The sequence below is a fragment of the Venturia canescens genome, chromosome 3, assembly GCF_019457755.1.
Source record: "Venturia canescens isolate UGA chromosome 3, ASM1945775v1, whole genome shotgun sequence".
NCBI lineage: Eukaryota > Metazoa > Arthropoda > Insecta > Hymenoptera > Ichneumonidae > Venturia > Venturia canescens.
Genome location: NC_057423.1, coordinates 18554150 through 19707582, shown reverse-complemented (window position 1 = coordinate 19707582; position 1153433 = coordinate 18554150). Strand labels below are relative to the sequence as shown.

General features: G+C 36.4%; 22 protein-coding genes and 7 long non-coding RNA genes across 29 annotated transcripts; 14 read left to right on the top strand and 15 right to left on the bottom strand.

The window, feature by feature from the left end:
- Window positions 1–654: 654 nt before the first annotated feature.
- On the top strand, window positions 655–2034 carry LOC122408469 (LIM/homeobox protein Lhx3-like). Its single transcript, XM_043415265.1, has 2 exons — window positions 655–975; window positions 1852–2034. Exons 1-2 carry the CDS (start codon window positions 655–657, stop codon window positions 2032–2034), a joined length of 504 nt encoding a protein of 167 aa, XP_043271200.1.
- A 6130-nt stretch (window positions 2035–8164) lies between these two features.
- LOC122407749 (uncharacterized) lies at window positions 8165–9411 on the bottom strand. Its single transcript, XR_006260271.1, has 3 exons — window positions 9119–9411; window positions 8534–8946; window positions 8165–8265 (listed from the first exon to the last, which is right to left on the bottom strand). It is a non-coding gene; the product is annotated as an uncharacterized lncRNA (long non-coding RNA).
- Window positions 9412–11251: 1840 nt separating this feature from the next.
- LOC122408083 (uncharacterized) lies at window positions 11252–13251 on the bottom strand. Its single transcript, XM_043414635.1, has 3 exons — window positions 13061–13251; window positions 12771–12990; window positions 11252–11286 (listed from the first exon to the last, which is right to left on the bottom strand). Exons 1-3 carry the CDS (start codon window positions 13217–13219, stop codon window positions 11282–11284), a joined length of 384 nt encoding a protein of 127 aa, XP_043270570.1. The 5' UTR covers window positions 13220–13251; the 3' UTR covers window positions 11252–11281.
- Window positions 13252–28024: 14773 nt separating this feature from the next.
- Window positions 28025–28426, top strand: LOC122408468 (uncharacterized). Its single transcript, XM_043415264.1, has 2 exons — window positions 28025–28106; window positions 28206–28426. Exons 1-2 carry the CDS (start codon window positions 28025–28027, stop codon window positions 28415–28417), a joined length of 294 nt encoding a protein of 97 aa, XP_043271199.1. The 3' UTR covers window positions 28418–28426.
- Window positions 28427–36178: 7752 nt separating this feature from the next.
- Window positions 36179–37685, bottom strand: LOC122407813 (uncharacterized). The gene is made up of 2 exons (XM_043414244.1): window positions 37416–37685; window positions 36179–37184 (listed from the first exon to the last, which is right to left on the bottom strand). The coding sequence occupies exons 1-2, from the start codon at window positions 37683–37685 to the stop codon at window positions 36204–36206; spliced, it is 1251 nt and encodes a 416-aa protein (XP_043270179.1). The 3' UTR covers window positions 36179–36203.
- Window positions 37686–48264: 10579 nt separating this feature from the next.
- LOC122408467 (uncharacterized) lies at window positions 48265–51342 on the top strand. The gene has a single exon (XM_043415263.1). The coding sequence runs from the start codon at window positions 48265–48267 to the stop codon at window positions 51340–51342; it is 3078 nt and encodes a 1025-aa protein (XP_043271198.1).
- A 402-nt stretch (window positions 51343–51744) lies between these two features.
- LOC122408466 (uncharacterized) lies at window positions 51745–53715 on the top strand. Its single transcript, XM_043415262.1, has one exon. The coding sequence runs from the start codon at window positions 51745–51747 to the stop codon at window positions 53713–53715; it is 1971 nt and encodes a 656-aa protein (XP_043271197.1).
- Window positions 53716–81194: 27479 nt separating this feature from the next.
- On the bottom strand, window positions 81195–84369 carry LOC122407518 (uncharacterized). Its single transcript, XR_006260214.1, has 3 exons — window positions 82331–84369; window positions 81659–81868; window positions 81195–81568 (listed from the first exon to the last, which is right to left on the bottom strand). It is a non-coding gene; the product is annotated as an uncharacterized lncRNA (long non-coding RNA).
- A 38988-nt stretch (window positions 84370–123357) lies between these two features.
- LOC122407975 (uncharacterized) lies at window positions 123358–125626 on the top strand. The gene is made up of 3 exons (XR_006260325.1): window positions 123358–124014; window positions 124109–124452; window positions 124587–125626. It is a non-coding gene; the product is annotated as an uncharacterized lncRNA (long non-coding RNA).
- An 11473-nt stretch (window positions 125627–137099) lies between these two features.
- Window positions 137100–142118, bottom strand: LOC122407764 (uncharacterized). Its single transcript, XM_043414178.1, has 5 exons — window positions 142001–142118; window positions 141668–141742; window positions 141405–141560; window positions 139690–141313; window positions 137100–139596 (listed from the first exon to the last, which is right to left on the bottom strand). The coding sequence occupies exons 4-5, from the start codon at window positions 139784–139786 to the stop codon at window positions 137951–137953; spliced, it is 1743 nt and encodes a 580-aa protein (XP_043270113.1). The 5' UTR covers window positions 139787–141313; window positions 141405–141560; window positions 141668–141742; window positions 142001–142118; the 3' UTR covers window positions 137100–137950.
- Window positions 139872–141724, bottom strand: LOC122408465 (cell wall integrity and stress response component 3). Its single transcript, XM_043415261.1, has 5 exons — window positions 141668–141724; window positions 141405–141513; window positions 140724–141313; window positions 140169–140354; window positions 139872–140111 (listed from the first exon to the last, which is right to left on the bottom strand). The coding sequence occupies exons 1-5, from the start codon at window positions 141722–141724 to the stop codon at window positions 139872–139874; spliced, it is 1182 nt and encodes a 393-aa protein (XP_043271196.1).
- A 2804-nt stretch (window positions 142119–144922) lies between the features above and the next one.
- On the top strand, window positions 144923–146292 carry LOC122407765 (uncharacterized). The gene is made up of 5 exons (XR_006260274.1): window positions 144923–145243; window positions 145393–145567; window positions 145679–145833; window positions 145905–146069; window positions 146180–146292. It is a non-coding gene; the product is annotated as an uncharacterized lncRNA (long non-coding RNA).
- Window positions 146293–146556: 264 nt separating this feature from the next.
- On the bottom strand, window positions 146557–147906 carry LOC122407766 (uncharacterized). The gene is made up of 3 exons (XR_006260275.1): window positions 147768–147906; window positions 147559–147657; window positions 146557–147257 (listed from the first exon to the last, which is right to left on the bottom strand). It is a non-coding gene; the product is annotated as an uncharacterized lncRNA (long non-coding RNA).
- Window positions 147907–185866: 37960 nt separating this feature from the next.
- Window positions 185867–186898, bottom strand: LOC122407885 (uncharacterized). The gene is made up of 3 exons (XR_006260304.1): window positions 186871–186898; window positions 186490–186547; window positions 185867–185943 (listed from the first exon to the last, which is right to left on the bottom strand). It is a non-coding gene; the product is annotated as an uncharacterized lncRNA (long non-coding RNA).
- A 2641-nt stretch (window positions 186899–189539) lies between these two features.
- LOC122408464 (uncharacterized) lies at window positions 189540–217400 on the bottom strand. Its single transcript, XM_043415260.1, has 9 exons — window positions 217207–217400; window positions 216777–216937; window positions 192871–193059; window positions 192570–192774; window positions 191841–191941; window positions 190728–191758; window positions 190561–190646; window positions 190137–190360; window positions 189540–190059 (listed from the first exon to the last, which is right to left on the bottom strand). The coding sequence occupies exons 1-6, from the start codon at window positions 217398–217400 to the stop codon at window positions 190809–190811; spliced, it is 1800 nt and encodes a 599-aa protein (XP_043271195.1). The 3' UTR covers window positions 189540–190059; window positions 190137–190360; window positions 190561–190646; window positions 190728–190808.
- An 89537-nt stretch (window positions 217401–306937) lies between these two features.
- On the top strand, window positions 306938–1022810 carry LOC122408437 (protein lin-11-like). The gene is made up of 9 exons (XM_043415231.1): window positions 306938–308355; window positions 516176–516235; window positions 640127–640183; window positions 687966–688172; window positions 688312–688585; window positions 857969–858594; window positions 945788–945996; window positions 1000459–1000596; window positions 1018483–1022810. The coding sequence occupies exons 6-9, from the start codon at window positions 858223–858225 to the stop codon at window positions 1018643–1018645; spliced, it is 882 nt and encodes a 293-aa protein (XP_043271166.1). The 5' UTR covers window positions 306938–308355; window positions 516176–516235; window positions 640127–640183; window positions 687966–688172; window positions 688312–688585; window positions 857969–858222; the 3' UTR covers window positions 1018646–1022810.
- On the top strand, window positions 310815–370568 carry LOC122408436 (uncharacterized). The gene is made up of 3 exons (XM_043415229.1): window positions 310815–310923; window positions 311007–311062; window positions 365703–370568. The coding sequence occupies exon 3, from the start codon at window positions 367686–367688 to the stop codon at window positions 369039–369041; it is 1356 nt and encodes a 451-aa protein (XP_043271164.1). The 5' UTR covers window positions 310815–310923; window positions 311007–311062; window positions 365703–367685; the 3' UTR covers window positions 369042–370568.
- Window positions 375361–376587, top strand: LOC122408463 (uncharacterized). The gene has a single exon (XM_043415259.1). The coding sequence runs from the start codon at window positions 375361–375363 to the stop codon at window positions 376585–376587; it is 1227 nt and encodes a 408-aa protein (XP_043271194.1).
- On the bottom strand, window positions 547000–548274 carry LOC122408462 (uncharacterized). The gene has a single exon (XM_043415258.1). The coding sequence runs from the start codon at window positions 548272–548274 to the stop codon at window positions 547000–547002; it is 1275 nt and encodes a 424-aa protein (XP_043271193.1).
- Window positions 624667–631310, top strand: LOC122408461 (E3 SUMO-protein ligase ZBED1-like). Its single transcript, XM_043415256.1, has 7 exons — window positions 624667–624922; window positions 625049–625352; window positions 625802–626082; window positions 626155–626415; window positions 629117–629313; window positions 629398–629578; window positions 629764–631310. The coding sequence occupies exons 1-7, from the start codon at window positions 624667–624669 to the stop codon at window positions 631308–631310; spliced, it is 3027 nt and encodes a 1008-aa protein (XP_043271191.1).
- Window positions 675364–675963, bottom strand: LOC122408439 (uncharacterized). The gene is made up of 3 exons (XR_006260494.1): window positions 675795–675963; window positions 675593–675683; window positions 675364–675477 (listed from the first exon to the last, which is right to left on the bottom strand). It is a non-coding gene; the product is annotated as an uncharacterized lncRNA (long non-coding RNA).
- Window positions 746142–747317, bottom strand: LOC122408460 (uncharacterized). Its single transcript, XM_043415255.1, has one exon. It carries the CDS (start codon window positions 747315–747317, stop codon window positions 746142–746144), a length of 1176 nt encoding a protein of 391 aa, XP_043271190.1.
- Window positions 752844–754621, top strand: LOC122408438 (uncharacterized). The gene is made up of 4 exons (XM_043415232.1): window positions 752844–752901; window positions 753446–753593; window positions 753945–754262; window positions 754404–754621. The coding sequence occupies exons 2-4, from the start codon at window positions 753539–753541 to the stop codon at window positions 754460–754462; spliced, it is 432 nt and encodes a 143-aa protein (XP_043271167.1). The 5' UTR covers window positions 752844–752901; window positions 753446–753538; the 3' UTR covers window positions 754463–754621.
- Window positions 761893–785964, top strand: LOC122408458 (uncharacterized). Its single transcript, XM_043415254.1, has 6 exons — window positions 761893–761912; window positions 762382–762449; window positions 784579–784637; window positions 784975–785052; window positions 785236–785391; window positions 785822–785964. Exons 3-6 carry the CDS (start codon window positions 784595–784597, stop codon window positions 785962–785964), a joined length of 420 nt encoding a protein of 139 aa, XP_043271189.1. The 5' UTR covers window positions 761893–761912; window positions 762382–762449; window positions 784579–784594.
- LOC122408457 (uncharacterized) lies at window positions 810948–812993 on the bottom strand. The gene is made up of 2 exons (XM_043415253.1): window positions 811935–812993; window positions 810948–811715 (listed from the first exon to the last, which is right to left on the bottom strand). Exons 1-2 carry the CDS (start codon window positions 812991–812993, stop codon window positions 810948–810950), a joined length of 1827 nt encoding a protein of 608 aa, XP_043271188.1.
- LOC122408456 (uncharacterized) lies at window positions 821408–823921 on the top strand. The gene is made up of 4 exons (XM_043415252.1): window positions 821408–821413; window positions 821642–822037; window positions 822086–822258; window positions 822370–823921. Exons 1-4 carry the CDS (start codon window positions 821408–821410, stop codon window positions 823919–823921), a joined length of 2127 nt encoding a protein of 708 aa, XP_043271187.1.
- A 50606-nt stretch (window positions 1022811–1073416) lies between the features above and the next one.
- Window positions 1073417–1076194, bottom strand: LOC122408455 (uncharacterized). The gene has a single exon (XM_043415251.1). It carries the CDS (start codon window positions 1076192–1076194, stop codon window positions 1073417–1073419), a length of 2778 nt encoding a protein of 925 aa, XP_043271186.1.
- Window positions 1076195–1110860: 34666 nt separating this feature from the next.
- Window positions 1110861–1116515, top strand: LOC122407651 (putative nuclease HARBI1). The gene is made up of 3 exons (XM_043413993.1): window positions 1110861–1110944; window positions 1115469–1115736; window positions 1115974–1116515. Exons 1-3 carry the CDS (start codon window positions 1110913–1110915, stop codon window positions 1116502–1116504), a joined length of 831 nt encoding a protein of 276 aa, XP_043269928.1. The 5' UTR covers window positions 1110861–1110912; the 3' UTR covers window positions 1116505–1116515.
- Window positions 1116516–1138365: 21850 nt separating this feature from the next.
- LOC122408454 (putative uncharacterized protein DDB_G0272516) lies at window positions 1138366–1140114 on the bottom strand. The gene has a single exon (XM_043415250.1). The coding sequence runs from the start codon at window positions 1140112–1140114 to the stop codon at window positions 1138366–1138368; it is 1749 nt and encodes a 582-aa protein (XP_043271185.1).
- Window positions 1140115–1153433: the final 13319 nt, after the last annotated feature.

The window sequence follows — 1153433 nt, the reverse complement described above, 5'->3', positions numbered from 1 at the left end:
ATTTGAGAATGTGTATGTGTATTCAAAGTCTTTGAATCAGCCAAAGTACATATTTCTCAAACGCTTACTCGAATCTGTGCAAGGAGTGAAATATTTTCCCTTCACCGATCATGAGCTAGTAATCAAACCGGAAGAAGCTCAACCAAATTCCCTCATGATTTTCGATGATATCGCTTGTGAAAAACAGGACAATGTGAGAGCATTTTTCTGCATGGGACGACACAAAGACGTAGACTGCTTTTACCTCTGCCAAACGTATGCACGTATCCCAAAACATCTCGTTCGTGATAATATCAATTTACTGGTTATTTTTAAGCAAGATGAAATGAATTTGAAACATATATACGATGATCACGTAAATACCGACATGTCTTACAAACAATTTAAAAGTTTATGTTCAAAGTGCTGGAATGATAATAAATATGGGTTCGTGGTAATAGACAAGGATAGTGAATTGAACAAGGGTCGTTACAGGAGAGGATTCGATTGCTTTATATATTTATAATTTCAAACTTTATCGCACAGTTGAAATGCAACCTTAAAAGTGTGAATATGCACAGAGCCGAGCTGAATAAGGAAAAAAACATTTTACGCCGAATTGCCAGCGCGAGCGATGCGATTCGACGAAAACACAAAATGTTGAAATTGGGGAAAATGACGGCTGAGAAAGCCATGAGTGAAATTTTCAAACCCGTAATGAATCCTTTGGAGAAGTTGGTTGATCAGTCAGTAAAACAGGAATCAGCTATCAAGAAAGAACCGAATGAGGAGTCTTCCGTGAAAAAAGAAGATGAATTTATCGATAACGAAGATGATGAATTCGAACGTTCGTTTCAAACGGCTCACGGGGATATCTCGGAAGAGGATATTAGTTTTGAGGATGATGATGATAGTATTAAACGTGATGATTTGTCTCAAAATTACTTAAATATGTTTGACACGGTGGAAAAGAAAGAGCTGGATACATCGTATGGAGTACGAAAATTACAGGGAAATCGTTTAATGATCGGAAATTCACCAATTACGTTTGAGCGAAATATTATTCGTATCGGTGATAAGACTTTTGATCAAAGTGAGGGTTTATTGGAATTGCTGTTTAAAAAATCCCCCGATGAATCTCGAATAACGACAAACGATAGAGAAAATTATCGCAAAATTCTCAATTCGACAAACGCTTATAGAAAACATTATATTCATGATCACGCAATTCGCAATGATAATAGTAAAAAATTCAAAAATATAATTGCTCAAATGATTGATTCACCGATGAGAAAATCCTCACCAACGCGACACTCGGAACGATTGGGTAAAAGCTTACCGCGGTATAAAATTTTCAAAAGAAATAGTACCCTGGATTACGTTTATTGGGATGACCCTAATGAGCTAGTTGATAGACTGCGTCTTCTTTATGCTTCACAAGTTGCAGGCAATGCAAGTCACGTCAATGAAATAATTTCCATCATCGAGGAATTGCGTGAAGCTCAAATTATTTATTAGGTAGTACACACACTACTCGAGTTCAGTTAAATCATGAGTGTCGACGTGTTTGGACGACAATTGTCGAATAAGAGTGTTTCTCCGGGGAGCCGTGGTCCTCCTGGTAATGGATTTAAAATTACGCTCGATGGTCAATATGATATAGATAATAAGAGATTGTGTAATCTTGCTGAGCCTAAACTCGAGAATGATGCTGTTACTGTACGATTAATGCAAAATTTTGTTAAACAAGAAGTACGTCTCGTGTATACAATTACATCTTCCATGCGAAACCAGCTGGATGATCATGAAACCATGATTCGAGCTCTCGAAAACAATTTTAATGACAACTTAAACACCCAACGTATTAATCAGGATACACTAGCAGAATTGACGATGCGTAATTCTGAAATCATTGCACAATTGGAAGACAGACTGATAGCATTGGAAAAAATCCATAATATAAGCCAAAAACATCGAGTTGATGATAGCGAACTTTCAGACAAAAATAAACGAGAAACGAATCGTGAATCCGAGCATTTCGCAATTTTCAAGTAATTTTGGATCAACGCACTAGAATGAGTGAGAAGAAAAGAGTGGTGGTGGAAGAGCTTCACAGACCTGCCAGAAAAAACTATCCTCGTCGTCGTGTGGATATTCGAGGATTAGATGAAACTTGGCAGGCAGATCTCGTGGATATGACTGCGTATGCGCGATACAACAACGGTTACAAATATTTACTTACGATCATTGATATATTTTCAAAGTATGCTTGGGCGATGCCGATCAAGAGTAAGAATGGCAGAGATGTATCGAATGCTCTAGCAACTATACTTGCCGAGGGTCGCGTACCAAAAAAATTACATGTCGATCGTGGTAAAGAATTTTATAATAATGAATTCAAAGCCCTCCTACAACGTTATAATATTAAATTATACTCTACATTTAGCAATATGAAAGCATCAATATGCGAACGTTTCAATCGCACCGTGAAAAGTAAAATGTGGAAACAATTTAGTTTGCGAGGTACGTACAAATGGATAGACATTTTGGATGATCTGATTTCAAGTTACAATGACAGCAAACATCGAACAATAAAGATGAAACCTAAAGATGTAAACGTTCAAAATGAGAAAAAAATTCTACGCAATATTTATGGAGTTTATCGCGTGAGTGGTACGCAAAAAGTAAAGTTTAAAGTTGGTGATAGAGTCCGAATCAGCAAGTACAAGCATGTTTTCGAAAAAGGTTATACACCCAACTGGACAACCGAAATATTTACCATAAGTATGATACAAAATACCGATCCTGTTACATATAAACTTGTGGACTACCAGAATCAACCAATTGAAGGTGGTTTCTATCAAGAAGAGCTCACAAAAGTCAAATATCCGGATATTTACCTTGTGGAAAAAATAGTGCGAAAACGTGGAAATAAACTGCTCGTCAAATGGCTAGGTTTCGACAATTCACACAATACATGGATAAATGAATCAGATTTGTAAAGGTTTTTTGAATAAATACACACACACACACACACACATACAAAAATGAGTTTTTTTTATTTTTTCTTATAACCATATGGTACAGTATCCGTTGTGTGAGGTAACAGAATTCTTTTATCATCTTGCCAGCTCAAAGCTAATTTTTTCTGTTTTATCGTATAAACCTCATGTTTCTGACTCTGAATTAAATATTGATGTTTTATCGAATCGTGGTGATCAAATAAACATTTTTTATAATCTTCAAATGTTATTGTTTTCAATGTTGATCCTTTAATTCCTTTAGCCTTCTTTCTATCCCCATTCTCACTGAAAACCTTAAATGCGTATAATTTCGCTCGTAATCCAATAAATTCCTCGATTATTTTGCCATTCATTTCATCTTTCATCAAACCAAGAACTTTTTTATTCACTAGAGGAATTCCATAAACGTTATTGCTGGGGTAATCGGAAGTGTCAAATTTTTGCAAATCTCGTTTGATATAATCATAAATGTTAGGAACAGTGAAATGATATAGAAGACTATCTGTATCGGTATACATGAGCTTTGCTTGATTTCCGAATGTTTTCTTGATATAATTGTAGTGGAAATCGTAAATGTATGTTTTCGATAGATCGAGAACCGAAAATCCAACGTAAATGGGTTTATTGAAAAGTACTTTGGTGCGATCCATCTCAATTATAACCATATCATTGTCAAATACTGTACAACTATGGAAATTTGGTTTTGCAATGAGAGCTTTTGCTCCATACCTTCCCTCCCACTTTGTCACGATTCTTACATCTTTATGTTTTCTCACATTTTCCATTGTTTTTCCAAAAACTGCGTTGTTCATTAATTTATAAAAGTTTTTTTCAAATTCATTATTGGATTTTTTTCGCAATTCTGTATTTAAATCTATGTATTTTTTCAGCCATGGAGCTTGGTTAAATTTTAGAATTCTGTGAATTTTGGTTAGTTTCATTCCCAGGTTTAAATATTGTTTTAAATTTCGATAATGTAGTATATATCTATGTTTGGAATGAAGTGTCGTTATCAATTTTGATTGTTTACTATTGGGTGGTGTGTAATGTTCCGGACAAAGTGGGAGATCTTTATGTAGCTCGAAAAGTTCTTCAGGGTATTCCAAGTCTACTTCGAGTATGTAACCAATAGGCGAATCATCTGGAACGTTGAATATATCTATATGTGATATCCATTCGAAACCATCATAGGGTAAAAACAGACTCATAGCTCCACCGTCGAGATTATTCACATCAAAGTACATGAGATATGTTTCCTCTTTGCTTGGATCGAATTTTTCACTCATGTATCTATTGTTTGCTTGAGCATATCGGTTCGAGCACTGTGCTACTCCACCGCGAAGACCACTCTCGATAAACAAAATTTTCTCAACATCAGTGAGAAGCTCAAGCTCCACCCCGGTACACTTGAGCATCGCATCAAAAGCAAGCCCCGGAGCCGTGAAATAATGCAGAGGGTCCAATTTGTAAGTAGAAAAGCAGTTGCGTCGAAAATTTTCAAATATGTCAGCCAAAAGCAGTACATCAGTTTTCAAATATAAATCCGAATATTCAGCTAATGAGGTGATTTTGAACGCATTCCAAACTTTCATTGCATGATCGTAGTCTTGGTCGGAGATTTCCTCGTTGTTGAGTTTTGAATAAAAATGCTCTTTTGATGGCAACTGCTTTTCATCGAGTTTTTCCCAAGAATCAATGTATTCATAAGGAAATACTCCCTTTCTTGAGAGTATTTTGAACTCCTCCACACTATTACAGTGTTTTCGGGTAATCGATTTATCATGGTCATTCAGGTAAGATGACAATTTGTCAAGACTGCTTGGCATGAACCTGAATGAATCGATGAAGCGTAAATTTACATTTGTGCCTGAGACGTATTTTGTGAAAGAAATATATCTATCTTTATTAATTGGAAGAAGTTTAACCGTACCATCGAATCGTGTAGCCAGAGATTTAATGAGAAAATGTGAGTCGTAGCCGGAGAGATTGTGAAAAACTATTGGAATGGTGTGGGACTTGGTATAGTTCAAATTACACCCTTGATGCGCAGCACCGCGATACTTACCAGTAAAATGACAATGATCACGGTGCTTCACATCAGTGTGAGTGAATGGCTGCTCACAGATATGACACATTTCAGCATTTTTATACGCTATTTTTTCGTTGGTTGTGAGCGGTTTCAGAGGCAAGATATTATTCACACGAGAATCAACCATTTGCGCTATTAACAATAATTGATCGATGAACCACTCGATACAATCAGATCCACGTTTTATTGCAAAATTTGAGAGCGTCTCGTCAAAGGCACATTGTAAATAATACGCTACACTGTGTGGGACATGCTTTTGACACTGTATATCATTTCCAGTTGGTTCGAGAATACTCTCGAGATCGGCATACACAACGAATGGTACTGATTCTTTGTACCGATAATTTTTGAATTTCAATATTTTGTTTTCTTCGTCCGGTAACACCATTTTCGCCTTATTTAGACTCAAGCAATCGCGTTTATGATTTTCAAAAGACTGTTGAAGATAAAAATGGTTTAAACAGTTATCACAGAACCATGTGCGTTTATCATAATTTGTTACCTGTGAACTCAGTAGACGCGACAAATTACGAATCCAAGCAAAGTGATAAATTGGTTGGAAATTGTTCTCATCATCTACTTCCATACCAATATTACTCGCCACCATCAGAAGGTGAATCGTTGGTTTTTCCGATTTATTTTTGCTCAAGTATAACGGTACAATTTCACTTTTTTGTTTGCATTTTTCAATACCATATACGTTGATTGTCAAATTATTCATTTTTTCAAATTTAGGAATACTGTTTAAAGTAATTGGAAAGTTTATACCGTCATGCTTGAGCTCTGATAAATATTGGGAGTATGAACTAAGTTTATCTACATTATCATGCATTGGATGAAGGGCTGCTGTCACAGCCCACAGAAAACAAAATTCATCATTGTTTTTTATATTTACGACAGCCTTCTTCTTCTGTATGTCGTGAGGCAACGTAACAAATGTTGACAAAGCTCCACGCAACGGTGAGTACTGATTGATATTGACTACGAGGTTTATGATTTCACGCAACGACCAACCGGAATCACGTTCTTGAAATTCCTCAATTTTCGTCAACAGCTGATCCGTTACATTTTCATCGAACCATCTTTTAATGTCTGTAGCGGCGAGGATTGCTTCATTTCTCGTATTGAAAAATTTCTTCTCTTCGATTATTTCACCATTTTTCATTGTAGAAAATTCACACGCCAATACAACGTTCACTTTCAGATTTCCAACTTTTTGTATTAAATTTGCTAATCTTTTGACTGTGGATACTTTTGCATCATACAGGAATGATCTCAGATCCTTGTGAAGGAGATTCACCACTGCACCAGTTCGGATACGACTGTTAAAAGCTGTTTCGAGATCTACCCAGCGAATACGATCAGTCGTTTTTTCACGCGCGCCAATATTTCCACCACGTCTCTGATCATTCTTGAATTTTTCACGCAATGATATGAGCAATGATATAGTTGTTTGAATTTTCGTTTTTTCACCACTCGATAGATCACAATTTTTCAATATTTTATTTAATAATTTGATATTACGAGTTCCATATTTCATCCATTTATCTACTTGATCACCGGATGCATTTTTTAATAATTTATAGGCTTTTTTCATCAAGCTTATTAGTTGCAAACACTTTTTTGATTCCATTGTGTATAGATCGTAATTGTGCACAGGGTAGGAAATCAATGAAGAATCACACGAGTACCGCTCTATTTATACTCGAGCATGAGCAGAGATTTCAATGGAAAAATGATTAACCGAAAAAAAATCTAGGAATAATCCTTATCTGATTAGTATATTCCAGAATGTGTGAGTAGATGGCAGCATTCACGATGGAAAATATAACTCATGATAAATAATATCAATAGAATATTCTGGATCATTCGGGATAGATGATGTCATTCAGAAAAAATTCAGGAAGAAGGGGTAGATGAGTATAAAAGGCTGAATTTTTCATGATGTCCATCAGTCAAATGCGAGATCGAAATAAGGATCGTCGAGAGTTAAAAACGAGAATCGAATTATTTTTGAAAAATATTCAAGAACTTCGAAAGCTCATTCAATTGAAAAGTGATACAAACAATCTCACAAGAAAGTTGTCACAATTATATTTATATCAAGAACAGTGATCTCAGTAATATGGATTTGTCGGTAATCAACAAAGTCAGTCGCATGGATAATTTCCTGCCAACGAAGAAGTTCGTAGATTTGGAGCCTGGAAAAATCTACAAAATCACCGGGTTGAAGCAAATAAATACAACATTCGGAGGACAAGTCACAATGGAACTTGAGAACGAATTTCAAGTATTTCTACCAGCCAGAATCACCAAAGCATTCCAAGAACATCCAGAGGAATTTCAAAAAATGACTCAAGCATCTATCGAAAATCATCTTCATGTGCGCCCTTTGGGTGGAAAATATAATCAGTGTGAATTTATTTATATGTAAAAACATTTATTTTCATGTAAACATTTTTATTTCCATGCAAAATTGTTGAAAAATGTATAACAACAATCAACGAATAAAAATGTAAAAAACATATTTTCGTATCATCTTTTCTTAAGAATATAAAAAATATACTAAAAGTTACGGAACAGCTGTGTGAATTTGAGTATTCGGACTGGTGATAGGTTGAATAAGGATGGGTATAGAAAACAACCTCGGGAGTGCATCGTTGCTCTGTTTACATACGGAGCGTGACGGATTCTGTTTTCATCATCTGTTGAGATAAGGATGTATATAGAATCGTATGTATGTATATCGAATGTATATAGGATGTATATAGATCGAGAATTAAATTCTTTTATTGAATGATAGACTACTACTTGAATGATAGACGCTGCGTGCGTGCGTATGTGTCCAAAGATGAAATTATTGTGAAATAAAGGAAGGTTATAATTTTGGAATAATATACCCAGTACACACGATAAACATTTAATTTTACCATATTTATTGAAAAACAATTTTTTATAATTATAAAGGATGGTAAAAAACCTTTTTATTGTAGTAATGATTTAAGTATCATATACATGATGAAATATTTTTTTTTTTTGTAAAAAGTAGTTTTTTGAGTCAAAATAACTTTATAAAAAAATTCTGATACTCGTTCCCGATGATACTATGATGGGATGATGATGATGATAATTCTGATCACGATCGTGGTATTGGAACCGCAGTTGATGACGATACTGAAAAAAAACACAGAAACATATATTAATTTCTAGTTAATTTGATTGAAATTATAATTCTTAACCTTTCGTCTGTAAACCTAGATCGTTCGTTAGCAAGAACAACTTTAACTCTTTAACCTATGACTTTATATTGAATATAAAATTTATGAGAAAAATTAAATTTTCAGGAAATAATTAATAGAAACGTGAACGATCCACGTTTACAGATGGAATGTGTAGAAAAAATGTTACAGACAAGATAATAGAAAAAAATGTGGTTACTTACCATGTTTAATTTAGAACGGTTACATCGTCATCATCGTCGTTGTCCTTCTCGTTTCCCTTGTCTTTGTTATCGTTGCTGTCATCTAGGACAATTACGTCGTCGTCGTCGTCGTCGTTGTCATTCTCATTCTCCTTGTCTGTGTTATCGTTGTTGTCGTTGTTGTCGTTGTTGTCATCGTCATTGTCGTCGAAGAGATTTTTTGGCACGAACCAGTATTCACCGAAATGGAATTCAACCAGTTGCGCCTCTATCCCCGCGATTCTTACTGATACATCGTTTTCAGCCACGATGTATGATCGGAGTGCTCGCCGTAAGATGCTCTCCAATACATCCCTTGAACACGCTGACAACCATTGTCGCGGTACGCTGACCGCAACGACTGTTGTACGAGTTGATGATGATACTTCCATAATCTTTAACATTTAAATGAAAACTTATAGAAATAGAATTTTTAAATCCTCTTAAAATCAATTGTTTATTACAATTAATTCAGAATCACGTTGAAAATTATTTTTGGATTAACAATCACTCCACACAATTGATGTTTGAAGACTTTAAAAAGGTTACACACGAAATATTACTCACTGATTATAATGTTGGCTGTTCGGTGACTCTCAGCGATTGATGGGTCCGTCTTGGCGATGTGTCGCTTTATATAGTCTCAAATGTTTATGTTTATGTTTAATGCTTCGAGAAAGATTCAACTACGACTTACACAAATTCTCATTAAATTCTTTCAAAAATTAATTATAACATTGAATTAGTTTTTAATATAAATATTCAGACTTCTTTACAAAATGTTCTCTTTGAATCAAGTAAAATGGTAGGTTACTTTAGATACTTTTCACAAAATTGTTCGACTAATTCTAGAAATTTCTTCATATACTTCTATAAGAATATCGAGAACATTCGAATAAATAAATTTCAAAATAATATGCAAAATAAAAAATTACTTTAACAAACAATATATATTATGCTTTTAATGATAAAAGTGATCCAATACTCGCAATCAAAAATTGTTTTTAAATGGAAAAAATGATATTTTATTAAAATAGAACATTTTCTTAGCGATAGATGGTTCTGGAAGTTTCTACAAAACTATGTATCAGTAAGAATATTCAATAAATAATCATTTCAAATTCAGATGCATTTCCAAAGATTTTTTTTAAATATTATTTCTATTTACAAATTATAATTGCAAAACATTTTTTATAAAAGATATTTCACATAAAACATTATTTTAAACAATTAGTATACTAATAATTGCGTAATGCATATTTCGTGAGTCTCGTGACACTGGACCACGCAAAAGAAGATCGGGTTACAGGAGATAAGACGCTCCACTGCTGAAAAACATGTGTTATAAACGTATTTGAATAAGCAGGTAATAATTCGAAATTTTTTCTTGAATCATAGAGCAAACTTGATTATACATACTTACGTCACTCGGTGACCCCCAGAAAAATATAAATAATTACTTTTTCTCCACGTGGTAGGGGCATCCGCAGAGCATCATGTTACAAGCATGCTCAAACTATCACGGATTTGTTGTTCTATAGTGCGACTCATAACTGAGGTCATATTTAAAAGATGAGTTATTTCTTTCTTAATCAGTAATTGATATTTCTCTCTTTTTATAAGCAGTATTGTTAGATTTCAAAAACTTGAAAACATTTATGTATATTCATCATACAGATTTTCAGAAAAAAATTGACATTTGAGACAATTTATGATTAATGGTATAGGTCCATCGAATTCGTCGGTATCCGTTTTTTGATAGTGTTTTCGACATCGGCGATAACTCATGAAATCCTCATCGATGCGCCATTCTTTAGGAAGTCTGTCCCATACGTCGTCAATGTCCTTCCATGCGTAAGTTAGAATAAATTCTTGAGGAAGACAAGCGATATCCTCCGTCTTCATTGCTCTCAGACTTCCCAATGTAGCGAAGATTCTTAAGGATCGTGGAAATGATGAATTTTCAACACCATGCTTCAAATACCATTCCTTCAAACGTTGAACATTTTCAAAGGCACAATTGTATTCGCGTACCCCATTGTGATACTTGTAATGCTGATATATTGGCGTGGGTAATTTTCGCAATGCGGGGCAACCCAAATCCTCCATATTAATTATCAACTTTGAATCTCCTATAATATCTGTGATCCATTGCTGTTTTTCCAACCCTTTCACATAAACTAAATTCACATTTTTTAAAATAATGTCAAATACGTTCTTTAATTCATCATAAGGAATATCACCAGTATTCCATGGGATACCATGATGGTTGCGTTCACACCACTTATTCTGACTCTTATACTTGGCTGGTAAACTATCCCATTCACATGGAGGCTTAACTAGAAGGCATCCAAACTCCTCATAAGCTTCGGCACTGGGATAAATTTTAATGACTGCCAGCTCTTTTAATACGAATTTATTGATAGGCATCTTAAAACCTTGCAAATCCAAAATGGCTTCCATTGTTCGGCTTGTTGTTAACGGTATCGCTCAAGTGTTCAGCATAAAGTGACGATAAAGGAAAAATCCCTTTTATAGGATACATCCCCACTCTGACACATAATTTTCCAGAATTTAAAAATCAGGATGACGTCATCAATCAGATTTGGAAATTCTTGGAATGTATTATTATCAGGCTTCCTATTAATTGCGACATCTACGGTTCCAACATTTTTCCAAAATTTTCAGTCGTTAAAACAGGAAAGAGCGTCTCATTTCGAGATGACGTCATCATTCTGGAACATTCGAAATGACGTCATTTTAAAAAATTTTTATTATTTTTTTTTATTTTTTTTTATTTTTTTTTAAATGACGTCATCGATGACGTCATCATTCTGGAACATTCGAAATGACGTCAACAATGACGTCATCATTCTGGAACATTCGAAATGACGTCATCGAAGGTTCTAGAAGGTTCTAGATGATGACGTCATCGTGACAATGACTCAGCAGAATATCCAGAACCGGTGTTGTATATCTACTACATACTCTATCAGTGAATACATTTTTTTTTTTTTTTTTTTACAAGGAGTTGCGGAAATCCTTTTTACGGATTCTTCGTAGTTGTCCAGACTACTTAGATATGTGGGACTAAAAAACAAAACAGGCCTACCCACTAAAACCGCCAACTCCTTTCTGTCCTCCCCCAGCCAGGAACTATGTTAGTATTACTTCTGACTGGGGATTCTGTCTGTGTACGTTCGTTCGTTCTGTCCCACCGTTATCGTTACGTCGCGTCACTCCGTCTGCTCAGTTGTCCGTCAAGCAGTCGTCTGCGTTCTTGCGTCTCAGTACGTTTTCTGTGTAGGTGGCGACTAAGCGCCACCATTCCGGTCTCTGCAGCATCACCCCGACGATGTTCTCCGGGGTAATACTGCCAACTGTCATTTCCAGTTCCTGTCTCTGTCTCGTCCAGCGGTCAGACACGAAAAACGTGTGTTCCGCGTCGTCTCGTTCGTGTCCACAGTACTTACAGTCAGGTGTCCGTACTCTGTTCATCCTGTGCAGGTACCGTCGGAAGTAACCGTGTCCCGTCAAGAGCTGGGTTACGTAAAAATTTACGTCCCCGAACTTCCTCCCGAGCCACGGCCTCAGGTCCCGTATAAGTCGTTTCGTCCACTTCCCGGCGTCTTCGTTTGTCCACCGTCCTTGCCAGTCGTCGATCGTCCTTTCGCGCTCGGCGATTGCCGCGTTCTTCCGTCCTATGTCCGCGCTGCTCCCGTAGATCCTCTTGCGCTCAAAGGCAAGTAGATCCACGGGTATCACGCCCGCCACCACCAGAACTGCTTGTGCAGAGACTGTCCGGTAGGAGCAAGCGATTCTCAGCGCGCCCTGTCTCTGTACCATCGTCATCGTCTTACAATACTTTTTTGTCTTCAGGGAGTCTGCCCAGATCTCTGCACCGTACAGGAGGATCGAGTGAGCTGTCGCCATTAACAGTCGTCGTTTCCCCGGTCTCGGTCCCGTCGTGTTTGCCATCAGGCGGCTCAAGGATGCTATCCTCTCTACCACCCTCCGGGCTGTCTTCTGTATGTGAGGCCAGAAGGTCATCTTCATATCGAGGGTCACCCCTAGGTACTTGACTTCCCCCTTGGTCTCAGTCACGTGTGTCCCCACTGTCATGGGATCAGTGAATACATTGGAACGTGCAGATGAGAATGCATCTCATCTGCATTGTAACGTACAATGAATCATAATATAGAAAAAAATAATAGCTCACCAAGCAAGAAACTGTCGAGCGAATTTACACCAAATTCACGAAAAGCCTTTGCGAAATTCGAGCCATTATTGATAACAGTTGCGACGATCTTTTCCGTGTACAATCCAAAAGACTCATTTACATCCAATAAAACCTCCGCAATCCTTTCTGCTGAATGAGTTCCTGGGAACCTCCGACACGCGATGGCAAAAGATTGTCGCGTTAAAGTCATGACGTCGATCTACAGCGTGAATGTTAAAAATATAATTGATTTTTTCATGTCAAAATTTTAAAGTTTATTTGCGTCTTACCCAATGAGCCGTTACACCAAGAAATCGGCGACTTCGCGAGGTCCAGATATCGGCTGTAGTACATACATACATCGCTTTCTTTTCAAGAGTACTCCGAATTTCCTTCATTTTTTCTTCAAACAAATTTTCAACCCGCCTACAAAGCGTTGCTCTAGACATATGGATCGGTGCCTTGTTTCTTTGTTTAATTTCGAAATCTGAATAAATGGTAATAATTCATTTCCAATAAATGCAATCACAGTATTCTAATGTTTATGACAATCAATTTCTCAATTTTTTTCATAAAAATTCTCTTCTTCAGTAGCATAATAATTATGGTTTGCTAAGTATCCGGAACGTAATTACAAAGGTTCGTAAGCCGAAACGCTACTCAGTCCATCAATACAAACTAATGTATTTTATTTTATGATGTAACATAATGGTTCCCTCCATTCCGATTTTGCTACAAATTCATATTGAACTTGCCATTAAACATTTTCTGAAAACTTGGCATCTCGACAGTGCTCATGGGTGCCATACTTTCAAGCACATAATTCACAACATTGTTTTCGAATTTTTTTTGTGAAAATTTGCAAGTAGTAACGAGCTCCCGTTCTCGAATCTTTGGTTCCGTTTGTTTGCTTGTTTTGTACTCATCATACTCAGGTAATACCGAAGTATGTTTTCGCTGCGAAAATATGTTAATTTTGTGAATAATATATAATTTTCTGAATTAAATTAATTAAGTTGAAAAGAAATGCTTCTGGCGGGAAAAGTGACAATAAATTTACCCTAATATGAGTTCTAAAGTTCGTTGGCCATCGAAATCGTCCTCTATTTTCTTGATGATGGGCGCATAATTGACAAATCCTGACAACTGTACCCTCATTCATTGATTTCTCAACGTCAATTACATAAAACTTCCCATCAGAGAAGGAATACTTTTCACACTCTTCCAAGAAACTTTGAAGACTATTTTGTTGCTCAATTCTGGAGTCAGCGCAATCATTTTCACTTTCGGATGTATCAATATCCATAGCCGAAGTGGCATCTATCCGAATAATCAATTAAAAACATTTCGGTATTCAATTAAACAATTCTGAACATACCCAGGTCCATTGCCAATTGGAAGTATGTGATCACCCGACAAACATGGAAACACACTAAAAGTTTGAAAGTGCCTCGAAAAATGAAGATACTTTAATTCTTTAACCTTGAGACGACCGGGATTTGAGAGTTGAAATCGCCCTTGAAAAGTGCCGAAATAGAAGGGAAAAAGGGCGATTGGCATATACAGATGTATTTGTCATTTTCTGAATGGAGTTTGTTGATGAAATATTATTATTTTTGAAAAAGCTAACGAACTTTTGGTATGACTCAAATTTTTGTGCACCGATTCCATACTTCTGGTGAATATAGTGTATAAATTAAACTCATCTAGATACTCGTTTAACCTTTAGAGGACGGGACTGGTCCCTTTAGGGACCACCTGCTTGGTCGGAGACTTGTCCTGAGGTATACATTCGATTTATATATGAATTACACGATTCGAAAGATGTCGATTTGAACTGACAATTTTCCGTCCTCTAAAGGTTAAAATTTTAAATTTGTAACGCCCGAAGCTTTTCGTAACATACGTTGAGCTTGATCGTCGTGAGAACAGCGGGCTTCTCCTTCCATTGTGCTTTTGATTTTCGTTATTCACTGAAAAATGACATACAAGAATACTGATCGTACTGATAACATTGATAACATCTCAATTGAGTAATGATGAAATATTGATGACATGATTTTAATAAAAAATATTTATGACATTGGGAAAATAAAAAAAATGATATTACTGGGAAAAATATATAGTATAACGGAATAACAGCGGAAAATCTTATTATTTCGGTATTTTATACCGCTATATTGAATCCTCTAGCAAGATTTTTCGAAATTCAATGGCAGATCCGTAATCGGCAGACTAGTGTTACGTCGGGTGGTTGAATTCCCGGATTTATCGGAGAAGAACACGGGGAACCGACGTGTAAGTCTATGTTGGATCCTTACCTTTAAGAGGGGGAGATCTTCCCTCTTGGGAGAAGAACCCGTGTACGCGAAATAATCGTAGGTGATTCGGGGAACGAACGAGTAAAATGAAAGAGAAAAAAAGTAAAAAAAAAGGGGTGGAATACCGTTATTTTACTCACCCCTAGTCGAGGGTTACCGTCTCGACGCCTGCAGGTACGATCGGTGCCGGTGGTGTAGGCGGTTCAGCTGTAGAGGCGACGGCGGGGCGAGGGGTCGGGCTTACCACCGCGACCGGTGCGTTCTTTGGAAAATTCGTGAAAGAGATGTGGCGTACCACGTAGGTGGATCCGCCAGGTGTTGACGGTGCGGAGTCTGTCGACACGTCCGAAAGCTCGCCCGATTCGGTGACGGTTGCCGGGGTTGGAAGACCGGTGGTGACGGACACAACGCTAATTGACGCGGAGGGTGAACCGCGACTGGTTATCACAATACGGCTGTTCGGTGTATTTTCGTTGCCGGTTCTCTGACTCTGGGCCTGGTACAGGAGGGCTTTCGCCTTGCGAACTTGGAACGCCCTGCCGGCCCGGCGCTTAGGCATGGTACTCGAACATCTTAACAATTTTCGCGGGGATCAGGATCTGCTCACTGTAGGTGGTGGAAGGAATTCTACGCTCCGTGCCGATTTTACAAGGCGCGGAGGGCGAAGAATAAGGGGTCGCATTACGCGCCGATTTGGTAGGCGCAGTGGTTGCGAGGGATGAGAGGGTTTCCTGTGCCGACGTGCCGAATAGTAAGGCTCGGAAGGCAGAAATCAGGATTACCCGCGCTTATCGTAACAGCGCGGGTGGTTGAGAGCAGATGATGAACCCCAAAAAATTGTCAAGAACCAAAAGAGAACTGCTGATGAATTCACGAACCAAAGGATTTAGTAGCCGGTTTTTGGAAATTTGCGGTAAAACCCGGAAGAAAAATGTTGGAAATCGGCGGCGGAAATAAATAAAGAGTATTTACCGATAAACGCGAAGGAGCCGAAAATGATTATGAGTGATGCGGAGTATGATGTGCACACTTGTAGTTTATTGTGAATAAAAATGAGCACGGAAGTATCTCCGTAAAGGGTTAACAAAATGGTTTACAGAAAAAGTGACGATTTTAGCCTTGCGACGTTTTACAAAGGTCCTCCTCGGATTGAGAGACGCAGTGGACTGATGAGAGATCGAGAACTGAGCGCGTTACAATCTTGCGCTCTTAAATAAACACCCCGAGAGGCACCCCGAGAGAGAGAAAAAATGACGTGATTGCAACTAAGCAGTTTTGGCCATGGTTGACACATACGCGCGCATATACGTGCGTCGCGCGACTCGAGGGTGTAATACGATTCCTTCAGATAAGCGGCCGTCTTCGGGAGTGACTTCTCGAGCGTAGGTACAATGTTGCGCTCCATATACTTTACTTTTTCTCTAGATTGTAGTCTTTCGCTCGCTTAATTTTTTTTCTTACGTTATGGAGAAATAAGCCTATATTCCCGTCGAAATCGTTGGATATTTAATATGAGTTAGTTATCCATCGATTTCTCTTATTTTTACCCTTTTTATAATTACGGCGCGTAACATGTTTGTTTATTGGAATATCAACGATCAATTAACCTTGGTTAATTGGTCGTTGATTTGACAGCTGATTATTGCGGGATGATGACTTTCCGAGTTCTAAAGAGATAAATCAGGTGAAAATGTTTGACAGTGGAGTGTAGGTCTACCTGGTTATAATTTTTCATGAACAAATTTTGAGGTTACGGGTTTGCGGAGCGGTGGTATCCACGACGGTATCCACGACCGCGGTACGGAGGACCGAATATTGCAGGTAGGAATTTGTTGATCGGATATTTCATAAATGGGCTATTGCCAAAACTGATTATCGTGAGTGTACGAAAGTTAATTTTCTCAGGGGGTCGTACCGCACTCGTGAGATCGCGCCAGCACCGGATGAAGCCATCGGATATCGTCTGGAGACTTTTGCTGATAAGGGTGGTCAGCAAAACACTTCTCCGCTCGCGTGAGAAAGAAATTGTGATGACTTCATCTCGCGAGCTTTTGTGTATCGGATATTTTCAACGGATGCGAGCGCGGCGGTAAGCCACGTGGAGCTCCTGTTACCCCGGGAGTATATACCGAGTAGGCATATCTCTTTCCTTCTCTCTCGTTTACGAATTCAATAGCGGGCGCGCTCAAGTGTCTTCGCCGGTTCGAACTCGAAGAACGTGCATATCTTTATGCGTACAAGTATATGTATGTATGTATATGTATGTATGCGTATGTATATGTATATGTAAGTGTGCACAATAAAATTTATATATCTATAGTATGGGCTTCGGGATTGATTTCGAAAGTCGTCGTTAGTCGTCGACGAGGGGGTAGACCCTAGGACGTAACACCTCCCCGGAGAAGTTCGAGGCCTAAGTGTCGACGGGCTGAGAACCGGCTGTTAGGCGATCCAACAGGACAGGGTCTACGCCGGAAAGCCTCCTTCTCGATGGCGTCGGCCTCGGTTGTTGAGTGACGATCTCCGTAAGTTCGTGCCCTCGGGCCACGCGGTATTCGTTTTCACGTCGACTGTTCTTTTTGAAGTGATGCGTGGTTAGTAAATGGGTGAACGAACTCCATATTGCCCCTACGAGCGTGATGCTCCACCCATAGAGCGAATGTAAAGTATATCCTTGAATAATTATGTCGATGATCGCTTTAATCATCGTGAAAATAAAGGCAATTGCGAAGAATCCCGCACTAACGATTCCGAATTTCTCCAAACCGTGCCACATCTTATTCAGCGTATTTGCAGTAAGTTGTTCGATGGTTTCGGGGTTGAGGAGATTGTGTAAGGCGATGGAGCCACTTGCTATCGAATATCCCGCGGAACCCCGAGCGATGGTGTTGAGCAAGGCGACCTTTTCGGCGGGGAACATGATTCTGTCCCGAAGTTGATTAACTTCTTCCATTGTATAGATGCCGGAGGTTGCCAAGTTTCCAATCGGGTTATAATTCCAGGTAGGTTGCGACGTCGGGAGCAACTCTTGCGGGGCGGCGACCGGTATGCCTTGCGGGCTGAATCGATACCAATTATTATCGATATTGTATAGCGCCGGCAATAGAGGGTCGCACTCGATTTGTGAGCCAGTCTTGAGTAGGATTTTTGAAACTGGCGATAGGAACCGTGACTCGTTACGATATGTAACGGGTAGCTCGTTATAACATGCGGATGTGTGACGGACTCTGCAGTCGACTGGCGTACACTTGATGATGTGTGCGACTTCTCCTAAGACGATAGCCATGTAACCGGGAGATTTCATGATAGTTCTTGCGAATTTTTCGGGGAGTACCGAAGCAATGTTGAGTGCGTTTTGAATGACTTGCCGTTCCAGGTTGCAGCGTTGGATGACGACGTCTCTGTATAAATTCTGCAGTTGATTTCGGAGATGCTTTTCGACGTATATAAATTTCGAATTCATGTAGGAGAAGATGTCCAAGTTGTTAACCGAGATTTGTTTCCTTTCTGCGAATGTTTTTCCTTTCTGAGTTTCCAGGATAAATAATTTTGGATGTTCTGTTCTGATGAGGGTATACCCGCAAAGGTACTTTTCCGATTTGGCCGCTAAAGCGAAAGTGGTTTCTTGAGTCGTGAGTGAGAAGACATCTGGTTCATTTGTTGTGGGATCTGAATTTTGGTATTTCGTTGCGAATCCCTCGAAGAGAACGTCGTAACGGTCGAACTGGCACGAGTCTAAGGGTTCCGTGGACCAGAAGGCCGAGTTACCCTCGACGTCCAAGCATGTGCCGTCGGATAAAGGGCAATGCGTTCCTGACTGAAGGAGAACCTTGTTGTTAATTAGGTTCACGTCCGCTTAATAGTTGGTGACTATGATTTTGACGGTGGCTTGGATGATAACTCCGTCCCAGCTTCCAAAAGCGTCGCTGTATTGGGTTCCTCTGCACCCACCGTTGTTTGTGATTTTCCCGCCGAGTGTGATTGCCCGGTTTGTCGTACTGTTTTTCCGGATTCCGACTATGACGCTGGAGGGGCTGAGTTGGAGGATTCCCGTTTCTTGAAGATGGCGGCACCCGCGCTCGTCTAGTTCGTGCAGGTAATTTTGCCGACCGTTTTGGACAACGGATACGTGTGAACTCATGCCGCAATAGTACACAGTCCGATCGATTTCGACGCGACACTGTATGACCTCGGTGTGAGAGAATTCGGACAGCTGGAGTAGTTGAATGTAAGTTTCCATAGACGTTGGGGTGTTGAGCGGAGCGTTGCATTCCCCGACATGATTCAACGAGATTGTCGTGACATTGAGGTTCGACCCGGCGCAATCATAACCCAGCATGCAGGAGCCTTCGTGCGCCAAGAGTAGTATGAATATTAGTCCGAACATGGTCTGGAACGAGAGGATATCTCGATTATTAATTACTCGAGAGGGAGTCGAGTTCCTCTTAATTTGTTAGCATGTACGATCTTCGGTTTTCCTTTATAGAGGATTTTCAGATTTCCGCCGGAAAGTACTTCGATGATTTCGCACGGTTCCGTATACTGATCGCCGAATTTCCCTTTGCAAGGCTCCTTCAGCATCAGTACTACGTCGCCGACGTCAAATTGTTGCGGGTTTATTTTTCGGTCGTAATAGCGTTTCGATTTTTCCTTGGCAGCAATGAGGTTCTCGCGGGCACGACCTTGGAGGTGGTCGATGGTGGTGAAGAGGTGCTCGAGGTATTCGGCGTAAGTAGGGTCTGATTCTTCTTCGACGTGTTTGTGCGCCGATGGGAGCCTAGGCAGATGCCCATAAACTAGTTCGAAAGGGGTGAATTTGGTCCCTTCGTGTTGACTGGTATTATATGAAAACATGCATTTTCTTAACAATGTATCCCACTCGTTACTTTCGTCTATGTATTGTTTGATATATTCCGCGAGAACGTGGTGAGAGCGTTCGATGGACCCGTTACTTTGTGGGTGAAAGGCAGTGGTCTGATATAATTTTATACGCCAGATCTTTGCTACGTACTTCATTAGACCTGAGAGAAAATTACGGCCCTGATCGGTAAGAATTGCTTTCGGAGCGCTGTGTTGACAAATAAAATGATCTATGAAAGCGTCGGCGATATCGACGGCCGTTGTCCTCTCTAACGGGGCGGCAATTGACCATTTGGTCAGGAGGTCCTGCATTGTCAGAATATAAGTGTTTCCCTTACTAGTGAGTGGGAGCGGCCCTACGATATCCATCGAAATTTTGTCGAAAGAACGCCCCGGCGTGTCGGTGATAACCATTGGTTGTTTAGTTTTAACCCTGACAAGTTTCTTCAGTTGGCAATTTCGGCATCTGGCGATATACTCTTGAATTTGTGATTTCATGTTTTCCCAGTAAAAATTTTCTCTAATACGTTTGTAAGTTTTGTTAACCCCTTTGTGTCCACCGACAGGGGAAGCGTGTTTCTCGACAATAATTTCGATCCGCTCTTGCGCAGACGGGAACCGGATCATTTGCTGACATATAGTTATTTCTATCGGCACGTCGTTTAAAGTTCGGACAAGTGTTTTCCTGATGTCGGCCCAGTTTAATCCGCCGATTACGCTAGTTTTAGCGATATTAATGGAGTTTATCCCTTCTTCTCGTATCACGTCACGCAAGGATTCGAAAGTGTCCACCAAGTCGTCGAAGGAGGTGTTCTCTCTTAAATGGAATACTATTGGCAATGCGATTACGACGCAGCCCTTTTCTTTGAATAATTTTGCTCTAAAAATGGACACGTCCTCAAACCTGGGGAACCTTTCGAGAGAGGCCAATTCCTTTGCGCCACAGTCGAGAGGGAGCCCTTGTCTTGTAATGAAGATTATTTTATGTCCTTTTTGCATGGAAAGGTTATCGCGAATTTCTCGAATGGACAAGGCCCCTCCGGCGAGGCGCTCAGGGTAGCGAGGAGGATCTTGATCGTGATTTCCCGAGTCGGACAATGGATCCGGTTCGTCTTCGGAATCGCACCCGTCAGATAAAGATACTTCTTCTAATACTAATTTGTCCCGAGCTTCATCTCTTTCGTATCCCTCGAAATAGTCATCGAACTCGAGCGGCAAATCGTCGTCTAGAACAACGATCGGCGGTCCTGGCCGCGCACCGACATCTTCGGGTCTTTCACCGGTAATGTTGACGTCGTTGCTACCACCAGGAGCGCCAATCGCTCCACGCGGTTCCGCTCGTTTGACGGGCTTCCTGAATGATTGCCACTTTCTATTTTGAGCATTGGGATCGACTGGGGCCCGATTGTCAGAGGGCGAGTTACCTAACATCGACTCGTCGATAAGGTTACCTCGTGATCCTCCTATATTCGGGGAAGGCTCAGTCGCGATTTTTCTTTTTTTTTCTTGAGGGCTTCCGGCCTCGGCATCTGAGTTAGTATGCTCTTTAATTTTTCGTTTATAATGAGCAGAAGGTTTTGGGACAAGAACGTTATCGGATGTTGACTGGGAAACTGATGGTACGTTTGGGACGGGAACTGTGTTTCTTTTTCTGAGCCGAGTCATTGGTCTCGGAGTTTGTTCGTTTGGAGTAACTGGTGCGAGGTCGTCTCCGGATTCGTCAGAAGAGTCTACCCTTCGTTTCTTTTTTGGATTGTGAGTCAGAACAAAGATGGTCTTTGTTACGGGGGGGTTCCGGGAAAGTGCGTCAGCGTTGCTGTTTGCGCTTCCCGGTTTATACCGAATTTTGTACTCGTAATTAGCCAGACTCAACCGCCAATGAACCAGGCGGTTGGCCGGATCTTTAACGGAGTCCAGCCACACCAATGGTTGATGATCGGTGAGAAGATTGAATTTTCTGCCATAGATGTACGGGCGGAAGTGGTTCACGCAGTAAATGATCGCTAAGCACTCCTTTTCGATAACCGAGTAATTCAACTCGTGTTTATTCAGGGTGCGAGAGGCGTAAGCGATAGGTTTATCCTTGCCAATTTCGCCTTGAGAGAGTACCCCGCCGATTGCATAGTTCGAAGCGTCGGTAGTGACGTTAAACGGCTTTGTGAAGTCGGGGTATTGCAGGATAGGTTCCTTGCAAAGGGCTTCCCTGAGAGTATCGAAGGCCTTTTGTTGAGGTTCTGTCCATTTGAATGGAATCCCCTTTTTTAGAAGATGCGTGAGGGGCTTTGAAATGCCCGAGAAGTTTTCGATAAATCGGCGATAGTATCCCGCCAACCCAAGGAATTGTTTGATTTTCTTTTGAGTGGTGGGAGCCGGATAATTTTGTAGTGCTTCGATTTTTTTTGGATCGGGTTTGACCCCTTGGTCACTGATCACGTGCCCGAGATACCCCACTTCGCGACGTAGAAATTCGCACTTATCGGGTTGGAGGTGGAGATTGGCTTTGCGCAAACGAACGGCCAATTTATCGAACTTAGTTTTATGTTCGTTCAACGACCGAGCGTAGATAACTATGTCGTCCAGATAAACGAAGAGCTCGACCCCCTGAAGACCAACGAGAACGCGGTCCATTAGCCGCTGAAAAGTAGCGGGTGCGTTTTTTAACCCGAATGGCATACGATTGAATTCGTAGTGCCCGAATGGTGTAGAGAACGCTGTTTTATGCTTGTCCTTTGGGTCGAGCTTTATTTGGTGAAAACCGCTCGCTAAATCAAAAACCGAAAAATATTTGGCGCTTCCGAGCTGGTCGAGGATTTCGTTTATCTGGGGAAGGGGGTAAGCGTCCCCGATAGTTTTTTCATTGAGATTCCTATAATCGATTACCATCCTCCACCTCCTATTCCCGTGGGAGTCTGCCTTTTTTGGTACTATCCACAATGGAGAACTGTAAGGCGACAAGGATGGAGAGATAACTTCGTTTTTCGCCAATTCCCCGACTTGTTTGGTGATTTCGTCCTTATGCATCGGGGGAAATCGATATTGACGCGTGAATACCGGTTGATCGTCCACCGTTTCGATCTTATGGTGGAAGTCCGGGACAAAATTTAGAGCCTCGTTGGGTAGTTGGAATAAGTCTGAATTGTTGTGTATAATTGAGGCACGCCAAGTATTAAAAGGTCGTGACCGTCGTTTTAAATGATTTTCTATATTCGCATTGTCAATAAATAAATTTTAAAAAATGTTCAACTGTGAAAAAATATGAGATCTATTGTAACATATACAGTGAATGAATTACGTTTCCTGTAGGAATTCTGAATTTTGGAAATAAAAAAAAATGAGATCATTTTCTAACGTAGCCAAGTACAGTGAATGAATTAAGGTTCTTGTGGAATTCATTCGTGTACACTTTTAGCCCTAATCCCTCACTTATTCATAAAAATTTTCCAGCAAACGTCACAGAGCAACAAAGGTTTCTCGAATGATTCTGCAATTATTAAGAGATTATCATCTGTTTTTATGCTAGCACGGGTTATAAACTTAAAACAGTTTACGCGTACAAGTGCATGCATTGTATCTATACGATGAACTGCACAAATTCATTTTCAACATTACACACAAGCTTGGCGTGCATGGTTTTCAATCGGAAGCTCGGGAAGAGACAATTGTTTAAATTTACTATGAAAACAATAATTAATTAGAATTGTATGAACGAGTGTGAAAAAAACCGATCCCCCAATAAAATAAGAGGGGCCCTGTTATATAATGATTTGGTAAACAATACAGATGGGTGAAATTTGTGGATAAAATTGAACAATTAAACGAACGGATAAAGAAATGAAATCAATCAATCCCTTTATATGCCTTTATCTTGTACGGATAGATACGGCCATTCTTTCATGCCCATACGCATTTTAATTTATCGACGCGTCACTTTCACTCGTTTGTCCGTACACTCTTTTTTTTACCAAATGGGCAGATGATTGGATGAATTACACAAGTATTGAAATGGATGAACAAAGAAGTAAGCTGTGTAAACATTGATTTGAGAAAAGAAAACGCGTTGAATACGAAACTTTTGGAGTAATGAATTTATCAGTCAAACTGGTCAAGAATAGATATTTTTCTTTGTGTACACAGCGCGGGATCTTACGTCGAACTACTCAATAAAATAGTTGGATGGAAAAGGGATGGCAAATTAAAAAACAATTACATGAGAGGATCATCAAGTTTTCTTCAAATATATGGACGGATGAGGCATTCCTTCGCCGAGCTTCCGATTGAAAACCATGCACGCCAAGCTTGTGTGTAATGTTGAAAATGAATTTGTGCAGTTCATCGTATAGATACAATGCATGCACTTGTACGCGTAAACTGTTTTAAGTTTATAACCCGTGCTAGCATAAAAACAGATGATAATCTCTTAATAATTGCAGAATCATTCGAGAAACCTTTGTTGCTCTGTGACGTTTGCTGGAAAATTTTTATGAATAAGTGAGGGATTAGGGCTAAAAGTGTACGCGAATGAATTCCACAAGAACCTTAATTCATTCACTGTACTTGGCTACGTTAGAAAATGATCTCATTTTTTTTTATTTCCAAAATTCAGAATTCCTACAGGAAACGTAATTCATTCACTGTATATGTTACAATAGATCTCATATTTTTTCACAGTTGAACATTTTTTAAAATTTATTTATTGACAATGCGAATATAGAAAATCATTTAAAACGACGGTCACGACCTTTTAATACTTGGCGTGCCTTTTTTACTTTTTGAAGTTTTAATATTTACTGATTTCACTTCTTTTTGCGAGACGTGACAACTATATAGGAATCATCTTTCATTCACTATATTTGTCAACTTCAGAAAACGATCTCATTTTTTTTTCTATTTTGAAGTTTTTTATTGATAATACAAATATAGAGAATTATTGGAAACTACGGTCGCGACCTTTTAATAATTGGCGTTCTTTTTTTACTTTGTCAATTATTTTTTTTTCTAATTTAGCTTATTTTTTAGAGGCGTGACAATATTTACTTAAGAAAAAAAATACATTCATCGTCTTCGACGAAAATTTTTAAAACGATTTGTTTCAAGTTGAGTGCTTTTCTCTATGTGCCAAAAGCAATCGACACAGCCAATTTTTCTATATAGACGGACGAAAACTGTGCGGTTATGTTCATGTGAGTTGAAACCTTTTACAAGCAATAATGGTGACGATTTTGATTATCCATTCAGCAAATCGAATTTTCCAATGAAATTCCTATGCAATGGGATGATATTTTCATTTCCTATTCCTTTTTTTGAAAAGTTCCACTTGTTTACTTGGAAAAATGATTTTTGAAACTATCTTCTTTTCATTCATGGATTCCATGTTGACATGGATACTGTCAATGGTTTGCAATGTCCAAGGAGATGTTTCCATGGTATGCAATGTCTAAGACCACAGCTTTATGGTTATTGGTGTCCAGTGATATTTTTTTAATGGTCTTCTGTAACGTCTGAACCTGCCTCGTCAATGCAAACTATTAAATCGCAGATCTAGATATCGATAACTATGAGGAAATATATCGTAAACCATTGCACCGTTTACCTAAATATCGGGAAATATAAAATTGTCGAATATATATTGAAAAATACGAAGGCATCCACCTAGACATCGAAAACTCTATAGTCGCCAAACTAGACTTCGAAAACTATAGAGCCGACGACCTAGATATCGAAAAGCTTAGAAAAACTCACCACACTATCGGAAACTATGGAGCCATTGACTTTCATATCGGGAACCATGGGCAAATTCTCCTTAACATCGGAAACTATGGAGCTATCGACCGGGATAGTGAAAACTATGAAGTCGTCAACCTAGTCCACGAAAACAATGGGAAAACATACCTGGACATTGAAAACTACGGAGCCGTTGATCTAGACCTCGAAAAGCATGAAAAAACATACCAGCACGACGAAAGCCATGGAGAAATATACCTAGCCATCGAAAACCATGGAGCTGTCGACGTAGACATCGAAAACAATGGAACCGTCGACCTAGACCATGAAAACCATGGAGAACCATAACCAAACGTCGAAAACTATGGAAATGTTGACCTAGCATCAAAAGCCATGACGGAATATACCTGGACCACGAAAACCATGAAGGAACATACGTAGACATTTAAAACTATGAAGAAATATACCTGGACATCCAAAACCATGGAGGAATATACCTAGACATTGAAAAATATGTAGACACATACCTAGACATCGAAAAGTATGGAGTCATCGACCTAGATCGCGGAAATGATGAAGAAATATACCTAGAGAACAAAAACTATGGATACTCAGACCTAGCCATCGAAAACTGTGGAACCATCAACTTAGACCACGAAAACCATGGAGAAACATACCCAGACATCGAAAACCATGGAGGAATATACCTGAACCACGAAAACCATGATGAAACATGCCTAGACATTGAAAACCATGGAGGAATATACCTGGACCACGAAAACCATGAAGGAACATGGTTTTCGTGGTCCTTCATACTTGGTCATTGAAAACTGTAGAGCCGTCGACCTCGACTGCGAAAACCATGAAGAAACATACCTAGACCACGAAAACCATGGAAGAATCTACGTAGACCACGAAAACCATAGAAAAACATATCCAGACATCGAAAACCCTGGAGGAATATACCTGAACCACGAAAACCATGGAGGAATCTACCTAGACCACGAAAACTATGGAGGAATCTACCTAGACCACGAAAACCATGGAGCAATGTACCTAGACCACGAAAACCATGGACAAACATATCCATACATCGAAAACCATGGAGGAATATACCTGGACCACGAAAACCATGAAGGAACATGTCCAGACATTCAAAACCATGAAAGAATATACCTAGACATCAAAACCCATGGAGGAATTATCCTAGACCACGAAAACCATGGAGAAGCATACTTGGACATCGAAAACTGAGGAGCCGTCGACCTCGACCGCGAAAACCATGATTAAACATGCCTAGACATTGAAAATCATGGAGGAATATACCTAGACATCGAAATCCATGGAGGAATTATCCGAAACCATGAAAACCATGAAGAAACATACCTGGACATCGAAAACTAAGGAGCCGTCGACCCAGACCTCGGTAACCATGAAAAAACATACCTAGACGACGAAAGCCATGGAGGAATATATCTGGACATAAAAAACTATGGAGTCGTCCACCTAGAAATCGAAAATCGCGATAGAATGTACCTAAACCTAGTCCTCCAAAACCCATGAGCTATCGCCCTAGACATCCTCGAAAAATCCAGCGACGTCGACCAGAATTTTATATTTTTTTATTTTTATTATTTATTATTTAATGTTATTCGTATTATTCAATTTTTTTATTTTATTATAATATTATCATTTTATATTATATATTGTATAATATAATATATATATTATATTATATATTAATTATAATAAAATATTTATTATAATAATATTTTATTATTAATTAATATTAATAAATAAAATATATATTATATAATTATATACATATTTTATGCGCAAACCAGGAGCTGGTATTGCCCCCGCTGTGCGCCCATTCTCTGTCTCTCTCGCTCGGCGACGCAGAAGGAGAGGGGGTAGCCGCGTTCAGCGTAGTGCGTGACGTAGAGTGTGACAAAAGTAAGAAATCGTGCAAAGAACGTAAGTCCAAATGTAAACAAGCGTAACTTACGCCTCTCTGTCTCTAAGAAAATGAAAATCCCGAAATGATGGATTTTAAATCCCTAACGTTACATATCTCAGGATTTACTGGACGGATTTACTTGCAACAAAGACCAATGGAAAGAGAAAAATCGAAAAAAAATCGTCACAAATTTTCAAGTTCTTTTATGAAATGGTTTATTTGTGAGAGCCATTTGAAAATTCTGTGACGTCATAAAACCGGCATATTCGCGTATATAAGAGTAGCGGCAGGGCTCGCGCTGGCTTTTCCTTTGCGCTGCAGTTTTTCCTTTTAATACTTGGCGTCGAGCCGCTACCGCGTCTCTTGATATTCCCTGCGAAGAGTGTTCAACGATGACACAAGTGCACACCGGAAAAATGCATGGCACAGGAGAAAATAAAAATCGAGCCGACGTCAATACGAAAGCTGTGTTGGGTAAGTAAATTATTCTTATAAATTATAGGATGCTCTTTGATAATCCAAAATGAGTTAAGTAGAACAGGTAGAACCTAAGTATCTCAAATATTTTTTTAGGTGCTGTTCACTCCGGCATTGGGGAAACCGCTTTGAACAAGCTATTAGCCTGTTTGAATGTTCCTCCGATATCAGCAAACCTGTACAAGAGATATGAACGGGAAATCGGGCCAGCTATAGAAGCTGCTGCAAAGGACTCATGTCGGAAAGCTGCGGAGGAAGAAAAACAATTAGTGATAGCTAATGTCGACAAGTTATGTCAGGAGATGTAAGTTTCATATTTTTTCCTCACCGTAGTAAAGCTTTGCAACAAAAGCATTGGCTACGGTCAGTAAAAAATATTGAGAAGACATTCTTCGCAGAATGAGTGATGGTCATGAAACTAGGTACTGAGAGAAATTACAAAATTTTCTGCTGCGGTTGAGAACATGATCCTCTGTGGTACACCGTAGATAGTTTACTCTGTATTCACAACAATTTTTTAAAAAAATTTCTGAAATAGGAAATGTTTGTATTCAAAAAGAAACTCGACGGTGGATCAAAGTTAATTATCTCCCACAACGCTATAGTAAGTTTTTTAATTTCCCTCGCAGTGCAAAATTTCGCTATCATTACTCTTGTTTATGATTTCTTTTAATTTGGGGAATTATAGAGTACTTTGACACCAATTATTGAAAAGCCAGAGCTGCAACAATAGGATTTATTGTATAAATTAATTATTAGATTTTTATAGCATTTTACAGCTATTTTTATAGGAATTTTGTATATAAATAATTGTATAATATAATAATACGATTTTTCTCTGGTTTTTCACCTACAGACGTTTTTCACCTAATACTTGTATTTTTATCAATTGTAGTGGATGTCGATAAATAAACTGAAACATTTGACAATTTTTGGGTTTTATAGTTTTTCAAGCATCCTACAGATTTTCTCTTTCTTTTTTTTTCTCTACCGTAATTAGGCCAAAAGATGTAGTCTGAGAGATCTTCCCTTTCATAGAGTCTCTGAGAGCTTCAACTAGTGTTGACGTTCAACACCCTGAAGGTACAGAGGACGCCTTGGAGAAAAGAAAAACATTTGATGCAGGCGTTGGGAATATCGTCAACATCATCGTGTCATATGATATGGGTTGGAGCAAACGCGGCAACGGACGGAGCTATAATAGCTTAAATGGTTATGGTACCATAATCGGATTCCTAAGTGGCAAAGTTTTAGATTTTGCAGCGCGTAATAGGAAATGCAGACGTTGCACCGCTGGTCATGATAAATCCGACCATGATTGCCGACAAAACTTTTCTGGTAGTGCTAAGGCGATGGAGCCTGATGTAGGAGCAACTTTGGTCAATGATAGTACGATCCTCAAAGAAACTGGATTAAACGTCAAAGTGCTTATCGGTGACGAAGATAGTTCAACAATCGTTGCAGTACGACAAGGCAATCCTCAGTCAGTTCATAAATTAACAGATGCAAATCATCTGAGGAAAAATTTTATGAGCGCATTATACGATTTGAGAAAAAATTTCAAAGAAATGAGGGATAAGAAAGTTATCCCCCATTTAAAGAAATGTTTCTCTTACGCTTTGGCTCAAAATAAAGGGGACAGCGCCAATTTAGCCAAAAGTCTTCGCAATATTCCCGAGCATTTCTTCGGTCGCCATGAAAATTGCGGAACGTGGTGCAAAGAGCCGCACAAAATAGTGCTACAAAACGTACAACTGTACGCAAAATTGTCAGAAATATTCGAGAAATATGCGGGCAACGCTGCTAAATTTTCGGTTGTCGCTTCAAGTCAGCCGAACGAAAGTTTTAACAACATGATGGCTCACAAAACGCCGAAAAACTGTTGTTATAGTCTGAGTGAAGCAGCGGATTATAGATTAGCCAGTACCGTGTGCACGAAAAACGAAGGAGAAATGTATATTTTGAACGTCAATTCAAAATATTTGAATCTTTCTCCTGGAAAATACACCGAATCTTTTACTAAGAAGTTGGACCAGAAGAGAAAAAAGAGAGCGGTAAAGGCAAAATTGCCTTCAAGTAAAGCACGTCGCAATATACTCGCTCAAAATACAGAAACTTGTAGAAAATCAATGGAGAATTCTGAAGGGACACAATACAAGAGAAATTGTGGTATGGATATCGACGTTCAAAATTCTACAAGTATTAATGTACCGCTGAGAAATACTGCTGAAAATTTACCCAATGTTTTTCTATCTAAGAATGACTGCAACATCATCTATTTCGATCTCGAAACATCTGGGTTGTTGAAAAATTCAGAAATTTTACAAATTGCAGCAAAATTTAAAGATCGAAAGTTCAGTGTATATGTCAATCCATCAAAAGCTATTGATTCTACTGCGTCCAAAATTACAGGACTGAAGTTCATAAAGGGACATCTGTATTTTAACGGCAAACAAGTCCCGTCGATGTCACCGCGGGATGCTTTAGAATCATTTCAAGAATTTATCGACTTCTCGTCCAAACCTTGCATTCTTGTAGCCCATAATGTTTCGTTCGATTCCGCTCATTTGCTTCGGTATATTATCGAAAATGGAATGATTGCTAATTTTCAAAAAATCGCGGGATTTTCAGACAGCTTGGCGATTTTGCGAAAAGTTTTACCCGAAAGAAAAAAAGAAAATGGAATGTTTAAACTGGAGACGTTGGCACGTGATTTTTTAAAATTGAAAATAACTGACGAATTTCACGAAGCATTATTTGATGTTGAAATATTAGAGCAGTTGTGCCATCTGCTTATCAAGAAAGAAATTTTTTTTTTGCACTGTAAACCATATAAAAACTCAGTGTTAATGAAAATTTGTGCACCGTCATTGCAAAATTTGAAAGGCGTAGTTTCGGACGAAATAATAAAAAAAATAGCAAGCGCTGGGTTCGATTTCGAAATTCTGACAACAGTTTACTCGACAGGCGGAGAAGCTGCAATTCGAGAATTATTGGCCAAAGAAACGACTGCAAAAAAACCATGCGTTACCAAAATGAAAAAAATTATTGATAAGATCATAGCGCACCTGCAAAGCAGGTCTTAACTTAAAACTGTTAAGTATATCGAAAAATATTGAGTTTTCGTTATTTCATGTATAATCTTCGTTAATACTTTGTTTTTCTATAATAAAAGTTTATGTCTCATTATTTCATTACAATTTCAATAAATCTTTGTCAATCGTTCAGAAACAAACAAACATTCTTTCCCTCATCTTGCCAAAAACAGAAAACTTGGGCTCTATCGATTTAAATTTCGCGGGCGTCTTGGCCAGCTGTCGCCTTACATCGTTGTCGCATCGTCACAATCACTCTCCTCCACGTTCAGTGTCGGGTGCAAATTATTACTTTCGAAAGACGACAAATCTGAAACTAGATGGTCAAACATTATCATTTTTTTTTAAATGATCTTTATATATTTGAGAACATTGTGTTCATTTTTCGGAAAAATGGTAAGATCCGTTGTCTTGTTATAATTACTTATGTAACTGAAGTCAGAGTCTCTCACGGGTTAAGTATAGAAAACGTGCCTCAGAAAAATGATTTTTGATAGCGTTTATCTAACAAACTAGATGGTGAATCGATTTAAAAATTTGAGCATTTCTTTATAACTGTATCTTCTATATAATATCAAAATTTTAAACGATTCGTAAGATTTTGAAAAAGCGATAGAACTGCCTTAAAAAAATTCAAAGGCAGATTCGTAAACGGCATCTACAAAAACCCATCGAACAAGATTTTTATGAAAATCTTGCAATTTGAGAATTTTGTCCCGTTAAATTGGATCCGCCATCTTGATTGTCTAAAATTCAACGATAGATTCATAATCGGCAACCCTGAATACCCCTCAAACAAGAACTTTACGAAAATCTCGAAATTTGAAAATTTTGTTCTGTTAGTTTGGATCCGCCATCTTGATTTTTCAAAATTATGCGCCAGATTTGTAATCGGCAGCCCCAAAAACGCCTCGAATAAGATTTTTTAAAAAATTTTACAAAACCGAAAATTTTGCTCCACTTTTTGCATTCGTCATCTTGATTTTTAGAAATTGCATTGGAAATTCATACTCAGCAGCCTCAAATACCATTCAGATCAAAAATTCATCAATATCTCGTAAATTGGGGTCCTGCATCGACATATTGAGTACTGAATCTTCCACTTCAGTTTTACAATTTCACTAGCCGATCCGATAACAACAGCAAAAGAAATTGATGTGTGCAGCCCTTGAAAACTATCCCGTTAAGAATGCTACAAAAACTGCTTAATTCTACATTCGACTTAAAATCAGCCATTCAAACTTTGTACCAAAATCCATTGAAAATGGAGATAAAAATCGTAATTTTTCTTAAATATACACGTTTAATAGGATTGACTCAGGAATCTATCTCTACTTCCTTGCATCTACAGATCGCTAAAAATAACATTGGGTATCCAGTATTGAATATGATGCGATGCAACATGTCCTTTTTCTAACGATAAATAACCATTGAGAAATATTTTGAGGGTTCAAGACTATTCGTCACGAATCTAATCCATACCAGCGGAATTATGTACATGTATATATAGCTTAAAATTGCATCCGTAAAGATAGGTCGTACATAATTTTGATATTCAAATAAACTTACCTTGAATTGACGACTAAAACACACCGATTTTATTCGCTGTTCACGTGTACACAAAAAAATTTGAAAAGATTTCTTATGTCTCAAAAAACGTGGTCGTCACGAAAGTTTTCTGTATCACCTGCTCCACATTAAACTTTACACGAATTTTTTATGACTGTAACCAAGAGACGCGGTGGCAGTTCAAAGTCCATTGTTCATCACAAGTAATATGGGTATCATAAGTCTCCGCGTGGCAGCGACACTGATCCCTTACTTTTTCCAAATTCCTTGTGTTATATAGACAAATCTCCACAATCCGCGTTCCTTAACAATATATGATGATTATCCGTTTGCGACTGCAGAGACATTGTACTGCAAGTTATGGAAATATCATACGAGTGCGACACTAGCGGATATGCTAGAAATAGAGTGAGAGAAAGAGACAGTGATACTGAGAAACAAAGGCATCGTTCAACATTGCTGAAATACAAGTGGTGCCGTAGTGTATAACAACGATTTGTACAACAGTCTGTGTCGAACATTCGGCGTAAGCGGTAAGTGCTCCTATTGTCTTCTACATTAAAACTTGTAACGCTGAATCCGATTTGAGTGGAATGATAATAAAATTCTCGTGAACGTAAAAATATTACGTCAAGTTGCAGTTTTCTCTGAACAACTGGAAATAGTTAATTATTGAAGAAATATATTTTGAAAGTTTTCGAAAACAGTAAAAAAACACTATCGCTCCTGTAAAAACTTTCTGGAGACGACTCGACATACATCAATTCACTTTTCTCTGAGTCGTTATCGCGACTCTAGATACATTGTTCCACTGAAATTTGACAAAAAAGATGAACGTATTAGATATGATGCATATGAAAAATTTCATTCTGCCATTAATAATTTATTTAAAATTCGATAAATCGATACGACCAACGAAATTTGAAAAAATCAACATGGTGGATCCAATATATCGGAAGAAAATTTTCAATTTGCGAGACTTTTCGAAAATTCTTGTTTAAGGGTTTATGGGAGCTGCTGATTACGAATCTGCCACTGAATTTTGAAAAATCAAGATAGCGGATCCAATCTAACGGAAAAAAATTCACAATTTGCAATATTATTGCGAATAACTGCGCAATATCAATACTATCCTACACGTTAAATAATATTACGCAATACAAATATTGTGCAATATGATTGTAGGTGTGTAGCGGCCCTTAGGAATTTGCTATTGAATTTTGACGAATCAAGATAGTGGATCTAATATAGTGGAACGAAATTTTCAAATTACGAGATTTTTCGAAATTCTTGTTTAAGGGGTTTTCGTGGCTGCCGATTACGAATCGGCCGTTGAATTTTGAAAAATCAAGATGGCGGGTCCAATATGGCGGAACAAATTTTTCAATTTGCGAGATTTTCATAAAATTCTTGTTCGAGGGGTTTTCGCTGGCTGCCGATTACGGATGTGCCATTGAATTTTTAAAAAGCAATATGGCGGATCCAATATAACGGTACTAAATTTTCATTTCGTGAGATTTACGTGAAATTCTAGTTCGTGGGGTAATCAGGGCTGACGATTACGAATATGGCATTGAATTTTGAAAAATCAAGATGGCGGGTCCAATATCGCGGAACAAATTTTTCAATTTGCGAAATTTTCATAAACTCTTGTTCGAGGGGTTTTCGGGGCAGCCGATTACGAATATGCCATTGAATTTTGAAAAATCAAGATGGCGGGTCCAATATAACGGAACAAATTTTTCAATTTGCGAGATTTTCATAAAATTTTTGTTCGAGGGGTTTTCGGGGCTGCCGGTTACGAATATGGCATTGAATTTTGAAAAAATCAAGATGACGGATCCAAATTAAAAGAACATAATTTTCAAATTACGAGATTTTCGTAAAATTCATGTTCGAGGGGTTTTCGGGGCTACCGATTACGAAAAAGCCACTAAATTTTGAAAAATTAATATGGCGGATCCAAACTAAGAGAACAAAATTTTTAAATTACGAGATTTTCGTAACGTTCTTGTTCGAGGGGTTTTCGGGGTTGCCGATTATGAATCTGTTGTTGAATTTTGAACAATCAACACGGCGGATCTAATTTAACGGGACAAAATTCTCAAATTGCAAGATTTTCATAAAAATCTTGTTCGATGGGTTTTCGCGGCTTCCGATTACGTATCTGCCTTTGAATTTTTTAAAATCAAGATGGCGGATCCGATCCAACATAACGAAATTCTCAAATTACGAGATTTTTCGAAAATTCTCGTGCGAGGGGTTTTCGAAGTTGCCGATTACGGATCTGCCGTTGAATTTCGTAAAATCAAGATTGCGGATGCAATATGGCAGAACAAATTTTTCAATTTGCGAGATTTTCATAAAATTCTTGTTCGAGGGGTTTTCGCTGGCTGCCGATTACGGATGTGCCATTGAATTTTTAAAAAGCAATATGGCGGATCCAATATAACGGTACTAAATTTTCATTTCGTGAGATTTACGTGAAATTCTAGTTCGTGGGGTAATCAGGGCTGACGATTACGAATCTGCCATTGAATTTTGAAAAATCAAGTTTTCTATCTGTATGATCAATAAGATCTTTAAGGTAGCTTCGTACCTACACGTACGAACCAAAAGTTTGGACCGTGGCGTACAATAAAATCCAATGCTTTTACGGTGCTGCCGGCTTCACGGTTTCGTCAAAGCTTGTAAACTCTGCCTGTCCTACACAATCACGTCTTATGCACAAATAGGTCTCTTACACCTATAGAAAGTGGTGCTGTAATCATGGCAACAACGCCATTCTTCAATATTACTATAGCGTTGAGCGTCAAATGTCAGTATTCCCCGAAATCTTATTCATTCGTCGCGAAAGAAGTTGAAAAGGGTTCGAAAGGCAATTCAATCGAGAAAGGTGGTCGAACATTTCAGTAAAAAGCTTTCATATTGTTTTGTATTATGCCTATCAGTTCCTCACACCGTACACTATAGCTACGTCGTCATAGCTGGTCACAGTGTTGCCAGAGTAAGCCACCGTTCGGTACTAGATGGCAGCGCCAAACCGTAACAGATGACATATTTTCGTACTAAATTGGCGGTCGTTTCAAATTAAATGGAGAGAAGATACAAATCATTGAGAAACATTGGCACTTTTTTTTTATGTACATCACAGTTTGTATTCATCACTACAAAATACATATTGCATTTTTTATTCATTAACATGGATACATCAAAATTATCGTAGATCCCAGTCATCACAGTTTTTGCTTATAATGTACCGCGAACCGCGATATTAATAACATATAAAAATAATATCATGTTGATACTTTATAATCTTTTTTCCTATTCTATATTTAATCCTATACTTAATTTTTGGAGCAGTAAAGCTTAATTATAAAATTGAACAAAAATGCGCGTCCTCATTACTGAGTGCTGAAGTGCTGAAGCACTATGTACTTATTTTTTGTTTGTTGGCATTCGAATCATACTGAGGCTTTCTTTTCAATAATGCCTGACTTGATTGCCAGTTATGACACGTTTTGTCATCCAAAAGTTCTTTCGCATGGAGGATACTCTCGCAAGTATCGACATGCAATTTGTTTCGCATCTTATTTTTTAAAAGATTCAACTGTGAAAATACTCGTTCAGCCGCTGCTGACGAATGAGGCAAACACAATAATCCTTTTACTAATTTTGTTAAATTTGGAAACATCAAATCTTTTAAATCATTTTTAATCTGAAAAATGTGCGTCCAAAATGTCTCCAATGTTTCCTCTTTGAATGCTTTAAGCTCTGATAAATCGGCCACGAGACGCCATTCGATATTCAATCTTTCAAGATCGTTCACGAGTTGTGGAAAAAGTTTAAAAGATTGGGTTGCAATATTTGAGATATCACCGGATACTGCGATTGCAGGATTGAACCAGCTCATGAATAATAAAACTTCGTCGTCAAAATTAAAACGTTTTTTTAGTTGTTCTGCAAGGAGGACGTAATAACTGAGAGCATGCGTTCTGAAGCTGTGCAGTTCTTTCGGATCAATATCCTTATTGGATAATAGCAAATCTGTTTGTGCGCCAAAATAAACTTGTTCCAATTTCAAAAAAAGTCTTGGATCGCTTGGATTGATATTTTGTAAAGATATTCTATCGAGATATTTTATCTCAATATAGTTACGAAGTATCGATCGATACAACGCTCGTACTCGACTCAATAAAAGATGCAATTTAGGTTTCTCGGCTTGAAATTCGACGTTCAGCTTGTTGACGAGCTCCAGAACGTATGAGAGAAACGTGAAATATACCTTGTATATAGGTGTTTGTAACTGGCCGAGAATGTTTTGAACCGATTGCAGATTATCTTCGAAGCACTCATTCGTGAAGAAGAGAGTTAACGCAGTCCAGTTTTCTAAGACGCGATCTACAGCCGCCTGTAAGACAAAAGACCAGATATATACGATATATTTGATTTTACCTCGAAAATATACGAGAAACGGTTGGTTTAAGAATTCAATGAATTTAATACTCTCACTTTTTCGAAAAAGGAATCACTTCGTACATAATATGAATATATTATATACAACCAAAATCAAATTACCGTTTTAAGTATTTTAACAAGATCAATCGAAAATCAGCTGCAGGCAGAAAACTTAAGCACTCACCTGAAGAGACAACCATCTCGTTTGACTAGGACGGAACATTTTGTGTGGCTTCAGTTCGACGAAAGCCTGAAATTCTTGCAACTTTGACACTCTATTACTACTATGAGCAAAGTAATTATAAATGCTTCGAATCATATCCTCTAAACTTCTTGGTAACTTTTGTGCTGCTGCTGACGAACAAAGATTGAACGAATGGCATACACAGCCAAGCACGAACAAATTCGGAATGATTTGTTTGAATCGAGCTTGAACTCCGCTTATTGATCCCATCATGACGGAAGCGTTGTCAGCTGCCAATCCTATCATGTTCGTAAAGGGAATTTGAAGATCATCGAAATGTTTGCAGATCGCCGTAAACAAATCTTCGGCGGTGCATGAAACTACTTTGATGAGTTCGAGAAATTTATCTTTGCATTGCTTCTGTTGTTCATCGTAAAAACGTGCAACAATTTCCAGTGATTTCTCGGCGCTTACGTCTGTAGTTTCATCGATGATTATTGAAAAAACTCCGTTTCTCAACTGTTCCGAGATTATTGCAATTTGCTCAGCTGCGATGCAATCTTTTGTCAGACTTGTAGCTTTCGTCCGAGCACATTTTACAGCTTTGGCGATTTCGGAATCAGGGCACACAGACACGAGGAACTTCCCGAAATGGTCCATAAGCAAGAAAGGCAAATTATGCTCATGTAGAAACATGGTCATTTTGAGTTCAGCAACCGTGACGAGTTTCTTGTTTTCTTTTTCGTCGTCTTTGAAAAACTGCTGAATCTCGCACGTGCTTTGGGCTGACTCAATTTTCAATTGATGAGCATTTGTCGCAGCATGGCGTTCAATATGCGACTTCCCTCCGATTATAACTTTGATACATGCTTTACAAAATGCCTGATTCGACCTTTGCTCCAGCCAAGGGTATTTCGGTTTCCATTCTTCTCGAAATTTTTGATTGTAAATTTTCCTCTGTTTTTTAATTTTTTTTCTCGATTTGATTTCGTCATCGTCAGAATCAGAATAATCAGAGGTGTACGATTCGGTCAACGAAGATTCTCCGTGGTATGTAACCATCGCTTTGTCAATACGAAATTTTTTATTTTTTTGTTGATGGTCGGTCCTTTTGTCGTCTGTGGCCTTGCGTTTGAAATCGACAGATGTCATTTTCTGAATTTTCTCCCCTAACTGTGTCTGAGCTGTGTCGATATTCCTGTTTAATGATAAATGGCAAATACAGGGGAATAAATTAATTGAAAAAAATTGAACGAACGAAATCTTTTGAAACATCTTTCGATAATTTTTCAGTGAAAAATTCATATGTTAAAAGCAATATTTTGTTTCAAACTAAATCACCAATCATGAAAGTATCGTGAAATTTCTTTAAAAAAAATTAAAAGGTTTTACTAAATTAGAAACATGTGTCGTTAGATTTTTTTTTTTAAATCGACCTTACCTGCAACTGTTGTTTTCTTTATTTCTAGATTGATCTGTATTAGAATCACGATTTTTCGACGTCAATGGTATGCACTTTTGATCGTCAACACGGGTATTATCGTCATTGTTTGTGCTGGATCCGGAGCCAGAGTTGGTTGCTCGCGGTTTGAGAATCAAAAACCTAAAATGTTAATGGCAATAATTATTGCAAGTTTTAAGTTCGGAATACACGCTGTAAGCTCAAAACACAGAACTTGGATACAGTTTCACGACCACATGCCACATTTGACCTTGAAAGTTGCGAAGTATTGTTTCTTTGCCTCTAGTTCGAATAAGTATTCTAACCGTGTTTGTATCGGAAAAAAAATACTAAAAGATTTTGCACGTACCTTTTCATGATAGTTCGGAATTACTTCTACTTGTAAATATCACTCAGATCACTCTCACTAGATTTTTCCAAATGATTTCTAAAAATGAAGAAACTGGAAGTTTCGGGAATCACAAAACAGAATTACGACTGAGATTGCTGGTCTAACTGTCCAACGGCCAACATAAAACGTAAAACGTCCGACCAACTTTTTGTTCGGCGTTCGGCTAGACTTTTTCGGTTTTCTCTTTAGTCAGTTGAGTTTCGCTTACTTGATGTTCGATGGCAGCACCATTCTATTCTAGTGTTCTACATTTATAATTTCTACATTCTAAGAAGGCGTATAGAATTTATTTTTGTTTAAATCACTAAATAGAATCAATTAATTGCTTTCGTATACCTATTACGTGTAATAAATAAAAAAAAGCAAAACAAATGATTCGAGTGAACCAATAAGTATATATACAAGGGAAATTTATGGTCGGATCAGGGTTTTCATGGGATATTAAGCTTTATTCATATCCAGGGGTTAAAAATGAAAAACGTACTAGATTTTAGGAAGGTGTACTGACGTACTGAATACACTGGAAACGTACTAGATTTAGTACAATTGTACTAAACTGGCAACACTGTTTATGAGTACTTTTTACACAATTCACAGTATTTTTTCTATGAGTTTCTCAAGAATGCATTTCAGTGTTTCGTGCCATGTCTTATAAAGAAATCAATCAATAAAAAATTCAAAAGCAAAAATGACACTTTTTCTACGTTGAATATTCTATTACGACTTCATGATTCTCGAAAAACCTAGATCAATCCATAACTGTTTGAAGTAAAAAATTTAAAAAATCTGATATCATTCCCATGAGCTGAAATTGAATAAAAGGTAAAACTTTCCCTTCAAATTTCATTAAAAAACCTCATTGTTTCAGAGTTACGACAATCGAGGTACTTGAAGTTTCACTGAAAATTGCATTGCGGAAAATGTTAAAAAAAATTTAGTGAATAAACAATCGCTGACGCGACTCTTTTTACGCTTGAAATATCGTGTGAATTTTAATATTTCTCGCGATACGCGGGAATTTTCAAAATTTTTCTTTTGCTAAAAACGCGATGATTGAGCGAAAAAATCGTTTCCAATAAAAAAATTGAATCTAAAACCTCAACTTTTGAGGATTCGCTAGTAGAATTGAGGAGAAAAAATTTCATGTGAAAACGCGGTCCAATTGAAAAGGGAATCCAACGAACCAAAATCAACGTCTTTCGAAATGACGTAGCACCCGTAAAAAGGGTCGTAATGACTTTTCGAATAAACCAATGTAAACCAAAATAAAACAAAGTAAGCTCTTCCCTTTGAAATGCTCCTTCTTGCATCCGAGATCTAAACCAGTGGCCTAGTAGAAGAAAAAAGAGCGCGGAACATTTTTGGTCTTTTATTCGGAAATTTTTCCTCGGTAGTGAGAACACTTGAAAAAAAAGTAAAAAAAAAGCGCGACAAATATTGAAAGACCGCAACCTTAGTTTTGAATGATCTTCACATATTATCATTGTTAATTTGAAATTTTCTTCCTCATTATTTGTTTCATGATAGGGAAAAAAATATAAGACCATTCTAATATAGACAAGATTTACATCATTTGAAATTGACTAAACAGTTTTTGTCCGTCAACATAGAAAAAATAAATATTTAGTAGCGTTGATTGCTTTCGCCATCTGAAGGTAGTTACTCAACTTTAAACAAATCATTTGTAAAAAATTTTTTGGAGATAAGAAAAAATGTATAATTTTCCAAAATATTTACTAATTGTCACTCTTCTAAAAAAAAAACGAAATCACTATAAAAATACTTCAAAAAAGTAAAAAAAGAACGCCAAGTATTAAAAAACCACCCCTCTAGTTTAGAATGATCTTTACTATATTTTCAGTAAATGAAAAATTTCCTTACCCATTATTTATTGCTAAAATGACATAGTAGGATGAACATAGTAGGATGATCAAGATAAGAAAAAAAATATGAGATCATTTTAGCATAGCCAAGGATTTTGAATAAATTTCGATTTCTGCAAAGAATCATGTTACACCTCCAACTGTACTGGCTAAAGAGTTTTGTGACTTCAAGCGTTCCCAGAATGATTTTGCGATTAAGATATTGTTATTCTAATTTAATGCACAAATTCACTGTCAAAATTACACACAAACTTGGCGTGGATGGTTTTCAAATGGAAGCTCGGCGAAGGAATGCTAATGTTCCATCCGTCTGCATCTAGAGCGAATTTCAATGCCCACTAATTCATTTGTTTCTTATTTCGTTATCCTTCATCCAGCCACGTATGAATTTTTTACTTGTCTACCTATCCATATACTGGTTCATCACAAGTATTCTGTATCCCATTCTCTGATTCATTCACCAGATTATCTATTTCTTTTATTCCTAAAACCATACTTTCTCCACATTCTATTCGTTTGTTGATTCAATAATTTAAACCATTCGCCTGGATATTTATTGTGTAATAATTCATTAAATCATTCATATTTGCTAATTATTTTATTTTCTTCATTAATCTCTTTCATCTATACACTATCTCAGGAATCTATTTTATTCATGAAACCATTAATTTTTAATAGTATATTTGATCAATCGTGTCTTCCCGAGCTTCCATTTGAAAACCATCCACGCCAAGTTTGTGTGTAATTTTGACAGTGAATTTATGCATTAAATTAGAATAACAATATCTTAATCGCAAAATCATTCTGGGAACGCTTGAAGTCACAAAACTCTTTAGCCAGTACAGTTGGAGGTGTAACATGATTCTTTGCAGAAATCGAAATTTATTCAAAATTCTTGGCTATGCTAAAATGATCTCATATTTTTTTTCTTATCTTGATCATCCTACTATGTTCATCCTACTATGTCATTTTAGCAATAAATAATGGGTAAGGACATTTTTCATTTACTGAAAATATAGTAAAGATCATTCGAAAGTAGAGGGGCGGTTTTTTAATACTTGGCGTTCTTTTTTTACTTTTTTGAAGTATTTTTGTCAATTACTTCTTCTTGGTTCCTTACTATTTCTTCATCAACTTCTGCTCCGATTTCTACTACGTCCGAGCTTAAAGAAGCATCAGCAGTTTCAGTTTTCTGGATCTGTGCGTCAGTTTTGACGGATGACCTTGATGAAATGTCGGATGAAACCATTTTTGGACGCCCTCTCTTACTGGTCTTGTTACTGACATCCTTTGATGAAGTACTGTCTTTTACAGATTTTGATGATCTACTCCTTTTTGATTTGGGTTCATCTGCCAAAAACGATTTACTCTTCAATATATCATCTTCACGTTTCTTATCAACTAAATTCTTTCGCTTCTCAGACTCCTTCTTCTTTTCCTTAAGTGAAACCCTCGATGCCAAAACTTTTTTGGAAAATACCTTCTGTGAACGATCGATTACTAGTCCCGTTTCCTGATCTACTTCCAATTGATTGAGCTCCGTCACATCATCTATAGTATTTAATCGAAGTTTTTTATTGATTACGAAAGATAATAGGTAATTGTAGAGGGCAAAGTTAAGGATAAATGATTTTTTGTCCATCAAATGAAAAAAATTTAGATTAATTATTGTATAATCAACTTGAAATCATAATTCAGAATAAATTACAATAAAACTTACTACTCATTCGTACAATCCGAGCATTATAGAATTTAGATTTTTTATTCTTGTCTTGACTTTTCAATCGCACCGTAGCCCCATCGTATCTGGATGCGGCTGGGATTGTAGTAGACTCCAAAGTTTGAATAGTTTTTGATTCTACCCAATAAACTAATGTATATTTTAATGACATATTAGATTAAATTATTAAATTTATTTCACAGTCAATGTAAAGAAAAAGGTATATTTGACAGTTTGTTGGTTGCGTTGATTGAATGAACAAAAGATCGCTCGACGAGACGTGGTAGATATAGATATATACTTACGTGAGTTATCACATTGTTTTTTTTTAACACATAGACTTGCACACACTTACATATTACTAAATCATCTGACTTATCCTCATCTCCAGTTTGATTTTGTGAATATTACTTTATTCAGTTAAAATGAGAAAACGATTTAATGATTTAAGTAGAAGTGCTAAAAGTAAATTTATCAAACGTATAAAAGTATTAGCTGAAGAAAATTCATCGTGTACAAATAATGGTGGCGACAAAATAGCAGGAGAAAATATAAATAAAAGAAACAGGTAATTCTGTTATAAATGGGGAATATCGTAGAATCTCTCTTAATTTGGCGTACCCGTACAGGATGTTTTTTTATATTTGACTCGTCCTGGTCCGTAAGCGCGGTGCAAATGAGTCAAAGACAGAGAAAAGTAAAATCCAGGGAGGTTAAACATAGAGAGAGATTTCACTGTAACTCATATTTTATTAAAATTAAATATTTCGACTGTTGTAATTATTTCCGTTGATTTATTTCAATATGAAGAAAAATTTTTTGTAGGTTTTCAGATTCGGCGATTCCGTCTACTTCAAGAGATAATGATGATTTTGAAATAATTCTTCCTTTAAATGATGATGAGGAGAGTCAAGAAGAAGAAATAATGACACAGACAGGTGAAGAAACCCGAAGACAAGTAGATGAAGAAATAGTAAGGCAGAATATAGAAGATATAATTATTCACGAAGATGAAGATGAAAAAATAAATGAAATGGACGGCGAAGAAAACGGAGAAGAAATTGAAGAAAGTTCAAATGACGAAGATAAAGAAACAGAGATAGAAAATGAAGACGAGTTGGAAGAATTGGTAGAATAGGAAGAAGAAGACGAAGAAAATGACGGGTATGAAACCATGTATGATGACGAAGACTCGAACGGAAGCAAAGACGAAGAAATAATAAATCATGAAATCAGAATTAATTATCATAATAACAACAACAACAATAATAATAACAGGAATGATAATATGAGAGAAAATTTAGAACACGATGACGAGTACGATGATGAATTTTATGAGCGCCCTGTTTATGAAAATTCACCGTTGACAATTGCGGAGAGTATGATGATCATGAAGAGCTTAGTCCTTAAACATAACCTCTCTGACTCTTGTGTTGAAGATTTTTTCGAAGCAATAAGTAAGCATTGTCGTCAACAAAATTTACGAAATTAAATTTATATTATTATTCAAAATATTTCAAGCATGGTGAATCTATGAAAAAGAATTTTTTTTGTTCTTCATGTGACTCTTCTTTGGAAAAGGAAAAAGATAATTGCCCTGTTTGTAACAAAGAAGTGAAAGCTCGATATTTTTGCACTTTATCTATTATAGAACAGACTCAGCTAATTTTAGATAGAACAGAAAATTATAATTTGATTACCCAAAATCCTAATAAGAACAATCGTGAAAATGATGACAATAATGTTTTAAAAGACATCTCTGATGGCCTCGTATACCGCGAACATGAGGAATATTTTTCAAATCTAGGCTCTTTATCATACACGTGGAATGCTGATGGTGTTCCGGTATTCAAAAGCTCCTAAATATCAGTATGGCCGTTCTATTTACGGATAAATGAACTGCCGTATGATAAGAGGATTCGAAGAGCGAACACTATTCTTGCTAGATTATGGTTTGGGGACGATAAACCAATACCTCATCTGTTTTTGGAAGTTTTTGAGCCGGAATTAAGAACGTTATTTAATGGAATTAACCTGTATTTGAAACATATTAATCAACAAATTTTTATCAGAGCTATGTTATTATGCGGTACATGTGATTTACCTGCAAAGTGTGCTTTTTTAAATTTTCAACAATACAATGGGACTTATGGCTGTCCAGTCTGTAAAATTAAAACTGAAAAAACAAAGCTACCAAATCAAAAATCTATACGCGTCTATCGTTACAATTCAGTAATAAATTATCGTACTCTGGATGAAACGAGAAAATTTGCAAAACATTCACGAAGAAATAAAAGCAACCCCAAACTTCCAAAACGTTTACACGTAATTCGAGGAGTTAAAGGTCCCAGTGTTCTTGATAAACTAATGCCCAATTATGTCACTGGCACAGGCATCGATTCTATGCATGCTTCGGACGAAAGAGTTACAAAAAAACTTATTTACTTGTGGTCGGACCCTTCTTTTGCCAATTGTTCCTTTTCTCTTCGACCAGTTTTAGATGTCATCGATAAAAAAATTTTGAAAATACGAGCGCCAAACTTTACTCATCGTCAACCTCGAGAGTTATCAAAGTATCAATCATGGAAAGCCTCCGAATTAAAGGCTTGGTGTCACTATTATTCGCCTGTGAATATTACAATCATTATTTATTATTTGTTTTCGCAATATCCCTCTTAAACAAAGATGTCGTTTTATACGAAGACATTGCAGTGGCAGCTGGATTACTTGATAAATTTGTCGATCACTTTGAAATTTTATATGGAGTAAGATTCGGTAGCATCAACATTCACCAACTTGTCCATTTATCAAATGATGTGAAAAATTTTGGGCCATCGTGGGGGAATAGTTGTTTTTCTTTTGAAGATTTAAATGGTAAAATTGTTGCTTGCGTGAATGGAACTACAAATATTGAAACACAAATTATGAATGGGCATTGGCAATATTTAAAATTTCATTCAAAAGCCCAAAACATAGAAAAAAGATTCAGAACCAGGAAAAAAAATCTACAGAAATAATAAACGAAAAATTGAAAACTTCAAAAAAATTCAACAAAAATAAAAAACAATCGAAAAAATTCTGTAAAGAAAAATAAAAAATTTTCAAAAAAATTCATAAATATTGGACAAATTGAAAAATAAACTATCCAAGTTACATGCAGTATAAAAATGTACGATATCAATTGGAGGCCAAGTTTTTATTGATAATTTGAAATATTTATCGAACAAATCGCAAACTTTAATTGAAATTCATGATAATTATTTTCAAGAAAAAAGTTAATGAAAAAAAAGTCATAACGGAAGTTGCGTGCAGTACTAAAATGAATTATATCAATTCGAGGTTAAGTATTTATCAGTTATCCGAAATATAATCTCCGGCGACAAATGAGCGTTGAGAATCCTTGTCGGGCTCACAACGTTTTATCAAAATTACTAAAAAATTAATGGAAATAAAATCATTAAAAATTCACATGAAAGTCATTCGTTACTTCAACAAGATACACACTGTAAAGAATCGATTCCCCTCCGACTTTCAGGATCCCCTGGTATTATTCACAACATTCAACTTCGATTGGATCGGTACAAATTATGTTCAAATACGTCTTAAACGTATTTGTCCGGCCCATCACTTTTTATTCAATCTGAATCTTTTTTCTATGTCATCCAGAAACAAGAGACCATCAATGTACTTGTCCCAACCTTTTTTTCCCTAGGGGAAGTTTATGGTTTGATATCACGCCTTTTTTCTCAAAAGTTCCTCATTTATGTTATGACAGTTATAGGATTTTAGTATAAATTTCTATGAATTAATTGCTTAGTACATTTTTATAGATTCCATTCTCATACGAACATTTTTTATGGGATAATCTTTTTCATGAAATTATCAGCAAATAAGGGACCATCAATGTACTTTTCCCAATCTTATTTTCCCTGTGTATGATGTTCGGCTTATAAAGTTGGTTTCCACCATAAAAAACCAATTTTTCGTAAAAATTGTAGTGAAAATATTTCGTCACAAGTCTGCCCTTGAACTTTGAAGATTTTTTTCCTCATACTCTAATATGTTATGCCTATTAGGAACTCAACAGCATGGAGGAATCCGGGATGAGGCCCGATAAATGAATTTCGGTTTATAATGTTGGTTTCCACGTAAAAGACCAATTTTTCTTCAAAATTGTACTGAAAATATTTCGGCACTGGTTTGGTCTTAGACTTTGGTGATTTTTCTCCTTGTCTTCTAATATGTTTTGTCTATTGGGAATCCAAGAGCATGAAGAAATACGTGTTGTGGGCCATAATATGATTTTCGGCTTATAACGTTGGTTTCCACGAAATAAGATCTATTTTTCGTCAAAATTGTACTGGAAATATTTCGTCACAGGTCTGTCTTTGCACTTTGGCTATTTTTTTTCTTCTACTCTAATATGCTATGCTTATTGGGAACCCAAGAGACTGGTAGAAAGCGGGTTGGAGGCCGAGATATGATTTTCAGCTTATAACGTTGGTTTCCACGAAAAAGGACCTATTTTTCGTCAAAATTGTACTGGAAATATTTCGTCTCCTGTCTGTCCTTGGCCTTTCGCGATTTTTTCCAAGTCTTCATACCAAGAAAGAACTGATGTAAAGATTTCCTTAATAGAACAGATTTTATTTATCCCTGTTCTTCAAAATTCAAATGAAAGATAGATCAAATTCATAACACGAAAAATCCAACAGATTTGCCCACTTTAAATGTCGCTTTTGCATTCTGAATCTAGAGATTTCATTTCATCCAAAACGTGCCCTCAATGAAATATATTTCCAAAGTTTGCAAGTGGCCGCTGAGGTCCAATTATCCACAGTTTGATAGTTGCTGAAAAAAAGTACCCGAAAACTTCTAACATTTATTATGCCAGAACTCAAAGCAGCAAAAAAAACTAAGCGAACTTAATTCAACAGAGCAACAGAATTCAAAGACGTTTAAGGTACCTGCATTGGTTTTGGAGGAAAACCATTTCAGGACAATTCAGAAATTAATTTAGAAATTCGAAAACTCACTGTTGTGAGTGAGCAAAGATGCGCGATTTGTAAGCATGAAAGAGCGTGTGAACCCGGCCCGCGATGGTACGCCCCTGCGTGAGGGTGCTTCGGTCGTCTAGTTCTCGCTCGAAAAAAGAAAAGGCGACCAGTAAAAGCTAAGACGTGTGAGAGAGAGTATGTGGAGCGAGTTTCTTTTCTCTGTAAAAGTTTATATGTTTTAAGCCAAATAAATATTAATTTTGAAACCTAGTTTGATTCGAGTATCTAATATCCATACGTAACATTTGGTCCTTCGAGCCGGATGGCAAGGAAAATCTAGTGAATACAGTCCACAAAAAACGTGCAAGACAAGTGCTTTCGAAGAGGCTAAGCAACATGGCGGCGATGGACATTCGTCGACAACGAGGGACCGTCAAGGGCAAACTAACAAGGCTCAACACAAAAGTTGACAAATTACAAGAAAATGAAGAAGACTTGCGAGAAAAGATCGAAGTTTATTTGACAAAGTTGGACGAAATAAGCGCCGAGTACAAGCAGATACAAGAACAACTTGAGTCAAAACTCAAGGGAGAGCTCGAGGAGCAAGACTACGCCGACGAAGCTGAATTCGAGGACAATTGCATCAGCATGAAGGTAAAGTTGAAAAAGTTAGGGCGAGTGGTTCCAAAAAATCTTGGCGAGGATAAAGGGCGTGGAGATGACGCAATAGCACGGGTGCTCGAGCAACAGGCGGCGATGATGCAACAATTCGCACAAAGAAGTGGCGCGTCGGAGGTGCCGGCCGGTGTCGGTAATGAAGTGCTCACGAGGTTGATCGAACAACAAAACGAGCTGATGCGTACGATCGCCGCATCAAACAATGGTGGCGCTCGTGGTGGCATCATGAATCAAGAATCACGAGTCAAGTTACCCACGGTCGAGTTGCCAAAGTTTGACGGTCGAATGGAGGACTGGAAACGTTTCTCGGAAACGTATCAATCGCTTATACACAACAACGAGAGTATACCAAATGTACAAAAATTCCAGTACTTGCTTTCATCGCTCACGGAAGCCGCGGCAAAAATCATCGAGGCGATAGAATTGACCGGTGAAAATTACACAGTTGCATGGGAGCTGCTGAAAAAACGATTCGACGACCCTCGGGCAATAAAAAAGAAGCACATTCAGTGTTTATTTACATTGCCTCGAGTAGAAAAAGAGTCGTCGAGTGCGATACGAGGATTGATCGACAATGCGACGAAACACTTGCGAGTTCTCAAATCAATGGGATTACCCACAGATACGTGGGACGAACTTATCGTGCACATTATTGAAACAAAGCTCGATACTGTCACACTGCGTGCCTGGGAACAGGATGAAAAATCGAGGGAGTCCAGTCTAGACGGGTTCACGGATTTTTTGCAACAGCGATGCCAAATATTAGAGAGAATCGAGGCTCGATCAAAAACGAACGATAGCTCTCGCAAGGTCGACAACGACAAGGCGCAGTCAAAAAATCGGAATCACGGTAAGAACAGCTCAAACGAGAAGGTAGCTGCATTGACGGTCACCGAGGAGGGTGGTCGATGCCACTTGTGTCGAGGCAACCATTACATCTACCAGTGCGACAAATTTACGTCATTGGCAATCGAAGATCGAATCAAGGAAGTACAGCGTCTCAAGCTGTGCATAAATTGTTTGAGGAACGATCACTTCGTCAAATCGTGCAAGATGGGATCTTGTCGCGTGTGTTCCAAGAAACACAACACTCTCTGTCATCGTCCAGCTATCAACGAGGAGTCATCAAAGGCGAGTCAGGGGACAGAGGGAGAAGGCAAGGATTCGAGCAACAAAGCCAGCAACGTAGCGGTGCATCACGTTTCGGGCGGTCCCCGAAGGCGCCATGTACTCATGGCTACGGCGATGGTCGACGGCGAACGTCTGAACGGAAGCAGTGTAGCTTTGCGTATCCTTTTTGACAGTGGTAGCGAAGCGAACTTTATTACGAGAGCCGCGTGCAATAAGTTAGGCGTCAAATTAGATCGAGCGCAAGAAACTGTAACCGGGATAAACGAGCGCGAGAGCAAGGTCTTTCAAAGTTGTCACATATCGTTGCAATCGCGACACTCCAAATTTCGGATCGATACCATTCATTGTCTAGTCGTACCAACTATCACTAAACGATTACCATCGATTGAACTCGATGTACACGCGTTACAAATTCCTCTCAATATCAAGCTAGCTGATATCGAATTTTACAAACCGAGCACGATTGACGTTTTGCTGGGAGCAGAATACTTCTTTGACGTCATGCAGACGGAGAAAATAGAATTAGGCGAAAATCAACCGTCATTGCGAAACACTAAATTTGGATGGGTAATTGCGGGAAAGTTGTTGCTTGAAAATTCAACAAGTATAAGTTGCAATCACGAGAGCGTTGTGGCATTAACGTGTTCTCTCGAGCAAAATGAAACTCTGGGCGAAAGTTTGAAACGATTTTGGGAGATTGAAAATATCGAATCAAAAACGCAAGCGTTATCGGTCAATGAGAAACAATGCGAGCAAATCTTCAATGAAACCGTGACGCGAGACACAAGCGGCCGATTTATAATTAAACTACCGTTTAAGTCGGATCCCAGTAAGCTAGGGGTATCACGTAACGCCGCGCTCAAAAGATTGGTTCAACTAGAACGGCGGTTCAACAACAACGAGTTATTGCGAAAACGATATACACAATTCATGAGGGAGTACATTGACCTTGGGCACATGTCTTTGGTAAGCAATACGACGGAAGACGAAATGCGAAAACCCTTGTACTTGCCGCATCACGGAGTCATTAAAGAATCGAGCACGAGCACGAAATTGCGCGTAGTATTCGATGCTTCAAACAAAACAAGTACAGGACTATCGCTCAATGACGTATTGCATGTAGGGCCAACTTTGCAAGCCAATTTGATAAAAATTATTATGAGATTTCGATGTTACAATGTCGCGTTAACAGCTGATCTAAAGAAAATGTACCGACAAGTACTTGTGCACCCAGACGATCGAGATTATCAGCGCATATTGTGGCGATTTTCTCCTGCTGATGGAATAAGCGAGTTTCGCCTCAACACGGTCACGTATGGCCAATCGAGCTCATCATATCTAGCTGTAAAATGCATGCGAATACTAGCAGAGCAGGCATCAGAGAAGTATCGTGAAGCGGCACGAGTGATACTCAATGAGATGTACGTAGACGATATTCTGACAGGAGCCGACGACATCGTCGGTGCCATCGAGGTTCAAGGTCAACTCACCGAGCTACTACAAGCAGGCGGATTCAAGATCCATAAGTGGTGCACGAGTCATCCAGAAAGTTTGAACCACGTAGTTTCGGAGGATCGGGAGGAGTTGTCCAAGCGAGCGATCGACGCAAACGAAACAATTCGTACTCTTGGTCTTGAATGGGACCCGAATAGCGATCTATTCTAATTTGCTGTCGGCAAGGCAGAGGCAGCAAAAACTAAGAGACAGATATTATCAGCCATCAGCAAGATTTTCGACCCGCTAGGGTTGATAGGACCCATTTTGACAGCTGCTAAGGTACTTATGCAAGAAACTTGGAAACTCGAGTACAATTGGGACGACACGCTTCCAGTCGCATTTGTTGAGGAGTGGGAGAATTTCAGGCAAAATCTAGATGCCGTTTCACGTATATCGATCCCAAGACGCGTGATCTCGAGTGAGAGACCCGTTCGTTTATATCTTCAAGGATTTTGCGATGCCTCTGAACGAGCTTATGGCGCTTGCGTATACGTGCAGGTTGAACATGCAGAAGGAGCGCTCTCCGCACGATTGTTTTGCTCAAAGTCACGGGTCGCGCCCATCAAAACAATGTCAATACCTCGATTGGAGTTGAGTAGCGCATTGCTCCTGTCACGGCTCATAATCAACGCAAAAAACGGTCTCAACCGTCAAGTGAACGGGATTCAAGTATGGACCGACTCGAAAGTAGCCCTGTGTTGGATTCAGGGCGATCCCGCGAGATGGAAACCTTTCGTCGCTAATAGAGTGATCGAAATCACCGAGTTAGTCCCAGCCAAACATTGGAGTCACGTTGCAGGGGAAGAAAATCCAGCGGACCTTATCTCTCGAGGATCTGGCGCCAATCAACTCGAGAAGTCGGAGTTGTGGTGGACGGGTCCCCGGTGGCTGCAAGAAAAATGTCCAGCTGTTCATCTCGATTCATCGAAGGAGCCTGCGGAGGAAATTTTGGAGACTGTTGCGGTCGAAAGGCGCAGTGAGAAACACGCTTACAAGGCTTGTGTTCAAGAAGAACAGGTCGCACAGGAACTCCTGAACAAATTCTCCTCGTTGACGAAGGTCGAACGAGTCATGGCGTATTGTGGGCGGTTTTCCTCCAATGCTCGGAAAAATATCACCGAACGAAACTTTGATCGATTATTGGCAATTGAGTTGCAAGAAGCACAGCTCAAGCTCATTCAGGGCGAGCAGGCGATACACTTCACCGAAGAAATATCCGCTTTGTCGAAAAATCAGACGTTATCGTCATCCAGCAATCTTATTCGATGGCATCCTTTCTTGGACAAGCGGGGAATCCTCAGGGTGGGCGGTCGCTTACAAAATTCTGGCTTGTCGTTCGAGCAGCGACACCCAATCATCCTTCCGGCAAAGAGCACGTTCTCCCGACTGTTATTCGAACGTGAACACCGTCGCCTACTTCATGCGAGCCAACTCTTGTTGCTATCGACAATCCGAGAAAAGTACTGGCCAATCAACGGGCGAAGCATAGCTCGTCAAGTTTGCCACGCCTGCGTATGGTGTAGTCGTCACAAACCGAGAGAAACTATTCAAATTATGGGAGCCCTTCCCAACGAAAGAGTTAAGCCGAGTCGGCCCTTCACCTTCACTGGCGTCGATTTCGCAGGCCCGATCACAACTCTTGTTAATAAAGGACGCGGTCGAAAAACTAACAAATCTTACGTAGCACTATTCGTTTGTTTCGCGACAAAGGCGATACATCTCGAAGCAACGAGCGAGTTGTCGACAGCTGCATTTTTGGCCACGTTTCGGAGATTCATCGGTCGACGTGGAAAGCCTCACATTATGTACAGCGACAACGGAACTAACTTTGTCGGAGCCCATCGTGAAATTCGAGAAATCTACCGATTTTTGCAAAGGGAAATGGACGGCGAGCTTGGAGACACTCTAGCTAACGAGTGCATCGATTGGAAATTTCTTCCGCCTGGTTCACCTCACATGGGAGGACTATGGGAAGTCGGCGTGAAATCTTGCAAATATCATCTCAAGAGATACATGGGACAAGCGTTGCTTACATTCGAGGAGCTAACAACTGTTCTCGTACAAATTGAAGCTTGCTTAAATTCAAGACCAATTTCGGCCTTGTCAAACGATCCCTGCGACCTGCAGCCTCTTACGCCGGCTCATTTCCTCGTGGGAGAATCGTTGGTGGGGCTTCCGGATCTTGACGTAACAGAGATCCCTCTAAATCGATTACAGCGCTGGCAATTGACGCAGCGTATCACGCAAGATATTTACAGAAGATGGTCGACAGAGTACATCAGCACTCTGCAAGGTAGATCAAAATGGAACACGAACAAACCGAATTTGCAGCTAGGGGATTTGGTTGTAATCAAGGATGAAAACCTTCCCCCAATAAGATGGAAGATGGGTCGGATCGTGGAGCTACATCCTGGAAGTGACAAACACGTCCGTGTCGTAACCGTTCGCACTTCTAACGGACGCATAAAACGCTCGATCGCGAAGGTGTGCAAGTTGCCCGTGTCGACTACGATAAAACAGGAAGAATCGTCAAAAAATTAATTGATGTTAATTTTGGTGGGCGGAATGTTGTGAGTGAGCAAAGATGCGCGATTTGTAAGCATGAAAGAGCGTGTGAACCCGGCCCGCGATGGTACGCCCCTGCGTGAGGGCGCTTCGGTCGTCTAGTTCTCGCTCGAAAAAAGAAAAGGCGACCAGTAAAAGCTAAGACGTGTGAGAGAGAGTATGTGGAGCGAGTTTCTTTTCTCTGTAAAAGTTTATATGTTTTAAGCCAAATAAATATTAATTTTGAAACCTAGTTTGATTCGAGTATCTAATATCCATACGTAACACTCACAATGGAGTAGAAAAAGGAAAATTGAAGTATTTAGAAAAGCGGAAGACTTTTGTGATGAATTTTCTAGATTACATGATACGGTTGGAGTAAATGATTTGAATGATTGGCACACATGCTGCAACACAGAAATATCAAAGTTTGGAAGTATTCGCTGTATATCAGTCATACAAACTTCAATACTATTTGAAAAGGAACACTTAAAAACTTGCATTTACCTTACATATTACCATAATCAAAGATAAGGGGTGATCCGTCGCATATATATTTATCCACAGAAATTTCAGAGTTCGCAGGTATCTGCTGCGGTTCAATGTATCTGCGCAATGAGCTTCGAAGACAGCAATTTCAAATTTATCCATAAATGAGCAACTGAAGACTTTTATAATCAATTTTTTACTTCATATAGATGTTACAGTTAGAGTCAAAATGTAAAATGAATGGCACAGTATTTAAATTGTATAGTTTGCAGATTTTTGCAGTATTTTAATGATCCGAATCTACAGCATTATAATGAAAAGTTGTCAAAAGTCATGATGTTACATTAAAATGACATAGCGCACATTGCATTCAGCAATTCTGTAAGTTTCTGGGGATGTTGGTAGGCATCATATTTGATCGCATCCAAAACTGAGCAACAGTAGACTTATCGGAATGAATTTTTTTTAAAATAATTCCATATTTGTAGTTTGCAAAGTGGAAATACTCAACATACATGTCATTCTATAAGTTTTGTTATCAAAATTTGGGTTTGCATACCGCATTCCTAAGATACGACTTTTCATATCATCAGCAAAAAAAGCATCCATAGGCTTTCTGGAAAAGTTTCTAAATTTATCACTCGTCAGACCTAATGGGAAAAGAATAACTACACACTATACCAAGACCATATGTTTTTTTGAAAATCTGATTTACAAAATGTGTAATTCAAGATCATGGTTAGAAACCTCTCGAATCATGTTACCACAATCATCATGAAGGAGTAGAAAATCATAGAACACATATTAGGGAACGAATTAATAATATGAATCGATCCGCTGCAAACTGATGGGGTGGAAACAAGGATCGGAGAGGGCAGAGCCAAACTGAATATCAAGCAAAATATGGGGATGTTTAAAAATAATGACGACACAAGAAATAAATTAGAAAACATTTATTCAATTAAAGTTTCTAATATCATTCTAACAGTTGCGTGTATTTTTGTTCTATTTATTCGTATATATAACCTATGTACACATGATATATAATCACGCCACTGACACTATATTCGCACTGGACAATATTTCTCGTATTCTGGTTCAATTGAAGGATTATTTCAGTTAACACTTATTTTCAATCGAACGAAATGATGAAATCTTGAAAAGTTTCGTTGACATATGCATCGCGCATTTTTTATATTCTTTTTCACACACACATCACAGACTACATTTACGCGGCCGCTTTGATACCGGTTTAATATATCACAAATAACAAAATAAATAGTAATATGCACTTCTTTAGATGACGAAAATTATTTTTTTAATGATCCCGCACGTACTTCGTAATGTCGAAACTCTGTTCATACGATCAAAAACTGACACATGGTTTGTAGATTATTATATGTATATCGATCGAATTTATGACTGCTGTTACCAGCTGTGCTGCGCCGTGTGCTACGTTCTGAAGTTGACGTCAGATTTCCAATCATCAACAACTAATTTCAACAACCAATGACAACGTTTAAAAATGGATGTCGTCAGATCCAACCAATCAGAAACTCGAGAGCATCAAAGTGCCTTTGATTGTATTGTAAATATAGACGCATAAATTCTAGAATGTGTTGGTAACTTTTGCATAATCTTGAGCCTGTGCAAAGTTTTTTCTCAGCAATTACGCCACCGATCATGCTGATTGTGGGTGGAATCGAAAGAGAATTTATTAATTAATCTCCAGTTCAATTTTCAAAGCCTCAGATGACTCAGGAGTTTCGTAATTGAACAAAATGACATGCCAATTTTACCCCCACCACCGCGAATCGTTTTATTCAGAGAAAAGATAGTCTCGGCGAGCTCGGGCCAGCAGACGACAGGGCTGTCAATGTACTTGTCCCAAGACTCTACCGAGTCTCTTGATTTACCGGAAGAATCGCTTCGAAATTTCATTCTACGTCAGAAAAAACAATTTAAAGTCTGTGAACCATTCAATTACGGTCAAAGTATTGGAGTTTATAAAATTTATGACCTAGTAAATGATCCAGCGGTGTTAGATATTTTAAATAATTTCAACGGCGTGAACAAAAATGTAACTGTCAGAAAATACTTGCGTTTGCTCAAGGATGGTTTATTGTACACTGCAACATCATACACTCGCTCATTGAGGAAAAATTCATCATTTGTTCAATATAAATCAGAAGAAACGTTTCGTTTTGGAAAGATTTTGTATTTTGTTAAAATTTCTGGTTGCGATTGTTCTGGCAATAAATGTTTATGTGATGGATTACATTTCGCCATTGCAAACTGTATTGAAATCAGAAAAAATGTTAAATTTACGTTTGAGGGAGACGAATTTGAGCTTCCATACTTGTATGAGTGTAAAGTAACAGATAACATCGGCTCAATTCCTGTTGAAAATTTGATAAGCGTGTGTTATTGTGTCTACGACGATGATAACCTATTTTTAGGATGCCGAATCAACAGTCGTGAACGTGAATAAATGTTATTAAATATTAAATTTCATTTACCTGTAATCTTACAAATATATTTTTTTATTTATACTGGATATATACTAAGATTGATGTTTACACGAATGCAATGTATATAATAGATCCACCTTCACATGTTAAAATGTTCTATTAGTTCTGGAAGTTATTTAAATAAAGCATGATAATTATGTATCAAACTTCTTGTTTTTAAAAAATTATTTGCATGATATTATGGTTAAAAATTTAGAATTGGAACTTCAAAATAGAAAAAATATTTTTGCTGACAAAAAATGCAAAATTTAGTCACTCCCACACAGTACTTACATCAATAAAGCAGCAACAAAGCTATACTTATTAGCAAAAATTCCTCGCTACAATTTTGTCAGAGCAAAACAAGACTTAAACTTGAACTTATCATTTTTTAACTAGCAAATACTGTTTAACGAAATATTCTAAGTATGAGTTTTAGTCTTGTTTTGCCCTTACAAAATTGTAACGAAGAATTTTTTCTAAGTTCCATAATTAATCTTGTTTTGATCTTCCATAATATAAATATTACACGAGATAGTAGACGAAAAATATATTAAAATTGACGGAGACGTTTAAAAACAGTTTAAATAATTCAAAAACCGATTAAAAATATTTATATAATGAATTAAAAATATTATAACATTTAATTGAAGTTTAAAAACCGATGATCAAGTTCAAATACAGATTATTTAGATTAAAAAACATACAAATTTTTCGACCCGGGATCATGCCTGCGATAGTTTTATATTCAAGTTTTTTATACAATTGTCCCCAGTTTCTAGTTTATTGTATACAGAATATACAGATCTTTTTTTATGTACAGTTTAAGATGAATCATGCATATGTAAAACATTCAAAAAACTATTTTTTGACGTTTTTATTGCTATTTTTTGTTATTTTCGATCTTCGACCGAAATATGTATGATCGCGACTACTAGCTACTGGATTCGCATTGAGCTGCTCGAAATTCATAAAGAACAATTTTAGCCGGTTTTTTCCACGGAAGGAAAATTTTAGAGACGTACGAGTTAAATAGACGCCCGGTTTCGGTTTCAGCGCATCAAAATACAAAAGGAGCGTCCTCGATCTAGATCAATAAAACTCTTCTTCTACCCATGCTAGCGATTTTGACCCATTTTTAGAGATTTTTGCAGTTACTCAAAATTTTGCGGGTATATCAGCCGATCTGACTCCAAATTCAGATTCAGCGCATCAAATTACATAAAAAAACACCCCCGTTCAAGGTCGAAGACAACTTTTATCATGCTTTAAACAGCAATTTTCCGTCATTTTTGCGGTTTTTTGGAATTTACTCAAAATTTTAGAGGTATATTGGCCAATCTGACCCCGGATTCGGATTCAGTGGGCCAAAATACGTAGAGATTGATGGGTCCGGTTCTAGGTACTTACCAGTTTTTTTTTTGTGTGCCGGTGTAATTAACTACAATTACTTCCAGACTCTCTCGTAGTGTTAGAAAAGAAACTTCAAGCCCTCGATGGACTGTTATCGCCAACCCGCATAGCAAGTGACATATCGATCATGAAAAATGATACAAGCAGAGAATGCATTGATGGGGGAGATATTAACACCGATGCAGAATCACAACAGGTGAAAAAACTTTTCTACAATGGTCTGAAAATCATACATCCTTTCTTCTTTCGCTGAGCAATTGGAAATTTGAAAATTCATTTTAATGTACATAAATTTCAGAGAGACGCTGCTATCACTAAAATCAAGGAAAAAGAGAAACCATTTAGTCCAGTGCACTCCATTGACGGGGAAGGTGATAACACCGATGCAGAATCACAACAGGTGAAAAAACTTTTCGACAATGGTCCGAAAATCATACATCCTTTCTTCTTTCGCTGAGCAATTGAAAATTTGAAAATTCATTTTAAATTACATAAATTTCAGAGAGACGCTGCTATCACTAAAATCAAGGAAAAAGAGAATCCATTAAGTCCAGAGCATTCCATTAACAGGGAAGATGATAACACCAATGCGGAATCACTACAGGTGAGAAAACTTTTCTCCGTTGGTTCCAAAACTATACATCTTTACTTTGCTGAGCCATCAAAAAATTGAAAAATTCACTTGAAATTGAAAAAAAGTTATATCACATTGGAAATTAACAAAGGGGATGGACTTATTCTTTATCGAAGGGAAAAGATTATAAAATTTAGGTAACGCAGGCTATTTCACCAAATGTAATTTTCAAAAAATCTCTGCGAATGAAAAAATTTTACTATGTACTTCTTTGACAGAATACTTTGTAAAAACTCGACTTTTAATAATGTTGGTAATGAGCAATCCAGGTTTATACACTTTTGAGATGATTTTTCGAATTCTTTCAGTTGAAAATTTGGAAGCAATGTGTTTTTTAATTTCAGATGACGAATAATGAGGAAAGTAAAGATGATCAATTGCCAATTGAACGATTGAAATTCCGAACTAACGTTTGCGGGCCAGGCTATAAAAGCAATGAACGAAATCGGAAAAAAAATGTCATCGATGACACTTTAAATGGAAATAGAGGAATCGATTTCAATGAGATTACTATCGACCGTGATGAGCGTTCTGACGACGAAAGGACTCTTCCTGTGACGGTAAAATTTCTTTTTTCCTCGTAATGAAATAACAAGATATAAACAAGAATCACAAAACAATTTAAGTAAGAATCTGGTCAGTTCCATGAGTTTTATTTTGTTTACAGTCGAAGATGCTTGAATAAAGCCTCGTAAGTGATTTAAGCATTTACGAGTACACACCGGACTCGTTGTTTTCACGATTTTCAGCCATTATACAAACATTGTTACATACGAAAAAAAATACCAAAAAAAGAGTTCAACGATTTTCTAATAAGGTTAATAACGCTTAACAATAATTCTAATAAGCAATCAAGGTTCATGCACTCTTAATATAATTTTTGAAATTCTTATACCTAAAAATTTGGAAACAATGGGTTTTTCAATTTAAGACGTCAAGTAATGATGAAAATGAAGATGATCCATTTCCAATTGAAGAATCGAAATTCCGAACTAACGTTTGCGGGCCAAGCCATGGAAGCAATGCACGAAAACGGAAAAAACAAGTCATTGATGACACTTGGAATGGAAATACAGAAATCGATTTGGATGAGATTACTACCAACCGTGAGAGTTCTGACGGCGAAAGTACTCTAACTGTGACGGTAAAATTTATTTTTTTCTCAGTAATGAAATAACAAAATATAAACAAGAATCACAAAACAATTTAAGTAAAAAATCTAGTCAGTTCCATGAATTTTGTTTTTTTTTTAATAATCGAAGATGTTCGAATGAAGTCTCGCAGTAATTTAAGCATTTACGAGTAAACAGCGGATTCGCTGTTTTCACGAGTTTCAGTTATTATGTAAACATTGTTACAGACGAAAAAAAATACCCAGAATAAAGTTCATCGAAAATTCAAGCCTATGAATCAAACAAATTCTCGGTTGACTGATCCGTCAACTTCTCAATCGAGACAAACCGACGGCTCCGTAACGATAGAGTATTTCGAGAAAGGTAAGAAAATGAAAGTTGCAAATAATGATTGCAACTATTTTTATCGTTAATCAAACTGAATATTATAACTTTTGGATTTTTTTAGCCATGAAAGAGTTGTACGCAAAGCTAAGACCAAGAGTAGAGCAAAAACAATCCGTCCACGATAATAACCAATCATCGTCGAAGAATGATTTGGTAAATTATATTTCCAACACGTTTATATAGTTTTTATTCAAATTTATATATATCTGTATCATTTTTGAACACAGAAAGAATTGGGTCGCCCAGGATGGAACGTTTTTGTTCCATATAGTGAATATTCAATGGCGGAGTCAACTCTTACGCCAACAGCAATGGCAACTGTCTTACTACGCGCTGTTTTTCCCGATAGTGTACTGCTAGTCGGTAACTTTAAGGGCGGAGCTCCTAAAAATTCTAAAGATCCCACGATTTAACATAAAGCGTTGGATAAAAAAAAATTGAGGCAATCAGAGGTAAGAATATATTTGCTGCATTATTATCACGAATTTTATTTTTTATATATTATTTAATATGATATTTAAAAAAAATTGCAAATGGAAACAATCATCACATAATATGTTCGTCTTTTCAGAAACAGTCAAAGCACGATTCGGAAAAGAATTCAAAGAAGGCGATTTTGGACGAGCAATAAATGTAAAATGTAATAGGATTAGGCAGATCCATCGTGACGCTAAGGTAAATTTCTTTTAAAATAAATACGTGCTTTATATCGTACTACAATATGGAAATTTGAGATCATTTAGTGATGCTATACTAATACCCGACCTAACATTTTACTTTTTCAAGAAAAAACAACAAGACGCCTAAACCTGGTTGAGTCATGGTGAAAAGGAGATTCTTCCATCTTTCAACAAAATATAAATCATACTTTGTTCATCATTACATATCCTACATATCCTTGGCTTCACAAATATATATACTGTGACGATTTTTTTATTTTGACTAAAGAAGATGAACGAAAATTAGGAGATGACACAAATGTCCTCCCGTCCGTTTCGTTCGATGCTTCGGCCACGCAACGATTCCGCAAAGATTTCTGTGGGACCTTGTTAAGAGAAAAAGAATATTTTATTTATTTGTCGATTTAATTATTCCATGTAAATCGGGAGAGTCGAATCCGAATTAGGAGGAAGGCCAATCGTCGGTGACAATGTATTTCGAGCAGGACTCATGCGTTTGGCCATCTTCCCGTGAGAAATGGAACAAGGGAAAGATTCGAAGAAGGACGAGAACATCTAACGTCGGCGTACTTCGAGCAGGGCTCGTACGCACCAACACACCAACACCGGGAGGTTACAACGAAGACGTACACAGCTACAGGCTGGAGAAGCAAGGCTCGTACGCAAAGTCCCGGACATCGTGGACACTAACACCGACACAATATTTACGCTATCGAATGTTCTAGAGATTTCCAGAAGGATGTCAAAGCGAGATTTCAGGGGAGTCCCGTCGAAAGGGGCGTCAGACCTTTTTGAAATTTAATTTCGTTCGCGAACAGCTATTCTCTCTCTTCCCGTTGTGTAAATTGATAATCATCGTGTGTTTGGGCCAGGGGTAATTATTATCGAAATAATGTCATCGACATTTAATCAATTTATCCCATGGAAATTTGGGGGCCCCGTCTAACGCCCAACTAGAAGAATTGATACGTCGCACCTGTTGTAGGGCGAGTAAAGATCGTAGTTAGAGGGGAGAGAGGGGAGTGACACCGCATAACGAATACCGATCACTTTCGGTAGATTTTCAGGGAGTATCGAGCGGACCAGACGTGCGATCTTGGGGAATCAGTCACACACGCCGTAAGTCCAGCCTTTTGTTGCTCGTTTCGGTCGGTGGACTCTTATTCGAATCGAATTTTCCCGTGGGATAATCAAGAGACTCGGCAGAGTCTCGGGACAAGTACATTGACAGCCCTGTCGTCTGCTGGCCCGAGGCTCTCGCCGAGACTATATTATCTCTGAATAAAACGATTCGCGGTGGTGGGGGTAAAATCGACATGTCATTTTCTTGAATTGCGAAGCTCAGGAGTTATGTCGCAATTTGAAAATTGAACTTTCAGCTAATTAAGAAATTCTCTTTCGATTGCGCCCAAAATCAGCATGATCGGTGGCGTAATTGCTGAGAAAAAACTTTGCACGGGCTCAAGATTATGCAAAAAGTACCAACACATTCACGCAGCTGACGTATCCGTATATGGGTTCAGACCGATACATACAAGGGCTTCTTGATGCCTATCATAACCAATCACCGGTGAGAATCTATCCGTCTCGACCAATCGCCGATGAGAAAGTTTCTGATAGTCCTCAATGTTTTCTTGTATACCGTCTGTTATCGTCTGTTATGTTATTATAAAGTGATTGCGATCGTAGCCCCGTGGATCAACGGTGCAAGATTTGCAAATTTCGTTTAAATAAATAAAACATTATTGGAAATAGCAGTGGATATAATCAATTTTATTTTTTTCATAAAAGAAGTTTCAATAATTTTCGAGCCCAATTCACGACAATAATATCTATAATAAATAAAACCTCAAAAGTGGATTAATTGATCTCATACAGTGTACTGAGAGTGAGTAAAATATTGAGAAGTGAAAACGTGAATAATGTGTATCGTGAAAATTAAGAATTATCTGTTCTACTTCGATATCGTAATATATACATAGATAGCAAATTTGCGAGATTTCGCGTCATGTTGACGTTTGGGGTTATGACCGCCGGAGTGCTGTTGCGTGCAGAGTGTAGAAAAATAAAAGTGGTTATTGAAAAGTGGAAGGAATCGATATTATTAATGACGTGACTAATTAGTGTTGAATAATAATAACAATAACAATGAGAAAAAAAACGTTCGTTCATTATAACCTCTAAAATGTTCTTTCCAAACAGAAATTCTATGTTGTGTAATTACATTAAAGAAAGAGGTGGATGGTTGTGTGTAAACGAATTCAAATAAATTTTAAAAAACTTTGGTCAAGTAATTCAATGTATTGTTGTCATAATTTCTTTCATTTAGTTTGGCTGTGTTCACCGGTCCCTTTTTTCCACCTCCTTAGCTTACAGTGTATTGTCATACCAATGTCTATTTGTTCTCCAGACAATACGAGAGATATTCGTATTTCTATTTTTTTATATTAATTTCAACAAGATAATTTGAAATATTTAAAACAAAAAGCCTTCATGATTGCTTGCATAGATATATTCACTTGAGTTGTTATATGATAAATTTGGAAATTTATTTCAATAAGTCATTGGGTGCTTAATTTTCATGATATCAAAATTTGTATCTTCGAAATGCAATGAACACCTCTAAAGTTCGACAAAGTGATGAAGTGACATGTATATTGAATATTTCCAGACCATGTTTGCGATTGGCATTGTGGGTTGAAAAATTCATGTCTGCAAGTCTACACCTGATCATTTTTGGATGTGATCAAATATTTTGTCTGCGGATAACCAAGGAAACATACAAAATTACAGCATTTTGCTTGCTTCAACATGCATCGTATCTGTCACTTTTTTTTTGAATGTGTCATAATAAGTTTCAAAAATGTGGTTCATGTAATTTTGAAGTGTTTTTCCCTATAGCACCAAAGTCTGTATAACTGGTACGTAGCAAGTACCTATGAACTTTGATATTTCTGTGAAATAGCAGGTATACCAATCTTTTAACTTTTTGGTTCCGACTGGAATATATTAACGAAGATATTCATTACTAAAGTCTTCACCTACTTATTTCTGAATAGATCTGAAATTACTGTCTTCAGAAACTAATGCACAGATATATGAAACAATTTTGATTTCTGTTCTCTTTCAATTGCGCTGTCTTTTTTCTTTTAACTATGGCTCTGCTCTTTCCGATCCTTGTTTTGACTCCATCGGTTTGCAGTGGATCGATGCATATTATTAATTGGTTGCCTAATATGTGTCCTATGATTTTCTACTATTTCTTCATGCTGATTGTGGTAACGTGATTCAAGAGGTTTCCAATTATGATCATCAATCGCACATTTTGTACAACAGATTCTCAAAACCGTTTCTGGTCTTGATATAAGTGTAGTTATTTTTTTTCCACTTGGTCTGTCGAGTAATAAATTTTGAAACTTGTTCCAAAAAGTCTTTGCATGCTTTTTTTGCTGATAATATGAAAAGTTGAATCTTCGGAATGCGGTAGGCAAACACAAATATTGACAACAATACTTATGAAATGACGTGTATGTTGAGTATTCCTATTCTGCAAACTGCAAATGTGGAATTATTGGTGAAAACATTCATTACGATAAGTGTACAGTTGCTCAGTTTTCGATGCGATTAAGTATAATACCTGCCAACATCATGGAAACCTACAGAATTTCTGAATGTTATGTGCGCTATGTCATTTTAATGTAACATCATGACTTCTAACAACTTTCCACTCTAATACTATAGATTTGGATCATTGAAATACAGCAAAAATCTGCAAACTATAAAATTTATATACTGTGCCATTCATTTTATTTTTTGACTCGCACCGTAACATAAATATGAAGTGAAAAATTCATTACAAAAGTCTTCAGTTGCTCATTTATGGATGGATTTGAAATTGCTGTCTTCCAAACTCATTGCGCAGATACATTGAATTGCAGCAGATACCTGCGAACTTGGAAATTTCTGTGGATAAGTATATGTGCTAAGTATCACCCCCTATCTTTATGGTAATATGTAATGGATCTTTGTTCAGCAAGTTTTAAAGTATTTCTTTTTAAATAGTATTAAAGTTTGTATTACTGCGGTATGGAGCGAATACCTTCAAACTTTGATATTTTTGTGTCGCAGCATGTGTGCCAATTATTTAAATTTTTTACTCCAACCGTAACATGTAATTTCAAAAATTCATCACAAAAGTTTTCAGCTTTACTAATTATCTTAATTTTCCTTTTTCTAAATTCTATGCTAAATTTTTGAATTTCCTAATTTATTTCTAAATTATCCTGAAACGAAATTGTTTTCCTCCACAAGCAATACAGGTACCTTAAACGTCTTTGAATTCCGTTGCTCTGTTGAATCAAGTACGCTCAGTTTTTTTTACTTCTTTGAATTCTGACATAATAAATGTTTACTGGTGCCTTTTTTCTGCAACTATCAAACTGTAGATAAGTGGATCTCCGCGGCCACTTGCAAACTTTGGAAATATATTTCATCGGGGGCATGTTTTGGATGACACAAAAATGTCTAGATTCAGAATGCAAAAACGACATTTAAAAATGGCCAATTCTGTTGTATTCGTTGTGTTTTGAATTTGATCTATCTTTTCTCTTTTCCTTTTTTTTCACTAACGTTATAAGCCGGAAATCATATCTCAGCCCGCAACACGCATTGCTACAAGCTCTTGAGTTTCCAATGGACAAAACATATTAGAAGACAAAAATCACCGAAGTCCAAGAACAAACCTCTATCGAAATATTTCCAGTACAATTTTGACGAAATTTAGGTCTTTTTTCGTGGAAATCAACGTTATAAGCCGAAAATCATATCACGACCTACAACTTGCTTTTCACCGTGCTCTTTGGTTCCTAATTGACAAAACATATTAGAGTACAAGGAAAAAAATCGCCAAAGTCCAAGGAGAGACCTGTGACGAAATATTTTCAGTACAATTTGGATGAAAAATAGGTCTTTTTTCGTAGAAACCAACGTTATAAGCCGAAAATCATATTTCGGCCTCCAACCCGCTTTCCATCGTACTCTTTGGTTCCTAATTGAGACAACATATTAAGGTACAAGGAAAAAAGTTGCCAAAGTCCAAGAACAAACCTGTGACGAAATATTTCCAGTTCAATTTTTACGAAAAATAAGTCTTTTTTAGTGAAACCCAACGTTATAAGCCGAAAATCATATCCCGGCCTCCAACCCGCTTTCGACCGTGCTCTTGTGTTCCTGATTGACAAAACATATTAGAGTACAAGGAAAAAAATCGCCAAAGTCCAAGAACAGACCTGTGACGAAATATTTCCAGTTCAATTTTGACGAAAAATAGGTTTTTTTTCGTGAAAACCAACGTTATAAGACGAAAATCATAAATAATTCATAGAAATTTAAACTAAAATCCTATAGTCAACTGAACATAAATAAGGAACTTTTGAGAAAAAAGACGTGATATCAAACCATAAACTTCCTCTAGGAAAAAAAAGGTTGGAACAAGTACATTGATGGTCCCTCGTTTGCTGATAATTTCATCCATGAAAAAAACTTTAAAAATATTTTCTTTTTAAATTGTCACAAAAATGATTTTATAAAAAAAAAATACAGAACAATTCGAAAAAATTTTCACAAATCTTGAAAAAACATTATCTGTAAAAAAAACTAATCTGTATCTATTTTTTAAAGTGTCAAAAGAATCAAATAACAAGTAAAAAATAAAAAACCGAAAAATCGCGCTTGAAATCATTTTGGAAACCGATGCCTCATTCTTCTTATTTGATTCGAACAGCTAAATCAATTGAAAAAAATTTCATCTAATTTACGTGCAGCATTAAAATTTATTATATCAATTCGAGGCCAAGTATTTTCTAATGAATTGAAAAAGTTACCACTTGAGTTACGTGCAGCACTAAAATTTATGATATCAATCGAAGGACAAGTAATTTATGAGTAACTCCAAATTTCAACATTATGGAATTGTTCTAAGAAGCTTTTAAATCCAAAAAAATCACATGCAAGCTAGTCATTTCTTACTCTATGGTGGCAAAGACTTATAAGAAAATCGATTCTTTTCAGACTTTCAGGAGCTTCTGATATTATTCACAATATTCGACGTCGATTGGATCGATACAAATTATGTTTAAATATGAGTTAAAAGTACTTGTCCGGCCCATCACTTTCCATCAAAATTGTTTATTCAAATAAAAATCAGGGCTTCTCTAGATCTGATCGAGCACAAATATTCATGCAGAGCGTATTTAGAGAGTTATCTTCAAGTAATATTCCCTTAATTGCACTAATTGATTAAGAATGGAAACGAACTGTCCTGTACTATACAAGGGATGTTATTGTGCATCGATAAATAAAAAACATTTTGCACATTAAATATGTTCAAGCTTCCAAAAATAACTCCCCAGTTGGCATTGGAATGACGGCAATTTTTACTTCTCACTTTTTCCAGCGAACGAATTTCATTCGGTATAACTAACCTATACTATTATTAAGAACATTAAACTAATAATAAATCGCATGTCAATCGATTTTCAACCGGATTCTGCCGTACAATTTCGTTTTTTTATGATTGATTTTTATTTGAATGAATAGTGATGGGCCGGACAAGTACTTTTAACTCATATTTAAACATAATTTGTATCGATCCAATCGACGTCGAATATTGTGAATAATATCAGAAGCTCCTGAAAGTCTGAAAAGAATCGATTTTCTTATAAGTCTTTGCCACCATAGAGTAAGAAATGACTAGCTTGCATGTGATTTTTTTGGATTTAAAAGCTTCTTAGAACAATTCCATAATGTTGAAATTTGGAGTTACTCATAAATTACTTGTCCTTCGATTGATATCATAAATTTTAGTGCTGCACGTAACTCAAGTGGTAACTTTTTCAATTCATTAGAAAATACTTGGCCTCGAATTGATATAATAAATTTTAATGCTGCACGTAAATTAGATGGAATTTTTTTCAATTGATTTAGCTGTTCGAATCAAATGAGAAGAATGAGGCATCGGTTTCCAAAATGATTTCAAGCGCGATTTTTCGGTTTTTTATTTTTTACTTTTTATTTGATTCTTTTGACACTTTAAACAATAGATACAGATTAGTTTTTTTTACAGATAATGTTTTTTCAAGATTTGTGAAAATTTTTTCGAATTGTTCTGTATTTTTTTTTATAAAATCATTTTTGTGACAATTTAAAAAGAAAATATTTTTAAAGTTTTTTTCATGGATGGGATTGATATTATTTCATCACATTTTTTTTTGTGATTTTGCCCGGTCTAGTAATTTGACGTCTCGAGTAAACGTGTCACGGCGGCGGTTCTACCCCGTATAAAGTCGGCTTTCATTTTCCCTGTAACCCGCGTTCTGATAACTCGGGATAGAAAAGTAAAGTTGGATAAATTCTTAGTTGCGTGGCCATACTCGGAAATCTCAAAATTTAGTGTAATAATAGTTCGAGAAAAGTCGTGGGAAAGAGTCGGGAAGAAGCGTAGAAGTGTGAGTGAGAAGGAATGAGTGAATCGGGATTGCGAACGCGTGTGACAGGTAATAGCTCGGCTGAGTAACCGAATATCGGGGGCTCAGTAATTTTATTCATCACGTAATTATTTGTCATCGTATTCCATCTTTAACGAATTTCTGACCACGAGTAGAACCGTGACAGAAAATACGAGCTCGTGATAGATTGTAGTGAGTGTAGGCTCCCGATCGATTGTGTGTGAAGATTGTAGTGTGAGTTCGCGACTTTTTCTCCCGTCTTTATTTTGCGGTCCTCCCAGTAAATTCTCATCGAGATTTGATTATTGTAATTTTGAAAAGTGATTGTTGAATAATAATTAAGATATCATCCATTTAACAATTTTTGGTTTTGCCAGATATTCTCCCGTTCACCCCGCCCATTCCGCTGCAAGCCAAGCCGGCAAATCATCATTCCCCTCCGATCATACTATATGTCACTTCGGTGGCTGGCGCCCACGAGAATAAGAACTGTTCTCGAAAACATAAAATAGTATGAGCGGAAGAATTTGATTTTGTGGCACTTGAAAAATCGGTCACAATACGTATGTGAAGAGCGTGTAATTTTTTTTTACATTTCATGAATACTGAAAACCTGGTTGAGTCATGGTGAAAAGGAGATTCTTCCATCTTTCAACAAAATATAAATCATACTTTGTTCATCATTACATATCCTACATATCCTTGGCTTCACAAATATATATACGTATGTGAAGAGCGTGTAATTTTTTTTTACATTTCATGAATACTGAGCATACCTATTATATTGCTTTCTCCCTAAAATCATTATATACATTGATGGTATGTAACATATATGTAACGGATGTATAATACCTCTACAATGGATACATGTTCTATATCATAATGTATATTGTGACGTTGTGGTAGAGCCGCAACGCCCCGCGTCATGGTGGAATCCACCACACCACTCACTCACTTTTGAAGCGTCAAAAATCGCTATATTTTTCTGATAATTTTAACTATTTGCGAACTATACCATTTTCTTATGTTATTCAATAATTCATTTTTCTGTATCGCCATCGTTATTAGTCATAAGTTCTTCGGCCGTTTTGGCACTTGCTCGCAATTGTCTACTCGTGAAATTCACCGACTACAATCCCCCTTTCCCCCTGAACGAGAGTCCCCGTCGAGCTCTGTCCCAAGCAATTCCCTCCCACTTGTAAAAAGCCCTTCCTCGAATCCCGAGAGGCTGAAACATCGGATAAAGGATACTAGAACCAAGTCATGGGACCGATCAACATCATCGAACGTCTTCTCGAGAAGGAATGGTCTCCAACTCGAGAAAATCATCGCACGAGTTCCCTGGCGTCGAGGTTCCGAGCTATAGCAGAGTTAACTCCGGCCGGTACGCATCAGCCCCGCTGTTATCACGAATTAGTCAACCGAAAATTCGCGCGCAAGGCCGAGCTACGTTCAGGCGGCGCCATCGATCGAGTCGGCTGATAACAGTGCCGCGCCGTCAAGCAATCAATCGCCAATCGATAGCCCTCGTTGTTAGCCCTTTTCCTTCATCACCCTCCCTCGTCACCGAGTCGCTACTCCTGCGCGAGATAAAGGAGTCCGATTGGATGATCATCGGCGCGCGCAAGGATCAATAATCGATAATTTATGCGCAACGAGGAAGAACGACGAGCGAGAACCGAGATCGATCACTTCCATCACGACCCCGGCGTGCGTGCCACGGCCCAGTTCCCCGTACTTTCAATCTTACTCGTAGTTTTTCGTTCGACCGCAGTTATTCTGTTCCAACGACCACCGGCTTGATTTTTGGAAACCATAGAGGCAATCTTGAGCCCGAAAAATCGTACGACGCATAAGCTCAGCTCCAAGTAAGTCGTTTTCACTCTCTTAACTCTGCGACGAAAACACGTGGTTGTTCCGCCATCTTCGTCGTAGGCAAAATCGTCGTCGAATCGTTTTTTGGCATTGTTCTTTTTGCGTTAAATGCGAGTGAGTGCTGTGGTGCTAGTATTAAGCCCCTTTATCGCGTGATTAACCCCCCCCCCCCCCCTCCGCCCCTAGCCCACCAGTTTTGTCGTCGAGTCACGCGTCGTACTTTGTTGAATCAAGATATTGAGTCTCAAACGCATTGACCCATTTTCCACCGTTTTCTTTTTTTCTTTCTCCGAGCTAGCCCCGTTCTGTACATTTGCCCCCGCATTAGCCGTAGTAATTGAGTTCTCTGCTGTTAACATTCGAGATCCAAAGAGATTGATATGATTTATTTTTGTTACTTTTTGTCATAAAAACTAACTGGCGCCCAAAGTGAATAATTGGTGAAATACAGCCTATTTTTTTTGTTATCATTTTTTTGCTACTAAATATTGGTTCCTTATTTATTTAATTTTTATCTCCCTTTATTTTTAACCATTTCAGCCAGCAGTGACGAAAAACCCCGTCACAATATATTATACTACATATCCTTGTAATATATTTCATATATATATGTACATGAAGAGCATGTGGTTTGTTACATACATGTAACACGTATATAAAACATATATAATTCAAATATATGACATGTATGACTAAAAGAGTTATGAGTATTGTGACGTGACATTTCTGCCCCGCCACTCGTACGAACGTTGTCGACCAGTGGACTGGGTTTACGGCCCATTTTGACGCCCCTCGACTCGTCGGGCAATGTTCGGAGTGAGACTCAGAGCCACGTAACTCTTAAGTTTAGTTTAGAATGTGCCTATGTTACCGACCGAGCGATACTTACCTTCTGTGACTACCTTTTACCTCCGAGTGCCGGTAGAGAGAGAATTTTACTTTGCCTATTTTGAGCGTTAATGACGTTTTGTTTTGACAGTGGAGTTCGGTATTGGAACGAGTTGGTGTTGTCGCTGCCACCGGGGCCTAGCAACGAATACTAGTCAGCTTGCTCTCCGACTGTTCGAGCCGATCTCGCTCGCAAGAACCATTCCTCCCACACCGTCTACGAGCACCGAAAAACAATCTCGACCTGCGGGCGGTTGAAAGAACACGCTGGCATTGGCCATTTGATGAACACCGCCCGTGTATTTCCCGCTGTAGCAACCCCGAGTTGCACCGCCCGCAATACCGTAGATTCGGGTGTCAAAGTCCGCGGGAACCGGCGCCTCGTCAGGTGGGATCTGGGGGAGTTTTCCGGAGGTGAGGTGCTGTTTTACCTGGTGGTTGCTTTGTGGGCCCACCACGTATCCTGGACGTCAGGATTCGTGAGGGAGGCCTCCCCTCAGCCTTCCGGAGCTGCCCGCCGGATCCCCAAAAGGAAAGACACCCGGATCACGGTCATCTAGTAGTGAGGGGTGTTTCAAGTGAGCGGGAGAGGTGAGAGCAGTGGAGGAGTAAGTATTTTATCCGATCGTGCGACAGGCGTAGCAGCAATTATGCCTCTGACGCACTCCTCGTTTGAAAATCCCGCGCGAAAGCGCGAACCCAGAGTTCGCGTTCGGGTTCGCGCCTAGCGCGTGAACGCTGCAGTGCATGGGCCCCATGGTGTGGACAACGCCGAATCGCGAGGACCGCTCGCACGCACCATGAGTCTTTTTCCGAACACCGTCCCGGCGAGTCCGCAACCGAGCCTTCCCGAAATCGAGCTTTTGGTCCTGGTGCGTCGAGCGTGTTCCTCGGTAAGTCCACTTCTCTTTCTCCATCGAGTTCTTTAGTCAAATCGAGTCCGTTCGAGTTTCGGAATATAGTTCCGGGTTTTGTAGAGTATTCTTTTTTGGCCGTGTAGTCTGGCACGGGGCCGAAGTATCGCGCGAGATTGTGGCCGATACTGCCTGTGCTTATTCTTTCATACGGCAGTTTTGCATGGCTCGACTTGACTACCGAACTCACGATTCGTTTGGTCTTTGTAGTAATTGATTAAAATATTTTCCGCTCAAGTGTTTCGAAAATCTCGAGTTAAATTCTGATGTAATGAAGTATTAAGCGCTGGAACCTTCCACGCAGTAACGTTGCTCTCTCTCTCTCTCTCTCCCTGCACGCGCCGAGGCTCTCGCCGGCCTGTTCGTTCGCGCCTTTGTTTTCGTTCCGTCTCTCTTGCTCGCATGGTCGCGCGTCGTTTATACGGCAGTACCTTCTATCTTTTACGCTGAATATTTCTCGATTCTTTCTTTTGTCTGAGCCTTCACTTTTCGATACCTACTACGTGTGACGCTTTGGTCATTTTCTGATACCTTTTTGCGAGCGATATTGCGTCCTAAACTTCGATACTTTCTCACCCCATCTCGATGTTAATTTTTCTTCCCTATTATCTTATTCTCCAACCCCCTCACGGTCGAGCGGGTGCCGCTTACCTTTTGCCTGAAATTACCTAAGACACCGGCTGTTCTGACGTGGGTTATCTTTTGCCTACTACCTACAGCCCCACTTGTCAGGTTGCTGGTTACCTTTTACCTGCCATGTCAGAGCACCGGTTGTCGATTATCTACGGCACCTGTGAGATCGCGAGGCGAATCGCTAATCGTTCTTACCCGGCGAATTCGCGCCCGCTGCGCGCGGATTTCCTCGTCACGGGGCAAGGCGTAACAGTTGTACGACCGGACATATTAGCGAATTACTTTTCCTTCCGACTTTATTTTATATCGCATCCACTTTCATTCTGATGTATCTCTTCCTGTACTCTGGTTTATTCATCGAACTTTCGAATAAATTGTGAAACTTGTCCTGAATCGTGTTTTTGTGTCGGCTACATTTTTTTTGTCGCGTTATGAATTGTTACTCTTCCCCGAGGATCCCCCCCTCTACCTTTTGTACCTCAGCTGAGCTGAGTAGCCGGACCGTCCTCGGTCACTTGTTTCCCTCGTGCACTCTACACTCTAATTTTACATTACGTTACCATCGCGAGATCCGAGAAAATTCAAGTCGATTCATTCGGCGGTACTTCGTACCTGGCGCCCAGTCCATTCTCGTAGCCGGAGAGTAGCGCGAGACTAGGTGAGTGAGCCGGGAAGGGACTAATCGTACCTCCCCGGGAAAAACTCGTTACAGTATATGTGCAATTATATGTAACATAAATCCAATATTTATACAGTTTTTGCATGTCAAAAATATGCAACGTATATGTGTACCATATGATTTGGATATATATTTCATTCATTTTACACATATAAAAAATATATGTAATATAAATGCACAATATATATGCCTTACATATACGTAATATATATCCGACATGTATTTGGAATCATATATATAAGCATATTTCTAGTGGGAAGAATTTTTAGGCGTTAGATATACAGGGTGTCCCATTTTAATCTTACACCTGACTTTTCTCGGTAAATATTGCTCGGATCAAATATTGTGTGGAACAAAACTTTTAGGGGTTGAAGGGGGACGTTTGATAAAAATTGGTTTGTGGATCCAAAATTCAAAATGGCGGCGTTAGAATGGCCGACATGTTTTTTTCGAATGGAAACATAACTTTTTTTCATCACCAAAAAATTTTTCAGGGCGAAACCAACAACTTTTGTTGGAAAAATTTTTTGATTAAGTTCATATTTTTTAAGTGAGAACATCATTTTCAACTATTTTAGAGGTATCCAGGATGCACCGCGAAGAGATCTTTAACGTACCAAGTGCAAGTGCGTTTGCGTGTGCGTCTGCATATGCGTGCATGCGTGGAGGTGCATGTGTGTGTGTTTTTTATTTTCATTTTATTTTTCAACTTTTTTTAAAAAGAGGGACATGCAATGCCTTTATGCCCATAGGTACGAGCTCACAAGGATTAGGTCTCTGCGGTTCGTCACTACCGCAGTATTTTCGGACTCCAAACCCTCCTTGTGAGTGTACTCTGATCCCTTCCTTGAGATGTTCAAAGATCCCTCCATTCATGTTTAAACATGCCTAAACTCTTCTCTCAAAACCATTAACTGTGCGTAGGAGAACATCTCTCGGGATCGCACGGCAGGCAGCTCTTATCCGCTCCTTCATGTTCTCTCGTGTTGTTGGAGCTTGACGGTAGACAGCGTCTTTTAAGTACCCGCACAAAAAGAAATCAGGAGACGTAAGATCTGGTGACCTTGGAGGCCAATTTACAGGACCGTCTCGACCAATCCACCGTTGACCAAATGTTGTATCCAGATGATTTCGAACAACATGAGCCCAGTGAACGGGTGCACCGTCTTGCTGAAACCACATCTGTTGACGTGTTTCCGAATTCAGATCTTCTAGCAAAAGAGGCAGTTCATTTTGTAGAAAATCAAGGTAACGGACAGAGTTCACATTTCCCTCGAAAAAATGGGGACCTATTAATTGCCCGTTCACAATACCACACCATACGTTCAAACTCCATCGATGCTGGTGATCGATCTGTCTCAACCAATGTGGATTCTGATCAGACCAATACCGAAAGTTCCATCGGTTCACTTGACCACGGTTGTCGAAAGTGGATTCATCACTGAACATAACGTATCGAAAAAAGTCCCTGGATCGCTCGATTTGTCTCAACGCCCACCGACAAAACGCCACCCTTCGAAACGGATCTGGATTAGGAGTGTCTTGGTGGAATTGTAGTCGGTACGGGTGAAGTTTTTCACCTCTCAATACACGGTGCACTGTCGATTTAGGAAACCCCAGTCGTTCCGAGATCACTTTGGCACTCAAATGAGGATCAATTGCTATCATGGCTAAAATAGCCATGTTTCGGGCTTCATGCAATCCACCAAAATTATTGACGTTTGGAAAATGTCGACGGTGGCGGATCATCCGACCTGCCCTCGCTCGCTGCTCAAGGGTTCGGATTGTCTGCCGTGATGGGTGACGACGATCAGGATATTCACGTCGATACAAATTTTCAGGTCGGAAGTAATTGCCCCGACACCTCCCTAAAATAAGGAGCATATCAACGATTTCGTTGGGACTGAAATCAGCCATTGTTGCTAATTTTCAAAATTTTCCTCTAATTTAAGAACTTTTAAAAATTTCGAGAATCAAGATGTTGTGTCCGCGAAGACCGTCGCGAAGGGACGAGTTATCAAGGACGAGTATTTAAGGGATTTAGGCCAAAAGAGCTGAACTCCAACTCGATACTTTTACAACAAGTTAACAATAAGTTTATTTAAGAAGTTACAAATTCGAGGTTTTATTGCCTCGAGACCAATCGTTACAATTTTCGTCAAAGACTGTCGAATTTTGGTTAGTTGGTAAATTTATAGACTTGGGGGTTTTTCCCCCTCTCGCGACAATATGGCATGATATTCTTTCTCGAAGTTTCGGTGATGACATCGAGGGTCGATGCACTCGTTCGGGAACGTCGATATTTCGCCGTCGATGCATTTATGCTGAGAACGCTTAATTTATATACTCTTTATTGCGATGTACGGGCACAACAAAGAATTTTTCTCTGATTTCAGAACCTTTACAAACATAAATTTCCCCTAGGAAAAAAAAGGTTGGGACACGTACATTGATGGTCCCTCGTTTGTTGATAATTCCATCCATGAAAAAAACTTTAAAACAAAATTTTTATAAAAAATGGGCAAAAAAATTATTTTATAAAAAAAATACAGAACAATTCGAAAAAAATTTCACAAATCTTGAAAAAGCATTATCTTTAAAAAAAACTAAACTGTATCTATTTTTTAAAATGTTAAAAGAATCAAATAACAAGTAAAAAATAAAAACCGAAAAATCGCGCTTGAAATCATTTTGGAAACCGATGCCTCATTCTTCTTATTTGATTCGAAGGGCTAAATCAACTAAAAAAAATTCCATCTAATTTACGTGCAGCATTAAAATTTATTATATCAATTCGAGGCCAAGTATTTTCTAATAAATTGAAAAAAGTTACCATTTGAGTTACGTGCAGCACTAAAATTTATGATATCAATCGAAGGACAAGTAATTTATGAGTAACTCCAAATTTCAACATTATGGAACTGTTTTAAGAAGCTTTTAAATCGAAAAAAATCACATGCAAGCTAGTCATTTCTTACTCTATGATGGCAGAGACAATCGATTTTTTTCAGACTTTCAGGAGCTACTGATATTATTCACAATATTCGACGTCGATTGGATCGATAGAAATTATGTTTAAATATGAGTTAAAAGTACTTGTCCGGCCCATCACTTTTCATTTAAATCAAGATAGTCGTGACTCGCAAACAATAATACAGGAAATAATAACGAAATTGGCTCCGAGCGAATCGATAAATAAAATAATCAAAGAAACGAGATCGGCCATCGGATCAGCCGTACACGAGGAAAGAAAAAACACGCGAGGACGACGCCGGCCTTGAACGCGCGCTGAGAGAGAGACTGAGGCGAACCCGGTGGTTCGCAAACACGATATTACAAAATCGGGGAAAAGTACGACGCAATATTCATCGTACCATACCCGCAAAATTCTCACACAAAATATTTTAATAGTAATGAAATAATTCAGACTAAAGAGGGGCCAATTCGGATCGTGATTGTCCTCCCCTGTGATTCTCCAACTCATAATTATGACCACGCGGAGATGAACGCGAGACTATCGCAACAGATCATGATCGCGTGGTTCGCCAAAGAGAATATAACAAACGCCACAGTAATTCTAACAGATACGACAAATAACTGGAGAATCACGGGGTCGAACGCGACAATGGAGAAAAAGAGGAACGAGCTCACCGAGAGTTCCTCCGAATCATCCAAGACCAGCAAGGTAATCCAAAAGGGGCACTTACACTTGACTCACGGCACCGGTTATCGATCGTAGACTGGTGATTCCGCGCCTCGTTCGTAGGCAAGAGCTCCCGAATTCGCGCTATCCCCACCACTCATTACCCCCCACGAAGGGCCACGCGCCCGCGTCCCAGCACTGGATTATTCTCTATTCCTCTCGTTATCACGCCTCACGTGGTATTTCGGAGTTCTTTGCGTATTGCGTTGGAATGTTATCCCCACTCCGATCCAGCGAACGAGGATCGATGTGGCTGATACGGTTCTCAAACCCCGCGCTCGAGTACAGGTCCTTCCAAATGATCGTTCCTTGGTCGTCTTCCTCTAGGGCCATCCGGCGTTCGTCTCCGGAAAGAGGGGAGGCCTCCCTCATGAATCCAAGCGTCCCTGAATCCACGGTGGGCCCACTCTTAAACCACCAGGAAATTCAGCACCTCCAACTTGGAAACGAACCCGAACCCCATTAGAAGAGGCGCCGATTTGACTCGGACCGCGGTTCCCAAGGATACGATGGTGGGGTTGCAACTCTTGATTGCTACGGTAGGAGGACTAGCGGTCGGCCACTGACAATGGGCCTTTTTCCGGCGCTAGTCCTTGACACCCACTCATAGATTTCGATGACTAAACCCGGAATACGGATCCGCACTCGAGCACGCGATTTAACCAAGAAAGCTATTTTTACGAACCGGGCTGAGACGCTAGCGCGTTTTCCCGCGCGAGGGCAACGACGTGGGGTGAAATGGGCCAAAATGCAATAAAACGACAATGATACAATTCAATTATTAGGCTCTATCTCTCTCAGTCTCCTCTCTCGACGGCTTCTCGACCGCGTTCACACGTTTTCGCGGATTACGCGATGATATTAAACACTTTTCGCCGCAAAGACTAATTGATAAACGGTGAAATAAAACAAACTAAAATACTTCGCTTTTACGGCAGTTGAGTCTCCGATCGGTCCAGCCCCGTGAGTCGGCGTGCGTCGGTCAAGTAGGACCGTAAATCCGGTCCACTGGTCGACACGGAACCGTACGAGTGGCATGGCTCCAAAATGTCACGTCACAGTTTACAATCGACTTAACATTGCCCTTATGTGGCCAGATTTGGCCAATGCTCAACCAATTGTATTTTTTTTTAAAGAAACCTTAAATAAAAGTTGCTCTTTTAGACCTTTCAAATAATAAGTTACGTTCTTCACGAACTGTCCATTTCAAAACATACATATGGGCGTCAGATTAATCTTTTCGAATTCTTTTGGAAGCTAATTCACTGATTACAAGCAATTTCACAGAGTTTTATTATTAATTGTAATTCTCGATGCCATTTCTATCTTTAAAGTCGAATGGACGGTGAAAAAAAAATTGTTTTGACTAACATATAACAATCGAAACCAAATATTAACAAATATTTAAAAGGATCATGATCCGTGTATAAAATCGATTATTAGTCCAAGCAGCCAATCGTTGAAGATTTCCTGACAAAAGGACCCAGAAATATACAATCTTCAGACTGATTCCAATATAGGGTAAATGGTGAATCCGTGAATTCGACATCATCTCAGAACAGTTCCTAAATTATAAGATTTCTCCATCGCCATCGAAACTATTTAATTGAGGAAATCGAGAACACCATCGGTTAAAAAATTATTCCACCAATGGTTTTTGTCTATCTTCTAGCAAGGATAGCAGCTGGGCAAAAATACATTGCGCTGACTTTACTGCATAATAATGTCATATTTTGAGTGAGGAAAGATTCTAATTCACACGCTAATCGGTAGCCAAACAGTCCCTAACAAAGGGTCCTTAAAATATACAATCGTAGAACTAATCGCAATATACAGTTCTTTTGAACTAGTTGATTTGAGGACGCTTTTTTCTTGCATTCGTATGATCTGAAGACAGACCCGAAATTATTAGTATTTTCCATCAGCGGAAAAACTATGTAAGAGAGGAAAAATAGTACACATCATTTCTCAGAACGTTATTCCATTAATGATTTGTATTTCATTTCTTAAAAGCAGTAATTATTACAAGAATTATGATTGATAGTTTCATTTTCATTTGATCTGCAATGAGGCTTAGGAGATTGAAAGAGAATGGAATAAAAAAGTCATGCAGCAAACATTATTATGACGACGTATACTGTAACGGTACGTTAGTGCTTGTGCACACCGTCACGCCTGGATTCGAGCAATTCTATATTAAAGAAGAGCGGGCATGAAGGAAAAACAAAAGTAAAATGAAATTAAATTGAAATGACAAATGCTTTATTCAATTTTAAATCGTTTTGAACCAAATTACAAAAATAAAGGCTTTTTATTTGAAATCGTGTTTTTAGCTTTATTTTAATCGCATGTAAAATTTTATTTCCGGTATTTTTCTTTGTAAAAAGAATAATTTTCGCAGAATTAATTATCATAAACTTCGCATGAATTTACGCTCGCTTTTATTAGAATAATAACAATTAATAGTATCGCTTGCAATAATAATAATTCAATAATTCTCGCCAACGCTGGTCTTGATAAATTTTTAATTAATTTTGTTTGATAATTCGATCATTTGATAATTTGATAATTGAGCTATAATTCTTAGAAACTCACTTTTTGACTCTATACAATCCAAATTAATTGTTCGAGTGGATTTTTCTGATCGATCTCACTCTTTTGACTCGATATAATTCAAATAAATTGTTTTCAGTGAGTTATTTCGCTTTTTGAAATAATTTAATTGGCTCTAAATGACTCGCAATTGTCTCGTTATGAGAATAAAGAAAATTTGTTTGATTTTAATGATTTCTACTGAATTAGATCACCACTCAGAAAACAATAACTCATTGATGGAAAAGAATCCACCCAGAGATCTTGAGACAGAACGAACCCGAACTGTCCCGGCCCCTCTGGCGTGGAAAGGTAGGAGTCCTACCCAAGAATCTTGTGACCGAACGAAATCGAACGGCCACGGCCCTCTTGGATAGAAAAAGGATTGGAAATCTACCAGGAATCTTGAGACAGAACGAAATCGAACTGTCCCGGCCCTCCTGGATAGATCGGAGACTCTCACCTAAGAATCTTGAGTTCAAACGAAATCGAATGAACCCGGCCCTCTTAGCGTGAGAGAGGAAAGGTGTTATTCTGTTTGAATTCTGAGTGGGATAATAGCGATGTTATTTTGCTCTTTGTTTTTAGAGCTATTTTTGAAATGAGTGAAAATTCTATGTTTCTTTATTCTCGATTGTATGGCGAGTTCACGCGGCGAGATCCGGAGGCAAGACTGGCTTTTGGTTATGGCATGCGAGTCGAGCTCTCGGGGATTCGAGACGTGACTGGCTCCTAGCTCCTAGCGTGGCGAGATTCGATATGAGAAAAGCTACCGGAGCTTCTGCGCTCGGGTTTTTATACTCTCCCGAACAAAGGAAATAATAATAATAATGCGCTTGGACTTTGTCCCTTACTCCAATTCGCTGCGCGACTTAATCTCGAACCAGGGACTCCCACTCTAAATTCTCTGATTGGTGTGCTAACTCCCCCGCGTGGGTCCCAATTGGCCGAGTCGAGCTGCAGTCACACTGCGCATGTGCGAGAATTTAATGAAATTTAATAAACTCAATTTCTATTGTTTTTATGCACAATTCGTATCTTTTTCAATTATTTTGCTATGATTTCTAACAAATTTCTAAACAATAACATTTTTATTTCATTTTAATTAATTATTTGCTCGTGACTGCGTCTATTGCACGTGCCTGTGAAAGTAGGTCATCGCGCATGCGCATTGTGCACGCTCGATCTTTCAAAGAAAAGTTTTCTTAAGTTTTTAAATAATTTTATCCTGAAATTTTCACCAAATTGTCCACAATACGTTTCTTTAACAATCCGCATCATTATTTTCAATAAGAAAGAGTTTATTTAATTGAAATTGAATAAAATAAAGAATTTCACGAATCTAGGGAATTTTGTGGAATCGAAATTTAGTTGGCAGCGCTGAGCGCCTCGCTTCCCGAGCGCCGCTTCGCGAAGTGACAGTTTTTCAACATGGCCGCCGGTGTAAACACTCGTGCGTGCCATGTCCTCGAAATAAAGTTCTCGAGTCGGTGTTTCGCTTCAATACCTTTGTGATGAATTCAAATTAAATTATTTGGCAAACCATTTTATAAAGTCAAAGTATTACACATTTTAAAATGCATTTTGAAAAAAAATATAGACGGGAATTAAAATGATGAAATAAGTGGTGTATGCTTATTTTTCCGCTATGTTAATCATCGAACAGATCACGAAAATATTTTCGAACTGCCATTCGAAACACTAGCTTCAAGTCTTCCGCAGCATCCTTCGCTTATGATTCATCCGAAGAATCTTCCGCCGAGGAAACGAGAAAATAATAATCTCCATCGTCGGGTTCAGTATCTGTGCTAAAAGCTAGAGTATAAATTAGTTATTCGAAACTTTCTTTACTCGAATTTGTTATGAAGGACTATCTTTACGACCAGTTTTTCAATCTGAACTCACCGTTTGATTCATAATCACTCTGAGTTTCATCATTCTTTTCACTAGAGCTGTCCTCTGACAGTTCTGAGCCTTGTGAAATATCTAATATTTTGCAGCTATATTCGTGAGGATGATTTTCAGGTTCATTTCCTTCGGATCCCATCTCACAACCGTCAATCGGTCTTGGAAATCCACAATCTTTTTCTGTTTTCTCCAGTGTAATTTTATGAACTACAAAAAATAAAAATTATCGTACCAAGCAAACAAATACGCGAAGTACCAACTGTCGCTTTTATCATTTTTCAAGTTAAAGAGTACTAATAAAAGACTTTTGCAATAAAGAAACTGCTTTTTGAACGCACTTGTATGCTTTGAAATATTATGTATGTTGTAAGAACTTTTTATGAAAAAATGTTGCAAAATTAGTGATTTTTTAATAATCGTTCAATCATCGGAACAGTCCAGAAACCAAGAAGATCTTTTTGAAACATTTCATATGCATTCGAGAAACAAGCGAACTCAACTCACAAAAAGAACAAAATACTATCTAACCGTTTAACGAAGACCTTTTTGATTGAAATTTAGTATAACTATTGACTTTTATTGTGACTGAAATCCTCGATATTTTGTTATGGTGAAACCGATTTGTTCATTATTCAACTTTGTATAAAGAATGATAAAAAAAAAACTTACCGTTTCTAGCAAGAACTTCCGCGCTATGTAATTCGTTAAGTCACCGTACTTCTGACACGAAGGAAATGGTCCTGTTTCAAAAAATACCAGCACAGGGGAGGTTCATGCACAACAGCGTTGTTTTCGACTGACAATGAAACTGCGACTGAAATTATCATTCTCGCTCGTCCACTCGCCCTTCCGAAATTTTTTATCCGTGAAATAGCAATATATAGCATCTGTCCTCATAACTGCGAGTAGATTAAAACAAACTGTCCTCAAAGCAACCAATGGTCAAAAACAGTAATAAAAAGGTCAGAATAGGACATTCCTGAAATCAGATCATGGTTCAAACATCTTGATAATATCTATTGTATTGTACTATAGAAAATTCACGATGGGCTTAAAAGGATCAATGGTTATCCTAGTTTCCCAAATTAATTCGTAATGGTTATCCGAGTTACGAATGAAGCATGGTGTTTTTGGTACAAAGGATGATATTTTTTGTTTTTTATTTCAAACAGTTTGTTCACTTTTATCAGCTTACGTTTAGAGAGCTTAATAAATTCTAATAAAAATGCTTAGAAGTGAGAGAATGTTTCAGCTGCAGGAATGAACAAAGCAAATTCGGACTTTTCTTGGGCGTATCTAATTTGTTCATTCATTTGAAACCTTTGGAATATTTTTAGCAATTCACTTTTAAAATAAATTATCAAAAATATTGCTCGAAATCCCGAACTTTCATTTCTTCAATTGCAGCAACGCAGCTGCATGCGATTAAGAGCGTGCAACGAAAGTTAAGTCATTTTTCCTTCTAATCATCTGTCAAAAATTTCAAAAAATCCTCGTATTGAGTTACCAGTTTCGCTGCCACCATTTATCGGTTTATAGTGGTGATATAATCATTAATAATAATAAAAAAGATTCAAAATTGAAAAATTTTAAGCTACAAAAGAATGGAAAAAATCGGACTTCAAGTAAACTTTTGAACTTTCGAAAGTACTTAATGTACATTCGAAGACAATTTTTTTTTGTCAGTGTCCTCATAACGTGCTGTCCTCATAAGTGCTAGTAGATTGAAACGAAACTGTCCTCAGAGCAACCAATAGTCGAAAATTGGTGATCTCATAACTGCTAGTAGATTGGAACAAAACTATCCTCAAAGCAACCAATAGTCAAAGAGTGGTGTCCTCATAACTGCTACTAGATTGAAACAAAACTGTTCTCAAAGCAACCAATAGTCGGAAAGTGGTATTCTCATAAAGTGCTGTCCTCATAACTGCTAGTAGATTCAAACAAAACTGTTCTCAAAGCAACCAATAATCGAAAACTCTAAAAAAAGATCAGAATAGAATTTTCCTGAAATCAGCTCGTGGTTCAAACATCTTGATAACCTCTATTCTGTTGTACTATAGGTATTTGACGATTCGCTAAAAAATATCAATGGTTATCCTAATTTCCCAAATTGGTAATGGCTATCTTAGTTACGAACAAAGCATGGTATTTTTGGTACAAAGGCTAACGTTTTTTAAAAATTTGAACCAGTTTGTACAGTTTCATCAGCTTATAATTAGGAAGCTTAATTAATTATAATAAAATGCTTAGAAGTGAGAGAATGTTTCAGCTGCAAAAATGAACAAAGCAAATTCGGATTTTTTTTGGGCGTATCTAGTTTGTTCATTCATTTGAAACCTTTGGAATATTTTTAGCTATCCACTGTTAAAAAAAATTATCAAAAATATTACTCGAAATCCTGAACTTTAATTTTTTCAATTTCAGCAGCGCAGCTGCGATTAAGAGTGTGCAACGAAAGTTAAGTCGTTTTTGCGAGTTTTTTCTCCTAATCATCTGTCAAAAATTTCAAAAAGTCCTCCTATTGATTTACGAGTTTCGCTGCCACCATTTATCAGTTTATAGTGGTCAATCAGATGATAATAGTCATTAATAATAATAAAAACGTTTCTAAGTTGAAAAAAGTTAAGCTACAAAAGAATGAAAAAAAAATCGGACTTTCTTAAGTAAACTTTTAAACTTCCGAAAGTACTTAATCTACTTTTTTACGAAAACAATTTTTTTTCGGCAGTGCAGCCATGTCCGTATTTGCGCGATCGTTCTATTTTTTTTCAAGCATTTCTCCGTTTGTATAAGTTTTTCTATTTCGCTCCCGAATGGCACTTTACCAGCCATCAACAAGGATTTGAAACGATCAAATACTACATTTTATTGTTCGGTCGTCCACCGTCGGGAATTAGTTGCAGATATGAAAGATGTGTCGCGCTGTGATTTGTCTGTAAATAAAAAACAATACAAGTATTACATATGAAAGCTTTTGCTATATATACCTTTGAGCGCGAGAGTCACAACCAAAAAGTAGATACATAACAAGGACAGGAAGCACGAAGAAGTACATCGTATATCTTATCTTTTTCTTCGAAATATCAAACCTCTCCGAAAATGACGTCCAGTAGGATTTTTACATATCGAACGAGTGATAGATGACCTGAATATTTTATAACTTGTACATACCTTTCCCATTTGTCTGCGATTCCTGGCTTTTTGGATCATCAGCGTCGCTGGAGTCCGAATCACCCGATGAGTCATCGTGACCTTGAGCAATTTTCAGTATTTTCGACATTTCTATTATGTCCGTCTCCAGAATAGGTTGTCGGTAAATTAGTCCAGTCACCTTAGGCCATATTTTACGAAGTTCTATTCAAGAGACCTAGAGGTTAGCCAATTTTTTTATAGGTTGTTTGGACCTACAGGAATATAGCCCTGAGTTTTCGAACAAATCCGACTTGCACTTTTGCAATAAAAAATTATTGAAAAAAAATCGATTTTTTTGAGTTGGTGCTCAGGGAACGCATCTGATCGAAAAACTTAACACATGAAAGTTGTTCGGCATAACGTCCTCTATAAAAAAGGTCTTATATAAAAATGCGCTATCATTGTTAATTAAGCAGTTAATTGCAAATAAAGACAAAAAATCACAACTTTGTTTTTGCTGCTACAATCGTTTGTTTGTAGAGTAATCGGTTTGAAATTCATACAAGATGTAGGGAATTCAATGCCCAAGAGAATGGTGCCAGATTTATTAACCTGTGAGATATAGTTTAGCAACAATTTGCGATCTTCGAAAAAACTTTGACATCTCATAGAATTTGGCGATGAAGGCCTACAGCGTAGAAAAAAATCGAGGAGCTTCGTGTCACCGTGTACACACTATTTGGAAAAAATAAATCGTTTTTGTTGATAATAAATAGTGTTTTTTGACGTTTTAAAAATTTTGCTTATAAACAAATAGCAATTCTGGACAAAGTTACAAAGATATTCGGAAAAATCTTGGACCATTCGATGCGTTTTTGGAAAACGGATCATTACTGAAGTCGAGGTCGAGATGGAAAGATGTGCAAGTATGTATGCTATCCACCCGGCGAAACATCCATTGGCATTAACAGCAAATGAACGTGAATCATTACCAAAGGCTTTGCTTTTGAAGTATTATAGTGCATTCATTCCTGTTTTATGGAATCGTTTACCCAAGTATTTGTAGTGTGATAGTGAAGTGCAATCATATCAATTGTGCTACGATCATTTTAATCAACCCTGGCTACATGCGCATATTGATTCTTGTAGACCTAAACGTCGAGATTGTGAAAAGTGTCACATAATGGAACGACTTGTGAATATCTATACGACTCTACGCATAAAAAATCCCTGTGAAATGACATCGGAGGAGCTCCAAATTATATCTCCAACCATCTTCAAGGAATACTTTGGTGAATATACAGATATTCTGTGGGATCGTTTACCCGAATATTACAAATCCGATAGTGAGATTGCATTATTACGTCGTTGCGTTGAACATTGGAATGTATCATCGATGGACGATCATATTGACGGTCCGGCTCCGCAACGTCGAAATTGTAGGAAATGCTGTGAACGTGTTTGAACAAGTTTAGAATGCACGTGTTCATAACGTCGGCGGAATCAAAGAGCCTGTACAGAAAAAAGGACCACCGGAGGAGATTTCATCGATTCCAATATAGATCACGTTTGAACCTGTTTGAAAGCGTGTGGAAGGGGATGATCCAGTTTTGGGGTAGGGATAGATGGAAAAACTACAAATAGCAGAGTCCAAAAGAAAAAAGCATCACTTCACGTCTTCGTAAAGTTGAGTCAAGACTTGCTCTTTAAAGAAAATCTCAAAAAACTATATCCATAAGGGAGTTCTCCGCCATCACCAATATCATCGCAAAGTCAGAGTATCTCCCTGCCAAGAAGCTGAAAGAACTTCAAGTCAACGAAGAATATCGCGTCTCGGACGTGAGGACAGCAAATACCAAATGGGGAAAAAGATACGTCGCCGAAATCAGGAATGAATTCACCATATTCCTGCCACCGCGAGTTGTCAAGGCATTCGATCAGAATCCAGCGGTATTCGAGAAACTTCTGGAAACGGCTCATTGTGGACAACTATACATGAAATATCTCGGTGGTGATTGGAACGCTATTGAATTTTCTCAAAGAGATTTCTAATATTCTCAACGCAAAAATGTATATATCTGAATCACCGATGAAATGTATGTTGAAGGAGGAGGAGGAGGAGGTATATTGTATAAATAAAATTACACATTTATGAAAAAATTGTTTTGTTTATTCCAAGATCCCTCTATTACATAATGCATGATATACGTATAACCAGCTTTGCAAAGATTTTACATTCTTCGTTGCACAATTAAATTTCGATTCGTTGGTGTGGTGGTGATGGTCGCAATTCGATGGACTTTTCGGCAGTTTTTTCAACGATGGGCAGTCCAAAGTCTCCAAATCGACAATCTCCGTTGACAGATCCAAAAAGTTCGTCAGCCATAAAGACTTTTCGCAGCCTTTTACGAAGATGGTATGAGCGCCGCGTAAGATAGTTTGAATTATTCCTCTTGCAGCATGGTATGGTATTACACCAAAATCCCATGATAATCCATGAAAATTACGTTCCAGCCATTTGTTTGTCGTTTTATACTTTGTCGGCAGAGAATCCCATGCATACGGTGGTGCGAAGAAAAGTGTGAGAGGTTCAGCATTCTTCACGTCCGCACGAATGATTGAAATTTCTTTGAGTATAAACTCATTGATGGGTCCTTTGAAGCCTTGTAGATCGATGACAAAATCCATGATGACTGTTGGCTGAAGAAGTTGATGGTACGGTTTTATACTAATTTTCTCACCCCACCACTCACAGGATTGTATTCAACGATGCAATCGTGTAGAATGAGGCAGTATGCGCATGTTTGTGCTGGAATATTTGTGCTTGTTTCAAATTCGAGGCGCACATCAACAGGTCCAGACTTGAGAGAATCGTTCTGCTTCGAGCAGTCAATCACAATGAGAGGTGCAAATTTGAGAAAATCCGCTTTTGTAAGCCATGGTTCGGCCTCCTTATTGTAGTACATCGGTTGAAAGTTTGTATACATATCGTACAGTACTGCATATTGATTTTGTTCTATATTCAAATTCATATTACCATAAGGATAACATTGTGAATTAAAGTATAATTTTACATCAGTAACGTTGCAATGATCAAAATTACTCGCATTTTGCCTCTTATTATTCTTTCGTCCTGTTTGGAATGCCAGGATCCCATATCGAGGTTTTTCCAGCTGCGTTGATGTCTTAACTGACCACACGTGTTTCGATGTCGCCGGTAACATTGGATATTCATACAATTCCCACGTACGAAAACTCATAGGAATTGGGGTATCTTTGGCGATGAATTTCAGCAATTCAATTTTCCGTTTATCGGCCACGGTGACGTATGGAACGAGCCATTCAATTTTTCGTAGTGTAATTTTATAATCTTCAGCGGCTGATTGAACTATGGCATTATCATCGGAACGTGATCTAGTCAAAATCAATTCGTGCTTTGCATTCACCACCATTTTTCGATAATCTTCAGCAAATCCCAGCAGCATGCTCAGTGGTATGCATACGTCAAAGTTGCCTGCTACGTCCACAATCGGTTTCGTCTCATCGACATCGACCCAATCAGTGTTCTCAAGCATTGTACTTCTCGCCGACGAATGAGATGTATATCCTTTCATAAGAGATGTGATTCCCACATTCTTATTACGATCGATTTCAACGGCCTTAAGTTCATAACGCACTTCCTCGAATAAATGACAAATGGCATTGTTAACGAAATTCGTTGCAGCTAACGCTGTACCATCCGCCGTTGTCAGTTTGCCGCAAATGTGAATTGAACTTTTACTCGGTAGAATTGATAAATCTTGATGCTGGATTGAAATACGTATTTCATCACTATTGTTGTATGTTGACGATGCGTATGGTTGATGTGCATGAAGCTCATAATGTATGATGGATTCATCAAACATGATGGGTGTCTGGATGTTTATGATTTCTTCCTCCATTGCAGGCAGCAGATGCACAACGAGCAAAGCAGATAATTTCTCACACGAGAACTCCACGAATTTTGAGACCCAAATTCTTCAATAGCAGAAGGTTTTGAGGTGTTAGCTCTTTGAGCGTTGATCGACGACTGCTTTCGCGATCCCATGTTGGCTTATTAATATTGCCAATACGACGATTGTAAATTATGCCCATTGAGATTTTATATGAAGTCTTATGGTGATGACTTCACCGCGGAAATTGATCAAATCTCCGTCTTGATCGACAATACGAAGCTGTATATTGTCAATGCGACGAGTTGTGATTGGTAGATAAATGACGCTCGACAGTACTTTGATGATTTTATAGCCGGCCGGTACAGATGGGAAAAATTCGTGAATTGTATGAACTTTTCGCCCGTTGATGTATGCACCAGTGGTTATGTTACACTCGACTCGAATGGCGTTCACTTTGAGAATGGATACGGGTAGATCAGACACATGTCTTTTATTGAGCTCCAATCGACGCAACGTAAAACCCAGCAAAGGTCCAATTGAATTTTCGGATGTAAAATCAATCGATTGATTGCACTCAATTTCACTGCGTAGCGTATAATTATTCGGCTTAAGCTGAATTTGTATGTTTTTAGATGCCAACTCAGTTTTCAAATATTTTTCAATATCTTCAATTTCATAGCTGCCCGTTGGAATGGTCACCACATGATTTCCAACGTGAAATTCATTGCAACCAATGTCGATATTTGGAATGGAATTGAATGTGAGCAGCTCGACGAGTCCAAGAGTATAATTTTTGTCGGGCGATAGTTCGATGGGTGGAAAAAATTGTGCCTCGAGTATGGAGGATGATCCAGTAATGGTGATCATCAAACTATCATCCATGATGCTCGCAGATTTAGAACTAAACACGCAGCTCCATAGTCCTCATTTATATAGTGCATAATTGTCTCGTCGATTTAGTTGTCCACACAAAAATTTCAAACATAAATGTCCACATATTATTGTATCATATTCCTGATACTTTTTATAATTGTATTTCACGTTGCCAACATTGAAGTATCTCATGAGTTCGGGTGGAGGTGGGAGATTGCCGAAACTATCAAAGTATGTGATTCGTTGCGCAGTCTTTTTATATGCAACCCAGTGTGTCCCAGGGCCCACATTTTCATCCAAATTCACGATTGCTGATTCTTGCTTGAGTGGTCCATTTTCAGGTAAAGTGTCACGCATGAAAACGCCACGAAAGTTACGAATTTTCATGGCTCTCGCATACTTTAGCAGATCGATGTCGGTGAGTGGTTGATGTGGTAGCGTGATTATACGTTTTTTGTCCGGAAGTAAAGACCCAAACCCTGTTTGTATGGTTTCAGATGTAAACCTTTACCCAAAGCGATGGCCTCGAGTGTTCTGTTGTGACGTTTACTTTCCTCCAATTCCTTTTTAGCCACTTGAGCAGCATTTACAGCTTTGACTATTGCAGCACTTCCACCAGACAGTGCACCAACGGCGCTAAGGCCGGCAAAGATGGGTACGAGGAAGGACAATACACCGCCGATTTTGCGAGGTACAGGTAGAACCCGAGGCGTGCGTACTTTAACACCTTTAACACTGGCACGCGCACCTTTCAATGCTGCCATAATGATTTCACGGGGGTCACCACTACGAATCATGGCTTTCTTTGCAGCACTGATGATCTTTTTCAGGCAAACACTTTTTTTGGTCTTTTTCGTCACTCCTTTCATACCTAGACCAAATTTCTTTTTCGCCTTCATAATGTTTGTCACGGCCCAAGCACTTGCTCTTTCACCAAGACTTGCGTCTTTCGAGGTTACACGTTGCCAGGCTTGTTCAGCCAAAATTTTATCCGCCAGATGTCGTGCTTCCAAGTTTTCACGATTTTTCGAATATGCGATATCGTGTTCTTTACACGCAGCGTCCAGCGCGTTTATAGCAGGATCACCACGAGCAAGACGTTTGATCAATTTCGTACCAGGTCCACAATATTGATAGCCCGGTAGATGTAGTTCCACGGGGTGATTGTTGATTATACTGTTTACCAAACCTTTACCAGGTTTATCATGTACAATCATCACTCTGCAGTGGTTACAACTCGACTGACTATTCCAACATTATAAAGTTGCATTTATATGATTTTTTCAATCAGTCGCATGCGAGATGGAGTCGAAGAAACAAGTTTCGAGCGGTCAACTCCCCATAATAAATTTCGATGAATTTATTGTTGGAGCGGGTAGTGTGAAGAAGCGTCATGGAAACTTACTACCTAACAGCATTCGAGCCGTATTTTGTGGCCCCTCGAATTGTGGAAAAACGAATGCCTTACTCACGCTCCTAATACATCCGAATGGTTTGAGATTTGAGAATATATACTCAAGTAAAGATACACGGCCGTCTTGACTCGCTCTGCCTACAAAACTTCTTTTTAATACTTGGCGTCAAGACGCTGCCGCGTCTCTAGATCTATACTCGAAATCGTTGAAGCAGCCAAAATACCGATTGCTCAAGCAAATGCTTACACCTGTGGAAGGAGTGGAATTTTTTCAATTTAACGAGCATGAACAAGTTGTGGCACCTAGTGAAGCTCGCCCAAACTCCATATTCATCTTTGACGATATAGCGTGTGAGAAACAGGACAACGTGAGAGCATTTTTTTCCATGGGAAGACACGAGATTGTGGATAGTTTTTATCTCTGTCAGACGTATACTCGTATTCCGAAACATCTCGTGAGAGACAATGCAAATTTTATGATATGAACCTCAAGCATGTATATAATGATCATGTTAATACGGATATGACTTATGCAAGTTTCAAAAAAATGTGTGTCAAGTGTTGGAAATCGGGCAAGTATGGATTCATCACGATTGACAAGGACAGTGAATTGAATGCTGGAGGATATAGAAGGGGATTTGATTCTTTCCTCACTGTCGATGATGATGATGATAAATAATTGTTCCCCTGGATTTTATAAGACAGTCTAAAGTCTGACTTACTCGTGTCAACATGAAGCGCAAAGAACTTTTAAAAGAGACGGCTGTATTGAGTGAACTTGCCAAGGCGAGTGATGCAATCAGACGAAAACATCGAATGTTGAAAAGTGGACGTGATAGTGCTCAGCAGAAAATGCAAGATGTGTTTAAACCGATTGTTGAACCATTAGAAGAACTAGTTTCATATACGAAAAAACCTAAAATTAAGAATAAACGTATAAATGTTAAAAAGAAGGAAGAGGAGGAGGAGGAGGAGAATCTGGAAGAGTCTCCAAATTTTGGAGAAAATAGCATGAAGCAAGATATTTCTTTCAAAGATGATATTTGGCATGATGCAATTACTGATGAGAATGTTGGTGTACCCTTAACTAAAAATAGTGATAATGATATTCATGAAGATAATAATGATGATGATGAGGACGATGATGACTTGGAATCATCTGGAGATGTTGATAATTTGATACGTGAATATCTGGGCTTACTGCGTAGTAATAACAAAACAAGATTAGATGGCGTGTATGGAGTACGAAATCTCGCTCAAAACAGATTAATGATTGGTGATTCACCAATTCATTTCGAACTCGATCATATAGTGGTTGGAGATGAAAAGTATCCCAATAGTATTGGCTTGGTGGAACTGTTGTTTAAAAAAGAGCCCGAACTCAAATATATAACACCAAATGACTTGGAGAAATATCAGAAAATTGTCATCACAACGAATGCTCATAAAAAATTTTATAAACGCACGGGTGCGGTACGTCAGGATAAAAATAGTAAATTTAAAAATTATATATCCCAAATGCTCGGTAGCAACGATAAGAAAGGTGGTGCTCTGCCTCAGTATAAGGTAGCACGAAAGCATACCTCTGTCGACTATGTTCACTGGGATGATCCAAATGAGCTGGTAGATCGTCTTCGCTTATTGCTCACATCGCAAGCTGCTGGAAATTCATCACATTCGAATGAAATTATATCGATTATCGAGGAGTTGCGTGAAGCTGAAATCATTTATTAACATGTGATGGCTTGCTTTCATCCACATTCCCAACATGAGCGTCGATGTGTTTGGACGAAAGTTGAGTAGACGTGGTGCAGGTCCTCCGGGTAAACCAGGTGCTGGATTCAAAATTACATCGGACGGTCATTACGACTTGGAACGAAAACGACTGAGTAACGTTGGTGAGCCAGTAAATGCTCGAGATGTTGTAACACTCGGTGCATTCAGCAAACACATTCATTCTATAACTCATAGTGTGACTCATACAATGAATCAAAAGTGCGAATCAAATGTGGCGGCTGCAGAAAAGCGTGTGAGAACCGAGCTCGCCCATCTCCGTGAAAAAATTGATAATAAAAGAGAGAAATCTCAGAACTTCATGATCATATGAAGTTTTTACGATATCATCTAATGATAAGTCAGTGAAAAGTCCTCCAGACTCTTATCTTCTGCAATTGATGAGGACCGTGGGGGGGGGGGGGGGGGGGGGGAAGAAAAAATGAGTGAAAAGAAGCTTGCGGTGGTTGAAGAACTGCATAAGCCAGCTCGACGGAATTATCCACGTCGACATGTGGATATACGTGGCCTGGATGAGACTTGGCAAGCTGATCTTGTAGATATGTCTGCATATGCACAACACAACTCCAACCATAAATTTCTCCTCACCGTCATCGATATATTCTCCAAATTCGCCTGGGCCGCACCGTTGAAGAGTAAAAGTGGAAAAGATGTGAGTGCTGCAATGGAGACGATTCTCAGCAAAGGACGCATACCGAAAAATCTTCACGTCGATCGAGGAAAAGAATTTTATAATATGAACTTTAAGGCTTTGATGAAAAAGTATAATATACACTTGTATTCTACATTTAGTAATTTGAAAGCATCAATTTGTGAGCGCTTCAATCGTACACTTAAGAATAAAATGTGGATTCAATTTAGTTTTCGCGGAAACTGGAAATGGATCGATATTCTCGATACATTAATTATAAAATATAATGATACATTACATCGTACGATAAAAATGAAACCGAAAGATGTGAACGCTGAGAATGAAAAACAATTATTGCACAATGTATACAATAGATCTGAAGTAGGAAACCAAGCAAAATTAAAAATCGGCGATAAAGTGCGCATAAGTAAATTTAAGAATGTATTCGAAAAAGGTTATACACCAAACTGGACAACTGAAATTTTCACAATATATCGAGTGAGATAAACTAATCCAGTTACATATAATATAAAAGATCATCAAAATGAGCCCATCGCAGGTGGTTTTTACGAGCAAGAGCTGCTTCGAGCAAAATATCCCGACATATATCTCATTGAAAAAGTGTTGAAGAAACGTGGTAGTCAGTTGTTTGTAAAGTGGCTAGGTTTCTACAAAGCACACAATAGTTGGATAAATAAAAATGATTTGTAAACGATAAAGATGGAAAATTCAAAGTCTGATTTATTTTTACGACCCTTTCCCAATCAAGTTTTCCGCACGAAGAGCAGATTGAAGGAAAAAGAATGACAGTTTCACAAAAAAATTTATTTAACATCAATTACAATATATATATATATATTCCAAATGTACAAATTTTTGAGGAGAAAAGTCCTCCATTACAGAATTTTTATTACAATGTATAAATGTTTAATTAATTAAAATGTATAAATGTTGAGAACAAGTTCCCACTCTCACAATTTTTCGCATTCAATGTACAAATATATTCTCTCAATCTGTAACACTCATGAGCACACATTCGTATGATCTATGACTCCATAGCTTCTGGAAATTCAGGAATACTGTAATGGCCCCATGGCAACGTGTCTATTGTTCCAGGTATGACATACCGCTTGTCATCGTGTGGACTTAGAGCAATTTTTGTCTCTGTGATGGTATAGACATTGTGTAATGTCGAGCGAATTGAAGATTGAGAACGTTTCATCTCGATCTGCTGATTAAGGCATGTCACGTAATCCTCAAATCTTATGGTTCTCGCAACAACATTACTTTTTACTCCTTTTGCTTTTTTAACATCGTTCTTACCTTCAACTCGCGTCGCATACATCTTCGATCTAAGTCCAACGAATTAAGTCATTATGGCTCCATTGTTTTCATCTTTCATGAGACCCGTGACCTTTTTGTTGACTAGCGGTATACCATAGATGTTGTCATGGGGATAGTCACTAGTGTCATATTTGTCGAGATTACATTTCATGTCCTCGTACACATCTTCACATTCAATATGGTAAATTAAACTATCAATATCCGTATACATGACTTTACATTTATTTTGATACATCGGCATCATGAACTCGTGGTGGAATTCATATAAACAAAGTTTTGAAATGTCTAAAATAGACATGCCAAAATATATCGGTTTGTTAAACATAACTTGGAGATTTCGCAACTCTACAGCGATTAAATTTTCCGCAAAAATACTTCGACTGTGAAAGTTAGGTTTAGCGATCATAGCCTCTGCTCCATATCGACCTGCCCATTGCGTTAACAGTTTAACTTGGACGTGACTACGAACATCCTCCATGGTTTTTCCAAACACAGCATTATTCAATAATTTGAATAGATTTTTTTCAAAATCATTTATCGCACGTGTACGAAATTGTGTATTCAAATCAATGTATGTTTTAAGCCAAGAAGATTGCTTAAACTTCAAGACTCTGTGCATTTTCGTGATTTTCAAACCATGTTTTAAACACTGCTGCAATGCACGATAATGTATGACATATCGTTTTTTTGCATTCACCGTTGCAAGAAGCTTCTATTGCTTCGCGCCCGGAGGTTTGTCATGCGTTGGACAAAATGGCAAATCACTATGTGCATTGTGCAAGTGTTTTGGATATTCCAGATCAACTTCAAGTATATAACCAATTTCAGAGTCTGATGGCAGAGATTCAACGTTGAAATTTGCAAGATCTTCAATCCATTCGAAATCTGCATAAGGCAATGGTTGACTCATTGCCCATCCATACAAATTGTTAATATCAAAATACATCAAGTATGATGATGGAATAGATGGGTCATATGAGTTCATGTACTTGTTATTGGCACGAGCATGTCTTTTGGAGCATTGACTAAGACCACCTCGAATACCTCTCTCCACGAACAATACCATGTCGATGTCAGTGAGCAATTCAAACTTTACCTTTGTATATTTCATCATGGCATCCCAGGTATATCCGGGGAGAGTATAGTAAAACGCAGGGTCAAGACCGTAACTTTTCAGGCAAGTATCGCGGAAATTCTCAATGATATCGGCTAAAAGTAATACGTCAGTCTTTAAGTATAAATCGCTGTATTCACCGAGCGTTCGCGTTGAAAATCGTTCCCACACATTTTTCGCATGTGCATACTCCTTTTCGGAAATTGTTGAATCAGTTAAAGAGCTGTAAAATGCTTCTCGTGGTGGAAGCTCCGTTTCATCCAACTTTTCCAAACTATCAATGTACTCGTATAGAAAGACACCTTTTCGTGTTAATAAATGAAAATGGTCTAAATCTTGAAATTGTGATTTTAAAGTTAAGAGTTTGTCCGCAGTTAAAAATGAAGCTAGTTTATCGAGACTTGTATTGAGAAATCTGAAAGAGTCGATGAAACGTAATTTTATATTTTTCCGCGTGTCTTTAGATGTTTGAACCGTTTTCGAGAAAGAGATGTACTTTTCTTTTGTTATTGGGAGCAAATCGATTTTCCCCGCGAACGCAGTTGCTACTTCTTTAATTATAAAATGTGCATCATAACCGGATAAATTGTGGAAAACTATTGGCATGAAAAACGAATTCTGATAGTTTAAATTACAATTTGAATGAGCTGGACCTCTGAATTGCCCTGTCAGGTGGCAATGATCGCGAACACGCTCATCGCCCTCGACAAAAGGCTTCTCACAAATATGACATTCTTTTTCTTCCCGAAATTTCCTCCACTCTTGCGGAGACAATTCTTTCATTGGAACGTTCGTAAGAAGAATTTTTTCTACCCGCAAAGCTAATTGCTTAAGTTCTTCTACGAACCATTCCACACAATCCTCACCTCTTCGTTCGTGGTATCCCGACAGCGAATCATCGTAGGAGCACTTGACATAATATCCAACGCTGAAGACACGATGATGTTGGCTCTTATTTTTCTCTCTCTCATCAGCGTTGGTCTTCTCCAGGATACATTCGAGGTCGGCATATACCACGAACGGGAGACGCTCCTTACGATTGGCGTTCGTGAATTCCAGCCATTTGTCGTTTTCGCCCGGTAGTCGAACAGCACAATCGTTGAGTACGCCGCAATCAACCTCATGAGACTGTAGCTTTTCGATGGTTGAAAAGTAATGCAGGCATCTGTAACAATAAAATAAATTTCAAATTTTTAAAAACGTTTCATCATTATCGCAACGAATGAAATTTTTTACAGTTGTATATTAATTTACTTACCGATCACAGATATATTTCTTGTGCCCATCAGTATTAAGTTGAGAGTTGACTAGTCGGGATAAATTCTTGATCCACGCAAAGTGTCCAATTCCACATCCCGACACGTCTTCAATGTACAGCAAGTTGATGTGGCGCTCTTTTTTCTCCTTGCTCACGCGGACTGGTAAAATGACTTCCTTGTTCTCGCTATAGACGTTGATTGAGAGATTATTCATCTTTTCAAATCTCCCAATCTGGTCCAACGTCATAGGGAAGTTGATGCCTCGGAAGTCGAATATCGTCGAATAATGCGGGTAAGAAGATGTGCGATCGCTGTATCGGTCTACCGGATGAAGAGCAGCAGTCATTGCCCATCCAAAACACGCATTATCCGTCGATTTCACATTCACCACCGCTCTTTTCAACTGTATCCATTTTACCAATGAAACGTGACATCCTGCGTATACGTTTTGTATATACTTCAAAAAATCCCTTCTTACACTTTTTGAGAAATGCCTCTGCAGGTTAAAAAATGTGCAACAGCGAACACATAAATCTGTCATTGTGCATCTCTGTAAAGATTTCTAGTCCAATGTGAAAATTTTTTTTCTCGGAAAACATTCTTCTTGACAACTTTCAAGCTAAAAATGGGTGGGAAGGCAGGCGCATTTCCCAAAGAAATCTCATTGCCATCTCAGGAATGTAGCACAGGACACATAAATCTCGCATTAGGGGTCTCCTTCGTCACGGATACCAATAATTGAGAACACTTTTCGTCTCAACTGACTTTTCTATGCAGGAAACATAAATCTGTTATTGGGCATCAGCGAATTCTTTTTTCCTCGAATATACTTTTATCTATCCAATGCCGCAAGCAGGACCACTGCATCCCCCCTACACTTCCTCACTACCCTGAGGACCTCCACACAGTCCCCGCAACGCACTCCCCCTGAAATCTCTGAGTTAAAACTAGTTTTTGAAAAAAGAAATCTCGTCGAAACTTGTACCACAATACAAAATACGTAACACCGGACACATAAATTTGTCATTAGTGTGACATGTAAACATCTTTGGTCACTGAGTTCGATAATTAAGATCATCTTCGGCAAGAGCACTTTAAAAAGAAAATTCCGTTCAATCTGATATACCAGAAACATAAATCAGTCATTGGAGGGTATGGTGTAAAAAAATCTTTTGTCTCTTCAAAGTGGCGCCGCACCCCCGCTGTGGGAGAACCTTCCCCTCCACATGCCGTGCAGCCCAGCAACGGTCCCCGCGCTCCCCCGTCGCCGCTCCCCTCTGAGAGCCCCATGGGTTAGAACTGGTATAGCCTTACTACTGATAATCAAAATCGTCACCATTATTACTTGTAAAAGGTTTCAACTCACATGAACATAACCTTAAGTTTTCGTCCGTCTACATAGAAAAATTGGCTGTGTCGATTGCTTTTGTCACATAGAGAAAAACACTCAACTTGAAACAAATTGTTTTAAAAATTTTCGTCGAAGACGAGTAATGTATTTTTTTTCTTAAGTAAATATTGTCACGCCTCTAAAAAATAAGCTAGATCAGAAAAAAAAATAATTGACAAAGTAAAAAAAGAACGCCAATTATTAGAAGGTCGCGACCGTAGTTTCCAATAATTTTCTATATTTGCATTATCAATAAAAAACTTCAAAATATAAAAAAAAAATGAAATTGTATTCTGAAGTTGACAAATACAGTGAATGAAATACGATTCCTATATAGTTGTCACGCCTCGCAAAAAGAAGTGAAATCAGTAAATATTAAAACTTCAAAAAGTAAAAAAGGCACGCCAAGTATTAAAAGGTCGTGACCGTCGTTTTAAATGATTTTCTATATTCGCATTGACAATAAATAAATTTTAAAAAATGTTTAACTGTGAAAAAATATGAGATCTATTGTAACATATACAGTGAATGGATTACGTTTCCTGTAGGAATTCTGAATTTTGGAAATAAAAAAAAATGAGATTATTTTCTAACGTAGCCAAGTACAGTGAATGAATTAAGGTTCTTGTGGAATTCATTCGTGTACACTTTTAGCCCTAATCCCTCACTTACTCAGAAAAATTTTCCAGCAAACGTCACAGAGCAACAAAGGTTTCTCGAATGATTCTGCAATTATTAAGAGATTATCATCTGTTTTTATGCTAGCTCGGGTTATAAACTTAAAACAGTTTACGCGTACAAGTGCATGCATTGTATCTATACGATGTACTGCACAAATTCATTTTCAACATTACACACAAGCTTGGCGTGCATGATTTTCAATCGGAAGCTCGGCGAAGGAATGCCTCATCCGTCCATATATTTGAAGAAAACTTGATGATCCTCGCATGTAATTGTTTTTTAATTTGCCATCCCTTTTCCATCCAACTATTTTATTGAGTAGTTCGACGTGAGATCCCGCGCTGTGTACACAAAGAAAAATATCTATTCTTGACTAGTTCGACTGATAAATTCATTACTCCAAATGTTTCGTATTCAACGCGTTTTCTTTTCTCAAATCAATGTTTACACAGCTTACTTCTTTGTTCATCCATTTCAGTACTTGTGTAATTCATCCAATCATTTGCCCATTTGGTAAAAAAATGAGTGTACGGACAAACGAGTGAAAGTGACGCGTGGATAAATTAAAATGCGTATGGGCATGAAAGAACGGCCGTATCTATCCGTAAAAGATAAAGGCATATAAAGGGATTGATTGATTTCATTTCTTTATCCGTTCGTTTAATTGTTCAATTTTATCCACAAATTTCACCCATCTGTATTGTTTACCAAATCATTATATAACAGGGCCTCTCTTATTTTATTGGGGAATCGGTTTTTTTCAGAATCGTTCATACAATTCTAATTAATTATTGTTTTCATAGTAAATTTGAACGATTGTCTCTTCCCGAGCTTCCAATTGAAAACCATGCACGCCAAGCTTGTGTGTAATGTTGAAAATGAATTTGTGCAGTACATCGTATAGATACAATGCATGCACTTGTACGCGTAAACTGTTTTAAGTTTATAACCCGAGCTAGCATAAAAACAGATGATAATCTCTTAATAATTGTTGTAAAAACAATTCAATAATTATACAGGGAAAAAGAAATGAAAGTTCACAGAAGTATCGAGGAAAACAAGTGTTTGTCGACTAGCGTCCTTCTCAAATGCTTGGCTGTGTCCAACTAACTGAAAGAGACGTTCGACAAGTCTAAACTCTAGACTAGTCAGGAAATAAATATTTTCAATAACATCTGCCGTATACTTGCTCTAGTCCCCTAACGTACCTTCTCCCTAGCGCTCACAAAAGGAACTCGCTGCGAACCAGACAGCCTTGTACTAAAATTCGAAAACCGAGTACCTAAAGGTTTTTCCCGGCCATAATCTTTTGGGACATCATTTTTGAGGTCCTAGGGGACCACTTGGAATTAAAAAAAAAAAAACGATTTTTCGAAAATTCTAGGGTGGCCTAAGGCCTTAATGATTTTGGTCAAGTTCTGTCTATTTCGTAACAATTTTTATATTATTCAAATGTTCGTAGTGATCTCCGTAAATTTTCAACGATTTTGAATGTTTTCACCATTTTGTGAGATTTAAATCATTTTTTGTAAAGTTTATGAATTTTTTTCATTTTCGTGAAGTTTTTTCGCCTTATTTATAAACCTTAGGAAAAAAAGGTTGGGACAAGTACATTGATGGTCCCTTGTTTCTGGATGACATAGAAAAAAGATTCAGAACCAGGAAAAAAATTCTATAGAAATAATAAACGAAAAATTGAAAAGTTCAAAAAAATTCAACAATAAAAAACAATCGAAAAAATTCTGTAAAGAAAAATAAATTTTTCAAAAAAATTCATAAATATTGAACAAATTGAAAAATGTACTATCCAAGTTACATGCAGTATAAAAATGTATGATATCAATTAGAGGCCAAGTTTTTATTGATAATTTGAAATATTTATTGAACAAATCGGAAACTTTAATTGAAACAAATGATAATTATTTTCAAGAAAAAAGTTAATGAAAAAAAAGTCATAACGGAAGTTACGTGCAGTACTAAAATGTATTATATCAATTCGAGGTCAAGTATTTATCAGATATTCGAAATATAATCTCTGGCGACAAATGAGCGTTGAGAATCCTTGTCGGGCTCACAACGTTTTATCAAAATGACTAAAAAATTAATGGAAATGAAATCATTAAAAATTCACATGAAAGTCATTCGTTACTTCAACAAGGTACACACTTTAAATAATCGATTCCCCTCCGACTTTCAGGATCCCCTGGTATTATTCACAACATTCAACTTCGATTGGATCGGTACAAATTATGTTCAAATACGTCTTAAACGTACTTGTCCGGCCCATCACTTTTTATTCAAATTGCTCATTCGAAAACAAATCAGAGCTCCTCTAAAATGACAAATATAATAAAATCGATAGAAATAAAAATAATATCTCCAAGTAATTTGAACTTGATTGTTCGCAAGTCCGTATAGCAATATCCACTTCTCATTTTCTTCAGTGAACACATACCATTCGGTAAGAACCAATGAAAATGAGAAATAATCAGGCACATTACAAGAAATTTTCAAACCTACTCAGCCATGCAATGTTTTTTTTTCTATAGTCACGTACACATTTTGATAAATACTACTAGTCGAGTACGACACGTGGATTCCTGGAATTTAGAGAAAAATTATTTTGTTGTGAATTCTGACTTCATATGATATAAATAGATTAATCAACTTTATCTTTCATTTTCGTTTCATTTTGACAAGAGCGATTCGAAGAAAAATTATTTTCTCGGGAATTACTGTTCCTTAATATTAACACATGCATTAACTTTGTTTTTGATTTGTTTTCGAATGAGCAATTTAAATAAAAAGTGATGGGCCGGACAAGTACGTTTAAGACGTATTTGAACATAATTTGTACCGATCCAATCGAAGTTGAATGTTGTGAATAATACCAGGGGATCCTGAAAGTCGGAGGGGAATCGATTATTTAAAGTGTGTACCTTGTTGAAGTAACGAATGACTTTCATGTGAATTTTTAATGATTTCATTTCCATTAATTTTTTAGTAATTTTGATAAAACGTTGTGAGCCCGACAAGGATTCTCAACGCTCATTTGTCGCCAGAGATTATATTTCGAATATCTGATAAATACTTGACCTCGAATTGATATAATACATTTTAGTACTGCACGTAACTTCCGTTATGACTTTTTTGTCATTAACTTTTTTCTTGAAAATAATTATCATGAGTTTCGATTAAAGTTTCCGATTTGTTCAATAAATATTTCAAATTATCAATAAAAACTTGGCCTCTAATTGATATCATACATTTTTATACTGCATGTAACTTGGATAGTACATTTTTCAATTTGTTCAATATTTATGAATTTTTTTGGAAAAATTTCTTTTTCTTTACAGAATTTTTTTCGGTTATTTTTTATTGTTGAATTTTTTTGAACTTTTCAATTTTTCGTTTATTATTTCTATAGAATTTTTTTCCTGGTTCTGAATCTTTTTTCTATGTAATCCAGAAACAAGGGACCATCAATGTACTTGTCCCAACCTTTTTTCCCCAAGGGGAAGTTTATGGTTCGATATCACGCCTTTTTTCTCAAAAGTTCCTCATTTATGTAATGACGGTTATAGGATTTTAGTTTAAATTTCTATGAATTATTTGCTTAGTACATTTTTATAGATTCCACTCTCATACGAACATTTTTTTATGGGATAATCGTTTTCATGAAATTATCAGCAAATAAGGGACCATCAATGTACTTTTCACAACCTTATTTTCCCTGGGTATGATGTTCGGCTTATAAAGTTGGTTTCCACCATAGAAAACCAATTTTCCGTAAAAATTGTAGTGAAAATATTTCGTCACAAGTCTGCCCTTGAACTTTAGCGATTTTTTCTCTTATACTCTAATATGTTATGCCTATTAGGAACTCAACAGCATGGAGGAATCCGGGATGAGGCCCGATAAATGAATTTCGGTTTATAATGTTGGTTTCCACGTAAAAGACCAATTTTTCTTCAAAATTGTACTGAAAATATTTAGGCAATGGTTTAGTCTTGGACTTTGGTGATTTTTCTCCTTGTCTTCTAATATGTTTTGTCTATTGGGAACCCAAGAGCATGAAGAAGTGCGTGTTGTGGGCCGTAATATGATTTTCGGCCTATAACGTTGGTTTCCACGAAAAACAACAAATTTCTCGTCAACATTATACAGAAAATATTCCGTCACAGGTCTGTCCATGGACTTGGGCTATTTTTTTTCTTCTACTCTAATATGCTATGCTTATTGGGAACCCAAGAGAATGGTAGAAAGCGGGTTGGGGGCCGAGATATGATTTTCGGCTTATAACGTTGGTTTCCACAAAAAAGGACCTATTTTTCGCTAAAATTGTACTGGAAATATTTCGGCACTGGTTTTTTCTTCCACGTTGGTAATTTCCCCCCTTTTCTTCTCATATGTTTTGTGTAATAGGAACCCAAATGAGTGAAGAAATGCGTCTCGTGGGCTGTAATATGATTTTCGGCTCATAACTTTGGTTTCCGCGACAAAAGATCTATTTTTCGTCAAATTTGTACTGGAAATATTTCGTCACCGGTCTGTCCTTGGCCTTTGGCAATTTTTTCCAAGTCTTTGAACGAAGAAAGAACTGAGGTAAAGATTTCCTTAATAGAACAGATTTTATTTATCCCTTTTCTTCAAAATTCAAATGAAAGAACACGAAAAATCCAACAGATTTGCCCACTTTAAATGTCGCTTTTGCATCCTGAATCTAGAGATTTCATCTCATCCAAAATGTTCCCCCAATGAAATATATTTCCAAAGTTTGCAAGTGGTCGCTGAAGTCCAATTATCCACAGTTTGATAGTTGCTGAAAAAAAGTACCCGAAAACTTCTAAGATTTATTATGCCAGAACTCAAAGCAGCAAAAAAACTAAGCGATCTTAATTCAACGGAGCAACAGAATTCAAAGACGTTTAAGGTACCTGCATTGGTTTTGGAGGAAAACCATTTCAGGACAATTCAGAAATGAATTTAGAAATTCGAAAACTCAGAATAGAGTAGAAAAAGGAAAATTGAAGTTTTTAGGAAAGCGGCAGACTTTTGTGATGAATTTTCTAGATTACATGATACGGTTGGAGTAAATGATTTGAATGATTGGCACACATGCTGCAACACAGAAATATCAAAGTTTGGAAGTATTCGCTGTATAACAGTTATATAAACTTCAATACTATTTGAAAAGAAACACTTAAAAGCTTGCTGAACCAAGTTCCATTATATATTACCATAATCAAGATAAGGGGTGATCCGTCGCATATATATTTATCCACAAAAATTTCAGAGTTCGCAGGTATCTGCTGCGGTTCAATGTATCTGCGCAATGAGCTTCGAAGACAGCAATTTCAAATCTATCCATAAATGAGCAACTGAAGACTTTTATAATCAATTTTTTAATTAGAATAACTACACACTATACCAAGACCAGATTTTTTTTTGAAAATCTGATTTATAAAATGTGCAATTCAAGATCATGGTTAGAAACCTCTCGAATCATGTTACCACAATCATCATGAAGGAGTAGAAAATCATAGGACACATATTAGGGAACGAATTAATATTATGAATCGATCCGTTGCAAACTGATGGGGTGAAAACAAGGATCGGAGAGGGCAGAGCCAAACTGAATATCAAGCAAAATATGGGGATGTTTAAAAATAATGACAACACAAGATATAAATTAGAAAACATTTATTCAATTAAAGTTACTAATATCATTCTAACAGTTGCGTGTATTTTAGTTCTATTTATTCGTATATATAACCTTGACATATAACCACGCCACTGACGATATATTCGCACTGGACAATATTTCTCGTACTCTGGTTTAATTGAAGGATTATATCAGTTAACACTTATTTCCAATCGAACGAAATAATGAAATCTTGAAAAGTTTCGTTGACATATGCATCGCGCATTTTTTATATTCCTTTTCACACACACATCACAGACTACATTTACGCGGCCGCATTGATACCGGTTTAATATATCACAAATAACAACATAAATAGTAATCTGCACTTCTTTAGATGATGAAAATTATTTTTTTATTTATCCCGCACGCACTTCGTAATGTCAAAACTCTATTCTTACGACCAAAAACTGACACATGGTTTGTACCCATATATATATTGTAACGGTACGTTCGTGCTTGTGCACACCGTCACGCCTGGATTCGAGCAATTCTATAATAAAGAAGAGCGGGCATGAAGGAAAAACAAAAGTAAAATGAAATTAGATTAAAATGACAAATGTTTTATTCAATTTTCAAATGTTTTAAACCAATTTACAAAAATAATGGCTTTTTATTTGAAATCGAGTTTTTCCGCTTTATTTTAATCGCATGTAAAATTTTATTTCCGGTATTTTTCTCCACACAAAAAGAAAATAATTTTCGCAGAATTAATTATGATGAATTTCGCGATGAATTTAAGCTCGCTTTTATTTGAATAATGATAGTTTCGCTTGCAATAATAATTTTTCTATAATTCTCGCCAACGCTGGTCTTGATAAATTTTTAATTAATTTTGTTTGATAATTCGATCATTTGATAATTTGATAATTGAGCTATAATTCTTAGAAACTCACTTTTTGCCTCTATACAATACAAATTGATTGTTCGAGTGGATTTTTGTGGTTGATCTCACTCTTTTGACTCGATATAATTCAAATTATAATTTTTTTTAGTGAGAGATTTCGCTTTTTGGAATAATTTAGTTGGCTCAAAATAATAAATGACTCGCAATTGTCTCGTTATGAGAATAAAGAAACTTGGTCGGTTTTAATAATTTTTAATGAATTTAATTAATTGAACTGCCACTCAGAAAACAATGATTCGTTGGAAAAGAATCCACCCAGAGATCTTGAGACAGAACGAAGCCGAACTGTCCTGGCCCCTCTGGCGTGGAAAGGTAGGAGTCCTACCCAAGAATCTTGTGACCGAACGAAATCGAACGGCCACGGCCCTCTTTGATAGAAAAAGGATTGGAAATCTACCAGGAATCTTGAGACAGAACGGAATCGAACTGTCCCGGCCCTCCTGGATAGATCGGAAACTCTCACCTAAGAATCTTGAGTTCAAACGAAATCGAATGAACCCGGCCCTCTTAGCGTGAGAGAGAAAAGCTATTTGAATTTTGAGTGGGATATCAGCGATGTTATTTGGCTCTTTGTTTTTGTGAGCGATTTTGAAAATAAGCGAAAATTTTATGTTTCTTTATTCTTGAAATTTGGGTGAGTTCACGCGGCGAGATCCGGAGGCAAGACTGGCTTTTGGTTATGGCATGCGAGTCGAGCTCTCAGCGATTCGAGACGTGACTGGCTCCTAGCGTGGCGAGATTCGAGATGAGACTAACTGCTGGAGCTTCTGCGCTCGGGTTTTTATACCCGTTGAAACAAAGGAAATAATGATCATAATACTTTTGGACTTTGTCCCTCTCTCTGATTCGCTGCTCGACTCTCCCGCGTGGATCCCAATTGGCCGAGTCGAGCTGCAGTCACACTGCGCATGTGCGAGAATTTAATAAAATTTAATGAAATCAATTTTTATTACCTTTATGCCCAATTTGTGTCTTTTTGAATTATTCTGCTTTATTTTTAATTGATTTTCCCAATAACAAGGCTTTTATTTCCTTTTAATTAATTATTCTATCGTAATTTCGTCTATTGCACGTGCCTGTGGAAAGTAGGTCATCGCGCATGCGCACTGTGCACTCGATCTCGCAAAGAGAAGTTTACTTAAAAATTTAAATGATTTTATCCTGAAATTTTCACCCGTTTGTTCCAATTACATTTCTTTAATGATCCGCCTTAATTTTATGAACAAGAAAAGGTGTGTTTAATTAAAATTGAATAAAATAAAGAATTTCATGAATCTAGGGAATTTGGTGAAATCGAAATTGAGTTGGCAGCGCTAAGCGCCTCGCTTCCCGAGCGCCGCTTCGCGAAGTGACAGTTTTTCAACATGGCCGCCGGTATAAACACTCGTGCGTGCCATGTCGTCGAAATAAGTGTTTAAGAGTGTGTTTCGCTTCAATATGTATATCGATTGATTTATGACTGCTGTTACCAGCTGTGCAGCGCCGTGTGCTACGTTCTGAAGTTGACGTCATATATATTGTACATTCATAGTCAGAACTGAAATGCACATGCTATATGCTTGCGCATGCCATTTCAAACTTTGATGTAATTGGCCCAGGATTTTTTTCATTGCTCATTGGTTGGAACAAGAATATTCTCACCGGGGATTGGTGATCATGGGGGCCAAGGAGCCTATGCTTGTAGCGGTCAGAGTACGCATATACAGATACGTCGAATTCCGAATGTGTTAGTAACTTTTGCATAATCTTAAGCCCGTGCAAAGTTTTTTCTCAGCAATTACGACACCGATCACGCTGATTTTGGGCTCATTCGACAGGGAACTTCTTAATTAGCTGAAAGTTCAATTTTCAAAGCCGTACAGAACTCGTGAGTTTCCTAATTAAAGAAAATCGCATGCCAATTTTACCCCCACCACGGCGAATCGTTTTATTCAGAGAAAATATAGTCTCGGCAAGAGCCTCAGGCCAGCAGACGACAGAGCTGTCAATGTACTTGTCCCGAGACTCTACCGAGTCTCTTGATATTGATTTCAATTTTTTTGATGAAATCATTTTGAATAAAACAGATATGAAGGATTTTTAATGAAACAAATGTGTTTGTTGATTTTCCCCAAAATTTGCCGGAAGAGAGAAAGAGAGGGAGAAAAAAAACATATTATGCCCACCAAGTCCACCAGAATTGGCCATTTTAAGAAAAATATATTGCATTCCGAAGCTATACATTTTTATTTCATTAAAAAATGTGCTTTCAATAACTTTTTGAAGAATTCTTTTCTATTCACATTACCATACCCAAAGATAGAAAGTTGATGCACACATTTCGATGCATAAAATTTTCAGTCTCCATGTAGACACCAAGGTTCAATCGTAGAAAGAAAAAGTATAAAACGTGTCAAAACCAACAGAGTTGCTTATTTTTCTATATATGCATTCCATTCTGAAACCATAAATTCTTATGCCATTCATAAATAAGCCATCGATGACTTTTTGTAGCATTTTGAATTATTTTTATTATCTATTTCTTCTATTCACGTTCCAAATGAAATAATGGGAAGTGATTATACTTGGTGCACATGTTAATACACAGAATTTTCATAGTTTGCAAGTATCCGCTGTGGTTTATTCAACTAAATTTTTTTACCACAAATTCATTAAATAAATTATGCCAAAACTAAAAGTAAAAAGACAGTGTACTGAAAAGCGAACAGAACTTCAAATTGTTTGATGTATATGTGCATTGGCTTTCGACGACAACAATTACAGCCCTATTCGCTGCAGTAATTAGCGGCTGAAGACTTTAGTAAATGCATTTCTTTGTTTATATACTACAGTTGAAACCAAAAAATGAAATGATTTGCACATGGGCCGCTTTACAGAAATATCAAGAGACGCGATAGCGGCTTGACGCCAAGCATTAAAAGAAAAAACGAGAGTGTAAAAGAAAAGTCAGGGCGAGCCCTGCCGCACTCTTATATATCAAAGTTTACTCGCTGCATACCAGTAATACAAACTTCGATACTATAGGGAAAAACATTTCAGAATTTCCTGAGCCACATTTTTGAAAGTTATTACACATTTAAGAAAAAAAGTGAAAGACATGATGCATATTGAAGCAGTAAGCAAAATGGAGTAATTTTGTATGTCTCTATGGATATACGCAGATAAAATATTTGATCGCATCCAAAAATGATCAAGTGTAGACTTGCGAACGTGAATTTTTCAACCCATAATGCCAATCGCAAACATGCTGTGGAAATACTCAATATATGTGTAGCTTCATCATGTTGTTAAACTTGAGGTGTCCATTGCATTTCCAAAATACAAATTTTGATATCATGAAGAACAAATCACCCAATGGCTTATTGAAATAAACGTCAAAATTCAGCATGTAACAACTCAAGTTCTATGCATTTACTTGGCACAAAGATTTTTTTCAAACTCGGGTGTATAAACAAGCGGTCAGATCGAACAACAATTATTGTCATCAATCTTCAAACCATGTGAATATTGATGAACTCAATGAGAGGAAATAGAAATACACAACATACAAATATAGTCCAGAGAATAAACAGAAATTGGTATGGATACACTGTAAGCTAAATAGGTGGAAAAAAGGGACTGGAAGGCACGGCCAAACTAAATGTAAGAGAATATGACAAAAATACATCGGATTAGACGACATTTTTATTCAATAAAAGTTTTAAAAGATTTATTGGAATTCATTTACATTCAACCAATTATTCATTTAAATAAATCTATGTTTAGAAATAATTCACGATAGGAAAGGATGACACAATTAACCGATCACCACGAATCTATCCAGCACACGATACACACATCCCGAACTTCGCATTGTCAAAACAACATAACCCTTTTTCATAATATCTGGGTTATCTATATGAGGCCTTTGATGGTATTATATACAGACACGTCAAATTTCTAAATGTGTTAGTAATTTTTGCATAATCTTAAGCCTATGCAAAGTTTTTTCTCATCAATTACGCTACTGATCGTGTTCGTTTCGGGCTCATTCGAAAGGGATTTTGAAAATTAGTATCCAAACTACTTTTCGCTTTCCAAAACATCTCCTGTTCTCCACAATTTTAGAAAATAACATGCCAGTTTTACCCCCACTATCGCGAATCGTTTTATCCAGAGAAAAGATAGTCTCGGCGAGAGCCTCAGGCCAGCAGATGACAGGGCTGTCAATGTACTTGTCCCGAGACTCTATGGAGTCTCTTGATATTCTGAATTATCATTAAATACTAGGCCGCGAATTGATATCATAAGTTTTAATGCTGGACGTAACTTAGATGGAAATTTTATTCAATTGATTTTTTTACATTTTTCATTTTGATTTTTCGTTTTTTTTATTTCTTACGTTTTATTAGAATGTTTTAACACTTTACAAAATAATTACAGATTCGTATTTTTTTTCAATGTGATGTTTTTTCAGAATTTGTGAAATTTTTTTCGAATTGTTTTGTTGAAATTATTTACAGTTGATTTCATAATTTTTTTTATGGATATTTTTTTTTTACATTTTTTGCACTATGATCAGGAAACAAAGGACCATCAATGTACGTGTCCTCACCTTTTTTCCCTAGAGGAATTTTTAAGATTTATACTATTGTGTTAATAGTCTACTTCACTTCATATCAATTTTTGTATATTACTCTCAATTTAATTATAAACCTGAAACACAGCATGAATGCTGTAAAGAAATTAGAGATCAGTACATTTATGCTCTTCAGGCAGTTACCTGTAAAATCATAGAAATTAATGGGTTCTTCAAGAAACAAAACGTTGTCAAATGAATGTAATAGTTGCTAAGCACTTCGGTTTACGAACAAAAAAATGTACAACAAGAGAAAACTTCGACACAAAAAATTACAACCGCAAAAAGTACAAAGACAAAACATTCCAAAAATAAATTGTGACTAATAAAACTGAGATAACAAAAATTGAAAAAAAATGACAAACCAAAAAATTAAAACAAAAAAATTTTACTCGGCGTTTTACTCGGTTTTCGAACTCGTGAGTGTAAGATACAGGTAAATTAGCTATTATTAACTAATATCAAATTTTCTATAAAAATACGTCAGTACAATATCTGTGAATTTTTTTTACTAATGACATGGAACAATAATCGCCGAAGATTTTTTTCACGTGTTATTTTTATGGAAACCTGAAGTATGCGGTGGGCCGGCCGAAATAATTTCATTTCGAGCTGTCGTTTGGCATAATCAAAAGAAAAATGCTTGCGGAGCTGGAAAAAACATATCGATTTTTTTCGACTCACCCTAATCTTTATATATAATTAAATTCAAGTTTCCTTCAATTCGCCTCTGATACGAGGTGATGTCCTTACCAAACTCATTTTAAATAGAAGGAGCAAGAATAGCAAGAAGAATGTAAAATGAAAAATTGTGAAAAATCAATGTGCATGGTTTAGTTGGGTATATTTTTAAAAACCATGCATGCCAAGTTTTAGTATAAAAGCTTACATTTTCATATTTTTAAAGAAAAAAATAAACATTACTTGTACTTGGCTTGATTGAGTTAGTATGGTTATATGGTTATATTTTTGTAAGTGATTAGAATAAATAATTAGATAATGAAATATAATAAATATTATTATAAACAAGGTTTAATGCTTGGCGTAATTTTCCCACTTCTAAAAAAATTTTTGCTGGAGATATCATATAGGTTATAAGTGTTCGGAAATGAATCGCAGTCTTTTAACGGAAAAAATCATGTAAAAATAATATATCAATATTATCAAACAACTTCGCATACATAAATAATTTTTTTGATATTGTTTCTCACCACACCTGTAAATATGATGCATCCAAATCTATTGGCTCACAATATGTGTATAACGTAATAACTATAATATAGCATACAGTTGAATTATCCAGTGAGAATGTTACGTGATTTTCACGAACGATGTGGTAACCCGTCAAGAGGGCTGTATGATTTGGACGATGGGCCACTCTCTATTCGCAATTTCGTACCAAACACGAGCCATAAACGCTATTTTGCTAGATGCTTTATCTGTCTCCATACTACACCACATGTGCATGCCTTGCATGAAATACATGTTATTCGTATACGCAAGAAGTGCCCCAAAGAACTTTCAAATTTCCCATACAATTTCCTACAGATTGTAACGGTTGCAGTGCAACGTATCGGAAGTATATTGCCCCAACCAACCGGATATCGTACGAAAATTGGGCGATGATAGCATTGGAAAAGGATACAGAGGATGAGAACTTGGACGACCATGCAGGAGTAGAGTGCAAACCGAGAGTAAAAGGTTTTTACACTCAAAAAAGTTGTTAAGTGATAAGTTATTTCAGTAGTCAGATTTCTTTGACCACAATCATGGATACGATTATGGCTTATTAGTGCTATCGACGATGATACCTTTCTTTTTCGATAATTTAATAACATAAAATATAGGAAGTGAAATGTGTATGTGCGCAGGGTGGTTTGAAAAAAAAAGATGTATTTTCGACTGTCATTTACTATGTCTTGAACATTGATTTATCGTGAAAAAAAATCACGGCAAAAAAACTCACGGTAGATAGAAATTATAAGATGTCGCAAGTAATTTTTGTGTTTTTCTCACCATTGTATGAGATAGAAACAAGTTTTCATCGAATATTGATAGCAGAGAACATGTAAAACCAGGAAAAAAGTTCATTGGAAAAAAAAACCAAAAATAAAAAACAATGAAAAAAAATCTAATAACATTTTTAAAAAAATATAAATCAGGAAAAAATCCTATAAAGAAAAATAAAAAAAATTTGTTCAATTCATAAATATTGAACAAATTGAAAAATGTACTATTCAAGTTACGTACAGTATAAAAAAACCATGAACTTCCCCTAGGAAAAAAAAGGTTGGGACAAGTACATTGATGGCCTATCGTTTGCTAATAGGTATATCCATAATAAAAGCTTTAAAAAACCTTTTAAAATGAATATTTTGAGTTAAAAATTTCAGAAACTCATTGGTTTTTTCTGGACAATATTTCGGTGTATCGAGCAAAAAAATTGTTTAAATAAAAAAATTCAAATTTCGACTATTTTTGGAATTTTTAAAAATCTTGAGCGACCTTTAAAAATTTTTTTGTTGACTTGATTTTTGAAGGGGGCTCTTGAAACATGATAAATTAACATATTTTCATAGGAGCCGCTGAAAAAAAAAAATAGTCGATTTTTTTGCGCCACCCTAGTATCTATTTTTTAAAGTGTCAAAATAATTAAATAACAAGTAAAAAATAAAAAACCGAAAAATTGTGCTTGAAATCATTTTAGAAACCGATGCCTCATTTTTCTTATTTGATTCGAACAGCTAAATCAATTGAAAAAAATTCCATGTAATTTACGTGCATCATTAAAATTTATTATATTAATTAGAGGCCAAGTATTTTCTAATGAATTGAAAAAAGTTACCACTTGAAATAAGTGCAGCACTAAAATTTATGATATCAATCGGTGGATAAGTATTTTATTAGTAACTCGAAATTTTGACATTATTAAATTGTTCTAAGAAGCTTTTAAATCCGAAAAAATCACATGAAAGCTAGTCATTTGTTACTCTATGGTGGTAGAGACTTATAAGAAAATCGATTCTTCTCAGACTTTCAGGATTCTCTGGTATTATTCACAATATTCGACGTCGATTGGATCGATACAAATTATGTTTAAATATGAGTTAAAAGTACTTGTCCGGCCCATCACGATGCTACCAGTGGACATGCATCCAAATAAAATCAAAATTAAACCTCCTACATACGATGAATCGGAGAAGAAAAGACCGATGAAGTTCATTAAGGAATTTCGGAGGTACTGTGAGGTTACTAATCCCACTATTACAGAGATGAAATATCTTTTGGGGCAGTGCCTAGAAAAAGCAACCAAAGAATGGTGGGTTCTTATCGAGGACCGTGTAGAGAGTTTCGAGGAAGTGAAAAAGAAATTCGTGAAGCGTTTCTGGAACACTGATGTCTAGACAAAAGTGAGGAAGGACCTCGAATTCGGACACTACTCTGACAAGGATAACAAAACATCCAAAGTGGAGTATACGATCAACATTTTCGGAGCCGCGAAGGATCACATTATTTCTCCCAGTGACGAGAACATAATTGCGTCATTCTCGCAACACTACACGGATGAAATCCAAACGACGATAATATAATCAGCCGAGGATTCAAAACGCTCGAGCAATTGACCGAATTTTTGGGAAAGATCGATCAGCATGGACCAATAAACACAAAAAAGAAGCCTCTCAATCCTCGACGAATCAGAATCAAAACAAAAACGAGCAGAGGCCGTTCCGAATGCCACAAAATAATAATTGAAGGATACGTTACGTTTTGGCACCGCCGTTTTGGCGCGACCGTTTTGGCGCGGCAGTTTTGACGCGAGCCGTTTGTGCGCTTGGACATTTGGGCGCGAGGACGTTCTGGCGCCGGGACGTTTTGGCACCAGAACGGGTTTTGGAAATCAAGAGACTCGGTAGAGTCTCAGGACAAGTACATTGACAGCCCTGTCGTCTGCTGGCCCGAGACTCTCGCCGAGACTATACTTTCTCTGAATAAAACGATTCGCCGTGGTGGGGGTAAAATTGGCATGTGATTTTATTGAATTACGAAGCTCAGGAGCCATTTAGCAACTTGAGTTCAGTGAGCATGCAATTTAGAAACCTTGGCCATAAAAGGTTTCACTCTGAATTGTTCAGGACTTGTTATTGTTACAGATCCAAATGAGTATTCTGAACGGCTACAAGGCAAGTAGGCCTATGTTCTCGCTGATTCACTACATATGGAATGAATTCAAGCCATTGGTATGTACGGTTGTCTGTTGACGTCCCAGGACATGACGTATCAACTATTTGTGTTGAGGCTGATGCAACTCGTCTCCTGGACTGGTTTTCTCATTTTGCATCAATCATAGATCCGAGGGACTATCCAGCAGGCTCTCAAGATATTATATACTTCTTGCAATTCCCCTATGGTAAGTCTTGATTCTAATAAATTCATTCATTGCAGGTTGGATTGATCTAGTTGTATTTTAACATCATTGATGATTCAAGGTTTGCCACAATTATGAGCATAGCGAATTGTTTCCAAGCGGATACTTTTGACAGCTGCTCTGTTGTCGTTCCATCGCCTTGGAAAACCACGATCACTTCAGCAACCCAAGTAAAATAACCCACGTGAATCAACTTTTGCTCTTCTGTGGACTCATTACTATTTGGCTTTCAAGGAGAGCGCTGTAACGAAATAAGGAACGAAAAGTTCAAATCCTTGCTATTCTCCTACGAAAGATTAGTTACCAGTATGGAGAATTTCGCCGTTAACCTGGATGAGAGAATGCCTGAATTGCCTGTGGATGCGGAGGTAAAAACAAAATCAGTGAAAATTTTGAAGATGATTTGGCAGCGATTCTTTATCCAATTATGCCGGATAAGAGTACTGATCTGGGTTTAATGATTAGAAGCGACTGAATCTAAATTCGGATGAAGAGGAGAGTGGAAGTTCGATGCAGATGAAAGACGTGGAAAGCATAGACAACTTAAGTGAGGTAATGTTACCAATATGAATTCTCTCATTTGCATTTACTTATTTGCCTAAATTGAGACAACGTTTAGAAACTCGAATTTATATGAGAAATTTCATGAATGTATCAAATCATGTGAAAGCAGTGTTTGGTCCGCGACATTGACAAAGTACCGATGGAAACGGTCGAATATATAGTGGAAAATGACGAAAAAGTTGTAAAGATGGAGACAACGGTGAGAACCGTAGACATGAACGAGTCGAACCGGATATTCAGTAATTGGGTGGGGATCAAATGTTGGAATGACCAAAATTTCGAACAGCTAAAATCTGGAGTTTATAAACTTCGAATGATAATATGGAGACAGATAGATTCGACTAGAGCTTTGAATGCCGAAAATAAATAAAGCAGAAACTGCAAGGTTCGAAGCACGTTTACATCGAAAATAGAATATAACAATCGCCCATAGGACGATGACTAAAATATCGATTTTTCGTAAATTCAACTATCACTCTTTCCATTGTAAGGTAGTGTATGAGCGAGTAGGGAGTTTGCCCCTTCTCCCGAAAAATTGATTGGTCGATCCGAGCTGTCGCTCAACCGTGCGATCGAGAAAGGACACTTGATTGTCGACCACCTTACCGTGAACATATAATTGTTAATCTCTGTATAGTTCTGTATAACGATATCTATATGTCTGCGTCAACCACGCCGTCATCAAACGCTATATTGTCTGTAACCGTCGCCTAATTCATACTGTGGACATATATATAAAAAAAAGAGGGAAAAGAAAAAGTGTATTCAACCAAAAAACAATCTCCATAAAAATACTCCTTCGAATCGATCGTGCCTCGAACTGAGCGTCACCTTGGGTCAATCACAAAAAGTTGTGACTCGTCGTGTAACCGTAAAGGGACGTCAAGCATTCGAAAGCACCTCCGCAGTACATCGAGGCTTCAACCGAAATATCCACCTGAACATTCACTACATCGATGGTGCAACGGTCGGAATGAGGAGCAAGATTAGATAAGTTAATCTCTAGTATCATATTGATGAATGTCCTGCAAATGATCTCAAATTAAATATCAAGGTATATTCATTGTATCAAAGTCGTAAAAATTTATAACGTGTACGATATCATTGTGTAAAAGAAAAAAAAAACAAAAAGGAGAAAAAATCAATCACTATTTTGGGCTTGTGAGTCAGAAGGAATATGTGCGCAACTGTACGCCAATGTTATAATAAATCATTTTGTTGTTTGTTACAATGCTTCAACATATCTATATATATATATGTCGTCTATGTGAGTGAATCTCTGTACAAGTAGGAACACGATAAACAAAAAAGAAAAGAGAATTTGTTACAATTGGCGCCCAACGTGGGGCCACGACGAAATACGACGTGGAAAACACATTTCGAAACCGAGATCATTTCACTTCTCTTCATAAATCGAATTCAAATCCCTAGCAAAGAAAGTGTTTGTGTAATAATTTATGACCTTGTTTTGATCGGATGTACAAATAGATAGTATCTCATGAATACTCGTTCTAAAACAAAAAAACAAGTGCCTGCGAAATCGTTCGAGAACAGGGATAATCCTATGTTATTAAATATGTCACTAAATAATACGAATGATAATCCTGTAGCAGGTAACGTTGCTTCTGAAGTCGAGCAATTGCGAATTGATAGAGAACGTATCAACCGGCAACGTATAGAGTGGGAGAACGTCAGAGTGAGACTCGTTAACGAAATAGAAGACATGCGGAATGACATGATCAGAATGAATGAACAAGTCCGGCAACTGCGAGCCGAGAATGAGAATTTACGACATGCATCATTTTCAAGTGAGGAGCCACCGGAAACAAGTACAGGTATGCTCAACGGGCTGGTGAGAGGTATACAGTCAATGAATTTAAACATTAAACCACCAAGATTTGGAAATGATTTCTGACTAAATCCTAATGAATTCGTGGAGAGTGTGGAGAAATATTTTCTAATCAAAAAGGTACCGGACGATTGCAAACTGTTAGTATTGGAGACGTTATTAGAGGGGCGGGCGAAAGATTGGTATCGGGCTCAACAAGGGGTACATAAAACATTCCAAGAATTCAAAAAGTCATTCATAGACGAATTTTATTCGATCCCGACACAGGTGCGTTTAAAAGCACAGTGGTCCGCGCGTCGATATGATCCGTCGAACGGTCCCATGCAAACGTATTTTCATCAACAGGCCAGCACCGCGCAATATTTCACTCCCAAAATCGATCAATACGAAATCAATTATAGTGTCGTTCAGCAACTACCGATGAGAGCTCGTGACGCTTTAGTGACAATTGATTACGGTGATATCAATGTAGTAGCCCGAGCTCTCGCTCAACTTGACTCTTCATATGAAGAAAGTCGTAATCGCGATGTTAGACGTGCTGTAACCCCGAATGCAAACAATAATAACAATAGTTTGAGTTCGAATAATTCACCAAATACTAGCGGCAGTAGTGGCTATTCACGCCAGGCTAATAATCCGCAGAATAATAATTTGAACACGCACCAGACCGCATATCGTGCTCGGGGGATAGACGTCAATGCCCAGCCGTGGTATCCTATTCCAGATCTTTCCGTACCCTCCCCCCCCCCCCCCCGACGTATCATGTTAATGAACTTCCTGGTGAGTCGATAGCATTTCCACCACCACAATTCTCAAGTGAATCTACTGAGTCTCAAGATTTAAACTAATATGCGGTGCCATGAGCCAAGGTCCCCACGTGCGCCGTACACCCTATGATCTATTCGAGGACCTCACGTCAACAATCAAAACGGATATGAAAATGCCCAAAAAAGAAAGTTCACTCGAATTATCTTTATGTCCCCACGTAATAACATTTCAATGTCAATTTCCCACTCAGACTTTATTGGATACCGGCAGCCAGATAACCTGTATCTCAGAAGAATTTTACAATTATCTAAAAAACATAAACGCGCTTGTCGAACTGCCCGTGTCGAATATCGTAGTGCTTGGCGCTATAGGAAAAAAATCTACGCCGGTAAGGAAACAGATTCGCCTCGAGATTATGATAGGGGAACAAAAAATTGAAACAGTCTTTCTCGTAGTCCCTCATTTATCAAGTCCTATGATTCTAGGCAGTGATTGGATGAGCCGTACGGGTACTATCATAGATTTCTGTTATAAAACGATAACTGTTAATCACAAAAACATTCCGGCGGAACTCGTATCGTTTGGTAAAATCGCGCCCGATAAAATAAATGTGACAAAAGATGAAGATATTACATATATACAAATTCTACGTACAAGCTATCCTGCAGACGACACCGAATACGCACGGATGGGGGATAGCGCCAACGGCAGTGTCGAAAGGGTTGAAATTAAGAAAGCTATTCTCGACAATGTATGCTCCGATGGGCAGAGTAGTAAAGAATTAAACTCAGCTTATATAAAAAACAACGAAAAAACAAAAATGACTGATTGCGAAGTAAATATCGAGATCGAGGAACTGGAATCGGAGCCGTTCAATGAAATAAAATTTGCTCGCGTTGAATCGTACGAATGTAGTAATTTATATAAAACCAATGAAGAAAAAGAATATTTGTCAGATGTTCAAGTGATTGTTGATTCGTTACCGGAATGCTCTGAGGACTGCCGGAACCAATTTCACCAGCTTTTTGTGAAATATCGTTATTTATTTTCGTATAAAACGTGCGGAGCAGGGAGCTATGAACACAAAATTCATCTAAAGGATTCAAAGGCGATCGTTCGGAGATCGTATCCGATTCCATTCGCACTGCGCGAAGCTGTAGGTCAGGAATTAAAAGAAATGGTAGAAGCGGGCATCATTGAAAGATCATCCAGTCAGTATTGCAATCCACTGAGAATAGTTCGAAAAAAGGACGGTCGTATTCGGATTTGTCTCGACGCTAGGTTCATCAATGATATTATTGAATCTGATAATGAGTCCCCCCCGCTCATTAATGAGTTATTACAGAAATATCATGGGACGAAATTTCTCTCCACTACAGATTTGGCCTATGGATATTGGCAGATTCCTCTGTCGGTAGAGTCACGACCATATACGACTTTTTTGTATGGCTCACAACTCTACCAATTTTGTAGAATTCCCTTTGGCCTAAAAACTGCTGGGAGCGGATTTATCCGCGCTTTAAATATGGCCCTTGGTAACGAGTTCGATTCATTTGTAACCTGTTACATCGATGATCTCTTAATTTATTCGCAAACGGTGGACGAACACTTAAAACATATCGATGCATTGTTTCACAGGTTACAAGAACACAAGTTCACATTAAGGCTTGATAAGTCCCTCTTCTTCAGAAAGGAAGTGAGTTTTCTCGGCTTCATACTTTCGACTGAAGGCATCAAGCCTGCTCATGATAAGTTGGAAATAATTCGCAATTTTGCTGAACCCACGAATCGCAAGGAACTGCAGTCATTTATTGGCGTCTGTACGTATTATCGTCAGTTCAGCGTTCGTCACTCTCATTTTATTGACCCTTTTCGCGATCTTTTGAAAAGCAAGAGTGTGTGGAGATGGACTGAGGATCATTCTAAAGCGTTTCAGGCTTTAAAGGATTGTTTTGCAAATAGCGTGATGCTTAGTCACGTGATATCAAGCCTCCCTTTCAAAATTCAAACAGATGCCTCAGATACGGGAATCAGCGGTATCTTGTATCAAACTGATGCTGAGGGTGACAATTATATCATTTCTCTCGTTAGCCGTTGTCTCAACGCCGCTGAATCGAATTATAACACTAGTGAAAAGGAACTACTCGCGATCGTGTATGCAATTAGTAAATGGCGGGTGTATCTAGTCGGTGCTCATTTTCAGATCATCACCGATCACGAAGCCCTTACCTTCTTGAATACTACCTCATTTCATACACCTCGACTCATCAGATGGAGTCTCTATTTACAGCAATATAGCTTTACAGTTTCACATTGTACGGGTGCGGATAATCTCGTCGCAGATTTCTTCAGTAGAAACCCGAATGGAAATTTCGAGGCTATAAAAAATCCCCACCACCTCATCATCGCTAAAATCACTGCAAATTTGACCCTCCAGAATAAAGACAAATCGGTATCGTATAACCAGTTTAAATTATCAAAATCATGGGATGCTTTGCCAAAATCACTACAAAGGGATTTAAAAAATATTAAAAAACTTCAGCAGAATGACGAACATATATTGAAGCTTATGTCCCTCGTACGCGATAGTAATGCAGCTATGCCCTACCAAATACAACACGAAATCTTGTTTAGAGCCTCAACAGATAATCGGTGGTTGGTTGTCACTCCCATTGAACTGGGGAAGCGATTGATCGAATTCACTCATCATAAACTCGGGCACCCTGGTATCTCGAAGACGTTGGCATATATTCGGAATCATTTTTATTGGGATCGCATGAGCGATCAGGTTAAGCAATACGTACTCAGCTGTGACCTATGTCAGAGAGTAAAATGCCTTAACTATTCCATGCAGGGAGAATTTAATTTAATCCCCGCTAGTCAACCTAATGAGCTAGTGACGGTCGATTTTTATGGTCCTTTACCTCGATCCGTCGGAGGTACCGAATATATTTTTGTTGTGCTTGATGCATTTTCAAAATATGTCAAATTATATACGTTACGTAAGGCCAATACTAGAGCAGCATTGAAATGGATTCTTACGAATTATCTCAAGGAAGTCGGTAAACCGGTGACCATTCTTTCCGATAATGGTACTCAATTCACGTCACCTATATGGAGGTCCCGACTCGCTCAAGAAGGAATTAAAATTACCTTTTCCTCAATCCGACATCCGCAAAGTAATCCTACCGAGCGCGTTATGAGGGAATTGGGTCGGTTATTCCGCACATTGTGTTCCGACGTACATACCAAATGGGCATTACACATTGCTAACATCGAATCATTTTTAAATGTCACTGTACACTCCAGTACTGGATTTACTCCACACGAGTTGCATTTCGGGGAACGTCCGACGGAAAAAATCGATGCGCTGGTCACATTTCCCCAAGGGATTAGAGTCAGTCATCATGATAAGATTATGCTCGCCAATACACGTATAAAAGCACAATTTGAGCACAGAAAGAATGCACAACGTAATGTCTCCAAAGTTACATTGTCAATCGGTGATCTTGTTTTACTCAGAGTACCATTTCAATCCAGGGCTCACGAACGGGTGACTGCCAAATTTTTCCACCTCTATCAGGGACCATACAGGATTGCGAAAATTATCGGAAAAAACGCGTTTATGCTAGTAGATCCCGATAATCACAATGTCGTAAAAAATGTGTATAATCGATGTAGCTTAAAAAAATACATCAGCCCAGTTTAGCTTACTCGTGCTTGTCGGTATTAAATGCGAAAAAAAAAAAAAAAAAAAGGGATTATGTTAAGTTACCGTTAAAAATATTCTATTAATGGAGGCTTATAACGAGTCATTCGTATTGTACATTGTTATTTCGCGCATAATGTGTCTTCACTAATTCGTTTGTCATCTTATTCACGAAATAAGGGGGATAAATGTAAGGTAGTGTATGAGCGAGTAGGGAGTTTGCCCCTTCTCCCGAAAAATTGATTGGTCGATCCGAGCTGTCGCTCAACCGTGCGATCGAGAAAGGACACTTGATTGTCGACCACCTTACCGTGAACATATAATTGTTAATCTCTGTATAGTTCTGTATAACGATATCTATATGTCTGCGTCAACCACGCCGTCATCAAACGCTATATTGTCTGTAACCGTCGCCTAATTCATACTGTGGACATATATATAAAAAAAAGAGGGAAAAGAAAAAGTGTATTCAACCAAAAAACAATCTCCATAAAAATACTCCTTCGAATCGATCGTGCCTCGAACTGAGCGTCACCTTGGGTCAATCACAAAAAGTTGTGACTCGTCGTGTAACCGTAAAGGGACGTCAAGCATTCGAAAGCACCTCCGCAGTACATCGAGGCTTCAACCGAAATATCCACCTGAACATTCACTACATCGATGGTGCAACGGTCGGAATAAGGAGCAAGATTAGATAAGTTAATCTCTAGTATCATATTGATGAATGTCCTGCAAATGATCTCAAATTAAATATCAAGGTATATTCATTGTATCAAAGTCGTAAAAATTTATAACGTGTACGATATCATTGTGTAAAAGAAAAAAAAACAAAAAGGAGAAAAAATCAATCACTATTTTGGGCTTGTGAGTCAGAAGGAATATGTGCGCAACTGTACGCCAATGTTATAATAAATCATTTTGTTGTTTGTTACAATGCTTCAACATATCTATATATATATATGTCGTCTATGTGAGTGAATCTCTGTACAAGTAGGAACACGATAAACAAAAAAGAAAAGAGAATTTGTTACACCATTCATAAATTACAGTCAGTGTAAGTAAAACTACAGTCAGCGATACTGTGAAAATTCACAATTTTGAAAATATAATAACGAAAGACCAAATATTACTGAGGTTGAAATACTGAAACACCAAAATGTCGAACAGTCAAAATGAAGAAATGCAGTGGAGAGCTTCAAATACACGCGTCTCACTCACTCACTTACTCAGACCGGTGATCTCCAATTTTAAACATTACCATTTTGAATTTCGCCTTTTCGAGCCATCGCTATTCTGCATATCTAAGTTTTATAGGCTCGAAAATTTCACTTTTGATTTTTTGCTACTGTATATTCTGGTCTGTCAGTAAAACAATTAATCTCCATTTTGAATTCGAAAATATGAACTTTTGACATTCGGATGGTCTGTTAAAATTGATTCGAAATGAAAATTATTGAAATATATATTTTCTGGTAAATACGAATTCAAAGAAGGAATTTTTGATTAAACACGCAATCTGCTGAATAGTCGATCGGGAATAAGAATTTCGAATTACTTATTTTTCTCCAAACTGATATCACAAATTTAAAAATTTTGAAATATCGACCGTTCTACAATTCAGTTATTCGACATATTGAACCCCACCCCAGTAATTGATGACAGTTTCGTATTCACAAACGCATTCATTATCCACAAGTCAAATCTTAGCTTTACGAAACAAGTGGTAAAAGATACAGGTAATTGTAACATGATAAGCAAGTTTTTCGATAATCACGAAAATTCTAATCGAATTTTATTTGTAGTCTTCTTTCTCCATTGACATTTTTTCATTTTTCAGTTCAAAAAATCTTTTGAAAGAACACATACTCACACGCGTACATGATCGTATGTTTGTAAAAATTGTGGCAGAGATTTCGCTTCGAAGTATACGTCAAAGCACACGGCAAAACTCGTGAAATGCGACCTCGACCTTACCAGTGCAGTCAATGCAGCAAGTCTTTTCTGTGTCAACAAAATCTTAATCAGTACGAAAGGACTCACAATGGCGTTGAGGAATACGTCTGCCATCAGTGCGGCCCGTATTCAAAAAGCATCTTACTAATCAAGTATTGAAATAACTTTACATACGTCGAGTTTCATCATTCGCTCTTTCGCTCTTAAAGCAGAAACGAGAGACCACGAACGTACGCACACTGGGGAAAAGCTTTATCAGTGTGAATTTTGCGGAGCTGTATTTGGGTAATTGCTTTGAGCCGAAAAATTTTTAATTATGAATTGATATTCAACTTTGATTCTTACAACGACGATGATGCAACAACATTTCTTATTACAGCCAAAGATTGAATCTTCAGTCTTACAGGCGAGTGGTGCACTACAACGATAAGAGATACAAATGCACGACGCTATCAAATGTTTGACCGCGGCATGCAACGTCAAACACTTGGATCATTGGTTACATCGGAAGTTGACTTACTGGTTCGGTTGCTCAATACAAATTCGTTGGACCTTACATCGTCGACGGAATTCTCGAAGACCCATAACTCTGCATGGAGATGAATCTGCTAAAGTATCATCCAATAAATTTGTTGCTCGATCGAGCTTTTGAACATTCCTGTTTACGTAGTTCAATCTGTCGAGGACCTCAAAGAAATCTTCAAAACGTTTTCGTAATGCTCGGTGATTAATTATTGTCCAAAAACTACAAACATAATTTTCATTTTTTTTGAGAACTTTTCATTTTTCAAATTACAAAATATCTGAACTTTTATTTAAAAAAACAGCTGAACTATGTAATTGTATGTTTCAATCAGATTGTCAATATGGATGAAAGGGAAAGTGATAATCGCACCAGAGCAAAAACGCAAAACTCAAAAATCTTATCATGAAGGAAATAAATGCTTTGCCATGTGTCTATCTGAACTACGAACGATTGGATTACGACTTGAAGGGTGAAAGGAATGTCAGAAAACGTGATGATAATACCTTGGGTGATATAGTCAACGACGAAGTTCTTCCGCCATCAGTAATCGTGATTAATCTCCGCCTTTGAGTTTTTAGAAACGACAAAGTGAAAATGCATTCTTTTCCTGTGTCTTTTTGGTTCACGAACAAACTAAACGGTTGCATAGCAATTGTTTTCATAATTTTTCTCAGTTCTACACCGACTAAACAATGGGTCATTTGTGTTTGTGGTATTTAACACGTTTCCATATAGCTAATTGAAACAAACATTTCAGTACTTCTATATTTTTCATCATGTAGTCAAGAGTTCATAGAAGTTTTATAGATTCGTCTGGATTTTTTCCGTCTGTGAATGTAAACTTTAATAACCAATCGATGCAATGACTCTTTAACCAAAATTTTCTCGTGCACTAGAAATCACATTGAGATTCTTAGAATAATGAAAAATGTGCTGAAAAGTAATTTATAGATTTTGTAGAGATCATGAGATAATTTTTCATTGAATTTGCAGACTATAGAAAATCCTGACAAAATTATTCATCCAGTTTTCATTCATTGCAAACTAATTGTAAGTAAGTTGGAAAGGCTTTCCGAAGAAGTTCGAAGACTCAAAATTCCAGCATTTTGGACGTTCAGAAGAATGAGTATTACTCACAGTTCGCCGGATTACTGCCTACGCTTATATAGAACTTTCAAAAATTAAAATCAATTTCGTAAAAATGTAATTTGAACATCAATAGTAATCCCAAAAATTTATTACTAACGAATTATTTGTTCATATATCATGTGAAAAGAATTTTGAACTCGCGTACATTTTTTCTTTACTTACTAAAAGGTTCATGGCTCCACTATAGAAGATGATTAAATACTAAAGGATCAAAGTAAAAAAAAATGCAGTAAAAAATAAATATTTATTACACTTTATTTTGATATTTTATCGTTCCCTCGATTTTCTTTCCATTCCTTCCTTGTGATTTCAAATTATCCGATACATCCTTTTTTACTTCTCCTATTATCGTTTTTTAAGTAAAAAATCATGATGACAGCGGGGAAAAGAGGTATCAATATTTTGCTCATATTCCTTCGCCCGATACCAATAAAATTTTCCAGAAATTGGCTTGAAATACTGTAGATTATTTTGAATTCGACGACGTCCATTGGAGATAGGCGCCAGCCACTCGCTATCCCTCTCCATTACAACGCGATTGGCTATAGACCGACTTCCGTAAGGAATCGTGTCATCAAGAGACTCGGCAGAGTCTCGGGACAAGTACATTGACAGCCCTGTCGTCTGCTGGCCCGAGGCTCTCACCGAACTATACTATCTCTGAATAAAACGATTCGCGGTGGTGGGGGTAAAATTGGCATGTGATTTTCTTTAATTGCGAAGCTCATGAGTTATGTACGGCTTTGAAAATTGAACTTTAAGCTAATTAAGAAGTTCTCTGTCGAATGAACCCAAAATCAGCATTCTTGGTGGCGTATTTGCTGAGAAAAAACTTTGCACGGGCTCAAGATTATGCAAAAGTTACTGACACATCACGAGTTCGACGTATACATATACGCGTTTTGACGTAGTTAGTGGTAGTAGAGTTGAGCCTCTACGCATTCTGATTGGCTCAACGATGTCGGCTCCTCCAGCTGCTAGGCCGACCGCGGGTGGGGCTCAAGAGTTAGAAGGCCTAAAATAGCGAACAGGCATTCTGTATATCTATATATGCGTTGTACAGAATGCCTATTCGCCATTTTAGGCCTTCTAACTTTTGAGTCTTACCCCGACCGCGCACAGACTCCGTGAATATTATATATATATATAAACCATGTGTCAGTTTTCGATCATCGTATAAACAAACGGAGTTTTGACATTATGGAATGCGTGTGGGATAAATAAAGAAAACTTTCGTCATCTAACGAAGTGCATAGTACTAAAACCTGTGGAATGCTAAACTAAACCGGTATAAAAGCAGTCGCGTAAATGTGGTCTGTGATCTGTCGTGCGTAAAAAAGAATAAAATAAAAAAATACGCGGTGCATGTCGACGAAACTTTTTAAGATTTCATTAATTCGTTTGACTGAAAATAAGTTTATCATTTATATCATTTGTAAATAGGTTATATGATACCAATACATCGATACGCACATCCGAATCCACCCGAGACTTGTTTTCATACTGAACGTCATTTTGACAGGTGAGGTTATGATCCCCAAAGTGCTGTTGTGTGCGGACTCTAATTAAAAAATGAAAATGGTTAGTGAAAAGTGGTTAATATTTATTTTGTTAAAACTTGTGGTATACTAAACCGGTATAAAAGCGGCCGCGTAAATGTAGACTGTGATCTGTGTGTGCAAATAAAAAATATAAAAAATGCGCGATGCATATGTCAACGAAACTTTTCAAGATTTCATTACTTCATTCCATTGGAAATAAGTGTCAACTGAGATAATCTTTCAATTAAACCAGAGTGCGCGGAATATTGTTCAGTGTAAATACTATATCGTCAGTTGCGTGATTATATATCATGTGTAATTATGTAGGTTATATATACGAGTTCCCTTTGATAGCTGTGTGGCAACGAACCGGCCGGGGTTTGACGTTACGAAGTGCGGGACATATGTAACAAACGTTCGCATAGTTAGTGAATAATATAAATAAGGCAAATCAGTTTATCAAAAATAGGTCTGGAAGTTGTAAGAAAAAATGTTCGTCAACTTATAACGTCAAATTTTGTTTTTGCGATCTGAAATATTATGGTTGATAATTAATAAAACAAGAACACACGGAACTGTTAGTATATATAATGTGAGAAACTCCAATCGAATAAATGTTTTCTAATTTATTTTTTGTGTCATCATTATTTTTGAATATTCCCATATTTTGCTTTCCATTGAGTCTGGCTCTGCTCTTTCCGATCCTTGTTTTGACTCCATCGGTTTGCAGCGAATCGATACATATTATTAATTGGTTGCCTAATATGTGTCCTTTAATTTTCTACCATTTCTTCATGCTGATTGTGGTAACCTGATTCAAGTAGTTTCCGACTATGATCATTATTCGCACATTTTGTATATCAGATTCTCAAAACAGTTTCTGGTGTTGATATAAGTGTAGTTATACTTTTTCCACCTGGCCTGTCGAGTAATAAATTTTGAAACTTGTTCCAAAAAGTCTTTAGATGCTTTTTTTGCTGATAATATGAAAAGTTAAATCTTCGGAATGCGGTAGGCAAACACAAATTTTGACAACAATACTTATGAAATAACGTGTATGTTGAGTATTCCTATTCTGCAAACTGCAAATGTGGAATTATTGGTGAAAAAATTCATTACGATAAGTCTACAGTTGCTGAGTTTTGGATGCAATTGAGTATAATGCCTGCCAACATCATGGAAACCTACAGAATTTCTAAATGTTATGTGCGCTATGTCATTTTAATGTAACATCATGACTTCTAACACCCTTTCACTATAATACTATATATTTGGATCACTAAAATACAGCAAAAATTTGCAAACTATAAAATTTATATACTGTGCCATTCATTTTACTTTTTGACGCTCCTTTTTCGCTTTCCTTTTTCTATACTATTCTGAGTTTTTAAATTTCTAAATGCATTTTTTAATTCTCCCGAAATTAATTTTCTCTAAAACCAATGCAGGTACGTTAAACGTCTTTGAATTCCGTTGCTCTGTTGAATCAAGTACGCTCAGTTTTTTTTACTTCTTTGAATTCTGACATAATAAATGTTTCCGGGTGCCTTTTTTCTGCAACTATCAAACTGTAGATAATTGGATCTCCGCGGCCACTTGCAAACTTTGGAAATATATTTCATCGGGAGCATGTTTTGGATGACACGAAAATGTCTAGATTCGGAATGCAAAAACGACATTTAAAAATGGCCAATTCTGTTGGATTTGTTGTGACTTGAATTTGATCTATCTTTCCTCTTTTCCTTTCTTTTTTCTAACGTTATAAGCCGAAAATCATATCTCGGCCTCCAACGCGTTTGTGACCGTGCTCTTGGGTTCCTAATTGACAAAACATTATAGTTGCCTTGGAAAAAAATTGCCAAAGTCCAAGAACAGACCTGTGACGAAATATTTCCAGTACAATTTTGACGAAAAATAGGTCTTTTTTCGTGGAAACCAACGTTATAAGCCGAAAATCATATCCTGGCCTCCAACCCGCTTTCGACCGTGCTCTTGGGTTCCTAATTGACAAAACATATTAGAGTACGAGGGAAAAAATCGCCAAAGTCCAAGAACAGACCTATGACGAAATATTTTCAGTACAATTTTTACGAAAAATAGGTCTTTTTTCGTGAAAACCAACGTTATAAGCCGAAAATCATATCCCGGCCTCCAACTCGCTTGCGAACATGCTCTTGGGTTCCTAATTGACAAAACATATTAGAGTACGAGGGAAAAAATCGCCGAAGTCGAGGACAGACCTGTGACGAAATATTTTCAGTACGATTTTGACGAAAAATAGGTCTTTTTTTGTAAAAACCACAGTTATAAGCCGAAAATCATAAATAATTCATAGAAATTTAAACTAAAATCCTATTGTCTACTGAACATAAATAAGAAACTTTTGAGAAAAAAGCCGTGATATCAAACCATAAACTTCCCCTAGGAAAAAAGGTTGGGACAAGTACATTGATGGTCCCTCGTTTGCTGATAATTCCATACGTAAAACAAACCTTAAAAAAAAAATTTATAAAAAATTGCCAAAAAAATTATTTTATAAAAAAAATACAGAACAATTCGAAAAAAATTTCACAAATCTTGAAAAAAACATTATCTTTAAAAAAAACTAACCTATATCTATTTTTCAAAGTGTCAAAAGAATCAAATAAGAAGTAAAAAATAAAAACCGAAAAATCGCGCTTGAAATCATTTTGGAAACCGATGCCTCATTCTTTTTATTTGATTCGAAGGGCTAAATCAATTTAAAAAAAATCCATCTAATTTACGTGCAGGATTAAAATTTATTATATCAATTCGAGTCCAAGTAATTTATGAGTAACTCCAAATTTCAACATTATGGAATTGTTCTAAGAAGCTTTTAAATCGAAAAAAATCACATGCAAGCTAGTCATTTCTTACTCTATAGTGGCAGAGACTTATAAGAAAATCGATTCTTTTCAGACTTTCAGGAGCTTCTGATATCATTCACAATATTCGACGTCGATTGGATCGATAGAAATTATGTTTAAATATGAGTTAAAAGTACTTGTCCGGCCCATCACTTTCCATTAAAATTGTTTATTTGAAAAAAAATCAGGGTATTTTTAGAACTGATGGAGCACAAATATTCATGCAGAGGGAATTTAGAGAGTTATCTTCAAGTAATGTTCTCTTAATTGCACTAATTTAATAAGAATAGAAACGAATTGTCCTGTAATATACAAGGGATGTTATTGTGCATCAATAAATAAAAAACATTTTGCACATTAAATATGTTGAAGCTTCCAAAATAACTCCCCAGTTTGTATTGCAATGATGGCAGTTTTCACTTGTTACTTCTTTCAGTGAACGAATTTCATTCGGCATAACTAACCTATACTATTATTAACAATATTAAACTAATAATAAATCGCATTTCAATAAATTTTTAACCGGATTCTGCCGTGCAATTTCGTTTTCTTATGATTGATTTTCATTTGAATGAATAGTGATGGGCCGGACAAGTACTTTTAACTCATATTTAAACATAATTTGTATCGATCCAATCGACGTCGAATATTGTAAATAATATCAGAAGCTCCTGAAAGTCTGAAAAGAATCGTTTTTCTTATAAGTCTCTGCCACCATAAAGTAAGAAATGACTAGCTTGCATGTGATTTTTTTCGATTTAAAAGCTTCTTATAACAATTCCATAATGTTGAAATTTGGAGTTACTCCTAAATTACTTGTCCTTCGATTGATATCATAAATTTTAGTGCTGCACGTGTCGCAAATGGTAACTTTTTTCAATTTATTAGAAAATACTTGGCCTCGAATTGATATAATAAATTTTAATGCTGCACGTAAATTAGATGGATTTTTTTAAATTGATTTAGCCCTTCGAATCAAATAAGAAGAATGAGGCATCGGTTTCCAAAATGATTTCAAGCGCGGTTTTTCGGTTTTTATTTTTTACTTATTATTTGATTGTTTTGACACTTTGAAAAATAGATACAGGTTAGTTTTTTTTCAAAGATAATGTTTTTTCAAGATTTGTGAAATTTTTTTCGAATTGTTCTGTATTTTTTTTATAAAATAATTTTTTTGGCAATTTTTTATACAATTTTTCTTTAAAATTCGTTTTATGTATGGTTTTTCTATATTCTTGCGAACGTCACACATTTCGGTCCATTCTAGAAGTGTAAGATTTTTAATTACAGCTACATGGATAAAAATTCAGAATCAAACCATTTCAATTTTTAAAATTTCAATGGTTTTCCAAATCACGGATAATATGAATGATGTCCAATAACATTTTTTAGTTATATTGAGTCATTAGAATATATTTATGAAGCAATAGCTAGAATAACGTACATCTTTGTTTGCTTAAAAAGTAAGCAGACAAAAAATCCAATAAGGAGAAATTTGTGGGTCACCGATTAAAGTGTCATAATGAATTTGTTTAAAAAAAAAACCCAATGTAATTTCATGAAAATAAATCTGTTTTATTCATTGAGTGAACTTGGCGAAAGCGCTCGCGCTCGAGTGTTTTCTTTTTCCTTCTCTGGTGGTCCGTTGTCATGAACACTCGAAACAACTCGAAAAAAACAGTCTGTCAACACATCGAGTTGATTGAGGATGCATGTGCGTATTGAGAGAAAACAGAACAAAAATCAAATACGAAATCAGGATATAAGGTAATGGCTTTCATATCATTATTCTTATTCTTGATGATTTCAATTCATTACATGGTTTAACTTTGTTTTGGCTGGTTATGGCCGCGGATTGATTAATTCATTACATGGTTTAACTCTTTTTTGGCTGGTTATGGCCGCGGATTGCTTAATGGTCTCATGATGCTCTTTTCATATGACTTGATATCCCAATTTTAGCTGGTGATAACTGTGGATTCAATACACCAAATGATGATTATATAATTGTTTTTTGGTTGTTGCGGATTGAATTGTTTTTTCAGTTGTTTTATTATAGTATAATCAATAATTTTTTGTGATTCATTTATATCAGGTGAAAAGACAGTTATATCCTGCTCTGGAATTGATTCGAAAATTATAACTCAACGTCACAAGTAAAATTGAGATGTCCTGTTGACGAACCACCAAAAGAGGAATGAAAAGATTGTGGTATACACAAAACAGAATTTCATCATTCCGAAACATGTATTTATGGAAATGCTTTCAAAAACAATCGCTGGAGGTGATTGATATTAGTTATCAAGTTATAAGAGAAAGGGAACTATATAAATTTTTCAAATATGTTTCGCTGCGATAGATTTCTGAGAAATAATTTTTGCAAGTCACTTTTCATTTAAGATAATTTCAGTAATGATATTTAATGCCATGCATAACAGCTGATAATAGATTTTATCATCTCAGAAAATTTAGCGGGGCCAAAAAGTTATTTTCATAAAGGAATGAAAAAATAGTAAGCGCCAAGATCTAGAGTCGCGGCAGCGACTCTGAGACAAGTACATTTATAACAACAACATGACATGACGAGTTGCTGCCAGAGACTCTTTACCGGAGCGATAGCGTTTCCAATTGTTTTCGAAAATTTTCAAAATTTGTTTCTTTAATAATTAATTAACTATAGTATTCCAGAGAATATTATAAGTTAACGTATTTTTTATTTTTTTTTTCTTTCGATCGCGACCTCTTCGAACTCTGTAGCTTAACGCGTTGAAGAGATATTAATTATTTATTTTTTAATAGCATCAAAAAATGGGTCGGATTTTCGCACACATTTTTGATGTTTATTTGTTTTTTTTTAGTGACAAATCTGGTGCCATAATACATTTTATATACCTATATATTTTTTTTCTGGTGCCATAATACAAGTATATACTTATGTTTATCAATCGACGTCTTTGGTGACATTGTTCGATATCAAGTGGCCACTTCCATGACCGTTGGTCACTTTGATGACGGTCATCGTTAAACTTTCTTACGAACTGCAACTTTCCATGACTGTCATCAAAATGAATTCCGAGTATATATATGAAATTTTTTTGAAGAGTCACGAAAGATCACAGCTTATGTTTAATGGACACTTCGATAACTGTCATCAAAATATCCAAGAAATTTTAAGTGGATATTTCGATGACAGTAGTAGAAATCAAAGTATATTAAAAGAGGTCTTCAAATTGGCCATATTATATTTTCTGCGTGTTTCCGTGACTCAAACTTGATTGATCAACGCATGAGTCATCCAGCCATTTAATCGATTGCTGAATATTTACGTTTAATAATTATTGCATTCAACGAAATCTCGTTAATTCTGTTAATAAAATGTCATTGAACTATCCAAATGATGCTATTTGTACATTTTGAGCACCAAAACCAATTAATTCAATGGTCAATTATCTTTCGATTTACTTGAAAATAGCTGGTTTCGAGTTTTTTCCTGGATCAGTTCTATTTATATTTATTATAGTTTTTTTGTGGTAATACCCTTTTGGTAATATATGAATGATTAAATTTTATTGAATATGAACATAGTGTTTTTCCCATTAGGGCTATCCTATTATGGAAATATGAACGTTTGCGTCTCAAATTATAAATATTCCATAGTAGATGATTACTTCTATGATCAATGTCATTGAAATCAACGTTTTATCGAGTCAACGTTACAATATTCTAGTGAATAATGATTTTTTATCCAAGTAAGAGAAATAAAAATGATGTAATTATTGAAGAAACCGTATTTAGTTTGAAAACATGAGAACATACATTGTGGTAAGTTCGATGGCTCTCGTGTCTTCAAACTGACCACATTATGTTGCGATATCATCAACGTAACTAAATGCAGAATTCTATTCATTTACAATTTGAAATGGTAGCAGATAAAGGCAAAGTCAATGTTTCATCATTCAAGTCACCAATGACGTATCATTCAAGTAACGGAAATAAAGACGATGCAATTATTGAAGGAACAGTATTATCCATTTAGTTTGAAAACTTGAGAACATACATTATGGTAAGTTCGATGACTCTCGCGTCTTCAAACTGACCACATTATGTTGCGATATCATCAAAGTAACTAAACGTTTTATTCGATTCATTCCCGATAATAAAATCGTTTTGCATTATTCAATTCGGCATCGACATTGAGTTTGTGAACATTTTAAATACTCGAACTATTTCAAAAGTGATATTTACAGATATCAAACCAAAACATTGCACAATTTATATTTTGACAGTATTGAACATTGAGGCAGCGTTATTCTCATTCGCAGTGTTGTATTGTGAGAGCGTGAGCGTTTGCCTATAAAATGAAAAATATTTTATAGTATATGGTTATTTTCGTGACGAATGTCATCGAAATATTCACAATATGTATCTCACGTAATGTGGATATTTCAATGACCAGTGTCATTGAAATACTCGTTTAATGTGGAATTCTGTCCAAATACAATTTGAAATAGTATCAGATATAGGCAAAGTCAATGTTTCATTATTCAAGTCACCAATAACGAGGTAATTGAAAAGTCATATTTTCCAAAATCAAACTAAAACAATGCACTTTTTTTTATTTTAATGATTACATTTTATGAAATCAGGCTTACATAAAATCAATGAACCTTACATGAAAACGATGAAAAGAAACAACAAAATATGTAGGAGAAACCATCAAAATCATAAAAGGAACTCTGTGACAAACTTGGAATCAATCCATGTTCCATTTTTTCTTTTCGTTCGATGCCCAAGTGCGGATTTGATCCACCGTTCGTTTTACGTTCGTGTTCGATTGTAGAAATTTCTTGATTTCTGCAGTGGAACGCAGTTTATTATTTTTAATTTTTGTGCCAAATGCAATTAGAGCGGCATCTTTCTCTCCTTGTGACCATCGTTTTTTCGTTTTTTTCTTATTCGTATCAGAGTTGGGACACTTTTTTTTTTCTCTGTTTTGATGACCCCGGTCTCGATTTTTTCACAGGCGTCACTGATGAGTCGTTATAGTCCAGTCACCTTAGGCCATATTTTACGAAGTTCTATTCAAGAGACCTAGAGGTTAGCCAATTTTTTTATAGGTTGTTTGGACCTACAGGAATATAGCCCTGAGTTTTCGAACAAATCCGACTTGCACTTTTGCAATAAAAAATTATTAAAAAAAAAAAAATCGATTTTTTTGAGTTGGTGCTCAGGGAACGCATCTGATCGAAAAACTTAACAGATGAAAGTTGTTCGGCATAACGTCCTCTATAAAAAAGGTCTTATACAAAAATGCGCTATCATTGTTAATTAAGCAGTTAATTGCCAATAAAGACAAAAAATCACAACTTTGTTTTTGCTGCTACAATCGTTTGTTTGTAGAGTAATCGGTTTGAAATTCATACAAGATGTAGGGAATTCAATGCCCAAGAGAATGGTGCCAGATTTATTAACCTGTGAGATATAGTTTAGTAACAATTTGCGATCTTCGAAAAAACTTTGACATCTCATAGAATTTGGCGATGAAGGCCTACAGTGTAGAAAAAAATCGAGGAGCTTCGTGTCACCGTGCACAAACTTTTTGGAAAAAATAAATCGTTTTTGTTGATAATAAATAGTGTTTTTTGACGTTTTAAAAATTTTGCTTATAAACAAATAGCAATTCTGGACAAAGTTACAAAGATATTCGGAAAACTCTTGGACCATTCGATGCGTTTTTGGAAAACGAACAATTTAAAAAAAAAGTCGCAATATCTCTATTACAGACCGAGATATGAATATTTTTATATTTTTGCAAATATCTGTTGTTGATATTGAGATTTTTGCAAAAATCAAATTCGATAGCCTTCCGTAGGGTTCCGGCTATGAGATTCGATAAAATACTGACCTCCAACAGGGATTTTGTCATCACGGTTATCCGTGTAATCTACTCGACGGCGCGCGGCCGACAGCGCGGTGACGGCCGCTCGCCCGGGCGCGGCAGTGGGAGTACCCTCTCGCGCTCCGCAGTCCCGCTCGAGCGACTTAGTTAACAAATTTGATAATTTCCTTTAGAATGGTCGTAGTACGATGTATTTTTTTTTCATTTTGCGTGATTTTTTCTCGCGAACACGATGGTACCATTAAAAATCATGTCCGTCCCATAGGAGAGCCGCCACGATCGATTTTAAAAATTCCACATATAACCATGCTTTAAATTCAATTTACCGTTCATGGGAGCACTATTCAAGCAGCTGGTCAGAGTATAATGATGGCTATGTACGGAGCGCGTAATGGTGATCTTACGAATTATCAGGAATTCCAATATATGTGTTTTACAAAATCGAGTCTTAAAAATACATTCAATTTAAGTTCTCTTCCCCCAACTGCTCAGGCTTGTAATGAACATTCGCTTCGCACATTTCTACAAGTTTGCCAATGGCAAGGCAAATGTTCAAAGGACCCGATGCAGTGGGGGTGGAAAAAAACTAGACATATTTTAGAACCAATCACATGTAGGAAAGATCCCATTCCGTCGAATTTGTTGGAAATCATTTCTTGCTCGTGCGATAAGAGTGGCTGTACATCTTATTGTACGTGCAGGAAATTAGGATTAAAATATACGGTACTATGTAAAAAATGTAACGGCATGAGTTGTCCGAATACTGCCGAACACGAAATAATATTAAGCGATGATGAGGATGGAGAAGAAAATTTCCATTATGAAGAAGCGATCGACGATGAAATAGAAATTGACTTGCCCGATATAACGGTGCCAATAAATGTAAAAGTATCCAATAGCGACGATGAGTATGAACCTGACGAGAAAAAAATCAAAACGATGTGAACAACTATTCTTTCTTAATTTTTTTTCATTCACATAAATAAACGAATTGTAATGAATGAAACAATGTTGAAGAAAATATTTATTCATGATACCCTATCCCATGAACGGTAAATTGAATTTAAAGCATGGTTATATGTGGAATTTTTAAAATCAATCGTGGCGGCTCTCCTATGGGACGGACATGATTTTTAATGGTACCATCGTGTTCGCGAGAAAAAATCACGCAAAATGAAAAAAAAATACATCGTACTACGACCATTCTAAAGGAAATTATCAAATTTGTTAACTAAGTCGCTCGAGCGGGACTGCGGAGCGCGAGAGGGTACTCCCACTGCCGCGCCCGGGCGAGCGGCCGTCACCGCGCTCTCGGCCGCGCGCCGTCGAGTAGATTACACGGATAACCGTGATGACAAAATCCCTGTTGGAGGTCAGTATTTTATCGAATCTCATAGCCGGAACCCTACGGAAGGCTATCGAATTTGATTTTTGCAAAAATCTCAATATCAACAACAGATATTTGCAAAAATATAAAAATATTCATATCTCGGTCTGTAATAGAGATATTGCGACTTTTTTTTTTAAATTGTTCGTTTTCCAAAAACGCATCGAATGGTCCAAGATTTTTCCGAATATCTTTGTAACTTTGTCCAGAATTGCTATTTGTTTATAAGCAAAATTTTTAAAACGTCAAAAAACACTATTTATTATCAACAAAAACGATTTATTTTTTCCAAAAAGTTTGTGCACGGTGACACGAAGCTCCTCGATTTTTTTCTACACTGTAGGCCTTCATCGCCAAATTCTATGAGATGTCAAAGTTTTTTCGAAGATCGCAAATTGTTACTAAACTATATCTCACAGGTTAATAAATCTGGCACCATTCTCTTGGGCATTGAATTCCCTACATCTTGTATGAATTTCAAACCGATTACTCTACAAACAAACGATTGTAGCAGCAAAAACAAAGTTGTGATTTTTTGTCTTTATTGGCAATTAACTGCTTAATTAACAATGATAGCGCATTTTTGTATAAGACCTTTTTTATAGAGGACGTTATGCCGAACAACTTTCATCTGTTAAGTTTTTCGATCAGATGCGTTCCCTGAGCACCAACTCAAAAAAATCGATTTTTTTTTTTTTAATAATTTTTTATTGCAAAAGTGCAAGTCGGATTTGTTCGAAAACTCAGGGCTATATTCCTGTAGGTCCAAACAACCTATAAAAAAATTGGCTAACCTCTAGGTCTCTTGAATAGAACTTCGTAAAATATGGCCTAAGGTGACTGGACTATTAGACGAATCGCTCGAATCGAGCTCCTGAGCCATCTTCCTTTTCGGCGCCACTTTTTTTTTCGGGCTTGTTGAACTCTGGGCAACGGAGCGCATTCTTCTTCGCTGGTTTCATTCGTAGCTATAGGCATGTTGTCGTAACCCATCGCGGAACGAAGAGCTTTAGCTACGCCAACTACGTCTCGCGAAACTACCGATTGCCGGTAGTGAGATCGGTGAATGGCCTCAGCATGGCCCATTAAATTAGCAATGTCCTTAATCTCATTCTCATCCATATTTTGAGCTGCGCAATTCGTTGCCATATGTTTTCTTAAATAAGTTCCTCGTAGACGCTCAGGGTGTTCGGCTCCACACTCGTTCGCGTACTGTCTCATCAGCGGACACGCTCTCAAATATTTTAACCGACCATCCTCGAAACCAGGAATGCCAAAGACAAAAGGATTCTTACTCGGAACCCGAGCATTTTGACGGTAGCTCAGAATCAGTGTCAAACAGTCCTCCATTCCTTTGTCAAGCAAAACAGGCACGTCGCGTTGAAGTTTGCCAGTTATTATGAGTCGACTGTATAGGGAAACGGTAGCCTTTTGTTCTTCCGACAGTTGATTATATGTATCGGGATTTGTTTCTCCACTGATCTTTTCTATTCCCTTTAAATCACTGATCTCCGCACGCTCGATCTCTCCTGATCGACGACGATTAAAAATTTGGATTGATATCAGGCTATACTGGAGCAGCTGTAACCATCCTTCGTACGTATATTTCTGTTTTAAATTTTTGTACGCAGCCGCCCTCTTTTCGTTTACGTAGTCACACAATTTTCTGATATCATCCGTCGTTGGCAGAGGTTTCTTCAACTCTCGATGTTTTTTGGCCTGTGCTTCGAGAGCTACGCGATTAACCCGGACTGTATACTGTGATTTGTGAAGAAAAAGGTATTTTTCGACGAGCTTCTGATGGGCATCGTCATCTTTTTCAATTGTGAGAAATTTCAAAAATTCGCCGACAGCCGTAATATAAATGCCAATGCTGATGGCGAGAGACGAATTTTCAACCGCTCCCGTTTCTTCGTTGAAATCGGAGAGGTTCTTCACGGCGGTAATCATAGTTTTGTAGTGCTTTGGATGGTAGATCGACATGAAGTCAGTGATTTCCTGACTTACTTCTCTCATTGCTTTCAACAACCGGCCGAGCGTTCGTAAACGATTCCGGATCATCGCCTCCTGCTGTGGCTTTTTATATTTGTCGCACATTGCATTGCCAAACTTTATCAACAGTTCGTCATATCTGACTAGCCGTGTTATTTCATCTTCTCTTAACACTGAGAAGATTCTAACGAATCTTTCACAAGCGTCCTCATGTAGACGGCCTTCAATGCGGCGAGAAAGAATGATGTTGTGTCGTTTATGTTTACTTGAAGATCCGACACATCTTTGAAAATGTCGACGAATTGCTTTTTTTGAAAAATAACCCTTGCAATTGTGGCAAGTCCTGTATTCCGTGGCCACTCGACGCTCCCTTGGTCTTCGAGACACCAACAACTCTCCAGTCTGATTATATCTCTTGTCAGTGTTATACATGTTGTTGCCTTGGTTCTTCAACGTCTCTATAATTTGTTTCCTTTCATAAGTTCCTTAAAAACAAATTTGTCAATAAATAATACGACGGAATAGAATTTAATTTAATACTACGGATACTACGGAAAAATAAATCAAATTTTACATACCTTTTTTGAGGACCGAGAATTTTTTTACTTCAGGCTCGTCTCGATGAACGCGCTCTAAATGACGGCTGATGACAGTTTGCATTTTTTTGCAATACATGCAAAAACTCAATTTGCTCTTTGAAACATTTGGTAATGCAAAGAGATTTTGATTGTCAATTGAACCAGTCTTGACTGCTCCTGGATTAGATTAATTTCTTCATTGATGCCTCAGTCGAAACTGTCGTTTCATTGATATTCGATTCCGAAAAATTGCTCGTAGTCGCTGAATGATCTTGTTGTTGATTGGAAGCATCAAACGTTTTATCATTGGGATCTTCAACAGTTGAATTCACGTTGTCATTCTGATTTTCTTTATCACTTTCTTCCTCGACTTGAGAGCTGTTTTGTATTTCATCAACTTCGATTTCTTGGGTAGGTATTATCTCGTGCAATTCGTCGGAAGATGAAGAGTTTGTTCAATGAATGGCATATGGATTAACACTCCGATAATTTCCAGAATTAGTGTCGTTCTCCCAATTCATGTCCACCGTGCTATCGTCTTCATTGTCGATAGTCAGTTCAGGATCATCGAGATTATTGATGACATCATCGATATTTTGTATTTCCACTGGTTGATCGTTTTCGAATCCAAGCTCTGATAAAGTGAAACTATCCTCGAGAATTGCCTGTAATGCATGGCTTTCATCCTTTTCTTTTTTTCCATTTCGGTACCATTGTCCGATGAATATTTTGGAACGGAAATCAAAATTTTTTCGTCGATATTTTCTGAAACTATAGGGGAAAGTGATAATTTCTCCGCTAATACAATGGTTTCGGTTATGTCAAACTCCAGGTCGAGTAGCTGTCTTGTGTCTGAAGGATTTTTCATGGCAACGTTTTTATTGTAATTTGTTGCGGGATTGTCACAGTGTGGAGAAAAATCATTTTCAGGAATATCTCCAGGATTTGTATCGACCCTGGTAACTACTGGTGAAGAATTTTTATGAACGCTGGTAATTGTTGGTGAAGCATTTGGTATTGACGCTGGTAATTACCGGTGAAGAATTTTTATCAACACTGGTAATTACTGGTGAAGAATTTGTATTGACGCTGGTAGGTACTGGTGAAGAAGTTGTTTCAACGCTGCTAGTTACTGGTGAAGAAGTTGTTTCAACGCTGGTAGTTACTGGTGAAAAAGTTGTTTCAACGCTGATAATCACTGGTGAAGGATTTATATCGACGCTAGTAATTCTTGGTGAAGCATTTGTATTGACGCTGGTAGTTACCGGTGAAGAATTTGTATCAACGCTGGTAATTACTAGTGAAGAATTGGTATTGACGCTGGTAGTTACTGCTGGAGAAATTGTATCACTGCTGATAAATGAAGAATTTGTAACGACGCTGGTCATTGCTGTTGAAGAATTTGTTACGATGCTGGTCATTGCTGTTGAAGAATTTGTTACGACGCTGGTCATTGCTGTTGAAGAATTTGTTACGACGCTGGTCATTGCTGTTGAAGAATTTGTTACGACGCTGGTCATTGCTGTTGCAGAATTTGTTTGAAGCTCATTGGCAATCGAAATAGAGTCACTCATTTTCTGTGCATTGTCGTCACAATCCTTATTAGGTGACTTATGCTGGGTATCTTCAGTTCCAATAAAACAAGATTTGAATATGTAAATGCATACGAACTATATTATAAGATTTATATGATTTATAAGACGTTAATTACTTACCTGAGTTCTCAATTTTTGATGCAGCAATTTTTTTTGTTGATTTTTTCAACTTGACGTTTTCCAAGGACTCGAAATCATTTTTGCTGCTTTTATTTGATCGTGTTGTTCTCTTGGCAGAATTATAAGAACTTAGAGTTACTCTGAGACTGGAAGAATCTATAGAAAATCGTATCCATTTTATTGTAGAAAGAATTGGGATATCACGTAACATACAGAAGGAATTGGTGGCAAAGAGAAAAAAGAGGAGTATTCGACATTCTCACCTTCCTTTTTTTTTCCAATGATTTTGTCACTGTATCATTCTTTTTTCTCCCCCTCATGTTTTTTCTATCGGTTCACTAAAATAAATCCAAGAAAAAGTCAACAGGTGATAATTTGAATTTCGAAACAGTAGTAAATATTTTCACAGCAGCAAATAAGGTTAATTATATTTGACATTTGATGATCACTTCGGTGACACTGGTCGCCAATGTTACCACTTCATGTAAAATTTGGTCTTGTGCAATTTTATCTCGGCGGTCTCAAGACACGATCGTAGTATTATGAAGCAAAAAACTATTCTTTAAATGCATTTAATTAATTTCGATTATACTAACGGTGGTGAGAATTGAAAAAAACTTCACTTTTTTACTTTGCAAAAAATATTTCGCTTGTGACGTTGATACTGTTCGAACACTGTACGAACGTTGCACTGAAGTCGAAGCACAATCGGCGCCACTCCCCGAAATTCGGGGAATACCCCGACGATTTTATGAGAACACAACGTAGTATCAAGCTCAAATCAATAAAATCCCTAAAGATTTGGAGAGACGACACGGTTTTTTCTTGTATAAATTCAATCGAATATCAAAATTTCTTATGCAGGCATATATATATGTCGTCAAAAAGACCAGATAATATATGAAATGATGGTATATATAATTTACATTTTTAATTTTGTCATTGATATTATCTGGTTACTATCGCGACATTACATAAATTATATATAGTCACCATAGTGACCAAATAGAATACTCGAAATGTATAGACGAGTATTACATATAAAGCGGTCACAATGAGGACGGTTTTCATCATATATAGTGTCATCATTTTGACCACATTATATACTGCTAAGGTTATGAAAGTGTCCATTATACATCATTTTTGGAATATATCAAAATATATAGAGAATTTTTGAAAACCCTTGTAATACAAGTTTATTAAGAGGTTAATAGACATTTTAATAAAATAAAAAAAATCGGTCATGGAAGTAGCCAAAAGACAAACATATATATATTGTGACGGGGTTTTTCGTCACTGCTGGCTGAAATGGTTAAAAATAAAAGGGGAATAAAAATGAAATAAATAAGGAATCAGTATTTAGTAGAAAAAAATGATAACAAAAAAAATAGGCTTTATTTCACCAATTTGGGCGCCAGTTAGTTTTTACAAAAAAGTAACAAAAATAAATCAGGTCGATCTCTTCGGATCTCGAATGTTAACAACAGAGGACTCAACTACTACGGCTAATGCGGGGGGAATGTACAGAACGGGGCTAGCTCGGAGAAAGAAAAAGAAAACGGTGGAAAATGGCTCAATGCTTTTGAGACTCAATATCTTCGGGTCGATGGGCACCTGTCGCTCAGGCGTCTTACATATACCCGTGAGGTTGCAAACGATAAAAAGAAACAATTACAATAATGGTTCGGCGAAATACGATGCGCGACTCGACGACAAAGCCGGTGGGCTAGGAGCGGGGGGGGGGGGGGTAGATCACGCTAAAAAGGGGCTTAATACTAGCACCACAGCACTCACTCGCATTTAACGCAAAAAGAATAATCTCCAAGATAAATCACAACCAAGGGAGAATCGATCACGAGCCAGAAGGGCTCGGGGAAAATTCGACCATGAAAACGTGACCGGCGAAATCGAGACGCGATCTACGACGAAGATGGCGAAACAACCACGTGTCTTCGTCGCAGAGTCAAGAGAGTGAAAACGACTTACTTGGCGCTGAGATTATGCGTCGTACGGTTTTTCGGGCTCAAGATTGCCGCTATGGTCTCCAAGGATCAAGCCGGTGGTCGTTGGGACAAAATAACTGGGGTCGAACGAAACAAAACTACAAGTCAGATTGCAAGTACTGGGAACTGGGCCGTGGTACGCACGCCGGAGTCGTGATGGAAGTCATTGATTTCCGTGCTCGCTCATCGTCCTTCCTTATTGCGCATACATTATCGATTATGGATCCTTGCACGCGCCGATGATTGTCCAATCGGACTCCTTTATCTCGCGCAGGAGTAGCGATTCGGTGACGAGGGAGGGTGAGGAAGGAAAAGGGCTAACGACGAGGGCTATCGATTGGCGATTGATGGCTTGACGGCGCGGCGCTGTTATCAGTCGACTCGATCGATGGCGCCGCTTGGACGAAGCTCGGCCTTACGCGCGAATTTTCGGTTGACGAACTCGTGATAACAGCTGGGCTGATGCGTGGCGGCCGGTGTTAATTCTGTCACAGCTCGGAACCTCGACGCCAGGGAACTCGTTCAATGATTTTCTCGAATTGGAGACAATTCCTCCTCGAGAATACGTTCGATGATGGTGGTTGGTTCCATGACTCGGTTCCGATAGCCTTTATCCGATGTTCTAGCCTTTTGGGATTCGGGGAAGGGGCTTTTTATCAGTGGGAGGGAATTACTGGGGGCAGGACTCTACGGGGACTCTCGTTCGGGGGGAAGGAGGATTGTAGTCCGCTGAGTTTCATCAGTTGTAGACGATGCGAGCGAGTGCCAAAACGGCCGAAGAAACTTATGACTAACAACAATAGTAAAGCAGGGAAATTAATAGGCGCAATTACATAAGAAAATTATACAGTTCGCAGATAATTAAAAATACAAGAAAAAATATAGCGATTTTTGACGCTCCGAAAGTGAGTGAACGATGTGGTGGATCCCACCACGACGCGGGGCGTTGCGGCTCTGCCACAACGTCACAATATATATTTCGTGATATGACGTATGGTGTGGTGTTAAATGAATGAGGTTATAAAGATCGCGTTTGACAGTTCTCTGTAGTACAAGTATATATCTAGAGTCGCGGCAGCGACTCTGAGACAAGTACATTTATAACATGACGAGTTGCTGCCAGAGACTCTTTAGCGGAGCGATAGCGTTTCCAATTGTTTTCGAAAATTTTCAAAATTTGTTTCTTTAATAATTAGTTAATTACAGTAGGTCAACAAATACTGCAAGTTCACGAATTTTTTATTTTTTTTTCTTTCGATTGCGACCTCTTCGAACTCTGTAGCTTAACGCGTTGAAGAGATATTAATTATTCATTTTTTAATTGCATCAAAAAATGGGTCGGATTTTCGCACACATTTTTGATGTTTATTTGTTATTTCTTTAGTGACAAATCTGGTGCCACAATACATTTCATATACCTATATATATTTTTTCTGGTGACATAATACAAATCTATACCTATATATTTTCGTGACGTATGAGGTATGGTGTAAATGAGGTTATAAAGATCGCGATGACAGTTTCGATATTGATATAGATATAGATATATTTTTTTTTTCTGGTGCCATAACATAAGTCTATACTTATATATATATCCGTGATGATATCGACGTATGGTGTGTTTAATGAGTAGATAATAAAAGCAAGACAATGTTTTAGTGAAAGTGGTGAAAAAATGTAAAGAGAAAAATGGAAATAAAGGCGGAGGAATCCAAGAGTGTTGTGTATTATATTATATTATATATTATAAACTGAAAATTGTCAACAATGTTACAGGAAACTGCCAGCTAGTGTATAAGACCGAGATATAAAGGCTCTTACGATTTCGGATTGATGGTAAAATAAAATAGAATGATTCGAATATGTTTAAAGATTTCTCGAGATATAGTTCTGAATTAGAAAAAAATCTATGCCTCCGCTCTTTCAACTCTCTCTGATTGTATCATCATTTTGAATTTCTTTTCTTGTAAAAAATACAACTCAAGATAGGAGTGACGAAGGAGAGCAAGGGCTACAAAAATGTAGAATAAAGAAGTAAATGCAGTCTGGAAAAGGATTTAGAGAAAAGCACAATTCTATCAACGGCTTAACACATTAATCGCTGCAAAGAAAAGAAGAGTGCGGGTGAGCACTTACATGCTCCGGTGGCAATGCTTTAAAGTAAGTAGAAAAAAAATGTCTATTATTGATTTGAATTCAAGGAGTTATATAAAAGATTTTCTGCTAAACGTTTTCCAAAATAAAACAGTAATCGAATGTTTCTGATTGCAGATCTTGTCATCGTCATGATATCTCCAGTGCAAATGAAATATGGAAGAGGTCTGTCGCCGGCCCATTAATACTCATTTGACATTTTTGGGCACCGATGGTTATTTTACCTGAAGAATTATTCGCTCATTGTTCATTTTTTTAAGACTATCGCAATGGTAATTTTCATTAACTTTTTAATATTTTAATCCTCAATCAGAATATATATTCAAGTTTTCTGATTTCTTAGATCACAGTGGAAGTGGTGCACAATTTCTTGATAAACTCTTTTGACTTCAATCGACATGAAGCACTTTTCCACAACCACAGTTTGAGTACATTTGCTTCGAAGAACAATCAATTGGTCAACACGGTTTTACAGAGTGTCGAGTATCCCATGGATCAGTTCTGAAAGGTGCGATATCTACGGAGAATAAAATTTTGATTTAGGTATTATAATATCTATCGAATTGAATCAGAAACGAAGTCATCATTATATGATTAATTGAATTTTGTATTTTTCAGTTCAGAAGAAAAATGTTTCTAGATTGATTGACGTAGAGAGGATTTTGTCCGAGCTGTTTGGTCATTTTTTCGTCTTTCTTCGCTCGTACTGCTCTTGCCAAGACACAACCCACAACTAAGCCAGTATCCGAGGTCAACGCGATTCCAGAACTGCTGTAATAATTCAAAGCCCGGACGTTGAATATAGGGTTTTGTCCAATGCCAATTTTTATTCTCAAATTCCTCAGCCGCGTTTATTCCCTTACACGAATTAGTTGATAATGGAAATTATTGCAATCATGGATTTTAAACTCATCAAAATTCTCGATTTTTTCGCATTGTTTTTCTCCAATTGCAGCGTTTGATCCTCGGAATCATCGAATCGACGGTAAACAAAATCCCAAAGCAGTATTGTTGCTGATTAGAAATAATGGACTCGTTATTAAAACAACTTTGATGTATAATAAAACGATTTTTCAAAAAATTTGTTTTAAAAATTTTATTCCATTTTTTTTCGATATCTCTTTCAATGAGGCAGGGAACATTTTAAATTAAATTATTTTTTGATAAATGTCTTTTTCCGAGTACACTCTGATGGGTATTTTAATTTCCAAGTCAGTAGGGTTAGAAAAATTGCAAAATTCAAAAAAATTAATTTGACATTCAATTCGTGATTTCAATAAAAGCGCGTAAATGATTTTATAAATTTCAATAATATAATGAAACAAAAATGAAAAAAAAAAAAAAAACACTTTTGCCTAAACTATTCTGTTTAGGCAGGACTTGAACCCAGAGCAGAATAGGCGGGAGACTAACTCACTCACCACTGCACTACTCAGTTTAATGTGAACTTTATGGTATGTAAATGACTTGATGGGCGTTCGGTTATAAGCACGCGAAGTGGGAGTTCATAACTCGATGTCCTCTTCCCTCATTAAGAATAAAGATTATTTTTTCTGAATGAGATCGCTTTTTTAATTATATCGACGGGGAGTCGATAATTGTTTCAAAAGGAATTGGAGCCGTTTTTCAGCGTCTTCTTTGTTTTTTTGGCATTTTTTTCCTGCACGCTTCCATCGTGGCGGTCTGACCTGGTCAACTGAAAAATAAGATATCATGAGTTGACTAAATAATACAGGTCCCGCCTAAACTATTTTTTTTTCTTCACTGTTGTCATTATTGATAATTCATGAAAAATTAGAGAGAAAAATTATAATATGGATGTAATGTAATGTATGTAATGTACGTATTTGTAGGATAGTAGATGCAGATAACAAAAATCATTATCCATTTTATGGAAAAAAAAGTTCGCATTATCATTAAAAAAAGACAATTGAATTTCGTAAATTGTTGTTAATAAAAAAAAAATTAAGTTTGAATATATTTCAAGATTGGATAACCTGGTTTTTTATCTTCTTTGACTGGCGAGGTCGATTTTTGGTCACCATTCCGTGATGATTTTTCGTCATCATTCCATGTTAGATTTGGTTTCTGGGTATCTGCATTAAGGAAAACTTCCTTTTTATGTGATCATTCATCTACTTACTATATAGAGAAAGAAGAGATGCTTTCAAACAATGGTTCAAAATATAGTATATATAGTACTTACTCATTTTACAGAGCAGCTCCAAATGTTATTTATTAAGAGCACACGACTATTAAGAGCACACAACTGTATTTTAGTTCACTTTTTATAGTGCCAAACACACAAAAATTGAATTGAGTAGTAACGTATCCGTCGCAGCCTAGTGACACTGCGCTCATCAGTTGCTGGTATAATAATGATATTGCTCAATCGAATACGGTCGACATTCTATATGATAACGGGCGAATCCAATTACAATTTAACATTCCAATGCCATCTACTTATATTATTTTAATGTACATCGCAACGATGGAGGGGGTATCAAGGTGTGTTAATTTCAACGTCTCCATTTTTTACTCGTAATTATTATTTTTGTTCAATAAGTAATCGTTCGTAGAAGTTATGAATGAAATTAATCGGTTTTCTACATTTAGGTTCATTCGATTTATCCTTTTTAGTTTTTTAGATAAGTTTCGAATGGTTTCCCATCTAATATTGACGTTTTCACGTTGAAAGTTTCCAACAATTCACGTAATTTTGTTTAATTGTTGTTTAAACTCGTTCAATCATTGCGCAATGTTTCATATTACACCATAATATTGCACAAAATATTGTATGGTGTATGGGGTGCCTTCAATTTAATTAAGCTCGTTATTGTGCAATGTCTTAAAAAAAATCATGTACGTTTCAGACCGTAGGTAAATATTGTCGAAGCGCAAATGTGACAGTGCTGGCATTTTCCGCATTGCTCTGTTTTCTCTCGAATATTTATGCAAAAAGATACGAACGAACTTCCGTAATACAAGAATATATAGGGATGGTGCAAATAGATTGTCGCGCCACTAGTGATGAAAAGTGTAAGTTCTTTGGGATTGTATTATTATATTATTATATTATTTATGATTATATTTAAATAAAAGTATCGAAAGTGCTACCCCAAAAGTCTATAATTTATAACATCTGTACCGTCCCTATAAAATGGTTACCGACTGAAGGTTTTTCACCGTCGCGTGTGGTCGGTAAATATCTTGAGGACGGAGATCTCTATGAATACATGGTTCGTGGTCGACGCCACGCGCGCCAATGCGCAGCAAGATACCGCGACCGCGAAACAAACGAAAATCAAACGACTCCAAACAATGGCGAGAAACGACGTAAGTATATTTTCTCATTTTTGTTAAAAAAAAAAAAGTAGTTAATAACGGAGTTGTTTTTTTATGTTTCAGCTTATACTGGACGACATCGACATGGGTAAGTGCTTGATTTTTTATGTTTTTTGTTTATGATTCAATTCGATGAGCGTGTTTATAACTTAGACGCTATATATAATAACAGCATTACGCTTATGTTTTATTAGCGTCCAAGTTCAACATGCTCATCGAATTGAATTGCAGAAAAAACTAACTGTGTTGCATTATTATTAATTATATTGTGTTATTAGGGTCGATGCAGCACTGTAACTCAGTTTTGCTATAAAACTTTTATGTATAGCAGAGTCTATAATCATCATTTTCCCTTGACGTTTATCGTCATGGAAAACAAATTGACTGCCCCTAAAGTTTTGTAGCCAACCTGATTTACAGTTCTGTATTGACTCTCATAATTATGCAACACAGTTTAATTACAAAATTTTTGGGGTTTTTTCAGCACTTTAAGATTTTGATGGCCACCAGGCACAACAGCCTGAAGACAGAGAAAATTTTCCACCTTTGGGGCAGCGGGCTCCCCCATCCCCAGAGCCCGATGCCCCAAGGGGTCAGCTTCCGTTGCCAGAACTGAGAGAGGAACGCCAGCAGGAGGTAGCTGGGCAGCACCTGCCGGGTAATCAGCCCCAGCAGGAGCTGCCGAGACGCCAAGAGGATCGGCACCCTCAGCGAGCGAGAAGGGATGAGCCCAGGCGCTTTCAGAGAGGTAAAGCAGGTTTTCTTTCTCTTCTCTTTTTCTCTTTTTGACCTTTTCTCTCTGAGCTTTTTTTTTCTCTTTCTCCTGCTTTTTTTCTTTCCCCAATTCCTATTTCCTTGCTTCTTCATTTTTATGTCCATCTCTGCTTTCTTACTTTCTTTTTCCTGTCCGTTTTTGAAATCTTTCTGTTCGCTTTCTCTCTGTGCTTTTTTCGTTTTTTGTTCCATTCACTCTTTCTCCTGCTCCTCAATTCCCAAAATCTTCCTTATTGCTGAAATAATCCTTGCTTTTTGCTATTCTTGCCTTTTTTTCTTTTCGCTTTCCAATTCTTAAAATCTGTCTATTCGCTGTCTTTTTCGTTGCTCATGTTCCATGCTTTTCTTCCATCTTTTTCATTTCTCTTTCCATTTTTTATCATGGTGCCCCTCCTTTTCTCTCTTTGCATCTTTCTATCAATGCTTTTTTCGTTTATTTTCCTTGCATGCCATTCATTTCCTGTTCTTGTTATTTCATTTTCATGTGTTTCTTCAATTTCTAAAATCTTCATTTTTAATTCTATCCTTGCTTTTTCACTTTTATGTGCTCCATCTCCGCTTCTTCGCTTTCCATAAACTGCTATCGCATTTCATTTTTCCTTGCTTTTCTTTCTTTCTGGTCTTCTAATTCTATCTTTGCTTCTCCATTTTGTGCTGCATCTCCGCTTCCTTACTTTCATTATATCGCTCTATTGCTTTTTCATTTTCCCTGCCTTTGTTTCAAAATCTTTTTATTCGCTCTTTTTTCTTTCTTCCACTGTTACCCTTGCTTTTCTATTTTCATGTTTATAGTTTATGCCTCCCTCTTTTTTATGTGCCTCTTCTCTCTGCCTCTTTCTGTAATTTTTTCGTTTGCTTTTCCTTTTTCTAAAATATTTCTTTTTGCTGTATATGTTCCATCTGTTTTCTTACTTTTAATATTCGTCAACTTTATCACTTTTTCACTTCCCCTGCCTTTTTTTCCTTTCTCTAATCAATTTTGCCCCTCCTTTTTCTATGCTTTTTTCGTTTTTTTTTCCTTGCATGCCATTTCTTTCCTATCCTTGTTATTTTATGTGTTTCTTCAATTCCTAAAATCTTTATTTTTAATTCTATCCTTGTCTATGTGCTCCATCTCCGCTTCTTCACTTTCCATAAATCTCTATCGCTATCCTTGCTTTTTCTCTTTCCGGTCTCTCAATTCTATCCTTGCTTCTCCATTTTGTGTGTTTCATCTCGGCTTCCTTACTTTCAATAATAATTAAATCTCTATTACTTTTTTTCCTGCCATTTTCTTAAAATCTTTTTATTCGCTCTTTATTCTCTCTTTCACTGCTATCGTTGCTTTTCTATTTTCATGTTTATAATTTATGCCTGCCTTTTTTTTATGTGCCTCTTCTCTCTGCTTCTTTCTGTAATTTTTTTTGCTTGGTTTTTTTCCTTTTTCTAAAATATTTCTTTTTGCTGTATTTTCTATTCTCTCTTGTTCATTTTTATGTGTTCCATCTCTGTTTTCTTACTTTTATCCTTCAACTCTATCACTTTTACACTTCCCCTGCCTTTTTTCCTTTCTCTAATCAATTTTGCCCCTCCTTTTCTCTCTTTGCATCTTTCTATGAATGCTTTTTTCGTTTATTTTCCTTGCATGCCATTTATTTCCTGTTCTTGTTATTTCATTTTCATGTGTTTCTCCAATTTCTAAAATCTTCATTTTTAATTCTATCCTTGCTTTTTCACTTTTATGTGCTCCATCTCCGCTTCTTCGCTTTCCATAAACTGCTATCGTTCTTTCTTTCTGGTCTTCTAATTCTATCTTTGCTTCTCCATTCTGTGCTGCATCTCCGCTTCCTTACTTTCATTATATCGCTCCATTGCTTTTTCATTTTCCCTGCCTTTGTTTTAAAATCTTTTTATTCGCTCTTTTTTCTCTCTTCCACTGTTACCCTTGCATTTACATTTTCATGTCCCATGCTTTTTCATATTTTTTAGTTTATGCTAGCTTATGATGTTTGTTTTTTATTTTTTTTCACTGTATTCTCTATCCTCTCTTCTTTACTTTATGTGTTTCATCTCTATTTTCTTACTATTAATATCCTTTAACTTTATCACTTTTACACTTCCCCTGCCTTTTTTTTCTTTCTCTAATCAATTTTGTTTGCTTTTTTTCTTGCTTCTTCATATTTCTTTCGCCTTTTCATTTCATTTTTCAATTTTTCGATTCGTGTGCTTCATGTTCTCTCTCTCTCGCTCTCTCTTTTCACATACTTTATCTTTCGGTTTTTCCCGAAAATTTATTTCATGTTCTTCGTCTTTTCTTTCTTTCTCTGTTCTTTGAACATGTGCTTAATTTTCCTCTTTTCTTTTTTTCAGGTGGACGGCAGAGGTGGTGGATACACCGCGAACGTGCACATCGCAATGCGATGGTTCGCCTCGTTGACACGTTATACCAAATTTCAAATCCGTACCGTGGCAGACGTACCGGGTTCGGTCGCTCTGGCGACGACAACGAAAATTAATTGTTTTTTAAAAATTATTATTTTAAATAAAAATGTTTTCCAAAGTTTTTTTTTAAATAAAAATCCTAGTTAATTATATTTAAAATATAATGATCTTCTATTTTTGTTAAATGTAAAAAATAAAAAATTGTTCGATTTGTTTTGTATTTTTTTTACCTTTTACCTTCCTTCTGTCCACTTTTTTTCGAAGTAATGAACAAAAATATCTCCATTTCTATCTCTATATCTCTCTCGCTATCTCTATCGCTATTGCTATTTCTATCTCTATCTATGTCTATCTCTACCACTATCGCTATCGCTATTTCTATCTCTATTTCTGTCGCTATCGCTAACTCTATTTCTGTCGCAATCGCTATCGCTATCTCTTTCTATATCTCTATCCGTATTTCTACCTCTATCGCTATCACTATCGCTATTTCTATCGCTATCACTAACTCTATTTTTATCTCTATCTCTATCGCTTTCTCTATCTCTATTCGCTATCTCTGTTGCTATCTCTTTCTCTATTTCTATCGCTATCGCTATTTCTATCTCTATCTCGATCGATAAGGCTAATTATATCTCTATTTCTATCGCTATCGCTAACTTTATCTCTGTCGCTATCTCTATCGCTATCGCTAACTCTATCTCTACCTCTAATTCTATCGCAATCTCTGTCTCTATCGCTATTTTTATCGCGATCGCTATCTCTTTCTCTATTCGCTATCGCTATCTCTGTCGCGATCGCTATTTCTATCGCTATCGCTTTCTCTATCTCTATTCGCTATCTCTATCGCAGACTCTATCACTATCGTTATCTCTAACTCTATCGCTAGCGCTAATTCTATCTCTATCTCTACCACTATCGCTATCGCTATTTCTATCGCTATCGCTAACTCTATCTCTGTCGCAATCGCTATCTCTTTCTCTATCTCTATCGGTATTTCTATCGCTATCGCTATTATTATCGCTATTGCTATTTCTATCTCTATCGCTATCGCTAACTCTATTTCTATCTCTATCGCTATCGCTAGCGCTATTTCTATCTCTGTCTCTATTTCTAACTCTATCTTCATCCCTATCGCTATCTCTATCTCTATCAATATCTCTATCGCTATCGCTATTTCTATCTCTATCTCTATCTCTATCTCTATCGCTATCCCTATCCATATCCCTATCCCTACCCCTATCCCACCCCTATCCTTATCCCTACCCCTATCCCTATCCCTATGATTTTCCAGCAGTTTCATATGAACCAGATTATAGACTTTCTGACGAATTTTCTTAAGAGTCTTTTACTGAATCGTTTCACTCGATTGTTAATCTCGTTTATCAAATCGTGTCAAATTGTTTTCTACTCCTGGCGGACTCAAACAACCGCCATTATTATTTTTTCCATCAATTCAAAATACGGTGCTTGTTCTCCGTTCCAGTCAAAAAGGAATCGTCTGTATCTGTTCCATCAGGATCTTGCTCGGTCTATAACAACAGAAGCTGCAGTAATTTCTCACTTTGTCCACATCATAACCTTTGTTCTTCAAAGTGGATATTTGATATTAGTAGCTATCCGCCAAACAAGTTGTTAATTTTTATACCTATAAAGGGCCGCTAAACATGCACCTACAATATTGTGCAATAATAAACCAGTCGACGTCTTTCGTCGTCGATTTCGCCGATCGACGAAAACACTTACGGCGACATCTATGCTCAGTATCTACAATTATCTAACTGTAGTTTTTTCGGCTAGGGACTTTTGGTCAACCGAAAATTCTGGCGTTGTTTTCGGCCAATCCTGCCGTCTAAATTGTCAAACAAATATACGCTTACTGTTTACGTGCTTGTGACACATATCGCATCAACAATTCTACTGGAATAAACTTGTCCATCAAATAAGGTAAGTTGATATTTTTATTCTTATGTTCATAACATGTTCTGTGTAAGTATTTTTAATTCTTAAACATCGTTTTAGTGTCGTTTCAGCGCAGTGCTTTTAGATCAACAAATCTACGAAGCCGGCGAAAGTTTATCAAAAACGTAAGTCAAGAATTTTTCAAAAGAATTGTATATTGTTTTGTAATTTTTTCAGCAAGGCTGGATGCTCTGGACGGCGGTGAATATATTTAACATGTAGGAGTAGTATTGAAACATTGCGTAGTAATTGAATAAAAGTTTGAGCGAGCTTAAATTTAGGGCTGCTACACCTATACACCTATACACGCACCTACACCTATACACATCTACAAGTAGTGCACAATCATATGGGTGGGACTCAAAAGTTAGAAGGCCTAAAATGCCTGCTCACTATTTTAGGCCTTCTAACTCTTGAGCATCACCCAAATTTACGGCCATTCCCATCAATACTTTCGTGTGAGCAACGAGCAACACGTCCGACGATGTCGCACATTAACCTCGAGGCTCTTACTCGTTTTTCAGACCGATTTTTAAAGGCGTTTAAATGATAAAAAACCGTTGAAAATTTTCTGACTGCAAATACGTAGAAACTACTTATCCGACAGTGTCCAGATTTGGCATATAGACGGTACATATCAATATCGACTTCCTCGCGTGCAGAGCCTGCGTTACGACTCAAAGAATGGCTGCTTTACGAATTTTTGAAAAACGAAATTTTTCGGTTTTCTTGGATTTTCTCTTTAACCCTTTGAGGGGCACATTTTTCTATTGAAAAATTTTTTATAATTATAGGTGCTCTTAAGGTTTTTGGGACCACTGATTACGATTCTGCTGTCAAAATAGAAAAATTCAAGATGGCGGATTTAAAATGGCGACTATTTTAGGTTAAGTTCGCAGTTTTTCATTCAATCAGCACGAAATTTTGTACGGAGAGGTTTTTGGGGTCGCTGATTACGATTTTGGTCTCAAAATTGAAAAATTCAAGATGGCGGATTCAAAATGACGACCATTTTTTTTAGGTTAAGTTTGCAGTTTTTCATTGAATCAGCACGAAATTTTGCACAAAGAGGTTTTTGGGGTCGCTGATTACGATTTTGGTCTCAAAATTGAAAAATTCAAGATGGCGGATTTAAAATGGCGACTATTTTAAGTTAAGTTTGCAGTTGTTCATTCAATCAGCACGAAATTTTGTACGGAGAGGTTTTTGGGGTCGCTGATTACGATTTTGGTCTCAAAATTGAAAAAGAACGCATAACTTTCCATAACATTACGTACCTAGCGGTAGGAAACAATTTTTCTGCTATTTTTTATATACACTTCTGCTCGCACCTAGGGCTCGGGAAAGGAATTTTGTTTGAAAACTAGATTCTAAACAACAAGCAAAATTTTTGACAACAATTTATAAATAATACATTTTTTTTTCAAAATTGGAATTTTTGAAAATTTGATTATTTTTTTTTAATGTCGTGATGTCGTGTCGAAAAATCTGAAAAAAATATATGTTATTGTACTAGACATGAAGTATATGTAAAAAAAAATTCAAAGCAATCCGACGCTCCGTCCAAGAACAGCCGAATTAATTTTTAAAAAACGAGTTTTTTCGGTTTCAATTATGTATAACTAATAATAAATAAACAAATATGGACTTTTATTCAAAAGTATCTTGTAGCTTGAACCTTGAAGTTACTAGAAACAACTTAAAAGTATGAAGGTATTGCAAAATACAACGGCAATAATAAAAAAACTGCAGTAAAAAGGGTGGTACATATATGTACCACTGCCCCTCAAAGGGTTAACCCATCAATGCGCAAAACGTCAATTTTGGACACGCATTAATTGAGGAACCAAAGAATGAATTGAGGAACCAAAGAAAAATTCTTCCAAATCTCACATAGGAGGTTTTCACGGGTACTCTTTCAGAATCTGACATTTATTTTGTAAAATAAAATCAAAATCATTATTATTTTTGCGTTTTTATTCAAAAAATCAAGAATTTTTGAAGTTTTTTTCCTTTCACATCGATTTTCGTCCTTGTTTCTGCACTTGAATAACCATTATCACTATCAAAGGTGCCCTTAATATTTGACCTTTTCGAAACACCGCGGGAAGGCAAGTATGCCGTAATACAAACGTGCTGAACGCCTTCCTCACGGCTATTGTTTGATCCCCATTATCACACGCTTGGCTGTTATTGCTCATGTTTGAGCCTAGTTTTCGTTTATTTTTCAACATTTAGACGAAAAACGAAGATTGACGTTTCTTAGTTTGAGCGACTTCCACAGCATCCAGTTATGCTGAAAAAATTGTACTCCAAATTTTTACGGGCATTAACTAAAAAATAAATTTTCTAACACTATCTACATTTTGTAGGACGTACCTATCATAATACCTACCATCATGTAAAAAAAAGATCCAACTTCAAGAAGTACACATTTTTGAAAAAATGCAATTTTTTTCAGGTTTAGAGAAAAACCAAAAGTAATGCGCTTTTTTCACTAATTTTGAAATTCGAAAAAAAAAAACAATTCGTAAAAATTCTTCTCTTATTACATAATCCGATTCGACTCTTGAAGTTAGCGTCTACAGTTAAAATCTAATTTCATCTTTATATTACTTGCGTGAGTGCAAAAGAGACAGCTGCAAAATGGCTACAGGTTTTACTCGGACATCCTTGATTTTTTGAGAAAAATAAAGGTTACACCTTGTTCTTTGATAAAATGAGAATGTTAGCACATAATACGTTACAATTTTTTTTCTTTATCATGTATTTGACTTGTGATATTTTTTGCAGGTTGCAGCTATTCGATTCCTGGGAGCGAAGGCGGCACGTGTGTCATCACAGAATCTGTTGAAAGTTTTAAGCTGCTGTGCGCTTACTAATAGGCTGCAGTGCGCCAAAATAAACAGACAGATATCAACGTTTTTATACAGTGCTCAAAGTTTCATATTTGGAAACGATTTACGATTTTTATAGGTATCTTCGATATTTATTTGTTTGAATTACTTTCTGTTTCAATAAAATATAAAAAAAAAACATTTTGATTTTTTTTTTCCTTTTCTTTCCTTCACTTGGTCCGAAATCAAGATGGATAATGTTAGTGAATTCAGATTGAGTTTTGAAGAAGTTATAACTCGCGGGGGTTTAATAGAGGATCGGCACATCGATCGATTTGCTGAACTTCTCAAGATTGCTAATCCTAATTTTGAGATGGAAAATACGTGGAAAGTACAAATTCCCAACTTAATTCCTCCAAAATCTTTAGAGAAAGAACATATTCAAATTTTGCACAGTTGCGAAAATTTTTCTACAAACGAAGGCGGTCATTGGGTATGTAGCTACTTCGATACCCAAAAGATTTATATTTATGATTCACTGAACAGAAAAGTGTTACATCGAAATCATAAAACATTCCTTGCCAAATTATTCCCCTTCTACAATTTGGAAAATGTTGAATTTCCGAAAGTTCAACAACAATTGAATGGTAGGGACTGCGGTGTTTTTTCGATTGCATTTGCCATTTCGATTCTGTACGGACTGAAGCCAGAAAACGTTAAATATTTTCCATCCGTTATGAGACAACATTTGTTGAAGATCTTCAATTCCAACTCCTTAGAACAATTTCCATGTACCATTCGGACACGAAACGTCATTTCGCAGGTTTCTATTACTGATCGACATGGCTCTAATCGATCTAAAAACGATAAGCGAAATGAAACGAATTTTGCAAGCAAGGTCGAGAAGTCGGTTCAACGGAATCTCGTTGATTCCAGAAATGTTGAATCAATTTCCAATGAACCGTCCAAGATAAGTCTCAATGAACGTTCCAAACAGATTGTTGATACTGAAAAATTGAATGAACCAGCATGCAAAAAATATGACAATTTGTATACGCAACCAGGAAATATTAAAAAATCCTCCATTAACTTAGAGAGTACATTTGTACCAATTACTAATAATTTAATCGTACAAGTTTCACCAATCGCTAAAATTGGCATATCTCTCGTGAAAAAATCAAATGAAGAAAAAGAGAGCCAATGCGTTTCCGGAACTGTAATGATTACGGATGATATCAATGAGCAGACGTTGGGAGTCGCTTTGAATGGCCAAAGACGTAAAAAACGCAATCATCGCGATGATATCCATTTGGCTGTCCCATTGACAAAGATATTTAAAAAAAATAACACCCTCACAACACGAATCCCTATTGTGTCGTCGAATCTCCCAAATGTAAGTCTAGTTAATTTGGAAGAAACGATGGTTGACAGTATCGTTATAGAAAAAATCGTATTGACGTCGCAAAAACGAATTGATAAACATAAAAAGGGGCTGTGGGCTTCTCGGAAAAATAAAGTAAATAAAATTAAACGAGAGAAATATATTGAAAAAAAATTGAAGAATCTCATTATCAGTAGTGATTTAGACGAAAACATGGTGTTACAGCGACAATCCAATGTTTTGAAAATCCTTAAGAATCAACACGGGAAACGTGTTGCAATCACGAAACCGTTGAAAGGTTACACTTCTACCGTTAATAAACTTAAATTGGATGCAGCACGTAAAATATCCAATAAGTACAAACAATTAAAAAAATCGTTTGATTCGATTAAATTAATATCCTCTAAGGAATACTATATATATCCAATGTCGCTAGGACAATGATTGGATCGTCAATAGAATGTCTCATGGAAGCGGAGTCAATCATAAAATGGTGCTTGCACACTAGACAAAAGTGGTTATACGACATAAAAACAAGGTTTAGATCGCTAAAAGATAAAATTGAAATTAAATTGACCAAGTTGGCTGAATGCCCTAATGCTTCAACTGAAGATAAGACATTTATTTTATGTGGCACCATTAGAAAACACACTGCATCTTCTGAAGCGTATTTCATGGATACGGCATATCAAAAACCTGATGACTTTCAAACCGCGATTATCATGGACAAAAGTGGCCGAGCACTAAATATTTTACCAACAATGAAGGATAAAAAAGGTAATATTTTCTGGAGTTGTTCGTCTTTTTGTAAACAAATAGATCGTAAGCTCATCGATGCTTATCATGATTTTTTGCTGAAGATATTCAACTGCAGGTTGCGAAACGTTCGTGTGGTGCTTTGTAGAATTCACAAATGTACAGTTAATCAGGTTGACACTTTGATGGGACATAGTCATACCTGTTATATCAGCCCTGTAATTTGTAAATCACCTTTTTTGTCAGTGGAATTTTTATCACCACACTTTCCAGATGTAAGAATGGTTAAGAGATCATTTTATGCAATACAAGCATCTTTGCAAAAATTGTATGATTTAGATCGGGCATTGGAGACGACAGATTTTGAAAAATTATCTATTATTGCGAATGATGCACGGGAAAAGTCTAAATCGTTTGCTCCTAACACAGAAATAGATTTGAATGAAGAATCTATCATTTCAAATCACTTCGATGCATTCAAATCGTTAAAAAAAAGTTTGCTGGATACCCCAAGATTCGTTTGCATGTCATGTGAAAAACTTTGTTTCTGGAAAAATGTTACGGCTATAAAAAATTTAAGAAAAAATATAACATCTCCATTTTGGGACGATTTGATCGAGTATGTACATAAAAAAGAAACGCATCACGAATACGTTTGTAATTATTGTCTAAATAAATTCCGGTCGGGAAAATTACCGCCGACTTGTATTTTAAACAATCTTGATGCGGGAGAGGTTCCTAAAGTAATGTCGGATCTTAATGATTACGAGAAACTACTTATCCAGAGGGCTAAAGCATTCCAAGTCATTCAAAAGATGGGTACAGTTACGAATAAAAATATGCCGCATAGGAACATGAATAAAAAAGTGATAGGGAGAACCTTCCATTTGCCATTACCTATTGAAGAAACGATTAAAAAAATTTGTCCTGCAACACAAGCAGTTAATTTAGAACATGAATTATACATTTTGGTTCGTGGAATACCGACAAAATCTAAGATCATATGGGAAAATTTAGTTGACGTAACTAAGGTTTACAATGTCCTCGTAGAACTCAAAAAATTAAATCCTTTGTACTACGAAATCGAGTTACCAAGGTCTCCAGAAACTCTTTTGGATAATTTAATTTCGGATGTTGAATTTCAAATTGAAGAAAACGCGCCTCATAATGAAAGTGAAGGTGGAGATGGAATAAATGAACAAATTGATGAAGAGATTGAAATACCTAATAAAACTAATGAAGATACCGGAAAATTCGAAACGACCGAAACGTTACAAATGAAACAATGCAATCACGAAAATACCAAAAATCTTACGAAGCCTAAAGCGTTGCTTACTCAAGTATCTCAGTCTGATGCTATCTATGAGCAATTCACAATTCACCCAATGTATAAGGAAAAAGAAAATAAATCAGCTACGGAACTTTATCAAATGTTAAAAGTAGAAGATCTGGCACTCGATTTCTATCATAAGGCCTTGGACTTGAAATGTTTCCCGGATCTGTACCCCTACGGCATTAACGGACAACATCAAGAGAGGGTGGTTCGACTCACTGAGTTCGAATATATCAAGTCAAAACTTATGTCTAAGCACCCCCGGTTTCGCCTAAATCAACAGTATTTATTCTTTTTATTAAACAACAATAATATTCGTCAGTTAAGGGCGGGGATATTCCATAAGATGAATGTTACTGATTCAATCTACACAGCGGGTAGATATTTACAACAATTAGATAAAGGGGAGCTCGAAGGAAATTTGGATACAATATTTACAAAGCTTCGCAACACGGAACAATATTGGCGAATTCCTAGATCAATCTTAAACTGTATGATTCAGCATTATGGTCCAGCTACGTGGTTTCTAACGTTGAGCCCCAGTGAATATTTGTGGTCAGATTTGATACAATATCTACGCGATATGAATCCTGCTATGGCGAACGCATCGGCCAATTTGCTAATTGCTTCGGATCCTGTATCCGTGTCAAGATTCATGGACCATAAATTTAAAGCGATGTTAGACTTCATATGCTCGAAATCTAATCCTATCGGGAAAGTGACTCATTATTTCTGGAGACGTGAATACCAAACAAGAGGTACTCAACATTTCCATTTATTAATATGGGTGAAGGATGCACCGATTCTTGGTGAATCGTCAAATGAAGACGTTGCCAATTTTATTTCGAAATATGTAACTTGCCGATTACCTGAGAAAGATCAGTCACCGACATTATACCGTAGAGTTACTACCCATCAAAATCATCATCATAACAGTTATTGCTTGCGGTCTAAAAAAATAAAAAACCGTACTATTCGGGTTTGCCGTTTTGGCTTTCCTCGGCCTGTAAGCGATACTTTCATTATGAGAAATGTTCCTATCGCCGTAGCTGGGAGAAGACAATTGAAAACCAGAAGCAGATTGTACGATCTTCCAAGGTCTGAGAAAGAAAAAAACATTAATGATTATAACCCTGTAATTCTCACAGCGTGGGAAGGCAACATGGATATACAGTTTGTTGGAGAAAAATCTTCTGTGTTGACAATGTATTGTACCAAGTACATATCGAAAGCTGAGAAAAGTTATGCTACCGAAATTTTTGAAGGAATAAGTTCGACAAAATCACTAGCAAGTCGTCTTTGGAACGTAGCTTTACGTATGTTGTGCAATAGAGAATGCGGTGCCCCCGAAGCCGCTGATACTCTTCTGGGATTTTATTTATACGGTACAGATCCTTCAACTACTGTTAGATGGGTGAATATAAATATGATAAGAACTCGGAGATTAAAATCTCTTAAAGAAATAAAGAAATTGGATGAAGATTCTACTGACATTTTCTATCACGATATTGTAGATTATTATTATCCGTCAAGACCAGTGGAATTGAATGAAATCAATTTATATGATTTCGCGAAGTGGTATGACATAGTTTTCTCTGAACCAAAAGGTGAAGTTGAGTATTATAATTTAGGTGATGGAAAATTTTTAAAACGTCGTGAAAGAGGTTATTTGATAAATCATTACAAATATGACATGAAAACACAACCGGAAAAATATTTTTATTCTTTACTACTGCTTTTTCAACCATGGAGAGATTGGATTGAACTTAAAAATGGATGTGATACTTATGCGGAATCATTTTTGATGATGGAATCAGAACTCACTAATGCTCTACAGTATCACGAGCACTTAGAAGAATTAAGGCTTAATTTTGATTGTGTCAAAGAGCTTATCGAAAAGCAAATGGCTGAAAATATGAAAGGAGAGAAAATAGAAGGTAATAATGAAGATTGTGAGGATATAGGTTGTATTCAAATAGAAGCTGATGATGCTATGAAAGATTTTGCTGACTTAGGTGATAAACATGATGCGGTTGAAATTAACGTCGATCAAATGATTTCGGAATTGAACGTTGACCAAAGACGAGTATTCGATAAAGTTACCCATACCATTAAATCGGAAACAGATATTCTTCGATTATATGTTAGTGGTGAAGGCGGTACCGGCAAAAGTTTTTTAATTAAGACAATCAGATGTTGGATTAAGCAAATACTGGGAAAAGATACAGCAGTGGCAGCCCCTACGGGTTTAGCGGCGTTCAATATCGATGCATTGACATTGCATCGATTTCTTCAATTACCTGTTGAGCATGGTCAGACAACTAAATATAAGGAGCTCTCTGACGTGGTTTTAAAAACAATTCGTGATCAACTGAAAAACGTTTCGCTTATTATTATTGATGAAATTTCTATGGTATCAAATATTATGCTACTTCAAATCCATCTTCGGTTAACAGAAATTTTCAATACACCAAACGTTGATGATGGTTGGTTCGGTAAAAAGCATATTTTACTTTTTGGTGACCTTCTTCAATTACCACCCGTGCGTCAAGAATCAGTATTCATAAAACTTTCTTCATCCAAAGCTGAACAGTTGTTGGAGTCGTTAGGGAGTGTGGATATTTGGGCTAACTTATTCAGTTACGATGAACTCACAATAAATATGCGGCAAAAAAATGATACATTTTACAAAGACATGCTTTCTCGAATCCGTATAGGATTTTCAACTGAATCGGATCGAAAAGCTCTGGATGCACGTAAGATTAATTTCAAAGCTGTTGAGTTCCGGGATAGAATACAAGAACTGTGTACTTATCTTGAAGGATTACCAGATGATGCCGTTTGTCTATTGCCTACAAATCATATGTGTGATATTTTAAACGAAGCTATGTTAAATCGGCTGCCCTCAGAGGAAATTATACTAATAGCTTGCGATGATATAGATTGTCCTCGTTACAATAAATTGAAGGCAATGAAAATTTTATCTGTTGATAACGAGGATACTTCTCGAACCGCTGGTCTTGCAAATCGGATAAGCGTTAAAATTGGAGCCAAGGTCATGCTTAGACGAAATATTGATGTTACGTTAGGTCTAGTTAATGGAGCAATCGGTAAAATTGTTTCAACAATTCGTTCACTTGATAAAAATGATGTGGAGAAAATTAAAATTCGTCTGAAAACGGGATTAGAATACGAAATAGAACGGGCAAGTGTTAAATTCCAAATAATGGATAGAGTTTATGTCGTACGGAAACAATTCCCCTTATGTCTAAGCTATGGGATTACTATACATAAAAGTCAAGGATTAAGCTTAGATTGTGTTGCGATCGATGCAGGAAATTCTATATTCACTTGTGGACAGACTTATGTCGGTCTTTCTCGTGTTACTACCTTAGACGGACTACATTTAATCAATTTCGATCCCCATTCTGTAAAAGCAGATGAGTTAGCTATAAGGGAATACAATCGTCTCAGACAGAAGTTTCGTACAGATCTTGCCCTCATAAAGTTTGCCAAACAATGGGCTCCCAAAATTCCAGATTTTGTTTGGGCTATACCCAAAAATGTTATGGAGTGTCAATCAGCGCCAAGTGAATGGAAAAATATGAGCTCCTGGTCTATTAACGGATTAACCAATATGGATGGTGTTTCGTGTTATGCTAATTCTATTATACAATGTATTTTCAATTGCAAACCTCTTAGGGAAAAATTTTTCAGAACTTCGGAGGAGAAAGAAAATCCTATACCTCTTTTACTTCGGTCTTATGTGGAAAGAAATAAATCAGTGAGTTCATGCGCTGTAAGAGAATATGTAGGAGAATCGTTTATTCAAAAAAAACAGCACGACGTTTCTGAATTTTTCATGGGAATCTGCAAAAAATCTGATTTACTTCGAAATGCTGTAGAACATAAATTGATTATTAAAGTTCGTTGTAAAGCTTGTCAATATACGACCACAAATGAACAAGCAAATAATATACTAGTTTTGAGCTTTCCGCGTGTTAAAAAAGCTTTTACTTTACAGGAATTAATTGAACATAGTTTGTCTCAGTGGAATCCGATTGAAGGACATCAGTGCAATGCTTGTGGCGGAATGGGAACACTCTTAACAAAAACTTCGCTATCAACTGTTAAAAACGTTTTGATTCTTCAACTTTTAATATTATCTATAGATGAAAAAACTATGAAACTTTCAAAGATTGATTTTAGTATTGAAGGTATTCCATCCGCTGTAGTTACTGTTTGCGGCGAAAAATATAAAGTCAATAGTGCTAGTTTCCATCATGGTCGAACAGTATTTGAAGGGCATTATACGAACATGTTAAGATCTGGTACGTCATGGGTTTTTGCTGATGATGCTAAGGTCGAAAAAAGAAGTTGGCCGAGAAACGCCAAGAATAGTTATGTGTATTTCTTGGAACGAACAAAAAAATGAATTAACGATAATAGTTGTGTCGTAACATGTCCTGTGAATTTTTTTCAAGTTCACAGTGCACAAAAAGTAGTCAAATCAAACCGTGAAAACAGCATGAGTGCTGTAAAAAAATTGGAGACAAGTACATTTATGTTCTATGTAACCTCGACTGAGTGAAACCCGACGTGTTACTCGTGTAGTCCAAAAAATAAATGCACGATGATTTATAAGAAGTTGTTCGATCTATTCTCTGGAAACTTGCTTCAATAATGAGCAATTCATTACTAAAAGTTATAAAAATCATTACTAAAGGTTATAAAAAAAAACTATTTCAAACGTAATGAATAAAAAAAATGAATCTGCTAAATCCTGGTAATGTATGAAAAACGTTTGGTGTTCAAATGAACAAAACGTTGTCAAATAAATGCAAAAGTGACGAGTACATCGGGTGACGAATGAAAAAAATTAAAAACATAATGGTATGTAAAAAAAATTACGAAACCAACTGTAAATAACTTCAACAACACAATTAAGAAAAGCTTTCACAAATCGTGAAAAGAACATTATATTTAGAAGAAATACAAATCCGTAATTATATTGTAAAGGAAAAAAAAATTCAAATAGAACGTGAGAAATTTATTCCTACGGGAAGCATCCGGAACTTGAAAAAGTTCTAGTGAATCAAAAAGTTACCAAAAAATCGCATCAAAGGTAAAAGTCATTTGTTACTCTATGGTGACAGATACTTAGAAGAAAATCGATTCTTCTCAGACTTTCAGGATCCCTTGGTATTCACAATATTCGATGTCGATTTCTTGTCGGTACAAAATATGTTTAAATATGTGCTAAAAGTACTTGTCCGGCCCATCACTTTTCATTCAAATTGCTCATTCAAATAAAAATCAAACTAGACCTTAATTAATGTATTATTTTTATGGAACTAGTATTAACGCTGCCGTTACACGCCCACTTGAATTCGAACATCATCCCATATATGCTCGGCGGCAACTATTTCTTCGCAACAATTCACTCATGTTTTTATGTTGATTTTAACAAAGTGCAATTGTGTACGTAATGATAAAAAAACGAGATTGTATAGACGAATCTTCTCGAAAATTTATTGAAATGCGATTTATTATCAGTTGAATATCTTCAGTAATAGAATAGGTTAGTTGCTATAACAAATGCTATAACAAATATAATTCGTTTGAAGAAGGAAATGTGAAGTAAAAATTGCCGTTATTTCAATATAAACTGGGGCGTTAATTTGGAAGCTTGACAATTTTTATCGTCCGAAGGGTATTTTTTCATCGATACACAATAATATCTCTTGTATATTACAAAAAAAATTGTTTGGATTTTTTATAATGAATGCAATTAAGTTAAAATCTCTTGGAGATAATTTTCTCAATTCCCTCTGTAGGCATACATTTGATCCATCAGATCTAGAAGAGCCCTGATTTTTATTTGAATGAGCAATTTGAATGAAAAGTGATGGGCCGGACAAGTACTTTTAGGACATATTTCAACATAATTTGTACCGACAAGAAATCGACATCGAATATTGTGAATACCAAGGGATCCTGAAAGTCTGAGAAGAATCGATTTTCTTCTAAGTATCTGTCACCATAGAGTAACAAATGACTTTTACCTTTGATGCGATTTTTTGGTAACTTTTTGATTCACTAGAACTTTTTCAAGTTCCGGATGCTTCCCGTAGGAATAAATTTCTCACGTTCTATTTGAATTTTTTTTTCCTTTACAATATAATTACGGATTTGTATTTCTTCTAAATATAATGTTCTTTTCACGATTTGTGAAAGCTTTTCTTAATTGTGTTGTTGAAGTTATTTACAGTTGGTTTCGTAATTTTTTTTACATACCATTATGTTTTTAATTTTTTTCATTCGTCACCCGATGTACTCGTCACTTTTGCATTTATTTGACAACGTTTTGTTCATTTGAACACCAAACGTTTTTCATACATTACCAGGATTTAGCAGATTCATTTTTTTTATTCATTACGTTTGAAATAGTTTTTTTTTATAACCTTTAGTAATGATTTTTATAACTTTTAGTAATGAATTGCTCATTATTGAAGCAAGTTTCCAGAGAATAGATCGAACAACTTCTTATAAATCATCGTGCATTTATTTTTTGGACTACACGATCTATATATTTCCGTGATGTAAAAGAAAGATCGCGAATGTAACAGTTTTCACCGACTATTCACCGACTATTTAAAAGCAGGACAATGTTTAGTGAAAATGGTGAAAAAAGTAAAGATGAAAAAAAGCGAAATAGAGGTCGAAATCCAAGATTGTGTTTTCAACAGTTAAAGTTTCATACGCAGAAGACTGCCAGTCAGAAGACCGAAATAAAATTTTGGTTCCTTTCGGATAGAGATTTCTTGAGGTTTGGATCAACGTTGATCTGCAAAAATAAATGATTTATAAGAAGTTGTTCAAGAAGTTGTTCGATCTATTCTCTGGAAACTTGCTTCAATAATGAGCAATTCATTACTAAAGGTTATAAAAATCATTACTAAAGGTTATAAAAAAAAACTATTTCAAACGTAATGAATAAAAAAAATGAATCTGTTAAATCTTGGTAATGTATGAAAAACATTTGGTTCAAAGGAACAAAAGGTTGTCAAATAAATGCAAAAGGGACGAGTACATCGGATGACGAATAAACAAAATTTTTAACATAATGGTATGTAAAAAAAATTACGAAACCAACTGTGTTTGAATAAAACAATTAAGAAAAGCTTTCACAAATCATGAAAAAACATTATATTAAAAAAAATAAAAATCTGGAATTATTTTGTAAAGGTAAAAAAATTCAAATAGAACGTGAAAAATTCATTCTTACGGGAAGTATCCGGAACTTGAGAAAGTTCTAAAACTTGCTTCAAATGAGCAATTCATTACTAAAGGTTATAAAAAAACCATTTCAAACGTAATGAATAAAAAAAATGAATCTGCTAAATCCTGGTAATGTATGAAAAACGTTTGGTGTTCAAATGAACAAAACGTTGTCAAATAAATGCAAGTGACGAGTACATCGGATGACGAATGAAAAAAATTAAAAACATAATGGTATGTAAAAAAAATTATGAAACCAACTGTAAATAATTTCAACAACACAATTAAGAAAAGCTTTCACAAATCGGGAAAAAAACATTATATTTAGAAGAAATACAAATCCGTAATTATATTGTAAAGGAAAAAAAAAATTCAAATAGAACGTGAGAAATTCATTCCTACGGGAAGCATCCGGAACTTGAAAAAGTTCTAGTGAATCAAAAAGTTACCAAAAAATCGCATCAAAGGTAAAAGTCATTTGTTACTCTATGGTGACAGATACTTAGAAGAAAATCGATTCTTCTCAGACTTTCAAGATCCCTTGGTATTCACAATATTCGATGTCGATTTCGTGTCGGTACAAATTATGTTTAAATATGTGCTAAAAGTACTTGTCCGGCCCATCACTTTTCATTCAAATTGCTCATTCAAATAAAAATCAAACTAGACCTTAATTAATGTATTATTTTTATGGAACTAGTATTAACGCTGCCGTTACACGCCCACTTGAATTCGAACATCATCTCATATATGCTCGGCGGCAATTATTTTTTCGCAACAATTCACTCATGTTTTTATGTTGATTTTAACAAAGTGCAATTGCGTATGTGATAATAAAAAAAACGAGATTATACAGACGAATCCTCTCGAAAATTTATTAAAATGTGATTTATTATCAGTTGAATATCTTCAGTAATAGAATAGGTTAGTTGCTATAACAAATAAAATTCGGTTGAAGAAGGAAATGTGAAGTAAAAATTGCCGTCATTTCAATAAAAACTGGAGAGTTAATTTGGAAGCTTGTCAATTTTTATCGTCCGAAGGGTATTTTCAATACACAATAATATCTCTTGTATATTACAGAAAAATTGAATGCAATTAAGTTAAAATGTCTTGGAGATAATTTTCTCAATTCCCTCTGTAGGCATACATATGATCCATCAGATCTAAAAGAGCCCTGATTTTTATTTGAATGAGCAATTTGAATGAAAAGTGATGGGCCGGACAAGTACTTTTAGCATATATTTAAACATAATTTGTACCGACACGAAATCGACATCGAATATTGTGAATACCAAGGGATCCTGAAAGTCTGAGAAGAATCGATTTTCTTCTAAGTATCTGTCACCATAGAGTAACAAATGACTTTTACCTTTGATGCGATTTTTTGGTAACTTTTTGATTCACTAGAACTTTTTCAAGTTCCGGATGCTTCCCGTAGGAATGAATTTCTCACGTTCTATTTGAATTTTTTTTTCCTTTACAATATAATTACGGATTTGTATTTCTTCTAAATATAATGTTTTTTCACGATTTGTAAAAGCTTTTCTTAATTGTGTTGTTGAAATTATTTACAGTTGGTTTCATAATTTTTTTTACATACCATTATGTTTTTAATTTTTTTCATTCGTCATCCGATGTACTCGTCACTTGCATTTATTTGACAACGTTTTGTTCATTTGAACACCAAACGTTTTTCATACATTACCAGGATTTAGCAGATTCATTTTTTTTATTCATTACGTTTGAAATGGTTTTTTTATAACCTTTAGTAATGAATTGCTCATTTGAAGCAAGTTTTAGAACTTTCTCAAGTTCCGGATACTTCCCGTAAGAATGAATTTTTCACGTTCTATTTGAATTTTTTTTCCTTTACAAAATAATTCCAGATTTTTATTTTTTTTAATATAATGTTTTTTCATGATTTGTGAAAGCTTTTCTTAATTGTTTTATTCAAACACAGTTGGTTTCGTAATTTTTTTTACATACCATTATGTTAAAAATTTTGTTTATTCGTCATCCGATGTACTCGTCCCTTTTGCATTTATTTGACAACCTTTTGTTCCTTTGAACCAAATGTTTTTCATACATTACCAAGATTTAACAGATTCATTTTTTTTATTCATTACGTTTGAAATAGTTTTTTTTTATAACCTTTAGTAATGATTTTTATAACCTTTAGTAATGAATTGCTCATTATTGAAGCAAGTTTCCAGAGAATAGATCGAACAACTTCTTGAACAACTTCTTATAAATCATCGTGCATTTATTTTTTGGACTACACGAGTAACACGTCGGGTTTTACTCAGTCGAGGTTACATAAAACATAAATGTACTTGTCTCCAATTTTTTTACAGCACTCATGCTGTTTTCACGGTTTTTCATTTACTGAAAATATATTCGAAACTAAAGGGGCGGTTTTTTAATACTTGGCGTTCTTTTTTTACTTTTTTGAAGTATTTTTTCATTCTAACAGTTCCGTGTGTTTTTGTTCTATTTATTCGTATGTATAACCTATTTACACATGATATATAACCACGCCAGTGACGATATATTCGCACTGGACAATATTTCTCGTAATCTGGTTTAATTGAAGGATTATTTCAGTCAACACTTATTTCCAATCGAACCAAATAATGAAATCTTGAAAAGTTTCGTTGACATATGCATCGCGCATTTTTTATATTCTTTTTCACACACACATCACAGACTACATTTACGCGGCCGCTTTGATACCGGTTTAATATATCACAAATTTTAACAAAATAAATAGTAATATGCACTTCTTTAGATGACGAAAATTATTTTTTTATTTATCCCGCACGCACTTCGTAATGTCGAAACTCTGTTCATGCGATCAAAAACTGACACATGGTTTGTACATATATATATGTATATCGATCGAATTTATGACTGCTGTTACCAGCTGTGGTGCGCCGTGTGCTACGTTAAGAAGTTGATGTCAGATTTCCAATCATCAACAACTAATTTCAACAACCAATCACAACGTCTAAAAATGGATGTCGTCAGATCCAACCAATCAGAAACTCGATAGCATCAAAGTGCCTTTGATGGTGTTATAATTTAATATACAGACACATAAATTTTTGAATATGTTGGTAACTTTTGCATAATCTTGAGCCCGTGCAAAGTTTTTTCTCAGCAATTACGCCACCAATGATGCTGATTTTGGGCTCATTCGATAGAGAATTTCTCAATTAGCTGAAAGATCAATTTTCAAAGTCGTACATAACTCATAGGCTTCGCAATTAAAGAAAATCACATGCCAATTTTATCCCCACCACCGCGAATCGTTTTATTCAGAGAAAGTATAGTCTCGGCGAGAGTCTCGGGCCAGCAGACGACAGGGCTGTCAATGTACTTGTCCCGAGACTCTACCGAGTCGCTTGATTGAAGAAAACACAACATACTGCAACGAATTAAGCGTTCGCTCGTTCTAATTAATTAATTTTATTACAATCCTACAGCATTAGTGTATAATGTTCTTCACTAGTATACTGATTGTGCGGTATCAGTCTTTTTTCGACGAATCAGATGTTACAAGCCAAAATCATATCTCGGCCTCCAACCCGCTTTCCACCGTGCTCTTGGGTTCCTAATTGACAAAACATATTAGAGTACAAGGAAAAAAATCGCTGAAGTCCAACAACAGACCTGTGACGAAATATTTTCAGTACAATTTTGACGAAAAATAGGTCTATTTTCGTGAAAACCAACGTTATAAGCAGTAAATCGTAAATAATTCATAGCAATTTAAATTAAAATTATATATTCATCAAAACATAAATAAGGAACTTTCGAGAAAAAAGACGTGATATCAAACCATAAATTTCCCCTAGGGAAAAAAAGGCTGGGACAAGTACATTGATGGTATCGTGTTTGCTGATAATTCCATCCATAAAAAAAAAACTTGGAAATCGATGCCTCATTCTTCTTATTTGATTCGAACAGCAATCAATTGCAAAAAATTCCATCTAATTTACGTGCAGCATTAAAATTTATTATATCAATTCGAGGCCAAGTATTTTCTAATGAACTGAAAAAAGTTACCACTTGAGTTACGTGCAGCACTAAAATTTATGATATCAATCAGTGGACAAGTATTTTATTAGTAACTCCAAATTTTGACATTATTAAATTGTTCTAGTAAGCTTTTAAATTAAAAAAAAAATCACACGAAAGCTAGTCATTCGTTACTCTATGGTGGCAAAGACTTATAAGAAAATCGATTTTTCTCAGACTTTCAGGATCCTTTGGTATTATTCACAAAATTCAACGTCGATTGGATCGATACAAATTATGTTTAAATAAGTGGTAAAAGTACTCGTCCGGCCCATCACTATTCATTCAATAAAAAATCAATCATAAAAAAACGAAATGCCACGGCAGAATCTCGTTAAAAGTTTGTTGAAATGCGATTCATTATTAATTTAATGTTCTTAATAATAGTATAGGTTAGTTCTTATTCCGAATGGAACTCGTTCGCTGGAAGAATAAGTGGGAAGTAAAAATTGCCGTCATCGAATGTAAACTGCAGAGTTATTTTGGAAGCTTGAACATATACATTATGTACAATTTTTTTCATTTATCGATGCACAATAATATCCCTTCTATATTGCGGAATAATTTATTTCCGTTTTTTATTAAATTACTGCAATTAAGTAAAAATTACTTGAAGATAATTCTCTCAATTCCCTCTGCATGAATACTTGTGATCCATCAGTTCTAGACAAGCCCTGACTTTTATTTGGATAAACAATTCAAACCTAAAGTGATGGGCCGGACAAGTACTTTTAACACATATTTAAACATAATTTGTATCGATCCAATCGACGTCGAATTTTGTGAATAATACCAGAGGATCCTGAAAGTCTGAAAAGAATCGATTTTCTTATAAGTCTCTGCCATCATAGAGTAAGAAATAACTAGCTTGCATGTGATTCTTTTGGATTTGAAAGCTTCTTGGAACAATTCAATATTGTCAAAATTTGGAGTTACTAATAAAATACTTGTCCACCGATTGATATCATAAATTTTAGTGCTGCACGTAAATTAGATGGAATTTTTTGCAATTGATTTAGCTGTTCGAATCAAATAAGAAGCATCGATTTCCAAGTTTTTTTTATGGATGGAATTATTGTTGTGCCCGTACATCGCACTCATTAAAACAAATTAAGCACCCTCAGCGCAAACGCAGGAATGGTGAAATATCGATGCTCCCGAACGAGCGCATCGACCCTCGATGTCAACATCGAAACTTCCAGAAGGAAATCTAGGTTATATTCGCACAACAAGGGGAAAACCCTCAAATCTATAAAATTACCGACTAACCCAAAATTCGACAGTCTTTAACGAGAATCGTAACGATTGGTCTCGAGGCAATAAAACCTCGAATTTGTAACTTCTTAAATAAACTTATTGTTAACTTGTTGTAAAAGTATCGAGTTGGAGTTCAGCTCTTTTGGCCTAAATCCCTTAAATACTCGTCCTTGATAACTCGTCCTTTCGCGACGGTCTTCGCGGACACAACATTATCAGCAAACACGATACCATCAATGTACTTGTCCCAACCTTTTTTTCCCTAGGGTATTCTTTTTCACACACACATCACAGACTACATTTACGCGGCCGCTTTGATACCGGTTTAATATATCACAAATTTTAACAAAATAAATAGTAATATGCACTTCTTTAGATGACGAAAATGATTTTTTTATTTATCCCGCACGCACTTCGTAATGTCGAAGCTCTGTTCATGCGATCAAAAACTGACACATGGTTTGTACATATATATGTGTATATCGATCGAATTTATGACTGCTGTTACCAGCTGTGCTGCGCCGTGTGCTACGTTATGAAGTTGACGTCAGATTTCCAATCATCAACAACTAATTTCAACAACCAATCACAACGTCTAAAAATGGATGTCGTCAGATCCAACCAATCAGAAACTCGATAGCATCAAAGTGCCTTTGATGGTGTTATAATATAATATACAGACACATAATTTTTTGAATTACGCCATAAATAATGCTGATTTTGGGCTCATTCGATAGAGAATTTCTCAATTAGCTGAAAGTTCAATTTTCAAAGTCGTACATAACTCATAGGCTTCGCAATTAAAGAAAATCACATGCCAATTTTACCCCCACCACCGCGAATCGTTTTATTCAGAGAAAGTATAGTTTCGGCGAGAGCCTCGGGCCAGCAGACGACAGGGCTGTCAATGTACTTGTCCCGAGACTCTACCGAGTCTCTTGATATGGAATTAAAAGAGAAGTGCTGCGTGAACTAGACTGCACCGTGTTGATTTATGTCGTTGTCTTTCGTCAAACGATTTTGGTCTTTTTCTATTTTCGCTGAATTTTGCGTTAGGCGCCGTTGATACCCAGTAAGCTGTCATCTTTTAGATTCCCGTATGAGACCAGAAACGTCTTCCTCCATTTTTTGCCTTTTCAATTTTTCATTGTCGAATGCCTTCTTCAGGGACGTGACGGTCGCTTCCAGTCCTGCCAGCCGGGACCAAATCGTCTGCTCGATCGTCTGTGGAGTGAGAGCGTGTGAATGTTAATTGCTAGGTGAAAAGTGTGTGTGTGTGTGTGTGTGTGTGTGTGTGTGTGTGTGTGTGTGTGTGTGTGTGTGTGTGTGTGTGTGTGTGTGTGTGTGTGTGTGTGTGTGTGTGTGTGTGTGTGTGTGTGTGTGTGTGTGTGTGTGTGTGTGTGTGTGTGTGTGTGTGTGTGTGTGTGTGTGTGTGTGTGTGTGTGTGTGTGTGTGTGTGTGTGTGTGTGTGTGTGTGTGTGTGTGTGTGTGTGTGTGTGTGTGTGTGTGTGTGTGTGTGACCAGAGCCCTGTTAGCCGTGTGCAGAAACATCCGTTGCCCACCCCGCACGTGAGAACTCTCGGACGTAGGGTTGGATTTTGCGGAGCTGGTTAAGTTAATTACTAATTTTAAGCTCATTATTTTTAACTTTTACATTCTATCCTAATATTATTATAGTGAGTGTATGTATTACAATTTCACTATGTGATAGTAAATAATTAACCTATTATAATACAATATATTGATAATTTTCCATTTTTTATCATCATTTTCATTTGATTCTAGCCTCTTACACTTATGTAAACTCGATAGAATCAAATAATTTTAGTTCGTATTGATATTTCATATTTCATAATCCATATATCATATTCAAAACTGTAACTAATTCCAAATTACTAATTTCTAATTCCAATTTCTGACTATTCCTCATTTCTGACTATAATTTCAGACTATAATGCTCCCTCAGACACATCGTTGTAAGCAAGCTCAGTATGCAATAAGTACTTAAATAGTTCGGTTTTGAAAACATTTTCGGAAGAGATTCCTGTGATTTCTTTTGGTAAATACTCCCAGAGGAAGCAACCCGAAACACAGAAGGCATTCTGAAACGTAGATGTTCTAAATCTCGGGATTTGAAAAGCAGCATTAGGGCGTCGATACGATCGCCTAATATCGACATTTATTTCACTAAAAAGCTCACGAATATAGTTCGGTGCACGCCCATAAACTACATTATGTATACTTATTGCTTGAACATAGAGTCGTCGATTTTTGACTGATAGCCAACCGAGCTCCAATCTGAACGGTGTTATGTGCATATAGCATCTGAGATCAAAAATAAATCGGATGCATTTATTCACTAGTCGTTGCAAAATTTTATTGAGATTATCAGGCAAGGGGTGATAGAATACACAGCAATAATCGATCAGCGGGAAAATCAGTGCCATAACTAGTTTTTTCCGAAGTTCTACAGACAACAGACACCTGTTGTATTTTAGTTTATGCAGTGCGGCATTAACTTTCTTCAAAATATGGGCTATATGACAGGACCAGTTTAAATTTTCTGTAAAAATTACGCCCAAATTTCGCGCTCTCTGTACGTACGGTAGAGGTGACCCATTTATGGTCACTAGAGGCAACTGATCAACCGACAGGCAACGAGTACGAGCATTACTACCTAGCAACAGTATTTTTGATTTGCCCACATTCAAATTTAGATTATTCATCTTGGAAAATTCATAAATCACGTTAATATCATGGCTCACTTTCATCAAACCAGCATTTAAAGCGTTTATATCGCATGAAAAGTAGATCTGAGTATCGTCTGCGAACACCATATGACGAGTGTACCTCAGGTTTTGTGAGATAGCATTAATAAAAATCATGAAGAGTATAGGACCGAGTACCGAACCCTGAGGAACACCCATCGAAGTATGGCGCCACGAAGAGCAATGATTTGCATGATCTATTACCGACTGACTCCTACCAGTAAGACACGAATAGATCCAATTTAATTCTGGGTCATCGAAGACAATAGCTTTCAATTTTGTTAATAATGTAAAGTGAGAAACAGTATCAAAAGCTTTGGAAAAATCGAACAGGACTAAAATCGTAATCAAACCATCGTCAATAGCTTTTCTGATATCATCGCATATTTTAATTAGTGCTGTTTGCGTACTGAATCCATGTCTATAAGCTGATTGCTTGTTGTCAAAAATACCGTTAAGCTCACAATGTGTATAAATCATGTTTTTGATACCACGCTCAAAAATTTTCGTTAAAGATGATAGATTTGTAATAAGACGCGTATCAGACGGTGACGAGGGTGTCCGAACCTTCAGTAAGGGCCTAATATAAGCTCTTTTCCACGCCTTCGGAAAACAGCTTAGATCAAGCGAAGCGTTAAAAAGCACAGCTAAGTAATTGATATGAGTACCGGGGAAGCCTTACAAACGGAAAAGTTAGACACGCCATCAGGTCCTTCAGATAATGATTTAACTTTCAATAAGTTGATTTTCTTTGGGATAAGATCGGGCGTAAAACGATCAAATTTAAATATGATCTCACCCCGCAGATATAGCTCAAGATCTTGAAATACTTCCTCATTACTTGGTCTCACTGGACAGAGAGAAACCGCGGCGTAATGTGCATTGAGGACATCCGATGAGTAGAAATTCAACGGGGAATTTACCGTCTTTTTTACTAATCCGATACGCCCTAATTCACGCCATAGCATAGTTGGATCGGTCAAGGTTGAAAGTCTACTCGTATAGTAGTTAATCTTTGCGACTTTGATGTCATATGAAAGACGATTCCGAAATAATTTAAACTCAGCTATTCCAAGGAGACTATTAGCGCGTTTCGCACGCTTATACATTCTATTTCTCTCAATGACTCTACTTCTTAATTCCATTGTCAATCAAGCTGTTGGTTTATTCTTAGCCCGAAAAGCACATAAGGGCGCATGAACATTCATGGCATTGATAAGTGCACATGAAATCAATTCAACACCTTCATTTACCGAATTTGCACATAACAAGGAAAAGTCTTCGAGAGAGGGTAGACAAGTGCGAATAGTGTTTTGATACTGTAGTATGTTGAAATTCCTTACAGTCCTACGATACACAATTGTCTTAGTAACTACATTATCATCAAAACGATAGCTGAGAGTTAATATATCATGTCCATTAATAAATGATACATCTGATTTTTTAAACTTTGCCACCTTATCACGGGAGTCAACAATCATGACATCAAGCCATGAATCACAGGAATTAGCATGATACGTAGCATCCGACGGCACAATATATAACGCATGTGAGGACACCAGATTGGTTAGATAATTGGGTGGTGCTCGGAAGGAAAACTCCTCATTACGTAGTGTTAAGTTTGTATTAAGAATTGTCTACCTTACCTACCGAGCGCTATTTACCGCGCGAGACTCATTACCTACATGTTCCTGGACAGAGAGAGAGAGAGGAAAATTTGAATTGGCTCGAGTATTTTCGTAATACCATAATCTGATTAGTCTTTCAGTTGCCTCTTTTAGCGTGAAAGTTTCGGTGTTGCCTCCGTCACTTCGGACTCACACGTCGCTCGATACGTCGTGAGGTAGCTCTTCGTTCTACCCGATCTCGCTTAGGAGGATGGTCCCTCCCAAAACTTCGAGCATAAAACATCATTCTCGGCCCGCGGACGGATGAAGGGGCACGCTGGCATAGGCCACTTGTGAACGCCGCCCGTGCCCTCCCCGCGGAAGCAACCGAGAGTTACACCGTCCACTAGACCGTGAATTCGGGCATCGCAGTCCGTGAGACACGGCTCAAATCGAGAGGCCCTATCCAAACAGGTGGGGGAAAGGAGAACGAAGATGTGGAGTATTAGATAATCATCCGTTAAGAAGCGCGGCGAAGGATCATTTCGCGCGCGCTTCCACTTTCAAAATTGCCGCGAAAGCGTGAGCCAGGGCCCACACTTCGGCCGCGCCTAGCACCCGAGCGCTGCGATGTGATACCCGAGTGGTGGGGATAGCGCCGGGCGCCGAGAGCAGCTCGCTCGCATAAATTAGTCTACTTCCGAGCACCCGATTGACGAGCCACGTCCAGATTGCTGCGCCACCCGTCTTTCTTCGTGCCTTTCCTTTTGTTGCGAGCTGTTCCATGGTAAGTCCGTCTGTCTCTCCACGAGTTCTTTCATCCCGTTGAGCCTTCCGTTCTCGTTTAGTGTATTTTCGGGATATTGTCCGAATTAAAAGTTAGTTGTGTTGCGATTTAGTGGGGACGCGTGGATTGCGGTGCCGAGCGAGATTGTGGCCGGTACTTCCCGCTTCTCCAGCCCTTTTTGATTTTGTGGCTCAATTAGATGAACGAGCTCGATATTAGTTTGGTCTCTAAATATAGAATCACTGTGAAAACAGGCGTTATAATGTTCGTTCAATTTTGCCAATTGCGCGTTGGAAATTTCCACGCATTATTTTCGAGTCGCTCTATGTCTCTCTCCCTGCACGTGCTAAGGTCGCTAGCGAGCGCTCGGTCGCGCAATGTTTGCGTTGTGTCTCACTCGCTCCTACGTTCGCGCTATGGTTTGTACGGTGGCTCATAACTCGTATTGTTTTAATGATATTTCGTTCCTTTCTTCATCCTTCGTTACTGCGTATCGACTCGAATAATATGTCGTGGTTCGCCTCGAGACTTTAGTCGTACGTAATTTCTCCGCAATATTTTATAATTTATTTCTCGCTTTTATTTACTGTATCGGTTCGAGCTGCGAGGGAATCTCGGTGTACCCTCCGCCTGGTCGAAGTTTCCTTCGCTATTACTTGTGATACTCGCGAATTATTTTAGGGTTACCTAGCGTCAATTACCTTGCCTATGTTGCCTATGACGCTCTCGCGAGTTATTTTAGGGTACCTAGCTTCAATTACCTTGCCTATGTTGCCTATGACGCTCTCGCGAATTATTTTAGGGTTATCTAGCGTCAATTACCTTGCTATGTTGCCTATGACGCTCTCGCGAATTATTTTAGGGTTACCTAGCATCAATTACCTTGCCTATGTTGCCTATGACACTCTCGCGAATTATGTTAGGGTTATCTAGTGTCAGTTACCTTGCCTTTGTTGCCTATGACACTCTCGCGATTATCCCTCGTTACCTGCGGAATCCGGTTGAACCGCGTGCGCGATCGGTGATTCCCTACTCGGACTCGGCGAGGCCTGTAAACGGTTGAATACTAGTATTCGAACCTGCGCTTTTTATTATACTTCGTATCTCAACCGCACGACAAACTATGTTAATTTAATCAACCCCGATTTTGTTCATTATTTGTAATTCGATCTGACGGAATAAATTGTTATTTAATATTTAATCCTCCGCTGTTTCGGCTACATTTTGTTTGTGCTGCCATTCGTGTTGCGACCATCGCTACCTTTTCTCAAGGATTCTCTACCTTTCGTACCTCAGCTGAGCTGAGTAGCTGGGCCGTCCTCGGTTACGGGCGTCCCTCAGGAACTCGGTATTCTACTGTTTGATTACGTTAACATCGCGAGAAGGGGAAAAATCAAGTCGAGTAATTCGACGGTACTCTGTACATGGCGCCCATCCCATCTTCGTTGCCGGTGAGTTCATGAGGAGGCGCGACACGTGAGCCGAGAAGGGACCGATCGTACCTTTTCCGGGAAAATCGATGTTACACTGCATTCCATCAGAAGCTTGTGAACATGTTGAGGGAGCATTCTAGTAAGATGAATTTTGCGATTTTTACTAACCTCTGCACAATTTTCAAAGATATCGGATCTTAAGATATTACCTCTACTCTTCTTTTTCATTATAATTGCATCTGCAATAGAATCAATTGAAAGAACAACAACGTACGACATCTGAGTTCGTTTTATAGTTGTGCCCGGCGTAACATTAGTTTTTCGCGGTAGAGCGCGCACGGATACAATGTGCGAAACTAAATGCTGCATGTCCAACACTTCAAAAATTTTTTTGGCTATGTCGTAGGGCGACAACGCAATATCATCAGGAATGCCGGCCAATCTTAGCTCACGCGCAGTCTTTGAGTCTTTTGATGCTCCCAATACATTCTTTTTAATACTCTCAATTTCAGCTAATGAGAGGGGGATAGGAGGAGAGCACAATTTAGACAAATGAAAAAATTTAAGGGATAAAAAAAATAAATGAGGAAGCAACAATGAAAACCGAAAACAAGGGAAACTTTCGTGTAGAAAAAAGAAGAACGGGAAGAAAGAAAGATAAAGACAGAGAGGGAGTTTTACCTGGCTTCGTTGTTGTTGCCAGGGCTGAGTCTTCTCGTTTTGAGCCTCGTGCATTTCGAGAGTTTCGCCTCGGAGACAGCTGCGATCTGAAAACATTTAAAAAACGAGTGATTAGAAACGAGTAAAAGAAGGGGGAAAAAAAAGAAAGAGAGAGTGAGAATAGACAAATCCGAGGAATAAAATATTCGTTAAAGAGAGAGTAGGGAGGGAAAAAAGAAGCACAATTCGATAAACCAAAAAAGTATAGGAATAAGAAAAAAAGGAAAAAATCAAATGTGAAAGCAAAATGGAAGGCTGACAACGAGGAAAACTTTCAAGTAGAAAAAGGGGGAAGAGAGAAGGAAATGATACTGTGAGTGAGAGAGAGAGAGAGAGAGAATTGAAAAACCCGAGGAATAAAATATTCACGAACAAATGAGAGGGGAAGAGGGAATTAGGATCAGACGATTGAAAATATGCAATGGATGAAAAAAATCGAAACGAGAAAGCAACAATAAAAGTCGAAAACAAAGGTCACTTTTGAGTAGAAAAAGAGGAAAGAATGGGAAATGAGGAAGACAGAGAGGGAGTGTTACCTGGCTTCGTTGTTGGTTCCAGGGCTGCGATATCTCATTTTTAGCTTCGCACATTCCCAGAGTTTCACTTCCGACAACTGCGATCTTAAAAATGTTTCAAACACGAATCATTAGAAAAGAGTAATACAAGGGAAGAGAGAGAGAGAGAGATTTTGATTTTGATTTGATAATATTTATTTATGCCCGAGTATAACTAAAGGGCAATTTGAAAACAACAAGATAATATTAAACTTAATTATATCATTTTTTCATAACCAATAGTAATTCATACTTAAAATCTATTCCAATTTCAGTGACCATATTCGATTTTCAGTTTTTTTTTCTCATTTTGAAAACATAAGGTAGCTTAAGACTTAAATATATAGCATTTCAGATGACCAAAAGTAATTCAAACTTAAAATCTATTTTAACAAACGATCTGTTCAGTTATTAATTGCATTTCTCATTTTGAAACATATAGTAATTATGGAAGTAAATTTATAACATTTCTTGATAATCAATAATAATTTAAACTTAATCTATTTCAATCTAATGATCTATTCATCTGTTTATCATCGCTAAGAAGAATGAATTTTCCACCGAATAAGCAAATGACACTTTTAGCATAAATTCAGATCTGTAACTAACATTATCATTCATTCATTCATAGCAGAGATACACTGTGACGTGACATTTCTGCCCCGCCACTCGTACGGACGTTGTCGACCAGTGGACCGGGTTTACGGCCCATTTTGACGCCCCTCGACTCGTCGGGCGATGTTCGGAGTGAGACTCCGCGCCACGTAACTCTTATGTTTAGTTTAGAATGCGCCTGTATTACCGACCGAGCGTTACTTACCTTCTGTGACTACCTTTTACCTCCGAGTGCAGGGTGGAAAGAGAATTTTAGTTTGCCTATTTTGAGTAATAATGACGTTGCGTTTTGACAGTGGAGTTCGAGATTGGAGTGAGTTGTTGTTGTCGATACCACCGGGGCCTCGCGACAAATACTAGTCGGCTTGCTTCCCGGCTGTTCGGGCCGATCTCGCTCGCAAGAACCATTCCTCCCACACCGTCTACGAGCACCGAAAAACAATCTCGACCTGCGGGCGGTTGAAAGAACACAAAGAATACGCTGGCATTGGCCATCTAATGAACGCCGCCCGTGTATTTCCCGCCGTAGCAACCCCGAGTTGCACCGCCCGCACTACCGTAGATTCGGGTGTCAAAGTCCGCGGGAACCGGCGCCTCGTCAGGTGGGATCTGGGGGAGTTTTCCGAAGGTGAGGTGCTGTTTTACCTGGTGGTTGTTTTGTGGGCCCACCACGCATCCTAGACGTCAGGAATCGTGAGGGAGGCCTCCCCTCAGCCTTCCGGAGCTGCCCGTTGAATCCCCGAGAGGAAAGACACCCGGATCAGGGTCATCTAGTAGTGAGGGGTGTTTCAAGTGAGCGGGAGAGGTGAGAGCAGTGGAGGAGTAAGTTTTTTTTATCTGATCGTGCAACAGGCGTAGCAACAATTATGGCCCGGATGCGCTCCTCGTTTGAAAATCCCGCGCGAAAGCGCGAATCCAGAGTTCAAGCTCGGGTTCGCGCCTAGCACGTGAGCGCTGCAGTGCACGGGCCTCGTGGTAGGGACAACGCCGAATCGCGAGGACCGCTCGCACGCACCATGAGTCTTTTTCCGAACACCGTCCCGGCGAGTCCGCAACCGAGCCCTCCCGAAGTCGAGCTTTTGGTCCTGGTGCGTCGAGCGTGTTCCTCGGTAAGTCCACTTCTCTTTCTCCATCGAGTTCTTTAGTCAAATCGAGTCCGTTCGAGTTTCGGAATATAGTTCCGGGTTTTGTAGAGTTTTCTTTTTGGCCGTTGTAGTCTGGCACGGGGCCAAAGTATCGAGCGAGATTGTGGCCGATACTTCCTGTGCCTATTCTTTCGTACGGCAGTTTTGCGTGGCTCGACTTGACTACCGAACTCACCTTTCATTTGGTCTTCGCGTTAATTGATTAAATTCTTTTCCGCTCAAATATTTCGAAAATCTTGAGTTCAATTCTGATGTAATGTGGTATTAAGCGCTGGAACCTTCCACGCAGTAACATTGCTCTCTCTCTCTCTCTCTCTCTCCCTGCACGCGCCGAGGCTCTCGCCGGCCTGTTCGTTCGCGCCTTCGTTTTCGTTCCGTCTCTCTTGCTCGCGTGGTCGCGCGTCGTTTATACGGCAGTACCTTCTATCTTTTGCACTGAATATTTCTCGATCCTTTCTTTTGCCTGAGCCTTCACTCTACGATACCTACTACGTGTGGCGCTTTAGTCACTTTCTGATACCTTTTTGCGAGCGGTATTGCGTCCTAAATCTCAATACTTTTTCATACTATCTCGATGTTAATTTTTCTATTATCTTATTCTCTAACCGCCCTCTCGGTCGAGCGGGTGCCGCTACCTTTTGCCTTGAATTACCTGCAACACGGTTCGTTTTGACGTGGGCTATCTTTTGCCTACTACCTCCAGCCCCGCTTGTCGGGTTGCTGGCTACCTTTTACCTGCCATGTCAGAGCATCGGTTGTCGGTTAACTACGGCACCTGTGAGATCGCGGGGCGAATCGCTAATCGTTCTCACCCGGCGGATTCGCGCCCGCGTGCGCGAATCTTCCTCGTCGCGGCGCAAGACATAACGGTTGTACGATCGGACTCATTAGCAAATTACTTTTCCTCCCGATTTTATTTTATATCGCATTCACTCTCACTCTGATGTATCTCTTCCTGTACTCTGGTTTATTCATCTAACTTTCGAATAAATTGTGAAACTTTCTCTGAATCGTTTGTTTTGTGTCGGCTACATTTTGTTTGTCGCGTTATGCATCTATCGAAATTTGCATCTATCGAAATGCATTTGTAGTAGAAGTAGTTTGTAGTAGTGATAAGCAGAGCCGTGGATTTACTGTAAGCTAAGACCAAAAGCCATCACGGCACATAAACATATATCAAAATATTCTGATTAATATTCTGTAATATTAGCTCACAAAATCATGAAACTAACTCTCAAAATTAGAAAGAGAGAAACCAGCTTGTTCGAATTCACGAATCTCGGTGTTTAACAAGTGTTCAAATAAACGTTTTTTAAAAACATTAAGTGACATAGCTTCTGTGATGGTGTTAGGAAGCGTGTGCCAATAATAAGCTGCATTGATACCAAACGACTTTCGATATGTTCTGAACGACGGAATCTGGAAAAGAACACGAGAGCACTCCCTGAGCACACTTGAGCAATCTCTAGGGATAAACACGAAAAGTTCTCTCAAATACACCGGAAGCATTCCACGCAGCAATTTATACACCCGAATTCCAAGGAAATAAAGTCTACGATTATTGACAGAGAGCCATGACAGTTTCACTCGATAGGGTGTTATATGAGTGCTAGGCTGAAGTCCATAGATAAATCGAATACATGCATTGACCAGTTTTTGTAATTTACGGTCAAGTTCATTCGTGAGACCATGGTATACACCATAGCAGTAGTCGATATGTGGAAAAATCAAGGAAACAACCAATTTTATCCGAAGAGCACGTGACAAAGCACAACGATTGAATTTTAATCTATGAAGTGTCGCAAGGACTTTACGAGCAATGTATGAAATGTGTTTCTTGCAGGTTAGATTAGAGACTAAAATAACTCCTAAATTCATGACCTCGTTTACAAACGGTAAAGGAATGTTATTAACCACTATCGCGGGAAGCTCAGCATAATTTAGCCTTTTTATGCGCTCACGACTACCAAAGATTATAATCTTAGATTTGGCGATATTCAGTGTCAAACCATTATCGTTTGAAAAATTAAAGATTGCATTTACATCAAGGCTAACTTTTCTCAAAGCAGTGCAGAGGTCACTGGGTTCACATTCTAGGTAAATTTGTGTATCATCAGCATAAATTATATACTTGGTCAATTTCAATCTACTCGCGATATCGTTGATGAAGATAGAGAATAGAATGGTCCTAGTACTGATTCCTGCGGAACACCCAAGTCAGTTTCCAGCCAGCTTGAGCACTGGCCACGTTCATCGATGACAGTTTGAGAGCGGTTTGTGAGATAAGACTGAAAAAACATTAAAGCCCCCTCATCCCAGCCAAGTGCCTTTAATTTGGCAAGAAGAATTGCATGTGATACCTTATCAAATGCCTTACTAAAATCAAAAAGCACAAGAATTAACGATTTCCCATTGTCTATTGCTTTACGCACATCCTGTAAAATCTTTAATAAGGCCGTTTAGGTACTAAAACCTTGCCTATACGCCGATTGCATTGGGTCAAGTAGGTTGTGGCATTCAAGATAGGACATAACTTGGCCTGCGATTGCCCGTTCTAATAACTTAGAGAATTCAGAAAGATTTGCGATGGGGCGTATATCTGATGGTGAAGCCGGGTTTTTACATTTGAGCAATGGGCGAATAAACGCACGCTTCCAAAGTAGAGGGAAGTATCCCGTAGCAATAGAATGATTGAAAATTCTCACCAGAAACTCAATAATTACAGGAGCAGATTTTTTAACGCTGAAACAGGATATACCATGAGGGCCAGGTGACAGCGAAGAGGACGAAATGTTAATAATCAGTTTTGAGACTTGGGCCAAAGTTACAGGCACCAAGGAGAAAACGTGGTCATTATGCGGAAAACTAGCGAGTCGACAGATAATATTGCCACTGGGGCAGAGAGAGAGAGAGAGAGAGAGAGAGCGAGAGAGAGAATCGACAAACTTAAGGGATAAAATATTCTTGAAAGAAAGAAGAGGGAGGGAAAGAAGAAGCATAATTCGATACAGCGATGTCTATTGAAAAAGGAAAGCAGGAGGGAGAAAAAAGGAAAACGTTTCAGTTGAATAAAAGAAGGTGAAGAAAAGAAAAAGAATTAAAGGAATAGAAGTAAAAAATATAAATCAAAAATAAAAAAACTAGAATTAAGTTTGAGTAAAGAGAGGAGGAAGGAAAGAGGAAGGTTTCTTTTCAGAAGAGTGATACAAAAGAAAGATAAAGAGCAGGAGCAGTCTCACCTGTATTTGTCGCTGTTACAATTTTTCAATCGGCACTGCTCCAGTTTCGTCTTTCATTGCGGTGTTTTCTCTGACAGCAACAACCTGAAAATACATGTAATAAATAAGTAATTAGAAAATATCAAAATTCATAATAACGACAATACAGGGAAAGGACAGAAACAGAAGAGAGATGGGAAAAGAAAGAGAGAAGAGAAACGAAAAGAATCTACCTGTCAAAAATCAAAGGAGGAGCAAGAGGAAAAAACGCACGGTTCAGTAAATGAAAATCAGGTTTTCAGCTCGAGTTGCCCCATGTCGAGCGGACACCTTGTGATAAAAAAAATTAAAAGAATAAGAGAAAAGAGTAAGACAGAAAAAAATGTTAAAGTGAGAAAACTAACATCTCGACAACGTTTCGAGTGGAGAGAGAAGAGGAAGGGAAGAGAGAGAGAGAGAGAGAGAGAGAGAGAAAGTGAATTGGAAACAATCAAAATATCGAAAACTGAGAGGGAGAGAGAGAAAGATTAGCCCAATAAATTAAATCAAGAATAAAAGAAGTTGGAATAAGACAAGAGAAAAAGATAGAGAGTAAGAGAGAAAGATTATGAAATGAGATATAAAAAATAAATACACAATGACTTTCCTTACCTGTGCAAATGTTGGTCGATCTTCTCCGTTTACCATGACTTTTTTTATCACTCGTAACCTGTAACAGAAAACAAACAGATAAATTGAAAAATATGTAATTCACAAGAGCGATAATATTTCTATGCGCATTTGGACGAACTTGGGTATAAGTGTGCCCATAAACACAATAATTTACCCACTGCTCGTCCTTCGCGCTCGATACATTGTATCGAAGCACGTCTATTGCGCGAGTACGAGTAAGATAACCGGTAAACATATACACGGTTTACCCCAGAATTCCTCGTATTCCAAGAAAAATATATGTTACACGCTCTTCTCTGATAACAATAGAATAGCGTGCAACTCACATTAGAGCGCATATACGAGTAAAAATGTACTTACCAAATTTTTTTTTCCGCCCCGCTTTGTTGCTGCTCCTTTAAAGTTCGGAGTTGCTCCTTTTGTCTTCGCTGCTGAAATGTAAAAGAATGGATTATTCGTCATGAGAATGAACAAAACGAATTTTAAGAATTTTATATCACGCGGTACGTAAATGGACGCTTTTGCGAACGCTTCGCGTACACAAAACCCCATTTCCACACCTCGTAATATAAAATTTCGTATAACACGCATACGAAAGATCTTTTTCGTTCTAGTGTTATAATGTACTATTATCAAAATTACTTACAGCCTCGTAGCATTGTTTCGCTGGTCGTAGCGATACTGGAGAATGATGAATGGTGATTTGCCGCTCTCACAACACGCAGGGTTGACAACCTCGAAAAACCAAATCTTTGTACCGGCGCCAAAAAAGCAATGCGCGTCGCTATGAAACTTTCTTCACTTTTATTTCTCATTTTAATCAATCAAAAATAATCGGCTTTATATTTTTTAGCATTTTTTCCAGAGTTGTTTCACAATATAAATAATATTTGGTACCCACGTTAATTTTTTCACAGTTTTCGATTCCGAAACTTAATTGTCATGGGACACTGCCGATGGCGCTACCGGCGAGATACAAACATTACCGATTCGTGATATACGGAGTTCGACACGAAAATCGTAAAATAAATAAAAAGTGCGTGAATATAAAAGTGCGTGAAAACAATCGGTATCGTGTTCTGTCAAGTTTTGAGAAAGTTTTATTTTGTGTTGTCATCGGAAAAACAGTTTTCGAAATGAAGATTTTTGACATTTGTATAACCTATGTATCTCCGTATATAGGTTATACGAAAGTCATTTCTTGAATTTTTAACGAAAACTAATAGAAGAATCAAATTATTACAGGTATCAACGGCGGAGTGTCAAATAAAATTAAAAAAGATGACGTGGGAACGAGCCGTTGCACCGGTAATAGCTCAATGTTTGGATGTGTTACGTCCAGAAGGAACGAACGTAATTGTTATTATTCCAGACGACAAATAATCGATATTTAATGCTGCCACCAACCTACGTGAAGCGTAGGGTTTTCTGAGATGTTAGGATCGCCTATGTGGTCCCGTACGGGCCCCGGGAGGAGTTGACGGGCACGCTCAAGGTGGTGATATAAGTCGGATAATTTATTATTCGTAATTGCAAGTTTATTCGAGAGTAATGAAATAGGGAGAAACAAAAAACATGAACGGAAAATAGAACTTACAGTTGCTGGTTTTGAGGGGACGATTCTCTCCTTCTTTTCCACACTGACGCACCGCAGCACCACGTTACAACAGACGCGCGGGGGTTACACACGCATACACACACACCGAAGAAAAATAGCGGAAAAGTACGAAGGAGTAAGAGAAGATTGATAGGGGGTGCACACAAGAGTCTGCAAGACTCGGCAATAGAACGTCCGTGAGGGAAGGGGCAGTGTGTTGCTCACTTCGCGTTATTATCGAAAGTTAGGCTGACGACCTCTGTGCGGTTTCACCTTTATTTCAGGGTTTACTTAACCGCCGCGAGTGGCTAACTTACGGAGTTATCCGAGGGGACGACCGAATGTCTGCGAAGATCAAACGGAACTAAGGCCCGAGAATATCAGCCACGGCGACAATTGCTCGAAAGCGATCGTCGTGGCATGACATTCCCGCGCCGTCAGCACCCCGGTCGCACCCAAGGATATTCCTCCTCGAAACCCGGGATCAGGCGATGCTGAGCCAGCGGATTCCGAGGGCCACAACTCGCGACGGCACGAGGCAACGCACAGAGGTCGAGCCAAGGTCACTCTGTTGCCAAGTCTCGCGAGCGTCGTCACGCACCGCGGATGTGCCTTAAGGTAGGAGTCGCGCGACAATTGATATTAGACGAACTCGTGATTTTTAAATTATATAATTTTTACGTGATAAACTTTCATATGGCTAAAGGATTTAATACGTTACCGAACATTATGTCAAGAAATTTACGATCAAAAATAGAAATATAACACGGCATCTTATAAGAAACCCATCCCGCCAACACTATGATTGCAGAATTCATTTCCTTATCGATTAGATATAGTTTATGTTAAAATTGCTCCTCATAGATTATATTATAAAGATTCCAATGTGACCATAAAAATATAGGGCCACCGACTCATTCGAAGAGAATTTTTAAAATAATCTCGATGAAAACTCAGAAAATGGCAGAAGATCGACCGCCATGAATTGGCTCGATACACTTGGCAGCGTTGCATGTAAGCATATATATGTGCATGAGAGCCGTGATCGGCCACGGACGTCCGAGAATGTATATATATATATATATATATACTTTTCGTGCGCTCCCGCAATCTCTTTGTTTTTTGTAACATGAAATATTATTTGAACATTAACTTATATATACAGTATATGTATATATGTTTGCATGTGTATCATATATGTGTATATATATATATCACCCACCAAAAATGCCTGACGCAAGTGAGCAAATCTGAAACATTGAGATGGAAGATGCTCATTCGGTTATTTACTAAGGCTTGTATAATAACCTATTAAAAACACATTTCATTGCATATTTTTTTTATTCATAATAGAAAATGAGACATATTACAAATGTTGAAGATCAAACAACATTTATGCGCTGTGATTCAGTTGATTGAAAATTCCGTTTAAAACTTTTATGTTTTTTGTAACTCGCGGCCGTCCATTGACGTCCTCGCCAAGCAACATTTTTACCGCATGCTCGCCTCCACTTGTATATGCATTTTGCAAAATTTCTCACGAAATTCCAGCTTTCGCCATCTTGGTAATCATTCCTGCAGATACACCCGGCTTCAAATTCAGCATCGACGCTTTGTATCGATTTTCAAGTGCCAATCTTTCTTGATTTCTTAAAATGTTTACAGTCGTCTGTGCATTACTCCGAATGGTGTCATTGCTGAGTCCTATGACAGTTATGAGCTGCCTTAGGATCTGCACATCAATTTGCGCATCATGAGCTCCTTTTATTGAGGCGCTACCGAGAAAGTCGCACGCTAAAGCTGTCAGGTTGAATTTTTTTTTCTCCCTCTTGCGATCTTCCAAACGTTCGCGGAATATGGTGAGAGTATCGGCAAACCCTTCGACGACAGCCATGAATTCTTCGAGTAGCTCACAGTTTCGGAGGTGACGTAAAATTATTGGTGCATCGAACCTGTCGTGAAACATATTAAATGTGCAAAACAACTTATAAACAAACCAATGACGGTGAGTGCACAATGTACGCGCTACCTAGACCCATTATGAGCCACTAGTGTTACGCTGTCTCCAATTGTACGCAAAAAAGCTATAAAGCTCATCAAGCCTGTTCGCGTTGGTACAGTGTCCAACCGTTGGTCGTTGAGATATAACTCGCCCATTTCGACATGCAATCCAGTTATTGCAGCTGCTGCAGGAGATATGCTTTTCGGTGTCATATACACGTTGAACGTCTGTGTCTCAGAGGCTGCAGCGATCTGAAATAATAATAAATACACATAAAAATATAGAGGAACAGATTTCAACACGTTTTTTTTGACATTTTTTAGAGCTCAATGTTTTGTTTTTTTAATTAGCGTGAAATGGTGGTGAATTTATTAGAGATAGGACAATACAACTTAGGGTACACCGCTCACCATACTATACTATACTTCTCAATATAGAAAACAAAACTCACTTGGCATATTTCAGCACTGCTTGACAAACCACTCGTTTCCAAATCGAATAGCACGATTGTGCTCTTTGATAAATCAGCTACATCACCTATAATAATAGGTTTCAAGTTTTAATAACACGACTAACAAGTAAAATATATATTAACATATACTTTGTTTCGATACGTACACGTGGATAGATTATTATTATTATTTAGTTGATTGCACAGAAGCTCTGATACGCCATCGAGTGCACACCCCGTTTCGTAGGTTATTCCTTCTCGTTGTTGTGAGACAGCATTCTTATTATTTCTAGTACTGGTGGCGAACAATCTTTTTTTTTCATTTGAACGGTTTTCGATAGATCAGATTTTTTCAATCTCGCAGCATCTTTGTGTCGTCGGTACGTTGTCGTATTTTTTCCCGGAGCAAGATCGAGTTTTTTAAATACCTCAGGTACGTACATTGTTCCGAGATTTTTTTGGCATACGGCGGCTGCCACTCTGTAGGCCATCGACTCTGAAGCACCGTAAAATTGTGCCTTTGGATGTTTGCTGCTCACTATTCGGTTGAAGCTTTCGTTTGCTTGTGAAGAACCGCACGGTGCGAGTTTTTCGGCGTTGTTCGCATACTTTGCAATTACGGTAGTTAGTTTCGAACGCAGCTCCGGATCCGTCAATGCCTTGCTGCCTTTCAAACGATCATCACCACAGTTTTCCTTGGCGTGAGAGTGGCACCAATCTCCGCATTTGTCGTGGTTTCCGTAAGCATGATCAATAATATTGAACAATGCTGCTCTAACCGCTGCCGCTTCTCCTTTGTTTTGATACACAGCATAAGAAAATGCTCGTGCGAAATAATTTATTACTTCTTTCGGTACTTTTAAGGCGTAAAGGGCACTGGTCAGGCCCTTTTTGGCATGATTAATGTCAGACCATTTCTCAATCTTATGTACCGATTCACGACGTACGGCGGCGATCGATGAGGCGTCGTCATCTCCAATCATAACTGCGATCGATACATTTTCTTCTAGTAAAAGACGATTTTTGGTTATAAGTTCGATCGCCATGTCTGGCTCCATAGCTTTTGCGCTACGATCGAAATTCAACCGGCAGTCGTGATCATCCTTCGGGTGGTTTCGATCACATTTTGCGCATCTTTTAGTACGCGTCGCGTACGATAACACCTTACCACTGTGGTAACCGATTAATGATGCATGACCTACAACATATAATAATAATAAGGTTGTTTTTTCAAAGAAATTGCATTAGCAAAAAGCATATTGATGTTTATATTTACATACCAGTCAGACTATTATATGCATGCCCTGTACCACGTTTTTGCCACTCTGCATCGTAACTGGCTTTGAGAGAAACTACTTTCTGTGGAATTGATGAACTGATACTGTAATTGGAAAAATTCAACAAAAAGTTGATATTTGCATGTGATTCCGGTATAATATGGGATTGAGAATAAATCCAAACATTTAAATTCCAATCAACGCTCAGTCGATCATAAACTTCATGATTGTTGTAGTGATTAAACGAATATTCCTTGCTGCTTCAAATGGTTTTCCATCGATGACATCCTGTGCTAAAGTGCAAAAAAATTGTGTTTATTAATTTATTCGTATTTGAGCGATTATTATTCATCTAAATTATTCAGCTACAACAGTTAAAATTGCAGAATGAAATAATGTGCAAGGTTAATGCTTTAATGCTGCCATAGCCCTGCATGCCGCTGTAAAAGTGCTTGAAAAAACATAAACTTAAATATACAAACAGAAAACAGAAGTAACTCATATTGTAACAAACCGGAAGAAATAATATTCAAAAGCATAGTGAAATATAAAGGAATATGAATTTTCTATTTTCTTGAGTATCTAATAAATTAATAAAATATATAACACATAACAAAATAAAAGAATGATTACATCATACATGCACATGCTTGAACGTGATGATAGAACGTGCAATTGTAGCATAATTAGCATTATAAATTATATTATTAGCATTATAAATGTAATAATTACCGTGATGAAGGATCCACGTCAGCTGCTACCGTCAAATCTTTTTCGATGCGAATACTCGTTCGGCAACTTTCATTCGCTAATTCTTCGATCGCCACACCAACAATCCTTTCATGACGCTTCAGAAGGGATTTGGTCACTGCCGGAATATCAAGCGCAGACAATATTGTATTCATCTGAGCTTCTCCGATACCAGCATCGAGTATCGCTATATAAAATTTAATTATATTAATACATACACATGCATGTATATACAAAAAAGGTTCAAATTAATTTAAATTATATTTGTTTAAAATTTACGTACCAACGGCTAATTTCAGATTCACATCATATTCTCTCCTGTTGATGTGGTTTTTACTTTTTCCGGTGCAAGCTATCTTGACAGTATTGCAGACTGTACATCTGATGTACAGTTCATTTGCAAGACCGATGGTGTATTTTTTCACAATGTTTCGCAGCGACAGGGGGATGTCACATTGCTGGCACCATAATTCTGTTGCGAGGTATCCCAATTCAACTATTTGACGACCCGACAAAAAACATTCCTGTGTCGTATCCTCAACATTGCGGGGGCTTATTGACTCTTCATTTGGTTTTTTTTTTTGACATCATAACGTTTTCTCGCCACTGCTTTCTTTTTTTAGATATGAACCTCCCATTCGAAATGCCGTGTTCGCTTCGAATATCGTGTCGTTCCGTATTCATCGTATCATAAACTCACTATCACTGCTCTCACTGCATAACATAATATAGCCGGCGAGTTTGGAGGTTAGAATATCTGTCGACTGTCAGATGAGAGCCGATATACTATATTGAAAAATGCAGTGTTGCCAGATCAACCTTTTTACCACATTACTTCCAGGAGCTGATATATATACAGCTATCAACAGCTGATTGTAACCGAGTCAAATAAGCAATCGTAAGATATTTCTAATCATAAATTATTGAATATAATCTTGTATAAATTTATACGAATACAGTTTAAATTGCCCTAAGATTTATTCAATACAGAAAACCTTCTTTATGACCTATTTTATTTCGAGAATTAATAAGTAGTGATTTGACCATAGAGTCGCGCGACTCCTACCTTAACGCACGCGGGACGTGACAGATGATATGAAAGCAGCGAACAAAATAAACGAGAAGAAAGACACATCAATGGTGATTGAGCGTTACAAAAACGGTTTCACACCGCCCGGTAATTTTCCTTTCAAGGAATTGTCCATCACCAAATCTTGTGACAGCAATCGTCAACTATCACAACCGGCCATGCAACCAATTCATTGAACGGTGAGGGGTACCATTTCGCGTGGAAAAATGAAAAGACACACTGGCATATTTAGAATTTTCAGTAGCAACAAGGTATCGTATGAATTCATTAATACGCTCGATAAACATTTATAGTATTATGTGAATCAGATATATTAGTGCCCTCGATGTTGTTATCGCCGAGCTAGTAGCATTTTTGTTAAATATTTTGAAAAACTCGGTTCTAATTCCTCAATTAATATCAAGAGACTCGGGACAAGTACATTGACAGCCCTGTCGTCTGCTGGCCTGAGGCTCTCGCCGAGACTATACTTTCTCTGAATAAAACGATTCGCGGTGGTGGGGGTAAAATTCGCTTGTGATTTTCTTAAATTACGAAACTCATGAGTTATGTACGGCTTTGAAAATTGAACTTTTAGCTAATTAAGAAGTTCTCTGTCGAATGAACCCAAAATCAGCATGATCAGTGTCGTAATTTCTGAGAAAAAACTTTGCACGGGCTTAAGATTATGCAAAAGTTACTAACACATTCAGGATTTGACGCATCTGTATACGCGTACTCCAACCGCTAGAAACATAGGCCCCTTGGCCCCCATGATCACCAATCCCTGGAGAGAGAAATTTTGCTGCAACCAATGAAGGGTGAGAGAATTTTTGAGCCAATGACATTCAATAAAAAGAGCAAGGAAGTTTGGCGGAAAGCAGAGGAGCTCGAGAGCTCGAAATCACTAATCACTCGAAAGTCACCAGCCGAAGTTTCACGTCGTGTTGACGTTTGAGGTTATGATGTTATGAAGTTCGTGCGGCAAAATAAAAATAATTTTCGCGTCATCTAACAAAGTGTATACTAATATTTATTTTGTTAAAACTTGTGGTATACTAAACCGGTATAAAAGCGGCCGCGTAAATGTAGACTGTGATCTGTGTGTGAAAATGAAAAATATAAAAAAATGCGCGATGCTTATGCGTCAACGAAACTTTTCAAGATTTCATTATTTCGTTCGAATGGAAATAAGTGTCAAATGAGATAATCTTTCAATTAAACCAGAGTGCGCGGAATATTTTTAAGTGTAAATATATCGTCGGTTGCATGATTATATATCATGTGTAATTATGGAGGTTATATATACGAGTTCCCTTTGATAGCTGTGTGGTAACGAACCGGCCGGGGTTTGACGTTACGAAGTGCGGGACATATGTAACAAACGTTCGCATAGTTAATGAATAAAATAAATAAGGCAAATCAGTTTATCAAAAATAGGTCTGGAAGTTGTAAGGACAAATGTTCGTCAATCTATAATGTGTCAAGATTTCTTTTTGCGATCTGAAATATTATGGTTGATAATTAATAAAACAAGAACACACGGAACTGTTAGTATATAATGTGAGAAACTACAATTGAATAAATGTTTTCTAATTTATTTCTTGTGTCATCATTATTTTTGAATATTCCCATATTTTGCTTCCTATTGAGTTTGGCTCTGCTCTTTCCGATCCTTGTTTTTTACTCCATTGTTTGCAGCGGATCGATACATATTATTAATTCGTTGCCTAATATGTGTCCATTAATTTTCTACTATTTCTTCATGCTGATTGTGGTAACGTGATTCAAGTGGTTTCCGACTATGATCATCAATCGCACATTTTGTATATCAGATTCTCAAAACAGTTTCTGGTGTTGATATAAGTGTAGTTATTCTTTTTCCACCTGGTCTGTCGAGTAATAAATTTTGAATCTTGTTCCAAAAAGTCTTTGGATGCTTTTTTTGCTGATGATATGAAAAGTCGTATCTTAGGAATGTGGTATGCAAACACAAATTTTGATAACAAAACTTATAGAATGACATGTATGTTGAGTATTTCCACTTTGCAAACTACAAATATGGAATTATTATAATAAAAATTCATTCTGATAAGTCTACTGTTGCTCAGTTTTGGATGCGATCAAATATAATGCCTACCAACATGCCCAGAAACTTACAGAATTGCTGAATGCAATGTGCGCTATGTCATTTTAATGTAACATCATGACTTTTGACAACTTTTCATTATAATGCTGTAGATTCGAATCATTGAAATACTGCAAAAATCTGCAAACTATACAATTTAAATACTGTGCTATTCATTTTACATTTTGAGTCTAACTGTAACATCTATATTATGAAGTAAAAAATTGATTATAAAAGTCTTCAGTTGCTCATTTATGGGTAGATTCAAAATTGCTGTCTTCGAAGCTCATTGCGCAGATACATTGAACCGCAGCAGATACCTGCGAACTCTGAAATTTCTGTGGATAAATATATATGCGACGGATCACCCCTTATCTTTGATTATGGTAATATGTAAATGGAACTTGGTTCGGCAAGTTTTTAAGTGTTCCTTTTCAAATAGTATTGAAGTTTGTATGACTGATATACAGCGAATACTTCCAAACTTTGATATTTCTGTGTTGCAGCGTGTATGCCAATCATTCAAATCATTTACTCCAACCGTATCATGTAATCTAGAAAATTCATCACAAAAGTCTTCCGCTTTTCTAAATACTTCAATTTTCCTTTTTCTACTCCATTATCAGTTTTCGAATTTCTAAATTCATTTCTGAATTGTCCTGAAATGGTTTTCCTCCAAAACCAATGCAGGTACCTTAAACGTCTTTGAATTCTGTTGCTCTGTTGAATTAAGTTTGCTTAGTTTTTTTTGCTGCTTTGAGTTCTGGCTTAATAAATGTTAGAAGTTTTCGGGTACTTTTTTTCAGCAACTATCAAGCTGTGGATAATTGGACCTCAGCGGCCACTTGCAAAATTTGGAAATATATTTCATTGGGGGCACGTTTTGGATGAAATGAAATCTCTAGATTCAGAATGCAAAATCGACATTTAAACTAGGCAAATCTGTTGGATTTTTCGTGTCTTGATTTTGATCTATCTTTCATTTGAATTTTGAATAAAAGGGATAAATAAAATCTGTTCTATTAAGGAAATCTTTACGTCAGTTCTTTCGTGGTATTTCTTCACTCTCTTGGGTTCCTATTACACAAAACATATTAGAAGACGAGGAGAAAAATCACCAAAGTCCAAGACCAAACCAGTGCCGAAATATTTTCAATACAATTTTGAAGAAAAATTGGTCTTTTACGTGGAAACCAACATTATAAACCGGAATTCATTTCTCGGGCCTGATCCCGGATTCCTTGATGCTGTTGAGTTCCTAATAGGCATAACATATTAGAGTATAAGGAAAAAAATCGACAAAGTTCAAAGGTAGACTTGTGACGAAATATTTTCACTACAATTTTTTAGAGTATAAGGAAAAAAATCGCCAAAGTTCAAAGGTAGACTTGTGACGAAATATTTTCACTACAATTTTTACGAAAAATTGGTCTTTTATGGTGGAAACCCACTTTATAAGCCGAACATCATACCCAGGAAAAATAAGATTGGGAAAAATACATTGATGGTCCCTTATTTGCTGATAATTTCATGAAAAAGATTATCCCATAAAAAATGTTCGTATGAGAATGGAATCTATAAAAATGTACTAAGCAAATAGTTCATAGAAATTTATAAATTGTAAAAAAAATTATTTCACAAAAAAAATTACAGAACAATTCGAAAAAAATTTTACAAATCTTGAAAAAACGTTATATTAAAAAAAACTAATCTGCATCTATTTTTTAAAGTGTCAAAGGAATCAAATAACAAGTAAAAAATAGTAAACCGAAAAATCGCCCTTGAAATCATTTTGGAAACCGATGCCTCATTCTTCTTATTTGATTCGAAGGGCTAAATCAATTTAAAAAAATTCCATCTCAGTTACGTACAGCATTAAAATTTATTATATCAATTCGAGGCCAAGTATTTTCTAATAAATTGAAAAAAGTTACCATTTGAGTTACGTGCAGCTCTAAAATTTATGATATCAATCGAAGGACAAGTAATTTATGAGTAACTCCAAATTTCAACATTATGGAACTTTTTTAAGAAGCTTTTAAATCCAAAAAAATCACATGCAAGCTAGTCATTTCTTACTCTATGGTGGCAGAGACAATCGATTTTTTTCAGACTTTCAGGAGCTACTGATATTATTCACAATATTCGACGTCGATTGGATCGATAGAAATTATGTTTAAATAAGTGTTAAAAATACTTGTCCAGCCCATCACTTTCCGTTTAAATTGTTTATCCAGATAAAAATCAGGGCTTGCCTAGAACTGATGGTTCACAAGTCACAAGTATTCATGCAGAGGGAATGGAGAGAATTATCTTCTAGTAATTTTGACTTAGTTGCACTAATTTAATAAAAAACGGAAACAAATTATTCCGCAATATACAAGGGATTTTATTCTTGCATCGATAAATGAAACAAATTGTACATAATAAATATGTTCAAGCTTCCAAAATAGCTCTCCAGTTTATATTCAATGAAGTCAATTTTTACTTCCTACTTATTCTTCCAGCGACCGAATTCCATACGGAATAAGAACTAACCTATACTATTACTAAAAGCATTAAACTAATAATGAATCGCATTTGAACAAATTTTTAACCAGATTCTGCCGTACAATTTCGTTTTTTTATGATTGATTTTTTATTGAATGAATAGTGATGGGCCGGACAAGTACTTTTAACACTTATTTAAAAATAATTTGTATCGATCCAATCGACGTTGAATTTTGTGAATAATACCAAAGGATCCTGAAAGTCTGAGAAAAATCGATTTTCTTATAAGTCTTTGCCACCATAGAGTAACGAATGACTAGCTTTCGTGTGATTTTTTTTGAATTTAAAAGCTTACTAGAACAATTTAATAATGTCAAAATTTGGAGTTACTAATAAAATACTTGTCCACTGATTGATATCATAAATTTTAGTGCTGCACGTAACTCAAGTGGTAACTTTTTTCAATTCATTAGAAAATACTTGGCCTCGAATTGATATAATAAATTTTAATGCTGCACGTAAATTAGATGGAATTTTTTGCAATTGATTTAGCTGTTCGAATCAAATAAGAAGAATGAGGCATCGATTTCCAAGTTTTTTTTTATGGATGGAATTATCAGCAAACACGATACCAAAAATGTACTTGTCCCAACCTTTTTTTCCCTAGGGGAAGTTTATGGTTTGATATCACGTCTTTTTTCTCGAAAGTTCCTTATTTATGTTTTGATGAATATATAATTTTAATTTTAATTGCTATGAATTATTTACGATTTACTGCTTCTAACGTTGGTTTTCACGAAAATAGACCTATTTTTCGTCAAAATTGTACTGGAAATATTTCGTCACAGGTCTGTTGTTGGACTTCAGCGATTTTTTTCCTTGTACTCTAATATGTTTTGTCAATTAGGAACCCAAGAGCACGGTGGAAAGCGGGTTGGAGGCCGAGATATGATTTTGGCTTGTAACATCTGATTCGTCGAAAAAAGACTGATACCGCACAATCAGTATATATTAGTGAAGAACATTATACACTAATGCTGTAGGATTGTAATATATTTGATATTTTCTTACGGTTCGAAATCATTTTTGTTGTGTGATTTAAGAAGTTTTGTTTACATTTTTTGTGGTATAATGCGAAAACGGGCGATCATCAATGTAATTGTCCAAATTTTTTTTCTCCGAGAGAGGATTTTTACGGCTTAATATCAAATCTTTTTTCTGTGGTAGTTCGAAACCACAAAAAATATTCTTAAATAAGATTTTATCAAGTTCTCCAATGTTTCTATTGTGATATTTAAAAATAATTCTCCTTTCTCCAATGATTTTCCTTAAGTTTTGTACAATTTATAACAATGTTTGAATTTATCGAATGTTTGAAGTGATATCCTCAATTTTTCAACCATTTCGAACGTGTCTATAATTTTGTGGGATTAAAATCATATAATATAAATAGATTAATCAACTTCATCTTTCATTTTCGTTTCATTTTGACAAGAGCGATTCGAAGGAAAATTATTTTCTCGGGAATTACTGTTCCTTAATATTAACACATGCATTAACTTCGTTTTTGATTTGTTTTCAAATGAGCAATTTGAATAAAAAGTGATGGGCCGGACAAGTACGTTTAAGACGTTTTTGAACATAATTTGTACCGATCCAATCGAAGTTGAATGTTGTGAATAATACCAGGGGATCCTGAAAGTCGGAGGGGAATCGATTCTTTAAAGTGTATACCTTGATGAAGTAACGAATGACTTTCATGTGAATTTTTAATGATTTTATTTCCATTAATTTTTTAGTAATTTTGATAAAACGTTGTGAGCCCGACAAGGATTCTCAACGCTCATTTGTCGCCGGAGATTATACCCCTAGGAAAAAAAAGGTTGGGACAAGTACATTGATGATCCCTCGTTTGTTGATAATTCCATCCATGAAAAAAACTTTAAAACAAAATTTTTATAAAAAATGGGCAAAAAAATTATTTTATAAAAAAAATACAGAACAATTCGAAAAAAAATTCACAAATCTTGAAAAAGCATTATCTTTAAAAAAAACTAAACTGTATCTATTTTTTAAAGTGTTAAAAGAACCAAATAACAAGTAAAAAATAAAAACCGAAAAATCGCGCTTGAAATCATTTTGGAAACCGATGCCTCATTCTTCTTATTTGATTCGAAGGGCTAAATCAACTAAAAAAAATTCCATCTAATTTACGTACAGCATTAAAATTTATTATAACAATTCGAGGCCAAGTATTTTCTAATAAAGTGAAAAAAGTTACCATTTGAGTTACGTGCAGCACTAAAATTTATGATATCAATCGAAGGACAAGTAATTTATGAGTAACTCCAAATTTCAACATTATGGAACTGTTTTAAGAAGCTTTTAAATCCAAAAAAATCACATGCAAGCTAGTCATTTCTTACTCTATGATGGCAGAGACAATCGATTTTTTTCAGACTTTCAGGAGTTACTGATATTATTCACAATATTCGACGTCGATTGGATCGATAGAAATTATGTTTAAATATGAGTTAAAAGTACTTGTCCGGCCCATCACTTTTCATTTAAATCAAATAAAAATCAATCATAAAAAAACGAAACTGTACGGGAGAATCCGATTAAAAATTTATTGAAATGCGATTTAGGTTAGTTATGCCGAATGAAATTCGTTCGCTGGAAGAAGTGAGAAGTAAACACTGCCGTCATAGCAATACAAACTGGGGAGTTATTTTGGAACCTTCAACATATTTAATGTGCAAAATGTTTTTTATTTATCGATGCACAATAACATCCTTTGTATATTACAGAACAATTTGTTTCCATTCTTATTAAATTAGTGCAATTAAGAGAAAATTACTTGAAGATAACTCTCTAAATTCCCTCTGCATGAATATTTGTACTCCAACAGTTCTAAAAAAGCCCTGATTTTTATTTATATATAATAAGTTTAATGGAAAGTGATGGGCCGGACAAGTACTTTTAACTCATATTTAAACATAATTTCTATCGATCCAATCGACGTCGAATATTGTGAATAATATCAGTAACTCCTGAAAGTCTGAAAAAAATCGATTGTCTCTGCCATCATAGAGTAAGAAATGACTAGCTTGCATGTGATTTTTTTGGATTTAAAAGCTTCTTAAAACAGTTCCATAATGTTGAAATTTGGAGTTACTCATAAATTACTTGTCCTTCGATTGATATCATAAATTTTAGTGCTGCACGTAACTCAAATGGTAACTTTTTTCACTTTATTAGAAAATACTTGGCCTCGAATTGTTATAATAAATTTTAATGCTGTACGTAAATTAGATGGAATTTTTTTTAGTTGATTTAGCCCTTCGAATCAAATAAGAAGAATGAGGCATCGGTTTCCAAAATGATTTCAAGCGCGATTTTTCGGTTTTTATTTTTTACTTGTTATTTGGTTCTTTTAACACTTTAAAAAATAGATACAGTTTAGTTTTTTTTAAAGATAATGCTTTTTCAAGATTTGTGAATTTTTTTTCGAATTGTTCTGTATTTTTTTTATAAAATAATTTTTTTGCCCATTTTTTATAAAAATTTTGTTTTAAAGTTTTTTTCATGGATGGAATTATCAACAAACGAGGGATCATCAATGTACTTGTCCCAACCTTTTTTTTCCTAGGGGAAGTTTATGGTTTGATATCACGTCTTTTTTCTCAAAAGTTCCTTATTTATGTTCAGTTGACTATAGGATATTAGTTTAAATTTGTATGAATTATTTATGATTTTCGTCTTATAACGTTGGTTTTCATGAAAAAAGACCTATTTTTCGTCAAAATTGTACTGGACATATTTCGTCACAGGTCTGTCCTCGGACTTCGGCGATTTTTTCCCTTGTACTCTAATATGTTTTGTCAATTAGGAACCCAAGAGCACGGCCGCAAGCGGGTTGGAGGCCGGGATATGATTTTCGGCTTATAGCGTAGGTTTCCACAAAAAAAGACCTATTTTTCGTAAAAATTGAACTGAAAATATTTCGTCACAGGTCTCTCCTTGGACTTTGGCGATTTTTTTCCTTGTACTCTAATATGTTTTGTCAATTAGGAACCAAAGAGCACGGTGAAAAGCAGGTTGTAGGTCGTGATATGATTTTCGGCTTATAACGTTGGTTTCCACGAAAAAAGACCTAAATTTCGTCAAATTTGAACTGGAAATATTTCGATAGAGGTTTGTTCTTGGACTTTGGTGATTTTTCTCCTTGTCTTCTAATATGTTTTGTCCATTGGGAACTCAAGAGCATGTAGCAATGCGTGTTGCGGGCTGAGATATGATTTCCGGCTTATAACGTTAGTGAAAAGAAAGGAAAAGAGAAAAGATAGATCAAATTCAAGACACAACGAATACAACAGAATTGGCCATTTTTAAATGTCGTTTTTGCATTCTGAATCTAGACATTTTCGTGTCATCCAAAACATGCCCCCGATGAAATATATTTCCAAAGTTTGCAAGTGGCCGCGGAGATCCAATTATCTACAGTTTGATAGTTGCAGAAAAAAGGCACCCGGAAACATTTATTATGTCAGAATTCAAAGAAGTAAAAAAAACTGAGTGTACTTGATTCAACAGAGCAACGGAATTCAAAGACGTTTAAGGTACCTGCATTGCTTGTGGAGGAAAACAATTTCATTTCAGGATAATTTAGAAATAAATTAGGAAATTCAGAAATTTAGCATAGAATTTAGAAAAAGGAAAATTAAGATAATTAGTAAAGCTGAAAACTTTTGTGATGAATTTTTGAAATTACATGTTACGGTTGGAGTAAAAAATTTAAATAATTGGCACACATGCTGCGACACAAAAATATCAAAGTTTGAAGGTATTCGCTCCATACCGCAGTAATACAAACTTTAATACTATTTGAAAAGAAATACTTTAAAACTTGCTGAACAAAGTTCCATTACATATTACTATAAAGATAGGGGGTGATACTTAGCACATATACTTATCCACAGAAAATCCATAAATGAGCAACTGAAGACTTTTGTAATGAATTTTTCACTTCATATTTGTGTTACGGTGGGAGTCAAAAAATAAAATGAATGGCACAGTATATAAATTTTATAGTTTGCAGATTGTTGCTGTATTTCAATGATCCAAATTTATAGTATTAGAGTGGAAAGTTGTTAGAAGTCATGATGTTACATTAAAATCACATAGCGCACATAACATTCAGAAATTCTGTAGGTTTCCATGATGTTGGCAGGTATTATACTTAATCGCATCGAAAACTGAGCAACTGTACACTTATCGTGTAATGAATGTTTTCACCAATAATTCCACATTTGCAGTTTGCAGAATAGGAATACTCAACATACACGTCATTTCATAAGTATTGTTGTCAATATTTGTGTTTGCCTACCGCATTCCGAAGATTCAAATTTTCATATTATCAGCAAAAAAAGCATCCAAAGACTTTTTGGAACAAGTTTCAAAATTTATTACTCGACAGACCAGGTGGAAAAAGAATAACTACACTTATATCAAGACCAGAAACTGTTTTGAGAATCTGTTGTACAAAATGTACGATTGATGATCATAATTGGAAACCTCTTGAATCACGTTACCACAATCAGCATGAAGAAATAGTAGAAAATCATAGGACACATATTAGGCAACCAATTAATAATATGCATCGATCTGCTGCAAACCGATGGAGTCAAAACAAGGATCGGAAAGAGCAGAGCCATAGTTAAAAAGAAAAAAGATAGCGCAATTGAAAGAGAACAGAAATCAAAATTGTTTCATGTATCTGTGCATTAGTTTCTGAAGACAGTAATTTCAGATCTATTCAGAAATAAGTAGGTGAAGACTTTAGTAATGAATATCTTCGTTAATATATTCCAGTCGGAACCAAAAAGCTAAAAGATTGGCATACCTGCTATTTCACAGAAATATCAAAGTTCATAGGTACTTGATACGTACCAGTTATACAGACTTTGGTGCTATAGGGAAAAACACTTCAAAATTACATGAACCACATTTTTTAAACTTATTATGACACATTCAAAAAAAAAGTGACAGATACAATGCATGTTGAAGCAAGCAAAATGCTGTAATTTTGTATGTCTCCATGGTTATCCGCAGACAAAATATTTGATCACATCCAAAAATGATCAGGTGTAGACTTACAGTCATGAATTTTTCAACCTTCAATGCCAATCGCAAACATGGTCTGGAAATATTCAATATACATGTCGCTTCATCACTTTGTCAAACTTTAGAGGTGTTCATTGCATTTCGAAGATACAAATTTTGATATCATGAAAATTAAGCACCCAATGACTTATTGAAATAAATTTCCAAATTTATCATGTAACAACTCAAGTGAATATATCTATGCATTTACATGGCTCAAAGATTTTTCAAAACTTGGGTGTATGAACAAGCAATTATGAAGGCTTTTTGTTATAAATATTTCAAATTATCTTGTTGAAATTAATATAAAAAAAATAGAAATATGAATATCTCTCGTATTGTCTGGAGAACAAATAGAAATTGGTATGACAATACACTGTAAGCTAAGGAGGTGGAAAAAAGGGACCGGTGAACACAGCCAAACTAAATGAAAGAAATTATGACAACAATACATTGAATTACTTGACCAAAGTTTTTTAAAATTTATTTGAATTTGTTTACACACAACCATCCACCTCTTTCTTTAATGTAATTACACAACATAGAATTTCTGTTTGGAAAGAACGTTTTAGAGGTTATAATGAACGAACGTTTTTTTTCTCATTGTTATTATTATTATTATTCAACACTAATTAGTCACGTCATTAATAATATCGATTCCTTCCACTTATCAATAACCACTTTTATTTTTCTACACTCTGCACGCAACAGCACTCCGGCGGTCATAACCTCAAACGTCAACATGACGCGAAATCTCGCAAATTTGCTATCTATGTATATATTACGATATCGAAGTAGAACAGATAATTCTTAATTTTCACGACACACATTATTCACGTTTTCACTTCTCAATATTTTACTCACTCTCAGTACACTGTATGAGATGAATTAATCCACTTTTGAGGTTTTATTTATTATAGATATTATTGTCGTGAATTGGGCTCGAAACTTATTGAAACTTCTTTTATGAAAAAAATAAAATTCATTATATCCACTGCTATTTCCAATAATGTTTTATTTATTTAAACGAAATTTGCAAATCTTGCACCGTTGATCCACGGGGCTACGATCGCAATCACTTTATAATAACATAACAGACGATAACAGACGGTATACAAGAAAACATTGAGGACTATCAGAAACTTTCTCATCGGCGATTGGTCGAGACGGATAGATTCTCACCGGTGATTGGTTATGATGGGCATCAAGAAGCCCTTGTATGTATCGGTCTGAACCCATATACGGATACGTCAGCTGCGTAAATGTGTTGGTACTTTTTGCATAATCTTGAGCCCGTGCAAAGTTTTTTCTCAGCAATTACGCCACCGATCATGCTGATTTTGGGCGCAATAGAAAGAGAATTTCTTAATTAGCTGAAAGTTCAATTTTCAAATTGCGACATAACTCCTGAGCTTCGCAATTCAAGAAAATGACATGTCGATTTTAGCCCCACCACCGCGAATCGTTTTATTCAGAGATAATATAGTCTCGGCGAGAGCCTCGGGCCAGCAGACGACAGGGCTGTCAATATACTTGTCCCAAGACTCTACCGAGTCTCTTGACTAGGGAAAAAAAGGTTGGGACAAGTACATTGATGGTCTCTTGTTTCTGGATGACATAGAAAAAAGATTCAGCACCAGGAAAATAATTCTATAGAAATAATAAACGAAAAATTGAAAAGTTCAAAAAAATTCAACAAAAATATAAACAATGGAAAAAAATTCTGTAAAGAAAAATAAAAAATTTTCAAAAAAAATCATAAATATTGAACAAATTGAAAAATGTACTATCCACGTTACATGCAGTATAAAAATGTATGCTATCAATTGGAGGCCAAGTTTTTATTGATAATGTGGAATATTTATCGAACAAATTGGAAACGTTAATGAAATTCATGATAATTATTTTCACGAAAAAAGTTAATGAAAAATAAGTTATAACAGAAGTTACGTGCAGTACTAAAATGTATTATATCAATTCGAGGTCAAGTATTTATCAGTTATTCGAAATATAATCTCCGGCGACAAATGAGCGTTGAGAATCCTTGTCGGGCTCACAACGTTATATCAAAATTACTAAAAAATTAATGGAAATAAAATCATTAAAAATTCACATGAAAGTCATTTGTTACTTCAACAAGGTACACACTTTAAAGAATCGATTCCCCTCCGACTTCCAGGATCCCCTGGTATTATTCACAACATTCAACTTCGATTGGATCGGTACAAATTATGTTCAAATACGTCTTAAACGTACTTGTCCGGCCCATCACTTTTTATTCAAATTGCTCATTCGAAAACAAATCAAAAACGAAGTTGATGCATGTGTTAATATTAAGGAACAGTAATTCCCGAGAAAATAATTTTCCTTCGAATCGCTCTTGTCAAAATGAAACGAAAATAAAAGATGAAGTTGATTAATCTATTTATATTATATGGAGTCACAATTCACAACAAAATCATTTATCTCCAAATTCCAGGAATCCACGTGTCGTACTCGACTAGTGATATTTATCAAAATGTGTACGTGACTATAGAAAAAAAAACATTGCATGGCTAAGTAGGTTCGAAAATTTCCTAGTAATGTGCCTGATTATTTCTCATTTTCATTGGTTCTTACCGAATGGCATATGTTCACTGAAGAAAATGAGAAGTGGATATTGCTATACGGACTTGCGAACAATCAAGTTCAAATTACTTGGAGATATTATTTTTATTTCTATCCATTTTATTATATTTGTCATTATAGAAAAACCCTGATTTGTTTTCGAATGAGCAATTTGAATAAAAAGTGATGGGCCGGACAAGTACGTTTAAGACGTATTTGAACATAATTTGTACCGATCCAATCGAAGTTGAATGTTGTGAATAATACCAGGGGATCCTGGAAGTCGGAGGGGAATCGATTCTTTAAAGTGTGTACCTTGTTGAAGTAACAAATGACTTTCATGTGAATTTTTAATGATTTTATTTCCATTAATTTTTTAGTAATTTTGATATAACGTTGTGAGCCCGACAAGGATTCTCAACGCTCATTTGTCGCCGGAGATTATATTTCGAATAACTGATAAATACTTGACCTCGAATTGATATAATACATTTTAGTACTGCACGTAACTTCTGTTATAACTTATTTTTCATTAACTTTTTTCGTGAAAATAATTATCATGAATTTCATTAACGTTTCCAATTTGTTCGATAAATATTCCACATTATCAATAAAAACTTGGCCTCCAATTGATAGCATACATTTTTATACTGCATGTAACGTGGATAGTACATTTTTCAATTTGTTCAATATTTATGATTTTTTTTGAAAATTTTTTATTTTTCTTTACAGAATTTTTTTCCATTGTTTATATTTTTGTTGAATTTTTTTGAACTTTTCAATTTTTCGTTTATTATTTCTATAGAATTATTTTCCTGGTGCTGAATCTTTTTTCTATGTCATCCAGAAACAAGAGACCATCAATGTACTTGTCCCAACCTTTTTTTCCCTAGTATAATCTCCGGCGACAAATGAGCGTTGAGAATCCTTGTCGGGCTCACAACGTTTTATCAAAATTACTAAAAAATTAATGGAAATAAAATCATTAAAAATTCACATGAAAGTCATTCGTTACTTCATCAAGGTATACACTTTAAAGAATCGATTCCCCTCCGACTTTCAGGATCCCCTGGTATTATTCACAACATTCAACTTCGATTGGATCGGTACAAATTATGTTCAAAAACGTCTTAAACGTACTTGTCCGGCCCATCACTTTTTATTCAAATTGCTCATTTGAAAACAAATCAAAAACGAAGTTAATGCATGTGTTAATATTAAGGAACAGTAATTCCCGAGAAAATAATTTTCCTTCGAATCGCTCTTGTCAAAATGAAACGAAAATGAAAGATGAAGTTGATTAATCTATTTATATTATATGGAGTCATAATTCACAACAAAATCATTTTTCTACAAATTCCAGGAATCCACGTGTCGTACTCGACTAGTGATATTTATCAAAATGTGTACGTGACTATAGAAAAAAAAACATTGCATGGCTGAGTAGGTTCGAAAATTTCTAGTAATGCGCCTGATTATTTCTCATTTTCATTGGTTCTTACCGAATGGTATGTGTTCACTGAAGAAATTGAGAAGTGGATATTGCTATACGAACTTGCGAACAATCAAGTTCAAATTACTTGGAGATATTATTTTTATTTTTATCCATTTTATTATATTTGTCATTATAGAAGAGCCCTGATTTGTTGTCGAATGAGCAATTTGAATAAAAAGTGATGGGCCGGACAAGTACGTTTAAGACGTTTTTGAACATAATTTGTACCGATCCAATCGAAGTTGAATGTTGTGAATAATACCAGGGGATCCTGAAAGTCGGAGGGCAATCGATTCTTTAAAGTGTATACCTTGATGAAGTAACGAATGACTTTCATGTGAATTTTTAATGATTTTATTTCCATTAATTTTTTAGTAATTTTGATAAAACGTTGTGAGCCCGACAAGGATTCTCAACGCTCATTTGTCGCCGGAGATTATATTTCGAATAACTGATAAATACTTGACCTCGAATTGATATAATACATTTTAGTACTGCACGTAACTTCCGTTATGTCTTTTTTTTCATTAAGTTTTTTCGTGAAAATAATTATCATGAATTTCATTACAGTTTCCAATTTTTTCGATAAATATTCCAAATTATCAATAAAAACTTGGCCTCCAATTGATATCATACATTTTTATACTGCATGTAACTTGGATAGTTCATTTTTCAATTTGTTCAATATTTATGATTTTTTTTTGAAAATTTTTTATTTTTCTTTACAGAATTTTTTCGATTGTTTTTTATTTTTGTTGAATTTTTTTGAACTTTTCAATTTTTCGTTTATTATTTTTATAGAATTTTTTTCCTGGTTCTAAATCTTTTTTCTATGTCATCCAGAAACAAGAGACCATCAATGTACTTGTCCCAACCTTTTTTTCCCTAAGGGAAGTTTATGGTTTGATATCACGCCTTTTTTCTCAAATGTTCCTCATTTATGTTATGACGGTTATAGGATTTTAGTATAAATTTCTATGAATTATTTGCTTAGTACATTTTTATAGATTCCATTCTCATACGAACATTTTTTATGGGATAATCTTTTGCATGAAATTATCAGCAAATAAGGGACCATCAATGTACTTTTCCCAATCTTATTTTCCCTAGGTATAATGTTCGGCTTATAAAGTTGGTTTCCACCATAAAAGACCAATTTTTCGAAAAAATTGTAGTGAAAATATTTCGTCACAAGTCTGCTCTTGAACTTTGGCGATTTTTTTCCTTATACTCTAATATGTTATGCCTATTAGGAACTAAACAGCATGGAGGAATCCGGGATGAGGCCCGCGAAATGAATTTCGGTTTATAATGTTTGTTTCCACGTAAAAGACCAATTGTTCTTCAAAATTGTACTGAAAATATTTCGGCACTGGTTTGGTCTTGGACTTTGGTGATTTTTCTCCTTGTCTTCTAATATGTTTTGTCTATTGGGAATCCAAGAGCATGGAGAAATGCGTGTTGTGGGCCATAATATGATTTTCGGCTTATAACGTCCGTTTCCACGAAATAAGATCTATTTTTCGTTAAAATTGTACTGGGAATATTTCGTCACAGGTCTGTCTTTGGACTTTGGCGATTTTTTTCCTTGTACTCTAATATGTTTCGTCTATTTGGAACCCAAGAGCATGGGGAAAAGTGTGTTGCGGGCCGAGATATGATTTTCGGCCTATAACGTTGGTTTCCACGAAAAACAACAAATTTCTCGTCAACATTGTACAGAAAACATTCCGTCACAGGTCTGTCCATGGAGTTGGGCTATTTTTTTTCTTCTACTCTAATTTGCTATGGTTATTGGGAACCCAAGAGAATGGTAGAAAGCGGGTTGGGGGCCGAGATATGATTTTCGGCTTATAACGTTGGTTTCCACGAAAAAGGACCTATTTTTCGTCAAAATTGTACTGGAAATATTTCGGCACTGGTTTCTTCTTCCACGTTGGTGATTTTCCCCCTTATCTTCTAATATGTTTTGTGTAATAGGAACCTAAGAGAGTGAAGAAATGCGTCTCGTGGGCTGTAATATGATTTTCGGCTTATAACGTTGGTTTCCGCGACAAAAGATCTATTTTTCGTCAAAATTGTACTGAAAATATTTCGTCACCTGTCTGTCCTTGGCCTTTGGCGATTTTTTCCAAGTCTTCATACCAAGAAAGAACTGATGTAAAGATTTCCTTAATAGAACAGATTTTATTTATCCCTTTTCTTCAAAATTCAAATGAAAGATAGATCAAATTCAAGACACGAAAAATCCAACAAATTTGCCCACTTTAAATGTCGCTTTTGCATTCTGAATCTAGAGATTTCATTTCATCCAAAACGTGCCCTCAATCAAATATATTTCCAAAGTTTGCAAGCGGCCGCTGAGGTTCAATTATCCACAGTTTGATAGTTGCTGAAAAAAAGTACTCGTAAACTTCTACCATTTATTATGCCAGAACTCAAAGCAGCAAAAAAAACTAAGCGAACTTAATTCAACAAAGCAACAGAATTCAAAGACGTTTAAGGTGCCTGCATTGGTTTTGGAGGAAAATCATTTTAGGACAATTTAGAAATGAATTTAGAAATTCGAAAACTCACAATGGAGTAGAAAAAGGAAAATTGAAGTATCTAGAAATGCGGAAGACTTTTGTGATGTATTTTCTAGATTACATGATACGGTTGGAGGAAATGATTTGAATGATTGGCACACATGCTGCAACACAGAAATATCAAAGTTTGGAAGTATTCGCTGTATATCAGTCATACAAACTTCAATACTATTTGAAAAGGAACACTTAAAAACTTGCCGAACCAAGTTCCATTACATATTACCATAATCAAAGATAAGGGGTGATCCGTCGCATATATATTTATCCACAGAAATTTCAGAGTTCGCCGGTATCTGCTGCGGTTCAATGTATCTGCGCAATGAGCTTCGAAGACAGCAATTTCAAATCTATCCATAAGTGAGCAACTGAAGACTTTTATAATCAATTTTTTTCTTCATATAGATGTTACAGTTAGAGTCAAAATGTAAAATGAATGGCACAGTATTTAAATTGTATAGTTTACAGATTTTTGCAGTATTTTAATGATCCGAATCTACAGCATTATAATATAAAGTTGTCAAAAGTCATGATGTTACATTAAAATGACATAGCGCACATTGCATTCAGCAATTCTGTAAGTTTCTGGGGATGTTGGTAGGCATCATATTTGATCGCATCCAAAACTGAGCAACAGTAGACTTATCGGAATGAATTTTTTTTATAATAATTCCATATTTGTAGTTTGCAAAGTGGAAATACTCAACATACATGTCATTCTATAAGTTTTTTATCAAAATTTGTGTTTGCATACCGCATTCCTAAGATACGACTTTTCATATCATTAGCAAAAAAAGCATCCAAAAGCTTTCTGGAAAAGTTTCCAAATTTATCACTCGACAGACCTAATAGGAAAAGTAACTACACACTATACTAAGACCAGATTTTTTTTTGAAAATCTGATTTACAAAATGTGCAATTCAAGATCATGGTTAGAAACCTCTCGAATCTTGTTACCACAATCATCATGAAGGAGTAGAAAATTAATGGACACATATTAGGCAACGAATTAATAATATGAATCGATCCGCTGCAAACTGAGTGGGTGAAAACAAGGATCGGAGAGGGCAGAGCCAAACTGAATATCAAGCAAAATATGGGGATGTTTAAAAATAATGACGACACAAGAAATAAATTAGAAAATATTTATTCAATTAAAGTTTCTAATATCATTCTAACAGTTGCGTGTATGGTTGTTCTATTTATTCGTATATATAACCTATGTACACATGATATATAACGACGCCACTGACAATTTATTCGCACTGGACAATATTTCTCGTACTCTGGTTTAATTGAAGGATTATTTCAGTTAACACTTATTTCCAATAGAACGAAATAATGAAATCTTGAAAAGTTTCGTTGACATATATGCATCGCGCATTTTTTATATTCCTTTTCATACACGCATCACAGACTACATTTACGCGGCCGCTTTGATACCGGTTTAATATATCACAAATAACAAAATAAATAGTAATATGCACTTCTTTAGATGACGAAAATTATTTTTTTAATGATCCCGCACGCACTTCGTAATGTCGAAACTCTGTTCATACGATCAAAAACTGACACATGGTTTGTACATATATATATGTATATCGGTCGAATTTATGACTGCTGTTACCAGCTGTGCTGCGCCGTGTGCTACGTTCTGAAGTTGACGTCAGATTTCCAATCATCAACAACTAATTTCAACAACCAATCACAACGTCTAAAAATGGATGTCGTCAGATCCAACGAATCAGAAACTCGAGAGCATCAAAGTGCCTTTGATGGTGTTTATAAATACAGACGCATAAATTCTTGAATGTGTTGGTAACTTTTGCATAATCTTGAGCCCGTGCAAAGTTTTTTCTCAGCAATTACAACACTGATCATGCTGATTTAGGGCGGAATCGAAAGAGAATTACTCAATTGGCTTAAACTTCAATTTTCAAGTTGCTAAATGGCTCCTGAGCTTCGTAATTCAATAAAATCACATGCCAATTTTACCCCCACCACGGCGAATCGTTTTATTCAGAGAAAGTATAGTCTCGGCGAGAGTCTCGGGCCAGCAGACGACAGGGCTGTCAATGTACTTGTCCCGAGACTCTACCGAGTCTCTTGATTCCTTAAGGTTTTTCAATATTTTGTATCATTGTGGAATTTTCCCCCTCCATTTATAAATTTTGTTTTCATCTGTTTTGATGAAATCATTGTGAATAAAGAAAACATGAAGATTTTTCAATGAAACGAATTTTCGGATTGATTTTCCTTAAAATTTGATAGAAGGAGAATGAAAAATATATATATAATGTTCACCAAGTCCACCAGAATTCACAATTTTCACATATGTTTATTGAATTCTAATGCTAGTCATTTTTATTTCATTAAAAAACGTGCTTCCAAGGACTTTTGGAAGCAATCTTTTCCATTCGTATTATCATTCCCAGAGATAGAAAGTTGACGCACCCACGTCGATGCACAAAATTTTCAAACTCTGCATGTAGCCACCAAGGTTCAACCGGACAAAAGAAAAAGTATGAAGTGCGTCAAGACCAACAGAATTGCTTACTTTTAATATGAGCATTGCATTTTGAAAACATAACTTCTTATGCCATTCATAAACACGCCATCGCTGACTTTTTGTATCATTCATCATTATTTTTTATTATTGATTATTATTTAAATCCATTTCCAAATCCTATAATTCATGTATAATTTTTATTATTTGTAGATATCCATATTCCATAATCAAAAAAAGGAAGTACTAATACCTGGCATGCATGTCAATACACAGAATTTTCCAAATTTGCAAGTATTCGCTGCGATTTATTCATCTAAATTTTGGTACAGACAGAAAAAATTACCACCGATTCATAAAATTTATTATGCCAAACCTAAAAAGAAAAAAGACAGCGCACTTGAAAGTGAACAGAACGCATAATTGTTTCATGTATCTCATTCATATATTACAGTTGGAACCAAAAAGTGAAAAGATTGGCACACCTACCGCTTCGCAGGGATATCAAAGTTCATATAGGTATTCGCTGCGTACCAGTAATACAAACTTTGGTGCTATGGGGCAAAAAACTTTAAAATTATCTGAACCACATTTTTGAAACTTATTATGGCATATTCAATAAATAAAGTGACAGATACGCTGCATTTTTTATGTAAATCAAATAATGTAAAAAGTGACAGATACGCTGCATGTTGAAGTAAATCAAATAGTGTAATTTAGTATGTCTCCATGGTTATACACAGACAAAATATTTGATCACATCCAGAAATCATCAGGCGTAGACTCACACACATGAATTTTTTAATCCATAATACCAATCGTAAACATGGTCTGGAAATACTCAATATACGTGTCGCTTCATCATGTTGTCAAACATAAGATGTGTTCATTGCATTTGGAAGATACAAATTTTGATATCACGAAAAATAAGCAACCAATGACTTATTGAAATGAATTTCCAAATTCATCATGCAACAATTCAAGTGAATATCTATGTATTTACATGGCCCAAAGATTTTTTAAAACTCGTGTTTGTAAACAAGCAATCATGAAAACTTTTTGTTATGAATTTTCCAATTTATTGACATCAATATGAGGAAATAGAAATACGAATTGTCTAGAGAATGAATAGAAATTGGTATGGATACACTGTAAGCTAAGGAGGTGGGAAAAAGGGCCCGGTGAACACAGCCAAACGAAATGAAAGAAAATATGACAACAATACATTGAATTAGACACTTTTACTTGACCGAAGTTTTTCAACATTTATTTGCATTCATTTACATACAATCACGCATATTTTTTCTATAATGTAATTACACAACATAAAATTTCTGTTTGGAAAGAACGTTTGAGAGGTTATAATGAGCGAAAGTTTATTTTTTTCACATAACTCCCGTTGAAAATTTTTGAAGAACCAGAACCAGGATTGCAACAAAATTATGTCATAAATAAACGTAAAATCAAAGAATTTGTACAAGGAGAAGTTTCCCAATACTAATATCAAGAGACCCGGTAGAGTCTCGGGACAAGTACATTGACAGCCCTGTCGTCTGCTGGCCCGAGGCTCTTGCCGAGACTATACTTTTTCTGAATAAAACGATTCGCGGTGGTGGGGGTAAAATTGGCATGTGATTTTCTTTAATTGCAAAGCTCATGAGTTATGTACGGCTTTGAAAATTGAACTTTAAGCTAATTAATAAATTATCTGTCGAATGAGCCCAAAATCAGCATTCTCGGTGGCGTATTTGCTGAGAAAAAACTTTGCACGGGCTCAAGATTATGCAAAAGTTACTGACACATCACGAGTTCGACGTATACGTATACGCGTTTTGACGTAGTTAGTGGTAGTAGAGTTGTGCCTCTACACATTCTGATTGGCTCAACGATGTCGGCTCCTCCAGCTGCTAGGCCTACCGCGAGTGGGGCTGAAGAGTTAGAAGGCCTAAAATAGCGAACAGGCATTCTGTATTGTAACAGAACAACCAGACACACGCACGAGCGCCGCGATCCCCACCGCCGAACACGCACACACCCTCCCGTACGCGCTATGCTCAGCACGGCAGCTCATCGCTGCCTAGCAACGAGAGAGACGAACGATCCGAAAATCCAGATCGATCTAGATATCCCCGCCAAGAAGACACTCGATGTTGTTCGTCACGGATATAAAAGGCGAGCAAACTGGACATACATCATCACAATTCCATAATTCCAAACTACATAGTCTCTTAACGATCACTACGTATCAGCATTGCGCCTGACGCCTAGTGAGAGATTCCTCGAGTTCCACGTAGTCCAGTCACCTTAGCATAAGTTCTATTCAAGAGACCTAGAGGTTAGCCAATTTTTTTATAGGTTGTTTGGACCTACAGGAATATAGCCCTGAGTTTTCGAACAAATCCGACTTGCACTTTTGCAATAAAAAATTATTGAAAAAAAAAAATCGATTATTTTGAGTTGGTGCTCAGGGAACGCATCTGATCGAAAAACTTAACACATGAAAGTTGTTCGGCATAACGTCCTCTATAAAAAAGGTCTCATACAAAAATGCGCTATCATTGTTAATTAAGCAGTTAATTGCAAATAAAGACAAAAAATCACAACTTTGTTTTTGCTGCTACAATCGTTTGTTTGTAGAGTAATCGGTTTGAAATTCATACAAGATGTAGGGAATTCAATGCCCAAGAGAATGGTGGCAGATTTATTAACCTGTGAGATATAGTTTAGCAACAATTTGCGATCTTCGAAAAAACTTTGACATCTCATAGAATTTGGCGATGAAGGCCTACAGTGTAGAAAAAAATCGAGGAGCTTCGTGTCACCGTGCACAAACTTTTTGGAAAAAATAAATCGTTTTTGTTGATAATAAATAGTGTTTTTTGACGTTTTAAAAATTTTGCTTATAAACAAATAGCAATTCTGGACAAAGTTACAAAGATATTCGGAAAAATCTTGGACCATTCGATGCGTTTTTGGAAAACGAACAATTTTAAAAAAAAAAGTCGCAATATCTCTATTACAGACCGAGATATGAATATTTTTATATTTTTGCAAATATCTGTTGTTGATATTGAGATTTTTGCAAAAATCAAATTCGATAGCCCTCCGTAGGGTTCCGGCTATGAGATTCGATAAAATACTGACCTCCAACAGGGATTTTGTCATCACGGTTATCCGTGTAATCTACTCGACGGCGCGCGGCCGAGAGCGCTGTGACGGCCGCTCGCCCGGGCGCGGCAGTGGGGGTACCCCCTCGCGCTCCGCAGCCTTGCTCGAGCGACTTAGTTAACAAATTTGATAATTCCCTTTAAAATGGTCGTAGGACGATGTATTTTTTTTTATTTTGCGTGATTTTTTCTCGCGAACACGATGGTACCATTAAAAATCATGTCCGTCCCATAGGAGAGCCGCCACCATCGATTTTAAAAATTCCACATATAACCATCCTTTAAATTCAATTTACCGTTAATGGGATAGGGTATCATGAATAAATATTTTCTTCAACATTGTTTCATTCATTACAATTCGTTTATTTATGTGAATGAAAAAAAATTAAGAAAGAATAGTTGTTCACATCGTTTTGATTTTTTTCTCGTCAGGTTCATACTCATCGTCGCTATTGGATACTTTTACATTTATTGGCACCGTTACAACGGGCAAGTGAATTTCTATTTGATCGTCGATCGCTTCTTCATAATAGAAATTTTCTTCTCCATCCTCATCATCGCTTAATATTATTTCGTGTTCGGCAGTATTCGGACAACTCATGCCGTTACATTTTTTACATAGTACCGTATATTTTAATCCTAATTTCCTGCACGTACAATAAGATGTACAGCCACTCTTATCGCACGAGCAAGAAATGATTTCCAACAAATTCGACGGAATGGGATCTTTCCTACATGTGATTGGTTCTAAAATATGTCTAGTTTTTTTCCACCCCCACTGCATCGGGTCCTTTGAACATTCGCCTTGCCATTGGCAAACTTGTAGAAATGTGCGAAGCGAATGTTCATTACAAGCCTGAGCAGTTGGTGGAAGAGAACTTAAATTGAATGTATTTTTAAGACTCGATTTTGTAAAACACATATATTGGAATTCCTGATAATTCGTAAGATCACCATTACGCGCTCCGTACATAGCCATCATTATACTCTGACCAGCTGCTTGAATAGTGCTCCCATTAACGGTAAATTGAATTTAAAGCATGGTTATATGTGGAATTTTTAAAATCGATCGTGGCGGCTCTCCTATGGGACAGACATGATTTTTAATGGTACCATCGTGTTCGCGAGAAAAAATCACGCAAAATGAAAAAAAATACATCGTTCTACGACCATTCTAAGGGGAATTATCAAATTTGTTAACTAAGTCGCTCGAGCGGCGCTGCGGAGCGTGAGGGGGTACCCCCACCGCCGCGCCCGGGCGAGCGGCCGTCGCCGCGCTCTCGGCCGCGCGCCGTCGAGTAGATTACACCGATAACCGTGATGACAAAATCCCTGTTGGAGGTCAGTATTTTATCGAATCTCATAGCCGGAACCCTACGGAAGGCTATCGAATTTGATTTTTGCAAAAATCTCAATATCAACAACAGATATTTGCAAAAATATAAAAATATTCATATCTCGGTCTGTAATAGAGATATTGCGACTTTTTTTTTTAAATTGTTCGTTTTCCAAAAACGCATCGAATGGTCCAAGATTTTTCCGAATATCTTTGTAACTTTGTCCAGAATTGCTATTTGTTTATAAGCAAAATTTTTAAAACGTCAAAAAACACTATTTATTATCAACAAAAACGATTCATTTTTTCCAAAAAGTTTGTGCACGGTGACACGAAGCTCCTCGATTTTTTTCTACACTGTAGGCCTTCATCGCCAAATTCTATGAGATGTCAAAGTTTTTTCGAAGATCGCAAATTGTTGCTAAACTATATCTCACAGGTTAATAAATCTGCCACCATTCTCTTGGGCAGTGAATTCCCTACATCTTGTATGAATTTCAAACCGATTACTCTACAAACAAACGATTGTAGCAGCAAAAACAAAGTTGTGATTTTTTGTCTTTATTTGCAATTAACTGCTTAATTAACAATGATAGCGCATTTTTGTATGAGACCTTTTTTATAGAGGACGTTATGCCGAACAACTTTCATGTGTTAAGTTTTTCGATCAGATGCGTTCCCTGAGCACCAACTCAAAATAATCGATTTTTTTTTTTCAATAATTTTTTATTGCAAAAGTGCAAGTCGGATTTGTTCGAAAACTCAGGGCTATATTCCTGTAGGTCCAAACAACCTATAAAAAAATTGGCTAACCTCTAGGTCTCTTGAATAGAACTTATGCTAAGGTGACTGGACTATTTTAGCATCACCCGCATGGGCAAGCAGTGCGTCGAGCACATACCGGGTGTCCCGAAAGTGATAGGGTGCACGTAAACGTGTAAACGATTACGAACACCGACGCTTTTTCCCAGGATACGGATTTTATCATCTTGTAAGGTGATAAAGGATCCGAGGGCCCACCTGTGTTGTCCTGTGAGCACGCCCGGCTCATCGAATCGAAAGAACTCACGTCCGTGTACTGGCATAGCGCCCAGCGCAGGAGGAAGGTTCTAAACGATATAACTTAGAATTAACGAGGCCTAGAGGACAGCGATTATCCTGTAGAGATACACGGTAAAAACTCGACCTCGGCCCTTGTGCAACTAACCAAAAGATATCATTTTCTGACGAGAGTATCTCCGTCTTTGGCCGCCACGGACCGGCGAAGTCCCGCTTAGATGAATTTGGATCCTAAATCCCCAAAGAAAAATACTCCCACCTCTTTCTTTTGACATTTTGTCTTTGGCCGCAGTGGACCGGCGAAGTCCCCACTTTCAGAAGCGATCGAGCTAACAATCAAATTTTCTACGAGGCTCGCCTCCCGCAGCCCTCGCACTTAATATTCAATTCACATCTTTTTCAGATTAAAAAAAAAAAAAAAAAAAACAAAAAAAAGCCGATGATGAAACTACCCAAAGAAGCGTGTATTCGTGGAAAGGGAATCTGAGGCATCAAAAAAAAAAAATTATTAATTTTATTATTAAATAAATTCAAATACTAAATGAGTCAAAATCTAACGAAATACCCCCAGTCATAACGGCAGAGTCCAGCACACGAAATCCCGTACCTCACCTTCACTCATAAACTCAAGAAAAACGTAAAACGTTTCATTGGCGCCCGAACAGGGACTCTGCGAAATAACACTGGGGAAACAAAAGAAAAACCGGTCTAAAAGATATTTCTCAAAAATGGCTACAAGCACAAACTTCGACCCCACCCGGACACCCACGTCCTCGAACGCGACCAACTCACCAACGCAAAGGAGCGACGATCGATCAAGTCCACCGTTCATAGATGCCGCAGCTGACCCTCAAGAAAACATGGGACTAACCTCGACGCAAACCAACGGCGAGTATCACAACTCCACAGGCCCGATTCCTGAAACACATACTAGAAACTTGCCTGACTCGATCACAATGATATTGGACCAGATGCAAGACCAAAGAACCGTGGACCTTCGCACCTCCGAGATGCGTCTGACAAATATGAACAACACAATCACACGTCGGTTAGAAAACATGGAAAGATACCTCCATGAATCAATCAACACGCTGAAAAGAGAACTCACAGAGATAACAATTATAACGGGGGACGCTCGCCGACACACGAGGGACTCACGCCCGACAAACGAACGGGACAACCGACGAGAGAGAACAACGGCGGAAAATCCTGACGAGGCGAGAAGAAATAAAGGGGATAATCAACCCCGACAACTCCGGGTGTCAGAGAACATAGCCTGGGGGGCACCGAAGCTTATATCACCCACGTACAACGGAACTACACAGGAACGACCGATGAGGTTCCTGGAACAAGTAAAACAATACAGACAAGCTCTTGGACCACGCTATGACTTCAAAATCATCATAGCACAAAGCCTAACGGGTATCGCAGCAGATTGATGGAAACTGATAGCCCACGACTGCGCTCAATGGCAAGACTTCGAAGAACAATTCCAACGACGGTTTTGGAACGACGACATACAATACACAGCGAAAGAAAAACTGGAGTTCGGGTGGCACAATCCCGAAGGACGACAAAAGCGTCTCGTTTACGAGTCATCGAGCTCACGTGACCAACTCAAAATCGAGGGTAGCGCCTCACGTGGAAAAAGCCTGAACTAGTCACGAATCTATACTAGCGCGCCTAGCGGTAAACATTTCAACTGAAGTGAAAAACTAATGCTGGTATTGCAGGATATTGATTTTGACAGCTGACTCCGAACCAAATGCGTGCGACGAGGACGCAAAACGAACAGCTGTTGCTTTCGTCTTGATTCGAGTGAAGCACGATTTCGACCCGTCGCCGTAGTCCGCTCATGGTTATTTTCAGAGTCCCACGACTCCCTTTGAAATTTTTTTTTTTTCGGTCTCCACACGTATGTCTCATTCGATTCAGAATCGAATGAAACGTGTTTGTGACCGATCGTGGGAGGACGTTTTTTCGATTTTTGCAATTTTCGAAAAATTTCAAAGTCCCCGGATCTCTGACTTTCGTCAGAGTCCCACGACTCCCTTTACAAATTTTTTTTTTTTCGGTCTCCACACGTATGTCTCATTCGATTCAGAATCGAATGAAACGTGTTTGTGACCGGTCGTGGGAGGACGTTTTTTCGATTTTTGCAATTTTCGAAAAATTTCAAAGTCCCCGGATCTCTGACTTTCGTCAGAGTCCCACGACTCCCTTTACAAATTTTTTTTTTTTCGGTCTCCACACGTATGTCTCATTCGATTCAGAATCGAATGAAACGTGTTTTTGACCGATCGTGGGAAGACGTTTTTTCGATTTTTGCAATTTTCGAAAAATTTCAAAGTCCCCGGATCTCTGACTTTCGTCAGAGTCCCACGACTCCCTTTACAAATTTTTTTTTTTTCGGTCTCCACACGTATGTCTCATTCGATTCAGAATCGAATGAAACGTGTTTTTGACCGATCGTGGGAGGACGTTTTTTCGATTTTTGCAATTTTCGAAAAATTTCAAAGTCCCCGGATCTCTGACTTTCGTCAGAGTCCCACGACTCCCTTTACAAATTTTTTTTTTTTCGGTCTCCACACGTATGTCTCATTCGATTCAGAATCGAATGAAACGTGTTTGTGACCGGTCGTGGGAGGACGTTTTTTCGATTTTTGCAATTTTCGAAAAATTTCAAAGTCCCCGGATCTCTGACTTTCGGCAGAGTCCCACGACTCCCTTTACAAATTTTTTTTTTTTTCGGTCTCCACACGTATGTCTCATTCTATTCAGAATCGAATGAAACGTGTTTTTGACCGATCGTGGGAGGACATTTTTTCGATTTTTGCAATTTTCGAAAAATTTCAAAGTCCTCGAAGCTCGGGATTTTTTCAGAATCCCACGACTCGCTTTGGATTTTTTTTGTCGGTCATTTTACATTTGTTTTAGACAGGGAGTCAACTGAACATGACTCTAACGAGACCTTTTTGTTTGAGCATCTCAACTGTTCTTGAAACAAACTGAAGGCGATGAGGTCTATGATCCACCCTCTGAAAAGAAATATCATTTATTTGAGTAACCAATTTAATTTTGACAATAGTTTATATCTTTTAATAAAAAAATAATAACAATATCTTCTGGCTTATTACCCAGCGTACAGCTACCAGCCGCCAATGCAGGAAACGATGAAGATCATGGTCATTTACTGTCCCGAACGGTCTCAGAAAGCATCAACGTGAGCTCCTGCACATATCAATTAACAGATTTGAGATAAATATTGGCGACAAAAACCGAGTGCTTCATTCTGAATAAAAAAACTTACAGCTGTGTTCGCAGACACCGGTAATAATTCTTTCAACCGTACCTGAAATATAAAATCATTGAATGTCAATGTATAGAGGCCCTCCACCACCCCCGCTATTTATACATTTCATAGCGGTCCTCTAACATTCATATTTCATTATTTATCGCATGACTTATAACAAACTTGAAAGCCTTTGAAAGACAACCAAGTTCTGTCAAGTATGAGTTGCAAAATGAAACAGCTTTTAGTTGCAGACTTCATTTTTATACAGCCTTTCAGAATGGGGCACTGTACTCACGAAGGCCCTCTACTTATTCCGATGCTGTAATTGAATGCATATAGTCAGAGGTTCATCAAGTAGGGAATCCAGACTGGAATACCTTACTCGTGAAAACCTCCTTTATATCTAAAGTAATATACCTCTGGTTACAATCGAATGCTTTTATAAATTTTGAGGTTCATCAAATACGGACTCCAGCATGGAGCACCGTACTCGCGAAAACCTCAATTATTTCTAAAGTCATAGAGCGTTTTTTGCAATCGAATGCTTTTATGAAGTTTGAGGTTCATCAAGTACGGACTCCAGCATGGAGCACCGTACTCGCGAAAACCACAATTATTTCTGAAGCTGTATTCCTTCTTTTTCAATTGAATGCCTTTATAAAGTTTGAGGTTCATCAAGTACGGACTCCAGCATGGAGCACCGTACTCGCGAAAACCACAATTATTTCTGAAGCTGTGTTCCTTCTTTTTCAATTGAATGCCTTTATAAAGTTTGAGGTTCATCAAGTACGGACTCCAGCATGGAGCACCGTACTCGCGAAAACCACAATTATTTCTGAAGCTGTGTTCCTTCTTTTTCAATTGAATGCCTTTATAAAGTTTGAGGTTCATCAAGTACGGACTCTAGCATGGAGTACCGTACTCGCGAAAACCTCAATTATTCATAAAGACATAAGGCTTTGGTTGCAATCGAATGCTTCTATGAAGTTTGAGGTTCATCAAGTACCGACTCCAACATATGGAGCACCGTACTCGCGAAAACCTCAATTACTTATAGTCGTAAAGCTTTTGTTGCAATCGAATGCTTCTATGAAGTTTGAGATTCATCAAGTACAGACTCCAGCATGGAGCACCGTACTCGCGAAAACCTCAAATATGTCAAAAGATAGGTTACGTTGTAATAGAATGCTTTTATACAATCAGAGGCTCATCGGGTATGGATTCCAGCACGGAACACCGTAAACGCGAAAACCTCAAGATGTTTGCAATTACAATGCCCCCGCTATTATGATCATGTACCCGAATATCATATATCGAGAAGTTCATCAATTATGTATTTCATAAAGAAATACCATACTTGAGAAAAACCTCAAATACCTCTGAAAGCGCAGTGCAACCACTGAAGGTTGGTTACACGTGTGGAACGCGAATCCCGTTCAGGATCAGGTTTCAAATTCCTGTATATCCATTTCCTTCGGACATCCATAATCGACTGTAACTGCAATATTTTGTGAAGTACGTTTACGAACGCCTTTGGTCATGCCTCGTTCTGCTATGGCATCCAATACGTGTGGAGGATCCCTTATGGCCATAGATCTTACATGTCTAGGATCAACGATTTCTGGAATCACGCAGTTCTCATAAAAGTCCACCAGTTTCTTTTCCATTTTCGTTTTCCAGAATACATCATCTTTTTCAACTTCAATTATGACGAAATCATGAGGGCTCCACATCATGAAGATACAACGGTGTCTTTGCGTCACGTGGAGTTGCCCTTGTATCTGATAATAATATTCATGTTGCGGATTAATCTGATCCATGTTTACACTAGTGAATACCCGATGTAAATTTCCTTTTTTTGTTGCCACAGCTTCAGTAATCGTACAATTTCTAGCCGAATAAGGGCATTTGATTTCAACGATTACATCTTCGCCAACAAGACCGTCAGGAGTTGCCCCTAAACCTGGGATTGCGGCATCAACGAATAACCCACACTGCTCGACTTTTAATCCGCAATGTTGCTCTAAAGTTTTTATTGCAACCGCCTCGTTTTGTTTACCATATCGTATAGAAGCTATATGGCCTAACTCTTTGGGATATATAAGTCGTTGGATAATATTCGAGCAGGATGAATACTCTTTCATGAGACAAATGCATCCAAAGTTTGAAGCAGTAACCAATTTTCGTCGGATGGATTGCCAAAGAGAACTATCGCTTTGAAGCACTGTTTCTCTCTCTATTTCTTCGCGTTTTTCCTTGAACTCCGCCAATTTTTCCATGTGTCTCCAGTACTCTGCCATATAAGTGGCTTTGTCCAAATCTGGTTTTTCTGCTTGCGGGCCGTAATCTTTGTCCGGGACAGATGGTTTGCACATCGTTTTCTTAGAACTATAGTTCCCAGACATTATTCGACGTTGTCTCTGTTCATTCAAAAGGATTCGTCGTTCTTCTAACGCGGAAACTAATGGAGATGGTTTTTTATTCGTAGACTCTAAAAATGAAGTCATCGTTCGCTTTGAATTCCATTGCACGACAGCGCCAGAGACGCGAGCGTTGTATGAGCCACGTTTTCCCCAGTGAATGCGTTTACCACCTACAAATTTGGCAATAATGTTATGAAAACTTTCAACTGCGTTGTTATTGACACCGTGCAGCAAGCTATCACAATTATCCGCCAAACGCCGAACGCAATCTTCAATGTCACTGAATTTCCCAATTTTTTTCAAAGCGTCCACATAATTTTGTTCCATTTTCTTGATATCGGTTGGTCTGTTAACATCGCAATAACCGGTACCTGTACATTTTTCATGGTCTCCAAATACATGACTCGGTATATTCATGATATCTTTTCTCAGTGCAACTATCTTTTCTGCCCATGTACTAATTCCATTCAACCGATGTTCAATCGCCGAACTTGTACAGCGTATGACGTTTTCCATGTTGTTCTTAACTACCGATTTTAATCGACCCAACTTTCCGCAATTTACGATTTTCATAAGATTTTTTCGAACGTTCCGAAACATATGATTACGGCATTCAATTTTCTTTACATTCACATCGTACTCTCTGTACGGTGCCATTTCACAGATTTTATTAAAAACACTGCTATCACCATCGGCAATAAGGATGGAGTAGATAAGCCCGTGTTGATCTATGCTTAGTTTGAACCCCTCTAGAATTGCATCAGCTTCCATGCTGGAAGAGCTCTGGCTGCTACCCCCAATTCTTGAAACATTTGTGACTTGAAGGTTCTCTGTTTTTGCTGGAAGCAAGACTACAAACCGAGCAAAACTTGTTTCGGATTCCAATGAACAAAACTTTACCCGTGTGTTCACCAATGATGGCGCCAGTACCTGAGGATGAATCATACCCGGCACAACCATATGATCGTTTCAACCAACTTCCATCAGCAATCACTGGTATGTGCGGAATTCCTGAAAAGAGATCTCCCCGCGCAATTGCCAATACACGTTCTTCTTCTCCAGCTTTTTTCATTTCAAGAACAGCAGTTTCTTCCAGACCGGCCAGGACGGATTCATAGTATCGTTGATAAGTTGATTCGGCCATGCATGGAATATCCATTGCAGCTAGAAAGCTTTCTGCTTGAAAAAATCCAATGCCATTCACAATAGAACCTAAAACCATTCCACTATTGGCCTCCAATCGGTCATCACCTCTTGGTTCACTCACTATGTCAACTTCGTAATTGCACATGGAACATTTAAATCTCAAAGTATGGATCATTCCAGATCGGCGAGAACTTACGAAAATTATATTTGAAAAGTTACACTCAAACATTGTTGAGTGGTTGTCGAAGCTACTGTGAAGCTCATTCCAAATATATCTTAGATTGTAGATTCCTCTTCTGGCATCATCCGAAGATTGAAATTCTTCGACGGGCGAACTGCTCTGTATCAAACTGTGAGTTTCAATGGACTGCTCGTCCTCTAAAATGCGTTCAAGCTCCTGCAGCGTAGATAATTCATCATCCGTCCTCATACGTGTATTCACAGCAATATCACTTTTCCCAGCGAGTTTGGTTTCTATTTCCGTGTAATGGGATGGGCCGAACGTTGATTCGGGGGAGCCTGTATTGCGCCTTTATACGACGCAATGTTGACCTCCATCTCCTTTTCAACAATGGCGGTGGCGACTGGAAATTTGACGTCGATACTGACTGGTGTTAGCATGTATTGATCTCCGAATGGATCTGTGACATTACTTTTCGGTAAATTTTCGATGACCGTTTCCAAAAGATGATGTAAATCGGTGAAGCCAACGAGACAAGCTTTGCCTTCATGACAAACTTTTCCAAGCTCGTCTCGGGAATGTGAGTCGAATAACCAAAGAAGACCATCAAGCATGAAAACGGCAATCGAAATCCCATTACACGTCAAAATAGCAGCAATGGACTCCGGCTTTTCGTTCGCGGTGCCACCACTGAAGAATAAATCAAGAGCCTTCTCCAAATTTGGGAAACCATTTGATTCATTGTCGATTTGACGGTGGCCAAATATTTCTTGTCCCAACGTTATTCTACATTCCCTTGATAAAACATCAACCGTGTTCGGTAATTCCTGAGAAGCTAAAAATTCTGAATAACGTTCTGCCACATCGACCTCGGCTCGAGTTGTTATTGCGATTCTAAAAATCTTGTCACCCGCAAATAAAACATCGTTCACAATATCTGCGTTCCAATAAGAAGGGTGGACTACGTGTACCGCTGCAATAGCCGCTGCAGCCATTGCTGTACACTGTTTGCCTCGGGAATCACTCATAAAAACATCATCGCCTTGGTGATACGAACCCCGAACAACGATCTTACCTGATTTCAGAGTTACATCTTGAACGATCCGGATGCAACCTGGTGCTGTGGTACATTCAGCATCATCGACCTGGCTGTTTATATTTATATTAGCCCCTGTTAAAGCTCCTACAGTAGTATCCGATGATTGCACATTCTCGTTTTGAGAATTGTCCGAGCAACGTGCAAGACGACGCCTATTAGAAAAAAAAATACCTTATCTATAAAGCTTGAAAACTAGGAATATGGCAATAAAAGTTACATAAAAATGATTGATGAATCTGAAAAAAAAATCTTTGAAAATTTTTTGTTTTTTCACGGAATATGTTGTTATACGAAAATAAAGAAATTCTTTTCTAGTTATAATTTATATAAGGATTTGGTGAATATACAAAAAGGGAATGGAATCGAATGATTATGCTTGATAATGCTATTCCATGTTGAGAACGCTCTCTCTTCCCCCCCCCCCCCCCCATTTCTGCCTCACTCGATTTCTTGAATTTTTTCGCTCCTCCTCACCCGCTCTCACTTTATTTCGCGCTCTCGTTCAAAAACTCTTTCATCCCCTAAGTTCTCTCCTCCTGGCTCGCGTCCGTTCATTTCTTCCTTTCTTTCTCTAAAATTTTCGCTACTCTTCACTCTCTCTCTCTCTCACTCAATTTCACGCTCTTGCTCAAACACTTTCATTATTTAATTCATACTCGTAATTATTGTATAAGTTGGAACGAGTCGAATGACTACGTGCAACCGCATGTTTTTGTACACTGAGAAAAAAATGTACTAGAATAAATAAAATGTAATTTTGACGCGAAAAAATCATTTATTTTATTATTCGCCAAAACATATTAGATTTGTTCCCTCATATATTTACTTGGTCAATTTATTTCAGTCAATTTCATAAATTTTTAATAAATTCAAGAAGATATTCTTGAGAAGAATATTTTTAGAAACAAAATAATGGTAAATTTATTGCAAGAAAATATTTTTTTCAAAAAAAGCAATCTCGTATTGAAGTCGTTTTGTAGATTCAAATAATCTCAGGTTTTTCATGCGATAAATGTAAAATGCAATCAATAAAAGTTTAATCAAATCTATCATGCATCTAATTGATTGAGAGTCTAATATAATGAAGTAATAGATTCGTGAAAATATGTTTTCAAATCAACAGTGATTGCCTTGATTCAACAAATAAATAATTGAAACAATACTTTGATTTAAAAGTAAATGCATGCTCTCAAATTGAATAATTTTTTATCTCAGTGTATGAACGAGTTAGTTCTGGTACGTGTAGTAATCGATCCCGAATGTCTTTCTTCTTCCTCGTCATGGAAATTTTTTATTTCATCAAAATTGTATTATTTTATATTTCTTTGTTTTGTATTCTCCCATAAACGCCCAAGCGTCCCGATTTTTTACCAAACTTTCAACACGATTTTTTTTTATGCTATCGGCGTTGAAATAAATTTTGTTTTCAGATATATGGGCGTAGAATTTTATGTTCTCAGAACATTGTCTCAAAATTACGATTAGACAGAAGGAAAAAAAATATGGCCGATTTAAACGTGGAAAACGTGAACATCTTTGAAAACAAACTTTTTTTTTATTTTTTTTTGTAACGTTACCGCAACCGATTCGTACTGTAATCATGATCAGAGGTGATGGTGATAGTTCAAGTTTAACAGGGAATTTACATGTAATCATTGAAACACTCTTTTTTAAAATGTGGCGGCAAGAACGTAAATATTCTACAAAAACATAAGCTAATTTTTTTCTCGGAAGTGCAATAATTTGAGCTTAGCTCAGATTATGTAAGTACAAAAATATCTTGGAAGTGGTCAAAGAATATCCCCAAATTTTTTTAAAATTTTTTGAGTTGACTTTAGGTTTTCTAAAATATCCAAAAAATTGAAATTGACAAATTTTTTTTTCGGGGTATTCTTTGACCAATTTCAAGATATTCTTGTTCCCGGATAATGTATGCTAAACTAAATAGTTTCCGAGAACAAAATTAGCTTATGTTTTTCTAGAATATTTACGTTCTTGCTGCCATATTTGAAGAGGGAGTGTTGCAATGATTACATGAAAATTCCCTGAACTACAACTATCGCGATACCACCTGATCATGATTACAGTATGAATTCTTTGCGGTAACTGCAAAAAAATACAATAAAAATTTTTTTTCAAAAAGGTTCACGTTTTTCACGTTTATATTGGCCATATTTTTTTTTCTTCATATCGAATTGGATTTTTCAGCCAATATGCTGAAAGAGCATAAAATTCTACGTCGACATATCCGAAAACAAATTTTTTTCAACGCCGATAACTCAAACAATAATCGCGTTGAAAGCTTGGTAAAAATTCGGGACGCTTGAGCGATACGTGCTCGATACTGTTTGAGTGTATTGTGCATTGCCTAAAAGTTACACTCAGGCAAATATACATGTAAAATCAAATCAATATAAAATCATTTATCTTGTCACTCTCTTCCTGATTCGTGTCTACTCATTCTTTTTCTCGTTTTCTCATCGTACTTCGCGCTCTCGCTCAAACACATTTTCATTACCTTTGTCACCTTCCTTCTGGTTCGCTCTTTTGTTTCCTCTAATTATTTTACTCTTTCTCACCCTGTTTCGCGATTTCGCTCAATCACTGTTTCACTCTCTTTGTCACTCTCCTGCTCACAACTGTCTTCCGCGATCTCCCTCTCTAGCTCTTTCTTTCTGTCTCTCGCTATTTCGTTTGTTTTTTCCGATCTGTCGCCCTCTATCGCTATATCGCTTTTTCAATTGGTAAAGGAAATATTTTATTGCAACGCTTCAAAACTTTTTATAGATCGAGTAAATCCTGAGTCTTGAAAAATTTGACATTGCACAATCAAACGCGGCTTGTCAATGAAAGGAAAAGTGACATATTCAGCCACGTGGTTTGATGAAACATTTGCCGTCGTGTATGTTTTCGTTTCAGGTTTCGCTCAGTCACGTGTTCTCATATTTTGAAACACGACAGCGAACTGTATTCACGCAACGAAACTTCTAATATTTACTAATACAAACACAACGATTCGCATTTTCGTGACAATGCGTAAATGATGAAAAATTACTTTTATTCAATGTTTACTTACCGTTCACGGGACGCTCTCGAATTGCTCAATCGTTTTTTCGAGAGTCGCAAATGCTTCGACCGTCCAGAGATTCCGCGGTTCATCTTATTTCTTACACAATAGAACTTCACGAAAGATCACTCTCTTTTGCACTGTTAGTATCACTAAATATCTCACCCTCTGCTCTTTTCCGAAAGTGTATGTACGAGTGTAAAATGCAATGTTGCACACAACGTCGTCAAGTGGGTTTTTTCCGCAAACAATGTTGAGGGCTACCGGCCGCTCTCTTTGTCGTTTAGCAGCGCCACGAGCGCAAAAGGGGGGGAAGTTCGCCGGTCTGCCGATGTATTGTAAACATTTCCCGGCAGCATTCGGAACCTAACGGACGATATGGCAAAAAGTAAGTGACAGTTTCAATTCGTTCTGAAGAATGCGATTATCTGCAATTTAATTGTTAGAGTGATAGGTGTGTCAATGAAAAACAGTGCTCTCTATGAATATTTATTTTGTTTTCACCAGAAAGTTCGAAAAAACGGAATATGCGACGACGGCGGCGGGCTGCGGAGAAGAAATCAGAATCGAGGGCCGAGACAACCGCAGTAAGTCAAAGTTTCATTTCAATTATTTATGTTGGAAACGAAAGAATTTACAAAAGCTATGAGAGATATATAGCCATAATAGCCAGCTTGATCGTAACTTCCATGAGTTTTCGGTGTAATCGGCTGTCACAAATTCAATAATTCTTTCATAGTTTTTCGTATTTGCTTATCATTTCAATGGAAAAATTTGAAAATTACAGTGTACTCGCAAGACAACGAAACGGCGCGTGCATGTGCGTGCGTGCGTGCATGTGTGTGTGTGTGTGTGTGTGTGTGTGTGTGTGTGTGTGTGCGCGTGCGCGTACGTGCGTGCGGGCGTGTGTGTGTGTGTGGCGCGTGTCGCCGAAAGCGCGCGCACGCACACACATACGCGCACGCTGTTTCGGTCTGTTTCTAGTACACTGTAGTTTTCAAAATCTTTTCATTGAAATGATAAGTAAATATGCGTGCACAGCGCGTACGCGTTTCTTCGTCGACATATTTTCATAGCAGTTCTTTTTTTCAGGAAAGAGTTTTGGTCACGGTGGTGGCCGAGGTGCATACGCCACCGGGCTCGCCGGCGAGAGAAGGCCGAGGGGACGGAGACGCCAGAACTTCATCTGAATCCGTGGCAACGGGTTCGGAATTCCATGATGATTCTACCAGAATTTCACCTGAACCTGTTGCCATTGGTTCAGATGAAATTCTGGAATACCCGGAACCTGCAAACTCACTGGAATCATTCACGGCTCCAGTGGTGGATGATGGAATGCTCGCGGAAGAGGTAAATGAACAGTTAGGCAGCTCTCCATGATCAAGAATGTAGTTTTCCTCAAAAATACATTTCGATATATCGAAATGTGTGAAGCCTCCATTCATTGCCTTGAATAGGTATAGGTATAACGTTGTGAATGATGTTTCCTGTTTTTTTTAGATCTCTATTCAATCATTGAGGGATGATACGCAGTCCAGCGTAGGAGGGAAAAGGACTTTGGAAATGGTAAGGATTTCATCATGATATGACAAGTAGTTCAAAAAGTACGGTTTTGACCGACTGTTCTTTTTTTAATAAATAATCTATATTTGTTCGATAGACGGAAACACCACGCGCAAGTGGGCTGGCAATAGCCCTTCGGAGGTCCTCCCCCGAAAATCGGCCCGAGCCTCCGACAAAAAGGCCCCGGCTCGATGACCATGTCAGCGGGAACGCACGAGGCCGCCATGATAGGCCACCCTCACGTGGCGATCGTGGTCGTGGTGGTGAGAGTTGGCGCGGGCGTGGGCGCGGACAACCGAGCGGCGGTCGGGGAGGCCGAGGAGCTTCACTAGGCCGAGGAGCTTGGCGTGGCCGGGGTCGTTGGCCGGGCCACACAGGGCCGTTCCAAGGGCAGCCGACCGCAATTAAAAATATAATATATGGTGGCGTTTTTCACATAAAAAAATTTTAAATTGAGATTAATAAACTAAAAAAAATCGTACTCTTTTTATCTTCTCTTTATTTCTAACATTCATCTTCTGACAATTTTTATTTCATTCAGTAGTTACTGCCCTTTCATCCCTCCATACTGATGCAAAGCATTCATTTATATTTCCTCACATTTTCAAGGCGTTCAGCACAATAAATCAAATTCGATAATTATTTCGTGACAATGATCTATATTTGTTCAACAAAAATTAGAAATAGTGGCACTTATCGAAAAATTAGTCCTTTGTGCAATCGTGAAAGAAGTGGATTCATCACTGACTGAAGTCGATGGTATCCAGAAATATATATCAGTGAATTATGCCGTATGTATTGACATAAATTGAAGGACGGTACGAATATTGAAAATATTCTCGTATGTTTATCGGGATGATGATAATTTCGTTGGGCGGCCGATACGAAAGTGTTATTATAACAAATTGAACTGTTGAGACAAAATATACATATATATGTATAGCAAAAAAGGAACGCATAGCGAAAATTCAGAAATAAAATGAGAATATTTTTCTGTTTATTACAACGTAGATAGAATGGATATAAATAAATATATATGGAAAGGCTCCAAGGATTGATGATTATATGTTGAACGTGTGATGATCGAAAATCGAGTTGGTCAAAATTCTACTCGATCGTGGAGTCGAAAGGTAATTTGGAGCATTCGAACAATTCTCCCACAATCGCAAAAAACGTCCTCCCACGATCGGTCAAAAACACGTTTCATTCGATTCTGAATCGAATGAGACATACGTGTGGAGACCGAAAAAAAAAAAATTTGTAAAGGGAATCGTGGGACTCTGACGAAAGTCAGAGATCCGGGGACTTTGAAATTTTTCGAAAATTGCAAAAATCGAAAAAACGTCCTCCCACGACCGGTCACAAACACGTTTCATTCGATTCTGAATCGAATGAGACATACGTGTGGAGACCGAAAAAAAAAAAATTTGTAAAGGGAATCGTGGGACTCTGACGAAAGTCAGAGATCCGGGGACTTTGAAATTTTTCGAAAATTGCAAAAATCGAAAAAACGTCCTCCCACGACCGGTCACAAACACGTTTCATTCGATTCTGAATCGAATGAGACATACGTGTGGAGACCGAAAAAAAAAAAAATTTCAAAGGGAGTCGTGGGACTCTGCCGAAAGTCAGAGATCCGGGGACTTTGAAATTTTTCGAAAATTGCAAAAATCGAAAAAACGTCCTCCCACGACCGGTCACAAACACGTTTCATTCGATTCTGAATCGAATGAGACATACGTGTGGAGACCGAAAAAAAAAAAATTTGTAAAGGGAGTCGTGGGACTCTGACGAAAGTCAGAGATCCGGGGACTTTGAAATTTTTCGAAAATTGCAAAAATCGAAAAAACGTCCTCCCACGACCGGTCACAAACACGTTTCATTCGATTCTGAATCGAATGAGACATACGTGTGGAGACCGAAAAAAAAAAAATTTGTAAAGGGAGTCGTGGGACTCTGACGAAAGTCAGAGATCCGGGGACTTTGAAATTTTTCGAAAATTGCAAAAATCGAAAAAACGTCCTCCCACGACCGGTCACAAACACGTTTCATTCGATTCTGAATCGAATGAGACATACGTGTGGAGACCGAAAAAAAAAAAAATTTCAAAGGGAGTCGTGGGACTCTGCCGAAAGTCAGAGATCCGGGGACTTTGAAATTTTTCGAAAATTGCAAAAATCGAAAAAACGTCCTCCCACGACCGGTCACAAACACGTTTCATTCGATTCTGAATCGAATGAGACATACGTGTGGAGACCGAAAAAAAAAAAATTTGTAAAGGGAGTCGTGGGACTCTGACGAAAGTCAGAGATCCGGGGACTTTGAAATTTTTCGAAAATTGCAAAAATCGAAAAAACGTCCTCCCACGACCGGTCACAAACACGTTTCATTCGATTCTGAATCGAATGAGACATACGTGTGGAGACCGAAAAAAAAAAATTTGTAAAGGGAGTCGTGGGACTCTGAAAAAAGACCATGAGCTAACGACAGCGAAAAAATTTAGAAATCGCTGATTGTTATTTCCCAAATATCATCTTACCGACAGTATTGCTAATGCGTTTTTACCGATATCGAGACTAGCGAACCTGTGGTTAGCATGCGGAACCCAATACCCACGGCTCACAGTGTCAAAATGGCTGCGGGCCAGCGTGCACGCTAAGTTTGCCGTTTACCGGATTACTTCGCGAGTTTTCATCGAAATCGGGATCGGAAAATTTCGAAATGTGCAGTGAAGTAGTGCGATTCCGGCTGTGGTCCCTTCTGTTACGGCAAACGTACAGATAATTTTGAATAAATTAAAGTCTGTGTTTGGAGTCAGAGCTGTCATGGCGCAAGGTAACCGCATCATATCTTTGTAAATTTATTGTGTCAGTGATATTTATTCAATGTTCGAAAAGAGACCACAGCCGGAACCAGGTAAATTCAACGTATTTTTAAATATTTTCTTTATTCGCCTAGCGAATATATTCGCGACGTAATCCTCAATTTACGATTTTTAGTTCGGGCTTTCTCCACTCGGCGCTGCCTAAGCCATCGCTCGATGACTCTTACGCCCTAAATGCAATAGGTATAGCACGGGAATTACGCCCCCCGCTATCGGAACAAGAGATAACGAAAAAATTATCGAGGCACTTCTCCGAAGATATTCGCAGTGCGGTGACGAGTCGTTGCATAAATAAAACCACGGATCTCCTAGACCTCCTCGCAGCATTTGACCAAATGGGGCCGCTAAACAGCCAGCGGAGAAGAGCGGAACAGAAAACAAACATCGCAACCACGCAAGACAAACCAAACGCACCAGACTCTCATGACCAACCCAGAAAAAATAATCCCAATCATCAGAGCAACGAGAAGAGACCCTGGGACAACAGAAACAACCATAAGGAACGAGAGCAACGAACGAGAATACGTGGGCTATCAACCGAAGAAGAGAAATTTTGCTGCAACCAATGAAGGGTGAGAGAATTTTTGAGCCAATGACATTCAAAAAAAAGAGCAAGGAAGTTTGGCGGAAAGCAGAGGAGCTCGAGAGCTCGAAATCACTAATCACTCGAAAGTCACCAGCCGAAGTTTCACGTCGTGTTGACGTTTGAGGTTATGATGTTAGGAAGTTCGTGCGGCAAAATAAAAATAATTTTCGCGTCATCTAACAAAGTGTATACTAATATTTATTTTGTTAAAACTTGTGGTATACTAAACCGGTATAAAAGCGGCCGCGTAAATGTAGACTGTGATCTGTGTGTGAAAATGAAAAATATAAAAAAATGCGCGATGCTTATGCGTCAACGAAACTTTTCAAGATTTCATTATTTCGTTCGATTGGAAATAAGTGTCAACTGAGATAATCTTTCAATTAAACCAGAGTGCGCGGAATATTTTTAAGTGTAAATATATCGTCGGTTGCATGATTATATATCATGTGTAATTATGGAGGTTATATATACGAGTTCCCTTTGATAGCTGTGTGGTAACGAACCGGCCGGGGTTTGACGTTACGAAGTGCGGGACATATGTAACAAACGTTCGCATAGTTAATGAATAAAATAAATAAGGCAAATCAGTTTATCAAAAATAGGTCTGGAAGTTGTAAGGACAAATGTTCGTCAACTTATAACGTCAAATTTTGTTTTTGCGATCTGAAATATTATGGTTGATAATTAATAAAACAAGAACACACGGAACTGTTAGTATATATAATGTGAGAAACTCCAATCGAATAAATGTTTTCTAATTTATTTTTTGTGTCATCATTATTTTTGAATATTTCCATATTTTGCGTCCTATTGAGTCTGGTTCTGCTATTTCCGATCCTTGTTTTGACTCCATCGGTTTGCAGCGGATCGATACATATTATTAATTGGTTGCCTAATATGTGTCCTTTAATTTTCTACCATTTCTTCATGCTGATTGTGGTAAGCTGATTCAAGTGGTTTCCGACAATGATCATTATTCGCACATTTTGTATATCAGATTCTCAAAACAGTTTCTGGTGTTGATATAAGTGTAGTTATACTTTTTCCACCTGGCCTGTCGAGTAATAAATTTTGAAATTTGTTCAAAAAAGTCTTTGGATGCTTTTTTTGCTGATAATATGAAAAGTTAAATCTTCAGAATGCGTGAGGCAAACACAAATTTTGACAACAATACTTGTATTGAATGAAATAACGTGTGTGTTGAGTATTCCTATTCTGCAAACTGCAAATGTGGAATTATTGGTGAAAACATTCATTACGATAAGTCTACAGTTGCTCAGTTTTGGATGCGATTGAGTATAATGCCTGCCATCATCATGGAAACCTACAGAATTTCTGAATGTTATGTGCGCTATGTCATTTTAATGTAACATCATGACTTCTAACACCCTTTCACTATAATACTATATATCACTGAAATACAGCAAAAATCTGCAAACTATAAAATTTATATACTGTGCCATTCATTTTACTTTTTGACTCTCACCGTAACATAAATATGAAGTGAAAAATTCATTAGAAAAGTCTTCAGTTGCTCATTTATGGATGGATTTGAAATTGCTGTCTTCCAAACTAATTGCGCAGATACATTGAATTGCAGCAGATACCTGCGAACTTTGAAATTTCTGTGGATAAGTATATGTGCTAGTATCAACCCCTATCTTTGATTATAGTAATATGGCATGGAACTTTGTTCAGCAAGTTTTAAAGTGTTTCTTTTCAAATAGTATTGAAGTTTGTATTACTGCGGTATGGAGCGAATACCTTCAAACTTTGATATTTTTGTGACGCAGCGTGTGTGCCAATCATTTTAATTTTTTACTCAAACCGTAACATGTAATTTCAAAAATTCATCTCAAAAGTTTTCAGCTTTACTATTTAACTTCATTTTCCTTTTTCTAAATTCCATGCTAAATTTCTTAATTTCTAAATTTATTTCTAAATTATCCTGAAATGAAATTGTTTTCCTCCACAACCAATGCAGGTACCTTAAACGTCTTTGATTTCCGTTTCTCTGTAGAATTAAGTACGCTCAGTTTTTTTTGCTTCTTTGAGTTCTGACACACTAAATGTTTTCGGGTGCCTTTTTTCTGCAACTATCAAACTGTAGATAATTGGATCTCAGCGGCCACTTGCAAACTTTGGAAATATATTTCATCGGGGGCATATTTTGGATGACACGAAAACGTCTAGATTCAGAATGCAAAAGCGACATTTAAAAATGGCTAATTCTGTTGGATTTGTTGTGTCTTGAATTTGATCTGTCTTTCCTCTTTTCCTTTCTTTTTTCTAATGTTATAAGCCGGAAATCACATCTCAGCCCGCAACACGCATTGCTACATGCTCTTGAGTTCCCAATTGACAAAACATATTAGGGTACAAGGAAAAAAATTGCCAAAGTACAAGGACAGACCTGTGACGAAATATTTTCAGTACTATTTTGACGAAAAATAGGTCTTTTTTCGTGAAAACCAACGTTATAAGACGAAAATCATAAATAATCCATAGAAATTCAAACTAAAATCCTATAGTCAACTGAAAATAAATAAGGAACTTTTGAGAAAAAAGACGTGATATCGAACCATAAACTTCCCCTAGGAAAAAAAAGGTTGGGACAAGTACATTGATGGTCCCTCGTTTGCTGATAATTCCATCCATAAAAAAAACTTAAAAAAAATTTTTTTTAAAATTGTAAAAAAAATTATTTGATAAAAAAAAAATACAGAACAATTCGAAAAAAATTTCACAAATCTTGAAAAAACATTATATTAAACCAAAAACTAATCTGTATCTATTTTTTAAAGTGTCAAATGAATCAAATAACAAGTAAAAAATAAAAAACCGAAAAATCGGTCTTGAAATCATTTCGGAAACCGATGCCTCATTCTTCTTATTAGATTCGAACAGCTAAATCAACTGAAAAAAATTCCATCTAGTTTACGTGCGGCATTAAAATTTATTAGATTAATTCGAGGCCAAGTATTTTCTAATGAATTGAAAAAAGTTACCACTTGAATCACGTGCAGCATTAAAATTTATGATATCAATCGGTGGACAAGTATTTTATTAGTAACTCCAAATTTTGACATTATTAAATTCTTCTAAGAAGCTTTTAAATCCAAAAAAATCACATGAAAGCTAGTCATATGTTACTCTATGGTGGCAGAGACTTATAAGAAAATCAATTCTTCTCAGACTTTCAGGATCCTCTGGTATTATTCACAAAATTCGACGTCGATTGGATCGATACAAATTATGTTTAAATATGTGTTAAAAGTACTTGTCCGGCCCATCACTTTCCGTTTAAATTGTTCATCCCAATAATAATCAGTGCTTGTCTAGAACTGATGGATCACAAGTATTCATGCAGAGGGAATTGAGAGAATTATCTTCAAGTAATTTTTACGTAATTGCACTAATTTAATAAAAAAAAGCGAAGAAATTGTTCCGCAATATACAAGGGATATTATTGTCCATTGATAAATGAAAATAATTGTACACAATATATATGTACAAGTTTAAAAAATAACTCTCCAGTTTGTATTCAATGACGGCAATTTTTGCTTCTCACTTATTCTTCCAGCAAACGAATTCCATTTGGAATAAGAACTAACCTATACTATTATTAAGAACATTAAATTAATAATGAATCGCATTTCAATAAATGTTTAACCGGATTCTGCCATACAATTCCATTTTTTCATGATTGATTTTTATTTAAATGAATAGGGATGGGCCGGACAAGTACTTTTAACACATATTTAAACATAATTTTTACTTGTTATTTGATTCATTTGACACTTTAAAAAATAGATACAGATTAGTTTTTGTTTTAATATAATGTTTTTTCAAGATTTGTGAAATTTTTTTCGAATTGTTCTGTATTTTTTTTTATCAAATAATTTTTTTTACAATTTTAAAAAAAATTTTTTTCAAGTTTTTTTTATGGATGGTATGTTCTATATAACAAACACTCGCGAACCGATTGCGATGAGCGTAAACTAACCCACATGGTTTTCACAAAACTTACATAACATTTTTTTTTTATAGTCATATAAGAATTTTGAATCGAATTCATACAGCTCGCACTATTTCTCTGAAATTTTATCATTCAGATCACTGTTGCTATTAATTTGCTCATGCCATCAAAAACTGACAGATGGATGTATTATATATCACGTCAAAGTTACTATATTTCTGGTTTTCGTAATACTGTATGACACCACATACCACTAATTTTAATAAAATAAATACATATTTAACACTTTATTAGATGAAAAATATTTTTTTGTCACCCCGCACTTCGTAATGTCGAAAATCCGTTTGTTATAACATCAATAACTGACGGCTGACTGATGGCCTTGTATATATATTCATAAACTGTATTCCGCTGGAACAGTACAGCAAGTGTCCTGACCAATCACAACTCATTATTTCTGTAGCCGGGATCCCGGGACCCGAGCTTCCATAGAAATGGGTTATAGCTGGTATCAAGAGGCCTTTGATGGTGTTCTGTACAGACACAGTAAATCCATAGATGTTTTAGTAACTTTTGCATAATCTTGAGCCCGTGCAAAGTTTTTTCTCAGTAATTACACCACCGATCGTATTGATTTTGGGCGCAATCGAAAGAGAATTTCTTAATTAGCTGAAAGTTCAATTTTCAAATTGCGACATAACTCCTGAGCTTCGCAATTCAAGAAAATGACATGTCAATTTTACCCCCACCACTGAAATTCATTTCATTCAGAGATAATATAGTCTCGGCGAGAGCCTCGGGCCAGCAGACGACAGGGCTGTCAATGTACTTGTCCCGAGACTCTACCGAGTCTCTTGAACGCTTGAAATTGAATTTGAATTCGATATGCTTTTATTATGGATATGCTACTTTCTAATAAGCTTTGATTGTAAACAACTTTTCTTGCACGTTTACGAACAAAATCCAGCACTCGGCGATCCCATAACTATAGAAGGCCATTTATAAATCCATCGAATCACAAATTGGATAAACTTGGAGCTGCGCTCATCAAATTCCAAGGGAATCTCGAGGAGGCTATTGAAACCGGTGTCGCAATTCTGCTCTGTCTTTGATTTCAAATCTAATTTTGATTTTAATTCTACAATAATTGAACATTTTGTGTGTTTTTGCTAATGTAAAATTCGTTTTCCAGCTACAAGCGAAGGATCAATACTGATGTTCGATGGCGAGGAGCTGTGCATGATAGAGTTAGATCAGAACGCCAAAACACTTACAATTAGCAACTTGCGCCCAACAGCTAAGAAGAAACAGCCGACTAGAGCTCGAAGAAAAATTTTGGTCCTGCACTCGAGAAGAAAAGGCTGCACACACACATACAAATAAAAACATACACGTGAGCTAGATACTAGATCGTAGAGAATTATAGTTTTTTTTAAATGAAAATGTTTTAAAACGGCAAAAAAAATGGGAAAAAACTGTTTGGAAAAAAATTATGAATCTTTTAGAGTCATACATTTTTTTCTGAGATAATATCAACTTTACGATGAAATTTTGTAGAACAAAAAGCGTTGGGAATCATTTAAAAAATACGAGGGGGTTTTTCGGAATTTTTTCCATTCCTTTCAAGTTCAGAAACTTCTAAATCGCTTTGAAAATTCGAGAAAAACTCACTCGTATTTTTTGGATGGTGCTAAACACTTTTTGTCTCATACGATTTTATCTTCAAGTTAATAATACTCGAGAAAAAAAATTAAGTCACTCGAATGGGCTCATAATTTTCTTTCTCGAAAATTATTAATTTTACGATGAAATCTCATAGGGCAATAAGTGTTTATAATCGTTCAAAAACTACGAGTGATTTATTCCTGAATTTTCTAATCTATTTTGAAATTTTGGAATTCTCTACAAGTTTTAAAACAGCAAAAAAAATGGGAAAAAACTGATTGGAATTTTTTGTATGATTCCCAACACTTTCTGTTCTACAAAATTTTATCATAAAATTGATGTAATCTAAGAAAAAAAAATTATGAACCTTTCAGAGTCACATAATTTTTTGTTCCTGGACAATAACAACATAGAAAAAAGATTCAGAACCAGGAAAAAAATCCTATAGAAATAATAAACGAAAAATTGAAAAGTTAAAAAAATTCAACAAAAATTAAAAACGATCGAAAAAAATTCTATAAAGAAAAACTAAAAAATTTTCAAACAAAATCATAAATATTAAACAAATTGAAAAATGTACTATCCAAGTTACATGCAATATAAAAATGTATGATATCAATTGAAGGCCAAGTTTTTATTGATCATTTGGAATATTTACCCAACAAATCAGAAACTTTGATTGAAAAAATGACGTTTTATGCATAGGAGTCACTAATCATTCATAATAATTATTTTCGAGGAAAAACAAGCTCATGAAGCAAAAGTTATAAAGAAAGTTACGTGCAGTACTAAAATTGATTATATCCATTCGAGGCCAAGTATTTATCAGTAATTCGAAATATAATCTCCAGCAACAAATAAGTGTTGAGAATCCTCATCGGGCTCAGAACGTTTCATTGAAATTACTAAAAAATTAATAGAAATAAAAAATTGCAGAATCTTCCTTTTGAATAATAAGAACGATGGCAACCTTTTTTTTAAACCAGTGAAAACCAATGAAAATCGGTAAAAACTCACATGAAAGTCATTCGTTACTTCAAGAAGGTACACATTTTAAAGAATCGATTCCCCTCCGATTTCCAGGATCGCCTGGTGTTATTCACAACATTCAACTTCGATTGGATCGGTACAAATTATGTTCAAATACGTCTTAAACGTACTTGTCCAGCCCATCACTTTTTATTCGAATTGCTCATTCAAAAAAGAAAATCAGGGCTCTTCTATGATCACAAATATAATAAAATTTATAGAAATAAAAAGAACATCTCCACGTAATTTGAACTTGACTGTTCTCAAGTTCGTATTGCAATAATAGCAATTTCCACTTCACATTCCCTTCAGTGAACACATACCATTCGGTAGGAACCAATGAAAAAGATAAATAATAGGTCTCATTACAAGAAATTTTTGAATCTACTCAGCATTGTAATGTTTTTTTTTCGATAGTCACGCACACATTTTGATAAATATCACGAGTCAAGTATGACACGCGCGATTCCTGCAATTCCTGGAGAAAAATGATTCTGTTCTGAATGATAAGTCCATATAATATAAATAGATTAATCAATTTCGTATTTGATTTTCGTTTCATTCCAACAAGAGCGATTCCTGTAATTCGAAGGAAAATTATTTTTTCGGCAATTACTGTTCCTTAATATTAACATATGGATTAACTTCGTTTTTGATTTTTTTTTGGAATAAACTATTCGAATAAAAAGTGATGGGCTGGACAAGTACGTTTAAGACGTATTTGAACATAATTTGTACCGATCCAATCGAAGTTGAATGTTGTGAATAACACCAGGCGATCCTGGAAATCGGAGGGGAATCGATTCTTTAAAATGTGTACCTTCTTGAAGTAACGAATGACTTTCATGTGAGTTTTTACCGATTTTCATTGGTTTTCACTGGTTTAAAAAAAAGGTTGCCATCGTTCTTATTATTCAAAAGGAAGATTCTGCAATTTTTTATTTCTATTAATTTTTTAGTAATTTCAATGAAACGTTCTGAGCCCGATGAGGATTCTCAACACTTATTTGTTGCTGGAGATTATATTTCGAATTACTGATAAATACTTGGCCTCGAATGGATATAATCAATCTTACAAGGAACATCACTTTGGTGTCCCCCTCCGATTTTCTTGAAACTGCTGTATGTGAAAGAGCATTCGAAAGTAAGAGACACGTATTTTTTTTTATCGGCGGAAAAACGGTTTTAAGGGGTGAAACCACCCTTGAAAGTAAGGCATGTCAGGGGGTGATTTTGCAGTTTCACCAGCAAGCACTCAACTGATTTTGATAAAACCAAAACCAAAATGTTTCTTATCTGAAGTGATGAAAAGTTCACCCTGTGCACGAAAAAAAAAAAAAAAAACAGGGGGTTAACCACCCTTACATTCTTATATATCTCACGCCACAATAAAAAGGAACGAATATGAAGGAATGAAACGGGTTCTATTTCCATGAAAACATGAAAATAAAGTTCACGTGTTTTTGCATTTTTGCAAAATAGCAGTCTTAAGGGGGTGAACTACCCCTTTTTTGAATTTTCGTACCGTAGGTGGTTTATTTCTGTTTTACATGTTTTTGCTGATTCGAAATATTATAATAGTTTCGAATCAAGATTTTCTGACGTATCGAAGTCAATACAAGACTCTGAATGGGTGAATCTCCCCCACTCGATTTTCCTCTTTATTCGCTATTTCAAAATTTCTCCCTGCATTTCGTTCAATTTGGTTGCTCTGCATCGAAATTACAAATTTAATAATTTTAGGAACATATAAAACTCGTATTGACCTGGATGGTGTCGGTTTGGCGGGGGGGGGGGGGGGGGGGGGGAAGTTCTCACAACTACTTTTTCGGTGATCATAGAAAGCTTGTAAACTGCACGTAAATGAATAGGTACCATGCTACAGATAAAAATGCCTCTATAAAACACTTTCATAACTTTGGCGGAAAAATAGAGGCGTAGACATATGATCCCGGTGTTTGTGCTAGATAAAAATGTTATCAAGTAGTTATGATCACCTGATATTTTTGGCATTCTCACACACCGAATAACATTAGTCATTCCGAATATTCTTGAGTCATGCATCAGATAAAAACGTTATCAGGCATCGTGAGATTAATAAATATTTTTTTCTTTCGATACTTATTTTCGAAGGCGGTAACCATTAGCATTGTACTAGTGCATTTTTGAGTGAGCTCCAAATCGTGCGTGCTTTTTCTGTGCTTTTGGTGTATTGTGCCTACTACTTTTACCAGCATGAAAGTCAACCCAATCAACGTTATCAAATTGTTACTGGCTACATTTGAAGCTATGAACATTGCACAAACTCCTGTTAATAATGCAGAAATAGAGATGAAGGAGAATTTCGAAAAAATTTTAATCGATTCTATGCAAGATTACAACGGGATTGAGATGATACAGGAAGAAACTCTTGATTTTCAAGAACCATTTAAAGAGTTCGAAGCAATTGCTGTTGAAGATATGATATGGCAAAAGGATGATGATGTCGATTCCGACGCTTGTTCTGGTGACGATGAGCTGAGCTATGATTATAAAAAAAAAGCTGTTGAATATTGGAGATCTGGTAAAAAAAAGAATTACAGTGTTGAAACCGTCAAACAAAAATACAAATCTGTAAAATCCATACGGCAGTTACGACGCTGGGCACAACAACTGAACAAGGGTGGTACATATAAAGAAAAACTTGCTCGAATTTCTGAATACACATTACGGAATATGAAAACTGCTGTAGACGCGGGTGTCATTGTTCATGATATTGACCTTCGAAAGTGGGCTCTACAGGCACAGAAAGAAATAGGCCATGAAGATATACGATTCAAAGCTTCTCATAACTGGCTATGGAAATTTAAGAAATCGCATCGCATTGTTTCCAGAAAAATTAATAAATTTATAACGAGAAAAACTGTGGAGGAAGAAGCGCTTCTGCAAACAAATGCGGACAAATTTGTTCAAGATGTTAAATTACTAATAGAAAAGTATGGGTCAAGTAATGTATATAATTCGGACCAAAGCGGTTTTCAACTGGAAATCCATTCAGCACGAACTTTAGCGATGGAAGGATCGAAAAAAGTTGAATGCGTTGTACAATCAGTGTCTTCAACGACCCATAGCTACACGATTCAGCCAACAATAAATGCCAACGGGAAACTACTTTCTCCACTTTTCATAGTATTAAAGGAGGCAAAAGGTGAATTTGGACCGAGAGTAACGAACGAATTGTTTAAGCCAGATAACGTCATAGTAACAGCATCGAAATCTGGGAAACTTACTTCCGGTGCGTATTATCGTTAAGGGTGCATCAACTTTTTCCAAAATATAGTTATAAATATATAATTTGTTATATGTTTACAGATCATTTTAAAATTTGGATGGAAAAAGTTTTTTTTCCGAATGTTGGAAGTGACAATGTATTACTGATTGATTCCTGGAGTGGACACTGCCCCAAAGTTGTACGTGAAGCCACCCCTCATGATAAAAAAATCATCACAATGATTATCCCAAAAGGTACAACTGGAAAAATTCAACCGCTTGATGTATTTGGATTCAGGATATGGAAAAATTTTGTACGACATTTTTCAGATAGTGTTCTATTAGTGGATGCTGATATAAATTTACATTTGAGGAATAATATAATCAAACTGCAATCTTTGGCCCACAATCAATTGTCATCTCCACGCTATATCAATCTTTTCAAATATTCATGGTTTAAAAGTAATTATATTACGGAAAAACCGGAATATTTCGAAAATCCTGTTGATTTTGGGTTCGGTCAATCAAAAACACACTGTGAAATACCTGGTTGCAATAATATAGCGATTATAAAATGTGCATGGTGCAAAAAATCTTTGTGTTTGAAACATTTTTTTGATGAATATCATTATTGTACAACGTATGAGCCATAATTGCTGGAAATGATAGGTTTTATTATATTTTATTTCGATATATGTACTTATCTAATAAAATCCGATTCTATACTATGAGACGGTTAATGAATTGTTAATGTGTATTGAAGTTTCATTTAAAAAATGTTCGTTAGTAAACAAGATCAACAGCATAGACTTATTCAGACTTCAAAGTTGAATCGTAGTAAATATCAAATGGCTCCCCTCCTCCTTCCCTTGCCCGCCAAGATTGAGGTCAATACGATCATTATACGTTCCTAAAATTATTGAATTCGTAATTTCGATGCAGAGCAACCAAATTGAACGAAATGCAGGGAGAAATTTTGAAATAGCGAATAAAGAGGAAAATCGAGTGGGGGAGATTCACACTTTCAGAGTCTTGTATTGACTTTGATACCTCAGAAAATCTTGATTCGAAATTATTATAATATTTCGAATCAGCAAAAACATGTAAAACAGAAATAAGCCACATACAGTACGAAAATTCAAAAAAGGGGTAGTTTACCCCCTTAAGACTGCTATTTTGCAAAAATGCAAAAACATGTGAACTTTATTTTCATGTTTTCATGGAAATAGAACCCGTTTCATTCCATCATATTCGTTCCTTTTCATTGTGGCGTGAGAAATATAAGAATGTAAGGGTGGTTAACCCCCTGTTTTTTTTTTTTTTTTTTCGTGCACAGGGTGAACTTTTCATCACTTCAGATAAGAAACATTTTGGTTTTGGTTTTATCAAAATCTGTTGAGTGCTTGCTGGTGAAACTGCAAAATCACCCCCTGACATGCCTTACTTTCAAGGGTGGTTTCACCCCTTAAAACCGTTTTTCCGCCGATAAAAAAAAATACGTGTCTCTTACTTTCGAATGCTCTTTCACATACAGCAGTTTCAAGAAAATCGGAGGGGGACACCAAAGTGATGTTCCTTGTTAGTACTGCACGTAACTTTCTTTATAACTTTTGCTTCATGAGCTTGTTTTTCCTCGAAAATAATTATTATGAATGATTAGTGACTCCTATGCATAAAACGTCATTTTTTCAATCAAAGTTTCCGATTTGTTGGGTAAATATTCCAAATGATCAATAAAAACTTGGCCTTCAATTGATATCATACATTTTTATATTGCATGTAACTTGGATAGTACATTTTTCAATTTGTTTAATATTTATGATTTTGTTTGAAAATTTTTTAGTTTTTCTTTATAGAATTTTTTTCGATTGTTGTTAATTTTTGTTGAATTTTTTGAACTTTTCAATTTTTCGTTTATTATTTCTATAGGATTTTTTTCCTGGTTCTGAATCTTTTTTCTATGTCATCCACAAACAAGGGACCATCAATGTACTTGTCCCAACCTTTTTTTTCCCTAGGGGAATTTTGGGGTTTGATATCACGTTTTTTTTCTCGACTTCCTCGATTTCGTTTTGACGGCTATAGAATTTAAGTTCCAATTTTCATGTGTTATTTTGTTAGTATGTTTTTTAAGATTATTATTTTGTTTGAGCATTTTCAAAGATTTTAAACACTCACGATAATAATATGATACTGTGAACTATTTCCCGCACCACCGCAGGGATAGAGTTCCAGGCGCGTTCTTTTTACGTCACTTTATGTCCATTAGGAACCCAAGTACATGGGGAAATTCATGTTGGTGGTAGGAATATGATTTTCGGCTCTTAAGGAAGTTGAGGCATTAGAATGAAAATGATGTCGTTGCTTTCAAACCGATTGAATCTTATAAAGGGAAGTGTAAAAAAAAATCAGTTAAATTTTCAGACATGTTAGAAGCGTCGTTGCTGAGAAAAATCAATAACAATTTGGGCCAAATAAAATGTAATCTTATAGAAGTTAAGAAACATTCAGTAATATCTCCGTTAAAAATGATACTAAAAATATAAAATTTTTTGGGCAACATAAGCAAGACTTGCTGAATAATGTCAATTTTTTTCAGATTTATTAGGAGATTGTCTGAGATTATTGTAACGTAACGCTCTTGCCGACCTGGCCTGAACGCCGCCACGCGTCGGTTCGAGCTATCCTAATTTTAAAAGGAGCAGGAATGAAAGAAACGTGAGAACGCGGAATTTCGATTTTGACAATTTTAAAAATTCGGATTTATTCAACTTTTATCGATTTTACAGGATCATTGATTTTTTTATTTATTATTTTGATTGCGTTCGACAATTGGGGAAATTTCGATTGCGCTCGCCGTTTTCGAATTGATCAAATTTTTAATTTACACGTTTTTCCGCTCGCTTTTCAAAATAATAGTTTCGATAAATCAATAGTGATTTTATACAATAAAAGAAATTATTATAGGTTTGACGCAATATAACCTCAAATTCGTACCGCGGCCTTTTGAATTATTTAAAATTTACAAAATTTACAGAAATCTTGGTTTTGTTTGACTCGGACTCGATTAGTTTCAACTTTGAATTTAAAAAGAGAATTTACAAATTTACAAATCAATTTACAAGAAAAATCATTCCTGATTATAGCAGGCAAAAGAATAATAAAAAAAAATAGGTTCAGTTAAGGAACAAACCCCAGGCTATGGGATAGAAACGTCGCCGAATCCCTCCGAGAGTCTGAGCATTTGGAAGGTTAAGGTAACCTGCCGTCCACGTGTTATGCGATCGAGACGTCACCGAATCGCTCCGAGAACTCCGTGCAACGGAAAGCTTGGAAAATTTAGAGGTTAGGTGTGGACCCTGGATTATGGGATCGAGACGTCGCCGAATCGCTCCGAGAATCCAGGCATCCAGGAAAATTAGGATAGGTCAGATTGCTTGCTAAAATCAGGAAGCATGTTTGAGGTCAGCCTTTTTTGTTCCGAGTCAGAATTTTGAGGAAGGACTGCCTGCCGAATGAGTCGCGCAGCGCTTCTTATACCCGTGTCCCCACCATAAAATTATCAAACGCCGAATTTTCGATTTTCGGATCGGTTCTGCGCATTTTTTCGTAACGCCTTCTCTGATTGGCCCGTTGCCATGATACACGCTCGCCCGTTGGTTGCGCGGGCTAACATACGATGCGCGGACTACCGCTTTTTATGATTTTCAGCTTATTCTGTTTTTCAATAATAAAAACTTCGATTTGATTAGTTATTATTTAATTTCCTTCATTTTTTAACATTGTTACTTCGTTTAATATAATTCGAATAATTAAAATCGCTAAAAGTCACGTACGCGTCCTATAGCCCATTAACGCTCTATCCGCGCATGCGTCATAAACACGCGTCTTGTTTTATTTGAATTTACACCAATTTTCTAAAAGAAATAATCTTTTCCTTATTTTTCTTCGATTCGTTATTATTTTCCGCTTCATTTGAGCCTAGTTACAATATTTTACGAAATTGCGTTGAATTTTAATTAACAAAACAAAAAAATATAATAGTTCGAGTTTTTAATACGCGGTGCCGCTAGTGTCGCGCTCCGCCGCTTGTAATGGGCCTTTGTATTGCCCTCCAGTACGGCCGCCGCCGGCCAACAGTGACGCGTCTCACCGGTCATTGTACGCGCTCGGTCAAAACATCGCGCCGCGTCGCGATGTTTTTCGAGGTTAGGTTCGGGTTCGAGTCGATTCGGTCGTTCAGGAGGAGGTTACGTTACAAAAAAATCTAGGAACTAGATCTTTTTTGTTCTCAAAAATTCAAATTTCCGAAAGATAAAAAAAAATATTTTGGGATGTTGATAATGATGCCCATGATGCTTTTGAAGATGACCCTCTTCTGACGATGATTTTTAGCCATTTCGATGTTCTCGGAGTTCTTGATGATCTCGATGATCTCGATGTTTCCGATGATCTCGAAGTTCTCGATGATTTTTATTTTTCAGCCTCCTTTTTCCGATGTTATCGATGATTTTTGTTTTTCAGCTTCTTCTTTTTCGATGTTATTCAATTTATTTGATGACAGCTTGTAATGCCTTGGACAGCTCCTTTTATTAAGTTTATTTTGATGGCCAATTTAAAAAGTTTTGACGATTTTAAAATTTTGTTAATTTCGACGAATGTTTTTTTTTAAATTGTTTGTTTAATCAGTGCTCAAAAAAAAAAAAAATTCTCCTTCAAATTCTTCAACTTCAATAACTTCGTTTCACACCCGGAAGACATCTTGTCAATTCCGTTACAGGAGACAACTCGTCAATCCAAATTATTCAATAATGTCAATTAAATTCTTCTTTTTGCACTGTCACTTCGTAGTTTTTATCAAAATTTTATTTAAACAAATTTTTATTCACATCTTCAATTCCATTGCGTTCAAAATTGAGTATTGTTGTAATTGAATTGGCCGTCTTCGTTGTTGTATTCATCGTTCATTGTTAGATTTTCAAACTGTTGATTCACTTCTATGTCATCTTCTGCTGCATACCAAGAATTTTGATTGTTTGGACCTCCGTTGTTCCAATTTTTACCATATTTTTACCATTCTTTTTGGACCTTCTTAAATTTTGAGGGCCTCCCTGGTCGTTCTCCAAAAATTTGATGAATTCTTCAAAAGTTTTAAATCCTCTGTTGATGACAGTTGCTTGAATCTCCTCCGAAAAATGTTGAGCCAAAGATTGTAAAATGTCCTCGTCGCTTGGTGGGGGAATTAGTTCTCGGGCGGTTCCAAAAATTCGGATAGCGTAGTCTACCATCCCGAGTTTTCCATTGTTGTTGAAAAACCCATACTCTAGATTTTTTCGAATTTGCCTTTGGGCATCTAAACTCCAAAATCGTTCGATAAATTTCTTCTCCACGTCCTCGAATCCACTGATTTGATCGTCAACCAGGACCCACCATTCCTTTGCTGAATTCTCGAGGCATTGTCCCAATAAATATTTAATTTCTGTGAGAGTTGGTTTTGTAACCTCACAATAATGTTTGAACTCCTTAATAAATTTGATCGGTCTCGTTTTGTTTGAGCCGTCAAATGTTGGTGGCTTTAATTTAATTTTGTTGTGCTTCGTTGTCTGGATAGGCTGTTTGATGACTCTGTTTTTCTCTTCTTTTTTTGACCGTTGAAAGGTGGCCTCCTTAATTTCCCGAACAGGATGACCCGTGATGTCGACTTCGTTTTGAAAATAACCGGCGATCTCGTTGATTTGATCCCCAATCGAAGCTCTAACGTCCCTTAACTCATTGATGACTGATTCTTCTTGATGTTGGAATCGCTGATCAATTTTCTCTTACAAATTTTGAATTTTTTCAAAATTTTCGGAGGTACGCTTCTCCATTCGTTTCATAAATAATTGAATTGATTCGACGGTGTCAAGAATTTTAGATAATTTGTCATCCTCGTTTTTTGATGAATGAAATTCCGCCATTTTGTTCTGATTAATTATTTTACCGAATTTAACAATAATTATTCTCACGCTCTTTTGCAATACCTGCCCCGTGTTGGGCGCCAGTTGTAACGTAACGCTCTTGCCGACCTGGCCTACAGTGACGCGTCTCACCGGTCGTTGTACGCGCTCGGTCAAAACATCGCGTGCGCGTGCGCGTGCGCGTGTGCGTTTTGTCTTCCTTGCAATATAAACCAAGGACGGTTACAGTCATTTGTTCGGTGATTCAGCCGCGATTGTATTTTCGCTTAGTTAGAAAAGTTTCGTCAATTTGTACCGTTTTACCTTCCCCGCCGAGTATCAAATCAGAATGTGATATTATTACTTCAGCTATCTCTCGACGGTAACTATAATAATCAACAACGGTACTCCAACTAAGCTCAGAATCACCGCGGTTATGACGCCAAGATACGAAGGATGCTTGTTCATTTTTCTGGTCTCACAAGAATATTCGACATACACTAAATGAAAAGTGTGAACGAGAATATGCACAGAATGAATTACACTTTTTTTACATTTTCTCGATCGTAGCCGCGAGAAAGATAGTAATGAAATGTAGTAAGATAGCGTAGTTACGAGAGACCCATTGCTCTCGTATTATCTATCAATCTCTCGGATTAATATTGCTCTCCTATTATTGAACTCATTTAATCCATTCGTGGACCAATTGTTTTAGGTTTTCGAACAACTGGAAGATAAGCGAGTTTTCGGGTCACTGATAAAAAATTCGGTATCAAATTTCAGATATCGAAAACAGTCGTTCCAATATGATGGATAAAAAAATTGGAAATAGTGTTTAGGCGGTTAATTTTTAATGCAAGGGTTTTTAGAAAGATCCTACGGTTTGCAGAAAACTTAAATTTAACCGTTAAATTTGAATAATTTGAAAATAGCATGAATACATATGTTGCTGTTTATGTTTTTCCGAGAAAGTATGGCTACTTTTAGTGCTGTAAGAAAACACGCGAAAATTCAACGTTCTTTTGTCCTCGTTTGTGCTATGTCTTTTTTTTTCGAGTTGTATATGTTGAAAGTAATGCTTTAGCGCCTCTCGTTTAGCACATGGCACAAATTTGTCATGGCTCACATTATTATATAGGAAAAAATCACAAAAAAAATATGTTGAAATATCGAATTTTGAAATATTCAGTTTTGATTGATAAATAATTTTTCATTATTAAATTTCAACCGCCGTTACCTTAACATTGCTTGTTAACATGTTTCCAATTCATAAGAAATATAAAAAAAAAAATTAGCTCGTTTATGGGAGGAGCCCCACTTTTGCATAATTATTATATTTTAAGTCAAATATCATGACTGCATAGTTAGAATAGGAGATCGCGAATATTATAAAATGCTTTATTTCTTCTAAACCCCCGTTTCACCCACTTAAAAGCCGAATTTTTACTTATATCACTCTTGAAAGAAGTCTTATTTTGGGGGAAATATAAAGACTACAGGGTCAAAACTTAGGGCCACAGATATCGTGATACTGCCCAAATCGCGTCCGGTGTATTCCGCGAAAGAATTTCTTAACCCCAACCTATCAAGCAGAAATTTACAAAAATCATCTCGTATCCCCGGAATGTCACGTTCCCCACTTGGAACGCTCATCACTCAGTTTTCATTTTTCGTGATAAAAAAAAAATCCACGTGAGGAAAAAAATTTATCGTTAAGTTGAAAGTGTATTACTTATTATAACTAGAAGTGCTCATAACTCCTTAAAGAGGCCGAAACGGCAAATTTTTTATTCTCGAAAACCTTCTTATTTTAGCCCAAATATTCAGAACCAATCGTTAAATCTTGGCGCTCCGGAAACCGTAGACGTGCCCTAATTTAATTTTACTTTTATTTTTCCTTCATGCCCGCTCTTCTTTATTATAGAATTGCTCGAATCCAGGCGTGACGGTGTGCACAAGCACGAACGTACCGTTACAATATATGTATATCGATTGATTTATGACTGCTGTTACACGCTGTGCTGCGCCGGGTGCTACGTTCTGAAGTTGCCGTTATATATATTGTACATTCATAGTCAGAACTGAAATGCACATGCTATATGCTTGCGCATGCCATTTCAAACTTTGATGTAATTGGCCTAGGATTTTTTTCATTGCTCATTGGTTGGAACAAGAATATTCTCACCGGGGATTGGTGATCATGGGGGCCAAGGAGCCTATGCTTGTAGCGGTCAGAGTACGCGTACACAGATACGTCGAGTCCCGAATGTGTTAGTAACTTTTGCATAATCTTAAGCCCGTGCAAAGTTTTTTCTCAGCAATTACGACACCGATCGTGCTGATTTTAAGCTCATTCGATAGAGAACTTCTTAATTAGCTGAAAGTTCAATTTACAAAGCCGTACAGAATTCATGAGTTTCGTAATTAAAGAAAATCGCATTCCAATTTTACCCCCACCACGGCGAATCGTTTTATTCAGAGAAAATATAGTCTCGGCGAGAGCCTCAGGCCAGCAGGCGACAGAGATGTCAATGTACTTGTCCCGAGACTCTACCGAGTCTCTTGATTTTACAATGAATTTTTGTAGAACAAAAAGTGTTGGGAATCATCCAAAAAATTCCAATCGGTTTCACGCCATTTTTACAATTGTTTTCAAAGATTTAGAGAATTCTACAATTTTTTTGTTTAAAATTCCGGAATTGTTTTAAAAATTCCGGAATAACTCACTCGTAGTTTTCGAACGATCAGAAACACTTCGTGCCCCATGAGATTTTATCGCGAAGTTCAAGAGACTTGGTAGAGTCTCGGGACAAGTACATTGACAGCCCTGTCGTCTGCTGCTGGCCCGAGGCTCTCGCCGAGTATACTTTCTCTGAATAAACCGAATCGCGGTGGTGGGGGTAAAATTGGCAAGTGATTTTTGAAAATTACGAAACTTCTGAATCATCTGAGGCTTTCAAAATTGAACTGGAGATTAATTAATAAATTCTCTTTCGATTCCACCCAAAATCAGTATGATCGGTGGCGTAATTGCTGAGAAAAAACTTTGCACGGGCTCAAGATTATGCAAAAGTTGGCAATACTTTCAAGAATTTATGTGTCTGTATATTATAACACCATCAAAGCCACTTTGATGCTATCCAGTTTCTGATTGGTTGGATCTGACGACATCTATTTTCAGATGTTATGATTGGTTGTTGATGATTGAAAATCTGACGACAAGTTCAGAACATAGCACGGCAGCACAGCAGACATTAAAAAAGACGTAGCACGGTAACAGCAGTTATTGACTACGTTAACACGGCCCTCTTATTCCGGTTTTGTATAAAACCATAAACTTCCCCTAGGGAAAAAAAGGTTGGGACAAGTACATCGATGGTCCCTCGTTTGCTCATAATTCCACCCATAAAAAAAACTTTAAACAAAATTTTTTTTTAATTGTAAAAAAAATTATTTCATAAAAAAAATACAGAAAAATTCGAAAAAAATTTTACAAATCTTGAAAAAACGTTATATTAAAAAAAAAACTAATCTGCATCTATTTTTTAAAGTGTCAAAAGAATCAAATAACAAGTAAAAAATAATAAAACCGAAAAATCGCCCTTGAAATCATTTTGGAAACCGATGCCTCATTCTTCTTATTTGATTCGAACAGCTAAATCAATTGAAAAAAATTCCATCTAATTTACGTGCAACATTAAAATTTATTATATCAATTCGAGGCCAAGTATTTTCTAATGAATTGAAAAAAGTTACCATTTGAATTACGTGCAGCACTAAAATTTATGAAATCAATCGGTGAACAAGTATTTTATTAGTAACTCCAAATTTTGACATTATTGAATTGTTCCAAGAAGCTTTCAAATCCAAACGAATCACATGCAAGCTAGTCATTTCTTACTCTATGGTGGCAGAGACTTATAAGAAAATCGATTCTTCTCAGACTTTCAGGATCCTCTGGTATTATTCACAAAATTCGACGTCGATTGGATCGATACAAATTATGTTTAAATATGTGTTAAATGCGTTTGAGGTTATGATCCCCAGAGTGTTGTTGCGTATGAAGTGTAAAAAAATGAAAATAATTATTAAAAAGTGGAAGAAATCGATATTTCTAATGATGTGACTAATTAGTATTGAACAATAATAATATTAATGAGAACAAAACGTTCGTTCATTATAACCTCTAAAACGTTCTTTCCGAACAGGAATTTTATGTTGTGTATAATTACATTAAAGAAAAAGTATGGGTGTTTGTATGTGAATGAATTTAAATGAATTTTGAAATCTTTGGTCAAGGAAAAGTGTCTAATCCAATGTATTGTTGTCATATTTTCTTTCATTTAGTTTGGTTGTATTCACCGGGCCCTTTTTCCCACCTCCTTAGCTTTTACAGTGTATCCATACCGATTTCTATTCATTCTCTAGACAATTCCAGTGACATTCGTATTTCTATTTCTTTATATTGATTTCAATAAATTGGAAAATTCATAACAAAAAGTTTTCATGATCAAGAGACTCGGTAGAGCCTCGGGACAAGTACATTGACAGCCCTGTCGTCTGCCGGCCCGAGCTCGCCGAGACTATCTTTTCTCTGAATAAAACGATTCGCGGTGGTGGGGGTAAAATTGGCATACCATTTTGTTCAATTACGAAACTCCTGAGTCATCTGAGGCTTTGAAAAATGAACTGAAGATTAATTAATAAATTCTCTTTCGATTCCACCCTAAATCAGCATGATCGGTGTTGTAATTGCTGAGAAAAAACTTTGCACGGGCTCAAGATTATGCAAAAGTTACCAACACATTCAAGAATTTATGCTTCTGTATTTATAAACACCATCAAAGGCACTTTGATGCTCTCGAGTTTCTGATTCGTTGGATCTGACGACATCCATTTTTAGACGTTGTGATTGGTTGTTGAAATTAGTTGTTGATGATTGGAAATCTGACGTCAACTTCAGAACGTAGCACACGGCGCAACACAGCTGGTAACAGCAGTCACTAATTCGACCGATATACATATATATATGTGGAAACCATGTGTCAGTTTTTGATCGTATGAACAGAGTTTCGACATTACGAAGTGCGTGCGGGATCATTAAAAAAATAATTTTCTTCATCTAAAGAAGTGCATATTACTATTTATTTTGTTATTTGTGATATATTAAACCGGTATCAAAGCGGCCGCGTAAATGTAGTCTGTGATGTGTGTGTGAAAAAGAATATAAAAAATGCGCGATGCATGTATGTCAACGAAACTTTTAAAGATTTCATTATTTCGTTCGATTGGAAATAAGTGTTAACTGAAATAATGCTTCAATTAAACCAGAGTACGAGAAATATTGTCCAGTGCGAATATATTGTCAGTGGCGTGGTTATATATCATGTGTACATAGGTTATATATACGAATAAATAGAACAAAAATACACGCAACTGTTAGAATGATATTAGAAACTTTAATTGAATAAATGTTTTCTAATTTATTTCTTGTGTCGTCATTATTTTTAAACAACCCCATATTTTGCTTGATATTCAGTTTGGCTCTGCCCTCTACGATCCTTGTTTTCACCCGCTCAGTTTGCAGCGGATCGATTCATATTATTACCTAATATGTGTTCTATGATTTTCTACTCCTTCATGATGATTGTGGTAACATGATTCGAAAGGTTTCTAACCATGATCTTGAATTGCACATTTTGTAAATCAGATTTAAAAAAAAAATCTGATCTTGGTATAGTGTGTAGTTATTCTTTTCCCATTAGGTCTGTCGAGTGATAAATTTGGAAACTTTTCCAGAAAGCCTTTGGTTGCTTTTTTTGCTAATGATATGAAAAGTCGTATCTTAGGAATGCGGTATGCAAACACAAATTTTGATAACAAAACTTATAGAATGACATGTATGTTGAGTATTTCCACTTTGCAAACTACAAATATGGAATTATTATAAAAAAAATTCATTCCGATAAGTCTACTGTTGCTCAGTTTTGGAAGCGATCAAATATGATGCCTACCAACATCCCCAGAAACTTACAGAATTGCTGAATGCAATGTGCGCTATGTCATTTTAATGTAACATCATGACTTTTGACAACTTTTCATTATAATGCTGTAGATTCGGATCATTAAAATACTGCAAAAATCTGTAAACTATACAAATTAAATACTGTGCCATTCATTTTACATTTTGACTCTAACTGTAACATCTATATGAAGTAAAAAATTGATTATAAAAGTCTTCAGTTGCTCATTTATGGATAGATTTGAAATTGCTGTCTTCGAAGCTCATTGCGCAGATACATTGAACCGCAGCAGATACCTGCGAACTCTGAAATTTCTGTGGATAAATATATATGCAACGGATCACCCCTTATCTTTGATTATGGTAATATGTAATGGAACTTGGTTCAGCAAGTTTTTAAGTGTTCCTTTTCAAATAGTGTTGAAGTTTATATGACTGATATACAGCGAATACTTCCAAACTTTGATATTTCTGTGTTGCAGCGTGTGTGCCAATCATTCAAATCATTTACTCCAACCGTATCATGTAATCTAGAAAATTCATTACAAAAGTCTTCCGCTTTTCTAGATACTTCAATTTTCCTTTTTCTACTCCATTGTGAGTTTTCGAATTTCTAAATTAATTTCTGAATTGTCCTGAAATGGTTTTTCTCCAAAACCAATACAGGTACCTTAAACGTCTTTGAATTCTGTTGCTTTGTTGAATTAAGTTCGCCTAGTTTTTTTTGCTGCTTTGAGTTCTGGCATAATAAATGTTAGAAGTTTTCGGGTACTTTTTTTCAGCAACTATCAAACTGTGGATAATTGGACCTCAGCGGCCACTTGCAAACTTTGGAAATATATTTCATTGCGGGTACGTTTTGGATGAAATGAAATCTCTAGATTCAGAATGCAAAAGCGACATTTAAAGTGGGCGAATCTGTTGGATTTTTCGTGTCTTGAATTTGATCTATTTTTCATTTGAATTTTGAGGAAAAGGGATAAATAAAATCTGTTCTATTAAGGAAATCTTTACATCAGTTCTTTCTTGGTATGAAGACTTGGAAAAAATCGCCAAAGGCCAAGGACAGACAGGTGACGAAATATTTTCAGTACAATTTTGACGAAAAATAGATCTTTTGTCGCGGAAACCAACGTTATAAGCCGAAAATCATATTACAGCCCACGAGACGCATTTCTTCACTCTCTTGGGTTCCTTTTACACAAAACATATTAGAAGATAAGGGGGAAAATCACCAACGTGGAAGAACAAACCAATGCCGAAATATTTCTAGTACAATATTGATGAAAAATAGGTCCTTTTTCGTGGAAACCAACGTTATAAGCCGAAAATCATATCTCGGCCCCCAACCCGCTTTCTACCATTCTCTTGGGTTCCCAATAAGCATAGCAAATTAGAGTAGAAGAAAAAAAATAGCCCAACTCCATGGACAGACCTGTGACGGAATATTTTCTGTACAATGTTGACGAGAAATTTGTTGTTATTCGTGGAAACCAACGTTATAGGCCGAAAATCATATTTCGGCCCGCAACACACTTTTCTCCATGCTCTTGGGTTCTAAATAGATGAAACATATTAGAGTACAAGGAAAAAAATCGCCAAAGTCCAAAGACAGACCTGTGACGACATATTTCCAGTACAATTTTAACGAAAAATAGATCTTATTTCGTGGAAACCAACGTTATAAGCCGAAAATCATATTATGGCCCACAACACGCATTTTTTCATGCTCTTGGATTCCCAATAGACAAAACATATTAGAAGTCAAGGAGAAGAATCACCAAAGTCCAAGACCAAACCAGTGCCGAAATATTTTCAGTACAATTTTGAAGACAAACTGGTCTTTTACGTGGAAATCAACATTATAAACCGAAATTCATTTCACGGGCCTCGTCCCGGATTCCTCCATGCTGTTGAGTTCCTAATAGGCATAACATATTAGAGTATAAGGAAACAAATTGCCAAAGTTCAAGGGCAGACTTGTGACGAAATATTTTCACTACAATTTTTACGAAAAATTGGTCTTTTATGGTGGAAACCAAGTTTATAAGCCGAACATCATACCTAGGGAAAATAAGATTGGGAAAAGTACATTGATGGTCCCTTATTTGCTGATAATTTCATGAAAAAGATTATCCCATAAAAAATGTTCGTATGAGAATGGAATCTATAAAAATGTACTAAGCAAATAATTCATAGAAATTTATAATATAACCGTCATAACATAAATGAGGAACTTTTGAGAAAAAAGGCAAGATATCAAACCATAAACTTCCCCTAGGGAAAAAAAGGTTCTGACAAGTACATTGATGGTCTCTTGTTTCTGGATGACATAGAAAAAAGATTTAGAACCAGGAAAAAAATTCTATAAAAATAATAAACGAAAAATTGAAAAGTTCAAAAAAATTCAACAAAAATAAAAAACAATCGATAAAATTCTGTAAAGAAAAATAAAAAAATTTCCTAAAAATTCATAAATATTGAAGACATTGAAAAATGTACTATCCAAGTTACATGTAGTATAAAAATGTATGATATCGATTGGAGGCCAAGTTTTTATTGATAATTTGGAATATTTATCGAACAAATTGGAAACTTTAATGAAATTCATGATAATTATTTTCAAGAAAAAAGTTAATGAAACAAAAGTCATAACGGAAGTTACGTGCAGTACTAAAATGTATTATATCTATTCGAGGTCAAGTATTTATCAGTTATTCGAAATATAATCTCCGGCGACAAATGAGCGTTGAGAATCCTTGTCGGGCTCACAACGTTTTATCAAAATTACTAAAAAATTAATGGAAAAATCGTTAAAAATTCACATGAAAGTCATTCGTTACTTCAACAAGGTACACACTTTAAAGAATCGATTCCCCTCCGATTTTCAGGATCCCCTGGTATTATTCACAACATTCAACTTCGATTGGATCGGTACAAATTATGTTCAAATACGTCTTAAACGCGCTTGTCCGGCCCATCACTTTTTATTCAAATTGCTCATTCGAAAACAAATCAGGGCTGCTCTAAAATGACAAATATAATAAAATCGATAGAAATAAAAATAATATCTCCAAGTAATTTGAACTTGATTGTTCGCAAGTTCGTATAGCAATATCCACTTCTCATTTTCTTCAGTGAACCAATGAAAATGAGAAATAATCAGGCGCATTACTAGAAATTTTCGAACCTACTCAGCCATGCAATGTTTTTTTTCTATAGTCACGTACACATTTTGATAAATATCACTAGTCGAGTACGACACGTGGATTCCTGGAATTTGGAGAAAAATGATTTTGTTGTGAATTATGACTCCATATAATATAAATAGATTAATCAACATCATCTTTCATTTTCGTTTCATTTTGACAAGAGCGATTCGAAGGAAAATTATTTTCTCGGGAATTACTGTTCCTTAATATTAACACATGCATTAACTTCGTTTTTGATTTGTTTTCGAATGAGCAATTTGAATAAAAAGTGATGGGCCGGACAAGTACGTTTAAGACGTATTTGAACATAATTTGTACCGATCCAATCGAAGTTGAATGTTGTGAATAATACCAGGGGATCCTGAAAGTCGGAGGGGAATCGATTCTTTAAAGTGGGTACCTTGTTGAAGTAACGAATGACTTTCATGTGAATTTTTAATGATTTTATTTCCATTAATTTTTTAGTAATTTTGATAAAACGTTGTGAGCCCGACAAGGATTCTCAACGCTCATTTGTCGCTGGAGATTATATTTCGAATAACTGATAAATACTTGACCTCGAATTGATATAATACATTTTAGTACTGCACGTAACTTCCGTTATGACTTTTTTTTCATTAACTTTTTTCTTGAAAATAATTATCATGAGTTTCAATTAAAGTTTCCGATTTGCTCAATAAGTATTCCAAATTATCAATAAAAACTTGGCCTCTAATTGATATCAGACATTTTTATACTGCATGTAACTTGGATAATACATTTTTCAATTTGTTCTATATTTATGAATTTTTTTGAAAAATTTTATTTTGTTTTACAGAATTTTTTTCGATTGTTTTTTATTGTTGAATTTTTTTGAACTTAACAATTTTTCGTTTATTATTTCTATAGAATTTTTTTCGTGGTTCTGAATTTTTTTTCTATGTCATCCAGAAACAAGGGACCATCAATGTACTTGTCCCAACCTTTTTTTCCCAAGGGTGTCATTTTAATGTAATATCATGACTTTTAACAACTTTTCTCAATAATACTATAAATTTGGATCATTGAAATACAGCAAAAATCTGCAAACTATAAAATTTATATACTGTACCATTCATTTTACTTTTTGACTCTCACTGTAATATAAATATGAAGTGAAAAATTCATTAGAAAAGTCTTCAGTTGCTCATTTATGGATGGATTTGAAATTGCTGTTTTCCAAACTCATTGCGCAGATACATTGAATCGTAGCAGATACCTGCGAACTTTGAAATTTCTGTGGATAAATATATGTGCTAAGTATCACCTCCTATCTTTGATTATGGTAATATGTAATGGAACTTGATTCAGTAAGTTTTAAAGTGTTTCTTTTCAAATAGTATTGAAGTTTGTATTACTGCGGTATGGAGCGAATACCTTCAAACTTTGTTATTTTTATGTCGCAGCATGTGTGCCAATCATTTTAATTTTTTACTCCAACCGTAACATTTAATTTTAAAAATTCATCACAAAAGTTTTCAGCTTTACTATTTAACTTAATTATCCTTTTTCTAAATTCCATGCTAAATTTCTGAATTTCTAAATTTATTTCTAAATTATCCTGAACTGAAATTGTTTTCCTCCACAACCAATGCAGGTACCTTAAACGTCTTTGATTTCCGTTGCTCTGTTGAATTACGTACGCTCAGTTTTTTTTACGTTGATCAGTTTTTTTTGCTTCTTTGAGTTCTGACATAATAAATGTTTCCGGATGCCTTTTTTCTGCAACTATCAACCTGTAGATAATTGGATCTCAGCGGTCACTTGCAAACTTTGGAAATATATTTCATGGGGGGCATGTTTTGGATGACATGAAACTGTCTAGATTCAGAATGTACAAACGACATTTAAAAATGGCCAATTCTGTTGTATTTGTTGTGTCTCGAATTTGATCTATCTTTCCTCTGTTCCTTTCTTTTTTCTAACGTTATAAGCCGGAAATCATATCTCAGCTCGCAATACGCATTGCTACATGCTCTTGAGTTCCCAATGGACAAAACATATTAGAAGACAAGGGGAAAAATCGCCAAAGTCGAAGAACAGATCTGTGACGAAATATTTTCAGTATAATTTTGAGGGAATTTAGGTCTTTTTTCGTGGAAACCAACGTGATAAGCCGAAAATCATATCCCATCCCCATCCCGCTTTCGACCGTGCTCTTTAGTTCTTAATTGACAAAACATATTAGAGTACGAAGAAAAAAATTGCCAAAGTCCAAGGACAGACCTGTGACGAAATATTTTCAGTACAATTTGGACGAAAAATAGGTCTTTTTTCGTAGAAACCAACGTTATAAGCCGAAAATCATATCTCGTCCTCCAACCCGCTTTTCACCGTGCTCTTTGGTTCCTAATTGACAAAACATATTAGGGTACAAGGAAAAAAAGCGCCAAAGCCCAAGAACCAACCTGTGACGAAATATTTCCAGTAAAATTTTGACGCAAAATAGGTCCTTTTTCGTGGAAACCAGCGTTATAAGCCGAAAATCATAAATAATCCATAGAAATTCAAACTAAAATCCTATAGTCAACTGAACATAAATAAGGAACTTTTGAGAAAAAAGACGTGATATCAAACCATAAACTTCCCCTAGGAAAAAAAAGGTTGGGACAAGTACATTGATGGCCCTCGTTTGCTGATAATTCCATCCATAAAAAAAACTTTAAAAAAATACAGAACAATTCGAAAAAAATTTCACAAATCTTGAAAAAACATTATGTTTAAAAAAAAACTATTCGGTATCTTTTTTTTTAAGTGTCAAAAGTATCAAATAACAAGTAAAAAATAAAAAACCGAAAAATAGCGCTTGAAATCATTTTAGAAACCGATGCCTCATTCTTGTTATTTGATATTCGAACAGCTAAATCAATTTAAAAAAATCCCATCTAATTTACGTGCAGCATTAATGTTAGAAATAGAAGACGTTCACTTCTACGTGTCTTGTTCAGTACATTTATATATATTGATTTGCAATGACAAATTGAGCGTATCCAAGTGTTATTGATCGTTCTCGTTTTGTCTTTTTCCGTTGATACTTTTTTCACAACGTTTTGTATGTGTTAGACGTGAAAATAAAGCTATCTGTTTTTACAAATAAAGAATTGAGTTGTCTAAACTTATTTCACAATAATCTATCAGGTTATGGGCCCAGCACGTTTCAAATGCGCAAAATAAAGTAATTTAAATAAAAAAAAAGAAGATGTGAAAATTGTGAAGAGAGAAAGAGAAAAGTAGTAAAGAATCATGAATGAGCAAGAAAAAGAGAAAATGAATAGTCCAGAGGAAAAAACACCCAAATCAAGTGATGAAAAAATTCACGAATTGGGTGAGTAGAGAATTATTTATATTTAAAAGCAAAAGTCAATTGACAGGAGAGGAGAACGAAGTGTGACGTCATGCTTTGAAAGCATAAAATTATGTTTTAATAAATGCACGTGCATATATTCAAAGTATATGTGAAATAATTTAAAACGATCGTTTAGACGAGATAATGTTAACTGGTTAACCATGGGAAGAATGAAGGAGTAATATTAGATATGTTAACAGAAATACATCTGGCTCCATTGTGGGAGGATTTGAAGGTTAAATTCAGTCTGGATACAAACCACAGAGGAGAAACAGTTATCCTAGAAGTAAAAGATGAGACATTGTTGATTATTCCAGATGCGGGGAATGTGTATAAGACTGGTAAGATGAGTGTTTAGATGGGAAGATAGAATTGAAAAGAAAATTAAATCAAACATTTAAACTCTGGACAGTTGTTCAAAAAGTGTATACTTGTGTTCGGTATTACATTAAGTGTTCAACTGGGAGAAGCATGTGAGAGATCTTGTGTTCAGATTGCTTGTATGCTTATCCATCTTGAAGTCGGTCATACTTGTGTTCGGTCAACTGATTTCGGGATACAGTTTCTTGGAAAATTTCACCATATTTAGTAAATTATAATTTTTATTACGTTTCGCAGAAAAAAGAATGATGTCGGAAGAAAAGTGGAATGCCCTTGTAAGTCTTAATGACGAATTAATAATAGCCGGAAAAGCATTATTTATGCCAAGAACAAATTCAGAGCAAAGCACAACCAATGTGAAGGTTGATGAAAAGAGAGATGAGTCAAAAGAAGTACCGTGTGAGACATGTCATGCAAAGGAGGAATATGTGAATACAAATAAAAACGTTACCATTGAGATGAGTAAATTAAAAGAACTGGTTGATAATAAAAAATCAGGTGCAGATAAGCCTCAAGTGACCAGCAATATTCCCACCAATTTTGATTCAAAAACTTTGAAATCTATTAAAAGTCGAGGTAACCAAAACAGCAAAATTATTCCTAAAGATAATATTTCAGTTCATGAAAGACTCGAGAGTCAAGAGCGTAAGATGAGTGAACTGATAAATCTGGTAGGTAGTTTTTGCTCAGCTACCAATAAAATGATGGAAAAAATTGGGGAAAATTTGAAAGCAATTAGAGATGAGAGAGAAAGTAAAGAGGAGCGAGAAAAGTGGAAAAACTGTATAGTAAAAATTCAAGAAAGCTATACACAAAATATTAATGATATAAAAGGTACTGTGAATACTCTCAATAATCTTTGTGAGGAGATTAAAGAAGACGATGAGGAAAAAGTTTCAGAAATAGTTGAGGTGAGAGAAAACACGATGATTAAAACAAACTTGAAAGACGAGATTGCAAGTATAATTAAGGAGCAATTTAACAATTTAAAAATTGATGAGTCAAGAACAATTGGTCAGAGCCCGGTAAATTCATTAACTGAACAGGTTAAGGAAACATTGAAGTTGGAAATTATTAACAAAAACGGAGGGATAAAAAGAGATTACAAACTAGATAAAAATGTGAAGTATGAACACTTCTATGATTACTTCTCGTCAGAACTAAGATCTTGTGGATTGTTACATATAATTGATGACAAAATTACAAGCATTGCAGATGAAAAAATTTTGGATGAGCAAAAATATAAAGTTCGTGATATATTAATAAATCATTTGGATAGTAACTATCATTCTAAAGTCATGCAAATACAAAATCCAAAAGAAATTTTAATTAAATTAAAAGAGCTAAAAAGATGTGAGGTAAATGTAACGTCTCATGGAGTAAGGAAGCAACTGTATAGTATGCAGTACATTATTGGAAAAATCACAGCAGTAGAGTTCTGTGAAAAATTTGAAGAAACAATCAGAAATTATGAAAATTCGCCAGGTGCTACTCCACTATCTGAAGATGAAAAGAGAGATGCATTTTATAATGCTGTAATGATATCTGTACCAGCAGTCCAGTCAATTGAGTTTCTATCTAAAAATACTAAAGGAATCAGTCCCGATTATGAACAATTGAAAAACCTGGTCATGCAAGATGAGGCAACAAGGAAACAATTAAGTGGTGAGATGTGTGAAGTGAGAGCAGCTAACTTGGCACAAAGAGAAATAAAAAGGTGCTATAAATGCCAAGCAATCGGTCACATTGCCAAAGATTGTCCAAATGAAGGAATTCTGTGCTACTGTTGCCAAAAGTTTGGAAATCACAAAGCTCCGGAATGTCCTGAAGCAAATAAAAATACTGGTAACTCTAATAAAGTTAGAGACCATTCCAAAGTTAATAACAACTTTAATAGATACAGTAATAGTTCTCGAGGATCAGGAGGTAATAAATTCAAACAATCATTGAAAAGAAAATTAAACGGGGCAGATGAAGGAAATACTAAGAGAGGAAGATTCAAAAGTGACAGGGGCAGAGAAAATTACAAGTATTCAAATTATAACAATAATAAGCTAAAACCCAACAAACAAGGAAATCAAAGAAATGGAGAGAAGTCAAGTGAAGGGAACAGTCCAAATAAAGGTAAGCTAAGTGTGAATCACACTGAAATTGAAGCAATGTATACCAGAACAACACAATTAGATGATAACGGAGTTTTTACAAAGTTTTTGGCAGACTCTGGGGCAACAGAACATTTAACAAATTCTAAAATCATTTTTAAAACGTTTGATGAATTAGATTGTGGAATAATTAAGTGTGCAAATCAAGATGAGTCAGCGGATTTGAAAACGGAGGGAGTGGGACGAGTTGAAATACAGTTGAAAAATGGTAGAGTACTTGAAATTGACAAAATGATTTTTGCAAAAGCTCTGAAAGAAAATTTGTTATCCTTACGGAAATTTGCTGAAATGGGTTTTGCAATTTATTTAGATGATAAAGAAATCAATATTTTTGACCCAATATCAAATGAACAATTTATATCTGGTATATATAAAAGACCATACTGGGTAATCGAAATAAAAGTTGACAAAAATAAAGTGAAAGGTGAAATAACATCATCCAGATTGTTAAGTAAACAAGTGATAGCAAATTTAGCAGAACAAAAGTTAGTAGATAAAAAATATTTTACTCGAAGTGTAGCTGCTAAAGAAAACTCAATGAAACAATTAATAAAACATCAAGTAGATGAGCATGTTGAATCTTCAAATGAAATGAGAAAAGACAAAATGGAAGAAAAATCAAATGCAAAACAGGAGAGTGATGAAAGTAAAGATAAAAGAGATACTCCATATGAGCAGTCTAACTTTGACATTACAATTTGGGATCGGAAATTTCATGATATTGATGAATTACCATACATTGATCAAGTAGAAGATATATCATCCTTTAATAATGAAAATAATAAGATTTCTAAAGTTAACAAAGCAATGCTATGGCATGTGAGATTTGGTCATGCTTCAAAAGCCTATCTTAGATCACTGCAACTAAAATTTCCGGAGAACAAAGAATTAAATAATGTAGTGTTTGATGAATCAATTTTAAAATGTGAGGTGTGTTTAATCTCTAAATTCAATAAATTACCGTTTCCTGTTGTGCGAAAACGAGCGACTGCATCATTGCAAATTATACATTCTGATGTCATGGGTCCAATATCTCCAATCTCTCATCCTAAAGGCTACAAATATATCTCAGTTTTTATTGATGATCAGTAAAGATTTGCAATGGCATACCCAATGAAAGCCAAAAGTGAGACGGGTCACTGTTTCGAAATGTTTGTCAGAAGTGCAAGAAATTTGTTAGGATACAATGCAAAGGTGTGCTATTTACGAACGGATCAAGGAACTGAATATACAGGTGGATATACCGTGGAAGTTTTGAAAAAGTTAGGAGCGGAATCGCAATTAGCAAATCCGGATACACCCGAACATAATGGGGTCTCGGAGAGATTTAATCAAACAATTCAAAAGAAAGTCAGGACATATATTTATGATGCGAAATTACCAGAGAATATGTGGGATCTTGCATTGACGGCAGCGGTGTATGCCTACAATCGTACCCCACACAAATCTAATAACATGATTACACCTTTAGAAAAGTTTGCACCAAATCATAGTTTTCATATCGAGCAGATTAAAAGATTTGGATGTTTAGCTTACATTAAGGTTCAAAGAAAAATAGGTCCAAAATTTAGAGCAGAAGGAGTAAGGGTAATTTTGGTTGGATATACTCCTACCGGATATCAATTCCTGAAACCAGAAGAAGGAAAATACTATGAAAGTAGAAATGCTAGATTCAATGAAAAGCGAGTTTATGGTGACATTTATCAGAAGAATAGTATTAAAAATTTCCCAGTTGAACAAATAGAAATAAACAAAGAAAATTGGTTTGTTAAATTTGATGAAGAGGAAATTGAAGTAAACAAATTTTTAAAGCCAGAAGGAGAAATTACAAGTGAATGTGAACAAGATACACAGAGAAAAAGGGAATTAAATTCAAACAAAATTATGAAAATTGATAACAAAGAAAGGAATGACACTAATGTTGGAATGCTAAATTTAGACGAGAATCTAAAAACAAATGTATTTTCGTGTGAATTCTATAATAAAATTGAATCAAATCAAAGTCAGTTCAATGATAAAATGTATCATAGTTTGTTAGCAAACATGAATTCAGATCCTATTAATTATAAAGATGCAATAGAATCTGAAGATAGAGAGTACTGGAAATTGGCAATTAATGAAGAGTTAAATTCCATGGAAAGAAATAAAGTATGGAAATTAGTAGAGAAACCGACAAAGATGAAAAATGGACAAAAAATTAATATAATTGATGCCAAATGGGTTTTTAAACGGAAAATTGAAACAAATGGAAAAACAAGATATAAAGCGCGATTAGTAATACGAGGTTTCAAAGACAAAAATATTTATGAATTAAAAGAAACTTATGCTCCGGTATCGAGGCTACCATTGGTAAGAGCAGTATTAGCCATAATAAACAAATACGATTTGGAAGTTTGTCAGTTAGATGTAAAAACAGCATTCCTTAATGGGGAAATAGATGAGGAAATTTTCATGGAAATTCCAGAGGGAACAGCTTATACAGAAAAAGAGAAAGAAACAAAGGTGTGCAAGCTAGAGCGTGCTCTTTATGGACTAACAAGGAACATCACTTTGGTGTCCCCCTCCGATTTTCTTGAAACTGCTGTATGTGAAAGAGCATTCGAAAGTAAGAGACACGTATTTTTTTTTATCGGCGGAAAAACGGTTTTAAGGGGTGAAACCACCCTTGAAAGTAAGGCATGTCAGGGGGTGATTTTGCAGTTTCACCAGCAAGCACTCAACAGATTTTGATAAAACCAAAACCAAAATGTTTCTTATCTGAAGTGATGAAAAGTTCACCCTGTGCACGAAAAAAAAAAAAAAAAACAGGGGGTTAACCACCCTTACATTCTTATATTTCTCACGCCACAATGAAAAGGAACGAATATGATGGAATGAAACGGGTTCTATTTCCATGAAAACATGAAAATAAAGTTCACATGTTTTTGCATTTTTGCAAAATAGCAGTCTTAAGGGGGTAAACTACCCCTTTTTTGAATTTTCGTACTGTATGTGGCTTATTTCTGTTTTACATGTTTTTGCTGATTCGAAATATTATAATAATTTCGAATCAAGATTTTCTGAGGTATCAAAGTCAATACAAGACTCTGAAAGTGTGAATCTCCCCCACTCGATTTTCCTCTTTATTCGCTATTTCAAAATTTCTCCCTGCATTTCGTTCAATTTGGTTGCTCTGCATCGAAATTACGAATTCAATAATTTTAGGAACGTATAATGATCGTATTGACCTCAATCTTGGCGGGCAAGGGAAGGAGGAGGGGAGCCATTTGATATTTACTACGATTCAACTTTGAAGTCTGAATAAGTCTATGCTGTTGATCTTGTTTACTAACGAACATTTTTTAAATGAAACTTCAATACACATTAACAATTCATTAACCGTCTCATAGTATAGAATCGGATTTTATTAGATAAGTACATATATCGAAATAAAATATAATAAAACCTATCATTTCCAGCAATTATGGCTCATACGTTGTACAATAATGATATTCATCAAAAAAATGTTTCAAACACAAAGATTTTTTGCACCATGCACATTTTATAATCGCTATATTATTGCAACCAGGTATTTCACAGTGTGTTTTTGATTGACCGAACCCAAAATCAACAGGATTTTCGAAATATTCCGGTTTTTCCGTAATATAATTACTTTTAAACCATGAATATTTGAAAAGATTGATATAGCGTGGAGATGACAATTGATTGTGGGCCAAAGATTGCAGTTTGATTATATTATTCCTCAAATGTAAATTTATATCAGCATCCACTAATAGAACACTATCTGAAAAATGTCGTACAAAATTTTTCCATATCCTGAATCCAAATACATCAAGCGGTTGAATTTTTCCAGTTGTACCTTTTGGGATAATCATTGTGATGATTTTTTTATCATGAGGGGTGGCTTCACGTACAACTTTGGGGCAGTGTCCACTCCAGGAATCAATCAGTAATACATTGTCACTTCCAACATTCGGAAAAAAAACTTTTTCCATCCAAATTTTAAAATGATCTGTAAACATATAACAAATTATATATTTATAACTATATTTTGGAAAAAGTTGATGCACCCTTAACGATAATACGCACCGGAAGTAAGTTTCCCAGATTTCGATGCTGTTACTATGACGTTATCTGGCTTAAACAATTCGTTCGTTACTCTCGGTCCAAATTCACCTTTTGCCTCCTTTAATACTATGAAAAGTGGAGAAAGTAGTTTCCCGTTGGCATTTATTGTTGGCTGAATCGTGTAGCTATGGGTCGTTGAAGACACTGATTGTACAACGCATTCAACTTTTTTCGATCCTTCCATCGCTAAAGTTCGTGCTGAATGGATTTCCAGTTGAAAACCGCTTTGGTCCGAATTATATACATTACTTGACCCATACTTTTCTATTAGTAATTTAACATCTTGAACAAATTTGTCCGCATTTGTTTGCAGAAGCGCTTCTTCCTCCACAGTTTTTCTCGTTATAAATTTATTAATTTTTCTGGAAACAATGCGATGCGATTTCTTAAATTTCCATAGCCAGTTATGAGAAGCTTTGAATCGTATATCTTCATGGCCTATTTCTTTCTGTGCCTGTAGAGCCCACTTTCGAAGGTCAATATCATGAACAATGACACCCGCGTCTACAGCAGTTTTCATATTCCGTAATGTGTATTCAGAAATTCGAGCAAGTTTTTCTTTATATGTACCACCCTTGTTCAGTTGTTGTGCCCAGCGTCGTAACTGCCGTATGGATTTTACAGATTTGTATTTTTGTTTGACGGTTTCAACACTGTAATTCTTTTTTTTACCAGATCTCCAATATTCAACAGCTTTTTTTTTATAATCATAGCTCAGCTCATCGTCACCAGAACAAGCGTCGGAATCGACATCATCATCCTTTTGCCATATCATATCTTCAACAGCAATTGCTTCGAACTCTTTAAATGGTTCTTGAAAATCAAGAGTTTCTTCCTGTATCATCTCAATCCCGTTGTAATCTTGCATAGAATCGATTAAAATTTTTTCGAAATTCTCCTTCATCTCTATTTCTGCATTATTAACAGGAGTTTGTGCAATGTTCATAGCTTCAAATGTAGCCAGTAACAATTTGATAACGTTGATTGGGTTGACTTTCATGCTGGTAAAAGTAGTAGGCACAATACACCAAAAGCACAGAAAAAGCACGCACGATTTGGAGCTCACTCAAAAATGCACTAGTACAATGCTAATGGTTACCGCCTTCGAAAATAAGTATCGAAAGAAAAAAATATTTATTAATCTCACGATGCCTGATAACGTTTTTATCTGATGCATGACTCAAGAATATTCGGAATGACTAATGTTATTCGGTGTGTGAGAATGCCAAAAATATCAGGTGATCATAACTACTTGATAACATTTTTATCTAGCACAAACACCGGGATCATATGTCTACGCCTCTATTTTTCCGCCAAAGTTATGAAAGTGTTTTATAGAGGCATTTTTATCTGTAGCATGGTACCTATTCATTTACGTGCAGTTTACAAGCTTTCTATGATCACCGAAAAAGTAGTTGTGAGAACTTCCCCCCCCCCCCCCCCCCCCCCCGCCAAACCGACACCATCCAGGTCAATACGAGTTTTATATGTTCCTAAAATTATTAAATTTGTAATTTCGATGCAGAGCAACCAAATTGAACGAAATGCAGGGAGAAATTTTGAAATAGCGAATAAAGAGGAAAATCGAGTGGGGGAGATTCACCCATTCAGAGTCTTGTATTGACTTCGATACGTCAGAAAATCTTGATTCGAAACTATTATAATATTTCGAATCAGCAAAAACATGTAAAACAGAAATAAACCACCTACGGTACGAAAATTCAAAAAAGGGGTAGTTCACCCCCTTAAGACTGCTATTTTGCAAAAATGCAAAAACACGTGAACTTTATTTTCATGTTTTCATGGAAATAGAACCCGTTTCATTCCTTCATATTCGTTCCTTTTTATTGTGGCGTGAGATATATAAGAATGTAAGGGTGGTTAACCCCCTGTTTTTTTTTTTTTTTTTCGTGCACAGGGTGAACTTTTCATCACTTCAGATAAGAAACATTTTGGTTTTGGTTTTATCAAAATCAGTTGAGTGCTTGCTGGTGAAACTGCAAAATCACCCCCTGACATGCCTTACTTTCAAGGGTGGTTTCACCCCTTAAAACCGTTTTTCCGCCGATAAAAAAAAATACGTGTCTCTTACTTTCGAATGCTCTTTCACATACAGCAGTTTCAAGAAAATCGGAGGGGGACACCAAAGTGATGTTCCTTGTAAGAATTAGTCCCAAAAAATGGAATGATAAATTTACTAAAGTTGCTTTAAGTATGGGATTGAAAAATTCTGATTTAGAGCCCTGCTTATTTATGTGGAGAAAAGAAGACAAATTTCTAATTTTACTCTTGTATGTAGATGATATCTTACTGTCAAGTAATGATATGTTGAAAATGCTAGAAGTAAAAACAAATTTGAGCAATGAGTTTGAAATGAAAATTTTAGGAGAGCCAAAGGAATTTCTAGGCATCTCAATTAAACGAGATAAAAAGAATAGAGTGATTGAGTTGAATCAAGAAAAATATATTGAAAAATTATTAGTCCGGTTTGGATTTGACCAGTCACATGCGCAAAGAACCCCAATGATTACCACGCAAGTTTCAAATCACGAAAGGAAAATGAGAGAATCAGATGTTGATTGCGAAAACGTGAATTGGATAGAAACAAGAAAAAATATACCATACCGAGAAGCCGTAGGTAGTCTACTGTATTTGGCTGGTGCTACTAGACCTGATATTTCATATGCAGTAAATGTTCTAAGCAGACATCAAATAAATCCAACTGAAGAAGATTGGAAAATGGTAAAAAGGGTATTTAGATATTTGAAAGGTACAAAATCTCTGGGACTGAGATATACAGGAGAGTCAGAGGATATTCAGTCTTATTCAGATGCGAGTTTTGCTGATTGCAAAAATTCATTGACTACTTGTGGTTTTGTGATAAATTTATTTGGTGATGCAATTACTTGGCGAACACACAAACAATCATATGTATCATTATCTACTTGTCATGCGGAATATGTAGCAATGAGTGAGGCGAGTCAAGAGATGTTGTCAATTTATAATTCTCTTAGATTAATTCTAATTAATCTTCCCTTACCAATGATTTTATGGTGCGATAATAAAGCAGCAATAGCCAGTGCTGAAGTTGATGGAGGAAATAAACTAAGACACATAATTGAGGTGAAATATCATCATATTAAAGAATGTGTTAAAAAAGGTTTAATTATGTTAAAGTGGATTAGATCTAAAGATCAACTTGCAGATGTGTTTACAAAACCTCTTTCTTTTGGTCTTCATAAGGAATTGGTCAACAGAATAATGAATTCAAAAATTTAATAACTTTATTTATTTACAGGAAATAACTAGATCCAGAACAATGGAAAACCTATATGAGATAAGTTAAAATGAGTTTACAAGATTAGACATCGCAGAATTGATCGGGAGGGAGTGTTAGAAATAGAAGACGTTCACTTCTACGTGTCTTGTTCAGTACATTTATATATATTGATTTGCAATGACAAATTGAGCGTATCCAAGTGTTATTGATCGTTCTCGTTTTGTCTTTTTCCGTTGATACTTTTTTCACAACGTTTTGTATGTGTTAGACGTGAAAATAAAGCTATCTGTTTTTACAAATAAAGAATTGAGTTGTCTAAACTTATTTCACAATAATCTATCAATTAAAATTTATGATATCAATCGAAGGACAATTAATTTCTAATCAATTGAAAAAAGTTACCATTTGAGTTACGTGCAGCACTAAAATTTATTATATCAATCGAAGGACAAGTAATTTATGAGTAACTCCAAATTTTGACATTATTAAATTGATCTAAGAAGCTTTTAAATCCAAAAAAATCACATGCAAGCTAGTCATTTCTTACTCTATGGAGGCAGAGGCTTATAAGAAAATCGATTCTTTTCAGACTTTCAGGAGCTGCTGATATTATTCACAATATACAACGTCGATTGGATTGATACAAATTATGTTTAAATATGAGTTAAAAGTACTTGCCCGGCCCATCACTTTCCATTTAAATTGTTTATTCAAATAAAAATCAGGGCTTTTTTAGAACTGATGGAGCACAAATATTCATGCAGAGGGAATTTAGAGAATTATCTTCAAGTAATTTTCCCTTAATTGCACTAATTTAATAAGAATGGAAACGAATTGTCCTGTAATATACAAGGGATGTTATTGTGCACCGATAAATAATAAACATTTTGCATATTAAATATGTTCAAACTTCCAAAATAACTCCCCAGTTTGTATTGCAATGCCGGCAATTTTTACTTCTCACTTTTTCCAGCGAACGAATTTCATTCGGCATAACGAACCTATACTATTATTAAGAACATTAAACTAATAATAAATCGGATTTCGATAAATTTTTAATCGGATGCTGCCGTACAATTTCGTTTGTTTATGATTGATTTTTATTTGAATGAATAGTGATGGGCCGGACAAGTACTTTTAACTCATATTTGTATTTCGCGCCTCTTCCTCGAGATCAAAACTGTAGTACCCCCGCTTTCCCCCAGTGTCACCACAAATTTTAAAGCTCAAAAAAAAAAATTTGATCTTCGCTGCGTTGCTAAGCACTGTTTACTCGCTTGCGATTCTCTTCATTCTTTCGTTTTGTGCCAGTGTCATCACATTGAATAGAATAAATAATTCATTAATAATACATTATGAGTCATAGAAAAAGGAAAAGGACATCATCAGTAGATAAAGGAAAGGATAATAAGAGACTCCGACGAAAAATTCGAAAGTTGCCGGAAGAATTAGAGGAGAGGAGAGAAATTCATCGTAAGTAAGACAGAGAACCTTACTTTTCTTTTTTGTTTGTTTGCACGCAGATCGAGAGAAATATCCACGAATTTGGAAATTCGAGATCTGTTGGCTTAGCGATTTGATCACGGTAAATTGTGTTTCTGGAGTTTACCAGATCACAGTCTTCCGTTTGACGAAAGAAAATACCACATAATTGGGGAAAGGGTTTGACCTAAATTCAATGAGACCTGAGAAAGAGGTTTCCTTTACAGGGAAACGATCGCCGGGATATTCGTCATCGAGGTCATCGAAGAATCGAGATTTTCAACGACGTTTATCACCTCAACAACTTGACCGGAGCGGCGATCCACAAAGAGATTGTTTTGCGTTGGTCGGAAATTTTAAGAAAAGGACTTCCTGTTGAAGAAGTCAAGGCACTTTGCGAGAAGTATCCTGTCCCAGAAAATTGTTCGAGCATAGTGGTTCCAAAATTGAACGCGGAAATCTCGGCTGCGGTACAGGAGGTAACCTTAAAAAGAGACAAACGCATCGTAGAAAAGCAGGAACGTTTAGCCGCGTGTTTGGCAGCTATGGGAAAGGCATTATCGATTGCAATAAAGATGGAGGATGACAAGAAAATTGAAATACTCGAATGTTTGAGTGACGGAAGCAGATTGTTGGCATTAATTCATCGAGAGGACTCTTTAGCTAGGAAGAGTCTAATTCTCCCAAACTTGAATTCTTCCATAAGAACGACACTATCGAGTACATCAGTTGACGAATGGTTGTTCGGTACGAATTTGGAAGAAAAAATAAAGGTTGCAAAGAGCATAGAACGGACATCAAAAGATTTGAAACCAGCAACAAAGAATCTGCAGCGGAATAGTGGTCAGAAATTTCCAAAAAACTGGAGCGGCCCGTCACGTCAAGCAGCCTTCAAATACCGGAACATGGCGTCGGGCGGGCAACGATCAGGAGGCAAGACTTCAAATGTCAAGAAAACACCGTATCGCAGGGAATCGAATCACCATCATCATCATTACCCGAAACGTCGTTAGATTTATCAGAAAATGTAGGTCGACCAGCAGGTAGATTAAATTTTTTTATAAATACCTGGTCAAAAGTGACAAACAATCCAACCATTAGGAGTTGGATTCGGGGTTTCGATATTCCTTTCTTTTCAAATCCAAAACAAAAGGATTGTCCCATTGAATCTTCGTGGGCAATATCTGAACAAAAATTAATAGAGGAACAGATATCAAAGTTGATAGAGAAGGGAGCAATTCAGGAATGTTTTCCATCCAGAGATCAATTTTTGTCAAAAATATTTTTGGTTACAAAACCAGATGGATCGTACAGATTAATATTGAATCTTAAAAAGTTAAACGAGTTTATTCCAACAAAACATTTCAAACTTGAAGATTGGAAAATTGCTAAAAAATTGATTAATTCTTTTGATTACATGACAACGATAGATTTAAAGGACGCTTATTACCTCGTACCTTTTGCAGAAAAGAGTAGAAAATTTTTAAGATTTTCTTACAAAAGGCAAATTTTCGAATTTACATGCTTGCCGTTTGGATTAATAGTTGCTCCATACATTTTTACCAAACTTTTGAAACCAGTAGCGGCTTATTTGAGAAAACGTGGTATTGTTTCGATTTTCTATTTGGATGATATTTTAATTATTGGAAATTCTTATGAGGAGTGTCGAAACAATACACACAAGACGACAAGGTTATTACAACAATTAGGGTTTGTAATTAATAGGGAAAAAAGCCAGATGGTCCCAAAACAACGTGTCAAATATTTAGGGTTAATTTTTGATTCAGAAAAAATGACCATAGAATTGCCAAAAGATAAAGTAGAACGAACTTTGAAACTTTTATATAAATTTCAAGGACTTATTCGTTGTACGATAAGAGAGTTCGCGGTTTTGGTGGGTACGCTAGTTTCTCGGTGTCCAGCCTTGAAATACGGAATGATACATGTAAGAGCGTTCGAGAGAAAGAGAGTCTGGGCTTTGGAAAACAGTCAGAATAATTTTGACGCAGTTATGGAATTGTCAAGGGATTTGAACGAAGAAATTGCGTGGTGGAAAACGCATATTTGCGTAGCGTTTGCACCAATTAAGGAACCAGAGTACAAATTAGAAATTTTTTCTGATGCGTCAAGTTCAGGATGGGGAGTATGTCGCGGAAAAGAACGCAGTCATGGTTATTGGAGTGTTAAAGAGGAAAAAAGTCACATTAATGTTCTTGAGTTAATGGCAGCTTTTTTTGGGTTGAAGTGCTTCGCAAATAATGAAAGAAATTGTTATATTTTACTGCGTATAGATAATACGACAGCAATCGCGTACATTAATCGTATGAAAGAGAGTCACTGTAGAAGTCTTAGTGCTTGGGCTAAGAAAATTTGGCAGTGGTGCGAGCAGAGAAAAATTTGGATTACAGCTTCTTATATTAGTTCAAAGGAAAATGCTGAGGCGGATTTTGAATCGCGAAAGTTGAAGCCTGAAACGGAGTTTGAAATTTCTGAGAAAGTTTTTCAAAGAATTTGTGATGTTTTTGGAAAACCACAAATAGATTTATTTGCCTCTAGAATAAATGCAAAATGCCATCGTTATGTGTCATGGAAAAGAGATCCCGGAGCATTTGCTATAGATGCCTTCACACTGGAATGGAAACAGTGGTTCTTTTACGCTTTTCCTCCTTTTTCACTTATTTTGAGGGTATTAAGAAAAATCAAGAGTGAATCATCGGAGGGAATAGTTGTAGTTCCGTTTTGGAAAGCCCAACCGTGGTTTCCATTATTTTTGTCTTTGTTGGTTACGGAACCGATTGTTTTTGAGCCAAATTCTGATTTAATTCATTTTTCCCACAGAGAAACACATCCTTTATGGCAACGACTTACCCTGGTGGTCGGCAAGCTATCAGAGAAGCGTTCATCAGGAAACAAGTTCCTCTGGAATCAATATACATTTTAATTGCATCATTATCCGAATCTTCATTGCGCCAATATGAGTCTGGTCTTAAAAAATGGTGGAATTTTTGTGAAAAAGAAAGGATGAGCCCGTTTGAGGGTTCAACAAACAATGTAATCTCGTTTCTCACAAAAGAATTCGAAAGGAAAATTTCTTATAGTTCGTTAAACTGTTATAGATCAGCAATTTCATTAATTTTGGGATCAGAATTAAGTAAGGATGGAAAGATCCAACGGTTTTTTCGAGGTGTAATGAAATTAAAACCAGCGACTCCTAAATACGATTCGACTTGGGATACAAAAGTGGTCTTGAATTACGTTTCAAATTTTTATCTAAATGAAGATATAAGTATGGAAAAATTGACACACAAATTAGTAATTTTGCTGGCTTTAGCTTCGGGACAACGAATGCAGACTTTGTCATTAATTGATGTCAACAATATTCATCAAGTGAAGGAGGATTTATTAGAAATAAAAATTCCCGATAGGATAAAGACATCCGGAGTAAATAAAAACCAGCCGGTACTCAGATTACCATTTTTTGAAAAGGAGAAATCTGTCTGCGTAACTTCGGTGTTATTAACTTATGTTGAACGCACTAAAGAGTTACGGGGATCAGAAGTAAAACTTTTTATTTCAATTAAAAAACCCTACAGAGCGGTCGGTACTCAAACATTAAGTAGGTGGATAAAATCAGTTATGTCCAGGAGTGGTATTGACATAAATGTTTTCTCTGCGCATAGTACAAGACACGCAGCTACATCAGCAGCTAACCGTGGGGGTGTTAGTATAGATTTGATCAGGAGGACAGCTGGTTGGTCAAAAGATTCAACGACTTTTGCAAAATTTTATAATCGTTGCATTTCAGAAGATCAAACACAATTCGCTAAAACAATATTGGATCGTTCAAACAAAACTTAAATGATAGTTAAAGTTTTGCGTTAATCGTTTGTCGTTTATTATGTTATAAACAATGTTAATATGGAATTGTTGTCCAGATTCACAAAGTTTATTAAAATTGTTACAATAATTATGACTGCCGTAACTGACTTTGAACGACTACAGTTTTGATCTCGAGGAAGAGGCGCGAAATACAATTAAAGATTAAACGAACTTACCTAAGTGAAGTTCAATCATAATTGTATGAAGCGCCTCTTCCGAAGAGATCAGTCCCACCCTCCCACGTATCTTGAATGAGATACCCTTAATATGAGTTACGGCAGAACTTTCAAGAAATGAAGAGAATCGCAAGCGAGTAAACAGTGCTTAGCAACGCAGCGAAGATCAAATTTTTTTTTTGAGCTTTAAAATTTGTGGTGACACTGGGGGAAGGCGGGGGTACTACAGTTTTGATCTCTTCGGAAGAGGCGCTTCATACAATTATGATTGAACTTCACTTAGGTAAGTTCGTTTAATCTTTAATTAAACATAATTTGTATCAATCCAATCGACGTTGTATATTGTGAATAATATCAGCAGCTCCTGAAAGTCTGAAAAGAATCGATTTTCTTATAAGCCTCTGCCTCCATAGAGTAAGAAATGACTAGCTTGCATGTGATTTTTTTGGATTTGAAAGCTTCTTAGATCAATTTAATAATGTCAAAATTTCGAGTTACTCATAAATTACTTGTCCTTCGATTGATATCATAAATTTTAGTGCTGCACGTAACTCAAATGGTAACTTTTTTCAATTGATTAGAAATTAATTGTCCTTCGATTGATATCATAAATTTTAATGCTGCACGTAAATGAGATGGAATTTTTTAAAATTGATTTAGCTGTTCGAATATAAAATAAGAAGAATGAGACATCGGTTTCTAAAATGATTTCAAGCGCGATATTTCGGTTTTTTATTTTTTACTTGTTATTTGATACTTTTGACACTTAAAAAAATAGATACAGAATAGTTTTTCTTAAACATAATGTTTTTTCAAGATTTGTGAAATTTTTTTCGAATTGTTCTGTATTTTTTTTTAAGTTTTTTTTATGGATGGTCGTTTTATTCAGAGATAGTATACTCGGCTAGCCTCGGGCCAGCAGACGACCGAGCTGTCAATGTACTTGTCCCGAGACTCTACCGAGTCTCTTGACACCATCAAAGGCACTTTGATGCTATCGAGTTTCTGATTGGTTGAATCTGACGATATCTATTTTCAGATGTTATGATTGGTTGTTGTGATTGGTTGTTGATGATTGGAAATCTGATGACAACTTCAGAACGTAGCACGGCAGCACAGCAGACGTTAAAAAAGACGTAGCACGGTAACAGCAGTTATTGACTACATTAACACGGCCCTCTTATTCCGGTTTTGTATATACAGATGGGTATATTTTTTAGGGTGGTTCAAAAAAATCGACTGTTTTTATTTTTTCAAAGCTCGGGTTTCAATTATTGCAGTGAGGTGAAAAAAGATGCCTGACAAAATTTGAGCCTTTAAAAAATTTTTTTAGAGGTCGCTCATCACGATTTTCTATTGTCCATTTAAATAACACGGGGAAGACGTTACTAGCTGCTTTTGAATTTTATTCCTCGGCAACGGATGAGGGTACGACAACGCCCAAGGTGGTTTTTTGTAGGGATTTAATCGCTCTATAAAAAAAGTCTCTTGACGTTTTACGCTAAACTTACACCTACAAAAGTTATTGAATGTCAAAATTGGCTTTGAAGAAAATTTCGACATTTTTTCACTTTTCCGGCGAAACTATTGACCTTGTCACAAAACGCTGTGAAAACTTTTTTCGGAAATCATGAGATTTAGTATAATATCGTATCTTAGATTATTATAAAATTGAATAATTTATAATAATACTACATTACTAGGTTATTCTTAGAGAAAAACTGCAATTTCCGTCGAGTGAATCGTTATATTAACAAAAAAAGTTCCAAGTTTCATTGAGTCATTAGGTAATTGTTGAAGAATATTCCAAAATGCATCGGATTTTTCCACCTTCCATTTATAATTTCTTTTGGGGCATTAACTTTTTTTTTTGGGGAATGCAAAATAAATACAGATACAAAGTTATTCGAATTAAGTATAAACTGAAACGTCTAATGTAATTGAGTTGCAAAAATTGAGTGGAAATGATGTTTGGAATAATGGATCATAGCCCTACAGTAAGGGTAACCTCCTTTTCCGTTCTGCCGGTATCATAGGATGTTACCCTTACTGTAGAGCTATCCATTATTCCGAACATCATTTCCACTCAATTATATTGGACGTTTCAATTTATACTTAATTCAAATAACATTAAATCTGAATTTATATTACATTCCTCAAAAAAAAAAAAAATTAATGCCCCAAAAGAAATTATAAATGGAAGGTGGAGAAACTCGATGCATTTTGGAATTTTCACGAAAAATTTCTTTCTGAGGTATTACCTAATGACTCAATGAAACTTGAAACTTTTTTTTATTAATATAACGATTCACTCGACGGAAATTGCAGTTTCCTCTAAGAATAACCTCGTAATGTAGTATTATTATAAATTATTCAATTTTTTAATAAACTAAGAACACGATATTATACTAAATCACATGATGTCCGAAAAAGTTTCCACAACGTTTTGTGACAAGGTCAATAGTTTCGCCGGAAAAGTGAAAAAATGTCGAAATTTTCTTCAAAGCCAATTTTGACGTTGAATAACTTTTGTAGGAGTAGATTTAGCGTAAAACGCCAAGAGACTTTTTTTATAGAGCGTTCAAATCCCTACAAAAAACGACCTTGGGCGTTATCGTACCCTCACCCGTTACCGAGGAATAAAATTCAAAAGCAGCTTCCCTGTGTTATTTAAATGGACAAAAGAAAATCGCGATGAGCGACCTCTAAAAAATTTTTTTAAGGGCTCAAATTTTGTCAGGCATCTTTTTTCACCTCACTGCAATAATTGAAACCCGGGCTTTGAAGAAATAAAAATAGTCGATTTTTTTGAACCACCCTAATATTTATATATAAAGACAGATATGCATTTTGTATATCTATATTGATATAACTAAACCGGAGTAAGAGGGCTGCGTAAACGTAATCATAATTTCGATCGAAAGGCGAGTGTCAGTGTATAACTAGCTGTTATTGTAAAAAAAAGTACAGTTAATAAGTGAGTGAATAAAAGAAAAAACAGAAAATTTCTCAGAAATTACAGTTGTTTTGTGCAGTTATCGTAATATAAACATAGATAGCACATTTGTAAAATTTTACGTCATGTTGATGTTTGAGGTTACGATCCCCAGAGTGCTGTTGCGTGTAAAGTGTAAAAAAATGAAAATGATTATTAAAAAGTGGAAGAAATCGATATTTCTAATGACGTGACTAATTAGTGTTGAATAATAATAATATTAGTGAGAAAAAAACGTTCGTTCATTATAACCTCTCAAACGTTCTTTCCGAACAGGAATTTTATGTTGTGTAATTACATTAAAGAAAAAATATGCGTGGTTGTATGTAAATGAATTTAAATAAATTTTGAAAATCTTTAGTCAAGGAAACGTGTCTAATCCAATGTATTGTTGTCATATTTTCTTTCATTTAGTTTGGTTGTATTCACCGGGCCCTTTTTCCCACCTCCTTAGCTTTTACAGTGTATCCATATCAATTTCTATTCATTCTCTAGACAATTCGAGTGACATTCATGTTTCTATTTCCTTATATTGATTTTAATAAATTGGAAAATTCATAACAAAAAGTTTTCATGATTGCTTGTTTATAAACTCGAGTTTGAGAAAATCTTTGGGTCATTTAAATACATAGATATTGACTTGAATTGTTGCATGATAAATTTGGAAATTTATTTCAATAAGTCATTGGTTGCTTATTTTTCGTAATATCAAAATTTGTATCTTTGAAATGCAATGATCACCTCTTAAGTTTAACAACATGATGAAGCGACATATATATCAAGAGACTCGGTATAGTCTCGGGACAAGTACATTGACAGCCCTGTCCTCTGCTGGCCCGAGGCTCTCGCCGAGACTATATTATCTCTGAATAAAACGATTGTAAAAAAATTTTTTTAAAAAAAAAATACAAAACAATCCGAAAAAAATTTCACAAATCTTGAAAAAACATTATCTTTAAAAAAAAGTAATCTCTATCTATTTTTCAAAGTGTCCAAAGAATCACATAACAAGTAAAAAATATAAAATCGAAAAATCGCGCTTGAAATCATTTTGGAAACCGATGCCTCATTCTTCTTATTTGATTCGAACAGCTAAATCAATTTAAAAAAATTCCATCTAATTTACGTGCAGCATTAAAATTTATTATATCAATTCGAGGCCAAATATTTTTTGATAAATTGAAAAAAGTTACCACTTGAGTTACGTGCAGCACTAAAGTGTATGATATCAATGGAAGGACAAGTAATTTATGAGTAACTCCAAATTTCAACATTATGGAATTGTTCTAAGAAACTTTTGAATTCAAAGAAATCACATGCAAGCTAGTCATTTCTTACTCTATGGTGGCAGAAACTTATTAGAAAATCGATTCTTTTCAGACTCTCAGGAGCTTCTGGTATTATTCACAATATTCGACGTCGATTGGATCGATACAAATTATGTTTGAATATAAGTTAAAAATACTTGTCCGGCCCATCACTTTCCATTAAAATTGTTTATTCAAATAAAAATCAGGGCTTTTCTAGAACTGATGGAGTACAAATATTCATGCAGAGGGAATTAAGAGAGTTATCTTCAAATAATTTTCCTTTAATTGCACTAATTTAATAAGAATGGAAATGAACTGCCCTATAAAATAAAAGGAATGTTATTATGCATCGATAAATAAAAAACATTTTGCACGTTAAATATGTTCAAGCTTCCAAAATTAAATGATTAAACGAACTTACCAAGTGAAGTTCGATCATAATTGTATGTAGCGCCTCTTCCGAGATGATCAACTGGTAGTACTCCTACTCCATACCGATGTCGCCACATATTTTAAAGTTCAATCCGAAAAAATCGACCCCACTCCCTTGCCCCCTGAATCTAGTCATTCTTTTAAAGCGTTGCCGTTGTATTAAGGGAATATCTAGTTGAATACTAGATGGGTACTTTTGGGTGGGTGTTGATCATCTCGGAAGAGGCGCTACATACAATTATGATCGAACTTCACTTGGTAAGTTCGTTTAATCATTTAATTGTATTTCGCGCCTCTTCCTCGAGATCAACTGGTAGATGTTTAAAGCTAATAACGGCAACCAATATTATTTATTAAGCTTGTTACATGTTGTGTTTTAATACTTACATCGTTACTGCGAGTTTAAAATTGCTCGCGCGTAAGAATCCTTATCTCTACTGACATTTAAATTATAAAATTTTGCAAACGTCTCGGATCCTGTTGTCCATCCTGCCGTCTTTCTTATTGTTTCTATGTCGATATTGTTTCTTTTGGCTGCAGACGTTGAGGCGTGACGTGTGCTGTGTGCTGTAAATCTTTCTGTATTTATGCCGCTCTTTTTTAATATTAATTTAACCCATCGACTCAGAGTTTGCGATGATACGGCTTTAAATGGTTTCTTGAACGAAAGGAAGAGATGTTTTGTGGATTCTCTAGAGATTTTCGTTCTTTCTAAATAATTTTGTAAGGTTAATGCCGCACAAATTTTTTCATCCTCTCTATAAAAGGGTATGATTAGTATTGGTTGTTTCCGATTGGGGCCAGTAGTTTTAATACGATCCGGAATTCTAATTTCGAATGTGTTTTCTACTTTTTGAATATTCTCTAGTTTTATTTTTGAGTATGTTTGCATCCTGTGTCCCGTAACTAAGGCTAACAGGGTGATCAGTTTCATGGTCAAATCTTTAAGCGAGAGATCTTCATTTTTTGGCAGTGACTTAAAATAATCAAGAACAGTCTTTGGTTCCCAAATTGAGTCATATTTCGGTCGCGTTGGTCTCAAACTATGTACTGCTCTGAAAAACCTTTTTACATGATGATCTTGTCCCACCTCCGGCCCGATGATAAGCGAAATCGCGGATCTAAGAGTGTTAAGCGACCCGTGGGAGGCTCCCGTGTCGAATGATTTTGCGAGGTATTTTAAAATATCCGGCACCGTTGCTTCATATGGAGAAATATTCTTCTCAGAACAATATATCCACCAACGTTTTAATGCGCCGTCATATTGTCTAAGCGACGATTCGCTCAATGATGATATCATAATTTCGATTGCTGTTTTTGGTAATTTTCTCCTCTCGAATGCCTGCTCGATAGCCTTCCGGCAACCAGGGAAATGTTCTGCCAAATTGGGTGAGGTTCCCTGTTAGGAGAGATTATTAAGTTAATATTAGGTTTGAATATGATGGGTTTTTCAACGAGCATTGCTTGAAATTTGGGGTACCAGGGTTGAGCTGGCCACTCTGGCACTACTACAATTCCTTGTGCTTTTTCGCGTTCAATTTTTTGCAGTGTGCGTAAAATTAGTGAAAAGGGTGGAAAAGCGTAGAAGTATTGCTTCCACGGAACTGTGAAAGCGTCCACAGCTATAGATCCAGGGTCTTTTCTCCAAGAAATATAGTTTTTGCATTTCGCATTTTTCCGACTTGCGAATAAATCTATCTCGGGTTTTCCGAATTTTTCAATGATTTTTTGAAAGACTGTTTCCTCTAGTTCGAATTCGGTTTCAGGTTCCAACTTCCGAGATTCTTCATCCGCTTCTACGTTCATTTTTGAACTTATATATGACGCCAATATCCATATGTTTCTACTTTCGCACCAATCCCAGATGTTTCTTGATATTTCGTTTAAGTGAGGAAACTGAATTCCTCCTTCTCGATTAATGTATGAAATCGCGGTTGTATTGTCTATTCTGAGAAGTATCTGACATTTTTCTAAATTTTTTGCGAAACATTTGAGGCCAAAAAATGTTGCCAATAACTCGAGATAATTTATATGTAATAAACGCTCGCTCTCGTTCCAATGTCCATGTGCTCTTTCGCCATTGCAAAATGCCCCCCATCCCGACAGTGAGGCGTCCGAAAAAATCTCGAGAGCAAAATTTGATTCTCGAATTGGATTCACCAAGAACATAATTTTAGATTCCCACCATCTGAGGTCAGGCAAAAGAGTTTTCGATACATTCATATATCCTTCATACTCGCCTCCATTGGCTGTGAGAGCTAAATATTTTTCTCTCTCGAACGTTTTCGTATGACCCCAACCGTAGTTGACCGCAAAACATGCAGATACTAATGTTCCGAGGAATTGTGCGAATTCTCGAATTTTTATGGTATTTCGCGACTTCAACTGAGCGATTTTTTCTCTTATATTTTCTTTTTTCTCTTTTGTTAATTCGACAATCCAGTGTACCGAATCAAAATGAACCCTAATTTTTTCAAGAGTTTGCATGTCTCGAGAACATTATCTTGGCACTCAGTGTATGAGTTTCCGAAAAGTAAAAAATCGTCGAGATATAAGACGGATAAATACCCTCGTTTTCTTAAGTGTGAAACTATTGGTTTCATTATTTTCGTAAAAATCAAAGGAGCAACGCTAAGACCGAACGGTAGGCATGTAAATTCAAAATATTGTTTATCGAACTGAAACCGCACATATTTTCTGTGTGCCTTTGCAAGTGGAATCATATAATACGCATCCTTAAGGTCCAAAGTTGCCATAAAACAATGAGGACTCATGAGTTTGAGTGCCGTTTCCCGATCTTCCATTTTGAAATGTTCTGTTATAATGAAAGCGTTGAGCTCCTTCAAATTTATAATCAGCCTCTTTGAACCGTCGGGTTTCGGTCGTAAAAAAATATTTGAAATGAACTGATTTTTTATCGGGTTACATTTGACTATAGCTCCTTTCCTGAGTAATTCGTCTATTAGTTTCAATGTTTCTCGTTTTTCTGAGGAAGACCACGTGGGTTCGACTGGTATTTTGTTTTGTTTAATTGTCGGTAAAAACGGTATCTTATATCCTTTGATCCACGAAAGTATCTTTTGATCTGTGGTTATTTTTTGCCAATTTTTAAAGAAAAATTGTAATCTACCTGTCTGAATACCTACAGGATTTATCGTCGTCGGCTCTGAAAATTGCTGTCCCTGCGTTGATACGGCTTGTGGTGTGAATGGCCCGATTGCGCTCTCTGTGATGAATATTTTTTCTGTGGTTGAGGTGTGTATTTCTGCCCGCCTGTCGTTACCGATTGTATTTTTTGAGGTTGATAACGCGGCGGGGTCTTGAAGTTTTTTGAGTTTTTTGGTGTTTGATTTTTTGTTGTAGGTTTTAACTCTAACAGTGAGCGTTCCAGGTTTTTGGCTGATCGCAGTCGTTCTTCGAGGTCCTTTCCGCACAGCCATTCGTCGGTTATTGAATTTTGTAGTGTATCTTTCACCGATATTTTCAGCGGCGCTAGGATAAGGCTTTTCCTTACTGCCGTTTCTTCACGCTGAAGGTCTGCGAGAAGTCTCGCCGTGTCGCTTAACGACTCTATCAATTCGAGATTTCCGACGTCTTTGTTTCCTTTTATAATTATCGTCAAAGCTTTTCCTTGGGCTGAAAGGCATGCTGCAATTCTTTCTTGTTTTGAAATAATACGATTATCTCGTTTTATAGCCGCCTCCGTTACTGCTGCTTTTAGTTCAGGATTTAATTTTGGCGGATCGATGAAAACGCAATTGCTTGGCGGAGGATATTTTTTCATGATTTCCGTCCTCTCCTCTGACGGTAGTCCTTGTTTGAATATTTCCTCCCATCTCACCGCGATAGGTTTTGGAATTTCTGACGCTAAAACCCTGTCAGGATCGATCCGCTTTCCCATGGCCTTGAGAATATTTTCTGTAAAGCCCTCTGAGTCATCGATCTCCGGGTTCGGTGTTGTTTCTACTCCCAAAGCTGTGGCACCGATATCTTCGCTGCGTCCCTCTTTTCCTTGCAAATCTATGACGGTTAAACCACGATCCGCCCCATCGTCAACTTGTGACTCTATGGTCTGACCTGTATTAACAATGACAGGGATTTTTCATATGATACATCATTTTCAACAGTTCAGTTTTAGCACTGATCATGTTCATATATATTTATATATGTTCATTTTTCCATAGCTACAGCTTTCTCGATTAGGTTAAACCTTACGAGTGGCATCGTTTGCATTTGTGCAATTTGTTGACGTGAGTTACAACTCCTCTCCACGGCTCACAGCCTGTGTAGAGTGTCAAATTCGCTACAGCGAACAAATCATATTTGCTGTATAATACGATCTAACCTTTCTCCGATGACAGACTTTCAGCTTCCGAGATTCTCGTAGGAGAATCATAGCTACGTCTTCTCTTGTTTCTGTATTCGAGGTTATGATCTCGCGATGAGTCAGACGACTCTGAGGCATGTCTATGACGCCGTTTCTTTTTCGCCTTTTTCTTGGTCAATTTCCGTTCCAATCGTCGTATTCGTTTTTCCAGTTGTTCTCTGTCGTTTTCCTTTTCCGAATCTGTATTTCTGTTTCTGTTCCGATCCATTTTTTATATTTTTTGTGCACTTTATTTTTTGTTTGATTGTGGCTTGTCGGCACAAAGAAGAAGAATGACTAGATTCAGGGGGCAAGGGAGTGGGGTCGATTTTTTCGGATTGAACTTTAAAATATGTGGCGACATCGGTATGGAGTAGGAGTACTACCAGTTGATCTCGAGGAAGAGGCGCGAAATACAATTACTCCCCAGTTTGTATTGCAATGACAGCAACTTTTACTTCTCAATTCTTCCAGCGAACGAATTTCATTCGGTAGAACTAACCTATACTATTATTAAGAACATTAAACTAATAATAAAACGCATTGCAATAATTTTTTTTACCGGATTCTGCCGTACAATTTCGTTTTTTTATAATTGATTTTCATTTGAATGAATAGTGATGGGCCGGACAAGTACTTTTAACTTATATTCAAACATAATTTGTATCGATCCATTCGACGTCGAATATTGTGAATAATACCAGAAGCTCCTGAGAGTCTGAAAAGAATCGATTTTCTAATAAGTTTCTGCCACCATAGAGTAAGAAATGACTAGCTTGCATGTGATTTCTTTGAATTCAAAAGCTTCTTAGAACAATTCCATAATGTTGAAATTTGGAGTTACTCATAAATTACTTGTCTTTCTATTGATATCATACACTTTAGTGCTGCACGTAACTCAAGTGGTAACTTTTTTCAATTTATCAAAAAATACTTGGCCTCGAATTGATATAATAAATTTTAATGCTGCACGTAAATTAGATGGAATTTTTTAAAATTGATTTAGCTGTTCGAATCAAATAAGAAGAATGAGGCATCGGTTTTCAAAATGATTTCAAGCGCGATTTTTCGGTTTTATATTTTTTACTTGTTATGTGATTCTTTGGACACTTTAAAAAATAGATACAGATTCCTTTTTTTTTAAGATAATGTTTTTTCAAGATTTGTGAAATTTTTTTCGGATTGTTTTGTATTTTTTTTTTAAATAAATTTTTTTACAATGTTTTGAATACATTTTTTTTAAAGTTTTTTTTATGGATGGAATTATCAGCAAACGAGGGACCATCAATGTACTTGTCCCAACCTTTTTTTCCCTAGAGGAAGTTTATGGTTTCCATTATTCCAAACGTCATTTCCACTCAGTTATATTAGACGTTTCAATTTATACTTAATTCAAATAACATTAAATCTGAATTTATATTACATTCCTCAAAAAAAAAAAAATTAATGCCCCAAAAGAAATTATAAATGGAAGGTGGAGAAACTCGATGCATTTTGGAATTTTCACGAAAAATTTCTTTCTGAGGTATTACCTAATGACTCAATGAAACTTGAAACTTTTTTTTATTAATATAACGATTCACTCGACGGAAATTGCAGTTTCCTCTAAGAATAACCTCGTAATGTAGTATTATTATAAATTATTCAATTTTTTAATATTCTAGGAACACGATATTATACTAAACCACATGATTTCCGAAAAAGTTTCCACAGCGTTTTGTGACAAGGTCGATAGTTTCGCCGGAAAAGTGAAAAAATGACGAAATTGTTTTCAAAGTCAATTTTGACGTTGAATAACTTTTGTAGGAGTAGGTTTAGCGTAAAACGCCAAGAGACTTTTTTTATAGAGTGTTCAAATCCCTACAAAAAAACGACCTTGGGCATTGTCATACCCTCACCTGTTGCCGAAGAATAAAATTCAAAAGCAGCTAGTAACGTCTTCCCCGTGTTATTTAAATGAAAAATAGAAAATCGCGATGAGTGACCTCTAAAAAAATTTTTAAGGGCTCAAATTTTGTCAGGCACCTTTTTTCACCTCACTGCAATAATTGAAACCCGGGCTTTGACGAAATAAAAATAGTCGATTTTTTTAAACCACCCTAGTGTGTATTAGCACAGACGACAGGACGGTCAATGTAACTGTCCCGAGACTCTACCGAGTTTCTTGATGATGCTATACTTATCCTAGGTCGGTACAACCGGCAGAGAATGTAGACAGACGAATTCGTATATCGTAATAAATGGTTACATATGTGATGTACATTTCGAAATGAGACAACCTGTAAAACAATGAAAATTGTTGAATAGTTTTTTCGATTTTTTCATTATCTAGGAAGAAAGCGACGCTATTCGAGAGACTCTCACAACTTTAGCGACGAAAAAAGCGTTGCAGACCAGCGTTCGTCGAAATCGTCGGGCAGGGACCATATATCGACGGAAATTCGATGAGATCTGAAGAGGACGCGAATGATGAAACAGAAAAGGTTGTTGTATTAAATGCAGAAGAAAGAAAAAATTCATTGACGAGTGGAGAAGAAGGTGCAGAGATACAATCGAATGACATCGTTTTAGAACCAGAAGTTCTTGGGCTTATTGGGAAACGTCTTATCCAAGAGAGAACATTAGCGTCGCCAGTTCATAATAGTTTGGCCTGTAGATGGGAAGATGTTATTAAAAAAGGAGTTCCAGATGAAGAAAGATCAGAGATTTTGAAAAAATATTCACCACCAAAAGATTGCGAAATTATTGATCCTCCTAAATTTGCAGCCTAAAGCTTTTTTGGAAGTTAACATTGTAAAAAAGAGATGAACGAATTGTGGAAATTCAGACAAAAATTGAAACCGGTTTGGCTGCGTTGGGAAGAGCATTAGATCTTGTGCTTAAGGGGGATGTTCCAGAAAAATTTTTAGAGTGAACCAGTAGAACTTTTAGAGTGTTTAAGTAGCACGGCCAATCTTCTTGCGGATCTTCAACATGACGAAACGTAGATTCGTAAGAGTTTGATCTTGAGAAACATAAGTCCTTCGATTCGAGAAACCTTGAAGGATACAGTCATGAATGAATGGTTACTCGGGAAAGATCTTGAAGAAAAAGTAAAAACATCAAAAGCCCTTCAACAATCTGCACAAGATTTTAAACAAACAACAAAAACGACAAAACATCAAATGAACAAAAATTTAAAAAACTTCAAAAGCCCGGCCCGAAGTTATCGTTAAAAGATGGTTCCAAATACAAGGGTGAGCGGGCAAAAACCAACCAACAAGACACAAGACAAGAGGTCGTATTATCGGAACCGCAATTCATTGAGGAAGATTCAAACGGAACGACACAGACGGCGATAGATGTAAGTGTACTAGCGGGGAGGTTAAGAGAGTTTAAGAAGGAATGGCAACAGTTTACAACTGATGTAACAATTTTGGGATGGGTTGATGGGTATAAAATACCATTTACTGGTATCTAGAGTCGCGGTAGCGACTCTGAGACAAGTACATTTATGTATGACGAGTCGCTTCCAGAGAGTCTTTACCGGAGCGAGAGTGTTTTTCAGCTGTTTTCGATAACACTCAAAATTTATTTCTTTAATAACTGAATAATTACAGTATTCCAAAGAATCCTGCAAGATAACGTATTTTTTATTTTTTTTTATCTTTCGATCGCGACCTCTACGAACTCTGTAGCTTAACGCATTGAAAAGATATTAATTATTTATTTTTTAATTTCATCAAAAAATGTTGCATTTTTTCGCACACATTTTTGATGTTTATTTGTTTTTTCTTTAGTGACAAATCTGGTGCCATAATACATTTTATATATCTATATATTTTTTTCTGGTGTCATAATACAAATTGTATACCTATATATTTCCATGAATCTGTTCATGCTTCAAAAATTTGGAAAGTGACAGTTCCCCGTTGTATTCAAAATTGAAGCTGTCAATTTCACGAAATGTTATCGAATCATTCAGAGATTAAAGGATACCACATGTTCGTTTTACCAAGAAATCTGAGTCACGTATTGTGGCCGAATCTTTTTTTTAATGTTCTTTTAGTCGGTGTGATGCTATCGTTTAATGTTCTTTTAGTAGGTATGATGCTATCGAGTAAATCGTTGGATTGGGCTTTTTTTTACTCGTGTTTATCGTTGATGATAAGCATTGGAGTGAATTTAAGTGAAGAATGCGCCAAATGTACATTCGTACATTCTTTATTTTTTGTATGAGCAAAACTTGCAGGAAAAAAATAATTACGCGCGTCATCGTACGAGGTTAGAATGATGTGTCGGTGCATACGCAGTAGAGAAACGATCTCGACCCCTTTTCACCAAGGGCACAAGCAAAATCCATCTCTCGTAGGTGGCTTGATAGTTTTCGATTTCTAGGTCGACGGCTCCATGGTTTTCGATGTCTAGATAGATTTCTCCCAGGTTTTCGAAGTCTAGGTCGACAGCTCCATGGTTTTCGATGTCTAGATAGATTTCTCCCAGATTTTCGAAGTCTAGGTATATTTCTCCATGGTTTTCGATGTCTAAGTATATTTCTCCACGATTCTCAATGTCTAGGTCGACGGCTCCAAGAATTTCGATGTCTAGGTCGATGGGTCCGTAGTTTCCGATGTCTAGGTATATTTCCTCATGGTTTTCGATGTCCAGGTATATTTGTCCATAGTCTTCGATGTCTACGTATATTTCTCCATAGTTTTCGATGTCTAGGTATATTTCTTCATGGTTTTCGATGTCTAGGTATGATTCATGATAGTCGTTGCCATTCACATCGACGGCTTCATAGATTTCGACCCTAGGTATATTTCTTAACGGCTTTTGATGTCTAGGTCGACAGCTCTATGGTTTTCGATGTCTAGGTCGAAGGCTCCATGGTTTTTTATGTCTAGGTCGACGGTTCCATGGTTTTTGATGTCCAGATCGACGGCTCCATAGTTTTCGATATCTAGGTCGACGACTGCAAGGTTTTCGAGATTTAAGTCGGCGCCTCCATAGTTTTCGATGTCCAGATATATTTCTTCATGGTTTTCAATGTCTAGGTATATTTTTTTCCACTGTTTCCGTTATCCAGGTCGTCGGCGCTATAGTTTTTAATGTCTAGGTATACTTCTCCATGTTTTTCGATGCCTAGGCATATTTCTCCATGGTTTTTCATGTCCAGGTATAGTTCTCCATAGTTTTCGCTATCCCGGTCGACAGTTCCATAATTTTCCATGTCTAGCTATGTTTCTCTACGGTTTGCGATGTATAGGTTGATGGATCCATGGTTTTCAAAGTTTGGGTCGATAGCTCTATAGTTTTCGATGTCCAGGTCGACGGCTCCACAGTTTTTGATGTCTAGGTATTTTCCCCGTAGCTTTCGATGTCGAGGTCGATGACTCAATGGTTTGCGATGTCTGGATATATTTCATCATGGTTATCGATATCCTGATCGAAGACTCCATGGTCTTCAATAACAGGGGAGATTTCAAGAACCCAGAATATCGTGAATAAATATCACCGGACACTGATAAACATGAAACTGTCAATCTAGATACTGGAACCTAATGAAACATGATACGAGATGAAAAAGATAATGAAACATGGAAACGTCCTCTCAAACATCGAAAAACAATGACAATAACAGTGTTAACATGGTAATCATTGAGAGATTGTTCTCGACCTCATAAACTACAGCGACCTAAATATCGAAAACTATGGAGCCGTTGACCTCGCCATCGAAAGCCGTAGAGAAATATACCTAGACATCAAAAACTCTTGAGAAATATACCTGGACATCGAAAACTATGGAGCCATCCCCCTGTACTCCTGTTTATTCTTATTGAACTGCTTCAAGATTGGTGGGCTTGAAGACGCTGTTGCAATAAAAATAGCGCTGCAGCGCTACAAGAAAACTATTCACACGCTTAATCGCACGGAATGCACCCTAGTTCGGAATAAATTTTCAAATAAAATGTATTGTGTATGATATAAATATTGAATCCAAACGGAAATGTGTAGAATTGAATTGAATATTATAGATGGGTATATTTGTTGAATATATCTATTTTTACAATAATTCAATTTAACACATTACATTTTTGATTCTTTATTCAATTCTCATGGAAAACATTTTATTTAATAACAAATGAAGAATTTATATTCGTCTACGATATTTGTTTGATTATATACTCAGATTTCAATTCCCTACACATTCCATTTTCGTTTCATTTGTTATATCATATGGAAAACATTTTATTCAATAATTCACGAGAAATTGGTTTTTAAATATCCTTTAACATTTTAAAGGAGATTTAAATAAATAAATAAATCCATGCCTCTGCATCTTTGTCATGGCGACAATTTTCATCAGCTCTCCAAAATTGAATATTATCAGATTTGTAGATGATCATTATCATTTTCATTATGCTATTTTATCAAAAATTGGATAGATTCCATTGAAAAATATAAATAAAATAACCCAAGATAGGAGTGACGAATAAGATCAAGGACTACAAAAATATCTACCGAAGAAGCAAACCCATTGTATGGAAAAACACTAAGAAAGTTTAATTCTAGTCAAGGGCTCGACGCATTGAGAAAATTTCTGGTGGTCTGAAAAGAAAATGATGATAGAGATCTTGCGATTGTAATTGCATACGTACAAGCTGGTGACAATGGTTTTGAAATTCTCAGACTTTTGGATACTTCTATAAAAAAATGTTAATAATGCCTGTGCTGTGTGTTCTGCCGTGTAGTTTATGGTTGTCAAGTAAGCAGAAAAATGTTCATTATTGACTTGAATTTAAAGAGAACTTTTAAAAGTCTTACGACTATTGGATGGAATCAAATCATTTGAAATGTCATTTATGATTAAAAGATTTTCTGATAAACGTTTTTCCAAAGTAAAACAGTAATTGCATGTTTTCGATTGCAGAATCTTGTAACAATACGAGCCGCTACCGCGTCCCTTGATCCCCAGTGCTGATAAATGTGGAAGAGGCTTGTCGCAGCTTCACTATTTCTCATTCGTCATTTATTCATGGTATGCTATCGAGTCAGAGCAATGTCAGATGGTTCCGCTTGGTGGTATTTTTCATTTCACACAGAAGTTTTGGAGACTTTGTCGTAACGAACCAAGCTCATGGATTCCCAAAGTATTAGAACTTGTTACGTACACTTTATACTCGCTTTTCTTGTGGAAGGTCATTCCTCGGTCATTCGAGCTTTACTCGACGGACAGGGAATTATTTCTTGTATTTTCCTCGAGTTGACATATTATTTTCACACCACCGTTCATTTCGTCCTCGACACCGCGAAATCTTGGGTTTTTGAAAATTCAGCCATAGCAAAACTAATGCGTGTTTTTTTTTTCGTTTCCGGTCTTGCAGAGTCTTGTTTCGCGGTACAATAATAGGAAGGGACCCGGAAATTTGCCTGGTTCAAAAGCAAAACAGGCAAACGAACCGGCAAACATTTTGTTAATCCGAAAGAAGGAGTGATAAAAACGTTGTATTCATCATTTTTAATCATTACCTTTTGATAAAACATCCTAAAACAGAATATAAACTGCACAACTGATAAACTCGTTTAGCGTCATGTTCAATTTTAATTAAAATTCTACAGTCAATTGATTTCTGAAGTAATATTCAAGTTTCAATTCGATTTTTTGACGTCGATAGATTTTGCAGTGGAAAGGGTGCACAATTTCCTAATAATACTTTTAACTTCAAACCGATACGGAGTGATTTTCTACGATCGCAATATTGGTACATCTGTTCGGAAGAACAAAATCAATTGGTCAACATGGTTTTACAAAGTCTCGGGTGCCTCATGGAAATATTCCAAGCTTTTGGACCTCATAATAAAAATTCTCATCGCTTGTCCAGATTGTGTGAAATCTCAACTGATTCATACCAAGACATTCCTTGAGCCAGGGGCTTCAAATATATAAGTGGATACTGACAATGAGATTCATGGGTCACTTGTGAGAATCGAAAAATCCGAAATATTGTCTGAAACCTTGTTTATCAGAACTTTCGAAAAACACGAGAAACATTCTAGATTTAGGTCAACAAAATTTTGCTCAACGACCATTTTTCGCAATTTTCACCTATTTTCACGGTATTTTGGAATTCGGCTTCAGCATGTCAAAATAAATATATAGAGAGAGATGGGTGTAGGTGAATATATAAACTGCTTTATTGGGTGATCAGATGTTTCAATTTTATGATCATTATTTCAATTTTTCAATGTATCCCATAAAATTTCAGATTTCGAGTACACAAAAAGTCGTCAAATAAACCTGCAACACAGCACGAATGCTGTAAAAAAACTAGAGACAAGTACATTTATGCCCTCTGGGAAGTCATCTGTAAAATCATGGAAATCAATGGTCGTAAGACTTTAAATCCAAGAAACAAAACGTTGTTAAATAAATGCAGAAGTTGCCGAGTACATCGCATTACGAACAAAAGAATTACAAAAGAAGAAAAATAGGACACAACAAATTACAACCACAAAGAATACAAAGACAAAACATTACAAAAACAAATTGCGACTAAAATAAATTAAGATCATAAAAATTTTAAATAAATTACCCACGGAAAAAAATTATATACCAAAAAATTGAAACAAAAAAAATTTGGCCGTTGTACTTGGCGTTTTACTCGACTTTCGAATTTGTGAGTATAAGATACAGGTAAATTAGATAATATTAGCTAGAAAAAAAACGCCAAGTACAACGGCCAAATTTTTTTTGTTTCAATTTTTTGGTATATAATTTTTTTCCGTGGGTAATTTATTTAAAATTTTTATGATCTTAATTTATTTTAGTCGCAATTTGTTTTTGTAATGTTTTGTCTTTGTATTCTTTGTGGTTGTAATTTGTTGTGTCCTATTTTTCTTCTTTTGTAATTCTTTTGTTCGTAGTGCGATGTACTCGGCAACTTCTGCATTTATTTAACAACGTTTTGTTTCTTGGATTTAAAGTCTTACGACCATTGATTTCCATGATTTTACAGATGACTTCCCAGAGGGCATAAATGTACTTGTCTCTAGTTTTTTTACAGCATTCGTGCTGTGTTGCAGGTTTAGTAACACAACCAGTTCCACCAAACGAACCTCAGTGGTTTGGTGGAGAAAAAGTATTGATCGTATCTTTTTTATTCATAACGATTTTATCAAAGAAATTGAAAAGAAAATTTATAAATGAGGGGCGGGGGGGAGGGGGGGGGGGGGGAATTCCTCAATGATACAAAATATTCATAAAACTTACGGAAACTGATTTTAATGCCACAAAATTTTGGACGCATTCGAACTCGTGGAAAAATTGAGGGGATTATTCCAAACAATCGAAGTTAAACTAATTCAAACTGTTATGAACTGCACAAAACTTAACGAAAAACATTGAAGAAATTATTTTCAAACATCACAATAGAAACATTGGAAAACTTTCGAAAACTTCATTTACAAATATTTTGTGTCGTTTAGAACTACCACAGATAAAAGATTTGATATCAAGCCGCAAAAATCCTCTCTCGGAGAGAAAAAAATTGGACAAGTACATTGATGATCGCCCATTTTCGCATTACACCCCAAAAAATGTAAACAAACATTCTCGAATCTGACAATGAAAATGATTTCAAACCGTGAAAAAATATGAAATATATTACAATCCTGCAGCATTAATGTATATAATATTCTCCACTAGTATACTGATTATGCGGTATTTTCAACATTAACCCCTTCACTGTGAGTGACACGTATAGGGGCAAAAAAAGTCGTGCCATTTTTGTGTCATGACACGTATAGGGGCATTTGTAAAAAAACATATTTCTACTGCACCGATTCGATTGAAATTTGGTACACTATGGTGTTTGGAGTCGCTGATTACGAATTCAACATCAGATTTTCAAAATTCAAAATTGCGGATCCAATATGGCGGACGCAAATTCGAAAAATGGTTTGAATTCGACGAAAGTGAGTACCTCATGGTTTTTGGGGTTGCTGAATTCGAATTTTACATTCGATTTTCAAAATTCAAAATGGCGGATCCAATATGGCGGACGCAAATTCGAAAAATGGTTTGAATTCGACGAAAGTGAGTACCTTTATTCTTAGTCCTTCTTCTTACTTCTTCAAAGAATGAAAATTCGACTTTTACTCTATTTGACACCCTCAAGAAAAATATATTGGTTCTCCCAATCCTTCGATGATGACCGTGTGTGAGATGGTGAGTTGATTATTAGAGAACGACGATGGGATCATAGATCAACTTCGGGTCAAAAGAGAGCGATTCAAGGGTATAGTGGATGCCCCTAGGATGGTACCCTCGATTTTCATGTCACAGGTGTGGCGGGAACATTGTAGAAGCACTAGAGTGCAGACATAGGTCCAGCGGGCTCGGATATGAGATGAAGAGTAGTGATAAAATTAATCTACAACTGATTGAGTACAAAAATACGCGTATGAAGCCAAATGAAACTGATCTATACCGAGTATGAGTGTGGTGTCTTTATTTCCGCGACCTGGGAGCCTATACGAAAAGAAAAAATCTCGCTATATATTTACATGGTTTAGAATACTTTTATATTATGTTGAATTCTTTCTCACATTTAGGCGCTCGAGTTTAAATCAACTCAATTAAATCAAAACTTAAAGCCGTATTTTTTATATTTGCGTCCACCATATTGAATCCGCCATTTTGAATTTTGAAAAACCGATTCCAGATTCGGATTCAGCGGCCCCAAAATCATAAGGTACTCACTTTCGTTAAAATCAAACCATTTTTCGAATTTGCGTCCACCATATTGGATCCGCCATTTTGAATTTTGAAAAACCGATTCCAGATTCAGATTCAGCGACCCCAAAAACCATGAGGTACTCACTTTCGTCGAAATCAAACCATTTTTCGAATTTGCGTCCGCCATATTGGATCCGCCATTTTGAATTTTGAAATTCTGATGTCGAATTCGTAATCAGTGACCCCAAAAACGTTCATACTGTGACTTTGAGACAAACCTAAGAAAATTTTTTTCCAACACAAAAATGGCACGAAAACGTGATTTTCACCTCACTGCGAAGGGGTTAATTAGAGTTTTGAATCGAATTCCAAACATTGGAGACATAAAACAAACATTCATGGTTTAAATTGCTGACTACAATTATTTGTCATTATACCCCGTCCAGATTTATTGGTTTAAAAAAATGAGAAAAACATTATTTACGAAAATTTCATTTATTCCAGCATATATGGCTGAGTATTCCTTGATAGATCGACCAATGTTTCAATTTCGCTTTCCATACTCTGTTGATTTTTGTTCTTGAGTTCATCAATAGCGAGTCACATGAGATAAATGAGAATTTTTTACTATTACGACTTTTTCTTGCCTACCAATAGCCAATATTCTTTCTCAATTCCACAAATAAATAGGTAATGAGGTACAAAAATATATCGATATGACGAGTACTTTTGTGTTGTATGTGATCATTTGTTAAAAGATTGCTTGAATCAAATTGTCAATTTTCTTCTTGTAAAATATATAGTTTTTATTTTTATTTTTTAAGCTCGCGTGATTATGCATGGTTAGGTCAGTTTAATTTAATCCGAACAAAACGATTGCAGAACTTTTGAGAAAGAAGACGTGATATAAAATCTCAGAAATTCCTCTAGGGAAAAACAGGTTGGGACAAGTACATTGATGGTCCCTTGTTTCCAGACCATATCACGAGAAATGTGAAAAAAAATTCCATAAAATTATTAAAACCAACTGTAAATAATTTCGACACAAAAATTTGAAAAAAATTACACAAATCATGAAAAAACATAACATAAAAAAAATACAAAGTGTAATTATTTTTTAAGATGTTAAAAAATTCTAATAAAACGTAAAAAATAAAAAATAAAATCAAAATGAGAGATTTAAAAAAATCAATTGTAAAAAATTTCCATCTAACAAGGAACATCACTTTGGTGTCCCCCTCCGATTTTCTTGAAACTGCTGTATGTGAAAGAGCATTCGAAAGTAAGAGACACGTATTTTTTTTTATCGGCGGAAAAACGGTTTTAAGGGGTGAAACCACCCTTGAAAGTAAGTCATGTCAGGGGGTGATTTTGCAGTTTCACCAGCAAGCACTCAACAGATTTTGATAAAACCAAAACCAAAATGTTTCTTATCTGAAGTGATGAAAAGTTCACCCTGTGCACGAAAAAAAAAAAAAAAAACAGGGGGTTAACCACCCTTACATTCTTATATTTCTCACGCCACAATGAAAAGGAACGAATATGATGGAATGAAACGGGTTCTATTTCCATGAAAACATGAAAATAAAGTTCACATGTTTTTGCATTTTTGCAAAATAGCAGTCTTAAGGGGGTAAACTACCCCTTTTTTGAATTTTCGTACTGTATGTGGCTTATTTCTGTTTTACATGTTTTTGCTGATTCGAAATATTATAATAATTTCGAATCAAGATTTTCTGAGGTATCAAAGTCAATACAAGACTCTGAAAGTGTGAATCTCCCCCACTCGATTTTCCTCTTTATTCGCTATTTCAAAATTTCTCCCTGCATTTCGTTCAATTTGGTTGCTCTGCATCGAAATTACGAATTCAATAATTTTAGGAACGTATAATGATCGTATTGACCTCAATCTTGGCGGGCAAGGGAAGGAGGAGGGGAGCCATTTGATATTTACTACGATTCAACTTTGAAGTCTGAATAAGTCTATGCTGTTGATCTTGTTTACTAACGAACATTTTTTAAATGAAACTTCAATACACATTAACAATTCATTAACCGTCTCATAGTATAGAATCGGATTTTATTAGATAAGTACATATATCGAAATAAAATATAATAAAACCTATCATTTCCAGCAATTATGGCTCATACGTTGTACAATAATGATATTCATCAAAAAAATGTTTCAAACACAAAGATTTTTTGCACCATGCACATTTTATAATCGCTATATTATTGCAACCAGGTATTTCACAGTGTGTTTTTGATTGACCGAACCCAAAATCAACAGGATTTTCGAAATATTCCGGTTTTTCCGTAATATAATTACTTTTAAACCATGAATATTTGAAAAGATTGATATAGCGTGGAGATGACAATTGATTGTGGGCCAAAGATTGCAGTTTGATTATATTATTCCTCAAATGTAAATTTATATCAGCATCCACTAATAGAACACTATCTGAAAAATGTCGTACAAAATTTTTCCATATCCTGAATCCAAATACATCAAGCGGTTGAATTTTTCCAGTTGTACCTTTTGGGATAATCATTGTGATGATTTTTTTATCATGAGGGGTGGCTTCACGTACAACTTTGGGGCAGTGTCCACTCCAGGAATCAATCAGTAATACATTGTCACTTCCAACATTCGGAAAAAAAACTTTTTCCATCCAAATTTTAAAATGATCTGTAAACATATAACAAATTATATATTTATAACTATATTTTGGAAAAAGTTGATGCACCCTTAACGATAATACGCACCGGAAGTAAGTTTCCCAGATTTCGATGCTGTTACTATGACGTTATCTGGCTTAAACAATTCGTTCGTTACTCTCGGTCCAAATTCACCTTTTGCCTCCTTTAATACTATGAAAAGTGGAGAAAGTAGTTTCCCGTTGGCATTTATTGTTGGCTGAATCGTGTAGCTATGGGTCGTTGAAGACACTGATTGTACAACGCATTCAACTTTTTTCGATCCTTCCATCGCTAAAGTTCGTGCTGAATGGATTTCCAGTTGAAAACCGCTTTGGTCCGAATTATATACATTACTTGACCCATACTTTTCTATTAGTAATTTAACATCTTGAACAAATTTGTCCGCATTTGTTTGCAGAAGCGCTTCTTCCTCCACAGTTTTTCTCGTTATAAATTTATTAATTTTTCTGGAAACAATGCGATGCGATTTCTTAAATTTCCATAGCCAGTTATGAGAAGCTTTGAATCGTATATCTTCATGGCCTATTTCTTTCTGTGCCTGTAGAGCCCACTTTCGAAGGTCAATATCATGAACAATGACACCCGCGTCTACAGCAGTTTTCATATTCCGTAATGTGTATTCAGAAATTCGAGCAAGTTTTTCTTTATATGTACCACCCTTGTTCAGTTGTTGTGCCCAGCGTCGTAACTGCCGTATGGATTTTACAGATTTGTATTTTTGTTTGACGGTTTCAACACTGTAATTCTTTTTTTTACCAGATCTCCAATATTCAACAGCTTTTTTTTTATAATCATAGCTCAGCTCATCGTCACCAGAACAAGCGTCGGAATCGACATCATCATCCTTTTGCCATATCATATCTTCAACAGCAATTGCTTCGAACTCTTTAAATGGTTCTTGAAAATCAAGAGTTTCTTCCTGTATCATCTCAATCCCGTTGTAATCTTGCATAGAATCGATTAAAATTTTTTCGAAATTCTCCTTCATCTCTATTTCTGCATTATTAACAGGAGTTTGTGCAATGTTCATAGCTTCAAATGTAGCCAGTAACAATTTGATAACGTTGATTGGGTTGACTTTCATGCTGGTAAAAGTAGTAGGCACAATACACCAAAAGCACAGAAAAAGCACGCACGATTTGGAGCTCACTCAAAAATGCACTAGTACAATGCTAATGGTTACCGCCTTCGAAAATAAGTATCGAAAGAAAAAAATATTTATTAATCTCACGATGCCTGATAACGTTTTTATCTGATGCATGACTCAAGAATATTCGGAATGACTAATGTTATTCGGTGTGTGAGAATGCCAAAAATATCAGGTGATCATAACTACTTGATAACATTTTTATCTAGCACAAACACCGGGATCATATGTCTACGCCTCTATTTTTCCGCCAAAGTTATGAAAGTGTTTTATAGAGGCATTTTTATCTGTAGCATGGTACCTATTCATTTACGTGCAGTTTACAAGCTTTCTATGATCACCGAAAAAGTAGTTGTGAGAACTTCCCCCCCCCCCCCCCCCCGCCAAACCGACACCATCCAGGTCAATACGAGTTTTATATGTTCCTAAAATTATTAAATTTGTAATTTCGATGCAGAGCAACCAAATTGAACGAAATGCAGGGAGAAATTTTGAAATAGCGAATAAAGAGGAAAATCGAGTGGGGGAGATTCACCCATTCAGAGTCTTGTATTGACTTCGATACGTCAGAAAATCTTGATTCGAAACTATTATAATATTTCGAATCAGCAAAAACATGTAAAACAGAAATAAACCACCTACGGTACGAAAATTCAAAAAAGGGGTAGTTCACCCCCTTAAGACTGCTATTTTGCAAAAATGCAAAAACACGTGAACTTTATTTTCATGTTTTCATGGAAATAGAACCCGTTTCATTCCTTCATATTCGTTCCTTTTTATTGTGGCGTGAGATATATAAGAATGTAAGGGTGGTTAACCCCCTGTTTTTTTTTTTTTTTTTCGTGCACAGGGTGAACTTTTCATCACTTCAGATAAGAAACATTTTGGTTTTGGTTTTATCAAAATCAGTTGAGTGCTTGCTGGTGAAACTGCAAAATCACCCCCTGACATGCCTTACTTTCAAGGGTGGTTTCACCCCTTAAAACCGTTTTTCCGCCGATAAAAAAAAATACGTGTCTCTTACTTTCGAATGCTCTTTCACATACAGCAGTTTCAAGAAAATCGGAGGGGGACACCAAAGTGATGTTCCTTGTAAGTTATGTCCAGCATTAAAACTTATGATATCAATTCGAGGCCAAGTTTTTAATGATAATTCAGAATACTTATTCCTACAGGTACCATCTGGAACTTGAGAAAGTTCTTATGAATCAAAAAAGTTACCATTTGAGTTATGTGCAGCACTAAAATTTATGATACTGATCAGAGGAGAAGTATTTTATGAGTAACAGAGATTATAAGCAGATTTATAAGAAAATCAATTCTTCTCAGACTTTCAGGATCCTCTGGTATTATTCACAAAATTCGACGTCGATTGGATCGATACAAATTATGTTTAAATATGTGTTAAAAGTACTTGTCCGGCCCATCACTTTCGATTTAAATTGTTTGTACAAATCAAAATCAGGGCTTTTCTAGAACTTATGGATCACAAATATCCATGCAGATGGAATTGAGAGAATTATCTTCAAGTAATTTTTACTCAATTGCAATAATTTTATTAAATAAATGGAAACGAACTGTCCCGTAATATACAAGGGATATTATTGTGCATCAATAAATGGAAAAAATTTTACACAATAAATAGGTTCAAGCTTCAGTGTATGTTTAATGACGACAATTTTTACTTGTCACTTCTTCCAGCCAACGAATTCCATTCGGTATAAGTACTAACCTATACTATTATTAAGAACATTGAATTGAAAATGAAATGCATTTCAATAAATTTTTAACCAGATTCTGCCGTACAATACGGTTTTTTTACGATTGATTTTTATTTGAATGAATAGTGATGGGCTGGACAAGTACTTTTAACACATATTTAAACATAATTTGTATCGATCCAATCGACGTCGAATTTTGTGAATAATACCAGAAGATCCTGAGAAGAATCTTCTGAGAAGAATCTATTTTCGTATAAATCTGCCACCATGGAGTAACAAATGACTTTAGCTTTCATGTAATTTTTTTTTATTTAAAAGCTTCTTAGAACAATTTAATAATGTCAAAATTTGGAGTTACTAATAAAATACTTGTCCACCGATGGATATCATAAATTTTAGAGCTGCACATGACTCAATTGGTAACTTTTTTGATTCATAAGAATTTTCTCAAGTTCCTGATGGTACCCGTAGGAATAAGTATTCTGAATTATTATTAAAAACTTGGCCTCGAATTGATATCATAAGTTTTAATGCTGGACATAACTTAGATGGACATTTTTTACAATTGATTTTTTTAAATCTCTCATTTTGATTTTATTTTTTATTTTTTACGTTTTATTAGAATTTTTTAACATCTTAAAAAATAATTACACTTTGTATTTTTTTTATGTTATGTTTTTTCATGATTTGTGTAATTTTTTTCAAATTTTTGTGTCGAAATGCCAGATGTTTTCCGAACAGATGAATAGTATTTCCCTTATGAAATCTTTCCCTGTATAGTAATTTTTTCTCATTCTGATTCTTGTTGTGCAACTGTGAATTTTTCTTTAATTTTCATCATCTCCAACTACTGTTACGAGGAAATAATTGTTCTTGTCCCCACTTTTTTATAGACAATTGTAACTAATTTTTTTATTCCAGATTTTTTTCTGAGTTGTGTCAAACAAATGTACTGTAGGGTAACTATACCGAGATTTAATTTTTCAATGATGGATTTAAATGTGTTTGATTGTTTGAAGTTTTAAACTCACAATAAAATAGCTAATTGAACCAATCGTGTAAAGATCAATAATATTAAAGATACAGAACCCATGAGCGTGTGTTTTTTATAAAACGAAATGGAACTAATAAGAATAAACATGTTAATAACATGAAGCTCGGGAATAATTTTCTATCTGGGATTCGATGCTTTTAATTGATTACAGGTTGCAGCTAGATATATAGTTATTGCTGAAGAAAGAGAGAGAGAGAGAAAGCAGAGAAACGGAATAATGCTGAGTTAGAGCATATGTCAATGTACTTGTCCCGAGAACCTACTGAGTGAGTCTCTTGATAATAAAAATGGGTAATTACGTCTGCTAATTCCCACTTTTACGTTTAACATGCTCTTTTTCCTACCTCTTCATCTCTCGTACTCGTACTCTCATTTCTAAAGGATATGGTGGAAGGAAAAAGTTGAGGAACAAGTTTGTGGATGTCCTCCCATGTTGATCCCACCCACGCATGAATCGTTCAATTAACGGAATACTTGTTGGGTGCCCCCAATGGCAAGCGAGAGCGAAAAAAGGGGAGGGCGAAACGACGTAGTGAAGTGGGAAAGGAAGGTGAGAGAGAGAGAGAGAGAGAGAGAGAGAGAGAGAGAGAGAGAGAGAGAGAGAGAGAGAGAGGGAGCGAGGTCATCCTAAGTGGGCAAGATAAAGATTACGAAGAAGGGAAGAGAGATAAACGACAAGCACGTACAGGGGGTTGTCCCACCTCTTCCCTATCATTCTCGTCCCCTCCATGCTATCTTCACATCGAGAGTCGGCATGTTTCTCCCTGCAGAAATTCTCATCACTGTCATATATATATATATATATATATATATACGTGTGCATGCATGTCTGTGATCGTTTCTCTCACTTTATCGCTTGTTTCCTCTCTTTCTCTCTTACACCTTGCTTTTTTCTCTTTCTCTCTTCTGTTGACGATTTCAGCGTCGCTCCAGCGCACACCCCACTTTTAGCTGGTTTCCCCGTTAGTCTGCGACGCAGTACTTGCGCCCCTCTACACAACGCGCACCGCCTGATCCGCGAGAGTGACTTCGCGGGGACCGAACGGTGGGGGCAGTGAGCACAGCCGCACTAGCTCGTCTGCCGTCGTACCGAGCAGTTCAATGTTTCCTTGCGTATTACTCCCGCGTTTCACCGCGTGCGTTCTCGCTACAGCAACCCAACCTAAAAAAAGAATGAGTTAACAATTAAACTGTGTAAAGTTCACCGTTATCCTTATAGCATGAACGGCGAATTTAACTTGTATAAGTTTTATTAATATAAAACAATTAGACTCCTTGATACCAATATCAGGACCGTCCAGGTTTCAGGTCAATTCTCAGGGTTGAATTTCTGTTTTTGTGATACCGTACTTGAGTTCTGTCGAAACAGTTCTAAGGGAATGTGAAAAGTGGAAGCAAGAAAAGGATGCAAATAGTGAGTTTAATGGAATTGAGTCATTAACGGGAATGAATACAACCGATTTCTTATTTGTTTGTGAAGGTGTCTACTGTGAGATTGACAAATGAATGAACTGTCAACCGTTGAGATTTCGTTAAAAGAGCGTGGTAGTACTCCAATCGTGTTATCAAAACACACACATATGTTTATCCATATATATGGATGTATATGGATCTATGTGCATGTGAAGATATTTTCGTCTATACCCCTGCATGTATCTTGTATACATATGTGTGTGCTGTAAGAGTATTTCGAGGCAGGTACGCGGACGATTTGAAATGTGGCGTTGACATACCGAGTAGGATAGCTTTTGGCCATCAATAGATCAGATGCGATAGACACATGGGTTCTTATACAACGGCAGGAGTACTTTTTCGTCCGGCTTTTGATTTAATGTGGACATCCTAGAAGTTTGTATGAAAAACGTGAGAGAAAGAGAAAAAAAGAGAGAAGTTGAAATAAATATCATTAAGCAAATGACAAGTAAAACTCAGTGGTGGTGCTCCTCGTAATTTAGTGCAGTGATGGACCCAATAAATTCTGATTCGAGATCTGGTACACCCAAAGAGGCATTACGCTGAAATGTTTGGGCACGATAAGATATACATGATAGCAGATTTTATTCCTGATCGGTTTGATCAATACATTCAGTCATCGGGATATATCGTGACATCACCGTTATTACGACTTTTTTTTATTATTCATTCCCACTATTTTCTCTATGCAATTCGAATAGTAGTGCATCGTTCGAAAAATATTGTGGGAGTGATAACAAATTAAAATCAACGGAATTCATAACTTAACTAAGACACATCGTAATCGAATCCAATATCGATAAATATTAACAAGATCCCGTCCCTCTTCTGTAATCTGTCTATTTTGTCGACTCCATAATATCTAGAGTTTTTACAGTGAATACATGTGATAGTGCAATCATTGAAATCTCAATTCAGGTGTAATGGATTCAAGTGTAAATGGTGATATAGTTTCATAGCAATTAATCCATCTAATAATCACTTCCGTTTTTCTGCGATTACTGGACAGCCTACATATGCAGCGCATCAAGGTGAGTTTTCAATGGAACTTTTATTATTTTTATCATGATCATGACCCTCATCATCATCACTATGATTCAAATAACCGTAATATCATATATTGATTGTATGGGTCTTGCATAAAAATGATCATAACAAAGGTATATCAATGTTAGGCATCCACACGCATACCGGCTCGCCAGCCGGACGACTGCGAGTTCTGATGGTGGGCATAAACACGCTGATAGCGATGCCCTGTTTCCGTACGTGGAAGAAATTTCAGTTTCGTTGTGATTCGCGTAACACGCAGGCGCAACATCACCACGTGCTTTTCCCCCGGCGACTTCCCGTGAGCCTCATCTTTATTCAGAAGGAAGCGAAAACAAAATCATCCCCCAAATCATCCATCTACTATCGTCCCTATTCATTTTCCTACCCGGATTTTCACCCTCAAGCTCTAACACAGAAATTCGGAATAGCATTCGATTAATTTTTTCAACAATCTTTGAAAAAAAAACGATTGAGAGAATAGTATTCCTTGTAAAAAGGAAGCAATTATTGAAATTGAGAAAAAGTGCGGGAGGCGTGACAGAGATAACTATAGAAACAGAAAGCAAGACAGCAAAAGTATGAGCCACGTTTGTCTAATGATCATTGCTTGTGCGTCTAGACGATTACGTAGATGGGATATAATTCCTGTTGGAAACAAGCCAAGAGAAGGCCGAAAAAAAAAACCAGAGCGTGTTGTAGAATCGTGGGTAAAATACTTCTCCGAGATGCTCTTCAAGCTATCTTTTCATGTCTTTCATCTCTGACATTAGACTCTGCCTAGACATAAACACATATTCACACATTTTTATTATTTATTTCACTATGAAGCGAAATAATACACGCAGATTTCAAATATATACTCGTCCCAGTATCATTCCACCCGAACTGTCTGATTGTTTATTCAAAAACGTTTCGTTACTTTCCCATTTTAATACGTCTCATACATGAAAAGCAAGAATCATGACAATAATCAATTTAGAAACCGGTTCGTTTCAATTCAATTTTTCTATACCTGCATTTAAGGGTGGCGCAGATATATAAATTTTTTTATTTGCTTACCGCTTTTCAACTGTCGCTTACACCACCCATGCAAAAATAATTGGAACTAATTTCAACTTTGAATCGTTTTTATACGGATATAGTTCTGCGAGAAAGGGGATTTTCATCGATAAAAACATATTGGAATACAAATAAAGAAAAAAATTATTTGCCACTAAAAGTTTATTTAATTAATTAAGAGTGAAGAAACTGTAAAGCAAATGTGTTATATTCAACGCAAATTCCATGTGTCATGTGCTAAATGCATTAATAAAAACTCGACATATTTAGACAAAAATGGAGCAGTGCCTGAAATTTTTTCTGGTATTTATAAATTCATGTCAGGGGCGTGTTAAGTAACCTGTCATCTGCAGAGAAACAAAATCTTACGAGGCTACTATAATGCAAAAATATCGTGAACCTTTTGGTTAGTTAAAAAACCTATTCTAACGAATCCTCCCCCCCCCCCCCCCTTCCGCCCCATAGAATTTGAAGCTAGTTTCTACATAATTTGAATTGAAATATTTGGTGGAATTACGATCTCATTGGTAATAAATTTCTAGACAGCCATATCGACTAGATGTTGCTAATAAGCGCATTGCAAGCTTTCCAAAACGGCTATTTATCGTTTTACATCACTATTTCTCATTGAGTTACAGACTGTTAAAAAATAAATCACATATTCTGCTTTGATGCCAAAAAATTAAAAACTTACAAATGTTTCCGAGAAAAAAAACTTTGAAGCTGATTTATTATTAGTGGAATAAAATACATACAATAACAACGGGGATAATAGAAAATAATGACAAACAATCCCTAAATTTTTTTTCTCATTCTCGCTCTGAATGGAAATGTTTGAAAATTATTGAGAGGAAGGAAACGTGAATAGAGGATACTTTGTATGAATTTAATGATTGTGCTTTTCAAGAAACACTCATCGAAACCACGCAAACGTCATTTTTTTCATCGCTTATCATTATTACTTCGGAGTTTATGAAAAATTTCACTTACGTGTGATTTTTTCATTAGTATGTAAAAAATGAATTAGATTGCGATTAAATGAATGCTGGAAAAAAATAAGCTAAGAATCAATTGTGTTGAAGTTTGCAACGTTGAAGTTCAACGAAATGATCTAAAAAAACTGCAACAATTTCAGTAATTTTATTACCTACCGAATTTACAATTCTTTGCAATTTGCAATTTTTTAACTTACACCAATGATTTCATGAAATAAAAAATTAGTGAATTACAAACGTTTTTTTTCGTCAAGTTCGTTGCACTTCAATATTACAAACTTCAGCGTCGTAAGAATCATGGTTTTAACTATCATTCAAAATTAATGAGACTAGTTCGAAATTTTTAGCGAGTTTTCTTTGTTTGGCGCAGATACTGTAAACCAAAAGTGTCAACAGGAATCTCGTGAAGGGCAATTATAATAAATTATTTAGCTACACTCTTTCTGGAGTTTTTTACAAATTAATGGATCACAACACGATGTGTTCTATAACAAGGTATGTTAGTTACTCGTCCTCCAATATAGTAGAAATATGAATTTCTCGAATTTTCACTGCGTCTTTATTTATTACTACCACAGCGGCGAATAAGAAGTGGATGAGCGCATAAAGCAGACAGTCACTAAGGAATGCACAGGTACTGAAAATACCTATCAACACCAATATATGTTAAAGTCAAACGAGAAAAATGAATAGAAATGCAGATTAGAAAAAAAAACATCACCAACACTGGAAATATAAATGTTTTTACAAAGATATAACAAAAGTTGAAAAATAAAGTAAAAATTGTATGCCGAAACAGTTGCTCGTGATAAAGTTGTAACATCATCTATCGCTGCTATTTTATTGTATTTCAATCAATTTCTCTGTCATTCTGGTATTATATAAATATTTAAGTGATTACTATGAATAACAGCTATGGACCGTGCCCATCAATGGGGAAAAGTATCTTTCGAATCTGATTAATGTTATGGAATATCGGAGAGCGGACATGGTCACATGCATAGTGCCTTACATTTTTTGAACTGAATCCAAAACTTACGGACCAAACGGACCGCAATTTGAAGTTGAAATAACATGACACATGTACACTTTATGCATACAAACACATACGTCGCATAGCCACGTATGACTCGCGCAAAAACTTCAAAACCAGCCTGATCATCGTTACCTTATACGAGTACACTGAATTTTGGCTAGTGAACAACCCTTATTAATTGCTTCGCGTGCGATATTAGATGTAAAAAAAATATTTAAAAAACTTACCAATTATAAAGTTTTATGTATTTTACAACTTGCTAGACTTTTATTATGGAAAGCTTCATAAGATTTGTTAATATTCCGAGTCGTTGGTTTGTAAATAAAGTAAGTAATACAAATTGAATAAATTATGTTGCAGCACTGGCTATTTAAAATAAGGCAACCTCAGCACGTCCAGCGCAATATTATTTATAATGATTTAGGGTGTAATAAAAATTACATTTGGGACACCTTCAATAATGATTTCTCATTAGAAGAAAGAAACCCTTTCTGAAACACGAGTAGACATATTACAATAATGAATTCGAATACTATAATTATCATCCACCGGTTGAGGAAACTATCAATTTAGAATTATATTTTTTTCAAAACCGTTATGATAAGCTAACTATTTTGCGTTTTCTAAAAATTCAAGACCAATGAATATATTATATAATATTTTCCGACAGTAATATGTTTTAATATAATATTTGATACATGATAAAATTCAGCTTTATTAAATTCGACGAAGGGTCTTAAACACCTATTTCTCGTAAGTACTACTGTACTCTTTTTTTTTTTAATCATGGTGATTAGTTCAAAATGTAATATTTACAGTTTAATTGTAAAATTTCTATTTATATTTAACAATGATTTCGTGACTTTGAATGAACAGTTCATATGTAAATTGTTTGTCGTTCGCGCTTCGGTCCGAACCGTACGCAGGTTCACGTCCACCCACTCACCCACCTATCCACGCGCGCACACACACACACACACACACACACACGCGCGCGCGCGCGCGCACGTACGCTTACCCCAGCACTAGAGGGGTCGAACTTCAACGCATGTAATCGGTAGAATCTTGAATTTTTGACTGACTGATTGACGATTTCTAGTTCTGATCATTTTCAGAATTCTTGGAATATTTTGTGTTCTGATTAGTCACGAAGTTGATCATATATAACACGTTTGAATCAGTTGGAAGAAAAATTGTAACCAAAATTTAACAAATCTCAGAACTAATTCTGAAACCGTACTGAAAGTTTAATCGCTCGCGAGAAAATAGAGATATTCCAGTTCCGTAAACGGTATTAGAAGATAAATTCAACTTCATTTTGTTTTCTAAATATTTTTCACAATTTTTTCGTACTCGGTGTGTACTTACGGAGAGGGCAATTTTTTAGCTTTCTTCATTTTTGGAAATTGAGGGCATCACTTGGGAAAAATTTTTATCGTAAATACATTAATGAGAAGCTATAACACAAGTGCACCATCTTTAATTTCAGTTTTGAAAAACTTCCATGCGATTTTTTTTTTCCAGTCTTTTAATCTCTCCTTTATAAAGATCATTTATAAAAAATACCATTCAGCTAAAAAATTTCGAGATTTAAATGAAATGTTTCAAAGGGGAAAATAACCGTACTGGATAGACTAGAATATTTGATGGAATTTTTTTTACCCTTCTCAGTCGAAATTTTTTTGTAAACAAGATACTTTTTCATGATAAATTTTCACGATAAAATAAAGAAACTATAGTCGTGAAGAAAAATTGATATTTGAATTTTGACGTATTACTCATTATAAATAAAAATACTGTTAACTCCTTGAGGGGGCCGTAAGGGCCAATTTTTTATTCTTGAAAATCTTATTTCGGCCCATATATTCAGAACCAATCATTAAATCGAGGTACGGAAGAGATTGTCTTCAATCTTGTCTTTAAAACCATAATGCCATTGTTTCCAGGAGAAAGCGGACTATTTGAGTGTACACATGAGCATCTTACTATCCAAAGGTAAATTCAAGCTAGTCCTTTATTCCAGGGACGAATAAATTCTTTTATCTCGATAAAAGGGATTATAAGGTTGATATTTGTAGCTGTCACGTGGGAGCCTCTTCAGCGAATTTACCTTATAGTCGCTCACTGTGTCCGTCTCTTAGTTACGCTTCTGCGTGTGCTCATGTTGGCGAAGCGACAGTTTGCAATTAAACGAGAAGCCACCATGGTAGCCGTAAAGAGGATGGCACGTTTCACACCAGAGACGCAAGAGTGAGATCGTTCAAAAGGGAGAAAACCGAGAAGGGCTCTAGTTGGCTCGTACATACGGCTATCGTGGTAGCATGGCACAGCGAATTAAAATGTAAATATTTGATTAGAGTTAATCCCGAGCAGGTGGGTGAGTTCTGGACATCCGGGACTCTCTCTCTCGCCCCCCCCCCCCCTTTATCGTCATCGTACAACCCCATTCGTATACACATACATAAGTGTCAGTACAGTATACATATACAATATACGGGCGTACAATGGATCTAGTCTTGCGTCTGGTATATGCTCAATATGCTTATATAATATAAATTATACGATGTGTAATATTATACGAGGTTGGCCCTAAAGGGATGAGTTTTTATTGCTCTTTTTTATTCGTTGTGTTGGTATGCCCCATCTTCTTAATCTTTTCTCTTTTCTGATGAGTTATTTCTACACCGTTTTCTTTCCTCTTCTGGCCTGTTACGTCTCCCATAGTATCATGCGTGTTTAAAGTTCTGGCACCCCTGACGTCCGGATAAAAAGAGTGAGAACAGCCGAGGGAGAGAGCTGATTAAAACTAACGTTGCCCCAAGAATTACCCCGTGAGATTGAAAATTAAATTAATACACAAAACCCTCTCTGCATCTCTTTCTTTTTATGTCTTTCTTGCTTTCTTTCTGCTTAATACGATACTCTCTCACCCCTTTTATTCTCTTAACCTACCTCTTCTTCCTCCACTACGTCGTAGCTCTGTACCCTGAGGGCTAATTGCGTATATAATATTAATTAAAAGTTAAGCGCTTCATCGTTTTCAGCTGCAGCGTTGCGGAACCTTCGTAGCTTGATAAGCTCAGCTAACTCTGACGTCACAATACCTGTGCCTTATTTAGCACGGTATATTTCAAGGTTTTATACTGTCATTACGCGTACTATTCCATTAGCACACATTTGACTAAAAGATATAAACGGAATAAACTTTGAGTAATACTCTCGGAAATTATAAATATTCGTATACACGGTATTGAGAAGGTAAAATGTTTTACAACAACATAGCAACAAAGTTAAGAAGCGATCTCAACAACGATTCACTTTATTGAGTGATATATAAACTGAATGGATTCGAAATAATAGAGGCAAATACATATCCAGATAAGTGTGTGCGTCTATTCAGTATTCAGTATTGGTTCGCAAAAATCAATTTATTTTTTATAGTTTGAAAATTATCGTTACATCTATTTCCAATTTATCTAGAGTCGCGGCAGCGACTCTGAGACAAGTACATTTATAAGATATGACGAGTTGCTGCCAGAGACTCTTTACCGGAGCGATAGCGTTTCCATTCTTCCTATTACTAAACAGGCTTTATTGTCTATTTTAGTTGGTATTTAATGAAAGGTCATGTGTAACATCGAATACTGGAACAGTGGCTATCGTGTAACTCGCCGACCTATTTTTTTACAATTAAATTTTTTCTCCATCAGGATTTTCTTTTGGAACTCTGATTCTTGTGCTGATCTGATCTTCTTTAATTGCTTGGATAAAGATGCCTTTGTACAAACATTTTCTTCAAAAAATTAGTCAATATATAAGTTATAATCAATTCATTATGCAACGTTATAGAAAACCATTTTGAATTAAATTGATAAAGTCAACCCTGTAGAGTTATGAAAATCTATGGTGCAAAACGTTCCATTTGAAGATCACAAATCGTTGTCAATCCAATCTAGAAACGGCTTCGGATTAAACATTTTGCAACCATTAAGTTTCGTGATTTAACAGGCATAAATGTACTCGCCTCGAGTTTTCACAACATTTACTCTATATTTTGGGACAACTTTTTATAACAATTTTGAACCTGAAATTTTCCGGGATAGTGAAAAATCGAGCAAATAATTTTGGAGCCTTATGTATCTTTTCCTCATGTTACCCGTACCTAAAGATAACGAGTGAAAAATATATACAATGAAAACGAGTCTAAAATAATCAAATTGTCAACGGTATCGCACGCGAAATTCTCCGAATCTCAACTAAGTTCGTTCAAACAACTTTATTGTTTTTGAAGGCCTTAAACCATCTTAGGGACCGAACAAAATAGGTTTTTTGGGGGTTGTTTTTCAGGGATACTACGAAGTAAATCAAAATTACAATATTTGGGTTTTATTATATGTATTATTGTTTGTTTACAACGGTTTTTAATAAAACGATCCATTTTCAAATGATGGATGTGCGGAGTTTTTACGATGACGTTTCTTTTTTTTCAGGGTTCACAGCCGGACTAATAGCTCTTGTAATTTTTGAAGTAAAATAGATGATTTTTTTTTGATTATATATAACACGATAGAAGTATGTAGGATTTTTCCGATACATCAATTTTTAACCATATGGCGCACTTCTAAAATAGAACATAAATAGATAGCATAAAAAATCGTCAGATAAATGTTAATAAAAACTGAACCATTCAATATAGAAAAAAAAATTCTACGTGTTTCCATAGACAATGCAATTTTCGATATATATGTCAAATTTCAAGTGAATGGTTGAAAATTGTTCGAATTATGAGTCTGACCAACTCAAAAAATACAGTTTCGAGATAAGCGCGCTTAAAGTTTTGAGAATCGAATGTTGCAATAACTTTAAGGCGTTTGACCACCCTGGCGGACAGAAAAATGCACTTTTTTTTTTAATTAATAAATTCGAAACTATGGACCAGAATATTTTTTTTTTAACTCAATATCATAAAAGGTTTCAAGAATGCCATTGTAAAATTTTATTTGAAAATATTAAAAAATGGCGCCGTGATGTTGGTTGCCGCGGAGGTCCTGCAGAAGATACGCGCGGTCCTTGCCTCACCTGGTACTCGGTTATAGTACATCTGAAAAAAAATCCCGGTTATTCTTAAGTAGTGTAACTATAATGTAGCGTAACCGTTTTTTTACCATTAGAAAAATTATGGTCAGCCTAAAAAAAAATAATTTTTTACCGAAATTTTTGAAGCAAAAACATTAATAAAAAAAAACTAATCAAGTTATCAAAAAAAGCCTAAGTAACATTGTAGAAAATGTATCTACGAATATCCTTTCATAAAAGAAGAGTTGTCACGAAATCTCGAAGTGCGAGTTATTTTTGAAGCTGCTATAGACGTACTTTGATTGGTTGTCGATGTTGTGCTCGGAGTTCGTTCATGTGCGTATTTAAGGTAACTCCTGTACTGCATGCTAGTCAAATGAGTGGTAAATTTTCAAAACTATTACCTACCTACCTACCTACCTACCTACCTACCTACCTACCTACCTACCTACCTACCTAAAGCATTCTAAGTTAGATGGAATTTTTTATTCAATTGATTTACTTGTTAGAATAAGATAAGAAGAATGGGGCATCGTCTTTAAAAATGTTTTCAAGCGCGATATATCGGTTTCTTATTTCTCATGTTGTATTTGAATTTTTTTCACTTTATAAAATAATTACAGATTTATATTTTTTTTGATGTAAAATTTTTTTAAGACTTGTGAATTTTTTTTCGAATCGTTCTGTTGAAATTATTTACAGTTGGTTTCATAATTTTTTTACATTTTTTGTGACATGATCAGGAAACAAGGAACCTTCAATGTACTTGTCCCAACCTTTTTTCCCTAAGGGTAAAGATATTTTACGTTGAAAATTGTACGAAATTAGTGATGAGCACTCGTGTAACCTCACATTTCTTTATTTGGACATTTTGTTTCGTCTTGGCTTGGCCCATTCTGTCTTCTGTATTTTTATTAATACAATTTTCTTGATCCATTTCCCTTTGTGTTTACCCTTTGCGCTCTCTAATACAATTTTTTACATAAAAATTGTAGCAATTTTGCCAGGGACGAATGAAATTCGGGGTTCAGGCAGTAATGGATCCCCGATTAATTAATGGCTTGTAATTTCATTCGCCAAAAGACAAGTTGAAAAAATGTATTTGCAATTTCGTATTAATAACTCTGACATTAATCTAAAGTGATTATATCTTTAATTAGGGAGTAAAAATCGATCCAATGGAAACATCCATAAAATACGATTCTTCGAGCATGATCTACCTTAAAGTCCTCTCATTGGCCTCAAGTCTAATTAATTGATCACCGTAGAAAGTGCCACTCCTGAATTCTGATTATTCTGTGAAATTGAAAGAAATTATAAACTCTCACATTTTCTGGTTACACCAAATTTCTTATTTATTTATTTCTTTTCTTTCTAATCAGCAGATAAACCTTATCCATGTATAAGTAAAAGCAAATCTCATTCGCGGTCTAATTTCACTTGAAGAGTAATCTTTCAATATTCGTCTTCAAAACTTTTAGATCCAATTAAGTTTATTGGAATCACGTCAACCGTCCAGAAATACGTATCGATCGTTGCGACAGCTTCTGAATACATTTTTTCATATTTATGATGCAGGAAAGTATCGAATCCCTCAAAACCATGACATGCTTCGAAAATATCGACGCGATTAATCTCACTCTTTTTTCGCAGACTTCTAGAACTCCGAGTGCAAATAAAACGAGGCACTAAACTGTACCATGGGAGAAAACGGTGTGAACCAAAAAAAAAGCATATGAAACAGTGTATCTGCTTATATTTTCACAACGTAAAAATCATAAGAAATATTCTTTCATTCGTTCACAAGTTCCCGTACATGTAAAAATTACTGCGTCCCAGGACTCGAATCTATCTCAAAGTTGAGTGCAATGCTTTACAAAGACGCATAGAACGGTTATTGAAAAAAAAAAACCATTTACTTGTATTAACTCAGTTATGCTGTCCATGACTTTGTTTATAGTTTCGACAATAATAATGCCACATTTTAGCATAGTAGGTGATGTTGAAAATATTTTTCGTTACATCGGTGCTGTGTAAATATTAAACACGTCATATAGTAAACACGAAACCGATAACAATTTTTCAATGACAGAGTCGGAAAAACTAATTAGAAGCAAAGTTCAAGACAGTATGAATACGTTGGCGAGCTGTCACATCCTCGATTTTGATTCATTAGCATAAAACACGATAATGGAACACTAAAAAAGAATTTAAAAAATTCTCCAAATGAACGTACAATTAATTAAGTATATATCACTAATTTGGAAAAGTGCTATCAACACGTTGCTGAACTGTCACATCATGGTTAAAATAGCCTCATCCAGCTCATCCTTTTTGAGCATGCACATTAGGATGATTCGTTTTGAGCAAACATTTTTTTTCTTCACTCCCGCAGCAAAATATCATTCTATACGCTGAAAAAAAGTTCCTGTTCAAAGAGGAGCTCTGAATTTTAATTCTAAGTACTTTTTTTTCAATTTTGAAGATTTCCCATTCAAAATACACGTAAATTTCGATTTCATTTTCTTTAATTTTTATAACTCTGCAGCATTTGATGGTATCATCATACCCACAAATATGTTTTCTTCAGAATTGAACCCTCTATAAAAGTCCCTATAGAAGCGAAACCGTGACTCACACTGGTGAGTTATTGCGGGTCGCTAAACCTATCTTTTTCATGAGATTATCATGAGATTAACCATTACCTCGTTAACGACGAGAGCTACAGTAAAAATGTAAATGATGAACTTTTAAGAAATTTAATTTTCTACAAAAAAGATCCTATGAATGTACGGAATACAATAGATAGTTTGAGAGATATTTAGCATTTAGAAAAATAATTAATTGAAAATCGATAAAATTGCTAGTTTTGTGTCTTAAATCACAAAAACACTCAAAAAAAATTTTTTTCTCATAAATATTATTTTTATAATTGTTGAAAAACGTAATATGACATTAATAAGCATTTTTTCATTTAATAATTATTTATTTATTACCAAGCTTTTTATATAGAAGATCATTTAATCATTTCAATACATCATCGTTTTCAATTTTAAATTCAGTTGAGTTACAGAGTAAATGACCTAGCTTTGCTATCCAAAATAATTTAATTTTCTGAAACTCAATTTTAATTACTACAAAAAATGAAAATTTTGTCAATTTTTGTCGCTATCAGTTCACTAATAAGTGTTAAGGTGATTTATCACTTGCGTGAGTGCGAGAGAGATAGCTTCAAAATGGTTACACGGTTCACTCGGACAGCCTTGATTTTTTGAGAGAAATAAAAGTTACACCTCGGATAAAATGAGAATAGCGTGTAACTCATATTTTCTTTCAAATATCAAGCTACTTGGAATAAACCGTGCAACAGGTTTTTTACCGACTGAACAAGTGATAGATCACCAATTAGCCATTGTGTAGTTAAATTATCGTCGTCCAGCTTCTAAAAATCTACAATAGAGGCGCTTCCAATGCATCGCTATTCTTTATGGTTATTTTACTTACCTCAAACAAACGTATACATTGATTGTTAAGTTGATTTTTTGAGGTTAGTTTTCTTTTGTCGTCGAAGATTCTTTTTTGTTATTGAGTTTAATGTAATTATTTATTAAATTCCATGAACATTTTTAAATACGAGAATCATGACGGAAAAAATAAATAATAAAGTATTTAATTATTTAATTGGATTTGAATCTAGTGAATTGAATAATCAAAAACTGCCAACTCATCGTGATGTGATCAATGTATTTATATATAAGCATCGATTTCAAAAATTAACAATCCAGCAAAGCTCTACTGATGTAATAAAAGGTGTCATTGATATTTGGAACAATTTCTCTATTCCGAAAAGTCGCATTCAACACATCATTGAGAAATTCAAGAAATTTTATGATCAATATAAAAAGGTTAAAATTGATCACAAGAAAAAAAATAAACCACCAGCACAACAACAAAGAATTCAGAATTTTACACAACAGTTGGATCAATTATTTGACATAGCTAATTGCGAAGAAACTATACATTTACCAGAATATTTATAAGTCTATTTAACGAAATGCCGAGAGAAAGGTAGCAATAATAAGTACATTCAAGACACACTTGAATGTACGTCATTTGAACAGTTGACTATTGGCAGTCAGCTAGATGTTGCAGAAATAACAAATGAAAATAATAATACTGGGGAAATTGGTGAGTTACAAATTTATTAATAAATATCAGGATCAATTAATGAATATTTTGTACTTTTAAATAATTCTTTAGGTAGTTGATGAAGTTAACAAGAGATTTCTTAACTTTTGCTTTGTGACGATGAAATTTTTTTTTTTCCATTTTTCAATGTCAATGTGCTCAAAATGTTCCAAAACATAGAAAAATCATATCTAGAAAAAATGTCCGGATGTGTGTGTGTGTGCGCGCGCGCCGTTTTGCACAGATGTTAATCTATACAAGCTCTTCATTCTCTAATAATTTTGTCAGAATTTGTAAAAAATTACGAATCTGACGACGTTTTGAAATTTTCATAAAAAGGATGTCGACGCTCTAACTTTCGAGAATTTTAAGATTTATTAATAATTTTTTTTTTTATAAATAGACTATTATAATAGGAAGGTTGGTATTAAATTTGGGGAATCTCGGTTGAGCGGTTTGAATTTTATAATTTTTTGAATTTTACGAAAATATGAGTTTTTCAAAAAATCGTTTAACCGCTTCAATTTTTGGAAATTTTGTAAGATATTTCTGTACTTCCTCTATACTTTCCAGCAAAGTTTTCGGAATTATTCAATTTCAATATAAATAGAAAAACGATGAAAATTGAATGTTGCAAACTTTTTTTTCTGATGGCTCGTCATTTAGTTTTTTTTTTATGAATTTAAATAAAGAGATAAGTTAAAGTTCGTAAAAGAAGGTAAAGAAAATACATTATTTCCTTGTACACAAAAAAAATGCTGCAAATTAAAATTTGCAAATTGCTTTCTCAAGATGGTCAAGATGAACGATGCTCAAAGCTTCCTCTATGAGGAAGCCAAAATGAAAAATACAGCACTTCATAGAGTAAGCTTTGTATCGTGCATCTTGACCATCTTGAGGAAGCAATTTGCAAATTTTAATTTGCAGCATTTTTTCATAGCATTTTATTTATTAATATTACAAATAATTCTTTTGCAGTGTCAAGTCAAAAATCAGTTCAGTTCTCATTGTCAGATATTATTGGTAGTCAGTCGTCGAAAGGCAGTGATCTTAAACGTGCTCATTCAGATTACCTGAATGAGCACGTTTAACAAGGAAAAAAAACGTCAAAAATTCTTGACTTTTCAATTCAAAACGCAAAAATAATGAAGATTTTGATTTAATTTTACAAAATAAATGCCAGATTCTAAAAGAGCACCCTCAAAAACCCTCTATATCAGATTTTGGAAAATTTTTCTTTTCTTCCTCAGTTAAAACTGCGTACTTGAAATTGTGTGTCCAAAATCGTCGTTTTGCGCTTTAATGGGTTAGTATGGTGATGCTATACAACATTTTGAGAGTAGGAGTATTGCAAATTTTTTCCGTGTAGCAACATGCTTGTGAAATAATTTCTGAAAATTTCAAGATTTTCCAAACGGATTGAGGCCCACGGTAAAATCGTGACCACAAACGCAGAAAAATTCCATGTATTATGAACGAAAAACTTCAACCCCCGTGGTCGAGGGTTGAGCATTGATGCAAAAATCTGAAAAAATGACAGCATTACTTTTTATGTATTTCAAACCGGTTTAGGGGGCAGACGGATAAAAATAAATTTTGACCCCAAATATAACGACCACCCTAATATACACACATACACACACGCGGACATATTTTATTTCGAACGTAAATTTTACTTTGTTGGAATTCAAGTGAAAATTCTCCGTTATGATCAATATAATCTTTTTAATGGGAAAACAATCCACCAATGCAAATCGAAAAAAATATTGATTGTCTCAGTTTCGATTTGCCAATAGAAATTTTGTAATCAAGCACTTTCGAATAATCTGTCATGCGTTTACAGATTATGCGTTTATACTACCTTTCTATACTTTTGTACACCCTTGCTCTCCTTTGTCATTCCTGTTTTGGGTTATTTTATTATATTCTCCAATAATAAACATCGATAAGTCTGATGATACAATCAGAGAGAGAGAGAGAGAGAGAGAGAGAGAGATTGATTGATTGATTGATTGTATATTTATGCCTTAGACTATGTCTTTGAGGCAAATTAAACAAGATACATGAAAAGATGGTGAACAAATTGTGAATACAAATTCGTAGCAAATAAATCGTACAAAAATTGGATTAACAAAAAGAGTAGTCGCTAGTACTAAGTAAGAGTAAAGAATGCAGTTAATAAAGAATAGAATATAAAGATGACGCTATCGTAAAAAGCTAATAACAGAAAATAAAAACTTAAGTAAAAATGATAATAACAAAATAATAATAATATAGCCGCAGTAATAATTAGAGAGAGAGAGAGAGAGAGAGAGAGCCGATGAGAAAGAACGGAGGCATGGATTTTTTTTGTAATGTTTCAGAATCCTGACTCTAGTCATGTCTCTAGATATATATAGAAAAAATCTCTAACCTTTCTAAATATTTTATACCATCAAGCCGAATATTGTTGACAATATTCGATTTGTCTCCATTACATATAACACTGTTGGATTCCTCGGTCTTTATTTCTCTTTTTTTCTTCTTCACTTTTTTCTCACCAATTTTACCAAAACATTGTCCTGCATTTATCTATTTTCTACAGAACCGGAAAAAATTGGAACAGTGTCGGTGAATTGTCACTTTCGCGATCTTTATAACCTCATCTAGTTCGCATTTAAACAACACGCCATACGTCATACAGACCGGGATATCGGTGAACTGTCAAATTCGCGATCTTTATAACCTCATCATCTATCAGCATAAACAACACACCATACGTTATACGTCATGAAAATATGTAGGTATCATAGGGTGTGCGAAAAAAAACGATATTTTTTTTTTTACTTTGCATCCAGCCGAAAAATGTGATTCAAGGTAAAAAAAAAGAATCCCAGAAGGAGAGTTTACCAAAAAATTTTTTCGAATAGCGCTTTGCGTTTGAAGTTTTTTCATAAGAATAACCCAGGAAATGATTGAAACCTTCGATCATTGCATCATAACTCTTCAAGAAAAAATCGCACAAAAACGACAATAATACGTTTTTATAGAAAATTGATTCCCCCACAAAAAAAGTCCTTATGAACATTCAGCTTGGAGCAACCATTCTCGTGCTATCACACTTCGAAGTTGGATCGATAGAAAAAAAATTTTCATAAAACTGTCGAAATCAAATTTTTCGTTTCACAAATAAACTTCTCGGAACTTTTTCGTAGAAACTTACTTGCTCTTTTAGAAAATCGTTATTATTATTCGATCAATGCTCTTTTTGACAATACTGTGCCGGTGAGCATGAAGGCTAAAATGTTGCAATCTCGAGCAAAATCTAAAATTCCTTCAGAGCGAGTAATCATTAAAAAAAGTGATTACAAAACGTTGCTTTCAAAGGATATATTCGTCACACAAGAATCCTTATTTCTTTTCAAACAATTTAATTTACCGCATGACTGTCTAAGGGTAAATATGGACTTATGGCCTGAAAATGCCAGTTATTTAAGCTGCTCAGATTTTTTTTTTTATTTGAAAGATGTCAATGACGTGGCTGAACGTGGCATCGCTTTGATAGAAGCCTACAACGACTCATTAACCAAAAACGAAGAGCAATTACAATATTTATTGAAAATAATGCAATCTCATTATGAAAAATACCTCAATTGCAATAAAGGCACACTTTAAAATAGCAATGGGTATTATTTAATCTTACCCCGTGTAGGCAAAGGCGATTTGTAATTTTATGTATGATACCGGGTGAAAAAAAATCATGGCAAAAAGTAAAGACTTTTGAAACCCGATTATTCATAAATGCCATTTTTTTTATTATTCCTGTTCATACCCAATTGTAATGAAAACGAGATGAAAAGTTAATATTCAAAGGTTTTTTAGTGGAAATCATTGTTATCCTATGGAAACCAAGCATAAAACATGTTTACAATAATTTGATGAAAATCATAAAAGTAAGTAATTTTATTCAAATTATAAAATTCGAATAATAATAACGATTTTCTAAAAGAGCAAGTAATTTTCTACGAAAAAGTTTCTACAAGTTTGTTTGTGAAACGAAAAATTTGATTTCGACATTTTATGAAATTTTTTTTTCTATCGATCCAACTTCGGAGGGTGATAGCACGAGAATGGTTGCTCCAAGCTGAATGTTTATAAAGACTTTTTTGTAGGGGAATCGATTTTCTATAAAAACATATCATTGTCGTTATTGTGCGATTTTTTCCTGAAGAGTTATGATACAATAATCGGAGGTCTCAATCATTTCCTGGGTTATTTTTATGCAAAATCTTTAACCGCAAAGCGCCATTCGAAAAAATTTTTTGGTGAACTCTCCTTCTGGGATTCTTTTTTTTCACCTTGAATCACCTTTTTTGGCTGGATGAAAAGTAAAAAAAAAATATCGTTTTTTTTCCGCACACTCTAAGGTATGTACTTGTATTGTGGCACCAGAAAAACAATATATAGGTATATAAAATGTGTTATGGCACCAGATTTGTCACTAAATAAAACAAATAAACATTAAAACTGTGTGCGAAAATCCGAGACCATTTTTCGATGCAATTAAAAAATAAATAATCAATATCTCTTCAACTCGTTAAGCTACAGATTTCGAAGAGGTCGCAATCGAAAGAAAAAAAAAATATGTCAACTTATAATCTTCTTCTTTCTCAATAATTAATTAATTATTGAAGAAACAAGTTTTGAAAATTTTCGAAAACAATTGGAAACGCTATTGCTCTGCTAAAGAGTCTCTGGCAACAACTCGTCATATATATAAAAGTACTTGTCTCAGAGCCGCTGCCGCGTATGTAGATAATGTAACGGACTAATAAAATGAATATGGTCGTCCGGAATAATGTTGTATTTCCAGATTCCAGGTTCATAGGAAAGCACATATTCATATAAATTGTCAAATATAGCGGGAAATATTCGTATAGAAATTGTAAACTATCATGGGACTTTAAATCAGACATTTATCAGCGAATTATTTATTTCTACTAATAATATTGTTGTATTATTGTGTGATATTTTCGGGTGTGTTTTTTTACTTTTTGTTTATGTTTTTAATGCCCGCCCCGACCAGCGAAACCTCGGCTTCCCCTCGGTCCTGCAAAAGTCGGGCGGGTGCCCCCCCCCCCCCCCCCCCCCTCCTCGCGATTGCTAGTAATTATTGAACGTACTTTCAGCTACGGGATTAAGAAAAATAATATGCAACCCACGACCCAAATGTTAGGTGCCAGGAAATCCAACTTTCGGGCCTAGGGTCGTAATATACTATTGACGTTAATTATGTTATTATTGAATTTTGTGATCTGGAATAGATTCTTTTATTGTTTTCGCATCTACATTGTCTATACCTAAGATTTGTAATTATTGTTATGTATTTACTCGAATATAGGTACCATCCATAAAAAAAAACTTGGAAACCGATGCCTCATCCTTCTTATTTGATTCGAACAGCTAAATCAATTGGACAAAATTTCATCTCATTTACGTGCAGCATTAAAATTTATTACATCAATTCGAGGCCAAGTATTTTCTAACGAATTGAAAAAAGTTACCACTTGAATTACGTGCAGCACTAAAATTTATGTTATCAATCGGTGGACAAGTATTTTATTAGAAACTTCAAATTTTGACATTATTAAATTGTTCTAAGAAGCTTTTAAATCCAAAAAAAATCACATGAAAGCTAGTCATTTGTTACTCTTTGGTGGTAGAGACTTATAAGAAAATTGATTTTTCTCAAACTTTCAGGATCCTTTGGTATTTTTCACAAAATTCAACGTCGATTGCATCGATACAAATTATGTTTAAATATGTGTTAAAAGTACTTGTCCGGCCCATCACTATTCATTAGGGTGGCGCAAAAAAATCGACTATTTTTTTTTCAGTGGCTCCTATGAAAATATGTTAATTTATCATGTTTCAAGAGCCCCCTCCAAAAATCAAGTCAAAAAAAAATTTTTAAAGGTCGCTCAAGATTTTTAAAAATTCCAAAAATAGTCGAAATTTGAATTTTTTTATTTAAAAAATTTTTTTGCTCGATACACCGAAATATTGTCCAGAAAAAACCAATGAGTTTCTGAAATTTTTAACTCAAAATATTCATTTTAAAAGGTCGCTCATAATTAATTTCATCTTTTATATGCTTTGCTTTCGATGGTTCGAGAGACCTTTAAATATTTATATTAATTATTCATTTGAATTTTCACTTTCAATAAGTAAGATAATGGTTAGAAATACACACTGAGATGGAGGAAAAATCTGAGATAACAAGGTATGATTTTACAATAGGTCGATATTTTTATTTAAACAATTCAAACAATTACGAGAACTAGTTAGCAGAGAAAATGTAATTATGAATAGACCATGCCTGTTTAATCAAAACATTGATTGACTCTCATAATGAGTGAATTTGGTAAAATACTGAGTGATATTTTGAACAATTTGTTTTAATAATTATGAAGTAGATTTTACCAACAAAAATACTTCGAATTGTTGTTTGCGAACAAGTACTTTATAATTGAATGAAAGCAAAAATAGCGCAGGCTCAAACACGGTTTGCTACGCCGGTAAAAAAATTTCCGTGTTTCTGGCCTATTACCTACATTGTTATATACGATTTTTCCTCCGTTTCGTAGTGCATTTTCATCGAGTATCTTACTAATTGGAACTCAAAATTTAAATAGATAATCAATATGAATATTTAATGGTCCCTCGAAACAATAAAATTTATGTATATAAAAATTAAAATAAATTTTGAGCGACCTTTTAAAATGAATATTTTGAGTTGAAAATTTCAGAAACTCATTGGTTTTTTCGGTACAAAATTTCGCTGTATCGAGCAAAAAAATTTTTTAAATAAAAAAATTCAGATTTCGACTATTTTTAGAACTTTTAAAAATCTTGAGCGACCTTTAAAAATTTTTTTGTTGACTTGATTTTTGGAGGGGGGTCTTGAAACATGATAAATTAACATATTTTCATAGGAGACGCTGAAAAAAAAATAGTAGATTTTTTTGCGCCACCCTACTATTCATTCAATAAAAAATCAATCATAAAAAACGAAATTGTATGGCAGAATCTGGTAAAAAATTTGTTGAAATGCGATTCATTATTAGTTTAATGCTCTTAATAATAGTATAGGTTAGTTCTTATTCCGAATGGAAATCGTTCGCTGGAAGAATAAGTGGGAAGTAAAATTTGCCATCATTGAATATAAACTGGAGAGTTATTTTGGAAGCTTGAACATATATATTATGTATAATTTTTTTCATTTATCGATGCACAATAATATCCCTTGTATATTGCGGAACAATTTGTTTCCGTTTTTAAATTAAAATTAAATTAAATTAGTGCAATAAAGTAAAAATTACTTGAAGATAATTCTCTCAATTCCCTCTGCATGAATACTTGTGATCCATCAGTTCTAGACAAGCCCTGATTTTTATTTGGATAAACAATTTAAACGGAAAGTGATGGGCCGGACAAGTACTTTTAATACATATTTAAACATAATTTGTATCGATCCAATCGACGTTGAAATTTGTGAAAAATACCAAAGGATCCTGAAAGTCTCAGAAAAATCGATTTTCTTATAAGTCTCTGCCACCATAGAGTAACAAATGACTAGCTTTCATGTGATTTTTTTTGGATTTAAAAGCTTCTTAGAACAATTTAATAATGTAAAAATTTGGAGTTTCTAATAAAATACTTGTCCACCGATTGATATCATAAATTTTAGTGCTGCACGTAATTCAAGTGGTAACTTTTTTCAATTCGTTAGAAAATACTTGGTCTCGAATTGATATAATAAATTTTAATGCTGCACGTAAATGAGATGGAATTTTTTCCAATCCAAGTTTTATTTTTATGGATGGAATTATCAGCAAACACGACACCATGAATGTACTTGTCCCAACCTTTTTTCCCTAAGGGAAGTTTATGGTTTGATATCACGTCTTTTTTCTCGAAATTTCCTTATTTGTGTTTTGATGACTATATAATTTTAATTTAAATTTCTATGAATTATTTACAATTTACTGCTTATAACGTTGGTTTTTGTGATGGGTTTTGAATGAAAATTTGAATGAACAGTGATGGGCCGGACAAGTACTTTTAGCACATATTTAAACATCATTTGTACCGATGCGAAATCGACGTCGGATATTGTGAATACCAGGGGATCCTGATTTTTTTTGGATTAGAACGCTTCTCAGAACAATTTCATATTGTGAAAAATTGTGGATTATATACTAATAAAATACTCATTCTCCGATTGATATTATAAATTTTAGTGCTGCACATAACTCAGATGGTAACTTTTTTGATTATCTAGGACTTTCTCAAGTTCCGGATGCTTCTCGTAGGAATGAATTTCTCATGTTCTATTTCAATTTTTTTTCCTTTACAATATATTTACGGATTTGTATTTTTTTCAATATAATGTTTTTTCATGATTTGTGAAAGCTTTTCTTAATTGTTTTGTTGAAATTATTTACAGTTGGTTTCGTAATTTTTTTTTCATACCATTATGTTTTGAATTTTTTTTCATTCGTCATCCGATGTACTCGTCAATTTTGCCTTTATTTGACAACGTTTTGTTTCTTTGAATCAAACGTTTTTCATACATTACCAAGATTTAGAAGATACATTTTTTGGAATGGTTTTTTTTATAACCTTCAGTAATGAATTGGCCATTTGAAGCAAGTTTCGAGAGAATAGATTGAACAACTTATTATAAATCATCGTGCATTTTGTTTTGAACTACACGAGTGTCACATGGGGTTTCACTGAGACTACTGTCCAGGTGGCATAAAACATAAATGTACTTGTCTCTCATTTTTGCACAGCATTCGTACTGTTACTTATGATTTGATTTGACTACTTTTTGTGCACTGTAAACTTGAAAAAATTTTACAGAATATTGGTAAATCAAATTCTTCATGTTAGGGCACAATATAGATAATATTCTGTTATTGTTAATTCATTTTTTGTTCGTTCCAAGGAATGCACACTACATGAGTAACATATGTAGGGTTTATTCACTGAAACTACCGTTCAGATGTAATAATTATCACAAATCAGAATGTACTTGCGAAAAGACATTTATTGAATAAATTTTTAATTTTAAATTATTCCTCGTCTGGTTGAAAGAAATATCGAAAAAAGGGAACAAAAATTTTTTAATTAAATTACGGCTAATTTATTTAAAATCGCAACGGATTATAAATTTCAACGTCGTTAAATAACGACAGGATTTCAACGACTAAGGCTTTCAAATCTTTTTTTTCAGAGAACTCGATATTGATAGATTGGAATAATTAAATCCAACATAAGGTGGTCACTCCGTGTGGCAGCCGGATTTTGTGGGTTTTTTTCGCGATTTTATAGCGGCAAGGAAAAAAAATATAGCCTTTTGAAATTTGAAGGATTTATTCAATGGTATTTCAACTCTATGATAGGATTTTTTAACTCTGATATCTTTGGTGGATTCGGTGTAAAGCTACTCCACAGGAACATGTTTCTTCATAGTCTCCACGATTCTGGGGGATCGGTTTATCTGAGATCAAAAAGCCAAGGAGCGTATTGATTAGTAAAGCAGTGGTTATCACCTGAATTAAAATCATACAAAAATATTAAAAATTGAAGGTTTTTTGAAACACCTGATTTCAATTTTTCAAAATGTTGCATAGCTCGATAATCCTTCAATTTTTAATATTTCTGTATGATTTTAGCTCAGACGATAGCCACTGCTTTACAAATCAAAAAGCTCCTTGATTTTTTGATCGCAGATAAACGTTACCCCCGGAAATCGTAGAGATCATGGAGAAACATATGGGATCCTGTGGACTAATTTTACACCGAATTAATCCGAGGCATCAGAGTTGAAAAATTCTATCATAAAGTTTAAATACCAATGAACAATTTCTTTAAATTTCAAGTCTATGTTTTTTCTCGCCGCGAAAAAATCACGAAAAAACCCCAAAAAATGCGCTTGCCACACGGGTCAAGCCCTCTCAAGCCGAATCAGTTTTTTTGAAAATAAAAATCGTTTCATTATACATTCAAGTTGTTTCAGGTATTTACATACACACACGCGGATATATTTTATTTCGAACTCATATTTTACTTTGTTGGAATTGAAATGAAAACTCTTCGTGATTATCAATTAAGTCTTTTTTATGAATAAAAAAAAAATCCACTAAAAATCGAAAAAAATACGGATTTCCTCAGTTTCGATTTGCCAATAGAAATTTTGTTATCAAGCACTTTCGAATAGTCTGTCATGCGTTTACAGGCAATGCGATTATACTTCTTTTCTATATTGTTGTAGTTCCTCGCTCTCCTTCGTCATTGCTGTTTTGGGTTATTTTATTATATATTCTCCAATAACAAACATCCACAAGTTTGATCATACAATCAGAGAGAGAAAGAGAGAGAGAGAGAGAGAGAGAGAGAGCTAATGAGAAAGAGCAGAGGTATGGATTTTTTTCTAATGTTTCAGAATCCGGATTACATCTCAAGATATATATAGAAAAAATCTCTAACCTTTCTAAATATTTTATACCATCAATCCGTATATTGTTGACAATTTTCGGTTTATTTTCCATCATATAACACTCTTGGATTCCTCGGCCTTTATTTCTCTTTTATTCTTCTTCCCTTTTTTCTCACCACTTTCACAAAAATATTGCCCTGTTTTTATCGATTTTCTACAGAACCGGAAAAAATTGGAACAGTGTCGATGAATTGTCGCTTTCGCGATCTTTATAACCTCATATACTTAGCATTTAAACAACACGCCATACGTCATATCATAACGAACATATATAGGTATATTCCATAATCAAAAATAGGAAGTGCTAATACTTGGCGCACAAGTGTAAACACAGAATTTTCAAAGTTTGCCAGTATCTGCTGGAATTTCTTCATCTCCGTTATGATACAGACAGACAAAAGTACCACAGATTCATGAAATTCATTATGCCATAGTTAAAAAGAAAAAAGACAGCGTAATTGAAAGAGAACAGAAATCAAAATTGTTTCATGTATCTGTGCATTAGCTTTTGAAGACAGTAATTTCAGACCTATTCAGAAATAAGTAGGTGAAGACTTTAGTAATGAATATCTTCGTTAATATATTCCAGTCGGAACCAAAACGTTAAAAGATTGGCATACCTGCTACTTCACAGAAATATCAAAGTTCATAGGTACTTGCTACGTACCAGTTATACAGACTTTGGTGCTATAGAGAAAAACACTTCAAAATTACATGAACCACATTTTTGAAACTTATTATGACACATTCAAAAAAAAAGTGACAGATACGATGCGTGTTGAAGCAAGCAAAATGCTGTAATTTTGTATGTCTCCATGGTTATCCGCAGACAAAATATTTGATCACATCCAAAAATGATCAGGTGTAGACTTACAGACATGAATTTTTTAACCCACAATGCCAATCGCAAACATGGTCTGGAAATATTCAATATACATGTCGCTTCATCACTTTGTCGATCTTTAGAGGTGTTCATTGCATTTCGAAGATACAAATTTTGATATCATGAAAATTAAGCACCCAATGACTTATTGAAATAAATTTCCATATTTATTATGTAACAACTCAAGTGAATATATCTATGCTTTACATGGCCCAAAGATTTTTCAAAACTTGGGTGTATGAACAAGCAATCATGAAGGCCTATTGTTATAAATATTTCAAATTATCTTGTTGAAATCAATATAAAGAAATAGAAATACGAATATCTCTCGTATTGTCTGGAGAACGAATAGAAATTGGTATGACAATACACTGTAAGCTAAGGAGGTGGAAAAAAGGGACCGGTGAACACAGCCAAACTAAATGAAAGAAATTATGACAACAATACATTGAATTGCTTGACCACAGTTTTTTAAAATTTATTTGAATTCGTTTACACACAACGATCCACCTCTTTCTTTAATGTAATTACACAACATAGAATTTCTGTTTGGAAAGAACGTTTTAGAGGTTATAATGAACGAACGTTTTTTTTCTCATTGTTATTATTATTATTATTCAACACTAATTAGTCACGTCATTAATAATATCGATTCCTTCCACTTTTCAATAACCACTTTTATTTTTCTACACTCTGCACGCAACAGCACTCCGGCGGTCATAACCTTAAACCTCAACATGACGCGAAATCTCGCAAATTTGCTATCTATGTATATATTACGATATCGAAGTAGAACAGATAATTCTTAATTTTCACGACGCACATTATTCACGTTTTCACTTCTCAATATTTTACTCACTTTCAGTACACTGTATGAGATCAATTAATCCACTTTTGAGGTTTTATTTATTATAGATATTATTGTCGTGAATTGGGCTCGAAACTTATTGAAACTTCTTCTATGAAAAAAATAAAATTGATTATATCCACTGCTATTTCCAATAATGTTTTATTTATTTAAACGAAATTTGCAAATCTTGCACCGTTGATCCACGGGGCTACGATCGCAATCACTTTATAATAACATAACAGACGGTATACAAGAAAACATTGAGGACTACCAGAAACTTTCTCATCTCCGATTGGTCGAGACGGATAGATTCTCACCGCTGATTGGTTATGATGGGCATCAAGGAGCCCTTGTATGTATCGGTCTGAACCCATATACGGATACGTCAGCTGCGTAAATGTGTTGATACTTTTTGCATAATCTTGAGCCCGTGCAAAGTTTTTTCTCAGCAATTACGCCACCGATCATGCTGATTTTAGGCGCAATCGAAAGAGAATTTCTTAATTAGCTGAAAGTTCAATTTTCAAATTGCGACATAACTCCTGAGCTTCGCAATTCAAGAAAATGACATGTCGATTTTACCCCCACCACCGCGAATCGTTTTATTCAGAGAAAGTATAGTCTCGGCGAGAGTCTCAGGCCAGCAGACGACAGGGCTGTCAATGTACTTGTCCCGAGACTCTGCCGAGTCTCTTGATACTTGTATTACAGATCGGGATATCGGTGAACTGTCAAATTCGCGATTTTTATAATCTCATCATCTATTAACATAACAATACACCATACGACATACGTCACGAAAATATATAGGTATATACTTGTATTATGGCACCAGAAAAACCATATATAGGTATATAAAATGTATTATGGCACCAGATTTGTCACTAAATAAAAAACAAATAAACATCAAAAATGTGTGCAAAAATCCGACCCATTTTTTGATGCTATTAAAAAATAAATACTTAATATCTTTTCAATGTGTTGAGCTACAGAGCTCGAAGAGGTCGCAAACGAAAGACAAAAAAAAATGAAAAATACGTCAACTTAAAGTATTCTCTGAAGTACTGTAATTATTTAATTATTAAAGAAACAAATTTTGAAAATTTTCGAAAACAATTGAAAACGCTATCGCTCCTGTAAAGACTCTCTGGCAGCGACTCGTCATAGCATAAATGTACTTGTCTCAGAGTCGCTGCCGCGACTCTAGATATATTTATAAAATGGGTAATGTGAGTTTCGTGAAAACAATGCGGAATAATTTACTTTCATGGCAATCTGTCCGCGAGTGTTTGTTAATATATAAGATATTAATGTTGGAAAATGTCTCCTTGTATGAACACTTTCACTTTACGTTTATTTGTGACACAATTTTCTTGCAATTATTTGCTCTTATTTCGTTAATTTTTCAATAAGAGTTGCGAGAAAATAAACGTTCGTTCATTATAATTTCAATTAATTAATATTCAGCATAAATTGTATGTCATGCAATTATATTGAAGAAAAAACACGTGTAATTGGTTGTGTGTAAATGAATTCAAATAAATCTTTTAAAACATTGATCAAGTAAAAATGTTTAATTCCGATATATTGTCAAATTTTCTTTCATTTAGTTTGGTTGTACCCTTCGGCCCTTTTTCCACCTCTTTAGCTTGAAGTGTTTCCGATGCGCCAAAAATCCTCTTACAGGGTCTCTTGTGATGTCCAAAAGAAGGTCTGTGCCAAATTTGAAGTCAATCGGAGGTAACCGGTATTCGGAAGTACAGCCGAATTTGGATATGGATCATAAATAATAAATAATAAAAAATAATGATAAATGTTACAAAAAGTCAGCGATAGCCTATTCATGAATGGCATAAGAAGTTATGTTTTCAAAATGCAATGCTCTTATTTAAAAATAAGCAATTCTGTTGGTCTTGAAGCACTTCGTACTTTTTCTTTTGTCCTGTTGAACCTCGGTGGCTACATGCAGAGTTTTAAAATGTTGTGCATCGACATGTATGCATCAACTTTCTATCTCTGGGTATGATAATACAAATAGAAAAGAATGCTTCAAAAGTCATTGGAAGCACATTTTTCAATGAAATGAAAATAGCTAGCATTAAAATTCAATATACTACATATCTGAAAATTGTGAATTCTGGTAGACTTGGTGAGCATTATATTTATATTTTTCTCTCTCCTTCTGTTAAATTTTAAAGAAAATCAATCAAAAAATTCGTTTGATTGAAAAATCTTCATACCTTTGTTATTCACAATGATTTCATCAAAAAAATTACAAACAAAATTTATAAATGAGAGTGGAAAATTCCATAATGATACCAAATATTCATAAACCTTACGGAATATGATTTTAATCCCACAAAATTATGGACAGATTCGAAATCGTTGGAAAGTTGAGGAGATCATTTCAAATATTCGAAGAGTATCAAACTGTTATGAATAGCACAAAACTTAACGAAAATCATTGGAGAAATTATGTTTATACATCATAATAGAAACATTGGAAAACTTTCGAAAACCTTATTTAAAAATATTTTGGGTCGTTTAGAACTACCACAGAAAAAAAGATTTGATATCAAGCCGCAAAAATCTTCTCTCGGAGAAAAAAAAATTTGGACAAGTACATTGATGATCGCCCGTTTTCGCATTATACTACAAAAAATGTAAACAAAAATTCTCAAATCTCACAATTAAAATTATTTCAAACCGTGAGGAATATTCAAATTCATTACAATTCTACAGCATTAGTGGATAATATTATCCACTTATATACCGATTATGCGGTATTTTTGAGGTTTTGAGGTTTTAATGAGAGTTTTCAATCGAATTTCAAGCATTGGACACATAAAACAAACATCCATGGTTTAAATTGATAACTATAATTATTTGTCATAATTCAGCTTTCGATTTATTATTTAAAAAAAAATGAGAAAAATATTATTTACGAAATATTCATTTATTCCAGCATATATGACAGAGTATTCCTCGATAGATGGACCAATGTTTCAATTTTGCATTCCACACTCTGTTTACTTTTGTTCTTGAGTTAATCAGTATAGCAACTTACATGAGATAAAAGACAATTTTTACTATTACAACTTTTTCTTGCATACTAATAGCCAATTTTTTTTCTCAATTTTGGAAAACAAATTGGTAGGAGGTACAAGAATATATCGATGTGACGAGTATTTTTGTCTCGTATGTGAACATTTTTTGCTTGAATCAAATTTTAAATTTTCTGATCGTAGAGTATATAGTTTTTATTTTTTGAACTCAGCGTGATTGTACATGGTTAGCTCAGCTTTTAACCCGAAAAACAAGATTGTAGAACTTTTGAGAAAATAGACGTGATATAAAATCAGAAAAACTCGCCTAGGGAAAAAAGGTTGGAACAAGTACATTGATGGTCCCTCGGTTCCTGATCATATCACGAGAAATGTGAAAAAAAATTGCATAAAAAAGATTATTCAACCAACTGTAATCAATTTCCACACAAAAGTTCGAAAAAAATTTAACAAATCATGAAACAACATTACATTTAAAAAATCCAAATCTGTATCTATTATTTGAAGTGTCAAAAAATTCTAATAAAACGTAAGAAAAAAACGAAAAATCAAAATGAAAAATTAAAAAAAATTAATTGAAAAAAATTTCCATCCGAGTTATGTTCAGCATTAAAATTTATGATATCAATTCGAGGCCAAGTATTTAATGATAATTCAGAATATTCATTCCTACGGGTATCATCAGAACTTGAGAAAATTCTTATGAATGAAAAAAGTTACCATTTGAATTACGTGTAGCATTAAATTTATAATAGCAATCGGAGGACAAGCGTTTTAGTAGTAATTTCGAGTTTGAACATTATAAAATTGTTTCAAGGAGCGCGAAATCCAAAAAAAAAAACACATCAAAGGTATAGTAATTTGTTACTCTATGGTGACAGAGACTTGGAAGAAAATCGATTGTTCTTAGACTTTCAGGATCCCCTGGTATTATTCACAATATTCGACCTCGATTTTAGATCTGTACAAATTATGTTTAAATATGTGTTAAAAGTACTTGTCCGGCCCATCACTATTCATTCAAATAAAAATCAATCATAAAACAACGAAATCGTACGGCAGAATCCGGTTGAAAATTTATTCAAATGCGATTTATTATGAGTTAAATGATTTCAATATAAGTATAGGTTAATTTATATACAGAATAGAATAACTTTATAAAAAAAATACAGAACAATTCGAAAAAAATTTCACAAATCATGAAAAAACATTATATTAAAAAAAAACTAATCTGTATCTATTTTTTAAAGTGTCAAAAGCATCAAATAACAATTAAAACATAAAAAACCGAAACATCACGCTTGAAATAATTTTGGAAACCGATGCCTCATTCTTCTTATTTTAATCGAACAGCTAAATCAATTAAAAATCTTCCATCTAATTTACGTGCAAGTATTTTCTAATCAATTGAAAATAGTCACCATTTGAGTTACGTGCAGCATTAAAATTTATGATATCAATCGAAGGACAAGTAATTTATGAGGAACTCCAAATTTCAACATTATGGAATTATCCTTAGAAGCTTTTAAATCCAAAAAAATCACATGCAAGCTAGCCATTTCTTACGCTATGGTGACAGAGACTTATAAGAAAATCGATTCTCTTCAGGCTTTCAGAAGCTTCTGATTTTATTCACAATATTCGACGTCGATTGGATCGATACAAATTATGTTTAAATATGAGTTAAAAGTACTTGTTTTATAAAGTAATTTTTTTTACAATTAAAAAAAAAAATTTCATATTTTTTTTATGGATGTATATAATTATCAGCAAACAAGGGATCGTCATGTACTTGTCCCAACCTTTTTTTTCCTAGGGGAAGTTTATGGTTTGATATCAAGTCTTTTTTCTTAAAAGTTCAGTTTCTTAAAAGTTTTCATGAAAAAAATACCTATTTTTCGTCAAAATTGTTCTGGAAATATTTCGTCACACGTTCGTTCTTGGACTTTAGGGATATTTTCCTACTACTCTATTATGTTATGCTTATTGGGAACGCAAGAGCACGGTGGAAAGCGGGTTGTAGGCCGTGATATGCTTTTCGGCTTGTAACTTTGGTTTGCACGAAAAAAGACCTATTTTTCGTCAAAATTGTGCCGAAAATATTTCGTCACAGGTCTGTTCTTGGACTTTGGTGATTTTTCCCCTTGTCTTCTAATATGTTTTGTCCATTGGGAACTCAAGAGCGTGGAGCAATGCGTGTTGCGGGCCGAGATATGATTTTCGGCTTATAACGTTAGAAAAAAGAAAGGAAAAAAGGAAAGATAGATCAAATTCAAGACACAACAAATCCAATAGAATTGGCCATTTTGAATGTCGTTTTTGCATTCTGAATTGCATTTTCGTGTCATCCAAAACGTGCCCCGATGAAATATATTTCCAAAGTTTGCAAGTGGCCGCTGAGATCCAATTATCTACAGTTTGATAGTTGCTGAAAAAAGGCACCCGGAAACATTTATTATGTCAGAACTCAAAGAAGCAAAAAAAACTGAGCGTACTTAATTCAACAGGAGCAACGGAATTCAAAGACGTTTAAGGTATCTGCTTTGGTTTTGGAGAAAAACAATTTCAGGAGAATTCAGGAATGAATTTAAAAGTTTAAAAACTCAGAATAAAATAGAAAACGGAAAATTTAGGAATTGAGAAAAGCTGAAAACTTTTGAGATGAATTTTTGAAATTACATGTTACGGTTGGAGTAAAAAATTTAAATGATTGGCACACATGCTGCGACACAAAAATATGAAAGTTTGAAGGTATTCACTCCATACCGCAGTAATACAAACTTCAATACTATTTGAAAAAAAACACTTTAAAACTTGCTGCATCAAGTTTCATTACATATTACCATAATCAAAGATAGGGGGTGACACTTAGCACATATACTTATCCACAGAAATTTCAAAGTTCGCAGGTATCTGCTGCGATTCAATATATGTGTGCAATGAGTTTGGAAGACAGCAATTTCAAATCCATCCATAAATGAGCAACTGAGGACTTTTGTAATGAATTGTTCACTTCATATTTATGTTACGGTGAGAGTCCAAAAGTAAAATGAATGGTACAGTATATAAATTTTATAATTTCCAGATTTTTGCTGTATTTCAATGATCTAAATCTATAGTATTATAGTGAAAAGTTGTTAAAAGTCATGATGTTACATTAAAATGACATAGCGCACATAGCATTCAGAAATTCTGTAAGTTTCCATGATGTTTGCAGGCATTATACTTAATCGCATCCAAAACTGAGCAATTGTAGGCTTATCGTAATGAATGTTTTCACTAATAATTCTACATTTGCAGTTTGCAGAATAGGAATACTCAACATACACGTCATTTCATAAGTATTGTTGTTAAAATTTGTGTTTGCCTACCGCATTCCAAAGATTCAACTTTTCATATTATCAGCAAAAAAAGCATCCAAAGACTTTTTGGAACAAGTTTCAAAATTTATTACTCGACAGACCAGGTGGAAAAAGAATAACTACACTTATATCAACACCAGAAACTGTTTTGAGAATCTGATGTACAAAATGTGCAATTGATGATCATAGTTGGAAACCTCTTGAATAACGTTACCACAATCAGCATGAAGAAGTAGTAGAAAATCAGAGGACACATCTCAGGCAACGAATTAATAATATGTATCGATCTGCTGCAAACCAATGGAGACAAAACAAGGATCGGAAAAGAGCAGAGCCAAACTCAATAGGAAGCATGATATGGGAATATTCAAAAATAATGACACAAGAAATCAATTAGAAAACATTTATTCGATTGGAGTTTCTCACATTATACACTAACAGTTGAGTGTGTTCTTGTTTTATTAATTATTAACCATAATATTTCAGATCGGAAAAAGAAAATAGGTTGACGAACATTTTTCCTTACAACTTTCAGACCTATTTTTGATAAACTGATTTGCCTTATTTATATTATTCACTGACTATGCGAACGTTTGTTACATTTGTTCCGCACTTCGTAACGTCGAACCCCGGCCGGTTCGTTACGACACAGCTATCAAAGGGAACTCGCATTTATAACCTACATTATTACACATGATATATAATCACGCAACCGACGATATATTTACACTTGACAATATTCCGCGCACTCTGGTTTAATTGAAAGATTATCTCAGTTGACACTCATTTCCAATCGAACGAAATAATGAAATCTGGAAAAGTTTCGTTGACATAAGCATCGCGCATTTTTTTATATGTTTTTTTTCACACACAGATCACAGTCTACATTTACGCGGCCGTTTTTATACCGGTTTAGTATACCACAAGTTTTAAGAAAATAAATATTATTATACACTTTGTTAGATGACGCGAAAATTATTGTTATTTTCCCGCACGCACTTCCTAACATCATAACCCGAAACGTCAACACGACGTGAAACTTCGGCTGGTGACTTTCGAGTGATTAGTGATTTCGAGCTCTCGAGCTCCTCAGCTTTCCGCCAAACTTCCTTGCTCTTTTTATTAAATGTCATTGGCCCAAAAATTCTCTCACCCTTCATTGGTTGCAGTAACATTTCTCTCACCAGGGATTGGTGATCATGGGGATCAAGGGGCCTATGTTTGTAGCGGTTGGAGTACGCGTATACGGATACGTAAAATCCTGAATGTGTTAGTAACTTTTGCATAATCTTAAGCCCGTGCAAAGTTTTTTCTCAGAAATTACGACACTGATCATGCTGATTTTGGGCTCATTCGACAGAGAACTTCTTCATTAGCGAAAAGTTTAATTTTCAAACCCGTACATAACTCATGAGTTTCGTAATTTAAGAAAATCACAAGCGAATTTTACCCCCACCACCGCGAATCATTTTATTCGGAAAAAGTATAGTCTCGGCGAGAACCTCAGGCCAGCAGACGGCAGGGCTGTCAATGTACTTGTCCCGAGACTCTACCGAGTCTCTTGATCGCTGGAAGAAATGCGAAGGAAAAATTGTGATGAGAATTCGCATTTTTTATTTAACCACCTTTCTTGAAAATAACTTCCTCAATTTCCTCTGTACGCATACCTATGATACATCAGATCTTGAAGAGCCCTGATTTTTATCTGAATAGACACTTTAAATTAAAAACGATGGGCCGGACAAGTACTTTTAACACGTATTTAAACATAATTTGTACCGATCTAAAATCGAGGTGGAATATTGTGGATAATACCAGGGGATCCTGAAACTCTGCGAAGAATCGATTTTCTTCCAAGTCTCTGCCACCATAGAGTAACAAACTACTATACCTTTGATGTGTTTTTTTTTTCGACTTCGCGCTCCTTGAAACAATTTCATAATGCTCAATCTCGAAATTACTACTAAAACTCTTGTCCTCCGATTGCTATCATAAATTTAATGCAACACGTAACTCAAATGGTAATTTTTTGATTCATAAGAATTTTCTCAAGTTCTGATGGTACCCGTAGGAATGAATATTCTGAATTATCATTAGATACTTGGCCTCGAATTGATATCATAAGTTTTGATGCTGAACGCAATTTAGATGGAAATTTTTTTCAATTCATTTTTTAAAATTTTTCATTTTTTTCATACGTTTTATTAGAATATTTCGACACTTCAAATAATAATTACAGAGTTGGATTTGTTTAATGTAATGTTGTCTCATGATTTGTGAAATTTTTTTTCGAATTTTTGTGTGGAAATTATTTACAGTTGATTGAATAATTTTTTTTCACATTTTTCGTGATATGATCAGGAAACGAGGGACTATCAATGTACTTGTCCCAACCTTTTTTCCCCTAGGATAAGAATATAGTTAAGAATACAATGACTAATTAATATTAAGAGTATTGGTCTAGTAACAGTGTTAATCTAGGCAACGAAGGAATAGACAATGGAAAAAGAGAGAGAGTGGTGCGCCGGCGGGGGGGGGGGGGGGCGAAAGTGAAGCCCAAAGGTTCATATATACATGTATATTGATGACTACCCCAAGTAATAACATTAATTACTATAAGCTCAATCACGACGAGTTGGTTGCGAGGAGCAGGGTGGTGGCAGTATGGTGTGGAGTGTAACGGGTACGTAGTCGTTGTGAACGCCTCACCATCCGCAAATCAGCGTATCCCAGTGTTTCAGTAAGTGAACACAGCATCCTCCTATTTTCCACGACCCCTCGTTTTTACCCCTATTCGAGAGTGCACAGCGAAATCCAACCGGAGAACACCAGACATCAGGTCACGAGATGCTATCTCAAAATTGTTCTCGGATAATTGAAAAACTCTTCAATCCAACATTCTACCCTGTTGCAATTCCCATCTGACACATCGATTTAATATATTGGTTTCCATATATTCCTCTCTGCACACAACTTTTTCTGTTTCTAATAATCATTTTTCCACTATTCGGTTATTTAAAAGGTTGTTGTTAAATATCTCGTTTTTATCAAATTTATTAATTTCCGTTGAGCAGTTAACAATCAATCAATATTCCTATCGGTAAAACCACTTAATTTTATGAAAGATACTCAAAGTGTTGGTCACCACTTTCAATGCACGCTCGCAATCTAATTCGCATTGATTGTATATTCCTATTAATAATGTTCGCCTGTATTAACATATCTTGCCCAGTAGTCGGCACTTCTTTGTACACCATGTCTTTTTTAACACTTCCCATTCAAAAAAGTCCAATGGTATCAAATCTGGTGAACGAGCCGACAAAATTACACAACTTCTACGCCCAATCTAACGCTTGACGAATTTTTGGTTCAGTATATTTCTCTGCGACCGCAGAAAAATTAGCCTGACATTTATCATGTTGAAACTACATTATGCGTCGCGTGATCAATGGTAAATCTTCAAATAAATGTGCCAATTGATCTTCTAGGAAATTGGCGTAAGAGTTCCCATTCAAATGTGTGATAAAATAAGGATCAATGGATATTGCCAATCATACCATATCATGTATACAACGACAAGAGTCTCTGGTGTTCAACCTCTTGCAGCCAATATAAATTTCCTATTGCATGCTCATAAATTTATGAAGTGCAAGTTCACGTGCTCATGGTTTGTAAATGGTGCCTCGTATGTAAAAAGCAAGCAGTATTTAAAAACAAGTTATGGTTATGGACTTTACGTAGGATTGATTCACAAAAGTTCACGCGATTTGTGAAATCCATCCCATGTAATCCTTGGTGCAGACTTTATTAATAGGACCACACAATCAATTTGAATTAGATCGCGAGCATGCATTGAAAGTAGTGGCCATCACTTTGAGCATCTTTTATAAAAGTAAGTGGTTGCACCATTCTTTAAATCGATTTAAGTTTGAAAACATTAAAATTTCCATTTTGTTGATTTTTAATGCTAAATCTTGATCGATCATAGTGTGTGAACCTATTCATAGTCCCTTGATGAAACTATGAAGAAGAAAAAAAATAGTGGATCCATTTGAAAACACGCATAGGCACTACTTGATGGCCCCTATGAACTAGGCAACTTTTGTAGGAAAATTTTTTGTCTAACGAACATCACTTTGGCGTCCCCCTCCGATTTTCTTGAAACTGCTGTATGTGAAAGAGCATTCGATAGTAAGAGACATGTATTTTCTTTTATCGGCGGCTGTTTTTTTGCATTTTTGCAAAATAGCAGTCTTAAGGGGGTGAACTATTCTTTTTTTGAATTTTCGTACTGTAAGTGGCTTATTTCTGTTTTACATGTTTTTGCTGATTCGAAATATTATAATAGCTTCGAATCAAGATTTTCTGAGGTATCGAAGTCAATACAAGACTCTGAAAGGGTGAATCTTCCCCACTCGATTTTCCTCTTTATTCGCTATTTCAAAATTTCTCCGTGCGTCCAATTTGATTGCTCTGCATAATGTGATGTTCCTTTTAGTCTGGAAAATTGGGAAATATTTATAGCGCTATTAGTTATTGTCTCACCCTGTATGCAAGGTATTCCACGCCATTTCACCTGGGCTGTGACCCCGACCATTTTCAAATTTCCTTATTTTTTTTTATAAAATCAAAATCAGGGTTTCTTTTAAAAATCGATGAATCACAAGATAATGTACACGGTAAGAACTGGGAAGAGCAATTTACCTTCAGGTGATCTATTAATTGCTCCGAGTACGAGAAGGAAACTGAAATAAAAATACATGCTGGATATTTGAAGATTAATAAAAGTTATATTGTATTCTTCTCTGGCAAACAGTGAATAGCGTGTAACACATAATTTCTTTGAGTTATCCAACCCTTTCGAACAGAACGTGTAATAGGAATTTTACCATCTATACAACTAACAGATTGCCGCAAATTTATCGCTGAATAGATCGAACTGATAATAGAAGTTGTATCACGAAAAATTTTGCTGTGTTTTATTTCTGATTCCGTGCACGATATGATCCAGTTCAAATCGACGTCAAATTTTGAGGATGACGCGATCATTTCCGGCAATTCGAAGTAAAATGATTTCTCCATGGATTACTGTCCAAAAAAATTGACACATAAATAAACTTCTAATTCGATTTTTATTTGAATGAGCAATTTAAATAAAAAATGTCGGGCGGGATTTTCTTCTATGTCTCTGCCAATATAGACTAAAAAATTACTTTTACCTTTGGTGCGATTTTTTTTGGATTCAAACACTTCTTATTAGAACAATTTCATATTGTGGAAAATTGCGAATTACTAATAAAATACGTATCCTCCGATTGATATCATAAATTTGAGTGCTGCGCGTAAACCAGATGATAACTTTTTTGACTCATTAGAACTTTCTAAAGTTCCTGATGCTTGCCGTAGGAATGAATTTCTCACGTTCTATTTGATTTTTTTTCACTTTACAAAATAATTAAAGTTTTGTATTTTTTTTTAATATAATTTTTTTTTTTCATAATTTGTGGAATTTTTTCTGAATTGTTGTGTTGAAATTATTTATATTTGGTATCGTAATTCTTTTGACATACCATGTTTTTATTTGTTTCATTCCTCATCTGATGTACTCGTCACTTTTACAATTATTTGACAACGTTGTGTTCCTTTGAACCAAAAATTTTTCATGCATTATCACGATTTAGCAGATTCATTTTTTAATTCATTATGTTTGAAATGGTTTTTTTTTATAACTTTTAGTAATGAATTGCTCATTTGAGGCAAGTTTTGAGAGAATAGATCAAACAACTTCTTCTGATAAATCATCGTGCATTTGCTTTTTGAACTACATGAATAACATGTAGGTTTTCACTGAGACTATTGTCCATATTTCTTTTTTTGTATATAAAGCATTTGATCCTATTTCGAACGGTCAAAAAGTTGACCACTCCCGAAATTTCTTAATTATGTGAAAAGATACGTGTAATTTTTTCAGAATTTTTGGATCGCGATTTTTCGAATTTTTTTTTTTTTTTTTTTTTTTTTTTAATTCGTATTGTCCCCCCGCGTAGAGGCTTTCGCCTATTGCAGGGTCGGCCCGGGTCAGTAGCCAGTCCCCCCTGGGGGTCTGGTCCGAATCAGTAACCAGTCCCCCATGCGGCCGCACCCGACTTCCCCCTCTGTAGCGCATTTGCCATGGCACTCGATTCCATGGGCACAGGGAAATTGCGGAAAACCTGTGCCACTACAGCCCGGCCCTGAGCTCGCCTCACGGTATCGGAGCTACGTCGCGCCCTTTCACGGAAATGTAAACATGAACTACAGTCATATGCATGTGTCGCACAGGTACAAGTACCTGAGTGTGACCCATACATACGCCTGGAGCTACGTCACGCTCATATTTCAATTTCCGCGAAAAGGCTACGAAACCGGGAATCGAACCCAGGACCTTCCCGGCGCTCTAGTTTAGAGGCAAGCACGCTAACCACTAGACCAGAGCGCCAGTCGATTTTTCGAATTTTTCAACATTTTAAAATTTCCGGAATGTTATTATATTCTGAATGATTGAACAAAACTATTTCAGACAAAAATGTTGTAGTATTACATATGGGTAATTCCATGTCAAATCGACCAACGGTTGGAATCAATCCCTTCCGAATTGGATGTTTTTTGATTATAAAACAGTCTTGCCAAAAGAGAAAAACTGGAAAATTTTTTCCCAAAAGTTGTGCAAAATTCCAAGCTTTTCTACAAATTTTTTTATTGTTTTATTGTTCTACAAATTTTTTAAGATTGTTTTTTAAATATCGCCAAAACTATTGTAGTGACAAAAATGGGTTTGGGTCTGTTTCAAAATGGGTATTTTGGGGCTATGAAAAAAAAATATATTTTGCAAAAAATTTTTTCAAATTATAGATTCGCAAAATTTTTTAATTTCGAAATACGTAAAAATCGCAGTTCCTTATTAAATTTTTTGTTAATTTTATTTATTATTTTCTTTGATTGATTTACTACCGGTCAATAGTTTTCAGTCAAAAGTCCGGAAAAGTTTATGGGCTCTTTTTTGTGTCACGACGCCGGTAGTCTAGATATTTGGATGCAAGAAAACACATTTTAAAGCAGAATCTTTCAGTCGCAATTTGAGTCTCATTTTTAAAAATTTTTTTCCACAATTTTTTTTTATGAATTTTTTAGTGGAAGCTTGAGCACATTGGTTGCCATAATAATGAAACTTACAGAGGAAAAGAAATTTCAGTGTTTCATTACCAGCTCATTGGAATTTTTTCAGATTTTTTTACAAACTGTTTTTGTCCAAAGCTTTTTCGGCTATTTTTAGTCAAAAAATCGGTTTTTCGTTCAAAGCGATACTCGATTTTTTTCAAAAAAATTTACAAAATTCTGTGTTAAAAAACATAATTTTTAAGCTTATTGAAAGATGGGTTTCGAATAATTTTTTAGTAAAAAAAATTAAAGAACTTATTTTTTCGGTCATTTCGATTTATTTTTTTCCCAAGAACACGTTATTCCTTCAATCAGTTTCAAAATATGAAAGGAATTAAGTGGTCTTAGAAGAAACATAAATCAAAATGACAGAAAAAAATAAGTTTTTCAATTTTTTTTACGAGAAAATAATTTGAAGCCCATTTTGCTCAAATTGAAGCTCATTTTGAGCCCCAAGGCTCAAAAATGATGTTTTTCAACACAACATTTTGAGAATTTTTTTGAAAAAAATCGAAAGTGTCGCATTGAACAATAAACCAATTTTTTGAATAAAAATAGCTAAGAACAGTCGAAAAAGCATTAAAAACAATTATTTTTCCTTTTTTTTATTTTTATTTAAAAAGAGGGTTGAAAATAAAAAAAAATGACCCGTATTAAAATAATTATAGTGCGAAATATACATTTTTTAAGCAAAAATCGATGACTCCGGAATAAGTGGAGATAACGAGCTAAAAATTTAGCTGAAGACTTCTTTTTAACATGTATGAAATCATAAAAAATAAAAAAAATCAAAGAGGGTCACCGTCACAACGTCGTTGAATTGACATGGAATGACCCATACACAGATATATATTCATAAACTTTATTCCGCTGGAACGGTACACCGAGTGCGTCCTGACCAATTGCAACTCATTGGTTTCTGTCGCCGGGATCCCGGGACCCGAGCTTCCCTAGAAATGGGTTATAGTTGGCATCAAGAGACCTTTGATGGTGTTTTATACAGACACGGTAAATCCATAAATGTGTTAGTAACTTTTGCATAATCTTGAGCCTGTACAAAGTTTTTCTCAGCAATTACGCTACTGATCGTGTTGGTTTCGGGATCATTCGAAAAGGATTTTGAAAATTAGTCTCCAAACCAATTTTTGCTTTATAAAATATCTCCTAAGCTCTGCAATTTTAGAAAATGTCATGCTAGTTTTACCCCCACTACCGTGAATCGTTTTGTTCAGAGCTCGGTGAGAGCCTCAAGCCAGCAGACGACAGGGCTGTCAATGTACTTGTCCCGAGACTACCGAGTCTCTTGATAGAAAACGAAAAGATCCCTATTGGATTGTGGAAGCAGGCATCGAAATAAATGGCACAACGTTTGAGCAGAGCAATTATTAACCCTAGAACGCATGACTGGGGTGTGAGCACACCCCACGCGAACTTCAAACTACGCTCCCGTCCTAACAAGCGACATTATCGACTGATTATCGACGGATTTTTTAATATATAAATTCAATTGAAATTAGTTTTATCGTACATCATTCTTTTCGTTATAAAAAAACGAAGAAAATGGTGTAGGATAAAGTCAGTTTAGCATCGTAGGACCGGATTTATAAGCAGAAAAAGAGTGGGGTGCGTTCAAACCCCGGTCATGAGGTTGAGGGTATGAAAAAAGACACATGAGGTGTAGGGTTAATTTCATTCAATGAAATAAATAGATCTCTAAGAGATCTATCGATTATCTGAGCGTTGCAATGATCGAAAAAGTGACTCTAACTCTAATGACAAAGGGCCTCGTGTGTCGACCTTTTTCTTGATTTATATATTCGTTTTATAAACAAACTTATAGGACTGCGAGCACGTTCTCATGTGTATTGTTTAATATCAAGTTTTTTTTACTATGCTGATGCATTATTTTTGCTCATATTCCAATAATTCCAATTTGGAAATTTCACCGAACCTGTAGAAAATGTCAAAGTTTCTCGTGGAGAAAAGAAAAAAAACTAAAAATGGCAATCATCACAAAATTTTCGTTTTTTCAAGAGACTCGGTAGAGTCTCGGGACAAGTACATTGACAGCCCTGTCATCTGCTGGCCTGAGGCTCTTCCATTAAAATTATTTATTTAAATAAAAATCAGGGTATTTTTAGAACTGATGGAGCACAAATATTCATGCAGAGGGAATTTAGAGAGTTATCTTCAAGTAATTTTCTCTTAGTTGCACTAATTTAATAAGAATAGAAACGAATTGTCCTGTAATATACAAGGGATGTTATTGTGCATCAATAAATAAAAAACATTTTGGACAATCAATATGTTCAAGCTTCCAAAATAACTCCGCAGTTTGTATTGCAAGGACGGCAATTTTTACTTCTCACTTCCTTCCAGCGAACGAATTTCATTCGGCATAACTAACCTATACTATTATTAAGAACATTAAACTAATAATAAATCGTATTTCAACAAATTTTGACTTCCGTTTCCGGCGACAGTGGAGAGAGTGAATAATAAGTGACGGTGCGGGAAAATAAAGGAAAAGGGGAGCAAGGAGATTGGGCGGGAGGAAGTGCAAGAGTGCGTAAGGTGGTAAAAAAGGCGGGGAGAGTGGGCGAAAATAAAATAGGGGACGAAGCGGCCGGGGAAAAAGAACAGTAGAGGTGAAAGAGGGCGACAGAAGGGAGGAATTGGAGGTTAGGAAGAGCAGAAGGATAGGAAGTGAGAGTAGAGCAACTAGCGGGGAAATTAAAAGGCTGGCAGGAAAGGTAAGGATAAGGAGGAAAGGTGGGCGATAAGGTAGAAGCAGACGAGACAGGTGGATAAAGCAGGAAGAGGTAGGTAAGGAAGAAAGTGGGAATCGACGAAGGAAAGGACGGCAAAGGAGAAAGAGTGAATTAGGAAGGAAGAAGGAATGGGGGACGAAGCGAGGGCAAAGAGGGAAGTAGAGGGGAAAAGAAAAAGTGGACCACTTAAGGCGGTGGCGCTGTCAAGGAAGAGAACGTATAGCGAGGGAAACTTAAAGGAGCTATTCGAAGGAAAGAGGAAAGCGAGGGGAAGTGACGAAAAAGAGGAAGAGGAGAGGGTGGAGGAATGGAGGGACGCGTTCAAGAAGAGCAAGGTGGTGCAACGCTCACCGGAGAAAGGAGGAGGTAGGGAAGAAATGTGGAGGGTAATGACAGAAAAGATTGGGGAGGCAGTGGGGAGAGAAGTGGAAAAGGTGGAAAGAAGGGTGGAGGAGATGGCGAAAGGGTTTGAGAGGAAGGTAAAGGAGTTAGTAAAGGAGGCGAGGAGAGAGAGGGAGGAGCTGATGAGGAGGTGGGAGGAGGATAAAGGGAGGATGATGGAGAGGATAGAGGGGTTGGAAGGGAGGATGAAGGGAGTGGAAGAGGGCGTCAAAGAAGACAGGAGCGGGGGGGCAAGGGGACAGGTAGAAGAGCCGAGGATGGAGGGTGTAGAGAGAAAAGTGAGGGAAATGGACATAAGGCTAGACAAAAGTGAGAGAGAGAAAAGAAGAAATAATGTCTTAGTGAAAGGGGTGAAAATGAGTGAGGGGGAGGATTGGGAGGGGGAAATTGTGAGGATCTGGAACAAGATGGGGATAGAAGGAGGGGCGAAAGGGCGGAGGAGGGTTGGGGGGGTGAGCAGAGAGGGAAGAGGGATGGTGATAGTGGAGCTGGAAGGGATAGAGAGTAAGGCGCAAATAATGAAGGCCAAGTGGAAGCTGAAGGGCGAGAAGGAGAGGGTGGAGGACGATCTGACATAGATGGAGAGAAGGGTGAAGTGGTTAGTGGAGAGGGACGCGGACAAGGAGAGAAGGAAGGGGAAGAGAGTGAGGGTAGGATACATGAAGATGTGGGTAGAGGTCGAATTGAGAACGTGGGATGAGGTGGCAGAGGGTTGGAGAGAGACGGAGGGAAACGAGTAAGGGAAGAGGCAGAGGGGGATAAGAAGGGGATAAAGAGGGGGGAATATGGGCAAGAGGTAGGACGAGGGAGGATAAAAGGGAAAGGGAAAGAACGCGTGAAAAAGATAGGATTTTGGAATGTGGCGGGAGTAAAAAACAAGGACAAGGAGTTCTGGGAGGGGTTAAGGAACTGGGATGTTGTGGTGTTAATTGAGACGTAGGTGGATAGGAAGGGGTGGGATGGGATCAAGGAGCAGTGGAAAAAAGGCTACAGATGGGAGGTACAGGACGCGAGGAGAACTAGGGGAAGAGGCAGGGCAAAGGGGGGCATGGTAATGGGAGTGATAGAGGGGCTGGAAGCGGGGGAAGTAGAGAAAGGGGTGGAGGGTTGGATGGAGAAGAAAGTGAAGATGGGGAGGCACTGGTGGTGGGTGGTAGGGGTGTACGTGAATGGGGATTTAGAAGAGAAAACCGAAATGATGAAGAAATGGATGGAGGAGGAAGAAAGGGAGGAAAGAGTAATAATAGGGGGGGACTTCAATGTAAGAAAGGGGACAGAAGGGGGAGGGTGGAGCTGGGAGGGGGATTTATTGGTGGAAGGAGGGAGGAGGTCGAAGGATAAGACAGTGACGAAAGAGGGGAGAAAGTGGTCCCGATTATTGAAGGAAGAAGGGTGGGAGATTCTAAATGGGGGAGTGAAGGGCGACGAGGAGGGGGAATGAACATACGTAGGGGGCAGGGGGAGATCGGTGATAGCTTATGTGGTGGTAGGTGAAAAGGTGCGGGACAAAGTAGAGAGACTGGAGGTGGAGGGCAAAGTGGATTTGGATCATATGCCGGTGGTGCTGTGGCTGAGGGTGGGCTGGGGAGGTGAGAAAAGGAAGGGGGGAGGAGGAAAGAGGCATGAAAGAGGAGTGTGGACGGAAGAAGGAGTGCAGAAGTTTAAGGAAGAGTTTGGAGACTGGAGATGGGGAGACCAAGGTGTCGAGGAGCGGTGGAAGGAGTTTGGAAGTAGAATAAAAACGGCGGTGGAGAATGTGGGTAAGGGGAGAAGAAGGGAACAGATGAAGGAGTGGTGGGATGAGGAGTGCAGGGAAGGGAAGGAGAGGTGTAAAAGAGAACTGCGCGAGTGGAGGAAGGATGCAAAGGATAATGGCAGGTACCTAGAGGAAAAGAGGAAATATAGAAGACTGTGCGAAGGTAAGAAAATAGAGGAGTCGAGGAGATGGGAGGAGGAGATAAATGGGATAAGGACGGAAGGGCAAGCATGGGAGGTGATTAATAGGAGGAGGAAAAGAAGGAAAGGGCTTAATAAGGGGATAAGGCTGGCGGAATGGAATGAGTACTTCAGAGGCGTGTTAGGGGGGGTTGAAGAGAGGTGGGTAGGGGGATCGGAGAGACGGGCGGAGACGGATGGGGAAGAGGAGTTGACGAGGCAGGAGGTGCAGAAGGTGGCGAGGGAACTGAAGGACAGAAAGGCGATGGGGGAGGATGGGGTGCCGAGTGAGGTGTGGAGGTATGGAGGGGAAAATGTGGCGGAAAGTCTGTGGAGGATGTGCTGGAAGGTGTGGGAAGGGGAGGGATGGCCAGATGGATAGAAACAAGGGATAGTGGTGCCGCTGGTGAAAAAAGGGGAAGGGGAGAAGGTGGAGGAATACCGGGGGGTGACACTGACGCAGACAGCGTATAAGGTGTACACCGGAGTACTGAGGAACAGGATGAAGAAGGAGGTGGAAGAGAGGAGGATGTTACCGCCGAGTCAAGCGGGGTTCAGGGAGGGGATGGGCAGGATGGACAACATTTATGTGTTGAATTATATTGTCAACAGAGAGATAAGGCGGGGAAACAGGTTGATATTGTTGTTTGTGGACTTGAGGGCAGCGTTTGACTCGGTGGACAGGGAGAAGCTGGCGGACAGTTTGAGGACTAGAGGAGTGAGAGAGGGACTGGTGGAGAGATGTGAAGAGGTGTTGAAGGAGACGGTAGGGAGGGTGAAAGTGGGGGAGGAAGTCGGGAAGAAATTTTGGACGGTGAAGGGGGTTAGACAGGGGTGCCCGTTGAGCCCGTTACTCTTCGTGCTGATGCTTGCGGACCTAGATGAAGAATTGGCTACGGGGTGCTGGGGAGGGATTGAGCTGGACGGGAGAGGGAAGGTATATTCTTTGGCGTACGCGGATGATCTGGTGCTGTTGGCGAAGGGAGAGGAGGAAATGAAGGGGATGATAGGGAAGTTCGAAAAGTACATAGAGAAGAAGGGCCTAGAGGTTAACACGGAAAAAACAAAGGTGATGAGATGTAAAGTAGGGGGAGGCAGGAAGAGGAAAGGAAAATGTTGGTGGATGGGAAAGGAGATAGAGGAGGTGGTGAGGTATAAGTACTTATGGTATGTGGTGAGGGCGGATGGGGATCAAAAGGATCAGGTGGAGGAAAAGGTGGGGAAGGCAGCAAAGGCGATGGGACAGGTGTGGGGGATCGGGAAAAGGAAGTTCGGGAAGGAGGTTGTGGCTGTTCGACAAGTTGGTGTGGCCGGTGATGAGCTATGGGGTGGAAATTTGGGGATGGAAAGAGAGGGAAACGGTGGAACGGGTACACGAGCGGTTTATGAGGTGGGTGCTGGGGGTGTCGAGAAGGGTACTGGGATATCAGCTGAGGGAAGAGCTGCAGAGGGACGCGCTGAGGGGAAGGGCAGGGATGAGGGCTTGGGCGTATGAGAGGAAACTGGAAGAAGGAAGAGGGGGAGAGCTAGCAAGAAGGTGTAGGGCAGAGATGAGGAAGAGGGCGCGAACAAATGGATGGTGCGGAGGATGGGAGGAGGAGAGGAGGAAGTTTTATGAGAGAAAGGGTTGGAGCGCAGAGGAAGTGATGAGGAGGTGGATGGAGAGGGAAATGAGAGGAGAGGAATTAGTCATGGGGGAAAGGAGAGGGCAAGACGAAGAAAGGTGGAGAAAAGTTGTAGAGGCGAAGGGAAATAAGGAGTATAAGTTCGTGAAAGGGAGAGGGGTACCGGGATACCTGAACAAGGGATGGGAGGAGGGGAGATGGCAGAGGATGGCGAGGTTTAGGTTGGGGGAAGAAATGAGAGGGACCTTGTATTGGGAGGTGGCGGAGAAAAGGCTCTGCAGGAAGTGTGGGGCAGAGGAAGAGACGTGGGAACATGTCTGGGAAGAGTGCACAGGATAGGACAAGGAGAAGGGATGGCAGGAGATGAGGGAGAAGGCGCTGGGAGACGAAGGGGACGGTGAGGAATGGCTGGAGAAGATAGAAAAATGGAGGGCAGTTTAGAGAAAGTGCGGCGGAAACGGAAGTCGAGGCGTGAATGCCGAGGTGTGTATGGAGAAATGAATGGAGGATGAAGTATGAAGAGGAGCGACTGGCTCCCTCTCTCTCTCTCTCTCGGTCTCGCGCGGAGGCTTGGCAATGGCGAAGGATAAAAGAAGATAGAATAAGATAATGTTAAGGAATGAGGATGGAAGTGGCGAAAATGTGAGCGGAGCGGGAGTCCGCACTGTACCCCGCATAGGGAAAATAAACAGTTATACTACTATTTCAACAAATTTTTAACCGGATGCTGCCGTACTATTTCGTTTTTTTATGATTGATTTTTATTTGAATGAATAGTGATGGACTGGACAAGTACTTTTAATTCATATTTAAACATAATTTGTATCGATCGAATCGACGTCGAATATTGTGAATAATATCAGAAGCTCCTGAAAATCTGAAAAGAATCGATTTTCTTATAAGTCTCTGCCACCATAGAGTAAGAAATGACTAGCTTGCATGTGATGTTTTTGGATTTAAAAGCTTCTTAGAACAATTCCATAATGTTGAAATTTGGAGTTACTTGTCCATTCATTGTAAATTACTTGTCCTTCGATTGATATCATAAATTTTAGTGCTGCACGTAGCTCAAATGGTAACTTTTTTCAGTTTATTAGAAAACACTTGGCCTCGAATTGATATAATAAATTTTAATGCTGAACATAAATTAGATGGAATTTTTTTTAATTGATTTAGCTGTTCGAATCAAATAAGAAGAATGAGGCATCGGTTTCCAAAATGATTTCAAGCTCGATTTTTCAGTTTTTATTTTTTACTTGTTATTTGATTCTTTTGACACTTTAAAAAATAGATACAGATTAGTTTTTTTCAAAGATAATGTTTTTTCAAGATTTGTGAAATTTTTTTCGAATTGTTCTGTATTTTTTTTTATAAAATAATTTTTTTGACAATTTGTTAACAAAGTTTTTTTTTTAAGTTTTTTTTTATAGATGGAATTTTTAGCAAACGAGGGACCATCAATGTACTTGTCCCAACTTTTTTTTTCCTAGGGGTATGTTTTTATACATGTAAAAAGAAGTCTTAAGCTAAATTTTTAGCACGTTATCTCCACCCGTTTCGAAGTTATCGACTTTTGCTTAAAAATGTATATCTTTGACTATATTATGATATTGTCACATACGGGTCATTTTTTAAAATTTTCAACCCTTTTTCTGATAAAAATTAAAAAACGGAAAAATAATTTTTTTTAATGCTTTTTCGGGTATTTTTAGTTATTTTTAGTAAAAAAATTGGTTTTTTCATTTAATGAGACACTTTCGATTTTTTTCAAAAAAATTCACAAAATTCTGTTAAATAACGAAATTTTTGAGGCTTATTGCATGATGGGCTTCAAATAATTTCTAGTAAAACAAATAAAAAAACTTATTTTTTTCTGTCATTTCGATTTATTCTTCTTCTAAGATCATGTGATTCTTTCAATCAGTCTCAAAATATTGATATACACTACTGGAGAAAAATTTCCGGACAAAAGTCCGAAAAAGTTCCCGCGCTCTTTTTTGTGTTACTGTCCTGCTGGTTTAGATATTCGGAAACAATAGGGCGCATATTAAAGGGAAGACATTCAGCTTCAATTTGGATTATTTTAATATTCTTTACGATCTATTTTACGGGTACTACGTCATTTCAAAAACGTTCTTTTATTTTTGTTTGATTTCCTTTTCAACTGGACTTTTTCAGATAAAATTTTGGTCTTCTATTTTACAAGCCAATCCTCAAAGGAGAAACTTTAGCTTCAATTTTGTATTTAAATTCGATTTTTTTAGAGAAAAAAGACAAATTTTAAAAATTGCCACGTATCATAAGAATGATTAGATTTCGCAAGATATTTCAAGAGTTATGAAAGTTTTAGTCACTGACATTTTTTTTAGATTTTTTTCCATCCATTTTTCAGCGGATGAATATTCATGATTCAATCATGCTCGTAGGTACTAGCTGATCAAGGTCCTTAATTTTGATTTTGATTTTTTCGTTTTTTTTCCAACGCTAATAGCCCATAAACACGCAAAATAATCGTACTGCCACTTTAAACGATAACTTCAAATGTTTTGCATGTAATTAGGGGTTTTCGGGATTTTTGTCAAATTTTTTAAAAAGGACGTTTTTCAGATTTTTTCTTTTAAATAAAGGCTGTAAATGTTATGCAAAAAAACTAACCAAATTGGCGAGAGTCAGTGAAAAAGACCGCCGGTTTGACATGGAATACCTCATATATTATCTTACCAGCCACGCTACTACGAGTGGGAGTGAAAGAGAATGAGGCTTCGCGCGCCGTTTCTCTCTTTCGATCGCACGCAAATAGTGGGGGTAGCCGTGTTCAGTGAACTGGACGAAAGGAAACAAAACAAACTTCACGTTTTGTGCAAAGAGCGTATGTCCAAATGTAAACAAACGCTATTTAAGTCTTTTTGACTCCAAGGGACTAAAGATTCCGAAATCATCGAAACTTAAGATTAACTGAACCGATTTTATTGCAACAAAAACCAATTCAAAGAGGAAAATCGAAAAAAAAATCGTTACGAATTTTGAAATTTTTAACTCTAACGAATAATCCGTGAGAACGGTTTGAAAAATGCTGTGACGTCATAAACCGGCATATTCACTAAGGTGGTCGTTATTTGGGTCACATGTGAATTTCGCAAGTCCCCTTGTAAAAACACAATCAAGGTGTATAAAAAATGAGGTATGCAAATTTTCAAGACGCCCGAAAAATTTTAAACTGTGCCCCTAGAGGTTTGAATTTTGAAGGCAAAAATACATGTACTTTGTCATGCTCTCACTCAATCGTTTCTCCTACGTTTAATATTGGTGAGAAAAATCTAAAACTGAGCCCATATATTGCGTATATTATAAGGTATGAAATTTATTTTTTTTAGATTTTTCCAGCAACTATTATTATAATTACTGGCTACTATTACCAGCTAATTACCAGCTATTGGGATCTGACAAAATTCGTGAGACATCTAGTGTCAAATTTTGAACTACAACCGGGGTGCAACATGGACAACTAACACACGCACAAGTCACTTGAAGATGTGACACATCCATGTACGTTGCACCCCGGTATGCGCTATTTTTAGCTTGGCCACGCCTCCATGTCAGATTCCAATTATTACAATTACTTATTTTTGACTTTTTAAGTTATTCCCGTCAACCGTTGCTGGTTATGTCTGTTGCTATTTTAATAAAATTTTCGACTATATCCATAAAATTCCGTACCTAAAAGTTCAATTTTTGTGAAAGCCCTGGAAATTCCCTAGAACTAAATTTGAATTGCAAATTTAAACAAAAAGATAATTTCAAATAAATACAATAAATTATTGTAATTAAAGATTCATCTCTTATGGATGATAAAATTACATATATTATATTTTTATACATCGAATTATGAAAAATCACCGAATTTCGAATCGTACGAAAAATTAACTATAAAATACCATATGGTAATATATTTCCACGTAAATGTTTGACTGACCGCTTACTTGGAGCTGGTGTCTTGATTTTCATTACAATGAATTTGTTACAGGTGACCTAGAAATATCGAACGTAAACAATGTTTAAAGCGGTCCGTCAAACGCTTACGTGAAAATATATTACCAAATGGTATTTTATAGATAATTGTTCGTAAGATTTATTTCTTTTATTTGAAATTATTTATTTGTTCAAATTTGAAATTCAAATTTAGTTCTAGGGAATTTCCAGAGCTTTTACAAAAATTGAACTTTTAAGTACGGAATTTTATAGATATAGTCGAAAATTTTATTAACCCTCTCAGACCGAGACCTATTTCGCGTTGATGGAAAATGATTCCCTTTATAATTTTATCTCAAAATACTTTCTAAGTAGTAGAGCTATGCTGATTCCGCGCCATGTAGGAATCTACCTAACCGGCCGTCGGTAAAGTAGATTCCCTGCTCTAACCCAAACAAGCCGAAACGGTCGGTAATAAAGATGGCCCCCAAACCCAAACGGTCGGTAAAAAGGATGACCTCTCTAACCCAAACAAACCCAAACGGTCGGTAATAAAAAATGGCCGCTATAACCCAAACAAACCCAAACATGTAATCGAACTGAGCTCCAACCCAAACAAACCCGAACATGTAGTCGAACTGAGCTCTAACCCAAACAAACCAAACATGTAATCGAACTGTGCTCAAACCCAAACAAACCCAAACATGTAATCGAACTGAGCTCAAACCCAAACAAACCCAAACATCGAACTGAACTCAAACCCTAACAAACCCAAACATCGAACTGAACTCAAACCCAAACAAACCCAAACATCGAACTGAGTTCAAACCTCGAACTGATTCAAAGTCCGCGCGCCGTATAGTTCGCGTAAATGCCGATAGATAGCGATTTGGCTAGTGGAGATCTCTCGTGTGCGAAGCCTCGGCTGGGCGAGCATATAAGGCAGCGAGTATCGCTTGGATTTCAGAGAATTTCCAGGAGCGAATATGGTAAGTCTATCCCATAATAATTCTCTCATGTACCTTTTTGTAATTACCACATTTTGCAGGTGTACAACAACGTGTGCTTATGTGGCATGCACGAGTGGGATCCCCGCTTCCACCGGCAGGTCCTGGACCTCCCCCTGCCGGTATTTGCGGAGATCGAGGAGCTAGCACCAGCGCCAGCACCAGCATCAGCACCAACATCAGCACCAGCACCAGCGTCGGAGGAGGGGAAGAAGTCTATCCTCGAGGACGACCTCTTCCTCTCCGACGATGATAACCTTCCCGCTCCAAAAATGAAGCAGCCTACAGCGGATGTTAAAAGAAAATCAATTCTTTTTTTTTTTTTTTTTGGGAATGTATAACGTACATAGAGGTAGAAAAAGAAAAGTAGAACAGCTTTAGGACGTCTGTCCCATCTAGCTGAGAGTACGTAACTTTGGTTTGCGCGGGCTCTCGTATAGATGTCTCCACATTGCATGGACGTCAGTCCTTAAATTATGACTTATTACTAAAACTAAAAACTAAGCTATAAATTGTATTAAACTTTATAATAAAACATAAGACAAAGTAACAGTTCTTTCACATCAGTGAAAGAAGTTAGCGAGGTTGATAAAAACAACGTGATGATAAACTTATATAGTATGTCTTTCAGTTATACTGAAATGTTAATTTTCGATAGGAACTTTCCAATACATTGCAATGAACTTGGCTCCAAAGTGTGTAGAAGGGATTCGACGTTACACGGCAAAAAACCAGATTTTTTCTGCCATTTTTCTAGCATTTCTGATCTTTCTTGATTGTAGAGAGGGCATTCCCAAAAAACGTGATTCGGAGTTTCATCGGCTTCGCCGCAGTCACACCTTGCTGAAGGAACAATATTGAAACGGTTAAGACTGGATCTCAAAGACGTATGATTAGATCTCAAGCGGTTCACTGAAACAATGACTTTTCTACTAAGGTTACTACTATGAAACCAGGGGCGGCGACCACGATAATAAAAGTTATTAAAGTAGAAACCTCCTTTCTCCCTACTACTTTCTAAGCACCATTCGTGAAATCTGATTTCCACTTTGGATTTCCATAAACTTGTGAAATCTGCTATCGACTGTCCGAGTTGAGTATCATGTCCCCTTTTGCAGGCCTCTTTGGCTGCCGTGTCTGCTAGTTCATTACCCGAAATCCCCACATGGGCGGGAATCCAAAAAAGTTCGACTGATTTACCGTCATTTTGGAGTCCTTTTAAAAGATTTTTCAAATGCATGACTAAATAGGACTTGCCTCTTAGATTCGGTGAAAAGGAAATTGCTTGCAAAACACTTTTCGAGTCTGAGAAAATGGTAAAGCTTGAGCCTTCCAGTCGCGAGATCCACCCCAGAGTCTCGGCAATAGCCATAGCCTCCGCGGTGAAAATCGACGCAAAACCAGGAGCTCTGAAACCTCGAGTTACCCCTTCAAACGGTTTCACTGATGAAAAGCCGACGAACTCGCTACCAGGTGTTTTCGATCCATCTGTATAAAAGCATATCGACTTGTGCAACCTATCTTTAAATATTCTATTAAACGTATTGTTAAGGTTTTTAGCAGCTTGAATATCCTGTCCTTCCTCAAATGAAACCACTGGTTGAAAAAATATTAGATCGTATGAATACTGGTAGCAGAGAGGTTTATTTGAAGTTTCCAAAAGATGAGCATATAGCTCGACTTCTCGGAAGCATTCAACCAGTGGGATGTTCCCATCACGGTTGATCATTACTGGGTTATCTTCAATTTGAACTATCTCTTCCAAAGCCGAGAGTAGTCTATGCTCGCGATTATTAGCAAAAGTTTTAGATAAGAAGTTTTCGCCCAAATATTTAAAGCGTATAAAAAGAGGAGGAAATTTCGCCTCGGCGAGTATAACATTTGTTGGAGTAGATGTCCTAAAACCTAACGCCGTGCGTAAAGCCTTATATTGTAGTCTTTCTAATTGAATTGATTGTTTTGATGTTAGAGAATGAAAGACAAAGGCTCCATATTCAATTCTAGCTCGAATAAGTGCGGAGTCAAGTCTTAAAAGAAGGACCGGATCCGCTCCTCACCACGTACTCCTCAGACAACTAAGAAGCTTCAAGGGGCTTTGACAACTCTCTATGATTTTCGTTATTTGAGCGTTCCATGCAAGTGTTGGTTGAAGTTGTAGCCCGAGAAATCGGACGACTTTACTTTCCTTTATGTTGGAATCCCTGAAATTAAAGCTATAAGTACTTTGTTGGTTTTTTCCTTTTTTATTAAACACCATAAGTTTAGTTTTTTCGGGAGCTAGAGCTAATCCTAACTGGTCTAAATGATCGGTCACATTGAGGAGAGAACTTTTAATATAGGAAAAAAAAGGTTGGGACAAGTACATTGATGGTCCCTCGTTTGCTAATAAATCCATCCATAAAAAAACTTTAAAAAAAATTTTCTTTAAAAATTGTCAAAAAAATTATTTTATAAAAAAAAATACAGTACAATTCGAAAAAAATTTCACAAATCTAGAAAAAACATTATGTTTAAAAAAAAAATATTCTGTATCTATTTTTTAAAGTTCAAAAAAATCAAATAACAAGTAAAAAATAAAAAACCGAAAAATCGCGTTTGAAATCATTATGCAAACCGATGCCTCATCCTTCTTATTTGATTCGAACAGCTAAATCAATTGAAAAAAATTCCATCTAATTTACGTGCAGCATTAAAATTTATTATATCAATTCGAGGCCAAGTATTTTCTAATGAATTGAAAAAAGTTACCACTTGAGTAACGTACAGCACTAAAATTTATGATATCAATCAGTGGACAAGTATTTTATTAGTAACTCCAAATTTTGACATTATTAAAATATTCTAAGAAGCTTTTAAATCCAAAAAAAATCACATGAAAGCTAGTCATTCGTTACTCTATGGTGGCAAAGACTTATAAGAAAATCGATTTTTCTCAGACTTTCAGGATCCTTTGGTATTATTCACAAAATTCAACGTCGATTGGATCGATACAAATTATGTTTAAATATGTGTTAAAAGTACTTGTCCGGCCCATCACTATTCATTCAATAAAAAATCAATCATAAAAAAATGAAATTGTACGGCAGAATCTGGTTAAAAATTTGTTGAAATGCGATTCATTATTAGTTTAATGCTATTAATAATAGTAGAGGTTAGTTCTTAGTCGGTATGGAATTCGTTCGCTGGAAGAATAAGTAGGAAGTAAAAATTGACATCATTGAATATAAACTGGAGAGTTATTTTGGAAGCTTGAACATATAAAAATTGTCAAAAAAATTATTTTATAAAAAAAAAATACAGTACAATTCGAAAAAAATTTCACAAATCTAGAAAAAACATTATGTTCAAAAAAAAAATATTCTGTATCAATTTTTTAAAGTTCAAAAAAATCAAATAACAAGTAAAAAATAAAAAACCGAAAAATCGCGTTTGAAATCATTACCATCAATGTATGTACTTGTCCCAACCTTTTTTTTCCTAGGGGAAGTTTATGGTTTGATATCACGTATTTTTTCTCTAAAGTTCCTTATTCATGTTCAGTTGACTATAGGATTTTAGTTTAAATTTCTACGAAGTATTTATGATTTTCGGCTTATAACGTTGGTTTTCACGAAAAAAGACCTATTTTTCGTCTCAATAGTACTGAAAGTATTTCGTCACAGGTCTGTCCTTGGACTTTGAGGATTTTTTTCCATGTACTCTAATGTGTTTTATCAATTAGGAATCAAAGAGCACGGTCGAAAGCGGGTTGGAGGCTGCGATATGATTTTCGGCTTATATCGTTAGTTTCCACAAAAAAAAGACCTATTTTTCGTCAAAAATGTACTGCAAATATTTCGTCACAGGTCTGTTCTTGGACTTTGGCAATTTTTTTCCTTTAACTCTAATATGTTTTGTCAATTAGGAACCCAAGAGCACGGTGGAAAGCAGGTTGGAGGCCGAGATATGTTTTTCGGCTTGTAACTTTGGTTTCCACGAAAATAGACCTATTTTTCGTAAAAATTGTATTGGAACTATTTCGACAGAGGTTTGTTCTTGGACTTTGGTGATTTTTCTCCTTGTCTTCTAATATGTTTCGTCCATTGGGAACTCAAGAGCATGGAGCAATGCGTGTTGCGGCCCGAGATGTGATTTTCAGCTTATAACGTTAGAAAAAAGAAAGGAAAAGAGGAAAGATAGACCAAATTCAAGACTCAACAAATCCAACAGAATTGGCCATTTTTAAATGTCGCTTTTGCATTCTGAATCTAGACATTTTCGTGTCTTCCAAAACGTACCCCCGACGAAATATATTTCCAAAGTTTGCAAGTGGCCGCTGCGATCCAATTATCTACAGTTTGATAGTTGCCGAAAAAAGGCACCTGGAAACATTTATTATGTTAGAACTCAAAGAAGCAAAAAAAACTGAGCGTACTTAATTCAACAGAGCAACGGAATTCAAAGACGTTTAAGGTACCTGCATTGGTTGTGGAGGTAAACAATTTAATTTCAGGATAATTTAGAAATAAATTTAGAAATTCAGAAATTCAGCATAGAATTTAGAAAAAGGAAAATTAAGTTAATTAGTAAAGTTGAAGAGTTTTGGGATGAATTTTTGAGATTATATGTTACGGTTGGAGTAAAAAATTTAAATGATGGGCACACATGCTGCGACACAAACATATGAAAGTTTGCAGGTATTCGCTCCATACCGCAGTATTGGCACACATGCTGCGCCACAAAAATATGAAAGTTTGAAGGTTTTCGCTCCATACCACAGTAATACATTTTCAATACTATTTGAAAAGAAACACCTTAAAACTTGCTGAACCAAGTTCCATTACATATTACCATAATCAAAGATAAGGGGTGATCCGTAGCATATATATTTATCCACAGAAATTTCAGAGTTCGCAGGTATCTGCTGCGGTTCAATGTATCTGCGCAATGAGCTTCGAAGACAGCAATTTCAAATCTATCGATAAATGAGCAACTGAAGACTTTTATAATCAATTTTTTACTTCATATATATGTTACGGTTAGAGTCAAAATGTAAAATGAATGGCACAGTATATAAATTGTATAGTTTGCAGATTTTCGCTGTATTTCAATGATCCGAATCTACAGCATTATAATGAAAAGTTGTCAAAAGTCATGATGTTGCATTAAAATGACATAGCGCACATTGCATTCAGAAATTCTGTATATTTCCATAGATGTTGGCAGGCATGATATTTGATCGTATCCAAAACTGAGCAACTGCAGACTTATCATAATGAATCTTTTCACTATTAATTCCACATTTGCAGTTTGCAAAGTGGGAATACTCAACACACATGTCATTTCATAAGTTCTATTGTCAAAATTTGTGTTTACCCACTGTATTCCGAAGATACGACTTTTCATATCATCAGAAAAAAAGTCTCCGGGGGCTTTCTGGAACAAGTTTCCAAATTTATCACTCGACAGACCAAGTAGAAAAAGAATAACTATACTTATACCAAGACCAGAAATTTTTTTTGAAAATCTGATTTACAAAATGTGCAATTCAAGATTATGGTTAGAAACCTCTCGAATCATGTTACCACAATCATCATGAAGAAGGAGTAGAAAATCATTGGACACATATTAATGAACGAATTAATAATATGTATCGATCCTCTGCAAACTGATGGGGTGAAAACAAGGATCGGAGATGGCAGAGCCAAACTGAATATCAAGCAAAATATGGGAATGTTTATATATAATGTTGACACAGGAAATAAATTAAAAAACATTTATTCAAGTAAAGTTTCTAATATCATTCTAACAGTTCCGTGTGTTTTTGTTCTATTTATTCGTATGTATAACCTATTTACACATGATATATAACCACGCCAGTGACGATATATTCGCACTGGGCAATATTTTGTAATCTGGTTTAATTGAAGGATTATTTCAGTCAACACTTATTTCCAATCGAACGAAATAATGAAATCTTGAAAAGTTTCGTTGACATATGCATCGCGCATTTTTTATATTCTTTTTCACACACACACATCACAGACTACATTTACGCGGCCGCTTTGATACCGGTTTAATATATCATAAATTTTAACAAAATAAATAGTTATATGCACTTCTTTAGATGACGAAAATTATTTTTTTTATTTATCCCGCACGCACTTCGTAATGTCGAAACTCTGTTCATGCGATCAAAAACTGACACATGGTTTGTATATATATATATATGTATATCGATCGAATTTATGACTGCTGTTACCATCTGTGCTACGCCGTGTGCTACGTTATGAAGTTGACGTCAGATTTCCAATCATCAACAACTAATTTCAACAACCAATCACAACGTCTAAAAATGGATGTCGTCAGATCCAACCAATCAGAAACTCAATAGCATCAAAGTGCCTTTGATGGTGTTATACTATAATATACAGACACATAAATTTTTGAATATGTTGGTAACTTTTGCATAATCTTGAGCCCGTGCAAAGTTTTTTCTCAGCAATTACGCCACCAATAATGCTGTTTTTGGGCTCATTCGATAGAGAATTTCTCAATTAGCTGAAAGTTCAATTTTCAAAGTAGTACATAACTCATAGGCTTCGCAATTAAAGAAAATCACATGCCAATTTTACCCCCACCACCGCGAATCGTTTTATTCAGAGAAAGTATAGTCTCGGCGAGAGCCTCGGGCCAGCAGACGACAGGGCTGTCAATGTACTTGTCCCGAGACTCTACCGAGTCTCTTGATCGTTAATGCCGAGACGAGCATGAGGAGTAGTAGTATAAATAACCACATCATCTGCATATTGAATCATCTTACAGTCTACATTGATTTTAGACTCCATTTCCGTTACGTATATGGCATATAAAAGTGGGCTAAGAACACTCCCTTGTGGAAGTCCTCTGTAGACCCATCTCGTTTCGTCGATGTCACCAAAATTAAAAGATAAAGATCGAGCTGATACCAAATTATAGATAAATGCCAAAAGGTTGCCCGAAAAGCCAATCAGCTTCAATTTCTCTATCAAGACATCCGCCAGCACAAAAAATCAATTCTTATCCCTCCCCTGAAGGCTGCTCCATCTAGGAAGAGGGTGAGAATTATCGTACCCAAGGGCCAAGCTAATAAAGAAAACGCTGAGCCTGAACGTTGGGTACGCGAAAACACAGCACCATTGAGGCCCCCAACCACTGCCCAACGGTTGCTAAAATGTATTAGAAATATTTAAAAAATGTAAAAAAAATAAAACAAATTAAAAAAACAAAAAATTATAAAAAAAAAAACAAAAAAATCAAATAATCATAAAAGTCCCAAACCAAACATTGAACTGAGCTCAAACCCAAACAAACCCAATTTTTTATTCACCATTTTTATTCAAGGAGAATTTACATTTTCGATGGATGAAAAGTCGCACTGGGCAAAATAGTCTTTCAACGTCGTTTCGGGGATGCACTCGGTAGAGTCCGCTTGCTGTCAGAGGAGCCATGTTTTCAGCGCGCACGCGTTGTACACCGCGCAGTGGGGAGGATTCCATGCGCTCTTGTGATTGGTGCACGAGACGGTGGCGTTCGCGGTCAATTGACGGAGCGATGGGCAGGCAATGTCGTCGAGATTGTAGACCCGGGGTAGAATTTTCTCGAGACATCTCTTCTTCTCGAACCCCTTCACGTACACCTTGCTGGCGTCTCGTAGTCTGCCGAAGAAGATCTCGTGCGCCTCATCATAGGGCACGGTGCCGCTGTTCCAGTTGAGTCCATGATAGTTTTCCTCCAACCACTGATTCTCGCTCTGGTACTTGGCCGGTAGAGAGCTCCATCTGTGCGGTGACTCGAACAAATAGACCGACGGCTGGGCATCGTCTTCGAGAGCAACCATCGCCACCTCCTTGTAGACGAATTCGTTGAAGGGTCGCTTGAAGCCCTGGAAGTCCACCACGAACTCCATCCTCGAACTGATGCTTGCGTGTGGATGCTCGTCCCATCAGTCCCACCTCATTGCTACCCTGGAACTTTCTGGAAGTCTGACGTAAGCCTCCGACCTACGGTGGCTGACCAATCGTTGCTCGCTCCTCCCCCACCACCCAACCAGTCGACTGGGTATAAATTCGGGGCCCGTCGACCGAGATGGCACAGTTCACTCGAGCACAATGTCAGCACAAGACTGCAGAGATATCGTTGCAAGCTGGGAGGTGTTGCAGCTACTGAAGGATCGAAAGCCCAACGTCATTCATGAATGGATCAAACGATTGAAAAAGGTAATCGCTACGTTGGAGGAGTCTCAGAGGCTTGCCATCATTGGACCGGAACAGCAGAAATTCCTGTACGCCGTGGGGATTTTGCGGGGGATCGATATCAAGCTGGGACTTCTGCTGAAACGTGGTCATGGCGTGCAAATTCGGGAGAGGCTGATCGATCGAGTCCAGTGGTCGGATCTGAACTAGTTGTTCAAGAATGGCATCAGGGTGGGTGCGTTAACGAACTTGAAGCATGTGGATGTGGGGGCCTTCATGAAAGACTGCATGACGCATTTCCGAGCGAAAATCAACAACGTTCTGCGGAGTAAGGGATCGAATGCGGTCAAGGTTTACGGCGTGCTTGCCGCAAAATTCACCGTTATGAAGAATGGTGAAGAAGTGTTCAACACGAAATTCTTCAACACGAAGGCAGCGCCGATCTTCGGTACCACTGATATACGCCGATGGTTCGCTGAGAACATTCAGGAGACAATTCAGACGGATCTGGAGGAATTCGAGCAGCAAGGTTCAGGCTGATCGTTGCATTCCATCATCAACATGACGCTGCACATCAACAAGTTCAACCCGATGCGAGGCAGCTCATACATGGATCTCCCGCCCAAGATACTAAACAAGAACGCGTGCATCAACGTCCAGAACAACGACGAGCAGTGCTTCAAGTGGGCCATACTATCGGCGCTTCATCCCACCCATCATTCCGATCGCGTCTCCAAATACAGACGGTACGAGGCGGAATTGAACTTTGACGGGATCGAGTTCCCCGTGGAGCCGCGTAAAATCTCCAAATTTGAGAAGCAAAACGAGGTTAAAGAAGAAGAAGCACGATTTCGACGTGTTGCCCGTACACGTGACGGATGCGAAGAAGCAGCGACACATCAATCTACTCCTCGTGCAGGACCATTACGTGGATGAGGATGAGGAGTGCTACGTGATCCCGAGGTTCCATTACGTGTGGATCAAGAACTTATCTCGCTTGGTATCGAGACAACTATCGAACGGTGCGCGCAAACTACATATCTGCGATCGCTGCCTCCACTTCTACCACACCGAAGACAAGCTGGCAGCACACGAAGTTGACTGCAAGAAAGTCAACAAGTGCAAGGTCACCATGCCCAAATGGGCGAACAGGATGCTCCGTTTCAAGAACCATGGCCACAAGGAGCGCGTGCCTTTCATCATATATGCCGACTTCGAGTGCTTGCTGAAACCGACTCGGGACGAGAATGCCTATCAGAGCCACGGGGCATTCAGCGTGGGGTACTACGTGAAGTGTAGCTACGACGACTCACTATCGTGCTACCGCAGTCACAGGGGACCGAAGCCCGCGGAATGGTTCGTCAGGGAGCTGCAGAACTTTGCTCAAGGACTGGACAATGTTCACGCGAACCCTCGGCCCATGGAAGCGCTGACGCGGCAACAGGTCAGAGAGTTCCACAACGCCACCGAGTGCCACATCTGCCAGAAACCCCTATTGAGCAGCGACCGAGTGAGAGACCACTGCCATCTGACGGGCAAGTACCGCGGAGCAGCGCACAACGAGTGCAACCTGAACTATCAGGACTCGAGGACCGTGCCCATCGTCTTCCACAATCTCACCAGCTACGACTCGCACTTCATCATACGGGAAATTGCCACATGCTTCCCCGGTCCAGTCGAAGTCTTGCCCGAGACGAAGGAACGCTACATCTCGTTCACGAAGCACGTCGCCGGCAGCGATGTGTTTCGCTTCATCGACTCGTTCCGCTTCATGGCGTCGTCGCTGGAAAAACTAGCATCGAACTTGAGTGAGCTGTGGATCGTGAGGAGGGAATTCCCCCACCTGTCCGATGAGAAATTCGAGCTGCTCACGAGGAAGGGTGTGTTCCCCTACGAGTACGCCGACTCTGTGGACAAATTGCGGGATATCGAGTTACCGCCGAAAGCGAGCTTCCACAGTTCATTGACGGGCAGCGACATCTCGGACGCGGACTACAAGCACGCCAAGAGAGTGTGGGACGAGTTCGAGATCCGGAGCTTGGGCGAATACTCGGACCTGTACTTGAAAACGGATGTGCTTCTCCTTGCCGATGTCTTCGAGAACTTCCGCAACAACTCTGTCGCCGCATACGGCCTGGACCCCGCCCACTACTACACGCTGCCAGGCTACTCTTGGGACGCGATGTTTAGGTACACCCAGGTCCAGCTAGAACTCCTCACCGACCCCGATATGCACCTCTTCGTCGAGCAAGGAATACGCGGGGGTATTAGCCAGTGCTCCAACCAATACGCCCGGGCCAACAACAAATACTACGACTACGACGCCAATGAGGAGGCCAAGTATCTGATGTACTTCGACGTGAACAATTTGTACGGCCGAGCAATGATGGAGTACCTGCCGCAAGGAGGCTTTGAATGGTTCACTGGCAATAAAGTCGACTCCTCAATGTGCCGGACGACTCGCCTGTCGGATACATCCTCGAAGTAGATCTCGACTACCCGGAGAATTGCCACGACTCGCACAAAGACCTGCCGCTGTGTCCCGAGCACAAGAGCGCCCCCGGCTCGAAACAGAACAAGCTCATGACTACGCTGAAGCCGAAGAAGCGCTACATCCTCCAATACCGCAACTTGAAACAGGCTGTGCAGCAGGGAATGAAACTCGTACGCGTCCATCGCGTCTTGAAGTTCAAATAGTCCGCATGGCTGCGACCCTACATCGAGCTGAACAGCGAGTTGCGAAAACGGGCGCGGAATGAGTTTGAGAAGAATCTGTACAAACTCATGAACAACGCGGTGTTCGGCAAGACGATGGAGAACGTGCGCAAACACGTGACTGTGAAGCTGGTGAGGAAGTCGGGTGGACGCTACGGGGCCGAAGCACTCATCGCCAAGCCGAATTTCCATAGCTGCTCCATCTTCGGGGAGAACCTCGTGGCGATTCAGCTCACGAAGACGGAGGTTCATCTCAATAAGCCGATCTACGTGGGGCTGAGCGTGCTGGACCTATCGAAGATCCATGTATACGACTTCCACTACGAGTACATGAAGCGGGAATTCAACGATCGATGCAAGCTCCTCTACACCGACACCGATAGTCTGCTCTACGAGATTCGCTGCAACGAAATCTATGCCATCATGAAGCGTGATATCAAGCGATTCGACACGTCCGATTACCCGCCGAACACCCGGTTTGGTATGCCACTGGCCAATAAAAAGGTGATCGGCCTTATGAAGGATGAGTGCAACGACCGCATCATGACCGAGTTCGTGGGCTTGCCCAGTAAGACGTATTGCGTCCATGTGGAGGGGCGTGATCGCATCAAAAGGGTCAAGGGTGTGAAGAGGAGCGTGGTCGAGGCGAGCATCACATTCGACGACTTTCTGCGATGTCTCCGAGACAAAAAGGCGCAGCGACGAGTGCAATGCGTAATCCGATCACGCTTGCACAATGTGTTTACGGAGAGGCAGTCGAAGGTGGCGCTCAGTGCTCACGACGACAAGCGCATTCTCCTACCCGACAGCACGGACACGTTGCCATGGGGGCATTTCAGGGCCCCACCACCGCTGCAACTACCACCACCACTACCGCCACTGCCACCACCACCACCTGCGCCCTGAGTGGGGATGGCGGGTATATTAACAGCGAACTCGCAGCCGTTCTTCACAGTAGCACGATGGACACCGTCGAGAAGCTCAACAAAATCGTTCTGCTCGAGGATTTCCTGCCAACGAAGAAACTGACGGAGTTGTGCGTCAACAGCATATATCATGTCACCGATCTGAGGCAAGTCACTACGAAGTATGGCTATGAGAGGTGTCGCCACTCTCGACAACGAATCCCAAGTCTTCCTACCGAGACGCATCTCAGCTCGAGCAGATGGCGTAAACAGTCGTCGACGAGCGATTGCTTCTGAAGTATCTACCCGGCAAGATACCACAAAATGAATTCAGCATTAAACACTTTTGATGAAAAAAAACATTTATTGAATAAATTACAAATCGTTCTTATTTATCCAACTGTTGTGTGAATTATTGAACCCAAACCACTTAACGTATACTTTATCGCCGCGCTTCTTCAATACTTTCTCCACGAGATACGTGTCGGGGTATTTGACTCGTAGGAGCTCCTCTTCGTAAAATCCACCGGCGATGGGCTTGTCTTGATAGTCCTTCAGTTTGTACGTTATCGGCTCCGTTGACGTCACCACTCGGCTCACCGTGAATATTTCCGTCGTCCAGTTGGGGGTGTAGCCTTTCTCAAAGACGTGCTTGTTCTTGCTCACTCGAACCTTGTCACCGAGATCGAACTTGGGCGCTCTGCGTCGGCGTTCACGAGGCTGTCGGTAGCAGCGTTTCGACATGATCAGCGGTCACTTCACTCGGTTTCATACCGATAGTACGATGTTTGCTACCGTTGTACGCGGCTACGAGCTCGGGCAGAATGTCGAGCCACTTGTAGGAGCCGCGCAGACTGAACTGCAACCACATCTTGTTCTTGAGCGTGCGATTGAATCGTTCGACGATGGATGCTTTGAGATTACTGTACGTCGAGTAATGATTGATGCGGTGTCGACTCATGAGTCGCTTGAATGGCGCGTTGTAGCCTTGCCTTGATCGGTCTGCAGATTCCGCGGGACTCGGCCCTGACGGAACACCAGTTCCATCGCGGCAGTTACAGCCTCGCCGGTCTTTCGCTTGACGGGCACGGCCCACGCGAACTTGGATAGCGCGTCGATGATGGTGAGTAAGTACCTGATACCTCGGTTCTCTCGAGCATACGGTTGCATCTCCACGAGATCCGCCTGCCACGTCTCGTCGAGTCCCCGAACTTCGAAATTGCGTCGTGGATAATTTCGGCGTGCCGGTTTGTGCAGCTCTTCCACCAATATCTCACGTTCATTTTCCATGCAATTGGATGTCCAACCATCCATGGTGAATGAAATTTTCGAAGGATTATCAGCGAGTATTTCGAGCACGACCTTCTGCATGGCAGAAAATCTTTGCAACGTCTTCATTCGAAAACTGTTGCGTTTGGGAACTTCGACGTTGGGGTGTAGGTACTGGAACAAATCCTGGGTCAATTCGTCGTCAAAGAAGCTGAATGGAATATATTTTCTGGCAGCCCAGTCAACCAGCATTGATTCGAATTTTTCTTGTGAAAATATTTCCCTGGCATATTTTCCTTTCTGAAAATGCATCAGCACTTATATTGACTCGAATCGAGAACATTCAAATTGTCGAAACATCGCGTTTTCAGATAACATTTTTTCCCTATTTCTGCGAGCCAATTCTCATACGTCCTTAGCTCCAATTTCGTTTTTAGAAAAAAGTTCAGTACAATTTTCTTCGCGGAAATCTCGGTTTCAGGAAAAAAGACAGAATTTATAAATGACCGCGTCTCGTGAGAACTATTACATTTCACAGAATGTCTCACGAGTATGAAAAGCTGCGTCCATGTTTTAGTCATTCAATTATTTTTGTAAATAATATTTAGTTAATACAGTACTCTGTTTTTACATTTGGTCCAAACCGCGAGGATCCCATCCAATTAATAAAAATTCAAACTATGAAATTATATTTCCAATATCATTTATATACCACAAAAAGTAATTTATACTTCATTAAACGAGATGATAGCTCAAGTCGTAAACCGGTGATCTCGTAATCGTGAAGTACCACGATCGATCCTCAGTATCGGATAACTTTATTTCTTAACCCATTAACGCCCAAGCGTCCCGAATTTTTGCCAAACTTTCAACGCAATTATTTTTTATGTTATAGGTGTTGAAAAAATTTTGTTTTCAGATATATCGACGTAGAATTTTATGCTCTTTCAGAATATTGGCTCAAAATTCCGATTAGACATAATGAAAAAAAAAATATAGCCGATTCAAACGTGAAAAACGTGAACATTTTTTGTATTTTTTTTTGCAATAGTTTAACAGGAAATTTTTATGTAATTATTGAATGCTCCTTTTTACAATATGACGGGAAGAACGTAAATATGCTACAAAAATAAGCTAATTTTTTTCTCGGAAACCATTGAGTTTAGCACAGATTATCTAGGAACAAGAATATCTTAGAACTGTTCAAAGAATACCCTCAATTAAAAAAAAAACTTCAACTATCGCGATCACCTCTGATCATGATTACAGTATGAATTCTTTGCGGTGACATTGCAAAAAAAATACAAAAAAAGTTTTTTTCAAAAAATGTTCACGTTTTTCACGTTTGCATCGGCCATATTTTTTTTTCATTATGTCTAATCGGAATTTTGAGCCAATATTCTGAAAGAGCATAAAATTCTACGTCGATATATCTGAAAACAAAATTTTTTCAACATCGATAACATAAAAAATAATCGTGTTGAAAGTGTGGTAAAAAATCAGGAGGCTTGGGCGTTAATGAGTAAAAAAAACAATTCTGCTGCTTTTCAAATTGTATGAATTAGTCAATTCAATATTAAAAAAAATATATTTATCATCATTATTATTATTCTCTGGATAAATGAAAGGCGATCTAACAAAGGGACGTTCCCACTTCGATTTCTTCGTAACCGATTTCGCTCAAATTATTGGACATGCAGGGCTTGGCTGAAAATGAATGTACCCGAAGTGGGAACTCCAGACGGTCAAGCATTTAGAAAATGAAAATTTCGAGGCGGCTTTCGCACGGTTTAAGACATGTAAAGATATTTTTAAATAATAGTTAGCCTAACAGAAAAAACTCGAACTAGTAATTCCATGGTCATCGGTTTGACTTCCTGTGTGGAAACTTTTTTTTTCTTTTTCTATCGTTTTCTCAATTTTTATATCGTTCTCCTTTCAATAAATAGTTCCTCAAATAAATCTCAATAAATTAAAATAAACCTCAAAAAAAAAATAAAGAGGTAAATGATTCATGTTATCTATTTATTTATTCGCAAAGGGCATGTAGCATGTCATTTTTTAATCCATTAAGGCTCTAATGAACTGAATTCAAACTTCAACTTTGATTCTTTACCATACTCACAAAAATGAAAATTTTTATAGGCAAGTAGTCATTTGTTATGTTTTCAGGTTCGCTCTTTCGAATGCCGCTGAGAAAGATTTTGGAAAAAGACATCTTATCATACTTTTTTAGAGAAACGTGAAAAAAAAACAGGATTTTTCACCGTTTTTTTTCGATTTCTTCATTTTTTGAGAGGAAAACATTTTTTTCCTCTCAAATATTCATTCGAATATCAGAGTTGGCAGAACATCCTTCCACTTCTTGCGTATATAGAACGATTAATCGTACTCACGACTGTATTTTCCTCTAAACAGCTCCGTTTTTTATCCTCGTTATTGGTTTCACTTTGTCGTTTCATTTTTGATCTTTGAAACCGGAAAAATTCGATCTACAAGATCGACACGACAGCTCGTCTCGAATGTCAAATCTCGAATAAATGCGAAACGCAAGATCGAGACGAGATGTCATCTTGACTGTTCAATCCAAGAACAAGAACGCATCTTGTTCAATGTGTTCTGTCAAAATTCGATGACACATGCTCGTCTTGTCTCGCTTGTCGAATCACTACATTCAGCCAGTTTCGGCCATTCTTCCCGAGGAGTCGGCTCCGACCACTCTTCAGCATCGTAGTAGGCAGTTTTGAAGGAATTCTCCATCTCATTAGGCTTCTTACGTGCATTAACGAGACGTTCGAGCGGCTGGACGATTGGTTTGAAAGTTTCGTCGAGCGCCCTCTCTATCGATTGCTTGTCAGCCTTCAGAAGCGCGTACTTGCGTTTAACGGCATCTCTCATCTTCTCCAGCTGGCTGAGCGTTCGTTTCTCGGCCCTCGCACTTCGGCCGTCCATGATGTACTGCGCGAAGTCACGCGGTGCGCGATATATTTATGGCGAAACGGTCGAAGCCCTTTCTGTACCCTTTCTGAGCCGCCGCATCGACTCAGTCGCACGCGAAGCGACATGGGTGATTCATTGACGCTCAGTCTGACGGGAACGTCGTCGTTGCTGAAGGCGGAGTACCTCCACCGATCGAGCTTTCGCCCGGCAAGAACTACGTTCTCGGCCTGGTGGAGTTTCTCACCTTCAACTCCATACCCAACATCGATATCGGCAAGAACAAGTTCTATGCGGGTGACCAAGTGATCGTGTTGCCGACGGGCAGTTACGAGATCGATGACATCGCAACGTACTTGCAGGGAGTGCTTGCACCGCTAGGCATCTCCCTCAATCTCAAGCCCAACAACAACACGCTGCGCAGCCTGCTTAAGTGTGACCACAACGTGAACTTTCGTCCTGCCGACTCCATCGCGCCCCTGCTGGGCTTCGCCCACGCGTACTGGCCGATACGACTCACAGCTCGGACTTGCCGGTGGCTATTCTCAAGGTCAACGCATTGCGCGTCGAGTGCAACATCACGTCCGGCGCGTACATCAACGAGCACAGGTTCACACGATTCACGAGTTCTTCCCGGCCGTGCCTCCGGGATATAAGATCATCGAAGTCCCCTCGCAAGTCATTTATCTCCCGATCGCCGTCCGAGTCATTGATCATCTGCAACTGCGCATCGTCGATCAGGACGGAGCACTGGTGAATTTTCGCGGTGAAATCATTACCATCCGGCTGCATATCAGAGAAGTCAAGTAGACCATGGGCATCGTCTTCAACAGCAAAAGAGCGACACCACATCGTCCAAGCATCAGTCGCCGAGGAGTGTCGAAAACGCTAACACGTCGCAACATTCAGTTCCTGCGGAGTCTCGGCCTTCGAGCCATCGGTGGTGGAAGAAATTAACTTGCGTGATATTTTGCTGCTGGAATGGAAGAGGCTTTGGACGTTCATTCGCCCGTCGTATTCGACGAGTCCGTCACGCATTACGAGATTCACGCGCATCAACCCTACACTTTGTCGGGCTTCGCCAACAGCGACGAGATTCGCATATCCATCCAACATCAGGACCTCTGCGTCCTACCAGCCCGAAGCTCGTTGTATATCTGCGGTAGACTCAACAAAGCCGATGGAAATGCCGTAACGGCCACACGATTGGTGAACAACGCCATCTTGCATCTGTTCGAGAAAATTCGTTACGAGATCAATGCCATCGAGATCGATCGAAGCAAAAATGTGGGTTTGTCCAGTCTCATTAAGGGATACGCCTCCTTCAGTCCCAGTCAGACGGCCATGCTTGAAAACTCCGGCTGGCTCGACGTTGCGGAGGCTCAGCAGCTGAACAACGCCGGAGGATGCTTCGACGTATGCATCCCACTCGCCATGATCCTAGGTTTCGCCGAGGATTATCGCAAGATCGTCATCAACGCGAAGCACGAGCTCATTCTCACGCGATCGAGGCACGACATGAATGCGATTCTTCAAACGGCCATCGAGAACGGCGACTTCGAGAATTATAAGATCGAAATCACGAGAATCGAGTGGTTGATGCCTTACGTGATGCTGTCGGACAAGCGCCAAATTCAGCTGCTCAGTCGCATTGACAAGGACGTAGTCATGAGTTTTCGCATCTGGGAATTGTTCGAATATCCCGCGCTCCCGAGCACGACCAAACACGTTTGGACGGCGAAGACGTCGAATCAGCTGGAGAAACCACGTTTCGTCATTCTCGCCTTCCAGACGAATCGAAAAGCCGTTCGAATGGCGAACGCTAGCCGCTTCGATCACTGCGGCATTACCAACGTCAAACTATTCCTCAACTCGCAGTGCTACCCTTACGGCAATCTCAATCTCGACGTGCAACGCAACCAGTACGCACAATTGTACGAGATGTACGCCAACTTCCAAAGCGCGTACTACAACGAGAAGGATGCCGAACCCCTGCTGACAAAGGGTGACTTCATCGCGCATGCGCCAATCATCGTGATCGACTGTTCGAAACAGAACGATACCCTCACGCTGGCACCGGTCGACATCCGTATCGAACTCGAGGCCGATTCGAATTTTCCCGCGGGAACCACTGCCTATTGCCTCATCTTGCACGATCGCATCGTAGACTACAACCCCATAAGTGGCGACGTTAGGAAACGTCTGTAGTGGGGAGGGGATGACTGAGGAGTAGGGATAAAATCCTCCTATAAAATGCGGGCGGCCGAGCGGAGTGCTCGTCATTCGTCATGGAGTACCTGGTGGACGTGCAGGGCTTCCAGTACCATAACTTCGTAGTCAAAGAATTGGCCGTCGCTCCACTCAACTCGCCCAACTACCCGCTGGTCTTCCTGTTCCAACCACCGACACCGTGGAACGAGATTCCCGCCAGGTACAAGTATGTAAATCTCTGGCTCGAACGCAATTATCATCGTCTGCGCTGGAGCGCCGGTGACGCACCCTACGACGAGGTCGAGAACGTGCTTCGCTCGGTTCTACGCGACGCGAGCACCGTCTACGTGAAGGGTGAGCAGAAACAACGGTGAATCGAACAATTCGGGTTCAACGCGCGTGACGTGGTGGACTGCCCGTCGCTCAGGACCTCGTGCAAACTCGCTGCAGCATGCCCCCACCACGATTCACCCCATTGCACGCTGCGAAACGTTCTACTGTTGCGGATCTACCTTCACGAGTCGCGACCCTCCCTGGGGAGATCATTGAAGCTGTGTCATCGGGGCGAACCTCTCTCAACCACCGACATCGCTCAGCTGCCCAAGGAATTTATCGTGACCTTCGCCGCGTACAGCGTCGATTCCGTCTGGGAAATATTTCCCGAGTCCCTCAAAATGGATCCTGGAGTTGCCGAGTGTCGACGATGCCGAGAGCATACAATGGAAAAATTGTTCGCGCCACTCAAAAGAGAATGTAAACTTTGTAAATAAAAACTCGATTAAGTAAATAAAAAAATCTTTTTGTAATTGTGTGTCCATGACTTTACTCAATAACTATCCCGATAGTCAACTATCCCGATATTTTAACTATTCCGATAGTTAATTTCAACTATTCCGACAGTTAACTTCAACTATATTCCGATAGTTAACTATTCCAACACTTAACTATTCCGCTCGGGGTTGCCGACTTGTTTGGACTTGTATCCGCACACGAGATCTCCACTACCCGAATCGCCATCTATCGGCGCGAACTATACGGCGCGCGGACTTTGAATCAGTTCGATGTTTGAGCTATCGCCATCTATCGGCATTTACTCGAACTATACGGCGCGCGGACTTTGCATCAGTTCGATGTTTGAGCTCAGTTCGATGTTTGGGTTTGTTTGGGTTTGAGCTCAGTTCGATTATATGTTTGGGTTTGTTTGGGTTTGAGCTCAGTTCGATCACATGTTTGGGTTTGTTTGGGTTTGAGCTCAGTTCGATTACATGTTTGGGTTTGTTTGGGTTTGAGCTCAGTTCGATTACATGTTTGGGTCTGAGCTCAGTTCGATTACATGTTTGGGTTTGTTTGGGTTTGGGTAGTCATCCTTTGTACCGACCATTTGGGTTTGTTTGGGTTTGGGAGGCCATCTTTATTACCGACCGTTTGTGTTTGTTTGGGTCAGAGCAGGGAATCTAGTTTACCGACGGTCGGTAAGGTAGATTCTACATGGCGCGGAGTAAGCATAGCTCTACTACTTTTCTAGTTTGCGAATCCATTGTGACATTTCAGTTTTTTTGTTGAGAAATATGAATTTTTGAATGTTCGCTGCGCGCAGCACCAGGTCCTTGGGGATCAAAATCAGGAAAATTTACGAATGAATCTAGCACCGAATACCTTAAATACATAATATCAGCTTCCCTTTAAAAGGAAATAACGTTTGGAGTACAAAAAAAAAATATGTACCCACTTTTCTTTTGCGATTAACTAATGCACCTTTTTACACAACGCCAACTCAACATGAAACGCCAACTTCATATTGATATTTCTATGGGTTAAGGTTGTTCTAGCAAGACTACACAAGTTAAAAGAAAATTAAAGCAAAAGTTCTCAGAAAATTCAGTTATATGGCTAAGTAAAAATAACGTCACCAATTTACATTAATATTTCAGATCATATAAAAATGTTAAACTTAAAAACAATAAAAATAAGTAAATTTAATAAAAATTTGTTTTACGTAGTCCAAATTAAAAATTGAAACATGGCAACGCTGCTCTACTTGTATATACGTGTGATTCCTTTCTCTGGGTGTGTGTGTGTGTCGAAAGTGCGGTTACGTATCGGTCATTGCTCTTTATATACATAACCTCAAATACTCCATAGCAGCGTGAGTGAACTTTGATTGCGGAAAACTTTGGGTAAAAAATGTCGGAGAAAAGATTAAAAGGGAAATTTATCCGAACAAAAAAGTTGCTCAGAAGGGAAAAAGTGAGAGCTGTAATGAGTGAGCGTTGGAAAGAAAGACGTAACAAATGGTTTTTTGTAAATATTTGGTGTCGAGCCGCTACCGTGACGCTTGATACTTATTCCTGGTTATTTTTTTTTCATCACTGTAAGCTAGAAAAAGTATGACAAATTACAACCCATTGACAGAGCCTGTGACATCAATGTTTCCGTATTTCCGTAAATTTCCGTAAAAGTTCTGAAACTGTGTTTGTAAGGATGGATGTAAAGTTTTTTTACATCCTGTAACATACTGTCTTGAATTGTTACCTCGCCCATTCGTAACGGTTTTATATTCTATATGCTCTTGCATGTGAATACTTTGCAGTCCTGTCACCAAATGTCTACATATTACTGTGATATCAGAGGGCAATTTGTAGTGATGTATTTAAGCACGTATCAATGAAACTCCATCTCAATTAGATTGTAGACTTTTTATAGAAATTCCATAAAATAATTGCTATATTTTTAATTAGGCAAAGGTTTCGAAACTTACTTCAATTGTCTTTACCCATGAGGATCATTTTTAATCCTTGATGCGCAAAACGACGATTTTGGACACGCAATTTCAAGGGCATAGTGTTAACTAAGGAGCAAAAGAAAAATTCTTCGAAATCTTGTATCAGGGGTTTTCCAGGGTGCTTTTTCAGAATATGTCGTTTATTTGTAAAATTAAATCAAAATCTTTATTAACTCCCGATTGCCTGTAGGGCCAAAAAGACGCAAGTTATGCTTTTTACTGCGATCAGTGGGTGAAGGGATATTCCTTTGTTTTCTCGAAAACGGTGATAGTTGTCTTGACCAATTTTTGACATAACTTTCTATATATGCCGGGGAGTGTTCTTATTTGTAGTATGTTAAGATTTTTCGAGAATTTTTTTTATTTAACTTTCAAAACTTTAGCGTCATACATCGTTTGAACATATCGCAATATGACCATATTTCGATCATCGACTATTTCACACCATTGTATGTTGCTAGTTTCACTCCGAGCTTTTTCAAAGTAGGGTCGTCCGACCTCGACAGTGGTATCCATTAGGGTGGCCGCAATTCAGGTCATTTTTTTTTAAAAATTCCTTCGCGGAAACATCATCAACGTGAAAAAAAATGTACACTAAATTTGAATGCGCTAGGAGAATTTAAACAGGTGCCACCGAAGAGTTGAAGTTTTAAATGCAAAACACGTGTATTTATCAAACTTGTTACTTAATTATTATCTGCCTCCTATAATAATGACGATAGAAATCTGAAATTTGGTACACTTATTGTTCATATTAAAGGGTACGAGACAGAATTTTTTCAGATTTTTCCGAAGATTATTTCCATGATTTTTACCGTTACAAAGATAACCATATTTTGAATTTTTCCAGTACTTTGATCACGGTCAATCGAAGCACTTTTGAACGTTACTTTGATGCATTTAGACAAAATTTGAGCCGTAATCAACAGTGTACACTTACCAATAACTCATCAAAATCTGAAATTGTGTGAGAATTCATCGATGAAGCTCTTCAAACAAAGTCCCTCTGCCAACGTTTGGATACGTTTTTTAAAAATTTTTGACCACTTTCTTCATGATTAAATTTCGTTTCTCATCATTAGTAAGTCTTTTATTCCCACTTTTGAAGAACCTGTTAAGTTACAAGGAAAACAATTTTTTTTTCAAATCAATGAGTAGAATTATTTTTTTACTTTTTTAAAAATATTAAAGTAAGCGTAACGTGATATAAATGTAGTGGATATGAAGTATCATTTTATGGATCATGTTGTGTTATTATTATGATTTTTTTCTATAAATTGTGCATAGTGATGGTACTTACTAGTGTTGAGCCTTGTTCATCAGGAATGGATAAAATTTGTTCGCTTTCTTCGTTTGTTTGTAATTATAGTTATGACTTTAATTCTGTTATTCGAGAATAAGAGCACGAGGGCATGTAGTATACAAGAAGGAAGTACATTTTGGTTTTTTTTGGGTAGCTTTCTACGAATTTGAAGATATTCTTCTTTTTAATCTGACGTTATGTCTTTGCTTGATAAGTACATTGATTTTTTTATAACCCCAGAATCAATGGTTTTCTTTGAACGGTTTCATATTGACATCAGCTTCCTCAATCGCGATGTCTCCCAATGGTGTTTGAGTACGAGCTATCAATTTGGTGTCCAAATCGTGAAAAATATTGCTGTTGTCGACGACGTTGCCGAAAGAGGAATCGATCTCATTCCAGAGTACAACAGCAGACTCACTAACGATAAGGAACAAAAACAATTCCTTTTGTAAGTCGTCGGAGATTACCATAAAATGTATCCAGTATCCAGATACGAACTAGTAGACTTTGCTTCGACCGCTTCGCCGACGAAATCTCCCGTAAATTCCAATTTGTATGAGTTATTGTTAAGGCCTTAGGCCACTCTAGAGGCCGAAAAAAATAGGCTTTTTGGGAATTTTTTTTCAGAAATACTAAAAATTAAATCGAGATAACAGAAACGTGATTTTATTATTCATATCAGTGACTGCTTACAATAATTTTTTTGAAACGATTTAGTGCGAAATGACGGCTGTGCAGCGTTTTTGCGATGACGTCTCTTTTTTTTCGGGGTCCACGGCCGGACTAACATCTCCTGTAATTTTTTAAATCATAATGAGCCAATGAATTTTTTTTATTATATATAATAACTGCTATAGAAGTACGTAGGATTTTTGCGATATATTGATTTTTGGCCAAATGGCGCCCTTCTAAAGTGGAAAGTGATGAACTTGCCTAAAAAATTGTCAGATAATTGTTAATAACGAATGAACTACGCAATATAAAAAAAAAATCCTACGTACTTCCATAGACAATGTATTTTTCAAGATATTTTCAAAATTTCAAGTTAATTGGTTGAAAATTGCCTGAATTATGAGTCCGGCCAACTTGAAAAATGCAGTATTGAGATAAAAGCGTTTGAAGTTTTGAGTAGTAGAAAATCATGAATAATTTTACAATACCTTTAATCTGCGATGCCTGCACCATACAATTGGCCTACCAGATTATCTTCCTGCTCTTGCATTTCTTTTCTGCTTGATCTTGAAGCGATTCTTGCCTCTTTTACCCGGTCGGACAACGATCTTTCTGCAAGCTTCATGCGCTGTTTGTCGATCTCCAGGCACATTTCGTAGCTGTTCTGGCCGATTTCCAACTTCATTGCCTCCATTACGTGCAAAATTGAAGCAAACCCGTCATTAAACACACAAACAGCAATATCCGTGGCTACATCCAAGATTGTTTTACCACTCGAAATGGATTTCGGGGCCAATGCCCACACAGTGGAATTGAAGCTTTCATTATTGTTTTGTGTGTAACCACCGAAGCACCGAGTTAGAAGATCTTCACTGGTCAGTTCTTCATAGATTGGTTTGATAGCTTCATAGACTTGAATTGGAAGAGCTGACTTATGTTTGTAGTCAGCCAAAGTATTTGTAGCTTTAGCGCGTTGCCATGAGCACCATGAATCCTCTCCAATAGGACATTTGTCGTGCTGCGGTTTATCATCAGTAGATAATTTGTGATTCAGTGTAGCCCATATACTGCTTCTCATGTTCTTAACTGAATCACTGTTTCTACGAATCGCTAATCCATAATAAATAGATAGCTCGTCTATAAGTTTCCCAGTCAATTTGCCCCTTCCACCGAGACCTTTTGTCTTCTTTTTCAAATTACGTAGTCGGGTGCCCATTCGCTTTTGCACGTGATCTATGCACTCTTTCTTGAGTACTGTGAAATCCTCATACGGCTTAGCATCTGTAATGCCTTTGAAAGTCTAGAATCACCGTCACCAATATAGTGAGTATATTTGAGCTGGTGCAAAGTTTCAGAGCGGCGAAACATCTCAACAACTGCATCGACTTCCATTTTTTCTGCCGATCCATCGTGATTCACAGCGCATTCTTCTGCATGATTTTCTGCCCACTCCGCATATTCTTCGGTATTTTTTTTTTAGCCCAATATTCACACGCCTTACAGTATTTTGATTTTACGACACAATCAACGATTTTTCCACAGTTATAGCCAATAAGAGTCGTTATCCTATCTAAATACGTAAATCCACGTTTTCTCCACGAGCCATCGCCTGATACTACAATTCCATTTTCTCCATTTTCAATAGATACGGTTTTCTCTTCTTTCGCAGCTCTCATCATACTGTTCTTGCAAACTAGATTGGTTGCAGTGCTCATTTTTTTGACAACCTTATCGTAGAATGAGTGAAAGGTAGACCGAGGTAATTCCATGAATGCACAGAATTTTCTTATTCCGTGCCAACCAACTCCAAACAATCGCATGGCAATTATTATTCTACGGTTGATTTCATAGCCTTTCTCAACAAGTGGACAACTCGGTATCTCAGTCTTTTCACAATTCTGACAGGACACTACTAGTTTGAATCCCAAACCACGCTTACTGCTTTCAGTAAATTTCACTTCCGATTGGCATATCTTACAAACGACAGCGTTCGAAATAGCCGAAAATACTGCGATAAAGTTAATGATACGATACCCAAACGCTGGATTCACTTCAATATCATACAAATCTTCCGATGGCTTCAGTTTTTTTGCCGATGGACTGGCATTCAAGTCGTCTGGTGCTTCTAACTCATGGCGATTCAATGGTCTTCTTCGAGATATTTTTGGTCTCTTTCTGGTGCAAAACGTCGTTTTTATTCCTTTCTTCTCACTGTACACCACTTTATCACTCATTGTAAAAACAATTCAATAATTATACAGGGAAAAAGAAATGAAAGTTCACAGAAGTATCGAGGAAAACAAGTGTTTGTTGACTAGCGTCCTTCTCAAATGCTTGGCTGTGCCCAAGAGACGTTCGACAAGTCTAAACTCGTCTAAACTAGTCAGGAAATAAATATTTTCAATAACATCTGCCGTATACCTGCTCTAGTCCCCTAACGTACCTTCTCCCTAGCGCTCACAAAAGGAACTCGCTGCGGACCAGACAGCCTTGTACTAAAATTCGAAAACCGAGTACCTAAAGGTTTTTCCCGGCCATAATCTTTTGGGACATCATTTTTGAGGTCCTAGGGGACCACTTGGAATTAAAAAAAAAAACGATTTTTCGAAAATTCTAGGGTGGCCTAAAGCCTTAAGTGTACACTGTTGATTACGGCTTAGACTTTGTCTAAATGCATCAAAGTAACGTTCAAAAGTGCTTCGATTGACCGTGATCAAAGTACTGGAAAAATTCAAAATATGGTTATCTTTGTAACGGTAAAAATCATGGAAATAATCTTCGGAAAAATCTGAAAAAATTCTGTTTCGTACCCTTTAATATAAACAACAAGTGTACAGAATTTCAGATTTCTATCATCATTATTATGGGAGGCAGATAATATTTAAGTAACAAGTTTGATAAATACACGTGTTTTGCATTTAAAACTTCAACTTTTCGGTGGAACCTGTTTAAATTCTCCTAGCACATTCAAATTTGGTGCACATTTTTTTTTTATGTTGATGATATTTCCGCGAAGGAATTTGCAAAAAAAAAGTGACCCGAATTGCGGCCACTCTAATATCCATGGATATATCATTCGTGATCGTACATCGATAGAAAATATCTATATATAATATAAAGTTTACACACTTGGCCACTTGGCCGCTGTCGAGTTGAGACGTAGTTGAGACCTTATCGTTTTCCAATATAAAAAAACGTCAAACAACCAAGAGAGGATTTTTATGAAACAAAAAAAATGGAGCTGCATCGGAAATAAAAAAAAAAAAATATTCCAAACAAAATAAATACATTTTTTAATTCATTTTTCATTTTATCATTTTTTTATCAGTAAAAAAAATAAATCTTGGAAAAAAACTAACAATGTAGAGAAGATATGTATTTCCAGAAAAAAACTTAATCTTCAAATTCCTTTGCTTAAGAAAATACAAGTAAACTTTACAAGATGTTTTGAAAAAACATTAAAAAAACTCCCGACTGAAAAATCATATAGCATATCGAAAATGAAATGAAGTCGAGAAAAGAAATGAATGTTAGAAAAAACAACATTGTAAAAAAGATATGCATTTCCAGAAAATCATTTATCTACAAACTCTTTTTCTTAAGAAAAAAGCGGATGGGGGCCAAAAGTTATACTATATATGCGTATATTGATACCACCCATAAAAAAAACTTTAAACAAAATTTTTTTTAATTGTAAAAAAAATTATTTCATAAAAAAAATACAGAACAATTCGAAAAAAATTTTACAAATCTTGAAAAAACGTTATATTAAAAAAAAACTAATCTGCATCTATTTTTTAAAGTGTCAAAAGAATCAAATAACAAGTAAAAAATAATAAACCGAAAAATCGCCCTTGAAATCATTTTGGAAACCGATGCCTCATTCTTCTTATTAGATTCGAACAGCTAAATCAACTGAAAAAAATTCCATCTAATTTACGTGCGGCATTAAAATTTATTATATTATTTCAAGGCCAAGTATTTTCTAATGAATTGAAAAAAGTTACCATTTGAATTACGTGCAGCACTAAAATTTATGATATCAATCGGTGGACAAGTATTTTATTAGTAACTCCAAATTTTGACATTATTGAATTGTTCTAATTGTAAGAAGCTTTCAAATCCAAAAGAATCACATGCAAGCTAGTCATTTCTTACTCTATGGTGACAGAGACTTATAAGAAAATCGATTCTTCTCAGACTTTCAGGATCCTCTGGTATTATTCACAAAATTCGACGTCGATTGGATCGATACAAATTATGTTTAAATGTGTGTTAAAAGTACTTGTCCGGCCCATAGAGAAAAGTTGGCAAAAGTCCTGATGTTACATTGAAATGACATAGCGAACATTGTATTCAGAAATTCTGTATGTTCCCATGGATGTTAGCAGGCATTATATTTGATCGCATCCAAAACGGAGCAACTGTAGGCTTAGCGTAATGAATCTTTTCACTAATAATTCCACATTTGTAGTTTGCAAAGTGGGAATACTCAACATACATGTCATTTCATGAGTATTGTTATCAAAATTTGTGTTTGCCTACTGCATTCCAAAGATTCGACTTTTCATATGATCAGCAAACAAAGCATCCAAAGACTTTTTGGAATAAGTTTCAAAATTTGTTACTCGACAGACCAGGTGGAAAAAGAATAACTACACTTATATCAAGACCAGAAACTGTTTTGAGAATCTGATGTACAAAATGTGAGATTGATGATCATAGCTGGAAACCTCTTGAATCACGTTACCACAATCAGCATGAAGAAATAGTAGAAAATCATAGGACACATATTAAACTATGGGAAACATGAGAAATAAATTAGAAAACATTTATTCAATTAAAATTTACAACATCATTCTAACAGTTCTGTTTGTTTTCGTTGTTATAATCTGACGCCTTCATATATATAACCTAGCCTACTGACAATATATTTACACTGGACAATATTTCTCGCACTCTGATTTAATTGAAAGATTATTTTAGTTAACGCTTATTTCCAGTCGAACAAAATAATGCAATCTTGAAAAGTTTTCGTTGACATATATGCATCGCGCATTTTTTATATCCTTTTTCGCACACATATCACAGACTACATTTACGCGGCCGCTTTGATACTGGTTTAGTATATCACAAAATTTAACGAAATAAATAGTAATATGCACTTCGTTAGATGACGAAAATTATTTTTAGTTATCCCGCACGCACTTCGTAACATCATAACCCCAAACGTCAACATGACGTGAAACTTCGGCTGGTGACTTTCGAGCTCTCGGCATGTGACGTCAGTCCGCGACACCGCCGCGAAGTTAGACCGAGGGACATGAGGCCTTTGATGGTATTATATACAGACATGTCAAATTTCTAAATGTGTTAGTAACTTTTGCATAATCTTGAGCCTGTGCAAAGTTTTTTCTCAGCAATTACGCTACTGATCGTGTTGGTTTCGGGCTCATTCGAAAGAGATTTTGAAATTTAGTCTCCAAACTAATTTTCGCTTAACAAAACATCTCTTGAGCTCCGCAATGCCAGAAAATGACATGCCAGTTTTACCCCCACCACCGCGAATCGTTTTATTCAGAGAAAAGATAGTCTCGGCGAGAGCCTCAGGCCAGCAGACAACAGGGCTGTCAATGTACTTGACAATCTCTCGGATGCTAGGCTTCCTTAGCAGCGATATATAAGAGGGGGGCGGTCAACTGACGCTTTGAATGTGTGAAACACATGGATACGTCGCTGCGCGCTCTACAGCCCATGAGTGGAACTACAGTTTCCATGCCAAAAGCTAACATAGGCCCTGTTGTTCCATGTAAATCTATGTTCTCTGGTACTTGTCCAGAGACTCTACCGAGTCTCTTGATACAGAATGCCTTGTTCTCTATTTTGTTGTTTCAACTTTTGGCCCCCACCCGAAAAAAGCAATTCACTTGAAAAATACTGAAATAAAATAGATGAAATATAATTAAGATAAATAAGAAACCATTTAATTATTAAGTACTACTCCCTCGAGATTCGATTCCTATGGTTAATATTGTTTGATGTTAGGTAAGTCATTTATATACAAAAAGGGTGGGGATCAAATGTTGGAATGACTAAAATTTCGAACAGCTAAAATCTCGAGTTTATAAACTTCGAATGATAATATGGAGACAGATTCAACTTGAGCTTTGAATGCCGAAAATAAATAAAGCAGAAACTGCAAGATTCGAAGCACGTTTACATCGAAAATAGAATGTAACAATCGCCCATAGGACGATGACTAAAATATCAATTTTTCGAAAATTCGTCTATTACTCTTTCGATTCATAAATTACTACAGTCAGCGATACTGTGAAAATTCACAATTTTGAAAATATAATAACGAAATACCAAATATTACTGAGGTTGAAATAGTGAAACACCAAAAAGTCGAACAGTCAAAATAGCGAAACGTTAGAAAGTCGATCGATCAAAATAAAGAAATGCAGTAGAGCTCCAAATACACGCGTCTCGCTCACTCACTTATTCAGACCGGTGATCTCCAATTTTAAACATCGCCATTTTGACTTTCGCCTTTTCGAGCCATCGTTATTCCACTTATCTAAATTTTATAGGCTCAAAAAATTCTCTTTTGATTTTTTGCTACTCTATATTCTGGTCTGTCAGTAAAACAATTACTCTCCATTTTGAATTCGAAAATATGAACTTTTGACATTCGGATGGTCTGTTAAAATTGCATTCGAAATGAAAACTATTAAAATATATATTTTCGGGTAAATACGAATTCAAAAAAGGAATTTTTGATTAAACACACAATCTGCTGAATAGTCGATCGGGAATAAGAATTTCGAATTACTTATTTTTCTCCAAACTGATATCACAACTTTAAAAATTTCGAAATATCCACCGTTCTACAATTCAGTTATTCGACATATTGAACCCCACCCTACAAAAAAAAAATATTTTATTACAATTGTCGAAGTTGAATGATTGTACAAAGAGTGAAGATGATGATAAAAAAATGTGATCTCACAAAAAACTAAAATATGTTATAAACTTAATGGAATTTAATATTTGTCGGGAGAAGTTTCAAATCAAAACATTGAGTAAGAACTAGAGACATCTCCCGACAAATATTGAATTCCATTATGTTTATAACATATTTTAGTGTATTGTGAGATTACTTTTTTTTTTATTATTACCTTCATTCTTAGTACAATTATTCAATTTCGACAATTGTAATAAAATATTTTTTTTTGTAATGTGACCGAAATTTTCCCGACAGTGTCATAAAATCAAATTCTTCCGCTCATACTGTTTTATATTTTCGAGAAAATGTCTTATTCTCGAATATGAAAATGTGAATAATGAACTTTTAGGAAATTTAATTTCCTACAAAAAAGGTCTTATAAATGTAAGCGATACAATTGATAGTTTGAGAGATATTCAACATTTAGAAAAATAATTTGCTGAAAATCGATAAAATAGCTGAGTTGATGACCAATTAGTCATCAGAAATTATACAATTTTCAATGATCACAATGATCAATTTTAACCTTTTTATATTAATTTGAAATTCAACTAGACAATGACTAATTGGTGATCTATTACTTGTTCAATCGGTAAAAATCCTGTTGCACGGTTTATTGCAAGTAGCTTGATATTTCAAAGAAAATATGAGTTACATGCTATTCTCATTTTATCAGAGGCGTGTAACTTTTATTTTTCTCGAAAAATCAAGGGTGTCCGAGTGAACCGTGTAACCATTTTGCAGCCATTTCTCTCGCACTTACGCAAGTGATAAATCACCTTAACACTTAGTGAACTGATAACGACAGAAATTGACAAAATTTTCGTTTTTTATAGTAATTAAAATTGGGTTTCAGAAAATAAAATTATTTTGGATAGCAATGCTAGGTTATTTACTCTGTAACTCGACTGAATTTAAAATTGAAAACGAAGGTGTATTGAAATGATTAAATGATTTTTCATATAAAAAGCTTGGTAATAAATAAACAATTATTAAATGAAAAAATTCTTATTAATGTCATATTACGTTTTCCAATAATTATAAAAATATTATTTATGAGAAAATAAATAATTTTTTTGAGTGTTTTGATGATTTAAAAGACATAAAACTAGCAATTTTATCGATTCTCAGCAAATTATTTTTCTAAATGTTGAATATCTCTCAAACTATCAGTTGTATTGTTTACAATCATAAAACCTTTTTTGTAGGAAATTCAATTTCCTAAAAGTTCATTATTTACATTTTTTCTGAAGCTCTCGTTGTTAACGAGATAATGGCTAAACTCATGATAATATCATGAAAAAATCAGGTTTAGCGACGCGCAATTACTCACCAGTGTGAGTTACGGTTTCGCTGCAATGGGGTCTTTTGTAGAGTGTTCAATTCTGAAGAAAACCTATTTGTGGGTGTGATGATACCATCAAATGCCGCAAAGTTATAAAAATTAAAGAAAAAAAAATAAAAATTTACGTGTATTTTAAATAGGAAATCTTCAACATTGAAAAAAAGTACTTAGAATTAAAATTCAGAGATCCCCTTTGGACAGGGTCTTTTTTTCAGAGTAAAGAATGATATTTGGCTGCGGGAGTAAAAAAAAAAAAATCTTCGCTCAAAACGAATCACCCTAGTGTGTATGTGTGGTTTGGGACGTAGTTCCAAACCACACACACACACACATACACACATTCCTGTGTACGAGTCCTGCTCGAAGTACGCCGACGTTGGGTGTTCCCTCCAATTCGAAATTGAAGCTCCCAAATTACATGAAATAGTAAATTTGACGAATAAATTAAATATACTTTTTCTTCAAACAAGGCCCTACAGAAATCTTTGCGGAATTGTTGCGTGGCCGAAGCATCGAACGAAACGAACGGGAGAGCGTCTATGTCAGCTCTTTTATTTGCTCATTTTTTTTAGTCGAACATAAAAAATCGTCACAGTATATAAATGACTTACCTAATATCAGTCAATATTAACCATAGGAATCGAATCTCGAGGGTACTTAAAGATTAAAAAGAGAACTTAACAATTAAATTATATTTCATTTATTTTAATTCAGTCTTTTTAAAGTTTACTGCTATTTTTTACGCTTGCGTTTTGAATTAAATAGTCAAGAATTTTTGACTATTGAGTTTGAATTTGGATTATTTTATATCAATTATTCGTTTGCGTTTGTAGAATCAAAACAAGTTTTGCAAAAATAACTCGAAAGCTTTGCATGTTGTACAATTTATATTTTTGCAAAACTTGATTCGGTTCTGCGGACGCAAAAGAATAATAGTTATAAAATAATAAATCATGATTGATATCGAGAAAAAAATTTGTTTTAAAAAAGTTTTCTATTATTATTCAACTCCCCGTGGTGACAACTGGACAACGCTGCATTATTAATATATAGTGGCAGAGTGACGATTATATTATGCCTTCAACCCGTGGTAACTTTTTGTTCGTCGCATAATAAATAGGTTTATATATTTTTTCTTAAAAAATCTTGACTGTACAAAAAAATTTTGCAGAACAAAAAGTGTTTAGAATCATCAAAAGAATACGGCTGAATTGTTTCAAAATTTTTTAATTTTTTAAATTAATTTTAAAGATTGAAGAATTCAAAAATAGCTAGAAAATTGTTGAAAAAAGTCACACGTGTTCTTTGAATGATTTTAAACACTTTTTGTTCTATAAAACTTTTTCGTTAAGTTGATATTTTTCCAGATAAAAAAATCATAAAAATTTACATCTTGGCGGTTTTGCAAAACCGGCATCTTGGAAAAACTGAGAGGGAAAAGAGGTCTTAACCAGTGTTCTTGAAAGGTCAGAGAGAAAGGATATCTTCATTGACAAGAATATGATTATTCAAATGCAGCGATAATAACAAAAATCGGTTTGAAAGAAAAAAATCGTCAAAAATTCTTGATTTTTTAATTAAGGTATATAACGGGATGGATAGCTCGACCAAAAATTATATCTGATTGGAATTTCCGTACTTCGTGATGCAATAAAAATCTGAAAAAATTCAACAATATTTGAAAAGCTATGAACAACAATTATCAATAATAATATTGCCCAAAAGTTAATAACAAATTGTTTAAACATTTAATTATTCCATAATTTTTCGGTGACCTATTGTTTTTTTTTTACGAACCAAATGTGTGTATTTTTCTGAATGCTCACGAATTTTTTCAGAATTTTCGTGTATTTTTGAAATTTTTTAAAATTTGAATTTTGGATATGTTTTAGAAAACATATTTACCATCAGTTTTGAAAAGTCTCAAGGGTACTGCATCAAAAATGTACAAATAGAGCCACTTATAAAATTTAAAAAAGGGAATTTCAAAAATCCACGAAAATTCTGAAAAAAATCATGAGCATTCAGAAAAATGTGCCCATTCGATTCGTAAAAAAAAAACAAGGGTTTACTGTAAAATTGTTAAAAAAGTATTTATTTAAACAATTTATTAATAACTTTTGGGCAATATTATTATTGTTAATAGTTGTTCATAGCTTTCTAAATGTTGCTGAATTTTTTCAGATTTTTATTGCATCACGAAGTACGGAAATTCCGATCAGGTACAATTTATCGGCTGGGCTATCCATCCAATAATACCTTAAAAACGTTAGAATTTTGATTTAATTTTACAAAATAAATGTCAGATTCTGAAAGAGCACCCTCAAAAACCTCAAAAAACCCCATGTACTTGAAATTGAGCATTCAAAATTGTCGTTTTGCGCATTAAGGAGAGTGGCTACACTCGTCAAAATGATAAGAAATTGATCAAATTTGGTGATAATGTTCTTCAACATCAAGTGCGAAGACACCATTTTTTTCAAAATTTTCTTCTGCTTAGTTATCGAGTAATTACGCATTAAAGCAGATTTCTTATGCCCGGAATGTGTACCTATATATATGGAAACGCTATACTTATACACTTGAACTTTAGTGATCAATTACTCGATAACTGTACAGAAGAAAAATATTAAAAAATTTGTATTGTCAAATTTGGCCCTAAAGAATATGTTCACCAAATTTTATTAAATTCTTATCATTTTGAAATTTTTAATGTATTTAACATGGTTTAGCATGGCAATATTGTATCGTCGGTAGCCACCCTCCTTAATGGGTCAAGACTAAAAGTTTTTATTTCAGACGCAAATAGAAGGATGACATCGCTGCTGTATAATGGTTATTTGTTTTTTTGAAAGTATGAACGACAAAAAAACCGATGATGTGAATTTTTTCTTTTAAGATATGATTACTTTTCCAGAAATACAGTTGCTCGAAAAGTTGTTTCTTTGAAAAATTTCTCGTTTCGAAAGACGTGAAACATAAATCGAAAAATTGGTGGTGCGTGCGCGTACATACACATAAAAATATATGCACCATTCTTATTATTCAAGGATTCATTAGCACTACCTCATGCGTGGCTTTGCCGCTGAGAACCCCCTACTGCAAGAGAATTCAAGCCACTCCTGACGTCTGCTTAATTAATTACTATCCGCGGTTTTAATTAGCCTGCACACGCTGTACCCCTCGCAAAAGACTCAGCTCAACTGCTCGTTTCTCCATTCTCCCGTCCACTTGTGGGAAGAGCAAGAGTAAGAGAATAAGAGAGAAAAGGACAAAGTGGGAGGAATAGAAAGAAAAACGGAGAAAAAGGTTGAGGAATAGGGAAAACCGTGAAATAAGTAGATATCGTCGACGGCGTGCATCGGGGTTGGAATGGTCGCATTCCCCAGTTATTTTTTTTTCCAGACTGGTTTGAATGTAGTCCAATACAAGGGTGAACAAGACGATAAAAAGGTAGTGAATAGAATTATCGCATGATTTCTACATAGAAAGTATAGGATAATGGTTAAGACATGATGATAAGAGGTTTATTTTAATTCAATACATGATATTTTTTATTCTTTCATAACACCGAGATGTCAACTGAACTCTTTTATCAACTCTCTCATTACCTAGCAACGATACAGAGCCTCCTATGATGTGAATCATACATCTTACATACATATATTTATTCTACAATAGCAGTGTCTTAAAATTGTAGATTTGGTTGGGATAATCATGATAGAATTTACATGGATAATGTAAAACCCGAAAATTCACCTAGGGAAAAAAAGGCTAGGACAAGTACATTGATGGTCCCTTGTTTCTGGATGATATAGAAAAAAAATTTTAAACTGGGAAAAAAGTTTTATGGAAATAAAAAACCAAAAATAAGAAAATTTTTTTTAAATTCATAAATATTGAACAAATTGAAAAATTTACTATCCACGTTACGTGCAGTATAAAAATGTATGATATAAAATCTAGGCCAAGTTTTTATTGGTAATTCGGAATATTTACCGAATAAATCAAAATGACTTTTTCATCCATAGGAGCCACCAATCATTCATAATAATTATTTTTGAGAAAAAACAAGTTCATGAAAAAAAAGTAACGGAAGTTACGTGCAGTATTAAAATTTACTATATCAATTCGAGGCCGAGTATCAAGAGACTCGGTAGAGTCTCGGGACAAGTACATTGACAGCCCTGTCGTCTGCTGGCCCGAGGCTCTCGCCGAGACTATATTATCTCTGAATAAAACGATTCGCCGTGGTGGGGGTAAAATCGACATGTCATTTTCTTGAATTGCGAAGCTCAGGAGTTATGTCGCAATTTGAAAATTGAACTTTCAGCTAATTAAGAAATTCTCTTTCGATTGCGCCCAAAATCAGCATGATCGGTGGCGTAATTGCTGAGAAAAAACTTTGCACGGGCTCAAGATTATGCAAAAAGTACCAACACATTTACGCAGCTGACGTATCCGTATATGGGTTCAGACCGACACATACAAGGGCTTCTTGATGCCCATCATAACCAATCACCGGTGAGAATCTATTCGTCTCGGCCAATCGCCGATGAGAAAGTTTCTGATAGTCCTCAATGTTTTCTTGTATACCGTCTGTTATCGTCTGTTATGTTATTATAAAGTGATTGCGATCATAGCCCCGTGGATCAACGGTGCAAGATTTGCAAATTTCGTTTAAATAAATAAAACATTATTGGAAATAGCAGTGGATATAATCAATTTTATTTTTTTCATAAAAGAAGTTTCAATAAGTTTCGAGCCCAATTCACGACAATAATATCTATAATAAAAAAAACCTCAAAAGTGGATTAATTGATCTCATACAGTGTACTGAGAGTGAGTAAAATATTGAGAAGTGAAAACGTGAATAATGTGTGTCGTGAAAATTAAGAATCAAGAGACTCGGGATAAGTACATTGACAGCCCTGTCGTCTGCTGGCCCGAGGCTCTCGCCGAGACTATACTTTCTCTGAATAAAACGATTCGCGGTGGTGGGGGTAAAATTGGCATGTGATTTTCTTTAATTGCGAAGCCTATGAGTTATGTACGACTTTGAAAATTGAACTTTCAGCTAATTGAGAAATTCTCTATCGAATGAGCCCAAAAACAGCATTATTGGTGGCGTAATTGCTGAGAAAAAACTTTGCACGGGCTCAAGATTATGCAAAAGTTACCAACACATTCAAAAATTTATGTGTCTGTATATTATAGTATAACACCATCAAAGGCACTTTGATGCTATCGAGTTTCTGATTGGTTGGATCTGACGACATCCATTTTTAGACGTTGTGATTGGTTGTTGAAATTAGTTGTTGATGATTGGAAATCTGACGTCAACTTCATAACGTAGCACACGGCGCAGCACAGCTGGTAACAACAGCAGTCATAAATTCGATCGATATACATATATATATGTACAAACCATGTGTCAGTTTTTGATCGCATGAATAGAGTTTCGACATTACGAAGTGCGTGCGGGATAAATAGAAAAATAATTTTCGTCATCTAAAGAAGTGCATGTTACTATTTATTTTGTTAAAATTTGTGATATATTAAACCGGTATCAAAGCGGCCGCGTAAATGTAGTCTGTGATGTGTGTGTGAAAAAGAATATAAAAAATGCGCGATGCATATGTCAACGAAACTTTTCAAGATTTCATTATTTCGTTCGATTGGAAATAAGTGTTGACTGAAATAATCCTTCAATTAAACCAGATTACAAAATATTGCCCAGTGCGAATATATCGTCACTGGCGTGGTTATATATCATGTGTAAATAGGTTATACATACGAATAAATAGAACAAAAACACACGGAACTGTTAGAATGATATTAGAAACTTTACTTGAATAAATGTTTTCTAATTTATTTCCTGTGTCAACATTATATATAAACATTCCCATATTTTGCTTGATATTCAGTTTGGCTCTGCCCTCTCCGATCCTTGTTTTCACCCCATCAGTTTGCAGAGGATCGATACATATTATTAATTCGTTCCCTAATATGTGTCCTATGATTTTCTACTCCTTCTTCATGATGATTGTGGTAACATAATTCGAGAGGTTTCTAACCATAATCTTGAATTGCACATTTTGTAAATCAGATTTTCAAAAAAATTTCTGGTCTTGGTATAAGTATAGTTATTCTTTTTCTACTTGGTCTGTCGAGTGATAAATTTGGAAACTTGTTCCAGAAAGCCTTTGGAGACTTTTTTTCTGATGATATGAAAAGTCGTATCTTCGGAATGTAGTGGGTAAACACAAATTTTGACAATAGAACTTATGAAATGACATGTGTGTTGAGTATTACCACTTTGCAAACTGCAAATGTGGAATTAATAGTGAAAAGATTCATTATGATAAGTCTGCAGTTGCTCAGTTTTGGATACGATCAAATATCATGCCTGCCAACATCTATGGAAATATACAGAATTTCTGAATGCAATGTGCGCTATGTCATTTTAATGCAACATCATGACTTTTGACAACTTTTCATTATAATGCTGTAGATTCGGATCATTGAAATACAGCGAAAATCTGCAAACTATACAATTTATATACTGTGCCATTCATTTTACATTTTGACTCTAACCGTAACATATATATGAAGTAAAAAATTGATTATAAAAGTCTTCAGTTGCTCATTTATCGATAGATTTGAAATTGCTGTCTTCGAAGCTCATTGCGCAGATACATTGAACCGCAGCAGATACCTGCGAACTCTGAAATTTCTGTGGATAGATATATATGCTACGGATCATCCCTTATCTTTGATTATGGTAATATGTAATGGAACTTGGTTCAGCAAGTTTTAAGGTGTTTCTTTTCAAATAGTATTGAAAATGTATTACTGTGGTATGGAGCGAAAACCTTCAAACTTTCATATTTTTGTGGCGCAGCATGTGTGCCAATACTGCGGTATGGAGCGAATACCTGCAAACTTTCATATGTTTGTGTCGCAGCATGTGTGCCCATCATTTAAATTTTTTACTCCAACCGTAACATATAATCTCAAAAATTCATCCCAAAAGTCTTCAGCTTTACTAATTAACTTAATTTTCCTTTTTCTAAATTCTATGCTGAATTTCTGAATTTCTAAATTTATTTCTAAATTATCGTGAAATTAAATTGTTTACCTCCACAACCAATGCAGATACCTTAAACGTCTTTGAATTCCGTTGCTCTGTTGAATTAAGTACGCTCAGTTTTTTTTGCTTCTTTGAGTTCTAACATAATAAATGTTTCCAGGTGCCTTTTTTCAGCAACTATCAAACTGTAGATAATTGGATCGCAGCGGCCACTTGCAAACTTTGGAAATATATTTCGTCGGGGGTACGTTTTGGAAGACACGAAAATGTCTAGATTCAGAATGCAAAAGCGACATTTAAAAATGGCCAATTCTGTTGGATTTGTTGAGTCTTGAATTTGATCTATCTTTCCTCTTTTCCTTTCTTTTTTCTAACGTTATAAGCTGAAAATCACATCTCGGGCCGCAACACGCATTGCTCCATGCTCTTGAGTTCCCAATGGACAAAACATATTAGAAGACAAGGAGAAAAATCACCAAAGTCCAAGAACAAACCTCTATCGAAATAGTTCCAATACAATTTTGACGAAAAATAGGTCTATTTTCGTGGAAACCAAAGTTACAAGCCGAAAAACATATCTCGGCCTCCAACCTGCTTTCCACCGTGCTCTTGGGTTCCTAATTGACAAAACATATTAGAGTTAAAGGAAAAAGATTGCCAAAGTCCAAGAACAGACCTGTGAAGAAATATTTGCAGTACATTTTTGACGAAAAATAGGTCTTTTTTTTATGGAAACTAACGATATAAGCCGAAAATCATATCGCAGCCTCCAACCCGCTTTCGACCGTGCTCTTTGATTCCTAATTGATAAAACACATTAGAGTACATGGAAAAAAATCCTCAAAGTCCAAGGACAGACCTGTGACGAAATACTTTCAGTACTATTGAGACGAAAAATAGGTCTTTTTTCGTGAAAACCAACGTTATAAGCCGAAAATCATAAATAATTCGTAGAAATTTAAACTAAAATCCTATAGTCAACTGAACATGAATAAGGAACTTTAGAGAAAAAATACGTGATATCAAACCATAAACTTCCCCTAGGAAAAAAAAGGTTGGGACAAGTACATTGATGGTCCCTCGTTTGCTAATAAATCCATCCATAAAAAAACATTAAAAAAAATTTTCTTTAAAAATTGTCAAAAAAATTATTTTATAAAAAAAAAATACAGTACAATTCGAAAAAAAATTCACAAATCTAGAAAAAACATTATGTTTAAAAAGAAAATATTCAGTATCTATTTTTTAAAGTTCAAAAAAATCAAATAACAAGTAAAAAATAAAAAACCGAAAAATCGCGTTTGAAATCATTATGCAAACCGATGCCTCATCCTTCTTATTTGATTCGAACAGCTAAATCAATTGAAAAAAATTCCATCTAATTTACGTGCAGCATTAAAATTTATTATAACAATTCGAGGCCAAGTATTTTCTAATGAATTGAAAAAAGTTACCACTTGAGTTACGTACAGCACTAAAATTTATGATATCAATCAGTGGACAAGTATTTTATTAGTAACTCCAAATTTTGACATTATTAAAATGTTCTAAGAAGCTTTTAAATCCAAAAAAAATCACATGAAAGCTAGTCATTCGTTACTCTATGGTGGCAAAGACTTATAAGAAAATCGATTTTTCTCAGACTTTCAGGATCCTTTGGTATTATTCACAAAATTCAACGTCGATTGGATCGATACAAATTATGTTTAAATATGTGTTAAAAGTACTTGTCCGGCCCATCACTATTCATTCAATAAAAAATCAATCATAAAAAAATGAAATTGTACGGCAGAATCTGGTTAAAAATTTGTTGAAATGCGATTCATTATTAGTTTAATGCTTTTAATAATAGTAGAGGTTAGTTCTTAGTCCGTATGGAATTCGTTCGCTGGAAGAATAAGTAGGAAGTAAGAATTGACATCATTGAATATAAACTGGAGAGTTATTTTGGAAGCATGAACATATATATTATGTACAATTTGTTTCATTTATCGATGCAGAATAAAATCCCTTGTATATTGCGGAATAATTTGTTTCCGTTTTTTATTAAATTAGTGCAACTAAGTAAAAATTACGTAAAGATAATTCTCTCAATTCCCTCTGCATGAATACTTGTGACTTGTGAACCATCAGTTCTAGACAAGCCCTGATTTTTATTTGGATAAACAATTTAAACGGAAAGTGATGGGCCGGACAAGTACTTTTAACACATATTTAAACATAATTTGTATCGATTCAATCGACGTTGAATTTTGTGAATAATACCAAAGAATCCTGAAAGTCTGAGAAAAATCGATTTTCTTATAAGTCTTTGCCACCATAGAGTAACGAATGACTAGCTTTCATGTGATTTTTTTTGGATTTAAAAGCTTCTTAGAACATTTTAATAATGTCAAAATTTGGAGTTACTAATAAAATACTTGTCCACTGATTGATATCATAAATTTTAGTGCTGTACGTAACTCAAGTGGTAACTTTTTTCAATTCATTAGAAAATACTTGGCCTCGAATTGTTATAATAAATTTTAATGCTGCACGTAAATTAGATGGAATTTTTTTCAATTGATTTAGCTGTTCGAATCAAATAAGAAGGATGAGGCATCGGTTTGCATAATGATTTCAAACGCGATTTTTCGTTTTTTTATTTTTTACTTGTTATTTGATTTTTTTGAACTTTAAAAAATAGATACAGAATATTTTCTTTTTAAACATAAAGTTTTTTCTAGATTTGTGAATTTTTTTTCGAATTGTACTGTATTTTTTTTTATAAAATATATATAGGTATATATTCATAAACTTTATTCCGCTGAAACGGTACAGCGAGTATCCTGACCAATCACAACTCATTATTTCTGTAGCCGGGATCCCGGGACTCGAGCTTCCATAGAAATGGGTTATAGCTGGCATCAAGAGGCCTTTGATGGTGTTCTGTACAGACACGGCAAATCCATAAATGTGTTAGTAACTTTTGCATAATCTTGAGCCTGTGCAAAGTTTTTTCTCAGCATTCACGCTACTGATCGTGTTGGTTTCGTGCTCATTCGAAAGGGATTTTGAAAATTAGTCTCCAAACCAATTTTTGATTTATAAAAAATCTCCTGAGCTCTGCAATTTTAGAAAATTATATGCCAGTTTTACCCCCACCACCGCGAATCGTTTTATTCAGAGAAAGTATACTCGGCGAGCCTCGGGCCAGCAGACGACAGGGCTGTCAATGTACTTGTCCCGAGACTCTACCGAGTCTCTTGATAAAAAAAATAGAAATATGAATATCTCTCGTATTGTCTGGAGAACAAATAGAAATTGGTATGACAATACACTGTAAACTAAGGAGGTTGAAAGAAGGGACCGGTGAACACAGCCAAACTAAATGAAAGAAATTATGACAACAATACATTGAATTACTTGACCAAAGTTTTTTAAAATTTATTTGAATTCGTTTCCACACAATCATCCACCTCTTTCTTTAATGTAATTACACAACATAGAATTTCTGTTTGGAAAGAACGTTTTAGAGGTTATAATGAACGAACGTTTTTTTTCTCATTGTTATTATTATTATTATTCAACACTAATTAGTCACGTCATTAATAATATCGATTCCTTCCACTTTTCAATAACCACTTTTATTTTTCTACACTCTGCACGCAACAGCACTCCGGCGGTCATAACCTCAAACGTCAACATGACGCGAAATCTCGCAAATTTGCTATCTATGTATATATTACGATATCGAAGTAGAACAGATGATTCTTAATTTTCACGACACACATTATTCACGTTTTCACTTCTCAATATTTTACTCACTCTCAGTACACTGTATGAGATCAATTAATCCACTTTTGAGGTTTTATTTATTATAGATATTATTGTCGTGAATTGGGCTCGAAACTTATTGAAACTTCTTTTATGAAAAAAATAAAATTGATTATATCCACTGCTATTTCCAATAATGTTTTATTTATTTAAACGAAATTTGCAAATCTTGCACCGTTGATCCACGGGGCTACGATCGCAATCACTTTATAATAACATAACAGACGATAACAGACGGTATACAAGAAAACATTGAGGACTATCAGAAACTTTCTCATCGGCGATTGGCCGAGACGAATAGATTCTCACCGGTGATTGGTTATGATGGGCATCAAGAAGCCCTTGTATGTATCGGTCTGAACCCATATACGGATACGTCAGCTGCGTAAATGTGTTGGTACTTTTTGCATAATCTTGAGCCCGTGCAAAGTTTTTTCTCAACAATTACGCCACCGATCATGCTGATTTTGGGCGCAATCGAAAGAGAATTTCTTAATTATCTGAAAGTTCAATTTTCAAATTGCGACATAACTCCTGAGCTTCGCAATTCAAGAAAATGACATGTCGATTTTACCCCCACCACCGCGAATCGTTTTATTCAGAGATAATATAGTCTCGGCGAGAGCCTCAGGCCAGCAGACGACAGGGCTGTCAATGTACTTGTCCCGAGACTCTACCGAGTCTCTTGATAGTCTCGACGAGAGCCTCGGGCCAGCAGACGACAGGGCTGTCAATGTACTTGTCCCGAGACTCTACCGAGTCTCTTGATAATATCTCGAAGTAATTTGAACTTGATTGTTCTCAAGTTTATATTGCAATAACAGGAATTTTGATTTCTCATTTCCTTCAGCGAACACATATCATTCGGTAAGAACCAATGAAAATGATAAATAATAAGTTGCATTACTAGAAATTTTCGAATCTATTCAGCCATCTAATGTTGTTTTTTCTATAGTCACGTACATAATTTGATAAATATCACGAGTCCAGTACGACACGCGCGATTCCTCGAATTCCAAGAAAAATGATCTTGTTGTTAATTATTATTCCATATAATATGAACAGATTTATCAACTTCGTCTTTGATTTTCGTTCCATTTCGATAAGAGCGATTGCAGTAGATCAAAGAAAAATTATTCTCTCGGGGATTACTTTTCCTTAATATTAACACATGGACTATCTTCGTTTTTGATTTTTTTTCGAATGAGCAATTTGAATCAAAAGTAATGGGCCGGACAAGTACGTTTAAGACGTATTTGAACATAATTTGTACCGATCCAATCGAAGTTGAATGTTGTGAATAATACCAAAGGATCCTGAAAGTCGGAAGGGAATCGATTTTTTAAAGTGCATAGCTTCTTAAAGTAACAAATGAGTTTGATGTGAATTTTTAACGATTTTTATATCGTCTGGTTAAAAAGAAATGGGTTGACATCGTTCTTATTATTGGAATGCAAAATTTTGGGATTTTTTGTGGCCATTGATTTTTAGGTAATTTCGATGAAACGTTCTGAATCCAATGAGGATTCTCAACGCGTATTAAAACATAATTTCATGACGTTAAAATTAAATGACTTACAAGGAACATCACTTTGGTGTCCCCCTCCGATTTTCTTGAAACTGCTGTATGTGAAAGAGCATTCGAAAGTAAGAGACACGTATTTTTTTTTATCGGCGGAAAAACGGTTTTAAGGGGTGAAACCACCCTTGAAAGTAAGGCATGTCAGGGGGTGATTTTGCAGTTTCACCAGCAAGCACTCAACTGATTTTGATAAAACCAAAACCAAAATGTTTCTTATCTGAAGTGATGAAAAGTTCACCCTGTGCACGAAAAAAAAAAAAAAAAACAGGGGGTTAACCACCCTTACATTCTTATATATCTCACGCCACAATAAAAAGGAACGAATATGAAGGAATGAAACGGGTTCTATTTCCATGAAAACATGAAAATAAAGTTCACGTGTTTTTGCATTTTTGCAAAATAGCAGTCTTAAGGGGGTGAACTACCCCTTTTTTGAATTTTCGTACCGTAGGTGGTTTATTTCTGTTTTACATGTTTTTGCTGATTCGAAATATTATAATAGTTTCGAATCAAGATTTTCTGACGTATCGAAGTCAATACAAGACTCTGAATGGGTGAATCTCCCCCACTCGATTTTCCTCTTTATTCGCTATTTCAAAATTTCTCCCTGCATTTCGTTCAATTTGGTTGCTCTGCATCGAAATTACAAATTTAATAATTTTAGGAACATATAAAACTCGTATTGACCTGGATGGTGTCGGTTTGGCGGGGGGGGGGGGGGGGGGGGGGAAGTTCTCACAACTACTTTTTCGGTGATCATAGAAAGCTTGTAAACTGCACGTAAATGAATAGGTACCATGCTACAGATAAAAATGCCTCTATAAAACACTTTCATAACTTTGGCGGAAAAATAGAGGCGTAGACATATGATCCCGGTGTTTGTGCTAGATAAAAATGTTATCAAGTAGTTATGATCACCTGATATTTTTGGCATTCTCACACACCGAATAACATTAGTCATTCCGAATATTCTTGAGTCATGCATCAGATAAAAACGTTATCAGGCATCGTGAGATTAATAAATATTTTTTTCTTTCGATACTTATTTTCGAAGGCGGTAACCATTAGCATTGTACTAGTGCATTTTTGAGTGAGCTCCAAATCGTGCGTGCTTTTTCTGTGCTTTTGGTGTATTGTGCCTACTACTTTTACCAGCATGAAAGTCAACCCAATCAACGTTATCAAATTGTTACTGGCTACATTTGAAGCTATGAACATTGCACAAACTCCTGTTAATAATGCAGAAATAGAGATGAAGGAGAATTTCGAAAAAATTTTAATCGATTCTATGCAAGATTACAACGGGATTGAGATGATACAGGAAGAAACTCTTGATTTTCAAGAACCATTTAAAGAGTTCGAAGCAATTGCTGTTGAAGATATGATATGGCAAAAGGATGATGATGTCGATTCCGACGCTTGTTCTGGTGACGATGAGCTGAGCTATGATTATAAAAAAAAAGCTGTTGAATATTGGAGATCTGGTAAAAAAAAGAATTACAGTGTTGAAACCGTCAAACAAAAATACAAATCTGTAAAATCCATACGGCAGTTACGACGCTGGGCACAACAACTGAACAAGGGTGGTACATATAAAGAAAAACTTGCTCGAATTTCTGAATACACATTACGGAATATGAAAACTGCTGTAGACGCGGGTGTCATTGTTCATGATATTGACCTTCGAAAGTGGGCTCTACAGGCACAGAAAGAAATAGGCCATGAAGATATACGATTCAAAGCTTCTCATAACTGGCTATGGAAATTTAAGAAATCGCATCGCATTGTTTCCAGAAAAATTAATAAATTTATAACGAGAAAAACTGTGGAGGAAGAAGCGCTTCTGCAAACAAATGCGGACAAATTTGTTCAAGATGTTAAATTACTAATAGAAAAGTATGGGTCAAGTAATGTATATAATTCGGACCAAAGCGGTTTTCAACTGGAAATCCATTCAGCACGAACTTTAGCGATGGAAGGATCGAAAAAAGTTGAATGCGTTGTACAATCAGTGTCTTCAACGACCCATAGCTACACGATTCAGCCAACAATAAATGCCAACGGGAAACTACTTTCTCCACTTTTCATAGTATTAAAGGAGGCAAAAGGTGAATTTGGACCGAGAGTAACGAACGAATTGTTTAAGCCAGATAACGTCATAGTAACAGCATCGAAATCTGGGAAACTTACTTCCGGTGCGTATTATCGTTAAGGGTGCATCAACTTTTTCCAAAATATAGTTATAAATATATAATTTGTTATATGTTTACAGATCATTTTAAAATTTGGATGGAAAAAGTTTTTTTTCCGAATGTTGGAAGTGACAATGTATTACTGATTGATTCCTGGAGTGGACACTGCCCCAAAGTTGTACGTGAAGCCACCCCTCATGATAAAAAAATCATCACAATGATTATCCCAAAAGGTACAACTGGAAAAATTCAACCGCTTGATGTATTTGGATTCAGGATATGGAAAAATTTTGTACGACATTTTTCAGATAGTGTTCTATTAGTGGATGCTGATATAAATTTACATTTGAGGAATAATATAATCAAACTGCAATCTTTGGCCCACAATCAATTGTCATCTCCACGCTATATCAATCTTTTCAAATATTCATGGTTTAAAAGTAATTATATTACGGAAAAACCGGAATATTTCGAAAATCCTGTTGATTTTGGGTTCGGTCAATCAAAAACACACTGTGAAATACCTGGTTGCAATAATATAGCGATTATAAAATGTGCATGGTGCAAAAAATCTTTGTGTTTGAAACATTTTTTTGATGAATATCATTATTGTACAACGTATGAGCCATAATTGCTGGAAATGATAGGTTTTATTATATTTTATTTCGATATATGTACTTATCTAATAAAATCCGATTCTATACTATGAGACGGTTAATGAATTGTTAATGTGTATTGAAGTTTCATTTAAAAAATGTTCGTTAGTAAACAAGATCAACAGCATAGACTTATTCAGACTTCAAAGTTGAATCGTAGTAAATATCAAATGGCTCCCCTCCTCCTTCCCTTGCCCGCCAAGATTGAGGTCAATACGATCATTATACGTTCCTAAAATTATTGAATTCGTAATTTCGATGCAGAGCAACCAAATTGAACGAAATGCAGGGAGAAATTTTGAAATAGCGAATAAAGAGGAAAATCGAGTGGGGGAGATTCACACTTTCAGAGTCTTGTATTGACTTTGATACCTCAGAAAATCTTGATTCGAAATTATTATAATATTTCGAATCAGCAAAAACATGTAAAACAGAAATAAGCCACATACAGTACGAAAATTCAAAAAAGGGGTAGTTTACCCCCTTAAGACTGCTATTTTGCAAAAATGCAAAAACATGTGAACTTTATTTTCATGTTTTCATGGAAATAGAACCCGTTTCATTCCATCATATTCGTTCCTTTTCATTGTGGCGTGAGAAATATAAGAATGTAAGGGTGGTTAACCCCCTGTTTTTTTTTTTTTTTTTCGTGCACAGGGTGAACTTTTCATCACTTCAGATAAGAAACATTTTGGTTTTGGTTTTATCAAAATCTGTTGAGTGCTTGCTGGTGAAACTGCAAAATCACCCCCTGACATGCCTTACTTTCAAGGGTGGTTTCACCCCTTAAAACCGTTTTTCCGCCGATAAAAAAAAATACGTGTCTCTTACTTTCGAATGCTCTTTCACATACAGCAGTTTCAAGAAAATCGGAGGGGGACACCAAAGTGATGTTCCTTGTTAGTCAACAATTCAGTACATGAATGTCGATATCTTTTAAATAAATACATGTTATTCTGATAATAAAAATACCTGGCCTCGAATTGATATAATAAATATTAGTATTGCACGTAACTTCCGTTACTTTTTTTTCATGAACTTGTTTTTTCTCAAAAATAATTATTATAAATGATTAATGGACCTTATGGATAAAACAGGAACTTTTCAATGAATTTTTCCGACTTGTTCGGTAAATATTCCAAATTATCAATCAAAACTTGGCCTCCATTTGATATCATACGTTTTCACACTGTGCGTAACTTGGATAGTAAATGTTTCAGTTTATTCAATACTTATGAATTTTTTAAGCAATTTTTTATTTTTTTTTTTATAGAATTTTTTTCTAATTTATACTTTTTAAATAATTTAATAGAAATTTTTCAATAATTTTTTATTTTTGGTTTTTTATTTCTATTTTTCTATTTTTTCCAGTAAGGGGCCATTAATGTACTTGTCCCAACCTTTTTTCCCTAGGGGAATTTTCGGGTTTAACATTTGTTCCGACGAAAAAAGACCTATTTTTCGTGAAATTTTATGTGAAATATTATCGTCACAGATCTATACTTAGACTTTGGCGATTTTTCCCAAGTCTTTATTCTAGAAAATAAGGGATGTTCTTTATAAGGACGTTCACGAGTAAATCGATTTTCTATAGATTTTCTTAAATTTTGGATGACACGTTATTTATAGCTTCCTTAATGTACTTGTAAAATTTTGAAGACCATGCTCGTACCAAAGTGGAGATGTTCGTTGTTGAAGTTGGGAAATTTAACATACAAGGTATAGGCAAATCATCAGTTTGAGAAACATTTTAATTCATAGCAGTCACAATTTTCTATAGAATTTGATAAAAAATGCATCATGATAGATATTGATATTAGGAATAAAATCTAAAAAAATAGCCGTGTAGTTCATACGTAGTAACGATTTAAAGCTATAAATTTGACGATTTTTCGAGCGCGCCACGGCATGAAAGGGATGATGCCGTTATGTAGCGGCAACGCTGCCGGGCGACGGTACGTAAGGGCAAGGGGGGGGGGGGGGGGACTACACGCGCATGCACACTGGCAGGAATTTATTTTCATGATATTCAACGGTTTATCTCATAAAAAGTTGTCAATTCAAGCATTTATGGCTAGACATTTTGGTTCTCAATTTTGGAGACTTTTTGGGAATGACACTTTTTCATAAAAATAAGTTGTTCATACATATGAATGTTCAATTTAGCAATCGAGATTATAAATATTAAAATGAGATATGAAAAATTATCACCAATAACAATAGTACATTGTGTATCAAGGAGGCAAAGTGGCAATTTCAACGCCGAGCGCGATGTCTTCGCCTCGCGCGCTTGGCTGCGACTCGTACTGAAAACATCGCGCGAGGCGCTGAAAGCCGTTGCCTCCGAGGTACACACGATACTTTATATAACAAAACCACGTTTCCGAGCTTCATCAGAGCTGAATATATAATGCACAATATGTTTTAAAATAATATTTCATTTTGGAATGTATTATATTAACTGCATGTAGTATAAAACATTCACTTAATGATTGTAACGCGTGGGAGGGGGGTCGCAGGGGGCGAAGCCCCCCGCGGGGGTCTGGGGGCGGAGCCCCCCGAGAAGAACTCTTATGACTTTTAAATAAATTAAAATCTCCAGGTAATTAAATAAACATATAGTTCATGTTTCAAGTTTTTTATTTTACATTCATTTTTAGATGATATTAATGGTACAGTTTTTCAAAATAAACTTTTGTTTTCTGGGAAATTTAAATTTTCAATAAAGATGTAACAACGAAGACAATGGAATTTAAATTATCATTGCGAACGAATTTTTCATATATCAAATAGATGTTGTACGGTATGGAATATTCCGAAATAGATTGTATCGAGTTTGCTAATTTCGCTGAGGAATCTTCTGTGATAAATGACGTCCTTGATCTGTACCTTTCATGAAACGAAATTTTTCATTTTTGGATTATATTAACTGTACAGTTTTTCAAAATAAAATTTTGTTTTTTGGGTGAGTCGGAATTGCTGTCACTCGATTCTCTATCAACATTTTCTTTAGTGCTTGTAATTGTTTCAATTTTTCGATGTTTCAGTGGTGGAGAATTGGTGTTCTTTTTTGAAGGTCCGGTTGAGGGAAAATTCACTGCCTCCGATAATATGTTGCCAATTTTTGATTTATTTTTTATTGATTCTTCGATGTAGTTTTCTGCGACGGTGCTGGATTTCCATCCACCGTGGCGTTTTAAAGTTGTAATATTGGCTCCGGTGTCTGCGAGCAATGTTGCTGAGGTTCTGCGAAAGGCATGGCCGGTGTAGCTCGATGGGTTATCCAACTTCAGATATATAGCGATTTCTTTTGGCATGTTGGAAAACTTATGAATCCCGATGACTTGTGAGGTGCATTTTCCTTTTTGGAAGTTCAAGAAAAATCGTTCCGTTGCTGCATTTGGTGGACGTAGGTCAGCATACTGTTGTACAATTTTGGCAAAATTTTCAGTGATGACGAAGTTACGAGGCTTCTTTGTTTTGGTATTTGGCAGATTGACGATCAGTATTTCACCCTGTTTGGTAATGTCTTTCAGTTTTACATTCACTAGTTCATTGCTGCGACAAGCTTCGGTGATGCCAAAAATGAGAGCAACCTGTAAAAGATGCGTCATATTTATTTGTAGGAAATAAAATTACAAACTGGTTTTACAAACATTAAAAAAATGTTCAATTTACCTTTGTTGCCAAATATTCGTTGTTTGGAGCTTCAGATAGAAACTTCTCCACGTTTTCCGATGATAGCACGTTTGACTTTTTACTTGTGAATCCTGAAGATTTTTTTTTTTAAAAAGCTTTTAACGAGTGATACGAGTCAATGTCAATTTTTTCGTTTATCTTCAATGTTGCTTTCAGCATGGAATATATAGACCACAGCGTTGACGATTTATATTTCTGGGCCAATTCATTGAAATACGCCATTATGATGGATTCTGATGTAATTTTTGTTTTGTGTGCTCGTTTCCACTTTATAAATGTTTCGTATGCGGTATCATAATAATATTTTGATTTTGTTGGTAGCAAATTATTTTTCGTTTTTTCAGCTGCTTCTTTCAGATCGGGTGGTGTGCACTGGGCCCACTCATCGCTACTATGTCTTTCATTTTCACTCATTATTTTTCCGTTTAATTTGTCTTTTTTAATTTTTATTTAGCACGACGCAGATGATGTTACTCTTTCTATGAAAAACGTACTAAAGTGAGGTTATGTACCTGGCCCTTCGCGAAGATTCTAGGTAGGTTTAGTTCTGTAATCGAACAACTGATGGCAGCAGCTTTGCTGCTTAACGGCGTATAATAATGAACGGACTGCGTGATAGGAGCGCAGGCGCGGAGTACGCATTCAGGCACTTTTTCGTACAGTTAGTACAGAAAAGTCTACTTTCCAGTCCTAGGAGTTGAAAGTGGTGTTTTTTGTACTCCTTACCACTAATCTACTTTAACAGTCGGTAAAACATTTACTTTCCGTACCACTGGCAGGCTCGAAAAGCGAGGAAAACGTGGTTGTGTTATATAAATAAATTAATTTATACAAAATGTAATACTACTGATCGTGGGCTGAAAGTACGTGGCAGACAAAGAAGGTTGCCAGATCTCCGCATCGCTCTAAGGATACTTGTATTAATCTATATGTATAGCGTGCGCCAGAGTCTTATTCCTATTAGTGCGTTGAGTCCGTGCTGAAAGTTTCGAAGTAGGGAGAGTAGCGCGCGCTACACAGTGACAGTTGAACTAAGCCGAGAGAATACGGAACGTTTGTCTTCGATTTTCAGTCGTCAATGTCGTTAATAGAACAGATTTTTTTGATCCCTTTTCTCCAAAATTCAAGTGAAAGGTAGATAAAATTTAATGCACAATAATTCCAATAGAAATGGCCATTTTTTTTAATGTCGCCTTTGCATTCTGAAGCCAGAGATTTTCGTATCATCCAAAACGTGCCACCGATGAAAAATATTTTCAAAGTTCACAAGTGGCTGATGAAGTCAAATTATCCACAGTTTGGTAGTTACCGAAAAAAAGCACCCGCAAACTTCTAACATTTATTATGCGAGAACTCAAAAAATCAAAAAAAAACTGAGCGCTCTTCATTCAACAGAGCAATAGAATTCAAAGAGGTTCTAGATAGTTGCATCGATTTTGGAGGAAAACAATTTCAAGACAATTTAGAAATGAATTTAGAAAGTCAGAAATTTATCATAGAATTTTGAAAAAGGAAAATTTAGTAATTTAGAAAAGCTGAAGACTTTTCTACTCAAAAATCCATCACAAATGATGAATTTTTGAGATTACATGTTATCGTCGGAGTAAAAAATTTGAATGATTGGCACATATGCTGTGACACAGAAATATGAAAGTTTGGAAGTATTTGCTGTATATCAGTCATACAAACTTCAATACTATTTGAAAAGGAACACTTAAAAACTTGCCGAACCAAGTTCCATTACATATTACCATAATCAAAGATAAGGGGTGAACCGTCGCATATATATTTATCCACAGAAATTTCAGAGTTTGCAGGTATCTGCTGCCATCCAATGTATCTGTGCAATATGATTCGAGGACAGCAATTTCAAATCTATCTGTAAATGAGCAACCGAAGACTTTTGTAATGAATTTTTCACTTCATATATATGCTATAGTTAGAGTCAAAAAGTAAAATGAATGGCACAGTATATAAATTGTATAGTTTGCAGATCTTTGCTGTATTTCAATGATCCGAATCTACAGCATTATAATGAAAAGTTGTCAAAATTCATGATGTCACATTAAAATGACATAGCGCACATTGCATTCAGAAATTCTGTATATTTCCATGGATGTTGGCAGGCATTATATTTGATCGTACCCAAAACTGAGCAACTGTAGACTTATCGTAATGAATCTTTTCACTAATAATTCCACATTTGCAGTCTGCAAAGTGGGAATACTCAACATTCATGTCATTTCATAAGTTCTATTGTCAAAATTTGTGTTTGCCCACTTTATTCCGAAGATACGACTTTTCATATTATCAGCAAAAAAAGCAACCACAGACTTTTTGGAACAAGTTTCAAAATTTATTACCTGACAGACCAGGTGGAAAAAGAATAGGTACACTTATATCAAGACCAGAAACTGTTTTGAGAATCTGATGTACAAAATGTGCGATTGATGATCATAGTTGGAAACCTCTTGAATCACGTTACCACAATCAGCATGAAGAAATAGTAGACAATCATAGGACACACCTCAGGTAATGAATTAATAATATGTATCGATCCGCTGCAAACCGATGGAGTGAAAACAAGGATCGGAGAGGGCAGAGCCAAACTTAATATCAAGCAAAATATAGGAATGTTTAAAAATAATGATGACACAAGAAATAAATTAGAAAACATTTATTCAATTAAAGTTTCTAACATTATTCTAACAGTTCCGTGTGTTTTTCTTTTATTAATTCGTATATATAATAACCCATTTACACATGATATATAACCACGCAACTGCCGATATATTTACACTGGACAATATTTCTCGCACTCTGGTTTAATTGAAGGATTATTTCAGTTAACACTTATTTCCAATCGAACGAAATAATGAAATCTTGAAAAGTTTCGTTGACATATGCATCACGCATTTTTTTATATTCTTTTTCACACACAGATCACAGACTATATTTACGTGGCCGTTTTGGTACCGGTTTAGTATATTACAAATTTTAACAAAATAAATAGTAATATGCACTTCGTTAGATGACGAAAATTATTTTTATTTATCCCACACGCACTTCGTAATATCGAAACTCTGTTTATCCGATCAAAAACTGACACATGGTTTGTACATATTGTGACGTGACATTTCTGCCCCGCCACTCGTACGGACGTTGTCGACCAGTGGACCGGGTTTGCGGCCCATTTGGACGCCCCCCGACTCGTCGGGCGATGTTCGGAGTGAGACTCAGCGCCACGTAACTCTTAAGTTCTCGTTTAGAATGCGCCGATATTACCGACCGAGCGATACTTACCTTCTGTGACTACCTTTTACCTCCGAGTGCAGGGCAGAGAGAGAATTTTAGTTGCATATTTTGAGCGTTAATGACGTTTCGTTTTGACAGTGTGGTTCGATATTGGAGTGAGTTGGTGTTGTCGCTGCCACGGGGGCCTCGCAACGAATACGAGTTGGCTTGCCCTCCGACTGTTCGAGCCGATCTCGCTCGCAAGAACCATTGCTCCCACACCGTCTACGAGCACCGAAAAACAATCTCGACCTGCGGGCGGTTGAAAGAACACGCTGGCATTGGCCATTTGATGAACGCCGCCCGTGTATTTCCCGCCGTAGCAACCCCGAGTTGCACCGCCCGCAATACCGTAGATTCGGGTGTCAAAGTCCGCGGAAACCGGCGCCTCGTCAGGTGGGATCTGGGGGAGTTTTTCCGGAGGTGAGGTGCTGTTTTACCTGGTGGTTGTTTTGTGGGCCCACCACGTATCCAAGACGTCAGGAATCGTGAGGGAGGCCTCCCCTCAGCCTTCCGGAGCCGCCCGCCGGATCCCCAAGAGGAAAGATACCCGGATCACGCTCATCTAGTAGGGCGGAGTGTTTCAAGTGAGCGGGAGAGGTGAGAGCAGTGGAGGAGTAAGTATTTTATCCGATCATGCAACGGGCGTAGCAGCAATTATGGCCCTGACGCACTCCTCGTTTGAAAATCTCGCGCGAAGGCGCAAGCCCAGAGTTCGCGCTCGGGTTCGCGCCTAACGCGTGAGCGCTGCAGTGCATGGGCCCCGTGGTGGGGACAACGCCGAATCGTGAGGACTGCTCGCACGCACCATTAGTCTTTTTCCGAACGTGATTTTTTTCGATTTTTCGAATAAAATCAATTCAAACAATATTAAATGAAATAGCGAAGCCAAATGGATCAGAAAATGAAGCGATAACGATTCCTATTAAATTTTTATCATTTCAATAAAATAGAAAGCTGAAAAACATGAAAAGCGGATTTTGGCATATCGGGCAAAATCACGATCGGCCAATGGAAAGACGCGAATCATGGCAGCGAGCCAATAGCGAAGCCCGTTACAAAAAAGATGCGCAGAACCGGTCCGAAAACTGAAAATTCGGTGTTCGATAATTTTATGATGGGGAAACCGGTATCAGAAGCGCTGCGCGACTCATTCGGCAGGCAGGCCTTGCTCAAAATTCTGACTTGGAACAAAAAGACTGACCTCAAACATTCTTCCTGATTTTAGCAAGCAATCCAACCTATCCTAATTTTCCTGGATGCCTGGATTCTCGGAGCGATTCGGCAATGTCTCGATCCCATAACACATGGACGGCAGGTTACTTTTAACCTTGCAGATGCTCAGACTCTCGGAGAGAATCGGCGACGTTTCGATCCCATAGCCTGGGATTTGTTCCTTAACCTAACCTATTTTTTTTATTCTTCTTTTGCTTGCTAGAATCAGAAAAGATTTTTCTTGTAAATAATTTGTATTTTTTTAAATTCTTTCTGTAAATGTTTTTTTTTTTTAAATTCAAACATGATACAACTGAGCCCAAGTTAGACTTAATTTTTTATTTTTGTAAATTCTGTAACATCATCGATAGTTCAAGAGGTCGCGGTGCGAATTTGAGATTATATCGCTTCAAATTAATAATATTTTTTTTTGTATAAAATCAAAACACTTTTGAATTATCGAAACCTTTTTATTTTTATTTTAATGAGCGAAAATAGTGTAATTAAAAATTGTTCAATTCGAAAACGGCGAATGCAATATAAATTTCCCGCAATTGGCGAACGCATTCAAAATAATAAATCAAAAAACCAATGATCCTGTAAAATCGATAAAAATTGAATAAATCGGAATTGTTAAATTCTTCAAAATCAAAATTCCGCGTTCTCACGTTTCTTTCATATCTCCTTTTCATAGCTCCTTTTCTATCAAGAGACTCGGTAGAGTCTCGGGACAAGTACATTGACAGCCCTGTCGTCTGCTGGCCTGAGGCTCTCGCCGAGACTATACTTTCTCTGAATAAAACGATTCGCAGTGGTGGAGGTAAAATTGGCATGTGATTTTCTTTAATTGCGAAGCTCATGAGTTATGTACGGCTTTGAAAATTGAACTTTTAGCTAATCAAGAGACCCGGTAGAGTCTCGGGACAAGTACATTGACAGCCCTGTCGTCTGCTGCTGGCCCGAAGCTCTCGCCGAGTTTTATACTTTCTCTGAATAAAACGATTCGCGGTGGTGGGGGTAAAATTGGCAAGTCATTTTTTAGAATTACGAAACTTCTGAGTCATCTGAGGCTTTGAAAATTGAAGTGGAGGTTAATTAATAAATTCTCTTTCGATTTCACCCAAAATCAGCATGATCGGTGGCGTAATTGCTGAGAAAAAACTTTGCACAGGCTCAAGATTATGCAAATGTAAGCAATACTTTCAAGAATTTATGTGTCTGTATTTACAACACAATCAAAGGCACTTTGATGCTCTCGAGTTTCTGATTGGTTGAATCTGACGACATCCATTTACAGATGTTATGATTGGTTGTTGGAATTGGTTGTTGATTATTGGAAATCTGACGACAACTTCAGAACGTAGCATGGCAGTACAGCAGACATTTAAATAAAAAGACGTAGCACGGTAACAGCCCTTGGTAACAGCAGTTATTGACTACGTTAACATGGCCCTCTTATTCCGGTTTTGTATATACAGATGGGTATATTTATATATAAAGACAGATATGCATTTTGTATATCTATATTGATATAACTAAACCGGAGTAAGAGGGCTGCGTAAACGTAATCATAATTTCGATCGAAAGGCGAGTGTCAGTATATAACTAGCTGTGATTGTAAAAAAAAGTACAGTTAATAACTGAGTGAATAAAAGAAAAAACAGAAAGTTTCTCAGAAATTACAGTTGTTTTGTGCTGTTATCGTAATATAAACATACATAGATAGCACATTTGTAAGATTTTACGTCATTTTGACGTTTGAGGTTACGATCCCCAGAGTGCTGTTGCGTGTGAAGTGTAAAAAAATGAAAATGATTATTAAAAAGTGGAAGAAATCGATATTTCTAATGACGTGACTAATTAGTGTTGAATAATAATAATATTAATGAGAAAAAAAACGTTCGTTCATTATAACGTCTCAAACGTTCTTTCGCAAAACAGGAATTTTATGTTGTGTAATTACATTAAAGAAAAAATATGCGTGGGTGTATGTAAATGAATTTAAATAAATTTTGAAAATCTTTGGTCAAGGAAAAGTGTCTAATCCAATGTATTGTTGCCATATTCTCTTTAGTTTAGTTTGTTTGTATTCACCGGGCCCTTTTTCCCACCTCCTTAGCTTACAGACAGTATATCCATACCAATTTCTATTCATTCTCTAGACAATTCGAGTGACATTCGTATTTCTATTTCCTTATATTGATTTCAATAAATTGGAAAATTCATAACAAAAAGTTTTCATGATTGCTTGTTCATAAACTCGAGTTTGAAAAAATCTTTGGGCCATGTAAATACATAGATATTCACTTGAATTGTTGCATGATGAATTCGGAAATTTATTTCAATAAGTCATCAGTTGCTTATTTTTCGTAATATCAAAATTTGTATCTTTGAAATGCAATGAACACCTCTAAAGTTTGACAACATGATGAAGCGACATGTATATTGAGTATTTCCAGACCATGTTTATGATTGGCATTATGGATTGAAAAATTCATGTGTGTGAGTCTACGCCTGATCATTTTTGGATGTGATCAAATATTTTGTCTGTGTATAACCATGGAGACATACTAAATTACACTATTTGATTTACTTCAACATGCAGTGTATCTGTCACTTTATTTCTTGAATATGCCATAATAAGTTTCAAAAATGTGGTTCGGGTAATTTTGAAGTTTTTTGCCTCATGGCACCAAAGTTTGTATTACTGGTACGCAGCGAGTACCTATGAACTTTGATAGTCCTGTGAAGCGGTAGGTGTGCTAATCTTTTCACTTTTGGGTTCCAACTGAAATATATGAATAAAGATACATGAAACAATTATGAGTTTTGTTCACTTTCAAGTGTGCTGTCTTTTCTCCTTTGAGTTTTGGCATAATAAATTTTATGAATCGGTGGTGATTTTTTTTGTCTGTATCAAAATTTAGATGAATAAATCGCAGCGGATACTTGCAAATTTGGAAAATTCTGTGTATTTGACATGCATGCTAGGTACTTAGTACTTCCTATTTTTTATTCTGGAATATGGACTACAAATAATAAAATTTATACATGAATTATAGGATTTGGATATAGATTATAAATAGTAATCAATAATAAAAAATAATGATGAATGTTACAAAAATTCAGCGATGGCCTGTTTATGAATGGCATAAGAAGTTATGTTTTCAAAATGCAACGCTCATATGAAAAAGTAAGCAATTCTGGTGGTTTTGACGCACTTCATACTTTTTTTTTTGTCCGGTTGAATCTTGGTGGCTACATGCAGAGTTTGAAAATTTTGTGCATCGACGTGGGTGCGTCAACTTTCTATCTCTGGGTATGATAATATGAATGGAAAAGATTGCTGCAAAAAGTCCTTGGAGGCACGTTTTTTAATGAAATAAAAATTGCTAGCATTAGAATTCAATAAACATATGTGAAAATTGCGAATTCTGGTGGACTTGGTAAACATATATATTTTGATCGTTCTCCTTCTGCCAAATTTGAAGGAAAATCAATCAAAAAATTCGTTTCATTGAGAAATTTTCATATTTTCTTTATTCACAATGATTTCATCAAAACAATTGAAAACAAAATTTATAAATGACGGGGAAAAATTCCAGAATGACACGAAATATTTAAAAAAATTACGGAATATGATTTTAATTCCACAAAATTATGAACACGTTTGAAATGGTTGAAAAATTGAGGGTATCACTTCAAACATTCGCAGAATATCAAACTGTTATAAATTGTACAAAACTGAAAGAAAATCATTGGAGAAATAATTTTAAATATCACAACATAAACATTGGAGAACTTTAGAAAATTTTATTTAAGAATATTTTTTGTCGTTTAGAACTACCACAGAAAAAAGATTTGATATCAAGCCGTAAAAATCGTCTCTCGGAGAAAAAAAATTTGGACATTTACATTGATGATCGCCCGTTTTCGCATTATACCACAAAAAATGTAAACAAAACTTCTTAAATCACACAACGAAAATGATTTCGAACCGTAAGGAAATATCAAATATATTACAATCCTACAGCACTCGTGTATAATATTCTTCTCTAGGATACTGGTTGTGCGGTATCAGCGTTTTTTTGACGAATCAGATGTTACAAGCCAAAACCATATCTCGGCCTCCAACCCGCTTTCCACCGTGCTCTTGGGTTCCTAATTGACAAAACATATTAGAGTACAAGGGAAAAAATTGCCAAAGTCCAAGGACAGACCTATGACGAAATATTTCCAGTACAATTTTGACGAAAAATAGGTCTTTCTTCGTGGAAACCAACGTTATAAGCGGAAAATCATATCTCGGCCCGCAACACATATTTCTCCATACTGTTGGGTTCCTAATGGACAAAATAAGGGGAAAAATTGCAAAAGTCCAAGGATAGACGTGTGACGAAATATTTCTAATACAATTTGACGAAAAACCGGTCTTTTTTCGTGGAAACCAACGTTATAAGCCGAATATTATATCGCGGTCTCCAACTCACTTTTCACCGTGCTCTTTGGTTCCTAATTGACAAAACATATTCGAGTACAAGGGAAAAAAATCGCCAAAGTCCAAGGACAGACCTGTGACGAAATATTTCCAGCACAATTTTGACGAAAAATAGGTCTTTTTTCGTGGAAACCAACGTTATAAGCAGTAAATCGTAAATAATTCATAGAAATTTAAATTAAAATTATATCGTCATCACAACACAAAGAAGAAACTTTCAAGAAAAAAGACGTGATATCAAACCATAAACTTCCCCTAGGGAAAAAAAGGTTGGGACAAGTACATTAATGGTGTCGTGTTTGCTGATAATTCCATCCATAAAAAAAAAACTTGGAAACCGATGCCTCATTCTTCTTATTTGATTCGAACAGCTAAATCGATTGAAAAAAATTCCATCTCATTTACGTGCAGCATTAAAATTTATTATATCAATTCGAGGCCAAGTATTTTCTGATGACTTGAAAAAAGTTACTACTTGAATTACGTGCAGCATTAAAATTTATGATATCAATCGGTGGACAAGTATTTTATTAGTAACTCCAAATTTTGACATTATTAAATTGTTCTAAGAAGCTTTTAAATCCAAAAAAAATCACATGAAAGCTAGTCATTTGTTACTCTATGGTGGCAGAGACTTATAAGAAAATCGATTTTTTTCAGACTTTCAGGATACTTTGGTATTTTTCACAAATTTCAACGTCGATTGGATCGATACAAATTATGTTTAAAAACCAGGAAAAAAATTCTATAGAAATAATAAACGAAAAATTGTTAAGTTCAAAAAAATTCAACAAAAATAAAAAACAATCGAAAAAAATTCTGTAAATAAAAATAAAAAATTTTTTTAAAAATTCATAAATATTGAACAAATTGAAAAATGTACTATCCAAGTTACATGCAGTATAAAAATGTATGATATTAATTGGAGGACAAGTTTTTATTGATAATTTGGAATATTTATCGAACAAATCGGAAACTTTCATTGAAAAATTGACGTTTTACGCATAGGAGCCACTAATCATTCATGATAATTATTTTCAAGAAAAAAGTTCTTGAAAAAAAAGTCATAACGGAAGTTACGTGCAGTACTAAAATGTATTATATCAATTCGAGGCCAAGTATTTATCATTTATTCGAAATATTATCTCCGGCGACAAATGAGCGTTGAGAATCCTCGTCGGCTCAGAACGTTTTATCAAAATTACTAAAAAATTAATGGAAATAAAAAATCGCAGAATCTTTCTTTCGAATAATAAGAACGATGTCAAACCATTTCTTTTTAACCAGACCATATAAAAATCGTTAAAAATTCACATGAAAGTCATTCGTTACTTCAACAAGGTACAGACTTTAAAGAATCGATTCCCCTCCGACTTTCAGGATCCTCTGGTATTATTCACAACATTCAACTTCGATTGGATCGGTACAAATTATGTTCAAATACGTCTTAAACGTACTTGTCCGGCCCATCACTTTTTATTCAAATTGCTCATTCGAAAAAAAATCAAAAACGAAGTTAATCCATGTGTTAATATTAAGGAACAGTAAATCCCGAGAAAATAATTTTCCTTGAAATCGCTCTTGTCAAAATGAAACGAAAATGGAAGATGAAGTTGATTAATCTATTTATATTGTATGAAGTCATAATTCACAACAAAATCATTTTTCTCCAAATTCCAGGAATCCACGTGTAGTACTTGACTAGTGATATTTATCAAAATGTGTACGTGACTATATATCGAAAAAAAAACATTGCACGGCTGAATAGGTACGAAAATTTCTTGTAATGTACCTGATTATTTCTCATTTCCATTGGTTCTTACCGAATGGTATGTGTTCCCTGAAGAAAATGAGAAGTGGATATTGCTATACGAACCTGAAAACAATCAAGTTCAAATAACTTGGATATATTATTTTTATTTTTATCCATTTTATTATATTTGGGATTATAGAACAGCCCTCATTTTTTTTCGAATGAGCAATTTGAATAAAAAGTGATGGGCCGGACAAGTACGTTTAAGACGTATTTGAACATAATTTGTACCGATCCAATCGAAGTTGAATGTTGTGAATAATACCAGAGGATCCTGAAAGTCGGAGGGGAATCGATTCTTTAAAGTCTGTACCTTGTTGAAGTAACGAATGACTTTCATGTGAATTTTTAACGATTTTTATATGGTCTGGTTAAAAAGAAATGGTTTGACATCGTTCTTATTATTCGAAAGAAAGATTCTGCGATTTTTTATTTCCATTAATTTTTTAGTAATTTTGATAAAACGTTCTGAGCCGACGAGGATTCTCAACGCTCATTTGTCGCCGGAGATAATATTTCGAATAAATGATAAATACTTGGCCTCGAATTGATATAATACATTTTAGTACTGCACGTAACTTCCGTTATGACTTTTTTTTCAAGAACTTTTTTCTTGAAAATAATTATCATGAATGATTAGTGGCTCCTATGCGTAAAACGTCAATTTTTCAATGAAAGTTTCCGATTTGTTCGATAAATATTCCAAATTATCAATAAAAACTTGTCCTCCAATTAATATCATACATTTTTATACTGCATGTAACTTGGATAGTACATTTTTCAATTTGTTCAATATTTATGAATTTTTAAAAAAATTTTTTATTTTTATTTACAGAATTTTTTTCGATTGTTTTTTATTTTTGTTGAATTTTTTTGAACTTAACAATTTTTCGTTTATTATTTCTATAGAATTTTTTTCCTGGTTCTGAATCTTTTTTCTATATCATCAAACAAGGGACCATCAATGGACTTGTCCCTACCTTTTTTTCCCTAGGGGAAGTTTATGGTTTGATATCACGCCTTTTTTCTCAAAAGTTCCTCATTTATCATTTATGTTATGATGGCTATAGGAATTTAGTTTAAATTTCTATGAATTATTTGCTTAGTACATTTTTATAGATTCCATTCTCATACGAACATTTTTTATGGGATAATCTTTTTCATGAAATTATCAGCAAATAAGGGACCATCAATGTACTTTTCCCAATCTTATTTTCCCTAGGTATGATGTTCGGCTTATAAAGTTGGTTTCCACCATAAAAGACCAATTTTTCGTAAAAATTGTCGTGAAAATATTCCGTCACAAGTCTGCCCTTGAACTTTGGCGATTTTTTTCCTTATACTCTAATATGTTATGCCTATTAAGAACTCAACAGCATGGAGGAATCCGGGATGAGGCCCGAGAAATGAATTTCGGTTTATAATGTTGGTTTCCACGTAAAAGACCAATTTTTCTTCAAAATTGTACTGAAAATATTTCGGCACTGGATTGTTCTTGGACTTTGGTGATTTTTCTCCTTGTCTTCTAATATGTTTTGTCTATTAGGAACCTAAGAGCATGAAGAAATGCGTGTTGTGGGCCATAATATGATTTTCGGCTTATAACGTTGGTTTCCACGAAATAAGATCTATTTTTCGTCAAAATTGTACTGGAAATATTTTGTCACAGGTCTGTCCTTGGACTTTGGCAATTTTTTCCCTTGTACTCTACTATGTTCCGTCTATTTGGAACCCAAGAGCATGAAGAAAAGCGTGTTGCGGGTCGAGATATGATTTTCGGTTAATAACGTTGGTTTCCACGAAAAACAACAAATTTCTCGTCAACATTGTACAGAAAATATTCCGTCACAGATCTGTCCATGGGTTTGGGCGATTTTTTTTCTTCTACTCTAATATGCTATGCTTATTGGGAACCCAAGAGAACGGTAGAAAGCGGGTTGAGGGCCGAGATACGATTTTCGGCTTATAACGTTGGTTTCCACGAAAAAGGACCTATTTTTCGTCAAAATTTTACTGAAAATATTTCGGCACGGGTTTGTTCTTGGACTTCGGTGATTTTTCCCCGTGTCTCCTAATATGTTTTGTCTATTAGGAACCCAAGAGCACGGTGGAAAGTGGGTTGGAGGCCGAGATATGATTTTCGGCTTATAACGTTGGTTTCCCCGAAAAAAGACCGATTTTTCGTCAAAATTATACTGGAAATATTTCGGCACTGGTTTGTTCTTGCACGTCTGTAATATTCCCCCTTATTTTCTAATATGTTTTGTGTATTAGGAATCCAAGAGTGTGAAGAAATGCGTTTCGTGGGCTGTAATATGATTTTCGGCTTATAACGTTGGTTTCCGTGAAAAAAGATCTATTTTTCGTCAAAATTGTACTGGAAATATTTCGTTACAGATCTATTCTTGGACTTTGGCGATTTTTCCCCTTGTCTTCTAATATGTTTTGTCCATTGGGAACTCAAGAGCATGTAGCAATGCGTGTTCGGGCTGAGATATGATTTCCGGCTTATAACGTTAGAAAAAAGAAAGGAAAAGAGGAAAGACAGATCAAATTCAAGACACAACAAATCCAACAGAATTGGCCAATTTTAAATTTCGCTTTTGCATTCTGAATCTAGACGTTTTCGTGTCATCCAAAACATGCCCCTGATGAAATATATTTCCAAAGTTTGCAAGTGGCCGCTGAGATCCAATTATCTACAGTTTCATAGTTGCAGATAAAAGGCACCCGGAAACATTTATTATGTCAGAACTCAAAGAAGCAAAAAAACTGAGCGTACTTAATTCAACAGAACAACGGAAATCAAAGACGTTTAAGGTACCTGCATTGGTTGTGGAGGAAACCAATTTCATTTCAGGATAATTTAGAAATAAATTTAGAAATTCAGAAATTTAGCATGGAATTTAGAAAAAGGAAAATTAAGTTAAATAGTAAAGATGAAAACTTTTGTGATGAATTTTTGAAATTACATGTTACGGTTGGAGTAAAAAATTAAAATGATTGGCACACATGCTGCGACACAAAAATATCAAAATTTGAAGGTATTCGCTCCATACCGCAGTAATAAAAACTTCAATACTATTTGAAAAGAAACACTTTAAAACTTGCTGAATCAAGTTCCATTACATGTTACCATAATTAAAGATAGGAAGTGATACTTAGCATATATATTTATCCACAGAAATTTTAAAGTTCGCAGCTATCTGCTGCAATTCAATGTATCTGCGCAATGAGTTTCGAAAACAGCCAAACAAACCCAAACAAACCCAAAACAGCAATTTCAAATCATTTTCATTTAATTTCAAATCAAATTTCAAAGCATTAATGAGCAACTGAAGACTTTTCTAATGAATTTTTCACTTCATATTTATGTTGCAGTGAGAGTCAAAAAGTAAAATGAATGGCAAAGTATATAAATTTTATAGTTTGCAGATTTTTGCTGTATTTCAATGATCCAAATCTATATAGTATTATAGTGAAAAGTTGTTCAAAGTCATGATGTTACATTAAAATGACATAGCGCACATAACATCCAGAAATTCTGTAGGTTTCCATGATGTTGGCAGGCATTATACTCAATCGCATCCAAAACTGAGCAACTGTAGACATATCGTAATGAATGTTTTCACCAATAATTCCATGTTCGCAGTTTGCGGAATAGGAATACTCAACATACACGTTATTTCATAAGTATTGTTGTCAAAATTTGTGTTTGCCTACCGCATTCCGAAGATTCAACTTTTCATACTATCAGCAAAAAAAACATCCAAAGACTTTTTGGAACAAGTTTCGAAATTTATTACTCGACAGGCCAGGTGGAAAAAGTATAACTACACTTATATCAACACCAGAAACTGTTTTGAGAATCTGATATACAAAATGTGCGAATAATGATCATAGTCGGAAATCACTTGAATCAGGTTACCACAATCAGCATGAAGAAATAGTAGAAAATTAAAGGACACATATTAGGCAACCAATTAATATAATATGTATCGATCCGCTGCAAACCGATGGACTCAAAACAAGGATCGGAAAGAGCAGAGCCAGACTCAATAGGAAGCAAAATATGGGAATATTCAAAAATAATGATGACACAAGAAATAAATTAGAAAACATTTATTCGATTCGAGTTTCTCACATTATACACTAACAATTCCGTGTGTTGTTGATTTATTAATTATCAACCATGATATTTCAGATCGCAAAAACAAAATTTGACGTTATAAGTTGACGAACATTTTTTCTTACAACTTCCAGACCTATTTTTGATAAACTGATTTGCCTTATTTATATTATTCACTAACTATGCGAACGTTTGTTACATATGTCCCGCACTTCGTAACGTCAAACCCCGGCCGGTTCGTTACCACACAGCTATCAAAGGGAACTCGTATATAAGACCTACATTATTACATATGATATGTTATTACGCAACTGATGATATATTTACACTGAACAATATTCCGCGCACTCTGGTTTAATTGAAAGATTATCTCAGTTGACACTTATTTCCAATCGAACGAAATAATGAAATCTTGAAAAGTTTCGTTGACATATACATCGCGCATTTTTTTATATTTTTTATTTGCACACACAGAGTCTACATTTACGCGGCCGCTTTTATACCGGTTTAGTATACCACAAGTTTTAACAAAATAAATATTAACCACTTTTCACTAACCATTTTCATTTATTAATTAGAGTCTGCACACAACAGCACTTTGGGGATTATAACCTCACCTGTCAAAATGACGTTCAGTATGAAAACAAGTTTCAGGTGGTTTCGGATGTGCGTATCGATGTATTGATATCATATAACCTATTTACAAATGATATAAATGATAAACTTATTTTCAGTCAAACGAATTAATGAAATCTTAAAAAGTTTCGTCGACATGCACCGCGTATTTTTTTATTTTATTCTTTTTTACACACGACAGATCACAGACTACATTTACGCGACTTCTTTTATACCGGTTTACTTTAGCATTCCACAGGTTTTAGTACTATGCACTTCGTTAGATGACGAAAGTTTTTTTTTATTTATCCCACACGCATTCCATAATGTCAAAACTCCGTTTGTTTATACGATGATCGAAAACTGACACATGGTTTTTATATATATATATAATATAATATTCACGGAGTCTGAGCGCGGTCGGGGTAAGGCTCAAAAGTTAGAAGGCCTAAAATGGCGAACAGGCATTCTGTATAACGCATATATAGATATACAGAATGCCTGTTCGCTATTTTAGGCCTTCTAACACTTGAGCCTCACCCGCGGTCGGCCTAGCAGCTGGAGGAGCCGACATCGTTGAGCCAATCAGAATGCGTAGAGGCAACAACTCTACTACCACTAACTACGTCAACACGCGTATACGTATACGTCGAACTCGTGATGTGTCAGTAACTTTTGCATAATCTTGAGCCCGTGCAAAGTTTTTTCTCAGCAATTACGCCACCGATCGTGTTGATTTTGGGCGCAATCTAAAGAGAATTTCTTAATTAGCCGAAAGTTCGATTTTCAAAGCCTCAGATGACTCATAACTTCGGTAATTCAAAAAAATCACTTGCCAATTTTACCCCCACCACGGCGAATCGTTTTATTCAGAGAAAGTATACTCGGCGAGAGCCTCGGGCCAGCAGACGACAGGGCTGTCAATGTACTTGTCCCGAGACTCTACCGAGTCTCTTGATATGTGTTAAAAGTACTTGTCCGACCCATCACTTTCCATTTAAATTGTTTATCCAAATAAAAATCAGGGCTTGTCTAGAACTGATGGATCACAAGTATTCATGCACAGGGAATTAAGAGAATTATCTTCAAGTAATTTTTACTTAATTGCACTAATTTAATATAAAACGGAAACAAATTGTTCCGCAATATACAAGGGATATTATTGTGCATCGATAAATGAAAAACATTATACATAATATATATGTTCAAGCTTCCAAAATAATTCTCCAGTTTATATTCAATGATGGCAAATTTTACTTCCCACTTATTCTTCCAGCGAACGAATTTCATTCGGAATAAGAACTAACCTATACTATTATTCAGAACATTAAACTAATAATGAATCGCATGTCAACAAATTTTTGACCAGATTCTGCCGTACAATTTCGTTTTTTACGATTGATTTTTTATTGAATGAATAGTGATGGGCCAGACAAGTACTTTCAACACATATTTAAACATAATTTGTATCGATCCAATCGACGTTGAAATTTGTTAAAAATACCAAAGGATCCTGAAAGTCTGAGAAAAATCGATTTTCTTATAAGTCTCTGCCACCATAGAGTAACAAATGACTAGCTTTCATGTGATTTTTTTGGATTTAAAAGCTTCTTAGAACAATTTAATAATGTCAAAATTTGGAGTTACTAATAAAATACTTGTCCACCGATTGATATCATAAATTTTAGTGCTGCACGTAATTCAAGTGGTAACTTTTTTCAATTCATTAGAAAATACTTGGCTTCGAATTGATATAATAAATTTTAATGCTGTACGTAAATGAGATGGAATTTTTTTCAATCGATTTAGCTGTTCGAATCAATTAAGAAGAATTGATCGGTTTCCAAGTTTTTTTTTTATGGATGGAATTATCAGCAAACACGACACCATCAATGTACTTGTCCCAACCTTTTTTTCCCTAGGGTTAAGAAGTTCTCTGTCGAATGAGCCCAAAATCAGCATGATCGGTGTCGTAATTTTTAAGAAAAAACTTTGCACGGGCTCAAGATTATGCAAAAGTCACTAACACATTCACGATTTGACGTATATGTATACGTGTACTCCAACCACTACAAACATAGGCTCCTTGGCTCCCATGATCACCAATCCCCGTTGAGAGAAATTTTGTTACAACCAATGAAGGGTGAGAGAATTTTTAGGCCAATGACATTTAATAAAAAGAACAAGGAAGAAAACCTGCACACGAATCATGTGCCACTCTGCACAATTTTGCCACTGAATCTATGATTCAGTGGACAAACAATACAAATTTTTACAAAATAAACATTGGCAATCTTCATTATTATTCATATCATTAATTTTTATTTGAATTACAGAGGGTGCGTTCGATGTACGTTAGAGCGTTGTAAGCGCTGAGAGCGCTCACAGCGTGCGCTCGACTTACGTTTCAGCGCTGTAACCGCTGAGATCGCTTTCAAAGCTTACAGTGGTAAGTCCGAAGCACTCGGTTACGGGTGTAAAATACACCCAAGGTGGATTGAATTAAAATCATAGTAAAAAAAAATTCATGAGTTTTTGAGGGGTACCTCTTGCCTCGGATTTTTTTTTGAAATTTGAAAAGAATTCCAGTACATTTCTTAGTTTTTGGAAGTAAAAAATAGACAGAGCTTCCCAAACTTCTGAAAAGTTCAATATTTCCTTAGGTATCCCGTTTTGCCCCGGTCTCCTCTATATCCTGTCCATGTGCACTTCCGAATAGAGCAATAATATAATTACAGACGATCGAGACAGCCGTGTCGTTAATTGAATATAGAGCAATTAAGTTGCTCACTGTTGTTGTCACACAAGCAACATGCGTGTATGCATATTTTCACATTGACTATGTGCTGATACGGGCGTCTGAAGATTCCATTTGGGCTGATGTCTTCAAAATAATTAAGAGGAACAGGTGAGGCCATGGTATATACTGGTGCATATATTACAGTTGTTCTCACTTACATACTCATTATTTTAAGCTCGATCCCTCCACTTGCAATGTACGGAAAGCTACATGGACTTGGCTTAACTTGGGGACTAACGACGTTCCATACGTTATGGGAGCGATGTCATACATTTCGCTAGGCAAATTCATTTTGCTCTAGAGATCATTACTTTCAGATCAATAGCAAATATCCGTGATAAAGTAAATGCATGTATTTATCATTTGAGCGAGTATTATCTTAGCAAAAAATCGTTATTTTATTTTTAAAAACATATAAAACCCAAAATTTAAAAATAAGTCAATATTCTTATTCGTACTTCGGAAAGGGTGGAATATAGTGCGTTCAAAGGTTAATTACTATTCAAAATACCTATATAAAATCACATTAAAAGGAAAATTGCTTCTGAGCACCATTAGAGAAAAATTTTCAATTACTCATACAATTTGAAGTTCCATATTCCTAAAAAGGATCAATGCGACATTTGCACAGAATATCAACTATAAACAACTGCTGAAAAAGCCAAATCGGAGGGAAATTATAAAAATCATCAAACAAATCAAATAATAGTAAAGAAATTACGATCAGTTGATAAAATTAACGCCTCTAAGGGAAAGAATTGGAATTCAAAAAACTGAGTGAGAGGCTGGAGAGGAGGACAGAAAGGAAGCATTTAAAACTTTGGCGTACTTCGAGATCACAAATAGGCCACTGAAGCATTCACAACTACACAGTTCTTGTTATCGAATATTCTCCAAAAATTCGAGAAATATATGTCTTTGAAGCAAGATCCCAGGGGAGTTCCGTGTGGAGAGGTGTCAGATCTTTTGGAGTTTCAGAATTTTCGGTCGTAATTCAAGTTGTAAATCGGAATATTCCTTCTCTTCTCGCCGTCACTTATCGCAATCATCGTTATACTTGGGCAAGGGGTAATTGTTAACATTGTAAAATTAAATAATTAGTCCTGCGAAAATTCGGGGCCCCGTCTAACGCTTACTAGATAAAAGCGATTCGGTACACCTGTTGTAGGATAAGCAAAGATCGTGAAAAGGGGGGAAAGAGGAGCGGTAACATACTGCGTAACGAGGATCGACCTCGTTAGATTTTCTCGAAGTATCGAGCGGGTGAGACGTATGATCCAGAGGATGTACAACACCATGAGTTTTGCCCCTTCATTGTTTTTTTTTGTTCAGTGAGCTCTCGTTCAGAATATTTGCTCCCGGGAATTATTGTCACTGGCTAATTTCGAATTCTTTTAAAAACGGGAGAAATGAATCGCGATTGATCGCGTAAGATAAATAAAAACTCCAGAGAACGCGGTCACGATGGCGACTTCACCACAGATTGATTTAATCGGTAAAATTATCTTTTTACTCGTGTTCCGATCTCGTGAGATTGATCTCCCGAGAAACATTGTTATTTTAAATAAAACCGGTTACTTAGCGGTACGCGAAAATCTCAAAATTTTTTATCTGAAGGCGAGGCGACGCACGCTGCCATCGAAACTGCCAGTCATCACAAAACGATTTATACTTAACAGCAGTGGATGGAAAACTATGACAGCCGTGAAAAAAAATCACCTCCATACAATGTACATGAAATGACAAATGAGGAATTGTTTGATTTTTTGGCCGTTAATGATCAACAAAATTGGAAAAAGGACGCGACAGGTAAACCGATGAAAATTTCAAAAGTGAAAGAAATATCGAAGATATAAAATAGCGTTTATGTCCAATTTAAATACGACTTTTTAGAAGCACCACGAAACATTGATCTGTCGAAGTATTCTAATGCCTGGAAAAATCATGCGCTCAGGAGAGCTTATTTCGAGAAAAGACAATCAGATGAGGCGAAGAAAGCCGATCTGACTTACATTTGTGAAAAAAATATTGTTTCAAACGGATCTGAAGAGTTCTACTATAGTCTGATGTAGTTAAATAGAAAATGCAGGAAAATATTATTTTGCCTTACAAGTGAAGCATTTATTTAGCTATTTATGCAAGTTATTTATTCAAGATTGTTCTGTATTCATCAGGGCCATAGGCTCGGAAAATATTCTGAATAAATTTTTAATCTGATGAGCTAAAATGTTTTTAGATCACATTCTAAGATACGATGTTTTTGAACAAAATTCTGACATAAGATGTAAAACTAAATTTTAAGATAGTATGTTGTTGAACTAAATTTTAGAATACGATGTTATTCTTCTCAGTCGTCGATCTAATATTCTCGGGACAAGTACTTTGACAGCCCTGTCGTCTGCTGGCCCGAGGCTCACCGAGACTATACTTCTCTGAATAAATCGGTTCACGGTGGTGGGGGTAAAATTGGCATGTCATTTTTTCGAATACGGAGCTCAGGAGATTTTTCCTATAGCAAAAATTCGTTTGAACACTAATTTTTGAACCGAAAATCAACACGATCAATGGCGTAATGGTTCAAAAAAATCTTTGCACGGGTGAAAAATATATTTCACGTATTGACACCATTAAAGGCCTCTCAGCCCTCTCAGGTTTCTCATTGGTAGGTTTTCGAAACATATTCAAGAATGTGTGTCTGTATATGACACCACTGAGGCTCTCCCAAATTTCTGCATGGTTGTTCCGACCGTACTAATACTAATGATCTCAGCCTTGGGTGATTCAAAAAAACCTACGGGCCGAAGAATCTCGGGTTCGGAACAACATTTTAAGCAAAATTACTTAGCCAACATTTTTTATTTGCAATAGTTTTTGAATGAAAAGCAATAGAATTTAGGTTCTTTCAGTCAATCCGAAGGCCGCCTTTCGCCATGATGGGTGACGCCTCACAAGGAACATCACTTTGGTGTCCCCCTCCGATTTTCTTGAAACTGCTGTATGTGAAAGAGCATTCGAAAGTAAGAGACACGTATTTTTTTTTATCGGCGGAAAAACGGTTTTAAGGGGTGAAACCACCCTTGAAAGTAAGGCATGTCAGGGGGTGATTTTGCAGTTTCACCAGCAAGCACTCAACTGATTTTGATAAAACCAAAACCAAAATGTTTCTTATCTGAAGTGATGAAAAGTTCACCCTGTGCACGAAAAAAAAAAAAAAAAACAGGGGGTTAACCACCCTTACATTCTTATATATCTCACGCCACAATAAAAAGGAACGAATATGAAGGAATGAAACGGGTTCTATTTCCATGAAAACATGAAAATAAAGTTCACGTGTTTTTGCATTTTTGCAAAATAGCAGTCTTAAGGGGGTGAACTACCCCTTTTTTGAATTTTCGTACCGTAGGTGGTTTATTTCTGTTTTACATGTTTTTGCTGATTCGAAATATTATAATAGTTTCGAATCAAGATTTTCTGACGTATCGAAGTCAATACAAGACTCTGAATGGGTGAATCTCCCCCACTCGATTTTCCTCTTTATTCGCTATTTCAAAATTTCTCCCTGCATTTCGTTCAATTTGGTTGCTCTGCATCGAAATTACAAATTTAATAATTTTAGGAACATATAAAACTCGTATTGACCTGGATGGTGTCGGTTTGGCGGGGGGGGGGGGGGGGGGGGGGGAAGTTCTCACAACTACTTTTTCGGTGATCATAGAAAGCTTGTAAACTGCACGTAAATGAATAGGTACCATGCTACAGATAAAAATGCCTCTATAAAACACTTTCATAACTTTGGCGGAAAAATAGAGGCGTAGACATATGATCCCGGTGTTTGTGCTAGATAAAAATGTTATCAAGTAGTTATGATCACCTGATATTTTTGGCATTCTCACACACCGAATAACATTAGTCATTCCGAATATTCTTGAGTCATGCATCAGATAAAAACGTTATCAGGCATCGTGAGATTAATAAATATTTTTTTCTTTCGATACTTATTTTCGAAGGCGGTAACCATTAGCATTGTACTAGTGCATTTTTGAGTGAGCTCCAAATCGTGCGTGCTTTTTCTGTGCTTTTGGTGTATTGTGCCTACTACTTTTACCAGCATGAAAGTCAACCCAATCAACGTTATCAAATTGTTACTGGCTACATTTGAAGCTATGAACATTGCACAAACTCCTGTTAATAATGCAGAAATAGAGATGAAGGAGAATTTCGAAAAAATTTTAATCGATTCTATGCAAGATTACAACGGGATTGAGATGATACAGGAAGAAACTCTTGATTTTCAAGAACCATTTAAAGAGTTCGAAGCAATTGCTGTTGAAGATATGATATGGCAAAAGGATGATGATGTCGATTCCGACGCTTGTTCTGGTGACGATGAGCTGAGCTATGATTATAAAAAAAAAGCTGTTGAATATTGGAGATCTGGTAAAAAAAAGAATTACAGTGTTGAAACCGTCAAACAAAAATACAAATCTGTAAAATCCATACGGCAGTTACGACGCTGGGCACAACAACTGAACAAGGGTGGTACATATAAAGAAAAACTTGCTCGAATTTCTGAATACACATTACGGAATATGAAAACTGCTGTAGACGCGGGTGTCATTGTTCATGATATTGACCTTCGAAAGTGGGCTCTACAGGCACAGAAAGAAATAGGCCATGAAGATATACGATTCAAAGCTTCTCATAACTGGCTATGGAAATTTAAGAAATCGCATCGCATTGTTTCCAGAAAAATTAATAAATTTATAACGAGAAAAACTGTGGAGGAAGAAGCGCTTCTGCAAACAAATGCGGACAAATTTGTTCAAGATGTTAAATTACTAATAGAAAAGTATGGGTCAAGTAATGTATATAATTCGGACCAAAGCGGTTTTCAACTGGAAATCCATTCAGCACGAACTTTAGCGATGGAAGGATCGAAAAAAGTTGAATGCGTTGTACAATCAGTGTCTTCAACGACCCATAGCTACACGATTCAGCCAACAATAAATGCCAACGGGAAACTACTTTCTCCACTTTTCATAGTATTAAAGGAGGCAAAAGGTGAATTTGGACCGAGAGTAACGAACGAATTGTTTAAGCCAGATAACGTCATAGTAACAGCATCGAAATCTGGGAAACTTACTTCCGGTGCGTATTATCGTTAAGGGTGCATCAACTTTTTCCAAAATATAGTTATAAATATATAATTTGTTATATGTTTACAGATCATTTTAAAATTTGGATGGAAAAAGTTTTTTTTCCGAATGTTGGAAGTGACAATGTATTACTGATTGATTCCTGGAGTGGACACTGCCCCAAAGTTGTACGTGAAGCCACCCCTCATGATAAAAAAATCATCACAATGATTATCCCAAAAGGTACAACTGGAAAAATTCAACCGCTTGATGTATTTGGATTCAGGATATGGAAAAATTTTGTACGACATTTTTCAGATAGTGTTCTATTAGTGGATGCTGATATAAATTTACATTTGAGGAATAATATAATCAAACTGCAATCTTTGGCCCACAATCAATTGTCATCTCCACGCTATATCAATCTTTTCAAATATTCATGGTTTAAAAGTAATTATATTACGGAAAAACCGGAATATTTCGAAAATCCTGTTGATTTTGGGTTCGGTCAATCAAAAACACACTGTGAAATACCTGGTTGCAATAATATAGCGATTATAAAATGTGCATGGTGCAAAAAATCTTTGTGTTTGAAACATTTTTTTGATGAATATCATTATTGTACAACGTATGAGCCATAATTGCTGGAAATGATAGGTTTTATTATATTTTATTTCGATATATGTACTTATCTAATAAAATCCGATTCTATACTATGAGACGGTTAATGAATTGTTAATGTGTATTGAAGTTTCATTTAAAAAATGTTCGTTAGTAAACAAGATCAACAGCATAGACTTATTCAGACTTCAAAGTTGAATCGTAGTAAATATCAAATGGCTCCCCTCCTCCTTCCCTTGCCCGCCAAGATTGAGGTCAATACGATCATTATACGTTCCTAAAATTATTGAATTCGTAATTTCGATGCAGAGCAACCAAATTGAACGAAATGCAGGGAGAAATTTTGAAATAGCGAATAAAGAGGAAAATCGAGTGGGGGAGATTCACACTTTCAGAGTCTTGTATTGACTTTGATACCTCAGAAAATCTTGATTCGAAATTATTATAATATTTCGAATCAGCAAAAACATGTAAAACAGAAATAAGCCACATACAGTACGAAAATTCAAAAAAGGGGTAGTTTACCCCCTTAAGACTGCTATTTTGCAAAAATGCAAAAACATGTGAACTTTATTTTCATGTTTTCATGGAAATAGAACCCGTTTCATTCCATCATATTCGTTCCTTTTCATTGTGGCGTGAGAAATATAAGAATGTAAGGGTGGTTAACCCCCTGTTTTTTTTTTTTTTTTTCGTGCACAGGGTGAACTTTTCATCACTTCAGATAAGAAACATTTTGGTTTTGGTTTTATCAAAATCTGTTGAGTGCTTGCTGGTGAAACTGCAAAATCACCCCCTGACATGACTTACTTTCAAGGGTGGTTTCACCCCTTAAAACCGTTTTTCCGCCGATAAAAAAAAATACGTGTCTCTTACTTTCGAATGCTCTTTCACATACAGCAGTTTCAAGAAAATCGGAGGGGGACACCAAAGTGATGTTCCTTGTCAGTGACGTAAAATTTAGGGGCTGAACGAGGCTCTTGCAAGCAATAGTATGACCAGCCGAATGCCGTCATCTGTTTCAGTCGACGCTGCGCGAAGCAAACTTCCGCGCTTTTTTTATATGAAGTAACGTTGGCCTCACTTGTGAAAACATCAACGATTAACCGTAAGCCGAGATGTCAAAATAATCTTGATCCCGTGGTCACATTCTTTTGACACATGAATTGAGCGTCAAGTCGAAATGCTATGGTTGAAATTTTCAGCTCTTGGTGGACGATACTATTAAAATTGTGAATGATAGTAGACTGATTACCCCATTGTAATTTTTTGAAAACGTGAAATAAGAACTTTAAATTCAAACCAGTATGCAGCCGAAGGCTTAATTTTAGCATAAAACTTTTAGCATGAAACTTTCAGATAATGAAACATTCAAGATCGCTTGATTTTTACGAGCATTAAAGGTGTGATTGAAAATCGGGACGGCGTTCGGCTGGTAATTCTATTGCTTACAAAAGCTGCCAAATTGTACGACACTGAGGCGACAGCCGGCCTTCAGATTGGCTGAAAAAATCTAAATTTTATTGCTTTTCATTCAAAAACTATTGCAAATAAAAAATTTTAGCTAAGAAGTTTTGCTTAAAATGTTGTTCCGAACCCGGGATTCTCCGGTCCGTAGGTTTCTTTGAATCAACCTTTATATGAAAAAGAGTAAACATGGGCGGTGGATGTCAAGGAACTTTTTTCAGGCTTTCAAAAAAAGTTTTTTTTTCATTAATAATTCGCTAGAAAATAAGTATACCGAAACAATTTTTTAGTGAAACTAGAGTACGATAAATATTGTCCAGTGTACTAGATTTACCAGATATGTGGAAAAAGATTTCAACGAAATATGTCAACGAAATTTTTTGAGGCTTCACTGTTATAATTCGTTCGAAAATAAGTGTGATAAAATAATCTTTCAATCAATTAAACCAAAGTGCGAGGAATTTTTCCGGCGTAGTACATACATCGTCACAGTTGTGTGCTTATATGTGTATCGTCAGTTGTGTGGTTGCACAGGGTAGCCTATTATAACTTTCTTAATTAATATCTCGAAAACTAAGCACTTCGAAAAAACTTTCCGATGAAAATTTTCCGGACAGAATTGCTAGGGTTTTTTGGGGGACGTCTAACAACGTTAGCAGTTTTAACCTTTAGCAGCTGCCTGTAGGTCATTTGAAGGTCAGCTTTGTTTTCTTAATAGGAACTACATATTTTTTATCGAAGATTCGTACTTTGTGTTAGACAATAAGTAACTTTTGTATGACAAAGTTTTTGCAAAATTCTCAAATTCAAATTGAAAATTGATATTTTAAGTTTTGAAGAATAGTATCGTCCACTTGCTTGGCTAGTGTAGTTCCAATTATCGTAGGAATTACCGACAAGCTGCAATTGTTTATGTACAATTGTTTATATACAAAAACAATTTATTATTTATCAGCGCTATCATGGCCGCCATCAACCTTCTTATATATATATATATATATATAGCCTTTATTTTCCCTTACGGGTTACAGCTTGACTCCCACTTCCATTACAAAATCTCACATTTCCTTATTCTACTTAATCTACTTATTCTACTCGGTCTTACTTTAATCGCACGCACGCTTCGCACCGTTCCTTGAGAAAGAGAGAGAGACACACCACATACACTCCCTTACACATTCCTCCAACCTCTTGCACTTCTCCCGCCTCTCCCGACCTCCGTTTCCGCTGCACCTTTCTACTCCCTCCCTTTTACCCCCTCCACTCCTCAATCTTTTTCATCCACTCTTCCCCTTGCCCATCCCCTCCCAACACCTCCCCCCTCATACTCTGCCATCCCTCTTCCGCCCCCCATCCCGTACATTCCTCCATCACATGCTCCCAAGTTTCTCTCCTACTCGCACATACCCTGCAATTTCTCCTATCACTTTCCTCCCAGTACTTCCCCCCTCTCATCTCGTCCCCTAGCCTGAACCTTGCTACCCTCCCCCATCTCCCCTCGCTCCATCCCTTTCTTAAGTACCCCGGCACCCCTCTTTCCTTAACAAATTTGTAATCCCTGTTGCTTCTTGACTTTATTATTTCCTCCCATCTCCCCACTTCCTGCCTTTCTCTCTCTGCCCTCACTATATCCTCCCCCCTCATCTCACCCCACCTCCATCTTCTCTCCACCTCCTCCTCATTCCATCCCATCCTTAAGTAAAACTCCCCCCTTTCCTTTTCCCACCCTCCTACTTCCCTCCTACTACCTACCCTTCCCTTCATTTCCTCTCTACATCTTCTCGCTAATTCCCCCCCCTTCCCCGTCTCCAACCTCCTCTCGTATCCCCAGGCTCTCATCCCTGCTCTTAACTCCAGCTTATCTCTTTGTAATTCCTCCCTTACCATATACCCCGCCACCTTTCTCGACACCCCCAGCACCCATCTTAAAAATCTTTCCTGCAGCCTCTCCACTATCTCCCTACCCTTCCACCCCCATATCTCTACTCCATAACAAACTACTGACCACACTAATTTGTCAAACAGCCAAATTCTCCTTCCCCAATCGTCACCAAACCTTCTTTTCCCTATCCCCCAAACCTTCCCCATTATCTTCGCCGCCTTCATCACCCTCTCCTCTACGTGCTCCTCCTGACTTCCATTCGCCCTCACCACGTAACCCAGGTACGTGTACCTACTTACCTCTTCAATCCTTTCTCCCCCCCATTGCCACACCACCTTCCTTTTTCTTCCCCCTCCTACTCTGCACCTCATCACCTTCGTTTTTCCCGTGTTCACCTCCAGCCCTTTCTCTTCTATATATCTCTCCAGCGTCCTCATCATCCCCTTCATTTCATCTTCGTCCTTCGCCAACAATACCACGTCATCCGCATACGCCAGAGAGTACACTTTCCCCCCACCCCTTAGCTTCACCCCTCCCCACCTCCCTTTCTCTAGCTCCTCGTCCAAATCTGCCATCAGCAGAGTGAACAGCTGTGGACTCAGAGGACACCCCTGCCTCACCCCTTTCTCCGTCCAAAACTTTTCCCCTTTCTCCTCTCCCACCTTCACCCTCGCATACGTCTCCTTCATCACCTCCTCACACCTCTCCGTTAGCCCCTCCCTCACCCCTCTCTTCCTCATACTCTCCACCAGCTTCGTCCTATCTACCGAGTCGAAAGCCGCCTTCAAATCCACGAACAACAACACCAACTTCCCCCTCCTTCCCGTTATTTCCCTATTTATCATATAATTCAGCACGTACACGTTGTCCATCGTTCCCATACCTTCCCTGAAACCTGCCTGACTGCTTGGCATCATACCTTTCTCCTCCACCTCCTTCCTCAATCTTTCTGCCAGCACCCCTACGTATACCTTGTACGCCGTCTGCGTTAACGTTACCCCCCTGTATTCCTCCACCCTCTTCCCATCCCCCTTCTTTACCACTGGCACCACTATCCCTTCCTTCCAACCTTTTGGCCACCCCTCCCCTTTCCACACCTTTTCACACATCCTCTTCAGACTATTCACCACCCTCTCCCCCCCGTACTTCCACACCTCGTTCGGGATCCCATCCTCCCCCACCGCCTTTTTGTCCTTCAACTTCCTTATTGCCTTCTTCACCTCTTCCGTTGTTATCTCCCCTTCCTCTCCTTCCCTTCTTCTTTCCCCACGTCTCACTATTCTTTCTGTTACCCCTCCCAGCCCTTCTCTGAAGTATCTATCCCATTCCTCCCTCCTTATCCTTTTATTCACCCCCTTTCTCTTCTTCCTTCCCCTATTTACCACCTCCCATACCTGACCTTCCGTCCTTATCCCTTCTATCTCTCTTTCCCATCTTTCCCTCTCCTTCTTTTTCTTTTCTTCGCACATTCTCCTGAACTTCCTCTTCTCTTGTCTGTACCTTTCCTCTTCCCTGCCCTCCCTCTTCCACCTCTCTAATTCCCTCCTCACCTCCTCCTTCGCCCTTCTGCATTCGTCATCCCACCAACCCCCCCTCCTCTCCTCTACTCTCTCTTCCTCTGACTTCCTCATCGCTCTCTTTATTCTCTCCCTCATTTCCTCCCATCCCTCTTCCACGCTCTCCGTCTCCCACTCCCACCTTCCAAACTCCTCTTGAAACTTTTCTACTCCCCTCTCCGTCCACACTCCTCTCCCCTCCTTTTTCCTTCCCCCGCCTTTGCTCCCCTCCCTCCCCTTCAGCCATACTACGACCGGCATGTGGTCCGAGTCCACCCTGCTCACCACCTCCATTCTCTTAACTCTTTCCCATACTTCCTCCCCCACTATCACGTAATCAATCACCGATTTACCCCTTCCCCCCACAAACGTCCACTCACCCTCCCTATCGCCCTCCACACTTCCATTCACTATCCTCCATCCTCTCTCCTTCACAAACTTACACCATTCTTTCCCTTCCTTCGTCTCTATCTCATCTTTTGACCTCCTCACCGTTTCCCTCTCCCCTACTTCCCATCTTTCCCCCCCTCCGCCTCCTTTGCCGATTCTCACATTCATATCACCCCCTATCACCACCCTCTCCCCCCCAGCTCTTTCCATCCACTGGCCCATCCTCTCCTTTTTCCTCTCCAAGTCCCCGTTTACATATACCCCCACTATCACCCACCACTCCACCCCCAACTTCACCCTTCTCTCCAACCACCCTTCCTCCCCCACCTCTAACTCCCCCTCTTCGTCTTCTAACTCCTCCTTCACACCCAGCGCCATCCCTCCTTGCGCTCTGCCCCTTCGCCCCCCTCTTTTCGCTCCCTGTATCACCCACCTAAAGCCCCTTTTCCACCTCTCCCTTATCGCACCCCACCCCTCCTCCGTTACCCAAGTTTCCGTCATAACTATCACATCCCATTGTTTTATACCCTCCCAAAACTCCTCATCCTTATTCATTACTCCTGCTACATTCCAAAACCCCACTTTATAAACCGCTTCTGTTTTTCCTTTGCGCTCTGCATTCCCCCTTCCTCTCATTTCTTCTCTTCCCTTCTCCCCGCCCCTTCCCCTTGCCCGTTTCCCGCCCTGTCCGTGCATCTCCCCTCATCCTCGTTCCACACCAATTCCTTTCCCTCCACCCACATCCTCATATATCCTACCCTTACCCTTTTTCCCTTTCTCCTCTCCTCGTTCGCCTGCCCTTCCACCAGCCATTTTATTCTCCTCTCCTCTTTCGTCAAATCATCCTCTATCCTTTCTCTATTCCCTTTCAACTTCACCTTTGCCCTTATTATTTCTATCTTCTTCTCCCTTCCCTCCAATCTGACTAGCACCATTCCCCTCCCTCCCTCGTCCACCCTCCCTATTCTTCTCATCTCTTTCCTGCCTCCTTCCACCCCTAGATTCTCCCATATCTTCTCAATTTCTCTCTCCCACTCTTCCCCTTCCGCCATCTTCACCCCCCTAATCACTATGTTGTTTCTCCTTTCCTCCCTCTCCCTCCTCTTCAACTCTCTTTCTACCTCCCTCACTCTCCTTCCAATCCCCTCCCCTCCCTCTCCCCCCGTTCCTCTTTCCTTCTCCAACTCCACCACTCTACGCTCCAACTTCTCAATTTTCATTTTAAACATCTCCCTCTCTTCTCCCCACTGCCTTCTCATCTCGTCGTGTTCCTTTCTCACTTCATCCGCCCACCTGTCGACCTTGCTCTCTATCCTCCCGCACTCCTCCCTCAGCTCCTGCTTTAACAACTCCTTCATCATTTCCCCCACCCTTCTTACTATCTCGTCCGCTTCCCCTCCCTCTTTCCTCGGCGATCTGACCACTTTTCTACTTCTTTTGAACACTTCCTCCTCTCCTCCGTCTTCCCTTCTCGCCGTACCCTCCTCCCTTTCCCTCTTCTTCCTGTCCCCTGCCAGAATCGCCTCCATAATATTTCCTACACTGCCAGATCTAGCTCTCCCCTCCAGGCTCCTTACCCTTCCCACCCCTTCCCCCACTCCTTTTTTCCCCTGCTCACTTATCTCCCTGTACTCCATTATTGTTCCCCTTTACTCTCTCGCCCTCACTTTTTCTTACTTCTCACTTTCCTATCTTTCCTATCCCGCTCCTCTATCGCCACTTTCCTTCTTTCGCACGCTCCTACCTTATCTTCCTTACCTCACTCTTTCCCTTGTCTTCCTACCTTACCTACCTGTTCCTCTCACCTACTTCCATCGTTCGCCGCTTGTCACTGTCTTACCTTTCCTCGTATTCTTTCTCCTACCTGCACTCTTCACTCTCTACCTAATTCACTCCTTAGCACTCTAACCTCTAACTTTCCACGTCCCCTTTTTATCCCTGTTTTTTACTTCTCTCCAACTTACCCCCGTCCTCCCTTTGCCGTCACTTCTCTCGCCTCGGCTCTTACCCCCCTTTCCACTCACACCTTTTTTCCCGCACAGCCTCTTTTTGCGCCCTTTCCCTTTAATTCCCGCACCTTACTATTCCCCACTGTTTCCCACTGTCACCGGAAACGGAAGTCCATCAACCTTCTTATAAAAAAATCATAAACATTGAGCGACGATCTCGTAGCAATACGAACAAGTGTTTGTCAGAGACGAAGAAATCGGAACGTGAACCGAAATGACCCATGACTTGTTGCTGTTTTGGAAATGGTTCACATGTATGCATATATCGGCACTCGCGCAATACAGCGACAACTCGGAATACTGCGATCGACGGTTCAGCGAATGTTACGCTCCGTCCGATACCGTTCTTATCATATCCACCACCTACAGAAATTGGGCGCTCGAAGACGCCAATTTTATTACTGGGTACTTCAACAATTGGATGAAGATAAACATTTTTTTTTCTGGGGTTTGCTTTAGCGACGAGGCAACCTTTCACAATGCTGGTTGTTCAAACAGACACAATACCCATTATTGGTCACTAGCGAACCCTCACTGGAATAGAGAAATCGGCAATCAACATCGCTAGAGTCTTATCACTTGAAAAGGGATTGTCGACAATCAAATTTCAGACCACATTTTTCCGATCGTCCCATCAATGGTGAAGTGTACTTATATTTTCTTCAACACCATCTTTAATTCTATTTCGAGAACGTTCCGTTGTATATCTGACACCAGCTGTGGTTTCAGCAAGATGACGCTCCTTTCCACTATTGCGGAAGAGTGCATAACTTCATAGATTTCCAATATCCAAATCATTTGATCGGAAGAGGAGGACCCATTGCATGGCCCCCAAAATCACCAACACGATTACAGATTATGAGGGTGATTATGTTGGTGATATATATTATATATCACCAACAGAAAACAGATTAAGAGGGGATGGCAGCCAATGTATATGCAAAAAAAATATTATTTAGCATATAAGTCGATAGGCGATGATAATGAGACCATTTGAATTCAATTCAATCGTTTCAATGCGCAAAATGAAATTTGAGATTGTAGAGGTGTTTTACCCCCTTAATCTGTTTTCTTGGTAAAATCAAAAGACACGTAAACTTGAATTCTTTTTACTCTTCAAAATGTTGTCTGTTCCATTAAAATCGAATGGAAATTTAAAAAAAAAAAATTATGAATGTCAGGGGGTGAATCATCCCCATGTAATAGGGGTGCATAAGAAGTTGGACATGTCATATAGGTAATTTGACGTGATAACTATTTTGCAATTGGTTTCGTTACGATCGGTTGAGTGCTTCTACACGAAACACTCACCAGGTGCAAAACATACCGAACTTTGGGGGTTGATTTCACCCCTTAAAAATAACTTTCAGCCGATAAAACAAATACGTGTCTGTTATTTTTCGATAACCTACATTCTATAAAAAGAATATTGAAATCGGAAGGGGACAGTGCTCGAAATAAAATTTGACGATTTAAGGGTGTTTTACTCCCTCAATTTTTTTGATCTGAGGAAAACCCAAAAACACGTCGGTTGTATTTTTTTTTGCTCTACAAAATGGCGTTTGTTTTATTAGAATCGGACGGTAAATTTTTTTTATACAAAAAATTCTGGATATTTGGGGGTAAATCATCCCCATGTAATAGGGGTGCATAAGAAGTTGGACATGTTATATGGGTTATTTGACATGCAGAATATTTTGCAATTGGTTTCGTTTCGATCGGATGAGTGCTTCTATATGAAACACTCTACCAGACGCAAAACATGCCCAACTTTGGGGGTCGATTTCACCCCTTAAAAATCACTTTCAGCCGATAAAAAAAAAATACGTGTCTCTTATTTTTCGATGGACTATAACATATAAAAAAATTATCAAAATCGGAGGGGGACACTAAAGTACCTTTCCTTGTGAGGCTAACCTGGTTGTTCGTAAATACAAAATTCCAAAATCTGAAATATTACGATGTAATATTTGTCGTAATATCTCCACAAAATTCTTTCACAAAATAATTCATACTAAAAATAATTAAATTAATACAGAGTCGATTGAGATCGTGAGCGTTTCTCTTCTAGTGATTCTCCATACTCCCAAATTACTCGTAACGCGTAGGTGAACGCGAGACTATCGCAAAAGAACACGACTATGTGAATATTCTATTACAAAACTCAAATAAACGACATAATAATCAAAGAAATCGCTAAATAATTGGAGAATCACGGGATCGAAAGCGATGATGGAGAAAAAAAGGAGTGAGCTCACCGAGAGCTTTCCCGAATCAGCCACATTCCGCAACGTAATCCAAAGGGCACTTACACTTTCTACTCACGGCACCGGGTATTGATCGTAGACGGGCGATCCCTTGCCTCGTTCGTGGGTAAGAGCTCCCGAATTCGCGCTATCCCAATCACTAATTACCTCCCCCCCTCCACGAAGGTCCGTGCGCACGTGTCCCAGCACTGGTCTATTTTCCGTCTCTCTTACTCTCACGATTTACGGAGTTTTTCGGAGTTTTCGTGTGTTAACTCTGAATTTTCCCCCACCATGATCCGTCGAACGAAAGATCGATATGGGCGATGAAGTTCTCATTTCTCGCGCTCGAGTACAGGGTTCCTCCAAATTTATGATTGTTTCTTGGTCGCCTTCCTCTAGGGCGTTTGTCTCCAGACAAAAGGATGGCCTCCCTCATGAACTCAAGCGTCCCCGAGTCCACGGTGGGCCCACACTTAAACCACCAGGAAATTCAGCACCTTTGATTCGGAAACAAACCCAACCCTATTAGACAAGGCGCCGATTTGACTCGAACCGCGGTTCCCAAGAATACAATGGTGGAGTTGCAACTCTTGATTACTAGCGCTAATCCTCGGCGACCCCTCTAAAGATTTTGATGAACAAATCTGGATCAAGAAGCCGCACTCGAGCACGTGATTTAACCCAAAATAGATAACTTGACGATCGCTACTGGAACACTGTTGCACTTTTCCTCGCGAGAGATAATATTCGCGGGGCTAAATATGCCAAAGTGAAACAAAAGTAAAAGCTAATGCATTCCAGTGTCGACACTCTAGTAGTAATTGATATTGAACGAGTTTCGGTTTCGACACCGAAACTGTATAGTGTCGACACTCTAGTAGCGATTGATAAATAATCATCGAGTTTCGATGTCGACACCGAAACTGCACAGTGTCGACATTCTAGTGGCAATTGATATGCGATCAGTTTTGCACAGTGTCGACACTCTAGTAGCGATTGATATTCATCGAGTTTCGGTGTCGACACCGAAACTGCAGAGTTCATAATAGCCCTTCCGACACCTAACACCCAACACCGCAAATCACGGTATCGTCATCAGTCAGAGATAATCATTGAGCGCAACTTGTCTCTCGAGATATAAAAATTTTCATCTTCGAAATGCAATGGACATCACTAAAGTTTGACAGTGTCATGAAACGACATGTATATTGAATATTTCCGCTCCATGTTTGTGATTGGTATTATGGGTTGAAAAATTCATGTCTGTAAATCTACATCTGATCATTTTTTGATGCAATCAAATATTTTGTCTGCGTATAACCATGTAGACATACAAAATTACTTCATTTTGCTTGCCTCAACATGCACCTTGTCTTTCACTTTTTTCTTGGATGTGACATAATAACTTTCGAAAATGTGGTTTAGAAAATTTTGAAATGTTTCTCCTCATAATATCAAAATGTGTATTACTAGTATGCAGCGAGTACTTTTAAAGTTTAATATTTCTGTGAAGTGGCAGGTGTGCCAATCATTTCACTTTTTGGTTCCGTCTGTAATATATGGACGGAGAAATTAATTACTAAAGTCTTCGACTGTTTATTTCTGAAAAGGGCTGCTGTCTTCGAAAACAATTACTGTCTTCAAAAGCCAATGCACAGATACATCAAACAATGTTGAGTTCTGTTCGCTTTTAAGTGTGCTGTTTCTTTTACTTTCAGTTTTACATAATAATTTAATAAACCTGCAATACTTTTTTGTGTCAGTACCACAATGTAGATGATTAATCTGCAGCGGATACTTACAAACTTTGAAAATTCTGTGTACTGACGGGTGCAGTATACGGATGCAACTCGTGCCTATTAGTCAATTTTTCTATAGCGTTCTTGCGGCGATTCTAGCAAAAATAAACATTCTTCAAATGGGGTTAAAATACTATAAGTTACTAATATTCGTCCAAGTGAGAATATGTCGTAAACCAATTTTCCTGTCGAATGTCGGCGTTTTGAAAATTTCACATGTCTGTATAGCAGGTTAATATCGTTATGCTCGAAATATAGTCCAGTCACCTTAGGCCATATTTTACGAAGTTCTATTCAAGAGACCTAGAGGTTAGCCAATTTTTTTATAGGTTGTTTGGACCTACAGGAATATAGCCCTGAGTTTTCGAACAAATCCGACTTGCACTTTTGCAATAAAAAATTATTGAAAAAAAAAAATCGATTATTTTGAGTTGGTGCTCAGGGAATGCATCTGATCGAAAAACTTAACACATGAAAGTTGTTCGGCATAACGTCCTCTATAAAAAAGGTCTCATACAAAAATGCGCTATCATTGTTAATTAAGCAGTTAATTGCAAATAAAGACAAAAAATCACAACTTTGTTTTTGCTGCTACAATCGTTTGTTTGTAGAGTAATCGGTTTGAAATTCATACAAGATGTAGGGAATTCAATGCCCAAGAGAATGGTGGCAGATTTATTAACCTGTGAGATATAGTTTAGCAACAATTTGCGATCTTCGAAAAAACTTTGACATCTCATAGAATTTGGCGATGAAGGCCTACAGTGTAGAAAAAAATCGAGGAGCTTCGTGTCACCGTGCACAAACTTTTTGGAAAAAATAAATCGTTTTTGTTGATAATAAATAGTGTTTTTTGACGTTTTAAAAATTTTGCTTATAAACAAATAGCAATTCTGGACAAAGTTACAAAGATATTCGGAAAAATCTTGGACCATTCGATGCGTTTTTGGAAAACGAACAATTTAAAAAAAAAAAGTCGCAATATCTCTATTACAGACCGAGATATGAATATTTTTATATTTTTGCAAATATCTATTGTTGATATTGAGATTTTTGCAAAAATCAAATTCGATAGCCCTCCGTAGGGTTCCGGCTATGAGATTCGATAAAATACTGACCTCCAACAGGGATTTTGTCATCACGGTTATCCGTGTAATCTACTCGACGGCGCGCGGCCGAGAGCGCTGTGACGGCTGCTCGCCCGGGCGCGGCAGTGGGGGTACCCCCTCGCGCTCCGCAGCCCCGCTCGAGCGACTTAGTTAACAAATTTGATAATTCCCTTTAGAATGGTCGTAGAACGATGTATTTTTTTTATTTTGCGTGATTTTTTCTCGCGAACACGATGGTACCATTAAAAATCATGTCCGTCCCATAGGAGAGCCGCCACCATCGATTTTAAAAATTCCACATATAACCATGCTTTAAATTCAATTTACCGTTAATGGGATAGGGTATCATGAATAAATATTTTCTTCAACATTGTTTCATTCATTACAATTCGTTTATTTATGTGAATGAAAAAAAATTAAGAAAGAATAGTTGTTCACATCGTTTTGATTTTTTTCTTGTCAGGTTCATACTCATCGTCGCTATTGGATACTTTTACATTTATTGGCACCGTTACAACGGGCAAGTCAATTTCTATTTGATCGTCGATCGCTTCTTCATAATAGAAATTTTCTTCTCCATCCTCATCATCGCTTAATATTATTTCGTGTTCGGCAGTATTCGCACAACTCATGCCGTTACATTTTTTACATAGTACCGTATATTTTAATCCTAATTTCCTGCACGTACAATAAGATGTACAGCCACTCTTATCGCACGAGCAAGAAATGATTTCCAACAAATTCGACGGAATGGGATCTTTCCTACATGTGATTGGTTCTAAAATATGTCTAGTTTTTTTCCACCCCCACTGCATCGGGTCCTTTGAACATTCGCCTTGCCATTGGCAAACTTGTAGAAATGTGCGAAGCGAATGTTCATTACAAGCCTGAGCAGTTGGGGGAAGAGAACTTAAATTGAATGTATTTTTAAGACTCGATTTTGTAAAACACATATATTGGAATTCCTGATAATTCGTAAGATCACCATTACGCGCTCCGTACATAGCCATCATTATACTCTGACCAGCTGCTTGAATAGTGCTCCCATTAACGGTAAATTGAATTTAAAGCATGGTTATATGTGGAATTTTTAAAATCGATCGTGGCGGCTCTCCTATGGGACGGACATGATTTTTAATGGTACCATCGTGTTCGCGAGAAAAAATCACGCAAAATAAAAAAAAATACATCGTTCTACGACCATTCTAAGGGGAATTATCAAATTTGTTAACTAAGTCGCTCGAGCGGCGCTGCGGAGCGTGAGGGGGTACCCCCACCGCCGCGCCCGGGCGAGCGGCCGTCGCCGCGCTCTCGGCCGCGCGCCGTCGAGTAGATTACACGGATAACCGTGATGACAAAATCCCTGTTGGAGGTCAGTATTTTATCGAATCTCATAGCCGGAACCCTACGGAAGGCTATCGAATTTGATTATTGCAAAAATCTCAATATCAACAACAGATATTTGCAAAAATATAAAAATATTCATATCTCGGTCTGTAATAGAGATATTGCGACTTTTTTTTTTTAAATTGTTCGTTTTTCAAAACGCATCGAATGGTCCAAGATTTTTCCGAATATCTTTGTAACTTTGTCCAGAATTGCTATTTGTTTATAAGCAAAATTTTTAAAACGTCAAAAAACACTATTTATTATCAACAAAAACGATCTATTTTTTCCAAAAAGTTTGTGCACGGTGACACGAAGCTCCTCGATTTTTTTCTACACTGTAGGCCTTCATCGCCAAATTCTATGAGATGTCAAAGTTTTTTCGAAGATCGCAAATTGTTGCTAAACTATATCTCACAGGTTAATAAATCTGCCACCATTCTCTTGGGCATTGAATTCCCTACATCTTGTATGAATTTCAAACCGATTACTCTACAAACAAACGATTGTAGCAGCAAAAACAAAGTTGTGATTCTTTGTCTTTATTTGCAATTAACTGCTTAATTAACAATGATAGCGCATTTTTGTATGAGACCTTTTTTATAGAGGACGTTATGCCGAACAACTTTCATGTGTTAAGTTTTTCGATCAGATGCGTTCCCTGAGCACCAACTCAAAATAATCGATTTTTTTTTTTCAATAATTTTTTATTGCAAAAGTGCAAGTCGGATTTGTTCGAAAACTCAGGGCTATATTCCTGTAGGTCCAAACAACCTATAAAAAAATTGGCTAACTTCTAGGTCTCTTGAATAGAACTTATGCTAAGGTGACTGGACTAATAAGAATGATATTGAAATCAATATCGTTTAAAATTTTGAGAACTGTATCCCAGCACCGAGGGATAATAAATATTCATGAAATTTCTACCTCCTGTCCCTTTTAAAACTTGCTTGGCCACTAAATGGGCTCTGTTCATTATGCAACAGTTTTCCATATTCAAGTATGTTTAAATCACGAAGTAATTTTTTCGTTAATAAAGAGTGAATAAAGGAAAGTTAAAATTTTGGATTTCAAATGTCACGAGGTTTCCTGAAATCTACCGAGATAAATAGGTTATAGAATGCTCCAGTACAATTTGGTTTGCGATCCGTAACTTTCGAATTTATTTCATAGATTTTTTATCGTCCAAAGATTTCCCGAATCTTTTTAAAAGTATTTTATATATTAGTGGATCGTAGTAATTTGGTGGATGAGAGTGAGAAACATTATGAGTGCGGATATCTACAAAGATAGTGCAAAAGGAAATCCCTCCTTTCGTTCTCTAACGTACCTTGGGTTGAGTATAGGCTATTTTGAATATTACATTCCGCTTGCACGATGTATATAGCCAGTAATGAGCGAGAGAAGAACAGAATGCGTTTCTCTCCTATCGTTTGTATCATTATTGCAGCTGTATATGAGGTATTCCACGTCATTTCACCTAGCCTGTGACACCGACTATTTTTAATTTTCCTCATTTTTTTTAATAGTACAGTAAGTTCTGAAAGGAGTATTCAGACCAATTTTTAGATCTTTATTTCTTGTCTGCCAAGCGTTATTACTTTCGAGAAAATGTGGGTTTTGGAAGTTTTGGAAACGTTCAAACCCTGATAAATCCAAAACTAATCGAGATATCAACAAATATTACCGTATAATTTTTTTTGTTTTAAAGGACACTTTCACTTAAAAATAATGAAAAATTTTAAATTAACAACATCGACGTTTTGCTTCCTCATAGAGGAAGCTATGTGACTATGAAATTTTTTTTCCCGTTTTCAATCTGAAAGTGCTCAAAATGTCCTAAAATATCAAAAAATCATATCTAGAAAAAATATTCGGATGTATGTGTGTATGTGTGTGCGTTCGTACGTGCCTGCGCGCGTGTGTGTGCGTATGTGTGTGTGTTTCCAACTAAAACTCAGTATAAATCGATGCAGAAAAAATTGTTGATTCGTTTTATGAGTACTAAATTCATACTCGATACGCAACAAATTCATTCTGCCACACCGAATACTGATAAACACATTTAGTCTAAAAAGACTATCTAGATCAATGGAAATAAAAACGCATAGTATCCAAAATAATGAGAAATAAAAGAAAAAGTCTGTAATGATAGTCAATCAAATAAGATGTAAAATTTAAGAGAAAAGTTATGTATTTTAAAACTGATTGAAGGAGTTAAGTGATCTTAGAAGAAAAATAAATCGAAATAACAGAAAAAAATAAGTTTTTCAATTTTTTTTACTAGAAGTTATTTGAAGCTCATCTTGCAATAAGGCTCAAAAATTTTGTTTTTTAACATAGAATTTTGTGAATTAAAAAAAAAAATCGAAAGTATCCCATTTAATGAAAAACCAAATTTTTATTAAAAATAACTGAAAAAGCATTAAAATTTTTTTTTTTACCGTTTTTTAATTTTTATTCTGAAAGAGCGTTAAAATTTTTTTGAAATTACCCGTATTAAATGAAATGATCATAATTATAGTCAGAGATCGATGGATGGAGATAACGAGCTAAAAATTTAGCTGAAGACTTTTTACATGTATAAAAACATATTAAGAAATTGAGAAAATCGAAGAGGGTTACCGTCGCAATGTCGTTGAATTGACATAAAATAACCCATATATATTGAGGGGGTCACCCTGTGTGGCAGCCAAAGTTTTTAGGGTCTTTTCGTGATTTTATTGCGGCGAGGAATAAAAATATAGACTTTAAAAATGTGAAGGGTTTGCTTACTGGTATTTCAACTCTATGAGAGAATTTTTTAACTGTGACATCTCGGGTGAATTGGGTGTAAGAGTGCTTCACAAGAACCCATATGTTTCACCATGGTTTCTACGATTCTGAGGGATTGGTTAATCTGAGATCAAAAACCAAAGAGCGTTGTGATTCGTAAAGCAGTAGCTATCGCCAGAACTAAAATCGTACTGAAATATTAAAAATTAAAGTATTTTCGCACTTAGAAACACGAAAAAAATCGGAATTTTGTCAGGGTTTAAAGGTTTTCAAAACATAATTCCACAACCCGTGTTTTTTCAAAAATTATAACGCTCAACAGAGAAGAGATAAAGATTTAAAAATTAGTGTGAATGCTCCTTTTATGCGGTACTGTTTTATGAAAAAAAGTGGCGAAAATAAAAAATGGTTGGGGTCACGGCTTATATGAAATGGCGTGGAATGCCTCATATATGTAAAATATCCACGTTCATATACAAACTTATATAGGTATATTCCTTAGATTTTGTTAGACGTCTAGGGTATTCAGTAAACACCCCTTTTCAGCCAAACAAGCTTCGTAAATGGTATAACTGGTATATACGTAGAAGCGAAATACACAGAGGCAACACAATAACACGGTCTTAACTGTCTTTGTCGTTCTGTCTTTCATTACCTATCCTTCTCATGCTATTAATTTTCGAGCTTACGCTAATTAAATATTTTCCGTTGCTTCTCGTCGACCTTCTGGCGTTAACGCTCTCTTCATTGTACGCTCTCTTCATCGTATATTCTCTTATTTTTTCCTTACTCAATATACAATACATCGAACATGATCAAATTCCAAAAGATATATATAATTAAAAAGTGACAGCGTTACTAGGTAATAAGCCACGTTGACTCGTTATCAAAACCAATTTCCATTAATCAAATACTGCAAAAATATAAACCAATATAAATCACAGGTTTGGTGCGAGGTTTCATGTTTTCCGGAGGATGCATTGTTAGTCGTTGGTAATCGATATGTGGAGTTCCTAGCTCCATGTAGGTATAGTCCGTCGCTAAATTGTACTCACACCCCAAAAATAGCAAATTGTTCGAAAGTTGCAGCGTATAGAGAAGTTTATAACGATCGAGAACCCTGAACATTGTGACAATTCTCATACTCATACAACTTTCGTTATACATGCACTCAGTTATACACAATAAGGTGATATATACAGGGTGGGGCATTAACGGGTTATATACAGTTGCAAGACCGAAAGAAGCCGTTTTTCACTATTGTTGGGTGGGGCTCAAAAGTTAAAGGTCTAAAATAGCGAACAGGCATTCCGTATATCTATACATGTATATCTATTCTGTATATCTATATTGTATATCTATTCTGTATAGATATATAGAATGCCTGTTCGCTATTTTAGACCTTTAACTTTTGAACCCCACCCGATTTTTTTGTGGAAAAGAGTTTTGTTTGGGTAAAAGAAAAATTATTAGGTAGTGTAGAGGCATCCTTTAGCTTTAAAATAGAGTTCTTATTTTGCGAAATATTCATTTATATTGCTCCCATAGAAGATCTTGTGGAGGTCCTCGAAAAAAGACGTCCGGCGGTAAGCACGATATCTCGGGTTTAGATTATCTGAAACGAAAAAACTAAAAAGATTCTTTTAGGGAATAAATGAATGCAGGTAATGACCGAAGGAATAGTTGAAATTTTCATTTTTGAGAGAATGGTGGCTTCGGAAGATGGAGACTTCGATTTTTCGCTTATTTTTTTATGTTTAATCGTTAAAAAAATACAAAAACAATTATCAGAAATCTTATTGCTTTACTCATTATCTGAAAAATATATCTAAGAAGATTGTGTCCAAATTTCAAACCGATCGGTTCAGTCGTTTTCCAGAAATCGTGTTTACCGACTTTAAAAACACCGTTTTGAGAAAAACGCGTTTGGAGTTTCAACATTGGGTCATACATCTTTGAAAGCTTTTTCTGTAGACTTACATGTAAGTTTACAGAAAAAGATGAATCAGATAATCCCATGGGGTCATCTAATCGAGGGTCATATGATGAATCTTTCTCGTCATCAGTAGTGTTGAAAATCCCCAATTGTTGACATCTACGAGCTATTCCTCCCCCGCGCGTGCTCTCTAGTCCAGACGAATAAGCTATAAAATCGACTGACTTCTATTCTATGATGATGTAGGTTAGCCAATTATTTTCTAGGTTCATTAGATACGGACGAACATATTTTCACTTATGCCCCAAAAGGTTAGGCCCCGATTTGTCCGTAACCGCTGTTTAAACTTTTGGAACCCCACGTTTGGTTAAATAATGTCTTTGTTATGGGTTGTATACGGAAACTGTTCCAACAAAAGTTGCTCGTCTCATCATACTTGAAAAAATAAGCCGTCATGAGATCGATTATCATTATTTGTTTAGTTGCAAAACCAAAAGTCCCGTGAAAAAAAATTACACTTTTCGTTATAAATTGATAAATAAACAACGTGTGGCTTTGAAACTCATGATGCAAGTAATATAAGGTGTGTTCAAAATTATCGTACAAATTTTTTTTGCTTGTGTTGTATAGTTTAGCAACAATCCGCAACAAGCCAAAATCCGTAAATCGTCTGCCAGTCTGATCGCATTCGCCTACAGGTAGCCAAAAGATGATGGAGTCAGATCGTTAGTAGTACTTTCCATAAACATATAGTGACTTTGGCGTGATATATTGTTCAATCATCTGTCAGTGTTTGATGACATGAGCAAATTAATAGCAACAGCGATCTAAATGATAAAATTTCGGAGAAACAGTGCGAGCCGTATAAATTCGATTCAAAATTCTTATATGACTATAAAAAAAAAATGTTATGTAAGTTTTGTGAAAACCATGTGGGTTAGTTTACCCTCATCGCAATCGGTTCACGAGTATTTGTTATATAGGACATATATTAGTATTGAGAAATGTGTCCTTCTACAAATTCTTTGATTTTACGTTTATTTATGACATAATTTTGTTGCAAACCTGGTTCTGATTCTCTAAAAATTTTCAACGGGAGTTATGTGAGAAAAAAAAACTTTCGCTCATTATAACCTCTCAAACGTTCTTTCCAAACAGAAATTTTATGTTGTGTAATTACATTATAGAAAAAATATGCGTGGTTGTATGTAAATGAATGCAAATAAATTTTGAAAAACTTTGGTGAAGTAAAAGTGTCTAAATCAATGTATTGTTGTCATATTTTCTTCCATTTCGTTTGGCTGTGTTCACCAGGCCCTTTTTCACATCTCCTTAGCTTACAGTATATCCATACCAATTTCTATTCATTCTCTAGACATTTCGAGTGACATTCGTATTTCTATTTCCTTATATTGATTATAATATTTTGGGAAATTCATAACAAAAAGTTTTCACGATTGCTTGTTTATAAACTCGAGTTTAAAAAAATCTTTGGGCCATGTAAATACATAGATATTAACTTGAATTGTTGCATGATGAATTTGGAAATTTATTTCAATAAGTCATTGGTTGCTTATTTTTCGTAATATCAAAATTTGTATATTTGAAATAGAATGAACACCTCTTATGTTTGACAACATGATGAAGCGACATGTATATTGAGTATTTCCAGACCATGTTTACGATTGGCATTACGGATTGAAAAATTCATGTGTGTGAGTTTATGCCTGATGATTTTTGGATGTGATCAAATAATTTGTCTGTGTATAACCATAAACCATAAACTTCCCCTAGGGAAAAAAAGGTTGGGACAAGTACATTGATCATCCCTCGTTTGCTGATAATTCCACCCATAAAAAAAACTTTGAACAAAATTTTTTTTAATTGTAAAAAAAATTATTTTATAAAAAAAAATACAGAACAATTTGAAAAAAATTTTACAAACCTTGAAAAAACGTTACATTAAAAAAATACTAATCTGCATCTATTTTTTAAAGTGTCAAAAGAATCAAATAACAAGTAAAAAATAATAAACCGAAAAATCGCCCTTGAAATCATTTTGAAAACCGATGCCTCATTCTTCTTATTTGATTCGAACAGCTAAATCAATTGAAAAAAACTCCATCTAATTTACGTGCAACATTAAAATTTATTATATCAATTCGAGGCCAAGTATTTTCTAATGAATTAAAAAAGTTACCATTTGAATTACGTGCAGCACTAAAATTTATGATATCATTCGGTGGACAAGTATTTTATTAGTAACTCCAAATTTTGACATTATTGAATTGTTCCAAGAAGCTTTCAAATCCAAAAGAATCACATGCAAGCTAGTCATTTCTTACTCTATGGTGGCAGAGACTTATAAGAAAATCGATTCTTCTCAGACTTTCAGGATCCTTTGGTATTATTCACAAAATTCGACGTCGATTGGATCGATACAAATTATGTTTAAATATGTGTTAAAAGTACTTGTCCGGCCCATCACTTTCCGTTTAAATTGTTTGTCCAAATAAAAGTCAGGGCTTGTCTAGAACTGATGGATCACAAGTATTCATGCAGAGGGAATTGAGAGAATTATCTTCAATTAATTTTTACTTAATTGCACAAATTTAATAAAAAACGGAAACAAATTATTCCGCAATATAGAAGGGATATTATTGTGCATCGATAAATGAAAAAAATTATACATAATATATATGTTCAAGCTTCCAAAATAACTCTGCAGTTTACATTCGGTGACGGCAATTTTTACTTCCCACTTATTCTTCCAGCGAACGAGTTCCATTCGGAATAAGAACTAACCTATACTATTATTAAGAACATTAAATTAATAATGAATCTCATTTCAACAAACTTTTAACGAGATTCTGCCGTGCCATTTCGTTTTTTTATGATTGATTCTTTATTGAATGAATAGTGATGGGCCGGACAAGTACTTTTAACACATATTTAAACATAATTTGTATCGATCCAATCGACGTCGAATTTTGTGAATAATACCAGAGGATCCTGAAAGTCTGAGAAGAATCGATTTTCTTATAAGTCTCTGCCACCATAGAGTAAGAAATGACTAGCTTGCATGTGATTCTTTTGGATTTGAAAGCTTCTTGGAATAATTCAATAATGTCAAAATTTGGAGTTACTAATAAAATACTTGTCCACCGAATGATATCATAAATTTTAGTGCTGCACGTAATTCAAATGGTAACTTTTTTCAATTCATTAGAAAATACTTGGCCTCGAATTGATATAATAAATTTTAATGCCGCACGTAAATTAGATCGAATTTTTTTCAGTTGATTTAGCTGTTCGAATCTCATAAAAAGAATGAGGCATCGGTTTTCAAAATGATTTCAAGGGCGATTTTTCGGTTTATTATTTTTTACTTGTTATTTGATTCTTTTGACACTTTAAAAAATAGATGCAGATTAGTTTTTTTTAATATAACGTTTTTTCAAGACTTGTAAATTTTTTTTCGAATTGTTCTGTATTTTTTTTTATGAAATAATTTTTTTTACAATTAAAAAAAAATTTTGTTTAAAGTTTTTTTTATGGGTGGAATTATCAGCAAACGAGGGACCATCAATGTACTTGTCCCAACCTTTTTTTTCCCTAGGGGAAATTTATGGTTTGATATCACGTCTTTTTTCTCAAAAGATCCTTATTTATGTTCAGATGACTATAAGATTTTTGTTTAAATATCTATGAATTGTTTATAATTTTTGGCGTATAACGTTGGTTTTCACGAAAAAAGACCTATTTTTCGTCGACATTATACTGAAAATATTTCGATAGAGGTTTATTCTTGGACTTTGGTGATTTTTCTCCTTGTCTTCTAATATGTTTCGTCCATTGGGAACTCAAGAGCATGGAGCAATGTGTGTTGCGGGCCGAGATATGATTTTCGGCTGATATGGTTAGGAAAAAGAAAGGAAAAGAGGAGAGATAGATCAAATTCAAGACACAACAAATCCAACAGAATTGGCCCTTTTTAAATGTTGCTTTTGCATTCTGAATCTAGACATTTTCGTGTCATTCAAAACGTGTCCCCGATGAAATATATTTTCAAAGTTTGCAAGTGGCCGCTGAGATCCAATTATCTACCGTTTGATAATTGCTGAAAAAAGGCACCCGGAAACATTTATTATGTCAGAACTCAAAGAAGCAAAAAAAACTGAGCGTACTTAATTCAACCGAGCAACGGAATTCAAAGACGTTTAAGGTATCTGCATTGGTTTTGGAGAAAAACAATTTCAGGAGAATTCAGGAATGAATTTAAAAGTTTAAAAACGCAGAATAAAATAGAAAACGGAAAATTTAGGAATTTAGAAAAGCTGAAGACGTTTGTGATGAATTTTTGAGATTACATGTTACGGTTGGAGTAAAAAATTAAAACGATTGGCACACATGCGGCGACACAAAAATATGAAAGTTTGGAGGTATTCGCTGCATACCACAGTAATACAAACTTCAATAGTATTTAAAAAGAAATACTTTAAAACTTGCATAACCAAGTTCTATTACTCATTCTCATAATCAAAGATAGGGGGTGATACTTAACACACATATTTATGTACAGAAATTTCAGAGTTCGCAGGTATCTGCTGCGATTCAATGTATCTGCGCAATAAATTTTGAAGACAGCAATTTAAAATCTATCCATAAATGAGCAACTGAAGACTTCTGTGATGAATGTTTACTTCATATATTGTAACGTAACGCTCTTGCCGACCCGGCCTGAACGCCGCCACACGTCGGTTCGAGCTACCTTAATTTTTAAAGGAGCAGGTATGAACGAGACGAGAGACGAGGATTGTGTTGATAAGATAACAAAATGAATTTATTAAACAATACTTTTGTGTTTTTACAAAATGATACGCGTCTTTAATTTGAATCTTTGTTTGTCCGCGTTGTTCAACCAAGTCAGGCAAGAGAAAACTCGAAAGACCCGGAAAAACGGAGCATTTTTCTGTATGAAATTTCGATTGAATTTTCAAATTTGTTTTGGTTTGTACAATAAAGGACGCTTTATGATTTATCGTGCCCCCTGCTTATTCTACTTCCTTTCCTTTCCGCTTGCATGAGATTTTTCAGACAAAATACCAACAAAAAATAATGAAATTCGCAACACTAATAATTGACAACCGATGTCCTGTAATCCTATACCGCTTGAACCTGGATTTTTACGCTTCCTAGTAATTCAAGAGTGTTGCACGCTTTAGTTTTTACAATTTCTCGCTTTTGACGCTATACAAACTCTGGTCTTACCGCTGCTTTTATTCGCTTGTTATTTGTTTTTATTGATTATAATTTGATCGGATGATTTATTTTGACTTTGAAGTCGTACAATGGTTCAAATGAACTGTAGATTATTGAATTATTGAATTCTAACGCGAATTATTCGTTCGCCCCAACCAAATCGGATTAATTGTAAAACAATCTCGAAGTTAATAATAGTTAATCATAAAATCATTTATTTATCGCCTCTATTCTTAATAAACCCAAAAAATGCTAGGTGGAAAGTTTGTGCTTGACCACGGGCCTCAAACGTCGCCGAATGGCGCCAATGTTCAAAACACAAGACAGGTTAGGATGTGAACCCCAGACCACAGGCTCGATACGTCGCCGAGTCTCGCCAATGTCCTGAGCATTCACTTAGGTTAGGTAATTTTGCCCATGGACCACGGGATCGATACGTCACCGAGTCTCACCAATGCCCCGTGCAGCGAAAATTCGGAAATTATAGGTTAAATGGAGTGGACCCTGGACTACGGGATCGATACGTCGCCGAGTCTCACCGATACCCCAGGCATCCAAAGGAATAGTAGGAAAAAGGATTTTAGGTTTTACCAGAATAGAGTGTATTTTTCTATTTGAGTCTTCTCGTTCTTCTAGGAGATCCGAGTTGGTTCTAGAGGTAGGGTGAACTGCCTCTCGAATGAGCCGTGCACCGACTCTTATACCCCGTTCCCCACTCTAATTTCTCTCAAACGCCGAATTTCTTTCGGACGCGTTCTGCGCATTCTTTTGTAACGGGCTTTACTATTGGCTCGCTGTCTTAGTTCACGCCTTGTTATTGGCTGATCGTTATTTTGCCCGATGCGCCGAACTCCGCTTTGATTAATTTCCAGCTCAGCATGACTTAAAAATAATAAAATCACAATGCCAATTGTTATTGTTTAATTGTTTGAATGATTTGGCGTTTTTGTTTGATTTAACATCGTTAAATTTAATTTTGTCCGTAAAATCGGAAAAAGGCACGTTCTGGTTCCTATCTAAATTTCTAAATGTGTTAGTAACTTTTGCATAATCTTGAGCCTGTGCAAAGTTTTTTCTCAGCAATTACGCTACTGATTGTGTTGGTTTCGGGCTCATTCGAAAGAGATTTTGAAATTTAGTCTCCAAACTAATTTTCGCTTAACAAAACATCTCTTGAGCTCCGCAATTCTAGAAAATGACATGCCAGTTTTACCCCCACCACCGCGAATCGTTTTATTCAGAGAAAAGATAGTCTCGGCGAGAGCCTCAGGCCAGCAGACGACAGGGCTGTCAATGTACTTGTCCCGAGACTCTACCGAGTCTCTTGATAACATATTCAAGAAATAAAGTGACAGATACGCTGTATGTTGAAGTAAATCAAATAGTGTAATTTAGTGTGTCTCCATATGGTTATGCACAGACAAAATGTCAATGTACTTGTCCCGAGACTCTACCGAGTCTCTTGATCAAGAGACTCGGTAGAGTCTCGGGACAAGTACATTGACAGCCCTGTCGTCTGCTGGCCCGAGGCTCTTGCCGAGTATACTTTCTCTGAATAAAACGATTCGCCGTGGTGGGGGTAAAATTGGCAAGTGATTTTTTTGAATTACCGAAGTTATGAGTCATCTGAGGCTTTGAAAATTGAACTTTCAGCTAATTAAGAAATTCTCTTTCGATTGCGCCCAAAATCAACACGATCGGTGGCGTAATTGCTGAGAAAAAACTTTGCACGGGCTCAAGATTATGCAAAAGTTACTGACACATCACGAGTTCGACGTATACGTATACGCGTTTTGACGTAGTTAGTGGTAGTAGAGTTGTTGCCTCTACGCATTCTGATTGGCTCAACGATGTCGGCTCCTCCAGCTGCTAGGCCGACCGCGGGTGAGGCTCAAGTGTTAGAAGGCCTAAAATAGCGAACAGGCATTCTGTATATCTATATATGCGTTATACAGAATGCCTGTTCGCCATTTTAGGCCTTCTAACTTTTGAGTCTTACCCCGACCGCGCTCAGACTCCGTAAATATTATATATATATATAAACCATGTGTCAGTTTTCGATCATCGTATAAACAAACGGAGTTTTGTCATTATGGAATGCGTGTGGAATATATAAAAAAAACTTTCGTCATCTAACCAAGTGCATAGTACTACAACCTGTGGAATGCTAAACTAAACCGGTATAAAAGCAGTCGCGTAAATGTAGTCTGGTGTGTGAAAAAGAATAAAATAAAAAAATACGCGGTGCATGTCGACGAAACTTTTTAAGATTTCATTAATTCGTTTGACTGAAAATAAGTTTATCATTTATATCATTTGTGAATATAGGTTATAAGATATCAATACATCGATACGCACATCCGAAACCACCCGAGACTTGTTTTCATACTGAACGTCATTTTGACAGGTGAGGTTATGATCCCCAATGTGCTGTTGTGTGCGGACTCTAATTAATAAATGAAAATGGTTAGTGAAAATTGGTTAATGTATATTTTGTTAAAACTTGTGGTATACTAAACCGGTATAAAAGCGGCCGCGTAAATGTAGACTGTGATCTGTGTGTGCAAATAAAACATATAAAAAAATGCGCGGTTCATATATATGTCAACGAAACTTTTCAAGATTTCATTATTTCGTTCGATTGGAAATAAGTGTCAACTGAGATAATCTTTCAATTAAACCAGAGTTCGCGGAATATTGTCCAGTGTAAATATATCATCAGTTGCGTGATTACATATCATGTGTAATAATGTAGGTCATATATACGAGTTCCCTTTGATAGCTGTGTGGTAACGAACCGGCCGGGGTTTGACGTTACGAAGTGTGGGACAAATGTAGCAAACGTTCGCATAGTTAGTGAATAATATAAATAAGGCAAATCAGTTTATCAAAATAGGTCTGGAAGTTGTAAGAAAAAATGTTCGTCAACCTATAACGTCAAATTTTCTTTTTGCGATCTGAAATATTATGGTTGATAATTAATAAAACAAGAACACACGGAACTGTTAGTATATATATAATGTAAGAAACTCCAATCGAATAAATGTTTTCTAATTTATTTCTTGTGTCATCGGTATTTTTGAATATTCCCACATTTTGCTTCCTATTGAGATTGGCTCTGCTCTTTCCGATCCTTGTTTTGACTCCATCGGTTTGCAGCGGATCGATACATAGTATTAAATGGTTGCCTAATATGTGTCCTATAATTTTCTACTATTTCTTCATGCTGATTGTGGTAACATGATTCAAGTGGTTTCCGACTATGATCATCAATCGCACATTTTATATATCAGATTCTTAAAACAGTTTCTGGTGTTGATATAAGTGTTGTTATACTTTTTCCACCTGGTCTGTCGAGTAATAAATTTTGAAACTTCTTCCAAAAAGTCTTTGGATGCTTATTTTGCTGATGATATGAAAAGTCGTATCTTGGGAATGCTGTATGCAAACACAAATTTTGATAACAAAACTTATGGAATGACATGTATGTTGAGTATTTCCACTTTGCAAACTACAAATATGGAATTATTATAAAAAAAATTCATTCGAATAAGTCTACTGTTGCTCAGTTTTGGATGCGATCAAATATAATGCCAACCAACATCCCCAGAAACTTACAGAATTGCTGAATGCAATGTGCGCTATGTCATTTTAATGTAATATCATGACTTTTGACAACTTTTCATTATAATGCTGTAAATTCGGATCATTGACATACTGCAAAAATCTGCAAACTATACAATTTAAATACTGTGCCATTCATTTTACATTTTGACTCTAACTGTAACATATATATGAAGTAAAAAATTGATTATAAAAGTCTTCAGTTGCTCATTTATGGATAGATTTGAAATTGCTGTCTTCGAAGCTCATCGCGCAGATACATTGACTCTGAAATTTCTGTGGATAAATATATATGCGACGGATCACCCCTTATCTTTGATTATGGTAATATGTAATGGAACTTGGTTCGGCAAGGTTTTAAGTGTTCCTTTTCAAATAGTATTGAAGTTTGTATGACTGATACACAGCGAATACTTCCAAACTTTGATATTTCTGTGTTGCAGCATGTGTGCCAATCATTCAAATCATTTACTCCAACCGTATCATGTAATCTAGAAAATTTATCACAAAAGTCTTCCGCTTTTCTAAATACTTCAATTTTCCTTTTTCTACTCCATTGTGAGTTTTCGAATTTCTAAATTCATTTCTGAATTGTTCTGAAATGGTTTTCCTCCAAAACCAATGCAGGTACCTTAAACGTCTTTGAATTCTGTTGCTCTGTTGAATTAAGTTCGCTTAGTTTTTTTTGCTGCTTTGAGTTCTGGCATAATAAATGTTAGAAGTTTTCAGGTACTTTTTTTCAGCAACTATCAAACTGTGGATAATTGGATCTCAGCGGCCACTTGCAAACTTTGGAAATATATTTCATTGGGGGCACGTTTTGGATGAAATGAAATCTCTAGATTCAGAATGCAAAAGCGACATTCAAAGTGGGCAAATCTGTTGGATTTTTCGTGTCTTGAATTTGATCTATCTTTCATTTGAATTTTGAAGAAAAGGGATAAATAAAATCTGTTCTATTAAGGAAATCTTTACGTCAGTTGTTTCTTGGTATGAAGACTTGGAAAAAATCGGCAAAGGCCAAGGACAGACCGGTGACGAAATATTTCCAGTACAATTTTGACGAAAAATAGATCTTATTTCGTGGAAACCAACGTTATAAGCCGAAAATCATATTACGGCCCACAACACGCATTTCTTCATGCTCTTGGGTTCCCAATAGACAAAACATATTAGAAGACAAGGAGAAAAATCACCAAAGTCCAAGACCAAACCAGTGCCGAAATATTTTCAGTACAATTTTGAAGAAAAATTGGTCTTTTACGTGGAAACCAACATTATAAACCGAAATTCATTTCTCGGGCCTATCATCCCGGATTCCTCTATGCTGTTGAGTTCCTAATAGGCATAACATATTAGAGTATAAGGAAAAAAATCGCCAAAGTTCAAGGGCAGTCTTGTGACGAAATATCTTCACTACAATTTTTACGAAAAATTGGTTTTCTATGGTGGAAACCAACTTTATAAGCCAAACATCATACCGAGGGAAAATAAGATTGGGAAAAGTACATTTATGGTCCCTTATTTGCTGATAATTTCATGAAAAAGATTATCCCATAAAAATTGTTCGTATGAGAATGGAATCTATAAAAATATACTAAGCAAATAATTCATAGAAATTTATACTAAAATCCTATAACCGTCATAACATAAATGAGGAACTTTTGAGAAAAAAGGCGTGATATCAAACCGTAAACTTCCCCTAGGGAAAAAAAGGTTGGGACAAGTACATTGATGGTCTCTTGTTTCTGGATGACATAGAAAAAAGACTCAGAACCAGGAAAAAAATTCTATAGAAATAATAAACGAAAAATTGAAAAGTTCAAAAAAATTTAACAAAAATAAAAAATAATCGAAAAAAATTCTGTAAAGAAAAATAAAAAATTTTCAAAAAATTCATAAATATTGGACAAATGGAAAAATGTACTATCCAAGTTACATGCAGTATAAAAATGTATGATATCAATTGGAGGCCAAGTTTTTATTGATAATTTGGAATATTTATCCAACAAATCGGAAACTTTAATTGAAATTTATGATAATTATTTTCAAGAAAAAAGTTAATGAAAAAAAGTCATAACGGAAGTTACGTGCAGTACTAAAATGTTATTCGAAATATAATCTCCGGCGACAAATGAGCGTTGAGAATCCTTGTCGGGCTCACAACGTTTTATCAAAATTACTAAAAAATGAATGAAAATAAAATCATTAAAAATTCACATGAAAATCATTCGTTACTTCAATAAGCTACACACTTTAAAGAATCGATTCCCCTCCGACTTTCAGGATCTCCTGGTATTATTCACAACATTCAACTTCGATTGGATCGGTACAAATTATGTTCAAATACGTCTTAAACGTACTTGTCCGGCCCATCACTTTTTATTCAAATTGCTCATTCGAAAACAAATCAAAAACGAAGTTAATGCATGTGTTAATATTAAGGAACAGTAATTCCCGAGAAAATAATTTTCCTTCGAATCACTCTTGTCAAAATGAAACGAAAATGAAAGATGAAGTTGATTAATCTATTTATATTGTATGGAGTCATAATTCACAACAAAATCATTTTTCTCCAAATTCCAGGAATCCACGTGTCGTACTCGACTAGTGATATTTATCAAAATGTGTACGTGACTATAGAAAAAAAAAACATTTCATGGCTGAGTAGGTTCGAAAATTTCTAGTAATGTGCCTGATTATTTCTCATTTTCATTGGTTCTTACCGAATGGTATGTGTTCACTGAAGAAAATGAGAAGTGGATATTGCTATACGAACTTGCGAACAATCAAGTTCAAATTACTTGGAGATATTATTTTTATTTCTATCGATTTTATTATATTTGTCATTATAGAACAGTCCTGATTTGTTTTCGAATGAGCAATTTGAATAAAAAGTGATGGGCCGGACAAGTACGTTTAAGACGTATTTGAACATAATTTGTACCGATCCAATCGAAGTTGAATGTTGTGAATAATACCAGGAGATCCTGAAAGTCGGAGGGGAATCGATTCTTTAAAGTGTGTAGCTTATTGAAGTAACGAATGATTTTCATGTGAATTTTTAATGATTTTATTTTCATTCATTTTTTAGTAATTTTGATAAAACGTTGTGAGCCCGACAAGGATTCTCAACGCTCATTTGTCGCCGGAGATTATATTTCGAATAACATTTTAGTACTGCACGTAACTTCCGTTATGACTTTTTTTCATTAACTTTTTTCTTGAAAATAATTATCATAAATTTCAATTAAAGTTTCCGATTTGTTGGATAAATATTCCAAATTATCAATAAAAACTTGGCCTCCAATTGATATCATACATTTTTATACTGCATGTAACTTGGATAGTACATTTTTCCATTTGTCCAATATTTATGAATTTTTTGAAAATTTTTTATTTTTCTTTACAGAATTTTTTTCGATTATTTTTTATTTTTGTTAAATTTTTTTGAACTTTTCAATTTTTCGTTTATTATTTCTATAGAATTTTTTTCCTGGTTCTGAGTCTTTTTTCTATGTCATCCAGAAACAAGAGACCATCAATGTACTTGTCCCAACCTTTTTTTCCCTAGGGTAACATATTCAAGAAATAAAGTGACAGATACGCAGATATTCGCGGTGGTGGGGGTAAAATTGGCATGTGATTTTCTTTAATTGCGAAACTCATGAGTTATGTACGGTTTTGAAAATTGAACTTTTAGCTGTTATATTGCAGCTTACCGGCAATCAGTACCCGGTCGGCTCTGGGGTTAAGGAGAGGTATTGGGGAAATAAATCCGCTGGAGATAATGCTAATTAATGGTGAATTTAATAGAAGTTTCTTTAAAGAATACAAGGTTGATCACGGTAACTGGCCTCCGGCCCACGCGGTACGCTCTCTCTCGCTCACTCGTTACAACACACTGCCTTCTTATCTCCTCGTCTTCTCGTTTCTCTTTCATTCACGCATGCGTACATTCATCATTCATTCGTCCAATCACTCATAGCTACGCATCTTTCCATCGCCCCCCTCGCGTTCCGTCACTCGCTCTCCCTCACTCGCACTTGTACCCAGTTGGCGCGCTATTTGGACGTCTCCTTCGTTCACACTCGGCCATCCTGTTCTATTGTTCGTCCTCGAACACAAGTGTGGTCTCGTAATCTTGTAGGTATTTGGGTCGTCGTTTTGTACGCTCCGGCCGTACTTCATTCGTGTTTAATGTCTTTTTGCCATCGATGTTGTTTTCATCGCCGATTGTTGCATCCTCAGAGTCCTTACCCTCACCTTCGAGCGCCAATGTTCCGTCGTCAGGGTGCTCGTTGTCTGGAGTCAATTTCTCGTCCCCACTATCGTCGTCACTATCGATGTCAGCCTCATGTGGGTTCCACAATTTTAATTGACTCGCACGAGCCATGCTGGCGTACCGACGTCCGTGCTGCTCCTGGAGATCATCCACGCGATAGGTGTCACCGGATAGCTTCTGTGTGATGACAAGGGGGCCCCGATACCGCCGTTGTAGTTTGGTACTTTCTCCGGTATTGGTCGTGGCGTCGCTTCGGTATACGATATTACCAATTTCGTATTCAATGTTTTTCAGTCTCGTTTTTTCGTACCGTTGCTTCATTGCTGGTTGCCCTTTTAGGATGCGGTCCCGGGCTTCCCGCTGTAGTTCGAATGGGGGTATATATTCCGTCTTCGGTGCAATCACTTGTCTCAGGGCTCCCTCCCCGCGTATCGCCGGGTAACCATAGATCAGTTCAAAGGGGCTTTTGCCCGTTATCGCGTGCGGGAGGTCATTTAGGTCACGTTGGACTTTCTCCAGTCTGAGATCCCAGTCGCGTCCCTCCTCGTCGCGTAAACTCATGAGTAACGCTGTCACCAGGGTGCTGTTCACCCTTTCCACCAGGCCATTCGCCTGAGGGTGCCTCGGTGAGTTGAGCGTATGCCGAATGTCGTTAATCGCGCAGAATTCCTCGAACTGTCTGGATGTGAAGCACGTTCCACGATCACTCACGATCCTCTTGGGCGTGCCAAAGTTCGTAACGAGGTTCTCGAGTACTTTAATTACTCCGCGAATCTTTCTGTCTTTTGTCGCGTGTAGGATGACATATTTCGTTAAGTTATCTACCACTACGTTTTCTCTATTCCTGGATGACTTTTTTAGTCATGGTGACGGACTAGTATCCCTTTACGCATTGCCCTTGGCACGAAGAGCACATCGCGATCGTTAATCAGATATACAACACCGGTTCTGGACCACTTTTTCTCTACTGCGCATGCGCAGAAAATCCATTGCGCAGGTTCTACTGCGCATGTTCTAGAAGGTTCCATGGGAGGGGGGGGGGGGGTACTGCGCATGTTCCAGAAGGTTCCATGGGAGGGGGGGATCGGTGACGTCATAACTGCGCAGTGACCTTGTTTGCGTCGGGCGAATTACGGTGACAACATAACAGCGCAGTGACCTTGGGTGTTTTTTGCGTCATAGGAGAATTGAGGAGGGGTCATCACTGCGCTGTGACTTTGGGTGTACAGAAAAATGATGTGTCTGGAAGCGCAGTGAAGGCCTTGGCAGCGAAGAAGTGGGGGTATTTCTAGGGCAAGATATAAAAGATTGGAATTAAGCATAGCAAATTTTATTTTTCAAGTTGATCTCAAGATGGACAGATGTGCGTATACAATCGATCCATTGAAACCACCTTCGATGTTGACTAAAAATGATCTCAAATCGATTCCCAAGGTTCTGCTCATAAAATATTATAGCAGATTCATTCCTTCGTTATGGGATCGATTACCTGAACATTTGCAGAGTGATAGTGAGGTTCAGTCGTATCAATATTGTCATGATCATTTTAATCCGCCATGGGTGCGGTCTCATATTGATGATCTGGGACCAATACGTCGAGACTGTGAAAAATGTTGGGTCATGGAGCAGCTAGTGAATACTTATGCAATTTATTGTACAAGAAATCCTACTGAAATGACGGCAGAAGAACTCTTGATCATATCACCATCAACATTCAAAAAATATTTCAGTGACTTTACAGATATTTTGTGGGAGCGTTTACCACATTATTACAAATCTGACGTTGAAATTCAATCATTTCGTCGATGTTATCATCATTGAAATACATCTTCGATGGGAGAGCACATTGATGCCCCAGCACCTTTACGAAAAAATTGTAAAAAATGTCAAGAGAATGAAATTCACTCATGAACCTGTCCCTGGACGTGCGCGTTGTAAACGAGGCCGCTTCGAGAATTCTCTGTTTTTTCCAGAAATGTTTATGATAATTATTGGAAGGCGACTTCTGCGCAGTTTTGGTAGTTTCAAATTACTTTTTTGGTGGGGGTAATCCCTATAAAACAAATGGTTTTCAAGCTGTTACGGCTCATTACGTTACACGATGGACGACTTGACACCAGATGAGATTAAGCTCTTGTGCTGTCTTCCTCCATATTTCTGTGATTACGATGATGCTGTGGTCAAATATTTCGGTGATGATCCACCGGAAAAAGTATACGAGTTTTTACGGGATCTATCGCAGTTCCAAGCAAATTTGGAACAAGTGAAAAGTGAACGGAAAAAGAGTGAACAAAAATGTGCGCGCTGCGGTTATACTCAGGGATCATTCGAGACTATCGAGAGACACATTCGAAGTTTACATCGTCAAGTTGAAGAAATAAAAATGAAATTGAATGAGCTGAACGTAGACGATGACGACGACGATGATGATGAAGGAATCAACCTTGACGGAAGAATCAGCAACGTGATTAATCTTTTTCTAACACTGAAGAAGCGTCTGGAGAATATGAAGGAATTTATAGAAATCATACGAGTATAATATGTAGAAAATTTTTATTATTTTTACAAACGTATGTAAATGTTGAATAAAAAAAAAAAAATTACATGTTTCCTTTTTTCCCTCTTACATCAGTTTTTTCACATTTCCGCTAATTGGGTTGTATTCAACGATCCGATCGTGTAGAATCAGACAGTACGCGGATGTTTGTGGTGGGAACGGAGTTCCCGATTCAAATTCCAAACGTATATCCACTGGTCCTGATTTCAGGAACTCGTTTTGTTTCGAACAATCGATAACAATGAGAGGGGCTTTTTCTACAAAATCAGCTTTGCTCAACAAAGGTTCTGACTCTTTGCCGTAGTAAGACGCTTGGAAATTCGCATACATATCGTATAGCAGCGCGTACTGATTGTGACTAATATCGAGATTCAAATTTCCATAAGGATAACATTGCGAGTTTAGAAACAGTTTAACATCGCGAATATCGCAATGATCAAAATTACTCGCATTTTTTATCGCGTTATTTTTTCTCGCGGTTTGAAATCCAAGAATCACGTATCGCGGTTTTCGAGCTGCGTAGAGGTTTTTACGACCCACACGTGTTTCGAGGTGACTGGGAGTAACGGATACTCGTACAATTCCCACGTACGAAAACTCATGGCGATGGATGGATCTTTGGCGATGTAGTTGAGCAATTGAACTTTTCGTTGATCCGATACTCTGATATACGGAATCATCCATTCAATTTTGAGCAATGAAATTTTGAATTGTTCAGCAGCAGCTTCGCCCGGTGTTTGCACAACACCATTCATATCGCTGTTCGATCTCGTGAGAATTAGCTCGTGCTTGGCATTGATGACAATTCGATGATAATCCTCAGCGAATCCGAGAATAAGACTTAGGGGTATTAAAAGGTCAAAATTTCCATTATCATCCGTCAATGATGTTGCGTCATCCTCACGCCAGCCAGCATTTTCCATTTCTTTTCTAGGATTTTGCGATACGTAATTTTTCATGAGTGTCGTGAGACCAACATTTTCGCTACGATCGATCTCGATAGCGTTCAACTCATAACGCATTTCCTCAAACAGATGACAGATGGCATTATTGGCGAGTCGTGTATGTTGAACCGCAGTTCCATCTGTTATCGTTAATTTTCCATGTACGTGCAAAGAGCTTTTACTCGGGAGCAAGCACAGATCTTGATGTTGAACGGAAATGCGGATTTCATCGTTGTTATTGAAGGTTGCTGACGCGAACGGTTGATGCGCATGAATTTCGTAGTGGGGGATGGCCTCATCGAAGATAACGGGTTTTTGTATGGCTAGGATTTCTTCCATGGTGGTGTAATGCATGCAATTACAATACAGCAAATTTTCCACTTTTTCTTTTTAGTTTTAATCCCAAATTCTTTAGGAACTGAATGTTTTGACGTGTTAGCTCCTTGAGAGGTGCTTGACGATTGATGGATTTTGTACATATCGATTCGTTTTTATAGCCCAATCCAACTTTAGTATTAAATACAATACCCATTATGTTGTTTTAATGTGTAATCTTATTGTTATAATTTCACCACGAAAATTCACCGGGTTTCCGTCTTGATCTACAAGTCTGAGCTGAAGATGATCTATTGACTGTACGGCGATCGGTAGATAAATGATGTGCGATGGTACTTCTATGATCTTATATCCTGGCGGAACAACGGGAAAAAATTCATGGATCGTGTGCACTCGTTGGTCATTGATGTAAGCACCTGTGGTGATGTTGCACTCGACTCGTAGAGAATTGATTTTAAGAATGGCTACAGGTAATTCGGACTTGTGTACGGTATTGGCTTCCAGTTTGCGTGCCACGAATCCCAACAGTCGACCGATAGAGTCATCGGGTTCGAAATTTATTTGCTGATTACACTTGATCTCGCTGCATAGAGTATTGTTGTTTGGCCTGAGGTTTATGAAGATGTTTTTGTCAGTAAATAGTTTAGTCTCTGTAAATAGCGCTCGATATCCGCAATTTCGTAGCTCCCAGTAGGTATAGTCACAACTTCTTGTCCCACATAAAATTTATTCTTGCCCACATCGATATTCGGTATGGAATTGAAGGTGAGCAATTCGACGAGTCCGAGGGTATAATTTTTGAACGGTGACAGTTCTATAGGTGGGAAGTAGTAAGCATCCAATACGGAGCTGGTTCCCGAAAGCGTCAGCGTGAAAGAATTATTCATGGTAGTTGTCGTTCAATTGATGATTTGCCACTAAAAATCATTCTTTTTATATAAAAAATTCAAGCATAAATGACCACACACGACAGTATCATAATTCTGATATCGTTCATGATTGTATGTGATAGTGCTACCAACACCAAAATATTTCTTCAAATCTTGAGGTGGTTGGAGATTGCCAAAACTGTCAAAATACATGACTTTGTCGTTGGTTTTCCGGTATGCGACCCAATGTGTGCCAGGCCCATCCTTGTCATCCAAATTTACAATAGCCGATTCGTATTTTCGAGGACCGTTCTTGGGTAAGTTGTTTCTCATGAAAACTCCGCGAAAATGAGGAATTTTCATAGCTCGAGCATACTTTATCAGATCAAAGTCGGTGAGTGCTCGGTGTGGTAGCTTTATACATTTTTTGTTAGATACAGTCCCATGCCTTTTTTGTAGGGTTTCAGGTATAGTCCTTTACCCATCGCGATAGCTTCCATCGTTTCATTGTGGCGTTTACTTTCTTCCAATTGACGCTTGGCAGCGCTAGCATCGTTCACAGCTTTCGCTATTCCTGCTGCGCCACCAGCGAGAGCTCCAGTGGCACTCAGCCCAGCGAGAATAGGCGCGAGAAGTGGTAGAAAACCACCAATTTTGGCTGGCATTGGAAGGACACGAGGTGACTTCACTTTGCTTCGTCCACCCGCCTTTTTTACTGCATTACGTGCACCTCTGAGAGCCGATTTTATGGGATTCGAACCACTCATTGATGCTTTAGCTGAATTGATAACCTGTTTCAGCGTCGTCTTGCTATGCTTTCGTTTTCTCTTGACGCCCATACCGAGCTTCGTTTTGGCTTTCATCGTGTTTGCTATACCCCAAGCCACTGCTTTTTCTCCAATACCAGCGTCTTTCGCGAGGACTCTTTGCCAGGCTTTTTCCTCAAGTACTCGATCCGCTTCGTGTCTTGCTGGAAGATTTTCACGACTCTTCGAATACGCAATGTCGTGTTTCTTGCAAGCAGCGTCCAGAGGGTTAATACCGGGATCACCTCGTGCCACTCTTTTTGCTAATTTCGTACCTGGACCACAGTACTGATAACCTGGTACGTGTACTTCGAAAGGGAGTTTATTGATCAGTTTATTGACAAATCCTTTTCCGCGTTTTCGTTTGATCATAATTGGACCGATTTCACTTTTTTATGGAGCGAATTTCTTTAAACTTGAAGTTATAGGATTGTATCGATTCATTTGTTCCGATGTGCATCGGAAGAAAGCTCGTTTACGACTGACAGATGCCTTTATAAGCACCCTACTTATATGTGTTCGTGTCAGTCGTTATCAAGATGAGATTCGAAACACAACCCAATAAATTGACCGTCATAAATTTCGACGATCTTGCTCAGAAAAAACAACGTAAACGACGTCACGGCCCTCTACTGCCAAATAGTGTGCGTGCTGTAATATGTGGCCCCTCCAATTGTGGTAAAACCAATGCTCTTCTTACTCTAATTACCCATCCCAATGGTTTGAGATTTGAAAACGTTTATCTGTACTCGAAATCGCTGAATCAGCCAAAGTATCAACTTCTCAAACGCGTACTCGAACCCGTAAAAGGGCTGGGATATTTTGCTTTTCAAGATCACGAGCAAGTGATCAAACCGAAAGACGCTCGCCCGAATTCCGTAATGATTTTCGATGATGTTGCCTGCGAAAAGCAAGACAACATGAGAGCTTTTTTCTGTATGGGCCGACATCGAGACGTTGACTCGTTTTATCTTTGTCAAACGTACACTCGTATTCCCAAGCATCTAGTTCGGGACAATACCAATCTTATTGTACTTTTTCGTCAAGATGAGATGAATTTGCGACATATTTATGATGATCACGTGAACACCGACATGTCATACACGCAGTTCAAAGATTTGTGCTCAGCATGCTGGAGCGAGGATAAATATTCTTTCGTCGTAATCGATAAAGACAGAGACGTCGATGACGGTCGATATCGAAAGGGTTTCGACTGCTTTATAAATACAGAAGCATCGATACAGTGAGATCAGTCAATGTTCGGTCAGCATGCAGAGCGCAGAATTTAATAAGGAAAAAGATGTTTTACGGAAAATCGCTCATGCGAGTGATGCGATTCGACGTAAACATAAACTCATAAAATTAGGCAAAGAGGTCATGGATGAAGTGTTTCGTCCTGTGGTGACTCCTCTGAAAAAAATTGCGAGTCAACAAGTAGAGAGTGTAAAAAAAGAGATAAAAAGAGAGAAGAAAGAAGCGATGAAAGAGGAGGAAGATCTCAAGAATACTTTCAATACCGCATATGAAGATAATGATGATGATGATGATTATCAACAAGTGTCAACTGAGAAGGACACTGAACCATTCAAGGAGCAAACTGTTGAACCGCTTGTTCAGCAGTATCTGCGAATGTTTGGAACGGCTGAAGAAAAAGAACTGGATACCTCGTACGGTGTTCGAAAACTCGCGGGAGACGTTTTAATGATTGGTGACTCACACGCGACATTTGACGACAAACTCGTCTCAGTGAAAAACAAGACGTATGAAGCCTCGCCTGGTTTACTCGAATTGATATTTAAAAAATGACCAAACAGAGAGATCGTAACTGCAGCAGATATGGATAATTATGGAACCATCATTATCGACACGAGTGCTCACCGAAAATACTATAAAGCTGAAAAACCTATTCGCACGGAGAGCAAAAAATACCAAAATATTATCTCGAATATTCTTCCAACAGGAAAAATTGGCAAAGCTTTGCCACGCTACATGACTATCCCCAAGGAAAATATGGATTTAGTTTATTGGGACGATCCTAACGAGCTGGTCGATAGATTGCGTCTTCTTCTCGCCTCACAAGCTGCTGGAAATACAAGCCACAATAACGAAATAATATCCATCATTGAGGAATTGCGTGAAGCTCAAATAATTTATTAATCAGTGCGTACTAGTTGAGTTCATTACAATTATGAGTGTTGACGTGTTTGGACGAAAATTATTGGGTGATCCTCGAGGTGCCCAAGGTCCTCCTGGTAATGGATTTAAATTTACAATCGATGGTCAGTATGATATGGACAACAAGAGATTGTGCAATCTTGCTGATCCTAAACTGGAAAATGATGCTGTCACTGTGCGGTCGATGCAAAGTTTTGTAAATACAGTGCAAATGGAAAAAAGTCAAAATCTTGAAGAACTAACGCTCCGTAATTATGAGCTCATTACGAGTTTGGAAGCGCGACTGAGAACATTGGAAAAAGCTGCTATTGGAAAAAACGATAACAAGTTGATGCCGAGCATGCAAACTAGACAAGAGTTGAAAAACGAAACATGAATGAGAAAAAAACGTTGGTCGTTGAGGAGCTTCATAGGCCTGTGCGAAGAAACTATCCCCGTCGTCATGTGAATATTCGTGGATTGGATGAAACCTGGCAGGCGGATCTCGTGGACATGTCAGCGTACGCATCGTTCAACAATCGGAAGAAATTCTTGCTAACGATTATCGATACATTTTCCAAATTCGCCTGGGCTGTTCCGATTAAAAGTAAAAATGGCAAAGATGTGGCGGACGCCATGAAATCTGTACTCGCAAAAGGTCGTGTACCACAAAAATTACACGTTGATCGAGGCAAAGAATTTTATAACAGCGACTTCAAAGCTCTCTTGAAACATCATAATGTTGAATTATATTCAACATTCAGTAACATGAAAGCATCGATATGTGAACGTTTTAATCGAACTTTGAAGGCAAAAATGTGGAAGCAATTCAGTTTGCGCGGCTCATACAAATGGATAGATATTCTACCAAAATTGATGTCTAGCTATAACAACAGCAAACATCGTACGATAAAAATGAAACCAAAAGATGTCAATGCTGCGAATGAAAAAAATATTCTACGAAATACATATTTATGGAAATTATCGTGTCAATCGTACGCGTAATATAAAGTTTAAAATTGGAGACAAAGTTCGAGTCAGCAAGCACAAACACGTTTTTGAGAAAGGCTACACACCGAATTGGACAACTGAGATTTTTACCATAAGCGAGATACGAAATACCGATCCCATCACATACAAGCTCACGGATTATCAGAATCAACCGATCGAAGGTGGTTTCTATGAGGAAGAACTCACTCTAGTCAGAAATCCGGATATTTTCCTTGTGGAAAAAATAGTGCGAAAACGTGGAAATCAGCTGTTAGTAAAGTGGCTAGGTTTCGATAATACACACAACAGTTGGATAAATAAGAAAGATTTGTAAAAGGTTCAACTACAACGTTCCTGCAATCAGTCGTGTTTTGGCAGCCATACGGAAAGAATTATTCTTTGTCATAAAAAACGATTTTGTAAAAAATTTTTAAAAATTCAAGTGTTCTCAACGTCGCTGCAATCAGTCATGTCGTGGCAGCCTAATAAAAAGGATCTAAAGGATGAGCGGGATAAGTCGTCGGAAAAACCGTCAACAAATCGATGTACCGTTTATGAAAATGGACGATGTATATGTGGTAAAGAAGACCGTCATAGGCTTCTACCCAATAATAATAAACGATGATGATTTTGTAAAAGATTTTTAAATAAAAAACGAAAAATATATTCTAGTGTTTTTATTATAGCCATATGGTACAATATCCGTAGTATCGGGTAAAAGAATTCTCTTATCATCTAACCAACTTAATGCTAATTTTTTCTGTTTGACAGTATTGACTTCATGTTTTTTGCTTTGAATTAAATACTGATCTCTTACTAAATTTTCGTGCTCGAATAAACATTTTTTATAATCTTCAAATTCGATTTCCCTTAATGTCGATTGTTTTATACCCTTGGCACGTTTTTTAGCACTCTCTTCACCAAATACTTTAAACGTATACAATTTCGCTCGAAGTCCGATAAATTCCTTCATAATTTTTCCATTCATCTCATCTTTTATTAGACCGAGAACTTTCTTATTTGCCAAAGGTATTCCATAAATATTATTCGCTGGATAATCGGAAGTATCAAATTTATGTTGTGACGATTTTTTTATTCTGACTAAAGAAGATGAACGAAAATTAAGAGATGACACAAATGTCCTCCCGTCCGTTTCGTTCGATGCTTCGGCCACGCAACGATTCCGCAAAGATTTCCGTAAGGCCTTGTTGAGAAAGATAGAGAAAATTTAATCGATTCGTAATCTTATCATTTCATGTAATTTGGGAGCGTCTAATTCGAAATAGAGGGAACACCAACCGTCGTTGTCAAGATATTCGAATTGAGGTTCGCATATTGGATCGTTTTTCCCGAGTGGAATGAGAGGGGAACATTCGAAACGTCGGCGTACTTCGAGCTAGGCTCGTACGCACCAACACACCAACACCGGGACGTTACAACGAAGACGTACACAGCTACAGGCTGGAGAAGCAAGGCTCGTACGCAAAGTCCCGTTCATCGTGGACACTCACACCGACACAATATTTACGCTATCGAATGTTCTCGAGATTTCCAGAAGGATGTCAAAGCGAGATTTTAGGGGAGTCCCGTCGAAAGGGGCGTCAGACCTTTTTGAAATTTAATTTCGTTCGCGAACAGCTATTCTCTCTCTTTCCGTTGTGTAAATTGATAATCATCGTGTGTTTGGGCCAGGGGTTATTATTATCGAAATAATGTCATCGACATTTAATCAATTTATCCCGTGGAAATTTGGGGGCCCCGTCTAACGCTCAACTAGAAGAATTGATACGTCGCACCTGTTGTAGGGCGAGTAAAGATCGTAGTTAGAGGGGAGAGAGGGGAGTGACACCGCGTAACGAATATCGATCACTTTCGGCAGATTTTCGTGGGGTATCGAGCGAACTGGACGTGCGATCTCGGGAATTAGTCTCACACGCCGTAAGTCCAACCTTTCGTTGTTCGTTTCGGGCGATGGACTCTTTAAGTAATTATTCCCGTGGATTATTATGGCATAATTCATTTCATGTTATTGTGAAATTTCGCTCGGTCTAATTAGTTTGAATATCGAGAAAATGTGTCACGGCGGCGGCTCTGTCCCGTAGAAAGTCGGCTTTTGATTTCCTTGTTGCCCGCGTTCCGTAAAGTTCGGGGTAGAAAAATAAAGTCGAATAAATTTTCAGTTGCGTGGCCGACGCGAAAATCTCAAATTTTGTTTAGTAATCGTTTGTTTCTTGTAAAGCTGAGAGGAAAGGTCGGGAATATTTGTGAGAGAGTTTGAGTGAGAAAGAGTGCGTGGATCGGGATTGCGAACGCGTGTGACGGGTAATAGCTCGGCTGAGTAACCGAATATCGGGGGCTCAGTAATTTTATTCATCACGTAATTATTTGTCATCGTATTCCATCTTTAACGAATTTCTGACCACGAGTAGAACCGTGACAGAAAATACGAGCTCGTGATAGATTGTAGTGAGTGTAGGCTCCCGATCGATTGTGTGTGAAGATTGTAGTGTGAGTTCGCGACTTTTTCTCCCGTCTTTATTTTGCGGTCCTCCCGGTAAATTCTCATCGAGATTTGATTATTGTAATTTTGAAAAGTGATTGTTAAATAATAATTAAGATATCATCCATTTAACAATTTTTGGTTTTGCCAGTTATTCTCCCGTTCACCCCGCCCATTCCGCTGCAAGCCAAGCCGGCAAATCATCATTTCCCTCCGATCATACTATGTCACTTCGGTGGCTGGCGCCCACGAGAATAAGAACTGTTCTCGAAAACATAAAATAGTATGAGCGGAAGAATTTGATTTTGTGGCACTTGAAAAATCGGTCACAATGTATATCGCGCTTTATATATTCATATATATCGGGCATATTAAAGTGGTATAGAAGGCTATCAGTGTCCGTGTACATTAGTTTTGCCCGATCGCCAAAGGTATTTTTAACGTAATTATAGTGAAAATCATATATGTATGTTTTTGATAGATCAAGGACACAAAATCCAACGTAAATGGGTTTATTGAAATGTACTTTGATGCGATTCATTTCAATTATTACAATATGATGTTCGAAAACAGTGCAGCTATGGAAGTTGGGCTTCGCAATGAGAGCCTTTGCACCATATCGACCTTCCCATTGTGTCACGAGTTTTACGTCTTTCTGTTTCCTCACATTTTCCATAGTTTTTCCGAATACCGCATTATTCATCAATTTGAAAAAATTTTTTTCGAATTCATTGGTTGATTTTTTTCGTAATTCGGTGTTCAAGTCAATGTATGTTTTGAGCCATGGAACTTGATGAAATTTTAAAACTCGGTGAATTTTTGTCAATTTCAGTCCGAAATTTAAGCATTGTTTCAAATTTTTGTAATGAATAACGTATTTATTTTTCGGCAAAAATGTTGTCATTAATTTTGAATGTTTATTGTGAGGAGGTGCGTTGTGCTCGGGACAAAGAGGCAGATCTTTATGCAACTCGAAAAGCTCCTCAGGATATTCCAAATCTACTTCGAAAATATATCCTGTCGAAGAGTCATCGGGGATATTGAGAATATCTATAGGCTCGGACTCCCATTCGAAAGAACCAACAGGTAGGTATTGGGACATGGCTGCACCGTACAAATTATTCACGTCAAAGTACATTAAATACGATTCCTCTTTGCTTGGATCAAAATCGGCTCCCATGTACCGATTGTTTGCATGAGCATATCTATTGCAACACTGCGATACACCACCTCGAATGCCTTTTTCGATAAACAGGAGCATTTCAGGATCTGTGAGGAGTTCAAGTTGAACACCCGTACATTTGAGCATCGCGTCAAAAGCAAGTCCCGGAGCTGTAAAATAATGTAGAGGATCCAAGCCGTACGTCGAAGAGCAGTTGCGTCGAAAATTTTCAAATATATCAGCCAATAGTAAAACGTCTGTCTTTAAATATAAATCGGAATATTCACCCAATGAAATAATGTTGAAAATATTCCAAATGTTTTTTGCGTGTTCGTAATCTTGCTCCGAAATGTTTGCATTATTTAATTTTGAATAAAAATTTTCTTTCGATGGCAACTGCTCTTCGTCGAGTTTCTCCCACGAGTCCACGTATTCGTAAGGGAAAACTCCCTTCCTCGTTAGCAACTGGAATTCCTCTACAGTACTAGAGTGCTTACGTGTGATTGACTTATCCTCATCCCTCAGGTATGAGGCTAATTTTTCGAGACTATTAGCCATAAACCTGAAGGAGTCGATAAACCGTAAATTTACATTTGTACCTTCAACGTATTTCGTGAATGAAATGTATCGCTCTTTGTTTATAGGGAGAAGTTTGACTGTGCCGTTAAATCGTGTAGCCAATGTTTTGATTAAAAAGTGCGAGTCATAGTCAGAGAGATTGTGAAAAACTATTGGGACACTATGAGATTTCGTATAATTCAAATTGCATCCAGGATGCGCAGCACCCCGATAATTTCCTGTGAAATGGCAATGATCGCGGTGCTTTACATCCGCGGAGTCGAACGGCTTTTCACAAATATGGCATTTTGTGGCATTTCTAAACTGTATTTTTTCATCCGATGTGAGTGGTTTCATCGGCACAATATTTGTCAAATAAGAATTAACTGTTTCTGCGATTTCGTGCAATTGATCGATGAACCACTCGATACAATCGGTTCCACGTTTCATATCGAATTTTGAGAGTGAATCGTTGAAGGAACATTTCAAATAATACGCAGCACTGTGCGGGATATGCTTTTGAGACTCACCCGTTGATTCGATAAGGCATTCGAGATCCGCGTACACGACGAACGGTACATCTTCTTTGAACCGATAATTTTTGAAATTCAAAATTTTATTTTCCTCGGTCGGTAAAACCATTTTCGTTTTGTTTATGCTCATGCAATCACGTTTATGATTTTCAAAATACTGTTGAAGGTAAAAATGGTTCAAACAGTTATCACAAAACCATGTGCGTTTATCATAATTTGTAACTTGAGAACTCAGCAAACGTGATAGATTACGGATCCAAGCAAAGTGGTAGATTGGTTGGAAATTGTCTTCTTCATCTATATCAAGAGACTCGGTAGAGTCTCGGGACAAGTACATTGACAGCCCTGTCGTCTGCTGGCCCGAGACTCTCGCCGAGACTATACTTTCTCTGAATAAAACGATTCGCCGTGGTGGGGGTAAAATTGGCATGTGATTTTATTGAATTACGAAGCTCAGGAGCCATTTAGCAACTTGAAAATTGAAGTTTAAGCCAATTGAGTAATTCTCTTTCGATTCCGCCCTAAATCAGCATGATCGGTGTTGTAATTGCTGAGAAAAAACTTTGCACGGGCTCAAGATTATGCAAAAGTTACCAACACATTCAAGAATTTATGCGTTTGTATTTATAAACACCATCAAAGGCACTTTGATGCTCTCGAGTTTCTGATTCGTTGGATCTGACGACATCCATTTTTAGACGTTGTGATTGGTTGTTGAAATTAGTTGTTGATGATTGGAAATTTAACGTCAACTTCAGAACCAAGGAGACTATAGGGAAGGAGTCCAATCTCGGCAATCGGGCACGTCCGTAAAAGTGTCGGGAAAGAGGGTTCCTCTCGAGCGGCGCTGTTGCAGGTAGTGTACGGGTTAACGCATGCGCATTATGTACGCGTTATATACGCGCATGCGTTGCTGCCAGCTGACACTGTTGATAGTTTTTGTGGGTCTAACCGTGGTCTAACCTATCTTTGTAAAATGGAATACACTGACACAGTGGCTATTGCTGTTAAAATAAATTAACATATTGCAGTCATTTTTTATATGAATGAATGAAAAAAACATAATTCAAGAAAATCAATTGATTTTTTAAAATTTCTGCTATAGTCAGAACAATAACTATCTATGATGAAAAAAAAATAAAACAAAGGAGGATTTGAACCGCGGACTCCACGACTATCAGCCAGTCATTGAACCATTACACCACGTAAGCTAATGATATCCTAAACGGCAGAAAATGCTACTGGCTTATCCGGGCCGCTTGATATGTTAAGGTTTTATGAAACAGTAACTATGGTCACAAAAGTTATAGTTATCAATATAATTTTAAAATATTCATAAATATCATGCAAAAAAAAATTTGTGACAAAAAATTTCTTTCGACATGAGTATGTGAACCGGCAATTTCCCGGATGCTATGGTTTTTCTTAGCAGCGCGACATACGAGGGGAGATAAGCTGATATTTGGAATGTGTAAAGCACAGGGTTTTACGTTGCTGGAGAATATTATTACAATACATATTAGTATTTTCGATTACGAGCACTCATAATCGTTGATTCAACAATTTTTGACAGGCGCGAAAGCTCTTTAAATCCACGATTCGGCCGCCATGGCGGTCAGTTTCACCAACGACATTGATTTTATTACTATATATATCCGTACACAAACGACAATGCGACGCGAGTGGCCGTTCCTCGAACCCGGGTTCCCGACATTTTCACGGACGTTTTTCTAACAGGCGCCCAATACAGAGATTGGACTCCTTCCCTATAGTCTCCTTGTTCAGAACGTAGCACACGGCGCAGCACAGCTGGTATCAGCAGTCATAAATTCGACCGATATACATATATATATGTACAAACCATGTGTCAGTTTTTGATCGTATGAACAGAGTTTCGACATTACGAAGTGCATGCGGGATCAATAAAAAAATAATTTTCGTCATCTAAAGAAGTGCATATTACTATTTATTTTGTTATTTGTGATATATTAAACCGGTATCAAAGCGGCCGCGTAAATGTAGTCTGTGATGTGTGTGTGTGAAAAAGAATATAAAAAATGCGCGATGCATATATGTCAACGAAACTTTTCAAGATTTCATTATTTCGTTCGATTGGAAATAAGTGTTAACTGAAATAATCCTTCAATTAAACCAGAGTACGAGAAATATTGTCCAGTGCGAATAAATTGTCAGTGGCGTGGTTATATATCATGTGTATATAGGTTATATATACGAATAAATAGAACAAAAATACACGCAACTGTTAGAATGATATTAGAAACTTTACTTGAATAAATATTTTTTAATTTATTTCTTGTGTCGTGATTATTGTTAAACATCCCCATATTTTGCTTGATATTCAGTTTGGCTCTGCCCTCTCCGAACCTTGTTTTCACCCGCTCAGTTTGCAGCGGATCGATTCATATTATTAATTCGTTCCCTAATATGACGTGTTCTATGATTTTCTACTCCTTCATGATGATTATGGTAACATGATTCGAGAGGTTTCTAACCATGATCTTGAATTGCACATTTTGTAAATCAGATTTTCAAAAAAAAATCTGGTCTTGGTATAGTGTGTAGTTATTCTTTTCCCATTAGGTCTGTCGAGTGATAAATTTTCAAACTTTTCCAGAAAGCCTTTGGATGCTTTTTTTGCTAATGATATGAAAAGTCGTATCTTAGGAATGTGGTATGCAAACACAAATTTTGATAACAAAACTTATAGAATGACATGTATGTTGAGTATTTCCACTTTGCAAACTACAAATATGGAATTATTATAAAAAAAATTCATTCCGATAAGTCTACTGTTGCTCAGTTTTGGATGCGATCAAATATGATGCCTACCAACATCCTCAGAAACTTACAGAATTGCTGAATGCAATGTGCGCTATGTCATTTTAATGTAACATCATGACTTTTGACAACTTTTCATTATAATGCTGTAGATTCGGATCATTAAAATACTGCAAAAATCTGCAAACTATACAATTCAAATACTGTGCCATTCATTTTACATTTTGACTCTAACTGTAACATCTATGTTATGAAGTAAAAAATTGATTATAAAAGTCTTCAGTTGCTCATTTATGGATAGATTTGAAATTGCTGTCTTCGAAGCTCATTGCGCAGATACATTGAACCGCAGCAGATACCTGCAAACTCTGAAATTTCTGTGGATAAATATATATGCGACGGTTCACCCCTTATCTTTGATTATGGTAATATGTAATGGAACTTGGTTCGGCAAGTTTTTAAGTGTTCCTTTTCAAATAGTATTGAAGTTTGTATGACTGATATACAGCGAATACTTCCAAACTTTGATATTTCTGTGTTGCAGCATGTGTGCCAATCATTCAAATCATTTCCTCCAACCGTATCATGTAATCTAGAAAATTCATTACAAAAGTCTTCCGCATTTCTAGATACTTCAATTTTCCTTTTTCTACTCCATTGTGAGTTTTCGAATTTCTAAATTAATTTCTGAATTGTCCTGAAATGGTTTTTCTCCAAAACCAATGCAGGTACCTTAAACGTTTTTGAATTCTGTTGCTCCGTTGAATTAAGTTCGCTTAGTTTTTTTTTGTTGCTTTGAGTTCTGGTATAATAAATGTTAGAAGTTTTCGGGTACTTTTTTTCAGCAACTATCAAACTGTGGATAATTAGACGTCAGCGGCCACTTACAAACTTTGGAAATATATTTCATTGAGGGCACGTTTTGGATGAAATGAAATCTCTAGATTCAGAATGCAAAAGCGACATTTAAAGTGGGCAAATCTGTTAGATTTTTCGTGTCTTGAATTTGATCTATCTTTCATTTGAATTTTGAAGAAAAGGGATAAATAAAATCTGTTCTATTAAGGAAATCTTTACATCAGTTCTTTCTTGGTATGAAGGCTTGGAAAAAATCGCCAAAGGCCAAGGACAGACAGGTGACGAAATATTTTCAGTACAATTTTGATGAAAAATAGATCTTTTGTCGCGAAAACAAACATTATAAGCCGAAAATCATATTACAGCCCACGAGACGCATTTCTTCACTCTCTTGGGTTCCTATTACACAAAACATATTAGAAGATAAAGGGGAAAATCACCAACGTGGAAGAAGAAACCAGTGCCGAAATATTCCAGTACAATTTTGATGAAAAATAGATCTTTTGTCGCGAAAACCAACATTATAAGCCGAAAATCATATTACAGCCCACGAGACGCATTTCTTCACTCTCTTGGGTTCCTATTACACAAAACATATTAGAAGATAAAGGGGAAAATCACCAACGTGGAAGAAGAAACCAGTGCCGAAATATTCCAGTACAATTTTGACGAAAAATAGGTCCTTTTTCGTGGAAACCAACGTTATAAGCCGAAAATCATATCTCGGCCCCCAACCCGCTTTCTACCATTCTCTTGGGTTCCCAATAAGCATAGCAAATTAGAGTAGAAGAAAAAAATAGCCCAACTCCATGGACAGACCTGTGACGGAATATTTTCTGTACAATGTTGACGAGAAATTTGTTGTTTTTCGTGGAAACCAACATTATAGGCTGAAAATCATATCTCGGCCCGCAACACACTTTTCCCCATGCTCTTGGGTTCCAAATAGACGAAACATATTAGAGTACAAGGAAAAAAATCGCCAAAGTCCAAAGACAGACCGGTGACGAAATATTTCCAGTACAATTTTAACGAAAAATAGATCTTATTTCGTGGAAACCAACGTTATAAGCCGAAAATCATATTATGGCCCACAACACGCATTTCTTCATGCTCTTGGATTCCCAATAGACAAAACATATTAGAAAACAAGGAGAAAAATCACCAAAGTCCAAGACCAAACCAGTGCCGAAATATTTTCAGTACAATTTTGAAGAAAAATTGGTCTTTTACGTGGAAACAAACATTATAAACCGAAATTCATTTCGCGGGCCTCATCCCGGATTCCTCCATGCTGTTGAGTTCCTAATAGGCATAACATATTAGAGTATAAGGAAAAAAATCGCCAAAGTTCAAGAGCAGACTTGTGACGAAATATTTTCACTACAATTTTTACGAAAAATTGGTCTTTTATGGTGGAAACCAACTTTATAATCCGAACATCATACCTAGGGAAAATAAGATTGGGAAAAATACATTGATGGTCCCTTATTTGCTGATAATTTCATGAAAAAGATTATCCCATAAAAAATGTTCGTATGAGAATGGAATCTATAAAAATGTACTGAGCAAATAATTCATAGAAATTTATACTAAAATCCTATAACCGTCATAACATAAATGAGGAACTTTTGAGAAAAAAGGCGTGATATCAAACCATAAACTTCCCCTAGGGGAAAAAAGGTTGGGACAAGTACATTGATGGTCTCTTGTTTCTGGATGACATAGAAAAAAGATTTAGAACCAGGAAAAAAATTCTATAAAAATAATAAACGAAAAATTGAAAAGTTCAAAAAAATTCAACAAAAATAAAAAACAATCAAAAAAATTCTGTAAAGAAAAATAAAAAAATTTCAAAAAAATTCATAAATATCGAAGACATTGAAAAATGTACTATCCAAGTTACATGTAGTATAAAAATGTATGATATCAATTAGAGGCCAAGTTTTTATTGATAATTTGGAATATTTATTGAACAAATCGGAAACTTTGCGTACTTGTCAAGCTTGGACAAGCGCGTTTAAGACGCATTTGAATATAATTTGTACCGATCCAATCAAAGTTGAATGTTGTGAATAATACCAGGGGATCCTGAAAGTCGGAGGGGAATCGATTCTTTAAAGTGTGTACCGTGTTGAAGTAACGAATGACTTTCATGTGAATTTTTAATGATTTCATTTCCATTAATTTTTTAGTAATTTTGATAAAACGTTGTGAGCCCGACAAGGGTTCTCAAAACTCATTTGTCGCCGGAGATTATATTTCGAATAACTGATAAATACTTGACGTCGAATTGATATAATACATTTTAGTACTGCACGTAACTTCCGTTATGACTTTTTTTTCATTAACTTTTTTCGTGAAAATAATTATCATGAATTTCATTAAAGTTTCCAATTTGTTGGATAAATATTCCAAATTATCAATAAAAACTTGACCTCCAATTGATATCATACATTTTTATACTCCATGTAACTTGGATAGTACATTTTTCAATGTCTTCGATATTTATGAATTTTTTTGAAATTTTTTTATTTTTCTCTACAGAATTTTTTCGATTGTTTTTTATTTTTGTTGAATTTTTTTGAACTTTTCAATTTTTCGTTTATTATTTTTATAGAATTTTTTTCCTGGTTCTAAATCTTTTTTCTATGTCATCCAGAAACAAGAGACCATCAATGTACTTGTCCCAACCTTTTTTCCCCTAGGGGAAGTTTATGGTTTCCATATTTCCCTCAATCGTGAGAAGATGGATAGTGGATTTATCTGATTTGATTTTACTCAAGTACAACGGCACTATTTCACTTTTTTTTACCAAATTTGTCCACACCGTATACGTTAATCGTCAAATTGTTCATTTTTTCAAAGAGCATAGCCGAAAAAGCATACTAAAATTGCCCCCGACGAGAGTCCAGATGACAATTGGTCTGTAGTATTCGCACCAAACAATGAACATTTGCTGAAAATTTCAGACTCCTAGCCTCATTAATTTTCGAGTAATCAGAAAAACTGTAATTCTTAGTTTTTATTTTTTTTCTCCTTCAATATTTATAATATGAGCGAATCGATTTTTTTTTAAATGTTGACCAAAAAAACGAACGTAATTTATTTTTTTCATGAACTTTAAAGTAATAATCGATGAAAAAAAAAATAATGAAAATGAAAGTTCGCAGTTTCGATGTGTTCCTTAATAGGTACAATTATTGAATTCACAAAAAATACTCTTCATTCGAGTCTCTTTTTTCTCAATTTTTTTCAAATTTTTACATTTGGTGCAACATTAAAAAAAATTGAGAAAAAAAATTATTCTTATTTTTTGTCTTGTTTTGGTCGTTATTATATGTATTCTACCTCAATAATAACAAATTTAACTAGTTTTTGGTATACACTAGTGCACAAAATTGAATAATCACTCGAAGACCATAGCCGAGTAAACATACTAAAATTGCCCCCGCCGAGATTCTAGATAACACTTGTTCTATAGAATCTTTACCAAACCAACAACTTTGGCTGAAAATTTCAAACGGCTCACCTAATTAATTTTCAAGTATTGAGAGAAACTATGATTCTTAAATCAATTACAATACAAAAATATTTTAATGGTAATGAATCTTTACAAAAAAAACAATATATTTTTAGTACTCTAATTTTCCACTGCAGTGCGTTATTTTCCACTTTTATAAAAGTGTCAAATTGTCTCAAGAAGAATTTGAAGTTCGAAAATTCGATCAGTAGATCCTTTCTCTCACCAGCATAGATAGTCGAGACCTGCTGCCATACAAAGAATTTTTCTGTAGAAACCCCACCTATGCTTTTGTCAACGACCATAGTGTGGCGCGTCAGTTCCTTCGAAGTTAATATGAGGACGAAAGAATTCTAGTTGACGGCCAAACTATGTCACGTATCTTTACCGGAAAATTACATTCCTCATCAATTATCTTTAGAGAATCCTCATTTCTGTGAATAATTCGAAACAAAATACATTGTGGTTTTTTAAGATCAGCTAGATATAATTCATTTCAGTAACTAGTCATCATTTTTGTGAATAGTTCGAAGCATTACTCATGGTGATTTTCAAGATCGGACAGTTATCGGTCATTTGAGGTTAAGTGTTTCACCGAGAGAAGGAAGAAACTGTGTTGCTACTGTTCTTCACATGAATCCAATAATGTTTGCAACATAAATCTGAATTCCATTTCGGGCTTTGTTACTTACTATCACTCTTCATTCTTAGGTAAATAATTTTTATTCATTACGAAGCATAAAAATGATTAATAAAATAGTTTATTTTTTGCATGCCTCATACATTTTTCGATTTTATCAGATTTCAGAATGACTGATAATTCCAAGTGCGTTAAGTGCAACGTGTTTCTCCGGAAAGTACCAGGTTTAAAAAAAATTGTATCGACTGAAGATGAAGCAAAAGAAATAATGAGAAAAATTGCACGAGAAGTGAAGGTCAATGACATATTGTGCAATAAATGTCGGCTTATTATAAACAAAATTCAGAGAACGGAAACGTCCATTCAACCGTCCACATCAAACGAAAAAAACACTAGCCAACAGGAATCAGCTGAACATTTATCGCAATCTTTTTCATTTTTATCTACATCTGCAACTACTTCTTCACAATCTTCAACAAATGATCCAAGTTACATTGGAGCTGCAAAACCCGCTCAAGAAATTGAACATGTGGAAATGATGTTTCCTCGAGTAATTTCTTCTCACAAATATTGCTGTGTTTGTGGATCAAAAAGTGGTATTACTGTTGTACCATTTGAAGCACGCGTCCAGGCATTCGTCAGAAAAAGAATTTTTATCCCAAATGGAAATCGGTGTTGCAAAAGTCATATAATTAAAAAAAGATTTTATGAAGAAGATATTCGTGACTTGCGCATTCACTCGAACACAAGCACATTCGAAATTCCAGATTTAGAAAAGTTAATGACTCAATTGACCATCTCCAGTGATTCAATGATTTTGGATAAAATTGGGGAGTATGCTTTCCCTGAGGAACGACTTACCATTCTTACGGGTCTCTCTTGGGAAAATATTTTAAAACTTCGCGACATGATGACATCCATGCGTAACACTGAAAGTCGTAATGTGATACAAGCTATCGTTGTGTTTTTATTTAAATTACGCACTGGAAATTCAAATCGAGTGATCGCTTCTGTTCTTGGATTAGAACGTGAGCAATCAGTGTCCGAGTATTCAGATTCAGTAATCAACTCCTTTGAAAAAGATATTTTGCCGATGCATTTTGGTGTAAATGCAATTTCAAGAGACACCATTATGAATCACTCATCGGTAACAGCGACGAATTTGTATGGATCACGAGATCAACCTATGATAATATGCGATGGGACCTACATTCGTCATCAAAAAAGTAGTAATAACGAATATCAAAGAAAATCATATTCCGGCCAGAAAAAAGTTCCATTGTGTAAACCATTTACAGTGTGTACTACGGATGGTTATGTTATAGATATGCTTGGACCATACGAGGCTAATCTCAACGATGCAGCAATAATGAAAATTGTCATGAGTGATCCCAATGGCTTAATTAAACTGCTTAAAACGGGAGACATGTTTGTTGTTGATCGTGGTTTTCGTGATGTAAAAGAATATTTGGAGGAACTGGGATTCCAAGTATTAATGCCGGCTCTCAAAGGGAAACGTAGTCAATTGACTACTACCTAATCAAACGAATCTCGATTCGTTACAAAAGTTCGTTGGGTAGTGGAGGCTGTCCATGGAATACTTAAACAAAAATATAGAGTGCTCGATCACAAACTCGATAATAAATTATTGTCTAAAGTCAGATCATACTGCCGAATTGTTTGTTTCTTAAACAATGAGTACGGGAAACGTTTGGATTCAGACAAAGATCTTTCCGAAGAAGTGGTATCTCTGATGAAATCCCGCAAAGATCAAGATAACAGTTTAGCTAATGAAGTTGAAATTAGTCGATGGGCTAGGCGAAAAGTGCCTTTCACAAGCATCAAGTCTGACGATCTTCTCGATTTTCCGGAAATGACAGAAAAAGATCTCAAAATATTGTTTACTGGCTCTTATCAGTTTTCACAAGCAGTGTCATATCTAGCTGAAATTATGGACGATAATAATAACATCAATCTTCGGTATGTGAAGACAAACGAGAAAATCCTCAAGATTGAAGTGAGATCCCGTCACATTAAAGCAAAGACGTATCGATGTTTCATCGATTATCGCCCTAACGTAATTGGCATATCTGGTATCCGGAGATATTCTTGTGAGTGTGCAAACGGCAGACGAACTGTTGGTTGCTGCTCTCACGTAGCCGCGATCATTTATTATTTGAGTCATGCTAGATATTTAGCGAAAATAATAAGACCCGCAGAAATCTTGAGTCGTCTTTTCACTGCTGATGGTAACATTGTTGTTATTCAAGAAGACAGTGATGAAGATTAGGCAAAAATCAACAATTTTTATTACGTTTGTAAAACACTATTACAGACTGACTGAAGAGATGATTGTTTTTTTTTCTCAAAACCATTTCTTTGTTGTTCATTTTTCTTTGCTTTATTGTATATAATTTCGACGAAAATTTACCAAACCTTAAAATAAATATCCATTGCAAAAAAATCGCCGAAAAAAACGTTTTATTTATTTTTCTTAATGTTGCACCAAATGTAAAAATTTGAAAAAAATTGAGAAAAAAGAGACTCGAATGAAAAGTATTTTTTGTGAATTCAATAATTGTACCTTTTAAGGAACACATCGAAACTGCGAACTTTCATTTTTATCATTTTTTTTTTATCGATTATTACTTTAAAGTTCATGAAGAAAATAAATTATGTGTGTCTTTTTGGTCAATATTTAAAAAAAAATCGATTCGATTATATCATAAATATTGAAGGAGAAAAAAAATAAAAACTAAGAATTACAGTTTTTCTGATTACTCGAAAATGAATGAGGGTAGGAGTCTGAAATTATCAGCAAATGTTCATTGTTTGGTGCGGATACTATAGACCAATTGTCATCCGGAATCTCGTCGGGGGCAATTTTAGTATGCTTATTCGGCTATGCCCTTTGCAAATGTCTTTCAAGGCAATTGGAAAACGTATGCCATCGTATTTCAATACTGTCTCGAAGTCGGGGTACGAACTTGTACGGTCGGCATGATTTTCTGCTGGATGAAGTGCTGCTGTCACAGTCCACAAGAAGCAGAACTCATCGTTATTTTTTATATTGACGACAGCTTTTTTCATTTTTATATCTCGTGGGATATCGGCATATGTTGAGATACCACCCCGCAGTGGCTCGTAGCGATTGATGTTCACTGTCAAATTGATGATTTCTCGCATCGACCAGCCGGAATCACGTTCTTGCAATTCTTCCACGTCAACCAGGAGGCGATCTGTCACATTTTCGTCGAACCATGTCTGAATGTCCGTGGCTGTGAGAATCGCCATGTTTCGCGTGTTAAAGTACTTTGTTTCTTCAATCATAGCACCGTTTTTTATCATTGAAAATTTACACGCCAATACAACATTGGCTTTGATATTCCCGTCTTTCTTTAGTACATTTTTTAATCATTTAACTGTAACGACTTTGGCGTCGTATAAAAAAGATTGAAGGTCCTTGTGTATGAGATTTACTACTGCACCGGTTCGTATACGGTTTTGAAAAGCGGACGCCAAATGCGTCCAACGAACGCGATAGGATGTTTTGTCTCGCACACCGATATTTCCACCCGCTCGAGCTCTGTACTTTTCACTCAGAGCCTTGAGCAGGGAAATCGTCGTTTGAATTCTTGTTTTTTCACCACTCGACAAATTTGGTGTTTTCAAAATTTTATTAAGGAGCCTAATGTTTCGAGCCTGGTGATTTTTCCACTTTTCTACTTGTTCGTGTGGTGCGTGTTTTAATGCTATGTAAGCATTTTCCATCAGCCTTATTAATTGCAAACACTTTGCCGAATCCATTTTTTAACATTTGTTAACTTGCAAAAGATTACGATGTGAATGACGAGATCGCACAAGCAAGGATCATTATATATGAAAAGTCGTAAAAAGAGACAGCGATATAATTTTGCAACGCTAGAGAGGGATGAAAACATTTCTAAAGAATTTTTGCGGCAAGCTTTGTAATTTGATATTAGAAAGAGATAGAAATATTTTTCTGAGAAATGTTTATGCTTCGAAATATTTTCCGATGAATATTTATTATTATTATTTGTAATATATTTCTGCGAATTGTTTATAAGTTTTGAAATATGATATTAGAAAAAAGATATTTCTGCGCATTATTTAGGTGGTATTAAAATTATTGTAATATGATATCGTGAAATATTTCTGCGCATTATTTTTGATGATACACAATATGCGTCTCAGGAATCTTCGAGAATGATTTAGGGGGTGGGGATCAATAGTATAAAAGAATCAACAACTAGAGGATGCTTTATCAGTTGAATTTTAACGATCGATGAACAAGCAACGAGAATTAAAAATACGCATCGACCTATTTCTAAAAGAAATTCAAGAAGTAAAAAATCTTATTCAATCGAAAAGTGATATTGATTATCTTACTAAGACCCTGGCTCATCTGAAAATCCATCGAGAAAATGGATCTATCAAAAATCAACAAAGTTAGTCGGCTCGATGACTTCTTGCCTACGAGAAAATTTGCTGACTTGGAACCGGGAAAAACGTATCAAATCACCAAAATGAGAAGTATCACCACCATGTATGGTCCTCAAATCACCGCCATTCTGGATGAGGAAATTTCCGTATTTTTGCCAGCAAGGATCATCAAGTTGTTGCAAGACGATCAACAACAATTCGAACAAATGTGTCAAGCTGCTGCAGAGAATCATCTCTATATACATTATATCGGCGGAAAATACAATCACTGTGAATTTTCGTACGTGTAACAAGAAGATTTTTGTTTACAACATAAGAAAAATATGTATAACCAAAAATGGTATAAATTTTTAACAACGAATAAAATATTTTAAACATAATTTATTATTTCATTTTTCTTACTGATTTCATACTTGATTACCAACAACTTTTATCGATCCGCAAAATTTTCTTCATTACGGTCCCATCTATGGTCTAAGCGTTGAACCCCTTCCTATACAGCAGAACGTGTGGATGAAGCATCTCTACATAGCAACGCGAGAGCTCGTTGTTGTAGTAGTGCGTGGGGCAAAGCGTCACACTCCTACTACATTCAAATACCGTAGTAGCGCTCCTTATCAGAGTCGAACCTCTTATCCCATGATCGCAGTAACCGATGCAGTATACATGCTCGAATTTTGGCCAAACTCCAGGTTGCTGAGAATATTTTTTTAGTTTTGAAAAATATTATCGATGAGAAAACAACGATAATGAAAAAAACAACGTCGAATTTTGTCCAAACTCCAGGTTGCTGAGAAGAACTCGATGATCAATTAATTAACGATGAAGAAAAATTCAGATTTTTTTACCGACGTTACAGTGAATAAGACGACGAACCCAAGTTTCGAAAAATATTATTGAAGAGAAACAACGATGATGAAAAACAACGATGATAATGACAAATATCAATGAAGAAAGGAAAACAATGACTTGAGAAGTACCGCATATTTATTGCAATAATGAAGATGATTGAAATACATTCAAATTTGTAATATTATTTTTATTTTATTGAAGAAATAAAATTACAAAAAATTGTCGAGAAATGAAATTACAAAAAATTATTAAAAAGATAGAAAATTTATATGAAAAAACATTTGCGCACGGCGAAACTGCGCACGGTGAAACACCTCCCCAGTGAAAACTGCAACAGAATAAAAAAATTGTATTAATAATAGTGAAACATTTTTTTTCATCGTGACTATCGAAAAATTTTTTTTCAATTTTTTCTTTACATACAAAAAGGAGTTTTGTAATAAAATTGATTCAGAAAAAAGTTGTTGCAAATTGCCTGAAAATAACGTACTCTGAATTCGAGATCATTTACTGTATAATTACGGAAAAAATGCTTTCTTAATATTTTTGTTGAAAAAACTAGAGAAAGCTGCTTTGATATTGCAAAAAAATCTTAAAGAAACGATAGAACTCCCGTGGTATTTTCAAATCATTTTTTACCTTATACATTCTGCGAAATGGATACTGGTATAAACCACCAGTCCCCCTCAGGATCAATGAAAACCTCCGCCTCAACATCGCCGATCTCTAAGGTGACTATCTCATCGTCCCTCGCTTCGATGAAGGCTGTCATTGCCCAAATAACAGCATCTTTTACTGTGGCTTCATCATGTACCCTTAGCCAGTGTCTGGGTATGTGAGCACGAATAAATGCCGAAAAATCTTCCATTTTTTTCAAATCTGAAAATAAAAAAGACTATTAAATAAAATGCTACAATTTATAAATTTGGTAATCGCAAAAATACACAAATATTTTTTTTCATTCACAATACATACCTCTTTCGAAGGGTCCAACTTGTTGATCGTCGTGATAGATTTTGAGCGAATTCTGTTGGAGCCAGCTTTTATAAGGTTTCATTATTTGTTTATATTTGTGCGCAGAGTGAGAAAAGAATAAATTTTCCAATGCGCACATCATACACAAAGGAAGATTGGTGAAAAAAATATGTGCGTACCGCTCCATACATCTACCGAGATCGCGTTACCGAAATCGAAATAATTCTAACGTCGTCCACATATGATAAAGCGTTAATGGTTTTATTTTGATCCATACGATAGAGACGAACATATAAATGCTCACACGCATCGATGGGGCATTCTTTTTATTTTGACGCAGCTAAAAAATAATGCGTCACATTTTTTACCATCTCATATTAGATGAAACAAAAAATCTTCTTGTTACACGCACGAATAAATTATATCGAGCGCTATTAGCACCGCGATCATTGCCATTTCACAGGAAAAAATAATTGATTCTCTCGTGAAAATCCTCAGTCATGAAGCGATAGAATACTCACAATCAAAAATTGTTTTTAAATGGAAAAAATGATTTTTTGTAATAGAACATTTTCTTAACGATAGATGGTTCTAGAAGTTTCTACAAAAGTATCTATCAGTAAGAATATTCAATAAATAATCATTCAAAATTCAAATGCATTTCTATAGATTTTCAAATTTAAATGCATTTCTATAGATTTTTTTCAATATCATTTCTATTTACAAATGATATATGCAAATTATTTGTTATAAAAGGTACTTTGCAAAAAACATTGTAATCAACAATTAGTATTAATAATAACGTAATGCGTATGTCGTGAGTCTCGTGTCACTGGACCACGCAAAAGAAGATCGGGTTACAGGAGATAAGACGTTCCACTACGAGAAATGTTTATTCAGTCTATAGATAAACTTGAATAAGCAGGTAATAATTCAATTTTTTTCTTGGATCATAGAGCATAATGGATTATACGCATTGCTACGTATTCACGTCACTCGGTCACCCAGAAAAATATAAATAATTATTTTTTCTCCACGTGGCTCGCTCCGCAGGGCATCATGTTACAAGCATGCTCGAACTACCACGGATTTGTTGTTCTATCGCGCGGCTCATGACTGATGTCATATTTGAAAGATGAAAATGAGTCATTTTCTTTCTTAATCAGAGATTGATATTTCTTTCTATTTGCAAGCAGTATTGTGAGATTTAAAAAACTTGGAAATATTTATATATATATTTTATTTATCATACAAATTTTCAGAAAAAAATTGACATTTGAGACAATTTATGATTAACGGTATAGGTCCATCGAATTCGTCAGTATCCGTTTTTTGATAGTGTTTTCGACATCGACGATAACTCTCATCGATGCACCATTCTTCAAGAAGTCTGCCCCATACGTCGTCAATGTCCTTCGATGCGTACGTTAGAATAAATTCTTGAGGAAGACGAGCGATATCCTCCGTCTTCATTGCTCTCAAACTTCCCAATATAGTGAAGATTCTTAAGGATTATGGAGACGATGAATTTTCAACACCATGCTTCAAATACCATTCCTTCAAACGGTGAACGTTTTCAAAGGCACAATTGTATTCGCGTACCCCATTATGGTACTTGTAATGTTGATATATTGGTGCGGGTAATTTTCGCAATGCGGGGCAACCCAAATCCTCCATATTAATCATCAACTTTGAATCTCTATAATATCGGTGATCCATTGCTTTTTTTCCAACCCTTTCACATAAACAAAACTCACATTTTTTAAAATAATGTCAAATACGTTTTTCACTTCATCATAAGGAATATCACCGGTATTCCATGGGATACCGTGATGGTTGCGTTCACACCACTTATTCTGACTCTTATACTTGGCTGGTAAACTATCCCATTCACATGGAGGCTTAACTAAAAGGCATCCAAACTCCTCATAAGCTTCCGCACTGGGATAAATTTTAATGACTGCCAGCTCTTTCAATACGAATTTATTGATAGGCATCTTAAAACCTTGCAAATCCAAAATGGCTTCCATTGCTCAGTTTGTTTTTCACAGTATCGCAATGCTCAAGTATTCAGCATAAAGTGACGATGAGGGAAAAAATCTCCTTTTATAGGGTACATCCCCACTCTGACACACATTTTTCCTGAATTTTAGAATCGGAACTCTTGAGATGAAATCGAGATGACGTCATCAATCAGATTTCACGCAAGATCACTGCGCAGTTATGACGTCACCGTAATTCGCCCAACGCAAACAAGGTCACTGCGCAGTTATGACGTCACCGATCCCCCCCCTCCCATGGAACCTTCTGGAACATGCGCAGTACCCCCCCCCCCCCTCTCCCATGGAACCTTCTAGAACATGCGCAGTAGAACCTGCGAAATGGATTTTCTGCGCATGCGCAGTAGAGAAAAAGTGGTCCAGAACCGGTGTTGTATATCTACTTTAATCGTTTTGAAGATTAGCCCATCGACTAGTTTGTACCCCTTTACTTTCTTACGTTCGCTATTCGTTCGTTCGCACTCCGCCTTTTTCAGGATCGCGCGTTTCTCCTTAACGTCTTCGTCCGCGTACTGATATAATATCAATTCTTCGTGTTCACTCGTCACGGTACACATTTCGGCGTTGACACTTCCGGTTGCTGCTACGGGTGCTCGGCTTAGTGCGTCCGCAGGTGCGTGCTTTACGCCCGGTTTGTGCACTACGTTGAACTCGAACTCACTCAGAGCGCTGATCCAGCGCACAATCTGTTGGTTGGTGGTTCGCGTGGTGCTCACATGTACGAGGGCTTGGCAGTCTGTCACGATGGTAAACGGTGTGTTTAACAGTAGCGGTCGTAACCTCGTCACCGCCCACACCATAGCGAGCAGTTCTAACTTGCTCGAATGATAGTTGCGTTTCCGGCTCGCTAGTACGACGGCTGATCGCGTATGCGAGCTGCCACAAACCCCCGTCACTTTTCTGCAGGAGCAGAGCACCTAGGCCCTCTGCACTCGCATCCGTGTGCAGTTGGGTCTCCCTTTCCGGGTCGAATGGTTGTAACACGGGTTGCTTAACCAAGGCATTCTTAATCTCGTTGAAAGCGTGTTGTTCCTCCTCTTTCCACTCGAAAGTCGTACGTTGTTTCAGGAGTTTATGCAGTGGCGACGCAATCTGAGCGAACTTGGGTACGAACCTCCGAAAGAAACTGGCCATGCCCAGAAATCGCCGCACTTCCGTTGTGTTCTGTGGCACTGGGTATTCCACGATCGCGTGTACTTTGGATTCACCGGGCTCGATCCCCTCTGGGCCTATTTCGAACCCTAAATAGCTCACCCTCCTCTCCAGGAAGCGGCACTTGCTCAGTTTGATCGTGAGTCCGGCATTGCGTAACGCGCTTAAAGTTTTGTACAGCCTTTCGCGTAAATCGGGCCAATCCTTTCCGGGCATGAAAATGTCGTCTAAATAGTATAGTACGACACTGTCTCTCAAGGGGCCAAGCGCCTGGTGCATGACTTTAGAAAAATACGCAGGTCCGTTCATTAGACCGAAGATCATGCGCGTGAACTCAACGGTCTCGTCTGGCGTGATAATCGCGGTTTTCGCTCGCGCACTTTCCTTCAGTGGTATTTGAAGGTAGCCATGGGCTAAGTCCAATGTGATAAACAGTCGGTTATCTCGTATTAATGACAGGTGGTCGTCTAAATTCGGGAGCGGAAAATGCACTCTTTCTGTCTGTTTATTTAGCCGCCGGAAATCTACAACCAAGCGCGAACTACCATCCTTTTTCTTCACCAAGAGGACAGGGCTTGCGTACGGTGACTCCGTGTCTTGTACGATTCCCGCCTCGCGTCAGTCTCGTATTATATTTCGTATCTCGCTCCGTTCTCGCGCACTTGCTCGGTAGGGTTTCGTACTCACGGGACGGCTACCAGGGCGTTCTACGATGTTCATCTGTAGGCCCGTAGCCCTTCCCAGCTCCTTCATATCCAACGCTACACAGTCCCGAAATTCGTTTAGCAGTTGCACTAGATCGCGCACTACAGCGGCGGGCTGCTTACTTCCCACCTTGATATCACTTTCCACGATTTCACGTCTTTCGAGTACGGGTTCGTGCACTGGTAACTCACTCACTTCCCCGCGCAGTAAGCACTGTCCCTTCACGCTCGTATCCGTTCTTCCAATGTTCATAACTAGCATATCATGTTGGTTTACTCCGCCCCAAACATTTAATACGCGCACCTCCGCGACCGATAACTTCTCGTTCGTACCAGCCCGGATTTCCACTTGCGACACTGCCTCGCAATCGTCGATCGCAAATTGTTCCGCTTCTTCGTGCATCTCGAAACTCAGGGTGTCTCCACACTTCGTATATTTGACCCACGGGCGCTCGGTGAATGTGCGTCCGATTATTACGTCGTATGTTTGCGTGTCATCGGGGACGATACGCAGGCAAACGTCAGTCACGCGCACCCCGTCAATCGTGATATCTGCTTTCACCACCCCTGGGGAGGCTACCCGCCATTCCGGTGGCCCAAACAGCTTAAGCCAATTGGTCGCTGGGATCAACTCGTGGATATCTAACAGCATTCGTGTTCATTTGATGGTACAGTCGGAGCTGCCGGGGTCAATTTGGGCCTCGACATCGTGATCACCGATTTTCACGGTTTTGATGTATTTGACTATCGCTTTACGATCGTTGTGGTCGTCGAGTAATCGTATTCTCGTTTCCCGCGGTACCGTGCTCTCCCCACAGTGCGAGACCGTGTGTCCGCTCTTTCCACAACGTAGGCACTTTAATTCTCGCTTCGGTTCGGGGCAGTCGCGCGCGATGTGTCCGAAATGCCCGCAATTATAGCACTTTAATTCTCCCGCACTATTACGCACTGGTGGACGATATTCGGTTTTCACATTTGCCGCGGACACTTGGCTTGCGTCGCTTTTATTGTCTCGATTTCCCGTTTCACCTTTTGGCGCCGCTACACTCGCGCTGTTCGCTCTTGACGCGTCTCGATTCGTTCGCACTCGTATTGCACGCTGCTCCAGCATGCGTTCGTTAGCCATCAGGTCATGTAACAACGCGTCTAGGGAATAGTGGTTTTTTGATAGCAGCGAAACGCAGACCTCCTGTGTCCACAAGCCGTCCAAAATTTGTTCCTTCGTATCCCGCAAATCCAGTCCGATTTCTAGACACAATCTCGTTTTCGCGTGAAAATAATCGCTGAGGGGTTCCCCTTTTATTTACGAACGGCTCACCATTTTTTTCCATTTATCACCAGTGCTCGTGGCGACGCAAAAGGTCTGACGAAACGTTTCCTCAAAATTCGGCCAGGTTTGCAGCTCTATCGCATGTGTCTTATACCAGTCCCTCGCGCCACCTCTGAGGTGCATTCGTGCCTTCTCCAGGGCATAATTGTCGGGCCACTGATGAATGCACTGCATTGACGCGATGTTCTCGATCCACTCCTTCGGTGTCACCCCCCGGCCGTCGCCTCGAAACTCCTCAATATTTTTGCTCAAATCGGGGATAATGTGATACAACGGCACATCCGCGCGTGGTTGCGCGTTGATCACCATACTCGATATGATACGTTGCAGTATATCCTCCATTGCTTGCGCGTCTCTCAATGCCTCCCTGAACGTCTCATTCCGTTTTGCAGCTCAGGCCCTGGTTCGGCACCGTCGCGTTCACTTCGACGGTCCTCGTCTTGGCTCCCGTGGCTGCGTCTCCGTCGCACATCCCCCCCCCCCCCCCCCCCCGTTTGCTGGGTTAGTTCCTTGTCCCTTTTCATCGGCTCCACTCGAGGTCCTTGGTACGCGATTCGAGACTAGGTCGTCGCCACGCTTGCTTAATTAATGGTGAATTTAATAGAAGTTTCTTTAAAGAATGCAAGGTTGATCACGGTAACTGGCCTCCGGCCCACACGGTACGCTCTCTCTCGCTTACTCGTTATCACACACTGCCTTCTTATCTCCTCGTCTTCTCGTTTTTCTTTCAATCACGCATGCGTACATTCATCATTCATTCGTCCAATCACTCATAACCACGCATCTTTCCATCGCCCCCTTCGCGTTCCGTCACTCGCTCTCCCTCACTCGCACTTGTACCCAGTTGGCGCGCTATTTCGACGTCTCCTTCGTTAACACAGATAATTAAGAAGTTCTCTGTCGAATAAGCCCAAAATCAGCATGCTAGGTGTCGTAATTTCTGAGAAAAATCTTTGCACGGGCTTAAAATTATGCAAAAGTTACTAACACATTCAGGATTTGACGTATCTGTATACGCGTACTCCAACCGCTACAAACATAGGCACCTTGGCCCCCATGATCACCAATCCCTGGTGAGACAAATTTTGTTGCAACCAATGAAGGGTGAGAGAATTTTTGGGCCAATGACATTCAATAAAAAGAGCAGGGAAGATTGGCGGAAAGCTATAAGGAGCTCGAGACTCGAGAGCTCGAAAGTCACCAGCCGAAGTTTCACGTCATGTTGACATTTGGGGTTATGATGTTATGAAGTGCGTGCGGGAAAATAAAAATAATTTTCGCGTCATCTAACGAAGTGCATATTGATATTTATTTTGTTAAAACTTGTGGTATATTAAACCGGTATAAAAGCGGCCGCGTAAATGTAGACTGTGATCTGTGTGTGAAAATAAAAAATATAAAAAAATACGCGATGCATATGTCAACGAAACTCCTCAAGATTTCATTATTTCGTTCGATTGGAAATAAGTGTCAACTGAGATAATCTTTCAATTAAACCAGAGTGCGCGGAATATTGTCAAGTGTAAATATATCGTCGGTTGCGTGATTATATATCATGTGTAATAATGTAGGTTATATATGCGAGTTCCCTTTGATAGCTGTGTCGTAACAAACCGACCGGGGTTTGACGTTACGAAGTGCGGGACAAATGTAACAAACGTTCGCACAGTTAGTGAATAATAATATAAATAAGGCAAATCAGTTTATCAAAAATAGGTCTGGGAGTTGTAAGGACAAATGTTCGTCAATCTATAATGTGTCAAGATTTCTTTTTGCGATCTGAAATATTATGGTTGATAATTAATAAAACAAGAACACACGGAACTGTTAGTATATAATGTGAGAAACTCCAATCGAATAAATGTTTTCTAATTTATTTCTTGTGTCATCATTATTTTTGAATATTCCCATATTTTGCTTCGTATTGAGTTTGACTCTGCTCTTTCCGATCCTTGTTTTCACCCCATCAGTTTGCAGCGGATCGATTCATATTATTAATTCGTTCCCTAATATGTGTCCTATGATTTTCTACTCCTTCTTCATGATGATTGTGGTACCATGATTCGAGAGGTTTGTAACCATAATCTTGAATTGCACATTTTGCAAATCAGATTTTCAAAAAAATTTCTGGTCTTGGTATACTGGGTAGTTATTCTTTTCCCATTAGGTCTGTCGAGTGATAAATTTGGAAACTTGTTCCAGAAAGCCTTTGGATGCTTTTTTTGCTGATGATATGAAAAGTCGTATCTTAGGAATGCGGCATGCAAACACAAATTTTGATAACAAAACTTATAGAATGACATGTATGTTGAGTATTTCCACTTTGCAAACTACAAATATGGAATTATTATAATAAAAATTCATTCCGATAAGTCTACTGTTGCTCAGTTTTGGATGCGATCAAATATAATGCCTACCAACATCCCCAGAAACTTACAGAATTGCTGAATGCAATGTGCGCTATGTCATTTTAATGTAACATCATGACTTTTGACAACTTTTCATTATAATGCTGTAGATTCGGATCATTGAAATACTGCAAAAATCTGCAAACTATACAATTTCAATACTGTGCCATTCATTTTACATTTTGACTCTAACTGTAACATCTATGTTATGAAGTAAAAAATTGATTATAAAAGTCTTCAGTTGCTCATTTATGGATAGATTTGAAATTGCTGTCATCGTAGCTCATTGCGCAGATACATTGAACCGCAGCAGATACCTGCGAACTCAGAAATTTCTGTGGATAAATATATATGCGACGGATCACTCCTTATCTTTGATTATGGTAATATGTGAATGGAACTTGGTTCAGCAAGTTTTTAAGTGTTCCTCCCAAATAGTATTGAAGTTTGTATGACTGATATACAGCGAATACTTCCAAACTTTGATATTTCTGTGTTGCAGCATGTGTGCCAATCATCCAAATCATTTACTCCAACCGTATCATGTAATCTAGAAAATTCATCACAAAAGTCTTCCACTTTTCTAAATACTTCAATTTTCCTTTTTCTACTCCATTGTGAGTTTTCGAATTTCTAAATTCATTTCTGAATTGTCCTGAAATGGTTTTCCTCTAAAACCAATGCAGGTACCTTAAACGTCTTTGAATTCTGTTGATCTGTTGAATTATGTTCGCTTAGTTTTTTTTGCTACTTTGAGTTCTGGCATAATAAATGTTAGAAGTTTTCGGGTACTTTTTTTCAGCAACTATCAAGCTGTGGATAATTGGACCTCAGCGGCCACTTGCAAACTTTGGAAATTTATTTTATTGGGAGCACTTTTTGGATGAAATGAAATCTCTAGATTCAGAATGCAAAAGCGACATTTAAAGTGGGCAAATCTGTTGGATTTTTCGTGTCTGCAATTTGATTTATCTTTCATTTGAATTTTGAAGAAAAGGGATAAATAAAATCTGTTCTATTAAGGAAATCGTTACATCAGTTCTTTCTTGGTATGAAGACTTGGAAAAAATTGCCAAAGGCCAAGGACAGACAGGTGACGAAATATTTTCAGTACAATTTTGATGAAAAATAGATCTTTTGTCGCGAAAACCAACATTATAAGCCGAAAATCATATTACAGCCCACGAGACGCATTTCTTCACTCTCTTGGGTTCCTATTACACAAAACATATTAGAAGATAAAGGGGAAAATCACCAACGTGGAAGAAGAAACCAGTGCCGAAATATTCCAGTACAATTTTGATGAAAAATAGATCTTTTGTCGCGAAAACCAACATTATAAGCCGAAAATCATATTACAGCCCTCGAGACGCATTTCTTCACTCTCTTGGGTTCTTATTATATTACACAAAACATGTTAGAAGACAAGGCGAAAAATCACCAAAGTCCAAGACCAAACCAGTGCCGAAATATTTTCAGTACAATTTTGAAGAAAAATTGGTATTTTACGTGGAAACCAACATTATAAACCGAAATTCATTTCTCGGGCCTCATCCCGGATTCCTCCATGCTGTTGAGTTCCTAATAGGCATAACATATTAGAGTATAAGGAAAAAAATGGCCAAAGTTCAAGGGCAGACTTGTGACTATATATTTTCACTACAATTTTTACGAAATATTGGTCTTTTATGGTGGAAACCAACTTTATAAGCCGAACATCATATCCAGGGAAAATAAGATTGGGAAAAGTACGTTGATGGTCCCTTATTTCCTGATAATTTCACGAAAAAGATTATCCCATAAAAAATGTTCGTATGAGAATGGAATCTATAAAAATGTACTAAGCAAATAATTCACAGAAATTTATACTAAAATCCTATAACCGTCATAACATAAATGAGGGACTTTTGAGAAAAAAGGCGTGATATCAAACCATAAACTTCCCCTAGGGAAAAAAAGGTTAGGACAAGTACATTGATGGTCTCTTGTTTCTGGATGACATAGAAAAAAAATTCAGAACCAAGAAAAAAATTCTATAGAATTAATAAACGAAAAATTGGAAAATTCAAAAAAATTCAACAAAAATAAAAAACAATCGAAAAAAATTCTGTAAAGAAAAATAAAAAATTTTCAAAAAAATTCATAAATATTGAACAAATTGAAAAATGTACTATCCAAGTTACATGCAGTATAAAAATGTATGATATTAATTGGAGGCCATGTTTTTATTGATAATTTGGAATATTTATCGAACAAATTGGAAACTGTAATGAAATTCGTGATAATTATTTTCACGAAAAAGTTGGTACATTTTTCAATTTGTTCAATATTTATGAATTCTTTTGAAAATTTTTTATTTTTTATTACAGAATTTTTTTCGATTGTTTTTTATTTTTGTTGAATTTTTTTGAACTTTTCAATTTTTTGTTTATTAATATTCTTTTTCACACACAGATCACAGACTACATTTACGCGGCCGCTTTTATACCGGTTTAGTATATTACAAGTTTTAACAAAATAAATACTAATATGCACTCCGTTAGATTACGAAAATTAATTTTATATATTCCGCACGCACTTCATAACATCATAACCCCAAATGTCAACATGACGTGAAACTTCGGCTGGTGACTTTCGAGCTCTCTAGCCTCGAGCTCCTTATAGCTTTCCGCCAATCTTCCCTGCTCTTTTTATTGAATGTCATTGGCTCAGAAATTTTCTCACCCTTCATTGGTTGTAACAAAAATTCTCTCACTGTGGATTGGTGATCATTTGAGCCAAAGAGCCTATGTTTGTAGCGGTCAGAGTACGCGTATACGGATACGTCAAATCCTGAATATGTTAGTAACTTTTGCATAATCTTAAGCCCGTTCAAAGTTTTTTCTCGGGAATGACGTCACCGATCATGATGATTTTGAGCGCAATCGAAAGAGAATTTATTAATTAGCTTAAACTTCAATTTTCAAGACGCTAAATGGCTCCTGAGCTTCGTAATACAACAAAATCACATGCCAATTTTACCCCCACCATAGCGAATCGGTTTATTCAGAGAAAGTACAGTCTCGGCGAGAGCCTCCGGCTGGCAGACGACAGGGCTGTCAATGTACTTGTCCCGAGACTCTGCCGAGTCTCTTGATATGGTAAAAAAACATATTTTTAGCAGAATAATTCGAAAAAATTTCACAAATCATAAAAAAACATTATGTATTTAAAAACAATGTAAATCTGTAATCATTTTTTGTAGTATTAACAGAATCAAATAATACGTACGAAATAAAAATACCAAAAAATCGCACTTGAAATCATTTTGGAAACCGATGCCCCATTCTTCTTATCTTATTCTTAACAGTTAAATCAATTTAAAAAAATTCAATCTAAGTTACGTGCAGCTTTAAAATGTATGATATCAATTCGAGGCCAAGTATTTAATGGTAATTCGGAATATTTATTCCTACGGGAACCATCACGAACTTGAGAAAGTTCTAATGAATCAAACGAGTTACCATTTGAGTTTAGTACAGCACTAAAATTTATGATATCAATCGGAGAACTAGCGTTTTATTAGCAAGTCCGAGTTTGAATGAAATTGTTCTATGGAGCGTTTAAATAAATAAAAAAATTCACATCAAAGATATATCAATTTGTTACTCTATGGTTACAGACTTGTGTTGTGCCCATGGTAACACCACAATTGGCAGTACATAATGTTGTGCCCGTACATCGCACTCCTAAAATAAAGAGTATATAAAAAATTTTTAAAAATGTTTAACTGTGAAAAAATATGAGATCTACTGCAACATATACAGTGAATGAATTACGTTTCCTGTAGGAATTCTGAATTTTGGAAATAAAAAAAATGAGATCTTTTTCTAACGTAGCCAAGTACAGTGAATGAATTAAGGTTTTTGTGGAATTCATTCGTGTACACTTTTAGCCCTAATCCCTCACTTATTCAGAAAAATTTTCCAGCAAACGTCACAGTGCAACAAAGGTTTCTCGAATGATTCTGCAATTATTAAGAGATTATCATCTGTTTTTATGCTAGCTCGGGTTATAAACTTAAAACAGTTTACGTGTACAAGTGCATGCATTGTATCTATACGATGAACTGCACAAATTCATTTTCAACATTACACACAAGCTTGGCGTGCATGGTTTTCAATCGGAAGCTCGGGAAGAGACAATTGTTCAAACTTACTATGAAAATAATAATTAATTAGAATTGTATGAACGAATGTGAAAAAAACCGATCCCCCAATAAAATAAGAGGGGCCCTGTTATATAATGATTTGGTAAACAATACAGATGGGTGAAATTTGTGGATAAAATTGAACAATTAAACGAACGGATAAAGAAATGAAATCAATCAATCCCTTTATATGCCTTTATCTTGTACGGATAGATACGGCCATTCTTTCATGCCCATACGCATTTTAATTTATCCACGCGTCACTTTCACTCGTTTGTCCGTACACTCTTTTTTTTTACCAAATGGGCAGATGATTGGATGAATTACACAAGTATTGAAATGGATGAACAAAGAAGTAAGCTGTGTAAACATTGATTTGAGAAAAGAAAACGCGTTGAATACGAAACATTTGGAGTAATGAATTTATCAGTCAAACTAGTCAAGAATAGATATTTTTCATTGTGTACACAGCGCGGGATCTCACGTCGAACTACTCAATAAAATAGTTGGATGGAAAAGGGACGGCAAATTAAAAAACAATTACATGAGAGGATCGTCAAGTTTTCTTCAAATATATGGACGGATGAGGCATTCCTTCGCCGAGCTTCCGATTGAAAACCATGCACGCCAAGCTTGTGTGTAATGTTGAAAATGAATTTGTGCACTTCATCGTATAGATACAATGCATGCACTTGTACGCGTAAACTGTTTTAAGTTTATAACCCGAGCTAGCATAAAAACAGATGATAATCTCTTAATAATTGCAGAATCATTCGAGAAACCTTTGTTGCTCTGTGACGTTTGCTGGAAAATTTTTCTGAATAAGTGAGGGATTAGGGCTAAAAGTGTACACGAATGAATTCCACAAGAACCTTAATTCATTCACTGTACTTGGCTACGTTAGAAAATGATCTCATTTTTTTTTATTTCCAAAATTCAGAATTCCTAGAGGAAAAGTAATTCATTCACTGTATATGTTACAATAGATCTCATATTTTTTCACAGTTAAACATTTTTTAAAATTTATTTATTGACAATGCGAATATAGAAAATCACTTAAAACGACGGTCACGACCTTTTAATACTTGGCGTGCCTTTTTTACTTTTTGAAGTTTTAATATTTACTGATTTCACTTCTTTTTGCGAGACGTAACAACTATATAAGAATCGTATTTCATTCACTATATTTGTCAACTTCAGAAAACGATCTCGTTTTTTTTATATTTTGAAGTTTTTTATTGATAATGCAAATATAGAAAATTATTGGAAACTACGGTCGCGACCTTTTAATAATTGGCGTTCTTTTTTTACGTTGTCAATTATTTTTTTTTCTGATTTAGCTTATTTTTTAGAGGCGTGACAATATTTACTTAAGAAAAAAAAATACATTCCTCGTCTTTGACGAAAATTTTTAAAACGATTTGTTTCAAGTTGAGTGCTTTTCTCTATGTGCCAAAAGCAATCGACACAGCCAATTTTTCTATGTAGACGGACGAAAACTGTGTGGTTATGTTCGTGTGAGTTGAAACCTTTTACAAGCAATAATGGTGACGATTTTGATTATCCATTCAGCAAATCGAATTTTCCAATGAAAGATTGGGAAATTCCTATGCAATGGGATGATATTTTCATTTTCTATTCCTTTTTTTGAAAAGCTCCACTTGTTTACTTGGAAAAATGATTTTTGAAACTATCTTCTTCTCATTCATGGATTCCATGTTGACATGGATACTGACAATGGTTTGCAATGTCCAAGGAGATGTTTCCATGGTATTCAATGTCTAAGACCACAGCTTTATGGTTATTGGTGTCCAGTGATATTTTTTCATGGTCTTCTGTAACGTCTGAACCTGCCTCGTCAATGTAAACTATTAAATCGCAGATCTAGATATCGATAACTATGAGGAAATATATCGTAAACCATTGCACCGTTTACCTAAATATCGGGAAATATAAAATTGTCGAATATATATTGAAAAATACGAAGGCATCCACCTAGACATCGAAAACCCTATAGTCGCCAAACTAGACATCGAAAACTATAGAGCCGACGACCTAGATATCGAAAACCTTAGAAAAACTCACCACACTATCGGAAACTATGGAGCCGTTGACTTTCATATCGGGAACCATGGACAAATTCACCTTAACATCGGAAACTATGGAGCTATCGACCGGGATAGTGAAAACTATGAAGTCGTCAACCTAGTCCACGAAAACAATGGGAAAACATACCTGGACATTGAAAACTACGGAGCCGTTGATCTAGACCTCGAAAAGCATGAAAAAACATACCAGGACGACGAAAGCCATGGAGAAATATACCTAGCCATCGAAAACCATGGAGCTGTCGACTCAGGATCTACTGGACGGATTTACTTGCAACAAAGACCAATGGAAAGAGAAAAATCGACAAAAAATCGTCACAAATTTTCAAGTTCTTTTATGAAATGGTTTATTTGTGAGAGCCATTTGAAAATTCTGTGACGTCATAAAACCGGCATATTCGCGTATATAAGAGTAGTGGCAGGGCTCGCGCTGGCTTCTCTTTTGCGCTGCAGTTTTTCCTTTTAATACTTGGCGTCGAGCCGCTTCCGCGTCTCTTGAATATAAGAGTAGCGGCAGGGCTCGCGCTGGCTTTTCTTTTGCGCTGCAGTTTTTCCTTTTAATACTTGGCGTCGAGCCGCTACCGCGTCTCTTGATTAAGCGTTCTCAGCATAAATGCATCGACAGCGAAATATCGACGTTCCCGAACGAGCGCATCGACCCTCGATGTCATCACCGAAACTTCGAGAAAGAATATCACGCCATATTAACGCGAGAGAAGGAAAAACCCCCGAATCTATAAAATTATCGACTAACCCAAAATTCAACAGTCTTCGACGAGAATTATAACGATTGGTCTCGAGGCAATAAAACCTCGAATTTGTAATTTCTTAAATAAACTTATTGTTAACTTGTTGTAAAAGTATCGAGTTGGAGTTCAGCTCTTTTGGCCTAAATCCCTTAAATACTCGTCCTTGATAACTCGTCCCTTCGCGACGGTCTTCGCGGACACAACAATAAAAATTCAGCAACTTAGCTAATTCAGTAGAATTGCTAATTCGCGAGTCTCAAAACTCACGCTTGGAGTCTATCGACCCCAAGAAGTGCATACCCTAAGAATGCTGACAGAGCATCACGCCACCGATCGCTCGAGAACGATCGAGAACGAATAACCAATAGTAGGGGTAAATTGATACCATTTTAGGGGAAATCGACGAAAGTATAAAAACACTTGACAATGCCCGAATCAAGCAGTCTGCGAGAGTCAGCCATAATTTCCAATAACAACTCAATCATTTGGTTTCAAGGCAAATAAACCTTGACTTTGTAAAACTCTATCTAATAAACCTATTGTTAACCTGTTTTAAAGTATTGAGCTGGAGTTCAACTCATTTATTGGCAATAAACCCTTAAATAACTCGTCCACGATCACTCGTCCCTCCGAGACGGTTTTCGCGGGCACAACACTTGGAAGAAAAAATCCATTCTTCTCTGACTTTCAGAATCCCCTGGTATTATTCACAATATTCGACGTCGATTTTGGATCTGTACAAATTATGTTTAAATATGTGTTAAAAGTACTTGGCCGACTGATCACTTTTCATTTAAATTTCTCATTCAAAAAAAAATCAGGGCCCTTCTAGAATTGATGGATCATAAGTACGCACTGTGACGTGACATTTCGTCCCGCTACACCCGTACGAACCCGTGTCGACCAGTGGACCGATATACGGCCCATACTTTTGCCGACGTCCGCCGCCCGCCTGTTTCGTTCGGATAGAAGACTCCTTATTTCTTTACGGCCTTACGTAACGTTAATTTTACCTTATTCCGATTTTTCTGATTTACTGCTTTAATTGACTGAATTGTTTACTTGCGCACACACTTCGCCGATTTTTTGTAAAGAGAGAAAGACAGCGCTTTCGGGTTACCTATCTTATCTACTATCTCCTTGTCGAACGTCGACGGGCTTGAGGACGAATCTTTATTTCGCGTTCATTTACCGAAAGGGAGCTTTCTCAGAACTAACGGATTACCTCTCCTTCTCTTTTCACCGTGGCTCGTAGGCACGCCCCGAGTCGCGAAGGAGGTCTCCCCCCGGCTTTCCGTTAACGTTGGCCGAGTCCCCAATAGGAAAACTATCTGGGCCTCGACAAAACCACCGAACGCGGGCAGGGACTTTGCTCGCAGGGCCCTCGTTTCATAGTTGGCGTTAGCCATCACCGAGTGCGTGAGAGTTTGACTCTCGCGCGTGATCGATTTTCATATTTGCCGCGGGAAGCGCGGTACGTCGAGCGATAATTAGTTCGCTCGTGAGGCGTAAGAGCACGGCCCGTAGCGGGTGGCCAGACGGGGAGGGAGAAGTGCCGAAACTGCGCGCCGGCCGACGCACTAGCAGTACCTATTGGGATCTCTCGGTAAGCTCGTTCCTCATTTTCTCTTCATGACTGCTCTCGTGTCTCCGATTCCTATTTTTTTGTGTGACTTTTGGGATTGAGTCATGTTTTCTTATAAATTTCGTGTCTTCGATAACTTGTGAATAAATTGTGACTATCTCGTTGAATCATTTAATTTGTGTCGGCTACTTTCTTTCGTATCGTGAATTGTTGCTTTCCTCAAGTACCCTCCCCTCTACCTTTGGTTCCTCAGTTTTGTGCTAAGTAGTCGAACCGTCCTCAGTCGTTCGGGGAACCACGGAGGCATGTGTGATCTTTTTAATTCGAGTAGAAATTAAGCCGATTTTAATCGGCGATACACTCGTACCTAGCGCCCTGCCCACCCTTGGCCGCGTGGACCCGTGTTCTCCTCACCGTGAGCTGAGAAGGGATGAGACAACCCTTTCGAGGGAAAATGTCTAGTTATAGCACACAGAAGATATTGAGAAAGTTATTCTCAAATAATTATTACTTAATTCCATTAATTTAATAAAAAATGCAAACGAGTTTTCCTGTAATATACAAGGGATATTATTGTGCATCGATAAATGAAAAGCACAATAAATATGTTCAAGCTTCTAAAATAACCCCTCTGTTTGTATTGTAATGACAGCAATTTCTACTTCGCATTCCTTCCAGCGAAAAAATTCTATTTGGCATAAAAACTAACCTATCAAGAGATTCGGTAGAGTCTCGGGACAAGTACATTGACAGCCCAGTCGTCTGCTGGCCCGAGGCTCTCGCCGAGACTATATTATCTCTGAATAAAACGATTCGCGGTGGTGGGGATAAAATCGACATGTCATTTTCTTGAATTGCGAAGCTCAGGAGTTATGTCGCAATTTGAAAATTGAACTTTCAGCTAATTAAGAAATTCTCTTTCGATTGCGCCCAAAATCAGCATGATCGGTGGGGTAATTGCTGAGAAAAAACTTTGCACGGGCTCAAGATTATGCAAAAAGTACCAACACATTTACGCAGCTGACGTATCCGTATATGGGTTCAGACCGATACATACAAGGGCTTCTTGATGCCCATCATAGCCAATCACCGGTGAGAATCTATCCGTCTCGACCAATCGCCGATGAGAAAGTTTCTGATAGTCCTCAATGTTTTCTTGTATACCGTCTGTTATGTTATTATAAAGTGATTGCGATCGTAGCCCCATGGATCAACGGTGCAAGATTTGCAAATTTCGTTTAAATAAATAAAACATTATTGGAAATAGCAGTGGATATAATCAATTTTATTTTTTTCATAAAAGAAGTTTCAATAAGTTTCGAGCCCAATTCACGACAATAATATCTATAATAAATAAAACCTCAAAAGTGGATTAATTGATCTCATACAGTGTACTGAGAGTGAGTAAAATGTTGAGAAGTGAAAACGTGAATAATGTGTCGTGAAAATTAAGAATTATCTGTTCTACTTCGATATCGTAATATATACATAGATAGCAAATTTGCGAGATTTCGCGTCATGTTGACGTTTGAGGTTATGACCGCCGGAGTGCTGTTGCGTGCAGAGTGTAGAAAAATAAAAGTGGTTATTGAAAAGTGGAAGGAATCGATATTATTAATGACGTGACTAATTAGTGTTGAATAATAATAATAATAATAACAATGAGAAAAAAAAACGTTCGTTCATTATAACCTCTAAAACGTTCTTTCCAAACAGAAATTCTATGTTGTGTAATTACATTAAAGAAAGAGGTGGATGGTTGTGTGTAAACGAATTCAAATAAATTTTAAAAAACTTTGGTCAAGTAATTCAATGTATTGTTGTCATAATTTCTTTCATTTAGTTTGGCTGTGTTCACCGGTCCCTTTTTTCCACCTCCTTAGCTTACAGTATATTGTCATACCAATTTCTATTCGTTCTCCAGACAATACGAGAGATATTCGTATTTCTATTTCTTTATATTGATTTCAACAAGATAATTTGAAATATTTATAACAATAGGCCTTCATGATTTCTTGTTCATACACCCAAGTTTTGAAAAATCTTTGGGCCATGTAAAGCATAGATATATTCACTTGAGTTGTTACATGATAAATTTGGAAATTTATTTCAATAAGTCATTGGGTGCTTAATTTTCATGATATAAATTTGTATCTTCGAAATGCAATGAACACCTCTAAAGATCGACAAAGTGATGAAGTGACATGTATATTGAATATTTCCAGACCATGTTTGCGATTGGCATTGTGGGTTGAAAAATTCATGTCTGTAAGTCTACACCTGATCATTTTTGGATGTGATCAAATATTTTGTCTGCGGATAACCATGGAGACATACAAAATTACAGCATTTTGCTTGCTTCAACATGCATCGTATCTGTCACTTTTTTCTTGCATGTGTCATAATAAGTTTCAAAAATGTGGTTCAGGTAATTTTGAAGTGTTTTTCCCTATAGCACCAAAGTCTGTATAACTGGTACGTAGCAAGTACCTACGAACTTTGATATTTCTGTGAAGTAGCAGGTATGCCAATCTTTTAACTTTTTGGTTCCGACTAGAATATATTAACGAAGATATTCATTACTAAAGTCTTCACCTACTTATTTCTGAGTAGGTCTGAAATTACTGTCTTCAGAAACTAATGCACAGATACATGAAACAATTTTGATTTCTGTTCTCTTTCAATTGCGCTGTCTTTTTTCTTTTTAACTATGGCATAATTAATTTCATGAATCTGTGGTACTTTTGTCTGTCTGTATCATAACGTAGATGAAAAAATTGCAGCAGATACTGGCAAACTTTGAAAATTCTCTGTTTACACTTGTGCGCCAAGTATTAGCACTTCCTATTTTTGATTATGGAATATGGGTATATATAAATTATGAAAATTATTAAAAAATTATAGAATATGGTAATACATAAATAATTAATAATTCAAAATGGTACAAAAAGTCAGCGGTGGCCCATTTATGATTGGCATAAGAATTTATGTTTTCAAAATAGATATATATTGAAAAATAAGTCACACTCAATACTTTTCATTTCTCTGATTGGACTCAGTCGCTACATGCAGAGTTTAAAAATTTTATACATCGACATGTGTACATCAACTTGATATCTCTGGGTATGATACTGTGAATAGAAAAGAATGCTTCAAAATTGGAAGTTTCCTGGTGGACTTGGTGAGCATTATATATTTTTTTTCCCCCTCTCTTTCTGTCAAATTTTACGGAAAATCAATCAAAAAATTCGTTTCATTGAAAAAATTTCATATCTTTTTTATTCACAACGATTTGATTAAAAAAATTGAAAATAAAACTCATAAATGGGGGGGGGGGGGGGGGGAAATTCCTCAATGATACAAAATATTCATAAACGTTACGGAAAATAGTTTTAATCCCACAAAATTGTGGACACATTCGGAATCGATGAAACATGAGGAGATCATCGTGTTTCATCATCATCATCACCATCATCATGAGGGAAACATGAGGAAACATCAAACATTCGAAGAATATCAAACTGTTATAAGTTGCAGAAAACTTAACGAAAATCATTGGATAAATTATGTTCGATTATCATAATAGAAACAGTGGAAAACTTTCGAAAACCTTATTTGCAAATTTAGAACTACCACAGAAAAAAGATTGGATATCAAGCCGCAAAAATCCTCACTCGGAGAAAATAAATTTGGACCGGCCCTAGCGGATTGTACTTTTTTTGACCAATCGTTACATCCGTTAGGGAGTACAATGATGATCGCCCGTTTTCGCATTATACCACGAAAAATGTAAACAAAAATGATCAAATTTCGCAATGAAAATTATTTTAAACCGTGAAAAATATTCAAATACATTAAAACTCGGCAGTATTAGTGAATGATTTATCCACTAATATACTAATTATTATCGCGGTATTTTCAACGTTAATAAGAGTTTTCAATTGAATTTAAGCATTGGACACACGAAACAAATATCTAGGGTTAAAATTGTTGACTATAATTATTTGTCAAAATACGGCTTTCGATTTATTATTTGAAAACAATAAGAAAGAGATTATTTGCAACAATTCAATTTATTCTAGCATACATGACACAGTATTCCTCGATAAATCGACCAATGTTTCAATTTCGCATTCCACACTCTGTTGATATTTGTTCTTGAGTTCATAAACAGCAAGTTACATGAGATAAAAGAGAATTTTTTACTATTACAACTTTTTCTTGCCTACTAATAGTCAATTGTTCTTCTTAATTTTGCAAAACAAATAAGTAAGGACATACAAGAATATATGGATGTGACGAGTACTTTTGTATCGTATGTGAATATTTAAAAGTAAAGTGAATAATTAAAAGATTGGTTCTATAAAATGTTCAATTTTCTGGACGTAGAGTATATAGTTTTTATTTCTTTTTTAACCCAGCGTGATTGTGCATGGTTAGCTCAGCTTAATGTAATCCGAAAAACAAGATTACCGAACTTTTGAGAAAAAAGATCTGATACAGAATATCAAAAATTCCCTTAGGGAAAAAAGGTTGAGACAAGTACATTGATGGTCCCTTGTTTCCTGATCATATCACGAAAAATGTGGAAAATCAATTCCATAAAAAAATTATTAAACCAACTGTAAACAATTTCAACAAAACGTATAAAAAAAAATTCACAAATCCTGAAAAAACATTACATCAAAAAAATACAAATCTGTAATTATTTTTTGAAGTGTCAAAAAAATCAAATAAAACATAAGCAATAAAAAAACGACAAATAAAAAAAAGTTTTTTTCAAATCAATTGAAAGAAATTTCCATGTAAGTTACATCCAGCATTTAAACTTATGATATCAATTCGAGGCCAGGTATTTAAAGATAATTCAGCATATTCATTCCTACGACATAATACCTTAAAATTGCCAATTCTGTTGGATTTGTTTTGAATTTTATTTACTTTTCGTCAAAAATCGCTTAAGTCTAGGGATAGACTTTTTACATCAAATTTTACGAAAAATAAGTCTTTTTTCGTCGAAACCACAGTGATAAACCGAAAATCATATCTCGGCCTCCAACGCGCATTCCTCCGTGCTCTTGGATCCCCAATGAGCATAACATATTAGAGTACAAGGGAAAAAATCGCTCAAGTCCAAGTACAGATTTGTGACGAAATATTTTCAGTACAATTTTGACGAAAAATAGGGTATTTTCTCGGAATCCGACGTTAAGGAAGTTGAGGCTGTACGGCCATTCTTTTTACCCAAAAGTTATGATCTGTACCTTTCAAAAGTTAGGCCAGTTTACAGTTCGGCAATATTACTTTAAAGAAAAGTTGGGGGAAAAAAGAGGAAAAACTGGTGAAAGTTCAGTCGAAACACGAACGGTGACGATCCTAGCCTCCAAAAACTGCACGGGAAACAGATTATTATTAATATAATCTCAGAAAATCTCCTAATAAATCTGAAAAAAATTGACATAATTCAGCAAGTCTTGCTTATGTTGCCCAAAAAATTTTGTATTTTTAGTATCATTTTTAACGGAGATATTACTGAATGTTTCTTAACTTCCATAAGATTACATTTTATTTGGCCCAAATTGTTATTGATTTTTCTCAGCAACGACGCTTCTAACATGTCTGAAAATTTAGCTGATTTTTTTATACACTTCCCTTTATAAGATTCAATGACATAGAAAAAAGATTCAGAACCAGGAGAAAAATTCTATAGAAATAATAAACGAAAAATTGAAAAGTTCAAAAAAATTCAACAATAAAAAACAATCGAAAAAAATTCTGTAAAGAAAAATAAAAATTTTCAAAAAAATTCATAAATATTGAACAAATTGAAAAATGTACTATCCAAGTTACATGCAATATAAAAATGTATGATATCAATTAGAGGCCAAGTTTTTATTGATAATTTGGAATATTTATTGAACAAATCGGAAACTTTAATTGAAACTCATAATAATTATTTTCAAGAAAAAAGTTAATGAAAAAAAAGTCATAACGGAAGTTATGTGCAGTACTAAAATGTATTATATCAATTCGAGGTCAAGTATTTATCGGTTATTCGAAATATAATCTCCGGCGACAAATGAGTTTTGAGAATCCTTGTCGGGCTCACAACGTTTTATCAAAATTACTAAAAAATTAATGGAAATGAAATCATTAAAAATTCACATGAAAGTCATTCGTTACTTCAACAAGGTACACACTTTAAAGAATCGATTCCCCTCTGATTTTCAGGATCCCCTGGTATTATTCACAACATTCAACTTCGATTGGATCGGTACAAATTATGTTCAAATACGTCTTAAACGTACTTGTCCGGCCCATCACTTTTTATTCAAATTTTTTTGTGGAATGAGCAATTCGAATAAAAAGTGATGGGCTGGACAAGTACGTTTAAGACGTATTTGAACATAATTTGTACCGATCCAATCGAAGTTGAATGTTGTGAATAACACCAGGCGATCCTGAAAGTTGGAAGGGAATCGATTTTTCAAAGTCTGTACCTTCTTGAAGTAACGAATGACTTTCATGTGAGTTTTTATCGATTTTCATATGTTCTGGTTTAAAAAAAATGTTGCCATCGTTCTTATTATTCAAAAGGAAGATTTTGCAATTTTTTATTTCTATTAATTTTTTAGTAATTTCAATGAAACGTTCTGAGCCTGATGAAGATTCTGAATACTTATTTGTTGCTGGAGATTATATTTCGAATTACTGATAAATACTTGGCCTCGAATGGATATAATCAATTTTAGTACTGCACGTAACTTTCTTTATAACTTTTGCTTCATGAGCTTGTTTTTCCTCGAAAATAATTATTATGAATGATTAGTGACTCCTATGCATAAAACGTCTTTTTTCAATCAAAGTTTCCGATTTGTTGGGTAAATATTCCAAATGATCAATAAAAACTTGGCCGTCAATTGATATTATACATTTTTATATTGCATGTAACTTGGATAGTACATTTTTCAATTTGTTTAATATTTATGATTTTGTTTGAAAATTTTTCAGTTTTTCTTTATAGAATTTTTTTCGATTGTTTTTAATTTTTGTTGAATTTCTTGAACTTTTCAATTTTTTGTTTTTTGTTTCCATAGAATTGTTTTCCTGGATTTGAATATTTTTTCTATGTCATACTTTTATTGAGAACAATAAACTGATAAAAATCACATGTCAATAAATTTTCAACCCGATTCTGCTGTACAATTTCATTTTTTTATGATTGTTTTTTATTTGTATCGACCTTAATCGGGGGTGTTTTTTATGTATTTGATGCCCTGAATTTGAATCTGCAGTCAGATCGGCTGATATCCCCGCAAAATTTTGAGTAAAGTGCAAAAATCGCTAAAAATTAGTCAAAGTCGGGTCAACGAAGAGTTTTATTGATCTAGATCGGGTAAGGTCTTTTTGTATTTAGATGCCCTGAAACCGAAACCGGGCGTCTATTTAACTCCTCGTGCGTTTCCAAAATTTCGCTTGCATGGATAAAACTGGCTAAAATTGTTCTTCACGAATTTCGAGCAGCTCAATCCGAATCCGGTAGCTAGTAGTCCCGATCATGCATACTTCGGTCGAAGATCGTGAAAAATTACAAAAAATCATCAAAAAATAATTTTTTAAATGTTTTGTACATGCATAATTCATCTTAAACTGTACACAAAAAAAAGATCTATACATTCTGTATGAAAGAAACTAGAAACTAGGGAAAATTGTATAAAAAACTTAAATATAAAACTATCGCAGGCAAGATATATACAATAAATATTTTTTCTTTTTTAGGTTCTTACGTTCATCCGTTCGAATGTTATTCGTTGTACAATTTCTCTGGAGTAAATTGAGGTAAGATAATAGATTAAAATTTAGTTCACATTCCAATAAAATAACAATAGACAAAAGTCTATTGTTATTTGGTAAGCGACGTCCGCTCCCATTTTGAGCATTATTCATGCAGTTTCTTTGATACAATTTTTCTTATTTCTTTTTTTAATCCATACGTACGAGAAATATTGTCCAGTGCGAATATATCGTCAGTGGCGTGGTTATATGTCAAGGTTATATATACGAATAAATAGAACTAAAATACACGCAACTGTTAGAATGATATTAGAAACTTTAATTGAATAAATGTTTTCTAATTTATATCTTGTGTTATCATTATTTTTAAACATCCCCATATTTTGCTTGATATTCAGTTTGGCTCTGCCCTCTCCGATCCTTGTTTTCACCCCATCAGTTTGTAGCGGATCGATTCATTTTATTAATTCGTTCCCTAATATGTGTCCTATGATTTTCTACTCCTTCATGATGATTGTGGTAACATGATTCGAGAGGTTTCTAACCATGATCTTGAATTGCACATTTTATAAATCAGATTTTCAAAAAAAAATCTGGGCTTGGTATAGTGTGTAGTTATTCTAATTAAAAAATTGATTATAAAAGTCTTCAGTTGCTCATTTATAGATAGATTTGAAATTGCTGTCTTCGAAGCTCATTGCGCAGATACATTGAACCGCAGCAGATACCTGCGAACTCTGAAATTTTTGTGGATAAATATATATGCGACGGATCACCCCTTATCTTTGATTATGATAATATATAATGTAACTTGGTTCGGCAAGCTTTTAAGTCTTTCTTTTCAAATAGTATTGAAGTTTATATGACTGATATACAGCGAATAATTCCAAACTTTGATATTTCTGTGTTGCAGCATGTGTGCCAATCATTCAAATCATTTACTCCAACCGTATCATGTAATCTAGAAAATTCATCACAAAAGTCTGCCGCTTTCCTAAATACTTCAATTTTCCTTTTTCTACTCTATTCTGAGTTTTCGAATTTCTAAATATTTTCAGTACAATTTTGAAGAAAAATTGGTCTTTTACGTGGAAACCAACATTATAAACCGAAATTAATTTCTCGGGCCTCATCCCGGATTTCTCTATGCTGTTGAGTTCCTAATAGGCATAACATATTAGAGTATAAGAGAAAAAATCGCCAAAGTTCAAGGGCAGACTTGTGACGAAATACTTTCACTACAATTTTTACGAAAAATTGGTTTTCTATGGTGGAAACCAACTTTATAAGCCGAACATCATACCCAGAGAAAATAAGGTTGTGAAAAGTACATTGATGGTCCCTTATTTGCTCATAATTTCATGAAAAAGATTATCCCATAAAAAAATGTTCGTATGAGATTGGAATCTATAAAAATGTACTAAGCAAATAATTCATAGAAATTTAATCTAAAATCCTATAACCGTCATAACATAAATGAGGAACTTTTGAGAAAAAAGGCGTGATATCAAACCATAAACTTCCCCTTGGGAAAAAAAGGTTGGGACAAGTACATTGATGGTCCCTTCTTTCTGGATGACATAGAAAAAAGATTCAGAACCAGGAAAAAAATTCTATAGAAATAATAAACGAAAAATTGAAAAGTTCAAAAAAATTCAACAATAAAAAACAATCGAAAAAAAATCTGTAAAGAAAAATAAAAATTTTCAAAAAAATTCATAAATATTGAACAAATTGAAAAATGTACTATCCAAGTTACATGCAGTATAAAAATGTATGATATCAATTAGAGGCCAAGTTTTTATTGATAATTTGGAATATTTATTGAACAAATCGGAAACTTTAATTGAAACTCATGATAATTATTTTCAAGAAAAAAGTTAATGAAAAAAAAGTCATAACGGAAGTTACGTGCAGTACTAAAATGTATTATATCAATTCGAGGTCAAGTATTTATCAGTTATTCGAAATATAATCTCCGGCGACAAATGAGTTTTGAGAATCCTTGTCGGGCTCACAACGTTTTATCAAAATTACTAAAAAATTAATGGAAATGAAATCATTAAAAATTCACATGAAAGTCATTCGTTACTTTAACAAGGTACACACTTTAAAGAATCGATTCCCCTCCTATTTTCAGAATCCCCTGGTATTATTCACAACATTCAACTTCGATTGGATCGGTACAAATTATGTTCAAATACGTCTTAAACGTACTTGTCCGGCCCATTACTTTTTATTCAAATTGCTCATTTGAAAACAAATCATAAACAAAGTTAATGCATGTGTTAATATTAAGGAACAGTAATTCCCGAGAAAATAATTTTCCTTCGAATCGCTCTTGTCAAAATGAAACGAAAATGAAAGATGAAGTTGATTAATCTATTTATATTATATGGAGTCATAATTCACAACAAAATAATTTTTCTCCAAATTCCAGGAATCCACGTGTCGTACTCGACTAGTGGTATTTATCAAAATGTGTACGTGACTATAGAAAAAAAAACATTGCATGGCTGAGTAGATTCGAAAATTTCTGTGCCTGATTATTTCTCATTTTCATTGGTTCTTACCGAATGGTATGTGTTCACTGAAGAAAATGAGAAGTGGATATTGCTATACGAACTTGCGAACAATCAAGTTCAAATTACTTGGAGATATTATTTTTATTTCTATCGATTTTATTATATTTGTCATTTTAGAGCAGCCCTGATTTGTTTTCGAATGAGCAATTTGAATAAAAAGTGATGGGCCGGACAAGTACGTTTAAGACGTATTTGAACATAATTTGTACCGATCCAATCGAAGTTGAATGTTGTGAATAATACCTGGGGATCCTGAAAATCGGAGGGGAATCGATTCTTTAAAGTGTGTACCTTGTTGAAGTAACGAATGACTTTCATGTGAACTTTTAATGATTTCATTTCCATTAATTTTTTAGTAATTTTGATAAAACGTTGTGAGCCCGACAAGGATTCTCAAAGCTCATTTGTCGCCGGAGATTATATTTCGAATAACTGATAAATACTTGACCTCGAATTGATATAATACATTTTAGTACTGCACGTAACTTCCGTTATGACTTTTTTTTCATTAACTTTTTTCTTGAAAATAATTATCATGAGTTTCAATTAAAGTTTCCTATTTGTTCAATAAATATTCCAAATTATCAATAAGAACTTGGCCTCTAATTGATATCATACATTTTTATACTGCATGTAACTTGGATTACATTTTAAGCCACGAATTGAACCATTTTTCAATTCGTTCAATATTTATGAATTTTTTTGAAAATTTTTATTTTTCTTTACAGAGTTTTTTTCGATTGTTCGACATTTTCTCATCGAAATTCGATAAGGATCTCTCTGAGGGCGGTAAAAATTTCGCGTCCATGGATTCTAATCTGCAAAATCCATAACTAGTAATTGTGGAATTCAAGATGGCGTAGTCCAATATGCCCGTTCGAAGCCGTACAGTTTTTCAGATTTTTCATTTACCCGGGAACCGACTGTCTTGTTTGATGCTATTTGCATTTCAAGCCATGTACTACAGGATTTTTGGAGTCACTGATTACGATGCGTTATCAGATTTCCCGAATTTGAAATGGAGGATCCAAGATGGCGGAAAAAATCCGAATGTCGTATTTTTTCGCGAAAATTTAAATCGGTAAATCTGATAATGGATTCGTTATCAGCGCCCTCGAATACGCCTATTTACGAGTTTTTGCGAAAAAATACTGAATTGGTAATTTTTTCTGCCATCTTGTATTCGCCATTTAGAATTCGGCAAATCTGATGATGGATTCGTGATTAGCGCCCTCAAATACGTCTATTTACAAATTTTTGCGAAAAAATGCGGAATTCGGATTTTTTTTCTTCTATTTTGAATCCGCCATTTCGAATTCAGCAAATCTGATAACGGATTCGTAATCAGCGACCCCAAAATCATTGTACATGACTTCTAATGCAAATCTCATCGAACAAGACAGTTGGTTCCCGGGTAAATGAAAAATCCAAAAAAAATTCTGCTTCGAATCGCTATATTGGACTCCACTATCTGGAATTTCATAATTATTAGTTATGGATTGTGAAGATTAGGGTCCGTGGATGCGAAATCTTGACTCCACAGAGAGATCTTTATCGAATTTTAATGAGAAAATGTCGATAAAAAAAATATTAGAGCGAATAAATGCGTTTTATTTTAAATAAACAAGCATACCCTTATTAAATAACATTTTTCGGAAACTCTGGGCAAGGATTCTGAAAGCCGAGGAAATTTCGTGTGAAATAGAATTAGAGATTAATTTTTTTCCAACGAATTTCATAGGAGAAATAGCCTTTGAAAAATGGGATGGAAAAGTGTCCGTCTAGGAGGTAATGGGCTAAAATACGAATACACTGACAAATAACGCTGATGGAAAAAGTTAATTTCATTATCAAAATAAAAAAAAAACTTGATTATGATCATATAGGAAATGTATTTCGCCGGGTGTTAGTTCCTCACCGGGCGTTTGGACCTCTCATTGTTCGCGTATATTGTAACGGTTCGTTTTTGTGTCAGAACACGCCGTTCCGCGTAGGTTCAAGCTTCTTATAAATTAAAGGAGCAGGTATGAAAGAAAAACAAAGTGTGGAGAAAGAGCTGTGAGGAAATAACAAAAGAAATTTATTCAAGTTAACGTTTGTGTCAGTATTTTACAAGACGCGCTTTCCAAAAGAAAAAGAAAGCTTTGGTCTCCGGTATTTTCTCATTAATCTGCTGACTCACGCAATAACTCGGGAGCAAAATAATTTGAGCACGATTACAATAATTGCTATCCGGTATATATTTTTTTCTTATTAAATTGATGATTCACGCAATAATTCGCAAACATTTAATCTCGGATTCATTGATTTATTTCGTAATAAAGTGACTACAGAGGATTTTCGGTTTGAGATTTCAATTTCCAAATAGAAAGATTTATCAAATGTCAGATAAAAAAGAATTTACAAATCGGTTGATAACACCGGCACACAAAAAAAAAGTGGTAAATACCTAGAACCGGACCCATCAATCTCTACGTATTTTGGCCCGCTCAATCCGAATCCGGGGTCAGATTGGTTAATATACCTCCAAAATTTTGAGTAAATTCCAAAAAACCGCAAAAATTGCGGAAAATCGCTGTTAAAAGCATAATAAAAGTTCTCTTCGCCTTACGCGGGGGTGTTTTTCATGTAATTTGACGCGCTGAATCTGAATCGAGGGTTAGATTGACTGATATACCTCTAAAATTTTTAGTAAACTTCAAAAAACCGCAAAAATGACGTAAAATTGCTGTTTAAAGCATGATAAAAGTTGTCCTCGACCTTAATCGGGGGTGTTTTTTATGTAATTTGATGCGCTGAATCTGAATCTGGAGTCAGATCGGCTGATATACCCGAAAAATTTTGAGTAACTGCAAAAATATCTAAAAATGGGTCAAAATCGCTAGCATGGGAGGAAGAAGAGTTCTATTGATCTAGATCGAGTACGCTCCTTTTGTATTTTGATGCGCTGAAACCGAAACCGGGCGTCTATTTAACTCGTACGTATCCAAAATTTTGCTTCCATGGAAAAAACCGGCTAAAAATGTTCTTTACGAATTTCAAGCAGCTCAATCCGATTCCGGTAGCTAGTAGTCCCGATCATGCGCACTTACATCGAAGATCGTGAAAAATAACAAAAAAATAGCAAAAAGAACGTCAAAAATAGTTTTTTAAATGTTTTACATATGCATGATTCATCTTAAACTGTACACAAATAAAAAGATCTATATATTCTGTATACAATAAACTAGAAACTGGGGACAATTGTATAAAAAACTTGAATATAAAACTATTGCAGGCATGATTGTTCTTTCAATTCTGCTTAATTGATTTTTTTTTTCACTTTCCACAATAAAATGAGAAGAAAAAAATCTTCATCTATCTTAAACCGTCCTTCTCCTGCAACGGATTCTTCTCTCTTCGAACGACCTATGCAGTGGGTTTCTCTTCCGCTTTCTATCTTCTCTTCCTCTTTCTCTCTTTAGCGTCCAGCAAAAATCTGCCATCATATTGATATTCCACCTTCCCTGATGCCGATTTTCCATTTCGCTGATGTCTTGATGAAATCTTTCTCCTCGTTCTTCACTTAGATCTCCAAGGTTTTCAGGAAAGTAGTCGAGGTGGGAGTGTAAAAGGTGTAGTTTGCGATTCATCAAGCAACCCAAGTTTCTAAAATTTTCCAACAACTCTTCAACTAAATCCTGGTAATTGTTAATTTTCTCATTTCCCAAAAAGTTCTGAGAAACGTTTTTGAAACTTTGCCATGCTGCCTTTTCAGTATCGTTCATTTTTTTAATGAAATTTTCGTCGGCAAATAAACTACGAATTTGTGGTCCATCAAATATACCCTCCTTTAATTTCGCATCACTCATCGCGAGAAGCTTTTCTCCCATATACTGGAAACAATCGCCATCTTTGTCCAGAGCTTTGACATACTGCTTTATAAGACCAAGCTTAATGTGGAGTGGTGGTAGCAGATATTTCGAAGGATCGATCAATGATGTTCGTATGATGTTGTTACGGACTAGATCGAAGTTTGTTCTTGTTGGCCACCCTTTCTGAACATAGTGTTTTTTTCTGTCTCTACTGTCCCATAAACGTAAAAAGCAGGGATTTCTTGTGAACCCCGATTGTTGACCTAAAAGCAGTGTTGCGATTTTGAGATCACCACATATTTGCAATCGATGTTCCGAATACTTTATTTTCTTCAATACCAATTGTAAATTTTCGTAATTTTCTTTCAGCTTGGTTGAGTGAGCTATTGGAATAGGAGCATATGTATTTCCGTTGTGGAGTAGAACGGCTTTGAGACTTCTTTTTGACAAATCAATGAAGAGTCTCCACTCGACGTTTTTGTATATGTTAAGTTTGAATTTATCCATCAAGCCTTTCACATCTGAACAGAACACCAATGAATTCTCTTCGTCGTTTGTGAAGAATTGCCGAATCTCTTTCTCCCTATCACGATAAAAATAAGCCGATGTTCCTTTCGATAGCAAGTTTTTCTTTTTCAATGCTGTCGCCAAGTATTCAGCTCCGTCCTTCGGCAGTCCTAAATCTCATATAAGATCATTCAATTCTTCTTGGTTGAAGGTTTGGGGAGCTTTTCTTTCATCATCTGGGAGGTAATCGTCATCTTTGGAACTTTCTGCTTGATAGATTTCGGCAACATCCATGACTATCTCTTCATCAGAAAGCTCCACATCCATCGGTTCGGTAATTCTGATTTCATCCACGCCCACTATTTTTGCTGGTTTCTGCACTGATGAAACATTGGCATACACAATTTTACTTCTGGAATTTTTCGTGAAACCAGTGATGTCGATCATTCAAACATAACAATTCCCTTGACCAATCAGTGCAGATAGTATCATAAGTTTTGTGAATTGCAAGGACTCTTGCTTTCTGGACTTATTCCATCGTATTAACATTGTCTTACACCAACCACAAACTGTATGTGGTATCCAATTCGCACTTCAGTCTACTATTTTAATACCGAAGCAAACCTCATAAAAGAATTTTAATCATGCCTGCGATAGTTTTATATTCAAGTTTTTTATACAATTTTCCCCAGTTTCTAGTTTATTGCATACAGAATATACAGATCTATTTTTTTATGTACAGTTTAAGATGAATCATGCATGTATAAAAAAATTATTTTCATTCAAAAAACTATTTATTGACGTTTTTATTGCTATTTTTTGTTATTTTTAACGATCTTCGACCGAAGTATGTATGATCGCGACTACTAGCTACTGGATTCGGATTAAACTGCTCGAAATTCGTAAAGAACAATTTTAGCCGGTTTTTTCCATGGAAGCAAAATTTTGGAGATGTACGAGTTGAATAGACGCCCGGTTTCGATTTCAGCGCATCAAAATACAAAAAGAGCGTACTCGATCTAGATCAATAAAACTCTTCTTCTACCCATGCTAGCGATTTTGACCCATGTTTAGAGATTTTTGCCGTTACTCAAAATTTTGCGGGTATATCAGCCGATCTAACTCCAGATTCAGATTCAGCGCATCAAATTACATAACAAAACGCCCCCGATTAAGGTCGAAGACAACTTTTATCATGCTTTAAACAGCAATTTTCCGTCATTTTTGCGGTTTTTTAAAATTTACTAAAAATTTTGGATATGTATCAGTCAATCTAACCCTCGATTCAAATTCAGCGCGTCAAATTACATGAAAAACACCCCCGCGTAAGGCGAAGAGAACTTTTATTATGCTCTTAACAGCGATTTTCCGTAATTTTTGCGGTTTTTTGGAATTTACTCAAAATTTTGGAGGTATATTAACCAATCTGACCCCGGATTCGGATTGAGCGGGCCAAAATACGTAGAGATTGATGGGTCCGGTTCTAGGTACTTACCACTTTTTTTTTGTGTGCCGGTGATAATTATTGCATAAATCTACGCCATTGCTAACTCACTCGCAGTGAAACGGGAATTATAATTTTTCTTGATTTCTACAAAGATTTGTTTTGCTATGACTCGATATAAACAGATCGAAAGTGAAGCTAAGTTTCATATTATAATTTGGACTTCAAATGAAAATTGATCGACTAGGGAAGCTAAGACCTACCAAAAACAAGTTCTAAGTCACCCCGGAATTATGGGACAGAACAAAGCCGAACTGCCCCCGCCCTCCTGGTATGACGGGAAGGATTCCCCCAAGAATCTTATGACTGAACGAAGTCGAACGATCACCGCCCTCTTGGAAGGAAGTGGGTGGGTAATCTGGCAGAAATCTTGGTTCAGAACGGAATCGGACTGTCCCCGCCCTTCTGGTCAGATCGGTGACTCAAAGTGAAAATCTTGAACCCAAACGAAATCGAATGGGGCCTGTCCTTTCACAATGAGGTGAAGGTTTATCTACGTTTTACAAAACGGATTTTGAGTTGTCAAGTCAAAATCGGCTGGTGAATAGTAAATGCGGATCTGAGTTGCTCAATCTGTAGATCGGCAAGCGTAAGCGAATCTAGCGTGATCAGGGCAAGACTGGCAATGAGACTAGTTCTCGGTGCCCTTTTATACGAGAAAAATCAACAATGAATAATGATAACAATTTGGCGGACTTCATGATTTTCCCTGATTCACTCTCTCATTTAACCTTAAATTAATTAAGTTAATTGACTCTAAATTTCCTGATTGGTTAGTGTTTGATTTCATGTAATATTTTATTGGTTGGTCGATTCTCACCAAGGATAATTGTTAATTCCACTCAACTGCGCTTGAGCGAGGACTCGTAATCGCCAATTAGGTCGATCTCATCACTTGCGGTATCCACGACGAAAATATTCGGACGACTTTGTTAACGGCCAGGCTCGGTACGATTGTGCAACTTAATTAAAGACTCAGTATTTTCCGCGTTAACACGAAACCACAAGGGTCTCTCGCGGGTACGAAACAAGACGGACATAAATATACGAAACAAACGGGCGTTAAGAGATCGGGAGATCATGATAACAAAAGGGGGGAAATGACGTGTCACCGATGCAAAAAGCCAGGTCATTTTAAACGCGACTGCCCGGGCGAGTGGACGAAAGTATTCCCGATGCACAGATGAATAAGAAACCGGTGATAAAATGCTCGTACTGTAAAATCACGGGCCATGATGAGGCAAAATGTTAGAAAAAACAAGCCGCTGAGGCAGCGGGGAGAAAAAAATGACTAGAGGACAGCGCGCCTCGAGTGCTAGAGGTCGGACGGGCCGGTGAGGCAGTAGTCGAGAAACCGTTAAAAAAATATTTCGTAAACGGCTTAGAGAGAAATTGCATGTTTGGGGAGCGATTGCTCACTAATACGAGAAAGTGTAGCCCGCGCGATGCAGCTGAGGCCGGAAAAGACCGATAGTACGATGATAGCGTTTAACAATACGGTAGGGTTGCCGATCGCTCAGGCGCGAATAAAAGTAGAAATGGACGGCATTGGATACGAAACGTATATATACATACTACCGGATAGTCAGCTCAGCAAGGAGATTTTACTCGGGCGTGAAATTCTTAATGTGCAGAACGTAGCAGCCTTGTCCGACGCACACGGGATTAAATTTTTCATAAAAGAGGGGCGAAAGGAAAACCCTCTTGAAGTAAACCTTATCTGGGAAGTCATCTGTAAAATCATGGAAATCAATGGTCGTAAGACTTTAAATCCAAGAAACAAAACGTTGTTAAATAAATGCAGAAGTTGGCGAGTACATCGCACTACGAACAAAAGAATTACAAAAGAAGAAAAATAGGACACAACAAATTACAACCACAAAGAATACAAAGACAAAACATTACAAAAACAAATTGCGACTAAAATAAATTAAGAACATAAAAATTTTAAATAAATTACCCACGGAAAAAAATTATATACCAAAAAATTGAAACAAAAAAAATTTGGCCGTTGTACTTGGCGTTTTTTTTCTAGCTAATATTATCTAATTTACCTGTATCTTATACTCACAAATTCGAAAGTCGAGTAAAACGCCAAGTACAACGGCCAAATTTTTTTTGTTTCAATTTTTTGGTATATAATTTTTTTCCGTGGGTAATTTATTTAAAATTTTTATGATCTTAATTTATTTTAGTCGCAATTTGTTTTTGTAATGTTTTGTCTTTGTATTCTTTGTGGTTGTAATTTGTTGTGTCCTATTTTTCTTCTTTTGTAATTCTTTTGTTCGTAGTGCGATGTACTCGCCAACTTCTGCATTTATTTAACAACGTTTTGTTTCTTGGATTTAAAGTCTTACGACCATTGATTTCCATGATTTTACAGATGACTTCCCAGAGGGCATAAATGTACTTGTCTCTAGTTTTTTTACAGCATTCGTGCTGTGTTGCAGGTTTATTTGACGATTTTTTGTGTACTCGAAATCTGAAATTTTATGGGATACATTGAAAAATTGAAATAATGATCATAAAATTGAAACATCTGATCACCCAATAAAGCAGTTTATATATTCACCTACACCCATCTCTCTCTATATATTTATTTTGACATGCTGAAGCCGAATTCCAAAATACCGTGAAAATAGGTGAAAATTGCGAAAAATGGTCGTTGAGCAAAATTTTGTTGACCTAAATCTAGAACGTTTCTCGTGTTTTTCGAAAGTTCTGATAAACAAGGTTTCAGACAATATTTCGGATTTTTCGATTCTCACAAGTGACCCATGAATCTCATTGTCAGTATCCACTTATATATTTGAAGCCCCTGGCTCAAGGAATGTCTTATTATGAATCAGTTGAGATTTCACACAATCTGGACAAGCGATGAGAATTTTTATTATGAGGTCCAAAAGCTTGGAATATTTCCATGAGGCACCCGAGACTTTGTAAAACCATGTTGACCAATTGATTTTGTTCTTCCGAACAGATGTACCAATATTGCGATCGTAGAAAATCACTCCGTATCGGTTTGAAGTTAAAAGTATTATTAGGAAATTGTGCACCCTTTCCACTGCAAAATCTATCGACGTCAAAAAATCGAATTGAAACTTGAATATTACTTCAGAAATCAATTGACTGTAGAATTTTAATTAAAATTGAACATGACGCTAAACGAGTTTATCAGTTGTGCAGTTTATATTCTGTTTTAGGATGTTTTATCAAAAGGTAATGATTAAAAATGATGAATACAACGTTTTTATCACTCCTTCTTTCGGATTAACAAAATGTTTGCCAGTTCGTTTGCCTGTTTTGCTTTTGAACCAGGCAAATTTCCGGGTCCCTTCCTATTATTGTACCGCGAAACAAGACTCTGCAAGACCGGAAACGAAAAAAAAAACACGCATTAGTTTTGCTATGGCTGAATTTTCAAAAACCCAAGATTTCGCGGTGTCGAGGACGAAATGAACGGTGGTGTGAAAATAATATGTCAACTCGAGGAAAATACAAGAAATAATTCCCTGTCCGTCGAGTAAAGCTCGAATGACCGAGGAATGACCTTCCACAAGAAAAGCGAGTATAAAGTGTACGTAACAAGTTCTAATACTTTGGGAATCCATGAGCTTGGTTCGTTACGACAAAGTCTCCAAAACTTCTGTGTGAAATGAAAAATACCACCAAGCGGAACCATCTGACATTGCTCTGACTCGATAGCATACCATGAATAAATGACGAATGAGAAATAGTGAAGCTGCGACAAGCCTCTTCCACATTTATCAGCACTGGGGATCAAGGGACGCGGTAGCGGCTCGTATTGTTACAAGATTCTGCAATCGAAAACATGCAATTACTGTTTTAGTTTGGAAAAACGTTTATCAGAAAATCTTTTAATCATAAATGACATTTCAAATGATTTGATTCCATCCAATAGTCGTAAGACTTTTAAAAGTTCTCTTTAAATTCAAGTCAATAATGAACATTTTTCTGCTTACTTGACAACCATAAACTACACGGCAGAACACACAGCACAGGCATTATTAACATTTTTTTATAGAAGTATCCAAAAGTCTGAGAATTTCAAAACCATTGTCACCAGCTTGTACGTATGCAATTACAATCGCAAGATCTCTATCATCATTTTCTTTTCAGACCACCAGAAATTTTCTCAATGCGTCGAGCCCTTGACTAGAATTAAACTTTCTTAGTGTTTTTCCATACAATGGGTTTGCTTCTTCGGTAGATATTTTTGTAGTCCTTGATCTTATTCGTCACTCCTATCTTGGGTTATTTTATTTATATTTTTCAATGGAATCTATCCAATTTTTGATAAAATAGCATAATGAAAATGATAATGATCATCTACAAATCTGATAATATTCAATTTTGGAGAGCTGATGAAAATTGTCGCCATGACAAAGATGCAGAGGCATGGATTTATTTATTTATTTAAATCTCCTTTAAAATGTTAAAGGATATTTAAAAACCAATTTCTCGTGAATTATTGAATAAAATGTTTTCCATATGATATAACAAATGAAACGAAAATGGAATGTGTAGGGAATTGAAATCTGAGTATATAATCAAACAAATATCGTAGACGAATATAAATTCTTCATTTGTTATTAAATAAAATGTTTTCCATGAGAATTGAATAAAGAATCAAAAATGTAATATGTTAAATTGAATTATTGTAAAAATAGATATATTCAACAAATATACCCATCTATAATATTCAATTCAATTCTACACATTTCCGTTTGGATTCAATATTTATATCATACACAATACATTTTATTTGAAAATTTATTCCGAACTAGGGTGCATTCCGTGCGATTAAGCGTGTGAATAGTTTTCTTGTAGCGCTGCAGCGCTACTTTTATTGCAACAGCGTCTTCAAGCCCACCAATCTTGAAGCAGTTCAATAAGAATAAACAGGAGTACAGGGGGATGGCTCCATAGTTTTCGATGTCCAGGTATATTTCTCAAGAGTTTTTGATGTCTAGGTATATTTCTCTACGGCTTTCGATGGCGAGGTCAACGGCTCCATAGTTTTCGATATTTAGGTCGCTGTAGTTTATGGGGTCGAGAACAATCTCTCAATGATTACCATGTTAACACTGTTATTGTCATTGTTTTTCGATGTTTGAGACGACGTTTCCATGTTTCATTATCTTTTTCATCTCGTATCATGTTTCATTAGGTTCCAGTATCTAGATTGACAGTTTCATGTTTATCAGTGTCCGGTGATATTTATTCACGATATTCTGGGTTCTTGAAATCTCCCCTGTTATTGAAGACCATGGAGTCTTCGATCAGGATATCGATAACCATGATGAAATATATCCAGACATCGCAAACCATTGAGTCATCGACCTCGACATCGAAAGCTACGGGGAAAATACCTAGACATCAAAAACTGTGGAGCCGTCGACCTGGACATCGAAAACTATAGAGCTATCGACCCAAACTTTGAAAACCATGGATCCATCAACCTAGACATCGCAAACCGTAGAGAAACATAGCTAGACATGGAAAATTATGGAACTGTCGACCGGGATAGCGAAAACTATGGAGAACTATACCTGAACATGAAAAACCATGGAGAAATATGCCTAGGCATCGAAAAACATGGAGAAGTATACCTAGACATTAAAAACTATAGCGCCGACGACCTGGATAACGGAAACAGTGGAAAAAAATATACCTAGACATTGAAAACCATGAAGAAATATATCTGGACATCGAAAACTATGGAGGCGCCGACTTAAATCTCGAAAACCTTGCAGTCGTCGACCTAGATATCGAAAACTATGGAGCCGTCGATCTGGACATCAAAAACCATGGAACCGTCGACCTAGACATAAAAAACCATGGAGCCTTCGACCTAGACATCGAAAACCATAGAGCTGTCGACCTAGACATCAAAAGCCGTTAAGAAATATACCTAGGGTCGAAATCTATGAAGCCGTCGATGTGAATGGCAACGACTATCATGAATCATACCTAGACATCGAAAACCATGAAGAAATATACCTAGACATCGAAAACTATGGAGAAATATACGTAGACATCGAAGACTATGGACAAATATACCTGGACATCGAAAACCATGAGGAAATATACCTAGACATCGGAAACTACGGACCCATCGACCTAGACATCGAAATTCTTGGAGCCGTCGACCTAGACATTGAGAATCGTGGAGAAATATACTTAGACATCGAAAACCATGGAGAAATATACCTAGACTTCGAAAATCTGGGAGAAATCTATCTAGACATCGAAAACCATGGAGCTGTCGACCTAGACTTCGAAAACCTGGGAGAAATCTATCTAGACATCGAAAACCATGGAGCCGTCGACCTAGAAATCGAAAACTATCAAGCCACCTACGAGAGATGGATTTTGCTTGTGCCCTTGGTGAAAAGGGGTCGAGATCGTTTCTCTACTGCGTATGCACCGACACATCATTCTAACCTCGTACGATGACGCGCGTAATTATTTTTTTCCTGCAAGTTTTGCTCATACAAAAAATAAAGAATGTACGAATGTACATTTGGCGCATTCTTCACTTAAATTCACTCCAATGCTTATCATCAACGATAAACACGAGTAAAAAAAAGCCCAATCCAACGATTTACTCGATAGCATCATACCTACTAAAAGAACATTAAACGATAGCATCACACCGACTAAAAGAACATTAAAAAAAAGATTCGGCCACAATACGTGACTCAGATTTCTTGGTAAAACGAACATGTGGTATCCTTTAATCTCTGAATGATTCGATAACATTTCGTGAAATTGACAGCTTAAATTTTGAATACAACGGGGAACTGTCACTTTCCAAATTTTTGAAGCATGAACAGATTCATGGAAATATATAGGTTGTTATGCCGGAGGTATTTGGATTTCACTAACATCCGTTTTATTTGATAAGAATTAGCTTAGGAAGCGTTCACACGGTTTTGTAGCTGTCTCAGCAAAAGTGACCGTGAGAGGCCGACCGTACTACGCTCGATCAACGCACGTTACCCCCGCGCGAAGTATACATAATAGCCCGAAGGTAGATTTTTTTAAGCGTGCGAAGTTCAGTTTTAAAACTCTCCTTCGACTTGGTACGATCTCGAGAGACGTAACCGACAATAGCCGAAGTTCAGAACGAAAAACTTGTGAATGTTTTATGAATCAGTGAAGAACAGTAATAAATTTAAGTTTTAATAAAAAAAAAACAATCGAGTGAATTTTTATTCCGAAGATAAACCCGTGGCATAACATAAAATTGGTGGCAGCTTAAAAGGATTATTCAAACCAGTGTTCGAAGACACCGACTTGAGAAAAATGAAGGGAATAGCAATGCTATTGTAAGTGGAAACCTTTTTGTGTTTTTTAAATTTTTTATATTTTTCTCTCGTGATCACACAACAAACGTCACACGAAAATAATAATAAAAGGGATAAAAATGGCCGAGGAAATAGCCGAATTTAATGCTGCCTTAACGGCAATGAGGAATGAAATCGAAAATTTAAACATAAAAATAGAAGAATTAAGCGGCAGTAGCGGAGCAGAATCAAATGGAGAGCCTAATGAGGGCCAGGCACCAGAAATAAATCGGTCAGTGTCGACTGTCAAACAACTCAAAGAAAGTTTAGAATTTATAACAGAATTCGAAGGAAACAATATCTCAGTGGAAACATTTATTTTCGAAGTGAAGTCACTTCTGGAAGAAACTCCAGAAATTCAAAAAAAAATGTTTGTCCGGTTGGTAATTTCAAAAAAAATTATTAAAGGTGCACGAAAAGCAATCGACGGTCACGATATTCGAACGGCGGAAGATTTATTTCAAGTACTTCGTACTAATTTTGGGGAGAGCAAGTCATACGAGATAACTCTGCTGGAAAGAAGTCAGTGTCAACAGAACAACGACAATGTGAACTCGTACAGTAAAAAATTCACAGAACATCATTTAAATGTGAAACGGGCAGTGACGAATGATCAAAGCTTGGATCCGAACCATCGACATGTTATACTCCAAAATGAAGAAAAACAAGGGCTGGTACAATTTATTCGAGGACTTCGGCCGAACATTAAATTGTTTGTCAAAGCAGGGAAACCAGCAACGATAAAAGAGGCACAAAATCTTGCTCTGGAGACCGAAAAGGAAGAAGAAATGTCCAGGATATTGTTTAAAAAAACTGGCAATGATAATTCAGGAAATTCAAAGAAATTTAACAATCCTCAAAATTTTGAAAAAAAAAATCAAAACGCTCCATCAGAACCGACTCGAAGATTTCCGTGCCATGGATGTGGCAATATCGGTCATTTTATTAAGGACTGTCCCAGGAGAAACAACGTGTCAACGCAAAATTTTCCCTCGCGTCAAGCACCGAGCGTCCCATCGAATCGCATCGCATTCACCAAATGTCAAGAAAACGGGAGAATCCTGGAGCAGCCTTCGTCCTCGGAATACACAGCGCCTATGGAACCCGAGAACACTCCTTCCTGGCAGACACAGGAGCAGCAGTGAACGTAATAAAAAAGGAAAGCACATCCGGACTACCGGTAAGGAAAACTCTTGCTTCAATTACAGGAATAAATAACACTCCCGTAATTTGTAATCAAGAATGCAAAATTTCGATCGGCAATGTTGATCACATATTCTTAGTAGTCCCGAACGATTTCCCCCTTGAAGAAGATGGAATCGCTGGTCAACCTTTTTTAACACAAGAAGATGCAATTATCTGTATGAAAGAACGTACAATAATTTTCAATAGAATGCGCTCGGAATCGAAGCTTTTTAAACTGAACAACTCATCTCCAAATAATTATTCTCCGTCTCGAAGCCAATTATTAAGAGAAAATACTCGAATCCAACACATTTTGAATGAAAAAGATCGCGATAATATTTGGGAGATCATTGACGCATTTCAAGACGTCTTTTACTTACCGGGTGACCCGCTACCGTGCACAAATTTAGCTGAACATGCAATAGAAACTAGCGATAACATTCCGGTGAATGTTAAACAATATCGGCATCCGCCGGCTCAACATGAAGAAATCTTGAGACAAGTAGAAGAAATGAAAGAAAAGGGAATTATTCAAGAATCGAATTCACCATACAACTCACCATTATGGGTAGTTCCAAAAAAAATAGACGCGTCCGGAAAGCAAAAATGGAGAGTAGTTGTAGACTTTAGAAGAGTCAACGAAAAAACTTTACAGGATGCTTATCCGTTACCAAATATCGAAGAAATACTGGATCAGTTGGGTAACGCCCGATATTTTTCAGCATTCGATTTGGCTAACGGGTTCCATCAAATTCCAATGAAAGAACAAGATAGGAAAAAGACTGCATTTAGCACACCTCATGGTCATTTTGAATATTTGAGAATGCCTTTCGGCTTGACAAATGCTCCTGCAACGTTTCAGAGAATGATTGACAACGCCCTGAGAGGATTGATTGGTAGAATTTGCTTCGTCTACTTGGATGATATCGTTATCTACGGAAAAACTTTGGAAGAACACAATGAAAAATTGCGCATATTTTTTGAAAGAATGCGAGAAACGAATTTAAAACTTCAACCCGACAAGTGCGAGTATTTGCAGCCTGAATTGCAATATTTAGGCCATATCATTACCGAAGAAGGAGTAAAGCCAAACCCTGAAAAATGCAAGAGCGTTTTAGAATTCCCACAGCCAAAGAACGTTAAGAATGTCCGTCAATTCCTAGGACTTACAGGTTACTACCGAAAGTTTATTAAAGATTACAGCAAAAAAACGAAACCATTAACGCAACTACTGCAGAAAGATGTCAAATTTCAATGGGGTATGGAACAGGAAAAATCTTTTGTCACTTTAAAAAGGGAATTATGTGAAGAACCGATTTTGGCATATCCTGACTTTTCGCGGAATTTTACGTTAACTACAGATGCTTCGGATATTGCTTTGGGAGGAATTTTGTCTCAGGAAAAGAATGGTAAGGAACATCCTATTGCTTATACCAGTCGTGTTCTGAATAGAGCGGAACGAAATTATTCAACGACAGAAAAAGAACTCCTAGCAATCGTGTGGTGTGTCAAACATTTTCGACCATATCTTTACGGCCGAAAATTTAATATTATCACCGACCATCGCTCATTAACTTGGTTAATGAATCATAAAGATCCTCATTCACGACTTGCAAGATGGCGAATCGCTTTACAGGATTACGAATACAGGATCGATTACAAGAAAGGCTCACTAAATACAAATGCTGATGCATTATCCAGAAATCCCGTTCTAGTCTATCGTCGCTTGAACGCAGATGACTTAATAGAAGAAGAAGATCACGAAGAGCCAGTACCAGAAGAGGAGACTAGAAAAAGAAAACGAAGGAACGAGCCAGAATCGTGTCGGAAAAGGATGTGTTACCCCAACGAAAACGAAGAGGAATCAGAACAGCAAGTAGAAGAAACACCGACGGAAGATCATCGTTACGAAAATGCCGCGCACCAAGATGATCTACACGAAGAACACCCATTTGAGGAATTGGAAGAAATCGAACAGCCAATGATAAAACTAGGGAAGAAAATATTCTTGACGAACTCTCCAATACCCGAGGGTAGTATAGATGTTTCGTTTATCAGGAAAGACGATGAGGACGAGGATGCACAGAATTTTGAAGTCTACTCCGAGGAGGGCGACCGAGAATTTCATGTGGTAATTGGTATAAATCGAAGAATGACAAGCGATGAACTGTTGAGGCAGATCAGAGAATTGTGCTACGTTGCAGTTGCCGAAGAATGGGAAGAAATTCATGTTGATCATGAGAGTTGTATCCGGTTGACGAGTCTTTCGAGAAAAGAAATTGAAAAGCAATGGTGAGAAATCTTCAATCCTGGAGAATGTGTCGTGTATCTTCACGACAAAGAACGAATGATCCCTCGAGTAGAGGATATCCAGAAAATACTCAAAGAAAACCATAACAGTCCAATAGGAGGCCATGGCGGAGTCAAGAAAACATATTATCGGATATCACAAAATTTCTTTTGGAAAACTTTGAGAAGAGATGTAGAAAAATTTGTGAAAAATTGTGTGATTTGTCAGAGAAATAAAGCCAATCGACATCCGACTAAAATGCCTATGGTAATCACGGATACACCGCAAAAGTTCAACGACAAGATCGCTATGGATATCTGCGGACCCTTACCATTAACCGCTCGTCGGAATAAATATGTTTTGACTATACAAGATTATTTGACAAAATATTTCGTTGCACTTGCATCGAAAGATATTACAGCTCATTCGGTTATTGAAGCATTCCTGAAAGGATATGTCAGATACTTTGGACCACCACGAACAATCCTGACAGACAGAGGAACGAATTTTACCAGCGACTTAATGAAGAATTTTACAAAAATGTTAGGGATTAAGCACATCACGACGACCAGCTTTCATCCAGAAAGCAATGGTAGCTTGGAGAGAAGTCATCAAGTATTGAAAGATTATCTTCGCCATTTTACAAACAAAAACGCTGATGATTGGGACGAACGAATTCATTTGGCGAATTTGTATTATAACACATCAAAACACGAGAGTACGGGTTTCACGCCGTATAAGTTATCTTTCGGTATTGATCCACGGAATATCTCGTCACTCATGAGAGTTAACACAACGTATCCTGAATATTTGGAGAACCTACAAACGAAAATCTCTACAACGCTGGAAGAGAGCAAACGAATAATCACCGATAGTAAAAGACGAACAAAAGAACGATACGATCGAATGATCAATCCACAGGATTTTCATCCTGGAGATTTAATCTGGTTGAGAAAAGAAAGTACGGCAAACGACAAGACGAATGCGTTGAATGTTCCATTCGAGGGACCCTACGAAATAGTTGAAAAAGTTTCAGATGTTAATTACAAAATCCGTAAAAACAGAAAAGAAGTAATTGTTCATGCAAATAGAATGAAATATGCTAATGTGAATTTGTTTCAGAACCATACTGATTGAAATATTGAAGACCGATGCCAGAAATTATGAGGAAACAGAATTTTTGACGTTACCGAATTTGCACATGGAATATTTGGGAAATACAAGATTCTTTCATGAGACCTACAACGTGATTTCATACTATAATTTGGACGAACTCACTTGGGAGGAGAGCGAAATCACTAAAGGATTGAATTTCGTGGAAAATCTGTGTTCTCAAAATTGCACAGAAAAGAGATTGATTCAACGGCTACGTGAACAATTAAACATCATCCGTAATGATAAGTACACACTGTTTTCAACCATCGGCGTACCAACCCTTTATCGAAATAAACGTGGTTTGTTTGACTTTGTGGGAAAAATAAGCAAAATTTTATTCGGAACTATGAGTCCAGATGACGCGGAGTATTATAACAAAGAAATAGATGCAGTCCATAATGATAACAAACGAATCGGGGAATTATTCAGAAATCAGACTCACATAATTCAACTCTTTCTTCAAAAAAGTGAAGGGCTTTTTCGTAAATACAATGATACATTCAATAAAATCAATCTAAATTTCCAGAATCTTGGTAATGAATTAAATGAATTGATAAAAAGAGACGAGGTATTAGCAAAGGATTCTTTGTTAACAGAAATGTGTTTGGAAATTGAATTAGCATTGATAGGACTAGATAGAAATGTGAGGATTTTAATAGAATCAATCATGTTTGCAAAAACTGGTCAGACAAACCCTCAACTATTATCGCCGGAATTATTAATGAGTGCTATTAAATTAATAAAAGAGGAAAAGGGAAGCGATCAGATGCCCATCCCCGTTCATGATGGCAACTATTTCGAATATTTGGAAGTCAGTGATGTGGCTATTAGTGTCATAGGATACCGTTTTGTGTATGTTACAAAAATACCAATTCTTGAAGTCGAAAATTACAAAGCATTCAGAGTGATTCCAGCTCCGAAATTGATTGGAAACAACTTAATTGCATACATCTCGAATCCACATGATTATATTATTACTAATGATGAAAAATTATTGTACACCCCGAGCGACGAACGTTTTTTAGACACCTGTAAGGTGCACCAATTTCGATATTTTTGCAAAAGGATAAACCCGAAATATTATATGAAAGCACACGACACTTGTCTGACAAGGAAAGGTACTTTAGTGTCCGCCTCCGATTTTGATAATTTTTTTCTATGTTATAGTCCATCCAAAAATAAGAGACACGTATTTTTTTTTATCGGCCGAAAGTTATTTTTAAGGGGTGAAATCAACCCTCAAAGTTCGGCATGTTTTGCGTCTGGTAGAGTGTTTCATATAGAAGCACTCAACCGATCGAAACGAAACCAATTGCAAAATGTTTGGCATGTCAAATAACCCATATGACATGTCCATCTTCTTATGCACCCTTACGGCAAAGGGGTGAACCACCCCCGAATGTTCAGAATTTTTTCGTATAACAAAAACTTACAATCCGATTTTAATAAAACAAACACCATTTTGCAGAGCAAAAAAAAATAAAATCGACGTGTTTTCGGGTTTTCCTCAGATCAAAAAAATTGAGGGGGTAAAACACCCTTAAAATATCAAATTTTGTTTTGAGCACTGGCCCCTTCCAGTTTTAGTATTCTTTTCATAGAATGTAGCTTATCAAAAAATAAGAAACACGTATTCTTTTTTATCGGCCGAAAGTTATTTTTAAGGGGTGAAATCAACCCCCAAAGTTGGGCATGTTTGGCATCTGGTTGAGCGTTTCATATGGAAGCACTCAACCGATCGAAACAAAACCCATTGCAAAATGTTCTGCATGTCAAATAACCTATATGACATGTCCAACTTCTTATGCACCCTTACTGCAAAGGGGTGAACCACCCCCGAATATTCAGAATTTTTTCGTATAATAAAAACTTACAATCCGATTTTAATAAAAGAAATGCCATTTTGCAGAGCAAAAAGAAAATGGACGTGTTTTTTGGTTTTCCTCGGATCAAAAAAATTAAGGGGGTAAACCAGTCCTAAAATCTTGAATTTCACTTTGCGCATCGAAATGTTGACATTCAATTCATATGGTTCCTTTATCATTGCGTATCGACTTATATGTTGAATAATATTTATTTCACATATTCATTGGCTGACATCATAATCGTATAGGGAATCGAATACTTTGACATGCTTTACGTGAGAAGTGTTAGTTTTCGTTCTATTTATATAAGTTTCTATTTTGAATGATTTACGAAAACAAAATAAAACTCAAATATCGAGAGCCGCATTGACAATTCCCCGCCCAGAAGGCAAACAAAACTGACTCAAGCCTTGCCATATTCTTATCCATATCAAGAATCGCTATAGCGGCTCGTAGCCATGTATTCTTAAAAAAGCCAGCTCGCTCAGCCTAATGCTTGAGAGATATCCGAAAAAATAAAAAAATCTGTTTTTGTGATGATGTCAGATTAAGCCACCCACTCAAGATGAAGAAGCTAAAACTGACTTTATATTACTCCAGAAGTTTAGTTGCTGTTTGATTATTTATCTATCACTATCGTGTCCGCTATTGTGAATAACGTATTGTCATCAACATGTCTATCAACCCAATGAACGTAATAAGACTGTTGCTTCTTACATTTGAAGTAATGAACATTCCTGACAGTCCTGTTAACAATAATGAAGTGGAATTGAAAGAAAGTTTCGAGAGAATTCTGAAGGCTTCTATGGCAGAGTTCAATCGGTTAGAAATCGTGGATGATACGACATTAGATTTTCAAGAACCGTTTAAAGATGTCATAGTAGAACCTGTAGAACGAAAACTAACACTTCTCACGTAAAGCATGTCAAAGTATTCGATTCTCTATACAATTATGATGTCAGCCAATGAATATGTGAAATAAATATAATTCAACATATAAGTCGATACCCAATGATAAAGGAACCATATGAATTGAATGTCAACATTTCGATGCGCAAAGTGAAATTCAAGATTTTAGGACTGGTTTACCCCCTTAATTTTTTTGATCCGAGGAAAACCAAAAAACACGTCCATTTTCTTTTTGCTCTGCAAAATGGCATTTCTTTTATTAAAATCGGATTGTAAGTTTTTATTATACGAAAAAATTCTGAATATTCGGGGGTGGTTCACCCCTTTGCAGTAAGGGTGCATAAGAAGTTGGACATGTCATATAGGTTATTTGACATGCAGAACATTTTGCAATGGGTTTTGTTTCGATCGGTTGAGTGCTTCCATATGAAACGCTCAACCAGATGCCAAACATGCCCAACTTTGGGGGTTGATTTCACCCCTTAAAAATAACTTTCGGCCGATAAAAAAGAATACGTGTTTCTTATTTTTTGATAAGCTACATTCTATGAAAAGAATACTAAAACTGGAAGGGGCCAGTGCTCAAAACAAAATTTGATATTTTAAGGGTGTTTTACCCCCTCAATTTTTTTGATCTGAGGAAAACCCGAAAACACGTCGATTTTATTTTTTTTTGCTCTGCAAAATGGTGTTTGTTTTATTAAAATCGGATTGTAAGTTTTTGTTATACGAAAAAATTCTGAACATTCGGGGGTGGTTCACCCCTTTGCCGTAAGGGTGCATAAGAAGATGGACATGTCATATGGGTTATTTGACATGCCAAACATTTTGCAATTGGTTTCGTTTCGATCGGTTGAGTGCTTCTATATGAAACACTCTACCAGACGCAAAACATGCCGAACTTTGAGGGTTGATTTCACCCCTTAAAAATAACTTTCGGCCGATAAAAAAAAATACGTGTCTCTTATTTTTGGATGGACTATAACATAGAAAAAAATTATCAAAATCAGAGGCAGACACTAAAGTACCTTTCCTTGTGAGTAAAATAGTAAACGAACCTCTAAAGTTGAACAAAAACGACTGTACTATTAAAATAGTCCACGTAACTCACACGATGTGGGTTCAATTTAAGAGTAATAATAAATGCCTATACACTGCACCAAAACCGGAATCCATTCGCATAATGTGTAAAGAGAACGTAGAAGAAAAAATGATAAACGGCACTAAAATTCTTTGGATAGAACCAGGATGCAGTGCAGTAACCAATGATGCTATACTAAATTCACACATCGAAAAGGAATACGAGCAAAATAAGGCATTTACTCCCCTCATCACTTATAATTTTAGCGATCACTTCCAAGTATTAGAGAAATCATTTTTTAACCTTAGTCTTGTTAGAAATCATACAATTGAAACACCAGATGTATTATGACACCAGAAAAAAATATATAGATATATAAAATGTATTATGGCACCAGATTTGTCACTAAAGAAAAAACAAATAAACATCAAAAATGTGTGCGAAAAAATGCAACATTTTTTGATGAAATTAAAAAATAAATAATTAATATCTTTTCAATGCGTTAAGCTACAGAGTTCGTAGAGGTCGCGATCGAAAGATAAAAAAAAATAAAAAATACGTCATCTTGCAGGATTCTTTGGAATACTGTAATTATTCAGTTATTAAAGAAATAAATTTTGAGTGTTATCGAAAACAGCTGAAAAACACTCTCGCTCCGGTAAAGACTCTCTGGAAGCGACTCGTCATACATAAATGTACTTGTCTCAGAGTCGCTACCGCGACTCTAGATTACGCAAGAGAAAAGGCCCATTCGGAAAGATGACATAAGGTGCGAGGGACTTGTTTTGGAGAACGTAAATCGTTTGATAGAGATACTGAATCAATTCCGCGAGAGCGTCTCGCTCAGTATAGAGGAGTTAGGGTGCGCGGACGTGCCGGGTATGAACATTGAACTTCTCGATAGTGAACCCATTGTGCGACGACCATATCGGTTGTCGATAGCGGAGCGCGAGAAAATCAAGCAAATGATATCCGAGTTAGAAACGAGTGGTATCATTAGAGAGAGTTCGTCGCCATACGCAAGCCCGATTCTCCTCGTAAAAAAGAAAACAGGCGATGATAGAATGTGCGTAGATTACAAAGCGCTAAACAAAGTTACAAAACGAATGAAATACCGGCTGCCGATAATCGACGACCAGATCGACCGTTTAGGCGGAAAAAATATTACATCTCGCTTGATTTAAGGTCCGGGTTTTACCAAATCCCTCTACATCCGGAGGCAGTCGAAAAAACAGCTTTTGTGACCCCCGATGGGCATTACGAATTTTTACGCGTAGCTTTCGGTCTAGTAAATGCACCGGAATATTTTCAAAGAACCATGGTTACGACCTTCAGAAGTACCGACTGCTACGTCTATATTGACGATATACTTCTCGCGTGCAACAGTATAGAGGAAGGGTTTGATCTCCTAATCAAAGCATTGGAGATATTGCAGAGAAAGAAATTCTCGATAAATATTTCGAAGTGTCGGTACCAAGAGAAGATAGATTATTTAGGAAGAGAAATATCGCAGGCGGGAGTGCGACCAGGGGCACAAAAGATCAACGCTTTAATGGAAACAGGGTCACCAAAGGACGTAAAACAAGTTCGACAGTTTCTCGGGCTAGCAGGGTACTTTAGAAAATTTATTAAAGATTTCGCAAGAAGGGTCGCGCCTTTGACGCAATTATTGCATAAGGGCTGCGCATGAAAATGGGGATCAGCAGAGAAAGGAGCGGTACAAGACATAAAAAAAAGCATTGTCTTCGCGGCCAATTTTATCGATTTTTGACCCAGCATTAAAAACAGAGGTGCATACAGATGCAAGCGCGATAGGGCTCGGAGCCATTCTAATCCAAAAAAACGAAGGAAAGACTTTCGTTGTAGCTTATCACAGTCGAAAGACGACGTCAACCGAGCAGCGATACCATTCGTACGACCTAGAAACGCTCGCGGTAGTCGACGCGCTAACGAAGTTCAGAGTTTACTTAATAGGTATCAAGTTTACGATGGTAACCGATTGTAGCGCCGTCCGCGCCACAGCAACGAAAAAGGATTTAAACCCGAGAGTGGCACGATGGTGGGATTATTTGCAAGACTTCGATTTTGAAGTGATATATAGACCGGGGAATCAAATAGCGCATGCCGACTACCTGAGTCGAAACTCGATGCAATGCCTGGCTGTTGATATTACGTCGTCCGAGTGGATAAAGGCGGCTCAACTGCAAGATGATGAAATCAAAGTTATTCAGGAAATACTCGCCTCTGGGGATGTTCAACCCGATGTAAAAGAATATTTCGAGAAATACGATTTGAAAGGGGGCGTAGTTTTTCGCAAGACCGAAACAGGGAACAAATGGCTTGTTCCTCGAGCGGCTCGATGGAATGTAGTAAAAATGTGCCACGATGACTCGGGGCATTTTGCCGCTGAAAAAACTATAGACAAGATAAAAGAGCATTATTATTTCAAGGGGATGCGTAGATTCGTGACGAAGTACGTAAAAGCCTGTCTTAACTGTTTATACTATAAAACAACCGTTGGAGAAAAACCGGGATATCTGCACCCGATAGATAAGGTGGCAATACCGTTCCACACGTTGCACCTCGACCACGTTGGCCCATTCAAATGCAACGCACGAAAAAACACGCAAATCTTGACGATCGTGGACGGATTTACGAAATTCTGCATATTAGAGGCTGTGCGGAGTACTAAAACTAAATACGTGATAAGAGCGTTATTGACGGTTCTTGCAATTTTTGGCGTCCCTACGCGTATAATCACCGACCGCGGATCGGCGTTCACCTCGCGTTCGTTCGAAATATTCTCCAAAGAATATGGAATAAAGCACGTCCTGAATGCAGTGGCTACACCTACAGCCAACGGACAGTGCGAAAGGGACAACCGAACGCTGTTGGATGCGTTAGCCACGACCTGTGCGGGGGAACCAGAGGACGCATGGGATAAATCCGTGAAAAAGATTCAAAGTGCGCTCAATAATACAACAAATCGCAGTACGCGGAGTATACCATCGAGGTTACTCTACGGGTTCAAGCCGCGCAGTATGGCTGATGCGGCATTACTATCCGCCATTCAAGATACCTTGGACCAAGTAGACTTGGAGGAAATGCGGAGGATGGCGAGAGACAACAATGTAGCGGAGCAGGGGAGGCAAAAAAGGTTGTTTGATACGAAAAGATTTAAACCTCCTAAATATGCTGTCGGTGACGTCGTCATGTGGAGATCCAGTGCTGCACCTCCCACAGGAGAGAGTCGTAAGCTGAATGCGAAGGCCAAGGGACCGTTCAAGGTCAGGGCGGTACTTCCCAATGACCGATATGAAGTCGAGAACCTGAGAGATATGAGAAAGGCGCCAGGGCAACGAACGGTGGTGGCAGTGGACCAGCTGAGTCTGTGGGTCATTTTTGATGGCGCGGCACAGTCTGGTAAGTTTGAAGAGGTGAATGATAATAACCTTGGGGTGAACGATAGTAACCCGAACCACTATACTCGATGAATGATAGTAATCGAGGCAGGTGAATGATAGTAACCTGGGAGGTGAATGATAGTAGCTTCGGGGTGAATGATAGTAACCCGAAGACGATAGCGTGGAGTGACCGAAACTCCGAGGTCGGAATTGATTACTCCGATTTCGTGTGAAACGTCACAATGCGTTTATCGCTTCTTTTCCGTACAGGAATCTGTTGAACAATTTCGTACGGTGGACTCTAATTTTTCAGATTAATCGATTGAGAAGTTATGGCGAGGACGCCGTAAATTGGCAGGGTGTCAGGCAGGGTGTCAAATGGACATTGGGCAATTCTCCATCGTGTCAAATGCCCAGGGCAGATCTCCATTGTGTCACTCTTCCACTGTGGCATTTGGACATCGTGTCAAATGCCCAACCGTGCATATGCCTCGTAAGGCTATTGGCCATCGTAGCAGTTCGACGTTTCCCCGACGCTCGCGTATCCCCACTTTTCGCACCGTTCAGGCTCAACCATCCCCACCATACCCACCGGTCTGCCCGATATGCCTTCGTTGCAATTCTCCTACTGTGGTATTTGGATATTGTGTCAAATGCTCAACCGGGCATATGCCCCGTAGGGCTATTAGCCATCGTAGCAGTTCGACATTTCCCCGACTCTCGGATGCCCGTATTCCCTACCAACTGTACTTTTCGAATAGAATCACCCGTACCCGATGAAAAACTTACCAGCTAGTGAATTTATCCATACACATTAGGGTGGCCGCAATTCGGGTCACTTTTTTTTTGCAAATTCCTTCGCGGAAACATCATCAACATAAAAAAAAAATGTGCACCAAATTTGAATGCGCTAGGAGAATTTAAACAGGTGCCACCGAAGAGTTGAAGTTTTAAATGCAAAACACGTGTATTTATCAAACTTGTTACTTAAATATTATCTGCCTCCCATAATAATGACGATAGAAATCTGAATTTTGGTACACTCGTTGTGTGGAATTAAAGGGTACGAAACAGATTTTTCCGAAGATTATTTCCGTGATTTTTACCGTTACAAACATAACCATATTTTGAATTTTTTTAGTGCTTTGATCACGGTCAATCGAAGCACTTTTAAACGTCACTTTGAAGCATTTAGACAAAGTTTGAGCCGTAATCAACAGTGTACACTTACCAATAACTCATCAAAATCTGAAATTATGTGAGAATTCATCGATGAAGCTCTTCAAACAAAGTCCCTCTGCCAACGTTTGGATACGTTTTTTAAAAATTTCCGACCACTTGCTTCGTGATTAAATTTCGTTTCCCATCATTAGTGAGTCATTTATTCTCACTTTTGAAGAACCTGTGAAGTTATATGGAAAACAATTTTTTTTTTTCAAATCAATGAGTAGAATTATTTTTTACTTTTTTAAAAATATCAAAGTAAGCTTAACGTGATATAAATGTAGCGGACATGAAGCATCATTTTATGGATCATGTTGTGCGATTATTATGATTTTTTTCTATAAATTGTGCATACTAATGGCACTTACTAGTGTTGAGCCTTGTTCACTTTTTAATGCAGCAAAGGATAAAATTTGGTCGCTTTATTCGTTCGTTTGTAATTATAGTTATGACTTTAATTCTGTCATTCAAGAATAAGGGCACGAGGGCATGTAGTATACAAGAAGGAAGTAAATTTTGGTTTTTTTTTGGTAGCTTTCTAAGAATTTGAAGATATTCTTCTTTTCAATCTGACGTTATGTCTTTGCTTGATAAGTACATTGATTTTTTTATAACCCCAGAATCAATGGTTTTCTTTGAACGGTTTCATATTGACACCAGCTTCCTCAATCGCGATGTCTCCCAATGGTGCTTGAGTACGAGCTATCAATTTAGTGCCCAAATAGTGAAAAATATTCCTGTTGTCGACGACGTTGCCGAAAGAGGAATCAAACACATTACAGAGTACAACAGCAGACTCACTAACAATAAGGAACAAAAACAATTCCTTTTGTAAGTCGTTGGAGATTACCATAAAATGTATCCAGAAGCGAACAAGTAGACTTTGCTTCGACCGCTTCGCCGACGAAATCTCCCTTAAATTCGAAAAAATTCAAAAAGTAAAAAAGGCACGCCTAGTATTAAAAGGTCGCGACCGTAGTTTTAAATGATTTTCTATTTTTGCATTGTCAATAAAAAAATATTAAAAAATTATTAACTATGAAAAATCATGAGATCTATTGTAACATATACATTGAATGAATTACGTTTCTTGTAGGAATTCAGAACGTTGGAAATAAAAAAAAAAATGAGATCATTTTCTAACGTAGCCAAGTACAGTGAATGAAATAAGGTTCCTGTGGAATTCAATCGTGTACACTTTTAGCCCTAAGCACTCACTTCTTCAGGAAAATTTTCCAGCAAGCGTCACAGAGCAACAAAGGATTCCAGAATGATTCTGCAATTTTAAAGAAATTATCATCTGCTTTTATGCTAGCTCAGGTTATAAACTTAAAACATTTTACACAATATGATACAAGAACCTTTTATAAAGAAAAGTGCAAATACGTGTACAAGTGCATACGTTGTATCTATGCGATGTACTGCACAAATTCATTGTCACTATTACACACAAATCGAAAAAAAATCATCACCAATTTTCAGGTTTTTTCATAAAATGGTTTATTTGTGAGAGCCGTTTGAAAATTCTGTGACGTCATAAAACCGGCATATTCGCGTATACAAGAGTAGCGGCAGGGCTCGCGCTGGCTTTTCTTTTGCGCTGCAGTTTTTCCTTTTAATACTTGGCGTCGAGCCGCTACCACGTCTCTTGATTTGTATGAGTTATTGTTAAGTGTACACTGTTGATTACAGCTCAAACTTTGTCTAAATGCATCAAAGTAACGTTTTAAAGTGCTTGGATTGACCGTGATCAAGTAGTAGTAGTAGTAGTAGTAGTAGTAGTAGTAGTAGTAGTAATAATAGCGAGTGGGGCTACGACGGGCCCCTATTAAGCACCCAGAGCCATGATGGTTCCATTGTGCTATCTCGCTCTTTAATCAGTAGTCAGCCCCTGCGCGTTTATCCCGGCTTTTTCAGCCAGGTAGCACATTTGGGTGACTTTTAGGTTCGATATTTCCCCTGGTTCGACGAACATACGCCCCCAGGTTTTGTACCGGTAAATCGCCAAGGTAGGGCAGCGATACAGAATGTGTACACTGCTCTCCTCGCCTTCCCCACATAGCCTGCATTCCCTGTGCTCCGCTAGGTCCATTGTGTGGAGGTGTGACCTGAGGGCAATGTGTCCGGTTAGTAACGCAATGCCCACACGAAGTCTTACCCTCCCCAGGCCCAGCAGCTCCTTGGTTCTGCCTATGTTGGGTTCTTTCATCCAAAGTTTGGCTTGCCTGCAACCCACTCTCGTTTTCCAGAGGTGTAGGTGTTGGCGTTTTAGTCCATTTTGGATGATGTTTTTCCCAGTGGCAAAGGGGACTCCGACCACCTGGTGTGCAGGTGGTATCTCCGTACCCCTTTTGGCCAACCCATCGGCCCGCTCGTTTCCGTAGAAACCCTGGTGACCTGGTATCCAGGTCAGTGTGACCTTGTTCTTTTTTCCAGCTTCGTTCAGCGCCTGCATGCATTTCCATACAGTCGCCGAGTCGGCCTGTGGTTTGGTAACGGCTCTCAGGGCCGCCATGCTGTCCGAGTGCACCATTATATGTTTGCCCGTCGTGTTTCTCTCCAGGCATATTTTGATGCACTCATAAATGGCCAGCACTTCGGCCTGAAACACCGTGGCTAACTCCCCCAAGGGGAAGCTGAGTCTAGTGTCGGTCGCTGGGTTGAAAACTCCCGCTCCGAACCTGTTCCCAGCCCCCGATCCGTCGGTGAACCAGGCATCCACCCCCGGAGAGGTAGGGGGCTGGGAAGATCTCCAGTCCTCCCGTGTGCGGATGACCGCTCTGAAAGACTTCTCTACCTGGAATTTCCTAGGTATTTTGTCCTGTTGGAGTGAAAATGGGCTCCTCTGGGAGAGCCCCAGGTCGGTGTGGCCCGTCCCAGTGCTCCTCCAGGTGCCCATACAGATTAGTCTATACGCTGTTAGTTTTGCCTGTCCGGTGATATCGATGTTGAGGGGGAGGAGGCCGAAGGCTACCTCCAGCGCCGCCGTGGGGGTCGTCCTCATGACTCCGGCCCCTGCCCTTAGGTAATTACCCTGTAGGCTGGTCAACCGTTGTCCATAGGCGACTCTCCCAACGGCGGGCCACCAGACGACGGCTGCGTACTTTAGTCTAGGGAGCAGGATTGCCCTGTATAGCCACAGTGCCATCCTGGTCCCCATGCCCCATGTTTTGCCCATGGCCCTTCTACAGGCCCAGAAGCTCGTATGGAATTTATTTATTTTCTCCTCTAAATGCCGATTCCAGTTAAGTTTGGGGTCAAGGTAGACTCCCAAGTACTTAATGGTCCGCGAATAGGGTATGTATTCCTCTCCCAACTTTAATGGGCCTATGACGGTGGGTTTATATTTCTTACAAGGAAAGGTACTTTAGTGTCCGCCTCCGATTTTGATAATTTTTTTCTATGTTATAGTCCATCCAAAAATAAGAGACACGTATTTTTTTTTATCGGCCGAAAGTTATTTTTAAGGGGTGAAATCAACCCTCAAAGTTCGGCATGTTTTGCGTCTGGTAGAGTGTTTCATATAGAAGCACTCAACCGGTCGAAACGAAACCAATTGCAAAATGTTTGGCATGTCAAATAACCCATATGACATGTCCATCTTCTTATGCACCCTTACGGCAAAGGGATGAACCACCCCCGAATGTTCAGAATTTTTTCGTATAACAAAAACTTACAATCCGATTTTAATAAAACAAACGCCATTTTGCAGAGCAAAAAAAAATAAAATCGACGTGTTTTCGGGTTTTCCTCAGATCAAAAAAATTAAGGGGGTAAAACACCCTTAAAATATCAAATTTTGTTTTGAGCACTGGCCCCTTCCAGTTTTAGTATTCTTTTCATAGAATGTAGCTTATCAAAAAATAAGAAACACGTATTTTTTTTTATCGGCCGAAAGTTATTTTTAAGGGGTGAAATCAACCCCCAAAGTTGGGCATGTTTTGCATCTGGTAGAGTGTTTCATATGGAAGCACTCAACCGATCGAAACAAAACCCATTGCAAAATGTTCTGCATGTCAAATAACCTATATGACATGTCCAACTTCTTATGCACCCTTACTGCAAAGGGGTGAACCACCCCCGAATATTCAGAATTTTTTGGTATAATAAAAACTTACAATCCAATTTTAATAAAAGAAATGCCATTTTGCAGAGCAAAAAAAATAAAATGGACGTGTTTTTTGGTTTTCCTCGGATCAAAAAAATTAAGGGGGTAAACCAGTCCTAAAATCTTGAATTTCACTTTGCGCATCGAAATGTTGACATTCAATTCATATGGTTCCTTTATCATTGCGTATCGACTTATATGTTGAATAATATTTATTTCACATATTCATTGGCTGACATCATAATCGTATAGAGAATCGAATACTTTGACATGCTTTACGTGAGAAGTGTTAGTTTTCGTTCTACAGGTTCTACTATGACATCTTTAAACGGTTCTTGAAAATCTAATGTCGTATCTTCCACGATTTCTAACCAATTGAACTCTGCCATAGAAGCATTCAGAATTCTCTCGAAACTTTCTTTCTCGTAGCCATGTATTCTTAAAAAAGCCAGCTCGCTCAGCCTAATGCTTGAGAGATAACCGAAAAAATAAAAAAATCTGTTTTTGTGATGATGTCCGATTAAGCCACCCACTCAAGATGAAGAAGCTAAAACTGACGTATATTACTTATATTACTCCAGAAGTTTAGTTGCTGTTTGATTGTTTATCTGTCACTATCGTGTCCGCTATTGTGAATAACGTATTGTCATGAACATGTCTATCAACCCAATGAACGTAATAAGACTGTTGCTTCTTACATTTGAAGTAATGAACATTCCTGACAGTCCTGTTAACAATAATGAAGTGGAATTGAAAGAAAGTTTCGAGAGAATTCTGAAGGCTTCTATGGCAGAGTTCAATCGGTTAGAAATCGTGGAAGATACGACATTAGATTTTCAAGAACCGTTTAAAGATGTCATAGTAGAACCTGTAGAACGAAAACTAACACTTCTCACGTAAAGCATGTCAAAGTATTCGATTCTCTATACGATTATGATGTCAGCCAATGAATATGTGAAATAAATATTATTCAACATATAAGTCGATACGCAATGATAAAGGAACCATATGAATTGAATGTCAACATTTCGATGCGCAAAGTGAAATTCAAGATTTTAGGACTGGTTTACCCCCCTAATTTTTTTGATCCGAGGAAAACCAAAAAACACGTCCATTTTTTTTTGCTCTGCAAAATGGCATTTCTTTTATTAAAATCGGATTGTAAGTTTTTATTATACGAAAAAATTCTGAATATTCGGGGGTGGTTCACCCATTTGCAGTAAGGGTGCATAAGAAGTTGGACATGTCATATAGGTTATTTGACATGCAGAACATTTTGCAATGGGTTTTGTTTCGATCGGTTGAGTGCTTCCATATGAAACGCTCTACCAGATGCCAAACATGCCCAACTTTGGGGGTTGATTTCACCCCTTAAAAATAACTTTCGGCCGATAAAAAAGAATACGTGTTTCTTATTTTTTGATAAGCTACATTCTATGAAAAGAATACTAAAACTGGAAGGGGCCAGTTCTCAAAACAAAATTTGATATTTTAAGGGTGTTTTACCCCCTCAATTTTTTTGATCTGAGGAAAACCCGAAAACACGTCGATTTTATTTTTTTTTGCTCTGCAAAATGGCGTTTGTTTTATTAAAATCGGATTGTAAGTTTTTGTTATACGAAAAAATTCTGAACATTCGGGGGTGGTTCACCCCTTTGCCGTAAGGGTGCATAAGAAGATGGACATGTCATATGGGTTATTTGACATGCCAAACATTTTGCAATTGGTTTCGTTTCGATCGGTTGAGTGCTTCTATATGAAACACTCTACCAGACGCAAAACATGCCGAACTTTGAGGGTTGATTTCACCCCTTAAAAATAACTTTCGGCCGATAAAAAAAAATACGTGTCTCTTATTTTTGGATGGACTATAACATAGAAAAAAATTATCAAAATCAGAGGCGGACACTAAAGTACCTTTCCTTGTTAGTGAAGATCATGGCTTGGGTCTTTTGCGGATTCACCACTAGTCCCCTCGCCCGGCTCCACTCTGTGGCGACCTGAAGTGCTCTTTCCATTAGCTCCTTCAGCTCATGTAGGAAGTTGCCCCTCACCAGTAGGGCCACGTCGTCCGCGTAGCCGAAGACGTGGATCCCCATCCTGTTCAGCTTGACCAGCAGTTCGTCTACGACAAGACACCACAGCAGGGGTGATAGTACCCCCCCCCCCCTGCGGGCAGCCCTTTGCCGGTGTCCCGCTGATTGTCTGGTCATTGTGTCTGGCGGTCAGACTTCTGCCCGCTAACATGTTGTATGTCCAGTCTATGAGTGGTCTGGGCACCTCATGTCTGGTCATTGCTTCCTTGATGACGTTGTAGGAGGTGCTGTCAAAGGCTTCCTCTATGTCAAGGAAGGCCCCCAGAGCATAGCCTTTCACCGAGAGTTGGCTCTCAATTTTGCCCACGAGGTGGTGGAGGGCAGAGTCTGTCGATTTGCCCTCTCTGTGGGCATACTGGGAGCCACTCAAGGGGTGGCTGTCCAGAGGCCCGTCCTTTAGGAATCTATCTATCAGTCGTTCCAGCGTCTTCAGTACGAAGGAGGTCAGGCTGATGGGTCTGAAGTCCTTAGCTCGGATATGTCCGTTTCTGCCTGGCTTCGGGATAAACACTACTGTCGTCCCTCTCCAGGCTTCCGGGACATGCTTTAGAGCGATACTTGCTCTAAGGATTTTAGTCAATGGTCCAAGAATGTGGGATAGGCCCTCTTGGAGGAGTGCCGGGAATATCCCATCCGGCCCTGCCGACTTGAAGGGTTGGAAGGTCTTGACAGCCCATTCCACCCCTTTTGGGGAGACGACCTTGGCCGCTAACCCCCACTCCCGCGGTGCATGGTTATCCCTTGGGCTTGTGCCCCGCGCAGTGTCCTCTTCTAGACAGAAACCGGGGAAGTGTGTCTCCATGAGGTGACATAGAGTTTCCCCCGGGTTCTCCGTAAAAGTACCGTCTGGTTTAGTGAGGCAGCCCAGTTGTGGTTTGTTGTCTTGGCTGAGAATTCTGCTAAGTCTGGATGCCTCAGGAGCGCTCTCGACTTTATTGCAGAACTCATGCCAGCTTTTCCGTTTGGCAGCTGCGATATTTTTGCTGTAGTTCTTCTGCAGCTCTCGGTAGGCTGCCCAGTGTTCTGGCCTGCAGGTTCTTTTAGCCTTGTTCCAGGCCGTTCTTACCCTACGCCTGGCCTCCTCAAGCCCCTCGCTCCACCAGTACACTCTTGACTGGTTGTTCACAAGGGTTTGCGGACAATTGGCTTCGTAGGCATCAACCACTACGTTTCGCAGTGAGGTTGCTGCCTGTTCCAGCCCGTTTCTGTTCCTAAAGGTTGTGGGTATGTTGGTTACTAGGTGCTTCAAAGCAGCCCGGTAGCCCTCCCAGTCCGTTCTTCTGCGGCACCGGCGCCATTCGGCCGCCTGCGTGTGCAGCAGAGTCATAAGTTGTGACGTGACATTTCTGCCCCGCCACTCGTACGGACGTTGTCGACCAGTGGACCGGGTTTACGGCCCTTTTGACGCCCCTCGACTCGTCGGGCGATGTTCGGAGTGAGACTCAGCACCACGTAGCTCTTAAGTTTAGCTTAGAATGCGCCTATATTACCGACCGAGCGTTAATTACCTTCTGTGACTACCTTTTACCTCCGAGTGCAGGGTGGAGAGAGAATTTTAGTTTGTCTGTTTTCTGAATAATAATGACGTTGCGTTTTGACAGTGGAGTTCGATATTGGAACGAGTTGGTGTTGTCGCTACCACAGGGGCCTAACAATTAAAACTTGTCGGCTGTCTCTCCGGCTGTTCGAGCCGATCTCGCTCGCAAGGACCCGTCCTCCCACACCGTCTACGAGCACCGAAAAACAATCTCGACCTGCGGGCGGTTGAAATAACACGCTGGCATTGGCCATTTCATGAACGCCGCCCGTGTATTTCCCGCCGTAGCAACCCCGAGTTGCACCGCCCGCACTACCGTAGATTCGGGTGTCAAAGTCCGCGTGAACCGGCGCCTCGTCAGGTGGGATCTGGGGGAGTTTTCCGGAGGTGAGGTGCTGTTTTACCTGGTGGTTATTTTGTGGGCCCACCACGCATCCTAGACGTCAGGAGTCGTGAGGGAGGCCTCCCCTCAGCCTTTCGGAGCTGCCCGCCGGATCCCCAAGAGGAAAGACACCCGGATCACGGTCATCTTGTAGGGAGGAGTGTTTCGAGTGAGCGGGAGAGGTGAGAGCAGCGGAGGAGTCAGTATTCGATACGATCGTGCAACAAACGTAACAGCAATTACGACTCTGACGCGATCCCCGTTTGAAAATCCCGCGCGGCAGCGCGAACCCCGAGTTCGCGCTCGGGTTCGCGCCTAACGCGTGAAGCGCTGCAGTACCTGGGCCTCGTGGTGGGGATAACGCCGAATCGCGAGGACCGCTCGCACGCACCAATGAGTCTTTCTTCGAGCATCGTTACGACGAGTCCACAACCAAGCCTTCCCAGAGTCGAGTTTCATGGTCCTGGTGCGGCGAGCGTGTTCCTCGGTAAGTCCACGTCTCTTTCTCCATCGAGTTCGTTAGTTAAGTCGAGTCCTTTTTGAGTTTCGGAATGTAGTTCCGGTTTTTGTAGAGTTTTTCGGTTTTGGCCGTTGTAGTCGGGCACGGGGCCGAAGTGTCGAGCGAGATTGTGGCCGATACTTCCCGTGTTCATTCTTTAGTACGGCAGTTTTGCGTGGCTCGACTTGACTATCGAACTCACAGTCCATTTGGTCTTCGCGTTAATTAATTAAAGTCTTGTTCATTCAAATATTTCGAAAATATCGAGTTCAAGTTTGATGTAATGTAGTATTAAGCGCTGGAACTTTCCACGCAGTTACGTTGTTCTCTCTCTCTCTCTCCCTGCACGCGCTGAGGCTCTCGCCGGCCTGTTTCGTTCGCGCCTTTGTTTTCGTTCCGTCTCTCTTGCTCGCGTGGTCGTGCGTCGTTTATACGGCAGTACTTTCTATCTTTTGTGTTGAATATTTCTCGAGTCTTTCTTTTGCCTGAGCCTTCACGCTACGATGTCTACTGCGTGTCGTATTCTGATCACTTTCCGATATATTTTGCGAGTGGCGTTACGCCCTAAATTTCAATCCGTTTTCACATCATCTCAATATTAATTTTTCTATTACTTTATTCTCTACCCCCCTCTCGATCGACCGGGTGCCGCTACCTTTTGCCTCGAATTACCTGCGACACCGTTCGTTCTGACGTGGGTTATCTTTTGCCTATTACCTCCAGCCCCGCTTGTCGGGTTACTGGCTACCTGTTACCTGCCATGTCAGAGCATCGGTTGTTGCCTATCTACGGCACCTGTGAGATCGCGGGGCGAATCGCTAATCGTTTTCACCCGGCGGATTCGCGCCCGCCGTACGCGAATTTCGAATCGTCGCAGCGCAAGACCTAACCGTTGTACGCTCGGACTCGGTAGCGACTTACTTCCCCCCGGTTTGTTTTATATCGCATCCACTCTATTTCTAATATATCTCTCGCTGTATTCTGGCTTTCGAATAAATTGTGAAACCTTTTCTGAATTACTTGATTTGTGTCGGCTATATTTTTTTTGTTGCGTTATGAATTGTTACTCTCTCCCAAGGATCCCCCCCTCTACCTTTTGTACCTCAGCTGAGCTGAGTAGCCGGACCGTCCTCGGTCACTTGTTTCCCTCGTGCTCTCTATATTCTAATTTTGCCTGACGTTACCATCGCGAGATCCGACGAAATTCAAGTCGATTCATTCGGCGGTACTTTGTACCTGGCGCCCAGTCCGTTCTCGCAGCCGGAGAGTAGCGCGAGGCGAGGTGAGTGAGCCGGGAAGGGACGAATCGTACCTCCCCGGGAAAAATTCGTTACAAATGGCGCCCAACGTGGGGCCCGAAAGTAACACTTTATTAGAGTTTCGCGAATTTTAATGTCGACTTTCGATTTCCGCTATAACCTTTTTCGTTGTGATTTATTTTTTTCAACGGCTACGCCGAGGATTCGCGTCCATCCGCGTCGAGAAATTTCGATTGACCCTGTCGTGTATTTGTACTGTTTTTTTGAGCGAAAGAGAGACCTCGACGTGCTTGGAGAGATTGAGAGATTTATAGAGTATTTTTCTTTCTATCTATTGTGAGTATTTCATAGATTATTGTGCTTAGCGGACACTCCCGAGAACAGAGGCATGGTTGGTAGAAGGTGCCCGAATAACTTTGTTTTTTTCTTTTACCTCTCGTGTGACTACGAGAGATTTTGCTGTTGAAATATCCGTACACCCTGTGTCGGGCCATGATATATTGCCCGTAATAATAACTTCTCCGTTTGTTTACATTTTTTTCTCTCTCTACTGCTTATCGCTTGTGCTTCCGACCACTCTGTCATGCCGCTTAGACTAAGCTATATTTGCGTCTCCTGTTTCCTAACTATAAGAAATTACTTCGAATTCTTGTGCCTGTTTCGATATCTTGTGTCTTTTCCCAAATCCTTTGTGTCATCGGCGGATAGTATTGTGTGGCCGAACAGCGCAAAGTCGTGGTGTCCCGTACGATTGCCTCGCGCAAGAGGGCATAAGACCAACGGGTCGAACTCAAACCACGTTGGCAGTTAGCCCCAACATAAACAATTCTCGCGACCGAGGGCATAAGACCACCTCTCGAACTCGCCCCGCTGAAGCGTACGAGGTTGGCCGTGAGCCCCGAACATGTAAACAGAGTCTCTATTGTTCGTACAGAAGACTCGAAATCACTCACGCGTGAGCCATCAACGTTACCGGGAAGATTATTTCGACATTCGTTCGCCTTCCGCGAAGCGCTAATCCGTTGTTTACTTTGACTCGAGCGGTTTCTCGAAAACAATTTTTTTTGGGAGTCGAGCGTTCGGCAAGTCCCCTCCTCCTACCACCCCGGAAGGGGGAGAGCGGGTGCTCGCCAGTTGACTCGTCCGGCACAGCCATTCTTCGAGTACTCGCGTTAGCGAACGGTTCATCTTTCGACTCACCACCATCGTTAATTCGGCTACTCGCATCATCGTCAGTTTTTCGCATTATTAATTCCTATTTACGTTCGGTACCCAGTTCGCAATACCCTAGTACCAATTTCGCGGACGTGCTACGCCGCGAGGCAAACATCGGTCAGCCATTCCCTGGTACTAAAACTGCGTTGAGCTCGAGTACGCGTCGGCTAATACGGCATTATTTTTTTGGGGTACTTCTTCCAATTTTGACGAACCTGAACATTACGTGAAATTCTTTGACGTAATCAGGCGTCTTTATTTTTTTCTCTATCCGACGAGTTCGATTCCTTACCTTTTACCTAGCGGAGTTGAATTCTTACCTATTACCTTTCGAATTTGGAGTCATTCAAATTTGAACTACCTTCGGATTCAAACTCGCGCTTACTCTCTTCGGAATCGAATTCTTTCCCAGTACCTATCTGACTAATTCGAATCATTACCTATTACCTTCGGACTCGAGTTCTTACCTACCAAATCGGACTCGAGGCCGTGCTTACCGGGTTCGAATTTTTCAGTCCTATCTTGGCGTTTATTCTTTTCTTTCTTTCGTTTACTCCCCGCTTCCTGATTACCTGGTGAATTTGAATTCGTACCTATTCTCTGGAATTCAAATTCTCTCCCTCTCTGACGTTTACATTTTTTTTTGTGGGTAATAATTTTGGGTCCCGTGCGCGGCGCTGCCCGAGCTCTCGTAGTTAACCATTCGGAAGTTTTTTTGGGGAACGGCCCCGGAATAATTCGGCATTCGACTCATTCGCCGAAATTCGTCACTCGGACCGCGTGCACCCTATAACGTCTCGAACTTATACCCGGTTGGTTTCGTGCGTGCGTGGCCCCTATTTCCCGTGACTACACGCCCCGGCGGCCCCGCGTACATTTTCTTCAGTGGCGCTACACGTCGCGGATCGCAACATCTTTTGCCTTAATCGCCGGGATGCCGCAAGAAAACCGTAACGGCCCCCAGAAATCCGGCGAAGGCCCACCGCGTACGTCCTCCCCTCCGCCAGCGGGCGCCGAGGGTGGAGAGAATTTGACGTTCGGCACCGACCCGCGGATATCTGATATTCAATCGGTCCCCGGCCTGGCCGAAATGGACTCCGGCATGGGTCGTACCCTGCCGCCGGAAGACGGATGGAGTGCATCGTACCCGTGGTCCGGCGACTCGACCAGAGTCACGGAAAGCCTTAAAGGCCCGATTACATCGGCGGCGAGAGTGAGCGTCGGCCAGCTCGAACCCCAAGTGGGGCCGGAGCGATCCAGCCACCAAGAGATCTGGACTCGGTTGATCCACGCGGGAACCAACCTAGGCCCAGGCCCGCTAAATCACCAGCCGTGGGTGGGACTCCCCGCGAGCACTCCTCCCACGCATACCGGCGCACGGCCACGTACCCAAACGTCGGTGGGTGCGAACCATCCGTCCGGGAGCCATCTTAACGGCGATCCACGCTTTCGAACCGGCGAACACTCCCTCGGCGGACGAGCGCCTCCACATTATACCGCCCCCACCACCGGCGAACCAAGCTCAGTATACGAGCCACCTCCTCGGCATAATTCAGAGTACACCCATGCCCGCGCGCCCGTCTCCGCTGCTTCCGTATTGCACCTGATGAAGAAGTGGAACATTTCGTTCGCGGGACGGCGAGGCGAGGACGTGGACACGTTTCTAACCCGTATCTCGGAAGGCCGCGCGCTAGTGCCGGTCGGCGACGCCGAACTAATTCGTTGTATTCCCTTCTTCCTAACCGGTGTCGCCCTACAGTGGTTTCGTAACGATAGCGACCGTTGGAGCACGTGGGCAGAATTCGCGTCCGCCTGTCGCGTACGATTCGGAGACCCCGATTATCAATACGCCCTGCGAGAGGAGATTATGCGTCGAACGCAAGGTCTAGACGAGCCTGTTGCCGATTTTCTTACCTGTCTCCGGGGACTGTTTAATCGCCTCCAGCCTCCCTGGAGCGAATCGGAGCAAATCCAATACGCGCACCGAAATCTAATTCCCCGACTGCATATCGCTATTCACCGAGACGACGTATTTGACTTTGATTCGTTCGAACACATCGCCGTGAGGATTGAAAAGAGTTTCGCCGTCTCTCGCACGTATCGCGCCCCACCTGCTCCAAACCAGTCCCTTTGCCCAGAATTAGCCTACCGGGGAACGAAAAACCAGTCTAACGGCCCCTCGCGAAAGCTATTCGCCGCGGTAGAGACCTGGCCGGAGGTAGAGGACGAAGACGCCCCTTCCCTCGCGGTAGAATATCGGTCGGACGATCCCGACAACACCCCGACCTCGGAGAGGGTCAACGCCGTACAGAAGACCGCGAAGAAACCCTCACAACGACGCAGGGAACCCCCTAAAGCGACCGGGTCACCGTCGCCGAAACCGAGCGCGACCGCAGAGCCCCTCCACTCGCTAAACCCGTTCCTGGACCCCCCTCCGTCCAACGAGGGAAACGCCGCGACTAACCCACGACCGGCGAACTGTTGGAATTGCGGGAAACCAGGCCACCGCTTTAATTCGTGTGGAGAGCCCCGAGCCGTATTTTGCTATCGCTGCGGACGCCGGGGTCAAAAATCGAACGAGTGTCCGTGTTCGGGAAACCGTTGAGGGCGGGTCCTCTGAAAGCGCGAAAGGTACCCGCCGTTACCGCTGAAATACCTTCTGCCTTGTCGTCTTCGAACGAAGAATTACCGCGCGAAATACCTTCTGCCTTGTCGTCTTCGAACGAAGAATCACCGCGCGAATTACCTTCTGCCTCCCCGCGGTTGAATGACGAGCTACCCCGAACGCCCCTCAAACGGACGCCGCGTGACGGCGAAACCATCTGGTGCGGAACCGTCCAGACGGGGGAAAGTCCGACTGCCTTCTTTGTAACTTTCACCATCCAAGGGCATCCGATACGAGCATTATTCGATTCCGGCTCCAGCCGTACCTTTTTCGGCCCCCTCGCGATCCAGTGGGTCGACAACCTGGGAATCTCAAGAGAACGCTGCCGCCCGCGAGGCGTAGAAATGGCCGGCGGACAGAAAGCCATCGCGAGTGAAGTCGTGAGCCCCACTATTTACCTGAACGGCAGTCCCTTTCGGTTGACTGCGTACCTGTTACCTGTATTAGTATTACCTTGTATCTTGGGGTTGGACTTCATGCGCGCCGCCCATTGGGTTGTCGATTTCGCAAGCGGGAAATGGTTTAGTTGGTTCGAACCGCGTCGCGTCCACTCTTTCGAGGTCCAAATGAGCCAGGCCGCGGTCAATTACCTTTGTTGTGGGCTAAGAGTCTTAACACCCGACCAGGACGCCACCTTGAAGGCGCTAGTTAATCGAGAAATACCGCGACCCCCCGAAAAACCCGGTTGCACCTCCCTGACGGAACACCACATCGACGTGTGCGGACACGCCGCGATCAAGCAACGTTATTACGCCGTCTCGCCGGCTATCGAGAAAGCTATTCACGACGCGGTCCGAGAAATGCTGGCAGACGAGATAATAGAACCATCTAGCAGCGATTGGTCCAGCCCGATCGTCATGGTCAAAAAGCCTAACGGTAAATTACGATTCTGTCTCGACTTCCGGAAAGTCAACGAGGTAACGAAGAAAGACGCGTATCCCATCCCATTAATGAACAGTATTTTAGACCGATTACGTCAAGCGAATTATATCACCACCCTCGACCTCAGTCAGGCGTATTTTCAGATCCCGTTAGCGGAGAAAAGTCGTGAGATCACCGCCTTTACGGTCCCCGGAATGGGCCTGTTCCAGTTCCGCCGTATGCCGTTCGGTCTGACCAACGCGCCCGCGACCTTTCAACGGTTGCTCGATCGGCTTATCGGTCCCGAAATGCAACCCCACGTCTACGTCTACCTCGACGACATAATAATCGTAACCGCGACGTTCGAAGAACACCTGGGATGGTTACAGCGCGTGTTGGCGAAAATCCGTAATGCCGGGCTAACCATAAACGCGGACAAGAGCGAATTTTGCCGGTCGGAGGTGAGATATCTCGGGTTCCTAGTCAACCGCGACGGGTTACAGATCGACCCCGAGAAGGTCGCGCCGGTCGTGAATTACCCCGCGCCGCACAACATCAAACAACTCCGTCGTTTTCTCGGTATGGCGTCGTGGTACCGCCGTTTCATTCCCTCGTTCGCGACTTTAGCCAACCCGCTCACCTCCTTGTTGAAAAAGACGTCAGCTTGGTCCTGGGAAGCCCCTCAACGAGAAGCGTTCAAAGAAATTCGCGCACGGTTGTCCACCTCTCCGACCCTGAGTTGCCCCGATTTCAACTTACCTTTTGTCTTACAAACCGACGCCAGTAGCGTGGGTTTAGGAGCCGTTCTAACTCAGACCGTGGACGACGTAGAACACGTGATCGCGTACGCGAGTCGCGCTCTCATAGCCGCCGAGAGGAATTACACAACCACCGAGCAGGAGTGCCTCGCCGTCATTTGGGCGGTGCGAAAATTCCGATGCTACCTGGAAGGTTACCACTTTACCGTGATAACCGACCACTCGAGCTTACGGTGGCTGCATAATCTAAAAAACCCCTCCGGGCGTCTTGGACGCTGGGCTTTGGAACTCCAGGAATATAATTATCAAATCATTCATCGGAAGGGTGCTCTGCACCATGTGCCCGATGCCCTTTCGCGCATTCCGGAAGAGACCTGTGCCGCGCTTGGCCCCCCTCTCGAGAGTAAAGATCGGTGGTACAATCGAAAATTTCGTACCGTCCGCCGAGCGCCCGATCGCTACCCAGATTGGCGTTGTCAGGATGACCGCCTGTACCACCACCGCCCCCCTCGATTTCCAGCCCTCGAAGTTGGGGACCTAGAAGCCTGGAAACTCGTGCTACCGTTCGAACGCCGACAGCAGGCTCTATTCAATTCTCACGATGTCCCGCAGGCCGGACACTTAGGCGTGGAAAAAACCTTCCACCGCCTTAGTATCCAATATTACTGGCCCAATATGTTTCGCGACGTGGCCAAGTACGTGCGGAGATGCGCGGTTTGCCAGCGGTGTAAAATTGAACAAGCCGCCCCGGTTGGCCTCATGGGCAAACGCAACCTCGACCGACCCTGGGACATAGTTGCCGGTGATGTGATGGGACCTTTACCTCCCAGTAAAAGTGGGTTTGCCTACGTGCTCGTCCTCCAGGACCTGTTCACTAAGTGGGTCGAAATCGTCCCTCTCCGCAAAGCGACCGGAAAGAAAATCGCGGAAGCCTTCGAGAACGAAATTGCGTGCCGCTGGGGCCACCCCCGCGTCTTCCTTACGGATAATGGTACCGAATTTGTCAATCGCGATATCAGGGCGCTAACGGAGCGGTTGGGGGTAAAACACCAGACGATCGCCCCGTACCACCCGCAATCTAACCCCGTCGAGCGTGTCAACCGCGTAATAAAAACCATGATCACGTCCTACCTCGGTCCGGACCATCGTGAATGGGACGAACACCTACCCGCGCTGCGTTTCGCGTATAATACCGCCCACCACACGTCGATTCAGGCGACTCCCGCGTATTTGAACTACGGGCGGGAGCCGCAACCTCCGCGCTACCTTTTGCCTCCGGACGGCCAAGGACGGGTGCCCCACACCCCACAGTCCTGGGCCGAACGTATGAAAAACGTGGAAGAGTTGCGGAGACTCGCGCGGATCGCGATCGACGAAGCCCAAGAGCGTCAGGCCCTATACTATAACCGGAAACACCGCGATCGCGATTATCGAGTCGAAGACCTGGTTCTTAAAAGACAGCACGTGCTATCCTCCGCGACGCAACACATAGCCGCAAAACTAGCGACCAAGTTCCACGGCCCCTTCATCGTTCGGAGAAAGGTATCCCCAGTAGTCCTGGAGCTATCGAACTTGGAGGGAACGTGGAGCGGGAAAATCCACGTGCAGGATCTCAAGCCTTACGTGGAGTGACCGCCCGCGCTTGACACAACCTTTTTTTTTTCCGCTTTCTCCTGGTCCCCGCACAAGACATCGCCATGCTTGTCGGAGCGGCGCCTAATCGTTGGTTTTGGGTTCGTTTGTTAGTTCACAGCTACCTATTCACTCCTGCCTTGCCTTATCTGTTTGTTCTACCTGCTACCTTCTGCCTGAGTTTCGGCAGACCCGACTCGAGTCTGTCCCCTGCCCCCCAACGCCGACAAGCCTTCAACCCGAGCCGAGCTTAACGGGACATGGGCCCTCGCCGTCCACCTCATCGCGGCTACCCCAGGGACGGATCGTCGTCGTCCGAGGAAGAGCACGGGTGCACCACGGGGTCGAGTCCCGTCCCCACCGTGGATTTGGGCAGCACCACCGAGGAGGAGCTACTGCGAGACTCAGACGCGGAGCCATCGCCACCGTCGACTCCGAGAACCCGTCGCCGCCGGCCGCGTCGAACATCACCTCCGTGGTCTCCACGGGACCGATCACCAAGGTCACCGCGCCGAAACAGGCCGACCTCGTCAACCCCTCGACCCCACAGGAAACCCACGGCCGCCCACAGGCGCGGTACCGCACCATCTCACCGGCAGTACGCGGACGCCATGGACTTGGTGGACGAGCTGATCCGGGCCATGGAAGGGCAGGACTTTCTCGACATCGACGACAACCCCATCTTCGACGCCATGCGGCCCTATTCCAACCTGTTGGCCGCATGCGACTATGTGAAACCGGGTTTCCTGGAGGCCCTGGCGAATTTGATTCGGGCACTCGCACATCGGTCCTCGGGGTTCTGCCCTATCTACGAGGGTCTCCGCCACCCCCGCTCGATGGGCTCGTCCGCAACAATAAAGGAGTTCCCGACCACGCGGGAAGCCACCACCCAGACCTCGGGTCGCGCGACGAGCGACGCGGAAGCCCAAACCACAGCGGTGGATTCCCTCCGGGAAGCACTGGAGCACTTGGTCGCCACCACGCTGAGGCCAACTGGTGAGCGAACACCCGGGGAGTTGGCCGCGAGCCCCCAACCAGCGCCGCCGCCAGAGCCCGCGGGGCCCGCCGGTCCGTCGAACGCGCCTGAGCCAGCCACCCGCCGCGAAACCCCGGACCATGAAGAGAACGACACCCCGGGGTCCCGTTTCGGCCGGTGCTACAATTGTGGCAGCACCTCCCACCGCCGCCAAGCGTGCAACCAGCGACCCCGAGTGTTCTGCTTTAAGTGCGGGAAGTTGAACGTCACCGTCCGGACCTGCCCGGCTCACGGCGCACTGTACGCAGAGGAAAACCGGCGCCGAAAGGGGCAACGCTGAACCCCGGGCCCTGCCCCACCAAAGACCACATAGGGCCCCCCTGGACTCGCTAAACTGTTCCTTTTTTTTTCCTTTTTTTTCTTGGTCCCGGTTTTGTTTTTTTTTGCTGTTTTTTTTTGTTTCTGTTTCCCCTTGCTTTCCTCTTTGTTTACCTTTTGCCTTGTGCCTCCATTCACTTTGTGCCCCTACTGATCACGGCGGACTTACCTATTAAACTTAATGGCGTTGGTTAAAACCTGGTGTGTTAATTCTATGGAACCCGTATTCCCCTCTGTCTTCGCGTCGAGGAGCAGTCCGCTATCGTTCCGGGCGAAGCGAATTTCGCGTTCGTTGAGCCCGGACGTCGCTAACTTTCGCATCCTTCTTCAGAGCTCAGCCTGTCGGCTATAGTCTCGTTGTCGTTTTGAGTTTTCTTTTATGTCGTTTCTGGACCAAATTGTGATGGAGATGGAGCACGCCTACGGCGTGGTGGACTGGTGAAATCTGGGCTCCGAGAAGGGCGAGCCGAGGAACTAGCTCTGTTGCAGATTCATCACACCAGACCAATTCGGAAGCAGGAAGACACGTTCGTGCGAGTGGGCCACCAGACGAGTCACCCGAAGGAAGCACGACCCCGCCCACCACCCATCGCCGACATCGCGGAGCGTCGCCCAGCACCGAGCCAAACAAATTCTGGGGTGGGGGTTTGTGACGTGACATTTCTGCCCCGCCACTCGTACGGACGTTGTCGACCAGTGGACCGGGTTTACGGCCCTTTTGACGCCCCTCGACTCGTCGGGCGATGTTCGGAGTGAGACTCAGCACCACGTAGCTCTTAAGTTTAGCTTAGAATGCGCCTATATTACCGACCGAGCGTTAATTACCTTCTGTGACTACCTTTTACCTCCGAGTGCAGGGTGGAGAGAGAATTTTAGTTTGTCTGTTTTCTGAATAATAATGACGTTGCGTTTTGACAGTGGAGTTCGATATTGGAACGAGTTGGTGTTGTCGCTACCACAGGGGCCTAACAATTAAAACTTGTCGGCTGTCTCTCCGGCTGTTCGAGCCGATCTCGCTCGCAAGGACCCGTCCTCCCACACCGTCTACGAGCACCGAAAAACAATCTCGACCTGCGGGCGGTTGAAATAACACGCTGGCATTGGCCATTTCATGAACGCCGCCCGTGTATTTCCCGCCGTAGCAACCCCGAGTTGCACCGCCCGCACTACCGTAGATTCGGGTGTCAAAGTCCGCGTGAACCGGCGCCTCGTCAGGTGGGATCTGGGGGAGTTTTCCGGAGGTGAGGTGCTGTTTTACCTGGTGGTTATTTTGTGGGCCCACCACGCATCCTAGACGTCAGGAGTCGTGAGGGAGGCCTCCCCTCAGCCTTTCGGAGCTGCCCGCCGGATCCCCAAGAGGAAAGACACCCGGATCACGGTCATCTTGTAGGGAGGAGTGTTTCGAGTGAGCGGGAGAGGTGAGAGCAGCGGAGGAGTCAGTATTCGATACGATCGTGCAACAAACGTAACAGCAATTACGACTCTGACGCGATCCCCGTTTGAAAATCCCGCGCGGCAGCGCGAACCCCGAGTTCGCGCTCGGGTTCGCGCCTAACGCGTGAAGCGCTGCAGTACCTGGGCCTCGTGGTGGGGATAACGCCGAATCGCGAGGACCGCTCGCACGCACCAATGAGTCTTTCTTCGAGCATCGTTACGACGAGTCCACAACCAAGCCTTCCCAGAGTCGAGTTTCATGGTCCTGGTGCGGCGAGCGTGTTCCTCGGTAAGTCCACGTCTCTTTCTCCATCGAGTTCGTTAGTTAAGTCGAGTCCTTTTTGAGTTTCGGAATGTAGTTCCGGTTTTTGTAGAGTTTTTCGGTTTTGGCCGTTGTAGTCGGGCACGGGGCCGAAGTGTCGAGCGAGATTGTGGCCGATACTTCCCGTGTTCATTCTTTAGTACGGCAGTTTTGCGTGGCTCGACTTGACTATCGAACTCACAGTCCATTTGGTCTTCGCGTTAATTAATTAAAGTCTTGTTCATTCAAATATTTCGAAAATATCGAGTTCAAGTTTGATGTAATGTAGTATTAAGCGCTGGAACTTTCCACGCAGTTACGTTGTTCTCTCTCTCTCTCTCCCTGCACGCGCTGAGGCTCTCGCCGGCCTGTTTCGTTCGCGCCTTTGTTTTCGTTCCGTCTCTCTTGCTCGCGTGGTCGTGCGTCGTTTATACGGCAGTACTTTCTATCTTTTGTGTTGAATATTTCTCGAGTCTTTCTTTTGCCTGAGCCTTCACGCTACGATGTCTACTGCGTGTCGTATTCTGATCACTTTCCGATATATTTTGCGAGTGGCGTTACGCCCTAAATTTCAATCCGTTTTCACATCATCTCAATATTAATTTTTCTATTACTTTATTCTCTACCCCCCTCTCGATCGACCGGGTGCCGCTACCTTTTGCCTCGAATTACCTGCGACACCGTTCGTTCTGACGTGGGTTATCTTTTGCCTATTACCTCCAGCCCCGCTTGTCGGGTTACTGGCTACCTGTTACCTGCCATGTCAGAGCATCGGTTGTTGCCTATCTACGGCACCTGTGAGATCGCGGGGCGAATCGCTAATCGTTTTCACCCGGCGGATTCGCGCCCGCCGTACGCGAATTTCGAATCGTCGCGGCGCAAGACCTAACCGTTGTACGCTCGGACTCGGTAGCGACTTACTTCCCCCCGGTTTGTTTTATATCGCATCCACTCTATTTCTAATATATCTCTCGCTGTATTCTGGCTTTCGAATAAATTGTGAAACCTTTTCTGAATTACTTGATTTGTGTCGGCTATATTTTTTTTGTTGCGTTATGAATTGTTACTCTCTCCCAAGGATCCCCCCCTCTACCTTTTGTACCTCAGCTGAGCTGAGTAGCCGGACCGTCCTCGGTCACTTGTTTCCCTCGTGCTCTCTATATTCTAATTTTGCCTGACGTTACCATCGCGAGATCCGACGAAATTCAAGTCGATTCATTCGGCGGTACTTTGTACCTGGCGCCCAGTCCGTTCTCGCAGCCGGAGAGTAGCGCGAGGCGAGGTGAGTGAGCCGGGAAGGGACGAATCGTACCTCCCCGGGAAAAATTCGTTACAAAGTATATGTCTGTGGTCAGACCCGGAGGGCTCTTTCGAGACCCTCCAATTAATAATTTTGTCGGTCAGGCCATCCGTGCAGAGGGTGACGTCAATAACCTCCTGCCTTCTAGAGTCCATGAAGGTCGGTTCGCACCCCCTGTTAAGGATGACCAGGCCTGCTCCTGCTATAAATTCGTGGAGATTTTCCCCCCTGGCATTGGTGTCAGAGCTCCCCCAACCGCGATGGTGGGAGTTTGCATCGCATCCAACCAGGAGTTCCATCCCGCGATTTACGGCATATTCCCTAAGGTAGTTAACCTCTCTGGGGGGGGGGGGGGGGGGGGGATCCGCGGAATCGTAGGGCATATATGCTGACCCGACCAGTATTTCCGCGGGCCCCCCTGCCCCGAGATTTGTTCTCAATAATATTACTGTTAAGTCTTGTGTACTCACCTGGGGTAGAAGTGTGGCCTCCAGTCCCTTCGTGATGACACACGTTCTCGTTCTCCCTTCGGAAGGGGCGTAGTGTATCGTCCCGCATCCTCCAAGACCCTTGATGGCACCGTTTAGCAGCCAGGGCTCCTGAACTAGCGCCAGTCCCGTTTTCCAAGTTGCCATCGTCCTGGCTAGAATAGCCGAGGAGTTGGGCTTCGAGAGAGCCCGACCCTTGTCCTTGCCCACAACCCTTACGGAAGCGCGACCTAGACCACAGAATGGTCTAAAGCCGCACTTCCTAAGCGCCTCGAGGGACTTGTCGCCAATTAGGCAGGCAAAGTGGGCGCTCGAAGCGTCCCTGCTTTCACTGCCCTTGGCGACAACCCAGTCATCGGCACCTACCCCGGCGTTTTGACGATCGAGGAGTTTGGTGGCCTCCTCGGTCGAAATGTCGGCTTCCTCCACGTGGACCACCACCCGGTGTCGCTTCGGGAGCTCCTCCGGTGGCAACACGTGAATGGATTTGCCATTCTCTTTTAACTCCGGGGAGAGGCTTTTAAGCCAGTCCCCAGTCTGCTCGTCCGCACATGTGATGATGAGGGCTCCATCCCTCTCCCAGAAACCGGTGAAAGTGGGGGCTTTTGTACCCTGGGGTAACTCCAGGATACGCCCTCTGATTAGTTTCCTAACCATTTCCACCTCCCTCGGTCCCAGTCGAGCTTCCGGAAAACCCTCCATCACCATGGCGAGTTTTATCGTTTCTTTCGCCGCCTGGGCATATGTTCCGTGGTCGTTTGCCCTCGGTTTCTTGCCCTGGTGCTCTTGGGATGGGCTTGGGGTATCGTGCTCGGGTCTGGGGCGTTTAGCCGTCCCGACTCTAGCCTTTCCCCCAGGTGCCCCTTCTCTCGTCCCTTCCGGGGCGTCCTTGTCGGGTGGGGGGGCAGGTGTAGATGCACCTTCCTTCTCCGCCCGGCGTTGCTTATTATGGCGTCGTCTCGCCGCTCCGCTATATCTGACGCGGGGTTTTGCCTTGCTGGGCCCCTCCCCCGTCGTAGTTGTTGTCTCCTCCGGTTGTTCGCTGCAAAGAGCAGCTGTCCCCTGGAGGAGTTGTTCAAGTTCTGATTCGATGTGCGTGGTTGTTTGCCTGTTCGTCTGTTCGTTTGTTTCAGTGTTCGGTTGTATATTGTCTGGCTTGTGGTCGTCGTTGTTGGTTTGTATCGTATTGTTTTGGTTTTGGTTTTGTTTGGTCTTGTTCATTTCTGGTCCCACGAGTACCACGGTAGTGCGATATCACCCGGTCAGAGCCGTGATTGACCGGGGCTTGGCTAAATACTCTCGGAGGTCGACCGGTATCCGAGAGGCACCGTTTGTGACGCAACTCCCTTGCGCCATGCAGCCCTCGGCACGGTCGCTAGCACACCTTGGCTTGGGGGGGTTCTCTTAGTTCGGCCGCTCCCCGCCGCGCTCCGGTTGCAGACCCCATGGAGCGGCGTCTGCCCCCGGGGCGCCGCCGGGAGCCGCCTTAAGCCCCGCCACCGCCACGAAAAGGTGGACCCGTCAAGGTGGAACCCCATTCGGCAGGGACCGTGATCAAAGTACTAAAAAAATAAAAAATATGGTTATGTTTGTAACGGTAAAAATCACGCAAATAATCTTCGGAAAATTCTAAAAAAAATCCGTTTCGTACCTTTTAATATGAGCAATAAGTGTGCCAAATTTCAGATTTCTATCGTCATTATTATGGGAGGCAGATAATATTTAAGTAACAAGTTTGATAAATTCTCGTGTTTTGCATTTAAAAATTCAACTCTTCGGTGGCACCTGTTCAAATTCTCCTAGCGCATTCAAATTTGGGGTACATTTCTTTTTATGCTGATAATGTTTCTGCGAAGGAATTTGCAAAAAAAAAGTGACCCGAATTGCGGCCACCCTAACGAATACACAAGTAAAACCTTTTTTTTTGTAATTTTGGTTCACTTCGTAGTATCCCTAAAAAACCATTCCCAAAAAACCTATTTTTTTTCGGTCTCAAGTGTGGCCTAACAAGAAAACATAGGGAGGTCGACCTCTCCGATTTTGATATAATTTATATATGTTGTAGTACATCGAAAACTAAGAGACACGTATTTTTTTTTTATCGGCCCATAAACGGTTTAAAGGGGTAAAAACAACCCCCGAAGATGGGCACCTCACGGGTTGGTTTCTGAGTTTTGCATACAAGCGCTTCATGTATTCGAATGAAACCAACGCTAAAATATTTATATTGATAAATCATCGAAAACGCACCCAAGGCTTTCTAGGAGAGGGGGTTTTTAAGGGGTGAACAACCCCTATTTCAAAAATTTTATTTTGTACCATAAAAACTATTCTTCCGATTCGAACGGTACCAACTGCATTTTGTAGAGGTCAAAAAATTAGTCGATACGTGTTTCGGGGTTTTTCGGAAAAAAATCGCTTTTAAGGGGGTAAATCACCCCTTTCGTCGTAATACCTTATATCATTATAAAAACATTTTTATTCTTAATTATACTGTTGTACGGTAGCACAACCCCTTATATATATTTTTGGAATGTGTTTAAACTCGAAAATAAATTTACCTTCGACCGTGTTTCTAGGCGAGATCATCCCTGTATCGATATTTACCACATAGCCCCTTTGTGAGTAATGAAACTTACCGTAATGAATCTTTTTTAGGTTCTATCTGTTCCGATTATTATTATTCGTCAACTTCCACGGATATAATATTTTTATCTACATTATAGGATATTTGTTTGGTCTCATGCTCCATAATTATTTGCAGGAACTACTGTGTTCTTTGTATGTATTTATTCAATCCCTTTGTATTTCTCATATTAGCGTACATATTCAACTACCATCATAATACGTTAATATAGTTTTTAGATTATTATTAGTTTTTATAGTCCATGCAGTAATGGTATTCGTCAAAAAAGTGTTGCAAACAAAGTGATTTCTTACACCACGAACATCTTATTATTGCCACTTTCTCACAGCCTTGAACATCACATTGAGGTCTCGATGATTATCCGAAAGCAAATTCGACAGGGTTTACAAATTCTTCAGGTTTATCGCTTGTATAACCACTTTTGTACCAAGCATATCGAAACAAATTTTGATACCTTGGAGAAGATAACTGATTATGAGTTAAAGATTGCAATTTAATTATATTATTTGTTAAATGTAGTTTGAGATCATAATCAAGTAACAAGACAGCGTCTGAAAAATGTCGAACAAAATTCTTCCATATTCTGAATCCATACACATCGAGTGGTTGAATCCTTCCGGTTGTACCTTTGGGTATGATCATTGTTTTGATGTCTTTTCCAATCGGTGTAAGCTGCCTGACTACTTGTGTGCAATATCCACTCCATGAATCTATTAAAAGTACGCTTTTTGAACCGATGTTAGGGAAAAAGACCTTCTCCAGCCACATCCTAAAGTGGTCTGCAAAATTCAAGATAACGTTTGTTTTAATTTTTCTTCGCATATGTAGGATTGAAAGATTTTGAAACAATTTTTTTTTCTTATAGCTGAAAATACAAAAGAAGGTAGGGTATACAAATACCTGAAGTGAGTTTTCCTGACTTGGAAGCAGTCAAAAAGATATTACTTGGTTTGAATAAGGTCGTCTCCACAATTGGTCCAAATGTTCCGGAAGGTTCTTTCAAAACAATGAAAAGTGGCGATAGTAATTTTCCCTCTGCAGATATTGTGGGCTGTATAGTATAGCTATGAGTTGTCGAAGACACTGACTGCACAAGGCACTCGATCTGTTTTGTGCCTTCTACTGCCAATGTTCGTCCTGAATGCATTTCTAATTGAAACCCACTTTGGTCTGAATTGTATATGTTTTGTAAACCATATTGTTCATGAAGAGATTTAATTTCATTAACGAAGTTATCTGCATCTCTTTGCAAATCTGCTCCTTCCTCTACAGTTTTTCGGGTTACGAATTTATTAATTTTTCGTGATGTTATACGGTGAGCTTTCTTAAATTTCAACAACCACCAATCGGAAGCCTTGAACCGAACGTCTTCAAATCCCATCTGTTTTTGTGCTTGTAGGGTCCACCTCCAAAGATCCACATCATGAACAATTAAGCCGGCATCAACAGCACTCTTCATATTTTCCAATGTATATTGAGAAATGCGAGCTAGTTTTTCCATGTATGTTTCACCTTTGTTGAATTGATGAGCCCAACGTTTTAATTGACTTTGAGATCTCACTTTTTTGAATCGGTGTTTAACAGTATCTACGCTCAAGTTCTTTTTCTTCCCGCTCCTCCAAACTTCGACTGCTCTTCTTTTATAATCATAGCTCAAATCTTCTTCGTTGGTCGAACATGTATCGTATGGTGTTCCACGACTCCATTACATTGCATTATCTTCTATAGGATTCGCCTCACACTCTTTATAAGGCTCTTGAAAATCTAAAGTATTTTCTTCAATATGTTCCACTCCGTTAAAATCTTGCGTACTTTGCAGTAAAATTTTTTCGATATTTTCTTTCAATTCCCGTTCTTCATTATTGATTGGGCTTTCAGCAATGTTCATCGCTTCAAACGTGATCAATAAAAGTCGTATAACATTTAATGGATTCACAATCATTTTGTATTACGCGTGCAATAGCGGTGTATATTTCACTTGAATATCCCGTGACGAACTGATATTTGTCTCCAAAAATTGCTTTGAGGAATATGAAAATATACGTAACACCCAAGCCAGATAAGCACGCTTGGCAGAACGATAAACAAAGAGACTGATGGCACGTGGCTACAACCTACGCATAACTATAACTACGCACATATCTATCTTCCGAATAATAGTCATATCACGATAAAATCACGATCAAGACCACGGTGATAGCGAAAAGGAGGTACACTTTGGAGTTTGGTAATCGGCGCTGGACATCAAGGCCGTGATATTTTTATTCCGGTGTACTCTGATATTGTATCATTTGATATAAATTTACAGAGCGTAGCATTGGAGTGTTTACATCATTTAATATGGATATACATACTATTCTTTATAGTTAAATATAATTTTCTATATTTTTCTGAACGGGCCTCTGCGGCAGGAATCCCTTTCGAATGTATAACATTCTATGGTCTATAGCTTATCACAATTGAATCTATGCTTTATTTTCTTCATAATAAATAAATCGTAACTCACAAAGGGGCTATGTGGAAATTACCGATGGGGATGATCTCGCGTAGAAACACGGTCGAAGGTAAACTTATTTTCGAGTTTAAACACATTCCAATAATATATATAAGGGGTCGTGCTACCGTACAACAATATAATTAAGAATAAAAATATTTTTATTATGATATAAGGTATTACGACGAAAGGGGTGATTTACCCCCTTAAAAGCGATTTTTTCCGAAAAACCCCGAAACACGTATCGACTAATTTTTTGACCTCTACAAAATGCAGTTGGTACCGTTCGAATCGGAAGAATAGTTTTTATGGTACAAAATAAAATTTTTGAAATAGGGGTTGTTCACCCCTTAAAAACCCCCTCTCCTAGAAAGCTTTGGGTGCGTTTTCGATGATTTATCAATATAAATATTTTAGCGTTGGTTTCATTCGAATACATGAAGCGCTTGTATGCAAAACTGAGAAACCACCCCGTGAGGTGCCCATCTTCGGGGGTTGTTTTTACCCCTTTAAACCGTTTATGGGCCGATAAAAAAAAATACGTGTCTCTTAGTTTTCGATGTACTACAATATATATAAATTATATCACTCACTTGGAATTTTTGAAATTGAAATTCTCTGACACGGATTGACCGATTAAAAAAAGGCTTTGTCAGCCTACGCAGAACGATGGCAAAAATCGACTGACAGAGCCTTTTATTAATCAGTCAAACTGTGTCAAAGAGTTTTGATTTCGAAATTTGCAGCTATCTCTCTCGCACTCACGATTGCGATATACCGACTGATCCATCCTCTTAAGTGGTAGATGCAGTAAATATTCCCCGTTTGAGAGTGCTGTAATCATACTAACATTCTTTGAAAAAACGCGAAATGTTTACTTCATGCGCCGCTTAAATAAGCAGTAAAACAATAACATTAAATTATCAAATTAACCCTTTACTTCGACAACTGCAGGTTTGGGAGAATTTAAAAAAAAAAATAAAATTTTTTGATGCAGTGGTTTAGCTGATAGCTTCTAACTGAGGTGGTCTTAAGTTTATCACTAACATCAATTTTTTTTCTTAACAGTAGGGAGTTCTCTGAAAAAAATTCCGTTTGAATGGAATCTCTAAATGATATATAATAGCTAAAATACAAACTTTCAGAAATGATCTTTTTGAAATTTCAAAAAATTCTCTGGCGGCCGGGTTTGATCGAACCGACTCGAATTTTCAGGATCCCTCCTCCTTTCTCGATGTATTTTCAAGGAAAAAATTAGCATCACAATTGCAAACCTTCTGTCCGTATATATTGAGACGAACGATACCGCTCGACAATAGCGTACGCGGCCGTACCAACGCGGTAACGCGCGGTATGAGGATAGATCAATAGAGGCGCCAGCGTCCGGGCTCGCTTATGGACCCGCTCGGCATAGATCACAGGGAAAAACAATTCCCATAAATTTCAGGTAAATAATTCATTTTTCTTTGAAAAAAAAATTCAAATCTATAGAGAATCTTATTGCAGACTAATTGATGGCAATGTCAGAGCAAATGCGTCCAAAAACTTAAGAAAATTTTATGTCATAAAAATCAAGCATTCATTTCAAATTCAAACCCGACTCGCGCGCGGTGGCGACAAGCTTGTTAGAGCCAATCACAAAATTCAGCCAATACAAAAGGCCTAGAAGCAACGAATGAGAAAATGACTCATCCTCTTTTGTTCTTCGGGAATGTTCAATTTTAGCTTGTTAATCTTCTGCAATTTCGCGAAACAATATTCCTGGAAGTCTTGGCCGGGTTTGCTTTTATATTCTGCGACTTCATTAAACAAGCGCCTAAAACTCTCTTCGCCCGGGAATTGTTTTATTAACTCGAGAGAAAATTCCCCCCAGTCCGTAAAAGTACGCGACAGCCCATCATACCACAATTTCGCGTTTCCCTTCAATCTGCACCCAGATAAATACAACTTTACCTTGTCGTCCCACTCATAAACTCGACCACAGTCATTAATTTTGTCTATCCAATCTGACGCGGATATAATTTTAGTGGCTGGATCGAATTCTGGTAGGAATTTGTCGTTGAGGTAATGGCCATGGTTTAGCTGCCTCGGACGAGTGCTCAAGAACCCCGTCAACACCTCCGCCAGTTGCGTTATCTCTGATGACCCCTTGCTTCTCGCACTTAATCGTTCGGCGCTTGTGTTTGGACTTCTCCGTGATCGGTCCCTCGTTCTCGATCGTTTGATACGCCTGTCCTTTCTTCCCCGATCCTCGGAACGATGGCGTTCGCGCGAACGTTCGCACGAATATTCACGCGAACGCCCGCGGCGTCTCGACCGGCTTCGTTTTCCCATTTTTTTTTCAATCACGAAAACACAACACACTTACAGCGGCTGACACGTGCGTATATCCCACATCTGATTTGTAGCAAAATAAAGTTGCACTTCAGACTAAAGGTTACTTTACTTCTTAATCAATAATTCTCCGTCTCAACAAATTTTCATAATCTCTGTATTAGTTCTTAATTTGTATCTTCCGTCCTCTCGCGAAACGTTGTACTCTCGATCCCAGAACCGACTGCCCTCCTGCCTCGGCTCTGCCAGGCCCCTCCCCTTGTGCCTTTGTCTTTTCACGCGGGCCACCTTCGGTCACACAGTCGAGCGTTCTCCGTCTGTTTATGTTTTCTTCCCCTTTTGTGTTCCTCTCGTCACCCCGCTCACCGTCGCTACTTTTTTTCGTCACAGAAGTAAGAGTTTTTTTCAAGAAAAACATGGCAGACGTCGCGAGCCTTCGAAAGCAACGCGGAACCGTGAAAGCGAAAATGACACGACTCAGGTCGAAGATTGACAACACACAGGACGCCGAAATAAATCGAGAGGCGACCGAAGTATTTTTAGCAAGATTGGAAGACATTCAGAGCAAAGCCGAGGCAATCCACCTCGCGATTGCGCTCCACGGCCACGACGAGGCCGGGCCGACAGTCGCGGATACCTCGGAAGAGTCAGATTTCGAAGAAAAATATTTCACGCTGAAAATAAAGCTAATACAATGGTTGAACAGACTGTCAGCGCAACAATCCAACGTACAAACATCATCGACAAGTGACGAAACGTTGAATCATATGCTGCAGCAGCAAGGTGAGTTTTTGCGACAGTTAAGCATGAGACCCAGCGAGTCAAGCTTTCAAGATGGCGCATCACAACCGTCGGCAAGTGGCAGCAGCGACGCTGTTACCAGGCTGGTCGAGCAGCAAACAGCGCTGCTACGTAGTTTCACGGAAGCTAGCGGCGCAAATCAAGAATCCAAGGTCAAACTACCAGTTGTCAAACTGCCGACATTCGACGGCCGAACCGAGGAGTGGAAACGCTTTTGCGAGACATACACGTCGCTCATACATTTGAACGAAAGCATTCCAAATATTCAAAAAGAGCCATCAAGAAAAAACATATTCAGTGTCTATTTGCAATGCCGACAGTGGAAAAGGAATCTGCAACGGCGATTCCTAACCTCATCGATTACGCGTTAAAGCATTTGAGAGTGCTAAAATCGTTGAAATTACCGACAGAGAGGTGGGACGAGCTCGTCATTCGCATGACGAAACAAAGCTCGACATGGCAACGTTACGCACGTGGGAACAAGAAGGAAACACGGCTGACGTAAAGTTGAACATGTTGACGGATTTCCTCGAAACGAAGTGTCAAATGTTGGAATGGATCGAAGCGAGGACGAAAGAGAAAGAAATTTCGAAGAAAGTTGAGCCCGACAAACAAAAAATGAAGACGCGAAATCAAACGAAAACTGAGGAATGTGAAAAACGAGTGACACTAGCCACGTCAAACGAGGCAGGAAAATGTTATCTATGTCACGGTGATCATTTTCTCTATCACTGCGAGAATTTTCTGGCAATGTCGATCGAGGATCGAGTCAAGGAGGTCCGTCGATTGAAGCTCTGTATCAATTGCCTTCGCAACGATCACTTCGTGAAAACTTGCAAGATGGGATCTTGCCGAGAATGCTCGGAAAGGCACAACACGCTGTGTCATCGTCCAACTGTCAACAAGTCGGAATAGAAGAACGAGGCAAGCGGCGAGCCCCAAGGTCAAAGCTCGAGCGACGCTGCGAGCAACAACGTAGTCGTTCATCACGCAACGAATGGGCCTGCGAGGAGACACGTGCTCATGGCAACAGCTGTGGTCAACGGGAAGTATCACAATGGTTCCATCGTTCCCTTACGTATCCTTCTCGATAGCGGCAGTGAAGCGCATTTTTTCACGCAATCGGTGTGCACGAAATTAGGTGTAAAACGCGATCGAGCCTCGGAAATAGTCACAGGACTGAGCGAGATAGAGAGCGCTGTGAGCAAAAGTTACGAGGTTACTTTGCAATCCAGATATTTGAAATTTGGCATAATCGTGCATAGCTTTGTCCTCCCGAAAATCACAAAGAGTTTGCCGTCATTCGAGATAGATGCGAGCGCGCTAAAAATCCCCACGAATATAGAATCGCGGATTCAGAATTTTTCAAAAGAAGCGCGATTGATATGCTCATTGGAGCAGATTTTTTCTTTGATTTGCTGGACGAGGGAAGAATTAGTCTCCGGGAAAATCAGCCGGTATTGCAAAACACAAAATTGGGTTGAATAATTGCTGGAAATATCGGGCGCGCGCCGCAGGCGACGCTAGTTTGCAACCGCGAGAAAATAACCACTTTGACGTGTTCGCTCCAACCATACGAGTCACTCGATCAAACATTAACGAAATTTTGGGAAATTGAAAGTGTCCAAACTAGGGGTGTGCAGATATTCGAATAGTTCGAAAAATTCGAAACAAATCGGATAATTGAAATTTTTATTAATTGATAAAAGATTTTATTAAAGAAAAAGAAAAATTTGTTTTGAACGTATTCATTTGGTTTCATCAATGTTTAAAGAATTTGTTGTTACTGTTCATACAATCATTATTTGAAGAATGATTTGTAAGATTGATTTTGTTATTTAAGACAAATTTTTATGTAAAAGAATCAAATATGAAACCGTTTCTGGCGATAATGATGTTCTTTCCTGGGTTACTATATCTCCTGCTGAAGAAAATAATCTTTCACTCTCGACAGAGGTGGAAGGGATAGACAAATATCGTCTTGACAGCAATGAAAGTTGCGGATATTTTACTGATTCTTCTTTCCACCATTGTAAAGGATTTTTCCAATATCCAATTTCTGGTATATATAGGTATTGAACGATTTCTTGGTCTATTGCTTGAGTTATAGAAAAATCACGCTGGTAATGTTCATCAACTCTACGCCGTTTCATAAAGGTCCAGAATGAACTACTGTCGTTACCACTGGACTCTCGTGTTAACGATGATCGAGGTTCAATGTTTTTCAAATTGTGGTACTCCAGTAGCTCCTCTTTCAATTCTTTAAGGAAGCTCGGTCGCGTAGGGCCGGGTTCTGTGGGTGCATGAACGGGGCACCCCGTTTTTTTTTAAATGCGCATATTTGCATTACCAGAATGCATTATAAAACGATTATTAATCATTTAAAACAAAAATAATCAGTCACACATCAATAAAAAAAGATCAAAAAAAAGGTACAGTTTAACGTTACGATCCTGCTCACAAAAAAGTGGCAACGTCAAAATATAGAGAAAATAATTCAACAGCTAAAAATGACTTGATTTCATACAGAAATACTCAACGATCTATTACGATTTTTTTTCGGTCTCATTACCTGTGATATATAACATTATTTATTATTGTTGGAAAATAAGTATATAAATTGTGTTAATCGTTAAAACTTGTCGTTTTTATACAATTAATTCGTTTTTTTAACCTCTATGTACGCGTATATACACGCCCGGACGTGCGTGTATTTTTTTACAAATTCCAGGTTAGACAGTTGATGCTTCAAATATCGCGCATGCGCTTCAGCGCTGGGCTGAACATTTGATTTCTGTGACGTTGCGGAATCGTCTCACCGTCACGAAACGTCCCAGAACATCGAGTTTGTAGACATTTTAACAGTCAATATCTTTTTAGTTAGATCGATAACTCCAAACTTTTTTGATATATTCTGAATCCTTACGATTTGGAGAACAATACTCTATTTTTTCGTTTATTTCTGTTGCGTAAGTGCATATATATCCCTTAGAACACGCGTTTTGAGAGTGACTCTTCCATAAGACCCGTGTTAAAAATCCTAACTTTCACTATTTTTTTCGTTCTTAAATGGTCGATGACCCCATCTGCAATTTCGCACATGTCATTATTGATAATCTAACTATGAGATATTAAAAAATTATTTTTTTCTGTTGCGCAGACATTCGCGACCGAGCCTCCTTAATAAGATCTTTTTTTTCTTTCTCGTTATCAGCTGAATTTAGAAAGTAATTTTTATACCGGGGATCAAGAAACGTACTCTTGCGGTGAAGAGATTCTTCGACGATTTCGGAATATCTTATTTTCGCAGCATTCTAAATGTTACGGCAAAAGTTGTACGCTAATGGAAATATTTCAGCGTCCTGGTAGAGTGGATTATCATCACTTGCCACGTTTGCATCCATTTGATCAGTGTCAATCAAATTATTTTCGAGGTTTCCAACATTGTCATCACTAGAATCATTTGTCTCAAAATCCCAATCCAAGTTTTCTAAGGCATCTCGAATACCAGACAGCATAGGTTGTACCATTGATAACGTAGAGTACTTTGCTCCACAAGCAAATGTCGTGGCTTGATACAAAGGTTGCAAAACGCTAACGATATTAATGATTTGCTTCCATTCAACTCCCGTCAATCCTTTTACTTTGGTACAAGTAGATCCCCTAGGAAAAAAGGTTGGGACAAGTACATTGATGGTCTCTCGTTTGCTGATAATTCCATCCATAAAACAAACTTAAAAAAAAATTTTTATAAAAAATTGGCAAAAAAATTATTTTATAAAAAAAAATACAGAATAATTCGAAAAAAATTTCACAAATCTTGAAAAAACATTATCTTTGAAAACAAACTAATCTGTATCTATTTTTTAATGTGTCAAAAGAATCAAATAACAAGTGAAAAAAAACCGAAAAATCGCGCTTGAAATCATTTTGGAAATCGATGCCTCATTCTTCTTATTTGATTCGAACAGCTAAATCAATTTAAAAAAGTTCCATCTAATTTACGTGCAGCATTAAAATTTATTATATCAATTCGAGGCCAAGTATTTTCTAATAAATTGAAAAAAGTTACCATTTGAGTTACGTGCAGCACTAAAATTTATGATATCAATCGAAGGACAAGTAATTTATCAGTAACTCCAAATTTCAACATTATGGAATTGTTCTAAGAAGCTTTTACCATAAAAAAAAAACTTAAAAAAATTTTTGTTTTTAAATTGTAAAAAAAATTATTTTATAAAAAAAATACAAAACAATTCGAAAAAAATTTCATAAATCTTGAAAAAACATTATATTAAAGCAAAAACTAATCTGTATCTATTTTTTAAAGTGTCAAAAGAATCAATTAACAAGTAAAAAATAAAAAACCGAAAAATCGGTCTTGAAATCATTTTGGAAACCGATGCCTCATTCTTCTTATTAGATTCAGACAGCTAAATCAACTGAAAAAAATTTCATCTAATTTACGTGCGGCATTAAAATTTATTATATTAATTCGAGGCCAAGTATTTTCTAATAAATTGAAAAAAGTTACCATTTGAGTTACGTGCAGCATTAAAATTTATGATATCAATCGGTGGACAAGTATTTTATTAGTAACTCCAAATTTTGACATTATGGAATTGTTCTAAGAAGCTTTTAAATCCAAAAAACTCACATGAAAGCTAGTCATATGTTACTCTATGGTGGCAGAGACTTATAAGAAAATCAATTCTTCTCAGACTTTCCGGATCCTCTGGTATTATTCACAAAATTCGACGTCGATGGGATCGATACAAATTATGTTTACATATGTGTTAAAAGTACTTGTCCGGCCCATCACTATTCATTTAAATAAAAATCAGTCATGAAAAAATGGAATTGTATGGTAGAATCCGGTTAAACATTTATTGAAATGCGATTCATTATTAGTTTAATGTTTTTCATAATAGTATAGGTTAGTTCTTATTCCGAATGGAATCCGTTCGCTGGAAGAATAAGTGAGAAGCAAAAACTGTCGTCATTGAATACAAACTGCAGAGTTATTTTTTAAACTTGAACATATATATTATGTACAATTATTTTCATTTATCAATGCACAATAATATCCCTTGTATATTGCGGAACAATTTCTTTGCTTTTTTTTATTAAATTAGTGCAATTACGTAAAAACTACTTGAAGATAATTCTCTCAATTCCCTCTGCATGGATACTTGTGATCCATCAGTTCTAGACAAGCACTGATTATTATTGGGATGAACAATTTAAACGGAAAGTGATGGGCCGGACAAGTACTTTTAACACATATGTAAACATAATTTGTATCGATCCAATCGACGTCGAATTTTGTGAATAATACCAGAGGATCGTGAAAGTCTGAGAAGAATTGATTTTCTTATAAGTCTCTGCCACCATAGAGTAACATATGACTAGCTTTCATGTGAGTTTTTTGGATTTAAAAGCTTCTTAGAAGAATTTAATAATGTCAAAATTTGGAGTTACTAATAAAATACTTGTCCACCGATTGATATCATAAATTTTAATGCTGCACGTAATTCAAGTGGTAACTTTTTTCAATTCATTAGAAAATACTTGGCCTCGAATTAATATAATAAATTTTATTGCCGCACGTAAATTAGATGAAATTTTTTTCAGTTGATTTAGCTGTCCGAATCTTATAAGAAGAATGAGGCATCGGTTTCCAAAATGATTTCAAGACCGATTTTTCGGTTTTTTATTTTTTACTTGTTATTTGATTCTTTTGACACTTTGAAAAATAGATACAGATTAGTTTTTGCTTTAATATAATGTTTTTTCAAGATTTATGAAATTTTTTTCGAATTGTTTTGTATTTTTTTTATAAAATAATTTTTTTTACAATTTAAAAACAAAAATTTTTTTAAGTTTTTTTTATGGATGGAATTATCAGCAAACGAGGGACCACCAATGTTCTTGTCCCAACCTTTTTTTTCCTAGGGGAAGTTTATGATTTGATATCACGTCTTTTTTCTCAAAAGTTCCTTATTTATTTTCAGTTGACTATAGGATTTTAGTTTGAATTTCTATGGATTATTTATGATTTTCATCTTATAACGTTGGTTTCCACGAAAAAAGACCTATTTTTCGTCAAAATAGTACTGAAAATATTTCGTCACAGGTCTGTCCTTGGACTTTGGCGCTTTTTTTCTTTGTACTCTAATATGTTTTGTCAATTAGAAACCCAAACGCACGGTCGTAAGCGGGTTGGAGGCCGGGATATGATTTTCGGCTTATAACGCTGGTTTCCACGAAAAAGGACCTATTTTGCGTCAAAATTTTACTGGAAATATTTCGTCACAGGTCTGTTCTTGGACTTTGGCGCTTTTTTTCCTTGCACCCTAATATGTTTTGTCCATTGGGAACTCAAGAGCATGTAGCAATGCGTGTTGCGGGCTGAGATGTGATTTCCGGCTTATAACGTTAGAAAAAAAAAAGTAAAAAAGGAAAAACAGATCAAATTCAAGAAACAACAAATCCAACAGAATTGGTCATGTTTAAATGTCGCTTTTGCATTCTGAATCTAGACGTTTTCGTGTCATCCAAAACATGCCCCCGATGAAATATATTTCCAAAGTTTGCAAGTGGCCGCTGAGATCCAATTATCTACAGTTTGATAGTTGCAGAAAAAAGGCACCCGAAAACATCTATTGTGTCAGAACTCAAAGAAGCAAAAAAAACTGAGCGTACTTAATTCTACAGAGCAACGGAAATCAAAGACGTTTAAGGTACCTGCATTGGTTGTGGAGGAATACAATTTCATTTCAGGATAATTTAGAAAGAAATTTAGAAATTAAGAAATTTAGCATGGAATTTAGAAAAAAGAAAATTAATTTAAATAGTAAAGCTGAAAACTTTTGTGATGAATTTTTGAAATTACATGTTACGGTTGGAGTAAAAAATTAAAATGATTGGCACACATGCTGCGACACAAAAATATCAAAGTTTGAAGGTATTCGCTCCATACCGCAGTAATACAAACTTCAATACTATTTGAAAAGAAAAACTTTAAAACTTGCTGAACAAAGTTCCATTCCATATTACTATAATCAAAGATAGGGGGTGATACTAGCACATATACTTATCCACAGAAATTTCAAAGTTCGCGGGTATCTGCTGCGATTCAATGTATCTGCGCAATTAGTTTGGAAGACAGCAATTCCAAATCCATCCATAAATGAGCAGCTGAAGACTTTTCTAATGAATTTTTCACTTCATATTTATATTTATGTTACGGTGAGCGTCAAAAAGTAAAATGAATGGCACAGTCTATAAATTTTATAGTTTGCAAATTTTTGCTGTATTTCAGTGATCCAAATATATAGTATTATAGTGAAAAGTTGTTAAAAGTCATGATATTACATTAAAATGACATAGCGCACAAAACATTCAGAAATTCTGTAGGTTTCCATAATGTTGGCAGGCATTATACTCAATCACATCCAAAACTGAGCAACTGTAGACTTATCGTTATGAATACTTTCACCAATAATTCCACATTTGCAGTTTGCAGAATAAGAATACTCAACATACACGTTATTTCATAAGTATTGTTGTCAATATTTTTGTTTGCCTACCGCAATCCGAAGATTCAACTTTTCATACTATCAGCAAAAAAAGCATCCAAAGACTTTTTGGAATAAGTTTCAAAATTTGTTACTCGACAGACCAGGTGGAAAAAGAATAACTACAGTTATATCAAGACCAGAAACTGTTTTGAGAATCTGATATACAAAATGTGAGATTGATGATCATAGCTGGAAACCTCTTGAATCACGTTTTCCAAAATCAGCATGAAGAAATAGTAGAAAATGAAAGGACACATATTGGGCAACGAATTAATAATATGTATCGATCCGCTACAAACCGATGGAGTCAAAACAAGGATCGCAAAGACCAGAGCCAAACTCAATAGGAAGCAAAATATGGGAATATTCAAACATAATGATGACACAAGAAATAAATGAGAAAACATTTATTCGATTGGAGTTTCTCGCATTATTTATACTAACAGTTCCGTGTGTTCTTGTTTTATTAATTATCAACCATAATATTTCAGATCACAAAAATAAAATTTGACGTTATAGGTTGACGAACATTTTTTCTTACAATGTTCCAGACCTATTTTTGATAAACTGATTTGCCGTATTTATATTATTCACTAACTATGCGAACGTTTGTTACATTTGTCCCGCACTTCGTAACGTCAAACCCCGGCCGGTTCGTTACCACACAGCTATCAAAGGGAACTCGTATATATGACCTACATTATTACACATGATATGTAATCACGCAACTGATGATATATTTACACTGGACAATATTCCGCGAACTCTGGTTTAATTGAAAGATTATCTTAGTTTACACTTATTTCCAATCGAACGAAATAATGAAATCTTGAAAAGTTTCGTTGACATATGCATCGCGCATTTTTTAATATTTTTTATTTGCACACACAGATCACAGTCTACATTTACGCGGCCGCTTTTATATCGGTTTAGTATACCACAAGTTTTAACAAAATAAATATTAACCACTTTTCACTAACCATTTTCATTTATTAATTAGAGTCCGCACACAACAGCACTTTGGGGATCATAACCTCACCTGTCAAAATGACGTTTAGTATGAAAACAAGTCTCGGGTGGTTTCGGATCTGCGTATCGATGTATTGATATCTTATAACCTATTTACAAATGATATAAATGATAAACTTATTTTCAGTCAAACGAATTAATGAAATCTTAAAAAGTTTCGTCGACATGCACCGCGTATTTTTTTATTTTATTCTTTTTCACACACCAGATTACATTTACGCGACTGCTTTTATACCGGTTTAGTTTAGCGTTCCACAGGTTTTAGTACTATGCACTTCGTTAGATGACGAAAGTTTTTTTTATTTATCCCACACGCATTCCATAATGACAAAACTCCGTTTGTTTATACGATGATCGAAACCTGACACATGGTTTATATATATATATATAATATTTACGGAGTCTGAGCGCGGTCGGGGTAAGACTCAAAAGTTAAAAGGCCTAAAATGGCGAACAGGCATTCTGTATAACGCATATTGTAACGGAACACTCGCGCGACGGCCCGAGCCCGTCGAAATTAACGAAACTCCGCGATCTTTAGGTCGCGGACAAAACTTCGCGGCGACCACGCTTGTCGTTATTGACAGGTGGCGGCCATTTTAGGCCGGTAGGCATAAGCCCGAGCGGGGCAACCGGCACCGCTCTGAACTTCGCCGCGCTATATTTTTCGAAAATTAATTTTTTTCGTATTTTGTTATTTTAAGTCGCCCAAACACGTAATTACGATTAAAATCATCTGAAAAATAACACGAGTTTAAAGAAATTGATCTCAAATCAAATCAATGTAATAAAATCTAATCAATGATGAAAAGTGTAAAAATCGACTGCGACGCATGCGCGAGCCGAGCGTTAATGGGCTATAGGCCGTGTACGTGACTTTTAGCGATTACAATTTTTCGAATCATATTAAAACAACGAACAATGTAAAAAAATGAAAAAAATTAAATAATAACTGATCAAATCGAAGTTTTTGTTATTGAAAAACAGAATAAGCTGAAAATCATGGCAACGGGCCAATACGAGAAGGCGTTACAGAAAGGTGCGCAGAACCGATCAAAAACCGAGATTCTCGGCGCTCGAGAATCTCGTGGTGGGGAACTGGGTATAAGAAGCGCTGCGCGACTCATTCGTCAGTCAGTTCTCCCTGCCTGCAAGACCAGCTCAGATCTCTTGAACAGTCTACACTCTAAACTCTGCTCAAAACAATCATAAACTCCTATATCCTAAATTTTCCTGGATGCCTGGAATCTCGGAGCGATTCGGTGACGTTTCAATCCCAGAGCCAGTGGACGGTAAATTACCTAACCTAGTGGATGCACAGGATCTCGGAGCGATTCGGTGACGTTTCAATCCCAGAGCCTGTGGTCTGCGCTATCCTAGCCTATTTCATGTAAATTTTATCTTTTCATTTTTATGATTGTCAAAAGCAGAGCTGAAATTCTTTTTGATTAATTTAAATCGTAGATTCAAATTTGGTATAAATTTTGTCTGAATTGGTTTTGCACGGAGGTCTCACTAAAATTACAATCCAAGAAGCGATAGGTAGAATTTGAGTTGTATCGAATCAAACGAAATTGACAATTTGTAAAAGCGAATAATACTCTTATTTAATTTTAAAAGAAAGCGTAAGAGGAGTATAGGGATTATGCCGGTTCTGGACCAGGGATCTCAAGGTGGTGCGGGGACGGGGGAGCGCGGGGTCTGCAGCGGGGCAGGGTATGCAGCGGGGGAGTCTGTAGTGGGGAGGGTCTGTAGTGGTGGAAGGGGGAGCGCGGGGTCTGCAGAGGGTGTCTGTAGAGGGGATCGCAAGGAGAGAATGGAACATGAATGCGAGAGAGAAAGGAGATAGGAAAAATGGGGGTTTGAAAGTATTTTTTTTTTTAACATTTTCTTTCAATTGCTTTTTCAAATTTATTACAAAATAGAATTAACATGAAAATTCAGTTACATCATAAAAATTCACAAATAAAAATACATTGAAATCTAATTTGATATATACAAATGAAAATTTAATTTTATTGGACTCGATAAATATATAGATTTTATTTTTTATAATTTTATGCGGCTTCATTCCCTGGAACAGAAAAATCCCACCCAAATTCTTATTTTTTGTTTTTCTTACAAAAGAAGGGTAATGAAATTAAGTATAAAACTACTTACCGTTATTTCTTGCATACTCCACAAGTATTATATGCGATGAACAGGGTGAGTGGCCGATCGCAGTTGTAACACCAGGCGTCCCCCATAACCTCGTACGGCCCGACGTGGTGCTCAAAATGGGCCACAGCACGCCCATAGGTTTCCGGGTCCCGTATGAAACAATCGACACATATACGATTGTCTATACGGTCTGTATAGTATGATTTTATCCTACAGACCCGGGTCGAGGGTGCCATGGCTAATGCTGTTGGCCGCGTCAGCCGCCGTTGAGTCGATTCCCCCTCATCGACGGCGGAATCTCACTGCACTTTCAGACGATTCAAAATTTTCGAACATCTTGTACGTTAATTTTCTCGCGAAAAAAGAAAAATTGACGGGCGATGAGACTGGCAAAGTCTTCGACGATTTTTGAAGGTTTGACTATTTTGCCGTAAGGGAAATGCCCTTTTAAAACGTTTACAGGAGAAAAAGGAGGAGGAATGGGTTATGTCACACCTACTATTTGAAACTATTTGCAAGCATAGCATCCTTCCCTAAATAGTTTCCTTGAGAAAAAAATTTGGAAACTCTCAGCTTTCCCCCGCAAAAGTGGAAGTATTATGAAAATGACCACCAGGTTACCAAAGACCTGCAAAGACCTACCATGCCGTAGTAATAAAAAAGGGATAGACTAGCCCTGAGTGAAAGTTTTTTCCAGCCGGCACAAATAAAAAAGTGTTTGACTAGCTCTGAGCGGAAGTTTACCGGACGTTGCGGGGTATCTTCGAATAGCCCTTTTACAATTCAATTTGAAACACGTTGGAAGACTTTTTTTCATGGGTCAGTGGATTGAAAAAAAAATGTGAACACCTGCACTTCCCGTCCTTCGCAAAGATGCATTCCAAGAATTTTCACCTGAATAGATGTCGTATTTTTTCTAAATTCAGGTTAACCAGCACTCGAAAAATACTGATGATGAGAATATGGAGTGAAAAAAAATTATTAGATTGAGATGGAGAAAAGTATATAAACTAGTTTATAAAATGGAAGTGGGAGTGAGTAAATTTTTCAAAAAGACTTGGAAGGAAAAAATAAAAAATCATTTCACAAGTTGAGCTCAAGATGGATAGATGTGCGAGTATGTATGCAATCCATCCGTTGAAAGAACATTGGATGCTGACCAAGAACGAACTCGAATCAATTCCTAAGGTTCTGCTCATAAAATATTATAGTAAATTCATTCCGTCATTATGGGAGCAATGACCTGAACATTTGCAAAGTGATAGTGAGGTTCAGTCTTATCAATATTGTCACGATCATTTTAATCCACCATGGGAACGGACTCATATTGATAATCTAGGACCACTACGTCGAGAGTGTGAAAAATGTTTGATCATGGAGCAACTAGTGAATATGTATGCAATTTATTGTTTAAGAAACCCTCATGAAATGACGACAGAAGAACTCTTGATTATATCACCATCCACGTTCAAGAAATATTTCAGTGACTTTACGGATATTCTGTGGGAGCGTTTACCCTATTATTACAAATCTGACGTTGAAATTCAATTGTTCCGTCGATGTCATGATCACTGGAATACATCTTCGATGGATGACCATATTGACGGTCCAGCACCTCTCCGTCGAAATTGTAAGAAATGCTCTGAACGTGTTTGAACAAGTATGCAGGTGTTTGCAACCTTGGTGAAGTCAAAAACGGATGAGCCGAGGGATAGTCGGGGGAGGCTGCATCGATGCGAGCGTTGATCAAGTTTAAACCTGTTTTTTGAAATGTGTAGTAGGGGATGATTCAGTTTTTTTGGGGTAGAGATGGATGAAAAAACTACAAATAGCAGAGTCCAGAAGAAAAATCATTACTCCACATCTTCGTAAAGTTGAGTCAAGACTTGCTGTTTGAAGAAAATCTCAAAAACTACATCCATAATGGAGTTCTCCGCAATCAACAAAATCATCATCAAGTCAGAGTATCTTCCTTCCAAGAAGCTGAAAGAGCTGCAAGTCAACGAGGAATATCTCGTCTCGGACGTGAGGACAGCAAATACCAAATGGGGAAAACGATACGTTGCCGAAATCGGGAATCAGTTCACCATATTCCTGCCGCCGCGAGTTGTCAAGGCATTCGACCAGAATCGAACGGTATTCGAGAAACTTCTGGAAATGGCTCATTGTGGACAACTCTACATGAAATACCTCGGTGGTGATTGGAACGCAATTGAGTTTTCTCAAAGACATTGTTAATATTTCTCAACGCAAAAATGTATATATCTGAATCGCCGATGAAATGTATGATATGTTGAAGAAAGGGGGAGGAGGAGGAATAGTGTATAAATAAAATTACACATTTATGAAAAAATTGTTTTGTTTACTCAAAGATCCCTCTATTACATAATGCATGATATACGTATAACCAGCTTTGGAAAGATTTTACATTCTTCGTTGCACAATTGAATTTCAATTCGTTGGTGTGGTGGTGGTGGTCGCATTTCGATGGACTTTTCGGCAGTTTTTTCAACGATGGGCAGTCCAAAATCTCCAAATCGACAATCTCCGTTGACAGATCCAAAAAGTTCGTTAGCCATAAAGACTTTTCGCAGCCTTTTACGAAGATGGTATGAGCGCCGCGTAAGATAGTTTGAATTATTCCTCTTGCCGCATCGTATGATATTACCCCAAAATCCCATGATAATCCATGAAAATTACGTTCCAGCCATTTGTTTGTCGTTTTATACTTTGTCGGCAGAGAATCCCATGCATACGGTGGTGCGAAGAAAAGTGTGAGAGGTTCAGCATTCTTTACGTCCGCACGAATGATTGAAATTTCTTTGAGTATAAACTCATTTATGGGTCCTTTGAAGCCTTGTAGATCGATGACAAAATCCATGATGACTGTTGGCCGAAGAAGTTGATGGTACGGTTTTATACCAATTTTCTCACCCCACCACTCACAGGATTGTATTCAACGATGCGATCGTGTAGAATGAGGCAGTATGCGCATATTTGTGCTGGAATATTTGTGCTTGTTTCAAATTCGAGGCGCACATCAAGAGGTCCAGACGTGAGAGAATCGTTCTGCTTCGAGCAGTCAATCACAATGAGAGGTGCAAATTTGAGAAAATCCGCTTTTGTAAGCCATGGTTTGGCCTCCTTATTGTAGTACATCGGTTGAAAGTTTGTATACATATCGTACAGTACTGCATACTGATTTTGTTCTATATTCAAATTCATATTACCATAAGGATAACATTGTGAATTCAAGTATAATTTTACATCAGTAACGTTGCAATGATCAAAATTACTCGCATTTTGCCTCTTATTATTCTTTCGTCCTGTTTGGAATGCCAGGATCACATATCGAGGTTTTTCCAGCTGCGTTAATGTCTTGACTGACCACACGTGTTTCGATGTCGCTGGTAACATTGGATATTCATACAATTCCCACGTACGAAAACTCATTGGAATTGGAGTATCTTTGGCGATGAATTTCAACAGTTGAATTTTCCGTTTATCCGCCACGGCGACGTATGGAACGAGCCATTCAATTTTTCGTAGTGTAATTTTATAATCTTCAGCGGCTGGTTGAACTATTGCATTATCATCGGAACGTGATCTAGTCAAAATCAATTCGTGCTTTGCATTCACCACCATTTTTCGTTAATCTTCAGCAAATCCCAACAGCATGCTCAGTGGTATGCATACGTCAAAATTGCCTGCTACATCCACAATCGGTTTCGTCTCATCGACATCGACCCAACCGGTGTTCTCAAGCATTGTACTTCTCGCCGACGAATGAGATATATATCCTTTCATAAGAGATGTGATTCCCACATTCTTATTACGATCGATTTCAACGGCGTTAAGTTCATAACGCACTTCCTCGAATAAATGACAAATGGCATTGTTAACGAAATTCGTTGCAACTAACGCTGTACCATCCGCCATTGTCAGTTTGCCGCAAATGTGAATTGAACTTTTACTCGGTAGAATTGATAAATCTTGATGCTGGATTGATATACGTATTTCATCACTATTGTTGTATATTGACGACGCGTATGGTTGATGTGCATGAACCTCATAATGTATGATGGAATCATCAAACATGACGGGTGTTTGGATGTTTACGATTTCTTCCTCCATTGCAGGCAGCAGATGCACAACGAGCAAAGCAGATAATTTCTCACACGCGAACTTCACGAATTTTGAGACCCAAACTCTTCAATAGTAGAAGGTTTTGAGGTGTTAGCTCTTTGAGCGTTGATCGACGACTGGTTTCGCAATCCCATGTTAGCTTATTAATATTGCCAATACGATGATTGTAAATTATGCCCATTGAGATTTTATATGAAGTCTTATGGTGGTGACTTCACCGCGGAAATTGATCAAATCTCCGTCTTGATCGACAATACGAAGTTGTATATTGTCAATGCGACGAGTTGTGATTGGTAAATAAATGACGCTCGACGGTACTTCGATGATTTTATAGCCGGCCGGTACAGATGGGAAAAATTCGTGAATTGTATGAACTTTTCGCCCGTTGATGTATGCACCAGTGGTTATGTTACACTCGACTCGAATGGCGTTCACTTTGAGAATGGACACGGGTAGATCAGACACATGTCTTTTATTGAGCTCCCATCGACGCGAACGTAAAACCCAGCAAAGGTCCAATCGAATTTTTGGATGTAAAATCAATCGATTGATTGCACCCAATTTCACTGCGTAGCGTAAATTCGGCTTAAGCTGAATTTGTATGTTTTTAGATGCCGACTCAGTTTTCAAATATTTTTCAATATCTTCAATTTCATAGCTGCCCGTTGGAATGGTCACCACATGATTTCCAACATGAAATTCATTGCAACTAATGTCAATATTTGGAATCGAATTGAATGTGAGCAGCTCGACGAGTCCAAGAGTATAATTTTTGTCGAGCGATAGTTCGATGGGTGGAAAAAATTGTCCCTCGAGTATGGAGGATGATCCAGTAATGGTGATCGTCAAACTATCATCCATGATGCTCACAGATTTAGAACTAAACACGCAGCTCCATAGTCCTTATTTATATAGTGCATAATTGTCTCGCCGATTTAGTTGCCCACACAAAAATTTCAAACATAAATGTCCACATATTATTGTATCGTGTTCCTGATACTTTTTATAATTGTATTTCACGCTACCAACATTGAAGTATCTCATGAGTTCAGGTGGAGGTGGGAGATTGCCGAAGCTGTCAAAGTATATGACTCGTTGACCAGTCTTTTTATATACAACCCAGTGTGTTCCAGGGCCCACATTTTCATCCAAATTCACGATTGCTGATTCTTGCTTGAGTGGTCCATTTTCAAGTAAAGTGTCACGCATGAAAATGCTGCGAAAGTTACGAATTTTCATGGCTCTCGCATACTTTAGCAGATCGATATCGGATGTCGGTGAGCGGTTGATGTGGTAGCGTGATTATACGTTTTTTGACCCGAGGTAAGATCCAAACCCTGTTTGTATGGTTTCAGATGTAAACCTTTACGCAAAACGATGGCCTCGAGTGTTCTATTGTGACGTTTACTTTCCTCCAATTCCTTTTTATCCGCTTAAGCAGCATTTACAGCTTTGACTATTGCAGCACTTCCACCAGATAATGCGCCAACGGCGCTAAGACCAGCAAAGATGGGTAAAAGGAAGAGCAATAAACCCCCGATTTTGCGGGGTACAGGTAGAACCCGAGGCGTGCGTACTTTAACGCCTTTAATACTGGCACGCGCACCTTTCAACGCTGACTTGACAATTTCACGGGGGTCACCACTACGAATCATGGCTTTCTTTGCACCAGCGATGATCTTTTTCAGGCAAACACTTTTTGTGGTCTTTTTCGTCACTCCTTTCATACCTAGACCAAATTTCTTTTTCGCCTTCATAATGTTTGTCACGGCCCAAGCACTTGCTCTTCCACAAAGACTTGCGTCTTACGAGATTACACGTTGCCAGGCTTGTTCAGCCAAAATTTTATCCGCCAGATGTCGTGCTTCCAAGTTTTCACGATTTTTCGAATATGCGATATCGTGCTCTTTACAAGCAGCGTCCAGCGGGTTTATACCAGGATCACCACGAGCAAGACGTTTGATCAATTTCGTACCAGGTCCACAATATTGATAGCCCGGTAAATGTAGTTCCACGGGGAGATTGTTGATTATACTGTTTACCAAACCTTTACCAGGTTTATCATGTACAATCATCACTCTGCAGTAGTTGCAACTCGACTGACTGTTCCAACATTATAAAGTTGTATTTATATGATTTTTTCAATCAGTCGCATACGAGATGAAGTCGAAGAAACAAGTTTCGAGCGGTCAACTCCCCATAATGAATTTCGATGAACTTATTGTCGGAGAGGGTAGTGTGAAGAAGCGTCATGGAAACTTACTACCTAACAGCATTCGAGCCGTATTTAGTGGCTCCTCGAATTGTGGAAAAACGAATGCCTTACTCACGCTCCTAATACATCCAAATGGTTTGAGATTTGAGAATATATATCTATACTCAAAATCGTTGAAGCAGCCAAAATACCGATTGCTCGAACAAATGCTTAAACCTGTGGAAGGAGTGGAATTTTTTCAATTTAACGAGCATGAACAAGTTGTGGCACCTAGTGAAGCTCGCTCAAACTCCATATTCATCTTTGACGATATGGCGTGTGAGAAACAGGACAATGTAAGAGCATTTTTTTCCATGGGAAGACACGAGATTGTGGACAGTTTTTATCTCTGTCAGACGTATACTCGTATTCCGAAATATCTCGTGAGAGACAATGCAAATTTTATAGTGCTATTCAAGCAAGATGATATGAACCTCAAACATGTATATAATGATCATGTCAATACGGATATGACTTATGCAAGTTTCAAAAAAATGTGTGTCAAGTGTTGGAAATCGGACAAGTACGGATTCATCACGATTGACAAGGACAGTGAATTAAATGCTGGAAGATATAGAAGGGGATTTGATTCTTTCCTCACTGTCGATGATGATGATGATAAATAATTGTTCCCTTGGATTTTACAAGACAGTCTAAAGTCTGACTTACTCGTGTCAACATGAAGCGCAAAGAACTTTTAAAGGAGACGGTCGTATTGAGTGAATTTGCCAAGGCGAGTGATGCAATCAGACGAAAACATCGAATGTTGAAAAGTGGACGTAATAGTGCTCAGCAGAAAATGCAAATGAGTTTAAACCGATTGTTGAACCGTTAGAAGAACTAGTTTCATATACGAAAAAACCTAAAATTAAGAATGAACGTGTAAATGTTAAAAAGGAGGAGGAGGAGGAGGAGGAAGAGGAGGCTCCAAATTTTGGAGAAAATAGCATGCTGCAAGATATTTCTTTCAAAGACGATATTTGGCATGATGCAATTACTGATGAGAATGTTGGTATATCCTTAACTAAAAATAGTGATAATGATATTCATAAAGATAATAATGATGATGATGACGATGATAATTTAGAATCATCTGGAGATGTTGATAATTTAATACGTGAATATCTGGGCTTACTGCGTAGTAATAGCAAAACAAGATTGGATTGCGTGTATGGAGTACGAAATCTCGCTCAAAATAGATTAATGATTGGTGATTCACCAATTCATTTCGAACTCGATCATATAGTGGTTGGAGATGAAAAGTATCCCAAAAGTATTGGCTTGGTGGAACTGTTGTTTAAAAAAGAGCCCGAACTCAAATATGTAACACCAAATGACTTGGAGAAATATCAGAAAATTATCATCACAACGAATGCTCATAAAAAATTTTATAAACGCACGGGTGCGGTACGTCAGGATAAAAGTAGTAAATTTAAAAATTATGTATCCCAAATGCTCGGTAGCAACGATAAGAAGGGTGGTGCTCTGCCTCAGTATAAGGTAGCATGAAAGCATACCTCTGTCGACTATGTTCATTGGGATGATCCGAATGAACTAGTGGATCGTCTTTGCTTATTGCTCGCATCGCAAGCTGCTGGAAATTCATCACATTCTAATGAAATTATATCGATTATCGAGGAGTTGCGTGAAGCTGAAATCATTTATTAACGCGTGACGGCTTATTTCATCCACATTCCCAACATGAGCGTCGATGTGTTTGGACGAAAGTTGAGTAGACGTGGTGCAGGGCCTCCGGGTAAACCCGGTGCTGGATTTAATACAACACCAGACGGTCACTATAATTGAAAACGAAAACGATTGGGAAACGTTGGCGAGCCAGTAAATGCTGGAGATGTTGTAACACTCGGTGTAATGAACAGTCGCATTAACTCTATGATTCGTAGTGCAACTCATACAATGAATCAAAAGTGTATATCGAGTGTGTCTATTCTAGAAAAGCGTGTAAAAGATGATTTCACCACTCTACGCAAGGAGATGAAAAATTTGAAAAGTACTATCGCGAAGCAAATAAAAAATGATTTTGCCAGCCTATTCAATGAGATGAAAGACTTGGAAAGTGCAATCGCTGAGCTTAAAAGTGACTTTCAACTTTTACGAGACGTTCGAATTGATGTGAAACGAATGAAAAAAACGTAGATAAACACAACTCCAACCATAAATTCCTCCTCACCGTCATCGATATATTCTCCAAATTCGCCTGGGCCGCACCGTTGAAGAGTAAAAGTGGAAAAGATGTGAGTGCTGTAATGGAGTCGATTCTCAGCAAAAGACGCATACCGAAAAATCTTCACGTCGATCGAGGAAAAGAATTTTATAATACGAACTTTAAGGCTCTGATGAAAAAGTATAATTTACACTTGTATTCTACATTTAGCAACTTGAAAGCATCAATTTGTGAGCGCTTCAATCGTACACTTAAGAATAAAATGTGGATTCAATTTAGTTTTCGCGGAAACTGGAAATGGATCGATATTCTTGATATGTTAATTACAAAATATAATAATACTATACATCATACGATTAGAATGAAACCGAAAGATGTTGACGCAACGAATGAGAAACAACTATTGCGTAATGTTTTCAATCAAACTGCAGTGGGAAAGAAGCGAGCTAAATAAAAAATTGGAGATAAAGTGCGTATAAGTAAATTTAAGAATTTACTTATATATATTTATTTGAGAAAGGTTATACTCCAAACTGGACAACGGAAATTTTCACAATATATCAAGTGAGAAAAACCAATCCAGTCACATATAATATAAAAGATTATCAAGAGGAGCCTATTGCAGGTAGTTTCTACGAACAAGAGCTACTTCCTGTTAAATATCCCGATATATATCTTGTAGAAAAAGTATTGAAAAAACGTGGTAGTCAGTTGCTTGTTAAATGGTTAGGTTTTGATGACGCGCACAATAGTTGGATAAATAATGATGATTTGTAAAAATGAAAAAATAAAAAAATGTGAAAAAAGGACTTGCTGATTTTTTCTTTCTATAGCATACCCCTCCAATTCTCGAGACTCGTATAGTCAAGCCTTATATTGTAGAGGTCTGAGTTTAGAAAAGCAGGTAGAATGAAAAAAGGGACTTGTAGACCTGGTTCTTTTTATTCAACACAAAAATGTACAATATTGAAGAAAAATATTCTCTCTCTCTCACGCTTACATACATATTTACATTTCAACTATATCAAATTTTTGACAGATCTTAAATCTGCATCTCTTCTTCGGAAATGTTTGAGTACATGGGGATCTTGTAGTGACCCCACGGCAATGTCTCCACCGTCCCCGGTATAATATAACGCTTGTCATCATGTGGGCTCAGGGCAATTTTTGTTTCTGAGATGGTATATACCTGATGTAATGTTGAACGAATTGCTGATTGGTAACGTGTCACTTCAGTATCTTCGTTCAAACATTTTACAAAATCGTTAAAGTTTTTTGTTTTCGCAACAACATTGCTCTTCACACCCTTAACCTTCTTTACATCTTTTTTACCCTCGACACGCGTGGCATACATTTTTGACCTGAGCCCCACAAACTCCGTCATAATGGATCCATTATTCTCGTCCTTCATGAGACCCGGAACCTTTTTATTGACAAGCGGAATATGGTAAGCATTGTCAATGGGATAGTCACTCGTATCAAATTTGGAGAGATTTTCTCGCATATCTCGATAAACGTCATCACACTCAATTTCATATATCAAACTATCTGTATCTGTATACATTTCTGAACATTTATCCCCATACTTTGGAGTCATAAACTCATGATGAAATGTATACAACCATGTTTTCGATATATCGAGAATTGATATGCCTACGTATATTGGTTTGTCAAATTTCACCTCAAGCTTACGCAATTCAACGGCTATCAAGTCTTCAGCAAAGATACTGCGACTGTGGAAATTCGGTTTTGCAATCATCGCTTCCGCTCCATATCTACCATCCCACTCTGTTAACAATGAAACATTTTTACGTTCGCGCACATCTTCCATCGTTTTACCGAAAACTGCATTATTCATTAGTTTATACATATTTTTGTCAAAATCATTCGTTGCACGCGTTCGCAATTGTGTGTTCAGATCAATGTAGCCTGCCAGCCATGGAGCTTCAGCAAATTGCAATATCCTATGTATTTTCTTGAGTATGAGCCCATGACTCAGACAGTGTTGTAGAGTTCGGTAATGGATAACATATCGCTCTTTATCGAAAACGGTTGCAAGTAACTTTTCTTGTTTCTTACCCGGTGGTTTTCCATGTTCAGGACAAAAAGGCAAATCTTTGTGTTTGTCATGCAAGTGCGCCGGATACTCCAAATCAACTTCAAGTATATAACCTTTTGTCGGATCTGGAGAGTTTATATCAAAGTTCGAGATGTCTTCGAGAAACTCAAAATCTCGATACGGTAATGGCGTTTTCATTGCACTTCCATACAGATTATTTACAAACCATAAACTTCCCCTAGGGAAAAAAAAGGTTGGGACAAGTACATTGATGGTCCCTCGTTTGCTGATAATTCCACCCATAAAAAAAACTTTAAACAAAATTTTTTTTTAATTGTAAAAAAAAATTATTTCATAAAAAAAAATACAGAACAATTCGAAAAAAATTTTACAAATCTTGAAAAAACGTTATGTTAAAAGAAAACTAATCTGCATCTATTTTTTAAAGTGTCAAAAGAATCAAATAACAAGTAAAAAATAATAAACCGAAAAATCGCGCGTGAAATCATTTTGGAAAGCGATGCCTCATTCTTCTTATGAGATTCGAACAGCTAAATCAACTGAAAAAAATTCCATCTAATTTACGTGCGGCATTAAAATTTATTATATTAATTCGAGGCCAAGTATTTTCTAATGAATTGAAAAAAGTTACCATTTGAATTACGTGCAGCACTAAAATTTATGATATCAATCGGTGGACAAGTATTTTATTAGTAACTCCAAATTTTGACATTATTGAATTGTTCTAAGAAGCTTTCAAATCCAAAAGAATCACATGCAAGCTAGTCATTTCTTACTCTATGGTGGCAGAGACTTATAAGAAAATCGATTCTTCTCAGACTTTCAGGATCCTCTGGTATTATTCACAAAATTCGACGTCGATTGGATCGATACAAATTATGTTTAAATATGTGTTAAAAGTACTTGTCCGGCCCATCACTTTCCGTTTAAATTGTTTATCCAAAGAAAAGTCAGAGCTTGTCTAGAACTGATGGATCACAAGCATTCATGCAGAGGGAATTGAGAGAATTATCTTCAAGTAATTTTACTATCATGAAAAATTTTGATATCATGAAAATTAAGCACCCAATGACTTATTGAAATAAATTTCCAAATTTATCATGTAACAATTCAAGTGAATATATCTATGCATTTACATGGCCCAAAGATTTTTCAAAACTTGGGTGTATGAACAAGCAATCATGAAGGCTTTTTGTTATAAATATTTCAAATTATCTTGTTGAAATTAATATAAAAAAATAGAAATACGAATATTTCTCGTATTGTCTGGAGAACAAATAGAAATTGGTATGACAATACACTGTAAGCTAAGGAGGTGGAAAAAAGGGACCGGTGAACACAGCCAAACTAAATGAAAGAAATTATGACAACAATACATTGAATTACTTGACCAAAGTTTTTTAAAATTTATTTGAATTCGTTTACACACAACCATCCACCTCTTTCTTTAATGTAATTACACAACATAGAATTTCTGTTTGGAAAGAACAGTTTAGAGGTTATAATGAACGAACGTTTTTTTTCTCATTGTTATTATTATTATTATTCAACACTAATTAGTCACGTCATTAATAATATCGATTCCTTCCACTTTTCAATAACCACTTTTATTTTTCTACACTCTGCACGCAACAGCACTCCGGCGGTCATAACCCCAAACGTCAACATGACGCGAAATCTCGCAAATTTGCTATCTATGTATATATTACGATATCGAAGTAGAACAGATAATTCTTAATTTTCACGATACACATTATTCACGTTTTCACTTCTCAATATTTTACTCACTCTCAGTACACTGTATGAGATCAATTAATCCACTTTTGAGGTTTTATTTATTATAGATATTATTGTCGTGAATTGGGCTCGAAACTTATTGAAACTTCTTTTATGAAAAAAATAAAATTGATTATATCCACTGCTATTTCCAATAATGTTTTATTTATTTAAACGAAATTTGCAAATCTTGCACCGTTGATCCACGGGGCTACGATCGCAATCACTTTATAATAACATAACAGACGATAACAGATGGTATACAAGAAAACATTGAGGACTATCAGAAACTTTCTCATCGGCGATTGGTCTAGACGGATAGATTCTCACCGGTGATTGGTTATGATGGGCATCAAGAAGCCCTTGTATGTATCGGTCTGAACCCATATACGGATTCGTCAGCTGCGTAAATGTGTTGGTACTTTTTGCATAATCTTGAGCCCGTGCAAAGTTTTTTCTCAGCAATTACGCCACCGATCATGCTGATTTTGGGCGCAATAGAAAGAGAATTTCTTAATTAGCTGAAAGTTCAATTTTCAAATTGCGACATAACTCCTGAGCTTCGCAATTCAAGAAAATGACATGTCGATTTTACCCCCACCACCGCGAATCGTTTTATTCAGAGATAATATAGTCTCGGCGAGAGCCTCGGGCCAGCAGACCACAGGGCTGTCAATGTACTTGTCCCGAGACTCTGCCGAGTCTCTTGATACAGATTGGACTTACGGGTCGATGTTCTACGCGTAATCTGAGACGTGCTGACGCAGGGCGTTGCGGGTCTCCTCGAAGACAGTGTAGTCGGCACACTCATGTACACAAATCGCGTAGTACAATTGATAAATTTGAGTATATGATATATTGAAATTATATTGCTGGAATTTTACTATTAGTACTTTGAAGGTTTGGATATATAAATGATCGATTAATGAGTTCTTATTTGCCTTCAAGAAGTAAAGAAACGCTGCACCTCAGTGCCTCACTAACCCCCGGGCAGTGATGCTCGATCGCGAAGATTCGAAGACGCGTAACTATTAACTATCTTGCAAGAACCTGGAACAAGACTCGGACTCAAGGTAGTGATACCTGAGGAGCTCCGCTTAGGCCGAAGATTAGCGAAAGACTAATTAATTTTGGTTGCCGATTCTCTATCGATGCTTCCGATATTAGGAAATTGCAGAGTAAGAATTTAAATTGTTGAGCAATTGCGTATGCAAAAATATAAAAGTAGGTCTAAGTGAGCGGGTGTCTTTCCGGATTCTTGCAATGAATTGCGCGTTTCGTTTACGTTGCTTAAAGGTTAGGGAATTTGAAATTTGTAGATTCCGTGAAATGAGTTTCGCAATTGACTAAAAGAGGTTAATCAAGAGACGCGGTAGCGGCTCGACGCCAAGTATTAAAAGGAAAATCAGCAGCGCGTAAAGAAAAAGCCAGCGCGAGCCCTGCCGCACTCTTATAAAACCATAAACTTGCCCTAGGAAAAAAAAGGTTGGGACAAGTACATTGATGATCCCTCGTTTGTTGATAATTCCATCCATGAAAAAAATTTTAAAACAAAATTTTTATAAAAAATGGGCAAAAAAATTATTTAAAAAAAAAATACAGAACAATTCGAAAAAAATTTCACAAATCTTGAAAAAGCATTATCTTTAAAAAAAACTAAACTGTATCTATTCTTCAAAGTGTTAAAAGAATCAAATAACAAGTAAAAAATAAAAACCGAAAAATCGCGCTTGAAATCATTTTGGAAACCGATGCCTCATTCTTCTTATTTGATTGGAAGGGCTAAATCAACTAAAAAAATTCCATCTAATTTACGTACAGCATTAAAATTTATTATATCAATTCGAGGCCAAGTATTTTCTAATAAATTGAAAAAAGTTACCATTTGAGTTACGTGCAGCACTAAAATTTATGATATCAATCGAAGGACAAGTAATTTATGAGTAACTCCAAATTTCAACATTATGGAACTGTTTTAAGAAGCTTCTAAATCCAAAAAAATCACATGCAAGCTAGTCATTTCTTACTCTATGATGGCAGAGACAATCGATTTTTTTCAGACTTTCAGGAGCTACTGATATTATTCACAATATTCGACGTCGATTGGATTGATAGAAATTATGTTTAAATATGAGTAAAAAGTACTTGTCCGGCCCATCACTTTCCATTAAACTTATTATATTTAAATAAAAATCAGGGCTTTTTTAGAACTGTTGGAGCACAAATATTCATGCAGAGGGAATTTAGAGAGTTATCTTCAAGTAATTTTCTCTTAATTGCACTAATTTAATAAGAATGGAAACAAATTGTCCTGTAATATACAAAGGATGTTATTGTGCATCGATAAATAAAAAACATTTTGCACATTAAATATGCTGAAGGTTCCAAAATAACTCCCCAGTTTGTATTGCTATGACGGCAGTGTTTACTTCTCACTTCTTCCAGCGAACGAATTTCATTCGGCATAACTAACCTAAATCGCATTTCAATAAATTTTTAACCGGATTCTCCCGTACAGTTTCGTTTTTTTATGATTGATTTTTATTTGATTCAAATGAAAAGTGATGGGCCGGACAAGTACTTTTAACTCGTATTTACACATAATTTCTATCGATCCAATCGACGTCGAATATTGTGAATAATATCAGTAGCTCCTGAAAGTCTGAAAAAAATCGATTGTCTCTGCCATCATAGAGTAAGAAATGACTAGCTTGCATGTGATTTTTTTGGATTTAGAAGCTTCTTAAAACAGTTCCATAATGTTGAAATTTGGAGTTACTCATAAATTACTTGTCCTTCGATTGATATCATAAATTTTAGTGCTGCACGTAACTCAAATGGTAACTTTTTTCAATTTATTAGAAAATACTTGGCCTCGAATTGATATAATAAATTTTAATGCTGCACGTAAATTAGATGGAATTTTTTTAAATTGATTTAGCCCTTCGAATCAAATAAGAAGAATGAGGCATCGGTTTCCAAAATGATTTCAAGCGCGATTTTTCGGTTATTATTTTTTACTTGTTATTTGATTCTTTTAACACTTTAAAAAATAGATACAGTTTAGTTTTTTTTAAAGATAATGCTTTTTCAAGATTTGTGAAATTTTTTTCGAATTGTTCTGTATTTTTTTTTTTAAATAATTTTTTTGCCCATTTTTTATAAAAATTTTGTTTTAAAATTTTTTTCATGGATGGAATTATCAACAAACGAGGGATCATCAATGTACTTGTCCCAACCTTTTTTTTCCTAGGGGAAGTTTATGGGTGATATCACGTCTTTTTTCTCAAAAGTTCCTTATTTATGTTCAGTTGACTATAGGATATTAGTTTAAATTTCTATGAATTATTTATGATTTTCGTCTGATAACGTTGGTTTTCACGAAAAAAGACCTATTTTTCGTCAAAATTGTACTGGACATATTGCGTCACAGGTCTGTCCTCGGACTTCGGCGATTTTTTCCCTTGTACTCTAATATGTTTTGTCAATTAGGAACCCAAGAGTACGGCCGCAAGCGGGTTGGAGGCCGGGATATGATTTTCGGCTTATAGCGTAGGTTTCCACGAAAAAAGACCTATTTTTCGTAAAAATTGAACTGAAAATATTTCGTCACAGGTCTCTCCTTGGACTTTGGCGATTTTTTTCCTTGTACTCTAATATGTTTTGTCAATTAGGAACCAAACAGCACGGTGAAAAGCAGGTTGTAGGTCGTGATATGATTTTCGGCTTAAAACGTTGGTTTCCACGAAAAAAGACCTAAATTTCGTCAAATTTGAACTGGAAATATTTCGATAGAGGTTTGTTCTTGGACTTTGGTGATTTTTCTCCTTGTCTTCTAATATGTTTTGTCCATTGGAAACTCAAGAGCATGTAGCAATGCGTGTTGCGGGCTGAGATATGATTTCCGGCTTATAACGTTAGTGAAAAGAAAGGAAAAGAGAAAAGATAGATCAAATTCAAGACACAACAAATACAACAGAATTGGCCATTTTTAAATGTCGTTTTTGCATTCTGAATCTAGACATTTTCGTGTCATCCAAAACATGCCCCCGATGAAATATATTTCCAAAGTTTGCAAGTGGCCGCAGAGATCCAATTATCTACAGTTTGATAGTTGCAGAAAAAAGGCACCCGGAAACATTTATTATGTCAGAGTTCAAAGAAGTAAAAAAAACTGAGCGTACTTGATTCAACAGAGCAACGGAATTCAAAGACGTTTAAGGTACCTGCATTGCTTGTGGAGGAAAACAATTTCATTTCAGGATAATTTAGAAATAAATTAGGAAATTCAGAAATTTAGCATAGAATTTAGAAAAAGGAAAATTAAGATATTTAGTAAAGCTGAAGACTTTTGTGATGAATTTTTGAAATTACATGTTACGGTTGGAATAAAAAACTTTAATAATTGGCACACATGCTGCGACACAAAAATATCAAAGTTTGAAGGTATTCGCTCCATACCGCAGTAATACAAACTTTAATACTATTTGAAAAGAAATACTTTAAAACTTGCTGAACAAAGTTCCATTACATATTACCATAAAGATATGGGGTGATACTTAGCACATATACTTATCCACAGAAAATCCATAAATGAGCAACTGAAGACTTTTGTAATGAATTTTTCACTTCATATTTATGTTACGGTGGGAGTCAAAAAATAAAATGAATGGCACAGTATATAAATTTTATAGTTTGCAGATTTTTGCTGTATTTCAATGATCCAAATCTATAGTATTAGAGTGGAAAGTTGTTAGAAGTCATGATGTTACATTAAAATCACATAGCGCACATAACATTCAGAAATTCTGTAGGTTTCCATGATGTTGGCAGATATTATACTTAATCGTAATCGAAAACTGAGCAACTGTACACTTATCGTAATGAATGTTTTCACCAATAATTCCACATTTGCAGTTTGCAGAATAGGAATACTCGACATACACGTTATTTCACAAGTATTGTTGTCAATATTTGTGTTTGCCTACCGCATTCCGAAGATTCAAATTTTCATATTATCAGCAAAAAAAGCATCCAAAGACTTTTTGGAACAAGTTTCAAAATTTATTACTCGACAGACCAGGTGGAAAAAGAATAACTACACTTATATCAAGACCAGAAACTGTTTTGAGAATCTGTTGTACAAAATGTGCGATTGATGATCATAATTGGAAACCTCTTGAATCACGTTACCACAATCAGCATGAAGAAATAGTAGAAAATCACAGGACACATATTAGGCAACCAATTAATAATAAGCATCGATCCGCTGCAAACCGATGGAGTCAAAACAAGGATCGGAAAGAGCAGAGCCATAGTTAAAAAGAAAAAAGACAGCGCAATTGAAAGAGAATAGAAATCAAAATTGTTTCATGTATCTGTGCATTAGTTTCTGAAAACAGTAATTTCAGATCTATTCAGAAATAAGTAGGTGAAGACTTTAGTAATGAATATCTTCGTTAATATATTCCAGTCGGAACCAAAAAGTTAAAAGATTGGCATACCTGCTATTTCACAGAAATATCAAAGTTCATAGGTACTTGCTACGTACCAGTTATACAGACTTTGGTGCTATAAGGAAAAACACTTCAAAATTACATGAACCACATTTTTGAAACTTATTATGACACATTCAAAAAAAAAGTGACAGATACGATGCATGTTGAAGCAAGCAAAATGCTGTAATTTTGTATGTCTCCGTGGTTATCCGCAGACAAAATATTTGATCACATCCAAAAATGATCAGGTGTAGACTTACAGACATGAATTTTTCAACCCACAATGCCAATCGCAAACATGGTCTGGAAATATTCAATATACATGTCGCTTCATCACTTTGTCAAACTTTAGAGGTGTTTATTGCATTTCGAAGATACAAATTTTGATATCATGAAAATTAAGCACCCAATGACTTATTGAAATAAATTTCCAAATTTATCATGTAACAACTCAAGTGAATATATATATCTATGCATTTACATGGCCCAAAGATTTTTCAAAACTTGGGTGTATGAACAAGCAATCATGAAGGCTTTTTGTTTTAAATATTTCAAATTATCTTGTTGAAATTAATATAAAAAAATAGAAATACGGATATCTCTCGTATTGTCTGGAGAACAAATAGAAATTGGTATGACAATACACTGTAAGCTAAGGAGGTGGAAAAAAGGGACCGGTGAACACAGCCAAACTAAATGAAAGAAATTATGACAACAATACATTGAATTACTTGACCAAAGTTTTTTAAAATTTATTTGAATTCGTTTACACACAACCATCCACCTCTTTCTTTAATGTAATTACACAACATAGAATTTCTGTTTGGAAAGAACGTTTTAGAGGTTATAATGATCGAACGTTTTTTTCTCATTGTTATTATTATTATTATTCAACACTAATTAGTCACGTCATTAATAATATCGATTCCTTCCACTTTTCAATAACCACTTTTATTTTTCTACACTCTGCACGCAACAGCACTCCGGCGGTCATAACCTCAAACGTCAACATGACGCGAGATCTCGCAAATTTGCTATCTATGTATATATTACGATATCGAAGTAGAACAGATAATTCTTAATTTTCACGACACACATTATTCACGTTTTCACTTCTCAATATTTTACTCACTCTCAGTACACTGTATGAGATCAATTAATCCACTTTTGAGGTTTTATTTATTATAGATATTATTGTCGTGAATTGGGCTCGAAACTTATTGAAACTTCTTTTATGAAAAAAATAAAATTGATTATATCCACTGCTATTTCCAATAATGTTTTATTTATTTAAACGAAATTTGCAAATCTTGCACCGTTGATCCACGGGGCTACGATCGCAATCACTTTATAATAACATAACAGACGATAACAGATGGTATACAAGAAAATATTGAGGACTATCAGAAACTTTCTCATCGGCGATTGGTCGAGACGGATAGATTCTCACCGGTGATTGGTTATGATGGGCATCAAGAAGCCCTTGTATGTATCGGTCTGAACCCATATACGGATTCGTCAGCTGCGTAAATGTGTTGGTACTTTTTGCATAATCTTGAGCCCGTGCAAAGTTTTTTCTCAGCAATTACGCCACCGATCATGCTGATTTTGGGCGCAATAGAAAGAGAATTTCTTAATTAGCTGAAAGTTCAATTTTCAAATTGCGACATAACTCCTGAGCTTCGCAATTCAAGAAAATGACATGTCGATTTTACCCCCACCACCGCGAATCGTTTTATTCAGAGATAATATAGTCTCGGCGAGAGCCTCGGGCCAGCAGACGACAGGGCTGTCAATATACTTGTCCCGAGACTCTACCGAGTCTCTTGATCATAGTACATAAGGTATGTGGAAGCTTGTGATGGATCGAAAGATTCCATGTACTTGTTATTTGCATGTGCATATCTCCTCGAACATTGACTTAAACCCCCGCGTATACCTGTCTCAATAAACAATACCATATCAATGTCGGTGAGTAGTTCAAATTTAATTCCAGTAAATTTAAGCATAGCATCCCAGGTGTACCCCGGGAGAGTGAAATAATATTCTGGGTCAAGCCCATAACTTTGTTGAGAACTAACTCGGAAATTTTCAAAAATGTCTGCCAGTAAAAGGACATCCGTTTTCAAATAAAGATCGCTATATTCCCCCAGCGTTTGAATTGAAAATCGCTCCCAAACTGTTTGTGCATGTTGATATTCACTTTCAGAGACTGTTGTGTCTGCTAAAGAACTGTAAAAAAGCATCCCAAGGTGGAAGCTCTGTATCATTTAATTTTTCAAAACAGTCGATGTATTCATACGGGAAGACTCCTTTTCTCGTCAAAAGAGTGAAATCATCGTGTGAAATATTTGAAAATTGTGATTTTAAAACTGTTAGTTGGTCAATCAACAGGAGCGAAGCTAATTTATCAAGACTTGAACTCATAAATTTAAATGAATCAATAAAACGGAGTCTTATCTGTTTTCTATAGTCATGTGACGATGATTTAATTATTTTTGAAAAAGAAATATATTTTTCTTTTGTTAAAGGGAGTAAATCGATTTTCCCCTCAAACGCTGTGGCCACCTCCTTTATTATGAAATGCGCGTCGTAGCCCGATAGATTGTGAAAAACAATCGGAATGAAAAATGAATTTTTGTAATTTAAATTGCAATTGCCATGAGCAGGACCTCGAAACTGTCCCGTTAGATGGCAATGATCGCGTACACGTTGCTCTTTTCCGACAAAGGGTTTCTCACAAATGTGACAGTTTACGTCCTTGCGAAATTTTTTCCATTCTGCCGGCGATAATTCCTTCATCGGGACATTCGTTAGTAAAATTTTTTCCACGCGGAGTGCCAATTCTTTCAACTGTTCAACGAACCACCCAATACAATTTTCACTACGACGTGAATAGTATCCCGATAAGGATGAATCGTATGAACAGCTAACGTAAAATCCTATGCTGAAAACTTTATGATGGTGCTGCCTATTCTTTTCTCTTTCTCTCACACCCGTCTTTTCTAATACGCACTCCAGGTCAGCATAGACGATGAATGGTAGGCGCTCCTTCCGATTATGGTTTGTGAATTCCAACCATTTATCGTTTTCCGCTGGTAATCGTATGGCACAATCATTCATCTTGCCACAATCCACCTCATGAGCTCGTAGCTTGCTCTCCATTGAAAAATACTGCAAACACCTGTAAAATTATCATGATTATTACCACATATTTTTGGGTGAATAAAATGTTACATATATAAGTATAGAAATTTACTAACCGGTCACAAATATATTTTTTGTGGTTCTTGCTGCTCAGTTGGCTGCTCACCAAGCGGGATAGATCTTTAATCAGTGTAAAGTGGCCAATTCTGTCCCCTTCCTCGTTTTCAATGTACAACAAATTGACGTGTCTCCCTCTTTTGCGCTTAGTAATTTAAAGAGGTGCAATACCACTTTTCGTTATACCATACACATTTATCGAGACATCGTTCAATTGCTCAAATTTTTTTATTTGATTCAGCGTCATCGGAAAGTCAATGTCCTGAAGATTCAGAATCGTCGAGTAGTGCGGATACGAACTTTGACGATCACTATGCTGTTCAGCTGGGTGGAGAGCGGCAACCACAGCCCATGCGAAACATGCGTTATCATTTGATTTAACGTTGACAACGGCTTTCTTCAACATTATTTCTCGCGGCAATCGAATGTGGCACTCCACACACATCGGATTATATTTATTAATATTTACCGTGAGATTGGCGATTGAAACCAGTGTCTATCCACTATCACATTCTTGAAACTCGTCAAGTGATGCCAAAGTGGGCTCAATCACTCGCTCTTTATACCACTCTTTTAAATCCGACGTTTGAAAAAGTTCCACATTAGCCGTATTGATACTTTTATGAGCACGCTCATCACCCGTAGCAAACTCGGCGTTGAACTCTGTATTAACGTTGACACTATTAAATTTTACTATACAGTCCTTCACTCACTTTTCAACCAAGTCGTATGCATCCTTCAAGAACTGGCGTGGTACTATATAATTTCGATTGATCACGGCGCCAGTCACTATGCGATTCGCAAACGCTGAATCAATTTCTTTCCAGACTAACCCTCGATCGCTTAATCCTGCGCCGGTATGTTGAAACCGTGAACGTGTGACTTCCAGTAATCCTTGCAAACGTATTATTCTCGCAGTTACAGAGTGTTGATATCCTATGCTCAATCGAGGGCGTTTATTCGGCGAAACTTGCTCTTCCAACGATTCAATAAATTCAAGACATTGTTGTTCCCAATAACTATATTCTTTCACCGACTTTATAGAAGCTACTTGTTCACGCAACAGTCTTTCAACATCGATACCGTTGGTATGGGCCATGGTTGTTGAAAGCGAAAAAAGTATGTTGTTGACTCGAAGACGATCCGTCGCAAAGTGTGAAAATGTTGCTAACAAAATCATGGTCATCTCTCTTATATATATTTCCTAAAAAGCACATTTTGAGCGTAGGTGGTGGGAGTGCATGAATGTGGGGAAAAAATGCAAAGGTATCGATGTAAACCTATTGGAATATTTTCTTTTTTTTCTAAGCACGAAAAAAAACGTTGAAAATGTTTGCTACTGCTGAAAGTTCAATTTTCAAAGCCTCAGATGACTCATAACTTCGGTAATTCAAAAAAATCACTTGCCAATTTTACCCCCACCACGGCGAATCGTTTTATTCAGAGAAAGTATACTCGGCGAGAGTTTCGGGCCAGCAAACGACAGGGCTGTCAATGTACTTGTCCCGAGACTCTGCCGAGTCTCTTGATTTTCCCGCACGCACTTCATAACATCATAACCCCAAACGTCAACATGACATGAGACTTCGGCTGCGGTGACTTTCGAGTGCTTTCGAGCTCTCGAGCTCCTTAGCTTTCGGCCAAACTTCCTTGCTCTTTTTATTGAATGTCATTGTCCCAAAAATTCTCTCACCCTTCATGGATTGTGCAACAAAATTTCTCTCACCAGGAATTAGTGATCATGGGGGCCAAAGGGCCTATGGTTGTAGCGGTTGGAGTATGCGTATACAGATACGTCAAATCCTGAATGTGTTAGAAACTTTTGCATAATCTTAAGCCCGTGCAAAGTTTTTTCTCAGAAATTACGACACCGATTATGCTGATTTTGGGCTCATTCGACAGAGAACTTCTTAATTAGCTGAAAGTTCAATTTTCAAAGCCGTACATAACTCATGAGCTTCGCAATTACTTGTCCCGAGACTGTACCGAGTCTCTTGATATTCACTTTAAATTTTGTCTTTGTCCTTGGATAAACGTTGACCGAGTTGATTTATCGAAAAGTGATATCGATCCTCTTTTGTAGAGCATTTAATTCTCTACAAAAATATACCAAGAACTTTATAGTATCTTATGGGAAATCGATAAGAGCGATGCATACTAACTCAATATTAATATTAAGGACTCATGTTTTAGCTGGTCTATTTTGATACCTGAACGAAACTTGTGAGCTTGGTTGCGATCGAAAATAAAAATGATTTCTATTATCACCCTAATATCTAATATTTTTCTATATATAAGCTGCCTGTCACTTTTGTGCAATTCAAAGAAGAGAAAATTTTTCTATTATAAAACTCTGCCTTTCATTTAATATTACGGATATGTTATTAAGCTAATTAATTACACAAGCACACAAAATAAAACAAGTTGGAAAATAACTCGTGGACGGATCAATGTAAGATAATTTCCAAAACAAGTTTTTGTAGAAAATCAAATGCTCTATAAAAAAGGTTTCTTGCCATTTTTTCAGCAAAACTGTTAGATTTATCATGCGTTGCATCAGAAATTTTTTTGAAGATCACGTCATTCTTAAAAAAATGATCTTATAAAAAAATTCAGATTTCCATAAATTAATATGTAATTTACGGTCTTTCGAACGAAAGACATTGTTTGGAAGCGAATGGCTTTTTTCATCGAATGGGGTCATTTTGACAGTATACCTTCATGAAAATCTGTAAGCGTAAACATAGAAATGAATAAACATAATAAACGCTATATGAAAAAAAAATGTACATTTCAGATTATTTTTTTTTGAATAATCTGGGAAACATTGGCAGTGTTCTTGAACAACCTTCAGAAAATACTGCAATTGTTCCTCATTCTTCATTAAACGATTATTATATCGTTCTATTGAAGAAATACTACGCTCTGTTACACCGTTCACCACCCCCACATTTTGAAACATTGACATCTAGAAAGTCGTGGTAAAAAGTTTTAAAAATTGTCAGTGAATCTTTAGATACTAACTCGCTCAAATACTTCTTCAAAATTTGTTCTAATAAACCCGAACAAAGCAAATTCAACCGAAGCGAACGCGTTAAGTGAAGTGAAGTGAAATGAGCAATAAGTCTTTCCGTTCCGCCGATAACAAAGGATCTACATTTACGGTGTAGCTTCAGGTGATTTTTTTAATAATGAAAAAAATTATTTGTAAGAAAATTTGAAACATTCTAACGTGTTTTAGAATCTCCATCCATAATAAACATTACAGAGTGTTTCCAAATTATAAACTATTTACATAACGATGAATCCGATGAAAATAGCTATTTGCCTTCAAACGATGTGTTCGGAAGGCAGAGAATTATTAATGTATGATGACGATCTGAATTTTTTTTGAGATAATTTCTGTGAGAATGACGTGATTTTCAAAAAAGTGTTTGCAATGTTTTATGATAAATATAACAGCTTCGCTGGAAAAGTGGCAAAAGTTAAAAAACTACTACCGGTTCAACTTTCACAGTGAATAACTATCAAAAGAGTAGATTTATCAGAAAATGATAGGAGATCTTTTTTATAGAGCATTCGATTACCTACAAAAACCTGTTTTGGGCATCATCGGAAATTGAGCCATCCACAATTTGCAAAATTCCAAAGTGGCCAGTGATGTGCTCTCCAGGTTATTTGAATGGGAAACAGAGAATCGCGATGAATAACCTCGGAAAAATATTTTAAAGAACTGAAATTTGGATTATGTATGCATAAACCAGGCGCTGGTATCGCCCGTATCGACAATGTACGATCTACCAATTGGTCAAAATTTTTTCTAGTATTGATAGAAATTGATAGAAATTGATTTTTTCTAGAATTTTTATATGGTTAATCGACATAACATTTTGGATCAATTGAAAAATTTTTGTCAGTTGGCAATATCCCCTCCATTAATTAGAAATTGGTTGGTCAATTGGTAATATCCCCTCCATCAATTGGGAATTGGTTGGTCAATTGACAATATTTTCTCCATCAATTGGAAATTTTTCTTCAATTGGTAATATCCTCCTCCATCAATTATAAATTGAATGGTCAATTGACAATATCTTCTCCGGCAATTGGAAATTTTTTGTCAATTGGTAATATCTCCTCCGTCAATTAGAAATTGGTTAGACAATTGATAATGTAATTTAAAACAATTACTGTTTTTTAATCAATTGATAAAAATTATTTTCCCAATGTGCATTTTTGATAAATGTAAAAATGAAAAATGAATTTTTTTTTACCAACCTCTGCTTAGAATAATATCATAATGTTAAAACTCGGAATTATTAATAAAAAATTTATCCTCCGATCGATATAATAAATTTTAATGCCACACGTAACTTTGATTGAATTTTTTTCAATTGATTCAACCGTTGGAATAAGATAAGAAGTACCCCTAGGGAAAAAAAGGTTGGGACAAGTACATTGATGGTGTCGTGTTTGCTGATAATTCCATCCATAAAAAAAACTTAGAAACCGATGCCTCTTTCTTCTTATTTGATTCGAACAGCTAAATCAATTGAAAAAAATTCCATCTAATTTACGTGCAGCATTAAAATTTATCATATCAATTCGAGGGCAAGTATTTTCTAATGAATTGAAAAAAGTTACCACTTGAATTACGTGCAGCACTAAAATTTGTGATATCAATCGGTGGACAAGTATTTTATTAGTAACTCCAAAGTTCAACATTATGGAATTGTTCTAAGAAGCTTTTAAATCCAAAAATATCACATGCAAGCTAATCATTTCTTGCTCTACGGTGGCAGAGACTTATATGAAAATCGATTCTTTTCAGACTTTCAGGAGCTTCTGATATTATTCACAATATTCGACGTCGATTGGATCGTTACAAATTATGTTTAAATATGAGTTAAAAGTACTTGTCCGGCCCAACACTATATATTGAAATAAAAATCAATCATAAAAAAACGAAATTGTACGGCAGAATCCGGTTAAAAATGTATTGAAATGCGATTTATTATTAGTTTAATGTTCTTAATAATAGTATAGGTTAGTTATACCGAATGAAATTCGTTCGCTGGAAGAAGTGAGAAGTAAAAATTGCCGTCATTCCAATACAAACTGGGGACTTATTTTTGGAAACTTGAACATATTTAATGTGCAAAATGTTTTTTATTTATCGATGCACAAAAACATCCCTTGTATAGTACAGGACAATTCGTTTCCGTTTTTATTAAATTAGTGCACTTGAGGGAAAATTACTTGATTCCCTCTGCATGAATATTTGTGCTCCATCAGTTCTAGAAAAGCCCTGATTTTTATTTGAATAAACAATTTTAATGGAAAGTGATGGGCCGGACAAGTACTTTTAACTCATATTTAAACATAATTTGTAACGATCCAATCGACGTCGAATATTGTGAATAATATCAGAAGCTCCTGAAAGTCTGAAAAGAATCGATTTTCTTATAAGTCTCTGCCACCATAGAGCAAGAAATGATTAGCTTGCATGTGATATTTTTGGATTTAAAAGCTTCTTAGAACAATTCCATAATGTTGAACTTTGGAGTTACTAATAAAATACTTGTCCACCGATTGATATCACAAATTTTAGTGCTGCACGTAATTCAAGTGGTATCTTTTTTCAATTCATTAGAAAATACTTGCCCTCGAATTGATATGATAAATTTTAATGCTGCACGTAAATTAGATGGAATTTTTTTCAATTGATTTAGCTGTTCGAATCAAATAAGAAGAAAGAGGCATCGGTTTCTAAGTTTTTTTTATGGATGGAATTATCAGCAAACACGACACCATCAATGTACTTGTCCCAACCTTTTTTTCCCTAGGGGAAGTTTATGGTTTGATATCACGTCTTTTTTCTCGAAAGTTCCTTATTTATGTTTTGACGACTATATAATTTTAATTTTAATTTCTATGAATTATTTACGATTTAATGCTTATAACATTGGTTTCCACGAAAAAAGACCTATTTTTTGTCAAAATTGTACTGGACATATTTCGTCACAGGTCTGTCCTCGGACTTCGGCGATTTTTTCCCTTGTACTCTAATATGTTTTGTCAATTAGGAACCTAAGAGCACGGCCGCAAGCGGGTTGGAGGCCGGGATATGAATTTCGGCTTATAGCGTAGGTTTCCACGAAAAAAGACCTATTTTTCGTAAAAATTGAGCTGGAAATATTTCGTCACAGGTCTGTTCTTGGACTTTGGCGATTTTTTTCCTTGTACTCTAATATGTTTTGTCAATCAGGAACACAAGAGCACGGTCGAAAGCGGGTTGGAGGCCGGGATATGATTTTCGGCTTATAACGTTTGGGTTTCACTAAAAAAGACTTTTTTTTCGTAAAAATTGAACTGGAAATATTTCGTCACAGGTTTGTTCTTGGACTTTGGCGATTTTTTTCCTTGTATCTTAATATGTTTTGTCAATTAGGAACCAAAGAGCACGATGGAAAGCTGGTTGGAGGCCGAGATATGATTTTCGGCTCATAACGTTGGTTTCTACGAAAAAAGACCTATTTTTCATCCAAATTGTACTGAAAATATTTCGTCACAGGTCTCTCCTTGAACTTTGGCGATTTTTTTCCTTGTACTCTAATATGTTTTGTCAATTAGGAACCAAAGAGCACGGTGAAAAGCAGGTTGTAGGTCGTGATATGATTTTCGGCTTATAACGTTGGTTTCCACGAAAAAAGACCTAAATTTCATCAAAATTGTACTGGAAATATTTCGATAGAGGTTTGTTCTTGGACTTTGGTGATTTTTCTCCTTGTCTTCTAATATGTTTTGTCCATTGCAAACTCAAGAGCATGTAGCAATGCGTGTTGCGGGCTGAGATATGATTTCCGGCTTATAACGTTAGTGAAAAGAAAGGAAAAGAGAAAAGATAGATCAAATTCAAGACACAACGAATACAACAGAATTGGCCATTTTTAAATGTCGTTTTTGCATTCTGAATCTAGACATTTTCGTGTCATCCAAAATATGCCCCCGATGAAATATATTTCCAAAGTTTGCAAGTGGCCGCGGAGATCCAATTATATCTACAGTTTGATAGTTGCAGAAAAAAGGCACCCGGAAACATTTATTATGTCAGAATTCAAAGAAGTAAAAAAAACTGAGCATACTTGATTCAACAGAGCAACGGAATTCAAAGACGTTTAAGGTACCTGCATTGTTTGTGGAGGAAAACAATTTCATTTCAGGATAATTTAGAAATAAATTAGGAAATTCAGAAATTTAGCATAGAATTTAGAAAAAGGAAAATTAAGATAATTAGTAAAGCTGAAAACTTTTGTGATGAATTTTTGAAATTACATGTTACGGTTGGAGTAAAAAATTTAAATAATTGGCACACATGCTGCGACACAAAAATATCAAAGTTTGAAGGTATTCGCTCCATACCGCAGTAATACAAACTTTAATACTATTTGAAAAGAAATACTTTAAAACTTGCTGAACAAAGTTCCATTACATATTACCATAAAAATAGGGGGTGATACTTAGCACATATACTTATCCACAGAAATTTCCAAATTCGCAGGTATCTGCTGCAATTCAATGTATCTGCGCAATGAGTTTGGAAGACAGTAATTTCAAATCCATCCATAAATGAGCAACTGAAGACTTTTGTAATGAATTTTTCACTTCATATTTATGTTATGGTGCGAGTCAAAAAATAAAATGAATGGCACAGTATATAAATTTTGTAGTTTGCAGATTTTTGCTGTATTTCAATGATCCAAATCTATAGTATTAGAGTGGAAAGTTGTTAGAAGTCATGATGTTACAGTGAAATGACATAGCGCACATAACATTCAGAAATTCTGTAGGTTTCCATGATGTTGGCAGGTATTATACTTAATCGCATCGAAAACTGAGCAACTGTACACTTATCGTAATGAATGTTTTCACCAATAATTCCACATTTGCAGTTTGCAGAATAGGAATACTCAACATACACGTCATTTCATAAGTATTGTTGTCAATATTTGTGTTTGCCTACCGCATTCCAAAGATTCAACTTTTCATATTATCAGCAAAAAAAGCATCCAAAGACTTTTTGGAACAAGTTTCAAAATTTATTACTCGACAGACCAGGTGGAAAAAGAATAACTACACTTATATCAAGACCAGAAACTGTTTTGAGAATCTGTTGTACAAAATGTGCGATTGATGATCATAATTGGAAACCTCTTGAATCACGTTACCACAATCAGCATGAAGAAATAGTAGAAAATCCTAGGACACACATATTAGGCAACCAATTAATAATATGCATCGATCCGCTGCAAACAGATGGAGTCAAAACAAGGATCGGAAAGAGCAGAGCCATCGTTAAAAAGAAAAAAGACAGCGCAATTGAAAGAGAACAGAAATCAAAATTGTTTCATGTATCTGTGCATTAGTTTCTGAAGACAGTAATTTCAGATCTATTCAGAAATAAGTAGGTGAAGACTTTAGTAATGAATATCTTCGTTAATATATTCCAGTCGGAACCAAAAAGTTAAAAGATTGGCATACCTGCTATTTCACAGAAATATCAAAGTTCATAGGTACTTGCTACATACCAGTTATACAGACTTTGGTGCTATAGGGAAAAACACTTCAACATTACATGAACCACATTTTAGAAACTTATTATGACACATTCAAGAAAAAAGTGACAGATACGATGCATGTTGAAGCAAGCAAAATGCTGTAATTTTGTATGTCTCCATGGTTATCCGCAGACAAAATATTTGATCACATCCAAAAATGATCAGGTGTAGACTTACGGACATGAATTTTTCAACCCACAATGCCAATCGCAAACATGGTCTGGAAATATTCAATATACATGTCGCTTCATCACTTTGTCGAACTTTAGAGGTGTTCATTGCATTTCGAAGATACAAGTTTTGATATCATGAAAATTAAGCACCCAATGACTTATTGAAATAAATTTCCAAATTTACCATGTAACAACTCAAGTGAATATATCTATGCATTTACATGGCCCAAAGATTTTTCAAAACTTGGGTGTATGAACAAGCAATCATGAAGGCTTTTTGTTATAAATATTTCAAATTATCTTGTTGAAGTCAATATAAAGAAATAGAAATACGAATATTTCTCGTATTTACTGGAGAACGAATAGAAATTGGTATGACAATACACTGTAAGCTAAGGAGGTGGAAAAAAGGGACCGGTGAACACAGCCAAACTAAATGAAAGAAATTATGACAACAATACATTGAATTACTTGACCAAAGTTTTTTGAAATTTATTTGAATTCGTTTACACACAACCATCCACCTCTTTAATGTAATTACACAACATAGAATTTCCGTTTGGAAAGAACGTTTTAGAGGTTATAATGAACGAACGTTTTTTTTCTCATTGTTATTATTATTATTATTCAACACTAATTAGTCACGTCATTAATAATATCGATTCCTTCCACTTTTCAATAACCACTTTTATTTTTCTACACTCTGCACGCGCAACAGCACTCTGGCGGTCACAACCTCAAACGTCAACATGACGCGAAATCTCGCAAATTTGCTATCTATGTATATATTACGATATCGAAGTAGAACAGATAATTCTTAATTTTCACGACACACATTATTCACGTTCTCACTTCTCAACATTTTACTCACTCTCAGTACACTGCAGCTCTATGAGATCAATTAATCCACTTTTGAGGTTTTATTTATTATAGATATTATTGTCGTGAATTGGGCTCGAAACTTATTGAAACTTCTTTTATGAAAAAAATAAAATTGATTATATCCACTGCTATTTCCAATAATGTTTTATTTATTTAAACGAAATTTGCAAATCTTGCACCGTTGATCCACGGGACTACGATCGCAATCACTTTATAATAACATAACGGACGATAACATACGGTATACAAGAAAACATTGAGGACTATCAGAAACTTTCTCATCGGCGATTGGTCGAGACGGATAGATTCTCACCGGTGATTGGTTATGATGGGCATCAAGAAGCCCTTGTATGTATCGGTCTGAACCCATATACGGATACGTCAGCTGCGTAAATGTGTTGGTACTTTTTGCATAATCTTGAGCCCGTGCAAAGTTTTTTCTCAGCAATTACGCCACCGATCATGCTGATTTTGGGCGCAATCGAAAGAGAATTTCTTAATTAGCTGAAAGTTCAATTTTCAAATTGCGACATAACTCCTGAGCTTCGCAATTCAAGAAAATGACATGTCGATTTTACCCCCACCACCGCGAATCGTTTTATTCAGAGATAATATAATCTCGGCGAGAGCCTCGGGCCAGCAGACGACAGGGCTGTCAATGTACTTGTCCCGAGACTCTGCCGAGTCTCTTGATGGGGCATCGGTTTCCAAAATGATTTTAAGCGCGATTTTTTGGTTTTTTATTTCTTACGTGTTATTTGATTTTTTTTGACACTTGAGAAGATAATTACAGATTTGTATTTTTTAAATATAACGTTTTTTCATGATTTGTGCAATTTTTTTCGAATTTGTCTGTTGAAATTACTTACACTTGGTTTCATAATTTATTTTATGGAATTTTTTTAACCTTTTTTTTATTATGGATTTTTTTTACATTTTTTGTGTTATGAACCGGAAACAAGGGACCATCAATGTACTTCTTCCTACCTTTTTTCCTCCTAAGGAAATTTTGAAGTTTTTATATCACGCTTTTTTTCTCAAAGGTTCTGTAATCTCGTTTTCCAGGTTAAATTAAGCTGAGCTAATCCTAATCACACAAAGTTAAAAAAAAAAATAACAACTATATATTCTGCAATCAGAAAATTAAAAATTCGATTGAAGCAATCTTTTAAAAAAATGTTCACATAGTACACAAAAGTGCTCCTCACATCGATATATTCTTATACCTCCTTACCTGCTCGTTTTGCACAATCAAGAAGATTAATTGACTATTAGTAGACAAGAATTTCAATATTTTCAATATAGTCGTAATAATAAAAAATTCTCTTTTGAATCTTATATAACTTGCTATTAATGACCTTAAGAACAAACATAGAAAAAAAATTTAGAACCAGGAAAAAAATTCTATAAAAATAATAAACGAAAAATTGAAAAGTTCAAAAAAATTCAACAAAAATAAAAAACAATCGAAAAAATTCTGTAAAGAAAAATAAAAATTTTCAAAAAAATTCATAAATATTGAACAAATTGAAAAATGTACTATCCAAGTTACATGCAGTATAAAAATGTATGAGATCAATTAGAGGCCAAGTTTTTATTGATAATTTGGAATATTTATTGAACAAATCGGAAACTTTAATTGAAGCTCATGATAATTATTTTCAAGAAAAAAGTTAATAAAAAAAAAGTCATAACGGAAGTTTCTTGCAGTACTAAAATGTATTATATCAATTCGAGATCAAGTATTTATCAGTTATTCGAAATATAATCTCCGGCGACAAATGAGCGTTGAGAATCCTTGTCGGGCTCACAACGTTTTATCAAAATTACTAAAAAATTAATGGAAATAAAATCATTAAAAATTCACATGAAAGTCATTCGTTACTTCAACAAGGTACACACTTTAAAGAATCGATTCCCCTCCGACTTTCAGGATCCCCTGGTATTATTCACAACATTCAACTTCGATTAGATCGGTACAAATTATGTTCAAATACGTCTTAAACGTACTTGTCCGGCCCATCACTTTTTATTCAAATTGCTCATTCGAAAACAAATCAGGGCTGTTCTATAATGACAAATATAATAAAATGGATAAAAATAAAAATAATATCTCCAAGTAATTTGAACTTGATTGTTCGCAAGTTCGTATAGCAATATCCACTTCTCATGTTCTTCAGTGAACACATACCATTCGGTAAGAACCAATGAAAATGAGAAATAATCAGGCGCATTACTAGAAATTTTCGAACCTACTCAGCCATGCAATGTTTTTTTATCTATAGTCACGTACATATTTTGATAAATATCACTAGTCGAGTACGACACGTGGATTCCTAGAATTTGTAGAAAAATGATTTTGTTGTGAATTATGACTCCATATAATATAAATAGATTAATCAACTTCATCTTTCATTTTCGTTTCATTTTGACAAGAGCGATTCGAAGGAAAATTATTTTCTCGGGAATTACTGTTCCTTAATATTAACACATGCATTAACTTCGTTTTTGATTTGTTTTCGAATGAGCAATTTGAATAAAAAGTGATGGGCCGGACAAGTACGTTTAAGACGTATTTGAACATAATTTGTACCGATCCAATCGAAGTTGAATGTTGTGAATAATACCAGGGGATCCTGAAAGTCGGAGGGGAATCGATTCTTTAAAGTGTGTACCTTGTTGAAGTAACGAATGACTTTCATGTGAATTTTTAATGATTTTATTTCCATTAATTTTTTAGTAATTTTGATAAAACGTTGTGAGCCCGACAAGGATTCTCAACGCTCATTTGTCGCCGGAGATTATATTTCGAATAACTGATAAATACTTGACCTCGAATTGATATAATACATTTTAGTACTGCACGTAACTTCCGTTATGACTATTTTTTCATTAACTTTTTTCTTGAAAATAATTATCATGAATTTCATTAAAGTTTCCAATTTGTTCGATAAATATTCCAAATTATCAATAAAAACTTGGCCTCCAATTGATATCATACATTTTTATACTACATGTAACTTGGATAGTACATTTTTCAATGTCTTCAATATTTATGAATTTTTTTGAAATTTTTTTATTTTTCTTTACAAAATTTTTTTCGATTGTTTTTTATTTTTGTTTAATTTTTTTTAATTTTTCGTTTATTATTTCTATAGAATTTTTTTCCTGGTTCTAAATCTGTTTTCTATGTCATCCAGAAACAAGAGACCATCAATGTACTTGTCCCAACCTTTTTTTCCCTAGGGGAAGTTTATGGTTTGATATTTTGCCTTTTTTCTCAAAAGTTCCTCATTTATGTTATGACGGTTATAGGATTTTAGTATAAATTTCTATGAATTATTTGCTTAGTACATTTTGATAGATTCCATTCTCATACGAACATTTTTTATGGGATAATCTTTTTCTATATTTATACACAGAAATTTCAGAGTTCGCAGGTATCTGCTGCGGTTCAATGTATCTGCGCAATGAGCTTCGAAGACAGCAATTTCAAATCTATCCATAAATGAGCAACTGAAGATTTTATAATCAATTTTTTACTTCATATAGATGTTACAGTTAGAGTCAAAATGTAAAATGAATGGCACAGTATTTAATTTGTATAGTTTACAGATTTTTGCAGTATTTTAATGATCCGAATCTACAGCATTATAATGAAAAGTTGTCAAAAGTCATGATGTTACATTAAAATGACATAGCGCACATTGCATTCAGCAATTCTGTAAGTTTCTGGGGATGTTGGTAGGCATCATATTCGATCGCATCCAAAACTGAGCAACAGTAGACCTATCGGAATGAATTTTTTGTATAATAATTCCATATTTGTAGTTTGCAAAGTGGAAATACTCAACATACATGTCATTCTATAAGTTTTGTTATCAAAATTTGTGTTTGCATACCGCATTCCTAAGATACGACTTTTCATATCATTAGCAAAAAAAGCAACCAAAGGCTTTCTGGAAAAGTTTCCAAATTTATCACTCGACAGACCTAATGGGAAAAGAATAACTACACACTATACCAAGACCAGATTTTTTTTTTTAAATCTGATTTACAAAATGTGCAATTCAAGATCATGGTTAGAAACCTCTCGAATCATGTTACCACAATCATCATGAAGGAGTAGAAAATCATAGAACACATATTAGAGAACGAATTAATAATATGAATCGATCCGCTGCAAAACTGATGGGGTGAAAACAAGGATCGGAGAGGGCAGAGTCAAACTGAATATCAAGCAAAATATGGGGATGTCTAAAAATAATGACGACACAAGAAATAAATTAGAAAACATTTATTCAATTAAAGTTTCTAATATCATTCTAACAGTTGCGTGTATTTTTGTTCTATTTATTCGTATATATAACCTATGTACACATGATATATAACCACGCCACTGACAATATATTCGCACTGGACAATATTTCTCGTACTCTGTTGTAATTGAAGCATTATTTCAGTTAACACTTATTTCCAATCGAACGAAATAATGAAATCTTGAAAAGTTTCGTTGACATACATGCATCGCGCATTTTTTATATTCTTTTTCACACACACATCACAGACTACATTTACGCGGCCGCTTTGATACCGGTTTAATATATCACAAATAACAAAATAAATAGTAGTGTGCACTTCTTTAGATGATGAAAATTATTTTTTTATTGATCCCGCACGCACTTCGTAATGTCGAAACTCTGTTCATACGATCAAAAACTGACACATGGTTTGTACATATATATATGTATATCGGTCGAATTTATGACTGCTGTTACCAGCTGTGCTGCGCCGTGTGCTACGTTCTGAAGTTGACGTCAGATTTCCAATCATCAACAACTAATTTCAACAACCAATCACAACGTCTAAAAATGGATGTCGTCAGATCCAACGAATCAGAAACTCGAGAGCATCAAAGTGCCTTTGATGGTGTTTATAAATACAGACGCATAAATTCTTGAATGTGTTGGTAACTTTTGCATAATCTTGAGCCCGTGCAAAGTTTTTTCTCAGCAATTACAACACCGATCATGCTGATTTAGGGCGGAATCGAAAGAGAATTACTCAATTGGCTTAAACTTCAATTTTCAAGTTGCTAAATGGCTCCTGAGCTTCGTAATTCAATAAAATCACATGCCAATTTTACCCCCACCACCGCGAATCGTTTTATTCAGAGAAAGTATAGACTCGGCGAGAGCCTCGGACCAGCAGACGACAGGGCTGTCAATGTACTTGTCCCGAGACTCTACCGAGTCTCTCGATATCAATAGAGTGTTGGAATGCAAAATTGAAAAATTGTTTGATCTATCGAAGAATACTTTTTAAACCAATAAATTCGGACGCCATATAATGACAAATAATTATAGTCATCAATTTAAATCATTTGTTTTATGTGTCCAATGTTTGAAATTCGATTCAAAACTCCCATTCACGTTGAAAATGCCGCATAATCGGTATATTAGTGGATAATGTTATTCAACAATGATGTTGGATTGTAATGGATTTGAATATTTTTTCACGGTTGTAAATCATTTTCATTGTGAGGTTTGAGAATTTTTGTTTACATTTTTTGTGGTACTAGCAACAACGCAGGCGCGTAGCGCTCGCTTTAATTATTATTGTTGGTGTCTGAAAAAACTTTTATTATATAAAAAATATATTAAAATATATACATTCAAAAAATTTTTCAAATATTAAAATATTTTATGGACGTAACAAATTGTTTTGTCATTTGAACAAAGTTTTGTTTCAGGTTTTTGATTGAATTAACAGCATATTTTAATAATGCAACAAAATCCGTTTCCAGTACTGTAAGAAAATATAATTAAAATTATGATTTCCAACATTGAATAGGTTGTAATTAAATATTGTAACGAAACGCTCTTGCCGACCTGGCCTGAACGCCGCCACGCGTCGGTTCGAACAACCTTAATAATAAGGAGCAGGTATGAAGAAAACCCGGACACTGTGAATTTTGGTAAAATATAAAAATATTCAATTTTATTCAATTATTAGACCGAATTTTGACAAAAATAAAAGAAATTTTGTGCCTTGGCTTGCTAATTCGAAAACAATTTTGTTTTTAAACTGTCTTGCTTTGTTTAATCGGATCTGGCGAGAAAAAGACCCGAAAGACCCGAAAACGTTGCAAATTCTCTGTCTGAGATAATTTTTTAATTTCTCAATTTTCGGAATTTGATTGTACAAAAATAATAATTAGAAATAAAACAATTTTAAATTAAATGGTCGCGTTCGTTCTAATCTCTCGATAAAAAAAGCTCTCGATTCGATGCTTCGTGCTATAATTCGTTTGACGCGGTTTTTCCGATGTCCTGTTACGCTCGCTTTTGAAATCAAATAAGAGTAATTCTTACTTTTACAATTTTGAATTTCTTTTTACTCGATATAAAATCAATCTTAAACTATCGTTTCTTGGATTATTATTTTCTAAATGGGTCTAGATTTCCCTGCCTGGACCACCTCGGACAATGTTGTTCAAATGCGAATTTAATACTTAATAATAGGATAAATTTTAATCCTCCTCAACAAAGATGTAAAGAAAATGTGAAAGGGTAGGATGTAAACCACGGGCTATGGGATAGAAACGTCACCGAATCCCTCCGAGAGTCCGTGCATTTACCGGGTAAAGGTAACCCTCCGTCCACGTGTTATGGGATCGAGACGTCACCGAGTCGATCCGAGAACCCCGTGCAACGGAAAGCCGGAAATTTTTTAGAGGTTAGGTGTGGACCCTGGATTATGGGATCGAGACGTCGCCGAGTCGCTCCGAGAATCCAGGCATCCAAGGAAATAGGCAATTCACCGTCCACGGGCTATGGGATCGAGATGTCGCCGAGTCGATCCGAGAGTCCGCGCTACGGGAACCTCAAAAATTTTGAGGATAGGTGTAGTATTGCTGAGGCTGATGTAGACATTGAGTGATTATATATCATGTGTAGGTTATATATGTGAGTTCCCTTTGATAGCTGTGTCGTAACAAACCGGTCGGGGTTTGACGTTACGAAATGCGGGACAAATGTAACAAACGTTCGCACAGTTAGTGAATAATAATATAAATAAGGCAAATCAGTATATCAAAAATAGGTCTGGAAGTTATAAAGACAAATGTTCGTCAATCTATAATGTATCAAGATTTCTTTTTGCGATTGAAATATTATGGTTGATAATTAATAAAACAAGAACACACGGAACTGTTAGTATATAATGTGAGAAACTCCAATCGAATAAATATTTTCTAATTGATTTCTTGTGTCATCATTATTTTTGAATATTCCCATATCATGCTTCCTATTGAGTTTGGTTCTGCTCTTTCCGATCCTTGTTTTGACTCCATTGGTTTGCAGCGGATCGATACATATTATTAACCCTTAGTGTGCATCTGGGGTCAGGTTGACCCCAAAATTTTTTTCTCACATGAATAGCATTTACAGATGAGCATCTCATAAGTAAAACCCCCAATATTAAGAAATCGTTATCCCCTCTCTAAAAGTAGAGAGCATAGCCTGTCTGTCTGCTCCTTTAATTTATGCGTAGCAGCCGTACGAATTAGACGTGGGGTCAGATTGACCGCCAGTGTGTACGGATAAGGTGTTTCAGTGATTTTTCGTTCTACGTGATTTTTATTATCTTGCACTACGGGTAAGCAAATGCTAACGTAAAATATGTTCAGAATTTTTTTTTCTTCATTCTAATGTAAATTATATACAGAAATGGCGTATAATTTACGGCCGCGGAGCGTTGGGGACGCGGTTCAGGAGATTGAGCACCAAAACGATGATTTCGGCGGTGAAACAAGCGACGAAAATGATGATGCCGTCGAAGAAATGACAGACAAGGACACTGATGGAACTTCAAGTGACGAAATTTCAGAGACCGAAGACGTCCAAGTACCAGAGCAACGACGGAAAAGTCCAGCACAGCAAGCGCGGAGGGGAAGACCTCCATCGACTATGAAAGGAAAAAACGGTTTCGTGTGGAAAACAAAACCGCCTGAGCGACTTTCAATTAAGTATATACAAACATATTTACCTCTGCGTACCGATCTATAGTATCTGTTTACTTTCAAATGTGAATTTATATATTTTTTCTTAGCCCGTTTTTCATCGGTTCGAATTCACATACCTAGTCCAACGAACGACGTTCTGCACTGCGAGGACATTTTCGAATTTTGGGAAACGTTATTTACCGTTGAAATGCACAAATTGATCGTGAAATATACCAACATGAAAATTGAGTTGACGCAACGCGCTGTAACCGACAAAGGTAGCGTCCTCCAAACTTATCATCACACAACGGATTTGATTGAAATTAACGCTTTCATTGGATTACTGTACTATGCTGGTATTTGGAGATGCAGTCATATCGGCGTCAAAGAGCTGTGGGCAAATACCGAAGGGTATAATTTTTATCGAAGTACAATGCCTTGCAGACGGTTTATTTTTCTATCCGAGTCAATGCGGTTCGATGATAAGTCACAGAAACCAAAAGACAATAAGTTCTCCTGTATCGAAGAGTTGTGGAACATATTCATCGAGAGATGCCGAACAAATTATAAACCTCACAATCATTGCACCGTTGATGAGCAGCTTCTAGCGTTTCGAGGAAAATGTGGCTTTCGTGTTTACATGAAAAGTAAACCAGATCGGTATGGTCTCAAAATTATTACATTGAACGATGCGAAAACATTCTACCTGATAAATGCTGTTCCGTATACGGGAAAAATACCGTCGAGAAAGGATCATCTGTTCCTGAATATTTGTTCTTAAAAGTGACCGAACCGATTCATAGAACTGATCGTAGCGTGACTTGTGATAATTAGTTCACTTCGATCCCTTCAATTGAAAGAGCGCTGGGTGATCCGTATAAGATGAAAATAACGGGCACTATCAGGAAGAACAAACGCGAAATCCCACTTGAGATGAAAATCGCAGAAGATGAGAAAAGTGCAAAGTACGGTTATCATGACAATATCACACTACTTTCTTGGACACCAAAGAAAAACAAAATTATATTGGTAGCCTCTTCATTTACAAGGTCGTCGAGAATTGATGCCAGATCAGGGAAACCCCAGATGATCAGCCACTACAACAATACTAAAGGAGGCACGGATGTTTTCGACAAATTGTGTCATTCTTATAGTATTGCGCGAGGCACAAAACGTTAGCCACTAAGATTTTTTTTCGGAATGTTCGACCAAGCGGCAGTAAACAGTCGCATTCTTCACACGTGTCATACGATGCAACATGATGAGAAGATCGCTCAGAGACTACCTGGAAGAGAAAGCCAAAAGCAAATTGCTTTACGGCTTGTTACTCCGTTACTTCAACGCCGTTTACGAGAAGCACCATCGTTGCGAATGGGCATCCGGAAAAGCATTGAAAAAATATTGGATATTGATCCAGTGCCACCTTCGGAGGTCGAACGTCTAATGTTCACAAAAAGAGTTCGATGCGCTCTCTGTACTCGAAACATGGACCACAAGACGAAGTTGAAGTGTCCTTCCTGTTGTCGACCGATGTGCGATGATCATCGCGCATATTCGTGTACCGATTGCGGCGCGACGGAGTGATTATTATGGATCATTTAACCAATTGCACAAACTACAAGCCATATATACAAAATAAAGCAGATTATACTTAATTATACTTGAAATAGTTGTTGCAATCTCTTATTTTCCCTCTTTCACAAAACCTGAAAAACGGCTAACTTCATACTCCAAAATAAATACACTTTTTGGAACGGTTGCAAAGTGGACTATTTTTCCCTTAAAGCATGGACCCTTGTCTGTAAAACTCTGTAAGGATTTTTTTCAAAACTCAAAATTTAATTTTTTACGAAAGATTTAACCGAAAAAGTGCTTTTTACGCGCACTATCAACTTTGAGAACGTTTTTGAACAATGAAAAAAGATTTTTTTGGAAATCCGACTTTGCAGCCTTAAAGTTGGATCAATTTACTGCAAAAAGTAACTAAACCTTTTATTCCGAAAAGCGCATAATTACCGAGATATTCGATGTCAAAAATGACCTGGGGTTAAAGTGACCCCATGTGCACGAAATGTCTCGCTGTGTAGGTGTGCACACTAAGGGTTAATTCGTTGCCTGAGATGTGTCCTCTGATTTTCTACTACTTCTTCATGCTGATTGTGGTAACGTGATTCAAGAGGTTTCCAACTATGATCATCAATCGCACATTTTGTACATCAGATTCTCAAAACAGTTTCTGGTCTTGATATAAGTGTAGTTATTCTTTTTCCACCTGGTCTGTCGAGTAATAAATTTTGAAACTTGTTCCAAAAAATCTTTGGATGCTTTTTTTGATGATAATATGAAAAGTTGAATCTTCGGAATGCGGTAGACAAACACAAATGTAGACAACAATACTTATGAAATGACGTGTATATTGAATATGATTCCTAGTGTGCAAACTGCAAATGTGGAATTATTGGTAAAACATTCATTACGATAAGTCTACAGGTGCTCAGTTTTGGATGCGATTAAGTATAATACCTGCCAACATCATGGGAACCTACAGAATTTCTGAATGTTATGTGCACTATGTCATTTTAATGTAACATCATGACTTCTAACAACTTTTTACTTTAATACTACAGATTTGAATCATTGAAATACAGCAAAAATCTGCAAACTATAAAATTTATATATTGTACCATTCATTTTACTTTTTGACTCTCACTATAACATAAATATAAAGTGAAAAATTCATTAGAAAAATCTTCAGTTGCTCATTTATGAATGGATTTGAAATCGCTGTGCTCCAAGCTCATTGCGCAGATACATTGAATCGCAGCAGATACCTGCGAACTTTGAAATTTCTGTCGATAAGTATATGTGCTAAGTATCACCCCCTATCTTTGATTATGGTAATATGTAATAGAACTTGATTCAGCAAGTTTTAAAGTGTTTTTTTTTTTAATAGTATTGAAGTTTGTATTACTGCGATATGGAGCGAATACCTTCAAACTTTCATATTTTTGTGTTGCAGCATGTGTGCCAATCATTTCAATTTTTCACTCCAACCGTAACATGTAATCTCAAAAATTTATCACAAACATCTTCAGCTTTTCTAAATTTTCCTTTTTCTATTCTATTCTGAGTTTTTAAATTTCTAAATTCATTTATAAATTCTCCTGAAATTGTTTTTCTCCAAAACCAATGCGCAGGTACCTTAAACTAGTGATGTGCGATACTGTATTGATCTTCGTAGTATCGATTTTTTTCACGGAAAAAATCGATTTTTTGTATCAATTCTACACGGTTCGATTTTTTTGAGAATCGATTTTTTTTCACTGGATCGATACGTTCTTTTGTATTCCTCATAAATTCCGTATTCATAATTTCTGATTGAACATTTTTTTTTTAAATGTCTTGAGCGGATTTGACTCGCGGTGTACTTGTATCCCGATGACGATAACAGACCAATTAGAAACAGGATATATGCATAGTTCGTCAGTGATTGGTCGTTTGCGAAAAGTTGATCCCATGATGAAATGAATTTCCGTTAACTCCTTTTTCTCAGTATTTGATATTTAGTGAGTGTCTCATATATTTGTCAAGAGATCGTACTGTTCCAAAAACCAACCGAGTTCCATTTGTTAAAAATAATAATTCAATATTGAACATAACAAACAGGTACTCTGCGCTCTGCTATTTTCCAAATATCGGTAAGTATTCATTCATTTCCCTACGAATACATATGTAATAAAAAAATTTCGCTGGTGCTTAACCTTAAAAAATTTCTATCCAGTATATGATAGCGCTCAGTCTATTTTTCCCCATAAATACAGAAACTGGACACTGGTCAGAGGCATAGTGGCTTTAGGTTTTGATGTTTTTTGTGTATACCTGCACGAGTTTTCGGTTCATTCGTAGCTCATTCGGAAATCGCTGAGCATCCTACATCCTACCGCTATTGATATTGATCCTTCGCCTAATCACGTTGCATATATTGCGTTCTGTCTCTGAACAGTAAGCAGATCAATGTTTCCTTCAATCAAGACTATATTAACTTATTTACTTTCTACTCACCTCGTTTTTTTATTTTGCTTGGCTTATGCATTTGTTTGTTATGGAAGAATATTCCGTTGTTTTGTCATGATTCACTATCGCCCTTTGAAACGGGACGGTTTTTTAATTTATAGTGTCCAAAAACAGAAGTGTTGCGTGGAAATATTTCATCGACTATGAGAACAAGGCCCAATGTAAAATTTACCACGTTGAAGTTAAAACTGCTGGCAACACAACGAATTTGGTAAAACATCTTAAGCGAAAGCATCTAGGTCTAATCTCGGACCAACCACCAGCGAAAAACATGCATTTGGAGCAGCATCAAACTGATGTATGGTTGACTTCATGAGATTATAAATTTGCATTCATTGTTTCATTCCCTTATTATGATAAATTCTATGAATTTTCGTTACAGGCTGGTGAGAAGAATCCTGACGATCCAGATAGTCCATCGACTGTCACAGTTTCTGAGTGTCATACTCAATTGAAGTCGGTGCACCAAATGGTAGTTTGGGCAAATGAAGAACGTCGAACCCCAAGCAAATCTTCGCAATCGAGAATCGACAAAACCTTTCACAACTTAAAATCTTTTGAAGGTACAAATCTTAATTACTTCCAATTTCCTTTCACAAATTTTAAATCTATAAATGATTCGATTCGATACTTTTTAAAAAATTTATTTGGAATATGTATAGTTTTTTGACAACTTTAGATAATGGTTGTATTATTTACTTTTCACTCATGCTGTTATCTAAATTTTTCTACTTTGTTCATGTTTTAGGTGGAGGTTCGAAAGCTGCTGAAATTACAAACGCTATTATTTTCATGATAGCTAAAGACAATATGCCATACCGTATGGTTGAAGAAGAAGGATTCCAACATTTCATGAAAACGGCTCTTCCGTTATACAAGGTTCCCGGAAGAAAATCTATCACACGTCTCATAGAAGGGAAATATGAAGTGTTGTCAATAGCTGTAAAATCAAAACTCTCAGTTTCCAACACAATAACTTTGACTTCAGACGTCTGGACGGAAACGCTCAATACTCGAAGTTATTTGGGAATGACAGCACACTTTGTGATGGAAGGAAAACTTGAATCTGTAACGCTAGGCGTAACTTCGCTTGAAGATCGACATACAGGAGAGTATTTGAGTCAATGGTTGCTACAAATGTGTAATGACTGGAAAATTGACATTGTCGCAGTTGTTACTGATAGCGAGGCAAATATATTAAAAGCAGTTAACATCGCTTTCGGAAAAGACAAACACTTGTCATGCTTCGCTCATGCATTGAATCTCGTTGCATCACAGATAATCGAACAAGAATCGACTGTTCATTCCATGTGCGATAAGGTGAAAGCACTCGTTACTTTTTTCAAGCAATCTGTAACGGCAGCCGATAAACTCCGAAAATACAGGGATAAAAAACTCATCCAAAGTGTTCCTACGAGATGGAATTCGACATATTTCATGTTCGAGCGATTCATCGAGATGTCCGAAATCATCAGTGCAGTACTGCTTAAATTTCCCAAATCACCACTGATGTTGTCAGCAAGTGAGCTGCAGCTTGCGAGAGAGACGGTTCAAGTATTAAAGCCTCTCGAACATGCTTCAAAAGAAGCCGGCGGCCAAACGTATGTAACCGCGAGTAGAGTCATTCCTTTGACCAACTTCCTCAAGAGTCGAATCGAGAAACTAGAGGCGATTTTGACTACAAGTGGAGCACAAAAATTACGAGAGTGCCTTATGATTGCTTTTGAAAAGAAATTCGGTCGAATTGAGTACATGAATCTTCTCGCTACAGCAACGATACTCGACCCGAGATTCAAAAAGATGTATTTCAGATTCCCAGAAGCGTACGCAAGAGCATTAATGAAATTGAAACGAGAAATACAAAATTTCTCCATGGGATCGGAGCAATGTCAAAAAGAAAAAATCTCGTTGATTGCAGAAAAAAAGGTTCTCGATCTCGAAGAAAATAGTCTGGAGGCTTTTCATGAAAATCTGAGCAGAAGCAGCCAAAGTCAAGTTTCTACGGAAACAGGAGATCTGATTCCGACAGATTTAAAGCATTACCTTAGCCAACCAACTCATCCATACAGCGAGCATCCGTTGGAGTACTGGCACAACAACAACGTTTATCCAGATCTGAAAAAAGCAGCAAATCGTTATTTGCACATCGTCGCAACGTCTGTGCCATCGGAACGCCTATTTTCGAAGGCAGGGAATATTATGACTGAACGTCGAAATCGGCTGTCACCTAAACATCTACAAGAATTACTTTTTCTTTCATCGCTTTCTCGACAAAATTGGTGCCAGAATGATTGATAAAATATCGAAATGAGAAGAACAAAAGAAATGTGATAATCAAAATGTGATATTTTTTTCAATTTGTACAAACTTTGATATGAATTTTTGATGAATAAAGATTTAAAGAATGAATTATCCACTGATTTCTTGTTCCGGACTTCCCAAAAACTTGCTTTGAATTTTTTAATTTTCGAATTTTTTTATTTGAGCTATGTTCAAATCAACAAGGGATTTTCATGAACTTTTTTGGATCGATTTTCTAGAGATCGATTTTCAATTTAATGATACTCAATAGAATCGATTTTTACGAATACAATACGGGATCGATACGAAAATCGATATTTAAGAAAAAATTGAACATCACTACCTTAAACGTCTTTGAATTCTGTTGGTCTGTTGAATTAGGTACGCTCAGTTTTTTGCTTCATTGAGTTCTCACATGATAAATGCTTCCGGGTGCCTTTTTTCTGCAACTATCAAACTGAATATAATTGGATCTCAGCGGCCACTTGCAAACTTTGGAAATATATTTCATCGGGGCACGTTTTGGATGACACAAAAATGCAATTCAGAATGTAAAAATGATTCAGAATGCAAAAACGACATTCAAAAATGGCCAATTCTGTTGGATTTGTTGTGTCTTTAATTTGATCTATCTTTCCTCTTTTCCTTTCTTTTTTCTAACGTTATAAGCCGAAAATCATATCTCGGTCCGCAACACGCATTGCTCCATGCTCTTGAGTTCCCAATGGATAAAACATATTAGAAGACAAGGGGAAAAATCACCACGGTCCAAGAACAGACCTGTGGCGAAATATTTTCGGTACAATTTTGACGAAAAATAGGTCTTTTTTCGTGCAAACCAACCTTGTAATCCGAAAATCATGAATAATTCATAGAAATTTAAACTAAAATGATATAGTCATCTGAACATAAATAAGGAACTTTTAAGAAAAAAGACTTGATATCAAACCATAAACTTCCCCTAGGAAAAAAAAGGTTGGGACAAGTATATTGATGATCCCTAGTTTGCTGATAATTACATCCATAAAAAAAATCTGAAATTCTTTTTTTTTAATTCTAAAACAATTACTTTATAAAAAAAAAATACAGAACAGTTCGAAAAAAATTTCACAAATCTAGAAAAAACATTATATTAAAAAAAAAACTAATCTGTATCTATTTTTTAAAGTGTCCAAAGCATCAAATAACAAGTAAAACATAAAAAACCGAAACATCACGCTTGAAATAATTTTGGAAACCGATGCCTCATTCTTTTTATTTTATTCGAACAGCTAAATTAATTTTAAAAAATTCCATCTAATTTACGTGCAGCATTTAATTTTATTATATCAATTCGAGGCCAAGTATTTTCTAATCAATTGAAAACAGTCACCATTTGAGTTACGTGCAGCATTAAAATTTATGATATCAATCGAAGGACAAGTAATTTATGAGTAACTCCAAATTTCAACATTATGGAATTGTTCTTAGAAGCTTTTAAAACCAAAAAAATCACATGCAAGCTAGCCATTTCTTACTCTATGGTGGCAGTGACTTATAAGAAAATCGATTTTCTTCAGGCTTTCAGGAGCTTCTGATATTATTCACAATATTCGACGTCGATTGGATCGATACAAATTATGTTTAAATATAAGTTAAAAGTACTTGTCCGGCCCATCACTTTCCATTAAAATTGTTTATTCAAATAAAAATCAGGGCTTTTTTAGAACTGATCGAGCACAAATATTCATGCAGAGGGAATTTAGAGAGTTATCTTCAAGTCATTTTCCCTTAACTGCACTTATTTAATAAGAATGGAAACGAATTGTCCTGCCGTATACAAGGGATGTTTATGTGTATCGATAAATAAAAAACATTTTGCCCATTAAATATGTTCAAGCTTCCAAAATAACTCCCAAGTTTGTATTCCATTGACGGCAATTTTTATTTCTCACTTCTTCCAGCGAACGAATTTCATTCGGCATAACTAACCTATACTATTATTAAGAACATTAAACTAATACTAAATCGTATTTCAATAAATTTTTTACCGGATTCTGCCGTTCAATTTCGTTTTTTTATGATTGATTTTTATTTGTATGAATAGTGATGGGCCGGACAAGTACTTTTAACTCATATTTAAACATAATTTGTATCGATCCAATCGATGTCGAATATTGTGAATAATATCAGAAGCTCCTGAAAGCCTGAAGAGAATCGATTTTCTTATAAGTCTCTGCCACCACAGAGTAGAAATTACCATAATGTTGAAATTTGGAGTTACTCATAAATTACTTGTCCTTCGATTGATATCATAAATTTTAATGCTACACGTAACTCAAATGGTGACTGATTTCAATTGATTAGAAAATACTTGGCCTCGAATTGATATAATAAATTTTAATGCTGCACGTAAATTAGATGGAAGTTTTTTTAATTAATTTAGCTGTTCGAATAAAATAAAAAGAATGAGGCATCGGTTTCCAAAATTATTTCAAGCGTGATGTTTCGGTTTTTTATGTTTTACTTGTTATTTGATGCTTTGGACACTTTAAAAAATAGATACAGATTAGTTTTTTTTTTAATATAATGTTTTTTCTAGATTTGTGAAATTTTTTTCGAACTGTTCTGTATTTTTTTTTATAAAGTAATTTTTTTACAATTAAAAAAAAAAATTCAGATTTTTTTTATGGATGGAATTATCAACAAACTAGGGATCATCAATCTACTTGTCCCAACCTTTTTTTCCTAGGGGAAGTTTATGGTTTTTTAATTTCGTCGAAAATAAACCATTTTTCGAATTTGCGTCCGGCATATTGGATCCGCCATTTTGAATTTTGAAAATCTGATGTCGAATTCGTAATCAGCGACCCCAAAAACATTCATACTATGACTTTGAGACAAATCTAAGAAAATTTTTTTCCAACACAAAAATGGCACGAAAATGTGATTTTTACCTCACTGCGAAGGAGTTAATATCTATGAATTTACTTGGTAAAAAGATTCTTTTTTAAACTTGGGTGTATAAACAACCAGGTCAGATCGAACAAGAGTTATTGTCATAAATCTTCAAACTATGTTGATGAACTCAATGAGAGGAAATAGAAATACGCAATACACGTATAGTCCAGAGAATGATCGGAAATTTGTATGGATAAACTGTAAGCTAAAGAGGTGGAAAAAAGGGACTGGAGGACACGGCCCAACTAAATGTAAGAAAATATGACAAAAATACATTGGTTTAGATATTTATATTTTATAAAAGTTTTGAAAAATTTATTATAATTTATTTGTATTCAACCAATTATTCATTCAAATAAATCTATGTTTAGAAACAATTCACGACGACACGATTAACTGATCACCACGAATTTATCTAGCACACGATACATAACCCTTTTTCATAATATCTCGGTTATATAGCGACGAAGTGGAGTTGCTGGCATGTGACATCAGTCCACGATACCACCGTGAAGTTAACCCCAGGGACATGGGGCCTTTGATGGTATTTGACAAACACGTCAAATTTCTAAATGTGTTAGTAGCTTTTGCATAATCTTGAGCCTATGCAAAGTTTTTTATATAACGCAACCACATTTTCCTCGCATTTCGAGCCTGCCGGCGGTACGCAAAGTAAGTGTTTTACCGACTGTTGAAGTAGATTAGTGGTGAGAAGTACGTAAGATATCACTTTTAACTTCTAGGAGTTGAAATTAATTCGTTGAAATTAATTCGTCCAAATCAATTGAGGAATGAGGTTCGTCTTCGATTTTCATATTCAAAATGGCGTTCGCGCCAATTTTCATTATGATATTCATAATTAGGAGGTCAAAATACGTAAGTATACCAAATTTCAGACCGATTGGTGGTATGCGTTTTTCGGAAGTTTATCCCGAATTTCTGAAAAAACGCTATTTAAAATTTTTTTTTTCGGGTTTCCTCCCTTAATAATCAACCGATCGAATTTTTCCAGATCTCATTCTCTTCGTATTTTAGTTCTCTATATTTCGTCCGTTGGAAACATTAACATTGCTCCATTAGTTTTTCTTTTTTAAACAAAAAATAAAAAAATGCGATTTCTTACACTAAATTGTTAATAAAAAAAAGAAAATGGAAATCTCGAATACAATTTTGGTCAGTTAGCTTCTGGGGATTATTCCGCGTATAACAGCACCGTTCGTTATCCGTTATTATTTTTTTCAACAATAAAACCGTATTTTCTTGGTCTATTAGGACACTAGACTCGTTCATCGAAATAAAACAAATTTAAGCAAGGTTTTTGAATAGTATAGAATTGTAATATTTTTGAGTAGTGCACTCGGATTTATTTGACATTTTAAAGTAATTTTCAGTAGAGTTAAAAAAATTTGTTTTACAAATTTGGTAATATCATGGGAGAACGGGCGATCATCAATGAATACATAATATTTGTAAGGACGCTCGAAACGTAAACACCTTCAAGATTCACCGAACTCACGTGACCCACGAAATATAGTAAATATGGTCGCTGTTACATGTCAAACGTCTCGCGTGTGTTCATCGGATTCTTCTGTGAATTTTTATGATATTGCGACAAATAAATTTCGTAATGAGCAGTGAAGTGGTGTGAATCCGGCTCCGGTCTCTTCGGTTGTGGCAAATATATGTGCAATTTGTGATAAAATAACCTTTATGACGGGCGTAAAAGGTGTCATGGCGTACTCAAACTACTTCTTATTTTTATTGATTCATTGCGTTGATGAGATAAATCTGGTGTCCGAAAATGGACCTCAGCCAGAATTGGCTAATTAAATCACATTTTTCGATATTTTCTACATCTGCGAAACATAGTTTGATTTGCGACGAAATCCGGTAGAAATGGATTTTTGTTTGATTTTTGGACACGAGCGTTGAACAACTGAATTTTTTGTCATGATAAGGGATTGGTGCTATTATATTCTCTCAAAATTTATAGATTTAAAAATCAACATAACTAATCAATTAGTCCGTTGTAATTATCAATTATATAAAAAAAATATCATTATTAGTAAAAATTTGACTAGTTAACTTTTTGATTTGGCAACTTTGTTGTTGGTGGAGAGATATATCTACCTTGCCAACGGTAAACTGATAGCTTGTCACTCACATATGACTTGATACACATAACCAACAATTTATTTGAATTTGAGGTTACGTCATTATTTGTGATTACAAATATTTTTGTTATCACAATATTTGTATAAATATGAACAAAAAACATTTTTCTATTAATTATACCGAGAAAGTATACACGCCTGTACAGTACCGATACACTAATGTAAGCACGTCACAACTAAACATATACGTCGATATACATTAGGGTGGCCCTTAATACGGGTAAAAAAAAAAAATTGATCGCGCCGCCCCCCAAAACGGTTCCGAATGATAAAAAAAAAATCTACGCAAAGCCGTAGCTATGTCCGGTAAGAGGAAGACGTGCCTGTAAGCATGAACTTGGTTTTAAATATCAATTTTTCTGCATGATTTAGTAATTTTTAAAAATGTTGTATTTCAGTGAAAAATGGTCACATCGAGGTCTAAAAAAACGCATTTTGAAGCTTCAAGTTTCCAATTTCAAGATCTTATGACGAAAAAAATGCAGAGCTATATGTTGTGCGCAATTTTGAGAAAAAGTGCGAGAAAAAAACAGCAAATTTTTATGCTTTTTTATCAATTCCATAAGCGTAGATTTATTTTTTTCAACTAAGCCATGGTATGGACCGGATAGCTGGTTTATTAGGCTTCAATTTTCTTTTTTTTAAACTTGGGTAGGACCATTTTTTGCTGAGATGTTGAACTTTGAATGAAAAACTCTTTTGTCTTTGATCGACGATATCTCAGCAACCAATGGTCGCACAGGAAATTCAAGGGCAGTTCTGAAAATTGGAATGATGTCCTACAAGGTTCCGTTGCAATCTTGAAGATCCATTTTTTATTCCATCCTTGTCGTGAATTTAAAAAAATAGGAAAAAAAAGGTAATTTATGGTTTTTCAGAAGCTCTCAATGTTGGAAGCCTTAACAATCAATTTTCATCAAAAACTTTCAGAATTTTTTTTTTGTATATTTCAATCTTATTTATGGGAAAAATGTAGAAAAAACTTGGAAATTTTTAATTTTTCATTTTTGTCATGATCATGACTCGTTTAACGTAAAAAACGTGACCCTCAAATTTGATTAATGTTTGATCGGTTGCAACGAAGAAACGATTGGTTAGATCGAAATGTAACTTCGGCAGGGTTTTTGGGGGTATATTCAGCTGTAAATGGCATACTCAACATCAGTCATTTCATGATTATTTGAAATTTGGCTATTGACTTTCTGAAAAACCATAAAATACATTTTTTCCTATTTTTTTAAATTCACGACAAGGATGGAATAAAAAATGGATCTTCAAGATTGCAACGGAACCTTGTAGGACATCATTCCAATTTTCAGAACTGCCCTTGAATTTCCTGTGCGACCATTGGTTGCTGAGATATCGTCGATCAAAGACAAAAGAGTTTTTCATTCAAAGTTCAACATCTCAGCAAAAAATGGTCCTACCCAAGTTTAAAAAAAAGAAAATTGAAGCCTAATAAACCAGCTATCCGGTCCATACCATGGCTTAGTTGAAAAAAATAAATCTACGCTTATGGAATTGATAAAAAAGCATAAAAATTTGCTGTTTTTTTCTCGCACTTTTTCTCAAAATTGCGCACAACATATAGCTCTGCATTTTTTTCGTCATAAGATCTTGAAATTGGAAACTTGAAGCTTCAAAATGCGTTTTTTTAGACCTCGATGTGACCATTTTTCACTGAAATACAACATTTTTAAAAATTACTAAATCATGCAGAAAAATTGATATTTAAAACCAAGTTCATGCTTACAGGCACGTCTTCCTCTTACCGGACATAGCTACGGCTTTGCGTAGATTTTTTTTTTATCATTTGGAACCGTTTTGGGGGGTGGCGTGATCAATTTTTTTTTTCACCCATATTAAGGGCCACCCTAATATACATATATATAAACAGCTGATAGAGCGGTGTTGCCGATGTCGTACCGAACCTAGTATTCAACGATTCATCGTGAGCGATAATCGTAGTTAATTTATGATTTCATTCTTAAAGTTTCGGTGACCTGATATTTTTATAACGCCATTAACAAGATAAATGTTCAACGAATACGTATATGATTTAATTTTTTTTTTTCAGCATTTACGATCCCTTAAATTTGATTGAAAAATCACGATCCATTTACTGCCACTACGATGTCCAATTTTTAATACTTATTTTCTTGCTTAAATGTTCGGTAACCTCCCCTCAATTTTTTTTACCGTAATTTTCGAACATTTTTCTATGCTGTGTAAAAAAATCAGATTTTTCTGCAGATTTTTAAATAGTGGCCATGATCTCATTAAGATCGCAGTACCAGCTGTTATCCTGGTGCTCGATATGCGCGAGGGGAAATGGCTCGCAGACAACATTAAATCGGAGCATTTGTTAATGATGCAGAGGGTTCATCTCATGGCTTTGGCATGAATAACGCTATGTAAGTTAGAACAAAAAAAAAACGATGTTTAAACGACTTTTTAAACTTTTAACGTATTGTTCTCGAAACGACATTTCCAAAGTTAATAAGTACGATTTCTCAAAAACGGCTCAACCGGTTGATTTACAATTTTAATACATCCGTGTCGGACATATATTCTTCCAGTATTAAGATCAAAATTCAAGTATTGAGAAGAACAAGATTTCCCATAATTATTTATTTCTTTTATCGAATCTTTTTGTTCTTTTTTTCATTAAAATAATTCACACCAGAGATATCGTGCACACCGTCAGACAACTTATTTTGAAGGACCTCCAGGAGACCGTCCTCGCAGGAAGTGTAGATCAAGATTTTTGAAAATAAAAAATGCCAATATAAACTTAATAGCTACCACCACAATTGTTAATGTTTCTTGTTTTTGTCAAATAAAGTCCTGTTCCAAAAAAAATGCATACAAAAGCAACTTTTTTTAACCTTGCAACTGCGTATAATCCTTTAAAAGGTCTGCTCTTGACCTTTACCTGATGAGATCAAACTGATTCCAGGTTGAGATTGAAACGATTCCATATACCTATATTTCTAGTAGTTTCAAAATTCAATCATTTTTCTCAATTTGACTTTGCAATGACTTTGAACCTAATCTGCTTTAGTTAAGCTTCAGCAGATCGAAATACTATGGGATACGAGTTTCTAATTCCTGAAGACGAAAAACAATTTTTTTGTATAGCTGTGTAATAGGCTGATGTTATCCAAATAAATTTTTATGTTGGATAAATGTAAACAGCTCATTACCGACGCTGGATATGATGTCGCCAGATATGTTGTCGTACGCATATGTAATCGTCAAATTCTTTGTCGCAGATATTTAGTCGTCGAAAGAAAACGCGTGTTACTCGTTATCGGTATGTGTTAATATTTTACCTTTGTAACACCGCAAAAACTTACGCATAAATGAGTGTATTTCTGCTATTTAATCTTAGATTGTTATTCACGCTTCAATAAGGAGATAATTACAGAAACGAAAAAAAATAGGCAGCAGCTAAGATTGTAGTTCACTATCGAAAAAATTATCAATGACGGGGTGAAACATGGGGAAAAAATAAAAATAGAATGTCAAACGTTAGATTGTTTTATTGTAAGACATTTCACATGGAATATTTACATGGATTTACATGGATCATATTATTTCACATGGAAGCAAAATATTTTTTTATTCTTTAGATAAAGCAAACATGATGAATTGAGGAACAGGATAATGCATGTATAAAAATATTTGTTTCAGGAACATGCGCGCAGGCACGCGACAAGCACACGCCCGCATGCGCTCACAAGTATGCATGTAAGTTTTGAATAAATTTTATAGCGTTCGTTTGGTCGTCGTTGTTTCGTTGTTGTCATCGTCGAAGACTTCACCGAAGGGCCAGACTATGCGGGCAGGTGGCCTTATATCTTGGTAGGGGTATAGGTAACCCGACCGACCGGTTTATATGGCTGATCTCTCTCACGTGAATCCTTTTTCCTGTTACCTGTGAAAAGAACAGAGATGGAAAAGAAGAAAGGTCGATATATATTAGCTACAAAGACATATACTCCGAGAAGAATCACGAATCGTACTGGAAGCGTTTTTGTTCAGGAACAAAATAAATGAAAATAAAAAAAAACAGACGAAAGAAGTAATGATATAGAGAAAATGAAAACATACATACATCCTTATGCTTATTGCTTTGACTGTAGCTTATATGTGAGAGTAAAAGCAAACAGAAATTTATTGCGAATAAACGAAATCTTGCTAAACGTTATATTGAGTATAAATTGAATGTTACTGCTGAATCATATGCTATGAAAAATATTCTCGGCAAGAACGATGAAATGTAACGTAATTTATTTCCATTAAGTTTATTAGAAATAAACTATTGACCAAAAGTCATTGATCATTCGGGGTCCAAGATCCAATGCAACTGGCACGCTTGTTTTCAACCAATGATGGTGTTATTGGGTTCATGAAGAATACAAATTATCTTACAATCATTTTGCTAATGTCATAATGGTCTCAAGGTAAGCTTTATTTATTTGATCAGATTTTTTCATTGGCACTCATCTAATTTTTTCATCCCTATCTCCAATTTTATTCACCACCTTTAACGTCAATAGATGTCATGAAAAAGTGTACTCAAAGGTTCAGATATTCATATAAATGGTATACTAATCAAACTTCATGTATCAGTTATTGTGGGGGTTCAGCAATTAATTGTAGATAACAACTTATTGAGAAGTATGTGTTTACGAAGCAGTTGCATAGCACGCGTTTAGATGAATGATAGTTGGGACGGCTGATATGAAATTAAGGTATTGTTGGGACTCGTCACCTGCATCTCTTATGCACTGTTTTCAAGTCAAGCTGTCATAGATATCCTATAAATATCCATTTAGGCGTCAGTTTGTTCAAACAGTTCTTATTTCGAACTGTTTTCATGTTTTTAGTGCACTAAATAATTGTTTGAATAATACGCATGAGAAAAATATTCACTAAACGTGAGTGGAAACGACGTAACCTCCGAAATTGAAATGTAAACACGTATCTTCCAGAGTTACATCGCATGTCAAAAAAAAAGATAAAATCCTGGCGATTCTACAGCCCTTCTTATTATGCTACTTAATTGGAAGACCTACAGCCCTTCTTATTATGCTACTTAATTGGAAGACATACACAAAATCAGGTCGAACGATGGCAAAGAAACATACCTACGAGTAAAATAACATATATTTCATATTTAGTCGAGTAATATTTTGGTGTTTCAACGAAAATTCTGCATGGAAAATTTATGAGAATTAGCTTATCGCACTCAAATGGATAATGCCCGACTTTTGCCTTTTAATTATACACTCAAAATCGACGGTGGCGCCTCTCGTATTAAAGTGTACGAGGCATTCCACGCCATTTCACCTAGGCTGTGACCCCGACCATTCTTAATATGCTTCATTTTTTTTTTTTAATAAAATAGTATTCCATGAAAAGAGTATCTACATCAGTTTTTGGATCGTCATTACTTCACTGTCGAGTGTTATAACTTTCGAAAAAATACGGGTTTTGGAAGGATTGAAAATTTTAAACCCTGATAATTCCTGAACTAATGGTGATATCAATGAATATCACCACACTGAAAAAAGGATCGGTAAATTAAAAAAAAATTGAATTGTTTCAACCCAAAACTACGATAACGAGTGGCGAAACAAATATGAAATTGTTTCAACTCACCAATTCGATTGATTTTGAAACAACGCATGTGTTTTATTTACATCCACATTTGATTAATCCAACAAAATATTAAAAACCTCAAAAGATTGAAATGAAAATTCTTAAATGTCGCAATGAAAATTATTTTAAACCGTGAGAAAATATCAAAAATTTCACAAATCTTAAACAAACATTTATATTTGGAAAAATACTAATCTGTATCTATTTTTTAAAGTGTCAAAAGAATCAAATAACACGTAAAAACAACATATATTCAATGACGGCAATTTTTATTTCTCACTTCTTCCAGCGAACGAATTCCATTTAGTATAAGAACTAACGTATACGACTATTAAAAAAATGAAACTAATAATGAATCGCATTTCAATAAATTTTTAACCGGATTCTGCCGTACAATTTCGTTTTTTATGAATGACTAGCATTCATTTTATTTTTTTGGTTTCAAGAGACTCGGTAGAGTCTCGGGACAAGTACATTGACAGCTCTGTCATCTGCTGGTCTGAGGCTCTCGCCGAAACTATACTTTCTCTGAATAAAACGATTCGCGGTGGTGAGGGTAAAACTGGCATGCCATTTTCGAGGATAGCGGAGACGTTTTGTAATGCGAAAATAGGTTTAGAGATTAATTTTTAAAATCCCTTTCAAATGAACCCGAAACCAACACGATCAGTTGCGTAATTGCTGAGAAAAAACTTTGCACAGGCTCAAGATTATGCAAAAGTACTAACACATTTATGGATTTACCGTGTCTGTATACGCGTACCGACCACTACATATTAGGGTATTTTGATGCCCTTCATAGCCAATCCCCGCCGAGAAAAGACTGGCTTCAATTAATCGCCGATAAGAAAACTTCAGATCGGTCCCGTCGTCTGTCTTCACACCGTCGATCTTCTTGTTTTTGTCACCACATCGTTCCCATGTTTGTTTACGATAGTCGGTCTCTCAGTCTTCGTGTCACATCGTTTATATCGACTGTCAAAATAATTTCTTTCGTTCATCGTCAATATAATAAAATTTCGGGGAAACAGTGCGAAATGTGTAAATTCGATTTACAGTTTTTATATAACAGTAAAAATGTGTTATGCAAGTTTCGTAAAAACAGTGCGGGTTAGTTTAATCTCATGACAACTGTTCGCGTGTGTTTGTTAATATATAAAATATCACTTCGACTTTTACGATTATTTGTGACATAATTTTCTTGCAATCATTTGTTCTTATTTCGTTAAATTTTCAATAGGAGTTGCGAGAAAAAAAACGTTCGTTCATTATAACCTCAAACGTTCCTTCCAAAACCGTGTGTCTTCCTAAATTGTGTGTCGCGCAAGTATATTGAAGAAAAAATACGCAAAATTGGTTGTATATAAATGAATTCATATAAATTTAAATTAAATTAAATTTTAATTCAAATTTAAAACAATGTTGCTTAAATAAAAGTGTCTAATCCAACGTATTCTCATATTTTCTTTCATTGAGTTTGGCTGTCTTCTACAGTCCCTTTTTTCTACCTCCTTAGCTTACAGAGTATCCCTACCAATTTCTATTCATTCTCTAGATAATATGTATGTTGTGTGTATTTCTGTTTCCTCAAAATGATTGCAACAACACAATATGAAACATTTGTAACAAAGAGTCTAGTTTATACACCCGAGTTTCAAAAACATATTTGGGCCGAGTAAATGCATAGATATTCCCTTGAGTTGCATGATGAATTTGTGATCAGATATTTAGTCTGCGTGTAAACATGAAGACATACAAAATTACGATGCTGAAGTTTGAAAAAAACATTTGTAATTCACCAATTTTTTATTTCACGAAGTATCGGTGCAGCTTGAAGAACTAAGAATTGCAAATTCGACAGGGAGCGAAATTGCAGAATTACTAGAATTTAGGAGAGTTTTTTTTTTATCATTTCGTTGGACTTCAACGTTGCAAACTTCAGCATCATACAAAATTACTCCTTTCCGCTTGCCTCAACATGCACCATGTCTATCACTTTTTTTTTCGAATGTGACATAATAACTTTCGAGAATGTGATTTAGGAAATTCTGAAATCTTTTTCCTCATAGTATTAAAGTATGTATTATACTGATATGCAGCAAGTACCCGTAAACTTTGATATTTCTGTGAAGCGACAGGTGTGCTAATCTTTTCACGTTTTCGTTTCGACTGTAATATATGAGTGGAAAAATTCATTCCTAAGTCTTGAGCTGCTTATTTCTGAATAGGGCTAGAATTACTGTCTTCGAAAACCAATGCACAGATACATCAATCAATTTTGAGTTCTGTTTGCTCTTAAGTGCGCTGTCTTTATTACTTTTAGCATTGATATAATTGATTTAATGAATTTGTGGTACTTTTTTCTGTCTGTATCAAAATGTAGATGAATAAACCGCGGTGGGTACTTGCAAACTTTGAAACTTCTGTGTATTGACATGTGAGCCAAGTATTATCACTTCTTATTTTTGATTAGGGAATATGGGTATTGAGACGAACGATACCGCTCGACAACAAAGCATGCGCCCGTACCGACACGGCAATTAGCGATACGCGTATCACTCAGAGAGAGGCGCCAGCGTACGGACTCGCTTATCGACCCGTGCCACGAAGATCACAAGAAGACTCTATTTTCACTAATTTCATTGAATAAATCATTTCTCTTCAACAACAAAAGACTGAATTGTATAAGAAAATTTTGTGCGAACTAATCAGTGGCAATTTCAGAGCAAATTCATTTGAAAACATAACAAAAAAATTATCAAATCATTTCGAAGCAATTATTTCAAATTTAAATAGGTTTCGCGCGTCACTGCGACCAGGCTCGCAAGAGCCAATCAAAAAATTCAGCAAATAGGCGAATTCTTCGAACAACCAATGGAAAAATTAAGTAGTTTTGATTGGCGATTGTGAATTACCGCACAAGCGCATTTCATTAAATTAAAAATTCACGATTGGTCGAAAGCAAGCGACCAATAATAAAGCACACCGAAAATAAAATTGGCCAATTAGAAATGTTAGAGCAAACAAAGAGTTCGAGATTAAATTCAATAGCGAATCAGGAAAATTGGCGAATTCCGCCAAAAATCATTATCATTATTCTCCCTTGTTATTTCGCATATAAAAAGGCGTCGAGAGCTAGTCTTGAGAGCCAGTCTTGCCCCCATCACGCTTGACTCGCTTACGCACGCCGATCTGAGACTGAGCAACTCAGATCCGCACACGCAATTCACCAGCCGATTCTGACTTCGCAACTCAGAATCCGCTTTGCAAAACGTAGATCACCACCGACTCAGTTTGGAAGGGCAGGGCCCATTCGGTCCCGTTTGGGTTCAAGATTTCCACTCTGGGGCACCGATCTGACCAGAAGGGCGGGGACAGTTCGATTTCGTTCTGGATCAAGATTTCTGCCAGATTACCCTTCCTTTTCCTGCCAAGAGGGCGGTGACCGTTCGGCTCCGTTCGGTCGCAAGATTCTTGGGGGAATCCTTCCCTTCATGCCAGGAGGGCGGGGGCAGTTCGGGTTCGTTCTGCCTTAAGATTCCTGGGTGGATTGAATTCCGGTTGATAGGTGCCAACGTTTAAGGCAAACAATTAAGATCTACTTGACTTTTGTATGAAATCGTAAAATTCTAAACTGCGTGCGAAATTCAAATTTAATTGCGAAAATTTAAATAATTTAATTGCAAAACTCAAATTTAATTCTTTAATCGCGAAACTCAAATTTAATTGCGAAATTCAATTCTTTAATTTAATTGCGAAATTCAATTCTTCATTTGCGAAATTTAATTGTTTGCGAAAGTTACTTCTTTATTTGGGAAAATTAATTGCGTAGCCAAAATTCGTTGGTTGCGAAATCTTAGTCATTTCTTTAATTGCGAACTTTATTTGCGAAAGTTGATTCTTTAATTTGTGAAATTAATTCTTTAATTTGCGAAATTAATTTGTGAAGTTAATTCTTTAATTTGTGAAATTCTTTAATTTGTGGAATTAATTCTTTAATTTGTGAAATTAATTCTTTAATTTGCGAAATTTAATTGCTTCATTGCAAAACCAAATTTAGTGTCTGCGAGATTTATTTGTGAAATTTAATCCGTTATTGGTGAAAGTTAAGTCCCGATTTGCGAAATTTAATTGCGAAATTTAATTCTTTAATTGAGAAATTTACCTTATTTTGAGAAATTTGCTCTTCTTTAAATGCGAGATTAAGTCATTTGCGTGCGAAAAATACCAAAAGCAATAAGGAGACATTCTTTAGCTCGAACCAAAATTCTCTTTTGTAAACGACTCACACAACAACAAAGAAATCAATTTTGAATAAACTCTTTGGTTTTTCACAGATCTTTCCTCTCACCTTTGTTTTTCTTTCATGCCTGCTCCTTTATTTGATAAGAAGCTCGAATCTACGCGTAACGGGGTGTTCTGACACAAATTAGTACCGTTACAACTTTGGCGCCCAACGTGGGGCAGGCATTGCTAAAGGAAAGCAAGGGTATTGACGCTTAAAAGTTCGTTTTTATGAAAATTATTCGAGGTTTAAAAATGGCAGAAAATAAAAGTCAAACGGATGACGCTATGGCAGATGCCGGATTTCAAAATCCAGAATTACAAACCAATGATTTCACGATCCCTCCTCCAGGTGCGGGAAATATTTTTAATGAGAGTAGAGCGAATTTTGGGGAGGATTTAGCGGTCAATCAAAAAGAAGAGAATAGTTTAGAAGAATTCGAGACAATCAGACCGCGGTAAAATAGAATTTGGGGAAGTTAACAATCATTTGTTAGTAAGCTTAGTCGAGTCCATACAAGAAATAAAAAAATCAAATGCAAAGCATGGTTAATGAAATCACCAAGAATCAGCAGGCGACTCAAGATTTACGGGCCGAATTCACAGACAAATTGACCGTCATGCATGCTCAAATCGCGTCAGAAGTACACAAAATTTATGATCCTATCAGACGACATCTCACAGGTCTCACAAACATAGTTCAGGAAAATGAGTCAAAAGCCGCGGTGCAGGAAGTCAGCATAGCTCAAATTCAAATAGACATGAATGCGATAAAAAAACGGGTAGATACGCTTGAGAATACTGAAAAAATTCAGAGCCCAAAGACCGCAAGCACACGAATGATAGAGAAGCCCAGTAAAGAAATATTGAACGTTCAGGTAGATTCAGATAGTGAGGAGGAGGACCAAGAAAGGCGAAAGTTTCGGAATAAAACCTCCCCACATCCGAATAAAATTAAAATCAAGCCTCCTAGTTTTGACGGTTCGAATAACAAACGGCCAATTAAGTTTATTAAAGAATTTAGGCAGTATTGTGAAGTAACAAACCCTTCGGTCACGGAAATGAAATATTTGCTCGGGCAAAATTTAGAAAAAACGGCCAAAGAATGATGGGTGTTGATTGAAAACCAGGTAGATAGCTTAGATGATCTCGAAAAAAAATTCACAAACAGGTTTTGGAGCCATGAGGTCCAACGGAGGGTCAGAAAAGATTTAGAATTCGGAAAATATCCAGAAAAAGATAAGAAATTGAGTCGGGTCGAATATACCATTCGAACTTTCGGTGCGGCTAGGTATCTGATCCCACCACCAAACGACCGAGACATCATCTCCTCACTCTCCCAACATTTCACCGAGGAAATCCGAACCACGATTATCAGTCGTGGATTCGAGACCCTCGAAAATCTGATTAAATTTCTGGAAAAACTCGATCAGAGTGGGCCAGTCAATCCTGGAGCAAAGGAAGAAACATCTCCATCTCCACACCACCAAAAGAGTCAAAATAATGACCAAAAACCTTTCCGCATGCCACAATCAAATCCCAACAACTCGGGGGGCTACCACAACAATCGAGGTAAACAAAACTGGCAAAATAATCGGCCAAACTATAATCAAGGTCATTACGAAGGTTACCACAATTGGTACAACCAACACAATCGTAATTACCAACAAAATAGCAAAGAAACGGTTTTTTTGAATAAATCTTTTGATTTTTCACAGATCTTTCCTCTCACTTTTGTTTTTCTTTCATGCCTGCTCCTTTATTTTATAAGAAGCTCGAATCTACGCGTAGCGGTGTATCTGACACAAAAGAGTACCGTTACAGTATATATAAATAATAGAAGAATTATAAAATATGGATATGGATTATAAATGATGAATAATAAAAAATAATGCAAAATGTTACAAAAAGTCAGCGGTGGTCCTTTTGTGAATGGCATAAGAATTTGTTTTCAAAATGCATGTGTTAAAAATGAGCAAATCTGTTGGTCTTGACGCACTTCATACTTTTCTTTTCTCCAGTTGGACCTTGCGGAGGGTACATGCAGAATTTAAACAATTTGTACATTGACATGTGTGCATCAACTTACTATCTCTGTATATAGTAAAAATAATACTTCAAAAAGTCATAGGAAGCCTATTTTTGAATAAAATAAAAATTTCTAGCTCAGAAGCTAGAAACATTCAAAAATGTTAAGGGATCCTTTGTCAAACCGGCCACTTTTTTTCGACCATCTCACAAGGAAAGGTACTTTAGTGTCCGCCTCTGATTTAGATAATTTTTTTCTATGTTATAGTCCATCCAAAAATAAGAGACACGTATTTTTTTTTATCGGCCGAAAGTTATTTTTAAGGGGTGAAATCAACCCTCAAAGTTCGGCATGTTTTGCGTCTGGTAGAGTGTTTCATATAGAAGCACTCAACCGATCGAAACGAAACCAATTGCAAAATGTTTGGCATGTCAAATAACCCATATGACATGTCCAACTTCTTATGCACCCTTACGGCAAAGGGGTGAACCACCCCCGAATGTTCAGAATTTTTTCGTATAACAAAAACTTACAATCCGATTTTAATAAAACGAACGCCATTTTGCAGAGCAAAAAAAAATAAAATCGACGTGTTTTCGGGTTTTCCTCGGATCAAAAAAATTGAGGGGGTAAAACACCCTTAAAATTTCAAATTTTGTTTTGAGCACTGGCCCCTTCCAGTTTTAGTATTCTTTTCATAGAATGTAGCTTATCAAAAAATAAGAAACACGTATTCTTTTTTATCGGCCGAAAGTTATTTTTAAGGGGTGAAATCAACCCCCAAAGTTGGGCATGTTTTGCATCTGGTAGAGCGTTTCATATGGAAGCACTCAAACGATCGAAACAAAACCCATTGCAAAATGTTCTGCATGTCAAATAACCTATATGACATGTCCAACTTCTTATGCACCCTTACGGCAAAGGGGTGAACCACCCCCGAATATTCAGAATTTTTTCGTATAATAAAAACTTACAATCCGATTTTAATAAAAGAAATGCCATTTTGCAGAGCAAAAAAAAATGGACGTGTTTTTTGGTTTTCCTCGGATCAAAAAAATTAAGGGGGTAAACCAGTCCTAAAATCTTGAATTTCACTTTGCGCATCGAAATGTTGACATTCAATTCATATGGTTCCTTTATCATTGCGTATCGACTTATATGTTGAATAATATTTATTTCACATATTCATTGGCTGACATCATAATCGTATAGAGAATCGAATACTTTGACATGCTTTACGTGAGAAGTGTTAGTTTTCGTTCTACAGGTTCTACTATGACATCTTTAAACGGTTCTTGAAAATCTAATGTCGTATCTTCCACGATTTCTAACCGATTGAACTCTGCCATAGAAGCCTTCAGAATTCTCTCGAAACTTTCTTTCAATTCCACTTCATTATTGTTAACAGGACTGTCAGGAATGTTCATTACTTCAAATGTAAGAAGCAACAGTCTTATTACGTTCATTGGGTTGATAGACATGTTCATGACAATACGTTATTCACAATAGCGGACACGATAGTGATAGATAAATAATTAAACAGCAACTAAACTTCTGGAGTAATATAAAGTCAGTTTTAGCTTCTTCATCTTGAGTGGGTGGCTTAATCTGACATCATCACAAAAACAGATTTTTTTATTTTTTCGGATATCTCTCAAGCATTAGGCTGAGCGAGCTGGCTTTTTTAAGAATACATGGCTACGAGCCGCTATAGCGATTCTTGATATGGATAAGAATATGGCAAGGCTTGAGTCAGCTTTGTTTGCCTTCTGGGCGGGGAATTGTCAATGCGGCTCTCGATATTTGAGTTTTATTTTGTTTTCGTAAATCATTCAAAATAGACACTTATATAAATAGAACGAAAACTAACACTTCTCACGTAAAGCATGTCAAAGTATTCGATTCCTTATACGATTATGATGTCAGCCAATGAATATGTGAAATAAATATTATTCAACATATAAGTCGATACGCAATGATAAAGGAACCATATGAATTGGATTGTAAACATTTCGATTCGCAAAGTGAAATTCAAGATTTTAGGACTGGTTTACCCCCTTAATTTTTTTGATCCGAGGAAAACCAAAAAACACGTCCATTTTTTTTTGTTCTGCAAAATGGCATTTCTTTTATTAAAATCGGATTGTAAGTTTTTATTATACGAAAAAATTCTGAAAATTCGGAGGTGGTTTACCCCTTTGCAGTAAGGGTGCATAAGAAGTTGGACATGTCATATAGGTTATTTGACATGCAGAACATTTTGCAATGGGTTTTGTTTCGATCGGTTGAGTGCTTCCATATGAAACACTCGACCAGATGCAAAACATGCCCAACTTTGGGGGTTGATTTCACCCCTTAAAAATAACTTTCGGACGATAAAAAAAAATACGTGTTTCTTATTTTTTGATAAGCTACATTCTATGAAAAGAATACTAAAACTGGAAGGGGCCAGTGCTCAAAACAAAATTTGAACTTTTAAGGGTGTTTTACCCCCTTAATTTTTTTGATCTGAGGAAAACCCGAAAACACGTCGATTTTATTTTTTTTTGCTCTGCAAAATGTCGTTTGTTTTATTAAAATTGGATTGTAAGTTTTTGTTATACGAAAAAATTCTGAACATTCGGGGGTGGTTCATCCCTTTGCCGTAAGGGTGCATAAGAAGATGGACATGTCATATGGGTTATTTGACATGCCAAACATTTTGCAATTGGTTTCGTTTCGATCGGTTGAGTGCTTCTATATGAAACACTCTACCAGACGCAAAACATGCCGAACTTTGAGGGTTGATTTCACCCCTTAAAAATAACTTTCGGCCGATAAAAAAAAATACGTGTCTCTTATTTTTGGATGGACTATAACATAGAAAAAAATTATCAAAATCGGAGGCGGACACTAAAGTACCTTTCCTTTCAGATCTACCTTGTAACTGTTTATATCCAAGTACTACTAAAAGGTACTGTACGTGAATTTTTTCAGGTTTTTAAATTCATAATTTTCGAAAATACTTTTTTTTTTTAAATGAATTTATCTCGGAAACTTTTAGTAACTGAAAAAAATTGTCTGCACTTAAAAGTCATCGTTTCGTGTTACCTTTCGGACAGATGACTCGAAATAATTTTTACGTTTTGATAACGATGATTTTTTACCTAAAGAGGGGTAAATTATTTTTTTAATCAGAAACAACCATTTTTTTGGCTGAAAAAATTACAGAGTTTTCCAATATGTCTAACGATATCGCAAAAAAATCGCCAGAATGGTACGGATCGAGGTTCTAGCGTAAAAAAAAAGAAATCACAAAAATGCTTGATTCTCTCGAGCCGGGGTATATCAGTTTGCCCTTGTTTACTTATCAAGAGACGCGGTAGCGGCTCGACGCCAAGTATTAAAAGGAAAAACTGCAGCGCAAAAGAAAAGCCAGCGCGAGCCCTGCCGCTACTCTTATATCAAGAGACGCGGTAGCGGCTCGACGCCAAGTATTAAAAGGAAAAACTGCAGCGCAAAAGAAAAGCCAGCGCGAGCCCTGCCGCTACTCTTATATACGCGAATATGCCGGTTTTATGACGTCACAGAATTTTCAAATGGCTCTCACAAATAAACCATTTCATAAAAGAACTTGAAAATTTGTGACGATTTTTTTTCGATTTTTCTCTTTCCATTGGTCTTTGTTGCAAGTAAATCCGTCCAGTAGATCCTGAGATATGTAACGTTAGTGATTTAAAATCCATCATTTCGGGATTTTCATTTTCTTAGAGACAGAGGGGCGTAAGTTACGCTTGTTTACATTTGGACTTACGTCCTTTGCACGATTTTTTACTTTTGTCACACTCTACGTCACGCACTACGCTGAACGCGGCTACCCCCTCTCCTTCTGCGTCGCCGAGCGAGAGAGACAGAGAATGGGCGCACAGCGGGGGCAATACCAGTTCCTGGTTTGCGCATAAAATATGTATATAATTATATAATATATATTTTATTTATTAATATTAATTAATAATAAAATATTATTATAATAAATATTTTATTATAATTAATATATAATATAATATATATATATTATATTATACAATATATAATATAAAATGATAATAATATAAGAAAACAAAAAAATTGAATAATACGAATAACATTAAATAATAAATAATAAAAATAAAAAAATATAAAATTCTGGTCGACGCCGCTGGATATTTCGAAGATGTCTAGGGCGATAGATCATGGGTTTTGGAGGACTAGGTTTAGGTACATTCTATCGCGAATTTCGATTTCTAGGTGGACGACCCCATAGTTTTTTATGTCCAGATATATTCCTCCATGGCTTTCGTCGTCTAGGTATGTTTTTTCATGGTTTTCGAGGTCTGGGTCGACGGCTCCTTAGTTTTCGATGTCCAGGTATGTTTCTCCATGGTTTTCATGGTTTCGGATAATTCCTCTATGGGTTTCGATGTCTAGGTATATTTCTCTATGGTTTCTGATGTGCAGGTGTATTTCTCCATAGTTTTTAATGTCCAGGTGTATTTCTCCATAGTTCTTGATGTCTATGGTATATTTCTCCATGGTTTTCGTGGTCTAAGTACTTCTCTTCATGGTTTTCGCAGTCGAGGTCGACGGTTCCACAGTTCTCGATGTCTAGGTATGTTTCTCCATGATTTTCGTGGTCTAGGATAATTTCTCCATGGGTTTTGATGTCTAGGTATATTCCTTCATGGTTTTCAATGTGTAGACGTGTTCCTTTATGGTTTTCGTGGTCCAGGTATATTCCTCCATGGTTTTCGATGTATGGATATGTTTCTCCATGGTTTTCGTGGTCTAGGTACAATCCTCCATGGTTTTCGTGGTCTAGGTATGTTTCTTCATGGTTTTCCATGTCTAGGCATGTTCCTTCATGGTTTTCGTCACCCAGGTATATTCCTCCATGGTTGTCTCGGTGTAGGTAGATTCCTCCATGGTTTTCGTAGTCGAGGTCGACGGCTCCACAGTTTTCGATGTCCAGGTATGTTTCTCTCGGGTTTTCGTGGTTGAGGATAATTCCTCCATGGATTTCGATGTCTAGGTATATTCCTCCATGGTTTTCAATGTCTAGGCATGTTTTATCATGGTTTTCGCGGTCGAGGTCGACGGCTCCACAGTTTTCGATGTCCAAGTATGCTTCTCCATGGTTTTCGTGGTCTAGGTACATTGCTCCATAGTTTTCGTGGTCTAGGTAGATTCCTCCATGGTTTTCGTGGTTCAGGTATATTCCTCCAGGGTTTTGGATGTCTGGATATGGTTCTCCATGGTTTTCGTGGTCTAGGTAGATTCCTCCATGGTTTTCGTGGTCTAGGTAGACTCCTCCATGGTTTTCGTGGTCTAGGTATGTTTCTTCATGGTTTTCGCAGTCGAGGTCGACGGCTCCACAGTTTTCGATGTCCAGGTATGTTTCTCTCGGGTTTTCGTGGTCTAGGATAATTCCTCCATGGGTTTCGGTGTCTAGGTATATTCCTCCATGGTTTTCAATGTCTAGGCATGTTTCTTCATGGTTTTCGTGGTCTAGGATAATGCCTCCATGGGTTTTGATGTCTAGGTATATTCCTTCATGGTTTTCGATGTCTGGATATGTTCCTACATGGTTTTCGTGGTTCAGGTATATTCCTCCATGGTTTTCGATGTATGGATATGTTTTTCTATGGTTTTCGTGGTCTAGTTATGTTTCTTCATGGTTTTCGCAGTCGAGGTCGACAGCTCCACAGTTTTCAATGACCAAGTACGAAGGACCACGAAAACCATGTTCCTTCATGGTTTTCGTGGTCCATGTTCCTTCATGGTTTTCGTGGTCCAGGTATATTCCTCCATGTTTTTCGTCGTCCAGGTATATTCCTCCATGGTTTTCAATGTCTAGGCATATTTCATTATGGTTTTCGTGGTTCAGGTATATTCCTCCATGGTTTTCGATGTCTGGGTATGTTTCTTCATGGTTTTCGTGGTCTAAGTTGATGGTTCCACAGTTTTCGATGGCTAGGTCTGAGTTTCCATGGTTTTTGTTCTCTAGGTATATTTCTTCATCATTTCCGTGATCTAGGTCGATGACTCCATACTTTTCGATGTCTAGGTATGTGTCTACATATTTTTCAATGTCTAGGTATATTCCTCCATGGTTTTGGATGTCCAGGTATATTTCTTCATAGTTTTAAATGTGTACGTATGTTCCTTCATGGTTTTCGTGGTCCATGTATATTCCGTCATGGCTTTTGATGCTAGGTCAACAATTCCATAGTTTTCGATGTTTGGTTATGGTTCTCCATGGTTTTCATGGTCTAGGTCGACGGTTCCATTGTTTTCGATGTCTACGTCGACAGCTCCATGGTTTTCGATGGCTAGGTATATTTCTCCATGGCTTTCGTCGTCCTGGTATGTTTTTTCATGCTTTTCGAGGTCTAGATCAACGGCTCCGTAGTTTTCAATCTCCAGGTATGTTTTCCCATTGTTTTCGTGAACTAGGTTGACGACTTCATAGTTTTCACTATCCCGGTCGATAGCTCCATAGTTTCCGATGTTAAGGTGAATTTGTCCATGGTTCCCGATATGAAAGTTAATGGCTCCATAGTTTCCGATAGTGTGGTGAGTTTTTCTAAGGTTTTCGATATTTAGTTCGTCGGCTCTATAGTTTTCGATGTCTAGTTTGGCGACTATAGGGTTTTCGATGTCTAGGTGGATGCCTTCGTATTTTTCAATATATATTCGACAATTTTATATTTCCCGATATTTAGGTAAACAGTGCAATGGTTTACGATATATTTCCTCATAATTATCGATATCTAGATCTGCGATTTAATAGTTTACATTGACGATGCAGGTTCAGACGTTACAGAAGACCATGAAAAAATATCACTGGACACCAATAACCATAAAGCTGTGGTCTTAGACATTGAATACCATGAAAACATCTCCTTGGACATTGCAAACCATTGACAGTATCCATGTCAACATGGAATCCATGAATGAGAAGAAGATAGTTTCAAAAATCATTTTTCCAAGTAAACAAGTGGAGCTTTTCCAAAAAAGGAATAGAAAATGAAAATATCATCCCATTGCATAGGAATTTCCCAATCTTTCATTGGAAAATTCGATTTGCTGAATGGATAATCAAAATCGTCACCATTATGGCTTGTAAAAGGTTTCAACTCACATGAACATAACCGCACAGTTTTCGTCCGTCTACATAGAAAAATTGGCTGTGTCGATTGCTTTTGGCACATAGAGAAAAGCACTCAACTTGAAACAAATCGTTTTAAAAATTTTCGTCGAAGACGAGGAATGCATTTTTTTTCTTAAGTAAATATTGTCACGCCTCTAAAAAATAAGCTAAATCAGAAAAAAAAATAATTGACAAAGTAAAAAACGAACGCCAATTATTAAAAGGTCGCGACCGTAGTTTCCAATAATTTTCTATATTTGCATTATCAATAAAAAACTTCAAAATATAAAAAAAAAATGAAATCGTTTCCTGAAGTTGACAAATATAGTGAATGAAATACGATTCCTATATAGTTGTCACGTCTCGCAAAAAGAAGTGAAATCAGTAAATATTAAAACTTCAAAAAGTAAAAAAGGCACGCCAGGTATTAAAAGGTCGTGACCGTCGTTTTAAATGATTTTCTATATTCGCATTGTCAATAAATAAATTAAAAAAAATGTTTAACTGTGAAAAAATATGAGATCTATTATAACATATACAGTGAATGAATTACATTTCCTGTAGGAATTCTGAATTTTGGAAATAAAAAAAATGAGATCATTTTCTAACGTAGCCAAGTACAGTGAATGAATTAAGGTTCTTGTGGAATTCATTTGTGTACACTTTTAGCCCTAATCCCTCACTTATTCAGAAAAATTTTCCAGCAAACGTCACAGAGCAACAAAGGTTTCTCGAATGATCCTGCAATTATTAAGAGATTATCATCTGTTTTTATGCTAGCTCGGGTTATAAACTTAAAACAGTTTACGCGTACAAGTGCATGCATTGTATCTATACGATGAACTGCACAAATTCATTTTCAACATTACACACAAGCTTGGCGTGCATGGTTTTCAATCGGAAGCTCGGCGAAGGAATGCCTCATCCGTCCATATATTTGAAGAAAACTTGATGATCCTCTCATGTAATGGTTTTTTAATTTGCCATCCCTTTTCCATCCAACTATTTTATTGAGTAGTTCGACGTGAGATCCCGCGCTATGTACATAAAGAAAAATATCTATTCTTGACTAGTTTGACTGATAAATTCATTACTCCAAATGTTTCGTATTCAACGCGTTTTCTTTTCTCAAATCAATGTTTACACAGCTTACTTCTTTGTTCATCCATTTCAATACTTGTGTAATTCATCCAATCATCTGCCCATTTGGTAAAAAAAAAGAGTGTACGGACAAACGAGTGAAAGTGACGCGTGGATAAATTAAAATGCGTATGGGCATGAAAGAATGGCCGTATCTATCCGTACAAGATAAAGGCATATAAAGGGATTGATTGATTTCATTTCTTTATCCGTTCGTTTAATTGTTCAATTTTATCCACAAATTTCACCATCTGTATTGTTTACCAAATCATTATATAACAGGGCCCCTCTTATTTTATTGGGGGATCGGTTTTTTTCACACTCGTTCATACAATTCTAATTAATTATTGTTTTCATAGTAAATTTGAACAATTGTCTCTTCCCGAGCTTCCGATTGAAAATCATGCACGCCAAGCTTGTGTGTAATGTTGAAAATGAATTTGTGCAGTTCATCGTATAGATACAATGCATGCACTTGTACGCGTAAACTGTTTTAAGTTTATAACCCGAGCTAGCATAAAAACAGATGATAATCTCTTAATAATTGCAGGATCATTCGAGAAACCTTTGTTGCTCTGTGACGTTTGCTGGAAAATTTTTCTGAATAAGTGAGGGATTAGGGCTAAAGTGTACACGAATGAATTCCACAAGAACCTTAATTCATTCACTGTACTTGGCTACGTTAGAAAATGATCTCATTTTTTTTATTTCCAAAATTCAGAATTCCTACAGGAAATGTAATTCATTCACTGTATATGTTATAATAGATCTCATATTTTTTCACAGTTAAACATTTTTTTTAATTTATTTATTGACATTAGATATTCTTGTATTACCGCTTTCAGTGAAAACTGACGTTTTTGGCTGTTTTCCACTATGTAATTAATAATGAACGATAATTTTGTCGCTAAAACGACTTCCCTGCACATTATTCGCTCTATATTGATAAAATTTGCTTGAACATTACTGATGATACGATACGTTATTATCAGTATAGTAATTATCAACGGATTTAATCGCGAAGATATTAATTTGTTAGCCGCAGTTTTCGAATAAACTTTTAATTGCGCAATGGCGTTATCAATTGTTTGCTATTTCGTTACACGCTGGCATCTTTGTGACCTTTGTGACGAGTTGAACAAGCGATTTGAATAAATAAAACAGTGCGTCGAATAATCAAAAGGGAGTCTATCTGAACTCTGTTTTTGATTTTCTTGCCATGTTTCTGCCGATTGTTTCAATGCCATTTTTATATTTGATTCGCGTGTATACAATTTTTGACACGTTTTAAGTATGATCACCCTTTTCTATTTTCGCAGCTTGAGATGTTTCCTATGTTTCTGTTTAATACTTGCTTGTATTAATCTATTGATGTCTCGTTCTTTAATTACGCTGGATTTTGAGGGTTCCATGAGCTTGTCGCAAAGGAGACAGATATCATCACTATCTTCCCTCGGCTCATCAACTTCTTTACCTGATGCACTTTCATCATGCCTAAAAAAAATGCACATGAAATTTACGAAGCTTTAACATATATGGAAATGTTACATATTTTCAAACGAAAATTATTGCAATTGTATTTACCTACCATCAGTCGATGTGGAAGCTTCATTCAGATCATCTTCGTTTGTAGAGTTCATGATAACGGTTGTGTTGTTTTGTGTCATGCACTGATCATCTAGCAATTCGGAGTAAATGCTGAAACCGTATACGATTTTTACCTTATAATTTTTCCAATAATGTTTAGGCACCCTAGGGACAATGATATCTAAATATGTACATTAGGGTAATCCTTAAAAGGGGTGTTTTCGAATTTCTTTGCTCCCAGGGGCTCAGATGCTTCCAAATAAATAAAAAATAATTCCCTGAAAATTTGAGCTCTTAATATTAACTCTAAGATAGTCCGCATTCCAACCTAAGTTGCTTATGGAAATAACATGAGAAAAATTCCTTTCGTTCTTTAGTATTTCATAACTCTGGGGCAAATAAATTCAAAATTTCGAGACATACATATTTTCATAGAGAATTTGACGCTCTACAAAAAAGGTCTTATATGATTTCTAGCTAGGTCTAGCTAGGTTTAAGAGTTATTTGAGCTCAAAGTTTAATTTTTTTCTCATTATCAATATTATCAAGGATATTCATCAAATAAACACTTGTGTTATAAAATATATTACATATTTGCAGTATTTTTTTATATTTATAATCAATACATGTAAATACAATTTTTTTTTTGGAATTGGATGTTTCGTCGACTAAGAAAACTGAAAGTTTCTGAGTATTCAAGGCTACAGAATGAAAGTACAGATGAAATATGATACCATTTGATTATTTAACCTCAATCAATTTCCATATTTTCAACGATTGAACTTTTTCGAGTATCAGCCCAATAGTACGTATATTCTGATAAAAATTGAACAATAAATTGCTTCTGTTCTGGATTCTTGCTCAGAATACTACTATAATCTTCAATTAGTTTATTTGCACGCTCGGCTATATCATTAACCATTTTCAAGCTTTTCACCCTTCTTGAAATCTTCATTTTGACACCCTTCAGACCGATTTAGGCTTAAAAAATTTGTACTTATTTCAAACCGTTTGAAAAACTGAAGTGACCTTGACGATATAAATGAGGCTATGTTCAAGCCGTAGAAATCTCTTATGTTTTTAATTTCTAAACATTTCATTCTTTCTGAACCTTTGTCAATACTTCGCAACATAATCACCATCTGCTTCTTAATGTCTGGTGATATTTTTTCGTCAAAGCACGCCATAGCTGCAGTTTCCGGGTTTAAGTACCATAAGTGCTTGCTAAATTTGTTGAATGTTACTTGAGATATTTTAGCATCTGTTGATTCATAATCAACAAGTTGTTTTAAAAATGATAAATCGTTATTTGAAGCTTCAGATGCCAAAGGACATGTAAACCATGCTCTGATATACACTCTAGCAATGAAAATACAAATTTCAGAAATCGATTTTTTCAATTTTGCAGAAATTGCAAATTGCTCACGAAATAAAAATATTTTTATAGTATACATAGTTTTTGACATTCACCGAGCGTGATGAAATGCACCCGGTTTCCTAAATTTGATTTCACTACGAGGAACTTTACCAACGAATATCTGAACAAGCTCTAAAAGTTCTTTGTAGTCTTCTCTTGGTTGTTCAGAATTAAGTCGCTCTTGAACAAATTGATCAATATCTTCAATGTGATTCTGTAATTTGTTAAGCACATAAGAGTCTTCAAAACCAGTAGAATATTGACTTGTATCGATTTTTGTCCAATTATCTCGAAACTTTTTGAACAATGGTACATCAGGACCCGAAGTTGTAGGTATTTTTAGTTCAAAAACATCTCTGAGAACAAATTCAAATATGTGATGTCTGCAAGGAAAATACAGTAGATTTTCTTCGAGCAACTGTTCAAGTATTACTGCAGCTCCTTTGTTTGACCCCAGATTTGCAGCAGTAGTGTCACAGCAAAGAGCTTTAATACTTTTGGAAATTCCCCAATCGACAATAGTGTCAAACATTGCATTAGCTTGAGACTGTCCTGTACCGTCATCTAGTACTGGAATCGCTAATATTTTTTCTATTTTTCCACAACTCAATACAACTGGTAGTCGTTCTTTAGTTTTTCCAGTTGGAGTTTTCAAAATTTTCCGATCCCAATGAAGGAAACTAGCACTCAAATCTTCGGTTTTGAAAAGTTCTTTGACTTGTTTTACTCTTTTTTCGCGTACTTTCTCTCTGATTCGGCGAATTGATGACCTATTCACTATTAATGGATTTACGCTGATATTCAATGATGAACATAAAGTTACAATCAAACGTACAGCGTTGCGGTCACTTAATTTACAATGATCAAACACTGCCGCTAAGGCCATAGCCGGGTAAGTACAGGTGAGCGGCCCCCACGCACATTCGTTCCAAATTTTGGGCAAAAGTTGCGTTCGATGGGTTACAAATTTATCCCAAATTTCAATCATGTAGCTGCATTAGTAACAGATATTAAAATAAAAATAGTATTTTAGGAAAAGATTTCTTTTCTCAGAATCTACTCGACCAATCTTGATGAAAAAAATATATGTTGTAAATATATGCAAGGCCATTCACAGAAAAAATCAAAAACCCAATCCCACGAACGTAACTACCCGAAAAAAATATTTTCGTTTTTGTAGTTTTTTTTTGGTCACTCGCTCATGAGATACAATTACCAATTTTTTTTGTTGGTCAATCGGACCTCTTTCTACAACATATAATTTTTCCAAGTCGATCGAAGAGATGGAACATAGTTTAAAAAATCAAAATGCAAATTTTTTGCACATTTCTTTTGTTTTAGATGTCATGATCACTACAATAAAATTCCATTCAGTTATTATCGAGCGCAATAGAGTTTCCTTATCAGTTTTGTCGAAAACTTGACCACAAAAGCATAAAGCATTAGACAAAGTTTTTTTTCGTGTAGTTCCCAGTTCATCGGAAAAATTCGAAACCGATGATATTGTTTTCTGACTCAAACTATTTACTCCTTCAACTTCACTGCTCGATGTAAACCCCACAAATTCATCTATCCAATAAACATGGAAGACAAAAAAATCACAATTTGTTATTGAAGTTAACGTGCAATTATAGCAATTAAATGTTGAATTAAGAAATTTTATTTCATAAAGTATTTAAAAATTAATTTTACCAATTTGAGCTTTTTCTCTCTCCAATTTTTCTTGGCGTAGCTGTAGCAATTCATTCTTGATTAGCTGTACTCGTTCATTATCGTCAGACTCAATGTTAGATATGAAGCCTACTCTACCATCTTGCCTTTGATTAGTCAAAAAAATTTTTGTATTTTCATTGACTATTAGTGCAGCATTTGCATGGGCAATGTCAAATAAATTTGACAGTGAACATTTACATTCGTCCTCTTTAATTTTATTGGACTCTCTGTTTACACTTTTTTGAAGAAGCTGATATTGCTCATATAATTTCAACAACTGATCTATGCAATGATCATTCCTTTTAGTTGGAATCCGAGCTTTTTGCCAATACACTCTAACCTCATCAATGCAGATTTCAGCACTTTCTCGCAACTTCAATTGAAGAATCCGCGTATGATAAAAAAAAACTTTCAGCACTTGTAATTTTAATGGCAATTTGTTACCGATAATTTAAGTGTAAATACCTCCATTTGAAAGTGACAAAAGCGCCTCTCGCGACGAATAAAAAAAAACTAGAGTCCCGCGATAACCGCCATCGAAAAGACACATGGAAGAAAATAAACCAAAATGCTCATTATGAAAAATAAAGATTAAATCTATAGCATAAAAATATTGGGAAGTTATTTACCTTTTCCGCTTAGCATAATTCAGTGTAGGACAAAAAGCCTATAATCCAAAAAGCCGCAAAAATTACAAACTACTTACCCTACCTAAAACTAAAATAATGAAAGATTCCATTTTTTGATTGAATAAATAATTTAAACTTGCATTAAACCTTATATAATTTCATAAATTAACTTTGAACTGAAAATCCTATAAAATGTAATATATTTTATAACACAAGTGTTTATTTGATGAATATCCTTGAAATGTGAAAAAAAAATTCCATAAAAAAATTATCAAACCAACTGTACAGAATTTCAAAAGAACAATTAAAAAAAAAATCACAAATCCTGAAAGAACATTACATTAACAAAAATACAAATCTGTAATTATTTTTTTAAGTGTCAAAAAAATCAAATGAAACGTAAGAAATAAAAAAACGAAAAATCAAAATAAAATATTTTTTAAAAATCAATTGAAAAAAATTTCCATCTAACAAGGAAACATAGGGAGGTCGACCCCTCCGATTTTGATCTAATTTATATATGTTCTAGTACATCGAAAACTAAGAGACACGTATTTTTTCTTATCGGCCCATAAACGGTTTAACGGGGTGAAAACAAGCCCCGAGAATGGGCACCTCACGGGGTGGTTTCTCAGTTTTGCATATAAGCGCTTTATGTATTCGAATGAAACCAACGCTAAAATATTTATATTGATAAATCATCGAAAACGCGCCCAAGACTTTTTAGGGGAAAGGGTTTTTAAGGGGTGAACAACCTCTAATTCGAAAATGTTATACTTTTTTTATAAAAATATAACTTTATACTCGCTTTTCTTGTGGCAGGTCATTCCTCGCTCATTCGAGCTTTACTCGACGGACAGGGAATTATTTCTTGTATTTTCCTCGAGTTGACATATTATTTTCACACCACCGTTCATTTCGTCCTCGACACTGCCAAATCTTGGGTTTTTGAAAATTCAGCCATAGCAAAACTAAAGCGTGTTTTTTTTTTCGTTTCCGATCTTGCAGAGTCTTGTTTCGCGGTACAATAACAGGAAGGGACCCGGAAATTTGCCTGGTTCAAAAGCAAAACAGGCAAACGAACCGGCAAAGATTTTGTTGATCCGAAAGAAGGAGTGATAAAAACGTTGTATTCATCATTTTTAATCATTACCTTTTGATAAAACATCCTAAAACAGAATATAAACTGCACAACTGATAAACTCGTTTAGTGTCATGTTCAATTTTAATTAAAATTCTACAGTCAATTGATTTCTGAAGTAATATTCAAGTTTCAATTCGATTTTTTGATGTCGATAGATTTTGCAGTGGAAAGGGTGCACAATTTCCTAATAATACTTTCAACTTCAAATCGATACGGAGTGATTTTCTACGATCGCAATATTGGTACATCCGTACGGAAGAACAAAATCAATTGGTCAACATGGTTTTACAAAGTCTCGGGCGCCTCATGGAAATATTCCAAGCTTTTGGACCTCATAATAAAAATTCTCATCGCTTATTCAGATTGTGTGAAATCTCAACTGATTCATACCGAGACATTCCTTGAGCCAGGGGCTTCAAATATATAAGTGGATACTGACAATGAAATTCATGGGTCACTTGTGAGAATCGAAAAATCCGGAATATTGTCTGAAACCTTGTTTATCAGAACTTTCGAAAAACACGACAAACATTCTAGATTTAGGTCAACAAAATTTTGCTCAACGACCATTTTTCGCAATTTTCACCTATTTTTTTCACGGTATTTTGGAATCCGACTTCAGCATGTCAAAATAAATATATAGAGAGAGATGGGTGTAGGTGAATATATAAACTGCTTTATTGGGTGATCAGATGATTCAATTTTATGATCATTATTTCAATTTTTCAATATATTCCATAAAATTTCAGATTTCGAGTACACAAAAAGTCGTCAAATAAACCTGAAACACAGCACGAATGCTGTAAAAAACTAGAGACAAGTACATTTATGCCCTCTGGGAAGTCATCTGTAAAATCATGGAAGTCAATGGTCGTAAGACTTTAAATCCAAGAAACAAAACGTTGTCAAATAAATGCAGAAGTTACCGAGCACATCGCACTACGAACAAAAGAATTACAAAAGAAGAAAAATAGGACAAAAAAAATTACAACCACAAAAAATACAAAGACAAAACATTACAAAAACAAATTGCGATTAAAAAAAATTAAGATCATAAAAATTAAAATAAAATTACCCACGGAAAAAAATTATATACCAAAAAATTGAAACAAAAAAAATTTGGCCTTTGTACTTGGCGTTTTACTCGACTTTCGAATTTGTGAGTATAAGATACAGGTAAATTAGATAATATTAGCTAGAAAAAAGCCTTTCGATCGAAATTATGTCTGCTGTTAGGCCCGCTACACACAGTCAATAATATTGCACAGTAATATTGCACAATAAGTTTATATGGTGTGTAGTGCGCCATAAATTTAAGATAGCTCAAACTTCTGTTCAATGATTGCGCAATGTTTCAATACTACATCTACACGTTCAATAATATTGTACAATCACCTATATTGCGCAATATGCAATATCATTGACCGTGTGTAGCAGGCCTTACCGTGCTACGTCTTTTTATTTAAATGTCTGCTGTACTACCGTGTTACGTTCTGAAGTTCTCGTCAGATTTCCAATCATCAACAACCAATTTCAACAACCAATCATAACATCTGTAAATGGATGTCGTCAGATCCAACCAATCAGAAATTCGAGAGCATCAAAGTGCCTTTGATTGTGTTGTAAATACAGACACATAAATTCTAGAATGTGTTGGTAACTTTTTCATAATCTTGAGCCCGTGCAAAGTTTTTTCTCAGCAATTACGCCATCGATCATGCTGATTGTGGGTGGAATCGAAAGAGAATTTATTAATTAATCTCCAGTTCAATTTTCAAAGCCTCAGATGAATGAAGAGTTTCGTAATTGAACAAACTGACATGCCAATTTTACCCCCACCAACGCGAATCGTTTTACTCAGAGAAAAGATAGTCTCGGCGAGCTCGGGCCAGCAGACGACAGGGCTGTCAATGTACTTGTCCCGAGACTCTACCGAGTCTCTTGATAATATTGATAATGAGAAAAAAATTAAACTTTGAGCTCAAATAACTCTTAAACCTAGCTAGACCTAGCTAGAAATCATAAGAGACCTTTTTTGTAGAGCGTCAAATTCTCTATGAAAATATGTATGTCTCGAAATTTTGAATTTATTTGTCCCAGAGTTATGAAATACTAAAGAACGAAAGGAATTTTTCTCATGTTATTTCCATAAGAAACTTAGGTTGGAATGCGGACTATCTTAGAGTTAATATTAAGAGCTCAAATTTTCAGGGAATTATTTTTTATTTATTTGGAAGCATCTGAGCCCCTGGGAGTAAAGAAATTCGAAATCACCCCTATTAAGGACCACCCTAATGTACATACAAACAAGATTAAACATGGATGACAGAAAAATTTCTAGCTTCAGAATGCAAAAGCAACATTAAAAAATAGCCAATTCGATTGGATTTGTTGTGTATTGAATTTTATCTATTTTTCACTTGAATTTTGGAGAAAAGGGATCAAAAAAATCTGTTCTAATAAAGAAGTCTCTACATCCCTTCTTTCTTGGACGAAGACTTAGGAAAAAGGAAAAATCGCCAAAGTCTAAGGATAGATCTGTGGCGATAATTTTTCACATCAAATTTCACGAAAAATAGGTCTTTTTTTAACGAAACAAATGTTACAAGCCGAAAATCATATTTCGGTCCCCATTCCTGATTTCTCCGTGCTCTTGGACTCCTAATGGGCATAACATAATAAAGTACAAGGGGAGAAATCGTCAACAATAGACGACGATGAAATAATAATAATAATAATATTTGGGATTTTCGTTACTTCAAGTAGTTTAAAGCTCTTTCCACCAAACCTCACCGAATTTTCGAAATTGAAAGTTTTCGACGTGATTTGAACAATTATAAAAAGGCTTGGTCAGAAAATACACAACGACTGCAAAACTCCGCTGAAAGGCTTTTAGTAATCGATGAAGCCGGGTAGAAAAATTTCTACTTAGAACATTGCAACTATCTCTCGATCGCACTCAAAGTGACGGGGACCGACTGGAGCGTCACCTTAAATTGCATGTGCATTGTAATGATTCTTTATTTTTGACTAGAAAGAACGAGTAAATAAATAAGCTGACATAGACGCTTTCCCGTTCGCTTCGCTCAATACTTTGGCCACGCACCAGTTCCACAAAAATTTCCGTAGAGCCTATAGTTAAGAAAAAGAATATTTAACTTATTCCACGATTTTGGCATTTCATGGAAATTGAGAGATTCGAATTTGAATTGGAAGGAAGGATGGCCAATCAAAATAAATATAGCCTTTATTTTTCCCTTTCGGGTTACAGCTCGACTTCCTTAACATTCCATTTTTACACCTTTTTACACCTTAACATTTTACATTTCTCGATATACATAATTTACACATTTCCTTATTCTACACCCTTCTTCTCTTTAGCCTATTTGCCTTCTCGCCCTTAACCTATACACGCTCCAATTCGAGAGAGAGAGAGATCATTCACACCCACACACATTCCTCACTCCTCTTACACCATTGCACGCCGCGCGCGACCTCCGTTTCCGCTGCACCTTTTTACTCCCTCCCTTCTACCCTCTCCATTCCTCAATCTTCTTCATCCACTCCTCCCCTTGACCCTCTCCTCCCAACACCTCTTCCCTCATACTTTGCCAACCCTCCTCCGCCCCCTATCCCGTACATTCCTCCATCACGTGCTCCCATGTCTCCCTGCTACTCGTGCACATCCTACACTCCCTCCCTTCCCTCTGCTCCCAGTACCTCCCCCCTCTCATCTCGTCCCCTAGCCTGAACCTGGCTACCCTCCCCCATCTCTCCTCCTTCCACCCCTTTTTTAAATATCCCGGGATCCCTCTCTCCTTCACAAACTTGTAATCCCTGTTACTCCTTGACTTAATTATCCTCTCCCATCTCCTCTCCTCCTGCCTTACTCTCTCCTCCCTCACTATATTCTCCCCCTTCATATCCCCACTCTCCCATCTCCTCTCCACCTCCTCCAGATCCCATCCCATCCTTAAGTAAAACTCCTTCCTTTCACTCTCCCATCCTCCTGCTTCCTGCCTTCTTCCTGCCCTTCTCTTCATCTCACCCCTACATCTTCTCGCCAATTCTCCCCCCTTCCCCGTCTCCAATCTCTTCTCGTATCCCTATGCTCTCATCCCCGCTCGCACCTCCAGCTTATCCCTTTGCAGTTCCTCCCTCACTATATACCCCGCCACCCCTCTCGACACCCCCAGCACCCATCTTAAATACCTTTCCTGCAGCCTCTCTCCTATCTCCCTTCCCTACCACCCCCAAATCTCCACTCCATAACCCAGTACTGGCCACACCAACTTATCGAAAAGCCACACTCTCCTTCCCCAATCGCTACCAAACTTATTTTTCCCTATCCCCCATACCTTCCCCATTATCTTCACCGCCTTCATCACCCTCTCCTCCACCTGCTCCTCCTGACTTCCATTCGCTCTCACCACATAACATAAGTACGTATACCTATTCACCTCCTCTATCCTTACTCCTCCCCATTGCCATACCACCTTTCTTTTTCTTCCCCCTCCCACCCTACACCTCATCACCTTCGTCTTTCCCGTATTCACCTCCAGCCCTTTCCCCTCTATGTACCTCTCCAACGTCCTCATCATCCTCTTCATCTCGTCCTCATTCTTCGCCAACAACACCACATCATCCGCATACACCAGCGAATATACCTTCCCCCACCCCCCAGCTTCACCCCTCCCCACCGCCCTTTTTCCAGCTCTTCATCCATGTCCGCCAGCAACAGCGTGAATAGCTGCGGGCTCAGCGGACACCCCTGCCTAACCCCTTTCTCTGTCCAAAACTTCTCCCCTTTCTCCCCACCCACCTTCACCCTCGCACACGTCTCCTTCATCACCTCCTCGCACCTCTCAATTAGCCCCTCCCTTACCCCTCTCTTCCTCATACTCTCCACCAGCTTCGCCCTATCCACCGAGTCGAAGGCCGCCTTCAAATCTACAAACAACAGCACCACCTTTCCCCTCCTTTCCGTTATTTCCCTATTTATCAAATAGTTCAGTACGTATACGTTATCCATTGTTCCCATACCTTCCCTGAATTCCGCCTGACTCCTTGGCATCATCCCCTTCCCCTCCACCTCCATCCTCAATCTTTCCGCCAGTATCCCTACGTACACCTTATACGCCGTTTGCGTTAGAGTCACCCCCCTATATTCCTCTACCCTTTTCCCCTCGCCCTTCTTCACTACTGGCACCACTATCCCTTCCTTCCAACCTTCCGGCCACCCTTCCCCCTTCCACACCTTCTCGCACATCCTCTTCAGGCTATTCACCACCCTCTCCCCTCCGTACTTCCACACTTCGTTCGGAATTCCATCTTCCCCCATCGCTTTTCTGTCCTTTAACTTCCTTATAGCCTTCTTCACCTCTTCCGTTGTTATCACCGTTTCTTCTTCGTCCTCTCCTTCCCTCCGCCTTTCCCCTAGTCTTACCCTTCTTTCTGTTACCTCTCCCAGCCCCTCTCTAAAGTACCTATCCCATTCTTCTCTTCTTATCTTTTTATTCACCCCCTTTCTCCTCCTCCTCCCCCTATTGACTACCTCCCATACCTGACCCTCCGTCCTTATCTCCTCTATCTCTCTTTCCCACCATTCCCTCTCCTTCATTTTCTTTTCTTCACATATTCTCCTGAACTTCCTCTTCTCTCGCCTGTACCTTTCCTCTTCTTTTCCCTCTCTCTTCCACCTCTCCAGCTCCCTTCTCGCCTCTTCCTTTGCCCTCCTACATTCCTCATCCCACCATCCCCCCCTCTGCCCCTCCGTCCGCTCTTCCTCAGCCTTTCTCATCGCCCTCTTTATTCTCCCCCTCATTTCCTCCCATCCTTCTTCTACCCCCTCTGTATCCCATTTCCATCTCCCAAATTCCTCTTGAAACTTCTCCACTCCCTTCTCTGTCCACACTCCTCTTCCCTCCTTTCTCTTCCCCACTCCCTTCTTACTCGCCCCTCTTCTTCCCCCCCTCCCCTTGAGCCACACTACCACCGACATGTGGTCGAAGTCCACCCTACTCACCACTTCCAATTTCCTCACTCTTTCCCACACTTTCTCCCCCACTACCACGTAATCAATTACCGACTTATCCCTTCCCCTCACAAACGTCCACTCCCCCTCTCTATCCCCCTCCACACTTCCATTCACTATCCTCCATCCTCTCTCATTCACGAACTTGCACCATTCTTTTCCTGCCTTCGTCACTATCTCGTCCCTTGAACTCCTCACCGCTTCCCTCTCCCCTACCCGCCATCCGTCCCAACCTCGATCTCGGGATTTAGTCACACACACCGTAAGTCTAATCTTTCATTGTTCGTGTCGGTCAGTGGACTCTAGATCGAATAGTATTTCCCGTGGATTAATGTTTATTGATTTTATGGTGTTGTGGAATTTTGCTCGGTCTAGTCATTTAAAACATCGAGAAAACGTGTCACGGCGGCGGCTCTGCCCCGTAAAAAGTCGGCTTTCGTTTCCCTTATTGCCCGCATTCCGTGAGTTCGGGATAGAAAAGTAAAGTCGAATAAATTCTTAATTGCATGGCCAACCCTAGCGGATTGTACGACCAGGAAACGATCGTTTTTGTACTTTTTTCGACCGTTTCCTGGTCATACAATCCGCTAGGGAACACAAAAATCTCAAATTTGGTTTAGTTATTGTTTGTTTAGTCAAAGTTTAACTCACCTCGTATAATGAATGCACACTTCAAAGCATTTCTTGAAGCTCAAATAATTTGGACTACACTAGACTCAAATAGCTCACTCACAAAAATCGTTTATCAATAATATAGCTATAATACTCATAGCGTGTACGAAGACTGTGGGCCAACTGAATAAATATGGTCGAAAAATTCGTTGGCTTCGCTTTGCCCTCTCCCGCTAGTGTAGAAATTTTTTGAAAATTCTATTATGCTAACCAGTGACAGATCGGGAAAAAAGAGAGAACACAAAACAGCGCCTACTTTTAAACAAAAACTCATTGGGAAAGTCATCGCGTCTTTTGGCGAAATGCCTTTACCTGATCACAAGTCGCAAAGGAACAGACTTATAATATTATTAGTTACAATGTAATTGATTAATTTTGTCGATCTAACATTATTAATTGTTGCATTATAGTTCGATGTACGAAATAGAAAACATATACAATATTAAAAGGTCTGAATTGCATTATAATATTATAATGATGTTAGGACATGCAGCTAGAAAAATCTAGAAAAAAGTTTTCCGCTGATTTTTTATCAGATTAGCGTGGAGAATCAGTTTCCGCGGGTCCAGTTACCCCAAAATAAAAAAAAAAAATAGGTTTAGATAGCCCAACTAGTGCTGAGATAATCGAATTTGAAAATTCATAACTCACGTGCAGCGCGCTTATATTCCTATACAGGGTGTCCCATTTTAATCTTACACCTGACTTTTCTCGGAAAATATTGTTCGAATCAAATATTGTATGGAACAAAACTTTTAGGTGTTGAAGGGGGACTTTGCGAAAAATTGGTTTGTGGATCTGTAATTCAAAATGGCGGCGTTAAAATGGCTGACATGTTTTTTTCGAATGGAAACATAACTTTTTTTTCATTACCAAAAAATTTTTCAGCGCAAAACCAAAAACTTTTGTTGAAAAAATTTTTTGGTCAAGTTTGTAATTTTTAAGTGAGAACATCATTTTCAACTATTTCAGAGGTGTCTCGGATATACAACGGAGAGATCTTTAACGTACCAAGTGCAAGTGCGGTTGCATGCATGAAGGTGCATGTGTTTCTGTTTTTTATTTTCATTTTATTTTTTAACTTCTTTTAAAATGCGAGGCGAGCAATGCCTTTGTGCCCATAGGAAGAACGCCGCGTCCGTTTGCGTGTATAGAACTAGGGCTCTTAATACCTACTAAAATTACACCTCCTTTTCTTCTTACCTTAGATCTTCCCGCGGAACTGCCGTCAGGCATTACCTGGCGGCGGAAGAGTCAGCGACTAGCTGTTCATGCAGTGCAGGTGAACACCCTATCACTGGTGATGTTCGGTTTTTACCGCTGTCGTCTCTGTTTTTTTTTCGTCGTGTCAAAGCTCTCCAAAAAATACATCTCTCACAAAGTAATCTCTCATGTCTCAAAAATACAAAAGTGAACTTACCTTTAAGCGTAAGTCTCGCTTACGCAACGTACCTTTAAACGTAAGTCTCGCTTACGCTTAAAGGTAAGTTCACGTTGTGAGAGATTAAAGAAAACATCATTGGTAGTACTGACATAGTCTGACTGCTCGTAGTTTTCCTACTTTTGAGTTGTAAATCAGAGAAGAATTTTTTATTTTAGAAAACTAATTGAAACATTTATCTTCTGACTTCTCAGCCATTAGCAAAAGACAAAATCGAAAATTTGTAAAGGTTCTTAAATCAGAGAAAAATTCTTGATTCTTGAAATTTTTAAAAGTTCTTAAATTAGAGGAAAATTCTGAAAATTAGCAACAATGGCTGATTTTAGTCCCAACGAAATCGTTGATATGCTCCTTATTTTAGAGAGATGTCGGGGCAATTACTTCCGAATGAATGAATCCACTTTTAACAACCGTGGTCGAGTGAACCGATGGAACTTTTGGTATTGATCTGATCAGAATCCACCCACATTGGTTGAGACAGATCGATCATCAGCATCGATGAAGTTTGAACGTATGGTGTGGTATTGTGAACAGGCAATTAATAAGTTCTCATTTTTTCCAGGGAAATGTAAACAGGGGCTCAAAAGTCCGACAATCTCGCTAATGCGATATATCTATATATTTCGAGTCCCAGCTAGATTTTCGGACTTATGAGCCTTCTGATTTCTCACCGTTCGGAATTTCAACTCCGCCCCTGTAAACACTGTTTGTTACCTCGATTGTTTACAAAATGAACTGCTTCTTTTGCTAGAAGATCTGAATTTGGAAAGACGTCGACAGATGTGGTTTCAGCAAGACGGTGAACCCGCTCACTGGGCTCGAGTTGTTCGAAATCATCTGAATACAACATTTGGTCAACGGTGGATTGGTCGAGACGGTCCTGTAAATTGGCCTCCAAGGTCATCGGATCCTGATTTCTTTTTGTGAGAGTACTTAAAAGAGGCTGTATACCATCAAGCTCCATCAATACGAGAGAACATGAAGGAGCGGATAAGAGCTGCCTGCCGTACGATCCCGAGAGGTGTTCTCCTACGCACAGTTGATGGTTTCGAGAAAAGAGTTCAGGCATGTTTAACCATGAATGGAGGGATCTTTGAACATCTCTAGGGAGGGATTAGAGTACACTCACAAGGAGGGTTTGGAGTCCAAAAATACTGCGGTAGTGATGAACCGCAGTATTTAATAATAAATAGTGGCTGTCACCTGAACATACAGGAATATTAAAAATTGAAGGATTTCACCTGATTTGAATTTTCCAAAATGTTTCATAGCTCAATAATTCTTCAATTTTTAATATTTTTGTATGATTTTAGTTTACCCCGAATTATCTCAAGATATAAGAGTTGAAAAATTATATCATAGAGTTGAAATACCTATGAATAAACCTTTTAAATTTTAAAAGTCTATGTTTTTTCCTCGCCACAAAAAGATTACCAAAAAAACCCCAAACAATCCGGTTGCCAGACGGGGTGACCCCCTTAAGCAGAATCGATTTTTTTTCAAATAAAAATCGCTTCATTATACATCAAAATTGTTTTAGGCACACACACACACACGCATGTACACGCATACGCACGCACACACGCACACTTTTTCAATTAAAATTGCAAATTTTCATTATTGCAAACATTGTTTTCAGCAGCGATCTCAGTACATTTAGTTGATGCCAATCATGAAGGATCGACACTATCGCACATGGAAGCGACGCGATCCATGTTGAGATTATCAAAAAAAATAACTAATGTACAGAGATTCGTTGCCTTAAGTCTATGATCAATGAATTATTCCCTGTCGTTAAACGTTCCTTCCTTTTATGCAAAGGTGGAATGAACTCGAGTCCGAACACTCCCTATATCATCATATCACTCACTCTTGGAGTGCTCCTCGCATCCGAAAAGTTTCAGATTCGGTACCGATAAAAAAAATCACTTTTCAAATGGCTATAATGCCTGTTATATACACTACTGGACACAACTAAAGGAACAAGAAATTTCCGTCGATTTGTTCCGAATTTTTGAAAAGCTGTATCTCAGTCAAAAATAGTAATATGACGATAAATAAAAAAGCATTTTGAAGCTTTGTTCTTTGAATTTGAAGATATCCAGTTATTTTTTACTCTTACTGATAATGAATACTGAGAAATTTCATGAAATACCTCGAGAGGAAAAATTTGCAAGTTTTTGTTTTTTTTCACCAGTGTGCACATTCTTGAAAAAAATTTTCAACCCGAATAAATACAAGCATCGGGTAGCTTGTTCATTTACCTTCAATTTTGTTCTTTAGAATTCGCCGTACGATTTTTTTTCCCCGAGATATTGGTGGTTGAATAAAAAAAGACATTTCGCGTATTGAATCATCGACATCTCAACTTTAAGAGTAAAAAATGACTGGATATCTTCAAAGTCAAAGAACAAAGCTTCAAAATGCTTTTTTATTTTTCGTCATATTACTATTTTTGACTAAGATACAGCTTTTCAAAAATTGAGAAAAAAATGACGGAAATTTCTTGTTCCTTTAGTTGCTTCCAGTTATGTAGTTGATAAGTATGTTCTATTGTAGGGTTTTGGAAATCGTAAAGAATCAGATTCAAGATACTACTATGCGTAAATTGCAAAAGCGTTTAGTAGCTTACGAGTGTTTTCACTTTAGCCGAAAAGTAAAAGTTCCCCATGTTAATTAAATGGGAAAAGTGAGATAGAAACCTCTAAGAAATTAGTTAGAGGGCTGATTTTTTGACGTGACATTTTTTTCATCGAATACTAAAATCTGAAAGGGTAAGAGCGAGGAAATTTTTTTTGTTTTTTTTTTACGCATCCTAGAATCATCAGTATTCGGTATAGCAGGATAAATTTGGTGTGTGTTGGGTATAGATTTAGCACTCATAAAACAATTCAACAATTTTTTCTCAATTAATTAATATTCAGTTTTAAACGAAAATTTAACTTCAATTTTCGATCATTTATTCGGTTGAGAAGCCTATTCATAAACCTCTTCTGTCGTTGTGATTTGCTGATCAAAAGGTAACTGAAGACTTGCTCTAGCAGACATCCTTTTCATGATCCCACCTACACTTTCACAAGGCTCCTTACCGTATATTGAAGTTAAATTTTCGTCTAAAACTGATTATTAATAAATTGAGAAAAAATTGTTGTATTGCTTCATGAGTGCTCAATCCACGCCCAATACACAACAGATTCATTCTGGCACACTGAATACTTATAATACAATTAGTAGAAGAAGACTTTCTAATTCAATGGGAATAAAAATGCATAGTATTCAAAATAATAAGGAATAAAAGAAAAATCTGTATTGATAGTAAATCAACTAAGATGTGAAATGTAAAAGAAAAGTTATGTATTTAGGGACTGATTATAGGAATTACGTGATTTTAGAAGAAAAACAAATCAAAATGACAGAAAAAAATGAGATTTTTTATTTTTTTTTTACTAAAAGTGATTTGAAGCCCATCTTACAATACAGCTCAAAAATTTTATTTTTCAATGTAGAATTTCGTTAATTTTTTTGAAAAAAATTTAAAGTGTCTCACTGAACGAAAAACCAATTTTTTGACTAAAAATAGTTGGAAAAGCTTAAAAAAAAATTATTTTTCAGTTTTTGAATTTTTATTTAGAAAGCGCGTTGAAAATTGAAAAAAATCAGCCGTATTAAATGACATTATCATATTTATAATCAGAGATATACATTTTTTTAGCAAAAATTGATAACTCCGGAATGCATAGAGATAGCGAGCTAAAAATTTAGCTGAAGACTTCTTTCTTCATGTATAAAAACATGTTAAAAAATCATAAAAATCGAAGCAGGTCACCGTTGCAACGACGTTTATTGTACGCCACTCTGTGACTATACAACCTTTTTTTTTGTCGAACATTTTTATAATCTGAAACAAATAACATTTATTAGTATTAATAAGCATCAATTCTAAGTTTAAATAAACTGAATAAATCTATAATAATTAGAAATAGGGATAAGAAGTATAACGCTTACCGCTGGTAGTCCCTGCTGGTGGGAAAGAGTCTCCTCCGCAGACTCCGCTGGTAGAGAAAAGGCCTCTCCGCAGTCTCCGCTGGCTGAAATATTCTCTGCGCTGGCTTTGCTGACCTGAAATACAAGCAATTCCTTTAATATTGTTTTTTCTTCATTAAAACTACTCTACTTTTAATTACTATCTAGTTCTACAAATCAAAGTAGAGAAACTAGTCTTTTAAATGTTTACCCTCACTGCACCTGCCTGAAAAGTTGAATTCACTGTCTCCGATGACTTCGCTGTCTTCTACGACTCCGTTGTCTCCACTGGCTTCGCTGACCTGCAAATACAAAACCTCTTATCATTATTTAATGTATTCCTTAAAACTAATCAACATCTAATTATTACTATACCTACAAAATAAGGTTACTAAACTGAATCACGCACTTACCGCTGGTGGAAAAAGGGCTCCTCTACAGTCTCTGCTGGTTGAAATATTCCCTATGCTGGTCCTGCAAACCTGAAAATAAAATAAAAAAATATATTGATATGAATGAGTACATTAATTTTACCCCAAGTATTCATTGCCTTGTAGTAAAAATAATTTTGGTAATAATTCGGAGTTGTTTATTTGCTAAATAAATAAATAAAGATGATGCGTATTTCTCGTCGTCGCGTAAAGATGACCGTGACTTCGCGTCTCCACCCCAATATTCTCGTATCAATCCCCAAAACTCTGCTCGTCTCCTCGCTACGACACTGTTACTTCGACTGACCCGTTCTCCGGCGACTCGTGCCTCTTTCACCCGCCCCTTTCTTTCCTTATTAGGCAAACCTGCACAAAAACATCACGCGGGCCTGACACGTTCGAACACGTCGCTCGCGGCTCTCGCAATGGCTCAATTCGCTGGCTAATCGTCCCTGTTTTGCTTAGGTCGCCCTGAAAACAAAACATTTACTTCATTCGGCCGTCCTGAATACCCTGGGCCGTCTTCGGCCCGATTTCGTATAACATTTGGTTCCTGAAATGGCGTTAACTGGACCCCCATGTACACCCCATACGGGGGTTCAGTCCCCTCAGAGTTGCGCACCTGTGAACAGCCACTACCGAGAACTGGTTAGTTTAGGAGGGTTCTGGGATAGGAGTATGTTACGTCCAGAAGGGACGAACATAATCGGGAAATTTATTTAATTTTCGCTGCCACCAACCTACACAAAGTGTAGGATTTTTGAAATGTAAAATATTTAGTAGATATTTTGTTTGGTCTAAATGAAATTAAAATAATTGGATAATTAAGGGAATAACCAAAATATTGCAATATTGAAATGATTAAGTAATCGAAATAATTTAAGAAATAAAATGAAGGAGTGCCTATATGGTCCCGTACGGGCCCTGAATCAAGAGACTCGGTCGCTCAAATAATTATTAACCGGAATTTAGATTTATTGATAAGATATGGAAAACAGAAGGTTCGACGAGAACAGAAATATATGCGAAAAGAAAAGACACAAAAGGTTCACAGTTTGAATGAAACAAGGTTCAATTTCGAAGATGAAAACAACAGTGAATTAGCGTTTACGCCAACTTAGTTTCGGTCAATAGTTTCGCCGGAAAAGTGAAAAAATGTCGAAATTTTCTTCAAAGCCAATTTTGACATTCAATAACTTTTGTAGGTGTAAGTTTAGCGTAAAACGCCAAGAGACTTTTTTTATAGAGCGTTTAAATCCCTACAAAAAACCACCTTGGGCGTTGTCGTACCCTCATCCGTTGCCGAGGAATAAAATTCAAAAGCAGCTAGTAACGTCTTCCCCGTGTTATTTAAATGGACAATAGAAAATCGCGATGAGTGACCTCTAAAAAATTTTTTTAAGGGCTCAAATTTTGTCAGGCATCTTTTTTCACCTCACTGCAATAATTGAAACCCGGGCTTTGAAAAAATAAAAACAGTCGATTTTTTTGAACCACCCTAATACCTATGATGTGTTTTTTTTCGGATTTAAACGCTTCTTTAAACAATTTTATAATGTTAAAACTCGAAATTACCAATAAATCGCTTGTTCTCCGATTACTATCATAAATTTTAGTGCTGCACGTAACTCAAATGGTAACTTCTTTGATTCATAAGAACTTTCTCAAGTTCCTGATGGTATCCGTAAGAATAAATATTCTGAATGATCATTAAATACTTGGTCTCAAATTGATATCATAAGTTTTAATACTGGACGTAACTTAAATGGAAATTATTTTCAACTGATTTTTAAAAATTTTTTATTTTACATTTTTTTATATTTTAATAGAACTTTTTCCGATTGTTTTTTATTTTTGGTTTTTTATTTATATCAATTTTTTTCCTGGTTTTGAATTTTTTTCTATTCCATTCAGAAACAAGGGACCATCAATGTACTTGTCCCAACTTTTTTTTTCTCTAGGGGAATTTTGGGGTTTTTCATATCGTCTTGCTTGAATAGCACAACAAAATTTGCATCATCTCTCACAAGATGTTTCGGGATACGGGTATACATTTGACATAGATAAAAACTCTCCACAATGTCATGTCTCCCCATGGAAAAAAATGCCCTCACATTATCCTGCTTTTCGCATGCTATATCGTGAAAGATAAATATTGAGTTTGGTCGAGCTCCACTGGGAGCCACAACTTGTTCATGCTCGTTAACCCTTGCAGCCACGAATTAATTGTGTCTACTGATTTTTATAAAAATTGGTATACTACGGTTTTTGGGGTCACTGATTACGAATCCGGCATTAGAATTTCAAAATTCAAAATGGCGGATCCAATATGGCGGACGTCAATTCCTAAATACTTATCAATTGTCTTAAAACTTTGTATCTAGGGATTTTTGGGGTCGCTGATTACGAATCCGGCAATGGATTTTCAAAATTCAAAATGGCGGATCCAATATGGTGGACGTCAATTCATAAATATTGTGACAATTTTTATTTTTCACGGTTGTCACAAATAAAGAATGTGAGAAAATAGGACTCGAGGAGACAATTTCCCGTCTCGCTAGCTCGTTACTTCGGCCACGCATCGACTACGCAGATCTTTTGTAGAATAAAAATTATGGAAAACATCTAATTTACGCCACGCGATTTATTTTATTTTATTTTCATGCGAGTCGTCCCGTAAAATTAGAAAGAAGGATCAGAGTTTGGTCAGGAGTTCACGAATTGAAGGACAGAACATTTGAAACATCGGCGTACTTCGAGCAGGGCTCGTACGCAAAATACAATCACGTCACACCAACACACACAATTACAGATCACTCGCCACGGAGTATTCTCGAAAGTTCGAGAAGATCGAGAATTTGAAATTTGGAAGAAGTCATCAACACCGCTACATCGAAAACTCAGGGGAGTCCTGTCAAGAGGGGCGTCTGACCCTTAGAAAATATAAAAATCATCGGCAGTATCGTAATTCGTAATGTGAAAAATCTCTTCTCCTCCCGTCATAAAAATATTCATCGTCGTTATAATCGGGCCAGGGGTTAAGTCACATCATAAAGAACCAATTAATTCTTCCCGCGAAAATTCGGGACCCCGTCTAACGCCCCACGAGCATAATTCATGCCACACACCTGTCATAGGGCGAGCATAGATCGAGAAAAGGGGAGAGAGAAGAGCGGTAACGTACTGCGTAACGAGGATCGATATCCTCAGATTTTCGTGAAGTATCGAGCGGGTGAGACGTGTGATCTCGAGAGCGCGTAATACCGTGAGTCTTACTCTATTCATTGTCCGTTTTGTTCAGTGAACTCTCGGGGAATGATTATCCCGGAAATTATTGTTCTTTTTGACAAATTTCGTGATCTTTTGGAAACGGGAGAAGTTATTCACGATCGATCCCGGTATGAAATTGAAACTTGAGAAAAACGCGGTCACGGTGGCGATTCCGACATGTGCGATTCAGCCAGTAGTATTTTTGCTCGTGTTTCGATCTCGTGGAATCTCCCGAGGACGATTAATGTTCGGGCTAATTGCGTGGCCGACTCGAAAATCTCAAATTTGGTTAATAATTGTTTTGTTCGAGAAAAATCGTGAGAAAGAGTCGGGAAACAGTATGGAAGTCTGAGTGAGAAAGAATGAGTGGATCGGGATTGCGAACGCGTGTAACGGGGAATAGCTCGGCTGAGTAACCGAATATCGGGGGCTCAGTAATTTTATCCATCCCGTAATTATTTGTTATCGAATTTTCCATCTTAAATAATTATCTGACCACGAGTAGACCCGTGACAGAAAGAACGAGCTCGGTATGATTTATAGTGAGTGTAGGATCCCGATCGATTGTGTGTGAAGATTGTAGTGTGAGTTCGTGACTTTTTCTCCCGTCTTTATTTTGCGGTTCTCCCGGAAAAATTGAATGATTAAACGAACTTACTTGTAAGTGAAGTTCTATCATAATTGTATGGAGCGCCTCTTCCGATAGATCACCCGGTAGTACCCCTGCCTTCCACCGATGTCACCACAATTTTTAAAGACCAAAAAATTTGAATGTCGTTGTCATAATACTCGGTCTCGTCATTACTTCAAAGTTGTGTCGTAACCTATAGGGATTCTTCATGTGCAATACATGCAAGATAAAGGAATAAATCTTGATTATATAGAGGTGGGAGTTGATAGATCGGAAGAGGCGCTCCATACAATTATGATAGAACTTCACTTACAAGTAAGTTCGTTTAATCATTCAATTGTATTTCGCGCCTCTTCCTCAAGATCACCCGGTAGACGTTTAACGTTGGTTACGACCTCATAATAAGAAGCGATAGATTTTCATAAGCTTCTTTATTGTGTACAAACGAGAGTGCACTTATGTTTATACGAAGTATTATTTCTTCGTCAAATTACTTTTATAATTTTATTTCGAATTTAATATAGTTTGAGCAAATTCTTTTCGATCCGTCAAAATCTCTCTCTTCTAAAATTTCGCAAAGACTAAAGATTTTTTCGTCCATCCTGCCGTCTTTCGAATACAATCAAGACTAACCCCGCCTCTCTCTGCAGATGAGGTCGCTGCATGTCTCGTACTGTATGCTTTAAAATAATTTACATCAATACCACTGTCCTGTAGTGTCTTTTTAATCCATTGACTTATAGTTTCTGCTGATACCGCCTTATGTGGTTTCTTTATAGAAACTAAAAGACGATATTCCATGCCTCTCAACTCCTTTGTTTTGCTAACATAATCTGATACGGTATTGGCTGGACAGATTGATAAATCTTCTTTGAAAAAGGGTAAGATCAGGAGTGGCTGAGCTCTATTTACCGCTGATGTCTTCACTCTTTCCGTAATTTTTATCTCCAACCGGTCCGCTCTTACTATAATATTCCGAATGTCAATGAACGTTAAGGTTTGCATACGATGTCCAGTCGTCAACGCTAACAAAGTCGCTACTTTTCGTGTCAGTTTTTCCAAAGGGAGATTGTCATTCGGTCCCCATTTCTTGAATTCATCTAAGACCACACTAGGGTCCCACGTATACTCATATCTTGCCCTTGGAGGCCTCAGTTTTGAAACGCCCTTGAAAAAACGTTTCACCTGCGGATCCACGCCCAACTCTGGACCGTAAAGAAGTGCAATAGCCGAGCGGAAACTGTTTAGTGACCCATACGAGGTTCCATTCTCAAATTCCTTAGTAAGGAACTTCAGTACTTGTTCGACCGAACTCATGAGAGGATCCGTCCCTTCTTGTTGATTGAATACCTACCATCTTTTTAATGCAGTTTCGTACTGATTCAATGATGACTCGCACAAAGACGCCATCAAAATATTTAAACTATTCTCAGGTACTGCTCTGTTCCTTAATGCTTGTTTGATAAGAGTCCTGCCACCAGGGTAAGATTTCTCCACAATGGATGAGGTTCCCTGTTCAAAGATGTTAATAAGTTCAAATCCGGTTTGAAAATAATTGATTTTGTTTCCAACATTGACTCGAAGATTGGGAACCACGGTTGAGTAGGCCAATAAGGGACCACTATTATTCCTTTACTTTTTTCTATTTTAATTTTTTGCAGAGTACGTAAAATCATGGAAAAAGGCGGAAACGCATAGAAGAAAAAGTCCCATTTCACAGTAAAAGCATCAATTGCCGAAGCCCCAGGCTCTTTTTTCCAAGATATATAATTCGAACATTTACAATTGGTTCTAGACGCGAATATATCTATTTCCGGACTTCCAAACTTGACAACAATCTCTTCAAAAGCTTCATCTGCTAAGGCGTATTCAGTCTCAGGTTCAAGTTTACGAGATTCTGAATCTGCCTCTTTGTTATCTTCTGACCGAATGTAAGATGCAAATACCCACAAATTCCGATATTCGCACCATTCCCAAATTTTTCTGGCTACAGCGTTTAATTTTGGGAACTGAATCCCGCCCTTTTTATTAATATAAGCCATAGTTGTAGTATTGTCTGTTCTCAAAAGTATATCGCAATTTCTCAATTGGTATGCGAAGCATTCTAATGCAAACAGGGCGGCCTTTAATTCAAGGTGGTTGATATGCAATAAATGTTCTTCTCTGCTCCAAAAACCGTGTGTTTTCTTGCCTGCACAAGCAGCACCCCAACCTGAGAGAGAAGCATCCGAAAAAATCTCAATTTGTGGATTAAAAACCGAAATCTGGTTTTTCGCTTTTTTAATGTTGTGGTCCCACCAATCAAAGTCCACTGACAAGTTTGTCGGGAGTTCCATTACTTTATCAAAATTTTCATTATGCTGTTGAAGCGCTAACATTTTCGCTCTTTCAAATCTTTTCATATATACTCTCCCATATTTTAAGGTCGGGCAACATGACTCTAACGTTCCAATAAACGAAGCAAATTTTCGTATTCTGCACTTTTTCTTTTTTCTAAAATTTTTTATCAACCCACTCGTCTTTTCTATTTTGGTTTCTGGGAGTTCTACAGACATGTGCACTGAATCATATAACAGACCCAAAAACATGCACCTAGTTGACGGTATCAAGATACTTTTCTTTATGTTGATCAAAAAACCTAACTTTTCCAGTAGTGTTTTTGTGTGACGAACATTCTCCAGACAGTCCTCAAAATTATTCCCAAACATTAAAACCCTAGGGAAAAAAGGTTGGGACAAGTACATTGATGGTCTCTTGTTTCTGGATGACATAGAAAAAAGATTTAGAACCAGGAAAAAAATTCTATAAAAATAATAAACGAAAAATTGAAAAGTTCAAAAAAATTCAACAAAAATAAAAAACAATCGAAAAAATTCTGTAAAGAAAAATAAAAAATTTTCAAAAAAAAATCATAAATATTGAACAAATTGAAAAATGTACTATCCAAGTTACATGCAGTATAAAAATGTATGATATCAATTGGAGGCCAAGTTTTTATTGATAATTTGGAATATTTATCGAAAAAATTGGAAACTGTAATGAAATTCATGATAATTATTTTCACGAAAAACTTAATGAAAAAAAAGACATAACGGAAGTTACGTGCAGTACTAAAATGTATTATATCAATTCGAGGTCAAGTATTTATCAGTTATTCGAAATATAATCTCCGGCGACAAATGAGCGTTGAGAATCCTTGTCGGGCTCACAACGTTTTATCAAAATTACTAAAAAATTAATGGAAATAAAATCATTAAAAATTCACATGAAAGTCATTCGTTACTTCAACAAGGTACACACTTTAAAGAATCGATTCCCCTCCGACTTTCAGGATCCCCTGGTATTATTCACAACATTCAACTTCGATTGGATCGGTACAAATTATGTTCAAAAACGTCTTAAACGTACTTGTCCGGCCCATCACTTCGTATTCTATCTCGATCGTCACGTCGTACTTCTATCTCGATCGACGGCAGGTGCGAAGTCCCAGAAGGAGCTGATAACACAACTGACGTTGGTTAATCGGTTACCTGCTCATTTACATTTTCTGCACCATCCTCCTCTGCCTCGACTTCTTGATTTTCTACGTCAAATGATTGCGGAGTCGAAGAATTCGAAAAACGGCTAGCCGGTGTATCTGAACCATCGCGACGTCGTCGCTTTCGACTATTATCTCGATGCTTTCGATGTTTGTCTGTCAAGAAAAAATGAATTTTTCCTTCAAATCTCCTTGCAAGGAGTATCACTAAAACTTGTGAGATTTCGCGATCATTCCGACAGAACATATTTCCATGGATAATAAACCTCAGATATCGAGGAGGAAATTGATTCATTACGTTTTCCGATCATGAGTATGCAATGGCCACACGTCTTGCAGAGACGGCGTTCCTTGCAGAACTGGGAGACTTTAACCTTTCAAAGATTAAAGCCTCGGCCACTCATGTACTTTTTCCACCATAATCCATCGTTGACGGACTATGTTTTGACCCAGAGTCCTTCCTTAAAACGGGGAAAGAATGATCGTACTCACTGCGATGTTTCCTTTTTCGACCGACTTGTTGCTCCAAAATTCTTTCCAACCTCTTCAATCTTTCCTCCAAACGTTTATTTTCTGAACCGTTTTTAGACTCATCTTCACTGTGACTATCCATATTTTTTATTGATTTTCACTCTAGTTGTAACTTGTGTGACGTTTTCGGCACAAGGAAAAAGAATGACGAGACCGAGTATTATGACAACGACATTCAAATTTTTTGGTCTTTAAAAATTGTGGTGACATCGGTGGAAGGCAGGGGTACTACCGGGTGATCTTGAGGAAGAGGCGCGAAATACAATTCTCATCGAGATTGGATTATTGTAAAGTTGAAAAGTGATTATTAAAATAATAAATAAGATATCATCCATTTAATAGTTTTTGGTTTTGCCAGTTATTCTCCAGCTCACCCCGCCCATACCGCTGCAAGCCAAGCCGGCAAATCATCATTTTCCTCCGATCATACTGTGTCACCCCGGTGACTGGCACCCATGAGAATAAGACCTTTTTCTCAAAAATATAAAGCAGTATGAACGGTAGAATTTGATTTTGTGACAAGTCGGGAAAATTTCGGTCACAATACTTATCAATTTTTCCAAGACTTTGTATGTAGGGGTTTTTCGGGTCGCTGATTACGAATCCGGCAATGGATTTTCAAAATTCAAAATGGCGAATCTAATATGGCGGACGTCGATTCCTAAAAACTTATAAATTTTCCGAAAACTTTGTATCTAGGGGTTTTTGGGGTTGCTGATTATGAATCAGACAATGGATTTTCAAAATTCAAAATGACGGATGAAATATGGCGCACGTCGATTTCTAAAAACTTATAAATTTTCTCGAAACCTTGTTCCCAGAGGTTTTTCGGGGCGCTGATTACGAATCCAAAATAACAATTTCGAAATTCAATATAATGGATGTAATATGGTGCACCTGGTAATAAACGTCATGTCAACGAATGTCCTGAAATTTGTCAAAATTCTGCACAGGGGTTTTTCGGGTACAATAATTGCGAATTTGGCATAAGATTTCCTATATTCAATTATGACGTCAACTTTAAATTTCCGAAATAAAAAATGGAAGATCCGATACTAGAGGTCATTATTACACAGTAGACGTAGGAAAGATGAAATGAATTGCAGTCGAAAGAAGAAGTCAAATGCAGGAAAAATACCATGACATCTGTGTAGTTGAAAATCCTCATAACCGAAACAGTCGTCCCACGCTTCGTATTATCCCGAACTGACGACGAGGACGTGGCGACAATCCAGTTCCATTTTTTTTATCGTTTTTATTTTTTTTCACTCTTTTATTTTTTTATATTTTTTTTATTCTGTTTTTCAAATTTTTCATAACTTTTTCATTGTTAACCTTTTGCGTTCAAACATTTTTCTGAAGTTGTTCATCTTTTTTAAAAATTTTCATTCTAAAGATGGAGTTACGAATAACGTAATAAATGTAATGAAGTTTACAAAATCACGATTCATAATGACATTTTTGTATCAGGCTGCTATTATTATTGATAGTGTAATCTTTTGAAACAATTCGAATCACCAGCAATACAGAATAGAACTTACATTCTGTACAACTCTAGAACGATTTCCTTTTATTTGATTTAGTACTACATATAGCACAGCGCCGACGCTTTCCATATTCCGGTAAATGTGCTTCCTCTGATAATCTCTTTTCTGCACAAACTTGAGGTTTCTGACCACTTACAATAAATAGTTAATTTTTTCTGCCCAATTCCCGAGTCATTTTCCCTCCTTATAACGAGTCCATAATTTTTAATATAAATTGTTTCAATGTCAATTTATTTTTGTTCTCTTTTTCGCAGTGGATAATGTAAGCATTAGTGATAATAGTATCAATCAAATGCCAAAACATTCTAGGCCACTATTTACGTGATTTCCGATTTATTTGATAGGTCGATTTGAGCATATCAGCTTTGTCTACGTAACCCAATATGTTTGTTATAGTCTGCAACAATGGTTGGACACTTTATTTCCAGAGAAGAACGATCTTTTTGTTACCGATTTACTGTGGTAAATTCACATAGATTATAGTAGTTGGATAAAAATCTCACTGGTTTATTACCCATCCATTTGATCCAGGTCATCCCTGACGAAGATGTACGATACTCATGATCACCTCTCTTCATCTGTTTATCAGCCTTTTCGTCTTTCAGTAATCCAACTCGATCTTTATGGCCAGTCCCACAACTACAGATACCGTCGGCTTTCAGAGACGTGACAAAATCAATACTCGTGAAAAAGTTATCAAAAAAAACACGATGAGATTTGCCGACGAGCTCTGGTGTAAGGTCCCTAATGACTCGAGCATCTAAACCTTTCTCAGCTCTATCTTTCTCTTTTCCTGAGTATATCTGAAATTCGCAGATATATCCAGTTTGATCAGCACGTAGCCATACTTTGTAACCTCTTTTTATTGGCGTAGCAGCATTATACTGCTTTAGTGAACTCCTACCCTTGAATTTCATCATAGATTCATCGATGGATTGATACTGAGATGGCTTGAAACAGCTTTTGAACGTCATATTTAATTGATCAACCATTGGTCTTAGTTTCAAGAGTTTATCATATCCTGGTTCTCCTTATTTTATCTCTTGTCGCACGTCGTTAACGTGAAAGTTATTCAAGACAAATCCAAAACGATTGACAGTCATCGCTTTGCTTATGTAAGGATCACGGAGCTAAGGATTCATCGACAAATAGTCTTTATACGGAGGCGATCTCTTTATACCCATCAGTATATTGATTCCTAAGAATATTAAAAACTCACTTCTTGATACAGGATTTCTTGAATGGTTTGCTTTATTTATGTAAAGATTCGTTTGTACTACGAGGTAGTCAATAAAATCAATTGAAAGAAGACAATGGAAAATATCGATTGGCGTTGAAACAGAATCTGGAACATTCGGCCCGCAGTCTTCGGTAAAAGGCACATCATGTTGCAGTTTATCCTTTTTTGTCCATATAATACCTGAGCTTTCTGATCGATTACATGAAATATCCCTTTCGGATTCATCGTCAATATCTAAATAATCAATGTGTTTTGGAGTAAGTTTGGTGTAAGTCTTAGTCATCGTCGTCAGAAACTTCACAATAACATGATTGATTGTCACTTGGGATGTCCACAATTTCCTCTGCCATTTTCACTAACCAAAATTATTCAGGTGGTTGGAGATGTTATTCCCAAATATTTTTAGAACGATAAGAAAAATATCCCATGAACGGTTGAATATAACAGTAAACTGACATAGAATTTGGTAAGTATATATAGTCTCAAGAGTACTCAAGAAACAAAAATCGAAAATTATACCTGCAATCAAACGTTGTAGATAAGCACAAAATTTCAACCCTCGGTACAAAGTTTCAGGAAAATTGATAAGTTTTGAGACATTGATATCCGCCATAGTGCATCCGCCCTTTTGAATTTTGAAAATCCAACGATGGATTCGTAATCAGCGACCCCAACAACCCCTATGTACAACGTTTTAGGAAAATGAATAAGTTTTTAGGAATTGACGTCCGCCATATTGGATCCGCCATTTTGAATTTTGAAAATCCATTGCCGGATTCGTAATCAGCGACTCCAAAAACTCCTGCGGACAAAGTTTTAGAAAAATTGATAAGTTTTTAGGAATTGACGTCCGCCATATTGGATTCGCCATTTCGAATTTTGAAAATCCAATGACAGATTCGTAATCAGCAACCCCAAAAACCAAGGTATACAAATTTTTAAAAAATTAAGTAACGTTTCCAATGTAAAAATGAATTTTTACCAGAAAACCAGCATTTTTTGAGTGATTGTTTATTATTAAGATATCAAATAATACATTTTTCGAGCGGAAAAAAAATTTTAATCAAAGGTGGAGATATATTAAACTCAATGACAGCAAAAAACCCGATTAAAAATAGTTGGAAAAACGTTTTAAAAATGAAAAACTGATTAAATCAAGGTAGGTCACTCGTGACCCACCGTGAAGGAAAGGGTTAAGACCCGACCGACCGCATTAACGAATTGTTAATGCGTTATATGCATCCATATACGGGATTTCGGATATGCATGAATATTGGATATGACGATGATTAATGTAATTCAGAAGGAATAACATTTTATGATATGGTGCGTGAAAATTTGTCGTACCTCACAACCTTTATCCGCTCTCAATGTCTTTTTCTACTTTATGTTTCAGGTGAGTGAGCATCTAAGAAGAGAATACGGTACATGAATGGAAATAATGAACATGCGTTAACGAATGGCAAAAACAGATGTACGGCGTTCGTTATATTTTTTTTTTCTTTCGTATCACTATGATTATCGAAAGCCATCAGATACGCCGTTTGTATAGAGTTTAATGTCAAATGGATTAATCTGACCGATACAGCTGTTCGCAGATATGGTGAAGTTTATTTTCCTTATATAAAAAAATCAGTTTTTTGCATCTGTAATGATTACTATTAAATGCTTACGTCAAATTTTTTAGTGAAGCTTCTAAGCTTGAAAAAAGTAGAATATATTAGTAGAACTATTTTTTTCAGGAATAGATTCTACGGCTTGGTCTGAGATCTCTCTTGTATTTTCATATTGAAAACTTCGTTTTGTATTTTAAATAACGTGACGAAACATTCCGCAACTACAATTAGTCTGAAGATAGCCTCGAATATGCTGGGGCCTGACTTGAGATTCTTACTTCGCGAGTAACGAATAACTGAGCGCGTAGTTGCTGACAGGCGGCGGCCATATCAAAGAACGATACGAAGGCCCGAAACATGCTGTGGCGAGCGATATGAACGTCGCCAATCATCAAATAATGTAACTATGCGACGAAAATTATTTTTTTTTGTTTCCAATAATATTAAATCATCTTGCGATGATTAAACTCAAATAATCGTAGAAAATCCGGAAAATCAAACGAAAACACTTCCATAACCGAATTTTTCTGCTAAATACGTGAAATTGATTACATAAAAGTGCACTCCACAGCGCATATGTATAAAAACAGTTCTAGGAAAGAACGCCAAGGTGAGGGCAGTATTTCGATGGATCTAAATTTTTTATTTCTATATCTATATTTATATTTTATTTCTATATATATTAGGGTGGCCCTTAGTATGGGTAATAAAAAATTGATCGCGCCGCCCCCCAAAACGGTTCCAAATGATAAAAAAAAAATCTACGCAAAGCCGTAGGTATGTCCGGTAAGAGGAAGACGTGCCTGTAAGCATGAACTTGGTTTTAAATATCAATTTTTCTGCATGATTTAGTAATTTTTGAAAATATTGTATTTCAGTGAAAAATGGTCGTATCGAGGTCTAAAAAAACGCATTTTGAAGCTTCAAGTTTCTGATTTCAAGATCTTATGACGAAAAAAATGCAGAGCTACATGTTCTGCGCAATTTTGAGAAAAAGTGCGAGAAAAAAACAGCAAATTTTTATGCTTTTTTATCAATCCCATAAGCGTAGATTTATTTTTTTCAACTAAGCCATGGTATGAACCGGATAGCTGGTTTATTAAGCTTCAATTTGCTTTTTTTAAAACTTGGGTAGAACCATTTTTTGCTGAGATGTTGAACTTTGAATGAAGAACTCTTTTATCTTTGATCGACGATATCTCAGCAACCAATGGTCGCACAGGAAATTCAAGGGCAGTTCTGAAAACCGGAATGAATGTCCTACAACGTTCCGTTGCAATCTTGAAGATAAATTTTTTATTCCATCCTTGTCGTGAATTTAAAAAAATAGGAAAAAAAAGATAATTTATGGTTTTTCAGAAGCTCTCGATGTTGGAAGGAAGCCTTAAGAAAAAAATCAATTTTCATCGAAAACTTTCGGAATTTTTTTTTGTATATTTCAGCCTTATTTGTGAGAAAAATGTAGAAAAAACTTAGAAATTTTTTTTTTTTAATTTTTGTCATGATCATGACTCGTTTAACGTAAAAAACGTGACCCTTAAATTTGATTAATGTTTGATCGGTTGCAACGAAGAAACGATTGGTTAGATCGAAAAGTAACTTCGCAGGGTTTTTGGGTGTATATTGAGCTGTAAATGGCATACTCAACATCAGTCATTTCATGATTATTTGAAATTTGGCTATTGACTTTCTGAAAAACCATAAATTACTTTTTTATCCTATTTTTTTTAATTCACGACAAGGATGAAAGAAAAATTTCATCTTCAAGATCGCAACGGAATCTTGTAGGACATTCATTCCAGTTTTCAGAACTGCCCTTGAATTTCCTGTGCGACCATTGGTTGCCGAGATATCGTCGATCAAAGACAAAGGAGTTCTTCTTAATTCAAAGTTCAACATCTCAGCAAAAAATCGTCCTACCCAAGTTTTTAAAAAAGCAAATTGAAGCTTAATAAATCAGCTATCCGGCCATACTATGGCTTAGTTGAAAAAAATAAATCTACGCTTGTGGGATTGATAAAAAAGCATAAAAATTTGCTGTTTTTTTCTCGTACTTTTTCTCAGAATTGCGCAGAACATGTAGCTCTGCATTTTTTTCGTCATAAGATCTTGAAAATAGAAACTTGAAGCTTCAAAATGCGTTTTTTTAGACCTCGATACGACCATTTTTCACTGAAATACAACATTTTAAAAAACTACTAAATCATGCAGAAAAATTGATATTTAAATCCAAGTTCATGCTTACAGGCACGTCTTCCTCTTACCGGACATACCTACGGCTTTGCGTAGATTTTTTTTTTTATCATTTGGAACCGTTTTGGGGGGCCGCGCGATCAATTTTTTTTTTTACCCATATTAAGGGCCACCCTAATATATATTGTAGCATAACGTCCTCCCGAGAACAACCCGAATCAACACGAATCCGAACCTAACCCCATAAACATCGCGATCCAACGCGATGTTTTTACCAAGCGCGTACAAACGACTGATGGAGCTACGTCACTGTTAGTCGGCGGCGGCCGTACTGGTGGGCAAATTGCCCAGAGCAACACAAAGGTCCAATACAAAGCGGTGGAGCACGATACTAACGGCGCCCCGTATTAAAAACTCGAACTACAATATTTTTTTCTTTTGTTAATTAAAATTCAACGCGATCTCGGCAAATATTGTAACTAGGCTAAAAAGACGCGGAAAATTATAACGAATCGAGGAAAAATAATTGCGACATAAAATTTCAAAAATAAATTCCTGAAAACAAATAAATAAAAATGTGCTTTCCTGCGCATGCGTAGATCGAATATTCTCGAACAAGCCGTGACCCAAACAACAATTTTCCAACCAAATTAAATCTTTTTAAATTGAACTTTGTTATAAGAAAAAACTTCTGTAAAAATTGTTAAATAATTAATCCAGTCAACTTGTGATTTTTTCGTTGTAACATAATGCTGTAAATTATAAAAACGAACTTTCGCGCATCATATGATAATTCTTGGAACCAATGATAGAGCACGAATCATGGCAACGAGCGAATCCAATACAGCGTTACAAAAAAATGCGCAGAACCAAACTAAACTTAAAATTTTCGGCGTTTGATAATTTTATGGTGGGGAAATGGGTATAAAAAGCGCTGCGCGACTCATTCGCCAGGCAGTCTTTCCTCAAACTTCTGACTTGGAACAAAAAGGCTAACCTCAAATATTCTTCCTGTTCTAAGCAAGCAAACTAACCATCCTAATTTTCATGGATACCTGAATTCTCGGAGCGAATCGGCGACATCTCGATCCCATAACACGTGGACGGCAGGTTACCTTTAACCTTGCAAATGCTCAGACTCTCGGACAGATTTGGTGACGTTTCGATCCCATAGCCTGGGGTTTTGTTCTTTAACCTAATGTATTTTTTTTTTTATTCTTCTTTTGCTTGCTAGAATCAGGGAAGATTTTTCTTGTAATTAATTTGTGATTTTTGTACATTCTTTCTGTAAATGATTCTTTTTATTCGAACTTGATGCAACTGAGTCCGAGTCAGACTTCATTTTTTATTTTTGTAAATTTTGTAAATACTATAACATCATCGATAGTTCAAGAAGTCGCGGTGCGAATTTGAGGTTATATCACTTCAGATTAATAATAATTTTTTTTTGTATAATATCTCAAAAACACTTTTGAATTATCGAAACCTTTTTATTTTTATTTTGAAAACGAAGCATAGTTAAAAATTGTTCAATACGAAAACGGCGAGCGCAATAAAAATGTCCTACAATTGACGAACGCGATCACAATAATAAATAAATAAAAAACCAATAATCCTGTAAAATCAATCAAAATTGAATAAATCGGAATTGTGAAATCCTTCAAAATGAAAATTCCGCGTTCTCACGTTTCTTTCATACCTGCTCCTTTTCTATAAATGTAGCTCGAACCGACGCGTGGCGGCATTCAGGCCGGGTCGGCGAAAGCGTTACCTCACAATATCTATCTATATTCTATCTATATCTATATTATATCTATATAAATTTTTTATTATAAATCTATATTTATTTTGATTTGGATGAGCAATTTAAATAAAAAGTGATGATGAAAAAAATGTTATTTTAAAGAGGATAAATTACGCTTCACTTTGCTGCTTCTTAAATTTGTTTACATTTTTTTATGCACGGTTATCCTAATTTTAGCTAAAAACGAAGAGTCAGAAATTGTGGCGTATTTCGAAAACTTTGGGGGTTCCGAAAAAATTTCATGAGGGTAAAAAGTTGTTTCGGTTTTTAATAAACGTGTTCTAACTATTTTAGATTTCTTTTTTGAAAATCTTTCTTTCGATCTTTTTGGTCAGGTCTCGACTGATAGTAACTCGAGAATTATAGGGTTTGGGATAAAATTTCATGAGGGACAAAATGATGGATTTATCATCCCGATAGAAAAAAATATTCATTTGATTTCTTACCTTATTTATAGCTGTTTCACATTGAAAAAGCCACCTTTGACTATGAGGACTGCGTTGATGAGTCGTGGCATTCGCTCGATTAATTCGTTAATTATGGCTCATCCAAACTTGCCCAAGGGTCATAAAATTTTTGCCATAAATCGCTGGCAGAAGAAGAACATGTTGTTCTAACTTTTCGATCAAGCTTCTCCCACAACAGCTGGATCGCATTCAACAGCGGACGTACTTTCTGCTTTTTTTTTCACGTTCTAAAATTATTTTTAGCAATGTTTAACGTAGTTCCGTATATAACATGTATGGACTAAATTTTGAAACGCAGCGTACAGTGAAATCCAATGCTTATACGTTGCTCATGGCTACACTTTTGTCAAAGCTTGTACACTCGGTCTGCCCTATATAATCACACCTCATGCATGAATAGATCCTCTACATATATAAAAAGGAACGCTGTAATCGAGGCAACAATCGCATTCTCCAGTACTACTGTCATCGAGCGTCAAAGTGTCAGTGTTTCCTGAAATTTTATTTATTTGTTACGAAAAAAAGTCAAAAATTGTTCCAGTGCCAACTTAATTAAGATGGTGGTTGAATATTAGAGAACAAAACTACAGTATTCTCTTGTATTGCGACTATCGATTCGTTCCACCGTACACTGCTGCCTTCTCGTCACAGCTGGTTATGTTTCCGTTCCGCATCAAATAAAATAAAGATTGTACATCTATTGATATCACTGAAACTAAACAGTCAAAAATTTTAATTTTTTTAAAATAATTTCCACATAAGTACTGAATACACGATTGGTTTTATGCTAAAGTTGTAAAATCTGTTTAGCGTCCGTGATAAAAATTGTGAACCAAGTGCTATCTAGTCACGTATTAGGTCTAGCCATCGCATACAAAATGACCCATTTTAAATAGCAAATATTCAAAAAACTATACGGCGAATAGATTTGAAAGTTTGGCAGTCGGTCAATGAAGGCTATGTTTATACTATCCTTAAATTTCAGCCGACTCATAAGATTTTAACAAAACTACAAAACTACCTGAAGTTTTTTTTTACGATTTTCGTAATATTATGCAGGAGCGAGCAATCATCAATGTGCCAGTCCGAATTTTTTTCCCCGAGAGGAAATTTTTATTTGATATTTTTTATTTGAGAAATTTCTTTCCATGGTCGCTGTGGTTCTGTTGACATTAGAATTTGCACGAGGTGTATGCGACTGATTCAACTATCCTTATTCCATTTCCTTAATAACTCAATAAATTTTCGTCCCAGTACTTTTTATTCTCGCGATACTTACTTTTTCAATTATATTAACATATATTACAAAACTTTGTTGTTGTTGAATACATGATTGAAAAGTGCTCTGACCAAGTTTTTCCGTGATCGGTCAGATCGTATCAATCAATTTCATATTCGAAATTCACTCATCATTTTCTATATAAATTTACACATGTTCATTAGTGTATTTGCGTTTGAAGTAATTCCCCTAGTTTTCCCTTGGAATAAATACGAATCAATTGTAATTATTCTGTACGAGAATGTTGAGGGACCTTTTTGTACTCCCCAGCAGTTACGTTTTTCCGAAAACCACCTAAACAAATAAACATTGCTCCGAGGAATGTTTCGGAATAGATTATTCCGGAAATACCATAGTATGAAATGCAGGCTTTACATCGACGAAGTAGTCGGAAAAAAGACTACTTAAGTTGTAATTTATAGGAATATACTTAAGTTGAATAGGAAGTCTACTACTATACACATATACATTGGAGAGTATTGACGAGAATGTATGTAGCAGAAGTAAGCTGAGAAACAACAAATGTCGTGTAGAACCACTAGAGCGTGTAGAAACGACAAGAGAAGCGAATAAGAAGCACGTCACGGTGGATTGCCCTTCCTGAAAAGGGCCTCTCATTACAGTGGAGTATTCCGAAAGCTTTAGGAGTTTCGCGTTTTATGCCTACCGTGGATCCCTTTCTTCGATCCCCTTGAAAATATAAAGTGCACCGCAATTGTTACTATTTATGAACTCGACGATGTAAAAAAGGGACATTGTCTTTTTTTTTGTGTACAATACTTTTCTATTGCGTACAGGCTTTATGACATCTTCTGCTCAACTCTTAGGAATACTATCGTATGCTAGATCATCAGGTGATGCCGCACTCCGAATCAGCGTACTCGCTTTACATGTAACATACAAATGTGAGTGCCTCCAGGGTATTCAGATAGAGTGTTTACGGAAATTCTAAAGCACAAACAGATGAACTTGATGAATTCGCGACCATGAGTGATAAGTACATTACAATGATTAAGTAGGGGCTCGCCAAATACTACATCGGAATATTTTTCTCGTACAACATTATTCTTTGCATTGCGATTTTCATTTGTTGTAATTCTTATCTCGAGTCGCGGTAACAATTTGAAACAACTATTTACTGTATTTTTTTACTGTTCGAAGTAATCATACGAAATATTTTTTGAGGATTGCATTATCATAATTTTTGGCTTTAACTATATGTCTCAACTTCATAAAAGACTGTTTTTTATACCGTTTTAAAATGAATTACTTATTCGAGGTAATTATAGTGTGAAAGAATTTTCACTAGAATAATTTTTTGTATGATATCAGGAATCTTTTTTTTACAGATATACTTGTATTGTAGGACTGACCGTCTATTCTTAGTCTTTCCTCTATCATAAAATTAGAGAGAAAATTGGAAAAAATGCTAAACTACAATCTGACCAAGAGATCCGAAGAAATGATCTCGTGTGCGATAAAAAAATCTATCATATCCAATAATTAAATTATCTGAGGGCAGATCAAGACGAGTAACGGAAACGCGGTAAAACTTAGAATTTAAAAAAAATTCAATTCAATTAATCGTATATTAATTATATTTAGCCATGAATGAGTATTTAAAAAAAAATACAGAACAAGTCGAAAAAAACTTCACCAATCTTTAAAAAAACATTATCTTTAAAAAAAAACTAATCTGTATCTATTTTTTAAAGTGTCAAAAGTATCAAATAACAAGTAAAAAAAAAACCGAAAAATCGCGCTTGAAATCATTTTTGAAACCGATGCCTCATTCTTCTTATTTGATTCGAACAGCTGAATCAATTGAAAAAAATTCCATCTAATTTACGTGCAGCATTAAAATTTATTATATCAATTCGAGGCCAAGTATTTTCTAATAAATTGAAAAAAGTTACCATTTGAGTGACGTGCAGCACTAAAATTTATGATATCAATCGAAGGACAAGTAATTTATGAGTAACTCCAAATTTTGACATTATTAAATTGTTCTAAGAAGCTTTTAAATCCAAAAAAAAATCACATCAAAGGTATAGTAATTTGTTACACTATGTTGGCAGAGACTTTGAAGAAAATCGATTCTTTTCAGACTTTCAGGAGCTTCTGATATTATTCACAAAATTCGACGTCGATTGGATCGATACAAATTATGTTTAAATATGAGTTAAAAGTACTTGTCCGGCCCATCACTATCCACTCAAATAAAAATCAATCATAAAAAAACGAAATTGTACGGCAGCATCAGGTTAAAAATTTATTGAAATGCGATTTATTATTAGTTTAATGTTCTTAATAATAGTATAGGTTAGTTATGTCGAATGAAATTCGTTCGATGGAAGAAGTGAGAAGTCAAAATTGCCGTCATTCCAATACAAACTGGGGAATTATTTTGGAAGTTTGAACATATTTAATAGGCAAAATGTTTTTCATTTATCGATGCACAATAACATCCCTTGTATATTACAGGATAATTGGTTTCCGTTCTTATTAAATTAAGGGAAAATTAATTGAAGATAACTATCTAAATTCCTTCCGCATGAATATTTGTGCTGCATCAGTTCAAGAAAAGCCCTGATTTTTATTTGAATAAACAATTTTCATGGAAAGTGATGAGCTGGACAAGTACTTTTAACTCATATTTAAACATAATTTGTATCGATCCAATCGACATCGAATATTGTGAATAATATCAGAAGCTCCTGAAAGTCTGAAAAAAATCGATTTTCTTATAAGTCTCTGCTACCATAGAGTAAGAAAAGACTAGCTTGCATGTGATTTTTTTGGATTTAAAAGCTTCTTAGAACAATTCCATAATGTTGAAATTTGCAGTTACTCATAAATTACCTGTCCTTCGATTGATATCATAAATTTTAGTGCTGCCCGTAATTCAAGTGGTAACTTTTTTCAATTTATTGGAAAATACTTGGCCTCGAATTGATATAATAAATTTTAATGCTGCACGTAAATTAGATCGAATTTTTTTCAATTGATTTAGCTGTTCGAATCAAATAATAAGAATGAGGCATCGATTTCCAAAATGATTTCAAGCACGATTTTTCGGTTTTTGATTTTTTTACTTGTTATTTGATACTTTTGACACTTTAAAAAATAGATACCGATTAGTTTTTTTTAAAGATAATGTTTTTTAAAGATTTGTGAATTTTTTTCGATTTGTTCTGTATTCTTTTTAAAGATTTTTTTATAGATGGAATTATCAGCAAACGAGGGACCACCAATGTACTTGTCCCAACCTTTTTTTTCCTAGAGGAAGTTTATGGTTTGATATCACGTATTTTTTCTCAAAAGTTCCTTATTTATGTTTAGTTGACTATAGGATTTTAGTTTAAATTTCTAGGAATAATTTATGAATTTCGGCTTATAACGTTGGTTTTCACGAAAAAAAAACCTATTTTTCGTCAAAATAGTACTGAAAATATTTCGTCACAGGTCTGTCCTTGGACTTTGGCAATTTTTTTCTTTGTACTCTAATATGTTTTGTCAATTAGGAACTCAAGAGCACGGTCGCAAGCGGATTGGAGGCCGGGATATGATTTTCGGCTTATAACATAGGTTTCCACGAAAAAAGACCTATTTTTCGTAAAAATTGAACTGGAAATATTTCGTCACAGGTTTGTTCTTGGAATATGGCGATTTTTTCCCTTGTACCCTAATATGTGTTGTCAATTAGGAACCAAAGAGCACAGTGGAAAGCGGGTTGGATGCCGAGATATGATTTTCGGCTTATAATGTTGGTTTCTACGAAAAAATACCTATTTTTCGTTCAAACTTTTCTGAAAATATTTCGTCACAGGTTAGTCCTTGGACTTTGCCAATTTTTTTTTTCGTACTGTAATATGTTTTGTCAATTAGGAACCAAAGAGCACGGTCGAAAGCGGGTTGGAGGCCGGGATATGATTTTCGGCTTATAACGTTGGTTTCCACGAAAAAAGACCTAAATTCCCTCAAAATTGTACTGAAAATATTTCGTCACACATCTGTTCTTCGACTTTGGCGATTTTTCCCCTTGTCTTCTAATATGTTTTGTCCATTGGGAACTCAAGAGTATGTAGCAATGCGTGTTGCGGGCTGAGATATGATTGCGGGTTTAAAACGTTAGAAAAAAGATAGGAAAAGAGGAAAGATAGATCAAATTAAAAACACAACAAATCCAACAGAATTGCCCATTGTTAAACACCCGGAAACATTTTTTATATCAGAACTCAAAGAAGCAAAAAAAACTGAGCGTACTTAATTCAACAGAGCAACGGAAATCAAAGACGTTTAAGGTACCTGCATTGGTTGTGGAGGAAAACAATTTCATTTCAAGATAATTTAGAAATAAATTTAGAAATTCAGAAATCTAGCATGGAATTTAGAAAAAGGAAAATTAAGTTAAATAGTAAAGCTGAAAACTTTTGTGATGAAATTTTGAAATTACATGTTACGGTTGGAGTAAAAAATTAAAATGATTGGCACACATGCTGCGACACAAAAATATCAAAGTTTGAAGGTATTCGCTCCATACCGCAGTAATACAAACTTCAATACTATTTGAGAAGAAACACTTCAAAACTTGCTGAATCAAGTTCCATTACATATTACCATAATCAAAGATAGGAGGTGATACTTAGCACATATATTTATCCACAGAAATTTCAAAGTTCGCAAGTATCTGCTGCGATTCAATGTATCTGCGCAATCAGTTTGGAAGACAGCAATTTCAAATCCATCCATAAATGAGCAACTGAAGACTTTTGTAATGAATTTTTCACTTCATATTTATGTTACAGTGAGAGTCAAAAAGTAAAATGAATGGCAAAGTATATAAATTTTATAGTTTGCAGAATTGTGCTGTATTTCAATGATCCAAATCTATAGTATTACAGTGAAAAGTTGTTAAAAGTCATGATGTTACATTAAAATGACATAGCGCACATAACATTCAGAAATTCGGTAGGTTTCCTTAATGTTGGCGCAGGCATTATACTTAATCACATCCAAAACTGTGCAACTGTAGACTTATCGTAATGAATATTTTCACCAATAATTCCACATTTGCAGTTTGCAGAATAGGAATACTCAACATACACGTTATGTCATAAGTATTATTGTAAAATCTTGTGTTTGCCTACCGCATTCCGAAGATTCAACTTTTCATAGTATCAGCAAAAAAAGCATCCGAAGACTTTTTGGAAGAAGTTTCAAAATTTATTACTCGACAGACCAGGTGGAAAAAGTATAACTACACTTATATCAACACCAGAAACTGTTTTGAGAATCTGATATACAAAATGTGCGATTGATGATCATAGTCGGAAATCACTTGAATCACGTTACCAGAATCAGCATGAAGAAATAGTAGAAAATTAAAGGACACATATTAGGCAACCAATTAATAATAAGTATCGATCCGCTGCAAATCGATGGAGTCAAAACAAGGATCGGAAAGTGCAGAGCCAAACTCAATAGGAAGCAAAATATGGGAATATTCAAAAATAATGATGACACAAGAAATAAATTAGAAAACATTTATTCGATTGGAGTTTCTCACATTATATATACTAACAGTTCCGTGTGTTCTTTTTTTATTAATTATCAACCATAATATTTTAGATCGCAAAAAGAAAATTTGACGTTATAGGTTGACGAACATTTTTTCTTACAACTTCCAGACTTATTTTTGATAAACTGATTTGCCTTATTTATATTATTCACTAACTATGCAAACGTTTGTTACATTTGTCCCGCACTTCGTAACGTCAAACCCCGGCCGGTTCGTTACCACACAGCTATCAAAGAGACCTCGTATATATAACCTACATTATTACACATGATATACAGGGTGTCACATTTTAATCTTACACCTGACTTTTCTCGGAAAATATTGCTCGGATCAAATATTGTGTGGAACAAAACTTTTAGGGGTTGAAGGGGGACGTATGATAAAAATTGGTTTGTGGATCCAAAATTCAAAATGGCGGCGTTAGAATGACCGACATGTTTTTTTCGAATAGAAACATAACTTTTTTTCATCACCAAAAAATTTTTCAGCGCAAAACCAACAACTTTTGTTGGAAAAATTTTTTGATTAAGTCCATATTTTTTAAGTAAGAACATCATTTTCAACTATTTTAGAGGTATCCAGGATGCACCGCGAAGAGATCTTTAACGTACCAAGTGCAAGTGCGTTTGCGTGTAAGGAGCATATCAACGATTTCGTTGGGACTGAAATCAGCCATTGTTGCTAATTTTCAGAATTTTCCTCTAATTTAAGAACTTTTAAAAATTTCGAGAATCAAGAATTTTTCTCTGATTTCAGAACCTTTACAAATTTTCTATTTCGTCTCTTGCTAATGGCTGCGGAGTCAGAAGATGAACGTTTCAATCAATTTTTCATCCGTGGGCGATCACAATGACTTCTAAAATAAAAAATTCTTCTCTGATTTAAAACTCTAAAGTAAGAGAACTACGCAAAGTCAGACTACGTCAGTACTACCAATGATGTTTTCTTTAATCTCTTACAAAGTGAACTTACCTTTAATCGTAAGCGAGGCTTACGCTTAAAGATAAGTTCACGTAAGCGAGACTTACGCCTTCTTTTAAGTTGTAAATCAGAGAAGAATTTTTTATTTTAGAAGTCATTGTGATCGCCCACGGATGAAAAATTAATTGAAACGTTTATCTTCTGACTCCGCATCCATTAGCAAGAGACGAAATCGAAAATTTGTAAAGGTTCTGAAATCAGAGAAAAATTCTTGATTCTCGAAATTTTTAAAAGTTCTTAAATTAGAGGAAAATTCTGAAAATTAGCAACAATGGCTGATTTCAGTCCCAACGAAATCGTTGATATGCTCCTTATTTTAGGGAGATGTCGGGACAATTACCTCCGATCTGAAAATTTGTATCGACGTGAATATCCTGATCGTCGTCACCCATCACGACAGACAGTCCGAACCCTTGAGCAGCGAGCGAGGGCAGGTCGGATGATCCGCCACCGTCGACATTTCCCAAACGTCAATAATTTTGGTGGATTGCATGAAGCCTGAAACATGGCTCTTTTAGCCATGATAGCAATTGATCCTCATTTGAGTGCCAAAGTGATCTCGGAACGACTGGGGTTTCCCAAATCGACAGTGCACCGTGTATTGAGAGGTGCGAAACTTCACCCGTACCGACTACAATTCTACCAAGACACTCCTAATCCACATCCGTTGCGAAGGGTGGCGTTTTGTCGGTGGGCGTTGAGACAAATCGAACTATCCAGGGACTTTTTTCGATACGTTATGTTCAGTGATGAATCCACTTTCAACAACCGTGGTCAAGTGAACCGATGTAACTTTCGGTATTGGTCTGATCAGAATCCACATTGGTTGAGGTGTTGTATTGTGAACGGGCAATTAATAGGTCCCCATTTTTTCGAGGGAATGTGAACTCTGTCCGTTACCTTGATTTTCTACAAAATGAACTGCCTCTTTTGCTAAAAGATCTGGATTTGGAAACACGTCAACAGATGTGGTTTCAGCAAGACGGTGCACCCGCTCACTGGGCTCATGTTGTTCGAAATCATCTGGACCCCTAGGGGAAAAAAAGGTTGGGACAAGTACATTGATGGTCCCTCGTTTGCTGATAATTCCACCCATAAAAGAAACTTTAAACAAAATTTTTTTTTAATTGTAAAAAAATTATTTCATAAAAAAAATACAGAACAATTCGAAAAAAATTTTACAAATCTTGAAAAAACGTTATATTAAAAAAAAACTAATCTGCATCTATTTTTTAAAGTGTCAAAAGAATCAAATAACAAGTAAAAAATAATAAACCGACAAATCGCCCTTGAAATCATTTTGGAAACCGATGCCTCATTCTTCTTATTTGATTCGAACAGCTAAATCAATTGAAAAAAATTCCATCTAATTTACGTGCAACATTAAAATTTATTATATCAATTCGAGGCCAAGTATTTTCTAATGAATTGAAAAAAGTTACCATTTGAATTACGTGCAGCACTAAAATTTATGATATCAATCGGTGGACAAGTATTTTATTAGTGACTCCAAATTTTGACATTATTGAATTGTTCTAAGAAGTTTTCAAATCCAAAAGAATCACATGCAAGCTAGTCATTTCTTACTCTATGGTGGCAGAGATTTATAAGAAAATCGATTCTTCTCAGACTTTCAGGATCCTCTGGTATTATTCACAAAATTCGACGTCGATTGGATCGATACAAATTATGTTTAAATATATGTTAAAAGTACTTGTCCAGCCCATCACTTTCCGTTTAAATTGTTTATCCAAATAAAAGACAAGGCTTGTCTAGAACTGATGGATCACAAGTATTCATGCAGAGGGAATTGAGAGAATTATCTTCAAGTAATTTTTACTTAATTGCACTAATTTAATAAAAAACGGAAACAAATTGTTCCGCAATGTAGAAGGGATATTGTTGTGCATCGATAAATGAAAAAAATTGTACATAATGTATATGTTCAAGCTTCCAAAATAACTCTGCAGTTTACATTCGATGACGGCAATTTTTACTTCCCACTTATTCTTCCAGCGAACGAGTTCCATTCGGAATAAGAACTAACCTATACTATTATTAAGAACATTAAATTAATAATGAATCGCATTTCAACAAACTTTTAACGAGATTTTGCCGTGCCATTTCGTTTTTTTATGATTGATTCTTTATTGAATGAATAGTGATGGGCCGGACAAGTACTTTTAACACATATTTAAACATAATTTGTATCGATCCAATCGACGTCGAATTTTGTGAATAATACCAGAGGATCCTGAAAGTCTGAGAAGAATCGATTTTCTTATAAATCTCTGCCACCATAGAGTAAGAAATGACTAGCTTGCATGTGATTCTTTTGGATTTGAAAGCTTCTTAGAACAATTCAATAATGTCAAAATTTGCAGTCACTAATAAAATACTTGTCCACCAATTGATATCATAAATTTTAGTGCTGCACGTAATTCAAATGGTAATTTTTTTCAATTCATTAGAAAATACTTGGCCTCGAATTGATATAATAAATTTTAATGTTGCACATAAATTAGATGGAATTTTTTTCAATTGATTTAGCTGTTCGAATCAAATAAGAAGAATGAGGCATCGGTTTCCAAAATGATTTCAAGGGCGATTTTTCGGTTTATTATTTTTTTACTTGTTATTTGATTCTTTTGACACTTCTCAGCAATTACGCTACTGATCGTGTTGGTTTCGGGCTCATTCGAAAGAGATTTTGAAATTTAGTCTCCAAACTAATTTTCGCTTAACAAAACATCTCTTGAGCTCCGCAATTCTAGAAAATGACATGCCAGTTTTACTCCCACCACCGCGAATCGTTTTATTCAGATAAAAGATAGTCTCGGCGAGAGCCTCAGGCCAGCAGACGACAGGGCTGTCAATGTACTTGTCCCGAGACTCTACCGAGTCTCTTGATATCGATCGAATTTATGACTGCTGTTACCAGCTGTGTTGCGCCGTGTGCTACGTTCTGAAGTTGACGTCAGATTCCAATCATCAACAACTAATTTCAACAACCAATCACAACGTCTAAAAATGGATGTCGTCTGATCCAACCAATCAGAAACTCGAGAACATCAAAGTGCCTTTGATTGTGTTGTAAATACAGACGCATAAATTCTAGAATGTGTTGGTAACTTTTGCATAATCTTGAGCCTGTGCAAAGTTTTTTCTCAGCAATTACGCCACCGATCATGCTGATTGTGGGTGGAATCGGAAGAGAATTTATTAATTAATCTCCAGTTCAATTGTCAAAGCCTCAGATGACTTAGGAGTTTCGTAATTGAACAAAATGACATGCCAATTTTACCCCCACCACCGCGAATCGTTTTATTCAGAGAAAAGTTAGTCTCGGCGAGGTCGGGCCAGCAGACGACAGGGCTGTCAATGTACTTGTCCCGAGACTCTACCGAGTCTCTTGATATTAGTGGATAAATCTTCACTAATACTGCCGGGTTTTAAAGTATTTGAATATTTTTCACGGTTTAAAATAATTTTCATTGCGAAATTTGATAATTTTTGTTTACATTTTTCGTGGTATAATGCGAAAACGGGTGATCATCAATGTACTCCCTAACGGATGTAACGATTGGTCAAAAAAAGTACAATCCGCTAGGGCTTGTCCAAATTTTTTTTCTCCGAGGGAGGATTTTTGCGCCTTGATATCCAATCTTGTTTCTGTGGTAGTTCTAAATTTTCAAATAAGGTTTTCGAAAGTTTTCCACTGTTTCTATTATGATAATCGAAAATAATTTATCCAATGATTTTCGTTAAGTTTTCTGCAACTTATAACAGTTTGATATTCTTCGAATGTTTGATGTTTCCTCATGTTTCCCTCATGATGATGGTGATGATGATGATGAAACACGATGATCCTCTCATGTTTCATCGAATCCGAATGTGTCCACAATTTTGTGGTATTAAAACTATGTTCCGTAGCATTTATGAATATTTTGTATTATTGAGGAATTTCCCCCCCCCCCCCCCTCATTTATGAATTTTATTTTCAATTTTTTTAATCAAATCGTTGTGAATAAAAAAGATATGAAAATTTTTCAATGAAACGAATTTTTTTATTGATTTTCCGTAAAATTTGACAGAAAGAGAGAGAGAAAAAATATATATAATGCTCACCAAGTCCACCAGGAAACTTCCAATGACTTTTTGAAGCAATCTTTTCTATTCACAGTATCATACCCAGAGATATCAAGTTGATGTACACATGTCGATGTATAAAATTTTTAAACTCTGCATGTAGCGACTGACTGAGTTCCAATCAGAGAAATGAAAAGTATTGAGTGTGTCAGTACCAACAGATTTGCTTATTTTTAAATATAGATCTATTTTGAAAACATAAATTCTTATGCCAATCATAAATGGGTCACTGCTAACTTTTTGTACCATTTTGAATTATTTATTATTTATGTATTACCATATTCTATAATTTTTTAATAATTTTCATAATTTATATATACCCATATTCCATAATCAAAAATAGGAAGTGCTAATACTTGGCGCACAAGTGTAAATACAGAATTTTCAAAGTTTGCCAGTATCTGCTGCAATTTCTTCATCTACGTTATGATACAGACAGACAAAAGTACCACAGATTCATGAAATTAATTATGCCATAGTTAAAAAGAAAAAAGACAGCGCAATTGAAAGAGAACAGAAATCAAAATTGTTTCATGTATCTGTGCATTAGTTTCTGAAGACAGTAATTTCAGACCTATTCAGAAATAAGTAGGTGAAGACTTTAGTAATGAATATCTTCGTTAATATATTCCAGTCGGAACCAAAAAGTTAAAAGATTGGCATACCTACTACTTCACAGAAATATCAAAGTTCATAGGTACTTGCTACGTACCAGTTATACAGACTTTGGTGCTATAGGGAAAAACACTTCAAAATTACCTGAACCACATTTTTGAAACTTATTATGACACATTCAAGAAAAAAGTGACAGATACGATGCATGTTGAAGCAAGCAAAATGCTGTAATTTTGTATGTCTCCATGGTTATCCGCAGACAAAATATTTGATCACATCCAAAAATGATCAGGTGTAGACTTACAGACATGAATTTTTCAACCCACAATGCCAATCGCAAACATGGTCTGGAAATATTCAATAAACATGTCGCTTCATCACTTTGTCGAACTTTAGAGGTGTTCATTGCATTTCGAAGATACAAATTTTGATATCATGAAAATTAAGCACCCAATGACTTATTGAAATAAATTTCCAAATTTATCATGTAACAACTCAAATGAATATATCTATGCATTTACATGGCCCCAAATTTTTTCAAAACTTGGGTGTATGAACAAGCAATCGTGAAGGCTTTTTGTTATAAATATTTCAAATTATCTTGTTGAAATCAATATAAAGAAATAGAAATACGAATATCTCTCGTATTGTCTGGAGAACGAATAGAAATTGGTATGACAATACACTGTAAGCTAAGGAGGTGGAAAAAACGGACCGGTGAACACAGCCAAACTAAATGAAAGAAATTATGACAACAATACATTGAATTACTTGACCAAAGTTTTTTAAAATTTATTTGAATTCGTTTACACACAACCATCCACCTCTTTCTTTAATGTAATTACACAACATAGAATTTCTGTTTGGAAAGAACGTTTTAGAGGTTATAATGAACGAACGTTTTTTTTCTCATTGTTATTATTATTATTATTCAACACTAATGAGTCACGTCATTAATAATATCGATTCCTTCCACTTTTCAATAACCACTTTTATTTTTCTACACTCTGCACGCAACAGCACTCCGGCGGTCATAACCTCAAACGTCACCATGACGCGAAATCTCGCAAATTTGTTATCTATGTATATATTACGATATCGAAGTAGAACAGATAATTCTTAATTTTCACGACACATTATTCACGTTTTCACTTCTCAACATTTTACTCACTCTCAGTACACTGTATGAGATCAATTAATCCTCTTTTGAGGTTTTATTTATTATAGACATTATTGTCGTGAATTGGGCTCGAAACCTATTGAAACTTCTTTTATGAAAAAAATAAAATTGATTATATCCACTGCTATTTCCAATAATGTTTTATTTATTTAAACGAAATTTGCAAATCTTGCACCGTTGATCCACGGGGCTACGATCGCAATCACTTTATAATAACGTAACAGACGATAACAGACGGTATACAAGAAAACATTGAGGACTATCAGAAACTTTCTCTTTGGCGATTGGTCGAGACGGATAGATTCTCACCGGTGATTGGTTATGATGGGCATCAAGAAGCCCTTGTATGTATCGGTCTGAACCCATATACGGATACGTCAGCTGCGTAAATGTGTTGGTACTTTTTGCATAATCTTGAGCCCGTGCAAAGTTTTTTCTCAGCAATTACGCCACCGATCATGCTGATTTTGGGCCAATCGAAAGAGAATTTCTTAATTAGCTGAAAGTTCAATTTTCAAATTGCGACATAACTCCTGAGCTTCGCAATTCAAGAAAATGACATGTCGATTTTACCCCCACCACCGCGAATCGTTTTATTCAGAGATAATATAGTCTCGGCGAGAGCCTCGGGCCAGCAGACGACAGGGCTGTCAATGTACTTGTCCCGAGACTCTACCGAGTCTCTTAATGAAAGAAAAGAGTCTATTTTCATAAGGCCTTCGCGCCGAGCCACGGAGAGTCGCGTCGAGCGGCTAAGTGCGAGCTCGCGCGGCGCGGGGTTCAAATGAGATTTTGTGTGCAATGAGAAGGAAGTTCCGTTTCAGGATATGTTTCTCCATGGTTTTCGTGGTCTAGGTACGTTCCTCCATGGTTTTCGTGGTCCTAGTATGTTTCTTCATGGTGTTCGCAGTCGAGGTCGACGGCTCCACAGTTTTCTATGTCCAGGTATGTTTCTCGGGTTTTCGTGGTCTAGGATAATTCCTCCATGGGTTTCGATGTCTAGGTATATTCCTCCATGGTTTTCAATGTCTAGGCATGCTTCTTCATGGTTTTCGCGATCAAGGTCGACGGCTCTATAGTTTTCAATGATCAAGTATGTTTCTACATGAGGGTCGGCTTGAAATTCCGAACTGTGAAAAATCAGGAGGCTCAAAATTCCGAAAATCTAGCTGGGACTAAATATATATAGATATATCGCACTAGGGAGATTTCCGGAATTTTGAGTCTTCTGATTTCTCACAGTTCGGACCTTCAACCCGGCCCCGTCTAGGCATATTCCTTCATGGTTTTCGTGGTCCAGATATATTCCTCCATGGTTTTCAATGTCTAGGCATGTTCCATCATGGTTTTCGTGGTTCAGGTATATTCCTCCATGGTTTTCGATGTCTACGTGGACAGCTTCATACTTTTCATTTGCTAGGTATACTTCTCCTTGGCTTTTGTCGTCTAGGAATATTTCTACATAGTTTTCTATGTCCAGGTGTATTATTCCATGATTTTCGCGGGCGAGGTCGACGGCTCCATAGTTATCGATGTCTGGGTATGCTTCTCCATGGTTTTCGTAGTCTAAGTTGATGGTTCCACAGTTTTCGATGGCTAGGTCTGAGTTTACATAGTTTTTGTTCTCTAGGTATGTTTTTCCATTTCCGTGATCTAGGTCGATGACTCCATACTTTTCGATTTCTAGGTATGTGTCTACATCGTTTTAAATGCCTAGGTATATTCCTCCATGGTTTCGGATGTCCGGGTATATTTCTCCATAGTTTTCAATGTCTAGGTATGTTCTTTCATGGTTTTCGTGGTCTAGGTATATTCCGTCATGGTTTTTGATGTTAGGTCAACAATTCCATAGTTTTCGATGTCTGGATATGGTTCTTCATGCTTTTCATGGTATAAGTCGACGGCTTCATTGTTTTCGATGTCTACGTCGACAGCTCCATGGTTTTCGATGGCTTTCTCCATCGCTTTCGTCGTCCTGGTATGTTTTTTCCATGCTTTTCGAGGTCTAGATCAACGGCTTCGTAGTTTTCAATGTCCAGGTATGTTTTCCCATTGTTTTCGTGGACTAGCTTCATAAATTTTACTATCCCGGTCGATAGCTTCCTAGTTTCTGACGTTGAGGTGAATTTGTCCATGGTTTCCGATAGAAAGTCAACGGCTCCATAGTATCCGATAGTGTGGTGAGTTTTTCTTAGGTTTTCGATGTTTAGGTTGACGACCGCATGGTTTTCGATATCTCGGTCGACGGCTCTATAGTTTTCGATGTCTAGGTTGGCGACTATAGGGTTTTCGACGTCTAATTGTATGCCTTCGTATTTTTCAATATATATTCGACAATTTTATATTTCCCGATATTTAGGTAAACGGTACAATGGTTTACGATATATTTCCTTATAGTTATCGATATCTATATCTGCGATTCAATAGTTTACATTGACGAGGCATGTTCAGACGTTACAGAAGACCATGAAAAAATATCACTGGACACCAATAACCATAAAGCTGTGGTCTTAGACATGGAATACCATGGAAATATCTCCTTGGACATTGCAAACCATTAACAGTATCCATGTCAACATGGAATCCATTGAAAGAGAAGAAGAAGATAGTTTCAAAAATCATTTTTCCAAGTAAACAAATGGAGCTTTTCAAAAAAAGGAATAGAAAATTAAAATATCATCCCGTTGCATAGGAATTTCCCACACTTTCATTGGAAAATTTGATTTGCTGAATAGATAATCAAAATCGTCGCCATTATTGCTTGTAAAAGATTTCAAGTCCCACGAACATAACCGCACAGTTTTCGTGCGTCTACTTAGAAAAATTGGCTGTAAAATAGTGTTGATTGCTTTTGTCACATAGAGAAAAGCTCTCAACTTGAAACAAATCATTTTAAAAATTTTCGTTGAAAACGAGGAATGTATTTTTTTTTCCTAAATAGATATTGTCCCGCCCCTTAAAAATAAGGGAATTCAGAAAAAAAAAAATTGAAATAGTAAAAAAGGAACGCCAAGTATTAAAAGGTCGCGACCGTAGTTTCCCATGATTTTCTATATTTGTATTATCAATAAAAAACTTGAAAATATAAAAAAAAATGAGATCGTTTTCTGAAGTTGCCAAATATAGTGAATGACATATAGTTCCTATATAGTTGTCACGTCTCTCAAAAAGCAGTGAATTCAGTAAATATTAAAACTTCTTTTTTTTTTAAGATATAAATTTTTGAATTTTTATGAACAAAAATTCCAACTTTTAATAAAAGTTAAGTGAATATATAGTATTTTAATTTTGAATAATAATAACAGTGTTCTACGACAAATAAATGTAAAAATAATAACATAACTTGCTCCTTTTATTTACGTAGTATTATTTCAAATACAATCTCATTACATAAGTCGTTTTTTTTTCACTTCTTTTCCCGTTGTCGATGCCTCAATTCTTTTTCTTAATCTGGAAGAAGTTACAGATGCATTCATTCTTCAATAACAATTTTATAAAAATTAATTACTGAAAATCATAATGTCAGTTTTCTCACCTTGTTTTTATAGCTGGTTCATCCACAAATTTGCAGACGTCAATATTTTTCAATCGAAAATCCTCTCCTTCTGTAGATGACGAAATTTTAAAAAATGTTTAACTGTGAAAAAATATGAGATCTATTGTAACATATACAGTGAATGAATTACGTTTCCTGTAGGAATTCTGAATTTTGGAAATAAAAAAAAATGAGATCATTTTCTAACGTAGCCAAGTACAGTGAATGAATTAAGGTTCTTGTGGAATTCATTCGTGTACACTTTTAGCCTTAATCCCTCACTTATTCAGAAAAATTGTCCAGCAAACGTCACAGAGCAACAAAGGTTTCTCGAATGATTCTGCAATTATTAAGAGATTATCATCTGTTTTTATGCTAGCTCGGGTTATAAACTTAAAACAGTTTACGCGTACAAGTGCGGGTGAAATTTGTGGATAAAATTGAACAATTAAACGAACGGATAAAGAAATGAAATCAATCAATCCCTTTATATGCCTTTATCTTGTACGGATAGATACGGCCATTCTTTCATGCCCATACGCATTTTAATTTATCCACGCGTCACTTTCACTCGTTTGTCCGTACACTCTTTTTTTTACCAAATGGGCAGATGATTGGATGAATTACACAAGTATTGAAATGGATGAACAAAGAAGTGAGCTGTGTAAACATTGATTTGAGAAAAGAAAACGCGTTGAATACGAAACATTTGGAGTAATGAATTTATCAGTCAAACTAGTCAAGAATAGATATTTTTCATTGTGTACACAGCGCGGGATCTCACGTCGAACTACTCAATAAAATAGTTGGATGAAAAAGGCATGGCAAATTAAAAAACAATTACATGAGAGGATCATAAAGTTTTCTTCAAATATATGGACGGATGAGGCATTCCTTCGCCGAGCTTCCGATTGAAAACCATGCACGCCAAGCTTGTGTGTAATGTTGAAAATGAATTTGTGCAGTTCATCGTATAGATACAATGCATGCACTTGTACGCGTAAACTGTTTTAAGTTTATAACCCGAGCTAGCATAAAAACAGATGATAATCTCTTAATAATTGCAGAATCATTCGAGAAACCTTTGTTGCTCTGTGACGTTTGCTGGACAATTTTTCTGAATAAGTGAGGGATTAAGGCTAAAAGTGTACACGAATGAATTCCACAAGAACCTTAATTCATTCACTGTACTTGGCTACGTTAGAAAATGATCTCATTTTTTTTTATTTCCAAAATTCAGAATTCCTACAGGAAACGTAATTCATTCACTGTATATGTTACAATAGATCTCATATTTTTTCACAGTAAAACATTTTTTAAAATTTATTTATTGACAATGCGAATATAGAAAATCATTTAAAACGACGGTCACGACCTTTTAATACTTGGCGTGCCTATTTTACTTTTTGAAGTTTTAATATTTACTGATTTCACTTCTTTTTGCGAGACGTGACAACTATATAGGAATCGTATTTCATTCACTATATTTGTCAACTTCAGAAAACGATCTCATTTTTTTTATATTTTGAAGTTTTTTATTGATAATGCAAATATAGAAAATTATTGGAAACTACGGTCGCGACCTTTTAATAATTGGCGTTCTTTTTTTACTTTGTCAATTATTTTTTTTTCCAATTTAGCTTATTTTTTAGAGGCGTGACAATATTTACTTAAGAAAAAAAATACATTCCTCGTCTTCGACGAAAATTTTTAAAACGATTTGTTTCAAGTTGAGTGCTTTTCTCTATGTGCCAAAAGCAATCGACACAGCCAATTATTCTATGTAGACGGACGAAAACTGTGCGGTTATGTTCATGTGAGTTGAAACCTTTTACAAGCAATAATGGTGACGATTTTGATTATCCATTCAGCAAATCGAATTTTCCAATGAAAGATTGGGAAATTCCTATGCAATGGGATGATATTTTCATTTTCTATTCCTTTTTTTGAAAAGCTCCACTTGTTTACTTGGAAAAATGATTTTTGAAACTATCTTCTTTTCATTCATGGATTCCATGTTGACATGGATACTGTCAATGGTTTGCAATGTCCAAGGAGATGTTTCCATGGTATTCAATGTCTAAGACCACAGCTTTATGGTTATTGGTGTCCAGTGATATTTTTTCTGTAACGTCTGAACCTGCCTCGTCAATGCAAACTATTAAAGCGCAGATCTAGATATCGATAACTATGAGGAAATATATCGTAAACCATTGCACCGTTTACCTAAATATCGGGAAATATAAAATTGTCGAATATATATTGAAAAATACGAAGTCATCCACCTAGGCATCGAAAACCGTATAGTCGCCAAACTAGACATCGTAAACTATAGAGCCGACGACCTAGATATCGAAAAGCTTAGAAAAACTCACCACACTATCGGAAACTATGGAGCCATTGACTTTCATATCGGGAACCATGGACAAATTCACCTTAACATCGGAAACTATGGAGCTATCGACCGGGATAGTGAAAACTATGAAGTCGTCAACCTAGTCCACGAAAACAATGGGAAAACATACCTGGACATTGAAAACTACGGAGCCGTTGATCTAGACCTCGAAAAGCATGAAAAAAAAACATACCAGGACGACGAAAGCCATGGAGAAATATACCTAGCCATCGAAAACCATGGAGCTGTCGACGTAGACATCGAAAACAATGGAACCGTCGACCTAGACCATGAAAACCATGGAGAACCATAACCAAACATCGAAAACTATGGAATTGTTGACCTAGCGTCAAAGGCCATGACGGAATATACCTGGACCACGAAAACCATGAAAAAACATACGTAGACATTTAAAACTATGAAGAAATATACCTGGACATCCAAAACCATGGAGGAATATACCTAGTCATTGAAAAATATGTAAACACATATCTAGACATCGAAAAGTATGGAGTCATCGACCTAGATCACGGAAATGATGAAGAAATATACCTAGAGAACAAAAACTATGGAAACTCAGACCTAGCCATCGAAAACTGTGGAACCATCAACTTAGACCACGAAAACCATGGAGAAACATACCCAGACATCGAAAAACATGGAGGAATATACCTGAACCACGAAAACCATGATGAAACATGCCTAGACATTGAAAACCATGGAGGAATATACCTGGACAACGAAAAACATGGAGGAATATACCTGGACCACGAAAACCATGAAGGAACATGGTTTTCGTGGTCCTTCATACTTGGTCATTGAAAACTGTGGAGCCATCGGCCTCGACTGCGAAAACCATGAAGACACATACCTAGACCACGAAAACCATGGAAGAATCTACGTAGACCACGAAAACCATAGAAAAACATATCCATACATCGAAAACCATGGAGGAATATACCTGGACCACGAAAACCATGTAGGAACATATCCAGACATCGAAAACCATGAAGGAATATACCTAGACATCAAAACCCATGGAGGAATTATCCTAGACCACGAAAACCATGAAGAAACATGCCTAGACATTGAAAACCATAGAGGAATATACCTAGGCATCGAAACCCATGGAGGAATTATCCTAGACCACGAAAACCCGAGAGAAACATACCTGGACATCGAAAACTGTGGAGCCGTCGACTTCGACTGCGAAAGCCATGAAGAATCATACCTAGACCACGAAAACCATGGAGGAATCTACCTAGACCACGAAAACCATGGAGGAATCTACCTAGTCCACGAAAACCATGGAGAAACATATCCAGACATCGAAAACTCTGGAGGAATATACCTGAACCACGAAAACCATGGAGGAATCTACCTAGACCACGAAAACCATGGAGCAATGTACCTAGACCACGAAAACCATGGAGAAACATATCCATACATCGAAAACCATGGAGGAATATACCTAGACTACGAAAACCATGAAGGAACACGTCTAGACATTGAAAACCATGAAGGAATATACCTAGACATCAAAACCCATGGAGAAATTATCCTAGACCACGAAAATCATGGAGAAACATACCTAGACATCGAAAACTGTGGAACCATCGACCTCGACCGCAAAAACCATGAAGAGACAAACTTAGACCACGAAAACCATGGAGAAATATACCTTAGACATCAAGAACTATGGAGAAATACACCTGCACATCAAAAACCATACAGGAATATACCTAGACATCGAAACCCATAGAGGAATTATCCGAGACCACGAAAACCATGGAGAAACATACCTGGACATCGAAACCTGTGGAGCCGTTAACCTCGATCGCGAAAACCATGGAGGAATATATCTGGACATAAAAAACTATGGGGTCGTCCACCTAGAAATCGAAATTCGCGATAGAATGTACCTAAACCTAGTCCTCCAAAACCCATGATCTATCGCCCTAGACATCTTCGAAATATCCAGCGGCGTCGACCAGAATTTTATATTTTTTTATTTTTATTATTTATTATTTAATGTTATTCGTATTATTCAATTTTTTTGTTTTCTTATATTATTATCATTTTATATTATATATTGTATAATATAATATATATATATTATATTATATATTAATTATAATAAAATATTTATTATAATAATATTTTATTATTAATTAATATTAATAAATAAAATATATATTATATAATTATATACATATTTTATGCGCAAACCAGGAGCTGGTATTGCCCCCGCTGTGCGCCCATTCTCTGTCTCTGTTGCTCGGTGACGCAGAAGGAGAGGGGGTAGCCGCGTTCAGCGTAGTGCGTGACGTAGAGTGTGACAAAAGTAAAAAATCGTGCAAAGGACGTAAGTCCAAATGTAAACAAGCGTAACTTACGCCCCTCTGTCTCTAAGAAAATGAAAATCCCGAAATGATGGATTTTAAATCACTAACGTTACATATCTCAGGATCTACTGGACGGATTTACTTGCAACAAAGACCAATGGAAAGAGAAAAATCGAAAAAAAATCGTCACAAATTTTCAAGTTCTTTTATGAAATGGTTTATTTGTGAGAGCCATTTGAAAATTCTGTGACGTCATAAAACCGGCATATTCGCGTATATAAGAGTAGCGGCAGGGCTCGCGCTGGCTTTTCTTTTGCGCTGCAGTTTTTCCTTTTAATACTTGGCGTCGAGCCGCTACCGCGTCTCTTAATAAAGATTTATTCTTATAACATCAGTCGAAATAGGAACGGCGGCATGACAACTGCGTATCCCTTGGACTGGTAAAGCATTTTTGAATCTTTTGTTTAGTTTTTTTTCAGTACGTCGTATTTCATCATCTGAGACGAAGTGACAATTTATTCCTGGAACATGTTCTTTTGCCCATTTACACAGTTCATCAGGTGTCCGGATTTGCTGATCAGTTGTTAGTTGAAGGTTCGCTTGGCTAGCTAATCGCTTTATTGTTCCACCCAAACCATCACTTGGACCTTTTCCATGGGAGGTTGCAAAAAATGCCATTCTGCTTGGATTTTTAATTCTTCTTCACTAAATTATAGCGATTTTTATATTGAGCTACCGCACCATCCGAGAAATAAATTATTTTAGCAATATTCGGAACTTTATTTTTAAGAAACGAGGTCAACCATCCATAAAAAAAAACTTGGAAATCGATGCCTCATTCTTCTTATTTGATTCGAACAGCTAAATCAATTGAAAAAAATTCCATCTAATTTACGTGCAGCATTAAAATTTATTATATCAATTCGAGGCCAAGTATTTTCTAATGAATTGAAAAAAGTTACCACTTGAGTTACGTGCAGCACTAAAATTTATGATATCAATCAGTGGACAAGTATTTTATTAGTAACTCCAAATTTTGACATTATTAAATTGTTCTAAGAAGCTTTTAAATTCAAAAAAAATCACATGAAAGCTAGTCATTCGTTACTCTATGGTAGCAAAGACTTATAAGAAAATCGATTTTTCTCAGACTTTCAGGATCCTTGGTATTATTCACAAAATTCAACGTCGATTGGATCGATACAAATTATGTTTAAATAAGTGTTAAAAGTACTTGTCCGGCCCATCACTTTCCGTTTAATTTGTTTATTCAAATAAAAATCAGGGCTTGTCTAGAACTGATGGTTCACAAGTCACAAGTATTCATGCAGAGGGAATTGAGAGAATTATCTTCAAGTAATTTTTACTTAGTTGCACTAATTCAATAAAAAACGGAAACAAATTATTCCGCAATATACGAAAGATTTTATTCTGCATCGATAAATGAAACAAATTGTACATAATATATATGTTCAAGCTTCCAAAATAACTCTCCAGTTTATATTCAATGATGTCAATTTTTACTTCCTACTTATTCTTCCAGCGAACGAATTCCATACGGAATATGAACTAACCTATACTATTATTAAAAGCATTAAACTAATAATGAATCGCATTTCAACAAATTTTTAACCAGATTCTGCCATACAATTTCATTTTTTTATGATTGATTTTTTATTGAAATGAATAGTGATGGGCCGGACAAGTACTTTTAACACTTATTTAAACATAATTTGTATCGATCCAATCGACGTTGAATTTTGTGAATAATACTAAGGATCCTGAAAGTCTGAGAAAAATCGATTTTCTTATAAGTATTTGCTACCATAGAGTAACGAATGACTAGCTTTCATGTGATTTTTTTTGGATGTAAAAGCTTCTTAGAACAATTTAATAATGTCAAAATTTGGAGTTACTAATAAAATACTTGTCCACTGATTGATATCATAAATTTTAGTGCTGCACGTAACTCAAGTGGTAACTTTTTTCAATTCATTAGAAAATACTTGGCCTCGAATTGATATAATAAATTTTAATGCTGCACGTAAATTAGATGGAATTTTTTTCAATTGATTTAGCTGTTCGAATCAAATAAGAAGAATGAGGCATCGATTTCCAAGTTTTTTTTTATGGATGGAATTATCAGCAAACACGATACCATCAATGTACTTGTCCCAACCTTTTTTTCCCTAGGGGAAGTTTATGGTTTGATATCACGTCTTTTTTCTCGAAAGTTCCTTATTTATGTTTTAATGAATATATAATTTTAATTTAAATTGCTATGAATTATTTACGATTTACTGCTTATAACGTTGGTTTCCACGAAAAACGACCTATTTTTCGTCAAAATTGTGCTACTTTGGCGATTTTTTTCCTTGTATTCTAATATGTTTTGTCAATTAAGAACCAAAGAGCATGGTGGAAAGCGGGTTGGAGGCCGAGATATAATTTTCGGCTTATAACGTTGGTTTTCACGAAAAAAGACCTATTTTTCGTCAAAATTGTACTGGAAATATTTCGTCACAGGTCTGTTGTTGGACTTCAGCGATTTTTTTCCTTGTACTCTAATATGTTTTGTCAATTAGGAACCCAAGAGCACGGTGGAAAGCGGGGTGGAGGCCGAGATATGATTTTGGCTTGTAACATCTGATTCGTTGAAAAAAGACTGATACCGCACAATCAGTATACTAGTGAAGAACATTATACACTAATGCTGTAGGATTGTAATATATTTGATATTTTCTTACGGTTCGAAATCATTTTTGTTGTGTGATTTAAGAAGTTTTGTTTACATTTTTTGTGGTATAATGCGAAAACGAGCGATCATCAATGTAATTGTCCAAATTTTTTTTTCTCCGAGAAAGGATTTTTACGGCTTGATATCAAATCTTTTTTCTGTGGTAGTTCTAAACCACAAAAAATATTCTTAAATAAGATTTTCTCAAGTTCTCCAATGTTTCTATTGTGATATTTAAAAATAATTCTCCTTTCTCCAATGATTTTCTTTAAGTTTTGTACAATTTATAACAGTTTGATATTCTTCGAATGTTTGAAGTGATATCCTCAATTTTTCAACCATTTCGAACGTGTCTATAATTTTGTGGGATTAAAATCATATTCCGTAAGGTTTTTCAATATTTTGTATCATTGTGGAATTTTCCCCCTTCATTTATAAATTTTGTTTTCATCTGTTTTGATGAAATCATTGTGAATAAAGAAAACATGAAGATTTTTCAATGAAACGAATTTTTGGATTGATTTTCCTTCAAATTTGACAGAAGGAGAAAGAAAAAAATATATATAATGTTCACCAAGTCCACCAGAATTCGCAATTTTCACATATGTTTAATGAATTCTAATGCTAGTTATTTTTATTTCATTAAAAAACGTGCTTCCAAGGACTTTTTGACGCAATCTTTTCCATTCGTATTATCATTCCCAGAGATAGAAAGTTGACGCACCTACGTCGATGCACAAAATTTTCAAACTCTGCATGTAGCCACCAAGGTTCAACCGGACAAAAGAAAAAGTATGAAGTGCGTCAAGACCAACAGAATTGCTTACTTTTTAATATGAGCATTGCATTTTGAAAACATAACTTCTTATGCCATTCATAAACAGGCCATCGCTGACTTTTTGTATCATTCATCATTATTTTTTATTATTGATTATTATTTATAATCCATTTCCAAATCCTATAATTCATGTATAATTTTTATTATTTGTAGATATCCATATTCCATAATCAAAAAAAGGAAGTACTAATACCTGGCATGCATGTCAATACACAGAATTTTCCAAATTTGCAAGTATTTGCTGCGATTTATTCATCTAAATTTTGGTACAGACAGAAAAAATTACCACCGATTCATAAAATTTATTATGCCAAATCTAAAAGGAAAAAAGACAGCGCACTTGAAAGTGAACAGAACGCATAATTGTTTCATGTATCTCATTCATATATTACAGTTGGAACCAAAAAGTGAAAAGATTGGCACACCTACCGCTTCGCAGGAATATCAAAGTTCATAGGTATTCGCTGCGTACCAGTAATACAAACTTTGGTGCTATGGGGCAAAAAACTTTAAAATTACCCGAACCACATTTTTGAAACTTATTATGGCATATTCAATAAATAAAGTGACAGATACGCTGCATGTTGAAGTAAATCAAATAGTGTAAAAAGTGACAGACAGATACGCTGCATGTTGAAGTAAATCAAATAGTGTAATTTAGTATGTCTCCATGGTTATACACAGACAAAATATTTGATCACATCCAGAAATGATCAGGCATAGACTCACACACATGAATTTTTTAATCCATAATGTCAATCGTAAACATGGTCTGGAAATACTCAATATACGTGTCGCTTCATCATGTTGTCAAACTTAAGATGTGTTCATTGCATTTGGAAGATACAAATTTTGATATCACGAAAAATAAGTAACCAATGACTTATTGAAATGAATTTCCAAATTCATCATGCAACAATTCAAGTGAATATCTATGTATTTACATGGCCCAAAGATTTTTTAAAACTCGTGTTTGTAAACAAGCAATCATGAAAACTTATTGTTATGAATTTTCCAATTTATTGACATCAATATGAGGAAATAGAAATACGAATGTCACTCGAATTGTCTAGAAAATGAATAGAAATTGGTATGGATACACTGTAAGCTAAGGAGGTGGGAAAAAGGGCCTGGTGAACACGGCCAAACGAAATGAAAGAAAATATGACAACAATACATTGAATTAGACACTTTTACTTGACCGAAGTTTTTCAACATTTATTTGCTTTCATTTACATACAATCACGCATATTTTTTCTATAATGTAATTACACAACATGAAATTTCTGTTTGGAAAGAACGTTTGAGAGGTTATATAATGAGCGAAAGTTTTTTTTTCTCACATAACTCCCGTTGAAAATTTTTGAAGAACCAGAACCAGGATTGCAACAAAATTATATCATAAATAAACGTAAAATCAAAGAATTTGCACAAGGAGAAATTTCCCAATACTAATATATGTTCGATATAACAAACACTCGCGAACCGATTGCGATGAGCGTAAACTAACCCACATGGTTTTCACAAAACTTACATAACATTTTTTTTTTATAGTCATATAAGAATTTTGAATCGAATTCATACAGCTCGCACTATTTCTCCGAAATTTTATCATTCAGATCGCTGTTGCTATTAATTTGCTCATGCCATCAAAAACTGACAGATGGCGATGTACTATATATCACGTCAAAGTCACTATATGTCTGGTTTTCGTAATACTGTATGACACCACATACCACTATTTTTAATAAAATAAATACATATTTAACACATTATTAGATGAAAAATATTTTTTTGTCACCCCGCACTTCGTAATGTCGAAAATCCGTTTGTTATAACATCAATAACTGACGGCTGACTGATGGTCTTGTATATATATTCATAAACTGTATTCCGCTGGAACGGTACAACAAGTGTCCTGACCAATCACAACTCATTATTTCTGTAGCCGGGATCCCGGGACCCGAGCTTCCATTGAAATGGGTTATAGCTGGCATCAAGAGGCCTTTGATGGTGTTCTGTACAGACACAGTAAATCCATAGATATGTTAGTAACTTTTGCATAATCTTGAGCCCGTGCAAAGTTTTTTCTCAGCAATTACACCACCGATCGTATTGATTTTGGACGCAATCGAAAGAGAATTTCTTAATTAGCTGAAAGTTCAATTTTCAAATTGCGACATAACTCCTGAGCTTCGCAATTCAAGAAAATGACATGTCAATTTTACCCCCACCACTGAAATTCATTTCATTCAGAGATAATATAGTCTCGGCGAGAGCCTCGGGCCAGCAGACGACAGGGCTGTCAATGTACTTGTCCCGAGACTCTACCGAGTCTCTTGATACCTCTTGGAAACTGTAAACCGCAGTGGTGTTATGCGTTAAGTTATCCGAAATTATTACCAAGCTCAGAGTTTCTATATTTCTCTCATTCTCATTGATCGATCTATAATAACAAGCGAATGGATGGATTGTTGCTTGTCTATTATTCCAATATGCTCCTTGAACACTGTTTTGAAGTAAAAACGAATAATTTTCAGAGAAGTCGGCTACAACAAGTGCTTGTCCAATTTCGAGGTTATTTTTTACAGTGCGGAAATATTCGGCCTGTTGTTGAGCTACGAAGTCGTGCTGAAGTAATTTTGGAATAGATTCTACTAAAGAATCAATAAAATCATCGGTTGATTTGACAATCGTCTCCAAGGAACATCGATCTACTTGAGTCCATTGTTTGCATGTAACTTCATCCAAAAAGTTGTCATTGAAAAGATTCTCTATTATACTCCTCAATTTTTTTGAGCTGGGACAATTCCTGCATAGTCCAAAGTAGCAGTCAGTCGTTGGTGCACGAAGAGATTATTATACGAATTTTTGAATTCGTTTTTTCGTAATTTTTACTATAGTTTGTGGTAACGCGGTACCATGTAGTCATTACGCTAATTTTTGTAATTTCACATAGTAATTTATAGAAAAGCCTCAGTTTTAGAGGAAAGTAATCTGTCGTTCACGAAACATCGTTATTCGAACACAGTAAAATACTTGACGTGTCACCGTGTGGAAATTTTACTATGTTTTTATATTAATAAAATATATTAAAAAATTCACCAGTACCAAATTTTACTATGGTCCTTCACCAATATTCGATCCTGTGGCTGTAGTGCAAATTTATATAGATCTATACGAATTTCGGCTGTGATTAAATTATTTTTAATTGGTACACGCCCTTCCATATGCTCTGCCCCCCTTTCGCCTTTCGTTTTCTCTCCTATCGTTGCAAATATAGTTAGCGTTAGCAAAAAATGTATTAATGGTCATGGCATTTGGATGATTCATAAGTAGGGTGTAAAGGAAACAACACTAAATAATTTTAATCGCAGTATATTTTATTTATAAAAAAATGTACAAAAAAATTCTTAGACTAACCAAATTATACTGACAATTATTTTTCATTTTATCTTAGATCCACGTCTTAGAAATGTAAATGTTACCGTCGAGATCGAAGTGGTGATCGATACGATGAAAACTTCTGAAAAACTTTGGCTGCGTACATTGTTCCGGCTCCACGCACGGTCATTTTCGTTGCTCGATGAACGCCGAATGGAATACTTGCTCATGAACGAGCAAAGTACTATAAACGAGTGGGGAGGGAGAAGAATAGTAAATGATACTATGGGCCATCGTAATTTGTCCCACAGTATCATTGAAAATGTACAAGGAACAAAATGATGTTGAAAATTTTACTATGTTCCCATGTAATCTCTTCCAACGTATCGGAGTACATCTACAAGGTCTTGACAAGCTCTACTATTTTTACTATGTTCCATTCTATTTTTTTCATGGAATCGTAATAACTTCTAAGTGTGTGGTCACGTACTGTTAATTCTGCGATGTTACATTACAATATTTCCTCCTAAATCGCACCAATTATAAAACGCGTTAACGATTATTCAAAATTTTCTTATGTGAACTCTGATTTTTCTAGCGTTGCACATAGCATTATTCTGTGCAAATTTATATTACATATCTGGATTTGTTTGAAGCATAACAAAACGTCCAACAATACATTGTAAAATGTGACTCGTTCCGCAGTTAAATAACTTTCTGTTCGAGCTAGGTATAGATTTTACCATGGTTGGGAGTAAAAATTTCTGTTTAAAAGCTGTTCATTTGGAAACCTTCAATCGCAAATTTCGCGTATTGATAACTTCTAATATAGTGCAGTGATAAAATTACGATATATTGCTGCAAAAATTGCGAAGGTTTCAGTATATTTCAATATTTTCAACATCATTTCTGCTGATAATGACGACCTGGTTCCACGCTGCAATGACTACATAGTAATTTTTCGTATAAAAATCTCTCCGTGTGATTGGCAAATGAATATTTTCATGCAATCCCTATATGACGATAGCGGTTGACTTCCATTTTCAAGTTTTAGGTTTCCAAGTCTTGCACCATGAAATAAAAGCTTGAAATTTTCGTGTATAAGACAAACACACACCACGTGAGTACCAGATGCACCGGCGAGAACACATTCAGCCGGTCTTAAACTTGCAAATTTTGAGAAGCCTACTTTTTCGAGTGGGTGTTTTTCTTTAAACAAATGATAAATTTCGGTTAGGTTTCCTAATACTAACCGTTTTTGTTTTTGTACTCTTTGACTCGCTTTTTCCAATTCGCTTGTTTCCAATTCCATTGCTTCATGTTGTTCAGTTCATTATGTATTTTTTTCAAACACGAAATACACAATTTACTCCCCCGTACAATAGAAGGCACAATAACCTTCGATGGCTTGTACAACTCAAAACTGATTGCTTTCAATGATTTCCGTATTTTAAGAACATGAACTTTATATGGATCAGCACAAACTTCTTGGTAAAGAATGTAGTTCACACGAAATAGCTTGTCATGCTTTTTGCAAATGAAACTAACAATGGTACCACTTCTGGAATTCAGAGAAAAGCGAACGTCATCAGGAAAATCTTTACAATCAATTAGTTTTCCCGCGGAGCATTGTTCATTTTTAAATATTCCAATTGAACACTTATTTTTTTCCATGTCTAATTTTCTATCGCGACACAAAATTCGAAAAAGTGTTGGAAGGAGGAGAATATTATTCACGACGATATTCAGCTATTATCACCACTGTTTACTCGCACATTAAGACCCTAACCTCTACAAGTGTAAATATCATGGGAAGAGTGACCTCTCTAGAGGTCTTGTCAACCATGGTAACTGTCTAGTAGAAAAGCTTCAGCAGTGGATACATAGAGGGCAGAATGTGTCATTTTTTAACCGGATTGGTGTGACGTTGAAACCATATTAATAAAAATGGGAACTTCAATTGTGTTATTATTTTTACATGTTTTTGTCGTAGAACACTTTTTTTATTACTCAAAATTAAAACACTATATATTCACTTAACTTTGATTAAAAGTTGGGATTTTTTTATTCATAAAAATTCAAAAACTTATATCTTAAAAAAAAAGAACACCGTCTTGAAAATTTCACGATATTTTTGAACCAATAAAAGATAGTATAAAAAAAAAAATTAGCAAAAAATTTAATACGGAACTTCAATTTTTACGATTTTTCAAATTTCAAAATTTTGCCAATTTATCAATTTTTGAAATTTTTTTGTAAATTGTATTTTTCTTCATAGCCCCAAATATCCCCTTTCAAACAAACCCAAATCCGTTTTTGTCACTAGAATAATTTTCGAGATATTTGAAAAACAGTCGTGAAAAATTCATAAAATTGTGAAATTCTAAATTTTGCATAACTTCCGGAAAAAAATTTTCCCATTTTTTTCCTTTGGCAGGACTTTGTTATATAACAAAAGAAAATTTCTGACAAAAAATTATCCAATTCGAAAGGGGTCGATTCCAACCATTGGTCGATTTGACATGGAATTACCCATATACGTACTCGGTGCCAGCAGATATAGTACACAAATATCAATTGCTTTCGTAAAATTTATTCTAAAAGTATTTTTGATCTAACATCGCGAGTAAATTTTTTGACGGAACTATCCGGGCTACGCTTCAACACACATGAAAGGTTGCCTATACAGACGACATTCGCTTGTCGCTTGCAAAATATATCGTATGCAGCCTAAACCTTCGTACTTCTCGTGACTATATCTGTCAAACTAGATGGTCAATCACCTTGATTTTTTTTCACAATATCTATGATATCCTGCTCTAGCTCCTCCTCGTTTTTTATAAACTTCCTAATTTTAGTACTAGCGGTAGAATTGATAATGTACTATTTGCCTATGCATGGTCCATATATTACGTGTTAATTGAGTCAACTCCAATTACATATATCTCGGGTTCGAGATGATGAAACTTGTCAAAATTTTATATAGTTGTTCATATATTAAACAATACGTATGCCAAATTTAAATAATTTCCTAATGTAACTGTCTCATGGAGGAACCACCTTAATTCCTGTTATATTCCTTAATCTTGTACGGATAGATACGGCCATTCTTTCATGCGCATACGCATTCTAATTTATCCACGCGTCACTTTCACTCGTTTGTCCGTACACTCATTTTTTTACCAAATGGGCAGATGATTGGATGAATTACACAAGTTCTGAAATGGATGAACAAAGGAGTAAGCTGTGTAAAAATTGATTTGAGAAAAGAAAACACGTTGAATAGGAAGCATTTGGAGTAATGAATTTATCAGTCGAACTAGTCCAGAATGGATATTTTTCTTTATGTACGCAGCGCGGGATCTCACGTCGAACTACTCAATAAAATAGTTGGATGGAAAAGGGATGGCAAATTAAAAAACGATTATATTAATGGATATTTAAGTTTTCTTCAAATATATGGTCGGATGCGGCATTCCTTCGCCGAGCTTCCGATTGAAAACCATGCACGCTAAGTTTGTGTATAATATTGACAATGAATTTGTGCAGTACATCGCATAGATACAACGCATGCACTTGTACACGTATTTGCGCTTTTCTTTATAAAAGGTTCTTGTATCATATTGTGTAAAATGTTTTAAGTTTATAACCTGAGCTAGCATAAAAGCAGATGATAATTTCTTAAAAATTGCAGAATCATTCTGGAATCCTTTGTTGCTCTGTGACGCTTGCTGGAAAATTTTCCTGAATAGTATTGTACTAGCGCTCACTTCATTATTTATGAACTTCAAGATAATGCCTAAGTTTTTATATATCAAATCGTTTGAAAACCGTATTTTTTCCAAAACTTGGTTCAATTAATCTGCAATAACGTTCTGCTGGCGAACTTTAAAATTATGATTTTCATTTCTTTAATCATCTGAACCGACTTGTAAAGACCGCCATACTTGTAACAAATGATTTGAAATTTTTGTCTCCATCTCCCGGTCTATGTACCAAGTAATTGCGTTATGATTTTCATGACGTGAAAGCTACCGTTGTTTATCAAAAGTAGCTTTCCTCAATGTTATTAAATTAATTGAATAAGTAGTATTATAGAACACTCGAGGCAGAATTAATTCTGACAATGAGTGATGGTTACAATTACCTATATACGATACAATAGACAAGGTATATCCTGACTCTATCGTAATTGCAAACCGTTATTTATTCTCCTTTGCTTAGCAAAGACTCACAACATTGAGCACCAATGAATATCCGATCAATTCCAAACACTTATATCATTGTCGTGATGTTTAATCACTGTTTATTATTTAGTCCTGTAATGTTTTGTCCGTAAAATATTTCTCTGTGATATTTTAACCGTACTATTAAATTTAGACGTACTACCATAATTTGATAGATATCGAAGAAGTTCCATTGGGTACAAAGAATCATAAACCAGCAATGATAACAGTATGGCTCCGTTTTCATAGATTCTGTCAGAGAAACAAAGATGACCGAACGCTGCAGGCCACATAAAGTATACGGTGGAACATGGGAGTTAATTTGCAACATAGTGTATAGTGAACATAACGAGACAAACGTTTGGTTCTACACAGCACGAGGCCTATATATATACACTCAACAATAGGTAGTGCAGGCGAGCTAGTTACGTCCTCTTTTTCTTCAGTGAGAAGCAGCTGAGAGTCAAGTGGACCCAGCGGCACTACACCCGACTAATGACTAAACTTGCTAATTCACACCAATTACCGGCACCCAACCACCCTCCCTTCGTATCCAGAGTTCCAAGCTCTTCAGCTTGCAGCATTTTGCTATTCCGGCAGAAGCGACCGAACCACCTTGGTATGAAAGGATTTGGTGAAAGGGTGGAAATTCCAATGCACCCCTGCATTTATCTTGACCAATAGACTAGCATCTAACTGAGCTCATAGCTTTCCGCTCGCTTGCAGGAAAATTTCCTTGACCACAATTGCCCCGTTATCAGTTGCCATCCATATCGAGCATAGAATTTCGCACAGCGGATTCCATAATTGTTCCCTTCCCTATCCTCTTCTTATTCTCCTCGTTTCTAGCTGGTGGTCTCATCTGCGTGACTTACTGCTGAGCTAGACTGAGTACGTCAAAGTACCTAAGAAAATAAAACATTCAGCCGTGATAGAGAATCGGAATTTTCATGTACAGGTCAAAGGGTTTTTTTTTTGACTATGTGGAAAATAAGCCATTTGGTGAATAGCGACATAAATTTATTCATCCATATATATAGTAGAACCCGGCACTTCCCCTCTTCCTGCTCCAATAGCATTTCCAGTTGATCAACAACCGGCTGTATCGGCAGTGTTCTGCAGTTTCCTTTCACATTCAGCAAATGCGAGACAGTGGGAATAAGTCGGCTGCAGCCGCACACAGGGGGGATAAAAGGAATTGGTAAAATACCGCTAGGTGCAAAGGTACTGGTAGAATGAATAAAAGAATAAAACAAAACAGTTTCAGCAAGAGCCTAGGGCCATCAGACAGGGCTGTCAATGACCCATCCTATTATACGGTAAAAGGTAAATGTACTTGTCTTCAGTGCAGCTACTGCAACTATAGATTTAAAAAAAAGTAAAGTGTCATAGGTAGTTGAACGAATTTCCTGGATAGATCAACATGCTCCTATGGAGAGACAAAAAAGTTTTCGATCATGAAATCGAAGCGCCTAATTATTACAACGGCAAATTAAGGGGGTCACCCTGTGTAGCAGCCGGATTTTTTGGGGTTTTTTTGCGATTTTTTTGTGGCGAGGAAAAAGAACACAGAAGTTTGAAATTTGAAGGGTTCATTTATTGGTATTCCAACTCCATGATAGAATTTTTTATCTCTGATATCTCGGGTACATTCGGTGTAAAACAAAACTACTTCACGGGAACCTATATGTTTCTCCATGGTTTCCACGATTCCGGAGGATTGGTTTATCTGACAAGGAAACATAGGGAGGTCGACCCCTCCGATTTTAATCCAATTTATATATGTTGTAGTACATCGAAAACTAAGAGACACGTATTTTTTCTTATCGGCCCATAAACGGTTTAACGGGGTGAAAACAACCCCCGAAGATGGGCACCTCACGGGGTGGTTTCTCAGTTTTGCATATAAGCGCTGTATGTATTCGAATGAAACCAACGCTAAAATATTTATATTGATAAATCATCGAAAACGCGCCCAAGACTTTTTAGGGGAAAGAGTTTTTAAGGGGTGAAGAACCTCTAATTCGAAAATTTTATTCTGTACCATAAAAACTGTTCTTCCGATTCGAACGGTACCAACTGCATTTTGTAGAGGTCGAAAAATTAGTCGATACGTGTTTCGGGGTTTTTTGGAAAAATTCGCTTTTAAGGAGGTAAATCACCCCTTTCGTCGTAATACCTTATATCATTATAAAAACATTTTTATTCTCAATTATATTGTTGTACGGTAGCACAACCACTTATATATATTATTGGAATGTCTTCAAACTCGAAAATAAGTTTACCTTTGACCATATTTCTACGCGAGATCATCCCCGTATCGATAATTTCCACATCGCCCCTTTGTGAGTTACGATTTAATTCTTATGAAGGAAATAAAGCATAGATTTAAATGTGATAAACTATAGACCATAGAATGTTGTACATTCGAAAGGAATTCCTGCCGCAGAGCCCCGTTCAGAAAAATATAGAAAATTAGATTTAATTATAAAGTATAGTATGTATATTAGGGTGATTCGTTTTGAGCGAACATTTTTTTTTCTTTACTCCCGCAGCCTAATATCATTCTTTATGCTGAAAAAAAGACCCTGTCCAAAGGGGAGCTCTGAATTTTAATTCTAAGTACTTTTTTTTCAATTTTGAAGATTTCCTATTTAACATACACGTAAATTTTTATTTTTTTTTCTTTAATTTTCATAACTCTGCGGCATTTGATGGTATCATCACACCCACAAATAGGATTTCTTCAGAATTGAACGCTCTAAAAAAGTCCCCATTGCAGCGAAAGCGTAACTCACACTGGTGAGTAATTGCGCTTTGCTAAACCTGATTTTTTCCTGATATTATCATGAGATTAGCCATTATCTCGTTAAGAACGAGAGCTACAGAAAAAATGTGAATAATGAACTTTTAGGAAATTTAATTTCCTACAAAAAAGGTCTTATAAATGTAAGCCATACAATTGATAGTTTGAGAGATATTCAACATTTAGAAAAATAATTTGCTGAAAATCGATAAAATTGCTAGGTTTATGGCTTCACAAATTCGTCATGAGAAATTATACAATTTTCAATGATCACAATGATCAATTTTAACCTTTTTATATTAATTTGAAATTCAACTAGACAATGACTAATTGGTGATCTATTACTTGTTCAATCGGTAAAAATCCTGTTGCACGGTTTATTGCAAGTAGCTTGATATTTCAAAGAAAATATGAGTTACATGCTATTCTCATTTTATCAGAGGTGTAACGTTTATTTTTCTCGAAAAATCAAGAGTGTCCGAGTGAACCGTGTAACCATTTTGCAGCAATTTCTCTCGCACTTACGCAAGTGATAAATCACCTTAACACTTAGTGAACTGATAACGACACAAATTGACAAAATTTTCGTTTTTTATAGTAATTAAAATTGGGTTTCAGAAAATAAAATTATTTTGGATAGCAATGCTAGGTTATTTACTCTGTAACTCAACTGAATTTAAAATTGAAAACGAAGGTGTATTGAAATGATTAAATCATTCTTCATATAAAAAGCTTGGTAATAAATAAACAATTATTAAATGAAAAAATTCTTATTAATGTCATATTACGTTTTCCAATAATTATAAAAATATTATTTATGAAAAAATAAATAACTTTTTTTGAGTGTTTTGATGATTTAAAAGACATAAAACTAGCAATTTTATCGATTCTCAGCAAATTATTTTTCTAAATGTTGAATATCTCTCAAACTATCAATTGTATCGCTTACATTTATAAGACCTTTTTTGTAGGAAATTAAATTTCCTAAAAGTTCATTATTCACATTTTTTCTGTAGCTCTCGTTCTTAACGAGATAATGGCTAATCTCATGATAATATCAGGAAAAAATCAGGTTTAGCAAAGCGCAATTACTCACCAGTGTGAGTTACGCTTTCGCTGCAATGGGGACTTTTTTAGAGCGTTCAATTCTGAAGAAAACCTATTTGTGGGTGTGATGATACCATCAAATGCCGTAAAGTTATAAAAATTAAAGAAAAAAAAATAAAAATTTACGTGTATTTTAAATAGGAAATCTTTAAAATTGAAAAAAAAGTACTTAGAATTAAAATTCAGAGATCCCCTTTGGACAGGGTCTTTTTTTCAGCGTAAAGAATGATATTTGGCTGTGGGAGTAAAGAAAAAAAAATGTTCGCTCAAAACGAATCACCCTAATGTATATCCATATTAAATGATGTGAACACTCCATGCTACGCTCTGTAAATTTATATAAAGAGGATGGATCAGTCGGTATATCGCAACCGTGAGTGCGAGAGAGATAGCTGCAAATTTCGAAATCGAAATTCTTTGACACAGTTTGACCGATTAAAAAAAGGCTCTGTCAGTCGATTTTTGCCATCGTTCTGCGTAGGCTGACAGAGCCTTTTTTTAATCGATCAAACCGTGTCAGAGAATTTCAATTTCAAAAATTCCAAGTGAGGTTAGCCGACTGATCCATACTCTTAAATGATACATCAGAGTACAACGGAATAAAAATATCATGGCCTTGATATCCAGCGCCGATTACCAAACTCCAAAGTGTCTTGATCGTGATTTTATTGTGATATGACTATTATTCGGAAGATAGATATGTGCGTAGTTATAGTTGTGCGTAGGTTGTAGCCTTGTGCCATCTGTCTCCTTGTTTATCGTTCTGCCAAGCGTGCTTATCTGGCTTGGGTGTTGCGTATATTTTCATATTCCTCAAAGCAATTTTTGGAGACAAATATCAGTTCGTCACGGGATATTCAAGTGAAATATACACCGCTATTGCACGCGTAATACAAAATGATTGTAAATCCATTAAATGTTATACGACTTTTAATGATCACGTTTGAAGCGATGAACATTGCTGAAAGCCCAATCAATAATGAAGAGCGAGAATTGAAAGAAAATAGCGAAAAATTTTTACTGCAAAGTATGCAAGATTTTACCGGAATGGAATATATTGAAGAAAATACTTTAGATTTTCAAGAGCCTAATAAAGAGTGTGAGGCGAATCCTATAGAAGAAAACTTCAAAAAGTAAAAAAGGCACGCCAAGTGTTAAAAGGTCGTGACCGTCGTTTTAAATGATTTTCTATATTCGCATTGTCAATAAATAAATTTTAAAAAATGTTTAACTGTGAAAAAATATGAGATCTATTGTAACATATACAGTGAATGAATTACGTTTCCTGTAGGAATTCTGAATTTTGGAAATAAAAAAAAATGAGATCATTTTCTAACGTAGCCAAGTACAGTGAATGAATTAAGGTTCTTGTGGAATTCATTCGTGTACACTTTTAGCCCTAATCCCTCACTTATTCATAAAAATTTTCCAGCAAACGTCACAGAGCAACAAAGGTTTCTCGAATGATTCTGCAATTATTAAGAGATTATCATCTGTTTTTATGCTAGCACGGGTTATAAACTTAAAACAGTTTACGCGTACAAGTGCATGCATTGTATCTATACGATGAACTGCACAAATTCATTTTCAACATTACACACAAGCTTGGCGTGCATGGTTTTCAATCGGAAGCTCGGGAAGAGACAATTGTTTAAATTTACTATGAAAACAATAATTAATTAGAATTGTATGAACGAGTGTGAAAAAAACCGATCCCCCAATAAAATAAGAGGGGCCCTGTTATATAATGATTTGGTAAACAATACAGATGGGTGAAATTTGTGGATAAAATTGAACAATTAAACGAACGGATAAAGAAATGAAATCAATCAATCCCTTTATATGCCTTTATCTTGTACGGATAGATACGGCCATTCTTTCATGCCCATACGCATTTTAATTTATCGACGCGTCACTTTCACTCGTTTGTCCGTACACTCTTTTTTTTACCAAATGGGCAAATGATTGGATGAATTACACAAGTATTGAAATGGATGAACAAAGAAGTAAGCTGTGTAAACATTGATTTGAGAAAAGAAAACGCGTTGAATACGAAACTTTTGGAGTAATGAATTTATCAGTCAAACTGGTCAAGAATAGATATTTTTCTTTGTGTACACAGCGCGAGATCTTACGTCGAACTACTCAATAAAATAGTTGGATGGAAAAGGGATGGCAAATTAAAAAACAATTACATGAGAGGATCTTCAAGTTTTCTTCAAATATATGAACGGATGAGGCATTCCTTCGCCGAGCTTCCGATTGAAAACCATGCACGCCAAGCTTGTGTGTAATGTTGAAAATGAATTTGTGCAGTTCATCGTATAGATACAATGCATGCACTTGTACGCGTAAACTGTTTTAAGTTTATAACCCGTGCTAGCATAAAAACAGATGATAATCTCTTAATAATTGCAGAATCATTCGAGAAACCTTTGTTGCTCTGTGACGTTTGCTGGAAAATCTTTATGAATAAGTGAGGGATTAGGGCTAAAAGTGTACACGAATGAATTCCACAAGAACCTTAATTCATTCACTGTACTTGGCTACGTTAGAAAATGATCTCATTTTTTTTTATTTCCAAAATTCAGAATTCCTACAGGAAACGTAATTCATTCACTGTATATGTTACAATAGATCTCATATTTTTTCACAGTTAAACATTTTTTAAAATTTATTTATTGACAATGCGAATATAGAAAATCATTTAAAACGACGGTCACGACCTTTTAACACTTGGCGTGCCTTTTTTACTTTTTGAAGTTTTAATATTTACTGATTTCACTTCTTTTTGCGAGACGTGACAACTATATAGGAATCGTCTTTCATTCACTATATTTGTCAACTTCAGAAAACGATCTCATTTTTTTTTCTATTTTGAAGTTTTTTATTGATAATACAAATATAGAAAATTATTGGAAACTACGGTCGCGCCCTTTTAATAATTGGCGTTCTTTTTTTACTTTGTCAATTATTTTTTTTTCTAATTTAGCTTATTTTTTAGAGGCGTGACAATATTTACTTAAGAAAAAAAATACATTCATCGTCTTCGACGAAAATTTTTAAAACGATTTGTTTCAAGTTGAGTGCTTTTCTCTATGTGCCAAAAGCAATCGACACAGCCAATTTTTCTATATAGACGGACGAAAACTGTGCGGTTATGTTCATGTGAGTTGAAACCTTTTACAAGCAATAATGGTGACGATTTTGATTATCCATTCAGCAAATCGAATTTTCCAATGAAAGATTGGGAAATTCCTATGCAATGGGATGATATTTTCATTTCCTATTCCTTTTTTTGAAAAGTTCCACTTGTTTACTTGGAAAAATGATTTTTGAAACTATCTTCTTTTCATTCATGGATTCCATGTTGACATGGATACTGTCAATGGTTTGCAATGTCCAAGGAGATGTTTCCATGGTATTCAATGTCTAAGACCACAGCTTTATGGTTATTGGTGTCCAGTGATATTTTTTTAGTGGTCTTCTGTAACGTCTGAACCTACCTCGTCAATGCAAACTATTAAATCGCAGATCTAGATATCGATAACTATGAGGAAATGTATCGTAAACCATTGCACCGTTTACCTAAATATCGGGAAATATAAAATTGGCGAATATATATTGAAAAATACGAAGGCATCCACCTAGACATCGAAAACCCTATAGTCGCCAAACTAGACATCGTAAACTATAGAGCCGACGACCTAGATATCGAAAAGCTTAGAAAAACTCACCACACTATCGGAAACTATGGAGCCATTGACTTTCATATCGGGAACCATTGACAAATTCACCTTAACATCGGAAACTATGGAGCTATCGACCGGGATAGTGAAAACTATGAAGTCGTCAACCTAGTCCACGAAAACAATGGGAAAACATACCTGGACATTGAAAACTACGGAGCCGTTGATCTAGACCTCGAAAAGCATGAAGAAACATACCAAGGCGACGAAAGCCATGGAGAAATATACCTAGCCATCGAAAACCATGGAGCTGTCGATGTAGACATCGAAAACAATGGAACCGTCGACCTAGACCATGAAAACCATGGAGAACCATAACCAAACATCGAAAACTATGGAATTGTTGACCTAGCATCAAAAGCCATGACGGAATATACCTGGACCACGAAAACCATGAAGGAACATACGTAGACATTTAAAACTATGAAGAAATATACCTGGACATCCAAAACCATGGAGGAATATACCTAGACATTGAAAAATATATAGACACATACCTAGATATCGAAAAGTATGGAGTCATCGACCTAGATCACGGAAATGATGAAGAAATATACCTAGAAAACAAAAACTATGGAAACTCAGACCTAGCCATCGAAAACTGTGGAACCATCAATTTAGACCACGAAAACCAGACATCGAAAAACATGGAGGAATATACCTAAACCACGAAAACCATGATGAAACATGCCTAGACATTGAAAACCATGGAGGAATATACCTGGACGACGAAAAACATGGAGGACTATACCTGGACCACGAAAACCATGGAAGAATCTACGTAGACCACGAAAACCATAGAAAAACATATCCATACATCGAAAACCATGGAGGAATATACCTGGACCACGAAAACCACGTAGGAACATATCCAGACATCGAAAACCATGAAGGCATATACTTAGACATCAAAACCCATGGAAGAATTATCCTAGACCACGAAAACCATGAAGAAACATGCCTAGACATTGAAAACCATGGAGGAATATACCTAGACATCGAAACCCATGGAGGAATTATCCTCGACCACGAAAACCCGAGAGAAACATACCTGAACATCGAAAACTGTGGAGCCGTCGACCTCAACTGCGAAAACCATGAAGAAACATACCCAGACCACGAAAACCATGAAGAAACATATCCATACATTGAAAACCATGGAGAAATATACCTGGACCACGAAAACCATGTAGGAACATATCCAGACATCGAAAACCATGAAGGAATATACCTAGACATCAAAACCCATGGAGGAATTATCCTAGACCACGAAAACCATGGAGAATCATACTTGGGCATCGAAAACTGTGGAGCCGTCGACCTCGACCCCGAAAACCATGATAAAACATGCCTAGACATTGAAAACCATGGAGGAATATACCTAGACATCAAAACCCATGGAGGAATTATCCTCGACCACGAAAACCCGAGAGAAACATACCTGAACATCGAAAACTGTGGAGCCGTCGACCTCGACTACGAAAATCATGAAGAAACATACCCAGACCACGAAAACCATGAAGAAACATATCCATACATTGAAAACCATGGAGAAATATACCTGGACCACGAAAACCATGTAGGAACATATCCAGACATCGAAAACCATGAAGGAATATACCTAGACATCAAAACCCATGGAGGAATTATCCTAGACCACGAAAACCATGGAGAAGCATACTTGGGCATCGAAAACTGTGGAGCCGTCGACCTCGACCCCGAAAACCATGATAAAACATGCCTAGACATTGAAAACCATGGAGGAATATACCTAGACATCAACACCCATGGAGGAATTATCCTCGACCACGAAAACCCGAGAGAAACATACCTGAACATCGAAAACTGTGAAGCCGTCGACCTCGACTGCGAAAATCATGAAGAAACATACCCAGACCACGAAAACCATGGAGAAACAAATCCAGCCATCGAAAACCATGATGAAACATGCCTAAACATTGAAAACCATGGAGGAATATACCTGGACGACGAAAAACATGGAGGAATATGCCTGGACCACGAAAACCATGTAGGAACATATCCAGACATCGAAAACCATGAAGGAATATACCTAGACATCAAAACCCATGGAGGAATTATCCTAGACCACGAAAACCATGAAGAAACATGCCTAGACATTGAAAACCATGGAGGAATTATTCGAGACCACGAAAACCATGGAGAAACATACCTGGACATCGAAACCTGTGGAGCCGTCAACCTCGATCGCGAAAACCATGGAGGAATATATCTGGACATAAAAAACTATGGGGTCGTCCACCTAGAAATCGAAATTCGCGATAGAATGTACCTAAACCTAGTCCTCCAAAACCCATGATCTATCGCCCTAGACATCCTCGAAAAATCCAGCGGCGTCGACCAGAATTTTATATTTTTTTATTTTTATTATTTATTATTTAATGTTATTCGTATTATTCAATTTTTTTGTTTTCTTATATTATTATCATTTTATATTATATATTGTATAATGTAATATATATATTATATTATATATTAATTATAATAAAATATTTATTATAATAATATTTTATTATTAATTAATATTAATAAATAAAATATATATTATATAATTATATACATATTTTATGCGCAAACCAGGAGCTGGTATTGCCCCCGCTGTGCGCCCATTCTCTGTCTCTCTCGCTCGGCGACGCAGAAGGAGAGGGGGTAGCCGCGTTCAGCGCAGTGCGTGACGTAGAGTGTGACAAAAGTAAGAAATCGTGCAAAGGACGTAAGTCCAAATGTAAACAAGCGTAACTTACGCCCCTCTGTCTCTAAGAAAATGAAAATCCCGAAATGATGGATTTTAAATAACTAACGTTACATATCTCAGGATCTACTGGACGGATTTACTTGCAACAAAGACCAATGGAAAGAGAAAAATCGAAAAAAAATCGTCACAAATTTTCAAGTTCTTTTATGAAATGGTTTATTTGTGAAAACCATTTGAAAATTCTGTGACGTCATAAAACCGGCATATTCGCATATATAAGAGTAGCGGCAGGGCTCGCGCTGGCTTTTCTTTTGCGCTGCAGTTTTTCCTTTTAATACTTGGCGTCGAGCCGCTACCGCGTCTCTTGATAATGCGATGGAATGGAGTCGTGGAATACCATACGATACATGTTCGGCCGATGAAGAAGATTTGAGCTATGATTATAAAAGAAGAGCAGTTGAATTTTGGAGGAGCGGAAAGAAAAAGAACTTGAGCGTAGACACTGTTAAACACCGATTCAAAAAAGTGACATCTAAAAGTTAATTAAAACGTTGGGCTCATCAATTCAACAAAGGTGGAACATACATGGAAAAACTAGCTTGTATTTCTCAATATACATTGGAAAATATGAAGAGTGCTGTTGATGCCGGCTTAATTGTTCATGATGTGGATCTTCGGAGGTGGGCCCTACAACCACAAAAAGAGATGGGATTTGAAGACGTTCGGTTCAAGGCTTCCGATTGGTGGTTGTTGAAATTTGAGAAAGCTCACTGTATAACATGTCGAAAAATTAACAAATTTGTAACCCAAAAAACTGTAGAGGAAGGAGCAGATTTGCAATCGAATGCCTTGCCAGCATTCGTCATAGCTGTGAGTTGTCTTCAACAACTCACAGCTACACTATACAGCCCACAATATCTGCAGAGGGAAAATTACTATCGCCACTTTTCATTGTTTTGAAAGAACCTTCCGGAACATTTGGACCAATTATAGAGACGACCTTATTCAAACCAAGTAATATCTTTTTGACTGCTTCCAAGTCAGGAAAATTCACTTCAGGTATTTGTATACCCTACCTTCTTTTGTATTTTCAGCTATAAGAAAAAAAAATCGTTTAAAAATCTGTCAATCCTACATATGCAAAGAAAAATTAAAACAAACGTTATCTTGAATTTTGCAGATCACTTTAAGATGTGGCTGGAAAAGGTCTTTTTCCCTAACATCGGTTCAAAAAGCGTACTTTTGATAGATTCATGGAGTGGACATTGCACACAAGTAGTCAGGCAGGTTAAACCGATTGGAAAAAGCATCAAAACAATGATCATACCAAAAGGTACAACCGGAAGGAGTCAACCACTCGATGTATATGGATTCAGAATATGGAAGAATTTTGTTCGACATTTTTCAGACGCTGTCTTGTTACTCGATTATTATCTCAAACTAACTTTAAGAAATAATATAATCAAATTGCAATCTTTATCTCATAATCAGTTATCTTCTCCAAGGTATCAAAATTTGTTTCGATATGCTTGGTACAAAAGGGGTTTACAAGCGATAAAACTGAAGAATTTGTCAACCCTGTCAAATTTTCTTTCGGACAATCATCGAGACCTCAATGTGATGTTCAAGGTTGTGAGAAATTGGCAATAACAAGATGTTCGTGGTGTAAGAAATTACTTTGCTTACAACACTTTTTTGATGAATACCACTACTGCACGGACTATAAAAACTAATAATAATCTGAAAACTATATTAACGTATTATGATGGTAGTTGAATATGTATTTTTGAGTTTGAACACATTCCAATAATATATATAAGTGGTTGTGCTACCGTACAACAATATAATTAAGAATAAAAATGTTTTTATAATGATATAAGGTATTACGACGAAAGGGGTGATTTACCTCCTTAAAAGCGAATTTTTCCAAAAAACCCCGAAACACGTATCGACTAATTTTTCGACCTCTACAAAATGCAGTTGGTACCGTTCGAATCGGAAGAACAGTTTTTATGGTACAGAATAAAATTTTCGAATTAGAGGTTCTTCACCCCTTAAAAACTCTTTCCCCTAAAAAGTCTTGGGCGCGTTTTCGATGATTTATCAATATAAATATTTTAGCGTTGGTTTCATTCGAATACATACAGCGCTTATATGCAAAACTGAGAAACCACCCCGTGAGGTGCCCATCTTCGGGGGTTGTTTTCACCCCGTTAAACCGTTTATGGGCCGATAAGGAAAAATACGTGTTTCTTAGTTTTCGATGTACTACAACATATATAAATTAGATCAAAATCGGAGGGGTCGACCTCCCTATGTTTCCTTGTAAGTACGCTCAGTTTTTATTGCTTCTTTGAGTTCTATCATAATAAATGTTTCCAGGTGCCTTTTTTCGGCAGCTATTAAACTGTAGATAATTGGATCTCAGCGGCCACTTGCGAACTTTGGAAATATATTTCGTCGGGGGCACGTTTTGCATGACACAAAAATGTCTAGATTCAGAATGCTAAAGCGACATTTAAAAATGCCCAATTCTGTTGGATTTGTTGTGTCTTGAATTTGATCTGTCTTTCCTCTTTTCCTTTCTTTTTTCTAAGGTTATAAGCCGAAAATCATATCTCAGCCCGCAACACGCATTGCTCTATGCTCTTGAGTTCCCAATGGACAAAACATAATAGAAGACAAGGGGAAAAATCACCAAAGTCCAAGAACAAACCTCTATCGAAATATTTATAGTACAATTTTTACGAAAAATAGGTCTTTTTTCGTGAAAACCAATGTTATAAGCCGAAAATCATAAATAATTCATAGAAATTTATTCTAAAATCCTATAGTCAACTGAACATAAATAAGGAACTTTTGAGAAAAAAGACGTGATATCAAACCATAAACTTCCCCTACGAAAAAAAAAGGGTGGGACAAGTACATTGATGGTCCCTCGCTTGCTAATAATTCTATCAACAAAAAAAATTATTTTTAAAAATTGTAAAAAATATTATTTTATAAAAAAAAAACCGAACAATTCGAAAAAAATTTCACAAATCTTGATAAAACATTATGTTTAAAAAAAAAACCATTCTGTATCTATTTTTTAAAGTGTCAAAAGAATCAAAGAACAAGTAAAAAATTAAAAACCGAAAAATCGCGCTTGAAATCATTTTGGAAACCGATGCCTCATTCTTCTTATTTGATTCGAACAGCCAAATCAATTGAAAAAAATTCGGTCTAATTTACGTGCAGCATTAAATTTTATTATATCAATTCGAGGCCATGTATTTTCTAATCAATTGAAAAAAGTTACCATTTGAGTTACGTACTTCACTAAAATTTATGATATCAATCGAAGGACAAGTAATTTATGAGTAACTCCAAATTTGGACATTATTAAATTGGTCTAAGAAGCTTATAAATCCAAAAAAATCACATGCAAGCTAGTCATTTCTTACTCTATGGTGGCAAAGACTTATAAGAAAATCGATTCTTTTCAGACTTTCAGGAGCTGCTGATATTATTCACAATATTCGACGTCGATTGGATCGATAGAAATTATGTTAAAATATGAGTTAAAAGTACTTGTCCAGCCCATCACTTTCCATTTAAATTGTTTATTCAAATAAAAATCAGGGCTTTACTAGAATTGATGGAGCACAAATATTCATGCAGAGGGAATTTAGAGAGTTATCTTTAAGTAATTTTCCCTTAATTGCATTAATTTTTATAAGAATGGAAATGAATTGTCCTGTAATATACAAGGGATGTTATTGTTCATCGATAAATAAAAAACATTTTGCACATTAAATATGTTCAAACTTCCATAATAACTCCCTAGTTTGTATTGCAATGGCGGCAATTTTTACTTCTTACTTCTTCCAGCGAACGAATTTCATTCGGCATAACGAACCTATACTATTATTAAGAACATTAAACTAATAATAAATCGCATTTCTATAAATTTTTAATCGGATGCTGCCGTAGAATTTCGTTCGTTTAAGATTGATTTTTATTTGAATGAAAAGTGATCGCCCGGACAAGTTTGTTTGTCTCATTATGTTTAACTCATATTTAAATATAATTTGTATCGATCCAATCGACGTCGAATATTGTGAATAATATCAGCAGCTCCTGAAAGTCTGAAAAGAATCGATTTTCTTATAAGTCTCTGCCACCATAGAGTAAGAAATGACTAGCTTGCATGTGATTTTTTTGGATTTAAAAGCTTCTTAGACCAATTTAATAATGTCAAAATTTGGAGTTACTCATAAAATTTTTTTTTTTTTACCAAGGAGTTGCGGAAATCCTTTTTACGGATTCCGTGTAGTTTTACGGACTACATGGGTATGTGGGACTCCCAAAAAAACAGGCCTACCTACTAAAACCGCCACCTCCTTGTTGTCCTTCCCCCCAGCCAGGGACTATGTTGATATTACTTCTGTCTGTGTTCGTTCGTCCGTTCTGTCCCACCGTTCTCGTAACGTCGCGTCACTCCGTCTGCTCAGTCATCTGTCAAGCAGCCGTCCGCGTTCTTCCATCTCAGTATCGTTTCCGTGAAGGTGGCGACTAAGCGCCACCATTCCGGTTCGTGCAGCATCACCTCGACGATGTTATCGAGGGAGATGCTGCGAACCGTTGTCTCCAGTTCTCGTCTGAGTCCTGTCCAGCGGACACATACGAAAAAAGTGTGTTCCGCGTCGTCTCGTTCGTGTCCACAGTACTTACAGTCGCGTGTCCGTACTCTGTTCATTCTATGGAGGTACCGTCAGAAGTAACCATGACTCGTCAGGAGCTGGGTAACGTAAAAATTTACGTCGCCAAACTTCCTTCGGAGCCACGGCCTCAGGTCCCGTATAAGTCGTCTCGTCTAGATACCATCGTGTCCGTTTGTCCACCGTCCTTGCCATTCGTCGATCGTCCTTTCGCGCTCGGCTACTGCCGCGTTCTTCCGTCCTATGTCTGCGCTGCTCCCGTAGATCCTCTTACGCTCAAAGGCAAGGAGGTCCACGGGAATTACGCCCGATACCACCAGAACAGCTTGTGCAGAGACTGTTCGGTAGGAGCAAGCGATTCGCAGCGCTCCCTGTCTCTGTACCATAGTCATCGTCTTACAGTACTTCTTCGTCTTCAGGGAGTCTGCCCATATTTCCGCGCCGTATAGGAGGATCGAGTGGGCTGTTGCCATAAGCAGTCGCCGTTTCCCCGGTCTCGGTCCCGTCGTGTTTGCCATCAGGCGGCTCAAGGATGCTATCCTCTCTGCCGCCCTCTGGGCCGTCTTCTGTCTGTGAGGCCAGAAGGTCATCTTCGTATCAAGGGTTACCCCAAGGTACTTGACTTCCCCCTTGGTCTCCGTCTCGTACGTCCCCACCCTCATGGTAAGTATGGTCTGTATGCGTCTTCTCGTAAGAAACGTCAGTTCCGTCTTTTCTGTTGCGAGTTGCAGTCCGTGGTCTGTCATCCAACGTCCAACTCGTCTCATGATCTGGTTCAACGTTAGCTGCGCCAGCTCGGGAGATCGCTCTGTGATCACCGCCGCTACGTCATCAGCGTAGGCGACGAGGGTCACTCCGAGCGGCCTCCCGAGCCGAAGCAGGCTATCGTATAAGCCATTCCAGAAGTCAGGTCCCAGTATCGACCCCTGAGCAACCCCAGCGGTGACCTGTCTTGTTACCTGTCCTTCGATCGTGTCGTACGTTATTCGTCTGTTTTTCAGGTAATCCTCCACAACCCGAGCCAAGTATGATGGGATCCGGAAGTTGCTTTTCAGCGCCTCCAAGATATCCACCCACCTGGCCGAGTTGAAAGCATTCCTGATGTCCAGCGTCGCCAGCAGCACGACAGGTCGGGCTGCGTGGCAGTGTCTGTCCAGTTCCAGGAAAGAGTCAACCACCTTTTAGATTGCTCCAATCGTCGATCGACCACTCCTGAAACTGAACTGCAGGTCGGAGAGGCCCCTTCCGGCCTGCATCGCGTCCGTCAGTCTCGGTCTCAGTAATTGTTCGTAGAGTTTCCCTGTCGTGTCAAGTAAACTCAACGGTCGGTAGGCCGAGGGCGTGTTAGGGTCGCCCTTACCTTTTGGGATAAGGACGAGCCTCGCCTCTTTCCACCGATCGCTGAACGTTTCTGTCGTCAAGCACGTATTGTACAGGTCGAGAAGTATCTCCGGCCGTAGGCGAACCACGAGCCGAAGGATCTCGGCCGGTACTCCGTCTGGTCCCGGCGCCTTACCAGCCTTCATAGCCTTCGTTGCTCTGGCGAGCTCCTCAGCGACAAAGACGGGGGGCGCCGGTACGTCAGCGTCGCAGTGTTGCCAACTTAGCGACTTTGTCGCTAGATTTAACGACTTTTTTTTCATATAGCGACAAAATTATCTAGCATCTTTTCTAGCGACTTTTAGATTTTAGACCATTTCCAATGAAAATTGTTTTAATCGCGGTATCAAAATTACGCTCTCGCAACTTTAGCAAAATTCGAATTTGCAACCCCAGGTAGTGTAATAATTTTTATTTGAGTTTACGCTTGAAATTTAGCAGACGGTATAATAATTGAAAATGTATTCTATTGTGTATATGAAAAAAATGTGGCAAGTGGCAAGTAGTAAGCGATATGTGGTATTGAACCGAAAATTAAACTCAATTTTAATGGAAAGAGAATCTGTTTTGATTTTTCCGCTACCCTCTGCTGCCTCGCTTGTTGCAGCCACTTCCGCCTTTCTTTTCTTTTTTTTCCATTTTCTGTTCCACTGTTCCCGCGACGCTGTATACCGATTCCCCCTTTTTCCCTCCCCTTTTGCATTATCAGACATCTTTATTTCTTCCTATTTTAATAAATTGCCGTATTGCAACTCGCGTAACGTAAAACGTTACGACTTATAAAAACGGCTTAACATTTTTGAGTTTCGCGATTCTTGTGGTGACTTTGTACTACTTTGTCTACTTTGTAGCTGTGGTTTGTGAACATTTATTGTTATTTTCTTTGTTTGCGGTGTAACGAACGAAACGGAATATGAAACACGAAATCCTCTCGAAGTGTAACGTAACAGGAACAGGCTGAACATCACGGTCACAAGAACTCGATTTTCGAAGTCGAAGTATTGCCTCATCCGTGAATAATTTAATTATTGCGATCGTATTGTGTAAAGAACGAAATGTAAACAGAAATCACCACACTTTTGCATTTTGCGATTCTAGTGTCGAGTTTGTGCTACTGTAGCTGTACTCGAGTGCTCGTGAACAGTTGTTGTTATACTTTGTTTGCGGTGTGTGTAACGAACGAAACGAAATATGAAACACGAAATCCTCTCGAACTCTCAATCTCGAAGCGTAACGTAACAGGAACAGGCTTAACATCACGATCACAAGAACTCAATTTTCGAAGTATTGCCTCGTCCGTGAATAATTTAATCATCGCGTTCGTATTGTCTAAAGAACGAAATGTAAACAGAAATAACTGCACTTTTACGTTTTGCGATTCTAGTGTCGAGTTTGTGCCACTGTAACTGTGCTCGTGGCTCGTTATTCGCTAAGACAATGAATATACCGTTGAAAAAGAAAAGCTACGGTCAAAAATATAGAAAAGAATGGGAAATCAATCCCGAGTTCAAAAAATGGTTAGCACCAGTACAAGGAAACGACTTCAGAGGTATGTGCCGCTACTATCATGTCGAATTTTGTGCTAAAATAAGCGATATAAAAAAACACGCTGAAACTATAAAACACAAAGCAAAGGTGGAAATTATATCAACACAAAGACCTTTGCCATGCGTCAAAGTTGATAAAATAAAACCTTCAAGCAGAGCCGAAGCAACGATTGCTCTTTTCATTGCGGAACATTGTTCCGTGCTTACAGTTGAGCACTTAGGAGAGATATGTAAAAAAATCTTCTCTGATTCAAAATTTGGGCAAGATATTCGAATGCATCGAACTAAATGTTCACACATAATCACAGAAATATTGGGTCCTCATTTTAAAGAGACGCTGCGACTAGATATCGGTGACAAAAAATTTAGTCTTCTGCTGGACGAATCAACGGACATTAGCGTTCTCAAATATTTAGGAATAGCCATAAGGTATTTCAGTGAATCGCAAAACAAAATGATTTCGGTATTTTTTTCACTGACACCTATTGCGAAAGCCGATGCAAGAGGTTTAGTTGACGCGATTGTCGATACATTGAAAGATTTTAACCTAGATATCAAAAATCTAGTTGGTATAGGCACAGACTACGCCTCAGTAATGACCGGTGTGAATAATGGCCTTTATTCAATTTTAAAGAACGAGTATGGGCTAACGAATCTAGTCCTCGTACGATGTGTATGTCATTCGCTACAACTAGCGGTTAGTCACGCTTCTGAAAATACCTTGCCGCGCACAATTGAGTATTTAATACGAGAGACTTACAATTGGTTCTCTCTATCTCCCAAACGTCAAGATGAATATCGCAAAATCTATGAAACGATAAATTGTGGATCAGAGCCTTTGAAAATCTTGAAGGTATGTGCTACCCGGTGGCTCTCGATACAACCAGCGGTTAATCGTATTTTACAACAATGGAACGAATTGAAATTGCATTTTTCCATTGGTAGAAACAAAGAAAACTGCTACACAGCGCAACTTCTTTATGAGATGTTCGATAATTCGATTAACATGATATATTTGACGTAAATTCAAAGCGTACTATCGAAAGTTCAAGTTTCCTTGAAAATTTTCGAGAGCGAAAATGCTGATCCGACAAAATTACTCGAGACTCTCACTTTCTTATTAGAATCAATTTGTAAACGAGTGATTTACCCACACGCAAAGGTAAACGTATTGACCACGCGAATTGAAAGTAGTCATCTCAACCCCTACGCCACAATTGGTTATACGTTTGAGACTTGCCTTGCAAAGTTGAGTTTATCCGAAGAAAATATCAAATCGGTCAAAAAAAGGTGCGTCGATTTCACAATCAAGCTGATAAACGAATTGCAGAACAGACTTCCCCCAAACATTGAGATATTGACGAAAATGAACAGTTTATCAGTCAGTGAAGTTTTGCGGACAAAAATAAAAAATGATGATATTCTGGATTTGGCGAAAACGGTGGGAATTGATGATGTCCAATAACTTGAAAAAGTCTCCACACAGTGGAAAAACATAAATTTTGTAAAGTGGCAAAATATCGAGAGCACCTTTGAGTTTTGGAATGAAGTCAGTCGTTATAAAGATGCTGGAAACAACAACCCATTCCAAGAAATATGCAATCTTGCATTCACCATTCTTTCATTACCCCATTCGAATGCCGAAATCGAGCGAGTTTTCAGTGCGATGAATATAATAAAATCGAAGCTCCGGAATCGAATGAGCCTTAAAACATTAAATTCGATCTTAATGATTAGGTACTCTTTGAAATGGGTTAAAAAAAGTTGTTCCGAGTATGAGTTTCCAGAAAACGTCATCCAAAATATCGGTACTAGCAAGACTTATGCATTCATTAACGAAGCTCTGCCTTCCACTAGTTCCACTTCAAGTTCCTCCATTTCCAAAGACGCAAACACCATCACTCTATTTGCCGATCCCGATATTCCCGATCCATGGTCCGAAGACGATGATCCAGACGCTCCGCTCAATTTATAAAGTACGTAATAGTTATTTTCTTATTTATCGAGGCAATACCAATCATAGAAAATATCAAATAAGCATTGTATTAAAAAAATAAGCAAATTTTCAGTTATTTTCGTAAAATCTAATTTTTAATTTGTTTTTTTTTCTTCTCTGGTTTTTTATTTTCAGCGACTTTTAGCAGTTCTAGCGACTTTGGGATTTTTTTCTGAACTAGCGACATCTGACGAGATTCGGAACTTCCCATAGCGACAAACGGTTTTAGCGCGTTGCTAACACTGCAGCGTCGTCCGTCACGTTCGTTCGTATCGGGTGCGTCGGAAACAATCCGTCAACAATCCGTCCTGCTGTTTCGGCGTCTTTGAGTTCTGGTGGAACTCGGGCCCCTAGTTTGCCGGTCACAATCTTGTAACCAGTTCTCCAGGGGTCCTCGTTCACCTCCTTGCAGAGGTTCCTCCAGCATCGCGTATTGCTGTCCCGTATTGCTTTCGTCAGCGTCTTCTGTGCTGTTTTGTATATGGCCTGGAGGTTTTCCCTTTCGGGTCCGCCCCCAGCCCTCGTCACTCGTCGCCGATTTGCCAGGCAAACTCTGCGCAATTCGGCGATCTCGTCCGTCCACCAGTATTGTGGTCGTCTTTTTTGTGTCTGTCGTCGCTTCGGCATTGTGCTGTTGCACAAGCCGTCTATTAGTTTGGCCGTCTCGTCTGTCAGTCTTTCCGTCCTTTGCCGGCCAGTCAGCTCGGGGGGAATTTTCGTCATCAGAGCTGGTGCTGCCATCAACTCCTCAGAAAATTTCCGTTCGTCGAGTTTGTCGAGGTTCCACCGCGGGGGTTGGTGAGAGCTAGTTCGTCTCGTTTCTATCCGTCCTGCCACTTCGAAGGTGATGTACTGATAATCGCTGGCTGTATAGTCCTCGATCACCCGCCATCCCCTCAGCCGTGACAGGATTCCGTCCGACGTCAGCATCACGTCCGGGATGGAATCTCCAAACCCTGGTCGTCTGTACGTCGGCGTCTGTCCCGTATTAACCACTGCTAGGTCCAGCCTTGCGGCCATCTCCAGCAGTAGTCGTCCGTGTCTGTTCGTTTCCGTAATTCCCCACTCGATCGCCCTCGCGTTGAAGTCCCCCGCAACGATGACATCGCCGGGCAGGTTCCTGATACTGTCTTCTAGGAGCGCCACCTTCCTCTCGAACTCCGCCGCGGCGCAGTTGGGTGTCAAGTAGACGCTGACGTAGGTGACAGTGCCGACTCTAGCCCAGACGAAATCGTCCCCTACTCCACGGTCGGAGACTCGCGATTGGGGGGCACCCCTTACCCAGATAGCGGTAGTCTCTGTCGCGTTCGTGATGTACGTCTGGGTCGTCCTTCTACTGTATGGTTCACACAGGATCAGGATGTCCGCGTCATGTTCGTCGGCTATCTGGGGTAGGAACATGTCTGCAGTCCTACTTCGATTCAGGTTTCCCTGAACTATTCTGTCCGTCTTCCGGCCTGCCTCCTGCACTCCTCCAGCGCGGCCTGAAACATGGCGCACCCTCCAGTGCCGGCGAGGTGCGCTACGTCTCTGTGCCCCGCCTCGGAGCACAGTGGATAGACTGGTTTGTTCTTACAGTCCGTTGCGTGGTGTCCGGATGCGCCGCACTTGCGGCAGCATTTCGTCCTGTCCACGTCCCTGCAGTCGGCCTTTACGTGACCGAAGCACCTGTAGCATTTCGTCACCGTCAGTCGTTTCCGAACGCGGCAATGCACCCAGCCTATTCCGATCCTGCCGCGCCGAAGCAGCGCATCGGCTTCCCGCGAATCAAGTTCGCAGACCGCCATGTACTGCTCGGCACGGTTCGGACCGAAAATGTGTACTCGAAAGTCCACGTCTCGTCCTGTCTCTCGTCTAAGAGCCTCCGTCACGTCATCCGGAGTCGCAACGCAGTCCAGGTCCATGATCTCCAATTGAACCTTGGAGGTCAGAGCCCTGACGCTGCCCGCTTCCCCTATGGCGTCCTGTATCTGTCGCTTAAATTCGTCGCGTTTGTCCGATTTGCTTGCGTCCGCCTGTAGCTTCAGCAGGCACAAACCGTTTTTGGTCTTCCTCAGAGTCGTCACCTGCACGTGACTCTTCTTCAGATCCACCGTCGACCGTATCTTCCGTACTATGTCCGAGTAGGTCATGTCCGTTCCCGGCTTGATGAGAACAGCCGTTCCCCTTTGTGGGGGGGGGGGGGGGGGGGGGCGGACCGCTCCCGTCAGCTCGGGTTGTCGCGTCTAGTTTCTTTTTTTGTTTTTTGTTTTCTGTCCTTCCGTGTAACTGTCTGCCAGTCCGCGGCCGTTTCCGTCGTTGGTGGCCTCTTTTGAGAGGACTCCGGCGTGGTCCCAGTCGGCGATCGTTTCCGTTTCGTCCGTGGCGTCTCTTTGTCGTTCGTGTTGCCCGTCGACGTCTTGTCTCTATTTACAAGACGGCCCTTTGTGGCTGCTTCGATCTGCGTATGCAGCGCGATGTCAACAGTCTCCAGGATCGTCTTGATTCCTGTCTTTACCGTCATGTTCATGTTTTTTTGTACGTTAGCTGCTTCGGCCATTTTCGTCGCAGTCTCGTGAATGAGCCGCAGCAGTTCCGTCAAGTCATGTTTGTCGCCCATTGTTGTTGCTGTTCGTTTCGTCGTCTGTATCGTGTTGTCAACGGCCGAAGCGTAGCTCGCCACGCTGGTTCCGCTGGAGACACCGTCCGCCCTGTTCCGTCTCGGTAGGTTTAGTAACGTCTTGTCCGTATTGTTAGTCCGTATCGTCCTCCTCGTCACCGTGCACAAGTTGCGGCCCTCAAAATCCGTGCCGCTGCCCGTGGCCACCGGGGCTTTCACTCGATCAGAACCCGGGGTGGATTTCCCCTGAGAAGGGATTACCACTTGAGGTATGTCACTGTTTTTATTGTGCATGTCCATTTCTGTCTGTCCCATTTTGCTACAGGTCCCTCGTGGTCGCGACTCCACGAACCGCGCTGGGACAACGCACGGCCCCTGAGGTCCCCCCCTCCCCCAACCCCTTGTGTGTTCAGTGTTCCACCCTGTAGAGTGTGCGTAGGTGTGAGTGCCCGTGATGACAAACCGGGCTTCATTCACGGGGACAGCCCGTTTATAGGGAACCCCTTCATTCGCTTTCGGGCGACTCCGTTTATAGGAGTCCCCGGACATATGCTTTTCGGTAGAACCCGTTTATAGGGTTCTCGAGCTTTCACGTCCCCGGATTGTCGAAAGGCGTGTGCGTGTGGATGTTTGTGTAGTGTGTGGGTGTGTGTGTGTGTGTGTGTGTGTGTGTGTGTGTGTGTGTGTGTGTGTGTGTGTGTGTGTGTGTGTGTGTGTGTGTGTGTGTGTGTGTGTGTGTGTGTGTGTGTGTGTGACCCGAGCCCTGTTAGCCGTATGCGAAAGCACACGTTGTCCGCCCTGCACGTGAAAAATCTCGGACGTAGGGTTGGATTTTGCAGAGCTGGAAATAAACTACTACTACTACTTGGCCTCGAATTGATATCATAAATTCTAATGCTGCACGTAACTTAGATGGAATTTTTTGTCAATTGATTTATCTTTTAGAATAAAATAAAAAGAATGGGACGTCGGTGTGAAATTTGTTTCGAATTGTTCTATTGAAATTATTTACACTTGGTTTGATCATTTTTCTTATGGAATTTTTTTACACTTTTCGTGATAGGATCAGGAAATAAGGGACCGTCAATGTACTTGTTCCAACCTTTTTTTCCCTAAGGGTAACCTTCAGTAATGAATAGCCCATTTGAAATAAGTTTCGAGAGAATAGATCGAACAGCTTCTTATAAATCATCGTGTATTTGTGTTTTGAACTACACGAGTTTAACATGGGGTGTCACTGATTGTGAGACACTGTCCAGGTGGTATAAAACATAAGGAATCATTATGTACTTGTCTCCAATTTTTCAACAGCATTCGTGCTGTTACTTATGATTTGATTTGACTACTTTTTGTGCACTGTGAACTTGAAAAACTTTTACAGAATATTGGAAAATCAAATTCTTCATGTTAGGGCACAATATAGATAATATTCTGTTATTGTTGATTCATTTTTTGTTCGTTCCAAGGAATGCACACTACATGAGTAACATATGTAGGGTTTATTCACTGAGACTACCGTTCAGATGTAATGATTATCACCCATCAGAATGTACTTGCGAAAAGACATTTATTGAATAAATTTTTAATTAAAATTATTCCCCGTCTCGTTAAAAGAGATATCGAAAAAAAGAACAAACATTTTTTAATCAAATTACGGCTAATTAATTTAAAAAGTCAAAAAATCGCAACGAATTATAAATTTCAATGTCATTAAATAAAGACAGGATTTCAACGACTAAGGCATTCGAATCTTTTTTTCAGACAATGCGATATTGATAGATTGGAATAATTAAATCCAACATAAGGTGGTCACCCCGTGTGGCAGCTGGATTTTGTGGGGTTTTTTCGCGATTTTATAGCGGCAGGAAAAAAAATATAGCCTTTTGAAATTTGAAGGGTTTATTCAATGGTATTTCAACTCTATAGTATTTTATAACTCTAATATCTCTGGTAGATTCGCTGTATAGCTACTCCACAGGAACATGTTTCTTCATAGTCTCCACGATTCTGGGGGATCGGTTTATCTGAGATCAAAAAACCAAGGAGCGTATTGATTAGTAAAGCAGTGGTTATCACCTGAATTAAAATCATACAGAAATATTAAAAATTGAAGGATTTTTCTATTTTGAAACACCTGATTTCAATTTTTCAAAATGTTGCATAGATCGATAATCCTTCAATTTTTAATTTTTCTGTATGATTTTAGTTCAGGCGATAGCCACTGCTTTACAAATCAAAACGCTCCTTGGTTTTTTGATCGCAGATAAACGGAACCCCCGGGAATCGTGGAGATCATGGAGAAACATATGGGATCCTGTACACCGAATTAATCCGAGACATCAGCGTTAAAAAACTTTGTCATAAAGTTTAAATACCAATGAACAATTTCTATAAATTTCAAGTCTATGTTTTTTCTCACCGCGAAAAAATCACGAAAAAACCCCAAAAAATGCGCTTGCCACACGGGGTGACCCTCTCAAGCCGATTCAGTTTTTTTGAAAATAAAAATCGTTTCATTATACATCCAAGTTGTTTCAGGTATCAAGAGACGCGGTAGCGGCTCGACGCCAAGTATTAAAAGGAAATACTGCAGCGCAAAAGAAAAGCCAGCGCGAGCCCTGCCGCTACTCTTATATACGCGAATATGCCGGGTTTATGACGTCACAGAATTTTCAAACGGCTCTCACGAACAAACCATTTTATGAAAAAACCTGAAAATTGGTGATGATTTTTTTTCGATTTTTCCCTCTCTATTGGTCTTTGTTGCAAGTAAATCCGTCCAGTCGATCCTGAGATATGTAACGTTAGTGATTTAAAATCCATCATTTCGGGAACTTTAATTTCTTAGAGACAGGCGGGCGTTACTTAAGCATGTTTACATTTGGACTTACGTCCTTTGCACGATTGGTTACACCTTGTCACGCACTACGTCACGCACTACGCTGAACGCGGATATCCCCTCTCTTTGTGCGTCGCCGAGCGAGAGAGACAAAGGATGAGCGCACAGCGGGGGCAATACCAGCTCCTGGTTTACGCATAACATATGTAAATATAACATATATTTTATTAATAATATTAACTAATAATAAAATATAATAATAAAAATTTTATTCAAATTAATATGTAATATAATATATATATATAATATTATAAAATATATAATATAATATTATAATAATATAATAAAATAAAATTAAATAATAAATAATAAAATAAAAAAAATATAAAAGTCTGGTCGACGCCGCAGGATATTTCGAGGATGTCTAGGGCGATAGCTCATGGGTTTTGCAGGACTAGATTTAGGTACATTCTATCACGATTTTCGATTTCTCGGTCGACGACCCCATAGTTTTTTATGTCCAGATATATTCCACCATGGCTTTCGTCGTCTAGGTATGATTTTTCATGGTTATCGAGGTCTGGGTCGATGGCTCCTTAGTTTTCGATGTCCAGGTATGTTTCTCCATGGTTTTCGTGGTCTCGAATAATTCCTCCATGGATTTCGATGTTTAGGTATATTCCTCCATGGTTTCTGATGTGCGAGTGTATTTCTCCATAGTTTTTAATGTCCACGTGTATTTCTCTATAGTTCTTTATGTCTAGGTATATTCCTCCATGGTTTTCGTGGTCTAGGTCGACGGCTCCACAGTTTTCGATATCCAAGTATGCTTTTCCATGATTTTCGTGGTCTAGGATAATTTCTCCATGGGTTTTGATGTCTATGTATATTCCTTCATGGTTTTCGTGGTCCAGGTATATTTCTCCATCGTTTTTGATGTATGGATATGTTTCTCCATAGTTTTCGTGGTCTAGGTACGGTCCTCCATGGTTTTCGATGTATGGATATGATTCTCCATGGTGTTCGTGTTCTGTGTACGGTCCTCCATGGTTTTCGTGGTCTAGGTATGTGTGAAGTATTTGAATGCTCCCGCCTTCATGCCTGCTCAGTGCCTCCTTTCAATCTCGCTGCCTCTGGGTAGAGGGTGAGCTCGTTTGTTTATACGACCGGAAACTGTTTTAGTCAGAGGCTGTGTACTAGGACGGACGTACGTTTGTTTGAATAAATAAAAGTCGTGCATGAAATAAATATTTTTCCATAATATTAGAAGCTCGGGTGTTCTTCATTCCACACGCCTGTCCTCGCATTCATAACTCAACAGGTTATGAGCCCAGCACGCTTCCACTGCGCGAGTGTTGTGTGAAAATAAATAAAATTGAGAAAAATAAATCAAAGAAGAATCCCGAACGAGTCGATATTGAAAAACCTCGACGAGATGGAAGACAAAGACGAAAATAAAGAGAGCGAAAAAGGTGCGAGCAGTCAGGAATTTGAATAAGCGGTGAGATCACCAAGTCAAGGGTCTTGGGTTGAAAATTGGGATGAATGTAAGTACATTTATCATGACAAAATTCGGTGCGGGTGCGAAGAAACCACAGTGTGATAATTAAAGTAAAGATGATTCTCTCGTAATTTTGAAAAGATCGCGATCGTAAGACTGGCGGAATTGAAAAGTTAATCGCTAGAAAAGAAATTGAAGTAAGGCATGCATGCAACAAAGACGAAACGAGAAAAGTTGTAAAAATAACGCGGGGTGTTTTGTTTCTGGTGCGCTTTCCGAGAAACAAAAGACGCGCGTTTTGAGACCTGCGCCGGCCGGCGAGCGCGGGTGCGTAGCGTGATGCATGAGTAAGATGGAGAGTAAGCTGCAGCGGTGCGAGAGAGAGAAATATATATATATATAAAAATAAAAATAAATAAATAAAAACCGATCTTATGGTGTGACTTGTGGCGCGCGCGTGCTCGTGTTTCGTCGAAAGGTCCAACAAAGAAATGAAACGAAATTCAATGCGTGCTTTATCGAATGACGTAAAATAAATGAAATTGAAAATTCGAAGTTAACATGAAAGTAATATATGAAATATTTCACAGCGAAACCATCGTTGATCAACGTATGGAAGTTTCTCGAGGGAAACTTTAAACTTACTTAGCCAGCTTCATGAAGGAGAAGCTGTGAAATTGAGTATGCCAAAGGACAACTTGAAGCTCACTTGTGAAAAAGGGCAGACATATTTTAGTGGTGAGTTTATTTAAAGGTGTGATAAATTTCTCAATTGAAGAGGATTGATTTGAATAAAAGGATACACAAGCTAGTATATAATGGAAAAAGTAAAACAAAATAAAATAAAATAAATTGAACTTATATCGTTATCATTTGTAAGGATTAAGTTCAAAATGGCTAGTGGTTGGCCGAGAACGCAAACCTGAAGTTCAGGAGGTGAACTTGACCAATCGGGGCGGACGGACAGAGATCTTGGTGTTCGGACTCTTGTCTGTTCGTTTTTCTCGGGATCAGCCATACTTGTTGTTATGGTCAACTGATCTAGAGATATCGCACCTTGACAAATGAATTGAAATCTTATTTTTACAGCTAAGAGAATGTTTCCCGAACCAGCGAACGAACACTGGAATCTCTTGGAAAAGTGGCTCGAAAGTCTCATGATTGAAGGCATCGACGGATTTATGCCAAGGTCGATAATAGCCAAAACTGAGTCCGGCATCGAGCAGGAGTGGGAAGAGATGAGTCTAGATGAGGATAAAAATAGTAATGCGAACGATGGGAATGGGGCGACAAATGGTGCGAGTACCGGTACAAAAGGCGAGAAAGAGTACGAAAAGGAAAAGGCACGAGATGATTATGGTGAGGTTGGAAATAAGCTCGATGGTGTGACCGCGTCGATTCAAATCGGTAAACCACCTCCTACCATAAATTTTAAAACAGAACAAGTCAGCGTAGGGGATATATATAAATATGTAAATTTAAAGAAACTTTCTGTAGTAAAATTCCAACTACAAGAAAGCAAAACAGATAAAGAAAATATTATTTCAGTTCAGGACAAGTTAAGTAAACAAGATGGGCAGATGAGTGAAATGATGTCACTGATTTAAAAAATGTCGGAAATCATAGACAAAAATGCTAAAGCATACAATAACACGGTTAATACATTACGGGATGAACTGAAGGACCGAAGCAAGGAGAGAGAACAGGTTAAGGCTAAATTGGGTGAAGTTGAAAGAAAACTTGAAACACAAAATGTCCTTTTAAACGAGATCTCGGATTGGTCAGACTCGTTGTATGACGAGCAAGGTGAGCTTTGGTACAAGCCAACAACAAATTGATCAGGCGAGCATAAATTCTAAGGTAAGACCAGAATCTGACAAGGGGAACAGACCTGCAAAAGGGGAAAATAAGTGTCAAAAAGTTATATTGAAAGCTTGATTAAAACAGAAGTTCAAAAAGCCACGATGAGCAACAACGCTCGGGCCATTAATGATGCGACAATAGAAGGCGTGAAAAATGCTTTGAAAGTTGAAATATCAAAGAAAAATAATAACCTCAAACGCGATTATAAGTTGAATGCCACTATGAAATATGAATTATTCTACGATTATTTTACTTCCGAATTGAGGGCAAGTAATTTACTGCATATTATTGATGAAAATACTAATTTCACTGAAATTGATCCAGTAACATTAGCTGAACAAAGATACACAGTTAGAGACATACTCATAAATCATATCGATTTAAACTATCATACAAAAATAACAAAATTAAATAATCCTTTGGAAATGATAAATAAATTGAGAGAAATCAAAAGGTGTGAAACTAATGTTACCTCTCAAACGGTGAGAAAACAGTTATCTAATATGCAATATATTATCGGTAAAATCAAAGCTACAGAATTTTGTGAGAAATTTGAGGACACTGTAAGAAGTTACGAGAACAGTCCAGGTGCGACCTCTTTGTCGGAAGAGGAAAAACGAGATGCTTTTTACAGTGCAGTAATGGTATCTGTTCCAACAATACAAAGCATTGAGTTTTTAAATAAAACAACGAAAGGGAAGAGCCTCTCCTACGAAGAATTGAAAATTCTCGTTTTGCAGGACGAAGCTGCTAGACACCACAATGAAGGTGTGAGTGGTAACACGGTACGTTCTGGTGTTACAGCAAATTTCGCTCGCAATAGTAGATCAGGTGGTGCGACGGCTCCTTATTGTTATGAATGTGGCAGCTATGAGCATATAGCTGCTGCCTGTCCCAATCCAGGCACTAACGAGTGCTATAGGTGTCATCGTCTAGGACACATCAGCAGTGAGTGTTCCAGTTTATTAAGGGGAGGCAGAGGACGAGGTAATTTCAATAACCGGGGATCTCGCGGTGCGTCAATAAGAGGGCAAATGAGAGGTTTTAAAAGAAGGTTAGACAATGAGAATGGTTACCCAGATAGTTCGAAACGAGGAAAATTTAGGGGAGGATTCAGAGGTAATTTTAGGGGAAGAGCTAGAGGTAGGGGTAGAGGTGGTTACCGTGGTTATGGTCAAAGTAACAATGCTGGAGAAGGAACAAATCAAAAATCTCAATCCAAGCCTAAGAGTGAAAATCTTGGAGGAGGAAACAGCAACAATAGAGGTGAGTCCTTGTGCGAGCAACCCCAGCTCGAGCACAAAACTTCACTTATTTATAATTGTAGCGGTTCTGAGACGGAAGGCTTTCTTACGAGCACGGATAGGTTAGGTTCAGACAGGTTTATCTCAAAATTTCTTGCTGATTCAGGAGCGACAGAGCACTTAACAAATTCTCGACTAATTTTTAAAACTTTTCATGATCAAGATCAAGGTATGATTAAATGTGCAAACAAAAACGAGGCAGCAGACTTAAAAGCGGAGGGAGCAGGAAATTTCGAAATAATTCTTGAAAATGGAGATACTTTGAAAATTGATAAAATAATCTTTGCAGAAGCTTTGAAGGAAAACTTACTTTCTTTACGTAAATTTGCTGAAATGGGTCTTGCAATATATTTGGATAATAAGAAAATTGATATTTTCGATCCTAATTCAAACAAATCGTTCATTAAAGGTGTGTATGATAGCCCGTACTGGATGATAGAACTTAATATAAATAATTGTAGTGAAAACACAAATCCTGAAGGGGTTATTAATAGACAAGTGGTTGCAAAATTAAGTGAAAGCAGTGACAAACGATATATGACTAGGAGCGAAACAGATAAAAATAAATTACTTGAAAATATAAAAGGGTCCATACCGATTGAAAAAAATGAGACTGAACCAGAAGACACTAACAAGATGGATATTGTAGAATCAAACGACGAAAATCATGGTGAAGAATTAAAATCTGAGGAGAGCAATATCTCGTCCGAAGCTAAGCCTTATGAAATGTCCAATTTTGATATAACTATATGGAACAGAAAGATCCCTAATACAGACGATATGCCTGTATTTGAAGTTGATGAAGATGTAACGCCCTTTTCAAAGGAAAATAAACTATTTTATAAAAATAATAAAGCTATGTTATGGCACGTTAGATTTGGACACGCTTCCGTTCGGTATTTGAAGGCACTGCAAGCTAAATTTCCCGATAATAAAGAACTAAATAAAGCTATTTTCGATTAATCAATCTTAGATTGCGAGGTATGTCATATTTCCAAATTCAAGACTTTACCGATCAATTCTGTGCGTGCGAGGGCCACTGCTCCGCTTCAAATAATACATTCGGACGTCATGGGGCCGATTACTCCACTCACTTATTCAAGAGATATAGATACATTTCCGTGTTCATTGATGACTATTCTAGATTAGCTATGGCCTATGCCATGAAAACAAAAAGTGAAACCGGACACTGCTTTGAGATGTTTGTAAGGAGCGCGAGAAATTTATTAAGGTGCGACGCAAAAGTGTGCTTCCTTAGGTCAGACCAGGGTACAGAGTACACAGGCGGATACACGCTAGAAGTATTGCAAAAATTAGGAGCGGAACAACAATTGGCCCCTCCAGATACTCCCTCCCTTAATGGTGTGAGCGACCGTTTTAATTTAACGCTGCAAAACAAAATAAGAGCATATATGTTCGATGCAAAGTTGCCAGAAAATCTTTGGGATTTAGCTATGAATGCAGCAGTATACGCGTATAATCGAACGCCCCACTGGGCAAATAATATGATTACGCCCTTACAGAAGTTTTCACCTACTCACCACTATAACGTCGATCAAATAAAAAGATTTGGTTGCCTGGCTTACATCAAAGTCATTAGAAAGGTGGGTCCCAAATTTCAAGCGAAGGGAAGGCGAGTAATTCTGGTTGGCTACACTCCCATGGGTTATCAATTCTTGAGACCCGAAGATGGTAAAATATATGAAAACAGGAATGTACAATTTAATGAAAAATTAGTATAGGGTGACAAGTATGAAAAAAAAAATCGCGGATCATCCACCGGTTTTAGAAGAGATAGACAAAACAAAATGGTTTGTTGAGTTCGTCAATGATGGAAAAAATGATCGAGAAGTGTCAAAAATGGAGGGAGTGAAAGAACCAGTGCGCAAACAAGGAAGACCTAGGAAAATTGCTCCGATAGAAAAGGAAAATAATAGCAACTCTGATGTAGCTGATGGTCCAGTCAATGATATTAGCTTTGGAACTTTACATGTAAACAAAGCATGGAAAGCAAGTGTTATGTTTTCAAGTTCAGACAAAAGTGAGCATGAGTTCGAAACCAAAAATCTATTAGACATAGAGCGAGAAGAGGTGTATTATGCTCTTTTATGCGATATAACCTCTGATCCGTCCAACTACAAGGAAGCTATGATCAGCAAAGACAAATTGGAATGGCAAAAAGCAATAAATGAAGAATTGGAATCTATAAATAAAAATAAGGTGTGGAAAATTATTGATAGACCAAATTCAACTCAAACGGGAGTCAAAGTCTCTCCTGTAGATACTCGTTGGATTTTCAAACGGAAAATAGGGGTGAATGGCAAAGTAAAATATAAGGCGCGTTTAGTGGTGCGAGGGTTCAAAGATAAGAATATATATTAACTCAAGGAAACGTATGCTCCAGTTTCTAAATTGTCATTGGTGCGAATTGTACTTGCCATCGCCAACAAATATGACTATGAAATATGTCAAATGGATGTCAAAACAGCCTTCCTAAATGGCGTGCTTGACGAAGAGATTTATATGGAACTTCCGGAAGGCTTAAGGTAAGAGTCGCGCGACTCTATGGTCAAATGACTATTTATTAATCGTCGAAATAAAATAGGTTATAAGAAAGGTTTTCTGTATTGAATAAATCTTGGGGCAATTTAAACTGGATTCGTCTAAATTTATACAAGATCATATTTAATAATTTATGATTAAAAATATCTTATGATTGCTTATTTGACCCGGTTTTTCAATATATACATATATATATCGGTTCTCTTCTCACCTGACAGTCGAAAGATATCCTAGCCTCCAAACTCGCCGGCTATCACGAAAAGTATATATATATGTATACATTCTTAACGTTGCCAAGTATATCGAGCCACTTCATGGCAGTCGATCTCCTTCCATTTTCTGAGTTTTCATCGAGATTATTTTAAAAATTCTCTTCGAATTAGTCGATGGCCCTATATTTTTATGGTCACATTATAATCTTTATAATATAATCTATGAGGAGCAATTTTATCATAAACTATATCTAATCGATAAGGAAATGAATTCTGCAATCATAGTGTTGGCGGGATGGGTTTCTCATACGATGCCGTGTTATATTTCTATTTTTGATCGTAAATTTCTTGATATAATTTTCGGTAACCTATTAAATCCTTTAGCCATATGAAAGTTTATCACGTAAAAATGGTATAATTTAAAAATCACGAGTTCGTCTAATATCGATTGTCGCGCGACTCCTACCTTAAACCTTCCTGATAAACATAAAAAAGGGAAGGTGTGTAAATTGGAGCGAGCCCTCTATGGATTACGTGTCAGTCCCAAGAAATGGTACAATAGATTCTCTGAGGAAGCACTCAAGATAGGTTTGAAAAACTCCGAGTTAGAACCCTGTTTATTTATCTGGCAAGATGATCTGAGTATATTATTGCTACTTCTGTATGTTGATGATATCTTAGTTATCAGTAATAGTATCAAGAAGCTAAATGAAATTGTGAAGAAATTTAGTGATGTGTTTGAAATGACAATCTTGGGAGAACCAAAAGAATTTTTAGGTATAAATTTAAGGCGAGACAGGAAAAGTAGAACCATCGAGTTAAATCAGGAAAAATATATAGATAAAATACTGGAGAGATTTGGTTTCAGTGACTCTCATCCTAAATGCACACCTATGGTTACTTCTCAAGTTGCCAACCGAGAAAGAAAACTTAGAGAGACTGAAGCCAAGAAAGACATACTTTGGAAAACTCGAAGTTCAGAAAATGTACCGTATAGAGAAGCTGTGGGAAGTTTGTTATATCTGGCAGGTGCGACAAGGCCAGATATTTCATTCACTGTTAACATTTTAAGCAGGCATCAGATAGATCCTAAGGAGAGCGATTGGGCTATGGTCAAACGAGTTTTTAGGTATCTGAAAGGAACTAAGAATTTGGGTCTAATATATAAAGGTGAGTCTGACAGATTGATAGGTTATGCTGATGCAAGCTTTGCTGATTGTAAAGATTCCATTACAACTTGTCGATTTTTGATTCAACTATTCGGCGACACTATTCAGTGGCGAACTCACAAGCAATCATATGTGGCCTTAGCTACGAGGGACGCGGAATACGTAGCCATGTGTGATGCAACTAAAAAATTGTTAGCTACTTACAACTCCTTAAGACTTATTTTGAAAGACTCTGAAACTTTACTTCCTATGAAACTTTGGTGCGACAACAAAGCTGCTATAGCAACAGCTGAAACTGAAGGCGGGAATAAAATAAGACACATGATAGAGATTGAAGAGCATTTTGTAAAGCAATGTATATCTCGTAAATTATTAGAGCTTGGGTGGGTGAGGTCCAAAGAACAATTAGCCGACGTGTTTACAAAACCTCTGGCTCGAGATTTACATAATGAGCTGATGCGCAAAATTTTAAACTGTTGACTGGTGTTCAGATTTATTTCTAAATTTTCAGAGAGTCGCTAGATACCTGGGAAGGACACAAGATGAGACAGTGTGTAATTGAGGTGAGACACAAAGACATCAGGATTAGGATGAAAGCGGTCGGGAGGGAGTGTGAAGTATTTGAATGCTCCCGCCTTTATGCCTGCTCAGTGCCTCCTTTCAATCTCGCTGCCTCTGGGTAGAGGGTGAGCTCGTTTGTTTATACGACCGGCAACTGTTTTAGTCAGAGGCTGTGTACTAGGACGGACGTACGTTTGTTTGAATAAATAAAAGTCGTGTATGAAATAAATATTTTTCCATAATATTAAAAGCTCGGGTGTTCTTCATTCCACACGCCTGTCCTCGCATTCATAACTCAACAGTATGTTTCTTCAGGGTTTTCGCAGTCGAGGTTCCAGTGTATTCCATGTCCGGGTATGTTTCTCTCGGGTTTTCGTGGTCGTGGATAAATTCTCCATGGGTTTCAATGTCTAGGTATATTCCTTCCATGGTTTTCAATGTCTAGGCATATTCCATCATAGTTTTCGTGGTTTAGGTATATTCCTCCCTCGTTTTCGATGTCTGGATATGTTTCTCCATGATTTTCATGGTCTAGGTAGATTCCTCCATGGTTTTCGTGGTCTAGGTATGTTTCTTCATGGTTTTCGCAGTCGAGGTCGACGGCTCCACAGTTTTCGATGTCCAGGTATGTTTCTCTCTGGTTTTTGTGGTCTAGGATAACTCCTCCATGGATTTCGATGTCTAGGTATATTCTTCCATGGTTTTCAATGTCTAGGCATGTTTCTTCATGGTTTTCGCGGTCGAGGTCGACGGCTCTACAGTTTTTGATGTCCAAGTATGCTTCTCCATGGTTTCGTGGTCTAGGATAATTCCTCCATGGGTTTTGATGACTAGGTACACTCTCGTCCAAAAGTTTGGGTTCACTAGTCGAAATTTTTACCCACACTAAAAGTTCGATAGTTCTGTCAAACATCAACGCAATCGAATTTAATATACGTCATTTTGAAGGGAATAAATTGAGCTTCAATTTGCGGCCTCTTAAGTTTGTTTACGTTTTTTTCAGCTGGCACGTGCTTTAGAACAGAGATGTTTTTTGAGACATTTTTGGCCATTGTAAACCGGCTGCCAATGTAGTAGACAATTTTTTGCGACTTTTCTCTATGACAGCTTTGAAGGGGATGGAAAAAGATTGAAAAACATGCACGCCAAGTTTGTGTGTAATATTGACAATGAATTTGTGCAGTACATCGCATAGATACAACGCATGCACTTGTACACGTATTTGCGCTTTTCTTTATAAAAGGTTTTTGTATCATATTGTGTAAAATGTTTTAAGTTTATAACCTGAGCTAGCATAAAAGCAGATGATAATTTCTTAAAAATTGCAGAATCATTCTGGAATCCTTTGTTGCTCTGTGGCGCTTGCTGGAAAATTTTCCTGAAGAAGTGAGTGCTTAGGGCTAAAAGTGTACACGAATGAATTCCACAGGAACCTTATTTCATTCACGGTACTTGGCTACGTTAGAAAATGATCTCATTTTTTTTTTATTTCCAAAGTTCTGAATTCCTACAAGAAACGTAATTCATTCACTTAAATGTTACAATAGATCTCATGATTTTTCATAGTTAATCATTTTTTCATATTTTTTTATTGACATTTACATACACACACGCGGATATATTTTATTTCGAACTCAAATTTTAATTTGTTGGAATTGTAATGAAAACTCTCCGTGATTATCAATTTAGACTTTTTTGTGAATAATAAAAAAAAAAAATTCTACCAAAAAACGAAAAAAATACGGATTTCCTCAGTTTCGATTTGCCAATAGAAATTTTGTAATCAAGCACTTTCGAATAGTCTGTCATGCGTTTACAGGCAATGCGATTATACTTCTTTTCTATATTGTTGCAGTCCCTCGCTCTCCTTCGTCATTGCTGTTTTGGGTTATTCTATTATATATTCTCCAGTAACAAACATCGGTAAGTTTGATGATACAATCAGAGAGAGAGAGAGAGAGAGAGAGAGAGAGAGAGTTGATGAGAAAGAGCAGAGGCATGGATTTTTTTTCTAATGTTTCAGAATTCGGATTACATCTCAAGATATATATAGAAAAAATATCTAACCTTTCTAAATATTTTATACTATCAATCCGAACGTTGTTGACAATTTTCGGTTTATTTTCCATCACATAATACTCTTGGATTCCTCGGCCATTATTTCTCTTTTATTCTTCTTCTCTTTTTTCTCACCACTTTCACTAAAATATTGTCCTGTTTTTATCTATTTTCTACAGAACCGAAAAAAATTGGAACAGTGTCGGTGAATTGTCACTTTCGCGATCTTTATAACCTTATCATCTATTGACATAAACAACACACCATACGTCATGCATCACGAAAATATATAGGTACATACTTGTATTATGGCACCAGATTTGTCACTAAATAAAAAACAAATAAACATAAAAAATGTGTGCGAAAATCCAACCCATTTTTTGATGCTACTAAAAAATAAATAAATAATATCTCTTCAATGCGTTGAGCTACAGAGTTCGAAGAGGTCGCAAACGAAAGACAAAAAAAAATAAAAAATACATCAACTTATAGTATTCACTGAAGTACTGTAATTATTTTATTATTAAAGAAAAAAATTTTGAAAATTTTCGAAAACCATTGGAAACGCTATCGCTCCTGTAAAGACTCTCTGGCAGCGACTCGTCATAACATAAATGTACTTGTCTCAGAGTCGCTGCCGCGACTCTAGATATTATATTGTTTATGTATTTAACTATATTATGTTATCAATTGCTAAATTATTTTTCACTATCCGTGATGGTCATTACAGTTTATGGTACATCTCTGAAACCATTTTAATCGAAGAAAAATTCCTATCTGCATGGGGATTCGATACCGATCTACCTACCTACCTACCTACCTACCTACCTACCTACCTACCTACCTACCTACCTACCTACCTACCTAACTACCTACCTACCTACCTACCTACCTATCTACCTACCTACCTACCTACCTACCTACCTACCTACCTACCTACCTACTTAAATCTTTCTAAGCACACACGCTATCCACTAGACTACCACGACATTGTCAGATATAAACTGAAAAAGGAATCATATAAGTTGCGAAAAGCATTATTTCGATTATTTATTTGTTGAACCATGATAATCACTGTTAATTTGAAAACATATTTTCATGGATCTATCACTTCATTATATTCAACTCTTATTTAATAGTAACAATTAGATTAATTATTTTAATAAAAATATTTTTAGAAACAAATTAATGATGAATTCATTGCAAGAAAATAATTTTTTCGAAAAAAGCAATTTTGTATTGAAGTCGTTTTGTAGATTCATATAATGTTTTTGGTGCGATAAATGTAATTAATCCAAGCACAAAAAATTTAATCAAATCTATCATGCATCTAATTGATACTATTAAATAAGAGTTTAATATAATGAAGTAAAAGATCCATGAAAATATGTTTTCAAATCAACAGTGATTCGCTTGGTTCAACAAATAAATAATAATTCAACGAATAAATAAGTAAATACAAGTTCTCAAATTCAATATTTTTTTCTCTCAGGATACTTGTGCTTCAACTTTCACCTTCGCAATATTACCATCTGAGGTAAAGCCACCTTTTACCCCGTCGAGCTTCATTCGTATGAAGTGAGTACCATCTGCAATAAAGAATGAATTCCTCAGGATCGTTTTGTGTGATCGTTTGTGGGATCGTTTGAGTTTGATTTTTCGATTTTAGGGAAGAGAGATTTTTATACTGATCGGATAAAATTATCTCTCAACGGGAATAGAAATGCGTAAAAGTCCTTATGGAATCCAAAATATCGATCTCTATTGTAGAATGATTACATCTGATGACCGTTGAGATTTAATAATTACAGAACGTAATATTAGAAATTGTTCCAAGAGGTATGTGAAATTATCATCTTTAAGTTCGATGCTTTATATTATTGCACATGAATTTTGTCCCTATTCAGTGAGTTCCGTTGATAATCAAATAATGCCTCAATTTCAATCGAAACAAAGTCTTTGAGAGTAGTGATAATGAAAGTTTTTATTTATTTATTATTTTTTCATTAATAAATATTGAACCATGAAATATCTTGACAAGGTCAGTATCAAATAACTCAAATTTCTTTCTGAGAAAACAAACCAGCACATCGGTAGTGCTTCGTTTCCTTATATCACGAAAATTAAAACCTTTCTTTCGTTTTTTCTATGTATACCAACTCTTGAAAAAACCAGCAATATTAATTATCAAATACCCGGTCAAAAATAATAAGTCACGTTGTATAGTAGATTGAATTTACTTGAGCAGAACAAAACGGAAATTAAATTTTGCAAAATTAATATAAAACCTCAAAAATTCCTCTGGAGAAAAAAAGATTGGGACAAGTACGTTGACGGCCCCTTATTTCCTGATCATATCACAAAAATTGTGAAAAAAATCTGTTCAAAAAAAATATGAAATCAACTGTGAATAATTTTGACTCAACAATTCGAAAAAAAATCACAAATCATGATAAAGCACTGTATTTAAAAAAATACAAATCTGTAATTATTTTGTAAAGTAAAAAAAAAAATTTAATAAAAGCTGAGAAATAAGAAATCGAAAAATCGTACTTGAAAACATTTTGGAAGCCGATACCCCATTCTTCTCATTTTATTCTAAAATCAATGAAAAAAAAAATTCATCTAAGTTACGTGCAGCATTAAAATTTATGACATCAATTCGAGACCAAGTATTTAATGGTGATTCGGAATATTCATCCCTACGGGAACTATCAGGAACTTGACAGAGTTAAAACGAATCAAAAATATTACCATTTAAGTTACATGTAGCACTAAATTTTTCCATTTCGATTGGAGGACAAGTATTTTATTAGTTATTCCGAATTTTGACATTATGGAATTGTTCTGACGGCAACTATCTCTTGGCAACGATCCATGGCATCGAATAAACAAAATCATGGCAATTCCTATATAGCACCGAAATTATATAAACGTATTGAGGACGTCTTTTCTTAGACCTCTCATGAAAGACTAGATGACTCTGCAGTTTTGTTCAGTCTTATTCGAGACATCCGCATAGAACCGTCTTCCAGACGTATTTGGGACGTCTTTTTCAGGACATCCTATGTAAGACTAGAGGACTCTCTGTTCTGTTTGATCTTCTTACTGATGTCTACATAGAGTCGTCTTTTATACGTATTTTAGATGTATTTTTTCAGACATCCTATGTAAGACTAGATTTCTCTATAGCCCTATTCGGTCTTATTAACGACGTCTACATGGAGTCGTCTTGAAGACGAATTCCGCATGTCTTTTTTTGAGACGTCCTACATGAGGCCATACTCCATATTCTAATTAAATGAAAATGGCCGCCGCTATATATGTTGCACAGTCGTACATATATAATTGCCGTAAATGAATTATATAGTGAAAAACAGTGATTAAGACAGTGAAAACAAGATGAAGCGTGTAAAAAACTTTTGGGAGTTATACAAACGACAAAAGAATCGGCGTATTGCAATGCAAGTAGAAAATAATTTATTAAATTGCGAAAATACTCTAATTATCCCTGCTGGATCTGAAGCGTCAACATCAATGACCATCCCTGTTATTAATGACTTAACTGTGAGAGATTCCAATATCGCAGGGGATTATTCATCGGGGCCATCAGTTGATGGAGTAAGAAATAATGAAACAGTATTGGAAGACGTTGAACATCAATTGTGTGCTTCTTCTAATTCGGATAATTCGTCGGATTCTAGTAGTACTGATGATAATGCGGCTCTCCAAAATCTTAAAAATGAATTAAGAAATTGGTCTTTAAAGTTTATTGGCGAGTCCAAAAATAGCGGGTGTGCAACAGATGGTATGGGGCCAATATGTCCATTATGGGCTGGAGAAAGCATTAAATAACCAGTTGAAATGGCTGTCGATGTCAAGAGACCACAGGAAATTGTAACTGACTTTCAGTTGGATGGAGTGAGTATATAAAAAAGTGCAAAGCTTGAAATATCGCCAATTATGGGCAAAATTAAATTAATCAAGAGACGCGGTAGCGGCTCGACGCCAAGTATTAAAAGGAAAAACTGCAGCGCAAAAGAAAAGCCAGCGCGAGCCCTGCCGCTACTCTTATATACGCGAATATGCCGGTTTTATGACGTCACAGAATTTTCAAATGGCTCTCACAAATAAACCATTTCATAAAAGAACTTGAAAATTTGTGACGATTTTTTTTCGATTTTTCTCTTTCCATTGGTCTTTGTTGCAAGTAAATCCGTCCAGTAAATCCTGAGATATGTAACGTTAGGGATTTAAAATCCATCATTTCGGGATTTTCATTTTCTTAGAGACAGAGAGGCGTAAGTTACGCTTGTTTACATTTGGACTTACGTCCTTTGCACGATTTCTTACTTTTGTCACACTCTACGTCACGCACTACGCTGAACGCGGCTACCCCCTCTCCTTCTGCGTCGTCGAGCGAGAGAGACAGAGAATGGGCGCACAGCGGGGGCAATACCAGCTCCTGGTTTGCGCATAAAATATGTATATAATTATATAATATATATTTTATTTATTAATATTAATTAATAATAAAATATTATTATAATTAATATTTTATTATAATTAATATATAATATAATATATATATTATATTATACAATATATAATATAAAATGATAATATTATAATAAAATAAAAAAATTGAATAATACGAATAACATTAAATAATAAATAATAAAAATAAAAAAATATAAAATTCTGGTCGACGCCGCTGGATTTTTCGAGGATGTCTAGGGCGATAACTCATGGGTTTTGGAGGACTAGGTTTAGGTACATTCTATCGCGATTGTCGATTTCTAGGTGGACGACTCCATAGTTTTTTATGTCCAGATATATTCCTCCATGGCTTTCGTCGTCTAGGTATGTTTTTTCATGGTTACCGAGGTCTGGGTCGACGGCTCCTTAGTTTTCGATGTCCAGGTATGTTTCTTCATGGTTTTCATGGTTTCGGATAATTCCTCCATGGATTTCGATGTCTAGGTATATTCCTCCATGGTTTCTGATGTGCGAGTGTATTTCTCCATAGTTTTTCATGTCCACGTGTATTTCTCTATAGTTCTTGATGTCTAGGTATATTCCTCCATGGTTTTCGCGATCGAGGTTGACGGCTCCACAGGTTTCGATGTCCAGGTATGTTTCTCCATAGTTTTCGTGGTCTCGGATAATTCCTCTATGGGTTTCGATGTCTAGGTATATTCCTCTATGGTTTCTGATGTGCAGGTGTATTTCTCCATAGTTCTTGATGTCTAAGGTATATTCCTCCATGGTTTTCGTGGTCTAAGTATGTCTCTTGATGGTTTTCGCGGTCGAGGTCGACGGTTCCACAGTTTTCGATGTCTAGGTATGTTTCTCCATGATTTTCGTGGTCTAGGATAATTTCTCCATGGGTTTTGATGTCTAGGTATTTTCCTTCATGGTTTTCAATGTCTAGACGTTTTCCTTCATGGTTTTCGTGGTCCAGGTATATTCCTCCATGGTTTTCGTGGTCTAGGTACAATCCTCCATGGTTTTCGTGGTCTAGGTACGTTTGTTCATGGTTTCAATGTCTAGGCATGTTCCTTCATGGTTTTCGTCATCCAGGTATATTCCTCCATGGTTATCTCGGTATAGGTAGATTCCTCCATGGTTTTCGTGGTCTAGGTATGTTTCTTCATGGTGTTCGTAGTCGAGGTCGACGGCTCCACAGTTTTCGATGTCCAGGTATGTTTCTCTCGGGTTTTCGTAGTCGAGGATAATTCCTCCATGGGTTTCGATGTCTAGGTATATTCCTCCATGATTTTCAATGTCTAGGCATGTTTAATCATGGTTTTCGCGGTCGAGGTCGACGGCTCCTCAGTTTTCGATGTCCAAGTATGCTTCTCCATGGTTTTCGTGGTCTAGGATAATTCCTCCATGGGTTTTGATGTCTAGGTATATTCTTTCATGGTTTTGAATGTCTGGACATGTTCCTTCATGGTTTTCGTGGTCCAGGTATATTCCTCCATGGTTTTCGATGTATGGATATGTTTGTCCATGGTTTTCGTGGTCTAGGTACATTGTTCCATGGTTTTCGTGGTCTAGGTAGATTCCTCCATAGTTTTCGTGGTCTAGGTAGATTCCTCCATGGTTTTCGTGGTTCAGGTATATTCCTCCAGGGTTTTCGATGTCTGGATATGTTTTTCTATGGTTTTCGTGGTCTACGTAGATTCTTCCATGGTTTTCGTGGTCTAGGTATGTTTCTTCATGGTTTTCGCAGTCGAGGTCGACGGCTCTACAGTTTTCAATGACCAAGTATGAAGGACCACGAAAACCATGTTCCTTCATGGTTTTCGTGGTCCAGGTATATTCCTCCATGGTTTTGAATGTCTAGGCATGTTTCATCATGGTTTTCGTGGTTCAGGTATATTCCTCCATGGTTTTCGATGTCTGGGTATGTTTCTCCATGGTTTTCGTGGTCTAAGTTGATGGTTCCACAGTTTTCGATGGCTAGGTCTGAGTTTCCATAGTTTTTGTTCTCTAGGTATATTTCTTCATCATTTCCGCGATCTAGGTCGATGACTCCATACTTTTCGATGTCTAGGTATGTGTCTACATATTTTTCAATGTCTAGGTATATTCCTCCATGGTTTTGGATGTCCAGGTATATTTCTTCATAGTTTTAAATGTCTACGTATGTTCCTTCATGGTTTTCGTGGTCCAGGTATATTCCGTCATGGCTTTTGATGCTAGGTCAACATTTCCATAGTTTTCGACGTTTGGTTATGGTTCTCCATGGTTTTCATGGTCTAGGTCGACGGTTCCATTGTTTTCGATGTCTACGTCGACAGCTCCATGGTTTTCGATGGCTAGGTATATTTCTCCATGGCTTTCGTCGTGCTGGTATGTTTTTTCATGCTTTTCGAGGTCTAGATCAACGGCTCCGTAGTTTTAAATGTCCAGGTATGTTTTCCCATTGTTTTCGTGGACTAGGTTGACGACTTCATAGTTTTCACTATTCCGGTCCATAGCTCCATAGTTTCCGATGTTAAGGTGAATTTGTCCATGGTTCCCGATATGAAAGTCAATGGCTCCATAGTTTCCGATAGTGTGGTGAGTTTTTCTAAGGTTTTCGATATCTAGGTCGTCGGCTCTATAGTTTTCGAAGTCTAGTTTGGCGACTATAGAGTTTTCGATGTCTAGGTGGATGCCTTCGTATTTTTCAATATATATTCGACAATTTTATATTTCCCGATATTTAGGTAAACGGTGCAATGGTTTACGATATATTTCCTCATAGTTATCGATATCTAGATCTGCGATTTAATAGTTTACATTGACGAGGCAGGTTCAGACGTTACAGAAGACCATGAAAAAATATCACTGGACACCAATAACCATAAAGCTGTGGTCTTAGACATTGAATACCATGGAAACATCTCCTTGGACATTGCAAACCATTGACAGTATCCATGTCAACATGGAATCCATGAATGAGATGAAGATAGTTTCAAAAATCATTTTTCCAAGTAAACAAGTGGAGCTTTTCAAAAAAAGGAATAGAAAATGAAAATATCATCCCATTGCATAGGAATTTCCCAATCTTTCATTGGAAAATTCGATTTGCTGAATGGATAATCAAAATCGTCACCATTATTGCTTGTAAAAGGTTTCAACTCACATGAACATAACCGCACAGTTTTCGTCCGTCTACATAGAATAATTGGCTGTGTCGATTGCTTTTGGCACATAGAGAAAAGCACTCAACTTGAAACAAATCGTTTTAAAAATTTTCGTCGAAGACGAGGAATGTATTTTTTCTCTTAAGTAAATATTGTCACGCCTCTAAAAAATCAGCCAAGTTAGAAAAAAAATAATTGACAAAGTAAAAAAAGAACGCCAATTATTAAAAGGTCGCGACCGTAGTTTCCAATAATTTTCTATATTTGCATTATCAATAAAAAACTTCAAAATATAAAAAAAAAATGAGATCGTTTTCTGAAGTTGACAAATATAGTGAATGAAATACGATTCCTATATAGTTGTCACGTCTCGCAAAAAGAAGTGAAATCAGTAAATATTAAAACTTCAAAAAGTAAAAAAGGCACGCCAAGTGTTAAAAGGTCGTGACCGTCGTTTTAAATGATTTTCTATATTCGCATTGTCAATAAATAAATTTTAAAAAATGTTCAACTGTGAAAAAATATGAGATCTATTGTAACATATACAGTGAATGAATTACGTTTCCTGTAGGAATTCTGAATTTTGGAAATAAAAAAAAATGAGATCATTTTCTAACGTAGCCAAGTACAGTGAATGAACTAAGGTTATTGTGGAATTCATTCGTGTACACTTTTAGCCCTAATCCCTCACTTATTCAGAAAAATTTTCCAGCAAACGTCACAGAGCAACAAAGGTTTCTCGAATGATTCTGCAATTATTAAGAGATTATCATCTGTTTTTATGCTAGCTCGGATTATAAACTTAAAACAGTTTACGCGTACAAGTGCATGCGTTGTATCTATACGATGAACTGCACAAATTCATTTTCAACATTACACACAAGCTTGGCGTGCATGGTTTTCAATCGGAAGCTCGGCGAAGGAATGCCTCATCCGTCCATATATTTGAAGAAAACTTGATGATCCTCTCATGTAATGGTTTTTTAATTTGCCATCCCTTTTCCATCCAACTATTTTATTGAGTAGTTCGACGTGAGATCCCGCGCTATGTACATAAAGAAAAATATCTATTCTTGACTAGTTTGACTGATAAATTCATTACTCCAAATGTTTCGTATTCAACGCGTTTTCTTTTCTCAAATCAATGTTTACACAGCTTACTTCTTTGTTCATCCATTTCAATACTTGTGTAATTCATCCAATCATCTGCCCATTTGGTAAAAAAAAAGAGTGTACGGACAAACGAGTGAAAGTGACGCGTGGATAAATTAAAATGCGTATGGGCATGAAAGAATGGCCGTATCTATCCGTACAAGATAAAGGCATATAAAGGGATTGATTGATTTCATTTCTTTATCCGTTCGTTTAATTGTTCAATTTTATCCACAAATTTCACCCATCTGTATTGTTTACCAAATCATTATATAACAGGGCCCCTCTTATTTTATTGGGGGATCGGTTTTTTTCACACTCGTTCATACAATTCTAATTAATTTTTGTTTTCATAGTAAATTTGAACAATTGTATCTTCCCGAGCTTCCGATTGAAAACCATGCACGCCAAGCTTGTGTGTATTGTTGAAAATGAATTTGTGCAGTTCATCGTATAGATACAATGCATGCACTTGTACGCGTAAACTGTTTTAAGTTTATAATCCGAGCTAGCATAAAAACAGATGATAATCTCTTAATAATTGCAGAATCATTCGAGAAACCTTTGTTGCTCTGTGACGTTTGCTGGAAAATTTTTCTGAATAAGTGAGGGATTAGGGCTAAAAGTGTACACGAATGAATTCCACAATAACCTTAGTTCATTCACTGTACTTGGCTACGTTAGAAAATGATCTCATTTTTTTTTATTTCCAAAATTCAGAATTCCTACAGGAAACGTAATTCATTCACTGTATATGTTACAATAGATCTCATATTTTTTCACAGTTGAACATTTTTTTAAATAGTCCATACATGGACACACCGTTCTTCAGTGGGGCATATGCTTCCTATGCAAAGTCCAAGTCTGCCTCTGAATACTTACAGAACTTTTATGAAGAATATTCAAGGCTTGTGATTGACGGTTTTATTCTTGACAATGACCATTTTACTGTAAAAATCAGAGCAGTCATCGCAGATTCACCAGCGCGGTCTTTTGCTACCTGGACATCACCATATAATTCATATTATGGGTGTGGGAAGTATTTAATACGCGGTATCCGTAAAGGATCCAAGATTTTGTTTCTGCAAACTGATTGCCCTCTTAGAACGGACAAAAACTTTTGTCAATGAAACCAAATAGAACTTTACCGATCACATCCCCTTTTGAAGAATTAGGTCTCGCACTACATGCAATTAGTGTATTTGGTTGTCACAAAAAAATAATATACATTTGGAAAGGGTGGGGTTCGAAATTTCGAATAACCGAATTGTAGAATGGTCGATATTTCGAAATTAATAAATTTGTCATGTAAGATTGGAGAAAAATAAGTAATTCGAAATTCTTATTCCCGATCGACTATTTAGCAGATTACGTCTTTAATCGAATATTTTTTCTTTGAATTCACATTTATTCGAAAATATATATTTCGATAGTTTTCATTTCGAATGCAATTTTTATAGACCGTACGAATGTTAAAAGTTCATATTTTCGAATTCAAAATGGAGAGTAATTGTTTTACAGACAGACCAGAATATAGAGTAGCAAAAAATCGAAAGTTAATTTTTCGAGCCTATAAAACTTAGATATGCGGAATAGCAATAGCTCGAAAAGGCGAAAGTCAAAATGGCGATGTTTAAAATTGGAGATCACCGGTCTGAGTAAGTGAGTGAGTGAGACGCGTGTATTTGGAGCTCCGCTGCATTTCTTTATTTTAATCGATCGACTTTCTAACGTTTCGCTATTTTGACCATTCGACTTTTTGGTGTTTCAGTATTTCAACCTCAGTAATATTTAGTCTTTCGTTATTATATTTTCAAAATCGTGAATTTTCACAGTATCGCTGACTATAGTAATTTATGAATCGAAAGAGTGATAGTCGAGTTTTCGAAAAATCGATATTTTAGTCATCGTTCTATGGGCGATTGTTACATTCTATTTTCGATGTAAAGGTGCTTTGAACCTTGCAGTTTCTGCTTTATTTATTTTCGGCATTCAAAGCTCTAGTCGAATCTATCCGTCTCCATATTATCATTCGAAGTTTATAAATTCGAGATTTTAGCTGTTCGAAATTTTAATCATTCCAACATTTGATCCCCACCCATTTGGAAAGACAACAAAATAATAAGTGCCCATGATTGGAAGATTTTCTCAGATAATCTTTTTGCTATAAGAGCTTACGTTCCAAGTGAATTTGCATGCAAGTGTAGATCTTTGGATAAACTCGATCGCTGGAAGGCAACAGAATTTCGCCTTTTTTTATATGTTGGTCTTGCGTTTTTGAAAGAAGTTTTACCACAAGCTGACTATAATCTATTTGCATTACTCAGTTGTACAATAATCATGCTGAGTGACCCAATTCAGTATATTTGTAATAATGATTATGCGAATAGCTTTTTACAATTCTTTGTGAAAAATATGTCTCACTTGTACAGTGAGTTGAAAAGTGTGTATAATGTTCACAACTTGATTCATCTTGCAGCGGATGTACAAAAATGTGGGCCATTAGATGATTTCAGTGCCTTTCCATATGAAAGTTTATTCATAACTCTGAAAAAGATGTTGAGGAAAGGTGAACAGCCTCTTGCTTAACTATATAAACAAATCAGCGAGCAGTTCAAGGTTGCACCATCAAAAATACACACTGTTAATAACAACAATCATCCTTTTTTCTTGCATTGCAACGAAGAGGCACTCCCAATGAACTGTCACAGTGGACACTTTTCACTCAGATTAAAAAATTGTACAATATGCATTACAAATAATGACAACTGTAGTTTGCTTTCGGATGTGACCATGTTACTTATAACACACACTGGATACAGAGGAGATGAATCAGTCGTCACGAGATTCAACAGAAAAACTCACTCAGATACCAGATTATCCATGTAATTCAATGCAGCTGAATATTTCCATGGTTTCCGACTTGTCGGAAGATCTTCAAATATTCGACATTGATTCATCGAAAGATGTTTCACATTCCGTTGAGTGACATGAGCAGTTATGTGGGACCTCTTCTTCATACCAGGTTTATGAATAACATCGAATAGTAAGCATTCACAATGTTGGACCCTAATCTTACTCCTATTTTAAAAGTTTATGTATTCATAAATGATCCAAAGTAATTTTTGATATTAAAGTTTTCTGTGAAAATATATTAAGTTTATAAAAAAATTGATTTTTCGCAATAAAATTCGTATTATATTGCTAAGAGTAATAAATTTCACAATTTTGTAGGCGTGGGAAAAAACATTAGTTTGTTGCGTTTTTCGGTTACCTTTTTCATACGTATATGGGCAGATCTATTACTTTTCGACGAAAGTGTGCGCGCTCAGGTCAGTAATTTTGATGATTTTTTTCTTGAAAGTACATCAGAAAAGAAGATGATCCTCAAAATTTGAACCGAATTCAATCAAACCCGGCCGCTGGAGAAAATAATCAGTTTTTTAATTATTTTCAAAAGTTTGCATTTCAGCGACTATATCACTTAGTTAGAGATTCCGTTCAAGCGGCCTTCTTTTCAGTGAACGTACTACTTTTAAGAAAAAAATATATATTAGTGATAAACTCAAATCCAGGTCGGCTGGAAGCCGTCAACTAAACCACTGAATCAACAAATTTCTACCTGTTTTTAAAATTCTCGCAAACCTACCAGTTACCGAAGAAAGGGTTACATAATAGGTGATTTTTTTTGTGAGGGTGTATTCTGTTGATATTTGCCCTAATTTCCCCAGATTGCTACGATTTCGTCACTATAAAGCCATCCGAAGATAATCGATTTTTCAAAAATCGCTATGTTTAGATAGCTGTCATTTTTTTCTCCGAACTTCGATCTGGTTCAAATTTACAGGAAAGTTTTTTTGTTATATCCCAAAGAAGCCCTGAAAATTTCAACTTGGAAATCGAGCTTGGAACCGGGTTAAGAATTTTCGAACATCCCGTAATAATACCATAATACCGTCATAACGTCCGAATAATACGGCAAATGAATTATTTATTTTTTTATAGTCAGAAGTCAAATATTCCACGTTTAAGAGCGCTAATACTGTTTAAATTTATATTGAAGGTGGCGCTGAAGCTATTTTATTACGTAATTAATCTGTATGGTGGCGTGACTGAGGTACCTGTGTGGCACCTCTGCCACCAGCGGACCTTACTCGGGGTGGGGGCCAAAAGTTAGAATGACAAAATAGCGAACAAGGCATTTTGTATATCTATATATGCATTAGGGTGGTCCTTATTTGAGGTTGACATTTTTTTTCAAATTCCCCCTCTGGTTCGATTCCAAATCGATTGTATACATACGCGCACAACTATCCATCTTGAGATCAACTTGAAATGAACAACTAAGGCAAAATAAAATTCGATATGCTTAATTCCAATCTTATATATTCTGATACTTTGTTTATTCAACCAGCATTTTCTAGAAGCTTCAAAGGTCATCAAAGGTTTACTTCGCATTTGTAACCGGAGCTCTATTGAAAATTCCTGTCAACAGATCTCGCAGCACGATTCTTTTATTTTCGAGCTAATTCTGTCATCTTAATCATCAACGCTCGATTATTTTTCGAGCCAATTATTCTCGGAATCCCTTTAACCTACCCCCTCATCATCACCTACTACGTCAAACTCATTCGCCTTCATGACGCCACATTTTTCAACGCCGTATCGGATTTCAATCATCGCCGCATTGGAAATATTTTTGTTGAACCAATTCTGTTATCTCAATCATCACGTCAACCTTCGGCGAATTCCCAGAATCCCTCAATCATCACCTAATTTTTCCCTCCCCCACTACCCCTCGTCAAACCTTCGATGATGATGTCCTCGTCCGAAAATGTTATCCTTCAAGAACGTGACGTTATCCTTCGAGAACATTCTGACCCGCATTACCCCCCTGGAGAACGAACGACCCTGATTACCCCGCAATATCCAGAATCCCCTTGCTTATCTGATGGCATCATCGTTCGAGAATGTGACGTCATGATGACGTCATCATCGAACCTTCGAGAACATGAAGTCATCCTCAAGGACACGCTGACCCGCATTACCCCGCAATATCCAGAATCCCCCTTGCTTATCTACTATTGTAAAATTTTTTGTTGTGCTCGCCGTTTTCGAATTGATCAAATTTATAGTTACGCGATTTTTGCTCGTTTCCAAAATAAAAAAAAAAAAAAATCTCGATAATTCAATAGTGATTTGATTTTATACAATAAAAAAAATATATCATTTTGACGCGATATAACCTCAAATTCGTGCCGCGGCCTCTTGAATTATCGAAGAAATTACAAAATTTACAAGGTTTACAAAAATAAAAAATTAAGTCAGACTCGGGCTCAGTTCCCGTGAAAAAATTGCCGATGCTTACCATATGGCCGATGCTTGGCTCGATACTGGGTAAACGACCGTTGGGACTCAGCGTTGGGCCCGAGTACGGGCCAGCATGTTTGCCCACGTTTAGTCAATGCTAAACTTGGGCATTGGGACCCGACAACCAGCCAACCCTCGGCCGGTGTCGATTTATAACTGGCAGCCAACCGTTGGGACTCGACGTTGGGCCCGAGCATGGGCCAGCATATTTGCCCACGCTTATAGGCAATGAAGAATTTGAGCATTGGGACCCGACAATCGCCCACGCTTGGGCCGGTGTCGGTTCATGACTGGCAGCCAACCGTTGGAGGCCATCATTGTCCCATACCTCGGGTTAATACTGCTCGCCTTATTTTTTAAAATCTGTACCTGCTATATTGTTAGATATATACAATCCGTATCCGCTCATCAGCCTAGGCTCAGCCAGCACTGTCTTGCAACGGCAGCAATTGATGATCAACTTCTGGTCATCCATTAGTTGTTCATCAACATATTTGTTGTTATTAATCCAAGAATATTTTGTTGCTCGCACTCACCAAATAATAATCGACTCTTTGAAGCAATTTTTTTTTCAGTATATATAATATTTAGTGGACACATGTTGTGTTATCTTCATTTTTCTGATATTGCAAATGAATTGAGATTTCTTGTATAACAATAATAATAACGATAATAATATCAATAATAATAATAATCTAGAGACGCGGCAACGTCTTGACGCCAAGTATTGAGGTAAAGTGTAGGCAGAAAGATTCAAGACGGGCCGTGTATCTTTTAATAATATACAGATTAGTCATTTAATTTTTTCGACTTTATTAATTAATCGGCTGAAGAATAAACTTTTTTGAGTTTTCTTATCAAAACTCGTACGAGCTAATAAGTTATCGAATTACATGAAAATTTGTTTCCGGGGATTTTACGGTTGTGTACCAAATTTGGTCTAAATCGGTTGAGAATTAAAAAAGTGATTTCAATATGTACACATATATGATACAATACCAGAATGGGCCCAATATTTTATTTTGAGAATGTTGATACAAAAATAGGAAGTAGTCGATAGTGTAGTGGTTAGCGTCTCGGACAAACTAGGTAGGCATTAGGTAGGAAAGTTGTAGGTAGGCAGTTCAAATCCCCTCTGAAAAATTTCAACTCTAAAGAAAATATAAGGAACTGTTTTTTTTTTTAACTAATTAAAATTTCCACAATGACGGATAATTGTATAGGGTGATAAAATAAGCATGATTAAAAATAAATATTATTTAATTAAATAATCGATAACAGGCATTCGCTGGGGAATGACGCTGGGTGAATTTGGGGCTAGCATTGGGCGTACACTGGCCCAGCGTTGGGCCGTTCTCAAGACTAACGCTGGGCCAATACTGGTCCCAAGCGCTAGCCTACCGTAGGACCGTAGCTATCACTCCAACCGTGGTGCTACGGTTGGCCGAGTTGTATTGCCAACGGTCGTCCAACCATCGCGTATAGTTGGCGCGGTACTGCACCGAGCTTGGGCCAATGGTGCCGTTTTTCACGGGTTGTATCAAGTTTGAATTTAAAAAATCATTTACAGAAAGAATTTACAAAAATACCAATTATTTACAAGAAAAATCATCCCTGATTCTATCAAGCAAAATGGCAGTATTACGATATCTGTGGCCCCAAGTTTTGACTATCAAGGAGACGTCACCACCGTGGGGTCGAGGATTTAGCTGAATTTTTTTGCGGTGAAAAAGGACCCCTAGCAGCTTCCGTGGTGAAAGTACTAGGACGCACTACTCTAAAAATCCCGAGAAAAATCGATTCAAAGTTTCCTAGATGCCTTATGAGTTTAAAATGTCAAATATTTTTCGAACCGCCGTACAGTCTAGGCGGTTAAGACTCGATCTTTTGCGACGAAGATCCCGCATTCGATTCCTCCTTCGGATCTTTTTTTTTGTTTTTTTTATTTATCCCAACAATTATTAAAAGCCTTTCTCATCACTATATTATTTATCTAACAACATTTACATTTTTTTAAATTATTTTCTTTTTTTTCTTAATGAAACAATTCATATTAGTGGGTTTTCTATTTCTCTTTGTAAAGTATATAAGGAGGATCATTGGGTTTTGAATGAGAATAACAAAGTTGATTAAAAATTCCATTTTTATTCATATAATAGTTATATACAAAAACCGCGATGGTAATTATCGTAGAAACAAACAAAGCAATAATTTTTGCGGCATCTTGCACAACATATAAAAGCGGATTTTTTACAATCGCAAGGAGTCTGCAATAAATCCGTACAAAAACATGTTTCATTAACATTCATAAAAATGTTTCTAGTAACTGACAATTTTGAGGCAAACCAGGCGTATTGAATCATGTCTCAGAATATTGGTGATGACAATTGATGGTGAATTGTCGAATAAATTTTTATACAATCTTCCCGAGAATTAATTTCACGGTTCTGCTCTAACAATTCGCTTCAATTTTGTAAACGCTTTATGAAATTTTTAACTTGTCTGTAAAAGTAAACGTCACAAGGTTGCACCAAGGGAGTGCATTTTGGAGGAATTACTTTTACAGAGCAAGCTGGCATATTTTCGTCATCTTGAAAGATTTCATCATATATCTCTGGATTTGTCTGACCCCCCCAAGAGTCAATGAGAAGTAAAAATTTATTCTCCCCGACGTAAGTTTTTAAACATTTCTGGAGAAAATCCGTGTATAAGGCTGTTGTTAGTTTTCCAGACTTCGATGATGTTGCAATGATATGTATTGGCATAGCCAATACATTGGTATATGTACTATATGTACATTGGTAATGACCGGTCGCCTCTTGCAAACATATGAAGACATGTAGGAGCAGTTTTCCGGATAACGTTATGGAATATTGTGCGGTGTACGAACGCGTCACGTTATTCAAATCTGACTTTTTGACGAAAACTGTTTTATTCCCTTTTTGAGTGAGTGTCCTGTTGAATGCAGACTGATATTGACATCCTGAAAAAGAAGGTATTTTAAATATTGAAAATTATTCGAATTTATATGTAGAAAACTTTTTATATAATTAATTTTGAATTTATACTTTTTGTATCGGTAAAAATTTTTTACACAAAAAAATTGTATTTACCTGTTTGGTGAGTATTTATAATATAATCCTCATGGTATTGAGGTATGAAGCGATACGTCTGTCGACGAAAGGTCTCTGCAGACGCCAAGATTTCCTCCATTGATGCTACCTCTTTTTTCGAAACCAGTTTCGTGACTTTCCGTTGAGAAATTTTGTGTTTCTGTTTAAATGCCTTGGCCCATCGATCAGATGCCTTGAAATTTAAATTGATGAATTGTGTAGCAGCAGCCAACGCCCATTGTTGTAAATTTCTTGTCGTAACTTGCTGATAATGCTCTCTTGCTTCCACGAAACGGTTGTAGGTCCACGAATCTATCGCCCCAAATTTGTCCAATCTCGTTCCACCACTTTTAATATCATTCTCCCATTGTGAAAGATATTCTTTTTTCTTTAAGCGGCTACATCCTTTTTTTTTGCAATGTTCCCAAAGACCACGTCCACGACTTTAATTTTGTAAGCGATGGGAATTATTTCACTTTTATTCTTTTTCGGTTCCGGTTCGTACTCGTCTGACGATAAAGAAGAATCAAGTTGGGGCACTTCGTATTGCAAATCATCGCAATACTCATGAGCGTGAATTAATTCCTCTTCAATTATGAATTTTTTTTCACTCAAAAGTTCCAATGTATTATTATAATGTTCTCCGATCAATAACATAGCATCGTGAGATATTCCTTTCGAAGGTGCCAATGTAATTAAATTATTTTCCGTCAACAACTCTTTATAATAAACTACTGCGTCCTTCAATCTTGATTTTGATTTATCACTGTGCATAGATTCTTCAGAAATTCCCTCTTCTATTCTAGAAGAGCCAGCAACTTTTTCAGCAGACATTTTTAACTTCGAATTGTAAGAGAACTTTACAATTTAAGAAATAGGCACGTCTGTTCACGACGAAAGCGAAAAATAAACTGCTGTTGAATTCTGACAGACTCACACACAGTCCTATGCGCAGATGTCCGTTATAATCCTAACGAGGGGACCCCAGGTCAAAATTCTTCATTTTTATGGGTCTGGCACACTGGGAGCGATGAGCGATTCTCGAAAAGTTTCGGAAATTTTCCGGAGGAGCAGAGCTCTCATTGGCTGTCGCTCGTCGCTCATCCCTCCCAGAGTGCCAGTGACCCGTTATTTAGACTGTTACGAGGTCATAAAACCGAATAGAATAACAAGCATGAATATTTTTCAAAGAATGAAAAACTTTACATTCTTGAGCTAAAATAAAGTTTAAAAAATAATGTAGGGATGAAATAGGCTTTTAATAATTGTTGGGATAAATAAAAAAATAAAAAAAAAATAAGTTCCGACGGAGGAATCGAACGAGGGACCTCCGGCGCAAAGGATCGAGCCGTAACCGCCTAGACTATACGGCGATTCGGATAACATTCGACATTTTAAACTCATAAGTCACCTAGAAAACTTTGAATCGATTTTTCTCAGGACTTTCCGAGTAGTGCGTCCTACTACTTTAACCACGTAACGTGCCAGGGGTCCTCTTTCACCACAAAAAAATTCGGCCAAATCCCCGACCCCACGGTGGTGCCGTCTCCTTTATGTAGTCTTTATATTTGACCCAAAATAAGACATTTTCAAGAGTGACAAAAATCGAAATTCGGCCTTTAAGGGGGTGAAACAGGGGGTTGAAAGTTGAAGCATTATAATGTTTGTGGTCCCTAATTCTGACGATACAGCGTCTATATTCCATCGAAAATCAGACTTTTTTTTAATATACTCAAGATCCAAGTTCGACCATTAAGGGAAGTGGTTCCGAAGTTGCAGCGTTTTTATAATGTATATTATTTATGGTCGCTAATTCTAACCATGCAAACTTTTTTAAAAAAAGATAATCGGAACTCGGCCTTCAAGTGGGGAAAATGAGAGACATGAAGTTTGCGTATTATATTATTTGGGGTATCTAAATTGTTTTAAAAAAATTTGGAAATTAAGTGTGTTCTCTCAGGGGCTCTGCCCCGCGGGGGGTTTCGCCCCCTCGACCCCCCCCCCCCCCCCCCCGTTGATGGTTGCGATCGCAGATATAGTTCCGAAAGGGACGCTTCGATTTGAACACCCAGCTTTTGCACACATAAAAAGGAGGTTAAAACAAGATCACACCTAAAATTTCAACCGCGGCAAATGTTTTTTAAAATTTTTATCACCATTTTTGTGTGGCAGTAGCCAACTTGCGAAGACGCGCACAGAGCACCTTCGATGTGTGTGCGAAATCATTGGGCGAGTTTTGAGTACTTTCAATGTATGTGCGGAATCGTTGGGTGGGTCTGGAGCACCTTCGATGTGTGTGTGGAATCTTTGGGTGGGTCTGCAACACCTTCGATAAGTTCCAAATAACTGCCGAACACTTTTTAAATTACTCATATTCTAGAATAGAAACGTCGAATTTCAAGGAAATCTGCCAAAAAATACTTTCTCTTAGATAAAATTAAAAATCTCTGTTTCACCCCCTTAAAAGCCGAATTTCGATTTTTTTTACTCTTGAAAAAAGTCATATTTCGGGCCAAATATGAAGACTACATGGCCAAAACTTGGGGTCACAGATATCGTAATATCCCCTACAATATATATATATATTGGTTAACATTGAATAACTATTTCGAATACGAGTTGAGGACGCGTAACTTGCTACTGAGATTTGCAATCTATTATCGATAAATACCGTATTTATACTCATAAATAACACCAGCACACAAAAAAAGTGGTGAGTACCTAGAACCGGACCCATCAATCTCTACGTATTTTGGCCCGCTGAATCCGAATTCGGGGTCAGATTGACCAATATACCTCCAAAAATGTGAATAAATTCCAAAAAAAGTAAAAATTGCGGAAAATCACTATTAAAAGCACGATAAAAGTTGTCTTCGATCTTAATCGGGGTTTTTTTTTAAATGTATTTTGATACGCAAATTCTGAATCTGGAGTCATATTGGCTGATATATCTGCAAAATTTTGAGTAAACTTCAATCGCTATAATGGGTGTGGGAATCAATTTCTTGTTCCAAATCGAATACGCTCTTTTTGTGTTTTGATGCGCTGAAACCGAAACCGGGCGTCTATTTAACTCAGACGTGTCCAAAATTTTTCTTCCATGGAAAAAACTGGCTAAAATTGTTTTTTACGAATATTGAGCAACTAAATCCGAATCCGGTGGCTAGTAGTCCCGATCACGCATACTTCCATCGAAGATCGTGAAAAATAACAAAAAATAGCAAAAAAACGTTCAACAATAGTTTTTTAAATGTTCTAAACATGAATGATTCATCTTAAATCATACACAAAAAAAAAGATCTATATATTCTGTATTCAATAAACTAGAAACTGGGGAAAATAGCATAAAAAAGTTGAATATAAAACTACCGCAGGCATGATTGTTCTTTAGTTTGAATTCTGCGTAATTGATTTTTTTTTCATTTTCTGCATATAATATGAGAAGAGAAATACTTTCTTTGATCTTAGACCGTCCTTCTCTTGCAACGGATTCTTTTCTCTTCGAACAACTGATTTCTCTTTCTCTTTCTATTTTCTCTTGTTATTTGTCTCTTTAGCGCCCAGCAAAAATCTGCCTTCATATTGATATTACACCTTCCCTGCTAGTGATTCCCCATTTCGCTGATGTCTTGATCAAATCTTTCTCCTTGATCTTCATTTAGATCTCCAAGGTTTTCAGGAAAGTAGTCGAGGTGGGAATGTAGAAAGTGCAGTTTGAGATTCCTCAAGCAAGCCAAGTTTCTAAAATTTTGCAACAACTCTTCAACTAAAATTTGGGAATTCTCACTTTTCTTATTTCTCAGAAAGTTCTGAGAAACGTTTTTGAAACTTTGTCAAGCTGAATTCTCAGTATCATTCATTTTCTTTTTTTTATAAAATTATCGTCACCAAATGAACCACGAACTTGTAGTCCATCAAATTCCTTTAATTTCGCATCACTCATCGCGGGAAAATTTTCTCCCAAATACTGTGGAAACAATCACCATCTTTATCCAAAGCTTTGACATATTGCTCGGATGGCCAACAAGAACAATCTCCGATCTAGGCCGTAGCAACATCATACAAACATCATTGATCGATCCTTCAAAATATCTGCTACTACCACACCACATTATGCTTGGTCTTGTAAAACAGTATGCTGATTCTAAATTTTAGAAGTTTGGGTTGCTTGATGAATCCCAAAATGCACTTTCTACACTCCCACCTCGACTACTTTCCTGAAAACCTTGATCTAAATGAAGAATAAGAAGAAAGATTTAAAAATATATAAGACAATATAATTTTTTTTTAGATTTTTCTACCACATAGCTCTCGAGTAATTGAACACTCAAGTTCACGTGTATAAGCATACAGTTTACATACATATATACAGTTATACATCTCGTGCATAAGAATTTCGATTTGACGCTCAATTATGCGATAACCATGTGATAAAAAAATTTGAAAAAATTGTATTTCTATACTTGATGCCAAAGAATGTTATCACGAAATTCGATCAAATTCTGGTTATTTTGATTTCGTGATCCACCCCCCTTAATAAATAATATCCTTTTGCATATTAACGCTGTTCATCATCAGTTAACTGCAAACTGCCATACATAACCTATAAACGGGTAAACCACGCGCTCATATTCATTCCAAAAAGTACTCTTTACTGAACAAACGAGTTATGCTAATTATCTTTTCAATCTCATTATAATTTTATTTTCATCTTCGCAGACAATTTCCCGTCGCGATGACATCCCAAAATCGAAGTGGAAATACTAATAAAAACATTGGTAAGTCTTTTTTCTTCACTTGATATTTTATCATAAATTTAATTCAATTTCATCTTGAAAAACTGATCAGTACCAATAAGTGGATTTTTGTTTATTTCTTGGAATATTTGCCTTTTCATTGCCTTATCCAGGTCACTCATCTTTTTATTTATTTCTTTAGCACCTAAAAGTTCCATTTATACCGATGGTCCGCAGTAATTTTATCGCACACCTCCTTTAAATAAAAACCGTTTTGACTCTTTTCACTTGCTCAAAGAACTCTAGTGCATTTATGATATGCCCGGGATTTGGAATTATTTCTTGATTTTATTCACAGACAAAAATTTTGTTTTCACAGTTGTTTGGGATAATGTTTGGGATCCTGCATTGTTGCATCCTATTGTACCGATGACTACTTCAGTTGCCGGTGGCTACGGTAAGTGTAAGGACACGTACATATTTATAGCTCTAGTTTCTCATTCTTCCATTTTGAGAAAAAATCGACTATTATTGAATTTTTTCTCTGTATAAATGTAAAAAAAATGAATATACAGAGTAAAAATCATGAATAAATAAAAAAAATAAATAAAGAATACTTAATATTTTTACTGTGTTAAAGCAGCAGGAGAACAACGGAAGCTCATTGATGCTCCTTCAGCGATTATCATAAGAAAAAATGTGGTAATTGGTTATCCAAATCCTACCAGTTCATGTCAACGATCAAAGCAGGAAAAACGAAAACATAGTACCATACCGAACAATGTTTCTGTTGACGGTACGTATGTTATTATTTTTTTTAATACACACATATTTTCGATATAAACATTCATTGAATTGTTTTAAATATGTGATCGATATAAGTAGAATAATTATTTTTTTCGACTAATGTTCTGTACTGTCAAAAAATTCGTGAAAAGGACTATGTGAAAAGTTATGGCATTAATATTTTTCCACTTACGGAAAAAGCATTTCCTCTTTATATCATGTGAAATTGTATAATTTTGTAATGTTAAAGTAAAAGAACTTGGGCCATCTTTTTAGATATTTTTGAAGTTTGGTGCAAAACAAACAGACGACAATAGTGTGTACTTCCGTTGATGTTAACCTTTCTAGCCGTTTTACAATTCTTTTACATTTTTATTGTCAAAATATTATTAGTAAAATCTATTATTTAAATCTTAACATTCATGGCTATTATTTCTTAGAAATAGTATTGTCATCCAAGACTGATGCGACTGTGATTGACATACAAGGAACCATCCGCAAATGGCTCCATCACGCGGGCGATCGAGCACGTTACCGCCAAAAGAGGAAAAACAACGAATATAAAACTTATTCCTTTAAATAAGTATTTTTTCTTTATATGAGACATGTGATATTAATAAGGTACTCACTAATTTTTTAATTAAATATACTGTTTTTACATAATTTGATGTTTTTCATCGGTTAATAGATGAATGTGCTCATAAATGAAAGTACATAAAATGGATTCATGAAAGAGTCGTTTTAAGCTTTGCTGTCAGAACGAATAGAAACTTCACATTTCGATATATCGAACATTTTTTTTTAAGAAAGGATAGTAATTCACTACGGAATCACTTTTCTTCGAATTTCAGGAAATGCTCGTGTCGTGATTGAAGCAATCTTAACAATTTTTCACATCCGAGACAAAAGTATTCGTCAAATCGATATATTTTTGTACCTCCTTACCCCTGTATTTAGCAAAATTTTTAAAAAATGTTGGCTATTAAAAGACAAGAATTTGAATATTTTTGGTGAAGTCATTAGAAAAAAAATTTCTTTCTATCTTATGTAATGTGCTACTGATGAACTCAAAAAAAAATCAACAGGATGTGGAGTACAAAATGAAACCGTAGATTGATCTATCGCGGAATACTTCCCAATATTTGTTGGAATAAATTAAATTTTCATTACAAATCATGTTTTCTTCATCTTGTTAAATAATTAAGGGGATGGATCACTCGATGAAACTCTCCGTCGCAGACCCCAAGCTCGGGTGGTAGAGCAGAACTCGCTTGGAGCTACCGTGTACTACCGCCAGATGGCGCGGTGCGCGTCTTCCATACGGTTATATGATGGGATATATGTCCAACTATTTAGTAGTAAGTCCTCGGCAGCAGGAGCATAGGTAACAGCACTAACAGCATAGGTCGAACGCTCATACACATTACTGATTGAAGTTACATGTAAGATATAACTTCAGTATTATCACCGAAAAACTTTTGAAATAATATCATGTCAGGATTGAAAATTTCACTTCATATGTAATCCCATCTCTAACCTCTCGGTGATATCATGGATTGAGGTTAGATATACAACACGAAAACATGAAACATCACTGAAATACTATCTACCTTTCGAAGTATAATGTGAAAACCATTCGAATGTGTTTAAATTTTGAACTTCTAAATTTTTTACCATTATTACTTTCTTAAAAAAAATTCGGAAAAACCAGCCAAACCTTGTATTCAACGATGGTAGTACTGCGAAGACTCATTGAATACACGGTTGTTGTCTTCATTATTGTTCATGCAATAATTCTTATGTTTACTCACCAGTCACACGTGGAAACTATTTATAATCGCAATCTGTCGTAAACCGAGCTCTTACAAAAATCGTCAGTATCGAAACTGTTAGTATAAAAATCTGTGTCCAACTCAGATGGCTAATTTTTTTTTAATTAGAATAAAAATTCAGAAAAACTGACACTTCACAAAACTGAAAGACTGTTTGTTAAATTTTTCGAATATCCTGGCACGGGAACCTATAGTCACAAAAACAAAATAATCTGTTGTTCGGAAATCGATGATCGCGCCATAAGACGGAATTTCTGGGAGTTGAAATTTCACAAGGTCGATATCTTGACGATCATTTTTTTTACCAAAATTTCACAATCGAAATCCGTTGTCAATTTTGCATCGATTCCGACGCTCAAACTGGTCATTTTGATTTTACGCTACCGGCTTCGCTACTCGGCTTCGCTTCGGCTGACAATTACATGTGATCTGAGACTTTCCTTATTTTCCTGCCCTAGGTGTGTAATATACTATTCTTATAAGTCTCTGCCACCATGGAGTAACAAATGACTAGCTTTCATGTGATTTTTTTGGATTTAAAAGTTTCTCAGAATAATTTCATAATATTGAAATTTAGAGTTACACATAAAATACTTGTCCTCCGATCGGTAATATAAATTTTAGTGCTGCACATGACTCAAATGGTAACTTTTTTGATTCATAAGAACATTCTCAAGTTCCTGATGGTACCCGTAGGAATAAGTATTCTGAATTATCATTAAATACTTGGCCTCGAATTGATATCATAAATTTTAATGCTGGACGTAACTTAGATTGAAATTTTTTACAACTGATTTTTTTAAATATTTCATTTTAATTTTATTTTTTATTTCTTACGTTTTGTTAGAATTTTTTAACTCCTTAAAAAATAATTACAGTTTGTATTTTTTTATGTTATGTTTTTTCATGATTTGTGTAATTTTTTTCGAATTTTTGTGTCGAAATTATTTACAGTTGGTTTAATAATTTTATGGAATTTTTTTCACATTTCTCGTGATATGGACTGGAAACAAGGCACCATCAATGTACTTGTCCCAACCTGTTTTTCTCTAGGGGAATTTCTGAGATTTTATATCACGTCTTTTTTCTCAAATGTTCTGCAATCGTTTCGTTCGGATTAAATTAAACCGAGCAAACCATGCACAATCACGCGAGTTAAAAAAATAAAAATAAACACTATATATTTTACGATCAGAAAATTGACAATTTGATTCAAGCAATCTTTTAACACGTGTTCACATACACCTCGTCATGTCGATATATTATTGTACCTCATTACCTATTTATTTGCAGAATTGAGTGACTCGCTATTGATGAACTCAAGAACAAAAATCAACAGAGTGTGGAAAGCGAAATTGAAACATTGGTCGATCTATGGAGGAATACTCATCAGCCGTATATGCTGGAATAAATTAAATTTTTGTAATCAATTCAATTTTTTTGTAAAGTTGAAACTTTTTGAAAAAAAAATTATTTTCCATCGCATAATAAATAGGTTCATAATTTTGTTCTCAAACAGTTTCAGCTTTAAAAAAAATGTTACATTACAAAAATTGTTTGAGAATCATCCTAAGAATGCGTGTGAATCTTTTCGGAGCTTTTAAAATTTTACAAAACATCGAAATTGAAAAATACAAAAATAGATAGAAAAATTTTGAAAAAAATCACAAGTATTCTTTAGATGATTCTCTATACTTTTTGTTCTGGAACATTTATTTGTTGTGTTGAGACTTTCGAGAAAAAAATCATGTAAATTTTCATCATGCTGTTTTGCGAAAACCGCTATTTTGCAAAAATCGAGTGAGAAAAAAGTGTTCATCACCAGTGTTCGGGAAAGGTGAGTCATTGAGAACACTTTTGCTGGCGATAGTATGATTATTTGAGTACAGCAACAGTAACAGAAATCGATTTAAAGGAAAAAAAAACGTCAAAAATTTTTGACGTTTCAATTCAAAACGCAAAAATAATGAAGATTTTGATTTAATTTGACAAAATTCTCAGAAACATGCTATGCCAGATTTTTAAGATTTTATCTTTTGTTCCTCAGTTAAAACTGATGTGTACTTGAAATTGAGTGTCCAAAATTGTTATTTTGCGCATTAATGGGTTAGTATGATGATGCTATTATTTTGAGGGTAGGAGTATTGAAAATTTTTTCCGTGTAGCAACATGCTTGTGAAGTAATTTCTGAAAATTTCAAGATTTTCCAAACGTATTGAGATGCACAGTAAAATCGTGACCACACACGCGGAAAAATTCCATGTATTATAAACGAAAAACTTCAACCCCCGTGGTCGAGGGTCGAGCATTGTTTTAAAAATATGAAAAAATCACAGCATTATTTTTTATGTATTTCGAACCGATTTAGGGGGCGGAAACGGTAAAATTTTGATCCTAAATAACGACCACCCTAGTGTGTATGAATATACCTAAACCAACTTGCATGTTCAATAAAATAATTTTTATTTTCAAAAAACTGATTTGGCTTAAGGGGGTCACCCCCCGTGGGAGCAGCATTTTTTGGGGGTTTTCCCCGATTTTTTTGCGTCAAGGATAAAAAATTCTCCTTGGGAAAAAAAGGTTGGGACAAGTACATTGATGGTCCCTTGTTTCTGGATGACATAGAAAAAAGATTCAGAACCGGGAAAAAAATTCTATAGAAATAATAAACGAAAAATTGAAAAGTTCAAAAAAATTCAACAATAAAAAACAATCGAAAAAAATTCTGTAAAGAAAAATAAAAATTTTCAAAAAAATTCATAAATATTGAACAAATTGAAAAATGTACTATCCAAGTTACATGCAGCATAAAAATGTATGATATCAATTAGAGGCCAAGTTTTTATTGATAATTTGGAATATTTATTGAATAAATCGGAAACATTAATTGAAACTCATGATAATTATTTTCAAGAAAAAAGTTAATGAAAAAAAAGTCATAACGGAAGTTACGTGCAGTACTAAAATGTATTATATCAATTCGAGGTCAAGTATTTATCGGTTATTCGAAATATAATCTCCGGCGACAAATGAGCGTTGAGAATCCTTGTCGGGCTCACAACGTTTTATCAAAATTACTAAAAAATTAATGGAAATGAAATCATTAAAAATTCACATGAAAGTCATTCGTTACTTCAACAAGGTACACACTTTAAAGAATCGATTCCCCTCCGATTTTCAGGATCCCCTGGTATTATTCACAACATCCAACTTCGATTGGATCGGTACAAATTATGTTCAAATACGTCTTAAACGTACTTGTCCGGTCCATCACTTTTTATTCAAATTGCTCATTCGAAAACAAATCAGGGCTGCTCTAAAATGACAAATATAATAAAATCGATAGAAATAAAAATAATATCTCCAAGTAATTTGAACTTGATTGTTCGCAAGTTCGTATAGCAATATCCACTTCTCATTTTCTTCAGTGAACACATACCATTCGGTAAGAACCAATGAAAATGAGAAATAATCAGGCACATTACAAGAAATTTTCGAACCTACTCAGCCATGCAATGTTTTTTTTTCTATAGTCGCGTACACATTTTGATAAATATCACTAGTCGAGTACGACACGTGGATTCCTGTTTTGTTGTGAATTCTGACTTCATATGATATAAATAGATTAATCAACTTTATCTTTCATTTTCGTTTCATTTTGACAAGAGCGATTCAAAGAAAAATTATTTTCTCGGGAATTACTGTTCCTGAATATTAACACATGCATTAACTTTGTTTTTGATTTGTTTTCGAATGAGCAATTTGAATAAAAAGTGATGGGCCGGACAAGTACGTTTAAGACGTATTTGATCATAATTTGTACCGATTCAATCGAAGTTGAATGTTGTGAATAATACCAGGGGATCCAGAAAATCGGAGGGGAATCGATTCTTTAAATTGTGTACCTTGTTGAAGTAACGAATGACTTTCATGTGAATTTTTAATGATTTCATTTCCATTAATTTTTTAGTAATTTTGATAAAACGTTGTGAGCCCGACAAGGATTCTCAACGCTCATTTGTCGCCGGAGATTATATTTCGAATAACCGATAAATACTTGACCTTGAATCGATATAATACATTTTAGTACTGCACGTAACTTCCGTTATGACATTTCTTTCATTAACTTTTTTCTTGAAAATAATTATCATGAGTTTCATTTAAAGTTTCCGATTTATTCAATAAATATTCCAAATTATCAATAAAAACTTGGCCTCTAATTGATATCATACATTTTTATACTGCATGTAACTTGGATAGTACATTTTTCAATTTGTTCAATATTTATGAATTTTTTTGAAAATTTTTATTTTTCTTTACAGAATTTTTTTCGATTGTTTTTTATTGTTGAATTTCTTTGAACTTTTCAATTTTTCGTTTATTATTTCTATAGAATTTTTTTCCTGGTTCTAAATCTTTTTTCTATGTCATCCAGAAACAAGGGACCATCAATGTACTTGTCCTAACCTTTTTTTCCCAAGGGGAAGTTTATGTTTTGATATCACGCCTTTTTTCTCAAAAGTTCCTCATTTATGTTATGACGGTTATAGGATTTTAGTTTAAATTTCTATGAATTATTTGCTTAGTACATTTTTATAGATTACATTGTAATACGAACATTTTTTTATGGGATAATCTTTTTCATGAAATTATCAACAAATAAGGGACCATCAATGTACTTTTCATAACCTTATTTTCCCTGGGTATGATGTTCGGCTTATAAAGTTGGTTTCCACCATAGAAAACCAATTTTTCGTAAAAATTGTAGTGAAAATATTTCGTCACAAGTCTGCCCTTGCATTTTGGTGATTTTTTCTCTTATACTCTAATATGTTATGCCTATTAGGAACTCAACAGCATGGAGGAATCCGGGATGAGGCCCGAGAAATTAATTTCGGTTTATAATATTGGTTTCCACGTAAAAGACCAATTTTTCTTCAAAATTGTACTGAAAATATTTAGGCACTGGTTTGGTCTTGGACTTTGGTGATTTTGCTCCTTGTCTTCTAATATGTTTTGTCTATTGGGAACCCAAGAGCATGAAGAAATGCGTGTTGTGGGCCGTAATATGATTTTCGGCCTATAACGTTGGTTTCCACGAAAAACAACAAATTTCTCGTCAACATTGTACAGAAAATATTCCGTCACAGGTCTGTCCATGGATTTGGGCGATTTTTTTTCTTCTACTCTAATATGCTATGCTTATTGGGAACACAAGAGAACGGTAGAAAGAGGGTTGAGGGCCGAGATATGATTTTCGGCTTATAACGTTGGTTTCCACGAAAAAGGACCTATTTTTCGTCAAAATTTTACTGAAAATATTTCAGCACAGGTTTGTTCTTGGACTTCGGTGATTTTTCCCCTTGTCTCCTAATATGTTTTGTCTATTAGGAATCCAAGAGCACGGTGGAAAGTGGGTTGGAGGCCGAGATATGATATTCGGCTTATAACGTTGGTTTCCCCGAAAAAAGACCGATTTTTCGTCAAAATTATACTGGAAATATTTCGGCACTGGTTTGTTCTTGCACGTCGGTGATATTCCCCCTTATTTTCTAATCTGTTTTGTGTATTAGGAACCCAAGAGTGTGAAGAAATGCGTTTCGTGGGCTGTAATATGATTTTCGGCTTATAACGTTGGTTTCCGTGAAAAAAGATCTATTTTTCGTCAAAAATGTACTGGAAATATTTCGTCACCGGTCTGTCCGTGGCCTTTGGCGATTTTTTCCAAGTCTTCATACCAAGAAAGAACTGACGTAAAGATTTCCTTAATAGAACAGATTTTATTTATCCCTTTTCTTCAAAATTCAAATGAAAGATAGATCAAATTCAAGACACGAAAAATCCAACAGATTTGCTCACTTTGAATGTCGCTTTTGCATTCTGAATCTAGAGATTTCGTCTCATGCAAAACGTGCCCCTAATGAAATATATTTCCAAAGTTTGCAAGCGGCCGCTGAGGTTCAATTATCCACAGTTTGATAGTTGCTGAAAAAAAGTACCCGTAAACTTCTAACATTTGTTATGCCAGAACTCAAAGCAGCAAAAAAAACTAAGCGAATTTTATTCAACAGAGCAACAGAATTAAAAGACGTTTAACGTACCTGCATTGGTTTTGAAGGAAAACCATTTCAGGACAATTCAGAAATGAATTAAGAAATTCGAAAACTCACAATGGAGTAGGAAGAGGAAAATTGAAGTATTTAGAAAAACTGAAGACTTTTGTAATGAATTTTCTAGATTCCATGATACGGTTGGAGTAAATGATTTGAATAATTGGCACACATGCTGCAACACAGAAATATCAAAGTTTAGAAGTATTCGCTGTATATCAGTCATACAAACTTCAATACTATTTGAAAAGAAACACTTCAAAACTTGCTGAACCAAGTTCCATTACATATTACCATAATCAAAGATAAGGGGTGATCCGTAGCATATATATTTATCCACAGAAAGTTCAGAGTTCGCAGGTATCTGCTGCGGTTCAATGTATCTGCGCAATGAGCTTCGAAGACAGCAATTTCAAATCTATCCATAAATGAGCAACTGAAGACTTTTATAATCAATTTTTTACTTTATATATATGTTACGGTTAGAGTCAAAATGTAAAATGAATGGCACAGTATATAAATTGTATAGTTTGCAGATTTTCGTTCTATTTCAATGATCCGAATCTACAGCATTATAATAAAAAGTTGTCAAAAGTCGTGATGTTGCATTAAAATGACATAGCGCACATTGCATTCAGAAATTCTGTAAGTTTCTGGGGATGTTGGTAGGCATTATATTTGATCACATCCAAAACTGAGCAACTGTAGACTTATCGGAATGAATTTTTTTTAAAATAATTCCATATCTGTAGTTTGCAAAGTGGAAATACTCAACATACATGTCATTCCATAAGTTTTGTTATCAAAATTTGTGTTCACACACCGCATTCCGAAGATACGACTTTTCATATCATCAGCAAAAAAAGCATCCAAAGGCTTTCTGGAACAAGTTTCCAAATTTATCACTCGACAGACCTAATGGGAAAAGAATAACTACCCAGTATACCAAGACCAGAAATTTTTTTGAAAATCTGATTTACAAAATGTGCAATTCAAGATTATGGTTACAAACCTCTTGAATCATGTTACCACAATCATCATGAAGAAGGAGTAGAAAATCATAGGACACATATTAGGGAACGAATTAATAATATGTATCGATCCGCTGCAAAACTGATGGGGTGAAAACAAGGATCGGAGAGGGCAGAGCCAAACTGAATATCAAGCAAAATATGGGGATGTTTAAAAATAATGACGACAAAAGAAATAAATTGGAAAACATTTATTCAATTAAAGTTTCTAATATCATTCTAACAGTTGCGTGTATTTTTGTTCTATTTATTCGTATATATAACCTATGTACACATGATATATAACCACGCCACTGACAATATATTCGCACTGGACAATATTTCTCGTACTCTGGTTTAATTGAAGGATTATTTCAGTTAACACTTATTTCCAATCGAACGAAATAATGAAATCTTGAAAAGTTTCGTTGACATATATGCATCGCGCATTTTTTATATTCTTTTTCACACACACATCACAGACTACATTTACGCGGCCGCTTTAATACCGGTTTAATATATCACAAATAACAAAATAAATAGTAATATGCACTTCTTTAGATGACGAAAATTATTTTTTTAATGATCCTGCACGCACTTCGTAATCTCGAAACTCTGTTCATACGATCAAAAACTGACACATGGTTTGTACATATATATATGTATATCGGTCGAATTTATGACTGCTGTTACCAGCTGTGCTGCGCCGTTTGCTACGTTCTGCAGTTGACGTCAGATTTCCAATCATCAACAACTAATTTCTACAACCAATCACAACGTCTAAAAATGGATGTCGTCAGATCCAACGAATCAGAAACTCGAGAGCATCAAAGTGCCTTTGATGGTGTTTATAAATACAGACGCATAAATTCTTGAATGTGTTGGTAACTTTTGCATAATCTTGAGCCCGTGCAAAGTTTTTTCTCAGCAATTACAACACTGATCATGCTGATTTAGGGCGGAATCGAAAGAGAATTACTCAATTGGCTTAAACTTCAATTTTCAAGTTGCTAAATGGCTCCTGAGCTTCGTAATTTAATAAAATCACATGCCAATTTTACCCCCACCACGGCGAATCGTTTTATATTCAGAGAAAGTATAGTCTCGGCGAGAGTCTCGGGCCAGCAGACGACAGGGCTGTCAATGTACTTGTCCCGAGACTCTACCGAGTCTCTTGATATAGATTTTTGAAATTTGAAGGGTTCATTCAATGGTATTCAACTCTATGGTAGAATTTTTTAACTCTGATATTTCGGGTTTATTCGGTGTAAATCTACTTCAAAGGAAACCATGTGCATGGTCTCCACGATTCCAGAGGTTCCGTTTATCTGCGATCAAAAAACCATGGAGCATTTTGATTTGTAAAGCACTGGCTATCGCCTGAACGTACAGAATCATACAGAAATATTACAAATTGAAGGATTATTGAGCTATGCAACATTTTGGAAAATTTAAATCAGGTGTTTCAAAACGGACAAATCCTTCAATTTTTCATATTTCTGTATGACATTGATTCAGATGATAACCACTGCTTTATAAATCAAAACACTCCTTGGTTTTTTGATCTCAGATAAACCGATCCCCCGGAATCGTGGAGACTATGAAGAAACATATGGGTTTCTGTGGAATAGCATTATACCGAATCTACCAGAGATATCAGAGTTAAGATTTCTACTATAGAGTTGAGATTCCATTGAATGAACCGTTCAAATTTCAAAAGTCTATATTTTTTTCCTTGCCGCAAAAAAATCGCGAAAAAACTCCACAAAATCCGGCTCCCACACGGGGTGACCCTCTTATATTGGATTTCATTATTCCAATCGATCAATATTGCGTTATCTGAAAAAAAGATTCGAGCGCCTTAGTCGTTGAAATCCTGTCGTTATTTAACGACTTAATCTCAACATTGAAATTTATAATTCGTTACAATTTTTTGAATTTTTAAATATATTAGCCGTAATTTGATTAAAAAATTTTTGGTCCCTTTTTTTCGATATCTCTTTCGACGAGGTAGGGAATAATTTTAATTAAAAATTTTTTCAATAAATGTCGTTTCGCAAGTACACTCTGATGGGAGATAATCGTTACCTAACATGAAGATTTCGGTTTTCCCATATCCTGTGAAAATTTTTCAAGTTCACAGTGCACAAAAAGTAATCAAATCAAATCATAAGTCACAGCACGATTGCTGTAGAAAAATTGGAGACAAGTACATTTATGTTTTATGTCACCTGGACAGTAGACAGCAATTTGAATGAAAAGTGATGGGCCGGACAAGTACTTTTAGCACATATTTAAACATAATTTGTACCGATACGAAATCGACGTCGAATATTGTGTATACCAGGGGATCCTGAAAGTCTGAGTAGAATCGATTTTCTTCTCAGACTTTCGATAGAGTAACAAATGACTTTTACCTTCGATGCGATTTTTTTTGGATTTGAACGTTTCTCAGAACAATTTCATATTGTGAAAAATTATGGATTATATACTAATAAAATACTTATCCTCCGATTGATGCCATAAATTGTAGTGCTGCCCATAACTCAGATAGTAACTTTTTTGATGCACTTGAACTTTCTCAAGTTCCGGGTGCTTCCCGTAAGAATGAATTTCTCACGTCCTATTTAAATTTTTTTTTTCCTTTACAATATAATTACAGATTTGTATTTTTTTTAATATAATATTTTTTCATGACTTGTGAAAGCTTTTCTTAATTGTTTTGTTGAAATTATTTACAGTTGGTTTCGTAATTTTTTTTACATACCATTATGTTTTGAATTTTTTTCACTCGTCATCCGATGTACTCGTCACTTTTGCATTTATTTGACCACGTTTTGTTCCTTTGAACCAAACGTTTTTCACGCATTACCATGATTTAACAGATTCATTTTTTTATTCATTGCGTTTGAAATGGTTTTTTTTAATAACCTTTAGTATTGCTCATTTGAAGCAAGTTTCGAGAGAACAGATCGAACAACTTCTTATAAATCATCATACATTTGTGTTTTGAACTACATGAGTGTCACATAGGGTTTCACTGAGACTACTGTCCAGGTGACATCAAACATAAATTCACTTGTCTCCAATTTTTTAACAGCATTCGTGCTGTTACTTATGGTTTTTCACACGGACCGTGACACCCGAATCCACGGTATTGCAGGCGGTGCAACTCTGGGTTGCTTCGGCATCGAATGTTATTCGATGCTCGTAGACGGTGTGAGAGGAATGATTCTCATGAGCGAGATTGGCTCGAACAAACAGAAAGTATTAACCAAAAAACCACTTGTTGCGAAGCCATATGCTGTGGCGGCAACACCAAATCGCTCCAATATCGAACGAGACTGTCAAAATAAACGTCATTATGACTCAAATCAGGCAAACTCTCTCTCGTCCTAGCACACGGAGGTAAAGAAGGTTACACAAGGTAAATATCGCTAGGAAGGTAATATACGCGCGTTCTAAACTAATATTCAATAATTACGTGATGCTGAGTCTGGTTCCGAACATCGCCCGATGAGTCGAGGGGCGTCAAAATGGGCCGTATATCCGGTCCACTGGTCGACATAATACGTACGAGTGACGGGGCAGAAATGTCACGTCACAATACATTTCAGTAAAGTGTGTGTGAGTTTTGAGTTCAGTAGCTTTACACGAACGATATGAAAATCAAGCACGAAACAATAAAAATAAGTGATTTTATAAAAATTTTAAAAGTACAATAATTGTAACACTTTTTTACTAGAGAAAGTAATCCTCTACGAAAAACCACAAGAATGCCATGTTTTTTATATACATATTCAAGTACACAGCTACTGAATATAATGTTATATGTCGAGATCTTTGAATTTCAACCCATAAATGACGTGACGACCGTTGCTGCAATACGGCACACACCGATAATTCATGACGTATCTTTCAACTTAATTGTTTTATACTCGATTTTTTAAGAATCTCAAAATAAAATAGCACTGTTTCTTCGTAAAAAAAAGTCTGAACTTTACGAAAAAAATATTCTAAAATATTTAAAAAATGGTACATTAGGAGAAAAAGCAATTTTAAAGTTATAATTGCTTTCCAGGATTTATCTCATCCCTGAGAATATTTAAAATATTTTTATCGAAAAGCTGAGGTTTTTTCACATAAAAATGACTACGTTTAGTGTTCCGAAAAATAATTCAGGAGTTCGATATCTCCAACACGAGAAGTTAACAATTGGAAATTTTCAAATTTTCAAACCTCTATAACTTAGTAAAGGCTACACAAAAAAATTTGAAAAAAATCACGGAAGGTCACAGTGAAACGTACTTTTTTCATTCAGGGCCGTAGATCTATGAAGCTAGAGTTGTAATTATCCAGGATCACGGTAGAAACACTTGAATTAACCCATTTTCCATTGGTGTTCGGCTGGGATTTGAACCCGGGACCCGTGGTACGAAAGCCCAAGCTCCAATCCATCGAACCACCTGCTCTTCCTCGCGTATAGCGGTGATTGCGCTATAAAACGCATCCGTCGAATCAGGTTACCGCGTCGACGCGCCATCTCAGCGTGTCACTTGCTAGAAAACTCATCGGTAAAATCACCGTTTGAAAACCTTCGTTTTTTTTGTTGTTTTTTTTTGGTTTTTTTTTTTGTTTTTTTTTTCCTATTTTTGGATTTTAGCTTATCATTTTCCGACTTTTCTCTTGAAGAAAAGAACCATTAGTGTTTTTTTTTGAAACAACAAAAAAAACGAAGGTTTTCAACGAATGCTCACCTCCACGTGGTGAAAACCGGGCAACGTTATATTCAGCAACGGCTAAGAGCATTCAAAAATTCTGAATTAGGAGAAGTATGGGCTAACTTTTCGTATTTCATAGTTGTAGAACAAAAAATCATGCGAAAAGTCAAGTTCTACGATAATAGGAATAAAATTTGCATATAAAACATTATTTGGGCCCTACAGGCCCTAATATTCATATCAGGCCCAATTTTGGGACCACCAACAGGGGAGCTCCGGGTAATGTGAAACTTACTTTTCATGAAATCTGAGTATTTTTTATGAAAAATCGTGATTTGGGCCTCACCGGACCCAAAATTTTATCGGGCCCCATTTTTGGGACCATCATTGAAAAGATCTCAACAAATAAAACAACTTTTGTACTTTTGATTTTTTTCCTGTGATGCATTCTTGATGAGTAAATACATGTAACGGGTTACGCGAATGACGTCGCATATAAACAACCGTCATATTTATTTTTTGAGACCGGAAAAAAATTTTCAACCACGTATGTCTCAAGAGCAACTATCGATGACCACGATAGGATAGTTCAAAGCATTATTTTACAGTTTTATCGGAGTGAAATTGACGTTTCGAAAAAAAATAGACCAGCAAAATTCACGTTTTTTGTTGAAAAACATTAAAAAACTATTGTTTAAACTGTTTTTCATGTCAATCTGATCGCGGATTCGGTTAGAGCGGATCTGAAAACATTAGGAAAGATGGATGCAATAATTTTTAGAATTTTTTTTCTATGCAAAATATTAGGCCACAACTAGCGAAGAATTTTGGTCAAGTCAGGCGTTGATAGGTTAACGCGGTATTGCAGCGCGTTAAAAAATTGTGAGCATTTGCTTGAATCAGCGTGTCAACACGCTATCGCAGTATGTTGACGCGCCTTGAGTATATAGTCAGCGCTTCGCCAGCACGCTACCTATAGCGATCTGAAAAAGCCCTTTCAACGCGCTAATCCAGCGCGTCGCAAATAGTCATAAGGGCAAGTGTTTTTTGATATATAAGATAGAAGTGTTGTGAAATTTCTGTTTATATAAAACTTCGAATTTACATTTATTTGTGACAAAATTTTGTTGCAATCTTTGTTCTTATTGTTAGTATTTTAAATTTTCAATGGGAGTTGCAAGAAAAAAACGATCGTCCATTATAACCTCACACGTTCTTTCCAAACAGAAATTTCATGTTGTGTAATTACACTAAAATAAAACACGCGTAATTGGTTGTATGTAATTGAATTCAAATATATTTTTAAAAACTTTGATCACGTACAAGTGTCTAATCCAATGTATTGTTGTCATATTTTCTTTCATTTAGTTTGGCTGGGCCCTTTGGTTCCTTTTCCATCTCCTTAGCTTACAGTGTATCCATACCGATTTCTATTCATTCTCTAGACAATATGTTTGTTGTGTGTATTTCTATTTTCTTCCATTGATTACAAAAACATAATTAAAAAAATCTATAACAAAAAGTTTCTATTACTTGTTTATACACCAAATTTTTAAAAAATCTGCACCAAGTCTTTTCTTTCTTTTCGTGAATGTGACACAATAACTTTCGAGAATGGGGTTCAGGAAATTTTGAAGTGTTTTTCCCCGTAGTATCAAAGTTTGTATTACTGGTATGCAGCGAGTACCTGCAATCTTTAAGATTTCCGTTAGGCGGCAGGTGTATGAATCATTTCACTTTGTGGTTCCAACTATTCCAACCGTTCCAATATGAATGGAGAAATTTATTGTTGAAATCTTCAAATGCTCATTTCTGAATAGGCCTGAAATTGCTGTCTTCGAAAGCCAAAACATAAATACATCAAACGATTTTGAGTTCTCTTCGCTTTTAAGTGTGCTATCTTTTTAAGGAAGTACCCTCGGTAAATCAATTAACAAACAGAAAATTATAAAAATTTGTAAAGATGTCAAAATCTTTCGAAAAATGAGTCAGTTAAAATTTTGTGACGTTTGGTTGACTTTCAAAAGAGATATCAATGATTTAATTTGAAGCAGTTAACACGAAGTCTTATGTGAATCTGTGATTCAGACGCACTTTTTAATTTATAACGTTGAAGTTAACAAACAGATTTTGACAAAATTTGGAGAAGATATAAACGAATGTCCAATGAACATTTTTCTTTTTGGAAAAGATGCAAAGCTTGCTTGTGTTCTAAGAAATGACTGGAAATAAGACAAGATTTTTGAGCAACACGCAAATGTGGCAACACCGCAGAATTGTAGGTTATGGCGCTTCATTCGAATATAAGTTACAGCGACACTTTCGAAACCGTCTGAACATGCGCAAATTGAGTGAACGATAGAAACACAGTATTGCAAAAAAAATATTATACATTTGTAACGAACATTTTGTGTGTTTCATGCATCAATTATTTTCGGAAACAATAAGAAATAGAAAATATGAAAAGAAGACACCGTAAATTTAATCATTTTCGAAGTTTTCTTTGAGGTTAGGGATGTTTCTTTTACGATACACACTTCGGATTTCTTTACCCACTGATGAAAAACGAAACACGCAGAAGCTGGGTTTCCTATACGCGACTATACGTAGATTCAATGCTTGTACATATGAGCACGTACACTAACCCAGGGGCTACGGTGTTGCCGAAATATATACTACGTTACCCATATTGAAGACTAAAACTCTCTGACTCACTACGTACCGAGGGTACTTCGTTAACTTCCGATTGCCCACAGGGCCAAAAGACGGGAGTTATGCGTTTCACTGCGATCAGTGGGTGGGGGATATTCTTTTGTTGCCAGTTTTCTCGAAAACGGTGATAGTTGTCTTAACCAATTTTGTGCTTGTCCTTCTGTGAGTGGCAGAGAGTGTTCTAAAGCAAATTTAATCAAAATCTATTGAATATTTTCCTTTTCAATTGATATTTACGCTATACTCAGTTTAAATATATCGTATCATATTCGACTATCAACTACTTCACGCTGTACTGGATCGCCTTTCATTCAGCTCTCAGCTATTAGCGATCCGCACTACCGATGGCGGCGCTCGTGTCCCACAGAAATATGGCGCTATTGAAGTGCAATTTTGACAAAAATTATGCATGATTTTTATTAGTTTTTTTTCCTAAATTATTTCTGGAATTAACGACACGAATGCAAAAAAAAATGCACCACTGATTTGTTACTCTTCCAATTTTTTTTTCTATTACTCAACCCATGAATCGAGACGTCTGCTGTTTGTTGTGGACACTGCATGTGAGACGGAGAATGCAAGCTGATGCGAAGCTAATAAACAAATTGGGAAACTTGACAAAAGAAAGGCTTATTGTGTGCAGGACACCGAATTGTCGGATATTCAGCTCACAGTGATGTTACAACATTGTGTCACATTTTTGGACATTTTTTCTCGAAGTACATGTTCAAAATATACAGTACTTATTAGGACAGTTAATCATTCATTTTTTTCTTACAAGGAAAGGTACTTTAGTGTCCGCCTCCGATTTTGATAATTTTTTTCTATGTTATAGTCCATCCAAAAATAAGAGACACGTATTTTTTTTTATCGGCCGAAAGTTATTTTTAAGGGGTGAAATCAACCCTCAAAGTTCGGCATGTTTTGCGTCTGGTAGAGTGTTTCATATAGAAGCACTCAACCGATCGAAACGAAACCAATTGCAAAATGTTTGGCATGTCAAATAACCCATATGACATGTCCATCTTCTTATGCACCCTTACGGCAAAGGGATGAACCACCCCCGAATGTTCAGAATTTTTTCGTATAACAAAAACTTACAATCCAATTTTAATAAAACAAACGCCATTTTGCAGAGCAAAAAAAAAATAAAACCGACGTGGTTTCGGGTTTTCCTCAGATCAAAAAAATTAAGGGGGTAAAACACCCTTAAAATATCAAATTTTGTTTTGAGCACTGGCCCCTTCCAGTTTTAGTATTCTTTTCATAGAATGTAGCTTATCAAAAAATAAGAAACACGTATTTTTTTTTATCGGCCGAAAGTTATTTTTAAGGGGTGAAATCAACCCCCAAAGTTGGGCATGTTTTGCATCTGGTAGAGTGTTTCATATGGAAGCACCCAACCGATCGAAATAAAACCCATTGCAAAATGTTCTGCATGTCAAATAACCTATATGACATGTCCAACTTCTTATGCACCCTTACTGCAAAGGGGTGAACCACCCCCGAATATTCAGAATTTTTTCGTGTAATAAAAACTTACAATCCAATTTTAATAAAACAAACGCCATTTTGCAGAGCAAAAAAAAATAAAATCGACGTGTTTTCGGGTTTTCCTCAGATCAAAAAAATTAAGGGGGTAAAACGCCCTTAAAATATCAAATTTTGTTTTGAGCACTGGCCTCTTCCAGTTTTAGTATTCTTTTCATAGAATGTAGCTTATCAAAAAATAAGAAACACGTATTTTTTTTATCGGCCGAAAGTTATTTTTAAGGGGTGAAATCAACCCCCAAAGTTGGGCATGTTTTGCATCTGGTAGAGTGTTTCATATGGAAGCACCCAACCGATCGAAACAAAACCCATTGCAAAATGTTCTGCATGTCAAATAACCTATATGACATGTCCAACTTCTTATGCACCCTTACTGCAAAGGGGTGAACCACCCCCGAATATTCAGAATTTTTTCGTGTAATAAAAACTTACAATCCAATTTTAATAAAACAAACGCCATTTTGCAGAGCAAAAAAAAATAAAATCGACGTGTTTTCGGGTTTTCCTCAGATCAAAAAAATTAAGGGGGTAAAACACCCTTAAAATATCAAATTTTGTTTTGAGCACTGGCCTCTTCCAGTTTTAGTATTCTTTTCATAGAATGTAGCTTATCAAAAAATAAGAAACACGTATTTTTTTTTATCGGCCGAAAGTTATTTTTAAGGGGTGAAATCAACCCCCAAAGTTGGGCATGTTTTGCATCTGGTAGAGTGTTTCATATGGAAGCACCCAACCGATCGAAACAAAACCCATTGCAAAATGTTCTGCATGTCAAATAACCTATATGACATGTCCAACTTCTTATGCACCCTTACTGCAAAGGGGTAAACCACTTCCGAATATTCAGAATTTTTTCGTATAATAAAAACTTACAATCCGATTTTAATAAAAGAAATGCCATTTTGCAGAACAAAAAAAATGGACGTGTTTTTTGGTTTTCCTCGGATCAAAAAAATTAAGGGGGTAATCTTGAATTTCACTTTGCGAATCGAAATGTTTACAATCCAATTCATATGGTTCCTTTATCATTGCGTATCGACCTATATGTTGAATAATATTTATTTCACATATTCATTGGCTGACATCATAATCGTATAGGGAATCGAATACTTTGACATGCTTTACGTGAGAAGTGTTAGTTTTCGTTCTATTTATATAAGTTTCTATTTTGAATGATTTACGAAAACAAAATAAAACTCAAATATCGAGAGCCGCATTGACAATTCCCCGCCCAGAAGGCAATCAAAGCTGACTCAAGCCTTGCCATATTCTTATCCATATAAAGAATCGCTATAGCGGCTCGTAGCCATGTATTCTTAAAAAAGCCAGCTCGCTCAGCCTAATGCTTGAGAGATATCCGAAAAAATAAAAAAATCTGTTTTTCTGATGATGTCAGATTAAGCCACCCACTCAAGATGAAGAAGCTAAAACTGACTTTATATTACTCCAGAAGTTTAGTTGCTGTTTGATTATTTATCTATCACTATCGTGTCCGCTATTGTGAATAACGTATTGTCATGAACATTTCTATCAACCCAATGAACGTAATAAGACTGTTGCTTCTTACATTTGAAGTAATGAACATTCCTGACAGTCCTGTTAACAATAATGAAGTGGAATTGAAAGAAAGTTTCGAGAGAATTCTGAAGGCTTCTATGGCAGAGTTTAATCGGTTAGAAATCGTGGAAGATACGACATTAGATTTTCAAGAACCGTTTAAAGATGTCATAGTAGAACCTGTAGAACGAAAACTAACACTTCTCACGTAAAACATGTCAAAGTATTCGATTCTCTATACGATTATGATGTCAGCCAATGAATATGTGAAATAAATATTATTCAACATATAAGTCGATACGCAATGATAAAGGAACCATATGAATTGAATGTCAATATTTCGATGCGCAAAGTGAAATTCAAGATTTTAGGACTGGTTTACCCCCTTAATTTTTTTGATCCGAGGAAAACCAAAAAACACGTCCATTTTTTTTTTTGCTCTGCAAAATGGCATTTCTTTTATTAAAATCGGATTGTAAGTTTTTATTATACGAAAAAATTCTGAATATTCGGGGGTGGTTCACCCCTTTGCAGTAAGGGTGCATAAGAAGTTGGACATGTCATATAGGTTATTTGACATGCAGAACATTTTGCAATGGGTTTTGTTTCGATCGGTTGAGTGCTTCCATATGAAACGCTCAACCAGATGCCAAACATGCCCAACTTTGAGGGTTGATTTCACCCCTTAAAAATAACTTTCGGCCGATAAAAAAAAATACGTGTCTCTTATTTTTGGATGGATTATAACATAGAAAAAAATTATCAAAATCAGAGGCGGACACTAAAGTACCTTTCCTTGTTAGAACAATTTAATAACGTCAAAGTTTGGAGTTACTAATAAAATACTTGTCCACTGATTGATATCATAAATTTTAGTGCTGCACGTTACTCAAGTGGTAACTTTTTTCAATTCATTAGAAAATACTTGGCCTCCAATTGATATAATAAATTTTAATGCTGCACGTAAATTAGATGGAATTTTTTTAAATTGATTTAGCTGTTCGAATCAAATAAGAAGAATGAGGCATCGATTTCCAAGTTTTTTTTTTATGGATGGAATTATCAGCAAACACGATACCATCAATATACTTGTCCCAACCTTTTTTTCCCTAGGGGATATTCTTTTTCACAAACATATCACAGACTATTAACGCCGCCGTTTTTATACCGGTTTAGTCATACTACAAGTTTTAACAAAATAACTATTAATATGCACTCCGTTAGACGACGAAAATTATTTTTAGTTATCCCGCACGCACTTCATAACATATCGTAAACACAACGTCATCATGACGTGAAACTTCGGCTGGTGACTTTCGAGCTCTCGAGCTCCTTAGCTTTCCGCCAATCTTCCTTGCTCTCTTTATTGAATGGCATTGGCCCAGAAATTTTCTCACCCTTTGTTGCAACCAAGGAGGTTACAACAAAATTTCTCTCACCGGGGATTGGTGATCATGGGGGCCAAGGGGCCTATGTCTGTAGCGGTCGGAGTACGCGTATACAGATACGTCAAATCCTGAATGTGATAGTAATTTTGCATATTCATAAGTCTATGCAAAGTTTTTTCTCAGAAATTACGACACCGATCATGCTGATTTTGGGCTCATTCGACAGAGAACTTCTTAATTAGCTGAAAGTTCAATTTTCAAAACCGTACGTAACTCATGCGCTTCGCAATTGAAGAAAATCACATGCCAATTTTACCCCCACCACCGCGAATCGTTTTATTCAGAGAAACTAAGTCTCGGCGCGAGCCTCTGGCCAGCAGACGACAGGGCTGTCAACAGATGACAGGGCTGTCAATGTACTTGTCCCGAGACTCTACCAAGTCTCTTGATATATAAATAAGTTGGCTCCTAGATAAAATCCTTCATTAAATACCTGATACGGTCGTTGAAAATGTAAAGGAACAACGTATCACGAGGAGAAGAAACAAGGAAAACAAAAAATTACTGTCGTTTTATTGAGATTTGATGTAAACATATATAAGAGTAATTCACCCTCTTAACTTAATTTGTGAGAAAAACGCAAAAACACGTATCTACTATTTTTTTGCCCTCTTCAAAATGGATTTAAGTTCATCGAAATAGGTGCACCACTTTTTTGTTTTAACGATTTTGTGAATTTCAAGCCCTATAACTTTTTTCCTATGCAACCCCCCGATATGAAACCAGTTGCATTTTTCATCGTTTATTATTAAGATAATTATCCATTTGGTTGCATTCTATTACCTCAGGTGAAAATAGGTGAAACCTGAAATGTACCCCTTGGAGGTCTCAACTTTAAAGGGTGATTTCAACCTCTAGAAACGTTTTTCCGCCGACAAAAAAAATACGTGTCTTTTAGATTTTGATGTAGAATAACATATTTAAATTTCATAAAAATCGAAGGACGTCAGCAGAGAACTTTTCCTTGTAAGTGGTATTTTACTCCTATGGTTAACTTTAATGTTTTTTTTATTTTAGTTTCTGAGTTGTTCCATAGGAATGTTTGTGCTCCATGTAACATAGATGGAAGCTTTTTCAATTCATTTAGTTATTGCTCCGTCAGAATAAAATTAGGAGGATGGGGCATCGGATTTTAAAATGTTTTCACGCAAGGTTTTCACTTCTTATCTTGGTTTATGATAAATGGAACAACAGCACTGTAAAGCTTGTCATCGAAAGCCCATTAACGAATAACTTTTCCTTAATGGGCTTCATCGTTTTTTTCCATTACTGTTTTCAAATTTTGTCATTTTGTTTTCAATGACTTTTTGCAAAGTTTTTGAAAACATCATGAATTCATGTGTCTCGACATTTCTACGTGATCTCAAATAATACCGTACGCTAATACCGGAACGCGTAGGAGTAACAGATATCAAAATTCTTGTATATAGAAAGGCTTATCCGCTACATTCAACAATATCTGACAAGAAAGCACATTAAGTGTTCAAAGGATTCCACTCTCGCGAGGGTCGATCTTAACTATCGATTGTGTGGTTGTGTGGCTCTTCTGAAGCAACAATCCACTCCCCCCCCCCTTTACACTTGCTTGTCATCTCTTCTGTGCTCTATCTTCCTTTTCTTCCTACATTCGCAGCTCGCGTAAAACCAAATAACTGTGTGTACCGTCTTGTCCATGCAAAACTTCTTCGTTATCGTTGGTGGCGTTGCTCGTTATCGTTCCGTAACGCTAACAACATTGCCACGGCATGGCACTCGCTCATATCCGCGATCTCGTTATCGCTTGTAATTGCTTTCCCATTCGTACGCTTGAACTACCTTTATACTTTTTTCTTTCGTTTCCCATCCATTTATATTCCTTATGATCATCACATTGGCTGAGCTGGATGCTACGTGATTTTGGTGTTACGTTGCGTGTATTTGCGTGGAACTATACGCGAGCTTACGTTGATTAAATCTTCATCGAGGCGTAGCTAGAGATTGCTAGAATCCCTGATCCCAAGAATTATAGGCGTTCACTGATTCGCATTCTTGCCATAATTATTCTGTCAATTATATCGTGGCATGTATTTTCACAGTATCTAGGTTTTGTTCTTTTATCTCTATCTGAACCATTCACGATTATTGTATACTTTGAATTATTTTTGTCCAGATCTCTTCATCTTTATTGATATGAAAATCCGAAGTTTTCAAATACTGAACTCCGAAGAAGATCTACAGAGTGGTAGAAAAATCAGAAACTTTGTTTCGTCATATACATTCTCAATGTAAAAGAAAATTGTGTACGTGGTATCCACGCATGACCGAAGTGAAACTTCTTGCATCAGGATGGTCCTTATTTGGGCTAATTTCAAAATTTCAATCGAACCAGGCGGAAAAATTTTGCAAATAAATGAAGAAAAAAAACACGCAAAACTTGGAGTCTGTAGGATAATGCGAAGTACTTCCACCAAAACAATGAATTTTCCTATTTAAAATTTCAATAGGAAATGGGACCTATTTTTTTTTCGCCAAGATATCTTTTTCGTTAAAAAATGTGTAATTTGGTACATGCTTTCCCCATAGTCATATTTATTTCACAGAAATTAGATCAATTCACAAGTATAAAACTTTCATTACCAACACACTATACTTCATGTCTCGCTCTTCAAGATTACAAAGATATAGCGACCTGAGGTCTACAATCTACACGTTCAAAGCAATGTGATTTTTTTAAATTGCCATCTGGGCGCTCCGAGAGCAGGGATTTTTTTGTTCTCCTAATCCCTGAGAACAGGGATTAGGCTCTCGCCGAGACTATCAAAAGACTCGGTAGAGTTCGGGACAAGTACATTGACAGCCCTGTCATCTGCTGGCCTGAGGCTCTCGCCGAGACTATACCAGAGAATATAGATTTACATGGAACAACAGGGCCCATGTTAGCTTTTGGCATGGAAACTGTAGTTCCACTCATGGGCTGTAGAGCGCGCAGCGACGTATCTATGTGTTTGACACATTCAAAGCGTCAGTTGACCGCCCCCCTCTTATATATCGCTGCTAAGGAAGCCATAGCATCCGAGAGATTACCGGTTCATATACTCATGTTGAAAGAAATTTTTTTTGCCCTAATTTTTTTTTTAATGATATTTATGAATATTTGGAAATTATATTGATAACTATAGCTCTTGCGACCACAGTTACTATTTCATAAAACTTCAACATATTAAGCGGCCCGGATAAGTCAGTAGCATTTTCTGCCGCTTAGGGATCAGAAGTTTATATGGTATAGTGGTTCGATGTCGCTCTCATAAGGTTGGAGATAGTAGTTCAAATCCAGATTGGTCGTGTTTTTTTTCCCATCAAAGACAGTTTTTTTTTAAATTATAGCCGAAACTAAACAAATTCAATTGATTTTGTTGAATGGTTGAATTATTGTTTTTGATTTTTTATGCAAAAAAATGACTGCAACATGTTAAATGTTTTAACAGCATTGAGACCCCAAGCGTGGGGTCCATAACTTATGGGTGCGAGCAAGAGGGCAATAGTACCCCAAGCATGGCTGAACGCTTGGGTACGAGAAAGCGCGCGCTATGACTCCAGCGTCAGTGTATGCGTGCTCACGTATATTGAACAGCGCCATGGTGGCCGGGGTCAGTACTAAGCGGATCCCAGCCAAATGCGCCCATATGGCCTGTTGTTCCATGTAAATCTATGTTCTCTGACTATACTTTCTCTGAATAAAACGATTCGCGGTAGTGGGGATAAAATTCGCTTGTGATTTTCTTAAATTACGAAATTCATGAGTTATGTACGGCTTTGAAAATTGAACTTTTGGCCTAATTAAGAAGTTCTCTGTCGAATGATCCCAAAATCAGCATGATCATGCAGTGTCGTAATTTCTGAGAAAAAACTTTGCACGGGCTTAAGATTATGCAAAAGTTACTAACACATTCAGGATTTGACGCATCTGTATACGCGTACTCTAGCCGCTACAAACATAGGCCCCTTGGCCTAGAGTTGCAAAAGGACGGTCATTTTCATGTCTGGTCAAATGACACTAAAATGACCGTCATTTGACGGTCTTGTGACGTCATTTTTTTTAAAGCGTTTTTTCAAAGTCAAAATGACCGTCTTTTTTTAACGTCAATTGACCGCGTCAAATGACGGAATTCGTCTACATAGTTGCAAAATGACCGTCATTTTTTGAACGGTCACGAATTGATCACAAATTTAGCTAATTGTTTTGATTATAATTTTATTTGAGAATGTTTTTATTTTAGTCGCGAGTCACAACACAAGAATAACGTAATAATTAAATTTTTATTATTCAATATCAATTTTGTCTGACATATTTTGTACATGTTTTTCGTTTTTTTTAAATTGTAATGATCTCACTCTCATATAAAGCCATCTCGACTAGTGCATATACATGTAATCAATTGTCAGTTTTCTTATATTATATTTCTGTATTTAATAGATTTTCTTATTGAAAACTTACACACGAATATATTTTATGCCAATATAATAAATATATTTAATTATATTCTTGTGTCAATTTTTCTATTTTTTTTTTCATTTACTTTAGTCAGTCTTTTTTTAAAGATAGGCATTTCCCTAACGGTGACTCGTTCTATGACTAGTTTGATTATTTAACAAACAGCATCCTCTTCTTCTTCTTCTTCTCGTAATTCCAAATTGGTTCCGGAATAAGAAGACTCGTCGTCGATGTCCGATACATTTTCTTCACGTTCGTTGTCGATTTTTTTCTCATTTTTTGGACGCAGAAGTTTTAAATTGTGAGCAATATAAGTTATCATTCCAGCGCGTTTGTTTGAAAGTCGGTTCCGTTTTGAAGAGTGGATCCACCCAAAAGTGCTGAACGATCGTTCCGTTGCAGCTGACGTTGCCGGTAAATTAAGTATAGCGACAGCAATTTTGCTGAGGTTCGTTGTGCCACACATGGCCTTCCACCATTTTTGTACGGAAGTTACACTAACAGCTCGACGTACGTGATCATGACTCCAAATTCCCGTATTCGTTGTAAATTCTGTTAATTCTTCGAAAAGTTTATCTTCATTGCATTTGAATTTATTCGCCAGTTCGAATATGAGAGCTGTCCCATTCACCGAATCCTCGTCGTTCAGATTACGCCCCTTCAAAGACGGATCGAGAATATTTGCAGCGAAATGAATGCGATTAATCGCCATACTTCGTCGTTTGTCGTATGAAGTAGACAGTTGAACTGTCTCAGAAAGTGACAATATACGTAGATCAGATTTTTCAAGCTCGTTAACAAAGTGAGTCTTCAGCTCGTGAAATGCTTCAGGAACTAGACTTAGTTTGGGATTGTCTCCCTCCAGTGTAGTGATCCATTTTCCAATGGGTTTCAGCAAAGTCAATATTTTGACCGTCAACAACTAAAAATCCTCTCCCAAAATAACATTTTTAGTGAGTGGTTTCAAGTGCCTATCTGCGTTTGGATGGATAGCCAACGCTTGAAGATTATGTTTATTATCCAATAAGCTTCGCAAACAAAAAATGAATTAACCGAATCTTGTCTTGCCCGGAAGTTTTAGAGTTGTCGAGATTTTATTGGAGTCTTGCTGTTGAATTTGAGTAAAAATCGCTGATAGCACGTGCTTGTCTTTAATTTCTTTGACAATCATCGTTGCATTTTTGGAGACTTTGTCAATTGACGGTAGAGACATCGCATCTTTAATCAATAGATTTAAAATGTGAGCAGAGCATCCGTAGAAAGTAATTTTATCTTCGTGATACTGGTCTTGAAGTATTCGCCAAGCACATTTCATTGACGCTGCATTATCCGTACAGACTCCAAGTAACTTAGTGGGACCGATGGCATCAATGACTTCGCTTATTTGCTTAGCAATGTATTCAGCAGTCTGAGAATTAGTCGTCGTTGTAATTGTTTTAAAAAAAACTGGTTCTGGAGTCGTAACAATGAAGTTGATAATCCCTTCGTTTCTGAGGTTTGACCATCCGTCACACTGTAATCCAACGAAATTGGCGGATTGAACTTTTTCATCCACTTCTCCTTTTACTTTATTGTACGATTCATCCAATAAAGAGTTCGAAATTTCATATCTCGACGGGAAATTGTACGACGGACGCAAAACTTTGAAAAAATCTTGCCAGAATACACTGTCGGTTATTCTCAGAGGGGTTCCTAAAGCATAAATTGCAGTAGCGAAGAGTTGATGAAGACGTTGTTCTTCATGTTTCGACATTTTGTCGCAGAATCTGGTCATGTTTGACCGCTTTACATTTTTTTCTTGCTGCGTTATCACTTTTATTTGAGAGACAGGTGCACTAGGCGCATGACCATCAGAAGTGTTTTGAATATCATCACCATTGGTATTCATAGTTGTCGTTATAGAATCAACATCAACATCAGACTCTGGAAAGGCATCTGTTGTCGGTTCACTATCGGAGGAACTTATTGAAGTGCGTCTTCTTTTTGATTTCTTTCTTGAACCTCCGGAGCTCTTACTTTTCAGGATGTTTTTAATCGACGTAGGGCAGTTCACACAAGAAAATTTCAGGTGCTGTGCCATACGTGTGACGTGGTATGCATAATTTTTACCACAATAATGGCATCTGTACACCTTCAGTTTTTTGTTCGGTACAAGTCCTTCGACGTTGAAAGCTTTTTGGATAATTTTTTTCAAATGCATGTTCCGGGTGTTAACCTAAACATAATAAATAAAGTACATATAATTATCTGTATCCTGTACCTATTATCTTGCAATAATGCTCTGCAAATATGTGGACAGGTAACAAATATTTGCGAAAATGTATAAAATCACTAACCTCTTTCTCTGTCCACCGGCGACCCTCAATACTATCTTGAACCTGTCGTGATTTTAAAATCGAAGTTTTTTTTCACTAGAAGCAAAATAATCTATTATTACAAAAATTAATAGTTCATAATTTATAATACGAGCAAAATTATTAACATATATACCTATTTTTGAAGCTCATTAAATTTTTTTATCAAAGTCGAAATTCGAAACTTCGCTAGTAGCCCACGCGCTTACGTCCACACTCACATCTCATCTAATAACTCATAACAGTCATAACCTAACCTTATTCATACTTCAAAAGGCGCGTTCGGCGAGTCACTATTTGCGCTAAAAATACCTGATATAGTAATACCATTCAATGATAGTTTTAGCGTTTGTAGCGCGAATAGCGACTCCCCGAACGCGCCTAAAGTCAAACAAACCGTTGTTACAACTCGAAATTCACGCGAAACAAACGGCGGTCATTTTAATGAATCGGTCACAAATCGGTCATTTTTTAGACGGTCATAAGACGATCATATGACGATCTCGTGACGGTCTAATGACGCGACTTCTGACGAACTCGCAACTCTACCTTGGCCCCCATGATCACCAATCCCTGGTGAGAAAAATTTTGCTGCAACCAATGAAGGGTGAGAGAATTTTTGGGCCAATGACATTCAATAAAAAGAGCAAGGAAGTTTGGCGGAAAGCTGAGGAGCTCGAGAGCTTGAAATCACTCGAAAGTCACCAGCCGAAGTTTCACGTCGTGTTGACGTTTGGGGTTATGATGTTAGGAAGTGCGTGCGGGAAAATAAAAATAATTTTCGCGTCATCTAACAAAGTGTATACTAATATTTATTTTGTTAAAACTTATGGTATACTAAGCCGGTATAAAAGCGGCCGCGTAAATGTAGACTGCGCGCGGTGCTTATGTCAACGAAACTTTTCAATATTTCATTATTTCGTTCGATTGGAAATAAGTGTCAACTGACAAGGAACATCACTTTGGTGTCCCCCTCCGATTTTCTTGAAACTGCTGTATGTGAAAGAGCATTCGAAAGTAAGAGACACGTATTTTTTTTTATCGGCGGAAAAACGGTTTTAAGGGGTGAAACCACCCTTGAAAGTAAGTCATGTCAGGGGGTGATTTTGCAGTTTCACCAGCAAGCACTCAACAGATTTTGATAAAACCAAAACCAAAATGTTTCTTATCTGAAGTGATGAAAAGTTCACCCTGTGCACGAAAAAAAAAAAAAAAAACAGGGGGTTAACCACCCTTACATTCTTATATTTCTCACGCCACAATGAAAAGGAACGAATATGATGGAATGAAACGGGTTCTATTTCCATGAAAACATGAAAATAAAGTTCACATGTTTTTGCATTTTTGCAAAATAGCAGTCTTAAGGGGGTAAACTACCCCTTTTTTGAATTTTCGTACTGTATGTGGCTTATTTCTGTTTTACATGTTTTTGCTGATTCGAAATATTATAATAATTTCGAATCAAGATTTTCTGAGGTATCAAAGTCAATACAAGACTCTGAAAGTGTGAATCTCCCCCACTCGATTTTCCTCTTTATTCGCTATTTCAAAATTTCTCCCTGCATTTCGTTCAATTTGGTTGCTCTGCATCGAAATTACGAATTCAATAATTTTAGGAACGTATAATGATCGTATTGACCTCAATCTTGGCGGGCAAGGGAAGGAGGAGGGGAGCCATTTGATATTTACTACGATTCAACTTTGAAGTCTGAATAAGTCTATGCTGTTGATCTTGTTTACTAACGAACATTTTTTAAATGAAACTTCAATACACATTAACAATTCATTAACCGTCTCATAGTATAGAATCGGATTTTATTAGATAAGTACATATATCGAAATAAAATATAATAAAACCTATCATTTCCAGCAATTATGGCTCATACGTTGTACAATAATGATATTCATCAAAAAAATGTTTCAAACACAAAGATTTTTTGCACCATGCACATTTTATAATCGCTATATTATTGCAACCAGGTATTTCACAGTGTGTTTTTGATTGACCGAACCCAAAATCAACAGGATTTTCGAAATATTCCGGTTTTTCCGTAATATAATTACTTTTAAACCATGAATATTTGAAAAGATTGATATAGCGTGGAGATGACAATTGATTGTGGGCCAAAGATTGCAGTTTGATTATATTATTCCTCAAATGTAAATTTATATCAGCATCCACTAATAGAACACTATCTGAAAAATGTCGTACAAAATTTTTCCATATCCTGAATCCAAATACATCAAGCGGTTGAATTTTTCCAGTTGTACCTTTTGGGATAATCATTGTGATGATTTTTTTATCATGAGGGGTGGCTTCACGTACAACTTTGGGGCAGTGTCCACTCCAGGAATCAATCAGTAATACATTGTCACTTCCAACATTCGGAAAAAAAACTTTTTCCATCCAAATTTTAAAATGATCTGTAAACATATAACAAATTATATATTTATAACTATATTTTGGAAAAAGTTGATGCACCCTTAACGATAATACGCACCGGAAGTAAGTTTCCCAGATTTCGATGCTGTTACTATGACGTTATCTGGCTTAAACAATTCGTTCGTTACTCTCGGTCCAAATTCACCTTTTGCCTCCTTTAATACTATGAAAAGTGGAGAAAGTAGTTTCCCGTTGGCATTTATTGTTGGCTGAATCGTGTAGCTATGGGTCGTTGAAGACACTGATTGTACAACGCATTCAACTTTTTTCGATCCTTCCATCGCTAAAGTTCGTGCTGAATGGATTTCCAGTTGAAAACCGCTTTGGTCCGAATTATATACATTACTTGACCCATACTTTTCTATTAGTAATTTAACATCTTGAACAAATTTGTCCGCATTTGTTTGCAGAAGCGCTTCTTCCTCCACAGTTTTTCTCGTTATAAATTTATTAATTTTTCTGGAAACAATGCGATGCGATTTCTTAAATTTCCATAGCCAGTTATGAGAAGCTTTGAATCGTATATCTTCATGGCCTATTTCTTTCTGTGCCTGTAGAGCCCACTTTCGAAGGTCAATATCATGAACAATGACACCCGCGTCTACAGCAGTTTTCATATTCCGTAATGTGTATTCAGAAATTCGAGCAAGTTTTTCTTTATATGTACCACCCTTGTTCAGTTGTTGTGCCCAGCGTCGTAACTGCCGTATGGATTTTACAGATTTGTATTTTTGTTTGACGGTTTCAACACTGTAATTCTTTTTTTTACCAGATCTCCAATATTCAACAGCTTTTTTTTTATAATCATAGCTCAGCTCATCGTCACCAGAACAAGCGTCGGAATCGACATCATCATCCTTTTGCCATATCATATCTTCAACAGCAATTGCTTCGAACTCTTTAAATGGTTCTTGAAAATCAAGAGTTTCTTCCTGTATCATCTCAATCCCGTTGTAATCTTGCATAGAATCGATTAAAATTTTTTCGAAATTCTCCTTCATCTCTATTTCTGCATTATTAACAGGAGTTTGTGCAATGTTCATAGCTTCAAATGTAGCCAGTAACAATTTGATAACGTTGATTGGGTTGACTTTCATGCTGGTAAAAGTAGTAGGCACAATACACCAAAAGCACAGAAAAAGCACGCACGATTTGGAGCTCACTCAAAAATGCACTAGTACAATGCTAATGGTTACCGCCTTCGAAAATAAGTATCGAAAGAAAAAAATATTTATTAATCTCACGATGCCTGATAACGTTTTTATCTGATGCATGACTCAAGAATATTCGGAATGACTAATGTTATTCGGTGTGTGAGAATGCCAAAAATATCAGGTGATCATAACTACTTGATAACATTTTTATCTAGCACAAACACCGGGATCATATGTCTACGCCTCTATTTTTCCGCCAAAGTTATGAAAGTGTTTTATAGAGGCATTTTTATCTGTAGCATGGTACCTATTCATTTACGTGCAGTTTACAAGCTTTCTATGATCACCGAAAAAGTAGTTGTGAGAACTTCCCCCCCCCCCCCCCCCCCCCCCCCGCCAAACCGACACCATCCAGGTCAATACGAGTTTTATATGTTCCTAAAATTATTAAATTTGTAATTTCGATGCAGAGCAACCAAATTGAACGAAATGCAGGGAGAAATTTTGAAATAGCGAATAAAGAGGAAAATCGAGTGGGGGAGATTCACCCATTCAGAGTCTTGTATTGACTTCGATACGTCAGAAAATCTTGATTCGAAACTATTATAATATTTCGAATCAGCAAAAACATGTAAAACAGAAATAAACCACCTACGGTACGAAAATTCAAAAAAGGGGTAGTTCACCCCCTTAAGACTGCTATTTTGCAAAAATGCAAAAACACGTGAACTTTATTTTCATGTTTTCATGGAAATAGAACCCGTTTCATTCCTTCATATTCGTTCCTTTTTATTGTGGCGTGAGATATATAAGAATGTAAGGGTGGTTAACCCCCTGTTTTTTTTTTTTTTTTTCGTGCACAGGGTGAACTTTTCATCACTTCAGATAAGAAACATTTTGGTTTTGGTTTTATCAAAATCAGTTGAGTGCTTGCTGGTGAAACTGCAAAATCACCCCCTGACATGCCTTACTTTCAAGGGTGGTTTCACCCCTTAAAACCGTTTTTTCCGCCGATAAAAAAAAATACGTGTCTCTTACTTTCGAATGCTCTTTCACATACAGCAGTTTCAAGAAAATCGGAGGGGGACACCAAAGTGATGTTCCTTGTGAGATAATCTTTCAATTAAACCAGAATGCGCGGAATATTGTCAAGTGTAAATATATCGTCGGTTGCGTGATTATATATCATGTGTAATAATGTAGATTATATATGCGAGTTCCCTTTGATAGCTGTGTCGTAACGAACCGGCCGGGGTTTGACGTTACGAAGTGTGCGGGACAAATGTAACAAACGTTCGCACAGCTAGTGAATAATAATATAAATAAGGCAAATCAGTTTATCAAAAATAGGCCTGGAAGTTATAAGGACAAATGTTCGTCAATCTATAATGTGTGTCAAGATTTCTTTTTGCAATCTGAAATATTATGGTTGATAATAATTAATAAAACAAGAACACACGGAACTGTTGGTATATAATGTGAGAAACTCCAATCGAATGAATGTTTTCTAATTGATTTCTTGTGTCATCATTATTTTTGAATATTCCCATATAATCCTTCCTATTGAGTTTGGCTCTACTCTTTCTGATCTTTGTTTTGACTCCATCGGTTTGCAGCGGATCGATACATATTATTAATTCATTGCCTAATATGTGTCCTGTGATTTTCTACTATTTCTTCATGCTGATTGTGGTAACGTGATTTAAGAGGTTTCCAACTATGATCATCAATCGCACATTTTGTACATCAGATTCTCAAAACAGTTTCTGGTCTTGATATAAGTGTAGTTATTCTTTTTCCACCTGGTCTGTCGAGTAATAAATTTTGAAACTTGTTCCGAAAAGTCTTTGGATGCTTTTTTTGCTGATAATATGAAAAGTTCAGTCTTTGGAATGTGGTAGACAAACAAATGTAGACAATAATACTTATGAAATGATGTGTATGATGAGTATTCCTATTCTGCAAACTACAAATGTGGAATTATTGGTGAAAACATTCATTACGATAAGTCTACAGTTGCTCAGTTTTGGATGCGATTAAGTATAATGTCTGCAAACATCATGGAAACTTACAGAATTTCTGAATGCAATGTGCGCTATGTCATTTTAATGTAACATCATGACTTTTCACAACTTTTCATTCTAATGCTGTAGATTCGAATCATTGAAATACAGCAAAGATCTGCAAATTATACAATTTATATACTGTGCCATTCATTTTACTTTTGGACTCTCACTGTAACATAAATATGAAGTGAAAAATTCATTAGAAAAGTCTTCAGTTGATCATTTATGGATGAGTTTGAAATTACTGTCTTCCAAACTAATTGCGCAGATACATTGAATCGCAGCAGATACCTGCGAACTTTGAAATTTCTGTGGATAAGTATATGTGCTAAGTATCACCCCCTATCTTTTATTATGGTAATATGTAATGAAACTTGATTCAGCCAATTTTAAAGTGTTTTTTTTTCAAATAGTATTGAAGTTTGTATTACTGTGGTATGGAGCGAATACCTTCAAACTTTCATATTTTTGTGTCGCAGCATGTGTGCCAATCATTTCAATTTTTTACTCCAACCGTAATATGTAATCTCAAAAATTCATCACAAACGTCTTCAGCTTTTCTAAATTCCTCAATTTTCCTTTTTCTATTCTATTCTGAGTTTTTAAATTTCTAAATTCATTTTTAAATTGTCCTGAAATTGTTTTTCTCCAAAACCAATGCGCAGGTACCTTAAACGTCTTTGAATTCCGTTGGTCTGTTGAATTAAGTACGCTCAGTTTTTTTGCTTCATTGAGTTCTCACATGATAAATGTTTGCGGGTGCCTTTTTTCTGCAACTATCAAACTGAAAATAATTGGATCTCAGCAGCCACTTGCAAACTTTGGAAATATATTTCATCGGGGCACGTTTTGGATAGCACGAAAATGCAATTCAGAATGCAAAAATGATTCAGAATGCGAAAACGACATTCAAAAATGGCCAATTCTGTTGGATTTGTTGTGTGTTTTGAATTTGATCTATCTTTTCTCTTTTCCTTTCTTTTTTCTAACGTTATAAGCCGAAAATCTTATCTCGGCCCGCAACACGCATTCCTCCATGCTCTTGAGTTCCCAATGTACAAAACATATTAGAAGACAAGGGGAAAAATCACCAAAGTCCAAGAACAGATCTGTGACGAAATATTTTCGGTACAATTTTGACGAAAAATAGATCTTTTTTCGTGCAAACCAAAGTTACAAGCCGAAAAGCATATCACGGCCTACAACCTGTTTCCACCGTGCTCTTGCGTTCCCAATAAGCATAACATATTAGAGTACTAGAAAAAAAATCCCCAAAGTCCAAGAACGGACGTGTGACGAAATATTTCCAGAACAATTTTGACGAAAAACAGGTCTTTTTTCGTGAAAACCAACCTTGTAATCCGAAAATCATGAATAATTCATAGAAATTTAAACTAAAATGATATAGTCATCTGAACATAAATAAGGAACTTTTAAGAAAAAAGACTTGATATCAAACCATAAACTTCCCCTAGGAAAAAAAAGGTTGGGACAAGTACATTGATGATCCCTTGTTTGCCGCTATTACATCCATGAAAAAATATGAAAATTTTTTTTTTTAAATTGTAAAAAAATTACTTTATAAAAAAAATACAAAACCATTCGAAAAAAATTTCACAAATCTTGAAAAAACATTATATTAAAAAAAACTAATCTGTATCTATTTTTTAAAGTGTCAAAAGCATTAAATAACAAGTAAAACATAAAAAACCGAAACATCACGCTTGAAATAATTTTGGAAACCGATGCCTCATTCTTCTTATTTTATTCGAACAGCTAAATCAATTAAAAAAACTTCCATCTAATTTACGTGCAGCATTAAAATTTATTATATTAATTCGAGGCCAAGTATTTTCTAATCAATTGAAAACAGTCACCATTTGAGTTACGTGCAGCATTAAAATTTATGATATCAATCGAAGGACAAGTAATTTATGAGTAACTCCAAATTTCAACATCATGGAATTGTTCTTAGAAGCTTTTAAATCCAAAAAAATCACATGCAAGCTAGCCATTTCTTACTCTATGGTGGCCAGCGTTACCAACCGTAACATAATCATAGTACACGTCACATAATTTGACTGTTTGTACGATGTACGATTGCACCCGTACTATTATACTACAATTCATGAATATGAAAATATGAACGATAATTCGTAAATGTACTATAATTTTCATATTCACTTTGTCTCATATACCAAAAAACGATATAGGTTATTGGTTGGGTGGTATTTCACGTTTCACAATGCAAATCTTTTCGATCTGCTACTGCTTGACGGCTTGACGTTGTCGACAATGTCTTATTCGACGACGCTGATTGGCTACTGGCTACGGCTACGATACTGAAGCTGCGCGACTGCATTTTGCGTTCACTTCACATCTATCGTCTTGTCTAACGGTCTAACTAACCTAACCTCTAACCATACATCGATTCATCGATATCATGCGGATCATGCCGCCAACGGTCGAATGGTCGTGAAATAAAAGCACAAGTGCGGATTCCCCTTTTGTTGAAGGTGAAGATATACGAAGAATAGTTAAAGATATAAGAGAGTAATTGAGTGGCATCGGAAAAATCGATTCATTTTTATTGTTTTATGCAAGTAAGTACTTTCGTCCAACTCTTTAACCTGTATTTCGTATCTGCCTTCCACCTTCCCTTCCACGCGGCTCGTCGTGTATATAAATAAAAACAAGGTTTCTGCAGAAAGGTGGAAGTCGCAGTTCTCAATTCTATATATTATTTTACTTCATATTTGAAAAAAATAGGTTCTTGAGTGGCAGGTGTCAGGTTATTGTTTTATTCGTTGATGGCTCTCATTTTTTTGCAGAATGAGCTGCTCGGACGATTCGAGCGTAAACACACCACCGAAAAAAAAGCTCGTACAAACATTGTAAAGCGTCGTCGACCTCAAAAGTTCCGCGATATTTGGTTGTTGGAAAGTGACTTCAAGAACTGGTTGACCCGAGATTTGGACAGTAAATACAAAGCAAAATGTACTCTGTGTAAAACTAGTTTAACCTCAGAAATCGCAGTTATCCGAAATCACGCAAAAACTCGCTCCCATATGTTGAAGATCGAGTCGATATCGAAAAATAATCAACAAACCATTGATACTTTTGTTGGTCAAAATAAAATCACAGAAAATTCGATCAGCACATCTGTGAAAAGAGCCGAAATAAAACTTTGCGGATTTATGGTGGACCACAACATACCATTCAGAGTGGTAAATCACCTGACAGATGTACTGTAAGATTGTTTCCCGGATTCGAAGATTCTCAAAGATTTACAATTAAAATCAACAAAAGCTACCGCGATTGTTAAGAACGTACTTGGAGAATCTCAGAAGGAAATTTTGACTAAAAAGTTGCAGTCCACAAAATTCAGCATTTTGATCGACGAATCTACGGACATTTCCGCCATAAAAACTTTATGCATAATCGTCAGGTATAGAACTAGTTCGGTTATCATTTTTATTTGCGAAGTTTCGTATGTTATTATTTTGAATAATTTGAATGTTCTTTAAAGAAAATTGATTTTAGAAAAATGATTTTGTAGATTTTATGATGCCGAAGAAGGGAAAGTTGTAAGCCGGTTTTGGGAGCTCTGCCAGATCTTTGAAAAGGACACAAACATTGACAAGGCCTCTGCTGAACATTTGTTCAACTTCCTCGTTGCCTCGTTCGAAAAACGCGACGTGCCTTTTGCCAATGTTATTGGATTCGCATCGGATGGATGCAGTACCATGATGGGCTGTAATAATTCCGTGGCCAGTCGATTTCAAAGTTACTGCCGTGGCATATCGATCTTTAAGTGCATATGTCATTCGATGCATTTATGTGCGAGTGAAGCTTGCAAGGCTTTTCCACGAGCATGCGAAGATCTAGCACGTAATGTGTACAACTTCTTCAAATCAAGCTCGAAAAGACAATTCGAGTTGCAACAATTTCAATCTTTCCTCGATTTGAAGATCCATAAAATGCTCCATCCGTCACAAACCCGGTGGCTTTCTCTAGAAGCTGTTGTTAAAAGACTCATTGAGCAATGGGAAGCGTTGAAACTTTTCTTTATCGAGAAACGCTTTACCGAAAGATTGGCTGCCGTTGATACGATTTTGTTTTGGTTGGATGATCCGCTCTTTCGAATGTTTTACTTGTTCTTGGAATGGGTTTTGCCAAAGTTCACTCAACTCAACAAATTATTTCAATCTGAGAAACCAGTAATTACTACAATGTACGATTCTATCAGTTCAACATACATAGAATTACTGAAGAGTTACATGGATAGTGACTATATCAATAAGACAGATATACAAAACATAGATCCATCAAAAGCTGATAAATTTTTGTCACCAGAACAAATGTATTTGGGAGTAAAAGTGGCAACCTTCCTACAAAAACCTGACATTCAGAAAAATAATAATCTGAAAACCGATTTTTGGAAGAATACCCGACAGTTTCTGGTCGTTGGTTGCCTCCAAATAAAAAAACGTTTTGATTTTAATGACGTTGTTCTACAAAAAATGTCAGCTTTGCAACCGGAAAATGCAATGATGGACAAAACCCGAAAAACTGTCCCTAGTCTATTGCCTTTGATGCAGTGTTTACCTCGGATCGTCAATGCGGAAGAATATCAGGCAATTGACGATGAGTGGCGAAAGCTCCCACGTTTCGAGCTCCCTGGAGACATCAACGTTACTGATCAATCTGATATTTTTTGGCACAAGCTTGCAAATTGTGATGAAAATGATCAAATTGGCTATTCTTTCAAGAATTTAGCGAAATTTGTTTTAAACGTAATATCGCTCCCACATTCTAACGCCGAATGTGAGCGTACGTTTAGTGCCGTAAATTTAATTAAAACAAAAACAAGGAATAAATTGGTAACACCGACAGTCAATGGGGTACTTTTGGCTAGTCAGCGAGTCAAAAAAAATTGCATCGCTTTCGAACCCGTAGCTGGAGAGTATAAGCGAATGACGAAAAAAACGCTTTACCCGAAATCGCTCACGAATTGCAATGCAAAGTCTAGCAATATCAATGATCAAAATCAAAACGTAGATGATTTGGAAAACCAGGAAGACTTCGATGAGATCTCAATACTTTATTGAATTATTCTAATAGTTAAAAACGCAAAAGTTTATTATGTTATAAACTTTTTCTGAAAAAGTTTTGCAATATAGTTTAATTTTATTGTATTACAACTTTATCCTCAACGTTGATGTGAAAAAAAGTTCTTTCAAATGTTAACTGTTCATATTATGAATTATGAATACGGTTCAAATGAATAAAATATTTACGAAAAAAATAATAAAAAGTTCTTAATCCTATGTATTAACAGCTAACATTATATTTCTGAGTGCATAAATGTTATTTTTGTTTTCAATCAGTCAATTTTAGAATTTTCAAAAAATCCTATAATTTTCTCGGGTGCACTATAATTTTACGGCCCTGGTCACATAATTTTTAGCTGCGGGGTTGGGAACACTGATGGTGGCAGAGACTTGGAAGAAAATCGATTCTCTCCAGGCTTTCAGGAGCTTCTGATATTATTCACAATATTCGACGTCGATTGGATCGATACAAATTATGTTTAAATATGAGTTAAAAGTACTTGTCCGGCCAGTCCGGCCCATCACTTTCGATTAAAATTGTTTATTCAAATAAAAATCAGGGCTTTTCTAGAACTGATGCAGGACAAATATTCATGCAGAGGGAATTTAGAGAGTTATCTTCAAGTAATTTTCCTTTAATTGCGATAATTTAATAAGAATGGAAACGAATTGTCCTGTAATATACAAGGGATGTTATTATGCATCGATAAATAAAAAACATTTTGCACATTAAATATATTGAAGGTTCCAAAATAACTCCCCAGTTTGTATTGCAATAACGGCAATTTTTACTTCTCACTTCTTCCAGCGAACGAATTTCATTCGGCATAACTAACCTATACTATTATTAACAACATTAAACTAATAATAAATCCCATTTCAATAAATTTTTTACCGGATTCTGCCGTACAGTTTCGTTTTTTTATGATTGATTTTTATTTGAATGAATAGTGATGGGCCGTACAAGTACTTTTAACTCATATTTAAACATAATTTGTATTGATCCAACCGACGTCAAATATTGTGAATAATATTAGAAGCTCCTGAAAGCCTGAAGAGAATCGATTTTCTTATAAGTCTCTGCCACCATAGAGTAAGAAATGACTAGCTTGCATGTGATTTTTTTAGATTTAAAAGCTTGTTAGAACAATTCCATAATGTTGAAATTTGGAGTTACTCATAGATTACTTGTCCTTCGATTGATATCATAAATTTTAGTGCTGCACGTAACTCAAATGGTAACTTTTTCAATTTTTTTCAATTTATTAGAAAATACTTGGCCTCGAATTGACATAATAAAATTTAATGCTGCACGTAAATTAGATGGAATTTTTTTAAATTGATTTAGCTGTTCGAATCAAATAAGAAGAATGAGGCATCGGTTTCTAAAATGATTTCAAGCACGATTTTTCGGTTTTTTTATTTTTTACTTGTTATTTGATACTTTTGACGCTTTAAAAAATAGACACAGATTAGTTTTTTTTAAGATAATATTTTTTTTAGTACTGCACGTAACTCAAATGGTAACTTTTTTGATTCATAAGAACTTTCTCAATTTCCTGATGGTACCCGTAAGAATAAATATTCTAAGCTATCATTAAATACTTGGCCTTAAATTGATATCATAAGTTTTAATGCTGGACAGAACTTAGATGGAAATCCTTTGCAATGGATTTTTAAAAATTTTTTATTTTACATTTTTCTATTTATTAATAGAATTTTTTCCTATTGTTTTTTATTTTTGGTTGTTTATTTATATAAATTTATTTCCTGGTTTTGAATTTTATTTCTTTTCCATTCAGAAACAAGGGACCATCAATGTATTTGTCCCAACCTTTTTTCCCCTAGGTATTAATGTTCTTTCATGATCTGTAAAATTTTCTCTGAATTATTATGCAGAAATTATTTACAGTCGGTATCGTAATTTTTTTTATAGAATTTTTTTTATTTATTTTTCTTTAATATAATGTTTTTTCGTGATTTGTAAAATTTTTTCTAAATTGTTATGTAGAAATCATTTACAGTCTGTTTCGTAACTTTTTTTATAGAATTTTTTTTACACTTTTTGTGATACTAGGGTTACCGCGCGCGCAAGCGCGCACTTGTCTTTAATTGTTTTAACACTTTTTAAATAAAAATATTACTTGGGACTATTGTTTCTAATAGATCATTGCAAAAATCACGGTACTTACGGTCGAATAGTAATTGCGTAAGATCACTCTTTCTAAATGACTCCATCACTTCACTCTTATGTCGCTAAATAAATTTATCTGACACGATCGCGATCGAATGTGTTGCAATTGTTTCCTTATTTTTTCTACGATCTGAAATATGCACATGAAGGAACTCCGCGAACAACATCGACTACCAATCAAAGTATGTCTATAGCAGCTTCAAAAATAACTCGAACTTCCAGATTTTGTATCAACTCTTCTTTTACGAAAGGATGATCAGGAACAAGGGACCACCAATGTACTTGTCCCAACTTTTTTTCCCTCAGGGGTATCATTTCTGATAAAATATATATCTTTTTGAGCTTTTTATTACTTAATCTTGCTCTGCAACTTTATGTATCAGTTTTCCCGTTCAATATTGGTCATAGAAACCGTCAGAACTCTGAGCAACTTTGATCAAAATAGCAATGCATGTTCGGTAATGTCAACTAATCGAGTTAAACATGGTAAGCTTCTGTCACATAGCTTCAAACGAAAATCGTGGTTTCGATTCTTTGTTGTTTGCAACTTGGACTCTCCAATATAAGGAGTAGAAATTTAATATATAAGGAATAAAAAATTTTTTCATTCGGATCCTGTTTTCCAAGTTCTATTTTTCAGTTTTGAAATTCTTTTTTTTTTTGAGAAATTGATAACTCAAAGTGTGAACTTTTAATATTTTCAGTTTTCGGAAGATTGTTTAATGATGTCTTTTGTTTAATGTCTTTTGGAAAAAAAACTTGACAGTATGTTGCTTTTGACTTAATGAAGAGAGACGAAGAACGCGATGAGTCAAATGAAAAATTATGGGTGCTTGAACTGCGTGATACACAGTGTGTGCATGTATAGCGAAAGCGAAAAAAAATGGAGAGTGACAGTGTTGATAGTAAAAAATGAGCCTACGTTAACGATGTCGTTAGCCCAGAAACAGTCAACCGTGGTCATACAACGTCGTAGTGATGGTTATTCTACACCAAATATAGATATTAAACCATTTTGTTTGGGTTTTACACTACCGGCTAAAAGTTTGGGAACGCTTGTTGAAATTTCTTGACGCACCAAAAGTTAAATTGTTTAATCGAAAACAAAGATATCGAAATTTTGCGAACGGCATTTTAACGGGGACACATGTAGCTTCAATTTGCGCTTTAATTAAACCTTTTTCAATTTTTTTTCAGTTCGGTACATATTTTTGAAGTTGGCCGTTTTTCAATCTTTTCCAGCTCCAAAAAATCGCGCGCACTGTTCGTAAAAAATTTTTCCAATGGTATTAACCATGGAAAACGTAAAGAGCGGAGTACTAGCTTTGATTTCGTTTCTTAAAAAGTAGCGTGCGTTTTTTTCACCACGTTGACCACGAAACCTAATATTTAACCATTAGCCAAAAATTACCGTTTCTCGATTTTCTTTCGCGGAGGCTTTCAACATTAATAGCTCATAAACACACAGAAAAAAATTATAATTCGACTACGGGCGATAACTCCAAATATTTGGCACAGAATCACCGATTTTTGGCAGTTCAGAAAAATCTGAAAAAAAACGTCGGATTGTATTTTAGACTAGATATAACCATATGAAAAAAAATTAACCAAATTGATGAGAGGTCAGGGAAAAAGTCCACCGATCTCACATAGAATACCTCACATATATTTAACCTAGGAATAAAGGTTGGGACAAGTACATTGATGGTCCCTCGTTTGCTGATAATTCCATCCATAAAAAAAACTTTAAAAATATTTTCTTTTTAAATTGTCAAAAAAATGATTTTATAAAAAAAAATACAGAACAATCCGAAAAAAATTGCACAAATCTTGAAAAAACATTATCTGTAAAAAAAACTAATCTGTATCTATTTTTTAAAGTGTCAAAAGAATCAAATAACAAGTAAAAAATAAAAAACCAAAAAATCGCCCTTGAAATCATTTTGGAAACCGATGCCTCATTCTTCTTATTTGATTCGAACAGCTAAATCAGTTGAAAAAAATTCCATCTATTTTACGTGCAGCATTAAAATTTATTATATCAATTCGAGACCAAGTATTTTCTAATGAATTGAAAAAAGTTACCACTTGAGTTACATGCAGCACTAAAATTTATGATATCAATCGAAGGACAAGTAATTTATGAGTAACTCCAAATTTCAACATTATGGAATTGTTCTAAGAAGCTTTAAATCCAAAAAAATCACATGCAAGCTAGTCATTTCTTACTCTATGGTGGCAAAGACTTATAAGAAAATCGATTCTTTTCAGACTTTCAGGAGCTTCTGATATTATTCACAATATTCGACGTCGATTGGATCGATACAAATTATGTTTAAATATGAGTTAAAAGTACTTGTCCGGCCCATCACTATTCATTCAAATAAAAATCAATCATAAAAAATCGAAATTGTACGGCAGAATCCGTTTAAAAATGTATTGAAATGCGATTTATTATTAGTTTAATGTTCTTAATAATAGTATAGGTTAGTTATACCGAATGAAATTCGTTCGCTGGATAAAGTGAGAAGTAAAAATTGCCGTCGTTCCAATACCAACTGGGGAGTTATTTTTGGAAGCTTGAACATATTTAATGTGCAAAATGTTTTTTATTTATCGATGCACAATAACATCCCTTGTATAGTACAGGACAATTCGTTTTCACTCTTATTCAATTAGTGCAATTAAGGGAATATTACTTGAAGATAACTCTCTAAATTCGCTCTGCATGAATATTTGTGCTCGATCAGTTCTAGAGAAGCCCTGATTTTTATTTGAATAAACAATTTTAATGGAAAGTGATGGGCCGGACAAGTACTTTTAACTCATATTTAAACATAATTTGTATCGATCCAATCGACGTCGAATATTGTGAATAATATCAGAAGCTCCTGAAAGTCTGAAAAGAATCGATTTTCTTATAAGTCTTTGCCACCATAGAGTAAGAAATGACTAGCTTGTATGTGATTTGAATTTAAAAGCTTCTTAGAACAATTCCATAATGTTGAAATTTGGAGTTACTCATAAATTACTTGTCCTTCGATTGATATCATAAATTTTAGTGCTGCATGTAACTCAAGTGGTAACTTTTTTCAATTCATTAGAAAATACTTGGTCTCGAATTGATATAATAAATTTTAATGCTGCACGTAAAATAGATGGAATTTTTTTCAACTGATTTAGCTGTTCGAATCAAATAAGAAGAATGAGGCATCGGTTTCCAAAATGATTTCAAGAGCGATTTTTTGGTTTTTTATTTTTTACTTGTTATTTGATTCTTTTGACACTTTAAAAAATAGATACAGATTAGTTTTTTTTACAGATAATGTTTTTTCAAGATTTGTGCAATTTTTTTCGGATTGTTCTGTATTTTTTTTTATAAAATCATTTTTTTGACAATTTAAAAAGAAAATATTTTTAAAGTTTTTTTTATGGATGGAATTATCAGCAAACGAGGGACCATCAATGTACTTGTCCCAACCTTTTTTTTCCTAGGGGAAGTTTATGGTTTGATATCACGTCTTTTTTCTCAAAAGTTCCTTATTCATGTTCAGTTGACTATAGGATTTTAGTTTAAATTTCTATGAATTATTTATGATTTTCGTCTTATAACGTTGGTTTCTACGAAAAAAGACCTAATTTTCGTCCAAATTGTACTGAAAATATTTCGTCACAGATCTATTCTTGGACTTTGGCGATTTTTCCCCTTGTCTTCTAATATGTTTTGTCATCCAAAACATGCCCCTGATGAAATATATTTCCAAAGTTTGCAAGTGGCCGCTGAGATCCAATTATCTACAGTTTGATAGTTGCAGATAAAAGGCACTCGGAAACATTTATTATGTCAGAACTTAAAGAAGCAAAAAAAACTGAGCGTACTTAATTCAACAGAGCAACGGAAATCAAAGACGTTTAAGGTACCTGCATTGGTTGTGGAGGAAAACAATTTCATTTCAGGATAATTTAGAAATAAATTTAGAAAATCAGAAATTTAGCATGGAATTTAGAAAAAGGAAAATTAAGTTAAATAATAAAGATGAAAACTTTTGTGATGAATTTTTGAAATTACATGTTACGTTGGAGTAAAAAATTAAAATGATTGGCACACATGCTGCGACACAAAAATATCAAAATTTGAAGGTATTCGCTCCATACCGCAGTAATACAAACTTAAATACTATTTGAAAAGGAACACTTTAAAACTTGCTGAATCAAGTTCCATTACATATTACCATAATTAAAGATAGGAAGTGATAATTAGCACATATATTTATCCACAGAAATTTTAAAGTTCGCAGCTATCTGCTGTAATTCAATGTATCTGCGCAATGAGTTTCGAAAACAGCAATTTCAAATCATTTTCATTCAATTTCAAATCAAATTTCAAAGCATTAATAAGCAACTGAAGACTTTTCTAATGAATTTTTCACTTCATATTTATGTTGCAGTGAGAGTCAAAAAGTAAAATGAATGGCAAAGTATATAAATTTTATAGTTTGCAGATTTTTGCTGTATTTCAATGATCCAAATCTATATAGAATTATAGTGAAAAGTTGTTCAAAGTCATGATGTTACATTAAAATGACATAGCGCACATAACATTAAGAAATTCTGTAGGTTTCCATGATGTTGGCAGGAATTATACTTAATCGCATCCAAAACTGAGCAACTGTAGACATATCGTAATGAATGTTTTCACCAATAATTCCACATTTGCAGTTTGCAGAATATGAATACTCAACATACACGTCATTTCATAATTATTGTTGTCAAAATTTGTGTATGCCTACCGCATTGTCAAGATTCAACTTTTCATATCAGCAGCAAAAAAAAGCATCCAAAGACTTTTTGGAACAAGTTTCAAAATTTATTACTCGACAGACCAGGTGGAAAAAGTATAACTACACTTATATCAACACCAGAAACTGTTTTGAGAATCTGATATACAAAATGTGCGAATAATGATCATAGTCGGAAACCACTTGAATCAGGTTACCACAATCAGCATGAAGAAATATTAGAAAATCATAGGACACATATTAGGAAACCAATTAATAATATGTATCCATCCGCTGCAAACCGATGGAGTCAAAACAAGGATCGGATAGAGCAGAGCCAAACTCAATAGGAAGCAAAATATGGGAATATTCAAAAATAATGATGACACAAGAAATAAATTAGAAAACATTTATTCGATTGGAGTTTCTCACATTATATATACTAACAGTTCTGTGTGTTCTTGTTTTATTAATTATCAACCACAATATTTCAGATCGCAAAAAGAAAATTTGACATTATAGGTTGAGGAACATTTTTCCTTACAACTTCCAGACCTATTTTTGATAAACTGATTTGCCTTATTTATATTATTCTCTAACTATGCGAACGTTTGTTACATTTGTCCCGCACTTCGTAACGTCAAACCCCGGCCAGTTCGTTACCACACAGCTATCAATACAAAGGGAACTCGTATATATGACCTACATTATTACATATGATATGTTATCACGCAACTGATGATATATTTACACTGGACAATATTCCGCGAACTCTGGTTTAATTGAAAGATTATCTCAGTTGACACTTATTTCCAGTCGAACGAAATAATGAAATCTTGAAAAGTTTCGTTGACATATGCATCGCGCATTTTTTTATATTTTTTAGCACACACAGATCATAGTCTACATTTACGCGGCCGCTTTTATACCGGTTTAGTATACCACAAGTTTTAACAAAATAAATATTAACCACTTTTCACTAACCATTTTCATTTGTTAATTAGAGTCTGCACAACAGCACTTTGGGGATTATAACCTCACCTGTCAAAATGACGTTCAGCATGAAAACAAGTTTCAGGTGATTTCGGATGTGCGTATCGATGTATTGATATCATATAACCTATTTACAAATGATATAAATGATAAACTTATTTTCAGTCAAACGAATTAATGAAATCTTAAAAAGTTTCTTCGACATGTATTTCATTTTTATTTTATTCTTTTTCACACACGACAGATCACAGACTACATTTACGCGACTGCTTTTATACCGGTTTAGTTTAGCATTCCACAGGTTTTAGTACTATGCACTTCGTTAGATGTCGAAAGTTTTTTTTATTTATCCCACACGCATTCCATAATGTCAAATCTCCGTTTGTTTATACGATGATCGAAAACTGGCACATGGTTTATATATATATATATAATACCTAGGGAAAAAAAGGTTGGGACAAGTACATTGATGGTATCGTGTTTGCTGATAATTCCATCCATAAAAAAAAACTTGGAAATCGATGCCTCATTCTTCTTATTTGATTCGAACAGCTAAATCAATTGAAAAAAATTCCATCTAATTTACGTGCAGCATTAAAATTTATTATATCAATTCGAGGCCAAGTATTTTCTAATGAATTGAAAAAAGTTACCACTTGAGTTACGTGCAGCACTAAAATTTATGATATCAATCAGTGGACAAGTATTTTATTAGTAACTCCAAATTTTGACATTATTAAATTGTTCTAAGAAGCTTTTAAATCCAAAAAAAATCACATGAAAGCTAGTCATTCGTTACTCTATGGTAGCAAAGACTTATAAGAAAATCGATTTTTCTCAGACTTTCAGGATCCTTGGTATTATTCACAAAATTCAACGTCGATTGGATCGATACAAATTATGTTTAAATAAGTGTTAAAAGTACTTGTCCGGCCCATCACTTTCCGTTTAATTTGTTTATCCAAATAAAAATCAGGGCTTGTCTAGAACTGATGGTTCACAAGTCACAAGTATTCATGCAGAGGGAATTGAGAGAATTATCTTCAAGTAATTTTTACTTAGTTGCACTAATTCAATAAAAAACGGAAACAAATTATTCCGCAATATACGAGGGATTTTATTCTGCATCGATAAATGAAACAAATTGTACATAATATATATGTTCAAGCTTCCAAAATAACTCTCCAGTTTATATTCAATGATGTCAATTTTTACTTCCTACTTATTCTTCCAGCGAACGAATTCCATACGGAATAAGAACTAACCTATACTATTATTAAAAGCATTAAACTAATAATGAATCGCATTTCAACAAATTTTTAACCAGATTCTGCCATACAATTTCGTTTTTTTATGATTGATTTTTTATTGAATGAATAGTGATGGGCCGGACAAGTACTTTTAACACTTATTTAAACATAATTTGTATCGATCCAATCGACGTTGAATTTTGTGAATAATACCAAGGATCCTGAAAGTCTGAGAAAAATCGATTTTCTTATAAGTCTTTGCTACCATAGAGTAACGAATGACTAGCTTTCATGTGATTTTTTTTGGATTTAAAAGCTTCTTAGAACAATTTAATAATGTCAAAATTTGGAGTTACTAATAAAATACTTGTCCACTGATTGATATCATAAATTTTAGTGCTGCACGTAACTCAAGTGGTAACTTTTTTCAATTCATTAGAAAATACTTGGCCTCGAATTGATATAATAAATTTTAATGCTGCACGTAAATTAGATGGAATTTTTTTCAATTGATTTAGCTGTTCGAATCAAATAAGAAGAATGAGGCATCGATTTCCAAGTTTTTTTTTATGGATGGAATTATCAGCAAACACGATACCATCAATGTACTTGTCCCAACCTTTTTTTCCCTAGGGGAAGTTTATGGTTTGATATCACGTCTTTTTTCTCGAAAGTTCCTTATTTATGTTTTAATGAATATATAATTTTAATTTAAATTGCTATGAATTATTTACGATTTACTGCTTATAACGTTGGTTTCCACGAAAAACGACCTATTTTTCGTCAAAATTGTGCTACTTTGGCGATTTTTTTCCTTGTATTCTAATATGTTTTGTCAATTAAGAACCAAAGAGCATGGTGGAAAGCGGGTTGGAGGCCGAGATATAATTTTCGGCTTATAACGTTGGTTTTCACGAAAAAAGACCTATTTTTCGTCAAAATTGTACTGGAAATATTTCGTCACAGGTCTGTTGTTGGACTTCAGCGATTTTTTTCCTTGTACTCTAATATGTTTTGTCAATTAGGAACCCAAGAGCACGGTGGAAAGCGGGGTGGAGGCCGAGATATGATTTTGGCTTGTAACATCTGATTCATTGAAAAAAGACTGATACCGCACAATCAGTATACTAGTGAAGAACATTATACACTAATGCTGTAGGATTGTAATATATTTGATATTTTCTTACGGTTCGAAATCATTTTTGTTGTGTGATTTAAGAAGTTTTGTTTACATTTTTTGTGGTATAATGCGAAAACGAGCGATCATCAATGTAATTGTCCAAATTTTTTTTTCTCCGAGAAAGGATTTTTACGGCTTGATATCAAATCTTTTTTCTGTGGTAGTTCTAAACCACAAAAAATATTCTTAAATAAGATTTTCTCAAGTTCTCCAATGTTTCTATTGTGATATTTAAAAATAATTCTCCTTTCTCCAATGATTTTCTTTAAGTTTTGTACAATTTATAACAGTTTGATATTCTTCGAATGTTTGAAGTGATATCCTCAATTTTTCAACCATTTCGAACGTGTCTATAATTTTGTGGGATTAAAATCATATTCCGTAAGGTTTTTCAATATTTTGTATCATTGTGGAATTTTCCCCCTTCATTTATAAATTTTGTTTTCATCTGTTTTGATGAAATCATTGTGAATAAAGAAAACATGAAGATTTTTCAATGAAACGAATTTTTGGATTGATTTTCCTTCAAATTTGACAGAAGGAGAAAGAAAAAAATATATATAATGTTCACCAAGTCCACCAGAATTCGCAATTTTCACATATGTTTAATGAATTCTAATGCTAGTTATTTTTATTTCATTAAAAAACGTGCTTCCAAGGACTTTTTGAAGCAATCTTTTCCATTCGTATTATCATTCCCAGAGATAGAAAGTTGACGCACCTACGTCGATGCACAAAATTTTCAAACTCTGCATGTAGCCACCAAGGTTCAACCGGACAAAAGAAAAAGTATGAAGTGCGTCAAGACCAACAGAATTGCTTACTTTTTAATATGAGCATTGCATTTTGAAAACATAACTTCTTATGCCATTCATAAACAGGCCATCGCTGACTTTTTGTATCATTCATCATTATTTTTTATTATTGATTATTATTTATAATCCATTTCCAAATCCTATAATTCATGTATAATTTTTATTATTTGTAGATATCCATATTCCATAATCAAAAAAAGGAAGTACTAATACCTGGCATGCATGTCAATACACAGAATTTTCCAAATTTGCAAGTATTTGCTGCGATTTATTCATCTAAATTTTGGTACAGACAGAAAAAATTACCACCGATTCATAAAATTTATTATGCCAAATCTAAAAGGAAAAAAGACAGCGCACTTGAAAGTGAACAGAACGCATAATTGTTTCATGTATCTCATTCATATATTACAGTTGGAACCAAAAAGTGAAAAGATTGGCACACCTACCGCTTCGCAGGAATATCAAAGTTCATAGGTATTCGCTGCGTACCAGTAATACAAACTTTGGTGCTATGGGGCAAAAAACTTTAAAATTACCCGAACCACATTTTTGAAACTTATTATGGCATATTCAATAAATAAAGTGACAGATACGCTGCATGTTGAAGTAAATCAAATAGTGTAAAAAGTGACAGACAGATACGCTGCATGTTGAAGTAAATCAAATAGTGTAATTTAGTATGTCTCCATGGTTATACACAGACAAAATATTTGATCACATCCAGAAATGATCAGGCGTAGACTCACACACATGAATTTTTTAATCCATAATGTCAATCGTAAACATGGTCTGGAAATACTCAATATACGTGTCGCTTCATCATGTTGTCAAACTTAAGATGTGTTCATTGCATTTGGAAGATACAAATTTTGATATCACGAAAAATAAGTAACCAATGACTTATTGAAATGAATTTCCAAATTCATCATGCAACAATTCAAGTGAATATCTATGTATTTACATGGCCCAAAGATTTTTTAAAACTCGTGTTTGTAAACAAGCAATCATGAAAACTTTTTGTTATGAATTTTCCAATTTATTGACATCAATATGAGGAAATAGAAATACGAATGTCACTCGAATTGTCTAGAAAATGAATAGAAATTGGTATGGATACACTGTAAGCTAAGGAGGTGGGAAAAAGGGCCTGGTGAACACGGCCAAACGAAATGAAAGAAAATATGACAACAATACATTGAATTAGACACTTTTACTTGACCGAAGTTTTTCAACATTTATTTGCTTTCATTTACATACAATCACGCATATTTTTTCTATAATGTAATTACACAACATGAAATTTCTGTTTGGAAAGAACGTTTGAGAGGTTATATAATGAGCGAAAGTTTATTTTTCTCACATAACTCCCGTTGAAAATTTTTGAAGAACCAGAACCAGGATTGCAACAAAATTATGTCATAAATAAACGTAAAATCAAAGAATTTGTACAAGGAGAAATTTCCCAATACTAATATATGTTCGATATAACAAACACTCGCGAACCGATTGCGATGAGCGTAAACTAACCCACATGGTTTTCACAAAACTTACATAACATTTTTTTTTTATAGTCATATAAGAATTTTGAATCGAATTCATACAGCTGCACTATTTCTCCGAAATTTTATCATTCAGATCGCTGTTGCTATTAATTTGCTCATGCCATCAAAAACTGACAGATGGCGATGTACTATATATCACGTCAAAGTCACTATATGTCTGGTTTTTGTAATACTGTATGACACCACATACCACTATTTTTAATAAAATAAATACATATTTAACACTTTATTAGATGAAAAATATTTTTTTGTCACCCCGCACTTCGTAATGTCGAAAATCCGTTTGTTATAACATCAATAACTGACGGCTGACTGATGGTCTTGTATATATATTCATAAACTGTATTCCGCTGGAACGGTACAGCAAGTGTCCTGACCAATCACAACTCATTATTTCTGTAGCCGGGATCCCGGGACCCGAGCTTCCATAGAAATGGGTTATAGCTGGCATCAAGAGGCCTTTGATGGTGTTCTGTACAGACACAGTAAATCCATAGATGTGTTAGTAACTTTTGCATAATCTTGAGCCCGTGCAAAGTTTTTTCTCAGCAATTACACCACCGATCGTATTGATTTTGGACGCAATCGAAAGAGAATTTCTTAATTAGCTGAAAGTTCAATTTTCAAAGTCGTACATAACTCATAGGCTTCGCAATTAAAGAAAATCACATGCCAATTTTACCCCCACCACCGCGAATCGTTTTATTCAGAGAAAGTATAGTCTCGGCGAGAGCCTCGGGCCAGCAGACGACAGGGCTGTCAATGTACTTGTCCCGAGACTCTACCGAGTCTCTTGATAATATTCACGGAGTCTGAGCGCGGTCGGAGTAAGACTCAAAAGTTAGAAGGCCTAAAATGGCGAACAGGCATTTCTGTATAACGCATATATAGATATACAGAATGCCTGTTCGCTATTTTAGGCCTTCTAACTCTTGACCGCACCCGGCCGCGGTCGGCCTAGCAGCTGGAGGAGCCGACATCGTTGAGCCAATCAGAATGCGTAGAGGCAACAACTCTACTACCACTAACTACGTCAAAACGCGTATACGTATACGTCGAACTCGTGATGTGTCAGTAACTTTTGCATAATCTTGAGCCCGTGCAAAGTTTTTTCTCAGCAATTACGCCACCGATCGTGTTGATTTTGTGCGCAATCTAAAGAGAATTTCTTAATTAGCTGAAAGTTCGATTTTCAAAGCCTCAGATGACTCATAACTTCGGTAATTCAAACAAATCACTTGCCAATTTTACCCCCACCACGGCGAATCGTTTTATTCAGAGAAAGTATAACTCGGCGAGAGCCTCGGGCCAGCAGACGACAGGGCTGTCAATGTACTTGTCCCGAGACTCTACCGAGTCTCTTGATTACCCCCACCACGGCGAATCGTTTTATTCAGAGAAAGTATACTCGGCGAGAGCCTCGGGCCAGCAGACGACAGGGCTGTCAATGTACTTGTCCCGAGACTCTACCGAGTCTCTTGATAGGGGAAAAAAGGTTGGGACAAGTACATTGATGGTCCCTCGTTTCCTGATCATATTACGAAAAATATATGTGAAAAAAAATTGCATAAAAAAATTATTCAACCCACTGTAAATAATTTCCACACAAATATTCGAAAAAAATTTCACAAATCATGAAACAACATCACATTTAAAAAAATCCAAATCTGTAATTATTATTTGAAGTGTCATTATAATAAAACGTAAAAAAAAAACGAAAAATCAAAATGAAAATTAAAAAAAACTTAATTGAAAAAAATTTCCATCCAAGTTACGTTCAGCATTAAAACTTATGATATCGATTCGAGGCTAACAATAAGTATTTAATGGTAATTCAGAATATTCATTCCTACGGGTACCATCAGAACTTGAAAAAATGCTTATGAATCAAAAAAGGTACCATTTGAGTTACGTGTAGCATTAAATTTATGATAGCAATCGGAGAACAAGCGTTTTATTGGTAATATCGAGTTTTAACATTATAAAATTATTTCTAGAAGCGTTTAAATCCAAAAAAAACACATCAAAGGTATAGTAATTTGTTGCTCAATGGTGGCAGAGACTTGGAAGAAAATCGATTGTTCTCAGACTTTCAGGATCCCCTGGTATTATTCACAATATTCGACCTCGATTTTAGATCGGTACAAATTATCTTTAAATATGTGTTAAAAGTACTTGTTCGGCCCATCACTTTTCATTGAAATTTTTCATTCAAATGAACATCAGCGCCCTTTTAGAAATGATGGATCGTAAATATGCATACAGAGGGAATTGAAAAAGTTATTTTCAAGTAATTTTTCTCAATTGCGTTGATTTAACACAAAACGTAAACGAAGTCTGCTGCAATTTACGAGAGATATAATTGTGCATCAATAAATTAAAAACGTTTTACATAATAAATATGTACAAGCTTCTAAAATATAGTTTATATTGCAATGACAGCAAATTTTACTTCTTATTTCTTCCAGTGAACGAATTCTATTCGGTATAAAAACTAGCCTATACCATTATTGAGAACATTGAACTTATAATAAATCGCACTTCAATAAATTTTCAACCAGATTCTGCCGTACGATTTCGTTTTTTTATGATTGATTTTTATTTGAATGAATAGTGATGGGCCGGACAAGTACTTTTAACATATATTTAAAGATAATTTGTACCGATCTAAAATCGAGGTCAAATATTGTGAATAATACCAGGGGATCCTGAAAGTCTGAGAAGAATCGATTTTCTTATAAGTTTCTGCCATCATAGAGTAAGAAATGACTAGCTTGCATGTGATTTTTTTGGATTTAAAAGCTTCTTAGAACAATTCCATAATGTTGAAATTTGGAGTTACTCATAAATTACTTGTCCTTCGATTGATACCATAAATTTTGGTTCTGCACGTAACTCAAATGGTAACTTTTTTCAATTTATTAGAAAATACTTGGCCTCAAATTGATATAATAAATTTTAATGCTGTACGTAGATTAGATGGATTTTTTTTGAATTGATTTAGCCCTTCGAATCAAATAAGAAGAATGAGGCATCGGTTTCCAAAATAATTTCAAGCACGATTTTTCGGTTTTTATTTTTTACTTGTTATTTGATTCTTTTGACACTTTGAAAAATAGATACAGGTTAGTTTTTTTTTAAAGATAATGTTTTTTCAAGATTTGTGAAATTTTTTTCGAATTGTTCTGTATTTTTTTTATAAAATAATTTTATTGGCAATTTTTTATAAAAATTTTTTCTAAAGTTTGTTTTATGGATCGAATTATTAGCAAACGAGGGACCATCAATGTACTTGTCCCAACCTTTTTTTTCCTAGGGGAAAAAACACATCAAAGGCTTATAACGTTGGTTTTCACAAAAAATACCTATTTTTCGTCAAAATCGTCCTGAAAATATTTCGTCACAGGTCTGTCCTCAGACTTCGGCGATTTTTTCCCTCATACGCTAATATTTTTTGTCAATTAGGAACCCAAGAGCACGTTCGCAAACGGGTCGGAGGCCGGGATATAATTTTCGGCTTATAACGTTGGTTTTCACGAAAAAAAGACCTATTTTTCGTAAAAATTGTACTGAAAATATTTCGTCATAGGTCTGTTCTTGGACTTTGGCGATTTTTTCCCTCGTACTCTAATATGTTTTCTCAATTAGGAACACAAGAGCACTGTCAAAAGCGGGTTGGAGGCTGGGATATGATTTTCGGCTTATAACGTTGGTTTCCACGAAAAAAGACCTATTTTTCTTCAAAATTGAACTGAAAATATTTCGTCACAGGTCTATCCTTGGACTTTGGCGATTTTTTTCCTTGTACTCTAATATGCTTTGTCAATTAGGAACCAAAGAGCACGGTGGCAAGCGCGTTGGAGGCCGAGATATGATTTTCGGCTTATACCGTTAGAGAAAAGAAAGGAAAAGAGGAAAGATAGATCAAATTCAAGTCACAACAAATCCAACAGAATTGGCCATTTTTAAATGTAGTCTTTGCATTCTGAATCTAGACATTTTCGTGTCATCCAAAATGTGCCCCCGATGAAATATATTTTCAAAGTTTGCAAGTGGTCGCTGAGATCTATTTATCTACAGTTTGATAGTTGTAGAAAAAAGTCACCCGGAAACATTTATTATGTCAGAACTCAAAGAAGCAAAAAAAACTGAGCGTACTTAATTCAACAGAGCAACGGAATTCAAATACGTTTAAGGTACCTACATTGGTTTTAGAGAAAAACAATTTCAGGAGAATTAAAAAATGCATTTAAAAATTTTTAAACTCAGAATACCATAGAAAAAGGAAAACTTATGAATTTGGAAAGGCTGAAGATGTTAGTGATGAATTTATGAGATTACATGTTACGGTTGGAGTAAAAAATTTAAATGATTGGCACACATGCTGCGACACAAAAATATGAAAGTTTGAAGGTATTCGCTCCATACCACAGTAATACAAACTTCAATACTATTTGAAAAAAAAACACTTTAAAATTGGCTGAATCAAGTTTTCAAGAGACTCGGTAGAGTCTCGGGACAAGTACATTGACAGCCCTGTCGTCTGCTGGCCCGAGGCTCTCGCCGAGACTATACTTTCTCTGAATAAAACGATTCGCGGTGGTGGGGGTAAAATTGGCATGTGATTTTCTTTAATTGCGAAGCCTATGAGTTATGTACGACTTTGAAAATTGAACTTTCAGCTAATTAAGAAATTCCCTTTCGATTGCGTCCAAAATCAATACGATCGGTGGTGTAATTGCTGAGAAAAAACTTTGCACGGGCTCAAGATTATGCAAAAGTTACTAACACATCTATGGATTTACTGTGTCTGTACAGAACACCATCAAAGGCCTCTTGATGCCAGCTATAACCCATTTCTATGGAAGCTCGGGTCCCGGGATCCCGGCTACAGAAATAATGAGTTGTGATTGGTCAGGACACTTGCTGTACCGTTCCAGCGGAATACAGTTTATGAATATATATACAAGACCATCAGTCAGCCGTCAGTTATTGATGTTATAACAAACGGATTTTCGACATTACGAAGTGCGGGGTGACAAAAAAATATTTTTCATCTAATAAAGTGTTAAATATGTATTTATTTTATTAAAAATAGTGGTATGTGGTGTCATACAGTATTACGAAAACCAGACATATAGTGACTTTGACGTGATATATAGTACATCGCCATCTGTCAGTTTTTGATGGCATGAGCAAATTAATAGCAACAGCGATCTGAATGATAAAATTTCGGAGAAATAGTGCGAGCTGTATGAATTCGATTCAAAATTCTTATATGACTATAAAAAAAAAATGTTATGTAAGTTTTGTGAAAACCATGTGGGTTAGTTTACGCTCATCGCAATCGGTTCGCGAGTGTTTGTTATATCGAACATATATTAGTATTGGGAAATTTCTCCTTGTACAAATTCTTTGATTTTACGTTTATTTATGACATAATTTTGTTGCAATCCTGGTTCTGGTTCTTCAAAAATTTTCAACGGGAGTTATGTGAGAAAAATAAACTTTCGCTCATTATATAACCTCTCAAACGTTCTTTCCAAACAGAAATTTCATGTTGTGTAATTACATTATAGAAAAAATATGCGTGATTGTATGTAAATGAAAGCAAATAAATGTTGAAAAACTTCGGTCAAGTAAAAGTGTCTAATTCAATGTATTGTTGTCATATTTTCTTTCATTTCGTTTGGCCGTGTTCACCAGGCCCTTTTTCCCACCTTCTTAGCTTACAGTGTATCCATACCAATTTCTATTCATTTTCTAGACAATTCGAGTGACATTCGTATTTCTATTTCCTCATATTGATGTCAATAAATTGGAAAATTCATAACAAAAAGTTTTCATGATTGCTTGTTTACAAACACGAGTTTTAAAAAATCTTTGGGCCATGTAAATACATAGATATTCACTTGAATTGTTGCATGATGAATTTGGAAATTCATTTCAATAAGTCATTGGTTACTTATTTTTCGTGATATCAAAATTTGTATCTTCCAAATGCAATGAACACATCTTAAGTTTGACAACATGATGAAGCGACACGTATATTGAGTATTTCCAGACCATGTTTACGATTGACATTATGGATTAAAAAATTCATGTGTGTGAGTCTACGCCTGATCATTTCTGGATGTGATCAAATATTTTGTCTGTGTATAACCATGGAGACATACTAAATTACACTATTTGATTTACTTCAACATGCAGCGTATCTGTCTGTCACTTTTTACACTATTTGATTTACTTCAACATGCAGCGTATCTGTCACTTTATTTATTGAATATGCCATAATAAGTTTCAAAAATGTGGTTCGGGTAATTTTAAAGTTTTTTGCCCCATAGCACCAAAGTTTGTATTACTGGTACGCAGCGAATACCTATGAACTTTGATATTCCTGCGAAGCGGTAGGTGTGCCAATCTTTTCACTTTTTGGTTCCAACTGTAATATATGAATGAGATACATGAAACAATTATGCGTTCTGTTCACTTTCAAGTGCGCTGTCTTTTTTCCTTTTAGATTTGGCATAATAAATTTTATGAATCGGTGGTAATTTTTTCTGTCTGTACCAAAATTTAGATGAATAAATCACAGCAAATACTTGCAAATTTGGAAAATTCTGTGTATTGACATGCAGGCCAGGTATTAGTACTTCCTTTTTTTGATTATGGAATATGGATATCTACAAATAATAAAAATTATACATGAATTATAGGATTTGGAAATGGATTATAAATAATAATCAATAATAAAAAATAATGATGAATGATACAAAAAGTCAGCGATGGCCTGTTTATGAATGGCATAAGAAGTTATGTTTTCAAAATGCAATGCTCATATTAAAAAGTAAGCAATTCTGTTGGTCTTGACGCACTTCATACTTTTTCTTTTGTCCGGTTGAACCTTGGTGGCTACATGCAGAGTTTGAAAATTTTGTGCATCGACGCAGGTGCGTCAACTTTCTATCTCTGGGAATGATAATACGAATGGAAAAGATTGCTTCAAAAAGTCCTTGGAAGCACGTTTTTTAATGAAATAAAAATAACTAGCATTAGAATTCATTAAACATATGTGAAAATTGCGAATTCTGGTGGACTTGGTGAACATTATATATATTTTTTTCGTTCTCCTTCTGTCAAATTTGAAGGAAAATCAATCCAAAAATTCGTTTCATTGAAAAATCTTCATGTTTTCTTTATTCACAATGATTTCATCAAAACAGATGAAAACAAAATTTATAAATGAAGGGGGAAAATTCCACAATGATACAAAATATTGAAAAACCTTACGGAATATGATTTTAATCCCACAAAATTATAGACACGTTCGAAATGGTTGAAAAATTGAGGATATCACTTCAAACATTCGAAGAATATCAAACTGTTATAAATTGTACAAAACTTAAAGAAAATCATTGGAGAAAGGAGAATTATTTTTAAATATCACAATAGAAACATTGGAGAACTTGAGAAAATCTTATTTAAGAATATTTTTTGTGGTTTAGAACTACCACAGAAAAAAGATTTGATATCAAGCCGTAAAAATCCTTTCTCGGAGAAAAAAAAATTTGGACAATTACATTGATGATCGCTCGTTTTCGCATTATACCACAAAAAATGTAAACAAAACTTCTTAAATCACACAACAAAAATGATTTCGAACCGTAAGAAAATATCAAATATATTACAATCCTACAGCATTAGTGTATAATGTTCTTCACTAGTATACTGATTGTGCGGTATCAGTCTTTTTTCAACGAATCAGATGTTACAAGCCAAAATCATATCTCGGCCTCCACCCCGCTTTCCACCGTGCTCTTGGGTTCCTAATTGACAAAACATATTAGAGTACAAGGAAAAAAATCGCTGAAGTCCAACAACAGACCTGTGACGAAATATTTCCAGTACAATTTTGACGAAAAATAGGTCTTTTTTCGTGAAAACCAACGTTATAAGCCGAAAATTATATCTTGGCCTCCAACCCGCTTTCCACCATGCTCTTTGGTTCTTAATTGACAAAACATATTAGAATACAAGGAAAAAAATCGCCAAAGTAGCACAATTTTGACGAAAAATAGGTCGTTTTTCGTGGAAACCAACGTTATAAGCAGTAAATCGTAAATAATTCATAGCAATTTAAATTAAAATTATATATTCATTAAAACATAAATAAGGAACTTTCGAGAAAAAAGACGTGATATCAAACCATAAACTTCCCCTAGGGAAAAAAAGGTTGGGACAAGTACATTGATGGTATCGTGTTTGCTGATAATTCCATCCATAAAAAAAAACTTGGAAATCGATGCCTCATTCTTCTTATTTGATTCGAACAGCTAAATCAATTGAAAAAAATTCCATCTAATTTACGTGCAGCATTAAAATTTATTATATCAATTCGAGGCCAAGTATTTTCTAATGAATTGAAAAAAGTTACCACTTGAGTTACGTGCAGCACTAAAATTTATGATATCAATCAGTGGACAAGTATTTTATTAGTAACTCCAAATTTTGACATTATTAAATTGTTCTAAGAAGCTTTTAAATCCAAAAAAAATCACATGAAAGCTAGTCATTCGTTACTCTATGGTAGCAAAGACTTATAAGAAAATCGATTTTTCTCAGACTTTCAGGATCCTTGGTATTATTCACAAAATTCAACGTCGATTGGATCGATACAAATTATGTTTAAATAAGTGTTAAAAGTACTTGTCCGGCCCATCACTATTCATTCAATAAAAAATCAATCATAAAAAAACGAAATTGTATGGCAGAATCTGGTTAAAAATTTGTTGAAATGCGATTCATTATTAGTTTAATGCTTTTAATAATAGTATAGGTTAGTTCTTATTCCTTATGGAATTCGTTCGCTGGAAGAATAAGTAGGAAGTAAAAATTGACATCATTGAATATAAACTGGAGAGTTATTTTGGAAGCTTGAACATATATATTATGTACAATTTGTTTCATTTATCGATGCAGAATAAAATCCCTCGTATATTGCGGAATAATTTGTTTCCGTTTTTTATTGAATTAGTGCAACTAAGTAAAAATTACTTGAAGATAATTCTCTCAATTCCCTCTGCATGAATACTTGTGACTTGTGAACCATCAGTTCTAGACAAGCCCTGATTTTTATTTGGATAAACAAATTAAACGTAAAGTGATGGGCCGGACAAGTACTTTTAACACTTATTTAAACATAATTTGTATCGATCCAATCGACGTTGAATTTTGTGAATAATACCAAGGATCCTGAAAGTCTGAGAAAAATCGATTTTCTTATAAGTCTTTGCTACCATAGAGTAACGAATGACTAGCTTTCATGTGATTTTTTTTGGATTTAAAAGCTTCTTAGAACAATTTAATAATGTCAAAATTTGGAGTTACTAATAAAATACTTGTCCACTGATTGATATCATAAATTTTAGTGCTGCACGTAACTCAAGTGGTAACTTTTTTCAATTCATTAGAAAATACTTGGCCTCGAATTGATATAATAAATTTTAATGCTGCACGTAAATTAGATGGAATTTTTTTCAATTGATTTAGCTGTTCGAATCAAATAAGAAGAATGAGGCATCGATTTCCAAGTTTTTTTTTATGGATGGAATTATCAGCAAACACGATACCATCAATGTACTTGTCCCAACCTTTTTTTCCCTAGGGGAAGTTTATGGTTTTTACATATTACCATAATAAAAGATAGGGGGTGATACTTAGCACATATACTTATCCACAGAAATTTCAAAGTTCGCAGGTATCTGCTGCGATTCAATGTATTTGCGCAATTAGTTTGTGTTCGGGAATTAGCGAGGCTTCGGTGCTGGCGAGCGCTCTCGGGATCGAGTGCTCGCCCCACCGCGGGCGTCGCTAGCTCGCGGGCTCGGGAATTCGGGAAACATGAGACAACGGGCTTTTCGTGCTCTAGTTCTCACGCTCTCGCGGGGGGTCAGCACGTACTGGACACGCAATTCGGGTGTGGTCGACGCGACGTGGGGCGCATGCCCACGGCGCGTCTTCATCGATCTCCATATTGATTGACTAGTCTAGATCCGATCGTTCAGCATGCTGACGTGCTTCTCCGTTCAAGTTTAACTTTCGGCTAAATCTCTCCGGTAATTACGGTGTTTCACCAAAAATACTTCGCTCAATATCTTCAGGACATTCACGGGAACAAATTGGGTTACTCATTCGGACTTTTCTCTCATTGATTGCGGGTATTTCTCACGATAACGATCGGGCACGCGAAAGCACGCTTCGAGCGCTCATCATAGCTTCGTCGAACAAGCCTCGTTCGTCGAACGGCTCTTCTCACTCGGGTAATCTGCATCGGTTCGGGTGTATTTTCAATAGTGGGCATACTGTCCACGTCACTCTACGAGCAATAAAACCTTTTTTACACTTTTATCCCGCCACGCATTGTGTCATTTATTTTCTCCCCACCAACACCAGATCCTTCACGCAACAGTTTGGAAGACAGTAATTTCAAACCCATCCATAAATGATCAACTGAAGACTTTTCTAATGAATTTTTCACTTCATATTTATGTTACAGTGAGAGTCAAAAAGTAAAATGAATGGCATAGAATATAAATTTTATAGTTTGCAGATTTTTGCTGTATTTCAATGATCCAAATTTATAGTATTATAATGAAAACTTGTTAGAAGTCATGATGTTACATTAAAATGACATAGCGCACATAACATTCAGAAATTCTGTAGGTTTCCATGATGTTGGCAGGCATTATACTTAATCGCATCCAATACTGAGCAACTGTAGACTTATCGTAATGAATGTTTTCACCAATAATTCCACATTTGCAGTTTGCAGAATAGGAATACTCATCATACACATCATTTCATAAGTATTGTTGTCAAAATTTGTGTTTGCCTACCGCATTCCGAAGATTCATCTTCTCATATTATCAGCAAAAAAAGCATCCAAAGACTTTTTGGAACAAGTTTCAAAATTTATTACTCGACAGACCAGATGTAAAAAGAATAACTACACTTATATCAAGACCAGAAACTGTTTCGAGAATCTGATGTACAAAATGTGCGATTGATGATCATAGTTGGAAACCTCTTGAATCACGTTACCACAATCAGCATGAAGAAATAGTAGAAAATCATAGGACACATATTAGGCAACCAATTAATAATATGTATCCATCCACTGCCAACCGATGGAGTGAAAACAAGGATCGAAAAGAGCAGAGCCAAACTCAATAGGAAGCAAAATGTGGGAATAATATTCGAAAATAATGATGACACAAGAAATAAATTAGAATACATTTATTCGATTGGAGTTTCTCACATTATACAACTAACAGTTGAGTGTGTTTTTGTTTTATTAATTATCAATCATAATATTTCAGATCGGAAAAAAAAATTTGACGTTATAGGTTAACGAACATTTTTCCTTACAACTTCCAGACCTATTTTTGATAAATTGATTTGCCTTATATATATTATTCATTAATTATGCGAACGTTTGTTACATTTGTCCCGCACTTCGTAACGTCAAACCCCGGCCGGTTCGTTACCACACAGCTATCAAAGGGAACTCGTATATATAACCTACATTATTAGGCCTGCTACACACGGTCAATAATATTGCGCAATATAGGTGATTGCACAATATTATTGAACGTGTAGATGTAGTATTGAAACATTGCGCAATCATTGAGCAGAAGTTTGAGCTATCTTAAATTTATGGCGCACTAAACACCATACAATCTTTTTGTGCAATATTACTGTGCAATATTATTGACCGTGTGCAGCGGGCCTAACAGACGATAACAGACGGTATACAAGAAAATATTGAGGACTATCAGAAATTCTTTCATCGGCGATTGGTCAAGACGGATAGATTCTCACCGGTGATTTGTTGTGATGGGCATCAAGAGGCCCTTGTATGTATCGGTCTGATTCCATATACAGATGCGTCATCTCCGTAAATGTGTTCGTACCTTTGCACAATCTTTAGCCCGTGCAAAATTTTTTCTCAGTAATTACGCCACCGATCATGCTGATTTTGGGCGTAATCGAAAGATAATTTATTAATTGGCTCAAACTTCAATTTTCAAGTTGCGAAATGACTCCTGAGTTTCATTATTCTACGAAATAACGTGTCGATTTTACCCCCACTACCACGAATCGTTTTATTTAGAGATATCTCGGCGAGAGCCTCGGGCCAGCAGACGACAGGGCTGTCAATGTACTTGTCCCGAGACTCTACCGAGTCTCTTGATCTTGTAACCCATTGCGGCCTGAAAAAACTAGTTACGCTACTAAAGATAAATAATTTTTTTTGTATATTTTTCGTGAATTCCAGTTAATTGTCACCGAAAGAAACTCAAAATATGGCCTGTTCAGCCACTGCATGGCTGAGTAGCCACACTATTGTTTAATGGAATATAATCCCGAGGTGGAGTATAGCTTTAGTGTTCGTTGGGCCTTATTTTGTGTATAATCCTTCCATCGGTAGTAAATCTTGGTTCTTTTTTGTGCGCATAAGTTGACACCTAGGGAAAAAAAGGTTGGGACAAGTACATTGATGGTGTCTTGTTTGCTGATAATTCCAATCATAAAAAATACTATGAATTTTTTTTTTAATTATAAAAAAAATATTTAATAAAAAAATATATGAACCTTCCTGAAAATTATTTTAACACAACAATTCAGAGGAAAATTTACAAATCAGGAAATAAGGTCAAAATAAAAATTTAATTCCATAAAAAAAAATCAGGAAAAAGATTGTAATATTCAAATAAAAATGTTAATAAGGAAAAAACATTATATAGGAAAAATTTTTAAATGAAACGTTAACAAAGCCAAAGACACTACTCAAAAACATTGTAAATGTAACAAATCAAAATATCTCACTTGATAACGTTTTAAACACCGATGCGACATTCTTTTCATCTTATTCTAATGAAGGAACAACTAAATGAATTGAAAAAGTTCCTATCTAAATTACGTACAGCACTAAAATTTATGATATTTATTCGAGGACAAGTATTTCATAATTTTGAATACTAACTGCTATAGGACACATCAGGAACTTGAGAAAAATTTCGTAAATCAAAAACTTTACCATCTAAATTATGTGCAAATGTAAAATTGATTATATCAATTAGTGGACAAGTATTTTATTAGTAATTCGCAATTTTAACATTATGAAATTGTGTTAATATGCGTTAAGAATACTCGTCCGTAAAACTCCATAAAACTCAGGTTGTTTTTATGGAAATTTTTAAAAAATCAGCTACTATAAAAAATCTCAAAATCTTGCTTTCTAACAATTAGAACGATGGCAATCCAATTTTTTTAATAATCAGAACACAGAAAATTGTGTTTGACTGAGAGTTGAGAATACTCTCCCGGCCCGAGCGATGGTGAAGTCAGGAGTTAGTTTCCGTCAGAAGAAACTTATAAGGAAACCGAACCCTTCCTGTCCCTGACTTTTTGGTAAATGGCTAATCCAAAAAAATCTCATCAAAGGAAAAGTCATTTGTTACTCTTCGGCGGTAAAAACTTCTAAGAAGATTGATTCTTCTCTGACTTTCAGGACCCCCTTGTATTATTGACAACATTCAACGTCGATTGGATCGGTACAAATTATGTTTAAATACGTGTTAAAAGTACTTGTCCGGCCCATCACTTTTCATTCAAGTTTCTCATTCAAATAAAAATCAGGGGTCTTCTAGAAATGATAGATCACAAACATGCATACAGAGAGAACTAAAATTGCATTAATTTAAAGAGAAATGCAAACATATTTCCTGTAATGCACTTGTACTTTAATATGTTATGTTTATTGGGAACCCAAGAGCATAGAGCAATGCGAGATGGGGTCCGAGATATGATTTTCGGCTCATAACGTTTGTTTCGATGAAAAAAGACCTATTTTTTGTCAATTTTGATGTGAAAAGTTATCGCCACAGATCTATCCTTAGACTTTGGCGATTTTTCCCAAATCTTCATAAAAAGAAAGAAGAGAAGTAGAGACTTTTTTAATAGAACAGATTTTTTAAATCTCTTTTCTCCAAAATTCAAGTGAAAAATAGATAAAATTCAATGCGCAAAAAATCCAACAGAATTTACCATTTTTAAATGTCTCTTTTGCATTCTGCATCTAGAGATTTTCGTGTCATGCAAAACGTGCCGCTGATCAAAAATAATTTCAAAGTTTGCAAGTGGCCGCTGAGGCCCGATTGTCTACAGTTTGATAGTTACCAATAAAAAGCACCAGAAAACTTCTAACATTTATTATGCCAGAATTCAACAGAGCAACAGAATTCAAAGAGGTTTAAGGTACCTGCATTGATTTTGGAGGAAAACAATTTCAGGACAATTTGGAAATGAATTTAGAAATTTAAAAACTTAGAATAGAATTTAGAAAAAGGAAAATTTAGGAATTTGAAAAAATCTGAAAACTTTTGTGACGAATTTTCCAGAATACATGTTACGGTTGGAGTAAATATTTTTAATGATTGGCACGCATGCTGCGACACAGAAATATGAAAGTTTGAAGGTATTCGCTTCATAGCAATATTATAAACTTCAATACTATTTGAAAAGAAACACTTTAAAATTTGCTGAACCAAGTTCTATTACATATTACCATAATCAAAGATAGGGGATGATACTTAGCACACATATTTATGCACAGAAATTTCAGAGTTCGCAGGTATCTGCTGCGATTCAATGTATCTACGCAATGAGTTTGGAAGACAGGAATTTCAAATCCATCCATAAATGAGCAACTGAAGACTTTTGTAATGAATTTTTCATTTTATATATATGTTACAGTCAGAGTCAAAAACTAAAATGAATGGCACAGTATATAAATTGTATAATTTGCAGATCTTTGCTGTATTTCAATGATTCGAATCTACAGCATTAGAATGAAAAGTTGTGAAAAGTCATGATGTTACATTAAAATGACATAGCGCACATTGCATTCAGAAATTCTGTATATTTCCATGGATGTTGGCCGGAATTATATTTGATCGTATCCAAAATCGAGCAACTGTAGACTATCGTAACGAATCTTTTCACTAATAATTCCACATTTGCAGATTGCAAAGTGGGAATACTCAACATACATATCATTTCATAAGTTGTATTGTCAAAATTTGTGTTTGCCCACTGCATTCCGAAGATACGACTTTTCATATCATCAGAAAAAAAGCATCCAAAGGCTTTTTAGAACAATTTTCCAAATTTATCACTCGACAGACCAAGTGAAAAAGAATAACTATACTTATACCAAGACCAGAAACTGTTTTGAGAATCTGATGTACAAAATGTGCGATTGATAATCATAGTTGGAAACCTCTTGAATCACGTTACCACAATCAGCATGAAGAAATAGTAGAAAATCCTAGGACACACATATTAGGCAACGAATTAATATGTATCGATCCACTGCAAACCGATGGGGTGAAAACGAGGATCGGAGAGGGCAGAGCCAAACTTAATATGAAGCAAAATATCAAGAGACTCGGTAGAGTCTCGGGACAAGTACATTGACAGCCCTGTCGTCTGCTGGCTGGCCCGAGGCTCTCGCCGATACTTTCTCTGAATAAAACGATTCGCGGTGGTGGGGGTAAAATTGGCATGTGATTTTCTTTAATTGCGAAGCCTATGAGTTATGTACGACTTTGAAAATTGAACTTTCAGCTAATTGAGAAATTCTCTATCGAATGAGCCCAAAATCAGCATTATTGGTGGCGTAATTGCTGAGAAAAAACTTTGCACGGGCTCAAGATTATGCAAAAGTTACCAACACATTCAAAAATTTATGTGTCTGTATCAAGAGACTCGGTAGAGTCTCGGGACAAGTACATTGACAGCCCTGTCGTCTGCTGGCCCGAGGCTCTCGCCGAGACTATATTAATCTCTGAATAAAACGATTCGCGGTGGTGGGGGTAAAACCGACATGTCATTTTCTTGAATTGCGAAGCTCAGGAGTTATATCGCAATTTGAAAATTGAACTTTCAGCTAATTAAGAAATTCTCTTTCGATTGCGCCCAAAATCAGCATGATCGGTGGCGTAATTGCTGAGAAAAAACTTTGCACGGGCTCAAGATTATGCAAAAAGTACCAACACATTTACGCAGCTGACGTATCCGTATACGGGTTCAGACCGATACATACAAGGGCTTCTTGATGCCCATCATAACCAATCACCGGTGAGAATCTATCCGTCTCGACCAATCGCCGATGAGAAAGTTTCTGATAGTCCTCAATGTTTTCTTGTATACCGTCTGTTATGTTATTATAAAGTGATTGCGATCGTAGCCCCGTGGATCAACGGTGCAAGATTTGCAAATTTCGTTTAAATAAATAAAACATTATTGGAAATAGCAGTGGATATAATCAATTTTATTTTTTTCATAAAAGAAGTTTCAATAAGTTTCGAGCCCAATTCACGACAATAATATCTATAATAAATAAAACCTCAAAAGTGGATTAATTGATCTCATACAGTGTACTGAGAGTGAGTAAAATTTAATGTTGAGAAGTGAAAAGGTGAATAATGTGTGTCGTGAAAATTAAGAATTATCTGTTCTACTTCGATATCGTAATATATACATAGATAGCAACTTTGCGAGATTTCGCGTCATGTTGACGTTTGAGGTTATGACCGCCGGAGTGCTGTTGCGTGCAGAGTGTAGAAAAATAAAAGTGGTTATTGAAAAGTGGAAGGAATCGATATTATTAATGACGTGACTAATTAGTGTTGAATAATAATAATAATAAAAATGAGAAAAAAAACGTTCGTTCATTATAACCTCTAAAACATTCTTTCCAAACAGAAATTCTATGTTGTGTAATTACATTAAAGAAAGATGTGGATGGTTGTGTGTAAACGAATTCAAATAAATTTTAAAAAACTTTGGTCAAGTAATTCAATGTATTGTTGTCATAATTTCTTTCTTTTAGTTTGGCTGTGTTCACCGGTCCCTATTTTCCACCTCCTTAGCTTACAGTGTATTGTCATACCAATTTCTGTTTGTTCTCCAGACAATACGAGAGATATTCATATTTCTATATTTTTTATATTAATTTCAACAAGATAATTTGAAATATTTATAACAAAAAGCCTTCATAATTGCTTGTTCATACACCCAAGTTTTGAAAAATCTTTGGGCCATGTAAATGCATAGATATATTCACTTGAGTTGTTACATGATAAATTTGGAAATTTATTTCAATAAGTCATTGGGTGCTTAATTTTCATGATATCAAAATTTGTATCTTCGAAATGCAATGCATGAACACCTCTAAAGTTCGACAAAGTGATGAAGCGACATGTATATTGAATATTTCCAGACCATGTTTGCGATTGGCATTGTGGGTTGAAAAATTCATGTCTGTAAGTCTACACCTGATCATTTTTGGATGTGATCAAATATTTTGTCCGCGGATAACCATGGAGACATACAAAATTACAGCATTTTGCTTGCTTCAACATGCATCGTATCTGTCACTTTTTTTTTGAATGTGTCATAATAAGTTTCAAAAATGTGGTTCATGTAATTTTGAAGTGTTTTTCCCTATAGCACCAAAGTCTGTATAACTGGTACGTAGCAAGTACCTATGAACTTTGATATTTCTGTGAAATAGCAGGTATGCCAATCTTTTAACTTTTTGGTTCCGACTGGAATATATTAACGAAAATATTCATTACTAAAGTCTTCACCTACTTATTTCTGAATAGATCTGAAATTACTGTCTTCAGAAACTAATGCACAGATACATGAAACAATTTTGATTTGTGTTCTCTTTCAATTGCGCTGTCTTTTTTCTTTTTAACTATGGCTCTGCTCTTGCCGATCCTTGTTTTGACTCCATCGGTTTGCAGCGGATCGATGCATATTATTAATTGGTTGCCTAATATGTGTGTCCTAGGATTTTCTACTATTTCTTCATGCTGATTGTGGTAACGTGATTCAAGAGGTTTCCAATTATGATCATCAATCGCACATTTTGTACAACAGATTGTCAAAACAGTTTCTGGTCTTGATATAAGTATAGTTATTCTTTTTCCACCTGGTCTGTTGAGTAATAAATTTTGAAACTTGTTCCAAAAAGTCTTTGGATGCTTTTTTTTGCTGATGATATGAAAAGTTGAATCTTCGGAATGCGGTATGCAAACACAAATATTGACAACAATACTTATGAAATAACGTGTATGTTGAGTATTCCTATTCTGCAAACTGCAAATGTGGAATTATTGGTGAAAACATTCATTACGATAAGTGTACAGTTGCTCAGTTTTCGATGCGATTAAGTATAATACCTGTCACCATCATAGAAACCTACAGAATTTCTGAATGTTATGTGCGCTATGTCATTTCAATGTAACATCATGACTTCTAACAACTTTCCACTCTAATACTATAGATTTGGATCATTGAAATACAGCAAAAATCTGCAAACTATAAAATTTATATACTGTGCCATTCATTTTATTTTTTGACTCGCACCATAACATAAATATGAAGTGAAAAATTCATTACAAAAGTCTTCAGTTGCTCATTTATGGATGGATTTGAAATTGCTGCCTTCCAAACTCATTACGCAGATACATTGAATTGCAGCAGATACCTGCGAATTTGGAAATTTCTGTAGATAAGTATATGTGCTAAGTATCACCCCCTATCTTTATGGTAATATGTAATGGAACTTTGTTCAGCAAGTTTTAAAGTATTTCTTTTCAAATAGTATTAAAGTTTGTATTACTGCGGTATGGAGCGAATACCTTCAAACTTTGATATTTTTGTGTCGCAGCATGTGTGCCAATTATTTAAATTTTTTACTCGAACCGTAACATGTAATTTCAAAAATTCATCACAAAAGTTTTCAGCTTTAATAATTATCTTAATTATCCTTTTTCTAAATTCTATGCTAAATTTCTGAATTTCCTAATTTATTTCTAAATTATCCTGAAATGAAATTGTTTTCCTCCACAAGCAATGCAGGTACCTTAGACGTCTTTGAATTCCGTTGCTCTGTTGAATCAAGTACGCTCAGTTTTTTTTACTTCTTTGAATTCTGACATAATAAATGTTTCCGGGTGCTTTTTTTCTGCAACTATCAAACTGTGGATAATTGAACCTCAGCGGCCGCTTGCAAACTTTGGAAATATATTTCATTAGGGGCACGTTTTGCATGAGACGAAATCTCTAGATTCAGAATGCAAAAGCGACATTTAAAGTGAGCAAATCTGTTGGATTTTTCGTGTCTTGAATTTGATCTATCTTTCATTTGAATTTTGAAGAAAAGGGATAAATAAAATCTGTTCTATTAAGGAAATCTTTATGTCAGTTCTTTCTTGGTATGAAGACTTGGAAAAAATCGCCAAAGGCCACGGACAGACCGGTGACGAAATATTTCCAGTACATTTTTGACGAAAAATAGATCTTTTTTCACGGAAACCAACGTTATAAGCCGAAAATCATATTACAGCCCATGAAACGCATTTCTTCACACTTTTGGGTTCCTAATACACAAAACATATTAGAAAATAAGGGGGAATATTACCGACGTGCAAGAACAAACCAGTGCCGAAATATTTCCAGTATAATTTTGACGAAAAATCGGTCTTTTTTCGGGGAAACCAACGTTATAAGCCGAAAATCATATCTCGGCCTCCAACCCACTTTCCACCGTGCTCTTGGGTTCCTAATAGACAAAACATATTAGGAGACAAGGGGAAAAATCACCGAAGTCCAAGAACAAACCTGTGCCGAAATATTTTCAGTAAAATTTTGACGAAAAATAGGTCCTTCTTCGTGGAAACCAACGTTATAAGCCGAAAATCATATCTCGGCCTTCAACCCGCTTTCTACCGTTCTCTTGGGTTCCCAATAAGCATAGCATATTAGAGTAGAAGAAAAAAAATCGCCCAAATCCATGGACAGACCTGTGACGGAATATTTTCTGTACAATGTTGACGAGAAATTTGTTGTTTTTTGTGGTAACCAACTTTATTAACCGAAAATCATATCTCGACCCGCAACACGCTTTTCTCCATGCTCTTGGGTTCCAAATAGACGAAACATATTAGAGTACAAGGGAAAAAATCACCAACGTCCAAGGACAGACCTGTGACGAAATATTTCCAGTACAATTTTGACGAAAAATAGATCTTATTTCGTGGAAACCAACGTTATAAGCCGAAAATCATATTACGGCCCACAACACGCATTTCTTCATGCTCTTAGGTTCCTAATAGACAAAACATATTAGAAGACAAGGAGAAAAATCATCAAAGTCCAAGAACAATCTAGTGCCGCAATATTTTCAGTACAATTTTGAAGAAAAATTGGTCTTCTACGTGGAAACCAACATTATAAACCGAAATTCATTTCTCGGGCCTCATCCCGGATTCCTGCATGTTGTTGGGTTCCTAATAGGCATAGGCTAATATTAGAGTATAAGGAAAAAATTGTCGAAGTTCAAGGACGGACTTGTGATTCGTTATAATTTTCCGCTTCATTTGAGCCTAATTACAATATTTTACGAAATTGCGTTGAATTTTAATTAACAAAACAAAAAAATATAATAGTTCGAGTTTTTAATGCGCGGCGCCGCTAGTGTCGCGCTCCGCCGCTTGTACCGGGCCTTTGTATTGCCCTCCAGTACGGCCGCCGCCGGCCAACAGTGACGCGTCTCACCGGTCGTTGTACGCGCTCGGTCAAAACATTGCGCCGCGTCGCGATGCCCCTTTTTGAGGTTATGTTCGGGTTCGAGTCGATTCGGTCGCTCAGGAGGAGGTTACGTTACAATACGGATACATAAATTCTTGAATGTGTTGGTAACTTTTGCATAATCTTGAGTCCGTGCAAAGTTTTTTCTCAGCAATTACGCCACCTATCATGCTGATTTTGGGTGGAATCGAAAGAGAATTTATTAATGAATTTCCAGTTCAATTTTCAAAGCCTCAGATGACTCAGAAGTTTCGTAATTCAAAAAATCACTTGCCAATTTTACCCCCACCATGGCGAATCGTTTTATTCAGAGAATGTATTCGGCGAGAGCCTCGGGCCAGCAGACAACAGGGCAGTCAATGTACTTGTCTCGAGACTCTACCGAGTCTCTTGATACTATTCGTTACTCTACATTACTATAATTATGAGTTCGATTATTTGCAACTTTTTTTTAGTAAAACCGTCGTAACGCCTTTATCTTTTTTCAGATAAAAATTTCAATGGCATCTTTATTCAGGACATAAATTCGTATGTTGCAGAAATACGGGAGTAAGAAAAGAACGGAGCTTAAGTTCACCTGTAGAAGACTCTTCGTAAGCCGCATGGCAGTTCTGCACCCCGAATCGGTTTTACATGCGAACGAAATAAAATTGGGAGCCTCAAAGGTCATAGAGAGCTGAAATAGTATTTTGGTGAGTCCCATCCTATAAAATTTCGACACAACGCAGAGACGGTGGGCTCTTGTGGCCCACCTCCAACATCATTCAAGCTGGCGAGCGCTTTGACCGCTGGTATGAACCCCCACCATCCGGGCCATCCTGCGGCATATCCTCATCATTCCTCGTTGTCAAGTAGCCCACATCATTCAGGGCCTGGTGGAGGCCATCATGGAAGTTATACAGGAGGTGGTAGTACCGGTGGTGGTAATACGACAACACCCGACTTACCAAGTCCTCACTCACCTCCTACTCACGGAGGGCAAGCGGAGCCCGGAACCCTTTACGGATCTCTATCAAGTGGTCCGGGTTTGGGAAGCAATGGGAATCATCACGGGGCAGTCGGAATGATGAGCGATCATACTCACCATTCTGGACACATACATCCACATCTACAAAGTCATCCCGCATATCCAGTGGTTAATCACAATAACAACTGCACCCTAAAGGTATACAAGGTCATTTGCATTCTTCGTTAGTATTTATTAGGGTATACGAGAAAAAACAATATTGTTTTTTCCTTTGCATCTAGCCGAGAAAGTCGAATTAAGGTGAAAAAAAACATCTCCACAAGCTGAGCTCGCTAAAAAATTATTATGAACGTTGAATCGCGTTTGAAGATTTTCCATAAAAATAACCCAGGAAACTATTGAGACCTTTGATGATCATATCATAATTCTTTAGGAAAAAATCACACAAAATCCACAAGTAAATGTTTTTATAGAAAATCGCTTCCCCTACAAAAAAAAGTCTTGGTACTATCACCGTTTAAAGTTGAATCGATAAAAAAAAATTTTTTTCATAAGACTTTATAAATTGAATTTTTCGTTTGACGAACAAACTTTTTGGTAATTGTTCGTAAAGAATTAATTTCCCTATTGAAAAACTGTTATAATAATTATTTTTTTTATAAATTCACTTATTTTTATTGTTTCATGCTTGGTTTTCATAGGATAACAATGTTTTTCACTGCCATGGAAACATTTTTTATTTTCCCCTCCAATTTTAATAATTTTTTTATATATCGAAAAATAAGAAACATGGACCCAACTTCCGTTAGAAATTGTTACTTGTTAAATACGTGTCGCACTTCTTATGTATCTCTATTACATACAGATGATTCACTCCTGATTATTTAGAATTTTTTCGTATAACAAAAACTTACGATCCAATTTTAATAAAACACTAGGTGAGTCACAGTGCGCTCCACGCGCGTCATTTTCTTGCATAGTGTAACTTTTTATTTATATTTACCAGCATTCATTTACATTTAATAATTCAACTTATTAATAATACCAACACACAAAAAAAAGTGGTCAGTACCTAAAACCAGACCCATCAATCTCAACGTATGTTAGCCCGTTGAATCCGAATCCACGGTCAGATTGGTCAATATACCTCCAAAATTTTGAGTAAATTCCAAAAAACCGAAAAAAATGGCGAATAATCGCTGTTAAAAGCACGATAAAAGTTGTCTTCGATCTTAGTCGGGGGTGTTTTTTATGTAATTTGATGCGCTGAATCTGAATCTAAAGTCAGATTAGCTGATATACCCGCAAAAAAACAAGCGTCTATTTAACTCGTACGTCTTCAAAATTTTTTTTCCATGGAAAAAAACAAATGTTTTACACATGCATGATTCATCTTAGAATGTACACAAACAAAAGATCTATATATTCTGTATTAGGGTGTGTCGAAAATAATCGATATTTTTTTTCGGGCTCCACAAGCATTTTTCTTCTTATTATGCCAAACAATGAAGCTAGCCGAAAGGACAGCTCCAAATAAAATTATTTCGGCCGGCCCATCGCATACTTCAATTTTCCATAAGAATAACACGTGAAAAAAAAACTTCGGTGAACATTGTTCCATGTAAAAAAAAATGCACAGATATTCTACTGACGTATTTTTGTAGAGAATTGAATTCCCTACACGTATTTAAATATAATTTGTATTGATCCAATCGACGTCGAATTTTGTAAATAATACCAGAAGATCCTGAAAGAATCGGTTTTCTTATAAGTCCCCGTCACCATGGAGTAACAAATGACTATAGCTTTTATGTGATTTTTTTGGATTTAAAATCTTCTCAAAACAACTTCATAATGTTGAAATTTGGAGTTACTCATAAATTACTTGTCCCCGAATGATATCATGAATTTTAGTGCTGCACGTAACTCAAGTGGTAACTTTTTTCAATTTATTAGAAAATACTTAGCCTCGAATTGACATAATAAATTTTAATGCTGCACGTAAATTAGATGGAATTTTTTTTAATTGATTTAGCTGTTCGAATCAAATAAGAAGAATGAGGCATCGGTTTCTAAAATGATTTCAAGCGCGATTTTTCGGTTTTTTTATTTTTTACTTGTTATTTGATACTTTTGACACTTTAAAAAATAGACACAGATTAGTTTTTTTTTAAGATAATGTTTTTTCAAGATTTGTGAAATTTTTTTCGAATTGTTTTGTTGAAATTATTTACAGTTGGTTTCATAATTTTTTTTATGGATTTTTTTCACATTTTTCGTGATATGGTCAGGAAACAAGGGACTTTCAATGTACTTGTCCCAACTTTTTTTTCCCTAGGGGAATTTTGGAGATTGCTATATGTATCGTGTACAACCATCTGTCAGTTTTCGATGGTATGAGCGAACGAGTAGCGACAGCGATATAATAAATAATAAAATTTCGGGGAAATAGTGCATGATGTGAGAATTTGATTAGATGTTCTAATATGATTATAAAATGAACTACGTGAGTTTTGTTAAAACAGTGCGGGTTATTTTACTCCCATGTCAATCGGCCGTGAGTGTTTGTTGATATATAAGATATGGGTGTTGGAAAATTTCTCCTCGTATTGACTTGACTCTACGTACATTTTTCGTTCATTATAACCTCAAACGTTCTTTCCAACTAGAAAATTTATGTAGTGAAATTATATCAAAGAAAAAACACGCGTAATTGGTTATGTGTAAATGAATTCAAATAAATATTTAAAAATTTTCCTCAAGTAAATGTGTAACTCAACGTATTGTTGTCACATTCTTTTTCATTTGGTTTGGTTGTGCCCTTTCGTTTCTTTTTTCCACCTCCTTAGATTACAGTACATCTTTCGATTCATTCTCTAGAGAATATGTATGTTATGTATTTTTATTTTTTTACATTGATTTCATCCAAATTATTTATAAATTTTTAACGAAAAGTCGTCATACGATTGCTTGTTTATATGTTTTAAAACATGCATAGATATTCACTTGAATTGTTACATGGAGAATTTGGGAATTTATTTCAATAAATTATTGGGTGCCCAATATTTGTGATATCAAAATTTGTATCTTCAAAATGCAATGGACACCTCTAAAGTTTGACAGTGTGATGAAGCGACATGAATATTGAATATTTCCATGGCATGTTTGTCATTGGCATTATGGGTTGAAAAATTCGTGTCTGTAAGTCTACATCTGATCATTTTTGAATGCGATCAAATGTTTGGTCTGCGTATAACCATGGAGACATACGAAATTACACCGTTTTCCTTGCTTCAACATACAGCATGTCTTTTACTTTTTTATTGAATGTAACATAATAAGTTTCAAAAATGTGGTTCAGGTATTTTTGAAGTTTTTTTTCTCCGTAGTATCAATGTTTATATTAATGGTATACAGTGAGTACCTATAAACTTTGATATTTCTGTGAAGGCGTCAGGTGTGCCAATCTTTTCACTTTTTGCTTTCGACTGTACTATATGAATGAAGAAATGTATTACTAGAGTCTTTAGCTGCTTATTTCTGAATAGGTCTAGAATTACTGTCTTTGAAAACCAATGCACAGATACATCAAACAATTTTGAGTTCTGTTTGCTTTTAATAGTGCGCTGTCTTTATTACTTTTAGCGTTGACATAATTAATTTAATGAATCTGTGGTACTTATTTTTTCTGTCTATATCAAAATGTAGTTGAATGAACCGCAGCGGGTACTTGCAAACTTTGAAACTCCTGTGTATTCACATGTGCGCCAAGTATTATAACTTCCTATTTTTGATTATAGAATATGGGTATATATAAATAATAAAAATTATAAAAGAATTATAGAATATGGTTATGGATTATAAATGATAAAAAATAAAAAGTAATGAACAATGCTACAAAAAGTCAGCGGTGGCCCATTTGTGAATGGCATAAGAATTTATGTTTTCAAAATGCATGTGTTAAACAGTGAGCAAATGTGTTAGTCTTGACGCACTTCATACTTTTCTTTTCTCTGGTTAGACCTTGTGGTGGGTACATGCAGAGTTAAAAAATTTTGTACATTTTGTGCATCAACTTTCTATCTCTGAATATAGTAAAAAGAATGCTTCAAAAAGTCATTGGAAGTCCATTGTTCAATAAAATAAAAATTTCTAGCTTTTGAATCTAATTTATGAGGGATTCAGATCTACCTCACAACCGATTATATCAAAATACTACTAAAAAAAAAAAATACTTTTTTTTTCAAATGCATATATCTAGAAAACTTGAAGTGACTGAAAAAAAAGTTTTCACATAAAAATTATAGTTTCGTGTTAGCTTTCGAGCGGACGACTCGAAATAATTTCTACGTTCTGGTAACGATGATTTTTTACCGAAAGACGAGAGAATTATTTTTTTATTCAGAAGCAGCCATTTTTTTCTGGCTGCAAAAATTACAGAGTTTTCCAGTTTGTTTGACGATATCGCAAAACAATCACCAGAGTGGCACGAATCGAAGTTCTAGAGTAAAAAAAATATTATCAGAAATAATAATTTTTTTTATTCATAAGTGATACGGATCGAGGTACCGGTAAAAAAAATGAATTTGTGTAATTTAATCTTTCTTAGAACCTGGAAATTATTTCGAGTCGTCCGCTCGAAAGCTACCCCGAAACTACAACTTCTATGTGAAAACATTTGTTTTCAATCACTGCGAGTTTCCACGATATATTCATTTGACAAAAAACGGTATTTTCTGGAATTATGAATTTAAAAATCTGAAAAAATTCACATGGAGTGCCTTTTAATAGTACTTTGATATAACCAGTTATGAGATAGATCTGAGATGGTTGAAAAAAAATTGGCTGGTTTGACAGAGAATTATTCCCCTTGAGAAAAAAAGGTTGGGACAAGTACATTGATGGTCCCTTGTTTCTGGATGACATAGAAAAAAAATTCAGAACCACGAAAAAAATTCTATAAATATAATAAACGAAAAATTGTTAAGTTCAAAAAAATTCAACAATAAAAAACAATCGAAAAAAATTCTGTAAAGAAAAATAAAATTTTTCAAAAAAAATCATAAATATTGAACAAATTGAAAAATGTACTATCCAAGTTACATGCAGTATAAAAATGTCTGATATTAATTAGAGGCCAAGTTTTTATTGATAATTTGGAATATTTATTGAAGAAATCGGAAACTTTAATTGAAACTCATGATAATTATTTTCAAGAAAAAAGTTAATGAAAAAAAAGTCATAACGGAAGTTACGTGCAGTACTAAAATGTATTATATCAATTCGAGGTCAAGTATTTATCAGTTATTCGAAATATAATCTCCGGCGACAAATGGCGTTGAGAATCCTTGTCGGGCTCACAACGTTTTATCAAAATTACTAAAAAATTAATGGAAATGAAATCATTAAAAATTCACATGAAAGTCATTCGTTACTTCAACAAGGTACATACTTTAAAGAATCGATTTCCCTCCGATTTTCAGGATCCCCTGGTATTATTCACAACATTCAACTTCGATTGGATCGGTACAAATTATGTTCAAATACGTCTTAAACGTACTTGTCCGGCCCATCACTTTTTATTCAAATTGCTCATTCGAAAACAAATCAGAGCTGCTCTAAAATGACAAATATAATAAAATCGATAGAAATAAAAATAATATCTCCAAGTAATTTGAACTTGATTGTTCGCAAGTTCGTATAGCAATATCCACTTCTTGAAAATGAGAAATAATCAGGCACATTACAAGAAATTTTCGAACGTACTCAGCCATGCATTGTTTTTTTTTTCTATAGTCACGTACACATTTTGATAAATACCACTAGTCGAGTACGACACGTGGATTCCTGGAATTTGGAGAAAAATTATTTTGTTGTGAATTCTGACTTCATATGATATAAATAGATTAATCAACTTTATCTTTCATTTTCGTTTCATTTTGACAAGAGCGATTCGAAGGAAAATTATTTCCTTGGGAATTACTGTTCCTTAATATTAACATATGCATTAACTTTGTTTTTGATTTGTTTTCGAATGAGCAATTTGAATAAAAAGTGATGGGCCGGACAAGTACGTTTAAGACGTATTTGAACATAATTTGTACCGATCCAATCGAAGTTGAATGTTGTGAATAATACCAGGGGATCCTGAAAATCGGAGGGAAATCGATTCTTTAAAGTATGTACCTTGTTGAAGTAACGAATGACTTTCATGTGAATTTTTAATGATTTCATTTCCATTAATTTTTTAGTAATTTTGATAAAACGTTGTGAGCCCGACAAGGATTCTCAACGCCATTTGTCGCCGGAGATTATATTTCGAATAACTGATAAATACTTGACCTCGAATTGATATAATACATTTTAGTACTGCACGTAACTTCCGTTATGACTTTTTTTTCATTAACTTTTTTCTTGAAAATAATTATCATGAGTTTCAATTAAAGTTTCCGATTTCTTCAATAAATATTCCAAATTATCAATAAAAACTTGGCCTCTAATTAATATCAGACATTTTTATACTGCATGTAACTTGGATAGTACATTTTTCAATTTGTTCAATATTTATGATTTTTTTTGAAAAATTTTATTTTTCTTTACAGAATTTTTTTCGATTGTTTTTTATTGTTGAATTTTTTTGAACTTAACAATTTTTCGTTTATTATATTTATAGAATTTTTTTCGTGGTTCTGAATTTTTTTTCTATGTCATCCAGAAACAAGGGACCATCAATGTACTTGTCCCAACCTTTTTTTCTCAAGGGGAAGTTTATGGTTTGATATCACGCCTTTTTTCTCAAAAGTTCCTCATTTATGTTATGACGGTTATAGTATTTTAGTTTAAATTTCTATGAATTATTTGCTTAGTACATTTTTATAGATTCCATTCTCATACGAACATTTTTTTATGGGATAATCTTTTTCATGAAATTATCAGCAAATAAGGGACCATCAATGTACTTTTCACAACCTTATTTTCCCTGGGTATGATGTCCGGCTTATAAAGTTGGTTTCCACCATAGAAAACCAATTTTTCGTAAAAATTGTAGTGAAAATATTTCGTCACAAGTCTGCCCTTGAACTTTGGCGATTTTTTCTCTTATACTCTAATATGTTATGCCTATTAGGAACTCAAAAGCATGGAGGAATCCGGGATGAGGCCCGAGAAATTAATTTCGGTTTATAATGTTGGTTTCCACGTAAAAGACCAATTTTTCTTCAAAATTGTACTGAAAATATTTAGGCACTGGTTTGGTCTTGGACTTTGGTGATTTTTCTCCTTGTCTTCTAATATGTTTTGTCTATTGGGAACCCAAGAGCTTGAAGAAATGCGTGTTGTAGGCCGTAATATGATTTTCGGCCTATAACGTTGGTTTCCACGAAAAACAACAAATTTCTCGTCAACATTGTACAGACAATATTCCGTCACAGGTCTGTCCATGGACTTGGGCTATTTTTTTTCTTCTACTCTAATATGCTATGCTTATTGGGAACCCAAGAGAATGGTAGAAAGCGGGTTGGGGGCCGAGATATGATTTTCGGCTTATAACATTGGTTTCCACAAAAAAGGACCTATGTTTCGTCAAAATTGTACTGGAAATATTTCGGCACTGGTTTTTTCTTCCACGTTGGTGATTTTCCCCCTTATCTTCTCATATGTTTTGTGCAATAGGAACCCTAAAGAGTAAAGAAATGCGTCTCGTGGGCTGTAATATGATTTTCGGCTCATAACGTTGGTTTCCGCGACAAAAGATCTATTTTTCGTCAAAATTATACTGCAAATATTTCGTCACCGGTCTGTCCTTGGCCTTTGGCAATTGTTTCCAAGTCTTTAAACGAAGAAAGAACTGACGTAAAGATTTCCTTAATAGAACAGATTTTATTTATCCCTTTTCTTCAAAATTCAAATGAAAGAACACGAAAAATCCAACAGATTTGCCCACTTTAAATGTCGCTTTTGCATTCTGAATCTAGAGATTTCATCTCATCCAAAATGTGCTCCCAATGAAATATATTTCCAAAGTTTGCAAGTGGCCGCTGAGGTCCAATTATCCACAGTTTGATAGTTGCTGAAAAAAAGTATCCAAAAACTTCTAACATTTATTATGCCAGAACTCAAAGCAGCAAAAAAAACTAAGCGAACTTAATTCAACAGAGCAACAGAATTCAAAGACGTTTAAGGTACCTGCATTGGTTTTGGAGGAAAACCATTTCAGGACAATTCAGAAATGAATTTAGAAATTCGAAAACTCACAATGGAGTAGAAAAAGGAAAATTGAAGTATTTAGAAAAGCGGAAGACTTTTGTGATGAATTTTCTAGATTACATGATACGGTTGGAGTAAATGATTTGAATGATTGGCACACATGCTGCAACACAGAAATATCAAAGTTTGGAAGTATTCGCTGTATATCAGTCATACAAACTTCAATACTATTTGAAAAGGAACACTTAAAAACTTGCATTTACCTTACATATTACCATAATCAAAGATAAGGGGTGATCCGTCGCATATATATTTATCCACAGAAATTTCAGAGTTCGCAGGTATCTGCTGCGGTTCAATGTATCTGCGCAATGAGCTTCGAAGACAGCAATTTCAAATCTATCCATAAATGAGCAACTGAAGACTTTTATAATCAATTTTTTACTTCATATAGATGTTACAGTTAGAGTCAAAATGTAAAATGTATGGCACAGTATTTAAATTGTATAGTTTGCAGATTTTTGCAGTATTTTAATGATCCGAATCTACAGCATTATAATGAAAAGTTGTCAAAAGTCATGATGTTACATTAAAATGACATAGGGCACATTGCATTCAGCAATTCTGTAAGTTTCTGGGGATGTTGGTAGGCACCATATTTGATCGCATCCAAAACTGAGCAACAGTAGACTTATCGGAATGAATTTTTTTTATAATTCCATATTTGTAGTTTGCAAAGTGGAAATACTCAACATACATGTCATTCTATAAGTTTTGTTATCAAAATTTGTGTTTGCATACCGCATTCCTAAGATACGACTTTTCATATCATTAGCAAAAAAAGCATCCAATGGCTTTCTGGAAAAGTTTTCAAATTTATCACTTGACAGACCTAATGGGAAAAGAATATATAACTGCACACTATACCAAGACCAGATTTTTTTTGAAAATCTGATTTACAAAATGTGCAATTCAAGATCACGGTTAGAAACCTCTCGAATCATGTTACCACAATCATCATGAAGGAGTAGAAAATCATAGGACACATATTAGGGAACGAATTAAAAATATGAATCGGTTCGCTGCAAACTGAGCGGGTGAAAACAAGGATCGGAGAGGGCAGAGCCAAACTGAATATCAAGCAAAATATGGGGATGTTTAAAAATAATGACCACACAAGAAATAAATTAGAAAACATTTATTCAATTAAAGTTTCTAATATCATTCTAACAGTTGCGTGTATTTTTGTTCTATTTATTCGTATATATAACCTATGTACACATGATATATAACCACGCCACTGACAATTTATTCGCACTGGACAATATTTCTCGTACTCTGGTTTAATTGAAGGATTATTTCAGTTAACACTTATTTCCAATCGAACGAAATAATGAAATCTTGAAAAGTTTCGTTGACATATATGCATCGCGCATTTTTTATATTCTTTTTCACACACACATCACAGACTACATTTACGCGGCCGCTTTGATACCGGTTTAATATATCACAAATAACAAAATAAATAGTAATATGCACTTCTTTAGATGACGAAAATTATTTTTTTATTGATCCCGCACGCACTTCGTAATGTCGAAACTCTGTTCATACGATCAAAAACTGACACATGGTTTATACATATATATATGTATATCGGTCGAATTTATGACTGCTGTTACCAGCTGTGCTGCGCCGTGTGCTACGTTCTGAAGTTGACGTCAGATTTCCAATCATCAACAACTAATTTCAACAACCAATCACAACGTCTAAAAATGGATGTCGTCAGATCCAACGAATCAGAAACTCGAGAGCATCAAAGTGCCTTTGATGGTGTTTATAAATACAGACGCATAAATTCTTGAATGTGTTGGTAACTTTTGCATAATCTTGAGCCCGTGCAAAGTTTTTTCTCAGCAATTACAACACCGATCATGCTGATTTAGGGCGGAAACGAAAGAGAATTACTCAATTGGCTTAAACTTCAATTTTCAAGTTGCTAAATGGCTCCTGAGCTTCGTAATTCAATAAAATCACATGCCAATTTTACCCCCACCACGGCGAATCGTTTTATTCAGAGAAAGTATAGTCTCGGCGAGAGTCTCGGGCCAGCAGACGACAGGGCTGTCAATGTACTTGTCCCAAGACTCTACCGAGTCTCTTGATAATTATATATAATATATAATATATAATATATAAACACTACATAATATCTGAAAATGGTCAATTCCGTTGGACTTGGTCAGTATTATGTTTTTTTTTCTCTGTCTCTTTTTCTGTCAAATTTTGAGGAAAATCAATGAAAATATTTGTTTTATTAAAAAGCTTTCATATCTTTTTTACTCGTAATGATTTCATCCAAAAAATTCAAAATATAAAGTTATTTATAAATAAGGCGGAAAAATTCTCCAATGATACGAAATATTCATAAACCTTATGGAAAATGATTTCAATCTCACAAAGTTGTAAAAACATTCGAAATCGTTAAAAAACTAAGGGAATCATTTCAAACGTTCGGAGAATATTAAACCGTTAAAAATTGCACAAAACTTGACGAAAATCATTGAAGAAATTTTTTTTCAACATTACATAAAAACATTCAAAAACTTTTTAAAATTTTATTGGGAAACATGTTGTATCGTTTAGAGCTACCACAGAAAAAAGATTTGATACCAAATCATAAAAATTCCCTTTCGGGAAAAAATTCGGACAAGTAAATTGGTGATCGCCCGTTTTCGCATTAAATTTCAAAAAATGTAAACAAAAATTCTCAAACCACGCAATGAAAATGATTTCAAACCGTAAAAAAATATGAAATATATTACAGTCCCACAGTGGATAATATCATCCACTAATGCTGTTAATTAGTGGATAATATTATCCACCAATTATGGAGAGCTTGTTGCTTGCTGCTATCTTCGCTTCCGTTAGGCAGTTCTGTTCCGCTTTGGCTCTTTGTGTCGTCCAACTGTCTATTGGTTAAGTACGGAAAGGTCGGTCATATAGGACTCACCATAAGTGGATAATATTATCCACTAATGCTATTGATTAGTGGATAATATTGTCCACTAATATACCGATTATGCAGTATTTTTATCGCTAATAGGAGTATTGAAGAGAACTTCAAAGATTCAACACACAAAACCAACATCCATGGTTTAGATTGTTGACTATAATTGTTTGTCTCCATGCAGCTTCTCATTTAATAGTTAGTAAGAAATGAAAAAAACATTATTTACAAAAATTTCATTTATTTCAGCATGTATGGCAGAGCATTCCTTGATTAATCAACCAAATTCTACATTCCACACTCTGTTGACTTTGGTTCTTGAGCCCATCAATAGCAAATTACACGAAATTAAAAAGTATTTTTTACTATTACGATTTTATTGAAAATGTCAAAATTCTTGCCTACTAATAACTATTAATTTTGCAAAAAAAAAATAGGTAAGAAGCTACAAGAATATATCGATGTGACGAGCACTTTCATCTCGTATGTAAACATTTTTTTCCAAGATTGCTTCAATCAAATTTTCAATTTTCTCATCGCAGAGTATAGAGTTGTCATTTTTATTTTTTTAACTTACAATTAGCGTTATTGTAGTTAGCTCAGCTTAATTTAATCCGAAAAACAAGATTGCTGAACTTTTGAGAAAAAAGACGCGATATAAAATCCTGTTAAACTATTAGATAAATCAGGGAAGGAGTTTAATAATAAAATACAGCCAATAACCCTCAACTGCGATAACATGAATCATTATTTTATTTTGTTGATTACATGAAAAGTAAACAGACGATAAATAACAATCTTAAGGATATGTGATCGCATTCTTTGATTTGTGTTCTAACAATAGAGATTGATATTTTCCAACATGAGATATAAGTTCCATTACAGATTGATACCGTTCATGATAACATAAATAACAGGAGTTTGAGATGATGAACAGATAGATTTCATACAGAATAGATGATGTACGATAATTAGGTTTAAAGAAACTTACGTTTATCCCCGAAAATTCAATTCACGTGAACCTCTCAAGTAGGTATCAGTTAACTAGTCAGAATCGATCGTACCATTTATTAATACTCTTCTGAAGTCCATTGAACAATATTGAATTGTATTTAATTCCGGTTCGTATTTAAAACTTTCAAAATTATAGGCTCATTGGTGCTGATCGTATTGATTGGTATGATGTTGATAGACGACTGACTATCAGCCCTATTCATAAACAACCCTTAACAACCAACCAAAACAAATCAAACACGACTTTATTAACATCCTTTTATTTCTTTTCTCTGAGCCTCCTTTAAATATTACAGTTGGCCATGGATCCTCTGCTATAGTGTTACCCGATCATATACTATATTTTTAACATTACCGCCCGCCTTCGTTCATCGTAGATGACGAATAACTTTCAGGATCAGCTGAGCCATCTAAAGGACATAACTTTTGAACTGGTCGACTAATAATCGAATGATTTGTTTTGACAGTAACCACTCGAACAACATTATCTAGTCCGGGATGAACCTTGATAATTCGTCCTATTGGCCATTTTGATGGTGGATATCTTTCATCCATAATCAAAACGAGGGTTCCAGGTTTCAAAGATTCAGCGGATCGATTCCATTTGTAAACTGACTGAAAATGTTGAAGATATCCTTTCGACCATTGTTTCCAAAATCCTTGAACCATATGAGATAAATATTGCCACCGTGATTGTTTTGAGATCTGCAGATGTTCTAAATTCGCTTCAGGAATTAAAGTAAGAGGTTGCCCGATCAGAAAATGAGCAGGAGTTAACACATTTAATGATTCAAGATCGTTGTTCAGAGGGCAGAGGGGCCGGGAATTTAATACCGCTTCTATTTGAATGAGCAGAGTCGAGAATTCTTCGAAAGTTAAAGTTGACACTCCCACTACTCTTTTAAGATGATATTTCATTGATTTAACGGCTGCTTCCCATTTACCGCCAAAATGAGGAGCAGCAGGTGGATTGAAAATCCATTTGGTTCCATCAGACGCGATAATATTAGCGAGTTGATTTAGTTCTTGAGATGACGATAAAAATAGTTGTTTTAATTCTTTGTCCGCTCCCTTAAAGTTGGTTCCACAATCGCTTGTTAAGGTAGAACGAATTCCTCTTCGACCAGTAAACCGTTTAAAAGCAGCTAAAAACGCATCTGCACTATAGTCACTGACTAATTCGAGATGTATTGCTGAGGTAGACAAACAGACGAAGACCGCAACCCAGGCCTTATAGGATTTTGCATTTATTCCCTTCCAAGTTTTGACGTTAAACGGTCAAGCATAATCTACACCTGTATGTAGAAAAGCTCAGGATGGAGTTACTCTTTTCGCAGGTAATTGACCCATTAAATGTTGGGCATGTTGCCGACGAAATCTTGTGCAGATAACACATTTTAAAATTAGCGATCTCACTGGGTTTCTTCCTCCTAAAATCCAAAAATTTTGACGAATATAAAAAAGAGTTTCTTGAGTCGATCCATGCAATGTTTTAAGGTGCGCTGCACGAATGATTAGCGTCGTGAGTGGGGATTGTTTCGGAAGGATATATGGATGTTTTTCATTTTCAGGAAGCGTTGAATTTCTGAGCCGCCCGCCAACGCGCAATAATCCTTTGTTATCTATAAATGGTAACAATTTAAGCATTGATGACGATTTTGCCAGTGGTTTGTTCGCTGCCATCGATTGAATTTCTGACTTAAAATGAATATTCTGGATCGTTTTTATCCAAAATTCACGAGCGTCTTCAATTTCATCGGGAGAAATTGAATGATTAATCGAAATGTCTTTCGTTTTCCGAAATCGTTGAATAACTCTTTTACAAATTATCGTAATCCGAAGTAATCGATCTAGGGATGAATATTTCATCATGAGATCCCATGGTTCAGTTTGATGAGCGTGTTGAATAATTACATGAGATGATTTCAGATTTTCCTCCAACATTTGAACAGAATTTTCAATAACCGAAGATTGCGATGGCCAATCGTCTGCTTCGTCACGGAGCCACGACGGTCCCGTCCACCAGCTAGAATGTTTTTTAAGTTCATTTACAGTTAAACCTCTCGTAGCACAATCAGCTGGGTTGGCTATTCCTGAAACGTGCTTCCATTGAGCTTGTGGTAACGTTTCTTGAATAAAGCATGTTCTATTATGAACAAAATCTTTCCAGCGTGAAGGGTGATGATTTAGCCACGTATGAACTATAGACGAATCCGTCCAATTATAGCACGGAACATCTATCAAATTTAATACTTTTCGACAATGAGCCATTAACTTAGTGAGAAGAACTACCGCTGATAATTCGAGTCTTGGAATTGTCATCCGCTTTAATGGTGCTACTTTAGTTTTTGAACATACTAGAGCAATTTTAGCATTATTGTTCAATTGAGTGGACTTAATGTAAATTACTGCTGCCATTGCTGATTGGGAAGCATCACAAAATCCATGCAATTCTAAACGACTGTTTGCTTGAATATTCAACCATCGGGGAATGTGAATAGTTTCTACACCTTCAAGAGATAAAAGCAGATGTTGCCATGTTTCAAGTTGAGGTGAAACTAAAAGATCATCCCAATGTAATTTAATAGTCCATAATTCTTGCATAAAAATTTTCGCTTTTATGAATACCGGAGAAAGGAACCCTAAAGGATCGAAAAATTGCGCAATTCGTGACAATACAGTTCGCTTTGATACAACTTTTTTTATAGTCGGTTTAAGATTGAAATGATATTTATCAGTAGACGGAATCCACGATAATCCTAAAGCGTGGATTGATGTCTCTTCGATTAGTTTTGCTTCCGAAACAGCTTGATGTTCTTGAGGAATCTCTTTTAATATTTTTAAATCGTTGCTGACCCATTTTCTCAAAGGTAATTGACCCGCCATACAAATATTTTGAACTTGCTGTACAATTTTTTGTACCTCTTCCACTGAATCTCCCCCTCCAAAAATGTCGTCAACGTAACGTCCTTTTGATAATGGATCTATCGCAAGAGGAAATCTGTTCCCTTCATCTTGAACTAACTGAGCGAGGACTCTAAGTGCGAGAAATGGAGCACATGATAAACCGTATGTAACGGTTGCAAGTTCGTATTTGATCAGCGATTCGTTTTCCTTCCAAAATATTCTTTGGAATTTGCGATCGTCAGGGTGGACTTGAATCTGTCGATACATTTTCTCAATGTCTGTGGAAAAGATGTACTTAAATTGCCGAGTCCAGAGGATAACATCAAATAAATCCACTTGCAATTTTGGCCCTGAATGTAAAATATTATTAATGGGTTCCCCGTCTTGTACTTTACAAGATCCATTGAATACAACTCTTAGTTTTGTAGTGAGATTTGCTTCGCGGACAACGCCATGATGAGGTAAATAAAAAATTTTTTCTCCTTCGGGGTCTGGGCTACTAATTCGATTCATGTGATGCAACTTTTCATATTCATCGAGAAAAGCTGCATATTTGTTAAAATAACTTTCATCTTTCTCGAATCGTTTGTATAAATGAGATAGCATCTGTAATGCATTCTGAGTCAAATTACCCAAATAATCAATTGGTTTTTTCAAAGGGAGCTTGACGATATATCGTCCGGTGGAATCTCTGGAATGAGTTTCTTTGAAATGATTTTCACATTCTTGATCAATTTTTGAGTACGGACATGGGTGTTTAGGGTTTATTTCCTCTTGTACCCAAAATTTTTCAAATATTGAATGAAGGTCGTTATCTACCCGGCAATGAAAACTCTGATTTATTTGAGATCCCACAAGTTCTTGAGCAGGACCTGAAATGACCCACCCGAACTTGGTACGTTGAGCGACAGGGCCAAATATTCGTCCTTTTATTATTGAATCTTCTAATAATAATTGACCGTAAATATCAGCACCAAGTAATATGTCAATTTTGTCTGGAATATTGAACGTTGGATCAGCCAATAATAAATTTGATAAATGTGACCAATTTGACACATTGATATAATGACTTGGGAGCATTGAAGTCAACTTCGATATAACGTGAGTATGTACGGTAATGCTTGTTAACGAATCATGCATTGACATAAGCTTGACGGATACGATCCCTTTTGTCACGCACGCTTTGATACCACCAATTCCAGTTATTGGAATTGAAGATGATTGTCGAGAAAGACCCAACGATTGAGTGAGCTTTTCAGTAATCAGAGATATCTCAGATCCTTCATCCAATAAAATCCGAGCTTGCGCAATTTGCCCTTGTTCCGTACAAATTGTAACTCGAGCAGTCGCCAATAAAATCGGAATTTTCAAATCATTACTTCGCTTCTGAACGTGATTAACAATTGGCAAACTGTCAGTCACCAGTGTCACATTAGATGCCGTACTGGAATGATGACGTAATGGTTGATTTTGAGAAGAATCTTGTAAATGCAAAGTCGTATGATGATGCTGACCGCATTTAAGACACCGTCTAGTTGAAAGCATTTACTTTGACGATGAAATCCAAGACAGTTAAAACATAAATTGCGCGACGAGATGATCGATTTTCGTTGTTTTGGAGTTTTTGTCTGATAATCGGGACAATACAGAATATAATGATTCTCTGAACACAACGGGCATGACAACTTTTTCGTTGCGGGTTCAATAGAGTCCGGATTTTGACTTGAGAAATGAGTCCGAATAACTGGAGGTCGACTTTGGTTACTTATTTTTCCTAATTGAGACTTTTCAAAAACTTGAAGAGACAACAGCCGAGTCATAATAAACTCTCGAAATTGATTCCATGAAGGTGGTTCTTTAGATGACCCGAGATGGTATTCCCATGCTTTAACTGTTTCACAATCCAATCGTTGAGTGGCAATAAATACAAAACATCGTCCCATTCATGTACAGGTCGGTTTAGCGATTCTAATGTTCGAAAAATTTGCATTATTGACGTATATAAGAATTCGAGTTCACTAGCAGATTCTCGTGTCATTTTTTTTTTAACGAAAACAAAGAGGACATTGCGGAATTGACGATAAGTCGTTTGTTTTCATAAAAACTGATCACCAACTCCCAAGATTTTTGGAAATTATTAGATGTAAGAGCAGTGTTTTTTAACAAATGCTCAGCTGATCCTATCAAGCTTGTTTTTAAATATTGTAACTTTTCGACTGGTGAAATGGAGGAATTCTGTATCACTAATGACGAGAAAAGATCTCGGAAAGGTAACCAATCGATGAGAGACCCATTAAATTTCGGGAGATCTATGCGAGGAAGACGCGGTGATTGACGCATGTTCATAGACGATTGACATTCTACATTTGTTGATGACGCAGCTGGTGTAAAACTCGAATCATGTTCAATCATCAATAATTTAATCCGTTCAATTGTGTCTAAATAACTTTCGTAAGTTTGCGAATAAACATTATTTTTTAAATATGTTTCCTGAGATATGAGTTCGCGATCTGTCGTATCTAACCTCGTTACAGCAAGACTGATGGCTTCATGATTAATAAGAAATTTGTCCCATTCTTCTTTCAAGGCTTGAATTCGTGGTTCAATTCGAGTCGTGGTGATATTGCCAATTCCAATTTTGATCAATTTATCGTATGCTTCCGAAATATAGTTGATATACATCTGTTGATGATTAATTCGATTCTTGACGTGTTCCAATCTCATTTTATTGCGGTAGAATTCTCCGACGTGAACTACTGATTCAATCCCAGATAGATCCGGCTCGAAGGACCAGAAAATGTTAAACTAATAGATAAATCAGGGAAGGAGTTTAATAATAAAATACAGCCAACAACCCTCAACTGCGATAACATGAATCATTATTTTATTTTGTTGATTACATGAAAAGTAAACAGACGATAAATAACAATCTTAAGGATATGTGATCGCATTCTTTGATTTGTGTTCTAACAATAGAGATTGATATTTTCCAACATGAGATATAAGTTCCATTACAGATTGATACAGTTCATGATAACATAAATAACAGGAGTTTGAGATGATGAACAGATAGATTTCATACAGAATAGATGATGTACGATAATTAGGTTTAAAGAAACTTACGTTTATCCCCGAAAATTCAATTCACGTGAACCTCTCAAGTAGGTATCAGTTAACTAGTCAGAATCGATCGTACCATTTATTAATACTCTTCTGAAGTCCATTGAACAATATTGAATTGTATTTAATTCCGGTTCGTATTTAAAACTTTCAAAATTATAGGCTCATTGGTGCTGATCGTATTGATTGGTATGATGTTGATAGACGACTGACTATCAGCCCTATTCATAAACAACCCTTAACAACCAACCAAAACAAATCAAACACGACTTTATTAACATCCTTTTATTTCTTTTCTCTGAGCCTCCTTTAAATATTACAGTTGGTCATGGATCCTCTGCTATAGTGTTACCCGATCATATACTATATTTTTAACAAATCCCAAAAGTTCCTCTTGGGGAAAAAAGGTTGGGACAAGGACATTAATTGTCCCTTGTTTCCTGATTATATCACGAAAAATGTCAAAAATATTCCATAAAAAAAATTATAAAACCAAGTGTAGTAAATAATTTCAACAGAACAATTCGAAAAAAATTTCACACCGATGCCTCATTCTTTTTATCATTCTAAAACCTCAATCAATTGACAAAAAAATTCATCTCAGTTACGTGTAGCATTAAAATTTATGATATCGATTCGAGGCCAAGTATTTAAGAGTAATTTGGAATATTCATTCTTGTGGGGGAACCATCAGGAACTTGAGAGATTTCTAATGAATCAAAAAAGTTACTGTTTGAGTTATGTACAGCCCTAAAATTTATGATATCAATCGGAGGACAAGCGTTTTATTAGCAATTCCGAGTTTTAATAATATTGTTCTATGGAGCGTTTAAATAAAATAAAAAAATCACATCACAAGTTGGCCATTACCACTGCTCTATGGTGGCAGAGATTTAGAAGATAATCTATTCTCCTCAGACTTTCAGGATCCCCTGGTATTATTGACAATATTCGACGTCGATTTTGGATCGGTACAAATAATGTTTAAATATGTGTTAAAAGTACTTGTCCGGCCCATCACTTTTCATTTAAATTTTTCATTCATGCTGATTTTGGGCTCATTCGACAGAGAATTTCTTACCTAGCTGAAAGTTCAATTTTCAAAGCCTTACATTACTCATGAGCTTCGTAATGAAAGAAAATGACATGCCAATTTTACCCCCACCACCGCGAATCGCTTTATTCAGAGAAAGTATAGTCTCGGCGAGAGACTATATTGTATCAAGAGATTCTACCGAGTCTCTTCATACAAAATCGAAAAAAACTAGATGTTTTGGGTGCAGATCAGCTGACCACGAGATTAAAACTTGCCCTAACAAAGAAAAAGGACCGAAATATTTTAAATGCAACCGATTTGGTCACATTTCCCTGAAATGCGAGTATTCTCCAAAAAATATTCGTAACCAAGAAGAAAGAATTAATTTGGTGACGACGAATGAAGGAACAATCGTGGTAAGCATTTCGGAGTCAGAAATTACAGCATTACTCGATACAGGGAGTTGTAAAACACTATTGCGAGAAGATGTGTATCGGAAAATTGGAAGCCCAGCCCTATATTCAACGGAACGAATTTTTAAAGGGTTCGGAAATTTCAAAAGTAAAGCGATTGAGGTTTTTGATACCGAACTAATGATTGATGGTGATGTTTATACAAGCACAGTATACGTTGTACCGACACGAACGATGGATTCTCAAATGTTGTTGGGAAAAGACGTACAGAGATACATGGACAATTGGACATTCATATTCAAGAAGGAATAATGACTATTCGAAAATTGGGGGACATTGAATCTAAAGGAAATGATGTTGGACAAGAATTCGAAGAGAATAAAAAGCAAGATAATAATGGAAAACAATTCGACGATGTGTTGGCTTCGATAAATTGCATAGAACTCGGAGAGGTAGATCTAGCAACACCATATCGAGAAAAAATTCAAAAACTAATAGACGACCATAAACCTTGCTAACAAGTCCAGACCGATGTTGAGACACGAATAATTTTAAGCGATCAAGAACCAGTTCGTTCGAAATCTCGAAGATTATCTCCTCAAAAAAAAACAAAAAAATCAAGTCGAAGCACGTATTCAAGTCCAGTTGTTATGGCTAAAAAAAATGGGTCTTACCGAGTCTGTATGGATTATCGCCTTCTTAATAAAAAAATTATACGTGATCGATTCCTGATGACTCTCATTGAGGATCGAATCGATGCGCTTGCCACAGCGCAAGTTTTCTCTGTTCTTGACTTGAAAAACGGATTTTTTCATGTACCAGTTGCGATTGATAGTCGTAAATATACGTCATTTGTTACACATGAAGAACAGTACGAATTTTTGAAAACACAGTTCGGCCTCTGCAACAGTCCGACTAATTTTCTACGATTCATAGACGAAGTTTTTCATGATCTGAGCAAGCGAGGAATTGTCTTACTTAGCTTATATGGATGATCTTATAATTCCAGGAAAAGATGAACAAGAAGCGTTTCTCAAAGAAACTCTTAACGTGGCAGCTGAAAAAGGTTTGATGATTAACTGGAAAAAAATGTTTTTTCTTACAGCGAGAGGTCGAATATCTCGGACATCTAATTGGAAATGGTAGCGTGCGTCCATCGTCAACGAAAATTAAAGTCGTTGAAGGATATCGGAGACCCAATTCCCGAAAGGATATCCAAAGTTTCCTTGGTCTGACCGGATATTTCAGAAAATTTATTCCGAATTATGCGAAAATTGCTTATCCTTTGTCAGACATATTAAAAGGAAATCAAAAGTTTTATTTTAAACCAGAATAAGAACGTACGTTCTGTGAATTGAAAAATATCCTCACAACTCAGCCAGTGTTACGTATTGTGACGATTTTTTTATTTTGAATAAAGAAGATGAACGAAAATTAAGAGATGACACAAATGTCCTCCCGTCCGTTTCGTTCGATGCTTCGGCCACGCAACGATTCTGTGGGACCTTGTTAAGAGAAAAAGAATATTTGATTTATTTGTCGATTTAATTATTCCATGTAAATCGGGAGAGTCAAATTCGAATTAGGAGGAAGGCCAATCGTCGTTGACAATGTATTTCGAGCAGGACTCATGCATTTGGCCGTCTTCCTGTGAGAAATGGAACAAGGGAAAGATTCGAAGAAGGACGAGAACATCTAACGTCGGCGTACTTCGAGCAGGGCTCGTACGCATCAACACAATTACACCACACCGACACACACACAAACAGGGTGGTCACTGTAGAACGTTCCCGAAGGTCCGAGAAATTCGAAATTTCCAACGATCGAGAAGTGATCTACATCGATATTGCGCAGGGGAGTCCCGCTAAAAGGGGCGTCAGACCCTATAAAGTTGAAGGATTTTTATCCCGTAATTAAAAATGTGACTCGGAACAATTACTCTTTTGTCGTTGCTCATATTGTAATCATCGATATTCTTGGGCCAGGGGTTATTTTTTTGTAACATCGAGAGATAAATAAATGTTCCCGCGAAAATTCGGGGCCCCGTCTAACGCCCGTTAGAGAGAATAGATGCGACGCACCTGTTACTGGACAGTGGAAAATTGGGGAAAGAGGGGCGATAACGCGCTGTGTAATGAGGATCGATATCCTCAGATTTTCGGGGAGTATCGAGCGGACCAGACGTGCGATCTTGGGGAATCAGTCACACACGCCGTAAGTCTAACCTTTCGTTGTTCGTTTCGGTCGGTGGACTCTTATTCGAATTGAATTTTCCCGTGGGATAATTGGTATTATTTCATCACATTTTATTTTGTGATTTTGCCCGGTCTAGTAATTTGAAGTCTCGAGAAAACGTGTCACGGCGGCGGTTCTACCCCGTATAAAGTCGGCTTTCATTTTCCCTGTAACCCGCGTTCTGATAACTCGGGATAGAAAAGTAAAGTTGGATAAATTCTTAGTTGCGTGGCCGTACTCGGAAATCTCAAAATTTAATGTAATAATAGTTCGAGAAAAGTCGTGGGAAAGAGTCGGGAAAAAGCGTAGAAGTGTGAGTGAGAAGGAATGAGTGGATCGGGACTGCGAACGCGTGTGACGGGTAATAGCTCGACTGACAAGGAAAGGTACTTTAGTGTCCGCCTCCGATTTTGATAATTTTTTTCTATGTTATAGTCCATCCAAAAATAAGAGACACGTATTTTTTTTTATCGGCCGAAAGTTATTTTTAAGGGGTGAAATCAACCCCCAAAGTTGGGCATGTTTGGCATCTGGTTGAGCGTTTCATATGGGAGCACTCAACCGATCGAAACAAAACCCATTGCAAAATGTTCTGCATGTCAAATAACCTATATGACATGTCCATCTTCTTATGCACCCTTACTGCAAAGGGGTGAACCACCTCCGAATATTCAGAATTTTTTCGTATAATAAAAACTTACAATCCGATTTTAATAAAAGAAATGCCATTTTGCAGAGCAAAAAAAAAATGGACGTGTTTTTTGGTTTTCCTCGGATCAAAAAAATTAAGGGGGTAAACCAGTCCTAAAATCTTAAATTTCACTTTGCGAATCGAAATGTTTACAATCCAATTCATATGGTTCCTTTATCATTGCGTATCGACTTATATGTTGAATAATATTTATTTCACATATTCATTGGCTGACATCATAATCGTATAGGGAATCGAATACTTTGACATGCTTTACGTGAGAAGTGTTAGTTTTCGTTCTATTTATATAAGTTTCTATTTTGAATGATTTACGAAAACAAAATAAAACTCAAATATCGAGAGCCGCATTGACAATTCCCCGCCCAGAAGGCAAACAAAGCTGACTCAAGCCTTGCCATATTCTTATCCATATAAAGAATCGCTATAGCGGCTCGTAGCCATGTATTCTTAAAAAAGCCAGCTCGGTCAGCCTAATGCTTGAGAGATATCCGAAAAAATAAAAAAATCTGTTTTTCTGATGATGTCAGATTAAGCCACCCACTCAAGATGAAGAAGCTAAAACTGACTTTATATTACTCCAGAAGTTTAGTTGCTGTTTGATTATTTATCTATCACTATCGTGTCCGCTATTGTGAATAACGTATTGTCATGAACATTTCTATCAACCCAATGAACGTCATAAGACTGTTGCTTCTTACATTTGAAGTAATGAACATTCCTGACAGTCCTGTTAACAATAATGAAGTGGAATTGAAAGAAATTGAGAGAATTCTGAAGGCTTCTATGGCAGAGTTCAATCGGTTAGAAATCGTGGAAGATACGACATTAGATTTTCAAGAACCGTTTAAAGATGTCATAGTAGAACCTGTAGAACGAAAACTAACACTTCTCACGTAAAACATGTCAAAGTATTCGATTCTCTATACGATTATGATGTCAGCCAATGAATATGTGAAATAAATATTATTCAACATATAAGTCGATACGCAATGATAAAGGAACCATATGAATTGAATGTCAACATTTCGATGCGCAAAGTGAAATTCAAGATTTTAGGACTGGTTTACCCCCTTAATTTTTTTGATCCGAGGAAAACCAAAAAACACGTCCATTTTTTTTTGCTCTGCAAAATGGCATTTCTTTTATTAAAATCGGATTGTAAGTTTTTATTATACGAAAAAATTCTGAATATTCGGGGGTGGTTCACCCTTTTGCAGTAAGGGTGCATAAGAAGATGGACATGTCATATAGGTTATTTGACATGCAGAACATTTTGCAATGGGTTTTGTTTCGATCGGTTGAGTGCTCCCATATGAAACGCTCAACCAGATGCCAAACATGCCCAACTTTGGGGGTTGATTTCACCCCTTAAAAATAACTTTCGGCCGATAAAAAAGAATACGTGTTTCTTATTTTTTGATAAGCTACATTCTATGAAAAGAATACTAAAACTGGAAGGGGCCAGTGCTCAAAACAAAATTTGATATTTTAAGGGTGTTTTACCCCCTCAATTTTTTTGATCTGAGGAAAACCCGAAAACACGTCGATTTTATTTTTCTTTGCTCTGCAAAATGGCGTTTGTTTTATTAAAATCGGATTGTAAGTTTTTGTTATACGAAAAAATTCTGAACATTCGGGGGTGGTTCACCCCTTTGCCGTAAGGGTGCATAAGAAGATGGACATGTCATATGGGTTATTTGAAATGCCAAACATTTTGCAATTGGTTTCGTTTCGATCGGTTGAGTGCTTCTATATGAAACACTCTACCAGACGCAAAACATGCCGAACTTTGAGGGTTGATTTCACCCCTTAAAAATAACTTTCGGCCGATAAAAAAAAATACGTGTCTCTTATTTTTGGATGGACTATAACATAGAAAAAAATTATCAAAATCAGAGGCGGACACTAAAGTACCTTTCCTTGTGAGTAACCGAATATCGGGGGCTCAGTAATTTTATTCATCCCGTAATTATTTGTCATCGTATTCCATCTTTAACGAATTTCTGACCACGAGTAGAACCGTGACAGAAAATACGAGCTCGTGATAGATTATAGTGAGTGTAGGCTCCCGATCGAATATGTGTGAAGATTGTAGTGTGAGTTCGCGACTTTTTCTCCCGTCTTTATTTCGCGGTTCTCCCGGAAAAATTCTCATCAAGGTTAACGTTTGTAATTTTCAAAGTAATTGTTAAATTAGTAATTAAAATATCATGCATTTAATTTTTGTTTTGCCAGTTATTCTCTAGTTCACCCCGCCCATTCCGCTGCAAGCCAAGCCGGCAAATCATCATTTCCCTCCGATCATATACTATGTCACTTCGGTGGCTGGCGCCCACGAGGATAAGAACTTTTCTCGAAAACATAAAATAGTTTGAGCGGAAGAATTTGATTTTGAGGCACTTGAAAAATCGGTCACAGTATATACCGGCCAGATGCTATGACCGAACTGAATACAGACGCAAGCAAAGAAGGTTATGGAGCGGTCCTAATGTAACGTAACTCTATTAAAGAAGACTTTCATCCAGTCCTGGTATATCAGTCGAAAAACAACTGATGCTGAGAAAAAACGACACTCATACGAGTTAGAGGTTCTCGCAGTCGTCGAAGCTCTTCGGAAGTTTCGTATTTACCTTTCAGGAGTAAAATTCAAGCTAGTCACGGACTGTGAAGCTTTCAAGAAAACAGTGAGTAAAGAGGATCTTTCTCCCAAGGCCAGAAGATGGGCCTTAATACTCGAAGATTTTGAATACGAAGTCGAGCACTGCCCAGGAACACGGGTGAAGCATGTAGATGCGCTCACTCGACACCCGATCATGACAGTCGATGACACAATATCACTCATGATCAAAAAACAACAGAACGAAGAAGAACGGTTATGAGTAATCAAACAAATTTTGGAAAAGGAACCCTACGAAGACTATATTCTTGAAAGTGGTATTCTGAAGAAAAAAGTTGGAACCAAAAACGAAAGCAGAGCGAAAGCATCAAGCAAGATTATTATATACCAAAATTGAAAGAGAAATTAGAAAAATTCGTTAGTTGCTGTGTCCCTTGCATCCTGGCTGAGAAGAAAAACGGAAAGAAAAAGGGGGAACTGAATCCAATTCCGAAGGGGGATATTCCGTTGTCGATTTACCACGTGGATCATCTAGGACCTATGACCTCCCCAACAAAAAATTACAAACATTTATTAGTGATAGTCGATGATTTTTCAAAATTCGTATGGCTTTACCCTACGAAAACTACAAATGTAAAAGAAGTAATCTCAAGTTTGCCAGTCCAACAAGCCGTATTTGGAACCCTCAATGGATAATCAGTGATCGTGGTCCTGCATTTACCTCAACGAAATTTAAAGAATATTGTGCTTCTCAAAACATTGAGCGCGTTACAATTACAACCGGAGTCCCAAGAGGAAACGGACAGGTTGAACGGATCAATCGTATTATTATACCAATCCTAACAAAGCTCTCTCTGGAAAACCCTGATAAGTGGTATCAGCACGTTAATAAAGTGTAATGTTGCCTAAATAACTCCTTCCAGCGAAGTATTGGAATGACTCCATTTGAGGTACTTATTGGCGTTAAAATGCGTCATAAGGAGGACATTAATATTTTATCCCTAATCAAACAAGAATCCGTTGACTCAATCAACAGCGAGCGAGATGAATTACAATCCTTGGCAAAGGAAAATTTATTAAAAATTCAAGGGTGGGGATCAAATGTTGGAATGACTAAAATTTCGAACAGCTGAAATCTCGAATTTATAAACTTCGAATGATAATATGGAGACGGATAGATTCGACTAGAGCTTTGAATGCCGAAAATAAATAAAGCAGAAACTGCAAGGTTCGAAGCACCTTTACATCGAAAATAGAATGTAACAATCGCCCATAGGACGATGACTAAAATATCGATTTTTCGAAAATTCGACTATCACTCTTTCGATTCATAAATTACTATAGTCAGCGATACTGTGAAAATTCACAATTTTGAAAATATAATAACGAAAGATCAAATATTACTGAGGTTGAAATACTGAAACACCAAAAAGTCGAATGGTCAAAATAGCGAAACGTTAGAAAGTCGATCGATCAAAATAAAGAAATGCAGCGGAGCTCCAAATACACGTGTCTCACTCACTCGCTTACTCAGACCGGTGATCTCCAATTTTAAACATCGTCATTTTGACTTTCGCCTTTTCGAGCTATCGCTATTCCGCATATCCAAGTTTTATAGGCTCGAAAAATTCACTTTTGATTTTTTGCTACTCTATATTCTGGTCTGTCTGTAAAACAATTACTCTCCATTTTGAATTCGAAAATATGTACTTTTGACATTCGTACGGTCTGTAAAAATTGCATTCGAAATGCAAACTATCGAAATATATATTTTCGAATACATGCGAATTCAAAGAAAAAATATTCGATTAAAAACGTAATCTGCTAAAGAGTCGATCGGGAATAAGAATTTCGAATTACTTATTTTTCTCCAATCTTACATGACGAATTTATTAATTTCGAAATATCGACCATTCTACAATTCGGTTATTCGAAATTTCGAACCTCACCCAAATTCAAGAAGAAAACCGGAAAACTTATAATCGGAGTTGTAAGAAAGCAAGTTCATATAAAAAAGATGATTTAGTCTTCATAAAGCGAACACAGTTTGGTTCGGGACTGAAGATTAAACCAAAATTCCTTGGCCCATACAAAATATCTCAAATAAAAGGTAATAATAGATACGAGGTAATAAAAATAGGAGACGGAGAAGGACCAAAAATCACCACCACAGCTGCTCATTATATGAAACATTATCAAGAAAATTTTTCGGGGACCGAAGATTGACAGGAAAGGCCAAATGTGGGAGAGGTTTGATCAGCGATCGATTTATTGATGGCGTTAGTTTTTTTTAAATAGACGATCGGATGATGAAAAATAAAAGAAGGTTGTTAATCGGTCGTGATTAAAAACGGATTTGTATCGTTTAGTTATTAATTAAATCATCTTTTCATAATTTTTCCAGTTCGAGTTGATTATTTCTCCCGTAAATCGATTTGAATCCTACATGAATGAAGAAATTCATTACTAAAGTCTTCAGCTGCTCATTTCTAAATAGGACTGGAATTACTGTCTTTGAAAATCAATGCACAGATACATCAAACAATTTTGAGTTCTGTTCGATTGTGAGTACGCTGTCTTTTTTACTTTTAGTTTTGGCATAATTAATTTTATGAATCGGTGGTACTTTTTTCTGTCTGTATCAAAATGTAGATGAATAAATCGGAGTGGATACTTGCAAACTTTGAAAATTCTGTGTATGGACATGTGCGACAAGTATTAACACTTCTTATTTTTGATTATGGAATATGGGTATATATTATATATAAATTATAAAAATTATGAAAGAATTATAGAATATGAATATTAAGGTGTGTCGAAAAAAAACGATATTTTTTTTCGGGCTTCACAAGCATTTTTCTTCTTATTATGCCAAACGATGAAGCTAGCCGAAAGGACAGCTCGAAATAAAATTATTTCGGCCGGCCCACTGCATACTTTAATTTTCCATAAGAATAACACGTGAAAAAAAATGTCGCTGATTATTGTTCCATATCATCCGTAAAAAAATTCACCGACATTCTGCGTACGTATTTTTGTAGAAAATTGAATTCGCTACATATAAAGTCCTTAGAGTCATTGGCCTAGAACTAACCGTTCAACGGTCACAGCAATTTGAAGTTTTTAACGTCACCTAGCCACCTGTTTAAATTGCGCTGAACCCTATGTTTTCTTATATTTTTTAAAGACTAAGCAACAAAGTAGCAATTTTGGACTCAAACGGTTCGGCATGACGCCAACGTCCGCGCTTACAGCGCTCAAACGGTTCGGTATTACGCCTACATATAATTATAATAAGTTAATCAATTCAATCGTAAATACGAGAAATAAATTGAAGTGCTCTCTCTATCTCTCACTGTTTCTCTCTTCATATGTATATTTGTATCTGTGCATTTGGTTTGGTTAATTGAATTACATAATTTATTCAAACAAATAGTGAAAAGATAAACAATTTATGTCGTTCGTTCAAACAAATAAGAACTAGGATGTATGGAAAAAAATCGATATTTTTTTTCCGTTGCATCCAGCCGAGAAAGGCGAATTAAAGTGTAAAAAAAAGATCCCCAAATGGAGAGCTCACTGAAAAATTATTTCGAACAGCGCCTCGCGTTTGAAGATTTTCCATAAGAATAACCCAGGAAACTATTGAGACCTCTCATCATCCTATCATAACTCTCCAGGAAAAAATCACACAAAAACCGTAATGATATGTTTTTATAGAAAATCGATTCCCCTACGAAAAAAGTCCTTAAGAATAATTAGCTCGGAGCAACCGTTTTGGTGCTATCGCCGTTTGATATTGAATCGATGAAAAAAAATTTCATAATACTGTGAAAATCAAATTTTTCTTTTTCCGAACAAACTTCTTGGTAGTTTTTTGTAGAGAATTACTTCCTCTAATAAAAAACTGTCATAATTATTTTAATTTTAAAATTGTTATATAATCATTTATTTTTATTGTTTATTGCGTGGTTTTTATAGGATAACAATGTTTTTTACTGACAAGGAAAGATTCTTTATTTTTCCCTTTGATTTTGATAATTTCCTTATATGTCGAAAATAAGAAACACGTATTTATTTATCGGCTGAAAGTTATTTTTAGCGGGTGAAGTCGACGCCCAAAGCTGGAGATGTTTTACGTTTGATAGAGTGTTTCATATAGAAACACTCAACTGATCAAAATAAAACCAATTCAAAATTTTCTGCATGTCACATAACCTATTTGACATGTCCAACTTCTTATGCACCCCTATTAATTACATAGGATTGATTCACCCCCGAATATCCAGAATTTTTTCGGAAAATAAAAACTTACGTTCTGATTTGAATAAAACAAACACCATTTTGCGGAGGAAAAAAAAATAAAATTGACATGTTTTTGGGATTTCCTCAGTTCAAAAAAATTAAGGGGATAAACACTCAGAAAACGTCAAATTTTATTTTGGAAACTGTCCCCTTTCGATTTCAATATTTATGTGTATAGAATATGGCTTATCGTAAAACAGCAGATATTTTTTTATCGGCTCAACTTATTTTTAATAAATGAAATAAACCCCCAAAGTGGAGCATGTATTCTATTTGCTAAAGTGTTGAATTTATGCAGTTAGTGAAAAACATTGTTATCCTGTGAAAACCAAGCACGATACATTATTACAATAATCTATGAAAACTAAAAAAATAAGTGATTTTATAAAAAATTTGATATCACAATAATTATAATAATTTTTTAATAGAAGAAGTAATTCTTTACGAAAAAACTACCAAGAAACGAAAAATTTGATTTTCACAGTGTTATGAAATTTTTTTTTATCGATTCAATTTCAAACCTCGATAGCACCAATACGGTTGTTCCGAGCCAATTGTTCTTAAGGACTTTTTTCGTAGGGGAATCGATTTTCTATAAAAACATATACTTGTAGTTTTTGTGTGATTTTTTCCTAGAGAGTTATGATACAATGACCAGAGGTCTCGATAGTTTCCTGGGTTATTCTTATGGAAAATCTTCAAACGCGAGGCGCCGTTCGAAATAATTTTTCGGTGAGCTCTCCTTTTGGGGATCGTTTTTTTTACACTTTAATTCGCCTTTCTCGGTTGAATGCGAAGGAAAATAAAATATCGATTTTTTTCCGCACGCCCTAATGAGAACAGTATGTACCCGATATTTTTGCCTATAGAACGATCCTAGAAGCCATTTTAGAAAAACTATACTTAAAAATAGTTTTCAGTACAATTAAAACAGCATCATTAAAAGGAGCGACCTCGAAAATAGAAAATGCGATATCTGGCTAATATAAGTGACATTAGAAACTTCAAACTGCTATAACCGTTGAACGGTTTGTTGTAGGTCAATGACTCTGTTGCGTGAAGGATCTGGTGTTGGTGGGGAGAAAATAAATGACACAATGCGTAGCGGGATAAAAGTGCAAAAAAGGTTTTATTGCTCGTAGAGTGACGTGGACAGTATGCCCACTATTGAAAATACACCCGAACCGATGCAGATTACCCGAGTGAGAAGAGCCGGTCAACGTCGAACGAGGCTCGTTCGACGAAGCTACGAGGAGCGCTCGAAGCGTGCTTTCGCGTGCCCGATAGTTATCGTGAGAAATACCCGCAATCAATGAGAGAAAAGTCCGAATGAGTAACCCAATTTGTTCCCGTGAATGTCCTGAAGATATTGAGCGAAGTATTTTTGGTGAAACACCGTAATTACCGGAGAGATTTAGCCGAAAGTGAAACTTGAACGGAGAAGCACGTCAGCACGCTGAACGACCGGATCTAGACTAGTCAATCAATATGGAGATCGATGAAGACGCGCCGTGGGCATGCGCCACACGTCGCGTCGACCACACCCGAATTGTTTGTCCAGTACGTGCTGACCCCCCGCGAGAGCGTGAGAACTAGAGCACGAAAAGCCCATTGTCTCACGTTTCCCGAATTCCCGAGCCCGCGAGCTAGCGACGCCCGCGGTGGGGCGAGCACTCGAGCCCGAGAGCGCTCGCCAGCACCGAAGCCTCGCTAATTCCCGAACAGACTCTAAGGACTTTATTTGTAGGGAATTCAATTCTCCATAAAAATACATCAGTAGAATTTCTGTGAAATTTTTTTTATAGGAACAATGTTCACCGAAGTTTTTTTTCAAGTGTTATTCTTATGGAAAATTTAAGTATGCGGTGGGCCGGCTGAAATAATTTTATTTCGAGCTGTCCTTTCGGCTAGCTTCATCGTTTGGCATAATACGAAGGAAAATGCTTGTGGAGCCCGAAAAAAAATATCAAAAAAATATCGATTTTTTTCGACACACCCTAATGAATATATACAAATAATAAATAATAAAAAATCATTTAAAATGGTACAAAAAGTCAACGGTGGCTCATTTATGATTGGCATGAGAATTTATATTTTCAAAATGCAATGCATATATATTAAAAATTAAGCAAATCTGTTGGTCTTGACACACTTCATACTTTTTCTTTTTCTGATTGGACAGCGGTGGCTACATGCAGAGTTTAAAAATTTTGTACATCGACATGTGTGCATCAACTCGATATCTCTGGATATGGTAATATGAATAGAAAGGAATGCTCCAAAAAGTCATTGGAAGTACATTTATTAATGAAATAAAAATTTCTAGCATTAAAATTCGATATACACATCTGAGAATTACGGATTCTGGTGAACTTGGTGAGCATTATATTGAAACGTTTCGATTTTCGGGAGGTGGTGGGAGGGCTGTCCCATTACAATATATATTTTTTTCTCTCTCCTTCTGTCAAATTTGAAGGAAAGTCAATCAAAAAATTTGTTTCATTGAAAAATCTTCATATCTTTTTTATTCGCAATGATTTCATCAAAAAAATTGAAAACAAAATTTAGAAATGAGGGGGAACAATTCCACAATTATATAAAATATTCATAAACCTTATGGAAAATGATTTTAATCCCACCGAATTGTGGACACATTCGGAATCGTTGAAAAATTGAGGGGGTCACTTCAAATATTCGAAGAATATCAAACTGTTATAAATTGCACAAAACTTAACGAAAATCATTGGAGAAACATCATAATAGAAACATTGATCGCCCGTTTTCGCATTATATCACAAAAAATGTAAAGAAAAATTCTCAAGCGTCGCAATGAAAATGATTTAAAACCGTGAGAAATATTTAAATTCATTACAATCCTACAGCATTCGTTCGGACAAGTACGTTGATGGTCCCTTGTTTCCTGATCGCATCACGAAAAATGTGAAAAAAAAATTCCATAAAAAAAATTATTAAACAAACTGTAAATAATTTCCACACAAAAATTCGAAAAAAAATTCACAAATCATTAAAAAACATTACATTAAAAAAAATACAAATCTGCAATTATTTTTTAAAGTGTCAAAAAAATTAAATAAAACGTAAGAAATAAAAAAACGAAAAATCAAAATGGAAAATTAAAAAAAATCAATTGAATAAAATTTCCGACTAAATTGCATTCAGGATTTAAACTTATGATATCAATTCGGGCCAAGTATTTAAGGTATAACTATCGCCTATATCACCACTAATTGTAAGAGTGGGGGCTAGCGAGGTCTGAGAAAAATTATCCCGAACAACCCAAAAAGGTATAAATTGTTTAATTCAAAATACTATGCAATCTTAAGGAAGTTGAGGCTGTACAGTCATTTTTTTTACACAAAAGTAATGACCTGTACCTTTCAAAAGTTCGGCCACTTTACAGTTTGGCAATGTTGTATACACTTTAAAGAAAATTTGGGGAAAAAAAGACGAAAAACTGGTGAAAGCTCAGTCGAAAACATGAACGGTGACGATCCTAGCCTCAAAAAACTGCACGGGAAACAGATTATTATTAATATAATCTCAGCAAATCTCCTAATAAATCTGAAAAAAATTGACATTATTCAGCTTGTTCATGTTGCCCAAAAAATTTCATATTTTTAGCATCATTTTTAACGGAGATATCACTGAATGTGTCTTGACTTCCATAAGATTACATGTTATTTGGCCCAAATTGTTATTGATTTTTCTCAGCAACGACGCTCCAAAACAGTCTGAAAATTTAACTGATTTTTTTTTACACTTCACTTTATAAGATGCAATCGGTTTAAAAGCGGTGAAATCATTTTCATTCTAATGCCTCAACTTCCTTAATAGTTCTGACTCTCAAATGAAAATATAATAGTATATAGTATGATAGAGTCGCGGCAGCGGCTCTGAGACAAGTACATTTATAAGATATGACGAGTTGCTGCCAGAGACTCTTTACCGGAGCGATAGCGTTTCCAATTGTTTTCGAAAATTTTCAAAATTTGTTTCTTCAATAATTAATTAACTATATCATTTCGGAGAATATTATACGTTGACATATTTTTTATTATTTTTTTTCTTTCGATTGGGACCTCATCGAACTCTGTAGCTTGACGCGTTGAAGAGATATTAATTATTTATTTTTTAATTGCATCAAAAAATGGGTCGGATTTTCGCACACATTTTTGATGTTTATTTGTTTTATATCTAGTGTCAAATCTGGTACCATAATACATTTTATATACCGATATATTTTTTTCCTGGTGCCATAGTTCCAATATATACCTATATATTTTCGTGTCGTATGACGTATGGTGTGTTGTTTATGCTGATAGATGATGAGGTTATAAAGATCGCGAATTTGACAGTTCACCGATATCCCGGTCGGTAGTACAAGTATATACCTATATATTTCCGTTATGATATGACGTATGGTGTGTTATTTCAATGCTAACTAAATGAGGTTATAAAGATCGCGAATGTTACAATTCACCGAAACTGTTCCAATTTTTTCCGGTTCTGTAGAAAATAAATAAAAGCAGTACAATGTTTTAGTGAAAGTGGAGAGAAAAAAGTGAAGAAGAAAGAGATAAAGACCGAGGAATCCAAGAGTGTTGTGTAACGGAAAAAAAACCGAAAATTGTCAACAACGTTCGGATTGATGGTAAAAATATTTAGAAAGGTTAGAGATTTTTTCTATATATATCTTGAGATGTAGTCCGGATTCTGAAACATTAGAAATAAAAATCCATGCCTCCGCTCTTTCTCATGAGCTCTCTCTCTGATTGTATCATCAGACTTGTCGATGTTTGTTATTGCAGAATATCTAAAGACGCGGCATCGTCTTGTAATAAAATAACCCAAAACAGGAATGACGAAAAAGAGCCAGGGACTACAAAAATATAGAAAGGCAGTATGATCGCATTGTCTGAAAACGCATAACACACTATTCGAAAGTGCTTGATTACAAAATTTCTATTGGCAAATCGAAACTGAGGCAATCAGTATTTTTTTCATTTTGCATTGGTGGAAATTTTTTCATCAAAAAGACTAAATTGATAATCACGGAGAGTTTTCACTTCAATTCCAACAAAGTAAAATTTAAGTTCGAAATAAAATATGTTCGCGTGTGTGTATATGTGTGTATTAGGGTGGTCGTTATTTGGGGTCTTTTAAAACAATGTTTAACCTTCGACCATACGGGTTGAAGTTTTCCGTTTAAAATACATGGAATTTTTCTGCGTCTGTGGTCACGATTTTACTGTGGGCCTCAATACGTTTGGAAAATCTTGAAATTTTCAGAAATTATTTTACAAGCATGTTGCTACACGGAAAAAATTTTCAAAGCTCCTATCCTTAAAATGTTGTATAGCATCATCATACTAACCCATTAATGCGCAAAACGATATTTTTGGACACACAATTTCAAGTACGCAGTTTTGACTGAAAAACAAAAGAAAAATTCTCCAAAATCTGTTATAGGGGGTTTTTGAGAGTGCTCTTTCAGAACCTGACGTTTATTTTTTAAAATTAAATCAAAATCTTCATTATTTTTACGTTTTGAATTGGAAAGTCAAAAATTTTGAACGTTTTTTCCCCTCAAATCGATTTCCGTTACTGTTGTTGCACTCAAATAACCATATTAAGGCCAGCAAAAGTGTTTTCAATGTCTGACCTTTCCGGAACATTGGTTATAACCAGTATTATAAAAGTATGTATAAATACTTTTTTCTCATTCAGTTTTTCCAAGATGGCGGTTTTTGCAAAACAGCATATGCGTGATTTTTTTTCTCGAAAGACTCAACTTAACAAAGAAATGTAACAGAACAAAAAGTGTTCAGAATCGTCTAAAGAATACGCCTGATTTTTTTCAAAAATTTTCTAGCTAGTTTTGTATTTTTCAATTTCGATTAATTTTGTAAAATTTTTGAAGTTCTGAAAAGATTCACACGCATTCTTCGGATGATTCTAAACAATTTGTGTTATATAATTTTTTTGTAAAGTTGAAACTTTTTGAAAAAAAAATTATTTTCCATCGAATAATAAATAGGTTCATAATTTTCTTCTAAAAAAGTTTCAACTTGAAAAAAAAAGGTAATTATGCAGTTTGGCTACTTTTCCGAAAATCAATGGAATTTTTTTTTCTTTTTCTCGAATTTACCGATTGGACTATAGTAAGTGATATTTCGTCTGAGGAGGCTAACATTTTCCATCAAAACCATGAGTTATGGAGTTTTGAAGTTGTTGGAAAAATGCGGGGATTTGGCGTATATCAGGCTATTTAGGAGTTCACATTAGGACAGGTGGACACACACACACACACGCACACACACACACACACACCAAAGTTGCTCTAAACCCGCCCAGCGAAACCACACCCACACATCGAAAGTGTTCTAAACCCACCCAACGATTCCACACACACATCGAAAGTGTTCTGAACCAATACGACGATTTCGCACACACATCAAAAGTTGTTCCGGATACACATATGCGATGTTTATGCGAAATCGGTGGGTGTATTCAGAGCATTTTTGATGCTTGTGTGGTATTGCTGGGCGGGTTTAGAATACCTTTGATGTGTGTGTGTGTGTGTGTGTGTGCGCCCGCGCGCTCTGTCGTGTTGTGAACTCAAAAATATTCAAATATACCATATTTCATCATATTTTTCCAATAACTTCAAAACCTCAAATACATGGTTTTTATGGAAAATGTTAGCCTCCCCCGACGAAATATCATCAATGGTAACTAATCGAAGCCGTCCATGCTAAAAAAAAATTACTTTCGTTGATTTTCGGAAAAGTAATCAAACTGCATAATTACCAAAAAAAAAATTATATAACAAAAATTGTTTAGAATCATCCAAAGAATGTGAATCTTTTCAAAGCTTTTAAATATTTTAAAAATTTATCGAAATTGAAAAATACAAAAATAGCTAGAAAATTTTTGAAAAAAATCACACGTATTCTTTAGAAGATTCTCAATACTTTTTGTTCTGGAACATTTCTTTGTTATGTCAAGACTTTTGAGAAAAAAAATCATACAGATTTTCATCATGCTGTTTTGCAAAAGCCGCCATTATGCAACAACTGAGTAAGAAAAAAGTGTTTATAACCAGTGTTCTGGACTCGTCAGACCTTAAGAACATCTTTGCTGGCGATAATATGATTATTTGAGAGCAGCAACAGTAAGGGAAATCGCTTTGAAAAAAAAAATGTTAGAAAATCTTGACTTTTCAATTAAAAACGAATAAATAATAAAGATTTTGATTTAATTTTACAAAATAAATGCAAGATTCTGAAAGAGCACTCTCAAAAACCCCCTATATCAGATTTTGTTCTTTAGTTAAAACTGCGTACTTGAAATTGTGTGTCCAAAATTGTCGTTTTGCGCATTAATGGGTTCTTATAGTGATGCTATACAACATTATAAGGGTAGGAGTTTTGAAAATTTTTTTCGTGTAGCAACATGCTTGTAAAACAATTTATGGAAATTTCAAGATTTTCCAAATGTATTGAGGCCCACAGTATAATCGTGACCACAAACGCAGAAAAATTCCATGTATTATGACCAGAAAACTTCCACCCCCCATGGTCGAGGGTTGAGCATTGTTCTACAAATCTGACAAAATTACAGCATTACTTTTTATGTATTTCGAACCAATTTAGGTCGCGAGGAGGGTAAAATAAATTTGATCCCAAATAACTACCACCCTAGTGGGTATTAAAATACCTAAAACAACTTGCATGCATGATAAAACGATTTTTATTTTCAAAAAAACTGATTCGGCTTGAGGGGGTCACCCCCCATGGCAACCGCATTTTTTGGGGTTTCCTCTATTTTTTGCGACGAGAAAAAAACACAGACTTAAAATTTAAAGAGTTTATTCATTGGTATTTCAACTTTATGATAGAATTTTTAACTGTGATGTCTCGAGTTAATTCCGTGTAAAATTAATCCACAGGATCCCATATGCTTCTCTATGGTGTCCACGATCCCCGGGGGTCCCGTTTATCTGCGATCAAAAAACCGAGGAGCGTTTTGATTTGTAAAGCAGTGGGCTATTGCCTGAACTAAAATCATACAGAAATATCGAAATTGAAGGATTATTGAGCTATGCAACATTTTGAAAAATTGAAATAAGGTTTTTCTAAACGGAAAAATCCTTCAATGTTTAATATTTCTGTATAATTTTAATTCAGGTGATAACCACTGCTTTACTAATCCAAACCCTCCTTGGTTTTTTGATTTCAGATAAACCGATCCCCTGGAATCGTGGAGACTATGAAGAAACATATAGGTTCCTGTGGAGTAGCTTTACACCGAATATACCAGAGATATCAGAGTTAAAAAATTCTACCATCGAGTTGAAATACCATTGAATAAACCCTTTAAATTTCAAAAGTCTATGTTTTTTTTCTTTGCCGCAAGAAAATTGCGAAAAAACCCTACAAAATTCGGCCGCCATGCGGGGTAACCCCCTATGTTGGATTTAATTATTCCAATCGATCAATATCGCGTTATCTTGAAAAAAGATTCGAGTGCCTTAGTCATTGAAATCCTGTCGTTATTTAACGACATTGAAATTTATTATTCGTTTTAATTTTTTGAGTTTTTAAATAAATTAGCCGTAATTTGATTAAAAAATGTTTGTTTCCTTTTTTTGTTATCTCTTTCAATGAGACAGGGAATAATTTTAATTAAAAAATTTTTCAATAAATGTCTTTTCACAAGTACACTCTGATGGGTGATAATATGATCATTACATCTGAACGGTAGTCTCAGTGAATAAACCCTACATATATGTTACTCATACATGTAGTGTGCATTTCTTGGTACGAACAAAAAATGAATTAACAATAACAGAATGTCATCGATATTGTGCCCTAACATGAAGAATTTGATTTTCCAATATCCTGTAAAATTTTTTCAAGTTCACAGTGCACAAAAAGTAGTCAAATCAAACCATAAGTAACAGCACGAATGCTGTTAAAAAATTGGAGACAAGTACATTTATGTTTGATGTCACCTGGACAGTAGTCTCAGTGAAACCCTATGTGACACTCATGTAGTTCAAAACACAAATGCACGATGATTTATAAGAAGTTGTTCGATCTGTTCTCTCGAAACTTGCTTCAAATGAGCAATTCATTACTAAAGGTTATAAAAAAAAAACCATTTCAAACGCAATTAATAAAAAAACGAATCTGTTAAATCATGGTAATGCGTGAAAAACGTTTGGTTCAAAGGAACAAAACGTGGTCAAATAAATGCAAAAGTGACGAGTACATTGGATGACGAGTGAAAAAAATTCAAAACATCAAGAGACTCGGTAGAGTCTCGGGACAAGTACATTGACAGCCCTGTCGTCTGCTGGCCCGAGCTCGCCGAGACTATCTTTTCTCTGAATAAAACGACCATAAAAAAAAAAACTTGGAAATCGATGCCTCATTCTTCTTATTTGATTCGAACAGCTAAATCAATTGAAAAAAATTCCATCTAATTTACGTGCAGCATTAAAATTTATTATATCAATTCGAGGCCAAGTATTTTCTAATGAATTGAAAAAAGTTACCACTTGAGTTACGTGCAGCACTAAAATTTATGATATCAATCAGTGGACCAGTATTTTATTAGTAACTCCAAATTTTGACATTATTAAATTGTTCTAAGAAGCTTTTAAATCCAAAAAAAATCACATGAAAGCTAGTCATTCGTTACTCTATGGTGGCAAAGACTTATAAGAAAATCGATTTTTCTCAGACTTTCAGGATCCTTGGTATTATTCACAAAATTCAACGTCGATTGGATCGATACAAATTATGTTTAAATAAGTGTTAAAAGTACTTGTCCGGCCCATCACTTTCCGTTTAAATTGTTTATTCAAATAAAAATCAGGGCTTGTCTAGAACTGATGGTTCACCACAAGTATTCATGCAGAGGGAATTGAGAGAATTATCTTCAAGTAATTTTTACTTAGTTGCACTAATTCAATAAAAAACGGAAACAAATTATTCCGCAATATACAAGGGATTTTATTCTGCATCGATAAATGAAACAAATTGTACATAATATATATGTTCAAGCTTCCAAAATAACTCTCCAGTTTATATTCAATGATGTCAATTTTTACTTCCTACTTATTCTTCCAGCGAACGAATTCCATACGGAATAAGAACTAACCTATACTATTATTAAAAGCATTAAACTAATAATGAATCGCATTTCAACAAATTTTTAACCAGATTCTGCCGTACAATTTCGTTTTTTTATGATTGATTTTTTATTGAATGAATAGTGATGGGCCGGACAAGTACTTTTAACACTTATTTAAACATAATTTGTATCGATCCAATCGACGTTGAATTTTGTGAATAATACCAAGGATCCTGAAAGTCTGAGAAAAATCGATTTTCTTATAAGTCTTTGCCACCATAGAGTAACGAATGACTAGCTTTCATGTGATTTTTTTTGGATTTAAAAGCTTCTTAGAACAATTTAATAATGTCAAAATTTGGAGTTACTAATAAAATACTGGTCCACTGATTGATATCATAAATTTTAGTGCTGCACGTAACTCAAGTGGTAACTTTTTTCAATTCATTAGAAAATACTTGGCCTCGAATTGATATAATAAATTTTAATGCTGCACGTAAATTAGATGGAATTTTTTTCAATTGATTTAGCTGTTCGAATCAAATAAGAAGAATGAGGCATCGATTTCCAAGTTTTTTTTTTTATGGATGGAATTATCAGCAAACACGATACCATCAATGTACTTGTCCCAACCTTTTTTTCCCTAGGGGAAGTTTATGGTTTGATATCACGTCTTTTTTCGCGAAAGTTCCTTATTTATGTTTTGATGAATATATAATTTTAATTTAAATTGCTATGAATTATTTACGATTTACTGCTTATAACGTTGGTTTCCACGAAAAACGACCTATTTTTCGTCAAAATTGTGCTAGAAATATTTCGTCACAAGTCTGTCCTTGGACTTTGGCGATTTTTTTCCTTGTATTCTAATATGTTTTGTCAATTAAGAACCAAAGAGCATGGTGGAAAGCGGGTTGGAGGCCGAGATATAATTTTCGGCTTATAACGTTGGTTTTCACGAAAAAAGACCTATTTTTCGTCAAAATTGTACTGGAAATATTTCGTCACAGGTCTGTTGTTGGACTTCAGCGATTTTTTTCCTTGTACTCTAATATGTTTTGTCAATTAGGAACCCAAAAGCACGGTGCAAAGCGGGTTGGAGGCCGAGATATGATTTTGGCTTGTAACATCTGATTCATTGAAAAAAGACTGATACCGCACAATCAGTATACTAGTAAAGAACATTATACACTAATGCTGTAGGATTGTAATATATTTGATATTTTCTTACGGTTCGAAATCATTTTTGTTGTGTGATTTAAGAAGTTTTGTTTACATTTTTTGTGGTATAATGCGAAAACGAGCGATCATCAATGTAATTGTCCAAATTTTTTTTCTCCGAGAAAGGATTTTTACGGCTTGATATCAAATCTTTTTTCTGTGGTAGTTCTAAACCACAAAAAATATTCTTAAATAAGATTTTCTCAAGTTCTCCAATGTTTCTATTGTGATATTTAAAAATAATTCTCCTTTCTCCAATGATTTTCTTTAAGTTTTGTACAATTTATAACAGTTTGATATTCTTCGTATGTTTGAAGTGATATCCTCAATTTTTCAACCATTTCGAACGTGTCTATAATTTTTTGGGATTAAAATCATATTCCGTAAGGTTTTTCAATATTTTGTATCATTGTGGAATTTTCCCCCTTCATTTATAAATTTTGTTTTCATCTGTTTTGATGAAACCATTGTGAATAAAGAAAACATGAAGATTTTTCAATGAAACGAATTTTTCGATTGATTTTCCTTAAAATTTGACAGAAGGAGAAAGAAAAAAATATATATAATGTTCACCAAGTCCACCAGAATTCGCAATTTTCACATATGTTTAATGAATTCTAATGCTAGTTATTTTTATTTCATTAAAAAACGTGCTTCCAAGGACTTTTTGAAGCAATCTTTTCCATTCGTATTATCATTCCCAGAGATAGAAAGTTGACGCACCCACGTCGATGCACAAAATTTTCAAACTCTGCATGTAGCCACCAAGGTTCAACCGGACAAAAGAAAAAGTATGAAGTGCGTCAAGACCAACAGAATTGCTTACTTTTTAATATGAGCATTGCATTTTGAAAACATAACTTCTTATGCCATTCATAAACAGGCCATCGCTGACTTTTTGTATCATTCATCATTATTTTTTATTATTGATGATTATTTATAATCCATTTCCAAATCCTGTAATTCATGTATAATTTTTATTATTTGTAGATATCCATATTCCATAATTAAAAAAAAGAAGTACTAATACCTGGCATGCATGTCAATACACAGAATTTTCCAAATTTGCAAGTATTCGCTGCAATTTATTCATCTAAATTTTGGTACAGACAGAAAAAATTACCACCGATTCATAAAATTTATTATGCCAAAACTAAAAGGAAAAAAGACAGCGCACTTGAAAGTGAACAGAACGCATAATTGTTTCATGTATCTCATTCATATATTACAGTTGGAACCAAAAAGTGAAAAGATTGGCACACCTACCGCTTCGCAGGAATATCAAAGTTCATAGGTATTCACTGCGTACCAGTAATACAAACTTTGGTGCTATGGGGCAAAAAACTTTAAAATTACCCGAACCACATTTTTGAAACTTATTATGGCATATTCAATAAATAAAGTGACAGATACGCTGCATGTTGAAGTAAATCAAATAGTGTAAAAAGTGACAGACAGATACGCTGCATGTTGAAGTAAATCAAATAGTGTAATTTAGTATGTCTCCATGTCTCCACACAGACAAAATATTTGATCACATCCAGAAATGATCAGGCGTAGACTCACACACATGAATTTTTTAATCCATAATGTCAATCGTAAACATGGTCTGGAAATACTCAATATACGTGTCGCTTCATCATGTTGTCAAACTTAAGATGTGTTCATTGCATTTGGAAGATACAAATTTTGATATCACGAAAAATAAGCAACCAATGACTTATTGAAATGAATTTCCAAATTCATCATGCAACAATTCAAGTGAATATCTATGTATTTACATGGCCCAAAGATATTTTAAAACTCGTGTTTGTAAACAAGCAATCATGAAAACTTTTTGTTATGAATTTTCCAATTTATTGACATCAATATGAGGAAATAGAAATACGAATGTCACTCGAATTGTCTAGAGAATGAATAGAAATTAGTATGGATACACTGTAAGCTAAGGAGGTGGGAAAAAGGGCCCGGTGAACACGGCCAAACGAAATGAAAGAAAATATGACAATAATACATTGAATTAGACACTTTTACTTGACCGAAGTTTTTCAACATTTATTTGCTTTCATTTACATACAATCACGCATATTTTTTCTATAATGTAATTACACAACATAAAATTTCTGTTTGGAAAGAACGTTTGAGAGGTTATATAATGAGCGAAAGTTTATTTTTCTCATATAACTCCCGTTGAAAATTTTTGAAAAACCAGAACCAGGATTGCAACAAAATTATGTCATAAATAAACGTAAAATATCAAAGAATTTGTACAAGGAGAAATTTCCCAATACTAATATATGTTCTATATAACAAACACTCGCGAACAGATTGCGATGAGCGTAAACTAACCCACATGGTTTTCACAAAACTTACATAACATTTTTTTTTTATAGTCATATAAGAATTTTGAATCGAATTCATACAGCTCGCACTATTTCTCCGAAATTTTATCATTCAGATCGCTGTTGCTATTAATTTGCTCATGCCATCAAAAACTGACAGATGGATGTATTATATATCACGTCAAAGTCACTATATGTCTGGTTTTCGTAATACTGTATGACACCACATACCACTATTTTTAATAAAATAAATACATATTTAACACTTTATTAGATGAAAAATATTTTTTTGTCACCCCGCACTTCGTAATGTCGAAAATCCGTTTGTTATAACATCAATAACTGACGGCTGACTGATGGTCTTGTATATATATTCATAAACTGTATTCCGCTGGAACGGTACAGCAAGTGTCCTGACCAATCACAACTCATTATTTCTGTAGCCGGGATCCCGGGACCCGAGCTTCCATAGAAATGGGTTATAGCTGGCATCAAGAGGCCTTTGATGGTGTTCTGTACAGACACAGTAAATCCATAGATGTGTTAGTAACTTTTGCATAATCTTGAGCCCGTGCAAAGTTTTTTCTCAGCAATTACGCCACCGATCGTATTGATTTTGGGCGCAATCGAAAGAGAATTTCTTAATTAGCTGAAAGTTCAATTTTCAAAGTCGTACATAACTCATAGGCTTCGCAATTAAAGAAAATCACATGCCAATTTTACCCCCACCACCGCGAATCGTTTTATTCAGAGAAAGTATAGTCTCGGCGAGAGCCTCGGGCCAGCGGACGACAGGGCTGTCAATGTACTTGTCCCGAGACTCTACCGAGTCTCTTGATCTCGGCGAGAGCCTCGGGCCAGCGGACGACAGGGCTGTCAATGTACTTGTCCCGAGACTCTACCGAGTCTCTTGATTCGCGATGGTGGGGGTAAAATTGGCATGTCATTTTGTTCAATTACGAAACTCCTGAGTCATCTGAGGCTTTGAAAATTGAACTGGAGATTAATTAATAAATTCCCTTTCGATTCCACCCACAATCAGCATGATCGGTGGCGTAATTGCTGAGAAAAAACTTTGCACAGGCTCAAGATTATGCAAAAGTTACCAACACATTCTAGAATTTATGCGTCTGTATTTACAACACAATCAAAGGCACTTTGATGCTCTCGAGTTTCTGATTGGTTGGATCTGACGACATCCATTTTTCAACGTTGTGATTGGTTGTTGAAATTAGTTGTTGATGATTGGAAATCTGACGTCAACTTCAGAACGTAGCACACGGCGCAGCACAGCTGGTAACAGCAGTCATAAATTCGATCGATATACATATAATAATATGTACAAACCATGTGTCAGTTTTTGATCGTATGAACAGAGTTTCGACATTACGAAGTGCGTGCGGGATCAATAAAAAAATAATTTTCGTCATCTAAAGAAGTGCATAATACTATTTATTTTGTTATTTGTGATATATTAAACCGGTATCAAAGCGGCCGCGTAAATGTAGTCTGTGATGTGTGTGTGAAAAAGAATATAAAAAATGCGCGATGCATATGTCAACGAAACTTTTCAAGATTTCATCATTTCGTTCGATTGGAAATAAGTGTTAACTGAAATAATCCTTCAATTAAACCAGAATACGAGAAATATTGTCCAGTGCGAATATATTGTCAGTGGCGTGATTATATATCATGTGTACATAGGTTATATATACGAATAAATAGAACAAAAATACACGCAACTATTAGAATGATATTAGAAACTTTAATTGAATAAATGTTTTCTAATTTATTTCTTGTGTCGTCATTATTTTTAAACATCCCCATATTTTGCTTGATATTCAGTTTGGCTCTGCCCTCTCTGATCCTTGTTTTCACCCCATCAGTTTGCAGCGGATCGATTCATATTATTAATTCGTTCCCTAATATGTGTCCTATGATTTTCTACTCCTTCATGATGATTGTGAGATTTTCAAAAAACCATAGGCTTTTACAGAAAGCCTATGGATGCTTTTTTTGCTGATGATATGAAAAGTCGTATCTTAGGAATGCGGTATGCAAACACAAATTTTGATAACAAAACTTATAGAATGACATGTATGTTGAGTATTTCCACTTTGCAAACTACAAATATGGAATTATTATAAAAAAAATTCATTCCGATAAGTCTACTGTTGCTCAGTTTTGGATGCGATCAAATATGATGCCTACCAACATCCCCAGAAACTTACAGAATTGCTGAATGCAATGTGCGCTATGTCATTTTAATGTAACATCATGACTTTTGACAACTTTTCATTACAATGCTGTAGATTCGGATCATTAAAATACTGCAAAAATCTGCAAACTATACAATTTAAATACTGTGCCATTCATTTTACATTTTGACTCTAACTGTAACATCTATATGAAGTAAAAAATTGATTATAAAAGTCTTCAGTTGCTCATTTATGGATAGATTTGAAATTGCTGTCTTCGAAGCTCATTGCGCAGATACATTGAACCGCAGCAGATACCTGCGAACTCTGAAATTTCTGTGGATAAATATATATGCGACGGATCACCCCTTATCTTTGATTATGGTAATATGTAATGGAACTTGGTTCGGCAAGTTTTTAAGTGTTAATTTTCAAATAGTATTGAAGTTTGTATGACTGATATACAGCGAATACTTCCAAACTTTGATATTTCTGTGTTGCAGCATGTGTGCCAATCATTCAAATCATTTCCTCCATCCGTATCATGTAATCTAGAAAATTCATCACAAAAGTCTTCCGCTTTTCTAAATACTTCAATTTTCCTTTTTCTACTCCATTGTGAGTTTTCGAATTTCTAAATTCATTTCTGAATTGTCCTGAAATGGTTTTCCTCCAAAACCAATGCAGGTACCTTAAACGTCTTTGAATTCTGTTGCTCTGTTGAATTAAGTTCGCTTAGTTTTTTTTGCTGCTTTGAGTTCTGGCATAATAAATGTTAGAAGTTTTCGGGTACTTTTTTTCAGCAACTATCAAACTGTGGATAATTGGACCTCAGCGGCCACTTACAAACTTTGGAAATATATTTCATTGGGGGCACGTTTTGGATGAAATGAAATCTCTAGATTCAGAATGCAAAAGCGACATTTAAAGTGGACAAATCTGTTGGATTTTTCGTGTTATGAATTTGATCTATCTTTCATTTGAATTTTGAAGAACAGGGATAAATAAAATCTGTTCTATTAAGGAAATCTTTACATCAGTTCTTTCTTGGTATGAAGACTTGGAAAAAATCGCCAAAGGCCAAGGACAGACAGGTGACGAAATATTTCCAGTACAATTTTGACGAAAAATAGATCTTTTGTCGCGGAAACCAACGTTATAAGCCGAAAATCATATCTCGGCCCCCAACCCGCTTTCTACCATTCTCTTGGGTTCCCAATAAGCATAGCATATTAGAGTAGAAGAAAAAAAATAGCCCAACTCCATGGACAGACTTGTGACAGAATATTTTCTGTACAATGTTGACGAGAAATTTGTTGTTTTTCGTGGAAACCAACGTTATAAGCCGAAAATCATATCTCGGCCCACAACACACTTTTCTCCATGCTCTTGGGTTCCGAATAGACGAAACATATTAGAGTACAAGAAAACAAATCGCTAAAGTCCAAAGACAGACCTGTGACGAAATATTTCCAGTACAATTTTGACGAAAAATAGATCTTATTTCGTGGCAACCAACGTTATAAGCCGAAAATCATATTATGGCCCACAACACGTATTTCTTCATGCTCTTGGAATTCCAATAGACAAAACATATTAGAAGACAAGGAGAAAAATCACCAAAGTCCAAGACCAAACCAGTGCCGAAATATTTTCAGTACAATTTTGAAGAAAAATTGGTCTTTTACGTGGAAACCAACATAATAACCCGAAATTCATTTCTCGGGCCTCATCCCGGATTCCTCCATGCTGTTGAGTTCCTAATAGGCATAACATATTAGAGTATAAGGAAAAAAATCGCCAAAGTTCAAGGGCAGACTTGTGACGAAATATTTTCACTACAATTTTTACGAAAAATTGGTTTTTTATGGTGGAAACCAACTTTATAAGCCGAACATCATACACAGGGAAAATAAGATTAGGAAAAGTACATTGATGGTCCCTTATTTGCTGATAATTTCATGAAAAAGATTATCCCATAAAAAATGTTCGTATGAGAATGGAATCTATAAAAATGTACTAAGCAAATAATTCATAGAAATTTATACTAAAATCCTATAACCGTCATAACATAAATGAGGAACTTTTGAGAAAAAAGGCGTGATATCAAACCATAAACTTCCCCTAGGGAAAAAAAGGTTGGGACAAGTACATTGATGGTCTCTTGTTTCTGGATGACATAGAAAAAAGATTTAGAACCAGGAAAAAAATTCTATAGAAACAATAAACGAAAAATTGAAAAGTTCCAAAAAATTCAACAAAAATAAAAAACAATCGAAAAAATTCTGTAAAGAAAAATAAAAAATTTTCAAAAAAATTCATAAATATTGGACAAATTGAAAAATAAACTATCCAAGTTACATGCAGTATAAAAATGTATGATATCAATTGTTGGCCAAGTTTTTATTGATAATTTGAAATATTTATCGAACAAATCGGAAACTTTAATTGAAATTCATGATAATTATTTTCAAGAAAAAAGTTAATGAAAAAAAGTCATAACGGAAGTTACGTGCAGTACTAAAATGAATTATATCAATTCGAGGTCAAGTATTTATCAGTTATTCGAAATATAATCTCCGGCGACAAATGAGCGTTGAGAATCCTTGTCGGGCTCACAACGTTTTATCAAAATTACTAAAAAATTAATGGAAATAAAATCATTAAAAATTCACATGAAAGTCATTCGTTACTTCAACAAGGTACACACTTTAAAGAATCGATTCCCCTCCGACTTTCAGGATCCCCTGGTATTATTCACAACATTCAACTTCGATTGGATCGGTACAAATTATGTTCAAATACGTCTTAAACGTACTTGTCCGGCCCATCACTTTTTATTCAAATTGCTCATTCGAAAACAAATCAGGGCTGTTCTATAATGACAAATATAATAAAATGGATAGAAATAAAAATAATATCTCCAAGTAATTTGAACTTGATTGTTCGCAAGTTCGTATAGCAATATCCACTTATTCTCATTTTCTTCAGTGAACACATACCATTCGGTAAGAACCAATGAAAATGAGAAATAATCAGGCGCATTACTAGAAATTTTCGAACCTACTCAGCCATGCAATGTTTTTTTTTCTATAGTCACGTACACATTTTGATAAATATCACTAGTCGAGTACGACACGTGGATTCCTGGAATTTGAAGAAGAATGATTTTGTTGTGAATCTTGACTCCATATAATATAAATAGATTAATCAACTTCATCTTTCATTTTCGTTTCATTTTGACAAGAGCAATTCGAAGGAAAATTATTTTCTCGGGAAATACTGTTCCTTAATATTAACACATGCATTAACTTCGTTTTTGATTTGTATTCGAATGAGCAATTTGAATAAAAAGTGATGGACCGGACAAGTACGTTTAAGACGTATTTGAACATAATTTGTACCGATCCAATCGAAGTTGAATGTAAAGTAAAGTAGTATGTAAAAATGTAAGTACTGAGTATGTAAAAAAAATTACGAAACCAACTGTAAATAATTTCAACAAAACAATTAAGAAAAGCTTTCACAAATCATGAAAAAATATTATATTAAAAAAAATACAAATCTGTAACTATATTGTAAAGGAAAAAAAAAATTCAAATAGGACGTGAGAAATTCATTCTTACGGGAAGCACCCGGAACTTGAGAAAGTTCAAGTGAATCAAAAAAGTTACCATCTGAGTTATGTGCAGCACTACAATTTGTGGCATCAATCGGAGGATAAGTATTTTATTAGTATATAATACATAATTTTTCACAATATGAAATTGTTCTGAGAAACGTTCAAATCCAAAAAAAAAATCGCATCGAAGGTAAAAGTCATTTGTTACTTTATGGTGGCAGAGACTTACTTAGAAGAAAATCGATTCTTCTCAGACTTTCAGGATCCCCTGGTATTCACAATATTCGACGTCGATTTCGTATCGGTACAAATTATGTTTAAATATGTGCTAAAAGTACTTGTCCGGCCCATCACTTTTCATTCAAATTGCTCATCCAAATAAAAATCACACTAGACGTTAATTTCTGCGTTATGTTTATGGAACTAGCATTAACGCTGCTACACGCCCACTTGAATTTGGACATCATTCCACATATGCTCGGCGGCAACTATCTCTTTGCAACAATTCATGGCATCGAGTAAACAAAACCATTGCAACGGATAGAGGCTTTACATTCCGATATATGGAAAATTTTTTTTTAAGAAAGGGTATATAGTAATACACTAGGGAATCACTTTTCATCGAATTTCAAGAAATGCCCGTGTCGCACTAATTTTTTAATGTTGATTTCAACAAAGTGCAATTGTGTACGTGACCATAAAAAAACGAAATTGTACAGACGAATCTGCTCGAAAATTTATTTAAGGAGTTTCGGTGCAGAAGTCAAAATATTAAGAAATTGATCAAATTTGGTGATAATGTTCTTCAACATCAAGTGCGAAAACTCAATTTTTTTCAAAATTTTCTTCTACTTAGTTATCGAGTAATTACCCATTAAAGCAGATTTCTCATGCCCGGAATGTATGCCTATATATATGGAAACGCTATGCTTATACACGTAAACTTTAGTGATCGATTACTCGATAACTGTGTAGAAGAAAAATCTTAAAAAATTTGTGTCGTCAAATTTGGCACTAAAGAATATGTTCACCAAATTTTATAAAATTCTGAACTTTTTGAATTTTTTAATTTTTTTAGCATGGATTAGCATGGCAACATTGTATCGCCTGTACCGAAACTCCTTAATTGCGATTTATTATCAGCTGAATATCTTCAGTAATAGAATAGATTAGTTGCTATAACGAATAAAATTCGTTTGAAGAAGAAAACGTGTAGTAAAAATTGCCGTCATTTCAATATAAACTGGGGAGTTGTAAGCTGGACAATTCTTATCGTGCGAAGGATACTTTTTCATAAATACGCAATAATATCTCTTGGATATCACAGAAAAATTTGTTTGCATTTTTTTATAATGAATGCAATTAAGTTCTCTTGGAGGTAATTTTTTAAATTCCCTCTGTTTCCCTCTGTACGCATAGATGTGATCCATCAGATCTAGAAGAGCCCTGATTTTTATTTGAATGAGCAATTTGAATGAAAAGTGATGGGCCGGACAAGTACTTTTAGCACATATTTAAACATAATTTGTACCGATACGAAATCGACGTCGAATATTGTGAATACCAGGGGATCCTGAAAGTCTGAGAAGAATCGATTTTCTTCTAAGTAAGTCTCTGCCACCATAGAGTAACAAATGACTTTTACCTTCGATGCGATTTTTTTTTTGGATTTGAACGTTTCTCAGAACAATTTCATATTGTGAAAAATTATGTATTATATACTAATAAAATACTTATCCTCCGATTGATGCCACAAATTGTAGTGCTGCACATAACTCAGATGGTAACTTTTTTGATTCACTTGAACTTTCTCAAGTTCCGGGTGCTTCCCGTAAGAATGAATTTCTCACGTCCTATTTGAATTTTTTTTTTCCTTTACAATATAATTACAGATTTGTATTTTTTTTAATATAATATTTTTTCATGATTTGTGAAAGATTTTCTTAATTGTTTTGTTGAAATTATTTACAGTTGGTTTCGTAATTTTTTTTACATACCATTATGTTTTGAATTTTTTTCACTCGTCATCCGATGTACTCGTCACTTTTGCATTTATTTGACCACGTTTTGTTCCTTTGAACCAAACGTTTTTCACGCATTACCATGATCTAACAGATTCATTTTTTTATTAATTGCGTTTGAAATGGTTTTTTTTTATAACCTTTAGTAATGATAGTATATAGTATGATTAAAACAAAAATGTTTACAAATTAGTTAAATATTTTTTAAAGAATTGGGCACCAAACGTTTTGCTACGCGCCTACTTACACACATTGATATCGAACGTATACGCATGCTCGTATCAAGAGACTCGGTAGAGTCTCGTGACAAATACATTGACAGCCCTGTCGTCTGCTAGCCTGAGGCTCTCACCGAGACTATACTTTCTCTGAATAAAACGATTCGCGGTGGTGGGGGTAAAATCGACATGTCATTTTCTTGAATTGCGAAGCTCATCAGTTATGTACGGCTTTGAAAATTGAACTTTTAACTAATTAACAAGTTCTCTGTCGAATGAGCCCAAAATCAGCATGCTCGGTGTCGTAATTTCTGAGAAAAAACTTTGCACGGGCTTAAGATTATGCAAAAGTTACTAACACATTCAGGATTTGACGCATCTGTATACGCGCACTACTACCGTTCCAAACATAGGCCCCTTGGCCCCCATGATCACCAATCCCTGGTGAGAGAAATTTTGCTGCAACCAATGAAAGGTGAGAGAATTTTTAGGCCAATGACATTCAAGAAAAAGAGCAAGGAAGTTTGGCGGAAAGCTAAAGAGCTCGGAGCTCGAGAGCTCGAAAGTACTCGAAAGTCACCAGCCGAAGTTTCACGTCATGTTGACGTTTGTGGTTATGATGTTATTAAGTGCGTGCGGGAAAATAAAAATAATTTTCGCGTCATGTAACGAAGTGCATATTAATATTTATTTTATTAAAATTTGTAGTATACTAAAACGCTATAAAAGCGGCCGCGTAAATGTAGACTGTGATCTGTGTGTGAAAATAAAAAGTATTAAAAAAATGCGCGATTCATATGTCAACGAAACTTTTCAAGATTTCATTATTTCGTTCGATTGGACATACGTGTCAACTGAGATAATCTTTCAATTAAATCAGAGTGCACCGAATATTGTCCAGTGTAAATATATCATCAGTTGCGTGATTATATATCATGTGTAATAATGTAGGTTATATATACGAGTTCCCTTTGATAGTTGTGTGGTAACGAACCGGCCGGGGTTTGACGTTACGAAGTGCGGGACAAATGTAACAAACGTTCGCATAGTTAGTGAATAATATAAATACGGCAAATCAGTTTATCAAAAATAGGTCTGGAAGTTGTAAGGAAAAATGTTCCTCAACCTATAATGTCAAATTTTCTTTTTGCGATCTGAAATATTGTGGTTGATAATTAATAAAACAAGAACACACGGAACTGTTAGTGTATAATGTGAGAAACTCCAATTGAATAAATGTTTTCTAATTTATTTCTTGTGTCATCATTATTTTTTAATATTCCCATATTTTACTTCCTATTGAGTTTGGCTCTGCTCTTTCCGATCCTTGTTTTGACTCCATCGATTGGCAGCGGATCGATACATATTATTAATTGGTTGCCTAATACGTGTCCTATGATTTTCTACTATTCCTTCATGCCGATTGTGGTAACGTGATTTAAGAGGTTTCCGACTATGATCATCAATCGAACATTTTGTACATCAGATTTTCAAAACAGTTTCTGGTCTTGATATACGTGTAGTTATTCTTTTTCCACCTGGTCTGTCGAGTAAAAAATTTTGAAACTTGTTCCAAAAAATCTTTGGATGCTTTTTTTGCTGATAATATGAAAAGTTGAATCTTTGGAATGCGGTAGACAAACACAAATTTTGACAACAATACTTATGAAATAACGTATATGTTGAGTATTCCTATTCTGCAAACTGCAAATGTGGAATTATTGGTGAAAACATTCATTATCATAAGTCTACAGTTGCTCAGTTTTGGATGCGATTAAGTATAATGCCTACCAACATTATGGAAACCTACAGAATTTTTGAATGTTATGTGCGCTATGTCATTTTAATGTAACAACATGACTTCTAACAACTTTTCACTATAATACTATAGATTTAGATCATTGAAATACAGCAAAAATATGCAAACTATAAAATTTATTTACTGTGCCATTTATTTTACTTTTTTACTCTAACTGTAACATAAATATGAAGTGAAAAATTCATTACAAAAGTCCTCAGTTGCTCATTTGTGGATGGATTTGAAATTGCTGTCTTCCAAACTTATTGCGCAGATAAATTGAATCGCAGCAGATACCTGCAAACTCTGAAATTTCTGTGGATAATTATAGGTGCTAAGTATCACCCCATCTTTGATTATGGTAATATGTAATGGAACTTTGTTCAGCAAGTTTTATAGTGTTTCTTTTTAATTGACAGCCCTGTCGTCTGCTGGTCCGAGGCTCTCGCCGAGACTATATTATCTCTGAATAAAACGATTCGCGGTGGTGGGGGTAAAATCGACATGTCATTTTATTGAATTCCGAAGCTCATGAGTTATTTCGCAATTTGAAAATTGAACTTTCAGCTAATTAAGAAATTCTCTTTCGATTGCGCCCAAAATCAACATGATCGGTGGCGTAATTGCTGAGAAAAAACTTTGCACGGGCTCAAGATTATGCAACAAGTACCAACACATTTACGCAGCTGACGTATCCGTATATGGGTTCAGACCGATACATACAAGGGCTTCTTGATGCCCATCATAACCAATCACCGGTGAGAATCTATCCGTCTCGACCAATCGCCGATGAGAAAGTTTCTGATAGCCCTCAATGTTTTCTTGTATACCGTCTGTTATCGTCTGTTATGTTATTATAAAGTGATTGCGATCGTAGCCCCGTGGATCAACGGTGCAAGATTTGCAAATTTCGTTTAAATAAATAAAACATTATTGGAAATAGCAGTGGATATAATCAATTTTATTTTTTTCATAAAAGAAGTTTCAATAAGTTTCGAGCCCAATTCACGACATTCACGATAATAATATCTATAATAAATAAAACCCCAAAAGTGGATTAATTGATCTCATACAGTGTACTGAGAGTGAGTAAAATGTTGAGAAGTGAAAACGTGAATAATGTGTGTCGTGAAAATTAAGAATTATCTGTTCTACTTCGATATCGTAATAAAACCATAAACTTCCCCTAGGAAAAAAAGGTTGGGACAAGTACATTGATGGTCCCTCGTTTGCTGATAATTCCATCCATAAAAAAAAACTTTAAAAAAAATTTCTTTTTAAATTGTCAAAAAAATTATTTTATAAAAAAAAATACAGAACAATTCGAAAAAATTTTCACAAATTTTGAAAAAACATTATCTGTAAAAAAACTAATCTGTATATATTTTTTAAAGTGTCAAAAGAATCTAATAACAAGTAAAAACTAAAAAACCGAAAAATTGCGCTTGAAATCATTTTGGAAACCCATGCCTCATTCTTCTTATTTGCTTCGAACAGCTAAATCAATTGAAAAAAATTCCATCTAATTTACGTGCAGCATTAAAATTTATGATATCAATCGAAGGACAAGTAATTTATGAGTAACTCTAAATTTCAACATTATGGAATTGTTCTAAGAAGCTTTTAAATCCAAAAAAATCACATGCAAGCTAGTCATATCTTACTCTATGGTGGCAAAGACTTATAAGAAAATCGATTCTTTTCAGACTTTCAGGAGCTTCTAATATTATTCACAATATTCGACGTCAATTGGATCGATACAAATTATGTTTAAATATGAGTTAAAAGTACTTGTCCGGCCCATCACTATTCATTCGGATAAAAATCAATCATAAAAAAACGAAATTGTACGGCAGAGTCCGGTTAAAAATTTATTGACATGCGATTTATCATTAGTTTAATGTTCTTAATAATAGTAAAAATTGGAGACAAGTACATTTATGTTTTATGTAACCTCGACTGAGTAAAACCCGACGTGTTACTCGTGTAGTCCAAAAAATAAATGCACGATGATTTATAAGAAGTTGTTCGATCTATTCTCTGGAAACTTGCTTCAATAATGAGCAATTCATTACTAAAGGTTATAAAAAAAAACTATTTCAAACGTAATGAATAAAAAAAATGAATCTGTTAAATCTTGGTAATGTATGAAAAACATTTGGTTCAAAGGAACAAAAGGTTGTCAAATAAATGCAAAAGGGACGAGTACATCGGATGACGAATAAACAAAATTTTTAACATAATGGTATGTAAAAAAAATTACGAAACCAACTGTGTTTGAATAAAACAATTAAGAAAAGCTTTCACAAATCGTGAAAAAAACATTATATTTAGAAGAAATACAAATCCATAATTATATTGTAAAGGAAAAAAAAATTCAAATAGAACGTGAGAAATTCATTCCTACGGGAAGCATCCGGAACTTGAAAAAGTTCTAGTGAATCAAAAAGTTACCAAAAAATCGCATCAAAGGTAAAAGTCATTTGTTACTCTATGGTGACAGATACTTAGAAGAAAATCGATTCTTCTCAGACTTTCAGGATCCCTTGGTATTCACAATATTCGATGTCGATTTCGTATCGGTACAAATTATGTTTAAATATGTGCTAAAAGTACTTGTCCGGCCCATCACTTTTCATTCAAATTGCTCATTCAAATAAAAATCAGGGCTCTTTTAGATCTGATGGATCATATGTATGCCTACAGAGGGAATTGAGAAAATTATCTCCAAGAGATTTTAACTTAATTGCATTCAATTTTTGAAAAGTGCAATTTGAATGAAAAGTGATGGGCCGGACAAGTACTTTTAGCACATATTTAAACATAATTTGTACCAACACGAAATCGACATCGAATATTGTGAATACCAAGGGATCCTGAAAGTCTGAGAAGAATCGATTTTCTTCTAAGTATCTGTCACCATAGAGTAACAAATGACTTTTACCTTTGATGCGATTTTTTGGTAACTTTTTGATTCACTAGAACTTTTTCAAGTTCCGGATGCTTCCCGTAGGAATGAATTTCTCACGTTCTATTTGAATTTTTTTTTCCTTTACAATATAATTATGGATTTGTATTTCTTCTAAATATAATGTTTTTTTCACGATTTGTGAAAGCTTTTCTTAATTGTTTTATTCAAACACAGTTGGTTTCGTAATTTTTTTTACATACCATTATGTTAAAAATTTTGTTTATTCGTCATCCGATGTACTCGTCCCTTTTGCATTTATTTGACAACCTTTTGTTCCTTTGAACCAAATGTTTTTCATACATTACCAAGATTTAACAGATTCATTTTTTTTATTCATTACGTTTGAAATAGTTTTTTTTTATAACCTTTAGTAATGAATTGCTCATTATTGAAGCAAGTTTCCAGAGAATAGATCGAACAACTTCTTATAAATCATCGTGCATTTATTTTTTGGACTACACGAGTAACACGTCGGGTTTTACTCAGTCGAGGTTACATAAAACATAAATGTACTTGTCTCCAATTTTTTTACAGCACTCATGCTGTTTTCACGGTTTGGTTTGACTACTTTTTGTGCACTGTGAACTTGAAAAAAATTCACAGGACATGTTACGACACAACTATTATCGTTAATTCATTTTTTTGTTCGTTTCAAGAAATACACATAACTATTCTTGGCGTTTCTTGGCCAACTTCTTTTTTCGACCTTAGCATCATCAGCAAAAACCCATGACGTACCAGATCTTAACATGTTCGTATAATGCCCTTCAAATACTGTTCGATCATGATGGAAAATAGCACTATTGACTTTATATTTTTCGCCGCAAACAGTAACTACAGCGGATGGAATACCTTTAATACTAAAATCAATCTTTGAAAGTTTCATAGTTTTTTCATCTATAGATAATATTAAAAGTTGAAGAATCAAAACGCCTTGAACAGTTGATAGCGAAGTTTTTGTTAAGAGTGTTCCCATTCCGCCATAAGCATTGCACTGATGTCCTTCAATCGGATTCCACTGAGACAAACTATGTTCGATTAATTCCTGTAAAGTAAAAGCTTTTTTAACACGCGGAAAGCTCAAAACTAGTATATTATTTGCTTGTTCATCTGTGGTCGTATATTGACAAGCTTTACATCGAACTTTAATAATCAATTTATGTTCTACAGCATTTCGAAGTAAATCAGATTTTTTGCAGATTCCCATGAAAAATTCAGAAACGTCGTGCTGTTTTTTTTTGAATAAACGATTCTCCTACATATTCTCTTACAACGCATGAACTCACTGATTTATTTCTTTCCACATAAGACCGAAGTAAAAGAGGTATAGGATTTTCTTTCTCCTCCGAAGTCTGAAAAATTCTTCCCTAAGAGATTTGCAATTGAAAATACATTGTATAATAGAATTAGCATAACACGAAACACCATCCGTATTGGTTAATCCGTTAATAGACCAGGAGCTCATATTTTTCCATTCACTTGGCGCTGATTGACACTCCATAACATTTTTGGATATAGCCCAAACAAAATCTGGAATTTTGGGAGCCCATTGTTTGGCAAACTTTATGAGGGCAAGATCTGTACGAAACTTCTGTCTGAGACGATTGTATTCCCTTATAGCTAACTCATCTGCTTTTACAGAATGGGGATCGAAATTGATTAAATGTAGTCCGTCTATGGTAGTAACACGAGAAAGACCGACATAAGTCTGTCCACAAGTGAATATAGAATTTCCTGCATTATAATTATTACCTATCAGTGTATTCGGAAAAATTTTTAATTAATAAAATAGATTTTTAGTTTCCCTACCTTGGAAATTTTTTAAAAAATTCCCTGCCTCATTGAAAGAGAAAAATATATCAAATTACGGCTAATAAAAATTCCAGATAACGCGATATTGAAAATCCAACTTACGCAGAATTAGTTTTTTTGAAAAATCATTTTATTATACATTAAAGTTGTTTTAAGTACTATACAGCCAAACAAACATGCGCGCGCATATTTTATTTCCAACTTAAATTTTACTTTGTTCGATTAAAAATCATCAACACTTTCGAATAGTCTGTTATGCGGTTACAAATTCAGCGCCATTTTCTAAATTATCAAGAATTCCATCAACGCCCTCATAAATTTCTTCTCCAACCCTATTGACTCCTGAATTAACGAGTCAGAGCAAATTTCAAAATGGACCATATTTTTTACCAAAATACATTAAGCAAACTCGTTTCTGAAAAACACGATGAACCAAGCCACAAGTCCGTAACTTCTTATCAGCAACAACGAGGAAAACTGCAAAAAACGTAAATATATATATATATATTATATAAGTGTTTCAAACCATGATTGCAATAATTTCCATCATCGACTAATTCGTAGCGTTAAACTTGGATACTGACTTACCTTGAGAAACACTTAAATCAATGGTTGTGTCTTGGCAAGAGCAACACGAAAAATGACCAAGCAGTTTGGACGGAATTCTCACAGCGAAAATCCAGAAATATTTTTTTTTTTAACTGAAATAGAATACAATTAATCACATAATGATGACTTCGTTTCTCATTCAATTTGATAGAAAACTACAAAAAAATGCATATAAATATACCTGAATCGAAATTTCATTCTCTGTAGTATCGCACCTTTCAGAACTGAAAAGTTCTAACATATTCCCAACGAGTCTGACCCAAGAATCTCATTCCCAGTATCCACTCATTTGAAGCCCATGGCTCAAGGAATACCTCCATACACTTAAGATCACGAAATCTGGACAATCAAGACTTTGAGCCATATATTTTCATGGAACGCTTGAGACTGTAAAACCGTGTTGATCAACCAAACTGAGGTCATGGAAAAAAATCACACCGTGTCCATTTGAATCAAAAGAGTTTTATCAGGAAACACCGCTTCCACTGTAATAAAAAAAAATTTTTATTGCAATTTCATCTTCATCTATACTATTAAACTGAACGAGTTTATAGGGCTTGTGGTTTATATTCTGATTGAGGATCAAATTTTGATACCTTTATCTCAGATTTGCTGGTCCGTAACAAGTTCTGACACTTTAGGAACCTGTACGCTTGGACCATTGCGACAATCTTCAAAACCAAAAATGAAAAGGAACAGCAACAGACCGCTTCCACATTTCATTAGCACTGGAGATAAAAGATTCTGTAATCAGAAAATTACTATTATATTGAAAAATTATTCTACTTATTCAAAAGCATTGTCACCGGAGCCTGCAAGTATACTCACTCGCACTTGATCTTTCTTCATTTTCTTTGCAGATCAACGTTGAACCAAACCTCAAGAAATCTCTATCCGAAAGGAACCAAAATTTTATCTCGGTCTTCTGACTGGCAGTCTTCAAGTATGAAACTTTAACGCTGTTGATTGCAATTTCATCTTCATCTCTACTATTAACTTGTGGTTTAAATTCTGATTGAGGATCAAATTTTGATACCTTTATCTCAGACAACAAAATTTTTGCTGGTCCGTAACAAATTCTGACACTTTAGGAACCCGTGGACTTGGACCATTGCGACAGTCTTCACAACCAAAAATGAAAAGGAACAGCAACAGACCGCTTCCACATTTCATTAGCACTGGAGATAAAAGATTTTGTAATCAGAAAATTACTGTTATATTGAAAAATTATTCTACTTACTTAAAAGCAGTGTCACCGGAGCCTGCAAGTATACTCACCCGCACTCTATCTTTCTTCATTTTCTTTGCGGATCCAAAAATTTTTGTTGATCCAAAAATTCAGAATACGTACCAACTCAAGAAATCTCTATCCGGAAGGAACCAACATTTTATTTCGGTCTTCTGACTGGCAGTCTTCTGCGTATGAAACTTTAACTGTTGAAAACACAATCTTGGATTTCGACCTCTATTTCGCTTTTTTTCATCTTTACTTTTTTCACCATTTTCACTAAACATTGTCCTGCTTTTAAATAGTCGGTGAATAGTCGGTGAAAACTGTTACATTCGCGATCTTTCTTTTACATCACGGAAATATATAGATATATACTTGTACTACAGAGAACTGTCAAACGCGATCTTTATAACCTCATTCATTTAACAACACACCATACGTCATATCACGAAATATATATAAGTATATACTTGTATTATGGCACCAGAAAAAAAATATATAGGTATATAAAATGTATTATGGCACCAGATTTGTCACTAAAAAAAAACAAATAAACATCAAAAATGTGTGCGAAAATCCGACCCATTTTTTGATGCTATTAAAAAATAAATAATTAATATCTCTTCAACGCGTTAAGCTACAGAGTTCGAAGAGGTCGCGATCGAAAGAAAAAAAAAATAAAAAATACGTTAACTTATAATATTCTCTGGAATACTATAGTTAATTAATTATTAAAGAAACAAATTTTGAAAATTTTCGAAAACAATTGGAAACGCTATCGCTCCGGTAAAGAGTCTCTGGCAGCAACTCGTCATGTCATGTTGTTGTTATAAATGTACTTGTCTGAGAGTCGCTGCCGCGACTCTAGATAGGTTAGTTATACCGAATGAAATTCGTTCGCTGGAAAATGTGAGAAGTAAAAATTGCCGTCATTCCAATACCAACTGGGGAGTTATTTTTGGAAGCTTGAACATATTTAATGTGCAAAATGTTTTCTATTTATCGATGCACAATAACATCCCTTGTATAGTACAGGACAATTCGTTTCCATTCTTATTCAATTAGTGAAATTAAGGGAATATTACTTGAAGATAACTCTCTAAATTCGCACTGCATGAATATTTGTGCTCGATCAGTTCTAGAGAAGCCCTTATTTTGATTTGAATAAACAATTTTAATGGAAAGTGATGGGCCGGACAAGTACTTTTAACTCATATCTAAACATAATTTGTATCGATCCAATCGACGTCGAATATTGTGAATAATATTAGAGGCTCCTGAAAGTCTGAAAAGAATCGATTTTCTTATAAGTCTTTGCCATCATAGAGTAAGATATGACTAGCTTGCATGTGATTTTTTTGGATTTAAAAGCTTCTTAGAACAATTCCATAATGTTGAAATTTAGAGTTACACATAAATTACTTGTCCTTCGATTGATACCATAAATTTTAATGCTGCACGTAAATTAGATGGAATTTTTTTCAATTGATTTAGCTGTTCGAATCAAATAAGAAGAATGAGGCATTGGTTTCCAAAATGATTTCAAGCGCGATTTTTCGGTTTTTTAGTTTTTACTTGTTATTAGATTCTTTTGACACTTTAAAAAATAGATACAGATTAGTTTTTTTACAGATAATGTTTTTTCAAAATTTGTGAAAATTTTTTCGAATTGTTCTGTATTTTTTTTTATAAAATAATTTTTTTGAAAATTTAAAAAGAAAATTTTTTTAAAGTTTTTTTTTATGGATGGAATTATCAGCAAACGAGGGACCATCAATGTACTTGTCCCAACCTTTTTTTCCTAGGGGAAGTTTATGGTTTGATATCACGTCTTTTTTCTCAAAAGTTCCTTATTTATGTTCAGTTGACTATATGATTTTAGTTTAAATTTCTATGAATTATTTATGATTTTCTTCTTATAACGTTGGTTTTCACGAAAAAAGACCTATTTTTCGTCAAAATTGTACTGGACATATTTCGTCACAGGTCTGTCCTCGGACTTTGGCGATTTTTTCCCTTGTACTCTAATATGTTTTGTCAATTAGGAACCCAAGAGCATGGCCTCAAGCGGGTTGGAGGCCGGGATATGATTTTCGGTTTATAGCGTAGGTTTACACGAAAAAAGACTTATTTTTCGTAAAAATTGAACAGGAAATATTTCGTCACAGGTTTGATCTTGGACTTTGGCGATTTTTTTCCTTGTACTCTAATATGTTTTGTCAATTAGGAACCAAAAAGCACGGTGAAAAGCAGGTTGTAGGTCGTGATATGATTTTCGGCTTATAACGTTGGTTTCCACGTTGAGTTTGGAAGACAACAATTTCAAATCCATCCATAAATGAGCAACTGAAAACTTTTGTAATGAATTTTTCACTTCATATTTATGTTACAGTGCGAGTCAAAAAATAAAATGAATGGCACAGTATATAAATTTTATAGTTTGCAGATTTTTGCTGTATTTCAATGATCCAAATCTATAGTATTAGAATGAAAAGTTGTTAGAAGTCATGATGTTACATTAAAATGACATAGCGCACATAACATTCAGAAATTCTGTAGGTTTCCATGATGTTGGCAGGTATTATACTTAATCGCATCGAAAACTGAGCAACTGTACACTTATCGTAATGAATGTTTTCACCAATAATTCCACATTTGCAGTTTGCAGAATATGAATACTCAACATACACGTCATTTCATAATTATTGTTGTCAAAATTTGTGTATGCCTACCGCATTGCCAAGATTCAACTTTTCATATCAGCAGCAAAAAAAAGCATCCAAAGACTTTTTGGAACAAGTTTCAAAATTTATTACTCGACAGACCAGGTGGAAAAAGTATAACTACACTTATATCAAGACCAGAATCTGTTTTTAGAATCTGTTGTACAAAATGTGCGATTGATGATCATAATTGGAAATCTCTTGAATCACGTTACCACAATCAGCATGAAGAAATAGTAGAATATCATAGACACATATTAGGCAACCAATTAATAATATGTATCGATCCGCTGCAAACCGATTGAGTCAAAACAAGGATCGGAAAGACCAGAGCCAAACTCAATAGGGAACAAAATATGGGAATATTCAAAAATAATGTTCACACAAGAAATAAATTAGAAAACATTTATTCGATTGGAGTTTCGCACATTATACACTAACAGTTCCGTGTGTTCTTGATTTATTAATTATCAACCATAATATTTCATATCGCAAAAAGAAAATTTGACGTTTTAGGTTGACGAACATTTTTCCTTACAACTTCCAGACCTATTTTTGATAAACTGATTTGCCTTATTTATATTATTCACTAACTATGCGAACGTTTGTTACATTTGTCCCACACTTCGTAACATCAAACCCCAGCCGGTTCGTTATTACCACACAGCTATCAAAGGGCACTCGTATATATAACCTACATTATTACACATGATATATAATCACGCAACTGATGATATATTTACACTGCACAATATTCCGCGCACTCTGGTTTAATTGAAAGATTATCTCAGTTGACACTTATTTCCAATCGAACGAAATAATGAAATCTTGAAAAGTTTCGTTGACATATGCATCGCGCATTTTTTAATATTTTTTATTTTCACACACAGATCACAGTCTACATTTACGCGTCCGCTTTTATACCGGTTTAGTATTCCACAAGTTTTAACAAAATAAATATCAAAATGCACTTCGTTAGATGACGTGAAAATTATTTTTATTTTCCCGCACGTACTTCATAACATCATAACCCCAAATGTCAACATGACGTGAAACTTCAGCTGGTGACGCTCGAGTACTTTCGAGCTCTCGAGTTTCTTAGCTTTCCGCCAAACTTCCTTGCTCTTTTTCTTGAATGTCATTGGCCTAAAAATTCTCTCACCTTTCATTGGTTGCAGCAAAATTTCTCTCACCAGGGATTGGTGATCATGGGGGCCAAGGGGCCTATGTTTGGAACGGTAGTAGTGCGCGTATACAGATGCGTCAAATCCTGAATGTGTTAGTAACTTTTGCATAATCTTAAGCCCGTGCAAAGTTCTTTCTCAGAAATTACGACACCGAGCATGCTGATTTTGGACTCATTCGACAGAGAACTTCTTAATTAGCTAAAAGTTTAATTTTCAAAGCCGTACATAACTCATGAGCTTTGCAAGTAAAGAAAATCACATGCCAATTTTACCCCCACCACCGCGAATCGTTTTATTCAGAGAAAATATAGTCTCGGCGAGAGCCCCAGGCCAGCAGACGACGGGGCTGTCAATGTACTTGTCCCGAGACTCTACCGAGTCTCTTGATCAGAGAAAATATAGTCTCGGCGAGAGCCCCAGGCCAGCAGACGACGGGGCTGTCAATTTACTTGTCCCGAGACTCTACCGAGTCTCTTGATACATAGATAGCAAATTTGCGAGATTTCGCGTCATGTTGACGTTTGAGGTTATGACCGCCGAAGTGCTGTTGCGTGCAGAGTGTAGAAAAATAAAAGTGGTTATTGAAAAGTTGAAGGAATCGATATTATTAATGACGTGACTAATTAGTGTTGAATAATAATAATAATAACAATGAGAAAAAAAACGTTCGTTCATTATAACCTCTAAAACATTCTTTCGAAACAGAAATTTTATGTTGTGTAATTACATTAAAGAAAGATGTGGATGGTTGTGTGTAAACGAATTCAAATAAATTTTAAAAAACTTTGGTCAAGTAATTCAATGTATTGTTGTCATAATTTCTTTCATTTAGTTTGGCTGTGTTCACCGGTCTCTTTTTTCCACCTCCTTAGCTTACCGTGTATTGTCATACCAATTTCTATTTGTTCTCCAGACAATACGAGAGATATTGGTATTTCTATTTTTTTATATTAATTTCAACAAGATAATTTGAAATATTTATAACAAAAAGCCTTCATGATTGCTTGTTCATACACCCAAGTTTTGAAAAATCTTTGGGCCATGTAAATGCATAGATATATTCACTTGAGTTGTTACATGATAAATTTGAAAATTTATTTCAATAAGTCATCAGGTGCTTAATTTTCATGATATCAAAATTTGTATCTTCGAAATGCAATGAACACCTCTAAAGTTCGACAAAGTGATGAAGCGACATGTATATTGAATATTTCCAGACCATGTTTGCGATTGGCATTGTGGGTTGAAAAATTCATGTCTGTAAGTCTACACCTGATCATTTTTGGATGTGGTCAAATATTTTGTCCGCGGATAACCATGGAGACATACAAAATTACAGCATTTTGCTTGCTTCAACATGCATCGTATCTGTCACTTTTTTTTTGAATGTGTCATGATAAGTTTCAAAAATGTGGATCATGTAATTTTAAAGTGTTTTTCCCTATAGCACCAAAGACTGTATAACTGGTACATAGCAAGTACCTATGAACTTTGATATTTCTGTGAAATAGCAGGTATGCCAATCTTTTAACTTTTTGGTTCCGACTGGAATATATTAACGAAGATATTCATTACTAAAGTCTTCACCTACTTATTTCTGAATAGATCTGAAATTACTGTCTTCAGAAACTAATGCACAGATACATGAAACAATTTTGATTTCTGTTCTCTTTCAATTGCACTGTCTTTTTTCTTTTTAACTATGGCTCTGCTCATTCCGATCCTTGTTTTGACTCCATTGGTTTGCAGCGGATCGATGCATATTATTAATTGGTTGCCTAATATGTGTCCTATGATTTTTTACTATTTCTTCATGCTGATTGTGGTAACGTGATTCAAGAGGGTTCCAATTATGGTCATCAATCGCACATTTTGTACAACAGATTCTCAAAACAGTTTCTGGTCTTGATATAAGTGTAGTTATTCTTTTTCCACCTGGTCTGTCGAGTAATAAATTTTGAAACTTGTTCCGAAAAGTCTTTGGATGCTTTTTTTGCTGATAATATGAAAAGTTGAATCTTCGGAATGCGGTAGGCAAACACAAATATTGACAACAATACTTATGAAATGACGTGTATGTTGAGTATTCCTATTCTGCAAACTGCAAATGTGGAATTATTGGTGAAAACATTCATTACGATAAGTGTACAGTTGCTCAGTTTTCGATGCAATTAAGTATAATACCTGCCAACATCATGGAAACCTACAGAATTTCTGAATGTTAAGTGCGCTATGTCATTTTAATGTAACATCATGACTTCTAACAACTTTCCACTCTAATACTATAGATTCGGATCATTGAAATACAGCAAAAATCTGCAAACTATAAAATTTATATACTGTGCCATTCATTTTATTTTTTGACTCGCACCGAATCATAAATATGAAGTGAAAAATTCATTACAAAAGTCTTCAGTTGCTCATTTATGGATGGATTTGAAATTGCTGTCTTCCAAACTCATTGCGCAGATACATTGAATCGCAGCAGATACCTGCGAACTTGGAAATTTCTGTGGATAAGTATATGTGCTAAGTATCACCCCCTATATTTGACTATGGTAATATGTAATGGAACTTTGTTCAGCAAGTTTTAAAGTATTTCTTTTCAAATAGTATTAAAGTTTGTATTACTGCGGTATGGAGCGAATACCTTCAAACTTTGATATTTTTGTGTCGCAGCATGCATGCCAATTATTTAAATTTTTTACACCAACCGTAAAATGTAATTTCAAAAATTCATCACAAAAGTTTTCAGCTTTATTAATTATCTTAATTTTCCTTTTTCTAAATTCTATGCTAAATTTCTGAATTTCCTAATTTATTTCTAAATTATCCTGAAATGAAATTGTTTTCCTCCACAAGCAATGCAGGTACCTTAAGGGTCTTTGAATTCCGTTGCTCTGTTAAATCAAGTACGCTCAGTTTTTTTTACTTCTTTGAATTCTGACATAATAAATGTTTCCGGGTGCCTTTTTTCTGCAACTATTAAACTGTAGATAATTGGATCTCCGCGGCCACTTGCAAACTTTGGAAATATATTTCATCGGGGGCATGTTTTGGATGACACGAAAATGTCTAGATTTAGAATTCAAAAACGATATTTAAAAATGGCCAATTCTGTTGGATTCGTTGTGTCTTGAATTTGATCTATCTTTCCTTTTTTCCTTTCTTTTCACTAACGTTATAAGCCGGAAATCATATCTCAGCCCGCAACAAGCATTGCTACATGCTCTTGAGTTTCCAATGGACAAAACATATTAGAAGACAAGGAGAAAAATCACCAAAGTCCAAGAACAAACCTCTTTCGAAATATTTCCAGTACAATTTTGACGAAATTTAGGTCTTTTTTCGTGGAAACCAACGTTATAAGCCGAAAATCATATCACGACCTACAACCTGCTTTTCACCGTGCTTTTTGGTTCCTAATTGACAAAACATATTAGAGTACAAGGAAAAAAATCGCCAAAGTCCAAGGAGAGACCTGTGACGAAATATTTTCAGTACAATTTGGATGAAAAATAAGTCTTTTTTCGTAGAAACCAACGTTAAAAGCCGAAAATCATATCTCGGCCTCCAACCCGCTTTCCATCGTGTTCTTTAGTTCCTAATTGACAAAACATATTAGGGTACAAGGAAAAAAATCGCCAAAGTCCAAGATCAAACCTGTGACGAAATATTTCCTGTTCAATTTTTACGAAAAATAAGTCTTTTTTCGTGTAAACCTACGCTATAAACCGAAAGTCATATCCCGGCCTCCAACCCGCTTGCGGCCGTGCTCTTGGGTTCCTAATTGACAAAACATATTAGAGTACAGGGGAAAAAATCGCCGAAGTCCGAGGACAGACCTGTGACGAAATATGTCCAGTACAATTTTGACGAAAAATAGGTCTTTTTTCGTGAAAACCAATGTTATAAGACGAAAATCATAAATAATTCATAGAAATTTAAACTAAAATCCTATAGTCAACTGAACATAAATAAGGAACTTTTGAGAAAAAAGACGTGATATCAAACCATAAACTTCCCCTAGGAAAAAAAAGGTTGGGACAAGTACATTGATGGTCCCTCGTTTGCTGATAATTCCATCCATGAAAAAAACTTTAAAACAAAATTTTTATAAAAAATGGGCAAAAAAATTATTTTATAAAAAAAATACAGAACAATTCGAAAAAAATTTCACAAATCTTGAAAAAGCATTATCTTTAAAAAAAACTAAACTGTATCTATTTTTTAAAGTGTTAAAAGAATCAAATAACAAGTAAAAAATAAAAACCGAAAAATCGCGCTTGAAATCGTTTTGGAAACCGATGCCTCATTCTTCTTATTTGATTCGAAGGGCTAAATCAATTTTAAAAAATTCCATCTAATTTACGTGCAGCATTAAAATTTATTATATCAATTCGAGGCCAAGTATTTTCTTTTAAATTGAAAAAAGTTACCATTTGAATTACGTGCAGCACTAAAATTTATGATATCAATCGAAGGACAAGTAATTTATGAGTAACTCCAAATTTCAACATTATGGAACTATTTTAAGAAGCTTTTAAATCCAAAAAAATCACATGCAAGCTAGTCATTTCTTACTCTATGGTGGCAGAGACAATCGATTTTTTTCAGACTTTCAGGAGCTACTGATATTATTCATAATATTCGACGTCGATTGGATCAATAGAAATTATGTTTGAATATGAGTTAAAAGTACTTGTCCGGCCCATCACTTTTCATTTAAATCAAATAAAAATCAATCATAAAAAAACGAAACTGTACGGGAGAATCCGTTTAAAAATTTATTGAAATGCGATTTAGGTTAGTTATGCCGAATGAAATTCGTTCGCTGGAAGAAGTGAGATGTAAAAACTGCCGTCATAGCAATTCAAACTGGAGAGTTATTTTGGAAGCTTCAACATATTTAATGTGCAAAATGTTTTTTATTTATCGATGCACAATAACATCTTTTGTATATTACAGGACAATTTGTTTCCATTCTTATTAAATTAGTGCAATTAAGAGAAAATTACTTGAAGATAACTCTCTAAATTCCCTCTGCATGAATATTTGTGCTCCAACAGTTCTAAAAAAGCCCTGATTTTTATTTAAATATAATAAGTTTAATGAAAAGTGATGGGCCGGACAAGTACTTTTAACTCATATTTAAACATAATTTGTATCGATCCAATCGACGTCGAATATTGTGAATAATATCAGAAGCTCCTGAAAGTCTGAAAAGAATCGATTTTCTTATAAGACTCTGCCACCACAGAGTAAGAAATGACTAGGCTCGATGTGATTTTTTTGGATTTAAAAGCTTCTTACTTAGAACAATTCCATAATGTTGAAATTTGGAGTTACTCATAAATTACTTATCCTTCGATTGATATCATAAATTTTAGTGCTGCACGTAACTCAAATGGTAACTTTTTTCAATTTATTAGAAAATACTTGCCCTCGAATTAATATAATAAATTTTAATGCTGCACGTAAATTAGATGGAATTTTTTTTAATTGATTCAACTGTTCGAATCAAATAAGAAGAATGAGGCATCGGTTTCCAAAATGATTTCAAGCACGATTTTTCGCTTTTTTATTTTTTACTTGTTATTTGATATTTTTGACACTTTAAAAAATAGATACAGATTAGTTTTTTTTTAAAGATAATGTTTTTTCAAGATTTGTGAAATGTTTTTCGAATTGTTCTGTATATTTTTTATAAAATAATTTTTTTGACACGTTGTTAAAACAATTTTTTTTAAAGTTTTTTTTATAGTATTAATGTCCAACACTCAGTGGCATAGACGAGGCAACATCGCTGGTTACTGACGCTGCACGGAGAGAAAATTTCACTAAAAACTACTATGGTGCCATAGGAGTAGGGTTCTATATCGTAATATTTATTAATTCTTATGAACATACATAGTAATTTTTGTGAAGCGACTCGATGAAAATTGATGTGTGATGTCAAAATAAATACATCGGTACACATGTATATCGGCATGTTATCGTACAATCACGAATGAAATTCTGTTATTTACCACAGTAATTTTTTTAAGACTTTGGCGTATGATCGATACTTGTGTTTGAGCTCCTCAAATTTTACTATGTCCAACTAGAAATTTCAATTGTGAAAACAGTGCTAAGCATAGCCAAATAGCATAATAATTCTACTTGACAGTTCATCATCGAATCAACATAAATTTTACAACGTTTCCTTGGTGAACTATGTAGGAAAAAATAGCACAGTTTAAATCTTTGTCACAGCAAAACACGCAATTTAAAAATATTCATTCAGAATTGACTTGGAAATTACAATGTTTTCGGTAATAACCTTCAAAATGGGCGTTATAAAACTCCAATACTATGGCAGCATAGTAATTCTTACTATTTTCTTCTTTCCGTGTATTTTGTCATATTGATAGACACGCTGGGTGAGTCTATCACACACCACACTACCAAAATGGCACAACAATTTCGAGCAAATGGAAGATTTGCGCGAGAAAAGGCGATTGACAAATGAGTAAAAGCCCTTTTCAGAATGAAAAGACACCGATAAGAGGTTAGAACGAAGAAAACCAAGTCAACTCTGATTCTCTGACAGACGCATTGATTCAATTTGTTGTTGCCCACAATTGCAAATTTAACTCTTCTCTTTTACTTCGGGCAATAAGGAATATTTCAATGGTAGAGCAATTCGGAAAAATCACTGGTTTCTGTGACAGTTTAAATTTGTTAAAAAAGCTTTTTCCCAACCGCAAAAGTAAAGGCTTGTTTAAATTGGAAATTTTAGCCAGAGATTTACTTCAGGTTAAATTAAATAACAAGTTTCTCAAAGCTACGTATGACGTACAATTGTTGGAACAACTAACGTCTACTTTTCTTCAAAGATCAGATCTGATCGCTAATTGCAAGGTTTACAAAGCGACTGTTTCGTCAAAACTAATGCAACCCCACTTGCGTAGCCTCAAAAACGTTGTATCCCCTTCGATCTTGAACAAATTAATCACAGCAAGATTAACTTACGGGTATAAATAACCGTTACCAAAGATAAAAGGGTGATATAGAGAAAATTGTTGATCAACTACAAAAAGACATTTAATTTTATGGATTGTTTTTTATTATGAACCAATAAAAGACTGGTATTGAAATAAGAAAAAAAATGTATGGTGAAAAATCGAATCTAGAAAAGTGAAACGATTCTGCGCATTTGAAATTCGAGCGGAAAAGTACATACATATGTCATCACAGCGGGATGGTATTGCCACATTTTATAATCGCCGACTTCTGCCCGATGGACTACTTATAGACTGTATTGATAATTTATTTATTTTCTTAAGAATGAGACGTCAAAAAATTCTAAAAATTCCTGACTATGAGTTCAATTTTTTTGAGAAAAATCCTAATTCCATTTTTCTTGTAATTTACGATAAACGAAACGCGACTTAAATTTACACGGGTTTAAATGGGGAAAATAAAAAATTTCAAATTAAATATCTTAAATTCTAGACGTTAGAAAATGTTTGGTCTCATAGACAAGTTGTTTGTTTTAATGCCAAGAACATCTACACAAAATTTTGAGAAAATCCTAAATCAACCCTTAATGATAATACTGTAATACCTTAATGATAATTCAGAATATCCATTCCTACGGGTACCATCAGGAACTTAAGAAAGTCCTTATGAATCAAAAAAGTTGCCATTTGAGTTACGTGCAGCATTAAAATTTATGATATCAATCGGAGGGCAAGTGCTTTATTAGTAATTCCCAGTTTTAACACTATGAAATTGTTTCAAGACGCGTTTAAATCCAAAAAAATCACATCAAAGGTACAGTAATTTGTTACGCTATGGTGACAGAGATTTTAAAGAAAATCGATTCTTCTTAGACTTTCAGGATTCCCTGGTATTATTCACAATCTTTCTAATTCCGGTTAGAAAATTACTGAATAAAACTTAGAAAAAAATTCTGACTATACTCACGCTCGTTCAAAACTGAGAATAAACATTATTAACCTATTACTAGCAGCTCTGTAAACAAATATTCATTTTGTTTCTTATAAGTCACACGATTATCGTACTTAATATCATAATTTCTCCATTATTGATGCGATTATAGCAATAATCAATATTTTATTGTAACATAATATTCTTTTCAACTTGAATTTTTATTACTTGTCGTAATTGAAAATAATAATCTATTCTTAAAAAAAAAACCACTTTGATATATCGAAATGTAAAGTCTTTATTCGTGGTTTTGTTTATTCGTTTCTATGAATTTTTACCAAGCGTCATTAGTTTCTGCTGAGTATCAAGAGACTCGGTAGAGTCTCGGGACAAGTACATTGACAGCCCTGTCGTCTGCTGGCCTGAGGCTCTCGCCGAGACTATCTTTTCTCTGAATAAAACGATTCAAGGTGGTGGGGGTAAAACTGGCATGGCATTTTCTTGAATTGCTGAGCTCAAGAGGTGTTTTGTTGAGCGAAAATTAGTTTAGAGACCAACTTTCAAAATCTCTTTCGAATGAGCCCGAAACCAACACGATCCGTAGCGTAATTGCTGAGAAAGAACTCTGCACAGGCTCAAGATTATGCAAAGTTACTAACACATTTACAAATTTAACATGTCTGTATATAATACCATCAAAGGCCTCATGTCCCTCGGTCTAACTTCGCGGCGGTGTCGCGGACTGACGTCACATGCCGAGAGCTCGAAAGTCACCAGCCGAAGTTTCACGTCATGTTGACGTTTGGGGTTATGATGTTATGAAGTGCGTGCGGGATAACTAAAAATAATTTTCGTCATCTCTCGGAGTGCATATTAGTATTTATTTTGTTAAAATTTGTGATATACTAAACCGGTATCAAAGCGGCCGCGTAAATGTAGTCTGTGATCTGAGTGTGAAAAAGAATATAAAAAATGCACGGTACATATGTCAACGAAACTTTTCAAGATTTCATTATTTCGATCGATTGGAAATAAGTGTCAACTGAGATAATCTTTCAGTTAAACCAGAGTGCGCGGAATATTGTGCAGTGTAAATATATCATCAGTTGCGTGATTATATATCATGTGTAATAATGTAGGTTATATATACGAGTGCCCTTTGATAGCTGTGTGGTAATAACGAACCGGCCGGGGTTTGATGTTACGAAGTGTGGGACAAATGTAACAAACGTTCGCATAGTTAGTGAATAATATAAATAAGGCAAATCAGTTTATCAAAAATAGGTCTGGAAGTTGTAAGGAAAAATGTTCGTCAACCTAAAACGTCAAATTTTCTTTTTGCGATATGAAATATTATGGTTGATAATTAATAAATCAAGAACACACGGAACTGTTAGTGTATATAATGCGAGAAACTCCAATCGAATAAATGTTTTCTAATTTATTTCTTGTGTGAACATTATTTTTGAATATTCCCATATTTTGTTCCCTATTGAGTTTGGCTCTGGTCTTTCCGATCCTTGTTTTGACTCAATCGGTTTGCAGCGGATCGATACATATTATTAATTGGTTGCCTAATATGTGTCTATGATATTCTACTATTTCTTCATGCTGATTGTGGTAACGTGATTCAAGAGATTTCCAATTATGATCATCAATCGCACATTTTGTACAACAGATTCTAAAAACAGATTCTGGTCTTGATATAAGTGTAGTTATACTTTTTCCACCTGGTCTGTCGAGTAATAAATTTTGAAACTTGTTCCAAAAAGTCTTTGGATGCTTTTTTTGCTGCTGATATGAAAAGTTGAATCTTGGCAATGCGGTAGGCATACACAAATTTTGACAACAATAATTATGAAATGACGTGTATGTTGAGTATTCATATTCTGCAAACTGCAAATGTGGAATTATTGGTGAAAACATTCATTACGATAAGTGTACAGTTGCTCAGTTTTCGATGCGATTAAGTATAATACCTGCCAACATCATGGAAACCTACAGAATTTCTGAATGTTATGTGCGCTATGTCATTTTAATGTAACATCATGACTTTCAACAACTTTTCACTATAATACTATAGATTTGGATCATTGAAATACAGCAAAAATCTGCAAACTATAAAATTTATATACTTTGCCATTCATTTTACTTTTTAACTCTCACTGTAATATACATATGAAGTGAAAAATTCATTGCAAAAGTCTTCAATTGCTCATTTATGGATGGATTTGAAATTGCTGTCTTCCAAACTCATTGCGCAGATACATTGAATCGCAGCAGGTACCTGCGAACTTTGAAATTTCTGTGGATAAGTATATGTGCTAAGTATCACACCCTATCTTTGATTATGGTAATATGTAATGGAACTTTGTTCAGCAAGTTTTAAAGTATTCCTTTTCAAATACTATTGAAGTTTATATTACTGCGGTATGAAGCGAATACCTTCAAACTTTCATATTTTTGTGTCGCAGCATGTGTGCCAATCATTTAAATTTTTTACTCCAACCGTAACATGTAATCTCAAAAATTCATCACAAACGTCTTTAGCTTTTCTAAATTCCTAAATTTTCCGTTTTCTATTTTATTCTGAGTTTTTAAACTTTCAAATTCATTCCTGAATTCTCGTGAAATTGTTTTTCTCCAAAACCAATGCAGATACCTTAAACGTCTTTGAATTCCGTTGCTCTGTTGAATTAAGTATGCTCAGTTTTTTTTGCTTCTTTGAGTTCTGACATAATAAATGTTTCCGGGTGCCTTTTTTCAGCAACTATCAAACTGTAGATAATTGGATCTCAGCGGTCACTTGCAAACTTTGGAAATATATTTCATCGGGGACACGTTTTGAATGACACGAAAATGTCTAGATTCAGAATGCAAAAGCAACATTTAAAAAGGGCCAATTCTGTTGGATTTGTTGTGTCTTGAATTTGATCTATCTTCCCTCTTTTCCTTTCTTTTTTCTAACGTTATCAGCCGAAAATCATATCTCGGCCCGCAACACGCATTGCTCCATGCTCTTGAGTTCCCAATGGACAAAACACATTAGAAGACAAGCGGAAAAATCACCAAAGTCCAAGAACAAACCTCTATCGAAATATTTTCAGTACAATTTCGACGAAAAATAGGTCTTTTTTCGTGAAAACCAACGTTATACACCGAAAATTATAAACAATTCATAGAAATTTAAACTAAAATCTTATAGTCATTTGAACATAAATAAGGATCTTTTGAGAAAAAAGACGTGATATCAAACCATAAACTTCCCCTAGGGAAAAAAAAGGTTGGGACAAGTACATTCATGGTCCCTCGTTTGCTGATAATTCCACCCATAAAAAAAAAATTCAAACAAAATTTTTTTTTAATTATAAAAAAAAATTATTTCATAAAAAAAATACAGAACAATTCGAAAAAAATTTCACAAATCTTGAAAAAACGTTATATTAAAACAAAAAACTAATCTGTATCTAGGTTTTAAAGTGTCAAAAGAATTAAATAACAAGTAAAAAAAAAAAACCGAAAAATCGCGCTTGAAATCATTTTGAAAACCGATGCCTCATTCTTCTTATTTGATTCGAAGGGCTAAATCAATTGAAAAAAATTTACGTTCAACATTAAAATTCTTCTCAGACTTTCAGGATCCTCTGGTATTATTCACGAAATTTGACGTCGATTGGATCGATACAAATTATGTTTAAATATGTGTTAAAAGTACTTGTCCGGCCCATCACTATTCATTCAATAAAGAATCAATCATAAAAAAACGAAATGGTACGGCAGAATCTCGTTAAAAGTTTGTTGAAATGCGATTCATTATTAATTTAATGTTCTTAATAATAGTATAGGTTAGTTCTTATTCCGAATGGAACTCGTTCGCTGGAAGAATAAGTGGGAAGTAAAAATTGCCGTCATCGAATATAAACTGCAGAGTTATTTTGGGAGCTTGAACATATACATTATGTACAATTTTTTTCATTTATCGATGCACAATAATATCCCTTCTATATTGCGGAATAATTTGTTTCCGTTTTTTATTAAATTAGTGCAATTAAGTAAAAATTATTTGAACATAATTCTCTCAATTCCCTCTGCATGAATACTTGTGATCCACCAGTTTTAGACAAGCCCTGACTTTTATTTGGATAAACAATTTAAACGGAAAGTGATGGGCCGGACAAGTACTTTTAACACATATTTAAACATAATTTGTATCGATCCAATCGACGTCGAATTTTGTGAATAATACCAAGGATCCTGAAAGTCTGAGAAAAATCGATTTTCTTATAAGTCTCTGCCACCATAGAGTAAGAAATGACTAGCTTGCATGTGATTCTTTTGGATTTGAAAGCTTCTTAGAACAATTCAATAATGTCAAAATTTGGAGTTACTAATTAAATACTTGTCCACCGATTGATATCATAAATTTTAGTGCTGCACGTAATTCAAATGGTAACTTTTTTCAATTCATTAGAAAATACTTGGCTTCGAATTGATATAATAAATTTTAATGTTGCACGTAAATTAGATGGAATTTTTTTCAATTGATTTAGCTGTTTGAATCGAATAAGAAGAATGAGGCATCGTTTTCCAAAATGATTTCAAGCGCGATTTTTCGGTTTTTTTTTTTTCACTTGTTATTTGATTCTTTTGACACTTTAAAAAATAGATACAGATTAGTTTTTTGTTTTAATATAACGTTTTTTCAAGATTTGTAAAATTTTTTTCGAATTATTCTGTATTTTTTTTATAATTTATGTGAGATATCAGAATCAAAGCGGTAGCGTAGCGCCTGCGTTTTTGCTGGTAATAATAAATAATAAAAAATTCGCAGGTTCTCTTTTGTTTCTTCACTATCTTAAAAAAATTCAAAATCCAAATAAAATTTTTGTTTCTAAGCTTTATCAATTTATTGACGTACTGGAACTAGAATATTGGATATAGTGTACACCGGACCAAACAATTTTTTTTAATCATCAGAAAAAAAATTCAGTAAAAATTTGAGATAATAATATCAAAGGTAAATGACCAGTCCTGAGGAAAAATCTCAAACAAGAATATTGATAGTCCCTCGTTCCCTTGTGATATCACAAAAATTCAAAACGCCTCTTCCACAAAAAATTTATCCATTTTACATTCATGTTTAAAAAAAAATCACTAGACACGAAATAAACAGCCAAAATCCTACATTTCATTATAAATGTTTCTGCGAATGTTATGTTGTATTATTTGAAAAACTCCATAACATACCAAGGAACTAATTATCGAATAGGATGATCGATGCTGAAATCGATAGGAGGGCTTCTTATTTCGTGATCCTCACTGCTTTCTCAAGTTATAAATACAGAGTAGGTAAATATTTTGTGGCAATTTTTCATGTATAATGTTCATGATGTTATAGGAAAACGAGGAACCATCGATACACTTGTCCACATTTTCTACCGCCGAGGGGGCTTCTTGGAATCATTCAATTTAAATTTTGAATAAAAATTTAGAAAACGGGTAAGATCACGGTGTTTCCGATAAAAGTGTCATCCACCACTCGCTTTGCAAATGTGCTTGTTTAGAGTATGCGTCAGAATATCTAGAAGTTAATGAATAAATAATTTGTGAATTTTTTTTATCAGCTCTTGGAAGTTATGTCCACATCATGTTACGGGTGCTCGGTCACGAACGCCTGTGCGGCAGAAAAAAAAATCAGTATGTTATAGATGATGTATTTCTGATTCAAAATTTTGGATGCGCTCATCGACCATATAAAAAAAGGTTAAAATGAGGATTTTAAAAGCGGGTCTCACTATTTATTGTCGTCGTTCCGGAAAAGACGATCAATATATAAGAGTCTACGTGATAGTCGAAATCTGATTGGCATTATTTAACTAATTTTGATTTCGTTCCGAAATTGTTGAAACGTGTGAAAATGAAAACAGATGACAGAATAAAAATATTATACAGAGAAGGCGAAATATGTTGGAATAAGTGGATAAAAGAAGGCAGGTTCAGAAGAAGGGAATTGAGAGCCCTGGAGGAAAATTTCTACGACTATTATCCGGCTACATGACCCTTACTTAACCCTCCATTGAAAAATGCAACAATATGGACATTTCAGTGGGAAAATATAATTGAATAGATGAAGAGTGAGAGACGGCGGTAAGAGAGTATAAGGGGAACCTTGAAGACAAGAAACGGAGTGAACGGATGGGAAATATAAGGCCCGGGCGTCCCCACTCCCACCTTTGCTCATCGTCGGGTTTGCTGCGCAGTGGACCCTTCGTCTTTCAACGTTTGTTAGGTCCTTTCTAGGCTTGCCTTTTTATACTTCCCCACCATTGAACGCGTGAGTAGGCACCGGGGTACCTGAACCCAGGGGTCTCTCGAGGCATTCAGGCCCCAAAGCAATCCGGCTGGTTCCGACCAGCCAGTTGGTTTCTGGCTTCGGTCGGGGCTGGTACGTATACCTGATGTGCGTTCGTATAGTATTATCCCTTCTTACATATGTACACATATATACAGTGGATATACAGGCGCGTATTTGGTCTTTTGTGGCAAACAGAGGATCTTAACGCAGGGATATTCAACTACCGCGTATAGATAAAAATATCTTACTTTTAAAAGAATTAACAACTATCGCTAATTCATCGGAAATACGTTACTGATGTGAAGTGAATGATTTTTATGCTGCGATAAAACCACAGAGAATGGAGATCGGTCCCGAACCGTTACCAATCGGGTTTCAACATCAATGGGTGTAGTGTATCTTCTCTACAATAATTCGATAATACTCGTCAAATGGATAAATAATTCGCGGGTACTCGAAAGTGTTGAAAAAGATACAAGAGAGTAGGGCAAGCGTTTAACAGGACAAGATCTTGGTGATTCAATCGACGCTTGTGTGCTCTAGTGGTGCTTTCAGTGAGAACGCCGTGGAGAATAAAGTGATGCGTGAAGTTCTAAATATTCTCAAGTGTATCGTATATTTTGTCACGTCCATAAGTTATCTATCGATAAATTTCTTCGTAATCGTTATAGCGCTATGTACAAGCACAGTTTTGGAATATATTGAAGTGGAGTAACTTTATTCATCCAACATGGAAGTTCATCAACATTACCACAGCGCCATCACCTCGCGCATGAATCAGATGAAATGTTATCCTGGCGATAAAATGATAAAGGTTGGAGTAAAAACACGCTTTCTCTATTAGTTACACGAAAAATAAATGAAAGCAAGTAGAGAATCAGTGAAAGAGCAATAAATAGCGAATGGAAGTGTATATGTATGTAGTAAGTGCGCGCGCGCATACGTGAGCGATAGAGGGGGAGAGAAAGAGAGAGCGAGCGAAAAAAGAGAGGAGGGGGGGGGGAGAAAGAGAGAAAGTACGAAGCATATATGAAAACAAAATGAATGGAAAATTTATTTAGACAGGCGGGATATTTGGATCATGTACTGTATTTGTAGTGAGGTTGAAATAATTTCCCGTCGGATCACGAGTTCTCATCACAACTGTAAGAAAAATTGAAACCCTAAAAGAAGTGTTATCTCAAACTTTTTATTCATAAATTTCAGATGACCATCATTGATTATTTATTTTCCAATTATAAATGAAGTTTATTCATTCTATTCTCATCGTTAACTAGGAATGCCACTGGAAGAAGTAAAAAATAGTCAATTTTCGAGAACTTTGTTATTCGTTTATTAATTAGGAGAATTACGAAGATCATCTGGAACCATACAAAAAATTCAATATGAAAATAAATATAGTTATGCATCATTAGCGACACTCTTTTGTAATTTCATTTGTCCACAATATGAAGGTGGTTCGATTTTTGTTCTCCTAGAAGTTCCACTCTTTATTTGAACTGTCTTCAAAAACTTCATTCATAACAATTTTGAAAAGTTGCTGGTTGCAGACTTTCTCGCGTCGAAGAGAAAAAAATATACAGAAAGATAACATAAATCGGTTCTTTAGGGCCAAGAAAAACGCATTCAAATTTATTATGGTTTTTCCGGTGGCCTGAAATAACAGATTAAGGAGGGTGGCTACGTTCGTCAAATTGATAAGAAATTGATCAAATTTGGTGATAATGTTCTTCAACATCAAGTGCGAAGACACAATTTTTTTCAAAATTTTCTTCTGCTTAGTTATCGAGTAATTACGGATTAAAGCAGATTTCTTATGCCCGGAATGTATACCTATATATATGGAAACGCTGTGCTTATACACGTGAACTTGAGTGATCAATTACTCGATAACTGTACAGAAGAAAAATCTTAAAATATTTGTATTGTCAAATTTGGCCCTAAAGAATATGTTCACCAAATATTATTAAATTCTTATCATTTTGAAATTTTTAATGTATTTAACATGGTTTAGCATGGCAACATTGTATCGTCGGTAGCCACCCTCCTTAAGGTCGTGTTGTCTACAATCGTATCTTCCAAGATGACATTCGAGAGGAATGAACTTCATGCGTTCGAGTTTTTTTTTCTAGAAGCCTATATATACATATTTATAAAATCTTCAATAAAATCTACACATTTTTCGGCAAAAAAAGATTAATGCATTTTTCTAGAGAATTTTTTTGAGAAGAATCCTTCTTAAATTGATGACCATGACTTTTCGGTACTCAGTTGACCGGCTGAATTAAAATTTTGTATGCATCTTCAGTAGATCGTATTCCAACTATTTGTAGGATTAAGTTATAGAAAATTATTAATATTTCCTCGACGTGATTTATCAGTTGCTTGAATGCGAAGGAGATAATCAAAAAACAGATACACGGTTTACTAGGACATCTTTGGTAATAAAAAGAGAATACCGTGTAACTCATATTTTCTTTAATACTAAGCCTCTCCCAATTAAAACGTGAAACGGAATTTTTGACTGACTGTACATTTGATAGATTACCTGAAAATTGAAATGAATGAAGTAAAGAATATATTACTTTCGACATTTTACTCGGTGAAAAGTTAAAATTAAAACGTGTCTTCTAGGAGCATTAACAGCCACTTTGAAATGAAATGAAATCTCAGTAAAACATCTAATTATACTATTGAATATTTAAAAAAATTAGCCTTATCACAAGACCATTTTTTCCATTCCAAAAATATGTTCAGGTCATCTGTTAAAATTGTGAAAATGCCCAAAATTCTAGTTCAAATTTGATTTTGTTTTGTTTGCTTTGTTTAAAACAATAGTGCATACTCCCTTTCTATGACGCTGAAGTTTGCAACGGTGGAGTCCAACGAAATGAACGAAAAAAAGATTTATAATTAATCATTTTTTCATTTCACAAATCATTGATGTGGATTGAAAAATAACGAATTGCAAATTCGGCAGAAAATAAAATTGGAGATTTACTGGAATTATTCGAGAATTTTTTTAGATCATTTCGTTGGACTCCAACGTTGCAAACTTCAGCGTCAACCCTTTCTTGTTTTACTTTGCTATTCAACTCGTTATAATGTATATAGTTGGCTCAGGAAATTTCATCAGGGAACGAGCCAAAAACATAAATAACGCCACACATTGACTTTCTGTACCATGCCACATAATTCAACATTTTTAACTAAAGATTCGGTCACTTTATTGGTGTATACAACGTGTACAGAAGGAGGGGAACCATGAGGTTGAAGAGGGCGTCTTCAAAAGGAATATTGTTGTATAACTCAAAAGTGATTTGCAGTATCGAAAAAATCTAAACCTTTTTGAATTGAACTAAAAATCTAGAAAATATAAAATATTTTTTTTTAAAGATAGAGGAATTAGTGAAGAAAAATAATTGTACCAATCACTGCAAAAAATCGATAAGACACTTAGAAGTTTGTTTATAACTACCGTCCTTTCTCCTCTGGTCAGCATGTATTTCTGAAAGCTATGATGTTCAAATTGTGGCGAGATTTCACCAACAGAAGATCAGGTTTTTGGAGGGTTCGGACATACCCTTTTGAAGGGTGTGTCAGTGAAGGATGAAAATGTTGTTTTGAAAAGTTTAATCTTATTTCCACAAAAAATCAAACTCGTAAACATAGAGATTATTTATTAAAAAAGACTGCTCACTATAGCTAAAAACGAATAGAAGTGTCATGCAACCAAACATTTCAATAAAAATGATATTTTTTTGTCAGATCACCTCGTATTTTTTTCGGATTTTTGTTACTGAAGCCGGTAAACCGTTATGATTTTTTCTTGAGTGTTTCTTTTCACAAATATAATTAGCAAGGAGATAGAAGTATAACTGCCTTATATCATACAACTAAAGCAATAGAGTGTCGATTTTTCTAAATTTCAGATCGTGTAGTTATTCTAGTATTTTAATAATTCCTTTTATTCGTTATATTTTTATAATATCTTTGACTCTCTTGATACATAAATTAAACCTACAGAAGTACTGAATAAAAATGAGACATGCAGTTCATATGTTTTTACCCCTTGATGTATGTATTTCTTAGATTTCCAAAATATGTGAATAAACGCTGACCGTTGAAGAGCGCGAGTGATAAGCTTAATTTAGAACAATGTAATTTTGAGGCTCCCATAATGACAGAGACGCCATTATCGAATAGTTCATGGATAATTCTACCGCACGTCCCCTTCATTTTTTCGAACACTGTAGGCATAAGTATGAAAATGTGCAATTCTTGGGGATGGAGATAACGAGGATAGGAGCACCATTAATGTACAATAATACAATCTATTAGTGGAAAAGATTTTCAAGCAACATAGACCGTACTCGCTCATTTAATTCTTATGAATTCTCAAGCATATAAACGATAAGAAATTTTGTATTCAGTACCATAAATTAGTAATGAGTAGTAGTTTATTTTTAAATAATAAAGTGTATCGGAAAAACAATTTCAGACACTACAAATATTTATGATCATATTTTGCCAAGAGACAAAACTACCCAAGAGAATAGCTCGAAATAAAATTATATTAGCCAGCCCCAAATTCAATTGTTTATTTTATAAAAAATTTCTATCCGATGTTTTAGAAGGAATATTTCTGGATGTAGAAGTATTAGCACCCTGTAAGTTTTCTCGGTAGATTTAAAAATGGCATAACTCGAAGAAAAATCATTTTGAGTCAATTTAATAAACAGCCATCGAAGCAACAAATCCAGCTCCATTCTATTTTTTTTTAATGTTTAATCAGACTGTTAATTACGCCCGATATTTAATTTTCACAAATTTTAAAATACGCGTTTTTCACTATTTTTGACTTCGCAGGAGGAGCACTTGCTAGAAAATATATCGTGATTTCACAATTCACTGATAGAATCCTCAAAGAGTTTTAATTTCGTTTTTGAAAAATTCCCCTGCGAATTATTTCAATGTTACCTGACTTCATTGAATTTTTCGTCTGCAGTACTGTTTTACGATACGCAGAGAAAAAAAATTGATGCGATTAAAACAATTGAGACCAATCCAGGATAAAATTGTCGAGTTATCCTATCAAGTAAAGAATTTCCTGCAGCATATTCCATGAGAATTGCTTTTTCTATATAAAATGAATAATTAAGTTTGTATGATATCCAATCCAATTTTTTAAACAGTTAATTTTCAAACAAATGTAGTTATCAAACGGTTGATTTGAGCTATTTGGCTCCAGGAACTTTTTTGTGTTCGATATTATTCTCTACGAAATTATATTTCATGAAATTCTTTTTTTTTTTTAGACCACGTGAAACAATCGTCACCGGGACTTTTTTTCACCTGTTGATTTTATAGAAAATCAAAGCATACGATGGGTCCGTTCGAAATCCTATATTTCGAGCTGTCCTCTTGACATAATGTGACGTTAGATGCTTGTGAGGCCTGAAGAAAATATCATTTTTTTCAATATATCTTAGGTCATATACATTCCATGCTGTGTTACACCCATGTTAATATAGAAAAAAAAACGAAGCGACAGAAAACAAGAAAAACTATAGGATTATAAATAAGCATTATACGAAACATTTGACGGAAAAAAACTACGATTTTTCACCGCAAACTTTCCAAGTTATAATATAATTATTATGAAATTTTGAAGTCGGTTTTGAACGAAATTGTCATGGCTGTTCTACATTGAAAACAACATACTTTTAAGCAAAATATCTCATGCAGTGTTAAAAACAATTTGAATATACGTACAACAAATTCGTTTCTTTTTGCATGACAGAGCGTCACTGACAGTTTTGAAATCTGCTATTTTTATTGATGTAGTAGGTAGGTACTATCATTCTACAGGAATAGTTATTTTGGTTAGTATCGTAAATGTCACATCATAAATTTTATTCACAGGATAGTAATTAGGTTATACTGAAAAAAATTATTAGTTCTAAATTAGACCTTGAACCTTGTACTATACAGAACAAAAAATTCTAGGTATAAAAATGGAACTCTGGTGGTGTTTATACTGTGGCTTCGATCGTTCGAAGTTCAGTCTATGCAACATTTCCTCTATGCCACTGGTATTTGGTTATGGCCTCCTGGAGCGCAGGAACGAAAAAACACATGCATATGAACTCGACTGAACGGGTGAATCCTTTAGTAGACATATCGAGTTCTATATTATAATTATGTTTTCATTATATGCTATTATAACCGTTATTTGATCTGAATAACCATCGTTTTTTTCTTTGATTCAGTAAAAATTACTATCTATGTAGAATAGATAAAATCTCATTATTTACACGAAAAATTTACACATGTGAACATCGCTTTTTGAGTTTAAATATTAACTTTTCATAATTAATAATTTTACAACAACAAATAGGCTTATCTTTCAGGCGTCATATCGGTGATTTCATTTCTAAGTGTCACAAAAAATATTTTTTTCTTTTAAATCCTTCCGTAGATACCTGGCCATTTAAGGAAATATAAGCCAAACTTCAAAAGAATCAGAACAATAGATTTCGATTTATACTGTTCACCACGGGGCATCTTTTTTCCGAAGTGCCTCTCCTACCATTCAATTAATTGTTGATATTTGTGTCTTTAAAATTCAGGGAATATTGTTCATATAATTTAGTATGATGTCAATAAGTACAGTCAATAAAATAAATTGGTATTATCTGTAGAATCTAAAGACGCTACAGACCGCTACAGACTTAGTCTTAAAATTGGGCCTTTTATCACCGAATTTACGTAACCCCCTCCCCCCTCCCCCTAAATGAATCTGCTTTTTCCGATCATCATATGAGGATAAATGAAAATCTAATGGAACGTCAAATTCTATTTTTTTATTGGAACTTGCAAATTACATTTTCTTCCGTAAATAATCACTTTTAATCCTAATCTCAACGTATTTGATGAATAGATTCAATAAAGTTGGTAGATCACTAAAGCTGATAGAATTTCATAAATGACACTCTGTCCTTCTTTTGTAACGCGGTCTTTTTGCTTCAAATGACCTATCCAACGGGTTTCTCTACCTCTTTTTATTTTCTCTCTATAGCTTTTTTTAGCGTCCAGCAAAAATCTGCTATCATATTAACCTATTAATATTCTAATTTTCTTGATATATCGGCTTTCTATTTTTTCTCATGTCTTGATTATTTGGGTACATTGTTGGAGCACGTGAGGTATGAAAAGAGAAATTAGAAAGAGATAGAAGAATCTTGTGCATGGATCATTCGAAAAAGTAAAAAACGTTACAAAAGAAGAACGGTGTAAGATCAATGAAGTTGTTTTCTCACTACATATCTATCATTACTGCATCTCATTCTCGTATTCATGATCAAAATGAGCCTACTACAAATTTGGGTCCAGTGAAAAACATACATGAACTAATTAAAAATCACATTTTCGTATCCACAACTGGGATTTTTCAAGCACGTTGGATTAAGAATAAAATATATATAAAGGAAGAAAAGTTGAACGCAAAAAATTACAATCACAGAAAATAAAAAAACAAAACATTACAGAAACAAACTACAACCAGAAAATTTTTGATCCAAAAGTATTAAAAAAAAACGATAAACCAAAAAATTGAGTAAAAAAAATTTAGTGGTTGTGTTTGTCTTAGTTTTCATTTTGAAAAAGAGTTTTTCATCAACAAACCATCTTTCTTCGATGAAAAGCATCGAATTCGCTCCGAAGGAATTTTAGATTTTGCTCGAGATTGCAACATTTCAGCCTTCACGCTCACCGACACAGCATTGTCGAAAAGAGCATTGTTCGAATAATAATAACGATTTTCTAAAAGAGCATGTAATTTTCTACGAAAAAGTTCCTAGAAGTTTGTTTGTTAAACGAAAAATTTTATTTCGACAGTTTTATGAAATTTTTTTTTCTATCGATCCAAATTCGAAGGGTGATAGCACGAGAATGGTTGCTCCAAGCTGAATGTTTATAAGGATTTTTTTTGTAGGGGAATCGATTTTCTATAAAAACATATCATTGTCGTTTTTGTGCGATATTTTCCTGAAAAGTTATGATACAATGATCGGAGGTCTCAATCATTTCCTGGGTTATTCTTAAATCTTTAAACGCAAAGCGCCATTCGAAAAAATTTTTTGGTGACTTCTCTTTCTGGGATTCTTTTTTTTCACCTTGAATCACCTTTTTCGGCTGGATGCAAAGTAAAAAAAAATATCTTTTTTTTTCGCACACCCTAATACATACTATACAAATTGTAATCTATAAAAAAACTGGAATATAAAATATTTTGTCTCTTGCGAGACAAGTGTATTGTGCTTATGTTTTTTCACGCCACTCAGAGCATTAATAGTTTAGCATGGACAATGGGCATAGCGTTGCTGTTTACTTCGACGGTCGCCCAACATTTTAATTAGTACGCGTGCACTTATCCAAGCAACAAGATATGCACGCAGTCCTAAAAAAAGAGTTTATACTGCTAGTTTATTTCTTATATTATCCATACTAATAATATCATAATTAATTATATGAAATTTGCAAGACACTGGCATTTTTTGGAACATCTAAAATTTCGAAAGAAAGCTTTTTAAAGAAATGCTAACATACATACTTTTTGACAATAATCTAAAATCAAAATTTCTATCTTGCACCTTTCAAATCAGAATAAAAAAATAGTATATTACACACCTAGGGAGGGAAAGTAGACTACTTCAAACCACGGGCAGAATTGTCACCTGAGCCGAAGGCGAGGGTGATAAGCATGCGTTTTGAGGTGGTCTAATTTCACTCCCGTGGAGTGTATACTATTTTTCACCACACATGCACCGAAAATTCAACCTTCTGATTTCGGAAAGTTAAACTTTCGGCGCAGGTGTGGTGAAAAAAAATTTATTGTAGACTCAGCGGTCATTCAATTTTTCTTTCAAGGACCTAAGTGTTGAGGAAATCACTATTTCATGAAATACTTATACTTTTTGTTGTCACATGAAAAATTCGAAACTTTCATACAACATTCGTTAGTAATATTTGAAAAAATATCGAATCATTTGAGTGACTCCTAAACATTTTTTGTACTCAAATTGCATGAAATTTACTTTTCTAATAATTACTAACAGCTATCAAACCCAATCGAGAAAAATAAACCTAAAATACTTTGAGAAAGGTTTAAATGTCCTTCGGACAATTGAAGTTCTTTTTGTGTTAGATTGACCCAGTTTATCGAAGGAAGGGTCTGATTGATGTATACGTGTTTTAAAAAAAGATTCAGAAGAGTATTGTAAGCTCGATGATGTTGCGTGAATCGACTTCGCAACTCTCTTCCAAACTATGAGATACTCTAACTTGACTCAATTTGTTAAATCAATTTCTCAATTTGTTAAATGAGTGATTTCAATTTTCTCAATTCGTAGCAAGAAGGTGGCCCGAGCGTGCAATCAAGTGGCCAAAATTGTGCGGGTTGCGGCGGTAGGATAGTCGAAAGATGGCTTTTACATGCGCTGGATCGCTACTGGCACAATTCTTGTCTAAAATGTTCGTATTGTGGCGCTGCATTGGCGGATATGGGAACATCGTGCTACGCGAAATCGGGGCTAATACTCTGCAAGCACGACTACGTGAGGTGAGTGAAAATAATTTTTAAGCGACACATTTCATCCTTGAGCAAACTATTAGAAGACGGGACGCCCTAAAAAATAAAATGTTGTTTTAATAGAATTTGATGCTATTAGAAAATTAAAGTGATGCAGGTGCACTGTTTTCAATTAGAACGAATGTGGCATTGATTCAAAATCTAACGTATTAGTTGATTTACCTTATAATAATGAGATATTTGTATCATATCGTTGGTAACTAGCATCTATATCGATGGAAGATTTTTTGCTCTGTTTTTTTTTTTCATTTCAACCTTAGACAGTACAACACCACCCCTCTGTACGATTATTTCATCCATGCTGAAATATACGAATACCATGGGAATCCTCCATGGTAGATAATTACCAAAGACCGTTCCAAATTTAGAGAATTCGAGGTCAGAGCGCTATTTAATGAGAAACAGACGCCGGCTTGGTTGTATCCGTCCGCCCGGAATAGATCGACGTGTATGTCTTTTTTTGCGTCTCTCTATCTCACCCTTTTCACGTGTTTCTCCTGCTGAAAAAGGATTCGAATAAAATGCTATTTGCTCATTAAATTGTCATTTTTTTTTAATTCCCACATACCTAATGATTCTCACTACTTATACAAGGAATCATTACTTTTACAGAGCGGCTAATAGAATATCGAATTTGTAATATAATATTGGTGAAAAAAAACTATTAGTGACGGTTTGAAATAAAAACAAATGTTTGTATTTGAAAACAGCATTGATATTAGATCTGCAGCTATTGGAATGCGCTGAATACTTTAGTCTTTCCTTTAGGAGCACCAAAGCGATGTATATAGTTATTGCGTCAGATGTTCAAAGCGGAAGATCACCAAAATGTTTTATAGTCAAGCCTATAAAAGTGCTGCAGGCCCTAATCTGGCCTTTTTTCAATATTTCGTGTCGATCTGCTTTCATGACTCGTCTCACGGCGTTTCAAAATAAACGGCACAAAGTTTAACCAGAGCAATTAAATATTTTTCTTCACACCTCGGTCGAAAGTACGCAGTTTTTGCACCAATTTTAGTACCGAAAATACAACATTTCTGCACTGTCAAAACTGCACGCGCGTCATTTGTCTCAGCGGGAGCAAACAATTTTGTCTGCATTCCGAAAGGTTTGACATAGTTTTATTGACGTGATTTTTTTGACGTTTGACGTTTAAATCGATATTGCCTACACAGTTTTTGAGAAAGACCGTGTCTGGTCGTCTGCAAACCGTATGAATAAGGTTATGTTATCAAAACAGCGCTAAACTGCTACATGTCCGGGCGAATAATATGCATTTATTCTTCCAGATGAAATCGATGCGACGACAAAAAATAATGTAATCGAATCAAGTATAGTAGCGGGAAATATTCATAAAGAAATTGTTAACTGCATGTAGCGAAAAATGAAAATGCGTGGAATAAATTTAACAAAAGCAGTGACACATTATGAAAGTACACACTTTTCTTTAAACGCATTGTCTGATCGTCCGGTTACCGTATATTTAGCATTAGCCTATTCGTCCGGATTATATATTGCTGCTGAGAACTTTTGTCGTGTGTACTTTCGTAATCCGTAGTCCGGACCATCCGGACTTGTAGCAGTTTAGCCTGAGTTCTTTGGTTTAGCGCTGTTTTCATAACATAACCTTATTCATACGATTTCCAGACGACTAGACATAGTACGTCTTCTTTAAACTATAATAATTGTATCGTTCGATTATTTATACTTGTTCCGTTATTTATAACCTAAAATATAAAAATGGCATAAGTTTGAACTTTTTATTTAATTATATTTGCTGTTTTTTGTATTGATGCCTGCCCCCGACCAGCTGGCACTCGCTTCGCTCGTGCCGCAAATGTCGGGGCAGGCATCAAAACATCTATCGATAGATGAACATTTCGGAAGAAACGTACTTTCGACCGGCTGTAAAGAAAAATAGTATACACCACACGGGCAGACGTTTGAAAGCCCTGAACTGCGCCTCAAATGCCCTCGGCTTCGCCTCGGGCATTATGACGCGCAGTGCAGGAATTTCAAACTTTCTGCCCTTGTAGTGTAATATACTATTATTCAACGAACTTTAATCTAAGAGATCTATCATATAACTGAGCATTGCAGTGTCGAAAAAGTGACTCTGACTCTAACAACAAAGGGCCTCGTGGGTTGACCTTTTTTTGATCTGTATATTCGTTTTATGAACAAACTTATAAGACATGCTCTCATGTGTATTGTTGAATATCAAGTTTTATTATTATGCTGATGGATTATTTTTGCTCATATTCCAATATCAGTTAACAGAACTCAAATCCTTTGTAAAAGATTGACGAGTAGAATAAAGTTTACTACGAATAGTTATTGCCATTGTTCAATTTGATACAGTAAAAGTTGAATTGTTTGAAGTGAACTAGTTAACATTTTTCTGAACTGTATGACTTTCTTTCTACCTTTTTAATTCAGAGACATATTTCGCGTGAAGTGTTAATTCTTTGAATATCAATTTATTAGTGGAGAGATAAAGATACAGCAGAAGTGGATTCAAGTTGGCCGACGATGAGTGAACTGTAGAAAACAGGAAAGTACGAGAGCGGAAATGGTTGAGGAAGAATGACTTATTTTTTCACATTCAAAGAGTTTTTCAATCAGGCGGCTAGCAGGAACATCGATGATATCGGCTTAATATCTGTGAAACTGATATAGTTAGATACACTATACCGGCCAAAAATTTGGGGACGCTCGTTGAAATTTATTAACGCACTAAAAGTTAAATTGTTTAATCGAAAAAAGAGATATCGAAGTTTTACAAACGACATTTTAAAGGGGACACATGTAGCTTCAATTTGCGTCTTAATAAAATCTTTTCCAATTTTTTTTCAGCCTGATACATACTTTTAAATTTGGCCCTTTTTCAACCTTTTTCAGCCATTAAAAATCGCGCGTACGGTTCGTAGAAAATATCAACTTTTTTTTTAAGTAAGGAAATATTATACGTAAAGAAGACGTACAATTCTGACAACGAGGGGTTGGAAATAAATTTGTCAAAAAATTTTGAAAAAAATTTCTTAAAAAATTCTAATGATCATTATAGAGAAAAGCAAGAAAATTTTTCTTATTAACATTTTATCACGCACCCGATAATTCCCGAGTTAAAGCGATTTCAAAAATCAGCATTTTGACGAAAATTGATTTTCAAAAAATCGGCACCAAAAATAAAAAAAAAAATTCTGGCGAGTACAGAATCATCAAATACATGTTTTTACCCTATTAAAAATTTTTCCAAAGCCTCATAGTTTTCTCGTGATGCGGTACTTTTTGAAAACGTTTTCATAAAAAATTGGATAACGCGGTGAAAAAAATCGCACGCAACTTTTTAAAAAACGTTTTTCCATGGTGAGTACCACTGCAAAAATTTTCTACGAACCGTGCGCGCGATTTTTAAGGGCTGAAAAACGGTTGAAAAACGGCCAACTTTAAAAATATGTACCGAGCTGAAAAAAAAATAAAAAAGGGTTTATTAAGGCGCAAGTTGAAGCTATATGTGTCCCCTTTAAAATGACGTTCGCAAAATTTCGATATCTCTTTTTTCGATTAAATAATTCAACTTTTGATGCGTCAAGAAATTTCAACGAGCGTCTCCAAACTTTTGGCCGGAAGTGTATGTTAAAATTCTGTGGTACATTATTGAGGAAAGCTATGATTCATAAAAGGATGGGTGGTATAATCATCGAGATGCATTCAATCACCCTTTTCCTATCGACCTCTCAATAATGTGATATTAATGGATAAATAAAGTGGTACAACGTTAATTCTAGTATTGCATTGAAGCATACATGACGGAATAAATATGTTCAACAGAGCACATTTATATCTATCAGAGAGGCGTGGGCGTGAAGGAAAATGAAAAAGATGGGCTTGCAGTCGTGCCAACGTGCATACGTAGTTGTCAAGTGTTTCTAAAGCGGGCTGAATAGTAACCCGAAAAATACGACAAGTACGGACATTACCCGTGAGAATATTTATTATAAAGTTTTTCGTGAATAACCGCATATTAATAGAGTGTTAATAGATATCGTGAAGAAAAAAAAAAGAGAGAAAGTGTCAACTTTCCGGGTGAGCCCTCAGCCATCATCTCAGTCAATAAATCAAACATCGTTTAAGTATAAGAGACTACATTGTACGTTTAATCCTTTTTTTCTTCGATTCACTTTTACCGATTTTTCCATGGTATTAGTTCTTCAAAGATGAATATTCCATAGAAAAAAGTGGCAACTGTCAATGAAATTCGACTATCGCACAACAACGAGTCTTTTTGAGAGCTTCCGTACATATTGTGACGTAGCACATGGTCGGGAATCTATATCCTGTCGAACAATGGTATGAAACCTCTCACGCCTGGTGAAAGTAAAGCATCACACGAATTTAAAAAAAAAGGCAAGAATTCGTTCGGAAGTTTACGCTCAATACGAATACAAATCCCTCATAGAGCAAAAAATAACGGAAATTTTTACATTGCAACTTGGCAGTATGTGTCAGGGAAAACTATTGGAAAAGTAGGGATATTCAAATATTGGGAAAAAATATCCTACAAATCGATCGGCGAAGGTCATCAAAGTGTGACTTGCAGATCTACCAATATAGCTCAAAATTGTTGGAGCTAAAATATACCGAAATATTAAGTATCAGGTGGCGACTAAACTGTTTCAACCGCTAATTGGATATTATTCAGAGTGAATGAATACAATTAAACACGCAGCATAAATGAAATCAAGATAGTTTTTATTCTAATCGCGAATCATCCATTGATGTCCAAAAACAAGAACATAAAGGTGATCGATAGGATCACCTCTATAGGTCTTAAAGATCATAATTGCATAACTGAAGTAATAGCTATTTCAATTATTCATGCTATATTCAACCGCTTCGACACACGAGGGTTTAATTTTACCTAGGTTGCTACAAGGTTGATGGAACATTGATAATGACACGAAACGAGACGTTTTCGTACGATGGTATATACAAAAAAGTTGATAGTCAGAAACAAGACTTCACTGTGCACGATTCCCACTCGGTTTACGCTTGGTCCTTAATCACATATTTTTTTGAATTTCGGATGAGATTTGACAAGATGTATAAATCGTTTTGCCTATATTCGAACGCTGAAAAAAACCAATAAGTATGCATGGTCATACGAGAAAATACAACAAAGAATGGGACAAAATATGAAAAAAGTGGTACGATATAGCCTCTATTGTTGATTTGCAATTCAGGTCAAAATCTAAGACGGTGATGTGATGGAGGGTTAATTAACTGGTGAGACTTGCTGACTGACACAAAGCTATTGTTATAAAAAGTCTAAGGGACCAGTAGGATTAGTGGAGGTAAATGGGATGGAAAAGTGGAGAGCCATACCAAAGGAAATGTAAAAAAAGAGAATGAAAAAGGAGAGGCGAATACTCTGCGAAGGAACTAGAGGTCGATAAATGGCACAATATAGGTGGCACAGCGCTCCGACGATAAGGGGTTCATTAGAAGCAGTTTATTACCGCCTTTGAAGTCTATCGCGTGTTACCGTTAAGTTGCTCGATATTTCATAATATCTAACTCTAATCTTGCGCGGCGAAGTTAATTGCTGCCTCCACCTCGGTACATATTCCCGCTTGTCCCCAATCTATTCACCCACTGGTACGTACACAATTCCTCTTTGGCTTTTAACCAGCTTTACTTCGTTTCAAGTCATCCTTTCAGAGTTTCAACGCCCAAAAAACCGTATTGTTGTTGTCTCCTACGTGTGCTTTAGCAAAATTGTAAAATCATTTGCATACATATTGCTCAATGGAATAAGAAATTGAATTACAACCTAATGGGTGATACTTTCAGATATTAATCGATCGATCGAATTAACGACTAAAAAATCCTCCGATCACACATACTTATTCTTCGTTACTAGAACATTTAATGATTAAGTTGCAGACCTGGCGAAGCTTATCATTTCAGTCTAAAACCCCACAGGGCATAACATTTTTCTTCCGTAGCAATTAACGTTTTGTTTGAACGTAAACTTCCACTTGCCCGAGGCTTAAATTGGTTAATCTTCTCCCCTATCTCATATCTCTCGGATGGTGCACACAAACCGTATGTAGAATGTGTGTGTATATATATATATATATATATATATATATACGTAAACATACACACGTGCACCCCTCCGCGAATTGATGTGTGTAAGTAAACTAGTATGCGCGTTCAGCCGTTTAATCAAATATCATTAACTAGCAAGAGAAGGAAAGTGTATGTGTGTGTGCGTATGCGTGTGTATTCGCGCGCGCGTGCGTGCGTGCGCGCCCGTGAATGTGTGTAAGAGGGCGAGGGCGGGAAAAAGGGAGATAGTGACCGAGAAAGGAAGAGTGAGAGAGTACAAGAGAATAAGGGAGGGGCGCAAGAGCGAAGAGATAGAGAGACAGAGACAGAGACAGAGAGAGAGAGAGAGAGAGAGAAGTAGTGAACGAGGGATGGTGTGGAATAGAGTTTATGGTGTATGTACTAGCATGAGTTGAAGCGAGTTCAGTATGGTGAACAAACATTCACGATATCTAGTAGAGCCCTAGAGATGGTCAAATATCATTCCCGGGTACTAACTCCGTACGCACCCACCTCATTTGAAACCACTGCTTTCGAACGCTTCTGACGAAAACCAACCACAAATACGAGAGCTGGAACTTAAACACTTGTTACAATCCCGGTTGAGTTAATGATCGACACTATTAGCATTTATAAATTCATTCGACAATCCTTACATTTTCAATTGAGTATAGTTAAACAGTCTTAGACATAGTTGAGTGTTGTATTTCTAATATCAATAGTTCCTGGTGACCCGTGAGAATTCGTAGAAATGCGGAGTGTTCATTTTGTTACATGGCTTTATTTCTGAAATTTTACAATCCACACAAAAATTCGAAAAAAATTTCACAAATCATGAAAAAACATTACATTTAAAAAAAATACTAATCTGCAATTATTTTTTAAAGTTTCAAAAAATTCTAGTGAAACGTAAGAAATGAAAAAAAAGAAAAATCAAAATGAAAAATTTTAAAAAATCAATTGAAAAAAATTTCCACCCAAGTTACGTCCAGCATTAAAACTTATGATATCGATTCGAGGTCAAGTATAGTGATAATTTAAAATATTCATTCCTACGGGTACCATCAGGAACTTGAGAAAATCCTTCTGAATCAAAAAGTTACCATTTGAGTTACGTGCAGCACTAAAATTTATCATATTCATCGGAGAATAAGCGTTTTATTAGTAATTTCGAGTTTTAACATTATGAGCCTGTGCAAAGTTTTTTATCAGCAATTACGCTACTGATCGTGTTGGTTTCGGGCTCATTCGAAAGGGATTTTGAAAATTAGTCTCTAAACCAATTTTCGCTTTACAAAACATCTCCTGAGCTGTGCAATTTTAGAAAATGACATGCCAGTTTTACCCCCACCACCGCGAATAGTTATATTCAGAGAAAGTATAGTATCGGTTGGTATCGGCGAGAGCCTTAGGCCAGCAGACGATAGGGCTGTCAATGTACTTGTCCCGAGACTCTACTGAGTTGCTTGATTATACGTAAATGTAATAAATGTAATGTTTTGTAATTCAGGCCATCTAATAATCATTACTATCATATGAAAATAATTATAAAAATTGATAATAATAAAATTAATCTCCTGATGATAATTATTAATAATAATGAAATTCTATTGTTACGTGAGTAACAGTCACGGATAGATTTGGGGGGAGGGTAGCAACTCGACACTGGGTAACTTCCCACCGCATTGATCGCGTATATCTATATATGCACGCGATCAATGCGGTGGGAAGTTGCCTGGTGTCGAGTTGCTACCCTTCCGATTTGGATCACTGAGCTACTACTTCCGAGTGTTAGAGTCGAAGGAACCTAAGGCTCAGAATTGAGACAACGTAGCAAGATAGATAATGATAAGATAAAAACAATAATAATAATGATAAAATTATTCTGAAAAATTTCAAGTGCAATATGAATTTCTGTTGTTACAAATGTCCAATTAATTTCAAGGACCATATAAGTCAATATAAGTCCAATAGACCGTGAAATGAAGTATATTCACAAAAAAGTTTGTTATACAGGGCTAGAGAAGAAATCCTGATGCCTATGCACGCATCTATTTTAATTTATGAGAAACGATAATTTATTTAACAAAAGTTAGTAATTTATATGAAAAAGATGGAAACATTCCGAAACCATGAGAAAGAATTGTAATTTCATTTCGCACGTCTTCCCCGCAATCACCCCGTACCATCTCCATACCATTATTATCCTCCATACTTTACTACAACTTTACGGTTTTTTTTGCGACAACTTTACTGCAAAGCTCAAAGTTTCCGTTGCTATGACATACCTGTGTCGTTAGTTACGCTCAATTTGTTCAATCCTATCCTCTCAGGCCATGTTTTAATTTGCTATGAGGGAGGGGGGGGGGGGTGGAGACACACCTAAATTCACCAAATTGATAGTTATATTTCACGCCTCTTTTATCCATTTTATTTTTAATAATCATCATTCATTTCAGGCTCTTTAAAGACTAAATATTCGCGACGGTGGTTGTCTATCCCGTTGTTATCTTGGCAATTCCCATGTTTACACCTGTTATTTTGGCTGCTTAAGCCCGAAGCCCGAAAGACTTAAGGATGTTTGGTACAAAAGTCCGAATAATTAGAAATTGATCAAATTTGGTGATAATGTTCTTCAAAATCAAGTGCGAAAACACAATTTTTTTTTTTTAATTTCCTTCTGCTTAGTTATCGAGAAATGACGCATTAAAGCAGATTTCTTATGCCCGGAATGTATAACTATATATATGGAAACGCTATGCTTATACACGTGAACTTTAGTGATCAATTACTCGATAACTGTACAGAAGAAAAATCTTAAAAAATTTGTATTGTCAAATTTGGCACTAAACAATATGTTCACCAAATTTTATAAAATTCTGATCATTTTGAAATTTTTAATGTTTTTAACATGGTTTAGCATGGCAACATTGTATTGCCTATACCAAATATCCTTAAGGTTTATATGGATACGCTTCCTGCAATTTTTTGAATGCTATAAAAAGTTCAAACATCCCTCCCGTAGCTGTTGAGTACGATCGATAAATGTTTTTATTCTCGAAGACAAAAAAACTAACCGGATAAAACAGTATTATTGATGTTCATTACTGTTTTCCTGGAATATAAATTTTAATTCTTGCTGATTTTCTATTCCTATAAAATTTTCCTTTTTTCAATATTATAGATATTAATAAGCAACAAAGTTTGCATTCGGGTCTTGTTATTCGAGCGAATAATGTCACGAGTTTTTCCGTAAGCTTTTCCAGGCTTAACTCGTAATAATTGGAGTTCATTCATTAAAGAAATTCAATGCGATCTTCAGGTTCCATGCTGATTATATCTAGGTTTTTGTGGACGGTTTTTTAAAATGCTTCTGCAAAACAATTCTCCGATCTTGTTCGATCTCTACCCCCAAAACAACCGATCAATGGCTGCGCGATAACTATTAATCGTACCGGCCGAAGCTCCGTTTTGAAATGCTCTTGTCCTTTGGTTAAGTATAACTATGTGTTATTGAGGCTACTGTTGGAGTATCTTAGGGCTAGTAGTAAAGGTAAAAAAGTCGTCTGTACAAAAAGTATTTCATTAATTATCGATAATAATGTAATCCTGACCGAACAGACAATGTAATGGTGCTCTTGACATTTCCTGGCGAGCAGTTTAACGATCCACCGTGGGATCTCTCCATCTCTTTTAGTATATACTCGATCATTAGCCAGTGTGAATGCGTAGATCTTCATCGTGGAATTTAGTATCAATGCGCTACACATTCGATTGTAGTATGCAAATACTCCAAATATGAAAATTTCTCTGGTCTTTCTCCCTTATTCTCAGCTAATTCTATGGAACTTCATTATGGGTGGCGAATTGCATAAAAGTGAAGGCTCTTTCCCTATATTATTGAACGATGCGATCATTTTTAATGAGTTTTTTGTCCGTTAATTATTATCATTGTGGAATATATTTTCGATTATTTTTTTTATAAATTCTTTTAAAATATACCAACATCGAATTAAATTTACTAGCGCAAGATATTCACACGATGGAAATTATTTACTTTTCTTCTCATGTTTTCTTCTATTTCCTGTGTATAGAAGTATTGAATCTGCTTTCCAAGCGTAAAGTTGACTAGAATTTTTTTTACTATGCGACCTTCTGCACATTATTTTGTTTGTTCATTTTTATTTGCTGTTACGCAGCACCCCAGTATAGTAGCTAAAAACAAATTTTCTACTACCCTCTGCAGATTGAAAAATGAAATCGCGATCCAAAGAATACTCCGGAAAAAAATGATTAACGAGCAGAAAGAAGAAAGAGAGTCAAAGAACTCAAAATTATTATACACACGTACAATAACAACTATTTAAGTAAAAATTAGAAACCCTGACCGTCAACGAAGCCACTGACTATTCGTTATGGAGAATAGCTAAAAACATAAAACAGCCCAAAACGTAGATTCCACCAAATATAAAAACTGTGACTAACCAGTGCGCTAGATGCAAAATCGAAAAAGAAAACCTTTGCATCTCTCAAACGTCTTCACACCGATAAACACAGGGCCAAGTGAGAACGACAGTGCAATAGGAAAGCTTAAATTACCATTATCTGTTGTCCTCTGAATTGAAAATTTTTCATCATTAAAAATTCTTTGTGGCACAAAAAATTATTTCAAATCTACTAAGGCCCCTGGGTACGATATCGTAACTGAAAAAATATGAAAAGAACTACTAAAAAATGATAGTCTGGTTCGCAAATGTAGAGATCCACCAGTAAAAAATATCGTACAGACTTCCCATAATATCAAAATGATTTGAAAAATTACTTTTATTCAGCGTTAAAAAATTACGTTTCAGCGTTAAAAAAAACACTTTTTTGTGATTTTTTTTAAGTATGGATTGAGCAAATTTATTCAAACCTTTTGTGCATTATTAAGTATACTTTTAACAATATTCTGGAATTTTTTCATGCGGAAATATTGAAAAATATGCCGATGACAGAGTTTGTCCCCAGAACGTTTTAGAAAAAAGACATTTGGCAGTGTTCACTATATCTCGGTCGGAAATTATCTGAAATCAGGGGGTTTTCCATCCATTAAATGGCGGAATTTTTCGTGTAAAATAGCGGTTTACACTTTAGATGGCCACCAAAAATTTCTAAATGAAGAATGTCTTTCTACGTATCATGCCGTTCAGTGCATGATACGTAGAAAGACTTTCGAACCATCCAAACCTAATGACCCGAGAAATCCTTGATACGAAGAAAGAAATCAAACTACTCATTATCAGATCCACTAGGCCTTTAAATCTCCCGAACAGCGAAATATAATGCAAACTCCTTGACATGACTGACGGGGACGACAATGGTCATTTTCTTAAACAATGAATAACCACCCACATTAACATTATTGGGGTGGGGTTCAATATGTCGAATAACTGAATTGTAGAACGGTCGATATTTCGAAATTTGAAAAGTTGTGATATCAGTTTGGAGAAAAATAAGTAATTCGAAATGCTTATTCCCAATCGACTATTCAGCAGATTGCGTGTTTAATTAAAAATTCCTTCTTTGCATTCGTATTTACCCGAAAATATATATTTCAATAGTTTTCATTTCGAATGCAATTTTAACAGACCATCCGAATGTCAAGAGTTCATATTTTCGAATTCAAAATGGAGAGTAATTGTTTTACAGACAGACCAGAATATAGAGTAGCAAAAAATCGAAAGTGAATTTTTCGAGTCTATAAAACTTAGATATGCAGAATAGCGATAGCTCGAAAAGGCGAAAGTCAAAATGGCGATGTTTAAAATTGGAGATCACCGGTCTGAGTAAGTGAGTAAGTGAGACGCGTGTATTTGGAGATCCACTGCATTTCTTCATTTTGATCGATCGACTTTCGAACGTTTCGCTATTTTGATTGTTCGACTTTTTGGTGTTTCATTATTTCAACCTCAGTGATATTTGGTCTTTCGTTATTATATTTTCAAAATTGTGAATTTTCGCAGTATCGCTGACTGTAGTAATTTATGAATCGAAAGCGTGATAGTCGAATTTTTGAAAAATCGATATTTTAGTCATCGTCCTATGGGCGATTGTTACATTCTATTTTCGATGTAAACGTGCTTCAAACCTTGAAGTTTTAACTTTATTTATTTTCGGCATTCATAGCTCTAGTCGAATCTGTCTTCATATTATCATTCGAAGTTTATAAACTCGAAATTTTAGTCATTCCAACATTTGATCCCCACCCCATTATTGAACGTCTCCTTGGGACCGATTATAGTTGCAAAAAAAAAGACAAAAAAAATTCGTTTCATCTCTACACTTTAACCAACCACCAATTTTATCTTTTTATTCCTGTTTACCCTGTTTTCCTATACTTTTGTCTTATTCCTTATGCTGTTCCAGATCCAATGAGCACCCGTTTACCGTTTTTTCGCAACACTCAATGAATTTTAATCTGAGTTGCGTCGCTATGAAAAAGAAAGCAAAACGAGAGACAAAAAAACACTTGCTCATGTGTCTCATCCTCTTCTCTCTTTCGGAGCGTTAATATTTTTTCAAGCGACTGCCGTTGCGGCGTACCTGTTTCCAGAGCAGAAATTCGTGGTCCGGCCTGACTCATCCGACGTGAACACTGTCCGGGGGAAAAAAACACGAAATCCGTCGGGTAAATAGAGAAAATAAACTTCACTATGAGTATATGCACTAGGGTGATGCAAAAAAAATCGATATTTTTTTTTCTCGGAGCTCCAACGAAAATCGTTAGTACATTAAAAAAAAAGTAATTTTCCCAAAATTTCAGATTTTTAAAAAATTTTTTGGATAGCGCTCAAGCCACTTTTCGATATTTTCATGGTTTTTTCTGAAAAACTGCGAAGCAAAAATTTTTTTTTTGCTTTCATAGCAGAAAGTGTTAGTGTTTCATGGAATTATAAATCTATCAAAATTTGTTCACTCTCAAAAAAAATTAAACGGCTACCTCGCATAATTTATTTCTTTTTTTCTGTATATTTAGCTATAAATTATGAGATTAAAAAACGTGTGGCTACAGATAACTACTCTTGTCGTCCTTCCAAAAGAAAGGGTGAATGTACTTTGCAAAAAAATAGTTTTTCAAAATTACATGTTATAACAAATATTTTTGCATTTTCTCGAACGATTGGTTTCAATTTTCTTGTATTTTTTATACAGATATATATTTTTATCGAGGAAAACTTTTTTCTTGCTAGGGCATCGTACAAAAATGACAACATACCAAATAAAGCTGTGTTTTGCCGAATTCAAATTCTCTTTTTCAAAGTCATGTATTTCACCGCAGAAGACGTTATACTTTGGAATTTTTCTAGTTTTCCCATTTGTTATAAAAATTAGTAAAATATTTTGACTGAATTCTAATGGAAAATAAATGTAGGCTTATGAATGCGAAATCGCAAAAATGTTTAGTTCTGAACTTTTTGTTTACAATCAAAAACTATTTGAGTTTGTACAGGGAGGCAACTTTATACATTAGACCTATTTCGATCTTGTTAATTTATTTTTTTTTTATCAGTAAAAATTACGAAACCGATATTTGAAGCTTTATGATAAATATTTGCGATTTTGCATCCATTAGTTTCCATATTTTTCTAACAGAATTTGGTCAAAATATTTTACTAATTTTTATAACGCACGAGAAATCTTGAAAATTCCCAAATTTTAACGTTTTCTGCAGTGAAATATCAGATTTTGAAATAATGTATTTGAATTTGGCAAAACACAGATTCGTTTAATACGTTATCATTTTTGTATGATGCCCTAGCAAGTTTTCGTGCATAAGAATGTTTATGTCTATGAAAAATATAAGAAAATTGAAATCAATCACTTGAGAGAATGCGAAAATCATTGTTATAACATGTAATTTTGAATAATTATGTTTATGCAAAGTACATTCATCCTTTCTTTTGGAAGGATGACAAGAGTAGTTATTTGTAGCGCCACGTTTTTTAATCTCATGATTCATAGCTAGATATATAGACAAGAAAAAATAAATTATGCGAGGTAGCCTTTAAATTTTTTTGAGAGTGAAAAAATTGTATCAGATTTATAATTCCATGGAGCACTAATACTTTCTGCTATGAAAGCAAAAAAAAAATTTTGCTTCGCGATTTTTGAGAAAAAAAAACAGGAAAATATCGAAAAGTAGCTTGAGCACTATCCAAAAAATTTTTTAAAAATCTGAAATTTGGGGAAAATAACTTTTTTTTTATGTACTAACGATTTTCGTTGGAGCTCCGAGAAAAAAAAATATCGATTTTTTTTTGCATCACCCTAATATGCACTCACGCTTTAAGTTCATTGATCTGCTCTGTTCAACCCTTATCGCCGTCGATGCTGATGATAATAATACTGGTTTGTTGAACACCAGAATCGAAAAGAGAGAGAGATGGATTTCGAATTTTCATTTGATTGTGTATTAAAATCTAGCCTCAGTTTCACTACTAGGCACCGAAATGAAATTCACAAAACGATAAAGTGAAATAAAATTCAATTGAATGTAGTAAAAAATGAGATGTAATAAGCAGATCTAAAAAATTTGTAAATTGCTTCCTGAAGATGGCCAAGATGCACGGTGCTCAAAGCTTACTCTATGAGGTGCTATATTTTTCATTTTGGCTTCCTCATAAAGGAAGCTTTGAGCATCGTGCATCTTGACCACCTTGAGGAAGCAATTTGCAAATTTTAATTTGCAGCATTTTTTTTGTATACAAGGAAATAATGTATTTTCTCTACCTTCTTTTACGAACTTTCTCTTTGTTTAAATTCATAAAAAAAAAACTAGATGACGAGCCATCAGAAAAAACAGTTTGCAACTTTCAATTTTCATCGTTTTTCTATTTGCATTGAAATTCAATAATTCCGACAACTTTACTGGAAAGTATAGAGGAAATACAGACTTATACACAATATCTTACAAAATTTCCAAAAATTGAAGCGGTTAGACGATATTTTGAAAAACTCATATTTTCGTAAAATTAAAAAAATCATAAAATTTAAACCGCTCAACCGATATTCCCCAAATTCAATACCAACCTTCCTATTATGATAGTCTATTTATAAAAAAAAAATTATTAATAAATCTTAAAATTTTCGAAAGTTAGAGCGTCGACACCCTTTTTATGAAAATTTCAAAACGTCGTAGGATTCGTAATTTTTTACAAATTCTGACAAAATTATCAGAGAATGAAGAGCTTATATAGATTAACATCTGTGCAAAATGGTAGCTCTGTATCTTAAACCGTTTCCAAGTTATAAGCGTTTGAATTTTGCAGTGACATAACATAAACACACACATCCGGACATTTTTTCTGGAAAACTGGAAAAAAACAAATTTTCATCGTCACAAAGCTTCCTCGATGAGGAAGCGGGTGGGGATCAAATATTGGAATGACTAAAATTTCGAACAGCTAAAATCTCGAGTTTATAAACTTCGAATGATAATACGGAGACAGATAGATTCGACTAGAGCTTTGAATACCGAAAATAAATAAAGCAGAAACTGCAAGGTTGGAAGCACGTTTACATCGAAAATAGAATGTAACAATTGCCTATAGGACGATGACTAAAATATCGATTTTTCGAAAATTCGACTATCACTCTTTCGATTCATAAATTACTACAGTCAGCGATACTGTGAAAATTCACAATTTTGAAAATATAATAACGAAAGACCAAATATTACTGAGGTTGAAATACTGAAACACCAAAAAGTCGAACAGTCAAAATAGCGAAACATTAGAAAGTCGATCGATCAAAATAAAGAAATGCAGTGGAGCTCCAAATACACGCGTCTCACTCACTCACTTACTCTGACCGGTGATCTCCAATTTTAAACATCGCCGTTTTGACTTTCGCCTTTTCGAGCTATTGCTATTCTGCATATCTAAGTTTTATAGGCTCGAAAAATTCACTTTCGATTTTTTGCTACTCTATATTCTGGTCTGTCTGTAAAACAATTACTCTCCATCTTGAATTCGAAAATATGAACTTTTGACATTCAGATGGTCTGTTAAAATTGCATTCGAAATGAAAACTATTGAAATATATATTTTCGGGTAAATACGAATTCAAAAAAGGAATTTTTCATTAAACACGCAATCTGCTGAATAGTCGATCGGGAATACGAATTTCGAATTACTTATTTTCCTCCAAACTGATATCACAACTTTTAAAATTTCGAAATATCGACCGTTCTACAATTCAGTCATTCGACATATTGAACCCCACCCGAGGAAGCAAAAAAGGACGTGAAGTATTGAGAATTTGCTGCCTCAGTTGAAGATTTAAACTTTTGCTCTAATAGTTTTAAGTTTCAAACAAAAAACACAATTTTTTAATATAAACACGAAAAGTACGTATTTTGATGAGTGCAACGTACATCACCTCAAATTTACTGTTAATATAATACAAAAAATTAACTGCATCGTTTAAAGAAGATGTCACATATTATTTTAATGCACTTGTATATAGCAAATAGAACCACCCTGTTTCACATTGTATCAATTATATCGATTCCTCGGTTTCCATCAAATGGATCGACCTGTTCGTTGTATCTATAGCTGTTACTCATAGGATATTCAATCAACTGAGTATTTTTCAAAAATCATTTTTTCGATCATGCACACATCATTTACGGCTCGAAACCTTTTTAGACGATCAATCTCAACCACGTAGACAGTGAGGGAATCAGGAAAATGGGGTACTTTTTAAGTATTTATTGAATTTTTTTTTCATTATTTCAATTTTCACTTTCACAAAAGTTAGAAAACATAAAATTCTTCTAAAACCTCTTTCTTTTTTAAATAGTTTTATACGATCCACCCTTTTAAGAATTCTTTTGAGATCTATTGTCAGAAAATCGGATCAAGTTTCCATTGCCGATTTACGAAACCATCGATGCAACTGGAATAATGTTTCTGGTTTCTGACTTTTCTATTTTATTTTAATAATTTCGACCCATATTAAAGCTACGCTTACATCTATACAGACGAAAATTGCAATCATTCTGTCCCTTTTTCACTATGAAACTTTGAGATGAAATAAATAAATTACTGAGATGCCTGACGATATTTTTCCTTACTCACACTGAAGCGCTTTTTTCCTAACAACTCGAGGAACTCTTTGATTTTTATTGTAGTTACGTTTTAGTACCAACATCAATACTTCTGTCAATGAATTTCCCTTATGTGATGTTCAGAAACTTTATAAAATAAAATATAAAGATTTTTGGGCCCTTTATTTTACGATGGTATCAGCACGTAATTAAAATAAATGTTCAAAAAATAAATAAATTAAAAAAACAATTCGTTCAAAAAATAAACTCAATTCTGTTGATGACGAGAACAAGGAAACTTTTATCATGGATAATTGAATCACCGGAAAGCAATTCGTTCCGGTGTAAGCATATCACGAAGCACTGGTAAATGTACTAGTTTCGAGGTGTTATCTCTACTGCAATGTATTTACTTAAATATTCATTGCAATTCCTGATTTTTTGTGAGCTTGTAATTAGTGACAATTCCCAGCATTCTATTATCTCTTATTTCATAGTACCCGAATGACTGTACTCCAATTACCTACATCCTCGCTTATCTCATCCGTTACATCCCGCTCCTATTTCTATTCTCTCCAATCCCCGTTTCCTTTTTCTATTTTCATAAAAAATTCATTCCGTTGTTCTTCCTTATCATAGATATCACCAAAATATTAAAAATAGTATGCCAATATTTTCCGCTTCTCATCTCTTCTACACAATCAGAATATTTATGAAATCGAGTAGTATCGCAACAAAAAACAGAACCCATTCCCTCGAATGCAAAAATTCCCTCGAATACAAGGGAATTTTTTTAGATTATATGTCATGGGATATTTCAAATATTTCATTAATTAAGAGTTCATTTGATTTATGTCAGTTGAGCACATCGGAAAACCGAAAACTGTTTCTGTCGAGACATTCTGTCTGAGGTAATGACTAGGTGTGCACAGTGGAATCATTAATTAGTGGACTGGCCGTTTTCCAATTACCAAAGAAACGTTTGTATGCAGCTCGAGCTCGGTTTCAATAATAGAACGACTGAAAGAACAGGTGAAACAAATTCAGCCTGTTGAAATCGGGATATCTGGAGGGGTGACTAAGCCGCTCAAATCCTTTTATTTATGGGGACTGCCATAAATTTCTATATTTAAACTCACCCTTCAGCCCTGCGCCATAATTCGCCGAATATGTTTACGATGCCGTGTCGCATACCTGTCGAGCTTGCCCCTGCATAACGTTCGCATTGTCCAGTGTGCTAGAAGACCGTCAAGCACATAACAATGCCTCGGTATTCGTATCCATGACGACGAGCCGAATAATGTGAATAGTTAAGAAGGTAAGGGCTAAATTCCGAGTCTCCCAACTACGTACGGAACAACAATTGTGTGCATCACTCTATAGAAAACTCTGTAGAGAGCTTCGCAATATTTCGTATTGTTCATATACTAGACACAACAATTGAGAAATATTGAAAAAGTTCAACATTTTAGACGATTTCCACCAGTCTGCAACTTGGAGGAAAATTGTGCAAAAAGTAAAAAAAAACCAATTGTACCTTCAAGTGTCTAGTTTCAATATCTGTACTCGAACTTTTATTAGCTCATGAGTAATAATTACAGAGCTAACGGACAAAGAAATTTGCAAATCTTTTTTATTTCTAAAATGGACGATGAGCTTCAAAAAAAATTGAAAACTCAACAATGTTTGGATATTTTGCTATAACTTTGGATATAATGATGAATGAAGAATACAGTGACTCATTTTTTTACCTTACTATTTTTCCAACAATAAACCACATTTCTTCGAAAAAAGTATGAATAATAAAATAACAAGAATTAAATAAATTCTGAATAAAATTGTCTTCTCACAATAATGGAACATTGTGGTTATGGGGAGGAAAATAAAATAAAAAAAAAATAATTTTTATTATTTTCTTCACAAATCAATGCTTTTAGTCGGTGAAATATGGTTCATGTATAGAAAAAAAAAGATTTTTAGTTCCATAACACAACAGATAGAATGCGATTTCCGATGATAAAATGACTTTTTCTTTACACCTCGGTCAGGAATATCAAACTTTCTGCCCTTTTAGTGTAATATACTATTTCCTGTGATACCCGCAAATGGTTCATTGTGTAGTTGTAAAAATTAAGCGCCTCGATTTCACGACTAAACATTTTCTTCCACAATATATTTATGTCTACTTTTCGTTCCCCTCCCCAGGAGCATTAAAATTTATTCCCCTCAACATACGTTCCACTCATAATTCATTTAGAATGATATGAATTATACGTGGCATATAGAATTCAAATCCGGGCGACGGGGGTCGCAAGAGGCGGACCCCTCGCGAGGGTCCGAAAACGGATTTCTATGACAGAGAAAATAATATGCTCACAAGCTAATTAAGCCGTTCGAAATTCATCGAGTAGACAATGTTTTGTTTTCTTGAAAATGATGAAAAAAAATCGAAGCCAACAAAGATTGTAGAAACCATGATCTCCTATGACTGAAATATATACTGAAAAAAAAAAATTTCTCCATAGTGTAAAAATTTTCAAAGTATTTGAACCACAAAACATTAGAAAATGGAAGTTCTCATTCTCTGCTTAGTTTCTTCAATATTTAATAAAACTAAAGATAATTAAAAAAGGAAAAATATACGAAAACTTCTGTTTGAATAAGTTGTTGAGACTAAAATTTGAAAAAAAAAATACCAAATAAACGGTGCATCCTGCTTCATGTGCTTGAAATGCGAAAAAAAACCGAAAAAATGTACAGTTCAAGTAATGGTCAATTCAGTGTGGGATGTCTTGTGTACTTATTTAATTCGTGATTCAATTCTTTATCATTCATATCTATTGTTATTGCTATAATTGATTCAAAATTCTATTCCCCATGAATAATCCCGTATTACTTCGAGAATTTTGTTATTTTCGAAGGCCACAGAAAAAAAATGATACCATTGCAAGTTCGAACTTTCTTGTTCGAAAAGTATCTTTTGAGTAATTGGCATGAAGAAAATATTAAGTATACACATTTGTATTAGTATTTTATCACTTTTGCTTCCTCATAGAGGAAGTTATGTGATGATGAAATTTTTTTTTTTCAGTTTTGATTGTCAACCTGCTCAAAATGTCCCAAAACATCGAAAAATCATATCTAGAAAAAATGTCTGGATGCGCGCGCGCGCGCGCGCGCGCGCGCGTGTGTGTGTGTGTGTGTGTGTGTGTGTGTGTGTGTGTGTGTGTGTATGTGTGTGTGTGTGAGTGTGTGTGTGAGTGTGTGTTATGACACTGCAAAATTAAAACGCTATAACTCGAAAACGGTTTGAGATACAGGGCTACCGTTTTGCACAGATGCCAATCTATACAAGCTCTTCATTCTCCGATAATTTTGTCAGAATTTGTAAAAAATTACGAATCCTACGACGTTTTGAAATTTTCATAAAATGGTGTCAACGCTCTAACTTTCAAAAATTTTAAGATTTATTAATAATTTTTTTTTTTATAAATAGACTATCATAATAGGAAGGTTTGTATTGAATTTGGGGAATATCGGTTGAGCGGGTTAAATTTTATGATTTTTTTAATTTTACGAAAATATGAGTTTTTCAAAAAATCGTCAAACCGCTTCAATTTTTAGAAATTTTGTAAGATATTGTGCATAAGCCTGTACTTCCTCTATACTTTCCGGTAAAGTTGTCGGAATTATTGAATTTCAATGCAAATAGAAAAACGATGAAAATTGAAAGTTGCAAACTGTTTTTCTGATGACTCGTCATTTAGTTTTTTTTTTATGAATTTAAACAAAGAGATCAATTAAAGTTCGTAAAAGAAAGTAGAGAAAATACATTATTTCCTTGTATACAAAAAAAATGCTGGAAATTTAAATTTACAAATTGCTTCCTGAAAGCTTCCTCTATGAGGAAGCCAAAATAAAAAATATAGCACCTCATAGAGAAAGCTTTGAGCATCGTGCATCTTGAGCATTGTGCATCTTGACCATCTTGAGGAAGCAATTTGCAAATTTTTTTTTAAATTCATTTATTTCGGGTAAATAATGTAACATTAAAAATTGTTGATTTCCGATTTCCGATTTATTGAAAGTATTAACTTGGAATGATGCAAACTTCAGATTTTCATAGCCACTCGAAGTTCCAATGCTTCTTTATTGTATTTATAGAATTGTGTAGTTATAGAAAATATTACGATGCAGAGTTACAAAGCCGAATCCTAAGTAACGACTCCGGACCAAAACTCCAATTGAAATTTTAAGATTTTTTTGCGTGCTTTCACTGCAGTCCCGGGTAGTCCGGAGGTGACCTTCATAAATCCATGCGAAATACGTCTCTGTAAGGTATGAGCGGTCGATATGTACAATTTTAGTGGCTTCCCATGGGTGGTTCTCACTCTATGGACGGCGGCCTCCTTGCAGTACACTGGCTGGTTCACGCATCACTGCAAAGTATGTACTTGCTGAGCACGTTTTGTGGCCTCGTTAGAGTGTGCTCGCATTGTTAATCGATAAAGCTAGTTATTAGATACCGGCTGTACCGGCATGGTTTCCTGTAGTTTCACTCCGCCCTTGCTAAAAGCGTCATCACATGAAATAAATCAACTAGAATTGTATCAAAACTGGGCAAAATTGGTCAAAACAGGGACACATTGGACAAACAGGGACAGCTAAACGTGAATCTTTGATCGTATCCTGGATGTATATATTGAGTTTCAATTTCAAAATACAGTAACAATCGTTTAAAGAACGTTGCTGGAAAAATAATAGTTCCAGCTGGTGAAAAGTGAGTCTAGACTTATTCACACAAAGTCGTGAAAAAAAACCTTCTAAAATCGTTCTAGTGCACAATACATACCTATATAATCATATTAGTCACGCAGATACAACTTTTTTAACAACATTTTTGCTGTTCCTAATGATTTATTTATAAACTCTTTGATCATTTGACTGAATCTTTTCCGTGAATTAAATATTCATTTTCATTTATAAACTCTTTGATCATTAGGAACAGCAAAAATGTTGTTAAAAAAGTTGTATCTGCGTGACTAATATGATTATATAGGTATGTATTGTGCACTAGAACGATTTTAGAAGGTTATTTAAACCATTTTGTGAGTTTGGCTTCATTTACTCATTCAATTTGAGATTTTCTTCGCTACGTTTCAGAATAAGTTACTTATTTTAAGCAATTGCCATGAGGAAAAATTTTGATTCAAAAAGTTTTCGTGATTCACCGTGGCTTTTTAGACGGCTCTAGTTTTTGGTTAAGCGATTTCCGTAAGTAAAAATTATTCAAGAAATTTAATTCCTCACAGAATGTATTTTGTGAGGAGGGAGTAAGGCCCTCGCACGTATTTGTTTACGTGTCATTTTAACCGTGCTTCAATTTTGCACTTACTCCTCACTCACATAACTGTTTCGAAGCCCCCATTTTAATGAAACAGTCTCAATCCCAAATTCAACTGTAACCAAAAGCCAAGAATGTAAAATAATCATAGATTCCGTCAACTTTTTTTGTTAAAAAAAGTAGTGGTTCGAAATAAATACATTTACGTTTCCTATGATGTCAAAGATTTCGGACGAATTCTATCTATTTATTGTCTATCTATCTTTCTTATTTTTTTTGCATTTATCTGGATGTTCTCTCAAATACGATACGGAACTGTATGATTATTTTCTTCTACTCTCAAGCGTGCCCGATCATATGGCGATGACTGGTATCATGTGTTAAATAATAACTGTCTCCTGCTCACTCATTCTCATTGATTGTTCTATCGTATGGCCGTAATTTTGAAAACGGAATAGAGTGTGTTCAACACTGAGATTTTCGTCCTAACTACCCACTATTTATTCCACTCACATCTTTGTTTTCACGGTATTTTCATCTTTTCATCTTAGCTCTCAAGACTTCTTGGTGGTGAACTTATTTCGTAACAACACCGAACGAGAAAGAGTTGGTCACATAGTGAAAGAGAACTAAGGGGGGAGGGATGCAGCGAGAGATATGGATGTAAATTGAAAGAGCAAGAGAGCAAGAAGCCACGAAGGGAGTATCGAGATAAAGCGGCTAGCTGAAAAGGCATTAACGGCCTCTTAACATGCAGATTGCCCTCTAAAGACTTCAGAGTTCCCCGAACGTTGATTGCACAATTATTTAATGCCTCGACGAGAGTCGCTGCAGGATGTTACGGCCCCTGTACATTCACACACTCTTCCATCATATACCTCTATATACAGTTGATGCATATAATATGTATCGACAAATTCAAGTCCTTCATAATATATGAGTATGAATATACATGGGGAGATTGGTCATGTACCAGTATGACCTGTCGAAACATTTTTCAGATACTTTTCTGTAATCTCAGTGAATCAGAGCCTTCTGTGAATTAATAGCTAGAACAATTTACTATAATGTGTAAGTAGGAAACGGATAATCCTAAAGGTGTCTACTGTGAACGGTTCTCCATTCATGGGTGGTGACTTTGTAGTTATGTATATTAGGGTTGGTAAAAAAAAATCGACTTCGTTTTGTTCTGGATCTGACACAAAAAACTAGCTTCTAGGCACTTCTAGAAAGCACTCACCAAAAATGAGCTCTGATGTTAAGGAAAAAATCCTTCTTATCTCGGTTTTCCATTTTCATTTCAGTCCCATATAAAAATGATCATATTTCATCTTTAATCGATTATTATTAAGCCAATCCCTCCTACCTAATTTTACATAAAATCGAACGCTCGAACGGTTATTTAGTGAAAAACAATTATTGTCACATAAGTATGGCATATTTTCGTAGGAAATTAAACGCTCTGCCAAGAAGGTCTTTTCGGTTTAATCGATTATTCTAATCGTTCAGCATAAATTCGTATTCGAATCTCAATGCGTCCTGATTTTAATACTTTTGAAATAACTTGTTTAAATTTACCTATGTAATTCATGAATTTTGAAAATATTCATAAAAATTTGAGTCTATTTCGATAGAATAACAGCTTCTAACTTACGTCTTATCTTTTACTTTTCATAAATTCCACTGGCGGCACCACTACAAAATTTGTCACGTTATACGAATTTTGAAAAAATAATATGCTAGTCACGATATGCTAACTTATGAACCTGCCAAACAAAGCATATCATTTTTTTATCTCGAGACGTTTACAAAAAAAAACGAAAAAAAAACTAGAAAAACCATTGGAATTACCTCTACATGTTTTTCCTCTACGCTTAAATTTTGAGGGAAAACTCTTGATTGAGTGCTAACTTTTGTCGTGGTAACACCGAACAATGGATGTTTTTTTATCGTGGTTTTTCACTAAAAAAAAAAAATTAATGGCCTAGCGAAATGGCATGGAATGCCTCTTGTACATTCCAAAAATGCAATTTGAAAAAAAATCGATTTTTTGATTTCTTTTTATGAGTGTGTATCTCCAAAAATTTTACTGAGCCGATTCAAAATTTTCAGAAATTTTCAGCTCTTGCTACGTTCTGAAAATGCAATGAAAAAAATCGATTCGAAGAAATTTCTAGCTGGATATAACTCTTCAAAAATTATGAAAAAAAATCCGACGCTAAATATTTGATATTCAAAAGCAGAAATTATCACAGGGACGCAAAAGTTCAATTGTGTGATTTCAAGTATAGATGGATCTCTAAGGATGAAGCTGCGCAAATCTAGCGCAAACGAGAGTCACTCATGTAAAATATTGTAACGAGAAAGAAAATAAAAAGCAACATCTATTTGCGAGTAAAAATTTCAATAAAAATAGAAGTTCATTATTTGAAAAGCTGTAAAAAAAAATCGAAGGATCCAAACAGATTGAAAAAAAAGATTTTGAAGAGGATATCTACAAAAATCGAGTGAATAATTCCATTATATTCTTTTACACAAAATTCTTAATGAGTTCATTGCAAAACATCCAATCTAGAATAAAAAAATTAATTTGATATATTCTCAATATAATTATTAGCATTTGAAAAAAACCTCTTCAATTTTCAAAAAACCGTACATCGTTAAAATCGTACATAGCTTGATTAAAAAAATTTGCAAATTGCTTCCTCAAGATGGTCAAGATGCACGATATTCAAAGCTTACTCTGTGAGGTGCTATATATTTTTCATTTTGGTTTCCTGATAGAGGAAGCTTTCAGCATTATTCTAAAAGCTTGAGAAAGCAATTTGTTACTTTTCATTGTTTTTAAATAAAATTTTAACTTATCTATCGACTTTTAACTATTCTAAATTTCAAAAACATATATGAGCTATATGATTTTTTTTCTAAATTTATACTTATAATTCATTTTTGAAGAGGTTTATTACGCAAAATTATATATAAAAATATTGTTTAATATTATATATTTTAGTTGGTTTTTAGCCAAATATGTTCATAATAACTAGAACATTCCCAATAAGCATTTATGACGATATTTCTAAGAAGATAGGATCTCTGAAAGCTGTAAAGCAAAGTTGAAAAAAATACCATACTAGGTATTATCCAAATACGGTTACTATGATTTCAATTTTTATATTGTTTAATATTTTCTAGTTCAATGGGGTCGTGCTTAAAATGTCTTACAATTTAAAAAAATAATATTTATAAGACATGTTTTCCGTTGTGTGTGTGTCTGTGTATCTTCGTATTCTGTAAAATTGAAACACATATAACTTTGTGTCCAAGCTTCTGTTTTCAAGAGATGTTAATCTTTACAACTTCTCGAATCTTTGCATTTTTTTAAACATAATATTAATACATTACAAATTTCACGTCATTTTATGGAAACCGCAAACTTTTTTATATTTTGAAGATAAAAAAGTATGTGATTACTCACAATCTATTTATGGCTTGGATTCGCAGTTAGTTTTTAAATATAAGTCGATTTTTAAGTCTCATTTTCATCAACGTATGGAGTGTTAGCTTTTCAAATCGGGTCTTAAAAACGGACTTATATTTGAAAGCTGACTGTAAATACGGGCTTATGATGATTATGATGAATCTGTTGGGAATCTTAATATTTTATTTTAAACACTTTTGTTTTCGAGATGCATCACGAGAAGGTAAACCAACACACGTCTGATAAAAAAAATTTTTTAAATAAGTCATTATCACTTACAACAATACAAATCAATTTTCGTCTTTTTTGATAAATATTACTGTATAAAGGTTATTAATCATTTTTTTTCTTTCAAATAGTTATTTCGGTTTGTTTCGGGTGCTTGTGTAGTGAGAGGATGACAAAATAAAAAATATAGCACCTTATAGAGTAAGTTTTGAGCATTGTGCATCTTGACCATCTTGAGGACGCAATTTGCAAATTTTAATTTTCAGCATTTTTTTGTACACAAGGAAATAATGTATTTTCTCTGCCTTCTTTTACGAATTTAAATTTATCTCTTTGTTTAAATCCATAAAAAAAATGTTTCGTTCACAAGTCAAGACGTCATAAACAATGATACATTTGCATTTATGATATTAGTATAGACATACAGTATCGATAATATGAATATATAAGAAGAAGAAATATAGAGGAAGTACAGACTTATACACAATATTTTACAAAATTCCCAAAAATTAAAGCTGTTAGACGATTTTTCGAAAAACTCATATTTTCATAAAATTCCAAAAATCATAAAATTTAAATCGCTCACCTTACATTTCCCAAATTCAATATCAACCTTCCTATTATGATAATCTTTTTATATAAAAAAAAAAAATAGTAATAAATCTTAAAATTTTCGGAAGAAGTTAGAGCGTCGATACCCTTTTTTTTGAAAATTTTTAAATGTCGTAGGATTCGTATTTTTTTACAAATTCTGACAAAACTATCAGAGAATGAAGAGCTTGAATAGATTAATATAGTGGAATCTCTCATAGCGTACACTGAGGGCGGAGCGTCGGGACGCAGTAGGTTGGTTGGAGGAGGATTGATCAGGGTCGTCGCACATACACTTCAGAAGGGCGCTTAAGAGGGGTGACCGTAATTTTTTTAAAACGTGTTTTGGGAGATGTTTCATTTGCCTTTCAATGTTGTCAAATTTTTCATATTAAAAAATATTTTATTTTGACAATAAAATTTATTATAAAATGATAACATTTTATATGCACAACACGTATTAAAAGCAACTATTTCGTTAAAAATAATAATCTTTAAATACATAAGTTTTCTTTTTCTTAATGTAAATAAAGCTTTGATGCAGCGGATTTTTTTTACCGTTACAAGAGTTTTTAAGGCTCATTTTTTGTATTGTTCTGCAACGCGACCCTAATCACAGCGCGATTTTTTCTTAGCTCGTGCAAACTCTTAGGATTACAATTTTTATTTGATTCCAACCACCTTGAAATGATTTTAAATGAAGCAAGAGCGTCTTTCGTTGTTGACTTTTCCAATAGAGTTTCGTCGTCCTCATCTGTAGTATCCGAGACATCAGCTATAGTACGATTCAGTTCTCGTTGGCAACCTGGAGTCTGGAATATAATTTCAAAAAACGTGCACGATATTAGAAAATGGTTATACCAATTATGTATATACACGTCAGGTGTAAATACAACAGTAAATTCAAAGAAAACAGCGCTATTTCATTAAATTTCGTCTCTAAATTCCCTAAGTCGCAGAACGACTGAATTCGTGAATATAATAACAACTATGTAACAAACTTCGAGTGCTGTAAGAGCTACGATCTCCTCGTCGGATAAAATTTGTCAGCCCGGGTCATTTTGGTCATTATTCAGCCATGCCGCGGTATCATCTTCATCGCATCCACCACAACCGGGTATACAATGAAGTATTCGCAACATTTCCGAAACATTCATAGCGTCCTCAGTAGGCTCTGAGACTTGCGCGTTTAGAGTGCTTATATTCAACGGCTTCCATGATTTTCGGATATTTTCTGCTGTCACGGTATCCCATGCATCTGATACCATATAACCACAATCTTTCAAGGTAAAGCTTTTCAGTAACTGCGTTACGCTTTCTTCACTATCTCCAAGAAGAAGTTCGCTGAGAACATTTTTCTTGTACATTCGTTTCAATTTTTCAATCACCCCTTAATCCATTGGCTACATTATCGCTGTGACATTTGGAGGAAAGAAATCAACGATAAAATAAGGATAAGCAACAATACACTCTGGTGATAGCTTGTGCGAAGGCGCGATGTCAACCAGCAAAACGACTTTTCCGCTTCTGCTCACACATCGCTGCTCCTCTTGAACTTCGAGTACAAAGCACTCGGTAAACCATTCTTCAAACAACTTCCGATCCATCCAACTACTTTTTTGATTTTTGTAAATTACGGGTAAAGTAGTCAGATGTTTGAAGCAGCGGGGGTTCTTGGATTTCCCTATGACTAGGATTTTCAATTTATGGGTGCCCGTTGCATTAGCGCAGAGCATGATAGTGATGGGATCCTTCATCACTTTCCGACCTCGTGCAGTCTGTTCAGACTGACTTGCAAGTGTTTTGTTAGGCAATGACTTCCACTGCAAGCCACTCTCATCAGCGTTATAAATATTTTCGGGATCGTATCCTTTTTCTTCTATTTCTGCAGTAAAACGACGAAGAAATTGTTGGCCAGCTTCGACATCATTTGAGAGGCTTTCTCCTTGAATACTTAATTGACGAATCCCATGTCGCTCTTTAAATCTGTAATGCAAAATATCAAAGTTGAATTTTTCACGGTTTTCTTGAATCCCATCAGTACAAAAATAATCATAATTCAAATGCGAAATAGATCAGATACAATACATACAATAGTTTTATTTTTAATTGTTATTTAATCTAAGCAACCTATATTGATCAAAGAGAAGCTATAAGATATCATTCAGGTAACATTATTTCTAGTAGAAAGTTAAATAACGCAGACTGTTTTTTATAAACCAGGCTTCAAGTTTATTTTAATTTTTTTTTTCATGCATACAATACGCAAAAGATTTGTCAGAGAGATAATAGAATGACTATTTCAAACTATCTTGTAAGAAATTTATTGTTCAAAGCTTTCGCTGTGTTTTGGACAAAGAAAGTGAATATTTTCATTAAAAAATCTCTCATTGCTAGAGTTAAACATAACATTTAGCTACTGCATCTCTAGTGTTTTCACAGCGAAACTACAGAACTTCAATTTTCAGATCAGCGAATAAGTTCTGCAGTCTTCATTTCACTATACGTATGACATCAAATGAAGCTTTAGAGTACAACATATCGATAAGAAACTTTGTCAATAATTGCTAGTTAATTGAAATTGCATAAAAATTATCTACATCCATGGGACTTCACGGCTATTAAAATAATTCTTACTTCCACAGTCAACCGTTGCTGACTTGAAAATTCTCAGGACCTTTGAGCATGCGATTAATTTGAATCGCTTTCATTTGCAGGATTAGGCCTGACACCGGCTCTCCTAGTAAAATTTTCTGATGAAACCATTTGCATAATGCAACATCGAGAGGCTGGCTTTCCATGTTGTTCATTCGTTTTTTCTCGTGTGAACCTTTCTTATCAGTTATTACTGAGCCATATTCCTCCAGTTCTCTTCTTTTGCCTTTAATGCGACAAATAGTTGGATGGGTGACATTATACTCAGCACCCAGTTTCATCACTGATTCTCCTTTCTCTAGCCGAGCTAAAATTTCTAATTTTTCAGAAAAATCTAGATGCTGGTAATTAGGATTTTTGCTTATAACGATTTTTTTTAAACTATGCTGAAAATAATCATTTCAAGGTTAAAATTTCGTTGTAAAGAAAAACGTTTTTTCGAGGTTATGTCTACCTGAACTATTAGTATTTTCGTATTAGTAATAACACAAATCGCGTATTAGTCAAAATGTTCAAAGCAAATTATTGATTTTTATTATATGTAAATAATTACTTATTTCGTATAATACAATGGAGGTATAGCAAAAGAATATGCGAATACCCACTTACACAAATGCATGGGTAATTGTTTGAATTTTACACAATCTTTACTGGAATGGGATGTAACATCTGAAAACATGTATACATTTCCCGATTGTATCATAAAAAAATATGCAACCAATAGTTCTTCGATGTTTTTTTCGATCGATTGCTTATAATCTATTTCTAAAGTATCTCCAGTTTACCGATCGTGATATCAGCCTAAGTTAAATACTTGAATTAAAATGAACACTCAAAGATTAAAAACGCATTTTTCAACTGAATTCACTTTGCTCTATCTCATGTCAATGTTTACTATACTTTTCATAGTCAAATTTGGAGAAGATTCGTTGATTGCATAATTGCAAAATGATCATGTATCAAAAATAAACTTCAAGGTCTTCAATAATAATTAAGGTATGATTCATGGAAATCATGACTGAGTTTCGCCATTGTGATTGCCTAAACATTGTCGATTAGAGAATATTTGAATTCCGCATAAAAACAGGTGAGAATTTTGTTCTCGTTCTTTCAATAACTTTGCAGATCTATGATGAAAATGGGAATCGGACTTTGAAATGTTGAATTGATCAATACAGGATTGGCTTAGGTTGTTGATTATTGCTGGTGCAAAAAAGTATTATGTTTAATTTAGCTTCACATGTTATATATTACATGCGCGATCGTGCTCTATGCGCATCCTTCTGTGTGGAAAGAGAGAAAGAGCGAAGAAAGATGAGTTTAGCTTGCTCGGGGTCATTTGAAAAGAACCAAGGCGAAAACATAGCTGACCGACGACACCGTGCTTCCTTTTCTTTCCGCAAATTGCAATTTTCTTGTGAGATCATTATGAAAAATATAGTGCTCTTGCTTTTTGAAGTTTGTCCGTACGAAAATCAAACATAGAGAAAGAAAGAAAATAAGCAGCTTTGAGAATATACCACGTTGCATATCCGTTGAGTCCCCACTACTTTGGATACTTTTCCGAAAGCCGGTACGACCCCTTGTTCCTTATCCTTCTTTCTTTATCCTCGTCACATAATCTATCACTATATTATAAAACTCTGCATGTACATTACATCACATATATACACATACATCATGAGTAAACATTCTACTCTTTCTCACCAACAACCCAACCCCCATTAACCTTCTATGTCGTTTCACCGACGAGGCAAGCGTCTCGTTAAAAGTTTCTAGCAACGCGTATTCTTAATAGTCTGCGCGCGCGGACACGTCGTCATTAAAATTATAACCAACGTTCCAGGCTTGCATCCACACCTACACTCTTTTTCTCCCAACCTCTTTTCTCTCCCGCTCTTTCTCTTCTTGCCATTTTACAATTTTCCCCTCTCTTTCAGCATCTCTCTTCCTCTCTTTTCTTTTTAGTTCCGCTATATGCATATCAACGCAATGAGAGTCTCGAGCCCTCTCGTACAACTATGTTTTATCTTATTCTACCCTTGTCGCTCGATATTTAAATCAAATCTTGATGAACGTGCTTATTTGACCACCTTCCGTCTTGTCTTAAGGACATAACTTTCTGTTCCAAACAGATACATTTTTATAAAATTGCAAATGTATGTTTCTCCACGTAAACATAAATTAGCCTATAATATTACGGATTTTTTTACGTTGCAAATTTTCATAACCAGCTATATCCAACTGTCCAACTAGTGTAAGGACAGCTTGGTGCTCCTGGCTCGCTTAGAACCGGCTTTCAAACATAAACTGTATGAATATAACCGTCTCCAAATATCTCGTAGAATATCAATTAATACATCAGTAAAATTGTACCTATGAGCATCGGTCGCTATATATTAAGACTTTTTGATTTCATACGAGTGAATTATGTCTATTTTGTACTTATATGTATTCACACTACCTTAACTTACTTTTATTTATACGTGCGTAATTTTTTTTCCTTTCATAAAAAAAAACGATCCACAAGGGTTGAACCCTGGAGGCCTGCATTTCATCTAAATTATAAAGGTTAACCGATATACATTTCTTTCCTCTTTCAATCTTCCTTATTCTATCAGTAATTTGGTTCTCTCTACTCACTCTGTAACTCCAACCGTTTCACACTAAACCTAATTCACAGCCTCATCATTTTTTTTTGTTCAGATAGTAGATTGTAGATGATACCCATTCATCTATTGTATATCCAAATTAGTTGTGGCATTGTAAAAAAGATCGAATCCAATAGAAGAAGTTGAATACTACTTCAAATGTAATATTATAGCATTAAAAAAGTTAATTAGCCTGAGCACATTCGAGCTGATCCGCGATGGGATTTCGCACCTGCCCTCCATATACTTCCGTTAGTCATGATAATTTGCAACATATAGCTTATCACTGCCGATACACCTATTACATTGAAATTTTCATAATTCCAAAAAGTTGTTTTGTTAAATATGATGGCTGTGAACCTGTTTGAAGATTTCTAAGACATCAACAGTTGAATGCTTAAAATACTTTCGTGTAACAACTTCCGCTATGATTGAAAGGATTTTGAATTTACGATCTGCCATCTAAATTTTTAAAACTTTTAGTGTGCATTAGTAATCAGTGAGCCCCAAAATTCTCAGGTTTGAAATTTGGAGCCAATCGCATCCAAGGAAAAATGCATGTTCCAAATGGGTGAGAAAACTTGAAAGGGTCTAATAATGCGAGTCGTAAACGGACCCGTATTATCGGTATGCCTTTATCATTCGCTCGATAAGACAGCGTAACAAAAGTAATTATTGTTTATGGCGGCGCACCGTTTAGAAACTTTTGTCAACCATACGATGTGTGTCTACAGTTTTCCAGGGTTATTCTAGCCTACAGAAAACGACCTCATTTCTAGCGGCAGTTGGTTTACTCTGACTTTACTCTCTAAAACCCTTAGGGCCTTACACATTACGCTCAGGTTTCATTGCGATATTAAAATACTTGTATGGTATAATATTCAACATTGGTATATTTAGAAATTGCAAAACAATGTACATGTTTTATCTTTTTATCAAATAAATTTTCTCGTCCTGAGTTGAATTATAATTGACAGGTAAGAAAATATTTTTCACAGATGCGAGACTTGTAAAGATATCTGTAAAAACAAAGGTCTTGAAAATTTTACTTGAATTGGTACAAACACCTGTATTTTTCTAATTTTAGTCTGAGCGTTCGAAAGTATGAAGCTAAATAAACATCTCTTATGAGGTAGTTCTAACGGCAGTTTTAATCAAATTTCTGTTCCTTTTTTTGTACATTACAAGCTAATTTTTTTTACAATAACTGATTATGCGTTCACCGTTTTAATGAAACAAAACGTGTCAACTCACTCCAAATAGTGAGACAACTTCAACATCAACCAAATTTATGGAAAAAAATTAACGAGAAATGTGCCTCAGCAGTAGCAATCATTCGAGATTTTTCCAAATGAAAAACATCTCTGTAAGCTGAGCTTCCAGAACGATTCTATTCATGAGAGTGAGAAGGAAACATTGACTATCAAAAGTGAGTTTGGGGTTTATCCTATGTAGATATATCATGGAGTAAATAAATACAACCTATCTGAATGCCAAGCATCCGTATTGGATTAAATTCACCTATCGGTGATGTGTGCGCAACGCACATTACTAGAGAGCGAAGAGAGGTGTAATTTTCATTCGAAATTTCGTGAGCGAGAATGAGACAAGTAAAAGCCACAGGGTAAAGAACAATACGAATTTGTTGGTATACCCATGTCGACATACATCCAAGGATACCTAGGACATGGAGACTTGTTCGATGTGTTCTCTTGTGCTTCTCGGTTAAATCCGAGAAACAATTCACTTAATTCGAAACTGCGTGAGCGAGTAACTACGAAGAGATACATTTCAGCTTCTACGCATACATATATATTTATATGTATATTGCTAAGAGCAACATCAACAACGTGCAGGCTTCTTCAGATTTAATCTGACACATTGACTTGTCACTCACATACACGGAGAGAATCGGAAAGTTAAATTTATTATTACAGCAACGGAAACAGAGAACGATTTTGAACATGTGGGATTTTTACAACGCAAATAAGTGTTAATTTCAATGAACAGAACGAGAAATTTCAGTTTACTCTATAAAAATTTCTACTTTATACGAAAGAAATTCCAAATTTCTATTTTATCTCCTGTTTGTATTTCTGTAACGATAATCTTTACCTTGCAATTTATGTAAATCGTTTTGAAGAAAGGAATACGACGGTAACGATACACGTTCATATATGTAGTAATAAAATTGTGGTAAGCCTTCGTTCGGAAATATTGTGGTGAATAAGTGAAAAAAAATTCACACACACATTCGGATCTCCATAAAAATTCTATTGATATAAGTAATTGTAAAACTATTATAAATTTTGGCATGCTGTTAATGAATTATTTACAATCGATTACTTTTCTGAATGATATCTCATTTACTTTTTTTCCATTTTATGGGAGAGTATATGAATGGACAACGTACTTTTTTCATAGTTAATTTTAAAATTCTTCTTACAGTGGTAATTGAATTAATTGCTGAGCTACTTATCATTATTTACCATTGTGAATATAAGTACAAATTGGTACACATACTTTCACGAATGGGAAGAGATTTAATTTTTTCGTGATCCTCTCCTCTACATGACACCAAACGTATGGTTACGTCTTTGGTCTGCCTTGTAACGGTAAAGTTGTAGTTGTAGTCTTATTCCGTATTCTTTAGCTTATATTTAGTTACAGTTTGCCTTTGGCTCTTTTTGATCAAACGTGTATGTTGAGATCCTCGATCATTAGTAATTATTTGTCTTACGACTATTTGATGTTGTTTGGGATATCATTTGTGTTTTCGGTTACTCGATTATTAAAGTGTTATATTGGACAATAATGGGTAAGAATGGAAAAAACATCGTGTGAGTATGGTGGAAATTGCTCAAATTCAGTGGCCCTGTTCCACAAGTTCCTTTCTTGCCAGTCTGACCACTGGATTATTTATTTGTTCAAATTACAGAGCAGCCAAGTTTTAATTTGTCCTACCGTGACATTGATCTTATTGACTTAACATGAAGGACTTTTTGTTCCATGTGATATTTTTTTAAATGATGTTAATATTTCAGTAGCGTTTTTTTTTGTTCAGAAAATTTTAAACCATTTTAATTTATTGTAAGTTGACAATAACCATGGTTTATTAACATTCGTAAATAACCGCTTCTTTCACATCTTAAGAGAAAGGCTAGATGTTATGCTTGACGTTTTCGAAAAACTCTTTCAAACTTTTTTTTTAGTATTCATTATTGTTGAAGGATGGTATCCTGATCAGAGTAAAGTGGCTCCAAGTGATTTCTGAGAAAATATTCCGGAATTTGGAAAAAAAGTAAACAAATTTCATTTTCTTCGAATTTCCACTGTTTTTTTTTGTATAAAAATATAAATTCTTAAACGAATTTGTATACTATTGTTTTTCATTAAAATTCAACAAACGTTTATACAAAGCCCATTTTCTTTTAATACATTTAAAAAGACCATAAAGATAATAATCGCTAAAAATTGGGTCGGTTTGAGATATTGTATCGAAAGGGATATTTCGATTCAAACATCTGAAAAAGTTGGGGATTAAAAGAAGATAGCATTTAAAACTTCGACCGCGGTAAATGATTTTTTCGATTTAGATAATCGTTCATGTGTGGCGGCAGCCAATTAGCGAGGACGCAAACAAAGTAAAGAGTGCGATAGTATTTGTATATAGGTACAAGGAAACTAAATTTTTTTTTCGAAAACCAGTTCGTGGAAATTCAGAAACGTTTGGTATCCTTGCCCGTCGTGCCGGAGAGATAGTGCAAGCATTCTGATGACAGACATCAAAATCTTAGAGTATCAAATTTTCTAAGATTTTCAAAATAAAATTTAATGCCTTTGAATTATAGAACGTTTCATCGTAAAAATAATGTTTTACAGTTTGTTGCGATAGGGACTGTTATTCCTGTCTGATCAACAGCCCAGTATTGTATGTAAGTGGTAGATATTTTGCAAAAGAGAGTATATCGGTAGCGGTAGTGCAACGGCCAGTACTTTCAACTCAGACTCTATGGATCCGAACAACGGGCTCACCCAGCTAGCTGACCTTAGCTACCTATCTCTCGTCATCGCCGGATAATTCCTCGTCGTCTCTACGATACCGGCAGGCCTGGCCACTATAAATCAATTCAAAATAACATTCTATATTCACTCAGAATTGACATCTGAAATTTTTGTAAATTTCTCCAACTTCCATATAATTCGAAAAAAAACAATGTCAAAAGTTCCTCTTCTAAAAGACAATCACGACTGTGCTTTTGAATTGATAGAGATTTGGGAATATCTAAATTTCATAAGTCACAGTGTGGGAATATACAAAACTGTTGTCAGCCTCTTTGGTTAACACGATAAGAAGAAAGAGACACCCTCTGACTTCCTTCTTATCTTGATAATGTACAGAGCTAGTTGAAAATTGTTATTCAATAACTCATTGAATGCCCATTCGAGATTTACATGATCGTCGACAATTCTGATTATTTGATATGATTTTCCAGTCACTTCTGTGAAGAATGTAATCGCATTTCTCAGCTCATCGAACTTACCATATGGGTAGCGGCATCTATTCCATTGCCAACCACCTCGTAAGAAAGCAGTACCGATCACTATGATGATCCTTATCTCTCTGACATATCGGGGCATAGAATCTTTATGGTAGCAGATTATTTCTAGTGTCACCACATAATAAAACAAATAGACATGAAAAATATAGGTAAAAAAATGCACATATTTTGATGAATTTAAAATATAAATAATTCATGTATTTGCAAAACGTTAAGTTACATACTAACTTAAAGAGGTCGCAATCGATAACGAATGGAAATAAAAAATAAGTGGACCTGCAATATCCTTTAAACTATTATAATTATTTTGTTACTGAAGAAACAAATGTTCAAAGTTTTCTAAAACATTCGGAAACGCGATAGCTCCAGTAGGGAGTTTCTGGGAGCAAACTCACTATTTCGAATGCATTGGGTTCACTAGATACGATTTTTTGAACCCCGTGTGTATTTACGATTGTTTTACCTTGATATAAACCGGGTACTAGACTTCTAAAAGTCATTAAACTTAGCTAATAACTTCAAGTCGATAACTTTTCATCCGAGGAACTTTGAATAGGACATATCTAGCTTTTATTTTGCAGTATTTGATAAATATAATGGGCATTTTCCTTCACGATAACTAGGAAACCATGCGGTTTAAAATATTTTGAGTAATACAATACAGTACAAGTTACATGGTGTTTTCATTTATGAATTACCATAATTTTATTAATTTTTTTTTTCAAATTTATTCCAGGTTCCATTATTTCTGGTTTAATAAAATCAGACATATATAATGAATTCATCGGCGTACTTTGAAGTCAAAAAGTTTAATCAAAATAACACGACGACGGGGTTATGTTATTAAATTCATTACTGCTTGACAGTTGAAAAAAAATTGTACTACATGATCGCGAATTTCAGGGAAATGCTTCAGAAGTTCGAGAAAATAAATTGCATTTTTTTTTTAAACCAAATTGAAGTTAGATATAATATTCTATTCGAAGTTCCTCAAGCAAAAATTTAATTTGCTAACTTTTCAGAGATAAGCGTCTGGTTTATGGCGGTCAAAAGAATCACGAATAGATATGCTTGAAGATGCGCACGAGAAGCAAGGAATGGTGTAAATGATAGAAGAGATGGCATTTTTTTTACCGAAATATTTACATCGTGTAATTCAAATAGCCTCAGGGTATGCTTAATACTTTTGTGCAAGGCTGTATTCCCTCAACTTACAGGTGCAGTGATGTATGTCTTAACGTTTTACTGTGTGTGCAACCTCCACAAGAGGTTGCAATATTTCTTTATTGACCTTGTGAGCTTCCCAGCTAGGTAACTTCGACGATAGCATCGCCCGACGGGGAGGGAACAAGAGAATGCGAATGGAGAGAGGAGAAGCATGTAATTGTTGATGAGGAGTGTAAAAATTGTAATTAGAGAAAGAGACAAAAGATAAGTCGGTCAGTTGATGACTTCGCGAAGAGTAAAAAAAAAAAGAAGAAGATGAAGGGCCTGAGAATTATATGGAGATAAAAATAGGGAAAAAATATTCTCGGAGAGAGTTCCACCTGGCGGCGCCATCGGGGATGTTAAAATGGGGATCCACTTTGCGCTCAACACTGTAGAACAATATAATTACTTATTGGCAATAATTAAATGAAAGAGGGGTGAGTGGTAGGGAGTTGTAGATGAAGAACACGAAAGCCAGTGTTAGTAGGTGATAAAGAAATAGTGAAACAACAAGTAGAGAGAGAGAGAGAGAGACTTCGTTGAAAACTAATCAAGATATATTAATTGCAGTGTACTTCACTCATATGGCTTTCGAGTGAGAATGTTCTGACTTCGTTGTGTGCGATATGTTTATATACTGCTTCTATAGGTATCGCTAAATATACACGCTCGCTTATTCGCATGAAATGCTGCTTAATAATATTGCTAGTTACAAGTGAGTGAGTGAAAAGGAAGAGAAAGAGAAGGATTAATATCTTGCTTGCTCAGTAATTGCAGACGAGTAATTTGTATCATGAAATACACCGATGAAGTGTGAAATATTAGTATATACTTCGATAAGTCACTCCTCCCAATACTCTCTTTGTTCTCTTTCTTTGTCGTTATGGGTACCTATTTTTTCTTCATTGACTTTCATAAATTGTGACTTTTCAAAGATTCTCTCTCACCTCGTTCTGATTCCTGCCATCTATGGAATCTGCATTGAGGATATTACGATTTGTTTATGTTATTCAAGTTTCTTTTATGCGGAAAACAAAACTACAAATATCGAGACTCAAATGATATTACAAATAGTCCTACACTTGATACATTCAAATATTGGACAAGTTAGGAGTAGCCGATTGAATCGTTCTTATGATAAATTGACATGTTTGTTGAATATTAAAGCTGATTAGGGCCTGGCTTATGTATCGTGATCCCTAAAATTCCTTTGACACACAAACCCATCTATTATGGATTATGGAGTATAGCCTGAGATGTGCTTCTGGAATTATCGAAATCTTATCTGTAACTACCTCAGGGTGTTCTTTAAATATCCCCATAGAATTCACGAGTATTTCTAAAATGTATTTTTGGAAAATACAGTATACCAAAAGTTTGTTTTATTGTACTCAGACATATAACGATATAGATTTTCGAGAGAGTCCCGATTGATCTCATATATATCAATAAAATGAAATACTTTAATTGCATGTAAGTAGAAAGGGAAATAACAGAGAAGGAAAATATTCGAATGAAAAAAGTATGCAAAAGTAATTTGATCGAATTGATTTAGTAAGAAAAATAAAAAAAATATGTTACTAACTTTTGCAATGTTGTCAGTACTCGAAATGAATACATTAGAACAAAACCGAATGTTTATTTATAGTAGCAATGGTCTTTCTATCACGTCTGTACAGCTCGTAACGTTTGCAGCTATCTCTTTCTCCCCCATCCCCTCACTTGCCTCACGCTCTATCTATACTGAACCCTCTTCCGATCAGTCCTGGTACGAAACGATCGGCACGAGATTCTCAAGGATGATGAGAAATGTGGAGTTAGTCGTGGAAACAAAGCATCCAATCAAACGTTAATTACATTAAAATGATTTAACTGACGAACCAATTGGAGAATCAATGCGTGGTGGGTTGGAACAATCAAGGAACTCGGTTTTTCAGGGCGTGTATTATTTTGAGCGTCAATAACAAACACTTTTATCTAGATTTAAAAACAGAGCCGCTTTTCCAAATATTTAGATTAGTATTTTTATATCGATTGCAAAAATTGACCTATTAGAAAATGATTAGAGTTTATTTCATTTTTTCAATCAAAATGATGATTCAAGGTATGGAAAATAGACGATTAATTCAATAAGACGAAATTTGAAAAAATAAAAATCTTCTTGCTCGTTCGTTTCCATTACTCTCCAGCTGGGCCAATATATACAAGTAACCTTCTAATATGAGAGGGCGCGATATCCAGTATATCCGCAGCCAAATTGAACTTGGGCAGCTAATAGGAATTTTGATTGACTGAATTAAATGGTTATTGGAAACGCGCTGGTTTGCGAAAGCGAACACGAGACCGTGTGGCTTTTAAATCGATTAGGTTGATTAGACCTTGTATTGCTGATCGTATACACTATATTTTTATATATTTTATCGAGTATTAAATGCGAGGTATATCACTTCACGACACGTTCATTTTTTCCAGTTGTATAAAACAGGTTTAAAAAACATCCCACGATTTTTTTTCAGAATCAATTGTTTACCAGCAGGTCTGATAACGTCTTTGATTCTTAAATTTATTAATTTATCTGTTCAAACGGTGCTAATTGAATAAAAAATGTACGGATCGACCTTTTTTCATTCGTTCGTTTTTATTCGTAAAAGCTCATCATAACCGTACTTTTAATACAGAAATACATATTCTTATATTTTCTAATGATTGAAATCAATCTTTCCAATATTGTTACGTGCATCATTTATTTTGAACCATTCGTAAATAATGTTTCGTAACGACCTATCGTATTGGATTCGCATAGAGGCAAAGCGAAAGGATGGAAAGATCGGTCAATACCAGCGGTTCTATTTTCACTAAGTTGCAGTTCTGAAACATCATTGGAGGGTTAGAACTGATCGCAAATTCTTTATCATTAGCATAAATTCATTCATTAGGACCAATCGCGAAATTTTTTATCAACTAGAGATATTTTTTTCCATTGTTGGAACATTAATGGTTGCAAATTTCGAGTATATACAATTTCCTAGGAAAAGGGGGGGGGGAGAAAGGAGGCTCTGCACCCTCTCAACTCGCTGAAAGCTCTGCCTCTGCGACTTTAAGCTTGCCATATCGCATATTACACATGTTGAATAATCGCAATTAAATAAATCAGAAGCAAAACACTTCAGCAAAAAAGGCTGCCTGTAGTTCAAGAAAATTGATGTGTTTCCTTGCTTCTTCTACATACCAAAAACCAAAAGTACTTTGTCCATCATAAAATCAACCGTTAACGATGACTCAAAGAAAATTTTGCATAAAAAATTCTGAATTCTGATAGGATTTTATCCAATCAGCGCATTATTTTTTCACCAATCAATGTCGTCTCGCAATTTTTCCTTTTATGAAAAAACTTCCTTCATAATCTCCTTCATTCAATTTTAGGGCTAAACATTTTTCTCGTTCTAATTTTTTTGTATGAATTAGGCCATACGCTACTGCTGGACATGCTGTTGTTAAAATTCCAAGAAATTTCGCGAATTCTCGGACTTTGTAACTATTGCCTATTTTAAAGTGACCGCATAAGTTCACTATCTGATTTTTCATTTTATTTGGAAGATTCAAAGTAAATTTTACAGAGTCAATGATAAACCCTAAAAATTTACAACTTTAATTTGCGAGTAAGTGATTTTTTTCAAAATTTATGATGAAACCAAGACTCACCAATAAATGAACGGCTTCTTTCATGTTTCCTTCACATGTATCTTTTGTATTACTAGTGAATAGAAAATCGTCCAAATAAACCACTGTGAATACACCCTTTGTTCTTAATATAATCGTTACCGGTTTCATAATTTTTGTAAAAATATATGAACTAATGACAGTCTAAAAGGCAAACAGCAAAATTGAAAGAGTTTGTCCTCGAATTTGAATCTCAAAAATTTTGTATGTTCCTCAAATATTGAACCCATGAATATTCCTAATGAACCCATGAAATCGTCTCGAGAAATCAAACTCACGGCAACTTTTATATCTTCCAATTTAAAATATGGAGGGTTTATGTATTTATTCAATTTCTTCAGGTTAAAAATGAATCGAAAAGACCCGTTTAGAGTCGAGAAAAAAGGGAGAAACAAATTAATCCTTGTGTGGAAGACACTTTTCAATTCCACCTTTCTCTAATAATGTTCAAATTTCTGATTCCATTATTTCTTCCTCTTTGCTAGAAAAATTTTGAGTCTTTGGGATAATTTTTTGTATCGATGTTTGAATGAAAGGAATTTTATACCCTTTTACACAATTCAATATGAATTTATCGTCTGTATTTTTTTTTTTCATTTATTCTGCAACTGAAATAGTCTACCTGCTATTTTCTGTACCTTACTAATTTCTTGTATGACGACTGATTTGTCGTCTGCTTGTAGGCTGCAGATGGGTATTTTGCGTTTCCCTGAGCCTTGAAATTATCTTTTTTGGATTTGTCCTTAATTTTCGCGCAGGCTTTTTCAATCTCTCTGGCATTCTTTTACTTCGTCTACGAGATTGTCTCTACATCACCATTCATCTGAAACCATTTCTTCCACAGACGGTTTAATACTAATGTCCATTTGGGGTGTAATGAAAAATTTACGAGCGATCGACTGCTGAAAAAATACGTCAGACATAATTTGACCAGCATGACTAAGATAATCGATTATCGTCTTCATCGAGTCCATTTTCTGGAGAATCTACAATCATAGACACTGCCGCTCCCAAGGCTGTCAAGGCTGTGCCTACGAAGTTTTGTGTATCCATAAAATGCTGATCCCGCTTTTTAGCGATATCAGTCAACATTGGAACTATTTCCAAATTGAGTTTAGGAGCTTCGACATGCAATTCTGCTTTCCTATTGTAAAATTCCAAGATTTCCGTTTTGTTTTTCTAAGGAAGACCTTGCTTCACCCATTTACCCCATGTATTTTTCAATTCTGGGTGACATTTTGTCTCTTTAAACTTTAATTCACTCTAATCAACTCCCAAAGCTCTCAAGACAATATCTCTAGAATAACTTTCTAACGACTCCTCAGTTTTATCTTTCCTTTGCGGAATAATTTCCTTATTATCTTGCTCTATATCTTTAACTGGAAGGATAAAGACGAAAACAAGAAGACCATAAAGGGATCGCTCTAAAGGGACACTTATTGTGTATGAATGTGACCAATGGTCTCATTGAACATTACAATCAAAACCTCTGCTAAAGTCGTGTGGACTCACAGCTCTCTAACCTCGTGTGAAGTGATAGAGTAATTGAGATGGTATTCAGATTACTATTTATACATATACTTTACCTGTAATTTTCTTGATATTAGAATCGTCAATTGCTGGTTATGTTGGAACTTTTTTTTTAGACTCCAACAACAGCTCCACCACTTTTTTAAGATTGGAAATCTGGTTTTGCAATTTGTCGAATTTTTCGTCACCTTTGTTTTTGCAATGACTCTTTTTTGATCTTGTCCAAACATTTAATGGTTTGTTAAATATTATGTTTATTGCGAATATTGGTAATTATTTTAAATATGGACTTTTCCGGGAAATGGTGATAAATCATTAGTTTACACCTCTAAAAATATATATGTCAAGTTTTGAGTGAAAATTCGAACGTTAAAGTATTCGAAAAGAGCATAAAAAAGTGATGCACGACATCTGTCCTAAAGGGTCGGAGTCTTGGTGCGAGTACTTTGTACACTCGATTTTGATGAATATGAAAATGTACTTCCAAAAGCAGGACTAGATGCCATCAATTCAATATACACTGATCGTAGCAGAGACGATCTTTACAATCAGTGGCACATAGTAAAATTTGAAGCAATCGCTTCGTTCATAAGCGTTCATAATTCACCAATTTTTAACATAGTGACATTCAGATATCGATACATCGTTCGATGTAAGAATGTCGCAGACCTAAATTTTGCCTGTCGTACATAGTAAAATTTGAGAGGACTGCATTCGGCATCAAAATTACTATGCACTTTGGTGAAATGTAATAGAATGGCGATATAGAACAGCGCTACTACAAAACATAGCAAATTTTTTTAGCAAATTCATCCGAAATATTCTTATAAAAGTCTCTCCGTGTGTGTTAGGGAAAACTAAGCAGGGCCTCATCGCAGCCTTAATCAAATTTCTACACGGGATCATCCATAAAAAGAATTTCACAGATATTCTACTTACGTATTTTTGTAGCGAATTGAATTCTCTATCTATAAATAAAGTCCTTAGAGTCTTCCTAGAACCAACTGTTCAAGGGTTACAGCAGTTTGAAGTTTCTAACATTACCGAGCCAGATTTGGTATATATCAATTTCTACTTTTGAGGTCGCTCCTTTCAATGGCGCTGTTTAAATTGGGCTGAAACCTATATGTTTTCTTATATATTTTTTGAAAATTAAGCATAAAGTAGCAATTTTAGACGTCAACGGTTTGTGTGCGCTTACAGTGCTCAAACGGTTCGGCATTACGTCACCATGTTTATAACAAGTTAATCAATTGAATTGTAAACACGGGAAATCACACGCACACGCACATTTTATAATTAATTCAAACAAGTGGTGGAAATATAAACAAATTATGTCGTTCGTTCAAACAAATGAGAACAGTATGTATCCGATATTTTTGCTCAGATAACGATTCTAGAAGCCATTTTAGAAAAACTATTTTTAAAAATAGGTTTTAGTCCAATTTAAATAGCGACATTGATAGGAGTGACCTGGAAAATACAAATTAATACATGCGAATCAGGCTGGGTGACATTAGAAACTTCAAACTACTGTAACCGTTGAACGGTTGGTTCTCTAGGCAAATGACTCTAATGACTTTATTTGTAGGGAACTCAACTCTCTACAAAAATAAGTAAGTAGGATATCTATGAAATTTTCTTTACGGATGATATGGAACAATATTCACTGAAGTTTTCTTTTACGTGTTATTCTTATGAAAAGTTGAAGTATACGGTGGGTCTGCCGAAATAATTTTATGAAGCTGTCCTTTCGGCTAGCTTCATCGTTTGGCATAATAAGAATAAAAATGCTTGCGGAAAAAAATATCGATTTTTTTCGACACACCCTAATATACAGATTACTTTACTATGGGAGGCACCACTATCGATTTTAAGTTGGTCACGTGAGCTCGATGACTATCTAAAATCTTTTTTATTTTTAACCTTTAAATATTCAATTTTAGTCAATTGCTGTCAACGCCATTGAGACCAGATTCAAGAGGTGCTGTTTTCAATACATCATTGTGCGAAAATATACGATTAACATTTTTTTTTCAATTTATCCATCACTGTAACTACAGGAAAGTTGTGTACAAAGTTTTATGTTTATACATTCAACCGATTGTTATTTATAAAATAAATCGAAACACCTAAAATTCCAATGTTTACACTGTTCATACCCCTTAACCAGACGAGCCTTTGTGAACCTTTAATATCTAAACTGACTATTAAATAAATTTTTTCTCTATTAGTTACTTTTTCACTGCACCTTACACAGGAGCATCCATTTTTCAATCACTCTAATGCATTTAATATATAGGTACAAACTAAAACATGCGCGCGATTCACATAAGGGAGCACAGGCATAATAGCCAGAGGGTAACATAGGAGACCAAGCGCTGCTAATGAGTAAGCCTGTATCTCGGTCTCCGTGGTTCTTGTTCACTCTTGCTCGCCCTTCCAACGTCTGCGCGCTACTTTAATTGTTCAAAGCGCAAATTGGTTGGTTTTAATTAGCGTAATTATTTTGACTCCTTTCATGTCCGTTTCCAAAATCTCTTGGCGAATCAACTTCAATGTATTTATATATACGAGGCTAAGTATGTACATTCCTAATTATCAGAAAAAATAATAGTGAAATCAAATTTCGTTTCCAAAGAGTCCAGTAGTAGAGTTCCCAATTCTTTTTTGCTATCATTAGTCATCTTTATCTCAAAAAGATCAAGAATTGGCCTTGTGTGTAAACAATTACGATAATATTAACAAACTCGATTGTTCTGATTTTAGACAATTGTACTTTCCCCCTCGCTATGAGAATAAAATCTTTATCGTGTACGCGACTCGGAAATAAGCATATTTATGAATAAGTTCGCTCCAAGTCTCTTTACCAAAAGGACCGCATTCCCATCTGAGGATTTTCATAATTCATTCGGAAATATGAATTGCTTCTTCGATCCAATTTCCAAATAAAACTCTACAAAAAGTTTTTCTAAATTGACTATTTCTTCAATGTCTCTACGCGAAATAATTATTTTTATACTTCGATCACATAAATGATCTTCGGCTTTGAATAACACGATGCATGATTTATGAATTTACGATGACCACGTTTTCAGCAACTCCAATGGGTACACTCGTGCAAATTCACATAAACTTGATTCATGGAAGTCGTTCACGCAATGGTTATGGAAACAATATCGATGCTAACGATGCTGGGATTTGATACTGGAGACATCGGATATCGTCGTGGAGAGATTATCTCCTCAAACATTCGTCTCATCGAGTGCTAATAAAGTTTTGAATTTTTTGTTATTGTGAATTTGCACTAGGGTACGGTTATTAGAATTAGTTATTTTATAAATTTATTAATGTAAATAGTTAGATAAATTGTGGGAGTGAAATTCATGGAATCCATGATTATTTTTCATTCACGACTTTGATTAGTCATATTTGAGATAAAAATTTCTTTAACATGTGAAGATTCAACACGGATGTGTAATAAACATGAAAATTCAAGTGTTAAGTTTCTGTTATTATTCGTATGAAATTTTCACTACGGTTGTTTTGCACGACAAAGATCAGAATGAAAAAAGTCCTTATAAAAGAGAAATTTCAAACGAAACAAATTTAATAAAAAAAATTTTTTAAAGAATACAAACAAAAAAAATTAAAAAAAAAATTTAAAGAAACCTGTACACAACGTTGTGCAAATGCGCGATCAAGAACGATAGGCATATTATCCAAATCAACCAAGGCTGTCATAGGTTTATGAAATTGAGTCCGATGCAAAAAAATATTACAGAACAAAAACGATACGAATGGGGGAAAAAAATCGGCTCAAATACTTGATGAGCTCGTGTTCACTATTTATGCAGTATGGGGGAATTCAGAGAATAAACACTCGTCAGAAATATATTAGTCGATATTTTGTTTACGAATCTTATTTTTTATTTTATTTATAACGTTTTTTGCATCAAACTTAAGTTCATAAATCACAATGGAAGTTCCCGTACTCAGCCATAAAAATTTCAATTGAACTTGAGTTATTTTATGACTTTTTACGAAATGCCACTTGATGATTGTATGAGGAATAAATTCTTCAATGTTTGGATGGTTCAATATTAGATAATTTCATAGAGCAAATATTTTAACTATATTTGTGAAAAATATGAGAGCCATGGTCAATAAATATCCAACTCTTCTTCCCACAGGAGGGTTTTAAGATTTTTTTAAATTTGAAACACTAAAAAATTTTTGTGTATATTAAACTCATTCAGAGTATGGTTGGAATGCAGTTTTATGAATAGTATATTCAACAAATATTAATAATTCAAAAGCAAAGAACAATATTCTGTAAGCTATATATTTTGAGCAGAACCAGTAGCTCAATAACTGCATTGACAATCAAAATCATTGTTAAATGATTAGCAGAAAAACAACTTTAAAACTGCCTCCTAATCAACAATACCAAATTCTACGAAATTTCAAAAAAACTTCCACGAAATTTTTAAAAGTTACGACTCTTTGAAAAATACTCTTTTTATGCGTTGAGATAAAAATTAAAAAAAAAATCCATAAAATTCCTCCCAGTACATACTAATAGATGGAAAGTTTGTACGAAAATGAAGAAAGGCGAGGATTACGGGTTCGGTAGTTTGCTAGCTTCAATTAACTTTAACTAGCTTTAATCAATACAATTGGCATGAAGATCTAACTATTGGCCTATAGAAAAAAGAGATGGTTATATAAATGAAGGAAGAAATGTGTTATAAATGAAAATAGGCATCAGAAATAAAAAAAAATGTTTCCTCGCTTTCGTTATATTTCGTTGAAAGTTTATTAAGGCCGTTAATCGGCGAATTTTCAAGGTGCATTAAGACACCACATATATACAGTTGACCAATCTTTTAAAAGGCCTTATAACAGGATACTCAACTCTCGGTCCAGTTGTACGTAGAAAGTGGAGACCGCTCTCCGCTGCAGATCCAGGGACATGGGTATGAGTTCGTTGAGTGCTGAGTTCATTGGTTCTCCTCGTCCCGCAAGACCCCGGATAAATTAGCAATTTAATTATAGAACTGTCAGAGTCGGTTATTAAATTAATAACGAGAAAGAGAAAGAAGGGCAGAGAGGGAGAGAGGGGGGAGGGAGAACGAGAGAGGGGGGGGGGGGGAGAGGTAGCTGCTTCGGGAGAGTTCCAATCGAATCCGTCATCGCAACGTTTTGCGATTCGTGCACCATGTACCAAACTTCTCGACGTTCAATTTATATTCATTTGCTGCCTTCGTCCATATTTGCCAGTCTCCAAGATTTTAATGAGTATTCAGCGATAAGTACGTTTCACCAGTGCAACCTCGAGTGTTAAGGCCTCTATATATATATATATATATATATGTGAACGCGACAGAATATGAACTTTTAATTATACTGAGCAACATTTTTGTATAGAAGTGACTGGGGAAAAACGGGCTACCTAAGGAAATATCATACTTTTCAGAAGTTTGAGGAGCTTTATCTATTGCCTACTCTCAAAAACCAAAAGACTTATTGTATTTTTTTGCAATTTTAAAAAAAAGGAATAATTTTGCTCACTCATAAAGGAAGCTTTGTGACGATCAAAAATTTTTTTTTCCAGTTTTCAATGTCAATGTGCTCAAAATGTTCCGAAACATCGAAAAATCATGTGTGTGTGTGTGTGTGTGTGTGTGGGTGGGTGGGTGTGTTATGGCACTGCAAAATTCAAACGCTTTTAATTCGGAAACGGTTTGAGATAAAGGGCTACCGTTTGCACAGATGTTAATCTATACAAGCTTTTCATTCTCTGATAATTTTATCAAAATTAAAAAAAAAAAACGAATCTGCCGACGTTTTGAAATTTTCATAAAAATTGTGTCGACGCTCTAACATTCGAAAATTTAGAGATTTATTAATAATTTTTTTTTTTATAGACTATCATAATAGAAAGGTTGGTATTGAATTTGGGGAATATCGGTTGAGCGGTTTAAATTTTATGACATTTTGAATTTTACGGAAATATGAGTTTTTTAAAAAATCGTCTAACCGCTTTTATTTTTGGAAATTTTGTAAGATATTATGTGTATAAGTCTGTACTTCCTCTATATTTTGCAGCAAAGTTGTCAGAATTATTTAATTTCAGTATCAATAGAAAAACGATGAAAATTGAAAGATGCAAACTGTTTTTTCTGCTGGCTCGTCATTCAATTTTTTTTTTTACCCAAACAAACCCAAACAAAGAGATAAATTAAAGTTCGTAAAAGAAGGTAGAGAAAATATATTATTTCCTTGTTTACAAAAAAAATGCTGCGAATTGAAATTTGCAAATGGCTTCCTCAAGATGGTCAAGATGCATGGTGCTCAAGATGCACGATACTCATTTTGGCTTCGTCATAGAGGAATGATCAATATAGCACCTCATAGAGGAAACTTTGAGCATCGTGCATCTTGAGCACCGTGCATCTTGACCATCTTGAAGAAGCAATTTGCAAATTTCAATTTGCAGTATTTTTTTTTTCGTCCCAATGGGGTACCCCTCAATAATTGCTAATTTTTGTTTCACCCCAATTTTAATCCAACGCACCTTGACTGTTCCTTTTAAAAAGTTGTCGAAAAAAAATAAGAACTGCTTCAAAATTTCTCCTTTTTTCCAATTTTCATTTTTCTTAAAATTTTTACTTTTCCTTGCATTTTGAAGTTTTTTTCATATTTTAAAATAATTCCGCCTTTTCCTTTTCACGAAAAATATAACGAATTGCGAGAACGAAAAAAAATGTCTACAAAAATAACAAGCTTTGCCGCGCTGAAAAAAATTCTGGTTATGAAATTGCTTTTGAGGACTCATAGCGCGCAAATTCGACATTCAACAGCTTAATCTTCATACTTTACTAAATGCACGGAGTGAATCGAGTGCATATTAAAAAATCTCACTAGTTAAGGGCAACGTTGATGTTTAACAAATTATACATGTACGTCGATACACATCTACGTTAATGTTCATATTTATACGAAATAAGTACACTCGGCAGCTAATTGCTATATAAACATCGAGCTTTACGAGGCGTATGTTACAAGGCAACCGCCAGTCGCACCGCGTTTCGCAAATACAGGTTCACCTATTACCGTTTAATTTGTACTGCTTTACGAATCTCGACTAATACAAGCGACCGATGCATGCCATACATTTCATATATGAGATACATGATCCATAAATAGAAATGTTCGAATATCAAGAGTCACGGTAATGATTGAAGACAAGTACATATTTTGACCGCACATCTGCTGAGTACTTCACTCGAAATTCTTTTTCCAATCAAAACTTTTCTACACGGTATTTCCGTCTTTATCGGGTTTTTCTTTCTTCTTGACGTATATCGTGTAAAACAACTATAATGTAAAGCAACTGTACCTTTAATAAATTTATAGATGTTTGGTTAATGGATTTTTCGTTCTGCGTATTCGCGTAGCACGTACGGCTGGGAAACTAACTAATAATATATTAAATATTTGGTATCTTATAAAATGTTGTTGAATTATTGAAAACACGTTTAGTATCGATTAATTTAATGATTTTATTGATATCTTTCAAAGGAACGTAGATAAGGATACGTGAAATTTGATAAAAAATTGTTTAATTGGAAAAACTATTATTTCCGCGCGAGCGCGTGACAAAGGCGTATCAACCTCATGAGAATGTTGTATAAAACCAACGAAATCACTTTAAAAACTTGAAATTATTATTTCATCTTATTTCTACACCTATCTTTTTGGGTTTCCACGAGCCCTCCCCATTACTTAAACCTCACTTTTCCTGATATTCCAATGGGCCTGTTTCTGTTTCTGCGAGACCTTCCAAAAGTGTTGCTAACAGTCATTTCTTTCTAGTGCACGACTTCAGCATATCGGAAAGCAAACTAAATGAATTCATTTCCACTAATTAGTTGGAAATTCGGTCTATATATTTTTTGAATTCAAGCTCATTTAGGGCCTTCACAAATCTAGGAAAATTGACTCCGGCCCACTTATTGATGTGTGTATCGGTATTGGCTTCGTCCAAGGCCTTTTGGGGTGGGGGTCGAAACAGCGAACGATCAAAATAGCGAACAGGCATTCTGTATATCTATATCTATATATATATATCATATAGATATACAGAATGCGTACATTAAATATCCTTATATCTTTTATTGATAATATGTCAACAGCAATAAATAGAAGCGAATATATAATCGTATGCTCTATTAGCCGTTGTAAGTACTGCAGTAATGATAGTCATCGACAAAGTGTTCAAAACATAGCGACTTTTTACATCAGGAACAGCAAACAATAGCAACATTTTCACATCCTGGAACTTCACAATGTGAGTTGCAAGAATCTCCAAATGCAAAGTCTACAGGATTTTCAAAATTGACTGGTTTTTCTTCAATATAACCACTTTTGTACCAAGAATATTTGAAAAGATCGATATAACGTGGTGACGACAGTTGGTTATGAACGAGTGACTGCAGCTTTATGATATTATTTCTCAAATACAAATCAATATTATAATTCATCAATAGACAAGTATCAGAAAAATGTCTAACAAAATTTTTCCATACTCGGAATCCAAAAACATCGAGGGGTTGGATTTTTCCGGTAGTTCCTTTAGGTATAACCATTACTTTGACATCTCTATTTGAAGGTTTCACATCAAGTACAGCTTGGGGACAGTGTCCAGTCCAAGAATCAATCAGTAATAAAGATTTTGAACCAATTTTCGGGAAAAACATATGCTGCATCCAAATTTTGAAATGATCTGAAATAAAAAAACGTATTTTTTTTCATTCGAAAAAATATCTATACACAAACAGTGGGTGTAATTTATACCTGAAGTAAGCTTCCCAGACTTGGATCCTTCTATGTACACATTATCTGGTCTGAAAAGCGTTTTCTCCACTATTGGACCAATCTTGCCGGTTGGTTCTTTTTAAACCAAAAATAGAGGAGATAGCAGTTTGCCGTCAGCTGATATAGTCGGCTGAATCGTATAACTGTGGGTCGTAGATGAGACTGATTGTACAACACATTGTACTTGCTTTTCTCCTTCGAATGATAAAGTTCTTCCGGAATGCATTTCTAGCTGGAAGCCACTCTGATCTGCGTTGAATGTATTTGACAATTTGTATGTTGCAATATTTTGCTTTACGTCAAAGACAAATTTTTAAATTTGTTGTTCCAAGATTTCTCCATCTTCAATTGTTTTGGATGTAATGAACTTATTAATTTTTCTCGATACGATACGATGAGCCGCTTTAAATGATTTTATCCACTTAGGAGATGCTTTGAAACGAAAATCAGAATGCCCCATTTCTTTTTGAGCATGTATGGCCCATTTTTTCAAATCGGAATCGTGCACTATTAAACCAGCATCCACAGCAGCTTTGAAATTTTCCAAAGTGTAACTACAAATTCGTCCTAATTTTTCTTTGTACATCCCACCCTTGTTCAAATTGTGTGCCCACCGCTGCAACTGTCGTATAGATTGCACTCTCTTGAACTTTTGTTTAACACTGCCCAGACTTAAATTTCCTTTCTTCCCGCTGCGCCAATACTGAACGGCCCTTAATTTGTACTCGTAAGATAAATCTTCGTCATCACGAGTGCATGTATCAGGCGGAAGTTCTGGTTCATGCAAGGCGTTTGCCCACTCCTTATCTTCAACAATTTCCATTTCCCAATCCTTGAACGGTTCTTCAAAATCCAAAGAATTTTCTTCTACCATTTCAAAACCACTGTATTCGTTCATTGCAGTCAACAAAATATTTTCAAAGTTTTTTTTCAACTGTACTTGATCGATATTCACTGGCGAATCCGGTAAACGCATAACTTCAAAAGTTGCGAGAAGCATTCTAATAACGTTCATAGGATTTATCTTCATTTTGATTAATACTTGCAACTTCGTTTTAAATAGTCTCGAATTGTAAGGCACTTCTTTCGTGTAGAATAAAAATAACCGACTGTGGTGAATATATTCCGCAATCGCAGTTTTATCACTGCTTCTGCGTCGTATTTCAAATCTAATTTTGGGAGCGAGTCACAGACTGAACAGAGATGACTTCCAAATAACACCGTCAAGTAAAGGGGCGGGGGGGGGGGAGGGGGGATTTGATGATAACTTGAATTGATGATAGCTATGGAAATGTGTCAATAATTACCGAATTTTTGTGAAAAACATAAGGAATAGATATTTTTGGAATTTGTCTTGGGGGTTATTCAATATTAACTAATAAAAAAAATTGTTATCTGTAGAAGTTATCCCATCAGTAATTTTTGGCGGGAATAAGTAAATTCTTTCAAACTATGGATGTGATTCATATGAATACCATGGAAAGTTACAAAAAACGAAATGATGAAGTGGTAGAATTTTCAACCGAAAAATTTGATGTTCTCGCATTTTTCTTGCTCAATTAGGAAAAATCTATTGTTTAAATAAATTTTGAATAGAAACTTCTAAGTATAACTAGAAGAGTCAGATTGCCTTCAAATGAAAAATAAACCATAAGGATTGGACGCATACTTTAGGTTCTATAACTTTCACTAGTTATGAGAATGTAATTTCGAGAAAAATCTATCCATCATTTAAGATGTAAATATTAAAAATATGAAGGAAAAACGTATCAGGACCAGAAGAAATAAGGAAAACAAAAAATTACTGCCGTTTTATTGAGATTTGATGTAAACATATATAGGGGTAGTTCACCCCCTTAACTTGATTTGCGAGAAAAACGCAAAAACACGTATCTACTATTTTTTTGCCCTCTTTGAAATGCAATTAAGTTCATCGAGATAGATGCAATACTTTTTTTGTTATAACGATTTTGTGAATTTCAACCCCTATAACTTTTTTTCTATGCAACCCTCCGATATGAAACCAGTTGCATTTTTCATCGTTTATCATTAAGATAATTATCCATTTGGGTGCATTCTATTATCTCAGGTGAAAATAGGTGAAACCTGAAAAGTACCCCTCGGAGGTCTCAACTTTAAAGGGTGATTTCAACCCCTAGAAACGTTTTTCCGCCGATAAAAAAAAATACGTGTCTTTTATATTTTGATGTAGAATAACATATTTAAATTTCATCAAAATCGAAGGACGTCAGCAGAGAACCTTTCCTTGTTAGCGCAGAAAACTCAGTCCATTCGACGAAATTCTCATTGCATTTTATTACTTGGTGGTCGGTTATGTTTTAAATTTTCTATTTTGTCTCATTTGATTGCAGAATGTTCGGCGGGGCGTGCTCAGGTTGCGGCCAACTGATACCAGCTAACGAGCTGGTCACAAGAGCAGGAGGAACAGTTTTTCACGTGAAGTGTTTCAGGTGCAGCAAATGTGCTGGGGAACTGGTCTCTGGTGACAAGTAAGTTGGGGAACCTTTTCATTTTCATTTTCTAAAGTAATTTTGTCCTATAAGTGAAACTATATTACACAACATCTTTTCACGTATTCATTCATTTTTTGAATCCAGTGCTATAATTTGATTTATCGAATCCAGGTAAATAAATTGATTGGATCTAGTGTGTAAACAATTCTTATTTAGTAATGTAAAAGTCACATTACGTGATAATCGCAATGATCTTAAACTTCCGCGTGGTCAAAACATTGTATGATCTTTCACTGTCAATCTAATAAAATAATGAAACTTGAAACTAATATGAAATAAATAATGAAAATGAAACAGTGTAGATGAAAAAATTATCGTTGATTAATGCTTGAACCCAGTAGAGTAGGAGCATCTTACTATGTGTACTAATTAGTAATCAACATGTTTTTCTAATAGAAACACGAAACAAAATGTGCTAAAATGGTCTTTGCCAAGGATGCAGTTCAGGCTAGGCCTGATGTATTGCTTTTAGCTATGTAAAAACTCAGAACACCGTGTGTACTTTTAATTTTCGAATAATTCTATTTCTAGAGCCCGTTATACGAAACTTTTACTCCATGGAACTAGGACAATCGAACGAGAGTAAAATTTGTTTTGAAAAATCTATAAAAGTCTCAAGCTCACGAGCAGAGTTTGGTTTAAAGAGATCCACAACATCAAGCCTTATCAAAATCTTCAATGTCTGAAAATTTATAATTCTAATATGAATTTAAAGGAAGGGTGATGTCAGTTGGAAGGTAGTGTAATCGCAGCAATATTGTAATTTTGTCAATCTGGGCAGAGCGCTCTATTTTATACCAAAACGTTTCAATATTTGAGGGGTGATTAATTACACGAATACCAGGACCTTAGGATTTTTAAGACCCTCGTCTCTCTCGGAGAAGAAGTTAGTGTGCAGGTTCATAAATTGACCTCTGGGTCTTGTCCGGAGCGGTAATCACCTCTAGATTTCCTCTTCCTGCAACTTGAGAAAGTAGTTCAACTCGGCCTTTAAAAACAAATACTTTCGTCCGGATCATGAGCACCGTGTGTTCTGAAATAATTTATAGTGTTGCAAACAAATCAAGTGCCATGACTTGCGTCACTGCACTTTTATTGTATGATAGACGCTGTATCTCGAAATGTCGAGAATGCATTCTACATTATAATATTATATTGATAGAAATAAGAAGAAGACTGAAAAGGTTGGAAACACCGAAAGGCCCCGAACCTTTCCTGTTATAGAATAAATGTAGAGCTACTCCTTTGATGCGAAAGCACTCCGTCCGTAGCGTCCCTTCTCTGACTAATTTCTATTGCCACGGATATTATGCAAAGGAATTAACCTTTTCAGTCAAAATAATACTTTCAAAATGTTGTGGTTAATTGTTGATTTTTATATTATGAGTACGGGTATTATAAATATTATTCATAATGATTGAGAAAAGCAGCATCATTTTTCCACTAGACATATTAAAAAAATATGACAAAGCAAGTCAAGACCGTTAATATCACAGTAAAATAAAATCTACCCTCATAATGGAACATGTTTATTTTTTCCTGCACATAAATAAAATCGCATAATTCGATTAGACCAAGTACGAGTGATGTTTTGATTTATCAAATCTCCTTTTTGAAAAATTTTTAAAAAATATGAAAATTAAATTTATCAGAAAGTTGCTGCGGATATAGGTAGATAAAGAGTTCCTTCTTCAAAATTATTTTGGAAATTTATCCGTTTAAGAAATAAGAAACCACACATGTCAAGTTTTACTTAAAAAACTTGAATAAATCTGTAAGCATGAGTATCCATAGTTATGAAAAAATAACCAGTATTTTTCACATGTATCCATGAAGAAAATTTCCAATTTATTCAGAGCTCTGTGATTTTGGTTAGTGATCGTTAAGTAAGACGGAGTTTTTCTCAGGCCTTAACCATGAATAATCTTACAAGGAATCATATTTTAGTGTGCCGTTTCGATTTTGATAATTTTTTTTAGTCCATCCAAAAATGAGAGACACAATTTTTTTTTTTATCAGCTCAAATTATATTTAAGGGGTAAAATCAACTCCCAAAGTTAGGCATGTTTTGCTTTTGGTAGAGTATTTCGTAATGGAAGCATTCAACCGATCGGAATGATACCAATTGCATAATGTTTTTTACGTCCAATAATTTGTAATTTGTATGACATTTTCAACTTCCTATGTACCCTTAATGTTGGGGGTTAAGGGGTGTACCACCCCCTGTCATTCATAATTTTTTAATGTAAAAAAAGCCATTATTCGATTTCAATGGAAAGAATAACATTGTGAAGAGCAAAAAAAAAATAAAGTTGATGCGTTTTTGAATATTTTCAAGAAAAAATTAATGGCGGGTATGAGAAGTTAGAACGACTAATATTTTGAACAGGCATTCTGTATATCTATATATGTATATATAGATATGCATTCGATATGCTGTTCGGAATTTTAGTCGTTCTAACTTTTGATACCCACGCAAAATTAAGAGGGAAAAACATTCTTAAAATCTTAAATTTTATTTTGCGCATTTATTTTAATTATTTCATTTTAATTAGATATCTAGACCCGTCCGGAGTTATCAGTTTTTGCTTAAAAAATGTGTATCTCTCACTATAATTATGATGATGCCACTTAATATGTGTCATTTTTTTTACTTTTTAACAATCTTTTTAAATAAAAATTGAAAAACGAAAAATCATTTTTTTAATGCATTTTTTGGCTATTTTTAGTCAATAATTCGTTTTTCGTTCAATGGGACACTTTCAATTATCTTTTTTTTAATTCACAGAAGTCTACGTTAAAAACCAAACATTTTTGAGCCATATTGCAAGAAGGACTTCAAATAACTTCTAGTAAAAAAAATTGGAAAACTTATTTTTTTTCTATCATTTCGATCTGTTTTTCTTCTAAGATCACGTAATTCCTTTAATCAGTCTCAAAATGCATAACTCTTACATCTTATACCTTACTTGATTCACTATCGTTACAGACATTAATTTCTTTTTTTTATGTTATGCGTTTTTATTTCCGTTGATCTAGAAAGTCTTTTTCCACTAATTGTGTTATCAGTATTCGGTGTGGCAGAATGAATTTGTTGTGTACTGGGTGTGGATTTAGCACTGATAAAACAATTCAACACGTTTTTCTCCATTGATTGATTTATACTAAGTTTTAGACGTATAAATTTAACTTTAATATGCATTAAGGGGCCTTGTGATGGTGTAGGTGGGATCCTGAAAAGGATGACTGCTGGAGCCTCAGTTACCTTTTGATCAGGAAATCACAACGATGCAAGAGTTTTATGCATAGGCTTCTCAACCGAATAATTTATCGAAAATTGAAGTTAATTTTTCGTTTAAAACTGAGTATCAATCAATGGAGGAAAAATTTTTGAATCGTTATGTAATGTAATGCATAACGTAATGCTGAATCCATACCCAATACACAACAAATTCATTCTGCCACACCGAATATTGACAACACAATTAGTGGTAAAAGACTCTGCATCAACGGAAATAAAAACGCATAGTATTCAAAAAAAAAAGAAATAAAAGAAAAGTCTGTAATAATAGTGAATAAAATAACATGTAAAATGTAACAGAAAAATTATGTATTTCGAGACTGATTGAATAATTACGTGATCTTAAAAGAAAAACAAATCGAAATTATAGAACAAAAAATTTTTTTCCAATTTTTTTTACTAAAAGTTATCGAAGCCTACCTTACAATACGGCTGCAAAATGTTTGGTTTTTTAACGTAGAATTTTGTGAATTTTTTTTGAAAAAAAAGAAAGTGTTCCATTGAGCGAAAAACTAATTTTTTTTTACTAATCAAGCCTGAAAAGGCTTTTTAAATTTTTTTTTCCGCTTTTTAATTTTTTTTTAGAAAGAGCGTTAAAAAGTAAAACAAATAACCCATGTTAAGAGCAATCATCATAATTATAGTCAGAGATATACATTTTTAAGCAAAAACCGATAACTCCAGAATGGGTGGAGATAACGAGCTACAAATTTAACTGAATACTTTTTTTCACATGCATAAAAACATATTAAAAAATTTTAAAAATCGAAGAAAGCCGCCGTTGCAACGTCATTGAATTGACATGGAATGACCCATATAGACTGTGCACAAGTAATTTAATATATAGAAACACTCGCGGAGCGGCCCGAGCCTGCTCAAATGCCCGATATATTACGCGAACAGAAAACATCGCAGGACGGCGGACGGCCATGCGTCTCACTTAGCGGTCATTTTGGCGACTGGCACAAAGACCCGAGGAAGCCGACGGGCATCGTTCTGGACGGCGCCACGAGTCCAAATTCGAAATTAAATTTGTTTTTTTATTATTGTTAAACATTTGGCGATGTTTGAAGCTCGTGGTCCAGTGCAAACTCTCCGCTTTTCATATTTTTTGGGTTGTAAACAATAGAAGTGATGATTAAATTGATTTTTTTTTAATTTTAAATTCAAATTTGTTAAAATTTCATCGAAATTGGTGGTGGCGAAAGAACAGATTAATTTAAGGAACTACCGGGAACTACTTTAATTTCATTGTCCAATTTGGCCACCGTATGACACAAATTATCGATTCGATTAAATCAATCATAATCAAATAAAAGCGAATTAAGGCATTAATCCAAGGGACTGCGGTAAGACTAGAGTTTGTGTAGCTTCAAACGGTTGAATAGAAAAATTGTAAAAAGAAAGTGCGAGACACTCTTGGATCATCACGTAGAATAAGAAATTATAATAGATTAAAAGAATTTCCGTCAACAGGACATCGTAGGCATCATTGGTTTCCTTAACATTATAAGAGCGCATTGTTCAATATTCCAACACAAGAGACACTAAAAATGTAATGCAAAAGCGTTTAAAAATATTAGCATGCCGGAAAATAAATAAGCGTCAACACGACATATGAAAACACGAGCAAACAAAAATAAATCACATCGGAAATCCAATTTCGAACAGTAAAACGCTCCGTTTTTTCGGGTTTTTCGAGTTCTTCTCTTGCCTGATTGTTTAAATAACCCGGATAAATAAAAATTGTAAACTTGTAATAATCGGTATCGCGAAATTCCCCTGTTTTTGTGAAAACGGTTAAATTCACTTGAATAAATTCCTATTATCAAAACAGTTTTTGATAATAGGAATGAGAGAAACGCAGTTTTTGTTTCAAAAACCGCGTTTCTCTCATTCTTTTCATACCTGCTTCTTCTCTTTAAGGTAGCTCGAACCGACGCATGGCGGCGTTCAGATCAGGTCGGCAACAGCGTTACGTTAGAATATATATGTTAGGGTGGTCGTTATTTGGGGTCAAAATTTATTTTACCCTTTCCGCCTCTTAAATCGGTTTGAAATACATAAAAAGTAAGCTGTCATTTTTTCAGATTTTTAAAACAATGCTTAACCTTCAATCACGGGGGTTGAAGTTTTCCGTTTAAAATACATGGGGTTTTTCTGCGTTTGTGGTCACTATTTTACTGTGCACCTAAATATGTTTGGAAAATCTTGAAATTTTCCGAAATTTCTTTACAAGCATGTTGCTACAGGGAAAAAAATTCCGAAATCTGATAGAGGGGGTTTTTGAGGGTACTCTTTCACAATCTAGAATTTTGTTTTTTTTTTTCAAAACAATTTTCGTTATTGTTGCTGCACTTGAATAACCATATTATTGCTAGCAAAGATGTTCTTAATGTCTGACCTTTCCAGACCACTCGTTATGACATTTTTTTTCTCACTCAGTTTTTCTACGATGGCGGTTTTTATTAAACGGCATGATGTAAATTTTCATGATTATTTTTTTTAAAAGTTTCAACTTGGTGAAAAATTTTTATTGAACAAAAAGTGTTAAGAATCATCTAAGGAATACGTGTGATTTTTTCAAAAATTTTCTAGCTATTTTCGTATTTTTCAGATTTGACAATTTTTTGAAAAATTTTAAAAATTCTGAAAAAATTCACACGTATACTTTGGAACATATTATAAATTACATAAAAAATACCTGCGAGTAAGGTCAAAATCAAATATGATCATATTTTTAACTGCCATTTTTTTCCATTTTTGCGGTTTTTTGGAATTTACTCAAAATTTTCGAGGTATATTGGCCAATCTGACCTCGGATTCGGATTCAGCGGGCCAATATACGTAGAGATTGATGGGTCCGGTTCTAGGTACTGAGCACTTTTTTTTTGTGTGACGGTGTTATTTATTTATCACCAAGCTTTTTATATAAAAGATCATTTAATTGATTATATTTTGAATAATAATAATAATAATCTTCAAAGGAATGTTTGAAACAAAGTAATTTTTTACACCATAAACATCTTACTACAGCCACATTTGTGCAGCCTTCAATTTTATATTTGGTTTGAGATGACATACCGAAAGCGAATTCAACGGGATTCTCGAAATGCTCATGTTGTTCTGCTATGTACCCATTTTTGAACCAGACATATCAAAATAAATTGTCATACCTCGGAGATGATAATTGATTATGTACTAGAGACTGCAGTTTAATTATATTATTTCGTAAATGTAGACCCAAATTAATGTCCACTCCATGAGTCTATCAAAAGCACACTTTTCTCACCGATGTTTGGGAAAAACACTTTTTGAAGCTGTACTTTGAAATGTCCTATAAATCAATACGTGAAAATTAATAGCATACCTGTTTTTTATATTTGAAGGTTACATATCAAAATACCTGATGGTAGCCTTGTAAGATCTTGAAACGCTTAAAAAGACATTAAGAGGTCGAAAAATGGTTCGTTCTGCGATTGGCGTCAACTGCCCGGATGGCTTTTTTAACATCGTCAGAAGAGGTGACGGCAGGAAATCCTGCTGGTGATATTGTTGGTTGGGTGGTGTAGGTATGAATTGCCGCTGAAACGGATTGTACAAGGCATTCTACTTGTTTCGTACCTTCTTCTGTTAAAGTTCGCCCCGAAAGGATTTCTAATTGGAAACCACTTTGATGAGAATGATAAATGTTTTCGAAGCCATATTTCTCAATTTTCATTTGAATTTCGGAACAAATTTATTAGCATCGTTTTGTAATATGTCTTTTGATTTGAGGGTCTTCCTTGTCACGTATTTATTTATTTTTCTACTTGCTATTCGATGAACTTTTTTAAATTTTCTTATCGCTGTTGGCGGTACGTTGAAACGCAGATCCTCATGCCTAATTCATTTTTGAGCCTATAACGCCCATCTTCAAAGATTGATATCGTGCACAATGAGACCTGTTTCTATGGTGCTTCGCAGATTATCGATTGTGTATTTAGAAATGCATGATAATTTTTCCTTGTAAGTTCCACCTTTATTAATTTGTTGAGCCCAGCACTTTAATTGGTGCACAAATTTAAGGTCGATCCCCTACGACAGCCCCAACCAAAAGTTATGTACCGTCTGCATATTAAAAGGGTTAATAATTCGTTCGGATCGTAATCAATAACTTTGTAAAAACGCTATATATGTACTCAGTGCCAGCAGATATAGTACAAATATCATTTGCTTTCGTAAAATTTATTCTAAAAGTATTTTTGATCTGACATCGCGAGTAAATTTTTTGACGGAACTATCCGGGCTATGCTTCAACACACAGAAAAGGTTGCCTATACAGACGACATTCGCTTGTTCGCTTGCAAAATATATTGTATGCAGCCTAAACCTTCGTACTTCTTGAGACTATATCTGTCAAACTAAATGGTCAATCACCTTGATTTTTTTTTCACAATATCTGTGATATCCTGCTCTAGCTCCTCCTCGTTTTTTATAAACTTCCTAATTTTAGTACTACCGGTAGAATTAATAATGTGCTGTTTGCCTATGCATGGTCCATATGTTACGTGTTAATTGAGTCAACTTCAATTACATATATCTCGGGTTCGGGATAGTGAAAATTATTAAAATTGTATAGAGGTGTTGTTCATATGTTAAACAATACATATGCCAAATTTAAATAATTTCCTAATTTAACTATCTCGTGGAGGATCTTAACGAGTTTAAATCGGTTTTGGACTTTTTCTATTTTCCTATTTTGTTTCGTTTTTGCACTTCTTCAATACTCAACAACTCTTTGTATGAAGTCGTATCTCAAATCTTCTTCATCGTCAGTACATGTTTCAGGGCTTATTCTTTTTTTTCTCCACTCTTTTAATTCCACTTCATTATTATTAACAATGAGGATAAGTTATTCACAATAATGGACACGATAGTGACAGATCAACAATAAAACAGCAACTAAACTTCTGGAGTAATATAAAGTCAGTTCTAGCTTCTTCATCTTGAGTGGGAGGCTTAATCTTACATCATCTGACAAAACAGTATTTTTTTGTTTTTCGGATATATCTCAAGCATTATCCTGAGCGAGCTGTCTTTTTTAAGAATACTTGACTAACGAGCCGCTACAGCGGTTCTTGATATGAATAAGAATATGGCAAGGTTTGAGTCAGCTTTGTTTACATTCTAGGCGGTGAATATTTGATGCGATTCTTAATATTTGAGTTTTATTTCATTTTTGTAAATCGTTTAAAATAAAAACTTATATCAATGGAACGGAAACCAACACTTCTGTATAAACGTGAAGCATGTCAGAGTATATGATTTCTATATAATTATGACGAAAACTGTAAAAAAAATTCCATAAAAAAAATTATAAAACCAAGGGTAAATAATTTCAACAGAACAATTTGAAAAAAATGTCACACCGATACCCCCTTCTTCTCATCTTATTTTAAAAGCTAAATCAATAAAAAATTTTAATGAAAAGTGATGGGGGGACAAGTCCTTTTACCACATATTTAAACATAATTTGGACCGATCCAAAATTGACGTCGAATATTGCCAATAATATCAGGGGATCCTGAAAGTCTGAGGGGAATCGATTATCTTCTAAATCTCTGCCACCATAGAGTAACAAATTACAATACCTTTGATGTGATTTTTTTTATTTAAACGCTCCATAGAACAATTTCATTCAGACTCGGAATTGCTAATAAAACGCTTGATATCATAAATCAAGTCCTCCGATTGATATCATACATTTTAAGGCTGTATGTAACTCAAATAATAACTTTTTTGATTCATTAGAACTCTCTCAAGTTCCTAATGGTTCCCCCATGAAAATGAATATTCCAAATTACTCTTAAATACTTGGCCTCGAATCGACATCATAAATTTTAATGCTGCATATAACATAGATGGATTTTTTTGTCAATTGATTTAGCTTTTAGAATGAGATAAAAAGAATGGGGCATCAGTGTAAAATTTTTTCGAATTGTTCTGTTGAAATTATTTACACTTGGTTTTATAATTTTTTTTATGGCATATTTTTGACACTTTTCGTGATATGATCAGGAAACAAGGGACCATCAATGTACTTGTCCCAACCTTTTTTCCCCTAGAGGAACTTTTGGGATTTTATATCACGTCTTTTTTCTTAAAAGTTCAGCAATCTTGTTTTCGGGTTAAATTAAGCTGGGCTAACTACAATCACGCTAGATTTAAAGAATAAAAATGAAAACTCTATACTCTGTGATCGAAAAATTGAAAATTCGATTGAAGCAATCGTTGAAAAAATGTTCACATACGAGATAAAAGTGCTCGTCATATCGATATATTCTTGTACCTTCTTACCTATTTATTTTTTTTTTGCAAAATTAAGAAAAAATAATAGTTATTAGTAGGCAAGAATTTTGACATTTTCAATAAAATCGTAATAGTAAAAAAAGTCTTCTTTATCTCGTGTAATTTGCTATTGATGAGTTTAAGAATCAAAATCAACAGAGTGTGGAATGCGGAATTTGGTTGATTTATCGAGGAATGCTCTATCATATATGTTGGAATAAATGAAATTGTCGTAATTGATGTTTTTCTCATTTCTTTTTGAATATCAATTCAAAAGCCGCATGGAGACAAATAATTATAGTCAACAAAAAAACCATGGATGTTTGTTTTGTGTGTCGAATGTTTGAAATTCTATTAAAAACTCTTATTAACGTTGAAAATACCGCCTAATGGGTTTATTAATGGATAATATTATCTACTAATGCTGTAGGATTGCAATATATTTGATATTTTTTCACAGTTTGAAATCAATTTCATTGCAAGATTCGAGAATTTTTGTTTACATTTTTTGAGGTTTAGTGCCAAAACGGGCGATTATCGATATACTTGGTCGAATTTTTTTTCCCCCAGAGCAGTTTTTTATGGTTTGATACGATATCTTTTTTTTTGTAGTAGTTCTAAACGATACAGAATATTTTCCAATAAAGCTTTCAAAAAGTTTTTGAATGGTTTTATGTAATGTTTAAAAAAAATTTCTTTAATGATTTTCGTCAAGTTTTGTGCAATTTATAACGGTTTGATATTCTCCGAATGTTTGAAATGATTATCGTAATTTTTCAACGATTTCGAATGTGTCCACAATTTTGTGAGATTAAAATACTTACAGGGTCCGACAGAATTGACAATTTTTAGATATTACATGAGGGATATATAATATCTAAATTATATAATATCTTTGACAGAGAATCCCTCATATATTGCATTCAGAAGGTAGAAATTGTTATTTTATTCAAAAATGGGCTTTCATTGACTTTTTGAAGCATTCTTTTTACAATATCCAGAGATAGAAAGTTGATGCACACATGTCGATGTACAAACTTTTTGAACTCTACATGTCCAACCGGAGAAAATAAAACTATAAAGTGCGTCAAGACCAACAGATTTGCTCATTTTTTAATTCATGCGTAGCATTTTGAAAACATAAAGTCTTATGGCGTTCACAAATGGGCCACCACTAACATTCTGTCGCAGTTTTCATTATATTTATTTTTTATTATTTATAATCCATACCCATATTCTATAATTCCTCTATAATTTTCATTATTTATATATACCCATATTCCGTAATCAAAAATAGGAAGTGATAATGCTTAGCGCACATGTCAATACATAGAATTTTCAAAGTTTTCAAGTACCCGCTATGACTTATTCATCTACATTTTGATACAGACAGAAAAAAGTACCACAGATTCATTAAACTAATTATGTCAAGGCTAAAAGTAATGAAAACAGCGCACTATTAAAAGCAAACAGAACTCAAAATTGTTTGATGTATCTGTGGATTAGTTTTCGAAGACAGTAATTCCAGACCTATTTAGAAATAAGCAGCTGAAGACTCTAGTAATAAATTTCTTCATTCATATATTACAGTCGAAACCAAATAGTGAAAAGATTGGCACACCTGCCGCTTCACAGAAATATCAAAGTTTACTTGCTGCATATTGGTAATATACAAACTTTGATACTATGGAGAAAAATATTTCAGAATTCCCTGAACCACATTTTCAAATGTTATTATGTCACATTCGAGAAAAAAAGTGAAAGACATGGTGCATATTTGAGGCAACCGAAATGGTGTAATTTTGTATGTCTCCATGGCTATTCGCAGACTAAATATCTGATTGCATCGAAAAATGATCAGGCGTAGGCTTACAGACATGAATTTTTCAACCCATAATGCCAATTGCAAACATGAAGTAGAAATACTCACTATATATATCCTTTCATAACGTTCTTAAACTTTAGAGGTGTCCATCGCATTTCAAAAATGCAAATTTTGATATCACGAGAAATAAAGCAACAAATAACTTTTTGATATAAATTTCCAAATTCATCATCAAGGGAATGTCTATGTATAAACTAGACTCTTCGTTATAAATTTTTCATATTATGTTGTTGAAATCATTACGAGGAAACAAAAATACCCACAACACACATGCTATCTAGAGAATGAACTGAAATTGGTAGGGATACTCTGTAAGCTAAAGAGGTAGAAAAAAAGGAACTAGAGAGCACTGCCAAACGCAATGAAAGAAAATGTGAGAATACATTGGATTAGACACTTTTATTTAATCAACATTTTTTTTAATTTATATGAATTCATTTATATACAACCAATTTCGCGTGTTTTTTTTTCAATATTATTGCACGACATATAATTTAGGAAGATACACAGTTTGGAAAGAACGTTTGAGGTTATAATGAACGAATGTTTTTTTTTCTCGCAACTCCTATTTAAAATTTAACGAAATAAAAACAAATGATTGCAAAAAAATTATATTACGAAATAAATGTAAAAGTCAAAGTATTTATACAAGGAGACATTTCCCAACATTAATGTTTTATATATTAACAAACACTTGCGAACACATAGCCATGAGATTGAACTAAACTGTACAATTTTCACGAAATTCGCATTTTACAATGAACGAAAGAAGTTATTTTGACAGTAGATATAAACGATGTGACAAGAAGACCGACGGTGTGAAGACAGACGACAGGACCAATCTGAAGTTTTCTCATCGGCGATTAGTTGAAGCCCATCAAATATAGATATACTGCCCCGTTGTATGATCGTCAACGGTAGATCTATATTTTATGGGCATTTGACACGATTCTTCGAGTTTTCGATCGATGAGAATTTTTTCTAAATTTTTTTCGAAATGTTCGAAAATTCAATATTCAGAAAAAAATTTGTATTTATAAACTTGATATACACAGAAATCAATTTCCAATTCACTGCAGTGCTGAAAACCAAAGGCGGTTTTTTCCATGAAAAACACGTTTAAATAAAGTAAGTAACTCGATTGATGTAGATTTGTCTTTTTTTTTATACATTGAAAACAAAGTTCAAACTGCAAGCAAAAAAATACCTCGTTAATTTGGGATAAAAAACTATGGTTGAGAAAGGTTGTAAAAGGAATTGGAAATTAATTTCAGTGTACTTCAAGTTCATAAATATAAAAGTTGTATTTGTTTCGGCGGTTTTCTGAGTTTTTAATTTTTGAACATTTCGAAAAAAAATTAGAAAAAATTCTCATCGATCGAAAACTCGAAGAAAAGGAGATTTTCTCTCTTAATACTTTGGCTCAACCCCCATAGTTTTCGAGTTAAGGACGTTCACGACTGATAATCGAAGACAAAATTTTCGTATTCTCTCGGCTTAGTTCAACTGTCGCTGTGTAGCGCGCGCCGCTCTCCCTACTTCGAAACTTTTAGCACGGACTCTATGCACTAATACGAATAAGGCTCTGGCGCACCCTATAAATAATACACTAATACAAGTCCTTAGAGCGATGCGGAGATCTGGCAACTTTGCTTGCCTGCCACGTACTTTCAGTAGTATTTGATTTTGTATAAATTAATTTATTTGTTATTGTTGATAATTTTTCATATTTCATTTTAATATTTATAATCTTGATTGCTAAATTGAACATTCATATGTATGAACAACTTATTTTTATAAAAAAGTGTCATTCTCAAAAAGTCTCCAAAAATGAGAGCCAAAATGTGTAGTCATAAATGCTTAAATTGACAATTCTTTATGAGATAAATCGTTGAATATCATGAAAATAAATTCCTGCCAGTGTGCATGCGCGTGTAGTCCCCCCCCCCCCCCTGCGCTTACGTACCGTCGCCCGGCAGTGTTGCCGCTACATAACGGCGTCATCCCATATATGTCGTGGCACGCTCGCAAAATCGTCAAATTTATAGCTTTGAATCGTTACTACGTATAAACGACACGGCTGAGCGTCTTTATTTTTTTATATTTTATTCCTAATATCAATATCTATTATGATGCATTTTTTAAATCAAATACTATAGAAAATTGTGACTGCTATGAATTAGAATGTCTTTCAAACTCATGATTTGCCTATACCTTGCATGTTAAATTTCCCAACTTCAACAACGAATATCTCCACTTTGGTACGGGCATGGTCTTCAAAATTTTGCAAGTACATTAAGGAAGCTATAAATAGTGTGTCATCTAAATTTTAAGAAAACCTATAGAAAATCGATTTACTCGTGAACGTTCTTAAGCCACAGTTGTCGGAATTCTGACTGGAATTGCCGAAAAAAAAAATATCGAACAAAAATTTTGATAAAATTCCAGTCGATTCAGAACGATCTTCTGCAAATTTTTTCCCTCTTGAAAATTTCATTTAAGTTTCGAAATCTTTGGGTTTTGCCATATTTTTGAAAAAGTGGTCTTTTTCAGGTAAAAATGCGATAACTCTACGAAAAAAAATCGTACAAAACTTTTTCAAAAACGAAATTGAAGCTATTGCTCCTCACTTTAAGGTGTCCATACGTCCAGTTTTAAACAGCCAAAAAAACACCGGAAAACAATCACTTTCAAAATAGCGTACCAAATCCAAAAAAAATCATTAAAAATATCTGAAAAGAGGGATATGAAGAAAAATTTGTCCTCTTCAAAACGCCGTTTGCTAAATTCAAATAACTATTCTTCAAAAAGTTATCAAACTTTTAATGCGGCTCAAATTGTTGTCGAGTGATTCCATACTTTTGGTCGGTAGTGTACGATGCGAAGAGCCAAATGTTATGATGTTCGCGCCATATCCACATCTTTTTCGCGGCCTCGCTCATTTTCTTATTGCTCATACCGCCCATATGGTTGATGTAAGAAATTGCTATTGTATTGTCTATTCTAAACGGTATATTGCAGTTATTCAAATTTTTTGCGAAACTTTTAAGAGCGAAAAAAGCTGCGAGTAACTCAGAGATAATTTATATGAAATTTAGGCTCCTCTTGAGACCAAAAACCGTGGATTCTTTCTTTTTTACAATACGCCCCTCACCCCGTCAACGATGAACGAGAAAATATTTCCAACGAGAATTTTGAGTTGCGTACCAGTTTGATCATTTGGAATATATTGTTTTTCCACCATTCAAAATCGACATCTAGTTCGGGTTTTATATCCATAATGGCTTCGTAATTACCATGACATTTTTCTAGTGCTATAATCTTTTCCCTCTCAAAATTTTTTTAATAGATCTAACCATATGTCGTTGCTTGACAACAGAAACCAAGCGATCCGATAAATGAAGCAAAATCTCGAATTGTACATTTTTCGGTTTTTCGATATTTACTAATTAGTTTTGATATATTTGTTCGCTTATCCGAAGGCAATTCGATTTGCAATTTCCCGAAGTTCAGACACAGACTCAGAAATGTACATTTTTGAGTTGGAGACAACTTGCTTTTTTCGTCATTTATAATGAAACCAAAACTTTCTAACAGGGATATTGTCTGCTTCGCATTTTCCAAACAATTTGTAACCGAGTTACCAAATAGCAACATATCGTCGAGATCGACAACTGACATGAACCCTCTTTTCCTTAGAAACGTGAAAATAGGTCTCATTATTTTCGTAAAAATTAACGGTGCGCAGTTCAAGCCGAATGGTAAAACCGTGAATTAGAAAAGTTGGCCTTGGAATCGAAAACAAAAAATTTTTTATGTTTGTCCGTAATGGGCATGAAGTAGTACACGTCTTTAAGGTCTATCCTTACCATGTAACATTTGCGATACAAAAGCCTTTTTGCCATCCTACAATCTTCCATTTTAAAATGGTCCGTGTCTATAAATTCGTTAAGAGGTTTAAGATTCAATATTAGACCACTAAAGGCATCAGGTTTGGGCGTTAAAAAAATTCTTGATATGAATTGGTTCTCCTTATCACCGCATTTTTGAATTACTCCATTTTGTAGTAATTTATTTATGTGTTTTGTTATGGCCTCAATTTCGTTATGCGACCAGGCAAGCTCACAAGGTTCTTGATTTTGATGAATTTCTGCTTTGAAAAGTATTCTAAATCCTTTAACAGTATTTAAAATAAACTCATCGAATGTATAACTGACCTCCAGTTTTCGGTAAAATGTTTCAATCTACCGGCTCATTTACTTACATCGTCTATTTGTGCTCTCTGCGGTATTCTCTGTTGCTCGTTGAGTGCGATCTGTTGGGGGGATGTTGGTATTTCTTGTATTTCCCGCCCCACGACTTCCTCTGCGGTGGTCGTAATTGTGCATATTTCCTGTTCATCTGCTTCGTGTTTTTTGACACGTATTTTTTAGAAATTTTTTCCGGTAGTTTTAGTACTTTGGTTGAGTTTTCGAGCAGTTTCGCCGCTTTCACTTGTTTCTCGAGTTGCTTACCAAAGAGAAACTCATCTACTTCCGTAGTTTTGAGCGTCTCCTTTGATGAAGACCGGATATTTGATAAAATTAACGAACGCCGGGTTAATGTCTCATCTCTCTGCAAATCGACAAGGATTCTGCAACTGTCACTTATTTTTTCGATTAATTCCATCGGTTTTATTTCTTCTTGATTCAAAAGTTGCGACAGAATCGAGCCTAATGCTAATAAGCAAACAGCAACTTTTGTCTGCTTTTCGACGAGCCGATTATCTCGGGAAACGACTGATTCGTGTACGGCAGCCTTCAGTTCTCTGTTGAGTTTCGGAGTAATACATCTTCGTTTAGCATTGCGTTTTCCTTCACCAACGGAGCGGCCTGACCGTCCGCGCTTTCCGTTGTTTTTTGGTTAGCTTCCTGATTAAGGTTATGATCCCCTGTCAAATCAGTGCTCCCGCCTTGCGTTTCAGATGCTCCTTTTGAGCGACATCGGGAGCGAGAACGCGAACGAGGGCATTGACGATGAGAATGGGCTCGTGCACGTTGTTCAGAGCGGGAACGGGAACGCAAGCTATCGCAAGAGTAAGAACGATGCCGCGAGCGCGAACTTGAAGCTCTATCTAGCTTCGATGCTTGCGAATTCGATCGTCTCTTTCTCTCAATTTCGTGTCCCTCCTCGCTTGTCCCTTTGCTGCTTTTGCAGCTCCATGACGATGGATGTCGATAACCTATGACGAGAAGAACGGAAAATAAAAAAATTCTGTTTTTTTTGTTTTTTTTTCCAAATATATATCAATATCCTTATTCCTCGGATAAGGATATAACTTCCGTTGTGTCTAGCAGTTCTAAACTGCTGGAAGTGTGAGCCTGGCCCACCTTCCTCCGTCTGATTCTACGCTTTATACCAATATTTCCATATTCTCATCCCTCGGATAAGCATATAACATTCCTTATGCCTAGCAGTTCTGAACTGCTGGAAGTGTGAGCCTAACCCACCTTCCTTTGTCCGATTTTACTATTTAAGTTGAGTATTTTTTCTATTACTCTTTGGCCTAGCCATCGAGCGTGAGAAAGCTAGCGAATGCGGTACTGCTATCGTTCCTGTCAGCCTCGTATTTGTCTTGAATTGTATACTGTAACCAAAAAAAGAGATTAATTTACGTTGTTTTTGATGTTTTCGTTTTTTCCTTTTCCGCATTTTTTTCTCGAGTCGTCTTATGCGGTCTCGGAGATCTTCTTCGTTGTTTTTCTTTCCCATTTTCTTTAAAACGTTTTCTTTTTTACTATTGTGTGGTTTAGGTTCGGCACCTATATGAATAATGAGGCTAGTATCCAAGAGCAACCACCGCAAGGGCGCGGGGGCTGCCTGTCTTTGTTTTTTTTTTAAGTTTAAATAGGTAGTAATATCGGCACTGAGTGGAGAACTACCAAGTGATCTCGAGGAAGAGGCACGCAATACAATAAGAAGAGGGAGGTGTGTGCGACACTCCCAGGAGGTCCGATAGGAAATGAAATTGAATAAAAAATTCGTTGAAAATCATGAGATTGAATCATAAGAATTTAAGCATGATAAATAAAGGACCAATTGATTTACGTCTAACAATATTAATTGTACATGTTTAATAATTCTGCATATTATGATAATCACTTTCTTTCCTCAACAATTTTATATGAGAAATATATGGGAAATTCTTTTTTATGCAGTTTTTAAAAAATGTTTATCTTGTCCGTAAGCATTTCTTTTTCAACTCAAACAAAAACTAATTAGCATTATCGAATATAAATCACACCGAGGTTGAAACCTCCAAACTTAAACGCTACTGTGATTTCATAATTAAAAATTATTGTTGCAGGTACTTTCTGGTAGGAGGTTCTCCGGTTTGCGAGGCGGATTACTTAAAAATTGCAAAATCGTCGGGTGCAACAGCGACGTCAACTGCGGCATCAGCAGCGGGTAACGGTGGTGCACCCGTGAGAAAAGGCAAGGTAGGACGTCCAAGGAGAAGCCGTGAATGAGGTGGCAACCCGGTTGGTCGCCCGAAAAAGGTACAGCCAACGACGTCACAGTTATCAATGGTGTCGTCACCGACCACTACGACATCGTTGTCCATCACACCTCTGGTACAGCATCACAGTCAGACGACATCGATGACGCAATCACCTGCCATGTCGATTGGTATGCAACAATCGACGGGCCAGGATGAAGTTGTTAACGTTGTAGTCGGGGGTGATCCCTATTCGCCGCCGCCACCGGGTCATCCGCATTACCAAAATCATCCTCATCATAATCATCTTCATCACCATCATGGGCATCTTCCTCAACACCACCAGCAACAACGGCTCGAACATCCACACCACCATCTACAATTGGGCGTAGTTCAGCACCAGCCGGGAGTATCCGCCAATTCACATAGTCGGCCATTTTACCAAGAATGGTCACACTGGAGTGAAACCTGCGATTGAACTGTGCCTTGGAACTGGTAAATTTCATCTCACCAACTTCCACAACGACGCCTGAATGCCTAAACCGCTGTCATATTAACGTACAATTACTCCAAAAGCCATCGTTAAGAATTTGACGGCATCAACAGCAGCGTGTTATCAGGTCAATGTGATACTGTGTTTGTGATTCAATTACGTTGCATTTACGATGAATGATCGAGAAAGTGGTAGGAACTGTGTAAAAATAAATTCAATATCGTTCTTGGATTTGAGAGATTGAGTGCCCATGCGAGTTAACTGGAACTTAGGGCCATGAACTTAAAAGAAGCGCAAAATGTTACAAAATGATATTATATATAGCAATATATATTTGAGTGAAAGATAAACACGAAAAAAGGAGTGTATTGTACGCTTAAAAATTAGTGGAACTAAGGGGTTGAATGAATAAATTTCCGATAGATGAAAAGCATCACTGAAATGAAATACTAAATTGTCATCATCTCCGTGCGTTCAGTAAAAGGATTTTATCAAGATTATTGCTGGATCAAGCGATGAAAAAATACATTTCACACTTTCTGATCCGTTATGGGAAAGACCTAAATTAGTGAATTTGAAAGAGTAACCACGTTACCTAGATTAAAAGATTGTACTTGCAAAAAGAACAGTGGTGAGAAGAGTAGTTTAGTGCAAATATGAATGGAAAGACGATTATTTGATAGTGACTGTGCAAAAAATAACAGTTCGAAAAAACTATTAAGTGGTAAAAATGTCTAATCGAAAGAACGAGAGAGAGAGAGAGAGAGAGAGAGAGAGAGAGAGAGAGAGAGAGAGAGAGAGAGACTCTAACGGATTTCAGCGGTGACAATTGCTGCATACTCCTACCTATTGCTCAATCTTTAAGACAGGAAGTAGGTTATCCCCAGTATAAGATTAAAAATTGACAGTGCTTTGGAAAAAAACCTAGCAGAATTTGCTCATAGGTATACGAGTATCTTTGCTGGTTAGTTACTACCGCAGTTTCTTCATTTTTTCATTTGTTGAAGTCCTTCGAAATATTTGTTCAACATTTTGAATCATAGCCAAGAAAGCGAGATCACTTGATTATATTTTTTCACCGGAAATGTCAAAATTCTTCCACCATCTTTCAACGTGTACAGTTTTCCTTACCCTAATTGTTCCAATTAATTTATAATAATTAAAACTTCGATTGTCATGAATGAACACAAGCTAGTACACCTTTAGTAAAGGATGACAAAATGGCAGTTGGGCAGATGGCAAGATGGGCGCTACAATATCGGATCCCTATCAAACATAATTATAAATTCAATTTTTTAACGTGAAAATTTTAGGAAGATGTCACCGATGTTAACCCAAAGTTCAAGTTCAAAATAAAAAACTTGAATGCAATCTGCTTTGTGGTACTCAAAAGGATGTAGTACAGTTCTCTAACAGTATTGCTTGTCTGGGAAATTGATCATTTATTGATTAATTGAAGAGGATAGATTTTGTAGCATCATCCGTTATCAATTGTCATATCAATGGTCTGCTGAAAGTTGATATGTTGTGCAATAATCTTCACATTTGAACCATAGAAACCAAATAATCTTTGCCATTGAGTCACTCGAAACGTCACCTTCAAATTCTATCAGAACAAATAGTATCTGATAGAGTAGACCGGTTCTGGTGGACTCTAATATTTTCTTGATAGGATTATCAGATAGTTACAGTCCAAGTAAATTTGAGTTTCTGTCGTTGAAAAAATCATTCTCCTTCACAATTAAAAGTTCTTATACCTCTTTCAATATGCAAAGAGCATTGCGTGTTTAAATTCGTCAGGACCTTTCTGTTTTTTTTTCTACGACAAATTTTCTCTGCCAACTGATTATTGTGTTTACCATCTGAATTTTCATTGACTCTCTCTTCCCTCTCTGCCGGTTAATACTTTTATACATTATCTCAATTTTCATTGGTTCCATTTCCCCTGCCGCTCCTTTCTCATTAATATTCCGCACTATTTACTTACGGTTGATCAAAAGATTTGGCGTGTTTCTTGGTTTTTTTAACTTTTCAAATGTGATCAATAATTAAAATCGACAATGAAGGCTGCTGATCAGAATAATTTTGTATAATGTAATACTGACGAGGTTTGTCGGTACAGTTTCCATTTTAGACTTCTCTCAGCATAGTAGAACGATTCCTATTTTTTTAATAACCAAAATGTATTCGTATTTCAATGTCGGCGTTTTATGGAAAATTTACGCACGGTTATAAGTGATAACGACATTGCTAGATAAATGATCCTAGTAATTCGTTGCTCGTAACGAATAGTATTCGTACGTAGAGATTCAAAAATGGAAACTGTGAAAAATACCAGGGTCATGAACTTCATCAGCAATAAATCTAATTATGCACTAGATAACAATTCCATTCTTCGTGCCTGAGTCTACTTACTTTGCTCATTTCTTTTAAATACGTGTCTATACACGACGGAAAATCATAACAGTATCAATCTCGATTAGCTACGTCGTAAATGGCTCAAGCTTTTTCGAAGCTCAATAATTCAAAAGACAAATTATAATGAATAAAGAATAATTACGAAACAAACAAAATTTTGTCGACGAAAATGTGATGAAACAAATTTTAAAAAGAACAACTATCGGAAAATAATGGACTAATACACAAACTAGATCGTTCGTCATGCGTTTATTTAATTCATTTTTGAGTGGAATTTTTCTCCTTGAAAAAAAGAGAGGTGGATAGAAAGAATTATTAAGCTAAAAGCTATACAAGCAGTGTGGAACAAGTGTGGTACTAAGTATGAGTGTGAGAGAGAGAGAGAGAAATCGTGATTGTGGAATCAAAAAATTGATTTGTATTCATCAAAGTATGGTGATATCCAACATCGAGATCACGGAGCTTCACAGGGCGTTATGCAACCTATTAATCGCTTAATAATACGGCGATTTCCTTTTTTCCGCATAACATCGAGACATTGAGGCGCCGATTATTTTTTGAGACCTTCACGATCTCGCTGATGTGGAGGATTTGTGAAACGTAAAAAAACTATGAAAAAATAACCGCAGCTATGGAGCGTATGTAATTTAAAATTGTAAATAGGTACATTTTGTATATTGTTAAAGATTTGTGTGATATAAATGGTTATTTACTACTTACGGGAGAGGAAAATAAACGAATATTTGGTGACGTTGACGTCGTTCGTAAGTCTGCTGTGGGATAAACGTTTCTTGACGATGTGAATATATGCCTATATTCTTGACTCAAAACAATAATCCGGCGTCCTCAAGAGCTTTCCAATCCACTAGTACAGTTCAAATGCCGGAATGTCATTTTAGTTGTTTGCAGGACAATTTAATACTATGAAAACATGTTTATCCGGACCTCTTCAAGTTCTTGAACCTCGTATAAAAAAATGAACGAAACCACACGAAATATATGTAAACAATGAGGACGTTGCGAAACTTGTGAGGTCGTAAAAAGACAGCTTAAAAGGATTGAAAAACAGCGATCGACGGATGCAAGAAAAAAATTTTCAAAAACCTATCTACTTACTTTTAGTGAATTTTGTTATTCATTTATCTCAATTTTAAGCCGGGACGGAGATTTCTAGTCGGTGTCCCGGACTCTTGTAAGATATTGCGGCACACATACACACACAGACCCAAATACGTTTATTGATTGATTAAACAATAAAAAAATCAAATTACACATTTTCTGATAACTCAAAGGGTTTGTTTATTTATTCCATTTCCATTTTTCTACCACCTTCCAATTGATGTACTTTTCAAAATTATGACGATTTCGCAAATGGAGAAAGTATACATCAATTTCCTTGGTTATGAAAACATAGGTACCCCGTAATGAAAACCTTCAGTAGTATTATCGAAAGCTATGGAATCATTCCTTCTGATTTGCTCTTCCTCCCTTCGATGGGTTCAATTCGATAATTTGAATATTATAAAAACCTTCATGAAGTAATTTTTTTATTTCATTTTCGAATACATGCGAGTTTTTTCAACTCAATACACTTAATATTTCAATCATGATCACAAACTTGCAAAGTACTCCAATTAATTTTTTGCTATGAATCTTATTCTTTTCATATACGATCTATTTTTTTGTATCGGACGGAATTTTAAAAATGCAATAAAAGGGACAGAGCTAGTTAGAATCTTCAAAAAATATTTTTTTTTTTTCATTTTCAAAAAGTAGAATATCTTTCGAGTATTTTCCGCCCAGGTACATGTAAATCGAATCATTATTCGTCGAAATACAAAACTTTTTAGGACACCATGTCTGAGTCATATAAAGTGAGCAGGTGGAGGTAGCTGTCTGCTCGATTCCAGAGGATCGCTGAAGGTCTCTATTGTATTTCATATACATATATATATATATGTATGTCCAGAGGATATTTTAAGGCCGATTGCTCATCTAAACTGATTATTTTGAGGACTTTTGGCTTTTTTGAAGACGGTCCTCATCATTTTTTGAGCCTAACGATTATTCTGAAGCCAGTCTCCAATGTTACTCTGAAATGAGCATTGTGTTTTTTGAAGACGTGCATTTATAGGTATCATACAAAGATCATGTCCTGGAAAAAATATTGCTAGAGAGGTATGCTTTGAAGACGTCTTTTTTATGATCACTATGGGAACATTTAAAGATGAAGGAAAATTTGATTAAATTCTGTAATCAGGACATTTTTCATAAACATCATGGCAATCATGAGCTGTCAAACATAGTATTGACATTCTTATTGGAAAAGAATTAGGGGAAGGTAAATGTTTTTTTTCGCGTTGGTCACCACATGTAAAATGTACCCGCGGAAAAAATTATATTCAAGAAATCTGAAAACAAATAATGATAATAGAAATGTATAGATATACTCTTTTCATCTGAAGAACTGGAATTAGAAACCTATCAAATCTGTACATTTTTATTCGGAGTAAAACTTTTTGGAGCTGTGAAAAACGAAAGAAATAAGAGTGTGATGGAAAAGCTTGATTTATTATGCACAAGAGACGAACAAACAAAACATTATGGGACAAAAAATATCAAAATTAGAAAAACATCCAGAAAACAGAGACGATCAGATCAAGATATTCAGCCGAGTTTTTTTTTTGATTGTGTAGCCACGATCGGATTTGAGGTACATTTTTATTTTTTAGACATTTTTCTTTGTCAATTAGCTTTTGCATATCACGACCTGTCGGCATTTCATTTACTTGAAGCTGTGACTTGAAACGATCCATTACATTCTTTCGTTGCTCAGATGTCCATCTTCTCGGATTTTTCGGGGATAATGAATCATATTCAGTTTGAAAGCTATCTGAAACTTAACAATACGAAAAATTGTATTAAGTTGTTATTATTAATATATTTTAAATTTTCTTAATATTTGTATGATTATTATCTGCTTCTCGTCTTTGTCCTCCGTTATCGTCAGATACTGCTTCCTCGCTATTTTCCGATTCACACGAAGATTCATCATCTATACATTGAGCGAGTTTTAAAATGTTTGACATTTGCACGATGTCAGTTTGCAATACGGGTTGTCGATAAATATTTTTATGAATTTTTTCTTCGTGGCCCATGAAGTTCACCAAATCTGTAACTTGACCGTTCGAAAGATTCAAATTTAGACAATGCGTAGCAAGATGTTTCCTTAGCTTTGTTGCACGAAGTGAATTTGGTATGACGGCTCCAGATTCTATAGAATATTTCCGCATCAAATTACAGGCTCTTAGATATCGAAAGCGATCTTTGTCATTAGAGATCAACGCAAAGAGGTAGGGGTTTTTGGGTGAAATTTCAGCATTTTCTCTGTGATGAAGAAGCAGTTCCAAACATTCGAAAATTGTGGAATGCACAAGAACTGGTACGCCGCGCCCCAATTTTCCTCGAATTTCCAACCGGACATAAGTTCGCGCTAATTTTTTTCCTTCATCTGACAAAGCCGCATACGCATCTTTATTAGCAATACTATCGATTGTTTGATGGTGTTGAAAATTCTCGACGTACAGTCTTTCAATCTCTCCTGGACGTCGACGGTTGAAGATCAAAAGAGAGAGCACAGTTGTCTCTGCCAGTTTCCTCCATGCTAACACTGAGAATTTTTCCTTCAACGATTCGAAATATTTGATGCGCTCAGCTGATAGGTAGTCATAAAATTTTTTAATGTCGTCAGTTGACGGTAGACTAATTTTTTTTAGCCAATTATTTTGCGCCTGTGTTTCGGTGGCTACTCGGTTGATGCTGATTCCGTACCCCTCTGCAAGCAATTTCAAAAAGTCTTCCACACGTTTTTGATTTAGTTCGTTTTCGTTTTTGATGTACTCAGAACGAAGAATATCTCCACAATATTTTAAGAGAGTTCCTAAATTTGTAGCTACTGCTGGATGTGCGAATCTACGTTCTTCTTCATTGAATTCTGCGACTTTTTTGACAGCGTCAACAGTTGCGTCATAATTTCGAGGAATAAAAACATCAGCCAAATTTTTGATCCCAGGATTAATGTTTTTCATTTCTGCCAAAAATCGGCCTAGCAGGCGAAGGCGCGCGCGAATCATTTGGAAATGGTGCTGATGTGATCCATATTTTTCGCATTGCTTATTGGCGTACAAGATCATCAGTTCATCGTATCTGATACCTCTCACGACCGAGTCTTCGCGCAGATACGGAAAAATGTATCGACGCACTAAATGGTTTGCTTTTTCGTGCAGACGTGCAATCACTTTTCGCCCACAGACCATTGCAAGTCGTTCAGGACCCGTCGTTTTTTGCGTGCACTTCCGGAAATGGTGTCTTATTACCGATTTGGCATATTGGCCTTTGCAATTACCACAGGCAATAAAATCGCTTGCAGATTTATGCATTCTCTGATTTGGGCGACGACATACCAAGAGCTGTCCGTTGTTAAATCGCTTATCGTTATTAAATAGATGATTTCCTTTTTTTCGGAGCATCGCAATTATTGTTTTTCTCTCTTTATTGTTCGGAGGAAGTTGTGCAAATTTTTTCACATCTTCCTCTTTGGCGTGGACAGTTTCGAGATGTCGAGCGATTTTTGCTTGCAATTTCTGGCAGTAAAAACAGAAATTTCGTTTCAAGTGAGGTGCACTGCTTGAATCTCCCACTATTAAATCAGCATCATCAGGAGCAGAAATACCCGGTTTGTTCGAACCCAAAGTGATGTTCAAAGATGTTTTTCTCGACTGTTTTGATGTTTTTTCAGGAGTTTCATCCACAGATGTGTTCGTATCCGAATCAGATGAATTCGCAATCGGTACATATTCCTCATCATTCGGTTCGTTGGTTTCTTCGGTATTTTCGAACTCCAAAACCGTTGAACTCATTGTGGGTTGACCCACAAAGGTCATACTTTGTGAATCAGGGTATTTCAGAATAATTTCCGAGATGTTTCCTCCCGTTTCTTCTGAAAATATGTACAAAGATAATTTTAAATATACGCGCAATTTAAATCATGAAAAGAGATTCGAATTTTTTTAAATCTTCAGTAGAGTGTAGGTCTTACGCTGTTCATCAAGCTGCAGTAATGGAAAACTGAAAATTTCATCACTTATAATTCGTGGTTTTTGAGAACACGTTTCTTGATTGGATCCTTTTCCCATTGTCTCCACATTTACAAAAATATTCTCATCCAACGGAAACGTCATAATGTCAGCTTCAGTGTAAGGAATATCTACAGCGATCCAAAATAACGTCAGATTAAATTACAAGTTTTACTGAATTAGATAATTAGCGTAATTAATATTATCCATTCAAAAGCACCGAGTATTGGATCCGTCTTCATATATGATTTACCTAGTGATGCGAGATCCAAAGTATATGTCAAATTCTGCAGTTCTCTTTTATCCCCTTCTCCTGTTATCTCAAGAATCTGTGTCGGTTCATATTCTTGAATCTTTTCGTCCGCTCCTCCATTCAAAATTTCATCGCCATGATTTTTATCCGTTTGTACCGTAAATACTTTCTTATAGATCTTTGGGCTCATCTTTATATTTTCTTTTACATCAATGCTTTTTTCTGTTTCTTCCTTCAAATCTGTATTTTCGATTTTTTCGTTTACCTCTGCAATGAATTCTTCGCGAATATTTTCAATTGACTCCATTGGTAGATTTTGATCTTTAACATCTACCTCTGTGGAATATAATTTATATTTAGACTTTGTGATGACAAAATTCGAAGTATAATGTTCGCTGAGAATCATTTGCAAATAAACAATTAATTTTACAATATCGTGAACAGAATGCGCGAACAAAAATTACTAATGATTTTTTTATTTTCTTAGCAAAAGTTATCCACCGTATAATATGTCTGATCATGCATTCATATATTTCTCGATTCAAATCAATTTCATCTATGTAATTTTCTCTGCTCACTGGTAATTATTAGAAACATCGACAATCTATTCTTCGAAACTATTCAGTTTGGCAATGTTTATATTTTTTTACTGATAGATTTTTTTGAACTCGATCTGTTATACCAATTGATGTATTTGGAGACAGTCCTTGAACCACGCTTTATACAATTACGGGGAGTAATCATTGAAATGAAAGTTTTGAAGACGTATTTTTCGAGTTTATGGACCTTTGGAGGATTGTCTTGAAACTATTCATTCTATCATTTTAATCACTTTGAGATTTGCTGTTTTTTTGTTCATAATTTTTCATCCATAGTCGATCTTTTATTATCAGAATCTGTGTTATTATATCCGTCTATATATAATTACCTAGAGTCGCAAGATCAAGAGACTCGGCAGAGTCTCGGGACAAGTACATTGACAGCCCTGTCGTCTGCTGGCCCGAGGCTCTCGCCGAGACTATATTATCTCTGAATAAAACGATTCGCGGTGGTGGGGGTAAAATCGACATGTCATTTTCTTGAATTGCGAAGCTCAGGAGTTATGTCGCAATTTGAAAATTGAACTTTCAGCTAATGAAGAAATTCTCTTTCGATTGCGCCCAAAATCAGCATGATCGGTGGCGTAATTGCTGAGAAAAAACTTTGCACGGGCTCAAGATTATGCAAAAAGTACCAACACATTTACGCAGCTGACGTATCCGTATATGGGTTCAGACCGATACATACAAGGGCTTCTTGATGCCCATCATAACCAATCACCGGTAAGAATCTATCCGTCTCGACCAATCGCCGATGAGAAAGTTTCTGATAGTCCTCAATGTTTTCTTGTATACCGTCTGTTATCGTCTGTTATGTTATTATAAAGTGATTGCGATCGTAGCCTCGTGGATCAACGGTGCAAGATTTGCAAATTTCGTTTAAATAAATAAAACATTATTGGAAATAGCAGTGGATATAATCAATTTTATTTTTTTCATAAAAAAAGTTTCAATAAGTTTCGAGCCCAATTCACGACAATAATATCTATAATAAATAAAACCTCAAAAGTGGATTAATTGATCTCATACAGTGTACTGAGAGTGAGTAAAATGTTGAGAAGTGAAAACGTGAATAATGTGTGTCGTGAAAATTAAGAATTATCTGTTCTACTTCGATATCGTAATATGTACATAGATAGCAAATTTGCGAGATTTCGCGTCATGTTGACGTTTGAGGTTATGACCGCCGGAGTGCTGTTGCGTGCAGAGTGTAGAAAAATAAAAGTGGTTATTGAAAAGTGGAAGGAATCGATATTATTAATGACGTGACTAATTAGTGTTGAATAATAATAATAATAACAATGAGAAAAAAAACGTTCGTTCATTATAACCTCTAAAACGTTCTTTCCAAACAAAAATTCTATGTTGTGTAATTACATTAAAAAAAGAGGTGGATGGTTGTGTGTAAACGAATTCAAATAAATTTTAAAAAACTTTGGTCAAGTAATTCAATGTATTGTTGTCATAATTTCTTTCATTTAGTTTGGCTGTGTTCACCGGTCCCTTTTTTCCACCTCCTTAGCTTACAGTGTATTGTCATACCAATTTCTATTTGTTCTCCAGACAATACGAGAGATATTCGTATTTCTATTTTTTTATATTAATTTCAACAAGATAATTTGAAATATTTATAACAAAAAGCCTTCATGATTGCTTGTTCATACACCCAAGTTTTGAAAAATCTTTGGGCCATGTAAATGCATAGATATATTCACTTGAGTTGTTACATGATAAATTTGGAAATTTATTTCAATAAGTCATTGGGTGCCTAATTTACATGATATCAAAATTTGTATCTTCGAAATGCAATGAACACCTCTAAAGTTCGACAAAGTGATGAAGCGACATGTATATTGAATATTTCCAGACCATGTTTGCGATTGGCATTGTGGGTTGAAAAATTCATGTCTGTAAGTCTACACCTGATCATTTTTGTCTGCGGATAACCATGGAGACATACAAAATTACAGCATTTTGCTTGCTTCAACATGCATCGTATCTGTCACTTTTTTTTTGAATGTGTCATAATAAGTTTCAAAAATGTGGTTCATGTAATTTTGAAGTGTTTTTCCCTATAGCACCAAAGTCTGTATAACTGGTACGTAGCAAGTACCTATGAACTTTGATATTTCTGTGAAATAGCAGGTATGCCAATCTTTTAACTTTTTGGATCCGACTAGAATATATTAACGAAGATATTCATTACTAAAGTCTTCACCTACTTATTTCTGAATAGATCTGAAATTACTGTCTTCAGAAACTAATGCACAGATACATGAAACAATTTTGATTTCTGTTCTCTTTCAATTGCGCTGTCTTTTTTCTTTTTAACTATGGCTCTGCTCTTTCCGATCCTTGTTTTGACTCCATCGGTTTGCAGCGGATCGATGCATATTATTAATTGGTTGCCTAATATGTGTCCTATGATTTTCTACTATTTCTTCATGCTGATTGTGGTAACGTGATTCAAGAGGTTTCCAATTATGATCATCAATCGCACATTTTGTACAACAGATTCTCAAAACAGTTTCTGGTCTTGATATAAGTGTAGTTATTCTTTTTCCACCTGGTCTGTCGAGTAATAAATTATGAAACTTGTTCCAAAAAGTCTTTGGATGCTTTTTTTGCTGATAATATGAAAAGTTGAATCTTCGGAATGCGGTAGGCAAACACAAATTTTGACAACAATACTTATGAAATGACGTGTATGTTGAGTATTCCTATTCTGCAAACTGCAAATGTGGAATTATTGGTGAAAACATTCATTACGATAAGTGTACAGTTGCTCAGTTTTCGATGCGATTAAGTATAATACCTGCCAACATCATGGAAACCTACAGAATTTCTGAATACAATGTTCGCTATGTCATTTCAACGTAACATCATGATTTTTGCCAACTTTTCACTCTAATACTATAGATTTGGATCATTGAAATACAGCAAAAATCTGCAAACTATAAAATTTATATACTGTGCCATTCATTTTATTTTTTGACTCGCACCGTAACATAAATATGAAGTGAAAAATTCATTACAAAAGTCTTCAGTTGCTCATTTATGGATGGATTTGAAATTGCTGTCTTCCAAACTCATTGCGCAGATACATTGAATTGCAGCAGATACCTGCGAACTTGGAAATTTCTGTGGATAAGTATATGTGCTAAGTATCACCCCCTATCTTTATGGTAATATGTAATGGAACTTTGTTCAGCAAGTTTTAAAGTATTTCTTTTCAAATAGTATTAAAGTTTGTATTACTGCGGTATGGAGCGAATACCTTCAAACTTTGATATTTTTGTGTCGCAGCATGTGTGCCAATTATTTAAATTTTTTACTCCAACCGTAACATGTAATTTCAAAAATTCATCACAAAAGTTTTCAGCTTTACTAATTATCTTAATTTTCCTTTTTCTAAATTCTATGCTAAATTTTTGAATTTCCTAATTTATTTCTAAATTATCCTGAAATGAAATTGTTTTCCTCCACAAGCAATGCAGGTACCTTAAACGTCTTTGAATTCCGTTGCTCTGTTGAATCAAGTACGCTCAGTTTTTTTTACTTCTTTGAATTCTGACATAATAAATGTTTACTGGTGCCTTTTTTCTGCAACTATCAAACTGTAGATAATTGGATCTCCGCGGCCACTTGCAAACTTTGGAAATATATTTCATCGGGGGCATGTTTTGGATGACACGAAAATGTCTAGATTCAGAATGCAAAAACGACATTTAAAAATGGCCAATTCTGTTGTATTCGTTGTGTCTTGAATTTGATCTATCTTTTCTCTTTTCCTTTCTTTTCACTAACGTTATAAGCCGGAAATCATATCTCAGCCCGCAACACGCATTGCTACAAGCTCTTGAGTTTCCAATGGACAAAACATATTAGAAGACAAGGAGAAAAATCACCGAAGTCCAAGAACAAACCTCTATCGAAATATTTCCAGTACAATTTTGACGAAATTTAGGTCTTTTTTCGTGGAAATCAACGTTATAAGCCGAAAATCATATCACGACCTACAACCTGCTTTTCACCGTGCTCTTTGGTTCCTAATTGACAAAACATATTAGAGTACAAGGAAAAAAATCGCCAAAGTCCAAGGAGAGACCTGTGACGAAATATTTTCAGTACAATTTGGATGAAAAATAGGTCTTTTTTCGTAGAAACCAACGTTATAAGCCGAAAATCATATTTCGGCCTCCAACCCGCTTTCCATCGTGCTCTTGGGTTCCTAATTGACAAAACATATTAAGGTACAAGGAAAAAAATCGCCAAAGTCCAAGAACAAACCTGTGACGAAATATTTCCAGTTCAATTTTTACGAAAAATAAGTCTTTTTTAGTGGAACCCAACGTTATAAGCCGAAAATCATATCCCGGCCTCCAACCCGCTTTCGACCGTGCTCTTGTGTTCCTGATTGACAAAACATATTAGAGTACAAGGAAAAAAATCGCCAAAGTCCAAGAACAGACCTGTGACGAAATATTTCCAGTTCAATTTTTACGAAAAATAGGTCTTTTTTCGTGAAAACCAACGTTATAAGACGAAAATCATAAATAATTCATAGAAATTTAAACTAAAATCCTATAGTCAACTGAACATAAATAAGGAACTTTTGAGAAAAAAGACGTGATATCAAACCATAAACTTCCCCTAGGAAAAAAAAGGTTGGGACAAGTACATTGATGGTCCCTCGTTTGCTGATAATTCCATCCATGAAAAAAACTTTAAAAATATTTTCTTTTTAAATTGTCAAAAAAATGATTTTATAAAAAAAAATACAGAACAATTCGAAAAAATTTTCACAAATCTTGAAAAAACATTATCTGTAAAAAAAACTAATCTGTATCTATTTTTTAAAGTGTCAAAAAAATCAAATAACAAGTAAAAAATAAAAAACCGAAAAATCGCGCTTGAAATCATTTTGGAAACCGATGCCTCATTCTTCTTATTTGATTCGAACAGCTAAATCAATTGAAAAAAATTCCATCTAATTTACGTGCAGCATTAAAATTTATTATATCAATTCGAGGCCAAGTATTTTCTAATGAATTGAAAAAGTTACCACTTGAGTTACGTGCAGCACTAAAATTTATGATTTCAATCGAAGGACAAGTAATTTATGAGTAACCCCAAATTTCAACATTATGGAATTGTTCTAAGAAGCTTTTAAATCCAAAAAAATCACATGCAAGCTAGTCATTTCTTACTCTATGGTGGCAAAGACTTATAAGAAAATCGATTCTTTTCAGACTTTCAGGAGCTTCTGATATTATTCACAATATTCGACGTCGATTGGATCGATACAAATTATGTTTAAATATGAGTTAAAAGTACTTGTCCGGCCCATCACTTTCCATCAAAATTGTTTATTCAAATAAAAATCAGGGCTTCTCTAGATCTGATCGAGCACAAATATTCATGCAGAGCGTATTTAGAGAGTTATCTTCAAGTAATATTCCCTTAATTGCACTAATTGATTAAGAATGGAAACGAACTGTCCTGTACTATACAAGGGATGTTATTGTGCATCGATAAATAAAAAACATTTTGCACATTAAATATGTTCAAGCTTCCAAAAATAACTCCCCAGTTGGTATTGGAATGACGGCAATTTTTACTTCTCACTTTTTCCAGCGAACGTATTTCATTCGGTATAACTAACCTATACTATTATTAAGAACATTAAACTAATAATAAATCGCATGTCAATAAATTTTCAACCGGACTCTGCCGTACAATTTCGTTTTTTTATGATTGATTTTTATTTGAATGAATAGTGATGGGCCGGACAAGTACTTTTAACTCATATTTAAACATAATTTGTATCGATCCAATCGACGTCGAATATTGTGAATAATATCAGAAGCTCCTGAAAGTCTGAAAAGAATCGATTTTCTTATAAGTCTTTGCCACCATAGAGTAAGAAATGACTAGCTTGCATGTGATTTTTTTGGATTTAAAAGCTTCTTAGAACAATTCCATAATGTTGAAATTTGGGGTTACTCATAAATTACTTGTCCTTCGATTGAAATCATAAATTTTAGTGCTGCACGTAACTCAAGTGGTAACTTTTTCAATTCATTAGAAAATACTTGGCCTCGAATTGATATAATAAATTTTAATGCTGCACGTAAATTAGATGGAATTTTTTTCATTTGATTTAGCTGTTCGAATCAAATAAGAAGAATGAGGCATCGGTTTCCAAAATGATTTCAAGCGCGATTTTTCGGTTTTTTATTTTTTACTTGTTATTTGATTTTTTTGACACTTTAAAAAATAGATACAGATTAGTTTTTTTTACAGATAATGTTTTTTCAAGATTTGTGAAAATTTTTTCGAATTGTTCTGTATTTTTTTTTATAAAATCATTTTTTTGACAATTTATAATTATATACATATTTTATGCGCAAACCAGGAGCTGGTATTGCCCCCGCTGTGCGCCCATTCTCTGTCTCTCTCGCTCGACGACGCAGAAGGAGAGGGGGTAGCCGCGTTCAGCGTAGTGCGTGACGTAGAGTGTGACAAAAGTAAGAAATCGTGCAAAGGACGTAAGTCCAAATGTAAACAAGCGTAACTTACGCCCCTCTGTCTCTAAGAAAATGAAAATCCCGAAATGATGGATTTTAAATCACTAACGTTACATATCTCAGGATCTACTGGACGGATTTACTTGCAACAAAGACCAATGGAAAGAGAAAAATCGAAAAAAAATCGTCACAAATTTTCAAGCTGTTTTATGAAATGGTTTATTTGTGAGAGCCATTTGAAAATTCTGTGACGTCATAAAACCGGCATATTCGCGTATATAAGAGTAGCGGCAGGGCTCGCGCTGGCTTTTCTTTTGCGCTGCAGTTTTTCCTTTTAATACTTGGCGTCGAGCCGCTACCGCGTCTCTTGATGTAAGAAACTCCAATCGAATAAATGTTTTCTAATTTATTTCTTGTGTCATCGGTATTTTTGAATATTCCCACATTTTGCTTCCTATTGAGTTTGGCTCTGCTCTTTCCGATCCTTGTTTTGACTCCATCGGTTTGCAGCGGATCGATACATAGTATTAAATGGTTGCCTAATATGTGTCCTATAATTTTCTACTATTTCTTCATGCTGATTGTGGTAACATGATTCAAGTGGTTTCCGACTATGATCATCAATCGCACATTTTGTATATCAGATTCTTAAATCAGTTTCTGGTGTTGATATAAGTGTTGTTATACTTTTTCCACCTGGTCTGTGGAGTAATAAATTTTGAAACTTCTTCCAAAAAGTCTTTGGATGCTTATTTTGCTGATGATATGAAAAGTCGTATCTTGGGAATGCTGTATGCAAACACAAATTTTGATAACAAAACTTATGGAATGACATGTATGTTGAGTATTCCCACTTTGCAAACTACAAATGTGGAATTATTAGTGAAAAGATTTATTACGCTAAGTCTACAGTTGCTCAGTTTTGGATGCGATCAAATATAATGCCTGCTAACATCCATGGGAACATACAGAATTTCTGAATACAATGTTCGCTATGTCATTTCAACGTAACATCATGACTTTTGCCAACTTTTCTCTATAATACTATAGATTTGGATTATTGAAATACAGCAAAAATCTGCAAACTATACAAATTAAATACTGTGCCATTCATTTTACATTTTGACTCTAACTGTAACATATATATGAAGTAAAAAATTGATTATAAAAGTCTTCAGTTGCTCATTTATGGATAGATTTGAAATTGCTGTCTTTGAAGCTCATTGCGCAGATACATTGACTCTGAAATTTCTGTGGATAAATATATATGCGACGGATCACCCCTTATCTTTGATTATGGTAATATGTAATGGAACTTGGTTCGGCAAGGTTTTAAGTGTTCCTTTTCAAATAGTATTGAAGTTTGTATGACTGATACACAGCGAATACTTCCAAACTTTGATATTTCTGTGTTGCAGCATGTGTGCCAATCATTCAAATCATTTACTCCAACTGTATCATGTAATCTAGAAAATTTATCACAAAAGTCTTCCGCTTTTCTAAATACTTCAATTTTCCTTTTTCTACTCCATTGTGAGTTTTCGAATTTCTAAATTCATTTCTGAATTGTCCTGAAATGGTTTTCCTCCAAAACCAATGCAGGTACCTTAAACGTCTTTGAATTCTGTTGCTCTGTTGAATTAAGTTCGCTTAGTTTTTTTTGCTGCTTTGAGTTCTGGCATAATAAATGTTAGAAGTTTTCGGGTACTTTTTTTCAGCAACTATCAAACTGTGGATAATTGGATCTCAGCGGCCACTTGCAAACTTTGGAAATATATTTCATTGGGGGCACGTTTTGGATGAAATGAAATCTCTAGATTCAGAATGCAAAAGCAACATTCAAAGTGGGCAAATCTGTTGGATTTTTCGTGTCTTGAATTTGATCTATCTTTCATTTGAATTTTGAAGAAAAGGGATAAATGAAATCTGTTCTATTAAGGAAATCTTTACGTCAGTTGTTTCTTGGTATGAAGACTTGGAAAAAATCGGCAAAGGCCAAGGACAGACCGGTGACGAAATATTTCCAGTACAATTTTGACGAAAAATAGATCTTATTTCGTGGAAACCAACGTTATAAGCCGAAAATCATATTACGGCCCACAACACGCATTTCTTCATGCTCTTGTGTTCCCAATAGACAAAACATATTAGAAGACAAGGAGAAAAATCAACAAAGTCCAAGACCAAACCAGTGCCGAAATATTTTCAGTACAATTTTGAAGAAAAATTGGTCTTTTACGTGGAAACCAACATTATAAACCGAAATTCATTTCTCGGGCCTATCATCCCGGATTCCTCCATGCTGTTGAGTTCCTAATAGGCATAACATATTAGAGTATAAGGAAAAAAATCGGCAAAGTTCAAGGGCAGTCTTGTGACGAAATATCTTCACTACAATTTTTACGAAAAATTGGTCTTTTATGGTGGAAACCAACTTTATAAGCCGAACATCATACCGAGGGAAAATAAGATTGGGAAAAGTACATTTATGGTCCCTTATTTGCTGATAATTTCATGAAAAAGATTATCCCATAAAAATTGTTCGTATGAGAATGGAATCTATAAAAATATACTAAGCAAATAATTCATAGAAATTTATACTAAAATCCTATAATCGTCATAACATAAATGAGGAACTTTTGAGAAAAAAGGCGTGATATCAAACCGTAAACTTCCCCTAGGGAAAAAAAGGTTGGGACAAGTACATTGATGGTCTCTTGTTTCTGGATGACATAGAAAAAAGACTGAGAACCAGAAAAAAAATTCTATAAAAATAATAAACGAAAAATTGAAAAGTTCAAAAAAATTCAACAAAAATAAAAAATAATCGAAAAAAATTCTGTAAAGAAAAATAAAAAATTTTCAAAAAAATTCATAAATATTGGACAAATGGAAAAATGTACTATCCAAGTTACATGCAGTATAAAAATGTATGATATCAATTGGAGGCCAAGTTTTTATTGATAATTTGGAATATTTATCCAACAAATCGGAAACTTTAATTGAAATTCATGATAATTATTTTCAAGAAAAAAGTTAATGAAAAAAAGTCATAACGGAAGTTACGTGCAGTACTAAAATGTATTATATCAATTCGAGGTCAAGTATTTATCAGTTATTCGAAATATAATCTCCGGCGACAAATGAGCGTTGAGAATCCTTGTCGGGCTCACAACGTTTTATCAAAATTACTAAAAAATGAATGAAAATAAAATCATTAAAAATTCACATGAAAATCATTCGTTACTTCACTAAGGTACACACTTTAAAGAATCGATTCCCCTCCGACTTTCACGATCTCCTGGTATTATTCACAACATTCAACTTCGATTGGATCGGTACAAATTATGTTCAAATACGTCTTAAACGTACTTGTCCGGCCCATCACTTTTTATTCAAATTGCTCATTCGAAAACAAATCAAAAACGAAGTTAATGCATATGTTAATATTGAGGAACAGTAATTGCCGAGAAAATAATTTTCCTTCGAATCACTCTTGTCAAAATGAAACGAAAATGAAAGATGAAGTTGATTAATCTATTTATATTATATGGAGTCATAATTCACAACAAAATCATTTTTCTCCAAATTCCAGGAATCCACGTGTCGTACTCGACTAGTGATATTTATCAAAATGTGTACGTGACTATAGAAAAAAAAACATTTCATGGCTGAGTAGGTTCGAAAATTTCTAGTAATGTGCCTGATTATTTCTCATTTTCATTGGTTCTTACCGAATGGTATGTGTTCACTGAAGAAAATGAGAAGTGGATATTGCTATACGAACTTGCGAACAATCAAGTTCAAATTACTTGCAGATATTATTTTTATTTCTATCCATTTTATTATATTTGTCATTATAGAACAGTCCTGATTTGTTTTCGAATGAGCAATTTGAATAAAAAGTGATGGGCCGGACAAGTACGTTTAAGACGTATTTGAACATAATTTGTACCGATCCAATCGAAGTTGAATGTTGTGAATAATACCAGGAGATCGTGAAAGTCGGAGGGGAATCGATTCTTTAAAGTGTGTACCTTAGTGAAGTAACGAATGATTTTCATGTGAATTTTTAATGATTTTATTTTCATTCATTTTTTAGTAATTTTGAAACACAGCACGAATGCTGTAAAAAAACTAGAGACAAGTACATTTATGCCCTCTGGGAAGTCATCTGTAAAATCATGGAAATCAATGGTCGTAAGACTTTAAATCCAAGAAACAAAACGTTGTTAAATAAATGCAGAAGTTGCCGAGTACATCGCACTACGAACAAAAGAATTACAAAAGAAGAAAAATAGGACACAACAAATTACAACCACAAAGAATACAAAGACAAAACATTACAAAAACAAATTGCGACTAAAATAAATTAAGATCATAAAAATTTTAAATAAATTACCCACGGAACAAAATTATATACCAAAAAATTGAAACAAAAAAAATTTGGCCGTTGTACTTGGCGTTTTTTTTCTAGCTAATATTATCTAATTTACCTGTATCTTATACTCACAAATTCGAAAGTCGAGTAATCCGCCAAGTACAACGGCCAAATTTTTTTTGTTTCAATTTTTTGGTATATAATTTTGTTCCGTGGGTAATTTATTTAAAATTTTTATGATCTTAATTTATTTTAGTCGCAATTTGTTTTTGTAATGTTTTGTCTTTGTATTCTTTGTGGTTGTAATTTGTTGTGTCCTATTTTTCTTCTTTTGTAATTCTTTTGTTCGTAGTGCGATGTACTCGGCAACTTCTGCATTTATTTAACAACGTTTTGTTTCTTGGATTTAAAGTCTTACGACCATTGATTTCCATGATTTTACAGATGACTTCCCAGAGGGCATAAATGTACTTGTCTCTAGTTTTTTTACAGCATTCGTGCTGTGTTGCAGGTTTATTTGACGACTTTTTGTGTACTCGAAATCTGAAATTTTATGGGATACATTGAAAAATTGAAATAATGATCATAAAATTGAAACATCTGATCACCCAATAAAGCAGTTTATATATTCACCTACACCCATCTCTCTCTATATATTTATTTTGACATGCTGAAGCCGAATTCCAAAATACCGTGAAAATAGGTGAAAATTGCGAAAAATGGTCGTTGAGCAAAATTTTGTTGACCTAAATCTAGAATGTTTCTCGTGTTTTTCGAAAGTTCTGATAAACAAGGTTTCAGACAATATTTCGGATTTTTCGATTCTCACAAGTGACCCATGAATCTCATTGTCAGTATCCACTTATATATTTGAAGCCCCTGGCTCAAGGAATGTCTTGGTATGAATCAGTTGAGATTTCACACAATCTGGACAAGCGATGAGAATTTTTATTATGAGGTCCAAAAGCTTGGAATATTTCCATGAGGCACCCGAGACTTTGTAAAACCATGTTGACCAATTGATTTTGTTCTTCCGAACAGATGTACCAATATTGCGATCGTAGAAAATCACTCCGTATCGGTTTGAAGTTAAAAGTATTATTAGGAAATTGTGCACCCTTTCCACTGCAAAATCTATCGACGTCAAAAAATCGAATTGAAACTTGAATATTACTTCAGAAATCAATTGACTGTAGAATTTTAATTAAAATTGAACATGACGCTAAACGAGTTTATCAGTTGTGCAGTTTATATTCTGTTTTAGGATGTTTTATCAAAAGGTAATGATTAAAAATGATGAATACAACGTTTTTATCACTCCTTCTTTCGGATTAACAAAATGTTTGCCGGTTCGTTTGCCTGTTTTGCTTTTGAACCAGGCAAATTTCCGGGTCCCTTCCTATTATTGTACCGCGAAACAAGACTCTGCAAGACCGGAAACGAAAAAAAAAACACGCATTAGTTTTGCTATGGCTGAATTTTCAAAAACCCAAGATTTCGCGGTGTCGAGGACGAAATGAACGGTGGTGTGAAAATAATATGTCAACTCGAGGAAAATACAAGAAATAATTCCCTGTCCGTCGAGTAAAGCTCGAATGACCGAGGAATGACCTTCCACAAGAGAAGCGAGTATAAAGTGTACGTAACAAGTTCTAATACTTTGGGAATCCATGAGCTTGGTTCGTTACGACAAAGTCTCCAAAACTTCTGTGTGAAATGAAAAATACCACCAAGCGGAACCATCTGACATTGCTCTGACTCGATAGCATACCATGAATAAATGACGAATGAGAAATAGTGAAGCTGCGACAAGCCTCTTCCACATTTATCAGCACTGGGGATCAAGGGACGCGGTAGCGGCTCGTATTGTTACAAGATTCTGCAATCGAAAACATGCAATTACTGTTTTACTTTGGAAAAACGTTTATCAGAAAATCTTTTAATCATAAATGACATTTCAAATGATTTGATTCCATCCAATAGTCGTAAGACTTTTAAAAGTTCTCTTTAAATTCAAGTCAATAATGAACATTTTTCTGCTTACTTGACAACCATAAACTACACGGCAGAACACACAGCACAGGCATTATTAACATTTTTTTATAGAAGTATCCAAAAGTCTGAGAATTTCAAAACCATTGTCACCAGCTTGTACGTATGCAATTACAATCGCAAGATCTCTATCATCATTTTCTTTTCAGACCACCAGAAATTTTCTCAATGCGTCGAGCCCTTGACTAGAATTAAACTTTCTTAGTGTTTTTCCATACAATGGGTTTGCTTCTTCGGTAGATATTTTTGTAGTCCTTGATCTTATTCGTCACTCCTATCTTGGGTTATTTTATTTATATTTTTCAATGGAATCTATCCAATTTTTGATAAAATAGCATAATGAAAATGATAATGATCATCTACAAATCTGATAATATTCAATTTTGGAGAGCTGATGAAAATTGTCGCCATGACAAAGATGCAGAGGCATGGATTTATTTATTTATTTAAATCTCCTTTAAAATGTAAAAGGATATTTAAAAACCAATTTCTCGTGAATTATTGAATAAAATGTTTTCCATATGATATAACAAATGAAACGAAAATGGAATGTTTAGGGAATTGAAATCTGAGTATATAATCAAACAAATATCGTAGACGAATATAAATTCTTCATTTGTTATTAAATAAAATGTTTTCCATGAGAATTGAATAAAGAATCAAAAATGTAATGTGTTAAATTGAATTATTGTAAAAATAGATATATTCAACAAATATACCCATCTATAATATTCAATTCAATTCTACACATTTCCGTTTGGATTCAATATTTATATCATACACAATACATTTTATTTGAAAATTTATTCCGAACTAGGGTGCATTCCGTGCGATTAAGCGTGTGAATAGTTTTCTTGTAGCGCTGCAGCGCTACTTTTATTGCAACAGCGTCTTCAAGCCCACCAATCTTGAAGCAGTTCAATAAGAATAAACAGGAGTACAGGGGGATGGCTCCATAGTTTTCGATGTCCAGGTATATTTCTCAAGAGTTTTTGATGTCTAGGTATATTTCTCTACGGCTTTCGATGGCGAGGTCAACGGCTCCATAGTTTTCGATATTTAGGTCGCTGTAGTTTATGGGGTCGAGAACAATCTCTCAATGATTACCATGTTAACACTGTTATTGTCATTGTTTTTCGATGTTTGAGAGGACGTTTCCATGTTTCATTATCTTTTTCATCTCGTATCATGTTTCATTAGGTTCCAGTATCTAGATTGACAGTTTCATGTTTATCAGTGTCCGGTGATATTTATTCACGATATTCTGGGTTCTTGAAATCTCCCCTGTTATTGAAGACCATGGAGTCTTCGATCAGGATATCGATAACCATGATGAAATATATCCAGACATCGCAAACCATTGAGTCATCGACCTCGACATCGAAAGCTACGGGGAAAATACCTAGACATCAAAAACTGTGGAGCCGTCGACCTGGACATCGAAAACTATAGAGCTATCGACCCAAACTTTGAAAACCATGGATCCATTAACCTAGACATCGCAAACCGTAGAGAAACATAGCTAGACATGGAAAATTATGGAACTGTCGACCGGGATAGCGAAAACTATGGAGAACTATACCTGGACATGAAAAACCATGGAGAAATATGCCTAGGCATCGAAAAACATGGAGAAGTATACCTAGATATTAAAAACTATAGCGCCGACGACCTGGATAACGGAAACAGTGGAAAAAAATATACCTAGACATTGAAAACCATGAAGAAATATATCTGGACATCGAAAACTATGGAGGCGCCGACTTAAATCTCGAAAACCTTGCAGTCGTCGACCTAGATATCGAAAACTATGGAGCCGTCGATCTGGACATCAAAAACCATGGAACCGTCGACCTAGACATAAAAAACCATGGAGCCTTCGACCTAGACATCGAAAACCATAGAGCTGTCGACCTAGACATCAAAAGCCGTTAAGAAATATACCTAGGGTCGAAATCTATGAAGCCGTCGATGTGAATGGCAACGACTATCATGAATCATACCTAGACATCGAAAACCATGAAGAAATATACCTAGACATCGAAAACTATGGAGAAATATACGTAGACATCGAAGACTATGGACAAATATACCTGGACATCGAAAACCATGAGGAAATATACCTAGACATCGGAAACTACGGACCCATCGACCTAGACATCGAAATTCTTGGAGCCGTCGACCTAGACATTGAGAATCGTGGAGAAATATACTTAGACATCGAAAACCATGGAGAAATATACCTAGACTTCGAAAATCTGGGAGAAATCTATCTAGACATCGAAAACCATGGAGCTGTCGACCTAGACTTCGAAAACCTGGGAGAAATCTATCTAGACATCGAAAACCATGGAGCCGTCGACCTAGAAATCGAAAACTATCAAGCCACCTACGAGAGATGGATTTTGCTTGTGCCCTTGGTGAAAAGGGGTCGAGATCGTTTCTCTACTGCGTATGCACCGACACATCATTCTAACCTCGTACGATGACGCGCGTAATTATTTTTTTCCTGCAAGTTTTGCTCATACAAAAAATAAAGAATGTACGAATGTACATTTGGCGCATTCTTCACTTAAATTCACTCCAATGCTTATCATCAACGATAAACACGAGTAAAAAAAAGCCCAATCCAACGATTTACTCGATAGCATCATACCTACTAAAAGAACATTAAACGATAGCATCACACCGACTAAAAGAACATTAAAAAAAAGATTCGGCCACAATACGTGACTCAGATTTCTTGGTAAAACGAACATGTGGTATCCTTTAATCTCTGAATGATTCGATAACATTTCGTGAAATTGACAGCTTAAATTTTGAATACAACGGGGAACTGTCACTTTCCAAATTTTTGAAGCATGAACAGATTCATGGAAATATATAGGTATACAATTTGTATTATGACACCAGAAAAAAATATATAGATATATAAAATGTATTATGGCACCAGATTTGTCACTAAAGAAAAAACAAATAAACATCAAAAATGTGTGCGAAAAAATGCAACATTTTTTGATGAAATTAAAAAATAAATAATTAATATCTTTTCAATGCGTTAAGCTACAGAGTTCGTAGAGGTCGCGATCGAAAGATAAAAAAAAATAAAAAATACGTCATCTTGCAGGATTCTTTGGAATACTGTAATTATTCAGTTATTAAAGAAATAAATTTTGAGTGTTATCGAAAACAGCTGAAAAACACTCTCGCTCCGGTAAAGACTCTCTGGAAGCGACTCGTCATACATAAATGTACTTGTCTCAGAGTCGCTACCGCGACTCTAGATAAAACGTTGTGAGCCCGACAAGGATTCTCAACGCTCATTTGTCGCCGGAGATTATATTTCGAATAACTGATAAATACTTGACCTCGAATTGATATAATACATTTTAGTACTGCACGTAACTTCCGTTATGACTTTTTTTCATTAACTTTTTTCTTGAAAATAATTATCATGAATTTCAATTAAAGTTTCCGATTTGTTGGATAAATATTCCAAATTATCAATAAAAACTTGGCCTCCAATTGATATCATACATTTTTATACTGCATGTAACTTGGATAGTACATTTTTCCATTTGTCCAATATTTATGAATTTTTTTGAAAATTTTTTATTTTTCTTTACAGAATTTTTTTCGATTATTTTTTATTTTTGTTGAATTTTTTTGAACTTTTCAATTTTTCGTTTATTATTTTTATAGAATTTTTTTTCTGGTTCTCAGTCTTTTTTCTATGTCATCCAGAAACAAGAGACCATCAATGTACTTGTCCCAACCTTTTTTTCCCTAGGTTCAAAGTATTTGCAAAATTTTGCAGTCCTCTGTCGTTCATTTCTTCTGTCGACTTAATCATCTGGGACCGTTCTTTTCCGTGAATCTTGTCTGCTTCTATTTTTGCAATTTTATCATTAGCATTTCCGTACCCTTGTACGGTACATATTCCGTCGCTAATCTGTTGGTTCATTTTTATTTGTGCAATCGCATCAACGCTTCCGTTTGTTTTTTGTTTTAAATCCGCACTTTTTGTTTTTTTGTTTACCTTTTCTGCGAGTTTTTCTGTGCTTATATTTTTGGTTGATCCGGCTGATACATTTGGATTTTTTATTTTAAGCTCTGTGGAAGATTTTTTATATTCAGACAATATGGCAAAAAGATATCAAGTAAAATTTTTAACATTGTACGATCACCGTATGATTATGCAGGTGCAGGGAGTATTTAAAAAAATGCCCATAAAAACAGTTATCTTCAAGGCATCGTGTTGAATATAATACGGCAAAAAAGGACAGTTTTTTAATTAAGTACGATTTTTTGTTGAATATTATGAACTTCATGCAAAAAGAATATTTCGAATGAATTAATCACGTTATCAAATGTTAAGGAAATCGATATCGAAATATTTCATTTTTTGATTGTTAATTCTTCTTCGAATAACCGATTATTATTTTTAAGTTTTCAATGTGGCAATATATATATTTCTTTCCACTAATAGAATTTTTTGCACGAATTTTGCTATAACTATTCGCGAGTACGAGCACAGTCTCTAAATTAGGCTTTATACAAAACCTGGAAGTCATCAGCGAAATGAACTCTTTGAAGACGTATCTTTCGAAATAATGGGGCGTTGTAGATCTGTCTTTAAATTATACAATCTATCGATCATTACAATTCAGAAAACAGTGTGATTTCATGAAATAACATAGCTTATCTTGTTGATTGACAGTTATAATAAAGTATGAGATTGTTTCTTTTTCAATTTCTCCGTTATTTCGTTCTGAGACTGTCCTCAAATAAAACAAAATACTTGAAGGGAAGGTCCTCGAATCAGTCACTCTATTGAATAATTTTCATGCGAATAAGTAGTGAAGATAGAACATGCGATACGGAGTATCTCATACTTTTTACTTGGTCCAATTCTTTTGGTATTTTCGAAAACGTCAAATCTGCTGCCAGAAATTGCGATGCTGTATCTGATGAAAATATAGTACAGATCATTATAAATAGTAAAGATTAGAAATATGAAAAAACAAGCAAGAGAAGTTCGATTTGAATAAAATATCTATTACCGAAAAACTTTTCATCGGCATTTGCAATCAAAAATATGTCTTGTGCTGTACTTGATATTAATATTGGCAAGAGGACATCGTCGATATATAATGCCGAGATATCTGGGGAATAAGTTCAAAAATAATTTTATATTATATGGAAAATCATTATTTTCGATCGCAAGTATATATCTCACTTTTTTTATGAAGAGACCGTATCGCTAGAATATCATTCCATTGCAAATTACTCGTCCCAAGCGTCCCAATCGATGGAATTTTTCCAAGTGCTTTTCTAGTTTCATTTTGAATATATCGCTGTATCGTTTCCAATACACTGGTTTTAGCTGTATTACACATATTCTTTTTTAGTACCTCCCTTCTTATAAAGAAAAAAATTGAAGTAAATAAACTTACCGTGCACAGCTAAAACACGAGCTGCATACTTATTGCGTTTTCCGTACTTGACACAACATTTATTGGCTCGAACAGTAACGTCACTTAGAGGACATAGATGCAGCACGTGATCGGTAAAAATCACGAGTGCAAACATGGTTTTAACTTTTGAGAATACAGAAGATCACTCACCGCTCACGGTTCACACCGAACTGACTCGAATCCATCAGCTCTTTGCCAGGTTCAACTTGCAAAAGTATGGATTTGCAACAATGTTACGTTGAAACATACTTTTGATAAATACGAAAAAACCGCGATTTTTTAGGTTTTTTTCAAAAAATTATTATCCTTCACTCCAAAAACAATCATAATTTCAAATTGCGTTTTAACTAAATTGCATTTTTTATTTATAACTACTGGAATAACCTAAATATTTAAATAATCCGTGTTGTTTTCGTGATACTGTAGGAATCTCCGTCGTCTAATGCGTAATTCAAAGACTGTCTTCAATTTGGTCAATAGATATAATATGGTGTCCTCTAAGTATCCGCTGTGTCAGTAAAATCGCGTATAAGTACTTTCGTTCGTTTTAATAATAGGATATTTCGAGGACCCTATTTCTTAATATTCAATGAATCTGAGGACAGTCTCTAACTATCCATGAAATTTTGTTGAAATCAATCGGCGAAATTACATTCGATCTACAAAAATTGATATACAAATTTTATTGTTTTTTTTTTTAATTGAAACTTTTTTAAATAGAAAATGGGTGATCAATTGAACTTTTTTTCCAAAATTTATTCGAAAACTTAATAATGATTTCCCGTTCAACCCAAAAGCGAATTTAATAAAGAACTCAATGCTTGATATCATTGAAATGGTAGAGCTATTGTAGAAATATATTCTCTTCTTCTGGCGTTCTGGAATACCAGGGAAAAATACGTATAAAAAACCATAGCAAATTAAGAAACATCAGGAATTATATGAAAGTTGCAAAAAGCGTTCTTGTATTAGAAGAAAATTTTGTTATGCAATACCTGCACAGCTATGTTGGTGAAAAGATGAAAAATATGATATTTGATTTGAGCGCCAGAGACATTTTCATTAATTTTATTGAACTTTCGAAATCTCAAGACCTCCGTTTTTATAAGTTCATGTTTCATGCGGTAACCAACCTTCGGAAAAAACATTTTCAGATATTTAGCAATAAATATCTTAATTTGTACTTGGTGAAGAACCTCTCTGAAATTTTGCACATATTTTTATAGACCTTGAATATGAATTTGAATGGAAAGCTATTAATTAATTTTTAATTACTACTAATATATTAGTGAAGGAAGAAAAAACAAATTCGTACGAAATTTCAAGAAGCATCTCTGTCCTCAAATTGTTGGTTGGGGCGATACATCAATATTTCAATTTATACGTTTCAATATAGGTCTTCATAGTAGTCGTTTATCCGAGATACGATAAACGTCCGCAGAATCGTCAGGACATGAAAATCCTCAAAGTTACCAAACTGTAATATTTTTCAAATATCTTTCAAAATAATGCTTATTTTTTTAATAAAACTATCGTATATGGTACACCTCATAATCAGCCATCATTATTTGGAATAATATTTAATAGTCCTCAAAACATTCTCTGGACATATATACAGGGTGTTCCATTTTAATCTTACACCTGACTTTTCTCGGAAAATATTGCTCGGATCAAATATTGTGTGCAACAAAACTTTTCGGGGATGAAGGGGGACGTTTGATAAAAATTGGTTTGTGGATCCAAAATTCAAAATGGCGGCGTTAGAATGGCCGACATGTTTTTTTCGAATGGAAACATAACTTTTTTTCATCACCAAAAAATTTTTCAGCGCAAAACCAACAACTTTTGTTGGAAAAATTTTTTGATTAAGTTCATATTTCTTAAGTGAGAACATCATTTTCAACTATTTTAGAGGTATCCAGGATGCACCGCGAAGAGATCTTTAACGTACCAAGTGCAAGTGCGTTTGCGTGTGCATCTGCATATGCGTGCATACGTGAAGGTGCATGTGTGTGTTTTTTATTTTCATTTTATTTTTCAACTTTTTTTAAAAAGAGGGGCATGCAATGCCTTTATGTCCATAGGTACGAGCTCACAAGGATTAGGTCTCTGCGGTTCGTCACTACCGCAGTATTTTCGGACTCCAAACCCTCCTTGTGAGTGTACTCTGATCCCTCCCTAGAGATGTTCAAAGATCCCTCCATTCATGTTTAAACATGCCTGAACTCTTCTCTCAAAACCATCAACTGTGCGTAGGAGAACATCTCTCGGGATCGCACGGCAGGCAGCTCTTATCCGCTCCTTCATGTTCTCTCGTGTTGTTGGAGCTTGACGGTAGACAGCGTCTTTTAAGTACCCCCCCAAAAAGAAATCAGGAGACGTAAGATTTGGTGACCTTGGAGGCCAATTTACAGGACCGTCTCGACCAATCCACCGTTGACCAAATGTTGTATCCAGATGATTTCGAACAACATGAGCCCAGTGAGCGGGTGCATCGTCTTGCTGAAACCACATCTGTTGACGTGTTTCCAAATCCAGATCTTCTAGCAAAAGAGGCAGTTCATTTTGTAGAAAATCAAGGTAACGGACAGAGTTCACATTTCCCTCGAAAAAATGGGGACCTATTAATTGCCCGTTCACAATACCACACCATACGTTCAAACTCCATCGATGCTGGTGATCGATCTGTCTCAACCAATGTGGATTCTGATCAGACCAATACCGAAGGTTCCATCGGTTCACTTGACCACGGTTGTTGAAATTGGATTCATTACTGAACATAACGTAACGAAAAAAGTCCCTGGATCGCTCGATTTGTCTCAACGCCCACCGACAAAACGCCACCCTTCGCAACGGATCTAGATTAGGAGTGTCTTGGTGGAATTGTAGTCGGTACGGGTGAAGTTTCGCACCTCTCAATACACGGTGCACTGTCGATTTGGGAAACCCCAGTCGTTCCGAGATCACTTTGGCACTCAAATGAGGATCAATTGCTATCATGGCTAAAATAGCCATGTTTCGGGTTTCATGCAATCCACCAAAATTATTGACGTTTGGGAAATGTCGACGGTGACGGATCATCCGACCTGCCCTCGCTCGCTGCTCAAGGGTTCGGATTGTCTGCCGTGATGGGTGACGACGATCTGGATATTCACGTCGATACAAATTTTCAGCTCGGAAGTAATTGCCCCGACAACTCCCTAAAATAAGGAGCATATCAACGATTTCGTTGGGACTGAAATCAGCCATTGTTGCTAATTTTCAGAATTTTCCTCTAATTTAAGAACTTTTAAAAATTTCGAGAATCAAGAATTTTTCTCTGATTTCAGAACCTTAACAAATTTTCGATTTCGTCTCTTGCTAATGGCTGCGGAGTCAGAAGATAAACGTTTCAATTAATTTTTCATCCGTGGGCGATTACAATAACTTCTAAAATAAAAAATTCTTCTCTGATTTACAAATCAAAAGTAGGGGTAAGTCTCGCTTACGTGAACTTATCTTTAAGCGTAAGCCTCGCTTGCGTGTACTTATCTTTAAGCGTAAGCCTCGCGTACGATTAAAGGTAAGTTCACTTTATAAGAGATTAAAGAAAACATCATTGGTAGTACTGACGTAGTCTGACTTTGCGTAGTTCTCTTACTTTAGAGTTTTAAATCAGAGAAGAATTTTTTATTTTAGAAGTCATTGTGATCGCCCACGGATGAAAAATTGATTGAAACGTTTATCTTCTGACTCCGCAGCCATTAGCAAGAGACGAAATCGAAAATTTGTAAAGGTTCTGAAATCAGAGAAAAATTCTTGATTCTCGAAATTTTTAAAAGTTCTTAAATTAGAGGAAAATTCTGAAAATTAGAAACAATAGCTGATTTCAGTCCCAATGAAATCGTTGATATGCTCCTTACACGCAAACGCACTTGCACTTGGTACGTTAAAGATCTCTTCGCGGTACATCCTGGATACCTCTAAAATAGTTGAAAATGATGTTCTCACTTAAAAAATATGAACTTAATCAAAAAATTTTTCCAACAAAAGTTGTTGGTTTTGCGCTGAAAAACTTTTTGGTGATGAAAAAAAGTTATGTTTCCATTCGAAAAAAACATGTCGGCCATTCTAACGCCGCCATTTTGAATTTTGGATCCACAAACCAATTTTTATCAAACGTCCCCCTTCAACCCCTAAAAGTTTTGTTCCACACAATATTTGATCCGAGCAATATTTTCCGAGAAAAGTCAGGTGTAAGATTAAAATGGGACACCCTGTATACTGCGTTACTCATATTGAAGACTAAAACTCTCTGACTCATTACGTACCGAGGGTACGTCGTTAAAATCATTTTAGAAACCGATGCCTCATTCTTCTTATTTGATTCGAACAGCTAAATCAATTGAAAATAATTCCATCTAATTTATGTGCAGCATTAAAATTTATTGTATTAATTCGAGGCCAAGTATTTTCTAATGAATTGAAAAAGTTACCACTTGAATTACGTGCAGCACTAAAATTTATTATATCAATCGGTGGGCAAGTATTTTATTAGTCACTCCAAATTTTGACATTATTTAATTGTTCTAAGAAGCTTTTAAATCCAAAAAAATCACATGAAAGCTAGTCATTTGTTACTCTATGGTGGCAGAGACTTATAAGAAAATCGATTCTTCTCAGACTTTCAGGATCCTCTGGTATTATTCACAAAATTCGACGGCGATTGGATCGATACAAATTATGTTTAAATATGTGTTAAAAGTACTAGTCCGGCCCATCACTATTCATTCAATAAAAAATCAATCATAAAAAAACGAAAATGTACGGCAGAATCTGGTTAAAAATTTATTGAAATGCGATTCATTATAATGAGTTATAATAATTATTAATTTAATTTTATTATTATTATTAATAATATAATAATTATTAATAATAAATTAATAATTACTAATTTAATGTTCTTAAGCCTCTCAGACCGAGACCTATTTCGCGTTGACGGAAAATGATTTCTTTCATAATTTTATCTTAAAATACTTTCTAGTTTCCGAATCAATTGTGACATATCAGTTTTTTTGTTAGGAAATGTGAATTTTTGATTGTCGCTGCGCGCAGCACCAGGTCCTTGGGGAGCAAAATCCGGAAAATTTTCTAATGAATCTAACACCGAATACCTTAAATACATCATATTAACTTCTCTTTGAAAGGAAATAACGTTTGGAGTACCAAAAAAAAACGTTTTCAACTTATCATAAAAAGTGTAATTCTACGTTAATAAACCAATCAAGAGACTCGGCAGAGTCTCGAGACAAGTACATTGACAGCCCTGTCGTCTGCTGGCCTGATGCTCTCGCCAAGACTATACTTTGTTTGAATAAAACCATCACGGTGGTGGGAGTAAAATTGGCAAGTGATTCTGTTGAATTACGAAGCTCAGGAGCCATTTAGCAACTTGAAAATTAAAGTTCAAGCCAATTAGAAAATTCTTTTTCGATTGTGCCCAAAATTAGTATGATCGGTGGCAGACCCGCTTCGCTGAATGACCCTCATTACCCCGCCATAACTAGGACCTGCTTTGCTTATCTACTTATAATACCTCAAGTGGTTGAAACGTTGTTTCGCTTTCTTTTAACGATCTACTCTACTTGACCTTTGCCAACGTGTATCAGGTCACTGTCGTGAGACGTGACAGTTAACGTAATAGTAGAGGACTATCTTGAATCATGATTACCATGCATATACGAATCTATAAATGTGCAAGTGATACCATGGTCCTGCCAAGTCTGTCATTAACTTCGAGAATGCTATCCACTAGGTTGGACTTGCTTGCTTTGAAATCATACGAATCGTTGACGTGGTATTTATAAAGGTCGAGTGACCCTCTTTATCATTGTATATCCCAGTATTAAGTTCTGTCGTGAAACTTGTTCGCCAGTGAGAATATTGAACTGAATGAATGGCCAAAGATGAAGGAGATAGAGAGGGGGGGGGGGGGGAAGTAAGAAAGAGAATGAGTGAGTGAGAGAGCGTACGGAAGGGTGGGAAGAAGAAAGAGGAGCTCTTGCTCTCGAGGTACAATTTCTAACGATTCTCTCGCCAACGTCCAACTTCTGGACGTAATTAATTCTCCGAGCTAACGCGGAATGCCATAATTAATTCCTGGTGGCTGGCTTGGTTCGCTAGTTGAACCACGCTAGTTGAACCAGACCCTAGGAGAAAAAAGGTTGGGATAAGTACATTGATGGTCCCTTGTTTGCTGATCATATCACGAAAAATGTAAAAAAAATTCCATAAAAAAAATTATAAATCCAAGTGTAAATAATTTCAACAGAACAATTCGTAAAAAATTTCACACCGATGCCTCATTCTTTTTATCTTATTCTAAAAGCTTATTCTAAAATATTATAAACTACTGTAGCGAGGTTTCCTCCAAAATTTGCTTTTGAATTGGTGACCACAATATTTCAATGATTTTCCAGGCAGCCAATTGAGATGTGATTTGGTACATATTTTTATTGTACTGTTTCTCAGTTAGTGCTGTTATGCTATTTATTATAGTAACATTTTCGTTCTCATAAATTTTCATTTGTATTCCGGATAGAGGCCTCATTTTTTCGAACGTAAAAAAGGAGCTCAAAAACTAGAGCGAAAATTACAGTTTCAAAAACATATCTTCTGGAAACAAATACGTATTCAAACGAAACTTTAATCCCTTGGGCCAAATTTGAATGACTCAAAGTTGACTTTTTTAAGAAAAAAAAACATACGTGACAGAAGTGGATGTAGCATCCTCGTATGTAGGCATTGGAAAAGGGGGCAGCCATATTTCGTTGTAGCGCGATTTTCCAAATCGCAAACGACTTCCACAAGATCAAGTTCTGGAAACAATACCTCGATCATGTTTTGGATAACGACTGTGTACGCTGCGCTGGTCTTTCTACTCATAAGAGCCCATTCAACCAGAGGGACCTATTTTTCAAAAAAAAAAAAAAAAAAAAAAAAAAAAAAAAAAAAAAACAAATCATTTAACTTATAAATACTGCACAGATAAAATTGAAATTCTGAAATCCCGTTTATAGCAATGGGAATCTTTATTTTAATTGTCTCCACGTGCATATAATCGACACGTTGTAATACAACATTTAATATCGAATGTTTCAAAAATAGTTACAGCCCCATTTTTTTCAGTCATCATAGTGAAGAATTGGTAAGTTCCATCCAAATTTGACACTACAACAAAGGTACCATCTGCAAACAGGCAGCGAGCATTGGAAAAATTCTTTGTGTAGACTTCGTTCCCCAGAATTACATGAGCTCCTCCTTCGGCGTTCACCACGGACCACGACGAGATACTATGCCCGGGTGTTTCCGCAGTTCCAGCCTCATTATCAGCGACGATCATGCTGTATTTTAACCGATTTTTCCACCGGACAGTTTGTGTTACTGTATATAAACTGTTGATGTCCATTGGTGTAGGTGGCTGATCCTCTGCATGCCAACGATTCAACGTACGGCTTATTTGCGGATACGTTAATACTTCCCCTAGGAAAAAAAAGGTTGGGACAAGTACATTGATGGTCCCTCGTTTGCCGATAACTCCATCCATAAAAAAAACTTAAAAAAAAATTGTAAGAAACATTATTTTATTAAAAAAAAATACAAAACAATTCGAAAAAAATTTCACAAATCTTGAAAAAACATTACATTTAAAAAAACCAATCTGAATCTATTTTTTAAACTAACAAAAGTATCAAATAACAAGTAAAAAATAAAAAACCGAAAAATCGCGCTTGAAATCATATTAGAAACCGATGCCTCATTCTTCTTATTTAATTCGAACAGCTAAATCGATTGAAAAAAATTCCATCTCATTTACGTGCAGCATTAAAATTTATTATCGAGGGCAAGTATTTTCTAATGAATTGAAAAAAGTTATCACTTGAATTACGGGCAGCACTAAAATTTATGATATCAATCGGTGGACAAGTATTTTATTAGTAACTCCAAACTTTGACATTATTAAATTGTTCTAAGAAGATTTTAAATCCAAAAAAATCACATAAAAGTTAGTCATTTGTTACTCTATGGTGGCAGAGACTTATAAGAAAATCGATTCTTCTCAGATTTTCAGGATCTTCTGGTATTATTCACAAAATTCGACATCGGTTGGATCGGTACAAATTATGTTTAAATACGCGTTAAAAGTACTTGTCCGGCCCTTCAGTTTTCATTCAAATTGCTCATTCAAATAAATATCAGGACTCTTCTAGAAATCATAGATCACAAGTATGCATACAGATAGGAATAAAATTACCTTCAGGTAAAGTTAACTTGATTGCATTAATTCAAACAGAAATGCAAACGGATTTCCTAGAATACACAAGGAAATTTATTGTTCATCAGTAAAAAAAATACACTTTGTACAATAAAAGTTTTTGAGCATTTAAGATAATCCCCCTGTTTATATTGCAATGACAAAAATTTTTACTTCTCATTTATATTAGCGAACAAATTCTATTCGGTATATGAACTAACCTATACTATTGCTGAGAACATAGCGCTGATAATAAATCGCATTTCAATAAATTTTTGAGCGGATTCGGCCGTGCAATTTCATCTTCATATGATCACGTAACTCGTTAAAATCAACGTCAAAAGATCGGTAAGTCACAAGAATTCACTAGAAATCTGAGAGAAGTGAATTTCTAGTGAATACTATACTTTTTTTAGAAAGATATTCCGATATATCGAAATATGAAGCCTATACCCGTTGCCGTGAATCGTTGCCAAGAGATAGCACCGTTAGATATCTGAACGAAAGCGAGCACGTAGGGCCAGCGTTTTTGTTCTTCTTAGATTTTTATTTAAATGAGCAATTTGAATGAAAAAGTGATAGGCCGGACAAGTACTTTTAACGCGTATTTAAACATAATTTGTACCGATCCAATCGACGTCGAATGTTGTAAATAACACCAGGGGGTCCTGAAAGTCAGAGAAAAATCAATCTTCTTAGAAGTCTTTACCGCTGAAGAGTAACAAATTGGATTAGCTAGTTACCACAAAGTCATGGACAGAAAGGTTTCGGTTTCCTTATAAGCTTCTGCTATGGGAAAGTAACTCCTGACTTCGCCGTTGCTTGGGCCGGAAGAGTATTCTCAACTCTCATTTAAACAAAATTTTCTATATTCTGATTATTAAAAAAAATAGGGTTGGCATCGTTCTAATTAGAAAGCAAGATTTTGAGATTTTTTTATAATAGCTAATTTTCTACTGATTTCCATAAAACGACCTGAGCTGGACGAGTATTCTGAACGCATATTAGAACAATAATGTTAAAATTGCGAATTACAAATAAAATACTCGTCCACTGATTGATATCTAGAGTCGCGGTAGCGACTCTAAATTTTACAATTGCACATAATTTTGATGGTAATCTTTTTGATTCACAAAATTTTTCTCAAGTTCCCGATGTGTCCTATAGAAGTTAGTATTCCGACATATTAAATACTAGGCTTCGAATCTATATCATAAATTTTAATGCCGTACGTAATTTAGATCGAAACTTTTTCAATTTATTTAGTTGTTCTTTAATTAGAATGAGATAAAAAGAATGTGGCATCGGTGTTTAAAACGTTTTCAAGCGAGATTTTTTTATCTGTTACATTTACAATATTTCTGATGAGTGGTGTCTTTGACTTTGTTAACGTTTTATTTGAAATTTTTTTCTGTATGTTTTCTCCTGATTTAGATTTTTATTTTAATTGACTGTATTTTCCCAATTTTTTTTTATGGAATTCGATTTATATTTTAATGTAATTTCCTGATGTGTAAATTTTTTTCTCAATTGTTGTGTTGAAATAATTTTCAGGAGGGTTGTAATTTTTTTTATTCAATAATTTTTTCTATAATTTCTATAAAAACTTTTTTAATAGTTCTTTTTATGGGATAATTTTTTTCATGGAATTATCAACAAACAAAGGGGTCATCAATGTACTTGTCCCAAGCTTTTTTTCCCTAGGGAAAGTTTATGGTTTGATATCACGTCTTTTTTCTCAAAAACTCCTCATTTATGTTCTGATGGCTATAGGATTTTAGTTTAAATTTCTATGAATTAGTTACTTAGTACATTTTTATAGATTCCATTATCATACAAACATTTTTTCAAGGGATAATCTATTTTATGAAATTATCAGCAAACAAGGGACCATCAAAGTACTTAACCCAACCTTTTTTTCCCTGGGTATGATTTTCGATTTATAATGTTGATTTCCACGAAAAAGACCAATTTTTCGTCAAAATTGTACTGAAAATATTTCGTTACAGGTCTGTCCTTGAACTTGGGCGATTTTTTTCCTCGTACTCTAATATGTTTTGTCAATTAGGAACTCAAGAGCACAGTGGGAAGCGGGTTGGAGGCCGAGATATGATTTTTGGCTGATAACGTTGGTTTCCACAAAAAAAGACCTACTTTTCGTCAAAATTGTTCTGGAAATATTTCGTCACAGGTCTGTCCTTGGACTTTGGCGATTTTTTTCCTTGTACTCTAATATGTTTTGTCAATTAGGAACCCAAGAGCACGGCGGAAATCGGTTTGGGGGCCGAGATATGATTTTCGCCTTGTAACTTTGGTTTCAATGAAAAAAGACCAATTTTTCGTCAAAATTGTACTAGAAATATTTCGTCACAAGTTTGTCCTTGGACTTTGGTGATTTTTCTCTTCATACTCTTATATGTTATGCTTATTGGGAACGCAAGAGCACGGTGGAAAGCGGGTTGTAGGCCGTGATATGATTTTCGGCTTGTAACTTTGGTTCCCACGAAAAAAGACCTATTTTTCATCAATATTGTACTGACAATATTTCGTTACAGGTCTGTTCTTGGACTTTTTTTTCTTGGCGATTTTTTTTCTTGTACTATAAAATGTTTTGTCCATTAGAAACCCAAAAGCTTGGAGAAATCTGGGATGGTGGCCGAGATATGATTTTCGGTTTATAACATTTGTTGTGACGAAAAAAGACCTATTTTTCGTAAAATTTGATGTGAAAAATGGTCGCCACAGATATTTCCGTAGACTTTGGCGATTTTTTCTAAGTCTTTATATTAAAAAAGAAGGGATGTACAGACTTCCTTAATAGAACAGATTTTTTCGATCTCTTTTCTCCTAAATTCAAGTGAAAGATAAATAAAATTCAATGCACAACAAATCCAACAGAATTGGCAATTTCAAAATGTTATATATATTGCATTCTGAAGCTAGAAATTTTTATTTTATTCAAAAATGGGCTTCCAATGACGTTTCAAAGTATTTTTTTTTCATTTATATTACTATACGCAGAGATGCAAAGTGAATGTACACATGCCAATGCACAAAATTTTCAAATTCTGCATATAGCCACTGAGTTCCAATCAGAGAAAGAAAAAGTATAAAATGTGTTAGGTCCAACGGATTTGCTTATTTTTTAATATGTATGTATTGTAACGGAACACTCGCGCGACTACCCGAGCCCGTCGAAACTAACGAAACTCCGCGATCTTTAGATCGCGGACAAAACATCGCGGCGACCACGCTCGTCGTTGTTGACAGGTGGCGGCCATCTTAGGCCAGTAGGCATGAGCCCGAGTGGGGCAACCGGCACCGCTCTGAACTTCGCCGCGCTATATTTTGCTGAAATTAATTCCTTTTGCATTTTTGTTATTTTAAGTCGCCCAAGCACGTAATTACGATCAAAATTATCAGAAAAATAACACGAGTTTAAGAAAAATGATCACAAGTCAAATTAATAATATACAATCTAATCACAATGAAAAAAGTAAAAAGGGACTACGACGCATGCGCGGGGAAAGCGTCAATGGGCTATAGGACACGTACGTGACTTTTAGCGATTGTAATTAGTCGAAACATAATAAACGAAGTAACAATGCCAAATCAAAGAAGAAATTAAAAGTTAATTGATCAAATTGAAGTTTTTATTGTTAATAATCACACAAAGCTGAAAAAAATGAAAAGCGGTAGTCCGCGCATCGTATGTTAGTCCGCGCAACCAACGGGCGAGCGTGAATCATGGCAACGGGCCATTCAGAGAAGGCGTTACAGAAAGGTGCGCAGAACCGATTGAAAACGGAGATTCTCGGCGCTCGAGAATTTTATGGTGGGGAACTGGATATAAGAAGCGCTGCGCGACTCATTCGAGAGACAGTTCTCCCTGGCTAAAAGATCAACTTGGACCTCTCTCAGTACACCTCTACATCAGCCTCAGCAATAATAAACCTATCCTCAAATTTTCTGGAGTAGTAAGGCTATACCAGTTCTAACCCATGGGGCTCTCAGGGGGGAGCGGGGACGGGGGAGCACGGGGACCGTTGCGGGGCTGCACGGCATGTGGAGGGGAAGGTTCTCGCACAGCGGGGGTGCGGCGGCACTTTGAAGAGACAAAAGATTTTTTTACACCATACCCTCCAATGACTGATTTATGTTTCTGGTATATCAGATTGAACGGAATTTTCTTTTTAAAGTGCTCTTGCCTAAGATGATCTTAATTATCGGACTCCGTGACGAAAGATGTTTACATGTCACACTAATGACAAATTTATGTGTCCGGTGTTACGTATTTTGTATTGTGGCGCAAGTTCCGACAAGATTTCTTTTTCAAAATGCCCCATTTGTTTTCGAATGAGCAATTTGAATAAAAAGTGATGGGCCGGACAAGTACGTTTAAGACGTATTTGAACATAATTTGTACCGATCCAATCAAAGTTGAATGTTGTGAATAATACCAGGGGATCCTGAAAGTTGGAGGGGAATCGATTCTTTAAAGTGTGTACCTTGTTGAAGTAACGAATGACTTTCATGTTAATTTTTAATGATTTTATTTCCATTAATTTTTTAGTAATTTTGATAAAACGTTATGAACGCGACATTTGTCGCCGGAGATTATATTTCGAATAACTGATAAATACTTAACCTCGAATTGATATAATACATTTTAGTACTGCACGTAACTTCCGTTATGACTTTTTTTTCATTAACTTTTTTCATGAAAATAATTATCATGAATTTCAATAAAGTTTCCAATTTGTTGGATAAATATTCCAAATTATCAATAAAAACTTGGCCTCCAATTGATATCATACATTTTTATACTACATGTAATTTGGATAGTACATTTTTCAATGTCTTCAATATTTATGAATTTTTTTGAATTTTTTTTATTTTTCTTTACAGAATTTTTCCGATTGTTTTTAATTTTTGTTGAATTTTTTTGAACTTTTCAATTTTTCGTTTTGAATCTTTTCACTAATAATTCCACATTTGTAGTTTGCAAAGTGGGAATACTCAACATACATGTCATTTCATAAGTATTGTTGTCAAAATTTGTGTTTGCCTACTGCATTCCAAAGATTCGACTTTTCATATGATCAGCAAACAAAGCATCCAAAGACTTTTTGGAATAAGTTTCAAAATTGGTTACTCGACAGACCAGGTGGAAAAAGAATAACTACACTTATATCAAGACCAGAAACTGTTTTGAGAATCTGATGTACAAAATGTGAGATTGATGATCATAGCTGGAAACCTCTTGAATCACGTTACCACAATCAGCATGAAGAAATAGTAGAAAATCATAGGACACATATTAGGCAATTAATTAATGATATGTATCGATCCGCTGCAAACCGATGGAGTGAAAACAAGGATCGAAGAGGGCAGAGCCAAACTGAATATCAAGCAAAATATGGGAAACATGAGAAATAAATTAGAAAACATTTATTCAATTAAAGTTTACAACATCATTCTAACAGTTCTGTGTGTTTTTGTTGTATTTATTCATATATATAATCTGACGCCTTCATATATATAACCTAGTCTACTGACGATATATTTACACTGGACAATATTTCTCGCACTCTGATTTAATTGAAAGATTATTTTAGTTAACGCTTATTTCCAGTCGAACAAAATAATGAAATCTTGAAAAGTTTTCGTTGACATATGCATCGCGCATTTTTTATATCCTTTTTCGCACACATATCACAGACTACATTTACGCGGCCGCTTTGATACTGGTTTAGTATATCATAAAATTTAACGAAATAAATGGTAATATTCACTTCGTTAGATGACTAAAATTATTTTTAGTTATCCCGCACGCACTTCATAACATCATAACCCCAAACGTCAACATGACGTGAAACTTCGGCTAGTGACTTTCGAGCTCTCGGCATGTGACGTCAGTCCGCGACACCGCCGCGAAGTTAGACCGAGGGACATGAGGCCTTTGATGGTATTATATACAGACATGTCAAATTTCTAAATGTGTTAGTAACTTTTGCATAATCTTGAGCCTGTGCAAAGTTTTTTCTCAGCAATTACGCTACTGATCGTGTTGGTTTCGTGCTCATTCGAAAGAGATTTTGAAATTTAGTCTCCAAACTAATTTTCGCTTAACAAAACATCTCTTGAGCTCCGCAATTCTAGAAAATGACATGCCAGTTTTACCCCCACCACCGCGAATCGTTTTATTCAGAGAAAAGATAGTCTCGGCGAGAGCCTCAGGCCAGCAGACGACAGGGCTGTCAATGTACTTGTCCCGAGACTCTACCGCAGTGTTGCCAGACAGTCCATGTAACTTCCCCCTGACGTCTCTCAGGTTCCCCCTAAAAGTCCTCTAAATACCCCCACTCGCTCACTACTATAGCGCGTAATTCGAAATGACTAATAACTTGGAAATAATAAATAACTTTAAACGAATAAATTTGTGGTAGATCCATATGTATTATGTAACGAAGAATTTTCCTTATATCTACAAACAATAAGGAATTATTGTTTGTTGATTGCTTGCGTAGAATACATTGACTAGAATGATTAGCTCATTCGAACAATATAAACATATGTAATACTATAACTTTAATTTTAACCCTCGTTGCTCGGAAAAATATCAAGGATTTCGATGTCGCTATCATTAATGTTATTATAAACATTTTCGGAAGTAAACCGTTTGAGCATAAGAGCCGTGGGCTTAAAATCACAACAATCAACGGCCAGCGTGAGACGAACGTGCATTATTACCTCAACCATAGAGACGGAGAGGTTATTGCGGAGTTTATCTTTAACAATATTTAATATTGAAAAAGCTCGTTCAACCGAAGCATTAGAAAACGGTAAGGATAACAGAGCAAGTACGAGCTTCGAAATATTCCCAAACCGTTTTGTTCCACCAGCGTTTTTTATGTCGAAAATCTCGGCCCAATAACCATCAGTATTTTTTAGATTCGAAACGTTGATAGTGTGAAGGAGATTCCATTCTTTGATCGTACTGTCAATATCAGAACACACGCTGTTTTTGAAGTTGGCTGCAATTTCGGTGATATCCGCTTTTATTTGTGATGTAGCCACGTCCGGCGAAAACGTCGACAGTTTTTCGAGATTTTTTATATTCTCCGGCAATCTTTGTTGCAATTGCAGGCACAGTGAAATTAAAAAGTTCCTGCATCGCTCTTTAATTTTGACCAGCGTATCAGGCGCAATGCTCAAAGCAAGATTATTGAATTCATATCCGAAATTTATGCATTGTACCGTCATTAGGTATTGAAGGAAATCATAGGTGGCGAGTTGATAGCGCGATACTTTTTGAAGTTGAGACGGTACTATAATTGTTTGGAGATGGCTGTATAATAAATTGTTGAGGTCTTCAAAAATCTTTACGGGATCAGCATTATCGGATTGGAACAATTTGTTCAGTCCCATAACATTTTTCAGGCTGGTAGCGAGGAAGGTTAAAAAAAGTTTGTTTTCTGGCATATCGTACATTGAGTGCAAATGAGCTGCCATGTAACAGCGCTCTTCATTACTTCCCGTTATCATAAAATGGAGTTTCAATGCATCCCATTGGTCCAATATAGCATCGATAGCCTGAAGTCTCGCTAGCCAGCGCGTGTTCGATAATTTAACAATTTTTTTGGCATTTTATTCGAAAGCGTTTGGTGGATTTTCCCGTAAGCTATTTACCTTTTCGTAATATGGGCAAACCAAAAATGTGTTTCCCTTACCAAAAAATCAAGATGCCTTGGCAAAGATTGCAGGCTTCTTCCGCGGCGAGGTGCAGTGAGTGGCAAATACAGGTTATTACGATGAGCTCTGGATTTATCTCACGTAATAGTGTTGAAACCGAATGATGTCGTCCAACATTTACGCTCGCACCATCGACTCCGAGACCTATTAATTTTTTTGGGTTTAGACCATCGGTTTTCCATCGAGACAGCACCGCTTGTGAAATGGCATCCGATATCCCGGCTTCCATCTCAATTAAACGATAAAAAGTTGATATAATTTTTTTTGCTTCTTGCTAAAATATCGAATCATGACGCAAAGAACTTTTTTAGTGTCCACCGTCGTTGACTCATCAATAATGAGAGAATAATGACTGTCATCGATATCTTGTAACAACTCTTCTAAAATACATGGCGACAAAATATTTTTTATTAAGGCCGAGCATTTGGTGCGATGAAGCTTGATGTCCTGCAAGACTGTTGAGTCTTCGTCGAGGCCTTTGATGACAATTGATAGATGATCAACGGTTTTGATTGAGCAATGCTCCGCCACGTACGTCGCAATTTTCAATTCAGCAGCTTTCCGTTTTTCAGTAAGAGTCACTTTTGTAAATGCATCAATCTTTGGTAACTTGGAAACCATACGTGCTTCATCGGCGAACTGCAAATGTTTTTTCGAAGCGGCATGTTCGTACAAAGTCTTCTTGTGTGCAGTTAAAGCGACTTTACAATTCGAACAGAAAGCTTTTAACGGATCTCCGACAACTGGCTCTAGCCATCCTGGTTTAAAAAAATATCAACTATATTATACAAAAAATATACTAGTACGAAATCCGACAGACGTTTGTAAAAATCGTTGATTTAAGGAAAAATTCATCATTATTTCATGAACACTTACCAACACAAGCTGGGTCTTTTTCCCAATTTTTTACATACTTCTCGTTTTCGGACTTCTTGTTGTTACCGTTTGCTCAGTCTATAATTTTCGAATTCTTCGAGCTGTGTTTCATGCATCGACTATTGGTATAATGCAAAGCATTAAAAAACAATCGCTAATCATTTTTTAAACATGATTATTCGTAGAGCACAAATCATCGTTGATTTACCTTAATGTGTTTTTTGAAATTAGATAGAGTCCTAAATGATCCACTTATCTCATGATGGTATGGACATAACTGGTATACCTCCACAAGCTTTCCATTAAGCACCGATTTTTCAACGATGATTTTGAAAAATCTGCCATCGGAAAAAACGTGGTTGTCGCAGGCGTCCAAAAGCTTATGAAGATTTGTGCGTTCCACGATATCAGAGTCAGTTCCATGGTCATCATTATGAGCCGGATCAATGAATTCGATATTCTCTTCCGCTATATCTATCGACATATTTCACATTTATACCTAGCCGACCAAAATTATGAAAATTCTTCTTTTCATCTGGTCCAAAGAGCTAAACACAGTCCAAGGAGTTTTTTTCTCGGAACTTCAACGAAAATGTTAGTACACCAAAAAAAAGTAATTTTTCCAAAATTTCCGATTTAAACAAAAATTGTTAGATATCGTTCAAGCCATTGTTCGATATTTTCCTGTTTTTTTCTCAAAAATCGCGAAACCAAAAAAATTTTTTTTTGTCCTCATAGCAGAAAGTGTTAGTGCTCCATGAAATCATAAATCTAATGAAATTTTGTCACTCCAGTACCTCTCAAAAAAATGTAAAGGTCACCTCGCATAATTTATTTCTTATTTTCTGTATATTGAGCTGTAAATGATGAGATTAAAAAACGTGTGGCCACAAATGGCAATTCTTGTCGTCCTTCCAAAAGAAGGGGTGAAAGTATTTTGGAAAAATTGTTTTTTACAATTTTGTGGCATTCAAATTCTCTATTTCAAAGTTCTCGAATTTTAACGTTTTTTGCGCTGAAATATGTGACTTTGAAATAAATAATTCGTATTCGGCAAAATACAGCTTCACGATGCCCTAACAAGTTTTCGCGTATAAAAATATTTATCTTTATGAAATAGGAAAATTGAAATCAGTCGCTTGAGAAAACGCAAAAAAATTTGTTATAATCAGTAATTATGAAATACTATGTTTTTGCGAAGTACATTCACCTCTCTTTTTGGAAGGATGACAAAAATTGCCCTTTGTAGTCACGCGTTTCTTAATCTCATAATTTATAACTAAATATACAAAAAAAAGAGAAATAAACTATGCGAGGTAGCCCTTACATTTTTTTGAGAGTGATAAAATGTTCGACAGAGAATCCCTCATATACGTGTGTACCCTTTTGCTCCACCTTCGAACCTATAGCCCCTTCACCATCGTTTTCTTAAACTCTCTTTCGATTTCACACATCGCGATCCCAAAGGTTTTATACATGCAATGTATAAAAGTATGTGTAAAATTATCGGTTAAATAATGAACAATTAATATTTTGAAGCCGTCGTGTTTCAACATGAATATTATACGATTTATTCCGATTACTTAATTTCATCAAAATTCCGCGACTGACCTTCAACGAATTACTCCAATTGATTTCTCACAAGGAAAACTATTTACTTATTGGGTATATTTTCTCCCGAAAAACAAAAATCATAGGCTTGAAAACCAATTTTTTCAGATGATTCACTAGTAGTAACTTACTTTGATCTATGCCCTGTAAAGAACAGCTGGCTTTCTCCGCCATCATTTGTTTCTTTTTATAATTTTCTACAAGAAAAAAAAATAATCAAATTTTAGAAAATGTAATCTGCAATGAAATGATCATTGTTGATAAATGACGGGCTCATAAAAGCCCGTGGTTGCTCGGCAATAAGAGCTACAATATAATTTTGTGTTCACCAAGTGCTCCGCTATTCTGACGAGTGTGAAAGGAATTTTTTTTTCTTATTTTTGCGGGAAGTGAACAAATTTACCTTCCCTGCCCCTATATTATACATAAAATTTATTAACTTCAAGATCTGACTTCATGAATCTTTAAAAAAATATATAGATATCTGTTTTCAAAAAAAACATTTATATCGAACTTTGTGATTTCAGCCAAAAAAAGCTGTTTATTTGGCTCAGTAGATAAAATACTTGAAAACGTCTGTTCTGTCTGCACACGCCCAATACATCCAAATATTTGTGGAAAGATTATATATTCTTCGGTCATAAAAAAAGCGAAAAAATATATTTTCACTAGCACCAACACGAGTTGCACTTTCACTGATTGAATTAAATTTGTAGTAGTTTTTTGCGGTCATGAAAACGTGACAATTGAATTAGATACCCTATAATATTACTTCGTGTGAAAGAAACACTTATACATTATGTTCTCACAAATTTCCAAATTCAACTGAAAAAGAGTAACAAGTCGTAACAATATCGTATTCCTCATTCCTCGGTGATCACGTGAGACATCGTACTCCAATGTAAAAGAAATATACATATATTGTACCAGAAGCATTCACAGTAAACGGAGAAACAACGAATTCAAAACAAAGTGTCTGTGTATTTGCTGATGAACAGGCAATGTGAGCATCAATTTTCATTGATCTTCAAATCAGTTTGTGTGGAATCTCCGACGCAAGCGGTAAGTATCCGTCAATACCTAGCGAATAATTAAAGTAACCAATGTGTGAAAATAACGTTGAAATAACCGGATATTACGTTAAACATAATTGTTATCTCACGCATTGGTCAGTCTTCACTCATAATGATTCATTTGAATTGGAAGAAATAACACATGTATTTAAATCGAAACTCTACCAATGAAGTTTTAATGAAAATTGAAACCGTTTTGGATCATTTCCATGGATTATCTTGAATATTAATGTTCGGAAAAATAATTTTAATATTATTTCGATTATTTTTTTTCAATAAATAAAATCAGTCAATATTTGATGAGAGTGATTATCTTGTCAATTTGCCGATATACTTCTAAATTTTCATAGATTTATCTTTTTCCTCTCTCTATCTCTCTCACTCTTTCATTCTTTCTTTTTTGTTTTGATACTCTCAGAGACCGTGCGTATTCATGCTTTTGCATGAATGTCTGTGTGCTACGTCCTCTCTCGCTCGCTTTTGTTTATCCTATAATCTGTACGAGAGATTTTCTGCCCTGTGGTCAGCCGTTCAATTTACGTACATTTGGTTTTGTTTGATTTCTTTTTCTCCTTCAATTCTCCTTTAAGCGTAAGAAAGAGTGAGAGAAAGAAAGAGAGGAAAACGGAAAGAATAAATATTTTATGCAATCCCTTGAACTTTCTTTCGAGGGAGATTCATATAATTTGGAAAATGAGAAATAAAAGGAATTTTTTTCGCCTATTTTTTTTTTCTTTACACAATTTAAAAAACAACAAAAATATCTGGAATTTTTCTTTATTGTAAAAATCAAAAAATCACATGGAAAATATAAAAAGATATGAAGAAAGATGATGAAGTGAAAAAAAAATTACATTTTCCTGTTTCATTTTCAAAAAAAAAATTCTGACTTTGAAAAATGCAAAAAATCACTGTACATTTCTTGGTTGTTAAGAGTGAGAAACCGATAAAACTTCTAAAATTTCTGGAAAATATTTCCTTAAGTATTAAGAGACTCGGCGGAGTCTCGGGACAAGTACATTGACAGCCCTGTCGTCTGCTGGCCCGAGGCTCTCGCCGAGACTATATTATCTCTGAATAAAACGATTCGCGGTGGTGGGGGTAAAATCGACATGTCATTTTCTTGAATTGCGAAGCTCAGGAGTTATGTTGCAATTTGAAAATTGAACTTTCAGCTAATTAAGAAATTCTCTTTCGATTGCGCCCAAAACCAGCATGATCGGTGGCGTAATTGCTGAGAAAAAACTTTGCACGGGCTCAAGATTATGCAAAAAGTACCAACACATTTACGCAGCTGACGTATCCGTATATGGGTTCAGACCGATCCATACAAGGGCTTCTTGATGCCCATCATAACCAATCACCGGTGAGAATCTATCCGTCTCGACCAATCGCCGATGAGAAAGTTTCTGATAGTCCTCAATGTTTTCTTGTATACCGTCTGTTATCGTCTGTTCTGTTATTATAAAGTGATTGCGATCGTAGCCCCGTGGATCAACGGTGCAAGATTTGCAAATTTCGTTTAAATAAATAAAACATTATTGGAAATAGCAGTGGATATAATCAATTTTATTTTTTTCATAAAAAAAGTTTCAATAAGTTTCGAGCCCAATTCACGACAATAATATCTATAATAAATAAAACCTCAAAAGTGGATTAATTGATCTCATACAGTGTACTGAGAGTGAGTAAAATGTTGAGAAGTGAAAACGTGAATAATGTGTGTCGTGAAAATTGAGAATTATCTATTCTACTTCGATATCGTAATATATACATATATAGCAAATTTGCAAGATTTCGCGTCATGTTGACGTTTGAGGTTATGACCGCCGGAGTGCTGTTGCGTGCAGAGTGTAGAAAAATAAAAGTGGTTATTGAAAAGTGGAAGGAATCGATATTATTAATGACGTGACTAATTAGTGTTGAATAATAATAATAATAACAATGAGAAAAAAAACGTTCGTTCATTATAACCTCTAAAACGTTCTTTCCAAACAAAAATTCTATGTTGTGTAATTACATTAAAGAAAGAGGTGGATGGTTGTGTGTAAACGAATTCAAATAAATTTTAAAAAACTTTGGTCAAGTAATTCAATGTATTGTTGTCATAATTTCTTTCATTTAGTTTGGCTGTGTTCACCGGTCCCTTTTTTTCACCTCCTTAGTTTACAGTGTATTGTCATACCAATTTCTATTTGTTCTCCAGACAATACGAGAGATATTCGTATTTCTATTTTTTTATATTAATTTCAACAAGATAATTTGAAATATTTATAACAAAAAGCCTTCATGATTGCTTGTTCATACACCCAAGTTTTGAAAAATCTTTGGGCCATGTAAATGCATAGATATATTCACTTGAGTTGTTACATGATAAATTTGGAAATTTATTTCAATAAGTCATTGGGTGCTTAATTTTCATGATATCAAAATTTGTATTTTCGAAATGCAATAAACACCTCTAAAGTTTGACAAAGTGATGAAGCGACATGTATATTGAATATTTCCAGACCATGTTTGTGATTGGCATTGTGGGTTGAAAAATTCATGTCTGTAAGTCTACACCTGATCATTTTTGGATGTGATCAAATATTTTGTCTGCGGATAACCACGGAGACATACAAAATTACAGCATTTTGCTTGCTTCAACATGCATCGTATCTGTCACTTTTTTTTGAATGTGTCATAATAAGTTTCAAAAATGTGGTTCATGTAATTTTGAAGTGTTTTTCCCTATAGCACCAAAGTCTGTATAACTGGTACGTAGCAAGTACCTATGAACTTTGATATTTCTGTGAAATGGCAGGTATGCCAATCTTTTAACTTTTTGGTTCCGACTGGAATATATTAACGAAGATATTCATTACTAAAGTCTTCACCTACTTATTTTTGAATAGATCTGAAATTACTGTTTTCAGAAACTAATGCACAGATACATGAAACAATTTTGATTTCTGTTCTCTTTCAATTGCGCTGTCTTTTTTCTTTTTAACTATGGCTCTGCTCTTTCCGATCCTTGTTTTGACTCCATCGGTTTGCAGCGGATCGATGCATATTATTAATTGGTTGCCTAATATGTGTCCTATGATTTTCTACTATTTCTTCATGCTGATTGTGATAACGTGATTCAAGAGGTTTCCAATTATGATCATCAATCGCACATTTTGTACAACAGATTCTCAAAACAGTTTCTGGTCTCGATATAAGTGTAGTTATACTTTTTCCACCTGGTCTGTCGAGTAATAAATTTTGAAACTTGTTCCAAAAAGTCTTTGGATGCTTTTTTTGCTGATAATATGAAAAGTTGAATCTTCGGAATGCGGTAGGCAAACACAAATATTGACAACAATACTTATGAAATGACGTGTATGTTGAGTATTCCTATTCTGCAAACTGCAAATGTGGAATTATTGGTGAAAACATTCATTACGATAAGTGTACAGTTGCTCAGTTTTCGATGCGATTAAGTATAATACCTGCCAACATCATGGAAACCTACAGAATTTCTGAATGTTATGTGCGCTATGTGATTTTAATGTAACATCATGACTTCTAACAACTTTCCACTCTAATACTATAGATTTGGATCATTGAAATACAGCAAAAATCTGCAAACTATAAAATTTATGTACTGTGCCATTCATTTTATTTTTTGACTCGCACCGTAACATGAAGTGAAAAATTCATTACAAAGATCTTCAGTTGCTCATTTATGGATGGATTTGAAATTGCTGTCTTCCAAACTAATTGCGTAGATACATTGAATCGCAGCAGATACCTGCGAACTTTGAAATTTCTGTGGATAAGTATATGTGCTACTATCACCCCTTATCTTTGATTATAGTAATATGGAATGGAACTTTGTTCAGCAAGTTTTAAAGTGTTTCTTTTCAAATAGTATTGAAGTTTGTATTACTGCGGTATGGAGCGAATACCTTCAAACTTTGATATTTTTGTGTCGCAGCATGTGTGCCAATCATTTTAATTTTTTACTCCAACCGTAACATGTAATTTCAAAAATTCATCACAAAAGTTTTCAGCTTTACTATTTAATTTAATTTTCCTTTTTCTAAATTCCATGCTAAATTTCTTAATTTCTAAATTTCTTTCTAAATTATCCTGAAATGAAATTGTATTCCTCCACAACCAATGCAGGTACCTTAAACGTCTTTGATTTCCGTTGCTCTGTAGAATTAAGTACGCTCAGTTTTTTTTGCTTCTTTGAGTTCTGACACAATAGATGTTTTCGGGTGCCTTTTTTCTGCAACTATCAAACTGTAGATAATTGGATCTCAGCGGCCACTTGCAAACTTTGGAAATATATTTCATCGGGGCCATGTTTTGGATGACACGAAAACGTCTAGATTCAGAATGTAAAAGCGACATTTAAAAATGGCCAATTCTGTTGGATTTGTTGTGTCTTGAATTTGATCTGTCTTTCCTCTTTTCCTTTCTTTTTTCTAACGTTATAAGCCGGAAATCACATCACAGCCCGCAACACGCATTGCTACATGCTCTTGAGTTCCCAATGAACAAAATATATTAGAAGACAAGGGGAAAAATCGCCAAAGTCCAAGAACAGACCTGTGACGAAATATTTCCAGTACAATTTTAAGGAAATTTAGGTCTTTTTTCGTAGAAACCAACGTTACAAGCCGAAAATCATATCTCGGCCCCCAACCCGCTTTTCACCGTGCTCTTTGGTTCTTAATTGACAAAACATATTAGGGTACAAGGAAAAAAAGCGCCAAAGTCCAAGAACAGACCTGTGTCGAAATATTTCCAGTAAAATTTTGACGCAAAATAGGTCCTTTTTCGTGGAAACCAGCGTTATAAGCCGAAAATCATATCCCGGCCTCCAACCCGCTTGCGACCGTGCGTTTGGGTTTCTAATCGACAAAACATATCAGAGTACAGAGAAAAAAATTGCCAAAGTCCAAGGACAGACCTGTGACGAAATATTTTCAGTACTATTTTGACGAAAAATAGGTCTTTTTTCGTGGAAACCAACGTTATAAGACGAAAATCATGAATAATCCATAGAAATTCAAACTAAAATCCTATAGTCAACTGAAAATAAATAAGGAACTTTTGAGAAAAAAGACGTGATATCAAACCATAAACTTCCCCTAGGAAAAAAAAGGTTGGGACAAGTACATTGATGGTCCCTCGTTTGCTGATAATTCCATCCATAAAAAAAAACTTAAAAAATTTTTTTTTTTAAATTGTAAAAAAAATTATTTTATAAAAAAAAATACAGAACAATTCGAAAAAAATTTCACAAATCTTGAAAAAACATTATATTAAAACAAAAACTAATCTGTATCTATTTTTCAAAGTGTCAAAAGAATCAAATAACAAGTAAAAAATAATAAACCGAAAAATCGCCCTTGAAATCATTTTGGAAACCGATGCCTCATTCTTCTTATTAGATTCGAACAGCTAAATTAACTGAAAAAAATTCTATCTAATTTACGTGCGGCATTAAAATTTATTATATTAATTCGAGGCCAAGTATTTTCTAATGAATTGAAAAAAGTTACCACTTGAATTACGTGCAGCATTAAAATTGAACAATTAAACGAACTTACCTGGAAGTGAAGTTCTATTGTAATTGTATAAGCGCCTCTTCCGAAATGATCACCATGTAGTACCCCCATTTCCACACCGACGTCGCCACAATTTTCATAGCAGTTAGATAAAAAATGAACTGCGTTGCCCCTGTCGCGTATGCATTCCCCTACTTTCGTCATTATTTTAAAGCTTTTATTTATCGTTTAGGGTTTTGCGTATCACGTAAACTGGGATTTTTGGGTGGGAGTGATCATTTCGGAAGAGGCGCTTATACAATTACAATAGAACTTCACTTCCAGGTAAGTTCGTTTAATTGTTCAATTGTATTTCGCGCCTCTTCCTCCATGATCACCATGTAGTTGTTGAAAGGCTGCACAACAAGAATTTTTTCCCCGGCTGACCTTTACTTCGTGAAGTTCAAACATTTTTATTATAGTAACGTATCCTTGATTAATAATTACACTCATATGCAGTAGCAACGCTGTATTTTATTTGCACTTTAAAACGGACGTTGCAAATACACTTTTTTGCGAAACAACTTTTAAGTTATAAAACTTTGCGAATGTGAATGACCCAGTCGTCCATCCAGCCGTTTTCCTTATTGTCTCTATGTCTACACCATTTCTTTTTGCCGCCGAAGTTGAGGCATGGCGTGTATTGTGCGCCGTAAATATCTCCGTGTCTACGCCGCTTTTCCTTAGGATCGTTTTTATCCACCGGCTCAACGTCTGACTAGAGACCGCGCAAAAAGGTTTCTTAAATGATAAAAATAACGATTTTTTCTTATTTCGTATTTTTTCCGTTTTCTTTAAATAAGTCTCCAGCGCTGATGCTGCACACAATTTCCTATTATCCTTGAAAACCGGTAAAATCAAAATTGGCTGTTTTCGGTTCGGCCCCGACGTTTTTATGGGGTCCGGGATTCTTATTTCTATTGCTTCATCGCCTCTGACTATGTTGTCTATGTTTATTAATGCAAAAGTCTGCACTCGATGTCCTGTTATCAAAGCTAACAGCGTGATTAATTTCATGCTTAGGTCTTTTAATGCGAGTTCCTCGTTATCCGCCATATTCGACAAAAACTCCAAAACTGTTCCCGGATTCCACGTGGAGTCATATTTTGGCGCTGACGGTCTCAGTTTGAACGTCCCTTTGAAAAATCTTTTTATTTGGTTGTCTTGTCCAACCTCTGGTCCCACGATTAAAGCGATCGCAGATCGTAATGTATTTAGTGACCCGTATGAGGCGCCTTCCGCAAATTTTTCCGTGAGACACTTGAGTATATCAGAGATCGAGGCCGAGAATGGTGAGATTGAATTTCCGTTGCAGTAGGACCACCATTGTCTTAGTGCTGACTCATATTGCTTGATTGACGAGTCGCACAACGAGGCCACCATTACGTCCGTCGTTGCAACTGAGGCTCCCTTCTTTTCGAACGCTCGCCTGATACTTTCACGGCCACCAGGGAAATGTGTCGCCAGATCGGATGGACTTCCCTATTGTTCGAAAGTATTAGTTGAGCATTGGGTTTAAACAAGAGAGGTTTCGAAATCGCAAGTTTTTGAACCATCGGGTACTGTTGCGTGAAGGATCTGGTGTTGGTGGGGAGAAAATAAATGACACAATGCGCAACGGGATAAAAAATGTAAAAAGGTTTTATTGCTCGCAGAGTAACGTGGACAGTATGCCCACGATTGAAAGTACACCCGAACCGATGCAGATTACCCGAGTGAGAAGAGCCGGTCAACGTCGAACGAGGCTCGTTCGACGAAGCTACGAGGAGCGCTCGAAGCGTGCTTTCGCGTGCCCGATAGTTATCGTGAGAAATACCCGCAATCGATGAGAGAAAAGTCCGAATGAGTAGCCCAATTTGTTCCCGTGAATGTCCTGAAGATATTAAGCGAGGTATTTTTGGTGAAACACCGTAATTACCGGAGAGATTTAGCCGAAAGTGAAACTTGTACCGAGAAGCACGTCAGCACGCTGAACGACCGGATCTAGACTACTCAATCAATATGGAGATCGATGAAGACGCGCCGTGGGCATGCGCCACACGTCGCGTCGACCACACCCGAATTGTTTGTCCAGTACGTGCTGACCCCCCGCGAGAGCGTGAGAACTAGAGCACGAAAAGCCCATTGTCTCACGTTTCCCGAATTCCCGAGCCCGCGAGCTAGCGACGCCCGCGGTGGGGCGAGCACTCGAGCCCGAGAGCGCTCGCCGGCACCGAAACCTCGTTAATTCCCGAACATTCCGCCCGCCATCGGCAGCAGTGCTGTCGATTAATCTCCCGGATGAATTGGCAGGACCGCTAGTTTGGCGATCGGCCTCTTGAGTGTCGTGGTCGCCGTCTTAATGGTGACGACCCGAATGAGCCCGTCCGGTCCCGGATGAACCTCGACCACCCGTGCCAGTGGCCATTTGAGCGGAGGTAGACTCTCGTCAGTCAGCAGCACCATTGTACCAACCCGGATTTGGTGAGAGGGGTGATGCCATTTGGAGATGGATTGCTGCTGCTGGAGATAACCCGATGACCAATGCTCCCAACAGTATTGGACCCGTTCCTGGATGAGTTGCCACCGTGCCAGCCGAGTGAGGTTCACATCCCGAAGTGATGGCTCAGGTATAGCCGTGAGTGCGTCCCCGATGAGGAAGTGCCCGGGGGTGAGTACGGAGAGATCGTCCGGATCTTCTGAGAGTGGTTGCAGCGGTCGTGAGTTGAGCGCAGCCTCGATTTGCGTAAGAAGAGTTGTAAGTTCTTCGAACGTGAGGCTGGTCTCCCGAAGCGTCCGCCGAAGGTGAAACTTGACCGATTTCACCGCTGCTTCCCATTTCCCGCCCATATGAGGTGCGCCCGGGGGGTTGAAAACCCACTTTGTCCCGTCGTTGGTCAGTAACTGCGCCAGCTGTTGCGATTCACGAGTCCCGCCGTTGAAAAGTCTCCGTAGCTCTGCATCCGCGCCTTGAAAATTCTTTCCGCAGTCACTGTACAGTGTATGCACGTGACCCCGTCTCCCGGTGAAACGGCGGAATGCAGCGATGAATGTGTCAGTGGTGGCGTCAGTTACGACCTCGAGATGCATCGCCGAAGTGGTGAAGCAGACGAAAATGCACAGCCAGCCTTTGTAAGTCTTGTGCCCGCGTCCCCGCCAGCTCCTGAGAAAGACTGGCCCGGCGTAATCAACGCCGGTGAATAAGAAAGCCCGTGCTGGAGTGACCCGTGTTGAAGGCAGCTGGCCCATGAGCTGCTGTGCCCGATGCGCCCGAAAGCGCGCGCAATGCACGCATCGCAGTATGAAGGAACGAACCGGGGCCCGACCTCCGATTATCCAGTACCGCTGGCGCAGAAACGCCAGAGTTGCCTGCGTCCCCCCGTGTAGCGTGCGCGTGTGAGCGTCCGAGATGAGTAGACGCGTGAGTGGTGAGTCCCGCGGGAGGATGGCTGAATGTTTGCTCTCAGGTTGTAAGGCTGAGAGCTTCAACCGTCCCCCCACCCGTATGGTCCCGTGAAAATCAATAAACGCCGTAAGCCGTGTGAATGGGTGCGACTTCGGAAGCGTTTGACCCGCCGAGAGAATCTTGAGCTCCGTCGCGAAGTAGGCCCCTTGAATTGCCTTGACCCAGTATTGTTGTGAGTGTTCCAGGTCTCCCGGTGTGAGGAGTGAGCCCGATGAATCCTGACCCGCACCTTTCAGGTTTGTAAGCGCCTTGAAAAGTAATGAAGTAATTCTCAACAGCCTGGTGAGGGAGGAATACCGATGAATGAGGTCGAAGACCGGTGAGGGTTGCGTTGAGACAGTGAGCGTAAGACCTGGCCGCTCTTCGAGCGCCGCTGAATCTGCCGTCCCGGTGAAATGAGTTGGCCAATGTGAGGATGATTTGACTAACCAGTGTGGCCCGTTCCACCATAATTGAAATTGCTCGAGCTGAGAGACGGTTAGTCCCCGTGAAGCACAATCCGCCGGATTGTCCCGCCCGGGAATGAATCTCCATTGACCCTGAGGAATGAGCTCTTGAATTGAGGATACCCGATTCCGAACGAAATCCTTCCATCGTGAAGGATGAGAGGTGACCCATGTAAGCGTGACTGTGGAGTCCGTCCACAGATATACCCGCGAATCCCGGAGTTGCAACGTATCCCGAACGTATTTCGCGAGTTTGGCGACCAATAACGCGGCGGCGAGCTCTAACCGCGGAATGGTGAGCCGTTTGATCGGCGCGACTTTCGTTTTCGAGCAGACCAGCGCGGTTCTGGTGCTCTTTCCCGGACCCGTAACCCGAACGTACACGACCGCACCCATTGCCAACTGTGAGGCGTCAGAGAACCCGTGAATCTCGACGGTGGAATCCGAGGTCATGTTGAGCCACCGCGGAACCGCGATGTCCCCGAGGTGAGCCAGATCGTGACGAAGTGTGACCCATGATTTTCCGACCTCCGTGGATACGGGGTCGTCCCAAGCGAGTTTTTCCAGCCACAACCGTTGTAGAAGGATTTTTGCCCGAATGACCACCGGTGAGAGGAACCCGAGAGGATCGTAGATCTGAGCAATTTCCGAGAGTATGACCCGTTTGGTAATGCTTTGCCCGCCCGTGTACGGAAGTGAGGTGAATTTGAAGACGTCCGGCCCCGGAAACCATGCGAGCCCGAGAACTTTTGTTTCGCACTCGTCGAATGAGCGTGAATCCTCCGGACTCGACCCGAACCCCAGATTTGTGAGTAAGGCCGGACTGTTGCTCTGCCATTTTGCCAGCGGGAAGCCGCCCGCCGTGCAAATCCCGATGAGATGTCGCGCCTGGGTGAGAAGTTCCGAAATTTGGTCAGCCCCCCCGTAAATATCGTCCACATATCGCCCCATTGTAAGAGGAGCGACTGCGGCCGGATATTTCTCCCCTTCGTCTGCTACCAGTTGGAGTAGCACCCGTACCGCGAGAAACGGAGCTGACCGTGTCCCGTAGGTGACTGTAGTCAGGTGATAATGAGCCGTGTTCCCGTTTTCATCCACCCAAAGAATTCGTTGTAAATCCCAATCGTCCCGGTGAACCCGAATTTGCCGAAACATTTTGACTATGTCAGTCGCGAAAATGAATCGGTGGCGCCGTGTACGAGCGCGTGGAGATCCCGTGCAGAGCGAGGAGCGATCACCGCCGTTTTGAAGAGCGTGTCGAGATGAGAAGTGACCAAAACCCGATCGTTCTGGTAGCGCTCTGTAAGAGTCTCCCAGGCCGTTGAGAAGGAGTCCGCTTCGATCGCCATGCTCGCGATCAGCTTCGCGGCTTCCCCCGTGGTCGACGCCCGTAAATAGTGCATCCGCTCGACATCTGAGAGAGCCCGATTATTGATGACGAGCGAAGTGAAGAGATCCCGAAACGGTATCCACTGAGTATACTCCCCGGAAAATGATGGTAGCTCGATTTTTGGCAGGTATGACCTGTCTCCCGTTGCCACGCTCGTATCGAGTGAGGGTGATCCCGCCCGCTCCCGATCGCGATGCTGAATCCCGTCCTTCAGCACTGCCACCTGCCCGGTGATGTCGCCAAAGAGCGTGAAGGCCCGAGAGTACGCGTCCTCCGTGAAGTATTCATCCTGGAGGAAGTCGTCCGTGCTGTTCTCCAGTATGGAGTCGTGCATGAGGCTGAATTTACCCCAAAGGTCCTTGGCGTTTGAGAGGAACCCGTCGAGCTGGGCCACGGAAGTATTCTCGACGTCCACGGCGCAAACCCGTTCGAATATGGCTCCCAACAGCCGTATCCGCACCGCTTGAGTCGCTGCCCGAAGAGCGGCCGAGCCCGACGGCCGTTTGCCCGAATTTCCCGGTGAAGTGTCGCGTGACGAGCCCCGTTTGCCCTGCGACTCCGCGCCCGGAGACCGCTCCCGCCGAGTGGTGCCCGCTGGAGGGGGGGGAGCTAGCGATACCGTCGATGGTACACCGGGTGACGCTCCCGAATCGTCTCCCTCCTCCACCTTCCCGATGTGAATTTCACTGTCGGACATCCCGAGTCACTCCCGTTGAACCCGGCTGAAATACGGAGAAACCCGAACACACGTATGAATAACCCGCACAATGCCCACGAAAATGCCCCGAAAAAATGCACCGTGCAGCCCGAGGAAACCGGGGAATGTCACTACGAGCACCGTAAACTCGCGCAACGGAGCGCCGCGATCGAAAATTCAAGTCCCGGTAATGTGACGCTCTCCGTTGAGCCCGAACACCCGACACTGTTCGTTTAGAATGAGCTCGAAAACCCGAATTATCGTGCACCGAACAATGTTCCCCGCAATTCAACGGAAGCGCACTTGAATTTTCCGCGTGACCCCAAAAAATCGTACGAGACTCACCAGTATGGTTGACGAAGCGGTTGAGAGTCCGAGTCGAACGCCGGTACCCGTGAGCGAGAGCGTCTCAAGATGGCCGCCGTGTGAGCGACGCACGTGGAGCTCACTGCGGCGCGCCGAGACCCGATGAAAAATGTCCAACTCCCGATGAAAAGTTCCAAAGTCCCGAACCAGTCCACTCAAAAAAAACCACTTCACACACTCTGTATCACTGTTTGCACTGTGCCACCCACCAGATCCGGCTCGAAGGACCAAAATGTTGCGTGAAGGATCTGGTGTTGGTGGGGAGAAAATAAATGACACAATGCGCAACGGGATAAAAAATGTAAAAAGGTTTTATTGCTCGCAGAGTAACGTGGACAGTATGCCCACGATTGAAAGTACACCCGAACCGATGCAGATTACCCGAGTGAGAAGAGCCGGTCAACGTCGAACGAGGCTCGTTCGACGAAGCTACGAGGAGCGCTCGAAGCGTGCTTTCGCGTGCCCGATAGTTATCGTGAGAAATACCCGCAATCGATGAGAGAAAAGTCCGAATGAGTAGCCCAATTTGTTCCCGTGAATGTCCTGAAGATATTAAGCGAGGTATTTTTGGTGAAACACCGTAATTACCGGAGAGATTTAGCCGAAAGTGAAACTTGTACCGAGAAGCACGTCAGCACGCTGAACGACCGGATCTAGACTACTTAATCAATATGGAGATCGATGAAGACGCGCCGTGGGCATGCGCCACACGTCGCGTCGACCACACCCGAATTGTTTGTCCAGTACGTGCTGACCCCCCGCGAGAGCGTGAGAACTAGAGCACGAAAAGCCCATTGTCTCACGTTTCCCGAATTCCCGAGCCCGCGAGCTAGCGACGCCCGCGGTGGGGCGAGCACTCGAGCCCGAGAGCGCTCGCCGGCACCGAAACCTCGTTAATTCCCGAACAGGTACCAAGGCTGGCTGGCCCAGTCTGGTACGACTATAATACCCCGGGATTTTTCTCGTTTGATTTTTTGCAGTGTTCGCGAAATCATAGAAAATGGCGGAAATGCGTAAAAGAAATATGGCCTCCACGAAATGGTAAATGCATCGACGGCACACGAGCCCGGGTCACGTCGCCATGACACGTATTTCTCGCATTTCGCATTGTTTCGTGTCGCGAACAAATCTATATCTGGTTCTCCGTGATTATTAACGATTCTCCTAAACGCTGTATTAGACAACTCGAATTCAGTTTCCGGTTCGAGTGCGCGAGACTCTTCGTCTGCTTCAACGTTCATTTTTGAACTCACATAGGATGCAAAGACCCAAATATTTTTTGACTCGCACCATTTCCATATTTGTCTCGCGATACGATTCAATTGTTTGAACTGAATGCTTCCCATTTTATTTATGTACGAGATAGCGGTTGTATTGTCTATTCGTAATAATATCTGACAATTCGACATATTTTCCGCAAAGCATTTCAGTCCAAAGAATGCTGCGAGTAATTCCAAGTAATTAATATGTAATTGTCGTTCGTTTTCGGACCAATGTCCCCGAGCTCGCTCGCCTCCGCAAAACGCTCCCCAGCCCGTTAAAGACGCGTCCGAAAATATTTCCATGTCAAATGTTGAATCTTTGATAGGATTGCATGGGTTTCGAATCGCATTTTTCCACCAGGTAAAATCGTCTGTTAAGTTCTTAGGGAGCCTCATGTAACACTCATAATTTCCTCCGTTTTCAGCTAGAGCTAAGAATTTTTCCCTTTCGAAAGCTTTCGTGTAACCCCAGGCATAATTAATCGCGAAGCAACAAGATGTTAATTTGCCCAAGAACTCCGCAAAATCTCTAATTTTACATTTGCTTTTAACACTTATTCGCTTGATTTGATAATCAAGACTTTCTTTTTTCGATTCCGGGAGCTCCACAGTCCATTTCGCTGAATCAAATATAAATCCGAGATATTGTACCCTTTGAGATGGAGCGAGTACACTTTTTTCCCTATTAATAATAAACCCTGTTTCCTCCAGTATTTTTAAGGTTTCTAGTACGTTACGCGAGCACTCTTCGCTAGAATCTCCCAATAATAAAAAATCGTCTATGTATACCACCGATAAAAACCCTTGCTGTCTCAAGTAGGTAATAATTGGTTTTATCAATTTTGTGAATACGTAGGGAGCGGTACACAAACCGAACGGAAGGCACGTAAACTCGAAGAATTTGTTTTCGAATTTAAATCTGAGGAATTTTCTATCCGCTTCATCAATTGGGATCATATAATATGCGTCTGTAAGATCTATGGTTGCCATGAAGGCGCCCGTGCTCATTAGTTGAATCACCGTTTTTCGATCCTCTATTTTGAAGTGCTCGCATTGAATGAATTCATTGAGTCCTTTTAAATTTACGATTAACCTCGAAGACCCATTAGGCTTCGGCCGGAGAAAGATGTTAGATACAAATTGATTTTCGACCGGCAAACACGGTGCGATTGCTCCTTTTGCGAGCAGCTCGTGAATATGTCGACATATTTGGAATCTCTCCTCTGCCGGCCACACCGTTTCTCGTGGAATTATTCTCTGATAAGGCCTATTTTTGAATGGTATTTTGTAGCCATTGACCCACGAGAGAATTTTCGAATCAGAGGTAAACCTCCGCCATTCGTGTTTAAATAATCTTAATCGCCCCGCCCTAATACCTACTGAATTTAGCGACGATGTTTCGAGTAGCTGCGATCCTTTTGCTGATACGGCTTCCGGTAAGGTTGGTTTGCTTGTGTCCGCTGTGACGAGTACGTCTTCGCTGGGTCCTGTCCTTTCTGCGGTCTCGACGTGTATTTTTGCCCGCCCATCGTCGCTGCCTGTGTTTTTTGGTTGTACAGGCCAAGCGGGGCTTTGAAGTTTTTTGAGTTCCTTACCGATTGGTTTTTGGGCGGCGGCTTAAGGTCTTTAAGCGATCGTTCTACCGCCCTGACGTTTTTCAGATTTTCTTCCAGATTCTTACCGCACAACCACTCATCTACGTCCGAGTTCTGTATCATTTCTTTAATAGGTCCGTTTACCCCTGTTAAGATCAGACTCTTTCGAACCGACGACTCTTCTCGTTGGAGGTCCGCCAGGAGCCTTCCTGTGTCGCAAAGATATTCGATAGTCAAGAGATTATCGGCGTCCCCATTGCCGTTCAGCACGATTGAGAGCGCTTTCCCTACAGCGGTGAGACATCCCGCGATTCGCTCCTGTTTAGACGCTATTCGCGTATCCCTCGTTATTGCGGCTTCAGTAGCTGCCGCTTTCAGCTCTGGATTTAATTTAGGAGCGTCTATCAGAGTGCAATTCCCAGGAATGGGATGTTTTTTCAGAATCTCTGCTCGATCGTTCATCGTTAGACCCTTTTTTAATACCTCGAGCCACCGCTCGGCGATATCCTCATGTATCGTCGGACCTGTAACTTTTTCTGGCGCGATACGTTTTCCCATGGCCTTCAAGACTTCTTCGGGTAGAGTCCTTGTGCCATTATTCCCTTCCGTTGTACTCTGATCGCCCGCTTCAATAAAAATTCGATTTTCTGGCGGCAGAATAACGTCCTTCGTGATCACCGGTACACCAGTGTTTGTTGCGTCTCGCGGTGTTGAGGAAACGCTCGACGTTCCTTCCGTTTGTTCGGGACCATGTGGTCGATCGGGGTTTTCTGTAACCAGAACGTCGAAGCATGGTTCACTGAGACTATACATAGTCCCGTAGCGGCTACAGCCTATATTTTTGCGAGCGTGTTGCTACGTAACGCCTCATTTGTTTGGCATATTTTTTCCCCATAACTACCGCTATTTTCAGAAACATTTTCGAGGCTGGGCTACAACCCTTCTGACAGCTCTACAGAGACTGAAAGAATGCCCGTTTCATTGGTTATCGATGATTTGATCCCAGCAATAACCTGAAACAAAAATTAGGTCTCGAAATACTTACTGAAGTCATCTGAGGTGTATTCCCGCGGCCGTAACATTTGCAGGCTATCCATGCGTCCGTCATTACTATGCGGTGAGTCACAGCCCGATGATGCCGAGCTGTATTTCCTGTGATGTTTTTTCTTTTTTGCCTTTTTTGCGCTGAGTTTTCTTTCCAGGCGTCTCAGTCGATCTTCCAGGCTTTTTTCACGTTTTTCCGTGTCAGAGTATCTGTGTGTTTTCCCCATTTTCCGTATTTTGAAAACACGTTGTGGCTTTGTCGGCACAAAAATGACGAATGACGAAAGTAGGGGAATGCATACGCGACAGGGGCAACGCAGTTCATTTTTTATCTAACTGCTATGAAAATTGTGGCGACGTCGGTGTGGAAATGGGGGTACTACATGGTGATCATTTCGGAAGAGGCGCGAAATACAATTTATGATATCAATCGGTGGACAAGTATTTTATTAGTAACTCCAAATTTTGACATTATTAAATTCTTTTAAGAAGCTTTTAAATCCAAAAAAATCACATGAAAGCTAGTCATATGTTACTCTATGGTGGCAGAGACTTATAAGAAAATCAATTCTTCTCAGACTTTCAGGATCCTCTGGTATTATTCACAAAATTCGACGTCGATTGGATCGATACAAATTATGTTTACATATGTGTTAAAAGTACTTGTCCGGCCTATCACTTTCCGTTTAAATTGTTCATCCCAATAATAATCAGTGGTTGTCTAGAATTGATGGATCACAAGTATCCATGCAGAGGGAATTGAGAGAATTATTTTCAAGTAATTTTTACGTAATTGCACTAATTAAATAAAAAAAAGCAAAGAAATTGTTTCGCAATATACAAGGGATATTATTGTCCATTGATAAATGAAAATAATTGTACATAACATATATGTTCAAGTTTAAGAAATAACTCTCCAGTTTGTATTCAATGACGGAAATTTTTGTTTCTCACTTATTCTTCCAGCGAACAAATTCCATTCGGAATAAGAACTAACCTATACTATTATTAAGAACATTAAACTAATAATGAATCGCATTTCAATAAAAGTTTTACCGGATTCTGCCATCAATTCCATTTTTTCATGATAGATTTTTATTTAAATGAATAGTGATGGGCCGGACAAGTACTTTTAACACATATGTAAACATAATTTGTATCGATCCAATCGACGTCGAATTTTGTGAATAGTACCAGAGGATCCTGAAAGTCTGAGAAGAATTGATTTTCTTATAAGTCTCTGCCACCATAGAGTAACATATGACTAGCTTTCATGTGATTTTTTTGGATTTAAAAGCTTTTTAAAAGAATTTAATAATGTCAAAATTTGGAGTTACTAATAAAATACTTGTCCACCGATTGATATCATAAATTTTAATGCTGCCCGTAATTCAAGTGGTAACTTTTTTCAATTAATTAGAAAATACTTGGCCTCGAATTAATATAATAAATTTTAATGCCGCACGTAAATTAGATAGAATTTTTTTCAGTTGATTTAGCTGTTCGAATCTAATAAGAAGAATGAGGCATCGGTTTCCAAAATGATTTCAAGGGCGATTTTTCGGTTTATTATTTTTTACTTGTTATTTGATTCTTTTGACACTTTGAAAAATAGATACAGATTAGTTTTTGTTTTAATATAATGTTTTTTCAAGATTTGTGAAATTTTTTTCGAATTGTTCTGTATTTTTTTTTTATAAAATGTATAAGTCAATAAGTAAATAACGAATGATTGAATGAGGAAGAGAAAGCGTCTTTATATTTAAGCGGGTGGGGATAAAATGTTAGAATGATTAAAATTTCAAACAGATCAAATCTCGAGTCCATAAACTTCGAATGATACTATGGAGAGAGATCAATTCGACTAGAGCTTTGAATGTAAAAAATAAATAAAGTACGAACTTCAAAATTCGAAGCATGTTCACATCGAAAATAGAATGTAATAATTGCCCATAGAACGACGATTAAAATATCGATTTTCCGAAATTCGACTGTCACTCTTTCGATTCATAAATTAGTATAATCAGCAATACTGTGAATATTAACAATTTCGAAAATATAATAACGAAAGACCAAATATTACTAAGGTTGAAATACTGAAACACCAAAAAGTCGAATGGTCAAACGTTATGGCGAAACGTTATAATGTCGACCGATCAAAATAAAAAAATGCAGCGGAGCTCAAAAGACAGGTGTCTCACTCACTCACTTAATGAAACCAGTGATCTCCAATTACAAACATCGCCATTTTGACTTTTGCCTTTTCGGGCCACCGCTGTTCTGGGTACCTAAGTTTCATAGGCTCGAAAAATTTACTTTCGATTTTTTGCTATTGTATATTTTCATCTGTCTATAAAACAACTACTCTCCATTTTGAATTTTGAAAATATGAACTTTTGGCATTTGTATGGTCCTGTTAAAATTGAATTCGAAATTAAAACTATCGAAATATATATTTTCGAGTAAATACGAATTCAAACAAGGGAAATTCGGTTAAACACGTAATATGCTAAATAGTAGATTTGAGATAAGAATTTCGAATTACTTATTTTTCTCTAATATGATATTGCAACTTAAAATTTCTAAATATCGACAGTTCTACAATTTGGTTATTTTACATATTAAACCCTACCCACTTAAGCAATAATATTTTTTAGGTTCAAATGATTTCGAGAAAGATTTATCATTACAGAAATGGGTAACTTCAATGCCAAAGAGACAGAACGAAAGAAGGCGGAGTCAGCGAAGCTGCAAGAGGAAGAGAAAAAGAAAGAGGAAGAGCAGAGGAAAAATGAAGAGAAGTGGAAAGAGGAAGAAAAGCGGAAAGAAGAATTGAAAAAAGTGAAGGCTGAGCATGAGGCGAAGGCAGAGGAACGACAGATGTCTTATATGCAGCTGCAGCTGCATATGACTGAAATGCAACTAAAGATGCAGGAGCAGCTACAACAACAACAACAAGAACAAACGGTGTCTGCAGATGCAGGGCCAGTAGAGGTCGTCGTCGAGAGGCACGTGGAAATATCCGAAAGATCACGTAAGGAATTTTTGGAAATATTCTATCAGTAATTATTTTCATCATCGTCATGATCATCATCATTATCATTATTATTATTGACATTCAATTTTTTATTGTCTTTATGAAATAGTTCTATTCTTTCTATTATGAATTTAGACTTGGGCGTGATTTGTATTCAAATAGTTTTTTAGGAAGCACATTATACATTCATCATCCTAGATATTTCAATCGTCAAGTTTATATTTTTCTCGTGCATTAAATTGCCGGTTCGTCAACTTGTCTAATGTACAAAAAGCTATTTATTTCCGCGCATGCATATTCATTGCCAGAAGGACGGTTCATTTCTTAAAATAACAATTCACTGTTCAATTAATTTTATTATTGAACATCCTCCCTCTTATACAGGGCGTTGGAGATTGATTGATTGACTGATATATATTTCCGCCCAAGCAAGCTAAAGGGCGCATGAACAAAGAGAGTACATAGTTGATAATAATAACAATTGAAATAGAGCGCTCGTCGCAGAGAAAGAATACAATATTGAAAAATTAAAAACACAAATTAACAAAACTTAGAACTAGAGTAGAAGATAGTTTACAAACGCATAGGACTGAAGATCGAGTATAGTACGAAGTATCCAGATGTATATCTGGAATAATGAGACTATGATCGTAGACGCAGAGCTACTGGTCGAATGTGCTTACGCAGTGAGTTCACGGTGTAGTAGATAAGCGCAGAGTTCAGTTTTAAATCGCGGAAGAGACTGTAAAGCTTTGATTTTGGGGGGAAGTGAACGCCAAAAATATACCGCTGAGAGGTGGAACGAATTGTGGAGGGTAGATGTGCGATGCAACGGAATATGAAATGATATGTTGGCTGAGTCGTTTGTTCTGGCTGATCGACGGACGCTCATGTCATCAAGCGGCAGAAGATCGAGGAGGTATGCCGGGGCTTCGTTGTGTACAATACGGTAAACCATAACACCTAAGAAGTAACACCGCCGATTTGAGACTGACAACCAGCTTAAACGGTGACGATAGGGGGTGATGTGCTCATCACGCCTGAGATCGAATATGAAACGCACTCAACAGTTCATTAATTTTTGTAGTTTGTGATCAAGCTCGCCCGTTATATCCGTAAGCAACAAACAGCAATAATCAATGTGAGGTAAAGCAAGAGTTTGAATGAGAGTAGTTTTTAAAGCGGCAGGTATTATGTTTTTATTGTGCTTGAGCTTATGGAGAGTGGAATGAATTTTACTCGAGATAATATTTACGTGCTTGGTCCACGATAAATCTGGTGTCACGATTAGGCCCAGATTTCTGACTACGGAAACAAATGGGAGAGCTTGATTGTTATTTAAGATGATTTGTGGACATGTCGACAGATCAAGAGTTCGCACATACGCATTGCTGCCAAAGACAATCGCTTTTGTCTTGGCGGCATTGAGATTAAGCCCATTTGAGGCCGCATAATTATAAATGACATTGACATCATGCGAAATTTTAGCAATCCCCTCATTAAACTCGGCAGGTGTACAGTGGAGATAGATTTGTGTGTCATCTGCAAATAACATTCGGTGAGAATAGCGCAAGTCGGTGCCTATGTCGTTAATATAAAGAGTGAAGAGAAGAGGGCCTAAAACTGACCCTTGTGGCACCCCCCTAGTGACTCTTTGCCAAGACGAACACCCAGTCTGACCATCAGATACCGCTTGAGAACGTCCTACAAGATATGAGTACATGAATAAAACGGCTGAGTCTACGAAGCCGAGACGTTTAAGTTTGCACAAGAGAGCTAGGTGGGGTATTGTGTCAAACGCCTTGCTAAAATCGAACAGTACGAGAATGGTTATTTTGCGTTGATCACCAGCTCGACGGATATCTTCAGTGACACGAAGGAGAGCCGTTTGGGTACTAAACATAGTCCGGAAGCCCGATTGTCGCGGATCAATTAAATTATTAAGGTGAAGGAAGTTGTAGATTTGTTTGTGTAACGCTCGCTCGAAGATTTTAGAAAAAGCCGGGAGATTCGCAATCGGTCGCGTGTCTGAGGGGTTACGGGGTGCATTGATTTTAGATAAAGGTCGGAAGTAGTAAGGCTATACCAGTTCTAACTCAGGGATCTCAGGGGGGAGCGGGGACGGGGGAGCGCGGGGACCGTTGCGGGGCTGCATGGTATGTGGAGGGGGAAGGTTCTCGGACAGCGGGGGTGCGGCGGCACTTTGATGACAAAAGATTGCCGCACTTCTCGAATGACTGATTTATGTTTCCGGTGTGATCATCAGATTGCATTGGAGGGAATTTTCTTTTGAAAAAGTGACCTGCTCTTTTCGAAAATGATCTCAATTATCGGACCAAAGCACTACTCTAATGACAAATTTATGTGTCCTACATATTTTTGCATTCCTGAGATGGTGCCAGTTTCCATGAGATTTCTTTTTCAAAATGCCCCTCCCCCGACTTTTCACTTGAGACTTGTATCTTTGAAAAAATATATTGTTATTCCGAGAATTGCACGTCACACGACGTCTAATGATAAATGTCCAGTGTTACATATCTCTACATTCCTGAGACGGCGCAAGATCCGACGAGATTTCTTTTTCAAAATGCACCTGCCCTTCCCCGAACTTTTGACTTGAGAGTTGTTTGAATGTTTTCCGAGAAAAAAAAAATGTTCACATCGAACGCTTATTCTGAAAGTAAACGTCGCGATGGAAAGGTGTGCTAGTATGTATGCTATCCATCCAGCAAAAGATCCATCGATATTAACGGAAAATGAACTTGAGTCATTGCCGAAGGCTTTGCTTTTAAAGTACTATAGTAATTCTATTCCTACGTTATGGGATCGTTTACCCAAGTATTTGCAGTGTGATGCTGATGTGCAATCATATCAATTGTGTTTCGATCATTTCAATCAACCCTGGGTGCGAACTCATGTTGATTCAGCTAGACCCAGACGTAGAAATTGTGAAAAGTGCTCGATTATGGAACGACTTGTAAACATCTATGGGACTTTACGGATAAAAAATCCCTGTGAAATGACATCGGAGGAGCTCCAAATTATATCTCCAACCATCTTCAAGGAATACTTTGGTGAATATACAGATATTTTGTGGGATCGTTTACCGGAATATTACAAATCCGATAGTGAGATTGCATTATTACGTCGTTGCGTTGAACATTGGAATGTATCATCGATGGACGATCATATTGACGGTCCGGCTCCGCAACGTCGAAATTGTAGGAAATGCTGTGAACGTGTTTAAACAAGTTTAGAATGCACGTGTTCATAACGTCGGCGGAATCAAAGAGCCTGTACAGAAAAAAGGACCACCGGAGGAGATTGCATCGATTCCAATATAGATCACGTTTGAACCTGTTTGAAAGCGTGTGGAAGGGGATGGTTCAGTTTTGGGGTAGGGATAGATGGAAAAACTACAAATAGCAGAGTCCAGAAGAAAAAAGCATCACTTCACGTCTTCGTAAAGTTGAGTCAAGACTTGCTCTTTAAAGAAAATCTCAAAAAACTATATCCATAATGGAGTTCTCCGCCATCAACAATATCATCGCAAAGTCAGAGTATCTCCCTGCCAAGAAGCTGAAAGAACTCCAAGTCAACGAAGAATATCGCGTCTCGGACGTGAGGACAGCAAATACCAAATGGGGAAAAAGATACGTCGCCGAAATCGGGAATGAATTCACCGTATTCCTGCCACCGCGAGTTGTCAAGGCATTCGATCAGAATCCAGCGGTATTCGAGAAACTTCTGGAAACGACTCATTGTGGACAACTATACATGAAATATCTCGGTGGTGATTGGAACGCTATTGAATTTTCTCAAAGAGATTTCTAATATTCTCAACGCAAAAATGTATATATCTGAATCACCGATGAAATGTATGTTGAAGGAGGAGGAGGAGGAGGAATATTGTATAAATAAAATTACACATTTATGAAAAAATTGTTTTGTTTATTCCAAGATCCCTCTATTACATAATGCATGATATACGTATAACCAGCTTTTCAAAGATTTTACATTCATCGTTGCACAATTGAATTTCGATTGGTCGGTATGATGGTCGCATTTCGATGGACTTTTCGGCAGTTTTTTCAACGATGGGCAGTCCAAAGTCTCCAAATCAACAATCTCCGTTGACAGATCCAAAAAGTTCGTCAGCCATAAAGACTTTTCGCCGCCTTTTACGAAGATGGTATGAGCGCCGCGTAAGATAGTTTGAATTATTCCTCTTGCAGCATCGTATGGTATTACACCAAAATCCCATGACAATCCATGAAAATTACGTTCCAGCCATTTGTTTGTCGTTTTATACTTTGTCGGCAGAGAATCCCATGCATACGGTGGTGCGAAGAAAAGTGTGAGAGGTTCAGCATTCTTCACGTCCGCACGAATGATTGAAATTTCTTTGAGTATAAACTCATTGATGGGTCCTTTGAAGCCTTGTAGATCGATGACAAAATCCATGATGACTGTTGGCCGAAGAAGTTGATGGTACGGTTTTATACCAATTTTCTCACCCCACCACTCACAGGATTGTATTCAACGATGCGATCGTGTAGAATAAGGCAGTATGCGCATGTTTGTGCTGGAATATTTGTGCTTGTTTCAAATTCGAGGCGCACATCAACAGGTCCAGACTTGAGAGAATCGTTCTGCTTCGAGCAGTCAATCACAATGAGAGGTGCAAATTTGAGAAAATCCGCTTTTGTAAGCCATGGTTCGGCCTCCTTATTGTAGTACATCGGTTGAAAGTTTGTATACATATCGTAGAGTACTGCATACTGATTTTGTTCTATATTCAAATTCATATTACCATAAGGATAACATTGTGAATTCAAGTATAATTTTACATCAGTAACGTTGCAATGATCAAAATTACTCGCATTTTGCCTCTTATTATTCTTTCGTCCTGTTTGGAATGCCAGGATCACATATCGAGGTTTTTCCAGCTGCGTTGATGTCTTGACTGACCACACGTGTTTCGATGTCGCCGGTAACATTGGATATTCATACAATTCCCACGTACGAAAACTCATTGGAATTGGGGTATCTTTGGCGATGAATTTCAGCAATTGAATTTTCCGTTTATCCGCCACGGTGACGTATGGAACGAGCCATTCAATTTTCCGTAGTGTAATTTTATAATCTTCAGCGGCTGGTTGAACTATGGCATTATCATCGGAACGGCATCTAGTCAAAATCAATTCGTGCTTTGCATTCACCACCATTTTTCGATAATCTTCAGCAAATCCCAGCAGCATGCTCAGTGGTATGCATACGTCAAAGTTGCCTGCTACGTCTACAATTTGTTTAGTCTCCTCAACATCGAGCCAACCGATGTTCTCAAGCATTGCACTTCTCGCCGACGAATGAGATGTATATCCTTTGATGAGAGATGTGATTCCCACATTTTTATTACGATCGATTTCAACTGCGTTAAGTTCATAACGCACCTCCTCGAATAAATGACAAATGGCATTGTTGACGAGGCTCGTTGCAGCTAACGCTGCACCATCCGCCTTTGTCAGTTTGCCGCAAATGTGAATTGAACTTTTACTCGGTAGAATTGATAAATCTTGATGCTGGATTGAAATACGTATTTCATCACTATTGTTGTATGTTGACGATGCGTATGGTTGATGAGCATGAACCTCATAATGTATGATGGATTCGTCAAACATGACGGGTGTCTGGATGTTTACGATTTCTTCCTCCATTGCAGGCAGCAGATGCACAACGAGCAAAGCAGATAATTTCTCACACGCGAACTCCACGAATTTTGAGACCCAAACTCTTCAATAGCAGAAGGTTTTGAGGTGTTAGCTCTTTGAGCGTTGATCGACGACTGCTTTCGCGATCCCATGTCGGCTTATTAATATTGCCAATACGATGATTGTAAATTATGCCCATTGAGATTTTATATGAAGTCTTATGGTGATGACTTCACCGCGGAAATTGATCAAATCTCCGTCTTGATCGACAATACGAAGCTGTATATTGTCAATGCGACGAGTTGTGATTGGTAGATAAATGACGCTCGACGGTACTTCGATGATTTTATAGCCGGCCGGTACAGATGGGAAAAATTCGTGAATTGTGTGAACTTTTCGCCCGTTGATGTATGCACCAGTGGTTATGTTACACTCGACTCGAATGGCGTTCACTTTGAGAATGGACACGGGTAGATCGGACACATGTCTTTTATTGGGCTCCAATCGACGCGACGTAAAACCCAGCAAAGGTCCAATCGAATTTTTGGATGTAAAATCAATCGATTGATTACACTCAATTTCACTGCGTAGCGTATAATTATTCGGCTTAAGCTGAATTTGTATGTTTTTAGATGCCAACTCAGTTTTCAAATATTTTTCAATATCTTCAATTTCATAGCTGCCCGTTGGAATGGTCACCACATGATTTCCAACGTGAAATTCATTGCAACCAATGTCGATATTTGGAATCGAATTGAATGTGAGCAGCTCGACGAGACCAAGAGTATAATTTTTGTCGAGCGATAGTTCGATGGGTGGAAAAAATTGTGCCTCGAGTATGGAGGATGATCCAGTAATGGTGATCGTTAAACTATCATCCATGATGCTCGCAGATTTAGAACTAAACACGCAGCTCTTTAGTCCTCATTTATATAGTGCATAATTGTCTCGTCGATTTAGTTGCCCACACAAAAATTTCAAACATAAATGTCCACATATTATTGTATCGTATTCCTGATACTTTTTATAATTGTATTTCACGCTACCAACATTGAAGTATCTCATGAGTTCGGGTGGAGGTGGGAGATTGCCGAAACTATCAAAGTATGTGACTCGTTGACCATTTTTTTTATATGCAACCCAGTGTGTCCCAGGGCCCACATTTTCATCCAAATTCACGATTGCTGATTCTTGCTTGTGTGGTCCATTTTCAGGCAAACTGTCACGCATGAAAACACCACGAAAGTTACGAATTTTCATGGCTCTCGCATACTTTAGCAGATCGATGTCGGTGAGTGGTTGATGTGGTAGCGTGATTATACGTTTTTTGTCCCGAGGTAAAGACCCAAACCCTGTTTGTATGGTTTCAGATGTAAACCTTTACCCAAAGCGATGGCCTCGAGTGTTCGGTTGTGACGTTTACTTTCCTCCAATTCCTTTTTAGCCGCTTGAGCAGCATTTACAGCTTTGACTATTGCAGCACTTCCACCAGACAGTGCACCAACGGCGCTAAGGCCGGCAAAGATGGGTACGAGGAAGGGCAATAAACCGCCGATTTTGCCAGGTACAGGTAGAACCCGAGGCGTGCGTACTTTAACACCTTTAACACTGGCACGCGCACCTTTCAATGCTGACATGACGATTTCACGGGGGTCACCACTACGAACCATGGCTTTCTTTGCAGCACTGATGATCTTTTTCAGGCAAACACTTTTTTTGGTCTTTTTCGTCACTCCTTTCATACCTAGACCAAATTTCTTTTTCGCCTTCATAATGTTTGTCACGGCCCAAGCACTTGCTCTTTCACCAAGACTTGCGTCTTTCGAGGTTACACGTTGCCAGGGTTGTTCAGCCAAAATTTTATCCGCCAGATGTCGTGCTTCCAAGTTTTCACGATTTTTCGAATATGCGATATCGTGTTCTTTACAAGCAGCGTCCAGCGCGTTTATACCAGGATCACCACGAGCAAGACGTTTGATCAATTTCGTACCGGGTCCACAATATTGATATCCCGGTAGATGTAGTTCCACGGGGAGATTGTTGATTATACTGTTTACCAAACCTTTACCAGGTTTATCATGTACAATCATCACTCTGCAGTGGTTACAACTCGACTGACTATTCCAACATTATAAAGTTGCATTTATATGATTTTTTCAATCAGTCGCACGCGAGATGAAGTCGAAGAAACAAGTTTCGAGCGGTCAACTCCCCATAATAAATTTCGATGAATTTATTGTTGGAGCGGGTAGTGTGAAGAAGCGTCATGGAAACTTACTACCTAACAGCATTCGAGCCGTATTTTGTGGCCCCTCGAATTGTGGAAAAACGAATGCCTTACTCACGCTCCTAATACATTCAAATGGTTTGAGATTTGAGAATATATATCTATACTCGAAATCTTTGAAGCAGCCTAAATACCGATTGCTCGAGCAAATGCTTAAACCTGTGGAAGGAGTGGAATTTTTTCAATTTAATGAGCATGAACAAGTTGTGGCACCTAGTGAAGCTCGCCCAAACTCCATATTCATCTTTGACGATATAGCGTGTGAGAAACAGGACAACGTGAGAGCATTTTTTTCCATGGGAAGACACGAGATTGTGGATAGTTTTTATCTCTGTCAGACGTATACTCGTATTCCGAAACATCTCGTGAGAGACAATGCAAATTTTATAGTGCTATTCAAACAAGATGATATGAACCTCAAGCATGTATATAATGATCATGTCAATACGGATATGACTTATGCAAGTTTCAAAAAAATGTGTGTCAAGTGTTGGAAATCGGACAAGTATGGATTCATCACGATTGACAAGGATAGTGAGTTGAATGCTGGAAGATATAGAAGGGGATTTGATTCTTTCCTCACTATCGATGATGATGATGATGATGATGATAAATAATTGTTCCCCTGGATTTTACAAGACAGTCTAAAGTCTGACTTACTCGTGTCAACATGAAGCGCAAAGAACTTTTAAAAGAGACGGCTGTATTGAGTGAACTTGCCAAGGCGAGTGATGCAATCAGACGAAAACATCGAATGTTGAAAAGTGGACGTGATAGTGCTCAGCAGAAAATGCAAGATGTGTTTAAACCGATTGTTGAACCATTAGAAGAACTAGTTTCATATACGAAAAAACCTAAAATTAAGAATGAACGTGTAAATGTTAAAAAGGAGGAAGAGGAGGAGGAGCAGGAGGAGAAGAAGGAAGAGTCTCCAAATTTCGGAGAAAATAGCATGAAGCAAGATATTTCTTTCAAAGATGATATTTGGCATGATGCAATTACTGATGAGAATGTCGGTGTACCCTTAACTAAAAATAGTGATAATGATATTCATGAAGATAATAATTATGATGATGAGGACGATGATAACTTGGAATCATCTGGAGATGTTGATAATTTGATACGTGAATATCTGGGCTTACTGCGTAGTAATAACAAAACAAGATTAGATGGCGTGTATGGAGTACGAAATCTCGCTCAAAACAGATTAATGATTGGTGATTCACCAATTCATTTCGAACTCGATCATATAGTGGTTGGAGATGAAAAGTATCCCAAAAGTATTGGCTTGGTGGAACTGTTGTTTAAAAAAGAGCCCGAACTCAAATATCTAACACCAAATGACTTGGAGAAATATCAGAAAATTATCATCACAACGAATGCTCATAAAAAATTTTATAAACGCACGGGTGCGGTACGTCAGGATAAAAATAGTAAATTTAAAAATTATATATCCCAAATGCTCGGTGTAGCAACGATAAGAAAGGTGGTGCTCTGCCTCAGTATAAGGTAGCACGAAAGCATACCTCTGTCGACTATGTTCATTGGGATGATCCAAATGAGCTGGTAGATCGTCTTCGCTTATTGCTCGCATCGCAAGCTGCTGGAAATTCATCACATTCGAATGAAATTATATCGATTATCGAGGAGTTGCGTGAAGCTGAAATCATTTATTAACATGTGATGGCTTGCTTTCATCCACATTCCCAACATGAGCGTCGATGTGTTTGGACGAAAGTTGAGTAGACGTGGTGCAGGTCCTCCGGGTAAACCAGGTGCTGGATTCAAAATTACATCGGACGGTCATTACGACTTGGAACGAAAACGACTGAGCAACGTTGGCGAGCCAGTAAATGCTCGAGATGTTGTAACACTCGGTGCATTCAGCAAACACATTCGTTCTATAACTCATAGTGTGACTCATACAACGAATCAAAAGTGTGAATCGAATGTGGCGGCTGCAGAAAAGCGTGTGAGAACCGAGCTCGCCCATCTCCGTGAAGAAATTGATAATATAAAGAGAGAAATCTCAGAACTTCATGATGATATGAAGTTTTTACGAGATCATCTAATGATAAGTCAGTGAAAAATCCTCCAGACTCTTATCTTCTGCAATTGATGAGGACTGTGGGGGGGAGAAGAAAAAATGAGTGAAAAGAAGCTTGCGGTGGTTGAAGAACTGCATAAGCCAGCTCGGCGGAATTATCCACGTCGACATGTGGATATACGCGGCCTGGATGAGACTTGGCAAGCTGATCTTGTAGATATGTCTGCATATGCACAACACAACTCCAACCATAAATTTCTCCTCACCGTCATCGATATATTCTCCAAATTCGCCTGGGCCGCACCGTTGAAGAGTAAAAGTGGAAAAGATGTGAGTGCTGCAATGGAGACGATTCTCAGCAAAGGGCGCATACCGAAAAATCTTCACGTCGATCAAGGAAAAGAATTTTATAATACTGACTTTAAGGCTTTGATGAAAAAGTATAATGTACACTTGTATTCTACATTTAGTAATTTGAAAGCATCAATTTGTGAGCGCTTCAATCGTACACTTACGAATAAAATGTGGATTCAATTTAGTTTTCGCGGAAACTGGAAATGGATCGATATTCTCGATACATTAATTATAAAATATAATGATACATTACATCGTACGATAAAAATGAAACCGAAAGATGTGAACACTGCGAATGAAAAACGCCTGTTGCGTAATGTATACAATAGATCAGAAGTTGGAAACCAAGCAAAATTTAAAATCGGTGATAAAGTACGCATAAGTAAATTTAAGAATGTATTCGAAAAAGGTTATACACCAAACTGGACAACGGAAATATTTACAATATATCGAGTTAGAAAAACTAATCCAGTTACTTATAATATAAAAGATCATCAAGATGAACCCATCGCAGGTAGTTTCTATGAGCAAGAGCTGCTTCGAGCAAAATATCCCGACATATATCTTATTGAAAAAGTATTGAAGAAACGTGGTAGTCAGTTGTTCGTAAAATGGCTAGGTTTCGACAAAACACACAATAGTTGGATAAGTAAAAATGATTTGTAAACAATAAAGATGGAAAATTCAAAAGTCTGAGTGATTTTTACGACCTTTCCCCAACTCCGCATGAAAAGCAGATTAAAGAAAAAGAATGACAGATTTTCACAAAAAATTTTTATTTTACATAAATTACAACATATTGTTACGCCCAGAAGGGACGAACAAGGATGATGATTATTTGAGAGACGGTCTATGAGTAGTGCTGCCACCAACCTACGTGAAGCGTAGGATTTCCCGAGATTTTAGATTCGCCTATGGTCCCGTACGGGCCCCGGGGAAAGTTGACGGGAACGCTCAAGGTGTCAATAAAACTCGGACAATTTATTACTTGTAATTTATTGAACAAATAGTGCCGATTTATTGAAAGTAAGAAAATGGTGAGAAACGTAGAACATGAACAGAAAATAGAACTTACAGTTATCGGTTTTGAGGGGACAATTCTCCCCTCCCTTTTCCACTCTTGCACACCGCAGCACCGCGCTACAATTGACGCGCGGTGGTCTCACACGCTTACACACACACTGAAGGGAAATAACGAAAAATTATGAAAAGTGAGAGAAGATTGATAGAGGGGTGCACACAAGAGTCTGCAAGACTCGGCAACAGAACGTCCGTGAGGCAAGAGGCAGTGCGTTGCTCACTACGCGTTATTAACGAAAGTTAGGCTGACGATCTCTGTGCGGTTTCACCTTTATTTCAGGTTTTACTTAACCGCCGCGAGTGGCTAACTTACGGAGTTATCCGTGGGGACGACCGAGTGTCTGAGAAGATCAAACGGAACTAAGGCCGAGAATATCAGCCACGGCGACGATTGCTCGAAAGCGATCGTCGTGGCGTGATATTCCCGCGCCGTCAGCACCCCGGTCGCACCCAAGGATATTCCTCCTCGAAACCCGGGTCAGGCGATGCTGAGCCAGCGGATTCCGAGGCCCACAACTCGCGACGGCACGAGGCGACGCACAGAGGTCGAGCCAAGGTCGCTCCGTTGCCAAGTCTCAAGAGCGTCGTCACGCCCCGCGGATGTGCCCTAACGCACGCGGGACGTGACATATATTTACAAATTTACAAGTTTTTGAGGAAAAGTCCTCTCGCACAAAATTTTTTTTATTTCATATCAATGTTGAGAACAAGTTCTCACTCTCACAATTTTTTTTTTTTCGCATTCAATGTACAAATATTCTCGCAATCTCTAACATTCACAAGCACACATTCGTATTTACAATGATCTATGCCTCCATAGCTTCTGGAAATTCGGGAATATTGTAATGGCCCCATGGTAACGTGTCTACCGTTCCAGGTATAACATATCGCTTGTCATCGTGTGGACTTAGAGCAATTTTTGTCTCCGTGATGGTATAGACATTGTGTAATATCGAGCGAATTGAAGATTGAGAACGCTTCATTTCGATCTGCTCATTGAGACATTTCACGTAATCTTCGAATGTTATGGTCCTCGCCACAACATTACTTTTTACTCCTTTTGCTTTTTTAACATCATTCTCACCCTCAACTCGCGTCGCATACATCTTCGATCTAAGTCCAACGAATTCGGTCATTATGGCCCCATTGTTCTCATCTTTCATGAGACCCGGGACCTTTTTGTTGACTAGCGGTATACCATAAACGTTGTCATGGGGATAGTCACTGGTGTCATATTTGTCGAGATTACATTTCATGTCCTCGTACACATCTTCAAATTCAATGTGGTAAATTAAACTATCAGTATCCGTATACATGACTTTACATTTATTTTGATACGACGGCATCATGAACTCGTGATGGAATTCATATAAACAAGTTTTTGAAATATCTAAAATAGACATGCCAACATATATCGGTTTATTGAATTTGACTTGTAGATTTCGCAACTCTACAGCGATTAAATTTTCCGCAAAGATACTTCGACTGTGAAAGTTAGGTTTAGCAATCATAGCCTCTGCTCCGTATCGACCTGCCCATTCCGTTAACAGTTTAACTTGGACGTGACTACGAACATCCTCCATGGTTTTTCCAAACACGGCATTATTCATTAATTTGAACAGATTTTTTTCAAAATCATTTTTCGCACGTGTACGAAACTGTGTATTCAAATCAATGTATGTTTTGAGCCAGGAAGATTGCTTAAACTTCAAGACTCTATGAATTTTAGTGATTGTCAAACCATGTTTCAAACACTGCTGCAATGCACGATAGTGGATGACATATCGTTTTTTCGCATTCACCGTGGCAAGAAGCTTCTCTTGCTTCGCGCCCGGAGGTTTGTCATGCGTTGGACAAAATGGCAAATCACTATGTGCATCGTGCAAGTGTTTCGGATATTCCAGATCAACCTCAAGAATATAGCCAATTTCAGATTCAAATGGATGAGACTCGATGTTGAAGTTGGCAAGGTCTTCAATCCATTCGAAATCTGCATACGGCAGTGGTTGACTCATTGCCCAACCATACAAATTGTTCACATCAAAATACATCAAGTATGACGATGGAATAGATGGGTCATACGAGTTCATGTACTTGTTATTGGCACGGGCATGTCTTTTGGAGCATTGACTAAGACCACCTCGGATACCTCTCTCCACAAACAATACCATGTCGATGTCTGTGAGGATGAGACTCGATGTTGAAGTTGGCAAGGTCTTCAATCCATTCGAAATCTGCATACGGCAGTGGTTGACTCATTGCCCAACCATACAAATTGTTCACATCAAAATACATCAAGTATGACGATGGAATAGATGGGTCATACGAGTTCATGTACTTGTTATTGGCACGGGCATGTCTTTTGGAGCATTGACTAAGACCACCTCGGATACCTCTCTCCACAAACAATACCATGTCGATGTCTGTGAGCAATTCAAACTTTACTTTTGTATATTTCATCATGGCATCCCAGGTATATCCGGGGAGAGTGTAGTAAAACGCAGGGTCAAGACCATAACTTTTCAGGCAAGTATCGCGAAAATTCTCAAAGATATCGGCTAATAGTAATACGTCAGTCTTCAAGTATAAATCGCTGTATTCGCCGAGCGTTCGCGTTGAAAATCGTTCCCACACATTTTTCGCATGTGCATACTCCTTCTCGGAAACTGTTGAATCAGTTAAAGAGCTGTAAAATGCTTCCCGCGGTGGAAGCTCCGTTTCATCCAACTTTTCGAAACTGTCAATATACTCGTACGGGAAGACACCTTTCCGTGTTAATAAATGAAAATGGTCTACATCTTGGAATTGCGACTTTAACGTCGCGAGTTTATCTACAGTTAAAAAGGATGCTAATTTGTCTAGGCTCGTATTGAGAAATCTGAGTGAGTCAATGAAACGCAATTTTATATTTTTCCGCGTGTCTTTGCCTGTTTGAACCGTTTTCGAGAAGGAGATGTACTTTTCTTTTGTTATTGGGAGCAAGTCGATTTTCCCCGCGAACGCAGTTGCTACTTCTTTAATTATAAAATGTGCATCATAACCGGATAAATTGTGGAAAACTATTGGCATGAAAAACGAATTCTGATAGTTTAAATTACAATTTGAATGAGCCGGACCTCTGAATTGCCCTGTCAGGTGGCAATGATCGCGAACACGCTCGTCACCCTCGACAAAAGGTTTCTCACAAATATGGCACTCTTTTTCTTCCCGAAATTTCCTCCACTCTTGCGGAGACAATTCTTTCATCGGAACGTTCGTAAGAAGAATCTTTTCTACGCGCAAAGCTAATTGTTTAAGTTCTTCTACGAACCATTCCACGCAGTCCTCACCTCGGCGTTCGTGGTATCCCGAAAGCGAATCATCGTAGGAGCACTTTACATAATATCCAACGCTGAAGACGCGATGATGTTGGCTCTTATTTTTCTCCCTTTCTTCAGCGCTGGTCTTCTCCAAGATGCATTCGAGGTCGGCATATACCACGAACGGGAGACGCTCCTTCCGATTGGCATTGGTAAACTCCAACCATTTGTCGTTCTCAGCTGGTAGTCGAACGGCACAATCGTTGATAACGCCACAATCCACCTCATGGAACTGCAGCTTATCAATGGTTGGGAAGTAATGAAGGCATCTATAACAATAAAAAATTTCAAATATTTACAGTATATTATCATAATCGTAAAGAAATGTATACAGTTGTATATTAAAAATACTTACCGATCACAGATGTATTTCTTGTGCCCATCAGAATTGAGCTGTGAGTTGACGAGCCGGGATAAATTCTTGATCCACGCGAAGTGTCCAATTCCACATCCCGACACGTCTTCGATGTAAAGCAAGTTGAAGTGTCGCTCTTTCTTCTCCTTGCTTACGCGGACTGGTAGAATGACTTCCTCCTTCTCGCTATAGACATTGATTGAGAGATTATTCATCTTCTCAAATTTCCCTATCTGGTCCAACGTCATAGGGAAGTTGATGCCTTGGAAGTTGAATATCGTTGAATAATGCGGGTAAGAGGATGTGCGATCGCTGTTTTTTTCTGCTGGATGAAGTGCAGCAGTCATAGCCCATCCAAAACACGCATTATCCGCCGATTTCACATTTACCACCGCTCTTTTCAACTGTATACGTTTCGCCAATGAAACGTGACATCCCGCCCGCAAAGCGTTGTACTTGTTGATGTTCACAGTTAAATTTGTTATTGATGTTAATGTCCAGCCACTGTCACTCTCCTGGAACTCCTCGAGCGATCTCAGAGTCGGCTCCACGACTCGCTTCCGATACCACTCACTCAAGTCCGATGTTGTGAAAAGTTCAACATTTCCCGTGTTGACACTTTTATTTGCCCGCTTATCGCCCACGGTAAACTCTCCGTTAAACGAAGTGTTCACTTTTATACTATTATATTTGCAAATATGAGCCTGCACTTGTTCTTCAACAAGCTCATACGCATCCAATAGAAACTTTCGTGGGTCGATATGATCACGATTAATCACAGCACCGGTTGACAAGCGATTTTCAAATGCGCTGTCAATTTCACGCCATGTTAATCCATGATCATTTAATCCTCCGCCCCAATGTATGAAGCGTTGGCGTGTTGCCTGCTTCAAACATTCGAGACGCAAGATTTGCGAAGTGACCGAGTGGTGATATCCCAGTCGCGGTCGTTTCGATCGAACTTGCTCCTCCAGCGATTCGATGAGGGTATCACACTGGTGTTCCCACACCAAAAATTGCTCCAACGTCCGCAGGAGAGTTGCTTGCATACGCAGCAATTGCTCGGTAGCGATGTCGACGGTGAGAGACATGATGCGCTGAACGAAATTTGACTCGAAATGTAACTGTTACGTCGTCTCAACAGAGTCTGAACCTTCCTCAAAATTGTTTCATTTTATATACGCGTTTTTTCGTTTCTGAGGTGGGGATGAGTAGGAGGGAGGAAAAATCTTGACTTTTCTGGAAACTCGAATGTGGTACCCAGGTTCTAATCGAGGAAGTGCGGTTGACTTCAAAAATCCCTTCTTGCGTCTTTGAGAAATGCCTCTGCAGGTTAAAAATGTGCAACACCGGACACATAAATCTGTCATTGAGCGAGTGCATCTCTGTAAAGATTTCTAGTCCAATGTGAACATTTTTTTTCTCGGAAAACATTCTTCTAAACATCTCTCAAGTCAAAAGTTGGAGGGAAGGGCAGGTGCATTTTTAAAGAAATCTCATCACCATCTCACGAATGTAAAAATATGTAATATGGGACACATAAATTTCTCATTAGGGGTCTCCGTCACGGATTCCAATAATTGAGAGCACTTTTCTTCTCAACTGACTTTTCTTAAAACTCCGCAGGAAACATAAATCAGTCATTCGAGGGGGGGGGGGGGGGCATCCACGAGTTCTTTTTATTCCTGAAAATATACTTTGTCTATGCAATGCCGCAAACAGGACCGCTGCATCCCCTCTCCCCCTCTTTGTTACCCTGAGAACCTCCACACACCATGCAGCCCCCGCAATGCACTTCCCCGTTGTCGCACTCCCCCTAAGAGCCCATCGGTTAAAACTGGTTTTGAAAACAGAAATCTTGTCGGAACTTGCACCACCTCAAGAATACAAAAAAATGTAACACAAAACACATAAATTTGTCATTAGTGTGACATGCAAACATCGTAGGTCACGGAGTCCGATAATTGAGATCATCTTTGGAAAGAGCACAAAATTTCGTCCAATACAATCTGATACCGGAAACATAAATCAGTCATTGGTGGGTGCGGTGAAAAAAAACCTTTGTCTCAAATTTTTTGTCTCTACAAAGTGCCGCCGCACCCCCGCTGTCCGAGAACCTTCCCCCTCCACATACCATGCAGCCCCGCAACGGTCCCCGCGCTCCCCCGTCCCCGCTCCCCCCTGAGATCCCTGAGTTAGAACTGGTATAGCCTTACTACTGTCGGAGTAGCGCAAGCTTCCATTGCGAGGGAAAGTGACAAAGAGACAGGGCGCTATTAAATAAAAATGTCAATAATACGGAGAGCTCAGTGCGTGACTTAGATATGCAAAAAGGCGAGACACCATCATGACCTTGGGTGAGAGAGGAAGATTTACTGTTACTCAAAAGCTTATCAATTTCCTCTATATTTAATCGTGAAAAAGAAAAAATGTGGGCAGGCTGAGGAACTGTGGCTAAGCTGGTCAAAAGAGTGTTAAGATCTAGGGGTAAGTCAGCGCCGACTATAGTAGCGTAGAATTCGTTGAGTTGTTCAGCAGTAAAGAAATGCAGCGGCGACGAGAGCTGAGAACGGACGAGGCCAAGATGGCGCAGATTTTTCCATAGTGAAGCAGCGTCAAGCGTAGGTGTTATATTATCGAGTAAATACCGTTCCCTGGCTTCACGAATAAGGGTGGTTGTTCTATTTCTCATGAGTCGATAGACAGTGTACGCTAGTGGATGTTGAGATCGCTTCGCATGTTTATAAAACGCATTACGTTTCTTGATGAGATCGGTAAGTGCCGGAGTGATCCAGGGAGTCACTAATTTATTTGTTGTAAACGTACGCAGCGGCGCATGTTTATCGAACTCAAAGGCTACGATAGATGAGGCAGTTTCAACACAATGATCGAGATTATGGGGATGCTCGATTTCAGCAGAGTAAATATGGGCTAGAGCGGTAACAAGACTAGTTTTAAAGTTATCGGCATTAAAATTTTTCAGGCACCTCCTCACGAGAGTTCGAGTAGAGATTGGGCTGATCGCAAGGTTTAAGGTGACCTCAAGGGCATCATGACCTGCAATAAATGGGGCTTCAGATTTGGTGAAATTAGCCAGCTTGTCCTTGCTATCAATAATGATTACATCGAGCCAGGAATCGCATTTGCCAGGATCGCATCGGAGAGTGGCCGCCGGGCGAAGCAGGGTCACATGGTTCCGGCAGCACAACGCGCGTGTGCGTGGCCGTTGGCGCGGGCGGGGACACTATTACAGCCCTCCATACTACGGGTATGAGCACCCATACCCCAGACTTAGCGACTCATACGATTACGTTTATCCGTATAACCCATATGGGTACCAAGAAAATGTATATAGCCCGTGGGTTCCGGAGTAAAAGAAATCATGAGATGCAAAAATTATGAAAAAAATCAAATGTGTATAAAAAAACAGAAATGTGGCAGTTGATTTGCGTCTTATTTATGAATCAACTTCCTTTCACTCTTCAGCCATCTACAAATTCATTCCTGCTTAGAACAAATGTGACCCAAACGCTACTTATTGGTAATGAGTAGTGAAAAAATAATGAAAAATTTTTTGTGAGTCGATATAAAAGTATCGCGTATTGAAATCATTTTCGTTATTTGATTTATTTGTAGCGAGTATCGAAATACTCTTCGTTACTTAATTCATTAGAAACGAGTATTGATATATTGTAACAAAACGCTCTTGCCGACCTGGCCTGAACGCCGCCACGCGTCGGTTCGAGCAACCTAAATAATAAGGAGCAGGTATGAAGGAAAACGCGGAAACCAAGAATTCTTGTTGAAAATTAAAATAATCAAATTTATTCAAATAACTGATTGAATTTTGACAAAATAAAAAGCTTCGCGATTGCTTTTGATGATTAAAACAGTTTGTTGTTTTTTTTTTTATATTGTCTTGCGTTGTTTTACCGGATCTGGCGAGAAAAGACCCGAAAGACCCGAAAACGTTGCAAATTCTCTGTCTGAGATAATTTTTAATTTCTCAATTTTCGGAATTTAATTGTACAAAATTAACAAAGAAACAAAAAAAAATTTGTTTTTATTCTAATTAACGCTTTTGTCTTGTATTTTCGACACGCCTTAACCCTAAAAATTCGCTATAAATGCAAAGTTTAATTTTCCCGATGTCCTGTTACGTTAGCTCTAAGAATAAGTGAATCCAAGAATATTGCTCGCTTTTACAATTTTGAATTTCTTTTTACTCGATATAAAATCAATTTTCAACTATCGTTTCTTGGATTATTTTCTAAATGGGTCTAGATCTCCCTACCAGGACCACCTCGGACAATGTTTTTCAAACGTGAATTTAATTTTTGATAATAAGAAGAATATTTAATTCTCCTCAACAATAAGAAAGAAGTAAAACGTTAAAAGGTAGGATGCAAACCACGGGCTATGGGATAGAAACGTCACCGAATCCCTCCGAGAGTCCGTGCATTTACAGGGTAGAGGTAACCCTCCGTCCACGTGTTATGGGATCGAGACGTCACCGAGTCGATCCGAGAACTCCGTGCAACGGAAAGCCGGAAATTTTTTTAGCGATCAGTTTTTATGTTATTAATTTGACTTGTGATCATTTTTCTTCAATTCGTGTTATTTTTCTGAAAATTTTGATCGTAATTACGTGCTCGGGCGACTTAAAATAATAAAAATCAAAAAGAATTAATTTCCGAAAAAATATAGCGCGGCGAAGTTCAGAGCGGCGCCGGTAGCCCCGCTCAGGCTCATGCCTACCGGCCTAAGATGGCCGCCACCTGTCAACAGCGACGAGCGTGGTCGCCGCGATGTTTTGTCCGCGATCTAAAGATCGCGGAGTTTCGTTCGTTTCGACGGGCTCGGGCCGTCGCGCGTGTGTTTCGCTACAATATTTGTCGTTACTTGCTGAAAAAGTATCGCTATCGAAATAATTTTTCGTTACTCGCTACAAAAATATCGCGTATCGAAATATTTTTCGTTACTCGCTACAAAAGTATCGCGTATCGAAATATTTTTCGCTACTCGCTACAAAAGTATCGCGTATCGAAATATTTTTCGTTACTCGCTACTGAAATATCGAGTAGCGGTTACTAGTCGATAAATGGGTATCGAAGTAACGAAAAATATTTCGATACGCGATACTTTAGTAACGAGTAATGAGTATCGAGCGATACATTTTTTGGACATCTCTGAGCACATATATTATAATATAATATATGTGCTGAGTTTTAGATTTTTCTAACCAATATTAAACGTAGGAGAAACGATTGAGTGAGAGCATGACAAAATACATGTATTTTTGCCTTCAAAATTCAAACCTCTAGGGGCACAGTTTAAAATTTTCCGGGCGTCTTAAAAATTCTCACACCTCACTTTTTATACACCTTGATTGTGTTTTTAGGAGGGGACTTGAGAAATTCACATGTGACCAAAATAACGACCACCCGAATATATAGCCATGTTTCATAATCAAAAATAGGAAGTGTTAATACTTGGTGCGCATGTCAAAACACAGAATTTTCAAAGTTTGTTTTTTGAAACTTATGTCACATTCAAAGAAAAAAAAGTGACTGATACGCTGCATGTTGAAATAAGCAAAATTCAGTAATTTAGTATGTCTCCATGGTTATACGCAGACAAAATGATCACATCCTAAAATTATCAGGCGTAAACTTACAAACATGAATTTTTCAACCCATATTGCCAATCATAAACATGGTCTAGAAATACTCAATATACATGTCACTTCATCACTTTATTGAACTTTAGAGGCCTTCATTGCATTTCGAAGATATACATTTTGATATCATAGAAATTAAGCATCCAATGACTTATTGAAATAAATTTCCAAATCCATCATGCAACAACTCAAGTGAATATATTTATGCATTTACATGACCCGAAGATTTTTCTAATTCTCGAGTGTATAAACAAGCACTCATGAAGACTTTTTGTTATGAATTTTTAATTTTATCTTGTTCAAATTAATATGAGGAAATATAAATGCACATTTCTCACATATATTATCTAGAGCACGAATAGATATTGGTATGGATACACAATCCTGAGTTAGCATAAAAGCAGAACAAGAATCTTGAAGGGGTACGTGATTTCCTGGGAAAACCGTGATCCCAGTTTTTTGCTATGTTAAAATGATTTTGTTTTTTTTTTATCATAATCATTCTATTATCTCATTGCAGCAATACGAGGGAAGGAAATTTGAATTGGCAATGGAAATATAGTAAGAAATATAGTAATATCATTTGAAACTAAAGTTACGAACTTTTTATACTTGGCGTTTTCGTTTTACTTTTTTGAATGTTACGTTATACGTATTCCCTATGAATTTCACTTTTCATTCCTGTACATGACACGCACCGCAATATTTGTTTTTATCGTTCTAAACTTCGTGCACTTTTCCTGTAACGATAAGAAATAAGTCTTCAATAAGAAAAGTTTCCATATTATAGTATCGACAAGAGTGTTAGTTATGAATATTCGCTCACATTTCGTAACTTACGTAACGATAATTGATGTTTTCTAGTTTTATTAGCACTATAAATTTTCTAATTTGAAAAAAATTATGAGAACAACAAAGAATTATTTTTATACCTACTAATTAATTTTTATTTATTTCGAGATAGTGAAGTTAGCAGATGATTTTATTTTGCAGCGTCATGAACGCTTTCATGTAATATTAACTCTTCGTGATCGAATTGTGCACATGCATATACCCGTCATTAACAGAAATGAGAAGTACGTGAAAACAACTGGATTCAATGTCTTCGATGACACCGGAGGAAATGAAGTCGTGTCTCGTTCCTCAATCGTGTTTCCCTCCCACTCTGCGTCCACGTATACGCAGTTGCGTAAAACTCTTACCCCTGTCGGAAAACATGATCAAATATATTGGTTGCTGGGCGCATACTTTTTGAAACATATTTAGGGGATTTCATAAAACTATTTGATAAGGGCCCGATAAGGTAAAACGGTTGAGGCTTTTTTGGATTCGATTGACGTGAACTATCAATATATGACCATGCCAATGCCTTTTTGGACTACTCTGGTAGGGTAATTATGGACATTCTATATCGAAATTTAACATAGACTTAATGAGGTATAACTATGTGTATCTCGTTGGATTCGATTAGTTCGAATCCCTTCAATATAGAGTTGCTACTAAAGTATTTACTTACTTAGGAAAGCCGTTTCGAACTATCTTCAAACATTATTTCTATGATATTTAATCAAGCGCTCGCGCTTTTCTGCGCTGTTTTCAAGCGTTTCTTTTAGGTTTTAAGCACTTGCGCTCACGTCCCAAAGAAATTTAACGCATCCCATGCGTAGACAAAAAGATGAAGAATGTAGAAAGTGGTGCAGTTCAAAGTTTTGTGTTATTCGATTTTTTGTTCAACGAAGACAAAGACTACGACTTTGATGAAAACGATGGAGAAAATATTTACGAGAATAACATTAGAGCATGTTTAAGTTCTCTTGTGCAATGAATGAAAAAAAACGTATCCAACGAATGAAGAATTGCGTGAAAAAGGTTATACCAGCTTATAGTGATAAACAATTCAAATCACATTACAGGTATTTACTCAGGCTTTCAATTAAAAAAAAAAAAAAACAGACAGGAGATCCATATTTCTAGATTAACATTATTAATATACTTTTCTAAGATGAGCCGATCAACCTTTAACTATAGTGGAGAACGGGGCAAAACGGAATACCTAAGGAAATATTGAATTTTTCAGGAGTTTGAAAAGCTCCGTCTATTTTTTACTCCCAAAAACCAAGAAATGTACTGAAATTTTTTTTAATTAAAAAAAAATCTGCGGCAATTTCCTTAAAAAATGTTTTAAATTTTGTTTTACTATAATTTTCATTCAATGCACCTTGGGTGCGTTTTTATTTTATAAAATTTTCTATTCTTCATTCACCGAATCATGGATTCAGTGTTAAAGTTGTGCGGAGTGGGCACATGATTTATATGCATGCGTGATCACTGATTATGTTTTGCCAAAAGTACAAGATAATATAAGTTTAAAATTTTTGTTTCAAAATCAGTATATATCTTTTATATTTAAGAAACTGAGATGTTTGTTTCATTCGTATGAATTTGATGTTAATTGCATCGATAACTAACATCAACATCATCATCATCATCGACACTTGCGTACTGGGTGAGAGCCCACTTTTGACATGACGTGCAGTGGACCCAATCTTCGATCGATTTTGACTAGAGTTCTTCACTGAACATACAGGAAACGTCTAACAGAGAAAATTGAGTGACTCTCGCAGCTGTGTTCTTCTTGCCAACTAATACCTAATTCGACCGAATATATTGGCCAGAATTCGAACGTAACCCTCAACAGTTCTCGGAATAAAATTTTTTCTCGTGAGCTCTCGCGTGTACCAATATTACAATGATAATTCGGGATGTGACGACGTTTTTCTTCTGTTGAAATAAAAAATCAAGAAATAAAGAACCTTTAACAAAATTCAAAATAAATTAAAAAATGGGACTAACTGACAAAAAAACTGCTCTATTGACGATTTTGACTAATTTTCTCGAATGTACGGTGATGTAATTGAATAAAATCGGAATTTCATGAAAAAAAATTGGGCAAAGTGGACACAAATTTTTTCAAGTTCATTGCCCTATTTATTTTTAAATAAATTCAAATTCATTCAATTTCACCGTACATCCGAGACATCTAGTCAAAATCGTCCGTGGAGCATTTTTTTCTCGGGGGGGGGGGGGGGGGGGGAAGCTCGCTTTGCCTCATAATTGTTATGACAAAACATGAAAAATTACTGTGAAAAATGCGGTTTTATGTCATACGGGCTATAAAATAGTATACGATACTCGTGAATTAAGCTGCTCTATTATAGCACGGCGTTTAGCACCCTCGCTATACGCTCGGGCGCCAACTTCACGCCGTGGAATAATAGGCAGCTTAAGTCACACGTATCGTAATGTACTATTTGAACACAGCATTAGTTAACAGCACATGTGTATCCCGACACATATAACTTAATTGCTTATCCTTTGCCCCACCTTCCCCTATATCTGCGGTTACTAGCGTAGACCGTAATGAAAATTAAAAAAAAACATCATGTTTTGGAAAAAATATAATTTTTGTTCATTTTCGGACAAATATAAAAGTTGAAAAAAAAAGTCAAAAACATTTCCCGAATTTTTTGGGTATCCCGTTTTGCCCCGCTCTCCATATTAAATCTTATAAAAGGTTCATTGACGAGATCGTTCATGATATCGATCAATGATATCACCTGAAAGGCAATTTTATATTGCTATATAGAAAATGGCTACGCCAGATTCATATCGGTATATTGAAACGGCACTCCCTTTTATCCCGTCGAAATATCACATTTGAATCCCGCGCCACGCGAGCTCGTACACAGCCGCTCGACGCGACTCTCCGTGGCTCGGCGTAAAGGCTATTGCCTTATTAAGAAAAACTCGTTTCTCTCATAATTACTGTCATTTTATGTTTTAATGACACAATTAATTTCATTTTTTTACGAGGCAAGATTCAATTAAACAAAACAAGTTAAAAAGTCACGGTCAAAGACAATTGAGAGTGTCCAGAGAAGACTTGTCTAGAAAAAGTCCTATTGCGTGCTGGATCTAACGAAAATGACCAGTCACAAACAAGCGCTTGGTTCCAGGAGAAATAATGATTCGAATTGATCGTAATTTATTCATTTAATAATTGCAACAAGAAAAATTGATTTCTTTGATTTACAAAAAGTAAAATATGATTTTTAGATATTAAAAACACTTAATTTTAGTTAGAGATAATTAATTTCTCAAAAGCGAGGGAAATCAACCTCAAGCTTGTCCAACCACGTGGGACTAGAAATCGGCCGACCAATCAATGAATTTAGAGAGCAAAATTCTGGTTGGAGATTATTTTTCTAAGCGAATCAAAGTTCAAGTTATTTTTAGACTGAATTATCATTATTATTCCTTTGTTCAAACGAGTATAAAAGGCCGTGCGGAGCAGCAACGGCAGCTCATTTCTAAATCAGCTCTCGCTTCAAGTACAGAGGTAGTGACTCTGGAAAATAAGCTCCAACGAACCAACCAACCCATATTATTCCAAATTTCACGCCAAGAGGGAGGGAACTGAGCGATTCCGTTTAGGCCAAAGATTCAAGGGTGAAATTCCTTTTCGATCACGCCGAGAGGGAGGGGACTAAGCGATGCCGTTCAGGCCAAAGATTCGAGGGTGATAACCTTTCCATTCCTTATTGAGAGGGAGGGGACCCTGCGATTCCGTGAAGTCTGAAGATTCTTGGTATAGGCCCTTCACCTTTACTCCATTTTGATTCATTTTGTTGGAAGCAATAGATCATTTTTTTTCAAGAGCATAAGCCTCCACTATTCTCTTTGAAGCGAACTGTTTCAATTATCCAAATTATTTTAAACATTTGATTAAAATAAAAATTATTTTGATTGTCCAAAAATTTAATCAATCTCAGTGGATTTGTATCGAGCCAGTCCACAAATTTCATTTAAAATTGTATAGAAGCACGAAATTAATCGGATTGATTAAATTTGAGAATCGAGAAAAATAGGAATTAATTTCTGAGCTCACAGATCAGAATTTATAAGAATTAGCAAAAGAGAGCAGAAATAATTACAACTGGACAAAATTCTTGAAATAAGAGAGCGAAATTAGGAATTGGACAAGTTTCTTGAGACCACGCGTAAATTGGGCAAGTTTATTGTAACTAGGGAAATATTTTCATTTATACCGCGAAACACCAACTATTTGGATCATATTTTCTTTTGTACACTAAAAAACATTGTAAATTAACACGATCAATATATTTTCAAACACAATTTCTCACTCTCTCGTTCATTTCGTGCCTGCTCCTAAAATTTTAGTAGCTCGAACTTACGCGTAGCGGGTGACATCTAAAAGCGTACCATTACAATATTGGTTCACGTTTGAATCCTTGTTAAACCTCAATTTCCGAAATATATTTTTAGGAGTAAGTAAATTTTATATGTTTGGGATATCTGTATATTTTCCAGATCAATCTGTGGAAAATCTGACGTTAAAAGATCCATAGCACTGAGAGAGTCGTGAGAGGTTTAGTTAACCTTGCTCCATCTTTTATCACCTGACCAAAAGGTAACAGAGTCGAAGAAAATTTTAGAGGGAACCAGTGTCTTCCCAAACGTAATAGAAGCAATTAATGGCACGCATACTAATATACGGGCGCCACACAACAATCCAGAGTGTTACGTCAATGGAAAAGGACATCATTCGATACAATTACAGGTGATTTACACATTTTCGACAATTTATTCGGTAATTATGCAGTTTGATTACTTTTGCGAAAAATGCTGGTAAAATTTTTTTTTCCCTTGAAGCTGTTGATTGCATCATAGTAAGTAATATTCTATAGAGGGAGGCTGAAATTTCCCATAAACTGCATGAAGTATGGAGTTTTGAAGTTCTCACTAGGCTTTGAAGTCGCGCTAGGGTGTGTGTGTGTGTGTGTGTGTGTGTGTGTGTTTGTGTGTATTCACCCCCCCCCCCGCCCTAGCACGAACGTCAATATATCGAATATTTATGATAACTTCAAAACCCCATAACTCATGGAGTACTGCATAATTACCATTTATTCAAATAACTTCTGTGACGGTTTTATTTTTTACCGTGAATGGAAATTATAATCATAGAAGGACTAGTTCACGTCAGAAGTAGGTGGCACACTATGGCGACCCCTACTCCTTTCCCCCACTAGGCCGAGCGGCCGGCGTTGTGGGCGAGAGGTTTGCGGGTGTGCGGAGGGGGCGGGTGAGCGTGTCGCCATAGTGTGCCATCGTTTTTCCTGTATATATATATATATATACAAACAGTGTGTCAGTTTTTGATCGGATAAACAAAATTTCAACATTACGAAGTGCGTGCGGGATAAATAAAAATAATTTTCGTCATCTAACGACGTGCATATTACTATTTATTTTGCTAAAATTTGTGATATACTACACCGGTATCAAAGCGGCCGCGTAAATGTAGTCTGTGATGTGGGTGTGAAAAAGAATATAAAAAATGCGCGATGCATATATGTCAACGAAACTTTTCAAGATTTCATTATTTCGTTCGATTGGAAATAAGAGTTAACTGAAATGATCCTTCAATTAAACCAGAGTGCGAGAAATATTGTTCAGTGTAAATATATCGTCAGTTGAGTTGTTATATATCATGTGTAAATAAACTTATATATATATATACGAATTAATAAAAGAAAAACACACGGAACTGTTAGAATGATGTTAGAGACTTTAATTGAATAAATGTTTTCTAATTTATTTCTTGTGTCATCATTATTTTTAAACATTCCTATATTTTGCTTGATATTAAGTTTGGCTCTGCCCTCTCCGATCCTTGTTTTCACCCCATCGGTTTGCAGCGGATCGATACATATTATTAATTCGTTGCCTGAGATGTGTCCTCTGATTTTCTACTACTTCTTCATGCTGATTGAGGTAAGATGATTCGAGAGATTCCTAGCCATGATATTTAATTGCACATTTTGTAAATCATATTTTTAAAAAAATTTCTGGTCTTGGTATAAGTATAGTTATTCTTTTTCTACTTGGTCTGTCGAGTGATAAATTTGGAAACTTGTTCCAGAAAGCCTTTGGATACTTTTTTTCTGATGATATGAAAAGTCGTATCTTCGGAATGCAGTGGGTAAACACAAATTTTGACAATAGAACTTATGAAATGACATGTGTGTTGAGTATTCCCACTTTGCAAACTGCAAATGTGGAATTATTAGTGAAAAGATTCATTATGGTAAGTCTACAGTTGCTCAGTTTTGGATACGGTCAAATATAATGCCTGCCAACATCCATGGAAATATACAGAATTTCCGAATGCAATGTGCGCTATGTCATTTTAATGTGACATCATGAATTTTGACAACTTTTCATTATAATGCTGTAGATTCGGAACATTGAAATACAGCAAAGATCTACAAACTATACAATTTATATACTGTGCCATTCATTTGACTTTTTGACTCTAACTGTAACATATATATAAAATGAAAAATTCATTACAAAAGTCTTCAGTTGCTCATTTATGGATAGATTTGAAATTGCTGTCTTCAAAATTCATTGCGTAGATACATTGAATCGCAGCAGATCCCTGCGAACTCTGAAATCTCTGTGCATAATATGTGCGCTAAGTATCACCCCCTATCTTTGATTATGGTAATATGTAATGGATCTTGGTTCAGCAAGATTTAAAGTGTTTCTTTTCAAATAGTATTGAAGTTTGTATTACTGCTATGAAGCGAATACCTCCAACCTTTCATATTTCTGTGTCGCAGCATGTGTGCCAATCATTCAAATTATTTACTCCAACCGTAACATGTAATCTGGAAAATTCACCACAAAAGTCTTCAGATTTTCTAAATTCCTAAATTTTCCTTTTTCTAAATTCTATTCTGAATTTTTACATTTCTGAATTCATTTCTAAATTCTCCTGAAATTGTTTTTCTCTAAAACCAATGAAGTTACCTTAAACGTTATTGAATTCGGTTGCTCTGTTGAATTAAGTACGCTCAGTTTTTTTTGCTTCTTTAAGTTCTGACATAATAAATGTTTCCGGGTGCCTTTTTTCGGCCACTTGCAAACTTTGGAAATATATTTCATCGGGGGCACGTTTTGGATGACTCGAAAATGTCTAGATTCAGAATGCAAAAGCGACATTCAAAAATGGCCAATTCTGTTGGATTTGTTGTGTCTTGAATTTGATCAATCTTTCCCCTTTTCCTTTCTTTTTTCTAACTTTCTAACGTTATAAGCCGATAATCATATCTCAGCCCGCAACACGTATTTCGGCATGCTCTTAGTTTGCCAATAAGCATAACATATTAAAGTACAACGAAAAAAATTGCCAAAGTCCAAGGATAGACTTGTGACGAAATATTTCCAGTACAATTTTGACGAAAAATAGGTCTATTTTCGTGGAAACCGACGTTATAAGCCGAAAATCATATCTCGGACCGCTACCTGTTTTCCACCGTGCTCTTGGCTTCCAAATAAGCATAACACATTAAAGTACGAGGAAAGAAATCGCCAAAGTCCAAGGATAGACCTGTGACGAAATATTTCCAGTACAATTTTGACGAAAAATAGGTCTTTTTTCGTGAAAACCAACGTTATAAGCCGAAAATCATAAATAATTCATAGAAATTTAAACTAAAATCCTATAGTCATCTGACCATAAATAAGGAACTTTTGAGAAAAAAGACGTGATATCAAACAATAAACTTCCCTTAGGAAAAAAAAGGTTGGGACAAGTACATTGAAGGTTCCTCGTTTGCCGATAATTCCATCCATAAAAAAAACTTGGAAAAAAATTTTTTGTTTTATTTGTAAAAAAAATTATTTTACAAAAAAAATACAGAACAATTCGAAAAAAATTTTTCAAATCTTGAAAAAGCATTATCTTTAAAAATAACTAATCTATATGTATTTTTTAAAGTGTCAAAAGAATCAAATAACAAGTAAAAAATAAAAAACTGAAAAATCGTGCTTGAAATCATTTTGGAAACCGATGCCTCATTCTTATTATTTGATTCGAACAGCTCAATCAATTGAAAAAAATTCCATCTAATTTACGTGCAGCATTAAATTTTATGATATCAATTCTTCTCAGACTTTCAGGATCCTCTGGTATTATTCACAAAATTCGACGTCGATTGGATCGATACAAATTATGTTTAAATATGTGTTAAAAGTACTTGTCCGGCCCATCACTTTCCGTCCAAATTGTTTAACCAAATAAAAATCAGGCCTTGTCTAGAACTGATGAGTCACAAGTATTCATGTAGAGGGAATTGAGAGAATTATCTTCAAGTAATTGTTACTTAATTGCACTAATTTAATAAAAAACGGAAACAAATTGTTTCGCAATATCCAAGGGATATTATTGTGCAACGATAAATAAAAAAAATTGTACATAATATATATGTTCTAGCTTCCAAAATAACTCTCCAGTTTATATTCAATAACGGCAATTTTTACTTCGCACTTATTCTTCCAGCGAACGAATTCCATTCGGAATAAGAACTAACCTATACTACTATTAAGAACATTAAACTGATAATGAATCGCATTTCAATAAATGTTTAACCGGATTCTGCCATACAATTCCATTTTTTCATGATTGATTTTTATTTAAATAAATAGTGATGGGCCGGACAAGTACTTTTAACTCATATTTAAACATAATTTGTATCGATCCAATCGACGTCGAATATTGTGAATAATATCAGAAGCTTCTGAAAGTCTGAAAAGAATCGATTTTCTTATAAGTCTTTGCCACTGTTACGTCGCGGGTTTGTGTCCACCAGAAACGGATAGACTAACTAAGAATTGACCAAATGGCGAATTAACCCAAGCACTTGCACTTGGTACGTTAAAGATCTCTTCGCGATACATCCTGGATACCTCTAAAATAGTTGAAAATGATGTTCTCACTTAAAAAATATCAACTTAATCAAAAAATTTTTCCAACAAAAGTTGTTGGTTTTGCGCTGAAAAATTTTTTGGTGATGAAAAAAAGTTATGTTTCCATTCGAGAAAAACATGTCGGCCATTCTAACGCCGCCATTTTGAATTTTGAATCCACAAACCAATGTTTATCAAACGTCCCCCTTCAACCCCTAAAAGTTTTGTTCCACACAATATTTTCCGAGAAAAGTCAGGCGTAAGATTAAAATGGGACACCCTGTATATTTAAGTATTCTCAGTCATAAATAAACGATTGTTATGTGTTTAGATCCATTTCCGACAGATTTAATGTGGGCAGAAGTACTGTGCTCTATTGCATTGAACGCGTCACTGACACTCTGACTGCATTGGCACCCACAATTATCAAATGGCCAGCTGGTGAAGACGTTGAAGCGATATGGGCAGGGTTTCAAGCTACAAGTGGATTTCCTAAAGTAATTGGCGCTGTCGATGGTACACACATTAGGATACCTGCTCCGAGAATCAACCCTGAAGCATATGTTAATCGCAAAGATCATCATTCGATTCAACTTCAGGTAAATGCATTAATTTAATCATTAAGAATATAAACCATCTAAGCTTTGAATTTTTTAAATTGGAAACTCTTTGATACAATTTGATTTATTACAAAAAGTCTCTATAAGAGTTGATGCGAACGAGGGCGAAAATCCGTTGACAGAGCTGCTTTTCATTGGTGAAACAGTATCGAAGGGTTTTAATTTCGAAATTTGCAGCTATCTAGATTAAATAACATTAAATCACTTTTTTTCTAGGCTATTTGCGATCACAAAGGTTTATTCATCCATTGCTACGCTGGACATGTCGGTTCAGTGCACGACCAAAGAGTTTTCCGGCTTTCTGAAGTGCAGACCTATCTTGGCAATCCAGTCAAATTTCCAGAAGAGTATCATCTAGTTGGAGACCTCGCATACAAACTCCATCCAAATTTATTAACACCATATCGGGATAATGGACACTTGACTGAACGACAGCGCAACTACAATTTTTTTCAATCTTCAGCAAGGATTGCAATTGAAAGAGCCTTTGGACTTTTGAAAGGACGCTTTCGAAGCCTACTCACAGTTCTGGCAATCAACCAAGTAAAGAAAGTGCCAAAACATATTCTTGCGTGTTGTATTTTGCACAATATATGTTTAATGAGTGATGATCTCAATATAGAAGTGGAAGAAGAAGAGATAATGCACTGCGAACTTGCTGATAATGAAAGGATGCGCGTCGTTGTAGATGCAAGCACCCAAAAACGTGATGCGATAGCAAGACAATTGCGCATGAGAAATGTATAGGCGTTCCAGTCCTTTGACATCTTTCCATCATTTGCTTCTATGCTCACATTAGTGCATTGACAAATTTTTCATTTATAAATAAAAAATTATTTTTTTCTACTAGTTTTCAATCAAAAACATTTTTTCAAAAGAAAATGTATAAAGATTTATGTGTAAAACAAAAGTGATTACTAACTACCAAAAAAAGAGTAAGGTATAATTAAGTGAATTAAGGTAAACTAATAAATCGTACCTGAAAGTCTAAATATATAAAAAAAAGTTTAACTTGAAGGTTTTTTTGTAATGAGGATGAAATGATTCCACACAAAATGTCCAAAAAGAATCTGAACGAGACCGAAATGTATTCAATATATTTATTTATTCAATGCGAAATAAAATTACAAAATTTAAAGCGAGTTTTGTATTAATACTGCAATAATAATGATACTAATTTATTCTATGTATTTATCTACTATCACAAAATTGAGATCAGTTTTTGTACTAATATTGCAATAATTATAATGATAATATGTAATTAATTACATATTATTGCAAAAATATAAAGATTTGAATAAATTATTCTTTTGGTAAAAGTTGACCGAGTACATCTAACATTTTTTGTTGCATTTCCATCCTCTCTTTGTGTCGTTTCTCTTTTCCTTCTTCAAATGCTCGGCGGGTTTCTATTAATTTTTCCACGGCATCAGTCGTTTTGCGTTTACCTGCAACAATTCATATATTCACAATACCACAGAATGATAACAAATTGTAAAAAATGTAATTAATAATTTATGAGTACTAACGAGAAACCGGAGTTGCATCCGTGACATTTCCAGTTCCAGTACTGCAAGTCTCGTTGGCTGATCCTGTTGAGGTAATAGTAGCTACCGGAGACATATACGGCTTTTGGCCAAGAAGCCCTTCCATTAACAAAATTAAAAGAAATGTGAATAGCAGGTTTTGTTCTGGGATTCTGAGGGCCGCAACTTGTGCACGGAGACGAGGAGGACGAGACGAAACAACGACACGAACAAGACGTTACTTAACTTACCGAGACGAAACAGGACGGACAGCGTATCTAGCGGGAGCAGCGCGGCAAGCTATGCTTCCGCCGTAGAGAACGCGCTACTGACGACGAAACAAGCAGCCACAACGACAAGCAACAAACGAGACTTGACAGAACTGCTTCGGCTCATCCACGAGACGGCGACGAAAATGGCCGAAGCAGCAAACGTTCAGAAAAACATGAACATGACTGTCAAGACGGGAATCAAGACGATCCTCGAGACCGCGGACATTGCACTGCACATGCAGTCCGAAACGGCCTCCAGGGGACGTCTTGTAGACACTAACAAGACAGTGACGGGTACAAACAACAGCGAAGAGACGCCACGCACGAAACGGAAACGTTCGTCGAACGGATCCACGCCGGAGTCCTCCCAAAAGAGGCCTCCGACGATGGGACCGCCCACAGACTGGCAGACCGTCACCAAGACGAACAAGGACAAAACAAAAAAGAAAACGGACGCAAAGACTCGAGCTGACCGGAGCGGCCCGGCCCCCCGGAAACGGGGACTGGCTGTCCTGGTCAAACCGGGCACAGACACGACGTACTCGGACATAGTACGAAAAATACGGACGACGATCGATCCAAAGGAGAGTCACGTGCAGGTGACGACCATGAGGAAGACGAAGAACGGACTGTGTCTGCAGAAATTACAAGTAGAAGCAGACAAACCAGACGGACGCGAACAGTTTGGACGACAGATCCAAGACGTGATCGGGGAAGCGGGCAATGTCAGGGCTATGACCTCCAAGGTTCAACTGGAGATCATGGACCTGGACTGTGTGGCGACCCCGGACGACGTGACGGACGCGCTCAGGCGAGAGACCGGACGAGAAGCGGACTTTCGGGTCCACATTTTCGGTCCGAACCGCGCTGAGCAGTACATGGCGGTCTGCGAACTCGATTCGCGGGAAGCCGATGCGCTGCTTCGGCGCGGCCGGATCGGAATTGGCTGGGTACATTGCCGCGTTCGGAAACGACTGACGGTGACGAAATGTTACAGGTGCCTGGGCTTCGGCCACGTTAAGGCCGAATGCAAAGGCAAAGACAGGACGAAATGCTGCCGCAAGTGCGGTGCATCCGGACACCTCGCGACGGACTGCAAGAACAAACCGGTCTGTCCACTGTGCTCCGAGGCCGGGCACAAGGACGTGGCGCACCTCGCCGGAACCGGCAGGTGTGCCGTGTTTCGGGCCGCGCTGGAGGAGTGCAGGAAGCAGGCCGGAAGACGGACAGAGTGATTCAGGGAAACCTGAACCGAAGTAGGACCGCAGACATGCTCCTACCACAGATAGCAGACGAACACGACGCGGACATCCTGATCCTGTGTGAACCATACAGGAGAAGGACGACTCAGACGTACATTACGAACGAGACAGAGACCACAGCTATCTGGGTAAGGGGTGCCACCCAATCCCGAGTCTCTAACCACGGTGTCGGGGACGATTACGTCTGGGCTAAAGTCGGCGCTGTCACTTACGTCAGCGTCTACTTGACACCCAACTGCACCGCGGCCGAGTTCGAGAGGAAGGTGGCACTACTAGAAGACGGTATCAGGGACCTGCCCGGGGACGTCGTCGTTGCGGGGGACCTCAACGCGAGGGCGATCGAGTGGGGAATGACGGAAACGAACAGACGCGGACGACTGCTGCTGGAGATGGCCGCAAGGCTGGACCTAGCAGTGATCAATACGGGACATACGCCGACGTACAGACGACCGGGATTTGGAGACTCCATCCCGGACGTGACGCTGACGTCGGACGGTATCCTGTCACGGCTGACGGGGTGGCGGGTGATCGAGGACTATACAGCCAGCGATCACCAGTACATCACCTTCGAAGTGGCAGGACGGACAGAAACGAGACGAACGAGAGCCCACCAACCCCCGCGGTGGAACCTTGACAGACTGGACGGACGAAAATTTTCTGAGGAGTTGATGGCAGCACCAGCTCCGATGACGAAAATCCCCCCCGAGCTAACTGGCCGGCAAAGGGCGGAGAGACTGACAGACGAGACGGCCAAACTAATAGGCGGCTTGTGCAACAGCACAATGCCGAAACGACGACAGACACAGAAAAGACGACCACAATACTGGTGGACGGACGAGATCGCCGAATTGCGCAGGATTTGCCTGGCAAATCGGCGACGAGTGACGAGGGCTGGGGGCGGACCCGAAAGGGAAAACCTCCAGGCCATATACAAAACAGCACGGAAGACGCTGACGAAGGCAATACGGGACAGCCAGACGCGATGCTGGAGGAAGCTCTGCGAGGAGGTGAACGAGGATCCCTGGGGAACCGGTTACAAGATTGTGACCGGCAAACTAGGGGCCCGAGTTCCACCAGAACTCAAAGACGCCGAAACAGCAGGACGGATTGTTGACGGATTGTTTCCGACGCACCCGATACGGACGAACGTGACGGACGACGCTGACGTGCCGGCGGCCCCCGTCTTTGTCGCTGAGGAGCTCACCAGAGCAACGAAGGCGATGAAGAGTGGTAAGGCGCCGAAACCAGACGGAGTACCGGCTGAGATCCTCCGGCTCGTGGCTCGCCTACGGCCGGAGATACTTCTCGACCTGTACAACACGTGCTTGACGACAGGAACGTTCAGCGGTCGGTGGAAAGAGGCGAGGCTCGTCCTTATCCCGAAAGGTAAGGGCGACCCTAACACGCCCTCGGCCTACCGACCGTTGAGTTTACTTGACACGACAGGTAAACTCTACGAACAATTACTGAGACCGAGACTGACGGACGCGATGCAGGCTGGAGGGGGTCTCTCCGAACTGCAGTTCGGTTTCAGGAGGGGTCGATCGACGATTGGAGCAATCCAAAAGGTGGTTGACTCTTTCCTGGAACTGGACAGACACTGCCACGCAGCCCGACCTATCGTGCTGCTGGCGACACTGGACATCAGGAATGCTTTCAACTCGGCCAGGTGGGTGGATATCTTGGAGGCGCTGAAAAGCAACTTCGGGATCCCACCTTACTTGGCTCGGGTTGTGGAGGATTACCTGAAAAACAGACGTATAACGTACGAGACGATAGAAGGACGGGTAACGAGACAGGTCACCGCTGGGGTTGCCCAGGGGTCGATACTGGGACCTGACTTCTGGAATGGCTTATACGACAGCTTGCTTCGGCTGGAGATGCCGCTCGGAGTGATCCTCGTCGCCTACGCTGATGACGTAGCGGCGGTGATTACAGAGCGCTCTCCGGAACTAGCACAGCTGAAGTTGAACCAGACCATGAGACGAGTTGGACGTTGGATGACAGACCACGGACTGCAACTCGCAACGGAAAAGACGGAACTGACGCTCCTTACGAGAAGACGCATACAGACGATACTGCCCATGAGAGTGGGGGCACACGAGACGGAGACCAAGGGGGAAGTCAAGTACCTTGGGGTAACCCTTGATACGAAGATGACCTTCTGGCCTCACATACAGAAGACGGCCCAGAGGGCGGCAGAGAGGATAGCATCCTTGAGCCGCCTGATGGCCAACACGACGGGACCGAGACCGGGGAAACGGCGACTGTTAATGGCGACAGCTCACTCGATCCTCCTGTACGGTGCGGAGATCTGGGCAGACTCCCTGCAGACAAAGAAGTACTGCAAGACGATGACGATGGTACAGCGACAAGGAGCGCTGCGCATCGCTTGCTCCTACCGGACAGTCTCTGCACAAGCTGTTCTGGTGGTGGCGGGCGTAATTCCCGTGGATCTCCTTGCGTTTGAGCGTAAGAGGGTCTACGGGAGCAGTGCGGACATAGGACGGAAGAACGCGGCAATTGCCGAGCGCGAAAGGACGATAGACACTTGGCAAGGACGGTGGACAAACGGAAACGATGGTAACTGGACGAGACGACTTATACGGGACCTGAGGCCGTGGCTCGGAAGGAAGTTCGGGGACGTGAATTTTTACGTTACCCAGCTCTTGACGGGGCACGGTTACTTCCGACGGTACCTCCACAGAATGAACAGAGTACGGACACCTGACTGTAAGTACTGTGGACATGAACAAGACGACGCGGAACACACGTTTTTCGTGTGTGACCGCTGGACGAGACAGAGACAAGAACTGGAAATAACAGTTGGCAGTATTACCCCGGAGAATATCGTCGGGATAATGCTGCACGAACCTGAGTGGTGGTGCTTAGTCGCCACCTACACGGAAACGATACTGCGACGTAAGAACGCGGACGGCTGCTTGACGGATGACTGAGTAGACGGAGTGACGCGACGTTACGATAACGGTGGGACAGAACGGACGAACGAACACAGACAGAACCCCCAGTCAGAAGTAATATCAACATAGTCCCTGGCTGGGGGGAAGGACAACAAGGAGGTGGCGGTTTTAGTGGGTAGGCCTGTTTTTTTTGGGAGTCCCACATACCCATGTAGTCCGTAAGACTACATGGAATCCGTAAAAAGGATTTCCGCAACTCCTTGGTAAAAAAAAAAAAAAAAGCAGGTTTTGTTCTGAATAATAGTAAGTTATTTGTAAATAAAGTAAATTTGAAAATAATGTAAATAAAGTAAATTTATAAATAATGTAAATAGAGTAAATTATTTATTTGTAAATAATGTTAAACAAAGTAAATCCTTACGTCATAGTACTTCCACCTGCGTCTGTTGTTGCCAGATTTCCCATTATGGTCTTTAATAACTTTGTACGTCCGCTTCATTGTGTTTAATCGCGTCATGCATTGTCTCCCCGAGACAGTATGTCCCTTTTTTTCCATTTCAGCTGCGATTCCTTTCCAAGCTTTTACGTGACTTATTTTGCCTGACGACATGGATGGCTCCTGGAGTCGATATTGTTCAACCAATAGCATCATGGCCGAATCTGACCATCTAAAATCTGCAATATAAAATAAGCACTATAATGCAGTTACTGAAAATCATTTTTTGAAATTACAACATCCATTTATAATATAAAATCTGCTTACTTTCTTTGTTTTCAGTGGACGCACTCTGTTCCATTTCCTCCTCTCCCTCCTGGGTCAGCGTAGTATTATCTGTGGTCTCTATGAAATGAATGGATAAATTAACAAGCATATACCACATATACTCATTGCTATCATTCTTAAATTCTCTTTATTACGTACCAAAATTGTATCCTCAAAAGCCTCTGAATTATAAGTGGCTGTCAAAATAGTTTGATAGTTTAGGTTTAGATCAAGAAGCTGTGACGAATATATTCAAGGAGTGAGACAAATTTCTTACCACCGCTTGCAAAATCAGGATCGCATGCTTGCCGGGCAACATTCAATAGCGTGGTTGCAAAGATTGGATCTGTATGTGAATCATACAGAGGACAAAGAGAAAAAGAATGAATTTACTGTAGTAAAAGACAGCACCATCATTTTCAATATTGCATAAAATTGTTTATTTCCGTTAATAAGAGGAAGAATTAATTAAATTGGTTCATTCAAAATCAAAAGCACGTATAACATTTTGAAGAAGCCCGAAGAAAATGAATAATCATTAACAGCAATTGAATATAGAGTAATAAAAGAAATCAAATTCAAGCATGAGTTTACGAGTGCATTTGCTTCCAAACCGGCGTATGAAAAGACAAAACGTACCGTTATTTGCTCTTTCAGCAGTATTTGGCGATACTTGTAACTTGTAGTCCATTTGAGCTTCCTCATCCCGAAAACAGATTTCGATGGAATTATCCATTTCACTTTTGTACAAGAATACACGTTTTTTTGGTATCGAAAAGAGGTTATCTGGTTGCCACAGTACGTTTGCGTCGGCATTGGCTGTTCATGGAGTTTGCAAACGCGAACACCACCATCACACTACCTCGGATAAAATAGCGTTGTCAGCGTTTGATTATGACATCATACGCGAGAATTGATGACGTCACGAATGCGTTTGGTAGCACTACCGTCGAGCTCCGTGAACAGATTTTAGCGCTAGATTGCGCTAATAGTGACTCCCCGAACGCACCCATAGTCTCGGCGAGAGCCTCGGGCCAGCAGACGACAGGGCTGTCAATGTACTTGTCCCGAGACTCTGCCGAGTCTCTTGATAGTCATACCAGCCTGTTGCATTCTCCGGACAGATAGTAAATTATATGGAACATCTGGACAATAAAGAACCTCCTCTATAAATCCTTGGATACCCATGTTGCTGATGATGTTCAATTCGCCTTTCTTTGTTGCCATTATAAAAGATCCATTTTTCGCTACAGAAATTTTTATTGGTGTTTTTAATTCCTCGAAGTTATCAGTCAAGTCATCTCTGTTGATAGTATGGTCCAATGCTCCAGAATCCAGAAGAAAAGTAATTTTATTTTCATTTCTTTCGTGAGCAGTCTCGATGTGATTTCCAGCCATAAAAGCGAATCCTAAATTGTCATTCGTTGTTGACGGTTCATTTATTTGAACAGTTACTAGAGTTCTATTTTTCTCGGTGTTTTGATGATTTATTTCCTTTTTGTAATAATAACAGTTTTTCTTTAGGTGACCCTTTCTACCACAATGATGACATTTTGAGTGAAACGACATTTTGTTTGATTTAAATGACGGTGTTTTGAATTTTCCTTTTTTGTAACGATTTTGTCCCTGATGATAATTCATTGACATTCTTCCGGTTTCAAATTTTTCTTTATTGACAGCTTGAAGAATTTTTGTACTGGTATCACGACTCTCATTGTCAATTTCACTTCTTGATCCAAAAGTCTTGTCTTGACAAAAGCTAATGTTAAATTATCTTCAGACAATGTCTCTATTGCCGTTATTACTCCATCATAAGATGTAGGAAGAGTCAATAATAAATGAGATACTTTGTTAGTTTCGTCCAATTTTGCACCTGCTGCCAATAATTCGGTAATCAAATTATCAAAGACGGTAAAATGCGTGACCAGTGAAGTTTCACCTTGCAGTTTTAACCCAAGCAATTTTTTTCTCAGGGCCAATTGTGTGGCAAGACTTTTTCGCTCGTAAATTGAATCCAAACTTGACAAGACTTGTTTTGCTGTACTTTCTGTCTTAGCAAAACTAAGAAAAGAATCTGACAGATATTCCACAATAACGCCTTTAGCAACTCGTTCAGCTTTATTCCAACCCTCAGTTAACGGATTGGGAATTTCTTCATCAATGACTTCAAGCACATCAAGTTCATTTAACAAAGCCCGTATTCTCACTTTCCACACACTGTATCTTTCACCGTTGAAAGCTTTAATGTTTCTTTTTCGTTTTAAATTTTCCATTGTCTTTTTACACTGAAGCACCACAATAAATAAAATTATTTACATAGATATTGATGCTCACATTACTTTGTGCGTATTCTGGGCCCATAACCTATTGGATTTATTTTATATTAATAAATAACACAATGTTTGTTATATGAAACTTTATTTCTTTTATAACACTCGGAAGGTGCGTCTTTCTCTTAACAGATATTTTTCAAGACTAAACAAGATGGGGAGTCAAGGAAACAACTCAATGTGAGATAGGCATCTGTTATAAAATAAAACAGCATAGATTCAATATATCGTTCTCATAACATTGTAAATTAGTTTTTGTTAAATGAATCTAACACCCCACGCATGCGTGGCAGTCGATTTTTACATTTTCCATTATTGCTTTAATTTTGTTACATTGCTTTGACTTGTGATCATTTTCCTTAAATTCGCGTCATTTTTCTGATGATTTTAATCGTAGTTATGTGCTTGGGCGACTTAAAATAACAAATTACGAAAAGAATTAATTTCCGAAAAATATAGCGCAGCGAAGTTCAGAGCGGTGCCGGTTGCCCCGCTCGGGCTCATGCCTACCGGCCTAAGATGGCCGCCACCAGTCAACAACGATCTAAAGATCGCGAAGTTTCGTTCGTTTCGACGGGCTCGGGCCGTCGCGCGAGTATTTTGTCACAATATATACTCCTGAAATTTTTACTTACCACTTGCAACAATCTCTGGATTGTTATTAATCTTTTCTGCTTCGCTTCGTTCGTATGAAACTCGTGATAGCGACTCGATAATCTTTGTTAGGTTATCGACTTGTTCCTTCAATTTCTTGAAATCTTCATTTCTTCTGATATCCCTCGATCCTGATCTTGACCGAGATCTTTTCCTCTTCTTCTTCTTATCTGGCATAATCTCTTGCTTTAATTATTTCTTTTATAATATATCTATCTTTTGGATAGGCGAAAAAAACGTGTTCGTGCTTCGGCACAACGAAAAAATATGAAGCTAGGCTGTGACTCTAGTAGTCATGACAACAGTTTCTCTAGCTTTTTTTTTGAAAAAAGGGCGTTAAAAGTTGTGAATTAACCATGACAAAACATGACTACAATTATATATCATCGAGAACGAGACATGCAGTAAAATCATTTATTAAATTTCACGAAATGCTAACCTCTAGAACTCTTCAAAATATTATACAGGAACGCTCAAGTCATCATCTAGAATCTTTGGATGAACTGGAATTCTTACGAGTACGACAGCATCTTATGGTTGAGGTCTCTTTTTATCACCAACGATAATTTTGAAAATTCTGCGATGCGCTGGAGGCTAGAAATTTGGAAGATTATACAGGAATACCCCAGTCACTATCTAAAACCATTAATTAAATTAGAACTCACTAGGGTATGACAGCATCGCATCGTTGGAGTTTCCTTTTACCTACAATAGTAATTGATTAAATTTCGCGAATTGTTAAAGGCTGGAACTCTTCGAAAAGTTATATAGAAACGCTCCATTTATTGTCAGAACCATTGAATGAACTGGAGCTCGTCTGAGTACGATAGAATGTCTAGGTTAAAGTTTTATCTTATCAACAATAATAACACCGGGACACAAAACAAAAGTGGTCAGTACCTAGAATCGTACCCATCAACCTCTACGTAATTTAGCCTGCTAAATCTGAATCAAAGGTTGGATTGCCCGATACATACCAAAACTTTTGAGAAAATTACAAAAAGCCACAAATCGGTGGAAAATTGCTGTTTCAAGCATGATAAAAGTTGTCCTTGACCTTAACCGGGGATGCATTTTATATAATTTGATGCGCTAAATCCGAATCTAAGGTTGGATTGGCCGATACATACAAAAAACTTTGGGTAAATTCGAAAAAATCTCAAAAATGGCGGAAAATTGCTATGTCAAGCATGATAAAAGTTGTTATCAACCTTAATCGGGGAAGCATTTTATGTAATTTGATGCGCTGAATCTGAATCTAAGGTTGAATTGGCCGATACATACCAAAAACTTTGCGTAAATTCCAAAAACCGTAAAAATGGCAGAAAATCGCTGTTTCAAAATTAATAAAAGTTGTCCTCGACCTTAATCGGGGATACATTTTATGTAATTTAATGCGTTGAATCTGAATCTAAGCTTGGATTGGCTGATACACCCCAAAAATTTCGAGTAAATTCTAAACAACAGCAAAAACTGCGAAAAATCTCTCTTAATAACATAATAAAAGTTATCTTTGACTTAACACGGCGGTTTTTTTTATGTAATTTAACGCACTCAATTTGTATTTGAGGTTCGATTGGCCGATGCATCCCAAAATAGTGAGTAAACTGCAAAAATCGCTAAAAATGGGTCAAAGTCGCTAACATGGGTATGGAATAGGGTGGTCGTTATGTGGATCACATGTGAATTTCTCAAGTTCCTTCGTAAAAACACAATCAAGGTGTATAAAAAATGAGGTGTGAGAATTTTTAAGATGCCCGGAAAATTTTAAACTGTGCCCCTAGAGGTTTGAATTTTGAAGGCAAAAATACATGTATTTTGTCATGCTCTCACTCAATCGTTTCTCCTACGTTTAATATTGGTGAGAAAAATCTAAACCTCAGCACATATATTGTGTATATTATAAGGTATGAAATTTATTTTTTTTAGATTTCCACAACAACTACTATTATAATTACCGGCAGTACACCGATAACCTTATTTTTGACTTTTTAAGTTATTCACGTCGACCATTGCTGCTTGTGTCTGTTGCTATTTTAATAAAATTTTCGACTATATCTATAAAATACCGTACTTAAAAGTTCAATTTTTGTAAAAGCTTTGGAAATTCCCTAGAACTAAATTTGAATTTCAAATTTAAACAAAAAAATAATTTCAAATAAATGAAATAAATCGTATGAAAAATTAACTATAAAATACCATTTGGTAATATATTTCCACGTAAGCGTTTGACGGACCGCTTTAAACATTGTTTACGTTCGATACCTCTAGGTCACCTGTAACAAACTCATTGTAAAGAAAATCAAGATACCAGCTCCAAGTAAGCGGTCCGTCAAACGTTTACGTGGAAATATATTACCAAATGGTATTTTATAGTTAATTTTTCGTACGATTCAAAATTCGGTGATTTTTCATAATTCGATGTATAAAAATATAAAACATGTAATTTTATCGTCCATAAGAGTTGAATCTTGAATTACAATAATTTATTTAATTTATTTGAAATTATCTTTTTGTTTAAATTTAAAATTCAAATTTAGTTCTAGGGAATTTCCAGGGCTTTCACAAATATTGAACTTTTAGGTACAGAATTTTATGGATATAGTCGGAAATTTTATTAAAATAGCAACAGACACAACCAGCAATGGTCGACGTGAATAACTTAAAAAGTCAAAAATAAGGTTATCTGTGTACTGCCGGTAATTATAATAGTAGTTGTTGTGGAAATCTAAAAAAAATAAATTTCATACCTTATAATATACACAATATATGTGCTGAGTTTTAGATTTTTCTCACCAATATTAAACGTAGGAGAAACGATTGAGTGAGAGCATGACAAAATACATGTATTTTTGCCTTCAAAATTCAAACCTCTAGGGGCACAGTTTAAAATTTTCCGGGCGTTTTGAAAATTTGTATGGAAAGAGTATGGAAAGAGTATGGAAAGAGTTTTAGTGATGCAGATCGAGTACGCTCCATTTGTATTTTGATGTACTGAAACCGAAACCGGTCGTCTATTTAACTCGTACTTCTCCAAAATTTTGCTTCCTAGGAAAAAACTGGCAAAATATGTTTTTTCCGAATTTCGAGCAACTCAATCCGAATGCGGTTGCTAGTAGTCCCAAGAATGCATACTTCCGCCGAAGATTGTGAAAAATAACAAAAAATAGCAAAAAAAAACGTCAAAAAATAGTTTTTTAAATTTTCCAAAGATGAATGATTTATCTTAAATCATACACAAAAAAAAGATCTATATATTCTGTATTTAATAAACTAGAAACTGGGGAAAATAGTATAAAAAAGTTGAATATAAAACTACCGCAGGCATGATTGTTCATTAGTTTGAATTTTGTGTAATTGATTTTTTTTTCATTTTCTGTAAGTAATGTGAGAAGATAAAAATCATCACGGATCTTAAACCGCATTCTTCTCTGTTAACGGATTCTTTTCTCTTCGATCGACATATGCCGCGGGTTTCTCTTCTTCTTTCTCTCTTTAGCGTCCAGCAAAAATATGCCATTATATTGATATTCCACTTTCCCTGATACCGATTCTCCATTTCACTGATATGTCTTGATAAAATCTTTCTCCTTGTTCTTCACTTAGATCTCCAAGGTTTTCAGGAAAATAATCGAGATGGGAGTGTAGAAAGTACAGAATGATATTCATCAACCAACCCACTTTTATAAAATTTTCCAACAACTCTTCAACTAAATTTTGATAATTGTCACTTGTCTTATTTTCCAGCAAGTTTTGAGAAACGTTTTTGAAACTTGGCCGAGCTGTTTTCTCAGTATCGTTTATTTTTTTATGAAATTTTCGTCTTCAAATAAACTACGAATTTTCGGTAACTTTTCTCCCAAATACTGGAAACAATTGCCATCTTTATTCAGAGCTTTTACATACTGCGTTATAAGACCAAGGTTAATGTGAAGTGGAAATAGTATATCAGCCGATCTGACTCCAGATTCAGATTCAGCGCATCAAATTACATAAAAAACATCCCCGATTAAGGTCGATGACAACTTTTATTATGCTTTTAACAGCAATTTTCTACCATTTTTGTTGTTTTTTGGAATTTACTCAAAATTTTTGGAGTGCATCGGCCAATCTAACCATAGATTCAGATTCAGCGCGTCAAATTACATAAAGAACATCTTTGAGTAAGGTCGAGGACAACTTTTATCATGCTTTTAACAGTGGTTTTCCGCCATTTTTGGGGTATTTTGGAACTTACTCAAAATTTTGGAGGTATATTGGCCAATCTGGTTCCGGATTCACATTCAGCGGGCCAAAATACATAGATATTGATGGGTCCGGTTCTAGGTACTAACCACTTTTTTTGTGTGACGGTGTACTTTTAATAATTCTATAAAGCGCTGGAGGCTCGAACTCTTTGAAAGGATATACAAAAACACTTCGGTCATCATGAAGAACCATTGAATCAACTGGAACTCGTACGAATACGACAGTATCTCATGGATGAAGTTTCTTTTTATCAACAAAAATAATGTAGTAAATTTCACGGAATACTAAAGACTAGAATACTTCGAAAAGTTATACCAGAACACACCAGTCACTATTCAAAACCATTAAATGCTGGCATATGTTTCGAAGTTGAAGTATCCTTCTACCGGGAATAATCATTTATTTAATTTCACGAAATGCTAAACTCTGGAACTCTCTGAAATGTTATACAGAAACACTCCAGTCATTCTTCAGAATCATTGAATAAACTGGAACTGGTCAGACTATGACAGCATTTTATAGTTGAAGTTTCTTTTTATCAATAATAATTATTTTAATAATTCCATAAAGCGCTGGAAGCTAGAACTTTTTGGGAATATATACAGAAACGCTCCAGTCATCATTCAGAACCATTGAGTGAACTGGAACTCGTATGATTACGACAGCATCTCATGGTTAAAGTTTCTTTTTATCATCAACAATAATTTTAATCTATATATAATATATATATTGTAACGGTACGTTTATGCTTGTGCACACCGTCACGCCAAGATTCGAGCAATTCGATAATAAAGAAGAGCGGGCATGAAGGAAAAACAAAAGTAAATGAAATTAGATTGAAATGACAAATGCTTTATTCAATTTTAAATCGTTTTGTACCAAATTACAAAAATAAAGGCTTTTTATTTGAAATCGTGCTTTTAGCTTTATTTTAATTGCATGAAAAATTTTATTTCCGGTATTTTCCTTTGTGACAATTTTCGCAATTTAATGTCAAATTTCTAATACTTTTCGCAATGATAATTTCTCGCATAAAGGAATTTGTTTTAATGTCAAATTTCTATTTTTTTGAAATTGTAATGACTATTATCTCGCCAACGCTTGTTTGATCGATTAGATAATTATTTTTATTAAGCTTTAATTTCATGAACTCACTTTTTGACTCTATACAATCCAAATTAATTTTTCGAGTGGATTTTTCTTGTTGATCTCACTCTTTTGACTCGATATAATTCAAATAATTGTTTTCAGTGAGTTGAATTGGTTTTGAATAATTCAATTAGGTCAAAATAATAAATGACTCGAAATTGTCTCGTTTTGAATAATTTTGTTCGCTCAATTTGAAAAATAATAGCTGATTTGAAACTGTCCAGCTTGAGAATAAAGAAACTTGCTTGGTTTTAATAATTTTTAATGAATTTAAAAGAGAATTAATTGAATCGCCACTCAGAAAACAATGACTCATTGATGGAAATGAATCCACCCAGAGTTCTTGAGACAGAACGAAACCGAACTGTCCCGGCCCCTCTGGCGTGGAAAGGTAGGAGTCCTACCCAAGAATCTTGTGACCGAACGAAATCGAACGGCCACGGCCCTCTTGGATAGAAAAAGGATTGGAAATCTACCAGGAATCTTGAGACAGAACGGAATCGAACTGTCCCGGCCCTCCTGGATAGATCGGAAACTCTCACCTAAGAATCTTGAGTTCAAACGAAATCGAATGAACCCGGCCCTCTTAGCGTGAGAGAGGAAAGGTGTTATTCTATTTGAATTCTGAGTGGGATAATAGCGATGTTATTTTGCTCTTTGTTTTTAGAGCTATTTTTGAAATGAGTGAAAATTCTATGTTTCTTTATTCTCGATTTTATGGCGAGTTCACGCGGCGAGATCCGGAGGCAAGACTGGCTTTTTGTTTTGGCATGCGAGTCGAGCTCTCAGGGATTCGAGACGTGACTGGCTCTTAGCGTGGCGAGATTCGAGACGAGACTAGCTCCCGGAGCTTCTGCGCTCGGGTTTTTATACTCTCCCGAACAAAGGAAATAATAATAATAATTCGCTTGGACTTTGTCCCTTCTTGTGATTCGCTGCGCGACTAACTCTAAATTCTGTGATTGGTTCTGGGACTCACCACGCGGGCTCTGATTCGCTGAGTTGAGCTGCCGTCACAATGCGCATGTGCAAGAATTCGATATAATTCAATAAAACAGTTTTTTGATCAATTTTAAGACTTTTCTCTATTGTTCTGTTTTATTTTCAATTAATTTTATCCACAAGAACCTTTTTATTTAATTTTATTTCATTATTCATTCAAAGTTACGTTCTTGCATGTGGCTGTGGAAAGTAGGTCATCGCGCATGCGCACTGTGCACGCTCGATCTTCCAAAGAAAAGTTTTCTTAAAAATTTGAGTAATTTTGACCTGAAATTTACACCCGTTTGTTCAAAATATGTTTCTTTAATAGTTCGCATCATTATTTTTAATAAGAAAAAGATTATTTAATTGATATTTAATAAAATAAAGAATTTCATGAATCTAGGGAATTTTGGTGGAACGAAATTAAGTTGGCAGCGCTGAGCGCCTCACTTCCCGAGCGCCGCTTCGCGAAGTGACAGTTTTTCATCATGGCCGCCGGTGTAAACACTCGTGCGTGCCATGTCGACAAATAAAAAATAAAATAACGTTTTCTAATAGTGTATTTCGCTTCAACGCCCCCCAGAACAAAAAGAAATTTTGAGACTCTAAATTGATTTTTGTTCTCAACAAAAAAATAACTAAAAAATGAAATTTGATTTGGGATAGTGGGAGGACAGGGCGATGATCTTGAAGATGATGATGATGATGATCTCGGAGATGTGTTCTTGAAGACGATGTTCTTAATGTTTTTCAGCTGAGCGTTTCTATTTCTTTCTCTTGCTCTTCCTCCAGGTCGATAATTTCCAGATGTTCTAGTTGTCGAATTTCAGCAGCGATAGGATCAAACGGTTCCAGAAGAGGTTCACCATTGGCCAGACTCTCGATTTCTTCCGGAGAAGCACATTTGATGTCATCCCGGAGACTGAAGGCGTAACTTCCTTCTTTGGCGTATTGATGCTTAACGAGGCTCTCTCCCAAATTGATTTCGAAAGGAGTGATGAATAGTTGTACTTCGTGGCCCTCGAGGGTTGGATGCTCCCCGAGGATGTTGATCCTTGCTCTTTTGTTGACGAGCTTACGTTGATAGTGCATGCTGCACGTCATTTCCCATCTTTCTCCATAAAAGGGTTTAATGTTAGAGATGTAAGCCTTAGCGCAAAATGAAGGCACGTTGACATATTGGAGTGGTAGATCAATTAATTCTACCAATGGATGCATCAGAGTGACCCCTCTGTCGATAAGCAATAATGTAGCTTCTCCATCATCGAAACTGATCAATTTTGCCCGATAGGCACCTTCTTCAGACATAACGGCGTAAGTTTCGCCGAGGGATGGATGAGCCCTTGGACGATGATTCCCCTCGATGATATCGAGGTATAATTCCTCCTCGAAGATGCACAACTCCTCGAATTTTATTGGAGTTGTGTAAGTGAAATTTGTTGGATTTAAAAACTCCAAAATAACAACGTCTAGTTCGCCCTGCCAATACGCTGGCCATGGAGAAGGCATGGAAATTCCAGGTACTACTGTGTGGATCATTTTGTGATATGAGCTGATGAAAGCTGGTTGAGAGTTTGGCTCGAGGTGTTGCTTGCTGCTTGTCTCGATGTGGACTGAAGGATCGCTGCTCCGCTCGGCTGCTTTTATACTGCTCCGGCTTCCCCCACTCCTCGCTCGGTGGTGCTGCCCTCTGGTGGCCCGTGATGAGTCGAGTTGATGGTTTGGGGGATAGGGGAACGATGATTTTACCCCTACTCCTACTTTTGAGTACTGCCCTCTTATTTTCCCCTTAAATGTTTCCCTTTATATTTTTTTGTTTTCTTTTCTTTTTGTTCTTTCAGGTAGCGAGGTAAGTATAATTTTTCCCTTTTTCATTTCTCTTAAAACAAAACTCGTTTTTCAAGTTCAGGTGGAGATTTCAGGTAAGTATCGCTTTTTATGTTTTATCGTAATTTTAATACTAATAATAATAATAATCCCCTTTTTTATTTTCAGGTAACACAGAAAGAAAGAGAAACACCGGAAATTTCGTGTGTAACAAAAATAATAATGAAAGTATTTATTCAATGATTTTGTTCAGAAACAATAACAATAATAGTAAACTTTGTTTTTCTTGTAACAAAAATAATAAATAATTTGTTCTGATTAACACTTTGTCAACAAATGGTGCCTTTTGGTCAACCAAAATAAAGAATTTGTTTAAGAAAATAGTTCGAAATCCTTATTCTAATTTTCCTTGGATTAAGGATCTTTTTATTTTTTTGACGTTTGGTTGCCATGTCTTTTTGACAGAAATCGATTTCACGCCCTGAAGCCTGACATTCGGCAAAGGAACAAACAAAAATCCCACAATTAAAATTATTTGATTGTTTGGGAATATCGTTTTTTAATAATGATCGACCAATAAATTGGATCGAAGGACGCTTGTTTTTTTTATTGGCTGCTTTTAAGATCAAGAATTCGAAAGTAATAGTTGGATACCCTGTGTTATCGCCATTTATATTTTACTCTTGATCTAAATCCCGATTGTTATCGTCGTTTTCGACTTCATTTTTGTATTTTTTCAAGTTTGCGGCATGGTACATGCCTCTCTCAATGCCGTTTTCAGGATTTTCTAAAATATAAGTCGCGGCTGCTATTTGTTTTTTGATTCTATACGGCCCCTCATAAATTGAGAAAAATTTTGCCATTTTTTTGTTGATTGGATCACTAACATTGCAAGCTTTCGCGAGAACTAAATCATCTACTTGAAATTGAACCAATTTATGTTTTTGATCAAATTTTTCGGCTCTCTTTCGGCCTTTTCTTTCTATTCGACTTCTTGCAAGCATTAATCTGGCATCAATTTCTTGTTCATTATCTAAATTTTCGTTTTTATCGATTTTTAACCAATTTTTCCAGATTCTTTGAGGTTTTTGATTTTTCTGAATTTCAAGTGGAGTCATTTCGGTTGTCTCATGATACGTTTCGTTCATACAGTCTTCTATTACTTTGACCCATTTTACCCAATCGGTGTGTTTGTCTGTTAAGAATGTTCTAAAGAATCTACCGATTTCGCGATTTACTCTTTCCACGATATTCCCCTGAGGATGTCTTATTGACGAAAAGACTGGCTGAATTCCCTCGCTTGCTAATTTCCCTAGCCATAAACGCGATGTAAATTGAGTACCGTGATCGAACTGTAATTTCCTGGGTTTGCCAAATTCTGGAATATAATGATTGAAAATTTTGTTTATTGTTGCTGGAGCAGTTGCGACTTTTAATGGGTATAAAACTACAAATTTGGAAAAGGCATCGATAGTTACGAGAATGTGTTTCATTCCGCCCTGAGAGGCTGGCAAAGGACCGAAAAAATCGATTGACACAATATCTCCAGGTCCTTCTGGAATGATATTTTGCTGTGCGGCATACGAATGCTGATTCGGAACTTTGTTCCTTTGACAAGAGTCACAAAATGAGAGAATTTGTCTGACTGAATGGTACATTCTTGGGTAAGTAAAATCTTCGCTAATTATTTTCCATACTTTTTTAGCCCCAATATGACCGTACATTTCGTGTGTTTCAGATACTAAGCGCTGGAAAATCTCTTTTGGAATTACGACTTTACAAGAATTCGGATTAATTGTCTTGAATAAAATGTTATTTTTGATTTGAAATTTATCGTTTTCTTCATTTTCAACCCTTTCCTTTATTTCGCGAATTTTATTGTCTCTTGATTGAAATTCTCCGATATTCTTAATCATTAATTCAAGTTCTCGTGAAGGTTTTGTAGCTAGCATTGTATTAATAATTAATTCCCTGCCTTTTCTGCCCCCCGTATCAGGTGGATTTAAACGACTCAAAACGTCTGCAACAACGTTTCTAGCTCCAGGACAATATTCAAAATTGATGTTGTAATCCTGGATTGCTAGGATCCATCTCGTTAATCTTTCACTCAGCAATTGACTATTTTTCAAAAAAGTTATAGCTTGGTGATCGGTAATGACTCGAATTTTGGCTCCCAATAAATACGTTCTCAATTTTTTCAAAGACCACACGATAGCAAGCAATTCTTTTTCTGTAGTGGTGTAAGCTAACTCTGGCCCTTTAAGAGTTCTACTCGCGAACATTATTACCCCTAAATCATTATTTTCATCGTATTGAGCTAGAGTGCCCCCCAAAGCATAATTGCTCGCGTCTGTCTGCAAAATGTACTCTTTTTTCGGATCAGGATGTTTCAATAGCACGTTATTTACGAACAAATCTTTAACTCTTTGGAAAGCAATTTTTTCGTTCTCACCCCAATGCCATTTAGTTTCTTTTTTCAACAATTTTAATAGAGGAATTGTTTCCTCGGCATGATTTCTAGTAAATTTCGTGTAATAGTTTATCAGACCCAGAAAACCCCTTAATTGCTTCAAATTTCGCGGAGCTGGAAAGTCATGAATTGCCTTAATTTTTTCAGGTTGTGGTTTAATACCCTCGGTTGTCAAAATATGCCCCAAAAATTCTACTTCTTTTCTGAAAAATTTTGCTTTTTTGAGTTTAATTGTCATTCCGTGATTCTCTAATCGTTCAAGCAATTCATCTAAGTGTTGCATGTGTTCTTCGAAACTAGTTGAAATACAAAGCAAATCGTCTACAAAATTGATTACGTGGTCACCGAGACCATGAAGAACAATATCTAAACCTCTTAACAAAGCAGCAGTGCTTGTTTTTAAACCGAATGGGGTTACTGTGAACTCATAAACTTTACCCCTGTATCGAAAAGCTGTAAACTTCATAGAATCTGGATGTAATGGTATTTGCCAAAAACTGTTAGTTAAATCGAGAGTTGTCATTACCTTCGCGGAATGACATTTTTGAAAGACTTCTTCGATATTTGGAACTGATTCATGATCGTCCTCCATAACTTGATTCAATTTTCGGGCGTCAAGACATAATCTAACTGAACCGTCTTTTTTTATAACTGGGATAATCGGATTGATCCATGGACTACTGGATCTCTGAATAATTCCATAATTCAATAATTTTTCAATTTCTTTATCAACTTTTTCACGATGCATTAATGGTACCTCGTATGCATGAGCTACTATCGGTTTTTCCGATGTAATATTCAATTGATGCTCATAAACGGAAATCCGGCCGGTGTCCTTGCGAAAGACATTTCGTCTATTCCAAAGCACCTGTTTATGAATTTCTTTGTGATTTTCAGGGAGACCGGTTTGATCTACGATTTCTTCTATCTCTTCAATTGTAATTTGATCATTATTATTTTGATTATCATTAAAAATCAAATTTTGAATTGGCTGAACATTTTTCTCACTAATAATTTCAATTGTTTTTAATTTTGGCATTGGCTTAATAATTTTCACTCGACTTTTGATTTTATCATTTGATTCTCCCCTTAATTCTTCATTTTTCTTTTCAATTTGTACAGTTTTGATTGCCCCCCAGTTAACAACATTCCTTTCTACTTCTTTTGCTTTTTCAATAACTTCATCTTCAACAACATTTTCTTCACTTTCAACATTTTCCTCTTCATCAACTTCTTCCTTTTTAACTTCATCAACTTCAATTACTTCTACTTCTACTTCTACATTTTCAACTTCTTCATCAATAACATTATTCTCATCAATAACTTCATTATCAACTTTTTCTCCCTCTTCAACAACATTTTCTCCCACTTCAATAACATTTTCTCCCACTTCAATAACTTTTCTAATCTTTTTAATTTCTCCCAAAACATTAACTTCATTTTCTCCCATCTCAACAACAACTTCATTATTTTCTCCCAACACATTAACTTCTTTTTCAAAATCTTTCACAATTTTACTCTCTCTTTCTCCAATCAAAACTGTTTGAACATCCTCTTTAATTTCTTTTTCAATCAATTTTTCTTTTTCAAATGATCCCACTGTGGGAATGATCTCAGTTACATCATTATATTTTACCTGGAGAGACATCTCTCCCAGATCAATCAAACTCTTTAACGGTTGGAGTGAATCTACTCCCAACAATACGTCTCTTATTAAGCCAGGAATAATTAGATATTTGATAAACGTTTTTATTTTGCCAATTTGAGTTACAGCCATAATTTGATGTTTAATTTTTGTCATTTTGCCTTTAATGGCACCTTTTACCGTGACTCCCGTCACAGGCAAAAGAGGACAATTTTTCAAAATTTCTCGATTTTCGAGATAGAATTCCTCCGAAATTGTAGTCACTTTTGATCCCGAGTCAACGAGAGCTGTCACCTGAATGCCTTCAATTTTTGCGTAAATTTCCGGACATTCAATAATCGGGACTGCTTCGCCGTTGATCTCCTCTCCCATCAAAAATTCTCTGGTGTCCGTAAAAATTGTATTTATCGGAATTTGATTTTCACTGTTGAGGTCCATTTTTAATGCATCGTACGGGTAGTTATTAATTTTATTTTTGTTTCGATTTTCCGTTGTACCACGCATTTTTATATCGTTTCCATTGTCTTGATTTTTTGTATTTATTGCGGGTACAACGCCTACGCGTTTCCCGCTTTCGATGTAGATGGTAGAGGTTCTATTTGCGCCTCAATCGTTTGAATCGGTGGTTGCTGCGTATTATTATTCGCAGGTGGCCGATATCCCCCGTTGTTTTGAGGTGGTCCTCTATTTTGGTTTGGCGAACCCCAATTTTGATTTTGATTTTGTGGAGGATTGTAATTTGGGCGATTGTTTCCTCTGTTTTGCCCGCCATTTTGTTGATTCCGATTGAAATTGCTGTTATTCGGCCGCTGGTTATAGTTGGGATTGTAGCCCCTATTTTGTTGCTGATTCCAACTGTTGTTTTGGTAACCGCCACCATTGTTACTTCGGTTATTTTGGAATCCTCCGTTGTTCTGGTTCCAATTTTGGCGATTATTTTGCCAGTTTTGATTTCCGCGATTGAAATTATTGTTGTTCTGGTAACCATTGTTGTTCCAGTTATTTTGCGGAGGCATTTTGAATGGCCGTTGCTCATTTTTATCATTGTTTGGTTTTTGATTTTGAGGTTTTCCTTCCTCAGTTCCCGTGTTGACAGGCCCACTTTGATCGAGTTTTTCCAGAAACTCGATCAACTGCTCGAGGGTTTCGAACCCACGACTTATGATTGTCGCTCTTATCTCCTCGGTAAAGTGCTGCGAAAGGGATGCAACAATATCCGGATCGCTCGGTGGTGGAATCAAATCACGGGCCGCTCCGAACGTCCGAGTTGCATATTCCACTTTTGTTAATTTGCCTGGCTTTTCAGGATATTTCCCGAATTCCAGGTCTTTACGCACTCTTCGTTGCACGTCGTGACTCCAAAATCGATTTGTAAATCGTTTTTCGATGTCTTCAAAACTATTAACCTGGTCCTCGACCAGTTCCCACCATTCCTTGGCGGCTTTCTCAAGTGATTGGCTGAGCAAGTACTTCATTTCGGTGAACGTCGGGTTCGTCACCTCGCAATAATGCCGAAATTCTTTTATGAATTTAATCGGTCGTTTATTGCTCGATCCATCGAATGTTGGAGGCTTGATTTTAATTTTGTTGGTTGACGTCATCTCGTTTCGGAAAGTTGGCCTCTGCTGTTGTTCCTCATCGTCCTCCGAATCTTCATCTTCTTCCTGTTCTTCCGGAATTTCCTTCAATCGTGGATGGATCCGGGTGCTTTCTGTATTTGGACTGTGTAATTTGTCCGTATTTTCCAGATTTTCGACCCTTTTTTTTATTGCACTCACGTCAAGTTGGATTTGGGCTACGTTTACCTCTACAACGGCACTTTTGGCCTCGTTCTCCTGTACAATTCTAGTGAGACCCGTAACATGGCGTTTGATTGGATCATACATTTTGTGTACGTCACTAGCAATTTTAGCTTCCATCACTGTTAATCTGCTTGAACACTCTGTTTTTAATTCATGATACGCCTGGTTATTTTTCGCGGCTTCGTTGGCCATGCACTGCATCTGGGATTTCATCTCTTGGATAGATTCTATTAAATTAATTAGCAACTGATTGTTTACTTCTACAGTGTTGATTTTAACCCGATCGGATTTCGGCGTGCCAAATTCCTCTAATCTTTCTTCTTTATTCTCATCAATTTTATTTTCAAAATCTTCCCCAAAGTTAGCTCTAGATTCATTGAAAATATCCCCCGCACCGGGTGGAGGCAACGTGGTCGTGAAATCGTTTAATTGAATTTCATGCTCTGGATTTTGAAATCCCGAATCGCCAGTGGCGCTATCAATTTGTTCTTTATTTTCAGCCATTTTGAGATTTCGAATAATTTTCATGTATTAAATTTATTGACCCTTGTTTTTCCTACGCAATGCCCGTCCCTGTTCGGGCGCCAATAGTTGTAACGGTACGTTTATGCTTGTGCACACCGTCACGCCAAGATTCGAGCAATTCGATAATAAAGAAGAGCGGGCATGAAGGAAAAACAAAAGTAAATGAAATTAGATTGAAATGACAAATGCTTTATTCAATTTTAAATCGTTTTGTACCAAATTACAAAAATAAAGGCTTTTTATTTGAAATCGTGCTTTTAGCTTTATTTTAATTGCATGAAAAATTTTATTTCCGGTATTTTCCTTTGTGACAATTTTCGCAATTTAATGTCAAATTTCTAATACTTTTCGCAATGATAATTTCTCGCATAAAGGAATTTGTTTTAATGTCAAATTTCTATTTTTTTGAAATTGTAATGACTATTATCTCGCCAACGCTTGTTTGATCGATTAGATAATTATTTTTATTGAGCTTTAATTTCATGAACTCACTTTTTGACTCTATACAATCCAAATTAATTTTTCGAGTGGATTTTTCTTGTTGATCTCACTCTTTTGACTCGATATAATTCAAATAATTGTTTTCAGTGAGTTGAATTGGTTTTGAATAATTCAATTAGGTCAAAATAATAAATGACTCGAAATTGTCTCGTTTTGAATAATTTTGTTCGCTCAATTTGAAAAATAATAGCTGATTTGAAACTGTCCAGCTTGAGAATAAAGAAACTTGCTTGGTTTTAATAATTTTTAATGAATTTAAAAGAGAATTAATTGAATCGCCACTCAGAAAACAATGACTCATTGATGGAAATGAATCCACCCAGAGTTCTTGAGACAGAACGAAACCGAACTGTCCCGGCCCCTCTGGCGTGGAAAGGTAGGAGTCCTACCCAAGAATCTTGTGACCGAACGAAATCGAACGGCCACGGCCCTCTTGGATAGAAAAAGGATTGGAAATCTACCAGGAATCTTGAGACAGAACGGAATCGAACTGTCCCGGCCCTCCTGGATAGATCGTAAACTCTCACCTAAGAATCTTGAGTTCAAACGAAATCGAATGAACCCGGCCCTCTTAGCGTGAGAGAGGAAAGGTGTTATTCTATTTGAATTCTGAGTGGGATAATAGCGATGTTATTTTGCTCTTTGTTTTTAGAGCTATTTTTGAAATGAGTGAAAATTCTATGTTTCTTTATTCTCGATTTTATGGCGAGTTCACGCGGCGAGATCCGGAGGCAAGACTGGCTTTTTGTTTTGGCATGCGAGTCGAGCTCTCAGGGATTCGAGACGTGACTGGCTCTTAGCGTGGCGAGATTCGAGACGAGACTAGCTCCCGGAGCTTCTGCGCTCGGGTTTTTATACTCTCCCGAACAAAGGAAATAATAATAATAATTCGCTTGGACTTTGTCCCTTCTTGTGATTCGCTGCGCGACTAACTCTAAATTCTGTGATTGGTTCTGGGACTCACCACGCGGGCTCTGATTCGCTGAGTTGAGCTGCCGTCACAATGCGCATGTGCAAGAATTCGATATAATTCAATAAAACAGTTTTTTGATCAATTTTAAGACTTTTCTCTATTGTTCTGTTTTATTTTCAATTAATTTTATCCACAAGAACCTTTTTATTTAATTTTATTTCATTATTCATTCAAAGTTACGTTCTTGCATGTGGCTGTGGAAAGTAGGTCATCGCGCATGCGCACTGTGCACGCTCGATCTTCCAAAGAAAAGTTTTCTTAAAAATTTGAGTAATTTTGACCTGAAATTTACACCCGTTTGTTCAAAATATGTTTCTTTAATAGTTCGCATCATTATTTTTAATAAGAAAAAGATTATTTAATTGATATTTAATAAAATAAAGAATTTCATGAATCTAGGGAATTTTGGTGGAACGAAATTAAGTTGGCAGCGCTGAGCGCCTCACTTCCCGAGCGCCGCTTCGCGAAGTGACAGTTTTTCATCATGGCCGCCGGTGTAAACACTCGTGCGTGCCATGTCGACAAATAAAAAATAAAATAACGTTTTCTAATAGTGTATTTCGCTTCAATATATATCTGTTGCGTGACTGACTGACTGACTGACTGAAAGACAACGCACAGCCTAAACCACTGAAGTTAGGATCGTGAAATTTGTCACGGTTACTCCTCTCCCATCGTAGACGCTCACTAAGAACGGATTTTGTCCGTTCTGTACCCAAAAAAAATTATCACAATTTTTTTTTCAATTTTTTTTTTCATTTTTTATACCCGATACACGATTCTATACACGATTAATTAAAAAATCACATCTCCGGACATAGATATGAATTTTTGACGTTTTGGGACAGTTTAAGCACATTGCTATAGAAAACTGGAAAAATAAAAATTTCACCATCACATAGCTTCCTGTATGAGGAAGCAAAAGTAACGACTCCGCGTAGGCGGCGAGTTGGAAATTTAGAAATAAATACACGTTTCATGTATGATGGATCTGTAATTATCGACGTATCTCAGGATTTTTTGAATATTCACACTGAATAGGGTTTCCGAATGTGAATTTTTTGAAGTTTTTCCATAGCCAATTCGCTACTGATCTTTTTTTGTCAATCGAAGTTTTTGGACATAGCAAATTTTGACAGATCGTTTTCTGACGCTACCATGTTTAAACGTGTCGAAACGTAACAAGAAAAAGAAAGGACGTGTACGAAAATATAAAAGACGAATGATAATCTGGAATTTACGGCACAAGTTTATACGGATATCGTTGGATTCGGAATATTTAGATACGACAAATTTATTTACTGTCATCGGGGAAATCATCTCGACACAAGGATATATTTCTTTGTCGATATTTATATAAATAAAAATTTATCAAAACGAGTAAAGACATAGCAAGGACGTGTACTGAAATAAAAGAGACGAATAACCCTCTGGAATTTACTACACGACTTCATACGGAAATCACTGAATTCGGAATAAACGTATACCTGTACACGCATACCTGTACACAGTATCACATAGGTCATATGGAAATCTGTGTTGGATACTATTGTGTGCCCAGCGAAGCGGGCATACCTTGGCTAGTAATTCTATAAAGAAGAATTGAATAAACTGGAATTTGTACAGGTACGACAGCATCTCATGGTTAAAGTTTCCTCTTATTTACAGTAATATTTTATTTTATTTTACGAAATGCTAAAGGCTGAAACTCTTTAGAAAGTTATACAGTAACACTCCAGTCATGATTTAAACCATTGAATAAACTGGAACTCGTCAGAGCACGGCAGCATCATTGCAACGACCGGCTTACTGGGCAATAATACGAGCCCCGGGATAGGTCGTCATGATTAAGCATTTTCAATCGATGCTATCAACCTTCTCCAATTGGTTTACAAAAACTTCAACCCGTCCAAAGCTCACGAACAAATCTAAAATCACATACCACTGCCGCAAGTTTGAAGGAAGAACAAAACCAATTTTTAGCACTACTCATTCTGAATTCGAAACAGTCCTCATTCATCAGACATTTTCACGTTCGAGTTTCAAAATAATTTCTATCAAAACAAATCTGGAAATTCAAATCAGAAATCGAAAGTAAGTAAAAAAAAATCGAGAAAATTTCTATGTTCATTTCCTCTATCTTTACGAATATGAACCAGCTCTCAAAAAAATGTTTGTTTTTTTTAGTCGAAATCTACCATGCAAATCACGATAAATTTTTCACGAGATTAAAGATCTCAATTCAATCTGTGGTTCGATCAAAAAAATGATCAGTAACGGCTATCGTTTAAACTGATCGCTCGATGGGGAAAAAAAAATAAATAAATCACGTAAGTATAAGTATGCAGAATTTGTCAGTTTTGAAATCGTGTTTTCAATGTTGTTACGATTTTGAAATCGTGTTCAATGTTGTTACGATTTTTCACCAATCAATTTCTAGGCGTTTTTTTTTATTTTTATCAAGACTGTAATGGAAGGATTCTCTGTCAAACTGGCTACTTTTTTCGATCATCTCAGATTGACCTCATAACGGGTAATATCAAAGTACTACTAAAAGGCACTCTATGTGAATTTTTTCAGATTTTTAAATTCATTATTTTAGAAAATACCGTTTTTTTCAAATGAAATATCTCGGAACTTACGTGAAAAAAATGTTTTCACGTAAAAGGTATAGTTTCGTGTTAGCTTTCGAACGGACGACTCGAAATAATTTTTACGTTCTAGTAACGATAACTTTTTACTGAAAGAGGGGGAATTATTTTTTTATTCAGAATCAGCCATTTTTTTCTGGCTGAAAAAATTACAGAGTCTTTCAGTATTTTTGAACCACTCGCGAAAAAATCGCCAGAGTGGTGCGGATCGAAGTACCGGTATGAAAATAGTATATTACGACCCTAGGCCCGAAAGTTGGATTTCCTGGCATGTGCGATATGTCGCACATGCCAGGGCGTCCAACATTTGGGCCGTGGGTTGTATACTATTTTTCTTGATCCCGTAGCCGAAAGTACGGGCCTAATTAATGTATGTAATTTCGTGCAATTAATGCTGTTAGCTGTCATCTGTCCACCGTCAGCCGGCCATCTCGTGAAATGCAATGAAGCTATGTTCTCGCAGAGTGGCGAGCGAAAGCGGGGGGGGGGGGGGGGGGTATGCCCGCCCGACTTTTGCAAGACCGAGGCGAAGCCGAGGTTTTGCTGGTCGGGGCGGGCATTGAAAACATCAAGATGAAATAAAACCAACATTACTAATATAAACATCAAAGGAAAGTTCTACATTTTTTATCGATTTTAACCCCTGTTTTCTTTATTACATTCACATGAAACGATGTTGAATACACAATTATTAAAAGTGCAATTAGAAAATTCTAAACGGTCTGTCTTCAGTGTTGAACTTACATCGTTGTAAATTTTATTGCTTGGATCTTCATTGTTTTTTTTTCTTTTAAATATTGGTGGCTGAACAGCTGCTTGATTTTCGCTGTCAAAATCTTGAGTGTTTTTTCTTTTTTTGTATGCAGAGGGCTGAACATTTTCTTTATTTAGAAAATTTAGTTTTATTCCCGGTTTTTCCCAAAACAATTTTTTTTTGCTGACATCTGGCTTATTTTGATCCGACATTGGGATAAAAATTGGATTGTTTCTTGCTGTAGTGAAACCACTTTGCACCATTTTATCTGAAAATAAATCTATTGTAAATAATCAGTGATATACAGGTGCGTTTGATAGTTAAATGAATGTATAATTTTGTTTACTTACTTTGAGTAACTTCATCAAAAATGAATTCTTCGTCAAAACCCGATAGATCTATATGAAAATCGGAATCAGCGTTTTCAGGTACAATAATGGTGCGCGCTGGTAGATGGCTTTGAATGTATGTTTACTTCGGCAATTTTTTGGGTAACTCCATTATATATCATTCGGAGAGAAGCGTTGCAGAGGTTCTGCGAAAGCAATGACCTCTTTGGTTATTGGTATCTCTTTGTATCTCTTTGGTTCGGGTAATTTCAGATAGGCCGCAATCTTTTCGGGGACTTCCCCGATTTTATGTCGTCCAATTGCAATTCGGGCACATTTGCCTTCTGCATACTTGATAAAAAAGCGGTCACTGAATTTCTCCGATGGTCTCAATGAGATATATTTCTTTACTGTGCCGTAAAAAAGTTTTCCAATGACAAATTGCCCAGCATAGTCATTTTTATTTTGATTGATGGACACCAGATATTTATTCATTAAATCTTCCACATCTTCAACCTTGATGTTCGTTATTTCATCACATCGAAGGCAACCGCAAATCCCAAATATCAGTATAACCTGTAAAAATTTCAATGAACAAATTGAACGGCACTAACTTAAAAACTATTATTCGAGAAGGGAAAACGTAAATGACTCTTACCTTCATTGCTAAATACGTTTCATCCGGAGCCTCGTTCATAAATTTCATGATTTGGTCCCATCTTAAAACGAAAGCTTTTATTGGTCTGTAACCTTTCGCATTTGTTTTTATGAGACTTTTTAAGCTCACAAAGTTATTAATATTGATGCCCTCTTTTACACTTAGCGTTTTTTTCAGCATGCTCCAGATGCTCCACAAAGTTGGTGGTTTGAGCTTTTCTTTCAGTTGTTGAAAATAAATAATTAAATTATTCTCTTCAGAACTGGACAGAGATCTTCTATTTTCTTCTCGCCACATATTATATGTGTTGTAAACGAGCAGGTATCGATCAGAAGACTTTTTAGCAATTGTTTCTGATTGGACAATTATTTTCGCCTCTTCGTCAAAATTCCTTAAAATTTCTTCCTCGTCTGCAGAACCTTCTGATGAGGATTCTTCCATTTTTTTTATTCAACACTTGAACGAAATTCTTCGCGATACCACGACACGACTTTGACAGGAGCGAGCACAAAATAAAAGAATAACGTGCATATGTAAATATCGCCGGCCACGAAAATCCTGTCAGAGCCAGCGGTCGTCAACCGGCCACGAAAAATGCTCTTCCCGGCCTGAAATGCGGCCGGAAAGTGCGTACTTTCGGCTAGGGGAGCAAGAAAAATTAAATTGTGAGATTTCATTTTTTACCCAAGAGCCTCTATCCGTGCCACTCTAGCGATTATTTTTCAATATAGTCAAACAAATTGGAAAACTCTGTAATTTTTTCCGCCAAAAAAATGACTGTTTCTGAATAAAAAAAATAATTCCCCCTTTTTTCGTAAAAAATGATCGTTACCAGAACGTAAAAATAATTTTTAGTCGTCCGCTCAAAAGCTAACACGAATAAAATTACAACTTTTATGTGAAAACATTTTTTTTCAGTTATTCCAAGTTTTTGAGATATATTCATTTGGAAGAAAACGGTATTTTCTGAAATTATGAATTTAAAAATCTGAAATAATTCACATAGATTAGTAGTAAGTTTTAGTTCGACAAAGAATCCCTCAATGGTAAATTGCATGCATAAATATTTAACGATAATTGATTCGGGAGAGAATCCTCTAATAAAAAGTTCATGAGCTCGAAATGTATCGAATTATAACGAAATATCGAATTCTTGAACACGGGCGCTTGGCTCTTATACACGGGATTCCGAGTTCGAAGTCCCGCTGTCAGTTTGACAGTTGCGTGTATACGCGCATGGTTATACGCTGCTATCAGAATACCGACCAGCAAGCGATTTTCGATCACGCGAGATCGAACGAGTTTCGTTGCTGGTGAACATGAGTAAAGTTAGTAGTAGTATACTAAATTATTTTCCCATTTACTCACGTATTCATTTACTAATTTTTTTCTCATATTTGCAGATTGTTCACACAAACGAAGTCGATGTACATTTCGAATAAAGGAAAATATTAAAAGGGAGATACAGAGATACAGAAATATCTCGTATTTTCCGTTATTTTATACAAAAATTTTTATCATTTTTTTAAATTTCTGATAATACAATTTGATTATAGTTCAGAACGATGAAAATTATATTGATTATAACAATAATTGTATCATTTCACTTCAATTATATAACATTATTTTTTTGAACTTTTAACTTTTAAAATATTTTTTCATTACACACAAAAATTATTATTAAAAATAACGAAAATTCTTGAATCTTTGTTGAAGGCAATGGAATGACTAAAGGCCGCCTATTCCCTCTTCGCTTTCTGGAATAGAAATGTATTATATGTAGAATAGTAATGTATTGTAGAATTATATATATTTCAGTTTTTTTTCATTTTTATGCTTACCTTTTTGGGTGTGCCCGTTATGTCATGCATTCGCTCGCTGTCCATCGGGCTTCTGGCGTCGAGTTTGATTGACGACCCACTTGGAGGTATGGTGTTTTGTCGAAATGCATTACTCCGGAAGCTTTAATTGGACTCCCGATTTTTATCCCTGACGGCACGTCATCAAAGCTGGATATTCGGATAGCCGACTTCGATTTCCCATCCGTGATCGCTTCAACTCCGTAGGCCGAGTCTCCGCTCTTATGGTTCGTCATTTTAAACGCCATTTTAAGCCACCCCGATATTTCTGTAAAAAAATTTTATATTTGAAACAAATTTATATTATTCGTGTTTCAGGCTTTTTTAAGAATAAAAACTGTTTGCAAGAAAAAATTCATTATTTATATATGAAAATCCAAATTTGCAGACTCACCGATCATCCGTCCCTCCATTTCGCCAAGTTCCGCCCATTCGGGAATAGTTGACGTTTTTTCGGCCTCGGCAGTTATTTCGAAGTAACCACGATTTCCGTCAACGGTTGTGTGGTTTTGGATGGAGAGTTCAAAGGGGACGTTTCCTGTATTGTATAGGGGCAGTAGTAAGGCTATACCAGTTCTAACTCAGGGATCTGAGGGGGGAGCGGGGACGGGGGAGCGCGGGGACCGTTGCGGGGCTGTAAGGTATGTGGAGGGGGAAGGTTCTCGGACAGCGGGGGTGCGGCGGCACTTTGAAGAGACAAAAAATTTGGGACAAAGGTTTTTTTTTCACCGCAACCTCCAATGACTGATTTATGTTTCCGGTATCAGATTGTATTGGACGAAATTTTGTGCTCTTTCCAAAGATGATCTCAATTATCGGACTCCGTGACCTACGATGTTTGCATGTCACACTAATGACAAATTTATGTGTTTTGTGTTACATTTTTTTGTATTCCTGAGGTGGTGCAAGTTCCGACAAGATTTCTGTTTTCAAAACCAGTTTTAACCGATGGGCTCTCAGGGAGGGGGGGGGGGGGCGAAAACGGGGAAGCGCATTGCGGGGGCTGCATGGTGTGTGGAGGTTCTCAGGGTAACAAAGAGGGGGAGAGGGGATGCAGCGGCCCTGTTTGCGGCATTGCATAGACAAAGTATATTTTCAGGAATAAAAAGAACTCGTGGATGCCTTCCCTCGAATGACTGATTTATGTTTCCTGCAGAGTTTTAAGAAAAGTCAGTTGAGAAGAAAAGTGCTCTCAATTATTGGAATCCGTGACGGAGACCCCTAATGAGAAATTTATGTGGCCCATATTACATATTTTTACATTCGTGAGATGGTGATGAGATTTCTTTAAAAATGCACCTGCCCTTCCCTCCAACTTTTAGCTTGAGAGATGTTTAGAAGAATGTTTTCCGAGAAAAAGAAAATGTTCACATTGGACTAGAAATCTTTACAGAGATGCACTCGCTCAATGACAGATTTATGTGTCCGGTGTTGCACATTTTTTAACCTGCAGAGGCATTTCTCAAAAGGCGCAAGAAGGGATTTTTGAAGTCAACCGCACTTCCTCGATTAGATCCTGGGTACCACATTCGAGTTTCCAGAAAAGTCAAGATTTTTCCTCCCTCCTACTCATCCCCACCTCAGAAACGAAAAAACGTGTATATAAAATGAAACAATTTTGAGGAAGGTTCAGACTCTGTTGAGACGACGTAACAGTTACATTTCGAGACAAATTCCGTGTAACACGTAAATTGAAATTGCCCGCCCTGATTGAACTTTTGATTTACTTTTGCGTACAAGTGGTAACCCTGATGGGGCTATCCCCACTCAGAGACCTAAAATTGAGATCAATTCCGAAATCGAGAGAGAAGCTCTCTTCGCTCGGGGACGTCAACGAGGTGGGATCACAAAGAGGACACTTCTTCATCATTCGAACAATTACAAGTACCAAGCTGGCCAGTGTTATATCGGAGAGTGATCCGTCCATGTTACACCGAAATCTCAACCTCTAGTCCTCGGGCAAGAGCCAACGAAGATCATCGTCTCGACAAGATAAGTTATTCGAAACTTTTTCATTATATTAAATCACGGAATCAACCATTGATTGTATATGCATACCGCCGATAAAAAAAATGTATGTAGGAGAGCGAATGTGAGTGTGACGACGGCGATAGATTCGACTGAGAGTGGTGTATGACATGAGAAAAAATAATTTGTGAAATATACTGTTAATAATTGTCCTCGAGCTATATTATTCTGACATGGATGTTTCCTTATTTTTTTTCTATGGCTTATTGTCCAAATAGATTTAAATTCTCACAAATGGCGCCCAACTAAGCGGCACGATATCGAAAAATAATAAAAAGTAGCACAGTGATTGTGATATCGTGAATCCAAATTATATATTGTAAAATGTGTTGTTTGTTATCGTTGTTCGTTTGCTAATAAGATATATTATATTGCATGGCCGATGAGCCCGAGAAAATTTATGTGACGAAATCTGGACGAAATTCGAAACAAAAGTTCAAAGATTACATATTTACAGAAGCAAAGCGGACAACTCGTACGAAAATGCCGTTGGTACATGACGATAGTGTACACAATACAGAAATAATAAGAGCACGCGAATTGGAGAAAGAAAGAGAGGCTTTGAATCAGCTACGACAGCAGCTGGAAGAAGAGCGGCGAGTCTTAGAAGCCCAAAGAAATCGAAATCAACAACCGACTAGTGCTCAAGGCCAAGGCAGTATAAGTAGTAAGGCTATACCAGTTCTAACACCGGGATCTCAGGGGGGAGCGGGGACGGGGGAGCGCGGGGACCGTTGCGGGGCTGCATGGTATGTGGAGGGGGAAGGTTCTCGGACAGCGGGGGTGCGGCGGCACTTTGAAGAGACAAAAAATTTGGGACAAAGGTTTTTTTCACTGCACCCACCAATGACTGATTTATGTTTCCGGTATCAGATTGTATTGGACGAAATTTTGTGCTCTTTCCAAAGATGATCTCAATTATCGGACTCCGTGACCTACGATGTTTGCATGTCACACTAATGACAAATTTATGTGTTTTGTGTTACATTTTTTTGTATTCTTGAGGTGGTGCAAGTTCCGACAAGATTTCTGTTTTCAAAACCAATTTTAACCGATGGGCTCTTAGGGGGAGTGCGACAACGGAGAAGCGCATTGCGGGGGCTGCATGGTGTGTGGAGGTTCTCAGGGTAACAAAGAGGGGGAGAGGGGATGCAGCGGTCCTGTTTGCGGCATTGCATAGACAAAGTATATTTTCAGGAATAAAAAGAACTCGTGGATGCCCCCCCCCCCCCCCCCCTCGAATGACTGATTTATGTTTCCTGCGGAGTTTTAAGAAAAGTCAGTTGAGAAGAAAAGTGCTCTCAATTATTGGAATCCGTGACGGAGACCCCTAATGAGAAATTTATGTGTCCCATATTACATATTTTTACATTCGTGAGATGGTGATGAGATTTCTTTAAAAATGCACCTGCCCTTCCCTCCAACTTTTGACTTGAGAGATGTTTAGAAGAATGTTTTCCGAGAAAAAAAATGTTCACATTGGACTAGAAATCTTTACAGAGATGCACTCGCTCAATGACAGATTTATGTGTCCGGTGTTGCACATTTTTAACCTGCAGAGGCATTTCTCAAAGACGCAAGAAGGGATTTTTGAAGTCAACCGCACTTCCTCGATTAGAACCTGGGTACCACATTCGAGTTTCCAGAAAAGTCAAGATTTTTCCTCCCTCCTACTCATCCCCACCTCAGAAACGAAAAAACGCGTATATAAAATGAAACAATTTTGAGGAAGGTTCAGACTCTGTTGAGACGACGTAACAGTTACATTTCGAGTCAAATTTCGTTCAGCGCATCATGTCTCTCACCGTCGACATCGCTACCGAGCAATTGCTGCGTATGCAAGCAACTCTCCTGCGGACGTTGGAGCAATTTTTGGTGTGGGAACACCAGTGTGATACCCTCATCGAATCGCTGGAGGAGCAAGTTCGATCGAAACGACCGCGACTGGGATATCACCACTCGGTCACTTCGCAAATCTTGCGTCTCGACTTTGAAGCAGGCAACACGCCAACGCTTCATACATTGGGGCGGAGGATTAAATGATCATGGATTAACATGGCGTGAAATTGACAGCGCATTTGAAAATCGCTTGTCAACCGGTGCTGTGATTAATCGTGATCATATCGACCCACGAAAGTTTCTATTGGATGCGTATGAGCTTGTTGAAGAACAAGTGCAGGCTCATATTTGCAAATATAATAGTATAAAAGTGAACACTTCGTTTAACGGAGAGTTTACCGTGGGCGATAAGCGGGCAAATAAAAGTGTCAACACGGGAAATGTTGAACTTTTCACAACATCGGACTTGAGTGAGTGGTATCGGAAGCGAGTCGTGGAGCCGACTCTGAGATCGCTCGAGGAGTTCCAGGAGAGTGACAGTGGCTGGACATTAACATCAATAACAAATTTAACTGTGAACATCAACAAGTACAACGCTTTGCGGGCGGGATGTCACGTTTCATTGGCGAAACGTATACAGTTGAAAAGAGCGGTGGTAAATGTGAAATCGGCGGATAATGCGTGTTTTGGATGGGCTATGACTGCTGCACTTTATCCAGCAGAAAAAAACAGCGATCGCACATCCTCTTACCCGCATTATTCAACGATATTCAACTTCCATGGCATCAACTTCCCTATGACGTTGGACCAGATTGGGAAATTTGAGAAGATGAATAATCTCTCAATCAATGTCTATAGCGAGAAGGAGGAAGTCATTCTACCAGTCCGCGTGAGCAAGGAGAAGAAAGAGCGACACTTCAACTTGCTTTACATCGAAGACGTGTCGGGATGTGGAATTGGACACTTCGCGTGGATCAAGAATTTATCCCGGCTCGTCAACTCACAGCTCAATTCTGATGGGCACAAGAAATACATCTGTGATCGGTAAGTATTTTTAATATACAACTGTATACATTTCTTTACGATTATGATAATATACTGTAAATATTTGAAATTTTTTATTGTTATAGATGCCTTCATTACTTCCCAACCATTGATAAGCTGCAGTTCCATGAGGTGGATTGTGGCGTTATCAACGATTGTGCCGTTCGACTACCAGCTGAGAACGACAAATGGTTGGAGTTTACCAATGCCAATCGGAAGGAGCGTCTCCCGTTCGTGGTATACGCCGACCTCGAATGCATCTTGGAGAAGACCAGCGCTGAAGAAAGGGAGAAAAATAAGAGCCAACATCATCGCGTCTTCAGCGTTGGATATTATGTAAAGTGCTCCTACGATGATTCGCTTTCGGGATACCACGAACGCCGAGGTGAGGACTGCGTGGAATGGTTCGTAGAAGAACTTAAACAATTAGCTTTGCGCGTAGAAAAGATTCTTCTTACGAACGTTCCGATGAAAGAATTGTCTCCGCAAGAGTGGAGGAAATTTCGGGAAGAAAAAGAGTGCCATATTTGTGAGAAACCTTTTGTCGAGGGTGACGAGCGTGTTCGCGATCATTGCCACCTGACAGGGCAATTCAGAGGTCCGGCTCATTCAAATTGTAATTTAAACTATCAGAATTCGTTTTTCATGCCAATAGTTTTCCA

Bases quoted from the DNA above. Each gene is read 5' to 3' on its own strand.
- LOC122408460 (XM_043415255.1), bottom strand. From the start codon at position 747,317: ATGTTCCTACCCCAGATAGCCGACGAACATGACGCGGACATCCTGATC.
- LOC122408436 (XM_043415229.1), top strand. From the start codon at position 367,686: ATGCCCAAATGGGCGAACAGGATGCTCCGTTTCAAGAACCATGGCCAC.
- LOC122408437 (XM_043415231.1), top strand. From the start codon at position 858,223: ATGAACCCCCACCATCCGGGCCATCCTGCGGCATATCCTCATCATTCC. The intron at 945,997-1,000,458 runs GTGAGTGAAAAT...ATTTGATTGCAG, and splicing joins TGCAAGCACGACTACGTGAG to AATGTTCGGCGGGGCGTGCT. The intron at 1,000,597-1,018,482 runs GTAAGTTGGGGA...TTATTGTTGCAG, and splicing joins GAACTGGTCTCTGGTGACAA to GTACTTTCTGGTAGGAGGTT.
- LOC122408083 (XM_043414635.1), bottom strand. From the start codon at position 13,219: ATGTCTAGAGCAACGCTTTGTAGGCGGGTTGAAAATTTGTTTGAAGAA. The intron at 12,991-13,060 runs GTAAGACGCAAA...TTCACGCTGTAG, and splicing joins TTGGTGTAACGGCTCATTGG to ATCGACGTCATGACTTTAAC.
- LOC122408458 (XM_043415254.1), top strand. From the start codon at position 784,595: ATGACATCCCAAAATCGAAGTGGAAATACTAATAAAAACATTG. The intron at 784,638-784,974 runs GTAAGTCTTTTT...TTGTTTTCACAG, and splicing joins AAATACTAATAAAAACATTG to TTGTTTGGGATAATGTTTGG. The intron at 785,392-785,821 runs GTACGTATGTTA...ATTATTTCTTAG, and splicing joins GAACAATGTTTCTGTTGACG to AAATAGTATTGTCATCCAAG.
- LOC122408455 (XM_043415251.1), bottom strand. From the start codon at position 1,076,194: ATGTTTCGGCAAATTCGGGTTCACCGGGACGATTGGGATTTACAACGA.
- LOC122408465 (XM_043415261.1), bottom strand. From the start codon at position 141,724: ATGAGGGGGAGAAAAAAGAATGATACAGTGACAAAATCATTGGAAAAA. The intron at 141,314-141,404 runs GTAAGTAATTAA...TTGGAACTGAAG, and splicing joins ATCAAAAATTGAGAACTCAG to ATACCCAGCATAAGTCACCT. The intron at 140,355-140,723 runs GTAATTACCAGC...CATGCATTACAG, and splicing joins TTGATAAAAATTCTTCACCG to GCAATTCTCGAGGATAGTTT.
- LOC122408461 (XM_043415256.1), top strand. From the start codon at position 624,667: ATGGCGTATAATTTACGGCCGCGGAGCGTTGGGGACGCGGTTCAGGAG. The intron at 625,353-625,801 runs GTATAATTTTTA...TTCAATTGAAAG, and splicing joins CTGTGGGCAAATACCGAAGG to AGCGCTGGGTGATCCGTATA. The intron at 626,416-629,116 runs GTACTCGAAACA...TTTAATTTATAG, and splicing joins AAGAGTTCGATGCGCTCTCT to TGTCCAAAAACAGAAGTGTT.
- LOC122407813 (XM_043414244.1), bottom strand. From the start codon at position 37,685: ATGGGATCAATAAGCGGAGTTCAAGCTCGATTCAAACAAATCATTCCG. The intron at 37,185-37,415 runs GTGAGTGCTTAA...TTTGTCTTACAG, and splicing joins CGAGATGGTTGTCTCTTCAG to GCGGCTGTAGATCGCGTCTT.
- LOC122407651 (XM_043413993.1), top strand. From the start codon at position 1,110,913: ATGGAAAAGGACATCATTCGATACAATTACAG. The intron at 1,110,945-1,115,468 runs GTGATTTACACA...TTATGTGTTTAG, and splicing joins ATCATTCGATACAATTACAG to ATCCATTTCCGACAGATTTA. The intron at 1,115,737-1,115,973 runs GTAAATGCATTA...CTTTTTTTCTAG, and splicing joins ATCATTCGATTCAACTTCAG to GCTATTTGCGATCACAAAGG.
- LOC122408467 (XM_043415263.1), top strand. From the start codon at position 48,265: ATGGCGGCGATGGACATTCGTCGACAACGAGGGACCGTCAAGGGCAAA.
- LOC122408469 (XM_043415265.1), top strand. From the start codon at position 655: ATGACGGCTGAGAAAGCCATGAGTGAAATTTTCAAACCCGTAATGAAT. The intron at 976-1,851 runs GTACGAAAATTA...CGTATTAATCAG, and splicing joins AGCTGGATACATCGTATGGA to GATACACTAGCAGAATTGAC.
- LOC122408438 (XM_043415232.1), top strand. From the start codon at position 753,539: ATGCCAAAGGACAACTTGAAGCTCACTTGTGAAAAAGGGCAGACATAT. The intron at 753,594-753,944 runs GTGAGTTTATTT...TTATTTTTACAG, and splicing joins AGGGCAGACATATTTTAGTG to CTAAGAGAATGTTTCCCGAA. The intron at 754,263-754,403 runs GTAAACCACCTC...ATATTATTTCAG, and splicing joins GACCGCGTCGATTCAAATCG to TTCAGGACAAGTTAAGTAAA.
- LOC122408454 (XM_043415250.1), bottom strand. From the start codon at position 1,140,114: ATGGCTGAAAATAAAGAACAAATTGATAGCGCCACTGGCGATTCGGGA.
- LOC122408457 (XM_043415253.1), bottom strand. From the start codon at position 812,993: ATGCATTTGAAAAAAATTATCCAAAAAGCTTTCAACGTCGAAGGACTT. The intron at 811,716-811,934 runs GTGCTATCAGCG...GAGGATTTTTAG, and splicing joins AAGAAATTAAAGACAAGCAC to TTGTTGACGGTCAAAATATT.
- LOC122408462 (XM_043415258.1), bottom strand. From the start codon at position 548,274: ATGGCACTGTGGCTATACAGGGCAATCCTGCTCCCTAGACTAAAGTAC.
- LOC122408456 (XM_043415252.1), top strand. The intron at 822,038-822,085 runs GTAAATCACCTG...CCGGATTCGAAG, and splicing joins ACAACATACCATTCAGAGTG to ATTCTCAAAGATTTACAATT. The intron at 822,259-822,369 runs GTATAGAACTAG...ATGATTTTGTAG, and splicing joins ACTTTATGCATAATCGTCAG to ATTTTATGATGCCGAAGAAG.
- LOC122408463 (XM_043415259.1), top strand. From the start codon at position 375,361: ATGGAAGAGGCTTTGGACGTTCATTCGCCCGTCGTATTCGACGAGTCC.
- LOC122408464 (XM_043415260.1), bottom strand. From the start codon at position 217,400: ATGAGTTGTCCGAATACTGCCGAACACGAAATAATATTAAGCGATGAT. The intron at 192,775-192,870 runs GTACGTAAATTT...AATTTTATATAG, and splicing joins GAATCTGAAATTAGCCGTTG to CGATACTCGATGCTGGTATC. The intron at 191,759-191,840 runs GTATGTAAATAT...TATATGTTGTAG, and splicing joins TGCATATAATAGTCTGACTG to GTCATGCATCATTAATCGGT.
- LOC122408468 (XM_043415264.1), top strand. From the start codon at position 28,025: ATGACACAAGTGCACACCGGAAAAATGCATGGCACAGGAGAAAATAAA. The intron at 28,107-28,205 runs GTAAGTAAATTA...ATATTTTTTTAG, and splicing joins CAATACGAAAGCTGTGTTGG to GTGCTGTTCACTCCGGCATT.
- LOC122407764 (XM_043414178.1), bottom strand. From the start codon at position 139,786: ATGTATTGCAAAAAAATGCAAACTGTCATCAGCCGTCATTTAGAGCGC. The intron at 139,597-139,689 runs GTATGTAAAATT...TTTGTTTTTAAG, and splicing joins ATTCTCGGTCCTCAAAAAAG to GAACTTATGAAAGGAAACAA.
- LOC122408466 (XM_043415262.1), top strand. From the start codon at position 51,745: ATGTCAATACCTCGATTGGAGTTGAGTAGCGCATTGCTCCTGTCACGG.